The sequence below is a fragment of the Lissotriton vulgaris genome, chromosome 5 (genome assembly GCF_964263255.1).
Source record: "Lissotriton vulgaris chromosome 5, aLisVul1.2, whole genome shotgun sequence".
Lineage (NCBI taxonomy): Eukaryota > Metazoa > Chordata > Amphibia > Caudata > Salamandridae > Lissotriton > Lissotriton vulgaris.
The window spans coordinates 346,050,826-347,161,784 of NC_141693.1; the positions used below are offsets into that span (position 1 = coordinate 346,050,826).

The 1,110,959-nt window shown below is 46.1% G+C and overlaps 3 protein-coding genes and 1 long non-coding RNA gene across 6 annotated transcripts; 3 read left to right on the forward strand and 1 right to left on the reverse strand.

Moving 5' to 3' along the window:
* Positions 1 to 124,747: 124,747 nt before the first annotated feature.
* Positions 124,748 to 901,158, forward strand: USP48 (ubiquitin specific peptidase 48). Of its 3 annotated transcripts, none has more exons than XM_086921588.1 (27): positions 124,748 to 125,136; positions 142,116 to 142,236; positions 166,836 to 166,992; positions 193,126 to 193,253; positions 206,977 to 207,101; positions 247,472 to 247,580; positions 267,519 to 267,652; positions 297,517 to 297,599; positions 339,421 to 339,600; positions 355,690 to 355,815; positions 361,905 to 362,054; positions 424,265 to 424,465; positions 424,784 to 424,898; positions 479,459 to 479,583; positions 503,778 to 503,843; positions 555,772 to 555,896; positions 592,383 to 592,505; positions 635,877 to 635,938; positions 680,660 to 680,770; positions 701,943 to 702,073; positions 732,844 to 732,950; positions 757,082 to 757,186; positions 800,242 to 800,400; positions 818,619 to 818,744; positions 819,975 to 820,023; positions 839,374 to 839,400; positions 900,489 to 901,158. In XM_086921588.1, exons 1-27 carry the CDS (start codon positions 125,003 to 125,005, stop codon positions 900,509 to 900,511), a joined length of 3,102 nt encoding a protein of 1,033 aa, XP_086777714.1. In that variant the 5' UTR covers positions 124,748 to 125,002; the 3' UTR covers positions 900,512 to 901,158. The 3 variants fall into 3 exon arrangements, with proteins under 3 accessions (XP_086777714.1, XP_086777713.1, XP_086777715.1); XM_086921587.1 differs by having other exon boundaries at positions 124,755 to 125,136; positions 355,687 to 355,815; XM_086921589.1 differs by lacking the exons at positions 424,265 to 424,465; positions 424,784 to 424,898; positions 479,459 to 479,583; ... (11 more) ...; positions 839,374 to 839,400; positions 900,489 to 901,158 and having other exon boundaries at positions 124,767 to 125,136; positions 355,687 to 355,815; positions 361,905 to 362,062.
* Positions 901,159 to 938,756: 37,598 nt separating this feature from the next.
* LOC147710867 (chymotrypsin-like elastase family member 3B) lies at positions 938,757 to 971,483 on the forward strand. Its single transcript, XM_086921590.1, has 8 exons — positions 938,757 to 938,883; positions 944,579 to 944,664; positions 949,408 to 949,505; positions 950,269 to 950,397; positions 955,483 to 955,619; positions 961,283 to 961,425; positions 963,777 to 963,929; positions 971,210 to 971,483. The coding sequence occupies exons 1-8, from the start codon at positions 938,844 to 938,846 to the stop codon at positions 971,225 to 971,227; spliced, it is 804 nt and encodes a 267-aa protein (XP_086777716.1). The 5' UTR covers positions 938,757 to 938,843; the 3' UTR covers positions 971,228 to 971,483.
* On the reverse strand, positions 938,828 to 949,176 carry LOC147710868 (uncharacterized). The gene is made up of 3 exons (XR_015295880.1): positions 946,129 to 949,176; positions 941,401 to 945,678; positions 938,828 to 939,908 (listed from the first exon to the last, which is right to left on the reverse strand). It is a non-coding gene; the product is annotated as an uncharacterized LOC147710868 (long non-coding RNA).
* Positions 971,484 to 1,014,817: 43,334 nt separating the features above from the next.
* LOC147710869 (chymotrypsin-like elastase family member 3B) lies at positions 1,014,818 to 1,053,546 on the forward strand. Its single transcript, XM_086921591.1, has 8 exons — positions 1,014,818 to 1,014,911; positions 1,026,907 to 1,026,992; positions 1,027,687 to 1,027,784; positions 1,031,594 to 1,031,728; positions 1,036,050 to 1,036,186; positions 1,043,357 to 1,043,499; positions 1,051,734 to 1,051,886; positions 1,053,306 to 1,053,546. The coding sequence occupies exons 1-8, from the start codon at positions 1,014,833 to 1,014,835 to the stop codon at positions 1,053,321 to 1,053,323; spliced, it is 849 nt and encodes a 282-aa protein (XP_086777717.1). The 5' UTR covers positions 1,014,818 to 1,014,832; the 3' UTR covers positions 1,053,324 to 1,053,546.
* The last annotated feature ends 57,413 nt before the right edge of the window (positions 1,053,547 to 1,110,959 follow it).

Below are 1,110,959 nucleotides of genomic sequence, written 5' to 3' on the forward strand. Positions count from 1 at the left end.
TCAGTTTTTATTCAACTTTCAAAATTTATAGAAGAAAATGGTGTAATGTCAGATCAATTGTCTAGCTTCAGACCAGACAGAGGCATAGAGTCAGCCCTCATACATTGGGGATAAGCTCAAACACAATGGAGAATGCAGTAGACTCACTATACCCTCTGGATTTATCTGCTGCATTTGGCACTGTTCACCATCACTTCTACAACTAAGACTCCATCATCTCCAAATATGTGACACTGCGGAAAATGGATTGCTTTTTACCTGAGAGACAAAGTGTGGTTTACCTACCATCTTTTACATCAGTTCCTCACACCCAACACTTTGGTGTCCCTCAGGGGTCCATCATATTCCCTTTATTCTCCACTCTATTATTAAACATCTACATAACGCCCATACCAAACAAGATCAAATCATTCATTCTCACCTGTTATAACTATGCAGATGACACACACAATAATTCTAAGAAGCATTTACAATGCAATAGGTATCGCATTATTAAAGTTTGAGCTATTGGCATTGCAAATGACAATGCCTTTTATTCGCTGCTCCCAGCCCCTGCAAAGATGCTGGAAACCCATCTCAACCAACATCTTGCAGCCTTTCTGGAAACCTCTGGCCTTTTGGATCACTCGCAGCATGGATTTCGGAGCGAGCATAGTACGGAGTCGGCCCTTACCATTGTGCTTGACACCATCCGCATTAGAGTTGATAAGGGCCAGACTACCCTCCTTATCCTGTTAGATCTCACGGCTGCGTTTGATACCCTGTCTCCCTCGGTGTTAACATCTCGACTGAGGGAGATAGGGGTTGAGGGGCCCGCAGTTAGTTTGCTGGCCTCTTTCCTGGGCCAGAGGGAACAGAGAGTTAAGCTGGGGGAGTTCCTATTTCCATCCCTTCCTGTGCATTGTGGGGTCCCCCAAGGGTCGGCATTAAGTCCGACCCTTTTTAGCATCTATGTGACCCCACTTGCCAGGCTCATTAGATCATATGGGATGGAGGTAGTCTCCTATGCCGACGACATGCAGATACTGATGTCTCTCGCCCAACCTGTCATCTCCGCTGCCTCCAATTTTAGACACTGTATGGAGGCAGTTGCTCAATGGATGATTTGCAATTCATTGAAGCTTAATGGCGAGAAGACAGAAATTCTGGTGTTCGGAGGAAAGGAGGACATTTGGTCGGCGGAATGGTGGCCTATATCCCTGGGCCTCTGTCCGACACCCACTGCCCTGGCCAGGAACTTAGGAGTCATGATTTACCCTACCCTGGGGATGGGTCAGCAAGTTAACAGGACTATTTCCACATGCTGGGGCATAATAAACATCTTGCGGAAGATTAAACATTACCTGTCCCCACAAGCTAGAAAGCAAATTGTAATAGCATTATTCGTCTCAAGACTTGACTATTGTAATGCCTTATACTTAGGCATTAACAAGGGTCTGCTACTGCGACTTCAAATGGTGCGGAACGCTGCTGCAAAGTTTGTACTGGATCTACCAAAGCGGGCTTCTGCCACTGCTGCGAGAAAGACACTGCATTGGCTTCCGATTGAGGCCAGGATCTCTTTTAAGTCCCTGTGTTTGATCTATGGGGCTCTGGCTACAAATAGATCTGGAGGCCTAAAGGACCTATTGGTTCCTTATACCCCTGCCAGAACTCTGCGCTCCGCTAATAAATCCCTGCTATCAGTCCCCCGTGTTCGTAGAGCCAAGTGGGGTGGCAGAGCCTTTTCAAGTCTGGCTCCAAAGCTGCGGAACACTCTGCTGGCTGAGATTAAATCCCTTTCCTCAATGCAAGCTTTTAGGAGGGCCCTCAAGACGTGGCTATTTGCCAAAGCCTACCCTTAGCTCTGGAGTTACCTTTTATGATTCCTTTTTGGTTAGGCGCCTTGATGCCTTCGGGCTTAGTAGCGCATTTATAAATTTCATTGCATTCATTAATTCATTCATTCATTTGCATCGGTGCATAAACAAGTCATAGTCATAGTCATAGTCATACATTCTTATATAGCGCACAGTTCATCGCAAGGTCTCAAGGCGCAAGCACTTTGTACTTAAAGTCCATGCTTATGAGAAGCAAGGCTGGCAGTCTCTTTTACTGCCAGCCTTGCTCATCGTAAGCAAGGACTATACGTTCAAAGTGCGTGTTTATGCACCAATTGCAGGTTTTAAAAACAAATGAATAAAAGGCATTGTCATTTACAATGCCAATAGCTCAAACTTTAATAATGCAAGACCTATTGCATTGTAAATGCTTGTTTTTAAAGCTTTGGCTCATGCTGAGGCAATGGTGCTGCAGCATATAATGCAGGGCTGGGGAGGTGCGCTACAGATACATGGCCCTGGGGAGATGGTGCTTGCACCAGGGGGTGTTTGTATTGGCTCCAGCATGGTTGTTAGGGGAAACAACTTACATGCTAGCCCAGACTCCTCCTATAGAGAAGTGGGTGAGTTTGCTTTGTAAAAGAACATTTTGGAGCGCCCTGGAGTTTTCTCCCAGATCCAAGTCAATTATTCTGCACTGAAAGGGTGTGTAAGGTGGTCAACCGGGACTTCTTTGAAAGTAGGAGATCGAATGTCTTGCTAAGTCCACAAGATATTTCACTGTGACCTGCAATATGTAAATAATGCAACCATCTGCCATAATTTTTCTGAAAGTTCTATCCCTCTCACAGGATAACCCATCTTTCTTTTCTCCTGGTCACTCAATGCTCTAGAATCTCTTTTCAACAACTTTATAGATGCACCAAAGTCAAGTGCTATAAAAATAATAAGACCCCCTTTTGCACGGCCAGAGGGCGACCCTTCTGCAGGGAGGAAAAAAGGCTTATTTCATTCCAGAAATAATGTATTTTCTGTCTCCCAGGTCACCTGTAAACATATAATCTTGTATGAAGTATTACACTTGGTCCATATCCCATCTCTAAATTTGGGAGCTAGACCTCCCACGTTCCAAGATATCAAGCTAATGTTCCCCCCACTATAGCAACTATACGATTTGGCAGGCACCTTCTCGGCCCCCTCGTTGGTCTGCCTGGCAGAAAGGGATAGTTTATCAATCGATTGAATTAAAATAGCACTCTTCTGAGGATCCCCAAGCATAGTGTTCTGATTGAACGGTTCAGTAGGAGTTATCTGCGTTATGCTATATGCTGCGCCCACTACAAGTCAATCCAAGCCGTTTAAATCTGACAATGGGGCATAGAAATTCAGAGATGTTACTAGCCCCTCACATACAGGGTCTACCCCCTCCCAACCATAGACAGGGTCCTTTACTGGGATATTTTGTGGGGGTCTAAAGAAAAAACCTAGAGGGAGAGGTTTAATATCTGAGGCATAGAAAGGGAACTCAGGATAGTGTCTCAGGATGTTATGCGCCAATATGGAAATCTAAAGGTTACAATCACAACATCCCCCTAAATGATTTCTTCAAGCGACCGATCCAGGCGACCCTTCTTGCCATCAGAATGTTAGTGTGTTCTGAAACTTTGAATCTGCTGTGTGTCCCTAGCCAATGAGCCACCTTATTAATCAGGTTATCTGTGGTTTCACTATTAAGTGTACCCAAACCGTGGACCCCAACCAAGACCACAGTATAGGGGCAACATTCCAGGAGCAAATAAATTATCGGCAGGCCTGCAGTGTTTAAGATGTCTCGTTGGTCCCTGACCTGCTCTTGCTCATTTATTTTAGTATGTAGTGCCCCCCTTCCTTCGGCACCCCTTGTCAGACTACCCATGTGGGGAGTGGAATTACCATATGGCCTCCTACTCAGATCAGTTGCTTGATTCAGTGGCCCATTCTTTACTGTAAGCTTATTACATGTTCCTCCATTTATATTACCAGCTACCTGTGGTTGCACAATTGGGGGAGGGGGCATTATAGGGGTGGTTTGCAACAGGCACTCTCCTTTTTTAAGAGTTTCATTAGAGACTGATAAACTTTGTCCCTTTTATCCCAGAGCTGCGATATTAAATCAGTCAACACATCCGTGACAGTTTTTCTCAAAGTATTCCGGAAATCCCCCATGTCTGTCAAGCTAGTTTGTAGCAATGAAGCCTCTCCTCGCCATAAGGACTCCTTTTTCTTTCTTGTTTTACGCAGTCTTTTAGGTGCCGGGGAAACAACTTCTTTGTTAGTAACTACGGGGGAGCTAGAACACTCCTCTCCCCCCTCTTTCACTATATATATATATAAAATCTTTATTCGGCTTATTCACAGTGGAAAAACCATAAAAGCACACAAAATATCATACACTGTAAAAGTACACATATTACATATATTTCAGATAAAATTCATTTCATAGTTAAGAAAAAGAGTTAATCAAAATGTGCAAGGGGCCGCTTATGATAGGTCTGACGAGGTTTTTAGAGGTTCTTTCTATGTTTCATGATACACTTTAGGAAACTACTAACAAAATAACAGACATTTACAGTTTCCAGCATTTGCAATCTTAAAAGAGCTGGTCTGCACTGTCTCAACCCCCAAGATCTTAATATCGGTAAAAGCCAGATCTTTCTATGGGCTTGATGGTATTTACAAAGCAGGATCACATGCAGGTTCGACTGCATTGATAGACCGTCACATGGACAGGGCGGGAGTATGGGATTCCAACAGTTTTGTGACGGAAAGGTGACCATTCTAAAAAAGGTGTTTAGCCTGAATCTTGTGATTAACATTCTCTCGTAGGTTGATATTTGGAGTGCCAGATACGGGTGAATGTCAAAGGCTACTTGGATCATGTTTGCGTGGATCACTGCCGTTTTTGAGGAGTTGGATGCGAGTCTTAACGATTCCAGATGACTTAGTGCTTTCTGTTTAAGATCTTTTTTCGAAATGTCCGTTATAGATGCCGGGTCCGAATAGTAGTTCTCAAAGCCTAGGTCGTTAAAAAAGTTCCTAACATATAAGAGCCACTTTATTTTTGCAGAATTGTCCATGTTCATTGAGTCTGCGATGATGGCTTGTGTCAGAGCATTTTTATTTGACTTCCAGATGCGGCGCCACAACATCAGAGGTTCTATTTTGATTAGATCCTCTAAATGGGGTATAGCTAATTCTAGGTGCATTGCGTAGGTTGAGGTGCCTTTGGGGGTAGCTAACAAGAATCTTAAAAAGATGTTTTCTACCTTCTGGATGGCACTGATGTCAGCATACCCCCAGACTCCCGCACCATATGTTGCGATTGCCTGGCATTTGGCGTTATAAATCTTGAGGAGCTCTACTGGTGGTCTTTTGCCTAATCTCTGAGAGAAAGTTATTAGAGCGGCAATTGATCTCCTGAATAAAAGTGCCCTTGCATTCACTGCTTGCTTCCAGCTAAGTTGGTCGTCTATTATGACCCCCAAATAGGGATAGTGGGGGGTGACTTCAAGCTTTTGATTGTTGAGCAGTGTGGGATATGTTCTTTTTTGGCCTCTGCCAACTGTCATTACGAACGTTTTTTTTACGTTCACCTTTAAATCTAAATTGCCCATAAAGGACGTGTACCTGCCCACTGCTTTCTGGAGTTCTCTGGGGGTTCGCGCTAGGATGACAGCGTCATCCGCGTAGAGCAGGGCTGGGATCAGGCGGCGATTTATGCGTGGGAGGTCCTGAGCCCCCCTCAACATCTCCTCCTCCAAGCCGTTAGTGTAGAGTGAGAAGAGGAAGGGGGCCAGGACGCATCCCTGCCTGACCCCACGCCCTACGCTAAACGGAGACGTCAGTTCTCCATTTACGCCAAAGCGTACTCTAGCTGTTGCCCCAGTATAGAGCTCTCTTAGAAAATCTAAAAGGGGTGGATCTACTCCCAATTGGGCTAAGACCTTCCACAGCTTTGTGTGCGAAACGCAGTCAAAAGCTGCGGAAAGGTCGACAAAGACCATATATATCTTGGTAGGGATGGCCTGTGTGTATTTCCCCATTATTAGGGTAAGGTTGAGGACCTGCTCTAGGGTACCAAAACCCTCTCGGAAGCCGAATTGGATATCAGAGATTATGCCCCGGTCCTCAGTCCACTGCTGAAGACGCTCTAGAATCACTCTCCCCACTACTTTCCCGAGCGAATCCAGCAGTGATATGGGCCGGTAACATTTTACGTCTTGCCGGTCCCCCTTTTTGAAGATGGGAACCATTATTGATTTTGTCCAGGAAGTTAGGATCCCCTCACTCGCTGCCGCTGTACATACTCTAGTTAAAATAGGGGCCCAGAGGTCTTGGTTGCTTTTAAAAAAGTCCACTGGGACCCCATCAGGTCCTGGTGCCTTGCCTGATTTGCTACTCTGCAGAGCGTCTATGAGGTCTGGAATGTCAAAGGGAACTAAAATGGGATAATTAACCTTAGGGGGAGGGGATTCTGTTGGTGAGGTGTTTTTAAAAATTTCCTCGAAATGGGAAACCCATGTATTTTCGTCGATAGCGACTTCTATTTTCGGGGTATCCTTTTCGGTGAGATACGGGGTTCTGACTGTGCGCCAGAAAAGCTCGCTGTTTTTTGAAACTGCACCTTGGTGAAGATCGTCCCATAGTTTTTGCTTAACTTGGGCAGTTCTTAGCTTTCTTTCCCCTGTATATTGGCGCCTTAGGAGCTGGATCTGGGCTACATCTCGTGGATTATTTTTAAGTGCGGATTTTAATTTTGATAGGGCCGCTGTGCAGTTATGATTAAACCACTTTGGATTTGTGGCGCGGTTTAGCTTAGGTTTTGAGGTGAGTTGGTCCTTTATAGCATCTAATATTAAGTTAAAATTTCTTAGGACTTCCTTATGACTAGTCGCGAGATCCAGGCATTTCACTATATTTGGGTAGGACCGAGTTATTAATTTTTTCGTTATGTCAGATGGGTTAATTTTAGCCCATTTGATTGTAAGTCCGTTACGTTTACCAACCTGGATCTTATTCTGCATGAGGGTAGTCGCCATCTCCAATTTATGGGAGGAATTGGATGGCATAGACAGTGTTATTATTAAGGCTGCGTGATCGCTGAGAGGAGTGACAATGACCTCAACATCTTTAAGTTTAGTCATGAGACTTTGGGAGAGAAATATGAAATCTACTGTGGTTTGATGTCCTCTGCCCACATAGGTCGAAGTAAATTTATTTGGGTCTGCTTTTGGATAGTTGGCAATGTAAAGATCCAGATCTGTTAGGGCGGTGTTAATTATATTTCCCAATTTAGTGTGAGCGAGGTGCGCTAGTGGGACGTTGAATTCGTCCACTATCCCACAGCACAGTGGGTTGGAAGCTGTGCAGGGGTGAAGATTAAAATCACCTCCCCAAATTAGATGGGTTGCCTTGTTTACAGAACTCCGGTGGTGAACCTGTTTCAGTTTATCAGTTAGAGTAGTGAGAAGAATTATGAAATTTTCTTCCGATAGGTTATTATATATATTGGCTAAGATGATTGTATCTTTGTTGGGGAGGGTGAGTGAAAGGATTTGATGATTAGCATCCTGGGAGAGTGTAACCACTTTGTTAAGAGGTAGGGAATTTGAAATGTAAATTGTTAGCCCACCTTTTGGTCTACCCATTGTGCTGGTTAGTGCTGGAACATTATAGGTTTTATAGCCTTGTAGGTGTAATTCTTCTACAGACCATGTCTCCTGGAGACAAATTATTTGGTATGGGGTTAGGAACTTCTGCGCGGAGCCATCCTCGATTTTATTTCGGAGGCCCGCGATGTTCCAATAAGAGGCTATGATAGATGAAGAGTCTTCGTCGCATTCTACATTTGAGATTATGGGATCCTTGTTACAGGTGACTGGGGAGGTAATCATGGGCTGTGAAGGGAAGGATACTTGAAGGTCAATTGGAGAAATTTCTATTGATGGTCAGTCGACCATTTCTAGGCCACTATACCTATTGTTTAGCGGGATGTTATGCCATGGGTCCCAACGGGGTTGATCTCTGTGTGGGGGCCAATGTGTGTAAGGTCTTCTGTCGTCCCACCTTCCTCCCTGGTGGCGCTGTCTCACTGTGTGCCAGGAGTAATCTGGCTCATAGAGGTTAGGGGGACCATGATATCTGGAGTTTAATGGGTCATCCTGCCTGGGGAATGGAACCGACCAAGGAGGCTCCTGCTCCTGTATGTAGCCGTCCAGTTGCCTAAAGGGGTAAAAGAAGGAGAGTGACTTGATCTTAATTCCACCATTTGGGGTGATGTCTTCCCAGGCACTGACATAATCCGCTATTCGTGGATCCTCAAATGTAATTGTTATGCAGTCCCCAGGAATGGTTTTTCTAGTACTGCCCACCCACGGTACCCTAGCTACAGATCTGATTCTTCCACGCCAGGAAGATGGAATTGGTCGGTTGGTCTGGAGCCAATGCTGGGCCTTGTTTTTTAAGGACCAGACCGGTTCTGGGGTGAGATCTGTTAATTCAGGAACTCCAGCCATAACCACCACGTAGGGTGAGGCCTCAGGAGGGAAATCTGCTGGGAGTCTTGGAGGGCCAGGATTCCTCGCAGTATTTCTCTTGGGCCTATCCGCAGGTGTTTTTGGTGGTAGGGGTGGAGGGGGTAAAGTTTTCGTTGTTGTTTTATTCGCAATTTTGCCTGGGGTTTTATTGGCGGAGCTACTAGGTGCCGTCGGGGTCGCGGCAGTAGTAGCAGCCGCAGCTGGGGAGGTCAAAGTGATTATCTGTTGTGAATTATTAGTAGTGCTTGGAGCTGCAACGGTTTTTGTTGTTTTGGTCGGATTTGAGGTGTTTTTATTAACGGGCAGATTTGAAGTGGTTATCCGGGGGGTCTTTTGTTGTGGATTGGGCAAAGATGGATTGACATTAGGTGCGTTGGTATTAGTTGGTTTTTTGATATTGTTTCCTCCTGATTTTTGAGGGCATGGTGGGAGAGTTGGCTGTTGGTTTTTTAGAAGTTTGGAAATTTGTAACTCTAGAGTTGCTATCCGGTGTTCTAAGGGTTTTAAAGCATGTTTAACTACACTGGCTATGCTAGAGAGAGTTAATTCCTGGGCCTCGACGGCATTCAAGTCCACCTGGGCTTGTTTGGTGGGATGTGTGTCCAAGACTTTCGGGGGAAATGGTTCCTTCTCTACTTGATGGACTGACGCTAGAAACTCAATATGTGTCACCCTATCATCTTGGTTTTGTGGGATGGTTGGTGGTATTGCCAGGTTTTCTGGTGTAATGGGGTTTCTGGGGGCCCTTTTCTTACTAATTGCTCCCTCCCTCCTACCCCTTTCTATTCTTTTATCTGGAGAGGAAATTTGTACTGGTGTTGTTGGAAGCAATTCTGGAGTTTTTTCTAAATCAAAGCTGAGTTGGGAATCCGCCAGCTGGGAAACTGACAGGTCTACTGTATTTGGTAGGCTGCGTCTCTCTCTGGCTGGCACCAACTCTGCGTTTGGGGCTCCTAATGCTGGAGATCTGGCATCCGCCAAGATGCCTAATGAGGATCTTTTGGCGAATGCCAGGTCTAGGGAAACCCTTTCTTCGATCATTGAAATGCTTTCATCTATGAGTGTGTTGGCCTTCGCTAGAAAGTCATCCATAGGGCCAAGCAATTTACCCACTGCGCTGGGGGCTTTGGTTTTGGTTTTATTCCCCCTCGTAAGAACCATTACTGTTCTTGTTGGGTTATGGGTCTGGGGAAGTTCATAAAAAGGCACAATAGAAGGGGGTCGGATATAAATATCAGGGGGGTGGCCCAGTCCAGTCCCTACCGGCCTCTAACGGCCTAAAACGGCCCGGTCTTTGCCCGGTCTTCGCCCCGGGCTGCTACCCGCGCGCGACCCGCGGCGCGTTAGTGACTGGCTAGATGTAGGGGAAGTAAAGAGGGCGTAGCCGCCGGGGGAAGAGGCGCCGGCTGCAAAGAGCGGTGGTTTCTGGGCCTCGCAGTCCCCCGGTAGGCTTTTCCAGGGCACAACCAATGCACTGCAACCTGGGCGGGTCGCGCTGAGAGCGAGATGGAGAACTGCCGATTGCAGTAACGCTCCCACCAGCCGACCTCTGCCCCAGGGAATGCGGTTTGGGACTTGGACAAAGAAGCAGTTCCTCAGATCAAAGCAGATGAGCAGGTCAGTGAGCGGCACCCGCGCAGCGGGTGGCGCGAAAGGTTATGTAGGTGCGTTCAAATCAATGGGCGTGGCCGCCGGGGGAAGAGGCGCCGGCTGCAAAGAGCGGTGGTTTCTGGGCCTCGCAGTCCCCTGGTAGGCTTTTCCAGGGAACAACCAATGCACTGCAACCTGGGCGGGTCGCGCTGAGAGCGAGATGGAGAACTGCCGATTGCAGTAACGCTCCCACCAGCCGACCTCTGCCCCAGGGAATGCGGTTTGGGACTTGGACAAAGAAGCAGTTCCTCAGATCAAAGCAGATGAGCAGGTCAGTGAGCGGCCCCCGCGCAGCGGGTGGCGCGAAAGGTTATGTAGGTGCGTTCAAATCAATGGGCGTGGCCGCCGGGGGAAGAGGCGCCGGCTGCAAAGAGCGGTGGTTTCTGGGCCTCGCAGTCCCCCGGTAGGCTTTTCCAGGGCACAACCAATGCACTGCAACCTGGGCGGGTCGCACTGAGAGCGAGATGGAGAACTGCAGATTGCAGTAACGCTCCCACCAGCCGACCTCTGCCCCAGGGAATGCGGTTTGGGACTTGGACAAAGAAGCAGTTCCTCAGATCACAGCAGATGAGCAGGTCAGTGAGCGGCACCCGCGCAGCGGGTGGCGCGAAATGTTATGTAGGTGCGTTCAAATCAATGGGCGTGGCCGCCGGGGGAAGAGGCGCCGGCTGCAAAGAGCGGTGGTTTCTGGGCCTCGCAGTCCCCCGGTAGGCTTTTCCAGGGCACAACCAATGCACTGCAACCTGGGCGGGTCGCGCTGAGAGCGAGATGGAGAACTGCCGATTGCAGTAACGCTCCCACCAGCCGACCTCTGCCCCAGGGAATGCGGTTTGGGACTTGGACAAAGAAGCAGTTCCTCAGATCAAAGCAGATGAGCAGGTCAGTGAGCGGCACCCGCGCAGCGGGTGGCGCGAAAGGTTATGTAGGTGCGTTCAAATCAATGGGCGTGGCCGCCGGGGGAAGAGGCGCCGGCTGCAAAGAGCGGTGGTTTCTGGGCCTCGCAGTCCCCCGGTAGGCTTTTCCAGGGCACAACCAATGCACTGCAACCTGGGCGGGTCGCGCTGAGAGCGAGATGGAGAACTGCCGATTGCAGTAACGCTCCCACCAGCCGACCTCTGCCCCAGGGAATGCGGTTTGGCACTTGGACAAAGAAGCAGTTCCTCAGATCAAAGCAGATGAGCAGGTCAGGTGCAGTCCCCAATCCCGACTAGCTCCTGTCAGGTACTCTATTGAACTCCTACGTAAACGCCACCCGTTCTTCACTGCTTGCTCCTCAACGATAGCTGCGTGCGTGCCCCTCTTTCACTAGATCACCAATGGCTCGGACATGTGAATTGTCAGAAACTAGCCAGGTGGATCCTACCTGACGTGCTAGCTACTTCATCAGGCATACATGCAGGTGCTGGAAGACCAACCGAACCCATAGATAGTCTCCTCTCTGCTTTCTCTATCTCTTTTGAAATGGCTCCCACTGCTTTGGCCAAAAAGAAGTCAATAGTAGCCCTTTTGTTACTATTAAGATGATCAGTGTGCACAGCCGTTCTCTTCCCCATAGTTAGTATGCCAAAAAATCCTAATATTAGGATATAAAAATAGGCCTCCGCCCCACAGCCGTATTTGCAAAGTTTATAGGGAACCAACCATTACAATAACCAGCAACACTGCAACCGAATCTTCACCGCGATGCACTCCTAGGCTGTCCCTCGAACTGCGGTTGTCTCAAAATCACCAGCCAAGAGAGTAGACCCAGCCCAGCCTCATTCAGCCATGGACGGACGCAGTTGGGCCCGCCCTTGGCCCGGGCACAGCCGCGCACACATCCCGCGCTGCGGGTGCCCTGTTCAGCTTTTAAGTGCCTCCTGGCGCATGCGAAACACGTAAGCTGCTCCTGATGAGTTGCCATTTGAGGGATGGAGTCTCCAGCAGTGAAGAAAGTGCTGGTAAGGCGTCTTTGATGAAGAATGGCACCCGCACTGCGGGAGCCCTGTTTGGCGATTATGCACCTCCTGGCGATTGCGAACGCGTAGGCGGCGCTTGCAAACGAGTAGGCGGCACTTGCGAACGCGTAGGCGGCTATTGCCATGTTGCCGCTTGGGGTATGGAGTCCCCGCCGATGAAGAAAGTGCTGGCAAGGTGTCTACAATGCAGAATGGCACCCGCACTGCGGGAGCCCTGTTCAGCGATTAAGCGCCTCCTGGCGCTTGCGAACGCGTAGGCGGCGCTTGCAAACGTGTAGCAGCTCCTGCCATGTTGTCGCTTGGGGTATGGAGTCCCCGGCGATGAAGAAAGTGCTGGCAAGGTGTCTAATGACCCCAGGATCTTAGGGAAGGCACTTAAAGACTAACAGGATGTTAGGCAGAGGCCAACATAAGGGTCCAGTCCAGGTCCAGTTGCCACTGGTCAGCTGGTCAATGGCAGGAAAAGGCCTATTGTTGCTTAGTGTGTTTCTGTAGCTTTATCAGGAGCTCAGCACTATGACCCTTGGAGTCTACTTCTTTGTCCTGGGTACAATAGGAAGCAGGTCCAGTCCTTCAGGGCTCCATACAGGTCACAGGCAGCAGATCCAGTTCTCTTCAGCTCTTCCTCAAGTCCAGTAGTGATCTAAAGTGGGTTCCTGCAGATGCCACATTTATGCCTGGCTCAAACTTATGGGTAGAAAAGACTCCTGGGCACATCATAACAAATGGGGTAAATGTTCTTGGGGTCATCCTTACCCACAGTGGGAATTTCCAAATTGCAAAATTCTTCAGCCACACTAAATTTACGTTCTGAAGGGTGGTGTTTGCGTGGAGAGTGTAGTATGGTAATCCTAGTGCCTCCCTCCTCTAAACCTAAAATCCAGTTTGGGAAAGCCACTGTAGACATAATAACTCCAGAGACGGAAGTCTAGTAGAACAAAAGAAGGGGCTTCCAGCAACCAGACAATGCATACACAAGAACTGTTTTGGCATTCTGTTTTCCTTCCTTTCAAGTGTGCCCCAACTATTATATGTAAAACTTTCATGATCAAATTTAAGGTTAAAGAGGAATACAGAGGTGGACTCATAAAGGGTAATAAAAGAAAAAGGAATCTTACTGTAAAATTCCTTATAACACTTTGATTGCAAGAATTTGTTTGCAATGATGCATCCTCTAAGACGGCGGTCGCTGTGGACAAGGATGTCACAAAGTGAAAGTGAAACTAAAACAAAATATTGCGAGATTTGGAACTCTCATCTCCCGAAATTTCATGGTATGAGGCTTCTTGAGTCTTCAGTATAAAATGAGGAAGTTAAGTGAAGCAAAATGCTTCCCAAATTTGTGGTTAGAGTTTTGGAAACTCCAGAGTTTTGGAGCCACTCTTTGTTCTTCATGTTGCCTTGAATCTTTGCTTTTCTTGCCAGTACCGCTGGTGTTGGGAGTCTGGTACGAGGTTTTACTTTTACCCATGACTGTCTTTTCCTGAACTTTAATAATTTCTTGCAAGGATTTGCTTGTGACTCTATTTCACCTTATGGAATGAACACCGCTGAACTGGGAATCATTTTATAAGTCAAAGACTGAACTGTCTGCATATTTTGTGACCTTTATTGGATTGTGATGCTTTTAACCCACCTCCAATGATACTGTGACATTTAATTAATTTTTTTCCATACAGTGTTAGAAGCACCCCTTAATAGAGAATGTCAGTATAAAAAAATATTCACTGTGATATTTTTTTGTTTACAGATATACTTACATGTCATAAGAAGTTTAAGGAGGGTAGCTAAGAAAAAGATGTTTGTAAACACGTATTAGTTTGCTTTAAAACAAAGTGCTATTAAAATCTACCTAATAGTAGTCAAACGAAAACGTTACATTTACTTTTGTATGCCAGAATATGGAAGTTGCCTTTACCTAAATCAGTCTGATGTGGAGAAAGCATTCCACCAGCTATGTTGTCTCTTTTATCTCATTCCCCTTGGGTATTGAGGTACTGGGTTTTTCAGAACCGGTACTAATCCGGTAACCCAGCGGTGTCAGGGCAACACCCAAAGACCCCGGATTCCCCTGTCTTGGCAAACAGAGACACAGGATACTTCTTGATGACGTCAAAGACCAAAGTTTATTGGTTGCAACCAGGGACAGAGATCTACGAAGTACACACGGGTAGTTCGTCAGAGAATGCACACTTAGATAAACGAAGCTCGGTCTTTTATGCCGAAAATTACGCCTCTGGCAGCATTACAATTTACATTTGGTGCATACAAACTGACCAATGACCAAGTAGCATTTCAAAAAGTAGCGAATGACGACAGTCAAAGATAATCCCTTTTTCCGTTGTCCAGCCCACCAAAACGATCGCACACATGCTTGATTTCCTGTTCGATCAGGCCGGACAAACCCATCATAAAACCTTCAACCCAGATCGATGATCAAGTCGTAAAGGAAAGGCAGAAACAGATGGAAAGGAGATAGAGGAGTGGGAATGGGGTACCATAAACTCGGACACGTCCTGCCCTTTGATCTTTTATCAGTGCAGCTGCTGAACAAGGAACTGGCTCAGCGGGATTCGCCCCAGGCGAGGAGTCAGTTCGGCCAGGTCAACCAGAAATCAGCTAAGGCGTACGTGTCAAGGACTTTCTCGGCCGTAGTTATCAGGCCTATGTTAGGGCAACCACACAAAATGGCTGCCACATACAAAATGGAACCCGGAGGTTCAAGCTAAATCCTCAAATGCAGAGTGTTCTCCTATATCGATTCATACGAAAACACTCAGACACGTTACACTCACCATTTGCGGTCTGTAGAGACAAAAATCGTCCATTTCCGACGATCTTTATAAATCGGGTTTCGGAACTATCGAACCCAATTCGGGACCACGGAACCACATACCCTCCTTTTGCCCTATCATAGGCAATAAACCCAGACCCATTTTAATCTGAATCCGGATCCATATTCATCAGGTCATCGATATGCTGCTGTAGCATCATCTTATTACTATGCATCTCTCTCCGGACAGGTTTCCATACGCACAAAGTAGCACAAAGGCCACAAATAGCCGGAGCACACTGTACACAGAGACAGAACATGAACAGGATTGCTAAGACCATCCCAATGACCATCAAAATCTTCCAACCCCAAGTGGATATCAATCCCCATAACCATCCCATCAAAGACCAATCTCCTTTGTCCAGATGGTCAGAGTCGGAGATTTTGTGCAATTTGGAAATGGCCTGGAAGACTGATGGAGCGTTGTCTGGAATAAAAACGCAGCAGCTTGATTGAATCAATCTACAAACTCCACCTCGATCTGCTAGAATAACATCTAGGGCAACTCTATTCTGAAGTGTCATAAGTCTATCCGACTGGAGCTCAGCAGGTCAGGTTACCAAGGGCACCGGCAGTCTCAACTATGGTGGACTCAACCACTCTAGTTAGCTGACGAATATTCCTACTGTTAGCCATAGGTCCCCAAAACGGCAGAAAACCCTTGAAGAAATCTCCCAATTCTTGTCCTACAGTGTCTTCTTGGCTGAAGACACCTCTCGCAATTCTCGTCTTGTGGTAATCTGCCGCAGCTGTAACCTGCGGGGTAACAGAAAGGAAACAAAACATGTGCCCGAAAAGTCGGGGTGCAACCATGTAAACGCTTTGTCATAGCAAACAAAGTAGGTACCCTTAGCAGCTAAGAACGCTGGGGAAGACTGAGACGGAAACACATAAGTCTCAGCGCAAACGCTCTTCCCTAACTGAGCCTTCGGATTCTTACCGTTGCCCTGCAGACAATAGTAGCCTTTATGGGGCAATATCCAGATCGGTAGAGGACTTTGCGCTCGCTGTTTAATACTCAGACTAAGTCCATATCCAGTAACGTTCCAACCACTATATGGTTGCCTTTCATCTTTCGGAATAGTCTCTACTGCATTAGTCCCTTTAATCATGTCGACTATGCCTCTAGCTATAGGACTATTCTTTGGATTGTCTTTCGGTGAACGTAAGGGGTCAACACTGTGGGCATAGATGAACATGGTTCTGTAAGCTCGAATCGAACCATTCAGACTAAAGGGCAAAACCAAATAAGGAATACCTTTATCAGTTGTATGAGGCATCAAACCACAAATCCAGCAGTTCGTTGTATTGATCACTAACTGATGCTGGTGGAAAAGCTGTATGAAAGAATTATTAGAAAATTCCATACGTCTGACTACCTCATATTCGGGCAAAGGATGAAAAGAATGAGTAGAAATAGTAGGTGAAGGTGTAGGTTGCACAGTGGAATTAGACGTCATTTTAAAAACAAATGCTACATAACCAACTATGAATATTACGAAACTCAATAGCAAACATATACATGGTATCAAAAAGCATTTCTTCGACATTATTTTGCATATACGTTTTCTAAAAGTCAGTGTCTGCACAGGTCTCTCCAACTCAAAGAAATCCATCCTAAACTAAGGGTGCTGCCCGCGGTGGTTGGTTGATTCTGCTTGAGAGTGCCTCTGCTGCACCCAGGAAGGCTGCCTCGGGCCAACAGAACCCTCGACCTAGTGTCTCAGGCTTACACTCCCAAGACTGGTAGCAACCGCGACCCTAGCAGCGAGAACCGGATGGCAGTTCAGAAAAACAAAAATGAGTAGATCCTTGGTGGAGAGTTAACCTGCAAACAGTAAAAAAAAAATCAACTTTATTAATCTTTATTTGTCCTTAATTCTCGATCTCAGATTGTATCGATTTCTTCCAGGTAACTCTTGATCGGCGAACAAAAGATGAGGCTCGGTAGTGTCCAATTGCTCTGCAGAAGGTATTGATGCTTGCAAAAGTCGATCGCTCTCCTGTTCTGAGTTAGTCCCAATCAAACGAGCATCGCTGAACGGAATAAACTTCGGGATTGTCTCAGTTTCAGAATCTGCGAGACCCTCCGGGACCCACTTGTCATAAGGCAAAGGCAAGGGTGCTTTCTTGGTATGGGAGCCGTGTATCCAATGGCGCTTCCCACGCACCGCAGATCTTGTAGATAGCAGGACCTGATAGGGTCCAGTCCAGCGGGGTTGCTCGTTCTTCGTACGCTGGAAGTTTCTGACGAAGACCCAGGCACCAGGTTCAATAGCGTGGCCTGGATCCTCTGTAGCTTGAGGAAGAGTATCGTATACCTGTTGGCGTAAAACACTCATTTTAGTTGTCAATTCACGCAAATAGTCAAGCAAAACAGGATATTCGAGGTCACTAAACCTCGTCGGTCTTGGTACGCCCCAAATATTCGCCAGGCGACCAAACACAACCTCGTATGGACTCAAACCCATTCTCGAGTGCACAGTCATTCGGGTGGACAAAAGTGCTAATGGCAAAGCATCTGGCCATTGTAAACCAGTGCTTTCTTGAATTTTAGCCAACTTTAACTTAAGGGTGCCATTATAGCACTCGACTAAACCAGCTGATTGGGGATGATTTGCAGCGTGGAATTTCTGCCTAATCCCGAGACCATCACACACTCTCTTCATAACTTGACCCACAAACTCACTTCCGTTATCACTACAGATGATTCTCGGCATACCAAATCTCGGGAAAAACTCTTTTATCAAAACTTTCGCAGTGGACAAAGCCGTATTGTCCTTAAGGGGGTAAGCTTCTACCCATCTAGAAAAAGAGCAAACAACCACTAACACATACTTTAAGTTGTTGCATCTTTCCATATGGATAAAATCTAGCTGCAAAGCCTTGAACGGATACGTAGGAGGAGCAAAATGACCAGCTGGTGTTGGAGTTCCCTTACCAGGATTATGCATCAAACACACCATACAGTTCTTGACCAAATTCTCTGCACACCTGGGGATCCCTACATTCTGCCAAACCGGAGCCAACAACTTGCAAATCCCTTTCACACTAATGTGTGCCAATCCATGTGCCATTGTAACAACTGGAAGCACATACGCATTAGGCAACAACCATCTCTGATGTTCGGACAAATCAGTCCAACAACCATTCGAATCCAACCTACCCTTACTCTCTCTCCATTCATCCAACTATTTCTCTGTAGCCTCACTCTGAATAACTTTCACGCTCTCAATGGTGTCTTCACACATACTCTTCTCTGTAACCCATCTCGCCGGACCCGCAACATACATTCGACTCATCACATTTCTAGCAGTTTCTTTCGCAACTTCATCCGCAAACGCATTACCACGACCAACATCATCCGTAACCTTTTTATGAGCACTGCATTTCACGATCGCTATTTGCAAAGGTAACGTAAGAGATTCAAGAAGTTCATTCACCAATTGTCCATGCTGGATTTTCGTCCCATGCGATGTCAAAAACCCACGTTCACGCCACAATCGTCCAAAGCTATGAGCCACACCAAACGCATACTGACTATCTGTATACACATTCACTCTTTTCCCTTTCGCCAACACACATGCTCTCGTAAGTGCAATCAGTTCAGCCGCTTGCGCGGAATTATGTGGGATACGTGCAGCTTCGACAACTGTATGCAAAGTCGTCACAGCATATGCTGCAGTGGTATCACCATTCGGTAATTTGAAACACGAACCATCAACCCACAAGGCATCATTACAATCAGGAAGAGGAGTATCCCTCAAATCTATTCTCCCTTTCGTCTCTTCTTCTGTTCTCAGAAAACAATTGTGTTGCTCTTCGCTATCATCGTCTGTCTCAAGCAAAATCGGCAACAATGTAGCCGGGTTTAAAGTATTGCACCTCTTGATGTGCACATGGCTCGCTAACAACGTAAGTTCATACCCTGACAACCGAGCACTAGTTAAGTGCTGTGTCTTTGTACGATTCAACAAGGTATCCACTGCATGTGGAACCATGACCACTAGCGTATTGTCCATAACCAAACCAGCAGATTGTCGAATCGAAACAGCCGCTGCTGCTGTGGCTCTCAAGCAACTCGGCAACGCTCTAGCTACAGGATCTAAAGTCGACGAAAAGTACGCACATGGGCGTTGCTTCCCGCCAAACTGTTGAGTCAAAACCGATAATGCACATCCCTCTCTCTCATGGACATACAATGTGAAAGGCTTGCGATAGTCGGGTGTACCCAACACAGGAGCTGAACACAACGCATTGCGTAACTTAGAGAAACTCCTTTGGCATTCATCAGTCCAAGGAATCGGATTTGGAGTATCCTTAACCGTAAGATCTATCAAAGGTTTCGCTAGAAGGGAAAAATTTGGGATCCACTGTCTACAGTACGACGTAATGCCCAAAAACGCACGTACTTCTCTCTGTGTCATAGGGACACTCATTCTCGTGATAGTCTGAATTCTTTCTGGGGTCAGTTTCCTTCCCTCCTTCGATAAGAGGTGACCTAGGTAGGTAACTTCTTGGCGACAGAATTGTAATTTCGAGAGAGAGACTTTATGATGGCAATCAGATAAATGAGACAACAAGGACTCAGTGGCATCCTTACATATGTCCTCGGTATCAGCAGCGACCAGCAGATCGTCAACATACTGAATAAGGGCTGCACCTTCAGGTAAAGCCAACAAGTCAAGTTGCGTCTTCAAAGCTTGACTGTAAATCGATGAACTCTCGCAATAGCCTTGAGGAGCACGCTTAAAACGGAAGCTTCGTCCTCCTAAAGAGAATCCAAAAATATCTCTACTCTCTATGGCAATCGGAATGCTGAAGAAAGCATTCTTCAAATCGATCACCGAAAACCAAGTGGCAGAAGCTGGAATCAATGTCAACAATGCAGTAATGTCGGGTACAACAGGGAATTGCGGAACAACAATTTTGTTCACTTCATGAAGGTCGATAACGAACCTATATACAGGAGGCTGTGAAGAATCAGTTCTCTTCAAGACAGGCAAAACCGGACTATTACACACATTACCTCGAGTCTCTTCAATAACGCCCTTGTCAATCAGATCATAAATGATCGCCAAAAGCGCTCGTTCACCATCACTTGAAATACGATATTGCGGAATGCGCGGTAACTGAGCATTCGCCTTCAACGTCACAACATATGGGGGAATGTCTAACAGGCCCACATCATTTGGACCCGTAGCCCATAACGAATCTGGTAGCGAAGACAATTCAGGTGGGAGACAATCTTTTGAAACATATATTGGAGAGATCACATTCTCACCCAAAGTGAGATGTACTCCTGACGGAGAACAGTACAAAGTCGCATACAATCTCTTCAACAAGTCAAGGCTTAGTAAGTTCTCATTACAACCTGTAGTCAAAAGAAGGGATGCTTCAAACCTACGAGGACCAACAGAAAGAGGCAATAGAATGGAAATCGAATTCATAACGGGGGCGCCAGAAAAACCTATAGAAACATTATTAAAGCCAGACAAAGGTGCGCCAGGGAGTTTGGAATGCATAATAGAACTCTTCGTAGCACCAGTGTCTAGCAGAAAAGGCTCTGACCCCCTGATGCAATCACTTCCATGTAAGGTCCACTCTGATCTACCGGAACTGAAACAACTCCCTCTCTTTGTCTATGGCTGTCCTAACAATCATTACCTTGCTCTCCATCGCCTTCAACATAGTAATCATCCACATAATACTGTGTAGACCTACCAGACGAATTCTGCTGTTGGTCAAAACTATTCATTGAATTCTGCGGAGGCAAAGGGCGCGCATTCTGTCCGCGACCTCTACCTCTAGGCGCTTGTTGAGCACCTCTACCTCTAACACCAGGAGCACTATTTGCACGTTGCAACAGAACCGGACAACTGTTCTTATAATGGCCCTCTTCTCTACAATATGCACACTGATTAGGCCCATACTGAATACGCTGTTGAGGAGTCTCGTCTCTCTGTGAGTTCCTCGAATACTGTTGAGGCTGCTGATAATCATGCTGATTATTAACACGGGGTGGATAAGCTTGTTGTAGAAGAACTTTAGTCTTCAATTCCTTAGTCTTCTTATCCTCTTTCTCTAACTCATCCTTGCGCCTATTCTCGTAGTACTGAGCCGTAGCAAGAATCTGCGCCGATGTAGAAACGGGCCAAGCACTCTCGGAATCCTTCAACTTAGTACACAACTCAGAAAGAAGATTGTGCACAAATTTATCAACGAATAATCTCTGGCCACCCTCGGTAGCCATATCCTGACCACTATGATCAACAAATGTTTCCTCGAAACGCGAGAAAAAGTCCGAAACAGTCTCATCTTTCTTCTGCTTACAAGCAGACAATTCATCCCAATTAACACGGACCTCAGGCATCAAAGTCTTCATGAAAGTGATAATTCTACCAGGAAGTTCAGTAATAACATTTTCAGGCTTAGCACCTCCAACTTGTCTATCATTTGCCGCAACAAGATTCGCCCACGAGTCACCCAATTCATTATCATGATCTGTATGTCGAATGACATTCCAGATGGGCTGTGGAACAACATTCCCAAACAGCATGTCTATATCCGCCAAATTCATAACGCACAAACTCACAGTTTGCGTAAGTTCCTTATAATATCCTGCCGGATTCTTCCACGGATCTGGTAAAGTCTGCTTAAGCGCTAGAACTTCTGCACGTTTCCATGGAACATGAACCCACACTCCCTGAAAATGCGCATCAACAGGTGGATGAGCATTAGGATCAGCAGGTCCCCATACTGGAGGAACCTCTCGCATCGGATACTGACGCGCATGTATCCTAACTGACGAATCTGGCTCAAACAGCCGTTCAGTAGGGACATTGCTTCGGAGCGACAGTAACGTCGATAGCGCTTTCTCGATGTCATGTAGACTCACTATCGTTCCTTTAGCAAACTCGGAACGCAGTCGGAACAATTCTTCAGGAGCTCTACCCACTTCGTCCATCCATTGTTCATGGAGGAACGCACACATAAGTTCAAAAACATAACGCTGCTTTGGTGCTTCCCATTGTCGGAAAACATCCATAATACCCTCTAGATCATACTGGGACTTATTCGTCACCCATCTACGTGCCATATGATCCAAAACCACTCGCTCATCTGTATCGGGCAATTGGCTACGCAACTGTCTACGCTCACTCACAGGAGACATACCCATTTGTCCCAACAAAGGAGTCAGAAAATTAGAAAAGGCAGCGGTCATCCGCTGTCTAGGAGAAGTGGTAGTCGGAAGGACAAGAGGAGATGAAACAGTAGTAGTAGTAGGATCCATAGTCGGAACAGGCATAGGGACAGTAGTAGCAGGGAGAGGCAAAGGTGGCAACCCCTGAGGAGGCTGCGCATAAGGAACAATAGCCAACGAGGGTGCTGGCTGTGGAGGAATAACAGGAGGCAAAGCAATAGGCGCTTGCACGGCCACGACCGGTGGCGGTGGTGCCGTAGCATTCTGCACATAAGGTGGTGGTGAATTTAACAAATGTGACATCAAAGGGTCTTTCACAAGATCCTTCTCGTCTTTCTGCTCTTTAGCCAGCAAAACTGGGTAGCATCTGTCTACCGCTAACTTCCTCACTCTAAGCATCTGCTCACTTTCTTTCTCTTCTTCATTATCTCTGTATGCAACGGCAGCTTGCACCATTGACACACCCTTCCTACTTTTCTTCGCTAACTTAATTTCTTTCTGTTTGGCTTCTTTGCGCCATATGTGGAAAGAGTCAAACATCGCCGGCCGGGCTTTCTTCTTGAACAACTTCACTTCAAGGTTATCTAAGACTTCTGTCTCGAAACTACCATAACGGGGCCACTGTAGGACACCGTCATTCTTCATGTATCTAACCCAAATCTCATTATAGCTAATAGGACCCACGCCATGTTTCACGTATAGGTCGTAGGTAGGAGTTCTAATCGGAGGAACCGGACACGAATCCTCTAACCGGGAATCCCTCAAAGTACCACAACTAAACAAATTCCTAAGACTGCTAAAACCAGGCATCTTGCTCACTAGTCTAGCTTCAAACAACAAGGGTAATCTAAATCGATAATCTCGTGAATACACGAATCCCTTGGCTTTGGGGCCTGCAGGTACCAAATCAAAACTATCCACTAAAGGATACAAAACAAACTAAGAACTAGGAGACGCTCCGTTTATACTTAACTGAGTTGTCGATGGCGTCACCAGAAGACCCGTCAATCGTCTCGCTCTACAAATGTCTAAGGCTCCAAAACAGGGCGACAGTCAGGGCAGCAGTCCTTCGTAGCCGTCGGGACGCGGGAAACCTCGCAGCAAAGACCTTCGGAACCACGTCGACATACAGGGGTCGCTGAAGTGGCTGCCCGTCCTCCGGAATTTTCACACGAAGCTCCTCACGAACCTCTGGCTTGGACCGGTACCGCTGAAGTCACCCCACGTTGGGCGCCAATTGAGGTACTGGGTTTTTCAGAACCGGTACTAATCCGGTAACCCAGCGGTGTCAGGGCAACACCCAAAGACCCCGGATTCCCCTGTCTTGGCAAACAGAGACACAGGATACTTCTTGATGACGTCAAAGACCAAAGTTTATTGGTTGCAACCAGGGACAGAGATCTACGAAGTACACACGGGTAGTTCGTCAGAGACTGCACACTTAGATTAACGAAGCTCGGTCTTTTATGCCGAAAATTACGCCTCTGGCAGCATTACAATTTACATTTGGTGCATACAAACTGGCCAATGACCAAGCAGCATTTCAAAAAGTAGCGAATGACGACAGTCAAAGATAATCCCCTTTTCCGTTGTCCAGCCCACCAAAACGATCGCACACATGCTTGGTTTCCTGTTCGATCAGGCCGGACAAACCCATCATAAAACCTTCAACCCAGATCGATGATCAAGTCGTAAAGGAAAGGCAGAAACAGATGGAAAGGAGATAGAGGAGTGGGAATGGGGTACCATAAACTCGGACACGTCCTGCCCTTTGATCTTTTATCACTTATTGAACTGTGTTTACTGTGTTTCACCCTTGAGGCGGAAGCCGAGGGTTCTATGCGCGCTCTGGTGCCTCTTTTCTCATTGAATACAGCATTATAGAAGCGTTATTGATTTACTTATGACGTTTTTTTAATAGTGTGTAAATATTTTAAACAGCTCTTTTTTAAATTCTGTTTTATACCTGGGTGTTAGACTGACATTGCCCGAGGTTTTTACACCACTCCCTGCCTGGAACAGCGTTGCTACTAACAGCGCCGAGCAGACCTTCCAGCCACTTCAGGCGCCATATTTGATAGGGGAAGGCTGGCGGTCTAGTGGATCGTCCCTCCCACCCTCCTCCCCATCACCGAATACATGGATAAAAACGTTACACCAGCTCGCCCGCGCAGCGGGCGGGCGCAGCGGGCGCGCCGGCGGCGCGCCGAAGGCGCGCCAAAGGCAAGCCCGTCTGCGCCCGTCTGCGCTGGGACCGGGCCTAGGGCCACAACCTATGGCCAAATTAAGAATGCTGGTCGCATTGTTTATTCACGTAGTTCGCTGTTTACCTTACGGCCACCTCTATTACCTGACTGTCATTTTCTTGACATGGCAGTAATCCCCAAGAACGATGTGATGCACTGTGCGCACTGTAACAAAGAGATAGTTAACAATAGGCTCAAACACTTAGCTATCACATATACCACAGATACTGATATACTTACAGTCATGGCCCTTATTAATGCTCGCTCCCTCTGCAAACACAGACAAGAAATTGCCGAACTCATAATTGATCACAACCTAGACCTACTGTTCATCACTGAAACATGGACTGATAAAGCTTCCGAGCCGGATTTAGTGGTTGCCACACCCAATGGTTATAAAGTTTACAGACAGGATAGAACAGGTGGAAAAAGAGGAGGAGGATTAGCAATTATAGCCAGAGAAAGGTTTCGTATTATAATATCATCTATCCCAGAAACTTCCTGCGAAGCATTACAGTTCAGAGTCGAGCTTAGTGCCCTATGTAATATCAAAGGGCTACTCCTTTATCGACCTCCAGGAGGCAGGGCAGACTTTTTATCAGGCCTAAGTTCCATACTGGAATCACTGGCCATTGAGGACTCTTTCATGGTCCTAGGTGATCTGAATTTCCATCTGGAAGACAAAAGCCAGAGTGATACTCTGACCTTGCTTTCAGATATGGACATATTAGGGCTCAGACAATTGGTGACCTCGTCTTCACACGAGGCAGGACATACATTAGACGGAATATTCTCTAACGTTAAGGGCCTCCAAGTTTCCGACATTCTGCCAATGTCCTGGACCGATCACCACGCTATCTTTTTTACTATAAGAGTCCCAACCACGGATTATAAAAAATGTAAAACTTTTCCCCATACTCCCTTTAAAGCCTGGAAGAATATCAATCATCCTAAACTGATAGATCAGCTAGACATCACGCGACCAGTGATCTCACCCGATCCTAACATTGCAACATCACAGTTCCACGACTGGGTGGGCCATGCCACCAATCTTTTGGTCCCCATGAAATCTATGTCTAAAAACCGAGTTAGGCCTACAGCATCGTGGTACACTGAAGAATTAAAAAAACAAAAGCAACACAGTAGGCACTTTGAAAGGCAGTGGAGAAAAAAATATGACGTGGCAAGTAGAAAGCGATATAAAGATTCACTCGCCGTTTATAAAGGAATGATAGCAACAGCCAAAAGGTCTTTCTACTCTGCCCAGATTGAGCAAGCTCAACACTCCAGTAAAAAATTGTATGAAATTACCAGAAGTTTGTCTGGTAATCTTCCTGACCTTATTCCCCCTCCATCCCAAAAAATGTGTGATGAGCTTGCTACCTTCTTTTTTTCTAAAGTAGATGATATTTACCAGACGTTTACATCTAAGTCTAACACATCTAACCTCCCGCTCTCCAATAAACATACTACCCTCCTAAATAGCTTCAATCTTTTAACTGACAACCAAGTAAAGACCATTGTCAATTCTATTAAAACGGGATCTGCCTTAGATCCCTGTCCGGTATCTGTCCTTCTCCCTGCTGTCGACCTCTTAATACCAGTAATTACTCAGGTATCCAATGCCATCCTTAGCTCAGGAACCTATCCCAATGCTTTAAAAAAGACACTTCTGAAACCCCTTTTAAAGAAACCGGGCCTTGATAAAAGTGACCTGAAGAATTACAGGCCCATTGCCAGTCTCCCCTTCATAGCAAAAGTGGTCGAAAAGGCTATGAATTCACAATTGTCGGAGTATCTTGAGAATTATAGACGGCTTGATGACACACAGTTCGGATTCCGGAAATATCATGGGACCGAAACAGCCTTAATCAAGGCGGCAGATGAAGTACGAGCTATACGAGACCAGGGTGGGACAGCTCTCCTGGTAATGTTGGACCTGTCTGCAGCCTTCGACACGGTCGATCATAAGATCTTGATTGACCGTGTCGGTAATATGGGCATTGGACAAACGGCATTACAATTGCTTGCCTCGTTCCTCAAGGACAGAACCCAGGCTGTCGACTTGGGGTCATACCAATCTGCTCAGTTGTCTCTGCCGTGTGGAGTTCCTCAAGGCTCATCCCTTAGTCCGACACTATTTAATATCTATGTGTCGGACCTTGCTAGTGTCATCAAAAGCCACGGGATGAGCCTAACTTCATACGCAGATGACACGCAACTGGTACTAGCCATTAAAGGCGATGGTCTGGATGTGGCTCAACGCTTTCAAGAAGGAATGTTGGCCATAGAAGATTGGATGGCGATAAACTGCCTAAAACTCAACTCTGAAAAAACCGAGGTGGTCATTTTTGGACCACTTGAACCACCTTGGTCCCCAGCCTGGTGGCCATCTACTCTCGGAGCTCTCCCAACTCCAGTGGCTAAGGTCAGAAATTTAGGAGTCACCTTTGACGATGCTCTCATTTTCATAGACCATGCGAATAAAGTAGCATCAACGGCACACTATAAGCTACGCATGATCAAGAAAATAAGTCCGTTTTTACCAGCAGCTGCCATTAAAACTCTGGTTAGCTCCCTGGTTCTATCGGCCCTTGACTACTGCAATGGCTTATTTTTAAACACTCAGGCCAGGGTCCTTAAAAAGTTGCAGTCGATACAAAATGCTGCTGCCCGTCTACTCTCCGGACTCCCAAAATTTGCGGCAATATCAGGAACAATAAAAGATTTACATTGGTTGACCATTCACAATAGGATTAAATTTAAATCCTTATGTTTAGTCTACAAGTCCTTAAACAACAGAGGTCCCCAATTTTTAAAGGACCAGTTGGTTCGATACCTTCCCCCTAGACAGCTCCGGTCCTCCAATCTCAATCAACTCATGGTCCCTCGGTCCAAAACAGTCTCATGGGGTGATCGTCGTTTCTTTACAGCGGCACCTAAACTATGGAACACCTTGCCCCAAGATATTAGATTAAGCCCATCACTCCTGCAGTTTCGCAAGAAACTAAAGACATGGTTGTTTAATCAATAATGGTTATCTCTGAATCTACTTGGACACTACAGGCCGCACTGATCAATAACTCTGCAAATCTCAGCACCAAGACGCCCTCGGGTATAAGCCGCGCTTTATAAATGATAAACATAAACATAAACATATCAGTGCAGCTGCTGAACAAGGAACTGGCTCAGCGGGATTCGCCCCAGGCGAGGAGTCAGTTCGGCCAGGTCAACCAGAAGTCAGCTAAGGCGTACGTGTCAAGGACTTTCTCGGCCGTAGTCATCAGGCCTATGTTAGGGCAACCACACAAAATGGCTGCCACATACAAAATGGAACCCGGAGGTTCAAGCTAAATCCTCAAATGCAGAGTGTTCTCCTATATCGATTCATACGAAGACACGTTACACTCGCCATTTGCGGTCTGTAGAGACCAAAATCGTCCAATTCCGACGATCTTTATAAATCGGGTTTCGGAACTATCGAACCCAATTCGGGACCACGGAACCACAGAATTCAGGACCCACATTGAATTTGTGTGGGTCTTGAGTGCCTTATGAGAGATTTCGAGTAAGCCTCTGTGTTTTCATGTTACTTACACAGAACAAAGACTTCTGGTAAACTCCCATAGTTCATGACAAAAAACCTAGAGTCCAAAGTCTGGTAACACAAAGCTGGGTTTACTAGCAGCCAGACAGAGGATACATAAGAATTGTCTTGCCATCCTGTTGACAAGATGGAGGTCCTCATCCTCGGTTCCACCCCCTCGGCCTGGGACGACTCCTGGTGGCCGACGGCGCTAGGAGCACCCCTACACCCACCGACCACACACGAAACCTGGGGGTCATCCTCTAATCCACCCTCTCCATGACGAAGCAGGTCAACGCCGTCTCCTCCTCCTGCTTCAACACTCTCCGCATGCTTCGCAGGATCTTCAAGTGGATCCCCACCGAAACTAGAAGGACGGTCACCCAGGCCCTCGTCAGCAGTAGGCTGGACTACGGCAGCGCACTCTATACAGGAGCCCCGGCCAAACTCCTGAAACGGCTCCAATGCATCCAGAATGCCGCCGCTGATCCTCGACGTCCCCCGCCACTGTCACATCACACCCCACCTGAGAGACCTGCACTGGCTCCCCATTAACAAGAGGATAACCTTCAAGCTCCTCACCCACGCACACAAGGCACAACACCGGACCAGCGTACCAAAACAGCCGACTCAGCCTCTACACCCCCACCTGCCAGCTCCGCAGACCAAGCCCTCGCCACCGTCCCCCGCATCCGAAGAGTGACAGGCGGCGGCAGATCTTTCTCCCACCTCTCCGCCAAGACGTGGAACACCCTCCCCATACGCCAAGGCAGACCAAAGACCTCCTAACCTTCAGGAGACTCCTCAAGACCTGGCTCTTCGAACAGTAGCAACGTTCCCCCCCGCCAGCGCCTTGAGACCCTCACGGGTAGGTAGTGCGCTTTACAAATGCTATTGATTGATTGATGATTGATTCTCTGCCTTTCCAGTTCATCCCAACATTTTATATGTAAACTCGGCAGACCTGCCAAGCAGAATGTGGCACTGTAATGTCAAAAATGATGCTCACAGCGCCCAACCTGCATATTTGGTGAGGTTCACTGGAGTAATCTCTGCCTGTTTAGGTCAGCCTAATGTTTGCTGCTGGTAAGCATTTCACACCCTTCTCACACCTATTTAAATACTAATCCCTGGCTGGTAGAAGTTTGAGAGCAAATGCAAATTAGCCTCCTAGAACTTCAGCAGGGAAAAGGTAATTTTCTAAAAGTTTGATTTTCTTATTCAAAATTGAACTTCACCATTAAATGGGATTTTTAATAACTATTAAAAATAGTTGTTTAATAATTTTCTAGTCAGTCCCATTCTCAAGATACAATGTTAGGGTTTTAATCTGTACTCTGGTTTTCTACATAGGACAGCTAGGCCTGCCACTGAGAAAAATAGCTTTTGGGTGCTAATCACTGTAAGGGCATGTTAACATTACATTTCTACATGTCCTACTTTTAAATACCATGCACCTCACTGTGTGGCTACAATGGTGGGCCTGAACCCACGCTATACACTGTCACTATAGTGGATGACACAATAGGTGATGCAGTCCACTGGTGGCGTTTAACTTCCCGGCCCTGAGTACATCCTGTATGATATCCTAGGGACTTATAGGTAAGTTTATTATACCAATTAGGTATATGCCAATTCAACCATGTTAAATGTGGAGTACAGGCACTCCACTACAAGTTAGCAGGGTTACAGTGCACTGAATTCTAAAGACAGCAAATATATAAAATAGGGTGTGACCACACAGAAAAGGCAGATTTCCTACACCTACCATCTACAACATTGCAGTGCTCAGGATTAATCAGCAAACCTTCGCTAAAATGGTTCTCATTGAATTAAAAAAGTTAGCCCTGTCTCTATTCTCCCTCAGTTAAGGCTCTGGGTCCCTACGCTCTAGTCACAGAAATGCAGGGGCTTACACTGTCTGGGAAAGATGTTCGCATCCTCTGCCATGTTAAACTTGGGATATCCAAAATGGATTTTATTGGCCCCAATACTAAGACAACACACAGAGTCCTGTGTTCAAACTTGTGCTACACCATCACTGCACATATACGCAATCAACAGGCTCAAGGGAAGGTTCTGGGGATTTCAAATACAGTGAAGCTTTACCAAAATGCTCACCTTTCATTGACACATAGAAAAAGGTCTGGTCACACTACTGGTTCACAAAACATACTATGCTGCTACCATTGCTTTATGTGATGCAGCACAGGCATGGACAATAGTCCAAGGCACACCTTAAATTTCTCTTATATCATTATTCTTGGGACGGCTCTGGAATATGACACACTTTATGTGTCATGTTGAATTTTATATTGTTGAACCGCATTAGCAAAAAGAAATTGGTTAGGCCAAAATGCGAGAACTACTGTCTTAGCCAATCGTTGTTACTTTCTGTATTTAAATAAATAATTTAAAGGAATAACATATTCGATGATATATGCCAAATATAACTTTGCTGAATAATGGTCACTGTGCAGGTGATAGCTTATAAAATCCGAAAGTCGACTAAGACAGAGAGAAGTTTCAGAATTTGTTATTTTTTACTATGCTTATTAGCCTTTAATAATGTGGCTCTTCTTTTCACTTTTAGACCCAATTCTGGGGTCGTCAGAGAAATCAATGCTATTCATTGCACCTGAGAAATAACAATACCATGGGGTGTGTTATTTATGCGGAGTGATAAATAGCACATATTCTGAATTTTTGTATAATAATATGCAGGGTTTTGTGCTTCACACTAGAATTTGCATGGTATTGTAAATACTGTACACTTTTCCCTGATTCATTTCTGGCAGGTTTGATGTGCTGAAATGTAACAAAGTGTAAAGTATTTAATGCAACTGGTAATACTGGGTGCAGTAAATACCAGGTAACTCGCAATTTGAACCCAAATGCAGAGGGCGGAAAACTATAACAAACTCGGAATCGGTTCTTACCCTCTAAGAATAAACAATTCAAATAAGTATTGTTTTAAGCACTTTAAGATGGTTTAAGTAATGGTTTACAATATTTATTTGGCTTTAATGAACTATTAATGTTTTGTTATAGTAATTTTAGCAAATTTGGTAAAACAATAATGAGATTAAATTTTATACAGTAACCCCTGAGCACACAAAATCTATTCCTGTTCGTAACAAGAAACAAGTACCAGGCAAGAGTCTCTTATAATAAGGAATGAAGGTTGTAGATTGAAATGTCCATAAGTCAAAGATTGATGATCTTTGTAGTTTATTTTCTTTTTTCTCTTATTTCTTCAAATGTTCAAAATGATGATACAACAGCCAACACGTGTTTCGTCGTGTACAATATAACACATTGACTTCTTCAGGGCTGTAACCAAATAAACATTACCCACAGTTACTACACGTACTACGTATGGCTAGTGGTAGAAGGTGAGAAAGTACAAACCACCTTCCAATTAAATAGTAACCTGCTAGGTGCATAGATTTTAGGGAAAAAGAAAAATAGTAATGCCACTCCATTAGGACTGATCACCCATATTTTGTGAGTGAAATCAGAGTCCCAAAACCAAGAAGTTAATAAAAGAGTTACATGGAAAACAAAGTATACCCTTAACTCCCCCTTATTTACACATACGTCACCCCTAAGGTAGGCCCTAGGTAGCCCACAGGGCAGGGTACTCTGTAAGTAAAAGGTAGGGCATGTGCCTTTAAATTTTGCAAGTCCTGGTATTGAAAACCCCCTAAATTCGTTTTTTACAACTGAAAGGCCTACTCCTCTCATAAGTTAACATTGGGAATTCCGTAATGCACTTTTAAGCTGTAATTGCTGATTTGAAAGGAGTAGCTGTGTCATGTTTTATATCTTTGGAATGGTAATGGCAAATCCTCTTTACTGTTAAAGATGGATTTGACATTACTATTTTAGGAATGCCACTTTTAGAAAGTGGACATTTCTCTGCTCTAACAGCTCTGTGTGCTTGCAAGCTGTCTCCAAAACATGCCTGGGGTGGGTGACAGCTACACTTTGTGCATTCACTCTAGACAGCCCCAAACACCGGAGGGTTAGGTGTGTCTGAGTACTCATCTGCATTCTCATAGCTCTTTCTGGGCAGGAAGGGAGGGTGGGGCTGACACACCAAAATAAGCATGGCCCTGTCCACACATAAAGAGCTGTTTACCCTATACAGCTAGTCTGGAGATAGGGCTGAGAAGAAAGGGCTTCTATGGACTTCAAAGACCCTTCTTTGAAGTCAACCCTACTTTAAAGGCACAACTCGGTACACATAATGGGTCTCAGACCCCAACAAATCAGACACTTCTGGATCTGTAAGGAACCTCTACCAGAAGAACGCCTGTGTTGCTACAAAGACTGTCACTCTGATGGACTGCTGCTCTGGAATAACTGCTTTTCTGTGTGCTACTCTGCTGCCTGCTCCTCTCTGACCTTGCTTGCTGAGGGACAGCTAGACTCTGATTTGACCCCAGAGTTATCTCCAAGGGCTTGTTAGCTTGCCTCCTGATGCTTGAGACTCAGGGGTATCAAAATCTCTACATCTGCTCCAGGTCTTGGCTCAGTGGAAGTGGACCCAGATACTTGCACCAGAGATATCAACACATCTCCAGTCTATTTGGAGCAGAACCCCTGCGTCAACCCTATTGCATGAGTAGAATTGTTGCATTGCGTTCAGAACCACTGCATCGCATCCGGAACCACTACTTTGGAACCAATGAATCGCTGCACCACCCCTCCAGTGTGGAGTAAACCAGCACATCGCCTTTGGAACCGTCGCACTCAGAACCAGCGCATCGCTCCACAGACCTGATGCATTACCACAGTTGCGTGGAGAAATCCTGCATTGGGATCATCTCGTGCTCCGACAAGGATTAAGGCACTTTTGTTCAGCAGGTCCTGTATGGGTCCTGTAGGTGGCCTGAGCTCCATCACGGGTAGATAATCCCCATTGGTGCTTAATGCTTCTAAGCGCTAGGAATCTTTTTATTCTTTAAAAATTCATATCTCAACTTCTACTCATTGGATTGTTGTTGGTTTGGTCTTGTTTTATTTATAAAATCATAATCTATTTTTCTATACTGGTGTGGAGTCTTTTTGTGGTGTTTTCATTGTGTTATTGTGTGTGTGTGTTTACACATTGCCTCCTAAGTTTAGCCTCACTGCTCTGTGCCAAGCTACCAGAGGGTGAGCACAGGTTAACTTAAAGTGTGTATCTTACTTCCCTGACTAGGATTTTGTTTCATGTTCGACAGGGTGCTTCCTCTGCCAACCAGAAACCCAATTTTTAACAATTTACCTCTCGTCAGTCACCCTTTGCAATCACTTTACATCTGTACTCAGCTCGCCCCATTTCTCAAGCTCCTAATATGCCCACAGATATTCTCTTTAGCTTTGATGTCTCCCCACACCCTCCACATTTCTTCAACCCCACCGCCACCTGTCTCTCCACAGACCACCTCTTTCTCCATCTCTCTTTGGCCTAATCCACTATCCAGATCTGTAAACGTTCGATTTGAGTGGCCCATGATACTTCCTGTTGTGTAAGTTCCATCAAAGACAGTGGAGAGCGTGGCTTGGACCCGCTACTGGGAGAGGATCAACCGACAACAAAAGGATAATGTACAACACACAGTATGAAGATTTCATTGAAACTATGTCATCACCTCCTAGTCCCTCTTCTTTGTTGTAGTCCAGCATATGAGGCGTTACCCTCCTTTGCACAGGCATCTGCAAACATAGAATAAGATTCATTAACGCCCACTTCCCCTTTAAGGATTGTTTATGTAAGACCACCTCATCTGAAGCTCTTCCTTTTTTCCTGCCCCTCTCGATGGTGCAACTGGCACATGCCAAAACTGAGTTTTCCAATCATGATCTTTTTATCATATTTTCTGCAAGTTTTATTGGATTAGTGCTGCCTCCTTTTTGCAGGGTCGTGTGACAAATAACAGCACCTGAAGTCATTGGCCACTGTATGGGTGCAAGGACCATCTGTCGTTGGGCTACAGATGGGAGTCCGCCCATGGTCTGGTTGGTGGCTTTCAGGGTCATTGAAGCTGGGTAAGTGTGTGTGTTTTTAACTATGCCGAATTCCTGGTGCCAATGCGCGGTGTCTATGGTACTGCACTACAGAGGAGAGGAAACACTTGTGGGAGCTGATTTTTAAATGAAAAATATTGTGCCTACTTTATGTTGCTTTCATTGTCATGACTAGGCCGCATCAAGCTGTAGCATTTAAAAGAGTGCTTGTTTATTTATGTGCATGAGTCTTGCACGTTTATGTTTTCATTCGGTTTCAGAAAAGCATTTTCATTCAGCTACAAACCATGGTCTTCACTCACATGTAACAAATAAAGTTTCATTAGCATCTTCGGTAGGGATGTTTGCCCACTAAGTTGAGACTCTATTAACATGTCAGTGTTATTTTTCTACAAAAGCCGTTCATTGCTTTTCCTCATGATTTGCAATAATAACAAATTATGTGCACTGCTACCCAATGCAGGCACGTGTTGTTTTTAAATAATGATGTGACTGGTGCTATGTAAGTAACATTTCAGAAATGTAATATCGTGATTTGAAAATTGTGTGTTTTCTTTGTCTAAAACATTATAACAAATTTGCTTTTTTTGTGAAACAGTCAGGATTGTATGCATTTTGCTATTAGCTTCAGAGCAGTGAGGATTGGAGAGTGCACCAGATTTTAACTTCATGTCTTGAATGACGCAGGCCATATGTCAGCCTGCCTGGCACTTCTGGAGTGGTAGATGCTTGTAGTTTATTTCTATATATAGGGCTTGCTGTATGATTATTAAAAAATGTATTGTGCTTACTTAATCTTTTACAGGCACATGGAACTCAGCATTTACTATGATTGAATTATACTTATTCCCTTGATGACTAACTTATCTTCTTGCTTTCTGTGATGATTATGTTATGTATTAGGGATCTCATTCACAGTACAGCTCCTTAAAGTAATGTCAGGGACAAAACTCCATCCTCCTGCTCTTTGCCTGTTTTGACAGTTTCTTCTTCTCTAGACAACAGGGCTTTGCCCCCATTGCTGGTGAAGCTATTGAAAACCATGATTGAAGCCACTGTTAATGTCACCTTCACCGCCGATTGCTGATCCTTCACCAGCCAGAGTGCCCTGCCTTTAGGATGACTCCCTGGTGGTGCTTTTGCAAACAAAACAGGTGATGGACCGAATGTGGATCAATGTCACACATTCAACCCAGTCCAAAGATCTGGGCCCAAATCCATCGTTTTTTTGCACTCCACACCACCCTGGGTTAGACAATGGCGATATGCAAATCAGCTCTGACCCTGTGCCCCATGGGAACAGTCCAGTCCGAACTACAAAAGCCATGTCCTTCCCAGAACGGAATCAAGCATCCGAGGACCGGACCGGTTTCGAGTTAACACCTCTCATCAGCCTGGCTAGCTTGACTCCAGTGGTGTGGAGTGCCTGGGACCCACGTCTGAGCATCCCCAGCGCACTTATGGCAAATTTGCAAACAAAACAGGTGATGGACCGAATGTGGATCAATGTCACACATTCAACCCAGTCCAAAGATCTGGGCCCAAATCCATCGTTTTTTTGCACTCCACACCACCCTGCGTTAGACAATGGCGATATGCAAATCATTTGCAAATGGATTTGGGCCCAGATCTTTGGACTGGGGTGAATGTGTGACATTGATCCACATTCGGTCCATCAACCGTTTTTTTATTTGCAAATTCCTCCCTGGTGGTGCGGCAGGCCTGATATGGCTCCTGAGGATCATTTTGAGTGTGCCACTTTGGGAAAATATATTAAGAGGAAATTGTTCATCGCCATAATGATGCATTTTAGGGCAAATTTGGATTTCCAGGAGGTACTTCAGAATTCCATCTATTCTGAAACCGTGTGTCTTTCTTCATACCGGCTGCCTAAAACTCAACGCGTCCATTACTGCCCTTTAAAAAGGACTTGATTCTGATGCCTGGAAAAGCTGGCAGTACCTAGATTTGGCAATATCTGTATGCCATGCACAGATTCTCAGAGGATTCCCCTGAGAATTTAAAAGTTCACACTGTTCATTTCTCTCCAGCTTGGCAGTGTGTACTAGTGTTACAACACCACAAAAGATGCCATGCTCACTGATTCTGTGGATGAAAAGGTGGGGATAGCCCTCAAGTGTTCAATCTGTGTCCATTTCTTCCTTGTATGAGGAGACTTATGGTGCTCATACAGCACAATCGTTACTAAACTACGTACATATTTTGATTTAAACTCAATGGATGCCGTCTTTCCTGGGTGAGAAAGTTATTGAGCAAAAAATGGGGGAAATAGTAAAATAAGCCGCTATGATGTACAGTTTGTGAAGTTTTTACATTTTTTTCCTGCTCCAGTGCCAGGGTGGTGGCACATTACAGACGTTTCTGCAATTTGCCTAATCTAGGACTCGCTCCAAGTTCTGTTCTGGCTTGAAAGGTCGTGGTCGTCTATAATGTCCCCATACTGTGCAGTACATCGCTTATAAATTCCTACTGGTGAGCGTGCAGCAGAGGGATTTCAGTAAACATTTTATCTTACAATGCCTATTATCCTTGAACACTGTGACTCTTATATTTTTTCACTTTTTGCCTTTTAAGATAAACAGTTAACATCATTATTTTTTGTAAACATGTTAAAGATGTTCCTCCTTTCTGCCCAATACGTACTCTTTACCATCTGAGGGTGCGTGCTTGGTAACCGCTGCTGCAGTCTTTCCCTATGGGGTTCAACTGTGGGCTTTTGTCCGTGTTTGGGGGGCTTTGATTGCCAATGACTCAGTGCTGCTGGTGGTCCAAGGGAGCAATACTCAAGAATTTTCACCCATTTCCCGGGATATCTGAGAGAAGATAATGTGATCTGTTCAGCAACTTCAGAAGCAGGCACCTCTAAAAACATAACTATTTTCTAACAAAAAGGGGCAATATTGTCCCAGAACCTCAGGAAGAATAGGGTCTGGAACTGTTTTCAACTTTGTTCCTGTTTCCAAAGTGAGACAGAGTATTCTGTCCAATAACCAACCTGAAAGGTTTGAGCTCCTTCATAGTGGATACCAGAGTGGATTCAGGTGGTCTTTCTTCAGGACAGCCTATTAATGGTTTCCACTGGGCTATTTGAAATCCACCACCCAAAAAGATGCATCTTTTTAGATGTCTGAGAGACTCTATCCTGTCAGTACCTCCTCCAATGTACATTCTCCTTAAGCCAGTATCAATTCTGAACTCTGTTGTTTTGGTTGAGACTAGAGCTATAGGTACTCACCTCAGTGTTGGCATACCACTGTTCTTTCTACTGCAATTGAAGGGCATCCTTATCTAGATGACAGAAAGGTCCATGCCCCCCCCCCCCCTCTTATACCGATTCAGTCACACACAACCATAATGTGCTTCTTGCTTCTGGACTTTAGGTGGATCCTATATCAGAAGCAAACTCTCCTGATTCTCTGCCATCTCCTTGAATTCATAGGGAATTTATAGGGTCACTTCAATACTGTTAAAATTCATACAGAACAACAAGCCACGTACTAGCGAAAAATGAAAAGTACATGCTGAGGGGATATCATGTAAAAAGGGATCTCCAAAACTTATTTTATGAAAGAAAGGGTAAACTCACCTACTCACCAAATCAGGTACAAGAATCGGAATCTACAAATGAACTGGAAAAAAACGTGAGAATTGAATTAAAAAAATTGGGACAACATCACCAGAAAGTGTGGTATAGTTAAGAAAAATACCTTACAGGGAAGGTTCCACCAGCAATGACTCAGCAAAAACAGGATTACTGTAAGAACAAAAAGTAAAGCTTATTGAATCATGAAAAATCAAGGAAAGATAAATCTCAAAAAAACAAAGGAAATGCTGTTGTTTAACAAATATGTTAAAAATACCTCAAGTTAATTCAATCCACAAGGCGACATCCAGAATTCGCTTGCTGCACGGCTGATGAACATCTAGCTTCACTGCTGTTCAGGAGAACAGCTGTAACAGTCCAGTCAGCTTCCCGATGAGGAAGGAGATAAGAGGCGGGCAGCTCACACACCATCCTTTATATACAAAACTGTCACCCGCATCTCATGGGTAAAAATTGAAGAAGGACTATAAAAAGAGTTTTAGAAAACAGGTCAAAAGACTGCCAATTGGTACAGGTTCCAAAACCTGCTAAAAAAAGAAAACCCTGCCAATTTGGTATAATTTACAAAACCTACTTGAAAAGGGGAAAATAATGCCGGTTGGTAAAGAAATATCCAATCAGTTTGATTTTCTAGATTAAAATTTTGATTTGGTAGATCTGAAAGGAAGTGGGCACAATTTAAAACAGATTTACAAAAAGGCAAGAGGTTACAAAAGTTACTTAACAATCATCATTACATGGTCGCACATTCCTATTTATAGACACTTTTAGGGTAATAATATTTGAAAACAGTGCATAGAAGACTTATGCTGTTACAATCAATACATATACTGGAAGTATACAACTAATGTATATGTGCACTGCTAAACTGAGCAAACACAGGGATATGATGGACGGAGCGCAGTCACAGATCTGGGCTGAATCCATAATCGTTCTTTAGCTCACTTCGCCACCCCAGTTCAGACCCAGCCATATGCAAATCAGTCTTGACCCTGTTCCTCATGGGAACACTCCAGCCCGAACTGCCAATTCAAGTCTTACCTGGACCGGAAACAAGCATCCTGGGACCAGTTTCGGGGTAATACCCCTCATCAGCCAGATTAGCTTTAATCCAGAGGCAAAGTGAGCAAGGGACCGGTCTGCTAAATTGAGCCAGTCCAAAAAAACCTTAAGGTCCACATTTGTATACCATTAACAGTCAGCGAACATAATATAGGTATAAAATCATTGTATGCACAGATCACAACAATTCTCAAGAGGAGCTATTACAGAAGCAGCCATTGGGAAAGCTTGTCTTGCTGATGCAACCAGACTGAATTCATCCACTTTATTAGAGCCCTGGATAATGTTATTACATTTGAAGATGCACCTGCATTCTGCTCTAATCAGCAAGGTTTGCACAACCATCTCGTCTTGTTTTTTAATTGTCTCTGCCACTTGGCACAAATATAATTGTCCCAGTTCCACACAATGACTTAAATGCTGGGCTGTGAGATTCTTACATCAGATACGACTCCGGTATTGACATAGTCTGACCTTGACTTTTTGAGTAGTATGCCCTATATAGATCAAATTACAGGGACACCAGATTGCATAGATAACATTGTCCTTATTACAATTAGAATAGTTACTTAATGTCTGTTTGGTGTTGCAATAAACAAATTCTCTGCAATCAATAGTATAGTTACACATAATACAACTTCCATACCTATAATATTCTAAAAGGCAATTTAATCCTAGATAGGAGCCTATGTCCGTTTGTTCCCTAATGTCTGTTTGATGTTTTCATGAACAAATTTTCTCCAATCAATATTGTAGTTAATCATATTACAATTTCCACACCAATAATGTTCGAAAAGGTAGTCCTAAATAGGGGCCTATGCCTGCGTGGGTCTGTTTAGATTGAGTGCTGGCTTGAACCAAATGATCCTGTAAGTTCCTACCCTTGTGAAAGGAAAACATTGGAATCTGGTTAGTGAGGCCTTTGGAGGTGAGTAAAGAACAATTCTTTTTTATTATCTGTTTAGGGCATGAATAATTTTGCACAATGTGTTAACACTGACAATGTGGTCAGTCTTTTTTGGGCTTAGGGGTAAGGAGCTGATCCATGGATCGTTTCACCTATTTTCTTGAATAACCATGGGCCAACAGTTTGTTGCTAAATATTTCTGCTTCTCTAAAATAGTCAGCTTTACACTTACAGTTCCTAGAAATATGTAGGAACTGATCAAAAGGAAATCCACCCCTAAGTGCCTGAGGGTGATTGCTGGTGCAATGTTATATGTTATATGTTATCTATATATATAAAAACGAAAGTATGTCTGTTTGTCCTTTATGCATTACTACACCATTCATCCGATCGCCATGAAACTTTGGGAAGTTGTTGTGTACACTCCCGCGAAGGAGTCTGGCAAAAAAAATTAATAATAATAAAAAAATAAAAAATAAATTGTTAAAAGTTTTTGAGTACACTCCCGCGAAGGTTTCTGGCAAAAAAATAATCTTTCCAATACTGAACGTTTACAGTTTCCGGTGCGACAAGCTCTGCAATGACCATCAACAAAGTGTGTGAACTAGATTTGGAGAATCCGTGCTTCTCACATGGACAACTGTCTGTGCCCAGCTCACGCGTCGGAAAACCTTCTGATTTATTTGTGTACGCACCAGACGGAAAAGCACAAAATACCGTGTATCCTCAAGCACTCGAATAAATAAACAGAATTAAAACAACACTTTAAAATGCTTTCCATATTAAAATGAATAAGTTTCAATAAAAATGACACAATGTAAATTAAATGTTATCATAACAAGTTTCCTTAAATTTCCTTTCTTCTGAGATCGCAGCAACGCGCGACTGGTTAGCTAGTGTTATATAAATGTATAACATGCGCGGCTGCTCATGAGTGTCCCGGCGCGAAACCAAACAGGGTAGTGCAGTGGGCTTCAGGTAAATAGATATGTTTTCAATTTCTTCTTGAAAACAACTGGATGCTGGACGGTGCGCAGGACAACCACCGCTTTCACCGCAAAAGAGCTGCCCCCTATCCTCTGACGCTTAAAATGTGGGACCTGGGCATGACATAAGGACGAAGAATGCAGGGAGCGCGCAGGAACATAGAAGGAGAAACGCCTCTGCAAGTAGAGAGGGCCACACCCATGGAGGCCATGGTAGGCCAAAGTCAAAAGTTTTAATTTCACTCTATCCGCCATGAGAATCCAGTGGAGAGAGCGCAACTTTTGATGCACACTGTTACTGGCCAACAGACCAAACAGGAGTCTGGCTGCGGCATTTTGAACCATGTGTAGCTTCTTCAGCAGGTAGCCCAGGATCCCAGCACAAAGGGCATTGGCATAATCCAACCGAGACAAGATCAATGCACAGATGACCATTTCCCTTGCTGCCTGCGGCAGGAGAGGAAAAAATCTTCTGAATGTTTTAAGCAGGTCGAAGCAACAGCCGGCCAGCTTCTTGATATGTATTGAGAAGGAAAGACCTTCATCGAACCAGACCCCAAGATTTTTGTTGGCTTCCCTGATCAGGTAGGTAGTGGGTACTCAGGAGGCCAGAGCTGATCTCTGAAATTGAGGGGAAATTTACCAAATAGCAGAATCTCTGGCTTTTCTTCATTGCACTTAAGCTGGCCTCCGCCAGCCATTTAAAGATAAATGATTGGCAATGTTGGACCAGAAGTACAGAGTCCGCATCTTTGTCCCATGTAAAAAGTAGCTGGGTGTCATCGGCATAGCCCCCAGCTCCTCTGCCAAATACATCAGAGGAGTAACATAGATATTACATAGGAGGGGACTAAGGGAGGATCCCTGCGGGACTCCCGTTGTTACTGGCTGAGGGGAAGAAGAGGACGGTGGAATCCAAATCTGCTCGAACCGCCCTTTCAGGAAGGATCTAAACCAGCCCCACACCTTGCCCGACAAACCAATCTTGGCCAGACGTGACAAAAGAAGTGAGTGCGGGACCTTGTCAAACACGGTCGAGAGGTCAAGCAAAATCAACTCAGCCCTCCTGCTGGCGTCCAGACACTCCTGAATGGCCTCCGCCACCTCAACCAACACTGTTTCTGTGCTGTGGGATGCCTGGAACCTAGATTGAGCTGGATGCAGGAGCACCTCCTTTTCACAAAAGTGGTGAGCAATGAAGTAAAGTATTCCTTTCTGTCGGCTTCTGAACAGACTTGGTTAACTGTCAACTGCACAGATTGTCAAGTCAAAAAAATCATATGCATTCCGGTTTTAGGTATGGGTGAATCTTGTATCTGGTGTGAGGGAATTAATCCGGATTAGGAATCCAGAGAGGGTATGTTCATTGCCTCTCCAAATCATAAAAATATCATCATTAAATTATTGCTAGTGTAAAATATGGCTGTTGTAAGGGCTAGAAATGGGATCAAAAATGTAACGGTCAAAATTATTAATAAACAATATGGCAAAGAAGCCCCCATAGTTTTCAAACGGAAAGTAGTTTTTCTTGAGGGCCACCTTGAGAAGAGATGTAATGAACTCTCCTGGAATCTCAATAAGTTCTGGACGAGTATCTAAGGAGAGGCTCACTTTAATTCCCTCATCATGAGGTATGTTTGCATATAAGGACTCTACATCCATTCATACCAGAATTTCCTCATTCCCATTAAAGCACAATCTTCAATTTTGGTTATATAGTCACCACTGTCCACAATATAGCTCTGTCTTTCGGTGATAAAGTCTCTCAATAAGCCTTTCAATAAAAGTGCTGTCTCAAGCACCACGGGGCAATACGGTCTTCTCTGTCAGCCTCCTCACTGTTGTCTTAGGCAGAGACTCGTCTGTTCTCTAGCAGAGAGACTTACATTCCAGCGGTAGAGGACATTTAAGTAAGTGCTCCCCTCATTCATGGACCTCCCTATTCACACAGGCATCTTCTAGAGACTGGGGCAGCAGCAGGTTCCTCCCTGACTGGACCTCTTTGTGTCCAAACTGAACTAATTGCTTCTTCCTTTGACTGTTCACATTGCACCTTACGGTATGGAAGCTGCAAGGCTTTAGCTGATGAGGTGGGGTAATTCCTGTGGGGCAGTTGGTGCTTAACAACAATCCAGATGACCTGTTCTAGATTTTGTGGATCTTTCCTTACTTTACTTTCCCTATGCCCCTAAGCTAGTCCATGATTTTTTGAAGGTCAAGTTTGAACATGAGTGTCTTGCGTATGCACCCAGTTAGCCAGTATAAGGGGTTTTGTTGAACCCTGGGTGGTTTGTTAGCGGTAAACAGCTTTGCATACAAATTTCTCCGTAGATTCAAACTGTCTAGATGAAGCATAAACACGGTGCTTTCCTCCGGGAACTCACATCTTGTCCAGAGGGCTCCCAAATTGCTCCTTTTGAGTCTTTGAATTCATGTGAGCGTGAAATATTTCATCCTTAAGGTGTCTTTCCTTGTATGTATCACCTCTGCCAGGGACCTGGGTGAGGTGGGTGCCCTCCTGTGTACTGCTCCTTATCTTAGGTTTCTCCCTCACATTGAGTTTCTGTGCTCCTCTCTTTATTTTAAAGCCAAGAAACGTTCAAAATTACACTTAATTCAGGAATTATAAGTCGCACTTTTATTCCTGCAGTCTCTGACCAGGCTGGGTTGGATTTCAATTCCTTGGACAAAACAGGAAGTAAGGTAAATTCTGGCATGAGAGTTTTAAAGAATTCAACTTTTGGGGGTGAGGGGTGCACACCATCTTGTCATGACTCTTCTAATTTTGTCCATTATTCTAACAGAGTGCGTGCAGAATGGTAGGTGCCCTGCCCAAATGGCACCTGGATAAGAACATTCTCAAAACTGGAGCGACAGCTTTGTGGGGAGCGAACGTCCAGGCAGAAGGGAGATGGTGTGGGCCCTTTTAATATTTATGGCAGTGACCCCTGATGAAGGGCAACTTTGTCACGAAATGCAGTCTTGGATGAATTTGCGTCAATCGTGCTTTTGGAAGAGGTTCGGATGGCCCACCTTGAACATAAGAAAACAGAAAATTGGCATTCCATTCCACGTGTGAATGTATATCAAATTGGAAAAAGTTGAACAAGTGATTTATATGTTTGAATTAACAGGTTTACATGGACAAATGTGGAATAATTATATGACCGCCACAAAGGCGCAATTTAGCTGTGCATTTGGTTGGAGCTAGAGTTAGCTCCAGTTTTGAGAAAGAGAGTTTTAAAGACAATAACAGGGAGGGAGAGCTACACTATTCCAGAAGCCTGTTTTCTGGGCTTTGCCCCACGCCATAAGCAATGCAAGGCTGGACCTAAATTTGCTGAAATTATTATTTATACTAGTGAAATGTGCCATTACTATGCCCTGGTAATTCTCTTAAGGTTCACCTATTAAACCCACAGCATATACAAATTCCCGATCGCCAGAGAATGGGCTGAGCTGTGCGCCGCCCTAGCCAAAGCCAAAAACAATGATACAAGACCCCCATGAAAGACAAGGTGGACTACCCTTTTCTGCTGGACGCTACACTAGTGGTTCCAGGAAGGATAACATCTGGACTTTTCCACAGCACAACTCTTATAATTAAAGCAACACTAACCCCTAGTCCATCCATGCTCCCCTTGAGTAACCCAGCTTAATCCAGAGGCCTTTACATAAATATATCGGATCACTGAAACAATATTGACGGACCGACTATCGAGTACAAAAATTATCGACGTAATTATATTGAGTACAAAAATATCGACTCCCAATACTTAAACATAAAAATACAAAAATATCGACTCTAAAATATCGCAACCAAAAAACATCGAAAACAACATTATCGACCCTAAAAAATATCGCAATTAAAATATATCGACTTTCAATACACATAAAGAAATAATCAAAAATATCGAAAACTAAAATATAGACCACTAAAATATCGAAAAAATAAATTATCGACTGCACTATACATAATAAATATACGAAGATATCTGTAAAAAACAATTTAATCGTAACATAAATCAGCATACTTATATAAAATATAACATACTACAATTAAACAACAAATAAATCGCAACATTTATAACATATAAACATTTTTATAATACAATAAGTTCACATAATATAATCATATAAAACATTATACAGCTCACATTACAAAACAATATTAAATAAAAAAAATGAAAAATAAATGCACCACAATATAAAACCATTACCTACATCTACAAAACGATTCACTGAACTACCAAAAAAATTCAAAATTTCTCAAACAACCAATAAAAAACACCAAACAATTAAATCAACCAATCAAATCAACCAACACATAATTCAAACACTATATAAAGAAAGAAAACACACAATTAGATACCACTTGGTGCTACAAAACGTGAAGAAGGGGAAACTCTGCCAAATTTTCACCAGAAAAGAAAACTACTACCATCAAACAAAGGATAAAGAAAACTAAAGTAAGTACCTGACATTAACTACTAGGCCTAGCACTACAAACTACAAATAATAAATTAAACAATAAACTAATCTTTTTCTTTCATTTTTACCATTTATTGCAGATATACCACAATTAAAGAAAAAAAGCAAACATTTACAAACCTATAAACTCTAAAAACAAAGTAAGTATACAAACTGAAATAACAGAGACAAGTTATAAAACAAATCTTAGAAAGAAAACGTCCAAGTGAAAAGGAATCCAATACTTGTGAACAAAACATATACAATAAATTATTTTTCTTTTACCAACAGAGCCATCAACAAAAGAAACAGAGAAGAAAACCATCAAAACACAGAGCACAGCCCTCCAAACAACTGAAAAACTGGTAAATATACTAATCAAATGTGATAAATGTAATGATAAACGTAAAACAAACCTAAATTTCTCTATGTAACATTTACTTACTGTAGAAAGAAACCAGAACAATGACAGAAGAAGCTAAATTTGTAACTTCACAGAAAGGGAAAATGCTTCTTTGTTATATGGGCTATATATATACCCAAGAAAAACAACATCAATTGAAAGTGTTTTGGAAATGCAGCAAATATTACAGTAATAAATGTTATGGTCGTGCTATAACTCATGAAACAACTGTAACTAACACAACAGAACATAACCACCCTCCCAACGTTACAGAAATAGAAATTAGACAAATGCTTGACTCACTAAAAGAAGCAAGCACTAACACAGACCGCCCATCTACAACTATTCTTAAAGACCATCTAAGAACTCTCCCCCAACATGCATCAAGTCAAGTCCCTTCTATAGATTCTCTAAAAAGGACAATAGCTAGACAAAAAAGAATAACTAGAGCTACACCACCTGCCCCAAAAACATTTGAGGAAGTCCAAATACCCCCTGAACTAACCATAACCCATATTAACGAACCTTTCATCATATATGACAATGCATGTAAAGAAAAAAGAATTATAATGTTTGCTACAGCTGACAATATGGTGAAATTACACCAATGCAAAACATGGATTACAACAAGTTCAGAATGCGGCGGCACGAATGCTCAATAACATCCCTATGTCACGGTCGGCCAAACCCCCACTGAAGGCTTTGCATTGGTTACCGGTGCAGGAAAGGGTGAAATTTAAATCTCTCTGCCTTGCACATAAAATCTTGCAGGGTAAAGCCCCCCCGTTCTGCAACATCTGGTGACCCCCTACAAGGCCAGTAGAACACTTCGTTCAGACCAAAAACATCTACTTAAGATTCCTAGGGTAAAAAAGGCCCGTTCAGGAGGAAGGAGATTCTCCGTGAAGGTTGCGACTCTTTGGAACTCACTTCCTTTAAGTTTGCGTTCTGAGCCATGCCTCTTGCGTTTTCGTAAACATCTGAAAACACTTCTTTTCTGTTAACTGCTGTCCCTCAACTCACATAAGCGTTACTCTGTTGGATATGCGCTGGGATGCTCCAGGGTAACCATGCGCTATACAAAACCGCCTTAATAATAATAATAATAATAATGGATGATGGATGGCACATTCTCAGTGTGCCCAAAACCATTCTGCCAATTATACACCATCCATGGACACTATCAAAACTGCAATATACCCTTCATATATACCCTACTACCCAGCAAACAGCAATCAACCTATAGTGAGGTACTAAATAAAATAAAAGACCTAACGAATATTTACTTCCCCCAAAAAATTATCATTGACTTTGAGAAAGCAATGATAAATACAATTCTAAAAACCTACCCTCACACAGCAATCCAAGGTTGCTACTACCACTTTAACAAATGTATATGGAAACATATACAAAAATCTTCCCTAAGGACCCAATACTGCACTGACAGTACTTTTGCCTACCAGGTAAAAAAATTAATTGCACTGGCCTACGTTCCAGTTAGAGATGTAGTGGAACATTACAACCTAATATTAGACAGCCCCTATTATAAAAAAATGAAACTAAACTAAGCCCTCTGATTATTTCGAAGATACATGGGTAGGGAGACTACACAGATCTGGACCCAGAAGGCAACCCAAATTCCAAATCCCCTGGTGGAACATCTACCTAAGCACACTAAATAAACAAGCTAAAAGCAACAACGCTGTCAAAGGATGGCACAATGCTTTCCAAGCAGGTACAGGCAGAAGTTCCCTAACCCTACATAAACTCCTTCAAGCATTACAAAAAGAGCAAAGCTACCAAGAACTCCGAATGGAGCAATCTATAACACAAATAGGCCCGAAACTAACTAAAGAAACGGAAAAAAATGTACAACACCTTACAAAGCCAAGTAACCCTATACCCAACTACCAGAGACCTACCATACCTATCTACCATAGCTAAAACAATTCTTTAAACATAATTCACATACCTACAATATTCAAATAGTAAACATAAAATATAGATATTAAACACATGTTAGAAACTGTAACAAAATTATTGAAATATATTTAATATTTTATTTAAATAAATCTAAATAATTTCCTTACAATTACTAACATATATCATAAAATTACATAAAAAATAACATAACAATCCCACCCAATAAAAAAATGAAAAATACTTACTCACTTTGTTGCTGAAGAGAAACCTTTGTAACCAAATAAGTCATTCCTTCGAAGTAATCGACCCAAACAATCCAAACGAGATCATCCAAAAATAACACGAAATCAAAAGAATTCTGCTCCAACACAATCCACTCGGAAACCCTCAAAAAGCCCGAAAATAGTTCCCAAAAATAGAAAAAACGCTCCATGGAAATGTGATATAAATAAAATTAAAAAAAACAGATCCATAACGATTCTTCTCCATAATGGATCCAACAATAAGCCATTAAAGACCCGAAAATAGTGTAAAAGATAACAAACGCTTCAGGAAAATGTTAGAAAATGTGTCTCTAATATATTAAAAAATAATAGAGACCCTTCTTACGAAAAAAAACGCAATCTTCTCCCAAAAACGACATCCGCATAAAGTACCTGTAAAATAGAAAAAATACATACCCATCCGCACACAATACACCCCAACATACAATATAAAACACTATTAAACACAATACAAAACATCACGTTACATTTCTAACCCTATTCCTACCTCATCAACATACTAACCCAAAACTAGTAAACCGGAACCAAAACGATAACCGTAACTACCGCCTAAAACACACACATCCTACAACTATCAAACAATAGAAAACTTACACACACTCCTCAAACACTCAAACTAAACATATAACTTATATAAAGTACTTAAAATTAAACTTACCCTTCCACACGCGAAGCAGGTTCCAACCGCGAGCTCTTCCAAATCGAAATGACCCAAAATAACATGGCGCGGTTACAAAATAGGCCCAAACAAACAAATAGTCCCATTTATATTAACATTAAATAACATTGAAAAATTATTTTACACATGTTACAATATACATTATGTAACTATTGTATTTTTATCAATTAAACAAAAATGTAACTTTGTTATAAAAATGATTCCAATGTACTATATGTTATTGTCAATGACTTTATATTAAATAAACAAACATTTATCTTATTTAAATTACTTACATGACTGTATGAATATACAATACTGTTATTAATATTACTATTATTTACTGTTTGTATAAACCAATATTTTACCTAAAAACATTGGCAATGTATCTGTAAAAATTATTATTATTAATATTTTATATATTAATAATAAAAAAATATTTCAAAAAAATACAAATGTAAATATTATAATAATGTTAACAAAACCTACCTTTTTGTATTAATGTTTTATAAATATGTGTACTACACAAAATGTTTAAAAATACTACCACAAAGTTTAAAAATTATAAAAAAAGTTGTTATATATGACTTGTCAAATACATTTTTATTTTTACATTAAAAACTGTGAAATAAACAAAAAAATGTCCACTTAATAAATATTACTTTACTTCAAAATAATTGTAATAAATTATGTTTGCAATAATAATTTTTTGAGACAAATGTACAACTGTGATTAAAATGTAAATATTTTTAATTTATATAATGAAAATTAAAATGTACAGATAACATTGAAAAATGTCAATAAAATTATTTTCTGATTTCTTATTTTACACCCTACGTTTTGAAAATAATAAAGTATTTAAAACATGCTGTGACTCTAATTCTTTTTTTTTAATTACTAACAATTACAAAAATTAATTAATATTGTTATAATAATTTTACCATACAACATTAGTTCAACATAGTTAATATCATTATACAGACCCTCCAGAATTCCGCGATTTCGCGATTCACGAAAAAATCGCGAAATCGGCCGACTAGCGCGATGGCCACGATAATTGCAATTATCACCGCGATATTTGCTAAAAAGTGTCTGCAAAACAAACAATGCCCGTTAATTGGCTGTGCGCGCACACGTCACTATGTGCCGCCGTCCAATACCTGCTTCCTCCTGACCAATTTCTCCAGCTTGTTGAGGCTAATAAACTTTTTCACAACCCCGGCTTTGGCAAAGCCTACCGCTTCTATGCTGTCACGTCCCTTCTGCACCAGAGCGCCTGTATCCCTGATCCTCTGCAGGTGGGCCTGTATGTACATATTAGCGTGCTCAGGCCAGGCTTCATTAATCAAATACCGGACACATCCGGAAAGACCTCTGCACGGCAGGCTTTGACACGCATGCAGACGGCACGAGCGTCCGTACCTGCTGGGTCCTCGTGTCTCTTCTGCCATTGAACAGGCCTTCTCCAGCCTCCCAGGTGCTCTGTGGAAGAGCAGCTTGGCAGAGCTTCCATTCCTCAATCGTAGGCGGGGGTCTGTAGAATGACGTGTAGGGGTAGACTAAAAGTTCAGCGTCAGCAGTGAGGAAAAATCCTTCATCTCACCTGCTTTTGGGGTGTACGCTTTCTTACAGGTGGTCTCAGAGGAATGCAAGACACCTGCACCCCCCCCCCCCCCCCCCCCCCCCAATGAATGAAGTTTTTGTAGGACTAAGTTTCCAGCCGTGGCTCTGGGCACTAAATCAGAAATCACGTGAGGGCACTAAAACATGTACTTGGCCGCTTTATCTGCTGTAGTAAGAGTTGGTGCGCGCCAGTGTCTCCTCTGCTGTTAAAATAAGTTATGTTTTTAACACGTAAAGCAGACTTTCTAGCTGATCATGTCACTGAGTTTACTTTCATGGATTTTAAGAATATACTTGTTTCCCCTTCAACCGAGGACGATACACCTGCCACTGACTATAAGTTATACTACATAAATATAATACCTTTCGTTATATGTTTTTCAAGATTTACCAGTGCTGGGTCAGTTATTCATTTTTCTTTCCAGAGGACCCGGTTAGGTAAACATCACGCTTTGCCAAAATTCTTGGTCTCTGTTCCACTGGCACCACACTCATTGAGCCAATCACATCATCCCACATCAGGAGGCAATTCATTTTTTGGGTGCTGTTGGGGTTATCAACCGTACAGACCCATTGCATGTAAAGTGTCTGAATCTTTTTAACAAATGACATTTTCATTTTGATACTAGCAACCACACGTCATATATGCTAACAATGCAGCTATGCTTCGTTGTAACTAACTTCGCTAGACTGGTCAACAGACTACAAGCTCAGTGATATATAATAAAATAGGGCAGAGGATTATTATGCCTGCTACAAAGTACGTGAATCAGTTTACAAAGTCACTAGGCTAGTGTCCTTCCATTTCTGGTACTTTAATGCAGTTTCAAGATATTCTTAGAGTTTCAAATTGCTCAAATTGGGGTAATTTCTGATATTTATCTGTTTCCCTAGATTTCATTGCTTGATTTTGTTCAGGAGAAAGTGTCACTCATAGTCATTGAATGTCACTCATATCTACAGTGAATTTATGAAAACGGCACACATAAGCAATCTGAAACCCTGTCAGTTATGTACCCTGCAGCAGCACTTCCGAACTGCTGGGGATATTTTAAGGCCCCTTTCAGACCATTGGGTTTCAGAAAAGAGGATATTTTTTTAAATGCATTGCCTTGTCTTTGTCCACTCAAACAGTGGCACTTAAATTGCCACACTTAGGGGGTCAATACGACTCAAGTCCGTCCGCGACCCCAGAGCATGAGAGAACGTCCGCATGGGCTGCGGCGTTCCCTCTGTGCAGATTAGGATGTGACCGCCTGGGTGGCGGTCACATCCTCTATTTTAACATTGCGGCGGGTGGAGCTTCAAGCTTCAATCTGCACCCGCAGCAATGTTAAAAAAGCATGCACAGCATTTGCGTGCACAAAGCGGCAGGCACTGCGCGGTGCCTGCTGCATTGTGCACGCAAATGCAGGGGGGTACCATAGGTACCCCCCATGTGCACCCCCCACCCCCCACTACACCTAGGGGGCCCGCAACGGACCCCCGCAGTGCAGTTACACATGCTTTTCCACGGCGGAAAAGCCGCCGCGGAAAAGCATGTTCAAAAGCACATCCTAATCTGGCTGACGGTGTCTGAGAGACACCGTCACCATTTTAGTGCTTTTCCGCCGCGGTTGTAAGCCAGCCGCGGCGGAAAAGCTGCGGACCTAAACCATGACCCACCAGCCATCCTAATGTGGCGGTGGGTCCTGGTGGGTCCGCAGAGGATTTTCCGCATCCTCCGGGCCGGCGGTGGCTTCCGCCGGCCCGGAGGATGCGGAAAATCCTCCATCGTAATGACCCCCTAAATTTGCTGCATTACTTTTTAGTAAAGCGCTCTAGCAGCAAATCAGGACTTCCTCTATGGGTCATATTTGTATTCACAGTATATTTTCAATGTTATAAAGGATGATAGAAATTACTGTGTTTTTAAAATGGACGGGTCTAAGAGGCAGCGGTGCCCCGGCAGGGGTGCATACATGGGTGCAGATTGGAGCTGTGCTTCCGTAGAGCTGCAGACACTTTAACCATGCCAGTTTCACAGTGGAATACCCTGTTAAATCAGTTTACATTGATTTAAGGCTGAAGAGGAATGATTACGAAAAAAATAAGGTGCCGCAATAATGCCGCTACATTTCTACTTTTGTGCTGCTAAATTTCAATTTTTGTGCCGCTAAATTTGAAAATCTATGCCGCAATATCCTGGGGAGTCTGATTATATGTACTTTCACAAAAGACTAAACATTCATATATTATAATTTACTATTCCCACTACATCAACTATATATTCTACCAAAATGCTGAACAGTCAACCAAAATAATTTATCATTCCCACTCCACCAAGTATAAACTCAGGGAAGGTGCTAAACCCTTAACCGAAATAAATTACTATTCCAACTATACCAAATATAAACTCAAAGAAGATGCTGGACACAAAACCCATATAATTTACTATTCCAACTCCACCACCTATAAACTCAGGGAAGGTGCTGGACACTCAAACAATATAATTTACTATTCCCACTCCACCAAGTACAAACTCAGGGAAGGTGCTGGACCCAACACCCATATAATTTACTATTCCCACTCCACCAAGTACAACATCAGGAAAGGTGCTGAACACTCAAACAATATAATATACTATTCCCACTCCACCAAGTAATAACTCAGGGAAGGTGCTGGACACAAAACCCATATAATTTACTATTCCCACTCCACCAAGTACAAAGTCAGGGAAGGTGCTGGACACAAAACCCATATCATTTACTATTCCCACTCCGCCAAGTACAAAATAAGGGAAGGTGCTGGACACTCAAACAATATATTATACTATTCCCACTCCACCAAGTAATAACTCAGAGAAGATGCTGGATACCAAACCCGTATAATTTACTATTCCCACTCCACCAAGTACAAAACTCAAAGTAGGTGCTGGACACAAAAGCCATATAATTTACTATTCCCACTCCACCAAGTACAAAGTCAGGGAAGGTGTTGGACACAAAACCTATATAATTTACTATTCCCACTCCACAAAATACAAACTCAGGGAAGGTGCTGGACAGAAAATCCATATAATTTACTATTCCCACTCCACCAAGTACAAAGTCAGGGAAGGTGCTAGACACAAAACCCATATAATTTACTATTCCAACTCCACCAACTATAAACTCAGGGAAGTTGCTGGACACTCAAACAATATAATTTACTATTCCCACTCCACCAAGTACAAAGTCAGGGAAAGTGCTAGACACAAAACCCATATAATTTACTATTCCAACTCCACCAACTATAAACTCAGGGAAGTTGCTGGACACTCAAACAATATAATTTACTATTCCCCCTCCACCAAGTAGTAACTCAGGGAAGTTGCTGGATACCAAACCCATATAATTTACTATTCCCACTTCACCAAGTACAAACTCAGGGGAGGTGCTGGACACAAAACCTATATAATTTACTATTCCCACTCCACCAAGTACAAACTCAGGAAAGGTGCTGGACACAAAACCCATATAATGTACTATTCCAACTCCACCATGTATAAACTCAGAAAAGGTGCTGGACATTCAAACATTATAATTTACTATTCCCACTCCACCAAGTACTAACTCAGGGAATGTGCTGGATAGCAAACCCATATAATTTACTATTCCCATTCCACAAAATACAAACTCAGGGAAGGTGCTGGACAGAAAAACCATATAATTTACTATTCCCACTCCACCAAGTACAAAGTCAGGGAAGGTGCTGGACACAAAACACATGGAGTGGTGCGGCTCAATGGTTAGAGGCGGCAGACCCGTAAGCAGAGAACGGCCCAGGACGAGGGTTCAATCCCCGACGGGGCAGGGTCGTGGACCAGGGTCAACCGGACTCGATAATACTCGCCTCGGTGCCTACTCTAACCAGTGAACACACTCTGCAACTCTGGGCATTGAGCTTGCCTCATCTCTACAACGGCCCCCCACAGACGCTGGGGATGCCTGGTTTCACCTTGGAGATACCCAGAAAGGGACCATCTCACAGGGAAAACTAGGACGGGTTCCCCAGCGGTCTTCAGCGCCAGGATACTCCTTGGAGTCACAGTGCGCTTTACAAGTACACCCACATTTACATTTACATTTACATATAATTTACTATTCCCACTCCACCAAATACAAAGTCAGGGAAGGTGCTGGACAGAAAACCCATATAATTTACTATTACCACTCCACCAAGTAGTAACTCCAGAAAAGTGCTGGACAATCAACCTATATAATTTACTATTCCCACTCCACAAAGTACAAACTCAAAGAAGGTGCTGGACACAAAACCCATATATTTTACTATTCCCACTCCACCAAGTACAACGTCAGGAAAGGTGCTGGACACTCAAACAATATAATATACTATTCCCACTCCACCAAGTAATAACTCAGGGAAGGTGCTGGATACCAAACCCATATAATTTACTATTCCCACTCCACCAAGTACAAAGTCAGCGAAGGTGCTGGACACAAAACACATATAATTTACTATTCTCACTCCACCAAATACAATGTCAGGGAAGGTGCTGGACAGAAAACCCATATAATTTACTATTACCACTCCACCATGTAGTAACTCCAGAAAAGTGCTGGTCAATCAACCTATATAATTTACTATTCCCACTCCACAAAGTACAAACTCAAAGAAGGTGCTGGACACAAAACCCATATATTTTACTATTCCCACTCCACCAAGTACAACGTCAGGAAAGGTGCTGGACACTCAAACAATATAATATACTATTCCCACTCCACCAAGTAATAACTCAGGGAAGGTGCTGGATACCAAACCCATATAATTTACTATTCCCACTCCACCAAGTACAAAGTCAGCGAAGGTGCTGGACACAAAACCCATATAATTTACTATTCCAACTCCACCATGTATAATTTTAGAGAAGGTGCTGGACACTCAAACAATATAATTTACTATTCCCACTCCACCAAGTACTAACTCAGGGAATGTGCTGGATAGCAAACCCATATAATTTACTATTCCCACTCCACCAAGTACAAACTCAGGGAAGGTGCTGGACACAAAACCCATATAATTTACTATTCCCACTCCACCAAGTACAAACTCCGGAAAGGTGCTGGACACAAAACCCATATAATTTACTATTCCAACTCCACCATGTATAAACTCAGAAAAGGTGCTGGACATTCAAACAATATAATTTACTATTACCACTCCACCAAGTAGTAACTCCAGAAAAGTGCTGGACAATCAACCTATATAATTTACTATTCCCACTCCACAAAGTACAAACTCAAAGAAGGTGCTGGACCAAAACCCATATAATTTACTATTCCCACTCCACCAAGTACAACGTCAGGAAAGGTGCTGGACACTCAAACAATATAATATACTATTCCCACTCCACCAAGTAATAACTCAGGGAAGGTGCTGGATACCAAACCCATATAATTTACTATTCCCACTCCACCAAGTACAATGTCAGCGAAGGTGCTGGACACAAAACCCATATAATTTACTATTCCAACTCCACTATGTGTAAACTCAGAAAAGGTGCTGGACATTCAAAAAATATAATTTACTATTCCCACTCCACCAAGTACTAACTCAGGGAATGTGCTGGATAGCAAACCCATATAATTTACTATTCCCACTCCACCAAGTACAAAGTCAGGGAAGGTGCTGGACACAAAACACATATAATTTACTATTCCCACTCCACCAAATACAAAGTCAGGGAAGGTGCTGGACAGAAAACACATATAATTTACTATTACCACTCCACCAAGTAGTAACTCCAGAAAAGTGCTGGACAATCAACCTATATAATTTACTATTCCCACTCCACCAAGTAATAACTCAGGGAAGGTGCTGGATACCAAACCCATATAATTTACTATTCCCACTCCACCAAGAACAAAGTCAGCGAAGGTGCTGGAGACAAAACCCATATAATTTACTATTCCAACTCCACCATGTATAATCTTAGAGAAGGTGCTTGACACTCAAACAATATAATTTACTATTCCCACTCCACCAAGTACTAATTCAGGGAATGTGCTGGATACCAAACCTATATAATTTACTATTCCCACTCCACAAAATACAAACTCAGGGAAGGGGCTGGACACAAAACCCATATAATTTACTATTCCCACTCCACCAAGTACAAAGTCAGGGAAAGTGCTAGACACAAAACCCATATAATTTACTATTCCAACTCCACCAACTATAAACTCAGGGATGTTGCTGGACACTCAAACAATATGATTTACTATTTCCACTCCACAAAGTAGTAACTCAGGGAAAGTGCTGGATACCAAACCCATATAATTTACTATTCCCACTCCACCAAGTACAAACTCAGGAAAGGTGCTGGACACAAAACCCATATAATTTACTATTTCAACTTCGCCATGTATAAACTCAGAAAAGGTGCTGGACATTCAAACAATATAATTTACTATTCCCACTCCACCAAATACAAAGTCAGGGAAGGTGCTGGACACAAAACCCATATAATGTACTATTACCACTCCACCAAGTAGTAACTCCGGAAAAGTGCTGGACAATCAACCTATATACTTTTCTATTCCCACTCCACCAATTATAAACTCAGGGAAGATGCTGTACAAGCAAACAATATTATTAAGTAATCCCACTCCACCAACAACAAACTAAGGTAATGTAGTGAACACAAAACCATTATAATTTACTATTATGTTTTATTTTTTTTACTTTTATTTTAATTATAACATTTTAGTAAAAAATTCTACAATTTGAAATTTTTCAAACACTCCACACCCTATACCCATAAAAACCCACATCCCACTCTTAAATTTTAATTTAATTTTTTAAACAAATTAAATTTAAAAAAATGTTTTTAAATAATAATTTTACTATTCAAAATTTTAAGAAAACTACCCTCCCTATTCCCATAAAAACACACATCCCATGTCTAAATGTAAGTATACATTTTTAACATTTAAAATGTTTAATCATTTTTTTTATTATTAATAATTGAAAATTTTACAATAATCCCCATCCTATTATCCCAACCTATTCCCCTAAAAACCCACATCCCACTCCTAAATTTTTTTCTAATTTTGTTTGGTTTTTAAAAAAAAATAAAAAAAAATTAAATTTAAATTTAAATTTTAAAACGTACAATTTTTTAAACAATCTCCACCCTATTGCCTTAAAAACTCACATCACACTACTAAATATTTTTCAAAATTTTAAAGTTTTTTTTTACATTTTATTTCTTTTTATAAAAAAAATGTCTTTTAAAAAATCAATTTTTTACAAAATTCCCCACCCTATTCCCCTAAAAACCCACATCCCGCTCCTAAACTTTATTATACATTTATTTAAATATTTTAAATACAATTCAATTTAAAACCCACATCCCGCTCCCAAATTTTTTTCAAATTTTTTTAAACATTTTTACATTTTTATTTTTTAAATTAAAAAAAAATCAAAATTCTAATTTAATTATTTAAAACACTCCCCACCCTATTCCCCTAAAAACCCACATCCAGCTCCTAAATTTTATTATACATTTATTTAAATATTTATAATACATTTGTTTTTTTTATAAAAAATTTAAAAAAATTAAATCCAAAATTCTTTTTTTTAAAACACTCCCCACCCTATTCCCCTAAAAACCCACATCCCGCTCCTAAATTCCATTATACTTTTTAAAAAAAATATTTTGCACTATTTATAAAAAATTATATAATAATATATATATTTTTTAATAACTTAAATTTCATATTTAACAATCTAAAAAAATATATAAATATTCTTACACTCTATATTTATAATTTCAATATTTTAACTTTCTATATTTTTACATTCGATATTTTAACACTGTATATTCTTACATTCGATATTCTGACAATCTATATTTTTACATTCGATATTCTGACACTTACTTTCAATAATAATTAATTACTAACAAAAACGATATTTTACACACTCGATATTAACAACTCGATATTACTACCTTCGATATTTTTTTTTTACTATTAAAATCGATATTACTTACCTCGATATTACTTACCTCAATATTATTGCAGACTCGATATTCCTGACTCGATATTATCTCCATTCGATAAAAAAACTCGATATTTAGACTGCATACCAAATATATCTCAGAAATCAAACCACTGGCTCAACACCTCAGCGTGGTAATACTGTCACCCTTGCCTTAGCAATCGGAGAATTGTTCATGTTGATTGTTGCTTACTAATTTGTTTCCACTAAGTATATGATTTGAGCTATCTTAAATAAATATATGATGATACCACACATACAATCACAAGGCAGTATTTTACATCGCGGTTTTGACAACGCAAGTTGTTACATCGACTTGCATTGGAGGGCGCTGGATTTAGGAATAGTGTGAATTACTATTCCAACTCCAGTCTACGTACAGTAGGGAAGGTGTTGGAATAGTAATTCACACTATTCCTTAGTCTAGAGCACCCTCCAGTGCAAGTCGGTGTATCGACTTGCGTTGTTAAAACCAGGATGTAACCATTACGCATTGTAATGGTTGTGTGGTAAAGGATGTTTCCCCTCAATTTACGTTCCGAATTTGTGTGTTATGGGCTATTGCTTAATTGTATCATAAGTAAAATCATATCTAAATTTGCAATTCATGCATGTATACAAGAGTATTGTTATATTCAGATATTCCCTGGTACTTGCTAGTGTGAGCATATCAGTGTTGAATGTAGCGTTTACACCATGTCCTCATTTAATCTAATCTAGAATATACCATATTTAAGATGGGAAACATCCTTTACCACGCAACCATTACAACGCGTAATGGTTACATAGTGGTTTTAACAACGCAAGTCGATACATCGACTTGCACTGGAGGGCGCTCTAGACTAGTTGAAAATATAGCATCATGGTTAGGGGTTCTCTTTAATAATAAGAATTGTTTCTTACCCAAATGAACCCTTTTGGCAAGATTAGGATAATGAAAGACTAGGCAATAAACATAAAGCTCTAACATATACCTTGCAGTTTGCATGCAGCTCTTTGATGACAGTTATTAGCTCAATGTTCTATATTAGGATGTTGACTTATAAACGACAAGTAACATAAGGAGCTCTCTTACAGAGGCAGTAAACCACTGACCTATTCACATTATATGCATTTCTTTATCTGCATACAATACGTTCTTCAAAAAGGGGGTGGTGATGAACAGAGTGTCTGAGTTAAACAGACCACTCTTACCCAGTCCAAAGATCAGGGCTTGATCCATCACCGTTATTTATCTCACTGCCCCATCCCAGCTCAGAACCTGGCTATATGCAAATCAGTCTGTCCCTGGCCCAGTGCATCATGGGAACAGGGCAGACTAAACTACCAAGCCAATTCTTCACCAGAAAGGAAACAAGCTACCGGGGACCGGTTTCTGGCATTTCAGCCTTCTTCGGCCCGGCTTGCTTGAATCCTGATGGAGCAGTGAGAAAGGGACTCATGTCTGAGTATACCCTGCCACACCTATAGTGGCCAAAAACGATTTACAAAAAGGGGGTGGTGATGAACAGAGTGTCTGAGTTAAACAGACCACTCTTACCCAGTCCAAAGATCAGGGCTTGATCCATCACCGTTATTTATCTCACTGCCCCATCCCAGCTCAGAACCTGGCTATATGCAAATCAGTCTGTCCCTGGCCCAGTGCATCATGGGAACAGGGCAGACTAAACTACCAAGCCAATTCTTCACCAGAAAGGAAACAAGCTACCGGGGACCGGTTTCTGGCATTTCAGCCTTCTTCGGCCCGGCTTGCTTGAATCCTGATGGAGCAGTGAGAAAGGGACTCATGTCTGAGTATACCCTGCCACACCTATAGTGGCCCAAAAACGATTTACAAAAAGGGGGTGGTGATGAACAGAGTGTCTGAGTTAAACAGACCACTCTTACCCAGTCCAAAGATCAGGGCTTGATCCATCACCGTTATTTATCTCACTGCCCCATCCCAGCTCAGAACCTGGCTATATGCAAATCAGTCTGTCCCTGGCCCAGTGCATCATGGGAACAGGGCAGACTAAACTACCAAGCCAATTCTTCACCAGAAAGGAAACAAGCTACCGGGGACCGGTTTCTGGCATTTCAGCCTTCTTCGGCCCGGCTTGCTTGAATCCTGATGGAGCAGTGAGAAAGGGACTCATGTCTGAGTATACCCTGCCACACCTATAGTGGCCAAAAACGATTTACAAAAAGGGGGTGGTGATGAACAGAGTGTCTGAGTTAAACAGACCACTCTTACCCAGTCCAAAGATCAGGGCTTGATCCATCACCGTTATTTATCTCACTGCCCCATCCCAGCTCAGAACCTGGCTATATGCAAATCAGTCTGTCCCTGGCCCAGTGCATCATGGGAACAGGGCAGACTAAACTACCAAGCCAATTCTTCACCAGAAAGGAGACAAGCTACCGGGGACCGGTTTCTGGCATTTCAGCCTTCTTCGGCCCGGCTTGCTTGAATCCTGATGGAGCAGTGAGAAAGGGACTCATGTCTGAGTATACCCTGCCACACCTATAGTGGCCAAAAACGATTTACAAAAAGGGGGTGGTGATGAACAGAGTGTCTGAGTTAAACAGACCACTCTTACCCAGTCCAAAGATTAGGGCTTGATCCATCACCGTTATTTATCTCACTGCCCCATCCCAGCTCAGACGGCTGTAATGCCAGAAACCGGTCCCCGGGAGCTTGTTTCCTTCCCAGTGTAAGAATTGGCTTTTGTAGTTTGGTTTGCCCTGTTCCCATCATGCACTGGGACAGGAACAGACTAATTTGCATACAGCCAGGTTCTGAAACTGGGATGGTGCAGTGAGCTAAAAAACGGTGTTGGATCTAGCCCGGATCTCTTGACTGGGTGAGAGCTTTCTGCTTAATTCAGAGACTCTGTCCCTCACCACCCCTTGTTGTAAATATTTTTGTCCACCCTAAGCGTGGAAGGGTATTCTCAGATGTGAGACCCTTGCTCATTGCACCATCAGGATTCAAGCAAACCGGGCCGAAGACGGCTGTAATGCCAGAAACCGGTCCCCGGGAGCTTGTTTCCTTCCCAGTGTAAGAATTGGCTTTTGTAGTTTGGTTTGCCCTGTTCCCATCATGCACTGGGACAGGAACAGACTAATTTGCATACAGCCAGGTTCTGAAACTGGGATGGTGCAGTGAGCTAAAAAACGGTGTTGGATCTAGCCCGGATCTCTTGACTGGGTGAGAGCTTTCTGCTTAATTCAGAGACTCTGTCCCTCACCACCCCTTGTTGTAAATATTTTTGTCCACCCTAAGCGTGGAAGGGTATTCTCAGATGTGAGACCCTTGCTCATTGCACCATCAGGATTCAAGCAAACCGGGCCGAAGACGGCTGTAATGCCAGAAACCGGTCCCCGGGAGCTTGTTTCCTTCCCAGTGTAAGAATTGGCTTTTGTAGTTTGGTTTGCCCTGTTCCCATCATGCACTGGGACAGGAACAGACTAATTTGCATACAGCCAGGTTCTGAAACTGGGATGGTGCAGTGAGCTAAAAAACGGTGTTGGATCTAGCCCGGATCTCTTGACTGGGTGAGAGCTTTCTGCTTAATTCAGAGACTCTGTCCCTCACCACCCCTTGTTGTAAATATTTTTGTCCACCCTAAGCGTGGAAGGGTATTCTCAGATGTGAGACCCTTGCTCATTGCACCATCAGGATTCAAGCAAACCGGGCCGAAGACGGCTGTAATGCCAGAAACCGGTCCCCGGGAGCTTGTTTCCTTCCCAGTGTAAGAATTGGCTTTTGTAGTTTGGTTTGCCCTGTTCCCATCATGCACTGGGACAGGAACAGACTAATTTGCATACAGCCAGGTTCTGAAACTGGGATGGTGCAGTGAGCTAAAAAACGGTGTTGGATCTAGCCCGGATCTCTTGACTGGGTGAGAGCTTTCTGCTTAATTCAGAGACTCTGTCCCTCACCACCCCTTGTTGTAAATATTTTTGTCCACCCTAAGCGTGGAAGGGTATTCTCAGATGTGAGACCCTTGCTCATTGCACCATCAGGATTCAAGCAAACCGGGCCGAAGACGGCTGTAATGCCAGAAACCGGTCCCCGGGAGCTTGTTTCCTTCCCAGTGTAAGAATTGGCTTTTGTAGTTTGGTTTGCCCTGTTCCCATCATGCACTGGGACAGGAACAGACTAATTTGCATACAGCCAGGTTCTGAAACTGGGATGGTGCAGTGAGCTAAAAAACGGTGTTGGATCTAGCCCGGATCTCTTGACTGGGTGAGAGCTTTCTGCTTAATTCAGAGACTCTGTCCCTCACCACCCCTTGTTGTAAATATTTTTGTCCACCCTAAGCGTGGAAGGGTATTCTCAGATGTGAGACCCTTGCTCATTGCACCATCAGGATTCAAGCAAACCGGGCCGAAGACGGCTGTAATGCCAGAATCCGGCCCCCGGAGCTTGTTTCCTTCCCAGTGTAAGAATTGGCTTTTGTAGTTTGGTTTGCCCTGTTCCCATCATGCACTGGGACAGGAACAGACTAATTTGCATACAGCCAGGTTCTGAAACTGGGATGGTGCAGTGAGCTAAAAAACGGTGTTGGATCTAGCCCGGATCTCTTGACTGGGTGAGAGCTTTCTGCTTAATTCAGAGACTCTGTCCCTCACCACCCCTTGTTGTAAATATTTTTGTCCACCCTAAGCGTGGAAGGGTATTCTCAGATGTGAGACCCTTGCTCATTGCACCATCAGGATTCAAGCAAACCGGGCCGAAGACGGCTGTAATGCCAGAAACCGGTCCCCGGGAGCTTGTTTCCTTCCCAGTGTAAGAATTGGCTTTTGTAGTTTGGTTTGCCCTGTTCCCATCATGCACTGGGACAGGAACAGACTAATTTGCATACAGCCAGGTTCTGAAACTGGGATGGTGCAGTGAGCTAAAAAACGGTGTTGGATCTAGCCCGGATCTCTTGACTGGGTGAGAGCTTTCTGCTTAATTCAGAGACTCTGTCCCTCACCACCCCTTGTTGTAAATACAATACGTTCTTAGCAGCAGGCATTTTAACTCTCTGCGCTGCCTTAGGACGAGTCAAAGCTTCCACTAGACCCTCCTCCGGTCTCTTTCCAGGAGGACTATTAATCATAGTTTTCTAGACATTTTAAATGATGCCTGAAAATTGCTGGAGGCCAGGAACGCAGCAGCAGGTGCTTTTAAAATGATAATATGCTTGCAAAAATGACGCCCCACCCCAAGTCAGCACCCGGTATGGTGGCACCGATCGCACCGCCCTAGAGCTGGGCCTGGAGCTGGACACCACTCAGAGGGTGCAAGTCTTTGTCTCTATTATTATTTGTCCCAACCCCCTTCCCTCCTAAGACAGCACCTTGTTTGTGATTATCATTCCTTGATTGGGCGTTGTACTGGGAGTGAGTAGGGTTCAACATCGTCCGTGTAGACAGGTTCTCCAGGTGAGTGGCCTGATACTATGAAATACATTTCTGCATCTGTTGCAGACAATACATTTGCAGCATGGAACCCTCCAGCCCACCAAACAACTGGTTATCTTCTGCTGTAACTTCCGACAATGATGTTTGGTTGCCACGAGACGCCCCATGGCACTGAGAGAGAGCAGTCACTGCGACAAGCTGCTGTCAGGGCCTCACAACTGGCTGCCGAAGTGGACTATTAGCCTGCTAGACATTCTCCTCTAGTGCTTAATTTGAGCCAGTGGTTTCCAGTGCTCAGCAACAACACTTAATTTTCAGCATCAGCACTTATGACAGTCTAATTTAGCGATGAGGACAGCAACAGTTGTTTATTCATTCAATATACATTAAAAATTATCAATATCTGAGATGGGGCCTATGGATGTTTTCCTATCCCGGTGGCTGGAGAGCTGGATACCCCCGGACACCCTGTCGCGCTGTTTTGTGGTTGAGCGCGCCCACCGCGCCTTGACCCAGAAGCCGCCGGCTGGGGAGCGGCCTCGCCCGATCATCGCTCGGATCCTAAACTACCACGACAGGGACGTCATCCTCCGGGAGGCACGACTCAAGGACACCCTGCTGTTTGATAACTGTAAAATTATGATCTTCCCGGACTATACCAAGCTGGTCCAACAGCAGAGACATTCCTTTCTGGCGGCCAAGGCCAAGCTCCGGGGCCTGAAAATTCAATACTCATTGCTGTACCCGGCCCGACTCCGCGTCATCTACAATTCGCGGACCCACTTTTTTGATACCTCGGAGGCTGTATTTGCTTGGACGGACGAGGCGGTCCGGCTTCGGCCACACGTTCAACCGGGGCTGCACTCCGGCTCCTCACGCAGTTCTTCCCAGGAGCGGAACGATCGACAGGCCAAAGGGAAGCGGCACCGCAAATCTCGTTCGAGGCGGAGGTCCTTGTCTCGAGACCCCCTCTTGGGGGACACACAGCCGGAGTCGGATCACTCTGGCAAGGGGCCTTGACTACTGTTCACCGACTTTTGGCTCTTTGCATTTCTACTATGGCCGCCGGCTGCGGCGGCTGCCTGCTGTTCGACGGTTCGGACTTCACCTGGTGCAGTATTACCTAGCTCTTAGGGTTCTGTTTGGGACTCGTGTGAACAAATGCACTATATTATGCAATGTTATTGATTGTGCTTAATTTTTTTTTTTGGGGGGGGGGGCATGTTCAGAGGGCTGCCTCCTCCTGTTGGGGTTTGGGGGGTGTTTTTGGGAGTGTGCTTGGTTGGTGATGGGGGGTTGTCTGGGATCCATTGGCATGTCTGACTTTCGGCGCTCTGTTCTGGGCCTGAAGTACCGTATGCCGCGACAGATACTTCATTGTTTCTTGAGGTATTGGGGTAGGGGAGGGGGGTTTTGGGTTGTTGGATGGCTTGTTGGGGGGGTTTGCTTTCCGGGGGTTGTGGGTATTGGGGTACTGTTTTCTGGGGTGCACGTGATCTTTCTGAACTTTGCAATTGTGGGGTTTGGGGCCTGGGCCGGGAGCCGGGGATTGTGGGGCTGGGTGAGTCATGATGATGGTTGATGTCCCTCGTTTAGCGCCTTCTGGCGCTACCATGCATGTTCTTAGCTGGAATGTCCGGGGTCTCTTGGACAAGATTAAACGGGGGGCGGTGCTTCGCTGGGCCAAGAGGGACCTGGCGGATGTGCTCCTTCTTCAAGAAACGCACATGCTGGGTACGAAAGCCCTGAGTCTGCAGCGCTTTGGCTTCCACCAGGTGTTCCACGCTGGGTTTGCTAGGGGCTCCAGGGGGGTGGCCATTCTTATTCATAGGCGGCTGGCATACACTCACGAGCGTCAGTGGCTCGACCCCCAGGGGCATTTTGTGTTTGTTCAAGGGAAGGTTGGTGCGGAGCATGTGGTGTTTGGCTGTGTATATGCTCCCCCCCCTGCAGTGGGCCTTAGCTGAGCGGTTGTTTGCCCTATGGACTGAACTCCCCGACTCCCTGGCTGTGATTGGTGGCGACTGGAACGATGTGGTGGATGTGGCTTTGGACCGACAGCGGAGGCCCGGGGTGGCGCCTGTGTCCTCCCCTACGCGGTTGGGAGCTATGATGGATGGCCTGGGATGGGCGGATGTGTGGAGGCACTTGCATGCAGGGCGACGTGAGTACACCTACGTCTCGGCGGTCCATGGCTCCCTTTCGCGCCTGGACTATGTGTTTGTTCCGAGGGCCTTCCTTGCTAGAGTGAAAGGGGCGGCGATTCGGCCTCGCCGGCTCTCCAACCATTCCCCTGTGGCAGTCCAGATAGACTTGCATAAAGCGCGCCAACCTTTCAGATGGCGGATGTCCGCGTGGCATCTGCAGCGCCCTGACTACTCCCAGCATCTTCGTGGCGCAATCGCCCAATACTGGCAGGACAATCTTGCCAGGGGTGTGGACGCGGTGACCATCTGGGAGGCCATGAAGCCCACTCTGCGGGGTATTGATATTGCATGGTGTGCTTCTGCTCGCCGGACTCGGCTGGAGGGCATTGCTGCTGCTGCGGGGCGGGTGGAAGAACTTGAGGCTCGTCACAGAGAGGGGGCGGATGATGTCGCCCTGCGACTGCTCCTGCAGGCGCAGCAATCTTACTCCTCGGTCTTATTGGACGAGGCTCGCCAGGCGTGGTTGGCCACCCGTAGCCGGGTATACCAGTGGGGCGACAAGTCCTGCACTATGCTTCATAGGCTCTGTCAACAAACTTTGCAGCCCCTTACACTCCCGGGTCTGGTCGATGCAGCGGGTGTGGCGATTACAGACCCGGCCACTCTCGCCACGAGCTTTGCGCACTATTATGGGCGTCAATATACCTCCCGGGAGACTCTCTCCCCTGCTGATATTGCAGACTATCTCACGTCGGTTCCCCCATCCGCTGTGTCTGATGAGGTGCGTGATGCCCTGGATCTTCCCCTGACGGCTGAGGAGCTCGGTGACGCGCTGGGTCAACTAAATGTGGGCAAGGCGCCGGGACCGAGCGGCTTTCCCAGCGAATTCTATAAAAAATTCCATCTGCAGCTCGGGCCGCATTACCTGCGTGCCCTGGAGCAGGCGCGAGAGCAGGGCCGCCTCCCACTGGACTGGCGCCATGCCGAAATTGTGGTGTTCCAGAAGCCGGGAAGGCCCCCGGACCGCCATGAATCTTATCGCCCCATATCTCTTATTAACTTTGAGGCCAAGCTCCTGGCCAAGGCGCTCGCGAACCGCTTGCTTCCCCATATTTCTGCCCTTGTTCACCCGGATCAGGCAGGCTTTATGCCACGCCGGGCGACGCGGAATAACATACGACGGGCGCAGGCTGCGATAGATGCGATCGGATCTTCGGAGGATCAGGCGGCGTTATTGTTGGCCGACATCGATAGTGCCTTTGACTCGGTCAGCTGGACTTTCCTCTTCACCCTTCTACCGCTGCTAAACCTCGGCCCGGTCTTCATCTCTTATGTCCGCCTGCTCTATACTGAGGTCACAGCCTTGGTACGTGTCTCGGGGGCGGCTTCAGCTCGATTCCCAGTGACCAGGGGCACGCGTCAAGAGTGTCCGCTCTCCCCCTACCTTTTCGCGCTGGCCAGGGTACGCCGTGATGCACTCTATCGTGGCTTTGTGTGGGGTGCGGATCACTCGGACCGCATAGCTTTATATGCGGACGATGTGCTGTTCTTCATGACAGACCTGCGGCGTACAGGCCCTCGAGTCCTAGAACTGATTCAGGGCTTTGGTCGGGCGTCGGGGCTCTTCCTTAACCCGCGCAAGTCGACCCTGTGGGTGCTGGGAGGTAGCGCAGTGGAGTATTCTTGGGCTGCGTCCCTTCAGATCGCAGTGGAGGGTGTGAAATACTTGGGAGTCTTCCTCTATGCCTCGCCCGCGGCAGCGTGGAGCCGGAACATCCAGCCGGTTTGGGACCGGGTCCAGTTGGACATCAAGACATGGACGCGTATGCCTCTCAACATTTACGGCCGATCGGCCATCTTTAAGATGGTGGCCTTGCCCCGTCTCCTCTACCAACTACAGAATCATCCCTATCCGATTGATCCGCAGTGGTTCCACAGTGTTGACTCTGTGCTGGGCAGGTTTCTGTGGGCTGAGGGTGCCTCCAGGGTGGCGCTACGTACGTGCTTCCTCTCTACTTACTGCGGCGGCTTGGCAACCGCGGATATTTTGTCCTACTATCAGGCCTCCCATCTCCTGGTGCTTAAAGAGTGGTGGTATGGGGACCGCTGTGACCCGGCCTATGCTCTGGAGCACTCTTTAATGGGCGACGCCTCCCTCCACACGTTGCTGTATTCGGCCAGGCGGAGGCGACTGCTCCCGCGGGTCACCCAGGTGGTTTTCGCTGTCTGGCGGAGGGCCCTGCACCGTATGGGCTGGTGGGGTAGGCTGACGGCTGAGACTCCGTTGTGGCGTAATGGCCTGCTACCGGCGCTGGCGTCACTGCAGGGATTCGACGGCTGGGACGCGATCGGGGTCTCGTCCCTTGGACATGTCCTCTCTGGCACCACTCTTAAATCCTTTCAGGATCTCAGCTCTGAATTCAACATGCCCAGGTCCCAGTTCTTTCGTTACCTCCAATTTCGTCACGCTCTTACTCCCAGCCTGGTGGGACTGGAACTGCTCCCGGACTTTAGTCCCATAGAGGCGAAACTGTTTATGGGAGATTTGGGTGACAAGAAGGTCTCCCAGATATACCGTTCCTTGGTCACACACTGCTCCCCTTCGCTCTCGACACTGAAGGTCTTGTGGGAGACTGATGTTGGTCCCCTGGATGAAGACGACTGGCGCGAGGCCCTTGAATCCCCCTGTGGCGCTGCTATTGCTGTCCGCCTCCACTTCATCCAGTTCAAGTACCTACATCGAGCTTATTTCACGAGAGACCGTTTGTGGCGGGCGGGCCTTATTGCGACTCCGGAGTGCCTGAGATGTGGTTCTGAAAGGGGCACCCTCTTTCACACTGTGTGGTCCTGTGTGAGGCTGACTCGATTCTGGGCCGGGGTCTGGGACTGTCTGTCTGAGGTGTTGGGGTGGGACCTGCCCCGTACCCCTAGATTGGGCCTTCTTCATGTTCTAGAAAACATTGGGGGCAACATTTACAAGCGCCATCTGTTGTTGCTGGGGCTGGTGGTGGCAAAGAGGGACCTGGCGCAGGCCTGGAAGAGCGAGCGCGCCCCCCCCCCCCCTCAGTGCCTGGAAGGCGGGCCTGGACTTCCTCATGGGATTGGAGCAGCCTGTTTTTGAAGCTCGGGGGTGTCCCCGCACATATTTCAAAATATGGAAACGGTGGGCGGACTACAGGGGCCTGACCCTCGACCCTCCCATGGACATGGACGATGCACTGCCGCAGGATGTTGACCCCACGCCCTAGGCTGTTGGCCGGCTCCACCTTTGTATACCATCTCCTATGGCTGAACTGTGATCACGTGCACCGGGTTAGGGTGGGATAAGGGGTGGGTAGTGGACGGGGTTGGTGGGAGTTTTGGGGTTGGTGGGTGGGAGTAGTTTGACAAAATTTGCTATATGTATTGGGTTCAATGCTATATCAATGCTGTGTCTTTTCATATCTGCCGTTGACAGTCTCCTCCTGATTGTGGAGGGCTGTACTGAAACTTGATTGAGCTCCTAATAAAAATGGTTTTGAAAAAAAAATTATCAATATCTGCAGCACAAGCCATTGTTATTGCTTTGGGGCCTGGAATAGTCTGAATTGTTACACTTGTAGGAGTGTGATGGTAGTAATTGTGTTTGTGGTATCATTGGTAGCATTATATGGGGCAATTGGTGGCGCAAGCTGCAGTGGCATCCTGACAAAAGCCCTGGCACTAATTTGTTTTACAAATTAAGTACTGACATCAACGATGGTGGCTGTGGGAAGCATAAACCACTATTACAGTGGCCATGAAGAGTGTTCGGCTGACTGTCTATTTCGAAGGGATCTTCCTTAACCGCTTGTGAGTCATCCTGTCCCTCAACATTTGAGCCATCATTGTCTTCCCCAGGGTGATTAGTTTCAAGAATGGCTTTACAATTTATCTTGTTATGAGCGAAAAACAATCTTTACTAATTGCTATCATTTGTTTTATAAATTTCAAGTACTTACAATAGTTAGTGAATTAATCACTATATGTCCCATAATGCACTATGTTAGTGGTTTTATAACTACCTACTAAAATCCCTGTATAATGATACTTCATTAATGAACATAGAACACTTTTTTAGTTTAACAGATGTATAACTAAGAAATAGTGTCACTTAATTTGTGAGTGCAGTTGCAGGTGCATCTTTGCTTGCAAAACCAACAACTGTCTCTGACTCCAAGGTAGTCTCCACCATCAACTCTAGCATAGTGGGTGGGGGGACAGTAGAGGGGCCACCTCCTGTGGCCCAGGACTCACTCAGCCAAGTCACAACGTTCTCCTTAATGCGAGACGTGAGGTCATACCACCTTTTCTTTCATTCTTCTATGGGGCAGTGTGTCACTCCTACCGCATTTATTTTCTGCTGCGTCCCGGCCGTATTTTCTATTTCTGGGACCGTCATGGTGGATTCTCCAAACAGGAGGTCACGGTTGTTGCAGCAAACCTCAAGTTCTTTTTCTGAGAATGTAAGTTTTTTTTTCTACCCAGAGACTCCTTTCCTAGCTTCTTGGCTGGCCAATGCAGTTGTTGAAATGTGTGGCTTGCTGCTCCATTGCAGCACAAAGCCATCTATGGCCAAGCCCCGAAATACATCAAAGACCGTTTAGCGAACTACATTCCTAGTAGGGTGCTTCGGTCTGCGGAAGCCAGTTTACTGGTTTGCCCTCACTTCAACCTGTCTTTCATTGGTGGTAGTGCCTTCTCAACGGGAAACATCCTTTACGACACAACTTTTACCACGCAGTACCTTTACAGCGCAGGTTTTTCAACGCAAGTCATTACAACGACTTGCGCTGGGGGCGCTCTAGGATAGGTAATAATTTAATTTACTATCCAACACCTTCCCAACTATCCACGGGGACTGGAGTTGGAATAGTAAATTAAACTATTCACTATCCAGCACCCCCCAACGCAAGTCGTTGTAACGACTTGCGTTGAAAAACCTGCGTTGTAAAGGCATGCGTGGTAAAAGCATGCGTTGTAACAACGTACATCCCTTCTCAACATCTATCCCCCAAATCTGGAATAACCTGCCAGAGAATGTACGGAAGGAACAGGCCCTCCTCCCATTTAGGAAGAAGTTGAAGACAGTTCTTTTTTCGGACGCCTGAGGTAGTATCTAACAGCTGACATTCCCCTCTGCTCGGATAGGAGCTCTCTCTGGTAGCTCTTAGAGACCTATAGGTGATGAAGTGCTTTATAAATAATAATTACAATACAATACAATACAAATCATTATTTGCACATGGAGCTTTGCACTGGCTCCTCTATTACTGCTTTCCAGGCCTGAAATGAGAAGCACTTCCTGGTTGAAGGTCATTGCCCAGAACCAGGAAATGCTTTCCTGCATTTGCAGTTGTGTTCTCAATTTGCGACCATGGTCGCATACTGTAATTGCAGTTTGCAATTTAAAGAATAAAGAAGCAACTACACTGAGAGTCACAAATTATAGCTGCTACTCTTACATACATTCTGAATAGCAATTTGCAATAATTCACAATTAGGAAATCGTAAATCAGATCTTTTGTGATCTAGCCCTTTCACTTTTGTAGTATTGCAACATCCTTACATAAAAAAGAATGGAGGTAGAAACTTAAAATATAACCACATAGGAAATAATACTATACTAAATTATTTAAAATATTTCCAAATATAAATAAAGATAAATTAATGTAAAAAAATGAAAATGTATAAAAATGGTACTTTAGTGATGATATCTCAGATGACATAATTGATAACATTACTGATAATATCATACAATCATGTGACACCATCAATTAGAGTTTTGACCTTGAAATAATTCTACATGCCACAGGTGTGGTCAAAGTTAGTCACCTTGAGTGAGCTACCCACTTAAATACTTCATATGATCCACATTTTTAATTGAAGAGATTGACAGGTATATATTTTCATTGTAAAGACACTTTTTCCCAGCCCTATGGACTGCACTCTTTACTTTAGTAAGGTACACTGCACAGATCGCAGAGATTGACACAGAGGAATACAACTTTAGAGCCATGGTCACAGCCTCAGTGAGAGAAAGCACTTCTGCGTGGGATATCGCCACATTCTACGTTATTCAATAATCTCCAATGCTTCAAAAGCATCAGCAAATTTGTGGAAAGAAACATCCATACTTTTAAAATGTGCTAGCTACATAGGATTTGTCTATAGCACTTATTAAACCTGTCGGCCTTAGGGTGGTCTTCCCCCAAACTTTTTTCCTTCACTCCTCTTATTTTTGCTGATCTAATTTTTTCAGGCCTTAGGACTCTGCAAACTTTACGACTGCTAACCAGTGCTAAAGTGCTTGTGCTCTCCTGCTAAAACAATGGCTTACACCCAATTGGCATATTTAATTCCCGTGTAAGTCCCTAGTAAAATAGAACTACCCTTACCCAGGGAAAGTAAATGCTACTAGTAGACATTCAGCACTGATTGTGCCACCCAGTTAAGTAGCCCTTTAAAGATGTGTGAAGTTTAACTTTGCAGCCTGTGTGCGTAGTTTTAAACTACAATTTCAACCTTTTATAATAAATATAAGTCACCCTAGAGTAGGCTCTGGACAGCCAGAGGACAGGGAGCAGTGAATTTAAAAGTTGGACATATACTTTTAGGTTTTACATGTTCTGCAGAGAAAAACATCTTAAAAGAGTATTTCACTACTGCAAGGCGTACCTCTCCCATAGGATGACATTGAAGTTGCCTTATTACATTTAATAAGCTGCAACTTTCAAAAACTAACAGGTAACCAATTCACATTTGGTGTACTTGGAATTGAAATAAAAAATCCTCTCTTATGGTAAAGTCGAATTTTAAATTACAATTTTGAAAATGCCACTATTAGAAGGTTGACATTTTCCTGCATTAGCCATGTAGTTCCTGTGTCCTGTCTCTGGGTCACATGTAGTGTAGATGACAGTTGGGCTTTGTGTAGTCCTACTAGGCAGCCACACACAATAGAGAGATTAGGTGTGTCTGGTTGGGCCATCAGTGGCAGGATGGGAGGGTGGAGCTGGCAACAGCCCTACTTACACCTGAAGAGGCTGTATTCTGCATCCACACAAAGAGGTGGTTACCCCTTGTAGTTAATCAGCAGCCAGTGCAGGGAGGGCAGAAAGCCTGTGCACCTCAAAGGGAAACTTCTAGAAGCTTATTCCACTTCAAAGGCACAAATGGGTATAAATACTGAACCTCAGACACCAACTCTTCTGGACCTGTGGAGACTCTGCCAGGGAGAAGGACTGCTGTGTTGCTGAAAGGACCGCCACTCTGCTGGAACCCCTGCTCTAAAGGACTGCAGCTGTGCTGACCTGCTGGTCCCCGGTAGCTTGTTTCCTTCCCAGTGTAAGAATTGGCTTTTGTAGTTTGGTTTGCCCTGTTCCCATCATGCACTGGGACAGGAACAGACTAATTTGCATACAGCCAGGTTCTGAAACTGGGATGGTGCAGTGAGCTAAAAAACGGTGTTGGATCTAGCCCTGATCTCTTGACTGGGTGAGAGTATTCTGCTTAATTCAAAGACTCTGTCCCTCATCACCCCTTGTTGTAAATATTTTTGTCCACCCTAAGCGTGGAAGGGTATACTCAGACATGAGTCCCTTGCTCATTGCACCATCAGGATTCAAGCAAGCCGGGCCGAAGACGGCTGTAATGCCAGAAACCGGTCCCCAGTAGCTTGTTCCCTTCCCAGTGTAAGAATTGGCTTTTGTAGTTTGGTTTGCCCTGTTCCCATCATGCACTGGGACAGGAACAGACTAATTTGCATACAGCCAGGTTCTGAAACTGGGATGGTGCAGTGAGCTAAAAAACGGTGTTGGATCTAGCCCTGATCTCTTGACTGGGTGAGAGTATTCTGCTTAATTCAGAGACTCTGTCCCTCACCACCCCTTGTTGTAAATATTTTTGTCCACCCTAAGCGTGGAAGGGTATACTCAGACATGAGTCCCTTGCTCATTGCACCATCAGGATTCAAGCAAGCCGGGCCGAAGACGGCTGTAATGCCAGAAACCGGTCCCCAGTAGCTTGTTTCCTTCCCAGTGTAAGAATTGGCTTTTGTAGTTTGGTTTGCCCTGTTCCCATCATGCACTGGGACAGGAACAGACTAATTTGCATACAGCCAGGTTCTGAAACTGGGATGGAGCAGTGAGCTAAAAAACGGTGTTGGATCTAGCCCTGATCTCTTGACTGGGTGAGAGTATTCTGCTTAATTCAGAGACTCTGTCCCTCACCACCCCTTGTTGTAAATATTTTTGTCCACCCTAAGCGTGGAAGGGTATACTCAGACATGAGTCCCTTGCTCATTGCACCATCAGGATTCAAGCAAGCCGGGCCGAATATGGCTGTAATGCCAGAAACCGGTCCCCGGTAGCTTGTTTCCTTCCCAGTGTAAGAATTGGCTTTTGTAGTTTGGTTTGCCCTGTTCCCATCATGCACTGGGACAGGAACAGACTAATTTGCATACAGACAGGTTCTGAAACTGGGATGGTGCAGTGAGCTATAAAACGGTGTTGGATCTAGCCCTGATCTCTTGACTGGGTGAGAGTATTCTGCTTAATTCAGAGACTCTGTCCCTCACCACCCCTTGTTGTAAATATTTTTGTCCACCCTAAGCGTGGAAGGGTATACTCAGACATGAGTCCCTTGCTCATTGCACCATCAGGATTCAAGCAAGCCGGGCCGAAGACGGCTGTAATGCCAGAAACCGGTCCCCGGTAGCTTGTTTCCTTCCCAGTGTAAGAATTGGCTTTTGTAGTTTGGTTTGCCCTGTTCCCATCATTCACTGGGACAGGAACAGACTAATTTGCATACAGCCAGGTTCTGAAACTGGGATGGTGCAGTGAGCTAAAAAACGGTGTTGGATCTAGCCCTGATCTCTTGACTGGGTGAGAGTATTCTGCTTAATTCAGAGACTCTGTCCCTCACCACCCCTTGTTGTAAATATTTTTGTCCACCCTAAGCGTGGAAGGGTATACTCAGACATGAGTCCCTTGCTCATTGCACCATCAGGATTCAAGCAAGCCGGGCCGAAGACGGCTGTAATGCCAGAAACCGGTCCCCGGTAGCTTGTTTCCTTCCCAGTGTAAGAATTGGCTTTTGTAGTTTGGTTTGCCCTGTTCCCATCATGCACTGGGATAGGAACAGACTAATTTGCATACAGCCAGGTTCTGAAACTGGGATGGTGCAGTGAGCTAAAAAACGGTGTTGGATCTAGCCCTGATCTCTTGACTGGGTGAGAGTATTCTGCTTAATTCAGAGACTCTGTCCCTCACCACTCCTTGTTGTAAATATTTTTGTCCACCCTAAGCGTGGAAGGGTATACTCAGACATGAGTCCCTTGCTCATTGCACCATCAGGATTCAAGCAAGCCGGGCCGAAGACGGCTGTAATGCCAGAAACCGGTCCCCGGTAGCTTGTTTCCTTCCCAGTGTAAGAATTGGCTTTTGTAGTTTGGTTTGCCCTGTTCCCATCATGCACTGGGACAGGAACAGACTAATTTGCATACAGCCAGGTTCTGAAACTGGGATGGTGCAGTGAGCTATAAAACGGTGTTGGATCTAGCCCTGATCTCTTGACTGGGTGAGAGTATTCTGCTTAATTCAGAGACTCTGTCCCTCACCACCCCTTGTTGTAAATATTATTACATTTAATAAGCTGCAACTTTCAAAAACTAACAGGTAACCAATTCACATTTGGTGTACTTGGAATTGAAATGAAAAATCCTCTCTTATGGTAAAGTCGAATTTTAAATTACAATTTTGAAAATGCCACTATTAGAAGGTTGACATTTTCCTGCATTAGCCATGTAGTTCCTGTGTCCTGTCTCTGGGTCACATGTAGTGTAGATGACAGTTGGGCTTTGTGTAGTCCTACTAGGCAGCCGCACACAATAGAGAGATTAGGTGTGTCTGGTTGGGCCATCAGTGGCAGGATGGGAGGGTGGAGCTGGCAACAGCCCTACTTACACCTGAAGAGGCTGTATTCTGCCTCCACACAAAGAGGTGGTTACCCCTTGTAGTTAATCATCAGCCAGTGCAGGGAGGGCAGAAAGCCTGTGCACCTCAAAGGGAAACTTCTAGAAGCTTATTCCACTTCAAAGGCACAAATGGGTATAAATAGTGAACCTCAGACACCAACTCTTCTGGACCTGTGGAGACTCTGCCAGGGAGAAGGACTGCTGTGTTGCTGAAAGGACCGCCACTCTGCTGGAACCCCTGCTCTAAAGGACTGCAGCTGTGCTGACCTGCTGGCTGCTGCCCTCTTACCTGGGTGAGAAGGACTGGACCTGCATCCGTTGAACCCAGGACCCCAGAGTGACTTCAAGGGCTTGTTGGCTGGCCTCCTGACTAGAGGCTCTGGGACAGAAGGCTCCAACAACTGTGAACCGAGCACCTGGTTTATGACATCTGTGATTTCAACCCTGCCAAGTGGTGCCATTCTAGTCCTGGTACCTTGGAATGGGGGCTGAAGCTGCTCTGCCAGCCCATCTGTGGATCCAGCAGAGCCAACGCATTGCCTCTGCTCTGAGTATTCTCCGAGTGCAAAGACTCGCATGGACTTTGCATCCCGCATCGGAACTGCCGCTGCGTGTAGGCTCTTGTATCATAAATCTTTTGTCCGCGGTAGTCTCGACAAAGCAGTTTCCTATATCCCAGCCTCACAGCGCCTTGAGTGTGCGATGCATCCTTGATGCCGGACTTCACAGCGCAAGCCCTCATTGACAGGCAACTCGATGGCAACGCATTGCAGCTTTGCAGTTCCACTGAACAAACGCATCCTTGATGCTGGAACTCGCAATACTTTGCAACCAGGATTTAAGGTACTCTTGTTCAGCAGGCCTAATTGGGTCCCAGTAGCCGGCCTGTGCTCCATTGCAGTTGATCTGAGCTTGTGACTTTGTACTGGTCTAGCATGACCAGATATCCACTGTTGGCGCTTTGTTTTTTTTGGTGCTATTTTCAATGCAATTTTTAAACCTGCATATCTCCGTTTCTACTGATTGGATTTTTGTCATGTTGGTCTTGTTTTATTTATTTAAAATTTCTCCAGCCCTTTTTTTGTGTGGTGTTACTTTCTTTTTTTTAATATCTTTTTATTGGAAGAAAACAGCACACACATGGATATTACAGCAGTTGACATATTGACATCACAGTGCCAGCGTATAAATAGCATTTACATTTTACATATAAGTATGTAACTTATTGCAGATTCGTTATTCTCCTCCTATTTGTTTCTCTGCCTGGGGTCGTGGTAGCTTTCGATATGCATGGGGCACCTATTTGTACTCTATGTATGCTCCATTTACTACAGACCAGCTCCCATTTCTTGGGACAACCTCTCTTATTATATACTGTCATCGACCAGTCCATGTCCCGTTCCCATTCCACGAGTGTGGGTGCTTAGCCAATTCCCCATTCCTGTGCAATTTTTTGCTTAGATATGACAAAACCTAGAGTTACCAGGATACGTTTCTTGTTACTAAGATCTGTCGGTCCCCATATATTGAACAGACACAATTGAAGTGTATGTAGGAGTTTCTTGCTGGACACGTTACGTAGCTGTGTTGTCACTGCCCCCCAGTACCCCCAAATGGCTGAACATTTCCATAGTTTGTTGAAGAATGTGCCTTCTGCTGAAAACTGCTTTCTACATGTGAAATCATCTGTCCATTTAATTGTTTTCATAGTACTACAGGAGATATACGATTTGTGTAGGATTCTAAGTTGAATCAGTTTTAGTCTAGATGCTATGGCCAATTCTCTGGCAGAGGCTAAAGCTTCCTGCCAATCGTCATCCTCTAGTTCACCCAGATTGGCCTGCCACTGCTCCCGTAGCTTTGAGAGTGGGTCAGGCATGGCTTTTAGAAGTTTCTTATATGTTATGGATATTATTTTACAGTCTATTTGGTCATTCGGTAGTCTGTCCTCCAGCGGGGAATTCTCTGGGAGGTCTGTTCCTGATGGAATGGTCGCCCGTAGGGCATGCCGGATTTGTAGGTATTTGTACATCTCAGATTCTTTCATTTCATATTCTTTCAAATGTTTTGGCTTTACCTTTCACCCATAGGTCACCTACTTTTGAGATACCGATCATATCCCATTTTTCAAACTCCGGGTATTTGATCAGTGATCCTAGCTTTTCTGCATCCCATAATGGCGTGGATTTAGTCATTGTCTTCCTCCATCCCAACCACTTCTTCAGTAAATGCCTGAGGTGAACTGTTTCTCGTGTTGGCCCTGTTAGCGACTGATGTGAATTTTTCAGATATAGTGACCGTTTGTAACTTCTAGGGCCCATGAAGAATCCATCCAATTGTGTATACCTTGTCAGTTTGTGAACCGTACACCCACTGGTTAATCACATCGAGCTGTGCTGCCGAATAATACAGTCTGGTATCTGGGATGGCTATGCCTCCATCGTACCACCCCTTCACCAGTTTGTGTGTTGCAATCCGCAGAGGTTTACAATCCCACAGTAAGGATCTTAGCTCACTCTCCACCTGGGAAAAGTATGCATCTTGAATAGGGAAAGGTGTGTTTGGAGTGCATATACAAATCTTGGCAATGTCATAATTTTGAAGAGGGCAGTTTTGCCCAGGAGAGACAGCGGTAACGTTCTCCAGTGTTGTGTGCCATTTTGAAGTCTCTTCAAGGGGCAGAGGAGATTTTGTAAGTAGAAAAGCTGAGGGTCCCTCGTGACATAGATTTTGAGATAGTGTAATCCTTCCTCAGTCACCATCACAGTACAGTCTGTTGGCAATTTTATGCTGGGACCTTGAAGGATAAATAATAATGATTTCGACCAATTGATGGTGTATCCAGAATATTTACTGAAACTAGAGAATATTTGCATGATCCTGTGTATGGAGGAGTGGGGTGATGCGGTGTACAGCAGGATAACATCAGATTCTATCCTTCCATCCCTCAGTCCACCGCAGTCCCCTGATTACTGGGTCACACCTTATCCAGGTAGCAAGCAGTTCTAGCCTTAGTGCAAAAATCAGAGGTGATAGTGGGCATCCCTGATGCGTGCCTCTTTTAAGAAGAATGGGGCGTGAAGTATGCCCGTTCACAACCACTTGAGACTGAGGTCTTGCATATAACAACTTGATCCATGCGATGTATTTGGGGCCAAAGCCGAGCCGCTCCAGTACCCCAAACAGAGGAAACAACCTTTACAACGCAGTCATTACATCGCACTACATTTACAACACAGTCGGGAAACATCCTTTACGATGCAACTTTTACCACGCAGTACCTTTACAACACAGGTTTTTCAACGCAAGTCATTCAACGACTTGCGCTGGGGGGCGTTCTAGGATAGGTAATAGTTTAATTTACTATCCAACACCTTCCCTACTATCCATGGGGACTGGAGTTGCAATAGTAAATTAAACTATTCACTATCCAGCACCCCCCAACGCAAGTCGTTATAACGACTTGCGTTGAAAAACCTGCGTTGTAAATGCATGCGTGGTAAAAGCATGCGTTGTAACAACGTACATCCACACAGTCATCACATCGCAACATCCTTTACAACTCATGTCACTACAACGCAGGCATTCCATCGCATGTCATTACAACACATGCCATAACAACGCATAGTACTCCTACACTATCCAACACTTACCCTACTGTTGCACCCCCTGGAGTTAGAATAGTAATTTTTACCCCTACACTATCCAACGCTTACCCTACTGTTGCACCCCCTGGAGTTAGAATAGTAATTTTTACCCCTACACTATCCAACACTTACCTTAAATGCAATGTAATGGTATGCGTTGTAATGGTATGCATTGTAAAGGCATAATGTGATGTAATGGAATGTGTTGTAAATGTAGTTTTAAAAAAATGTGTTCTAATGGCATGCAATGTAAATGTATGCATTGTAAAGGATGTTGAGATGTAAAACTGCATTGTAAATGCATGCATTGTAAATGTATGCGTTGTAAGCTCCTACATTCCGCAAACAGATATGACCATTTGATCGTATCAAATGCCACGCCAGCTTCTAATGATAATATTGCTGCCGTCTCTTTGATGGTGTCTCTCCTGCCCAGCAGCCTGTGGAGCCATCTCAGGTGCAATGCCATATTCTTTCTTGGCATAAAGCCTGATTGGTCATGCTGTACTAGGCTTGCAATGACCAGTATGAGTCTGCTTGCCAGTAATTTGGCTACGAATTTCACTTCTGTATTAAGTAGTGAGATGGGGCAATGAGAGATGCCTTGTTTATGAACAACTACAATAAAGGCTAGTCTTTGGTCTTGGGCCAGGCATCCCAATTGCTTACTCTCCTCATACATTTCCCGTAGGCAGGGTCCAATTTTCGAAGAGGCAAGTTTTGATAATTCAAATGGGAGACCGTTAGGTCCCATCGCTTTCCGGGATTGCATACTATTTATTGTACTGACTATTTCCTCCTCTGTTATATCACTATCTGGTGAGGTGGTTTCGTCAGTCATCAGTGAGGGGAGGTGCATCTCTGTGAGTAATTCTCTTGAGTCCTCAAGTGGGCTGTGTTGGTGGGTGTATATAGGTGACTGAAATGTTTTGCAAACACTTCCGCTATATTTTGGGATTCTCTTGTTATTGTCCCGTCTTTCTTCCTAACATGTGTCACCCATCTATTTACATGTTCGCGCCTATCAAGCCATGCTAGTAGTTTCCCTGCTTTATCTCCTATTTCGTATATTTTGTGAAGCACAGATTGCCGCTTACTACGTGCTTCCTCCATCACTACGTTTTTGTACTCCTGACTTTTGACATCTAGGTCATGTTTTGCCTCTTCACCATCTAATTGAGTGACCCGTACTTCTCTCTCGAGTATCTCACTTTCTAGTTCTGTGAACACTCTTTTGCCCTCTTATTTATGTCCGGTCATCAAGGAGAGTGCTTGGTCCTTAATTTCTACTTTGTATGCTTCCCAGAGGGTCCTGGAGGACGCAACAGATCCCTTATTTCATTAAAGTAGTGCTCTGTGGTTTGTATTAGGTCGTGGCGTATATGTGGAATGCCCAGTAATTGTTTTCTGGATTGACTTAGCTCCCCGTGTGTATGTGACCCAGATTGGTGAGTGATCTAATATCCCACGCAAAAGATGTCGTTTTTCCCTGAAGTGGGGTAGTTGGTTTGCCAGTGTCAGGATATAGTCAATACGCGACTGGCTGTTATGTGCTCCTGAGTGGAAAGTAAATGACAAGGTATTTGGGTTGTTCGCTCTCCATGCATCTACGAGACCCGTTGCGTCTAAATAGTTCGATATTAAGGAGGTGTTGCCCACCATCGGTCGCAGGGTTTGCAGTCTTTTTGCTGCATAGTGCCATGTTCAGATCTCCTCCTAGTATGAAATCTCACTCTGGTAGCTCAAGGATAATCTTACTTAATTCAGGCAGGTTGACTCTTTGCAGCATCTGTGGTATATACACAGATAGGATATTTAGTAGCTTACCCTCCCATGTGCCCGAGATGGCAGCAAACCTACCCAGTGGATCCGTCAATGTTCGTTCTATCATGAGCGGGCAATGATTACGCAGGAGTATTCCTGTCCCTCTGGAGCCTAAAGGTAAAGCCTGAATGCGCTACCAGTTGGTAAGACCCTCGATTTAGCGCTTTGCATGTATTGCCTATCAGATGAGTTTCCTGTAGTAATACAATGTCTGGTGTGTATCATTAATAAAGTGAAGAACAATCCCCCTTTTCAGTTTGTCCCCCAGCCTGCTGATGTTCCATGAGAGCAACCTGAGAGCGGGTTCTGTCTTATCAGGTATCATTAGGGGTCATGATAGTGGGCCTGTCCAGTCCCATTCCTTCCGGCATATTGAGGTGTTTTATGGTATTGATGATAACATGTTGCGAGTCCTGTCCCGGACGCTGTCCGAGTCCACTGTGTGTCCATTAGCTGAGTTTGTGTAGAGTGCTTCTTAAATTATACTTTCCTTCAAACGTGAGTTACTAAATTGGATTTCAGGTCTAAAACACTATGAGAAATCCCTTCCCCCTCCTTGCATCCCTGCATGACGGTTCAGGAACTGCCCGCCTCCTCTACATTGCAGAGTGCCTGTCGTCCCACACTGTCCGAGTCCACTGTGTGTCCGTTAGCTGAGTTTGTGTGTGGAGTGCTTCTTAAATTATACTTTCCTTCAAACAATACATTCCCCAACTTGATTTACCAAATTGGATTTCAGGTCTAAAACACTATGAGAAAGGGGGAGCGTGGCTAGCCGGCCAACATGGCAGACGTGTCTGCGTAGAGCTCCGTTCTCAAAACCCCTAATTATACTGTAATTACCCTGTCGGAGGGGCCCCCGGAGTCTGTGCTGAAAGGTGCTGGTGTGGGGACGAAACAGAGAGCTCTCAGAGGCGGCCAGAGTTCCAACGAGGCGGCAAACGGCGGCGGAGCGGTCCGCAGTACAACACCACACGGGGTCCACTGTGTGTCCGTTAGCTGAGTTTGTGTGTGGAGTGCTTCTTAAATTATACTTTCCTTCAAACAATACATTCCCCAACTTGAGTTACCTAATTGGATTTCATGTCTAAAACACTATGAGAAAGGGGGGCGTGGCTAGCCGGACAACATGGCGGACGTGTCTGCGTAGAGCTCCGCTCTCAAAACCCCTAATTATCCTGCAATTACCCTGTCGGAGGTGCTCCCGGAGTCTGTGCTGAAAGGTGCTGGTGTGGGGACGAAACGGGGAGCTCTCAGAGGCGGCCGGAGTTCCAACGAGGCGGCAAACGGCGGCGGAGGAGCAGTTCGCAGTGCAACACCACACGGGGTGACTGGCGGCCATCACAGCGGTCATTAAGGCTAGAGAAACTCTGGCTGCCTGGCACTGCTCTGAGCCCTTGGGGGACCGTGAGTCCCGTGGCGGAACCGGCGATGTCTGGTGGAGTGCAAGACAGGGCGACTGTCCGGAGCGGTGGGGGCCGTGCACCGAGTAGACGCAGTGTAAGGCGGCACCAGAGGCAGGTGCGGATTGAGGCCTGGCAGCCCCTTGAGGCCTGAAGCTGGAAGCGGGCCTGCGGCAACTCCCGCCTCGGTGCCACATGAGCGGTGGCTGGCAGAACCCACACAGGCGGCAAGGAGTGGGACCTGAGGCGAACTGGGGGCGACCCCACGGAGGTGCCGGGACCAGGAGGCCGATCCCATCCCTGGCGGTATAGGAGGCGGACGCGTTGATTGGCGGCCCGGTCGAGGCGTCTGCCAGCACCTGAGACGAGGGGAGAGAGCCGCGAGCTGTGCGCCCGTCAAGAAGTGGACAGTGATGAGTCTGGAGGTGAGGAGAGAGGGGCCTGCCTAGTGGCTCAAACAGCCCACACTGCAAGAGACTGCCACGCGGGATGGGGCTGCCCCTGGGAGCGACGCCGGTATAGCCTAGGAAGAGAGGCCGCCGGGGGACGCAGGAGGACTGGAGGCGGCTAGTGGTGTCTGCCCCGGGTTTGGGAGGCCTACAGGGCTCAAGTGACACCGCCCTACACAGATCCCCAGACTGGTTGGCGCCCGCGGCGGGCTGTATGCCCATGATTCATGGCAACCGGGCAGCCCCACTAGACTGAGTTTCGCGCCCTCAGGCAGACACCCTGAGCAACGGGAGCCATTTTGGAGGTGCTGTGAGAGCCATTTTAGTCCCCTGCGCCTGGAGTATGTTCAGCATCCTGCGGGGGGAAGGCGGCAGGTGTCCGGGGTCCTGCGGAGTGTGTGGCTTACGCTGTATGTGTCGCAGGGGCCTCTGCTGATGGGACCATTGAGGCGCCGCAATTGGAATCACCTGTGTGCGGCGGCAACTGTGCAGGAGCCACCTGGGTCTACGCAAGCGCGCCATCCCTGTAGGCCGTGGTGAGTGTCGAGCCATTGCTGGCGGCGTGTATGGGGCTGACGCCGGCTGGCGGGGGCTAAGACTTGGCGGACACAGATGCCCTGCCTGGATAGAAGCTGCCCCTTGAACGGAAAGTGGTGCTGGCGAGAGCTGCAGTGCTGGGTGCTGACCGAAGTTTATTGGGTGGCCGCATTTACTATCCTCAGGGCGTGCCTGTTGAAACAAGACTGTGCACCTGTAGCCTGGCACGGTGAGACCTGGACGCCATTTTGTTGTCGACGTTGGCGCCACTTTCGCTGTTGTTGGTGTCATCTTTGCTGGTGTTGTTCCAGGGACGGCTGCTCCTGATCTGTGCTCGGCACCGTGCCTGGGGAAGGCATCGAGAACTCGGGTCTGCGTGAAGCACACTGGATCTCGCCGCTGTGGCACTGAGCCCTATGCTACTGGGAGTTGCTGAGGGGGCATAGCGGTAATTAATCGATGCGGGACTACTGGTGCGGGCCACTAGAGGATCGGAGGGAGCGCTTCTCCGCCAGAGCGTGTGGTGATGATTGGTCCGCTGCCAGAGACACCAGTGGGGCAATGGGCTCCTGGTGTGTAGTTTAGCTTTGACTATGGAATGAGCGCATGCGGGGGGGCTGCCCTGGAGGGGGAGGGGAAGGGGAGACCAATAGACACTGGTGTTTCTTCCTCAAGCTGCAATTGTTTCTTTCTGTTTTCTTTCACTGTTTGGTTTCAATTGTTATATAAAAGTCTATCTTGTGCACAACACTTGGTGCTGGGAGGATCCATTCCCCAACTACGCTAATACACGGAGACTTAGCATGTGGACAGTCATGGACTCATTCCAGGGCGGGTGCCCTGACAGCATGTGTTTAGTCAGTACTGGGTGGGTATTTTTCCTCCTGATTCATTTATGGTTTTGTACCCCATTATTACAAACTGCTAGGCCTATCAAAGCGTGTCTGGCATACACAAATACGTTGCTACAACTGTGAAAATGTCCAATGCACTGTGATATTCTTCTTTGTAATGTTTCCAAAAAACTGTTAATAAACAGATTTGACCAAAAAAAAAACATTATGAGAAATCCCTTCCCCCTCCTTGCTTACCTACATGACGGTTCAGGAACTGCCCGCCTCCCCTCCATTGCAGAGTGCCTGTCGTCCCACGCATCAAAGTAAGGGGGAACTAGGTCTGCCTCAGACCGCCGTCCGCCCTTCCCCTTGTCTCTTATGCGTTGTTTTAACATGGTGCCAACATTGCAAGAATTTTCTCTGTTCTTCATTACCGCCGTTTCTTCAAAGTTCAGTGGAGGGGGCTGCGCTCCTCGATTCTAAGCATGTCATAATGGTAGACAAGCGACCCCCCTCTCTCTGTTGTGTTTTTGTGCAGGTCCAGCTGTTCGGGGAAAAGATGAGCATTGACATCTACGGCCATTGTTATGACTTCTTCCTGGTATTTTGCTAAGAGGTGCTGGAAGGAAGATTCAAATAGTTCCAGCCACCCTTTCATTTGTCGATGATCTTCTTTATGGATATAAACATTTATAAGAAGGAAGAATCTAAAAATGTTATTACTCAAGCTCAATTCAACCACTTGAGAATTGCATGCCACTTGACACATTTTTAACCTCCACTGATCTCTTATTCACCTTAGTGGAAACTAGTGTCAGGACACCTGCAGATGCTCTCCCCTTACCCCGGCTCCTGCGTTTGCTATTCAGTACCATAAAACTTTCTACTGACTGGTTCTCTCTCAGCCAGGACTCCTGAAGGAATATCAGATGGTAGGGTTTTAGACTTTTTCCAGTTCACCACTGTTCCTCAGACGTTCAAACCCGTGGATATTCCAGCTTAGGATTCTAAGGTTTAGAGAGGACCCCTCATTCTAGGCGGAACTGGACCTAATGTACCAGTAGCAATCCTCCACGAAATGCTGTAGGGGAGAGAACCTATTACCCTGACTCCATACTAATTGCTCAGGTTGCTTGGGTGGTCTATTGTTTGCTATGACCACTCTTAGATCATTTGGGGGCTGGCTACTTTCCCAAATATGTTCGGGCCTTAATGGCAGATTCCTAGGGATCAACCACTCCCATTGGCTAGCTGTTAAGCCACCATGTACATGTGAAATGACAGGGGGAGTGCGGCCCAACTGGGGGACAAGTTGGAAGAGGGCTCTTTTTTAATGGACAAAAAGCTTGTAGACCTGCTTTAGCTAGGTCATCTTCAGCCTTAAGCACTAGCTGCACAATACAGGGCGAGATAAAGGAAACTCTAGAAACTTCTCTACCTTGTTCTCCACGTTGAAACCCAACTGAAGTTAAGTCTAACAAAAGATATCCCTGAAAAAGAGGAAATTTGATGGCATATATGGAGTATTTTTTAAGCATGGGCGGAAAATCCGTTACGCTCGCGGATTTTGCGGATTTTCGGTAAATTCGCAATCCGCGAGATTTGCGGATTTCCCGCAAAATCCGCAAATTCGCACGCAGCGGATTTTTTTTTTCTTGGTGATACAATTTTTGCGGCGCGCGGCGTTTACTTCCCGTCATTCATCGTTTGCCGAGTTATTTTTCTTGATATTTTGCGAGTGCTGCGCCATTTTGGATCTTGCTGCGGGATCCCGTGGGAATTTGGCAAGCGCGATTACGTAATCGCGGCTTGCCAACTTTTACAGAGAGAGTTTGTCAACGCGAGTACGCCGTGATCACGTATCGCGGTACTTCGCAATTGCGAGCTTGGAGATGCGGCGAGCAGCAACAATCTCGCACGCGCGAAAATATAAAATTTGCAATTCTGCACAAGAAATCCACCAGCAAGCAGCATAAACCTTCTGGAAATGATGATTTTTATCTGAATAACTCCTCAGGTTGACATTTGCCTGCACTTTTTTTGCGAGGAGTCCATTTTGGGGAGGGGGTGGGAGGAAGGAAGTGCCCCACAGTCTTCAACTTCCTGTTCCTGTCCAGCAGGCTCCTAATAGTGCTTTGTCCATCTCCTGGTCACTTTTCATTTGGATCTGGAGCTGGAAGGATTACTTTTTGTGGATGCTGCTGGATATTTGGATTTGAGGCCTTTTTGACTTTCTTTGGATCACTTTTGGATTAGAAATTTCACAAGTAAGTTTGTTTGGGGCATTACAGTTGCTGCAACTACAATTTTAGAATTTTCGATTTTTAGGCTGTTTTGGGGCCTTTTGCCCAGGGGTACTCAGTGGTGGGTGCACTGAGTCTTTCTGTGGGGTGTTTTGAATTTAAACATCATGGAGGGGCTGGATGGCTTGGGGTTGTGCTGATTTTTCTGTGATTTTCGTTTTTTTGGCCTGTTGTGGCCTTTTCACCCGGGGTAGTGAGTGGTGCATGTGCCTAGTCTTTCTGTGGGTTGTCTTGAATTTAAACATCATGGAGGGGCTGGATGGCATGGGATTGTGCTGATTTTTCTGTGATTTTCGTTTTTTTGGCCTGTTGTGGACAGGCCATGTGGTTGGGGGCCATTTTGAGTGCTGCTACAGGCCCTGGCCATGTGCTGTGATGGAGGGGGCCATTTTGAATGCAGGCAGTGTTCTCAGGCCTGCACCCATTTTGCCTAGCTTTCATCCATTATGCCCAGGGGTAGTGAGTGGTGCATGGGCCTAGTCTTTCTGTGGGTTGTCTTGAATTTAAATATCACGGAGGGGCTGGATGGCATAGGATTGTGCTGATTTTTCTGCGATTTTCGTTTTTTTGGCCTGTTGTGGCCTTTTCACCAGGGGGTAGTGAGTGGTGCATGTGCCTAGTCTTTCTGTGGGTTGTCTTGAATTTAAATATCACGGAGGGGCTGGATGGCATAGGATTGTGCTGATTTTTCTGCGATTTTCGTTTTTTTGGCCTGTTGTGGCCTTTTCACCAGGGGGTAGTGAGTGGTGCATGTGCCTAGTCTTTCTGTGGGTTGTCTTGAATTTAAACATCATGGAGGGGCTGGATGGCTTGGGATTGTGCTGCTTTTTCTGTGATTTTCGTTTTTTTGGCCTGTTGTGGACAGGCCATGTGGTTGGGGGCCATTTTGAGTGCTGCTACAGGCCCTGGCCATGTGCTGTGATGGAGGGGGCCATTTTGAATGCAGGCAGTGTTCTCAGGCCAGCACCCATTTTGCCTAGCTTTCATCCATTATGCCCAGGGGTAGTGAGTGGTGCATGGGCCTAGTCTTTCTGTGGGTTGTCTTGAATTTAAACATCATGGAGGGGCTGGATGGCATGGGATTGTGCTGATTTTCTGTGATTTTCGTTTTTTTGGCCTGTTGTGGACAGGCCATGTGGTTGGGGGCCATTTTGAGTGCTGCTACAGGCCCTGGCCATGTGCTGTGATGGAGGGGGCCATTTTGAATGCAGGCAGTGTTCTCAGGCCAGCACCCATTTTGCCTAGCTTTCATCCATTATGCCCAGGGGTAGTGAGTGGTGCCTGGGCCTAGTCTTTCTGTGGGTTGTCTTGAATTTAAACATCATGGAGGGGCTGGATGGCATGGGATTGTGCTGATTTTCTGTGATTTTCGTTTTTTTGGCCTGTTGTGGACAGGCCATGTCGTTGGGGGCCATTTTGAGTGCTGCTACAGGCCCTGGCCATGTGCTTTGATGGAGGGGGCCATTTTGAATGCAGGCAGTGTCCTCAGGCCTGCACCCATTTTGCCTAGCTTTCATCCATTATGCCCAGGGGTAGTGAGTGGTGCATGTGCCTAGTCTTTCTGTGGGTTGTCTTGAATTTAAACATCATGGAGGGGCTGGATGGCATGGGATTGTGCTGATTTTTCTGCGATTTTCGTTTTTTTGGCCTGTTGTGGCCTTTTCACCAGGGGGTAGTGAGTGGTGCATGTGCCTAGTCTTTCTGTGGGTTGTCTTGAATTTAAACATCATGGAGGGGCTGGATGGCTCGGGATTGTGCTGATTTTTCTGTGATTTTCGTTTTTTGGCCTGTTGTTGTGGCCTTTTCACCAGGGGTAGTGACTAGTAAGTGTTGCATGTGCCTAGTCTTTCTGTGGGGTGTCTTGAATTTAAGCATCATGGAGGGCATGGGATTGTGCTGATTTTTCTGTTTTTTTCGATTTTTTTGGGGTGTATAACTGAACTGATGTTCCTCTGTCTTCCATTGCTTTTAGGTGCACAAGACTCAAGAGAACCACCAGTGCCAGGAAGAAGTCCTGCAGCGGTGTGTGTGTGCAGCATAACGTCACGCGACGTCACGTCTGGCCTCAGACAACTCCACAATTCGTGCAACTGCGGCCTGCTGTCTGACCTGCTCTGAAGAAGATGGCCCCAAAAAAAGGTCTCCGTAGCTCCTCTAGCAAGAAAGTTGCTAGTAAGGAGCAGAAGAAGCAAGTTACCAAGGAAGCTGGTATGCCAGCCGCCGCGTTTTTTGGGAGCAAAAAAAAAGTACGCCTGCAGCAGCAGCAGGATCTGCTGGGGACCAAGCTCGGAGCAGCACCCCCGCTCCATTGGGTTCAGTGCCTCCACCACCACACCAACTTAAGTCAAAGCCCTTGAGTGCTTCAGAGGCAGTCAGTGTACTTCTTCAATCACCATCGACCAGTGATGTTGGCTCATCGCAAGAAAGTAGCAGCAATGTCCCTGAATCAACACAGGTTGTTGTAACTCATCTGACAAGTGGTGAACAACCACAGCCGCAACAACAACACCATGTGCAAGTACAAGCCCAAGTACATGTGGAAGGAGAGGCAGCGCAAGGAGATGCGCAAGCAGAGGTGCATGGAGGGTCACAAGTGCCCACAATAGTTGTTCCTCCCGAAGTAGGGGCACATCAGGAAATTGACAATCAAACCGAGGTATCATTTGAGGAAGCCACTCCTCCTGATGATCATTCATTGTCTTCCACATCCCTAGCAAGGAAAAGATCAAGGGGGGTGTCTACATCTTCTTCAAGCCCACCTCCTTCTGATGATCCCATTCTGGATGAAGATTGGGAACCATCATCACGGCAGTCTGAGAGTGAGGCACACCATGATCTGACAAAGATACCTAAGCGTAAAAGGAAGGTCGTCGAAAAACTCATAGCTATGGAGTGTGATGAGGCTCAACAAGAAGTGACGGATACTGCTGCTGATGAAGCCTCTCACGATGACGACGAGCCAGTCATCATAAAGGTCACTGCAGCCCCAGCGGGCATGCAGCAAAGAGACATTTTGACCCTATCCCGAGAAGCTGCTGAGCGTGATGATGATGTCGACGAGGAGGCAATGGAAATACAACAATCATTGGATTTGGAGTTAACTAGTACACCAACACCTACCGCTTCCATATTTCTTCCTCGCAAGAAGGGACATCCATCCACCTGGACCTCAATTAGTGGTGGTGAAAGTGTAAAACGTACTGAAGTTCGGCAATCCACATCCTCCACTTCATCTGGCATTAGCAGCAGGACCACCACCACCAGTATCGCCGCCTCCTCCGGCCCCCAAAGACATTTCAAGTCTCCAGTTTGGGACTTCTTTAGTGTTTGCCCAAAAAAGGAAAACGTAGCCATTTGTAGCATTTGTAAGCTTCGAGTTAGTCGTGGTAAGTTTGGTACCAACTATGGTACCGGAGGCCAGAGAGGTCATCTTCGGAGAACTCACACTGTCCAATGGTTTGCGCACCTAGAGGCGATCAAGGAAGCCCGAATTGCACGTAATGAAAACGTTGATTTTTCATCTGATGATGACGAGGAGGAAGAAGACGATTCAAACACTTCACTTACACCCAGTACCCCTGTCACCAGCACACCCCATGTGAGCCACACTAAGAGTGTGGGAGAGAGTGAGACACCAATGCGAAAAAGTTCATCAGCGAGCGTAACTGGGTCGAAGATATCATCATCATCATCCCGTAAATCCTTGGTCCAGGGCAACATTAAAAAGATGTTGTTTACAGAAGCGCAATATGAACGCAACCACCCACTGACGCATCTGTATAACACTAAGCTGGCTAAAATGCTAGCTCTGGACCTTCTCCCTTTTTCTTTTGTAGAAGGGGTTGGTTTTCTAGAATTAGTGGCAGCGCTCTGCCCTAAATGGAAGGTTCCTAGCCGGTTCTATTTTGCCCGAGTTGCGGTTCCAGCACTACATGAAGATGTTCTGGAGGTGATTGGGGCAGCTTTGCAGAAGAGTGCTGTTCACACTATACATCTGACAACAGACATGTGGACCAGTGGCGCAGGCGCTGATTACATGTGCATCACTGCACACGGGGTCTCTTTTTCAGGGGCTAAAGCAAAGCTAAAAGCAGGTGTTGACCCGGACATTGTTTTTAAAGCTGCTCGGAAACATGCAACACTAGCCATGTTTGGTTTGGAGAATTGTCACACAGCACAAAACATTTTGGATGTCTTTAACACAAAGGTCCTTGACTGGCTGTCCCCAAAAAAACGCCAGGTTGGTTATGTTTCCACGGACAATGGCGCCAATATAGTTAAGACCATGCAGCTGGGTGACTATTTCAGAGTGCCGTGTTTGGCGCACTGTATAAACCTGGTTGTCAAAAAATTCTTGGGTGATAAAGACAGTGCAGCGTACAGAGTAGTGGACACCTGCCGAAAAATGTGCAACCATTTCAGCCATTCTTTTAAGGCCCGGAAGCATCTGAGGAGCCTGCTATATGAACGTCAAATGCCAGTGAAAGCACTCATCCAGGAGGTGAAACACGTTGGAACTCAACCTTCTACATGCTTGAGCGTCTGTATGAGCAGTATACGGTACTCGATCACTATTTCTTAACACAGGGTACAGCTCAGAAGGAGGACATGAGGATGGGTGCGGCGCAATGGAACATAGTTAAAAGCCTGACACGCATGCTTCGTCCTTTTCAGTTCTTCACGCGTGCAGTCAGCAAGGAGGACTGTAATTTGGGAAAAGCTATCCCATTGTTGTACATGCTGGAGCACCAACTGAAGGAGGTGTATTCTGTGTTTGAAAAAGATGAAGAAAACCAAGTCCCTTTTGTTCTGGCTGAGAAATTATTAGAGCACCTACAAGGTGATGAACGTCTTAAAACGATCCACTCAAACCAGCATTACATTTGTGCTACTATTCTGGATCCACGCTACAAAAAGGCGCTGGCAGGCCAAGCATTCTTTCCTTTTGCTGATGAAGATGTTACAAAGTACAAACAGTGGATAGCCTCCTCAGCCAAGAGGTTTGAAAGAGAACGGCAGCAAATTGAAGGAAAAGGCAGTACATCAGCATCAGCAGGCCATCCCCAGTCACAACAATCCACTTCTGCACCTGTGACTGCGGCACAAGTGACCTCTCAGCCGTTAAAGAGACCGCGAACCGGATCATCTGCACCACCAGACACAACAGTAACATTGGAGGCTGAAGAGGATTGGCTAGCTCGGCTTGGGTTTGGTTCGCAAAAGGTCACAGCAACAGCTAAGCAAAATGGAGGAACCTTGGAGGAGAACCTTGAGTCGATGGTGAAGGACTATCTGAATGACTCAACAGAGGTCTATTTCTATTTTTCTATTTCTATGCGGAATTTGTTAAGCGCGCGGACACCCAGGGGTTTCATGGCGCTGAAAAGAACAGATGAGAGATGGATAGTGAAGGGTCAGAAGGTATAGTAATCTAGCCGTACGCTTGTTTGAATAGCCAGGTCTTCAATGCTCGCCTGAACTCTGTCAGCTTGGAGCAGCTCCGGATAGACAAGGGCAGAGAGTTCCAGCTTTTTGGGGCGAGGTATGCGAAACTGGATCCGCCGAGTCGTTTCTTTTTAAATGTCGGCACCGTGAGAAGGGATAGGTGGGCAGACCGAAGCTCGCGGGTCGGGACGTGTTTGTTGATGAGTTGGTTGATGAACCTAGGGCTTTTTCCGTGAAGAGCCTTGAAAATTATGCAGCCTGTCTTAAAGGTGATCCGATGGGTGATGGGGAGCCAGTGGAGAGAGGCTAGCAAAGGTTTGGCTGACTTCCTGCGATTGCTCTTGAAGATTAATCTGGCTGCTTGATTTTGCACAATCTGCAGGCGTTTAGAGATGGTGAGGGGGAGGCCGAGGTAGGTAGAGTTAGAGAAATCTAATCGCGAGAGGACTAGTGCGAGTACTGCCTGGATGAGAGCAGAGTGGGACAGCAGATGAGCAATTTTTTTAATCTTTCTTAGTTGAAAGAAGCAGGAGGAGATCACTGTTCCGACCTGGGTTTTCAGAGAGAGATCGGCGCTAAGAGTGACCCCGAGGCTTTTAGCTGACTGGGAGGGGGATGGGGGTGTGCCCATTGAGGGTGGCCAGAAGTGGGGCCCCCAGCTGAGTGCGCTGTCGCTAGGGAGTACTAACTTAGTCTTTCCTGCGTTTAGTTTAAGGTGGTTCCGATCCATCCAGCTCTGGATATGCAGCATGGTCTTTTGGAATCCCTCGACGGAGTCCGGGGAGTTGAGGGGGAATACCAACTGCAAATCGTCTGCGTAGTTGAAAATAATTACTTTTCTGTTTTTCAGGGAGTGCAGAAGGGGTTTGAGATAAAGATTAAAAAGTAGGGGAGACAGTGAGGAGCCCTGTGGGACACCGCAAGTGGTTGGGAGAGTGGGAGCTGTGAAGTTCTCCAGCTTTACCGCCTGGGATCTGTCCGTCAGAAAGGACTTAATCCAAGAGAGAGCCGCGCCACTGAGGCCGGCTTGTTTGACACGGTGTAATAGTATAGTATGGTCCACCGTGTCGAACGCGGCCGATAGGTCGAGTAGTACGAGGGCCTGATGAATTCCATTGTCGGCGTTGGTCCTTAGGGTGTTCTGCACGGCGAGGATCACCGCCTCGGTGGAGTGTGCCTGGCGGAATCCCGGTTGGTTGGGTTCGAAATAGTCTGACGTTTCGATGAAGTTGGATAAGTAGCTGGTTACATAGGCTTCCAGTAGTTTTGCGCAGTAAGGGAGAAGGGAAATGGGGCGATAGTTAGAGAGGTTGGAGGGATCGGCACCTGGTTTTTTGATAAGAGGGACCAGGGTGGCATTTTTGAAGGAATCGGGTACTATTCCTTGTGATAGGGAGGTGTTCAGGATGGGGAGTATGCTCTGAGGGAGTATGGTATAGACCTCTTTCAAAATATGCGGGGGGCAGGGGTCGTTGGGTGAGCCCGATTTTACTCGGTTCATTAGTTCCAATAATTTAGGTGGGTCAATGGGGGGGATGTCTTGCAGGATATTGGGGTTTCTACAGATGTCCGACTCGTCTGCTGCAGGGTGGTTGGTTTGAATGCTGTTTTTTATGTTGTCGATCTTCTCCTTAAAGAAGTTGTTGAGTTGGTTACACAGCATTTGTGATGCAGGTTGGGAGGGGGCGGTTCTGGCGTCATTGCAAAGGTCGTTGACGACTCTGAAGGTTTCCCGTGATTTGTTTTTGGCGTTGGAGATTTTATCTGAAAAGAAAGTAGCTTTAGCAGATAAGATAGAATCCTTGTAATTTTTGCGGGCTGTCTTATAGAGTGCTCTGTCTGTGGCGTGGTAGCTATGTCTCCACTTCCTTTCGAGTTGGCGGAGTTCTAGTTTCTGCTCTTTTAATTCAGCGGAAAACCATTTGTGGGCGTCCATGCGGCGGGCGCGAGAGAACTTGGTAAGGGGAGCATGTTCATTACATGCGGAGAGGAGCCACTCGGAGTGCGCTTTGTCCGTCAGATTGATGTCTGGTCCCTGGGTAGGGATGGAGTTGGTCAGGGTAGAGAGAAAGTCTTGGAGGTTTAGAGATCTCCATTTCCTGACTGATCCTCCCGGGGGCGCGTTGTTTTTTTGGTGACCCTGAGTGGTAATAGAGAATTGCAGTAAGTGGTGGTCGGACCATACGCATGGTGAGGCCGTGGGACAGGAGGTAGAGATGTTGTGAGACCAAATGTGGTCTAGGATATGTCCCTTTTCATGGGTGGAGGTCGAGACATGTTGGTGGAAGTTTAAATTGGAGAGGAGTTCGAACAGTTCTGTGGCGTGAGGTCCAGCATCTGCGTTGTTGTACCAGTAATTGAAATCTCCTATGACCATAACCTTGTCGTAGTCAATGACTAGACCTGCTATTTGCTCAGACAAGGAGGCAGGAAAGGAAGGCATAGATGTGGGCGGACGGTATATCAATGCTAACACCATGGTGCCTGTCTCGGTGTCGGATTTGATAACTAGGTTATCCGTGTCTGGTAGGTCTAGGGGGGGTGAGGAGGTAAATGTGTGGTCTTTATGAATAATAGCGGCGACACCTCCCCCAGCTTTACCTGGTTTTCTATTTGCAGACAGGATGTAATAGTCTGATGGTAAGGCCGAGAGTATATCTGGCTTAGAGTCTATGGTGAGCCATGTCTCAGTGACAAAGAGTATGTCGGGGCTATCCGTTTTCAGGAGCAGGAATATGTCAAGTTGGTGTTTGACCAGGGATCTGGTGTTAAGATAGAGACATCGGAGGGTCCGGAGATTAGGTTTAGGGGGGGATTAATATTTTTTGAGTTTAGAGAGAGGATAGGAGTCGGTTCTTGTGAGTGATGGTGAGCAAGGATGTTGCTTGCCTTTAGGCGGGCGTGAGTGGACGGGTCGAGTGGTTGAGGAACAGGATTGTGCAGAGAATGCAACTCTAGAGAGGAGTACCTGATGAATTCTTCATTCTGCCTGGTCCCTGGGCCCGTCCAGGCACGGACGGGCGCAGACGGGCTTGCCTTAGGCGCTCCTTCGGCGCGCAAACGGCGCTCCCGCTGCGCTCGTCCGCTGCGCTTCCTGCCCAGGCACATGATAAAGGAGAAGGAAGGGGCGTGGCCTCAAGGGGGCGTGGCTAGCGAGCACGCCTGCGATGGCAGCCGCTGGATGAGACCAAACAATTACCGCAGCAGCGCTCAATCGGCTGCGTGGTAAGAAGGTGGGATGCAGAGATCAGTAAGCTTTTTGCAGGTTATCAAGTCAACACAATTAAAAGCAAGTTGCACAGTTTTAAAAAAACAATCGCGTACCTCCAGAACCCGGCTTCCGCCTCAGGCCTGGGAATCTGAGGTCTATGTTAATGCTGACCCATTGGCGTATTGGCATGGGAAAAAAGAATTGTGGCCACAGCTCACCAACCTGGCTTTAAACTACTTGTCTTGCCCACTCGCAAGCGTGTCTTCTAAACGTGTTTTCAGTGCTGCTGGTGGCATCGTAACTTCCAAACGGAGCCGCCTCTCGCCCAAAAATGTGGGGAGGTTAACAATGATCAAGATGAATCAGCACCTCATACCACCAGATTTCAGAGTACGAGAAAGCGCGCCGGATGAAGACCAGGTGGACAGCGACATAGATGAGGGAATTTCTTCTCTGTCAGGTGACACTGAGCTCACCCTGCCTGAATTCGCAGAGTATGATGACGAAGCCTTATTCTCATTCATGGACCGTGATACCGAGCCCTGAAAATGAGACAACGAATCAATAACTTTCTTTTTCGTCCTTATTCACTTTTATTCCTGTGTGTCTGTCTTTCTTTGTTGTGCACAGTTAATATAATTCAAACTTTAATCAGATAATCACAAAAACAAGCCCATCAGCAGAACTGTCTTCACTTGTTTGCTAATTGATTTGAAGGTGCCGCAGTCTGCATTCCTCAGGTTCACAAGTTCAGAAGAACATGCTCCTCTATCCTCCTCCTCCAGACTCCTATTTCCATCAAAGCAGAGGGCTGGTTTACGCCCAATGAAGAAAGACTCAGCACTTGTGGGGGTGTTGTTCTACCTCTTTGCAGGTGAGTTGACGGCTCTGGGGCCATTGCTGGGAAGCTCTAATACCGGATAAAAGTGGTTTGGACCAAATCCGAGGCGGAAATTCTTTGGTGTTTTTGCTGACTTGCTTGCCTTTGAGGTGCTCTTTGAGGGGGTTCCGGCTGTTTGTGGGTGAGTTTCGGGGTCTGGGAGCACTGCTGGGACACTCTAATCTTGATTGCATTTGCTTTTCAGGAAATTCGTGGTGGTAAACCGGACTTTTGCTTTTGGCCTGTTTGGGGGTGTTATGCTTTTTGGCGGGTGGGTTGGCGGGTCTTGGGGCATTCCTGGGAAGGTCTAATACCGGATAGAAGTGGTTGGGACAAAATCCACGCCGATTTTTTTTTGGCTATTTCTGACATTTTGCTCAATGTAGCGTTTTCGGGGGCCTGTTTGGGGGGCTTCCTGGTGTTTGTGGGTGGGTTTCGGGGTCTGTGAGCACTGCTGGGACACTCTAATCTTGATTGCATTTGCTTTTCAGGAAATCCGTGGTGGTAAACCGGACTTACGGCCTAGCTACACAGCGCGTTTGGACCGAAGGCCGAGAAATATTGTAAGTAGGAGATGTTGCTTTTGGCCTCTTTGGGGGTGTTATGCTTTTTGGCGGGTGGGTTGGCGGGTCTTGGGCCATTCCTGGGAAGGTCTAATACCGGGTAGAAGTGGTTGGGACAAAATCCACGCCGTTTTTTTGTTGTTGCTATTTCTGTCATTTTGCTCAATGTAGCGTTTTCGGGGGCCTGTTTGGGGGCTTCCTGGTGTTTGTGGGTGGGTTTTGGGGTCTGGGAGCACCGCTGGCTATGGATACTTTACTTTGCAATAGGTTTGAAGCAAGTCCATGGTGGCAGAGGGGAGTTAGGGCCTAGCTGCAGAGCGCGCGCGGAGTGATTTGGGAAATTTGGAAAAAAATGACTAAGTCCCCATTTTTGTACTTTTGCTCTTTGGCTGTTTGGGGGTCTTCTGCTCGTTTTCTCCTGGGTTGACGGCTCTGGGGCCATTGCTGGGAAGCTCTAGTACCGGATAAAAGTGGTTTGGACCAAATCCGAGGCGGAAGTTTTTTTGTGTTTTTGCTGACTTGCTTGCCTTTGAGGTGCTCTTAGGGGGGGTTCCGTCTGTTTGTGGGTGAGTTTCGGGGTCTGTGAGCACTGCTGGGACACTCTAATCTTGATTGCATTTGCTTTTCAGGAAATCCGTGGTGGTAAACCAGACTTATGGCCTAGCTACACAGCGCGTTTGGACCGAAGGCCGAGAAATATTGTAAGTAGGAGATTTTGCTTTTGGCCTGTTTGGGGGTGTTATGCTTTTTGGCGGGTGGGTTGGCGGGTCTTGGGGCATTCCTGGGAAGGTCTAATACCGGATAGAAGTGGTTGGGACAAAATCCACGCTGAAAAGCCTTTTGGCACTTTTTGTAACTTAGGGTTCGTTAGGGTTAGCCCTAGCAGCAGGATTGCATGTGTTTCGGGGTGTTCTAGATTTTTGCAACTGAGTTCTGGGGTCTTACAGCACTCGTGAGAATGTGTAATTTTGGTTGCAAGTCATTTGAAGAAAATCCATAGTGGGAAAGGGGGGATTTGGCATAGTTAAAGAAAGCCTTTGCCACTATTCTTAACTTAGGGTTCGTTAGGGTTAGCAGTATTTCTATTGCATGTGTTTGGGTGGGGGGGTTTTCGAGTCTTGGAGCGATGCTGGCTATGGATACTTTTGCTTGGTTGCTTGCAAGTGGTTTGAATGCAATCCACAGGGGGTAAGGGGGTATTTGGGCCTACTTTTACTTTCAAAGTACGTTTTGTCACCAGTTTTCTGCTAGGCCTCGTTTTTTGAGATTTGATTGGGGGTCTTCTACATTTTTGCGACTGGCTTTAGTAAGGGTCTGGGTGGGAGCACTGCTGGGAAGATCTAATTTTGTTCTAAAACACAGTTTACAGTACACCTAGCTTGAGGGGAAAGATCCGCTACATTAATTTGACCATACTTAGTTATCCTTCAAAAGGTGACTCAGACAGAGTACGCACTTTCAAAAATATTGTACTGTCTACTAGGAAAATCAAAGTGTGACTTTTTGCACTCCACAGCCTACATACCTTATATTTATTTATCAGTGGTGTTGTAATATTATATCACTTCCTGTTTTTCGTTGAATAATTACAGGCCGGGTTTCAGTCTGTGCAATGGGGAAAAAAGGATGGAGTCAGGCTTCACATTAGCGAGCTGCAATTCAGCATCCGCCAGGCAGGCAGTGGACAGGGTATCTTCTGGTCACCAACATTGATGAACGAAGCGTCAGATGGAATGGAGGAGTGCCGCTAATAAGAGGAATTTTTTTCTGCATGCAACTTACTTACCAAATTCAACAGGACAACTACAACAACATACAGATACAGTATCCATTGTGTTTTTCTATGACTGTGACTGCATTTCTTGGATCTCTCTCTGCTTCTAAATTGATCCCTTAACACATCACTTAGTCCACTCCACTATCACATCTGCACCACACATAGTCATTTGTAAGTGTGCCTACGTAATTCCCAAGTCGCAGCACGCCCCAGCCCGTAGAGGACTGGGATGGCCCCAATGATGAAGCATGTCACCAAGGGGCAACCCTGGTGAGTGAGGGGACACCTAGAAAAAGGGCAATTTCTCCGTTTCTATCTACTATACCTTCCAGACCAACCCCATTGAGTGTTGTGAATGGATTTATAGTGACCAGCAAGGCTCTCAGGTATCTGGCAACAGAGACCTTATGTTGAATATAGTTATCAATAATTCCACACACGCCCTGTACTGTCGCATTCTTTCTTCCACAGTTGTCGAAAGTACTACTTACTTTACACTGACATGCATGCAGTAGTTCAGGCACTTTCAAAGATCGATGGATAGGTTTGTACCCAAAGATTTGTTTATGTTCAATTGTTTGTCCATGCTGTGCTTTTTTTACAGGGTGTCTTCTGGTGACCAACATCGATGGACGAAGCGTCTGCTGCAATGGAGGAGTGCCGCTAATAAGAGGAATTTTTATCTGCATGCAACTTACTTACCAATTTCAAAAGGACAACTACAACAACATACAGATACAGTATCCATTGTGTTTTTCTATGACTGTGACTGCATTTCTTGGATCTCTCTCTGCTTCTAAATTGATCCCTTAACACATCACTTAGTCCACTCCACTATCACATCTGCACCACACATAGTCATTTGTAAGTGCGCCTACGTAATTCCCAAGTCGCAGCACGCCCCAGCCCGTAGAGGACTGGGATGGCCCCAATGATGAAGCATGTCACCAAGGGGCAACCCTGGTGTGTGAGGGGACACCTAGAAAAAGAGCAATTTCTCCGTTTCTATCTACTATACCTTCCAGACCAACCCCATTGAGTGTTGTGAATGGATTTATAGTGACCAGCAAGGCTCTCAGGTATCTGGCAACAGAGACCTTATGTTGAATATAGTTATCAATAATTCCACACACGCCCTGTACTGTCGCATTCTTTCTTCCACAGTTGTCGAAAGTACTACTTACTTTACACTGACATGCATGCAGTAGTGCATGCACTTTCAAAGATTGATGGATAGGTTTGTACCCAAAGATTTGTTTATGTTCACAATTGTTTGTCCATGCTGTGCTATTTTTTCTTGTCTCCCAAAACCTTTCCCAAAAACCCCTGTACCCATCCATTTTTCAAACCCTAACCCTCTTCCCCCGGGCTGTGTGGTTTTGATTGATGTGTGACTAAATTACATCAATAAATCCACACACTTGCTGGGGAGAATAAGGTGATAGCAACAGGCTGGTGAAGAAATCCGAGGATATATTCTTACTCTGCTTGACAAAGACCCATGGCTAATGTCAAAGAACTTCAACCGAATTAGTAGTTATACTTTACCATTTGTTAGGCTACAATGTGGCACTGTTCTAGTGTACTGTCACCTGCTATATTCTCTATTGTACCGTTGTATTGCTCAGGAGGACAAACCAGATTTCATTTTCTTTTTTTTCATAGGCATGCAACTGCCACTGTGTCACACCACTAGTACCACCGCTATGAGGAAATTTTATCCGCCCAGGATCGCCAACCTTATTCGCTGTTTTCCCTGGAGCCAGCCCTGGGTCTAGCCCTACTTTCAAACACAAATTACAGGTAAGATAAGCGTTTGGTGGGAGGGAGTATAATGGAGTATTAGGAGAGACAAGAGACTGACGGTAGTACTACTAAAGTCCTAGGACTCTTGAATTCACTTCACTTACTCTGTGAGAGGCACTTAGTGTTGAAAACATTTGGGCATTTACACTTAAAGGAAGAAAATGGAACTAAACTTTCAGGAAAACAAAGTTACTGTTAAACCCCCACCCACCAGGCAAGCAGTAAAAAACAGGTATGCTCAGATAAAGTTTGAAAAAGTATATTTATATCCCTAACAAAATAATCTCCCGCAAGACCCTCCCTAACCCCAACGGTTGTCCTTTAAAAGTCCCAAACCCAACTCCCGATTCCGACCCCCCAAAAGTCTCTAAAAAAGGGGCAAGGGACACTATGGGTGGATGCTGTTACTTTTTGGGCCAGGGCATCATACTCCTGGCGGAGCAAGGGTTGCCCTACGCGGAGCCCCTCCAACACGTTTGTAAAGTGGTGGAGCTCCTGCTGAAGGCGGGACACCCTCAGGGTACTGCGGCGCAGGCGTGCCTTGCAGTTACAATGGCTGTGAGAGGCAGCTGTTGTCCTTGCTGCTCGGCGGTGGTGTTTGGCTTTGGCAGCCCGGCTCAGTCTGGCTGGAGCACTGTGCTGGGTGGCAGCCCGTGGGGGCACGGAGGCCGATGCAGACGACGTTGTTGTTGTGGTCGACTGCACACTTTCGTCTTCCTCCAGGGCCACCAGCCGCCGATATTCTGCAACAGTGGCAGCGATCCTCCGTTGCCGGGCCGCTCTAGCCAGCTCCTTCCTCCTTGTTTGTTTGGAAGGAGCATCTATATGAAGAAAGAAAGACATAGTCTGTAAGCAATGCTCTTTAAGATTAACTCAATCATTCAGCAGAAATTTGTGTTGCAGTACAACTAGCAACTTGCAAGCGCATTACATAACTATTGAGGCCAGTATCTATCTAACCTCCCACTTCTTCATCCTTGCTCTAACATTAGTGGGAGTTTAAGGAACAAATTCTACGAGCACTAAAGACTTCCATTGGAGTCGACTATGAAAGTACACTAGTCTTCTTCTTCTTCTTGTCTCTTGTTTAGGAAAATTGGTACGTTATCTTCTGCAAGCCGGCATAATGCCAGCGCAGTGAACTTGCACCCGAGAAAAAGAGACGCACGCCATGATGAGTGACCTAGACTTGCGTTACTGTACCGGTCCAGTACATGCAGGTGGTGAAGCTCTTACTTTTCTCTTACGGGTGGCACTGACAATACTCTTTTACAAGGGCTACTGCTTAATTAATTTAACTTTCACCCTACAGTGCAAATGAGTACTAGAAATGGAAAAATGAAGAAGATAAATAATCTGATTATCTATCACTTCACATGGGATGTTTTTGCTTACATATGGGATGACTTTAGGTGCTTTGCTTTTTATTGAGTGACCAGTGATACATCCACACATGAATGACTGAGTACTACTAAACTTATTAAGAGAGGTAGGGAGTGGCCACCATAATAACCGGATCTATGCTGTGCTTGCAATACAAACTACTGCTACTATTGATGGTAGTATTTGGACAAAATTACAACTTCTTTTCCTTGCCTTTCCTACACTGGAACAGACGTGCGGGTGCTGTGTTACATGCTGTTCAAAGTTACACTTAGTTCATCCACTGACCGTCTACTCTCTCTAGATCATGGGTACTCACAATCTTTCTCTCAGGGGCTAAATTTACAGTGTAGTTTGTGGCCGAGGGCCGCACTGGTGGGGGCGGAGTCAGAGGGGGCGGGGCTAAAGCAAAACAAAAACTTGTGACCATGAGGTTGCACACAGGTCCCTGCAGCAGATGCCTTCATCCACTGAGCCACCAGACCCAGCATTTACATACATCTCTCTCCCTCCTGCTCTCCCTCCTGCCCTCCCTCTCCATCTCTCTCTCCCTCCTGCCCTCCCTCTCTCTCCCCCTCTGTCATCTCACTGTGTGTGTGTCTGTCTGTGTCAGCCTTCAGCCCGGGCTGAGACAGCTTCCTCAACGCGCACACACAGACAGCCACACCAAAGTACTTAACAGGTCTTTAAAAGACCATTAACATATTATTGAGGCTTTGTTTGTTGTAGCGCCCCTGCATCTCCACCCTGACAGTCACTGCTTGCCCGGCCCCACAAAGCAGAGGCTTTGTTCTATTTCACCTCTTTGTGGCCCTGCATCTCCACTCTGCTCTGTGGGGGCCGGGGGAGCAGTGATTGTCAGAGTGGAGATGCAGGGGCGCTAACAGGTGAAATACAACAAAGCCTCTGCTCTGTGGGGGCCGGGGGAGCAGTGATTGTCTGCAAGGTCTGCGCACCGCAAAGGAAGGCTTGCCGGGCCGCCACCGGCCCGCGGGCCGTACTATGAGTACCCCTGCTCTAGATACACATATGCTATCTAAGAGTCAGATAGTAGCATGATCCAGGTATATTATGGACACATACAGTTTCTGTGTCACCCACCCAGGCTGTTGTCCTTCCACCAATCATTGCTTCATCATTCACCCAGCCATGCATCTCATATTCTTTCCTTCCCAGCCACGTCTTCAATCTCAATAAGTAAGGAATATATAAGAGCTTACCTCTGCCCGCCACCACCACCGTCTGAACTCTCACAGCCGGCACTGGAACCGCCGCATCCTCCCCTGAGGAATTGCCCTCCGCCTCCGTGTCGAGCACCACCACCTCCGCGTTGGCCCCGCCACCAGATGTTCCACCTACAAAGTACATTTAAGAATGTTAGAATAAACCACTCACTAGTATTTGGTCTAGGAATGAAGACATGTGAAAACAATGTAATTTGTGACTGTTTACTCTAAAGTAAAAAAAAATGTCCCTTTTTCCAGGGAAGGGTGTTGTCTTGCTGCACTTTTTGGCACAACTGATGAAGGCTGGCTTTTAAACACGCACCATTTTTCTCCACACAGACAGAAGATGGACTTCTAACAACAAGATCAAGTTGAAACAAGGTGAGAGCTCGGCTCGACCACAAGAAATGTCTTCAATTAATCGTCAGCACTAACCACTTTTCCATTCTCAGTTAAATGTTTAGTTTTTTTATTATGACTTCATTTTAATAAATGTGTTTACTTTTAATAAAGCTTTTAAACTTAAATAGACTCTGTGTTTTTTGGTCCAGACTAGAGTGACTGAGCGAAAGGTTTTGCAATTTTTGAAAGCATGAGTCCGTGCCTCTGACACTTCTTGACTCTGACTCCGTACTCTTGAGCTACGTTGGATAATCATCATTGGGGATCAATCATCGATGAATTCGGGAGGTAAATGACTGTGCCACACTATGTAGTCAGTCAGTAAGGACATTGGGGGCTCAAAGTCTGTTATCACAGAGGTATGTGGAAACTCTAACAGCGCCTATTATAATTGATAAGCAATGCACTATTTATTGTCCATAGTTGTTTCTGCAGAAGAATTGTCCCCTCAACAGTAGTGGTATGGATTGTCCTCCTATCCAAACCAAAAGGTAGTATCTTATTCTTTCTTGGTGGTCATTCACATTTTATAGTTGGGAATTTTCAAAGCAGATAGAACACTTCAAAAGACATTATGGACAATCCCAGAGGACTGCACTAAGTTGATAGAGCTATTGCTGACTAGAATGGGAGTTTCGCCAACCGTGCAATCTTAGTTAGCTACACAGACAGACTAATAAGAATAATCTAGTAATACCACAGGGAGTCATAGTAGAGTCAGGATAAGAATTTAGATACAGTCTACAAGAAGATCAAAGACGATTTTGAAAAAATCAAATTAGGAACGCTAGGAAAAATAGGTACTAGTCTAAAATGAAAACTTACTGGGGCCAGCAAAGGAGCCCTCGCCTGCCCGATCCTGGCCCTGTTCAACAGCATCCGCCGCCTGCTGCTCCTGTGTCCCCTCGCCCCTGGGGGGAGCTGACGTACAACATGAAAGAAAGAACAGAAAACATGGATGATTGTTTCTTGTCAATGTCAACCAAATCAAACATTTCAAAACAACAATAACAAAATATTTCCGCGAAATTATATTGATTAGGGTTAGTTTTCATTGATTTGCGGACCTGCGACTTCGAAAGTCACGTAACTCACTAAACAAAGTACTGGGGACTGGCAGGCAGCAGTCCGCAGGCAAGACGCAAAGTGACAGACAAACTCCATTGTGATTTCAGTCAGATCAGTGACAACACTAACAGTTGCCTGCTACATAACCAGTCATTTAAATAGTCAAACTATCAATCCACCGCCACTATTTTTCTTATTGTCAGGGGTACAAAGGAAGGGGCAGATTTAAGCCACTTGCGGCTCTTTTGCTCCGTTCTTGCGTGACTTTTGTGACGCAGCAGCTAAACAAAAGAGGCGCCATGGTGCGGCGTATAATATTATAACAACGTGACGCATTTGGGAGATGCATCCCGTTATAAAGCCCTGCGCCATCAGGGGGCGTTCCGGCGCAAGGGAGGGCATTCCTGCGCTGGAACACATCCTAAAAGTGGCTGAGGGAAATCTACAAAATTTCAATCAGTCACCTTTAGGACAATGATGCGTCACACAAACCCTGCACCTGCTTGAAGCAGACGTACGGCTTGACCCAGCATTGGGGAGATAGGGTACCCCAGAGCATTGCTGGAGCTGCGCCATCGTTGCGACGCAACTCCAACAGTAAAGCTTCGGTGACGTTTTGGGCCCATGGTGCGCCGCATTGCAAATACGAAAAACAGAACAGGGTGGCTGGACAGGACAGTTTAACAAAGGAATTTTGTAGGCACGCAGTCTATATGTACCACGTGACCACTGAATTTATATTCCAAAACACATTTATTTTTCTTTTTTCAGATTCTTAAAGTTTCAAAAAACACAGGCACAAACAAAAAAAACATCAAGACAGTAGGTTCATGTACACAGTATCTACAAAAATACAAATTTACAAATGTACACTATTTACAACAATCGAGTCAAACGAGACAAATAATAACACACCAAGACAATAGAACATAAAGTGATTCAATTCAATTGCAGATTACACAATGCAATACTGATGCATAAAACAAAAAGGAAAACAAGTCCTTAGAACTATGAAACCAAGGGACAGGCGGGATAGAGATGGAAATGAGTGCCTGCCTGTCTGCCAAAACCTTGTGGTCAGATATTTAGATGGGGTTGCACTACTAGGGTCCAATAGAGTGGAATTAGTTGTATCCTAGCGGCACCCTTTGAAGTTGCCACAGGGTGGGGTGTCGATGCGTTTCGAACCTGGATGTTATAGGTTCTCTTCAGGACAGGGACTGGGGAAAATAAATCTGCACAAGGGCACAAGCGTTGCCGTAGTGTGGGCAATTCTCAGAAAGCAATCAGTTCTGTGATTCATACGTGGATGAACTGAAAACGTGATGTCCGCCTTGCGGTACACACTCAGAGTGGATGGACAGCTCACATGGTTTGCTGCGCCGATGTAGTTGGCTGAACGCCAGAGAATCAGTGATTTAGGCGCATGGACAAAAGAACCCAATTCAAGCCGGCAGGCGGTGTCAATTTCACCGGAGCCCGTCGTGTTGAAGAATTTGTATTTTTGTAGATACTGTGTACATGAACCTACTGTCTTGGTGGTTTTTTTGTTTGTGCCTGTGTTTTTTGAAACTTTAAGAATCCGAAAAAAGGAAAAAAAAAAATGTGTTTTGGAATATAAATTCAGTGGTCACGTGGTACATATAGACTGCGTGCCTACAAAATTCCTTTGTTAAACTGTCCTGTCCAGCCACCCTGTTCTGTTTTTCATGTTGTAGAGATCCGGGCTGGGTAGATGTAGGATCCGAAACCTTCACTGGTTCACTGCATTGCAAATACGGCGCACCATGTTTGGTGGTGGTAGCGGGCCGCACAATTACTGGCGCATCCCTGCTACTTTGCAGGGATGCGACGGTAATTGCAATTCTGCCCCTTAGGGGCATACTTACTTACGCGTTCTGGCGCATCTCCAGAGATGCGCCAGATCAAATGCGTCACGCAAAACTACCATTGCGACACGGCAGATGCGCCTCATTTACAATGCGGCGCGCCCTGGCGCAAGGGTAGGCACTTGCGTGACGCATCTCGTCACGTAAGAGCGGCGCATCGCTGGAGTCACGTCGCCAACGCAATGCAACTCCAGTAATGCTCAGGGCCACCCAATACTAAACATGCTGTGTCAGTCCTTACGTCTGCTTCAAGCAGGCATAAGGAATTGAATTGACGTAGCAGCGTCGCAGAAGTGCCTGCGTTAAATCTTGTAGATTTCACGCAGGCACTTTTGCGAGGCGCACAGCCGCAGGACCGCAGGACCGCCCACCCTGCATACTAGGAACGCACCCATTGTGGCGCAGGCCCATCACTTTATAACGTGACGCATCTCCCTAGATGCGTCACGCTGTAAATGACTCGCAGGGATGCGCCACGTTTACGCCGCTGTTGCGTCACGCAAGGCAACGTAAACGTGGCGCAAGGGGCTTGTAAATGTAATCTGCCCCCTAGTGTCTAGCATTACGCAGTTCTGTAAAGTACACTCATACATAATTGTTACTCAGGCCAATGAGACCACAAAATAGAAAACAAATAAGCATAGTAGCAACGCCACTGAGAAGGAGAGCAGTGCACCTGAAATGCACAGAAGATTTTGAAATATAATTTAACTACAATGTAATCGTCAGCAGCATTATTGGCTTGCTCCATGTAAAAAACAAATATTTGCAATACAACAACACAGATCAGGAGAAAACATAGTAGTGAGTGATGAAATAGCTACTACTACTCACCAAGCCCGGGGATCTCCAAGCCGAGCTGGTCCAGCAGGTCGCGCTCCCTGTCCAGGACGTCCGTCCAGCGGTGGGTGACCGACCTGGCTGTAGGTGCGCTGGACCCCGGAGAGTTGGGACATGGCCCAGCACACCTTCTGCCACCGCTTCCGGCGCTCCCGGATGTTGTAGCCGGACGCGATCCTGCCGCCTCCCGCAATGGTCCTGGGCAGGCGGCGCTGGACGAAGTAGACCAGCGCGCCTACTTCCTCCGGGCTGAAGATCTCCCGTCGGGTCACCTGCTCCCCCCTCAATCGCCCGCATGCTGTCCTGGCACGGGGTCCAGGACTCCTCCTCCCCGCCGCCACAGCGTCCCTCAAGTGCCTGGGCAGCTTCACGGCGCCTGGCTTCACCATGGTCTGGGCAGGTAAGGTAGAAAGTAGAAAATTAAGAAGGAATAGGATAGGGAAGAAGAAAAGAAAAGAGTTTAAAAAGTAGTTTAAAAGTAAACAAAAATAGCAAAAAAGACAAAAATATACAGCTAGGAAAAGAGAGGGATAGATAAGAAGCAAAATCGTTGGAAAAAAAACTGAAAACAAGCAAAGGATGGCAAAGATAGCAAGAGGATAAACACCATGCCCAGACACAGGAAATGAATGAAAAACAAGATGGCCGCCCGTTCACGAGCGCGAAAGTAAGTTCGCACGCAATTTTCCTCGCGATCTCGTGCGAACTTGTACTCGCAATGCGCTTACCTCACGAGATTATACATAGCGGGCGGAAACGGAAATACGTCACGCAAACAAAATGGCCGCGCCCGTACTCGACCTTGGGGTAAATTTGCGTGTTGCGCTGCAAGCGGCTCGCGAATACTGCAAAAAAACTCGCGAAATAACACGCTGCAAAAAAATATAAAGCTCATTCGCACGAATTGGCGGCTTCCGCGGTCGGTTTCGCACGACGCCGAGCCTCGCAAATAGCGCGAAAATACCGAAAAACGATTTTTGCAAAAGCAAAACAAATGAGCAGGTGCAAAAGGTCAATCTCATGATTTGTAACGATTCCCTGTTGTGCTTCCTGAGGGGGCCCTCCAGAATTCGGTTGCCTGCTTGCAACAATTGTGTGACCCTGCTATGACCTTAACTGTATGCCACAAAGGTCCTGATTTACAGCTAAGGGAGCAGACAAGCAGGTGCCAGGCTGGAACTTCAAATTCAGTGACACATTAATTAGCCCCTAATTCATTATTGTCAGTTGGGGCAGGGCAGGTGTTGTTAATAAGCTAACCCCAAATTAATTCATGTCAGTTGAAGCAGGGCAGGTGTGCTTGCTTTTCCCCCCCATCTTCTACAGTGATGATGAACCAGAGGGTGGTATTGATGTAACAGAGGGTGGCATGGGTCAAAGAGAGGGTGGCAGTGGTGAAACAGAGGGTGCTGGGAGGCTGTGATGATGAACCAGACGTAGAAACAACATAGTCGCGACCGTTGCGAGCCGATAAGTAAGTTCGCAATTGCGAACTACTACCAAATCCTCGCGAACTGGCAGAAACACTTGCGAACACAAAAAAAAAATCTGCAAATTTGCGGGAATTCGCGGATTTTGCGGATTGCGAGTTCGCAAATTCGCTAAATTCGCGAACGCCAGATTCGCAAAATTCGCCCATGCTTAGTATTTTTGAGTGGTTCAAAGGTCGAAGTTCTTTGCTTTTTTCCCCCGGCAAGTAATATCCAGCAATAGCTCTGAAGTCCCTGATTGCAAACTGGGAACAGATTCAGACACAGAAGGGAGTTCTTTATAAACTTTATTCTGAATCTGAAACTTAGGCACCTTACTATGAGATAGAGTGGAACCTTTAATACTTGGGGTGGGACAAGCAGCCAAAGGTGACAAAATAGGATCCGGACTAGCTTTAAGATGAGATTTAACAATTGGCTTTGCCTTATTGTAGGAGGATGCATCTATAGCTCTACCACCGAAGGGCCTTAAGTATTGATCTTGACAGCGGGCACTGTTACTGGCTTTTCCCTTCATACTCAACACCTTCTTTTAACATGCACCTGGGGCATAAGACACGGATAATCTTTTCTGGGTTCTTGCCCTCTGTGTACAGATATACCCTGAGGTAAATTTAAAAGGATGTAGACGTGATACTTTTTCCTTACAAGAATAGGCTATTTGGAAATATTAACAGATCTTTGCAAACTAATTAACCTTCAGTTTCCCCTGTAATGGTACCATGGCTTCCCTGGGGCTCGGCGATCAGTACTACAGCCGGTGGTTTAGTAAACATGATGTTTTCAGTAGTTTTTTTTAAACGCTGAAGTTCATGTCTGATGTATTTCAGAACATTTGATTGTTCCACCTGGTTTGTCCTTATCAACACCAATGCTTCCAGGCTGCCATGTAGAGTGGTTTGCATAAGCAGCATTACATCTAACAAAGATGACGAGGTGGTAGGCTGGATTGTGTTCGACCTTCCCAGGGATCCAAAAGTTTAATTTGGTTCCCGTACCGGAGGAGCTACGCAGGGTGAAAGAATAGTTCAGTTCAAAAAATCTTCTCTACAGTTCCTCTGTGAAAGATCAAAATCCTTGGAACTTGATGATGATAAGGAGATATCTAAACGAGGTGAGGAAGAGAGTCTTGGGTCCTGACTTGTAATCACACGTGTGGCCTGTATAGAAGATTCTGATAGATTGTCTGTTTGCACTTCATCCATTGCTGAGCACAGTACGTCTATTGCTAAATCCAAAGTACTTGGTGGCTCATGGGGTATCTTAATCCCCTCTTCTGATAATGGATAAGATCCATTAATAAAATGTTTAAGAACAAAGTTCTTTATTGAGGTAACAAGAGTTGAGCATGGAGCTTCCTCATTTATTAGTCCACTTTGATTGAGTTCAGCTGACATATTTTTTGCTCCTATTTTACTCCTTTTACAAACTCTTCCCTCTGGTCTACCCTTAGGAGCACTGAGGAGAGCTCTCTTACAGCGAAGCACAGGAAGTGATATACAAGAGGAGGGATTCATTGCCGAATCAGGGAACAAGCGATGGGACTGTCATCAAGGGAAACAAAACAACAGCTACCACTACCCAGCAGCTCAGCTCAGAAGGGTGGGTCAATGTGGAGGAGCGAGGTAACCTACGCCAGTTCAGTCTCTTTATCAAGGATACCGGTGGCCCTGCTTCCCCATACCAGGCCCTCAAATGATAAGTCCCTTAATCCAAACACTACAACGTAGATCAACGGGATAGACATACAACGGAATAGAAAACAATACAGTTAAAAATAAGTAACAAGTCTCCTACGGCCACCGGTTACAGCTGTGGCCAAATATTGCTTAACGACCAAACAGTATCCAGCTGGGCTTCTCCCCCTCATAACACCATCCGTCTAGTGGAGCAAAATCAACTGTAAAGTTCAGCAAACAACTCTTTCCGCCAATCGGTCAGGGGTGCTCTCCAACTTTGACTGCTTCCCCACTTCGGCTGCGCCTCTCACAAACAGCAGATGTAGTGGCTCGGTGTTGCCTGGGATCAGTAGTCCCACCACGGCAATTCAGGCAGTTTCAGTGCAGCACAACACAGCAGAGAGTTCTCAATTCAAGCTCGTAATGAAGCACACTGATCCCCTTAGAAGGCCAGAAGCGCTGCACGGATCCCAATCAGTCCAGTGGGCCCTCTGCGTCTCCTCCAGCTCGCATTCACCCAAGAGCCTCCCCCACAGAACATCACCCCTGCTTCACAGCAAGAAGCACCGCAGCGGGAGAGGCACCCACTCCGGGCAGTCCCCCGCACGTAACCAAGACGGACGATTCCCGGGCCCGCAGGTGTGGAGGATTACAGTGGGTCCAATTCAGGTCCCACACAGTGTTCCGCTGCCTCAGGATACCTCGGCTGTGCCTCCAAGAAGACTGCCACAATCTTCAGCCTCGGCCAGAATCCAGCTAGTATCAGGCACAGGGAAGCGCCTGCGCCAAACCGCCTGCCACTGCGACACAGAAACCGGAACCAAAGGTTTGAAGGATTACAGTGGTTCCAATTCAGGTCCCATGCAGTGTTCCATGGCCCCAAGACGCCTGGGGCTGTGCCTCCAAGAAGAACTGCCACAATCTTCGGCCTCAGCCAGAATCCGGCTAGTATCAGGTGCAGGGAAGCGCCAGCGCCAAGCTGCCCGTCGTGGTAACACAGAAACCGGAATCGGAACCATAGAAGTGTGAGCGTGACAGTTGCAAACCAGGCCTTTCATAATGTCAGTGTAATTATGAGTGACACTTTCTCACGGGCAAAACTAAGCAGTGAAGACTAGGGAATCATATAAATATCAGAAATTACAATCATTTGAGCAATGAGAAACTTTAAGAAGTCACTGAACTAAAGTGTGCAACAGGACTAAACTCTTCCTGACTGTGTAAAGCACTTGGTACATGTTTCATTGAGACTTAGATGTGATCCCAAAATCTTATCAAATAAAACAATGAAAACACATACATTTTTTTTGTGATTCTTGAGTAGCCGGCACTTAATGAGTCCCACAGATATGCGTTCTTTCCCACCGTATGTTTTTCACAAGCCCCTTTGAGAAGCATATGTTGCAAAAAGTACTTGATATTTCCCATAAACCTGTTTGGGTGCCTGGCCTGATGAAGAAACAAAATCTTGAACAATCAGGGTTGAAACCCACAGTATTGACTTTCAACAAGGACAACAGCCTTTTGTTTTGAGTCTGGGAGAGGCAGAGAACTGTGACCGTACTCCTAAGAAGACTGCACACACTGCCCACTCTGCAATGATTTCAATAGCCATAGGGCTCTGATTATGAAACCCAGTCTGCTCTGATTTTCCTTTAGAATTATTACTGTCACCGTACACTAAATATTACTGCTTTGTTACACTGATTATGAAGGCTACTCCATACGAATGAGGATTTCCAATTTTCACAAATTTGCATGGTTATTCTGTCCCTAGTTAGGATTTCCACTATGAGACTGACATTAATTTACTATTAAAATGAAACTCTTAACCTTCCTGATTTTTCAGCCAGAAGTGGCATTACAGGATATACTTTTAAGTTTTATCCCATACTTGCCTTGTAAAAATCGAAACGATGAGTCCCAGGATGCAAAACTGTCTTGACTTAAAAGCCAGGAATGGTTGATATGTTATAAATGACATGGAGGCTACTTGGAAGCTATTCAAAACAAAGTCTTCCCCTCTGGTCAACTGAGCACGTGAAACTGCTTGGAAAATTGTGTGCAATAGTTGAGAATGCCCTGTGGTTCCTATTGCTACTAGAAAGCCGAAACAATTATCATTGGCAGTTCCACGCCATTCCTTTACAAACCATGCAATAAGGATATAGGACTGAAACAGTGCAGACAATCACTTGAATCTGACAGCACAGAAGGGTACCGGAGGGGGTAAATGATTGCCCCAGAGCAGGTGAATGATCGCAGCAGAGAGGGTTAATGATCGCCACGTTACAGAACCTGTAGCATCCAGAGAATAAGTGCCAGCCCCCGCCCACCTCCACCTGCCCTGCAGAGGCACGTCTTACTTGGGCACTTACATTTACAGGCGAACTATTCCCCAGTCCGTTTTGCCATGTAAACGTGCTCCATTACCTCCCAATTTTATCTACCAAGTAGTCCATTCTTCCACTGCAATGGATCCACTCTAGCTTCCTGTGGGCGAGCACTCTGACCAATACCTACGCGTGGCTCTCTTGCTTGTCTGGAAAGAGAAAGTTAAACGTCCTATGACAACAAGAAGCGCCAGCAATGAAGGGCTCGTCGGCCACAAAGCATGTCAAAAACCTTATGGCATTACATATCTTATATGTTACCCCCCCCCTCTTTGAACATATTTCAATGCCCGTCACTTCCCGGACCTGCAGACTGGCTAAATTGCATTCCAGAAGTGCAGCAATGTGCAGATTAAGGGCCTGATTCTGATGCAGTTAGGAAATCATTCCCACCTAGGGCCCAATTACGATCCGGTTAGGAAGGCCTCCTAAGGACATTTGCTCCTTCCAAATCAGATCGGGAATGTACTTTCCCGACCGTGGGCCCAATTACAACGAGGTTAGGAACCTAGGCTCCCATTGAAGTCAATGGGAGTCCAACCAAATGGTATCTGGAAGCATCCGGATGCATCGTACTTGGTCGGTCGGACTCTCCCGATCCAAGTGGGTCGGAAACCATTTCCAAACCGATTCAGTCAGGAAGCTTTCCAAACCGCATCAGAATCAGGCCCTGAGTGTTGTGCACGAGGCTGCTATTAGGAGCGCATTGGGATCAACAAAGTTGTCAGAGAGCTCTGCATGCGTGACTAAGCATTTTAGTGCGGTGATGCGGAACCAGCACTAGAATGCGTTAGTCTAATGCCTGGTGCGTGGTACTTGCCAGTGCTGCTTCTACCACAATAAGTGGGAGGAGATTCAGGGAATTATCCTCTCCAAAGATCAGCAAAAGTTCTGGGCTAAAGTTAACAAGTTTAGTGCCCCAAATAGGGGTACCCTTGTTTGTGTAATCCCAGAAGAGCAGCGGGCTACTTTTTTGACAGACCTTAATAGGTGTTGTTCTGGTTCAGATAGATTCCAGAGATTTCCTAGGCTTAAACTCCCCATCACTTGGTTTTTAGTTAAGGAGGTAAAAGCTGTCATTGAGAGAGTAAATCTCTCTTGTGCGGCTGGCCCCAATAATATCCCAGCAGTAATAATCAAGACCAATAGAGTTTGGTGTTCCACGGTTTATTCCTCCGCTTAGTTGGATTGCCACGTCTGGTTTTTACCCTTCTTCTTGGAAGGGGTCTATAGTAAAACCTATTTTTTTTAAAGGGAGTGGTACAAACCCCAAATATTATAGGCTCATTAGCCTCCTGGATATTTCACTAACCATCTTCTCTAATATTTTATCCAAACTAGAAGCCTGAGCCCATGATTCTAAGACAATACTAATAGAACAGGGGGGTTTCAGGGAGGGCCACTCCACTATAGATAATTGTTTTGCATTAAAGGCCATTATCTGGAATTCATTGGAAGTAAATCGAAGGCTGTGCGGTTTTGTAGACTTCAGGACAGCTTTTGACTCTGTGGATAGGGATTCCCTTTGGGGAAAACTTGTTGCCTGGGAGCTTCCATTAAACCTCCTGAGGGTAGTCCAATCCCTGCATTCTGGTATTGGGCCAAGTGGAGCTGGACAAGTCAGGTCGGTTATCCCAAAGAATCTCCATTGAGAATGCCCTTCAACAAGGGTGAGTTTTAGCTCCCCAGCATTTTAGTTTATTTTTAGCTGACCTTCCCGCCTTTATCTCCCAAGCCAAGTCTTTTTCGCCCAAAGTTGGGAAGCATCATATTGACTGCTTGCTATACGCAGACGATTTGGTATTACTGGACTATACTCAAATTGGTCTGCAGGGAAAATTAGATGCTTTAGCAGCTTATATTAAGCAGAACCAGCTTTGTATCAACTTGGAAAAGACCAAAATTTTGATTTTTGGGAAAAAAGTAAAGAAATTCAGTTGACACAGGAGGTGGAGCAACTCGACCAATATAAAGATCTGGGTCTGAATTTTAGGAGGAACCTGAACTGGGACTCACATCATGATGATATCAAGCAGAAGGCTCTATTACAAGCCTATCAAGATGTAATAGTAGTTGTTAGGCGCTTTCTCATACTCCACTATTAAAGACTTATGAAGGGAAGATTCCCGCATTGGGTCTGTATGGGGTAGAAGTCTTTTACCTTGATTTGATTTGATCCGACATATACATGGGATAGATTAAAAGGGGCAGGAATGAATGAATACATTTTATTTGTGTGGTTACTCAAAACCGTTACAATAAAAAAAGAAGAGCACTACATTTTAAAAGATAGACAGTGTAATTAAAATCAAAAGATATAAAATTCAAAGATCTTTAAATCCAAGATAACTCTTTGTACTCAGCAAATAGTTGTACATGCTCCAATTATGCTAATCAGGTAATACAAGATGATAGGTGACCTCGGCACAAGTGCTTGCCTGATCGCTTAGCGGGGAGTGTCCATCAGCTTTGTGCAAGTTTGTTGTACAAATTTGCCAAACATAGCCATGTGCTTCACTATGTCCAGAGTATAAAGTTGATGGACTGCCTCCTTTACAGTTTGAATGCCCAATTGTAGCAAGATGGGCCTGAGATAAATTCTGCGAGCTAAGCGCAAGGCCGGGCAACAAAATAGGATGTGGGCCAAAGACTCACGTTTATATTTACAGAGCCGGCACTCCATGATCACCGGTCTTGCTGACCCGGTGGGGTATAATTCTTTAAGGGGGAGAGGGTGTAGTCTGAACGCTAAGATCCTATGTAAAGCTTGTTTCCCCACGGCCTGCATAAGGTGAAGTTTGGAGTTATGCTCTGTATGTGGGAGGCTTTGGGACTCATGGAAACCTCTTGCTAACAGCGATTCCATGTCCAAGGTGCGAGAGCAAAAACGTACTTGTTTTTTTATTGTGCTTTTGATAGCAGTGTACTTGACTGTCTTGGGGTCCCAATTCTCTGTTGCAAGTTTCAAAAAGTTTTTGGCAGAAGCGACACTGACTGACCAAGGATTGCCGGGTTCCAAAAATATACTTTTTATGGCAGCCTTCATTGTGTTCTCTGGTGCCGCCATTGTATGGTAGAAGTATTTACTCAGAGAGGCCATCTCTTTCAGTTTTTGTTGGTTGAGCTTGAATTCCAACCGAACTAGATTATCCCTGGTGTAGGCGGGTAGGTGGAATAGCTTTTTATAGGCTGTGCAGTGGATTTTTTCTAGGTCTTTTGCGAGTTTTCCTGGGAATGCATGTTGTGCATAATTAAGAAATGGTATTAGTTTCGACCTCAGGACTCTTTGGATAGCCGTTGTTGTGGGGCTATGTAAGGTAGCATATAGTTTACAGAGGGCGTAAATAATGCTTTTCCCTTTCATCTGCATTTTGTGGAGATGGACTCCTGGGCGTCCTGTTTCACTAAACCAAACACCCAAGTTGTTGTAATTTTGTATAGAGTCCAAAGTCAGCTGACCGATCCTCCATTTTGCCAGTTTTGTTTTAGGGTATTGCCCAAACATTACTGTTTTGGATTATGATGAATTGGCAACCAACTTATTTTTGACATTGTAAGTTGCCAGGGCAGTAAGTGCTTTTTGTAAGCCAATTTTAATGTGGTCTAGGAGTACCAGATCTTCGACGTATTGCATTAGTTGGATCTTAATGCGCCCAATCCTGGGTGTTGGTAGTGTGGCTCCAGTCAAGGATTGGCCCATGTCTGCGGTGTATAAATTAAAGAGCATCGGGGCTAAGACGCACCCTTGCTTTAGCCCGCGATCCGTGTCGATTTTCTCTGTAGCAGATTCGCTCGAGAGTTTGATTCTTACCCAAGTTCGTGAGTACAATGATTGAATTGCTTTTAATAGAGATAGGTTGATACTCCAGAGTGCCAGCTTCTGCCAGAGGATGGTGCGATCTACGCCATCAAAAGCTGCCGAATAGTCAATGAAACAAGCAAAGAGCGGCAGACTCTGGCGAGTCACGGCTTGTTGAGCTAGATATGACAGGGCGATTATGTTATCCACTGTTGATGCCCCAGGTCTGAACCCTGTTTGAAAGAAGGGCAGAAGGCCTTCAATGGTGGCCCAATTTGATAGTTCCGCCAGAAGGGTGCTTGCATAGGCCTTGCCCTCAATATAATGAATGTATGACATTGTTCTGCATTCTGTCCATCAACTGTGGTTTTTGCATTTGCCCTCAATATCCAGCAGGGCAATCATACTGTAGTTTTTTGGGTCGGATTTTGGCCCTTTCTTATATATTGGGTGCAGTAACGACCCTCTCCAGGAGTCTGGAACGTCTCCCAAGAACCTGCATTCGGCATATAACTGGGTCAGATTGTCCGTCCAGAAATCTGTCTGCCCTGAAGAGGGAATTAGGCAGGCCGTTAGGACCTGGTGCCCCATTGTGTCGGATGATTTTTAAAATTGTGCAAACTAAAGTTTTGCCTGGAGGAACTCGGTCATCCAACCTTTTCAGTGCGTGTACAGTGCTGTCTGATTCTTCACTCGCATTAAGGCCTTTATTTAAGGAAGTTCTACTTTGATCTTCTTTGTACAATGTTTTCACATGAGCGGCCCAGGTACCTGTATCAAGTGAATTCTCTCTGTGGGTGTCTCCATGGGTTAGATTATTTAAGTATCGCCAGAATTCTTCGGATTTGCAAGGTCTCAGCAAATCAAAGATCTTCAGCCATTTCGCCTCAATGCATTCGCGTTTTGCGGCCCAGACCTGCTTTGAATGGCTTTTTACGGCTTCTTTAAGTAGCCTTTTGGCGGATGCTGAGCCACTTCTCCGATAAGCCCTATGTTTGGCATTTAATTGTTTGGCACTCTGTTTAATTTCTGGGGCGAGTCCTAGAGTATGTGATGGGTCTGGGGTTTCCGCTTAAAAGGGGCAGGACTTAGAAGACCTTTATCTCTCCCCCAGGGCACTATGGTACAAGATGTAAGGGGATAGTGTAAGTTGGCTTCCTGGAGCCTAATGGCCTTTACTCGGGCTCTAAGATATTTCAAAACACTCTCTGATGTTGATGAAGTGTCTAAAGTTTCCAAATTGTGTTGGGTAGAGATTCAAGGTAGCGAAAGAAGGTGGGCAAAGGATGTAAAAAACAGATTAATTGCCCTTAATAGATCCATACAGATAGTGGTACAATTACATACTGGTGCCCCTTCCCAAGCAAGCAGGTATTCAAAGAGTCTGTTGCCTTGGTGTCTAAATCCAACAACTTATTTTACATGAGCAAGAAACAATCTATCAGCTTTTCAATCCCTACTCTGGGTCAGGATACTTTTGCAGTTACTAGATCCAGGGTTGCGAAATGAAATATTAAGGGTCAGGGTGGGATGTAACCCAATCTACTCATCCCGCATAAACAGGGCCTGGATCCACGATAATAGTGGCCTCTCTCCCTGCCCCTTGAATGTAAAATGTTCCTTACAACATATATTAATGGACTGTATTTTTTAATTCTGCAAATCAAATTAAGTTTTTAAAACCTTTGTTTTTTAAATATAGTACTCTCCATAGGGGGAAATCGGTGGCGTTTTCAGAAATGCGCCATTTAGATGTGGCTGTTGGAATTGCTTGTTTTCTACGGTCAGCTAAACTAAATTTTATGATGAATTATATGTGATGGGGCTGCTGGGTAGTAAGATGCGACTTGTTATTGAATTTAATTGTTAACTGTGGTTTTAGAATGTTTTATGGACAATTGTCTAAATAAACTTATTTCCTACCTACCTACCTGATACTATGAAAATGTCACACAAAGCAATCTAAAACCTTGGCAGCTATGGTGAATCACTGGTGAAATTTGTAGTAAACAAATGAGAAGCATTATCTTTGCCTTTCTGTCCTTAATGGAACTGAAATTTTATCATGCGAAAACTAGAAAAATTTTCATCGCCCCCTTATTTAAACCCATTAGCATGGCTAGTCCACCGGGATGCGCGCTGTCTGCGTTTATTGGCCGAGAAACTCCTTTCAGTTCCCTGCTGTGCGTGCGCATATTTTGCTGCTTTAAAAAAAGTCACGAATGAGGCCATGGCTAAAGTTTTCTGATCACCACAGACATTTCTTTGCCCAGTGTTCCTTACATTCGTGCCCAGCAGCATGTGATGTACTGTTTGATGCAGATTTTCCACAGTTTTAATGTAAAGAAAATCATGATTTTATTAAAAAAGGCACGGAGGCTAACATTATGCATATCCCTTTTATTACCGCCCAAACACAGCAGCAACAATATCTTAGAATTTAGAATATATCCAAACATTCCAGAACTTTAGAACATGCATAAGTCCCTATGACCAGCAGCCATCTTCCTCTTTTGTGACTGCGAAAAACAATAAATAATAAGTTCCAAAACTCCACCGACTCCAAATCTTCGTAAACTCCAACTTCAACTTCCTTCTTCCAACTCGAACTCCTTCACCATCTTCATCTTCTTCCTTATCCTTTAAAACAAAACAAATAAATTAATCACAAGGCGGGCACAGTGGCGGGATAATATTAGCCTCTGTGCCTTTTTTAATAAAATCATGATTTTCTTTACATTAAAACTGTGGAAAATCTGCATTTTATGTCAAAGGCCCAGAGGCCAACATTATGCATGTTCAAAGTTCTTCCAAAACCTTTCCCAAAACATTTTCCACAGGCTTAAAGTAAAACTTTCTAAAAGTTGAATCATTAGACTAATCTGCAGCCTTTAAAATACCACCCAAACTAAATCCTTTCACAAATGCTTTACTAGCCATAGCCCCTCTAATTGAATGAGACCCAAAAACACTAATATCCACCCCAGCCTTGACCATCACATTTCTTATCCATCTTGCCAAAGTAGGGGTTGACACTGCCTTAAACGGCTTAACGTATGAGATCAACAATTGTTTACAATCTCCTTTCCTAAATGCAAATGTTCTTTTCTCATACTTCTTCAAACATTTAACCACACACAAAGAACTTTCACCCTCTAAATATGGGTACAAAATCGTCCTTGACATAGTCTTAGTCCTTCTCTTTAACTCAAAACAAACTCCCTCTGGTTGATAAAACCTTGAGTTAACATCCAAAGCTCTAACATCTGATACTCTCCTAAAAGAGACCAAACATAAAAGCATCGTCATCTTCCATGTTAAAAACTTCAAATCCAAATCTACATTCTTTCCCCAACTCTCAAGTTCTCTTGATACCAAAGAAACATCCCAAAGAGAATCATACTTTGACTTTGGCGGATTAACCACCCTTACACTCTTAACCAACCTCCTGACTAAAGCATGTTGCCCCACTGGAACTCCATCTACCAAACCATGTCCTGCTGAAATTGCAGATCTACTCAAATTAACCGAATTATACGCCAAACCACTACAAAAAAGAACTGATAAATAATTTGCCACATCTACCACAGGTGCCGATACGGGATCCAAACTCCTCTCAACACACCAACCATTCCACTTTCTCCAAGCTGATCCATACACCCTAGATGTTCCCTTAGACCACGACTTTGACACAAGCTCTTCAGCCTCCTTTGATAATCTCTGCATCTGCCAAACTCTCCTGAAATCAACCATGCCATCAACTTCAACTGCCCCGAGATCACAAGGTCGTGAAAATTTCCTTGTACATCCATCAAAATCTCCCTGCAATCTGGCAGGACTACTGGATCCTCCACCAACAAATTCATCACATCCGGGAACCATACCTGCGCTTTCCAAAAAGGAGTTATCAGAACCAACTCCACCTCCTCCCTTCTGACCTTGTTCAGAACTCTCTGAATCATTGGAAATGGGGGAAACGCATAACTTCTTCCCCCTTTCCAGTTCTGCAGGAAAGCATCCACTCCTTTCGCTTCTGGATCCGGTCTCCAACTGTAAAATTCCTTCAACTGAGCATTCAACCTGTCCGCAAACAGGTCCACATACAAAGGCCCCCACATTTCTTCCAGACTTAAAAAAATACCTCTCTCTTTAACCTCCAACTGCTCGCATCCCTCGGGTATCTTGAATACCAGTCCGCTTCTATGTTGCTCAACCCTGGTATATATTGAGCCTGCACCACAATCTCCCTTTCCAGACAAAACTTCCAAAACTCTGTCGCTAGTTCTGCTAACCCTCTCGAACGCGGACCACCCATCTTATTCACATACTGAACTGCAGACAAATTGTCCATCTTCAGAAGCACACAACATTTCATCCTGTCCCTCACAAAGCTCTTTATCGCAAGCGAACCCGCCAACAACTCCAAACAATTTATGTGCAAATGTCCTTCCTCTTTTGACCATTGACCCCCTGTTGAAATCTCTCCACACCGTGCTCCCCAACCGTACAAACTCGCATCCGATTCTATCTCCACTTCCGGCATCATACCAAATATCGCTCGACCGTTCCAAGCTTCCAGACTCATCAGCCACCACTCCAATTCCTCCTGTGACTCCTGATTCAACACAACCCTCTGTGAATACCTCACATCTTTCCTCAAATAATGTGCTTTCAACCTCTGCAATGCACGATAATTTAGGGGAGCTGGGAATATTGCCTGAATCGAAGAAGACAGAAGACCCAAAAGACGTGCCAACTGCCTCAAAGTATTCCAATCCGCAGACTTCACTCTCCTCACTTCCTTCCTGATCTTCCTCACCTTCTCCATAGGCAACTTCAACACACAATCCAACGTCTGTATCTTGAAACCTAAAAAAGTAATCTTCTGTCTCGGAACCATACCAGACTTCTCTTTGTTCACAACAAATCCCAAATTCTCTATTACTTTCACCGTAAACTCCGTTTGTTCCTTCGCCAACATTCTCCCTTCTGCATTTATCAAAACATCGTCTAGATATATTATCAGTCGAATCTCCCTTGACCTCAACCAAGCCGCCATTGGTCTCATCACTTTGGTGAAGCACCAAGGAGCTGACGTCAAACCGAAAGGGAGACTCTTGAACCTCCAGCGCCTCCCTAACCACCTGAACTGAAAATAATCTCTTTGTTCCTGACTCATCAGGATTGTTAAATAAGAATCCTTTAGGTCCAGCCTCGTCAACCAATCCCCTTTCCTCCACAAGTCTCTTAACATATGTATCCCTTCCATTTTGAAATGGTTGTAAACCACCCAATCGTTCAACTCCTTCAAATTGATTACTGGTCTCATCTTTTTGTCCTTCTTCTCCACTTGAAACAAATTGCTTACGAAACCACCTCGCACTTCCTCTGCATCCTCTATCGCTCCTTTCCTCTCCAACTCCAACACTTCCTTTGTAACCAAATTTTCCATCTCTTCTGAAAACCCTAACACCTTGGGAACCCTTTCCTGAACTGGAACACTGATAAAATCTATCCTGTAGCCAGCTACAGTCTCCAAAACCCATGGATCCTGCGTTATTTCTTGCCATCTGGAAACAAACTGGGCTAGTCTGCCGCCCAACTTTACTTCCATAAATAAAGGATCTTGTAAGAAACTTACCTGAGACTCCTCTTGGCCTCTTATCTGATCTTGCTCCTCTTCCTCTCCCCCTGTCTCTGAGGGAAGAAACTTCCTTGATTGGTTCTCTGATAACCATATCCTCCTGAATATCCATATCCAAATCCATTTCCATAACCTGCTCCATAGGGCCTGTCACCTCTTCCATAAAATCCTCTGGTAACTCCATTCCCTCGGCCGGGGAACCGACCCCTTGTTCTCCCGGCCCATCCAAAAACACGCCTAATGTCCTTCTGTGCTTTCTGTATTGAATTGAAAGTACCCACATACTTACTCATATCCTTCACAAAGTCATCCCCGAACAGCAGCTCATCGCTCTGCTCACCCAACTCCTTGCCAGCCAAATCTGCAAGCTTTGGATCTATCTTAAACAAGATACTTTTTCTCCTTTCCAAACAGAGTGCTGTGTTTGCATTTCCCAGCAAGCATACTGCACGCTGAACCCATTGACGCATCTCGCTCACGTCAACTCCGGTATTATTGCTATGTGCTTCCTCGCACAAATCTAATATCTTGGTCAAAGGACCCAGAATATCAAGCATTCTATCTTGGCACCCCTTCAAACCTTTGTCCAGTCCCCTTCTCGGGTCTCTTCCCCCTTTGTTATTCAAAAAAGTTAACATCTTTTGATCTAATTCTGGCGTAAAGGCTACCTTACTATTTAAAGTAGGCCTCGGGCACTCCGACCGCAGCCGAGTTCTAATCTCTTTCGGCATCTCCCTCCTGATCCAGTGCCTTATGTATTTGGCAACATGTTCAACAGGGGACCACTGTGGAGACAGTGGATGTTGTATTAAAAGCGGATCAAACATCTGATCTCCTTGTGGATCAACAAAATCCTCAAACTCCAATTTAATTTCCTCATCCACCTTCCTTCTCTTAACCTTAACCTCTTCCACATCAGAATCATCCAGACTTGAGCTGCACGTAATCTCCACATCCCCACTAGTTGAACTGCCATCACACGCCACAGTAATATGTCCTTTTTCTGTGACTTTATAGCACTCACTCTGGCCTTTATAGCCTTCTCTTTCTGCACTCTATTCTCCTTTTCCTTTGATGGTTTCCCTTTAACCACATTCTTCCTCTTTTCTTTCTTTTTCGCTCCTCCAGAAGAAGTACCTGCCCCTTCCTCAACTTCCTGTGTAGTATAGAAACCTCCTCCTCACCAGACCTCTGCTCATTTTCTCCTTCCTTTACTCTCTTTGCTATTGTGCTCTCTATCTTTTTCTCCATAGAAGCACTAAATTCTCCAAACATTTTTTCCATAAATCCCTTCATTCTATCCTCCAAGCCCAAATCCTTTTTCTCCATCTTAATTTTCCTTTTAAGTAATACCTTCTTCAAAATTAATATTAATCCAATACAAAACTCCTTAAAAATAATACTTTGACTTATTCTTCACATAAAATCAAACTCCCTCTCTAGAACCACCATGAACCGGCACCTCTCTTGAACTCACGATCTTCGTCTGACTGAAACTGACAATCAGACGACAAAAAACAAAAACAAACTTCCCTAATTATGGCCTATCACGTTTCTACTTCAAAACTCATACGCTTCCCAAACACTCAAAATGGCCACCGCACGTTTCGCAAGTATGGCGGCCCCCTTGGCTCACAATTCCTTTCCTCTCATTTCCTGTGCTCGAAATCTCTCCTCACACCGCGTTCCAAGCAGCCACCGCTCTCGCGCCTGGAAGCGCACACAGATACCGACGCGCGACGCCCTCCAGCCGCACACTGAGCGCTCGAGACCACACGCTCTCCAACTGCCAACCGATCTAACAGACGGTAATCCGCTTTTATTTCACCTTATAAAACTCACCGTCAATATACGCAAAAAACGACACACTACGCTCTCAAACTCCAGCCTACTAATTTTAAAAATTATTTCACTTGTCCGACAAACAAACCTTCCCATTAAACTCTAAACAAATCCCCTCATACTTTCATAAACTCTTCTAATCATCGTTTTCATTTCTAATTCAGGGTTAATTTATCAAACATATTCAAAATAATTTTAAGAATTTTTACAGAGTACTTCTCTTATGTTGGAGCAGCTACAAAAGAGGAAGATGGCTGCTGGTCATAGGGACTTATACATGTTCTAAAGTTCTGGAATGTTTGGATATATTCTAAATTCTAAGATATTGTTGCTGCTGTGTTTGGGCGGTAATAAAAGGGATATGCATAAATGTTGGCCTCCGGGCCTTTGACATAAAAGCTGAAATAAACCTAACATACAGGCTCTGACATAGTTTGAGACCGAGGACGGAAACCGAAGCTATCAACAAGCTACTACGAGGCATTGAAGTCTTCTGGCTCATCATCATTGGAGGAGGAGTATTTGAGAAAAGAACTGGACCAACAGGCAACCTAACCTTAAAACGTACACTCTAGGGAAAGGCAAGGGGGTGGCCATATTTGAACAGACTATTTCCTTTGAAACATACTGATCCGCTGCAGTAAACGGTGAATGTATCAAGTCGATTGTACAATTTAAAAACAATACGAAAACGAAATCCTAATACCCCAAAAGATGTTGTAAATATGATAATTTCATAATCAGCAGTCCACTCGCCGAGCTGTAATTGCTCCTACATATCAAGTTGAATTGATTGTTGCCTTTAACCTGCATATTGCGCGCTCATTGATATCTGCAAAAAATATACTTGTGTCTGAATCATGCAAAAAAAAATGCTATTATAAAAGTTCATGCCATTACATTTGTATTTTCATTTCGCATCCTTTTCCTTGAAATGTTTCTTGATATTCAGTGGTTTACGTGTTTTGGGCTTCTTTTGGTAGGATACATACTTGTTTTGGGCTTCTCTCCGAGGGGAGTGGCGCTTGTATTTGGATTTTCTGATCCATTTGGGAAATATTGTCTAGCACCTATCAAAATAGATATTTACAATTCCCTTAGAGCATAGGTCACCTATCCCATTGTCATATACCTGAAGAGTCTGGCTTGTAAGGTTAATCGGCTTCGCCTGGATATATTGCGACGTGGCCACAGAACCGAGGCCCGAGGCCCGATCCCCGGCCTCGCGTACTGACAGCCTCCGGTGCAGACTCCATGGCCCCTCGCTTGCAGCTGGAGAAGGCCGCCTGGCGCTGGGCGGAAACTGTGCGGCCCGAGGAGGTTTCCCAGGAGCATATAGAAACAGCATACAGGGTGCGGCTGGAGCCCTGTGTGCGTGGGCTCTGCAGGTGCGTGTCCTTTTAAATTCTGCTATCATTTAAACAGTGTTGATGTACAGGGTTCGTCTTTCAACATTTTTATTCTAACACTTCACGCGCCACATCAATTTTTCTCTATTGTTGCTATTTTCCCTCCAAATTTGGAACATGCTTTATGTGGGCAGTCGCCTGCATTTGTCTACTCCATCCCTGGGTGGCACTGCAGACGCTTGTAAATTTATATTTTGTACATTGCCTGAGTGTCTTGGAAATGGAAACTTGCTAATTGCGTATGTCTTGCGCTTTATAATATTTCAGTTTACCATCACGTTGCTGAACTTTCAAGCCCAAATAATTCAGTGATTTTATTTAAGAACTATATAATGTTTATATTTTTCTTTATGGTTTTCCATTTTTTTTTTTATTAATACAGACGTGTACGTTTGTTTAAAACCAGTAGTACGAGTGAGTAATCTGTTAAATTTTCCTTCGATTCTTTTCAAACGCCGAATGAAAACATTGTATTCGTATATACTTTATACCTCGTCAGGGGAAGTACCACTAGATGTAAACAAATGTCATACCGTACCCGTATATGCCTCTGACCCACTTGCGTCTAAAATCGGATTAAACACAGGTTTTTGGTAATAATTTAGAACATTCCACAACATCGTATCAGAAACACATTGTTTCATTCATTGTGGTTCTTCATGTCCAAACCCGATCTTCACGTTCCTATGCATTAATGCATGTATGCTTCAAATACATTCCATTTCCTGCAGTTTTATTCGCATGTATCCTTCCTCTTTTCTGAGCATGCATCTTTTTTTGCAGTACGTTTCCAGAATCAGGCATCGTTGTTTATATTGAAAACAATATATATATATATATATATATATAATATAATATAATCATATCGTGCTTTGGCCCAGAGCACTATATCTGGAGGAAGCTTACCTCCAGTTAAATGACCCGAACTGCTACAGACACTGTGACATAAGTGCACTCAGGAAAGCTCAAACAGACTTTCATTCTCTCCTGATGGGATGGCGATCCAGTGGACTCATTAGTATGGATGAGTTGAAATGTCTAAAAAATGATCATCCCATAACCCCTGTGTTGTACCTGATCCCAAAGGTACATAAGAATGCAATCAAGCCGCCTGGTAGACCCATCATTTCGGCGTGCGGGGGTCTATTGGAGAAAGCCACTACTTACATTGACTTGTTCCTCCAAGAGCATGTATTGGCACTTGAGTCATACATTCAGGACTCTAGTGACCTGATTAGGAAACTGAATGAACTACAATGGAACAATGAGTACAGGCTAATTACCCTGGATGTGTCATCGTTATACACAAGTATAGTGCATGCAGATGGGTTAAGGGCTACTGAGTTCTTTCTGGGCAGACGACCAATAGAACTGGCAGAACACAATAAGATGCTGCTTTCCATGATCAGTTTTTGTTTGCACCACAATTACTTCATGTTCCTGAACCGATATTATCAACAAGTCAGAGGGGTGGCCATGGGGGCCTGTTTTTCTCCCAGTTACGCCTGTCTCCATATGGGGTACTGGGAGAGACAGGTCCTCAATGGTACTCATCTAGACATCTGTACTCGCCATATCATTCGATGGTACAGATACATCGATGATATTTTAATGATTTGGCGCGGAACATACGAAGAGACTGTCAGTTTCATTGAGGTTTTGAACATACCCGTGCGACTTTGATGGCGCTCCGCCCTATATTGGAAAAAAGTTCTAACTGCACTACTATTGACCCAGTAAGTCTTACCCCGTGCTCCGCCTGCGATTTTGCTTGCTGTACAAATGATATGATCCGTTCTGAATCCGTCTCTGAGCAGGGCTCTATTTCAGCTGCCCTAATTAACTCCCGCTCTATGAGCAAACATGCCTCTGATATTTACTCCCTACTAGAAGATGGTACTTTAGATCTGTTATTCATCACAGAAACGTGGCTGAATGACTCTTGTGCCCCTGATATTGAACTGGCAATCCCTAGAGGGTTCAAAATTCGACGGAAGGACAGGATGGTTGGTAGGGGCGGTGGGTTAGCGATTATTTTCAGAGATTGCTGGGCTCTTAAGGTGAAGGACTCAGATGATTTAGCAGAAGGAGAGATTATGAATTTTTCCCTATGTTTATCCCCTCATTTCACACTGGGTGGCTCCCTTATCTACCGGCCCCCTGTTCCCTCCGGTCCCTTTCTTAAAGCTCTTCTAGAGACTCTTGTCCCCCGCGCCCTGAGGTTCTCTCGCTTCTTAATGCTCGGTGATTTTAATATTCATGCCGACGTTCAGGATCGACGAGAAAGTAAGTTGCTATATGACGCCTTCGATCTGGCCTCCCTTACTCAATGGGTGTCCTCCCCTACCCATTCAGGGGGCCACATCTTAGACGTGGTATGCTCTAACTTTCCACTGATGGTTGAGGCCCCCCAAATTGTTACCTGGACTGACCATCAGCTTATTAGATTCTCATGGGCTGCTTTGAGAGCTCTTCCCAGGTCTGCAAAAACAATGGGCCCCCCAAAAATCAACGTGGGTAATCTTATGTCCTATCTTGATTTGAACAGGCCCATCTTAGGGGCAGATTTGGATTCTGCGTTGCAGACTTATGATAGTTGGATGAAAGCGGCGGTGTCCTCCTCTTCAAAGAGGGCGGATTCAGGCAGAAATAGGATGACCCCCTCACAACCTTGGTACTCCCCTCATCTCCGCACTCTCAAATTAGCCTGCAAGAAACTGGAGCGAGCATGGAGGATTGCTTACTGCCCTCAGGCTAAAGCATTGTATCGCTCAGCTCAGCGAGAATACTACGTTAGCATTAAACATGCAAAAACAGAGTATTTCTCAAGAAGAATTGAGAGAGCTAATAACAACAGTCGCTAAATTTTTTCGATAGTTAAGAGCTTCCTCTCTCCCTGCGCTGAGCAGATATCTATGAGCCCTTCTACCGAATGGTGTGAAAATCTCTCCTCCTTCTTCCTAACAAAAATTGCTAATATCCAACATAGTTTGAGAATAATTGGAGGAGGAAATGAGAAGATAGCCAACGGTGAAACCACGATTCCTCCCAGCATTATTATGGAGAGATTTATCCCCCCTTCGACTGCAGATACCTTGGTAGCAATCAAATCACTAAAATCTGGTGCTCCTGGGGATATCTGCCCGGCCCGGGTGCTGGCCGAAGCCGCTGAAATAGTGGCTCCTGAGGTCTCTCAAATAATAGGACTTTCATTTAGTACTGCAACAGTCCCCAAAGAATGGAAACAGGCTAAGCTCTTGCCACTGCTAAAAAAAACAGGAGCGGACCCAGCGGTGCCGAGTAATTATAGACCCATTTCTCTTCTGCCAGCTATGGCAAAAATTGGTGAGAAACTTGCATTTTCCCAGCTCAATGCCTTTGTGGAATCCTCAGGGGCGTTACATCCAGCCCAGTCTGGCTTCCGTGCAGCCTACAGCACGGAGACAGCGCTTGTAGAGGTTACAGAGGCGATCAGGGAGTGCTTAGACAGTGGCGGCAGAGCGGTTCTGATTTTATTAGACCTCTCTGCCGCGTTCGACACTGTTCCGCACTCATTACTCCTGGCGCGTCTGGCGAACATCGGCATACTGGGCTCAGCATTGGATTGGGTGAAATCTTTCTTATCAGACAGGTCTCAGCAGGTCTGGATCCCACCCTTCTCATCCTCGACCAAACCCCTCACTACACGAGTTCCCCAGGGCTCTATATTGAGCCCCCTCCTTTTTAATGTATATCTCACCCCTCTCATTGTGTTAGCTGAACAAATGGGAGCAAAAATAATAGCGTATGCAGATGACACGCAACTTTTGTTTACGTGGCCGGATGCGAATACGAATACTGAGGTCGTTCGTTCATGTCTTTCTGCTGTGTTTAACTGGTTGGCAGCAGCACAGCTGAAGTGCAATGAAGATAATACTGAAATCTTGCTGTATGGTCAGTTTCCATCTAATTTCAGAGAAACTCTGTGGCCTTCTGATTTTCCCCAACCAAACTCCGTTAATATTCCTGCTAAAAACTTGGGAGTCTGGTTTGGAGAAGATCTGCGATTTGAAGCACACATAAAGAGACTTGCTGGGGTGTGCTTCGGATCCTTAAAAGCCATGAGAAAGATCTTCCCGTATTTACCATCTTCAGCTAGAGAGTCAGTTGCGAGGGCCCTTATTCTATCTCGGCTCGATTATGCCAACTCTCTGCTGTGTGGTGCTCCGGCTTTCTTAATTGCAAGACTTCAGATTATCCAGAATGCGACTGCTCGCCTGCTGTGCAATGTGCCGTGTAGAGAAAGTGTTCGGATTCACATGAAGGAACTACACTGGCTGCCAGTAGCACAGAGGATAACTTTCAAAATTCTTACCATAGCTTTTAAAGCAGTTCATGATCTTGGCCCTTCCTATCTGAGGAAAAGATTCAACTGTTATGTCCCTACTCGGGCGTTACGCTCAGCTGACTGCAACTTTTTAAGAGTGCCCCGATTTCAGCGAGTACGTTTGGGAGGCCAGTCGCTTGCTGTCACCGCGGCGAAGACTTGGAATACTCTCCCCCACTCCCTGAGATTGATCGAAAATTTTGTATCATTTAAAAAGGCACTTAAAACATATCTTTTCAGAACTGCTTATTAGCTTATTTAAAATTCTGGAAATAAAAAACAAACATGAACTTCATCCTTCTTTCTTTTGGTCACCTGCTTGTTTTTCTATTCACGCGCCAGGACACTCTGGTAGTATCTGAGCGCGCTATAAAACAGCTAAATAAATAAATAAATAAATAAATAATTCGTTCAATTTGTCCTTCACATCACACATCAGTCAGGAGGAAGCACACTTTCTTGATGTTACTCTGGAGGTCAGTCAGGGCAGGCTAGAAACCAAGCTCTACAGGAAGCCTACTGCAGGCAATACTATATTGCATGCTGAAAGTCACCACCCCCCACATTTGATTCGAAGCATTCCCTACGGGGAAATGCTTAGAATTCGGCGGGTCTGCAGTACTGATGCTCATTGCAGAGCAGCACAGGCAGCTAGCAAAGAAAGATTTCTAGCCAGGGGCTACCGTGAAAATCTGATTGATACAGCTATTAGAAAAGCCAATGCCCTATCCCGCAATGAGGCACTGACCTACAAGAAAGCTCAGAAAACCACAGCAGCCAGCAGTGAACAACCAGTTAGGCTTATCTGGACCTACATTAGCCAGCACGGGGCGCTGAGAAAAATCATTAACCAACACTGGAATCTGATTAAATTGGATCCAGTCATTGGAGAACATTTGCCCAACAGACCCGCGATTACCTACAGGAAGGCTTTTTCATTACAGGATGCATTAGTTAAATCCAGTCCTGAGGTGATTCCACCCAAGAACTGGCTGGCTGCCAGTCGTGGGTTCAGGAAATGTTCCAGCTGCAAGGCATGCTCTCAAGGGCTCAATAAGACCGAGTTCTTGACAGCATTCTCTACAGTGCCTCGTAGAATCACTAAGCAGCTAACCTGCAAGTCGGAGTATGTGGTTTATGTGCTGGAGTGCCCATGTGGCCTGCAATATATTGGTAGTACCAAATTGCAGGTCCACAAAAGGGTGCTCCAGCACATTAGAGCCATCAACACGAATGATGCCACATACCCTGTCGCGAGGCATTTTAAGGAGTTTCATAATAACAACAGTGGGCTCCTTAAATATTATGCCATTGACTCTGTAGGTCCACTCAGGAGAGGAGGCAACCGAGATGGGATCTTAAGGGCTCTTGAGACCAGATACATCTTGGAGATGGACAGCAAGAGTCCTAATGGTTTAAACTCCACGGAGGATTTTTATAAATGCCTATAGGGTTGTCCATTTCCTAGGGCTTTACACTACCACCTCTCCATCTGTACTATGTTACTGGTTAACGCACATGTCCTTTGCTGGCTTTGCTACTGGTGTTTGTTTGTTGATTAAATATAACTATACAAGAATAGTAATACCAGGTTATGTAATCAACTACAATATAATCAATTGCTATAGATCCTCAGCATATGTGCTAACTGTTCTTTAATATTCGAACTTCAGCAAGAATTGTTTTTAAATTTCACTTGTTTATAATTGCACTTGTAACAACGGCATTTGCATAGGTGTGAACAGCAATATGATTTGGGCATGTGGGGAAGTTGTTGAGGTACATTCTTGATTGGGCCTTTTTTTATCCGGTCACCTACTACTAGAAAATAGAATTTAGTGATCATGGATAGTAGTACACAAGTTTTTGATTGTATATAGTTGTGTATATATATGAAATGTTTGTATATATTTTTTAAAAAATAGTCTGAGGACTCTCTGGTTGTGCATTTGGGGCTATTTGACATATTGCATTCAAGCATTTATCATAGCAAGCCGCTCAACTGACAATATTGCGGTTGTAGTATTGCACATGGTGTAAATATATGAAATTTTGATATATATTCAGGAATACCCAGAAATGTCCTTACCTATCAATTTTTGAAAATTATCGGATAATTGAAAATGTATTTAAACATGTACTGCATCGATATGTACCTCCGTGACATTACTTGGTTTCCCCGTTTTGCAATTGCAAGTTTGATGTTTGAACATTAATTGTTTGACATGCCCACTAGTTAAGTTGCAACCAATCAATGTTACAGTTGTTACAGCACGAGTACTTTAAATTTACGCAACTCTCTCAGTGCGTCATGTGACCAAGGCCTCTGTGTAGGCCAAAACGTTATGCTGGCGTGGTGTACTGGGAAATAAAAAAACTCACCTGCACTCTGGGTCTTCCGTGTTCTTACTCGTCGATGGCTGAGGATTGGTAGTCCGTCGCAGCAGCAGGGATACAAGTGCGGAAATACTTTCACGGTGCAGAGTCAGTCCAGAAAATTCAAATGTGTGGAGTCAGTCCAGAAAATTCAAATGTGTGGATTCATTTTCATATATATATATATATATATATATATATATATATATATATATATATATGTGTGTATATATATATGTATGTATGTATGTATGTATGTTTGTCTCTTGGTGTACATAAAAAAAAAAAAATCAAGTAAAGTTGCACAATAGCCAGGCAAACAGTAACAGGCATACCAGATGCAGTGCTTATGACCTCATCCCAATTCAAACAGTTGTTCAAATGTAAATAATTGTACAGACGAGATTACATATCACTGTGCCATTCCCACTTTATCAGAGAGCTTTTTAATGTAATATCATTAATTGGTTTGATTATGTATTGTGCAGTTACATTTGCAATACGGTGTTAATATTTAAAGTCCTAAACTTTGAGAGCATAACATTTCATTTGGTATGCGAGCATGGGCAGCAGGTCCGTCCATTTCTGCCATTGGATCACCTCACAGTGGGTGACTATTCAGCTTTTTCACAAATAGCATATCTGCAGATTCCGTTCAGTGACAGGGTTTACTGTGGTATGTGTCCTCCTCGAGACCCAAAAATATGTTTGCTTTAGCAAAAACATTTTTTAAATCGTCGTGGGTCAAAACAGCTTACCCCCCAAAAAAGTTTTGCTAAAACCATGGCTAAACAAGAATTTGCAAAGCTAAAAGGCATTAAGCTAGCCAACGCCAGACTGATTGGCTTTGCCAGTGCTTGTTTTCTAATGTAGATTGCACATGGTGGACTGTTGGAAAAGGGGATATTCCCCTAATACCTTCTAGTGCATATATTATTGATCTAATCCTCCAAAGGCAACTCACTGTCATGCTGACTAATTCGACAAACGTAGCTTCTCCTCAGCCTAAATACCAGTCCCCATACACCAGTATGGTTTCAAATATGTAGATTTAGCACCATAAAATGTTTGTGTTATTACATTTTGGTATTGTTGAATACTAAAGTGTTGTACAATAAGTAGATTGGATCACTTGATCTTGTTTGTGTGTGCGGTCTTGTTCCCAAACCATCATAGAACATTTAATTTACCAGTTTCAAGCACTGGGGTTCAGTTATGGGTGGAAACCATTTTACCTTTAGAGCATAGCAATACTTTGCAGTAATAAATCTTGAATGAAGTGTATGAAGCAGTATTTTGATTGTCCTGTAGAAGAGTTCCTCAGGGGTGGCATAAAATGTTTTGCTGTGGAAATTGAGGTATTTTTTATAGAATCGTGTTTCCAATAAATATCGTAAATTAAATTGAAAAAAAAATTTGAATGCTAGGAAGCACCTGTAATATTCTTTTCAAAATACATGCAAGTATACTCGGAGCAACTGGTAGAGAAACAAGCTTTAGCGTAATGCACATCAATAGAAAACATGATTCTTTTTGGCAGAAAGACAAGGTACCTTTTGGTTTTGATTAATGTGTTATAAGAAAACTTAATTTAAAATGCACAAGGGTTGCTCTTGATGGTGGAAGGAAAGTGAACGACCAAAGCACCTCAATACTATGTATAATTCTATGTGCATTTTATTAATGTCGTTGTCCCCTGGTAAGTATTAATAAACAACTTGGACGGACCAGTCTAGCAGGTTGTCCGACACTGTGATGCCTGGCACCGCAAGGGTTTGTTAAAAGAACCCTCACACACCAACCTAGTTGGTGACATACTTCATCATCGGGTTCCCGGCTGAGTAGCCGAATGCTACTCAGCTATGCTGCGACACCTGATTGCAGTGGAGCTGGATTTTTTGAGAGTGAGTGTGATGAAGTGGTGTTTTAAAAATACCCCAGGGTCTCTAACCGATAATTACTTTATTCCCTGTGATTAAGGGTAGGTTTAAAAATAATGATTGGATAATTTAAAAGACTATTAGTTGTGTCTTAGTTATCTGCTGGTCTACATGTTTCAGCCGGTGAAAGAATTGGATATGGCTTTCTTCAGGGACAAGAACATCTGGTAATGGTATATAATATAGTGTGTGTGTGTGTGTGTGTGTGTGTGTGTGTGTGTGTGTATGTATATGTATATGTCGCCGAAAAGCATAATGCCCAGTGTCCACATTAAAGGCTCCCAAAAGGATTCCTCTGTGTGGCCTCTTCTTGGAAGTGAAGGGGTGTTTTTGGATGTTTTACACGCTGGCCAGTAGTGTATTGAAGGGGCCCCGTTCCGCCTAAAGAGACCTGAGCAATGCTGGCAACAGTTGTGGACTTAACCAAGGTTTTGGTAGCTCCGGCCCGCCTCGGACTGCGGGAGCTTGGAATAGGGCTGATTGCTAAGAGCAGCCCGACACGGTGCGAGGAGCTGGGAATCATTGTATCCCGACTCGCGGTCCACCAAGCCCATGCAAGAGAGGCTGGAACGACAGTGGGGGCCTGAGGGAGTCACAGGACACCATTCCCACACGGGGCCAGCCACCGTTACATAAATCGTCTTTTCTCCCCGAGTAACTTAACATCAACCAGTTACCCCCGTGCACTGCCTTCCAACCCTGGTGAACTGTGGGTGATGTAGTCAGTATTCCAAGACTACAGAAGGTGTGCATAAAAGCAACAGGGGGCGGAGCTCTTCGACCAATGAGGGAGCAGGAGGAGACACTTTAGGTGGAGATGGAATGGTGGCTCGTGTGTGGAGGCATCTGACGAGGCGAAGGGTCGCCGAAATGCATAATGCCCAGTGTCCACATTAAAGGCTCCCAAAAGGATTCCTCCGTGTGGCCTCTTACTTCTTGGAAGTGAAGGGGTGTTTTTGGATGCTTTACACGCTGGCCAGTAGCGTGTTGAAGGGGCCCCGTTCCGCCTAAAGAGACCGGAGCATTGCTGGCAACAGTTGTGGACTTAACCAAGGTTTTGGTAGCTCCGGCCCGCCTCGGACTGCGGGAGCTTGGAAGTGAAGGGGTGTTTTTGGAATATATATATATATATATATATATATATATATATATATATATATATATAATGGATATAACAAGCACTCTAACTTGAATCTCAGCTAGGGATTTTTGGATGTGTACTCTTGAGATGTGAATTGAGCATGACGTAGGCCAAAACCACATAGTACACACTAACTCCCAATATCTGTGTCCCTCGGCCTGTTAAAACGAATTAAGGGTGCTGTTATGGGATTCTGGCAAGCAGGTGGTAGTGGAAACTGCCCCTATTCTGCTTCTGAATTCACACACCTTCTTCATTTCTATAGGTGCCTTTTCAGGTCTCGCCTAGGCAGTGCATGCGCTGTCTTTTCGAGATATGCTGAGTCTACTCTGTCAACTTTTAGCCCGCCCATCGCTTTTTATTCGTTGCGTCGCATATCCTAATTACAATCTTTCTTTTCTATGGCTAATGTGTGTTTTTTTGCCCCTCCTTTTGGTGTTTTGCTCCCTCCCACCGAGCAGGGGCCCATTACTTGTATCCTTTCACTTTGCTGTATGTCTGTTCCTGTCTGCGCGCAATTATTATTTTTTTGGTTGCTTGCTGCTCGTCTTGTTCTAAATGGGATTGAAATGAGGGCACTTAAGTGTGTGGGCATGGCTGACTGGTCTCTACAAAATCATGCTGGAAGATCAAGTGGGGATTGCTGCATTGATAAAATTGTGCTCTTGTTCGGCCAATGTTCTGGCCTATTGTGATTCGCAACATAACATCATCCCCAAAAACCGGGTTCTTAGTATGAAAGTGATTTATAAATGTACATTTTAAAGTGTTTTGAACTGGCCATGGGCAACATGTTTGCTGTTGAATACAGCAAACCTATTACATCATCTACACAAAAGTTTTCTTTGATCTATGATTCATTGTGCCCTATCGTTTGTCACAAATCACTAACACGTTTTTCATTGTCCTTTTGACCGCATCTCGTTGTGAAGGGAGCCAGACGCCAAAGGAACTACCAGCCCCAGGACGCTGTGGGGGCTACCAGCTGACTCTGCCCCTCCCCTTGTAATCGGGGGTTTCAAAAGCATTTCACGCCTCCCGCTTTGCGGGAGACTCATCGCGTTGTGATGGGGGTCTGACGCCAAAGGAACTACCAGCCCTAGGACGCTGCTGTGGCTACCAGCTGACTGCCCGTCCCCCCTGTAATCAGGGGTTTCAAAAGCTTCTTGTGCCTCCCGCTACGCGGGAGACGCATCGCGTTGTGAAGGGAGCCTGACGCCAAAGGAACTACCAGCCCCAGGACGCTGCGGGGGCTACCAGCTGACTCTGCCCTTCCGCCCTGTAATCGGGGGTTTCAAAAGCTTCTCGTGCCTCCAGCTTCGCGGGAGACGCATCGTGTTGTGAAGGGAGCCTGACGCCAAAGGAACTACCAGCCCCAGGACGCTGCGGGGGCTACCAGCTGACTCTGCCCTTCCGCCCTGTAATCGGGGGTTTCAAAAGCTTCTCGTGCCTTCAGCTTCGCGGGAGACGCATCGTGTTGTGAAGGGAGCCTGACGCCAAAGGAACTACCAGCCCCAGGACGCTGCGGGGGCTACCAGCTGACTCTGCCCCTCCCCCTGTAATCGGGGAGATTTAATCAGTTAGTTCTTCTCGACGCACGGGACGCGCATGGGCGGGCGCCGGGCTAAGCCCGGGCAAATGGCGGGCCGTCTGTGGCCGTCCGGGCCAGACAGGGGCAGGGCCCTGTCCCTTGGCTCTTTGACTCGAGCTGTATTATTGTGAGACTGGTAAGAACTTTGGTGGTACGGACCTTCCGACGTAGTCCCCCTTAGCGCAAGTTCCATTGTTTAAGAGCTATTTCGTCTTTCTTCTGTTTTTGTTCTGACAATAGTATTCACTTATTCTTACTGTTCCAAAGTCGGCTTACTTACCCTTTATTAACTGTGATTCCTGTCATAAGAATTAAAATTGATGGAGAAACGAAAGAGTACTGTGGGCACTTTGGACGCTTTTCTGGTGAGAGCAGAATCCCTTCTTAATCATGAAATTCAATTAACTGAGCGTAGGCTCTCACTTGACCCCCCCCACATTTTCCGCTGACTAGGGAGGAAAAACTTACTAGATTACTAACCCCGAAGATAAACCTCGCCCAAACACCTTCTCCCTCCCCCTTGATTACCCAATCTCTACTCCCTAGTACACAGGAGAGGGAGATTGATAACACTACCTCCGGAGGGAAAGGGCCCCAAACTCGGAAACAAACCAAACAAATAAAAGGGCGGGCAATAAGAACGAAACAGAAGGGAGATAAGCAGGGCAATGTTGGAAGGGAAAAAGACTGCAACGGTCCTAGTCCTTTGGGAACAGCTTCAATACAAACCCAAACAGAGGAAGCTCCAAGTTACCCTGAATCGCAGTTAGGTGCACCTACTATAAATTCGAAAGACACCTTACAAGGCCTGATGGTTCATATGGATGATCTCATAAAAGACATTTTAGAAGTAAAGCTTAGAGATATGACAACCCGGATGACCGCACTCCTCGATGAAAGATTTGGCCGTATGGAGAATAAGTTAGAACCACTGAAGGAGAATGTAGACTCAGTGCTCGAAAAAATCCCGTAGCAGAGGATCGCACATTAAAGGTTACTGACAGGGTGGAGAATACGCGAAATCAAGGGCAGGATAATAATAATCTTAACTCCGCTAATTCTATTGCTCAACCCAACACAGATAACCTAAATTTGCCACCTTCATCCTGTCCCTATGTGTTGATTTTAATGGGGGTTCCACCTTTAAAACGGGGACAATCCGAATCCTGGTTTTCCCTTCGTAATAAAGTAGTGGACTGGCTGATGAAATATATGCGCTTCAACCCTCCGCATAAAAATCAAATTCTGATGGCCCGAAAACTGGGTTGTGTGGGTCCCTTTTTAAAATCCATACAGGGCAATCGCATCATTATAAATTTTAGGACCCCCAGAATGGTTTGCTCTCTTTTAACCCATAAAGAGGAATTTCCCGCATTACCAACAGCAATTGTGTCCTTTCCTCTTGGTTTTTTCTATAAACCTGTCCCCAAGTCTAGTGCAAAAGCAAACGGCTCTGTTATAACCTCTAACAGATTTGAGTTGCTGTCACTTTTAGAGGAGGTGGACTGACAACCAATTTGTTCACCTGGGTCTGTTCCTCATGTAGTTGAGGGAAATAATAGGGATGGATCAGTCACCCCTGTTTGTATTCCATCTTTGGTAGCAGTTTGTGCAGCAAACCCGCTGACTCTGTCTTCTAACCCTAGTTTGGTCCTATCTGAATAGGACCAAGAACCTCCCGTAGCTAATCACGGCAATAGATCACTTTTACAGAGTGCCCCAATAATAAATGACTCAGACTTACCTTTCGCCTCCTTAACCCCTTCGATGCTGGTGACAAAGCCAGCTCGTCATGGACGTTACCTGCGCTCCGCGCATGACGAGCTGGCTTTGTCACGTAACGCGCGATTTTCGAAATTCTCAGCGCACAGTGGGAAAACCCGCTAGCGCGCATGCGGTTAACTGGTAGTACGAGTCCAAAGGAACTTGGAGGCTCGACCATAGACTTACCGCCTGATATTAATTCTTGAGAGGGGTCCCCCTCAGCATTATATTTTGGAATATTGCTGGCCTCCCTCTAAGATCAACCAAGGATATTGGCTCACATTTGTCCGGACCTATGGCATCTTGTGTTTACAACAGACGTGGGCCGTACAAGCAATCCATTTAAATGGTTATAAAACATTTTTTTCACCTGCAACTTCATCATCATCAGGGCGTGCAAAAGGTGGGCTAGTGGGTTTATATATCAAACCTAATACAGGTGAGAGAAATTAGTATCTTAAAAAACGAGGAGAATTATCAAATAATTTAAATAGACACTGATAAACTGGATCTCCTTGTGCTAGTCAATTTTTATAATAACATACAACAATCCCAGTTAATAGTGAAGCTGAATGAAATTCGCTACTTTCTTCTAGACTTCATTAATAACCATCACAGGAAAAATCCTATCATCGTTTGGGGTGGTGACTTCAATTTATCCCTTTGTGTAAGAAATGATAATATAACGTGTGGCCTCTTAGACGAGCAGGAAAATAATATCACTCATTTTTTCCACTCCTGTATTGGTGCGTGTTTGAACAAGTCGATTATGCTCCTCCAGCTGGCCTCCGCAAATGAATTGATATCTCCCATTGTTCCCTTAAGTCTAACCTTCAATGGTAGAGGAGCCTTCAGTTGTATAGACTTTATTCTGCTAACAACTAGGGCTTCACCCCTCATAACAAATTTTAAAACTCATGATTGCGCATTTAGCGATCACTTCCCGATTTCTATTACCTTTTCCGCACAGTTGGCACGAAGTAGGGATAGGCTGACTATGCTTTATGAGGAGGAAAGTCTGACTATGAACAGATTGAATGGTTACTCCATAAAATGGACCCGCTCAGACCCGGAAAAGATAACTGAAAAGGTAGTCAGAAACTCCATGTCTGCAATTAGCTTATGTTTAGCGGATTGCTCAACCTCGCAGGAGTTTATTGACAACTTTAAGGTAGTAACCAAATCCGTTAAAGAAGCCCTAACCATCATACCCAAAGGTATAAGAAAAAATCGGGATGGCTGGTTTAATTCTTCTTGCACAAAAGCCTACTCTAACCTTAAAACTGCTCTTAAAAAAACCAATAGAGACCGGACAAAGGACATTCAACTTAGGAAAACATACAATAAGGCCCTACGACAAAGAAAGTTGGAATTAAAAGAGGAACTATGGGTAGCCTTACACAATAGCTGTGTAACCAATGATAGTGCAGATTTCTGGGAAGTCATAAATACTCCAATTCTCTCTGGCCCAAGGGAGACCAGTAAAATAGAAGTCACTATTGATGAATCAGCTTGGATATCCTATTTATTCCTATTATGGGTTAATAGAGGATATGACCCTAATCCAGTGTAATCGAGGGACTAGTAGCAATAGTTCAAGGCCTCCTTCCATCTCACTGGACCTAGATTTTACTCTAGCTGAAGGTGAGCATGCCCTAAATGCCAGAAAAGGGGGCAAGGCCCCAGGCCCTGATGGGGTACCTGTCGATCTCTAAAAATTTTAAATGGATCTATGGGCCCCAATATTGCTCGGGGTACTGGAAGCAATGGGAAAAGTTGGTCTTCTGGATTCTTGGTCAGAATCCATTCTGGTTCCGGTTTTTAAGCAGGGCGATCGCAATAGTCCATCGTGCTATCGCCCTATTTCATTACTGGACTCTTTGGGAAAAGTTGTGGGCAGTATTCTTTTAGAACGCCTTCAGTACTGCATGGAAGATAATAACATCTTATCTGACCTCCAGTATGGATTTAGGTAAGGCCTTGGTACCATCGAGCAGATCCTTAACCTGACGCAACTCAGGAGTAAATATGTGGATGTGAAGGGCGGAAGATTACACATGACCTACGTAGATCTTACCGCAGCGTTTGACTGCGTAGGTCATACAAAACTATGGGATATTTTAACAATAATGGGTGTTGATCCTCTATTGGTTAATTATCTGTCTGAAATCTATTCCAATGCGACTGCCAGAGTGAGATTTGGCTTGGGGGTCAATTAACCGCACCCTTCAGGGTTGAACGGGGAGTAAGACCGGGCTGGGTCCTGGCCCCCATCCTTTTCACACTTTACACAAAAATGGCCTGGAACTAGCCATGTTGGAAGGGTGCCAGGACCAGCCACTAGTCCAGAATCGTCCGATCCCCGCTCTCCTATACGCGGACGACGCAGTGATTATTGCCCTTACTCCCCTTGAACTACAACGTTCTCTAAATCGATACAATGTTTTTATGTCAAACTTAGATCCCAAAATTAACATTAAAAAAACTTTTATCATGACTTCGGGTCTGAAAATTAAGAAAAGGGAGAGACATCTATATAAATAACTCTAGGGTGGAGCACACTCCCACTTACCCCTACCTAAGAGTTGTAATTGATGAAAAGGGTACCTGGAGAAGAGCTATAGAGGCTAGAAAATTGCTGTTTTAAAAATCCACAATGGCTCTAGTAACTTTCACACAGAGATTAGGCAAACGACCCCCGGAGGAGATGATACGTATTTACCAGGCTAAATGTGTTAGTACTGCCATCTATGGGGCGGAGGTCTGGGGATACGTACAGGCAGAATCTCTACAAAAAGTGGAAAATAGCTTTTTAAGATTCTTACTTGCAGTCCCACAATGCACGTCCACATTCAGTTGCCATTTAGAATTAGGCTTGACCTACATTTTTGATATCATAAAGATTCAGACAATTATTTTACGGCACCGTCTCTGGACGTCAAATAAGTTAGCGTTTACTCAATCTGTTGTAGCAGATTGCGTTATACTTGAAAACGCTAAAAAGATTGAGTGGCTGCAATATGTCAGGACGTTTTTATATGATCTTGGCCTGGAGAAATACTACCACAACCCCCTTGAAATGGCACAAATTCCAAGGAATTCTCCAAAACAATCTATGTCTAATGCACCTAGCAGGTCTTCGTTTGTTGGTTGAAGTCAATAAAACCTCTGTCCAGCATTCCTTGTTAATTCAAACATCCTTGGTGATTCAGCCATATTTAACTTGGACATTATCTAGCTATGACAGATTCTTACTGACCAGATTCAGACTTAATATCTTCCACTGATTTGTCACTTTTGCAACCGTTAATGACTGGTCAAAGCTGTCATGCCATTGTCCCTGTGATGGAATATCCTCACAATCGCTTTTACACTTAACCCTTTTCTGTAAATGCTACATCGAACCCAGAAAGCGATGGCTCATACCAATTCTAAAAAGTCTGGGCCTACGCCAATGTCGACCCGCTTTCATGGGTCTACAACTCTTGGAATCTGATCTCCTAGCTTTAAATACAGCCAGGTTTTTAACATTTTGTATTCAACATAGACCTAATTTATAACTTAAGATCTGATGCATTTGAAAATTTTGCCCTATGTTTTTTAATTGGAAATCTGATTGCAAATTTTACTTTGTAAATCATTTATTTTGATTTTAACAAATAATTCATGTATTTTTTGGAAAATGTACTGTTTTGAGATGAATATACTTTGATGGTTTTCTTCCAATTAAACCCCGAATAAACTAAACAAATTGAAATTGACCTTAATTTGCTTTTTTAGGAGGAACTGTAAAGGAAATCCAAATTGCTTGGTTGGTATTGGTGAGCATATTTGGCTTGGGGAAATAGACGAGAATAGTTTTCACAACATTGACGACCCAAATTCTGAGCGGAGGAAAAAGGTATGAAGATTCAATGTTTTCTGTCATTCTGTCACTTTCATTTTTGTGTTAGCGTAATTTATCAAACTATGAGCCAGTTTTACAGTCTGCTACTTGTTTCTTTGTTCAGAACACATCATTTTAATGAATCAGGACTCTGGAAAATATAGTAAAACTACACCCACGTCAGAAATGTATTTCCTGATTCTTGATCCCACATTTTGTTACACTGCCGCAGCTGAACTGAGGAGGCTTTGCCAAGTGTGTGCTTGGTTGCATCATGTTTTTCAAAAAATAGTGGCAATTAATTTACATTTCTATATTTCAACACAGTTTTTTTGTGTTCTTATGAATTATTTGTAATAATACAAATTTACAATTACAGAAAATCAGTGCAACAATTAGTGTTTGAAAAGAATCTTATGATATGACTTTCTCACATCGTAGTATTCAGCACTTTACACTTTCATTACCATTGGTGTTTGCATTCATGTGTTAGACCGTGGTTTAAAACATTTGTGTTGTGCTTACTTGCATACTGGTTTGCTGTTTTGAAAAGGTCTTGCCGTGTATTAATTGACTGTATTGTCTGTTCCTTGTGTGTCTTCTGTGCTCCAATACTTTCAGAAACCCTTCTGTAAATTGGAGGATTCAAGTCAGAATCTGTAACTGGAAAACTGCAACGTTCAAGAGTTTTAGGAGTTATTTAACTTATGAGCAATATGGTATCTTTCTAATTCTTTTCTTGCACACAGATTGTCACATTCAATTTTTTTTATAGTTTAAACCTTATTCTATATTTTTATTTATTTACTAGTATGTATTGAACATGCTGTGGAAAGACCGTTCTCTCTATTGTGAATCCCCTGGAATGTAACTTGTTTTCACCACCCAAGTGAAAATTACCCATGTGATTGTTTTAGGCCATAATAACATGCAAATTCCAGAGGGTGATAGTTAAGTCAGCTTGCTCACTCTGCTCAACCTGTCCTGCTATTTAGTAGTTCACCTTTATGGCTCTACAGTCAACTGGAGTTTTTACATTTTGAAAAATGGCACATGAAATTTTATAAGTTCTGACCTGACATTTCTTTAGGGTTTACTTAAACCTGCCTCGCATTTTACCTCCAGTTCTATTTGTGGTCAAAGACATTGAATGCCATTGACCGGTCCAGAAGAATGAGGGAACGGACATAACTACCATTCTAGGGATATTGTGATTACATGGTACTTGAGGTATGATTACACTGTCCATTCCTAGGAATCCATTGTTGAAAGAGCGGATCGTTTTATTCTTGTGAAAACTGTTAGATTTGCGCCCCTTCTGCAGCATATCCGATTGCTAACTGCAATAAGGTTGGTCTTTGTCTTGCAGCGTGGTCCTTGTGCTCCGTTGACATGCACACACTCCACAAGTTGCATTACCCTTGTAAATACATTGAAGTCATTCATGATGTCATGTAGCAGGTCTAGAGCAGAATAAGGCAGGGGCATGAGTTATGATTTTGTGCAGTTTACAATATCTGGGGAATACAATTGTTTTTAGGTCGAGCCAACTAGACAGCACATGCTCTTTTTGTTTTGAGGCATATTGTGGCATATTTATCTGTGTAAAGGTGGGCTGATGGGATTCATTTCCTTTTTGTTGTACACACTTTATAGGTAGACACGGAGTCCGTCACATTTTTCTTTGCCCCCATTAGTTGTACAGACCATTGACAGTCCTTTTGTATTGTTATACTGTGAATAAGGGGTTTGTCTGTCCTTTGGTCTTTAAATAATTTTCCCCTTAGACCCTCCACCAACTTTGTTTTTTGACATTGATATTGTGGCGTGCCAAGAACGTAGAGGGGCTTGGTGCACACCCTTTGCTTACAGTTTGTTTGGATTTCCCGTCACTCTAATTTGACTGCTTCTTATTCGTGTTCCAGCTTGTCAGTCTTGTGTTTGTCCCTTCTATAGAACATTGCCTCTTTACCATATCTTTAAATGGCTGGCATCTCTTCTTCCACAGCTTGATTTTCAAGCCCTACTTTCTTCTTTCGTGTTAAGCACTCCATGTGAGAGGGCTTGTCTTTACGAGCTTTCTCCCTCGAGTACTTTTCTCCACCTGCACTTGTGTTGCTCCCTGCCACCTGAGTGCTTGACCCCTTCCCAGTTTCACATGCACATTTGCTTTCCCTCATTGCCTCCCCATGCCCTCCGTCTTGCTTGACCCCTCTTGCGCTGCACACTCATTCTTTCTTTCTGTTGTTCCTTCCCCACCTTATGTGCCTGTAATGGCCGGATTTTCCGCTTAGTTGGAATCAGCCCCTGGGGGCCCCTCTAACCCAGCCAGAACGTAATCACCTCCCTCCTTAGAACGTATTTACAATGGGTATAGATATATATATGTACAGGTCGTACCTAAGGATGGGGAAATAGCAATAAACATGCATAGGTTTTCTACCATATCTTATTCACATCGGTTAGTCTCGCAGCCACTCAGACCCAGACTGATCTACCCCAGGGCAGATGTGACACACAATCTGGCGTGTCTACACACGGGCCTGCAGAACCCAATGCTCTCTTTTACACACGGTCCACAATCCGGCGAACCTCCACGCTGGTATCCCCCCCAGCGCTCTCACTTACACACGGTTCACAATCCGGGGAACCTCCACGCTGGTATCCTCCCCAGCGCTCTCATTAACGCCGTATATCAACGACGACCACTTTCCTATGAACACCTATGGGAACAATTTCTCATTTGTCTACTTGGGATAAAACTATGATAATGAAAGTTAGTACGGTTTTCAAATGATATGATGTACCTTCTGTTCTTGGCATCAAAGGTCCACTCGCTCCCTATTTGTTTGATCACTACTTACCTGATCGGGATTTCACATCCGTTCATGCAAACAACTCTCAACTAGAAGCATTATTTACCATGATTGAACAAGAATACAAGGCACATGTCAGTTCACTAAGAACTAGGATATTTATTGACAATAAGCATACAACACAATACTATGCAACATAGTTTCTGCAAAGGAAAGGTAAATGTTAGAATGCGCGCTCATTAAAAGAAAGGGCGGAGGTCACCTTGTTAATATGAAGTCGGGACTCGGCAGTCATCTAGGTTCCCTTCTCGTCTCTGTGTCTTGGCTCGTCTCGAAGTCACACCCCAGCCGTCACAAGTACACGTCTGCACCGCTAGGCTCAATCTCTTCTGCTTCCCTCCAAGTCACTGGAACCTTGCTGATTATTAGCTACCGTATCTCTCTCTCTCTCTGTTTCAGTGCGCTCCGCGCTATTTCTCCTTCAGTCTTTCTCAGAGAGTCTCGGTCTTAAATCTTTCTCGGACTTCAAAGATGGCGACTGTCCGCCATGGAATAATTAATGGCAGAGATGCTAACGGCTAGCTGCCGCCTACGAACTAACTCCCTAACTGTCTAACACCTTCGCTAATATCAAAGCCTGTTCCTTCATGGAAAGCTACGGCCAGTAATGTGCCGCCCACCAAATTCTTGTACCTCCCCGTACCAAGGACACGTTCCCAGCCGGCCGGCCTGAAGTTGTGTCTTCGGAGTGGAGAAAAATACATTCCTTCGATAAGGGCCAGCCTGAGCCGGTTCTCTCCAAGCGAACAACAGCTTGAAACTAAAACATTACACTTGACCTAGAAGGCCTCTCGAGCTACCAGGCAGAGGGCAAGATGGAGTCTGTCCCGTTTAAGGCCTACAGGGCCCACAATACACATAACTCCATGGAAAATATCCTAACACGCTAGCAAAAGGACGGATCCTGACTAATACTTATATATTTATCCCCTAGCTTGAATTCATAAGCCCTACTCTAAGGAAAGGGGCACGAAAATACCCTACTGTGTTTCATAAAGAGGTCCTACTTATAGTCCTAATCCCTACGCTATAAGGCTGATAGACTGGAGTCACTCTCCATCATTCTCCCTCCTTAAAGGGCCAGAAAAAGTCAGCCATTACATTACACCCCTTGACTCCAGTCTATTAACTAAATTCTATATGGAACTAACATCAGAAGAGGAATAATAGGAAACAAAATTAACTGATCTATGTCTTTTGCCAAGTCTACAAAACTGGAGTAGGGAAGGAATGCACTGAATAAAGCAACAGATAGCTATTAAAATACAAATAACAACAATAATCCCCCCTAAAATCTGTCGTAAAGAATGCAAGTCAGGTAACCAATTAAAGAGCCAGTCGAACAAGCCCTGATCAATATGCTGTCTAATCTATTCAGTCAAGTCGTGGAGTTTGTCAACATGGGCTTGGATTGATTTAGAGTGATCGGACAAATTAAAACAGCATAGACCCTCAAAATCAGAACACTCATGTCCATGTTTCAACAAAAGGTAATAGATTGCTGCGCGATTCTGCAATATAGCTCGACGTTCACCCTGGGCATCTAATAACAGGTCAGATAATACAGTAGAAGCTTGATTAATGGATTTAACCATCCAGCAGGCCATCTTGCCGATTGTTTTGGCATTATAAACGGCCAATGCTGGGACACCAATAATAGAAAAAGCTAAACCAAGGTATTCCGATTTAGAATAGAGGTGAACAGAGGAATCACAATCTTCATGTAATGACATAGAATCTCGCACCATACGGGAATGGGAACTAGGATGTGAGGAAAACATTAACAAACTTAATCTAGTAATAGCACATGGACCTCCAGAAATATTAGCGGGAATATAGGGCCAAGAGGAGTTCTCGCATGAGAACAACTACCCAGAAGGCAGTAACATTGAACGATAATAACTATGGGCAACTAATAAACGTTTACATGTCATATTATTTTTCACGGAAACACATGAATTCGGAAGTCTCTTTAAACACAACAATCGTTGATGAGCTGAAAAAGAAGTGGCAGCCTGAAGTTTTAATTTAAGGCATTCGGTGATAGCCTTGGGATCACATGTTAAAATAAAACATAAGTCACCTTGTGTGATATTGTAAGTTGTGATTTGGGAATGAATAGGGGTAATGGAGTCTGAAAGAATAGTACATAAGGGACAAAATTCATGGGCCGCGAAATCGCCTAGAATAATATTGGGTCGGGCACTTGAAATATTAAAAATATGTCGCAAAGTCTCAGTAGATGCTGGGACAGCAACCAAACAGGTCGCTAAAATGTCAGTCACAGACCTCATGGGAGTAAGACAGAAATGTGGAGAGTTTGTCACTCTCTTTGCGAGTGTTATCCAGAAATTAGCTGAAGAATCCCACGCAGCAAAGGAACGCGGAACTCGAGTTCTCCAATCAACCGAAGTCGGTGGGTGGTTCTCTCCTCTCCCGGCGTAGCAGGCCAAAAGGAGTCCAACGCCGACACATCCTGCAGCAGCAGTCCAGAGAATGATCTGAAAAAATACAAACACAGGCCTTAATCATTCTCGTAAGTAACATTTATCAGCTGGGACAGCTTCCCAGCTATCTTTCCCTGGCCTCATCACCAGAACGGTGTTGTCATGACCGGTCGCAATAATATCAGCCTGTTCAGGGGGATGTTTAGGCGATTGCACCCATATTTTAGCTCCAGGAAGATCAGATGATCCGAAGCCTTTTTGTTCTCGCACAGTTAGCAATGTTGGGGCAGAGCCTTTCTTAATCTCACCACTGAAGACAGGCATAATCAGCAACTGGGCAACACGGTCAGACTTTTTAATCAATAGGTCAGTCTCACTGCTATTAAGCAAGAGAACTTTAATCTCTCCCTGATAATCACTGTCAATTACTCCTCCGAGTACTTGAATACCTTTCAGGGCAAGGCCTGATCTGGGGGCAATTAATCCAAAACTACCGGCAGGTATACAGATACCAACGCCAGTTTCAACAATGATTCGATCTCTTCCTTTCAAGTTTGCATCATTTAAAGTATGCAGGTCTAAGCCTGCAGAACCTGGGGTCGCTCTACATGGAGCTAAAGCTCCGGGGGTAATCTCCCAATACATGACAGTGTTGGACATGGAATTAGGCTTTACATCAACATTTGGAGGAAACAAACGCATCAAAGGGGATTCAGCATGTAACAAAGGGCGATTATTTAGAATCAACAATGCCTGAAACAAAAAGTCTCTCCAATTTTTATAATGTTCATCCGTCAATTTACGCAATTGTTCCTTTAGCAAACCATTCATTCTCTCAATCAGTCCCGAAGCCTGTGGATAATATGGAATGTGAAACACCCATTCGATGTTATTTTCCACACAGAATTCCTGCACCAATCATCCACGAAAATGGGATGCATTATCAGATTGAATTTGGAATGGAACACCATAGTACAAAATAAGCAACTCCAGGGTCTTAATGGTATTCACTTGGGTAGCGTTCTTGCAAGGGAAAGCGACCAAAAGGCCACTATAAGTATCAACAACTGTACAAACATACTGACAATTTTTGCTCATAGGGAGCGGGCCAATATAATCAATCTGCCAAATTTGAGCGGGCAATTTTCCTCGATGTAACTGGCCTCGGACAATGAGGCACTTGTTTCTTTTTGGAATGCTGGCAAATGGGGCAATGCAGAATGACATCTTTAATCAAAGAAAAAGGAATATAAATTCCTCGATCGGCAGCCCACCTGCTAGTGGCTTTCTCTCCAAAATGTCCCGCTTTCTGGTGGGCCCATTTCGCCAATCCCGCCAAATCAGAATCTTGCATGTCCACCACTGCCTCAGCAATTTTAGATTTCTCATCTGCAATGTTATGAAAGAATTTATCAAGGGAGTCTATCGGAGTGTGAGCATCCACGTGAAAGATTGTCACAGTACTCTGTGGGAGTAACTCCCAAATTTCTTGCCATAATTCTTTTCCCCACAGTTCTTTCGAATGCAATTCCCAATTATGAGAATGCCATGTTGGTAACCATACCGCCAGTCCATTAGCAGTGGACCAGGAATCAGTGAAAATATGACATGTGCCAGGTAATTCCTGTTTCAAAACTTGGTAAACTGCATAGAGTTCAGCATATTGACTACTCTTACCAACACCAGTTGTACTCAATAATTTCTGCGTGATTGGATTATATGATACTGCTTTCCAATGTCGTTTCTCACCAATGAACCTCGCTGAACCATCTGTAAACCACACATGTTTTCTATCCTCCGCGGACAGATCATCAAATGATTTACCCCACTTGACAGGAGATTCCTGTACTACAATCACTTCCAGTCTCGTTCGAGGGCGCCTGCGCCACTCGCTCATGCAACACCGCCACACCTTTCGGACCCACACGTGCCCTGTCCTGAATGTACCATTTCCATTTAATCACACTCGCCTCTTGAGCATGTCCAATCCAATGGGATTTTGGCGAACTCCAAACCCACTGCATAATAGGAATCTCAGGTCTCAAAATCACAGCACGACCTAGGGTCAATTGTTCGGTATCCACCAGAGCCCAGTAACATGCAAGTAATTGTTTTTCAAAAGGTGTATAACGCTCACCAGCCTCAGGTAACTTTTTAGTCCAAAAACCTAATGGTACTTTTTGTCTGCCCTGCTTTTGCCATAGACTCCAATTTGCATACGGACCTTCCACAGACACATTCAAATCCACATCACCTTCGCCCACCGGCCACAAATCCAAGGCGTACTGAATTGCTTCTTTCGCCAAATTAAAAGCATTCTGTTGTGGTTCACCCCATTCAAATGCATTCTTTTTGCGAGTGACTCGATATAACGGAGCCAAAATCTGACTCAAATGGGGAATATGCTGACGCCAAAAGCCAAACAAACCAATGAAACTCTGAGCCTCTTTCCTATTCTTTGGAACTGCAAAATCTAGGATTTTTCGCTTCACCTGTGGGATCACTTCTCTGTGACCTTCATGCCAATTAATTCCTAAAAATTTTACATTTTGGGATGGACCTTGTAATTTATCAGGATTAATTTCCCAACCTTTTGCTCGCAAACAATCAAGGATCTGATCTAAATGGGACTGTACCTGATCTTGCGTCTCACCTTGAATCAAAATGTCATCAATATAATGACACACCTGTATTTGTGAATTCACGGGCACCTCAGACAAATGCTCCGCCACCAGCCGGTGACAGATCGTGGGACTATGTACATAACCTTGAGGAAGACTCCGAAACGTCATTTGACGTCCATTCCATGTAAAACTGAATTGTTCCTGACACTCGGGGGCAATTGGAATCGAAAAGAAAGCATTAGCAATGTCAATAGACGCATACCATGTACCTGGATGCTTCTGAATTCTCTGAATCAAAGTGACAATGTCTGGTACTGCAACAGCCAACCGAGGTGTGTGTTTGTTCAATTCTTGATAATTAACAGTCATGCGCCAAGAATTATCACTTTTGCGCACGGGCCAAACGGGGTTATTCCAAGCAGACGTGACCGGAGTTACGGAGTTACGGAGTTAACTCCCGCGTCAACCAAATCCTGAATTGTAGCACTAATTTCTTCATGACCACCTGGAATACGATATTGTTTCTGAGAAACCACTTTCGTGGCTAGAGGAATTTTAATGGGGGGCATCCGTAAACGGCCAACCCGTACGGGTCTGGTCGAAATATAATGTTTAGTTCCAAATTGATAACAACCATCATCCAAATGCAAAGTCATTCCTTTTAGAATATCAATTCCAATTATATACTCCAAAAGTGGCACATCTAACACAGAATATTCCCTACGAGGAATCCTACCAATCCTTATTTCAAGTGTAGTTTGTACTGCGGGGGTTTCTTTTCCACCTAAACCAGTAATTGTGAAAAACTGTCCTTTAAATTTCTTTGATTTTCCATGAATTAAAGTGGCCTCCGCTCCTGTATCTACTAGTGCTCGGGCCCTTTGGATATTACGATGTTTCCAAAAAATCTCAATATCTACATAGGGTCTGTTGTCTCTGTGAGCCCACTTGTGTACTGGAGCTTGACCTATTTCCTAGTCATTTTTCCTGCGTTCTGTCAACCAAGACAAATCAGGATAAATGCTCTCCGTTTTCTTGGGTATCTGAATGTCCTGTTCATATCCATCTCCATTACGAAATGGATTTTTGTCATTTTCAAAGTACTGTGAATTACGGTCAGAAAGTCTGTTACGATCCAGACTGCTTTTTTGGCCTCTCAAGGTGCCTTACGGTTTTCTCCCCCAACCCGTCATATTCCTTTATGGCTACTCATAGAACAGGATTTAGCTGCACCTTTACCAATTGCCTCTTTTTGTACTACTTCCACTCTGCATATTCTGTTTTCCCGCTCTATAATTATTGATACAATTGTCGCAATTAAGAAAGTAGACAGAAAGATGTCATTTCCTCTGCACAAAACTAGATGGTCTTCCATTTGGCGTAATTCCAAAATTAAACTTAATATCACTCCCACCCTCATGTCTTACTGGGCTACGAAGGGTGTCTCTCTTGTCCAACATTTGTATAGTGATTCTGGTGAGCCCTTACCTTTCTCTACCTTAGCGCTCAAACACTCTCTAACAAATCTAGACTTCTATACCTTTCTTAAAATCAAGGTTGCGGTCTCAAAAACTCGTCTTCACCCCTCCTCCTCCACCATCTCGCTGTTCTGTATTTGGCTCAAAGCGGGTCATGTTGCTTCCCACATATATAGGTTTCTATCCTCTACTTCGCTTCCTGATCAGACGGTTGCACAGCAAAAATGGTCGCGTCATTTTGATCACAATATTATGGATCATATATCATCCAAAGCTTGGCAATCCATTGGCAAATTGGCGCTCCGTAATAAAATAGCTCCTTCCTTAATACAGTCCAAGTTTTTCTCGATCAATCTACTCCACTGGACACCTCTACGTCTTCATTCCCTCAACCTTAAAGAGGATGACCTCTGCTGGAGTTGTGGCTTGGAGGCGGGTGATTTTCCACATATGTTCTATAACTGTTCCTTACTTAAACCTTTCTGGGACCTTATTCAGCAACATTTGTCTCTTATCTTTGACATTGAGCTCCAGCTCTCTTTTCCTTTAGTTATATTAGGTCCTTGGGCTGCTCCTACGCCTTTTCCCCTTGATCCGTTGCAATTACAACTGTTAGACCTTCTTTTATCTGTAGCGGTCAAAGTTATTCTTATGGAATGGAAATCTTTCTCGTCTGTCTCCTACCATACGTGGTGGGCATGGGTTTTCTTCTTACGCAGTGCTCACACCTCAGTAGATCTAGCACACCTGTCGCCTTCCATCTCTAATGGGGTTTGGGCAACCCTGGATGACTATATGGAACTCTCCTCGAAAGGTGTAGTCCCTCAATTTCCTGTTGTTCTGTCTACTTAATTTTTGTCTGGTAGTTGCGTTACATTGGGTTATTCCTGTGGGATTCCTTCTTCCTTTCTCCCTCTTTCCTGTCCTCTCATCCCGTTCTTTCTTTCTGCTGCTTTTTTCCTTTCTTTCCTTCTTTCTTCCTTTTATTCTTATTATCTTCCCCTGCCCCTATCCTCATCTTAGAGACTGATACGTTCTGCGTTCTGAACATTGTAATCCTTTATTGGCTCATATCATTAACTTCATATTGATTGCCTTTTTTCCAATTTTACTTACATTGAGTTTAGTTACTGATCAAATGTTATCCATGTTTTCACGTTCTACTCATATTGGAATGTATCACCTCTTTGTATTTTGATTGCTATTATTTGGATCATTATTTCTCTCAATAAAATCTTGTTGAAATTAAAAAAAGAAAGCCTGTTACGATCCTCTCTTCACCTCGTCTCAGGGGAATAATTTCTCTCATCTCTATTTCGGTTGGAAACACGATCATCTCTCCCCCTTTCTTTTTCCCCCTCTCTCCCTCGCTCATAGTCACGATGAGGGGACACATCACGTTCATAACGCCGATCATCACGGCGATCAGAATCCACACGCCGTCTCTCATCACCACTGTAATCAGAACCACGATCATACTCATTCTTCCGCACACGACGGGCACCCTCCTTCCGATCCAAACCACGCTTACGAAAAATATCCCATAAGCGATTATTAGGCTCACCGTCAATGTCCTCCCTTTTCACACCATCAGCTATAAGAGCAAGAAACATGTCACGTCTAGAGAACTTATAGTCCCCAGCAGTACGACCCTCAGGTCGAGATTGTCTCTCAGGTTTAAACCACTCACCCAATTCACCAAGCTGACGAACAGATTCAAGCACTGCAGACAAAGGATTGCCAGTTTGATTAATCAACAAAGTCATCATAACCTGCTTGTAAGCAACAGGCGAAGAACGGATAATGCAATTACGCACAGAAGATGTTAAAAGACCATCCAACAATCTGTCAGAAGTACTGAGAAAAATCGCAGTTTTCATCACTTCCTCTTTCAAACGTTGCGACGCATCGCGCAAAGTGTACCATGGCTTGTCATTGGCAGGCCAATCAGATTCAGTAGGATATTTATGATTACAGCCGTCAGACGCAAGCTGGAGCAAAGTAATCTGGCCAGCACCATTATAGTTCCGAAAATGATCTTGAATAGTAGAATCAGAACTCAAAGAGCAAAATCGTAAGCAATCAACAGCATCAAGCATAATTCATAAAGGCGCACCATCCACGTAAGCAGGGCCTCACCAGGCCGTTGACGAAATCGTTGTAAAATGTCACTAACCTCCTGTTGAGTAAAATCCTCAATACAATCCAAAGCAATACCAGCTGTATTACCAGGGGCTTGTTGTAATTTGCGACGAAACACAGGATGAGCAGAAACCTCAGGAAGAGCTTCCGAGGAAGCCCGCATCTTAGATTTAGAAGAACAATCGGGGCAAGACACATCACCTGAATGGGAAGAGCGACCACGGTCGCCGGGAACAACATTATCGGTACAAGAAGCAGATTTACAATAACGTCCGGAGCGGGAAGATTCGCGCTTTTCACCCTCCTCAGCCGAGGAGTCCGAAGCATTTGAATCCCAGATATTACCATCCCACTCATCAGGGTTCCAATCCATTCCGGCCTTCGCTACGACCAGACGCACTTTCCGCGTAGACACACGACCACGACGATGTTTATACTTATATCGTGCAATGCGAACCGCAGCCCTTTTGGCTATGGTTTGATAAGTCTCAAGTTTGTCGGCAAGCAATTTATTCTGACAGCGCAAAAGAGTATGCGCATTCTGCAATTCAACACACTGTCCTTCCACATCCTTAAACTGCTTTCGCAACTGAACAAACCTCTCATGAAGAATTCTGTATGCATTAAGCACAATCCAACCTCTGCGTCCTAAAATAGGAAGCTCATCACCCTTCACTACTGGCGCTTTCTGCAAGCACGAAACCACATCAGCAGGCTCCGCCTGCTCCAAACAGGAAGACCAATTTTCACTCAAACCAGTAGAATCGGCCCACTCACGGGCCAAGGCCTCGTAAGGCGTAGACTCCCAGCCGGGAATCTGAATAGGCAACTTGAAAACAGATGTCGATTTTTTTCGCAAACATGTCGACACACAAAACTTATATACACAATTATACACAAAATTTTATACGTACGAGCCGAGCGCAAACCAACAAGATCAAAACAACACAGCGCACACAGGCTTCGTAAACAGTTCGTGACGCCAGATGTAATGGCCGGATTTTCCGCTTAGTTGGAATCAGCCCCTGGGGGCCCCTCTAACCCAGCCAGAACGTAATCACCTCCCTCCTTAGAACGTATTTACAATGGGTATAGATATATATATGTACAGGTCGTACCTAAGGATGGGGAAATAGCAATAAACATGCATAGGTTTTCTACCATATCTTATTCACATCGGTTAGTCTCGCGGCCACTCAGACCCAGACTGATCTACCCCAGGGCAGATGTGACACACAATCTGGCGTGTCTACACACGGGCCTGCAGAACCCAATGCTCTCTTTTACACACGGTCCACAATCCGACGAACCTCCACGCTGGTATCCCCCCCAGCGCTCTCACTTACACACGGTTCACAATCCGGCAAACCTCCACGCTGGTATCCTCCTCAGCGCTCTCATTAACGCCGTATATCAACGACGACCACTTTCCTATGAACACCTATGGGAACAATTTCTCATTTGTCTACTTGGGATAAAACTATGATAATGAAAGTTAGTACGGTTTTCAAATGATATGATGTACCTTCTGTTCTTGGCATCAAAGGTCCACTCGCTCCCTATTTGTTTGATCACTACTTACCTGATCGGGATTTCACATCCGTTCATGCAAACAACTCTCAACTAGAAGCATTATTTACCATGATTGAACAAGAATACAAGGCACATGTCAGTTCACTAAGAACTAGGATATTTATTGACAATAAACATACAACACAATACTATGCAACATAGTTTCTGCAAAGGAAAGGTAAAGGTTAGAATGCGCGCTCATTAAAAGAAAGGGCGGAGGTCACCTTGTTAATATGAAGTCGGGACTCGGCAGTCATCTAGGTTCCCTTCTCGTCTCTGTGTCTTGGCTCGTCTCGAAGTCACACCCCAGCCGTCACAAGTACATGTCTGCACCGCTAGGCTCAATCTCTTCTGCTTCCCTCCAAGTCACTGGAACCTTGCTGATTATTAGCTCCCGTATCTCTCTCTCTCTCTGTTTCAGTGCGCTCCGCGCTATTTCTCCTTCAGTCTTTCTCAGAGAGTCTCGGTCTTAAATCTTTCTCGGACTTTAAAGATGGCGACTGTCCGCCATGGAATAATTAATGGCAGAGATGCTAACGGCTAGCTGCCGCCTACGAACTAACTCCCTAACTGTCTAACACCTTCGCTAATATCAAAGCCTGTTCCTTCATGGAAAGCTACGGCCAGTAACCTGCCGCCCACCAAATTCTTGTACCTCCCCGTACCAAGGACACGTTTCCAGCCGGCCGGCCTGAAGTTGTGTCTTCGGAGTGGAGAAAAATACATTCCTTCGATAAGGGCCAACCTGAGCCGGTTCTCTCCAAGCGAACAACAGCTTGAAACTAAAACATTACACTTGACCTAGAAGGCCTCTCGAGCTACCAGGCAGAGGGCAAGATGGAGTCTGTCCCGTTTAAGGCCTACAGGGCCCACAATACACATAACTACATGGAAAATATCCTAACACGCTAGCAAAAGGACGGATCCTGACTAATACTTATATATTTATCCCCTAGCTTGAATTCATAAGCCCTACTCTAAGGAAAGGGGCACGAAAATACCCTACTGTGTTTCATAAAGAGGTCCTACTTATAGTCCTAATCCCTACGCTATAAGGCTGATAGACTGGAGTCACTCTCCATCATTCTCCCTCCTTAAAGGGCCAGAAAAAGTTAGCCATTACATGTGCCCTATGTGATGCTTTTCTCCAACCCGTTTTGTTTCTCTGTCCCTACTGCCCTCCTCGTCTTACTTTGCCTCTGTGTTCTCCTGTCAGTTTGAAAAGCATTTGTGCATTTTTCTTTTCTTTTTAGTTACCGGTCAAACTCAAATTGGTAAGTAAAATGGGAAAAAAGTGCCTGTGTCACTTTGTAGGCGTGCGCATGTATAAATTAATGTTAATTAGTAATAACCAACGTTTTTTTTGTGTGAATATGCTTTTTTTACGAGATTTTGAGTTCAGTTCAGAAAAGACCACCATAAAACACGTTCAACAAACCTACAGAATCTAAATGTAAGTTTGTTTTGTACCAATAGTTCAAATACCACAAAGAGAAACTCTGTACCCCCCCCCCATTAAACCAGCTCACGAGTGAATCTTAAGCCCACCAAAATAGCATAGTCTAAACTTGAATCACTATTAAGAATCTTCTTGAAACTTTAATCTAGCGCTTATTAAACATCATGTAAATGAGGCCCGATCAGCCAATAGGCGCATTGATTTCAGTGACTTCGGCCATGTTAGTAACATTCCATTATGCAATAGGTAGTCTCCTAGTGGCTGCTAAAATGTCTCCAATTTATTCCTCCCTTTCATTTATCTCCCAAGTTACCTTCTCCATAGTTAACAGGCTCTAAAGTTTCCCAGCCCATTCCTGTGTTGTTGTAATCAATGTGTACTTCCGTCGCAATGCAATCAATTGCTTTGCTGCTAAGAGCATATTGAAGATCAGTTTCCAATCAGACAGGGGTGGATTCAGTTGGACAAAGGCCCAGTAAGATTCTTCCTAAATTGGGTTTTCGCTGATATCCCACCACTTCCCTTATGTGACTAAGTATTTCCTTCCAGTGATTAAGGCATGTCCACCAAATAAATGTAGTCCTTCTTTCTTGCCCATAGCCTCTCCAGTACTTACCATCAGTAGTTTTATACTTTTTGCTTCAATTTTTGTGGTGGTATGGTTTGAGATACCAGTTTCTCATACATTTGTACTGGGTCTCCCTATTCAGAACAGTTTTACTCAACCGATGAATGTCTGGCCAAAATTTCTCCCATTTTATTGGAATTACGGAGCTTCCTAAAATCTGTTCTCATTGTTTCATGTAATGCCAATTCGGGTGCGAGTTAACACTGCTTAATGCTGCATAAATGTTGGAAGTGAGTCCTTTAAGGGGGCGGGGGGAGTATGTTCGAAAAAGCTTTTTCCAGGAGGTTGGCAATCTAATAGCGCTGACTTGTTTTCTGGATGGAGGGCCCAGTGCCTTAACTGGAATAATGCACACACTCTGTTTCACTCAAGAGGAAATCCTCTTTGCAGTGCTGAAAGTATTTAATTTCATTTTCCTAAAACAGTTGCCTCAACATTAAACATCTTCCCATGTCCCAGGCCTCAAAATCAGTATGAGCCACCCGAGGCTTAAAGTCAAAGGTACCCAAATGTGGTGTGAAATGCAATGGGAATATTGGAAGGGTCGAAAACCAGTGTTAAGTATTTAAGGCAGGCCATAGTATTTCTGAATAATAATATACTGGGGGATGTGCAACATTGGGTAGTCATAGAATTTCTCATGGAGGTTGTCCCACACAGCAGCGTCCATATGGGCCAAATGATGTTCTGTTTTGTACAGCGACCATTCAAAGAAAACCTTCAGCTGTGCTGCCTGGTAGTATCTCTTTATTTCTGGCCTAGACCTCTTGATTTCCAATGAGCTTTCAATATTTTCCAAGATAGGTGTGTTAGTTTTCATGCCCAAATAAAAGCATCTATTGTGGTCTGCATATTCTGCCTGTCATTGTCTAGGATCTTCAGTGGGAGGGCTTGGAAGTTTTAAATCAGGCGGGGCAGCCAGTTTATTTGATTGCTGCTATCCTCCCCAACATTGATATGCATAAAGGGTGCCATCTTTGCAGATCTCCCACAATGGAGTGTATCAACCAGGAATAGTCAGCAGCATACAGAACCCCAAGCTTTGTTGTTAATTATATCCCCATTATTTTGTTAGTGGTCCAGCGGAAAGGGGATTGTGTCCGTAAATTCCTGTACAAGCACTGCAGGAAGAGTAAAACATAACATTTCCCGGAACCTAGATGCTCTACTGTAATGCCCAGTATTTCCTTAACTCTTGAAACAGAGGATTGTGGACCAGTTAGGGTCAGCAGAATGCCGTCAGAAGAATTGTGGATTTTATGGAAATCTTTCCCTAGATACACTCCCTTGATGTCTGGATGAATTCTAATCATTGCTGCTTAACAGTTAAGAGGGCAATAGTAACAGTGAAAGAGGACATCCTCTGCATTTACCAAAACTGTAGTCATAGGCAGTTTATAACTTGACTGAGCCCAAGTTCGCATATTGGGACCCAAACCAATCGCTCTTAGTATCTGAGACAAAAATGTCCAGCTCACCCTATCAAATGCTTTTCCAGGATGAAGGAACAAGCTCCTCATCATTGGTACTCTCATGTTAGTGTTCTCTACGAGGTGGAGTACTTGCCTTCATATTGTCCACCTCTTGCCACTGTGGTAGGAATCCTGACTGGTCTAGGTCCATTAAGGAAGGCTAGTTGGACGTCAGTCTATTAGCTAGTACTTTTGTGAACAATTTTGCATCTGAATTCAATAGGGCTATCTGTATATAGAACTCGCATTTGTTGTCGGATTTGCCTGGCTTATGCATTAGCGAGATATTTGCTGACTTCATTGAGGGTGTACCTATTTGCGATTGAAGAATGGAATTAAAGAGTTTCACCAGTCTGGGTGTTAGGTCTGATCTAAAGGGTTCAAAGAGCCTGTTGGTAATCTATCAGGTCCTGGGATTGTATTGGGGTGGAGTTTAAGGGTTGCCCAGCAATCTTGTCCGATGTGATACAGAACTCCAAGTTTTACCTATCTCCCACACTCAGTTTGGGCAATTTTGCCTCTTTAATGCGTGTCTCTATCCCCCGCCCCCCCTTAAACCACCGCCTACTCCTGATACAGATTAATATAAAAGATCTTAAATGCATAAAGTTTGTCCTCAGTTTTTTCAAGAAGGGTGCCAGAGGGGGTCTAGAAATGTAGGGATTAGTCTCCTCAGTCTATTGTCGTAGAAGTCTAGCCAGGAGTGACCTATTTTATTCCCTTGCTCATAAAATCGTTGCCTGAGACATAAGTGTTTTTCAGATTTCTCCATAGCCAACAACTGATTTGTTACATAAGAGATGTGATCTTTCTCAGAAGCTTTAGAGAGGCTGACGATCTATATTACCCCTCTTGACTTTTTAACTTCTTTTCAAGGGAATCTCTACCGAGTCTACATTTCGTTGTAGGGCAGGCCTTTCAGCTATGCAACTGTCTCGAGAGACTCCCCTGAAGCGTCCCAAAGTGTATTCTAGGGTACCTTTCTGATATAATTCTCTTGAAAGTAATGAGTGATAACCACCTACGTTTGCCATTCTACTCTACTTTTTAAGAAGAGATTTGTCGATTTCCAGCTACTCCTCTTACGACTGTTAAGGGATAGCTCTGTGTCTCATGTTACCATTGCGTGATTGCAATCGAGCATTGCTAAATGCATTTGTTGCATTTACTATACCATATGACTCCCTATATTAAGTTGATTAGGGAATACGACCTGTGTACGAGGGAGAAGAATGTATATTCTTGTCCTGAAAAATATCAAATATGCAAAAAACCAGGAGAAACAAATAACTTCTAAAGTTGCTACAATATTGGGTGAAACGATCAATGCTAGTTTTTCTCCACCCAGGGAGAACAAACTTTACCTTACCTCTCTCTTTTCTTTCGTCCCCCCACCCCCATTGTTCCTACTCCAGCCCCCCCTCCCAGATAAACCTTGCTTGAAATAGGAACAAGATACTTTCCAAGTGTGGTAGTGGTTTGTGCTGTGTCCTACACTTATCACTTCCACCTCACACCCAGCCCTCTGAAATATTCAAGTTATACAGCCCCTCTCTATAAACCAAATCTAAGGTCCCTTGAGTCTTAATTGCCAGCTGATCTATTTGAGAGTTAGTTGCCTCGACTGACTCACCCTTTCCCTTCTTTCTTTACATTCAAGATTTTGTCTGGAGGCGAGGTTGAAGGCCCTTTATGGAATGGGACCAACATTTCTGGAACTTCTTCTACAGTTTGGACCACATGTCTTTACAAATCAAGTTGCAACCAAAGGCAAAAAGGAAAAGCCCATCTGTAACGAATTTGCCGTCTGCGCAACTCCGCCGTTGCCAAGGACAGCATTCGTCTCATGTTCAAAGTTGTTTGTGACAGACCCTTCAACAGTTTGACAGTTTGGTCATGGAACGCTCCTTCGGGTCCTTTGGGAAGAGCCCAGTTTTGTATTATGTCCCCTGAGTGGGCGCCTCTCCCCCTTTCGGTATGCTCACCTTGTGCGCACTAACTACAGGGCTGTGAAGTGTTTGATCCTCCTTTAGAACATGACAAAAACAAACGCTCACAGTAAATGATCACATTATCTCCTTCATTCTCTCTCACATTGCAAATTGTGATAATTTCTCCAGTTGTTCCTCCAGATCTGTGCCTTTTTCGCTTGCATATCATGCATCTTCTTGCTGTCTTGACACAGGGCTGCAATATCGTCTTCGTTGGCAAGCCAGCTCGTCGACCCAAAGCCTGAATTTCCTTTGTTACTTCAGAGTCCTTTGGCCAAGTCTGCTTTTAGAGCTTCCAGTCGCATAGTGACCATATTTTTTATTTTCTAATTTAAGACTCCCAGACCCTTCTGTAAGTCATCCTTAGTGATCACCGGCCTGTGTCTCCTTTTTTTTGTTGCCATTTCAAGTTGGACATGGGTTGTTAGTGCTGAAGTCTGACCGCAACATTTGTTGAAATCCTTCTGAGATATTACACACCTTGGGTATGAATAAGCAGAAGGTCCCAAGATGCAGTTCTTTGAAGGAAAACTCTTGATCTTATAAAAGATATTTCTATGTTTCCCCAATGCTTTAAGTGCAAAGTTAGGGGACAGACCCTCCGCCATGACAACTGTATTCTCTTACAGTCAGTGTGGCTGAATAAATCTTCATGAATGTTTGGCAGGATTATGTAGCCAAAGTTAATAAAAATTTAAAAAATGCATTTCCAATGAATGGTGTGCTGTGATCATAACTATTAAGTTACAATTGCTGGCTCTAATAAATGTGTGATGTATCTCTCCTGGCCTTTTAGACAACATTCGTTTTTTTTGTTTTTTTGTATTTTTCTTACTTTACCTGTTAAGCACATTGTGATGATGGCTCCATTGGTATTATTTGACAGTGCTTCCCAGGTGACCTTCCTACTTAGGAGTTGCAATAAATAAGGATGGGGAGTAACTTATAGGTTTGACAAACGATTATCAGTTAACTGCGTCACAATTCAGTATGTGCATGCAATACCTGTTTGTGATAGCCAAGCACCGCAACAAAATTAGGGATGAAGCCCAGGTTGTGCTGCACCTATGAACGGACATTAAAACCCTCTTAAATATCTAAAATTGCATAGTCTGCTTCAGAACTGTATGAGAGCGTGGTTTGTGCTTAGTCAGAACCAGGAGGGATGCTACGTTGCAGATTGCTACTGGGTCACATAACGTCTTGTGACGCTCATCACTATATCATCACTATATCAGTAATTCATGTCAAAGACCTTGAGAAGCCGGTTTTAAACATCGCTATTGACCTTGTGTCGAACTGGCCACTAAAGCATCTTTTTCAGCATAGCTTTTTAGTAATCTATTTGCCTTGCCCTTAATGAAAGAATTCTCTTGATCGCATACTTCTTCATCTACTGCAGCATAGATATGATCTATAATTAAATCCAGCTATGCAAGCAAAAGCTTTTAACTACTTTCAACTGTACAAATGTAACAGAATATCACATAGCCTGCTCATGCATCTAGCTCTTAAGTGGGTGTAATCATGCTCGCAAAAGCACAGATCTGTAACAAAACACTTAACCAGCGGTGTGGCATGTAGTGCTAGTTACACAAAACCCTACATAGATATACATCACGTAGTCTAGCACCACTTTCCTCCCAACACTATGCAGTAACATGCGCCACTCAACAGCCGTACAACCGAACGCATAAAGGCTGAACCGTGACTACTAATCCAGGATTTCTTAAATATGTATGCAACAGACTACTTACGCACCCAAAACCAGATGCTTCCTTTATCTACCTAACACTTTCATTAGCCGACCACAGGCATGGGTACAGAACGTGAAGATGTGTGTAACTGTTACATTCACTTCATAAAAAACACATTCTTTAACCTACCTAAGAAATGTTTAAAGTAATCACTGGACAATTTACAGATTGTGAACTTTACCAATGACCATTCTTGTTCGATGAATGCGCCAAATAAAATTGTTTGTACCATAAACAGCAGTGTTAGAGTGCCAACTTTTGCTTTCTGTGGTTAACCAAATTGTTTCATTACTGCCTTTCTTGCATAAGATTGATGTGGTACAGGCATTGGTGCTGTGGCAGCTAGGTTACTTTCTAGTAATACTCGTAGTAGCCTCAGAAAAACGTAATTAGTTTAGTAGTCCAAAATCATCCAGACGGGAAAAATATGTCGCCTAAATTTAGTAGTCCTTGCATCCATGCAGCCCTTTGATTAACTCCAAGTGTACCTTTCAAATGTGTGTCCCTGTTAGCTCTATTAATCTTGAGGCCAATCGTCCATACTCCAACTTGACAAAAAATTCCAAACTAACAGAAACTTGAGTTCTGCTACAATTAGAACAGTTTCTTCAGTAACATTAGCTTACCACAGCCCCTCCAGGCCCTGGCTCCAAGAGCTGCCACACATCTTGGTATCAGCCCACGACATGTCGAGATGTGTTACAATTTTCACTTACAGGTTCCTAGGAGAAAAAGTAGCGTGCTATTGAGCCGCACCACATGGAGCTCAGTTTTTGTGCACACTCTGGTGCAACCCCTCCTAGGAAGCTCACACCTAGCTTCTAGACACCTCAGTTTTCACCACAAGCCCCAGGCAGAGTTTCTTAGGCTGGGGTTGGCCTATAAGTGCCCGGGTGGCTGCTGACTGTTTCATGCTTTGTCAAAGTGACGTATTAAAAACATTACTGAGCAGTAACATTTTAACTGTCCATTCTCCAAATAGAATACATTTATTGAAAGATTGAACAATAACTTTTACATCCTATGCACTTCTTTCCATTCACCCTCTGCTTAGCTCTTCGCTAAGGGTGATGGATTAAACCCAGATCTGTTGACTGGGTGTGAGTGTTTGATTGGTTCAGATGCTCCGTCCATCACCACTCCCTTTTGCACCACTTTGTTCGCCATAAGTTGGCAAGGTATGCTCAGACGTGAGTCCCTTGCTCACTTTGCCACTGGATTCAAGCAAGCCGGGCTGAAGACGGCTGAAATGCCAGAAACCGGTCCTCGGAAGCTTGTTTCCGGTCCAGGGAAGGTATGGCTTGGCAGTTCGGGCTGGACTGTTCCCATGAGGCACAGGGTCAGACTGATTTGCATATGGCCATGTCTGAACTGGGGTGGCAGAGTGGGCTAAAGAACAGTGATGGATTAAACCCAGATCTGTTGACTGGGTGTGAGTGTTTGATTGGTTCAGATGCTCCGTCCATCACCACCCCCTTTTGTACCACTTAGCTCTTGGCTCCAGCACAAGTCTCCACTTTCAATCCCGCTTTCCTACCCTCCACAACTCTCATATCACCTGATATTTATCCTTCTTGCACACTTCTCTCCATCCTCCAAACCCTGCTCCCTTTCCTCCTCTCCTATACATTTTCTCTGCGGCCTATTCTCAACGGACACCTTTACCCTCTTGAACCGCCTTCTCTTTTTCTGATACCCTCCCCCTCTCCCCTATCTCTCTGCTCCTGACACCATCATTGCTCTGTATTTTCTTCTTTATCCTAGCCACGGATGTCTGCAGCTCTTTCCTCTAGATGGCCTTTCCCTTCCTTCCTACCACCCTCTCCTCTCTCCTACTCATTTCTGCCAGCACATTAGTTCCCTTCATCTCATTTTCTGTTTCCACTTTATTTCTCCCACTAACACATCCTTCCTTACCCTAGCTCTCTTGCTATTTCTCCCTTACTTACTTAATATAACTGTCTTATCTCCTTTTTGTCTATCTCTTATTTAATTCTCCCAAACTTCCTATCCGCTTCTTCCAAATTCCTTTCACTTCTTTCCCACCATCCTCACCTTTCTCCCTCTCTGTCTCTAAATCTCTTCTGCTCACTCCCTTGCCATCCACGGTGACTCTCGTGCCATTTAGCAATCTGTGGATCTCTCTGACCCTTGGGGCATCTGAGTATTGGCCAGGAGGCACCATAACCTACTGTGCGAGAGTGCACCAAGTGTGCACCATGTTGCATATTGCGAAAAACAGGCCTCTTTTTACAATGTGTACATCGCCACCTCAGCAGTGTGTTTTAAAGTGGCTGTCCATGTGATCTTCACATGTAATACATTTTTTTATTCCCCACTACTTCATAAAAGTGCTTACTTTTAGGAAGTGAAAGTTACAGTTTAACATTAAAATGGCCCCCGATCAAGCATTGGCATAGCCAATAGGTCTCGTCTTTGGGACCTTATAAATAAGTGTTTAGCCATGCAACGGTTGGTGTTGTTGCACCAAGGAAATTGTGCTGCATAACGAAATACTTATAAGGTCCCTAAAGCGAGACCTACTGGCTATGCCAATGCTTGTTTTACTGAAGTAACCCTTTCTTCAGCACCATAACATCTTTGGGCATTTGTTTGCTCTCCATGAATCTGCATTCATTCATTCATTTCACTTCATACCTGCTGCCCATGAGTGCTTGATTTTTAGATATTGCTAAAAATGACTCATGTTAAAGATTGCATTAGGTTGAGAAGGTCTGTTACACACTGTAATATGGAGCTAAGTACAATCACGCCTTGCATCTAAGGCAAGTTTTTTTTTATAACACTTTTTTCTTTTGTCTCCAAGGACCTTTTTGCCCTCACTCCTATTTAACTCATGTTTTTGAGACCTTCCAAGGGTTCTGCACAGATCTTTACCTTCCCATTACGATCAGTTGGTCAGACCTGTCTGATTATTTGTTTGTTACCAATATTACCATCACTTCCCAAACTTCACTTGGCCCCTAATGTTGTTTGCTAGCCTTCTGGAAATGTTGCCAAACCATGATTAGCATAGTATATAAACAGAAATCTAAGAGTGTGACTGTTGTGCACAGAGGTGTAAATTTATTGAAAGAATATGTATTATCTGAATGCCTCACTTAACCAAGATGTATCGACATAAGGTCCCCTGGGTTGTACGCAATTTAATCTCAGCTTCAAGTTTTTCATTAATGAGTGTTGATAAAGTCCTACTTTGTTAAAGTAGTTTCTACCGTGCAAGTGTCCCAATATGGCCTTCTATAACGAGTAGGGATTTTATGGTGATTAAAGGATCATTTGGAGAAGTTCTTTGTTGATTAGTCAACCATCACTGCTAGAGCTGATAAGCTAAGGTTGAACATCATAACGGTCTAGGTAGAGATTTTACAGTCCATACTTGTACTGGTATAATATTGTGCATGACAATCCAAGTACGCTAATGGCTACAAGATATTGCTTTAGCAGCTTTTGTAATTGAAATAGAGCTTGTTTTGGAATTTTCAATGATTATGTTTGAGATTTGGTCTCCAAGGAGCCATGCAAACAATTTTCAGGGATCAGTTTAAATACAATTGTTGGTTCGCTTCACACAACTCCTTATATGACAACTGGTGGCATTGATGTTCCCTTCAAACTTGAAAGCATTTCCAGTGAATTCTATTAGGTAGTTTCATGTATGAGATAAAACCTATGTCTTGGTATTATGGCATAAGGAGCATTATTAGATACCCCTAAAGCAGCAAGAATTTGCTGACGTGTCAGAGCTGGAATCTGGAGAACCTATTTCACTACATAACCCTAGCCTTTGCCAATTAAAAATAAATCTATTGGTCCCCTTTTGTGGGGAAATTGAAATGTATGGTTTATTCAGGGGAAAAAAGGTTTCATTAGAAGAGTCTGCTAGTTATGGAAAATAATCACTCAAATCTCGTTTTTTTCAGATTAAGTTTGAATGATATTATCGATAAGAGATTTGATTATTTTTATGTTTCTATAATGTTTTATCAATTAGTTTTTTGTTTTGGTTTCTTTAAGCCGTAAATAAACACTTTCAATTTCATTTGACATATTGTCTTTATTTAGCATTAAATGCAGCAAAATTCTTGTGTTTTTGTAATGTGACAAGTTTGGAAATGCATCCTTACCTCAATTTCCTTTGTTGTAGAATTCTTTTGTTGGTCTTACAAATCTTGGTGCTACCTGCTATGTAAACACCTTCTTGCAAGTGTGGTTTCTAAACCTGGAACTTCGAGAGGCCCTTTATTTGTACGAGAATGCCTGGAGTGCAGCAAAGGCAGAGGAATGCATCTTGGAAGACAAAGGTATGCAAAGAAACACATTTTAACTGAAGCCTTTGCTAAACGTACTGACTTGGGCCTATGGTTGTGTACAGGAATCGAAATTTGCCTAGTGTAGTAACGGTAAGTTTCAATTCTATTAAGGACACGGAGGCGAGGATTATGCTTTTCTCTCTTCGCTGTTTATTAACATCACATCGCACAGCAGCCAGAAAAGCATCAAAACTTGAATTTTTTTTTTGTATTCCCAACATAGGAATATCAGAAAACATTGTAATAACATCGTTTAATAACTACAAATCCCATGAGATGAACATTTAGGCAGTCCTTCTTTAGTGTCCATAAACCCCAATATAAGGCGTCCAACCAACGAACTCCTCCTCTTTCTTCGTGGCGAGTCAGGCCAAAGTCTCAAGCATCTCTTTTCGCACCATCATTCCCTGACGGAAAAAAGAACAGCGTGAGCTAAGCCATACCGCTAAGCATGAAGGCAAATCAACAAAGCAGAGTATCAAGTCATCGACATGCAACCCAGGAAAAACAGTGACCAACTGCAAGTCGGAAAACGGATTACTTACTCCAGTACGGGCGGGATCTCCGCAGGAGGAATGGGTGGGATAATCCTCGCCTCCGTGTCCTTAATAGAATTGAAACTTACCGTTACTACACTAGGCAAATTTCGATTCTATGTCAGGACCGGAGGCTTCAGATTATGCTTGTTTAAAGCTTACTCACCACCAAACTAGCAATATCCACCACTGGCTTAAAATAGAACCTTTTGAAAGTGGAATCCGAAGACCAATCCGCAGCGCGCATGAGGTCTTCCAACCGTGCCCCAAGGGCAAAAGATTTTGAGGCCATGGCCCCTCTCGCTGAGTGAGCTCCGAACTGCCTCGTATCAATACCAGCTTCCTGCATTACCCAACGCACCCACCGGGCTATAGTGGGGGAAGAGACAGCCTTGTGCGGTTTGCGCAGCGCAATCAGCAACTGCCGTTCGCCCGGAGGGCGAAGTTCTGTTGTAACATCCTCATAGGTTTTCAAACACTGTACCACACACAACTTGGGGGCATCTGCAAATGCCGGATAGGAAATAGACCTCGTAGCCGATTTCGTGCGTCGACCCACGGTAAAGGTCACCCCATCCGGGGAGAACGCTCTCGCCGTGACATCCAGGGCACGCACATCAGACACTCTGCGACAAGATACTAAGCACAAGAGCATCGCCAGTTTAGCTGACAGTTCTTTTAAGGAAAGATACTTGTTAGGCTGCCAGGAAAGAAAAAGGTTCAACACCACGTTAACATCCCACAGGACGGAATACCGTGGCTCCGGCGGTAAAGCCAGACGCACTCCTCTAAGGAGTCGACATACCAGGGGATGCTCCCCAACCGCTGCTCCATCTATCTGCACATGAGCTGCCGATATGGCATAACGTATCGTATTAATCGTCCGGTATGCCAAGCCGGCGGTAGAGAGTTCTGCAAGAAAATTCAGGATAGGAACGAGGCCTGCGACCATGGGATCCAAACCCCGTCGAAGACACCAACGAACCCACCTGGTCCAAGCCGATCTATACCTCTTGGCAGTGCTGCCTGCCCAGGCCTTGGACAAAAAGTGCTGAGCTGAGTTCGAAAGGCCAGGGAGCGACCAACGTCGCCTTAAAGCCTCCATGCCATGAGGCGGAGAGAACCCTGGAGGAGATGGTGAGGGACCCCGTCTGGATTGAGGAGAAGACGAGGAATCCGGGGGAGTAGGATTGGAGAATCCCAGGAAAGTTCCAGAAGAACTGGAAACCACACTTGCGACCTCCACACGGGCGTCACCATCACCACGTCCGCCATCTGACGGCGAATCTGGGCCGCGGCCCGTACTATCATGGAGAAAGGCGGGAAGGCATACGGCCGTTCCTGACTCCAGTCTTGGAGGAGCGCATCCGTCGCTTCCGCCAAAGGATCCGGTCTCCAGCTGAAGAACCTCGGAAGTTGGAAGTCCAGACGGGACGCAAACAGGTCTATGGAAAACGGACCCCAGCATGTCGCCAGCCAGCGGAACACCTGAACATCCAGCTTCCACAGGCTGGAGTCCCGGAGATATCTCGAGTGCCAATCCGCTACCTGATTGGCCCGACCCGGCAGGTATTCCGCCTGAACCGAGACTTGATTAGCGAGACAATAGTCCCAGAAGTCTTTCGCCAGATCCGCAAGAGCTCTTGACTGCGGACCCCCTAAGTGGTTCACATACCGAACCGCTGAGACATTGTCCATCCGCAGAAGGACGCATGACTTCACAGAGTCCCTCGTCCAACAACGGACGGCGAACGAACCTGCTAGAAGTTCCAAGCAGTTGATGTGAAGCCGCTGTTCGTCGGACGACCAAGCGCCGCCTGTGGAGAAATCTCCGCAACGGGCGCCCCAGCCAGACCTGCTGACGTCGGACTCTATCACCAAGTCCGGGACGGACCCGAAAATCGCGCGGCCGTTCCACGCTTCCATGTGTGCTAGCCACCAAGACATTTCCTCTTTGACCTCCACCGACATGGGAATCAAGTGATCGTAAGATAGCCCTCTGCGCAAATGGTGCGCTTTCAGTCGCTGAAGGGCCCGATAGTGAAGAGGGCCCGGGAATATCGCCTGAATGGACGATGAGAGAAGGCCTACAACTCTGGCCACCTGCCGGAGGGAGGTGTGCGATTTCGAGATAGTTTGTGGAAGCAGATGCTTTATTTTGGCCATCTTTCTGGACGGCAAACTGAGAGTCGATTTCACCGAGTCCACCACAAAGCCCAGAAACACCATTTGCTGGGCGGGGGTGAAAACCGACTTCTCCCTGTTGACAATAAACCCCAGACCTTGTAACAGACCTTGTCTGAGACAGATGGGCGGCCAACTTGTTCGGGTCTTGGCCCAACAACAAGATGTCGTCCAGATAGACGATAAGCCGAATCCCCTGACTCCGCAGGGTTTCGATGGCCGGGTGCAGAATTTTTGTAAAGCACCAAGGGGCCGAGGAAAGACCGAACGGAAGGGCCTTGAACTCGAACACCATGTCTTTCCAGCAAATCTGAAGGAAACGACGATGCGGGGGGTAAATCGGAACCACCAGATACGCATCCTTGAGGTCCAGACGGACCATCCAGTCGTTCGGGAGCAAAACGTCCCTCAAAAGATGGATGCCCTCCATCTTGAAGTGGTTGTACACCACCCAGCCATTGAACTCCCTGAGGTTGATGACTGGTCGTCTGCCCCCGTCCACTTTTTCCACAAGAAAAATATTGCTCAGGAAACCCCGGGGGTGGCGCGTTGTTCGACAAATAGCCCCCTTGCACAGCAGCGCCGAGACTTCTTCGTCGATCAAGAGCGCGTCCGATTGAGAAAACGTTATGGGCCGGGGAGGCTCCGCCTGGCACGGCTGGTCGTAAAACTCTATGCGGAACCCCCGCACGGATTGAAGGACCCATGCGTCCGTCGTAATAGCCTCCCACGCCTGGGGAAAACACGCCAACCTCCCCCCAATAACCACCTGATCTGCAGGAATAACACTCACCGTGTGAACTGTTGCCGCCGGAGTCGTTCCGGAAGGTTCCGCGTCCTCTGAAACGCTGACCTCTGGTGGGGTAGAAGTTGTTATAATTCGCGGAGGAGTTGTAGCCTCCCCTGCCGGAGCCATGCCCTTTTCCGGGCTGTTGCTGACCACCACGGCCGGTCGTGAGGCCCCTACCACGACCAGCCCCCCGGGAAAAACGCTGGTGGAAGACCCGCTTGATGGTCGACTGGGCCTTATCCAGGGAGGTGAAGGTGGAAACGAACTTTCCCAGTTCTTCAATGAATGGTTCACCAAAGAGTCCTCCTTGGGCGACAGCGCCAGCTTCCAACGAAGCCAAATCGCCCAATTTGGGATCCAATTTTATCAGTAGCGACCGACGCCGCTCGGTCGACAGGGCACAATTGGCATTCCCCAAAAAGACAACCGCCCGCTGCGCCCAATTGGACAATACTTCCGGGCAAATGGCGCTGCCTGACACCTTGGCTTCTTCGGGCATATCGGTGTCCAAGAGCTTGTCCTGGCAGGAGCGCCAGGAACGGTCGATCCCCTTCCGGGGGTCCTTGACGAACTTCGCCATGAAGGTGGCCATCTTCCCATCAAGTTCCGGCGTCATGGCCACCTTCCCCTCCAAAGTCGGGCGAGGGCACTCGCCCCTCAGACAGCTGCGCGCCTCCTTCTCCAAGGGCTTGCGGAGGCGGCCCGCCACGAACTGCGCCACCTTATCGTCAGGCGCCCAGGCGGCTGACCGCGGGTGCATGATCTCGTCCGGGTCCACCATGCCCGAGGTGTCTTTGGGCAACTCCGTCGAATTGGACGACGGTCGCCATGACCGCACGGAGTCCTCGTCGTCGTCCGTATCCGCGGGGGAAGCCCCCCCCGGGGAGCCCAGGACAACGTTCGCCGGTGTAGAAGGTACCTGAGGCGGAGGCGCCTCGGGGGTCGACCCCGACGCTTTAGCCAGGAAAGCGTCACGTAGGCGCTCGAAAGCGTCCTTGTCCACACCTTGCGAACCACTGGGACCCGCGTCCCCTCGTGACTTTTTGGCCGCCGGAGGTTGGCCAGGATCGTTGGCGGGGGAACCCCTTGGGGCCGGTGCCAACTTTGCACATTCCAAGACAATGCGGGCTGAAAGTCTGTCCTCCATAGGCCCAACGATTTCCTGCACACACCGGTAAATCGACTGGTCCACAGCCGTATAGAACTCGTCGTCCTGGAGGTACTGGTGAGACTCCTCCTCCTCGACGTAGTACCCCTCAGCCATGGCGCTACGCAGTAGACAAGAAAGTGAAACTGAGGGTTTCGATGGCGTACACAGACTGCCACGTGTGGGCCGACCGAAGGTTGGCAAAAGTTGTGGGCCGGTGGAACCGGACAATCAAAAGGCAGCACCAGCCTTTACAGTGCGCCGACCCTCTCTCCAGAGACCGGGCCGCACCGCCTCCCAGCGCGCTCGAGCGGGGAACACCCCAGCGGAAGCTGTAGCAGAAAAAGGTGCCGAAATCGCCCGCAGGCTTCAACGTGGGTACAACCACTATACAGACCCCACTGGGGCGTTCAATACGGGACAGTACAACCCAAGAGGGCGTCAGGGTTAGGCGGTAGCAGGGCACCTGCGATGTCGACTCCCCAGCGCAGCTCCAATCAATGAGACGAAACTGCGCGCGGGCAGGCGAGACGCGACGGCGCCCTCTAGCGGTGACTCAGCACCGCGGAATACACGGGGACATCGCGTAAGGGGCGAAGGCGTCCCCGCGATGGAAGGGGCTCTGAAAGGGAAGAAAAACCCCACAGGCCCCCCAAAGCAACAATCAATGCAATAGAACAGAAGAAAAAACACAAAACCTCAACAAACACAAAAGTGCAAGAGAGGGATAATAGCACATAACTGGCTGCGAAGCAGCGAAGAAAGAGGAGGAGTTCGTTGGTTGGACGCCTTATATTGGGGTTTATGGACACTAAAGAAGGACTGCCTAAATGTTCATCTCATGGGATTTGTAGTTATTAAACGATGTTATTACAATGTTTTCTGATATTCCTATGTTGGGAATACTAAAAATGTTTTCAAGTTTTGATGCTTTTCTGGCTGCTGTGCGATGTGATGTTAATAAACAGCGAAGAGAGAAAAGCATAATCTGAAGCCTCCGGTCCTGACATAGAATCCTAGACGTTTAAAGCAATGTCCTAGTAAGAAGCTTTGTGTCAAACCCTTTTCTTAACATTAGCCTGTGAGGTTTTTAAGCATAAAAATACTATTTAAGTGTTGCCAACAGGCAGTGTTGTTGAAAGGTCTTGTGGACCATGCCAAAAACGTACACTGGGCTGTGACCCATTGCTTACCAGTGTTTGAAATTATTATTCTCATTTACTTGTTTATTATGCAATGGCTTTCCTTCCTCTTCTTGTGTTGATACATTTTCTGTTGAGTACGATGCCTAGGCTCCTGGCGTTTTCTGTGGGTGAAGGTTCCAGTTCTGCTGGCCACCAGGAGTTGTCCCATGGAGATTTGTTGCTCCCTAGGATAAGTACCTCCGTTTTGTCGGTGTTGAGTTTGAGGCAGTTGTTTTGCATCCAGAGGGTCGTGCTAATCATGCACAGGTGGCAGTTGGCCTTGGTGGTGGCAAAGTCAGCGGATAGAAAGAGGATGAGCTGAGTGTTGTCAGCGTATGATATGATGTTCATTCCATAGGTCCTGACCAAGATGGCCTGTGGGGGTCATATAGGTGTTGAACAGGGGAAACATCCTAAACAACGAAGTTTTAATTGCTACTTTCCTGAACAACGAAGTGCAAACAACGACAAATGCTGAACAACGAAGGCATGAACAACGACTCTTCTAAACAACGATTCCCGGACTAGAAATGCACTCTTCAATTTTGGAAATGCAATTCACTCTTCTACGCCCTATTCTGCGCCAGCATTCTTCCCCAGAAGATGACCATGTGTGGCTCCTTCTCAGTGCACGCGGGGCGGGCAAAGTCACCTGGTTTAATCAGTCAAGCTGGCACGTGTCACATCTTTTTAGAGCGCAGGTTTGCAGCGTGCGAGGAGACCCTCTCCAATCATGAGAAGTGAAACTTGCCAGAACGCAAATTCGGGTTTCATGTTTCTCTTTAGGCATGTGAAGTCATCAACACACATCACCCTCCTCACTGATTGTGCCTTTCACCAGCTGCAACCTATGCCAGGGCATGTGCAAATGAGCAGGCGAAGGAGGCCCTTTCTATTGATCCACGGAAATGGGATGCGTCTCACTCTCAAGGAATTATGGCAGTATTTCTAGTTAGTGTTTCATGTGCTGCTAGTCTTTTCATAATTCAGCAGCAAAGCACTGTGCCTGGCAGAGCAACCGGGCGAAGCATTTTAGCCTCTTTTATATTCGTGAGTGCTGTTGACACGAAGAAATGCACAGGACAGTTCTAGCACTGTAGCAGGGCTACTTTGATTAATCAGTTTTTTTTTTTGAAAAAAAAGCAAAAGATCATCAAATTCCAGTTTATTACGGACAACTGTGAGTGAGGCTTCTGCCGTAAGCCTTGTAACCAGATCTCTCTCGCGGAAGGGAAGGAAGGGCGGTGAGGGATATTCGAGGAGGAGAAAGTAGAATTTAGCACCAGCTTAGCCTCAGGTGTGTGTGGGTAATGGTGTTTTTTTTTAGGGTGGGTGTAATTAGTTTTAAGGAGTGGAGCGATCTGGGTAGTAGATGTAAAACATTTGTTTAAAACACGTATTTCTTTACCACGAAAAAACGTGATAAAAGAATGCGTGGAAAAAAAAATCGTGGTTTAGACTAGGTTGTGGTTGCGACCTCGTTGTTAGAGAAGTCGTGGTTGTGGAGCTCGTTGTTAGAACATACAACCGTTGAACAGGGTAGGGCTGAGTGAAGACCCTTGGGGGACACCGCCGATGATATCATATGGATCAAACCTTCTTTACCACCCTTTTCTTTTTATTTATCACTTTGAGAGTGCATGTGTTTAATTGTTCTCTTACAGTGTGGTGTTACCTCCTTCAAATACCTGTCCCCTGATCTCTCCTTAGGCTCCATCAACACCCATTTCCCCCACTACCCCTTGCCCATATGCATCTCAGACATGTTATTTTCTCCATCTTCCCAATCCCCATTTCTTTCCATAGGTAGGACCTGTCCCCCACCTTCCTCTTCATTGCACCCCACCCTCTTGTGGTCCTGTAAATCACTGTTATTCAATTTTTTTGGTGCAGGGCTACACTGCACCCTTCCTACATATGGAATGCTGCAGCATGACACATATGTGCGCATTAGTGTTATTGCACCATTTTTAGGTCGAGCTGGTGTAAGCAGTGCGCAGCACTGCGTCCAGCAAAGCATCTTTTGTCACACTTACACACACTTACACACACACACACACACACACACACACACACTTGTACCCTGCAAAGTACGGCCCGCACTCTCCAGCCCCCGAAGCCGCACCGCATGTGAGGAGTCCAAGTACGGTTCGTGCTTACTACCACCGTGCCGTCTGCCGGTTTAGGGCACAAAGGTACGCCTGAAGCGTACTCCAGCGCACTGTGTCCACACCTCCCGGGGCCGCGCCGCCCAGCACAAGGGAAGCCGCCCAGTATGAGTCGTACTGAGCCGCTCCGTGCCGCACTGCCGCCCCGGGGATCCTGCCTACAATAAGAAGATACGGCTCGTAGGCCGCCATCGTACAAGTCAGCCCTTTGATTTGCCCAGCCCGGTGCGTACATGTGAAGGCGTACTGCACCATACCGTTTCTTCCCTCCCGAGTCCGTGCCGCACTGAGAGCTGCCCTGTACCTTGGAAGACGTACAGGCCGCTACGTGCAGCGCTGCTGCCTCCGGGGTACTTGGGCTGCCACGAAGGATCACCTACGACCCGGACCCTCTGCATCACCCCCTCGAGGTCCTGCCTAGAAGCCCCGCACCGCGGCGCCTCTCCACAGCCGGATCTCCACGAGGGCACTGCCGTAGAACTTCTCCTGTTGCCTACATCGTCCCAGCAATTGTAAAGGTACTGTGTGCATCAGAGGGGGCCCGTCTCGGACCCGAGAGTCCGCGCTTGTGTTTTCGACTCCTGCTCGTTGTGGGCTTATTTCCTTAACCATTTCAAACCTCCTGAGAGTCACCCCAGTAACGCCAGACACACAGAACAGCACATCGAGTCCCAACTCCGCCCCCTAAAGTACACTTTGCTAAGCACTCTTAATCCCGACCAGAGGTGGATGCATTTTTTACGTGATCTAGGGTCAAGAGACCGTTCTAGAAGAAAACGCATTTTCATATAAAAAGTATTGTGTTCCAGCCCCCTCCATACAGCTACTCCTGCATTCCTTACCATTACGACATACTTCAGCGCGATGCCCTGCAGCGTGTCCTCAGAGCTCACGGGGTGCTCGTGTACATCTCTACCCAGGCGGCCGCTCAAGGACAGTTCGGCCTCAAACTCTGAGCCTCAGCGCGGATAGACAGCGTTTCTTCTCTGGCGATCCTCAGCTTTCGCCGGTACAGGCGATGTGCACGCTCACGGCGTCTCGTGAGCACCCACTGCACTTTCAGTTTCGTTCCAGCCCTCCAGCAACTTCCAAACATCAATTAATATGTCAAGAGAAGCCCCGTCATTAATCAGCTTCTTGGAAACAGACCAGAGGTTTCTGTAGTGAAAAGTTTGACTCCTCCTAAGGCAGCACACAGGGTTAAACTGCCTACTGCTAACAAAGTTTCCCACTAGTTTTTCTTTACTTTAGCGTGCAGTTTACCTATTTTGTTTAAAAATGTTTCTCCACATTTGCAAAAAAGCAATGAGGGTATTCTTATGGGTAAGCTCCTTTTCTCAAAGAAAATCAGAGAGCCCAGGGCGCAGTGAACACACGAGCACTGGAGAAAACAAGGATGTTACACATGACACAGTTGACTCTTCTCACTTTCAAAGAACCAAATACATCTGATATTTATTTATTCTCACTGAGCCACCGTAAAGCAGTTCTTTATTGCACACCTTCACCTCTATCTTTTTAGGTCTCGGCTAAACGCGCGGAAGCGCGTCTCGCCGAGATCTTTTGTTAGCGAGTGTGCTTCCCAGGAGACTTTTTCAGCCGCGCGCATCCTTGGAGCCGATTTGAAACGGGAACGCGCGCTGTGGCCAGGCGCTGTCTCCTGGGAAGCTCAAGCACCACACACGCATGCGCATACACACACACAAGCACCCATGCACGCACGCACATACATACATACAGAGACACCCCCCCTGACACATACACACACACGCGCACACACACAAGTGCACCGAGGCCCCCCTCCCTCCCTCCCTCCCTCCCCCGCCGTCACCGTCGCACACATACATACACACACGAGTATACACGCACACACACCAGTGCACCAAGCCCCCCCCCCCAGCCTTTTGGAACTTACCTGGCCAATGTCGGGGACTCTGCTCTCAGCACGCGGCGCCCAACCTCCTGCTGGCGTGGCCCCGGAGCTCCACACCGCTCACAGGAGCCCCGGGCGTGAGACGCATTTGACTCCGCCTGCCTCCTCTTCCGGTCTGGACGTGGCCCCGCCCCGTCACAGGCGACCGTGCCTGACTTCCGGGGCACAGTGTTCATTAATACAAATGTTTACATGCTGGCTTATGTGTTTAATCAAACTGAGAAGAGAGGATAAAAGCACAGTGCTAGTGCAATGAGTGAAATAAAACTGCTATATATGTCCTCCTAGATCCAACACACAGTCTTACATCGTAGGTGCCAAGAAATATATGAGAGTACCTACATACTGCATCCGGCAGTGAAGGGCATTTACACTACGGAAGGGAGAATGCAGAGTAGTGAGTGTTGAGTAGTGAGTGCAGAGTAGTGAGTAGTGAGTGCAGAGTAGTGAGTAATGAGTGCAGAGTAGTGAGTAATGAGTGCAGAGTAGTGAGTAGTGAGTGCAGAGTTGTGAGTAGTGAGTGCAGAGTAGTGAGTAGTGAGTGCAGAGTAGTGAGTAGTGAGTGGTGAGTGCAGAGTAGTGAGTGCAGAGTAGTGAGTGCAGAGTAGTGAGTGCAGAGTAGTAGTGAGTGCAGAGTAGTAGTGAGTGCAGAGTAGTAGTGAGTGCAGAGTAGTAGTGAGTGCAGAGTAGTAGTGAGTGCAGAGTAGTAGTGAGTGCAGAGTAGTAGTGAGTGCAGAGTAGTAGTGAGTGCAGAGTAGTAGTGAGTGCAGAGTAGTGAGTGCAGAGTAGTGAGTGCAGAGTAGTGAGTGCAGAGTAGTGAGTGCAGAGTAGTGAGTGCAGAGTAGTGAGTGCAGAGCATTGTGTGCTGTTGAGTGCAGAGTGCTTTGTATTGGCAATGTTAATGACAATGCCATTTATTTGTGATTTAAAGAAAAAAAATGTCATGAGCAATGCCAATAGCTCTACCTTTAATGATGCCGAGACCATTGCATTGCAAATGCTTGTTTATAATAGGATCCATTCCCATGCTACCTCACGACATTAGAAGTTTCCATGTACGCGGGGTATTGAGACTTCAGTGGTTCGTCTTTGCGTACATGCTCAGAAAGGTAGGGTATTTCATTAATTTGGTATTATGGGTACCAGCGTTTGTTCATTTATGTCTGATTGAACAATCATACTTCATTTCCCCTTCTGTTCAGATAGCAACATTCAGTTCACATCTTCAACATTACATCTCCTTGGTGTTCAGCACGTAAGCTACCAGTTAACATGCATTTGAGTTTCACTTAGTTGGTCTACAATACAGTGGTGCAGGAGTTCATATTATTGAGTGTTTACCTTGAGATGCAATCTGAGCGTTCTTTTGTTGTTGGCACAGTTGTGGTGGTGTTGAGTATGACACACATGGGGTTTTCCCGGTATGGCTTTGTCTCTTTGGATTATTTCCTAGGCACGCTCCTTTATTCACTTCTCGGGTTTTCATTCTCTGGTTGCCTTGTTTATGTGCATTAATGGTGAAGAATTCACTATTTTAACCCCTATATGTTGTATATATTCAAGTGCTTGTAGTTATTATAACCAGTCCTTAATTTTTAGGTCTCGTCTAAGACATTGCGTTAGCTATGCTTTGGCAGAGATATTAGGTAGGGGCTCTCAGAAATGCTCCCACTGAATGCAACACACACTCCACACAATACCACTCAGTGCCACATAATTATATGCTACATAATTACACTGCAGTCAAAGCAACATACACTCCAAATACCACTCGGTGCCACATAATTATATGCTACATATTTACACTGCGCTCAACTTAACATACACTTCAAATACCACTCAGTGCAACATAATTACACACCACATAATTACACTGCACTCAATGCAACATACACTCCAAATACCACTCAGTGCTACATAATTACACGCCACATAATTACAATGCACTCAATACAACATACACTCCAAACAATACCACTCAGTGCCACATAATTACATACCACACAATTACTCTACTGAATACAACATACGCTCCACACAATACCACTCAGTGCCACATAATTATATGCTACATAATTACATTGCGCTCAACGCAACATACACTCCAAATACCACTCAGTGCCACATAATTACACACCACATAATTACACGCCACATAATTACACTGCGCTCAACATACACTCCAAATACCACTCAGTGCCACATAATTACACGCCACATAATTACACTGCACTCCATGCAACATTCCAAATACCACTCAGTGCCACATAATTACACGCCACATAATTACACTACTGAATGCAACACACACTCCACACAATACCACTCAGTGCCACATATTTACATGCCACACAATTACTCTACTGAATACAACATACACTCCACACAATACCACTCAGTGCCACATAATTATATGCTACATAATTACATTGCGCTCAAAGCAACATACACTCCAAATACCACTCAGTGCTACATAATTACACGCCACATAATTACACTGCACTCAATGCAACATACACTCCAAACACCACTCAGTGCCACAGAGTTACACGCCACGTAATTACACTCTATCTATCGCATCACCACAGCATCACTCAGCACCACCACAGCATCAATCAGGGGCACCACAACATCACTATACGCTACCACAGCATCACTGAATGCCACTGCATCACTCGTCGCCACCACAACATCACTCGTCGCCACCACAACATCACTCAGCGCCACCACAGCATCAATCTGTGCAACCATTCAACAACAACTAGTTCAAATATGTTCTCTCAATGTTTCGAGCTTTATTACAAATGTCACCATTTTTTTTTTATATTTCACTTCTGTTCTTGGATTTTCGTCACAATAAAATACACTGAACATACTCTTCACAAAAGTTATTTACAAAAGTTTAAGCTATTGTCATTATAAATTACAATAACTTTTATTTAATTATTAATTATTTAAAAAAATTAAAAGCAGTTTTTTGTAATATCAAAACATCTAAGACACGTAATACAACACATATTGCGTTACAAATGCTTAAGGTGTCACATTTGCGAAAGTTAAAAGTATTGTCTTTTTAAATGACAAAGCTATTAATTTAGCTATTTTCAAAACCAACACATAAATAAAAATTTGTAATTTTCAATACCAATAGCTCAAACTTTCCTAATGCAAGACCTATTGCATTACAAATGCTTATTTTTGTGTGCTTGCCAATGGTGAATGACAGCATTGGTAATGCCAACAGATCATAAAAGGAGAGACCAGTCGGCTTGTCCATGCTTCTTTTGTTTAATGATTTTTAGTCTCAAGAATGAGTTGTGGATGCTGCCCATTCATGTGTTCCTATTCGGACAAGAGTTTGCTCGATGTTCTTGAGTGGGGTTGATAAAGTGAGCAGTAAAATGTTTGAAAAACAGGACTATAAAACACTGTCTGAAGGTCACCTTATTGGAGATCATGATATTTTCAGTCTCCAGCCCGTTCGAAACGAAGTGTCAATAACTTAATCCCTTTTATGTTATGTCAGTAATGTTTAAGCCAAACTGGAATTTATATTGCCATCTTTAGTTCTTTGTAGTTTAAACAAACACATAGTGGGGGATATTCACAAACTTTAACTTAAAAGTGAGTAAATCTACACGTGTAATTTTACTACTAGACTTTGTAGTAAATTTACTCATTTAGGCTATTCACCATTTATGCAGGCGTGTAGCTACCAGAGGTGCAGCAGGTGCAGTGCACCAGGGCCCGGAAGCCTGGAGGGGCCCATTGAAATTTGATAATTGTATCTTACCACCCTAACTGCAGTCATATGGGCCATTAGCCTTGGTTGCGCATGGCATCCGTGTTATGCTACTGTGTTTATAGGAGTAAACTTACTACAAAATGTAGGTTTACATGTCTCCACCCCCTGAAACCAGAAGATGGCCATAATTTACAAGTTTAAAGTTATTAGTAACTTTTCACCTGTATGTTGAGCTCTCCTCCACTGAGGTGAGATCTCCCTAACGTGAAGTGTAGGGAAAAGTTAAACAGTTTATTAAAGGTTGAAAAAATGGTAAAACAACTTCAAAGATAAATATAAACATACATTAATTTAAGATGTTTAATGTAAATGTAAGAAAAGTAAAAACAAAAATGCTACAGCACTATTAACTAACTTTTGTTTTTAATATTTCATTTAAATATATGAAATACAATTACATTTATTTTTAAACCTGTTTAAAAAACAGCTATAGTTTATATTTATTTAGCATACAAATATTTACATTTATGTAAAGAATTCATTTTTTTACAAAATTAAAGTTACATTCATTTTTACGTTAATGAAGGTAATTTCGGTAATTTAAAATACACTAATATTTTTACATTATAGATATATTTTAACGTTTAATTACATTTTATATAATTATTATTCTAAATGTATTTATCTTAACATTATTTCTTGGATTTGTTTTTTTTAAAGTCACTATCTCCACTGCTTTCTTTGATAGGTTGTTGCAGTACGAGTGGTTGGCCATGTATATTGAATTGAATTGAAATTGCATTTGTATGGCACTCATTACCCCTGAAGAGTCGTTGAAGTGTTCTGCGGCGAACAGCACGCCACCCAGGAGCCCGAAGTTATTGGTCAATCTATTAGTTATTAGGATTGGACGTGTGATCGCAAAAAAAAAACATTCCATGCATTTACTCTACATTTCGAGGTCCGCTTTACATGCAGGGTTTAAGGAATATAGTAGGTGGACTTTTTTTGCGATAACTTGCAGATCTGTGGGGTGAATCTGTAGCAAGGTTTTTTTTTTAATTGAGCTCTAAAGGAATGTGGCTTTTAACAGTCTTTCTAGAAACGCTTTAAATTTCAGAGGTAGCAGATACTTGCTTTGCATTAAAAAAACACCCCAGTGCTTGTTGAGACCCTTTTATGAGTGACCGTGAAGCAGTGCATCATTTACGCACATCCCAGTACCTATAATTACTATGTAACCGCAACATTGTGAAATCTCTTATGCACATCATCATACTGTAGATACAATGAATACATGCAAACCCAGAAAGAACACCTGCGTGTACCAACTAGATCAGTACAATCAGTTCTAGGAAGTATAGGAAGTATTGTTACTGTATTGTACTTGCAAATTATTTTACACCATACAAATAACTATACATACAGCCATGTTATGTAAATACCCTCCAAATTATTATATGACAAGGTAGTTGAAAAACGTGTTTAAAGAATTATCATTAGCAAATTAAGCGTGTTTATCTTACCCACTCATTACTTGGTTCGGAAGGACGGAGACCTCTACATGTAGGTAAGTAAATAGCATTTTATAGTATGTGAGCAGTATTCCGATGCAGTGTGTGAATAAGTACCTTAGTTTTTTTTTTAAAGGATCAATAGATGAAAGTAAATAGCTTCCCCTTCCCTCTTTTTCCACGGAAATGGTCATTATGTTTCAAGTCTCCGGTTTATTTATTTATTTATTTATTTTGAAAGTTTCATATAGCGCGAACAAGATCTTTGCAGATATCAGAGCGCTTTACAGACGATGGGTAGACTGTTTTTCTTGAAATATTTAATCCAAGTTTTAAAATTGCATCATAAAATTGTGCCTACGTTTTATTGCACCAGAAGTGCGAAATTAATATCTAAGGAGCTTGTTTGAAAATATATATGTAAGGGAAATGATTAAAAATCAATTACAGAAGTAACTAATCCATGTATTTTTGGCATGATTTAGAACATACATTTTGTTTACCTATTTTCCAATCCAATCCAAAAAATCTTTATTTCGGCCATTAAGGCCATAAAAGATGCATTAAAAAACATACAACATTTTAAAATCAGCATTGGTATGCATACAAGAACAAGTGACAACATTTCTTAACATTTAAAATCAGGTTTGTAAAGTGCCTAGAAAGAGAACAGCAGCAATACATGTCCATGAGAATAAAATAGACAGTGAGATAGAAGGCATTATCAACGGAAGCCGAGGATTACAGTGAGACAGTGGGAAAGGCATTTATCCTATGATGATTTGGCCTTAATCAACTTGGACCTAATGCGCCACATGGCGAAGAGATATTTTGAGACTGCAAAAACAATGTGGGGGGAGGGATCAGATTTCAGTATTCTGTAAGATGTTAAACAGTTCCTTATTGCCATGTTCCTACATAGGGGCACCAACCAATATTTCCTTGGTGACTTGTAGGTGGGGCAAAAAAACAGAACATGGATTTCCTCCTCATCGCACGAATTACAGCCGGGGCATAGTTTATCCCCTCCAATGGTCCATTTGCTGGTGAAGGATTTGATAGGTAGGGTGCCAAACCGCCACTGTATGAAAAGCTTCCTTGCCATGACCGGGTAGATGAAGTCCATAAAAGTTTCAAACTTATAAGAATTTTTGGATTCGATAAAACAGTGGGTTAAAGTGCCGATGCTGGGTGCAGTCGTGTGGGAGACAAGATTTTGTTCCTTGTGTACTTCCACAAGTCTTTTCCGAGAGACCTTGTTGCAGCCTATTTCTGGGGCCACCCATAGCTCGTTAAAACCAAGCCGGAACAATTCTTTTTTAACAAAGGCAAGCCAAGGGATCTTATCATTGTGGTTTAAATTCATGACATGCACCAAATCTTGCCTGTAGTGACTAAGCTCTTTTGTTGACCAAAGTCTGTGCCAGAATCTTATAGGTTTGGATTCGAGGTCCTCCCTAATGGACGGTAAACCCAAATCTAGACGTAAGGGAAACAAAGGAGTTGCAGTTGGGAGGGCTAGAAGACGCCTCATGAAGTTATTTTCAACACGTACCAACTCAGTTGCAGCTAGGTGTCCCCATAGTTCACTACCGTAAAGTGCAGCAGATTTCGCTTGTGTTTTATATATCTCAACTGCAGGAGCTATAGGTTTGTATGATGAGGTGTTTGTAACATTTAAAATAGCCCCAGAAAGTTGAGAGAGCCTTATTCGTGAACTTGAGATCTGTGGTCCACAGGAAAGGTTCTCTTGGAGGGTTACGCCCAGGGAAGAACCCAGAGAGTCCGCCTTCCACCATTCAAGTCAGAGGCCACTGAAGTCATCTGCGGCGTACCACAAGGATCTTCACTCAGCCCCACCCTCTTCAACGTGTACATGAGCCCCCTCGCGGTCATCGCACGCCAACACAACCTCAACATCATCTCCTACGCGGATAACACTCAACTGATCCTATCACTCACCAATGACCCTAGCACCGCCAAAACTAACCTACACGAAGGAATGAAAGAAGTAGCCGAATGGATGAAACACAGCCGTCTGAAACTGAACTCAGATAAAACAGAAGTCCTCATCTTAGGTACCTCCCCCTCCGCATGGGACGACTCTTGGTGGCCAGAAGCCCTTGGAAAAGCACCCATCCCGACAGACCACGCACGGAACCTGGGCGTCATCCTGGATTCCTCACTATCAATGAACAGACAAGTCAACGCCGTCTCCTCATCCTGCTTCAACATTCTTCGCATGCTCAAAAAAACATTTCGTTGGATCCCCACCGAAACTAGGAAAACGGTCACCCACGCTCTGGTCACGAGCCGACTGGACTATGGAAACACCCTCTACGCCGGGACTACCGCTAAACTCCAGAAAAGACTCCAACGAATCCAAAACGCCTCAGCCAGGCTCATATTAGACATCCCGCGTAAAGAACATATCTCTGGTCACCTGAAAAACCTCCACTGGCTTCCCGTCAATAAGAGGATCACTTTCCGGCTCCTAACCCACGCACACAAAGCACTCTACGAAATCGGACCAGAATGCCTCAACACACGACTGTCCTTCTACACCCCCTCCCGCCAGCTACGATCATCCAACCAAGCCCTTGCCACTGTACCTCGCATCAACAAAACCACCATGGGAGGTAGATCCTTCTCCTACCTGGCAGCTAAAACCTGGAACTCACTTCCCACTTACCTTCGCCTTACCCAGAACCACCTAGCATTCAGAAAGCAACTTAAAACGTGGATTTTCGACAAGTAATTCCCCACCCCCCCTCAAGCGCCTTGAGACCCTCTGGGTATGTAGTGCGCTATACAAATTCTCTGACTTGACTTGACTTGACTTGGTCTTCCCTGCGTTGATCTCAAGGCCATACTGCCTGCAGAAAAGACCGAAACCATCAAGGATTCTCTGAATTCCCATGGGTGATTTGGAAAGCAGGAGGGTGTCATCAGCAGACATAATTGCCGGCACCCTCCTGCCTGCCAAGACCGGGGCGTCATTGTCCCTAACGTTAACTAAGTGTGAAATGACACTGTTCACGTAAAGACAAAAAAGAGTAGGGGCAAGGACGCATCCCTGCCTGACCCCCCGGGAAACAGGAAACCTTTTTGACAAAACTCCACCCCGCCCACATCGTACCTGTGCAAAGTTGCCCTGATGGAGTCTTATTATGGCCTGGAGTAAATTGGTGGGCACTCCCATCTCCTTGAGAACCTCCCAGAGTTTTTTCCGTGGTACCAAATCAAATGCTGACTTCAGGTCTACGAACACCATGTACAATCTCCCGCCCTCGATGGTCACCGATTTCCAGAAAAGGAGAACGAGGCGGAAGATTTGGTCCATGGTGGACGTATTTTTCCTGAAGCCAGCCTGGAGGGGACTTAAGATTTCATTTTCCTCCATCCAGTCCAAGAGTTGGTCCAATAAGAGACGGGAATAAATCTTTTGGGGGACATCTATCAGGCTGATCGGCCTGTAGTTGGATGGGAGCAGAGGGCAGCCCTTCTTGAAGATTGGGACTATCTCTGCCCCCAGCCAAGTACAGGGGATCGCCATTCCACTTGCCAGTGAATTGAAAAGAATGTGAAGATAAGGCACCCAGATCTCTGGGTGGGACCTAAAAAGGTCACCTGGTAATTTATCAAGGCCAGGGGCCTTACCCAACGCTAGACCATCTATTGCGGTGACCACTTCCCCTAGCGTAAACTCCAAGGTGTCTGCAGGAAGGGAAAGGAGTGTTGCAACAACGACATCAGTATTCTCTAAGGTATCTGCATATAGTTTACTGAAGTGTTCTTCCCATATGTGTGCTGCTATGTTGGGCTCAACTGCAGCTTTGGGTTCCCCTGAGCCAGTAGTAACTAAGGACCAGAATCTTCTTAAGTGCTTAGTTATTAGGGCTGTTGAAAGATCCTGCCATCTATCCCAGTCCCAGTCTGACCTCGCACGGGCCATTGTATCCTTATACTGACGTCGCAGGGCGGTCACCCTGGTACGGGGTTTACCTATTTTATTTTTTAAGCAAAGACAGTTGACTATTTCACATCTACACGTGCTTGGCTTGTGCTGCAGTGTTTAAGACAATGGGTTCAGAGTACTCAGTTTTTGGCTTGACCACCTTTTGGACGATTGGTTCTCATGCAAAATATTGCAGCGTTATGCCTCTAGATTCCAACTGCAAATTTTAAGCATGTGTTAAAAGCCTTGTGTTGTCAAATTGTCAGGCCTGGAAAAATCTTTAAAATGTTGACATGGGCAGCGCCCCTGAACTGGAAATTACCCGGCGGAGGGCCATGTCTAACTCGAATCTATCCGGGAGCCCTGTGATCCGTGGCTCTTGGGGGAGGAGGGGGTGTGATCAGTGTTCCCAGTGGTATGCCTTCGCCCAATTCTTCTGGGCCTGTGGGGCGATCCTATACCCGACCCCGTGACCGGGGATCTTCCTTGCCTCTGCTGGCCGACTTAGCCAGGGTTTACCTTTACATTGTTGTCCTGGACTCGATCCGTCTGATGTTTTTTGTCCACTCCATGCTTCTCAATGTGGGAATGTATCCGTACATATGGAGGGGGGTCCAACTTAGCCATGCTCCTGACTGATTGTAGCTAACCGTTTTAGAGTAGCGTATCACCCTTTGTGGTGTAGTTAATAGTTGGGGTTTTTTGGGTGGCAGATACTTCTACTTCAGAAGTGTAGGGTGGAGGGAGTTGGGGGGTTGGGCGGGGGATCATTGTCCCTCAACAGTTTGTTTTGTTTAGCCGCAAACGGGCCGCTGGTTGCAGTTTGTCTTGCTTATGCTCCTTTGATTAATTCCCAACGGGCATGCAGATCACGTCCTTCATCAGTTTATTTTTGGCCGCCTACGGGCCACCACTGGGGGTGCCTATTGGCAGCTAACTTCCTCCTTTCCCTGATTCCCATGGGTAATGGCAGATCACCATCTATCATGACCTGATTATGAGCTCGGGTGTGGGGAGGTGTTCTCCCCTGGGCGGGTGGAGTCCCACGTGGTTATCCGGCCCTTCCACAGTTCCTTCCCCTAGATGACCGTTACCCTTACTAGACCTCTCCAGATCCTTTCTTGGAATGTTAATGGCCTCTTGGACCGAATTAAGCGCACGGCTGTCCTCCGCGCTGCTCACCGCCACGCGCTGAACATTCTCTTCCTCCAAGAGACGCACCTCCTGGGAACGCAATGCAACCTCCTGTCTCTGTATTGCTTTGATTGGGGCTGGCACTCTGGGTTTACACCGGGATCCCGAGGGGTGGCCATCTTGCTGAGGAGAGGGCTTCCCTTTACCCTAGTAAAAGCTGATGCACAGGGTCGCTATGTGGTGGTTTCAGGAACCATTGAGAGGTGCCCCTTGAGCCTTCTATGCCTCTTCATTCCCCCTCCGCTCCTTCCCCCTACACTCCGACATCTTACACAGGTGGTCTCCTCCCTCCCACAGGGTCTAATGGTAGTAGGGGGGACTTCAACTCTGTTCTGCAGCACCTGCGGGATACGACGGGGATGCCATCCGGACCCCGGGTCCCCTCTGCGAAGATCCTCTCAAGCTGGTCCTCGGCCTTGGGTCTCTGCGATGTCTGGAGAGTATGGAACCTGCATACAGAACAGTACACACACGTCAGCTGCCCACCATACTCCCTCCCGAATTGATCTTATCCTGATGCCGGCCCCGGACTGCCAACTGGTGTCTGGAGCTGCGATACTGCAAGAGGGATCTAAGATCACTCTCCCATTTCCCTCCGCCTCGGGGCCCCTTTGAGGGGTCCGCGAGCGGTTTGGCGGCTTAACGCCTGGTTCTTACAGGACTCGACGTTGGTGGAATCCCTTGGCCAGGAATTGCGTAATATTTTCTCTACCAATATAGGCTCAGTTCCCTCGCAGGGGAGGTTGTGGGAGGCGAGCAAGGCCGTTATCCGGGGGGTGGCCAGGGGCTTGGTCCACGCGAAAAGGTCGGAACAGATGCCCAGCTTGCTCAACTGGAATTTCAGGCAGAGCGGCTCGAAACGGCCTCACTCGTGGACGGTGAGGGGGACTCCTCCCGTCAGCTAGCCGTGGTGCGTGAGGAGATCCGTCGGGTGTCGATGGAGTCTGCCAAGACGCTTTGGCGCTCGTCAGTTGCCCGTACCTAATGAGTGGGGGGACAAGAATGGTAAGCTCCTTCATAACCTTGTGTCTTATCCCAAAGTCCACCGTATTATTCCTGAAATCCGCTCGAGCACTGGAGCCCTCCAGGTGACGTCTTCAACTATCGCACATGCCTTTGCTGACTATTACGCAACCCTCTATACTGCCTGCTTCCCTGGCCGACTTATTGGACGGGACAGGTACCCAACTCCTGGGTCTCTCTCTGGAGGCTGCGGAGGCACTGGACCATCCTTTCACCCTGGAGAAAATCCAGGACGCTATCTCACTCCTGCATCCCGGGAGGACGCCTGGTCCCGACGGGTACCCTCAAGAGTATTACGCGACCTTTCGAGATGTTTTAGCCCCCCCACTTGGTAGACCTTTTTCGCCATGTGACGGAGGCAGAGGCATTCCCGCCCGAGTTGGATGTTGCTACGATAGTGGTCATTCCAAAGACGCAGCCGCCCTCCCTGAACTGTACGGACTACCATCCGATTTCACTGATCAATACAGAGATCAAGATCTTGGCCACTGTCTTGGCTCAGAGACTCCGGCCCCTTCTGCAGGATCTTGTCCACTCCGATCAATGCGGCTTCCTGCCAGCCAGGGGCACTCGCCATTGTATTCGCCGGTTCCATCTGGCTCTGGCTCACCAAGGCCGCCTCACCCCATACTTTGCACTACTCTTCTTAGATTTTGAGAAGGCCTTCGATACGGTGAACTGGGAGTATCTACAAGATGTGCTGGACAGGATGGGTTTCGGTCCCTCGTTCCCGCCGTCTCATGAGAATTCTCTATGCTAGCCCGAGTACTCCTCAATGGAGAACTGTGCGGGGACTTCCCGATCCGAAGGAGTACGCGCCAGGGGTGTCCGCTTTTGGCGCTTTTATTCACGCTGGCGATGGAACCCCTGGCGACTCTCATCCGGCAGGACCCACTTATCCGGGGCTGGGCCTTGGGACTCGCGCCAAGTGGACAAGATACCCCTACATGCGGACGACGTCTTGCTTTATTTGGCAGACCCTGATAGTTCCGGCCCCAGGTGTCTGGCGACTCTTGTCAAATTTGAGCGGGTCTCCGGACTCCGCCTCAACCCGGCAAAGTCGACCCTAGTGCCCCTGCATCCTTCCAGAGACTGCTTTGACTGGCAATCGGACATCCCTCTCAGGAGACAAACTGTTAAATACCTTGGCGTTGGATAGCCCTTCTGCCAGAACTTCAATGGGCTTTAAACGTCACGCCCTTGGTCGTCCGGATGAAGGCGGACCTTAAGAGGTGGCAGTCTCTCCCTCTTAATCCCTTGGGAAGGAGTGCGCTGTTCAAAATGATGGTCCTCCCCCGCTTTCTTTACATAATGCAAAACTTTACTGTCCACCTGCCAGGAAGCTGGTTCCGCGAGCTGGACAGTGCTCTCACCTGGTTTCTCTGTGGAGGGGGAAGACCATGCCTATCTCTGGCGCACTGTCGTATCCACCCCTTTGATGGAGGTATGGGGGTAACCAATCTCCACCTCTATTATCTAGCCACGAAGCTCATCGTCGTCCACGATCCGTATGCCGGCGGCTGGTCCGACCCTGCATACCGCATGGAACTCAATACGTCGGACTTCACGCAGATTCAGGCCTTTTTGTACGGTAACCCAGTTCCACAGGCCCTGCCCCCGGTCACCAGGACGGTGTTTCTGGCCTGGCGCACGGCCCTCCGCCACGTACGGTGGGACCGGAAACTCACTCGGCAGATGCCATTATGGTACGGGTCCTGGATGCTAGAGGTCTCGTCCTTGCAGGGGTTCCAGCGGTGGGACCTCATTGGAGTTTCGGTGCTCGGTGATGCGTGGGTGGGAGACCACATCCGCTCCTTTGCAGCCCTGCAGCAGTGTCATGCCCTTGCACACTCCCAACATTATAAATATCTACAGCTCAGGCATGCCCTTCACACCCATGTCTCACCCCCTGTCCCCATTCCGGAGTTCAGCCCGTTAGAGGCCCAAGTGATGATGGGAAACCTAGGGAGGGGAGTAGTGTCCCGTATCTACCGATCCTTGGTGAACAATAGTCCCGCTTCTCGGGACCGGCTCAAGGCTCGATGGGATGGTTCGGTGTGCCCCCTAGAGGAGACGGACTGGAGGGATGCCCTTATGGTGCCCAAAACCCTAACCACATCCTCTAAGCTAGGCCTGGCCCAGCTCTATTACTTACACACGGCGTATCTCACCCAACGTGGCTATTCCAGGCCCAGCTGAAACCCTACCCGGCATGCACACGCTGTGCTTCAGCCCCAGCCGACTTCTACCACATGGTATGGTGTCCGGCTTTGACGCCGTTCTGGAGGGGGGTGGAAAGAGAACTCCCGATCGCCCTGGGTTGGGAGGTTCTTCATGACCCGATACGTTTATTGCTTGGGGTGTTTGATGGTCTGGATGGTTCAAGGGCGGTCAAGCGCCTACTGGGGACAGCTGTAGCAGTGGCCAAGAGAGACATAGCGGCGCATTGGTCCCAGGCTAAGGCGCCCACGATAAAAGGTTGGAGGAGTGGAGTGGAGTGGACTGGTGCGGAATCCAGGAGGAGGCCATGTTCTAAGCACGGGGGTGCCCTGGTTTATTTAATAATGTGAGGGGTAAATGGTTCAATATGCTTCCCCCTTGAGGAACTGCCTATTTTTCTTTCCATTGTATTCCATACTCAGTCTTCCTCTATATGTAACTCTTCCTAGTGTATGGTCTGCCATGTTCCACCCTGAAGGATAGCCTTTCTTCATGTCAACTGCGGGTACTGCTATGCTTTTTCTGATGTCCTGCAACCATTGAATTTCTCTGTTGTAATAAACCTAATAAAATTGATTATAAAAAAAAAAAATGAAATTTAAAAGACGATTGTTAAACATCACCCCTAAGTATCTATATCTTTTAACAATATCAATTGTACCTGCTATGGCCTTCCAGGAATTAAACTTCTGTTTAACTACAAAAAAAAAATGTTACCAGACCTGCAGGTCTAGTGACTTAAATAATCTGTACGACCTAACACTAATTCCTTTGACCCTAAACTGATTTCAAATTATGTGATCATAGGCAAATATTTAAATTCACTGAGCTGCCATTTTCTTCATTACCTCATCGTCCCCTCCCTCGCTTCCCTTCATTACAACAATGAGGCATTTCTGCCTCGCCAGATACTCATACCACATGATCTTGATCACCAATAAAAACTACCCTCCTCCTTTCCTTCCTCCTGTTTTTCCTTTTCTTACCTTAAGACGCATGTTCCACTCGCCAGTAGTGTGCGGTGCTACGGTAGTTTCTTTTCTTTGTTTCCTGGGCTCTGTGGCTTTGCTGGGCATCTGCGAAAGCATATGTGCATGCTTACTGGGCACTGCAGGCCTGGCCGATCGGCGTGGAGGCCATGAGGTGCTGCGCTGTGGAGATGTGCTGCGCTTCTTAACGGCGTGTCTGTTGAAAGCCCGGAAAACGGTGTTACCGGCTCGCGGTGGCTGGGGCTGTTCCTGATGGTGTTTGCTGCCTATTTGAAGGGGTCATTATTGTTATAATGGTGGGGAAGCAAGCATCCAAACGCAAGGCATGTTTTGTGATGCTCTGAGAACGATGAGCCTATTCCTGTCCGCCGGAGCAGGTCCTCTGGCCCTAATGATCCTTCTGCTTTGCTATCTGCCTCTGAGGTCCATGCTATGATTGAGGCAGCTATGGCAGGGCATTGGATGACAGAGCTAGGCCCAGGCGCAGGGGGCTAACTTCCTGATGTGGGTTTGGTGGTTTCCCCCTCCTGTTTACGGCCGTAATGCATGCTCCCATAGTGAAATATAGGAATGCGACCGAACATTGTTTGGTCGCATTCTAATGAGGCGCTCGGGACCGCCGACCGGGTGTGGGGGGTCCCATGACTGATGCGGTGTCAGGCGGAAGTGATTCCACCCAATAATGTAATGAGGGCCTTTGGTACAAATAATTATGTATGTAAATCAAGTTTCTGAAAATATTTGTCATTTGCCCATCACAAAGTAAAGTGCTCTAATATGCTTTGCCATTATTTAAATCTTTGTGTGCACCACGCTTCTGAATTACAAAAAAATTTGCTTAATTCCTGATATTTTGAAATATTTGTTCCATTTATTTACAAGCTATTTAAATGTTGTGTGTTAGAAAAAAATGACATCCTACCGCCTTTTTTTCACAATAATAGACCGCTCACTTTACAAAATCCTCTAACTCTAGTAAGAGAAAGAAAAGTAAACGCCATTTTCCAGGATAAGATAAGCTGCAATTGCTAAAGTTTGACTGACATTTGACCTCTGTCCTTGAACAGAGAGCATAAGGTTTCAGACAAAAAAAAGATTTAAAGGCGTCTTTATTGCTCATTCACTTTGTGAATGAACAGAGCATTTGTTCCTTTCCAACTCAAGTTCACTCGCCATAACGGACCAGTAGGTCCTTAAAAAGTTCGAACTGATAAATTCTGACTTGTCGTAGCGAACGGATGAGTAGATTTTACAAGGCCTGTTTGTACTGTAGAAACATGGACCGTTGTTTATTCAATTTATATTGAAACTAAATCCTCTAACGTACTGACATCTAATGCTTATTATTGGGTATCTCATTGTGTTCTTCCCAAATGAACATGCAAGGCGGACTTAAAAGTTGTAAACAAAATTCTTTGATTGTGACAGTTTGCCAAGCTGCCAAATATGCAAGGCGTCTTTGACTTACATTCTTAGAGATGGCTTTATCATTATACCCTGATACAATGGTGTTTGCTAACATTTTGAATTTCTTTGCAGAATATGAGCCTCAGACCATCTGTGAGCACCTGCAGTACTTGTTTGCATTGCTCCAGAACAGCAATAGGCGTTACATTGATCCATCTTGTTTCGTCAAAGCCTTGGGCCTGGATACTGGACAACAACAGGTAATGATAGTAAGGCAAATCAGCAGTACTTAATGGTGGGAAAAGTCGGACTTGACAGTGCAGCTGTCTCCAATGACCAATTGTTGAAAGTTTTTTTTCCCAATTATTATGCCTATTGTGGGTGTTTGGCTTTGTCTAGTAAGGATTTTTTTTCCCTTCCTGTTGCACTCTGGTCTATCATTGCACCTCATATGGAATTCTGTCATTGCAGATCATGAAAGATTATTTTACATCTCTAAAGTACTTTGAGTAATCCAACTTTAAATTGGTGTACTCATAGATGCATAGTAGAAAGAAAACCATTGTTTGTTTTGTTTTTTCACCACATCAACTTTTTCAATATTTTAGTCTGGTTTGGAAATGCAAGTCAGACATATGGGCATTGTCATTGCTAATTATGTAATATCTCCCTTAAGATCTGTTCGTAAATTATGAGCATTACATTTGTTTCAGCATTGAAACTTCAATAGGTGAGTATATTTGGTAGGACCTGGAAAGATAACTGTTCTGCTAGATCTAGGCCAAGACGGTAGATTCATTGTTATCAGTCCACAATAGCTTCTCCACGAGAGGTGCACATCTGTTTTCAGAGACATTTAAGCTAGCTCAGCAAAGCAATGATGCAAACTGCTCTGAGAGTGACAGCTGATTTTGTAGTACATTTTGCCCCTCCCCCTGAAGCCATGACCGTGCCCGCCCTCACGAGTCGGAGAAGCAAGATGGAGGACGGCTCGTTGTTTCTCCGCCCGGGTCAAGCAGTTCCCCTTCCCACCGATACAGTCAGTTGTATTCTTCGCCATTTTCCCCTTACCCCCTTGGTAGACCTGTCTGGCTTCTTGCGTAGTCCCTCCAATTTATTATTTATTTTGTCCCCTTTTTGCCCCTCATACCTTTAATAATTTTTGTCCACTAACTTTTTCTAGGTGTTGGTCAAGGGGATAGGTGTTCTTTTCCCCCCCTCATAGTTTTTCACCTCAGGCCTAGAGGCCTGTTCTGACTGGAAAATAGTTGGAGTCACAAAATGGTGGCTACCAACTGCCCTAACTGCCAAACCCAGAACCTGTCCCATAGAGTAGCATAGGGCATTCCAGAACCTTCTGGTCCCTTCTGGACTTTTGAGGGTCAGCCTATAAAAGGCGGAATGCTTTACAGCCATTTTGTCTACCAGAGAGAGTCAGCTGGAGGGCAGGCTGTAGCTTAAGGTGGGGGTAGGATAGTCAGAGGTTTGGGCCTATTGATTCACCACCCTTCCTCCCTTGGGTTATTTGTCCTATCCCTGCTGCGTTGGATGACTGGAGACCCTGGGCGCCTAGCTCGCCCCTTGTCTAAATCATACAGGGGAAGTCTACAGGAGAAGGAGACTGCAGCGCTGCGGAGCGCAGTCCTCTGCCCAGTAAAGGAACTTAAGGGAAGTGACCCCAGGATATCGTCACAGTGGCTGTAAGGACTGTGAGCTGGTGAGGAGTCTATCGCCATATATCCCAAGCTTATCCCCCCTTTTTCCCTGTACCTGGGGCTGCCCTTGTTCAAGTGAACTCCCAGTGACTGAAGTGGGGCTGGGAGTGTGTTCTTCATGAGGCGCTACGTGGTGCCCTGGTTGCTTGTTCAGGCCACCTGTGTGCCCTGTGACCGGAGGCTGCAGCGGACGCTATAGTGGAGGATCGTCTTTCCTGCGCTGTGTCCTGTCAGCGCTAACCCAGCTTAAGGAGCGAGTGAGCCGGTGCTTGAGGGCGGGGCCGGAGAAGGCAGAAACGAGCAGTCTCCTACTGAAGCCGCCGCTCGCTCGCGCATGCCCGGTCGCGCCGCTTCTCTTCAGGAAGGCGGAGGCGGGACCAGGCGGGGAGGCGCCGAGAGCCTAGCAGAGGCGGAAGAGTGTGCCATCGTCTTTCCCCCGCTCGAGCGCCCTACGAAGGAGCTGGCGCGAGCGGGAGGGGGGAATTGAGAGGAAGAGTGTGACATCGTCTTTCCCCCGCTCGAGCGCCTCACGAAGGAGCTGGCGCGAGCGGGAGGGGGGAATTGAGGAGCCTGGCAGTGGCTCAGAAGAATCGGGGAAAACTCCCTTTTCCCTGCTCAGAAGCCACACGAAGGAGCTGGCTCGAGTAGGAAGGGGGAAGCTGAGGGGCCCTGGAGATCGGTGAGCCTCCTCATCGTTCAGCTCCTTTGCCCTGCCTCTGGTGATGCAAGATTACCACTCCAAGCTGTATTTCAAGTAAGGAGGATTAAGCAGGGGAAGTGAGACATAATCAGCGCTCTAGCTGAGGAACCAAACTAAAGTATATAGCATCCATAAAGAATCTCTGAAAGGGGCTCCACCGACAGTTGGTTTCCTGGGTTACCCAGACTGGCTTATTGCTTATAGCAGGTTATTACTCCAGTGGAGCTAGTCTGGGTGGGGAAGTGGATACTGAGGGATTTTGCAGTGGCCAGTGAAGTTGTTCTAAGAGCTCCTGCTCATTAAGTAGGAGTGCTGGTGTCTAATAGAGACTGCTGCTGCACAGACCTGTACAACTTAAACCGTACTGTAGTAGTGTCCCATGGTGGTAATTAGAGTGACTAAAAGGGAGAGTTAAAGAGCACTTCATAGAAGTTGAGCCACATCAAAGTTGGAGTCTAATGTAATGAAATGCACTATTACTGTGGTTTACTGATGTAAGTTAACACTGCTAAAACTAATGCTTCTGACTTCATGACATCTGAATGTATTGAGCTGTAATTTTTCCACAGACATAAAAGTAATATTATTTCTCCTGATCAAATGTGTAATTTTCAATTGTGAATACTAAGAACTAAAACAAAGAGTATATTATTTTTATAAAACAGCTCATATTTTTCCATATTTTGGTGTAGTGTCATTCTTGTGTGTTATTGCGTGGATTTACTGCTGGGTGGTTTGCAACCTTCACACTTGTGCCTCTAGTATTGTGTCTTACCCTAGGCCAGGCTACCCTAGGTGACCTGACATCCCAGGTTCCAACACCCCTGATATGGTTAAAATGGTAGTATGCCTCACCCCTCCTCTGTGGCCCTCCGGTGAGTCTTCAACGATGTAGTTTTGCTGCTACCTCCCTGCTCTCCGCTCAGCCACTGTGCCCTGTCTGCTTGCTGAGGCGAGTGGACTTGGGTGTACAGTAGGACGGGTGGTCCGACATAGCCAGACGGTGCATGGTGATTAGAGACTACAGGTATAGCACTTCGTTTGGGGCCATAAGGTGCAACTCTGCAAGGTAAAGTTGTCCTTTTTGCAGTGGGGTAGCAACTATAAAATGTGCGTTGAGACTACGCAGCTCCCGCGAGTTTCAGCGAATGCCTGTCTGCTCGCTACAAATTATAATTGCAACTATTTAATTTAGTGTGAATGGAGGCGGCATCACTAGCAAGACCAGGGTGAGGAGGTAAGTGGATGGCTGCTGGGCAGTCTGCTATACTGAAACTGATTTCTACTGCAATGCCATTTGTGGACCTGTGCCTGTTTTTTGGGGGTGCCACATAAACACATAGCTGCATGTGTGCACCTTTCAAAGCGCCAACAACTAGTTAGTAGTGCTTCCCATCACTCAGTGGTGCTTCCTGGGGGGTTGTATCTGTGTGGGGGTTGTATGTGTGTGTGTGGGAGGTAGTGTGTGGGGGGGTTGAGAGTGTGTGGGGGTTGAGAGTGTGTGTGGGGGGGTTGAGAGTGTGTGTGGGGGGTTGTATCTGTGGGGGGTTGTATCTGTGGGGGGTTGTATCTGTGGGGGGTTGTGTGTGTGGGGGGTTGTGTGTGTGGGGGGTTGTATGTGTGGGAGCTAGTGTGTGTGGGGGGTTGAGTGTGTGGGGGGGGGTTGAGAGTGTGTGGGGGGGTTGTATCAGTGGGGGGTTGTATCTGTGGGGGGTTGTGTGTGTGGGGGGTTGTGTGTGTGTGGGGAGGTTGTGTGTGTGGGGGGTTGTGTGTGGGGTCGTGTGTGTGGGGGGTTTATCTGTGTGGGGGTTGTGTGTGTGGGGGTTGTGTGTGTGTGGGGGGGTTGTGTGTGTGGGGGTTGTGTGTGTGTGGGGGGGTTGTGTGTGGGGGGGTTGTGTGTGTGGGGGGGGTTGTGTGTGTGGGGGGGGTTGTGTGTGTGTGGGGGGGTTGTGTGTGTGTGTGGGGGGGTTGTGTGTGTGGGGGGGTTGTGTGTGTGTGGGGGGGTTGTGTGTGTGTGGGGGGGTTGTGTGTGTGTGGGGGGGTTGTGTGTGGGGTTGTGTGTTTGTGTGGGGTTGTGTGTGTGTGGAGGGGTGGGGGTTGTGTGTGTGGGTGGGTTGAGTGTGTGTGGGTGGGTTGAGTGTGTGTGGGTGGGTTGTGTGTGTGGGTGGGTTGAGTGTGTCTGTGGGGGGGTTGAGTGTGTGTGTGGGGGGGTTGAGTGTGTGTGTGGGGGGGATGAGTGTGTGTGTGGGGGGATGAGTGTGTGTGTGGGGGGGATGAGTGTGTGTGGGGGGTGGCGTTTGTGGTGGGTGGCGTGTGTGGGGGGTGGCGTGTGTGGAGTTGTGTGTGTGTGTGGGGAGGTTGTGTGTGTGGGGAGGTTGTGTGTGTGGGGAGGTTGTGTGTGTGGGGAGGTTGTGTGTGTGGGGAGGTTGTGTGTGTCGGGGGGTTGTGTGTGGGTGGGGGAGGTGTGTGTGGGGGGGAGTTGTGTTTGTGTGTGGGGGAGTTGTGGGGTTGTGTGTGGGGTGTGTGTTGGGGGTTTGGGGTGTGTCTGAGTATATTATTTTTATAAAACAGCTCATATTTTTCCATATTTTGGTGTAGTGTCATTCTTGTGTGTTATTGCGTGGATTTACTGCTGGGTGGTTTGCAACCTTCACACTTGTGCCTCTAGTATTGTGTCTTACCCTAGGCCAGGCTACCCTAGGTGACCTGACATCCCAGGTTCCAACACCCCTGATATGGTTAAAATGGTAGTATGCCTCACCCCTCCTCTGTGGCCCTCCGGTGAGTCTTCAACGATGTAGTTTTGCTGCTACCTCCCTGCTCTCCGCTCAGCCACTGTGCCCTGTCTGCTTGCTGAGGCGAGTGGACTTGGGTGTACAGTAGGACGGGTGGTCCGACATAGCCAGACGGTGCATGGTGATTAGAGACTACAGGTATAGCACTTCGTTTGGGGCCATAAGGTGCAACTCTGCAAGGTAAAGTTGTCCTTTTTGCAGTGGGGTAGCAACTATAAAATGTGCGTTGAGACTACGCAGCTCCCGCGAGTTTCAGCGAATGCCTGTCTGCTCGCTACAAATTATAATTGCAACTATTTAATTTAGTGTGAATGGAGGCGGCATCACTAGCAAGACCAGGGTGAGGAGGTAAGTGGATGGCTGCTGGGCAGTCTGCTATACTGAAACTGATTTCTACTGCAATGCCATTTGTGGACCTGTGCCTGTTTTTTGGGGGTGCCACATAAACACATAGCTGCATGTGTGCACCTTTCAAAGCGCCAACAACTAGTTAGTAGTGCTTCCCATCACTCAGTGGTGCTTCCTGGGGGGTTGTATCTGTGTGGGGGTTGTATGTGTGTGTGTGGGAGGTAGTGTGTGGGGGGGTTGAGAGTGTGTGGGGGTTGAGAGTGTGTGTGGGGGGGTTGAGAGTGTCTGTGGGGGGTTGTATCTGTGGGGGGTTGTATCTGTGGGGGGTTGTATCTGTGGGGGGTTGTGTGTGTGGGGGGTTGTGTGTGTGGGGGGTTGTATGTGTGGGAGCTAGTGTGTGTGGGGGGTTGAGTGTGTGGGGGGGGGTTGAGAGTGTGTGGGGGGGTTGTATCTGTGGGGGGTTGTGTGTGTGTGGGGGGTTGTGTGTGTGTGGGGAGGTTGTGTGTGTGGGGGGTTGTGTGTGGGGTCGTGTGTGTGGGGGGTTTATCTGTGTGGGGGTTGTGTGTGTGGGGGGGTTGTGTGTGGGGGGGTTGTGTGTGTGTGTGGGGGGGGTTGTGTGTGTGGGGGGGGTTGTGTGTGTGTGGGGGGGTTGTGTGTGTGTGGGGGGGTTGTGTGTGTGTGTGGGGGGGTTGTGTGTGTGGGGGGGTTGTGTGTGTGGGGGGGTTGTGTGTGTGGGGAGGTTGTGTGTGTGTGGGGAGGTTGTGTGTGTGGGGAGGTTGTGTGTGTCGGGGGGTTGTGTGTGGGTGGGGGAGGTGTGTGTGGGGGGGTTGTGTGTGTGTGGGGGGGTTGTGTGTGTGTGGGGGGGTTGTGTGTGGGGTTGTGTGTTTGTGTGGGGTTGTGTGTGTGTGGAGGGGTGGGGGTTGTGTGTGTGGGTGGGTTGAGTGTGTGTGGGTGGGTTGAGTGTGTGTGGGTGGGTTGAGTGTGTGTGGGTGGGTTGTGTGTGTGGGTGGGTTGAGTGTGTCTGTGGGGGGGTTGAGTGTGTGTGTGGGGGGGTTGAGTGTGTGTGTGGGGGGGATGAGTGTGTGTGGGGGGATGAGTGTGTGTGTGGGGGGGATGAGTGTGTGTGGGGGGTGGCGTTTGTGGTGGGTGGCGTGTGTGGGGGGTGGCGTGTGTGGAGTTGTGTGTGTGTGTGGGGAGGTTGTGTGTGTGGGGAGGTTGTGTGTGTGGGGAGGTTGTGTGTGTGGGGAGGTTGTGTGTGTGGGGAGGTTGTGTGTGTCGGGGGGTTGTGTGTGGGTGGGGGAGGTGTGTGTGGGGGGGAGTTGTGTTTGTGTGTGGGGGAGTTGTGGGGTTGTGTGTGGGGTGTGTGTTGGGGGTTTGGGGTGTGTCTGAGTATATTATTTTTATAAAACAGCTCATATTTTTCCATATTTTGGTGTAGTGTCATTCTTGTGTGTTATTGCGTGGATTTACTGCTGGGTGGTTTGCAACCTTCACACTTGTGCCTCTAGTATTGTGTCTTACCCTAGGCCAGGCTACCCTAGGTGACCTGACATCCCAGGTTCCAACACCCCTGATATGGTTAAAATGGTAGTATGCCTCACCCCTCCTCTGTGGCCCTCCGGTGAGTCTTCAACGATGTAGTTTTGCTGCTACCTCCCTGCTCTCCGCTCAGCCACTGTGCCCTGTCTGCTTGCTGAGGCGAGTGGACTTGGGTGTACAGTAGGACGGGTGGTCCGACATAGCCAGACGGTGCATGGTGATTAGAGACTACAGGTATAGCACTTCGTTTGGGGCCATAAGGTGCAACTCTGCAAGGTAAAGTTGTCCTTTTTGCAGTGGGGTAGCAACTATAAAATGTGCGTTGAGACTACGCAGCTCCCGCGAGTTTCAGCGAATGCCTGTCTGCTCGCTACAAATTATAATTGCAACTATTTAATTTAGTGTGAATGGAGGCGGCATCACTAGCAAGACCAGGGTGAGGAGGTAAGTGGATGGCTGCTGGGCAGTCTGCTATACTGAAACTGATTTCTACTGCAATGCCATTTGTGGACCTGTGCCTGTTTTTTGGGGGTGCCACATAAACACATAGCTGCATGTGTGCACCTTTCAAAGCGCCAACAACTAGTTAGTAGTGCTTCCCATCACTCAGTGGTGCTTCCTGGGGGGTTGTATCTGTGTGGGGGTTGTATGTGTGTGCGTGGGAGGTAGTGTGTGGGGGGGTTGAGAGTGTGTGGGGGTTGAGAGTGTGTGTGGGGGGGTTGAGAGTGTGTGTGGGGGGTTGTATCTGTGGGGGGTTGTATCTGTGGGGGGTTGTATCTGTGGGGGGTTGTATCTGTGGGGGGTTGTATCTGTGGGGGGTTGTGTGTGTGGGGGGTTGTGTGTGTGGGGGGTTGTATGTGTGGGAGCTAGTGTGTGTGGGGGGTTGAGTGTGTGGGGGGGGGGTTGAGAGTGTGTGGGGGGGTTGTATCAGTGGGGGGTTGTATCTGTGGGGGGTTGTGTGTGTGGGGGGTTGTGTGTGTGTGGGGAGGTTGTGTGTGTGGGGGGTTGTGTGTGGGGTTGTGTGTGTGGGGGGTTTATCTGTGTGGGGGTTGTGTGTGTGGGGGTTGTGTGTGTGTGGGGGGGTTGTGTGTGGGGGGGTTGTGTGTGTGTGTGGGGGGGGTTGTGTGTGTGTGGGGGGGTTGTGTGTGTGGGGGGGGGTTGTGTGTGTGGGGGGGGTTGTGTGTGTGTGGGGGGGTTGTGTGTGTGTGGGGGGGTTGTGTGTGTGTGTGGGGGGGTTGTGTGTGTGTGGGGAGGTTGTGTGTGTGGGGGGTTGTGTGTGTGGGGGGTTGTGTGTGTGTGGGGAGGTTGTGTGTGTGGGGGGTTGTGTGTGGGGTCGTGTGTGTGGGGGGTTTATCTGTGTGGGGGTTGTGTGTGTGGGGGTTGTGTGTGTGTGGGGGGGTTGTGTGTGGGGGGGTTGTGTGTGTGTGTGGGGGGGGTTGTGTGTGTGGGGGGGGTTGTGTGTGTGTGGGGGGGTTGTGTGTGTGTGGGGGGGTTGTGTGTGTGTGTGGGGGGGTTGTGTGTGTGGGGGGGTTGTGTGTGTGTGGGGGGGTTGTGTGTGTGTGGGGGGGTTGTGTGTGGGGTTGTGTGTTTGTGTGGGGTTGTGTGTGTGTGGAGGGGTGGGGGTTGTGTGTGTGGGTGGGTTGAGTGTGTGTGGGTGGGTTGAGTGTGTGTGGGTGGGTTGTGTGTGTGGGTGGGTTGAGTGTGTCTGTGGGGGGGTTGAGTGTGTGTGTGGGGGGGTTGAGTGTGTGTGTGGGGGGGATGAGTGTGTGTGTGGGGGGATGAGTGTGTGTGTGGGGGGGATGAGTGTGTGTGGGGGGTGGCGTTTGTGGTGGGTGGCGTGTGTGGGGGGTGGCGTGTGTGGAGTTGTGTGTGTGTGTGGGGAGGTTGTGTGTGTGGGGAGGTTGTGTGTGTGGGGAGGTTGTGTGTGTGGGGAGGTTGTGTGTGTCGGGGGGTTGTGTGTGGGTGGGGGAGGTGTGTGTGGGGGGGAGTTGTGTTTGTGTGTGGGGGAGTTGTGGGGTTGTGTGTGGGGTGTGTGTTGGGGGTTTGGGGTGTGTCTGTGTGTGGGGTTGTTTGTGTGTGTGGGGTTGTTTGTTTGTGTGGGTGTGTGTGTGGGTGTGTGTGTGTTTGCGGGGGTGTGTGTGTTTGCGGGGTTGTGTGTTTGGGGAGTTGTGTGTGTTTGGGGGTTGGGTGTGTTTGGGGGGTTGTTTGTGTGTGGGGTTGTTTGTGATTGGGGTTGTTTGTGATTGGGGTTGTTTGTGATTGGGGTTGTTTGTGTGTGGGGTTGTTTGTGTGTGGGGTTGTTTATGTGTGGGGTTGTTTGTGTGTGGGGTTGTTTGTGTGTGGGGTTGTTTGTGTGTGGGGTTGTTTGTGTGTGGGGTGTTTGTGTGTGGGGTGTTTGTGTGTGGGGGTTGTGTGTGTGGGGGTTGTGTGTGTGGGGGTTTTGTGTGTGGGGGGGGTTGTGTGTGGGGGGGGGTTGTGTGTGTGTGAGGGGTTGTGTGTGTTTGGGGGGTTGTGGGTGTGTGTGTGTGGCGGAGTGTGTTATTGGGTGTGTGAGGTGTGTGTGGGGTGTGTGTGTGTGGGGGGGGGCGTGTGTGTGTGGGGGGGTCGTGTGTGTGTGGGGGGGTCGTGTGTGTGGGGGGGGTTGTGTGTGTGGGGGTCGTGTGTGTGGGGGGGTCGTGTGTGTGGGGTGGTCATGTGTGGGGGGTTTTGTGTGTGTGTGGAGTTGTAGGGGTGTGTTGGCGTGGGGTGTGTCTGTGTAGTGGAGTTGTGTGTGTGGGCTTGTGTGTGTGGGGGGTTGAATTATCATTTAACTTGCAACCGAGCAGCTTCTGTTCACAAGCTTGAAAGCAGCAGTTACATAAATCTGGAGCTGCAGCCTGCCCATGGCTCGCCAGTGCATGTTGCAAATGAAACTAAGCATAATGTGTTCGGATCGCATTACAAAGAAAGGCAATAAAAACACAGGGTGGTAAATTAGGCATGCGGGCAGCCTTGAAGCCAAATGGTGTGCGATGTGAAGGAGGGATATGGGGACAGCAAGGAAATACTTGTGAGGGAGGGAGAGAGTGGTGCATGCAGATGGGGATTAAAGAGGTAGTGTTTGAGCAGAGATTGGGATATAAAACAAGAATTGTGTCTGGATGGGCAAGAGATAGACTGAAGAGAGGGGGCTTGGAGAGAATCCTATTAGCCTAGCTTAATTAGTAGTATTTGACAAATCCGCCATTAGTGTCAATATGTATCCCAAATAAAGCTGAGAAGGATCCCGGCTACTGTCTGTCTTTTGAACTTTTTCTTTCTCTCGGCCCAAGCTGCACCAGGTATTGCAGTACCCCTGGAAATGGTGCACTTCCTCATCCGTGGAAAACAATGTTTTAAGAAAAAGGAAAAAACTAAAGTAGCGCTTTACTGGTAACCTCTGTAAAGTGGCGCTAATGTGTGTGGATAGTGAGTCACCAAAATAGGAGAGGAATACCTAGAAGAAAGAGAGAGGGGGAGGGGGCAGCTGCTAGCGGAAAACGGAAGTGAAAATTGTTGTTTAAACAAACACGATAAAACGAAAGTTGCGCTCCACAGGAAAAAACCTGTCAAGGGCAGTGTGAACAAAGCAAAGTGCGGCCACCATATTTAAAGAACACAGCTTAGGGTGTCCGGCGCAACAATTACAACAAGACCTGCTGCTGCCATTGTGGAAGATGTAAAAAAAAACTATTTGAGTTGGGACGAGCGGCAATAGTTAGACACGCAGCTGGTATTGTTGAAGATGTTAAAAAAAAAATATTAGAGTTGGGGGCGAGCCGCGTACAAAATGATGCGCGGCTGCCAGGTTAAATATGGTAAAAAGTAACATTGAGTTGGGCGTTTCATGCACAAGTCGTTGTTTAAGATCAAGCAAAAAAAATTATATAATGTTGCCTTGCACTCGCATTTATGGCACAACGCATGCTAATGCAAATGAAAGCATAACAAAACTCACCCAAAATTGCAACAATGGGGTTGGAGGGGTTGGGGCAGTAAGTAGCTATTGTGCCTGCAACTGAAGATACAACAAAGAAGAGATTGAAACAAGCTCTCTGCATTCCTGTGGCAGGGGAGCGCATTCCTTTCAAGTCTGATGCGGGGGAGCAGAGCCTGTGAGATCAAAGGAAAGGCGCATGCGCGAGCGAGCATATGGAGAGTGAGGGGGTGTGCAGCCTGGTGAGCTGAAGTGGCAGCAGAGGTGGAGCGCGGCATGCGCGCACGAGCGCGTGGTTGTGGTCACATGCACTGTACCCTATCCGCAGTGAGGGTAGACTTTTGAAAGCCTTACTATAATCTCGCCAAACAATCACTGCTCAAGCAATGCCGTAGGCGAGACCTAAAAAAATACCGGTTGCAAAGGGGCAGATACTGAGAATCTGCCCATTTGCGACCGAATTTTGCTTTGGTGCATGTGGGCCATAGTCAATTATAACTACTGGTATGAGCATAGTTTGATAGGTGTCAGAATGGTGTTTAGAACGGTGTGTAGATGGTTGGGATATGCCGGAAAATATTGCGGATCTCGGGGATCTGGGCAAAGGCATGACAAGATGCAACGACAAACAAGCAGGAAAGATTTGCTCATGAGCAAGGGGAAGAATGTCCTTAGTGTGAAAGGAATTTGTTGGGTAGTTGTATTTTGACTTCTTTTCTGAAGAATGATGTAGATGTAAGTAAGTATCATTCTTTCATTTGTAAGCATTAAACCTGTGCCTAACAACATACACAGTACAGCAATGGATTAAACTAGGACAAAAAGGCAGATTTGCTGATGTAAATGCATAAAGGTGTTGTGTTATTTAAACATCCCTGTGCCACAAAAAGTGGAAAAGTGCTGAAATACATTCAGAATTGAATAAACTCAGTATGAAAGAAGTGTGATGCTTTTGTTGTACAGGCATGATTAATTACAGTTGTGATTCAACATTAACTCAAATGTTGCTGCTACAGATTTGGTTATAAAAAGTTCCAAAAGAAGACTGTCCAAGTGGAGCAAGTTTAGGTCTTCCTCAGAGATCAAAAAAATCATGCTCTAAAGTTTCTCCAGGTGTATTTAATCTTTACAGCATTTGACCATATGGAAGGATTGTGATATTTTTTAAAATTGTATTTATATATAAATGTCTCAAAAGGTATTGCGTAATGTAATTTTCACCTCATTGACAACTCCAAAGTTTAGATCGACTGATGACTTGCAGTTAAACCATTGCAGAAAAAACTTGTGGCCGATCCCACTGCTCTATCAAGCCTTCGCCCAATCTCTCTACTTCCGGTTGTAAGCAAAATCATAGAAAAATCGGTAAATGCTAAACTAACGGTTGTTCTGGAAAAAGCTAACATCTTACATCCAGAGCAGTCAGGTTTCCACCAAAGACACTCTACTGAGCCTGCTCTCTTGGAGGTCTCAGATACTTTAAAGTTAGCACTGGATTCGGTAAAAAATGCAGTCCAGATTTCTAGACCGATCAGCTGCATGTGATACCATCTCCCATGATATCCCGCTGCACTGTATCAAGGATTGTGTAATCTCCCATCTGGCACTGTCGTGGATTAGATCCTTCTTCTCGGACTGCAGACAAATGGTAATGTTATGTTCCTTTCTATCCCCCGAAAAGACTGCGGTTACCTCAGTGCTGTTTACTCAGCCCCTCCTTATTTAACATCTACTTAGCCCCCTTGATCTCCTTGATCACCCACTTTGGCACGGACGCCACATCTTATGCCTACGACACCCAGTTGATCTTGTCATTGGATAAAAATACTATTGGCTCTGATATCAATTTTAAAACCCTGCTTAACCAAATTGATCAGATCACCTTAAGTGTAATACCGACAAAATTGAGTATGTTTCTCGGGAAGTCCAATTCTTTTGGATATAGCTCTATGGTACCCCAACTCTACAACCTGAGTCCAGGACTTAAACTTGTACAGTTAAGAAAAACATTACTAAGGAGTCATCTAAACTTATTCCAAAACAGATGACCTGCAAAAAATGACACATCAGTCTATGATCCGACTCCAAGAAGCAGAGAAATTAATTGAGCTTCAAGTTTAGCAAGGAGTTGTCTAGCATAATTTGCTGGAAAATCAGTTATTACTAACAAGAACAAACTGGAACTTCTCTGTTTAAACAGGGAAGTGAACAGACTAAAGTTGAAAAGCACTCTAAAGAAAAACTTCGAAAACTAACCCAGCCAAATATCTCTGGAGCCTATCACAATTGTGACACATTTTTTCAATGGCCTGCACACGTCTGTCTCTGAACCACTATAGAGTGCTGCATTGAACACAAATGCAGATGCAAGCACTACTAGGAAACCATTGAGGTTAAGGCCTTGAGGACTTAATCAATTACTAATGTACTTGCTGACCTGCTGGTGCTGGAGAAAGGACATGTGGTTGTTTTATCGCAGCCCTGCCTCATATTAAAGCTGCTGGCAATATGATCAGATGTTTCAGATGCAGCCATCTGTGTCATAGGAATATGGGAAAAATGAAGGAGTGTGGTCATCTGGTAATTATCACAGCAGATGACCACACTTCACATGAGCAAATAAGATATACTGTATTTTATTTTCTGGTTTGTATTCGATTCATCTCAATATTAGCAGAAATAAAATGACGGATTACTGCCCAGTGAACACAAATTCCAAGTGTCTGGAATTAATTCCAGAATTCTACCACTCCCTTTTTGTTGATCTTAGCTGTAAAAGGTGCTATTATTTTCACAGTGATAATTTATGATTTCTGTAAAAGATCTGGGTATTGACATGCTTCACCAAGAGCACATGTTGCATAAAACACGTTAATAATCTTTTTTTTAAATACAGCTGGAAAATTATTTTCTGTTTCATTTATTTTGTAGGATGCCCAAGAATTTTCAAAACTGTTTATGTCACTGTTGGAGGATACACTTTCCAAACAGACAAATCCAAATGTCCGAGAGATTATTCAGAAACAGTTCTGTGGACAGTATGCTTATGTGACAGTGTAAGTATGAGAAGGGCTTTGCTTTTTTCCCACCCTTTGATAGGTAGTCCTTATTACTTGTTGTACACCAGCAGGCTTCATTTTTCAGTCTTCAGTGTTACATTTCCACATGGAGTAGCATTCAGCATTGCTGTTTTCTCAAGGTTGTTAGAAGTCCTAGTCTGTCTAGGAAAAAGCAGAAAAGTGTGTAGGTTTCAGGTGATTGGGATATGTTTTTATAACCACTTTGTAAAGTTTTTATGCGGTACCGATTAGAATAAAATACAACACCAAATTATTTTCTAATTTGCATCATGTTTTTACTGTGTTCGCGATTTGCCTTTTCTCTTTCTCATCTTCCATTAAGACTCACTAATGCCTGATCCTCATTAATAACTCCATCGACTGGGGATGCTGCCAGTGTATTCTTTCATTTCTTCTTTTTCCTTCTGTCCTGTTCCTTCTAGTTGAAATGCAAGGAGTTCTAAATCGCTTAAAGCAACTCCATTTTTGTAATATTATATCATTCTGTGTAATGTTGGGTATTATGATTTGATCCTTTTATACCAATTTGTAGCATTAGTACAGACCACGGGCATTATTCTAGGTACCCTTTCAAATTATATAATTCTGGAAACGTTATAATTCGATGTGTATGTTCTTTAACTATATATATATATATATATATATATATATATATATATATATATATATATATATATATATATATAGTTAGTAGAGAGTTGTTGAGTATTTCGTTTTGTTAAGAGGTTTCTGTAGGTTAATATAGAATTGAAGTACGATGGGCTTGACCTAGACGAGGATCTTTGTAATGCCTTATACGTATGATTTAGTGTGCTGTAGGACTTCTCATTTTTTGTTGTTTTAGCTGGTCAGTTGCCCATTGCTCGTCTAATGCAGGTCCACTGTACCACATTTGAAGAGAAATCCATATCTGATCTAAAACAGCACTTTTATGGTTTTCAATCTGTTATGTGCTTTTGTTCAATAAAAGGTCCCCATTCCTTTCTGTCAGTACCATTTATTAGTAAAATGGTTGATGGTGCACAAGTCTACTATTCCTTATTTTTCCATGATGATTGGTTTTGACACATTTCATCACTATTAAACACTTTTCAAAATGTCTCATTGAGGGGGCTAGCAGAGCTGTACCCAATCCAACAACTTTACTGCAATTAAAACACCCTCATATTTATACTCTTGGGCTGCAATACAGAACGTATAGAAAATATTAGATTTTCTTTCATAATGTTTTCAGGTTTAATGACTGATATTTAGGTCTGTAGGGCTAAGTGCTTTCTCTTTTTAGGGTTGAGCATGTGATAGTGCATGTGAAACATGATTGCTTACAACAAGAATTGGCAAAGCCAATGGGTATTGGCAATGGAGGAGCTATTGGCTTTGCCAATATGTTTTAGCCATGTTGTACACCAGCGTGGCTGCTGTTCAGCATGGCTAAAGGTTAGTGTCACAGAGTAGAATAGCAAAGAGTAGTGTGGAGTAGCATAGAGTGTTGTGTATTGGAGTGGCATAGAGTGGAGCGGCGTAGTGTGGCATACAGTGCAGTGGCTTCTGGTGAACTGGTGTAGAGTGCATTGGCATGGAGTGTTGCAGAGTATAGCGGCGTAGAGTGCAGTGTCTTAGAGTGTATTGGGATTGAATTCAGCGTTGAAAAATGCAGTGGAGTAAATTAGAGTGTTCCATAGTAGTGTGCAGTGGCTTGGAGTGCAGCGATGAAGAATCTGAAAGAGGCATGTTAGTGATAGACTCCTTACTTTGGAATATCCCCAGGCATCAGACTGGATCCGGAAAGTTTTTGTCAGCAGTACCCCTGTGCATCGGAAGGTGGCGTCGTGCAGCTCCGCGTCCACCGCTGGCATCGTAGGCGCCGAGATGACGTCACGGAGACTACTTAGGCGCCACGCATGCGCGCTGACGTCAGTTCTTTCTTTATCCACGCCAGCAAGCGCAGATCCCGTTAGAGCACGTACCCTAGCCACTTTTTGGATAAACTTTTGAGACTTTTTGTCTTCCATTTTTGATTCCTTGACCTCTGGTGCCATGTAGGGATGCCTGGATTTAAATTCTGCAGGGCCTGTCGCCATGACCGACCCCCATGGCGTCTGTCTCTACTGTCTGGGGCGCGACCATGACTCCCGGTCATGTTCTGACTGTCTGGCAATGACTCCGAAGGTCCTGTAAGCTGCTGGAGGCCCGTCAGTCGTCTCCACTCTGCTCGAGGTCCAGGGGTCGATTGAGGAACCGCTCGCTGTGCCATCATCATCGCTCCTCAGGGTCGAAGTCTTCACACTCTGAATCAGGTAAGAGATGTCATTAGAAGAAGTCTAAGAAGCGTTTCCGCTCTCTGATGCCAAACCCCCACCTGCTCCCCCCCCCGTCGGTCTCCGGACGTGGATGAGGGGGCCGGGTGCACCACACCCGCGTCTCCCTTGGATACTGTGAGTCCCGCAGCCTACCCACCTTATCCGGGTCCGTCGGCGATGCCTGCCCTGGTGCAAGATTTTCTTGCAGCCATGGACCGCCTCTTCAGGCCTCAGGCTCCTGCCAGTGCGCCTTCGGGCCCACTGTCCCAGCTGAGGACCCTCCCCTGCCGCCGGATCAGGCCCCGGCGCCACAGGGTCCTCCTCCGGCGGCTTTGGTGCCGCCTGCGGCTCCGATCCCGGCGCCGCAGTGGGTTCTGTTCGTTCCACCTCCGCCCTTGCCCGGGTTTCTGGACAATTTTGCTCCTGGTTGGGACCCTAATTGGGAAACGGAGCCAGACCGGCTCTGACCGGGGCTCAACCATTTATGTTCCCCTCCCACCATGCAGCCTATTCCACAGGCAGTGGAGGAAGGGGACGTCTGAGGACCCTTCTCACACGGCTGTGCGGATTGGAACAGGAATGGAGAGAGGAGCTTGAGGATGCCGGTGGCCTTGACCTCTCCTCTGACCCTGGTTTTCTTTCTCCTCCTGCTGTGGCTATGGAGGAGGGCGCCACATACACTGTGGTGCTCCGTAGAGCAGCTGAGGCCCTTGACCTGCCTACGGTGACCCTCAAGACTAATCTTCTCACCGAAGTACTTCAGCCGGCGGCAAGCTCTATGAAGCCCCTGCTACCGTTCAATGAGGCGTTAACTTCGAGACTGCCCCTCCAGCCATGCCACCTCAGTTCCATTGCATGTCGGGGGACCATTTTGCGCTTCTCCAGAAGGAAGTCACGGCCTTCTTGCCAAGGGGGTCATCTTGCCCGTTCCTGGTCCAGATGTAGGGCTTGGTTGTTATTCCCACTACTTTCTGGTCCCCAAAAAGGAGAAAGGGGGCCTGCGCCCCATCTTGGACATCAGGATTTTCAACTGCTTCCTTCGGAAGGTAAAGTTCAAGATGTTGACTCTGGCGCAGGCCTTGGCTGCCCTCGACCCTGGAGACTGAATGGTAGCACTGGACTTGCAGGACGCATATTTCCATATCCTCGTCCTGCCGGCGTTACCTGCAGTTCACGGTAGGCCTTACCAGTGCCCCTCGGGTGTTCATGAAAGTGATGGCCATAGCTCATCTGAGCTGATCAGGGATTCCAATCTCCCCCTATCTTGACGACTGGTTGTTGAAGGCGGGCTCGCCCCAGGCAGTCGTCTCCCACCTCCAGACTACGGCCGACCTGCTGCATTTGCTGGGGTTCTCCATCAAAGTGCCGAAGACGCATCTGAGTCCCTCTCAGAAGCTCCCCTTCATCGGAATGGTTCTGGGTTCGACACACTTTTGGGTTTATCCTCCAGAGCAGCGGCTCTGGGATATTCACGCTATGATTCCGTTCTTTCAGCCTCTATCCTGTGTTTCAGTCAGGATGACCCTCCGGCTCCTGGGCCTAATGGCCTCCTGCATCCTGTTAGTGCAACATGCCAGATGGCATATGCGGGCTCTGCAGTGGGACCTGAAGTTCCAGTGGGCACAGCATCAGGGCAACCTGTCCAATCACATCCAGATCTCGGAGGGCACTGCTTGACAATTTCAGTGGTGGCTCACGAATTGCGATTGGGTCAATGGCAGATCCCTCTCCCTTCCCCAACCGGAGCACACAGTGGTGACGGATGCGTCCCTCCTGGGATGGGGCGGCCACATGGGAGGGGCAGGTGTTCACGGACAACACACCACCGCCATGTGGTACTGCAACAAACAGGGCGGGTGGGGTCGTGGACCCTATGTCAGGAGGCTCACCGCCTCTGAACATGGCTGGAACATCAAGGCATTAGCTTGGTGGTTCAACACCTGGCAGGTTCTCTGAACGCCAGGGTGGACGAACTCAGCCGCTCGTGCATGATGGATCACGAATGGCGTCTGAACTCTGATTTGGCCCAAGCTCTCTTTCTGCAGTGAGGAGAGCCTTGGTTAGATCTATTCGCCACCGAAGAGAATTCGCGTTGGAATTTCCAAGGTGACGCCTTTCATCACGAGTGGGGCTGCGGTCTGTAGTACACCTTTCCGCTTATACCACTTCTGCCCAGAGTGCTGAAGAAGATTTGGCGCGACCGGGCCCAAGTCACCCTTGTGGCTCCGGATTGGGCACGAAGATACTGGTATCCCGAGCTACTCAGCATGGCGATCGATCCCTCGATCCAACTGCGTTTTCGGGAGGATCTTCTGTCGCAGCAGCATGGGACGGTCCTCCACCCGAACCTGTCCAGCCTCCACTTCCATGCGTGAAGATTAAGTGGCCACATTTGACAGCTTTCGACCTTCCTTCCGAAGTCTGTGATATTATTCTGGCAGCCAGGCGTCCCTCCACTAAGACGGTATACGCCTGCAGATGGAACAAATTTGTAGCATGGTGCACAGCAAAGGCTGTGGATCCCCTTTCTGCCCCTCTTTCCGAGGTCCTTCTGTTCCTTCTCTCTTAGAGCCCAGAGCAGAGCCCTGCTGGGCCTATCAAAGGTGATCTCTCTGCCATTTCCACTTTTCTACAGCTTCCAGATCAGCCTTCTCTTTTTAAGTCGCCGGTTGTTAATCGCTTCCTGAAAGGCATTACACACACGTTTCCTCCCGTGCCCTTCATAATGCCTCCATGGGACTTAAATCTTGTCTTGACATATCTGAAGGGCGCTTCCTTTGAGCCACTTCATAACTGTCCCATACGTCTTCTCACTCTAAAGATGGCTTTCCTGGTAGCTATCACCTATGCCAGAAGAGTGAGTGAGCTCCAGGCTCTTTCTTCTAAACCTCCTTTTCTCTCTGTTCATCCGGACAAAGTGGTTTTAAGGACTCTTCCTTCTTTCTTGCCAAAGGTTGTCACACCCTTCCACATCGGGCAGACCATCACTTTGCCCACCTTCTATCCACCTCCGCATCCTTCAAAAGAGGAAGAGGGGCTCCACCGTGTGGACCCAAAATGTGCGCTCTCGTTCTATCGGATGCGCACACAACAGTTCCGGGTGGATGACCAACTTTTTGTTGGCTACGTGGGTGCCAAAAAAGGTCGGGCCGTGCACAAACGGACCATCTCTCGGTGGGTCGTTCTGTGCATCAAAGCCTGCTACTCGTTGGCTAAGAAGGAGCCCCTGTGGGGCCGCATGCCCATTCTACCAGAGCAACGGCAGCCACTACTGCTTTGGAACCCGGCGTTCCCTTGCAGGACATCTGTCAAGCAGCTACAGGGCCTTGCTGCACACTTTTACCTAGCACTACTGCCTGGACAGACAAGTCCGGAGAGACTGCTTCTTTGGCAGTTCTGTTCGCCGGGACTTTCTGGTGTGATCTTAGTTCGCTGACCCACCACCGGGGTTGGTATTGCTGGGGTATCTATTCTAAGGTAAGGAATCTATCACTAATGTGTCTCTTTCAGATGCACAAGTTACTACTTGTGTAACAATATATCTGTAAGAGACATTAGTTAGTTGTGCTTAAGTTGCAGCACTGCAATAAGCAGCTTGTATTTCCAGGCTGTCTCCCCCCCCCCCCCGCACCACCCCCGCGCCCGCTCCCTCCCCGCCCGCTCCCTCCCCACTCTCATCTGGCTGCTAGACCCCTCCCTTCCCCCTCTCCATCTTGCCTGCCATGCTGCCTCCCGCCAGCAATAATATATGTCCCACACTGAACCAGATTTCTGGGGCTTTTCGGTTCTCACTCGCCTACTAAGTGACAGTGTTTGAAGCTGCAGGCTGTAAAAGTCAAATTACGCCACTGGTTAAGACCTCGGCAAGCCAACCCAGCCATTTAACCTTTAAAGAGATATAAAATGCTATCCATTAAGTTGGACAAAAATATTTTTCACAGTGCAACAAAACAGCAACCGATGTTAAACGGTGGTTGTTAGCACCACCTAACTACTAAATGTGAGTTAGTATTTGTAGGAAGCTTCCTGTTTATATAGTGGACAAAAACGATGTACACTGTGTAAAAAGTCCAGGCAAACCCCAATTTGTTTACGGAGGCACAAATGATATCTCAAATGCTCTCTTCTGTGGTAGGGCGTGCCAGCAGTTAGGCTTATCAGATGGTAGTGATAAGCATTTGTTGTTCTCACAGAGGCAATTGATGACCCACAAACTCCAGAATAAATCCAAGATCAATTTAGAAAAATAAGACATTTTGATACTAAGAACTTCAGTAGCAAGCAAGTACTATTTTAAATAATACATTTTGCAGGTAAGTTAAACAGTTACTTAAATGAGCATTTACGCACAATGATTTCCTATGGTAGAAAAGGCATAGAAAGCAAACCGGGATTTATGGTTGGTTTCTGGGGTATCCTTTGGGTCTGAAGGTCGTAAGGTCCAAGGACCAAAGTACCACCAGCAGTCACCTGCCCTGGGGCGTCCGGATGCAGAGGTGCCAGTTGAGTTGGTAGCTGTGCGGGCTACGCCAGTATGGAGAAGGGGGGACCACTTTAGAAACAGGCTGCCGGGGGGGACTAGGGGATAAGTCCGGGAGCTCCCAACGGGGGGCTCAGGTCACAGGGTCTGGGGTACAAGTAGGTACAGCCAGTTTGTCGGCCTGAGGCGCTCAGGTGCAGAGTGAAACGGCTGGCTAGGCTTTGTGTGTCCTGAAGTCTTGCGGTCATCAGTCTCGCCGGTGAGGCTGCAAAATCAGGACAGCTGGTGCACTCTGTGTGGGTCTCTGCAGTGCGGATGTCCCCCAACGGCTGCTTGGTGTTGTTGAAATACTGATTGGACTCTCATGGTCTTTGTGTGCTGTAAGGAGTCCCATACACCCGGCTGTAGTTCTGTGCTGTTCTGTTAGTCCTGGTGACTTCTCACTTGGATGGGAGACCGATCTGACCTTTAGGAGCACAGGTGCCTTTTCCTGGAGGGACTGCAGCATCTGTCTGTCAGATGAGTTGTGAACTGGACTTTTCTGTTTTGATGCCTGCAGTCTGCAGGGGAGTAGCTCCTCTACTCCAAAGGACATTGCTGGCAATTTGCGAAGGGGTGGCAGTCTCCTAGGGTTCTTGCAGCTGTTCAACTACAGGACGAGTCGCTGGTCACGGTTGTCGAGACTTGGTGCAGGCAGGCTTTGGTGCCAAAAGTCAATAGTCACTCTTCTGTTCTCACTTTTCGTGCGGTTCTTCTTTGTCCTCTCTTCTTGATCCATCGAATCTAAGTCCCTGGTGTCAAGGGGGCCACCTAAATACTCCATTTAGGGGCATTACACCTAGTAGCGGCTCCTTGCTAAGGCGGAGGAGATTCGCCCCACTGACTTCAATAGGAAAAATAAAATAACGGATCGTTATTATCATTCTTTTTTTCCTCTTGAAGGGAGTGGCTCTCTGGGTGGCGCGTGGCTGGCCATAGCAGAGAGTGGAGTGGTTTACACTCCTTATGTGCGCATGGCTACTTGGCCAGCCCTCTTGAGTCGGCCAAACAGTCCTGTGCACTTTGGATCTTCCCCACCAGGCTGCATTACACAGCCTGGTGAGGAACATGCAAAGCCTTCCAGTCCCCGTCTGAGTGCCATGGTTCGGCTCTCAGACCAATTACAACGCTGTATTGCAGCGTTGTGATTGGCTATGGGGAGCCCGGGTGCTTCCTGCAGCCTGCGGAGACAGGCAGAAGAGGACGGAGAAGAGGCACCAGCTGGCCGGCTGGCCCAGGTAAGTGTATTTAGTTTTATATTTCATTCCCTTCTGCGAATCAACCTACCCCCGGAGGCCTACCAATCGCTATCGGTAGCAGCCTCTACAGGTAGTAGCCAATGGGCAACTTACCTTTAGGGTGTTTACACCCTCTATATGACCACTTTCTGTGGTAAGTGGGCATGATCCTGAACCAAAGAGCCCAATTCCGACAAAACTAAGATGGTGGGATTCTAAAAGTCATGTTCACATCAGGTAGCCCACCTTAGGAGTGGTGTACTAGCCTGAATGGGGTGCACGCCTCCTGACTAGCTAAATTTCCCGCCTGTCCTGGTGCCAAATGGTCCAGGGGCAGGGGGTGGCATTTTCCCTGTCTTGAAAAGCCTTGGGTTGTTAATCTAAGGTGGCAAAGGCCTTTGAAGCCTCCTGGTTTGATATGCTGATCACGTAGCCATCTTGCCTGGAGGAGGTGACAACACCTCTGACCAGAGCAGGCTCTCAGAGCACAGGCACTTGCCTGCAGGTTGGTCAGACACCTGTCTGTGGTGGCAGGCTGGTCTACACGAGTCAGCCAGCACACTAGTAATCAGTAGATTTTTCAGAGGAGATCTCTAAGGTGCCTTCTGGGTGCATCTATTAATAAATCCATCAGTGGAATCATTGTTGGCTTATTAATATGAGATGTGTTGATAGCAAACATCTCTGGTTTCAGTGTAGTCATCACTTAGCTGGGGGGGCCTTATTTACCAATGTCCAGCACATGTTCTCAAAGTGGCTCCCAATGTTCACTTGTAATATATAAGAATTGACATGGACATCACAGGGCCATATCTGCACAAGCAGAAATGTCCATGCAGATGTGTCCATACGTGTGGTATAGTGAGCCCTGCCTTAGGGCTGTAAGGCAGTGTCTGCAGGCAAGGCACACAGTGGGGCGTGGGGGTTGACAGAGGCAGGGTGCTGTGTTGTGTTTTCACTTTTCTTTGCACCATGGCAAGCAGCATGCCATGACAGTTTGCATTTTGGTGCTGAGGGGCCTCTTAGGGTGACAATAGATGCTACATCCCTTACGGACCCCTTAATACCCCATTCCCTAGATACCAGGGGTACCATTTCCTAGGGACTTACAGGGGATGCTTAAGGTATTGCCAATTGGAGGGAACAATCGTATAGTTTTATGGAAAGAGATCTGGAACTGGGGACCTGGACAGCAGGAACCCAGTGCACTTTTGTTAAAATTACATCAGATACCAGGCAATAATTGGGGTTGACTTTGTCAAAAAGGGGCACTTTCCTACAGTATTATAATTCTGTCAAAAAAAAAAGAAAACATTGCATTGTGCAGCAGCTGTTGGGACAAGGTTGACTTTAATCTTACTCGCACATTAACATCCGTCTGCATTCATGATAGTGCTGGGATTAAAGATAAATAAAATCTGGCCATATCTGGTTGTGCACACAAACCTGAAATACAGGAGATAAAGCACTGATGAATGCTCTGAATGGAGGGGCCATTTTCTTTCAATTGGGACTTTTTACTTGTTAGGTCGAGCTCGACCTGCATTCAATGCGAAGCATTGATTGTTGTGTCTGCTCGACAACTATTGTCAGACGTATTTGGGAATGTGGACACGAGAGTGTCACGAGCGCAGATTTGACCTCGTGGGCGCGCACGGCGCCGTGCCCTTCTCCCTTCTCCTGCCTCGGAAGCTCCAACACTACACACGCATGCGCGAGAACCTACCCCCGCCATCGCATACACACACACGCGCACACACACACACCGCATACATACACGCCCCCTCCCCCCCATCGGAAGCTCCAACACCACACACGCAAGCGCATACACAGAGACATACACACGAGCGCCCATGCACGCACGCACCCCTACATACAGAGAACCCACCCCCGCCGTCGCATACACTCACGCGCGCACACACAGCACACACACAAGCGCACCAAGAACCCCCGCCGCCCCCCCTACAAGTAAGGATTGATAACGTTGGGCGCGTGCGCTTCTGACTCAGACAGCATAGCATGGCAGCGCGCACACATCCCCCTCACACCCCACTCACCAGGTTCTTCGTTCGTGTCCCTCGTTTTACTTCTGCCTTCCTTCACCGCACACCGCCTGGTTGTTATGTATTGTCTCGCCTCTTCGCGGCCTTCCTGCCTCTCCACTTTCAGTCTTCCCGTTCCTACCCCTTTCTCCGCCCGAGCTCCTCCTCCTCGCGTCTCTCCTCCCTCTGGCCGCTCTTTCCCCTCCTCCTCCCCCTCCCTCCCTGCTGTTGCCGTGCTGCAGGCCTTGTCGTGCTGCACTGTCACCTGTTGGGCCGGTGCTGCCGGTCGCCCCGCTGCAGGCGATTGGTAGGCCTCCGGGGGTAGGTTGATTCGCAGAAGGGAATGAAATATAAAACTAAATACACTTACCTGGGCCAGCCGGCCAGCTGGTGCCTCTTCTCCGTCCTCTTCTGCCTGTCTCCGCAGGCTGCAGGAAGCACCCGGGCTCCCCATAGCCAATCACAACGCTGCAATACAGCGTTGTAATTGGTCTGAGAGCCGAACCATGGCACTCAGACGGGGACTGGAAGGCTTTGCATGTTCCTCACCAGGCTGTGTAATGCAGCCTGGTGGGGAAGATCCAAAGTGCACAGGACTGTTTGACCGACTCAAGAGGGCTGGCCAAGTAGCCATGCGCACATAAGGAGTGTAAACCACTCCACTCTCTGCTATGGCCAGCCACGCGCCACCCAGAGAGCCACTCCCTTCAAGAGGAAAAAAAGAATGATAATAACGATCCGTTATTTTATTTTTCCTATTGAAGTCAGTGGGGCGAATCTCCTCCGCCTTAGCGAGGAGCCGCTACTAGGTGTAATGCCCCTAAATGGAGTATTTAGGTGGCCCCCTTGACACCAGGGACTTAGATTCGATGGATCAAGAAGAGAGGACAAAGAAGAACCGCACGAAAAGTGAGAACAGAAGAGTGACTATTGACTTTTGGCACCAAAGCCTGCCTGCACCAAGTCTCGACAACCGTGACCAGCGACTCGTCCTGTAGTTGAACAGCTGCAAGAACCCTAGGAGACTGCCACCCCTTCGCAAATTGCCAGCAATGTCCTTTGGAGTAGAGGAGCTACTCCCCTGCAGACTGCAGGCATCAAAACAGAAAAGTCCAGTTCACAACTCATCTGACAGACAGATGCTGCAGTCCCTCCAGGAAAAGGCACCTGTGCTCCTAAAGGTCAGGACAGTCCCGTCACCTCAGGCGTGAGCCCCCGTTCACCACCCAGTGCCGGTGCTTGGATGGGGGCACCGGGCCTCGCAACCGGAGGCTCAGAAGTCGGCCAGGTGAGTGAGTGCCTTTGGGAGAGCAGTCGCTAGGCGCACGCACCCCGTTGACAGCGCGCATAAGCCGGTAGTCAGGACTAAGCACTTTGTGGTGGCGGGGTCACTGGCCCGAGAAATGAGGACTCCCTCCCAGAAAGGTGACCTGCACTGCTTGTTATGTATGCATTAGTAATAACTTATGATGACAAGGCAGATCATCTGGCAGGGAGGTGTCCTGTACCAGGCTCTTGCTTATGTTTTGGTTTCTGTCACGTCATCTCAGCTTTGGTTTCTTTCTTTCTTTTGGGTTCTAGTTAATGTGTCTAAAACCCAGTGAGTTCGAAATAGTTCCTGCTCCTAACCCCCTCGCTGACGTCCCAACTTTTCAAAACTATAATAAAGGTCATTTCTCCTTGAAGCGAGGGCAGTGCTTCATTGTTCACTGGGCATCATTTCTGTGCACCTCATGTTAGTTCTAGGTTTTGTACCACCTAGCCGAGTTATGGCCTTCTCGCTTGTAGACTGGGGGTCTATCATTTTTGTGGGTTCTGGGTCACCTTCCTTGTGGATTCTGAGTACTTTCCTTTGTTTACCATTTTAGTGAGTTCTGTGGCAACCCGTTTGTTGAGTCAAGTTGTTCCAAACACTTTACTAGTGGGGTATAGTTTCTATGCCCCCTACCTGTGCATTCAGGCTTCATGTTGCCAAAGTGGGGTTTGGCTTTTCTGGACCCCATCCCTATAGGCTTTTACATGCTACACGCTATACGCATGCTGCATAGGACGCCAAACAGAAATGACACAGTTTACCGGACCGTAAAGGCCAATTTCCATATACTATCGGAGGGCCACATGTGAAAACTTGTATTTGCAAATGGAATTTGATTAAGCCCTGAAGAAGTCCCATGGGGCACGTAAATAAAACACATATTGCAATACAAATGCTATAGGTGTCACATTTGCGAAAGCTAAAACTATTGGCATTGGAAATGACAAAGCTATTAATTTAGCTATTTTAAAAACCAACACATAAATTAAAAAATTGTCATTTACAATACCAATAGCGCAAACTTTCCTAATGCGAGACCTATTGCATTGCAAATGCTTGTTTTTTTAAAGAATTTGTGTGCAGGGTTGTGTTTTTGCCCATCCCTTTGCAAAGGTGACCTGGATCGATGGCATTAGGCTCGCCGACGGAGTCTTTTCACCACAACTACCCAGATGGCTCCAATCACTCTTCAATTGCACATTGAATTGCTTAGTGTGGTCTTAACCTCTTAGTACAGAACTCCCCAGGATGCAAGTCCGTATCTGTTGACATGCCTCGGAGTGATGGGACTCAGTCAAACATGACAAACCAGTTTCAGCTGAAAACATTGTTCAATGTGGAATGCTGATTTGCCAGCCTAGTTTACGCAGTTCACTTGGGATCCCAATACAGTTTATTAAATTACATTGCTTCTCTTACCCACTAAAAATATATTTTGCTAGGAGGCGACTGCTCTGCAGGTTTAACTAAAATCCTATTTTCATTTATTATGTTATTACATTTGTGTGAGTAAGCGCAGCAAGATGCTAGACAAGATATGCAGCTGTATGAAGAGTTTTCATAAGAACCATTGGCAAAGCAAAGAGGTCTCACCTACACAAGGTTAATTGGCTCTGTCTGTGTTTTATTTAACCATGTTATACAGCACCTAAGCTACTGTGCAGCATGGCTGAAAGTAACGAAACAAAGCACCATGACTCTTTCTCTCCCTGCTGTCCTCTTCCTCCATTTCCTTAGTCCCTCTCTGTATTTTCCGGATCATGGACAAGAAAAGCTTCAGATTCCTATGTCTCTCTGGCACTCTAAAGCACCATTAAAGTTTATGAATAAAATCATTTCTACAGGATGCAACTTACTGGGAATTGCGCCTGTCTTTTCACATCCATACCGTTGTGTACATAGTCATATATTTTTTTAATTTCTGCAGTATTGATTGAACATGAACAGTCCATCTAAAACACTTTAGTTCTTATGAATGATGCTTGCACCCAACAGGTGGCAGTGCTAAAGAGGAGGAAACTAAAGGTGCATGTTGGAACTGTTAGTTCCTTTACGTCTTATTTTCGACAAGTAGTTGAGCTGTGTTTATTACCTTCATTTTAAGTTTAATTTCCTCTTTCTTTGTTTCTTATTTCCTGATCCTATTTTAGTGTGAATGGAATCAGTTAAGTAGCCCTTAACCCACAAATTATAGTCCATGTGTAAACAGTCAGACAGCATTATTCTGTACAGCTCTACATTAGTCCCATTTGGCAGTATGATAAGCTGCACCATAGCTGAGTTGAGAATGCTAGTGAGACAACTAGTGCATATTATTATCCCTCCAAGAGGCGCAAATGGTACTGGGGAACACTTACATATGTGCATTGAACTTTTACTAGTGGAGCTGTGCAATTTGCATTCTCAACACTGGGCCAAACGATTGACTTTCTGCCTATCTTTTTCTTTCATTTGTTCTTTCCCTATTTTCTTCTCTTTCCATATCCTTCTGTTTTCTTTCTTTCTTTCTTCCTCTCTCACAGTTTTCCTTCCTTCCATTATTGTTAGCCCTTAATGGTTTCCCTCTTTTTTGTTTTATTCATCCTAATTCTTCAATTGTTTTCTTTTCGTTTAGTTTTCTTTATACTCTTCTCTTCATTAATATTTTTAAATTCGTCTTCTTCCTATCGCCTTTGATGCGTCTGTTTTTCATGTTCTCATGTTTTCCATTATTTCCATTCCCTATCATGCTTTTATTCCCTCCTGCCATTTTCCCTTATTAGATCTCGGCTAATGACTTCTTTAGTTATTTGTTGGCAGACATTTGTTTAATTGCATAACATATTGTAAGAAAGTGAATTATTAATTGGGGTGGAAGGTGGTTCACAAGTAATAAAGGCACTAACGTGTTAGGTCTAGTCAAAGAGTTCAGTAATTTAAAAAAGAGCTCAACCCCTGGTAACTATGGCACAGAGCATACAGGCGGGCTTAACTAGTTTTTTTGTTGTTTATTAAGAGCTTGCAAGTACAATATATAGGCTCCTTTTGGGAGACATCAGTATCAACAAAGCGTATATCAACACAAGCAATTTTTGAAGGAGGGAAATACATCGGTGATATGAGGAATAAACATAGCAAAAAGCTCAAAGAGCAAATGTCCATAATTGCAATGGGGTATAATATAGTTGGTGTAAAAATGTAAAATCAATAATGCGCAAATTACAGTTGGCGGTAAGGCGTCCAGTTATCTTGCAGCAGAATTGCCAGTGATCTAGTGGCATGATGTAACCCAAAGCAGCATTCCATTTAAGATATGAGGGGTGCTCCCCGGTCTACTCTTCACGCTGGGATGTAGCATATAATTTAGTATTCAGACCCTTGCGCTGCTCACCAGCCAGCACCCCCTGCAGTGCTCTCAATGTGTGTGGTTCAGCAGGGTAATCAGGGTAGATCGCTTTAACCGCCTGTCGCACCCTCACATATGTGAAACTTAACATCAGGCCATGAGTCTGACCTGCCCTGTTTATACAAATCTCCCAGTTTCAGTACTCCGACACACCTCAGCGTGTATAAAGTCGATCATTCCTGTGCCGCCGAAATGTCAGGGTGGTCTGCTTTTTGCAGCTGTGGGGCATAAAGATATGTTAGTCGTGCCCTTTTAGCGAGAGCTCGCCAAGCCCAGGCTGTACACAATACTGGATTAATCTCTGCCCTGGGGCCACCACTGCCGCCGCGATGAGCGGCAGGGGAAGAATTGCATCTGCCTCTATTGCTGTATGTGGCAGGAACTTTTGAGGGAAGAACCAATAATGCGCAAATTGCGCCTGAGCACATAAATAGTATAGACACATATCTGGAGCTTCGAAGCCACAGCAATCAGACGGTTGAATAAGTACATCCCAGCTACAGCAAGCCTTCTTGCCCCCCCCCCCCCCCCCCCCCCAACAAACCATAGTAAAGGCCGACTGCAGCGCCTTAAAAATAGACATGTTCAGACGGATGGGAATATTTACAAAAAGATAGATCAGCTTAGGTAAAATAGTCCTCTTCGTCACTGCGATACGACCCGCAAGTGACCGGGGCAGCCAGGCCCAGCGCTCAGCTTTATCTGTAAGTTATGAGATGGTGCGGCCATAACACATTAAAATAACCTGCGCAGGGTCCATGTGTAACCAGACACCCAGGTATTTCACCGGGTCCCGGTTCCAGGACAGGGGGAAATCCAGCTCAAACTCGCAGGTGCCAGCCATCAGTAGAAATACCGTAGACTTAGCCCAATTGATCCCTAGGCCAGAGAATCCCTCAAATCTGACATACTCACGGAGCAACTCATGTTAAGTAGGTGGCAGGTTTGCGGACGTATAATAGCATATTGTCTGCATATAGTGAGACAATAAGCGGGCGGTGCCGTAAATGCAATGCAGCCGATGCATGTAGCTGGCGCAGCTTGCACGCGAGAGGTTCCAGAGCTAATGCAAAAAGCATTAGTGATAGGGGGCAGCCCTGCCTTGTGCGCACACGAATAGAAATGGTCGTGGACACCCACCCGTTGACACGGACCCTGGCTACCGGCTCAGTATAGAAGACTCTGATCCACTGAAGGAAAAAAGGAGGGAAGCCCATTTTAGAAAGGACTGTAAACATGTAAGCCCATTGAAGGGAGTCCTAGGCTTTTGCTGCGTCAAGCAACACAGCCACAGCTTGAAAATCAGAGTCAAAATAATGTAGGGTGGCAAAAAGCGTGGGCAGGTTGTGTGTGGTGGAACGAGCAGGTACAAATCCACACTGGTCAGGGAGCACTAGCAGTGGGACCAGTGGCTGTAGGCGGAGGGCAATCAATTTAGTTAATATCTTGGAGTCAATATTAATAATCGAGAGTGATCTGTATGACTCACAGCGATTGGAGGACTTGTCAGATTTCAACTGCATGACTAAGAGAGCTACCCTTAAGGAGGGCGGGAGGCGGCCAGTATCGTACGCCTCTGCGTAGACCGCAAGCAGTCTGGGGACCAGAGTGTCCGCAAATGTCTTATAAAACTCACTGGGCAGTCCATCGAGACCCACATCCTTGCATGTAGGAAGGGACATAATGGCAGGCTTTACGTCCTCCACACCGAAGGGCTGCGCAAGGTATTCCCTATGACAGGCATCCGAGAGCAACTTCATCAAGATAGGAATGCAAGTCATCTTGCTGTACCTCAGATCTATTGTCATAGAGGCTGGCATAGAAACTGAGGGCCAGATGTAGGTAGGCTTTTACCGGTCGGTAACGGCTGAAATCGGCCGTTACCGACCGGTAAAAGCCTTTTCCTATGTAGGAGGCTTATTTACCGATTCGGTAAATACCGAATCAACATTTACTGATTCGGAATTTACTGAATCGGTAAATAAGATATAGGAAGCACTTAACAGAGTGCTTCTGGCCTTTAAGAAGTCGTTATTTACCACCAACTATTAGTTGGTGGTAAATAAGGAATTCCTACGTAAATGCATTAATGTTCATTTACACCTGTGCCATGTGACAGACATACATGCCCTTAGGGCATGTATTTATGCCACATGGCACACCAGCACTAATCAGGGGTGCAACAGGGTGTCAAAGTGACACCCTGCCACCCTTGACTTTTTCCGAATTTTACCGAATCGGTAATTACCGATTCGGTAATTGACATTCATTCCTATGGGCCTCCAGGCCCATAGGAATCCATAGAAAATACCGATTCTGTAATTACCGATTCGGTAAATACAGAATCTTACCGATTCAGTATTTTTTATCGAATTTTTATCTACAAAGAAGTTACCGATTCTAAAATACCGAATCTGTAAAATTCGGTATTTTAGAATTGGTCATTTCCTATTACCTACATCTAGCTTTAAGTATGGTCTCACTGATATCCGCAGTGGTGTACTGCGCCTCCCCCACCTCATCAAGTATGCCAGTAATTTGCTCTTGGCTATGTGGGGCAGCCAGCCTCTGAGCAAGCAAGCGACTAGGCCTACCCCCCTCACCGTAATATTGTGCTGTACTGCGCCTGGACCTATGGATCATCTCCTGATCTACAGTATCATTGTGTTCAGTGACCAACTCCCGGATTGCAGATAGCGTCGCAGGGGAAAGGTTCGCATCATAGACACGTTCTAAAGTGGAGATTTCGGTAGCTAGTCTGTGAATCCTGCACCTGAGGTCCCTCAAGACACCTGCCAGCGCACCCATGCACACCACGCTAATGGTTACTTTAAATGCTTCCCAGAGGACGTCAGCACTATCCACGGAGCCCCTCGTTTTCCCTGAAAAAGTTATGAATAGCTTCCCTGATTGTATGCTTGAAGACAGTCAGTTAGGAAAGACGACTCAGCCGCCAAGTGAACGGGGGCCTCTCACACGCAGGAACCTGTAACTCCAGAGCACAGGAGAGTGGTCCGAAAGTGTCCGGGCCATATGGCGCACCACAGTTGCCCAAGTACACACAGCCTCAGTAGTCAACCAAAAATCCAAGCGAGACCAGGTCCCATGCACAGAGGAAATTAAAGTGCTCTTGCACGCCCCTGGGTGTCGCATTGGCCACACATCACTCAAGCGGTCCACATCAATCAATCCCAATAGCGTCTCAGAAGCCTGCTTAGGCCTTGACATCTCACTACCCTTGAGATCAAGAGTGACATACACACAAACATTAAAATCACCGCCGAATAATATCTCCACCTCAGGAAAACTCGTAATGCAGCGCCACACATCTGAGAAAAAGGCCGGATCATCCATATTTTGTCCGTACACATTCACTAATAACACATTGGCACCACCCAAAAGCCCATGCACCAACACAAGCCGGCCAGAGTCATCAGTTTCAGTGCGGATAACAGAAAATGGGACCCCCCGTTTGACCAAAATCATCACCCCACATGCATAGCTGGAAAAGGAGGAAGCCGCACACATACACTCCGCCCATCGACCACCTACGTTCTTTTCAGCAGTTTCGTAAGATGGGTTTCCTGTAAATATGATATCTGAATGTCCATCCTATCTAGATAAGCAAAGACAGAACAAATCTTTTTGGGGTTATATAAGCCTCGGACGTTCCAAGTTAAGAACCGCACCTTACCACTCATTAGAACATGAACAGAGTGACACACCTAACAATAGGATACGAGGAAGACCTATGTCCAAACATACAGATAAATGATGAGTATACCACACCTATAGACTGCAAGTGCCAAGCAACCCCCCTTTCCCTCCACCCCTGGCCCTCCCTCCCACTTCAGCGTCCCCAACTGGTCAAAACCATCCCAACCCCCTACAACCCATCCCCACCTAAGAACAAAGCAGAGATGAGGTGCACCCATTGGGGGCGTCAGAGTGCTACTAGGCTCCTAACAAGTAGGAGGTGGCTGAGCAGAGCAAACACCTGTGCCTGATCCAAGAGCATATCAAATATATGCTAAGGCAAGTAAGGAAAATATATATAAAAGATTGAACAATGTTCACCTGTAAATGGGAGAAGATTAACACTGTATATAAATCACAACATTGCACAGGGCTATAGGGAAGGTTGCCCAATCAGACATGTGACATGACAAAGTACTAAAATGTCCCCATCAACCCTACTGGTCCTCAGTCTCAGATAGTGTCTGGGATTCGCATCGCCTTCTCTCTTAGTGTTTTGCATGCTCCAGGGTTGTCTGGGGATTAGTGGAAATCTTAGAATCTCCATCCAGGCCTATTTTCAAACGGGCGGGATAAAGCCTGGCATATGGGACTCCATCTGATTGTAGGAACTTTTTGACAGCCCCGTACTCCCTTCGTGCTGCTGCACGTAAACAGTAAAGTCTGGAGAAAAAGGAGTGTGTGTTGCCTTGGTGTTCAATAGTTCCCTTGTCTCTGGCCATGCGCTAAATAATGTCACCGTCCCTATAATTTAGCACTCACGCAATGACGTGGCAGGGCACCGGGGACAGGTCAAGCTGCGAGGGAGCAATGGGGCCCGCTCTATAATAAGCATGGCGGAGAGTTGTTCAGTGCCAAAGATATCCTTAATCAAATGTTCGAGGCATATGAGCTGCAGATTGTACACCTTAGCATTATACCGCCACCTGGTGTTGGGCTTGGATGATTTCAGGTTGTTGTTGTCTTGGAAGAAGTCTTTGTAGTCATGAGATAGGTGACTCCTCCCTTGGACAACAGCGCGCATGGGCATCGACTCATCCTTAGATTGTTTTTTTCCGCCACTGGGTTCGGATGAAAGTTTCTCCGCTCTGGCCAAAAAAACATTTTTCAGCAACTTCAAAGCGCAGAACTTCCCAAAACTTCAATAAACTACCTTCGACATCGAAGACAAGGCTTTTTGACGACTTAACTTCCATTCCGGTCATCGAAGTGGGCCGTAGAACCTATCGACGCCGTGCGGCCTACACCACATGGAAAGAACTCATTTCAAGAAATGACCGACATGCCAGGCAAAATTCCCACATACCGATCACCATGAGGTCTGTAACCTCTGCCTATCGCCGGAACACGACGAGTCGACCTGCACAGCCTGTGCGTCCTTCCGATCGAAGAAAACCATCCGCGATCGGAGGGCCCGTCGACACGAGATGAGGAGATCAGCACCAGCACCGGAGGATATCTTCGACAAAGAGGTTCCCCTCGTTCCCGAAGAAGACTCTCCTGATCTCCAGATCGTATCAGAGGCAGACGACTCAGATGACTCCATTCCATCGGGTCAGCGCGTGAGTACTTCTGCCCCTGCACCACATACTCTGCCCAAACCGAAGGCAAAGGTCAGCACTCCGCCCAAATGGCCCAGTCGAGACCGAAAATCCACTTCCGACAGCCCCGCCATCGAGCCCGGCTCCGAAGAAATCAACAAAGCCTTCTAGTGCCTCGACACAGAGTAAACCTCTCCAGTCGGCACGAAACATAAAGACACCTCTGCACCGGAGCCAAAAGACCCTTCGGTACCGAAGCCAAGAATCGTACCGGCACCGAAAGATAAAGACGTACCGGTACCGAAACATAAAGAAGCACCGGCTCTGAAGCCGTCCACTTCTACATCTTCAGTGCCGAAGACAAAGAAGCCTGATTCTGAGGTGCCCAAACCCTCGAACATGCCTACGAAGCCGAAAACAACACCTTTGACACAGAAAACGTTGCCACAGGACGTTACAACACCTCCCAATGCTAAAGAAAAACCACAACCTCCACCGGAGCCGACAAAATCGAAGCCCAAGAAGGTTGTAGAAGAGGAGGAACTTTATACACCAGATCCTCAACAAAAGAAGATCTATATAGACCCAAAGACAGGTCATGTGGGCACTACAACTCGCAAGAAGAGACCAGCAGAGGCACCACCCACTCATGTGGTGCCTGCCAAGAAGGACTGTGCAACATCTCCTATGCACCCTTCCTCTCCTATACCTCTTATTCCTCCTTCTCCTATACCTCCTCACATATCACCTCATATATCTCCTGCACATTCTCCATTATCATCACATTCCTCACAGCAAAATGATGATGAATATAACTTAGAGGGAGGGGAGGATGAGGAAGAGCCTAGCTCATACCACATAGATGAGGGTATTTGGGATTATTCAAACCCAACAGAGGTACCTATATATGATTTACCAAATCCACAGAATATGCCTGACGTTCCAGAACCGCATTCATACCCATCAAAGCCTTCCCCTCCAGAAGACCCAATTAGTTTTAGTCATCTGTTAAACAGAGCTGCTGTTTACCATGGAGTGTCTATGCTCTCTGACGATATTGAAGAGGATTTTCTCTTAGACACCTATGAGCACTCTCAGAGGACTGCTCAAATTCTTCCAATGATTAAGGGAGTAATCAAGCATGCTCCAGAAGTATTTAAAGATCCTGTACGCCTGAGAATTTTAAATCCTAGAATTGAAAAGAAATATAGGCCAGCACCTGCAGACCCAGTCTATATTAAAGGACACCTTCCACTAGATTCATTAGTGGTGTCCAATGCTAGGAAAAGGGCCAATTCTCAAACATCAACAGAAGCGCCCCCACCTGATAAAGAATCAAAGGTAATTGATGCATCAGGGAAAAGAGTAGCTGCACAAGCGGCAAACATGTGGCATATAGCAAATACACAAGCCCTCCTCTCTCGTTATGATAGGGCTCATTATGATCAACTAGAGAAACTACTTTAACATCTACCAGATCAGTACAAAGATCAAGCAACTGACCTTATACAAGAAGGCAAGCTAATATCTAATGCCTCAATAAAATGTGCACTAGATGCCGCTGACACAGCATCTAGAGCCATAAACACCAGTGTCATACTTAGGAGACCAGCGTGGCTACGTATTTCAGGGTTTAAACAAGAGGTGCAAACTACCATTTTAAACCAGCCTTTCAATCAAAAGCAATTATTTAGGCCTGAAGTAGACAACATACTAGAAAAGATGAAAGAAGACACTGACACGGCTAAGTCTATTGGAGCTTTACAGTCTACACCAAATAGAGGCTCCTTTCGTCGCTCCTCCTACAGAGGAGGCTTCAAGCAGACTGGAGCAGACACTACATCATCTTTTAAGTCACAAACCTCCTCCAATAAAGGATACATTAGAGGAGGATCTAGAGGAAACAATAACCAAGGAAGAGGTTGCAGTAACAATAACAATCCACCACCAAGGAATGACTTCCCTCTGCTCCCCCCACAGCATACCACTCCTGTAGGGGACAGATTAACACAGTTCCTGCCTGTCTGGAACTCCATTACAACAGACAAGTGGGTAAGACAGATTATCCAACATGGTTACTGCCTAGAATTTAGAGCAACACCTCCAAACATACCTCCGAGACAGCGTCCAATGTCTACAGACCATCTAACTCTGCTTTGACAAGAAGTGTTATCACTTCTACAGAAGGGTGCTATTCAAATAGTTCCATTAGAAGAACAGGGAAAGGGGGTTTACCTGCTGTATTTTCTAATTCCCAATAAGGACAGGACACTGAGACCAATACTTGACCTCAGGCCCCTCAATCACTTCATACAATCAGATAATTTTCAGATGATCACTTTACAACAGGTGCTTCCACTACTACAACAGGGCGACTTCCTTACAACACTAGATCTAAAGGACGCCTACTTCCATATCCCCATACATCCTGCTCACAGAAAGTATCTAAGGTTTGTACTAGAAGGAAAACATTATCAATTCAAAGTCCTTCCATTTGGGGTAACCACGGCACCAAGAGTATTCACAAAGTGCCTAGCAGTGGTAGCAGCACATCTCAGAAGACAACAGATACATGTCTACCCTTACCTAGACGACTGGCTAATAAAAGCAAAATCGTTCAATCAGTGTGTCCAGCACACACAGCAAACGATTCAAACATTGCACGACTTAGGATTCACAATAAAATACACCAAGTCGCACATACAGCCTTCGCATGTACATCAGTATCTAGGAGCTACACTAAATACGTCCACAGCCCTAGCGTATCCCAGTCCAGCCAGGATACAAAGCATTCAATCCTTAGTCACCAAGTTTCAACTCCAGCAGTCTCTACAAGCCAGGGTGTTCATGAGACTAATAGGAATGATGGCATCTTGCATCTTCATAGTACCACACGCAAGACTACAGATGCGTCCCCTACAAGAGTGCTTAGCACAACAGTGGAACCAAGCTCAAGCTCAACTAAAAGACCTGGTGTTGGTGGACAGCCACACATATCGCTCTCTGCAATGGTGGAACACCAAAAACCTGACAAATGGGAGGCCGTTCCTAGAGCCTGTCCCACAAGTAGTGCTTACAACAGACGCATGCCTCACAGGGTGGGAAGCCCATCTCTTACATCACACAACTCAAGGACAATGGACCATTTAACAGAAAATGTTTCATATCCACCACCTAGAGCTGCTAGCAATATTCCTAGCACTCAAGACTTTTCAACTTCAAGTACAAAATAAAGCTGTCTTAATCCGTACGGACAATATGACAGCCATGTACTATATACAAAAACAGGGGGGGGGGCACACACTCTCTGCAACTGTCCCAACTTGCACAGAACATTTGGAGAGGAGCCATTTCTCAAAACATACATCTGCTAGCGGAGCACCTTCCAGGAGTCCACAATCAGATAGCAGATCTGTTAAGTCGGCAGACACAACAAATTCACGAATGGGAACTACATCCACAAGTTCTTCAGCCATTCTTCCAGAGGTGGGGGCATCCACACATAGATCTGTTTTCCACCCACGAAAACGCAAAATGCCCAGCCTTCGCCGCCAGGTTCCCACAGTCCGAAGGCAATGCGATATGGATGAATTGGTCAGGCAGATTTGCGTACGCTTTCCCGCCTCTCCCACTCATTCCATTAGTAGTGTGCAAGCTCAGACAACAGTCTCTCACAATGATACTGGTAGCTCCCACATGAGCATGCCAACTGTGGTTCACCACACTACTAGAACTGTCTCTAGCTCTGCATCAAAAGCTGCGCCTCGCACCATCCCTGCTAACACAGAACCATGGAGAAATCAGACACCCAGATCCCAGCCAACTGATTTTGTCGATCTGGCTCCTGAAGTCTTAGCGTTTGGTTATCTAAACCTTCCACCAGACTGCATGAATATCATTAAAGAGGCTAGAAAACCCACTACTATAGCGTGTTACGCAGCTAAATAAAGAAGATTCGCCATTTATTGCAAAAATAATCACATTAATCCACTGGATGCTTCCATCCAAAATATCATCTGTTACCTTTTACATTTACAAAGGTCTAACTTGGCATATTCTTCCATACGCCTGCACCTTGCAGCAATTGCAGCATATCTACAAAACAGACAACACCTGTCTCTCTTTAGAGTACCAGCAATAAAAGCATTTATGGAGGGATTAAAAAGAATAATCCCACCAAGGTTACCACCTTCCCCTGTGTGGAACCTAAATTTAGTACTCACAAGGCTCATGGGACCCCCGTTTGAGCCTTTACATAAATGTGAACTGCAATTTCTAACATGGAAAACAGCTTTCCTTGTTGCCATTACCTCTCTTAGAAGAGTAAGTGAAATACAAGCTTTCACAATACAAGAACCATTTTTTCAAATATATCCTAGCAAAGTGGGTCTTAGATTCAATCCAAAATTTCTTCCAAAGGTCATCACTTCCTTTCACCTAAACCAATCCGTAGAGTTACCTGAGTTTTTCCAAAACCCAGATTCTGTGGCAGAAAGAGCATTACACACATTAGATGTTAAAAGAGCTCTTTTATACTACATAGGTAGAACGAAATACTTTAGGAAGACAAAACAACTTTTTGTAGCTTTTTCTCCTCCTCATAAAGGCAACCCCATCTCCAAAGGTGGGATTGCGAGGTGGATTGTAAAATGTATACAAATATGCTATGCTAAAGCTAAACGTACACTAACGGTTCCTCCTAGAGCGCATTCTACTCTCAAACTAGGAGCCTCTATGGCTTTCTTAGGAAACATACCATTAGAGGACATATGCAAGGCAGCTACATGGTCTACACCACATACCTTCACTAAACACTATTGTGTTGATGTGCAAGCCAAGCAGCAAGCTGCAGTAGGCCAAGCAGCAAGCTGCAGTAGGCCAAGCTGCCCTTAAAACTTTATGTCTAACAACTGCAACGGATACGGGTGACCACCGCTAAGGGGAGACACTGCTGCACAATCGATGCTAAGGTGTACAATCTGCAGCTCATATGCCTCAAACGGAAAATGCTACTTACCAGTATGCATCTGTTCTTGGCATGTAGAGCTTCAGAGTTGTACACGCCCTCCCGCCTCCCCAGGACTCGTATCCGTTCCAGTTTTCATCTTATTTAGATGCACACGCATGGACATCCTTTTCTTACTATATTTCTACTAACTCCATCATTTCCCATCATGGCAAAAAACAATCTAAGGATGGAGTCGATGCCCATGCGCACTGTTGTCCAAGGGAGGAGTTACCTATCTCATGACTACAAAGACTTCTTCCAAGACAACAACAACCTGCATTCATCCAAGCCCAACGCCAGGCGGCGGTCTAATGCTAAGGTGTACAACTCTGCAGCTCTACATGCCAAGAACAGATGCATACTGGTAAGTCGCATTTTCCTTTCAACAAAGGTCTCCATTTCACCTACATTCATCGATTCTGGCAGCCACGTAATACGAATGTTCCGTCTGGAGCAAGCCTCCGAATCCTCATTTTAGGCCTGAATGAGGGAGAGTTTCTTTTCCATATTTAACGTCTTCCCCGCAACGTCGCTCAGACCAACCACAGTTGCAGATACTCATTGCTCGACTTCTCCCATGCGAGTGTTCTGCTTTTTAGGCCGAGCCTAGAGCAGCGTATGCGCAGCTTGCTCGACTTTTAGTAAGGGGGTTTTGAAAGTGCTACCCACAAGCTTTTCCTGCCCTCAAGCTTGCATGGACGCTCGCGTGCACGCGCACAGCCGCCATCTGTCCGCATCGCTGGCCATTACTTTCATTTGCACGTCCGTATCATTTTCACAGCTGCACAGCCATTGCTTATGTTTGCATGATTTCCTCTGCAACTCTTTGCAGCAGGACCGGTATTGAGTGGAAAGAGCAAATGGAGATTTGTCTTTTTCCTCAAATGGCGAAAGACTGATTTTTCTCCTGCAGCCGCTGGACCTCTCCTATTTTTTTTTTAGCCTTAACCTTGCTTTTTGGGCAGCGTTTCTGCTCTGGTGAAATTCTTTAGAAGTTTATCCACACTACAGCTCCGAACGTGCAATTTATACAGCGCATATTATCTCTGAAAGGTGGCTGAAATGTCAACTTTTTTTCTGTAACTCTCAAGAACACCTATATATTCAAGGTCTTTTAAATACTGGGCTTGCATACTTGCGTGAAAAGAAACCCAGCAACACTTGGGTATAGCCAATTCATGCAACAGTGTGATGGGTTTGGTTAAAAACCTTGCAATAAAGGTAATGCCTGTCTTTACCTTACAGAAATTCACATGCACCTTGTAGAATGTTTTACTGCTTATGATAAATAAATATGTTGCTGCTGGTTTCAGTTATAGTGTGCTGTGTAAGACTATGCTCACTTAATTTCGATCATGCCCTTATATACATAGGCCCGCCCCTTATAGAGCACTCTTCGCTATGCCTTTGTGTCCCCACCCTTATTAGAGACCCCCCCCCCCCACACACACTTTTTTGTCCCATTTAAAGCTTTGTTTCTTACTCACCCGAGTGAGGCATTGCAAATGTGCCTTACTTGGAGATTGTATGTGCACGTTTTCAATACACGATATTATAGTCTTCATTTTTTTTTCACTCTCCGAGCTCCGACCATGCATCAGAGCGCTAAAAAAGAAAAGGCACAGAGAGAGCAAGTGCATGAAACCCAGGAGAGTCCTTTAAATATCAAATATATATTGTTTTTTAAGATGTTCTTTATTTCAATACTTCTTTAATCTAAAGGGTTCCGTAAGCAATAAAGGTGTCACCTGGGATAAGGACACCTACAAATAACACGGTTATTGCACTCTAAGCTTAACTGCAGCAGCCCCTACTGTGTACCTGCTGGAACCTCACATGTAAGTGCCATTCAACAGTGTGACTGCCGACTTGCCGGTAGTTGCCGTTCAGGGACTTGAGTATACAGCCCCAAGTGCCTGCCAAGCAAAGGAGAAGGCGGGGACACCAATGCCTGCAGCGCTATTTCAAGCACATTTGCTGCCGACAGCGCAGGATAGAACATGCAGTTCAAAGTCTCCAATTACGAGTGCCTGCTGGGTGGAGAAGGAGGCGCTGCAATACCTGCAGCACTATTTCAAGCACATCTTCCTGCCACAGAGCAGGATAGAAGTTGCAGTTCAAAGTCCCCAACCACGAGTGCCTGCTGGGTGGAGGACTATATAACAATAAAGGATACGGCTCTCAAACAATAAGGCTGAGCACTCTTAAACCATCCACCCAGGAAAATGTCAATACTTCTCTAGACTTTAAATTATTTAAATCAAGGGCTGCAAAAACCATCGATCAATACACCCTTAAGCTCATTAATAGCTTTTATTTGAATAGCACAAATTCTTTTCAATGATCTATCTAAGGAAACACTTTCATACATGTGATAGACCTAAATCGATTGTAAATACACAAAACTAAACAAAGTAAAAAAAGAAGGGAAAAAAATCAGCTTCCAAACAACCATTCACTCTTCACATACAACATACATACTATTCATTCTGGAAGCCCAACACAAATAACACTTAAAAAATCTCACTTGCATCCCAACTACCAAACAACCTTACTGTTAATCTCCAATTTTGTAAATGTACCCTATACAATATTTACAACAATTTACATTTGATACAAAATTCTCCTTGGTTAACACCAAATCTAATAAATCAAAACAATTGTTTGGCAACAACGTGGTCTACGCGTTTCAAACCCCCTTGTTCTTGGGGTTCTCATCAGGACCAAACATCACTGCAAAAAACAAAAAAACAAAAAAATATGACTGTTGCCTTGACTGAAACACTAGTGAGCTCACACATCATTAACCACCTCTCCTGTCTCTTACCTAATTTGAACCCGCCCAAAGGTCGGAAAGTCCAAGAAGCTGGGTTGTAAAGAGTAATTCTAGTGCAAACAGAAATAGGGGAAAAGGAAATAATCCCACACCAGTATTTTAAAACTGACCGTCAATTGTTCATCTGATAACACCGTAAAAGGACCCAACACGCTCTTTAGACTTACTTGATAAATCCTAAATTGAGCTGTTCCTAAGTTAATATCATCTAATGACGACAATGTGCCTGTTGAAAAACCAAACCGCTGGTTTAATTCCACACAACTGATTGCCTTCTGCTCTTGGTATAGGACGTGCAACATAAGCACCTACCTTTGGCGCCCTCCGGCGTTTATCTAGAACAACTTTGTTCAGTTTTGCAATCTGGGCCGAGCACCAATAGTCTGTAATTACTTCTGCATAAAAACGCAATGTATATAAAAGAAAACTTTTCAGTTCAAAACCCAATTCTCTAAGTAGTTCTAGAAATAAGACTGTAAAAGCACCCAAGTCGCATACCGTTACACATACGGAGTCCTCTCTTCCGCGTCTCATTACAATGGCTTTTCGAACGTCAAGTGCGTGTTGACGTTCATGCGCATAAATCAGCAAAGGCGGTCTGCGCGTGTCTGGGACCTGTAATCCCTACCTCATTTAAACACCCGTCGAGCTGTCATATATACTATATTAAAGAAAGTCCCAACGGAGTTCTGTCGTCAAACCATTGTTAACCGACAAGCTCTTAGAAAATAGCAAGCTAATAACACAATCCCGAATAATTTATTTGAAAGAAACTGAGACACTCTGGACATGGAAATCCCACTCCCGGTATTTAGGATGCCAATGGCATCACAGATTCACATCCCATCATTCCTCATGCTTTATAGGAGTCGTAGTTCCTAGTAAAAGGAACTGTGCACTATCTGGAAAACGTATTTTTTCCCAAAAACTTTACCACCTTCATACTAGTCTTATGCCAGTATTGCATCACGGATTACTCATGCTTTATGGGAGTCATAGTTCCTAGTGAATGGAACTGTGCACTCTTTTACAACCAAAATCTCTACCGCCTTCGCGGTTAAGCTATTAGTGAGCTTAAGGGCGATTGATCGATGGTTCTTGCATCCCTTTATTTAAATGATCTAAAGTCTAGAGCAGTATTGGCATTTTCCTTGGTTGCTGGATGAAGGAGGCGGCTGCAATGCCCGCTACGCTATTTCGAGCACATTTGCTTCCAGCAGCGTGGAATGCACGCTGGCCAAATCCAGGCCAAGTGCTGGTCTGTCCAGGTAATGCCGGACCGGGCTACATCTCATGGCTCTTTCTTCATAATATAATCTTCGCGTAGTGAGGAAGGGAAAATTCTCAACCAACCACCACCAAAGGCAAATCTCCTTACAGACTGACACCCTAACGAACCTTCTTTAAAGTACGATGGGTGCATTTGTATTGCAGAGGCAAGACTACGGCCCCTGCCAGCCGCCTAACAGACTCCTCTTGCGAACCCACACCCTAAATCACCACAAGCTGAGGCAGAGGGTCTTTTTCTGCTGATTTGCTGCTTGGTTAAAGAGGAGCAAAGGGGAATTCATTAGGGATTAATCAATGTTCCCAATTGTGGTGTTGCCACCTCCACCCTCTGATAATCCTTCTCTGGGGAAAAAGAAAAGACGAAAGAGGTGACAGCACTTAAGGTATGAGCTTGCCAGGCACAGGTCCCATGGGTGAACTCCTAGATAATTGTATTAATTTCATGTGGGATTTAGCTCTTCAAGTCAACCGGATTATGATTTGTGATTCTGCACAGTCTACTCCTTATAGGTATAGTGAGAATGATGCTCTAATAAAACACACTTCTACCTTTTCCATGGGAGTTCATTTCGATGCAGCTTGTCATTGAAACCATCAAATAAACACCAAAAATGATCAATTTGTGAAGGCTATCACACCACTTTCTGTTCTTTTCTGCTAAACTGGGCCTTAAGCCTTAAGCCCTTGAAAGAAATCTCTACTATTTATCAGGCTAAATGAATGCCAATTGACACCTGTGACTCAGGAATTTGGGGGCATGTTAAGACTCCGGGAACTCGGAGTACTGACACACTTGTTTAAGGATAATGGTGTCTTTGCCCCAGAGTGTCTCCTCCTATCTGTGCCACAGACCACTAACCCCGAAGCATTAAGTCGGGTCGAAACATCGACGCCCCCTTATACCTTCTTGGACCACGCATAACCCCAATCTGTGTAAACGTGATAAAAAAAGAAATTTTTATGAGAATGTACTATGTGGTAATACTATATGTGGCCAAGCCACGTTTGACTGGAATTAGTGAAACAGTACATGTTTCTCCATGTTTTTAAAAACGTCACGTATTTTTGCTCTTTTTCACTCAGCCCTCTAATTCTTGAGCATCTCTCCTTTTGCATGTTCTTTCGAGCATCCTCAGTATGTACCTAAAGTGATAAGAACCAATTTTGTTTGAAAAAAGACCATTGGAATTTGGTCGAATAAAAATGTGTTTATTCTCCACCATGTCAATCTGGGTTGTTGCATTTTCAGTCTAAATGTTTCTATTGAATACTATGAGCAAGTGAGGGAAGCTCACATTTAGGAACTCACAATTATAATCTTGAATAATTCAAAAAATGAGTTCAGGTTAAGGACCATTGTTTCTGATACTGTACTGTACCCAGGTCCTGGACCACTTTGGGTCACCCCATTTTTAGGTCTCGCCTGTCGATGCGCATGCGCATCGAGCAAGCAAGAGTATTGGGACTTATCCACTCTTTCCCCAACTTGCAAGGAATCGTGGCGATTCCTTGCAGTGCCCGTGACTTTTAAGCTCAATGCGCATGCGCATTGAGCTTAAAAGCGCGTGCACGTCCGTCTTGGTTTACCCGCTCCGCCCCCTCCCCTTCCCGCCGTGTCGCATTTCTCCTCCCCCCCTCCCCTCTCTTCCCTCCGTCTTGTTTGGTTGTCCCTCCCCTTCCCGCCGTGTCGCATTTCTCCTCCCCCCTCCCCTCTCTTCCCTCCGCCATAGCCTTCGTGGTCTCTCCCCCTCTGCCATACAGCCCCAGCAAGTCCGTTATGAAAGGGAAACACTTCTATTTTCCCACAAGTATTGCTCTGCAGTAAGGAGCCTCAGAGAGTCAGACGGCGTGTCTCAGTTAATCTTGCGCCGCCTGCGATTTCCTCAACCAGCACCCAGCGCCGGTCAGCAGTCTCACGCCTCACAGCCACCAGTCAGCCTCCGTCCTCGGTGCCTCCACACCATTGTTGCTGCGTAGCAGGATCGGTACAGCGCTGCCACCTCACCTCTCAATGCTGTAGGTCAGGGCGCAAGGTGCGTGTCCCAGCGGCCACTCCAGCATTCAGCACCTCCTCGCCTCACCGCCTCGGTCTGCCTCTCACCTTCGCCGGCATCAGGCCTCCGCCCGCATCCCATAACTGCCATCTTGGGAGCGTAGTGCACCACAGGAAGGTTAAGGCGATCTCGCCCTCCAGACTTCTCCCCCAGGACTGCCGCCTCCGCAGTTTTCCGCTGTGAGTCTGCACGCCGAATCGCCTCCCAGCCGCTCACAGAGTGCACATCTCCCATTGCCGCAGCCGGTGGAAGTCTCCCCCTCAGTGCACTGCCGTCATTTTAGATGCGCAGCGCCCAGCGCTCAATCGGGTGATTTTGCTGCACTTACACCCTTGTAACAGCACCAATGCGCCCCAGCAGCAGTCCAGCTCATGCACCAGGATTTCCGCAACCAGTTTTGCAGTAAGGGGCCACCTTAGAATCGCCAACCCCTCACCCTCAACCCCTCACCCTCACTCACTCACCCTCAACCCCTCACACTCAAACCCTCACCCTCACTCACCCACCCTCAACCCCTCACCCTCACTCACTCACCCTCAACCCCTCACTCTCACTCACTCACCCTCACTCACCCTCAACCCCTCCCCCTCGACCCCTCCCCCTCAACCCCTCACCCTCACCCTCACCCTCACTCACCCTCAACCCCTCACTCACCCTCAACGCCTCACCCTCAACCCCTCACTCACCCTTACTCTCACTCATCCTCACTCACCCTCAACCCCTCACCCTCACTCACCCTCACCCTCACTCACCCTCACCCTCACTCACCCCCTCACTCACTCACCCTCAACCCCTCACCCCCTCACTCACCCTCACTCTCACTCAGCCTCAACTACTCCCCCTCACCCTCACTCACCCAAAACCCCTCACTCACCCTCACCCTCACTCACCCTCAACACCTCACTCACCCTCAACACCTCACTCACCCTCACTCACCCTCACCCTCACTCACCCTCAACACCTCACCCTCAACCCCTCACCCTCACTCACCCTCACTCACCCTCACTCACCCTCACTCACCCTCACTCACCCTCACTCACCCTCACTCACCCTCACTCACCCTCACCCTCACTCACCCTCACTCACACTCACCCTCACACAGTGCTCACAGCCACCAGTCAGCCTCCGTCCTCGGTGCCTCCACACCATTGTTGCTGCGTAGCAGGATCGGTACAGCGCTGCCACCTCACCTCTCAATGCTGTAGGTCAGGGCGCAAGGTGCGTGTCCCAGCGGCCACTCCAGCATTCAGCACCTCCTCGCCTCACCGCCTCGGTCTGCCTCTCACCTTCGCCGGCATCAGGCCTCCGCCCGCATCCCATAACTGCCATCTTGGGAGCGTAGTGCACCACAGGAAGGTTAAGGCGATCTCGCCCTCCAGACTTCTCCCCCAGGACTGCCGCCTCCGCAGTTTTCCGCTGTGAGTCTGCACGCCGAATCGCCTCCCAGCCGCTCACAAACAGAGTGCACATCTCCCGTTGCCGCAGCCGGTGGAAGTCTCCCCCTCAGTGCGCTGCCGTCATTTTAGATGCGCAGCGCCCAGCGCTCAATCGGGTGATTTTGCTGCACTTACACCCTTGTAACAGCACCAATGCGCCCCAGCAGCAGTCCAGCTCATGCACCAGGATTTCCGCAACCAGTTTTGCAGTAAGGGGCCACCTTAGAATCGCCAACCCCTCACCCTCAACCCCTCACCCTCACTCACTCACCCTCAACCCCTCACCCTCAAACCCTCACCCTCACTCACCCACCCTCAACCCCTCACCCTCACTCACTCACCCTCAACCCCTCACTCTCACTCACTCACCCTCACTCACCCTCAACCCCTCCCCCTCGACCCCTCCCCCTCAACCCCTCACCCTCACTCACCCTCAACCCCTCACCCTCAACCCCTCACTCACCCTCACTCTCACTCATCCTCACTCACCCTCAACCCCTCACCCTCACTCGCCCTCACCCTCACTCACCCTCAACCCCTCACCCTCACTCACTCACCCTCAACCCCTCACTCACCCTCACTCTCACTCAGCCTCAACTACTCCCCCTCACCCTCACTCACCCAAAACCCCTCACTCACCCTCACCCTCACTCACCCTCAACACCTCACTCACCCTCACCCTCAACACCTCACCCTCAACCCCTCACCCTCACTCACCCTCACTCACCCTCACTCACCCTCACTCACCCTCACTCACCCTCACTCACCCTCACTCACCCTCACTCACCCTCACTCACCCTCACTCACCCTCACTCACCCTCACTCACCCTCACTCACCCTCACTCACCCTCACTCACCCTCACTCACCCTCACTCACTCACCCTCACTCACTCACCCTCACTCACCCTCACTCACTCACCCTCACTCACTCACCCTCACTCACTCACCCTCACTCACCCTCACTCACCCTCACTCACCCTCACTCACCCTCACTCACCCTCACTCACCCTCACTCACCCTCACTCACCCTCACTCACCCTCACTCACCCTCACTCACCCTCACTCACCCTCACTCACCCTCACTCACCCTCACTCACCCTCAACCCCTCACCCTCACTCACCCTCAACCCCTCACCCTCACTCACCCTCAACCCCTCACCCTCACTCACCCTCACTCACCCTCACTCACTCTCAACCCCTCACCCTCACTCACACTCACCCTCACTCACACTCACACTCACCCTCACTCACCCTCACTCACCCTCACCCTCACACAGTGCAATAGTTCTCAGACCATTTCAGTTAGAGCTTTTAGAAATGTTTATGGCTTTTTTTATTTGTAATACTTTAGCATTGGCTACAGGAAACAAAAATGCTAAACATTTACAAAAAAAACCCATAAACAATTCTAAAAGCACTAACTCTAATGGTGCGAGACCTATTGCATTTCCAATGCTTCTTGATAAAGAGACGAAGACAAAGGCTTGGGCTTTCCAGGCGTCCACTAACATTTGCTTGTGACAGGGCAGGCCTCTTTGAAGTTAATTGAGTTCCTGGGGCCACCTAAACTGGTCTTTCTCCCAGGGGAAGGAAACGCTCTTCCTACCCCGGGCCTTTGGCCCTTCTCTGGGAGCAATTTTCACACCTCATTCTTGGAAAGTACAAGCTGGACAGTGGCTGGAGAACTCATGTAAATTATTCTCTATAAGCGTCAGGTAGGGTAAAGATAACTTTTTAAAAGTTACATTTCCTATATATTTAAAGACAATCAGAGGTCACCATTAGATTGAAGATTTATTAAAAATAAAAGAAGGTCTTTGAATGGGTTTGTAATTTGTAGTAGTGAAAAGTTATAGAGCCCAGTGTAGTGTCTGTACTTTTCTTATGATAGCTGCAGCCTGATCAGTGACAGTGTCGTTTTGGGCCTAAAATACGTGTAACATTACTGATGTTACACATATTCCACTTTTAAATATTATGCACCCTAACTTGTGAGCAACATGATATGCTTAGGTATGACTTCCTTAATATTTAAAAGTGGGTTTTCATAAGGGTTATTTTGACAGGTCTGAGCAGCAGAGTTCAGGTTGCTGCTGGCAGGCTACACAGAGAGGCCCGAAGTCATGTTTTCACTTGTAACATTAGTGGATGGCAGAATTCATGCTGCAGTTGTTGTTTCCACGCCATATACTATGGCCTTACAAGAAAGTCAAATAGGCTTGTCCGGGACTAGCCAATTTTTTATGTTTTGTGGATCAGAGCACATACACTGGGCACTGTACAGCAGTTCCCCTAGGGTGCAGAGTTTAAAAACTATCAATAAAATTTGGAGAAAAAATGGGTATGACCACGCAAAAAGGGTCTGTTTCTCACACATACACTTAGAGAGAGCTTTTAGTAAGTCAGCTGCTCATGATTAGTTTGTTTTGTTTTATATCAGTTGCCTTTTCTTTATTCAGTGGCTTCATTCTTGTGTTTGTCCCCCTCATCTGAATTTTAGTGATTTTGTGTTGTGAATGGATGAGTTGTATACCTCTAATACTGACACAATGGTATTCTTCTCTTTTGCAGTGAGCACTTCATGGTAGTTCCCAAGTGCTTTCTTTTTCTCCACCTCCACCCCTGATGCTTTGTCCTGCTTCCTCTCGTAAATTATTACATTTTATTTATTCATCACAATATTTGCCATGCTTCCACAAATGTCACGTGTGATTGCCAAAAAACTATTTCAGAGCCTATATCTTGGTCTTTTAGATGTGTGACCCTATGGCTGCATTTAGTTCCTTTGAATTCTGCTCTAGAGTAGCCCACTTTTTATTTTTTATTAAGCCTTTTATGTTTGATTTCTACTATATAGAAATCCAACTTTGCAAGGTAGCATATTACATTGCCTGAGGTAGTCTATTTTTCTTCTTTAAAATGTCAATCTTGTGTTTGCTTCAATCCTTCACATATAGTTGTGGTGCAGGGATTGGTTAATCCATGTCCATCATTTCAACACTGTGAATGGAGCGGTTTATATGGTGTGGTTGTGAGCCAACACTGCGATAAACTCATTATCTGTATTGCATCCAGTCATATTTGTTTGAAAAACGGTAGCTCAACCCTGGGTAGCTGTGTCTCTGAGCGGTTAGACTTTAGCAGAGGAACAAATGTAAAGCATTAAGAAGTACCAAAACAGTTAAATAAGAAAGAAACCAGACTCAATAAAATTCAAACCCCAATTTATAAAAATAGGTTGTATTTTTATGTTTAAATAGACACCCCAATGACAAAAATCCCTTGGAGGTTCTGGGGATATGAGTTTTTAAAGGATCGTTAAATCACTGCATTTGAATTCAAAGCAAGAAATCATTGTAATGGACAGCTTGGTCAAACTTTGCAAACTTTTAGAAAGTTTTATAGTACTTCTCCGGCAAGCTTTGGTTGGCTAACTCCTGCAGCAAGCGAGTCACAGGGAGTCAAGAGTCTTGGTTTTGCAGTTTCCTCTTAGTCAAAGTAGTCTCCAGTCGAGTTCCAGGCTCTATAAGCTGCCCATCATTGCATTATATTGGACTGGCCCATCAAGTCTGGTTTAATACACTGATTAATTTGATACCCTGAATTATCAAATTCAGTAGTCCCATTCAGAAGTTAGCACTGCTGAGTTGTCAGAGTATTACTCTACTCGCTAATGGGTCTACCATCCTTACCACAGTAAAAACAACAATGCAGTGTTTTTACTGTCCGGATATTTGAAGTTAAGAAAACACAGCTCAAATGTTTTAATATAATACATCCTTCCCTTAGGGCTTAGTAGGCCTGCCTTAGAGTTGTCTTATAAATTTTATTAACAAGCATTGGCATAGCCAATAGGTCTCGCCTTTGGGACCTTATAAGTGCTTAGCCATACAATAGTTAATGTTGTTGCAGTAAGGATATTGTGCTGCATAACTAAATACTTATAAAGTCCCAAAGGCGAGACCTATTGGCTATGCCAATGCTTGTTAGTTCTGATGTGGCGCAGCTTAAAAATTAGAACGCACCAACTGGGGTTAGAGATTTTGTAAATACTCCCTACGTTGAAAATTTGTTATGCTGTTTTAAACTTTTTTAATTGACTTTTGCAATAAGGGAAATATATGAAGAGATACCATTTGAATAATGCATTTAGGAGTAATGTTTAACCTTTTAGGAATTGCACTCGCCACTTTATGAATAAAATGCTTGAATTTTATTCTTTGTTAGTATTTAATTTGTTTTAAAAATTGAGTTTTTAATGGTATGAGGATGATTGTGTGTTTTCTGTGTTGCTGCTTTTATGGCATAACGTAGAATAAAGTACTTTGAACTGAACTGTCATCCCGGGACACTTAACTGCTTCCCATATTGTCCCGGTCTATAGCTGCCTATAATTGCTGAGTAGAGGGAGCCATGGTCAGTGCTTCGTTAATGTACATACATTTTTATAGCTATAGAAAAGGAGGCAGCCAATATAATGATCTTTGACCATAAAATGCATTGACAGACGTCTTCTATTTCCATAAATCGCAGTAGAAATAAAAGTAGGATAGTTTGGTTTCTCTCCCTCACCACTATCCTCACCTGCAGGTGGTGTGCATGCTGCTCCACAGCTGACTATGGAACCGGTGGGATGGGTTCCTGGTCTTTTGTGGTTCTCCAGCTGCACTGGGACAACATCACAAGGGAAGCAGGTCACCCTGTGCCAGATAAACGTACATAGCCACAGTCTTCTCCAGCGCACTGTGTCACTGCTAAAACTCTTCACCACGTGTATTAGGCACAGCTTCAGTGCCCTTAGACTCATATACACTGCATGTGCCAGACAGAGTCCTCTGGCGTCACACCACTGCCTTGCACTCCCTTGTGCCTCACTACTCCAACTCATGAGAGGCTTTCTGTTAATGCTCTACACACACTTATCCCTGTGTTCTGCAGATCACTACCACTGCTCACTAGTCCAGTGCATCGGGGTATTGCTACATTTAACCCCCCGTGTCAGCAGCGATCACACTGTTACACACTACTCCAATGTACCCGGCAAAGATCTGCACCACCATGAGAGCTGCATGTGTAAAAATGAACCCAGTCCTTATAAGCCACGCTCTATGGAATAATTTCTGTCGAAAGTGTTAATACTCCTTAGGTACCAGAATGGTTATATACACCACGCTTGCTCAATAGCACACCCCAATCTATCAACTGTCTCACTCACCGTGCAGATCTTTGAGTGGAAGGCCTTCATTGCAACATTGGGACCTGACAGCACTTCCCTCTTGTTACAGATGAGAATGGTGTCCCAGAATGAGGAGGAGAGCTGTGTATCTCAGAGAGAGAGAAGGAGCATTGGCTGATGGACAGGGAGTTGAGATTGACTGAAGTGGGAGAGCAGCGGTGTGCATGTAAGAGGAACAACAAGAGGGGCTAGACTGTGTATGAGACTGCGTGTTTGAGAGAGGGTGTTTGCTTCTGGAAGAGAGGCTGTGTGTGAGAGAGAAAGGTATGTGTGAGCGTATGAGCACGAGAAATTGGTTTTGGGTCTGTGTGAGAAACTGCCCAGGTGATGGAGGGGTGTGCGTGTATAAGAGAGTATGTGCGAGCGAGGGTGTGTTCAAAGTTGTGTATATGCAGTGCGTTTGACCAGTGCTTGTGAGATCCTGCACTGTCAGCTTATTTAATTTACTCACAGTGTCATCCTGTGCAAAGCTTCTTGGATGTCTCTTTTACCGTATGTCCAGGCTCCTTTTGAGGGAGTCGTAGTGTGAGCGCATAATCACACTATATTGATAGATGCAAAGAAAAGTAAGTGGCAATTGTTCGAGCCTTGTGCTTTGACTTAGGGTATGTATGCCCCTGGTTGCTGCACATTCACACGTTTGCTGGTAACAAGTATTTGAGTTCAGATTCTGCCCTCGGCTGTTAAACATTTCTTTTTAGGTTTCACCTGTCGAACAGCTGCGCTGCAGCGTTTCACGCAGGCAAAAACTTTTGTTTACTAGTATGGGGCTTTGTCCGGCCTCTCTGTTCCATTGGCTAGCTCCATAAATGTAGGCTAGCCATTGCAACAGAGAGGCGTCCGTCATTGTTCGAGGCGATTGGTGGGCGTTCCGTAGAATTTGTCTCTTTTTGCCCACGTCATGCGGCGGTGGGCGTTTTTTTTTTTTCTTCGGCATCCTTCGTCACACCAGCCGGACGGCTCTCCCTGTGAGGACGCAGACCCGATCCGCTCCCTACTCCGAGCCGACTCCCGGAGGTAAGTTTTTAAATTTTCATACACGTTACGTACCGGCCCCACTTGTAAATGCTTGTTTTGAAGTCCGCCCAAGCGCCCTTTTTTCCATTAAGAGTTTGGCTTTTTGACCTGAGCTTAGAAGCAGACCCAGCCACCCTCTCCCTTCAAAGGGATGCACCAGAGTGTCCTCTGCCAGGAAAGCACTTAATGAGCCATGACGGCTCTTAACTGTAAAACAAGGCTTAATGAGAGAGATAAGAAAGGCAGATGGCGGCTGCGCGCGCTTATGCGCACATGCACGCAAGCTTTAGGCCAGGAAAAGCTTGTGGGTAGCACTTTGAAAATCCCCTTACTAAAGTCGAGCAAGCAGCGCATGCACTGCTCTAGGCTCGACCTAAAAAGGAAGGTTTTTTTCTTTAAATGGCAAAGTTGAGTTAGCAGCCGACTACTACTTTCCCAGGCCACAATGGAGGAATGGGTGTCATACTTTGTCTCTATCGTGGTGGCACAATAAGTGCTGCAGTCCGCAAGAGACACTTTAACTTACAGGGCTTGGGTACTCCGTAGCATATACTAGGGACTTGTAAGTTAGTTAACTTATGCCAATTGTGGGTGAACCAATCAGACATGCAGGTTTTTTAAGGGTCAGAGCACTGAAACTGAGGCCTGTCTGAAAGGACTCCGTGCACCTTCGTAGTCGAAAAACCAGCAGCATCAGTTCAAAACTTGGAGATGATCATACGAAAAGAGGCATTTTCTGACACCCACTTTTAGAGTGCTTTTGTTACACTGATCATGACTGAGAGCTGATATTACTGTTGATGACCGAAGATATTGGTGCTGCTGGAGACTAGGACACTTAAGTGACTCCCTGACTGGTATAGCTGCAGATGCTTGTTGTACATGGGGTCTTGGGATTTAATTTAAACATGGGATGACTGGAAGTTAGGGAGCTTAATAGGGACTGGCTGGCTGAGGAGTGATGAGACAAAAAATTATCAAGAGAAGAAAATGACATTAATAAGTGATAAGTGGGGACTTGCTAGATTAGTGTTTGAGACAACTCGCAATTAACTGGTTTACTTTAAAGGTGGTGATTGCTGCGAAAAGGTCTCATAATAATAATATTAATGATAATAGTAAATATAATAATCTGCTTACACTGAGAGAACCATACTTTGCTAGTGCTCAATTGATAAGATGTTCTTTAGCTGCATGAGGTTGAGGCTAGCTTCAACAAGTTGTTAGTGTTATCGTGTTTGAGGAACACATCCTCTGTTTTAGTAATCTTTACCTATATTTGTCAGCTATTTTATTACTGAAGTGCTTTTGGGCAAAATATGTTGTAGTTAACATCTCCGGTGTTATTGAAAACATATCTTTTTCTCTTGCAGCTGTAACCAGTGTGGCCGGGAATCAAAGCTTATGTCCAAGTTTTACGAATTGGAGTTGAATATCCAGGGTCATAAGATTTTAACAGATTGCATCACTGAGTTTTTAAAGGTACTGTCTTCCAGTTTTCATGTGTTAAGTATGTTCTTTGTGCTAGCTATTGTTTATCATCCATTTTATGGGGTAGTTGTAGACACCTGCCGGCTACAATTGAAACACAAATTTCAAACTTTGTGTGCGATTTGTAATCACCATGGCACCAGGTTCTATTTCAGTAGTCTACCACAAGATCAAAGCTACTATCTGCTTTGAACTGTGGTGTTTTTCATAATCGTGACTTCCACTGCTATCCCAAAACAATATAATAATTTTTCAAATTTGTCTTCAATAAAAGCTGATATTTTGGGAGAAGGATTACTTGTTCTTTCAAAATACAAATTTGCTGACCAAGTTGAATAACATCTGTTTTTGAGCAGATTGAAGCTCAAAAATAATCACCCAGATACACCTAAGAGCACCAAAGATTAGATATTTCAAATTCAATATGGCTTTTACATGGTACGTCTTCAGTTAAAATGGGCATATTGATTGGGCTCGTGCCCTGGTGAATGGGGTTCTTTCAGAGCCCTTTTTGGTCTGCATCGGAACGAGGCAGGGTTGCCCTGTGTCCCCCTTGTTCTTTGCTCTGGTGAAGGAGCACTTGGCATCCTTGATACGATCGTGCGAGCACGTACAGTGATGGAATTGGCCCAACACCGAAACTACAATCGCCCTTTATGCGGATGATGTCCTCATCTATTTAGCAGATCCCGCCCGGTCAGGCCCCCATTGTCTCTGCATCCTGCATTCCTTTGAACGGGCTTCTGGCCTCCCGCTGAACCCCAAAAAATCAGTCCTAGTTCCCCCTCCCCTCCCCCCACTTGTCCCGAGAATGCTTCGATTGGCAGTCCACCATACCACTTCAACGTCAATCTTTCAAATCCCTGGGGATATAAATGACTCTACTCCCTGAGCTAAGCTGGGGCCTCAACATCACTCCTCTGGTAAGACCGGCTACAGCGGACCTCCAGAAGTGGCAAACACTGCCCCTGAACCCCATGGGGAGGGTCGCCCTCTTTAAAATGATGGTTCTCCTCTGGTACCTCGAAGTTCTTCAAAATACACCCCTGTGCTTCCCTGGGACCTCGTTTCGCGAATTGGATAGCATAGCCAATAAATTCCTTTGGGGAAAAGGTAGGGCCCGACTGGCGCTGAATGTCTGTAGGATCCCCTCGTTTGACGAGTGCCTGGGGATTACTCCCCTATATCTGTACTACCTTGCCACGCGCCTACTCTCTGTATATGTCCGGTTCGACGGGGGATGTTCTGACCCCGCGTTACTGACCTGGCAGGCCACACTGCGACACACCAAGTGGACATACACACTGACCCAGTGTACACCCCTGTGGCAGGGGACCTGGATCAAAGAGGTTAATTGGCTGCGGGGTTTCCAGGCATGGGATCGTATAGGAATCTCACAGCTAGGTGATGTATGGGTGGGGGATCACATGCGTTCTTTCAAAGATCTTCAAAATAGATACATGCATCAATCGCAGTTCAACAGGTACCTGCAATTGTGACATATTCTCCATACGCACCTCACAACGGGTACACGGCTTCCTGACCATAGCCCTCCGGAGGAACTGATTATGTTGGGGGACCTGGGGAAGGTTGGCATCTCCCGCATCTACTGCACACTGATCAATAATTCCCCTACTTTCCTGGATCGATTACGAGCTCAATGGGAGGAATGGGGGGGTCTCCTGGAGGAGGAATATTGGTGCAACACCCTTATGGCCCATAGGACAGTCACCTCCTCCGCCAGGCTACGTTTGGTACAGCTCTACTATTTACATGCAGCCTACCTCACCCCGGTGCCCCTTCACCGAGCGGGATTTAGCCCGACCTCCGCTTGTACTAGATGTGGTCACGATCCAGCTGATTTTCTCCACATGGTGTGGGCATGCCCCTGCTTGACGCAGTTCTGGGGGGATATTGAGGAGGAACTCGCCAAGATATTGAGGTGGGAGGTTCTCCACAATCCAAAACGCACGATCCTGGGTATTACTGACGGGTTGGATGGGTCTAGGAACGAGAAGTTGTTTTTCACTACAGCAATGGTGGTAGCCAAAATGGACATAGCAGCCTCCTGGAAATGCCCCACCCCCGAGTGTTGGACGCTGGCGGACTGGGGTGGATTGGTGTGCCACGCAAGAAAAAATCATGTATGAGGCACGAGGGTGTCCCAAGAAATATCGTAGGGTCTGGGGGAAATGGTTGGGGGTATGGTCTAGTCTCAAGGGGATTGTCCAAATCCATGTTGTTTCGCACTTATTCGTGTCTGTAAACTGGGTCGCACAAAACCTTTTATGTACTCCTGGACTTTCATGGTGTTGTGATGACTGGCTTGTGTCTTTTGTCAAATCATTAAAATCAATAAAAAATAGTTTATCCCCAAAAAATGTGCCTCCTGATAAAGTGAGGCTTAGCACTTCCACACACTGTTTAGTCTTGCTGTTTTTCATGCATTCAGTTTCAACTGCAACTACTTGCAGGTTCAATTACTTTTCTTAACATGAACAGTCAAAATGTTTTCTTCATATTCCTCACTCTAACATTGTGCATAATGGGAGCAGCAATCTCCTGCAGCCTTATAATATGTTGGAAATCTATGAATTTCTGCAATTGTGGCCAAAACACCCTTATAATCTGCTAAAATATTATGCACATCCTCGATTTCACTCTTGATTACTCACTGTAGCCCTCTGCCCCATTTTCTAGTCACTGCTCCCAATGCCCACTGCATTACCCTTGAGTCCTTTCCACTGCATTAGCCTTGAGGTGCCGTTCAGGCCCTACACCAGTGCCAGTTTGAGCCCCGGTCCCGCAACGTCCTGAGTGCTTTCAGTAATTTGTTTAAATTAGGTCAATTTTAGAATGTCCTTAGAGTGTTTTTACTTTGCCAGTCTACGTCTCGTTTTCTAGTTTTTTCATCATTTTGGTTAAATAATTGGCAGATTGAGAATGTCTTAGAGTGTTTACTTGTCAATTAGTGTCTCTGTTTTAAAGTGCTTAAAGGTACTTGTGCCCCACAAACGTCTGTTTGTTGTTTTTTCGCCTGACTCACCGATTGCTGCCCCAGCCAGTTTATGCCGGCCTCACCTGCGACGTCTTTTGCCGGCGACTCCCTCACAGCCTTCCCCACCTCCAAGGGCTACTTAATGGAGGCCGCAGTGCTGTTGCGTTGCCGGCATGCCAAAGGCAAGCCAGTCTGCGCCCAGACCACGCCCGATCCATTACAACTGGGCCTCTGCAATCCCATAGGTACTCCACCGATGAGCTCCATGCCTTGGACCCAGCATGCAACAACAACTGCAGTTGATTCACTTCACCTCGTACCACAGCAGGAGCATTCACCTGCACCCACTGCTGCCTCAGCACTATCCTCATCCTACCGACCAACACCACACTCACCACAGACACCCCAGCGACTCAACTCATCTGTCTCCTGATCAACGCCAGATTACTATACAAACACGCCACCAAAGTATGGGGCTCCAACTCCACCATCGCCCCTGACGTAACCTTCCTCGCCGAGAACTGGGTCACCCCCACATCCGCCTTTGACATCACCAGAGCAATCCCCTCCAGCTACAAGATGAAACACCCAGACTGCACCAACAAACACGGGGGAGGCAGCGCCATCGTACACAAGGAATCCATCACCTGCTCCATCACCAATGGCGACAACACACCTACCATGAAACACATGAACTTCCAGTTCCAAGCCGACGCCGGAACCATAATCAGTGGTACCCTTATGTACAGACTGCCAGGACCAGAAACGAGCCTCCGCCACACCATCGCCGAATTCGTAGCCTCACTCACCATCGAATCCAAACACTACGTCTTCCTCTGGGACCTCAATTTCCACCTCGACAACCCGACCGACACCAACATCGCCGACCACCTGGAAAGACTAGAAAAAATTGGCCTCAATCAAATCGTCATCTACCCCACACACAGAGCAGGACACATACAGGACCCCATTTGCATCCTGCGACAGAATCAGATACAACCACAGATAAGATCTCATCTGGACGGACCACGCCATTGTAACTTTACCCTTGTCGGCCTGCCTCACGCCACAGCCAATCGAGAAAGAACTCCCTATTGCAGCTGGACCTCAGTACCTCAGCAGGAGCAGCAATTGATAGACACCCTCAGCATTGCCCAGCTCAACATCACGGCCAATCTGGACCAAATATTAGAGAATTTCAACGCCTTGCTCAACAATACTGCCAAACAAGTTGCCCCCTCCAAGCCACAGACTGACCAAATGAGTTAGTTGGTACACACCAGAACTCTGCACAGCAAAACACGAATACAAACAACAAGAAAGAAGATGGCGGACCAGCAAGAGTGACACCGACCAAGCCGCCTACAATACCACCCTCTACCACTATCACCGCCATCTCAAAGCAGCAAAAAAGGAGGCCCTTGCATGCCGCATCGAAACCAGCACTAACTGAACCAAGGAACTCTTCATCACCGTCAGAGAATTCAGAGAATTTTCCCTCCGCTCAAGAACTCTGCGACTCCCTGGCCTACCACTTCCACAACAAGATAGCAACCATCTACAGAAACTTCAAACCCCAACGGTCCAACATCCTCAGCAACTCGTCAAACACCAACCAGGCGCTCACCACATGGGAACTACTCCGCACACCAACAACCACTACCCTGATGAAATCATCCCACTCAGGGGCTCCCACCGACCCCTGCCTCCATCGGCTCTTCAACCTCAGAAGCAACCAGATCAGCCCCAACTCACCTCCATCCTCAGTGCCTTTTTAATCACAACAACTATCCCCGACGCAAGGAAGCATGTGGTGGTCAGACACCCGCTCAAGGAGCCATCTGTGGATCCCAAAGATCCATAGAACTACCGACCGATTGCCCTTCTCCAATTTCCCGCCAAAGTTCTGGAGAAAGCCATCAACACCTAAGCCACCTAACTTCTGGAAAGAAACTATCTCCTGGACCCATCTCAATTGGGCTTCAGAACTAACCTCAGCACCGAGACAGCCCTCATTGCAGCAACAGACCATATCCGAGCCCTGCTCGACCGAGGAGAAACGGCCGCGCTCATCCTCCTGGGCCTTTCCGCAGCTTTCAACACCGTCTTGCACCACACACACATCCAGCAACTTCGCCAGATCGAAGTCACAGTGCGCTCAGATGGTTGGCGTCCTTCCTCACAGGACGCACCTAGAGAGTCTGTCCCACTCGCACACGGAGCTCACCATCTGCGTAGTTCCCCAAGGCTCATCTCTCAGCCCCACCCCCTTCAACATCTACATGACACCACTCGCAGACATCTACAGAGCACACATCATCTCCTACGCTGATGACACCCAACTCGTCCTCTTACTCTCAGCGAACCCCACTCAGACAAACACCAACTTCCACAATTGCATGAAGAACGTAGCAACATATATGAAAGATTTCTGCCTCAAGCTAAAAACGTCAATACGGAAGTCCTGATCTTCGGCAGGCACACCACCCTTTGTAATGACTCCTGGTGGCCGACGGAGCTCGGACCCGCCCCTATACCAAAAGGCCATGCATGCACCCTCGGCATTGTACTATACATCAAACTCTCCATGAGATGCCAGGTCAACTCCGTCGCATCACCGGCTTCAACACCATCTACATGCTCCGAAAAATGTTCAGGTGGTTCCACACGAGCAACAGGAAAGCCGTGACGCAGGCCCTCCTCACTAGCCGTCTCAAGTACAGCGACACACACTATGCCGGTACAACCTCCGAGACCCCAGACCATACAGAACGCAGCAACTAGAGTGACCTTCAACCTTCCAAAGAGAAAATACATCACCCAACACCACAAAGACCTCCAGTGGCACCCAGTCCACAAGAAATGCCAGTTCAAGCTCCTGACTCACCCCTCAAAGCACTCCACAACATTGACCACACTAATAAACCACTGCCTAACCTTCCACCATCCACCCAGAAACCTGCGCTCTGCACACCTCACCCTCTCACAGATACCACACATCCACCACAGACGCTTCTTTTCTCTCCTCAACACCAAAGCCTGGAACTTCTTACCTTTCCACCTGCGCACCTTACCCTCCCTCAACCTCTTTATGAAAAGACTCAAGACCTGGCTCTTCGATTGAGACTGGCAGCAGAATGCCTGGATACCCCACGGGGTGATAAGCAGTTCTTTACAAATACTGTTTGATTGATTTATTGACTCTATTTTTCAACTTGGATTTAATATGATGCCAAGCTCAGTTTGCTTTTGCCATGCTAAGACATCTGAAGAAAACAAATAAGTGATGGTTTGAGTTTTTATTATCTCAGCCACTGGTGATACTACTCTGTGCAACATTCCAACCCATCATTGTTTATGCTCATCACAACAGTTCCAATTGAAGCAGAGCCAAGCCTGGTTTGCATGCGTCTGCTTCTTGTCTGAGACAAAGGACTGGGATTTGTGGCTGAGCTAAATGCAAGTGTTCCTCCATTACTGATTTGTTTTTTATTTGCTGACCTAAGACATTGAACCTTTTCCATCCTTGTTCCAGCCACCATCTAAATCATGTGGTTTCACAACCTGAGGTTGAAGGCAAAATGATAACAAGCTAGCCTATTACCTGACCGCTCAAGACTGTTATGTGAGGCCTCAACAGTATGAATCACTAAACGTTTTAGTCAATAGTCTCATGTGTCACTAATGATGGTGATGTTTTCACCATAGTGTGCCATATGCTTACTGTTTTGCTTTCAACCTGGATGATGCAGTAGGGTGCCTTTTGTTGGTGACTGACTTTTGCCATGCCCCAGTAACAATATATTTTGCATCCCTCTGGTAGCCACCTTGTCATTAGCATTATTATCTTGTGAGCTGTTTACTCTTTTGAGCCATAATCCCCTTGCACACACTGAAAAAACATGGACATTTATCACATAGGTGGCAGTTCTCCATACACTGTAGATCTGTATTAGATTCACTTGCTTCTGCTTGAATTATTTCTCTTTATGGGCCACAGATCCTCCATAATAATTAACAGCGGCGCTAGCAAACTCTTCATATTGTGATATCTGCAGCATATACAGCTAATTTCATAAGTATGGTCCACACTCTGTTGAAGTTTATACCTGTACTTACAATGTATTCTGATGCACCCAGTTCTCTAGAGTGTAATTATTCACAGTTTTAAAGATTCTGCTTCCAAATACAGGTGCGGTAAGTGCTCTACATCTCCTAACTCGTGTTTCCTTCTTTGTAGCACACAAATGGTAACGTTCTATGGGGATGCATAATTTGTTAATCTAAGTAGCTGCTTAAATTACCCAAATTGGATCAGCTGAATCCCACATGCTCAGACTAACAATACGAGATCCTTTTGGAGGAGGATAGAGATGAGATTCGCGGATGACCTTCTTGGAAATTATTGCCAGAAGGGGTGCTGTTTTCCATTAACCTGCAGAGCAGCACTGTAAATGACTTGTCTGTTTGAATGATGAATACCATCCTGAGCAGTCAAAAGTGCATGGCCAGTCCAAGTGGAATGCCCAGTGGGAGAAGAGCAGGCACTTGATGCATCACTGATTCTCCTGCTTGAATGTCAGAGGCTTAAGGCACTGCAGGAATTGTTACTAATCACTTCCTTGACCGGTCATGGTTGTTATGCGTAATAACACAAATGCAGCTTGTGCCAAAATGTTAAGTGGCTGCAAGCACCAATGCCATTTCTATCCTTTTTCTGACCACCTGGAGAATCTGGTATGACTGCATTTCAAAGACATTTCTTGGGTAGATGGTCCTGAGCTCAGCACCCTGGTAGCTATAGCACAGAGTAGACATGCTTAACTTAAGGCAGTGTATGAACTATTTCTGCAGCACAAAAACAGTAATAATGTCAATGCAAAACAATAAAAATCTCAATGTTAATTTGAAAAATGTAATAAACTAATTGACACAAAAATAACAAATAAGAGGAACCAGCGTTTGAATTTGTCAAAGTTTTACTAGCACCAAAAAGCACAAAGCGCCAATGTTAGTCAATCGTTGCTGTAGACATGTGGATAGGCGCAATGTACCACTGATTCCGATGATGCGTTGTCCTGGTCAAAAATTTAATCTTCTGACTTTAGTCCATTAAGCCCCAATTCACCATAGGAGTACACTTTTAAAGCCCCCAGGATCTCAGAAAAGAAGGGACTCCGAGACTCATTGTGTCAGGCAGAGGCCAACAGCACTGTCCAGTTCAGGTCCAGGTGCCACTGATTAGCTGGGAAGTTACAGGAAAGACCTCTTGTAGCTTGTTGTATCCCTGTAGCTTGAACCATTCGAATAGCAGTTGTATACCCCTTCTGTGTTCGGGGTACAAGAAAGAAAGGGTCTAATTCTTCAGGGCTCTTCTCATGTCACAGACAGCAGGTTCAGTCTTCTAGTGATCTTCCTCAGGTCCAGTAGTGTCCTGAAGTTTATGCCTGGTACGAGATAATAAGGGGGGGGGGGGGGCATTTTCAAGATGGCAAAGGTTTTGAGCCATACTAAACTTGGGGTGTGGGAAGAAATCCACCCCAGCTCTCATTTTGTGTTAGCAAGTGAGTGAAACTAGATTCGACCCCACTTTTCCCCCTTCGCAACAGCGATATTCTACATCCGATAGTGAACAGAGGGTCCTCTGAGACAGCAGTAATCTGCTGTTAGCTGTTTAACATTATTTTTTTAGGGATTGTATACTTGTTTTTTGACCAGGCAAGTGAGTAAAGTTTTGTACAAAGAGTATTGTTAGAGGGCAAGGTTTGTTAGGCCTTTACCTGCAGAACTCCAAAGTATGGATTGAGCCTGTTTGTCTCCTTGGAGATTCTGAATTGAGGAGCCGCTTTCCAGCCCCCCCATGGCAGCAGCCTAAACTTGCCTCCCTAGCTCTCAAGCAACCCTGAGCCCACCTCTCCGACCAGCCCAGGCCCCTTAAGGGTTTGTTGGGTGATCCCCAAAACATTCACCTTCATTTTGTGAGCTGCAGTTTCCCTGTGCCCAAGATTGCAGTGAACCAAGGACCAGGAGGTGCTAGTGCTGTCTCTTTCCTGAAATTTAAAAAGCGATTTCCCTCTACCCATGATTGCATAGTTTTCATCTGTTTGCTTGTGGTTGTTACAGTTAAAAAATTGATATTTTTAACCTGCCCATGATTGCATTATTTTCACCTGTTTTGTGTAGAAATTTGTGGTTTTTACTTGCCCGTGTCTGAGACAGCAGTACTCTGCTGTTAGCTGTTTAAACTGTGTTTTTTAGGGATTGTACACTCCTTATTTTGGAAGAGTTTTGTACAAACAGTATTGTTAGAAGGTAAAGTTTGTTAGGCCCTAAACTGCAGAACTCCAAAGTATGGATTGACCTGGTCTGACTCCTATAAGATTCTGTTTTGAGGAGCAGCTTCCAACTCTTTGGCCAGCAAACATTGCCTGTGGTCACAGGGACCTTATACATTCTGCTATTGGATGCTATATCTGTGCACTGATTGGTGGTTGCATCCGGTGTTTCTATTGGATTAGGGTTAGTGTTCTCATTGGTTGGGTATTTGAGGGTACTGATTTGTTTGGTGGTCAATGATTCTATTTCTGTAGGGCTTAGGACTAGTGATCTGATTGGTGGATAGGTTTAGGGTTTCAGATTGGTTCCTGGGGCTTGGCTTTTTATTGGACGTAGGGTTTAGGTTTTCCTGCCTGATTGGCTTCTGAGACTAGGTTTCTGGCTGGGGTTAGACATTCTATTGGACGTAGGGCGTAGGGTTTCCTGTATGATTGGATGCTGGGAATAGGGTTGGGACTAGGGCTGGAGTTAGGCTTTCTAATGGATCTACTGCTTAAGGTTTCATGCCTGATTTGGATGCTGGGACTAGGGCTGTGATTGGCTTTAAGGGCTTGGTCTCCTATTGGTCCTAGGGCTAGTGAAGTGATTGGTTAGGGTTATGGGGTAGGGTTCCCATTGGCCAAATGGGTCACCTGATTACTATGGCTATTTAAGGCCAGGGGATAGGGTGTCTCAGCTCAGGTGTCGAGGCTAAGGCCTGAGAGTACAAGGGCAGCTGCCTGTTTGAAATCGTTTGAGACTGGTCTGTACTAGGGCCAGAAGTGCAGCCCACATTTGTATACCAAAGCACCCACCCTACAACACCCACATCCACAACCAGAGTAACACGCTCCCAGTACGTGTACTCCACCCTTTTACTACAAACTAACCCTATACAAAATTAAGTCTCAGCCCCCACTACAAAACCCCATAACACCTATACAACCTTCTATCCCAGCTACCACACATTTCCACCGTCAACTAGAAACAGTCCACAACTCTATCCAATACCACTAACCAATCTACTCATCACTAACACAACCCATTCCACACCATATTTAACCATATGACATCCAGACACACACTGCCTGCTCTGTTTACTCCTAACAGACCCCTTTTGTCACTAAAAAACTATACTCAGCCTTCCATCATTTCTCCAACCAACACCCTCCTCTTCTTTCTACCACATTAACACAAACGCACAACACTTACACTCCACCGCACCACACACATCATGCAGCAAACAAGTCTGACCAACACTCTTAACTCTTCTTCATCCCCTCCTACACACAACATACACTCTACTCACAAACACATCACCACCCCTTTACAACTTCCCCTCACAAACAATACTATACAAACAAATCCATCTCATAAAACAAATACATCAGTATCTCCTTTCAGTACTCTTCAAAAACAAAACATATCTCACACACCATCACAACAAAAGATCTCTAGCGCGACACCCCATAATACTTACCATCAAACCTACAAACATACATACACCTTTCAAACTACACAAATGAACAAACTCCACTGCCAAGGTTTCTTTCTTCCACCACACCTAACGCATATACAGCAATACAGCAACTCGCTTTTAATCGTCTCTCATCCATTGGATAAGTTAGAACCTTACTACAGGACCCATACCACCACTCCTAATGATACACCTTCCGCTTTAAACACACACAAACAAAATATGCATCGTTCCACACATAATTCCTTCACTTCTCCATGTCTACTGCACAACAAGGTTACACCACAAAAACAACACAGCGCACCAACTCACACTCAAACACTGTTTCCACCACCTACACACACAGACACATCAAAATGCCTTTTTAGCTTGCTGGGCGAGGAACACGATACCAGATTGCCAACCTCCTATACCTAATACCAACACTAAGGACACACCTGCTACAAGCCCACAAAATACTTCTCACTCTTCTACAAAAGAGTCATACTACCACCAAAGCACATTCTCTAAACTGCCTGCTAATAAATGCTTGATCGCTTTCTAAAAACAAACATCACGTCTACAACCTTCTCACTGACGCAAAACCAGACCTACTATTCATAACTGAATAATGGTTGGGAGATGATATGGCTCCAGTCCTGCATGAAGCAATTCCTCTAGGCTATCAAACGATCACCCAAAATCGTATAGACAAAAAGGGAGATGGCCTAGCAGTTATGTTCAGGCAAACATTACATATCACTAAAGTTGATGTCTCCATAAAAAATTGCGAGGCCCTTTTCACCAGATTCAATCCTACGCCATCTTCCTCCTGTAACTTCCTGCTCCTTTACAGACCTCCACCCAGCAATACAGCATTCCCAAACACACTTCTAGACACCGTTTCAAAACTGATAACACTACACTCCAACCTATGCTTTCTTGGTGATCTCAACATTTGGTTTGACAAACCCATCCAAAATCATTCATCGCTGGCCTACACACACTGAACCTGCATCAGATCGTCCACAAACCCTTCCACATCGCTGGGCACATCCTATATGTCATTTTTGCTGATACAGAACTAGTTACTTTTCAAACAAGAACTCCCGTCAGATGGTCAGGCCACCATTTGCTTGCTTTCCAACATAAAACAACACTAAGCGCCGCACCTAAACCACCCTACGTGCATCTACCTATCGTCTGTGTAACAAACTCGATTTGGAACACTTAGTAACACAACTAACATCCAGTACAGATCTAGAAACAACAAATTCTGTTCAAAAACAATATGAGTGGCTACAGGAAGCTTTTGATATCCCAATACCACTAACACCCGCACAACAGAACAAAAGAAAACAAGCAACTTGGAGAAATACAGAGATAAAAGCAATAAAACAACAAATTAGAAAGCTACAACATGCCTGGCTCAAAACAAATACCAATCAAGACAAACTTCGCCTACAGAAAATTAACAGATTATACAAGTCGGCTGTGAAAAAGGCGAAGAAATGATACTATTTAGACAGAATTCAAACTGCTAAATGTGCAAGTAAAGAATTCTATGAAATTCTCAATGAATTTCCTAAACCAGATTGCCTAGAAGGAGCTCATCCAGTTACTCAAGATTTCACACACAAAATGGCCAAAGCAGACACATTGGACTCCTACTTAAAACAAAGACAAAGCACCAGCGTTGACCTTTTCACAAAACAACAATCCAAGAATCATCTAACCCAGCCTCTCCATTCCTTCCAACACATTTCACACAATGAATTTATGGACCTTGTCAGAGACAGCAGGCCTGCCGCCAGCCCTTCTGACCAGTGTCCACCGCAAACCTTCAAGACAATTCTTTTAACAACATCTGCTGCCAATCTTGTAAGAAGAATCATCAACAACTCCTTAACTACCAGAATATTTCCAGAAGAACTCAAAAAGTCATGCATACGCCCATTACTGAAGAAACCAACTTGGACCCGCAGAACCCTTACAACTACAGACCGATTACAAATGGACCTTTCCTGGGCAAACTGATAGAGCAGCGTTCGCCCAGATGTCACAATTCATTGAAGATAATGCCATACTTTCAGACTTCCAAACAGGATTCCATCCAGGAAAAGGCACAGAATCTGCCTTCCTTGCCATCTGGGATTACCTGAAGAACAAATTTGACCGCAATGGGGTTGCTGCCCTACTTCTCTTGGACCTCTAGACTGCCTTTCACACGGTTGACTAAGACACTCTTATACAGAGACTCTATAAAGCTGACATAGAGGGGACTGCTCTAGAATGGATCTCATCCTACCTTCGAAACAAAACTAATGTCATCCATACACTACTTTTCTTGTCTACACCGCACTTCACGAAAGCAGGGGTCCCTCAAGGCTCTATCATCTCGCCCATGCTTTTCAACATCTACGTGAAGTCATTACCGGCACTGCTCAATCAATTTCACCTCATGTGCGATAACTATGCAGATGACACGCAAATACTCCTTCAACTGGAATGCCCCAAAGACATTGGAAACTTGCCAATTGTCAGTTGTCTCAGAGCCGTGGATTAATGGATGAAATTGGGCCATCTCAAATTAAATGCTTCCAATACAGAAATACTCACGTGTGGCAATTGAAAACATTATGACTCGCTTGCCGCCTGGCCTGAGGATCTGGGAACACCACCTAAACTATCAAACGATGTAAGAAATCTCGGAATGACCAGCTATCAAAGAACGCCCAAGTGAGCAATTTAGCAATATCAAGCTTTGTTACTATAAAAACTCTGAGACTAATTTCCCCCAGTTGGGATTTCCACACAAGGTCCAGGCTACCATCTCCCTTGTTCTGTCCAAACTCAATTACACCAATAGCCTCTACCACGGATCACCTTTAACAACCATGAAAAGACTACAGTGGATTCAAAACTTGGCTGCCAGACTACTCTTACTTATAAAAATACAAGACCACATCTCCCCTGCCTTGAAAGCCCAGCATTGGTTACCGGTTGCCAGAAGATCCACTTTCAAGCTGCTTTGTATCACCCACAAAGCGATACATGGAATAGGACTACTACAGGAATAAAATCACCAAACACATTCAGCCAAGGAACCTCCGCTCTAGAGTCTCACCTCGGACCAAAATCCCAAGATGCAAAGGAAACCAGCATTTGCAATGCAATATGTCTCGAATTAATTACGTTTGAGCTATTGGCATTGCTAAATTTTCCAACACCAATTGCAACAAAAGTCTATAAATTGTAGGCCAAAAAAATGTGTATTTATTTTTGTAGCAACGGTGGCATGCTGCACTTTAGATGAATATGTTTAAAAGTAAAGTGCGCCATACTGCGATTGATGTGTGCACTGATGACTGGTGGTGTGTGTGACTGTAGAAATTGTGCACTGATGGCTGATGGTGTTTGTGCTCGGTGAAAGCATGCACGGATGACTGATGGTGTCTGTGCCTGGTGAAAGTGTGCACTGATGGCCGGTGGTGTGTATGCCTGGTGAAAGCGTGCACTGACTGCTGGTGGTGTGTGTCTGGTGGCAAAGCGTGCGCTGACGGCTTGTGGTGTGTGTGTCTGGAAGCCTGCACTGAAGGCTGGTGGTGTGTGTGCCTGGTGGAAAAGCGTGCACTGACATGTTTAAAAGTAAAGTGTGCCATACTGCGATGGCTACAATAGTTAATTGTGGATGCGTTAACAATTGATGTGTGCACTGATGGCTGGTGGTGTATGTGCCTGTAGAAATTGTGCACTGGTGGTGTGTGTGCCTGGTGGAAGTGTGCACTGCCAGCTGGTGGTTTGGTGCCTGGTGGAAGCGTGGTATGGTGTTGCTTGTTGTATCCTATATCTGGATGCAATGATAGAAATAGCCACATACAAGTCAGACGGCACACTGCGAAGCACAGATTTTTAGCTTATGTGTTTTTAAGGTACGCCCTTAATTACATTGGCCACGTCGCTTTGAGAGACGCCCCGTTTTTTTATCCCACTTAAAGCCCTGCCTTTTAGTTAATGTAAGATATGGAAACACCTGTTATCGGCTGACTTGGTTCCAATAAACTGTGCCAAAATAGGAAGTTTCCGGCTGCATTTTAGCTGGGTGCCCCTGTTTGCAGTTTAAATAACAGAAGAGGGTGCGGAGTAGTTCTGGTGGGGAACACGACGTGGAATGTTAACTTGTTATTTCCAGGGTCAGAAGGGACTGCTGTGATCTGGGCCGCTGTGTGTTGGTTAGGCCTGCAGTGTGGAAGTAAAAAAACAATAGGTCTCGCCTTAGTTAAAATTTAGAGCTATTGGCTTTGCAAATTATAGTGTTTAGATTTTTATATTGGTCCAAAAATATCCTCGCAGTAGCATAGCTCCAAAAGTCAATAAATATTATTTTTAAGTTGTGTGTCCACTTATTTTTCTCCTATTTATTTACTATCGTAGCAATTGTAGCACACCAGACTTTAGCTTAAGATTAAAAGTAAAGTGCAGTGTGCCACAATTGCTAACAAAGTAAACCATTGGAAAAGAAATGCGACATCCGCCCGCCTTTGTTTTTTCTTTATTGACTTTTGTAGCAATAGCAGCACACCCTGCTTTAGAGGATTAAAGCTTGGCGTAGTTAGCCGCTCAAGTGGTATTTTTCTGCATTCAGATATATAATACATCAAGTAACATTACACATACAACAAGCCAGAACTATTGGCTTTGACAGTTTGTCTTAGTTGCATAAAACAAATAAGCAACAACTATGGCTTTGTTGTATAAAATATTAAAAATGCTTCAGTTCTGAAATGCACGTCTGTGTGTGGATTATGCACAGTAAGGTAACCAAGCAGGGATGAGGGTTCCCTTACTGATAAACTATTTTCTAGCAGAGCAAGGTAAAATAAACTGGGAGCAGAGAGGAGCATGCATCCATTTGAGACTTGTTAAGCTGGGAAACTAAAGTTTTCTAACACCTGCTTATGTAGGGCACAGAAAGCAATTTGGAGTAGAAGATCAGTGTTATCCATAGCTCTTGGCACGGCTCAATGTGTGACCAGCTGAGATATCCAGCTGACAGTGAGCGACTAAAATGTTTCTCGGTTTGTTCACGAGTCTCTTTGTGTTTGCCGAGGATGAGCCTGGAGTTTAAAGGTCATTGGGATTTGTAAGAGAAAATAGTCCTTTTTTTAACCCGTAGGAGAATATAGATCGACAGGAGGGACAATAATTTGCCTTTAGATTAATGAGCTAATAATTAGCATATTAATAATGTGCATTCAACAGAAATGTGTTCTAAAAATAGTGTGTGGCATACCCACGCATGTCTATGTATAACTCAGTAGCAAGTAAACTTGTACCCACATACCTTACTTCCGCCTTCCACACCATCCACAGTCCTGGCTTCTCACCACATCCAACAACAAAACAACCTTCACAAATGGGAAAAATTGACGAAAGCCATATTTTGCTTCTTATTTTTGCACGAGGACGTGGTTCTGTGCGGAAGTGCTAAATAAAGTTTACTTAATTCCCACACATCCCTCAGCTGTCAAGTTGGGGGAAAGGCATGCAATGTAGACAGAAGCACGCATGAAAATGATGCCCCAAGTTGAAAGAAAACACTGCACTTTAACCAACACATTCCCTAAAGTATTGGAGAATGGAAAAATGTAGGTGCGTGGGGGGAGCGGAGAAAAGGGATGAATAAAAGAGCTGCGCATAAACATATCTTCAACAGCAAAAACAAATTTTTCAAAAGGGGTTTGCAGAACCCGGACAGTATGTTGTGCAAATAAATACAAATGAAGCTTCCCGAGCGCTGAACAGCCATTGTAGATAAATTAATGGTGGATTTCGACAGAGGAGCCCTGGCTCTCTGAAACGGAGTCCGGGGAGGAGGAACTGCTGCTGATACTGCATGGAGCGCAGCCAGATGGAGGAGAGAGGCGAACAGCTGATAAGATGTGGGCCTTTATTTTATATTCATAAATGTATAACATAATGCATAGCAGCTTCTTTTAAATAAATGAAGTACCAGCAATGATTGTTGTTTTGCTTTCAAATTAAAAAAGTTTGTAAAAATGCATGCAATGTAGGCAGAAGCACGTCACTTATAGCATCACACCGAAAGAAAGAAACCACTGCAGTTTAATCCGCGCATAACTAAAATATTAGAGAACGGAAACGTTTACGTGCGTGGGGTGGCGCAGGGAACGGATGAGGAAAAGAGCAGCCTCCACCCCGCCTTGCCTGCACAGACTGGCAGCCTTCAGTCACTCCGTATCCAGGTTTAAGCAGGGGAGAGACACTGTGAAACGGCGGTCGGGTAAAATATTTTGTTACTGTGTTCATGGAAGCGTAGAGTCCTGTTTTTAAACGTTATGAGAGAAAGAACCGGAAAGAAGCCTGCGGTGCGGCACCCAGGTTGGCCGCGAACTGAGGAGTTTGAGGGGGGGTTGAGGAGTAAAAACGTATCAAACCTCTGTGAGCAAGTAGCGAACAGAGGAGCTTGATGGGGGCTGGTGCGGGCAAAAGAACAAATCAAACCTCGGTAAGGAAGTAAAAATAAATACAAACAAGTCAGTGGAAAATGCAACCACGGCAAACTGTGCTTGGGTGCGGGCTGGCCAGCCGAACTGATAGCCTATGTTGTTGGAGCCCATAAGGGAGTGGTTGGCAAATGTTGAGCAATTTTGCGGCTGCTTTGATGTTCTCAGTGGCCACGCGGCTCACTGAGAACATCAAAGCGGCCGCGAAAATGCTCCCAAATCCTGTAGGCGGACAAATGGTGCGCGCTCCCGGCGCACATGCACTGTGCCAGCTCCGCCTGCAGACTTTGGGAGCATTTTTGAATGCCCCTTACTATAACTCTCGCAGAACAACATATGCGTGTTGGTTCTACGAGACCTAAAAACATGGGTGGCACATCCTTCTCTGTTCAAGCAGTCAAACTATGAAACTCTTTACCCCCAACATAAGATTCACCTTATTTCAGAAAACTACTCAAGAGTTGGCTCTCCCCCACATAATCACCATACGTAAACAGAAATATACAGAATATCCCTCAGTATATAAGCATTTATTTGTACTATAGATAAGTCATTATTTCTGCTTAACAAATGTAGATATTACTGATACTTACTTTATTCTATGTTTTTAACATGTATATAAGTGCATAAATAAGGACTTCTTTTATCGTAACTATTTATCTACAATTGCTTCACCATTGAATTACAAAAAAATAAAAAAAAATGTAAAGTACAACAACACTTAAAAGCCGGAGTTTATTTAATGCATCTTTAATCTACATATACTACCTCCCTTTATGTATCTATATACCTTCCATGTACATCTATATATTTATTACTTTTCTTCTAATTCAGCATATACAATGCACTACCCTATTTCTCACTCAATACCTCTCTCAATATATCCTCTACCTCAATTCTGACTCATCTCAAGCCTCTTTCTACTACTCTTTCTAATGCACTGCCCTTTTTCTCATCCTATACCTCTATCCTTAACCTCCACTCTCTCATTTATCCCAAACCCCATACCACGACCTCCAAAATAACTTTCTAGACTTTTCCCTACTCTACCCCCCTTGCATCATCTTATACTTCTTTTACTATTCTGATCCCCTTCTATCTGACTCTTCCCCCTCCACCTCCCTTTTACTAATCCCAAGCCTCCTCGTACTGTTATGAGCTCCTAAACAAAACACACATTTTAAATCTTTCCCTCTCCTATCCCTCCTCTACCCTTTTCAATCCAAAAAACAGACTAACATGCCCACCCCTCAAATTAATTTCATATTTCACTATACTAATTCACCACTAATCCTTTATGGGTTACGGAGTAGCGTGCTACTCACCGAAAAAGCCATTCAACACCTCATCAGGTTTAGTAAGTGCTATATAATGCAAACATTTTTTCCTTTTCTATCCCTCCGCGATCCTTCTCAATCGAAATAACTGACTAACAAGGGGCTCGGGCATCGACTTCAGCTAGTGCAGAATGCTGCTGCCAGGCTGGTGATGAGCCTTCCCAAATACCACTCTGTCTCGGCAACCATCAGCAATATCCACTGGCTTTCGCTGGGTCGGAGAATTGTATTTAAGACCCTGTGCTTGGTACACAGGGCCTTCTACAATATGGGGCCACAAGGCATTAAAAAACTATTTCGAAGATATGTCCCCGCTAAGCATCTAAGAACTGCCAGCAAGAACTTGGTGATAGTCCCCAGGTTTAGGAAAGCCAGATGGGGGGGGGGGGGGGGGGTATGGCCTTCTCGCTTGCTGCGGCTAAACTTTGGAACTCCCTTCCTCTTTTAATTACCACTCTGAAAGCCCATTTTCTGTTCCGTAAGGCCTTGAAGAGCTGGCTCTTCACCATCTCTAATCTGTAAGCCTTTTACCTATGGGCATCACTGTACCCTGACCCCTTTCCACATCGCCTTGACGCACCTGGGCTAAGTTCACGCTTTACAAAGCTTATATTCATTCATTCATTAAACATATCCACCACTCAAATTACTTTCATATTTCACTATAGTAATTCACAGCTAATCCTTTATGGGTTCCGGAGTAGCGTGCTCCTCGCCTACAAATCGCTTCAACACCCCATTAGGGGTAGCAAGCGCTATATAAATGCAAACCTTTCTCCCTCTTGTATCCAGCCACTATCCTTCTCGAACCAAATAACTGACTAACATATCCACCACTCAAATTTCTTTCATATTCCTAGACCTGTGTAACTCCAAGTTAAACCTATAAGATCTTTACAGTTTGATTACCATGACGTGTGCACCCCGGGCAACTGATCGTGTTAGCCAGGCTCACACATATATTTCAATTTGTTTGTATAATTACTCGTGACCCACTGGTCTGTTCCCAAGTGTTTGGGTCTTAATCTCGCTTAAGCCTCATCTTCAAATATTTAAACATGTAAAGTTAGAAAGCCAACATTGGTTGCTCATTATATGGGTCCTCCACCGTAATCATTAGTTCCTGACCATACATTTGTTGGAATGTATATAAAATTAAACCATTTTCAGTTCATGATGTTTATGCAGGGCTACATTTTCAAAGTTTCTACTTTGTAGTATTTATTTCGAAAATGTGAAGGCAGTAAAGCTTTGTTTTTCATTCTAAGAAGGAAAATGTATTGTCACTGTTTTTAGGAAGAAAAATTAGAAGGCGACAATCGATATTTTTGTGAAAGCTGTCAGAGCAAACAGAATGCAACTCGAAAAATCAGACTACTGAGTCTGCCACCCACACTTAACCTACAACTGATGCGGTTTGTTTTTGACAGGTAAGATATATTACTCAGTTTCATGTTGAGGAATAGATACACTATAATAGTGAATGCTTCCTTTTATTTTTGTCGTGGATACAAATCTGTTGCATTAGGCATTTGGATTCCATACCATTAAGAGGATCTCTAATATGAACATGTCCGATTCAAACTTGTGAACAAGTAGCTCTTTGGTGCCTTAAGAAATTGCTTTTCTTGGTACTTTGGCAATATGGCACTGCTGTATAACAAATAGTGCAGCATTGTTAATTAATAACTTAATACACACACTTAATTTATGATCTCCATTCACAATCACATAGATTAGGACTGTAAAACACCTGGATCTTTTTTCTGACAATCACAAAATTAGTTGATTGTTTTCTCTCCACTCTCAATCCACCCTTCAAAAGAATTATATCCCCAACATTCACTTATCATTCTGCTCAAAAGGTCAATAAGGTTTCTTTTTTAGTCCAATCAGCCCTCTTTAAGTTAAGAAAATATAATCTACCACTTTGTCTCACTTTTCATCCTCAAAGTATAATAGTCTCTTCAACATAACTAAAAGTCACATTTTTCCTACGTGTAATTTTTATAAATTGGTGTGAATCTCCTTATTGACTCATGTCTCATTTATTGACTGTTGTGTGTTTTTGTAGATGTCTTACTCTTCTCTGTGATAAGCCCAAGGCTGTTCAACCACTCTGCCCCCTAGAAGAGCATCTTGGGATTGCCATAGCAAGTCCCAACGTCCACTCAAAAGGGAACCGCTGGACTCTTTACACAATATATATATCTTATTTTGTTATAACTTATAAAGAGCCAGCTTCATACAGGCTCCTAACCAGGTTGTGGCGGTGGATGAAATTGTTGAAGGGGTCAAATTGGTCTTTGAGGACAAATTAGGAGAATTGAAGGAGTACATGCATAACATTGTGCTGAAATCTGATGCAGTATCAGCTCAACATAAATTAAGGAGAGTAACCATTGATGAAAGGAGTGAGGTCAAGAAAATTCTAGGTGATATAGTGAGTGAGGGAGTCACTGAACCAGTTAAGAGTTCTGACTGGGTTTATCCAGTTGTAATTACAGAAAAGTCAAAGGACAATGAATGGTATAGTTTGAGTGCTTACACCATGTTTTTGTACAATTCTATAGGGGACAGGGAGCACACTGTGCTTACTTTCTGTCAGTGTGTGAGGGTCAGACACACAGATGGTACAAGTATTACAGTTATCACCCACCTCGTGTTAGCTAGATCCAGCATATGATTTTCGAAAAACCTTTAATAAAACGCCTATAGAAATTGGCGAAACCAATAAAACTCTGCAGCGATTTAACAGTAGCCGGGGGTTTCCACTGGAAGATAGCATCAGCCTTCTTATTATCCATATTTATGCCCTTAGCGTTTATGACGTAGCCCAAAAACTCCACTTCGGAGGCATGAAACAGGCATTTCTCAAACTTAGCACATAAGGCGTGCGCCTGCAGTACGGCCTGAACATGCTTTACATGTTGGTGAAGGTCGGATGACTAAATTAAAATGTCGTCTATGTGGACTACACAAAATACATCCAGGAATCCCGAAAAACTTTGTCCAGGAAGAACTGGAAGGCCGCCAGGGCATTGCACAGACCAAAGGGCATTACCCTGTATTTATACAGCCCAACGTACGTTCGAAAGGCCGTCTTCCATTCGTCCGCTCTATTCAGTCTTACAGGATTGTAAGCCCCACGTGAAGGACTGGGTTCTTTAAGACCCAGCGGTGCCAGGGCACAACACCTGAAACCTTCGTGGGTAACCTGCTCCGGCGTACGAATGACAGAGACACGGGACACTTCCTTCGGCGTCAAAGATTCAAGGTTTATTTACTGCAGGGAACATAGAAGTCACGACAAGTACAACACGTGCAACTTGGGGAGACTGCTTCAAATTGGTTCTGTGGATCGCTCCTTTTATACAGTTTTTACCCATAGGACAACATGGTACACAAAAGTTTATGACCCGGTTCCCACCATTATCCCCCAGAGGGGTCGCTTTGGTCACTTTGATACACATAAGGTCCGGAACATAAGTGCGGAAACATTTGGCGGTTCCCAACTGTAAAAAACCCATCTTCCCAACATTAGTACATTCCAATCGGCAGTAAAACAGATCGAAATAGGAACAAAGACAGGTGCAGAGGAAGACGGAGACAGTGGGGAGATCGGAAAGGGTGTAAAAGGGGAGGTATCGGGAAACACGAGATACAGGCATCAAAGGGACGTGCCTAATGAGATGCACGGCTGAGACAATAAACCGGCACGGCGAGATGAGCCTCGAGCGGGGCCATCTGCCTTACAGTATCATCCCCCTCGTCATAAAGACACTTACAAAGGACATGTGTCTTCCGCAAATATCTTGGGAGTCCCAGGGTCGCGAAGCGGACAGCGTCCGTTCGCTGGCTACTTGAGGGCAAGAGACAAAATGGATGCCGTATCTAAGATGGAACCCGTGGGTACAGATGAAAAACCCACATAACAAACGAACGGTTTAAGTTAGCACAGCGAAACTGCGCATACTTACTAAACTCATCATTTGCGGTTCATAGATACCAGACTCAACCATATTCGTGCGAGTCGAATACACCACTTACAATTGTCACGGAACCTCAGACGCTCCTTTTGCCCTCATGTAGGCAAGCACTAGTCGGAATCATATTCGATATTCATCAGACCATCGAGATGTTGCTGTAGCATAGCTCTATCCAACCGAGTCCCCTTGGTAACAGGTGGCTGTCTCATACACGTTGTAGCACAGAGGCCACATAAGGCAGGACCGCACTGCACACAAAGGCAACACGTGAACAGGAACACCACAACAACTCCGATGATCATCAGAATCTTCCAACCCCAAGTCGACATCAGGCCCCAAAACCACCCAAGTAGCGTCCAATCCCCTACATCCACGTGTATGGATTCGGAGATCTTATGCAACCTCGAGATGGCTTGATAGACAGTCGGAGCGTTATCAGGAATGAAAATGCAGCAGCTCGAATGGATCACCTTACAAACCCCACCTCGATCTGCTAAGATCACGTCTAAAACCATACGGTTTTGTAACGTCATAAGCCTATCCGCCTGAAGTTCTGTGGTGATATTACCAAGGGCACTGGCAGTAATATTAGCTGTCGATTCTACCACTCGAGTCAACTGTCTCAGGTTCCTACTATTAACCATAGGTCCCCAAAACGGGAGGAAACCCTTGAAAAAGTCTCCTGCCTCTTGACCGGCAGTATCCTCTTCGCTAATTACGCCTCTCACAACTCTAGTCTTATGATAATTGGCATCCACAGTGAACGTCGGAGGCAACAGATTTGCAATGAAACATGAGCCCATGAAGTCAGCGGGCAACCATGCATATGCACGATCATGGCAGATAAAGTATGTACCCTTGGCAGCCAGAAACACAGGGGACGAGACCATCGGCAGAATGTAATTTTCAGTGCAAGCACTCGCTCCAAGTCGGGCTTGCGATCTTCGGCCACGACCTATGAGACAAAAATTACCAATGTGGGGTACGACCCATATTGGAGGTGAACTTTTAAGCTGCTTTTCACTAGTGAACACACTATATTCGCCTCTACTTAGGACCCTATAGGCTTGTACCTCTTCTTCGGGAATAAGCGAGGAATCATAGATATCGCTATCTAGGTCCTCTATTGCTATCGACAAAGGTTTTTGATACGAGGTAGGACCAGAGTAGGGGGAACGTGGTTCTCGAATGGGGTGGAAACCCAGTGCGCTTCGAAACATTGTCTGAAATGCTCGAGCAGACCCTTGGGAACTATACGGTAACACCAGATATGGAATTCCCTTACCCGTAGTATGTGGCATCAACCCACACACCCAACAATTAGTAGTGTTAACCACTAACTGATGCTGATGGAGGAGCTGAATAAAGGAATTGTTGCGGAATTCTGCACGTCTAGCCTGCTCGTGTTCAGGTAAGATATGGAAAGAATGAGGAGAAGCAGTGGAGGTAGGTTTAGGATCAGGGGTAGGAGTAGGTGTAGCAGAAGGTAAGAAGTAAAACATCGTGTAATACACCCCACCCGCCAATAATGCAGAAACAGTCAAAAACAATACGAATATTTGGAATATAAAACATTTGGTACGACTGAGTTGCTGCAGCTTGAATCTATGAGCCTGAGCTTCTTCCAAGTTCATCAGCTTCGAGAATGCCATTCCCTATGGCCGTCCGCAACGTTTCTTGACGCACTTCGTTCTGTGTAGCAATAGTCAATCCCTAGGAGTTCCCAGGAACCGACGGTCTTTAACCTAGAGTCAAGACCTACTAACCAGAAGGAAGTACGCGCGCGGCCCTACGGCCTTTATTTCACAGGTGTATATGCAAAAACAATGTCTCAGCTGTGGAAGCAAAAAGTGTAAGGAACGAAGCTCAATGAATATGTACAAAATAATTACAATGATACGAGTGTTCAAACTGATCGTGGAAAACGGGATAATGCAATTATCAAAAGACAAAACAGGATCTTTTATTAGTCTTTGGTGCTGGATCGCAAAAAGTATCGGATTTTCCCAGGACGTGTCTGTTCGTCAAACAAAGGATCCGTTGAAGGGACAACGTCCTGTTGATCAGTTGAAGGTTTTGGTCTTGAGTCTTTTGCTGACAAATGTTCAACAGTGTCTTTCTGCTGCACTGAGGATTCTCCGACAGGTTGTGCGTCGCTAAAAGGTACAAACGCCAGCAATCCTTCGGTTTCGGTTGATGCAATGCCTTTCCTCACCCACGAGTCTGCTGGCAACGGGATGGGGACTTTCTTTGTGTGGGTGGCATGCACCCAATTCTTCCGCCCCTCGAGACGAACTGCAGTTCTCGTGGCAAGGAGAACCTGGTAGGGTCCAGTAAACCTCGGGTCCAAGTTGTTCTTGCGCGAAAAGTTCCGCGTCACCACCCAATCTCCGGGCTGGAGCTGGTGGCCTGGACCCTCCGTCCGCGTCAGCAATGCTTCGTGAACCTGTTGGTGAATTAACCTCAGTTTAGCAGTCAAGTCATGAAGATAATCGATCAACATTGGGTGCTCAAGATCATGAAAAATACCTGGCCTAGGAACCCCCCAAACATTCGCAGGACGACCGAACACTATTTCATAGGGACTAAGCCCTACTCGGGAGTGTACAGTCGCCCTAGTTGACAGTAATGCTAAGGGTAAAGCGTCAGGCCACGACAGACCAGTCGTAGCCTGAATCTTTGCTAACTTTAGTTTAAGGGTGCCGTTATACCCTTCAACCAAACCAGCTGACTGGGGATGATTGGCGCTGTGGAATTTCTGATTAATTCCAAGGCCCTTACACACACTTTTCATCACACTCCCCACAAACTCACTTCCGTTATCTGACCACACGATTCTAGGCATTCCATACCGAGGAAAGTATTCCTTCAGTAGGATTTTCGCAGTAGACAGAGCAGTATTGTCTTTGAGAGGATAAGCCTCGATCCATCGGGAGAATGCGCAAACCACGACTAAAACGTATTTCAGGTTATTGCATCGCCCCATATGGATGAAGTCCAATTGGATCACCTCAAAGGGACATGAAGGGGGAGCAAAACTGCCAGGAGGAGTTGGGGTTCCCTTGCCAGGATTGTACATCATACACACCATACAATTCTTCACCAGACGTTCAGCACATTTCGTAATACCATCATTCTTCCATACAGGAGACAACAACTTACAAATACCTTTCGTGCTAATATGTGCTAACCCATGCGCCATTGTAACGACGGCCAGCACATACGCATCCGGTAACATCCATCTTTTCTGATCAGACAAATCAATCCAACAACCATTCGCATCCAACTTTCCCGTACTTTCTTTCCACTTCGTCTTTTCAGCCTCGGTGGCCTCATTCTGAATTGCCTTCACACTCTTGATAGTGTCCTCACACATACTCAACTCTGTAGGCCACCTAACCGAACTCGTCACATACATTCGAGTGCTAAGGTTCCGGGCAGTCTCCTTAGCAGTCTCATCCGCAAACGCATTACCACGACCAACATCATCCGTCACCTTACGATGCGCACTACATTTAACAATCGCTACTTGTTTAGGCAGCGTCAGTGCATCCAAAAGATCATTCACAAGCTGGCCATGCTGAATCTTCGTACCATGCGACGTCAAGAAACCTCTCTCTCTCCACAATCGTCCAAAACTATGTGCGACGACAAATGCATATTGGCTGTCGGTAAACACATTCACACGTTTCCCTTTCGCTAACACACACGCTCTAGTAAGAGCAATCAGCTCTGCAGCTTGGGCAGAATTCTGATTTAATCTTGCAGTCTCAACAACAGTATTTAACGTTACAACAGCATAGGCAGTAGTCACATCGCCATTCGGTAATTTAAAACATGAACCGTCCACATACAATGTACCATCCGGATCTTCCAATGGGGTGTTTTTAAGGTCCACTCGACCTTTTGTTTCTTCTTCAGTCCTCAAGTAACAATCATGTTCTGCTACTACATCTGACTCTGTGCTAATTGGTAACAAAGTTGCCGGGTTCAGAACATTACAACGTTTTATTTGAATGTGGCTTGCCAACAGCGTCAACTCGTAACCAGACAACCTCGCACTCGTCAAGTGCTGAGTTTTCGTCCGATTCAAAAGAGTATCGACTGCATGCGGAACCATCACCGTAAGCATGTTATCCATGACCAATCCTGCTGATTGTCGGATGGAGACCGCGGCTGCCGCTGTTGCTCTCAGACAACTCGGCAATGCTCTAGCTACCGGGTCCAAGGTCGAGGAAAAATATGCACATGGACGTTGCTTACCACCAAAAGGTTGCGTTAGGACACTCAACGCACAACCTTCTCTCTCGTGAACATATAATGTAAACGGCTTACTATAGTCAGGAGTACCTAACACAGGAGCCGAACATAATGAATCACGTAATTCAGAAAAACTTTTCTGACATTCTTCCGTCCATGGTAAAGGAGTCGAAACATCCTTGCACGTAAGAGCCACTAATGGTTTCGCTAGCAATGAAAAATTTGGAATCCATTGCCTGCAGTACGACGTGATACCTAGAAAGGCACGCACATCTCTTTGGGTTGTTGGCACAGCCATGCGCGCAATTGCTGCAATCCTCTCTGGGGTCAACCTCCTTCCCTCCTTTGACAATAAGTGACCTAGATAGGTTACTTCTTGACAACAATATTGGAGTTTAGAAGGTGACACCTTGTGATTTAACTTGCAGAGATGTTGCAGCAACGACACCGTAGCAATTTTGCAAATGTCCTGAGTATCAGCAGCCACCAATAGGTCATCGACGTATTGGATCAAGGCCGCACCAGCCGGCAACCTAAACGCATCCAGTTGACCCTTCAAGGCTTGACTGTAAATTGACGGACTTTCACAGTAGCCCTGAGGAGCGCGTTTAAACCGGAAGCTGCGTCCACCGAGAGAGAAACCGAAAAGGTCTCTGCTCTCCTCGGCAATCGGGATGCTGAAAAACGCATTTTTCAAGTCAATCACCGAAAACCACGATGCAGAAGCTGGAATCAGAGTCAATAGCGCCGTGATGTCAGGCACAACAGGGAATTGAGGAACCACAATTTTATTCACCTCCCGTAAATCGATGACAAAGCGATAAACAGGCGGTTTTGAAGGATCAGTACGTTTAAGAATGGGCAATACAGGGCTGTTGCACACGTTTCCCCGAGTCTCTTCAATAACATCTTTCTCGATCAAATCATAGATGATCGCTAACAGTGCTCGTTCACCATCAAGGGAGATACGATATTGGGGAATACGTGGCAATCGCACATTAGATTTCAACTGAACAACATAAGGGGAGATATCAAGTAGGCCCACATCATTGGGACCTGTCGCCCACAAAGACGCAGGAAGAGAACTCAATTCCGGTGGGAGCTTATCGAGAGACAAGTACATGGGAGAGACAACCCTCTCTCCCAACGTAAGCTTTACACCCGCAGGAGAACAATACAAAGTCGCATACAAACGTTTAAGCAAATCCAGGCCCAAGAGATTTTCACCACAACCCGTGGTTAAAATCAACGGAGCTTCTAGCTCACGAGGCCCAATTCTAAGGGGCAAAGGGCGCGAAACTGGATTGCTAACGGGGGCGCCAGAGAATCCAACGGAAACATTGGTTAAGCCAGACAAAGGTGCGCCAGGGAGTTTCGAATGCTTAATGGAACTTTTCGCTGCACCAGTGTCCAACAGAAAAGGCTCAACGACGCCCGATGTAGCAACTGCGACGTAAGGCCCTCTCTGATCAACCGGAACTGATACCACTCCCTTTCCTTGTCTTTGGCTGTCCTAGTAATTACTGTCGTCAGTTCCCTGATCGACGTAGTAATCGTCTACATTGTACTGCGCAGATCGTCCTTGCGACGATCCTCGTTGATCAAAACAATTATCGGAATTCGATGAGTTATCTGAACGATCGTTCTGAGCACCACGACCCCTACCACGTGGTGCCTGCTGCGAACCACCACGACCTCCTCTAGATGAGTTACCACTATTACGTTCGTTTAGAACAGGACAATTGAATTTAATGTGACCCTCTTGTCTACAATAAGCACATTGATTGTACCCTAACGAGGATCTTTGGGAAGAGGAGTCATTACGAGTTTGGGATCGGTTCGATTGCGACTGCGATCTATTTTGTTGCGAATTATTCTGATTCGAACGTGGAGGATACGCTTGCTGAAGCAGCACTTTAGTTTTTAGCTCTTTCGTCTTTTTATCAGCACGGTCACTCTCTTCTTTCTCTCTATTTTCATAATATTGTGCCGTAGCCAATATCTGAGCTGAAGTAGAAACGGCCCATGCACTTTCTGAATTCTTTAATTTATTGCTCAAATCGGGCAGCAAGTTCGAAACAAATTTATCCACAAACAACCTTTGACCACCCTCAGTGCTCATATCCTGACCACTATGGTCGATGAATGCCTCCTCGAACCTCGTAAAGAAGTCGGAAACACTCTCGTCCTTTTTCTGCTTACAAGCTGACAATTTGTCCCAATTTACCCTCATAGCTGGCATAAGAGTTTTCATTAATGTGATAATTCTTTGAGGAAGATCAACAATCAGCTGGTCGGGTTTAGCAGCAGCCGTTTGTCCGGCATCTGCCGCTACAATGGCAGCCCAAGCACCACCTAATTCATTCGGATGGTTTTCATGACGAATCTTAGCCCATACCGGTTGCGGCACGACATTGCCGAACAACATATCGATATCGGCAAGATTCATTACCGTAGCATCTACGAGCTGCGATAATTCTTTGTAATACCCTGTAGGATTTTTGCGTGGATCAGGCAAAGATTGCTTCACCTGTAATACTTCCGAGCGTTTCCATGGGAGATGTATCCATACTCGCTGGAAGAAAGGCAAAATCGGGGGGTTTGCTGCAGGGTTACCAGGCATCCATACTGGTGGAACTTCTCGCATAGGAAATTGACCAGACTCATCTGGCTGTCTTTCAATATCCTCAACAAACAAGGCTTGAGGTATGGGAGTGGGACGAAAAGATAGCAACCGTTCAACGGCTCGTCGAACGTTAGTATCCACTATCAGTCCAGCCGAAAACTGAAGCTGCAAATCAGACAACGCGGTCAGCACCTCGTCAGGTGCGTCGGCCGATATCTGATCACGAAGGACCTTACACATTTCTTCGAACACGAATCTCTGGGTTGGTATATTGAACTGACAAAACGTGTCGAGTACAATACGAGGTGGATTTCTAAGGGGGTGCGTCATCCAACCCATCGCCATATTATATAGCGAAACACGTTCTCTATTACCTGGAAGCTGGCTACGTCTCTGAGGACCATCTGAACCAGCGGACCCAAGAACAGGTCCGAGCGAATGAAAGAAACTAGCCGCAAGAGGAGAATTACGACTACGAGTAGAGGGAGAAGTATAAGACACAGGACTAACAAGTGAAGGAGTAGAAACAGAAACAACAGCAGGGGTTAACAAAGCAGGAGCAGTAGCGGGAGCAGGAGTATGTGGAAGCGGAGGAGCAGTAGGAATAGAAACAGACGAAGGAGCAGGAACAGTCGGAAGAGCGGGTGCAGGTTGAGGAACAGGCAAAGGAAGAATAGGTGCAGGAACAGGTACAGGGGGAATCACAGGGGCTGTGGTACCCTGTACGTACGGAGGTGGCGACTTCATTAGATAAGACATTAAAGGATCCTCAACTGACTCTTCCTTCTTTTCTGACTCCGTAGGCAAAGTAGGATAGCATTTATCTATAGTCATACGCTGTAATCTGTCAAACACTTCCCTTTCCCTAACCTCCTTATCATGCTGAAACTGCTCTGCTTTCTTTACAATGGTACCAGCACTATCTCTCTGATTTCGCTTAGTCTGTCTGATTTCTTTCTGTCGGGCTTCTTTACGCCACAACCGAAAGGCATCAAACATGGCCGGCCTTGACTTTTTCGCGAACAATTTAACCTCTAGATTATCTAAGATCGGGGCCTCAAAGCTACCATGTGGTGGCCAGCGAAGGTCACCGTCCTTCTTCGTGTATTTGATCCAGTATTCATTAAAAGTAATCGGGCCTAGCCCATGTTTGCTGTACAGTTCATAAGTGGGAGTTCCAACCGGAGGTATCGGACACGAGTCCTCCAGTCGGGAATCCGTACCACAAGGTCTGAAACAACTAAACAAAGTACTGCGACCAGGCATCTTGCACACTAGCCGAGTTTCACAAACTTCAAGGGTTACGGGATTTACCAAGTCCCAACAAAGAACAAAACCCTCGGTTTTTGGCGGCTGCAGTCGTCAAACAACACAACAAAGTACCAAGAACTACAAATGCAATGGAACCATGCAACCACTAAGTAACCACAACCAAGAACTCTGGGAGCGACCCACAAATACTTAACTCAAAGATCGATGGCGTCTCCAGGAAGGCCCGTCAATCGTCTCGCTATACCAAGGTCTACGCCAGGCGCCAAAACAGGTCTACAGTCAGGGCAGCAGTCCGTCGCAGCCGTCAGGAGGCGGGAATCTTCGCGGGAAAAGTCTTCGGGCCACTTGTTTCGACAACAGGATCGATGAAGCGGAGTGCACTTTCCCTCGGAGATTTCACACGAAGTTCCTCACGATCGTCGGGCTTGGACCGGTACCACTGATGCAGCCCCACGTTGGGCGCCAACTGAAGGACTGGGTTCTTTAAGACCCAGCGGTGCCAGGGCACAACACCTGAAACCTTCGTGGGTAACCTGCTCCGGCGTACGAATGACAGAGACACGGGACACTTCCTTCGGCGTCAAAGATTCAAGGTTTATTTACTGCAGGGAACACAGAAGTCACGACAAGTACAACACGTGCAACTTGGGGAGACTGCTTCAAATTGGTTCTGTGGATCGCTCCTTTTATACAGTTTTTACCCATAGGACAACATGGTACACAAAAGTTTATGACCCGGTTCCCACCATTATCCCCCAGAGGGGTCGCTTTGGTCACTTTGATACACATAAGGTCCGGAACATAAGTGCGGAAACATTTGGCGGTTCCCAACTGTAAAAAACCCATCTTCCCAACATTAGTACATTCCAATCGGCAGTAAAACAGATCGAAATAGGAACAAAGACAGGTGCAGAGGAAGACGGAGACAGTGGGGAGATCGGAAAGGGTGTAAAAGGGGAGGTATCGGGAAACACGAGATACAGGCATCAAAGGGACGTGCCTAATGAGATGCACGGCTGAGACAATAAACCGGCACGGCGAGATGAGCCTCGAGCGGGGCCATCTGCCTTACAGTATCATCCCCCTCGTCATAAAGACACTTACAAAGGACATGTGTCTTCCGCAAATATCTTGGGAGTCCCAGGGTCGCGAAGCGGACAGCGTCCGTTCGCTGGCTACTTGAGGGCAAGAGACAAAATGGATGCCGTATCTAAGATGGAACCCGTGGGTACAGATGAAAAACCCACATAACAAACGAACGGTTTAAGTTAGCACAGCGAAACTGCGCATACTTACTAAACTCATCATTTGCGGTTCATAGATACCAGACTCGACCATATTCGTGCGAGTCGAATACACCACTTACAATTGTCACGGAACCTCACACGGAGGTCAAATTTAGTGAAAATGGTAGCTCCTTTCATCTGGTCTATCAATACAGAGATGAGGGGTAGAGGGTAACGGTTCTTTATAGTGACATGATTGAGCACCCTGTAGTCAATGCACGTTCTTAGACCCCCCTCCTTCTTTGGTATGAAAAAGAGGTTGAAGAAGCTGGAGAAGAGGACGGGCAAATTAACCCTGTCGCCAGGTTCTCGTCCAGGTAATGTCTCAGATGTTATTTTTCAGGCTCAGTAAGGGCGTATATCCGACTACAGGGAATCGCTGCTCCAGCTTGCAGCTCTATTCGACCATAATATTCTCAGTGGGATGGAAGGCATCAAGCTTCTGGTTGGCAAAAAACGGATCGAAAGTGTTCATACTCGGAGGGCAAAGAAGAAATGCAACATTGGCGCTGTTCATCACATCCCACGGAAAGAAGGAAAGCTGGAGATTTGGGGTTTTCTTTCCGGGTTATGTTGTTTTTGGTGCAATGTTCCCGACAGAAAGCAGAAGTCATGGTTACAGACCTGTGTGACCACTCGATGGTATGATCATGTAGTGTTCACCCCGGCATTCCCAATATTAGGTGGAATTGTGCAACATCAATTAAATCGAACTGGATGGTTTCATAATGTTCTTTTCCTTATTGCATCCACATGGAATGAGTATGAAATCTGACAGGTCCCGAGGTAAGGGAAGTGCTATCTACAGCCTTGACTGGTTCGGGTATGGTTTTCCACAGACAAGGCTCCCCTATATCTCTGGCATAAGTTCTGTCTATAAAGTTACAGGTAGCCCTGGAATCCAACAAGACTGGTACTTGTATAGACTCACCATTGTAAATGTAAATGTAAATGCCATTTTTAAAGCGCACAGCTACCTCCAACGGAGGTGTCCCGTCTCTGTCCGTAAACCGCTTAGGAACCCTTCCTGGTTTTTCCCAGTGGAATGTCCACTCCTGGGCACCCCCAAGGTGAAGCCAGGCATCCCAGCGCTGTTGGGGCTGTTGTGGAAATTAATCAAGCTATTGCCCAGAGTTGCAGAGTGGGACCCATGATTAGAATAGGCACCGAGGCGAGAATTATCAGGTCCGAGGAAATTGAGCCCAAGACCCGCCGAGGCGGGTATTGAACCCTGGTCCCGGACCAGACCTCTGCATCAGGGTCTGCCGCGCTAACCATTTGAGCCACACTTCTCCACATCCATATAGTCATATGCAAGTTGAGGTGTGGCACGGATTGCTGCAGAGTATTGGCTACAGAAAAGGAGACCATGTTGTTCCTTTCCACCGAGTAAGGAATCTCAGGCTGACTCTGGTTCTTTAGTTTTCCGTCTCCAACAGGTTGACCACAATCCTCATATCGCTGCTTGTGTCTTTGATGGGGACTGCTTACTCTTGCTTTTATAGTCTTTCACAAAGTGCCCCCCTTTTCCGCAGTACGTAAAGAGACGTTGTTGTTGTCGTTTTTCTCGCTCCTCAGCGTTCAGAGGTCCTCTTATCCCATTGATATGCATAGGCTGTACACCATTAGAAGGTTTTGGGATGTCGCTGGGTTGCTGCTTCACACGAGGAACAAGGTACTTCAGTTAACAACGGGTCTTACCATTCTTTCGGTCTATCATACGGTGGTCCAACTGAACCATGAGCTCTATCAATTCTTTGCATGTCTGTGGTAAATGGCTGACTTGTACCAAGACATCCTTCAGTTCCTCTCGCAGGCCTTGGTAGAAGAGAGAGGTCAGTTTTTCTTTGGGCCATTCAGTTTCAACCACAAGACGGTTAAACATCGTAATATAAGACAGGAGGTCAGGAGATCCTTTCTTCAGGGTAATCAATTCCCTATCTGAAGTCAAGAGGTGCATCTTTCGGTCGAATAGCTTGCACATCTCTGTGCAGAATTCTCTAAAGTTGTATAACAGTGGGTCGTCCTGTTCAATTAAAGGGATAGACCAGCTGGCTGCATTTCAGCCCAAGTAGGACATGACAAAAGCTGTCTAGCCTGGTCCTCTCTAAATACTGTAGGCTTACACAAGAAATGCAGGCTACACTGGCTCAGGAAGATCCCGAACTTCTTTGGGTCCCCATAGAAGCATTCTGGGGCAGCGAAAGGTATATGGGGAGTTTTTATCACCTGAATTGCAGTTTGCTCTGGTGGTGTTTGCGAGGTAGAGAATAACCCTGAGCCTGCCGCTCCTGTGCCTGGTACAGATTGTTCCATTGTTATGAGTGGGGTATGTGTTTGTGCAGGGGGTTGTAAAGTCCAGTCCCTAATATAGTTCCTCCCCCCGACTCTGTCCTGGGTTGTCTGGCGATGCTAGCCACCTCTCTCCTTAAGGAGCCCATCTCCTGTCTTAATTCATGATTCTCGGTACTAAAGGCCGCCACCTCCACCTGCATGGCAGACAGTGTTTCCAGAAGAGTGGTTAGCACTGCTGAGGTATCCATCGCCCAGGCTGGATGAATAACTTGGGCTTGTCAATCTGTCAGACACACAGATGGTACAAGTATTACAGCTATCACCCACCTCGTGTTAGCTAGATACAGCGGGGCGATGATAGAATTCACAGTTCCCGCTATGCTACCCGAAGAGTGAGCTTGTTATAATCACAGCTCTGCGTGTAAGCATATAGGGGGAAAGGGAAAAAATAATAAAGGAGACAGTAGTCTTCGCTACCACAAGGGCTCTGGTCTTCTCTACGGTTATGTGCACTCTATTCTTCTACACGTGGAATAGGAGCTGATGCCTACAATCGTAAAAAAGACAGAACAGAGTGAAACAGTGACACCCCCTCCCATTCCAAGAGCCATTCACATAGAGAACAGAAGATACTCATACCTCGTTTCACTTCCTGAGCTCTGGAAGAGAAAGTGCATCCAGTAGGGAAATCGGAGTGAACACTCCCTGCCACAGAAATCCGCAGGAGCACCAGAGTAGTAGTAGATAATTAAAGTACAAATTGAAGGGTTCCAATATAATCCAGTGTTTGGTGTATATACGGGATTGCTCAGAACGACAACCCCCTGAAACTGTTAAAGCAAGTAACTGAAAGCGTGCCTGAAGAGGCTCCTGCCCCTATGGCCACTGCACTGACTTGCTTTCCGGTCGCGCACAGTCGCAAGCTTTTGTCCCAAGATGAAAGACGGACGATCCAACGGAGTAAAAATACTCAGCTGCCATTGACTCCTCACTCTGCTTGCGGTCCAGGTAGCGGAACACACGAGAAGGCAGAGAAGCGGAAATGTGGACAAACAGTTGGCCGTTCGTGCTGGCTTCTCCGACATGTGGCGTGAAGAGGTTACTTCAACCAGTTACTCGCTCCACTCACGGTACAAGCAGCGGGATACGAGGAAACAAAGTATACCAGAGCAAAGCCAGGTATGACGACGATACGTCTTGTTAATGAGTTGCGGAGTGGATTGGTTGATGTTCCGTAGACTCAGATTACACAACAGGATTTGGTGAAAGAGAAACATTCCGAAGATCTGCGTGTTGCACCTGCTGCAAACGAAACCAAGGAACTTGATTGACAAACACCAGTTGAGTCAAGAGGAGAAGCTTATATAGCCTAACTCCTCCCTATGGCTCAGGGCTTTGTGGGACATGTAGTTCCTTTGTCTTCACATGATAGGTGCTCCAGACAGCCGTGACAGTGAGCATGTGTAGGTTTTACCTTAGCCTTAGATGCCTAACGCATGTTCTTATTTTGTCAGTGTGTACTAATTTTTAACATAGTGTGCCTACAAATCTTAATGTCATGCTCTTTACCTCCAGACCCTTCTGTGCAGCTCCATGTGTATGTACCATTGAGTAGAGGAGGATTGCTTGAGTGTATGGTAAGTGAGGTAGGTTGTAGTTTGTACTCATCAAAACTGCACTGGTAAATGTTTTCTTCACCTAAAGATTTTGAAGAAGACCTTGCCTCGGAAAGCTTTCAAGGACCCAAACATCCGCTTGTAAACCTTGCACTGGACTAAACTGGAAAACTGAGCATTGTACTGCCTATGCGTAATATATGTTTCTTAACTCCCTTGTGCAATATAGAGGTGATTCTTGCTGCATTAGGTGTTCCGTTTATCTCAATGAGTGGTAGACCAGCTAGATTTCTCAAAGAGGATTTTGCAAAAGGGAATGCATCATATTTCTAAGTGTGCAAATGTGTTAGCTTAGCAATTATATGTTCATAACAGAATCAACATCATGAGAGACCTTTCTTAATGGCTTGAAAACCCGACCTTTACACATAGTTAAAGAATCTGCTAAAATCAAAGTAGAGTTACAATTTTGAAAAGTTCAATCTTATGTCCTGAACTGGTGTAGGTTAATTTCGGCTCAAGAACGTTATCTATGTCGTTTAGAATAGTTCCTTGAAGGCTGTACATAGGAGTGCCACATAAGTCTGTTGGTTGGTTGGCTGGTGTGGAAGGACCGCATGAGGCCCTTTTACTTGAAATAAACTAAAATGTTTTATCTACATACTAGCAGCCCGTCCCGACCTTGTCCGGGAGCTTTCAGGCTTCCCCCTACCCCCGCCTGCCCCGACATTGCCCAGCAGCCCGTGCTCCCGCCGCCCCGTCCCCCACCTGCCGCCTGGCCCGACCCTCACCTGGCCTGAATCAATGGAGGTGTTAGTCCCCGTCTCCCACCTTCCCGGACCCCCGCCTGCCCCGACATTGCCTTTCGTAACTCCCCGTCCCCCGCCTGGCCCGACACCCGCCTGCTTACCTCAGCCGCCGCTCCCGAGTTGACAGCTCCTCGCCGCTCTGCTCCTGTTCGCCTGTCCGCCGCCGCTCCTCCCCCGCGCCATGTCCGCCTCTCCGCTGTTCGCACCGCCGCTGGCCTGTCCGCTGCTCCTCACGTGACCGCTCCTCCCCCGCGCCATGTCCGCCGCTCTGACGCCGCTCCTAGACGTGAGCAATAAATACGGTTTATTTTTAAACTTTATATAGCCTATAACCATCTACACACCCTGACGATTTCTACAGTGTATCGGGTGTGTAGATTGGCGCAACGGTTCCGGAGTTTACCCGCCTCAAAGCCTGAAAGTTTCTCCTTTATTATAGTAGTATAGATTGTGGAGTGTCTCTTAAGTCACAAGATTTTGGCAACGATCACCAGCTCAGGCCTTAAAGGAAAAAAAAGCAACCCGTCCAGTGAACCTATTCCTGTTTTCTTCGCTAAGCGGAAGCCTGTTGGAGACCACCCACAGGTGCCTTGAAGGTATTGCTTGCATGACTGGCTGGCTAACGCAAATTGTTTGGCCCTTGTTTGACCACCGTTTCTGTGTGCGGCTGTGGACTTAATCAGCACTTTTAACGCTCCTTTTGGCCAATGCACGCCTGTGCCTGCAACCGGCATCAAGCAGCAGCACGCTAGCAATGCTCCTTTTGCCTGCCGCACACCTGTGCCTGCAAACCGGCATCAAGCGACTGCTGCATTTCTATACGGCCTGTGAGCACCATGCGGCAAGACATGGAGGAGCGTGCACAGATCTTCAACCTCAGCGGTTTGAGTGGACCGTAATTGGCATAGCACCCGCTTGCGCGCTCCTGATTCACAGAAACCAGATCCCAAACATCCTTGCCACGTCTCCTGGATGAAAACTCTCTTTTGAATAGTAGCTCCTCTTCCTTAAAAAAAAAATTGTGAAGGGCTAACGTGCAAAAGAAATACAATAGCCATAAACACTAAAATAGGACTACATTTTGCTTATACAAACTTAAAGACGGTTCAGGCCACTAAATTGTAATATCTATTGTTATGGAATCTAAAAACTCATCAGGAATAATACCTCCACCATTGTTTTTGACGCAAGCATGGTATCTAGGGATTGAATGGGAAGAGTGGCTAGAAGTATTTGAGAACTACTTGGAAGCATTGGATGGCCAGGATTTTTGCCCATCAAGGACAAATGCTATTATTTTTAGCACACTTGTCAAGGAGTCTGCATGTATTTAAGTATTTACCTGTCTCTATGGATCCGGATGGAGAACAAATCACTGATGTTTACAAGAAAGCAAAGAAAAGATTGGAACATAGATTTGCCAAAGAGACTAAAGTGTTTTTTTTGTTTTTTTAATTTCTCTTTATTGGATTTTCATAATAAACAAAGATGTTTCTGCCACGCAGGGCAGTGCATTCGAGAAATAACCAAGAAAAGAACATATGTTAGTTATCTTCTGTGATCGAAATACATGTCCGTCAACATTGTAGAGGTCTTTACAGAGTCTAGCATATGTACACTCAGGGTAGTATATTAATACAACAGCACAAATGTTCAACTGGGTGACGTGTTATTCATTAGGGCCTAGATTAATAGACATTGCCTCAGTGGTTCCCAGATATCTTTGGGTCTGGATGTTTCTGGTAGCTCTTCAGCTAACAATTCCTGATTTTCACAACAGTACACTAAGTCCCTGACCCACCCTTCGATCTGTGGAGTGTATTTGCTCTCCCTCTTGGCCATCAAGAGGGCCACTCTGGAAAATCTGCAAAGTGTGCCCTTTAGCTGAGGAATGTAACCGAGCAGGTATGTGAGGGGCGTGCAGTGTAGCAGGGTACCTGTCATGATATTTATTCGCTGTAGTACCTCCTCCCACTATTGTAAGACAAACCTACAGCTCCATGCAAGATGAAGAAAATCAGCTTCATTCTGCCCACGTAGTTTACAGCGATCAGAGTCTCTGAGCCCCATTCTGTACAGTTTGACAGGAGTGTAGTATATTTGGTGAATAAATGTAAAATGAATGATACACAAATTACAGATCTGCTCCCTTTCTTTCAGTGTGATCGCGGGTTCTAATATGGTGTTCCAACGCTCAAAGCTTTTGTCTGCCACTGTCGCTGTTTCCTCCTGTACTGTCCTGTACAATTTAGTAATAAGCTTTCTCCTGGAGGGGGATATTAAAAGTAGTTGCAGTGAGTGGAGAGGAGTTGGTTCATTGGGGAAATTCGGATAGTGATCTTTCATAGCACGTTTTAGTTGGTGACAGGACTATTGAAAGAGCGGGGTGGAGTTGGTAATGTACTCTAAATCACTACCGGTTATGTAACTACCTGCAAAGTAGAGATCGTGCATATGTGTAATTCCAACTTCCTTCAAAGAACCCATGGGACCAGTATCCTGGGTAACGGATAGAGCTGCATGACCAGACAAAGGCAGAGCAGGGGCATATAAAGGGAGTTTATGCGAGAGTTTGCCTATCGACTGCCATGCCGCGATAGAAGTGTTGATTGTATTTATTTCTGTTTTTGGTGTGCCCCTGTGAACATGTGTGAGCAAACTTGCTAGCGGTATTGGAGATGCATTTCCCTCTTCCACTGCAAGGTGTAGTGTGAAGGCATGTGGTCTGAACAAATAGTAGGCGTACTGAGCCTGAGCACATAAGCAATATGTATAAAAATCTGGTGCCCAAACCCACCACGCGGGTACAAATGTGTTAGTGTGTCCCAACTGATTTTGGCCTTCTTGCCACCCCATACGAGTTTCAAATATTGTGTTTTAATTGTGGCAACAAATTGTATGGTGAGGCTGATAGGAATATTACAAAACAGATATAGGAAGTGGGGGAGAATGACCATTTTGATAACTGCAAATAACTGCAACGTGGTCAGCCAGGGATAGCAGTAGACATGACCATTTATCCACTTGACTCCCTAATGTATCGTACGTGCTGCCGTAATTTTCTCTGATCACAGTCTCAGGGTCATGGTGTACCCATACAGCAAGATATTTGATAGGGTCCGTCGTCCATATTAGCGGATATTCCAGCTTGGGGAGGGGAGCCGTACACATTGTCAAGGGGATCATGACCAATTTCCCCCAGTTAATCGTGAGTCCTGAAAAGAGACCGAATCTAATATATTTACAGAGGACTGGGAAGAGATATTGTTGCGGTTCGCGAATAAAGAGGACCATATTGTCTGCCTAGAATGAGATGCCAACAGGTCTCTGATGAAAATTAAGTGCAGAACTTCTATGTCGCTGATGGATTATACACGCCAGCGGTTCCAGCATGATGGAAAATAGAAGGGGCAATAGGGGGCACCCTTGCCTGGTGCCTCGCTCGATATAGAATGGCTAAGAAGTGAGACCTTTCACACTCACCCTTGTCGACGTATCAGTGTATAATATCTGCACCCATCTCAGCAACACAGTAGGAAATCCCATTCTTTTTAAAACTTAAAACATATAACTCCATGCAATAGAGTCAAGTGCTTTAGCATGATCGAGCATGACTGCTGCAGCTGTAAAATCAGGGTTTAAAACGTGAAACATGGCAAATATGGTCCTGAGATTGTGATGTGGACCGTTCCGGCACAAACCCAGATTGGTCCGGTAACACTAAGTTGGGCATAAGAGGTTGGATTTTGGTGGCCAAAAGTTTTGTCAATATTTTCGCATCTAGGTTGATTAAGGACAAGGCACGGTATGATTCACAAAGTGTAGGGGATTTATCTTTTTAAGAAGTGTGATAATAAGGGCCTGCCTTAGGGAAGGGGGTAGGACACCAGAGTCATGAGCCTCAGCGTACATTTTTAATAAATAGGGGACTAGGAGATCTACATACTTCTTATAGAATTCCGCAGTTAAGCCGTCTGGCCCTGGTGCCTTGTTGTTAGGGAGTGAGAGAATTGCCTCCTTAACGTCAGCCTCTTCTATAGGCTGGCTTAAATATTCACGTTGGCCATCTGACAACCAAGCACAGGTGATGTCAGATAAGTATTCATTAAGGGCGTCATCATCACGGCCACCGTGTGTGGTATACATTTCTCTGTAATAATCTCTGAACTTGTCTACTATTGCTTGGAGTGTGTAGTGCTCAATCCCTTGGTCATCTACTAACTTAGTAATATGATGATGACTTGATCTAAATTTAAACGTAGAAGCCAAGTTTCTACCCGTGCTTCCCCCTTCCCCGTATGCTCTAGCTATATGACAACGTGCAACATATCTTGCATCGGATTCAGCTAGCGTGTTATATTCCGCAAGGGGCTCCTGAACACGAGCGAGAGAAGTGGCAGAGGGTGTCGCTGAATACTGTTTCTCTAGTTCTCTGAGTTCTTTCTCTGTCTTGGAGAGTTGGCCTCTAATATCTTTCAGGATACCTGATGTTGTACTTATACACACCCCCTGTATCGTGACCTTCAAGGCCTCCCACCACGAGGAGGAACTTTCCACTGAGCCCACATTTGATTCAAAATACTGTGTGATTGCTTGCCTGATAGTATCCTGATATATAGGGTCAAGCAGGCCCTCCGCACGGAAGCGCCAGGTGAAGGGACGGTGTGGGTTTGTATGGATTTGGATATCTAAATACACAAGATTATGGTCCGAAAGGGTGCGTGGCAAGTTGTCTGTGTGTTACCCACCCATTAGGCTCTTCATTTAACAGCCAGTAATCCAAGTGAGACCAGCTGTTGTATGCCTGGGTGACATGTGTGCCCACTTTATCATGAGCATTACGAATGCGCCACACATCCACCAGACCCAGCTCTGACATGGCCTCCCGCACGCACTGAGCCATTTTAATAGTACATGCGCCTTGCGGATTAGATTTATCTATGTTCGGGTTGAGGTGCGTGTTGAAGTCTCCCCCCCCCCCAAAGGATGGCCGTCTCTGGCCATGTGCGCAGCACATTTAGAATCTCTATAACAGCCTGAGGGTCATCCACCACCGAACCATATATATTAATAATTGTTACCAATGTCATGCCCAATTTACCCTGCACCATGGCCCAGCGACCCTCTGTATCTGTGTGCGAGTGGAAAGGAAGGAAGGGTACTCCTTTTTTGATCAATATGAGGACACCTCCAGCGTAGGTGGAAAAAGACGAAGCCAATATGTAACCCGCTCATTTATGTGCGATATTAGCTTCTGTCTGTTTATTCAAATGTGACTCTTGTAACATAGCAATTTGTACACCATGCCACTCTAGATATGCAAACACTTGAGAAACTTTTTTGGGGGTGTTAAGCCTGCTGATATTCCAAGTTAGGCAGTTATACCTCTCACCCATCAACCATTTTGAAAATTCGAGTCATTCTCTGAGTATTAAACATTCTATATTCTGAAAGTTCCATGTTTAGACCTTTACTGTGACCTATCATTCCAATCACAATTAGCATGGCATTAGTAACAGTAAAACAACCACCACCACCCACCCACCTTGACAGCCCCAATTTGCCAAAGCCATAACCCCACAATGCAAACACCTTCATAAAACAGAGGAAAGAAAGAAAAAAAAAAGAAGAAAGAAAAAAGGTCCACAAAGTACATATCTGGGTATACTCATCGGGGGACATAGCGGCGCATACCAGTCCCAGGTGAGATAGGGAGGGGGCCGCCGCATAAAAATAAAGGGCTTCAATATGTAAACGAATCACAGAGACAAAATGTGGATGATGTTCAGAGTGACAGAGAAATTACGAGCGGAGAGCAGTATCCATCAGTGCAGCCGGAGCCACGGATTACAGCGACACCAGACCCACAACGGACACCTTATCTGTAAGAGGAAGAACAAACTTTGCAGTCATGACCTGCCAATTTTCATAAAACACAGCTGAAAACCAAGTCCGTTATTATATGCTACTGCGTATAACCTTTAAGCTCAAATGTTAGACCAGTCATTTCCACACATGTGAGTTCCAGCCGGGCCCGCCGACCTCGCCACCAAGCACCGCATTCCAGATAGGATAGAAGTTTGCAGGCGAGTGTTGCCACCCCTGTGCGAGAATGCAGCCATCTAGTATGCACATCACTCGTCAACGTCTGAGGTTGTGCTCGAAGATTGCTGCTTGCGCCTCAGTGATCTGGCAAAATCCATGGCTAGTTTTGGGTTTGCAAAGATCTTCGCTTTATCCTCTGTGCCTTTATGCAGGCGAGCAGGGTACAGCATGGCATAGAGAATTTCTTCTTTCATTAACAGTTTCTTGACTCGTTGAAACTCTTTACGCGCTGCCCGGACTGTGGCCGTAAAGTCGGGGTAAAAAGGCAGAACATTACCCTGGTAGTTGACGGTGCCCATCTGACGGGTGATGCGCAATACAGCATCACGATCCCTGAAATTTAGTGGACGTGCGATGGTGTCCCTGGGTGGTGCGCCGGGTGGTGGGCACGCCGCTAGGGATCTGTGAGCACGCGCCACACCCAATATTTGTGAAAGGTTTTCAGTTCCACAGACATCACGAAGTAGGGTCTCAATGTATTCTTCCAGCCTCCCCACATATGTGGTTTCCGGCAGGCCCAAAATGTGCACGTTATTGCGCCTGGAGCGCTATTCAATAACCTCATTCTAATCTCTGAATAGTTCCAGAATTTTTTAATATTGGTGGTTTTGGCAGCCACTTGTTGCAAGCTGTCCTTGGTGTCTGATATACGTTGTTCCGCCTCTCCTAGCCTAACTGTTTGCTTATCCAGCTTGGAGGCGATGTGGTCCCTGCGGCCATTTAACGCTTCAATTTTGCCATAGATAGATTGCAAACTGGCTAGAATTGCAGATAGTCTTTTCCAGGACTGTAGGGGCCTGCGCGGCCCCTAGCACTCTCTCGAAGTCCCTAGTAAGTGGTACCCTTGGTACTTGTATACGGAGGTACTAAAGAGGATCCCCCTAAGGCTGCAGCACAAATTGTACCACTCTAAGTGATCCCTCTCCAAACTCATGCAGGACTGACATTGCAGGCTGTGTGTTTTGCTGCAGACAAAAGTTAACACTCAACATGACACACATCCTTGTGTGACATGTCCCCTAACACTGCATGTAGTATTTGTAACTAACGGAGAGTGTTGCAGGAAGGAGAAACCAGACACCCCAAATATCCTCTGCACCCAGATGCCCCGTCCACAGGAGAAAAGGATCAAAAGTGTCCCCACGTCCCCCAACATCTCAAGAACCGAAGCCACTCGTGGGTTTCACTGGTCTGACCTCCCTCCTGAGGTACCGGGTTTTTAGGAACCCGGCGGTGCCAGGGGAACAACACCCAGAGACCTCTTGGTTCTTCCTGTTCTGGACCACAGAAACAAAGAGTCGTCTAGGTGATGTCAAAGATCGAGTTTTATTGTCTGCAACCAAGTAACAAGCGTCCTAGAAGTACAACAGCACGGTTTGTATATTCTCAGGAGACTGTTCGTTTTTACAGAGCCAGCCTTCTCTTTTTATACACAATATTACACTTCAGGCAAGAATTCTTTGTTTTACGATGCAACCATATACATATTTCTACAACAAAGAAAAAGCAAAGTCATGATGGCCAGCCTACATTTTCGTATGTCCAGTTCGTGATAGATTACCCGGCCAGGCCCAGAACTACCATCAGATATCGATGAACCCCCAATAAAATCGGGCACCTCCTCCTTGTAAAACTAGCCATAAAGAAGAAACAGGGACAGGTGTGTGTATGATAAGCGTGGTTTGTATGTAGTGAATAGTTTGACATGTTGTGCCTTGATGCTAATCTCGCTCGGCCAGTGGGTTGGGGACTGCCCGACCAGGTTTGGCTGGAGGCAGTGAAGGCAGCTCGCCCAGGTCAGAGAGGAGTCAGGAAAGGTGGACGTGTCCTTTCAGCTCGAATTCGGCCTGGGTCAATTGACTATGTAAGGGCAACCACAAGATGGATGCCGCTCACAAAATGGAATCCGAGGGTTCGAGCAGAAACTACTGTTTTAAGGTGATTGCATTGCTCGATCATGACGCAAATGCGCAGGTGTAATGTCCTAATCATTACCGGTCTGCCGATACCAAATTCGTCATGGTATGATGATATTTTCTGACACGAGTGTTGGACCTCGGTACCATATTATAGCAGGGCCCATAATTTTCAGAACCACACTCCTAGTTCCCCCTGCAGCCTCTTTGTGACTGGACCGATCCCCATTGGTTTACATTGGGCACTTGATGCTGTTAGCACAACTGTGGCTGGAACACAGTGGGGGGGGGAGGGAGGGTTAAATTAGGGAAATTGAAGGGGTACGTGCATAACATTGTACTGAAATCTGATGCAGTATCAGCTCATCATAATTTAAGGAGAGAAATCACCAGGTCAGATTCCAAACAACTTACAGCCTTTATGCCTATGGAAGGCATTTTTCAGATCACGAGGATGCCATTTGGGCTATCTTTGTCTGCACGTGTCTTTCACAGAATGACTGCTGAAGTATTCAAGGGTATGAGTAATGTGATATTTTTCCAGGATGTCATCTTGGTGTTCGGAGAGACTATTGAAAGCCACAACATCACGCTCAATTGTTAGGCTTACTGAGGCAGGACTAACTCTCAAAAAAAAGAGAAACATCAATTTCTTTTTGAAGAAGTTGAGTATTGGGTACACACTCTCTAAAGATTGGGTGAAACTAATGAAAGATTTTCTGAAGGCCATCAAGAACGTACCATTCCCATGTAATAAAGATCAGCTTAAATCCTTTTTAGGTCTTATAGAACACCACTCTAAGTTTATTAAACATTTGAAGACAAAATGGAAGATTTGAGGAAGCTCCTGAGGAAAGGATACAACATTACTTGGGATAAATATCAACAGTTTGCTTTTGATAATATAATGAATGAAATGTGCAAGGCTGATGTGTTAGCTCGATTTGGTACAGGGATCAAAACTGTTCTTACAGTGGATGTTTTGCCATAGGAGTTGGTGCTGTGTTATCTCAGTTTCATGCCAGTGATGCAAGAACAGTGGCCTTTGTTTCAAAGTCACTCAATCTCAGTGAAAGTAATTACTATGTAATTGAGATGGAGGCCTTGGCTGCAGCATGGTGAATGGTGTATTTCCTTATGTATATTTGGGGTATGCAAGTAACACTTTAAATAGATCACAAACCTTTGATTAAAGTACTTTTGCAAGGAGCTGCAGGAAAAGGGTCACACATTACTCAGTTTGATCTCCTCAACTCTCATCAATCAGGCTTCCGAGCAAACCACAGTACTGAAACTGCTATGACTCACATAATCGACGACGCCCTCCAAATCCTAGATCATAACGACACCTGCCTCCTCATCCTCCTTGATCTCTCCTCCGCATTTGACACCGTCAAACATGAGAACTTACTCGAACTATTAAACACAAGAATGGGCCTATCTGGAACTGTGCTCAAATGGTTTACGTCCTTTCTACATAACAGGTCGCAGAAATTCAAGAGCAACAACTTGATGTCCGCGCCAAGACCTGTATCGCTAGGCGTACCACAAGGATCCTCCCTATCCCCAACTTTGTTCAACTTAGTTATGGAACCTCTAACCACTTTGCTGCAAGAATCCAATGTACACTTCCACATGTATGCTGATGACACCCAACTTTATCTCAAACTACAATCACCCAAAGACATCACGCTCTTGAACTCAACGATCAGAAGCACTCAATCTTGGCTGGCCGCTAATCATCTCAAACTCAATGCCCTTAAAACAGAGTTCCTTCTGATCTCACCACCCGCGAAGATCACTACCGCACAAATGTGGCTTAAAGACCTCACAGCACTTAATGTTCAACCCACCATTGTGGACTCAGCAAAATCTTTGGGCATAACACTTGACACCAATCTCAACATGCAGGAACACATCAACAAAGCAACTAAGGGAGCGAACTACCAAATCAACACCCTTAGGAAACTTAAACCTTTCCTTCCGGCCAAAGACTTCCAAACTGCGGTACAATCACTAGTCATACCTCGAATAGAATATGGCAGCACCGCACTCTGCGGTCTCTCCCTAGCTACTACGGCACCCTTAAGAGCCTCTTTAAACGCCGCAGCAAGACTTATCACTGGATCAAAAAAACACTCACACATTTCCCCTGACTTCAAATCCCTGAACTGGCTGCCGTTTGAAGCCAGAATACACCTGAAAATCGCTTGTTTGACGCACAAGGCTATCCACCTGAGCTCACCTAGATACCTTGCACAGAAGCTCACGATTTCTGGAGGCACCAGAATCACTAGAGGTACAAACAATCTTTTGCTAAAGCCTAAACGATTCCGCAAGGAAAAAACCTATAAACGTTCCTTCTCGGGAATGGCTCCCAGGATTTGGAATTCGCTTCCCCCTGAAACCAGGCTGATCACATCCTCCATACTTTTCAAGAAAGAAGTAAAAGCGATCCTCATGGCTAAATACACTTGATCCACTACTGGAGATAAAACTACAAAGACTCGTTACCCATCTGTACTATTTGTTCGAACCCTTGGTATTTTATTTTGACTCTGAATTTGATTGACCACACTGTTTTATGATATAACTTCAATGTACTTCTAACATGATTGATGTATCTGCGTATACATGCTCCCCTTCTCTGTAAAGCGCTCTGATATCTGCGAAGATCTTGTTCGCGCTATATAAAACTTTCAAAATAAAATAAATAAATAGGGTTGACGAGGCTGGCATCTTTAGGAATATTGCTTTTTCATTAAAGACATTCAAGGATGGTGCTACACCCAGCTTGACTGCCTGTTGTATTTACCATTGGACTGGCAAGCGGGAGATAAGATTAATGTGGAAGTGTGGAAGAAAGAAGGTGTGGTGCTGTATCAAAGGAAGAGTGGTGACAAGGAATGGTGAATTATATTAATTTAAAGGAAGTTTAGAGTTCAGTGAGTGCGCGGGTAGGGCCGTGTATAAAAAGTGTGGATGAGGTATCGTTGTGGAGGATGTTGTGATATTGAGAGGAGACAACTTTGTTCCCAGTGAGTCTTTGTTTGAAATTGTTTAATTTATCTCTTGAAGGTCATTTGGGACAGATTTTGACAAAAAAAGAAACTGCTAGAGTTAAAGCAAAGTTACAATTTTAAAAAGACAAGCACGCAAGAAATACACTTTCTTAGGCGTTCTTTTTCAAATTAAAGAAACTGCAACTCCAAAGCTTTCATGCGAGTCCCACATGATGACCTTAAGCCTCCTTGATCAAAACAAAAGGAGCAAAAATTTGCTATCAACACAAGAAAGGAAATTGTGAAAAAAAAGCCACTCCTGTCTTTTTTCATGGTTTTCATTCAGTAACTGAAATGGAGTAGATAGAAGGACCTTGTGTTGAAACTAGTCTTCTGTTAAGATTTACTGTGATCCTTTAATTTTCCATTCTCTTTGAGAACTATATCCCATCTGTTGTAAACTGAAACAAAAGCTAATTCATACTGTTTGGATTTACTCTGGTGACAGGGATGTCCGAGGCAGTTTGAGTGCTGTTTATGGATATGGAATACTTTTTCATGACATTTTCTTTTTCCACAGCGGCTACAATAAGCACTTATCTTTCTTTCTGTTTTATGTGATTTTTTAATTCCAAAGCAGAAAAAAACGTCTGTTAAATGTTTGACCTGTTGCAACCTCCAAAAGTGACGTTTCTCATTTAAACTCCCATTAGATTTATTGTTCTTCTGTAATGGAAAAATAATGTATAAAATTACACCAAACTTATTATGAAAGTAGAACTTTACCCAAGGAGTACCTCTGCTTTGATTGGTGTAACTGCATCTAGTGCATCAAGGGCTATTGCATGAGCATTGCATTTAGTGTGCAAGTTATGGTTTACTGCAAGGCTATTGAGCGAGGAGTGGATTTTGATTTTGGCTTTGTATTTTCAAACTATAAAACTCAGGCAGCACCTAATGCAAAGCAAGCCATGTTTCTTTTAACCATCCTCAAGAAAGTAAACACACTAATGGATTGGCCTGCTTGCATTAACCAATTTATTTCACTGTAGGCGGTTGAACAGGACACCAACATCTTCAAAGTGCCCTTCGCCTGAATACAGTCACTGTGACTTAAATGTTTTGTTTCTGTGACTGACAGCCAGGCTTTCCTGTGCAAAATGAATTCCAAAGAAAAGTTTATCCTTTTACTTAGGTAATACCTTCCTATTGACTAATGAAAGAACATGAAAAAAGACGCAGGCTAGCCCCTATAGCATTGTCTATTGTATTTTATTCGACCTGTGGAAAAATAATGGATTCAAGACTACAATGACAATAATGGTGTGTGAGAAGGGCCAACGCTAAAGGACATTTAAATCCCATCCCACAAGAGGTACACACCTTTGCGAAGCTAAATAATTATGTTTTGAGTGTTGCCATCAATTCAAAGGATTTCAAGCCATTTTGGCAATGCATTGAGGTTGATGTGCTGCTGGTCAGTCAGAAAAAAATGTCCTTTATGCAGTGAAAAGAAAAGCACAGATTGGCATTTCATTGGACAGTCCCTGCAGTCGAGATATGTTTTTCAACAGAAAGATGTTTGAAAGTAAAGCACAATAAATATCACTACAGTGGACACATTTCTAAAGACAAATTCAACCTCCGACTCTGTAGTCTGGCCTTTAACAAATACACACTCATATCAAGTGTACTGGCCCACTTACCTCAAACAGTCTTTCAAAGCTATGTGCAAATCACATCTTCATACACTGCACAGATATCTTTTCATTTAAAAAAAATCTCCATTTGGTTTTGTCAGTTCCCATTTTTCTATACAAACGTGAACTAATGGATATTCTATGGAAGACACTCAATAGAAAGGTGTTGTTACAGGTACATGTGCTTTCTTAGGGAGAAGGACCCTAGTACAGTTTTGAAAAGCATCCAGTTCCTGAATGTCAGACCATACTTTATCTGCAGCACTGTGCTCCTTTTATATGTTCGAGTAGTGCATGATGTGCAAATGAGAATTATAATGATGATGGAGGGAGCAGTGTGATCTTCCCATATCTATTTCTTCATTGAGCAAAACATTTGGCATAGAGATGAACTGATTTTATTTATTATGTTCTGTAGGCAAACTGGGCACAAGAAGAAGCTGAACACTTACATTGGCTTCCCAGAGATTCTCGACATGCAGCCCTTTATGGAAAAGACAGGTAAAGAGTGTAGACAACTGTATAGAGAAAACAATGTGCCCTCTGTTGACCAGAAAATATCCTACACAAGTGTTTTAAAGTGTCCCCGAAGTTATTACTTTGTTCTAAAATAACAAGTACCAATTAAATCAAGAGTAGCATAGCTTTTACTTTAATTCTACATTGATAGAAAAAGGACCAATTGATAAAATGATTCGTCAAATTTGCTTTGCATATGAGGATTCCATAGACACCATATTAATATAGCTAAAGTGCCTCATGTTTGCTCATAAAATGTGCCTTGGGTGGAGTGCACCTAGCGAGGCTTCTGTAACCTGGGAATCACAACTCATGTGGTGTTCAAAACTGTTGCATGGAGATGGTAGACTTTTGGGGGTATGGTGAAATTCAGAAAATAAAGTATAGAAAAATGGAACTTGAGATAACGAAGTTAATTAATTAACATGGAAAGACACTAGCCGCACATCCAAACTGCTTGATATGACAGTGGTGTAGCAGATGTTGTTAACTAACTTCAGTGGTTGCTGATGGGTTTTGAAAGTGCAGCGCTTAAATCGCTGTTCGAATTGCATTGTGTTCCCAACCTCATCTTGGTACTCCACGCCCTGCCCTAAAACAGCTCAGCTCACTAATAAATTGGCTAAAAAGTCAAAGGTTTAAGGAGCTGCCCTGACTTGGCACTTGTGAAATGTTCAAATACTATAATGTTTTACTCATTCCCCCATCCCCATGGGTGTTTTGGGGTGCTTCTCCCTCAAGAAACTTTGAATAAAGGTGGGCAATGTGCATATTTCAGTACAAGTTGTGTGAAAATGAACTTATCCAAGAGGGGAAGAACATCACAAACACCTCTATTCCGTGTGCACTGGATGCAGCAGATACTGCCTCTAGGGCAGTAACACCAGCGTCCTATTACGTAGACATGCCTGGCTACGCATATCAGGGTTCAAACCTGAAGTACAGACTGCCATTCTTAATCAACCCTTTGATGAGCAACACCTATTCGGACCTAACGTAGATGTATCACTTGAAAAAATGAAAAAGGATACATATACCGCCAAATCTATGGGAGCCCTGCGGTCGCAGGCTCCCAGACATTCATTTAGTTGCTCATCCTATCGAGGTGCCACCAGGGGATACTCTTCGGACACAGCTTCTATCTCATACAAAGCCCCTCCACAGTCCACTTACAGCAAGGGCTACCAAAGGGGTGGTTACAGGGGTAACAATAACAAAGGCAGAGGTAAAAATAACAACTCCCGCTCTGCCTCCACCTCTGCCCAATGACTCCCTTCCCCTTACCCCGTCCCATTCCACTCCTGTCGGGGGAAGACTTCAACAATACCTGCCAGCTTGGGAAAACATCACATCAGACAGGTGGGTGCTCCAAATAATTCAGTCAGGTTACTGTCTAGAACTAACATCCACCACCCCCCCCCCCCCCCCCCCCCCCCCAAACATACCATTCAAGCAACGTCCAATGTCACAAGAACATTTAACACTACTCAGACAGGAGGTAATATCCCTCCTGCAGAACACTGCAATAGAAATAGTTCCAGAGCATCAGAAAAACAAAGGAGTATACTCCCTATATTTCCTAATACCAAATAAGGACGGGTCTTTAAGACCCATCCTAGACCTCAGGCCTCTAAACATTTACATACAGTCGGACCATTTTCACATGGCCACACTCCAACAAGTTTTTCCACTTCTGGTACTAAACAATTTCCTGGTCATCCTAGATCTCGAGGACGCCTACTTCCATATTCCCATCCACACAGCGCACAGAAAATATCTCATATTTGTGCTAGACTGGCAGCACTACCAGTTCAAAGTGCTCCCATTCGGAGTCACAACCGCGCCAAGGGTGTTTACCAAATGCCTAGCAGTGGTAGCAGCACACTTAAGAAGACAACATATTCATGTCTTCCCATATCTAGACGACTGGCTCATAAAAGCCAGCTCATACAGCGAGTGTGTACAACACACTCACGCTACTATACAACTGCTTCACGACTTGTGATTCACAGTCAATCACACCAAATCGCATCTGCAACCCTCACACATACAACAGTATCTCGGCACTACAATAAACACCCAACAAACACTAGCTTATCCCTCTCCAGCCAGGATAACAAGTGTACAATCTCTCCTAACAAAATTCAAACCGCAACACTCGCTACCAGCTCGAGTGTTCATGCATCTCATAGGAATGATGGCATCATGCATATTTGTAGTACCTCACACAAGACTGCAAATGCGTCCACTTCAAGAGTGCCTAGCACGCCAATGGAACCACGCTCAAGGTCAACTAACAGACCTAGTGTTGGTAGACGGTAGGACTCATCGTTCTCTGCAATGATGGAACACCAAAAACCTTTCCAAAGGGCCACCGTTTCTAGAGCCAGTTCCGCAAATAGTCTTGACAGCGGACGCATCGCTTTCCGGCTGGGGAGCTCACCTACTGCATCACACCATGCAAGACAGGTGGACACCGCAACAGAAGGTTCGAGGCATGTGGGCTGCTGAATTCATATCTGTGCATAGATCGCCGCCTAGTGTTGGGTCCGAATGATCGCACATTGTTGTCCTGGAAGAGTCTTCGAAGTATCACGAGATAGGTGGCTCCTCCCCTGGACTACAGTGCGCATGGGCATCGACTCCATCCTCAGATTGTTTTTTTCCGCCATTGGGTTCGGATGTATATTGGTTCACTCTAGTCAGAATCGATTTCTTAAGGCCAAAAGGCCTTTAGTTTTCTCGTCGGTATAGTCTTGCGTTCGGTGCCTGATTCTTCCAGGTCGGTTCCGAGCCGGATTCCAGAGAACCGCATGCTTTCGACGCGGAGGGCCCAGTCGGCGCAACAGACCTTATCGACTGTTCATCATGGAACGGAGCCCGTTCAAGAGATGTCCCGTGTGCAACTCCAAGTATCCCCACATCGACGTCCACCCGGTGTGCAACAAGTGTCTGTCGCCGGATCATGATGAAGCCAGTTGCATGGCTTGTTCCCGTTTTCGATCCAAGAAGACGCTTAAGCATCGACGCGCTGCGCGCCAGGAGGCCCAGCAGACTGCACCGGCGCCTGCGGACATCTTCGATGCCGGGGATGATGAGGAAGCTCACCGGGAAGTTGGTGAAAACCTGTCGAATCCCGCGTCGGAGGCTGACTATGACTACAACGCGGATGCTGAAATGTTCGAAGCGGAGGAAGTCGTCGACGAGGTAGGAGACGACGGTGGGGCCTTTGGGGCCATGGAGGATAGCTCGAGCGAAGAGCTAACTCAGACTGACATTGGGGCCGAAACGCTTCAAAAGGCTCAGGTCGAGGGACCGCCACTAGGCCTTACCCAAGATCTTACGATGGGTTCTACGGCCCCGGCTTCGGGCTCGGCTACGGACATTACTATTGAGCCGCACCCTGCAAAATCGAAACCGAAAGTAAAACAAACGGTCTCGACGCAAGCGAAAGCACTGGTGCCCCCCTCGACACCGAAAGTGCGCATTACTTTGGTCAGATCGAAGGCCTCGGAGCCGTCGGCGCCGCCGAAGCAGAAGAGTGTGGTCGATCCGAAGACACAGGTCAAGGGCGTCGAGACGAAGTCTGCCACGCCGAAGACAAAGGTCAAGGTGGTCGAACCGAGCAAATCGGCGCCGAAGGTGGTTTACACAAACAAGGGACTCGGTGATCCGAAGGTTCTCGAGACTCCGCGTCAACATGACAAGGCCAAAAGCGGCACAATCCACGAGGCCACGTCTGATGGTGCCTCGAAGACTCCCGTCGACTCGGCGCGGCCGTCCGCCGCTTTCTCCAAGCAGGTGGCGGACTCCCTAAAGCGCATCAAGGAGAAGACCTAGACTGTCGGCCCGAAAGATCCTCCACCTTCGAAGCCGGTCGAGAAACCTCAAAAAGCGTTGACGCCCATTCACTTCACGCTGCCGCCGAAAGTGGCGCCAAAGGCTTTCACCCCTAGGATGGGCGCCGGCGTGCCCGAGAAGGTGTCCTCGGTGCCGAAGTCGACGACAGTGGTCCCAACATTATCTTCGTTGGAAGAACCACAAGAACATTTTATCGATGCCGAAACAGGCAGACTTTCCCTCCATAAACTGAAAATTGCCCCGGAACAGCCAATGGAGTCCTATAAAATTCCTTTAAAGAAAAAGAAGGATTCCACTTCAACTCCTGTTCTCGTGGAACCACTTTCTCCACATGGCCATGATGTCTCACCCACTTACTCTGATGTGGACGCTGGGGATGGTGATAATGATGATGAGTACAGCTATCCTCACTACACCGACCCTGATGATACAAATGAACCCTGGGCAGCTGGTGCTGACCCATGTGATCCTCACTCTACCCCAGACACTCAACTCTATGCTGTAAAAACGTCGCCTACAGAGGATTCAGCGGCGTTTAATGCCCTCATTGAAAGGGCGGCTAAAAATCATGACGTCCAGCTCCATGCTGACCCCATTGAAGTGGACTTTCTTTTTGACACCTTTTCCGTCTCAGAGAGAACTGTCAAGACTCTGCCTATGTTGAAGGGTGTCTTAAAACATGCTGGGGAGATCTTTAAAGAGCCTACCAGAGCCAGGGTGATAAACCCTAGGATTGAGAAGAAGTATAAACCAGCGCCTACTGACCCTACGTACATCAAGGGACAGTTGCCTTTGGACTCTCTTGTTGTTTCAAATGCCCGGAAGAGGGCTAATTCTCAAACACCGGGTGATTCTCCTCCCCCAGATAAGGAATCTATGGTGTTTGAGGCATCAGGGAAAAGGGTGGCAGCTCAAGCGGCCAATATCTGGCACATTTCAAATACACAAGCACTTCTAGCGAGGTATGACAGGGCACACTATGACACACTGGAGACCCTGTTGCAGCACCTGCCAGACGAATACAAAGAGGCAGCTGAGATGCTCATCCAAGAGGGGAAGCTAATATCCAATGCTTCCATTAAATGCGCACTGGACACGGCTGATACAGCAGCCAGAGCTGTCAACACTAGCGTCATGCTGAGACGACATGCCTGGCTCAGAATCTCGGGATTTAAGCCAGAGATACAAACCACCATTCTTAATCAGACAGTAAACCCTGATCATCTGTTTGGCCCAGAGGTGGACACCACCTTGGAAAAGATTAAGAAGGACACTGAAACTGCTAAGTCCATGGGGGCCTTGCAGTCCCAGCAATTCAGGGGTGGTTCTTTTCGTCGCTCAAGCACTAGAGGTGTTTCCAGAGGCCAGCTCTCCCAAACCACGCAGTACTACAAAGGCAACACGCAGTCCACATACACCAAACAAACTCGAGGTGGATATCGTGGAAACCGTGCCAAAGGCAGGGGTCGTGGAAACAACAACTCCAGATCCTCTGCCACTAACAAACAGTGACGCCTTGTCACTGCCCCCTACCACGCAACACCTGTCGGGGGGAGACTTCAACAGTTCCTGCCAGTCTGGAAGTCCATCACCACAGACAGGTGGGTCACACAGCTTATACAGTATGGTTATTGTCTGGAGTTCATATCCACTCCACCCAACATACCCCCAAGACACCGTCCTATGTCCGCCGAGCATTTGCACTTATTGCAGCAGGAGGTCTCGTCATGCTGCAAAAAGGGGCAATTGAGCTCGTGCCTGTGGAAGAAAAAGGCACAGGAGTTTACTCACTGTACTTCTTGATACCAAAAAAGGACGGGTCCCTCAGACCCATACTGGACCTCAGACCCCTCAATCAGTACATTCTATCGGAGCACTTTCACATGCTGACCCTGCAGCAAGTACTCCCGTTGCTCAATCAGGGGGATTTTCTTGCAACTTTGGATCTAAAGTATGCGTATTTTCACATTCCACTGCACCCGTCACACAAAAAATACCTCCGGTTCACCATCCAAAACCAGCATTACCAGTTCAAGGTTTTGCCTATCGGGGTCACACGGCACCCAGGGTGTTTACAAAGTGCCTGGCGACGGTGGCAGCGCACTTAAGGAGACAGAACATTCACGTCTACCCTTATCTGGACGACTGGCTCATTCAGGCACGGTCGGCCCAGCAGTGTGCCGTCCACATGTCCCACACCATTCACCTTCTTCACGATCTAGGATTCTCACTGAATTACCCAAAGTTTCACCTGCAACCCGCCCACATACAACAGTATCTGGGTGCAACGTTAAACACTCTGGCAGCCACAGCACAACCAAATTCAGTGAGGGTCAACAGCATTCAATCGCTGATACAAAGATTCAGACCTCAACACTCGCTCCCAGCGCGAGTGTTCATGCAGTTGATAGGCATGATGGCCTCCTGCATCTCCATAGTCCCGCACGCGAGACTACATATGCGTCTGCTTCAGGAGTGCTTAGCACATCAGTGGACCCAGGCTCACGGACAGTTGAAAGACCTAGTGTTGGTGAGCGGTCGGGCATACAACTCTCTGCATTGGTGGAATCCACGAAACCTTTGCAAGGGACGACCGTTCCAAGAGCCTGTGCCACAGATCATCCTGACGACGGACGCTTCTCTCCAGGGATGGGGAGCTCATGTACTCCATTACACTGTGCAGGGACTATGAACGCCACAGCAAAGGAAGATGCACATCAATGTTCTAGAACTGATGCCGATCTTCATGGCACTGAAAGCCTTCAAAGTACATCTGTGCAACAAGGTCGTGTTGATCCGGACGGACAACATGACGGCCATGTACTACATTCAGAAGCAGGGAGGAACACACTCTCCACAGTTGTCTCATCTGGCTCAGAGTATGTGGAAGTGGGCCTTTCAGAGAAACATCTTCCTCATGGCAGAACACCTCCCAGGCAGAGACAATCAGATGGCGGACCTGCTCAGCCGGTACAGCCACCAAATGCACGAGTGGGAGATACATCCATCGGTACTCCACCCGTACTTCCAAAGGTGGGGTCATCCAGAGATAGACCTGTTCGCCACAAAGGAGAACGCAAAATGCCAAAGCTTTGCCGCCAGGTTTCCACACCCACAATCGCAAGGCAATGCGATATGGATGAACTGGTCAGGCAAATTTGCGTACGCTTTTTCCCCAGCACCTCTAATACCGCTGGTGGCACGCTAGCTGAAGCAGCACTCGATAACTCTTATCCTGGTTGCTCAGACGTGGGCTCGCCAACCATGGTACACCACGTTTCTGGAACTGTCCGTGGTACCGCATCAAAGGCTGCGCCTCACACCCAGGCTTTTGACGCAGAGCCATGGCGACATTCAGCATCAAGATCCGCAACAGCTCAACCTGGCGATCTGGCTCCTGAGGTCTTAGAGTTTGGCTACCTCAACTTACCTCCTGACTGCATGGACATCATCCGGGAGGCAAGGAAGCCCACCACCAGAGCATGCTATGCGGCGAAGTGGAAGCGGTTTGTCATTTATTGTGCAGGCCACAACATTAACCCGCTGGATGCATCCATTCAGAACATCATTTGTTATCTCTTACATCTGTACAAATGTAATCTGGCCTATTCTTCCATTCGCATACATTTATCCGCAATGGCTGCTTATCTCCAAAACAGACAGCACCTCTCACTTTTCAGGGTGCCTGCCATTAAAGCCTTTCTGGAAGGACTCAAACGTGTCATTCCCCCGCGGACGCCACCAGCTCCGGAGTGGAACCTCAATGTGGTCCTCACCAGGCTGATGGGTCCCCCTTTTGAACCACTGCATTTCTGCGAGATTCAATTCTTTACATGGAAAGTGGCTTTCCTTATAGCAATTACGTCGCTACGGCGAGTTAGTGAACTCCAGGCACTAACTATCCAAGAGCCATTTATTCAAATTCACTCTAACAGGGTGGTGCTTCGCACTAACCCTAAATTCCTTCCTAAAGTAGTGTCTCGGTTTCATATCAACCAGACTATAGAACTACCTGTGTTCTTCCAAAATCCAGAGTCGCTGGCGGAGAGAATGCTCCACACACTTGACGTTAAAAGGGCCCTAATGTATTACATTGATAGGACCAAGGATTTTAGGAAGGTTAAACAACTCTTTGTTGCCTTTGCGCCACAACACAAAGGTAACCCCATTTCCAAGGCTGGTATAGCCAGGTGGAGCGTTAAATGTATTCAGATCTGCTATCAGAAAGCCAAGCGCACTCTCACCATTCCACCACGGGCCCACTCCACCCGCAAGTTGGGGGCCTCCATGGCTTTCCTTAGAAATATCCCTTTGGAAGACATATGTAGAGCAGCCACATGGTCTACCACACACACGTTTACAAAACATTACTGTGTTGATGTGCACTCCAAACAGCAGGCAGCTGTAGGGCAGGCTGTTATAAAAACACTTTTCCAAACTGCTGCAGCTGGCACAGGCGGCCGCCGTTAATGGAGGGACTGCTATGTATTCTGTGCACAGATATGAATTCAGCAGCCCACATGCCTCGAACCGAATATGCTACTTACCAGTATGCATCTGTTCTTGGCATGTAGGGCTGCTGACATTCATATCGCCCGCCCTCCTCCCCGGCGCCTGTAGCGGCTGCAGCATTCACACATACTTCTAGCATGGTCATCATTCACTTCGTTTCACTCCATCTTGGCCACAATGGCTAAAAACAATCTGAGGATGGAGTCGATGCCCATGCGCACTGTAGTCCAGGGGAGGAGCCACCTATCTTGTGATACTTCGAAGACTCTTCCAGGACAACAATGTGCGATCATCCGGACCCAACACTAGGCGGCGATCTATGCACAGAAATGAATGTCAGCAGCCCTACATGCCAAGAACAGATGCATACTGGTAAGTAGCATATTCGTTTTGCAGCGTGAATCTTTCTGGATTCACTATGCTGTGCATATTCCGCAATCTGGTGGTTGGGTCCGGAATCGTAGTCTTTTTTTTTTTTTTCTTTTTTCTGTAGCCCAGGTGGGCGTCGACGTCCCACCATTTGGTGTACCTTCGGTGACGTCGGCATGCTTCTGGCGGAAGCTACCACCCTTGGGCGCCATTTTCAGATTCTTTTTTCCGCCGTTGGGTCTGGATCGTCGCGTGAAGCTCCAGAAGTTTTGGAGGAGAAAAGGAGGAAATACAACAACTCTTCGACGGTAAAGACCTGAGAAGATTGGGAGAAAAAGACTATCAGAGAAGAGACGACGAAGAAAGGGAAGAACATTGAGATCTTCGACGTCCTTGGAGGAATGCGCACACAGGGGGCCCCCTGAGCGCAGGGATGTACAAGACACCCTTTAAATTCTGCAAAAACTGCCACCACAAGTTCGCGCAGAAGGACCAGCACCCGGTCTGCAACCTCTGCCTGCCAATCGACCACGAGAGCAGAGACTGCAACGCCTGCTCAGTCTTCAAGCCGAAGACACTCAGAGTTCGAGAGAAACCGAGGACACCACACGATGCAGGGCAAGGGCCAGGCCCCGATGCTTTACGAACTGGGCCTCTCCACCGACAACGAGGACAACATCGCCGAGGGTGCAGATGACTTCACGGTCGCAGAGACCGATAAGAAAACGCTTGACAAGGTAGTAGAGTCTACGACCCCAAAAACTCCCTCAGGGCCTCGAAAGCCAGAGGCAGACTCTCGAAAGTCAGAGTCCAGAGCCTCGAAAGGAGCACCGGCGCCAAATAGTTCGACGACCGAAGCTGCATTCTCCGAAAAAGAGCCCAGCGGATCCTTCGAGAAGGACTCCCGAAGACCGGCGAAAAGCAAAGGTCGTCGAAGCAAGCCCCCGAAAAAGGGTCTTCGACTTCGAAGGAAAAGGAGCCGAAGAAAGCTTCGACGTTGACGATGCCGCGGAAGAGAGCAGCCGAAACGCTCGACGACTAGCAGGCCGCAGAGATGCTGAGAAAGAAAAGAAGGCTCGAGGCCGAAATGGAGAACATCCTTCAGAGAAAGAAAGACTTTGATGAAAGGAGGAGAAGTTACAAGATCCCCTCGAGGTCTGCAACGACCGTCGCTGAGGTGCAAGAGCACGAGGAGTTCGACGTCGAAGAGCCGCTGAAAACTCCGGAGCCCTCGGAGCACGAAGAGGAAGAGGACCTCTATTACACAGAAGGTGATTACGGGGAACAGCAGTCAAGCTACGGCTCAGGTTCCTCGACGGCCCAAGACCAGGATTGGCAGGACATCGAGGCCGAAAACCCGGAGGAGACTGTGGAGACATACCCCTCGAGGCCTTAGCCGCCAAATGACATCGGGGCATACAATGAGGTCGTCAGGAAGGCAGCGGCAGCTTATGGGGTTAAGCTGGAGGAGGAGAAGCCAAAAGCAGATTTCCTGCTGGAAACATTGCTCCCTACGCAGACAAGAAGCCAATTCCTGCCCATGCTGAAACGTATCACAGACCAGGGAAAGGAAGCCTTCAAGGACCCGGCTACATGCAGATCAGTAACGCCGAGGACGGAAAAGAAATACAAATTCTCCTCCCAGGACCCGGCTTACATCAAGGGGTCCGTCACAGCAGATTCAATAATCGCTGCGAGGCCAGAAGGAGGGCCAACGTCCCAACAACATCTGGGCCTCCACCTGACAAGGAAAGCAGGAGGATGCACCTAACAGGCAGGAAAATAGAGAGGAACGCCGCAACGCACTGGCGGATGGCGAACTCCAACGCCCTCCTGAACAGACATCAATACCAGCATTGGGATGAGATGGGCCAATTGCTCAAACACCTCCCGGAGCAATACCGTGAGAGGGCATCACACCTTGTGGAAGAGGGTAAAAGCATTGCTAACTCGTGCCTGAAGACAGCCTCGGATGGGGCTGAAACATCCAGCAGACTGATGGCTATATGCATCACAGAGAGATGGCAAGCCTGGCTCAGGATCTCAGGCTTCAAAGCTGAGGTTCAGAACAACATCCTGAACACACCCATCAATGGTGAAACACTGTTCGGAGCCCCAGTTGATGAGAAGCTCACACAACGGAAGAAGGACAACGAGACGGCAAGGTCCATGGGAGCCCTGCAATTCAGGGGGATGAGAAGGGGCACTCCTACACGGAGGCCGAACGGCAGGGGTGGAAACCAGCGAGGAGAATCACACCAGGCTTTCCACCAGGGACAACAGAGTGACAACCAAGGTCACCAGGGCCAGCAGACGCAAAACTGGAACTACCAGAACAAGGGCCAGTCCTTTCGATCAAGAGGAAACGGACGAGGCCAGAGAAGGAGAGGCGGTGAACAACCCCCCTCTAAGTGACTGCACACGGGAAAAGGTGCTCACCCACTTGAACCCTCCAGGGGAGGAGCACGGAAAAACAAAGAGGAGAGGGCTACACGGACAAGACACAAAGGAACATGTAACACCAGTAGGAGGCAGGCTAAGATTTTTTCTCCAGGAGTGGAGAAAAATAACCACGGACAAGTGGATACTAAACATCATGCAGTTCGGATACTGCATAGAGCTGGTAAAGAATCCACCAAACAGGAAGCCAAAGAGAAGAGATTACTCGGGAAGAGAGCTGCAATTGCTCCAAAAAGAAGCTCAAGAACTCCTCCTCAAAGAGGCCATCAAAACGGTCCCATTCACAGAACGGAACAGGGGAGTGTACTCAAACTACTTCCTGGTGCCAAAAGTGGACGAAAGACTAAGACCCATCATGGACCTGCGGTTCCTAAACAAATATGTCAAGACCCAAAAATTAAAAATGACGTCCCTACAAGAGGTCATCCCGCAGATAAAGGCCGGGGACTTCTTGTCCACCATAGACCTCAAAGATGAGTACCTGCACATCCCCATGAACAGGCAGCACAAGCACATGCTAAGATTCACAGCGAACAAGGATCATTACCAATTCACAACCCTGGCTTTCGGTCTAAAGTCCGCACCAAGGGTGTTCACCAAATGCCTCGCGGCAGTGGCCGCACATCTGCGAAGGGAGGGGATACACGTGTACTACTACCTCGACGACTGTCTCATAAAGGCAAGCTCTTACAGGACATGCAAAGATCGCGCAGGTCACAAGAACGCTAACAGGCCTGGGATTCTCCATACACTGGGGAAAATGTTCAATGGAACCGGAGCAGGTGAAGATCTTCCTGGGTGCTCAAATCGACACCGTCCAATGCAGGGTGTTACCCAGCGAAAAGAGAACACTCAGCCTACTGAGGGAGAAACGTCACTACCAGAAGGGGCGAGCTCTGACAGTGCGCAAAATCTTGGGAATGATGGCGTCATGCATACACCTGGTCCCCAATGTACGCCTACAGATGAGACCGCTCCAGGAGTGGCTACAACAGCAATGGTCACAAGCTACAGGAAGTTGGGAAGATCTAGTGGTTGTAACGCACAGGGTGCACGAAGAAATAAGGTGGTGGACCAAAGAAAGGTTAACAGTAGGGAAACCTCTAACACCACCAGACCCAACAGTGACCATCACCACAGACGCATTACAGAAGGGATGGGGCGCACACATGAACAAGCTCAGAGTGAGGGGTCTGTGGAGCAGTGTTGCTAGCCCTCAAGGCCTTCCAGAAACACCTGTACAGCCAGAAGGTGCTGATACAAACAGACAACACCACAACAATGTTTTATATCAACAAACAGGGGGGAACTCAATCATTCCCTCTGTCAAGCTTGGCACAGGAAATCTGGAGATGGGCAATACCACTCAAAATAGACCTGCTAGCCATACACCTGCCAGGGAAGGACAATTTAGAAGCGGATTGGCTCAGCAGGCAGACTTAAGCATCCCACAAGTGGGATCTCAACATACAGGAAACAGAGAGACTATTCAGGAGGTGGGGCACCCCAAACAATAGACCTGTTCGCAACACGCCGGAATGCAAAATGCCAATACTTTGCATCCAGGCAACCAGAGGCACTATCACCGGGGAATGCCCTATGGATAAGCTGGTCAAAAACATTTGCCTACGCTTTTCCCCCGATACCACTGATCCCTAGGGTTCTCAACAAATGCATGACGAGCAACATGACGCTCATCCTGGTGGCACCACAATGGGCCAGGCAGACCTGGTACTCTCAGATAATGGAGATGGCGCAGGCCCCCCACACACAAGTTCTAGAAAAGAAGAGACCTACTCTACATGGAAAACGGAGAGGTTCTCCACCCAGAGCCTCAACCTCTCAGCCTGGCTCCTGAGGACTTAGAGTTCGCACATCTAAAACTACCAGAGAGCATCCTGCGGGTGCTGCGAGAGGCAAGAAGACCCAGCACACGCAAGTGCTATGGGGACAAATGGAAAAGATTCACTCAATGGTGTTGCAAGAAAAAACTACATAGAAAACTGACCAGGGAATCTACGGTGCTAAGGTACCTCACACACCTAATAAAGGCTAAGCTAAGCTCATCCTCGCTAAGGGTACACCTGGCAGCGATTGTGGCATACACAAGAGGAGAAACAGGGAGAAGCTTCTTCACATCTCAAGTTGTAAAAAGATTCCTGGAAGGGGCTAAAAGAATAGCGCCACCGAATGCCGCCACCGGCTTGGAACCTAAATGTGGTACTGACAGAGCTCATGAAAGCACCTTTTGAACCCATCCACAAAGCATCACTGCAAATGCTGACTATGAAAACGGCCTTTCTGGTAGCAATCACCTCGCTACAGAGGGTGAGCGAACTGCAGGCTCTAACACTGCAGGAACCCTACATCCAGATACACAGTGACAGGGTCGTGATGAGAACAGACCCGCACTTCATGCCGAAGGTGGTGTCAAGGTTCCACATGAATCAGAGTATTCAGATCCCTAGCTTCTTCCAAAACCCCACTACAAGCGCTGAGAGGGCACTCCACACTCTAGACGCAAGAAGGGCAGTGATGCACTACATTGAAAGGACGAAGGGACACAGGAAGACAAAACTGTACTTCGTATCCTTCGCAAACAGTTACATGGGTAACCCAGTGACTAAAAACACCATAGCTCAATGGATCGCACAGACAATACAATTCTGCCACAAGCAAGCGGAACAACAGCTAACAGGAGGGGCACAAGCCCACTCGACCAGGAAGAAAGGAGCAACAATTGCTTTTCTGGCCAACACACCAATTCAGGACATATGCCTGGCGGCAACATGGGCTTCAGTGCACACGTTCACTAAGCACTATTGCGTCGATGTACAAATGAACAAAGAAGCACAAGTAGGACAAAAAGTGCTTCAACATATATTCAACAACCAACGCTCATCAGAAAGATTCACGCTGCAAAACGAATAGTTTCTTACCTGTCGGTGTAGTTTTGCAGCTTGAAGATCTTTCTGGATTCACTAGCGAACCCACCCGCCTCCGCCAGAAAGATGAGGCTGGAAGCGAAAGTGGAAACACATAGAAAAAGAAAGAAAGTTGAAGCTTACAAGATACGTGAAAAGAATTACGTTAAAAAAAAAAAAAAGACAGAAAAAAGAATCCGAAGATGGCGCCCAAGGGTAGTAGCTTCCGCCGGAAGCATGCCGACGTCACCGAAGGTACACCAAATGGTGGTACGTCGACGCCCACCTTGGCTACAGAAAAAAAAAAGAGAAAAAAGACTACGATTCCGGACCCACCCACCAGATTGCGGAATATGCACAGCATAGTGAATCCAGAAAGATCTTCAAGCTGCAAAACTACACCGACAGGTAAGAAACCATTCGTTACTCCACATCAATCATTTGGAGTTGCTAGCTGTGTTTCTAGCCCTAAAAGCATTTCAAATGCAAGTGTCAGGCAAACTGTCTTTGTCTTAATATGACATAGATGTACTACATAAACAAACACTCTCTGCAGCTCTCTGTTAGCACAGCAGATATGGAGATGGGCTATACTGCTAAAGATCTTCCTCTTAGTCCAACACGTCCCAGGAGTACAAAACACTTTGGCAGATCTGCTAAGTCGACAAACACAGCAGATCCACGAGTGGGAACTTCATCCGCAAGTTCTTCATCCGTTCTTTCAAATGTGAGGACAACCTCAGCTAGACCTCTTTGCCACCCACAAAAACGCAAAATGCCCAAGCTTTGCCGCCAGATACCCACACCCATTATCCAAAGGCAATGCGATATGGATGACCTGGTCAAAACTATTTGCGTACGCTTTTCCTCCTCTCCCACTACTTCCGTTAGTGGTACGCAAACTACAACATATTCCCTGATGCTCATTCTAGTCGCTCCAACTTGGGCCAGACAACCATGGTACACCACGCTGTTGCAGATGTCTGTAGTACCACACCAAAAACTAAACCTATCTCCACGCCTATTAACACAGAACCATGGAGAGATCAGACACCCGGACCCAGCTCAGCTCAACCTAGCGATCTGGCTCCTGAGGTCATAGTTTGGTTACCTCAACCTTCCTCCAGAATGCATGAACATTATTAAAGAAGCTAGACGTCCCACTATTAGAGCATGTTATGCTGCTAAGTGGAAACGTTTTGTCATATACTGCCAAAACACCAGATAAATCCCTTAGACGTGTCTATTCAACACATCATAGGATATCTATTACACCTTCAAAAGTGTAATTTAGCCTATACGTCTATCAGACTACACCTTGCTGCCATTGCAGCATACTTACAAAGTAGACAAGATCTATCTCTTTTCAGAGTACCAGCTATAAAAGCTTTCATGGAAGGACTCAAAAGAATAATTCCTCCCAGAACGCCACCGGCACCAGTGTGGAACTTAAACATTGTTCTTACAAGATTAATGTGGCCTTCCTTTGAACCGTTACATAAAAATGTGTATTACAATTCCTAACCTGGAAAGTAGCTTTCCTAGTAGCAATTACTTCTCTCAGAAGGGTTAGTGAACTACAAGCATTTACCATTCAAGAACCTTTTTTGCAAATGCATCATAACAAAGTGGTTCTTCGTACTAATCCTAAATTCCTTCCTAAAGTCATTTCACCATTCCATCTAAATCAATCAGTTGAGCTGCCTGTATTTTTCTCGCAGCTTCAAACAGTTGCAGAAAGAGCTCTACACACCTTGGATGTCAAAAGAGCATTAATGTACTATATCAAAAGGACACAAACTTTTCGTAAAACAAAACCACTTTTTGTGTCTTTTTCACCGCCACATAAAAGCACCCCATATCAAAATCGAGAATCGCCAGATGGATTATTAAATGCATACAAATATGTTACCAGAAAGCCAAGCGTACGTTAACAATTCCTCCAAATGACCATTCAACAAGAAAGATAGGGGCTTCAATGGCACCCTTGGGGAACATTCCCCTAGATGACATATGCAGAGCAGCTACATGGCTCACACCGCACACATTCACAAAGCATTACTGTGTAGATGTGAAAACTAAACAACAAGCCACTTTGGGCCAGGCTGTACTAAAAACACTGTTTCAAACAACTGCAACAGATATTGGTGGTCGCCGCTAGGTGTGGGTACTGCTATACAATCTATGCATAATGTGTAATCTGCAGCTCATATGCCTCAAACGGAAAATGCTACTTACCAGTATGCATCTGTCCTTGGCATGTAGAGCTGCAGAGTTACACACGCCCACCCGCCTCCCCGGCTACCTTTATCTGTTCCAGTATTATCTTAATTAGATACAAATCACATGGACATCACTCCCTCTTGTACAGCTCCATCACTTCCCTAATGTCAAAAAACAATCTGGGGATGGAGCAGATGCTCATGCGCAGTATCATCCAAAGGAGGAGTCACCTATCCCGTGACTTCCAAAGACTTTTCTACAACAAAACAAACTGCAAACATCCGGGCCCAACACTAGGTGGCCATCTATGCATAGTGTGTAACTCTGCCACTCTACATGCCAAGAACAGATGCTTACTGGTAAGTAGCATTTTCCTTCCATGAATTAGAACCTATAGCACTTACAGTTTGCTTTAAAAAAACCTGTGCCATTTATATAACAACATAAAGTGTGTTTGAGTGCTCTATTTTGAACTATCACTGAGAAAAAGCCTACTAAGGGCATAACCAGGATAACACTAATCTTTTGCATGACGGCCTTAAAACAATTGTAAGGTTTGGCTATAACCCTCCTGTAGTGACAAGTCCCACTCATAAGCATTTGCAGCTTCAACAGCTGCAGAAATCTCCTAAATCACACAGGCAGCATCTAGAAGAGAAAACAGTAGATGTCCTCATAGAGCGTCTAAATTCCCTACTGCTGTCCCTCCCTTTGTAGGCAACTGTCTTTCGGACTCTTTTATTCTACGTGCCACAATATAAGATCACTTTGACCCTTTGATCATGGGTCTTCGATTCGGTCTTTAATACTTCCCTCCTTTCCGACTCTGACATTGCACTGAGGCCTGCTAACCAGACCTCCGTGCCAGTGCTCTTTCCTTGAAACAAAGCGATTATTATTATTTTTTCATTACTAGGATTTGTAGGGCGCTATCGAATCATCCCCAAGGGGTTCTCTCTGCGCCTGGGAGGCAGACCAAGCAGATCTGAGAGTGTCGTTAATGACAGAACAACCAGGTTTTAAGGAGGTTCTTGAACTGATTGAGGGTGGGGCAGGCCCGTATGTTCTCAGGGAGTCTGTTCCAGTGGAAGGGGCGAGATATGAGAAGGAGCGGCCACACATTCTGAATCTCCTGATTCTCAGGGTGCAGAGCAGCTGTCGGTCGCTCGATCTCAGTTGGCGGGCAGGGATCTATGGTTTCAGCTTCTTCATTAGATAAGCTGGGCCTTTCCCCTGCAGAGATTAAAACACCAGACACAAAAGCTTGAATTCTGCTTTTTTCCTGATGGGCAGCCAGTGCAGCAGTCTGATTGTTTCCCAATTGACTAAGGACTTTAGCACCCCTGAGAGTCCCTAGTAAATGGTATGTCAGGTACCTAGGGCCTGGGTACTAAGTTCTGCAGCATATAATTTTGCCACCCCAAGGCACCAAAATCAATCAATCAATCAGTGACACTTATAGAGCGCGCTACATACCCGTAGGGTCTCAAGGCGCTGGGGGAGGAGGGGTGCCGCTACTGCTCGAACAGCCAGGTCTTCAGCTTCTTCCTGAAGGAGAGGTGGTCTTGGGTCAGGCGCAGGTCGGCCGGGAGGGAGTCCCAGGTCTTGGCGGCCAGGTAGGAGAAGGACCTTCCTCCTGTAGTTGCTCTTCGGATGCGGGGGACGGCGGCGAGGGCGTGGTTGGCTGATCGGAGGTGGCGTTTGGGAGCGTAGAAGTTGATCCGGCTGTTGAGGTAGCTCGGGCCTTGGTCGTGTAGGGCTTTGTGTGCGTGGGTGAGGAGGCGGAAGGTGATTCTTTTGTTGACGGGGAGCCAGTGAATGTCTCTCAGATGTCCGGAGATGTGGCTGGTTCGTGGGATGTCGAGGATGAGTCTGGCTGAGGCGTTCTGGATCCGCTGGAGTCTCTTCTGGAGCTTGGCGGTGGTACCGGCGTAGAGGGCGTTGCCGTAGTCCAGTCGGCTGGTGACGAGGGCCTGGGTGACGGTCTTCCTGGTCTCGGTGGGGATCCACCAGAAGATCTTCCGTAGCATGCGTAGGATGTTGAAGCACGCAGAGGAGACGTTGTTGACTTGCCTGGTCATGGAGAGGGAGGAGTCAAGGATGAAGCCCAGGTTGCGTGCATGGTCTGTCGGTTTGGGTGCGGTGCCCAGGGCGGGAGGTCACCAGGAGTCGTCCCAGGCGGAGGGTGAAGAGCCCAGGATGAGGACCTCCGTCTTGTCAGAGTTCAGTTTCAGGCGCTGGTCGTCATCCACTCGGCTACCTCTTTCATCCCTTCGTGTAGGTTGGCTCTGGCGGTGGCGGGGTCGTTGGTCAGGGAGAGGATCAGCTGGGTGTCGTCGGCGTAGGAGATTATGCTGAGGTTGTGTTGGCGTGCGATGGCCGCGAGGGGGCTCATGTAGACGTTGAAGAGGGTGGGGCTCAGAGAGGATCCTTGAGGGACGCCGCAGATGACTTCGGAGGCCTCTGACTTGTACGGTGGTAGGCGGACTCTCTGAGTTCTTCCGTCGAGGAAGGAGATGATCCATTCCAGCGCCTTGTCCTGGATTCCGGTGTTGCTGAGGCGCTGTACTAGGGTGCGGTGGCAGACAGTGTTGAATGCCGCGGAGAGGTCTAGGAGGATGAGGGCCGCTGTTTCTCCGTTGTCCATCAGGGCTCGGATGTCATCGGTGGCGGCGATGAGGGCGGTCTCGGTGCTGTGATTGGCTCGGAAGCCGGACTGTGAGGGGTCGAGGGATCCATTCGTCTCGAGGAAGGCGGCCATCTGCTTGTTGACGGTCTTCTCGATGACTTTGGCTGGAAACGGGAGGAGTGAGATGGGGCGGTAGTTCTTGAGTTCGGTGGGGTCTGCTGTCGGTTTTTTGAGTAGAGCGCTGAGTTCGGCGTGCTTCCAGCTCTCAGGGAAGGTGGCGGTGTCGAAGGATGTGTTGATGATGTCTCGCAGGTGGGGTGCGATGACAGCGTCGGCCTTGTTGAAGACGTGGTGGGGGCAGGGGTCGGTTGGTGATCCGGAGTGGATGGAGTTCATCGTGCGGATGGTGTCTTCGGTGCTGATCGGGGTCCAGGCGTGGAGGGTGGTGGTGGGGGGTGGTTGTTCGGTCATGGTGTGCGTTGGTTGGTTGTTGAAGCTGTTGTGTATGTCGGCGATCTTGTTGTGGAAGTATGAGGCGAGGGAGTTGCAGAGGTCTTGCGATGGGGTGATGTCGTTGTTTCCTGCGCTGGGGTTGGATAGCTCTTTCACGATGTTGAAGAGTTCCTTGCTGTTGTGTGCGTTGTTGTCCAGCCGGTCCTTAAATGCAGTTTTCTTGGTGGCGCGGATCAGCTGGTGGTGCTTCCGAGTGGCCCGCTTGAGGGTGGTCCTGTTGTCCGGTGTAGGTTCCCTTCTCCAGACTTTCTCGAGGGCTCGGCAGTTCTTCTTGGAGCTCTTGAGTTCGTCGGTGAACCACGGGGCTTTCTTGCTGCCGGGTCTGCTGGGCGGGGTCCTCAGCGGGGCGAGCTCGTCCGCACAGTTGCTGATCCACTTCGTGAGGTTGTCGGCGGCCTGGCTGGGGTTCGCTGAGCTGGCAGGAGGGTGCTGTCTCAGGGAGGTGGCGAGCTGGTCTGCTGTGATCTTGTTCCAGCTTCTGCGGGCGGCCTGTTGCTGGTGGTGGTGGGTCGTCGTTCTCTTGAAGGTGAAGTGGACGCAGCTGTGGTCCGTCCATTGAAGCTCTGTGGCGTGGCTGAAGTTGATGTCTGTGCTGGAGGAGAAGACTGCGTCGAGTGTGTGTCCGGCGAGGTGGGTGGGGGTGGACACCAGCTGCTTGAGTCCAAGGTTGGCGAGGTTGTCGAGCAGGGTGCTGGTGTTGCGGTCGTTGTTGTTCTCCAGATGGAAGTTGAGGTCTCCCAGGAGGATGTAGTCAGCGGAGGGGAGGGCATGCAGGCTGACGAAGTCGGCGATGTCCTCGCTGAATGGGGTGCGTGGTCCCGGGGGTCGATAGATCAGGGTGCCTCTGAGGGTGGTGTTCGGGTTGGTGTGGATCTGGAAATGCAGGTGTTCTGCGCTGGTCAGGGTGTTGTCGGTGCTGGTCGTGAGACGGATGGTGTTCCTGTGGATGATGGCGATGCCTCCTCCCAGCTGGTTGGCGTTGCGGTCCCTCCGGACGATCTTGTAGCCCTCTGGGATGGCGATGGCGATGTCGGGAGCTGAAGAGGCGTTCATCCAGGTCTCCGTGAGGAAGGCAACGTCAGGGGCTGTGGCGTCTAGGAGGTTCCAGAGTTCGATGGCGTGTCTGTGGACGGAGCGGGTGTTGAGCAGGATGCACTTGAGGTGGGTGCTGCTGGTGTTAGACTTGGCGGGTGCTGGTGCGAGGCAGGTCCGGATGCAGGTGAATTTGCAGGCGTGGCAGCTGAAAGGTCCGTGGGTGCGTCGTGGTGTGGCTTGGTGGCATTCTGGGAGTCGGCCGGTGTTGAGTGCGATGAGGGTGGCGGCGGAGTACGTCAGGCGGGTAGGTCGGGGTCTTCGTAGGCCAGGGGTCCTGGCGCTGGGCGCGGTCCGGTCGCGGACGGGCGCAGACGGGCTTACCTTTGGCGCGCCTTCGGCGCACAATCGGCGCGCCCGCTGCGCGTTCGCACGGTCGCCATTTAAGGCGAAGTGAGCGGGTGGGCGGAGCAGCTGGGAGGCGGGAGCGGGGAGGGAACAGAAGAGAAAAGGGGCGGGGCAAATGGCGGTGGCGGGAAGCGGGGAGGGAGAGAGGTGGGCGGCGAGGTAGGCGGGCAAACAGGAAGGAAACTGAAACACGGCACAGAGGTTACATTAAGTGAAACAGGCACAAATGGAGGGCAAAATAAAAGGCAAAAACAGGAAGGAAAACGATGTCACGGCACAAAAGAAACAAGCACAAATGGCGGGCAAAACAATGGTGAAAACAGTAAAAGAAACGATCACACGGCACAAAAGAAACAAGCACAAATTTAGGGCAAAACAACTGGCGAAAACCAAAGGGGAGCGACCAAGGCGGCAGCGAGGCCGGCGGCGAGGCAGAAGGCAGGCAATGGGGCACACACAGCAGCTGGTGGCCGTGCGGCGTGGGGGTGTCCCACAAGTGGGTCACACCCACAAATTCCCCGCAGACTACTATTGCAGGCTGCGTGAAATAATGCAAACTAACCATGTTTGAAAAAATGGCAAAGACATTTCATGGACTATATGTAAGTCACCCCTACAGCAGGTCTTGGAGCCCTGAGGCAGGGTGCATTATTGCACGTGAGGACATATCTGCATAATCAGGTATGCCCCTGTGTAGGAAAGTAGGACCTACTTTTATGGTTACTCCCACTTTTTGCTTGATGTGATGCTATTTCAGACTAGTCTGACTGGGATCCTGCTAATCAGGACCCCAGTCTCTGTGCTTTCTCCCCTAAATTGGTATGGTAAGTATTTGGGTACATCCCAGATTGGATAAGTGTGAACCCTTATCAGTCCATAGTATATGGTACCAAGGTACCCAGGGCATATTATAAGCAACAACTTTGAATGAAGCATTGCTTAAGTCATGTTGAAAGATACTTTGAAATAAAGCATTGTCAAACCATCATGCAGAACACTTTTCAACAAGGCATTAGTAATTATTTTGAATAATGCTTTGAAAATAAAGCATTTTTCAACGTGCACCATGTGTCTGACATTAGGACATTAGCTTCTTGCTTCTGAAATGACATGAACCCTGCCTTAAGAAACCACAAAAATATCTCCATTTAAAGGTAAGACATCAAAACCTAGCTTTTTCTGAGAAGTGTTCAATTGACCTCCTAAAGATTAATTCCAGCATAATTATATAACCATTTATTATCCCTTACACCTGCTGTCATCTTGATACTGGGACTTACCCTCAATGTAGATTGATTAAAATCAGGTTGTTTCCCTTGAAAGTCATTCTTTCTATCCTTGTGATCACTGTGAGAAGTTGGCCTGATATATAATGTTCACTATTCTAGTGAGCACTTTGTATCAGTCCAAACAACCCTTATTGATGATTGGTTGTAAGTCAACCTTATAGACCAGCTATCCTAGTAGCATGGATACGAGCAGTCTTCGGGCTAAACTCTAGAGGGCGTGTTAAGCCAGCTGTTATACCATCACATATACCCCTTGAACACCAAGTGAAAGGACACCACACAAGTGTTATGAAAATAAACAGTGTATTTATTTAGATCACAACAGCCCTGTACTCTTTATGAGGACAGGGTACTAAGCACACAACAAAACTCTTACGAAAATACTTTACGTTGCACAATTTACACAAATGCCCGAGGGGCACGAAAAACAATATACTATGAAAGTGGAATGCGAAATTACTAGCAGGTAAGTACTGGACTAATAGGCTTTGGAATCGCTAGGACTACGTCACTGAACCTTCAGATTACTAGTAGGAGGCCTAGGGGACTCAGGTGCAGAGTGTGCACTCTCACGCGGGATGCGGGACAAAGTCTATGGAGGCTAGTAAAAGCAAAAGTTAGTGTTCTCGGGCGAACCCGACTAGTTAGGCTGAAAACGAAAAAGGATCTGGACCCTTGGATAGTGAGGCTATGCTGGGGCACCGAAATGCCGAAGTTACCTAGCCCAGGGGCTGCGGATGCACAGGTCTGGAAAGACGTCGGGAATCCTCGTTGCAGTCTATGGAGCCTGAAGAAAGAAGTTGCTGGCAGGCGACCAGTGTTGAAGTTCGAAGTGATCCAAGCCTGGATCGAAGATGGATGACACCTGAAAGCAGAGGGGACCAAGTTCTTAATCACTAGCCAGTGATTGTGTGGGCACCAGGATGGCACCGGGCGAAGTCACCTCGACCAGGTGAGTGGGCGACGCTGGGCTCTGCAGTCTCACGGACCAGGAGGCGTTGTTGGCGACCAGGATGGAGGTGCGAGCTGTCCCACGATGGTTGATGCTGTCGACGTCGCTGGACCTAGGATTGGGGCAACAAGTCTTGGCAAATTCAAGCCCACGCGGTGGACCTAAAATGGCGTCTGGAGTGGACCAGGAGGGTCCGGGGTGCTCCTCTTTTGGAAGGGAGCAAGGGCCAGTCTGGAGCAACCAGACTAGCAGTGGTGATGTCGTCGGTCGTCGTCGGGAAGGCCACAAGCCAGCGGGCTAGTAGCCAGACAACGCGGTGAGCAGCAAAAAGCAGAAGGGCCCCACGCAGATCTTGTGGATGCTGGGGGGCTGGACTTCGGTGCTGGAGCTGCTCAGGGTCGGGGGCTTCTCGGACCCCAAAGCACTCACCAGAGGATCCCTCGGCGGTCGTGCTGGATAGAAGTCGTGCAGTTCTGATGATGGCCGGTCCCTCGAGGTCTCGTCGCACCTACGGTTCTCAGCTTAGCTGTAGAGGTAGGTAGAGGTCAGAGGTGCCAGGGAAGCCGGGTCTCGTCGTGCTGGTCGGTCGGATTCCGGAGGAAGGACGTGCAGCAAACCGCAGTGTTCTTAGATGGTGCCTGCGGGTGCAGGGTGACTACTCCTTAGTCACAAGGGAGAAATCTTGAGAAGAAGTCGAGAGTTCCTTTCGTAGAAAGTAGTTTCTTGATTCAAAGATGATCTAATTTGGAAGGGTCCCCGCTCCTGCCTTTATCCTAAAGAAAGGGGTGGGTACGCGACTAGGTCCTGCCCTAGGGGTGGGACCAGGAAGGGGGGTGTTTACACCCCTCTCCCATGCCGGACTTTCCCCAGGCCAGGGACTGGTGTGCCCCTGGAACTGGTTCTAGCCGGCAGATGGATAGTGAGCACCGGGGTGCCACTTGCAGTCACCTTCCTGTAAAGCCCTGCCTACCCAGGATACACAAAACCCTGTCTGGGATTGTGCTAGCACCGCCCCTGACAGGAAACCCTTTGTTCAAGCTCCCCTCGCTGGAAGGACTCCCAGCTGCAGGGGGTCAGACTCGTGTCTGTGGTGGCAGCATCCATTTTTTGATGCTGAGGCTCGAGTTAACTTTAACCGGGGTTCACAGTTACATACATGTCGTGTCCCTCTAGAAGGGTGGAATGCTAACCCCGTCGCCAGAATTGGCGAGGGGTTAGTATTCCAATTCGTATGACACCTTACTCGACATGTTTTGATAAAGCGATACCAGAGATAGCATTTAACCGCGAGGATTATAATGCACTTAAGAGTATATGGTATGCGTTATCATGGAACAGCTATTAGGACTTGGTTCCGCAAGCTGCAAACGGGCTCAGCTCATGCCAGAGCACCATCTCACACGATTCCAAGCACTCTGCCTTCAGGATTGTCAAGGCCTGCCATAGGAGTGACTGATAGGAATCTGTGTGTCCATTGTTAGGGTTAGATATAGGTATACTATATCTAAAGCAAAGGGTGATTACACCACCTTGCCCCAGCTGTCGTGCAGCCAGTTGTGTCAGATTTAGAAGGCCAGCCAGGGGTGGCATAATACATGCTTCAGCCCCTGGTAGGCCCTGGGTGCACCTATGCCCTGAGTTACAGGGTCTGATAAGGTGGCCCAGTACCAATTGGATAATGCACCTAAGGTACATGGAATCCATTTTAGAGAGAGAGCAGTAGGCCTGGGGTCCTGATTGGCAGGGCCCCAGGTCAACTAAATCGGAAAACCAGCAAAACACCAGGCAAAAAGTTGGGGGCAACCATAGTCGGGTATCCACCTTCCTACACAACCCCCCCCAAACGAAAGGAGATAAGGCTATCCTTGACCAGGTAAGCCTATATTGCCTGAGTGGCCATATGAGGTGGTACATGCACTGGCATGGTTACCCCCTGTATCATGGTCCACTAAGCAACCCCTCACCCTAAGGGTATCTGAGGGTCTCCACCATAGGGAATCACTACCTGTGGTGTGCTTTGGCAAAGTAAAAGGCTGGTGTGGGAATGGAGTACTGAAGGGAGACTCCACTACTGTTGGGCTCAACTTCCTCCAATCAATATCCGCCATATGTGCCTTTCTTTCCAGTACTGAGTTGCTATGAGCTCTCCGGGTCAACCTCTGGCTACCTAAAACTGGAGGCTGAGTCCCTCTGTTTGGCTTACTGGAGGGACAGGTCAGGTTTGGGGTTTTTAGGCCCCAGGTTTGGCTGTGACCAGCAGTGTCCAGCTGTGGGAGTTCCCTAACTGAGTTTAAGGGGGATCCCTCAGGAGTGTGTTTTATTTTCACTTGGCCCGGACTACTAGCCCCAGTGATCCTAATCTGCTGATTGGGAAGTTCTTTTGGACAGGGGGCCCTTTGGGGTCCACCACTGGCCTCCCTGACCTCTACAGCCCTGGGCTGATGGAGGCAGGGTTGAGAGGTGCAGGCTACCTGCTCCAGACTGGGTCCCACCTGGGAAGGGTCCACTCCCATCAGGGGCTCTGCCAGGCTAGGCCTGACTACCTCTGGGGCAGTTCCTTCACCAGGGGTAGAGTCAGTTCCCTGAGGAGGCTGGCTCTCGCCTAGTGTCTGGGAGGGGGAAGACTTTTCTTCCTCCTCAATGCTCTCAGTTTGAGTGGAGTGATCCATTGTTTCAGGCTTCACAACACTATTATCTGTCTGAGTTTGAACTGTGGCCATCACAACTCCACCAACCTTTTCAGGAAGGGACTCAGTTTGGGTTTGGGCTGTGACCATCACAGCCTTGCCAACCTGTTCAGGAAAGGCATCTTTCTGGGATAGGGCTGTGACTGGCACAGCCCTCCTGACCTGTTCAGGGAGGACATCTTGGACTGGGGCTGTGGCTATCACTGCCCCACTAACCTTACCATGGAGGTTTATCATTTTCAAATGGGTTTCTTGCTCTACCTCAGCCCAGGCTGAGATCTCTAAATCATTCCCCAGTAGGCAATCTACAGGCAAGTTTGGTGACACTGCCACTCTCTTGTGACCAGTGACACCGCCCCAGCTGAGATTTACCACTGCTATGGGATGATCTTTCTGCACTCCATCAATGTTCACTACCTGGTATGTGGCACCAGGTATAAGTTGCCTTGAGGGGACTAGGCTCTCAGCCACCATGGTGATGCTAGCCCCTGTGTCTCTGTAGGCCTCAACCTCTGAACCATTGATGAGGGGCTCCTGTCTGTACCTGCCCAAAGTGTTGGGACAGGCTGTGAAGTTGGCAAACCCCATGCCAGTCTCACAGACAAGAGTATCTAAGTCAGGGGACCTGGTTAGGCCAGAGTCCCCAGGCACTCTCAAAGAAAATGCACCCAGATTCTTGGGGGCACTCCCACCACCTGGGGGATTACTACTAGTAGTAACAGGAGGCTGGGAAGCTTGATTTGGGGGTATGTTCTCCTTATGGTTGTTGGCCTGGGGACAACTGCTGTCACTTTTGTAATGGCCTACCTGTTTGCAGGTATGACAATAAGGTTTCTTTTGGGTTTTGGGAGAAGTTTGGGACCCACCCTTTTCAGAGGAATTTTGGGGCCCTGTGGTTTGATCAGAAGATGTAGTCCCACCCTTCTCTTGAGGCTTGGTTGATTACTTCTTTTGGTCACCACCCTGGTCCTTAGGCCTGACCCTGGTTCTGACCCATTTGTCTGCCCTCTTACCCAATTCTTGTGGAGAGGTTAGATCAGAGTCTACCAGGTGCTGGTGTAATAACTGGTTCTGACAATTACTTAAGATTTGCTCTCTCATAATTAGATTGTACAATCCTTTGAAATCAGTAACCTTACTTCCCAGTAGCCAGCCTTCAAAAGCCTTAGTGGCACAATAAACAAAGTCAGCCCAATCCTGAGACTGAGTTTTCTGGGTGTCTCTGAACATCAACCTGTACTGTTCAGTGGTTAAACCAAACCCATCAACCAGTGTATTCTTCAGGACTTGGTAATTGTTAGCATCCTCAACTCTAGTAGTGAGGAGCTTATCTCTACCTTTGCCTTCAAAGGAGAGCCACAAGATAGCTGCCCACTGACTCTGGGGGACACACTGTACAGTGCAAGCCCTCTACAAAGCAGTTATCCATTTGTGGATGTCATCCCCTTGTTTAAAGGGGGGCACTATCTTACTCAGGTGTCTAGTGTCTAAACTCCTGTCTTTTTCTCTTGGGAGAATGCTGCCACCAGTGGGCTCTAGCCCACACAATTTCTGCTCTCTAGCAAAGGCAAGCCTCTCTTTGGCCAGGGCAAGTTCTTCCCTTCCAATCCTCAGATTGGCCTCCCTCATCTTAGCTTCATGCTCCCTTCTCTTAGGGGATGACATCCCTCTATGAGAAGAGGTCTGAGAGCCATTGGTTCGAATGGATCTGTTAGAACCTCTAGATAGAGACCTATCTCGTCCATTCCCAATGTTAAGTCTGCCTGAGAGTGGCCCTGGGGGTCCCCCAAATCCATTCTCATGCCTACTTAAGTTGGTCCTAGTGAGTCTACTGACTTCTACCTGTCCCTTGTCTGCCGCATCCTCTGATAACTCCTCTTCCTCCTCCTCCTCAGCATCATCTGCTGCCTGGAGGTGGTGGTCAGGGTTAGTAAAGGGTCCCTCTAAGGGGGGCAGATTCCCATCTGGATGAGAAGGATCTGTGTTGGCAGACCTCCTGGCATCATAGGTCTCTAAGAGACCAATCAGAAAAGGAATGGTAGGGTTAGAACCCTGTTTTAGCTTCCTGGATGTACAGATTTGTCACATCTCCTGGAAGCTAAGAGCAGCATATCTGGAAGGGACCTCTGGAGGGTCCACAACCACAAGAGGGGTCTCTGAAGACTCTCCGTGGTTAGACATGCTTCTAGTGTGGTGTAAGTGATGCACCTACCTACACTATTTGTTTGCCTACTGATCCCTTGCTAAGAGTTGTAGTCAAGGTGTGCTAAGCCTTGTTGAACTACAACAGCTGGTTCAGTAGAATATTCTAAGCTAAGATATATGTACCTTAACTTATGTGATCTTTCACAATGATATTCTTAGGATACGTGTGGTAAAGCAACAGCAAGCTCAAATCCCAACCGCTGCTCACCAATGTGAGAAGTTGGCCTGATATATAATGTTCACTATTCTAGTGAGCACTTTGTATCAGTCCAAACAACCCTTATTGATGATTGGCTGTAAGTCAACCTTATAGACCAGCTATCCTAGTAGCATGGATACGAGCAGTCTTCGGGCTAAACTCTAGAGGGCGTGTTAAGCCAACTGTTATACCATCACATATACCCCTTGAACACCAAGTGAAAGGACACCACACAAGTGTTATGAAAATAAACAGTGTATTTATTTAGATCACAACAGCCCTGTACTCTTTATGAGGACAGGGTACTAAGCACACAACAAAACTCTTACAAAAATACTTTAAGTTGCACAATTTACACAAATGCCCGAGGGGCACGAAAAACCATATACTATGAAAGTGGAATGCGAAATTACTAGCAGGTAAGTACTGGATTAATAGGCTTTGGAATCGCTAGGACTACGTTACTGAACCTTCAGATTACTAGTAGGAGGCCTAGGGGACTCGGGTGCAGAGTGTGCACTCTCACGTGGGATGCGGGACAAAGTCTATGGAGGCTAGTAAAAGCAAAAGTTAGTGTTCTCGGGCGAACCCGACTAGTTAGGCTGAAAACGAAAAAGGATCTGGACCCTTGGATAGTGAGGCTATGCTGGGGCACCGAAATGCCGAAGTTACCTAGCCCAGGGGCTGCGGATGCATAGGTCTGGAAAGACGTCGGGAATCCTCGTTGCAGTCTATGGAGCCTGAAGAAAGAAGTTGCTGGTAGGCGACCAGTGTGGAAGTTCGAAGTGATCCAAGCCTGGATCGAAGATGGATGACACCTGAAAGCAGAGGGGACCAAGTTCTTAATCACTAGCCAGTGATTGTGTGGGCACCAGGATGGCACCGGGCGAAGTCACCTCGACCAGGTGAGTGGGCGACGCTGGGCTCTGCAGTCTCACGGACCAGGAGGCGTTGTCGGCGACCAAGATGGAGGTGCGAGCTGTCCCACGATGGTTGATGCTGTCGACGTCGCTGGACCCAGGATTGGGGCAACAAGTCTTGGCAAATTCAAGCCCACTCGGTGGACCTAAAATGGCGTCTGGAGTGGACCAGGAGGGTCCGGGGTGCTCCTCTTTTGGAAGGGAGCAAGGGCCAGTCTGGAGCAACCAGACTAGCAGTGGGGATGTCGTCGGTCGTCGTCGGGAAGGCCACAAGCCAGCGGGCTAGTAGCCAGACAACGCGGTGAGCAGCAAAAAGCAGAAGGGCCCCACGCAGATCTCGTGGATGCTGGGGGGCTGGAATTCGGTGCTGTAGCTGCTCAGGGTCGGGGCTTCTCGGACCCCAAAGCACTCACCAGAGGATCCCTCGGCGGTCGTGCTGGATAGAAGTCGTGCAGTTCTGATGATGGCCGGTCCCTCGAGGTCTCGTCGCACCTACGGTTCTCAGCTTAGCTGTAGAGGCAGGTAGAGGTCAGAGGTGCCAGGGAAGCCGGGTCTCGTCGTGCTGGTCGGTCGGATTCCGGAGGAAGGACGTGCAGCAAACCGCAGTGTTCTTAGATGGTGCCTGCGGGTGCAGGGTGACTACTCCTTAGTCACAAGGGAGAAATCTTGAGAAGAAGTCGAGAGTTCCTTTCGTAGAAAGTAGTTTCTTGATTCAAAGATGATCTAATTTGGAAGGGTCCCCGCTCCTGCCTTTATCCTAAAGAAAGGGGTGGGTACGCGACTAGGTCCTGCCCTAGGGGTGGGACCAGGAAGGGGGGTGGTTACACCCCTCTCCCATGCCGGACTTTCCCCAGGCCAGGGACTGGTGTGCCCCTGGAACTGGTTCTAGCCGGCAGATGCACAGTGAGCACCGGGGTGCCACTTGCAGTCACCTTCCTGTAAAGCCCTGCCTACCCAGGATACACAAAACCCTGTCTGGGATGGTGCTAGCACCGCCCCTAACAGGAAACCCTTTGTCCAAGCTCCCCTCGCTGGAAGGACTCCCAGCTGCAGGGGGTCAGACTCGTGTCTGTGGTGGCAGCATCCATTTTGTGATGCTGAGGCTCGAGTTAACTTTAACCGGGGTTCACATTTACATACATGTCGTGTCCCTCTAGAAGGGTGGAATGCTAACCCCGTCGCCAGAATTGGCGAGGGGTTAGTATTCCAATTCGTATGACACCTTACTCGACATGTTTTGATAAAGCGATACCAGAGATAGCATTTAACCGCGAGGATTATAATGCACTTAAGAGTATATGGTATGCGTTATCATGGAACAGCTATTAGGACTTGGTTCCGCAAGCTGCAAACGGGCTCAGCTCATGCCAGAGCACCATCTCACACGATTCCAAGCACTCTGCCTTGAGGATTGTCGAGGCCTGCCATAGGAGTGACTGATAGGAATCTGTGTGTCCATTGTTAGGGTTAGATATAGGTATACTATATCTAAAGCAAAGGGTGATTACACCACCTTGCCCCAGCTGTCGTGCAGCCAGTTGTGTCAGATTTAGATGGCCAGCCAGGGGTGGCATAATACATGCTTCAGCCCCTGGTAGGCACTGGGTACACCTATGCCCTGAGTTACAGGGTCTGATAAGGTGGTCCAGTACCAATTGGATAATGCACCTAAGGTACATGGAATCCATTTTAGAGAGAGAGCAGTAGGCCTGGGGTCCTGATTGGCAGGGCCCCAGGTCAACTAAGTCGGAAAACCAGCAAAACACCAGGCAAAAAGTTGGGGGCAACCATAGTCAGGTATCCACCTTCCTACAATCACTGTTGCAAAGTGATCATTTTTTGCGTGGTTGCCATCAATCTTTGTCCCAATAGTCAGACCGTCACCAAACCCAGTGGGAACGGTGTTTCCCAGAACGAGTTTTGAGAGAACACACAGAAGGCAACTGCTCGTTTTCTTGGCTACACCTCTAAGTTGTCACTCGCGTTCTCCACAAGAGAGAGTTTCCCCATTTTGGATTTTGACAATGAGGGGTACTGTGGGATTCGTTTTCAATAAGACAAACTGGAACTACTGAAAAAGTGGGTAGGATTGCCCTTGGCAACTTTTAATCCATTGGTTAGGAAGTGCTGAGAAGTCACCTCCACAGGCTAGCTGGTGCTAAACATAAATGTGGTATCCCCACCAACTCCTCCGAGCACGTTCTGGACCTTCGGAAGATCATGCTGTCTGTGACCGGAGATGAGCCCTGAATGACTGCACATTCTCTCTCTTATGGCAGAACCAAGAAGTGGAATCCAAGGATCAGTTGGCTGACCTCTGGTTTGGCTACAAGGATACAAGCTGCATGAGGCATTTTCCTGGAAAGGCCAGGCTGGCCTGTGGCAACTGGACCTGGACTGGACTTTCCTGTTGCTTGATGCCCTTAGAGTCTCTAAGTGTCCTCCCATGGTGTCCTGGGGGCATCATGAAATGAAATGAAATGAATGAAACTTATATAGCGCACGACTTACCCTGGGGCATCTCAGCGCTTGCTTAGGGAACCCGTCCTGGTATTCCCCTGTGAGATAACCCTGGCAGGGTATCCACAAGGTGAAAGCCAGGCATCCCACCGCGAGGGGCCGTTGTGGAGATTAAGCAAGCTATTGCCCAGAGTCGCAGAGTGTGAACCCGTGAGTTGAGAAGGCACCGGAGCGAGAATTAACGAGTCCGTGGAATTTTGAGCCCAAGACCCGCCGAGGTGGGGAATTGAACCCTGGTCCCGGGCTGAACTCAAGCTCCAGGTCTGCCGCCTCTAACCCCTGAGCCACACTTCTCCTTCTACGCATCAGAAGTGTATGTTCGAGGCATGTGGGCTGCTGAATTCATATCTGTGCATAGATCGCCGCCTAGTGTTAGGTCCGGATGATTGCACATTGTTGTCCTGGAAGAGTCTTCGAAGTATCACGAGATAGGTGGCTCCTCCCCTGGACTACAGTGCGCATGGGCATCCTCTCCATCCTCAGGTAGTTTATTCCGCCATTGGGTTCGGATGTATATTTTTTAACTCCAGTTCGGAATTGATTGAAAACTTTATATTTGGCCAAAAGGCCTCTAGGTATCGTCGGTATTGTCTTTGCGATCGGTGCCGAGTACTCGTTCCAGCTCAATCCTCGAGCCGGACGTCAAGAAGAGCCGCGTGGCTATTCAGCACTAAAGGCCCGGTCGACGCCAGAGGCCTTATCGACGATCGATGATGGAACGGAGCCCATTCAAGAGATGTCCCGTTTGCAACTCCAAGTATCCTCACATCGATGTCCACCCGGTGTGCAACAAGTGCCTGTCTCCGGATCACGATGAAGCCAGCTGTATGGCTTGTTCTCGGTTCCGATCCAAGAAAACACTTCGCCTTCGACGCGCGGCGCAGAAGGAAGCCCAGCAGACGGCACCTGACCCGGTGAACATCTTCGATGCTGAGGAAGATGAGAGAGTCGAGCAGGAGGTTCAAGGAGACCTGTCTGATCCTGCATCAGAGATTGACTCCAGTTATGACGCAGAGGATGAGGAGATGGTCGAAAATGAAGACGTCGTCGACGAGGTAGGAGACGACGATGAGGCCTTTGGGGCCGTAGAAGATAGCTCGAGCGAGGAGCTAGGCCCAACTGTTGGTATGGGGGCAGAGACTAAAACACTCTATAAGGCTCAGGTCGAGGGATCGTCACAGGGCCTTACCCAAGATCAAACGCATAGTTCTACAGCCTCGCTTCAAGGCCCAGCTACGGACAATTCAAAAGAGCCATCGGTTGATCGATCGAAATCGAAACAAAATCGGTGACTACAAAACCGAAAGCACCGGAAACAAAATCGAAACCGAAAGTACAACTTACTTTGGTCGGATCGAAGGCTTCTGAACCATCGGCTCTGACGAAACAAAAGAGTGCTATCGACCCGAGAGGTCGCTAAAGGATGTCGAGCCGAAAGCCGGGGCACCGAAGAAAAAGCTCAAGGACATCGACCCAAAGAAGTCGGCGCCGAAGACCGTAGACACAAACAGAGGACTCGAAACACAGAACGTTCTCGATCCTAAACGTCGACTCGACAAAGCAAAGGTCAGCAAAGACCTCGAGTTCCAAACCAGCAGTGGCTCTAAGGACCCCATCGAGTCAACACAACTATCCGCCTCTTTTTCAAAGCAGGTGTCGGACTCGCTGCAGAGCATTAAGGAGAAAGCTATAGCTCTCGGACCGAAGGCCACTCCACCCCCAAAGACGGTCAGTAAAACTCCAAAGGCGTCGGCACCGATTAAGTTTATAGTGCCGCCGCCAGTGATACCTAAGGCGTTCGCCCCTAAGACGGGCATTGAAGCGGCCAAGAAGGCGTCCATGGGGCAAAAGCCAACAACTACTGAAGGGGCCACAAACCATCGACAGCCTCTGCAGGAGGATCAGTCGAGGCAATTCATAGACGCTGAGACTGGTAGACTTTCCATTTACAAGCGAAAGATCGCCCCAGAACAGCCTATGGAGTCGTATAAAATTTCTTTAAAGAAAAAGAGGGATTCTGCAATCACCTCTTCTTTTTGAACCTCTACAACAATATGGACAAGAACCTGCTCCTTTTTCACCCAACCATTCAGATGTGGATGTAAAATTTAAATGTAAATGTTTTTGTACTTGTATAGCGCACAGCAATGAGGATTACAGTTATCCTGTAGACACTGATCCAGAAGACCACACGGAACCCTGGACATACACTGTTGACCCAGGGGAGCCACAAAATGCCCCTGACAGTCATATCTATGCTGTTAAAACCTCACCTACAGAAGACACAGCTGCGTTTAACGCACTTATTGAGAGGGCAGCAAAAAATCACGCTGTCCAGCTCCATGCTGACCCTATTGAAGAGGACTTTTTATTTGACACCTTCTCAACCTCAGAGAGAACTGTCAAGACTCTACCCATGCTAAAAGGTGTCCTGAAACACGCTGGAGACATCTTTAAGGAGACCACAAGGGCAAGAGTGGTAAACCCCAGGATTGAAAAAAAATACAAATCTTCACCTGTGGACCCTACATATGTCAGGGGACAGTTGCCATTGGCTCTCTGGTTGTTTCAAATGCTCGTAAAAGAGCGAACTCACAGACCACGGTTGATGCTCCTCCCCCTGACAAGGAATCTAAAGTGCTAGAAGCCTCCGGGAAAAGGGTGGCAGCTCAAGCGGCCAATGTCTGGCGAATCTCCAACACACAGGCATTCTTAGCCAGATATGACAGGGCTCATTATGATACACTTGAGACCCTGTTACAACACTTGCCAGATGAGTATAAGGAGGCAGCAGAAATGCTAATACAAGAAGGGAAACTTATATCCAACACATCTATTAAGTGTGCGCTAGACGCAGCAGACACTGCAGCCAGGGCTATTAATACAAGCGTTATGTTACGAAGACATGCCTGGCTGAGAATCTCCGGCTTCAAGCCTGAGATACAAACCACCATACTCAATCAGCCAGTTAACCCGGATTACTTATTTGGCCTAGAAGTGGACACCACCTTAGAAAAAATTAAAAAGGACACAGAGACTGCAAAGTCTATGGGGGCTCTACAGTTGCAGCAGTTCAGGGGTGGTTCTTTTCGTCGCTCCAACAATAGAGGAGCTTCCAGAGGCCAGGTGTCCCAGCAGACACAGTACAGTAAAGGAGGCACGCAGACCACCTACAACAAGAACAATAGGGGTGGCTATCTTGGAAACAGCACCAAGGGCAGAGGTCGTGGAAACAACTCCCGATCCTCCGCCACTAACAAACCGTGACGTCTTGTCACTACCCCCCGACCATATAACACCAGTCGGGGGGGGAGACTACAACAGTTCCTGCCGGTCTGGAAATCCATCACTACAGACAGGTGGGTGAGGCAGCTTATCCAGTACGGTTATTGTCTGGAGTTAACATCCACTCCACCCAACATACCCCCAAGACACCGTCCTATGTCCGCAGAGCATATACAGTTATTGCAGCAAGAGGTAGTCAGCATGCTGCAAAAAGGAGCCATAGAGCTCGTGCCTGTAGAACAAAAAGGTACAGGGGTGTACTCGCTGTACTTCTTGATCCCAAAAAAGGACGGGTCCCTCAGACCCATACTGGACCTCAGGCCCCTAAACCAATACATCTTGTCGGAACATTTTCACATGCTCACATTACAGCAGGTTTTACTGTTACTCAGTCAGGGAGATTTCCTTGCAACACTAGCTCTAAAGGATGCATATTTCCATATACCGGTACACCCGTCACACAGAAAATATCTCAGATTTACCATTCAGGATCAGCATTATCAGTTCAAAGTCCTCACTTTCGGAGTAACAACAGCCCCCAGGGTGTTTACCAAGTGCCTAGCGACAGTGGCTGCACACCTACGGAGACAGACGTTCACGTCTACCCTTATCTGGACGACTGGCTTATCCAAGCAAAGTCGGCCCAGCAATGTGCCACCCACATGTTCCACACCATTCACCTTCTTCACAATCTGGGGTTTTCACTGAATTATCCAAAGTCCCACCTTCAGCCCGCCCACGTACGGCAGTACTTGGGCGCGACAATAGACACTCTGGCAGCCAAAGCACAGCCAAATTCAGTGAGGATCAACAGCATGCAATTGCTGATACAGAAATTCAAGCCACAACACTCGCTTCCACACGAGTGTTCATGCAGTTGATAGGCATGATGGCCTCCTGCATCTTCATAGTCCCGCACGCGAGACTGCACATGCGTCCGCTTCAGAAGTGCTTAGCACTGCAGTGGAATCAGGCTCACGGACAATTGAAAGACCTAGTGTTGGTGACCGGTCGTGCATACAGCTCTCTGCATTGGTGGAACCCTCAAAACCTTTGCAGGGGCCGACCGTTCCAAGAGCCTGTGCCACAGATAATACTGACGACGGACGCATCTCTCCAGGGATGGGGAGCTCATGTACTCCACTACACAGTGCAGGGACTATGGACAACACAACAGAAAAAGATGCACATCAACCTTCTGGAACTGATGGCAATCTTCATGGCAATGAAAGCATTCAAAGTACATTTGTTCAACAAAGTAGTGTTGATCCGGACAACATGACTGACATGTACTACATACAGAAGCAGGGAGGTACACACTCTCCACATTTGTCTCATCTGGCTCAGAGCATGTGGAAGTGGGCCATTCAGAGAAACATCTTCCTCATGGCAGAACACCTCCCAGGCAAGGACACTCAGATGGCGGACCTGCTCAGCAGGCACAGCCACCAGATGCACGAGTGGGAGATACATCCATCAGTACTCCAACCGTACTTCCAGCAGTGGGGTCATCCAGAGATAGACCTATTCGCCACAAGGGAAAACGCAAAATGCCAAACCTTTGCCGCCAGGTTCCCACAGTCGCAGGGAAATGCGATATGGATGAACTGGTCAGGCATATTTGCGTACGCTTTTCCCCCACCACCGCTAATACCGCTAGTGGCACGCAAACTGAGGCAACACTCGATGACTCTCATCCTGGTTGCTCCAACTTGGGCACGCCAACCATGGTACACCACGGTTCTAGAACTCTCCGTGGTACCGCATCAAAGCCTACAACTCACACTTTTGACGCAGAGCCATGGCGACATTCAGCATCCAGATCCGCAACAGCTCAACCTGGCGATCTGGCTCCTGAGGTCTTAGAATTTGGCTACCTCAACCTGCCTCCTGACTGTATGGATATCATAAGGGAGGCAAGAAGGCCCACAACTAGAGCATGCTATGCGGCGAAATGGAAGCGATTTGTCATTTATTGTGCCAACAACGACATTAATCCGCTAGATGCATCTACTCACAACATCATCTGTTATCTATTACATCTATACAAATGCAATCTGGCCTATGCTTCCATACGTATACATTTATCCTTAATAGCAGCTTATCTCCAAAACAGGCAGCATCTCTCACTTTTCAGAGTGCCTGCCATCAAAGCTTTTCTGGAGGGACTCAAACGAGTTATTTCTCCCAGACACCCACCGGCACCTGTATGGAACCTGAATGTGGTCCTTACCAGACTGATGGGTCCACCTTTTCAGCCTCTACACTCATGCGAGATACAATTCTTAACGTGGAAAGTGGCTTTCCTTATAGCAATCACATCGCTACGACGAGTTAGTGAACTTCAAGCACTAACTATCCAGGAGCCATTCATACAGATTCACTCCAACAGGGTGGTACTACGCACTAACCCTAAGTTTCTGCCTAAAGTGGTTTCACAGTTCCATATGAATCAAACTATAGAACTGCCATTGTTCTTCCAGAATCCAGATTCTGTGGCAGAGAGGATGCTCCACACACTAGACATCAAAAGAGCTCTAATGTACTACATATATAGGACAAAAGATTTCAGGAAGACAAAACAACTGTTTGTTGCCTTTTCACCACAACACAAAGGCAACCCCATTTCAAAAGCAGGTATAGCCAGGTGGATCGTTAAGTGCATACAGATTTGCTATCAAAAGGCTAAGCGCACATCAACGATTCCCCCAAGAGCCCACTCAACACGAAAGTTGGGGGCATCCATGGCTTTCCTTGGAAACATTCCTTTAGAGGAAATCTGTAGAGCAGCCACATGGTCTACCATACACACATTTACAAAACACTACTGCGTAGATGTGCACTCCAAACAGCAGGCAGCTGTAGGGCAGGCTGTTCTAAAAACACTTTTTCAGACTGCTGCAGCTGGCACGGGCAGCCGCCGCTAATAGAGGGACTGCTATATATTCTATGCACAGATATGAATTCAGTAGCCCACATGCCTCGAACCGAATATGCTACTTACCAGTATGCATCTGTTCTTGGCATGTAGGGCTGCTGAAATGAAATGAAATGAAATGAAAACGGGATTTCTAAAGCGCATGGCTGCCTGGCGGCGTCCCAGCGCTGGGATTGTACTAACAACTGAGGGGGGAAACGGAAAAAAGGGATGGGTGTGCGCAGATTATTGTGGAAAAAAGGTGAGTTTTGAGTAACTTGCGGAATTTATTGTGATTAGGTTCAGCGCGTAGATGGGTTGGTAGGGTGTTACAAGATATTGCAGCTACAACTGAGAAACGGCGTCCTCCAGTTCGGGCTTTCTTAATTCTGTGTACCGTGGCCAGGTTGCCATGGGAGGAACGCTGAGACCTATTGGGTTTGTATGGGAAGAGCATAATTCTGAGCAACGGGGGACCCTGGCCTTGTAGAGCTTTGTGTGTTATGCATAAGGCCTTAAATTTGACCCTTTCACGGATTGGCAGCCAGTGAAGTGCCCTCAAGGCAGGTTTGGCTGATGTTCTACGGGGGGTACCTGTCAGGAGCCTTGCGGCGGCGTTTTGAGTTCTCTGCAGAATGTTCATAGTTGCTTCAGGGGCTGACAGAAAGAGGGCATTGCCATAATCTAGCCTAGATGATATCAGACCTTGTATGAGGAGTTTTTGAGAAGGTGCTGGGAGCAGAGGGAGGATTTTCCTGGCCGAACAGAGTAGGCCTACGCAAGTACCCGCTGTTTTTTTGGCCTGGGTTTTAAATGAAAGGTCCCGTTCCAGCCAGAAACCCAGACTTTTAAGCTCCGTCTTGGGTTGCGGAAGGGTACCCAGGCAGGATGGCCACATAGCGCTAGGGAGGGGTGATGTTTGATATCCCAGTAGCATAAGCTCGGTTTTGGAGCCATTCAATTTCAGCCTTGAGTCACACATCCACTGGTAGATCTCTTCTTTTTGATTTGGGCACTTTCTAGCCAGAATGAGACCACCATTTGGGTGTCATCAGCGTATGTGATGGTTTTTATCCCAAAGGGGGTAACCACTTCCTCCAGGGGGGCCATGTAGGTGTTAAATAGTGTAGGGCTCAATGAAGAGCCCTGAGGGACCCCACACTGGAGGGGGAAAAAATCATATCGCTCATTACCTTCGCAGACCTGAAAGGTTCTGTCTCTGAGGAAGGAAGCGAGCCAGCAAAGTGCTGTGTTTCTTACTCCTAAGTTGGACAATCGCTGGATCAGGATCTCGTGGTCAACCGTATCAAATGCAGCGCTTAGATCCAGGAGGATCAGTAACACTGATCCTCCTGAATCCAAGATGCATCTGGCTTCCTCCACCACTTGTAGGAGGGCGGTCTCGGTCCCCTGACCAGGGCGGAACCCAGTTTGAGAGGGGCGAAGAAGGTTGTTGGCTTCGAGGAAAGCCGATAGTTGCTGATTGACAACCTTCTCTGTGATCTTGCTTATCCCTGGCAGGAGGGAAATTGGGCGAAGGTTGGAGAGGTCAAGTGGGTTAAGACCTGTTTTTTTCTGTAGGGCTTTGACTACTGCGTGCTTCCAGCTATGGGGGACCACTCCTTGGCTAAGAGAGGCGTTAATAAGGTTAGTGGCCAGGTGTGAGATGGTAGGTCCCACTTGTTTGAGGACATTCATATCGCCCGCCCTCCTCCCCGGCGCCTGTAGCGGCTGCAGCACTCAGAATTACTCTTAGCATGGTCATCACTTACTGTACTACACTCCATCTCTGCCACAATGGCGAAAAACAATCTGAGGATGGAGAGGATGCCCATGCGCACTGTAGTCCAGGGGAGGAGCCACCTATCTCGTGATACTTCGAAGACTCTTCCAGGACAACAATGTGCAATCATCCGGACCCAACACTAGGCGGCGATCTATGCACAGATATGAATGTCGATTCGGAAAAGGGGGTGGTGATGGACAGAGTCTCTGAATTAAGCAGAACACTCCTACCCAGTCAACAGATCAGGGCTTGATCCATCACCGTTTTTTAGCTCACTGCACCATCCCAGCTCAGAACCTGGCTACATGCAAATTAGTCTGTCTCTGGCCCAGTGCATCATGGGAACAGGGCAGACCAAACTACCAAGCCAATTCTTTTACTGGAAAGGAAACAAGCTTCCGGGGACCGGTTTCTGGCATTACAGCCGTCTTCGGCCCGGCTTGCTTGAATCCTGATGGTGCAGTGAGCAAGGGACTCACATCTGAGCATACCCTTCCACGCTTATGGTGGACAAAACGATTCAGAAAAGGGGGTGGTGATGGACAGAGTCTCTGAATTAAGCAGAACACTCCTACCCAGTCAACAGATCAGGGCTTGATCCATCACCGTTTTTTAGCTCACTGCACCATCCCAGCTCAGAACCTGGCTACATGCAAATTAGTCTGTCCCTGGCCCAGTGCATCATGGGAACAGGGCGGGACCAAACTACCAAGCCAATTCTTTTACTGGAAAGGAAACTTGCTTCCGGGGACCGGTTTCTGGCATTACAGCCGTCTTCGGCCCGGCTTGCTTGAATCCTGATGGTGCAGTGAGCAAGGGACTCACATGTAGTTTGGTAGTTTGGTCTGCCCTGTTCCCATGATGCACTGGGCCAGGGACAGACTAATTTGCATGTAGCCAGGTTCTGAGCTGGGATGGTGCAGTGAGCTAAAAAACGGTGATGGATCAAGCCCTGATCTGTTGACTGGGTACGAGTGTTCTGCTTAATTCAGATACTCTGTCCATCACCACCCCCTTTTCTGAACAGATATGAATATCAGCAGCCCTACATGCCAAGAACAGATGCATACTGGTAAGTAGCATTTTCGTTACCGGGTTGTTTGGGCACCAGAAGAAAGTTTGGAAACTTAGAAAAATGTTCCCTCCAGAGCCCCTTTCTCTGGCAAAAGGTGCAACAGACTGTTCAACAATATCAGATTGATTTTCAGCCTTTTCCTGCTCAAGGCTTTCAGCACCTCCTTAAAAAATGACCAAGACCCATTCTGCAGTGGGACTAAAAATATTTTCAACAAGAAATCTCCAAAGAATCAGGGCCCAAGCAGGACTAACATGCTTCAAGTATCCAGTCTTCGGTTCCACTGTGACAGCTACAATTTCAGTGGTGGCTCCCTCAGGGATGGCTTTTCTTTTCTGAAAGTGATCATTCTGCTTTTGGGCTCAGAAACTTTTTTGAACTTTGCTGACTTTCTCTGAGACCCATCTATTTGTATCTGACAACAGCTCCATATCGGTCATCCTCAAATCATGCCTAGGTGTGGGTCTTCCTCTTCCATAAATTATCATTGGCGCTTTATGGCGCAATTTCCTCTTAATCTGTAAATATTCATTTCTCCGATTTCCATTACTGGACGTTGCCATTTTGAATGAATTAATTCATGCATTATTTCTATTTTATTATAAAATTGGTTGTGAAGTGCCATTGTGTGACTTTTTGTACTGTATATGCACTGCTTGAATACTTCACACATGGTCTTTCATATAAGCCTACTGTTTGTGTCGCAGTACCAGGAACTGAACACAGGTTTAAGTTATTTAATTTGTGTGACGTCCAGCGGATGGTGCCCTTATACTTCAAGGTGGATACTTGTCCACCCCAAATAATATTCTACTTTCCTACACTCACCTTCCTTCTATGCTTGTCTTTCTTATATCCCACACCATTTTTGTCTTACCTTGCCTCCTTTATAGTGATGTGAAGTTGCTTTATAAAACTCAATAAATAAATACATTAGACCTGACTTTTATCTGAAGTTGTGCAGCAACCTGGTAAAGTAGACACTGAATGTGTTTTTCAGAACTTTCCGTTTCCTTCAGCTATTATTTTCATTGCAGCTGGTAATTATGTGTATGAATTGAGTGCTGTACTTATACACCGTGGAGTGAGTGCTTATTCTGGCCACTACATTGCTCATGTGAAGGATCCTCAAACCGGAGAATGGTATAAGTTTAATGATGAAGAAATTGAGAAGATGGAAGGGAAGAAATTACATCTAGGAACTGAGGAAGACCTAGGTAAAATGTTTTAGTTGTGAGTTCCATTTTATAATACAATTTTTCTGGCAAATGTTCCAGATATACCTTTATTCATAGTTCACGCTTGAAATGTTTATCTAGTTATTAAAAAGAAACTATAAAATATACTATATACTAGTTTACCATGTGCAGTCGTCTGCAATTGAAATGTCTAGGAACTACCTGTGTTATCTTTTTCTTGTTTTATTTTTGGGCATACTGTGTTTTCTGCCTCTCTTCCTACACCTCTTATTTTCTAGCCTTTTAATCTGGTCTTGTTTTTTCCTCTGATTTCAACTTGGTTCTCACGTTGTTGAAAATGAGATGCCATTGTCTTTGTGACACATTGTTTTATTGTAAATTTGCAGCCAGCCTCTTGACTGTAAGAAAGTGTGTGCTTTAAATTTAGAAATGCTAGAAACAGTGCAATCTGTGGTCATTGTGCAGCAGGTGTTGTGCCCCATATTGCCTTAACTGAACAGGAAAGAGTTTCCTTAATAGGGCCTGTTAAATTATTGTTCATTAGCATTAAAGGTCAAGGAAGGTGAGAGCACTCTTCAGTGCAATGTTATTGTTTATCTTTTTACAATGCTGGTCATGGTGAGATCCAGAAGATCTCAACTGTGTAATCTTAAAATCTGTCCTAATCTAATAACATTTTTATGCAGATTATGTTGATTTGACATTTGTTTCTGTTATGTAGTTTCCTTTGTTTGTTTAAATGGCTAGTATGTATTCCCTGAGGAGTGATGTTAGTGTACATACAGTGAGCACAATCAGGGTGCTAAATGTGTATGCTGTAATTTGTATCCATTGCTATGAAAGAGTGCTGCTAGCATCAGGAAACCGATTTATACTGGTGGTAGTGGATCATGCCACCAGGTATCCTGAGGCAATTCCCGTAAGGACGGTCACTGCTCCTGGAGTTGCCAGAGGCCTCATCAGTATCTTTACTGAAGTGGGCTTCCTAAAAAGGTGGTGTCAGACAGAGGTACAAACCTCATGTCTGGCTACCTAAAAGCCATGTATGTTGAGTCTGGGATGACATACAAGTTTACCACTCTAAACCACCCACAAACCAATGGTCTGGTTGAGAGATTCATCAAAACCATGAAAGGTATGATCATGGGACTCTCTTCAAACCTCAGAGGGTGATGGGGTGCCTTTTTGCCATGCATGCTTTTCGCCCGCAGAGAGTGCCACAGAAGGAAATTAGCTTTAGTCTCTTTGAGCTTCTGTTTGGTCATCCTGTGTGGGGACCACCATTTCTAGTGAAAGAAGGCTGGGAGAGACCTTTCAAAGAGCCTAAAGAGACCTTTCAAAGAGCCTACGCAAGACATTGTGGAGTATGTTCTTGGCCTATGTTCAAGGATGGCTGAGTAAATGGGTAAGGCACACAAAAAAATGAGGCCAGCCCAGAACTCCAGAAGCTCTGGTATGGCCAAAAGGCTACACTGGTGGAGTTCCAACCAGGGCAAAGGTATGAGTGCTAGAGCCTTTGGCACCTAGGACCCTCCAGAACAAGTGGAGTGGCCCAGCCCTATCCTTCAAAGGAAAGGTGAGGTTACCTACCTGGTTGACATAGGCCCTTGCAGGAACCCTCTCAGGGTAATCCATGTAAACCGCCTGAAAATTTTCCATGACGGGGTGATTTGGCCATGCTGATGGTTACTGATGAGGATCAGAGAGTGAACCTCTGCCTGACCTCCTCCTGTACAGCCCAAAATATGGGTCAATGGAAGGGGTTGTCTTCTCAGACAACCCCTATGCACCAACAGCAAGCTGACTGACTGCAGGCGTGTCCTAGAGCAGTATATTGGTCTCTTTTCCCTAAACTCTGGTTAGACACACTGGTGTACCCATGTTGTGGACCCTGGAGACCGCATTCCTGTCAAAAACAAAATCTACAGACAGTCTGACTCAGTAAAGGAAAGTTTAGCAAGCTGGCTCTTTTTGTGATGCATCATTATGTTGATATACCGTGTAAAGAGTCCAGGGCTATGCAATCCCAAAGTGCTCTATGTGGGGGTTGTGTGGTTAAGCAACCTTAGGCTTAACACAGAATAGTGCAAGACCTTACACACAATGATAAATAAATGACAACATGACTCAAGAAGGATATCCACACCAATTTATAAAAATAACAAGTACCTTTTATATATGATTTAGCATCGGAGAAAAGTTGTAAAGGTGAGTCCGTTTTTAAATATAAATTCTTTTCACTTTAACAAGTGGACACAGTGCAATTTCTTAGTTCTGCAGTGATATCCTATAGAAGGAAGAGCAAGTTCTGCGGTATACAACGTTGACAACGCGAGCGTTACAACGAAGTACCATTACCACGCGGTTATAACAACGAAAATTGTTACAACGAATTGCGCTGGGTGGCGCTCAAGGATAATAAATGATTTAATTTACTATCCCAACACCTTCCCTACTATCTACGGGGACTGGTGTTGGAATAGTAAATTATATTTTTTAAATTTGCGCCCCCCCAATGGAAGTCGTTGTAACGACTTGCGTTGTTACAACCGCGTTGTAATGGTATGCGTGGTAATGGTACTAGTGGTAGTGACATACATCCAAGTTCTGCAAACAGGTACAGTACATAGACTTACAGGACCAGTCTCCAGGAGTTGTGGTGGGCAAGGTCCAAACCAGCGATATGAGACCGGCCGGCTGCAGAGTGAAAGTCAGCATTGGTAGCCCAATGCGTTTAAGTGGGGATCAGCCTTTGTAAAAAGAGGCTGCAGGCTCTTGCTAGGAAGCCTGTTGGGCTGATTCAGCAAGTGGGCTCAGGACTTGTGATGCTCAGGTATCGGGGTACACCTTTGGTCGTCTTCTGTAACACCCTGCGGCAACAGGTGCAGGGGTTTCCTTAGGCGTCAGGTTTTTCATTACCAGAGCAGTCGTAGTAGAGGGGGGCCTGCGTGCAGACGCTGCATGCAACGTTTGGGAGTCCGGGAGGGGTGAAACCACAATGGACTTGAGCTTTGGAGGGCTGGGGAAACTTCTTGACACCGTTGGCCCACTTCAACTCAGCCGGAGACAACAGGTGTAGTGGTGGCTTTGTGTGTCAGATTTTGTCGGTTCCGGAGGCCTCAGAGTCTTCTCTTTTCACAGAAGATTATGAGTCTTTTTTTAAAGCAGGCAGTCCTCCCAAGTTGGAGTGACAGCTGCAGGATGAGTTGGCTTTGGCGCAGTTTTCGCCGAGAGATGCAGACAGGCTGACAGGGTTGGAACCAGGTCAGCTGCTTCTTCTCTGCTTTTATGCCCGTTCAATGTCCTCTCTTTTTCTTAGGTCGCCAGGATCTGCTTCTCTGGTGCCAGGGACTCCCCTAAAAGCTGAATTTATGGGTGTTGGGGGAGTGTAGGGTAGTAACGAATGGGCTACTGATCCTTTTGGTCACTACGCCCCCTATATCGCGAGGGCTTTAATACTATCATGGCTAGACTATGCCAACTCTCTTCTTAGTGGAACCCCAGCCTTCCTAGTCTCTAGATTACAGATCATCCAAAATGCGACGGCGAGACTTCTCTGCAATGTGCCCAGTAGAGAGAGTGTACGAATCCATCTGAAAGAACTACATTGGCTACCAGTAACTCAAAGGATTACTTTTAAAATCCTAACACTAGCATTTAAAGCAGTCCATGATCTTGGGCCTTCGTATCTGAAGAAAAGATTCAGCCGCTTCACCCCCACTCGATCTCTACGCTCAGCTGATTGTAATTTACTGAGTGTACCCCGCTTTCGGCGAGTGCGCCTTGGAGGCCAGTCAATTGTTGCCTTGCGGCTTCGGCCTGGAACACTCTGCCTTTGTTCTTGAGATCAATTCAGAATTTTGTACCTTTTAAGAAGGCACTGAAAACGCATCTTTTTAGGTTTGCTTATTAGACTATTTTAAATTTCCTCTGTTTTCTTTGGCCACCTGCTTGTTTTTTCCTTTCGCGCCAGGATACTCTGGTAGTAACAGAGCGCGTTATAAAACAGCTAAAATAAATAAAAAATAAAATATCACCACTTACTTTGGGAAGTGGGCATAACCCTGTTGCAGAATTCCTAAGTATACTATCACAAAGATGGCTACTAATGAAAAACCGTGTTCACCTCAGTAGCGCACTGGAGGTGGCACGCATACCTGACTAGCTAATCTTTCCACCTGTCCAGGTGCCAAGTGGGCTCTAGATAGGGTGGGTAGCTTCCCCTCCTTTGAGGGAAGCCAGATTTGCATTCCAAAGGCGGCAACTTCTATGAAGCTTGCCGCCGAAGTAGGCTAATCAGCCAGTCTGAGGGGATGTTACACCCTCTTCCCGGACAGGCTTTTATTCTAGGAGGTTAGAACAGAGTGTCGGATGACAGGCTGGTAGAAACCAGTCTGCAAGCACAGCCGAGACTAGTAGGCTATCAAGGGGCAGCTCTAAAGTGCCCTCTCTGTGCATCTATTGGTAAATCCAACACTGGCATCAGTGTGGGTTTACCAATGCAAGATATTTGATACCAAGCATCTCTTTTTTCTGTGAGGCCATCAGGTTGCTGGGGGGAAATCATTTTCACCTGTGTCCAGCACATGTTTTAAAATGGCTTCCCTGGTCACTTGTACTGGCAGTAATAGGACTGACCAGCACAGGGGCATATATGCTCATGAAGGTATGCCCTCACATGTAATATTTAGCACCTTGCCTTAGGTCTGTTAGGCCTGCTGTAGGGGTAACTTACAAATATTCCATGCAGTGGTAGATGACATGACACACAGGGATGTGTGGCATGCTGTGTTTTCACTTTTGTCACCACCAAGACACGCAGCCGGAAATAGCAGTCTTGCATGTGCTTGGTGAGAGGTCCCTTTGGGTGGCACATTTGGTGCAGCTGCCCTTAGTGACCTTTTTAGCACCCCAAGCCCTAGACACCAGGGGACTTAGAGAGGGTGCTAAAGGTTTTGCCAATCTGGTAAACAATTGTACATTTTTGGGAAAAGAACACTGGTACTGGGTGTAGGAGAGTAGGATCTGCTTCTTATAGTTACCCCCACTTTTTGCTGATATTTCACTGTTTTCAACTTAGTCTGGCTGGGATCCTGCTATTCAGGACCCCAGCCTAGCTGCTTTCTCCTCTAAATTGATTGCATGTATCCAATCTGGGTACCCCTGATTGGATTCTGGGGTACCCTTATTAGTCCCTCATATATGGTATACTATGTGCCCAGGGCATAGGTACCCCAGAGGCCTCCCAGGGGCTGCAGGATGTATTATGCCACCCATGAGAGAACACTTAAACTGACACCACAGGTCTGCTACTGCAGCCTGTGTGAGGTTGTGCATGCATTCCTTACTTAGATATAGGTTCACTATATATATAACCTTATCACTACACATATAAACCTCTCAGTCACCCCTATTGCAGGCCTTATCAATCCTAAAGGCAGTGTTCTGGGTTTTGTGTGAGAGGGTGCCCATGCATGAGCAGAGCCCCTCTGCAGACTTTGGAATCTATCCTCCGGGGTTGTTAGTGATGCAGCCTAGACCATATACTCTTAAGTGCATTATAACCTCGCGTTAAAGGCTAATGGTAAAACGGTTGCACAGAAACATGTTGTTTTTGGTGTCAAACACCTTGAAATCATACCTCCACACCAGTAACTGTTATGATTTCTCCATGGTAGAACCACTAATGTGGGGCACCGGTCTACCCGGTACCAGCTTTCCTCGACCCTGGCATCACAAGATGGATGCTGCCACCCACAGACACGAGTCTGCCCTCCTGCTGCTGGACGAAACTCTGGCAGGGAAAGGCTTGATAATAGGTTTCCTGTCACAGGGAGGTGTGACCACCTCCCAGACTTGCATTAGTGTATTGGGGCTGGGTGGGTGCACTCCAAGAGTGCTTTGATGTCTGCACTGTGGGCACATTTGGTGTCCCCGTGCATAGTCCAGCTCAAACCAGTTTGCAGGAGCCGTTGGCTCCTGCTCTGGCGTGAAAATGGACAAAGGACATGGGTGTAGCCACCCCTTGTCCTGACCCTCCCATAGGTGGGTCCCCAGAGTTAGTCCCAACTTTTTCTTGAGTATAAACTAAGAACCCCTGACTACAGGACGTTAGATTTACCTGGACAAAACTCTGCCACAGAAACCAAGTACTTCGACGATCTACATAACGCTAGATGACTGAAGGATCTCCCTTAGATTAAAGGAGTTACTCCCCTGCTAAAAAGGGCACCAAAGACGCATCTTACTGGTTTGCGACTCCCAAGACTTTTGCACCACAGGTGGTGAGTTTCCAAGCTTCCCTGAGGTCGACTAGTGTGCTCAGGAATCCTGAGACCCGTATCCCTCATTTGGGCCGTGCAACCCGAACCCCTGGGCACTGTATCCATTTGCAGAAGCATCTGCTTTCCGGCGACCCCTGAAGCTGTGCTTTGGGCTACTTGCAGTCCAGACCCCGAGCAGTAATTCCACTGAAGACTACCGGCCTACACTCCACGAGTGTTCCCTGGGCTGTTGTTTTATGATTCCTCTTGAGGTCCCTTCGCGATCCCTGGTCTGTTGACCTGTGGGTCCCTGTGAAGGTAACTTTAAAATCCAAAGGGCTTTCCTGATTGCTCCAGACGTGCTCTGACTCTTCATAGCTTGGGGATTCCCCAGGACCTTGCTGGTCCTCATCGAAGCATCTTTTCTCTCACCACGTGAGTTGCAGTTGCCAAGGCTTGTTGGTGTTCAATCCGGACACTGACCCCCCCAACACTCGACATTCTTCTTGGGATAGCTCGCCTGCGAACTCTGGTCGACGTCTCCTGGTCCCTGTGGCTGCAGAGTCAGGCTTTACCTCATCTCACCTGAAGCACCAGACATCGGTGGGCATTCGTCTATCGTGCCACTGCTCACTGGCAAGTGACCCAGACTCTGTCCCCCCTGCTTTCAGGTTCTTCTCAGCTCCGATCCAGGCTTGGATCACACCGGACACTTTTCCTCTTCACGGCAGCAGCACTTTGCAGCATCTCGCCATTTAAAACGACAAAGATTCACGACACCGTTTGACACCTATGCACCCGGCTTCCCTGGGTTAGGTAGCACGAGTACTCCGGTGCTCACTTGGGTGCTGGCCTTAGAACCTTGTAAGTCTGAAACGGTTTGCTCAAAGTCCTCTCCTAAGTGTGCTTATTCTTTAAAATTCCAACTGAGACTTTCCCCCAGAGTTGTACGAAGCTCACAGCTGTGTTCTCACACTGCACACATCCCCCGTGGGTCCCCTATGTCACTATCTTGGGTGGTTTCTTGGGGTCCCAGCGATTCTACGTGCGCTGGGCACTGTGTCTAGTCAAGTCGTGGTTGTTATACCACTTTCTTAATATATGGTTCGGTCTCCCCCTGGAGCCCGCTGTGTATTGAGCTATTTACTGTCGTTCTAGTACTGTAATATTGTGTGCCTTGTTCTTTAATCTCAGGAAGAGTTTAGTAATAAATACATATATTTTATGTATATCTTGTGTGGTTCTCCTTTCATTTGGTCATTCAGGAGGTTATAATCTGGTAAATCAAGCTGCTTTACATTCCTTCGAGACTTAGCCTGAAGGCTGCTCTCCATAGCTACCACTAGGATAGCTTTCAATAAAGGTTGTCTTTAACCTAATTATCAATAAGGGCCTGTTGGACTGGTACAAGGTGCCCACTATAACTAGTGGACAGCATATACCAGGCCAACTTCTCACATTGGGGACCTGGTTAGCAAGAACCCAGTACACTTCAGTCAAAGGTGCATCAAATACCAGAAATGTCTGTGTTGAGGTGGTACTGCAACAAGTACCCTTCTTCCTATTTATTTATTTATTTTTAGGTTTGTATAGCGCTGGAAGGAGTATCTCGGCGCTTTGGCGGATGCTAAGGAGGATTGTGGACTGACATGGTTAGTAAGTGAGAAACAAGAGTGTTTTAAGCAGTTTCCTGAATGTCGTATGTTCCGAACAGAGAGTCTAAGAGAGTCAGGAAGTTCATTCCATAGATGAGGACCGAGGTAAGAGAGAGCCTTCCCTCCCAGTCTTGTCCTCTTAATGATAGGTACTTCAAGAAGATTTTTACTACTGGAGCGCAGGGCGCCCAGGGGAGTGTAGGAAATTAATTTGTCGGCCAGGTAGGATGGGCCCAGATTGTATAGAGCTATGTGGATAATGCAGCAGACTTTGAACCTAATCCGTTGGCGGATGGGCAGCCAGTGGAGTTTCACTAGTAGAGGGCATGATGGTGTCCTAGGAGGTGCATTCTGGACTAGTCTGGCTGCAGTATTCTGGACTATTTGAAGTCTGTTCATCAGAGAGTCATTAGCTGAGATCAGAAGCTCGTTACAGTAGTCCAGGCGACTGATGACTAAAGCCTGGACTAAAGTTTTACGGGTAGAGTACGGGAGTAATGGAAAGACTCTCCGGAGCATTCCGATTATGTGAAAGCATGAGCCAGCCGTCTGTGTTACTTGTTATTTTAGACTAAGAGCCTGGTCTAATCGGATGCCTACATTTTTTACAACTAATTTAGGGGCGGGATTGGGGCCCAGATCTGAAGGCCACCAGTCCGGGGTCCACAAAAGGGGAGCATCACCGAACAACATCACTGTTTAGGAAGGGACGTTAATTTCCAACTCTTCCGTTAGATGTGCACTGAACTGTGTGAATACTGCCGCCAGAGGCATCAATTCAAGTGTCCTCTTAAGCAGTCCAGCAAACTTTAACCCGTTTGATAAAGAGCATCTCTTCAGCCCACAAGAAGATGAGAAATTTAAAAAGACACTGACTCCTCGGCGCTCCTTTCGTCGCTCCTCTTAGAGATCAGGTTCCAAAGCGACATCTAGAGATGCCTCTGCATCCACCTACAGATCTCAAACTCACATCTCTCCATCTATAGGGTATTTCAGAGGCAACTACATGGATAACCACCTCGAAGGTCGGGGCAAAGGTACATCAACCCATAATACCCCATACGGTAACAGTGACAAACATTTACTTCCCCCGATCATTGTACACATGTCAGGAGCCGATTGTAGCAGTTTCTCCTCACCTGGAAGTCCAGAACATCGTTGGTGGGGGGGGGGGGGGGGGGGGGGGGTGTTGGACATTATTCAACATGGTATTTGCTTGGAGCACATCAACACTCCTCCCCAATTTTCCACCTCACACCTACACATTCTCTCTGGAACATCAACAACTGCTCAAGCAAGTACAGTCTCTCTTACTCAAAGAAGCAATAGACAATTCCTTTACAACATCAAGGGTCATGGTTCTACTCCCTGTACCTTCATATTCCCAAAAAAGACGGCTCCTTATGGCCCATTTTAGATGTAGGACCTCTAAACCACTATATATTATCAGAGGTTGTCCATATGGTCACACTTCAGCAGGGGCTTCGACTTCTACAGCAAGGCAACTTCATGCATTGCAGGAAAACACTATCAATTCAATTCACGGTCCTTTCATTTAGAGTAACCACTGCACCCAGAGTTTTTACTAAATGCTTAGCAGTGGTAGCAGGGCACTTACTCAGACAAAACATTCATGTCTTCCCCTATCTAGATGACTAGCAGATCAAAGCGCACACACACATTTTGTGTTGTCAACACACTCCGATTATCATAAACCTCCTACACCAACTGGGATTTACTATCAATGTCCAAAAGTCCTATCTTCTGCCTTCACAGCTCCAGCCCTATCTAGGGCCTGTGCGCAACACTCAATAAGGTTTAACCTATCCAAATGCATCCAGAATTCACAATTTCCAAACACTACTACCACAATTTCAAGTCAATTAATACTTGACCGTCACAACTTTCATGCAGCTTCTAGAAATGCCATCATGCATTGCCATAGTGCCTCTTGTAAGACTGAACATGTTTCCTCTTCAAGAATGTTTAGCACAAAAGTGGACTCAGTCACAGGGTCTACTGCAAGATCTAGTGTTGGTAGACAGCCGCACTGATCACACTTTGCAGTGGTGGAACATGCAATACTTTCTGAAAGGCGGCCGCTCATTGACCCTGTTCCACAAATCGTGTTATCAGCAGATGCATCCCTCACAGGGTAGGGCGCTCACCTACAGGATCAGTTCAGGTCTTTGGGACAGTAAACACCAGAATCTCCTTATCAGCTACCTAGAGCTTCAAACTGCTCACCTAGCGTTGGAATTATTTCTACCTCACCTGATAGGCAAGGTTGTCTTAGACCGGACAGACAACATGACAGTCATGTACCGTATACAAAAACAGGAGGGGATACCCTTTGAACAGTTATCCCGCCTCTGAAAGAAGTGACCTGCTTAGAGCCACCTGGGTCACCACAGACTACCTCTTGGCCTTTCATACTGAATGAAGAGTCGGAGAAACAGTGGAGAATATACACCAATAATTGTTTATTAGTATATGCTCAGAGCGGGGCTCCGTCTGCATAGTCTCGTAAGAGTACTACAGAGGGAACTGAGGAACAGTAAGCATAATGATACATTATGTACATTGCATGGTTAGCTAACAACACGCCCACAGTGGAATTTTCCAAGCAGATGTGTCCGTACAGAGAAAGACATAAAAAAAATTAAAAAAAGGTTTCTACTCTCATATCTTGCACAGTTTAGGACACTCTCAAGGTCGTTCCGTCCTATGTTGAGATCAAACTGCCAGACAGGTGGGAGAGGTTCTTTATCTAGGGAAAATATTGCACTAGTTCAAAAAAATTCTTTGTTAAAGAAACAAAACTTAGCAAAGGATATTTCTCAGAACAGGGAAGGGTTAGTTTCAAACCTCACACACAATGGGGTCTGAAAAAGAAAATGGTGCAGTGAATGCTAACTTATACATGGTATTACGAGAGCATCAACGAGCATAATCTGACCTCTCTCAGACCATTTGGCGTTTGGCGATACATCACAAAATCCATCTCCTAGCGGAACATCTGACAGGCACAGATTTTGCCGAACTCGTCAGCAAGATGTAGCAACAAGTGGGAATGGGAACTCCACCCCAAGGCCTTTTCCCCTATTTCCACAAATGGGTGTTTCCACAAATATACCTCTTTGCGACTCCACAGTACGTAAAATTCCCAAAGTTTGCTTTCAAGTTCCCAACCCACTCCCGTTTCAAAGGCAATTCACTATTGATCAGTTGGCCATGGATATTTGCCTACACCTTTCCGCCTCTCCCCTTTCTTCCATTTCTGGTTCAGGAAATGTTTCTCACCCTTATTTTGGTTGCTCCCACATGAGCTCATCAACCTTGGTTCACCACACTGCTCAAACTCTCAGTAGTTCCACAGGAGATGCTTCACCTCAACGCAGATCTTCTCACTCAAAACCATGGCGTGATCAGACATCCAAACCAAAAGGAGTTAAACCTTGTGATCTAGCTCCTGAGGTCATAGAATTCGGGTACCTAAATTTGCCGACAGAATGTATGACAATTCTTAAGGTAGCATGTAAACCTACCACTAGAGCTTTTTATGCAGCCAAGTGGAAAGATATGTTTTTGCTTTTGTAACCAAATATTGATCCATTCAGTGCATCTGTACAAAACATTATTTGTTACCTTTCGCATTTACAACAATCTGGCATTGCTTATACTGCCGTATACTTATATCTTGCAGAGGTGGCAGCCTATCTACAAAATAGGCAACACTTATCGTTGTTCAAAGTGGCAGTTAGTAAGGTCTTCATGGAACGCCTTAAAAGAGTCCTACCACTCAAGAGTCCCACCTGCACCTGCGTGGAATCTCAATATTGTTTTCACAAAACTTATGGGTCCACCCTTTGAACCATTCCACAGTTGCTCCCTCCAATTTCTTTCTTGGAATGTTGCCCTCTTAATTGCCTTCATTCCACTTAGGCGTGGCAGTGAATTCCAGGCACTAACTTTAAAAGACCCCTTTTTTCAACTGCACAGGGATAGGGTTGTTCTTAGTACCAACCCAGAATTTCTTCCAAAAGTAGTTTCCCCTTTCCACCTTAAAAATTACCTATTTTCTTCAACCTGATTCTGTGGCAGAAAGAGCTCTTAATACACTAGATGTCAAAAGGGCATTAATGTGTTATATTGACAGAACCAAAGACTTTTGCAAAACTAAGCAACTCTTTGTTGCTTTTGTAACCCTCATAAAGGGAAGCCCATTTCTAAATCCGGTATTTCTAGATGGATCGTTAAATGTATTCAAACATGCTACATCAAAGCTAAAAGAATGTTGTCTATACCTCCTAGAGCACATCAGGGGCGTCTTTGGCTTTCTTGGGCAACATCCCCGTAGCTGACATTATTAAAGCAGTGTACTGGGGTGGGGTTCACTGGATCAGTAACGGAATCAGAAGGCTGGAAAAGTGCTTTTAGAGAGGGTTTTATTTTAAGGTAAGCCTTTTTTCTACCATTGGTCAGTCTTATGCGGGCAATCTCGTCGGGCTCCGTTCTGACGCCTCTAGGAAAACCAGGTAGTTCCAGGGTGTTCCGGCGTTGTCCGGGTGGTGTTGCAGCCAGAGTGATGTCGTCAATATCGGTCTCCAGGCGAAGTCCGGGAGAGCTCCACCCAAAAGGAAAGGAACAAAAAAAACTATATCAGGGAGACGTTCAACACGCTCCATATAGGGGCCGGGAGTGAGGGAAAACCTGGTGCTGAACTTTAAGCAAACGAACGGTAGAAGTGCTCGTGAGGAAAGGGTTTCAGGGGATCGACTAGGCGGTATGTACACAGTGGTCTAACCACTCCAACCCGCCCACCCCGCAACTTTGCCCCGTACCTTGTAAAGCCACGCTCCTCCCGCGGGAGCGTGGCGGGGCGCTTCACGGGAACGTTGGCCTCCTGGCTTGCTGTCTTCCACTCGTCCGCTCGTGGTCTGCTCCGTGCTCGGTCTCCACTCCACACCGCTCTCGTCCTCCGGGGAAAAGTCTTCCGGCGTCTTCCGGGATCCTCCTTCTTTTAACGTGTCGACGTTCAAGATGGGCGGAGTCTCGTCTTCCACGTACTCGGGCTTAAAGGGACGCTGTCCAGTTTCTACCTCGCATTCCCAAGGGTCCACAGAGTCATGGTTGATCCACTCCTCCCCAGGAAGAGGTGAATGCTTCTGGAGGGAAAAGGGCGAGAGAGGAATAGCTGACCACCAATCACGACAAACAGGCTCCTCACTCTGACTCGCACCAGGCTGACCCGCCACCCCGTCACAAGCAGCTACATGGTCTACACCACACACTTTCACTAAGCACTATTGTGTGGATGTTCTAGCACACCAGCAAGTGAGGGTAGGACAGGAGGGGGTACATATGCTTTTTTTAAACAACAACATCCACAGCCACCGCTTTTGGACGACACTGCTACACATTCTATGCAAGCATGTGTCTCTACAGCCACACATGCCTCGAACAGATTATGTTGCTTACCCTGTAAGCACTTGTTCTTAGCATGAAGTGCTGTATATTCTCATGCTCCCACCCTCCTCCCCGGACACTTATGGTTGTTCTTATCTATACTTTCATATGCAGGGACATCTCATTACTTATACTTACTTGTACTCCATTCTCACCGTCCTGCGGGAAAACAGTGTAACAATGGAGTCTATGCCCAAGCGCACTATTACCAAGAGGAGGAGTTCCCTTAGCTTGTGACTCGAAATATTCTTTGAAGAAAAACAACTTGCACACATCCAGACCGAGCAGCAGATGACAGGAGTATGCAAAGCATGTGAATCTACTGCACTGCACGCCAATACCAGATGTTTAGTAAGTAACATAATCCTTTTGTAGCACACCAACTGAACTCTAGATGCATCAGTTTGTCTTTTGTTAACCTGCCTCTATTATGTATCTTCTTTCTAGAAAAATGTTCTGACTTTGCATTGGACTACTTGTCTATTTATTTTCTCATTGTTAATTTTCCTTGGTCCTCCTATTATTGTTTCTTCCCCTTCTGCGTTACTCCTGATCTTTATATCCTGACACTGCTAACTCCAAGCTAGAGTGACTGACTTCCTCACTGGTACATTCTCTTCCTCCTTACAGTCTGATAATGGCCTTTTCATTCATTGCCATTAACTCCTAAAACAGCACACCTGATTTCATCCCCAAAACTAGCTGCTTGTACTTAGCCCAAATCGAAGGGGGGTGTTGGTGGGGGGTGGGGGGGTGGGGGGGGGGGGGGGGTTGGGGTCCACCTCGACAGACTTTTGCAGCTACCTACTTCCACCACTAACAGTAGAATGTTTGCCTGCTTTCACCACCTCTATATCCACCACAACTGGCCTTACCTCAAATCCATCATCCAGGCTTGCTTAGTGTTATAGTTAGTTTCGGATATACATTATTGCCAGGAATTACTTTATAAGGTGATGAAAAATACCATCAAGTGTTCAGTCTGGCAATTCAATAAACCAGCTGACCATAGAATCTTTATAAACTGACAGAATGTTCAAGATTCGACAGATCCATCAGGAATTAAGTGAGGAAGAAAGAAACCAAGGTAAGACAGAGAGGGGCCCTGAAGACCAATAACAATAAAGGAATGAAATAGAACGGTTAGATCTTGAGAAATCTAGATTAGTTCTTCAGATTCCTCAGTGGCTTCCCACAATACTCATGCCCTCTAAAGAATTTCTCAACTTTCAAACACTTGCTGTGTTATAAGTGCTGTTCTTCTGCCTCCAGCTTGCTTACAATACACACAGGGGTATTTTACATATTCCTCACCCCAGTCTTTGTCTTTGTATGACCTAGCAACAGAAAATCCAAGTCCTCCTTCCTTCCTTAGGTCATTTCCCTGTATACCCACAACCTCCCCTTCCCTCATGATCTTAGTCCCTCTTTATAACTCCTTTCAAACTTCTACATCCCGCTAATTTGCCCTGGTAGCGTCTTGTCAGATGGGGCACCATTTCTGTAGTTTTAAAATGAATCCCACCCCACCTGAATTGAAAAATTGATCTACAAACTACTTGTTCTGATGTGAATGTTCTTAGCAGATTATCACCCTTCTGCAATCTACATCACAAATTATAAAAATCTAGTAGAAAAAATGAAGAATCCATGCCTGAGTTTCTTCTGTTGCTGAAGCACTGTACAAATTATATACTGTTGTGCATCATCACACTTCCCAATTTCCCACTCTTCATCTTCCCATAAACCTGTTTATATAAATTACACATGTATAAGATACATATGCACTGCCTTCTTGTAATATGGATACTACGACATATTGATGATGCTCTAGCAGCTGAATAAACCCCAAAAAATCATAATGCTTGTCTGCCTTCTGTCCCTTCCTACCCGAGCTCATTTTTAACTTTTCCACTTCTCACCTTTTAATCCCATTAACTGTTCAGATTTGCTTTTAAACATCCTGCCTTTTGACCTCACTTTGGCTTTCCTACCTTATTGCACCATCCTTTGCCAGAAGCGTTTCACTGTTCTCTTCAATTGTAATATACCCTTAACACATTTCTTTCTGTTTCTTTTTTCAGTTCACCTACCAGTCTCTTTTGTTTGCGATATTGGTCTTATGTCTCTAAGATTAGCTTTCATCTATTCCAGTATAGTACATCTCCATCCCTCCCTTGATTCTCTTACCATTTTTACGTCTGCCCTTCCCTCACTAAGTTTGTATCTCTTTGCATCCCGTGTCCTGTCCTTCTTTTCTTTACCTCTTCAGCCTTTTAACTCCATTTGGTGCATGGGTAAGTCTTTTGTGTCCTCTCCCATTGTTTCTGTTGTTATTGCTTCCCTGAGTGCTGCTTCTGTTCACCTCCTATTAACTATTATGCCTCTAGGTTCTGTGACTGAGCTGTCTTTGGCCTTCTGGGCATTCTATTTTAAGTGTGTATATATTTTGCTCCATTAAGTGTAGGGATATCAAATGCATCAATCCTACTGATTGCTTAGCTGTTGCTATATTCTAGATACTTTAAACCAGTTTTTATTTCTTGTCATTCTACTTTACCTACTTCTGATGGATGACCTAGTTTGCTATATGAGAGTTTTTAAATTAATTAGTTGATGTAGTTGGTCTTTATAGCCTGCTTTGTCTTGAACCAAGATTACTGTATCTGGGAATGTGTTTTAGTCTGTTATCACAATTGTAACTTTCTTCATGGCAGCAGACACTTCCAAAGCACAGACTCGTAAACCCAAGTGTGTGAAAGGAAACCATTGCTCTCGCAATGCATACATGTTGGTGTACAGACAACAGACAGTAGAGACTAAGGAGGTCACGTTTGAAGTTCCTGGTAAGCAAATGTACCTTACTTACTAATCTGCTAGGCTGGTTATGTAGTAGAGTATTTTCTTTTATTATACTTTTAAGACTTCTAATGGCATAAATACGCGTTCGAGGCATATGGGCTGCAGATTACACACTGTGCATAGATGACCACCTAGTGTTGGGCAGTTTGTTTTGTTGTAGAAAAGTCTTTGGAAGTCAACGGGATAGGTGACTCCTCCTTTGAATGATACTGCGCATGGGCATCGGTTCCATCCCCAGATTGTTTTTTTCTGCAACCGGGTTCGGATGGGTTCCAGCGCTCCGTATTGAAACCGATTTCCTTTGGCGCCCGATCCTCACCAACTTAAAAAAATCAGTTTTGAGCGCTTTCCCAGTCAACGCTACTCTTCAACACCGAAGATTTCGATTTCGGTCATCGTCGACGGCCTTCGGGCCTAACTAGGCCTCAACTCCAGCTCATGGAAAGGACACCATTTAAAAAGTGTCCTCAATGTGGGTCGAAGTCTCCTACACCGACCTTCATGAAGTGTGTAACCTTTGCCTCTCCCCGAAGCACGAGGCCAGAGACTGTTCCGCTTGTGCCTCTTTCCGCTCCAAAAAGACTATCCGAGACCGAAGAGCTAGGAGAACAATGGCTCGATCTACAGCTCCAATTCCGGACAACATCTTTGAAGAAGGCGTCGACGTCCCAGAACAACACGACGCCGACAGCAACTCCGAGGCAGAAGATTCAGACGTCGAGGACATCACTCCAGCACAGCGGGTCGTAAGTAAGACCGTCGACCCCGACCCTTCCTTGACACATCCAAAGAAGGCCCCTGTCACACCCTCGCCCTCGGGCTCTGGTGCACATCGACACACTGCTTCTACTACCCCACCTTCGGGCCCGGCTAGGAAGCTAACTAAGCCTTCAGGCGACTTGGGCTTGAGTAGGACTACCCACGGTGCCGGCACACACCTACCTGCACCGAAAAAGAGAACATCACTGTGGACCAGGCTGTACTATAAACTCTGTTTCAAACTACTGCAACGGATACTGGTGGTTGCCGCTAGGTGTGGGTACTGCTATACAATCTATGCACAATGTGCAATCTGCAGCTCATATGCCTCGAACTGAAAATGCTACTTACCAGTATGCATCTGTTCTTGGCATGTAAAGCTGCAGAGTTACACACGCCCACTCGCCTCCCTGGCTACCTGTATCTGTTCCAGTATTATCTTAATTAGATACAAATTACATGGACTTCACTACTTCTTGTACAGCTCCATCACTTCCCTAATGGCGAAAAACAATCTGGGGATGGAGCTGATGCCCATGCGCAGTATCATCCAAAGGAGGAGTCACCTATCCTGTGACTTCTGAAGAGTTTTCTACAACAAACCAAACTGCAAACATCCGGGCCCAACACTAGGTGGCCATCTATGCACAGTGTGTAACTCTACAGCTCTACATGCCAAGAACAGATGCTTACTGGTAAGTTGTATTTTCCTTATTGTTGCACTGCCTGCACTGAAATGCTTGTTTGGGACACGTTTAGCCTCCACCTTCTTGTACTCTTATTATGTGAAGATAGGGTGGGGGAGGACTAGAAGGAGAATACTCGTTTCTCAGTCATATTGATTCACACTTTACATTTGGTGCTCTGGGGTATTCCTGAAGATGGGCTCTTCCTGGCAATGTTCAGTGCCAGTTGCCTACCGATAGCTCACAAGCGGACGCCATCTTGGTTGGTGGTCCAGCTGTTTTCTATGCCTGGAACACTATTAAAAGAGGCCTGGTGCACGGCAGCGATCAAATAGTAAAAATTGAGGCTCGCTGTTTGAATTTGCTTTTAGTATGCTTTTAATACTTCTAGTGGCACATATACACTTACGTTTGCACTGCCTGCACTGAAACGCTTGTTTTGCACACTTTTAGTTACTACCTACGTATATTCTTATTACGTGAATATCGGGTGGGGGGGACTCGAAGGAGAATTCTTGTTTCTCAGTCACCTTGATTTAGCACTGTCACATGTTACATTTTGTGCTCGGGCATTCCTGGAGATAGGCTCTCTATGGCCTGTTCAGAGCCAGTCGCTGTCCGAAAGTGGATGAGAGGATGATGTCTTGCTTGGAGTCCCAGATCATTTCTATATACAGTATACTATTTAATGAGGCAGATTGCGCTGCCGCCCCTAGGGAGCACCTAAGGCAAGCCCGGCTGGGGCAAAGGACTAGAAACCCTGCCCCTTTTGGCTCAGATCATTGATATTACTCCTCTGAGGTTTTAAAATCCTAACCAGCTGTCTAGGAAAGACTGCTATCCCTCCCTTGACCTGGATAGTATGCCTAATAAGTGCTCAAATTGAAATTGTTTATTTACTCCGATTGACGTCAGAGCCATTGACTAGACCCACGCTATATGGAATGTACAAGCACCCGTAGCTCCTACACAGTTAACCATTGGCTGGCAAAGGTTCCTACTGAATTGTAGGTCGCTCCCCAAGTACAGTCTTTAGCTGTTTACTTAGTTGGAAGAAAAACAAAACAAAGTCCTCTTTTTAACATAAACATGATTGAATGTGGATAGTTGGACAGATATTGTGGTAGCACTCTCACCCAGCTACGCAATTGCAAAAAATGGCCAGGTAGGAAAGAAAGGAGGAGGTGTACCTATCATTTTTAAAGATAACTTTTGAGTGCAAGTCATCCCTTCTTGACCTTGCATGTTGTGAAAGCTTGCTTTTCTCAATTACACTTTCCCATACATTCACCTTTTCTGGTCTGCTTTCATTTCATCCACTGGGGCCTGGTACAGAGTTTGTACAGGCTCTGCCGGAAATTGTATCGCCACATAGCCTTCAGACAGCCAATTTCCTGCTGATGGAGATCTGGATATTCATATGGATGCCATCATATATACACAGGCTAAAAATCTTAGAGAAGACTTATCATCAATACAGCTTGCTCAATTAGTCATGCTCCATTCCCATTCTATATGTTGGGTCCTATATTTACAAATATCTTGACTATGATTATGAATGCCCCTTTGCCAGTCCGTGCTCGCTCAATGCCCAAACCCAATAGAGCTCTAGCAAAATCCATCAGACAGTGGTCCAAGCTGGATATCACAAGCTGAGAAGCATCACTGGATAATTCTGCCTCTCGTTATATGGTGATGTTTTTGTCTCTTATTCGACCTTTAAGGAATGTATCAACTCAACGCTAGAGACGCTAATCCCCAAGAATGCCTAGAAACCTCCACGAGCAAGAACCTGGCCAAATGGTTCTCGCCCGAGATGATGAGATGATAAGGGAGTTGAAGGAAGAATGCAAAAGACACGAAAGAAAGTGGCGATGCCAGTATGATGAGGAGACAATAAGGAAACCTGCAAGAAAGCTCTAAAAAAGGATCAGTACTGACCTTTAGAACCACGTTAAAAGACTTTGCCAACAGAATCAGCCCATTCTCACATCTTTCCAAAGAAATATATGCCATTGTCAATTCGTTTCTAAAACCCAGTAATGCAGGGGATTGTCCCCCCTCTTCCAAGGAATAGTGTGAGCAGCTGGCCAATCACTTTTTAGGAAAGGTCAGACTTATTTACAATTCTCTGTCAGGAATAGCAGTCCCCTTTATGAAAGCCAAAAACAGTGCTACAGTCAAAAAACCTGTGGCGGAACTCTCGATGTTCCCAAAATTGAGTAAGAAAGATATTCTAATGACAGTAAGCACTTTTGTGTCGGGCTTGTATCTGGGCCCGGCACCTATGGATATCTTGCTGAAAGGGGGAGAGGCCGTGATATCTGCTTTAATGTTCATCTACAATTTATCCTTTGGAGAGTGGATGGGTTCCTGATTCATCAAAATATGTGATTATTTGCTAATTATTGAAGAAATCTTCCTTTGACGCTGACAAGGCGGAACACTACAGACCCGTTTCTCTACTTCCTGTGCTTAGTAAAATCATGGAAAAACAGTTAAATGATGTTCTTTCAGACTTTTTGGACTCTACATTTTACTTCACCAGACGCACTGGTTTTCAATATGGTTGCAATACAGAGACACCTCTTATTGGAGGATCTTAAAAAGATACTGGGCCATCTGTTCTCATTCTTCTGGATTTGAGCTCAGCTTTTAACAAATTCTCCCACTCGATGTCAGACGCTAGAAGATATTGAAACCACAGGAATGGCATTAAAATGGCTAACCTCGTTTCTAGCTAATAGGATCTTTCAAGTCAGTAAATGGTCTTTTCTATCGGAGAGACAACAGCTTGAGTGTGAATTGCTGCAGGGCTCCATGCTGAGCCCTACACTTTTTAATGTGTTTGTCTGGCCTCTATCAGACATCATTTGTGCTTTAGGTTCTACTATGGTGTCCTATGCAGATGACCCTCAGAACGTTGACTCTCCGTCTCGAACACTGATGCAGCTTTCGAAAGACTCACTATCTGCCTGGAACAGGTGACCAGTTGGATGGCGACAAGCTGTCTCAAGCTAATCAGGAATAATACAGAGGTAATTCTGATCAGAAACAATCCTTCGCTCTGGGATCAATTATACTAGCCTTCGTGCTTGGGGGAGTGTCCCCCAAACCAGAAGTAAAGAGCCTTGGAGTCATTTTTGACAAAGAACTAACCGTCAGGCAAAGAAAGATGCTGGATCCTGCTTTGTCCTCTTAAGATCTCTTATTACCTATGGAATGTTATAGGACGTGGTTCATGGCCTGGTACTTTCTTGTCTCGACTATGGCAATTCTATTTATCTAGGCATCCCCTCATATGTTATCAGTGAGTTGCACATCACTCAGAATTCCGCGGCTCGAGCACTGCTGGGTGTGCCCCGAATGCAATCAGCACGATCAGCTCTTGCTCAACTCCATTAGCTGCGTATAAGCAAATTAATAGAATTAAAAGCCTTATGTATTGCCCATAGGATAAAACATTTGCCTGGCCCACATATCCTACTTTACCTTATCACCCCGTATATCGAGTGGCCAAACAGAGCTGTGATCGATCAACCTCTTGTCGTCCCTAGAATCAAGAGAGCTAGAAGTGGGGGTCGCTCATTCGTCTACCAGGTTTCTAAGATCTGAAACTCCCTACCTATTCATCTCAGATCAAACATAAACCTGCTAAGTTTTAGGAAGTCGTTGAAAATTCACCTGTTCATCTAACCTGTACATTTTCGCACTTGTCCTGTCGGTGCCGGAAAGACCTTTGTGGGTAGATGTGTGTTCAAGAACTTTTTAATAATAATATTATTTGGTGGCAAAATTTCAAGTTTTATCATTGAGTCAACTGCCGTTTATTTTTATGTTTGTTTATTTGCCTATAATGGTTGCACTATGTAGATCAATTTCTTCAGAACATTCTTATAGTACATATTCAATGTGAATGTGTAAAAAGATGTAATGAGATGATTGAGAATGTATGAGGGAATGGGGTTACTTACTGCAGGAGTTTCAACAGAAGATTTACAACATGTGTGAGGTATAAAGGGCTAATCAGAATAGTGGTGTTACTCTTTGAGGAGTATGAGGTTGCTTCATTAGATTTAATTGCAATCAAACATTACCAGCCCTTAACTGAGTTTTTTGTTGTGTCCCACTGGTGTTCCAGGGCCACAATACTTTTATGCTCCATCTGGATAGCATTCTACTCCATTTTCGCACTTAACTGATGGTATTCATGACTTACTCCAGGAGGTGGCCTGGAGTTATAAACGCAACACCTGTGTAACTTTAAATAATAGTTAATAACCTGAATGCCCACACAATTCTTTACAATGAAAATGACAGCATTAAAGTAACTAAATATTATACAAATTAAATATAGAGCCTCAAAGAAAGCAAGAAAAGCCTACCTGCTTCGGTGTCATAGTTTCAGCCTTACAAGTGTTCTAGAGTGACTGTAAGAGTAGGCACAATCCTGCTATTAAATGTTGTTAATTTGAAATTTTCCAGAATTGTTCCAGAGGATATAATATTTTTCTACACTGGTTGTCGGCAAAGGAAGTGGCGGACAAGCATGCATGTTTGCTTAATTAATGAAATCTCCTGGCATAGGCATCCTGCCACTGAGACATTTTTTATTTTTGTTCTTGCAGTTTTCCTTCAAAAGCTAGTGGAACTCGATAACTGCAAGTTTGAGGAGTGGTGTATCGAAATGGCAGAAATGCGGAAACAAAGTGTAGACAAAGGAAAGGCCAAACACGAGGAGGTGAAGGAGATCTACCAAAGGTTACCTGCTGGAGCTGGTCTGTAAGATATTTTATTAATACATTTATGTGCAACTTATTGAACTTTTTTAGACCATGTATTTAAGAAATGTAATTCTTCATTTACAGTTTTCTAGGAGCAGTCATCAATGTCGACTGTTCTTTCTGAACAATTTTTTGAGCAATAGGCATGAAATATTCAAAATTGTGGTGTGACATGCAGGGTGGAGTGAATGGATTAGTGCGACATATGGGTATTATTGAAATGAAATGCGGATATATTCCTTGGTGTGCCATGCATAGGAGTGAATAGCTTGGCATAAAGGGGTATTGACTCAAAATCTATGGGATGGTTTGCTTGGCATGTAGTGTTTAATTGATTGTAGTGACCTGCAGGTTCATCATTCCATGGCATGGGAAATGGGTATGGGTTGATTGGCTTAACTTTTGTAGTTCTGAATGGAGTAATATGTACAATGACGTGGCGATTGGGACACTTTGTTAAAGAATTTGAGTAGTACCTAATATGACAGTTTTGAGGGTGATTGGTGTGGCTTGTGGTGAACGTTAGTAAGTGATGTGCTTGCGAGGTTATTGTTAATTGTCCCTACATTGCTAATTCATTCTATGCTGTTGTGGAGGAAAAGGGTTACAGACTCTGGGTTAACCAATTGTTTCCGGTTACAGATTCTTCACTAGGAAAGCACAGCTAACTTTTTTTGGGGGGGGGGGGGCAGGAGGGGGGAGGTAGATCCATAATTGATCTGTGATGAAATCCACAGGGACTCCAGCTTCCATTGGCTTCAACCACATCTCCAGATTCTATAGCCCTCTATCGTGCAGGTCTTAAGGACAGACCAGTCTTAAACTATATTTCATTTGATCCTGTTGTATCCAATTATAGCTCCTTTGGACTTAGAGGTCTACAGGAGCATACTGAATTAACCTACTTTGTTATCTTTTATAAAAGTTAGGATCTTGGAAGGAAGGTATGTGGTTTGAAAGTTGCATCATTTGTTTAAAAACTATGGAAAAACTCCAACATCAATTAGTCTTTTCCCACTATCAGTAGGTATTAATTCACACAAAGTATATTCATAGCCCTATCTTTGTTTCTTTTCAGTGTTTTGCAATGAAAAAACAATAAATGGACATAGAAATACCAACTTTGGTTGTTGCCTCCTACTCCCAAGAGGCCTTTTTACACTTGCGTTATGTCACTACTACAGTGAACAAACCAGTGCATTACTTGATAATTCCAAGTGATCCAGTGTACTGGGGTCCTTCAACACACAGATGTGGAGGGTGACTTTCTTGCAACTCAAGTGCTTTATATACAAGCCCATCAAAAGATGGTGTAAGGCCTGTTTAATCAGAAGAGCTTAGTAAGTATTGTCGTGTAGTTCCTATAACTCTATATAAGATCTGCGCGTTTGGACAACTTAGACTGTGGCATTGGTGTCCAGACTGATTCCAGACATCCCCACCGGGTATGTGTGCCTGTATACCAGCTAGCTTACAGTGCCACTAGAAACCCCTCTTACCAAGGAGAGAATAGATCTTGGCAACTATCGAACATGACAACTCTGCCCCATCAGGGAGTGTGAAAACAGTGCAGTACATTTCGCTCAGTCACTTGTGATCATTTTGTCTCACAGAGATATACAGAATACACGGTGGGGACTTTTTCAATAAGCATTTATTGAACCAGCGTCATTCTAGTGTTAAATAGGAGTGCTGAAACAACATTAAGACAGAAACCGATGTAAATGATTATAAGCACCAACAATGTAAAAGGATGGTAGATTCCTACAATAGTGCTAAAACAATTAATACAGGCAGGTATATAAAATACATGACCGTAATAATGTGTAGTCCTACGATGCGACCCTAACTAGATGTACCGAAGTGTACCTAGCATGTATGTAGGTGTATAGCCAAGAATCCCTCTAGGATAAAGTCAACCCCATTATCTGAAGTGAGACTGTGGGACCCCGTATCTGTCTCGAGATGGACACCCCGCGAGGGATGTCCGACCACTGCGAGCTGGAGTGTCTGCATGCAAGAACCTCAGCTTCTTGCGTCTGTGTGTCAGCATGGAAGTCCTTTTTTTCGTCTCCTTCCTCAGCAAAGATATGGTGTTTATATACCCAAAGTGGTACCCTCAGTCGATCTACCTTGCTGTGTCATGTCGGACTAGGATGACGGAAGGAATGGTCCTTATACATTGTTATTATGCAGGAGATTGTAGTCCTGCTGAGATATGAATGAGGCTAATTTTCTGAGAACACCCCTCCACGTCCTGTAAGCAGGAATGTAACTAGGTAAAAGGTCAGTACCAAGAACCGTTATGTAGTGTAATGGCAGGGGAAATATAGGTGAAAGGTTTGGTTACTACCTGAGCCTTTATTGGGTTACCCCTATGAAACCTAACACCCACTTCTCATCCGACTGGATGACATACTAACATTTTAATCTACTTCTAGGCATTGTACGTAAACCGCGAATTAGTCCACAAAATAGTGCATAAAAAAAGATTTTTTTTTTAAAATGCTAAAATTGTATATTAAGCCGTAAAAGTCTTACTTAAACATGTTCATATATATAGTCAGAACAACTGTGAGTGTCTGAAAGCCATGCTGTTCAGTGAAAAGAATAGTGATATTTGTTTAAAGATCCAAATTTGGTTATTTTGAAGAAGGCCCCATTTTTCCCATCACACGGTGAGCCAAATGTTTGTGTGTCCTGGCGGGGAGACACAACATCACTGTTCCTTGCCATCGCAGACGAAGGTCCATGCAACACCTCACAGATCAGGTCATTCGAGCACAGATACTCTTCTGTATTGCCCACAACCGATACTGGGGAAGCCTGGGTAACATCCAGGGCCTGAGCGTTTGTAGAGGAGCCGGTCTCCATTCTGAGAATGCAGACATCAACATTGGAATACGCTGAGGACATAGCAGTACGTGGGCCATTATCGGGTCCAGTAAAGCATCCACGTCCGGTGGCGCAACCAATGGAAGTGTTAGACAGAGATCCAACACGCATTCTTGTCCGCAGCACATGCATCGGAGGACAGACAGAACACAGCCAATCCAGACTGGTCGAAACGTTAGGAATCCAGACTCGCTAAGTTCTCGAAGGCGAGGTGTGCCCAGATGGAGTACCATGCGATCATCGTATCGTAACTCTCCAAGAGCGTTTTTTCCATCTCCTTGGTGACTGGGACGTCCATTGCGTAGCAGAAAAATTACAATCAGGATTCCTGCTATTAGTAACAGGATAAGCGGAAGTCCTCCAAAAATGCTTCCGAATACAGAGTGTATGAATGCTGGAATCACTCCGAAGACTGTCTGAAAGGTGCTCAACAGTCCCAAACCTATGGTCTTAAATAGGTGACCATTACCTAGGAGGAGTGTGGCTCAATGGTTAGAGCGGCAGACCCTGATGCAGAGTTCTGGCCAGGGACCAAGGTTCGATTTCCGCCTCGGCGGGGTCTCGGGCTCAATTTCCTCGGACCTGTTAATTCTCGCCTCGGTGCCTATTTTAATCACGGGCCCCATGCTGCAACTCTGGGCAATAGCTTGCTTAGCCTCCACACCGGCCCCAACAGAGCTAAGGATGCCTGGCTTCACTCTGGGACTGCCCAGGAGTGGACACTTCACAGGGAAAGCCAGGAGGGGTTCCACAGCGGTATGAGTATCAGCGCCAGGAAGCCGAATAGGCGACACCGCAAGGTGACCGTCTGGTGACCGTGCGCTCTATAAGTACCATGACATTTACATTTACATTTACCTTCGTATAAGACATGTTAAAGATACGTTGTACCATTTCTGTGAAATGGAAAGGGCAGTTTGTTCATACTAGGGCCTGTATCTCAGCTAAGGACCTTGCGACCCGAAGATCAAAAGTCTCTTGGGCGTAGGTTGACGGGCATGGTTTTCTGTAAAAGCATAGCTTTATTCAGCTCAGAGTATCAAACAGTATAAAGGAAAAATTCAAGGAAGGCCATAACGGCGCCTCCCTGAATGTGTTAGTCGGTTGGAATAAATACTTGCATATAACCACTAACCCTGGAGCCTACATTGACAAGATATGCGACGCCGGGAAGCATCCCACAACAACCTTGATCATTCAACATCAAGTAACTCCCATTTGAGAGCGACTTGAACACCGGATTAATCACAGCAGCCGGGGATCCTTTCAAATGACAGGATAAGTTTGCACCTGACCCATTACTGGCCCCGTGAAGCATGATATCCTGGCAGATGAGAGATCCTCTTAAAGAGTTCTCGTAGTCTCTACCGCTTAGATGCCCCCACTCCTGCATCAAAATCTATATGGCAATTCCCAAGATTCCTTGATGAATTCCGTACCCAATACTTCGTATCTGCCTGCCTGTTGTTGTTTTAGGCAATACTGAAACTGGAAAGTTATGACCTGTAATGTTTTATGGCCAGAGGTAAACCATTCTGTGGATGGTGACTCTACCACAGTGAAAGGTAAAAGGTCCAGTTTTTCAATACGCAGCATTGTATATTTTGCTCACCTTTGCGCCATTGTTATCAGGTTTTTAGTTAGATTGTATGCAGAGAACAAGAGCGTGCTGTTGATAAATCGCAAAGGCACATAACCCGAACACAATGATTGTAGAGTCCAGCTTAACATAATGGAACATAGTGTTGTGTAGTTCCTATATATTCCTATACAGAATCTGCGCGTTCTGATAACATGAACTGGGGGTTTGGTGGCAGACTGGTTCTGAGCACCCCCACCGAGAATTTTAACCTGTTTGTATTAGCTAGCTCACAGTTCCACTAGAATCTCCTCGTTTCGGGGAGAGAATAGTTTCTGGCAACCGTAGAACATGACAACCCTGATCGCTCAGAATCGTGGAATCAATGTACTACCTTCCTTTCAGTCACTCGTGCTCAGTTATTCGGTCTCAGAGAGTTACACAGAAGAAACAGTCGGACGTGTTACAATAAGAATTTAATGCACAGTTTTTCTTCTAGTGTCAAATAGATGTGCTATAACAATTGTTATACAGTATCAGATATATATGATTAGCAGTACAGTGAATATAAAAGGAGAGTAGAGTACTACCATCTTGTAATGATCATGAATACATACATGAATATAAAATGCATGATAAAAGAAAGCGCATACTCCTACAATGCCTGTCTAGATGTACCTAAGTGTACCTAGCATTTGAGTAGGTGTGAAGCCAAGAATCCCACTAGGTTTAGTCTAACCCCATTACCTAAAGTGAGAGAGTGTGGGACCCTGTCCTGGTCTCGAGTTGGACACCCCGCAACGGATGTGTCGGACCACGGTCAGCTGGAGTGTTCTGCATGCAGGAGCCTCACCGTCTCTGGTAAGTGTGTCGTCTTGGAAGTCTCGGTTCCCTCTGCCTAACACTAGCAAGAGGTTTTGCATTCATACAGAAAGTATCTAGGGTTCCTTTGTCCATTGTTTCTTGTATTGGCCATTGTTGGATTTGAGGATGGCTTGTGGGGATGGCCCTTGTACATAGATATTATGCAGGTGGTGCAGCCCCTGCCTGGTTTCCGAGAACCCTTATGAATATTCATTCATACTATGCGAGTCTATTTAAAAAAAAAACACTTTTTATTTGAGTACAAAAGCATAATGGTACAGTAATATATGCATGACATCTATACAGATCGTAAAACAATATATATCAAGTTATCCACAATTCTAGCCATGCGAGACCTTTTCCTTTGCATCTTAAAAGCTAGGAAGTCACTCAATCCATAGCACGGTAGTCCAATCTCCCAAAAGAAAAACATTAATTCACTCATCTGAATCACTGTTCTCTGGAGGTGGTGGTTCACATATACTACCCCTATATGAGTTCCATTTACCCCATACTCTTTCCCTCTTCTTGGGACATCTCCTGTATACAAAAACAGATTTCTCCGCCACCATCTCTAGGTCCATATCCGCGCACCATTGGGTGAGTGTCGGACTAGTCTCGGCTCCCCATTTCTGCGCAATTTTCCGCTTGGCCACTGTGATCCCCATGGTTACCTACCCTTGCATTGTCACATTCAAATCTGTTGGTTCCCAGCTATTTAACAGGCAATATTTTGGCTCAGGTAATAGTGTGATTTCTGTTACTTGAGAGATTGTTCTCAATACTACCATCCAGTACCTCTCTATCACTGGGCAGGCCCATATCGTGTGAAAGAAGGTCCCCAGTTCCCCACACCTTCTCAGGCACTGTGGAGTATCTGCGCTTCCAATTTTGTGTAGGAGTACCCTTGTGTAGTATGTGCGGTGTAATATTTTGAGCTGCACCAGACGCAGTCTGGACGGGATTGCAGCCTCTCTGGGGGAGGCAAGCGCATCCCTCCAATCTGCCTCGTCAATGTCTCCTACATCCCCTTCCCATGCCCTCTTCAGTGTGTCTGTAGGGCCTGGTCTATTATTAATGATTTTTTTTATATGTCGTCGATATCGCCTTTTTTTGAAGGTGGTCAGTCAGGAGCCTATCCTCCAACAGCGAGGACTCCTCCGGGGTCTCACCTGGTGGTAAAGCCGATGTCAGAGCATGCTTAATTTGTGCATATCGGAAGCGTTCCGTCTCAGCAAGGCCATAGGTTGCCTATAATTGCACAAATGGAATCACCATTCCCTTCTGCCATAGATCTCCCACTGACGAGATCCCAATGTTGTCCCAATTCAGAAATCCTTTAGAGTTACCCATCTGCCCAGCTTTCGGGTCTCCCATAATGGCGTTGCCAATGTAATCACTCCCTCCCATCCCAATGCACGCTGTGCCATAAACCATATGTTAATGGTATGAAGTGTCATTCCGGTGGCCCGCTGCTTACGTCTCTTATTATATAGGGCATCCATGATACCATGCTTCTCCAAGATATGCCTGTCTAGCCTAAATGCTGGCTCATCTTGGGGGACATGCAGCCATTGGTTAATCGGAACAAGGTGTGCAGCCCAATAGTAGGCCCTAATATCGGGTAAAGCTATTCCTCCGTCAAACCAGCCTCTATGCAGTTTCTTCATAGCAATGCGAGGCGTCTTCCCTTCCCACAGCAGCGTGGTCATTTCTGCCTCTATTGCTCTAAGATATGTAGACGGGACCAGGAACGGAGTGTTTTGTAACGCGTATAGAAATCCCGGTAACGCCACCATCTTAAACAGCGCCGCTCTGCCGAGTAGCGTAAGGGGCAGTGAGCGCCAATGCTGAACATCCTCCTTGAGTCGCCGTAGCGGCTGCATCAGATTTTTGTCCATAAAGTGTGCCCTGTCCGGTGTAATGAAAACCCCCAAATATTTGAAGCCATCCGTAACTGGCAATCGAGGTGGCGGCCACGTAGGACATATAACGGCGACTTGTCCCAGTTTATCATATATTCAGATGCTCTCCCGTACGCCGCACAGAAGTCCAGTAAGCAATTAATAGACTTCCCTGGGGAGGTGAGGTACAGTAGGATGTCGTCTGCGTATAATGAGATTCGGTCTTCCCATCCCATCGCCCAGCGTATACCCTTTATCACGGGGTCCTGCCTCACCCATGCCGCTAAAGGTTCCAAAAATATAGCAAAGAGCAGGGGGGATAGCGGGCATCCCTGCCGTGTCCCTCTTCCCTGGCTAAACTCTCTGGATAAACATCCGTTTACCACCACCCTTGCCAATGGCTGCTCATATAATAACCCCACCCACTTACAGAATTTAGGGCCAAAGCCCAAATGCTGGAGGACTGCAAATAGAAATGGCCATTCCACTAGATCAAATGCCATACGCGCATCCAGGGAGAGGATGGCTGCGTTTTCTTTTAGCTCCCCTCTTCGTTCCAGCACACCGAACAACCACCGCAAATTGAGTGCCGTTTTGTGGTGGAGCATAAAGCCCGATTGGTCCGGGTGGATGATGTCGACCAGATAGGGCTGGAGTCTGGTCGCCAGAGCCTTCGCTAAAATTTTAGCTTCCGCGTTTAACAGCGAAATTGGCCTGTATGGCCTGCTCTGGCTTGCCCGGCTTGTGGATTGTAACTATAGTGGGCAGACGTTGGTCCCTCGGAAGGGACCCTCGCTGTAGGCTTTCCTTGTACATTTCTAGCAGGCGCGGCGTTTCCCAGCTTATAGAATTCTTTGGGGATGCCATTTGGTCCCAATGCCTTTCCCGGGTGTAGTGCCCTAATTGCCTGCGCTATCTCCTCCTGCGTCATTTCTTTTTCAAGTACAGAGACCGCTTCTTCCCCCAGCCTGGGAGTCTGTATGTCAAGTAAAAAGGCCCTATTACCTTCCACTGTTTCCGTAGCTACGGGAGTGTATATCCATTCGTAGTGGCGTGCTAGCTCATCTGCAATCTGCTGTGGGCCCTGTACCAGTGTGCCTTCCCGCGTACGTATTTGTGCTATCCAATTTTTCCCCTTTCTTTTTTTCCCAACCATGCCAGTAGTTTCCCTGCCTTGTCTCCCTGCCCATAACTAGTATGTTGGGTTTTTGTTAGCCTGGCCATGACCTCCTCTCGTGTATACGTCCTGTATTCCTCCTGTGCAAGCTGTAATGCATGTGTCTTGTCCTCAGTAGTATTTATTGCGTGCACCCTCTCTGCCCATGTCCATTGCTACCTCAAGGTCTCCTATATGTTTCTGCTGATCCCTCTTTTTGCCTGTAATTTCCGAAATAGCCTGGCCCCGCAAAACAGCTTTATATGCCTCCCACAGTGTTGATGGTGAGGTGACCGAATGCTCGTTTTCCTCAAAATAGCGCTTGGTTGTTAGAAGTAGAGCTTTCCGAATCGTCTTGTCTTGTAGATATTCTGGCTTAATGGGGAAGAGTCGCCGCTCTTGTTGGTTTGACGACGTGTATGTGATGCTGATCGGCGAATGATCTGAGATACCCCTCGGGTGATGTTGCACGACTGTCATGCCCAATATCCCAGTGGCTAAAGTGAAGACATAGTCAATTCTAGAGAGACTATTATGGGCCCCTGAGTGATATGTAAACTGTTTATCTGTTGGGTGTCTCGTTCTCCCTATGCGAGTCTATTGATGAAGTTTTAGAATGCTATTGTTCAGGGAAAACCCTTTGTCTGCGCCCAGGACTAGAACTAGGTAAAGGTTCAATCCTAAAAGGCTTGTTACTGTGTAGTGTAGGGGCTGTAATGTAGGTGAATATGTATGATATTACCCGGGCCTATATTAGTGGACCTATATGGAACATAAAATCCACTCCTCTTCCGAATAGTCAACAATAATAAAATGCTAGAGAACTACTTTCTTTATTAGGTAGCAGCCTATAAAACTATCAGTGAGCCTCTTACAAACTTTGTCTTTAAAACCATTTTAAAAGTTATTTAAGAGGGGATAAAAAAATGTTGAAAGTCAGTATTGGAATTGTCACTTAAGCCAAAGTCCTAGTTGAGTTTATTTATATATGTCGAACCACTACAAGCGTCAGAAGGCCATGCATTTCTAGCCAGTCTGTCAATTTTAGGAAATGAACAACATTTAGTTGAGTTTTGAACCCAAAAAAAAGAATCCAAATTCGTTCCCAGCACACGATGAGCCAATTAAAGATTAAGTGTCCTGGCTGGGAGACGCAACATCGTCGTTGCTCGGTGCCTCAGAGGACGGTTCCTGTAACACCTCGCACAGTACATTGATGGAGCACAGATGATACTCAGAACTGCCAATAGCTGGTGCAGAGGCAGCTGGTGCTGTAGTCGGTACCTCAGTGCTAGTGGAAGAGCTGATGCTTAACCAAGTTGTAGCAAAAGGCACCTGCGGGTTCTTGAGGAATACAGCCATCCGTATAGAAATATGCTGAGGACATTGCTGTGCATGGGACCTCAAGGGTTCCAGCCTGGTATTCAAGTTCACAGGCTTGTCCGATGCAAGTGTCAGACAGAGATCCAGCACGCATTCTTCTCCGTAAAACAGGCATCGAAGAACAGGTAAGATACAGTCCATCCAGACTGGTCTAAATGACAGGAACTAAGAAGTGCTCAGTTCCCGTGTTGTACCATGCGCTCATGGTATTTCTGCTCCAGGAGCTCTTTTGCCATCTCGTTGGTGATTGGGCCGTCCATTGCTTTGCAGGAAAATAACAATCAGGAATCCTGCTATTGAGAGCAGGATCAGCGGAAGACCTCCAAAAATGCTTCCAAATACATGTATAAAGTTTGGAATAACTCTGAGGATTGTCTGAAAGGTGCTTAGAAATCCTGACCCTATGGTCTTAAATAGGTGTACAATACCACTCGTATCAGACAGGTTAAAAATATGACCCACCATTTCTGCGAAATAAAAGGGGTAGTTTGTACGTATGATTGCCTGTATCTCAGTCGAGGTCCTTGTGATTTGAAGATCAAAGGTCTCTCGGGCCGAGGTTAAGGGTACTGTTTTCTGTATTGGCATGGCTTTCAGTCTGCTCAAAGTACCAAACTGTATAAAAGAAACATTCAACGAAGGCCATAATGACGCCTCCCTGACTGTATTCATTGGGGGAAACAATACTTGCATACTGCAGGTAATACTGGAGTTAACAATTATCAAATAGGCAACCCCCGGAAGCATCTCACAGCAACCTTGATCGTTCAGCATTAAGTAACTCCCATTTGAGAGCGGCTTGAATACTGGAGTAATCACGGCTGCTGGAGTCCCTTTCATGTGGCAGGACAAGTTTGCTACCAAACCAATACAAGCTCCGTGCAGTGAAATATCCTGGCACATGAGAGACCTCCTTAAAGCATTCTTGCACTTTGTACCACTGTAATATGGCCAAATCTTGTTCCAGTATGTCCATCGCAGAAGATACAATGTTGCCTAAGGAATATATCCTGGAGGTCAATGTTGTTAACCCAGTGTCTACCACTGCTAGAGATTTCTCTAAATTCATACGGTCTATTTCCCGTATTCTCTCTACGGCCTCTTGGTGGGATATTTTCCAGATTTCATTGTAGGCAGCATAAATGCCAGCATATATGAAACGTTTCTGACGTGTCTTTCTGGGACCTAATAAACAATCCCTAAGATCCATGTCTTGTTTGACTAAGGATAAGGGTTGTTTCACTTCTGTGAGCGTAGAGGTTTCTAGCCAATCAAGGCACACCTTCCCAAAACTCCATGACACTACCCATGAGTGTTCTCTTTGTACATAGCGTGGGTGTGGATACTGAACCCTTCGGTGATCCCAAGAATCTTTTATGACATCTGTTTTTGTTTAAGTGCCAAACCAATCTTTCCTTCCAATTAGGGTCTGTTCTATTGCACTTTAAAATGTCACCTACAGCTGCCCCTTCCTGTTAAGTTGAATTTTGCCACCCCTCCAACTGTGATGGTGTTGGAAACTGAGGTGTGTTCAGGCCCTTGTTCTTGGCTAGTCCAGGACAGGATATCTGATACACAGTTTCATTTAGAGATATCATCTGCTGTGGAATAAGGCATGCTATAAATAGCGCTTCTGTTCCCTGGACTTGCCAGTCCCTAGACCCCAGACCGATTTTAAGTCTATTGTGTCCTTCCATAGGTCAAAACCCTGTTCAGACAATTGGGAAATAGAGGAAGCAGAGTAAATCTGTTTGGTGTTGGTCTTCATAATTTTCAGTGCTGATGTCGGTGTAACCTTATAATATGAGGTTGGGTCAGTGGTGTTAAACCCTGAAAAATGTGAAAAGTCTGTGCATAGGTTTGTGAACTGCTTTTTGGTGGTGGTGGGCAATGTCCCCACTCATGGTACTCAAACCAGGTGATCTAGTTTTGTTCAGGAAATGCTGACCATAATGTTGGTAACAGTACAAAGTGTCATAGTCTTAAGTACCTTCTAACATTTCAGTGTTCGGAAATGCAGCAGTTTTCTCTAAATCAGATAACATGTTATTAACAGTTACAGAGCCCCAATCATCAGAAACTGTACTGGAGATAATGATATCAGTCAATGACATTTTAAATACATGAGAAATTTTCAAAAGTTCAGTAGGACCGAACATATCGAAATAAACCTTGTTCCAAACTATACCGTTGGGTATAGGAACTGCTGTAATGTTCACTGATGACAAATCTCTTTGCTCACGATGAGAAGATTGATGTGGCATCAGGATCAAATTAACCTTTTGGGCTGTAGAGCTTTGTTCAAGGTATCATCCATTAATAAGCATGCTAAAAGTTTTAACTATATAAACAAGGAACAGTGGCTCCTGTAAAATAATACCGGCCTGTTTTTAATAATCAAAAATTGCGCAATGGAAAGGGTTATGGGTGATGTCTGGGAGTGAGGCACCAAAAACACAAACAAAGAAGGAGCCACTGTTCCTTGTTTATATACATAACTACCCTAGGCTCCGTTGTGAGTAGGGTTCCCTTGTACTTTGTTCTTAAAAGTTTTAACTAAACCTAGCCAGAAAAGAAAGAGCAGTATCCCAGTAATTACCCAGAGTTCTACCCAACGCGATACCAGGTAAGTCTTTTTGAGAAAGTGCAGAAAATTCTTGACTTGTTGCTTGCGTGTTTGTTGGGCTGGCGTCTTTTCTGGTTCACTTGGATCCAAAGAAAACGTATCAAAGCTCGTGAAGTAGCCAGAATCGGTTCGATCAGTTGTTGGAATTGCATCGGGATTTGTTGAAATCGCATTTTGCTCTTATCGAGGCATGTTGACGTAGACGTCTGCATTAGGTCTAATTGCAACTTGGTTGTTGTTTTGAGTTTCAGTTTGAAGTCGAACTTCTGGTTCAAGGGGAACGAGTTCCATATAGCATTGTTGCATAGTCCTTCATTCCGTACAGGAGGCTCTTCGACCTTGATGAGTCTCTCCATTTGAACTTCTTGGATTGTAGCGAGCGGAGGGCATCTGCTACTTTGAATTCCACGTGGCCTACTGCTTAGTATCGGCCACATAGTGTGGTTTGATTAAATCGATTGAGACAAATCTTTTCTCTTTTTTTCCCGGCAAGAGGCTGCAAAACTACAGTTCTTGTTCCTTGAATTGCTAGGACTAGTACAGGCTTCCTGTATGATGGTCCAAAATCTTTTTTTATCCGCTATTTTCTCTCTGACCCAGATCCCTGATTTTTTGGGTCCAGACAGGTCTTGCCGTGACTTTCCCAGTGGCGCTCTGTTTCATGTAGACGTTACTTTGTTGTGTCCTGGATGCGTTTAGACCCTGTAAAACAGCTAAACGATCATGGATATCAAATGGTTTCTCATCCGCCACTGTGCCGTCACAATCAAGATCAGGTACCCTACCCACATTCTCGTCCCAAATAGGATCTCGTAAGCAGTGACACCCCCTAGAGAACTTCTTGGCTGGTTGTTGAGGGCTCTCTGTACCCCCATATAAGTGATTGGCCAAACTACTGCCCTTGTCATATACCCTAGCTGTTAAAGATTGCTTTAAGTCCTAGTTTATCCTCTCCAGAACCGAATTTCCCTCATGATGGTACGAAGAGGAGTACCACAATGCTACACCCATACTTGCCTTGTCCTCTTTGTAAGCCCGAGAGCTAAACGCCGGGCCACAGTCAGAATGTAACGTGCCAACTGTGTATGTCCCTATAAAGACTTGCAAATCGTGGATAACCATTCGAGCATCAGCCGAGCGCGGAGGCCAAACCTGTAGGAATCTTGAGCATGAATCCACAGCCACCAAGATATACCTGTAAGCCCCATCAGATTGTAAGGGGCCGCAGTGGTCCAGATATACACAAACAAGAGGTTTGTCTGATTTTAATAATGGTGTCTGTGCCGGGAGTGTTATTGTGGACCCTTTCATCTGCTGGCAGATGTCACATTTCAAGACATAGTCTTAAGTTTGTTTTGTTAGACCTGGCCACCAATACTGCTGTTTAAATAATGAAATAGTCGATGTCGCGCCTGTGTGCGCAGAGCCCAAACCCTTGTGTGCTGCAACAGTCAAACCTTGTCTACGATCCATATTTGGTATTACTCTATCCACCCACTCCAGGACTCTGATCATATGGAATGTTCTTTGCATCTAACTTGTAGGAGTACTTGAGTGGAAATTTATTTGGTACTGCTGAGCTGCCATTGCGTGAGGCAATGACAGCAGCCATAATATCACCGTCTATCTTCGTTTTGGAACAAGTGATTGCAGCTATGGAAGCTGTGCGTACACCCACCTTCGTGGATTCATCAGCCAATGAATTCCCTTCAACGTGAATACCATCACGTTGATGACTGATGAGTGTATGAATCACATGAGTCCTTGGTAGTTCGTTTTTCAACTCAACTACCTGTTCCCATAGCATTTTATGCTTAATTGGGCCGCCTTTTGCGACTTTGAACCTGTTCTGTTCCCAATATTGTAAATATTCATTGTGCGATTGCACACAGTAAAAAGAATCACACATTAGTGTGGGGAATTCGTGATCTGTATTCACCAGTGCCAGTATTAATGCTTTTAGCTCTGCCAACTGTGCCGTGCAGTCTCCTAGAGATTGCGTTTTGGTGAAACGTGGATGGAACTTTCCATCTTGCATGCAACCTTTAACAATAGCACATGCTGCGCTGTATTGCTGCTTACTACCTATGGCTGGTTGAGCAGATCCGTCAGTGTAAATTATATATTCATACTGATCTAGAGGCAAGATTTCATTTGGTAGAGGAGATTCTTGTTCTTATTGTAGGAATGCTTGTGTTTTTAGACTCGGATCAAATCTGTATTCAATATCCGTTGCAGTAAGAGAATTAGCCCATTGTATCTATCTTGGATGTAAGGTTTTTGCATTTGGAATGCTAGCCTTTGTATCCGCTTCTAAGGCTGGTTTTGGGGTTACCACAATTGTGCGTTTTCCCTGAGCCAATGTTCTTTCTCTTGCTACAGTAGTCTGAACTGCTGTCAGGATTTTCTCTGTTGAAGTGATACGCGTTCCTGCGTTAGTGTACAGGTGTGATTTGTAAGCGATTGGTACTGTTTCGCCTTCATTGAAGGTTAAGTAGGTGTACCCGCATTGACCCGCTAATACACGGATCACTAAGTTGCATACGTTTACTCTCATTTGTAAGTGTTTTGAAGCTATCTTGTCTTCTTATAGTGAACGTAGGATATTTGTGTGCTCCTGTGTCCATGGTCTAACTGAAAAGTCAGGTTTTATTAAGTCGTAGAAAGGTTATACTCTTTCTGAGTAATCCAAAATGTATGTTCAGCCAAAATTTCGGAAACCCAGTATTGATTTTGGAGGTTGGAGCAGCACACACTTTTCTAAAAAGTTAACTGCCACACTTTTCCCTGCACTTGACAGCTCATATCCCAAAACCAGGACATTGAGGTGGGCAATTTTAGATTTTTTTAAATTTAATTTGTAGCCGTCCGAGGCGATTCCCATAATTATGGTGTTCACCCTGGTCAAGTGCCACTCTAAGTCGTCATCCGTCAGATAAATATCATCCACATAGGACAACGCTTCCTCATCAAAACTCAGTTACCCTTGCTGAAAATACCCCGGGGCTGTTCTTATACCACTGAGGGAGAGAACAAAATTGTCGCTGAGACCCCAACGCTGAGAATGCGGTCAAATACCTGCCTTCAGGCGCTATATATTGGCAGAAAAATCTATTAGAGATATCAAGTGTATTTTTGTATTTTTTCCTCACAATGTTATTCATTAATGCAGCACTGTGTGCATTTTGGACAGCGAATGTCTTTATGCATGTGTTTAAATGTCTGTAATCTAAAACTAGACAATATGAGTTGTCCGGTTTTAATACGGAAAACAAAGGATTGTTCATTGGTGAGGTGCATGTTTCATTGACCCCTTGATATTCAAGTTGATCTAAGATCTCCCTGACCTGTTTTTTAGCTTCTTGCTTTATAGGATATTGCCTCTGTGCATTTGGTGAAACTTTTAAAGGGATCACGTGGTGGATTGAATCCTCATCCCAACCAGCATGATTTTTGTACAATGCTGGAGCTAGGGCAACCGCCCACTCCTGTGCATATGTGTGTTTAATGTGTATGCGAACAAGGTTGGAGAGGGCTGGAAAAATGATATCTTCTCCGCTAGGGCACTCCATAACGAATGCTGGCAGCCAACCTTGTTCAGCTAATAGGATGTCATAACCAGATGACAGGTTCTCCTAAAAGAGACCTTTAACTTTCCTGGGCTTGTCCCACTCCATTTGGAGTGTTATTTCATGTAACTTATGTGGGACGCTCGCCCTCGTATCTGGTGTTTCCACCTTGATGTAATCATTAAAGTCCGCTGTCATCAGAAATTCCATCAGGTTCTGGAGAGCTATTGTTACTTCTGCCACACTGTCTAGCATCGTCTGAGCCCATTCCCCGTTCAGAAGTTGTGTCCTCAGAATTCTGAGCATGTCTGATCTTCAGGTCTGCATCTTTCTTCTTTTTAAAATAAGGATTTGATTTTGTTTTTTCTTTTTTGGAAGTATAGTCTTGTTCGTGCTGCTTGTCTCTGGACTTTGTACGCTCTTCTTTGTTTTCTGACCGTCCTTCCCTCTCAGAACTTTTCATCGAGCCCTGAAAGGAACGAGAGTAACGTGTATCAGTTTCCTGATACCCGTCAGGTTTCCTAATATTATCCCCATTCCTAAGTTGTACCTCTATTCGGAGGGCTCCTGTGGAGGATTTCTGCTTCGGAATTGAGATCTGTTTTCTGTAAAGTTTTATTGTTTTTTATTATCCCACCTCTTTTTAGAAGAAGCAGGTGTCTGCTTAGATTTGTCCTTTACAGGACTGCCCATCAGTTGAGGTTTTAAAGCTTTCCCACCGAAACTTTCTCTGCCTAATTCTGCAAACGCAGTTTCAATTATTTTGGGCAGTTTGTGTTGTTCATCTAACGAACTGAACTCCCTTAGGGATTGGTGGATTGCCACTGAAGCTGCTTCCCCTTTAATATTAGCTAGTATTATGGCCGATATCTGGTCATAGTTATTTAGTAACTTCATCCCTAAGTTCAGAGCAGGCTCTGCTTCGTACTTGATCTATATTTGTCCTAACACCTTGCATGCTGCTGACGAGCTCAGCTCGTCATGCAGCACGGTGGCCGTGTGCTGGTGACGAGCTGAGCTCGTCATGGCGTCTGCGGAACGCCCAGGCGGGGATAATTACCCCGCAGTGCTGGGCGTTGCATTGATTGGGTGTGGCCTTGACGAGCTCAGCTCGTCATCAGCACACGGCCATCGTGCTGCATGACGAGCCGGGCTCGTCATCCGCACCGCAGCGCCGCGCGCGGCCCCCCTCCCCCGCGCCGTGGGGGAATTAGCCCCGCGGCGATGGGGTTAATACATCCGGTATCACTGCTAATGAAGGAATACCATGAGTCCTGGTATAAATGGCAGCAAAGACTACCACAAGTGGTGCAATCCTCTGATTGTGGTGTTATCTCCACGGGTAAGCAGATTGTTAGCATTCTGTGTTTTTCAAATGGGGTAGTATTCAGGAATACTGCCTCTAACAGTGGTATTTTCGGAGCTACCCAGAATGGCATTTGTTTGCGTTTTGTGGGCATTTTGCCCTTTACTGCATGTAATGTTTGTGGTGGGAATTTAGTTGCTGTACCCTAAGATTGGGTTCCATTTGTTACAACAGCTGCTGGTTGGACTGTGAAAGTCCTCATGACCAATTGTGTCAAGTTTCTGTAGATTTTAATTACTTCTTTGTGTTGGATGAGTAAGTCTCCATATAGCATTGTTTCAATGTCCGGTTGAGGTGTGTAGGCTGCTAATATCGGCCATGTTGCTCCTGGTCTTCCTAATGGACCAAACCCTACTCTTTCTCTTGCGTGCGGTAGGGCGCCTTTAAACCACTATTTGTGTTCCTGGTACGTGAGTGGAATCTCTATGTCCTTGAATGGGCAAGATTCCAATTGTGCATCTACCTATGTGTAAGAGTAAAATGTCTGCTGCTGGGAATGTAACCCATGAATAAAATACCCCTGTTTTGTTTGATTCGTGTGCCTCAATCACAAAAGCTACTACGCCACCCCTAGCTTGTGAACCGCTTTCTAATAGTTTCAGAGTGATTGTATGTCTAAATTTAGGTGCAATTTATATTGCCCCCACATCTTCTTTTCCTGTTGAGAGGCGTTGATCCACCACTGGGTTATCCTCGCCCTCAAACATTTCGTAACCGAGAAGAAGTTTGTTCAAGGTAACCAAGATAAGGTTTTATTGCACAATTTGAGGAACACTGTGTCATTCAAGCTTGATTAACCAGCAGCCAATAAATAGGATATTTTGCCTACTAAGCTGTGGCCGAGTTGTGCCCACCCACTCCAGACGTCTCTGGCATTTTATGAGTAGGGGTCTCTGAGAGTAGCACAACTGAACTACTCAGTTTCTACTGTTAAATAAGTACCCAACCAACGTTGGTGGCGCCATGTCGTGTAGTTCCTATATATTTCTATATAGAATCTGCGTATTCAGATAACATAAACTGTGGGTTTGGGGGCAGACTGGTTCTGACCACTCCACAGAGAATCTTAACCTGTTGGTATTAGCTAGCTCACAGCGCCACTAGAATCTCCTCTTATAGAGGAGACAATAGTTTCTGACAACCTTAGAACATGACAACCCTGATCCCTCTGAATCATGGAAACAATGTACAACCTTTCGTTCAGTCACTCATGCTAACTTATTCGGTCTCAGAGAGTTACACAGGAGAAACTGTTGGGCGTGTTACAATAAGAATTTATTGCACAGTTGTTTTTCTAGTGTAAAATTATGTACTGCAACAACTGTTATACAGTAGCTGGTATATATGACTAGCAGTGCAGTGAATATAAAAGAATAGTACAGTTCTACAATCTTGTAATGATCATGAATACATACATGAATTTAAAATGCATGATAAAAGAAAGCACATACTCCTACGATGCCTGTCTAGATGTACCTAAGTGTACCTAGCATGCGAGTAGGTGTGAAGCCAAAAATCCCTCTGGGGTTAGTCTAACCTCATTACCTGAAGTAAGAGAGAGTGGGACCCCGTCCTGGTCTTGAGTGGACACTCACGCGAGGGATGTGTCATACCATTGTCAGCTGGAGAGTTCTGCATGCAGGAGCCTCAGCGTATCTGGTCAGTGTGTCGGCTTGGAAATCTCGGTTCCCTCTGCCTAACACTAGCAAGAGGTGTTGTATTTATACAGAAAGTATGTAGGGTTCCTTTGTCCCTTGTATTAGCCATTGTTGGATTTGAGGATGACGCATGGGATGAGCCTTCTATGTAGATATTGTGCAGGTGGTGGAGCCTTTGCCTGGTTTCCGAGAACCCTTATGAATATTCATTCATACTATTTGAGTCTATTGATGAAGTTATAGGACACTATTATTCAGGGAAAAACCTTCCTTCTGCGCCCAGGACTTGAACTAGGTAAAGGTTCGATCCTAAAAGGCTCGTTACTGTGTAGAGGAGGTAATGTAGGTGAATGTGTATGATTTTACCCGGGGCTATATTAGGGTAACTATATGGAGCATAACAGTAGCTGAGACTGTCCGTGCTGTAGTATGGACAAATACTGTTCTAGTACATCTAGTATTTTTGCAAAAGCAACTTGCTTGGGTGACAAATGATAAGAATACTTCGAAGGGGAACCTTGTGGAAAAACTGTTCCATCCTTCATAGCAGATATTTTTCCCAGAATATCATCATCAATTTTAGTCCTGGACCTAGTAACTGTTTCAACTGAACATGTGGCTACTGCACATTTAACCGCCTCATCAGCCAAATAATTGCCAACATGTGCTCCTACACGCTGATGGCCAAGAGTATGTATAACGTGTGATCGGCAAAAGTTGTTTAAGTTCTGCCACTCGAGTCCAAAGCATTTTATGCTTAATTGGGCTACCTTTTCAGTCTCAATAATCATTCTGAGACCAAATGAATAAATTATCATCGAAAGTCTGTACACAGTATTAGGAATCGCGCACGACTAGAGTGTTTACCTTAGGGTCTGTGAATTTAAGAGCGAAAATTTGAGCGCGCAGCTCTGCCAATTGCGCTGTACAGTCTCCAAGGGCTTGCATGTGTGTTATGCTCTGTTAAAATACTTATATAGCGCAACGTTCACCGGGTAAGTTTCTTGGCGCTTCAGGGGACAAAACTCTAAGTAGGTTGAAGGCTTAGATGGAGTAGGCTTGTAAAAATAGCCACGTTTTTAGCTGTTTCCTGAACTGAAGATGGAAATCAGTAGCCCGTATTGAAAGCGGAAGAGAATTCCAGGTTTGAGGAGCCAACGTGGAAAACCGGATCCCGCCATGCTTAAGGCGCTTAAATCTAGGGACGGTCAAGAGATGTTGACCAGAGGAGCGGAGGGTACGGGGAGGGATGTATTTCTTGGTCCTTTTGGAGATGAACGTAGGACCTTCATCTAATAGCGCCTTGTGTACGATGCAGCCTAACTTGAAGACACTGCGTTGTCTCACTGGGAGCCAGTGCAGTTGTTTAAGCAGTGGCTTTACGTGCTGGCGAGCTGGGAGTTGAAAGATTAGCCTGGCTGCATGATTCTGTATTAATTGCAAACGTTGTGATTGATATGCTGGAATTCCAACATAAAGAGAGTTAGCATAATCCAGTCGCGAGATGATAAGCGCGAGAACAACTATGGTTAGTACTTCTGTTAATAGGAATCTTTTTATTTTCTTTATTTTCCGTAGCATGAGGAAACAGACCGACACCACGGAGCTAATCTGGGGTTTCATTGATAAGTCCTTGCTTATCATGAGCCCCAGGCTTTTTGCCGTAGATACTGGATCAGGCGGGGAGCCTAAGGAAGGAGGCCAAAAGTTGGCGTTCCAAGAGTTTAGGGTGCCGCCTGTCAAGATCAGCTCCGTTTTGTCTGGGTTCAATTTTAATTGGTTAGCGTTCATCCAGTTACTGATGTAAGTCATGATGGCCTGCAGATTGGTTTCAGATGAACTTGTAGGTTGGATATTAAAGATTAGTTGCAGATCGTCTTCATAATTAAACACCAGAACATTCATTTCCTTCAATGCGGTGACCAGGGGCTGCATGTACAAGTTAAACAAGAGGGGGGATAAGGAGGAGCCCTGTGGGACTCCACAAGAAAGTAGACCTTTTCTTTTAGCAAAAATTGCCTAGGCAGACGGATTGATATCTGTCCGTCAGGAAAGAGTGAATCCACCTCAGGGCCTGGCCCCCAATGCCTGCGCTGTGGACACGGTCGATCAAGATGTTATGATCGACCGTGTCAAATGCTGCGGACAGGTCAAGGAGGATCAGGGCCTGGGAGGAGTCCAGGTCAGCTCCAGTGCGTAATTCGTCCATGACTGTCAGAATGACAGCCTCGGTCGAGTGAGAAGGCCTAAAGCCCGCCTGGTGGGGGTCCAGATGGAGTGACTCCTCGACAAAGGAGCTCATACAGCCAGCCACATGTGCCTCCAAGATCTTACTCAGGTAGGGCAGGAGGGATATCGGGCGGTAATTGCTCATCACTTGGGGGTTGGCTCCGGGTTTCTTTAAGATAGCGAGAATCTCTTTATTTTTAAAAGAGTCTGGAACAGTGCCGCTACTAATTGAAGTGTTAAGGAGAGATATAGGGGGATCAGGGCAGGCACTGAAGGCTTCGCGTAATATATGGAGGGGGCACTATCGAGGGTAGAGCCTGACTTGACTTTATTTATCAATTTGGAGAAAGATTCTATAGTGATGAGAGGAAAGTGATTGAGTTGGGCTAGATTTTGGCGGGGTGGAGAAAAAGAGACGGGCATGTTGGGCACTGGGATGCTGGCTTTTATTGAGATAATTTTTCCACAAAAATAGTGATTTAGCGAATCACATAGTTCTTGAGAGTGCACCGGTTGCGCAGAGACTCTCTCAGGGCCTGCCAGTTCATCTACAATTGAGAAAATCTCTCTAGTTTTATTGACAGAGTTCAGGATTTTCAACGTGATGAACTCCGTTTTACATAGGAGAACAGAGGTTTTGTATTCCTTAACCCGTTAAGCGCGCCGAAAATTCCGCCCCAGTGCGGACGTTCGATTGCGCTAACGGGAATGGAACGTTCAGCGGACGTGCGCAGCACTAGCGAGGTAGTGCACGCGACGACCGCTGAACGTTCCCCGCACTTAAGGGGTTAAAGAGAGACAGGTAAATTAATTTCAGTTCAGGCTCATAGTGCCTTCTCCATTTTCGCTCAGCTTGTCTGAGGTTTAGTTTGAGTTTCTTTAAAGCAGGTGAGAACTATTTTTGAGCGTCGTGTATCCTGCGTGATTTGATGTTTTTCAAAGGAGCGACTATATCGCTGGCCGATTCGAGCCAGGTAATGAGATTTTTTGACTTAGTGGAAAGGGGGATGGCTTGGGGCGGGGGGACTTTGTTAGTTAGGATGGTTTGGAATGTCTCAATACAGGCTTGACTCCAGTTCCTCGCCTTCATGCTGCTAGGTCTGGCGGTAGGGGCTGCAGCCATGTCCGGGATCGTGCAGGTTATTAAGCAGTGATCTGACCAAGTGCAAGGGAGGATTGCAAATTGTGTGATATCTAGATTTAATGACCGCACTTGGTCTAAGATATGTCCCTTGTGTTGCGTGGCGGTGTGTGCGTGCTGGGAACAATTTAGACTGATCAGGGATTCCGTAAATTCTCGAGAGAGTGTACTTTTGAAGACTTAAACTCCGCATTTACGATTGAGCCAACCACAATAGTAGGACAGGGAGGCACACACAATGAAATGACACCACACCAGGTAGTTGTTTAAAATAAGATTCTTTATCTAGACTTTCTTCATTGCAGGTAAATAACTCACTGATAGGTACTAGGCATCAATTCAAGCACTGAGCATTTCTCGTCAGTCAACATTCTTGTAAATACCTTGCTACATTTAGGAACAGCTACCATCCGGGGTTAAGGGAGATGGAGATGGAGGAAGATGGCGAGTGACTGACTGACATCGCCGTGAGGAGGCTCCGCTGAGCCTTACCCGAAAATCGAACTCTATGCTGACCAGAGGAACGGAGGCACCGAACGTGCAGTCTCCTGAAAGCAAAATGCGCTTCCAGAGCAATACAAATTCAAAAGTCTAAGAAGATCAAACCTTGTGGCGGGATGAGCTAGAATGCGTTGAGTGTCCAGAGCCCACTGATTCTTCTCATCACCGCAATTGTTCCCGGCCGCGAGGATGCAGCATCTCCTGCTCGGAGCTCCTGGATGGGCCTCGACCGGTGTAGCAGAGATCCTGTGTGCGAGGCGGACACTATATCTGTGGTGCGCAGGAGAGTAGCCCGAAAGCAGTACGGTACCCGGCCCTGGATGAGAGACGGCACCCGATCCGGGCTCAGAGACACCAGCAACGCGGAGGGCCGGATCAGGACAAGGACGATACTCTGCTGTATCCAGTGCTCATCCCAAAGTAAGATGGCCAGCAAGGGGGTGAGAGGTGGCAAGGCCAAAGCTGCTGCCCTGCCCATTCAGCCAGGCACGGCCCAGCCAAACACGCTTCCAGGACCTACACGCCTAGGTAAGAAGGTGGAGAACACAAATGTGGGATTAAACGTTAAAGGAGGGGGCGAGAAAGCGGAAAGTATGGGCAGAAATATGCCGGAAAAAGACAAGGAAGTATCTATGGTGAAAAAACCTATTACCAGGTTAACTAAAGAAACTGATAATTTGCAACCATTAATCTCTAGCAGATTTGCACTGGCCGGTCCCCCTGGGAGCAGTAAACAAACTAGTGATAGCATGCTGAGGGCAGACACTCCTGCAGACACCCCTGCAAGAGAAGGCTCAGTGGAGGCAAGTTTGATAACTACAGGGGAAACTGATGGCCTCACCGATAATATTGTAAGCAGCCTTCCCTTACAAACAAATTCCGCGACCTCCACAACCTCTATACAGGGCGCTACCGGAGGCACACCTCTCCCCCCTACAGAGGTGCACAATGCCAATTCAGCTTTAGATTGGAGCCAGATGACACTAGATAATCAAGACAAGTTTTTTTCATTAAATGAAGAATCGGAAATAACTGACAGTAGCATTTCATTGTCAAGCAGGGAAGAAGGCAAGAAATGGTTCAGCAGCCTAACAATGGCAGCCATAGATCTAGATCCGGGACCAAAAAATTTCACAAAACACTAAACAGTGAACGCATGCAAAGGGACAATGATAATGATGGGTCCGGGGATGAAAGCACCAATGATCTCAAATGGGACTACAACAACATCCCTCTTACACTGGTCCCATCCCCCTCTCTAACCTCAGGGGCTGCTCCAGCACCCAGCGGAGTGACTACAGTGATCGGTGGTAATGACGGAACGAGAGCAGAAGAACAATCCGCTTTATCAGTTCTCAAATCCATAAAAAGTTTCCAAGAGGAGGTCAAGGCAGACAGCCGACGATCTCGCATGGCTGTCAAAAAGCTGCAAGGGGCTGTCAGAAAGGTGGGAAAAAACTGTGCAGACATAGCTGAGTGAATGTCTCGGAGGGCAGGACGGAACAACTTGAAAAGGATGTATCAACACTTCAGACGCAGCATGATGAACGTGAAGGGTTAGTAAAAGACTTGATGTGGAAAGTGGAGGAGCAAGAAAACCGCCAGAGACTCAATAACCTCAGCTTTCTAGGAGGCCCGGAGGGAGCAGAAAAGAATGATCCCAGGAAATTCATGATTAACTTGCTGAAAGGTGCCTTCCCAGAGCTTCAATCGTGGTACCTGGACAGGGAGATTCAAAGAGCCCATAGCTTTCCACTGGTCCCTGGCAAGCATGTATCCGCATCACAGCATCCCCGAGCCATCCCGAGCCATCCCCGTGGAAACTTTATCCTCCTTCAAGCCCTCTGTTCGACCTGGCCAGACCAACAAAGAAACAGACATTTGAGGGAATAACCTTTTTCAACAGACCAGATTTCGCACATGCTACAGTAGAGCGAAGGTGGAGGCTGCGGCAGCTATTTGACCCATTCCAGAAACTTGGAGCTGAAGTGTATTTGCAGAATCCGGCCAGGTTAAAAATAGTCTTTAAAGGGGTTGTATGCAGTTTTGTTTCTGAAATACAGGCACAAAAATATCTACAGGAACTGTCTGGGCAAAAGAAACAATAAGCTTACTAAAGCTATATATTTTTTTCTCACAGTGTTGAAATGCTATTTCAATTCTAAATGGCTCCCATTCAGATATGGGGCGCTGCCCATGTCACTTTCCAGGAGCATCGTTCACTTTGCCTGGCTACCCTTTTTAGGTCTCGGCTAGCGAAGGCTGCGCTTGCGCAGTATCGCTGGCTAGATTTTATGTTTTCTAGAGTGGGGGCTTGAACCCGCCCCTCTTCTCCATTGGCTGGCTTCCTAAACGGAGGCTAGCCATTGGAGGAGAGGGGCGTCTCTCCGTTTAAGCCCTGTCTTTTTCGGATTGAGGGGTGTGTTTTTTAGTTTCTTTCTCTCCTCTTCCCATTGGCTGAAAAGCACTCCCCCAGTCCGAAAATGACGGGGCTTTTCGGAGAGCCATTTCTGCTTGTTTCCAGTTCCCACAAGGAGAATTCTAGAGCGACCCCGCTGAGAGAGCGGACGTTGTTACACTTATAGTCAGTAAAGAAGCGCAGAATATAATACCTTCGGCTATAAATCTGCAAAACACATAAATAAATCACAAGCTCTGCGCAGGCCGACATGTGGAGTTAAAATTGTTTGGGTCCCTTCGCGTCAGCCTGCTCACACTGTGGGTGCGGCCATTTTGATGAGGTAGCTTTGCGTAAATAAGAATTGCGCTAGACTCCCAACTGTACTACAAGTGCCACAGATGGTTATATACTGGTGCCACAGCTGGTTAGTATACTGATAAGCCCACTGACATGCCGAATTGCTACACCCTGTTATTTACTCTTGGTGTTCGTCCAAGAGAGCAATAGATTGAAGGCAGTACGTCAGAGTCCGCAGCGAAGGTCCATACAATCATAACTGAAAGTCGTGTTATCAAAACGAATATGCGCCGTTCAATTTCATGTTTAGATCTGTTGTGTGAACCCCCCTTACAGCTTCCATTCACCTGTTTTTAATGCATATTAAACAGATGGAGAGTCGCTCTCTCGCCTCCTTTCTAACATGGCTGGTCTCCACCGGCTCGGAACTACAAAATGACGCCATGTTGTTATGGCATACCTTTAACGGCCATCGTGCAGTGGTTAATCCTGGACCGTGGACAGCGCAATCTCAAAGAGATCTAAAACTATATTGCAGAAAGGCATACAATTGATATACCTTTACAGAAGCCGTAAAAAATATGACAACATGTAGCAATGAAGCATTTTTCCTACTTTACCTGAAACGCTTATAGAGATCAATATTGTATTTTGTAAAAGAAACTGAATAAAAACATATTGGCAGGTTTACCTGAAAAGCGCTTAATCCTTCAGTCACCGTCTACTGTCTTCGGCCGCAAACAGAACTTTGAAGCAGTAATGTTGGAACTGTTAGTCCTTCTTCAGTGTCTATGGTTGGATGGCCCGCTGCTTCCTGGTTCTCACGCTGCATTGCTATGGACACCAGTGTCTCTGTAGACGCAGTGACGTTGCTCCGAACTGAATTGTAAGCAATCTTCTCGTAAACAGAACTGCAGCGAGAGAAGGGTTTTACGCTGCAGAACCGTTGCGCAGACTGGCATCCCAGTCACCTCTTTCGTATGCGACTGAGTTCTGTGCTCAGCTCAGTTTGCAGATGCGCATTGTGCTGAATCAAGTTGAAATATGAATGGATTTCCTGCTTCCTTGGCTGAGGATGGAAGCAACGAGACGGACGTGTGCTTGCTGTGGCTCCCGAACTACCCGCCCCTGGTCCCGGAGCGGGGCAGATTTGTTGTTTGCGGGAGGAGGGAGGAGGGAGGAGAACGCTGCTGTCGTGTTGCAGGGAACGCAAGTTTTAGCAAGAGGATCCAGAAGAGCATGGCACCGAAGAAGGTCAAGATAGAGCGGGACAAGAGCGTGAGTGCACAAATTTACTCTGCAGCTAATTGTGCAAAACCAGAGCACTACTACTAGACACTGACAGTGAACGTACTGGTTGTCTCGCAGCCGTCCAACACACTTCACAAGTACTACCAACAGCCACTGCAGTTTAGCCTCCTTCTACTAAAGCCCAGCCCACAAACGGTACTCCGACTTCCCCAGCAACATCGAACATTTAATGGACATCCAGCAACTACAGCCCTTCCACAACACAGTGATCAGTTAATGCATGCCTTTCAACCAGTTACTGACAATATACAAGTGCCCAAGTCAGAACCAACATATATTACCCCACCTAAAAACACGCCTGCATCTGCTAACACTCCACCCTGAACACGCCACAACTATCAAATACTGCCCAACCCACAACCAACAGGTTTGGGGGTTTGTGGTGACAATTACAATAATCTGTGTTCTCCACCCGACAGCTGACGATCGTGCAGCAAGTACTGCCCAATTGAAATCGCCGTCAGTTCTTCAGACAAGAGCCGACCAACCTGCAAACAGCAAGTGCTGCACAACTTAAGACCATTACGTAAACCCACTGCCGAAACCAAGAATACCCTACAAAACAAGCATTGGTTAACCTTCAGTCAATGCACAAACCGTAAATAGCTATTTGCAAACCTACTTTTCCTACCCAAATTCGGCATACCTCTTCTGCCTGTCACTCAGTGTCTAATTCCAAATTTGTACTGATTAACCCACCCACTCTCTGCACTCTTCTTCTTTAAAACACCGACACTATTCATTCTAACTATCTATATTAGAATTAACACACAACTAGAGCAGATAACACTATGCCCCCACAACTAAACTTCTGATTTACTAGTGAAATTAAGTAAGCAACGTATTATTCAACTTGAAATTGTTATCTTACTGAACATCTATTGGTGCATATGACACTTATTGGATAGGACTCCCACACGTATAATGAATAACTTGATTTTCATCCAATGAATTATCTCTAAAACTTTGCAGTAGCTCTTGGCAGCCCAATTACTTCATTTTGTTATAGTGCACGCTGCAATTGCTTTTAAAAGCATTTTTTTTTTAAATACAGGTCTCTTTTTTTCAGACTTTGAATAGCAGAACAGTGTAGCCCTTTTATTCCTGAGCTCCGTGGCAGATTTATGTGTTCAATTGTTTAGATTGATTTGCTTACTTGTTTTATATCAATGTTCGAAAGTGTTATAATTTTGTTTTAAATTCTACAAGGCGCCTCATAAGGAGATGGTGAGCTCTTTCGGCCCAGGGCAGTAACAACCATCGCCTTATGCTGAAACCTTATCAGGGAAACTAGTTCATTTTATGTAATAGAAATATAACAAGCACTGGAAATGCAATAGGTCTCGGATTTATTTGAGGTAGAGCTAATGCCATTGTAAATGGCAATGTCTTTTAGCCATGTGTTATGGAGTGTATGCATGTGGTGTGTAGTGGAATTATGTGGGTTGGATTGGAATTGTAGCAATGGTGGCATGCTGCGCTTTAGATGAATATGTTTAAAAGTAAAGTGCACCATACTGCGATTGCTACAATAGTTAATTGTGGATGGCTCGATGGTCCAAGAGGTTCTCGAGCTGGCCCGAACATTCAGTGGCTCACCCACATCTGTTTTTGTAGAACATGCTCTCACATCACCAGGAGTATGAAAGCACCGCTGGCCCCTATGTGTTCGTAAAATGGGTTACATGACTACTTCTAGCACAGAAACCAGTGGAAATGTCAACCCATCCGGTGCTCTTGTTGTGATTGTTTTTCTGTCCTCTGTTGCCTCGTTGTGATTGTTTTTGTTCCCTCGTGATTGTTTCTGTTCTCTCGTTGTGATTGTTTTTCTGCCCTCTGTTCCCAAGCCAATGGGGGGATGAATAGGTAGGCCAGAAGAGATTAGGTATTGTTAGGTTGAAGCAACAAAGAAGAAGGGGGGTATGTTCCATGAAATTAAGTGGGGACAATTTGCAGTAATAGAGATTTAAGTTTAAGAGAGTGTCATTCATAAGAAATAAAGGAGAGGGAACAATTGACATTTTTAAGCCATAGCCCATTTTTCTGCAGGACTTTAGGGATATTTTTGGAGGAGGCTTTTTGAGGTAGCATGTAATCGGAGGATGTAAAACTGTAGAAAGATCAGAATTTTTTGCATGTGAGATAGTGATGCATCTGAAGCATTTAAAACTTCTACATAATCTTTTCTTAACCATAAAGGCAGGACCTTTTTGTCCTGTCAACTTGGTTTGCTTCTCACTAACTACTACTATCAATAATAATTACTACTCACTAAAATACTAATTACAACTAGAGGTGAAGTGGGTGCCACTTCTGCTTTGGCTCACAAGATCGATGTGTGATTGTGGCTCTTTGTGTGCGGCTCTTTGTGTGTCTCTGTGTGTGTGTGTAGCTCTGTGTGTGTGTGTGTTTAGCTCTGTGTGTGTGTATGTGGCTCTGTGTATGTGTGGCTGTGTGTGTGTGTGTCTGTGGGGCTCTGTGTGTGTATGTGTGGCTCTGTGTATGTGTGTGTGGCTCTGTGTGTGTGTGTTTGGCTGTGTGTGTGTGGCTCTGTGTGTGTGGCTCTGTGTGTGTGTGTGTGTGTGGGGCTCTGTGTGTGTATGTGTGGCTCTGTGTGTGTGGCTCTGTGTGTGTGTGGCTCTGTGTGTGTGTGTGTTTGGCTGTGTGTGTGTGGCTCTGTGTGTGTGTGCGTAGCTCTCTGTGTGTGTGTGTGTGGCTCTGTGTGTGTGGCTCTGTGTGTGTGTCTCTGTGTAGGTAGCTCTGTGTGTGGGTGGCTCTGTGTGTGTGGCTCTGTGTGTGTGTGGGTGGCTCTGTGTGTGTGTGTGTGTGTCTGTGGAGCTCTGTGTGTGGGTGTCTGTGGAGCTCTGTGTGTGTGTATGTGTGGCTCTGTGTGTGTGGCTCTGTGTGTGGGTATGTTTGGCTGTGTGTGGCTCTGTGTGTGTGGCTCTGTGGGTGTGGCTCTGTGTGTGTGGCTGTGTGTGTGGCTCTGTGTGTCGCTAGCTGTGTGTGTGGGTAGCTCTGTGTTTGTGGGTGGCTCTGTTTGTGGGTGGCTCTGTTTGTGGGTGGCTCTGTGTTTGTGGGTGGCTCTGTGTGTGTGGGTGGCTCTGTGTGTGTGTGTGTGGGTGGGTGGCTCTGTGTGTGGATGGGTGGCTCTGTGTGTGTGTTGGTAGCTCTGTGTGTAGGTGGGTGGCTCTGTGTGTGTGTGTAGGTAGCTCTGTGTGGGTGGCTCTGTATGTGTGTGTGGGTGGCTTTGTGTGGGTGAATTTTTTGCATGTGAGATAGTGATGCATCTGAAGCATTTAAAACTTCTACATAATCTTTTCTTAACCATAAAGGCAGGACCTTTTTGTCCTGTCAACTTGGTTTGCTTCTCACTAACTACTACTATCAATAATAATTACTACTCACTAAAATACTAATTACAACCCGAGGGGAAGTGGGTGCCACTTCTGCTTTGGCTCACAAGATCGATGTGTGATTGTGGCTCTTTGTGTGTGGCTCTTTGTGTGTCTCTGTGTGTGTGTGTAGCTCTGTGTGTGTGTGTTTAGCTCTGTGTGTGTGTATGTGGCTCTGTGTATGTGTGGCTGTGTGTGTGTGTGTGTGTCTGTGGGGCTCTGTGTGTGTATGTGTGGCTCTGTGTGTGTGTGTGTGGCTCTGTGTGTGTGTGTGTGTGTTTGGCTGTGTGTGTGTGGCTCTGTGTGTCTGTGTGTGTGTGGCTTTGTGTGTGTGTGTGTGGATCTGTGTAGGTGGCTCTCTGTGTGGGTGGCTCTGTGTATGTGGCTCTGTGTGTGTGTGGGTGGCTCTGTGTGTGTGTGTCTGTGGAGCTCTGTGTGTGGGTGTCTGTGGAGCTCTGTGTGTGTGTGTCTGTGGAGCTCTGTGTGTGTGTGTGGCTCTGTGTGTGTGGCTCTGTGTGTGGGTGTGTTTGGCTGTGTGTGTGTGTGTGTTTGTGGCTCTGTGTGTGTGGCTCTGTGTGTGTGGCTCTGTGTGTGTGGCTCTCTGTGTCGCTAGATCTGCGTGTGGGTAGCTCTGTGTGAGTGGCTCTGTGTTTGTGGGTGGCTCTGTGTTTGTGGGTGGCTCTGTGTGTGTGGGTGGCTCTGTGTGTGTGTGTGTGGGTGGCTCTGTGTGTGGGTGGGTGGCTCTGTGTGTGGGTGGGTGGCTCTGTGTGTGTGTTGGTATCTCTGTGTGTGGGTGGGTGGCTCTGTGTGTGTGTGTAGGTAGCTCTGTGTGGGTGGCTCTGTATGTGTGTGTGGGTGGCTTTGTGTGGGTGCAAATGCAATAGGTCTTGCATTTGCGGGAGATTAAGCTATTGGCATTGTAAATGAAAATGCCATTTATTTATATGTTCTAAAAACAAAAACATAAACAAAAATAATGTCATGAGCAATGCCAATAGCTCTAACTTTAACAAAGCCGAGACCATTGCATTGTAAATGCTTGTTGTTTTTGCTGTGTGCTTTGGGACTAAGCTTTTTTTCCCTCTCTTTTCTAGTTCACAGAGTGATACTTGCCACATGCAGAGATTGTGCTGCTATAATATAATTGTGTGATGTAGAGATAAGGTTATGTGTAGGGGAGGGCCCAGCGGGCTTGCGGGGCTCTGCACGTCAGATGTCACAATCCTGGCTCTGCCAGGTAACCTTCAGAAGTGGTGGGGGGTAGGAAGGGGCAGACAAGAAGGGTCACAGTACAGGGGGGTAGAAATATGGGGAAAAAAGAGTATACTTGTGAGAGCGGGGATAATGGAAGAAACAGAAGGAAAAAGAAATAACAGGAAGTTAACTCATTATTTTTGTATGGAACATTCTAAGAAAATAAGATGGGTCTTGTAAGAATACTATTGATGAACATCTGTGGTTTAAATAATGTCAAGAAAAGACAAACTGTGTTGGCAGCACTACAGGCCTGGGGGACTAATATTGTGTGTTTGCAGGAAACCCATATTGAAGGGTCTCAAAGGGATATTCTGAATACTCTAGGATATTGGTTGATATGTGCCACATCTCAGAGAGCAAGGGTAAGGGGGGTAGCTATTTTAGCAAAAGGAAAGGGGTTAATTTGTAATCATTCCAAAGCTGACAAATTCGGCCGCTGGGCCATGACAGAATGCCAACTTGGGAATACGCGGAAGTTGACCCTATGTGCTGTTTATGGAAGCAACCATGATGAGGCCTCTGTTATTGAAGAGATTTTGAATGAATTAATGCATTGGCCTTTGCCGCTAGTAATTTACGGGGATTTGAATATTAATCTGCCTCATAATTGGTCTTTAAGCGAGGAGTGGCAATACACTAGGCCGGAAACCCAAGGTTTTTAAAGCATTAAAACAGTTGTGCTGGAGTCATGGTCTGGTTGACGGTTGGTAGACCTCTAATCCTGGTAATCCGGGATTTACATATTTTTCTAACCTACATCTTACCCATGCAAGATTAGACTACTTTCTAACATCTAATTCAATTAAAAATTAAATGTCAGATAACGAAGCTTCCCCGGATCCTTGCGGATCATAATCCTCTTATCTGTTCTCTTGAAGTGGGCACTAATAATAATACACCCAATACATGGACTTTCGAGAAATCTCTACTCTTAGACGAGGAGTATTATAACCACATGAGGGAATGGATCCCAAGATTCCTAGCCGAGAATGAGGGTAGTGCCTCAATCGAAGTCATCTGGGATACGCTAAAAGCTGGAATCCAAGGAGAGACTATGCAATATTCTCAAAAGTCTAATAAACAAGGTTGGTTAGCTATGCGGAGGCTGCAAGACAATCTGAAGAGGGCAGAGGAAGAACTAATAAGTGGCACAGTTGATAGAAGCTTCATTAGGACAGAAATAGTTGCAGAATTGCAGAATCGGGTTGCAATAGTGAAAGTCTGAATATTCAATGTTTTCACTGAAAAAGCAATAAAGAAAGCTTTAGCCCAAAAAGAAAGGATTTATGGGGTGCATGAGCAAATAGGACATCAGTTAGCAGTACGTATGAGACATCAGGCCACCTCGAACTTGATACGTGTAATTCAAGATCCACAAGGGCTTAATGTGGAGGATCCCGAACTTATAAGAGAGGCCTTCTGGCAATTCTACCAAAATGTATATACTGGGAATGGGGAGACTGAGTTAGCAAACATTGAACACTACCTGGATAACTCCAGGATTACTAAATTTGATAAAGAGGATGCAAAACACCAAGAGGAACAGCCTTCGGAGGAGGAAATTTTAGGAGTAATAAAGAATTTACCCGGAGGGAAAGCCACAGGGTTAGATGGCATCCCATCTGAATTCTATGTTCTATTTTTAACTCGGGTGAAAAAAGCCCTGGTGGACTTGATTATACATATTTTTAGAGGTGGCACTCCACCGAATTCGTGGTCCCGGGCTAAAATAATCATCTTTCTAAAAAAAAAAACCCATAACAGCTTGGTTCATACCGCCCCATCACCCTCATCAATTCAGATTCTAAAATGTATTCAAAAGTCCTAGCCAATAGAATTCCCCCATTGATCCACAAAGTAATTTCGCCAAGTCAGCACGGCTTCATTCCCTGCAGATCTACCATAAACCATGTTCACTGGGTAATCACGTTATTTGATGGTGTGGAGGTGGCAGGGGACCCTATGGCGCTGATCTTGCTGTATGCGGAAAAAGCATTCGATAGGGTCTCCTGGCACTTCCTCTGGGCTGCAATGGCTAGACTAGGGATACAAAGAGGATTTATTCAGGCTATCCAAAAACTGTATGTAAACCCTAAGGCTGTAGTGATGGTAAACAGTAATCTAACTGAAGAGTTTATAATAGCTCGTGGAACATGCCAAGGCTTGCCGTGTTCCCCATTGCTGTTTGCAATTTATATTGATTCATTCATCAGGCGACTAGAAGAGAATAGGGCAATTAGACCAGTAATCTTAAAATGTTTCCCTACTAAAGTACTAGCCTATGCGGATGATATCGCAATGGTAACAGTCGACCCAACCATGGCTATGCCCGCCATAGAGGAAGATGCAATTCAGTTCAGACAACTGTCGGGGTATGCACTCAATCAGGGGAAAACCCAGATAGTGTTAAACAAAAACTGTGGGTTGAGGGATGAGCGGGTGGTGGAACAAGCAGCGTATCTAGGCATTTGCATTACATCCAATTTTGATAACTTGGTCAATGTCATAGGACACTTCAATGTAACACATTTCTTAGGCATGTGGATCATTCAAACATATAAACCTCTGCGTGAAAGGCATATCAGTAACACAAACCCGGTTTCCTGCTCCAGGACGGGCTGCAGAGTACACTCCCCTAGCCAGGGGTTAACTTTAGCACAAACGTTAACCATTAAGGCTATTGCCCAGTTCAGGGGAACCTCAGTCACTCCTCCCCTTACTCACAGCCCTTGCAGTACTAATTAGGGCCACCACATGGTTAATCCGGGCCAACAGGGCCCAACTACAGTCTCCGGAAGGAGGGATGGTCACGGGGCTGCCACTAGGGGATTCTAGAGCTCTTCGGCAGCCCCGCTATCCCTGGGTACGCCCTCCCCCGGGAGGATAATACCTTCAGTTATGGCCTCCTGGAGGCCTTGGCTCCTTGGTGCAGCTCTGGGCAATTTGGGGGGTGGAGGGGGGGGGGGGGCTCTCACGTCCCTGGAGCCCCTCTTTGGTATGCGGAGACCTCCTGGTGTGGTTTCGGCCGTCCGGGGCTGGTGCAAGCTGAGGGGGAGGCTCTCACTCTCCGTGTTGCCCCTGCGCTGGCGACAGACCGGTCCAGGATCTCCAAGTGCTTCCTGAGGCCCAGAACCAATTGGGATACGGCTAAGGAGAGGCGGGGCAGCCTCAGCCACTGGCTGGGCAGCTTCGTAAGGGGGCCGGGCACAAGAACCAATTAGAGCTCGCTCTTCAGTAGGCTCGGTTGCGGGACAATCGGTGCGCGGTGCAGAGGAGGCGCGGCCAATGACACGGCTTAGGCCCAGCGTGGCCGCCTCTGCTACCGCGGTGCATGTCCCCCTCCTTCCGGGTCCAGCACGGCCTTCAAGAATGCCGAGGCGGCCCTCCCCAGGCTTCGGGGGCCGCGGCGCTGAAGGGGACGGCAGCTGTGACTCCTCTCACTTGGCACCGGGCCGCGGCGGTGATGACGGTCCTCAGGCGCACTCCGGGGCAGAGCTTCCTCAACAACTGGGCCGGGCCCGCAGCGGTGATTAAGCAGGCTTATGCTTCTTCAGGCGGCACTGGGGTCGCGGCGGTGTACTCCTCAAATATCGCTTCAAAGACACAGCGCTTCAAGGGCAACAGCGTTTTCCCGGGCACAGCGCTTTGAGGGGCACAGCAGGTGAGTGCTTTAGGGATACAGTGCTTAACAGGCACAGCACTTTGGAGACACAGCGCTCTGGCACCACGGCAGTTTCTTGCAGGCACAGTTCTTAGTCCCAGGATGGGCACAGGTCTAGCGGCACAATTCTGGGCAGGACAGCGCAAAGTGGCGCTTGGGGGCAGTCACACCTCAGGCAGGGCAGCGCATGGGCACAGTGAAGGTGGTAAGCGCTGGTTACCTGGTGGATCCCCCAGCAGTCCTCACACCAGGTAGGTGTTTCCTTGCGGCGCTTGATGGTTTCAGTGCCCTTCTGGTGTAGTTTCTTGGGGGGAGAAAAAGGGGGTTGAGTTGGTGGCTCTGAGGTAGGATGGTTTCCCTTGGCTCACTGGAGGTGGTTCCCTGGGTTTCCCAACTCTGGGCCAGATCAGTGGGCTGGCAGAGTCCCTCACCTAACTTAGAAAAGCAGTACCTAGGCCCAGTCAGTTCCAGTGGTGTAGGTTCCTTCCCTAGGCCCAACCGCCTAAACTCCTGCAGAGGTTCCCAAGGTCCAGTGGTGCCCCAACTGACAGGCAGATGTCCCTCCTTTCCCCTTATACCCCTAGGTCAGATGACCACTCTCTAAAAGTGGCAAAGCGTAACCTTCCCCTATTCTGGAAAGTTCCAGGAGCTTCTACATTCTAGGCTATGGGCTGAAAAGGCGGGATGGCAGTGTTACTGTATCCTAATGTCCCAGCCTACTCCTGACTACTAGTGCGTGTTTACAAAGGCCACTCCGCAGTAGCAGTGGCCTGTGGCAGCCATGTTATGGGGAGAGAGCACCTGCACCTCAGCACTGTTTGGCAGTGGCAAGGCGCCCAGAGACCTAGGTCCTACAAAAAAGATGGTGGAAAAAACAAGGCAAAGGGCAAAAAAAAAATGGGGTAAGACCACCCTAGGGCTGACACGTCTAACATGCGTTTCCGGCAGACGAAAGTGGGGAGATTTACCCAATCTCTAGAGAGTTCTCATCACTAAGGCGGAAAAACCGGGAGAGACAGTCAGCGTTGGCGTGGTCTACTCCGGGCTGCTGTTCCACCCGAAAGTCCATACCCTGGAGGGAAATGGACCACCTTAGCAAATTGGGGTTTTTGACTCATTTGCATGAGCCAGCGAAGGGGCCGGTGGTCGATCTGAATGAGGAAGTGAGAGCCAAAGAGGTATGGCCTCAACTTCTTCAGGGCCCAAAACACAGCAAAGGCTTCACGCTCTGTTGTACTCCACTGTTGTTCCCTGGGGAGTAGCCTTTGGGAGATAAAGGCCACAGGCTGGTCTTGGCCTTCTTCGTTTAGCTGGGAGAGCACAGTTCCTATGCCATGCTCAGAGGCATCTGTCTGCATGATAAATTCCTTGGAGAAATTTGGAGTTGCAATCACCGTAGCGGTGCACATCGCGTTCTTCAGGGTGTCAAATGCCTCTTGACAGGCAGCCGTCCAGATGATCTTACGTGGCTGCTTGTTAGATGTTAATTCCATCAGGGGGGCTACGATGGTTCCATACCCCTTGACAAACCGGCGGTAAAAACCAGTGAGGCCGAGGAAAGCTCGGATCGCTGTTTGAGTTTTGGGGGCTCCCAGGCCAGGACGGTCTCAATTTTGGCCTGGAGGGGTTGCATCTTCCCCCGCCCACCAGGTGTCCCAGGTAGACGACAGATCCTTGTCCAATCTGGCACTTACTAGCCTTGATGGTTAGGCCAGCCCGCTGTAGAGCCTTTAGCACCTGGAGATGCTGCAGATGGTCCTCCCAGCTGCTGCTGAAGACAGCTATGTCGTCCAGGTACGCAGCTGGGAAGGCCTCTAGGCCAGAAAGCACCTGGTTAACCAACCGCTGGAAAGTGGCCAGAGCATTCTTGAGTCCGAAGGGCATTACCCGAAATTGAAAGTTACCCTCGGGGGTTGAGAACGCAGTCTTCTCCTTTGCTCCGTCCGTCATGGCAATCTGCCAGTATCCTGACGTCAGGTCGATGGTACTTAGATACCGAGCTGCTCCCAGTCGGTCAATCAGCTCATCCGCCAGAGGGATCAAGTGAGCATCCGTCTTAATCAAGGAGTTCAGACCACAGTAATCCACACAGAACCGAAGTTCTGGTGTGGTGCCCGGTGGGGCCGCTTTTGGCACCAACACCACCGGACTAGCCCAAGGGCTGCTGGAGGGCTCAATCACCCCTAGCTCCAACATCTTGGCCACCTAACTCTGGATGCTGGTCTTAATCTTGTCGGACAGCCGTTAAGACTTGGTTTTCATGGGTGGGCTGTACCCTGTGCCCACGTCATGGGTACACATATGCGTGATTCCAGGAGTGAGGGAGAATAATGAGGCGTACTGCTCCAAAACCTGGCGGCAGTCCCTCTGTTACTCAGGGGTCAAGGACGGGAAGAGGACCACTCCCTCCACCGATCCATCCTTCTCTTGGGCCGCCAGAAGGTCTGGAAGAGGCTCGCTCTCTTCCTCTTCGCTCCCATCCGTCACCATAAGGAGAGCAAGCTCAGATCGCTCATGGTGCGGTTTCAGGCCGTTGATGTGGACCACCCTATGGGGCTGTCGGGGGAGTCTTAAGGTCGACAACATAAGTGGTCTGGCCTCGTTTCTCCACGATTTCGTATGGTCCAGTCCACCTGACCTGGAGGGTGCTAAGCTCTCCGGGCTCCATGACCCACACCTTCTGTCCCGCATCCAACTCCACCGTGTAAACGTTGCGGTCGTACCACTCCTTCATGACGGCTTGACTAGCCTCCATGTTGTCTGAGGCTTCCTTCCACAGCTTGGCCATCTGGCTGCGGAATGCCAGCATGTAGCTGACCACGTCACGGGAAAGCTTCTTCGTAGTCTTCTCCCACCCCTTCTTCACAAGTCTGAGGGGTCCCCTAACGGGGTGGCCATAGAGCAGCTCAAAGGGGCTGAACCCGACTCCCTTCTGCAGCACCTCTCGGTACGAAAACAGCTGACAGGAGAGGAGGACTTCTCACTTCCGTCTCAAGTCCTCTGGCAGCCTCCGGATCATCCCCTTCAGGGTCTTATTGAAGCGCTCTACGAGCCCGTTAGTCTGGGGGTGGTAAGGAGTGGAGAACTGGTAGGTCACTCCGCACTCCTTCCACATGGCTTGCATGTAGACCGACATGAAGCTCGTGCCCCTATCCCACACCATGACCTTGAGGAATCCCACACGGGTAAAAATCCCCATCGAGGCCCGCGCCACCACAGGTGCAGTGATGGTCCTCAGAGGAATGGCATCTGGGTACCGGGTGGGGTGATCCACCAACACCAAGATGAACCGCTGTCCCGAAGAAGTCGGCGGGTCCATTGGCCGACAATATCAATGCCGACCCGCTCAAAAGGGGTACTGACAACCGGGAGCGGTTACAAGGGGACCTTCAACTTAGTCCCAGTCTTGCCACTCGCTTGACAAGTCTTACAGGTCTTGCGAAAGTTGTCAGAGGCAACTCTCATTCTGGGCCAGTAAAAATGTCGGACCAACCGTGCAAAGGTTTTGTCCTGACCCAGGTTTCCAGCTAGTGGTATCTCGTGTGCCAATTCTAGCAGAAAGGCTCGGTAGCATTGAGGACCACTAAGGCCCTTGATGATCCATGCACCGGATCCTTAGGCTCACTGTAGAGGAGGCCATCCTCCCAGTAAATGTTGTAATTGCTGGTCTCGTGGTTGGTCGCTCGGGCTTCTGCCTGCTGCCGCATGCCTTCAAGCGTGGGGTACTCTCTCTGCACCCGACAGAATTCCTCCCGGGTAGGCCCTCCTTCCACCTGCCACTCAGCAGGGGTCGGCAAGTTCCCCACGGGAACAACATCCACCTCCGCAGACTCCGGGGTTACCTCCGCGGGCTCCCCATCCAACTCAAGGGGCATGGCCTCCACAACGTCCTCCTTTTTGACCAGCATTGGGCTGGGCCATTGTTCCAGGCTCCAACCCCGGTTGAGTTTCTTGCCGGGCAGCCATGGACCTCGTGACCACGCATGTCCATCCTGGTAACCCTAGCATTTCTGTGTGGGCTTGGAACTCCACCTCCTTCTAGGCGGTATACTCCAGATCGTTTCCGAGCAGACACTCAACTGGCAAGGCAGGGCTTACAGCAACTCTCAACTGGCATGAGACCCCTCCCCACTCAAAGGGAACCTGAGCCACAGGGTAGTGACTCACACTGTCATCAGCCAATACAGCCGGATGGAATACGTCAGGGATCACTTGCTCCGGGGACACCAGCCGTCTCAGCACCATCGTCATGCTGGAATCCGTGTCCCTCAGAGCCTCCACCTCCTCCCCATTAACCCGCACCCTCTGCCGGTATTTTGCAGTGTTCGAGGGTAACGGCGTCACTGGGACCATCTCTCTATCCCAGAGTGAGACCAGGGTCAAGCCTGTCCACTCCCCTCCCTTATCTAGGGACAACTCCTCCCCCAGCGCTACACTAGCCACCCGAAGGTCTTACCTCCTGTGGGGGCTGGGGACCTCTTGCAACACTGAGGATCCCCCTTGTAGTGTCCAACCTCCCTACACTCGTAGCACCGGACAGTTCTGGACTGCTGACTCTTGTCAGGGTAAGTGGGTTTCTGGAATCCATATTGGGGTGGGGAACCTACCCTTTTCCCAGGTGGTCTATTTTGTGGGCTTCTAGAGAACTCCTTCCTTTTATCTTCCCCCCCCCCCCCCCCCTGTCTTCTGGGAAAAACCCTGTCCACCTTTCGGGGCGTCTCCCCCGGATCCCTTGTGGGACACCCGAGTGCTAACCTAGGTATCTACCTCCTTCATATTGCCTTGTGCACCTATCTGCATTGCTCGCAGCTCCAACTCTTTTAGGCTAAGCTTGTGCACAAGCTTCCTCTCCTCCATGGCTAGCCTCTTTTCCTCTCTCTCCTTCTCCATCTTACCAAGCTCCAATCTCAATTGCCTATCCTCCCTCCTGTCCTCTCACTCCTCTGGCAATGCACTCCTCCTTGACACCATACTGCGTTCCCCCGGAACGTCTTCCTGGCAACACATTCTCACTAATGTCAATGTGCAGTAGGTCCAACTCTCCCTGAGCGCCCGCCTCCTCCTGTCCCTCATCCACTCTCCCCTCCGGGTGGGCCATTACCCATGCCCTCAAGGCTTTCCGAAGCTCCTCTCTCTTGGCGTTTCGCCCGACGGACACCCCCACCCCCTGACAGAAGTCCCTCAGCTGTGCCACCGTATACACTTCTAGGTTGGCCAGCTCAAACTCCATCCTGACAGGTGGGGACCCAGACAATTTAAAGGAAAGAACACTAGGACATAGGTAACAGGTCTCAAACAGGAGTCTGCGCAATCAGTTAGACAGTGGAGGTCAACTTGTTAGGCTTGCATGCAACAGGTGTCCAATTGCGGCGCACACTGAATCACTAGAGGGTGCTACAGAACCACAGGTCCTTATCCCGCTGCTGAACACCAATGTAAGAACTGGGGTCACCAATTCCACTGCTGTAGCTTGGCGTGAGCAGGAAGGCACCCGAAGGCTAGGTGTAAAGCAGAAGTGCAGCACACACTCACGCTGAGACAGGGAGGCACACCCAATGAAATGACACCACACCAGCTAGTTGCTTAAAACAAGATTCTTTATCTAGACTTTCTTTATTGCAGGTAAGTAAGTCACTGATAGGTACTAGGCATCAATTCAATCACTGAGCATTTCTTTAAACATCAGGCAACTCCTGTAAATACCTTGCTACTATTCAGGACTGGCTAGGCATCAACATTTGTCATAAGCAGGTTCATTCTAGCAACATTTCATAGGACACTTCATTGTAACACATTTCTTAGGCATGTGGATCATTCAAACGTATAAACCTCTGCATGAATGGCATATCAGTAACACAAACCTGGTTTCCTGCTCCCGCCTTCCGGGTCCAGCACGGCCTTCAAGAGTGCCGCGGCGGCCCTCCCCAGGCTTCGGTGGCCGCAGCGGCGAAGGAGATGGCAGCGGTGACTCCTCTCACTTGGCGCCGGGCCGCAGTGGTGATGACGGCCCTCAGGCGCACTCCGGGGCAGCGCTTGCTCAACAACCGGGCCGGACCTGCAGCGGTGATTAAGCAGGGTTACGCTTCTTCAGGCGGCACTGGGGCCGCAGCGGTGTGCTCCTCAAATAGGCTTCGAAGGCACAGCGCTTCGGGGGCAACAGCGTTTTCCCTGGCACAGCGCTTTGAGGGGCACAGCAGGTGAGCGCTTTAGGGATACAGCGTTTAACAGGCACAGCGCTTTGGAGACACAGTGCTCTGGCACCAAGGCAGTGTCTTGCAGGCACAGTTCTTAGTCCCTGGATGGGCATAGGTCTAGCAGCACAATTCTGGGCAGGACAGCGCAAAGTGGCACTTGGGGGCAGTCACAGCTCAGGCAGGGCAGTGCAGGGGCACAGTGTAGGTGGTAAGCGCTGGTTACCTGGTTGATCCCCCAGCAGTCCTCACAGCAGGTAGGTGTTTCCTTGCGGCGCTTGATGGTTTCAGCGCCCTTCTGGTGTAGGTTCTTGGGGGGAAAAAAAAGGGGGTTGAGTTGGTGGCTCAGAGGTAGGATGGTTTCCCTTGGCTCACTGGAGGTGGTTCCCTGGGTTCCCCAACGCTGGGCCAGATCAGTGGGCTGGCAGAGTCCCTCACCTAACTTAGAAAAGCAGTGCCTAGGCCCAGTCAGTTCCAGTGATGTAGGTTCCTCCCCTAGGTCCAACCGACTAAACTCCTGCAGAGGTTCCCTCAGGTCCAGTGGTGCCCCAACTGATAGGCAGATTTCCCTCCTTTCCCCTTATACCTCTAGGTCATGTGACCACTCTCTAAAGGTGGCAAAGCGTGACCCCTCCCCTATTCTGGAAGGTTCCAGGAGCTTCTACATTCTAGGCTATGTGCTGAAAAGGCGGGATGGCAGTTTTACTGTAGCTTATGTCTCAGCCTACTCCTGACTACTAGTGTGTGTTTACAAAGGACACTCCGCAATAGCAGGGGCCTGTGGCAGCCATGTTGTGGGGAGAGAGCGCCTGCACCTCTGCACTGTTTGGCAGTGGTAAGGCTCCCAGAGACCTAGGTCCAACAAAAAAGATGGTGGAATAAAGCAGGGCAAAGGGCGAAAAAAAAAAACGGGTTAAGACCACCCTAGGGCTGACAGGTCTCACACTGCTGAATAAGCATGTTTGGGCCCGATAGCTGGTTGTGCCGAGCCGTCGGTTTAAATGATACATTTATTCTGATCCAAGGAAAGCAACGACAGCGGAGGAGGATGAACATGTTCATATTGTAAAAACACATTTGTCTGCAATGAGGGATCAAAAATAAACGTGACGCCAGCCGAACTGGCCCAGTGCATCCAATGAAGATGTAAAGCTTTAGAATTCGGTACACTCCTTTGTCACTGCTTCCAATGCTGGTATAGGTGAAACCTTAAGAATGCGTTTTCCCTGTGCCAGAGATCATTCCTTCAGGTTCGCCATCTGGACCGCAGTCAATAATTTCTCCACCGTAGAAAATCGCATTTCTGCCGATGTGTACAAATGAGATTTGTAAGCTATCGGTACTGTGTCCCCTTCATTGAACGTCAAGTAAGTGAAACCTATTGTACCTGGCACAATTCTTATGTCCAAGTTCGTAGAATTATCATGCGTTAACAAGAAGTTGGTCGCAAGTAGATCAGACTGCCAAGATTGATGAATAGAGGTATGTTCCGGAAGCCAACTGGCAGCTGTAAAAGATTGTTGAATCAACACATAAAGCGGTTTGCTACCCTGGGCATAATCAGGACTGTATGACCTCCCGAAGTTCAAAAAACCCAGCACAGATTGTAGGTTTTTCAATGTAGACGGTGGCTACAATTGGGCACACTTTTCCAGAAAGTGGGGGCCAAGCCCCTGCCTTCATTATTGAGCTCATAGCCCAAAAAGAGGACTGCCAAGCAGGCGATATATGACTTGGCAAAATTACATTTTCAACCCAAGTCGGCAAAAGAGAGTATGATGCAATCCACTTGCACAAGGTGTGGGATCAATTCGTCATCCATCAGAATGTCATCGACGTACGAGAATGCATCCAGGTCTGTCACATAAGATGGACACAACACAGGCAACAAATGCCCGGGCTATTTTTATACCCCAAAGGCAAATGCTTAAACCTTTTCTGATTCCCGACCACAGCAAATGCGGTCAAGTCACGGCTCTCTGGAGCCAAATTGTGACTATAAAATCCATTGAATATGTCAGGGTAGTCTTATATGTTTTATGGACTATATTATTCACTAGCGCAGAGCTTTGAGTGTTCTGTACTGAAAGGTACAAACATGACTATTCAAATTGAGGCAATCCAATCCAGTACAATACGATACGAACCGTCCGGCTTCGATATCGGAAAAAGAGGATTATTTATGCGTGATCCACCAGATGTAATCACATCCTGATATTCCAATTGGGACAGAATGTCACAAACAGAAACTTTAGCCTCACGTTTGATCAGATATTGGGGTTGAGGTTGTGGGCTAGATCGTAAACGTATCTCATGTGCCGGAGAACGTTTATCCCTGGCCACCTGATTATGGTACTCCGCCGAGGCAAGGCAAATGCCTATTCCAACGCATAAGCCTGTTTAGTCTCTTCAGAGGCATAAAGGGAAAAACCCGGAAGTATCATGCCCTCCCCTCGGGAAGAGGCTAGAACAAATGGTGGAGACCAATCGGCCTTCGCCAACGAAATGTCATAAAAGGAGGTAAGGATTTCCTAAAAAAAAACGCATTAATTGTACGTTGTATATCACCTTCAATTTGTAGGACTATTTCATAAAGTCTATCTGTTTCCACTGTAATGAAAGTGTCAGTTGCTCTCGCTGCCAGACAATAACGGAGTGCCTCCCACACTATGGTAACTTCCGCTGCGCTGTCGATGAGTGTCGCTACCAATGTCCAATCTAGGAGTAGGGTTCTCCCCGTCTGAGGCAAATTTTGCTGTTAAAGCTTCAACTTCTTTTTATATGGGGTCTAAACTGAGGCAGTCCCTCGGGTTCGGTTTTCACGTCAAACTGGCGTGGTGGATCGCGTCTCTGCTGAGCGGTTGTGCCTTGTATGCGATCTTGGTGCTCTTCACCACTGATTTGAGAATTTGATGTGTCCTGAAAAGAATAAGGAGAACGCTTGAAACCTCTTAGGCGTCCTAATTTTGGAGCGGTCGCCCAAATCATATCTACGCTCAGAAGCCTTAGGTGTCGGCAAATCAGCATGCAAACATTGCTTCTGTTGCTGCTGCCTCTGATTCTTATTCCAGTTCTTTTTAGGAAAGCCTTGACGCCCCTCCTTGTCAGGTTGGGCTTTTTGTTGATGTTGTGTAAAAGGCTTCACTCCCAGACTATTTCGCCCTAGCGTTTTATATGCCTTAGTGATAATTTTTGGCAATTCAAGTTGCTTGTCTGCTTCAGCAACTGCTTCTAAGCGCGGACTCACCTGTAAGCTAACAGCTTCCCCCTTCACGTTAGCAAGTATCATATCGCAAACAATATTGAACCCCCCCCACCAATCGTATCCCAAACTCAAGGGCAGCTTTTGCCTCTTGTTCATCCTGAACCCTTTTAAGGACGGATGGCAGAACGGTTATGGACAGGGTGCCTAAACACATAGAATATACCGCTGCAAACACTTTTCCCCAAGTGGTACAGTCAGCCAATTCAGGAGTGCGGCCCTTTGGTAAACTCATAGTCCGGATCCTGTGCTTTTCCACAGGAGTGGTATTTGGAAAAACAGCCTTAAGTTGCTCAAACTTCTCCGCTAACCAATAAGGGAGTTCATCCTTATTCTGAGGACGGTTATCCATTACGGAATTAATCATGAGGGGACTAATAACCAGACCACTGTGTCGCGGTTGCTGCGTTGAAACACCCGGAGGTGCCACCTGTATGTTGCACGACGTAAACTGTATCACAACTCTATGAATATGGATCAAAGATGTGTGTAATTGACGTAGCTCTGCAATAGGAGCATTCAGGTAATTTGGGTGTGGTGTATACCCAGCCAAAATGGGCCATGTGGCCCCATCAACTGACAAGGAGCCTAAACGGACCGCAGATAAAGGGTGTGGAAGGGTGCCATTAAACCGTACAGTGTGCTGCCAAGATGTCAGCCAAACTTCAAGAGTCCTATAAGGTCTATATTTCCACGGAACCACAGAGGCTGTATATTCGTGAAACAAATTATCGTAACCGTCCACTGCAGGAAGGGTAACTAAAGAATAGAAAACCTCGAAGCGGTGTGCTGCAACTGCTTCAACCACTAAAATAATAGCAGCTCCAGCATGAAAGACTCCATATGGAGTCAAATAAGCTGTGACTGGAGCATGGTTTGGAGCCACTATGGCAACCGCCATAATCAGAAGAGGTGATGTAGCGCAACTATAGGTATAACCAAAAAGGTACCTTTTAAAATCCAAGCTTGAAAAACCTATAAACATCAAATATAGGAGGCTAAGCCCTCTCACTACAGACGTCTCCGGTAAAAGGTGAATGGGTATTGTGGGCACACACAAGCACTACTAAGGGGTCTCACAAATAAGTACCAGATCAAACGTTGGTGGTGCCCTTTTGCAGGGATTCTGCACATACACAGAGCTATGCGCAGGAATACAGGACCTCGGTGTCTAGGGGCTATGCCTTCCTAAAACCTCAGTACCCACAATCCCAGGACCGACTAGCTATAATGTCTCACTCGCTCTCCTAAACAATCACGAAGATGCAAATGATTAGACACACCTGAACACAACACTCCTGGATCTCTCAGGAATCGCGTTAACAAAACACACCTTCTCGCGCTCTTACTCATATATGTCCACAATAAGAATTGAATGTGACCCGAATAAAGTTTAAAATGCTTATTTTAACTATTGTGCTCAATACAGTTAGCATTGTAGCAAGGCCATATATCATATGTCATATAAAGACAGTGGATAAAGGACTATAAGGCCTAACCACCCTCCCCTTAGTAAGAAGTTGTATTATTATATAATAGAACATCTCTGGGCTTTTTCAGCAGACCCCATTCCTTAGTGCCTAGATGGTATATCTACGTCATAGGAACTGCATGGCTCTTCTCCCTCGAAAGCTCTCTCTCCAAGTGTGTGTTAACCAAACATGCATCCTCATAATATCAAAGCACGGGTTTCCAGCAGCAGAAACTGTGTTAGTGTGTTTTGTCTAGGTGCTAGGAACTGACCAGAACAGAATAACAAGGGGCATTGTTTATCGACCTTGCTTACAGTGTTCAGACTAAACTCCAGGAAACAGCAGAGAATGCACGAAGCAGGCTGTTTTTTGTGAAAGGCAGAAACAGAATCTTGCAAAAATAACATCATGTAGTAACGTGTGCAAAAGCAGCTTCATGGCAGCTGGGCCATTGCTAAAAAAGCGATGTCGACAATGTCCCTATCGGCCATACTACAGATCCAGTCTGAAGCTGGGTTGTAATTCTAAGGTAAGGAATCTATAACTACTAATGTCTCTTACCGAAGGTAAGTAACTTGTTCATTATGTTAGACGTACAATGTCAAAGTGAAAAAATGGGTTAGTGTGAACGATGACATCAGAGAGAAAAAAAGATGTGTATTTTGCAAGCCCCAGACAGTCCCACGGCTGTGAAAAATTGCCACATGATACCCTGGCTCCTTAGAAGGGGCATTATGCTGTTAAGCAGCAGCAACTTAGTGTGAATGCGAAGAGTGGTGAGTAGGGAAGGTCAGAGGAAATATAAAAACTTCAGGCCAAACATCTGAGTGGCAAGAGTGTGTGCATAGGTTGTTGAGAAGTAGAACAAACCGAGTGTAAGAGAATTTGACAAAGAAGGGAGTGATACTCAAACTGGAGTGAGTACATATTAGTTGAAGTTTGGTCAGTTTTGGTAGAAACATCAAAATGCCTCAAAAACTTAGGGAATATGAATGTTCCAAATTCATAGGTTTACGGCGTGGCTTAATTTGTAAGCTGGTTACTCATACGCAATTTCATGTGTAATGCATTAATAAGAATGTATTTTGCAGTTTTGTGTAATATTTTTTATATTTGTTTTATATTTCATGACCTGTGTTGCAATGCACACTAATGCTTGGAGATTACATTTTTTGTGTGTGAATTGTTTAGGGACAAGTATTTATAGTATAATGTTAGTCTGTACATTATTTCACTTTATAATGTGCCTCCTTAAGGGCAGAATTCAAATGATGCCTTTTATGTTCCTGAATTTTTCTAATTAAAGTGGGAGTTTAGTTTAATCTGGACTGGGAGCTGTGTAGATGCTGCTGGCTGGGGTTGGCATAAACTTAATCTATTTATTGATCTACATAGCTCTGTACAGAGCCTTTGCTGCAATAGGGTAGACAGATCAATTGATACAATAACAGCCTGAGACCACATTCCTGTGAATAATGTGATACGGTACTCCATAAAACATCTATATAAATCTGCTGTTTTCTCAATTTTTGTTTGTTGCACCAGTCAGTGCGGATTATAGAGTGCTGTGATCTTTGGTGCTTCACTCTCAATTTTACAGTGGTGGTAGCCTCAAAGTGGTTAAATGTTCTGCTTACTTTCCTTACTCCTGAGCAAAAGTAAATAAGATTAATAGCGTTCTACAAGCCTCTTGTCTTGACATGGACTAAGTCGTGGGCAAAGAAGTTACATATTCTTACTCTAAAATTCTTAGTCAATGAGCACTTTACAGTACAAGAGACAAACCCATAGTCCCTTTCAAGAGGAAATGGATGTCATGGTATTTCTTCTGCCTACACTTCCTATGCTCATGGAATTGGTCTTACCAAAGAAAAATTCAATAGCTCATTCCAGGTGTACAGTTCAGAAGAATATGCTTTTCACTTTCTTCTACTTCTTGTTGATTGATAAGATGATGCAATCTTCTAATTTATAAAATATTTTTTCTGACATAATGTCAATGTGAAAACCTTGTTTGTTGTATAATGCCACTGTTGCAGGTCAAGCACAAATGTAAGAGTTCTGTTCATGTTCGTTTGAGGACTTAGCTTTGTGGGTGCAGGGTGTGTTTCCTTGTCCCCAGAGTAGACATTGCAAGGCTTGCCTTTTTCCAAATGTAAACTTGTGTTAATTGTGAGAAAGTGCCATCTTTCTTGCATGGTATGCCCCCACTTTTTGCTGAATTGCTGATGTGCTTTGACTGAGTGTCCCCTGGGCTCCTGCCAATCATGTGCCCAGGGCCTATGTTCCTTCCCTAAAACTGTGTTGAAACTAAAAGCCAATTGGCATCTCTGACCACCTATCAGCCCCTAGTAAATGGTGCCCTAGGTACCCGGGGGATGTTGACCAGAGAGCTGCAGCACTTATTGTGCCACCCTTAGGGGCCCTGTACCCTGACATCCACATACTGCCTTGCAGGCTAAGTGTCTAGGTGCAGAAGTAAACAAAGAGTCGACATGGCACACATCCCTGTGTGCCATGCCCACAAGCTTACTGCCCTGGCATCCATCAGTCACCAGTCTAGCTGGGTGCCCTATGCCAGTGGTGTGGGCACAGGTGCATGAGCCCTGTGCCCCTACAGTACCCAGGGCCATTCCTGGGCACTGTAAGTGCAGTGCTGCCATTAAGAGTATATGGTGCTGGGAGGTTCTCATTACGAACTCCACAGCACCATGACGGCTTCACTGAAGACTGAGAAGTTTGGTATCAAACTTGTCATCTCAGCCCACTAAACCCGTACTGATGCCAGTGTGGGATTTAGTGTAAAATGCATGACGGAGGGCATCTGATATATGCCCCCTGAATCCTAACCAACTCCCAGTGTCCTGACTGCGTGGCTACCACCACCAGACATGTTTCTGGACCCCTGAGCCTGCCGCTCTCGGGGGCCTGAAACAATGCACATCCTGGGACGAGGTGCCAAGCCTCCTCCCCCAGGATGGGCAAGGAAGCTTCAAAGGCATACCGCCTTTTTAAGCTTCTCCAGACCACTTGCTGTACTCAGAAACTGGCCCCCACCGGTTCTGACCCCCACTCTGGGGGGGGAAGAACGGTGGGAAACCCTAAGTAAAGAAAAGGGGGTGTGCCAGCCTATGCCAACTCCACCCCTCAGGTGGGAGAGGCGAGGTGAAGCACGACTCTGGCCATCTTGAGGATGGGGAGCCCTACCCGATCAGAGTTAGGCTCCTGCCCCCTTCCCACAAGAGAGGAGCAGGCTAGGGGGTGTACTCACCCCAGGACAGGGACACATTGGTCCCTGCCCTTGCCCTACCTGTAACACCCCTAAATTTAGTATCTAAGGGCACCCTGAACCTTCCTTCCTCAGATACCGATTGCAAGAAGAAGAACAAGAAACAAGAAGACCTGCCGTGCAGCTGCTAACAAGAGGACGACGCCCTACAGGCCTGTTGATCCTTGAACCTGCTCCTGCGAAACTCCGGTGTTTCCTGCGGACAGCAACCTCGAAACCCCGAAGGACCTGCCTGCCCTGAACCTCTAAAAAGACTGGGACTCCCACGAGCAGTGGTTCTGCTCAAACAGCAGCACCCCTGGTGCCAGCCAGGACCCGCGAATCCAGCCCACTCTGCACCCGCCGAACCCAGCCTGTGCCTGAGTGATCCAAGACCACAAGGCCGCCCCCCCCGGCGACTGTGACCCGGAGTCCAGTGCCCAAAGACCCTCCTCGACGAACTAGATGATGCCTGCAGCCTCAGAACCAGGGATCCTTCCATCCGCGACCAGCTGAGGGTAAGATTTCCCGACGCCAAAAGACACCCCTGCACCCGGCTCCCTGTGCCTTCCTTTGGGGTACCTACCTCTTCTCCAAGATCCCAACTTGCGTCTGAAAGTGGTGGTCGCACCTGAAGAACCTCCGTCCCAGAGTCTGCAGCCTTTGTTCACTTTTTAAATTTCGCATTTCCCCACGAGACCCAGCTCCACCAGAGGCCATGATAAAGGCGAGCCAGGCCACCCTGCCTGTAATACTGAACCTATTAAACGCTTCCATCTCATCCTGCACCGTGCCCATTGCTTGGAAGAAAGCCATGGTTCGGGCTCTGCTCAAGAAGCCAAATCTCGACCCAGAGGATCCCAGCAGCTACCGTCCAATTTCGCTTCTCCCCTGGGTCAGCAAGATTCTCGAGAAGCACATCAATGTCCATCTGATGAAGTTCCTCGAACAATTTGCTACTGGATACCACCCTGACAGGTTTCAGACCCAGGCATGGAACCGAAACCGCCTTACTGGCGGTCACCGAAGAAACCCGAAGGATTCTGGATCAAGGAGGATCAGTGGCAGTGGTCCTCCTTGACCTAAGTGCTGCCTTTGATACGGTCAATCAAGCCACCCTGTTGAGCCGCCTATCTGACATAGGAATAACAGGCAATGCACTTAGATGGCTCGAATCATTTCTGAGCAATAGATCGTTCCAGATTTTTGACGGGGATACGGTGTCTGCCAGCAGATCACTGAGCTGTGGGGTACCGCAGGGCTCCTCCTTAAGCCCTGCGCTATTTAACATTTATATGAAACCACTGGCCGAGGTTGTCCAGCAGTTTGGTATTAAGATCATATCATACGCTGACGACACTCAGCTAGTGGTTTCCTTGGCGCAGGAAGGCAACAGACCACCTTCATCAGGTCTTATGAAATGCCTGGAGGAAATTAAGGAATGGATAACAATGTCCTCCCTAAAGCTCAATGGGGATAAAACAGAGCTGATGCTCCTAGGACCAACATCTCCAGTACCATTCAATTCCCTCTGGCCCCCATGCCTGGGCACTCCCCCAACACCTAAAGATGACATAAAGAGCTTAGGGGTATGGCTTGATAAGACCCTTTCTTTCAACACTCAGGCCATCAAATTGTCTGCGGGGGGAGGAGCCTAGCCGCCGACCAAGATGGCCGCCTGAACCCTCGGCTCCGCTGGTCCGTTTCCTTCTTGTCCGAGCCGCTCATAATCCTGGAATCTACGGTGCACCCTTTCGGCGGCTTCGGACCTGAGAGGCGACGCTGCGCCCGACAGTGTGCTTCCCGTCGCTCGTCGCTCGGCAGAAGCGAAGGAAAGTCCCAGTTTGCCTTCCGGCGTACCCTGATGGCGTCCTGGTCTTTGTCTCCGTGGAAGGCTGACCCCGGCGGAGTGGAGCAGAGGCCGTAGATGGCGGATCGGCGTAGACTGGCCGTGCATGGTTGCAACAACAAGTCATCCGCAACATTGTTGCATCCGCTTTCCTCTACACGCTGCACTGTAATCGCGGCAACCAGCGATACATTGTATCCCTCCCTTGGATTCACTGTTAGCCTTCGCCTTCCGACGACTTCCCCGGGGGCCATCTTGAGCCGGGCGCTCCTGAAGCTCGCTGTTGCAGACTCGGCCGGCTCCTGACGATCTTACTGTCTTCTGCCCTTATACTACAGCCGGGACATCGCTATTATGGAGAGTGCAGCCCTTCCCCCTGATATCCGGGTGTGCAAGTTGAGACGCCGCAGGTATTCCGTGCAGCTGGGAAGTGGTGCTGGCAGGGGGGCCCAAGTACTGACTCGCGATCGTGAGCCCCACGGTCATGATACTATACCGTCCCTTTCTCCTGACCTGCCCCTGAGCCTAGGGGACATTCACGACGCCCTGATCGCCTTGCGGGCAGACGTGCGGTCCACAGCTCGGGACCTGGGAGGTCGACTGGACGCCGGTGGGCTCGCCCTGCCCCCCGTTGATCGAGCCTGCGTCCACCTGCGGGGCGCTTCGCCACACCCTGTGCTCGGTCGTGGTGAACCAACTGGGCGGCCATGCATGGGAGTGCTAGTAGACCTGGACCTAGTGGCCGCCTCGACTTTGCCGGAGTTAAGTGTGGGCAGTGTGGGAGCTCCTGAATTACCGCGCCGACTTGAGAAATGCAGCTGGGAGCCATGTCCTGGACTTTCCGTGGGTGCCGCTGGTGGCTCTGACTACTGTGGTGAACCCATGTCGCCACCGTCTAGCTGGATTGTCGTGGGAGACTCGCTGCGCTGCGCTGCTTCTCTCTATACAGTTTGGGACTCCACGGCACTGGACTGGTCGGACGCTGGAGACAGACGCCTTCGATCATTGTCGTGTGGACTAGCTGCCTTTGGTGAACTGCAGTCTTGCTATGGACCATCTGCCACGGTTGTGGACCACATTACGATGTCCGAGATGGACTTTGGTGATCGTTCCTTTACTCGGCTGTGGTCCCTTTGTTTGTTCCCACCTTCTACGAGGTCTGTTGTGCAGCTGGATTGTACGGTCGCCCCGCACCGTAGGGGACAGGGTTGAGGCTGCACCCTTTTGGATCAGGACTGTCTCTCTTCTGCTGCTGGGACGCTGATGGACTGCCGGGGATTTGAGTATTGGTATTGTACTGGTCTTGGGGTCGGGGTACGGGCGGCCGGGGAATCGTATGTTTATCGAATTGACTATGCTTAATTGGCCCTCCTCCGGTCTTATGTGAATTGTATTTCTTTTTCTTTTTCCTTTCCCTTTTCTTTCTTCCTCTCAATTTCTCTTCTCTTACTACATTTCGGGTTTTTTGGGGAGATGAAACACTCTGCTAGGGGGGGGGGTAGGCCGTAGCCTCTGCATGTGTGTAGGGTGGGGGGTACATTTTAGTTAGTGTTATTTTCTATGGTGCCTTTTGTTATTATATAATTTTTCTTCTTTCCTAGGCCCGGGTTAGGTAGACTGGGGGATGGGTGAAGGCGAGGTGTTAGTTGGGACGTTGCGTCCTCTCTAGGGGTATGCATACTGTGTGGCCGTCCTCTGGCTGGAACTTGCATGTTGCGAGCCGCACTGATTGACACGGGTGTCTGTTGTCGAGTCCCACCTACGCGGATCTAGTTTCTTTTTCTTGCTGGTATTAGTACGGAGTAGTACGACTTGATCTTAATTGTTGCGATGAAAACCTTGAAATTAACCTTCACCAATCCTGAGACATGGTAATATGATACTTGCAGTGTAACCCATTTATTGCCTGCCTATGACGAAGATATTACGGTGTCGCCGTAAAGTTGCATTGATGCTCAATTGTTGTCGTGGCCGGCCGGAAGGTTGTAGGCCCGTATTTGTTCTGATTTGATGCACAATAAAGGTTTTCAAAAAAAAAAAAAAAAAATTGTCTGCGACCTGTTTTGGCCTCCTCAGAATGTTGAGGAAAGTTCTCCCGCTTTTACTTATGGAGGCCAAGCAGGTTGCAGTCCAGGGTCTGATCCAGTCCCGGTTGGACTTTAGTAATGTCCTTTACCTTGGTGCCCCGGAATTCACACTGCAAAAGCTCCAGGTAGTCCAGAACTGCGCAGCTCGCACCCTGCTGCAGCTGCCTCGCAGACAATCGGTCAAATCCGGACTTAGCAAGCTCCCTTGGCTACCGGTTCGACAGAGAGTTGCCTTTAAGGCAATGTGCATCTCTCATCAGGCTTTCTGGCAGACGGGACCAGCAATCAGCCTTAATCTAATAGCTCACTACCACCCGACCAGAAATCTCCGCTCCTCTCAGGCCTTTCTAGCCTCAATACCCAAAGTAAAAAGAGCAAGAGCTGGTGGCAGGATTTTTGCACTAAACGCTGACAAGTTGTGGAATTCTCTCCCTCTTCAACTTCGATCCACTCCCAATCTGCTGTCATTCCGGAAACAATTAAAAACCTTCCTATTCACTACCCCATGTTAATTCTTCTGGCTGATTCCTTTTAAGTGTTCTGTTACTACTAGCCTACACTAGCGCTTGGACGCCCCTGGGCAGCAATCGCGCTCTATAAATTCACTTTTCATTTCATTTCATTTCATTAACATTGCCCGACGGCTCAAAAGCACCCTGCACCCAGCCGCCCGAGTGCCGCTGGAAGTGCAGCAACTACTCTACTTTACTTCCCCACTTGCCCTGTATAAGTGACCAGGAGCTCAGCTCCCACAGCCACATGGCCTGCTTGCCTGCAGCCACCACCCGAAGGCCCCCTACCCTCCATAGGATTGCATTGGGCCTACTCCCTCTGCACCCGGCTGAAACTTTAAAATATTCATTTAAAATCAGCCAAATAACGAATTCCGATTTGCTCACCTGTGATCATGAGAGAAACCAGTGCTGCACCTTTAAGCCCAGCACTGAACCGCAAAAGTAATTGCAACTGTACTTACCAGTAACCTGAATTTCCTTCCTTAGGATAACATTGCTTGGTTTTCACTGAAAAGTTTCTAAGTGTCAAGTTTGAAAATACAATTATAATAGTTAAAAATCACTACTGTAACCAAAACGCTTTTACTTAACTGTTTACAGCTTAGGTCCCGGGACTGAATCCAGGATCCAGTCCTCTGGTTAGAGAAGTAATCCATAAAGTAATCAATTGCATTTATCTAGAAAAACCCATTGAGCTCAATGTTATATTGTGTTTGAAATTGTGTTGCCTATTGCAACCACTGTAGCTATTGTACTTACAAAGTCTATTGCCTGTTTGCAAAGTATTTGCCTAAAGTCACTCATATTGAGAAAAGTATATTTTGATACCTTGTTGTTTCTAAAATAAAACAACTATATCTTTTGCTACAAAACAATTGGCTTAGAGTTCAGTTCTTGAGTGTGTGAGACAATTTGCTGACTGAGTGTGTACAACAAATGCTTTACACTGTCCTCTGATACAGCCTTACTGCTCGACCAAGCTACCACTTTAGAGAGTAAGGTATATCTAACTTTAGCCTCTGCCAAACCTCTGGGGACTCTATACACACTGTATCTTACTTTGGTCCAGTATATGTAGAGCCACTTTCTTACATTACTTGTTTATGGACATTTTCCCGAAATATAAATTGCTTTTTAATTTTGTTGACAGATTGCACACTTCATCATAGCTATAGCATATTAAATATTGACTTCTCACGGTTCTGATTTGAAAAAGGATTTGCATGTTATTTGCAGAGATTTTCTAAAAATAAACCTGCCTCTGACTCTTACTTCCCATGCGCCTTCACGTTTTTAGGTCTCGCCTGTTGTCGATGCGCATGCGCATCGAGCAAAGCGAGACTATTGCGAGTTATCCACACTTTATCTGCACTGCAAGGAATCGTGGCGATTCCTTGCAGTGCCCGTGAGTTTTAAGGTCAATGCGCATGCGCATTAAGCTTATGCGCATGCGCATTGACCTTAAAAGTCACGGGCGCGTGCACGTCCGTCTTTGTTTACCCCTCCGCCCCCTCCCGCCGTGTCGCATTTCTCCTCCCCCTCCCCTCTCTTCCTTCCGTCGTGTCGCACCTCTCCCCTCTCCGCCCCCTCCCCTGCCCGCCCCCTCCCGCCGTGTCGCATTTCTCCTCCCCCTCCCCTCTCTTCCTTCCGTCCTGCCGTGTCGCACCTCGCCTGCACGTTTTCGGCAAGGAACTTTGCCAGCGCTTGTTTGAGGGTAGGGGACAAACGGTACTTTAATGCTATTTGCACTTGATATATGCTCCACTGCACTCCTGCAAGCTTGTTCCTCTCTGCCCCCGCTCACCCCCTGGCTCCTCGCTCGTTGCCTCGATAGAGGACTCTCGCAGCAGCCCAACGCCTTCTCAATTCCAGCGCTGCTCTTTTCCACGGCTGTTCTGCTGTGTCCTCAAACTCTGCCTCCAGCCTTGCTGCCTAGCTGCCACACCGCCTCCGATCCCAAAAAAAATCTGGTCCAGGCGCTCCCTAGCCTCGGGGATACTCCGATAACTCTCCGAGCTCTCTCTGCACACTCCAAAACCTCAGTGAGTCTCCCCCCAAACAATAAATGAATCCTGCTCAGTTGAATTCTGCAAAAACAGTCAGCTTTCACCACTGTTCTCCTACTATCTCGTGTCTTTTGGGCTGCACGTCTCCAGGATCACCCGCGACCCGCCGCTAGCCGGCCACCATGTTTCCCACTTGGTCAACGCAATTGTCATTGTGGAAATGGGTTGTAGGGAAAGTGAATTTGCAAACTCTCTGCTGATTTTCATATGAGCAAATATACACGGTCTAACAGGCAGTTAAAACGTTTTCTAGGACTTTAGTTTCCAGGCCTACTAATTGTACATTAGTGAAAGTCGTATATCTGCTCTATTGCAAGAACCTGTACAATTTGATGACTTTCTTTAAGAATTGAGCCTCTCGGTCTGGTGTTAGCCAAAACATTCTTATTAAAATTACACAACTTAAGTATGGGTAACTTCACTGTGGGTGACAGCATTTTGCTGCTTTACATGGGGACGCATCATCACACAAAGTAATTGCTTAATTACCAGGGACTACTATAGGACTATGTGCTTTTTGGTGACTGCCTGGCTGCTCACACAACAAAGCTTTACAAGAACCATGCCAAAACACACATTAACAAAGCCGTCAATCAACACCAGATTATTGGCTTTGCATGTGCTTGTTTGTTTTTGTTCACCAGAATCTTGCCACAACTGGCTTTAAACAGACTTTCCATTACTAATTTTTTTGGGCAATATTTGCGTATATCAAACGTTTTACTAAATGACACTTCACCTAAGTGATGTGTAAAAATTGCACAGTAATTTATTTAAACATTTTTTTCCAGTTGCATATTTATGTACATTTTATTAAAGAATCATCAATCGTGTTCCCCAACTTCTACAAGTATTTGCATTTCATCAGAGCATTCTGAGTATTTTAGCTTCGTAATGCTAAATTTTGCAAAACATGTCTCCACATTTTTAGGTGTTGCCTGAGACAGCACATGTGGTGCTCTGGCGAGGCTTTTAGTTAGTGGGCTTCAAAAAGCAGACCACAGCTTTTTGAGAGGCATAGAGCGTTCGGTTACGCGCACTAGCATGCGTGCCTCTCTCCGTCTTGCTTGATTTGCGCTTCAACGCCCCCCCCCCCCCACCACAGAGCGCGTCTCGCGGCCGCTCGTCTTTTTGCTTGTGTACATTTATTTTGTGCCTGTGCAGCTACTTTCAAGCCAGCCCAGCAAAAAAAATCCAAACTCACTGTTTCAAATGGGGCACAAAAAGAAATGCAAAAGGATGCTTGCACAAAGCGCATGTCTCCTTCTGGACAGCCAGTACTGGCCCATTAAAATGGCTGCGGCCATGTGTGAAACTGCTGGCACTCTCACCTGACGGTACTTCTTTTTCTGGCATTGCAGTACTCGCCCATTTGAAGCACTTGAGCCTGTTCCTCTCGAATGCATTGAAAGTGATTTTGATATTCTAAAGCGAGGCGCCCTGTGTGCTGCTTGCTTTCATAAATACTTATGCAGATGTTTTGGGAGAGGTAGCGGAAAAAGTTTTTACAGCACCTTCACAACCTTTCTCTCTGGCTAATTCACAAAGGCATGGTATGGTTCTTTCTCAGACTTCTAGTTCTTCAAAGAACATAGAATGAAAAGATTCAGTCTTGCTGCCAAGTTACAAACTCAAAACTGCTGCCTCGGAAAGTACTTCTCAAAGTAACAACTTGTCCTTTGCTCCGTTTTATTTTTTAGCTTGACGCCTTGTGCAGAGAATACATAGACTCTGATTTAACTTTATCCTTGTGATCTGATTTCCTGAAAGCTGACACACTAACTTTTTAGGTCTCGCCTGTCGATGCGCATCGAGCAAGGCGAGAGTATTGGGACTTATCCACTCTTTATCCACACTGCAAGGAATCGTGGCGATTCCTTGCAGTGCCCGTGACTTTTAAGCTCAATGCGCATTGAGCTTAAAAGCGCGTGCACGTCCGTCTTTGTTTACCCGCTCTGCCCCCTCCCCTTCCCGCCGTGTCGCATTTCTCCTCCCCCCTCCCCTCTCCTCCGTCCGTCCGTCTTGTTGCTATTTACAATGTTTTGAATGTTAAAAGACAGGGAGAGACAACTAATCAACGTTATGACCGGCATCACCTGCCTTACACTGCAGAAGCACTTTAGCTCTCGGAATTTTAAGAACGTTTATCTTTTCACTGAAAGTAGGGAAAATATTTTCCTTACATTAAAAAAGTATGGGACCGCCCACTTCAACTACTGTTAATATGGGTCTGGAAAGATAATTACATCCTCTAAAGAAAGCACCGCCCAGCCTCCTAAAGTCCATTGGAAAGTTCTCCTCACCTAACATGTCCGCCGAATTCAAGATTACGGTCTAGTGTTTCTGTCTGAGTCCTTGCTGCTGTTCGCCTGTTCGCATTGCGTGTCTCCGATTTTGGGTGGTAGCACGCTCTTCACCTCTTCCGCAGACCGGCCTTGAGATTGCGTGTTTAATGATTGATTTTGATCATAGAGGTAACCACTACGACCAGAATGCTAATAGAAACATTTGGTCGAGTTTCAAGGGAGTGCGGAACCGCATTTCTGTTTTCTGATGTTTATAGACAGTGTGGCGCCTTTTTACCGGTTGTTTCATCCGTATTCCTGGTAAAACAGAGCACCCTTTGTACGATTTCGATTTTGTTCAATAAGCTGTCTGAAAACATGTACCATATGAATTCATTGTTTTTTTCTAAAACATGGCCTTGTGCAGTGAAGTAACTGCACTGTCATTATGCAGACATTATTGACTTTTTATGACTTTTTCTCTTTGAGGAAGTTTATTCTTTGAAACAGAAAGATCAACCCACTTGAAAATACTGTCTGTACATTGAGCTTTTGTGAATAGTAGGGGATATCTTTTTTTTAATGCTTGTATGTGTGTACCTGAATGGGTGTAGTCTAGTCTAGTCCTACAAACTGTACCTTGGCCATGATCCTAAGCTAACTGCTTTCTGGTTTAATTGGATTCGAATAACGTACAGCCCACTTAATGTTTTTTTCTCATTCTTGAAAGCTTGTGATCTTAACCAGAGCTGGTGATGCTGTTTGAACGAAGTCACTGTTGTTGGTGAGATGTCCACGTACTGCTGCTTGGGTTTTATGTATCCTGTTGAAAGGGAAAGCAGAAAGATTTGAGTGAAATCTCTCTCCTTTGTTTGTGCTTTATGAGTCTATATGTCCACTATTTTTAGATTCAGACGTAAATCACTGCAGTGCAGCGTCTTGGCTTTTGAGCATGGGGTCTGTAGTAGGTGGTTGGGCCCCGTGCGATACAATATCTTCCATATTTTGGGAAGCTCAGTACTTGTTAAAGTCCAGTCAACTTGCCGTCAATCACCTGCTGTCTTTTCGTTAGCACGGAGAGAGAGTTGTTTTTAATCAGAAAATCACTGTTGGTATTTGTTTTCTGAAAGGTGTAATGTTACTTATTGGCTGTATCAGTTGCCAGTTACATGTTTTAATCTCTTTCCATTTAAGGTGCAGCCTGAACATATCAATGTCCTTGAATGTTGCACTTTATTTGGCCCTTGAGACTGAGAGTAGGGATGTAGTTCCCCAGCCCCCTTTTTCACTCCCACTGTACTAGAGCTTAACACAGAACTGCTGAATTGTGACTGGTAATGGGACGTTCTGCCAATGCTGCTGACACTTGCTTTTAACATATCTTGGAGTTGCCACAGGGTTCCATGTTGCAGGACACCTCACTCACCCTCAACCCCTCACCCTCAACCCCTCACTCACCCTCACTCTCACTCACCCTCACTCACCCTCACTCTCACTCATCCTCACTCACCCTCAACCCCTCACTCACCCTCACTCACCCTCACTCACCCTCACTCACCCTCAACCCCTCACCCTCACTCACTCTCAACCCCTCACCCTCAACCCCTCACTCACCCTCACTCTCACTCATCCTCACTCTCACTCATCCTCACTCAACCACCCTCAACCTCACTCACCCTCAACCCCTCACCCTCAACCCCTCACCCTCACTCACCCTCACTCACTCACCCTCAACCCCTCACCCTCAAACCCTCACCCTCACTCACCCACCCTCAACCCCTCACCCTCACTCACTCACCCTCAACCCCTCACTCTCACTCACCCTCACTCACCCTCAACCCCTCCCCCTCGACCCCTCCCCCTCAACCCCTCACTCCCCCTCAACCCCTCACTCCCCCTCAACCCCTCACTCACCCTCAACCCCTCACTCACCCTCAACCCCTCACTCACCCTCAACCCCTCACTCACCCTCAACCCCTCACTCACCCTCAACCCCTCACTCACCCTCAACCCCTCACTCACCCTCAACCCCTCACTCACCCTCACTCTCACTCATCCTCACTCACCCTCAACCCCTCACCCTCAACCCCTCACCCTCAACCCCTCACCCTCAACCCCTCACCCTCAACCCCTCACCCTCAACCCCTCACCCTCAACCCCTCACCCTCAACCCCTCACCCTCAACCCCTCACCCTCAACCCCTCACCCTCAACCCCTCACCCTCAACCCCTCACCCTCAACCCCTCACCCTCAACCCCTCACCCTCAACCCCTCACCCTCAACCCCTCACCCTCAACCCCTCACCCTCAACCCCTCACCCTCAACCCCTCACCCTCAACCCCTCACCCTCAACCCCTCACCCTCAACCCCTCACCCTCAACCCCTCACCCTCAACCCCTCACCCTCAACCCCTCACCCTCAACCCCTCACCCTCAACCCCTCACCCTCAACCCCTCACCCTCAACCCCTCACCCTCAACCCCTCACCCTCAACCCCTCACCCTCAACCCCTCACCCTCAACCCCTCACCCTCAACCCCTCACCCTCAACCCCTCACCCTCAACCCCTCACCCTCAACCCCTCACCCTCAACCCCTCACCCTCAACCCCTCACCCTCAACCCCTCACCCTCAACCCCTCACCCTCAACCCCTCACCCTCAACCCCTCACCCTCAACCCCTCACCCTCAACCCCTCACTCTCACTCTCACTCTCACTCTCACTCTCACTCTCACTCTCACTCACACCCTCACTCTCACTCACACCCTCACTCTCACTCACACCCTCACTCTCACTCACACCCTCACTCTCACTCACACCCTCACTCACACCCTCACTCACACCCTCACTCACACCCTCACTCACACCCTCACACCCTCACTCACACCCTCACTCACACCCTCACTCACCCTCACTCACACCCTCACTCACACCCTCACTCACACCCTCACTCACACCCTCACTCACACCCTCACTCACACCCTCACCCTCACTCACCCTCACTCACACCCTCACCCTCACTCACCCTCACTCACACCCTCACCCTCACTCACCCTCACTCACCCTCAACACCTCACCCTCATTTGAGTTAGAGCTTTTAGAATTGTTTATGGCTTTTTTTATTTGTAATTCTTTAGCATTGGCTACAGGAAACAAAAATGCTAAAGATTTACAAAAAAAACCCATAAACAATTCTAAAAGCACTAACTCTAATGCTGCGAGACCTATTGCATTTCCAATGCTTGTTGATTGTGTGCCTCAACCCCACTCTTTATCCTAAAAATATCTGGTTTCAGTGTTTTCCTAAACTAATCCATTGTGTTTCTACCCTGAAAACAGTAATTTTACATCACCCAAACTGTGAGATAGAGCAGCTTTTCCTCTGAGTCATAACCCATTTCTACTTGTAGTCTCAGATGAAACTGATATTACACCCAGAAAGAATACATGTTGTAACACATCAAAATGACGTTTGGGAGAGTTTAGGTCTAGTTATGATATTGCAAGAGTCTAGAACAAAAATATTAAGTTTTAATAGGAAGCATAAGCATGTTTGTAATGATTCATATTTCCTACCATTCCTCGAGTGTCCTTTAATTTTTCAGGAAGGGAGATGTGCACAAGCATTTACAATTTAAACCAAAGTCTAAGTTCCTTAAGCTTTTCTCAAGCGCTTTTGTATTTTTTAGATGCCTGTTGGTTTTATGAACACACACACAGCACAACATAATTGCATAGATTCAGTGGCTATTTGTAATACTGCCTTGAAGTATGCCTTAAATGTTTTGTGACCTTTTAAAGTGTATCCATATTTTAAGTTTTAGTTCTAACTGCATACTAAAACAATTTCTCTGCTACACAATACAACAATGTAAACTGTCTTGTAAGGGTTTTTCTTTTAATGACGTATTTAACACTTGCTGACATGAGTTACATTCAAATGAAACCTGACATGGTTTCAGAATATATTTGTCTTGATGAGTTTGATTCGATAAGTAATGTAAGTTTTTTTTTTTTAGAGCCTCATTATGAGTTTGTATCCCTGGAATGGCTCCAAAAATGGCTGGACGAATCCACTCCAACCAAGCCCATTGATAACACCAAATGCCTGTGCCCTCATGACCGGTTGCACCCTGATAAAATCTGCATCATGAAGAGGATATCTACTTATGCCGCAGATATTATTTACAGCAGATATGGGGGTGGTCCCAGGCTGACTGGTAAGAGCTAGTGTTTTTAGACAATCTACATATCGGATAGCTTGAGCATCAGCAGGTTCTAAGATGCAATAAGGCTGTTATTGTAGCTCCTTTTCTTTATTAAAACCAAGGGGACGATAAAGTGCTCATTAAGTTTAGTCTACCTTGCCATGTTGTGGCTGGTATTTGTAATGACTTCCAAATTCTTTGGCACTAGATAAAATATATAGTTGTTTTAACTGTTTTAAGAATGTGTTCTAAATTCAATGTTCTCTCTGAAGTGACCTCTTTTTTGCATTCCTCTGTCTTACCTAATTTTGGAAAATTATTTTCTTGCAGCTAAAGCTCTCTGCAAGGATTGTGTGGTAGAGAGGTGTCGGGTTTTGAGACTGAAAAGTCAACTAAATGAAGACTACAAAATTATCACAAACCTTGTGAAAGTCACAATGCTGAGGTAATGACCAGTTATTTTTTTTTCTTTAAGCATTTTATATTCAGTCAGATTTCTGTTTCATCTGGGATGTAGCTGAAATTGAGGATTGAGGAAGTATAATGTGTAAAACACAGAAAGATCATATTCCTCAAAAACGGTCTCTCTAGCATCTGAACATGTGGAAAGGTACACCTTTGTTTTTATTGCCCTTAGGCCTACTGCTTAGAGAGATACTAGGCATACATGACTGTGCTTATAGCTTCCGTTCCTCACCTGCATATAAATGATGGCACATTGCAAAGTTTGTATGCATTTTTTCTGTGTCCTAGTTCACAATTTCTTCGGAAAACAACTTCCAAATATAGGCAAGCATAATAAATCCATGTTAAGTGCATGTATGCGTTTGCAGCATGCACAGCTGTAGATCACATGCTTTGAACACTTGTGACATCTGTATTTGGGCTTGAAACGTTACATGTGGTTTCTTTTCTTCGAAGAAGGAGTTTATATTTAAGGCACCTGGACATAAACACTAAAGACTTTTTTTCTACCGTCAGGCTTGAAAGTTTTTTTTCCCAATAACCTAGTTTATTGGGTTTTTACAATAAATCATGGCCAAGAAGGCCTACAGATATACATAGGAGGTTTAAAATAATCCCCCCTGAAAATCTGTAACACAGAAACTGGCACTCACATCAGGGCATACATACCCTTCCCGACTTAGGGCGGCACATTAAAAAAGAACAGATAGTAGACTGCTGAGCAAATCAAACATTCAACCGCAGTCACAGACCTAGTGTAAAGCCATTGTTTTTTTGCTCGTCACGCCATTCCAGTTTAGACCCAGCCATATGCAAATCAGTCTTGACTGTTCCCATGAGGTGCAGGGTCAATACTGATTTGCATTTGGCTGGGTCCAAACTGGGGTGGCATGGTGCGCAAAAGAACAATGGATTTAACCCAGATCTCTTGACTGGGGTGATTGTTTGATTTGTTCAGCATTCCATCCATCATTTGTTTGTGCAGCTTTACAATAATGTGCAGCACAGTAGACACAGCTTCCTGAATTAACCACATGGCTGCTGGGCGTTTTCCCCCCCTGTGCTGGGAAACTCTTGATGCCATTTATTCATGACAAGCTCAGCTCGTCATCAGCACACGACACCCGTGGGTGATGACGAGCTGAGCTCGTCATCAGCATCGAAAGGGTTAAGACACATTCTCAGATGTTAAAAGTATCCAAATCCGGTTTAATAAGAGCTTCATTACTGTATAGCCTGTGTTAAAGCCCTCCCTCTGTGTACACAGACAACTGCTTTATATACGGGGGAAGGACAAAGCCTTCGCACTCCGAGCCTCCTTATATGCCTGTCTCTATATTCAGCTCTGTGGTTTAAAAACGGCAACACTTAAGAAATAATATAAATCTGCAACCTTTGCAGTAGTTTTTTCCAAGACTTGTATAGTTGTGATTTTGTTCTCCTCTGTCCAAAAGTGTTGCTGTTCATTCAGCCAGAAGTTTGTGTCCCAGCCGACTCTCTGTTCTTGTCAGATTTATAACTTCAGGTTGGGGAGGATGAGTGTATTGACAAACTGACTCGGTTTTTTCCAGGCTCAGCTGACCGTTGACTTTGTGACCTTTGCAGTATTTAAAATTCCAAGAATGCATATGTTGTGTATTTATTTTATTTATTTATAAAGTTTTGTATAGCTCAAACATGACCCTAGTGGGTATCAGAGCGCTTTACATGAGTATAATTGAACATCTAACATGATCACATATTGAAATGGAAGTAAAACGCCTTGAGCATACATAAATTACTACGCTTGTTTTCAAAGATAGTCATCAAGGACAGGCTAGGCAATATAAAAGAGTCATAGGTATGGTTACAATCAATACACACAAAAGGAGATAGCTTAGGTTAAAAACGTATTCACCAGAAAGGATTTTACTTCTTTTTTGAATGAAGTGGTAGATGAAATTAGGCAAACATCCGTTGGCAAAGAGTTCCATATCTTTGGTGCGGCATCCGAGAAAGCTCTGTATCCAGTCTTCTTTTGATGGAAACACTGTGGTTTCAGTAGCAGGGTTCTCACACTTTGCAACTGTCTCCAACCACCCAATTTTTCTAGTTTTTGGGCCAAATGTCTGGTGGCATTGAAATGTAGGGCTTTGTGTGCCATGCATGCTATCTTTAGTTGGATTCTTGCCTCATAATGGAGCTAGTTCATGAATTTTAGGACAGGGGAGACGTGATTGTTTCATTTTGTACCGGGGACAAGACTGGGGACTGCATTGAGGGAGGCTCTTAGAGGGGCCAGTTTGTATTTAAGTTGGCCACATAGTGTGGCACTACCGTAGTCCAATCTGGGCAAAAGATTGTTTCATTTTGTACCGGGGACAAGACTAGGGACTGAATTGAGGGAGGTTCTTAGAGGGGCCAGTTTGTATTTAAGTTGGCCACATAGTGTGGCACTACCGTAGTCCAATCTGGGGAAAACAAGAGTTCGAACCCCATGCTTGAAGTCCTCCTGTGGGAGGAAAGATTTAAGTTTCCGTAGCATACTCATCTGATAATTTGCTCCTTTGGTGACCGTCCTGATGTGATCCTGCATATTCAAGTGTTTGTCTATTGTAATTCCCAAGTTTCTAGCAGAGTATATGATGTGTTGAGAACAGTTCAGTGCAGTAAGATGTTTCATCCAGAGATCAATTTTGGGAATGTTGTTCAGAGGAGATATGAGTAGGAATTCGGTTTTGGCGGCATTGAGCATGAGATGATTGTCGGTGAGCCAAAGATGAGTATTTTGTAGTATAGAGTTGAGGGATATGATATCATCTGGGGAAGAGATTTTGAGATACAATTGTGCATCATCTGCATACATGTGAAAATTAATGTTAGCAGATTTTAAGGAATCTGCTAGTGGTTCCAAGAATAAATTGAAGACAATAGGTGAAAGGGCGGATCCCTGTGGAGCACCCAGATTGACCGCTGAAGTCTTCAATAGGGATTGGTTCATCTGGACTCTTTGGGATCTGTTGTGCCGGAATGAGGTAAACCATTGCTATACGATATGCCCATCCTTCGTTCAAGTAGGGTCAATAGACTGTCATCATGTTTAACAGTGTCAAAGGCAGATGATAGGTCAAGTATTATCAGAAGACATGATTCATTTGAAGTCCAGGATCTTCCATCAGTTTTGGCCAGCTTTTTTCCACCTGCAGTTAATACCTGACCATTCAGTAATGATGGCTGTGTCTTCTTTCCTGAAGGGTGCATTACACTTGAAAAAGATTATGAACTTGTTACAAATTGTATTATAAGTCTTTGGGTTGAAACTTTGTGTGCACCACCCTGGAGTGTTATAGACTTTTAGTACTGTAACACCGTTCTAATGATGATTCTTGTATTTTAAATTTGTTTTGTGATTTTATGTTTTTATCCTTCTATCTTTTATGATTATGGCACATAATCAAATAAAGATGTATTCATTAATTAATGTATTAACACAGCATTGATAAGTACAGAGTAACTGCAGTGTCCTTTGGATCCTGTCATTGGAAGGCCCTGTATCCATGCACAGACTGTCTTATTTGGAGTAGTGGACATTAAGATCATGTCATTTAAGTTTTGCCCCTTCAGCATCAGCAAGTTCCTGTGGTCAGGCCAACAACTGGTATAGAACATTTGTCTAGCCAAGGCTCCCAAAGAATGTATTGGAAAAACAGAGAAAGGCTCACACAGCCAAGGTTGTAGGTATCCTTCATGATCACCAGTTAGCACTAGGATTGCATTGGACACAAACACCAGCACCAAGGGCAGGCCTGCTACCACCAGAGAACCCTATCAGCGGCAATGTCTTCCTGAGGAATATCAGTCAGGTTGCCAGGGACAACATAGCAGAAGCACCTTTTGTAGAAATGCTAAAGACAAGGCTAGAAATGCCCAAGGTACTGCTACTAAACAACAGCCGCCAGACTTCCATCGCCCCTTTAATCCAACACCTGTATGTGGAAGTTTAGGGCTTGTACCTTTTGAACTGGGAGGGCATAACCTTTGATCAATGGGTGTTATTTACCATCATCCACTGCTACTGTCTAGAGTTTTGCACCGTATTTCCAAATTTTCTACCACCCCTCCACAAAATCAATGAGGACCATCTAAGCCTTTGAATAGAGTAGGTGCAGGCACTTCTACAAAAAATATGCTATCAGCAAGGAGAAGGGATATATTTGATTATAAAATTCCTTATTCTCAAAGAGAACAAAACACTGTTAGCAAGCATTGAACTGATACATCAGCTGACATTTCAAGATGGTCTCCATACAAGATGTTCTCCCACTTCTAATTGTAGATAGCTTCATGACGACATTCAATTTGGGAGATGCATACTTTCAAGTCCAATTACATTCAGTACATCCTCAGTAACAGATGTCTATGTTAATAGGAAATACTGTCCATTCAAAATGCTCCCATTTGGCATTTACAACTGCCCTGCCAGTGTTAACTGAATATCTAGTGGTAATGGCAGTGCTCCAAGAAATTCAGTTAACCCTGCACTCGTGCCCTTTGGCAGTCTGTGGCACAAGTCTTCCCTGGTGCTGGCACCCTATGCTTTCTCAGGCGATTAAAGATTGTTGTGATGTGGCCAAGTTCGCCAGCTTTGCCTTTTGCCGCTATGCGCAACTTCAATCAACTTGGTTCTCTGGTGATGTCCTGTCCTTCCTGATGGACATGCACTTTTTGACTCCTGTTCGGGGATAAGGCTGACTGCATTCTCAAACATTTCAAAGAGAGTCAGGCTACCACTCACTCAATGGGCCTTTCCGTCCCACTTTGCCAACTGCAAAAAAGTTTCTGCTGTTTACACCATCCAAGAATGTTGAGACCCCGATCAATCACATATTTCTTGGCAACAGCTGCTTTTCCTTCAAACAATAGATTGAATTCAAAGTTAATTTGTTATCCTCCATAGGCACCCAAATGCATTTCGAAGCTTCTAATCCACTGACTTCACTGCTTTCTGGGTGGCCCAAGTAATTCCAGGAATGTTGTTGGCATTGCCACAGCATTCATCTGTCCATATTGGACAGTAAAGAAAAAGTTCTGATGAAAGTAGAAGTACACCAGACATTACATTACATTTTGCCTTCATAAAAAATGCTTAGTGTAGGAAATATTGAGACGGTCCACAGTGAAGTTCAGATCTGAAGGGGTGAGTAGTAATGCTATCTTCATTACAATTTCTAGGAAAAAGGCGATTGTTCATGAACAACTGTGATGTACGTAGTGATCAACTTCAACCAGTAGATAGCATAGGAGTTTTTCTGAAAAAGAACCCCCTCTGAAATGTAATTAGGTCTGGGAGAAAAAAGGGGAAAAAACACAATAACCAACTAATGAAAAAACCTCCCACTTGACCTCTATTGCTTTGTCACAAGGGCTAAATCTGCTCCAATAGGGTGTAGTGTAGTTCCTAGTTTCCCACTAGGCCCTGCGCATTGGAATAACATAAACAGTAGTATCGACGTGGAACTGCTTATATTCCAGGCCTCCACTGACTATGCTAAACTTAATTGGGTTGTGTTACCAACTAGCTCAGAGGTCACTGGAAACTTTCTTCTCTGCATAGGAAGTGATCAGCTTCCTTGGCACAGACAAGAAGGGATTCAGCTTTCCAACAACCGTGCAACATGACAACTTTGCTCCTCAGATCAAGAGTCGATCTCTAGGGTCGTGTGAAACAATAGACATAGATTTCACTCAGTCAGTCTAGTGCAGTTTACTTTCACAGTATGTAGAGAATAGAGAGACGGGCGTGTATCAATAAAGGGTTAACATTTATTGAACAGTCTTTCTTCTCATACAAGAGAAATGTATTGCCACAATTGCAATAACTGTTATTATAAAAAGTACGTACAGTAAGATAAGAATAGCGAAATAGAACTGTAAAAGCATTGATATGGTTTCTTAGCCATACAATGGTTTAAAAGTAATAACACATATATACAGTCATATATACATTAGGCTAACATACTCAACTGGTGCTTCTAACTACGCCTACCCCAGTGTGCCTGACCTAAGCCTAACACGTGAGAAGGGGAGTAAGTAAGTAGCTTAAGTTAAGTTGGTTTTGCCAAGGTTTGTTTCAAGAATTCTCGTCTAAGGGTTTAGTCAACACCATACCTCTGAATAGAATGATGGAGGATTGGTATCTCCTTCAGGGGTCTCTCTCGATTTCCCAGTCACCTGCGAGGGTAAACTGGAAGCGCCGGGACTGGATTTCTCTGCACGAGAAAGGCAGCGGCTTCTCTCAGCGCGTCGAGGAAGGAGGGGTGACAGCGTCCGCGGGCAGCTGGGCTGGATGTCTTCGCAGAGGACGGCTGCACGGCTCCTCAAGCGTACTGCACCATAGGTCGCGCTGTAGCGGCGATAATGGTAATCAGCAGCTTCACCACCACAGGATAGCAGGCTGCAGCGACAGAGTGCTAGTTTTTACCAACACGGGGTCATGCAGGCAGCTGGCATCAGCAACATGTTCGCTCATTGCTTAAGGCAACGTTGGTAATATTTATACCTGACAGGTGCCGGGTTTGACGCAAGTTTGCTGGACATAAGACGTCAATTAAAGATGTCACTAGGAAGTGACAGTTATCAGTTGCTCATTAGAGTTCCATTACTAATCAAAACATAGCAAGCGGGGATTTCCAGGTTTGCTAAGTTTTTATCTTGTTGAAGAACTCGGAGTGTTATCTAGGAATATCAGATAGTGACTGCTGCTCTGTCATTGCACTAATTGGTCGCAAAGGAAGTAGCAGAGAGTCATGCTGGAATGTGGCTCTGTGGCTCTGCTCGTGTGAGGCCAGAGATGACTTTACAGAAAATCGCACTTGAACGGTTATGCCAATATAGGGAATAAATGGATTTATAGCCGAATAGGGGCATAAGGTCACAGTATCGATCAGGAACCTAGATAAGCACATGACACCCACTCCACAAATTCATGTCCATCAAAATTACTAAAACTAAGCAATTAGATGTATGTGTAACATGGTGTAACATAGCCCACCCCAAAATACATAAATGCATTCGAAACAGGCGTACTTGTAATACATGGAATTTAGGTACTGTACGTTTTTAAAAGCATAGTAATCATTCAAAAATTATTGCATATGAAATCAATGAACGATTATGCATAAAGAATTACACATGAAGTATCTCTGACAGAAGAAATGCGAGATAAATCATCACATAAAAATGCATTGTAATAATATGTGTGCTAGAGGCTGGTGTTATGTTGTTATGTCTCTAGATGTGTTTTTAGAAATAGAAGTGTGAAGCTTCTGTTCTTTAAGAATAGTTTTTACGTTAAGCAAAGAATTGTTTCGTGCCAAAAGGAAAAGGTCAATATTAAAAAATTGTCCAATTCAAAGAAAAATCAGTTTACCAAAGCTCCTGGCAGTTTTATGTTGATCAAAACTGAAGGCCGAATTCAGAGTTCATGGGAACGCTGTGTGTCGGAAAGCTTCTCAAAAGTTATTGTTTCTCTGTGGGTGAGAACATCGTATCAGACAGGCTCGCAAAGAATTGGTCTACAAAATCAGGTGATAGTTCAACCAAATTAGATAGCGCTGAAACTTGGCAGGTGTGAGAATGATTGCTGTCATCGAAGACAGGACCAGCTCTGCTCACAGAACGTTGTACCTGGATGATGTTGCTTTTGTCACTCGCTCCACTGTTACCACTTGGATGTAGCACAGGAGTCTCCACGAATGCCGTCATCAGGATTGGTAGCCGCTGGGGACAACACAATGCGTGAGCCGTTATTGGACTTAGCAAAGTATCGACGTCCATTGGTACTGCTGATGGAAGTGAAAGACAGATGTCCAACACGCATTCATCGCCGCAAAGCATACACCGTAGCACAGGTAAAATGCAATTTTGCCATATTGGTCTGAATGAAAGGAACCAGGTCATGTTTAGATCTCTCAGCCTGGCCAATCCGAGGACGTTAGTTATCCTGTCCCTGTAGCGCATTGCTAGGATTGTTTCTTCCATTCCCATGGGAGCTATGTCTGAGCCGAGGTTTGCCATAACGTAGCAGAAGGGTCAAAAATAGAATCCCTGCGATGAGTCCAAAAAATAGTGGAATACCACCAAAGATGGAGTGCACAAAATTAGGAAAGATTCCCAAAATTGCCTGGAAGGGTGTTAGCAGTCCCGTAAAGACTGTCTTAAATATGCCTGGGATGCTTGTAGCACTAGACATGTTAAGGAGTTGGTCGAGCATTTGTACGAAATGCACGGGGCAATTTGTTGATAAAAGGTCATGGACCTCAGTAGCCGTCCTTGCGACTAGAAGATCATACGTCTCTTTAGATGACGTTATAGGCACTGTTGTCTGTAAAAGCACAGATTTCATTTTGCTTAATGTATCAATTCGTATAGAATAGAGATTCAGACGAGGCCAGAGGGGAGTCACTAAGTCTGGAGGCCCGCTCGGGAACAATGCTTGCATGCAACATTTGACCATGGACGTTACTTGCACTAGATAACTTTTTCCGGGCGCGAGGCCACAGCACCTGTGATCCGTTCTTAGAATGTAACTCCCGTTTGCGAGTTGCATAAAGAAGGGCTCTATCTGAGTTGCAGGTGTGACTAGCTGGTGGCATGAAAGGTTGTTTGAATTGCCATCACATGCTCCGTGTAAATTAATACCCTGACACAAAAGTATACCGCTTAGTGAGTGTTTACAGTTGTCACCACTAAGAAATACATTTTTGTCGCTGTCACTATAGCAAGAATGAGTGTATGGTAATTTCCATTCGGATTTTACATATCCCTTACCCAATTGTTCATATTGGCCAGCAGGTATGTATTCAAGGCATTTTTTAAAGCGGAAAGTTGTTATCGGAATTGTGATAATTCCGTGTATTATCCATTCAATGACAGGGCTCTCTGACATTGTCAATGGTAATCTCTCGAGTTTCTCGATGCTCAAGATTGTATAGTCTGCTCCTTTCTGTGCCAAACTGATCTGTTTATCAGTAAGGTTAAAAATGGAAAATAATGACGTTGTGTTTATCAGACGCCAAGGCACATAGCCTGAACGAAGATTTTGCAGCGTCCAGCCTAATTCTATAATAGAGCGTAATTGAGACTGGCCATGTTGTAACATTAGCAAATCTCTGTCTATCACATCAAAGGCAGAGGATACAATATTGTCCAAAGAATATATTCTGGAAGACAGAGTCATTAACCCATTGTCTACCACAGAAAGTGATTTTTCCAAATTAATACGATCAATTTCTCGTATCTTTTCAGCAGTTTCAATTTGCTTTACTTTCCAAGCCTCGTTGTAAGCAGCATAGATACTGGTCGCTATGAAACGCTTTTGACGCTGTTTGCGTGGTCCAAGAATGAAATCGCGCAAATCAGCACCATCTTTTAATAAAGACAAGTGTTGCTTAATTTCAGCCAGTGTGGATGTAGTTAGCCATTCTAGGCAGAGTTTCCCTACACTGTATGTGGTTATAATTCCTGGATGTTGTCTCTGGGAATATCTTGAGTCTAATCTGGTCATTTTAAACCCTGTGTTTTATTCAGGAATCTATCTTGACAGCTATTTGTGTCTGTAGGCCAGATTAACCACTTTTTCCAATCAGGATGTGTTCTGTTGAAATGTAAAATTTGTGACACGTCTAACTCAATATCAGCTGTTGCATTTTCAGGTATTGGCTTTGGTATAGACGGTGTTTTCAGGTCTTTGTTCTTGGCTAGGCCAAGACAAGATGTTTGGTGTACAGTGTCATTTAAAAATAACATTTGTTCTGGTATCATGCAGGTTCTAAATAGTGCTTCTATGCCTTGCACCTGCCAATCTTTTGTACCCCAAATTGATTTTGTTTCAATATTATTTTTCCAATAATCAAAACCAAATGTCATCATTTTGTCATAAAATGCTTCTGAATATATCAATTTAGAATTTGTCAGCATTGTTTTCATTCCTGTTTTATCTAACAGTTTATAATAAAACGTTTCTGCATCACTGGTGTTAAACCCTGAAAAATATTTGAATTTCTCAAAAAATGTTTTAGAACTGCTTTTAGGTGGTGTAGAACAATGTTCCCATTGATTATACATAAAAACATTTCTAGGCTGTGCAGATTTATGCAAGTAATGATCCCCATAGTGGGTGTAACAGAATAACTGCTCATAACTAGATGAACCTTGTAAATAATCATGATCTGTGAATCTAGCTGACATTACTAAATCAGACATCATGTCATTAATACTGTTAAAGTCCCAATCATCAGAGAATGTACTTGGTGTCACAAAGTCACTTAAGGAAACCTTTAGTTGATGAGGATACTTCAGGATTTCGACCGGACCATAGATCTCATAGTCTGTTTTCTCCCATACTACCCCACCAGGTATTGGAATTGCTGTGACATTTACTGTTGACAGTCCTCTTTTCTTCACGTGGGATGATCTGTGTTTGTTATCAGGACTAGGTTGATGTTCTGACTTGCTGTGTCCATTGTAATATATTTTCCTTCAATGAATTTTCCCAAACATAGTACCATGATGAGCCAAAGCAGGAGGAAAAATACACCTAGACCGAACCAGAACTCTAGCCAAGGGGAAATTAGGTAGATTTCCTTCAGTTGATGAAAGAGTTCCGTTGCTTTTTCTTTAAAATACTTTTTTGTTTCTGGCATCACTTCGGGGTCATTTAAATCTTCAGAGAAGTTGTCGAAGTTGATGAAATTCTCAGAGGCAGTTCTGTCAATTGATGGGATTGTTCTTTCAATCTGTCTCTCGGTAGCACTTTCTGATGCCACATTAGTGTAGACTGGTGTTGTTTCTTGACGAACTGTTTCAATCTGTGTTTCAAGAGGCACGAGTTCCATGGCATTATTGCATAGTCCTTCATTGTGCACTGTAGGCTGATCGAATGTGATTAGTCTTTCAGTTTGAACCTCTTGGATTGTTGCAAGTTTGGGTATTCTGTTGTTTCTTGGGAGTCCACTGGGCCTACTGTTGATTATAGGCCACATGCTTGTGGTTTTACCAGGTCGATGGACACGACTCTGTTCTCCTTTTTACCAGCAAGGGGCGGTAGCACAACTGATCTTGTTCCGATGACTGCTAAGACAGGTACTGCTTTTCTGTAAGAAGGCCCAAATTCCTTCTTAACCGCGATCTTTTCTCTGACTAGATCCCCAATCTTTGGAATCCAGACAGGCCTTGCTGGGGCTGTTGCGGGTGGTGCCTCGTCAGTGGTATTTGGCTGTTGCTTTAACTTTATGTTGCTTAATGATTTTCTTTTTTCATTCAGTTCCTGTAAAACAGCCAAACGGTCTTTTACTTCAAACTGCTTTGTTTCTGCTTGTACCACTGACATCTGACTATCGAGGTCCTGAACGTTCATTCTTATTCCGAACAATAGTTCGTATGGGCTGAAACCTTTTAGAGAATTTCTTGCCATGTTGTTAAGACTAGTCTGGACACTTATTAAATGTTTGACCCACCCAGCGCCTGAACCTAATACCTTCGCTGTTATAGATTGCTTTATATCCCGGCTTTTTCTTTCTACCACACTTGTGCGACGGACAAGAATACCGCAACCCAATTCCCATGCTGGCCATGGCCTCCTTATAGGCTCGAGAGCTGAAAGCAGGACCCTGGTCAGAATGGAACGTGGTAATTGCGTATGTGCCGATATGGACTCGCTAATCTTTTATAACCGTTCTAGCGTCAGCCGAGCGCTGGGGACCTCATTTTTTAAGTGCTTTTCGTCTTAATGGTGTACACTGGGACGCGCTTCTCTTCTTTGATTGCGCAGATAGACCGCCTTATGCTGTCTAGAAGGGATCCTGAAACTACCCTGGCCTGTTCATTTCTGCGATCTCTGTTGCAGTTTTCACAATTTTGAGCAAAACATTGAATATCTATACTCATTCCTGGCCACCAGTACTCTGATTGCAATTCTTTCAGAGAGGCTTTGATTGTTTGGTGTTTCAGACCCAACCCCATGTGTGCTTCCAGTAGGAGGAAGCCCCTCCTGCTCCTGTTTGGAATTACTCTATCCCCCACTCCAGGGATTCGAGCAAAAGGAACGGAGTTTGCATCGATTATGTATGCATAATTGAGTGGATAGTTTACGGGTAGTGCTGCACAGTCGCCTTTTACGGTCGTTTTTACTGCTAGCATGGTTTCCCCGTCTATATACTTATCTGTACGCTTTTCTGTGGCTACGGAAGCCGGGTTAGTTGCTTCCGCTTTGGCTGTATTAGCCAATGAATTCCCTGCAACGTGAACGCCATCACGTTGAAGACTCTGTGCGTGAATCACGTGAGTCTTTTGTAGTTCTTTGTGTAAAAGAGCTACCTCGTTCCAGAGCAATTTATGCTTTATTGTGGCACCTGTGTCATCTTTGTAGTCGTTTTCGATCCAACTCTGCAGTTTGTTGTTGTAAGAATTGACGCAAAAATGAGAATCGCACACTATAAGTGTGGGGAATTCGCGTTCTGCATTTTCTAGCGCCATCTTTAAAGACCTGATTTCAGTTCTTTCAACCGAACAGTATTTTACTGATTCAGTTTTTGTTACTTTCGGTCTGAATTTACCGCACAGCCAACGACCTTTAATAATCGCACATGCTGCATCGTAGGATTTTCTCTCTACGTTGAAATGCTGTACAAAGCTATCTGTATAGATTATACATGCGTATTGTGGGAGAGGCAGGATTTCAATTGGCAGAGGACATTCATATTCATATTGTAAAAATTCCTGTGTTTTTAAGTTAGGATCAAATTCGTAAACTACGTCTGTTGCAGCAAGAGAATTAACCCACTGAATCCATCTCGGATGCAAAGCTTTAGCATTAGGAATGCTTGCTTTAGTTACCGCTTCTAAAGCCGGTATAGCAGTTACGATTATTATTCGTTTACCTTGTGCTAGGGGCCTTTCTTTCGCTACAGCAGTCTGAACCGCAGTTAGAATTTCTTCCGTTGAACTGAATTTTATTTCAGCCCTTGTGTACAAATGTGATTTGTAAGCTATTGGTACCTTTTCTCCCTCATTAGAGGTTAGGTATGTGAATCCGCATCTTCCTGGGATGACTCGGATTACAAGATCACGTGTGTTGTCACGTGTATCTAATTTTGTTTTTGCTAACATGTCTGTTTGCAGTGATCTCAAAATTTCTGTGTGTTTTTGAGTCCAATTGATTTGTTTTAAATCAGGTTTTATTAGTTCGTAGAGAGGTTTAACCCTCTCTGCGTAATTTAGTATGTAAGTTCTTCCGAAATTCAGAAAACCTAGTATTGATTGTAAATTCTTCAGCGTTTTTGGAGCTTGGAGTACAGCGCACTTCTCTAAGAAGTTGTCCGCTAGGCTTTTCCCTTCACTTGATAATTCGTACCCTAAGAATAGTACTGTCAGATGGGCAATTCGGGACTTTTTAAAGTTGAATTTGTAACCCTCTGCTGCGAACCCAAGTATAATGGTGTTCACTCTTTTCAAGTGAGTATCCAAGTCGTCGTCTGTGAGATAAATATCATCTACGTAAGATAATGCTTCATCATCATAGATTTGTAGTAACTCTGTTACCCTAGCTGAGAATAGTCCTGGGCTGTTCTTGAACCCCTGTGGGAGTCGACAGAATTTTTTCTGTGACCCAAATGCGGAGAAAGCGGTCAAGTATCTGCTTTCTGGTGCAATGTTTTGACAAAAGAAACCATTAGAAATGTCTAATGTCGTTTTGTATTTTTTCCTAACTATATTATTCATTAGGGCTGCACTATGCGAGTTTTGTACTGCAAAAGTTTTGCAACATGTATTAAGGTGTCTGTAGTCCAAAACTAGACGATATGAATTGTCTGGCTTGGAGACAGGAAACAAAGGATTGTTCATTTGAGAGGTGCATGTTTCAATCACCCCCTGGTACTCAAGTTGATCTAAGATCTCCCTGACCTGTTTTTTAGCTTCTTGCTTTATGGGATACTGCCGTTGGGCAGTTGGTTCACTTTTTAGTTGGATTTTGTGAGGCGGAGAATCCTCATCCCATCCTACATGATTTTTATACAATGCAGGTGCCTGGGCTACAGCCCATTTCCTTGCATATGTGTATTTTTTGTGAATCGGTATGTGATTCGAGAAGGCAGGCATAATCACTTCTTCGCCACGAGGGCACTCCCTGACAAACTCCGGGGGCCAATCTTTTTCAGCTAACAGAATATCATAGCCTTTTGAGAGCTTATCCCAAAATAGACCCTTAATTTTCCTAGTCTTATCACCCTCTATACGCAATGTTAGTTCGTATATTTTATGGGGCTCGCTAAGTCTGGTGTCGGCAGTTTCAACCTGAATGTATTCATTCGTGTCCACTGTCTCCAGATGACTCATCAAGATCTTGCGCGCTATACTGATCTCTGCTGCACTGTCCAACATTGTCAATGCCCACTCCCCGTTTTTCAACTGTGTCCTCAGTATTCTCGGCATGGTTGATTACTCTAATACTGGCTACCTTCTTTTTCTGAAATTGAGATTTCTTATTTTGAGCAGGTTCCTTGTCTTTGGACTTGGTGTGCTCTCCTGGGTCTGACCGTCCTCTTCTTTCCGAATTCTGTGGAAAAGATCGAGAGGGACGTGTATCAATACGTTTTTTTATATTATCCCTATTTCTAAGGTTATATCTTTTCTCAGAGGGCTCCCGTTGGGGAGACTGGCGTTCTCGAGTCGGAGTTCTTTCCCTCCGTCGAGGAGACCTTCCTCTGGACTGGAAAACTTTTTCCTTGGGAGTGGATTGTTTATTTCCATCCCAGCTCTTTTTAGGAGTGTTTAAATTATTTTTAATAAATAATTTTTCTGGATTTTCGAGCAGTTGGGGCTTAGCTGGTTTCCCACCCAAGCTGTCTCTACCTAATTCTTCATAGCATTTTTCTATGATTTTTGCAAGCTCAACAGGATCTTTTATATCTGTTTCCCTCAACTTCTGGCGAATCGCCACAGAGGCTGCTTCTCCCTTTACATTGGCTAATAATATAGCCGTGACCTGCTTGAAATCTTTCAGTAGTTTCATACCTAGATTTAAAGCGGGTTCTGGACCGAATTCATTTTGAATCTGTTTTAGCACGTCTGGTATTACCGCCATAGACGGAACACCGTGTGTTTTTGTGTAAATGGAAGCAAAGACTGTACCCCAAGTGTCGCAGTCCTCCACGTGTGGTGCGATTCCCATAGGAAGGCAGATGGTCAAGATTCTGTGTTTCTCAATAGGGGTAGTATCAGGAAATACTGCCTCTATTTGAGTGATTTTCTGGGCTAACCAGAAAGGAATTTGTTCCCGTTTTACGGGTGTTTTACCAAGACATGACTGTATGTTCTGTGGTGTAATTTTATTTGTGTTCCCCTGATGAGGGGTCAGCTGGTGTGAATTAACAGCTGGCTGGACTGTTGCAGTCCGTATTACATATTGGACTAATTGCCTATGTATTTTTATTAATGTGTTTAGCTGTGCTAACAGCTCTTCTCTAGACATTCTTGTAATGTCAGGATGTGGTGTGTAGCTGGCTAGAACCGGCCACGTGGCTCCTGGTCTACCTAGTGGACCGAGCCTAGTTATGTGATCATTGTGTTTTAGGGCGCCATTAAACCAGAGCAGGTGCTCTTGAAATTTAAGTGGGATTTCAACCTCCTCGAAAGGAGCGTACTCTCCCGGAGGTTCCTCTATTTTGTAATAGTGAAACTCTTGTGTTATAGCGTTTACCGCTGGAAAGTTTATCCATGAATAGAATACCTCTGTCTGCCGATACTCGTGAGCCTCTATCACGAAAATTACTGTACCACCTTGAGGTGGCAGTCCGTTTTCTATAAGTTTTAAAGTTATAGATCTTCTTAACTGGACCGGGATGATAATAGCACCCGGGTCTGTGTATTCGGGACCTTGCTGAGTCGCATCTACTGCGGCCCCAGTGGTGCCGTTGTTTTCTACTGACATTGTATAAATGCAGTTTTTGCAGAGTAGGTCTCCAAGGAGACAAAGATTAGATGCACAATATTTTGGAACACTGTATCCTTCAACGTTGAATAAACCAGAGCTTTACATAGGAATCTCTTCCTACTAAGGTCGGGCGGATTTTAACCTTTCACCCACTCCAGACGTCTATTGGAGTATTTACGGGAGAAAGGGGTGTGAAATATGCACGACTGAGTTACTCTACAAGTCTTACGTTAGTTTATCGCCTTACCAAACGTTAGGGCGCCATGTAGTGTAGTTCCTAGTTTCCCACTAGGCCCTGCGCATTGGAATAACATAAACAGTAGTATCGACGTGGAACTGCTTATATTCCAGGCCTCCACTGACTATGCTAAACTTAATTGGGTTGTGTTACCAACTAGCTCAGAGGTCACTGGAAACTTTCTTCTCTGCATAGGAAGTGATCAGCTTCCTTGGCACAGACAAGAAGGGATTCAGCTTTCCAACAACCGTGCAACATGACAACTTTGCTCCTCAGATCAAGAGTCGATCTCTAGGGTCGTGTGAAACAATAGACATAGATTTCACTCAGTCAGTCTAGTGCAGTTTACTTTCACAGTATGTAGAGAATAGAGAGACGGGCGTGTATCAATAAAGGGTTAACATTTATTGAACAGTCTTTCTTCTCATACAAGAGAAATGTATTGCCACAATTGCAATAACTGTTATTATAAAAAGTACGTACAGTAAGATAAGAATAGCGAAATAGAACTGTAAAAGCATTGATATGGTTTCTTAGCCATACAATGGTTTAAAAGTAATAAAACATATATACAGTCATATATACATTAGGCTAACATACTCAACTGGTGCTTCTAACTACGCCTACCCCAGTGTGCCTGACCTAAGCCTAACACGTGAGAAGGGGAGTAAGTAAGTAGCTTAAGTTAAGTTGGTTTTGCCAAGGTTTGTTTCAAGAATTCTCGTCTAAGGGTTTAGTCAACACCATACCTCTGAATAGAATGATGGAGGATTGGTATCTCCTTCAGGGGTCTCTCTCGATATCCCAGTCACCTGCGAGGGTAAACTGGAAGCGCCGGGACTGGATTTCTCTGCACGAGAAAGGCAGCGGCTTCTCTCAGCGCGTCGAGGAAGGAGGGGTGACAGCGTCCGCGGGCAGCTGGGCTGGATGTCTTCGCAGAGGACGGCTGCACGGCTCCTCAAGCGTACTGCACCATAGGTCGCGCTGTAGCGGCGATAATGGTAATCAGCAGCTTCACCACCACAGGATAGCAGGCTGCAGCGACAGAGTGCTAGTTTTTACCAACACGGGGTCATGCAGGCAGCTGGCATCAGCAACATGTTCGCTCATTGCTTAAGGCAACGTTGGTAATATTTATACCTGACAGGTGCCGGGTTTGACGCAAGTTTGCTGGACATAAGACGTCAATTAAAGATGTCACTAGGAAGTGACAGTTATCAGTTGCTCATTAGAGTTCCATTACTAATCAAAACATAGCAAGCGGGGATTTCCAGGTTTGCTAAGTTTTTATCTTGTTGAAGAACTCGGAGTGTTATCTAGGAATATCAGATAGTGACTGCTGCTCTGTCATTGCACTAATTGGTCGCAAAGGAAGTAGCAGAGAGTCATGCTGGAATGTGGCTCTGTGGCTCTGCTCGTGTGAGGCCAGAGATGACTTTACAGAAAATCGCACTTGAACGGTTATGCCAATATAGGGAATAAATGGATTTATAGCCGAATAGGGGCATAAGGTCACAGTATCGATCAGGAACCTAGATAAGCACATGACAAGGGCTATGAAAAAAATAGAACATTTTTAAAAAACGTACATACTATTGTGAAATATATATTTTTATATATATTATTTTTCTTTTTTAACACGTCATAATATATCCAAAACACTGAGTTACTGTATAAACATGTAACAACCAACAGTAAACCCCTATCTACACAATGTCAATACAAGAATTGTTCAGTATAACTTACATACACTCACAACCACACCATTCACACAAACAGTCAACCCTCAAGCACATTCACAATCCGGTCAGAAGGGAAGATGTTTCCGGAATCCATGACCCTGTCGTGGGCTGAGCGCATACTACGTGGTTGACGTACGTTTCGGTGGAAAAACCTTGCACAGACCACCTTCTTCAGGAGCTACTTGTATCAAACAGAATTCTTCTAATCGTAGGGGTACAGAAAAAACTTTGTTGGGGACGTAGCTGGCTTTACAATTTTTCACATAGGTTCACCAGCTCCAATGCATGTCGCTCTATTATCGCTCAGACTCAATATTATCCTCGTGCTATACTGGCTTTCTACATTTGTGGAACCAATCGTCTGATGCTCCACCTCATTAGGCACCTGAATTTCTGGTTACGTCTAGTCACTTTTTCACCTTCGTGTCTGTTAAAGTCCAAGCATCATCTCATAGAGGTTAGTTGTTCAATCTATATGACAATTTTTAATGAATCCCTCTGTGGTACTTGTAACGAAGGACCAAGCTTCACTTCTTGTCGTACTGATACAAAAAACTTCTCTTCAACACACAGACCTCCGGGACAGCCACGTTGCCACAGTATAGCATAGGAGTTGACATGAGGATGTGCTGTTGTGAGTAATCTCCATTGAGTGAGCATCGACTTAGAGTGGATATTAATGTACCCTAGGTCCACCCAAGGCAGAGCTCGGCACAGGCGTGAATGGGAGGTGGTGCTCAAAACGGAACAAACAAAAACAAGTCTACCCGAAGATGTAACCTCATGACACATGGAAGGGCGAGGCTCCATGGCGAAGTCTGGCCAGATGAATGCAAGTAGTGTGTTAGAAGGATTTGTGGATCATTCGAGCCCACATCTGATACAAGGAGAAAGGGGCAGGTGTCAGGCTGGCTTGAAGGCCAATGAAAAGCAGGTTGGTGGAGGACCTACCTATGAAGTTTACCCCAGGCTCCAATTGCAGCTGGATATGATCAGATCCCATGGTTATTTTTACTTTTCTCCCTCTCATCTTCTCACAGGATGATCAACGTTCCCTTCCAGTCACCCATTGTTTACTAACATTCCAAGAACAGCATGCTAGGAGCCCTCACACACACACACATATATCAGGAAAGGGTGCAGGGAACCAGGATGAGAGAGAGGTCTGTCACCATTTAATATATTTATTAGTGTGGACAGAAATTAAAAAATGTGAGTTTTGCAAAGTTTACCCAAGATCGGGTGTGCATGTGTAGAGTAAAATGTGCAATATGAATGTCGTTTTTGCGTTGAAACTGTAGATGCAACAAACTCGTCTATCTTGTGGAGATTTTGACAGAACGTACTGATTTTTCAGCTTGAAGCCTAGTAGATAATGCAGCTGTTTGGTTCCGAAAGACTTCTTGGGGACAATCTAAAAGCTGACCTGGCAAAGCATCCATCCGTTGCTTACTATTGGCTTTGTTTTGTCATTCAGTGATACTAATCTTCTATTCCTAGGCATTATTTTAGGCCGTCCAGATTTGGTTTGTCCTTGGTGCATGGCTTGTTTACCACCTTTTTGAGTGGCTGCGTCTAAGCTTCCACCAGTGTCACTTGACACTAGAAGAATTCAAATAATAAAACCTAAAAATACCCCCACAATATGGTGCAAAGAATAACAAAGGATTTGAAAACTAAGAAAATAAGAAGTGAGAAACAAGTAAGACAACAAAAATATATGTCTGTTTGAATGATACCAATCTGTTATAATCATTGAGCAAGATACATGATGTTTCAGAAAAATAATAATCTATTGTATCACATTGTTGGACATATTCAGTACACCGAATACGTCAACGCTTTTTGGTCTAATTTCCAGAATGTTACCACCACCTTTGGGAATAAACAAAAAATGCTATCTCCCACAAATGTTCAGATTGAGAATCATTAAAAAAAACCTGTATAAAAAATATAACAATTATTACGAACATCTGCAAGTGGCCCAAAACAGTTTTAAAACATTTCATCAAATCTCAGGGCATCCAACACTGCAATGGTACTGTAGGGAAATGTCAACTGTACATTATCAGTCTCTGTCTTGATACACACCCTAGGTATCAGCCAAATTTATGGAAACATCTTTGTTAAAACCTTTCGTGCACACACCAAGTGCAATTTAACGTGTTTCATGATTCCTTGTAACACTAAGATGCCCGAACCATCACACTACGTGTCTTGAGGGAACCCTCATTCAAACATAGCCAAGACCAATCAAATCTATACAAGCCAGGAATGTATCACACTCCACAACTGGTAAAAATCCTCTAAATTGTCTATTTATTATCCTTTAAAATCAGGAAGCACTAGCATAGGACCAGAAGTCAAATAGCTACTCTAGGGAGAAAGAACCAACACTGGCAGGAAGATCTGATGACATATCTTGTGATAAACAAGTGAACTACCACATTCTACTTCTCCTTTAACCCCTCCCCTGTTGGTGACGGAACCGCTCCGTCATCAGCCGCTGTCGCGCTGTGCTGATGACGGAGCGGTTCCGTCACGGCCCGCTCAGCACGCCTCCGCGGCGCGAATTCCGTGCCTGCGCTGAGCGTTCCATTGAGCGGGCGGGGCCGTGACGGAACTGCTCCGTCATGAGCACAGCGCGACCGCGGCTGGTGATGGAGCGGTTCTGTCACCAGCATTGACGCTCCGCGTGGCCCCCCGCCCCCTTAGCACTGCGGCGGAATAGCCGCCGCAGTGAAGGGGTTAAGTTACATTCTACAGACATAGCTTGTGTCTTACCTTTCAGGTTTGTGTTGCCTGAATCTGAACGAATTCCAAATGCTTCTTGACTGTCATCCTGATAATAGTCTTTCTCTTTTTTATTTTTTTTATTTTTATTTATTCATCATCAATCAATAGTTTCATGATTTCATTATTACACAGAATAGATACGATAAAACATATATTTTCATTTTTGAGAGCAAAACAAAGAAAAAGAACATGCCGATTTTCCATTTAAACGAATTACAGTATCCTACCTGCCATTTCAAGTATATTCTTCAACCTTCCTGATGTGCGGCGCAATTCATAGATCATATCATTATTATTAATATCAAATCCACCCTTCAAACAGCTCTTCTCCCTCCTATCAATCTTTCATCCTCTCTACCAAAAGTCCCAACCCGTGGATGCAATGCACTTGGCTCTTCCCCACTAATTTCTCTCCATCCTTTTTTTCCATTCTAAAACTGGAGCCCAGATTAGTTTCCCCAATTGCCTTGCCTTCCATCCTTTCTTCTCATATAATGCCTTCTCAAGATTGTATGTAGCTAATAACCGTGTCACCCATTGTTAAAACGTTGGAGGGTTTGGGTCTTTTCATAGAGATGCTATGCATATCCTACTTATGGCCATCGCCAGAAATATAAATTCCTGGTGAACTGCAGGGACCCCTTCTCTTGTTACCCCCAATACCATCACTTCATTAGTTAGACTTATAGGGATCCCCAATACTCTGTCCATAAACTGTTCTATCGAGCTTTTAAATGGATCTAGGATAGGGCATGAAGCAAACATGTGGATTGTATCTGCTTCCATGCTTTGACATCGCGGGCAGCTTATACCACATGTTCCCCCCCCAGCGAGCTATTCTATGCGGTGTATAATATTGCTCAAAAATGGTCTTATAGTGTTGAGCCTGGAGGTTCGCTACCTTTAAAACTGTGTTTGCAATTTGAGCGAATTTTCGAACTCATTCCCGACTGTATTCAATTTCGTTCTCCATTTTTCCGAAACTTTCCCCCGATCATCTTCCTTATGCTGACTCAATTCATCACATATCTGTGAGATTGAGCAACCCTCCTCGCCTTGCAATCGCTCCATAACTTCTTCTCTTATAAAAACCATATTACCCCCTTGCTTCTTTAGTAAAACTGATCTAATCTGCAGGTATTTGTAAAAATCTCTGCGCTCTAGATTATATAGATGTTGCGCCTAGTCAAACGTGATTATGCCTGTAGTATCCGTAAAATCCCCCATAGTTTTTACCCCAAGCATATCCCATTACATTATCGTGAAACGCCTCCGGTAAAGAGGGGTTCTTAAATAGGGGAGTATAATATTTCATTCTCCCAAGTTCCATCTTTTTCCGGACTGAGGTCAAGACTGATATTGCGGCCCCCAGAGTCTTGAACTTTACTTTCTTATAGTAGTTTGCTTCGATGCCCTCGTTACCCCTCCACTTATCTTGAGTATTGCCACCCAATAGTCCTCTGGTATAATGGAGGACAGCCGCCCAATAACATGCCTTGAAATCTGGGAACTGTCAAGCCCCCCCGGTCTCTTGATAGGGAGAAAAACTTAATAGCTCTTCGCGTTTTACCTTTTGCCCAAATAAAGCGGTTAGCAACTCTCTCAATTTCTTGAAACCAATTACTAAATTTTAGTGGAATCGTCCTGAAGAGATATAGGACTTTGGGAAGGAATAACATTTTTATTATGTTACAGCGGCCTATTATTGTCAAGTGCAGATTGTTCATTCTGTCTTTTTTAGATTTTTGAATCACAGGTGCCAGATTTTTTTCTACAATCTTCGTTAAATCAGACGTTATTGTTATTCCCAAATATACCGCTGAATCTGTTACTCTTTGGTCTGCCAATGTAATTTTGTTATTGATCACAATTTGGGTCTTTCCTTGATTTAATTTATAACCAGATAGTGCCCCGTAGATATCTGCTTCCATTTCTATTTCCGCCAGAGCCGAAACAGGATCTGATGATGTAATTGCTAGGTCATCTGCATACCCTAAAAGTTTTGTTTCATACCCATTCAGTATTATTGGCAGGATGTGCCTATTTAATTCTATTCTCCTTATAAAGGAGTCAATATAAAAGGCAAAAAGTAGCGGGGATAATAGTCTTTCTCAAGGAAAATGAATCCTCCTTGAGTATTAAAATGTGTTACGGCCCATGTATAACGGATCTAAGCTCAAAAAAGGAATAGATTACACTTGACTGTATAAAACGTAATGTAATCATTATACTGGTTCTCCTAAGTAGTCAACACTACTAAGCATTATACCTCTTAATAGAGTTACACAAGGTATCTGTACAACAACCATTTGGAAGATGGAGTAGCCTGTATGACGGTGTTAGAAAGTTATCCTTTTGCTCTGTTCACTCCTATTTCTTTTTCTGAATGTGACTGGTGGTAACTGACTCTGCCATGTGCTCTGCTGGCAGGCCCAGGCCAGTGTTATGTTTAAAACTCAACACCTGTACAGAGTACACTATGTATTAGGGTGCACTTACAGTTGGCCTGACAGACCACTTAAGTCCCTAGTGGGAAATGGGGCAAGGGTAATTATTCTATCTATAGGCCCCTTGAATATAATAGGCATGGAGGTTTAGAAGTCCAGGGGATTTTATGCACTTTGCATGTGTGTACTGCCGGGTGGCTGCCTATCATTTTTAATAAAGCCTTGCAGACTGCCTTTAAAAGTAAATTCTTACAATTGGCATGACCAACCCTAGAAGTCCCTAGATGATAATAGGGCAGGGGCATTGAAACTACTTATAAGCACCTAATATATAATAGGGCATGGAAGTTTAGAGGCCAGCAGCTTTTTTGCACTTGCATGGGTGCACTGCTGAGTGCCTAAGGTCATTTTAAAACCAGCAAAACACATAAGGTGATGGACGGAATGTTGCACATTGGCAAAGCATTCACCCCCAGTCGCAAATCTGGGTTTAATCCATCGTTATTTTGCTCACCACGCCACCCCAGTTCAGACATGGCCATATGCAAATCAGTCTTGACCCTGTGCCTCATGGGAACAGTCCAGCCCGAACTGCCAAGCTGTGTCTTCCCTGGGCCGGAATCAAGCATCTTAGGACCGGTTTCTGGCTATCAGCCGTCATCAGCCAGTTTAGCTTGACTCCAGTGGCGTAGTGAGCACGGGACTCACGTCTGGACATACCCTTCCCACATGGGCGAACAGCAAAACACACAAGGTGATGGACGGAATGCTGCACATTGGCAAAGCATTCACCCCCATTCTCTAGGATCTTTTTCCCAAGCCATTAGGCGTGGTGCGTGTGTAAGGCCTCGTGGTGTAGATGTGGCTACAAGATCATGGTCGACATGTTTGTTGCCTCATGTGTCAGGGATCACGTGGCAATTCATCAGGACCAAACGGTGTAACTGCACTATCTACACAGTGGGTGATTCAGTCATGCTCTCAGGGGTGAACCAAGCACCCAAAAACCTAGCATGGAGTTACTTTTCCTAAGATGGACCGACCCAGTGTGGGTGGTAATTTAGCTCCATCAAGGTACAGGGTATGTTACAATTGTTAACGTCAGTTCAGCCAGAATACATTTGTCTGGAACCTACCCCCATGCTCCGCCTGCTCAGAAGTTTGAGCACAGCTTTAAAAAGTAAATTCAATTCAAACTCAACTTTGGTGTCATGGGCCCTTTAGAAGTGATAATCTACATTATCTTTACATATTAGGTACCCCGAGGTCTCCCCTAGGTTTCCTAGTTGTGAGGTTGTCATATTTATAAGCAGGGTCCTTATAAAATATGTTTTATTACATCTAGTGAGGTAAATCTGCCCATTTTATTTTTTCCCACATTGTAGATACTTAGCCCATAGACTAACATTGCAATATTTTATTCACGTATAATTATTGCTAGGAAGGGAATAAAAATATAATTATAAGACCAAAAAGATTTGTATTGATAAATCCAACAACTTGACATTATGGAATTTATTATAACTGGTACAGAAAAGTTATGAAACGTTTCTTTCTGTAAGCCAAGATCGAACCTTCTGGGGGTCCCCCCTGATTGGTCAGTGATTAATGGATAAGTGGCTATCCAGGGGAGAGGGCTATATGCTGGTGAGACCTCTTCTTCTACACATGAATGCCAGAGCAGGGGTGAGGAGGTCCTAAAGCACGAGGCTTCAAAGGAACAGGGCAGGCAGGGAATGCTTGGCCTACCTGCCTCCTGTGCCCTCAGCCAGATATCGGGCTTAAGGAAGGATTTTTCAGATGCTAGGCGGAGAAGAGCTGTGGAGATGAGCCACACTGGGAGTTGGTTTAGTTAACTCTTCCTGCTCTGCTGAAATTTCAGCCATCATGGATTTTGGAAGAATGGTGCCTTCTGGGACAGGAATATGTCACACTTTAGAGGAAGTGGTCATGTGCCTAGGTGGCACCCTGCATCCCATTGGTCAGGGGTGCCCCCTTCTTGTTGCCCAGAAGCTGAGAATAAATATATGAGAGGTGCATAGCCTCTCAGTTCTGCGGCCTGAAACCACAAGGAAAAGGACTATCCTGCTGGAATGTGAATTTGCACCCAAAGGCCTGCACTCTGAATCACAGCACCTGCTGCACACTTTGGTACTACAGCCCTGGGGACTGTGGATTAAGAAGTGGACTCCGTGCAACTACAGTTCAGCAGAGCCCACCTGCATCATCTCCACCAAGAGTCCCCATCCTGGGGTGTGTCCAGTGGACTTTTAATTGTGGTCCAGACCATCCAGGAGATTCCAGACCTTCTGGATTTGTGTTTTGGACATTTATAACCCACAAGGAGATCTTCAGGAAGCACCCCCTGAAGCTTGGAGAGCTTTTGAAAAAATGCTCCATAAGGGGACCCACCTGACTGACTGCTAGAGTCAAGCTGGCCATCTTCAACCGTGACCCGACCAGGATTTCGGGTTTTTTATGCGGAAAGCTCTAGACTTCCAGGATTAGACCGGGGCCTCGTGGAACCTCAAGCCAGCAAACCCTCTCTGAATCCTGCCTGCTGAGGAGGGGTGAAGGCCATCAGAAGAAAAAGCTCCAGAAAAGTATTTAAATGTGAAGGTAAAGTTTTGACCTGGGCCTTCCGCTTAGTTTATCCGACCAGGACTCCATCGCCGGGGCTGTGAAACTTTGAATTTGTCCTGGTTAAGTGCGACCAGATGTTCCAGAGTAGTATTATAGGTGTTTAAGCACTATAAAGTGGTTAATCTTTAAAAAATCATATCTCTGGTTCTCTACATTTGATTTTTGTCATTTTGGTGTCTATTTGTTCATACAAATAGTTACTATTTTTAGGTCTCGCAGAGAGACCTATTGCCACCCATCCACAAAGCTGACTTTTACGATGAGGATTTTTAACAGTTCACGTGAATCACGTGACCACAAGCTCCTCATGCACGAGCTTGCATTCAATCATCAAAGGCAGCCCAGTCTCCCTCACAAAAGCTTCTCCCAGCAGCCAGCCCACCCCCCTCCCTCTCCATATGGTCGCTCGAGTTGCAGGCAGCCCACCCCCTCCCTCTAATCTGACATCTACCCGAGCCTTCTGCCTATCAGCCTCCCTCCCACCTCCCCCCTAATTGCTTTAATTTTCACGGCCTCAAGGCCGTGAGCTACTTCAAAGAGATCCGCTCCGCAGCTAATCAGCCTGCCCACCCCCTCCGTCTGTGCCTTTAAACAATGTTCCCGCATAATACAGTACTGCATCATTTGCCTTTTCCTGCCACACACATTACACTTTTAACCTTGTTTCCGGAGTGTCTGAAAGTAGGAACACCAACGCTGCAAAACATCCACACGTTCTAGGCAAACAGTGACTATTTCGAGCGAAGCGAGTTAGTGAATACTTCTTGGCACTAGGCTCCTAAGACTTCCTCAAGTTCGCTCATCTGGGAAGCCATGTGTGGCCAACCACGGCGCACACTTCCTCATTCGATTTAACTGCAACAGAGCCTGATATTTAGTAAAATGCCATTGAGCTCCAATGCTAACAAACACAATGTAAATTTTGCTAGGCGTCACGAGACGCCCAGTGGGTAGCGGGTGAGGTTGGCGCCTCTGGGAGATCACCTGGGGGAGAGGTCGGTTCCTGTCGCTATGAGACGCACTTGACAGAAGGGAGGAGTTCTATTCGAGACAACGTAGAAAGCTGTAGTAAACATGCTTGATCTTGAAGCTACCATATTACGCTATAAGACCTACATTCTTATTATTGGAGGGGAGGAGAGGTGTGTGTGTGACAACTACCACGGCTGTCCACAAACGCCAAACAATAACACGCCACTCCACCCCGAAGATCTTGTGACAGATAAATTAAAAACAAGCATTTGCAATGCAATAGGTCTCGCATTTGTTTAGTTTGAGCAATTGGCTTTGTAAATGACAATGCCTTTTATTTATGCGTTTGAAAACCTGCAAGTTTTGCGTAAACAAGCACTTTGTACTTATAGTCCTTGTTTGAGAAGCAAAGCTGGCAGTCTCTTTTACCGACAGCCTTGCTTCTCATAAGCAAGGACTATATGTACAAAGTGCATGTTTATGCACCGCTTGTAGGTTTTCAAAACAAATTAATAAAAGGTATTGTTATTTACAATGCAAATAGCTCCAACTCTCGCAAATGCGAGACCTATTGCAATGTAAATGCTTGTTCCTCACAGCCGACACTTGTAGAGATAAACCAAAAGTATCGAAGTTGACACTGCATTTGTTCACTTCTGAGCAAAGTGCTAGGTACTTGGTCTGCGATGGAAAGCTGGCTTAGGACATCTCACAGACTTTCTGGGATAGCTTGGTCAAGCAGGCACCGACTAGCTATTCGGGGACGTGTGAAGGTGAAGTTGGCTATCAATTATTACAGGCAAAATAAATGTTGCGGTCTCGTCAGTAGCATTATTTAAGAAGAGATAATACTTAAATTAGCACCTCAAAATAGAAAACGTATATCAGTATGCTCAAGAGCCTAGCCATAACTGTCAAAGCACGTTGATCAAACTAAAGTTCTAGCAACTCGAAGCTAAAAGGGTCTCCGGGACCTGGATATTTATCTATGACCAGGAGCTGTCACTGAAAAAGGCATGATCTAGAAAGCATGCAACTTGATATGAATCAAGCTCTTGGAAGCAGGGTATCCATCGCAGACCGTTTCCAACGTAATCAACCACTCAAAGCTAAAAGTAAGTTGTACTTCTTAATTCCTTTAAGATGATTCAAACATTGTAACATATAATATAAATGTAAGCTGCTTCTTAAACCTGTGCACAGGATGAGCAAACTGAACAAATGCATTGATTACTAGTTTTAATGACGCTCATTTTCAGATTATGCTTGCTATACATGAAAACCAATTTGACCAACTCTCAGAAATGTGTCTGCTTTTGTGTGCACATTTTCTACTTTTGAAATAAGGAAACAGTGCCGCAAGGAGTTCTGGAACATTCCAGAGTGACAAAGGGCCAGATGTCCGACTATTTCTTGCAGTCCCAAAGGGGATTTCAGTAATGTCGCTAAACCTTCTGTGATTCTGGGCAAATCACTTAATATCCCCATGCCTAACAAAATGAATGTGTGTCCTTGTGTAACGTAACTGGTGCTATGTAAAGCGCTCTGATACCTGTTTCAGTTCGGGTCAAGTTTGCGCTATACAAAACTCTGCAAAAAAATAAATAAAAAATTAGCGACTCGCAAAATAGGGTTAGCGACTCGCTATTAGGAAGGGGTGTGCCAAGGGTGTCCCTCCCCATTAATGACTCCAAAACCTATGTGTGAATGTTTTGCGAACGCAACACTCTGTTTATCACCCTTCTCAGTAGGGTGGTAAATCACTCTCAAACGGGAAGGGGACCCCGTCCCCTCTGGGAATGGATGCCCAAATATTTTTAAGGGAGGCAGTGGTCCCAGGGACCACTGCCTGCCCTTAAAAAATGAAACTGAAAGGTTTCAATGCTTTATTGACAAAGCAGTCATGGCGGTCTGCTGACCCCAGCGACCACCATCCCTGGGTTTGCCAGCCATTCCCAATAAGGTCACAAATTGAGGCAGCCTCATTAATATTCATGAGGCATGCAATTTGCGACCCCATTGGGAATCACAAACAGTGTCTGAGACACTGTTGTACAATGGATTTTGCAACTCGCAATTTGTCCAATTTATGAGTCGTAAATTCCACTGGTCGTACATCTGGCACAAAAATCTTTCATCCTGAAGTTTGTGGAGGTCCCCGGGATATTGTGGATATAAGACAGCTGTGTAAACAAGCAGTGTCTCGCGTGTCCTCATATAGGGTTGTGACACGATTCTAACACAACGTGGCAACTCCTAGTGTGGACTGTGTACCTATAGCCCCTATGTGCGCCTCATCCAGTTCTGCGAGCGCGTGTCCCAGCACGTCATTCCGCCGAACTGCCACCCCACTCCATGACATCACTGGCTTTAACCCTTTCCCGAACCTTGACCCCCCGCAAGGCGTCCATTGCTTCTGAGGGGCCAACAGAGGACAGGGAGGAGGGGCGCAGACTGGAAGCAGCCATCTGAAAGACCTGATTACTTCCGGTTCCTGCCAACGCTGCCTTTTTGACCCCTGTGAATAGAGGTGGGAAGGGCAGTTCTATATAGGGCAAGCCATGGCAGCAGCTGCCCCAATGCATGTATGTGGCTACCAATGCCCCCAGACCTCCCATCTTTAACAGTGTCCCTCTCACACACGTGTGTGTTAGAATTCACAGGACTCACGGCTAGGCAGGTAAGTCTCTGCGGCAGGGGGCATGGGAGCGCTTTGGGCTGAACACCCCACTCCCAAAACCCCCCCCAAAAAAACATTGCGTCTGTTTGATGCCAAACTGTTTTTATCAAGCATGGAAACAGGGGATTGCTTCTCCTTTGCATAAAGTGTTCCACAGAACAAAACAAGTGTGTTTTTCTTTCACCCGACCAAGGGCACCACACAGGGCCAGTATTTCAACTGTGTGTCTGGGTCTTGTCATTACAAGTAGACTACATTTACCAAAATGTGCCACCTAAGTGTTTGTGTGTATTCATTTTTAAAATACTTTTGAAGAAGCGCAGACATCACAGTAGGCCTTAAACTGATTTTAAAACAAGGAATGCAAGTTTGATTAAATAGATAAGAACACAAAGATATGTACGTGGAAAGCGTGATGGGTGACTGGGGGGCTAGGTAGACGTCAAATGTTCAGGGCCACCGAAATTATGTGACAGGAGAGGACCACGTTGTGTGGCACCGTTGAATAAATTAGCTGCAAGAAAATGCAAATTACGCTGCGTAATGCAGGGCATTTTGTGACAGTATTTTGTGATTTTGACATTTTCACCCATGCTATCACAGTCTTAGCAAAAGTTTTACCTACTTAGGGCAACTTTAACACTCAAATACAGCAATAAACAACTGAACCTGGGCCTTGCACTGAGCAGCAACACCCCACTGCGTTTTTAGAAGCTGTGATCTTTTTGAGCTAGAATAATTAAAAAAAAAATTAAAATCTTCAAATTATGCTGTACCTGGGGTTTATGTGCCAACTATGGAATATCCATAATTATGAAGGAGGGGGGCGCCGCAGCCACAGAATCTAAAACTTCCAGGGGCCCTGACATAGTTCCATGGATAGACAGATCGTAGATAGGCCGATAAATAGGCTATCTTCCCAGAGTTATCAGTGGGTGAATCTGTATAAATGTCACCGCAATTCTCAACAAACAACCGTTCTGCAGATATTGTTAATTATTGGTCCATACGAATAATAGATGGTGTGCATGCACGTTTAACAATCGCTGAGAGGACCGGGTCAGACAGCTAAAAACGCTGATGTATTCCCTTTGACCTGCTGTGTAACCTAGCGTGGAATTAAAGTAGTGAATACACGCGTCATTGGCTGCTCCAAGGTGTGCGGGTGTGACGTGTCTTATGCACGTGCGTGCACGTTTAACACATACTGTGGCAGACCGGACCTGCTTGAATAACTAAAAGCGCTGATATATTCACTTCGACCCGCTATAGCACCTAAGCCAGTATCTAGGCACGCCTGGAGTTAGAATAGTAAACACATGCTCCGTGACGGTCAAAGGCCGGCCCTCCTGTATACAAGTATCTACACGTATGACGTGTTGTGTATGTGTTTTGAGGGACTGTAGTCGTCCTGGTTCAGGGACAAGGGCTGTACATCCTGCCCGGCCCTCTCCTCGCTCGAGGGGCCCTCCACCATCATTAATATTGCACAGAGGGTACGGGGTGCACTGCTGTGGGGCCCTGCTGCTACCTCAGGGGTCTAATTAAGAAGGACGCCTGTAGCAGCGACCCCCGGGCAGCACGTACATTGTCAGGGGAAATCTAGCGCGCACATGCCAGGCCTGGCAGCCGTCGAGAAGTCCTAAACAGAAATCGGTAGACTGCTAAACCGCTCCACGGGCAGGGGCAGCGCGCCCCTGGCTCCGTCTGTCGTGGGGGGCTGACCTGCCTTTTTAAGGATGCTAAACACCCACGGGCTGTGGGTGCAGGGCTCGGCCGTCGTTCGATACCAGCCCTCTTTTAATTAACCTGCTGATGCATAGGACATTTTATTGTAACAGTGGTACCAAGGAGGCAGAAACAAAAGGTTCATGCAATTACACATTTTGTGTTGTAGAAAAAGAAGTTTCTATGCTGAGCCCCCTGAAAAACGTGTACCTATTCATATTCCATCTTGGGAGACAAAGAAAACGTAAAGAAGTCTGTGCTTTTTTCTTTATTTCCACAAACATTTTGATGTTTTCAAAACTGTATAATAGGCGTGGAAGCGTTTTAGGAAACAGACGCATGTTGTAATATGTTATTTGTGACATCGTAGTGCAAATCGACATACAGTTGACGAGGTTCTTATCCAAGGCCTTCTATTCTTAATTTAAAGTGACTTATCACATGGCATCACACTGGACACATTGATCGCCGCCAAAGCCCTTTGGTAGAAATCCGACTACCTGGCATCAATCAATTAAAGTCTTCATTTCTACGGCTACTTTATCACTCCTAAAGCGTTGAGAGGCGGCGTGTTTCTAAAGTGAGCTATATATAAATCCGGCTAAAGCAAATTAGAGAAAAATGACAAGAACTATCTAAAAAAAAATGCTTGTTTGATTTAGTTGCTTGCCGTGAAATGGATCCAAAAAAACCCAGCACCGCCTCTGCCCTACCTCCTCCTCCGCCTAGAAACGTGCAGTAATGACGGCACAAACGTGAACAGAAAACAAAAAAAACGGGGCGGAAACAGAATACTGAATCCCGCCCCTCCAGGACTCCCTGACCTGCCTCATGGTTGCCAAGGCAATATTTCTGAAAATATTGTCGTGCTACCGTAAGGCAGGTCATGGAGTCCTCGAGAGGTGGGATCCAGAGCAGACAAATCTGCTAAACAGGAGCTTTTTCCAATGGCAGGCCTCCGTTTCGAGAGGCCTGCCAATAGAAAAAGGGGGCGTGGTTTCACGCAGTACTGAAATCCCCCTGTTCACAATAGGTCTTTGCCTGCAGCAGGGCCATGCCCTGCAATGCAGGCTTCGACCTAAAAAAGATTTGAAAAATGTACTTTGAAATCCGGTGGAAGACGGTGGATTGACAAACCCCACAAATGGTTTAAAAAACCCCACAAGTGGATTGCAACCCCCCCACAAAGGTGTCCCTTCTCCGGCGGGATGGTTTTGTGGCGCTAATACCTCCCTCCAGGATTATGTGGCAGACAGACCACCACCCCCTTCACTAAACTGCACACCCCAGAGCAGGAGACTCCGATGAAGTGAGCGCCTTGACTCTTGCGTCCTGGTGCTCTGCTGTTCTTTAGGTCTATTCCCCGAATTCATCCTTTTCTGTTGCCCATGAAGGATCATCATACAAGATTCTTCCTTGTGGGGTTTCGTTTAAACATGTTTCATCATACCCTTTCATGCCCGAAACGAAACGATTGGGCCAGCACTCTATGCCCATGTCCTTGTGACACCATTACTACTCGCACTATCCTGCACTTAACGTTCTTCTGCCCTTTTTATGCGTATGGAAGGAGCCAATTTATCAAGCCCATCTTGCATAAATCTAGTTTTTGGCCACAGCGCAGAAGCACTGTTGTTTTTACAGCAGCTTGAAAGTGAAGTTATCTTTTTGGTTTCACTCTTTTCAATTGGGGGTTAATGGTCAGGTTGCAACTTGACTTCTAGTCAGGGTTAACATAGTTTGAATGTAATTTGGAATTTTGTATTTTTTTCCCTGTTAAGGCGTAATAGTTTGTCATCCTGGTTCATTGCACTTCGTAAGTTATAGTGATTATGTTTAATAGATGCTTAGTCGCATATCGGACCTCTGAGGATCCCCTCCCCCTCAAACCATTATGAGCATAAGTGCCTGGCACGTTTTTATTGGTGTCTTTCTAGCGGTTATTTTAATTGCTCTTAATTATTTTAATATAGCTTGTTTTATTTTATCTTGCTCTAGCTGAAGCCTCTTACTCGTATACAAAAGCTATTATTTGCTGTAGTTGTTTTACACATATGTGCCATTAGCATATCACAACTGTATCGTTGTCATTTTGCTTTTTTGGCTCTTAGTTTATATGCCGAATAAAGATTTTATTGCTCGAATGACAACTTTTTTTTCTCACTCCTTTCTTGCTCATTCCTATTTCTTTTGTTTCTTGGTTTGTTTGTAAATAGTTCATCAGGAGCACTGGTTCTTCAAAGATAATAGATTTGTGATTTTAAGTGACTTCAGATCTACATGGGTTGTATTATGCCATGTCTTTTATTACATTTCATGATGTCCACTTTGAGATTCAGAAATGTATCCTTTTTAAAATTTTGTTTATTGCATTATACAGAGCATATTCAGCAATACTACAATAAATGTTCAGGTATAAATGAAATAAAGGAACCTACAAAAACAAACAAGGCAAGACATCCCCATCATTATTGTCTGGACACTTTACAACATCTTCTGTTCAAGCATTGATTATGGCATGCATTTTAGGCATATTGAACACTGTATTGGTCTGGAGTCAATCTAAATGCTAGAAGAACAAGCAGTATGGTTGGGGGCAGTACCGTGAGACTTGAGTTAAGGACCGCAATCATGCAAAGCAGTTGGCTCAGTGTATCAGGTACTTTGCCTTAGTGGTCTGACTCAGTTGTTCCCACCTTCCGGTTCTGCTGTCTCTTCCCCAATTAGGTATTGCTGATGTAGTCCCCAAAAACCCTTGAGACGGCACTGTATCGCCCTCACTCTATCTATCTATCGCCCTCACTCTATCTGTCTATCTATCTATCGCCCTCACTCTATCTATCGCCCTCTATCTATCTGTCGCCATCACTCTATCCATCTATCTATCTATCTATCTATCTCTCTATCTATCGCCCTCACTCTATCTATCTATCTATCGCCCTCACTCTATCTATTGCCCTCACTCCATCTATTGCCCTCACTCCATCTATCGCCCCCACTCTATATATCTATCTATCTATCTATCTATCTATCTATCTATCTATCTATCTATCTATCTATCTATCTATCTATCTATCTATCTATCTATCTATCTATCTATCTATCTATCTATCGATCTATCGATCTATCTATCTATCGCCCTCACTCTATCTATCGCCCTCACTCTATTGCCATCACTCTATCTATCTATTGATCGCCCTCACTCTATCTATCTGTTTATCTACCGCCCTCGCTCTATTTATCTATTGCCCTCACTCTATCTATCTATCGCCCCCTATCTATCTATCTATCTATCTATCTATCTATCTATCTATCTATCTATCTATCGCCCTCACTCTATCTATCGCCCTCACTCTATCTATCGCCCTCACTCTATCTATTGCCCTCACTCTATCTATCTATCGCCCCCACTCTATCTATCTATCTATCTATCTATCTATCTATCTATCTATCTATCTATCTATCTATCTATCTATCTATCTATCTATCTATCTATCTATCTATCTATCACCCTCACTCTATCTATCACTATCTATCTATCGCCCTCACTCTATCTATTGCCCCCACTCTATCTATCTATCTATCTATCTATCTATCTATCTATCTATCTATCTATCTATCTATCTATCTGACTGTCTATCTATCTATCTATCACCCTCTATCTATCTATCTATCTATCTATCTATCTATCTATCTATCTATCTATCTATCTATCTATCTATCACCCTCACTCTATCTATCACTATCTATCTATCGCCCTCACTCTATCTATTGCCCCCACTCTATCTATCTATCTATCTATCTATCTATCTATTTATCTATCTATCTATCTATCTATCACCCTCTATCTATCTATCTATCTATCTATCTATCTATCTATCTATCGCCCTCACTCTATCTATTGCCCCCACTCTATCTATTGCCCCCACTCTATCTATTGCCCCCACTCTATCTATCTATCTATCTATCTATCTATCTATCTGACTGTCTATCTATCTATCTATCTATCTATCTATCTATCTATCTATCTATCTATCTATCACCCTCACTCTATCTATCACTATCTATCTATCGCCCTCACTCTATCTATTGCCCCCACTCTATCTATCTATCTATCTATCTATCTATCTATCTATCTATCTATCTATCTATCTATCTATCTATCTATCGCCCTCACTCTATCTATTGCCCCCACTCTATCTATTGCCCCCACTCTATCTATTGCCCCCACTCTATCTATCTATCTATCTATCTATCTGACTGTCTATCTATCTATCTATCACCCTCTATCTATCTATCTATCTATCTATCTATCTATCTATCTATCTATCTATCTATCTATCTATCGCCCTCACTCTATATCGATCTAACGCCCTCACTCTATATCGATCTAACGCCCTCACTCTATATCGATCTAACGCCCTCACTCTATATCGATCTAACGCCCTCACTCTATATCGATCTAACGCCCTCACTCTATATCGATCTAACGCCCTCACTCTATATCTATCTATCTATCTATCTACCGCTCTCACTCTATCTATTGCCCCCACTCTATCTATCTATCTATCTATCTATCTATCTATCTATCTATCTATCTATCTGACTGTCTATCTATCTATCTATCACCCTCTATCTATCTATCTATCTATCTATCTATCTATCTATCTATCTATCTATCTATCTATCTATCTATCTATCGCCCTCACTCTATATCGATCTAACGCCCTCACTCTATATCGATCTAACGCCCTCACTCTATATCGATCTAACGCCCTCACTCTATATCGATCTAACGCCCTCACTCTATATCGATCTAACGCCCTCACTCTATATCGATCTAACGCCCTCACTCTATATCGATCTAACGCCCTCACTCTATATCTATCTATCTATCTATCTACCGCTCTCACTCTATCTATCGCCCTCACTCTATTGCCATCACTCTCTATCTATCTATCTATCTATCGATCGCCCTCACTCTATCTGTTTATCTACCGCCCTCACTCTATCTATCTATCGCCCTCACTCTATCTATCTATCTATCTATCTATCTATCTATCTATCTATCTATCTATCTATCTATCTATCGCCCTCACCCCTATCTATCTATCTATCTATCTATCTATCTATCTATCTATCTATCTATCTATCTATCTATCTATCTTTCGCCCTCACTCTATCTATCTATCGCATCACCACAGCATCACTCAGCACCACCCAGCATCACTCAGGGGCACCACAACATCACTATGCGCTACCACAGCATCACTGAACACCACAGCATCACTCATCGCCACCACAACATCACTCAGCGCCACCACAGCATCAATCTGTGCAACCATTCAACAACAACTGGTTCAAATATGTTCTCTCAATGTTTCAAGCTTTATTACAAATGTCACAAAAAGATGTTAATATTTCACTTCTGTTCTTGGATTTTAGTCACAATAAAATACACTGAACATAATCTTCACAAAAGTTATTTACAAAAGTTTAAGCTATTGCCATTATTAAATTACAATAAATGTATTTAGGTATTCATTATTAAAAACATTAAAAGCCATTGTTATTTGTAATATCAATACATCTAAGTCACATAAATACAATACATATTGCATTACAAATGCTATAGGTGTCACATTTGCGAAAGTTAAAACTATTGGCATTGTAAATGACAAAGCTATTAATTTCGCTATTTTCAAAACCAACACATAAATAACAAATTTGTCATTTACAATACCAATAGCTCAAACTTTCCTAATGCGAGACCTATTGCATTGCAAATGCTTGTTTTAAATTGGTGTGGGATTTGTATTGTCGGTTGCTTACTTATTTGATGTATTGGTGATTTACATGCTTTACACTCCTATCTCCTAAGTTAGGCCTGACTGCTTGTAATCAGCTACCAAGGGTTGAGCAAGAGGCTAATTCACTGAGACCTTTGCTGGACCTTTTACCGTGTTAGTGCACTTATTACTAGTGGTAGGTGCATAGTTACTCCTACCAATAATCCACTTTCCAACATTCTGGTGTTCAGCGTTGTGGCTGTGAACTTGTGTTTAAAGTGCACTACATAGTGGTTAAGTACGATCTGTAAAAATATTCTAAATTATCTTAGCACAAACCTTTAGCTTTTTGGAATTTGAACAGAACTGATTTTTAATCCATTGTTTTGATATTTCAAAATTTGTTTAAAGTCTGATTGATAGTTGTTGAGACCCAAAACTAGGGATTTACAATGGAGCTGAATATAGCTAAACGGACTAAACTCAAAGTGGCCCAGCTTAGGGTTTTGTGTAAGGAAAGGAGGCTACCTGCTACAATGAAAATTAGGAAGGTTGAGTTGGTTAGTTCACTTAAGGTCTGGGTTAGATCAGCCCCAGAGATGAAAGGGAGGAGAACGACAAACCTCCACTCTCACCCCCTACGTCACATAGGAGGAGGATGAGGATCATGCATCTGCCATTGCTTCCAGTGCTAGCTTCGTAATTCCAGATGGTAGGAGGAGGGCAGGGTCCCTCACACAGGAACCAGCACCGTCCATTGCAGAGAGGCAGCTTGAGGCCCAATTTGCTTTAATAGTTTAGGAGCAGATGAAACTGGTATCAGCTAAGAAGCTATAGGAGGAGAAGAAAGCAAGAAGAAATGCTGGCAGTGATAATAACAAGGAGGTTGAGATGCCCATGGGAGGTGGGTTTGACTACAAGGTTCCCAAGTGTATAGGACCCAGGAACACAGAGGTGGATGATATTGACAAATGACTGACTGCATTTGAAAGGGCCCTTGAGATGTGGGGATCTGCTTCAAGCATTGGGGTTCACTCTTATGGGAACTGGTCCCAGTAGCTTGACCCTGCAGGAGGATGAGACAAAATCCTACTCACACATGAGACGATGCTTAATGAAGAAGTTTGGCCTGACCCCAGAACAGTACAGGTTAAGGTTCAGGGACACCCAGAAGGTAAACACACAGTCATGGGTTGAGTTTGTGGACATCGCAGTGAAGGCAATAGAAGGATGGATTGGTGGTAACCAAGTCAGAACATATGAGGGATTGTTTAATGTTTTTGAAAGAGGATATTTGTCTCATTGTGTACAAGAGAAGTTGTGCCAGTATCGAGTTGACTCTAAGCTGACTAGCCTTAGAGAGTTGGGGGAGTTTACTGATGAGTGGAGGAGAACCGGGGTTTCCTATTAGCACCAAGGAGGGTGGGGTACTCTGCCAATCCTAGTTCAAGGAGAAGGGGTATCAAGGAAAGATTGGTAGGTTATTTGATCCCTAAAAGGTGGGAAAGTGCTTTGACTATAATAAGAAAGGAAAAAAACAGAACAAGGTGGCTGGACAGGAAGATTTAGCAAAATAACTCAATGCCACGTAGTCAATATATACCACGTGAACAACGGGCAAGAATCCCAAAGCAAATTTATTTTTCTTTTTTAACTCAAGTTTTAAAGATTTAGGGACATGAGCACAAACAACACAACTGTTACGACAGTGGTTTCATGGAAACAATATCTACAAATGTACAATTTTTTACAAATTTACAGCATTAACAAACATGAATCAAGCAACACAGTTAGGCAAGACACACAAAAACAATACAAAATTCAGTGACCAATGTGAATTGTGATACTATACAGTGCAAAAACTTAAGGGTTTAAAGCAAATATGTGACCAGTCCATCGGACTATGGGACCATGGGACAGGCGGAGGTGGTGAAATAAAGAGCCTGCCTGTCAACCAATCCTGTGGTTCTATGTTTATAACCGGGTTGCTCGACTAGGATCCAAAATATTTGGAAAAGTTCTATCCTAGGGGCACCCCTGGTGTTTACCACAGGGTGGAAGTGTTGACGCGTTTCGAACCGGCTTGATTACAGGTTCTCTTCAGGACAGGGACTGGGGGTCGTGATTCTGTAAGAAACATATAGAGTGGGTGTCAATTCTATCTATCGTAGGACTGTTTTAAGGATCATCTGACTCCAAGGGGCAAGGAAAAATGGTTACCTGCACGGTGGCAAAAGAAAGGCCGTGTAGTTGGTAACTTTCAACAGGGCACAGTTTCTGAAAAAATAAGTGAAAGGGTAGGCTTAGCGCGGTTGCACACCAGGGATGAGGAATGATACAAATGGCGAATTCAAGCCATGGTATTCGATGTTAACCAAGTCCTACCTGTGCTTCACCCAGGGATAAGGCTGGGGGTGTGGTGCCCGCAGTGCGGCGCACGGACAGGGTAGGCGACAGCTCACATTATGCGGCGTCTGTCTTTATGGCTGAGGAAAACCATAGGAAGCAACATGCCCAGGGTTAGATTACATTGTGCGACATGAGTACAATTGCACTGAATACAGACACGGATCTCAGGGGACAAGAGCCTACCTGCAGAGACGTCCACGCCAGAGAGCGGTTAATTGCTTCTGCTGGGACCTATCACGAGGGTAAGTAAAAGCTCGAATTAGTGACAGGCTCGAGTAGGACACAACTCGAAAAGGAAGCGGAACGAAGAGCGCTTTCATCCGCTCGCCGCACTTACTTGGAAAATGAATCACTCCTGCGTTTTCGACAGCGGGGTCTAGCACTCGGGCAGCGCGCTGAAACGCTTAGTTTAAAAACCGCCCGGTTAGGAGGATAGTGGGCGTGACTTCACTGATGCGGCCCCAAAGGATCCTGGACGCTGTAGTTAACGTGTTAGGATTTGGAAGCTCCCTCATGGTGAACGCGAGCATGTTACAACAATTAAATTGATATTTGGAGACTCACTGCGAACCGAGATGCATCATAACCAACTGTACACATATATCAACCAACAACATGTGCAAATATATTTTTTTCAAAGACATTTTTCTCAAAATAATATTGTTAGATAAACCTCATGGGACAGCGAGGCACCTATGTTCTCATAGCAATTGAAAACGAACATTGGTAACGCATATTGTAACCATTATGCAGAGGTACTGAGACCATGTTCGCACCGAAACACATCTGGTACACAGTTATAAACATGTATCTATTAACACCAAAGACATGTACGTTTCAAACACATGAAATCGGAAAGGCCAGCATGGGCCAACGAGGCACCTATGCTCCCATAACAGTTGAGTAATCAGTACATGTACCCCAATAGGCACAGTGGAACATTTGCGAGTATTGACAGTGGGAACACCAGCATCAAGCCTATGCATATCATGAGGGTCTTTATGCACACATTGTATCATCACACCCCTGGTTGGCTCAACGCGCCAACCACACAGGAAGGTTGGAACAAACAAATCAAGTGAAATTCTAAAATTGCAGAAAGAGGGTTAAACAGTAGACATACAGCCAAGCTCAGCCGAAAGATACAGTTCATAAGCTGGAAGATTCAGTCATTTCGTTCAAGCCGGTATTGGAAGTGTCAAACTTCAGAATGAGGTATGCCTCTTTTTGTGAAAGGCGGGCATCTGGGTCACCATTGCCGCCTTTGATGGCAGCGAGTACTGTCCATCTCATGTCGTGACTAGAATGCTTGTGTTGTACAAAATGAGGAACCATAGGGGCCGTCATGATTTTGTTATTAATTCTTGACCGGTGTTGTATGATTCTCTGACGGACCTCCTGTGTAGTTTTTCCAATATATATCAGGTTGCACGGACAAAGTATGGCGTCCACGGTATATTTCGTCTTGCAATTCGTATGTTCATTGTGACGCCAAAATTTGTTCCCATCCGTAAAAAGTGAGCCTTCCATAGTAAGATCACATACAGAGCATGTCCCGCATTTACGATGCCCGATGACTGGACTCGCTCCGAAGATTGTACTTTGGGAAACCTTTTTAGGAGGCGGTCTAGTGGATGTAATCATTTGGCCAATGCTCCTGTTCTTCTTAAGTGCGAAAAGAGGGGCACCTATCTCAGGAAGGATTTCCTGCACCAGATGCCAACTTTTTCTGATGATTTTTTGGAGTAGGTTGGTGTGGGGGCCAAAGGTAGAGACACACACCATCCTCTCGGTTGCTGGTCTCGTTCTTTTTTCTAGGAGGTGTTCCCTCGGTGTCCATCTGGCCCTCTTCATCGAATGCTTCAAGAGTTTCTGGGGGTACCCACGCTCCTGTAGCTTCGAGGTGAGGCCCTGACCATGCAGCTCAAACTGTTCGGTGGTAGTGCAGTTCCGTCGCACCCGGAGGTATTGACCATAAGGGAGATTATCCCTAAGGCTCCGCGGGTGGTAGCTCTTGTAATGGAGCGCATTGTTCTTGTCCGTCTTTTTTTGGTACAGAGAGCATGACAGCATGTTGTCTTTCACTGAAATTTCAACATCCAGGAATGGGAGAGATCTTTCATGGTAGCTCAAAGTGAACTTAATGTCAGGGCTCCTGTTGTTCAGCCACCCGTGGAATTCTTCCAGTTGTAAAGAAGTTCCGTTCCACACACACCACACGTCATCTATATATCGGAACCATTGTCCAATGCAGTCTCTGTAAGGATTGTTGTTTAGAACAAACTTTTCTTCGAATTGACCCATATACAGGATAGCCATTTCAGGGGCAAAAGGGCAGCCCATGGCTGAACCCTTAATTTGGAGAAACATTTCTTCTTCGAAGGTAAAGAAGTTCTTTTTCAGAGCCACAGTGGCCAAAGAGATTATGAATTCTGTAGGAACTCTGTGTGGGCGTGGTCGGCTGTCCAGATACAGTTCCATTGCATCCAGGCCATCCTGTTGTGGTATTTGTGTGTATAAAGATGACACATCCATGGAAGCTAAAAGTTGGCCGGAGGGATCAAACGGAAGGCCTTCAACTTTGTTTATGAAATCCATGGTGTCCCGCAGGAAGGATGGTACCTGCACCACAAGGGGCTTCAAGAACACATCGACGAATTTGGAGAGTGGCTCCAACACAGAGTCAAACCTGGAAACATTTGTAGATATTGTTTCCATGAAACCACTGTCGTAACAGTTGTGTTGTTTGTGCTCGTGTCCCTAAATCTTTAAAACTTGAGTTAAAAAAGAAAAATAAATTTGCTTTGGGATTCTTGCCCGTTGTTCACGTGGTATATATTGACTACGTGGCATTGAGTTATTTTGCTAAATCTTCCTGTCCAGCCACCTTGTTCTGTTTTTTTCCTGTTGTTGAGATCCAGGCTGGGCAGACGTTGGATCCAATACCTTCACTGTTCTACAGTTTGACTATAATAAGCCAGGGCACTAGAAAGGAGAGGTCTGGACCAAGAAGCCTCCCACTGGTGGGCAGTCTCCAGGGATTGCTAGTGTAAGTGTAGGGGTGGATAGTGCCCTAGAGAGGGGTAGGAAAGTGACAGAGACAACCTTAGTGTCCCTGGGTGGGGTGGATATTGCATCCTTGGCCTCTTTACCTCCAAACATGGATACCTACAGGCAGAGGGCTACTATCATTGGAACATAGGTTGAGGCTCTGAGAGACACCAGAGCCAGTGTGACTATGGTCGTGGACACACAGGTGTCTGAAGAGCAGAGCCTACCTGTTGACCTCTGCAGACAGCAGGACCAAACTCCATCCCATGGCTATGGTTTATTTGGAATGGGGAGGTGTGACCGGCCCTATGAAGGTAGTGTGTCTCCTGCACTCCCAGTACAGTGTTTAGTGGGAAATTATCTCAAAGGATCTCAATAGTCAGAGGTGGACAGAGGGATTCATATAAGAATATTGGAGCTTCCTGAATGGGTAGAAAGGGAACTGGTGGACACCTGGACCCTGGAACAATGGGCCAAACATCCATGGACATGGGCACTGGGCAGCGGCGGCTCCTCTATGGGGGCGTTTGGGCGCCGCACCCCTGCTTTCTCGCCGTGCGAGAAGCAGAAACAAATGGTAGTTATTGCCGTAATAACTACCATTTGTTTTTGCCTTCTCGCACGGCGAGAAAGCAAACGTTCCTGGTTGGGGGTGGGCGGAGTTGCTCGAGGGCAGTGGGGAGTGGCTTGCCCACTGTTCTTCATACTGACTGTTTGGGCAGCCTGAGTCCGCCCAAACAGTCATTATGAACAACAGTGGACAAGCCACTCCCTAAGCCCCCCGCCCCCCACGTGTCCTCGAGCAACTCCACTCACTATCCCGGTTCTCTCTGTATGCTGCAGCATACAGAGAGAAAATGACCCGGGTGGGGCAGCGGCCTCACCAGTCAAAAAAGCTGCGGTGGAGGGGAGGGAGGCTGCCTGCCGCCTTCCTGATGATGTGCACAGTGCTGCAGGAATTGAAAACCAGGACGGCGATAGTCGGGAGTCTCGGGACGGTAAGTTTACTTACTTTATTTTATATATTTTTTTCCATGAAACCCCTCCCGCCTCCCCACCATCCCTTCCACGGCGCGACAACCCCATTTCCAGCCACCCGCCCGTAATGCTGACTGTTTTCATGGGACCTTTCTCAATGGAGTGTCATGAACATGGACTGGACTCTTCGTCGTGACCCCTGCAGAGTGCAGTGCCTCGGGCATGAATACATGAATAGACCTGTTTCTGCTGTGGCGTCCATTTCAGTGATTCGTCTTAGCAAAGGTAGCAGGACAGACACACAGGGGACCCTGTAGAAAGACCATCCATTGTGCAGTTTCCTCTTATGCTCGAAGAGAAAAGCCATCTCAACAATAACCTTGTGCTGTGCACATTTCGGCCACAATTCCTAGTAATGTTCTCTGGACAGGGAGGTTTGCAGTCAGGTAATGTGCCCTGGTGCACTGCAGTGCTCACGTTTCACTTTCTTTGTGCCTGCTGCGTCAGTCTACTGCTCGCGGCTAATAATCTGTTGTTCGTAAATCGTTGGCTTGGAAAAAATCAAAACAAGTAAGAGTCGGACAGGGGCCCCATCTGTGACCCGGGCCGGCGCAGCCTCTGGCCGGCCCTCGTATTATTGTACACACATGTGATGATCACTGACTGATAATTTAGTGATATAATGGCCTGGTCTATTTGATTAATGATGGGGATTGCAGTGCTATAAGTAACACTAACAAAGGTGATTCTGGCAATTATTCAGAGCCTGAGGCGCGTTGCAGATACAACATGAAACAAGTCCATTTCTCCCCAGTTCCTTGTAATTAGTGGCCACAATCCGTTACTAGTGCACACTGTCACTGATCACGTTTAGGAGGCCAGGCAGGGTGAAGTATGAGATTCATAAATGTCAAACCTTGCAGGCAAGTTACTTCAGTCTTAACTCCAAAGAGTCTTTGAATCTTTCGAATCAAAAGCTTCCTACGTGGGAGTGAACAATCAGCAACCAAGCAAGAGGCAGCAAGCTTATATGTTCGAGAAACGATCGTTTTGAGCTTTGTTTTGTGGTCACCAGTGTCATTATTGGTAAGAAAAGGGGACCGGTTAAGAAAAAAACACACATCATTTCATGTTGATTTCTAAGTTTAACAGTGCTACTAAATTTATTTTCAAAAAGTAGCTTAATCTTTCCAGGATGTGATTGTATTAATTGCTCAGTTACCTTAAGATAACTTCACATGTGCGATTAAACATTGCTCTAATTATGTTAACTGACAGTCCTGAAATAGAAAGATTGCAGCATCAATCGTTTGTAAGGTTGACACACAGAATTAGTTTCTACTACGTTTCTCTTGCTCATACTCCTATCCATGGTTGAATGTCTCCTTTATCGCCCCGCCTCCCTTTGTGGATTTCCCAGTGCTTAGCATTTCTACTTTTATTAAATTCAGTGAATGAACATTTAGAAAGTCAAAGTTTAAATAGTGCATAAGAGAAGCTGAAAGATTGCTCATGAAGCAAAACTTTCCTTCTGCACCTGCATACCTTATCAACACACCAATTATTTTGACGAGTCTTTGATGTTTACTTTTGTTAATGGTGTACTCTTTTGCTTCAGAATTTTGACTTGTGCTGCATCCAATTACATTCTTGCCTAAAGTATAGACAAAACAATATACAGTTAGTGTGGTGACTGAAATTATGGCTCAGTGAGCTGATGGTTGGACATCAGGAACATGGTTTTAACATAAAGTTATAGCTGTCCTGATATATTTCGGTAATACTTACAGTTAAACGTTTTTTGTATTCTACCTTATGATACAACCGTGGACAACAGGGTTACAGGCTTATATTCTCTTGTGCCCTAATGATGGCCTAGCTATAATTACTTTATTAACCTTCTTGCTTTATCAAACTTGCTTGAAAATGCACCATTTGCCCACTCTGTGGGGGTGGGGGCAACTCGCCCTTATGACAATCGGGCATATTTGCTACACTCGCGCGGCACAGGGGACTCATCCTAAACATTTACGCCTCACCACTTTGAAATGTCACCAGCCGCCACTGGCACTGGTTCTGGTAAGCCAGCCCAGGGAACTCCTGAGGTGCAGCAGGAATCTGACCCTGAGGGGGAGGATCTGGCCTCTGAGGAAGAGATTACATCTTCCTCAGAGGCCAGGCATGGCAGAACTGACGGGAGCCGGTTGACCCTCCAGAGAGGAATTTTGTCTGGGGCAGAGAGACTGTCCCACCCTTGAGGGCTTGAGGTGGATTGCCTTAGAGGAAGGGGATGACAGTGGGTTCCACTGAATCTACTGGGAAGATTGGCTGCTCTATACTGAGGCTAGAAACCTCACAGAAGGGGCCACCAGGAAGTTGGTGGTGCCCCAGAAGTACAGAAAGATCAGCCTGACTTTGAATCATGATATCCCCTTGGCAGGTCTTTTGGGGCAGACCAAGACTTGGAACCAGTTGGTGAACCATTTCTTTTGGCCTGATATGTCTGAAAAGATAAATGTATTCTGTAGCTCCCGTGTCACTTGTCAGGCCTGTAGCAAGGTGGGGGGGGGGGGCAAGTCAAAGGCTCCCTTAATACCACTGTCAGTGGTTGGGACTCCCTTTGAGAGGGTGGGGATGGGCATTCTTGGTCCCCTAGAATGCACAACTCCATCAGGGAATACGTATATCTTGGTGGTCGTGAACCATGCCACAAAATACCCTGAGGCAATACCCCTCAGGACAGTCGCAGCATTGCAGCAGATAGGGCCCTACTTGGTGTGTTCACCAGAGTGGGCTTCCCAAAAGACATTGTTTCCGATAGGGGCACAAACTTCATGTTCAGCTATCTGAAAGTGATGTGGGATGAATGTGGTGTTATTTACAAGTTCACCACCCCATATCACCTTCAGAATAATGGTCTAGTGGAGAGGTCGAATAAGACCCTGAAGGACATGATCAATGGATTTTCTGACAAACTCAGTAGGAAATGGGATGTTCGCCTCCCATGCCTACTATTTGCCTGCAAGGAGGCCTCCACAAAAGGGGGTTGGTTTCAGTCATTTTGAGCTGTTGTTTGACACAGTGTGAGGGGGCTATTGTACCTGCGAGTGTCAATGGAGAAGCCTCTCAAGGAAGCAAAGGGTAATGTGCTTGCTATGTGCTAGGCCTGAGATCTAGCATGGCAGAGTACAAGGCAGGCAGGAAACTGGAGGGCTGCCAGGAGCTCATGAAGCACTGGTGTGATGAAAAGTCTGCAATGGATCGTTGGTATGGGTGTTGGAGCCGGTGGCTCCTAGAGCTCTCCATGACAGGTGGGCTGGACCCTATCCAATCATTGAGAAAAATAGTGAGGTTGCCTACCTGTTAGACCTTAAACACCCCCTATAACCTTCATAGGGTCCTGCATGTCAATAGATTGAAAACCTACCATGACAGGGCAGACATGGCCATGTTACTGGTCACAGATGAGGGAGAAGAGGAGGAAACTGAGCCAGTGCACAACCTCCTCTCCAGCAATATGCAAGATGGGTCAGTGGAGGGAGTGGTATTATCTCCCAAATTGATAGCCCAGCAGCACAGAGACTGCAAACCGGTGCTGGGGCAGTTTGCTGGTCTGGTTTCTTTGACCCAATGAATTACTGATTGGTGTGTGCACCACATTGACACAGGTGACAGCCAAAATAAACTGTATTGGTAGTCAGACCAGGTCAAAGCCAGCATCAAGGCTGAGGTAGCGAAGATGCTGGAGTTGTAAATAATTGTGCCCTCTGACAGTTCATGGGCCAGGCTAGTGGTGATGGGGTGGCGAAGTGAGCTAAAGAAGGATGATGGATTCGAGCCAGATCTGTGACTGGGGGTAAGTGTCTGAAAAGTTTCAGTGCTCCGTCCATAATCTCCTTGTGTTTGCTTTGCTCGCCCTAAGTTGTCTGGGTATGCCCAGCCGTCGGTCCCTTGCTCACTTTGCGACTGGATTCAAGCTAGCCTGGCTGATGAGGGCTGTTAGCCTGAAACTGGTCCCAGGATGCTTGTTCCGGTTCAGAGAAGATATGGCTGGGCAGTCCGGGCTGGACTGTTCCAATGAGGCACAGGGTCAAGACTGATTTCTATGTAGCTGTGTCTGAACTGGGGTGGCGAACTGAGCTAAAGAATTATGTATTCAGCCCAGATCTGTGACTGGGGGTGAGTGTCTGAACAGTTTCAGCGCTCCGGCCATCATCTCCTTGTGTCTGCTTTATCATAACTGGTACAGAAAAGAAGTTATGAAACTTTTCTTTCAGTAAGCCAAAAACCAGCCTTCTGGAGGTCTCCCCTGATTGGTCAGTAATCTGTTGAGGAGAGAGTTCTACAGCTACACAGGAATTCCAGGGCGGGAGGCATAAAGCATGAGGCTTCAAAGGAGAACAGGACGGGAAGGGAATGCCAGGTCTACCTACCCGCCCACTTTGTCCTCAGCCAGATAGCAGGCCCACTTTGTCCCCGGCCAGATAGCAGGCTTAAGGAAGGACTTTGCAGGTGTTAGGGGGAGGATAGTTATGGAAATGAGGCACACTAGAAGTTGGTTTAGTTGGCTCTTACTGCTCTGCAGAAATTTTAGCCATCATGGATTTTGTAAGAAAGATGCTTTCTGGAACACAAATATGTTACACTTTCGAGGAAGTGGTCATGCACCTGGGTGGCATCCTGCTTCCCATTGGTCAGGGGTTCCCCCTTCTTGATTCCAAGAAGCTGAAAATAAATATTTGAGAGGTGCATAGCCTCTCAGTTCTGCCGCATGAAACTACAAGGAAAAGGACTGCACTGGTGAAATCTGAATTTGCACACAAAGGCCTGCACTCTGGATAACTGCGCCTGCTGCACACTTTGGTACTACAGCCCTGGAGACTGTGCCTTGCATCAAGAGGGATTATGGAGTGGACTACCTGCAGCTACATATTATCAGATCCCACCTGCATCATCTCCACCAAGAGTCCCCTTCCTAGAGTGTATCCAGTGGACTATTAAGTATTTGGTCAGGTGCATTGTGGTCCAGACTTTCCAGAGGGCATAAAGGAGATTCCAGAACTTTTGATCAGTGTTTTGGACACTTTGAAGCCAGAAGGAGACTTTCAAGAAGCACCTCCTGAAGTTTGGAAACTTTGGGGAACTTTTGCAGGAAAGTTCCATAAGGTAACCGACCTGACCGCAAGAGTCAAGCCGGCCACCTTCAACCGTGACCTGGCCAGGATTTCAGGTTCGACCTGCAGAGAGCTCCAGACTTCCGGGATTTTACCGAATCCGGCCTGCTGAGGAGGGTCGAGGGCCATCTGAAGAAAAAAAAAGCTCCAGAAAAGTGTCTTAAGTGTGGAGGTAAAATTTTGACCGGGGCCTCTCGCTTAGTGTATCCACACAGGGCTCCATCACAGTCAACCTGAAACTTTGACTTTGTTCCGGTCAAGCACAATCAGATGTCCCAGAGATCCGCTATAGTTTTTTAAGCACTATATAGTGGTTAATCTTTAAACCTTCATACCTTCGGTTCCCTAAATTTGATTTTTGACATGTTGGTGTCTATATATAGTTAATAGAAATATTTGCTATTGCTATAAATTGAGGTCTGGATTTTGTGTGTTGTGTCTTACTTATTTGATGTATTGGTGTTTTTAAATGCTTTACACCCCTGTCTCCTAAGTTAGACCTGACTGCTCGTTGTCTGCTACCTAGGGTTGAGCAAGAGGCTAATTTACCGAGACCTTTACTGGACCTTATACAGAGATAGTGGACTTATTACTAGTGGTAGGTGCACACTTACCCCTATTAATAACCCACTTTCCAACAGACAGCTTCTTTCCTAAGAATGGGAAAAACAAACATGTGGGTAAATATTATTCTGTTGTAAGAAAGTGGCTCTATATATACTGGACCAAAGTAAGGTACAGTGTGTATAGAGTTCCCAGTCTCCAGAGGTATGGCAGAGGTTATAAACCTTACTCTCTAAAGTGGTAGCTTGGTCGAGCAGTAAAGCAGTATCAGAGTACAGTGTAAAGCATTTGTTGTACACACTCAGTCAGCAAATGGTCTCACACACTCAAGAATTGAACTCTAGGCCAATTGTTTTATATCAAAAGATATAGTTGTTTTATTTTTGAAACAACAGGTATCAAAATATACCTTTCTCAAAATGAGTGACTTTAGGTAATTACTTTGCGAAAAGGCAATAGACTTTTAAGTACAATAGCTACAGTGGTTGCAACACAATTTCAAACGCAATTTAACATTGAGCGCAATGGGTTTTGCTAGATCAATGCAATTGATTACTTTATGGATTACTTTTTTAACCCCAGGACTGGATCCTAGATTCAGTCCCGGGACATGTACTGTAAACAGTTAAGTAAAAGCGTTTTAGTTACAGTAGTGATTTTTAAAGAATATAAATGTATTTTCAAAGTTGACACTTTGAAACTTTTCAGTGAAAACCAAGCGATGTTATCCTATGGGATGAAATTCAAGTCACAGGTAAAGTAGGTTCTTGTTACTTTTGTAATCCAGTACTGGACTCCTAAGTTCAGCACTGGGACCTCTACCTAAGACAGGTAAGTAATTACGTTTTGGTAATTGGTACAATTTTTAAAGAATATTTGTAGTTTGCAAAAATCGACACTTCGAAGAATTTTCACAGAAAAACAGACAGTGGTTTCCTATGGAAGAAAATTCAGGTTACTGGTAAGTACAGTTATGAGAACTTTTTCGGTTCAGTACTGGGCTAAAAGGTACAGTACTGGCTTCTCTCCTGATCACAGGTGAGTAATTCGGAATTCGTTATTCGGCTGATTTTAGATGCATTTTTAAAGTTTCAAAACTCAAGTGAAACCAGTCAATGTTAACCTAGGGAAGGAAAATGAGTTATCAGCTTTTAGGTAAGTACTCGACTGGTGGAGTTAAGGTTCAGGGCATAGACTCAGGGGTCTCCCAGGGTCGGAAAGGTACAGTTGTTACACCCTCAGCGGCACAGGGGCAGCCGGGTGCAGAGAAAGTAGGCCTAATGCAATCCAATGGAGGATAGGAGGCTTTCGGTTGGTGGCTGCAAGCAAGCAGGCAACACGGCTGTGAGAGCTGAGCTCCAGGTCTCTTACCCTGGGCAAGTGGGGAAGTAGAGTAGGGTAGTAGTTGCACGACCTGCGGCACTCTGGCGGCTGGGTGCTTTTGAGCCGTCGGACTCTCAATGTTATCCAATGGGAAAGTTAAAAAGTGAACAAAGGCTGCAGGCTCGGGATGGAGATTCTTTAGGTGCGACCACCACTTCGAGAGGTAAGTTGGGATCTTGGAGAAGAGGTAGGTACCCCAAAGGAAGGCACAGGGGACCGTGGGGCGCCGGGTGCAGGGGTGTCTTTTGGTGTCGGGAAATTTACCCGACCACTGGTCGCGGTTGGAGGGGTCCCTGGTTCTGAGGCTGCAGGCGTCTTCTGGTTAGTCGAGGAGGGTCTTTGGGTACTGGAATTTGGGTCCCAGCTGCCGGGGGGACATCCTCGTGGTCTTGGTTCACTCAGGCACAGGCCAGACTCGGCGGGTGGAGAGTGGGCTGGATTCGCGGTTCCTGGCTGGCACCAAGGGTGCTGCTGTTTGAGCAGAACCACTGCTCATGGGAGTCCCAGTCTTTTTAGAGGTTCAGGGCAGGCAGGTCCTCCGGGGTTTCGAGGTTGCTGTCCGCAGGAAACGCCGGAGTTTCGCAGCAGCAGGTTCAAGGATCAACAGGCCTGTAGGGTTCCTGGGCCAAGTCAGTGAGCGTCGTCCTCTTGTTAGCAGCTGCACGGCAGGTCTTCTTGTTTCTTGTTCTTCTTGTTGCAATCGGGATCTGAGGGAGGAAGGTTCAGGGTGCCCCTAGATACTAAATTTAGGGGTGTTACAGGTAGGGCAAGGGCAGGGACCTATGGATCCCTATCCTGGGTTGAGTACACCCCCTAGCCTGCTCCTCTCCTGTGGGAGGGGGGGCAGGAGCCTAGCTCTGATTGGGCAGGGCTCCCCATCTTCAAGATAGCCGGAGCCCGGAGTCGTGCTTCACCTCGCCTCTCCCACCTGAGGGGTGACGTTGGCATAGGCTGGCACACCCCCTTTCCTCACTTAGGGTTTCCCGCCGCTCTTCCCACCAGAGTGCGGGTCAGAACCGGTGGGGCCAGTTACTGAGTACAGCAAGTGGCCTGGAGAAGCTCACAAAGGCGGTATGCCTTTGAAGCTTCCCCTGCCCATCCTGGGGGAGGAAGCTTGGCACCTCGTCCCAGGATGTGCATTGTTCCAGGCCCCCGAGAGCGGCAGGCTCTCAACCCAGGGGTCCAGAAACATATCTGGTGGTGGCAGTCTCGGTAGCCACACAGTCAGGACACTGTGAGTTGGTTAGGTTTCAGGGGGCATCTCTAAGATGCCCTCTGTCGTGCATTTTACATTAAATCCCACTTTGGCATCAGTGCTGTTTTAATGTGCTGAGAAGTTTGACCTCAAACTTCTCAGTCTTCAGTGAAGCCGTCATGGTGCTGTGGAGTTTGTAATGACAACCTCCCAGCACCATATACTCTTAATGGCAGCACTGCACTTACAGTGCCCAGGAATGGCTCTGGGCACTGTAGGGACACAGGGCTCATGCACCTTTGCCCACACCACTGGCATAGGGCACCCAGCTAGAGGGGTGACTGATGGATTCCAGGGCAGTGAGCTTGTGGGCATGGCACACAGGGTTGTGTGCCACGTCGACTCTCTGTTTAGTTCTGTACTTACACACTCAGCCTGTAAAGGCAGTGTGTTGGTGTCAGGGTACCGGGCTCCTAAGGGGGGCACAATAAGTGCTGCAGCCCTTACGGGTCTTCTCTGGTCACCATGCCCTGGGTACCTAGGGTACCATTTACTAGGGGCTGACAGGTGGCCAGAGATGCAAATTGGGTTTTAGTTTCAACACTGTTTTAGGGGAGGAACACATGCCCTGGGCTCCTGGTTGGCAGGAGCCCAGGGCACACTCAGTCAAATCAATTCAGCACAAAGTGGGGGTATACCTATGCAAGAAAGATGGAACTTTCTCACATCTGTCAATCTATCCATAGTATGAAATTCAAAATTATATCGGCCAAAGTACTCTTAGAGCAGTATGCGTCTTAGCTCACAATATTAAAAAAGTCTCCCATATTGGGCTAACACCTGACCGACGGTCTTCCTTTTCCTGTGTTTGACCCTCCCTTGTAGCATATTCTCTTTATGATCCTTTTGATTGGCTGACTGTTTGGCAGCCTTCCATTGCTCACATGTAGGTGAATACTTCATTCAGCGCAGTGCATAAGAGTGCATGTTTATCTAGCTCTCTCCCTTGTGTACTGCTTCTCCACTTCAAATACCCTTACACCGTGCTACATTGCTCCCAACCCCTCCTAGTCTGTCTCTTGAAAGCACAGCAACATGGATATTTCTGCTGGGGTATAGCTGAAGCTTGGACAGGTTATTTTTGTTTGATCTTCTGCAGTCCACATATTGTATGAAAATACAAAACTTGGCTCACAAAGAGTTTTGTGACTTTGGGGGGTGAAAACCGAGGTAGAATGTATATTTAGTATAACACTTCTTCTGAAGGCCCATAAATCTGCTGTAGTAACAGAGGACTAAGTGGGTGAATCCTGTGGAACCTATATTAGGCCTTGTCAAGCATTTCTTGCCAATTCTGTTTAGATTTTTCTAAGTGAAAAGAGTTTGAAAAATTAACCATGCAATAAATAACGGTTAAATCAAAGTAAAATATGCATTTCCTTTTGTTCTGGAATGTTTTTGTAGAGCCAATAGCACGTCACACGCTTTATAAAGCGGTACAAAAGGGGGTGGTGATGGACGGAGCATCTGAACCAATCAAACACTCACACCCAGTCAACAGATCTGGGTTTTATCCATCACCGTTCTTTAGCCCACTCTGCCACCCCAGTATAGACATGGCCATATGCAAATCAGTCTGACCCTGTTCCTCATGGGAACAGTCCAGCCCGAACTGCCAAGCCATGCCTTCCCTGGACTGGATTCAAGATTCCTAGGACCGGTTTCTGGCATTACAGCCGTCGTCAGCCTGGCTTGCTTGAATCCAGTGGCAAAGTGAGCAAGGGACTCAAGTCTGAGCATACCCTGCCAACTTATGGCGAACAAAGCGGTACAAAAGGGGGTGGTGATGGACGGAGCATCCAAACCAATCAAACACTCACACCCAGTCAACAGATCTGGATTTAATCCATCGCCGTTCTTTAGCCCACTCTGCCACCCCAGTTCAGACATGGCCATATGCAAATCAGTCTGTGATGGATTAAACCCAGATCTGTTGACTGGGTGTGAGTATTTGAATGGTTCAGATGCTCCGTCTATCACCACCCCCTTTTGTACATGCTTTATAAAGGCGAGACTGATTGGCTTTCACAATGTTTGTTGCAGTTAGTCGAATACTTTGCTTATTGAAATTATATGTTTCGATTTTGAACATTTGATCTTGCCACACTCATTCAGTGTGATATCTCCATGTTTAGTTTTCAGGATTTGTTTAGTTGAGAAGCATATCAAACTAATGAGTAATGTTTAATAGAGCTGAACAAATATTTACTTTGCTCTTCATGCCTATATCTTTCAAAGATAAAACATACTTGTTACAAATGGAAGATTGCTATTTTCAATCGAATCATGTTTTTTTCTACTATTATATTTTAAGTGTAGTTGGTCTTTGCTGAGCAGCATGATGCTAAATGTTCTGTTCAGCTCAGATTCTGGTGGTGCAATCTGGTCTGAAGTCTGCAACTCCTCTATTGTTTATTCTGTCTGGACATCTAGTGTTTATGAAATTAACCTTAGGGTTTATATAATAGATAACGTTTGTATTTGATCAGCCATGATTTAGATATAATAAATTAAATAGTTGAATGTTAGTTGCTTAAATTAAGTGCAAAACTATAATGTATTAGAAAGCCAGGCAGCATGCTATTCTAGATACAAGAGATGCTGATTAATGTGTGTCAAGAGATTTTTGAGGAACACCCGGCCAATTTAACTCTGCTGTCTTCACCAGAATGTACCTCTGAATCTCTCTTTTTTTCTTGCCAACTTTCTTGCGCCCTCTAGGGATGAAGGTTATTGGGTTGGAAAATCATCATTGCGTTCTTGGCGTCAATTAGCCTTGGAACAGTTAGACGAACATGAAGATGACCAGAGCAATGGGAAAATGAATGGAGACGTACCAGATAAAGGTAATCTATGAACTATGAAATGTAGCTGATAATCTGTATAAAAACACTCTTGGGATAATAGTTCAACATACCCAGAAGCATCTCTGGCAGTTCCAGCATTTCTTTCAGCAACAATTAGGAATACAGCCAACTAGTGCTAGGTAAACCTCCATGGAAATGGTGAGACTTCTAGCTGCAGACTCCTTACCTTTGAATTTCTCCCCTGCCTGCCGGCAGGTGGCGTTGATCAGCTCTGTGCCTTTTGTTGTTGACGCTGGAAGTGACGTCACAGTATCTATATAAATATATAAACATAAATACCTCTAAGTACCATAGATCACACTGTTTCTTTTTCGCTCCAAATGTCCTTTTTATTGGCTTGGGGCAATAAATTACTTTTGTTATTTACTTCAGACGTTTTTTTAGTGGTGGTTGGCATTTCCTGCATCAAATCTATTTACACTTCTCCTTTTATCTTGTTAACACATGAAAACATTTATATACAAAAACACTTCTATGTAAAGCATATACATGAATATAACATTTAGACTAACCCAAAAATAATTAGACAACATATTTTACACAATATTTGACCAGACTCACTAAACAGTTATGTTTCTCTCACATGTTATTTTTGCACAAACTAATTTGCCAAATTGCTTTTATAGTCCTATGCTATTTGAAAACAACAATATATACTGGGAACAAATATGCCTGGGTCCTCAGCATGTCCTAATTTCAAGGTCCTGTATAGGGTCGGAGGTAATTTACACAAGATCTTATGAGGGAAGATAAATGTTTCCACTTGACTGCCCGAGCGGGGTCAGAGTCTCTTTATCCTAGCTTGCTCCGAGCCACCATCTGTTCGATGCCAACACGTTTCGACCTTATGTGGATGGGACCAGTCACTCCTTGTCATAAATGTCTTCCTAATGGCTGTATCTTATTTCAGGTAGGACATCTTTTTTGCCTATAAAGTTGACAAAATGTTTGTTTAGTGTGTGTGTTTTCTATTGGCAGAACTGTGCATTTATATTTATAGTGTAATGCACTCATGTACCCAGTTGACACTGCGGTGCACCCACTCTACTGCTTCCTGCCTGTTTTAGGTGAAAGGTTAGAATCAATTTCAATGATCTTGTATCTTACAAAGCTGTTCAGAAGGTAGTTTAAAGTTCAGAGAACCTACCAGGCTTTTGGGGGTTCTGTTCCTCCAGTTATTCTGTTCTGAAAGATTTTTTCTGGTAGGCAGAGGACCTATGGAATCTGTCCTTCCAATATTTGTGCTTTTGTTGGTGCTTAAACTTCCTATTAGGGAGTAACCATGTTTTAGTTATTCTTGAGGATAAACCACGTTGTTACTGTTATAGTCAATAACATTTTTTTATGTTGTTTTAATAGTTCCATAACAAGGCGTTATCTTTATATGAATAGGACATCCGCATGCTCACACAGCTCGTTATTATCAAGTTTGTTTAGCTGTATTGTTGCTGATGGGGGCTCGCGCTCCTGTCTCTAGCTGGGTTTCTATAGATTACCTCTCCTGCATTCCACGCATGTTTTTTGTGTGGGGCATGCATGTACAGTTGTTGCGTGCCAAAAGTACAAGGGATAGCTCACGCTCATACCATGTTTTCTTTCGTGAAGTTGGAGACGCTCTCATTTCCTAATACGGCTGCCTTGGTTCTTCGGTGTCCTCGTAGTCCTTCGTGAACGCCAGAAATTACGTGAGACGCCATTCTCCGCTTCGTTGTTTATTTATTGGTTGCCGTGGAGATGGGACGCGAGGTAACTTGCCTTGTATTTCGTCGTAGCTTCTATTCTTCGTTCCAAGTACATATTCATTGTCGAGATGTAACTAGAAAGAGAGAAAAAACTTGTCTCTTGATCTTTGTTGAATTTCATATTTGTGGGAACACTTATGTCGCTTCCCGTGTAACTCTGGTGTTCACCTGCTTTCTTTACTCGTTGTCATGGTACTGACTCCATATAAGACATCGCTTTACCTCATTGGGCGCTAGCGTCAGTTCGGTAGATGGATTTCAAAATCTCTCCGATTATTCTTCTCTATGTTGAAGTTGCAACTTTTGTGTTTCCTACAATTTACAGCTATGGTGACGTCTTTTCTTTGTGTGTAATATTGAAGGTATTTCAAAGATGGTGATGCCTTATCTCATATGCCTTGTGCAGAAGAGTCCAGATACTACAGTATCTATATAGGCACCAACCAGGTGCGCTGACGTAAGCTCTTTTTCTTCTGCACCAGCCTGCAATGATCCGAGAGAAAGGCTACCCCACAGTCAGTTTTTGACTGCATTTTTGACTGTTTTTGTTATGGAGGTTTTTACCTCCTGGTGTGTCGAAAATTTCATTGTGCAAAATGGGGTTCAAGCCTTAGAGAGCCTGTCACCTCCCATTGTCAGTGACGGACCTGCACCTCATCTGTCTATGGTTTGTGTTGTGAGACCATGACTCGAAGTTGTGCTCCAATTGCTGGGCCATACTTCTGAATCTTTTGAGGGAGCGGTCCCTAAAGCTCATGGCAGCCTGCAAGCCACTCATCAAACTTGAAGTCCCGGTTGAGGGGAAGGGACCGATTACGGAGCCCGAAGTCTATATCGTCTCATTCAAAGTCCTCTGGACACTCGGGTAAGTCCAGCAGAAGAAAAGGAAGAAGCCGAAGCGTTCTCAGTCTTCTCCTCATCTGATGGCATTCTAAGACTCAGAACGCCGACTCCATACCTCCTCGACTTTCCAGGAGCCAGAGTGACCCCCTGCCCATCTGAAGGAGTTCCGTGAGTCCATTCGCGTCATATTTGGGTGGCACGACCCCTCCGATGCGCCTGCGGGGTCGGGGAACCCCTTCTGATTCGTTGTCGGTAGCTCCGGCTCCTGTGGGCCCCCAAGGATCCATTGTTGGATCTGGAACGGCACTGGTCGTACCACCTCGACCTTCCCCGGTGCCGAATAGGCGTCGTCCGATGCTGACAGAAGCCCTGCCTCCTAGATTTGAGCCTGAGCCCTATTCTGTTTGGGTAGAGCTAGGGGAAGACTGGGAGGGGCCACTAGACCCTTTAGAATACCAGCCCTGTGGGGAAGAACAGAATATAGACTGGTATGAGGAACTGGGTGTAACCAGTGGTATGACCATGTGTATCTAGATGCTAGTCTGTTTTCCACCCCTACCTTGGCTATGGAGGAGAGTGCTTCCTATGCAATGGTGGTGCAGAGGGTGGCTGAGCTTCTTGACCTTGGTGGCAGTCTAGACTGACATCTTGACAGAGGTGCTGTAACTGAGAGTCTACACACCTGAACCTGTACTCCTGTTCAATGATGCCCTTACTGGCGTCCTTTTGGATACCTTGTCCAAATCTAACACAGGGCCTCCTGTGAATAGGACGATTGCTTTCTGCCATCGCCCATGGGACCAAAACGTCCTAGCTCTGAAACCGTGGTGGTCCAAGCGTCAATGTCTGAAGGTGCTTTCCCTACCACTCCCCTGCATAGGGAATCCAAGAGGCTGGACTCATGTGAGTAGAAGATATTCTCTTCTGGCAGTCCATGTAAACCGCATGCCTTTTGGGGCATTTATCCCCCACTCCGTGAGATACGGTTGCACAAGTGCTGTGACAGGTCTCGTAGGACTCCTGGGCTATACTCTCCCAAACTTTCATCGACGGGAAATATGCAGCAAATTTCACAATTCGTTGTGGACATGACACGAATGGCTCATTCGCCAGAGAAGTTTCCACTACAGTGGCTCTTAGGCGACATGCCTGGTTGAGGACGACTGGCTTTTCGGGGGAAAGTCCAAGCTTCCCTTATGTACATGCCCTTTGATGGCACCTGTCTCTTTGGAGAAAAAGCAGATTCGGCGCTCGAGCGCTACAAGGAATCTCTCGGCTACTGCCACCCCGTCTCCCCAATCCACATTTCGCTGATACTGAAGGTGCTACCATCCGTGCCAATTCCCACCCTGCCACCGTGCTGTCCATGCTCGCAAGCCTCTGCATGGACGAGGATGCAGTACCCACAGACCTTGTGGGTCAGTTCACCACCCCTGATTCCAATAACCTCTAAATCCTCCTAGTCTACCCCTTTACCACCAGGGGCACCCAGTTGGCAGCAGGTTTCGCCATCACCTTCCCCACTGGCAGTCCATAGCATCAGACAGGTGGGTTTTAACAGATTGTCCGAAGGGCTTCCTCCATTCCCCTTGGAGACTATCCCTCCCCCATGCCACCATCTTGCGACCGGCTGATGGAGGATCATCTGTCCCTTCTCCACGAGGAGGTCACTGATCTCTTGGCAAAGGGAGTCTTACAGAGAATACTGGTTCCATACGTAGGCTGTGATTGCTATTACCGCTACTTTCTGGTTCCCAAAAAGGACAAAGGCCTTCATCCAATTCTAGATCTGCAACTCCTCAATCTCTTCCTGAAGAAGGAGAAAGTCAAAAAGCTCACGTCGGCTCATGTCTTGTCTGCCCTGGACCCAGGAACCTGGAGGGGAGAGTTGGCTTGCAGTACACCTATTTTCATATTCCCGTCCTGCCTGCCCACTGGTGCTGTCTGAGGTTTAGGGTAGGCCTCGAGCATTTACAGTACACTGTGCTCCCCTTTGGCCTTACCAGTGTCCCTCGGGTGTTCACGAAAGTGATGGTGATGGTCTCAGCTCATCTGTGCAGATCAGGGGGTACCAGTCTTACCCTAGCTCAACGACTGTCTGTCGACAGTGGGCTTGCCCCAGTCTGTCGTCTCCCAACCTTCAGACTACAGCGGGCCTCCTGCACTCGCTGGGGTTCACTATCAACACGCAGAAGTCCTACCTGACTCCCTCTTAGACACTCCCTTTCATCAGAGTGATTCTGGACACAGTACAGTTTTGGTCTATCCTCCCAAAGATCGAATACGGGTTTTTTGGGCTATGATACCGATGTTTTAGCCTCTGTCCTGGATTTCGGTGATATTGGCTCTGAGGCTGCTGGGCCTAATGGCCTCCTGCATCGTGCTGGTGGTTCATGCCAGATGGCATATGCGGGATTTGCAGTAAAACCTGAAGTTCCAGTGGGCGCAGCATCAGGGGAGTCTATCTGACTACGTACAGATCTCGGAGGGAACTGTACAGCAACTGCAATGGTGATTGATGAACCAAGATTGGGTCAGAGGCAGATCCCTCTCCCTTCCCCAACCAGATCTGACAGTAGTGACTGATGTGTCATTCCGACGATGGGGCAGCCACCGGGGAGAGGCAGAGATCAGAGCCATCCGGTCTCCATGTCAACCTTTTGGAGCTTCGGGCGATCAGACTAACACTGAAGGCATTCCTTTCCTCTCTCAAAAGGAAAGTAGTGCAGGTGTTCACACGGACAACACCACCGCCATGTGATACTGCAAGAAACATGGCAGGGTGGGGATGTGGACGCTTTGTCAGGAGGCTCTCCGCCTCTGGACACGGCTGGAACAATAGGGCATATCCCTTTTGGTTCACCACCTGTCGGGTTCTCTGAATGCCAGAGCGAACAAACTCAGCTGTCAGTGCCTGGTCGATCACGAATGCCGTATCCATCGTGGCACAAGGTCTCTTTCAGCGGTGGGGAGAGCCTTATTTAGATCTGTTTGCCTCATAAGAGAACGTGCAATGTCAGCAGTATTGCACTTTGGATTTTCCAAGGTGGCGCTCACTTGGCAACACTTTTTGTTGCTGTAGGGAACTGACTCTGTACATACTATACCAAAGTAAGGTGTACTGTGCACAGAGTCCAGGGATTCACCAGAGGTATAAGAGAGGCTAAATTAGGTAAGCACTAGCAGCTTTCTTTGTGGTAGTGTGGGCGAGCAGTTAGGCTTATCCACAGGGTGTGTTAAGTATTTATTGTATTCACTCACTCAAGACAGATGGCACACACTTCAAGACTGTATCCAGACTAATTAGGTAAGTATAAAAAACATATACTTCTGTTTTATTTTCTAGAACCAAGCAAATCTTGGTACAGGTAGGTAAAATATACTTTCAATCATAGAAAATTTCAAAAAGTGCAATTGGGAATTGATTTACAAAAGTTACATGTGTGTATTGGTTCAAAAAGCAGTTTAAATGGCAGTAATTACGTTTGGAATACTTTTGGATTACCTTTGTATTACTTTTGGAATACTTTTGGATTACATTGACTACTCAAGGTGTTATGCCTAGATACCACTCCGGGGATCTCATACTACAAGGTAACTAAGACTTAAGGTACAGTTACATTTCTTCCATACAAAACAGCAGTTCAACACAGCATTTTTGGACAAAAAACTTGGAACATTTGTTCCTATGGGAGAAAAATGGTTATCTGTTTTACAGGTAAGTCCTAGATTTACGAGTGGGAGTTTTGTGGGTTAGCATCAAGGTTCCCCAAGATCTAGGTAGGCCTTTAAATTGCACCACCAGCGGCACTGGTGCGGTACGTTGCAGAGTGCAAGGGCCCACTGTTAGCCAATGGGGCTAAGTTGGCCTTCGGTCAGGGACTGCTAACGAACATGCCACTCAGGTGTGGGAGCAAAGCTCGTGGGGTAGATATCAGCACTTCAGGGGCCTCCAATGAGCAAAGGGACTGCACCACCAGCGGCACTGGGGCGGCCAGGTGCAGTTTGTCTAGGCGATGTCTGGGGCACTGTGGATCTCCTGTTTGGTAAAGATGGCTCAGGCAGGGAGGCTTCCTGTAGGTGACCACTGGCTGAAGATGTAAATTGGGATCTTGGGGGATGCCTGGACACCATTGGTTGGGCCGCCCAAGACTGTGGTGTGTCAGGTGCAGTGGTGTCTTTTGTCGTTGGGTTCTTCTTACCACCTCAGGTCGCAGTTGGGGTGGGGGGGGAACCTTCAGGTTGAGACTGCAGGCATCAGCTTGAGGGAAGATGAGGATCACCAGATCCCAGGTCCGGATCGGTGGGGAGACCTCCTCATGGTGTTGTGCCACTCGAACTCAGGCCATGGGTGTCTGGTGCAGAGTGGTGCAAAATCTTGGCACCGTCTGGATCAGGGTTCTGTAGGTCAGTCTTGGTTGAGCAAATCTAGTGTTTACGGGAGACAGTCTTAAAGATGGCTGCAGGGCAGGTCCTCCAGGCTCTGTGGGGCTGGTGGATGCTGGACACGCTGGACTTTCTACTGTAGGCACGTTGAAGGCGGGACAGGCCTATAGGGCTGGGGCCAAAGCAGTAAGTGTCCTCCTCTTCCTGGGTCAGCATGGCTCTTCAGTCCTTCTTCATTCTTCCTCGAATCTGAGGAGGCAAGGTTCAGGTTTGCTTCTAAAAGCTAAATTTATGGACGGTAAAAGGGGTGGGCAGGCCTGGACCAATGGGTCTCTTCCTTGGGGTGGGTACACCCCCTGTTATGCCAACCTCCAGTGGGAGGGGGCATGAGCCTCTCCCTAATTGACTGGGTATCCTCATCTTCAAGATGAAGGGGACTGAGATGTGTGCTTCACCTTGCCTCCCCCACCTGAGGGTGGAGTTGGCAAAGTTAGGCACACCTCTCTTCCTAGCTTGGTTTTCCCACCGATTCTTCTGCCCAAAGTAGGAGCAGAACCAGTGGGTGTCAGTTGCTGGGGTCAGCAAAGGCAAGGACAGCTTCTAAAGGCGTCAGGCCTTTGAGGACCCAGCCCATCCTAGGGGAGGAGGCATGACACCTCTGCCCAGAGTGGGCTTTGTTTCTGGACCCAGAGAGCGAAGGCTCTCTAACCAGGGCCCAGAAACCTGTCTGGTGGTGGCAAATGGCGAGCAGCCATTCAGGAACCACACCAGAGCTGGTAGTTTTTCAGGGGGCATCTCCAAGATGCCATCCGAGTGCATTTTACATTAAATCCCACACTGGCATCAGTGTGGTTTTAATGTTCTGAGAGGTTTGCTACTAAACTTCCCAGTTTTTAGTAAAGCCATAATGGAGCTGTGGAGTTTGTAATGACCAACTCCCAGACCATATACTGTCTATGGCTTTACTAAACTTACAATGTCCAAGAATGGACTTAAACACTGTAGTGGTACTGGGCTCATACCACTGTACCCTCACCTGAGGGTTAGTGCCCCTTTCTAGATGGGTGACTTACCTCGGCCTCAGGCAGTGGGTTGCAGGCATGGCACAAAGAGCTGTGTGCCACGTCAACTCTTCACTTTTCTCTGCACCAAAATGCTCAGCCTGCAATGGCAGTATGTGGGTATTAACGGCCATTAAGGGTGGCACAATAGGTGATGCAGCACTTGGAGGCCTTCCTTGGCCAGTGCCCTTGTTACCCACAGTACCTTTTACAAGGAACTTGCCTGTGGCCAGAGATGTGCCAATTGTGGGTACAAATGTACAGCTTTGGAAAAGAACACAGGCCATGGTAACCTGATTAGCAGCGACCCAGGGCATCTAGTCAAAGTGCATCATGTGTCAGGCAAAAAGTGGGGGTAACCATGCACTTCCCTACATCCAGTCTCCGATATTCCACTGTGCTCTGCTGCACTGTCCTTCACTCTACTCTGCGTCACTTTACTGTACTCTGTTCCACTCCACTCCTTCCTACCCCACTCCAGGGTAAAATTCCCGATGCGGCAGGGTCTGAGCCCAAGTGTCCATGGACTCGATAATTCTCACTTCGGTGCCTACTCGAATCATGGGTTCACACTCTGCAACTCTGGGCAATAGCTTGCTTAATCTCCACTACGCCCCCCGCGGCGGGATGCCTGGCTTTCACCTTGGGGATGCCCAGTACGGGTTATCTCACAGGGAAAAGCCAGGACGGGTTCCCAATGCAAGCGCCGAGATGCCCATGGGTAAGTCGAGCGCTATATAAGAACACACACACATACATACATACATACATACACTATTCAAATGTATGTCACTCCACGCTAGAGGGCTCACCACAATATGGCTGCGCTGTAGTGCAGCTCTTCCCGGCTGATCCACAATCCGCCTATTATCTGCTTGAAATCTGTTGCATCTAGGTGGCAAAAACGACCAACCTGACCGGCGGGACATCCCGGTTCAAAGCTGTGGCACTGCGAACCGCTGGCACAGGTGTAAAACAGCGAAATTTGCTGAGCGGGAGCCCAACGGTAAAAGTGCAAGCTGGCGGCTTTCATAGACCTGCAGTGAGGCAGGTAACTACTGCAGGTCACTGGGCAGGCGGGTTGAGGGGCAGAGGAGTGAGCGGGCGGAACTTAGCCTGCTGCACACTGACAGCTCTGTACCTTATCGGAGCTTCCCTGGCTGCATCACTGTGAGATCTGCCCGGAGAGTGTGCAGGGTCCCTTGCACACCTACTGAACTGACGGCGGTGCTGTGGAGACTTGCGGAGGTCGACCGGAGCCGGAGTTGACCTGCAAAAGCCATCTGAGTGCTCCGCAGGGAGGCTGACTTGTTGGGAGCTGTGTGCGGTGAGTGGGGGCACGGCCTGGCCTGGGCTTGCGGTGAGTCAGAGTCTGGGCATAAGGCTGTGGCCTACGAGCTTCTGACTGCGGGAACGGCCCACAGGGTCCTGCGGGAGCAAATGGCATTGTGGCGCCTGAAGCCGGAGACAACCTGATTCCCATGCTAACTGGAAGTGCGCAGAGTGCATCGCTGTTGAGAGTCCTGCTAAGACTTTTGCCTGGAACTTTTACTTTGCATGGAGAAAAACCTGGGGCTCGGAGTTCTGCTCTGCCACCATAGGGATTGCAGAGAGGCCGTGACGAGTCCTGGAGGTGCTTTGCCCCCTGAACACTGTAAAGTCAGCTGGCTCTCTAGCACACAATAGAGAAGCAGACCCCCCTCCCCCCATACAAATAAGTGGCTCTTTGCTAACCGCAGGCAGATACATGGCATTAGCGGCAGCACAGGCATAGAGGGCCCTGTCATAGGAAACGGCCCGTTAACGTGTGTTTGTCTGGAGGCGGCCAGGGCAGAGCATAACCGCAGTAGCTTCGGTTGCGCAGACATTTTGGAGTTGCTGCATCGATTTGCTTAGCACACGAAATGGGGAAGACCGATAAATCCCAACCTCGCCTCACGTTTGACGTGCGGAAGCCTAGTAGGGCTCGGCAAAAAGCAGCCTCAGACTTGAAGGCAGGCACCCAGAGAGGGGCTCCATCCACGCTCAAAACAACGCTCCTGGCAGTGCAGTGCAGTCTCCAATCCATTGAAGGGAATATGGCTGCGTTGAACCAAAGGCTGGACCACATGTCCGCACAATTGGAGAAACACAACGCGAGAATGGGGGAGGTTGAACAAAGGGTCTCTGCCATGGAGGATGGTCTTAGTGAGGTTTCTGGCAAAACCCTCAACATGGAGAAAGTACTGACTCTTATACAGGTGAAGAACGAGGACTTAAAGGCCAGGTCCAGTCGTAACAACATTAGAATCACGGGCCTTCCGGAGTCCACCAACACCGGCAGGATGGAGACCTATGTAGAGAACTTGATGTTCATCATCGAGCGTGCCCACCGATCCTTGGCTGCGAGACCAATCCCAGGTGCAACTCCGCGCCCTGTTATTTCTAGACTTTTAAATTACAGAGACTGTGACACCCTTTTGCGGCTGGCTAGAAAAAAAGGCGCCATTGAACACCAGGGGAACTCGTTGGCATTCTTCCCAGATTTTACCGTTGCAGTGCAGGCAGCAAGAAGGACGTTTGGCACAGTGAAGAAGCTATTACAATCTGAGGGTATCCCGTTTGCCATGCTGTACTCTGCTCGCCTAAGATTTGGGCGGGGGGGGGCTTAAAAATCTTTACTAACCCTAAGGCGGCACTGGACCACGTGAAGAAGCTGAAACGGAGACATTGCGAAGCCTGGACTGGCCCGGATGAGGAGGAGCACATTGGGCCAGATATGTTTTGCGCCAGATGCCTGCATATGGGCGTGGACTCTTTCAAATGTATAATGCACCATTTTTTCTGAAACTGATCGGGGGAGCTTGGCTATGATTTGTGTGAGAGACCACTTAGATGGATAATGTATAAACGTATGGTTCTACTATTATTGCACATGCTGTAGATCTGATCAGCCACCTCCTGCTCCAGTAGGAGGCTAGTAGCACTCTGTCGCTCCTCACATTTGCATTCAGTAGGTATGGTTTATTCTGTGCAAGGATGGTTTTAGCAAGAAGGGAGTCCTGAAGTGGGTGGGGGGTAGGTGGGGATTGGGGAAGGGATGTTTGGAACTTTGCAAAGGCATTGCAACTGAACCATTGCAGCTTATTTCCTATGGGGGCATCATCATGTCTTCTATATCATGCTGGGTAGCAAGTGTGAGGGGTAATATACAATTCCTTACCTTGAATGTACGTGGCCTAAATAGCCCCAAGAAAATCCATTCTGTCATAGCGTATTTGAACAGGCTAGATGTCCAGATCGCATTCTTGCAGGAGACCCATCTCACAAAGATCTCAGAGAAAAATATGGGTACACGTTGGGCTGGGGTGTGGGTGGCTGCCCCCTACTCCAAGAGTGTGATGATTCTCGTCAAGAAGGGTGTTCCGTTTACTATGATTAGCTCAGAGACAGATGAGCAGAGCAGGGTGGTGCTAGTCCAGGGCAAGCTGGGTGGCGCGAGCGTTGTGCTGGTCCACGTTTATGGCCCGAATGTGGATGATCCTTCCCTTTTTTGTTGATGTTTGGCGTCGAATTTCCATGTTCCCTCCTGCCGAGATAATCTGGGGTGGTGACTTCAATATTTACCTTGATGTGAACATTGACAGATCGGGGAGTGCGATAGCGCTACACAAGCAAGCGACAGACACACTAATTGGGTTGCTGAAGGCAGGGGCATTCATTACATTTGGCGACTGCGGCACCCTGGGTCACGGGAAAACACCTTCATTTCCTCGGTACATGGGTCGTGGTTCCGATTGGACTATTGGCTTACATCTGAGGTGGCATGCACATGGTGGGGGTGGGGGGTTTCATGTTAGCCATGGACGCTCTCGGATCACTCCCCAGTACTCCTTGAATTACGAGTCCCTGAGTGTGAGAGACCTCCTTTTATGTGGTGGTTGCAGCAGGCTTCCATGATTGACCCAGTTTTAAAGAGCACTCGCTATCGGTGAGGCTATACAAATTTACTTTAGGAAAAATGAGGGCACGGTTCACAGCGCGGGGGTGCTGTGGGAAGCATTTAAAGGCACAATCCGGGGAGAGTGTATCAGCGCACAGGCTGGAGTCTTGTAGGACTTGTGGCTTGCGGCTTAGAATCAGTGGGCTGGCAGCAGAGTTATCCACTCTAGAATGGGAGTATGAGCGGAACCCGGCCCCAGAAAAGCTTGCCACAATATGAAATCTTGTGACTGAGCACAATAAAATAGTTGACCAAGAGCTGGTGCACAGATCTAGACGGAGCACAGCTCGCTACTTTTCGGAGGGTGGTGGGCCTAGCAGTTCCTTGGCCTAGAAGTTAGCTGCGCCAAGGCGCCAGGATTGCATCACGGAAATGTTGTAGAGGGAAGGGTTGGCGCAACACACAACACGCCTAAGATCAGTAGGGTGGTGCTGGACTTTTGCTCTGAACTTTATGGTGACAGGACGCAGGCGCCGGCAGATGATATATGCACCTACCTAGATGACATTGCACTTGGGTGGATGTCAGCAGGCCAGAGAGAGTATCTTATGCAGCTCTTTGACGTGGATGATGTCAAAATTGCCATAATGTCCATCCCCACATGTAAGGCAGCGGGCCTCGACGGGCTCCCAAGTGAGTTCTACAAGGCCTACATAGTCGAGCTGGCACCCAGGCTTTTAGATGTCTTTGCAGAGATAATGATACTGGAAAACTACCCCCCACCCTCAGAGACACTCATTGTCACACTACTGAAACTAGACAGGGCAGCAAACAGGTACGACTCATACAGACCTCTTTCCCTCATCAACATAGATGCTAAAATCTTCGCGAAGATGATTGCCAATAGGCTACAGTCGCTGGTACCCAAATTGGTCCTCCCGGACCAGTCGGGGTTTGTACCCACTAGATCGATGACTTACAACCTGCGCACTATCTTCTCGACTCTGCATTACTTGAGCTGGATTTTCAGGCAGTAGCTGTGCTGCTTGATGCAGCAAAAGCCTTTGACTCCTTGCAGTGGGAGTATATGTTTACTGTACTACTGAGAATGGTCTTGCCACAGTTTTTTCCTTAAATGGATTCAATGATTATACAATGAGCCAGAAGCTCGCGTATGAGTAAATGGCTGGGTTTCTAATGCATGTCCAATAAGGAGAGGTACAAGGCAGGGATACCCCCTGTCGCCGGTGCTCTTCTCGCTTGCGCTGGAGCTCTTGGCTTGTAAACTTCGTCAAAAGTACGCGCATGCTTCGCTGCGATTTCGGCAAAGACTTCTCGTGGTCTCATTATATGCCGATGGCATGCTGCTTTATGTTTGCGAGCCTGCTATGCATCTCCCGGAGTTCCTGCGTGAATACGTGAAATTCAAGAGATTTTCAGGATTGGGAATAAATTGGGCAAAGTCAACTGACGCGGTGAAATATTTAGGGATATGGCTGCATAGGGATCCTGATCTACACACAAGAGGGGAGAGGGCCCCAAAAGTTTAAACTCCAATACCCCAGGCCCCCTAAGACTACCAGTTAATCACACGCAGGGGGTATATAGAGTACACAACTACAATAGTGGAAAATTCCCCAGTTTAGAAAAACTGCCCTCACTCACATACCGAAGTATGTGACATGCTTCATCATAGGGCCTGCTACAAACGCACTGGTGTAGCCACATCCAGGGCGGAGCATTAGGGGGGGGGAAATAATAAAATCCACGTGACAAGACGTACGATACAATCAATTAATACGTACAACAAATAACATACATGAGTGGTGAAACGTATAAGTGAACACCTCGTGAATCTGATGTAAGTGCGACGAAAAGAGTGCAGTTAGGATGTGATTAAAACTGATTAGGGGTGCCAATAGAAAATATTGCTTTATTAAACCCAATTTTGATACCCCTATCAGGATTAAAAGTAAAAAGAAAGGATGGGATAATGTCTTACTGAGAAAATGAGGTTCCTCAAGACTACCCTCCTACCACTGCTAGAGTCAACATGTTTCGACAGCTTCCATTGTGCCCCAGGGGGTCACTTCGGTCTTCCTCAGGACTGTCGCAGTCAAATCCACTCGTCACCCTGTACCGTAGTTCGGTCACTGGGTTTCCCGAAAGTAGTTGGTCTCATAGATCCATACTCATCCGGGTATTTTCAATTATACAGTGGAGAAAATATCCCAAAAGTAACGGGGTGAACATACACTGAAAAAGAGTAAGGGATAATAAGAAGGGTGCATGTACTTTCCCCCCATAGTTCTACTCAATTCCTCCCTGAGAATTCTGTAATGCTAACGCAGATGATTCTCCTAGTAAAAGAACTGTGCTTCAATAACATTTCACACAAACTTGAATGTATGTCATTAGGTTATGTTGTCTAATTAGACATTCGAAAAGACTAGTTTAAATTACTGAGTCTTTAATCAAGATTATGAACTTGTATGGTCATGAACAAGGCATACACTCATCTGAGTCGATTGAAGGGAGAGAAGAGGTGGATCTGCTTCTTACGCTTGATGTAGAAGCGTTATATACTAACATTCCCCAAGCAGCCACACTAGAAGCTGTGGAATCCGCCCTTATGCGGCAGGATTGGCCCTCGCCTACCCCCATATCCTTCATCATGGCCTGTGCAAGCATAGCTTTGACGGAAAACTTCTTCCAATATGGCTCCCAGCTGTACCACCAGATCAGAGGTACCTCTATGGGTTCGACTTTCGCTCCCAGTATAGCTTGCATTTACATGGCGGCCTTTGAGAACCAGTTCATCTATCCCGACTCCAACCCCTTCAGACAACATCTCACACTATGGCGTCGGTACATCGACGACATTTTAATATTATGGAGGGGTGACCGAGAAAGTTGCAACCAGTTCTGCACTTGGATTAACCTACAGAATCCCTACTTGAAATTTACTGGGACCATATCAGAGACAGCTTTGCCCTTCCTTGACCTCACGATACGGCTGGGACCAGCCGGTCTGAGCTCTACTCTGTTCCGGAAGGAGACGGACAGAAACAGCCTCCTCCTGTTTAATAGCCACCACCCTAGAGCACTACGTGAAAACCTCCCCTTCGGTCAATTCTTGAGGATACGTAGAAACTGCTCCTCAAGGGATGACTATAGACAGGAAGCCAACACCCTACAAGGTAAACTCCTTGACAGAGGATACCCCACCCAATTGATACGAGACTCAAATAAGCGAGCCCTCAATAATCATAGGGAGGTACTTCTTGATGTACATCAAAAAGAACAGGACAACCTGATAACATGCGTCACCAGTTTCACTAGGAACTCTAATTTCATTAAGAAAACAGTGAATAAACACTGGGGCATCCTCAACTCAGGGGGGACTGATTTACCCAAGCCAAGGTTTGCATTTAAACGGACAACGAACCTTAAAGACTCCCTGATACACACACGCCCCAAGAAATCAGCTGGTACTGGACAACGGACACTATGGGACCTCCCACCCGTTGTTGGACACTACCCTTGTGGAGGCTGTGCTGTCTGTCCTCAATCTTTACAGTGCAAAGAAATTACGTTAACAGACTCTTTCACTTGGAAACTGAATAAGCATACCAACTGTAATAGCTCCAAGTGTGTCTATCTCCTTATCTGCCCTTGTGGAAAATTCTATGCAGGTATGACTATGAGACAGGTTAAATTGAGAATAACGGAGCATAAAAGTAACATACGGTGCTCCAAAACTCACACGAGACTCTATGAACACTACCAACAATATAATCACCCTGCTGACAGCATCCAATGGTTAGTGCTTGAGTCCCAACCAGCCATGTCCAGACAAGCTTTGTTCAGGCTTGAACAAAGATGGGTTCACCGTCTCCAGTTAGACACAATAGGGCTAAATGACGCTATTCCCTGGGCGAGTGTCTCTAGATAAAGACCACTCTACTACCCCTTTACCCCACCTGCCCTAGTAACACACTCAAGGTACTTCAGTCATGTCATACACCCCTGACCAGTAGTGTAGTACAACTAGTAAACCAGCTTTGTACTGTCACTTTCATCTTAAAGCACCCTGGACCCTCTTTATAGAGGACCTTCAGTTTAACACCCCATGGTCCCACAGGGGTTAGCCGCGTTGTCCTGGCGGCTCACAGTCAATAGAGGCACAGACTGACACGATGTGTATATTAATACACAAGATGCACTAATACCCGCACCTTTAGTTAATCTTGGTTACATTATGTCCATTAATCCACACACTCTTTCCCGTGTTGCCGTCCCGGGGCACATTACACCCACATGTCAGAGATATCCCTCCCCCAACAACCTTTGTTACACAGCGGACCCACGGGGATTCTGCTACATTGCCCCGGTGGTCCACAGTCGATGCAGGCACGGATTGACACCCTCCTTCTACCATCACGCAATTTACGTAAATAACCGCACCTTCTCATACCTTGGGGCCAATTGAGTGCTGTATAGATGCACTCCTTTCTAAGCCGTCGGCTCGGTTTTGTTTGACACCTGCCTGACTGTCTATGCCATGACTCTCGGTGTATGCAAGAACCCCCCGACTGCCGATTTTTAGTGCCACTCCCAACATGGCCACAATTCAGCGCCGCTCTGTTCTACAATCCTTCCCACTTGTCTAGATAGGGTGCTGCGCATGCGCGTGACGTACAGCAGTCGCGCCACCGCCAGACCAGCACTGACGTCAGCGGCCAACTCCTTACAAGACGGCGGACTCCAGCAGAATACCTCCACCAGCTGCTCCGCACCCTGACCAGGTGCCGCGAGCGTGAGGGGTAGGTGTTCCGCCGTGCCAGTGTTCCCTTCAAGGTAAGCCCCGAACATGACCATCATGTCTTCGGGTTTTAGTTGTTAGGAGCGTAGCTGTCGCTCACATTATCGGGCGAAAGTTTCCTGTTTGTTGATTACCTTTTTGCACGGTAGCCTTCCATGAGGTTCCGCTTGTCATAATACACACACGATATTTTACCCTACTTGGCTACTCACTCGCCCTGTCCTCTGCACGCCTGGTCTTTCACTGCATGTAGACTGGGCAGCTCCTTGATAGACCCTTAGCCTGCCTGGGGCCCCGCTACTCGTATCTTTCATACGAGATATATGAATTTATGACCCACCGGGCCATGTACTCATCTGGCTTACATCCCGCCCGACCTTTCTCTGAAGGTAACCAGGGCAGCACTCCGCCTTTCCGTGCGCCCCCTATGATATGAGATTGGACGATGATTAGGCCTATCACTGGATTTATACCACACAAGGCCATATCTAGTGGGGAGCACCCCGCCCACAGTCTCTCCTTGCCTGCATTGATTGTGAATTGCTGCCGTGACAATACAACACTTGACGCTCCACTTGGGGCCTATATTGCAGCCGCTTAGGGCACCATTATTGGCGTGTACTGGACATGTTTGGGTAATCAGTCATCAATTCCTTACATCCTATAGGTGAACTTTACCTTATAACGCTGGCCTCACGGGAGCATGCTGCGAGGCCCTATTTTAATCCATTTAGGGTAAGAACATGACTATTGTTGCGTGTTGCTTCTGTTCCCTAGGTATTGGGTGTGACCTTTTTAAGCTTCGGCGCAATACCACAGTTTTGTCCTAGACACACAATGGCAACCCTCCAAGTGTGATATTCGGGTGGTGTGTGTCATAGAAGGGACGTTGCATCCACATTTCTGGGTCAATGGTTTTTCCCTTCCACACTACCCCCTGCACTCCTTACAGTGTGGAGTTTGTGTCACCAGAGTCACGCTGCACGAATTGACCATTAAGTCACTATGTTGTAACTGACTTGAACTGTTCTTTCTGTTTTATTAATTTTTTCCTCCTACCTCTAGGTCGCCTAAATAGAGCAGGACCCCTTGGCCCTCTTCTCCTCCGACCCAGTGAGGTTGTATTCTCTTTCTTCATAGAGATTGAGTATTGAGTTCACATTTTGTTTTTGTTTTTGTTCTTGTGTAGTACTTCCTTTGAGGTCCTGACGAATCGCCTCTTGGCGAGAAACATGTTGACCATACTAGGGGGTTGAGTTATTGTTCTGTATACCTTTACGGTCTCTAAACTCCCCTCCCACCCCTTTTAACTAAGGAATCAGCCACGTTATTAAAGTTGAAAGTGGACTGCTTACCTTTTTTATTACTTTCACTCACTATTACACTGACTACACCCTTCTTCATCCTCACCTACACCAACCATCGGCAAGGAACAAAAGAACCCCGCCAAAAGAGTACCTTCGGGGACTCCGTCAGACATTGCAGCGCCGGTCTGACGAGGGGCAGTGAGTCGATGATGACACCGGACACCCTCTAGTAAGGGTGTGTTTCACGCCTATTACTTTGGGTGTGTGAGGCTCTCTAAGTTCCGACAAGGGAACCCTTTAGTGATATCCACGGTATTGTCAATACCTACTTCTTGCTCCACACTGTTACACGCTCCCTGGGGAACTTTGTACTCTGCTGTTAGCGATACACTCATCTGCCCCAAGCCGAGCCCGGGACCCCAATGAGCCCACACACACTCCACCCAAAAGCCACGCTTATTGTCTAGTAGGCACGTGATATAAAAACATCGAAAATGAGGCTAGTAATATACAATCAAATTGGACTTACCGAGTTATGAACTACATAAACTTGAACTGGTGCCCGTCAGGAGGAAATGCCCGTGAACACAATCTACGAGGAATCGAGCGTATAAAGTGATTAGCAGTTGCCTCATAGGTTGTTTCGGCGATATTCAAATAACTGGTAAAGCGCCAGTCATGCGTGTGATTAACTGCATAGGGATCCTGACAGGGTACTCTCCATGAACTATGGCTGAGTCATTACACTGATCACTGACCATGCAGCGTGGTGGGCTAAATTGCCTCTCGCTAGCTGACAGAATCGCGGTAACAAAAATGACGTCAATTTTGCCCAAACTCCTCTATTTGTTTGTCAATATCCCCATTCGGCTCAATATCGCATTATTTAATATACTTCAGTTGTTCAGTTTTCCATGTATAGGGAGGCAAGAAACCCAGATGCATTTGGGGCATGCTCGCACAACCATTTGAACGGGGAGGTTTTGAAGCATCTGACATGCGGCTGTACTATTTGTGTGCCCAGGCACAGTTTGCGCACTATTGGTACTTCCCACAGCGGTACCTGCCACATACTGCAATTGATAGTGAACAACACAAAGTACCCAAACCAATGTGACTCAATACGTTTTTTTGATACAGGTTAAGAAACCAAATCTACTTTTGTTCCTTACACTAATATCCCAAAACAGGTTCAAGCCTTCGAACAGACATTACTGTCTTCCATCACCAAGATGGAGAAAGCCAAGACCTTTACCAAACAAAATATGAGTAAAAAACAGAGAGACATAATAGGTTCGCTCAAAAATGACCCTTCCATAGTGATTAAACCGGCGGACAAGGGCGGGACGATAGTCATCTGGCCCCGTCCTATGTACCTGTCAGAGGGTGGGAAGCAAGTCAACAATACTATCTGGTACCGCGCACTAACAGAGGACCCCACAAAGGACATCCAGGGACAAATTGCGAGAGTCTTGGACTCCGGCAAAGAAAGTGGTTTCCTGGGCAATAAGGAGTATGATTACCTCTTAAAGAAGTGCCCTAGGACCCCTGTGCTCTATCTTCTTCCGAAGATACATAAGAGCTTGACAGAGCCCCCCGAACGTCCCATCGTGTCGGGCTGTGACTCCTGTTTAGAGCCAATAGCGCAATATGTGGATTTCTTTCTAAAGCCATTTGTGTGCCAGGTTAAATCTTATTTGCGTGACACAACCGACTTTTTGAACAAAGTCGAAGGTACCATCTTTGATCCGCAATCGCAAATCATGGTTACAATGGACGTTACGTCCTTGTATACCCAAATCCCCCAGGAAGAAGCCCTAGAAGTTATGCAGTTATATCTGGACATGAGAGAAAGACCACATCAGGTTCCGACTGCCTTCATTTTAGAATTGGCAGCAATAGCACTGAAGAGAAATTACTTCACCTTTAACGGTCAGTTCTACATGCAAGTGAAGGGCACCGCCATGGGATGTCCTTATGCCCCAGAAATGGCGGTGCTCTTCATGGTGCAGTATGAAGAAAGGTTTGTGGACATGAATAATCCCTTTAAACACCAAATACTACAGTGGTACAGGTACATAGACGACGTCTGGCTCCTGTGGCAGGGGAGCCAGACCGATTTAATGGCCTTTCACAGATGGCTTAACACTAGGCACAGAGATATAAAATTCTCGATAGAAAATAGCCCTAGCCGGATGACTTTTTGGATATTGAAATGAGGTGTGTAGACGGTCGGTTGGTTTCATCATTGTTCAGGAAAGACACCGACAGAAACACGATTTTACACCACAGGAGTGCACATCCCCGCAGTCTAAAAGCTAACTTACCCTATGGGCAATTATTAAGAATAAGACGGAATTGCTCAGAAATACAAGACTATGAGCTGCATGCCAAAGCATTTTGCTGTGATATGCAAGAGCGTGGGTATCCACGGAAGCTCCTCAAACATTCTCTTAAGCGTGCCAAATATACGCCTAGAGAAGGTTTATTACAAACCAAACAGCGCGCACCTTTGGAGAAACTCGTGTGCGTCACCACCTTCTGCCCGGACACACACAAACTAAGACAGGCTGTATTAAGGAATTGGCATTTGTTGGAGGGGTTGAGCTGCCCGTTCCCCAAACCCATTTTTGCCTACAGAAAAAACCCCAGCATTGGCCAGGAACTCATCCAAGCTGATGTGGTTATTCCTAAGCCCAAGAGCGACTTATTGGCGCAATGGAATCTCAACCCTATCGAGGGCCACCACAAGTGTGGTAACTGCGTCACCTGCTCCAGCACAATAGAAGGCGACGAGTTTGTACATCATGCGATCAAGTGGAAGCACAAAGAATTTTCTAATTGCAGAACAAAGAACGTTGTGTACATGATTCTATGTCCGTGCCAATTAATTTACATTGGAAAAACCAGTCAGCAAGTCAACCAAAGAATAAGCCAGCACCGATCGCGAATTAAGAAAAAGGTGATGTCTGCTCCAATGGTGGAGCATTTCTGTGAGAAGTCCCACAATGAACAAGAATTTAAATGGTCTGTTCTGTACACTATGAATTCCAGGTCAAAATGCCACGACGTCGAGCGCGTTCTGTTACAAAAAGAAGCGTATCTGATTTTAAAATTTAACAGTGCACAGACTGGTTTAATTAACCTTTCTGAGATAGCGCATATCTAATTACATCTGTCCTGATTTGCACCGGTTAGACATCCCTGGTTTGCCTGCTGGTCTTGGTCCTCTATCTCATGAGAATAGGTCCCTGGCCCCGAGAAGCCACCCAAAACGCTAGCACATACTAGCAGAGTCATTCTTTTCCTTAAAACAAACAATACATCAAATATTTGGGAGTGATGTATCCATTACTTCCAAACTACGATAAGGTGTTGACGATAATATGCCCAGCACCCACTCATGATTTTTCTGACAATAGCAAAAAATGTTTTTAAGTAATTGCGATTTATGGGACTACATGCCCCATAATGCATCAGCACAGTTTCTGCATATATAGCAAACAGGAAACAGCGGCGGCCATCCTTATTGAGAGAAATTCGAATCCAGCAGCACAGAACAGCGGCTCCAGCTACAGGTATTTGCCCCATCTGCACTAACACGCGCTCGCCTAGCGCTGAACTAGCAGAAACATCCCACTAAGGTTGCGCTTTGTTTTTCCCTTTAGAACGCTTAAATTAACAACCCCTTTCATGCGCAAACGAGAGATCGAATCAAGGTAGGCAACCTTTCTTCGAATTCTCCAAGCGAGTGTGAAACATCATTTGCACGCCGCTAAGCCTCTGAATGTCAATCTCTCCCATATCTCAGAATCCAAATTGATGGTTACGCCGCTCCTAATGGATCCTGCCAGCACTCGGCACTACCCAAAGTAAAAGGTACGCTTTCACTTCCCCAAACTGACTCAGCCACTAGAATAATGAATGAATCAATCAATCATGTAATTAAAAAACATCCTTAAAATCTTTCTAGGCTTCTTTGTTCGGCCACGCTATTCATTTAAACGGACCTCCAAAAGACCTCCTCTGAAATTTTACATTGAGCAGCCTTGGTATGTAGCGCACACCGTCATTATAGCTTCTTCATGGTAATAAGGAGCCCACACACTAGACTAAGCATAACATTGCTTTTCTATCCTACAGATACAAGACACATACAGCCCTAATGACAGATCAGTGACTCCAGTCTGGTCTAGAAATGCGTCGGCAGTGTTTGGGAGATACAAAGTATCATTGTTGTACAAAAGCTAGGACTGGCTGGTCCAGCATTAAAATATATATGTCATTTAATTACTTATATTCTATCCTCCCAACCCCTAGTTTCTCTCATTCAGTGTTTGCAATTTTTTGTTGTTTGTGATAAAAAAAATTGTATTATTTTTTCAATAATTGTTTTATTTAAAGTCTGATGTGAGAATACTTTCTAATGTGTGACATAATTGTTTCTAAATGTGTAAATAGTCTTTGCCTTTAATGTTTGTTAAAGTTTGTTTAGCCTTGTAAATATTTGCAATCAATGTCTTTTTCTGTCAGCAATTCTTTGAAAATATAAAAAATACAAAATGATTGACACAAAATAATGGTGTCTAGGGAAGCGACAATAAATTGGTTTCTTACCCTGTATCAAAAAAACGTATTGAGTCACTGTGGTTTGGGTACTTTGTGTTGTTCACTATTGATATTAGGTCTAGCCCTCACCACATAAAGGACCTAACCCCTTTTGTTCACATACTGCAATTGAGGCAGCAGACACTGTGAATCCAGTTCCTCTGGTGGCGGTGGCGCTGTCGGGAGGGGGGGCTGTCCGGGAACTGAAATCAACTCTGTTCAATGCACTACGTGGGCATGGAAGACTCTGGCTAAGCGGACACAGCTGGATTATTTATATGCCCTGGCGCTACTGCTTGCTGCGCACCTGTATATTTCGGCAACTAAGGAGTAGGCAGCCTTGCGGGCACGAGGGCCTCCGGAATCAGCCAGCTGGGAGACCTGTATAAGAGTGGCCGGTCCGGTCACTCCTGGATTTGCAAGGTGGGCAGGATCATGGTATAATGCTGGGTTTCAAGTATGTCAGGGTGCAGCAGGCAGTCACTCTATTTTCCCTGATTATCCAGCAGAGCCAAGAACACTGATGGCGCTGCAGGCGGTGCTGGCGGGGGAAGAATGTAGGGGGTCTGATAACTAAATTGTGCAATGTGCCACTGAGCGAGAGTGAACTCACTCAAAACCCTTCATACAATAAATGGAATGCAGTGCTTGGGTCCTCACTGTCGCTGGTACATTGGAAGTTCTGCTGCGAACTGACTGGCCGACTGACAGCAAACTGCAACCTCTGCACCATTCATTTCAAATATCTTCACCAGTTATATTATACACCAAGTCAATTGCGGAAGTTTGGTCTGCGGGAGAATGCATGCTGTGTGAGATGTGGGTAGGACGATGCAGACTTTATGCATCTTGTATGGAGCTGCGACAAAATATTCACCTTCTGGACTCAAGTAACGAGAGTGCTTACTGAGGTTGTGTTAGAAAACGTGGTGTGCACGCCTGAGGCTTGTCTACTGGGATGGGTAAAGAAGCTTAAGCCATGCAATTGGTGAATTGTCAATTTCTCGATCCTGTTTGCCAAGCGGGCAGTGGCAAAATGCGGGGGCGCCAAAACTACCCCAACAGTGCAAAAGTGGGTCCGAGATTTGATATATCAACAAACCAAATTAGTTTTCTTTGCCGACCAAGAGAGTGCAGAACTAACGAGGGCAAAGCTTAAATGGACTAGTGAATGGTACTAGAAATGCAAAAAGTATTACCTGTTACACTATGGTATATTTTGCAATGTTATACCTATGTTAAGGCCGAATTAAATGGATTCAAAGAGCTCCTCTTACCTGCTGATGTGTCTCAATATTATGCTGGGTGAACTCGCATAGATCTCTGCGGCAAGTATCTAACCCACTGATCTGTCTTACAGGCCTGTATGGGGTGTGATGTATTATGTGCCTCATGGAAAATGTTCAAATGCTGTATGATTCCTTTGTTTTATGTACATTATGTATATTTCTTACCTCTTATCTCTACATTCTCACTTAGAGGAAAACCATGAAGAAAAGAGGGAGGAAGAGATGAATTTCAATGAAGATATTCTTTGTCAGCATGGTATGTTTAACTACTGATACAAATTGTTTCACTCATATGAATGTAATGCAGATGGCACTTGGCAAATATGCAGGCAAAACTCCTATGCTCAAATCAGAACTTCTTCAAAGTGTGTTGAATATTTTTCAAATATGTTGTATTTTTGTAAAAATGAGTAAAAACAAAATCTATAAAATTAGAAATATTCCATACTGATGGGTACTTCTACCTGCAGGTTCTTCACCTTTAACAATTTTCCAAGTGCCAGACTGGACCAGAAAGTTCTGCAATAGCTTTCTAGTGCCGGTAGTGTCAGCCTTTGAATACCGCAGGATTGATTTGATGAACAATTTGGTCCACCTCTTGATCGTCTCAATTCTGCTTGCTAAAAAAATCACAGAATTTTGATATGATCAAGCGAGGGAAGGAAAGGGAGGAAACAGCAGGGAAGGAGATCTAAACAAAGAAAATAAGCATACTTTAGAGCCACTATAAACAGAATGTGACCATCCTAAGCAAATACCTGTAACAAAAAGAAATAACTGTCCTCCAAGGATTCTTTAAATGTAGTGGAACATAGACAGCTGTCCCAACCATGACAGATAAATGTGCACTGTAAGACAAATAAAGGGATAAGAACAGTATGGTCAGCCAAAGTTCGAGTTACATTGTTTTAAGCCCTCCTTTACTGTTTTTACATTAATATTTCTAGTTCTTAAAGGAAAAACCACCTTGCAATAGTATTTGCCCAACTTCACAGGGGAAGAGAATAACCCCTTTCTTTGATGCACCCTCTGTTAACGGCAACAGAAAATAACAAAGGATTACTTAATGCAGTAAAGGTTCCATTGCATCCGCTTGGCTTTTGCATATTAATTTCGTTACAAATGTATGCAAAATCGAAGTATAAGAATTGTTTAGAGTTATTTCCTGGAAGTCTTTACCAAGTTGACTTCATACCAATTCATCCAAAAGAAGTAACCACTTTATTACCAGAGTTTCTCACACTCGGTGTTAACTCAAGCCTGGCAGTAATTGTGCTGAGTCCGTTTTGTTCCCATACCATGTAAAGTCAGTATTGGAATCTTTACTCTGAAAACACCCTAAACAAACTTTACAAATCCTTTTAAACATTCACCACAAGCAACCATTTGAGAAAAACACTTCACATCTCCGTTGAGAAGCCGCACCAGTCACACAGCCGTCTGCTGCCGTAAAACAAACAGGAAAAACAGTTACAAGATTAGCCGATCTTTGTATCTTATCTGTAAACGAATAATGTCCATAAATTATAGAATCCAAACAGAGTCATAGCACCCTTACAAAAAAACGTTTGGCAGCAAGACAGTCTTCCCACCACATCTGCTGGAATGAGAATAATCTGCATCTGCTGGTTGTTGGAAGCCTGTGTTATAGCCCTGCCCATGCCGTTTACATGACAAAACGTTAGAAATAAGCAGGAAATACTCAACGGGTTTCTTGGGAAATGTAGTCCCTAAATCAGAAACGTGTGATTCTGACAACTCGAGGCCTTTGCTTTAGCAAACCACTATTCCTCAAACATTTTTGAAATCCTCCCATATTTCTACCTAATCCTATTCATCTGTTCATGCATGGAATGAGTATTCATGGCAGCGTTCAATGTAGGTACAGCGTGGGATGTGACAGGTAGAGGGCACAGTCTCCAGAATGACATCTGGCAGAGGGTCCCGATGCCAGTTAGATCCACACAGGACCACTGCCTTGGCATCAGTTCGGTTTTTTTTCCACGCCTTTTGACTCGTTCAGAGCTTCATTCTCTCACTCGCTTGAGAAAAGTTTTCTCGCACAGCTTTTCCGGATGATCCAAGACAAACTCATGCCTCCTACGAAGAAGTCTGGGTTCAAGCGTTGTAGTCTGTGCGACAGCCAAATATCCATCACATATCCATATGACTGTCTCTGTTGCCTCAGGTTGTGGCATAACACCTTGTCGTTTGACCTCTGCCACCAAATGCACCCAAAAGCCATCAAGGAGCTTAGGGCCAAGTTTTTAAAGCTCACTTTGAAGAGGGTCTTCAGGGGGTGGCGCAGGTCATGGTCAAGGGTCGAATCACCAGATCTTCACTGGATTAGAGGAGGCAAAAAATAAGATAACGCACTCCTCTTTTCTCAGAGGTGAAAATCACCAGGTAATTCCAGGTTCCCTCCGCAGTTAGTGGAGGTTTCCTCAACAGTGAGACCCTCAAGCTGACATAACCATCTCATCCCCACCTGCTCCCACTCCTCAAATGGCCTTCCTGTCCGATTTCCCGTAGTATGCCATGTCGAGGACGGGTCCGTCTGCCTTCATGCAGTCCATGATGTATGTCTTTTGGAGGGTGGACATGCCCCTGGAGTACTCTTAATCACAATTAGGACCAGTTAGATGTTCATATGGTTTATTCATTTGTTCCATATGGATTTTATCCAGCACCGCCCTCAGCTTTTGGGGCTCTACCACACCCGCCATTTTCGAGACTGGCATCAGTGGAAACAGTGGCTCTGGTCGGCCATGCGACTACTCCATCTAGCACCGGTGTCCAACTCTGAGCCACACCTTGGCCTGACTCTGCTTACACAACACCCTCAGCATTTGTGACAGTGCTGCCATTGGCATCGATGGGGGTGCCACAACCCTCACTTGTTGCCAGTCTAATTCCATCAATCCAGTAGAGAGGCACTCAGTCTTCTGGAGGAAGAACAATGCACCCCATATTACACTAGGATGCTTATTCGGATCTTTATTCTCAGGGTGGTGACAATGATTCTGGTAGGTTAAAAAAAGAAGGGGGGACCAGGAGCCTGTCAATTTCCAGTGTCCGTGCTCCAAAAATAGACTGTATAACAAGGGGGAGACACTGTTCCAAGAGTAGGGTGTAAATTATCACCCACTCATCAAAAGGGGAGAGTAGGAGTGAGAAGGAGGGTTGTAGAGAAAAGAAGAAAAAAAAGAGGCAGATATGCATCCCTAGTCTCTAAGAAACTAGTCCCGAAGGGGAGGGTAAGGTCTTACCTCTTTTGTTAGGCCTCACACTTCCCGAAGGGAGTCAAGTTTCATCACTGGGCTTATGCTCCTTGTTAGGCCGGCGCTGCAATGCCCGACGGGACACCTATTGAAAGGTTCACTTTCACTGAGATCTTTTAAGAGAAAAGCCGACAGGTAAATGCTGGCTAAGACCTGGGGTAGAGGGAGTGAAGTATGTGCTGTAAAAATATTAAAATACCTAAGGGTGTCCACTGGGAGACTTTAATAGTATGGTACCCTTGGTAAGATAAAAAACCACACAGGTTGGTGGGTTACTATGGGGCTTGATGTGCCCAAGTAACTCCTAAAAGGTCGACCTGTTTCATTCCTTGTATGTCCACTGCTGGATCAGTGGCATTTCTTCTGGACCTAGAGTGAGGTGAGAGTGCACGTGAGTGGTGGGGTTCCAAAGAAGACGGTAACCCACTAGAATTATAGGTACTGAAGGATCAACCACATGGCTGTCATTCATGCTATGGTGTTTGAAATCTCGAATTGTAGATCGTCATTAATAATGACAATGATTCTGGTTCACATTCAGATGGGCTTGCCGTCCAAATGTCCAGTGGGCTTGATATTTCTCCAGACTTTAACAGTGAGAGCACTCCAGGTCCGGAACACCCACCTCCACCCCTCCCCAGAGATGTCGACTTTTCACTCCACCATCAGAAAAGCAACCTAGGTCCTTCACCTACCACTACCTGCAGTGGTGCAAAGAGCTCATATCTTCACAGATTTCTTAGGGGTGGTGCTGTCCACTTATAAACCATTGCTTCCATTCAACGTAGCTCTAAGGGATACCTTGAAGTAGCACGGAGCAAAACCATCTTAGTTCCCAACGGTTAATAGGCGTATTGCTCACTGTTATAGACCTGCATCAAGGGATCTGGTCTTCCTAACCTTTCACACCTGTAGGAAACTAGGTGTTCGAGGCATGTGTGCTGTAGATACACATGTTTTGCGTACTCCTGACATCTAGTGTTGGATCCGGATGTTTGCAAGTTGTTTTCTTTAAAGAAGTCTTTCCTAGTCACCAGGTAAGGTGACTCCTACTTCCGGTAATAGTGCGCATGGTCATCGACTCCATTGTTAGATAGTTTTTTCTGCCATCGGGTTCGGACGTGAATTACTGCGCTCCGGTTCAAAACCGTTCTCGGGTTCCCTCGACGCGCAATCCTCTCTACCCTCAACGGTGTTGGTTTTGTACGCGTTTCCCACTTCTTCACATATTGTTTCAACAACTGAATCAAAGTTTAGATTGGAAAGCTTTGTGGACGGCCTTCGGTCCTAACCGCCCCGAGTCAGCGGCGGAGGTGGAGGAAGCCTTCCCCGAACAAGACTCCGACTCGGAGGTCGAGATAGACGCCGCACCACAAGGCTTTGGCACTACCTCTGCCTCCTGGCCAAGGTCAGCACCGAGACGACGTTTCGGACGCCCTGGCTCCGGGTCCGGATCCGAAACAGCCAGTCAAGCCTTCTGACTCGGTACCGAGTCGTCAAAAGTCCTCCTCGGAACCGAAACCTTCTTAGTTCCAAACACAAGTCTGGCTCAAAGCCGAAATCCTCTGTGCTAAAAACCAAGCAGCCTTCAGAGCCGAAACCTTACACACCGAAAACCCAGCTTATGCTGGCGCGAAGACTCAGGCACCAAAACCTTTATGGCCAAAACAGAAAGAGACCCCTTCGGGCCCGAATGTGGACATTATTCCATTAACACCAGATCCAAAGCAAAATAAGCTATATATTAATCTGAAACTGGCCATATTCACACAAAGCTACCTCAAAAACGCAAACTTCATGATGATGACATTTCTTACAAGATCCTTTAAAGAAAAAAATCTGTGGCTACAAGTCCCTTGCAAATTTTACACCTCGGGATCCCCCGCAATCTCACCATGATGATGGCGATGCTGATGATGGTGGGATACATCTCCCAATAGATCCATGGATAGAGTATACAATTGATCCCCCAGGTAGTAATGATCCAGACCTTTACCCAGCCAAACCATCTCCTCCAGACAACAGTGCATCCCATCAATAACTTTTTGCCAGGGCTGCACAATATTATGGGGTGGCATGGCACAAAGAATCACTAGAGGAAGATTGTTTTGTTTGAAACTCTAGCATCCACACACAGGTCATCACAAACACTTTGCATGCTTAAAGGCATGATGCAACATGCCTATGAGATTTTTAAGGACCCAGTCAGAGCGCGCATCTTGACCCTTAGGGTGGACAAAAAGTAAAAGGCCTCTCCTACAGACCCTGTATTTATCAAGGGCCAGTTGCCATTCGATTCCCTAGTAGTATCTAATGCTTATAAGTGGGCAAAAATCTCAGACGTCAGGAGATGCTCTTCCGCTAGATAAAGAGTCCAAGTTAATTGACGCTTTTGGCAAGCGCATAGCTGCTCAAGCTGCTAATCAATGGCACATTGCGAATACGCAGGGTGTTTTAGCCAGATACAACAGGTCACACTGGAAAGAAATGGAGCAATTGCTTCCATATCTCCCAGATGAGCATAAAGCTAAGGCACGGGACTTAGTAAATCAAGGTAAGCTCCTTTCTAATTCCTCTATACCATATGCTCTAAATGGTGCAGACATTTTGGCCAGAGAGGTTAATACCAGCATCCTGCTCAAGAGAGACGCTTGGTTAAGGATTTCAGGGTTTTAAGCCTGAGGTTAACAATCCATCCTTAAACACCTTTTGATAAAGAACATCTGTTTGGTCCTAACGTAGATCAAGCATTGGAGAAGATGAGAAAGGACACCAAAAGTTATCCAAATCTATCGGAGCTCTCCAGTCTCCATCCAACAGAGGCTCCTTTTGTCTCTCCTTTTACAAAGGAGGGTCCAAAACCCCATTCCCAGATCAAAATACCTCAACATATAAAGGTAACAACTAGCCCTCTCCTTCCAGAGGATTTTTTCGAGGAGGTTAGAGAGGCAACAAGTTCAAGGGTAGGGCTAAAGGCAACACAACCCATAACTCCCTTTCCCCCCCAACAAACAGTGATTTGCCCACGCTTTCCCCCAATTACACCACACCTATCTATAGCAACAGACAAATGGGTGATTGGAATTATCCAACATGGTTATTGTCTGAAGCTTACCAGCACTCCCCCAAACGTTCCACCTTGATCCCACAATTTGTCTCCAGAACACCTACAATTGCTAGAACAAGAGGTTCGATCCCTCTTAATAATAGGAGCAATAGAGCCGGTCCCCAAACAGTACCAGGGCTCGGGTGTTAACTCTATTTTCTCATTCCCAAAAAGGACAGTTCCATAACACCTATTCTGGATCTCAGAGAGTTAAACCATTATATACTGTCAGAACACTTTTATATGGTGACGCTTCAACAGGTACTCCCACTTTTTCAAAGAGCAGATTTTATGCCTGCTATCACAAATACCTCCGATTTGTGATAGCAGGCAGGCATTACCAGTTCAAGGTTCTTCCCTTCGGAGTGACTACAGCGCCCTGAGTTTTTAACAAATGCCTGGCAGTAGTCGCCGCTCATCTCAGAAGGCGGTACAAAAGGGGGTGGTGATGGACGGAGCATCTGAATCAATCAAACACTCACACCCAGTCAAAAGATCTAGGTTTAATCCATCACCGGTCTTTAGCCCACTCTGCCACCCCAGTTCAGACATGGCTATATGCAAATCAGTCTGACCCTGTGCCTCATGGGAACAGTCCAGCCCGAACTGCCAAGCCATGTCTTCCCTGGACCGGAAACAAGCTTCCGAGGACCGGTTTCTGGCATTCCAGCCGTCTTCAGCCCGGCTTGCTTGAATCCAGTGGCAAAGTGAGCAAGGGACTCACGTCTGAGCATACCCTGCCACACTTATGGCGGCAAAAAAAAGGCAGCAGATTCATGTATTCCCCTATCTATAGACGACTGGCTTATTAAAGCCAGCACACAGCCAGAACTTTCTACAACACACAGATCACAATAGATCCACTTCATGCACCGGGGTTCACCATCAATGCTCAAAAATCTCAACTGCATCTGTCACAGATGCCATCTTACTTAGGAGCCAGTCTAGACACACTTAAAGCTCTAGCCTCTCCAAATGTAACCAGAATACACAATAATCAGGCTGATTCTATAGTTTCAACCCAACCAAGCTTTGCCAACCAGAGTGTTCATGCAACTACTGAGATTGATGGCGTCTTGCATCGCAGTTGTACCCAATGCAAGGCTACACATGCGTTCCCTACAAGAGTGCTTGGCACATCAGTGGATTCAGTCGCAGGGTCAATTAACCGATCTAGTGTTGGTAGACGGCCGTACCCATCGCTCTTTGCATTTGTGGAACCCACAAAACTTATCTAAAGGACAGCCTTTCATCGACCCTAATCCACAGATCGTGCCCCATGCAGACACATATCTAACAGGTTGGGGCGCTCATCTCAAAGGTTACACAATACAGGGACTGTGGAGCAATAAGCACAAAAGACTCCACAGCAACTATCTAGAGCTTTTACCAGTTTTTCTAGCACTCAAAGCTGTTCAGACTCACCTCATAACCAAAACTGCCCTAGTCTGAACAGACAACATGACAGCGATGTGTTATGTGCAGAAACATGGCGGAACACACTCTCTCCAACTATCGACACTTGCTCAAGCCATTTGGAATTGGGCCATCCATTACAGTATTTATCTTCTGGCAGAACATCTCCCAAGGGTAAGCAATCAAATTGCCGACCACCTCAGCAGAAGGAGACCGAAAATTCATGAATGGCTGCTTCATCCCCAAGTTCTCCTTCCCTACTTTCAACAATGGGTTTTCCTTAAATAGACTTTTTTGCCACAGCCGAAAACGCAAAATGCCCAAGCTTTGGCTCTAGGTTCCCACACCCGCTCTCAAAGGCCAATACCTTAAGGATGAACTGGTCAGGGATATTTGCCTACGCTTTTCCGCCTCTACCGCTCATTCCGTGTGTAGTTCAGAAACTCTGGCAAACATCCCTCACACTAATCATAGTAGCTCCCACGTGGGCCCGTCAACCATGGTACACCACCCTGTTGGATCTATCAGTAGTTCCACATCAAAAGTTGCACCTCACCTCCAGTCTCCTCACACAGAGCCATGGAGAAATCAGACATTCAAATCACAAAGAACTGAATCTTGCGATCTGGCTTCTGAAGTCATAGAGTTTGGTTATTTACACTTACCACTAGACTGTATGAACATTCTAAATGAAGCAAAAAGGCCTACCACCAGGGCTTGCTATGCAGCAAAATGGAAAAGATTTGTTATATACTGCAATAACAACAAAATCAGTGCTTTAGATGTTTCAATACAAAACATTATCTGTTACCTCTTACATTTACAGCAAACTGGACTATAATAATAATAATAATCTTTATTCGGTTTTTTAGCATTTGCAAAACCATAAAAGATGACATTCAAACATTCACAGTAAAAATTTGCAGTTGAATATACATTTAAAAGAAGAGAAAGTGCCTAGAATTTACGTGACATATAGAATTATCTTTTTAGTTTAAAGATTGTTTCTATGTCTCATAATGCACTTTAAAAAGTTCAACACATGATACACAATGGTTTCAGAGTCCAGAGATTGAAGTGCTAGCATAGCTGGACGACATTGTCTATAACCCCATTTTTTTAGTAAGGGGATAAGCCATATTTTTCGGTGGGTGTGGAAGAACTTGCAAAACAATATTGTATGCATGGTGGACTGTTGAGAAAGATCATCGCAAGGACACAGGTCCAGCTGAGTTTTCCAGTTATTTTTTTCCGGAAATGTCACAAGTCTGAAGAAGAGGTTCATTCTGAACCTTGTTAAAAGCATTTTTTCGTATGCGGTGATCTCTAAAGTCAAATAGAGCTGGATTTTTGGAGACTGCTGTGTTAAAATCGCGTGCATGGTAGATTTTTTTGAGATCAATGAAGACAATCTCAAAGATTCCAAATGGCTCAATGCAGTCTGTTTCAGTTCTTTTTTGGATATGTCTTTTAGGTCTTCTGGTTTATGATAATATTGTTGTAGACCCATGTCGGAAAAGAAGTGTCTTACATAGGAGAGCCAAGCTATTTTGTGGGCGTGGTCCAACTCCATAATGTCCTGTACGATGTTTTTGGTCAGAGTATTCTTTTCCGACAGCCAGACTCGCCTCTAAAGTAAAAGAGGTTGGATTTTAATTAAATCCTCAATGTATGATATTCCCAGTTCTATGTGTGAGGCATAGGTGGAGGTGCCTCGTGGTGTTGATAGAAGGAATCTTATGAAAATGTTTTCCTCTTTTTGAATAGAGCCAGTAGGAGTATGACCCCAGATCCCTGCGCCGTATAATGCGATGGATTGGCATTTCGCAGCATAGATCTGTAGTAGTTCTACCTGGGGTTTTTTCCCCAAGTTTGTTTGAGAATTTCATTAATGCCATAATTGCACGTTTAAATAAATGTCTCCTAGCCTCAACCGCCGCTTTCCAATTTAGGGCGTCATCAATCATAACCCCTAGATAGGGATATTGTGAGGTCTTTTCTATTTTTTGTTTTTTCAAGTAAATGGATTTAGGAGCTTTTCTTGGTCCACCGACCACCATGACGAATGTTTTTTTAATGTTGATGTGCAAGTCCAGAGCACCCATGAAATCTGCATATTTAGATAAGGACTTCTGCAGTTCAATGGGGGTACGCGCTAGTATGACAGCGTCGTCCGCGTATAATAGGGCGGGGATCAGGCGGTCTTTTGCTCTTGGGAGGTCCCTTCCTCCTCTCAACATGGTCTCTTCTAATCCATTGGTGTACAAGGAGAAGAGGAAGGGGGCCAAAACACAAAGAACTGAATCTTGCGATCTGGCTTCTGAAGTCATAGAGTTTGGTTATTTACACTTACCACTAGACTGTATGAACATTCTAAATGAAGCAAATAGGCCTACCACCAGGGCTTGCTATGCAGCAAAATGGAAAAGATTTGTTATATACTGCAATAACAACAAAATCAGTGCTTTAGATGTTTCAATACAAAACATTATCTGTTACCTCTTACATTTACAGCAAACTGGACTAGCTTACTCATCTATTTGTCTGCACCTTGCAGCGGTAGCTGCATACTTATAGAATAGACAACATCTGTCACTATTCAGGGTTCCATTAATCAAAGCTTTCATGGAAGGATGAAAAGGGTAATACCACCAAGGATTCCTCCTGCCCCAAAATGTAATCTCAAAATTGTTCTCACAAGGCTCATGGGGACACCATTGCACAAGTGCCCTTTGCAATTTCTCTTATGGAAAGTTGCTTTCCTCATTGCCATCACATCACTGATGAGAGTTGGTGAGCTAAAAGCATTAACCTTAGAAGAACCCTTCTTTCAGCTACACAAAGACAGGATGGTTCTCCGCAGCAACCCTAAGTTCCTTCCCAAAGTAGTTTCTGCTTTTCATATAAGCCAATTGGTTCAGTTACTAGTTTTTTTCCTCGACCTGATTCTATAGCAGAACTCCCTTCACACACTTAATGTTAAAAGAGCTTTACCGTACTACATAGATATGACAAAAGAGTTTCTCAAAACAACTCATTGTTGCATTTGCTTCACCCCACAATGGCAATCCTATCTCAAAATCTGGTATTGCCAGATGGATTGATAAATGCATTCAAACATGCTATTCTAAAGCTAAAAGAACTTTAACCATACGCCCTAGAGCGCATTCCACTTGCAAAATAGGAGCTTCAGTGGCCTTTTTAGGTAACATTCCTCTAGCTGACCTATGTAAGGCAGCTACATGGTCTACACCACACACATTTACCAAACACTATGGTGTAGATGTGTTAGCACATCAACAGGCTAATGTAGGACAAGCAGTACTTAAAACACTATTCCAAAAAACTGCAACATCTACAGGTTTGCAAATTGCAAATGGGCAGAATGCCTCCCACTATATTATTATGTCTGGATTGGACACAGCAGACTCCGACTCCAGGGCTGTGGGTACCTCCAGGACAGTTTGTTGCCACACTTGGCTCAGAATGTCCAATTTCTCATTCAATATCCAGGCTAACCAGATAGACCACCCCTCGGAGGCGTGCATGTTTGGAGACAAGGCTGGCTCAGCAATGCAGCTGTTTAAGGCCAGTAATGCCACAGCCATATCAATGGGCCTTCAGCTTCAGCAAACCATTAACTTCGTGTCTTTTCATCTCTTTTGCTATTTATGATGAGGCAGCAAAATCCACTCGTCCGGCAGTACAAAGGGCATGGTAGAGGTAAAGGCTGTAGATCCGCCATGCAATCCTCCGCCTCTTCTTCCCCCGAACCACCAGGTAAGCAAGCCTAGTTTGCTTCCTCAAGCCCACACAAGCCTAGTATGGCCGGTGTCCTATATTTTCTTGCCTGAAAATCCATTACTTTAGACCAGTGGTTCCTCCAAATCTTAGAAAAGGGCTACACATTGGTCTTTTCTATGTACTAACAATTTGTGGTAGTGCCCTTTGATTTGAGATCGGCACCTGGAGTCTTCACAAAGGTGATGGCAGTGGTTGTGGCTCATCTCAGATGGCAAGGAATCCCCATTTTCCCTAGACAGCTGGCTTCTCAAAGCCGGCTCGCCGGAGGTGATGTTGCGCCATCTGCAGATGATAGTATCTGTTCCGTTTGACCTGGACTATTCGATTGATGATCCCAAATCTTACCTGCGATCCTCCCAAGGACTCCAGTTCATAGGTCAGTACTGGACAGCATTTTCCCCCATGCATTTCTTTTGGCCCTGAGAATTCGAGGTATCCAGGAGATTGTTCCATCTTTCCAGCTAGGTGCGAGAATCCCAGTCCATAGTCTCCTGCGATTCCTAGGTCTTCTGACTTCTGCATTCTCCTAGACGAAAACATATGTTGACACATGAGGGGCCTGCAGTAGTGCCTCTCAGGCAGTTGTTCTAGTCCCGTGGGGACTTGTTGGACTCCATCGTGATCTCCCCCTTTGCTTCGGCGGAAGTGGATTGGTGGACAGCCGAGTCAAAACCCTATTGTGAGATGTGACTTCGGTAGTGACGAATGCCTCCACCTTAGGGTGGCTAGCCCATCTGGAGGACTTTGGGATCAAGGGCATTTGGTATCTGGAAGAGTGGGTTCTTCACATCAACCTGCTGGAACTGTGTGTGATTGGCTAACACTGAAGGCCTTCCTCCCTTCCATTGTGGGTCGCTTTCTCCAGATCTTGACAGACAACACTAATGTGTTGTGATATGTGAACAAGCAAGGGTTAGTAGGGTCTCACCTTCTTTGCCTGGACGCGTTGAGACTGTTATCTTGGGCTCACCAGTGGGGCACTCCTCCAGTAGACTTACTCTCCTCCTTGGAAAATGCTCAGTGCCTGTCGTTCTGCGCCCTCCAGTATTCGTTGGGGAGGGCCTTGTGGGACGTATATCAGTTGAGATGGAACTTTCAGCTGCATTACGCACTCATGCCACCCTGGAGGTCCACCAAGTAAAACAAGTAACCCAGTCTATCATCGCTGAGTGGCAGAGTACACTGCTAGCCCGACTTTGCCATTCTGAGCAATGGCAAAGCCACTAATTCACCTGTACATCTGTGTAAGTCCCCCCACTGGCAGGCCTACCGACTCCTAAGGCACGGTGCAACATATGACACAGACAGAGCATGTAGTTTACATGTCCTGACCGTAAACTCGCAAAAACACTGTTTTTACTGTGGAAAGGCTTTGTCTCCCAGTTGGTGAGTTCAGGATCATATGCCGACCCCTCAGCTGGGCTACCTCCTGATTAATGTGACCAAAGTCGGCATGCCAAGGTATCAAACAACTTGTTACATTATCCCGACTTATCTCAAGTCCAAATTAATGTAATTTGTTGCAGTGTGCATCTTTGGCAAATTTGCTACTTTGTTGCTGTAGGAGGCTGGCTTCGCATATGGTGCACACTTATATAAGTGAAGCACCATGCGCTAATCCAAATGACTCTGATTGTGATTTTAGTGGTCTTAACAACCTTAGAAAGCTCTCTAAGTGGTAGCTGTGAAGAGCAGCCTCCAGGCTTATCATGAAGGAGTGTAAAGCAACTTGATTTACCAGATCTAATCGTGTAGTGTAGGTGTTAAAAATGGGGGTCTCTAGTTGGCAGCGGTAAGTACCTTTGTCCAAATAGGGACCCTTGATTCTGGTCAGGGTAAGGGGGATACACACTTTAGATAACCTCTGCTCACTCTCTGGGTAGCTTGGCACAAGCCGACAGACTTATCCCAAAGGCAATGTGTAAAGTATTTGTACACAAAACAACCAGTAATACAGTGATAACACCAGACATTGACCCCAGACCAGTTTAGGAAAAATAAAGTATCATTATCTAAACTCAACTAGACCAAAATGACAAAAATCCAGTATACATGTAATAAGAATATGACACAACAAATTGCGTACAGACACTGCAGTGGCAGGTCTGAGATACCTTTTCAGGACTACTCATGTGGGTGGCACAATCAGTGGTTTAGGCCTACTAGTAGCATTTGATTTACAGACCCTGGCACACTTCAGAGCACTTTACTAGGGACTTACCAATAAATCAAATATGCCAATACGGGAGAACTATTTGTAACAACAAATTACAAAGAGAGCCTATACACTTTAGCACTGATTAGCACTGGTAAACTGTCCAGAGTCCTATAGCCAACAACAGCAGGTCTGGGATAAAATAGGAGGAAGAAGCAAAAGGTTTTGGGATAACCCTGCAAAAAGGGCCAGGTCCATCACAACCCCCTTCCAGCCTAATGCAGGGTAGACCAATCCATACCTCGATGGGCTTCCCTGCTTGGGGCGATAGAACATGGAACCTGGCCTGCAACAGCAGGTGTCTATTCCCGTTCTACACTTTCCCTAAACCCAGTTGGATCCCTCTATCCATCCTCTCGGGGCCTGCTAAGCTGACCCATGGGGAACCCTTCTTCTCACCTGTGGACCCAATCTGTGCAGCGCCTAAACTCACTTTGCTCTCAGATGTGTCCCAACAGACTGACAGTACCCCCATGGCCAACACAGTGGTGTGGCCCAGTCCACCCCCAGGGTGTGACTCCTATCTCCCTCTAACCTCTGTGGTGTCAGAGAGTTGGGGGGGGGGTAGCCCCAGGTGCCTGGCATACTGACACTGACCCTGACCCCACCAGCCTAGGGTCTGTACCATGCAGCTGGACAGGAGACTGGGTTGGCTCTCCCACACCCTGTCCCCAGGGCCCAGCGCTAACCCACCGGGAGCATTCCTCCTCAATTCCATAATTGTCAGGTGTTCCGCCCAATTCTCCCACCAGTTCAAGGGTGCTATCCTGCAACTGGTACACCAGCCCAGGGTCTGTACCCTGAGCCTGGACACAGGACTGAGGTGGGCTTTCCCTCACCTGGCCCTCCTCCCTGTGGCTCTGGACGTTCCCACCTGGAGCGGCACCCACTACAGCAATGAACACTACATTTTTGCTGCCATGAACACTACATTTTTGCTGCCATGAACACTACATTTTTCCTGCCATAATCTGAGCTGGACTTCACCTCCAACCTAGCCAAGCTCATTTCATGAATTACACACTTTTTCTTTTCAGCTACGGCTCACTTTGTCTCCCTGCACTCCTTGTTCAGCTGTCTCAGCCTTCGGTCACGAGCGCAGTTCTGATTCCTTTCCTCACGAGCCAGTCTTCCCCACACTGTTCCCTTCTCAGGGCCACTACCCTCTGGATATTCACATTGGGGATCCTCCCTCTCAGAGTCATCTGACAGTGTTGCTTCCCAGTGTGGTACTTCATAGTTATACAGGGCTGCCTCAAGATCCTGCCATTTGGAGCTCCTCTTCACAGGTAGCACCTTCTCCTTACAAAATACTTTTACATCCCTCATCGTGTAGATGTATATGTGCCAAAAGTTGATTTCCATTTTGCCAAGGCCCTATAGGTGCAACAACGAACCATAGTTCCAATCACCAAATTCTGTAGAAAAACAGGGAAAGAATAGTATGTGGTTGCGTAATGGTCTACCCTAGTCCTGTGATATACACCAGTCACTGGAAAAAACTTGATATCGAGAGGAAATAAACGCATACTAAAAGGAAGTAAAAGCTGCTCAAGCGGCATACTTTTCTGACAAAATCCTAGCTGCAAAATCTAAACCCAGGGAAATCTTTCAAACTCTGCAAAAACTTACAACCCCCCCCCCCCCCCCCCCCCCCAGTGTACATGAGGAAAAATCTGTCTCCCAATGCAAACAAACTATACACTTCCTTCCCATGCACTACTACTCCTCTGATAGTTCAGGATAAAACCAGGGGGTCAGACCCCGTGCTAGCCTCTTCACCCACGCTTGACCACTTTCCCTGCATGGATCTCGAAGTGGTTGAGTCCATGGCTCGGAAAGTAAAATCCGGATCCCCAACTGACCCGGCACCCCCAGAAGCCATGTTGCTAGCATCTCAGACGGTCCTACCTATCATCAAGAACCTTCTGAATGCTTCCATCGCTTCTGGCATCGTCCCTCCTGCCTGGAAACAGGCGATGGTCCGAGCACTGATAAAAAAGCCAAACCTGGACCCATTGGACTTTGCCAACTATCGTCCGATCTCCCTGCTACCATGGGTGAGTAAAATCGTGGAGAAGTATGTCAATCTCCAGCTGGTTAGCTTTCTTGAAGATAACCAGCTGTAAGATACCACCCAAACAGGGTTCAGACCTAAGCATGGAACAGAGTCCGCCATCCTAATGGTCATCGAGGAGTCCAGGAAAATTCTTGATCAAGGAGGATCAGTGGCAGTGATCCTCCTTGATCTGAGCGCGGCGTTCGACGCGGTCAGTCATAACACCCTACTGAACAGTCTTTCGAGCGTCGGCATTGTGGACAAGGCCTGGCTCTGGTTAAAATCTTTTCTAAGCAACAGGTTGTTCCAAGTGTTTGACGGACAGACAGCTTCCTCCAGCATGCCCCTGAAGTGTGGAGTCCCCCAGGGCTCCTCTTTAAGCCCCGCGCTTTTTAATATCTACATGAGGCCACTGGCTGAGGTAGTTCGTCCGTATGGAGTTAAGATCAGTTGGGAACACAAGTAACCACCCAAGGTAAGTACCCAGGGAGGCTGTGTGCTGAGTTAACGGGAAAGCTGTGGTTGCACTTTTGAAGAATGACCCTTCCCAGTGGACCCTGAAGAAATTCAGTGGAAGACAGAAGGTTGGAGAGTCACCCCACCTGTGGATACCGCAGAAACAAGCATACTGACACCAGGGAAGCCAGGTGCATAGGAGCAAAGTGACTTCGGAAACCACAGTAGACCACACGGTAGGACTTCATAAAAGATGCCGCTGGCGAAGACTGTGCAAAAGTCCGGTGGAATCCAAGGGTGAATTCTTGAAGTGAAGATCCTTTAAACAGTGGGGTGATATATGGATAGATGTAGCCTGATTACTGTGTTAAGTTAGCATGAGCTTTTTATGAGTTTAAACGCCATTTTTCCTTTCTGCTGCTTTTTGCACACAACACATTTCTGCTGCTTTAGCTTTGAGCCTAGTAAAATGTTTTCGGTTCATACGAGAATAATATGTCGTTACACTGATATCAACCTTGCTTGGCGAGCTGTGTCTGTACAGTGAGTGCTGAAACCTTCAAGGATATCTCAACACAGTAGTTGTTATGAGTACTGATCTTCGCACGTCCCTAGACATAACATACATGCAGCTGCAGCCAAGTTCTGGCTTTAGGCGTGTTTTATATTGCTTTGCACAAGAGCATACAAACACACTTGATGGTGCTTCGCATGCAGAGAGCTGGTTGCTGATGATGTGATCCCTTACCGCTAGGATCTTGAGGTATGAGGCCACTCTGCTAAAACCCAAAAGAGACCTTCTTAGATATACTATAATATACTAGCTAGGGAGGTTGAGAATTAGGTTTTGTTAAACTCTATTCATTTTAGCATAATACTATGTTTGTGTTATATGGACTAGTGACTATGCTGACTACTTTGTTTCTTATAATATGTTTGCTTGTATTAGCGAAGATACTGCGCTTGAGAGCACTGCATTAGTGAATAAACATTTCAAATATGCACGTGTCCTCTTTTACTCCTTGTTCTGGATTGTAATGATTGTATAACGAAAGAGTGTTTATGTGTTTCACGTTACCTGAGGTGTACTAAGTTCATGTTCTGGTTTGTCTAAGCATTGAAAGTTTATGATGACCAATGAGACACTGATTGCTAGTCTGGTAGCGGATTTTTGGCTACTAAGGTGAGTTTTGGGACATCCTAATTCACTGAGGTTCCAAGCCTCTATGCACAGTTCTGTCTGAGCACGGAATCCCTGCGACATGGCGCCCAATCGTTGGTGGTCTTATAGCGTGATTCTTGAGTAGTACATCATTCAGTCCTTAACACCTTCACTATTGTTTCCGGTTAACGGTGGAGTCGGACAAACCTACCTATTTTAGTATAGGTCTTTTCAAGCTTGAATCTTTCTAAACGGTTTCCTTGAATTGCTACCCAGTTGTGCTACAAAGTTGACTTTGTACCTTTATTTTTTCCTTTCTGTGTCACTATGGCCGCGGTGGACATTCTGAAGCATAGTCGCATTGCGGTGCGCAATCATTTGCAAAATTATAATGTTCCCGTGAATGGCATGGCAGTAATTATTGTGGTGAGTGCAGAGGTGGCTTACCCTTACAAAATATTTTATTCGTGGGTGACCTTCCCGGCGGTGGACGGAACTTCACGTGCGTTCCATACGTACACTCCCACTGCTGTGCCGAATGAGTATACTCCGTGTAGGGCACAAGAAATTCCTATTGATACTTGGCAGCACCGCGTTTGGTTTAATGGCGCCCTCCCCCATTCGTTATCAGCTCCGAAGTTAGGTCCTTTGTCCATTCCAGGCGCAACTTGGCCTGTCTTGGCTGGATTTACGCCTCATCCTCAGCACGGAGCATGTCCCGTGGCTGAGATCAGACGACTACATGTAGTCGCAATTAGCGTGATTAGGTCGTTAGTGCAATACATCACCCGCAATCTCCCGGGCGGGGCCCCGGGCAGTGCGGCGCTTCCTGCGGACAGGGCGGAATGAAGCTCAGTCCTGTTATGGTCAATGCTGTGATGGGCAAGCGTCCCCAAGCACAGGATGACTTTCCTTTCGGGCTTGCCGAGAAGTTTGATCAGCTGGAAGCTGTATTTCCTAACACGTCTCCTGGTGAAAAACACAGGATTCTGACAATTAGCTTACCGAAGGACTTGACCCCCGAAATCGGTGACTGTGAGACCTGGGGTAAAACATTTGCGGTGGTCTACGCGAGGTGTTACGGCACTCCGTCTATGACTGTCCTGCCGACGGTCCTTAAACGTGTTCAGGATGACCACGGACCGGAGGCTGCGGTTGAATTGGGCATACCCCTCTGTGGCTCCTTTGATGTGGTTTCCGATCTCATACTTGCTAATGTCAAGGGGGATGCGGTGAACTTTCAGGTTGCCAATGCTTTGCAGGCGGTTCCCGATGCCGATAAACCCCGACAGTTGGCGAAAATTATTGTGGCGGCTTATAAAACCGCGGGCCGCCATAGTAGGGGCCTCAAGCCTTTTTCTACTAAAGAGAAAAAACAACCCCAAGGGCAGAAGTCGGAAAGCGACGAACAGCCCTAGTCCAAAAACAGAATTGGCCTAAAAAACAGAAACAGGGAAAATAACAGCAACAGCAGAAACAGGAGTCTCGTCCTGTGTCTCCATTGCCTGCACCCACAGAACGTGTTTAGGACTTGCGCGATCGTGCGATGATAAAATCACCTGATCGTTCTCAGGGTTCTGACCAACGCTCTCCTCGTTCTTTTCAGGATACATCGGCACTTTCGACCGGTGGTGGAGGAGGCGGCAGGGGTCGGGGTGGCCAACAAGGATGTGACCAGCCCCGCCCGAAAGACTGCAAAGGCATGCAGGACGATTCTACACCAAAGAGACCCCAGTTTCAGAAAAAGAAAGTTGCTGCTTTAACAGCACACAGATATGCCACAGATAGTGAGAACCCAGCTTCGGAATCAGACATGGGCTCTGACCTTGCTGGACAGCGCAGCGGAGATTACCATAGTGCGAGAGGCCCTGCGTCCACTACTGAAGGTGTCAGCGACTGACCGTTATGTTGTTGTTGAGACAGCTGACACTAGAGTAGCTCCCCCTGACAGGATCTATGAAATTGTCTTATTCATTGAGGGGGACATTCAACGCACTATAGAACGGGTATTTTGGGAGAATCTTACGACTACATGTGACATTTTGTTAGCGGAGGCTGACTGGCCCCACCTTAATGCTCGCAGCTCCGAGAGGGGAGGAGGTAATCCTCCCTAGTTTCGCGCACACAGTCTCGAAGGAGCATGCGCTGAATTTTGCAGAAGAGTGGGCTAAGGCCCTTGCGCCGTCTCTGTACCATACACACTGTGGATGGAATACATTTTCCCCTCACCACGATATTCCCTTACGGTCTATGCCTCAACCTCAATATCCCTTGAAGCGTGAAGCGAAGGCTTCCGTTGCCGAAATCCTTGAACAATTGGAATATCAGGGTGTTATTGAAACTTGCGTGTCACCAATGAATAACCCTCTTTTTACTGTAACCAAGCCTGACATATCGTTTGGTATTGGATTACCAGCATTTAAACTCGCATTGCCGTACCTGTGCAGTACAGAATACTCACGGCTCTGCTTTAGTGGATAGTCTCGTGCGTAAGCGGTTTAAAACCACGCTTGACATTTCCAACGGTTTTTATGCCTACCATTTGGATGGCCGTAGTTCCCAATGGACCTCCTTTACTTGCGGCGGTGTCCAAAAACATTTCAAACGTTTGCCAATGGGCTACAAAAATAGTCCTGGGGTGTCCGCATAGTTTCTCTCTTAGAGAGTTGACCCAGATGCTTGTTCATATGTGGATGACATTTATCTCACGGATGATGAACTGTGGGAACATCTGTGTCGAGTTGACCGCTTAATTTGTAGCTTTGCGGACTTCGGTCACAAATTCAAGTTTGCTAAATCCCACATTGCAGAGTACACAGTGTTGTTCCTGGGCTACGAGCTCAACAATGAAGGACGAGGATTGGCTCCTCACTTCTTGCAGAAATGCGCACAATTGCGCGCTCCAACAACTCTGAAAAAATGACAGTCTTTGCTGGAATTTTTGAATTTCGGGAGGACATACATTCCCGATTATGCCCAGCGTATCAAGCCTTTGTATGCTTTGATACAACCAAATTTTACGAAATCGAACTGGCTGCCTCAGCACTCGGCTATACTGCAATCTTTGCAGGCTGATCTGCTCGCTTCTAAATACTTATTGACTCTTGATAATCACACCAACCTGGTGATAAGAATCATCCCTGGGACGGTGGGTTTCACGTACCTTACTTTTAACGAGGGAGATACAGTACCTATTGCTTACAAGTCACACTTGTACACTTCGGCTGAAATGCGATTTTCCACTGTGGAGAAAGTTTTGACGGCTGTGCAGATGGCGATTCTTAAGGAACGCGCTCTGTCCCAGAGAAAACGCATGTTGGTTGTTACCCCGTGTCCTGCTTTGGAAGCAGTTACGAAAGCCAGTGTCCCAAATTCTAAAGCTTTGCACCCTCCATGGATACAGTGGGCTGTATCATTGACGTCTGCGGAAGTCACGTTCATTTTTGATGCCTCCTTACGGTCGCAGGAGTTTTTGCAATATGAATTTGTTCATCCTGCACCTTTGGCTATGCGGCCTTTGGAGGATTTCCATTGTATCATATACACCGACGGTTCGGCGCAGGTTGCGCATGGTTCTAAACACGCCTACGTTTCCGGTTGTGCCATTGTGGTAGGTGCCATATTGAACGATGAGTTCAAGTCCAGGGTCGTGCATACATAGACTCTAGGGGACTGCACCGCACAATTGGCAGAGCTCCTTGCTCTGATGCTTGCATTGGAGTACGCTGGTCCTAGTGTGACAACACTTATCGTAAGTGATTCTTACTACTGTGTCCAGTCTTACAATAAGAAATTGTTCTTTTGGATTCAGAATGACTTTTGTGATTCCAAGGGTAGCACAATAAAACATAAAATGATCTGGGTCCGAGTGGCTGAGCTTAAAGAGCAGTTGCCTCTCGGGTTTGTAATTCATACTCTCGGTCACCAGCGCGTGGGAGTCAACGCTGTTGGCAACTCGCTTGCTGATGAAGCAGTGAAATCAGCGGTATCGACATATTTAGTTGCAGCAGTCACACGGTCCAAAAGTAAGATTGATAATGATATCTTGGCGGCTGTTGCTGCCACTGAGAAGGGAGATAAATATCCTAAGGGGTTCCCTTCGAAGTACACATACCACTTAAGTCCTGATAAGGTTCCTTATGTGAAAATACCTGAAGTTGGGGAGAGATTGATTCCCAACTCTGATCGCAGACATACACTGATCGCAGCGGCCCATGAAGGGGTTGCGTCTGCGCATGCGGGTGTTTTAGCTACTGTGTCTCAGTTACAACAACGTTTTTGGTGGCGGGGACTGTACAAACAATCTGAAAGAAACACGTTAGTGTTAGATTCCTTACCTTAGAATATCCCCAGGCGTCAGTCTGGATCCGGAAACTTTTGCGTAGCAGTACCCCTGCGCGTCGGTAGGCGTCGTCTGCAGGCGTCCCCTGCGGCTCCGCGTCCGTCGTCGGCGTCGTGCGCCGTGATGACGTCGCTGGAGTATATAGACGCCGCCTCCGCGCGCTGACGTCAGTTCTTCTTTTTTCCGCGCCAGCAAGCGCAGATCCGAAGAGCAGTACTCCGGTCTTTTGACCAACTTTGTTCAACTCTATTACTCTTTTGTGCCTGGTAGGATGCCCGGTTTCAAGAATTGTGACGGGTGTGACCGCACGATGTCGGTCACGGACCATCACCGACTCTGTCTCCGGTGCCTGGGCCCCGACCAAGACGTGGACGCCTGCGTCGACTGCAGGGCCCTCACTAACAAGGCTAGACGGGAGCGGTCCCGCAAGCTGCTTGAGCTCCGGGTGTCGGCCCCGCGTCAGGAGCGGTCTCGGTCCGGCCGGAGGTCCAGGGAGCGTTCGAGGGAGCGGTCGCGGAGCCGCGCCGAGCGCTCCGGAAGTCGTCACCATTCGTCGGGCTCATCAGGTAAGAAACACAAGAAGTCGGGGAGTCGTCATCGTACCCCCGACTCCCCCCGACGCTCGCGTCGCGACGCGGCCGGGGGTTCGGGTGACCCCAACTCCGCGGCTCCGCGTGAGTCGCCGGCGCGGCCTGCCCCATACTCTCCGGTCCCTGGGCACGGTGCGACGCCTGAGGAGATTGAGGCGTTCCTCATGGCCATGAGAGCGCTCAGTTCTCCGACGGGGCCTACGGCGCCTTCGGGCCCAGTGCTACCGTCCGAGGGCCCTGGCGGGTCGGGTGTCCCTGGCTGAACGCCATCGGGTGCTCTGGGCCCGGTGCCGCCCACGGCTCCGACCCCGGCGCCGCAAGGGCCTTCGGGGTCGACGCCGGCTGGCCTGCCGGCTGGTTCGGCGCAGATTCCATCGGGGTTACCGCCGCCCCGCGCGGCGCCGGTTCTCCTGTGCCGGCTTCGGCCGGCGCCGGGGGTCCGGCGCCGGCTCCGGGCGGCGCCGTCCCCATGCCCTCCCCGAACCCGGACGCGGAGTCGGACCGGCGTCGATCGACGCCGGGTTCGACGCCGATGGGGCCTGTGAACCCCGAGGAGCCGGTCTACATCGTTGACTCAGAATATGGAGATGATGAAGAATACGGGGAAGGTTGGGAGGGGTCTGAGGACCCTCTGTCACGTGAGTGCCAGTATGACCCGGACTGGACAGGTGATTTGGGGGATGCCAGTGGTCTGAACGATTCTCCTAACCCTGGTTTTATCTCTCCTCCTTCTGTGGAGTCGGTGGAGGGAGCTGCATATTCAGTGGTGCTGATGAGGGCTGCCAAGGCCTTACACCTTGAGCTCCCCGTCGCGGCCGTGAGGCCTAACATCCTCACTGAGGTCTTTAAACCGCAGTCATGCCCACAGGAGCCTCTGCTGCCGTTTAACGAAGCCTTGTCAGACGTTCTGTTGGGCACGTGGTCCAGGCCCGCTTCAGGTTCGCCTGTTGATCGGAACGTGGCCAGACGCCACCGTCCTTGTCCGGACGACCCCAAATTCCTGTCCGCCCATCCCACTCCCGAGAGTCTGGTGATCCAGGCCTCTACCTCCCAGTCCGCATTCCCGTCGGCCCCGCCCGATCGGGAATCCAAGAGGTATGACCAATATGGCAAGAAGGTCTTCCCGTCCCTGAGTCTGGGACTGCGGTCTTGCAACACCGCATGCCTCTTGGGCCGCTACACCCACTCTGTGTGGGACACGGTCGCGGAAGTGCTGCCAGAATGCCCCATGGAGGTGCGGGCGAAGCTCGGCAAGGCTGTGGCTGAGGGCCGAGACGCAGCTAAATATTCAATACGGTGTGGTCTTGATACGACCGACTCGCTGGGCAGAGCTATGTCAACGACGGTGGCGATTCGTCGCCACGCCTGGCTGAGATCCGCCAACTTTTCGGCCGATGTCCAAAATGCCTTGATGGACATGCCGTTCGATGGCTGTCGCCTCTTTGGTGACAAGGCGGACCACGCGCTGGAACGCTTCAAGGACTCCAGGGTCACGGCCAAGTCCTTGGGTCTTTCGACCCAGCGCCAGCAAACGGGTTCGTTTCGCTCCTTTCGTGGCCAAGGAAGGGGCGTCCCCACACGTGCTGCCAGCCACGCGCCGCAACAGTCCTTTCAACGCGGTGGCGGCCGTGGAAACCGCCGTGGCGGCGGTCGGGGTCAACGGCGGGGTCAGGCCACACCTCCCCCCGCAGCATCTGCCTCCAAATCCTCCTAGTCCGTGCTTTCGGCCCCATGTGACGCCAGTGGGTGGCAGGGTTCGCCATCACCACGCTCACTGGCGCACAATCACGTCGGACAGGTGGGTGCTGCAACTCGTCCGAAGGGGCTACTCCCTCCCCTTCGAGACCACTCCTCCAGCCATGCCACCGCAGAACCACCGTGTGTCGGGGGACCACTTGACACTTCTGCAGGAGGAAGTTACGGTCCTCTTGGCCAAGGGGGCCATCGAGCGCGTTCCTGGGCCAGAAGTAGGGCGTGGTTGCTATTCCCACTACTTTCTGGTACCCAAGAAGGACAAGGGGGGCCTACGTCCTATCTTGGATCTAAGGAACGTCAACGGTTTCCTCCGGAAGGAGAAGTTCAAGATGTTGACGTTAGCTCAGGTCTTGGCTGCTCTAGACCCACATGACTGGATGGTAGCGTTGGACTTGCAGGATGCCTATTTTCACCTCCCCGTCCTGCCGGCCCACCGGCGTTACCTGCGGTTCACGGTAGGCCAGGAGCACTTTCAGTTTATCGTGCTTCCCTTCGGCCTTACCAGCGCCCCACGGGTGTTCACAAAGGTGATGGCGGTGGTCGCAGCCCATCTGCGCAGGTTGGGGGTTTCAGTCTTCCCCTACCTAGACGACTGGTTGTTGAAGGCGGGCTCGCCCCAGACAGTCGTCCACCACCTTCAGATGACGGCAGACCTCTTGCACGACCTGGGGTTCTCCATCAATGTGCCGAAATCACACCTGTGTCCCTCTCAAAAGCTCCTTTTCATCGGGGCGGTTCTGTACTCGGCGCAGTTTCGGGTTTATCCTCCGGAACGGCGGGTCCGGAATATACAGGCTTTGATTCCCATCTTTCAGCCGCTATCCCGGGTTTCGGTCAGGTTGACGCTGCGGCTGCTGGGACTGATGGCTTCCTGCATCCTTCTGGTGCATCACGCCCGGTGGCGGATGCGGGCTCTGCAGTGGGACCTGAAGTTTCAGTGGGCCCAGCATCAGGGCAACTTGTCCGACCACGTCTTGATCTCGGAGGGCACTGCGAGACAACTGCAGTGGTGGCTTACGGACCGCGATTGGGTCAGAGGCAGACCCCTCTCCCTTCCCCAACCGGAGCACGTTGTCGTGACGGACGCGTCCCTCCAGCGCTGGGGTGGCCACTTGGGAGAGGCAGAGATCAGAGGCATCTGGTCTCCGGCGGAGTCCCGGCTCCATATCAACCTGTTGGAGCTGCGGGCGATTCGTCTAGCACTGAAGGCATTCCTCCCCTTTGTCAACGGGAGTGTAGTGCAGGTGTTCACCGACAACACCACCGCCATGTGGTACTGCAACAAACAGGGCGGAGTGGGGTCGTGGACCCTTTGCCAGGAGGCTCTGCGCCTCTGGCAGTGGCTGGAACGTCAGGGCGTGACCTTGACGGTTCAACACCTGGCAGGCTCTCTGAACGCCAGGGCGGACGAACTCAGCCGTCGGTGGTCGATGGATCACGAATGGCGTCTGAACTCGGACGTGGCGCAAGGCATCTTTCTGCAATGGGGAGAGCCTTGGTTAGATCTATTCGCCACAGAAGAGAACGCGCAATGTCATCAGTTCTGCGCGTTGGAGTTTCCAAGACGGCACTCGCACGGCGACGCCTTTCGGCGCGAGTGGAGTTGCGGTCTGTTATACGCCTTTCCGCCTATACCACTTCTGCCCAGAGTGCTGAAGAAGATCAGGCGCGACCGAGCCCAAGTTATCCTTGTGGCTCCGGACTGGGCTCGAAGGTACTGGTATCCCGAGCTACTCAGCATGTCAGTCGGTCCCCCAATCCACCTGCCCCTTCAGGAGGACCTTCTGTCGCAGCAGCAGGGGACGGTCCTCCACCCGAACCTGTCCAGTCTCCACCTCCATGCTTGGAGATTGAGCGGCGGCAGTTGAGGCCATTTGACTTGCCTCCTGAAGTCTGTGATGTGATTCTGGCAGCCAGGCGTCCCTCCACAAAGTCGGTATACGCCTGTCGGTGGAACAGATTTGTGGCATGGTGCACAGCAAAGGCTGTGGATCCTCTTTCTGCCCCTCTTTCAGAGGTTCTTCTGTTTCTTCTTTCTCTTGCCCAGCAGGGCTCTGCTCTGGGCACTATCAAGGGCTACCTTTCTGCCCTTTCAGCCTTTCTACGGCTTCCTGATCAGCCATCTTTGTTCAAGTCCCCGATTGTAACGAGATTCTTGAAGGGCATCACACACATGTATCCACCTGTTCCGTTTGTGATGCCTCAGTGGGACTTGAACCTGGTTCTTACCTTTCTGATGTGTGCTCCCTTTGAGCCCCTTCATTCCTGCCCTCTTCGTCTCCTGACTTTGAAGACGGCTTTCCTGGTTGCCATCACCTCTGCCAGGAGAGTGAGTGAGCTCCAGGCTCTTTCTGTCCAACCTCCTTTCCTGTCCATTCATCCTGACAAGGTGGTTCTGAGGACTAGACCTTTTTTCCTGCCCAAAGTAGTTTCTGCTTTTCACATCGGGCAGTCCATCACCCTCCCTTCCTTCTTCCCGCCTCCGCATCCTTCAAAGGATGAAGAGCGGCTCCATCGTCTGGACCCAAAACGTGCGCTTTCATTTTATGTGGATCGCACACGCCAGTTCCGGGTGGATGACCAATTGTTTGTTGGCTACGTGGGTGCGAAGAAGGTACGGGCGGTACATAAACGGACCATCTCTCGTGGGTCGTTCTGTGCATCAAAGCGTGCTACTCTTTGGCTCGGAAGGAGCCTCCTGTTGGGCTGAGGGCCCATTCCACTCGGGCCACGGCGGCTACTACTGCCCTGGGCCGGGGAGTCCCCTTGCAGGACATTTGCCAGGCGGCTACGTGGGCCTCGCTGCACACCTTTGCGAGGCACTACTGCCTGGACAGTCAAGTCCGGAGGGATGGCTTCTTTGGCCGTTCTGTCCTCCAGGACTTTCTGCTGTAGGAATGTATTGGTTCGCAGACCCACCACCGGGGTTGGTATTGCTGGGGTATCTATTCTAAGGTAAGGAATCTAACACTAACGTGTTTCTTTCAGATGAACAAGTTACTTACCTTCGGTAACGATATATCTGTAAGAAACATTAGTTAGTGTTAGATTCCTTACCGAACCCACCCATCCTCCCCGTTCTGCGAACTGATACCTAGGGTTAAGGACATCCCTTTCAGGGCCCTAGTTGCAAATGGCACCAGTGTTGGTTCTCTCATGGCTCTGCGTTTTCTGGCGCGGAAAAGCTGTGTACAAAGAACTGACGTCAGCGCGCGGAGGCGGCGTCTATATACTCCAGCGACGTCATCACGGCGCACGACGCCGACGACGGACGCGGAGCCGCAGGGGACGCCTGCAGACGACGCCTACCGACGCGCAGGGGTACTGCTACGCAAAAGTTTCCGGATCCAGACTGACGCCTGGGGATATTCTAAGGTAAGGAATCTAACACTAACTAATGTTTCTTACAGATATATTGTTACCGAAGGTAAGTAACATGTTCGACGCGTGACTATGTCCTTCAATGTGACATTTGCCAGCAGATTAAGCCTTCAACTGCTACGCGTCCACCCCAAACACAGTTGTTCATTTCTAATAAACCGTTTGGTTGTGTTTATTTAGATCACTGGGGTCCTTTTTCTTCTGATACTGCGTACAAGTACATCTTAGTAGCAGTTGATTCATGCACACGCTTTGTTTGGGTCTGGCCTCATCGCAGCGCTGATTCACGGACTTTCATCAGGGATTTACGTGTCTTTGTAGGGATTTTTGCCCATGGTACCATCCATTCGGATCAGGGTCCTGCTTTCACCTCTAAGGCGTATAGGGATGCCATGAGTTCGATAGGGGTCCAAGTCAAATTTTCGTCTCCATACCGACCTGAGGGTAATAGTGTTGTGGAACGAATGAACTGTGACTTAAAGCAATCACTGACAGCTCGAGTTATAGGCACTGGCAGAAACTGGCTGGCCCATCACAATGGCGTGCAGCGTGCTCTTAATAATCTCCCTAAAAGGTCTCTGGGTGGGCGGACCCCATACGAAATGCTCTTTGGTATCAAGATGTATGTCCTGGACCTTGACCGTCTAGACGCGGTCGGTTCGGGTGCCTCCTTTGACGTAGATGAACATTGCAAAGTTTTACAGACTCTACAAGAGACCAGAGACAGTCTTGCAAAGGAACATTTGCCCTCCACCTCGGATGATGCGTTGCAGATCGCGGTAGTTGGCTGGCTACCCCAAGTTGGAGAACTGGTTCGGGAGAAGATCGATAACAAAAGTTAATTTGGTCCCTCATACCGTGCTCCAGTTCCCGTGCTTGGAGTGAAGGGCACAAGAACAGTCATTTTACCACCACTTCCAGGTCGTAAAGAGAACAGGTATATCTCCATTGACAATGTCAAAATTCACAGAGTGGCTGATTCTTCTTAGCATGACACCACACCGGCAGTCTCATGTCCTTCGATGGTGAGAAATTCAGTTTTGGCCACTGCTTCGGATTGTGTACCGGAGGTGGCCCTCGAGATGCCTGCAGTTTCCATTCCTTTCTTGAGTGCTTTGCCTGGTACTCACCTTGATGATACAGATTACACCAACCCAACTGACTTGTCGAGGCCTGATTTGCAAACTCGTATAGCCACAGAATCCAGATTTTCATTTGACACTGTTTCACGTACATCAGGGAAGCCCACAAGGATGAGAGCCTATGCGACTTTGTTTAAAAAACATTTTTTAATACCCCCTTGGACTTACATTTGGCTGGGGCTTTTTGCTCTCTATCTGTTTATGTCAATTGGTTTTGTTTTTTATTTTTTCCGATTTGTCAATGTACATTATGTAGAGGAGAGAACATGCATAAGACATCTGAATGGAACTTTAGCTCCCCACTCCTCATCACATTCGGCACACAGATTGAAGAGAGACTTGGCCTTTGTTAACATCACCGCGTGGCCTGTCCTGGATGGAATAGTCTGGGGTGCAGTTAAATTTCAGATCCATGGCCCGACTGAAGTTGTTAATGTTCCTAATGTGCTTAGAGTTAGTATGGGGGATGTGGTTCAACAAAACATACGTTCTGGTGATTGGGAAGTTCGGGCCGTAGAGGCTTTGTTTGCTGATTTGAAATATTATGCTGCCTTTGATGCTGAAGATTTATATTTAGAGTCTGCTAATTATGGTGATTTGTTTTGTTACCAACATTTTGGCAATCACTACTTGCACAAAACTAATTCTAGGAGGAGTACTGTGAATTATTCCCATTGGGAACATTGCCCAGCTCCTTTAAGAGGCAGCTCAGACACGTTTTTGAAAAAGTATACATATTTTACTGATTTTAATCAGTCCAATCCCGCTTCATTTTATTTTAAAATGACAGACAAATCCAATTCCAAAGTTAGACTTACCGATACTAAGTTACTGTATTCGAAGTCCTTTCTAGACCAACTAGCTGTTGGTGGCTACGAGTTGTGGAAGGAAACTATTGACCTTAAATCAGTTTGGGGTTCTAAAAGTTGGCAGGTACAAGGCACTGAGGCTTTGCACCGTGCATGTCTCATCCCAAATCATATGTTGTTTTTGAATTCTACTATCTCACAGACAACATGCTTTGTATTGGCTACTTCTAAAAAATTTAATTCTTCCTTCCTTCCCAGATTTGGAAGAATATTCAGGTTGGGAAAACTCAACTACATTTTCAATTAGAGAATTGCAAACCCATTTGCTAAATTCATCCTTTAACATTTCCAGTTTGAATCCCAAGGGTTGGTTAATGTGGCACAGAAGTGCTGACTCGTGCCAGCATCGTTTTTTGGGCCTAGCTGATGGTTTTACACAAGTCAGAGTAGATCCCCGTTTTGAGAGTGACCATATTGTTACCACTTATTCTGTAGGCAAATTATGTCGGAATTGGCTCAAGCACTCTACATTGGTGTCAGTTAAATTGCATTTATCTAGACTGACTAACAAGGTTGACTTAAATGATTTCATATAGGGCCCGGCTAACGGTAGATCTAAATGATGGATCTATGCCATTTATAATGAACTCTGGAAAACATCACAGATTGCAGCGGCTACACGCCTTAGGGCTATAGACCAGGCTAATTTAGAAAAAAATGCTTGCAGTTGTGGACAACAGCATTAATACCCTTTCTTCCCGAATTTACACATTAGATAATATTGTTTCATCTGTTGTTGAAATCGTACATGATGAGGTGTCTGTTTTGTCCCATGGGCAAAATCAATTGCTTTCTGTTATGCAGTTTGCGTGGACCTTGCAGACGCTGAAAAATTGAAAAATGCCTTGGTCCTATGTTAATGTCACATCTCTGTTTGCACCTTTTAATTTGACTGAAAAACAACGTTTGCTTTCCATGAGGGATGCTTCTTTTTCGATGTTACACATTGAATGCTTGGAGTCTTTGCCCTTTTCAGTGGCAGAGGCCACGGCTGCAACGTGGCTAATCCACGGATTGATAACTTTACCTTTCGCGCTTTTCCGTATTACAAATTGCATGAAGTATTTTGCCATTGGCAGATACGAGCGGCTCGGTACCTCCTACTTACATGAAGCCTGGTCGCTCCCTTTTACTTATAGATGCCTTAGGGACGGGAAAGAGGTATATCTGAATGGAGATGAGTGTACAGAAACACCAGATCACTCGTTGATGTGTAGACACATCCAATTGCATGGTTCCTGTAACCAGGACCGCCCTAATTTAGCATGTGTTTTGAAAGGTTAACGGGAGTTATTTACTTTTAAACAATGAGGATTGTTGTGGGTTATTGAAAGGCATAGCTTAAGTTGTAACAGTCAGTGAGCGTGTCGTTTGCTGTAAGAATGTGCTTTATCCACCCCTGCATGGGAACCTGGAGGTTTCCATCTGGCCGAGGATTCCGGCCTTGAAGTCAGAGTTCAATAAGATGAGCAGAAAAAGAGCCTTATTGTCACAAAAAGAAGTTGCCCTGACATCTGCTTGCGAAACATTTGTCCTTCACGTAGCTAACACCCGCACAGAAGTGCATGCCTTATTAAATGCTGACCTTCCTTTACATTTTGGTGAGCTGATTCATACAATCTTTAACGCATCTTCCACGTCAGGGCTGGCTCATTTTTTTAAAGTAGTGAGCGGTGGTTTAGTGACTTCTTTCCAGAAAATATTTGGAGTCATTCCTGCTTTCCTACACTCGATATTCTCCAGCCTATTTGGTGGACTTCCTGTTTTGCTGGCACTGGCTGCTGGTTTTTTGTTACTATTTTGTTTATTTCAAAATGGATGCCCGTCCTGTCTTCGCAAACGAGCGGGAGCAGTTAGCACTGTTTCGCAACAGGATGCTTGAATACTATGGTGTGCTGCCACTTGCCACTTTGAGTGCATCATATGGATTATCATTTTGATTTTCCTATTTCACCTGTGTCCAGCCTGTATTTCATTGTCTGAGCTGTGATTTCATGTGGGCCCTGGATTTGTGTCTCTGCAATTTGGTGTCTCCTGAAGTGGATTATGTTCATCTCATGAGTCCCTTAGTTGCTCATGAATTGCTTTGTTCTGACGGAGGGATTATGGCCTTTGCAGCGATGCATGGAGTTCTGGGTTGTTGGAATATATTCACAGCGGCGCAAGATTCCTTGGCACACCGCTTCATTGAGAACCCACCGAGTTGTCCTCTGATGGTACTAGAGGCTCCGGTAATTGAAGAGCATGTATGTTCTTTCTCTCTATTGAATTGGATGGCTGAGTTGTTTTCGGATGATAACAGTGACTTCCTTTTGGAAACGGTTGCTGCTTATTTTGCCTACTCAGTTTTAGGCTGACCCCTATTGAGCCATTGATGTCATGCTTTTTTTTTTCTTCTCAAAATGTTTTCGAATTTTTATGGACATTTTTTAAGTAAACCTATTGGCTTTACTAACAGTGGACATTACAATGTCATGCTTGTGTGATTTGGGATTTTTAGGCGGACAACATTTTTTTCCTCACCTACTCGATTTCGAACGGAGCGTTTTATTGAACTCTGCTTTCAACAATTGAGTCCCTTTTCTTATCTTATCTTATCTTATCTTATCTTATCTTATCTTATCTGATATGTGCTCGGATCAAGGGAGGGTGATATATGGATAGATGTAGCCTGATTACTGTGTTAAGTTAGCATGAGCTTTTTATGAGTTTAAACGCCATTTTTCCTTTCTGCTGCTTTTTGCACACAACACATTTCTGCTGCTTTAGCTTTGAGCCTAGTAAAATGTTTTCGGTTCATACGAGAATAATATGTTGTTACATTGATATCAGCCTTGCTTGGCGAGCTGTGTCTGTACAGTGAGTGCTGAAACCTTCAAGGATATCTCAACACAGTAGTTATGAGCACTGATCTTCGCACGTCCTTAGACATAACATACATGCAGCTGCACCCAAGTTCTGGCTTTAGGCGCGTTTTATATTGCTTTGCACAAGAGCATACAAACACACTTGATGGTGCTTCGCATGCAGAGAGCTGGTTGCTGATGATGTGATCCCTTACCCGTAGGGTCTTGAGGTTTGGGGCCGCTCTGCTAAAACCCAAAAGAGACCTTCTTAGATATGATATTATATACTAGCTAGGGAGGGTGAGCATTAGGTTTTGTTAAACTCTATTCATTTTAGCATAATACTATGCTTGCACCGCTTGTGTTATATGGACTAGTGCTACTGATCTTCTTAAAACTCTTCATTGGCTCCCAATCCGAAAACGGATCATTTTCAAGACACTTACGCTTGCTTTCAATGCGCTTCATGATTCTGGGGCCAAATACATCAGGAAACGGCTAGGTTTCTATCAGCTATCCAGATCACTGAGGTCAGCTTCCCTGGCCTTGGCATCTGTCCCGGGCATTAGAAGAACACGCATTGGAGGTCGCTCTTTCCGGCGTTTGGCGCCCCAACTTTGGAATGCCTTGCCAGTTTCCTTGAGAAGGAATGTCAACCTGTTAGCCTTCAGGAAGGATTAGAAGTCTTGGTTGTTTGTTCAGTAGTACTTACCATTTGCTCGCCTGTTCCTGTTTCTGCATTGGGTTTGAAGCGCCGGGACACTCCTCGGAGTAGCGGAGCGCTATAGAAATCCTATTTTAACATAACATAACTATGCTGACTACTTTGTTTCTTATAATATGTTTGCTTGTATTAGCTAAGATACTGCGCTTGAGAGCACTGCATTAGTGAATAAACATTTCAAATATGCACGTGTCCTCTTTTACTCCTTGTTCAGGATTGAAATGATTGTATAACGAAAGAGTGTTCATGTGTTCCACGTTACCTGAGGTGTACTAAGTTCATGTTCTGGTTTGTCTAAGCATTGGGAGTTTATGATGACCCATGAGACACTGATTCCTAGTCTGGTATGGATTTTTGGGTACTAAGGTGAGTTTCGGGACATCCTAATTCACTGAGGTTCCAAGCCTCTATGCACAGTTCTGTCTGAGCACGGAATCCCTGCGACAGGAGATAGCGTCTATGCCACTTGGAGGAGACCAGGAGGCACGGAAGTGCAATGCCCACCGATGAACGTTTCAAGTGAGTTGACAGTGACCTTGTTGCTGCAGCTGAGAGGACCAGGCAACACTGATGAAGACCAGGAGCCATGCATGAGCTGTCTCACGTCGGAACTCGAGAATCAGGGTTTCAATGTCCGGCGGGAGCACCAACAAGCCTTGGTAGCTGCAACAAGTGTGGAAACGAAGGAGGGACATTGGGACCAGCATGGTCCAAGGGACTCACCACAAGCTGGAGAGTCGAGCAGGCCCCTAGCAAGCAGGGGAGCCCCGTGGAGCAAAAGAAGACCCTCGAAGACCCACAGGCCGATAGCACTGGAGTCACAAGAGGACCTCGAGCAACTCACTAAGAAGGAAGGTCCACAGTGCAGAGGATGCGGTGAGGACACTGTACTTGGCAGGAAGAGATGCTGGAGGCTGGACCTTCTTGCATCCTGAAGATCTCTGGAGTGCAGAGCCAACAAGCCTTGGCAACGTCAAGTCGAGGCGGTGCACAGAGGGGTCAGTCCCAGTGGTTCCGACTTGCAGAGAGGACAGGTCAGGCCTTGAGGGAGTTGCAGAACCACCACCTGTGTTGCTGAGCCTTTCGAAGTTCGTGGAACGTCAGGAGCAGCAGACCGATCAGCTTTGTTGCAGTGCCTGCAGTTGCAGGGGAGTGACTCCTTCACTCCAAGGGAGTCACTCCCTTGCATCAGGTGTCCTTGATGCCCACAGGTCTGTAGAAGATCCTGGAAGAAGCACAGACACAGATGATGAAGAAGACTTGCAGAACAGTGAGACCAGGAGCAGCAGGAGTCTTTCTTGATGCAGTCTTGGTTCCAAGCGAAGTCCATGTGTCCAGATGATCGAAGAGTGATGTATTTCATGCTTCAATCTTGTCCCATGGAAAATCTGAGGACCCACCCACAGGTAAGCCCTTAAATATTCTATGAAAGGGGTTAGGACGACTCTGAGGTCCCTTGCCAGAGGCGGGGCTGGACAGAGAGCAGGATACTCCCATGTTCTTTGTCCAGTGCCCCCACCCCAGCCAAGTACACTAAGTCCTGTCTGGAAAAGTGGTCACACCTCCCTGCAACAGGAAACTTATTGTTCTACCTTCCCCTGCTCGAGCTTGGCTCAGCAGAAGGAGGGCAGAATCGTGTCTGTGGTCCGCAGCAGCTCTGGCTTGCTGGCAGATCCTGTAAGGCTGTAACTGGGAGTACGGGTGTACCCTAAGTTAGCCCCCCAGTACATGGGATCATACTTCCAAAACTGGAATCGGTGTTGGGGTATGATTCTGACATATTTGATACCAAACATCACTAGGTATAGTGCAGCCACTATATAGTTATAGATCTTGTAATGACTGATATCCACTATATGTATAAAAATGGCTGACCACAGTTGCAAAGCCTGGAGAACCGATTCCCGGGTTTGTAGGGGTGTCCTGCTCATGCTGGTGCAGCCTCATACTTATAACCAAGCACTTTGCCTTCATGACCGATAGGCCTGCCAGAGGGGTGACATAGGTTTTAAGTGCAGTGACCTCAGATACAAGAAGACTTATCTGTCGTGAGTGGTGTTAGCACCCACTCACACAGACTGCAGTGGCAGGCCTGTAGTCACAGTTTGAGTGGTCTCTCATAGATGGCTTAATACATGCTGCAGCCCTTGGGAGACCCCTGATGTACCTATGCCTTGGGTAACTTAGTACCATATACTAGGAACATACAAGGGTACACTCTGAGAAGTTGGTCTGGCATATAATGTCCACTAATATTGATGGTAGGTTTAGACAGCCTTTATAGAAAGCTATCCTAGTGGTAGTTGTGGAGAGCAGTTTATCAAGAAGGACTAGCTAAGTTGTGTGAAAGGACTCAATGGGTACGCATGTTGGTAAACCATTTGGTTTGGTCATGAAGCCCTCACCCACCAACCTAGTTGGTGGCATGCTTCATCATCGGGCCCACCACAGTGACACCGAATGTGTCCCGGGTGTGCTGCGACTCCAGATTACTGAGGAGCTGGTATACTCGCTGAGTGTGCAGTGTTGGTGAATGTGAATGTGAAAGTTTAAAAACTATACAGTGGGTCCCAGTACCCGAGGGTATATGGATAGACTTTAATTACTGGGCCCCTGTTAGCAACTAAAAAGGCAAACTGACGCGTTGGAGTGAATTATGACCTCCTGCGTCCTGTGTGGTCTACATGGATCAGCCAGGCCTTTTGATTAAAACTGGCTTTCCTCAGGACCAATGAGTATGTGAAGGTGACAATAAATATTTTAAGTGAAATGTGGTGTAATTAAAAGTGTCGCACTCGCTAAGGTGCGTTACGTGTTAGAGGGGGATTCCCTCTACTTTAACTTGCTTGTTGCTGTTAAAGCTTCCTTGGGTCACCTGGCAGGGAGAAAAGACCGGAATTGCCGATCTGCGTGCTCCATAGACCTGTTATCCTGCTGCAGTGTCCCGGGTTTTAATCAAAAGGCCTGGCTGAAACATGTAGACCACACAGGACGAAGGAGGTCATAATTCACTCCAACGCGTCCGTTTGCCTTTTTAGTTGACACATTAACTCCAGACAATTCGGAAGAGGCTCCTTCTGAACTACTAGGAGGACCAGGCCGGCCCATGAGCACTCATGGGTATGTGACATTGCCATATTACCGGTACCCAGGTTGCCCCTTCTGTCCTGAAGAAGACCCGCAGGCTTAGGTCCCAACTCACCCCTGAGCCCCAAATCGGTTTGAAACGTCAACACCTTTTCATCTCGCATCTAGACCACCTTTTCATTCAATTATTGATACATGTCACTTAGGATTTTGTGTTTGGACTGTATAAATGAAAATCAATGATATTAAAATTAATGTTACGACAAAGTGTGGCCAGTTGCTGACAGAGCTGTGACTACACAACCAGCTTTTTCAAATTGTTGAAATATCTTTTTGTCACCTCTTTAATAATCTTCACATCACCCTTTCCATCACCCATTGCACGTTCCTTCTTTGCACATTCTTAGAAGCACTACGCTCCTTTGTACCGTAAAATGTGTGATGAAAATTGTATACAAATTAGATAACACGATGGAGTGATTCAATAAACTCCTTCTGTTTATTATTTGGTTCTTGTCAGGTTGGTGCACATGTTTTTTTTTTAAATAAGTAAGTAGATTGACACAAAGAGCCAATTCGTATTAGAGGCTCACTAAGTTACATAAATAATGAATGGAAGTATGTATTGAATTCAGTCTTGATCTTTAGTCCTGGACCATTGTTTTTGATACTATACGTAACCCAGGTCCACAACCACATTGGGTCACCCCATTTTTGATAGTGTGTGAACACAGCTGCGAATCACCAATGACTTCTATAGCGAAAGTTAAAGTTACAAAATTAAAGATTAGGTACACTTAGAAGTGGACTACAGTAAAACCCTTTCAGTACTGGACATTTCGAGAGTCAAGACCCACGGTAGCACCAAAGTACTTGTGTTACCTCAGCCAGGGAAGCCGGATGCATAGGTGTCTTTTCGTGTTGGGTTTCGTCGTAGTTTCCAACGGAGAGCGGCAAAGAAGTGCTGCAGGCGACCAGGAGAAGTGTCCGGTTGGATCCAAGGGTGGATCGGAGATCTGAAGAACCTGAAAGCAGAGGGGACAGAGTCTGGATCACTAGCCAGTGACCAGGATGGCGACAGGAAGATGCCAGCCGATGTCTGGTGCTTTCGAGGGAAGTAGGTGAAGCCCAAGAAACACATGATTGTCCTTCGTGGGGACCCACCAGTCAACGTACTAGGAATTGCGAAGGCGCCTTGAGCTGAAATGCAGGGAGCTGGCCCACTCGTGGAGTGTAGGCCTTTAAGCTTCGGTGCAAAAGGTGCTCGGGGCTTGGACTACAAATAGCCAAATGCACAACTTCGGGTAGTAGGTGCAGTTGCAAAATTGCAGGATGTCTAGGAATTCCGGTCCCACGTCTCTCGTGTTGGCTGCGGGTCTCAGCTTTGCTGGCATCTCGTGTCGGCCTCAGAGATGTATGGAAGTCCATGTCTTGTGTCGCAGATTCTTCAGGATCCGGCAGGAGCCTCAAAAAAATGATCGGTAAGCTGCTTCTTTGGTGCCTGTTTGGACAGGGGAGTCACTCCTTGACCCCAAGGGAGATTTTTCATCCGTCTTCCAGTCAATATGAAATGCCGAAAGTCCAAGACTTATGTTTCAGAGTTTCGTCCAGGGTAACCTAAAGTTCTAGTGACTAGGTTCCTATAGTTATACCAAGTTTAGTGGTTGGACTAACTCTAGGGTCCCACCTATGGGAGAACGTGGGGCGGGGGTGGTTACACCCCTTCCCCTTTGTCCAGTTTCACGCCAGAGCTGGGGCTGAGTGCCCCAGCAACCGGTTTGAACTGGGAAATGCACAGGGACACCTTGTGTGCTCCTGGCACTGTCTGAAAAGCATTCACTGAATGCAACCCACCCTGCCCCAATACACTAAAACCTGTCTGGGGAGGTGCCTATTATCCAGGTCTCCCCTGCCAGAGTTTCGTTCAGCAGCAGGAGCATTCGCACCGCCACCACGTCCACCACCACCACGTCCACCACCACCACGTCCACCACCACCATGTCCATCACCACGTCCACCACCACTACCACGTCCACCACCAAGTCCACCACCACATCCACCGCCACCACGTCCAACAACAACACCACCACCACTACGTCCAACACCACCACTACGTCCAACACCATCACGTCCAACACCACCACCATGTCCACCACCACCATGTCCACCACCACCATGTCCTCCACCACCATGTCCTCCACCACCAGGTCCACCTCCTCCATGTCCACCACCACCACATCTACCACCACGTCCACCACCAACACCACGTCCACCACAACGTCCACCACTACCACGTTCACCACTACATCCTCCACCACCACCACTTCCTCCACCACAACCTCCACCACCACGTCCACGTCCACCACGTCCACCACCACTTCCACCACTTCCACCACCACCACTTCCACCACTTCCACCACGTCCACCACCACCACGTCCACCACCACATCCACCACCACCACCACCACACGTCCACCACCGCCACCACACATCCACCACGTCAACCACCACCACTTCCACCACCACTTCCACTTCCACCACGTCCACCACCACCACTTCCACCACCACCACTTCCACCACGTCCACCACCACCACCACCACACGTCTACCACCGCCACCACACGTCCACCACGTCCACCACCACCACGTCCACCACCACATCCACCGCCACCATGTCCACCACCACCACCACCACGTCCACCACCACCACCACGTCCACCACCACCACGTCCACCACCACCACGTCCACCACCACCACGTCCACCACCACCACGTCCACCACCACCACCACTTCCACCACCATGTCCACCACCACGTCCACCACCCCCACGTCCACCACCACCATCACACATCCACCACCACATGTCCACCACCGCCACGTCCACCATGTCTACCACCACCACATCCACCATGTCCACCACCACTTCCACCACCAAGTGCACCACCACGTCCACACGTCCACCACCACCAGTCCACCACCACCACATCCACCATGTCCACTACGTCCAACACCACCACTACGTCCAACACCACCACTACGTCCAACACCACCACTACGTCCAACACCACCACTACGTCCAACACCACCACTACGTCCAACACCACCACTACGTCCAACACCACCACTACGTCCAACACCACCACTACGTCCAACACCACCACTATGTCCAACACCACCACTACGTCCAACACCACCACTACGTCCAACACCACCACTACGTCCAACACCACCACTACGTCCAACACCACCACTACGTCCAACACCACCACTACGTCCAACACCACCACTACGTCCAACACCACCACTACGTCCAACACCACCACTACGTCCAACACCACCACTACGTCCAACACCACCACTACGTCCAACACCACCACTACGTCCAACACCACCACTACGTCCAACACCACCACTACGTCCAACACCACCACTACGTCCAACACCACCACTACGTCCAACACCACCACTACGTCCAACACCACCACTACGTCCAACACCACCACTACGTCCAACACCACCACTACGTCCAACACCACCACTACGTCCAACACCACCACTACGTCCAACACCACCACTATGTCCTACACCACCACTATGTCCAACACCACTATGTCCAACACCACCACCACTACGTCCAACACCACCACCACCACGTCCAACACCACCACCACGTCCAACACCACCACCACGTCCAACACCACCACCACGTCCAACACCACCACCACGTCCACCACCACCACTACGTCCAACACCACCACTACGTCCAACACCACCACTACGTCCTACACCACCACTACGTCCTACACCACCACTACGTCCTACACCACCACTATGTCCTACACCACCACTATGTCCAACACCACTATGTCCAACACCACCACCACTACGTCCAACACCACCACCAGCACGTCCAACACCACCACGTCCAACACCACCACCACGTCCAACACCACCACCACGTCCAACACCACCACCACGTCCAACACCACCACCACGTCCAACACCACCACCACGTCCAACACCACCACCACGTCCAACACCACAACGGCCACCTGTGAGAAAGTGCCATCTTTCTTGCATTGGTATGCCCCCACTTTTTTCTGAACTTCTGACTTGCTTTGATTGAGTGTGCCCTGGGCTCCTGCCAACCATGTACCCAGAGCCTGTGTTCCTTCCCTAAAACTGTGTTGAAACTAAAACCCAATTGGCATCTCTGGCCACCTGTCAGCCCCTAGTAAATGGTACCCAGGGCATGGTGACCAGAGAAGACCCCTGAGGGCTGCATCACTTATTGTGCCACCCTCAGGGGCTCTGTACCCTGACACCCACACACTGCCTTTGCAGGCTGAGTGTCTAAGTGCAGAACTAAACAAAGAGTCGACATGGCACACATCCCTGAGTGCCATGCACAGAGAACCCACTGCCCTGGCATACTTCAGTCACCCCTCTAGTTGGGTGCCCTATGCCAGAGGTGTGGGCACAGGTGCATCAGCCCTGTGCCCCTATAGTACCCAGGGCCATTCCTGGGCACTGTAAGTGCAGTGATGCCATTAAGAGTATATGTTGCTGGGAGGTTGTCATTACAAACTCCACAGCACCATAATGGCTACACTGAAGACTGACAAGTTTGGTACCAAACTTCTCAGCACATTAAACCCGCACTGATGCCAATGTGGGATTTAATGTAAAATGCACCAGAGGGCATCTTAGAGATGCCCCCTGAAAACCTAACCTACAATCCACGTCTGAGCTGAGTGGCTCCAGAGGCTGCCACACAGCAGACATGTTGCTGGACCCCTGGGTGGAGAGCCCCCCGCTCTCCTGGGCCTGTAACAATGCACATCCTGGGCGAGGTGCTAGGTCTTCTCCCCCAGGATGGGCAAGGGGAAGCTTCAAAGGCATTCCGCCTCTGTGAGGTTCTCCAGACCATTTGCTGTTCTCAGCAACTGGCCCCCACCGGTTCTAACCCCCACTCTGGCTTAGAGACTGGCGGGAAACCCTACGTCCGGAGTGGTTGCCAGCCTGTGCCAACCCCAACCCTCAGGTGGAAGAGGCGAGGTGAAGCAAGACCCGGGCTCCGGCCATCTTGATGATGGTGAGCCCTGCCCAATCACAGCTAGGCTCCTACCCCCTTCCACAGGAGAGGAGCAGGCTAGGGGGTGTATCCACCCCAGGACAGGGACCTATTGGTCCCTGCCCTTGCCCTACCTGTAACGTCCCTAAATTTAGTATTTAGGGGTACCCTGAACCTTCCTTCCACAGATCCTGATACGAAAAGAAGAACGAAGATCAAGAGGAAGAAGACCCGCTGTGCAGCTGCTAACAGGACGACCACAACTGACTTGGCCCCAGCCCTACCAGCCTGTCGATCCTGGAACCTGCTACTGCCTAAGCCCCGGCGACTCCAGGGGACAGCAACCTTGGGACACCCAGAGGACCTGCCTGCCTTGACCCTCTTAAAGACTGGGATTCCCATTAGCAGAGGTGTTGTGAATGTATCTATGACCCTAATTAAATATTCCTGATTCATGCCCTTATGCGGTTATGATAAATCATGTCCTTATGAAGGCATAAGAATCTTACCCATATTCAGTCATAGCCCACGCAGCCCAAATACGGCAAGGCTCCTTACTTAGATTCCTAGGGAGCACAACGAGTTCTTTCGACACACCAAACCTTCAGCAACCTGGGAATTCCCCATGTCTTTGTTTTGATTTGCCATTGAACTTCTGCGAGCACTAAAGGAACAGTCAGTTTTTAGTGACATCTTTTATTGACGTCTTATGTCCAACCTTACATCAAACAGGGCACTTTCCAGGTATAAATATACCAACACTTGCCTTAAGCAACACACGGTGGTGTGGAGCAGAGCGGCTATCTACTTATCCAAAGCCCAGCTGATGCGAGAGCAGAAGGAACCGCCCCTCCCCTTTGACACACTGGAGAAGCTGCCTTTTCTCACGCCGAGAAATCCAGCTCCGGTGTTTCCAGTCATCCTTGCGGGTTACTGGGAGATCGAGTCCTGAGAAACGAGATACACGACCTCCTTCATTCTATAACCAAGGTACGGAGCTGATTCAAACCTTGGAGAGAATTCTTGATTCAGATTCTTGGCAAAAAAAACAACTTAACTTAAAACTGCAACTTACTTACTCCTTCCCACGTTTTAGGCTTAGGTCAGGTACACCGGAGTAGGCGTATCTTAGAAGCACCAGTTGAGTTCGTTAGTCAATGTTTTATGTATGTAAATATTTTATCCGTTTTAAAGTATCATATGGCTAAGAAACCATATCAATGCTTTTACAGTATTATTTTATAATACTCCTTTTACTGTACGCACTTTACTTCATGATAAGTATTGCAATTGTGGCAATTCATTTCTCTTGCATGAGAAAGAAGACTGCTCAATAAAATAACACCTTTTATTGAAAACGCCCGTCTCTCTATTTCTCTGTGCCCTGGTGAAATTAAGCATGCACGATTAACTGAGTGAAATAGCTGTCTATTGTTTTCACACGACTCAAGAGATACACGCCTTATTCTGGGGGAGCAAAGTTGTCATGTTATATGGTTGTCAGAAGCTAATCCCTTCTTGTCTAAATCAGGGAAGTTAACCCCTCCCTATTCATTCGAGAAAGTTTCTAGTGACCTCCGAGCTAGCTGGCAAAACTAATTAAGTCTAACATAGTCAGTAGAGACCTAGATGACCTCAGACCTACGTCTACACTGCTGTTTGTTATTCCAATGCGCAGAGCCTATTGGGAATATAGGAAATGCACTACAGAGGCTCTGCTGCAACAAACCCCCTGTTGCCAGCCAGGAAGCTCCGGACCAGCGCACTCTGCACCCGCTGAGCTTGGCCCGTGCCCAAGTGATCCAAGCCCACAAGGACGTCCCCTGGCGACTGGGACCCGAAGTCCAGTGCCCAAAGACACTAGTCGATGAACCAGACGACGCCTGCAGACTCAGAACCAGGGGCCCCTCCAACTGCGCCCAGCTGAGGGTAAGCTTTCCTGACACCTAAAGACACCCCTGCACCTGGCGCCCAGCAGCCCCCTGTGCCTTCCTTTGGGGTACCTACCTATGCACCAAGATCCCAACTTACCGCTCTGTATGTGCTTAGCGAGGCATTCGTCAGGACCAACCCACCATGGCGGTAGGGGCACGCTAAGACTCACCCTAACCTGTGGTGGAGAACTGAACCGGAATAACTCACGGATGTTGTAACGTCTTCAGGATTTCTTAAAATCCTACATTTCTGTAATGACATAAAGACAGAAAAAACAAGGACAACACAAGTCACAAATCATACATAAATTCTTACAGTGCTTGCACATGCCCACGAGTGATTTCAATTGTGCTGGTAATACATGCTATTAGAACTACAACGAAAAGTGCTCTGTGGCTGAAGGATTTTGGTGCCATATTAGTGACATAAACAAATTAGCCCTCGTGCAGGTTTATATGTTGAGAATGACCCGGAAGAAATGCCGGACTCCTTGTATCAGTTGGCACTAGGTCATGAATAATCATAGGCGTACTTCCCTAATATATACCGATGTATTTTGTCAGAAATAAAAAGGAGAACCTGAATAAAAAACAGGGCACGACTAAGATATAGAAATCGTGATACCCGTTAATAAGGCAGTATTTATGAAAAAAGAAGAAGAACTTGGCTTACGTGAAGCATATAATGACCTCACTCCATCATGGGGCCCAGAGGGGGGCGGTGGCTTGTAGTCACACACTGCAAGATTGGAAAATCAGCAGTATGTTATTAGGTTTATGCAAAGCCTTTGTTTTACCTCAGATAGTTGTAGCAAATCGGCCCACCAACTCACTTCATCTAAGCCATCCGCCCATGTGACTCCTACACGTTCCCTCACTAAGGACCCCGACGATGCCTTGTAGTCGGTTCGGAGGGTGTTTTAAAGTAAATGTCCAGTCAGAGGACCGGAAAAAAGAAATGCGTCACTAGTCATGTGACACTCAAAAGCGTCAGATCAGCACGTTTCCAATCGAGCGCTCAGACCGACTAGAGTTCTTATGTAACCAATGCTTCAAAGCCTCTGACTGCCTCCCTGCAGACTAGGGCTGCAATCGGTAAGCCCTGGTCGCTGGCCAGGCTCCCATCCGCAGTCCGTAGTGGACCAGCATCATTGGGCTCACAAGCGTCACGCAAAATGGTGTCCCGAGCTTTACAGTTCACTCGTTGCCTGGCCCGCACTGCATGTCCTCACTCGTGTGCCATCATCTGCGGCATCCGCAGAGACCACAGACAGCAAGTAAGTGCAGCATTGAGGGCGGATGTGCACCTGATCAAATCCTGAACATAAGCCCCGGGGGCAGTAGCACAGTTTATGCCACCACCTCCCACTTCAGCCTCACCCAAAAAACTCTGCACATCATCAAGAGGCACAGACTAGGACTTTAGGATGTGGTTGCCTCCTCATATTGTAGATGTCCGTCCGATCTTGTGATGCTGATGGGAGTTTTATGCTTAGGCAGCCATTTTGGCAGTCCATTGACCACACCCACTAGTTTAGAGTTTTTTAAAAGTTGCCCACAAGTTTACAAACTGTTTAGAACAAGGTGTTTTAGGATTCTGATAATCATAAATGAATGTGCTGTTTAATATAAATTTGCCTGTTAAAATCAGGATTTAAATGTCTTCCCATTTTTATTTTTTATTTGCTGCCTCTGTAGAACTTATGCATAGCTGGCTGGTAATTCTCTTGTGACCTAGCAGACAATGGCATTTTTGAAATAGCATTGCTGATGTAGAAATTGTGGTTTATTCTTCTCACTGTGTACCCCTAGATTTTTTAGCCCATCTGTATGTGCAACAAAAGCATTGGATACATTAATTTTGATGGTTGAAAATACATGACCACTTTTTCCATTTATTTGCTAAAGCTATCTGTTTGCACCAAAGGCTAGACTTCAGATAAGCTCATAAAATGTAACTGTTTGTGACAGTTTAACCAGGTGAATTATAAGAATAAATTGTGGTATGGGCGTAGGGCAGACAAGTAATACGAGACAAATGTGATTTGCCCCTCAGTGCAAACACCCAAAGAAATACAGGTGTATCTATTAGACAACAAGATGAAGTGAACATGCAGAGAATCTGTAACAGCTTTGTTACCATGTTGAGTCTTGAGGTAGATATTTCAAAATCAGGTTTTACCTATTACATCAATGTTGTGGAATATAAAAAATATGTGTTTGTGGAAGATGTGGCTATAGATGCACATGCTGTAGATGCACATGCTGTGCATACGTCTGCCATCTAGTATTGGCCTCTGACATTTACAACTTGTTTTTCTTTAAAGTAAGCCTTTTCAAGTTACAGGACCTATGGATCCTGCTTATGAGTATATTATGCATGGGCATTGACTACATTGTTAGATTGTTTTTTTCACCCCTGTCTGGTTCGGACGTGTTGCAATGAGCTCCGGTTCAATGCTGCGTAGTGTTTTTGCTAGGTTTTTGGATCCGTTCCTCGTTGGTACCACAAACCAATCACGCTCTTCTTCGGTCTCCACCGTCTTGTTTCTCCCACTCCATGTCGGTCATCATCCTCGCAACTTCCACTGTTTTGAGTTGAGAATGTCCCCGTAATGGAATAAACTCTATTTCGGTTCTGCCCAACTTGCCTCGCCAACTACCTGAGAACCTATGTGTATGAGGATTGCAACCCTTGCTCGCCTTCTGATCATGGTGAAGACTCATGTGTCTTGCGTTACTTAACAAGAAGACCCTTCTAAACCATTGCGCTCATCAAATTGCATCGGCCTCCATGTTGCACACACAAATGGAGGAGGATACCTCCGACCTATTCAGTGAGTGAGAGGAGTCTGATCTGAAGTAACCGCATGCTCCAGGCCCCAAACTTGTCGGACCTGATGCCCATTACGCACTCGGTGCCGAAGTCCTCCTCAAAGCCGCGGGCGTCGACAGCCACTTCGGGGCTGGACTCGAAGACACTTCCTTTTCCACCCTCGAGCTCAAAACAAGTGGTACAAAGCATTCAGAGCTGAGACATGCCGTACCATAGCATTTGGAGCCGAAAGACATTTACCTAAAGTGTTAAGATCTGTGGCATTCGGAGTAAATATCGAGCTTGGCGTCATCTGGGAGTAAACTCTCTTTGGTTCCTTCCAGACTGCCTTGTACTAATGCGTTCTCTGCTACCTCGAAGGACTTCGAACAACCAATCTGCATTCAATTGCAAGAACATTGTGTCGCCAAGCACTAGTCAATCGACATCCAGCTGGGCACTGGTTGGATCCTGGCGAAGTCTCCACAGCTGCCAAAGGACTCTGTTCCTCATAAGAAGAAATTTACTTTTGAAGAGGCCCTCAACCCTACTGTGCCTCCCATTCCCAAGAGGCCTAAAAGGCATGACAGGGAGAAGTCTCCACTGCCTTCTGCTGAAACTTCTCCTCTACTCCCTCCTCACCCTTCTCCTTTACTGCAGATGGCTACTCCACAACACTTGCCACAAGGTTCCTCACAATCAGGTGTTGGGGACAGTCCAAGGCTACCCTATGACCCATATGACCCTCCTCATTGTCCCCAGGGCCCAGACCCCTGGGATGATTATGACGCAGAACCCCCACCAGACACAGACCCAGATCTATACCCTGCAAAACCTTCACCCCAGATGACGTAACCTCTTTATCATGAGGTCTTTCATTGCTCAGGTGCTTTCCACATTGTGCAGGTGCATGTGCAACATGAGGAGGAGGATTTTCTCATGGAGACCCTCTCTCCCACCCAAGGCTCCCTACAATACCTTCCCATGATCAAACAGGTTCTCAAACTGTCCACTAACGCATTTAAGGAGCCAGATAAAGTGAGGTAGTTACACCGAGGGGTGGTGAGAAATTTAAGGCCCCCCAAATGACTCTCCATACATAAAAGGCCAGTTACCTCCTGACTTTCTAGTTGTGCATACAGTTTGAAAATGCACCAACAGAAAAGGCACAGGTAATCCTCCCTCTCCAGACAAGGAGAGCAAGGAAATTGATGCCAGTGGCAAACGTGTAGCAGCACAATCTGCTATGCATTGGCGCGTTGCCAACTCTATTGCCTACTATCCCTGCACATCGGAGCACATTGGGTTTGACCTCGTCTAACATGACCCAGAGCAGAACCGCAAGAAGGGACTAGAATTGGTGGCAGAGGGAAAAATCATCCCTTATGCGCTAGATGCCGTTGACACAGCCACTCTTGGCATTAACACCATCATCCTCTAACGTCACCATGCTGGGCTGCACATATCTGGTTTTAAACTGGAGGTCCAGCAGCTTCTCCTAAATGGGCCTTCAGGTCGACGAGATGCTAGAAAAAATCAAGAAAGACACTAACATCATGGCCAAAGCAATGGGTACCCTATAGACACCCACTCCCAGTGGCTCCTTTCGTTGTTCCCAATACCCGTGGAGCAGCAAAAGCTTGCATGCCGGAAATCTCTTCCACCTTCAAATGGCCCATGCAGCAATTGCCTCCCTGGGGCTACAAAGGGGTGGCTACAAGGGCAATAATGGCAAGGTTAGAGAGACGGGTGCAGCTCCAAATCGGCCTGCCCCTCCAAAGCAGTGACATTCCCCCCTCTCCCCCCCCCAATCCCATAACACCAGTCACAAGTTCAGAAATCACCTCCAACCGTTGGATTCTTGACATTATAAAGCAGGGGCACTCTCTAGATCTCACTCATATACCACCAAACATTTATCCCTGCCAACACAAAATGTCGTCAGAGCATTTACAGCTCCTTCAGGAGGAGATACAGGCTATCCTCGCTAAGGGGGCCAGAGAGCCAGTTCCACAGCAAGAAAAGGTCTATTTTTTGTACTTTCCTATTACCAAGAAGAATGTCTCCCTCAGACCTATCCTCGATCTCAGGCTCTTCAATAGATACATTCTGTCGGAGCACTTCCACATGGTGACTCTACAAGATGTCATACCACTACTCCAGCAAGGCAACTTCATGACCGCCCTCGATCTGAAGGATGCCTACTTCCACATAACCATCCACCCAGCATATCAAAGTTATCTAAGGTTTGTGGTGAGTGGGCAACATTACCAGTTGAAAGTGCTTCCTTTCCGAGTTACCGCAGCCCCAAGGGTCTTTACCAAATGTCAAGCAGTAGTACCAGTGCATCTCAGGAGGAGTGGCATCCATGTGTTTCCTTACCTGTACGACTGGCTGTTCAAGAGTGCCACCCACCAACTATGCCAAGCTCACACCCAGACCCCAATCCAGACCTTACACAGTCCAGGTTTCACCATCAATCTTACCAGGTCCCACCATCAACCCCTTCAAGTGCAACCCTTCCTCTTTGGCGTCCTAGGCTCACAGGTGAGTAAAGTGTTCCCCAGTGCAAGCCTTCCAAAACATGCTATCCTCTTTTTCAGCCAGATAGTCAGGTGACAGTTAGAATTGTGATGCGCTTGCTCTGTATGATGGCATCTGGCTTAGCCATAGTTCCTCACACCAGACTGCTTATACGCCTGTTGCACGAGTACTTAGCAGCACAGTGATCTCAAGCGGAGGGCCATCTAGAGGATCTAGTGTTAGTTTGGGGCCGCACACATCGATCTCTCTAGTGGTGCAACACAAACAATATTTTGCTGGGCGGCTGTTCCTCGACCCAGTTCCGCAAAAGACCATAACCAAGGACATCTCACTCACCAGCTGGGGCACGCATATCAATCACCTCATATTCATGAAAAATGTGCATCTGCCCAGCAGCATCTCCACATCAACCACCTGGGCCTGCTTGCTATACAGCTTGCACTCCCCCAATGGTCTTACTCCCTCACTTCTGAAATTAGGGGTTCCCATAAATAGACCTTATTGCCACCGCAGAAAATGCAAAATGCCCAAACTTCGTGGCCTGGCTAACACACCCACAGTCCATGGGAAATGCACTATGGATGAATTGTTCAGGGATATTTGCTTACTCTTTTCCACCTCTCCAACCTGCCTCCTGCTGTTTGTGGTCCAGAGGCTGAGGCTGACATGCCTCACTCTCATCTTAGTCGCACCAACCTGTGCGCGCTAGACATGCCACACCACATTGCTAGAACTCTCTGTAGTTCTGCACGAAAAGCTCCTTAGCAGGCCAGACTTTCTCACACAAAACCACAGCACTCTCCGACATTCCAGCCCTTTACAGCTCAACCTGGCGATCTCGCTTCTGAGATATTGAAGTTTGGTTATCTTAAAATTCCGTAGGAGTGTATGTCTATTCTCAAAGAGGCATGCAGACCTACTACCAGGACATGTTACGCATCTAAATTGAAAAGTTTTGTTCACTACTGTCTCCTAAAAAAACATCTATCCTCTCACAACATCGGTAAAAGACATTGTCTGTTACCTACTCCTCCTGCAGAAGTTGGGCCTTGCCTACACTTCCATTAGGTTACATCTGGCTGCTGTAACTGCATACTTGCTGAATAGGCAACATAATTCTTTGTTCAGAATACCAGTCATTAAAGCCTTTATGGAAGGCCTCAAAAGGATTATCTCTCTTTGGATGCCTCTTGCTCCTGTGTGAAAACTTAATGTTGGCCTTACAAGACTCATGGGCCTGCCATTTGAACCACTTCTCTACTGCCAATTACAATTTCTCAACTGAAAGGAGGCTTTCCTTGTAGTCGTCACTTTTCTCAGGTGGGTTAGCGAAATAGCGAAATACATGCTCTTAAATTAGAAAGCCTTTCTTTCAGATCCATCACCATAGGGGCGGTTCTCTGGATCAAGCCAAGATTTCATCCTAGGGTAGTTTTGAGTTACCACATTAACCAAACAGTCGAGCTCTCCATTTTTCTGCACCCAAAGACTATAGAGAACGTGCTCTATGTAATCTAGATGTAAAGAGAGCGCTAAATTGACATTGACAGAACAAAAACCTTTGTAAAAAACAGCTTTTCATGTCGTACTCTAAGCCCCACAAGGGGTGACCCATTTCCATGTTGGTTGGTCAAATGCATACAGACTTGTTATGGAAAAAGCAAAAAGAACCCTGACCGTGCCACCCAGACTTCATTCTACTCTTAAGAAAGGGGCTTCTATGACTATGAAGATAATATACCTTTAGGGGACATCTGTAAATCAGCTACTTGGTCCACCACTCATTCCTTTACCAAACACTACTGTGTGGCTGCCCTGGCCAGACAACAACCTAAAATTGGCCAGGTTGTCCTACGTACACTTTTCCAGACTACTGCAACATCCTCACGCTACAGTCGATGCACAGTATGTGTAACTACGACCACACATCCAATGAACTGAAAATGTTAGTTGCTCCGTAACCATCTGTTCATGCATGTCGTGCTGTAGATTCACAAGAGCCTACCCTCCTTCCCGGTTTCCTGAATAGTCTTTCCTGTCATCATCTTTAATACTTTGCTCTGCATGGGCATCTTTACTGTTTGGTAGGCTCTATCTCCACTCTCGCCCTCTGTGTGGGGAAGAACAATCTAACAATGGAGTCAATGCGCATGCGCAATACCACTAATAAGTGGAGTCACTAGGCCCTGTGGCTCAAAAAAACGTACTTTAAAGAAAAACAAGTTGGACATTTCTGAGCCCAACTCTAGATGGTGGAAGTATGCACAGTATGTGAATCTATACATGCCATGAACAAATGCTTACAGGGTAAGTAAAATGTTCTTTCTTACTACTGTGGCCAAATTTATGAGTTCATGGGGGAAAGTATAAATTAATTCCAGAAGTTATAGTTTATATCGAGAATGAATGAGACTGGCATGGCTCTGTTTTAATCATTGATTCTGAAGAACTCAAAGGAAATCTTTGTCCCTACAAAGGCTACATCATGGAATCCGTCTTTTTGCTGGATCTGCTTGAAGTACAAATTTCTACATGTGGCACACCAACTTCGTATATCTGCTGTAACAGACAATATAACTTTTCTCCTTCCTTATTGGAACCCTGCATAATGTATCATATTTGTGATTACTAAATGACAATCTCATGATGTAACAAGTAAAGATTTTTACATGTAATTATATCTTTCCAGCCTGCTTATTTTTATTTATGTTGTACCTTAACTTGATTCTCCGAGCAACCCTTTGTTTCCATGTTCTGCTTAAAAAAGGAATGGGTGTATTTTTATTATGCTTTAAAACATTTTTCTATTTTAAATGTCAGTACATGATGCATGATCTTCTTGGACCCGTAGGCATTTCCCAAAGGATGGTTATAATTCAGACATCCATAATGCAGAACTGCAATTGCAGATACAAACCTTGGTTTCTCCCTTCACTAGCCTTCACCATGACTCTGAGTCAGAAAGGCAAATCCTCCAGTCCGAAGGTTCTCTACTAAACTTTAACCTCCTAGTATACCAGCGCTTCAGCTTGTCAGAAGCAATGATGTAGCCCTTCAGGGGAGCCAATAAAATGACCACAAGAAAAATGTCTGTAATAACCAGTGCTTGTGCAAGCTACTTAGTTCACTCTATCATCTGCTGCTTAATTGCCTTAATTATGGTGTTTGCTAGGTCACTCTTCCTTCTGCGAAACCCCTGTGATTATTGTCGCTTAAAATAACTATCTGCTGGGAATGTATCCTTTCTTAAAATGGAACCAGACTTGCTTAGTTGAGGAAAGTCTAGATTTCTGGTTGCTCTTATCGTATGAAGTTCTGTGAAAATCTTAATGGAATAAACAATTTGTTCTCCATTAATTATGTTGTATTTATGTTTTAACTTTTGTGTTTTAATTGACGTGATATACACATACCATCGCCTACCACCCGCCAATTATGTTGTATTTAGACCTAACCCTTTACTTGCTCTCATAGGTAATTATGTTTTGTGAGACACTGTCTCTGCAATGTATTTGTTGCTTTTTTAAACATTCATGGCTTATTATGGCAAGATTATTGATTAGTGCATTTTTCTTTGTTAGGCGGACTATGCATATCAGAAGTAGAAAGGAGGATTATTTCTGAAGAAGCCTGGAAAAAACTCAAGCAATACTTTCCAAAAGCCCCAGAATTCACGTTTGACCAAGGCCCCTGCCAACAGTGCCAGGTATGCACACCAGGGTGCTTGCGTCTGTGCAAGATTTATGCTGTCTTGCATTTTATTCTGCAGCTTGTCAGCAAATAATTCTTGATTTAGTTGATTATATTCGTCCCTAATAAAGCGTATAGAGACACAGGGTTTTCATTTAGGTTCAAGGTAATTTTGTCCGCAGCTTTGTGATGCGACTGCTCCTTGCACAGATCCTCAAGGTTAGAAATTACTCATATGAAATGCTGAACAGAGACAGAGAAATACAATTTGGCCGATTATTTATCATTACTTTCAAGTTATTATTTTTTTTGCTGAACATTTATTTTTGTTTCTTGTGTTATTTACTGAGCATAGGGTCAACCGTTTCGTTTTTCAGTTTTTTCAGGTTTATGCTAGTTCATGTTAGTCCGTTGGTTGATGTTTCTTTGTTTCTCCTTTTTGATCTATGCATATGAAAGATCCTTTCAAATATTGTCCTAGTTCTGCTCCCCTAAAACTGTGTGTTCGAATCATATGATCTGCAGATCCTTCATTTAGCACTAGATCGCCACCTGATGTTGGGCTCGGATGATTGCAGTTTGTTGTCTTCTTGGAAGAAGTCTTTGCAGTCACGAGATAGGTGACTCCTCCCTTGGACAATACTGCGCATGGTCATCGACTCCATCCTCAGATTGTTCTTTTCCGCCACTGGGTTAGGATGAAAGTTTTCCGCTCCGGCTAGAAAAGACTTTTTTCTGCTTTTTTCGAAGCGAGAAACTTCATACAAACTTCTTTTGACATCGAATAGACTTTCGACATCACCAGCTACATTCCCGTGCGTCGACGAGGGCCGTGGGCCCATCGGCGCCGTGCGGCCTACGCCTCATGGACAGAACTCCATTCAAGAGATGCCCGGTATGTTGAGCAAAATTCCCTCATAGCGACCATCACGAGGTTTGCAACCTCTGTCTCTCGCCAGAACACGACGAGTCGACCTGCACAGCCTGTGCCTCCTTCCGATCGAAGATGACCATCCGGGATCAGAGGGCCCGTCGACACGAAATGAGGAGATCAGCACCAGCACCGGAGGCCATCTTTGAAGAGGAGATCGTCGAAGAAGACTTCTCCGAGGACGAATATCCAATCGAAGATATCTCCGAGGACGAGGCTCCACTCGGCGCAGAGGAGGACTCGCCTGATCTCCAGATTATATCGGGGGAAGAGGATTCGGACGATTCGATTCCATCTCGACAACCCGTGAGTACATCTGCCCCTGCACGACAGACATTACCCAAACAAAAGGCAACAGTCAGCACTCCGCCCATGGGGCCCAGTCGAGACCGAAATTTACCCTCTAACGCCACGGCTTCGGGCCCGGCTCCGAAGAAAAAGAATACGCCTTCCGGTGCCTCGGCACCGAATAAGCACCATGTGCCAGTTACACCTCCTCCATTGGCACCGAAACATCCTTCGACACCGAAGGACTCGTCGGCACCGAAAACAAAACACCCTTCGGTGCCCAAAGACAAGGACACTTCGGCACCCGTACCATAGGTGCCGAAGCCAAAACCTGTACCAGACCCGAAAGCTTCAACTCCGAAACCTTCCAGTTCAAAAAACAAAGAGGGGAAGCCAGTTTCCGGCGCCACAGGACCAGCAACACCTGTCTCCACACCGAAACCTCTAATATCGGTACCAAAGACCCCAGACAAGACTAAACAACCTTCGGCACCGAAAACATTGCCAAAAGACTCAGTTACTCCTTCCAAGGCAAAAAACACTAGACAATCTCTATCGGCTCCGAAAAAATCGACGCCGAAGAAGATTATAGAAGAGGAAGAACTGGTTAGACCAGATCCTAGACAGAAAAAGGTCCATATTAATCCAAAAACTGGACATGTGGAAGCAATTCCTTATAAAAAGAGACCAGAAGACACACCACTTACACCTGTGGTTCCTGCAAAAAAGGACTGTGCAACTTCTCCAATGCACCCTTCCTCTCCTTAACCTTCTTCCTCTCCTATTACTCCATATGTGGAACCTATAACTTCTCCTATTCAATCTCCTGCATCATCACACCACATTGACGAGGAGTATGATTTAGGTGGGGGGGATGATGTTCCTGAGCCACATACATACCCTTTAGATGAGGATATCAACACAGAATATCCCAAGGATGATGATTCATATAATTTTGCACCAAATAATGCACCAGACATCCCTGATCCTCAGTACTACCCAACAAAACCTTCCCCTACAGAGGATAGTATTGGGTTTAACCATTTATTAAACAGAGCTGCACTTTACCATGGGGTTCCTATGCACTCTGATGCCATTGAAGAGGATTTTTTGTTACACTTTCGAACAGTCACAAAGGTCTACCCAAATATTACCAATGATCAAGGGAGTCATTAAACATGCTCCAGAGATTTTTAAAGATCCAGTACGGTGTAGGGTGCTAAACCCTAGAATAGAGAAAAAGTATAGGCCAGCACCAGCTGATCCAATATACATTAAGGGCCATCTGCCATTAGTCTACTTGGTAGTGTCAAATGCACGTAAAAGGGCCAATTCTCAAACTTCTGGGGATACACCCCTGCCTGACAAAGAGTCCAAAATAATTGATGCGTCAGGGAAGCGAATTGCTGCACAAGCAACAAACATATGGTGCATAGCAAACACACAGGCTTTACTATCACGCTACAACGGGGCTCATTACGATCAACTAGCAAAGTGAATGCAGCACCTACCGGATCAACACAAGGATCTGGCAGCAGAACTTTTACAAGAAGGCACATTAATATCTAATGCCTCAATTAAATGCGCACTAGATGTAGCTGACACAGCATCCAGAGCAGTGAACACAAGTGTTATTCTCAGGCGTCACGCATGGTTACGCATCTCGGGTTTTAAGCCAGAGGTACAAACTACCATTCTAAACCAGCCCTTTAATCCGAACCAATTGTTCGGGCCGGAAGTAGATAATACATTAGAAAAGATGAAGAAAGACACAGACACCGCTAAGTCTATGGGGGTATTACAATCCACCCAAACTAGAGGTTCTTTTCGCCGCTCCTCTTATAGATGAGGCTTCAAGCAGACCGCCGCAGACACATCATCATCTTTTAAAACACACACACAGACCGCCTCTAATAAAGGCTATTTTAGAGGAGGATACAGAGGCAATAACAACAAGGGAAGAGGTAGAGGTAGTAACAAGAACCGCTCCTTTTCCACTCCTAAACAGTGACTTCCCTCTGCATCCCCTACAGCATTCCACTCCTGTGGGGGGCAGACTTTCACAGTTCCTACCTGTCTGGAACTCTATCACAACAGGCAGGTGGGTATGACAAATTATCCAACATGGCTACTGCCTAGAACTCACAGCACCCCCCCAAACATACCACCCAGGCAGCGTCCAATGTCTGCAGAACACATAACTCTGCTTCAACAGGAAGTTCTAGCACTTCTACAGAAAGATGCTATTCAAGTAGTTCTGTTAGAGGAACAAGAAACAGGAGTTTACTCCCTGTATTTCCTAATTCCAAAAAAGGACGGGACATTAAGACCAATTCTCGACCTCAGGCCCCTCGACCACTACATACAATCAGATCATTTTCACATGATCACTTTACAACAGATACTCCCATTACTACAACAGGGAGATTTTCTGTCCACACTAGACCTAAAGGACGCTTACTTTCACATTCCAATACATCCTGCGCACAGGAAGTACTTAAGGTTTCTCATACAAGGACAACACTATCAGTTCAAAGTCCTTCCATTCGGGGTCACAACAGCACCACGAGTGTTTACAAAGTGCTTAACAGTAGTGGAAGCACATCTCAGAAGACAACAAATACATGTCTTCCCCTACCTCGACGATTGGCTCATAAAATCAAGATCGTACAACCAGTGTGCACAACACACAAAACAAACAATTCAGACACTGCACAACTTAGGGTTTACGATAAACTACACCAAGTCGCACCTAGAGCCTTCGCACGTTCATCAATATCTAGGAGCTACTATAAACACATCAGTAGCTCTAGCGTATCCCAGTCAAGCCAGGATTCAAAGTATTCAAAACTTAGTCTCCCTCTTTCAATGCCAGCACTCTCTACAAGCCAGAGTGTTCATGAAACTGATAGGCATGATGGCGTCTTGCATCTTTATAGTTCCTCACGCAAGACAGCAATTTGCCCACTACAAGAATGTCTCGCACAACAGTGGAATCAGGCTCAAGGTCAGCTCACAGACCTGGTTTTGGTAGACAGCCGTACATATCGCTCTCTGCAATGGTGGAACACCAAAAATTTGACAAAGGGACGGCCGTTCCTAGATCCAGTTCCACAGATAGTGCTCACGACAGATGCATCCCTCACAGGATGTGGAGCCCATCTCTTGCATTATACCACAATAGGTCAGTGGAACAATCAACAGAAATAGTTCCACATCAACCATTTAGAGCTGCTAGCAATTTTCCTAGCTCTCAAGACTTTTCAAGTACAAATCCAAAACAAAGCTGTCCTAATCCGGACGGACAATATGACAGCCATGTATTATGTACAAAAACAGGGGGGGACACACTCTCTGCAGCTGTCCCAACTTGCACAGAACATTTGGAGATGGGCCATCCCTCAAAACATACATCTGACAGTAGAACACCTTCCAGGGATCCACAACCAGATAGCAGATCCGTTGTCGCCAGTCCCAACAGATTCACAAATGGGAGTTGCACCCACAAGTTCTTCAACCATTCGTTCAAATGTGAGGACATCCACAAATAGACCTGTTTGCCACCCACGAGAACTCAAAATGCCCAACCTTCGCTGCCAGGTTTCCACACCCACGGTCGGAGGGGAATGCAATATGGATGAACTGGTCAGGCAGATTTGCGTACGCTTTTCCGCCTCTCCCCCTCATTCCACTAGTAGTACGCAAGCTCAGACAACAGTCTCTCAAATCAATACTAGTGGCACCCACATGGGCACGCCAGCCGTGGTTCACCATGCTACTAGATCTCTCATTGGTTCCACATCAGAAATTACGGCTCACGCCATCCCTCTTAACACAGAACTATGGAGAAATGAGGCACCCAGAACCGAGCCAACTGAATTTGGCGATTTGGCCCCTGAAGTCCTAGAGTTTGGTTACTTAAACTTACCACCAGACTGTATGAATATAATTAAAGAAGCTAGAAGACCCACTACCAGAGCATGCTATGCTGCTAAGTGGAAACAATTTGCAATGTACTGTAACAACAATCACATTGATCCTTTGGATGTTTCCATCCAAAATATCATTTGCTACCTCCTACAATTACAAAAGTCTAATTTGGCTTATTCTTCCATATGCCTGCATCTAGCAGCAATTGCAGCGTATTTACAAAATAGACAACATCTATCTCTCTTAAGAGTACCTGCAATAAAAGCATTTATGGAAGGATTAAAAAGAATAATCCCACCTAGGTTACCACCTGCTCCAGTATGGAACCTAAATGTGGTCCTTACAAGACTCATGGGACCCCCTTTTGAGCCGTTGCATAAGTGTGAACTGCAATTTCTAACATGGAAAACTGCTTTCCTTGTTGCCATCACCTCTCTCAGAAGAGTTAGTGAAATACAAGCATTCATAATAGAAGAACCATTTTTTCAAATACATCCTAACAAAGTGGTTCTTAGACCCAATACTAAATTCCTACCACAAGTGATTACTCCTTTTCACCTAAACCAATCAGTAGAGTTACCAGTGTTTTTTCAAAAACCGTACTCTGTTGGGGAAAGAGCTTTACACACTTTAGATGTTAGAAGAGCTCTACTATATTACACAGACAGGACTAAATCCTTGAGGAAGACAAAGCAACTATTTGTATCTTTCTCTCCCCCACACAAAGGCAATCCCATCTCTAAAGGAGGAATTGCTAGATGGATTGTAAAGTGTATTCAAATATGCTATCACAAAGCTAAAAGTACACCAACAGTTCCTCCTAGAGCACACTCCACTCGCAAACTAGGAGCCTCTATGGCTTTCTTAGGAAACATACCACTAGAGGACATATGTAAGGCAGCAACATGGTCTACAATACACACCTTCACTAAACACTATTGTGCTGATGTGCAAGCCAAGCAGCAAGCTGCAGTAGGCCAAGCTGTTCTTAAAACACTATTTCAGTATGCTGCAACGGATACCACCGCTAGGGGAGACACTGCTGCACAATCGTTACTAAATGTAGGATCTGCAGCTCATATGCCTCGAACGGAAAATGCTACTTACCGGTATGCATCTGTTCTTGGCATGTAGAGCTGCAGAATCCTACATACCCTCCCGCCTCCCCGGGACTTGTATCCGTTCCAGTACTCATCTTACTTAGATGCACACGCATGGACATCCTTTCTCTTTACTTCTACAAACAATCTGAGGATGGAGTAGATGACCATGCGCAGTATTGTCCAAGGGAGGAGTCACCTATCTCGTGACTACAAAGACTTCTTCCAAGAAGTCAACAACCTGCAATCGTCTTAGCCCAACACCAGGTGGCGATCTAATGCATAGTGTACAACTCTGCAGCTCTACATGGGATGAACAGATGTATACTGGTAAGTAGCATTTTCCTTTCTTTATAATAATTTAAATTTACTTGGGAAGATAATGTGAGAAATACTAGAAACAAATTCATAGTTCTGATTATTCGCACATGGTTTTGCAACTACAAGTCCCCACTTGCAGATGCGGATCTCATTGTGTGCTATAACCAGGGCTCCACTCATCCAATGCAAATTAAATCTCAAACGACTAAAACACAGGGACAGATTCTTAAGAGTACAGGACCCAGAACTCTGGTAAACACATTCACCTGTTAGGCACATTTTTCAGAAAATTGCTAAATCCTTAGTTGTTCAGACAGTAATTTGACTTAAAGATAATCATCACCCTACCATATATACCACCACACCAGCTACCCCCTGACTCAACACTGATTACCCCTAATGGGGCACAGTTCTTCTTAGGCTGGAGGAAGGCTACTTGACATAGGCTGTACCTATTTATTGACAGAAGTTTATTCCGATAACACTGAAGTACTGCTGAACCCTTTTCTGTTTAGTGGCACAACCACATTTGTCCATTTCACTGTATATTAACCCAAAGTCCACGTTAAGTGGACTAGACTTATTTGTAACATATAGCCATACATCCAGAGCATGGCTCTCTGAAGTGGTCCAAAGGCAACATGTTGGCCCTGTGTAAAATATCAAAACCACAGAATAGATGCCGACTCAGCTGGATGTCCCAAGGACCGAAGGGCGTCGTCAGCTACAGGGTTGGTTGCCCCCAGTGTTATCTCCAAAGGAGCCATCGTTTGTCACAGGGCCACTGCCATGGGGTGCCCTCGCAAGAGCAAGCGGGAGAGAGGAAACCCCTGCCTCGTGCCTCTACTCAACTAGAAATGTTCAAAGACCACGCCACCCGAACGTATCCAGGCCTAGGGGAGTATAAAGAAGACAGACCCAGTGACTAAATTTGGGGCCTAAGTCCACCGTCTGCAGCACTTGCCATAGGGAGGTTCAATTTAGGGAGTCAAATGCCTGCTCCATACCCAATAGAGTACAGGCATAGGCATCATCATAGAGCTGTGGGACGTGAGCTAGAGGTCAGAGGTTGTGGAGAGTACTCCACTTTGGGATGAAACCTGATTAGTCCGTATGGATTAGACCAGGCAAGTGCGGAAGCAGGCGCGTCGCTAGCACACTGCTAAGAAGCTTCATATCAATGTTTTGGAGAGATATCGATCGATATGCCGAGGAAATCCGTAGGATCCCTACCTTCTTTTGGCACCATTGCAATCAGTGCCTCACACATGGTGGCTGGTAAGCCTCTGATCCAAAGGGCTTCTTCATATACCGTTTAGAGATTGTGATCTATAATAACAGCATGTTTTTGGTAAATTCCGAGGGTAAACCATCGCCACTAGGAGTTTATGCAGTTTTAAGGTGGCAGATCACTGCTTGTATCTCTTCTTTAGAGAGTGGGCTATCCAGGGATTCCCTAACCTCCGGAGTAAGCCCTTGAAGTGGATAGTCCACCTGAAATTCTTGCAGGCAAACAGAAGAGAGATTCAGCTGTTCATCATAAGTATGACGCAGATGGGTATGAAATACACCATTAATAGCCTTTTGTGTACAGATCAGAGTTCTCACAATATTGTAGAGGGTTAGGCTAGGGGACCGGAGAGCTTCCTGTCAGGCCAAGCGAGCCGGTAACACACCGGTTTTATCATCCTTCATTTGGAGCCTCTAGCAAAAAGGCTGTGGAAGTGTGCTTTTCAAGTCTGCGCCAGTCCTCCAGTAACTTAGTTCTGACCATCTGCCATGCATTGAGTAGTTGTGGATGAGAAGGAAGCAACACTTCCAATTTCTTTAATTGCTTTTCACATTTGTCAGTCTCTTTCCAGCTGGCGACAAACCCCATTATACGTCTTGATACAGATCCTTCCCAATCTAGGTCCCTGGTGCTCGCCGAGCCTCAATTTTCGGGTAAGTACTGCGCCAGCACCTGATTAACAGTCTCTGCTAAAGGGCGGTCATACATTGCCTCTGCACGGAGTTGCCAGAGAGGGATCACTTGACGTCCTGGTGGATCTCCGAAACTTGATGCGATCGGGAATGGTCCAAAAGGGTGCCAGATCGGTAGAGATAAAACAATAATCAAGTCGACTATGCGTATTCATTTCAGGGGTGTAACAGGAGAACAAGCTCGCTTTGGGACATCACGTAGAAGTAGCATATCATGGAGCAATTCGGTTACGCGGGGCTTACTGCTACTCTGGGGACGTTCCTGATCTAGCGTGGCATCCAAAGCACAGTTACAATCTCTCTCCTTCCCATCAAAGTCTTCAATGATTGCTGGCTTGGAGCCTGGTCCAAGCCCTGCACAGGAGCTCCTGTGTACAGGATGATTTCCTGCTACCATCACCCCACTCCTGGGGAATTCCAGTTTCCTCACGCAGGACCCCACCCGTGAATGTTTGGTGGTCCAAGCCTCCACCTCCAGAATCAATCCTGGCACGTTCCTAACCACTCCACCGGATAGTAAATCCAAAACGCTGGGCACCTTTGGCAACCTAGCATTGCGGTCCGTGAATCTGTTGGCCCGATTCATCCACACTTTGTGCACAATGTTGCCGATGGAATCGGAGGAGGCCCGAACCTTACTCATCCAAAGCTATTGCTGCCAGTCGAGATGCAGCAAAGTTCCCCATCAGATGTGGGCTGGACACAACAGACTCACTAGGCAAAGCAATTGCAGCATTGGTGACAGACACCACGCCTGGTTGAGAACCACTGGCTGTTCATGGGATGTCCAAGTTTCCCTCTTGGACATGCCCTTTGAAGGCCATGAAAGACAGCTGATCTCCAGACATGTCTTTGGGCCTATCCATGCTCCCCATCCCCATTCTGCCTTTCGTCCCTTCTGGGGCTACTAGAGGGATACCAACTGCATCCTTTCATACCCAGCCACCAAAGCCAACAGGCTTTCCAGCCTTTTTTGTGGCTACAGATGCTGTTCCCGCAAACCATGTGGGACCACTAGCCAGAAGTCGGGGCAGTCCACCATCCCTTGGAAACTGCAGCCTCAAAACCCCTTTAGTTTACCCCTAAATCAGCATAGGCACCCTGTGGGGGACAGGATCTGCCATCACCTGCTCTACTGCAGTCCATAATATTGGACAAGTGATTGTACAAATTCTCCAGAGGGGCTACTCTGCCCCTTTATCGAAAGCTGCCCCATGCCACTCAAATACAACTGGCTGATGGGGGACAGTCTGTCTTTGCTTTGTCAACAAGTGTTAGCCCTTTGGGCCAAAGGGTCCATTGAGAGCATCAGAAGTAGGTCATGGTGGTTATTCCAGCTACTTTCTGGTGCCCTAAAAGGACTGAAGCCTCTGTCCTAATCTAGAACAGCGCCTTTTTAACTCCTTCCTGAAGGAGAAGTTCAAGATGCTCACCCTCCTGCCTGCCTGCCCGCAGATGTTAGCTCCGGTGCACGTGGTCCAAGAGCACTTTCAGTTTGCTGTGCTTCCCTTTGGCCATACCAGAAATCCTTCAGGTGTTTACCAAGATGAGGGCGATGGTTGCAGCACATTTTCGGAGGTCAAGAGTTCCAGTCTTTTCCTGCATCAACGATTTGCTGTTTAAGGCGGGCTTGCCCCAGGCAGTTTTGTCCCACCTCCAAACTACGGTGGACCTAATGCATTCGCTGGTGTTCACTATAATCGTGCCGAAGTTACACCGGACTCTCTCTCAGACACTCCCTTTCATCGGATCTGTTCTGGACACAGTGCAATTTTGGGCCTATCTTTCCGAATGGCGAGACCAGGATATGCGGGCTATGATTCTGATGTTTCAATCTCTATCCTGGTGAGACTGACTCTGTGGCTGTTGGGCCTTAATGCCTCCTGGATCCTCCTAGACACATACCCATTAGCATATGCGGGCTTTGCAGTGGGACCTAAAGCCCCAGTTGGCACAGCATCAGAGGAATCTCTCCCACGTGGTCCAGATGTCGCAGGGAACTGCAAAAGATCTGCTGTGGTGGCTGATGAACTATGATTGCATCAGCGGCAGATCCCGCTCCCTTCCCCAATTAGAGCTGACTAGTGGCAAATGTGTCACTCCTGGGCTGAAGCGGTCACCTGGGTAAAGTGGAGATCAGAGCACTCTGGTCTCTGGCGGAGTCCAGGTTGCACATCAACTTGTTGGAGCTTCAGGCGCTCTGGTTGGCATTGAAAGCCTTTCTTTCTTTGGTCACGGGAAGACTGCTGCAGGTGTTCATAGACAACACCACTGCCATGAGGTATTGCAACAAACAGGATGGGTGGGGTCGTGAACCCTGTGTCAAGAGGCCTTGTGTCTCTGGATATGGATGGAACGTCAGGGCATTTCCCTGGTGATTTAACAATAGCGGGTTCTCTGGCCACCAAAGCAGACAAACTCAGCCTAGCGGATCCTGAGGTGGTGCAAGGTTTCTTTCTAGATTGTGAAGAGCCTTGATTAGATCTGTTTGCCACTGCTGAGGACGTGCAATGTCTAAATGTATACACGGTGGAGTTCCCAAGGTGGTTTTCGCTTGGAGATGCTTTTCATCTTGAGTGGACCTCAGGCCTCCTGTGCACCTTTCTGCTGATACCACTAATGTTTAGAGGGGGGCAGCTCCAAATCAGTCGAAGAGCCAGGTCCTGAGGTCCTTCCTGAAGGTGTGCAGGGTTTGGGTGCGTCTGATGTTTACGGGGAGCTCATTCCAGGTCTTGGCTGCGATGTAGGCGAAGGCTCTCCCACCTGTTCTGTTTCTGCGGGTGAAGGGGACCTCTGCCAGGGCGAGGTCGGCGGAGCGGAGGTTCCTCTTGGGTACGTGGAGGGATACTTAAAAAGAGAAAAATATGTGAGCAACAACAGCAGGGGCTGCCGGATCGAACGCTGGAGGTAGGAGGAGGGCTCAGGATGCGGTGAAAATTGCTCAGGCAGAGCTGCTGGGGAGATTGCCGGCCTGGACCAAGGTCTAGGAGGTCACAAACACAATATAAGGTCAGAAATGGTCTCAATAAATTATTCCCTTGCTCAACCCTTGGGAGCTGGCAATGAGCATGCAGGCTTAACTTAGGAGACAGGTAACTGAAGCATTTAAAAACAACAACACAACACACAATAAAAAGCCACAGCTTTTTCATAAAGATGGGAAGTATTTTTGTGATTAAAATGACAACAAAAATCCAATATTGGGAACTGGAGGTATGAATTCTTAAAGAATAAACTCTTTCTAGTTCATAAAAACATTTAGCGCCAACTTGGGACATCTGATTGCGCTTTACCGGGACAAAGTCAAAGTTTAAGGCTGACCCTGGTGGAGCCTTCGTCAGATACACTAAGCGGAAAGCATCGGTCAAAATGTTACCTTCGCACTTTGAAACGTTTATTGAGGATTTCTTTCTTCGTTGAGTGAGGCTTCCCTTCAGGTGGGGTTTAAGACAACGGCGGCTTGGCTCAGTGTGAGGCCTCATGAAATCCTGAAACCATGAGCCATGAGCTCCCAAGCTTTCAGCGGGACAAACCTGAAATCAATGTCTGCGGTCTGACTCTCGTCGACGGGTTGGTCACCTTGTGGAGCTTTTTCCAAACGTTGCTCCAAACTTCTGGAACTTGTTCCTGAAGTTCATCTTGAGGGTTCAAAGGGTCCAACATACAATTCCAAGGGCCTAGAAGCTCTGAGATGGTCCTTGGAAGTTTAGGACTTCAATTCCCACGATGCACCATGTCAAATCCTTAAGTCTACTGGACGCACTCCAGGCTAGGGACGTCTTGGGGGAGATGGTGACAGTGAGCTCTGTTAATCTGTTGCTTTCAGGGAGTCTAACCCTTAATCCTTTTTGAAGCAAGGCAAAGTCCTCAGGGCTGTAGTTCCAAGAGTGCAATGCTGTGGGGTGCAGACCAGGGTTCCAGCAGGGTATTCCTTCTACTTGTAGTTTCAGGCAGCAGATCTAAGTTGCTATGCTGCTCTTACATATTTATTCAGTGCTCTGGGGCGACAAGCCGAGTAGCATCAGATGGGGTATAGGGTGCCATCCTAAAGCATGACAGCTTCTTCCAAAGTGTGGCATATTCTTGTCTCACAAAACACTGCACTTTGAAACTCAAGATGGAGAATTCCTCTCCTTTAGAGTAAAACTTAGCTAAGCCAACTAACTAGTATGGCTCATTTCCCTTAATGCTCCCTTTCCAAACCTGCAAATTCCACTCTTGAGGCTGCCATCTGGCTGGGGGGTAGAGGAAAAGGGAGAGGGGGGTAGGCCTGGCTCGCATTCCCTATTGTCCTGCTCTCTTTAAAGCCCAGTTTGATTTAACCATCCCCCGTCCTGCCTTGTTCTCTGCAGCTGCAGAACTACCCCCCCCCCCCCCCATCCACCTGCCCCCCCCAATCAGGTAACCTCTGTTTATAAAGATTATGATCAATCTGCTCAAATGAATTTTTGAGAAATTCATGACAAATGTTACATTTGATTATGTGCATTGTCCAGGTTGGATTTAAAAACAATATTCATAAATTAGTGGATTTAACACTTTGTATCCTGGGAGATTCAAAATGCAATTAAAGAAAAGTTTACTTATTCATTGCATCTTTACTCGATTAGAAGTATAATAGTTATTTGGGGAGTTTTATTTAGCACAAACTTGAACTGAAGGTATGAGAGCGTTTTACATGAGCACCAGTAGCATTACAGACTAACACATTCATTTTGTCCGGCACGGGGAGATCAAGTGATTTGCCCAGAATCACAGGATGTTGAGCGTACCTGCCGAGACTCTAACCCGGTTTCCCAGCTTCGAGGTCGACTGATCTAGCTGTTAGGCCACATCCTCTCATAAAAGTACAGACAGAAAGATAAAATACAACATTACCACCTTTAGTTTCATATTAAAATCAAAAGGCAATAGAGATGTGCAAATAAAAAGCATTTTCCAAAAATACTAGACTGTCCAGACAGTAATGTTTGCTGAATGTGTGCAGTAATGCCCACATTGCCGCCAGACAAATGTTCAGGACAGGGACTCCGCGAGCTAACGCAGTGGTCGCAGCCTTGGTTCTGGTGGAATGAGTGTATAAGACCTTAAGGGGGTTAGTTTTTGGGGAAATGCCTAGCATATTTTTATGCATAGCACTATCCATTGTGAGCTGATTTGTTTCTGCACAGCATTTCCCTTCTTCACCCAGACATACCCAATGAACAGTAGATCATCCACCCGGAAACCCTTTGTATGAAAAAGGTCGAACAACAACACTTTTTGGGTCAAGGTCAGCTAAAATAATATTTCAAGGGCTTGAAAAGACTGGTGATGATATATCCAAAACTTGCCACAGTAGGAATTATCATAACTAATACAGAAAAGGAGTTATAGAACATGTTTTCCTGTGAGCCTTCTTGCAGCCTCTCCTGATTGGCCAGCCCCTAGCAGCCTTAGCCAAACTGCTTTGATAACGTGATAAGTAGACTGTACAGAAGCATTGTTCCTTAATGCCTATACTAATTATTGCATTTAGGCTGACCGTGGTAAACAAAGGGACACCCTTGACTTGTGTGTGAGGGAGACACCAGGCAGACAACATAGTTAACTAATTTCTCACTGCAAAGCTGGAACTGGAACAAATAATGCACAATGTAGTGTTTTCAGTGTGCAATGCTTTTTCATTTTGAATCTATTATACACAATATCCGAGCTATGCCACTTTTGAAAGTATTAGTTTGACAGTAGAATAAGGGTTCTCAAGCATTTTGCTGCCAAATTACACTAGTTTGAAGAGGCAGAGAACAGGAATATAATGCCTACACAAGGGGGGGGTCCTGGTGATGGAGTGCTGCTTTCCTGCCTCTGCATATATACCATCTCGTAGAAGAACCACCCAAGACACATGTTGAAGTTAATTCTGCATTGTCTTTCAATGAATTCCCAGAAACTGATTAAAGAGGCTTTAGGCTGATATAGGTGGAAGAGGTATCGCTCTAGTTAGACATAAATTATATGTTTAGGCTCCACATAGCTGAGTTATCTCTGTCTACCCATAGGGCAGGCATTAGCCACCTGGGCTATCCCTTAGGCGGCAAATCTCCACCTCAAATGGAAAAGAGCTGCTCAGGTTCGTTCTTGCGCCTTGCATAGAACCATTTGCAGCGAACGCACTCTTCAGTCAGAAATAAAAGATTATTGCTTCTTGTCCGCCTTGTATAATTTGGTAAACCTTTTGCCTAGGCTGGCTCTGCTTTTATTTAAACTGTGATGAAAGGCAGGGAACAAAAGGCAGCATGACTAGGTTAAAAAAGGCTTGCAAGTTTAAGCCATCATTGTGTATTTTCATTTCTGAACATCCTAGCTGCTTTGGAATGATGATGAGGATTGTACTTAAAGCTGTTTCTTTGAAACAAACATGATAATGCTTTCTCGTGCCTTGTTTGTTTCATGAAGCCTGCATCTTTCATATATTTCTCTTCCCTTCTGTACTGGAGCCTTGTTCACTCTTTTAAAAATATTTTAAGTGCAGTTAATTTGTTTTTTTAAATATACTTGAGAAAAAGAAGTCCCTAATAGGATTGGAAATGTTTTCAGTTGGTCGCTTAAGGAGATTAGGTGGGTTGTATTGCATCCACTGATTATTTGTGTGTACGTTTAAGTGTAAGGAAGTGCCTCATTTTTATGGTCAGCCCCTAGTTTGTGGACTAACACTGCTGATTTTTTTACTCTGAGAGTGCACGGAGGCCTACTAACCAGACCTCGGTGTCCTGACCTTGAAATGTTTCAGTCGAATTGGCTTATACCCAGTTGGCATCATCTAACTTACTCCTAAATCACAAGTATATGGTTCCCAGGGCATGCAAGTTAGAGGGTCGCCCTGGTGTGTCACTGCAAGCCTGACTTTGTCATGTAAAGAGTGGTAGCGCTCAAACCTCCCTTATTAATACGTGCAAGTCACCTCTATGGTAGGCCTAATGAGCCCTAAGGCAGGGTGGTACACATTTTATAAGCAGAACATGTATTTTTCATGTTCTGGCAGTAAAAATGCCAAACTGTCTTCTTAACTATGGGAAGACCTTGATGAGCACAGTGTTACACAGTGACTTCTCAGCTGTTGTAACTTCTAAATGGTGCAAGCAAATTTGATACTCCAAGATATCAAACAAATTGTTTCAATAAGCCCGATTTGATGCCCATGTTGGAATTAGCCTCCTGTGCCCTTAACGGTGGCTTTCAGTTTTTCCCCCAGCCAGCTTTCCTCCCTCCTGGGGAGGCGAAATAGAATGTGTGTAATAGGCAAGGGAAATTTATTTTAAAATCTCGGGGTAGATGACATTTTTAGCATGAAGTGTCACAATAGTTAGGCATGTGTGTGCAGATACTGTGTGTACCTCGGAGTAAGAAGTATTAGCAGATGTCTCTAGTGTGTATGTACTCCACTTCCGTAGGTAAGCGTGTGTGAAAGTGCATTCAGTTGTAAATTTCGTGTCCCCGCAGGAACGCGGAATCGCATCATGCCCAGCTTGAGGCCCGTCTCCAGTTTTGTTTGATGTTGTGCTTGTGGTGTAAAGTCGTTGATGCAGAGAGTTGAGTGGGTGACAGCACGCGCTGGAGACGAGCGTGTGGGAAAGTGCAGTCAGTTCAAAGGTTAGTGTCCCAGCAGGTGCGCTTAGTCGCGTCATCTGCCGCCTGAGCCCGGCTCCAGCCCTCGTTAATGTTGTGCACCTGGTGTCAATTCGTTTATGCAGAGAGTTGAGTGTGTGACACTGCGCAGGAGACGCTGCAGTTAGTGTCCCCGCAGGCACAGTCTTTTATGCAGAGAGTTGGCTGGCTGACAGCGCGCAGGTGCAGTTATTCTCCCCGCAGGCATGATCCGTCGCGTCTGCCCCCGCCTAAGCCCCAGGAATTGTTGCGCTCATTGGCCATGCCCCTTGCTCCCGCGCAATTGCTGCACCCATTGGCCACGCCCCCGGCCCAATGCACACGTTTGTTTTCCACACGCCCTCAAGGCACTTTTTTGGGGCGGGGGGGTGTGCCACGCGATTGTTGCCGTTTGTTGCGCCCATTGACCACACCCCTTGGTGCCGCGCAATTGCAATTGCCGCGCCCATTGGCCTTGTTCACGCCCCCAGCACACGCCCCCAGCACAACGCACACGTTTAAGGAACGCTTTTTTTTTTGTCATGCCGCGCCGCGCCCACAAGGGACTACTTTGCTGGTAAGGTTCTTTTACCTTTCAAATGTATATGATGGGCATCTGTATAGCCTGTGTCCTTCTGCTGCAACTGCCCTTTCTAATGATGTATTGGGTGTTGTGATTGGTGCTGTGGTTCCTGAGATTACCCGCCTCAAAGGTTTGGGCTCTCTCTTTATAATATTAGTATGGATATATATATGTCAATTTCATAGGAAGCCAATGTGGGGCCACTTGTCTCACCTCCCATATCCAGGCTATTCAACTCCAATATGTCCGGAATGTCACCAATAGAAAAGTGCGCAGAGCTGGAGGCAGGGTGTCTAGTGCTGGTGGTTTCTCCGGGGCTCTTCATGGCAAAATGCTTAATACATTTGTAGGCCTCTATTCTCAAGTTCACAAAATCAGGGCCTACCAAGGGGCAAAAGCCTAATCCATCATTCAAAATCTTCAAGTGACCGATGTAATGGGGATACCTGAAAATGTAATAACAGTGTTATCAGCCTGCCCTTCCACTCCTTTAAAGGATGTCAGTCCTGTGATTCTTTCGTTGCTTTCACCTTTCCTTTTTGCCCCCTGTCTCTTTGAGGCGTCGCCATCCTCAAGAGCCACATCTCATCCTGAAAGTCCATTATCTCTCTAGGTCCTTCATCTGCCGAGGACTCTAGATTCAGAGCTTTTGTCACTGACATTTGCCATATTGTGACCCATCGTATACAGTCTCTCTTTAGCTCTAAAAGGCTCCTTTTTCTTGGTAAATGTTTAGATCTCTCAAATTGGTAATCCAATTTTTCTCAGAATTTTTCTTGTATTTGTGAGCTTTGTGCATATGTGTCTTCTCCTCATGCCTCTCAATACCTTCCACCATTTATACATCTCCTACTAGCGATTTCCAGTAGATAGTTATAGCCTCTTAAGCGCTGCTGACGGCCAACGGTCGTCACGAGCGCTACCTCCCCAGTGCTGCGCACGACCATTGGACGTACATTCAGCACTAGTTCCAATGGACAGCGCAGCACTGGGGAGGGATATTTGCGAAGCAGCTAAGGTGATAATTAGGACCATGTTTCTATAGGAAAAGCGTTTTTTGCTTGCCTATATCTTTGGTGGCGTTTGACGAATCTTCATGAACATTTCTCACAAAATGTGTCCCACTGCATCCTGTTGCGCAGGGAAAGTTTTAGAGCAATCTGTCAAGCGGGAGCCAAGAAAAAGGGGGGGTCAAATAAAGTTGTGTTTCGTATGTTAATTCCCATAGGAACCTTTAGTCGAACCTGCAGCCTGAACCGCTGGACGTAAATACACCAAATTTGGCAGAAAGCTAGCTTTTGGTACGCAGATTGTGCTTTGTTAGGGCTCGCCTGCGTGACAGCGCGAAGCCCGCTGCCAAGCCTTATTGTCGTTGTGAAGGCCTCCCAAGTGGTACAGACCGGTGCACGAGAAGACACCGGTCTGTGAACGCGCGAGCTGCAGGGAACGCCAACGTGCACGCTCACGGCGTCACGCTCATTTCCTCCCGCGTCTCTTCCAAGGCGCGCTCCAGGCCGACTTGTTGCTCTTACTCCCGAGCGCGCCTCTTGCAAAGAAACTCTCGTACCTGCGCGGAATCCCAAAACGACAAAGGGCACGTTTTATTTTTCCTCCCTCTTCTGTTTAATTTTCGCACGTTTCACTTCGGGCAGTTTACGGAAAGGGACGGCTTTTCAGGTAAGAGTCCGTTCTGTTAATTGATCATTTTGGGTTTAAGTTGGAATGCGAACATGGATTAAAACAATGCATTATTGAATATCGCGTCTTTTTAGGCGAGCATGTCAATTAATCCTTAACTTTGTCCGAATCCGCTGTATGCTGATAAACCTCTTATTAAACATACGCCACTCACATATACTGTACTGCTTCATTGTGTAGAAGCTACGTGTTTGGTGCCAGTCAAATAAATGATGAACACCAGACCACCATTATTATGAAAGTCTAAGCGTGATCATTCAAACTCTCACCTTCGCGCTCTCAACTACTAGCTGCTCAACCTGCTAAAGTCTGCACACAGAATGGATCATCATGAAAAGCATACCACGGTACACTGACATCTTAAACACTGTAGATTTGCAAATAAACATCTCACGACAACATCCATCCTTATTTGTGGGAGTTGACGGGTTCTTTTCTGTCTATTCCTTTCACGCAAAGAGCTCCAGATGTGGTTTGTAGTCTAACAAATTAAACGTTTATTTAGTTCCTGTAAGGAGGGCTTTGTTTATTGACATTAAGGCCAATCACCATAAGATACTACACCTGTCATGACTTTAAACTCTGGATCTTTTTTCTCACGCACATTCTTTTCTTTTTAAGGTGTCGGTATTTTCCAATTCTCCAATGCAACACAGATTTTTCTCCTGCTAAACATCCATAGCAAATTCGCGTTAAAAGAAAAAAATGCTTGCCTTCAGGTTCCATCTGTCATATGTTCTGATAGAGACGTTAATTACATCACATAAGAAAGCCGTTGAAAAACTTCTGAAGTCTGTCTTAAAAAATATGGTTTAGAGAAATAAATTGTTTCTTATATTATTTAGGTGTGTGGTCAAGCCTTTTCTATGCTACTAACCATTTTAACTAGACCCAGCGATTTACTATTCTTTTTGGTTTGGTTATGGTTTGGTTATGGTTTTGTGTAGATCAAACCTTAATTGCCTTATGACCGTGGACATATTGCTTTGTATTTTATATTTTCTAAGAGAAATACATGTTTGCTTGGTGGTTTGTGTGTGAGTTTGGTTTTTTGGGGAACGTTACTTACTTACAAATGTATTTATCCATTGACAGAACAAGTATTTGATGGGACTTTAGTAAGTAGTTGAGAATTTGCACTGACTTGCAAAAGCTTAAAACAACCGGAAATTTGTTGATTAAAATTAAAACTGTCATTAATTCTCTAGTTCAAACCTCAGGTACCCAGAATACGTTATATCTGCTGAATTCATTAGACCTTTATTTATTGTATTTGCATCCAGTGTCACATGAATGGTACTAGCAGCCTAATGTATTGTTCGTACATTAGACTAAATTCGGGTAGACACATGATAACTATATTGCTGTTCTTTTTGATGCATTACCCCATTCTCTGTAGTCCAGTTTGTTTAATTTAACTCAAACAAAATTGAAACTCCTACAATGAAAACCTTTGTCTGAAAACAAGGTGTCTCTGTGAAATAAAGCACTTACCAGTAATCTTCATTATTCTTGTATGTGCAAAAAATGGGAGTGAGGGAGGGATATTAGTCTGGTACAAGTAGAATTATGACTCGGGGTAATGAAGATTACAGGTAAGTAATTATTACCCATCACTCGTCTTACTCATCCCAGTCCTTATGTATTTTGAGGATGCACCAAGTGTAAATTTGCACCAACAAGAAAAGTGAAGCGAAAAGGAAAAACTTATTGTATTCTACTAACTATTACTGCATTGCTGTTTTAAATACTACAAAACCAACATTTTCATCCATTTACTTACTGAAGTCCAGTTTTTAATGCTTTATAAATGTTTCCGGGACTTACCTGTTTGGTGCACTACAATTTTCCTTTAAAGAGGCTCCACTAATTTCAGCCCAATAAATTGATATTTATTTTGTAGAGAATCCTTGCACATTATGTGGAACCTCCTCCCAATTGGCCTGTAAGCTTGGGTTATTGCTTAATACACCCATCTATTTATAGTAGGAGTAGAAACTTTTTAGGTCTCGCCTAGCGTTGCAGCGCCAAGCGCTGCCGCTAGCGAGACTTATTGTTGTTGTGTTTCCTTCCAAGTGATACAGACCAGTGCACGAGCAGAGATTCTGCTCTGTGAACGTTCTTTAAACTGTGAACAGCTTTTTCGCGTTAATTCCAGTTGAGTGCTCCTCTCCGGAAGACGTGCTGCGCGTAGACCAGTGCTCGAGCAGAGATTCTGGTCGGTGAACGCACTTCAAACTGTGAACAGCTTTTGCGTGTTAATTCTCCTTCCTGGATACGCCAGCCCAGCGCCGGGGAATGAATGGCTCCCTCTTCCATTCTTCCCTGTCATTCCGGATAACAGCGTAATTTGGACCAATCGGTGTGCTTGCCCTGCACAATCTGTCATGAATATCCTATTTATTTATTTGCTATGGCTCTCTACAGTTGCACGCAAGTTCCACCTCTAAAGTTCCGGCGTGAAAAACCAATGACATGCAGCGAGTTGCTAGTGGTCCCGCCCCTTTTTCCTCTGAGGACCCCGGAAGCAGAGCCAGAACTGATCTAAGTGTAACATGGGTAGAGGCGGTGGTACCTTTGAGCGTCTGCTGGGTGAGTATGGGGGTACCACCCCACAGCTGCAGTATGTTGTCAGCTCTCTGGACTGGTCTGTGAGTGAGCGTATGACATTATAGCATGAACGGGGGTTGGCAGAGGGGCAGCTACAAAATGCCCCGACTTGTGCTATGCATTTCTATTTCTGAGACATGTACGTGGATTGTCTACCCCCTGTTCTTTCCCTACGGTACGAAACCAGTAGCCTTTCCCTTGATTCCTGTCAGCCCATGGACCCCTCTATCTGAGGTGATCTGTGTACCCCACCAGTTTCGCTCCTGCCCATGGATTACCTCCGCCAGGTTTGCCCCGGGCTGCCCACCGCCAAACTACCTCTTCTCAAACCCTCCTCCCCCCCACCCTCTTAGTCTCCTGCCCCCCAGCGGTCGCTTTCATTTCAGTTATTTTTGGTTGATAAGCAGCATATTTTGCATGATATTCACCTCAGACTGATGGCTGTCAGTCGGAGACTGTGTATGTTAGGGGAGGAGGGATGTTTCACTGTAGATGGGGGAGTGGAGGTGCAGATCTCAAAACAAATGGCTAGCATGGTGACAGCAGAAAGGGGCAAACTGCCTATGGCTGCTGCCCCTTCCTGGCACCTCCAGCTTTATTACCCCACCCTCTATCTATCATCAGGGGAGCTCGTCCTTACCTCATTCAGCAGGAAGGTTACACTCGAGTCAGAAAAAAACATAGAACGCGCTGCGAAGCCCCGAACCGAGGAGTCACAGGCTCTTCTACAGCCGAGAGAGCCTGCGCATCCTGTGAGAGCTGAGTCCCCTCCGCTCAGCCCCTCTTGGGTGACAGCTCTGTCTCTCCGCAGTCACTGCTCTGCTCTCCTCTGTCACTGATAGCTCACCCCTCCCAGGGAAGCCTGTACACCCCCTGTCTTGACTCCTGGCTGCCGGCATCCCTGTGCGCACTACAGACCACCTCATTGGCAACCTCGCCGACCAGCCCCTTCCGCACCTCACACCCTCCCACTCCTCACCCACAGCTAGCCCTGCCCACACACAGCTCCCTTTCCCTTCACAGCCTACCCTTCCCTCCTCACTCACAGCTCACCCCACACTTCTGACAGCTCTTCCTCCGCACAACTCACCGCCTATACACTCTACCCTCTCACCCACCCTAATCACCACCCGTCCTCAATGCCTACCACTGCTGCCTAGTGGCAGACCACCCCCTCACAGACCCCTGCCCCACAGGTCCAAACCCCACACCCCACTATTCTCACATTTCTATCCCCTACCTTCCTCACTTACAACCCACCCTCCTCACAGAGCAACCACATTTCCACAGGCAGCTCTGAACTCCACTATCTTCACATTCTACCCCTGCCCTCTTCACTCATAGCTCACCCTCCTCTCTAGTCAACCCCACTCTTCACCCCTTCCTCCCATAGGTCAACTCAGCACCCCACATCTCCCCCTTTCCACTCAACCCCCCCCCCCCCCCCTCCGCCCTTCTCTCAGCCTGCACAAAGCTTCTTCCAGTAACCGACTCCTTGGACTCTTAAGTTCACTCTAATCACATCGACGTCTGGGAGCAGAGCGAATGTTTCCCTGTGTCAAGACATGTGCGTTTCAACCCCTGTGTCCATCTCACACCCATCACCAGTACACATGAACATCTCCCTGCAACAATATATGACGCATTTGTCGGTGTTCATGCACAGCTTTTACTGTTTAGAACGATCATTTTCAATGCAATAGGTCCCGTATTAGTAAAAGTTTGAGCTTTTCGCGTTGCAAATAATAATGCAACACCAATAGCTCGAATTTTCAGTAATGTGTGACCTATTGCATTGCAAATGCTTTTTGTTCATAGTGCCACACTTTCTAGTCTTTGATGTTCTCTACTGCACTGTGAAATTGAGAAGACCGCAAAACTATATGGTACCTAAGAATTGAAGATTTAACAGGATATATGCTGGACTATAGCAATATACTCTCTACTTAGGCATGGCTAACTCTGCTGAACTGCTGTGACATCCTCTGAAACGATTCAGCAAGAAATGGTGGTGATTGATCCTGAATTCTCGCTCCGTGCCAGGACCTCCTTCAAGTGTAGTGCACAAATATCTGAAGGGGAAATCCCGGATGATCTTACAAACGTGACTTTCCTGGTACTCTTGACCTAGACCTCTGTGTTCCTCTAACTTAATTTTATTGGCAGACATTCATTTCAGAAGGTAACACTTGGGGTAGACTTTTCTCTGTCCCCGCACTCATGCTTAAATGGTGAGATTTAGAAAACAAGTAAACTTGGATTTGCCATTAGTTCCGACCATGAGTTTCTATGATCTTTGCTTTGCTCCATCCTAGCGGTGGGTGACTCAACATGTGGTAGAGCACTCTATTAAAGGTATTTAACATAATAAAACAGAACCCTCAAAAGTTAGAGTCCTACTCTCATTACCATCTAATCTTTCAACATCCTTGTCTTGCGATGGGCTTTGGAGACCAGGCCTTGGTCCTCTGCAAACGGATTATGGTATGCTGGTGAGCCTTCTAAAACAAAATTCCTCTCTGCAAACCATGTACCATGCAGCAACTCCATCACTGGTTACATCAGATCAGGCCTCATCTCACTAACTTGGTTCCCACTGGAAGCTCATACATATTCAAGATGGTCTGCTTATTCTTCAAAGACCTTCACATAAAACCTCTATAATATCCCACAAATGTGTAATTTTCAGTGGCTGCACAGATCCGCTGTAAAGAAACCCTCTTCCTCAAGTCTCTGTGGACAGAAAGCAATAAGACCTGAACTAATCCATCTCAGGGTGCCGACCAAAGGCTGGGAACTCTCTTCCCCCTGATTTGTGCAGCACCTCTTCACTCGTCATGTTCTGGAAGGAGCTTACAATATGTCTCTTTAACAATCACTTCACTCATAAGACTTAACTCAATCTGCCACATCCCTTATCAAGTCTCTGCTTTGAAAATGGATGCTATGTATTCCTGCTTGCCTTGACTAACTTATTTTCCCGCAAGCTACCAACTCGGTCTTCCGCGCTCTTTAATATAACATGTGGCAAAAAAACTGATTTGGTTCAGCCTTAATTAGCTTTCATTTCTTCTTTCTTATTGATATTCACCCTCATGCAGTTTAAAACTCCCCAGATTACTCACAGCCACTGACACTGACCTGCCAACATTGGTTGGTCCTTACTTATATACTGGCTTACTTCTTACACTTCTAGCGTAATGAATTTCATTCATCCTCTGTGCAACATCACAAAAATAACACGCTTCATTTAATTATTATTTTTTTCTCTATTTGTAACATGCACCCCTCGGACAAACCGTATATAGGTGCAGGAAGATTAAGAGTCTAAAGAAATGTTATATCATTTCAACAGATATGCCAACTTTTCTGGTCTTTCCGTAAGGACAACGAGGAGTGATCCTTGCAACGCTGAAATGAGAAGCAGTAAGAGAGCCTAGGACTAAGCACGGATTAGGCTAAATCGAATTATGTGATTAGACAGAGGCACAATTGTTAGTGCAAACTTCCCTGATGGAAGCAAACAGCAAAGACAATGGCAGATGCTTTTTCATGCAAGATATCTGGTTGGCAGCCCATGAAAGTAGCAGAGTAAATATTTTAAAATCTACACTGGACTTTATAGTTGGCCAATGGACAATCTTCCTCGGGTGCAAGAGTCAATATCTTTTCTGAAATCAAAAAATGGGACAAATGACTGCATTTTGAACCTATTTTGATGCGCCAATTCACAGTTTAGAAGGCCTCTACATAAGACATTATTGTGATCACATTTCGCATTGATGAGAGCACTCAGCACCAGCTTTCTGGAGTCAGTGGAATGAAAGCAAATCAGTTTGTAAAGTTCGTGTATTTTATACCAACAGTCCTTGACCCCTCACATCGCTGTGGGAAATGAGACGCATTTGCAACTCAAACAAATTCAAGATTTTTAGGTCGGGGCTAGCGGCAGCGCGCATACACTGCTCGCTCTGCGAGGCATGCGGTAGTCGAGTATGCTATGGAAGCCTCGCCTACTCTCCTTCCATAATTTTCCTTGGCTGGTGTCATTGTCCTTGCTAAATGCTGGCTTACGATTGATAATGAGGCTTGTTAGTCCCTCCTTGTTACCGCCTTGTCGCCATTTGTTACCTCCCATGAGGACTGGATCTTTTACTTGTGGCGTTGCAGGGTCTCCTTCATAAGTCGGTAAGCACTATGTTTTCTTATTTGCAGTGCAGTCCGCTTTCACTTTAGCAGCCGTGCTTGTTTATTTAATTAATCTAAAAATAACCATAATTTCAGAGGGGCTTCCTCTTATTAGAACAGACTAGCCCTCCCAGCTGCGTCCGCTTTCACTTTAGCGGCTGCGCTTGTTTATTTAATTACTTTGCCACGCAAGCCGAAAGGGAGCGTTTCTACTCACTAATCTAACAAGCCTTTGGAATGCAATAGGTCTCGCATTTATGAGAGTTTGAGCTATTGGCATTGTAAATGACAATGTCATTTATTTATGTTTTTGGTTTTTAAAACATAAATAAAAGGCATTGTCATTTACAATGCCAATAGCTCAAACTCGCATAAATGCGAGACCTATTGCATTGCAAATGCTTGTGTTATTTTGTGTAAAACCTTTTAGTAGTTTGGGAGAAATTTAAGAAAAAAGCTATGGAGATATCCGTGGTCGCGCAGCCTTCGCTGAAAATGACAAGCTTGTGCTCTGATTGGCTGCCAACACTTCCACCATGAAGTGTTGGCAGCCATCTTGGGACTCTCCTTCAACAAGTCCCTCCAAACAAAGTGAACAGAAGGAAAAGGGGACAGGGTAGGAATACCCTGACCCCCAAGCAATAGTCTTGGGTTCCCTCTGGGACCCCACCACGCAATAAAAGCATTTGAAAAAAGTGAAATTAATGCGAGTCTGCAACAAATTTGCGGAAAAAAAACTTTAGAAAACACAAGTGCGATGTTTAAAAAATCCCCTGGGTGGGCCAAGTCCCGGGGGGGGGGGATATGTTTTTAGTTTGCTGGGTCGACGCTGTCCCCGGGACAATTAACTCACAGAAATGCGGGGGCCAGTGCGGCCCCCTGCAGTACCGGGTTCCTCACCTCCCCAGGGCTCAAATAATCTCATGGAGGGGGTCTGAGGCGGACCTTCGGGCCTAGGAGACCACCACCTCCCCAGGGCTAAAGTAAAGCTTGGAGGGGGGGCATGCAGCCCCCCCTCCTTTTGCCATATATGGCCCTGGGGATCGCCACCCTCTGGGCCGGCTCCTGCTATGTCGCAGGGTGCCCACCCCTGGGACATAGCTGTTTGCTGTCACTTGGCGGGAGCTTTACTGCTCCTGCCAAGCCATAGCAATCTGTGCGCCGCTTTGAGCAATCGAGATAATTTTGCTCTCACTTGCTTGAAACAGAGCACAATTGCTTTGACATAGAGGGAGCTGCATGTTAGAAGCTCCCTCTGTCAAAGCGATGCCAGCTCCTGCAGGAGACTGGGAGTCAGCAGGGACCTCAAGTGCCTTGAGGCTCCTCCCTCGGTCCTCAATCCAGGGCACTTACAATTCAGGTCAGGCCCCGGGGGCCAAAATCAACCCAGGGAGGGGTGCCGCATGGCCCCCATTCAAAAAAGACCTGGCCCAGGGGGATGGGGTCCCCGGGCCGAAATAGACCGAGGTAGGGGGTCACACAGGCCCCTCCCCTAATTAAAATAAATAAATACGACCGGCAAGTTGCCGGAGGCCCTTCCCCCTTTCTACACCACTCTGCAAATGTGCCTCCTGACATAGCACTGGTTGGGGAATAAAGTCCACTTTACTTCTGTGGGTCCTTGAGGGCCAACTACCCCTCCTGTTACCTCCAGTAAGTCCTACACTGCAGGATTGCTAAGAAGCAGTCGGTGATCATGCCCCCTATCCCACCACTCTGCAAACGCGCTTCCTGGCACACTCTTAGTTGGGGGATGAAGTCCCCTTGGCTGCGAACACCCCCTCTTGTTACCTATAGTAAGTCCTTGACAATGAAATTGCTAAGAGGCCTTCGGAGGTCACACCCCCTTTTTCCACCATTCTGCAAATGCATCTCCTGATGGGGAGTTGAAGACCTCTCGGATGCTGAGGCACCTTGGGGGCCAAGAAGCCCTCCTGGTACCTCCAGTAAGTCCTACACAGCGAAATTCCTGAGAGCTGGTCGGAGGCCATGCCCTTTTTCTCCACCACTCTGCAAATACAACTACTATTTAAAATAACATAGAAATTCACTGAAAGAAACAAAGGTTACAAGGACATTATAGTTCGGAATTAGCATTTAAAAAACCTTAGAAAGTCACTGAAAAAAACAAAGGTTGCAGGGATGTTATAGTTAGGCTCTGGTTTCCCTCGTACAAAACCAGTGAAATTAAGCAGTTATAGTTAGCTGATCTAAATTATATCAATAAAAAAACGGAGGTATCTATCTTTGTGTGTGTTTGTCTAGTGTGTCAGTAGATATATTTATGGATGAACTGTGTGCTGTTACGACCACTTTTGTCTGAATTACATATGTCTGCATCTGCTTTAGGTGTATCAATAGGCATATATGGTAACACCATTAGGTACTGAGGCTGCACTAAATTAAAGAAAAAGTGTCACAACAGAGAGATTGATTCTAATTACACTGCCCACATTCATTTCAACCATGATGAGGTCTGAAAGAAAGATAAATACACAGTTTGTAAAGTGATTTAAATGGAACAGAGAGATAAAGAAGGAATAGAAGTGTGAAATTAGGATACAGAAGAGGAACCCAAGGTGTGAAATAGAAAGTGCTAAAGGGGAGGAGAGGGACAGAGAGAATACATAAGAGATAGATAAAGAGGGAAATGGAGAGATGATAGATGTGCAATCTGAGAAAATAGGGAGTCAATTCTGTATAGTATTATAGCATATCCAGTTTGGACCACTGTAAATATCCAAAACAGGCTTTTAAGTGAACAGATCTATATACATTTTTAAACATTTCCTTAACAGAAGCAAGAGTGGTAGCCCTGCTGAAAACTGTTACAACTGCCCGTTAGAAATCTATAAGGCCTCTCAAGAAGTGTTGGTTCCAATATGATTGTAATGGAATAGATTGCTCAAACTTATTTTAACTAAGCAACTGTCTTATTTTGTGAAGCTTTAACCTCATAGCTGCTATTACACATTCCTCCCCAGTGCTGCGCTGTCCATTAGAACTAGTGCTGAATGGACGTTCAATGGTCGTGCGCAGCACTGGGGAGGTAGCGCTGCTGACGACCATTGGCCGTCAGCAGCACTTAAGGGGTTAACCATGCTCTCATTAACCTCTGTTTTAGTACGGTAAATTCTCAAAGTAAATATTTTGCATTGTTAGAGAAAGAATATATCTGACTGTATGTCCAAGCAAGGCCTGATGCATGTGCTGAAGAGATGTGACTTCTTCTTCTGTAGGTGGTTAGATTCTGTTCAAAATTTCTAATGTTGTGTTCTGTGCCTCATAGTACCCAATGTGCAGAGAGATGACAAGAGAGCCTGGGCCCAACCTCTGGTGCTAAAAACACTTTCAGATGAGTGTTGCAAGTTCAGCTCACTAAACGTTTGTTCCTGTGAATTGAGGTTAAGGCAGTGATCTCAGCCGGAACAGAGTCATCACCAAGTCACTTACCCTCGGTGCCTTAGCCCTATACAGACTGCTAGTTATGTTGTTGGATGTTTGATCTATGTTCTGCCCTTGTGCCCATGTCTCTAACTGTGCCTGTGTGATAAGAGTGGACTTAACCCATTTAGATCTTGTTAACAATCCATCATGTGCAATGCATTTTGCTTAAAATTCCCAATTGGACATGCTTTAAGTTTTGCATGTTGGAGTTTTCAAGGTGGTGCTTTGTTTGTGACTCTTGTCGTTGCAAATAGAGATTCAGCTTCCTGTATGCCTTTCTGCCTGTACCACTTCTGCCCAGAGTTCTCAGCAAGGTTAAGCACGACCGGGATCAAGTCATTCTTGTAGCTCCGGACTGGGCATGAAGAGTCTGGTACCCTGACCATCTAAGCATTGCCATCGATCCTCCGATTAGACTGCCGTTTCGGGAGGATCTTCTGTCGCAGCAACAGGGGACGGTTCTTCACACAAACCTGTCCAGTCTCCACCTCCTTGCATGGAGATGGAGTGGTGGCAGTTGACAGCTTTCAACCTTCCGCTCGAAGTCTGTGATGTTATCTTGGCAGCCAGGAGTCTGCCTCAAAAATGGTATACGCCTGTAGATCGAACATATTTGTGGCATGATGCATAACAAAGGCTGTTGACCCCCTCTCTGCTCCTCTCTCGGAGGTCTCCTATTCTGCTGTGGGCACTTTTAAAGGATATCTTGCAGCCAGCTCTGCTTTTCTTCAGCTGCCAGATTAGCCTTGTTTATTCAAATTGCCTATTGTTAACAGATTCTTTAAGGGTCTTACTTATCTGTTCCCTCCATCTCCTTTTGTAATGCCCCAATGGGACTTAAATCTGGTTCTCACCTTTCTTATGTATGCTCCCTTCGAGCTTCTTCATAACTATCCCCTCAGGTTGTTGACTTTCAAACCTGCCTTTCTTGTTGCCATCACTTCTGCTCGCGGGGTGAGCAAGCTGCAGGCCTGATCTTCTAAGCCCCCTTTCTAACTGTCTATCTGGATACAATGGTGCTTCGGGCCAGGCTTCATTTCTTCCTAAGGTTGTCAACCCTTTTTATGTGGAACAATCTATCACTTTGTCCACCTTTTATCCCCCTCTGCATCCCTCCAAAGAGGAGTAGAGACTCCACCTTCTGGACCCTAAATGTGCATTGTATTTTTATCTTAATCCCACAAAGGACTTCCAGGTGGACGATCAACTCTTCTTTGCTATGTGGGTGCCAAGAAAGGTCGGGCTGTTCATAAACGGGCCATCTCCCGATGGGCTGTCCTTTGCATCAAAATATGCTATGCTTTGGTGAAGAAGGAATCTCCTGTGGGGTTGCCTGCTCATTCCACCAGAGCAACAACGGCGACCTCCGCATTAGCACGTGGAGTTCCAGTCATTGACATCTGTCAGGCAGCAACGTGGGCATCCTTGCACGGGTTTACCAAACACCACTGCCTGGATAGCCAAATCTGGAAGGGTGGGGACTTTGCCCATTCCGTCTTCCAGGATTTTCTGGTTTGATCTTGGTTCACAGGCCCTCCTCCAGGGATGGTATTGCTGGGTATCTATTTTAAGATAAGGAATCTACAACTAACAGTCTGTATCAGATGAACATGTTACTTACCTTTGGTAACGATATATCTGGTGGAGACATTTGTTACCGAAGGTAGTTAACTTGTACTTCCCGCACAAAGAGAAAAATTATTAAAAGTAACATTGGCCACAACCCATCATCTCTTCAAGATCTCTTCTAAAGTTGCCATCTAGCTTGTGTTTAGGGCTTAGCGCACCCACTAAATATGTTGAAAACCTGTACATGCAAGATGTGATTTGAGTTGTTACTTAAAGAGTACAACAAGCTCCCCAAGGCATCTTGGCTCAGAAATCAAAACACCAGGAAAGATATGAAGATAATCACAAAAAAAGATGACATTTAAGAGCCTCCCTAAATGCAGAATTGTCCTCTATTATGCACAGGCCTAGACTGAGTGCATTCTAAATGAAGGAAACCATCAAAGATAATAAACTTCAAGGCAATTCTTGCTGCCATAATCTGAATGTGTTGAAGCTTGTGAATAGACTGAAAAAAGCAATGTAGCAAGCACTGGCATATTTCAATCTAGAAACTATGGTAGCATTAACAGGACAAATTTCAAGTGGCACTGAATAAAAAGGTTTTTCTTCAATTGGAAGTAAAAGGATGGCACAACTGCGGCAGCCTAACAATGCATGTGCAGATGTCTTCATTTTAATATTGTCTGCTCCCATTCAATACAGCCACGGGCAGTCTCTGTGCCTAAACCAGGTCTTAAACTCATCTAGCTAGCATATGGCAACTGATACTCTTCAAACTGATACTGGAAAGCCAGTGAGCCAGAACTTCATACCAGTTTTAGTGACTGCTGGCAAAAGAAAGAAGAACCTATAGTTAACATCTGTCCTGAATTCCAAGTTTGACGTCTTTCACAGGAAATTGCAGACCCCTCTCTTCCATCTACTATGAACACTGGTAGATGAAAACGTGTCAAGGATGAAGGTAAAAGCAGGTGTAAACATTTTAGAGTCCTGACTGGACATACATCAACTGGGAAGCCTGACTTTGGGAGTGTTAAGCAAGTAGGAAACCTCATCCTCTTACTTATTCATTAGGAGAGCTACGAGAGAAGTGACAAAAAGGGCGAAGGCTTGTGCTCATCCTACAGGAGACAGGTTGAAACTGGAAACTGTTCTAAACTATCATGAACGGCCTTGCACTTTTCATAGAAAAAAAAGAGGTCATATTGTCAAAAACCAGTTTGGGACAGGAAATGGTCAGTTTGGCACAGGACAGGTTGGTGAGATTAGACACTGCCTGGAATAGACCTCTTGGTGGGTTGGAGGCCTGAGAAATAGAATTTCATATAAAAGAGGTCTTGATAGCAGTAAGAGATGATTTGTAATGCCAGAGTTGTTAGCATGTGTTATGCTTTCAACTTCGATGTATGTGTGTGTATATATAAGTTTGTATTTTGCTAAACTCAACATTTCTAAATATTTTACATACAAGGGTGGAGGGGTGCAGTCCTCTTTTTCTTCTCCTGACCTCAACCGATATTTCTAAACTACCTCTAGCTTGTCTTCTTTTCAAAGAACAATACTTTTCTAAATCTGTGATCATTATTGGTATTTTCTTAAGCACTATATACTGCATGCTGGCACTTTTCAAGGCACCAGGAGCCAAGACAGTTTCAGGGTCTATGTAAAAACTGTAAGTTTATAAAATAAATGGATAGGTTACATATCAATGGAGATTTGGCTAGCCTTGTATCACTGTATTATTGGCAGTGCTGTAGGTTTTGTGTATTTTGTATTGTACTCTAGTTGTATTTATAAAGTGGCTCATACTCCTAAAAAGACGCTAAAGAGCAATTGCAGGAGGTAGCTCCGTGACTAGGAGGGTTTTGATGATGAATTGGTGCTGGTGGCTCCGCGACCGGCCCAAGACCTTCCTCTCGACCGGGACCTCAAGTGGCACGGAGCAGATTGAAGGGCCTCCAGAAGCTTTCGGGACCACTCCCGCAAAGACTTCGGGTTCATGGCCTGACAGTCGGAGCATAACTAAGGGTCATGGTAACGCTCCAGGCACCAGAGGCACACGAGTTGCGGATCGGTGACAGACATCAGCTTGTGACAGGAGTCACAAGGCTTGAATCCAGTTCGGCAAAGGGACATCCCTCGTGCACCAGGTGTCGAAGACTCGAAAAAGGCACAGACAAAAAGTCGAAAAAGGTTAGTCAAAATTTGACTAAGTGGCAAGCTCTCTCCAGATCTGTGCTAGGCTGGTGCGGAAAAAGAAAGAACTGACATAAGCGCACAAGGGCGGCATCTAAGTAGACACCACAACTACGATGACATATGCGGAGTCGACCGACGCCATCCACCGGCGTGCAGGGGTACTGCTAAAGAAAAATCTCTGGATCTAGTATGCACCTGGGGGTAATTCTAAAGGTAAGGAATCTCTAACTACATATGTCTCTTACAGATACATTGTTACCGAAGGGAAGTAACTTGTTCGTCTATGCCACTCAGGAGTGACCTGGAGGCTTGGGAGACTAATGTTGCAGGAGAGATGATGGTGACCTTGGAGCAGCAGGTGTGAGGACCAGGCAACGCTGTGGAAGACCAGGAGCCATTCACAAGCTGTCCCACATCATATGTCGAGAGTTGAGGGGTCGGTGTCCATTGGGAGCACCAAGAAGCCTTGGCAACTGCAAACAACATGGGAAGCGAAAAAGGTGCAGTGTCGGTACCAGTAAGGTCCAGGTGATCACCACCGAGCAGGGGCGTCCGGGCAGGCCCGAGCAATCGGGGAAGCCCACAGAATTCAAAGGTGACCCTCAAGGGGGACCCACAGGCCGGAGGCACTGGAGTCGTGAGGGATAGCTCGAGCAGCTCACTAAAGATGCAGGCCCACAGTGCAAGTGATCCAGTGAGGATGAAGATCTTGGTGACAGGAGGGGCTTGAGGTTGAGGCTCCTTGGTGCCCGAAGATCTTGGTGGAAGAAGGCCAACAAACCTTTGCAACTGCAAGTCAACATTGTGCACAGGGGTTCTGTTCCTGTAACTCAGACGAGGGATACTGGCCTCAAACGTGGTGAGAGGACAGGGCAGGCCTCAAGAGATGTGAAGAACCACCACCTGTGTTGCTGAAGCTTTCAGAGTCCTTGGGAGCCCAGGATCAGCAGACCGGTCAGCTTAGTTACGGTGTCCGCAGATGCAGGGAAGTGACTCTGTAGTAGTCTCTTCTTTAGTTCTATGTCTAGACCCTTGACTACTATTACTTATGATGTCACTGTCATGGCAATAGAACATTATGGTTTGAATCCCAGGAGGAGTTTATCAGTTAGTGGAAGCTGTGGAGACGAACAGTCAATAAATCTTGTGCTCTTACACTTACCTGTGTAGTGTAATCACTTCAGACTCCTTCACTTCAAATAAGATTCTTTCAGGTGTCTTGGATGCCCACAGGCCTTGGAAGGTTCCTGTATGGTGCACTGGCACGAATGTTGCAGCAGACGAGCAGGGCAACGAGTTCAGGAGCAGCAGGAGACTTCCCAGTTGCAGCCTTGATGCCCACAGCGAAGTCCAGAGTGCTCAGATGGTTGAAGAAGTGGTTTCAGATATGAATCTTGTCCCACAATGAATATGAAGAGATGAAGAGGTGTTATATGATGAGTTCTGAAATGTGTCCTAATGCAAACATACAAAGATTTGCTGTAGGTACAGTTTGATGCCGTATTACTAAAAATGTATTGCCTAGATTTACTAACACTTTGCAGTGGGTTTGCTTCATTTTTGTGACACAAGGCTGGTGTTATGGTGGGATTTACTTTCCATTGCAAATCACGGTTTGTAGTGGAAAGTTGCCTCAAGAAGCACAAAGTACCACAAAGTAGTGCTATCTTTGCATGTGTGCTGCACTGCACAGCCATATACAAAGGGGGAAAAGTATTAAAGCATACTTTTTGCACTGAAGGTGTCCCCTTGCCCTGCAAAGGCAAACTACTAAGGAGAAGCCACCTTTGAAGAGCAAATGGGGGAACACTTGGGAGAGAGCAGCCCTAGGTAGGCAGATTGGCACTCGGGCAGGGGAGTGGAAACCAGTTACCCGATCAGTTTTCCAGGGGCATGTTGTCACACTTCTGGGTTGGGCTAGGGAGCTCTTTGCGCCAACAGAGGGGTCCTGCCATCTTGAGAATGGGCAGAATGGTAGATCCTGAGATAGGCAAATGCCACACTTGCAAGAAGTAGTCATTAAGAGGGACGGAACCTGGAAGCCCATTGGCCACCAACCGTACCCTACCCTGAGGGCATAGCATTTTGTAAGCATAAAATGGGCACCCCTGACAGCCAAAACTCAGATTTCTCGTTGGACTGGAGAAGAGGACCAAAACCCTGCCCTGCTGCACTAAGGATCTGGCAAAGAGAGGCTTTACCGACATGGACTACATCTACTGAACCTGGTGACTAGCAAGGTAGAAACGGCTGTGCCTGGTCATGGAGAAGTTGTTTCTAGGCCTAGCCGAAGCAAGAAACACCCAAGGGTCAGTTGGCTGACCTCATGTTCACAGCACAGGGCAACAACAGCTGAAGACAGGGCAATAACAGCTGAAGAAGTCTGCTGGGGCAAGTTGATAGCCCAGATCTTTGCATCGCTGCCATGCAACACTTGACTCCATGTGCCGATGCTCGAAATTCCACCCAAGTCTGCTGGACTCTGGAGAGTCATCCGGGTGCATCTTGGTCACCCTGAAGACTGGTTATTGCCCAGGATAGGATTTGGCTGTAACAGTGATTTTGGGCGACTGGTAGCCCAGTGGCTACTTGAGTTTAACTAGGACCAATAGGACTTCGAGGCACGTTCATCCTTGTGGCCAGAACCACCTGCCCTGTCCGTGGACTGGGGAGTAGCAGCAAAAAGTCCCCTGTCAACCTCATCACATCATCCTTGGGCATCTTCTGCATCCTGTATCTCTTGCATCGGGACCACATCCATAGAACCCCATGACAAAGTGATAAGTGTCTGGAACTCGCTGAAGACTTCTCCGTCCTTGGAGATAACTTTCTGTGGACCTTTCTTGTCCTCTTGACGGCTCCCTGCTGGAATTGGTAGTCCTAAGTAACTGAAGGTAGCTGCATTGATACTTACCTAAGTTTCACCTGAAAACGTTTGTAAGTTTGAAGTTTGTTGGATTTGCCAGTGCTTGTTTGCATTTAAGTGAAAACCCTTTTATTTACTACACCTTGTAAAATCTGTATCGCCAGAACCCTTCAGTGGATCTTTTTTATTTTGATATCTAAGAGCATATACAAATACAGTCTATTTTTATAAATTGATGTATTTCTTGTGAGTCTTATGTACTTCTACAATTGTTTTGGTGCTGGTTAAATGCTTAGCACTTGTTCCTTTGTGCAAGTCTGACTGCTCAGAGCCACAGCTACCCAGGGTTGAGCTAAAGGTTTCACAAATGAAACCTAATGTTCATAAAGAAGTTAGTAAGTGTATTAGCCAGTGAGGTCGCACAACCTCACCATATAATACAGTCCATTTCCTCACCACTGCCTACTAATGCTGGAGAGCTATTTCAAAGTTCCAGAGCCACTCTAGTACCTAGAAAATTGGAAGATTCACAAGTTGAGGAATCTGCTGTTAAAGTATATGCCTGAAAGATTGTTACCAAAGATAAGTCACTATTTCTTCAGTTTTTGGCAGCATTTGTGTTTTAGAAGGAATAAACTGAACTAATAAAATTGTCCTTCACTTGAACACTTTTATTGACCCTTCAGTTATTTTTCACTTGTACTTTATTTTGAATAGTGGCAATTTTCCTTCACTGATAATAGCGTTCATTATTATGTAATATAACATATAATAATATTAAATTTGAGTAGTGGTATTCTGATGTTATAATGGATGTGTATGTTGAAGACTTGTGGTTATTGTACTGTGCGTTTTCAGTGCCTTTGATATTTTACCTAATGCACCCTGTTTTTGAAAAACATAAAAGAAGTAGCATATTATTTGATTACATTAATTGGCAGTTAACCACAGCAGTTTGGACCCTAGTAACCAAAACTTTGGATTGGAAGTAAGTACTACCAATATCTACTCTTACCTTATTTGCTTCTTTTAGCTTGTGTTTTTTTAAACAGTTGTCAAGTATTGCGTGGTTCTTATAGTTATTATTTCATTTGGCTGTATATGTACAATATGGAAAGTACTCTTAAACATATTGTTTTAAAAAAAAATCTTTTACCCAGATTTTGGAACGGGAAGGCGAGGAAAATGAAGCCCTGAATAAAATGATTGCCAATGATCACAAGATAGCATTGTCAAACGTGTTCCAGGACAAGAACAGACCTTCATTCGTAAATTGGCCTCAGGTACTCAAATTAATGATATTTGAAGGAAGTCAGCAGCTCGCAAACAGAATATTGTAAAGTGAGTGGAGAAAGGATTGCATTAACAAGGCTTTACTCAACAGAAAATGTATCGGTCCTATCAGTTAGTACCCTGCACCAATGTCAGATTCTTCACAAATGTCTAAGGTTTTCTCGCTATGTATGTGGGTTTCCTGGTAATCTGTATTTATTGCGTTTACACACTTGCCATCCTGACTTATAGAATATATTTGATCCTGAATTACTCTGCTCCGTTTCTCTTTTTATAATTACTTGGCAAGAGTTGGCTAAACTCTGAATGCAACAATGTTGTATGGAGCATCTTCACCGTCACATTGAAAACTATACATTATATTTAGGTATTGTATAAGGATGGAAACATGTATACATACTTGTTTTACTCACAGCATGCATTATTTACTTACAATGTCCCTGATGAAAGACCTGTTGTTAAGAAGGTCAACGCAAAGATTTTCAGCATTTGTTTGAGACCAGTGCAGGCATTTCCGCCATTTTGAAAAAGTGTATTTCCCTAGCCTGCAGAACATAAGGCATGGATTCTCGTAAACATTTTCCCAGGGGCCAAAACGTTTGGTGGGTGGTGTGACTGAGGGCTGCAGTGATTCCAGCGCACTGGTGGTCACGGAGTGTTTGAAGGAGAGGGATAAAGTGGGTGTAGGGAAGGGAAGCATGTACATCTCTTAGTTGATTTGAAATGCACATTGTGGAACTAGAAAACCTGGGATCAATCCCAGCTTCCCCACTTGACCTAACTGTCTTGTCTCTTAGTTCACTATTAGTATTGTTGTCATGGGGATTGGATGGCGCATGAATGTTTCTAAATACATGTTTGAAAACTATCACTTAAAAAAATAAATACTTCTCAATGCACTGTTATAATCTGATTTACAGAGGTGAAACGTTTCCGCATGCTCATTAAATACATATTTTTTAATTTTGAAGAGACTTTATCATATTTTTATACATTTGCTGCAAGATGTCTTCATAAATGAAAGGTGTTCCTAAAGTTAAGCAGTGCTGTAACTCCAAGTCACTTCCTTTCTTTAACTGCAATTAACCTTTAAATAAATGGTTGCCTGTTTATTTAACATGTTTAATGTTAGTACGAGCCTAGTAAACACCAGCTAGTGCTGCTGTTGATCAAGGGGCCGTATGTAAAGGTCAGGAGGGCTGCATGTGGCCCCCGGGCCGTACTTTGAGTATCACTGACATAGCGGATACTCCAGGGGGAGTTTAAGTTTTAAAGTTAATAGTGACATGCTGTTTGTGGTAGAATATAATAAATAACAAAATGTTAATAAATACCATCAAGGTAAGTCACAACCTTTAATTCAGCATATAATTAGATTATGATACCACCAAAGAGAATGATTAGCAAAGTAGACATTTTCTAATAAAACCTGAAAATATTTCGTTTAAAGGGAGCGCCAAAGCTTATATTGCCTTGAGCCCATGTTACAATGGCTGTTGTCTGGGAACTTCCTAATTCACAAATAGAAAAATGCTTTTGATTGATGCCTTTGTATATACTATAGCTTTAATGACTTAGTAGATGCTGTGAAAATTATGCGTAAAAGATCTGCAAGACGCATACTTAGAAGTCCCAGTCATAGAAAACCTGTTAGTTGCGCAGCTTGATGGCAGGATACAATCCCTATTATATGTCTCCCCTTGTTCATGAATCACAGTCTTGAATTTTCACTGTGTTTTGAGAGGACAGCCCTTACAGTGATCTTGCAACTTCTGGGGTACTGGTTTTTTTAACAGCAAATCGCAAAATACAATTGTATTTCGTCCTTGGGTTTTCCAGTAGCCCAACAGTGATTCATTGGTTGCAGTAAATTTAAATTTCAATATTTCTTTGTCATCATACTGAGAACTTCCAGTACGTGAGTCATATTGCTTAAAACACATTCATTTATAACAATAGTCCAAATACCCAATGCAACTCAGCTTGTGCGTCCATTATCCAGCCCTGTTAGTGGAAAGGCTTTTTAGGTCTCGCCTAGCGAATGCGGCGCATGCGCTGTTTTGCCTTGGCGAGACTATTGTTGTCGGTTTGGTGCACGAAGGGAGACAAACCATGTGGGCACACGGACAGGCGATGTGTACATGCATGGCTTCTCCTCTCTGCCCCACATGTTCCCACCGCACGCTTGACTCAGCTTTTAGTTTCACTGCGCGCTGAAACTATACAAGGCAGACTCGCGCTTGTTATCTCCGTCTGGTGACATTTACCCTTTTTTTTTAACAGATTGACACCTTTGAATTATGCTGGCATGTTTATTGAGTTACATAAGAATAATAGCGATTATTATTATTTTTTTTTTAATGTTCACTTATATGTAAACTACCAAAGCCTTTTAGGTTCATTTATATGTCAACAACCGAGGCATTTTAAAACGGTTTGCTTTTTGGATAAGTGTGCTGAGATGTGGTTGTCAAATATATTTCGTGGATGCACATTCTGATTTCTAAACTGGCTAATTTTACATTGGTGTACACAAAGAAAGAAAATAGGGTGAGTGCTGCAATACTTTACTCGCGTATTCCAGTAAAAAAATCTGAATGATGTTTGGAAGCAATAATATGACAGACAGTGCCATGGGGTATCTGTATTGAGGATATCATGGAAGGGCAGATATAAATAATAGTAATGGAGTTCGTCATAACTTGTAGTGGAACACATTAAACAGCACTGCACTCTTGCGACTCACTGCAGTGGCACTGTATACTAGAACCTCACCAAGCTCACGCGCACTACTGTTCACAATCAATGTACCACGCCACACCAAATGGCAGTGTAAACACCCACCCAGCATGCACCAGTAAAAGGAATGCTGTGGACCTTAACAGAGCATTACAATGGCAATTACCTTCTACAACAGCAGCCGTTAAAACGCAACTCTGAACGTAAACCCCGGACAACATGAATGTGCAATTACCTGGCTATTAAGTCACTTGTAAGGAGTCAAACAGCAAAGGCTCAGAGTACACTGATATTCAGTCACAAACGCACACGACTCTCTGGAAACTCTCATGAAAGAGCCATACAGGCACCCTTGATTAAATCAATAGGAGCCATCTTTAAACACTGTATTGATCAGATCAGTTGTTATACAGGTGTGTCCTAAGAGTCCCCCGCCACCAAGCCATTGTTCGTGGGTGGACCTTGGAACCGTGTGGCAGTCAGTTACTGCCTTCTACTGTTTGCTGCACTTTGACCATGTTGGTGGGTTGTACCCTATTGGTAGGGTGGCCAGAATTTTAAAGCCAAAAACCGGGACATTTTACGAAAATAAAAGGACTACAGTTTTATTTTAAGCGAGCGCACAGAATGACAGCGCTGCTCAGCAGAGAATTACACAACAGGCAGCTAGAGCATACATAAAATGCAATTTTTAAACCCAGAAGCTTGCCGGTTATTTACATTGCTTTCATGAAACAACTGCTAACTGTCCCTGCTTTGTAAACATAAAAAAGCACCTCCCACAGTTTTCAGTCACCCCTCTCTAAAAACCGGGACTGGAGCAAAATTTCCTGAAATATGCCCAGACAGCAGGCGAAAAACCCAGGACAGTCCGGGAAAATCCGTGATACCTGGTCACCCTACCTATTGGTCTCATTACCAAGTGTGTCTCTGTTGTCTTTTGCCAATGCAGGGGTTATATGGTAAAGCTTTCAGAACTATACTAAGCACTTAGCTGGTACAGTAGCTCACATTTCCTGAGGACTAGAATTGGATGTGTTCCCTCTGGCTGTACCCAGGCCAAGCCGTCTGGGAGCACTACATTGGACATACTATTTCAATTCCGGTGGCTCAATATCTGGTCCTCTGGCTGAACTGTGGCTGACATTTTGTTTTGTTGGGTTCCCTCAGTGATGTCATCTAGCTGCAAAAAACTGGACACTTAACTATTTGTCCAGAGCCCCACGTTGATCTGCCATACTCTCGCTGGCTGGTATAAAGTTGCTCACTGAGCTGCTTCGGCCAACTGGATCCTGCATGTATACTTGCAACCCACATACAATCGCCCACAGGTGCACAAACTGAGCCGTCATGTGGGTTGGTAACCAGCGATCGGGCGGAACCCTGGTCATCTCAGGGAAATATCACAGTACACTTTCCATCTGTCTTGGTACCTGCTATGTGAGTTCTCAGTCTGTATACCAACAGACCTGACTCAAAGCCCTCCAGTGGATGTACAGTTAGTCTTGTAGCCAGGTCTTCTGGCCTAGAACCCAACTCGTCCATTGTAAATGGCCTTGGTTTCGTTCTGGGGGGAGGGGGAGAGGGCTCTAAGGAAATTAGTGGTGAATAGTATTCCCCACTTTTCAGCTCTCCAACTATTGCTTATCTATCTCTTTCTGTCCTAACAGCAAACATGAATTAGTCTCACGGCCTACACTTGCCCTAATATTTCAGGCCACTCAGACTGCCTGCCACCTAAATCATCCTCTTCTGTTCATTATGTTGCTTATTAAATAGATGTGGGGACACAAGGGGCAATAACTGATAGACCCTTAGAAGACTACATTACCACTTTTCCTGGGGATGGCATTCCTAAGAGATGTTTGTAGATAATTTGTGGCAGAAAGGTATTCTAGTTAGTTCTAAGATGCAGAAAGTACAGCTTCTCTAAATAATAGATTTTGAACCGACTCATGGTCCATAGGAGGCAGGGACGTTAAGGGCCTGTTGGAATGCCCAAGGGAAGAAGTTAAATAGGTGAATGCTAAAGTGCTTACTTTTTGTTGTACAAGGCCATCTATCCTGGGAAGAGGATGGATGTGAATAATTAGAAAAGGAATGTAGTTTTATGGTTTGGTCGCAGTGCATTTAATTTCTTTCCCAGTTATACTTTGAAACACTTCTTGCAGTGAGCGAGGATTGACCTTGTTCTCAGGGTTAAAAATTTGTTTCTGAAATGAAAAAATGTGCAAGGTACAAAGTGAGAGAAGGGCTGTGGCCTGTTAGATCTGTTTCTTGGATGTAACACAGCTGTAGTTTGATGGCAGTCGAACACTTGAGCCATGTGTGGGGTCCTCCTTTAAAAAACGTTCTTAATGTTTGAGAATCACGTTTCACCTACGTGGAGTGCCGATGCCCAAGTGTCAGATGAATAATAGCTTGAAGGAATTGTGTGTTTATAACCTTCTTTCTAACATTTGTGACTCTGGATCCTTGTTGTGCTGCCAGGTGTTTTCTATTGTGAGTGTGTCATGAAACCAGTGCACATTTTATATCTGTGTATCCTATGTGTGCATATTTTGATATTTCTATAGCACAGACTCCACTGGCTAGCAACGGAGCGATGTACAGGGGACAGTGGGGATACAAGGGGCATGGGGGCTTATATATCTTTTTTGCTTGGACATCGTTGACTGCTGAAGGCATTCCATATTTCTCTAAGTGTTAAGCCTTCCAGAGAAATGGTTCAGTGGGAAACCAAATGAGTCTTGGACCCTTGTTCCATGAGGTTTCATTTGCTGGTGAACTCTTAAATGGCATATTCAGCAAGTCAATACTTTAAAATAACCCAATTGTGTTGTGGTATTTACAGACTTCTAGATTGCATTGGGTTTGCATCTTTTTTTAGGTCGAGCCTGGACAGCGTATGCGCTGTTCTGCGAGGCATGCTGTATTCAGGTAGGGACTTGAAGCTCCGCCCACTCTCCGCCCATATTTTTCATTGAATTGTGTCATTGTTCACTGTAAACTGTGGCTGTTCATTAGTCAAAAGGCTTAGTAGTTGCTCCTTAGTACCACCTTGTCTCATTTTGTAACTCCCATGGAGACTCCCCCTGTTACGTGTGTTGTTAATTAGAAATTAAAAAGTAGGCTTTAATTACAGCCTCTGGGCACTATTTTCTCAACTAGCTTTGTCCTGCCCTGGCATTTGCAATGCAGTAGGTCTCGTATTTGCGAGAGTTTAAGCTATTGGCGTTGTCAATGACAATGCCTTTTATTTATCTGTTTTAAAAACAACACATAAAAAAGCATTGACATTTACAGTGCCAATAGCTCAAACTCTAGTAAATGCGAGACCTATTGCATTGCAAATGCTTGTTAATTCCTACTTTCCGAGAGGCATCTTCACATTTTCCACTACTGTTTGTAACTAATCATTATTTTGAGCTCTCTTGTCTCGAATCTCTGCAGTTACTTCTAACAAAGATTTCTGCAAGCATTTCAACTACATGCTACAGATACTAACACTTGAAGCTTTTTGGTAGGTTTCACTTCTACTTTGTACTTCCAATTCACGTCTGTCACTTCAGTAATCTTGCATCTTGAGGCCTACCTCTGAGGTGTTAATTCAAGGGAAGACTTGCATTTTCTCTTGATATTTCCAATTCCAGTACCATTTTCTCTAAAGTGTTCTTGATTCTGTTTGTTTTTGGATGGAGCTAATCCATAGAAAAGCAAAGTAATCTATCTTCAGGGCCTGTAAATCATGTGAGTAAAACTATTGTTGTAGCATGTGTTGCAGTAGATACACATGATTTGCATACTCCTGCCATCTTGTGTTGGGTCTGGACATCACATGTTTTTCTTTGAAGAAGTTCAAGTCATCAGGTTTAGAGTGACTCCTCCTTAAGACCACAGTGTGAATTGGCTCGACTCCACCCTTAGATTGTTTATTTTCCTCCATTGCTTTTGGCTGTGTGAAAGTAACAGCTTCAATACTATTGTGGCTGTGCGCAGTGACTTTGAGCCTTCGATTCAGAGGATCTTAAGTCAATCGTTACCAGAGCTGTCCGGTCGAGTCCTTAGACCTTAACCAATTTGACAACCTTACACAACTATCATGGACTCTGCCTTGGAGAAGATAGGCAAATGCAGCGGACCTTTCAATTCTGTCCACATTCGAATGCCAAATATCACCAGTCGATCAGCATGAGGTTTGTAACCTCTACGTCTCTCACGAACATCATGAGTCAAATTGCAGCTGTTGCCAAACTTTGAGGTGCAAAACAACGATTAGACATAGGATATATATATATATATATATATATATATATATATATATATATATATATATATATATATATACACACACACACACACACACACACAGCACACACACACAGCACACACACGGCACACTCAAGGATGCAGTGTATATGTCAGACACTCCAGACAATTTTGGGGAACAAGATTCCCTTGATTTTCAGGAAGAATTTACCGGTAACATCAGAATTCTAGGTCGCTGAGAGAAGACCAAGCCTCAAAACATCAATTGAGGACTACGACGAACAAAGAGTCCCTTCAAAGTCAACACCGGTTAAATTGCCTGCACAGAAGTCACCAAGGTCCGTGAGTACTGATCAGGCCATGGGGAAATAATGTATTGCATAAGACACAAGAAACTTGCAGGCCGACCACTGCCTTTGGGCCCCGGTCCTAACCAAGAGAAAAGATGGTAGCTGATAGTCCAGCTCAGACTGACTCCAGCACCGACAAGCTAGAACACCAGATGTCGGCTTTAGCACACTCTGAGCTGATATCGAAGTCAAGAGGACTTTCGCCACTGTGCTCTGAGACTTCAGAGTCTCCAATATTAGAAAGACAGGCAGATGAGCTCCGTGCTTGACGAAAACTTTCAACGAAGCCTCCAGAAAAAATACCAGTCTCCATGCTTCCTCCCATTCCAAATAAAAGGAACGCTTGCTTCTGAGGAAGAACTGCAATATTACACATTCCTTGACACTCATGACACAAGAAGTGCAAGGAGCAGATGACCCCTCTTCAGCCTGCACCTTCGGTTACCACTTCAAAATAGGTAACGCAAACTACACCATACCACCTCGTTCACCACAATCTCATACACCACCACTTCTTCTACCACCAAGGCTAATCCCACTACTGCCTAATTTTCTTCCACCACATTCTTCCGAAGGATCCATTTGTTCATTCTCAGACTCAAATGGCAAATGGCCCATTTGGGAAAGGGGACCTCTATGACCAACCCACAGGGACAGAAGCTGATCCATGGAAGGAACCATAGGATGAGGATATTAAACCTTATCCAGCAAAAACTTCTACTTTATACATGACTACAGCACACCTTGCTGCTCGGCACCAGAATGCACATTGTGGAAGATAAAGATGATTTCCTTGTTAAAGCCCTCTCAAAGATTAAACAGTGTTAAGTTTTTGACTATGTTGACGTCTTAATGAAGTCATCTCCTGACAATTTTAAAGATCCAGTTAGTGCTGGGGTACTCGGGCCCCTTATATAAAAAAAATAAAATAAAGGTTCACCAGAGGACCCTGTCTACATTAGAGCACAGATCCCACCAGTTTCTCTAGCAGTACATGCGGCCTGGAAAAATTGCCAATGAATAATACCCTGGGTATGCCCCATTTGTATTTGTTAAGCGCAACACTCATCCAGAGGAATATCACAGCGCTAGGAAAGCTATGACCTGAAGTGAGGATGGTATGATACTGGGAACATCTGCGAAAAGAGAAACCTAGGCGATAGACTGTAGAATGTCAGCAATTACATCCTAGGAAACAGATGTGTTTTATAGCTTCTTCCTAAATGATATATAGTTGTCAGTAAGGCGAAGGTCCAAAGGAAGTTAGTACCAGTGAGCGTCTGCCAAATGAGAGAAACAGCGGCCCCCCTGCTCTAGCTTTCTAAATGCGTCTGATTTTGTCCAAAGCGTGATAGCAAGACGTCTGTTTTCGTGTGGGGGCATAGAGTCTGGTTTTGTCTTGCAGAATTCTGGGTCCACGCTTGTGTAGCGCTCTGTGGGCATAGCACAGGAGTTTGAACTTGGCTCTTTGGTGCACAGGCAGCCAATGGAGCTCCCTCAAACATTCTGATTCCCCCTGTATTTGTTTTTATTACAGACAAGCTTGGCAGCTGCATTCTGGATCACCTGCGGTCAGGAGAAAAGGTAGTCTGCCATGCCCACATAGAGCGCATTCCCATAATCCAATTTGCTAGAAAGTAAAGCCTGGGTGATGGTTTTCCTACAGTTCAGGGGGATCCATACGAAGAGTCTTAGTAGATTTAGCATAGTGAAGCTTTTTCCACACATAACTCTGACTTGGTCCTGCATGGTTAATGCATTGCCGATGAGTATGTCCAGGTTTTTTACAATCCGTTTGGGCTCAAAGACAGATTCTAGTGACCGGGGGCCACCAGGTTGCATCCCAAACTAGGTGAGCTCCTCTAAAAAAGTAAGATCTCAGACTTCTCAGCGTTTAGTTTCAGACAGTGATCTGACATCCAAGTTGTCGTTTCATTGAGACAGTTGATTAGGTTATTCCTAGTATCCTCATGCCTTTCTTCAAAGGCTGTCAGCAGCTGCATGTCATCCCCATAGGAGCAGATATTAAAGCCCCATTTCTTGCTGATCGTGACCAGAGATTAGACATAGGCATTGAAAAGGTTTGTTCTATTGCATAGAAAGGAGTTGAACCATTGAAGAGCTTTAGAGTGTAGTCCCTTTTTGTGTAAGGTTCCTCAGCAGGAGGCCATGAGATACAGTATCTAAAGCCGCCGACAAGTACAGGAGGATCAGGGCAGCAAGTTTGCCCTGGTCCGCCAAGGATCTGAAGTTATCTAAGACCGCTAGTAAGTGGCTTCTGTCCGGTTTGTAGCTCTAAAACCAGTCTGAGAGGGGTCCAGGAGCTCATTGGTCTCTAAGATGTTGTCTAGTTGTTTGTTCGCCAGCCTCTCCAGTACTTTGGACAGATATGGGAGCTAGGTCAGTAGTTTGCGGGGTTGCAGACTTTCGTGCCTGCTTTTTTAAATAATGGGAATTCAATGGCTTCTTTCCAAATATCCAAGAACACAGCAGATTTTAGGGATTTATTGAATATTTAGATTACATAAGGGCATAGGACCGATTTAAGCCGAGAAAAGATAGTGTGGGCATGGGTCAATCGGGGATCCAGACTTGACCTCGGGCATCTCTTTCGCAAACAGCCCTTCTGAGAAGGGTACAATGTTGCTTAGGTGAGAATGTGCTTCGGGGTGGGGGAGCCAGGGTTTCCTAGTCTGGCTCATCTGAGGTGGGTTGGCTTTTGAATGAGAAGTAGATTTATGAGATTTTGTCAGCAAAGAAGTTGCTTCTTTTCTCACAGTTGTCTACTGAAGGGGACAGAGTTTGGGACATGCTGGCTGGTTAAAAAGTTCTTTTTTTTCTTCTTTTTTTTGGATTCAAGACATTAATGCATGTTACAGTACACAACTCCAGCACATTTTATCATATGCAGTATACACATGTTTTCATTGTACATGTCCCCATCTATTCCAGTCTTGAATTATCTAAATGAACGTCCTTCAATTACTCGTCCTTGGGCATCAGGCTTGCATGATTTGCAATGAAATATTTCAGAAAGTTCCTCTACTATTTTGTATAGCTCTTTAGGAGAATTACTGTTGTCATTTATTCGTTTCACAATGGTAGGTTTTCTTAGCGCATTTGAGGGCGTTGTGATAGATCCTCAGCTCCACTTTGTATAACAGTCTGTCACTGTTGTCCTTAGACAATCTCTACTTGTGTTCCAATGATTTACATTTTCTTTTTAATTGTCTAAGTTCTGGCGAATACCATTTTTCAGATGGTGTTTTCCCATTTGGTTTGCTTCCTAACCTGGGGGCAGATTGATCTACTGTGTTAATGATCTCAGAATGTAAAATTTCAACCTCTACTTGTACAGGGAGTGTACTTGGGGCACTTGGATCACTTAAAGAGAAGTGTAAAGTGAATGAATTAGGAGTGACAAGGTTCCATGCCCTTTTTGCCACTGTTGAAGGTGTGATCAGGCAGACTAAGGGAAAAGGATATTAAAGAGTGGTCGGTCCAGGAAAGTGGCATAACCCCAGAGACATTAGTGGATTCTATAATGGAAAACAGAAGATCAAGTGTGTGCCCGTTGGTGTGCGTTGGTCCTTTAATCCATTGTTTTAGTTGCAAGATCTACATGTTGCTTTCCAAATGTTTGACCACAGAATAGTCAGCATTTTCGGAATGGACATTAAAATTGCCTATTACTAAAAAGTGCTTATGTTTTAAGCAAGAGGGGAATAGTTGAGACATCAATTTGGCACTAAATTCAGGCTTATGTCCTAGGGGATTATAGATGACTGCTCGGGGAGAGAGGTGAAACAATCTATGAAAAGAATAGCTATTCCTCCTCCCTTCCGTCCCAATCTATCCCGTTTTAGCAATTTGTATCAAACAGGCAGGGCGGCAGCAATATCAGGGGAATTGTTATCATCTAGCCAGGTTTCTGTAATGAAGGCTAAATCAGGTTTTATGTCTGCTAGAATATCCCAGATCTCGAGGCAGTGTTTGGGCAGCAACCTTGAGTGGGAATAAATGCAGTTCAGTTTTCTAGGGTTCTGCTCTGTCAATGCCTAGCTGCCCCACTTACAATTGAGGCATGAAAACGGGCTTTCATGTCCCCTGGGGAGACTTTTGCACAGAGCACCTCATTGTGTAACAGGGACTTAGCTAGCTCAAAAAGTGTCTCCCTAGAGTAGTGGTGGGTACTGCCAGAATCTGGCACGAAAGCAGCAGGGTTCCTGGTCCCGTTTGAGCGCGGACGGGCGCAGATGGGCTTGCCTTTGCTTTTCCCATCCCCAAATAATGAAAGTCAATGCATAAATAATGCAGGGAAAAGAATTGCAGTAGGGGCAGCAACCCACTGGCACCTAGCTAATTCAGTGGCATTGCTGTTATGATATGACCAATGCCATCTGGAAGAAATGAAGACCCTATTACAGCACCTTCCTGAGTCATACAGGCAGCGTGGGGAAGAGCTTGTGGCTGAGGGGAAGGTAGTTTCTAATGCCAACATCTGCTGTGAACTAGGCACCGCAGACAGGCATCTCGGTATAATCACAAGCATATTAGTCCATACTCACGCTTCTCTCAGTGTCAGGCTTCAAACCACAGGTGCAACAGCACCATCTTAACATTCCATTTGATGTGGAAAATTGTTTTGGTCCTCAGGTGTATGGAATGTTGGAACAAAAATAAACAAGCATTGGAAATGCAATAGGTCTCGCACCATTAGAGTTAGTGCTTTTAGAATTGTTTATGGGTTTTTTTGTAAATGTTTAGCATTTTTGTTTCCTGTAGCCAATGCGAAAGTATTACAAATAAAAAAAAGCCATAAACATTTCTAAAAGCTCTAACTGAAATGGTCTGAGAACTATTGCACTGTGTGAGGGTGAGGGTGAGGGTGAGGGTGAGTGAGGGTGAGGGGTTGAGGGTGAGTGAGAGTGAGGGTGAGTGAGGGTGAGTGAGGGTGAGGGGTTGAGGTTGAGGGTGAGGTGTTGAGGGTGAGTGAGAGTGAGGGTGAGGGTGAGTGAGGTGTTGAGGGTGAGTGAGGGTGAGGGGTTTTGGGTGAGTGAGGGTGAGGGGGAGTAGTTGAGGCTGAGAGAGTGAGAGTGAGGGTGAGTGAGAGTGAGGGTGAGTGAGGGGTTGAGGGTGAGTGAGGGGTTGAGGGTGAGGGGTTGAGGGTGAGTGAGTGAGGGTGAGGGGTTGAGGGTGAGTGAGGGTGAGGGGTTGAGGGTGAGTGAGGATGAGTGAGAGTGAGGGTGAGTGAGGGGTTGAGGGTGAGGGGTTGAGGGTGAGTGAGGGTTTGAGGGTGAGGGGTTGAGGGTGAGTGAGGGTGAGGGGTCGAGGGGGAGGGGTTGAGGGTGAGTGAGGGTGAGTGAGTGAGGGTGAGGGGTTGAGGGTGAGTGAGTGAGGGTGAGGGGTTGAGGGTGGGTGAGTGAGGGTGAGGGGTTGAGGGTGAGTGAGTGAGGGTGAGGGGTTGAGGGTGAGTGAGGGTGAGGGGTTGAGGGTGAGTGAGGTTGAGGGTGGTTGAGTGAGGATGAGTGAGAGTGAGGGTGAGTGAGGGGTTGAGGGTGAGGGGTTGAGGGTGAGTGAGTGAGGGTGAGGGGTTGAGGGTGAGTGAGGTGGTCAACATATGAGGTCTGAGCGTAGAGTACTCAGTGAACTGAGAGGCATGAATAGGCGGCGGGCACTGGAGTGGGGAGACAGTGCTCAGAGCGAGGTCATGGTAACAGCTGAACGTGTCACGTCGACCTCCCCTTGCCTTGTCTTCCCAGCGGTTTGCAAAGGAAATGCTTTGAGAGTTGGACACCGACTGAGCAGGGACACATTTTCAATCGATTCCACGTCCTTCTGCCGTGTGATCTGACCTTACACTGCAGCTGCGGGCGAGAATCCGGCAGTCGACACACGTGGACCATAGTCGATCACAGGAGGCAGCCATGAATTATGCGCGTCATTTCCCTTCGCGGAACACTCATTGCACTTCATAGTTTTAAAGAGTGCGGAGTGGGTCTCGAATGGCAAAAGAGCGCAGCAGCGGAGTACCGGACAGTCCAAAACGAATGACGCGCGTCAAAGGAGGAGCCGGGGCCGGGGCCGGATGCACAAAGCTATTTACCAAGAGTAGCAGAAACTTCAACCTGCTAATTAGGAGTTGGTGAGCAGTAACACAGTGTACTTTTTACTACTCACTCACTACTAAACGTAGAACTATCTTTACGAGTCACAGAAGCTAAAGTGGAAAAAGAACGGTAAGCTCTTTAGGACTGCAAAGCATAACGGAAGAAAGTCAGTGTGTTCAGACAGGCACAGTGGCCATCCCGGTTTACAACCAGAGATCTTCGCCAACACCTACCGCACCAAGCACAGAGCCAAGGACGTGAAGACGAACCTCTCTGAAGGGCAGCTAGACATGCTGGACACGGACATGGACACATCAGGGAGCGGGTTCAGGGTCGACGGAAACTGAGGCGGGGAGTGAAGGATAGAGGGGGCTTCCACATGTATGTGGGCAACGGAGCCTTATAGATCAGTGCAGTGGATGAAGTGAACAACATCCTGTACGCAGTATGAAGAGGGGGAAATGGGGATTTAAAAAAAAATGCGACACGGCGGGCAGGGGAGGGGGCGGAGCGGGTAAAATAAACAAACAAGACGGAGGGAAGAGAGGGGAGGGGGGAGGAGAAATGCGACACGGCGGGAAGGGGAGGGGGCGGAGCGGGTAAAATAAACAAACAAGACGGAGGGAAGAGAGGGGAGGGGGGAGGAGAAATGCGACACGGCGGGAAGGGGAGGGGGCGGAGCGGGTAAAACAAGACGGACGTGCACGCGCTTTTAAGCTCAATGCGCATGCGCATTGAGCTTAAAAGTCACGGGCACTGCAAGGAATCGCCACGATTCCTTGCAGTGGATAAAGAGTGGATAAGCCCCCATAGTCTCGCTTGCTCGATGCGCATGCGCATCGACAGGCGAGACCTAAAAAGGGCATAGTTTGGTACTTTAGGCACTTTTCATAGGCCATAGCCAGAAGGCTCGCCATACCTGTCAAAACAGCAGGCCTTTAATTATCCCCAAAACACCAAAGAGTACTCTAAGGGGGTGCTACATGGGTAATAACAGTAGGGACAGAGGGAAAGTTAGATTCCCAAAGGGAATCCCACCGAATAAGCACTAACTCACCCATACCACCTCCTCGATTACATAACACCAGTCATGGGGTGAAAAAGGGGTTCCATGCTACAAAAACGGGTTATACATCTAGTACCTCTATTCCAAAGAGAACAGTGCATATTTTCAGTCTTTTTCCCCGTCTCCAAAAAATATGGAATACATTGCAGCCCATATTGGACCTCATTCATCAAGTATACAATTCACAATCTCAGATGGAGGTTGTGTTACAGTCCTCTCATAAGTAAATCAATTACATTAAGAAGTTAATTCACACACAGGCATAGAGCGATTTTTCTCCATAGATAGACATATATTTTCTTACAATGGTTAATTTAATTCCTTAAGCAAAACATTTCAGGCAAAGTGCTCTGTGCGCAGTTAAAAACAGTGCTTGTGCAATAGAAAAATGCGCAAGACAACACACTGAAAATTAATCATTCACAATTGGAATAGCCTAACTGCACAGTGTACATATATGCTTCAGCTGGGCAAGTATATTTCTTTTATCCCAATAAAGTGATGTAGGACTGGCAAAATTATATAATTCCTCGACAGCAGAACACTTTCCTGCATTGGACACAACTTTTCGGACCTCCTTATTTATTTTTTATTTTTTTTAAGAACATATTTTATTGGAAAAGTACAACACAGTACAATAATGGGCTGCACGCCACACATTTCCCCATCAAACCGAATCGCCGTCCCCCGTAGGGAACATCATAAGGATATACCTGCCCGTGTGGGCCAGCAAAGTAGCATTATGGCGCATGTAGAACCATTATCCATACGAAAAGTACTGTGTCCATAGGTCATCAAGCCTTCACTTTCAGAGAATATAAAACATACAAAATACCTAAAGAAAAGGAACCAAGAACCACCCCCCACCCCCCTATGTCTCGATAACACAGAAAGTATAACATAGTACATCATTGGCCGCAGCTTAACCCTTCTGATATCGACTATAGCAGTGCACCACTTCCATGGTCAAACCTGTATCTCTCCTGCATTGCCCACCATAATTGCTCCTCAATATAACAAACTTCCTTCAAACAGATCTCCTGCGGGGGAGCATTCCATAGTGGCATGGCTCTTCGTTCCAGAGGCCTCTGCCACAACCCTCCAAAAAGTACAGAAGGGCACCGAGCATTGGGAGACATAGTTCAGATTAACAGGGAGCTGAATTTAGTGAGCCATTAACAAACATAACTCCCCCCCCCCCCACTCCCCCCCCCCCCCACTCCCCCCCCCCCCCCCCCCCAGTGCGCAACAGTTCACTGGGTTTGAGTCACAGAAACACTTGGGATCAGAAGACCAAATGCCATAGTGGCGCACAGAAGTCGGTCCACAAAACCACCCCCCACCATAGGCCCCGCCCACCCCCTTCTTCCCCACCCGTCCCACCATACCCCCACACCCAGGATCTCCAAATCAACCCCCAGGGAGGTCAGCAGGCGCAGCTGGGACGTCCAACCACAATCCTCTATAATCAGCCAACCTCTTCCATATTTTGTAATGTTTGCGTGGGCAACCACGGGCCAGGAAGAATGGTTGTTTCAGCCCCATATTAAAGTCAAGACCAATTTTCCTGGCCGAGAGCGGCGAAGCCTGGGCGTCCCTCCATCTCCTAGCAATATCACGCTTTGCCAAGGTAAGCCCCAGGAGCAACAAGTGACGTTTATGTGCATTGCCCCCGACCCCCTCCATGACATGTAAGAGAGCCAGCTGTGGAGTACGCGAGAGCGTCCACCCCAGGACCTCCGAGAGGCATGAAAACACCCCCCGCCAGAAGCGGTCCAAGGCGGAGCATGACCAAACCGTGTGCAGGAATGTGCCGTCCTCTCGCCCACACGTAGACATTCCGGGGAGGCCACCATCCCCGCCCGCCACAGCCGGACCCTCGTAAAATAGACCCGGTGTAGGTATTTAAACTGGATAAGCCGGAGACGCATGGCTATTGCCGCCCCCCGCGGAGCAGCTCGGGCCTCCCTCCAGTCCTCCTCCTCCAGTGTACCCACATCCACCTCCCACGTCCCTCGCAACTCCTCTGAGGTCGGAGCAATGTGTCTAACTAGTGATTGATAGATCTTCGAGATCTTCTTAGTCTCAAGATCTCCCATAAAGACCTTGGCTTCTAGGGGCTGAACTCCGGCAGTGTCGCAATACCCTCCAAACTGGAGGTCAGCGCATGGTGGAGCTGTAGATAGCGGAAGAACTGAGTTCTAGGCAAGCCGAATTCCCTCCGCAAAGGACCTAAGGGACCCATGCCGCACCACATCTCCCAAGGTCGAGACCCCAATTGCATCCCATCCCTTAAAGCCCTGCAGGGTCTCTAGCCTTGGGAGGCGCCTATTGTGCCACAGCGGGGTCTCCCCCGTCAAGGTATTCCACCACCCTAAACGCTTCAAGGATTGTCTCCAGATGCGAAAGACCAGGCGCGTAGCCGAAGGCAGAGCCCTCTGCAGCGGCGCCGAGTAGAGAGTTGTGTGTAGAGCATGTGGATCCATCAGATAACGCTCCAGCGCATATGCCGGGTCCCCTCTGTCCCCATACCACCATTCATTCAGCACAAGGAGGTGGGAGGCATGATAGTAAGAAAGAACATCGGAGGCTGCCAGCCCTCCACAATAGGTAGAGAGAAAGCATTTGCGTATTGCCACCCGCACCACCCCACCCCCCAAAGGAACTGCCCCAGCGCCGAATTCACCTGCTGAAACCACTTGGGCGCTATCGGAAATGGGTGGTTTTGCAGCTGGTATAACAACCGGGGGAGTGTGATCATTTTAAAAATTGCCGAACGGCCATAGATTGTGAGAGGCATGGGCGACCAGAGTTTCATATCAGCTCGGGCACGGTCCCAAACCGGTGCCAGATTCCGCTCCCAAGCCACCTCCGGCCTGTCCATCAGGAACGCACCCATATACCTAAGGCCTCAGTCGGCCAACTGCAACGCGGTGGCCCAGGGTCCCACTGTCGCGGAGCCTCCCAGGACCCACAGAGTAGACTTCCGGGGGTTCATGTACAGCCCAGAGAACTCCCCAAAGATATGCATAATCTCCAGGATCCGAGGTCCCGATATGTCCAGCTTGGTCAAGAAGAAGAGGACATCGTCGGCGTACAGCGCAATTCTGTCAGAGACACCGGGAGCCCAGTCCAGCCCCCTCAGTTGCGCGTCTATTCGCACCCAGGCCGCCAACGGCTCCATCGCTAGGGCGAATAGATATGGCGACAGGAGACAGCCCTGTCTAGTACCGCGCCTCAACGAGAAGGTAGATGACACAGCCCCAGCCACCCTTACTGATGCGGTCAGATCAGTATACAGGAGGAAAATATAGGACAAAAATCGGGGGCCGAAATTAAGTCGGCGCAGCAGGGCAAACAGGTAGACCCAACTGAGGGAGTCAAAGGCCCGATCCATGTCCGCCAACAGTAAGGCAGCTGAGACCCCAAACCTCCAGGCCGCCGCCAGCGCCACGTGAGCCTCCGTATATTATGCTGCGTCGCCCGCTGGGGCATAAAGCCCGCCTGATCTGGGTGTACTAAGGACGAGATATGAGGTAAGAGGCGATTTGCCAGGGCCTTGACCAGCACTTTGGACTCCACATTTAAAAGGGAAATCGGGCGGTACGAAGCGTGTTGCTCCGGAGGCCTGCCCGGCTTCCAAAACACAACCACCTCCGCATGCCTCCAATCTGGGGGAAGCCGGGGGGCGCTGGAGGGCGCACGGCAAGATGGCCGCACACCTGTAAGGCTCTGCCAGACAGAGCCATCATCAGACTAAAATACGCCACATCCATATGCTGCTTCATTACTAATTGCTGGCAGAATTTGTCCTGTACCCTGCACTGCTGAATTGTGCTGTTGCGGGGACTGTGAACCTCGTGGGCCGGAGACGGGAGATCTGACTTGTGTGCCGCGAGGCGCCTACAAAATGGCGGACTGCCCCGGCCTGACTGCATAGATCCCCCTGGCTGCCACCGAATCGGGCATCTGTGGATCTGCAGTTGTGCGGCGGTACCGGAGTGGCTGCCGAGGTGTAGCGGTGACGAGCAGACCCTACTGCGGACCCGGCAGTGGGAGGCGACTGTCGGAGCGGCTGGGCCGGGCACGGCCGCAAGTTAAGAGACGGAGGGCCGGTGAAGCGCCTGCCTGGAACCGCCGGCTGCAGCGGTGAAATGACCTTCTCCTGCTGCTGTGGGCTCGTTGCTCTTCTCGAGCTGACTGCGGTGAGTGGGGCCGGGACCGGCACACGGCCGGGGCTGTGGAGGCGGTGCGGATCCGGGTGCTGGGTCTCGCCTCTGCGAGCTGCGGTTGGCGGGGGCGCTGGTGGCGGCTGAGTGGCCGTGGACTGCTTGTGAGGCAGCGGCGCCAGGCGGAGAGCTCCGGCAGAGGAGGTGCCAGTGCGGGACTGCGAAAGGTGGGCCACAATCCCCGGCCTCAATTGACGGCGAGCGGCCGCTGAGCCGCATTGAACTGCTTAGCCTCGCTGCAGCAGGCCCCAGGGTGTTGGGCCTTACATAAAACGTGTTGGACTCTGGTGGCTGATCTTTTGTGACAGCGGGGCATCCTTAGTGGCGCAATTGGATGGGCAGAGCAGCATTCCCAACAGATAAATGTAACAGAGCTTTGTGTATACAGCCCTGGGGACCTGTTGCTAAAGCGCGATAAGTGGGGTAGCTGTGCCTCATGCTACGATATTCCCTGCACTGATTTGGGTTCTACATCGCCGAGGGGCTTCCAAACTGGCATAAGAGGGCTGCACTACATTTATATACCATACTAAGGGCGCTCCACTCCCAGCTGCTGCTGATTTGCGCTGTAAGTCACAACATGGGCCGGACGGACAGAAGTCAGCCTAAACTAACGTTCGAAGGGCTTAAGCAGTCTATGTCCACGAAACAGGCCGCATCGGGCTCTGAGACTGCAGTGATGGCGGGGATCTCTACAAATTTAGAGGCCACACTGATAGATATGCAGAAGACGTTGCAGTCCATCGAGGGTACTATGGCGGCGGTTAATCATAGACTTGACCATGTGTCCATGCAGTTAGAGAGACAGAATGCGCGCATGGGAGAGGTGGAGCAGAGGGTGTCCGCCACGGAGGATGGTCTCACGATGGTCACAGATAAGACACTTAATATGGAACAGGTCCTCTCGCTTATCCAAGCGAAGAATGAAGATTTAGAGGCGCGTTCCCGGCGCAATAACATTCGCGTCACGGGGCTGCCGGAGTCCACAAATGTGGGTAAAATGGAGGAGTTTATGGAGCACCTGATTGTGGATATTTTTGGAGCCGACCAACTGTCTACCATGTTCATTGTTGAGCACGCACATCGCTCCCTCGCTGCGCGGCCGGTGCCGGGTGCACATCCACGTCCTATAATAGCTTGTATCCTGAATTATAGGGATAGGGATGTAATTTTGAGGTTGGCATGTGAGAAAGGGACTATTGACTATCAAGGGAATAAGCTGGCATTCTTTCCGGACTTTACTGTAGCAGTTCAGGCTGCGCGGAGGGAATTTGGCGATGTGAAACAATTTCTACGTAAAGAGGAAGTTCCGTATGCTATGTTGTACCCGGCCCGGCTACGAATTGGAGATTTTCACCTCCCTAAGGCCGCAATGGATTATGCTAAAAAACTGAAACGGCGGAAGCGTGATTCGGCTGGCGCACAAGAGGGAGAGAATCTGGGGGAGGAGGAAAGTTGAGTGTCATCCTCAGGCTGATATTGACATTATGGATTGCTTAGTTGTTATAATGATCTATTATGCACTGTGAATATGTCGCGCTCAACTGCTTAGGATTGGATGGTGCAATTATGCTGATTCACACAGTCAGGGGCTCAGAGTTGGATCGACTGGACCATCCTCCTTTACTGTGCAATGCAAAGGGCCGCCATGGTTGTGATGTGGGATTCCCTTGAACTTATTTGCCCACTTGCCTATCTTGGACCGGGAGGGGGGGGGGGGGGGGGGTGGTGGTCTACGGTTCCCATATATGTGACAGTCAAGGGCGGGTTTAATGCTACAGGACGAAAGTCTCAAGTTGTTGCAATGGATGTTATATCTTGTTGCTTGGTCACCTGGTATATGGGAGGCTTACGCATCTGCGCCCCTCTGAATGGGTGTATCACAAATGTTGAATGCTGTTGAGTTGGGGGGGGGGGGTTGTTGGGGGTTGGGGGCGGCTTTAGCAGGTTGGGGGAGCTGAAGTGGGTGGCGGGTTGGTGGGGATGGGTACTGGGATGGGGGTCTGTTCATCGCCTCTGTTGGGGGCGGGGGTGGTTGTATGGACGCAGTTGTGCAAAGGGTGCATGTCAGTTTTACTATTGGTCTCTGAAGGTGTGTTACTCAAATATCTATCGCATGTTACGATTTATTTTTGTCTTTCATGGCTAGCGTAGGCAAAATCTTGCTCATGTGGAATGTGCAGGGGGTTGAACAGGCCACAAAAAACCAGACCAATATTAGCATATTTAACTCGACATAATGTTCAAGTGGCATTCCTGCAGGAAACACATCTTACAGGGCATACTGCCGCCTCTGTGGCTAAGCAATGGGCTGGGGTTCGTGTAGCCTCCAACTATTCGTCTTATGCCAGGGGGGTAATGATATTGATTAAAAAGAATGTCCCGTTTGTGAGCATGAATGAGGAAATTGATAAGGATGGTCGGTACATCATACTGCAAGGGATGCTTTGTGGTACCTTGATTACAATGGTCAATGTGTACGGGCCAAATGTGGACGACCCTGAATTTTATACAATATTGTGGAATAAGGTTTATGCATTACCGGCGTCCGCTATTATATGTGGGGGAGATTTGAATGTAGAATTGGATCGGGAAGTGGACAGGAAGACATGTCGTCTGACTTCAGACAAGAAAGCGGGGCAGGCGGTGAGAGATGGCATGACTGAGTTGAGTTTGGTTGATGTGTGGCGCTTGCAGCATCCTGGTGTGAAGGAGGGGACTTGTTATACCTATGCGCATGATACCTGGTCCCGATTGGATTATTGGCTGGCGACCAGGGATGTCAGTGGCTGGGTGACGAGAGCTGTACATCTTCCCCGCACACGGTCTGATAATGCGCCAGTGTTGATGGACATGGTACTTCCCACATATGCTCCTGCACCGTTTTCGTGGAAACTACAGCCCCTGGCACTATTAGACCCAGTGTTCTGCGAGGGCATACGCAAAGCTTTAGAAAATTACTTTACAACAAATGTTGGCTCAGTGAAGGACGCGGGTACCGTCTGGGAGGCGTTCAAGGTAACTACGCGGGGTGTGCATAGGTTTACGATCCGGGGTACTTCACTCGCTAAGGGACGTAATGAGCCGACTGGAGCAGGATCTGGTGGGACTGGAGCGGCAATACGAGGGAGCGCCAACGCCCTCTCTTCTGGCTCGCATAAGGTCCAAAGTGACTGAGTATAACGAGCTAGCGGAGCAAGAGGTGAAGCACCTGTCCAAGCGGAGTAGGGCCATATATTACGGTGAGGGGGGCCGGCCAGGGAGCGGGCTGGCCGGCAGGATCAGGGAGCCATGGACTAAATACTGCGGAGTGCAGGAAATCAAGAAGGGAGATAGGTCTGTGACTGACAGCAATGGCATATTGGATACGTTTGTAAGCTTTTATAAGCATATGTACGGTCATCGGGAGCCAGCTAATGAGGAAGAGATAGCACAGTACTTGGACGATGTAGCCTTGGTCTGGTTGTCGAAGGGGCAGCAGGATTTTTTAATGCATCATATAACGGAGGGCGAACTTAAAGATGCAATCGCCGCGCTACCTAATGAGAAAGCTGCAGGAACAGACGGTCTTCCCTCCGAATTTTACAAGGAATATACTGATTTGATATTACCTCATCTCACAGCAATGTTTGCAGAGGCATTGGAGCAGGGGCGGCTACCAGATACGTTAAGAGAGGCGTTAATTGTTGTTTTGCTGAAACTGGGCAAGTCACCAGTTAACTGTGAGTCATATCGACCATTGTCCCTTATGAATACTGATGTTAAAATTCTTGCCAAAGTTTTGGCGACGCGCTTACGCCTGCTGCTTCCTGTAATGATCCTTCCGGACCAGTCGGGGTTCGTTCCCACACGCTCCACGACCCACAATCTGAGGGCATTGTTCGCAGTATTACATCTGCTTAAGCCGGATCTAGCGGCGGCAGCAGTCCTGCTGGATGCTGCCAAAGCATTTGATTCGATCGCGTGGCGCTATATGCTGGCGGTGCTTCACAGAATGGGTGTCCCTTCCCTCTTCATTGCTTGGATTAAATTACTGTATACGGACCCGATGACCCGGGTGCGGGTTAACGGGCGTGTGTCATGAGCATTTCCCATCCGGAGGGGCACTCTGCAAGGGTGCCCGCTCTTGCCCTTGCTATTCGCTCTTATTTTGGAGCCGTTGGCGTGTATATTGATGCAGAGGCATGCGGAGTCAACACTCCGGTTTCATCAGCGACCATTGGCAGTCTCAATGTACGCAGACGATATGGTCCTATACATCAGGGAGCCGGAACGGTATTTGGAGGGGCTAATCAGAGAGTATGTCCGCTTTGAATGGTTTTCAGGCCTAGCTATAATCTGGGACTAATCGATAATACTGCCGCTCACTAACGGCACCAGACAGTTTGAGCTAAATTTCCCGTTGGAGTGGGCCACAGAACCTGTTCGATACCTTGGCATCTTGGTGCACAGGGACCCACAGGAAGTAATGCGGGCTAATTACGGGGTGGTTGTGTCCAAACTTGAAGACCAGGTGTCCCGATGGACAAAACTGCCGCTGTCGTTTGCTGACAGGGTTGCCCTGATCAAAATGGTGGTGTTGCCTAAATTCTTCTATTTATTTGTGAACATTCCGATCACCCTAACAACCCACTTTTTTACTGTGCTCCGCTCCCTGCTGATCACACAGGCCTGGGGAGGTAAAAAACCACGTATAGGGTGGGACACACTGACAAAGCCTTATGAACTGGGCGGGTTCTCTGTACCGGACATGCATTTATATTATTTGTGTGCCCAAGCGCACTTTGCTTTTTATTGGCTATTCGCGCCACCATACACGCCACATGTGGCGGTTGAGGCAGGTGTGGTCCATCCATTGCCCCTACGATCCATGATAGTGAACCCACACTCAGTGTATGAGAAAGGCGAAGTGGATACGGTGCAGTGCACAGCTCGAGCGTGGTCTGAACTGGGGAAGCGTGCGGGTAGGCTACCATTGTACGCCCCTGCAATGCTTATATTGCATCATGCTGACATATCGGTGTTGAGTGAGAAAGGGGCGCTTCCGATCTTACACGCCGCCGGGATACAGGCAATGGGGGATATCTTCAATATGGGAACCTTCATCACACTGCACAGCTTTTTAGAACATGGAGGCAATACGACTATGGCCACTTTTATTTATGCAAGGCTCCGAGCTGCTGTGCGTAATCTCTACCCAACCTTTCCTGAAGAACCGGCTGCTTTGGGGGCCTTGCAGTTGCTGTACACGACCACCACTCGAACAAAGCTGATTTCCCGACTGTATCATGCCTCGCAGTTGGATGAAGGTGCTGTGGCATCGCGCTCTAGGGGTAGGTGGGATGATTGCCTTCCGCAACCATTAACAGATGCAGAATGGGACAAAAGTTGCGCCATGACTGGCGGTTGTGCCGTCAATGGCAATTTCAAACTAATGCATTATAAGTATCTTCACCAGTGGTACTACTCCCCTACACAGCTACATAAGTATGGTTTAAGAGACACAGATTGTTGTGTGCGGTGTGGGAGAGAGGGTGCTGACTTTGTACATTTGGCATGGGTCTGCGCCCGATTTTTACGTTCTGGATGGGAGTGACTGAGGCACTGTCTGCCATGACCGAGGTTCAGATTAGCTGTGATCCCAAGGTGTGCTTGCTAGGGATAGTGTCCATGATACCGGTGAGGGTACGCAAATTAGTAGTACTATCCCTGCAGGCCTGGGGAGGTAAAAAACCACGTATAGGGTGGGACACACTGACAAAGCCTTATGAACTGGGCGGGTTCTCTGTACCGGACATGCATTTATATTATTTGTGTGCCCAAGCGCACTTTGCTTTTTATTGGCTATTCGCGCCACCATACACGCCACATGTGGCGGTTGAGGCAGGTGTGGTCCATCCATTGCCCCTACGATCCATGATAGTGAACCCACACTCAGTGTATGAGAAAGGCGAAGTGGATACAGTGCAGTGCACAGCTCGAGCGTGGTCTGAACTGGGGAAGCGTGCGGGTAGGCTACCATTGTACGCCCCTGCAATGCCTATATTGCATCATGCTGACATATCGGTGTTGAGTGAGAAAGGGGCGCTTCCGATCTTACACGCCGCCGGGATACAGGCAATGGGGGATATCTTCAATATGGGAACCTTCATCACACTGCACAGCTTTTTAGAACATGGAGGCAATACGACTATGGCCACTTTTATTTATGCAAGGCTCCGAGCTGCTGTGCGTAATCTCTACCCAACCTTTCCTGAAGAACCGGCTGCTTTGGGGGCCTTGCAGTTGCTGTACACGACCACCACTCGAACAAAGCTGATTTCCCGACTGTATCATGCCTCGCAGTTGGATGAAGGTGCTGTGGCATCGCGCTCTAGGGGTAGGTGGGATGATTGCCTTCCGCAACCATTAACAGATGCAGAATGGGACAAAAGTTGCGCCATGACTGGCGGTTGTGCCGTCAATGGCAATTTCAAACTAATGCATTATAAGTATCTTCACCAGTGGTACTACTCCCCTACACAGCTACATAAGTATGGTTTAAGAGACACAGATTGTTGTGTGCGGTGTGGGAGAGAGGGTGCTGACTTTGTACATTTGGCATGGGTCTGCGCCCGATTTTTACGTTCTGGATGGGAGTGACTGAGGCACTGTCTGCCATGACCGAGGTTCAGATTAGCTGTGATCCCAAGGTGTGCTTGCTAGGGATAGTGTCCATGATACCGGTGAGGGTACGCAAATTAGTAGTACTATCCCTGCAGGCCTGGGGAGGTAAAAAACCACGTATAGGGTGGGACACACTGACAAAGCCTTATGAACTGGGCGGGTTCTCTGTACCGGACATGCATTTATATTATTTGTGTGCCCAAGCGCACTTTGCTTTTTATTGGCTATTCGCGCCACCATACACGCCACATGTGGCGGTTGAGGCAGGTGTGGTCCATCCATTGCCCCTACGATCCATGATAGTGAACCCACACTCAGTGTATGAGAAAGGCGAAGTGGATACGGTGCAGTGCACAGCTCGAGCGTGGTCTGAACTGGGGAAGCGTGCGGGTAGGCTACCATTGTACGCCCCTGCAATGCCTATATTGCATCATGCTGACATATCGGTGTTGAGTGAGAAAGGGGCGCTTCCGATCTTACACGCCGCCGGGATACAGGCAATGGGGGATATCTTCAATATGGGAACCTTCATCACACTGCACAGCTTTTTAGAACATGGAGGCAATACGACTATGGCCACTTTTATTTATGCAAGGCTCCGAGCTGCTGTGCGTAATCTCTACCCAACCTTTCCTGAAGAACCGGCTGCTTTGGGGGCCTTGCAGTTGCTGTACACGACCACCACTCGAACAAAGCTGATTTCCCGACTGTATCATGCCTCGCAGTTGGATGAAGGTGCTGTGGCATCGCGCTCTAGGGGTAGGTGGGATGATTGCCTTCCGCAACCATTAACAGATGCAGAATGGGACAAAAGTTGCGCCATGACTGGCGGTTGTGCCGTCAATGGCAATTTCAAACTAATGCATTATAAGTATCTTCACCAGTGGTACTACTCCCCTACACAGCTACATAAGTATGGTTTAAGAGACACAGATTGTTGTGTGCGGTGTGGGAGAGAGGGTGCTGACTTTGTACATTTGGCATGGGTCTGCGCCCGATTTTTACGTTCTGGATGGGAGTGACTGAGGCACTGTCTGCCATGACCGAGGTTCAGATTAGCTGTGATCCCAAGGTGTGCTTGCTAGGGATAGTGTCCATGATACCGGTGAGGGTACGCAAATTAGTAGTACTATCCCTGCAGCTGGCCAAGCATAGGGTGGCCATGTGCTGCGGGGGGAGGAGGGCGACTGAGGTTAAGATCTGGCTGCAGGACCTGGCATATTGCCGTGACCAACTAGCTTGTTATCATGAGGGTCTGCCATCGGCGTCTAGACCGCAAGACATTTGGGGTCCTTACACTGCGTATATGCTGTCCCGGACGGATCCCGATTGATTCTATTTGATACCTCTTGAAAATTGTTTTAGCTCAATCTCAATGCTCCCAGGGAATGTGCTGAATTTTGTAAAGGCTGCTACTGTGCTGAACATCTGTACAGCTGTTGAGGTACTATTTCACGTCCGTCTGAGATATTGGTTTTGTTGAAGATTTGCCTAATTAATTTTTTGTAACTGTGATGCACTATCTGACTTTTGTAACACTTGTGATTGGATTGTAACACACACAACTTGTCTGCACTTGAGTGCTATGTTGGATGTTATTCTTGCAAAATGATAAATAAATTAAAAAAAAAAAAATCTGGGGGAAGCCAGCCCACCTCCCTGGATTCTTCCACCACCGCCCGATAGTGGGGGGCTAGTTGAAGAAAATATCTCCTAAAAAATTCACAGAGGAACCCGTTAAAGCCAGGGGCCTTTCCTGAATTAAGCTCCCCCAGAGCACCGCCCAGTTCCTCATCTGAAAGGGGAAGGTCCAGTTGCCGACGCGTCTCGTCAAAAAACTGCCTTCGGCGGAAGGTCCGCAATGAACCTCTCCACCCACTCCTCCGCAAGGCTCTCTTGAGGGGCATACAGGGCCGCGTAGTAATCGGCGAAGCTATCTGCTATAGCCTGCAGATGCGCCAACGGCACTCCACTCACATCAATCACTCCCGGGAGGGCCTGGGGGCTAAAAGTACCCTGGCGCAGCATATGCAACCTTTTGACAGATTTATCCCCCCATCGGCAATTCCTGCTGCGTGTCGCCAGCCAAATTTGCCTCGCTTCTTCCAGGTGGATGGTGGCGTAGGACTGATGCGCCTGAAGCAGGTGCCGCACCCCCGCCCCCCCACCCCCAGTCGCCTCCCTACTCTGGCGGTCTAGCCTTTCAATCTCCGCTTCTGTCCGGACCAATTCCTCTCTACACTGCCGGCGAGCCGCCGCACACCAGGCTATATCCACACCCCGGAGGGTGGGCTTCATTGCTTTCCAGACCTTTGCCGCACCAGACACAGAGCCCACGTTCGTGACCAGGAAGTCTGCAATCGCAACCCGCATGCTATTATCATATCCTTCATTCAATATGTGCCACACTGAGAGGCACCAACGGAAGGGCGACCGCCTCCCATCCAGTTGCAGCACCACGTAGATCGGGGAATGGTCGGACAGCCCCCTCGGGAGAATGCTAGCAGATACCACCCGCGGAGCCACCCCCCTAGGGACAAAGAGGAAGTCTAACCTGGAGAATGACTCATGGACCGACGATAGGTAGGTGAACCCCCTCTCAGTGCCATGGCAAAGCCTCCATTTGTCCACCCAGTCAAGGCTGGAGACCAGCGCGTGTAATCTCGTGGGATGAGTGCCCCCACTACCCTCACCAGCCCTGTGTCTGTCCTGGGAGAGGTCCATAACATCGTTCCAGTCCCCCCTATAGCTGACACCACCTCAGGCATGTCGGACCATAGCTTCAACAAGCGCTCCACCAGATGCCACTGCAAGGGGGGGGGGGCGGGGCGTAAACGCAGCCTAGCACAATCGGGACATCTCCAATCATTCCCCGAACAAAGACAAAGCGCCCCTGCCCATCCAACCACTGCTGTGCATATATGTAGGGGACCCTGCGATGGATAAGAATGGCAACCCCCCTGAACCCCTGTGTAAAGCCTGCATGAAATACCTCTTGGTAGCCATAGCGCTGTAAACAAAGAACCTTGGAGCCCATCAGATGGGTTTTTTCTTCAAGAGTAGAACGTCCGCCCCTACCCTCTTGGCATGACGCAGCACCGCACCCCGCTTAATTTTGTCAAGGAGCCCACGGACATTCCAGCTGACTATACGGAGGGCGCCCGTGGACGCCGGAACAGTTATCAGCTCACTAGCCATCTAAGAACATGCAAACCCTTGGCCCTATCCTGTAGACCAGATGGAGAGTGGACCCTCCGTGTGAAACCCAGCTCACAAGCGCATTGCAACCCCCAAACCAAACTACCCCAACCCGCAACAGCCCTCCCACCCCATACCTCAAGAACCACTGAAGTACCTGTCGCGGTGAGACGAGGACCAGGCCCCCAACAGGGGGACCCGGGCCCATCCCACCAATGAATCCCTAACTTACCACCCATGACAGTCCAACCCGCTGCCTACGGGTGTAGAGTCAATAGGGTCCGAGCCCACACACGGGCTCCCTCAGTAATCCTGCAAAATGGTACACATGGTCCAGTTAGGAGGACTCCTCTACTTGATGTCCGCTTGCCGGGATTGACGAGTCAGCGCTCGGCAGCTGTCGCCGCTTCGTCCACCAGCGCCGGACTGCAGGACAGCGACCGCCTCTGAGATCTAGCTTTCCTGCTACCCCGTCTGTGCTGTCTCTGCGAGCCCTGCTGCAGCCCCTTGCTTATGGAAGAGTCAGAATGTCGTCCGGGCGGCGTGTGGGCCCTCACCTGCACAGTTTCATCCGTCCACTTAAAGACATCCTCCGGTGTATCAAAGAACAAAGTACGGGACTGAAAAAACACCCGGAGGCGTGCCGGGAACAGCAGGGCATACGGCAACTTGAGCTCGCGCAGCCGGGCGTTGGCCGCCGGGAAGGATTGGCACTGCTGCTGCTCCAGGCACTTGTAGTCGAGGAATACCAAGATCCGCTGGTTGTCGTAGAGCAGAGGCTCCTTGGCGCGAGCCTGCTTCAGAATTGTGTCCCGATCAAAATAATTCAAGAGGCGCGCTATGACTGGGCGGGGCCGAGCTCCCACCGGCGGCTTCTGGGCGAGCGCCCTGTGCGCCCGCTCGACCACAAAGCAGCGCGATAAGGTATCCGGAGGGAACCAGCTCTCCAACCACTGCGTGAGGAAGCGCTCCATGTTGCCAGATTCGCATCCCTCCGGAAAACCCACAAAGCGCAGGTTGTTGCGCCAGGCCCTTCCTTTGGCATCCTCAACACGCAGCGCCAGGCCCCTCTGCGTACTCTCCAACTTCGCCACCTTCTGCTTGAGGATAGTGACATCGTCCTCCACTCCCGACACACGTTCCTCCACCTCCGTTATGCGGGACACTGCGTTACGCAAATCCCGCAGCAGCATTACATCCGACCCAACCGCGCCAATCTTGGCGTCCAGCATGTCCCTTGATTGGGTGATCGCCGCCAGCAGCGCTGTATTGTCCGGCGGGGCCTCTTGTGCATTGCTTGCTGCGCCGCCCACCTTTCCAGGCCCGGTGAATTTATCTATGGGTCCCTGTGTAGCCGGGGAGCTGCCTCCCTTGCCCCTCGTCATGGCGAGTGCCCACGTGCACCCCTCCGAGGCACCCAGGAATGGCCTGGCCGTCGCAATGCTCAGCACCCCTGACAACAAAGGTTGGCACCCCCTGGCCCGACACCCGGACTGATCCCAGTCAGGGCCACCTCCAGGGAGATGACACCGTCGTCAGGCAGGGAAGATGGGAGGATCCGTGCCGCCAAAACCTCTGGTGTGTTGGGCCCCTCACCGTGGTCGCTGGCGCCAAGGATATGGCGACCCCTCCTGGTCCTGCTCACCGCTGCTCCGCCGCGTGTGCCCAGCAGGTGTGCCCAGCAGGATATGCTGTCTCGGGCCACCGCTCTACTCGCCTCCGCCAATGGCGCCAGGTGAGGTCGGGCCCGCCGCTCCAGGCCACTTCCACAACCCCCGGACCGCGCCTCCTGGACGTGGATCGCTGCGGCTGCTCCCAGCTCATCACCACTCACCGCTGTGGCCCGATTAGACCGCCAGGAGATGGGGTGACACTGGGGAAGGGACCTCCACTCCACGACCCAGCGGAGCGACAAACGCCGTCGCCAACAGCCAAGATGGCGGCCGCGGCTCCCAGGGCTTCCGCGTCGCCGGCTCTGCAGGGTCAGAGGCTCAAGGCGGAGCGCCCCCCCCCCCCCCCTGGTTTCTCACCGGGGGAACGTCTCCCACAGGGGTCTGGGGCCTATCCGCCCCCGCCAAAGGCAGCTGCCATCCACGACCAACCGCTGGCCGTCCGCTGCCGTCTGTCCACTGGGCGTTGCCCACCGCTGCCTCCCGGGCCTCCTCCACGGCAGTCCCCGGCTTCAAATGCGGCTACTAAGCCACGGGTCTCCGTAGCGGCCGCGTCAGCTCGCCGACCCGCCGGCTGTCAAGATCGGGGCACCGGAATGTCGCCGCCAGGTTCAGGAGACCATGCGCCCCCTCCAGGAACAGTTACACGTCCGAGGGAGCCAGGATTATTTCAGGATAAGTATCGGGCTGGACGGAGCTCTCTAACTCGCATCCGCCATGTCTGCCCGGCAAGCCACGCCCCATTTTCAGACCTCTTTAGCAGGACTCATCAACATGAGTGAGAACTCCACCCTCAAGTCTTAATAGAGTACTTTTACAAGTGTGGAAGTCCAACAGGGGAACCTTTTCACAACTGGCAAGAATGCAAAATGCCCAAGCTTCATCTCCAGGTACCCACACACACAATCCATAGCAGTCCACTATGAATGAGCTGATCATAGATATTTGCATATGATTTTCCACCTCTCCCATTCATCCCATATGTAGCCAGGAAGATGGGGCAATGTCTAATAACACTCATTTTAGGGGCCCAAACACTGCGATTACACCTTCTCACTCAACACAAGAGACTAATCAGACATATCCGAAAGAAACACGTTAGTGTTAGATTCCTTACCTTAGAATATCCCCAGTCGTCAGACTGGATCTGGAAAGTTTTCGTCAGCAGAACCCCCTGGGATCCAGGCCCGGATCCTGGTCAACACCAGTTGACCTTACGACTCCTCCGCTGACGCCGACCCCCAGCGATGTCCTCGGGCGCCGCCGCCCCTAGTTCAGCCCCAGTCCGGGGCTGGCGTCGGAGCGGCGCCGATGGGTGAGCACTTCGCCTATGACCCGGCTCCGTCATTTCTGCCTGTTTATGAGGACATGGAGGAAGGGGAGGACTAGAAGGGGAGGAGGACCCTCTGGCACAGCAGTGTCAGTTAAGTCAGGACTGGGCAGATGTGCTGGGGGATGCCAGTGGTCTTGACACATCGCCTGACACTGGTTTTCTCTCTCCTCCTTCCGTGGCTAAGGAGGAGGGGGCTACTTAAGCTGTGGTATTGCACAGGGCGGCCAAGACCTTGGCACTTGAGCTCCCTGCGGCGGCCGTGAGGACTGACCTCCTCACTGAGGTGCTTCAACCGCCAGTAAGCTTTTCGGAGCCTATGCTGCCTTTCAATAAGGCCCTCACCGACGTTCTGATGGGCACTTGGTCCAGACCCTCCATAGTGCCCCCTGTGGATTGGAACGTGGCCCGACGCCACCACCCGGCTCTGGGCGACCCCTGCTTTCTGTCCACCCACCCCGCGATTCTGGTTATCCAGGCCTCCACATTCCCGACCGCTCCCTCGGTTGGGGAATCCAAAAGGCTTTATCAGTTTGGGAAGAAACTGTTCTCCTCGGTCAGCCTAGGATTGCGGTCCATTAACACTGCATGCCTTTTGGGCCGTTACACCCACTCTCCTTGGGAATACATTGGCGGCCCCAGTGTCCGGAGGAGGCCCAGACACCGCTCGCCCAGGCTCTTGCTGAGGGGCGGGCATCAGCACGGTATTCATTCCGATGTGGACTTGATACCACGGACTCGCTAGGCAGAGCGATTTCCACGACGGTGGCAATCGGTCACCACGCCTGGCTGAGGTCTGCCAATTTTTCGGGGGATGTCCAGAACAAACTCATGGACATGCCCTTTGATGGCCATTGCCTGTTTGGCGACAAAGCAGATAGTGCAACTGAGCGTTTCAAGGACTCCAGGGCTACGGCCAGGTCCTTGGGCCTGTCGGGCCAGCGCCAGCAAACATCTGCTTTTCGTCCCTTTCGTGGCCAAGGAAGGGGCGCCCCACACGTTCGTCCAGCCACAGGCCGCAGAACCAACCTCAATGCGGTCTCGGACGTGGTGGCTGCCATGGCGGCGCAGGGGGACAGAGGCCGGGTCAGTTTACATCCGCTCCCGCAGCATCTACCTCAAAGCCTTTCTAGTCCGAGCTTTCAGGCCCATTCCACGTCAGTGGGATGCAGGGTTCGCCATCACCTACTCCACTGGCGTACCATCACGTCGGACAGGTGGGTGCTGCAAATCGTCCGAAGGGGCTACTCCCTCCCCTTCGAGGCGACCCCTACAGCCATGCCACCACAGTACCACCGCATGTCGGGGGATCACTGCTACTTCTGCAGGAGAAAGTTACGGCCCTCTCTGGGTCAAGGGGGCCATTGAGCGCTTTCCTGGGCCAGAAGTAGGACGTGGTTGTTATTCCCACTACTTTGTGGTTCCCAAAAAGGGCAAAGGGGCCCTGCGCCCTATCTTGGACCTCAGGAGCGTCAAGTTCAAGATGCTGACTTTAGCTCAGGTCCTGGCTGCCCTAGACCCTGGAGACTGGATGGTAGCGTTGGACTTGCAGGACACTTATTTCCATATCCCGTCCTGCCGGCCCACCGGCGCTACCTGCGGTTCACGGTAGGCCACAAGCACTTTCAGTTTACCGTGCTCCCCTTCGGCCTCACAAAGTGCCCCTCAGGTGTTCACGAAAGTGATGTCAGTGGTCGCAGCTCATCTGCGCAGATCAGGGGTTCCAGTCTTCCCCTATCTCGACGACTGGTTGCTGAAGGCGGGCTCGCCCCAGATAGTCGTCTCCCACCTCCAGACTACGGCTGATCTCCTGCACTCGCTGGGGTTCTCCATCAACGTGCCGAAGTCACACCTGAGGCCCTCTCAGAAGCTCTTCTCCATTGGAGCGGTTCTCGACTCGGCGCAGTTTCGGGTTTATCCTCCCGAGCAGCGGGTTTATGATATTCAGGCTCTGATTCCGATCTTTCAGCCTTTATCCCGAGTTTCGGTCAGGATGACGCTACAGCTCCTGGGGCTGATGTCCTCCTGCATCCTGCTGGTACATCACGCCAGGTGGCGAATGCAGGCTCTGCAGTGGGACCTGAAGTTCAGTGGGCAGAGCATCAGGGCAACCTGTCTGACCACGTCCTGATCTCTGAGGGCACTGCAAGTCCGTTGCAGTGATGACTCATGGACCGCGATTGGGTCAGTGGCAGATCCCTCTCCCTTTCCCAACCGGAGCGCACAGTGGGGTGCCACATGGGAGAGAAGGAGATCAGAGTCCTCTGGTCTCAGGCGGAGTCCTGGCTCCATATCAACCTTCTGGAGCTGCGAGCGATCCGACTTGCACTGAAGGTATTCCTTCCCACTGCCCAGGGAAGTGTAGTGCAGGTGTTCACGGACAACACCACCGCCATGTGGTACTGCAACAAGCAGAGCAGGGTGGTGTTGTGGACCCTTTGTCAGGAGGCTCTGCGCCTCTGAACATGGCTGGAACACCAGGGCATCACCTTGGCGGTTCAACACTTGGCAGGTTCCCAGAACGCCAGGGCGGACAAACTCAGCCGCCGGTGCATGATGAATCACGAATGGCGTCTGAATTCGGACGTGGCGCAAGGTCTCTTTCAGCAGTGGGGAGAGCCTTGGTTAGATCTATTCGCCACCGAAGAGAACGCGCAATGTCATCAATTCTGTGCGCTGGAATTTCCAAGGCGGCACTCGCTCGGAGACGCTTTTCATCGCGAGTGGCGTTGCAGGTCTGTTGTACGCCTTTCCACCTATACCACTTCTGCCCAGAGTGCTGAAGAAGGTCAGGCACGACCGGGCCCAAGTCATCCTTGTGGCTCCGGATTGGGCACCAAGGTACTGGTATCCCGGGCTACTCAGTATGTCCGTCGATCCCCCGATTTGTCTGCCTCTTCGGGAAGACCTTCTGTCGCAGCAACAGGGGACGGTCCTCCACCCGAACCTATCCAGTCTCCACCTACATGCGTGGAGATTGAGCGACGACAGTTGAGGCCATTTGACTTGCCTCCTGAAGTCTGTGATGTTATTCTGGCAGCCAGGCGTCCCTCCACAAAGTCGGTATACGCCTGCAGGTTGAACAAATTTGTGGCATGATGCGCAGCAAAGGCTCTGGATCCACTCTCTGCCCCTCTTTCAGAGGTTCTCTTCTTTCTTCTTTCTCTTCCCAGCAGGGCCCTACTCTAGGCACTATCAAAGGCTATGTCTCGGCCATTTCAGCCTTCTTGAGGCTTCTTGATCAGCCTTCTCTTTTCAAGTCCCCTTGTAAATAGATTCTTGAAAGGCATCACGCACATGTTCCCTCCTGTTTCTTTCGTGATGCCTCAGTGGGACTTAAACTTGGTTATTACTGATCTGATGTGCGCTCCCTTTGAGCCTCTTCATAATTGCCCTCTCCGTCTTCTGACTCTCAAAACTGCTTTCCTGGTTGCCATCACCTCTGCCAGAAGAGTGAGTAAGCTCCAGGCACTTTCATCTAAGCCTCCTTTTCTCTCTTTCCATCCGGACAAAGTTGTTCTGAGGACTCGTCCTTCTTTTCTGCCCAAGGTGGTTACTGCCTTTTACATTGGGCAGTCCATCATCTTGCTCACCTTCTTTCCGCCTCCACATCCCTCGAAAGAGGAAGAGAGGCTCCACCATCTGGACCCAAAACGTGCGCTCTCTTTTTACCTAGACTGCACACGACCGTTCCGGGTGGTAGACCAACACTTTGTTGGCTACGTGGGCACTAAGACGGGACGAGCGGTGCACAATCGGACCATCTCTCTGTGGGTCGTTTTGTGCATGAAGGTCTGTTATTGCTTGGCTAAAAAGGAGCCTCCTGTGGGGCTGCGCGCCCATTCCACTCGGGCCACTGCGGCTACTACTGCCCTGGGTTGGGGAGTCCCCTTGCAGGACATGTCAGGCAGCTACGTGGGCCCTGCCGCACACGTTTGCCAAGCACTACTGCCTGGACAGCCAAGTACAGAGAGATTGCTTTTTTGTCCGTTCCGTTCTCTAGGACTTCCTGGTGTGATCTTGGTTCGCAGACCCACCACGGGGTTGGTATTGCTGGGGTATCTATTCTAAGGTAAGGAATCTAACACTAACGTGCTTCTTTCAGATGCACATGTTACTTACCTTCGGTAACGATATATCTAAAAGGAAACTTTAGATAGTGTTAGATTCCTTACCGCCCCACCCATCCTCCCCGTTCTGCGAACCGATATCTAGGGTTAGCTTATCTCCCTTTGAGGGCCCTAATTTCATGGCACCAGTGTCGGTTTATTGCATGGCTCTGCGTTCCTGGCACGGAAAGCTATGTACAGAACTGACTTCAGGGCACGAGGGCAGCATCTAAGTACTCCGACAACGTCATCCCGGCGATCACGACGCCGACCACGGACGCGGAGCAGCATACGACGACTCCCAACGCGCAGGGGTACTGCTAATGAAAACTTTCCGGATTCAGTCTGATGCCTGGGGATATTCTAAGGTAAGGAATCTAACACTAACTAATGTTTCTTACAGATATATCGTTACCGAAGGTAAGTAACTTGTGCCTCGCTTCCAAGAAGCGAAATCTTGCATTTCGGCTCCTGAGGTCTTCAAACTTGTGATATTAATTCTTCTGAGGAACACATGACTATCCTTCATGAAGCATGCAGGCTTACCATATGTGCATGCTATCCTGCTAAATGGATATATGCTTCTAATCACGGATTGGATATATACTTTTAAGCACAGATTCCTCATCTTGTGAATATTCCCCAGACATTGGATTGGATTCGGCAACTTTTTTTTAGCAGTTCCCTAGTGCGCAGTAGGTGGTGTCAAGCGGTTCTGTGCTGTCCTCGTTCCACTGCAGAAGTAGGCATTAAGCAACTAATACTGTAAAATGAGGATGGCTTTTTAATTAATGTTAGCACTGGTTGGTGTTTTGGTCCTGATGTGTCCAAACAAAGAAGGTGTTGATGTTTGTTATCAATACACATTCTATCCAACAACACAGTAGATCAATGCTGCTCCTGCACACATCTGTGTGTATCCCGAACGCCACGGGAGGAAAAACAGATGGTAAAGTCATCCTCTCAACTTTCTAGAGTTGATAAAACTTTGTGTTTTTGGCATAACTATTTATTACAGCATTAGGAGTCTGAAATTAGTAACAGAGAGCATAACACAAAACATATTAGTATGCTTTATCTATGAACAAATTTGAATACACGTTTACATTTTGGATTCACTTGTGAAAAGCAATCTATATATTAATCCGCAGCAGATAAGAAGAAAATAAATGACATTGCTTTTGAAAAAAGCACCATTCTCATGCAGAGAAACTGTACAATAGGCTGAAAGACTGAAGACTGCAAGCGGTATAGAAGCTGAAATCAGTGTACAATTGAATCCGGATTTTCATGTGTGTGTGGAATTACATCATGAAATTATAAAAATAATACTAATGATCTTAACAGAATCAGCCTTGTGTACATGCTTACGGAGCCAGTAAGACTGAAACCCAAAAGGAACCCGGTCAAGCAACTGTGAGCAGATTACATTTTCTGATAGCGACTTCTAATTGTAGATCCCTCACCTTATAATATTACTTAGGAGTTACACTGGATCCGGAAGATCTTGAGCAGTAACTCTGCACACCGGTATGTGGCGTCTATCGGCTTGGCATTGTACATGACAGAAATGACGCGCACCATGCCTATATAGCTGCCACCCCGGTGCATTGACATCAGTTCCTTTCTTTCTACACCGCGTACTCTGGAAACTACCATGGTCAATTTTTGACCATCTTTTTTTAACTTTTTGTCATCTTTTTTTGAGAAAATGATTCCCAGTGTGATAGCTACATGTCCCTTAACAAACCCACTGGTTTTATGCCTTGTTGGGAATGTCACAAATAGATTTCTGTATCTGATCCCCATTTTGTCTGTCTTTGGTGTCTGGCGTCGGACCACATCTCAAGGGCTTGTACCAATTGTCTGTCGATGAACCTGAAGGAGATCCGGGAGCTAGCCATGAAGCTCCTAGCGGCACGGCACAAGAAGACATCGCATTGATCCAGAGAAAGATCTAAGACCGTTGCAGAGTTGCTGTCGCGAACAATCGTCTTCGAAGTCTTAAGTCGTCCTCATCTAAGTCGGGACAGTCAAAGAAGCACAAAAAGAATTTCAAGCATACTTTTTCTTCTCCCACGCGATCTCGTACCTTTAGCCCCCTGCCCTGCTTTCTTTTTGCGGTGCAGGCACCCTGATCTGCCCCTTGCCTCCCTGACTTCCTAGGAGCCGGAGTGACTTCTACCCTAAGGAGTTTTATGTAGCACTGCAAACCATTTTCTTTGACCTCTGTAGGAAGCTGGCTCTTTATATTGTGGACCAAAATGAAGTACACTATGAAAAGAGTCCTAGCAAACACCAAAGGAATTACAGAGGCACAAATGCAACTCCAAATGCTCTCTTTTGGGTAGTGTGGGCGAGCAGTTAGGCATATTAGAGGGTAGTTCTAAGCATTTATTTCACATAAAAAGGCAGTAAATGAGACACACGCTCTATAAAGAAATCCAACACCAATTTATAAAAATTAAACATACTTGAATATATGAATTTACCTATACCAAGATCATCAAAATCATGTAAGTACTTTTCGTGTTGTGAATTTTAACAGTTTTCAAAAGTTGACACTGCAATTTTTGGGAGTGGTAATGTTATCCTACGGGGGGAAAACATGGACTGTATTTAGGCACTTAACAGCAGCTTACAGGACACAGAGGCAAGGCACAACGCTTAGTCTCTGCCATCTTGAAGATGGGAGGACCAACCCTCCCTATTATACCACAGGAGGATGGTATAATAGGCGGTCTACCCACCCCAAGGAAGGAACCCATTGGTCCCGGCCTGTACCTGAAACTGCATCATTTTTTTGATTTAGGGGCAAGCTCAAACCTTTTCCCCTCAGACAAGCAAGAAGAAGAAGAGAAGAAGAACTGAAGAGCTATGCTGAACGAAGTAGAGGAGGACACCACTTGACTTGGCCACGGCACTACCAACCTGTCCCGAACTCGACCTGTTCCAGCGAAACCCCAGCGTGTCCAGCGAAACCCCAGAACCCGGAGGACCTGGCCTTCCTTCCTTACCAAGACTGTCTCCCGTGAGCACTGGATGTGCTCACCAACAGGCTCTGGCTCCGGACAAATCCGCAAGTCTGCACCCGTCGCCAACGGCCCAAGTTCAGGTGCCCAACACCACGGAATGGTATCCCCGGTGATCCTGACCCTACCTCAAGTCTCCCGATGACGCCTGCAGTCACTCTCTGGAGTATCCCCCAAACCGCGACCGGAGCCGGTAAGGAAAACCCGGCGCCAAAAGACACCCCTGTACCCAACACCCCACAACCTTGGGTGGCCCCACCCGCGGTGTCCTGGCCTCCTTCGACATCCCAGCTTATCTCTCCAACCAGTGGTCGCCTCCAGAAGATCTTCGTGCCTGAGCCTGCATTGTTTGTTCTGACCAGAGCTTCCCCATTGAAGTCAACAGGGTTCCCACCCTCGATCCAGCACCCTGCACCCGGCCAGCCCTGTGCCGCTGTGGGTGCACCTGGTGTTCCTGCTTGGATCCCCCTTTGCACTGAGCTTACCTCTAGGAGCTTTGCTCCCACACCCAAGTGGTGTGCTAGTGAGCAGCCACCAACCGAAGGCCCCTATCCCCCATGTGTATAACACTGGGCCTCAGCAGTGCCGCTGAGAGTTCTTTTTGAGTGCATCCTAGACCCTGGGAGAACCCTTGTTCTAACCCCAGATAATCAACCTTAAAGACAGTTTACTTACCTGCAAAACGTTAACCCTATTTTTCCCCATAGGATTGCATTGACTGTTTCCCTCTGAAAAACTTGTGTTGAGGGTGTTTTGTATTTATACCTCATAAACTGTGTTTTGAGAAAAACTGTTTTACTTACCTTTTCTCCAGGAAAGGTCCCAGTGTAATATCTAGGCATATCACACTGAGTAGAAAAAGTAATCCTGAAAAGTAATACCAAATTAAGTAAAACTGTATTTACACGTTTTTACAAACCTGTAAGAAAAGTCATTATTCATCCAGCTTGCCTTTTTAACAACCTGTCTTGAAAAGTACTATCCTATTTACCTGTGCTAAGTCCTGCTTGCTTATATAAATAAAATATGTACATGTAATATTTTTTTATACAAACAATTAGTCTGCGTTCAGTCTTTGAGTTTGTGACATCATTTATTGCCTGAGTGTGTTCAATAAATGCTTAACACTACCCTCTGACGTGGTAAACTATGTTGATTGCCCTAGAAGCAATGGACCTCTCCCCAACTTTAATGGCTTGGTCCCAATGAGACACATAAGCCCTCAGACACCTTGTGGTTTACGGCCCTTTCTTAATGACACAGAGGAGCACTTTTTGCCTTAGGCACTCTGTAGTTTAGGTGATGCCCGGAGATCCCACGGGCAGTATGCGTTCGGGATGGACTGACCAGGAATGGGTGGGGGTGGGGATGACTAGGTTGGGACTGGTTAAGTTTAATAGGTTTGTTTATCGTAAAACAATGCACGTCAATATACTAGTAATTGGATTGTATATGGAATTATTCTGCAATGATCAGATGGGGGGTGATTGCAATATGTTGTTTCTATAGACAGAGGTTGCATCGTATTATTCATGTACATATGTTGGGATTTTCTTCGCTCTTGATCGATATGGGAGTGGGGGAGACATTGAAAATGACTGTCTATACCTCTAATTGCTCTGTATCTTATTATGCCAAACTACAGTCGATAATAAAGTGTGTTAAAAAAACACTACCCTCTGATAAAGCCTTACTGCTTACCCACACTACTACAAAGATAGAGTATGGTATTATCTACTTTTATCTCTGTAAGCCTTTGGCAGTCCACAGGACTCTGTACACACTATACCTTACTTTGGTATAGTGTATACAGAGCCAGATTCCTACACCTGTGCCTAGGTACCAGAGATATCACGCAATAGGTACTGAAGGAGGTGCCAACGGTATGGTCACTTGGGATCAAGTGATCAGTTGTCTTGTTTTGGGGAAAGAACACTGGCGCTGTGGCGCTGGGAACCTAATTCGAACCAGCCCAGTGCACTTCAGTCTAAGTTGCACAAAATACCAGGCAAAAAGTGATGGGGACATATGCAACAAAAACCCATTTTTCTACAGCTCTCTTTAGCACGCCTTTATGCCCCGTGGAGCCTCAAGGTGCCCCAGTCGTGGTACTGCTGGTCAGCCGGCTCCCAACTCCATCCTGGCACTCTGGATACATCCCGATGTTCCTCACTGGCTGGTATCCATCCCGAGAATGGATAGGAACACTGCACCTCTCCCACTCTTCCCTAACCAACTCCCAATACTGAATAGAAATCTCCTTTTTCAATGGCCTAGGATCTAGTGACATTTCCTCCATCTCCCAGCTCCCACCAGTCGTTCTGTGCACCGAGGTCCATGAGGCCAGTTGCATTGTACTTGTACCATGACAGGGTACACTTAGTTCCTGACCTTATCTGCTCCTATGAGATAAGCCCTGCACCGTCCCGTAGATGGTCCCATCAATTAATACCTCCTCTTATTAGTGATGTGCTCAGCTTTTACAACATAAATGATGGGGTATGTGGGGAGTTCCAAACTGGAGCAAACTAGTAATAATCAACTTAAAGGATTTTCCCCATGCAATGCCATTCTTCCAAAAATCCCCTCAACACTTTCCGCGAGCAACACTTTAAACAAGCAAGATTGCACAGGGTCCTGGGTTCTTTCTCTGGCAATCTTGAAATGGCTTCTAGCAAGGAATCTGTTTATTTAGGCAATACATCTTCCAGGCCTCCAAAACTCCCAAGGAGACCATCTCAGGAGGTATTTAGCAGAAAAACATGAATGGGTCTAGAATGACAATGTGCTTTTAGACGTGTTTCCGAATAGAGATTTCTACAAGTAGACCTACTTACAACACTTCTTACAGCAAACTGCTCAGAGTTTGCTTCAAGAGAGTAGAACCTGGAATCTGTGCAGTGCATTTTTGATAGATTGATAGGGAGATAATTTCTCAGTGATTTTCATTCAAGTCCTCTAATACCAGTAGTATTATTAAAATATGAATAGCACAAAGCGAAGATGATTCTGATAGCCTTAGAGTGTCCAAGGCTTCCATGCAAACAGAATCTGTCCAGGATGCAAGGTCATCTGTACTATCCCAACATGACATTATTGAATTTGGCAACGTGGCTCCTGAGATTGCACAATAGGATACCTATACCTATCAAAAGCTTGCATGGACATCTTGAAAGAAGCTAAAAGACCTTTGCAAAGGCTTCTTCTGCATTTAAATGTAAAAGTTTCTCTCTATGGTTCTATCGTTTTAACTACAATCCAGTTTTCTGTCAGGAAGCCATGATTATTCCGTATCTTCTCCATGTGCTTATTCAAAGCTGCAACACTCTTCTGTCAAAGTGCATTTAGTAGCTATTATAGCTTGCAGGAAATTTATTCTTTAAAGATCTTATAATCCCTGTTATCCAAGGATGTTTAGGAGAGTAAAGAACATATACTGTCATTGGATGGCTGCCTTCTCTATGGGAGCTAACCCGGATCATATCTAAATTGATGACTCTACCTTTGAGCATGTACTATTGCAGCATCTTCTATTGAAATAGGCTAATAAAGATTCAGTAGTTGATCAGTCTGCCCTCTAATCTTTTTCAATAAGTTATCTTTCTTCTCTTATTGAAGATTCTAAACTCTGTTACTTGCAACCCTTTGTATGGATTTGAATTGTTTCAGGATACCTGCATGTTGGTCGGAATAACATTCAAGGCTTCAATGACTCCTTCGTTTCAAACTAGGATTGCAAGTAAGTAACTTTCACTTCTAAATTAAATTTGCTTCTTATTGAGCAGGAGAGTTTACTGCATTAGAGGATCGTGGGTTCCAATCTAGGTTTTCATACCTGAATATCAGTGGAATTTGAATTGCTGTGCCAAGGGCCCTAACCCTTTTTGAGGGTTTAGAGGCAGTGGGAAGTCAAGTGATTTGGTGATCGGCTGAGAATGTCTCTTTGAAGAGACTTTCCTTTAGGTTTTTCTGAAAAGATAGCAAACATGGTTGGTTTCTCATATCAGAGCACAGGGAATTCAAAAGCTGAGCTTCTAGCACTCTGGTCACCTTGCCTACGTGAGACTTCCAGTTGAATCTGACCTGTGTAAGGGGGGACACTGCCAGACATGTGGTAAGTAGGCTGAAACTAGTCAATTTATGCTTATTTGCTGGAATCTGTGCTAATCTGTCCATTTGTATTCATTTATAATTGATGTACATCTGTACCAATACTGCAGACTGCTGAGAGGTAAATGTTTATTGGCTATGTTGGGAGCCCCCAATAAAAAAGGTATACTTTTTGTCATAAGCTCAAATCCAAATTTCTCCTACCATCACCTTACTGAACCATGTACCAAGGAGTCCATAGTGGACATTTCACCCCTCAAATCTGCGCTTGGTCATTGAATATTGTTTGTTTAAACATTACATATTTTCCTCGCCGTGCTTTTAATGTAAAAGAAAATCTCACTAGAGGACATTGTCCTTTTGTTTTATATGCTAGAACATAAGCCAGAGAGTGTTCATGGATTGAGGATAGAAGGGCATAATGACAAAATGTCTGAAAGCCTGTTTGATATCACATTCTTTTCAAATGACATCTGCTTTCAGGAGATTGATGCCCTCTACGTTGTGTCCCAGTTTTTTCTGGAAGAATGGAGAAAATTTGTCAGGTAATTTCCAGTTCTTAATCATTTTTTGCATTTAGTTATATAATCTGCCTGTAAAACAGTTTTTTCTATTATCAAAACTCAACATTTAAAACCTACTGTAGCCCACAATGTGTTTTCTTCATCATGCAAGTCTCATTAAAACTCATAAGCACCAAATATGCCTGTCCAGGTGTGGGTCTTGGAATACTAAACACAAGTGTTTTTTTTCTTTAAATTTAATTAACCTGGCTATATGGCTGGGCATTTTTAAGCAGTCTTTAAATAAGCTTAACATTTAGAGTACTTCTGTGCTGCTTTTTACTTGTTTTTAACTCATTATCTAGGGCAGATGATAACATTAAAAAAACAATATTCAGCAAGCCTAAAAGTAGAAGAGAGCTCTGTCACTTTTAAGTCAGTCAGGCCACTTCAGTGTCTTATTAAGTAGTTTAGAGACAGTTGCCCTTGTCTTTGTTGAGAAAGTAGACACAAAGTACGATCACATGGTCAGTGTACTTAGTCTACCATTGAGAAACACTCTCAGTTTGTCAGAAAGTGTAATTTAGGAGACTGAAGTTCAGGGATGGAAATGGGATTCTGATAGATACATCTGCCGTGTGGATTCCTCACCTTGTGAATACCCCCCTTGCGTCAGCAACATTCGGAAATTCTTTTGAAGCCTCGCGCCGACTTGGACTCGGACGTCACAGAGACACGACATCGCTCGCGACTCCGCTGACGTCACCGACGCCTACAATAGGCCCACGCCGGCGTGATGACATCAGTTCCCTTTTTTCCGCGTCGTCGACGCTAACGGTTTAACGGGTTACTCTGTAGCTTCTAGTATCCTATTACTTTGTTTCCTCGATTCTCCTTTCTCTGACCTTTTTGCTCGTTTGTCATGTCGACAAAGAAGACAGGGTTTAAGCCTTGTGGAGAATGTGGGAAGATGATGTCCGTTACGGACCCTCACCAAGACTGCATATGGTGTTTGAGCTCGGATCACGACGTCGAAGGCTGTTCATCGTGCCAGAAGATGAATCCGAAGGCTCTTCGAGAGCGGGAATCGAAGCTCCTGGTGGCCAAGCTTAAAGCAAGTAAGGTTAGAAAGTCTTCGAAGCGCTCGAAGAGATCGAAGTCGAGATCCAGGGCGAGGTCTCGTGAGGCGTCTGCCTCGAAGTCCTCGTCTGACCATGCTTCCGGTTCTCGGAAAAAACATAAGAAGAGGAGGCATGAATCCCGTCATCATTCAGGGGATAAGTCTGGTTCAAGATCAAGGTCTCCCAGGAGGGTGAAGTCGAAGGTGATTCCTCCACATGTGTCGGATCATGAAGGTGAGGCTTCGCCTTCGGAGTCGGTGGCGCGTTCTCTGACTTCGGTTCCGGATCCGACTCCGGCTCCGTCTCCGGCTCATTCTCCGATTCCGGATGACGCCGATGGAGTTCCTGTTGAGGGGGAGTCTTCGAATCCTGTTGAAGAGACAGATTCAAACCTTCCTCGAAGTCAACCTGAGCATCCACCATTCCCGACGCCAGGTCAGGACCCTTCCGCGTTTTTAAACGTGATGTATGGTGTTTTCTCAAGATCATGGTTCCCATCTGGTGCGCCTTCGGGTCCCATGGGTCCTATGTCTTTTAGTTTGGGTGTTCCTCACTCATATGCTCTGGCACCATTCATGCCGTTCATGCCAACCCCGACTCCGCTGTGGCAGTACCAAGCTCCACCAGGGTCGACGCCGGTATCGACGCCGGCCCGCCCGAAGTCGACGACTCCGGCTCCGACGTCACCGGCTCCAAGCAAGTCTGTGGATCCTCCTTCCAAGCCCTCGGATTCGGTTCCGAAGTCGGCTCCGGCGCCGTCAGATTCGGCTTTGGATTCGGCTGCACTTCGAGTCAAATTCAGGTCTCGAAGAGAAGCTCAACGTCTGCTTGAACAACAGAGGGTTGATGAGTCTTCTTCTGACATGGAGGAAGGCGAGCTGGATGGTGGCAATTTCGACGACCTGGCAGAGGCAAGTGGTCTCGAGTTTTCCCCGGAGTGGTCTTTGCCTTCGGGATCTGATACTCCCTCCAGGGATGTTCAACCGTATCATGTTGTCATGAAGAAGGCAGCTGGACTTTTGGGTTTGTCTTTGCCTACTGTCGAGTTTAAGTCGAATTTGCTGACTGAAGTTCTTCATTCTCCTAGTCAGGCAGTGGAGCCTTTGCTTCCATTTAATGAAGCCTTAAAGGAACCCATTATGGAGGTGTGGAAAAAGCCTTTCTCTGCTCCTGCAGTTTCCAATAACGTGGCTCGGAGATATAGGGTGGCTCCTGAGGACCCTGCATTCTTGTCATCACACCCTTCTCCTGAGAGCTTGGTGATTCAGGCTGCATGTTCTAAAAAATCGATTGGGGCTTTTCCGCAGGTGCCTGGCGACAAAGAGGCCAAGAAACAGGACCAAATAGCTAAAAAGACTTTTTCTTCGGCTAGTATGGCACTGAAATCTACTAATGCCACTTGCCTTATGGGTAGATACATTCATGCTCTGATGGACTCTATGCGCACATTGATCCCTAAGGTTCCAGAGGATAGCAGAAAAGACTTTGAGGAAGCCTTGTCTGATTCTCAAGCTGCTGCCTGTCAAGTCATCCAAAGCGGGCTTGATACTGCGGATTCTGAGGCGAGGATCATGGGCACAGCAGTTGCAACTAGGCGTTCAGCCTGGTTGAAGTCATCCGATTTTTCAACTGATGTGCAGTCTGCTTTATTGGATTTGCCTTTTGATGGTGAGGGGCTTTTTGGGAGAAAAGCAGATGCGGCCTTGGAAAGATTCAAGGACAGCAGGGCGACGGCTAGATCTCTTGGTCTTCAGGTCAGAGGCTCTGCGACCAGGAAATTTAGAGGTTTTGGCCGCTCCTTTCGTACATATAGACAAGGGCAGCAGCAGCAGCAGCAACAACAGCAGCAGCAGCAGAATACCCTGTATAGGTCATACAGGGGGAAGCAGAGAGCACGTCCTCGGGGGCGTCATCCCAATTCCTCCTCTACCTCCACCAACCCCCCAGCCACAGAAAAGCAGCCCTAGATCCGCCATTCAGGATCATCTAGGCCCAGTGGAGGGCCGGCTTACCCACTTTCTACGAGATTGGGAATCGGTTACATCAGATCTTTGGGTTCTCAATCTCGTAGAAAATGGGTATGCCCTTCCCTTTCGGGAATTCCCTCCCAATTACCCTCCTTGCCAAGGGTATTGCTCAGAGGAACATCTGTTTCTCCTTCAGGAGGAAGTCCAAACTCTATTAAGGAAAGGTGCGATAGAGGTGGTCCCAGAGCGGGAAAGGGGTCAGGGATGCTACTCCCGGTATTTCCTGATTCCCAAGAAGGATGGCAGGCTTCGTCCTATCCTGGATCTCAGGATCTTGAATTTTTACCTGAAGCAGGAGAAATTCAAGATGCTCACCCTTGCACAGGTTCTTCAGGCTCTGCTGGAAGAAGACTGGATGGTGTCGCTCGACTTGCAGGATGCGTATTTCACCATCCCCATCCTGAAGTCGCACAGGAAGTATCTCCGTTTTACGGTGGGATCGCAGCACTATCAGTTTGCGGTCCTTCCGTTTGGACTTACTACTGCGCCTCGAGTCTTCACCAAGGTGATGGCAGTGGTGGCGGCGCATCTCAGAAGATCGGGGATTCCTGTATTCCCCTATCTGGACGACTGGCTGATCAAAGCGGAGTCGTCGGAGATTGTGCTTCATCATCTGCAGGAGACAACCCAGTTGTTGTACAGGTTGGGTTTTTCGATAAATGTACCCAAATCTCACCTGGTGCCCTCCCAGCGCAACCTGTTCATAGGTGCTGTACTGGACACAACTGTATGTCGGGCATTCCCTCCACCTCAAAGGATTCGCGACATACAGGATCTGATTCCTTTATTCTACAATGGAGCGGTTGTTCCGGTCCTGAAGGTCCTTCGCCTGCTCGGTCTGATGGCTTCTTGCATTCTCCTGGTCAACCATGCACGCTGTCACATGAGGGCACTCCAGTGGTGCCTCTGCAGGCAGTGGTATCAGCACAACGGAGATCTCAGGGAGTCGGTGGAGATCTCCAGAGAAACTGCAGCGGATCTGTCTTGGTGGGGCGTGGAAGGCAACCTGTCTCAGGGGAAGCCTTTTCATCTGCCTCCTCCGGTGGCCACGGTGATTTCGGATGCATCCACTCTAGGGTGGGGTGCTCATCTGGGGGATCTGGAGGTCAAGGGTCTTTGGTCTCCAGAGGAAAGGTTGCTTCACATCAACCTTCTAGAATTGCGGGCGATTCGTTTAGCGCTCAAGGCCTTCCTCCCTTCCCTTCGCGGTCAGTCAGTTCAAGTCCTGACGGACAACACGACCGCGATGTGGTACATCAACAAACAGGGAAGAGTGGGTTTGCAGTGTCTCTGCAGAGAGGCACTGCGTCTCTGGTCCTGGGTTCGGGACCATCAGATTTGTCTGATGGCAAATCATCTGGCCGGGGTTCTGAACGTTCGGGCAGACGGTCTCAGTCGGCAGTTCTCTGCCGACCACGAGTGGAGGCTTCACCCGGAGGTGGTTCTCAGCATCTTTCAGATGTGGGGGACTCCTCGGGTGGACTTGTTTGCCACTCGCGAGAATGCTCACTGCCCGTCATTCTGCAGTCTCCAGTATCCGATGCAAGGAGCCTTGGGGGACGCGTTTCAGTTGAGCTGGGGAGGTAGCTCCTTTACACGTTTCCTCCCATGCCCTTGATTCCTCGGGTTCTGAGGAAGATTTGCCAAGACCGGGCCCAAGTTATATTGGTCGCCCCGGATTGGCCAAGAAGGGTGTAGTATTCAGATCTTCTCCACCTCTCCTCTCACCGGCCGCTCCGTCTCCCTCTCAGGGCAGACCTCCTCTCTCAGATGGAGGGGCAGGTTCTACACCCCCACCTCCAGACATTACACCTTCATGCCTGGAGATTGAGCGGGGCAACCTGAATTCCTTTTCCCTCCCGCCTGACGTTGTGGATGTCATCTTATCCGCCAGGCGTGACTCCACTAAGTCCATCTATTCTTATAGATGGTCGAAATTTGTTGAGTGGTGTAGGGAGAAGTCCATTGACCCTGTGAGAGCCCATTTATCTGATATACTACTGTTTGCTCTTTCTCTGGCGCAGCAGGGGCTTGCTGTGGCTACTGTAAAGGGCTACCTTTCAGCGCTGTCAGCTTTTCTCTGCTTGCCTGACCAGCCGTCTCTTTTTAAGTCTCCCTTGGTCTTGAGGTTTTTGAAGGGCCTCACAATTAAGTTCCCTCCTTCACCTTTTATTGTGCCTCAGTGGGATTTAAATCTTGTTTTAACCTTTCTGATGGGTGCTCCGTTTGAGCCTCTTCACAAATGTCCCATGAGGCTTCTTACATTTAAAACAGTCTTCCTCGTTGCAATAACCTCAGGAAGGAGGGTAAGTGAGCTTCAAGCTCTGAGTTCTAAGCCCCCTTTCCTGACCATTCATGCTGATCGAATGGTTCTCAGGACCAGGGCTGCTTTTCTGCCTAAGGTGGTGACTCCCTTTCATTTGAGTCAGTCCATTACCCTACCTTCCTTTTAACCTCCCCCTCACCCTTCTAAGGAGGAAGAGAGACTGCACCGCCTGGACCCTAAGAGGGCGGTCTCCTTTTACTTGGACAGGTCCAAGGATTTTCGTTTGGAGGACCAGCTCTTCGTTGGGTTTGCTGGTTGCAAGAAGGGAAGAGCGGTCCATAAAAGAACCTTATCAAGATGGATCGTTCTCTGCATTAAGATCTGCTACTCTTTGGCCGGTAAGGAACCTCCAGAGGGTATAAGGGCTCATTCTACAAGAGCTAAGTCTTCGACCTCTGCGTTGGCTAGAGGTGTGCCTGTTGAAGATATTTGTAGAGCGGCAACTTGGTCTTCCCTCCACACTTTCGCGAAGCATTACTGCTTGGATACCGAAGTCAGGAGGGACGGCCACTTTGCGCGCTCTGTCCTTCAGGATTTCCTGGTTTAGAAGAGTGGACACCCTCCTCCGGGAGTGGGGACTGCTGTGGGACTCTATTCACAAGGTGAGGAATCCACACGGCAGATGTATCTTTCAGAAGAACAAGTTACTTACCTTTGGTAACGCTTTTTCTGGTAGATACAATATCTGCCTGTGGATTCCTCACTGACCCACCGCCTCCCCGTTGTCCACTCTTCTATGCCAGAGTTATTGTACTGTTATGTATATTTATTTTGTTGTCAAGGAAATGTATTGCTTTCCTGCATTTGCTTTACACTGTGTGTTTTGCCTTGACTATTGTATACTGTGTATACTTTGTATATATCTACTGTCATTGGTCCGTCCGTGTGCCTCGATGGCACGGAAAAAAGGGCGGAACTGATGTCATCACGCCGGCGTGGGCCTATTGTAGGCGTCGGTGACGTCAGCGGAGTCACGAGCGATGTCGTGTCTCTGTGACGTCCGAGTCCACGTCGGCGCGAGGCTTCAAAAGAATTTCCGAATGTTGCTGATGCAAGGGGGGTATTCACAAGGTGAGGAATCCACAGGCAGATATTGTATCTACCAGAAAAAGCGTTACCGAAGGTAAGTAACTTGTTCTTTAAGGCCAAACTGATTATTCTTTGGGAAACTTCAGGTCTTCCTAGAATTCAGGGTGTCAAAGATACCAGTGAGATACTCCATCAACCCCATGTGTCCCTCAAAGAATAGGTACCAACACCACAATGCTCATCTTTGGATGCCAATGGACCGTAAATGCTGTTTGTTTGATGGTACTGATTCATTGAATTGCTATATATCTATTGGTATTTAATTTTAATGTAAAGACAACAGGATTTTCCTTCACATCGAAGCACTAGACCTCCAGATAACAACTTGGAAATGTGTTCCATGTTGAGGTTTCCATGAAAGGTAACAGAAGCTTCAGATTAAAAAAAGAATATTCTTGGGATACCCAAAAAGTGATATTGAACATTGGATAGAAGAGGGGCGTAAATTTCAGAAGGTCACATGTCATTTTGTTCAAAGTCTTTTCCCTGCTGATAGCATCACTACTTTTTTGGCATGATGGTCAGGGCAGCTGCTATTCTCTACATATTCACACAAACTCTGAAGCCGGATATATCTGTAATGTTGTACAATCTGCTAACCAAAGATCCCCTTCCATTTCTTGTTTCACAGGTTTCCTGGTCTACTGCAACCCAGTTTGCAGACAGTTCTAGTTCAACTTCTGCTAAACATCACAAGCAGGAAATAAAGTGTTGGGACCTGATGTCAGATCTCCTTTTTTCTGAATCACTGATTGTGCTCTGCTCCTCCATACACAGTTTTGCTGTATGTGTGCCACAGAATCAAAGAAGTGTGACTTTTCCGCTACAGAGAGAGAGAGTGGTTAGTGTTGCAACACTTTCAGGAAGATATGACCGGTCTCTCTGAAAGTGGATCTACCATATAACCTCCTTGCTGCCTAGGGTTCAGAGAGAGGAACTTCTGGTGATTTGGAGACAAAATGGAATTTAAGATCCTGGGCAATAATCCTTCCTCTCTTATAAGTTTGAGCTGGCCAATCTGTTTACGTTCCCCAAAAACAGTCAAAAGGAGCATTGGAATCTGGCTGGATAAAGCCTTGAGGTTTGATTCCCAAGCAGTAAAGCTAGCTAGATTCCCAAGCAGTAAAGCTAGTAGCTACCTGCTATGGCATTCTCAAGATTCTTCAAAAAATTCTCCATTTACTCCCTCCAACCCTAAAGAGGTTAGTACTCTTGGTTCTCATTAGTCTCGCCTGGACCTAGGTGATTCACTCTGTTTGGGAGCCCCTAAAGAGACAATAAGGAAACTACAGGTAGTACACAATTCCGCTGCCCAGATATTGTATAACATCCCCAGACATAAATCTGCCCTACAAGCCCTGAGCACCTCCATTGGCTCCCAGTGGCAGAGAAGATCAAATGTAAATCCCTCTGTATTGCCTGTAGGGCACTCCTTCACAAATGGGCCTTCGATCTCTCGATCCCTGATCTCTTCCTATTCTCATGGGAGAACTTTGTGATCCTCCAACACACATTTGGGCAAAGTACCTACCATTGGAAGGGCAAAATACGGAGGGAAGTCTTTTTGCTATAATGTGGCCAAACTCTGGAGCATCGTTCCCTACCCCATGCAATTAGCCAAAAAGGAACTTCCCTTCCGTAAACTATTAAAGACTTCCTGAACAGCTCCCTCTAGATCCCTCTGGCTAGTTTGCATTGCAGTATCCGTGCTGGGATGCGTAGCTATACACTGTATAATGCTTCATAGAATAGAATTGTGAAAGAAGGTTGTGTTGCTTCCCACTAGATTATTAGCTTTGTTAAAGGGGGCGGCTTTCCTACTTTTTAACTCATAATTACTAATGGATAATTCCTTTTAACTGAAAGAACTCAAAAGTTCACCTTGGCTCATTTTCATAATCAGTTAAGCCTTTGCTTTTGGGGAGTCATTAGGAACAGCACCTTCTTTTCTGTCTCTGTTTTACCATTGCAATCTTCCTTAAAAATTTAAACATTGCTAACTACCTGTATGCAGATGATACCCAGCTCATTGTCACTCTCAATGGGGATCCCCTCAACCCTAACTCAGGTCTTCCAGACAATAATTTTCTTAGACTAAACCCAATGAAGACTGTAATGCCACTCTCTATCAAGCATAATCTCCACGAGACTTCTTCTTGAACTTCCGAACTGAGCAGCTGTCCTTCTTCTGTTTCCTCAGTCTGAGATCTTGCCTAATTATAGATGCTGACTTGCACCTGAGAAAACAAGTCACAGGTGAAGCTAAATTAGGGACTTTCCATTTCAGAAGGACGTTTCTTTTCCTATAATTTAGTTGTAGAGTCGAAATTTGCCTAGCTTAGTAACTGTAAGTTTCTATTCTATGAAGGAAACGGAGGTGAAAATTATGCTTTTCATTCTTCGCTTTATTTACCATAAAGAAATTCAGCAGCCTTAGAAAAGCAACATAAAGATTTTATCCCATCAAGTTAAAAAATCTCTTTGAACAAACAAAAAGGAACAAGTCCGCCATCAGACTAAAACTCCCATGAGCCCACAGGGTATAACCCAACATTAGTTGCTTCATAGTCTCCAAAGTGCATAGAAAGACCCTCCACTGTAATTGTCCTTCCCCTTTCTTCGCGCGAGTACGCCTCAGAATCATTGATCTTGCTTGGAACCACAATTTCCTGAAACAAAAACATCATGTAAGATTCTCTAGGAAAAATCATGTAAAAGCACAAGTTGTTGCTCGCCCGGAGGGAGGAGTTCTAAGATCATATCCTTGTAAGCTTGAGGCAATGCACCACACACAGTTTGCACATATCCAAAAAAGCTAGAAACGAGATCGTTCTTGAGTCGGACTTTGTCTGACGTCCTATCGTAAAGGTAACTCCATCAGGAGAGAAAACCCTCGCTAAAATGTCTAGAGCACTCGCATCCGAGACCTTGCGGCAAGAGACTAGACATAACTGCACGGCCAACTTAGCTGAAAGTTCCTTCAAGGAATGATATTTATAAGTTTGCCAGGAAAGAAAGAGATTCAGGACTAGATTACCATCCCATAGGACCGAGTAACGCGGCTCCAGAGGCAAAGAAAGCCAAATGCCCCTCAAGAGGTGACAAAGAAAGGGATGTCCTCCCACCGGAGCACAATCGATCGGTTAATGAGCCAATGAAATCGCAGAACGCACCGAGTTAATGTATCGGTACGCCAGACCGTCCGTTGCCAATTCTGCCAAGATGTTCCGGATAGGAACGACTCCTGCGACCACGGGATCCAAATCCCGTCGGGGACACCAACACAACCATTTTGTTCAGCCGGACCAATAGCGTTTTGAGGTATTGCTAGCCCAGGCTTTTGATAAAAGGACCTCAGCCGGTCTCCAAAGGCCTGGGTGTGACCGGCGTCGCCTGAAAGCCGCCATGCCATGAGGTGGAGAGAACCCTGGGCAATCAGGTAATGCTGCTCCCCGTCCGGATTCTGAAGGAGTTGAGGAAACAGGGGGAGTAGGATTGGAAAATCCTAAGAAAGTTCCAGAAGAACCGGAAACCAGACTTGGTACCTCCAAATTGGTGTCACCACCACAACCTCTGCCTTCTGACGGCGTATTTGCGCCGCTGTCCGTTCAATCATGGAGAACGGAGGGAACGCATAATTCCGACCCTGACCCCTCTTGGACAAAGGCATCCGTTGCATCTGCGAGTGGGTCAGGTCTCCAACTTGAAAATTTCGGGAGCTGATGATCCAGACGGGATGCAAACATGTCCACCGAGAAGGGACCCAAAAAGTTGTCCAGCCACTGGAAGACTCGAACATCCAATTTCCACTGGCTGGAGTCCCGCAAGTGCCTGGAATGCCAGTCCGCTACCTGATTGGCCGTGCCCAGCAGATACTCCGCTGTCACAGATATGTGATGATCCAGATAGATGGATGAGGAGAGCAGGCCCACCACCCGGGCGATCTGACGGAGTGAGGTATGGGACTTGGAGATGGTCTGCCGTAGCAGGTGACGAATCTTGGCCATCTTCCGAGATGGGAGGCTCAAAGACGAGTAGATTGAGTTCACAACAAAGCCTAGGAAGACTATACTCTGAACCGGTAGGAGGACTGACTTGTCACAGTTGATGACGAATCCCAAACCTTGCAAGAGGGAAACCGTCTGCTGCAACGGAAGAGCCAACTTCTTGGGGCATTGCGCCATGAGGAGGATGTCGTCCAGGTAGACAATCCTCCGAATGCCCTGGCTCCGAAGAAATTCCACCGCTGGGTGGAGCACCTTTGTGGAGCACCAAGGGGCAGAAGAAAACCCGAACGGAAGGGCGATAAACTCGTAAATCTGGTGCTTCCACTGAAATTGCATAATTTCCGGTGTGGGGATGTGTCGGGACCACCAGATAATTATCTTTGATGTCCAACCATGCCATCCAATTGCCCGGGAGAAGGATATCTCGGAGGAGGTGTATTCCCTCCATTTTGAAATGTTGGTATATCAACCACCTGTTGAATTCTTTCAGGTTGATGACCGGACGCTGCCCCTGATAAGATATTGCTTAGGAAACCTTTGGGATGCAAAGCTGAGTGACAAATGGCCCCTTTGCGGAGCAGTTCAGAAATTTCCTCGTCAACCAGCTGTGCATCGACCATGGAAAAACTGATAGGATATGGAAGGCCTGCTTGGCGGGGGGAATCGTAGAATTCGATGTGAAACCCCCTGATTGTTTGTAGAACCCAAGCATCTTTTGTGATGGCTGCCCATACCTCCTGGAATGCCGCTAGTCGACACCCAATACGGACCTGAGAAGCCCAAATGAGACTTACCGTTGGCAGCAGGTCCACCTTCGTTATTCTTGTAGCCACCACATGTTCGGAATCGCTGTCCCGTGCCGGGGTTATGCTGTCCGGCCCAGCCAGTCGCGTGGCCCCTGCCACGACCGGCTCCATTGGAAAAACAGGACTGGAAGACCCTCTTGATATTGGACTGGGCCTTGTCCAGAGAAGTAAAAGTGGCGACAAATTTTCCCAATTCCATGACAAAGGGGTCTCTGAAGAGACCCCCTTGCGCCACTGCCCCTGCCTCGGAAGGGGCCAAATCGCCCAGTTTCGGGTCCAACTTTATTAAAAGTGATCGCTGCTGCTCAGTCGAAAGGGCACAGATACCTAAAAAGATAATCGCCCACTGGGCCCAATTCGAAAGAACGTCGGGGGAAATGGTGGAGCCAGTCACCTTCGCCTCCTCCGCCATATCCAAAATGTTTGTCAGTGGCCCTACCGCGTCCAAAAGCTTATCCTGGCAGGAGCGCCATGAACGGTCAATACCCTTCCAGGGATCTTTCATATACTTGGCCAAGAAGGTAGCCAACTTGGAGTCAAGCTCCAGTGTAAAGGCCACCTTCCCTTCCAAAGTAGGCCACAGACACTCTGCTCTCAGGCACCCTCTGGCCTCTTTCTCTAAGGGTTTGCGGAGGCAACCAGCTACAAACTTGGCCACCTTGACCCCAGGCGTCCAGACCGCCGACCGCAGATGAACAATCTCATCTGGGTCAAGCATGCCGGTAGAGTCCTGTGGTAATGCAGAGGCAGAACTGGCTGGGCGCCAAGACTGCGAGGACCCCTCCTCATCAACTGTATCCACTGACGAACCTCCATCATGAGACAGGGAGTCCGGGACAACGGAACAAGAAGGTTTTGGGCCGGGAGAGGTGCAGGCGGGGGGCGCCCGTTTTCACGAGGAAAGTGCTCCGAAGGGGCTCAAAAGCGTCCTTGTCCACCCCCTGCATCTTCTCTGGGCCCTCCTCCGAGTGGCCCCTTTTAGGTAGCGGAGGACCCTACCCCTGAGGTAGATTAGTAACGGGCCACGGGGACTCTAGGTGGGCGTATGCCAACTTGGCGCATTCCACTGTAATGCGATTAGATAAATGCTCCTCCATAGTCCCAACTACTTCATTCACACAAAGGTAGATGGACTTCTCAACATCCTCAAAAAACTGATCATCATACGGGAGATACTGGAGCTCTTCTTCCTCGTAAAAACTCTCTTGGCTCATTGTGCCCTAGAATAGGAATGCGGGCCCCAGGATATAAGCAATTCTAAATATCAGGAGGTACCGCTTCAAATGGTAAAATGGCTGGGAGCACCAAGAATTTATTATTGGCAGACTGAAAGACTGCAATATCTTTAGTGCGAAACGACACCGCAATAGAGGCTGCACGTGCCTCGAGTGTGCTGGCCCTCAAACTGACTGACGGGGCCCAACCGCCACCCAGCGCACAATAATAGCTCACTGTGAGCGTAATGTGTGTTATCTGCCCGCAGGCGATTTCCGCATATGTGCCGCAATATAAACCCCAGCGGGCTGTAAAGAATTGATTGATGTGGGCAAATACGGACCCCTGGGGGCGTTCAGGTGTGGCGGCAGTGGGACAAGGCTCACAGGACCAAAGCTCTAGCCGCGTGTCTCCTCATCTGAGGAGACACACCATGGGATCATTGAGTCATCCGAGCTCCCCCTAGCGGATCAAATAGGAAACCGCATCACCAGCGGGGGTAGCCGCGTAAGGAGCGAGAGCGCTCCCGCGACTGAAGGGGATCTGCAATAAAAGATCAACCAAAACACAACACAGTTATCTGCGGGCCCCGTTTAACATGGAACTAACGCCCCGGAGTGGTGGAATTGAACGTTGTGTTGACAATCACACATGTAACTGAAGTGAAAACAAATGTGACTTAGCTTTGGCTGCGAAGCAGCGAAGAGAGAGGAAGGACAATTACAGTGGAGGGTCTTTCGATGCACCATGGACACTATGAAGGGACTAATGTTGGGTTATACCCTGTGGACTCAGGGGAGTTGTAGTCTGATTGCGGACTTCTTTCCTCTTTGTTTGTTCAAAGAAATGTTTCCCTCTTGATGGGATAAAATATTTATGTTGTTTTTCTAAGGCTGCTGAAAAAATGTTATGGTAAATAAAGCGAAAAAAGAAAAGCATAATCAGAGTCTCCGGTCCTGACATAGAATTGTAGTATCAAATGCCTTTGTTCAATCAGGCATTAATTGCAACAATTCTGCATAGCTAGGCCTCCCAAAAAAGTGGGAATCCCTCACCTTCAAAAGGTTCAAAACTCATTAGGTGACATTTAAAGCAATGGTTCTTGTGCACAAGTCCTTGAACGGGACGGGCCATCATATCTCAAAGAGAGAATCAGTTCCTATGTCCCCGCCGTACTCTTAGTTCCCCTTCGGCTTATATGTCAAGGGTCCCTCGAATAAACCGTCTCCGTATTGGGGGGGGAGATCCTTTGCATATCTTGGTCCCCTGGCCTGGAATAGGCTCCCTTCCTACTTGAGGTTGATAGACAGTCTAGAACTGTTCAAGAAGAAATTCTTGAACAGTTCTAGACCAGCCCGGACCAAGTGCTGCGGCCTACATCTTCGCTGGCGAGCGGAGCATGCGGCCTACCTTGAGTCTTTGCTATCGCTTCGGGGCCGGCTCTGTGCCTGCCGTTCTTATGGAGTTATTGGGCCGCTCCTCGCCAGGGCAGATGATCCGCGATGCTGCCACAGCCACTGGAGTGCCATTCGACTCCTCGCCTGCCGACTCCCGGTCATGGCTATTGAAGTGAGGCGTGGTGTGGGTGTGCCCAGAGTGCCGTCAGACCTGTGCCTGCAGCGGTGAGTGGTGGGGGTGGCCCACACATCCCTCGGCCGTCCCCGCTCTACACTTTATCATCCATGACCCCTCTCGCTCCCGACATTGAAGTCAGCGCCACTATTAACTGAGGGAGACAAGTGCTGCTTTGAATCACAGACGCCTTTGTTTTTCTATCTGCACCACCTGTGGGGAAGACTGCTGTTGTTGTCCCTCTCACTCCACAAACTTATTTCAGTAATCACTAAGGCCTCTGAGGTGGGGCTGCCTAGTGGGCACAGACTCTTGGGCACAATTGTGGCACATCGCCGGGGCACTGGGGCAGACCCCCTGTCCTGAGGTCGCGGTGAGTGGAGCACCCAATAACTGCAGCCCTTGCCAGACAGTAGTTATGGCCTATTTTTAATACGTGTCTCCGGTGGGACTCTGTGTGGCAATCCCCTATTGTCTGGAGTGTTCGGTGCTGCACGGCTTTCCTTGTCCCTGCCCCCAGAGACACCGGCAAGACAAACACTTCTAGTATTGGGGTCTGGTGGCTGGGTCGAGCCCGCTGAGCTTTCTATATTGGGGGTCAGCCGCTGGGTCAGTTCTTCTTCCACTCTCTGGGCTCCGGCACTACGCAATAGGTGGTGCATGCTAGCGTGATCTGCAGGCATAGGAGGCCTCACGTGGGTACCCATCTGCTGCCTCTATGCTGACGACGCTACGAACTGCATCCCTTGGGTACATAGCGGCTGGCTGGGAAGCTGCTGTTGTCCACGGAATCCTGATAACAACTACTATAGGGTGGTGGTGCATCCAGGTGGGACCACGAGACTCTTACTCACGCAGTTGGTAGGGATCGTCCCTTCCAGCAGTTGCCTCTGCTAGGTGGTCTGTGTGGAGCTCTAGTCACCAACATTGATGGTGTGGCTCCCTAGCGACCTCACCTTTATTCCTGTGGCGAACATGGGCTGCACAGAGAAATCGCAATCCAAGTTGCAATTTGAGCCGCGTAAAACCCACAGACTACAAGACTCGGAGAAAAATGCATCAGTGTCTGAATCAGAGATGGGTGACACTGCAGCCAACACTGATCTAAAACAGATCCTCATGGCCATGCCGCTCAGCCTAACGAAAATCTATGGGAAGATAGACGCCCTCTCCTTCAGGATGGACAGGATGTTGGAGCGGCTGGACAATCAAACTGCAAGATTGGACACTGTTTAAAAGAGGGTGTTGGGCCTGGAGGACACGCTGAAATCTACTTTGAACTCCACCACAAAGCTTGAAAAGATACTCCACTCAGTCCAGTCTAAAGCAGAGGACTTGGAAGCACTTTCAAGGAGGAACAATCTGCTCATAGTGGGCATTACTGAATCTTCCAACATCCCAGACATGGAACTCTTTGTGGAACAATTGTTGGTTACACTCCTGAGCAAAGACACTTTTTCGAACATGTTCATCATTAAGCGCCCCTAGGTCTCTTGCACCCAGACCGGTCCCGGGGGCTGCTCCTCGCCCTATTATCGCCCGGGTGCTCAACCATCGAGACAGGGATACAGCATTAAAGTAAGCCAGGGATCTACAATCCTTGAGATACGAGGGGACAGAGATGTCCATTTACCCGGATTTCACATAAGCTGTCCAGGATGCGCAACTTCAATTTGTCCCTGTCAAACGGCAACGTCGCGACCTACAATTTGATTTACCCAGCAAAGCTTAGGGTGCACGCAGATGGGAAATGTAATATATTTAATGACTCTAAACAGGTTTTGCAATTCCTGAAAAGAAGAGAGAGCCACAACCGTGGTGGTGGTTTCCAAAAACCTGTTACTCTTGGGATGACTATTCTCCAGACCCTGAAGAACAGTAAATTCCCCTGAATGTGTTTCTGCTTTTGGTATATAACTGCGGTGTGCCCCCATGATGGTGTGGGGAGGTAGCTTAGTTATGGTATTCTACCAGGGAGTTTAGGGGTGGCACCGACACTGTGTTTATTATTGTGCCGCAGATGTGGTGGGGAGATAATAATTGTATACTAGATCCCAACAAAGATACTACTCTGCGTTGGTGGCTCTCCCCCGTTCTGTTAGACGGGCTAGAGATTCGCCATCTAAGCCTTAGTTCAATGCGTCCCTTAAAGTTCTGAAGCATGACTGTAAAATTCTGGAGCACGCATGAAGGAAGAGCGGCTACTGCCCAGCTGCTAAGTGCAAGCTTAGGGACAAGCAAAATATATATTATGTCACCATTAAGCTGGCTAAAGGGCAATTCTGTAGTAGGGGATCTCTGTGTATAGTCATAATCTAGTGAATAGTCCCGCCCATGTGAGTGGACCCCGGCAATCAAAAATAATCTCTTAAGTTGTCAAAATAATGCAGAAACTGCAAAGACACTTAAGAGAGAATTTAAAGACAAATAATGCAGCCTATATCCACAGGCTACACTGTCCAGTACTTCAACTAGAAATTCCACCAAAATTCACCACACACAGTACAGCCTGCTAGTTTCTACCATAGAGAAACCTGCCTCCCCCAGTCAAAGACTCAGGAATGATAGAGAGGAAGGCAGGGACAGACAAGCCCCATAGGCTGCCATTATGTGGCTTAAATAGGATACTGTGCCTTTAAGAGAACTTTCCAGAACTTCTCCCAGTATCCCAGAATGCATAGCAGGTCCCTCTTACTTCAGTTCTTTTTTCCGGCTCCTGCTTACAGGACCCTGGCATTGAGCTCTCCCTTTTACAAGGGTTTATTGAATTCGTTTTTCGCACTTTTAACTTTTAAAAGTGTTGCTGTTACTGCTTGGTGTTCTCTTCTCACTTTTGTGCTGTTTTTAGGCGTTTTGGGGCTCCGAAATGCCTGGCCTTTTTGTCAAGTGCCCAGCATGTGAGAGGAAGAAGGCCAAAAGCGACCCCCATGATGTCTGCATCGTGTGCCTTCCAGAAGATCATGGCCCTGAGGAGTGTGTTATCTGCCAGCAACTTTCTGCTAGGACCCTCAGGGACAGATTGAAGATCAGGCTGGCTGGCCTGGAGGATAGGCGCCAACGTGCTGCAGGTGGGTCTGGGCAGCCTGGGAGGGATCCCTCTGCCTCTGCTGAGGCCCCTGGGGGGCTCCCCAGGGGCAGGAAGTCCAGCCAACGATCCCATTCTCCGTCGGCGTCGATGGCATCGACGACGGCGTCGAGAGGGATGACGACGGCGTGCTCCCCTTCTCCCCGGGGCTCCGGGTCGAGACGGCGCGACGGCTCGACGGCGAAGGAGAAACCGACGTCGAGGCCGCCGTCGACGTCATCGTCTTCGTCGACGTCGAGGTCATACCGACGCCGAAGGCACAGTGACGTACATCGACGCTCGCCGTCGAAGCGGCGCCGACGCTCGCCGTCGAGGCGACACCGTCGGTCGTCGTCGAGGCGACACCGTCGATCTCCGTCGCGGCGACACCGCCGATCGACGTCGAGGGGCTCCTCGACGTCGGGAACATCAAGACGACGGCGGCGCTCGTCGTCGAGGGCGGACCGCCCGACGTCGAGAGGACGCCGAAGGTCGACGTCGAGGAGTCGGCGTTCGACGCCGAGGAGGAGGCGGTCGACGCCGAGGAGGAGGCGGTCGACGCCGAGGAGGAGGCGGTCGACGCCGAGGAGGAGGCGGTCGACGCCGAGGAGACGGCGGTCGACGCCGGAGTCCAGGAGACGTCATTCGACGCCGGAGAAGCGTCGTTCTGCGTCCAGCAGACAGCGGTCAGCGTCGGGGAGCAGGTCACCCGCTCCGAAACGGCGGAGAAGGGACTCTAGTCCCAGGAGTCACGCTGCTTCCAGCGGTGGTCGCAAGAGGAAGAGGTCGCCTGCGGATGGGGATGGATCTCCGCGCCCCTCGCCTGGAGGGACGTCGGGCTCGGTATACTCGGAAGTGTACACCCCGTCCCGGCCCAGGACTCCGACTCCTCCCCCCGTGCCTAAGGAGGACCCTCCGCCCAAACCACCACTGCCTTCAGGGGACACTCCTCCACCCCCGGTCCCTCCGCATGGGCCCGCTCCGCAGCCGAAGGTTCCTCCTCCGAGGTCCACTTCCCTGCCGTCCCTGCCTGCTCCTCCCAAGGGGACTCCGAAACCGAAACCCCGGGAGGAACCGAAGACGCCTCGTGATGAGCCGAGGAAGACCCCTCCGCGCAAACCGAAGGAGCGCCCACGAGCTGGCAGGTCTCGCTCCCGCTCTGGGCGGAAGGACAGATCGAGGCACAGATCATCCACGAGGTCGAGGCACCGCCATAGGAGGCGCGAGTCTCGCTCTCACAGGAGGTCCTCTGGGACCAGGGATTATTCACCTACCCTATCGGGGTCTCCGGACACCAGAGTGTCCCCGATAGATGACCTGGTGGCCTTTCAGGACGTACTGTTGCGGGGCGCAGCGAAGCTCGGCATCTCCCTGACGGTGCCTACACCGAAGACATCGGTCATCTTCGAGACGCTGCATCAGAGGCATCTGTCTCGTCCTCTCCTGCCCCTGGTGCCGGGCCTGGAAGAACCTGCTATGGCTCTGTTTCTCACCCCGGCTGTGACGAGGGCGGCCCCTTCGAGATTACTTAAGAAGTACCGAGCTCCCGAATCGGATCCGGCCTTTTTGAGGGCTGAGCCTCCACCTGACTCCGTCATCGTCACGGCGGCCCGCAAGCAGCATGCCACCACCCCGACCTCCACGGTTCCCCCGGACAAGGAATCGAGATGGATGGACTCGGCAGGAAGGAAAGTTTGTGGTACTTCCGCGACCTCCATGAAAGCGGCGAGTGCCACGGCTTTGTTGGGTCGCTACGACCGCGCCCTCTGGGACTCCCTTGAGCGCTTTGCGGAGCATTTGCCCCGGGAGCAGCGTGAAGACTTCACGGAAGTCCTGAGTGAGGGGATGCTGGTAGCCAACCAGATAATCAGCGCGGCTGCGGACTCTTCCCTGTTGGCGGCTCACGGATTTTGCCACGGGATCAACCAGCGGCGTCACGCATGGCTCCGGCTTACGTCCCTGAAACCGGACGCACAGCAGAGGGTGGCCAATCTGCCGTTTTCCGGTGAGACCCTCTTCGGGAAACATGCTGATGATGAAATGGCCCGCATGAAGGCGGAGGCCGAAACGCTGACGGCTGTGGGCCTGGAAAAGCCCAAAGAGACCAAGAAGCAGTACCGCCCCTTCCAACGGCGGTTCGGCGGACAGGGCCGAGGTCGAGGACAGGCCTCAGGACATTCCCAGCAGCAGCAGCAGTTCCGGAAGCCGTTCCAGAAGCGGCAGAGGGGCAGGGGAGGCCAGCAGTCGGCTCCGGCGCCCAAGGGCCAGGCGGGGCCTAGGCCCTAGGAACTTACTTCCCCCGGATCCGTTACCCACTCCGGTAGGGGGAAGCATCCAACTTTTTCTGGCAGAGTGGAGAAAAATTACTCAGGACAAGTGGGTGCTGAATATTGTTTGCAATGGATACAGTCTTCGGTTCACCAGCCCTCCTCCAGCTATTCCCCCCGTCAGCTCGCAGTTTCAGCTGCGCGAGCTTCAGGCGGAAGCGGATATCCTGTTGAGGAAAAGGGCGATAGAAGACGTACCTCGGTCTCAGAGAGGAAGAGGTCTGTACTCCCGGTTCTTCCTGGTTCGCAAGAAGGACAAGAACGAGTTCAGGCCCATTCTGGATTTGCGACAGGCAAACAAATGGATTCGCAGAGAAAAGTTCCGCATGCTGTCGTTGCATCAGATTTACCCTCAGTTGCAACAGGGGGACTGGCTTTGCGCTATAGACCTACAGGATGCTTACTTCCATGTGCCCATTGCACACAAACACAGGAAGTTCCTGCGGTTCCAAGTCGGCACCAATCACTATCAATACACAGTACTCCCATTCGGACTGAAGTCTGCGCCGAGAACGTTCTCGAAGTGCATGGCGGTGGTAGCAGCACACCTGAGGAAGAACAAGGTGTTCGTCTACCCGTACCTGGACGATTGGTTGATCAAGGCATCCTCCTTCTCGGAAGCGCGAGCACACTTCCAGAAGACGTGCGTTCTCTTGAACAAGTTGGGGCTGCACATCAACATGGCCAAGTCTGTCCCGACTCCGGTCCAATGCATACAGTACTTGGGAGCCTCCATCAATACGCTGTCAGCAAGCGTGTCTCCTTCGGAAGAGCGACGATTATCACTCCTTCGAAAGGCTCAGGCTCTTATGACGACTCCATCTACAACAGTGAGGACGGTGTCTTCTCTACTGGGATCGATGGCCTCTTGTATCTTCCTGACGCCACACGCACGGCTGCACATGAGACCGCTGCAGGAGTGCTTGGAGGACCAGTGGGATCAGAGGAAAGGATCTTGGGACGACAAGATTCGACTGTCGCTGCATGCTCTTCAGTCTCTGAAGTGGTGGTGTTCGGCGGAGAATCTCCTCAGAGGGGTTCCCTTTCACAAGGACATTCCCACGCAGACTGTCGTGACGGATGCGTCTCTTCTGGGATGGGGAGCGCACTCCGGGACTTTGCAGATTCAGGGCACGTGGTCACCGATGGAGGCCACGTATCACATCAATTTCCTGGAACTCAGGGCTGTTCACTTGGCGCTGAAGGCCTTTCTTCCGTCCTTCCAGAACAACTCTCTGCTTGTACAGACGGACAATACCACCACGATGTATTACCTCAACAAGCAGGGGGGCTCGAGATCGCGCACACTGTCTCAGGAGGCGCAGACGATCTGGCACTGGCTCCTGGCCAGAGGACTGACGATAACGGCCACCCATCTACCAGGTGTGCAGAATGTTCAGGCAGACGCACTGAGCAGACTGCTTCAGGAAAACCACGAATGGGTCATAAACGACGAAGTACTAGGAGAAGTCTTCGCAAGGTGGGGAACTCCAGACGTAGATTTGTTCGCCACCGCCGAAAACAGCAAGTGCAGAGACTTCGCCTCCAGGTACTTCCAGCAAGGGACGCTGGGGAATGCGTTATGGATCAACTGGACGAACGGCTTTCTGTACGCCTTTCCTCCCATTCCCCTGATTCCGGCGGTACTCATCAAGCTGGCCCGGTCCAGAGCTCGGATGATACTCATCGCCCCGGAGTGGCCCAGGCAGTGGTGGTTCACGGACCTACTTCACCGGTCTCTCCTTCCTCACATTCGGTTGCCGTGCAGGCCGGACCTTCTCACGAAGTTCGGGGGGCGGATGCTACACCCCAACCTCTCGTCTTTGAGTTTGGCGGCATGGCTCCTGAGATAGTGCAATATGGCCATCTGAATCTTCCCGATGATTGCATGGACATACTGAAGGAGTCTAAGAGACCTTCCACTCGGACTTCATATGCTTACAAGTGGAAGAGGTTTTGTATCTGGTGCCAATCTAAGAACCATGACCCTACGACTTGTAAGGAAGATGTCATCCTTCCTTACCTTTTGCATTTGGCGCAGTCTGGCCTTAATGTCCATTCCATTAAGGTTCATCTTGCTGCATTGACTGCCTACAGGAAATGCCCTTCACAGACTTCCTTTTTCCAGATCCCTGTGATCAAAGACTTTCTGGAAGGCTTGAAGAAAGTATTCCCTCCTGTCAGGCTTCCCTCGCCTTCATGGGAATTGAATGTGGTGCTGTCCAGATTGATGAAGGAGCCTTTTGAACCTATTCATAAGGCTTCGTTGCAGCACCTGTCCTGGAAGGCGGCGTTCCTCGTGGCCATTACATCGGCCCGCAGGGTGAGTGAAATTCAGGCGTTGTGTTGTACTGAACCTTATACTGTATTTCATGCTGCTAAGGTTGTTATGCGTACTCACCCTAAATTTCTTCCCAAGGTTATTTCTGATTTTCATGTCAACCAGACTATAACTTTGCCTACGTTTTTTCAGAACCCTTCATCCCCAGCGGAGAGGTCTCTCCATTCCCTGGATGTTAGGAGGGTGTTGAAATTTTATCTGGATAAAACCAAGGATATTCGTATGTCTGACCAGTTGTTTATCAATTATGGATCGGTCAGGACGGGTCTTGCGACCTCGAAGCAGTCCATCTCTAGGTGGATTGTGTCCTGCATACAATTGTGTTACCAGAAGGCTAATAAGACCTTAGGAGGTAAGCCTAAGGCTCATTCCACCAGGGGCAAAGCTGCCACGACGGCTCTGCTCCGTAACGTGCCGATTGCTGAAATCTGCAAGGCAGCCACTTGGAAGTCGGTTCATACCTTTGCTAAGCATTACTGCCTGGACACTGATGCCAGGGCAGACGCTCAGGTTGGCCAGGCTTCGCTGCGGAATTTGTTCGCACAGTAGTGGCGTTATGTATTTATTCTCCACCGCCGCTTTGGTGTGGGGATGGGCTTGCCATTCTATTCACTAGATTATGACTATACACAGAGATCCCCTACTACAGAAGGAGTAGTTTCTGTCCTGTAACTCCAGTTCTGTAGTAGGGGTATCTCTGTTATAGTCATAAGCGCCCGCCCTCCTCCCCGGTGGAGACTTTTTTCATCATACAAGAATGCAACAGGTCTGGCGTGCTTCGCCTTCAAAAAGAACTGAAGTAAGAGGGACCTGCTATGCATTCTGGGATACTGGGAGAAGTTCTGGAAAGTTCTCTTAAAGGCACAGTATCCTATTTAAGCCACATAATGGCAGCCTATGGGGCTTGTCTGTCCCTGCCTTCCTCTCTATCATTCCTGAGTCTTTGACTGGGGGAGGCAGGTTTCTCTATGGTAGAAACTAGCAGGCTGTACTGTGTGTGGTGAATTTTGGTGGAATTTCTAGTTGAAGTACTGGACAGTGTAGCCTGTGGATATAGGCTGCATTATTTGTCTTTAAATTCTCTCTTAAGTGTCTTTGCAGTTTCTGCATTATTTTGACAACTTAAGAGATTATTTTTGATTGCCGGGGTCCACGCACATGGGCGGGACTATTCACTAGATTATGACTATAACAGAGATACCCCTACTACAGAACTGGAGTTACAGGACAGAAACTACTCCTTCTATTCAGCCCGTATCGAAGCAGCCAATAATAACTCCAGAGAAATCTTTGCAATTGTCCAGAGTTTTATGTCCCCTGCGGTCCAAGCTAGTGCGATGCCATCCTCGCCCTCCTGGTGCAATATGCTTTCCGGCTGCTTCAGAGATAAGAACTTGGCCATTCAATCTACTTTTACATCTTGTAGTAGCCACTTGGACACCACTGTGAAGTGCCCAGTGGCTGATGAGGGACATTCATTGTCGGAATTTAAGGCCGTTGATTCCTTGGAATGCCTGAATCTGCTGAAAAGTTTAAAATCAGGATCACCTGTAGACCCCTGTTCGGCGAGGCTATTGGCATCTTCGGCTGAGGTTATCGAGGAAGTGAATACCATTATTAATCTCTCCCTCCAGACAGCGGTGGTCCCTGAGGCTTGGAAGAAGGCAAAGGTCTTGCCTCTTTTTGAAAAAGCAGTCTCTTGACCCTCGCTGCCCAGTGAATTATCGGCCTATTTCTCTTCTCCCTGCTCTGGCTAAGGTTTGCGAGAAGGCCGTTAATAAACAGCTTACTGACTATGTGGAGAAGGAGGGTCTGCTTCACCTAGCACAATCTGGGTTCCGGCAGTCACACAGCACGGAAACAGTACTGGTCGAGGTGGCAGGAGGGTGGCACTTTTGCTGGACCTCTCAGCCGCGTTCGATACGGTCCCTCACTCTGCTCTTGTCACGCTTGGCCATTATAGGGTTATCGGGTGCTGTGTAGGGATGGCTCCGGTCTTTTTTGAGGGGGCGTTCAGAGCAGGTATGGATTCCTCCGTGTTCCTCCGCTTCGCAGTCAGTCATAACAGGTGTCCCGCAGGGCTCTTCCCTTAGTCCCCTTTTTTATTTAATATCTACATGACTCCCCTGCTATATTTAGCAGAGGCGATGGGGGCTAAGGTGTTGGCCTATGCGGATGACACCCAGCTGCTTTTCACCTGGGCAAAGGAGGATGACTCTGTGCTCTGGGCCCAACTTTGCCTGTCATCTGTTTTTAAATGGATGGCAGAGGCACAGCTTAAATGTAATGAGGGCAAATCAGATATCTTACTCTTCGGTACATTTCCTCTACATTTTACAGAACCGCTTTGGCCCCCTGAGTTCCCATGTCCCACCTCTACTGGGCAGCAAAAAATCTTTGGGTCTGGTTCGACGAAGATCTCTTTCGCGGACCATATTAAGAAGCTGGCAGGCGGCTGTTTTGCCTTATTGAAATCTTTCAGATGTTTTTTCCCTCATGCCTCCGGCGGCAAGGCAAACAATTACTTGTGCATTGATCCTGTTGCGGCTGGATTATGCGAATGCCCTCTTCGCCCGTATTCCTGGTTACCGGATAAGGAGGCTTCAGGCGGTACAGAACACCGCCGCCAGACTTTTATCGGGTCTGTCATCCATGGGATAGTGTCCATCTCCAGCTGCGACTGTATCATTGGCTGCCCCTGCCTGCTAGGTGAAATTCATGACATTGGTCATGGCACATCGTGCGCTTCGCGGGCATAGCACTATCTATCTTCAGAAGCGGGTGTCTTTTTATACTCCAACGCGCTCTCTGCACTCCTGGTTTTTACTTCTGACCCAGGTCCTGCGTTTTAAGCGTCAGAGGATAGGGGGCTGTTCCTTTTCAGTTAAAGTGGCAGTTGCTTGGAATGCCCTTCCTCTGAGCCTGCGCACCATCCAGGACCTTAGTGTATTTAGGAAAAAATTGAAGACTCATCTGTTCATGTGAAGCCCTCTACCATCCCCCATGGTTCCGCACCGGGACACTCATGAGTAGCTGAGCGTGCAATAAATTCATTTAACATAACATCACGGGCCTACCGAGGAAAGCTGCCGCAGCGGCCAGCATTATCACGGCGCTCATGGAGCAGCTTGGGCTGACGGATGTCTGGAGACAGAGACCAACTGCCACTCCGGGGTACACTCACTACTCTGCCCCACATGACACCCATACCAGGATTAATTACTGGCTGGTTTCTAGAAGCCTGGTCCCTTAGGTGTTGAATTGTGAACCGCTCCCCAGAACTTATTCTGACCATTCTCTAGTGTAGTTGATATTGCTTTTCCATACATTTGGACATGCCCCATTCACACTGAGGTTCCCACGGTACTCCCTACTTGATCAGGTGTTTAGCTCAGAAATGGCTACAGCTATTGACACATATTGTAGAGAGAAAATAGGCTCAGTCCCTGCCTTTTCAACAGTCTGGGAGATGTTTAATGTTTTTATTGCAGGGGGGACAATTGCTAAGCCTGCCAGAGTTCTCAGGTCTATTCAAAACATGCTCACAAAACGAGAGGCAGACATTGCAGCTCTGGAAAAAGAGCAGCAGCTGACGGGCCATGCTGAGATACTGAATGATATTAAAGTGCTTTTGGAGGAATTCCAGGACACAGCAGATAGTGAAGTCACACACTTAGGCAAGTACGCCACAGCTCGTGAGTATGTGGAGGGAGAATGCCCTGGCGCCCTGTTAGCTAATCTGAGAGAAACAAACTCTATAGTCGAAGTTATGGGCGAAGATGGTAGTATGATATATGATTCAAAAGGCATTTCGGATAGATTCAGTAGATATTATGCAGAGCTTTATAGGTCACGGATCCTCCCTGCTGGCCCTGCTATTGAGAACTATTTGACACATATCCGCCACGCTTGGCTCACAGACTCCCATAGGGAACATTAGGCTCCCCTAGACCTCAGGGTAATTAGGGTCGCTTTGTCATCAGTGAAAAGTGTCTCTGCCCCGGGCTCTGACGGACTGACTGTCGCCATTTATAAAGCATTCCAAGAACTTCTAATCCCTCACCTAGTAACCCTATTTGAAGAGATGGCGGAGAGTAAGTTAATGCCACCCTTCAGTGTGTGAGGCAATGATCGTTATCCTCAAACCTGGCAAAACCCCCAGCACGAGTGTTCATGCAGTTGATAGGCATGATGGCCTCCTACATCTTCATAGTCCCGCACGCGAGACTGCACATGCGTCCGCTTCAGGAGTGCTTAGCACGTCAGTGGAATCAGGCTCACGGACAATTGAAAGACCTAGTGTTGGTGACTGGTCGTGCATACAACTCTCTGCATTGGTGAACCCACAAAACCTTTGCAGGGGCCGACCGTTCCACGAGCCTGTGCCACAGAGTATACTGACGACGGACGCATTTCTCCAGGGATGGGGAGCTCATGTACTCCACTACACAGTGCAGGGACTATGGACAGCACAGCAGAAAAAGATGCACATCAACCTTCTGAAACTGATGGCTATCTTCATGGCAATGAAAGCATTCAAAGTACATTTGTGCAACAAGGTAGTGTTGATCCGGACGGACAACATGACGGCCATGCACTACATACAGAAGCAGGGAGGTACACACTCTCCACAGTTGTCTCATCTGGCTCAGAGCATGTGGAAGTGGGCCATTCAGAGAAACATCTTCCTCATGGCAGAACACCTCCCAGGCAAGGACAATCAGATGGCGGACCTGCTCAGCAGGCACAGCCACCAGATGCACGAGTGGGAGATACATCCATCAGTAGTCCAACCGTACTTCCAGCAGTGGGGTCATCCAGAGATAGACCTATTCGCCACAAGGGAAAACGCAAAATGCCAAAGCTTTGCCGGCAGGTTCCCACACCCACAGTCGCAGGGAAATGCGATATGGATGAACTGGTCAGGCATATTTGCGTACGCTTTTCCCCCAGCACCGCTAATACCGCTAGTGGCACGCAAACTGAGGCAACACTCGATGACTCTCATCCTAGTTGCTCCAACGTGGGCACGCCAACCATGGTACACCACGTTTCTAGAACTCTCTGTGGTACCGCATCAAAGGCTGCACCTCACACCCAGGCTTTTGACGCAGAGCCATGGCGACATTCAGCATCCAGATCCGCAACAGCTCAACCTGGCGATCTGGCTCCTGAGGTCTTAGAATTTAGCTACCTCAACCTGCCTCCTGACTGTATGGATATCATAAGGGAGGCAAGAAGGCCCACAACTAGAGCATGTTATGCGGCGAAATGGAAGCGATTTGTCATTTATTGTGCCAACAACAACATTAATCAACTAGATGAATCTACTCACAACATCATCTGTTATCTATTACATCTATACAAACGCAATCTGGCCTATGCTTCCATTCGTATACATTTGTCCGCAATAGCAGCTTATCTCCAAAACAGGCAGCATCTCTCACTTTTCAGGGTGCCTGCCATCAAAGCTTTTCTGGAGGGACTCGAGTTATTCCTCCCAGACACTCACCGGCACCTGTATGGAACCTGAATGTGGTCCTTACCAGACTGATGGGCCCACCTTTTGAGCCTCTACACTCATGCGAGATACAATTCTTAACGTGGAAAGTGGCATTCCTTATAGCAATCACATCGCTACGATGAGTTAGTGAACTTCAGGCACTAACTATCCAGGAGCCATTCATACAGATTCACTCCAACAGGGTGGTACTACGCACTAACCCTAAGTTTCTGCCTAAAGTGGTTTCACAGTTCCATATGAATCAAACTATAGAACTGCCATTGTTCTTCCAGAATCCAGATTCAGTGGCAGAGAGAATGCTCCACACACTAGACGTCAAGAGAGCTCTAATGTACTACATAGATAGGGCAAAAGATTTCAGGAAGACAAAACAACTGTTTGTTGCTTTTTCACCACAACACAAAGGCAACCCCATTTCAAAAGCAGGTATAGCCAGGTGGATCGTTAAGTGCATACAGATTTGCTATCAAAAGGCTAAGCGCACATTAACGATTCCCCCAAGAGCCCACTCAACACGAAAGTTGGGGGCATCCATGGCTTTCCTTGGAAACATTCCTTTAGAGGAAATCTGTAGAGCAGCCACATGGTCTACCATACACACATTTACAAAACACTACTGCGTAGATGTGCACTCCAAACTGCAGGCAGCTGTAGGGTAGGCTGTTATAAAAACACTTTTTCAGACTGCTGCAGCTGGCACGGGCAGCCGCCGCTAATAGAGGGACTGCTATATATTCTATGCACAGATATGAATTCAGCAGCCCACATGCCTCGAACCGAATATGCTACTTACCACTATGCATCTGTTCTTGGCATGTAGGGCTGCTGACATTCATATCGCCCGCCCTCCTCCCCGGCGGCTGTAGTGGCTGCAGCTCTCAGAATTACTCTTAGCATGGTCATCACTTACTGTACTACACTCCATCTCTGCCACAATGGAGAAAAACAATCTGAGGATGGAGAGGATGCCCATGCGCACTGTAGTCCAGGGGAGGAGCCACCTATCTCGTGATACTTCGAAGACTCTTCCAGGACAACAATGTACAATCATCCGGACCCAACACATGGCGGCGATCTATGCACAGATATGAATGTCAGCAGCCCTACATGCCAAGAACAGATGCATACTGGTAAGTAGCATATTCAATATATATATATATATATATATATCTACACACATTGCTGGTACTGACACTCTCCCACAGGCGGTATTCAGGAATCCAACATGAAGGCACAGTATTCTAGACTCTATTAATGCCACCACACATGCTTTGCGTAACCTGTTGGACATGCAAGCTGGCGCTATCTTATATTCTTTATTTGGAAAACAGGGGACCCCTACAAATACTTCGTTTGCTATATGTAGGGAAATAGTATCATTGGAAAAATAAAAAACTATAGCAAACACTCAATTAATAACTGCCAAATCTCTCCTTCGAAAGTAAACCAAAAAATTACGACTATGAATTACATATATGGAATCAGAGTTTAGTTGTATATAAAAAACATTTTTATTTCATATTGACATTTTTTCTTTTTTTGTTTTAAAACACAATGCTATCTTATATTCTCCCTTGACCCCTTTAGAGTGGTGGTGCACCTGGCTCCCTTCCAGTATGGACAGTGGGGTATCCCAAGCCATGAGCAAAGTCAATTTCACTGTAATAGGCGACCTCTTTGAGGGGGGGGTTAATTCCGCAGTTGGGAGCAGCTGACGGCAGAAGGCTATAACCCTACATTGTTGGTACGTTTTCAGTATTTTAGACTTCAGCACGCCCAATAAACACTTTTAGAAAACTCCTTGCAGCAGCTCCCAGACATTCATGCCCTCTCCCATGTCATCAAGACGCCCCCCTCACCCCCGAAATTAGTTGCGAGAATATATAACATAACACAAGCTAATAGACCGGTACAGTTCTCTAAACCTAGACATGACTGGCAGAAGGTCCTGCCCCGGTTGACTGAGGACAAGGATTGTAAATATTTTTGTGAGATGATGAAAAAGATATCGATGAATGGTAGCCATAGCCTAATACACTTCAAATTCATTAATAGAACATACTGCACCCCAGAACGTTTGCATAGATATGGTTTGCGAGAGACGGCCACCTGTTCTCGTTGCCCAGAACCGATGGCAGATTTTATGCATTTAGCCTGGTTTTGCCCTAGCATATTGTTTGTTTATGTTTATTAAATTTGTATTGCGCACAAATACCCGAAGGTGTCTCAGCGCAGAGGATTATACCATGACAGAAATAGTGAAAAATGAATTTATTTATCAAAGAGCCACGTTTTTAGCTGTTTTCGGAAAATTAAAAGGGTTGGACTGGTCTTGATGGTGAGAGGGAGAGTATTCCAAAGCCTCGCCGTAGCTACCAAAAAGCGTCTGTCTCCCCAAGCAACTGTTCTGGTACGAGGGAGTGGAAGAAGGTAGTTGAATGCCGAGTGGAGAGACCTGCTGGGGTGTAAATCCTGAAAGCATTTATTAAAAATTGAGGACCTGAGTTGTGGATGGCCTTATATGCAATACAGAGGGCCTTGAATTTTATGCGGCTTCTGACTCTAAGCCAGTGCAGTTGACGTATGGCCGCCGAAACGGATTGGTATTTGGGAATGGAAAGAAGTGCCCTAGCTGCCGCATTTTGGACCGATTGCAGTTTATCCACTACCTGCTGTTGGGCATTTAGCAGAAGGGCATTGCAATAGTCCAGTTTTGAAAATATTGGAGTATTGAGGAACAATATTTCAGAAAGTAAATGATATTACCAGCCTTACATTAACGCCAGATCCGTACTTAGCTCTCCTAGGCTATACCAAAACTATTGACAAAAATTCCAGACAATTGATTTAAATGGCACTGCTTTTGGCGAAGAGACGGATTGCAATGATGTGGGTAGGGGCCCGATTGCAATACACCGTCGGACTCTCCCCTCTCCCCTCGCAATCTAGACCAAAGTCGTACTGGGACCCTTTTCAACAGTATTCGATAGGTAAAGAAACAGGCGAACTGGTGGGTGATGTTGTCAGTAATCAACATTAGTGTCCTAATATGATCATATAAGGCTGTTAACTGCTCACTGCCTCTGGGCGGTCATTAATGTTATTTTAACACAATGTGTGAAGCTTTAATTAACCGATGCAAACAGTGTCTTTCTCTGCTCATTTTCTTTATATAAACCTTGATGTGTTTTGGTGTAAATTTGCGGAGCCACTTTCATTGCCTAATTGTCCTGTATTCATTGCTTGATGATGCTTTACGTAATTGTATTATGTTATCAAAATCAATAAAGAAAAGTAAAAAAAAAAATCTTTTCAAGTTAGTGATTTTCAGAAACACAGAAAATACAGCTGTCAGATTTGAGGCATGAGCCTCCAACGCGGTTATGTTATCCTACGGGAGAAACAAACACTGCATAAGGTCACTTGCAAACAACTTACTGGACTGTTCTTCTGACGGTAAGTAGGGGCCAAGGTCCAAGAAAGCACCAAGAGTTCAATTTTACCTGCCCTGTGTAGACGTGCTTTTCACAGTGGTGGCCTCGAACTCACCACGTTGAAGTCAAATGGGCCTCAGAGCAGGACCTTGCATCTCGTAGGTCTGGGGGAAGCCAGGGTCTCGTATCAAAGGCGGCAGGGGCTTTGAAGCCCCTGGCCTTGATATGCTTAATCACTAGCCATCCTCCTGGAGGCGGTGTGAACACCTACCTCCGGAGCAGACATTGTTTCTGGCATCAGAGAGCTTGGGCTCTCATCTGCAGGGGGTCAGAAACTCTTCTGTGGTGCCAGGCGTGGCAATACCAGTCAGCTAGCACACTAGAGGACTAGTAGGTTTCAGGGGGCACCTCTAAGGTGCCCTCTGGATGCATGTAAAAAGAAATCCAGTAATAGGATCATTATGGAAATATTAAGACAAGGTGTTTCATAACACACACCATAGGTTTCAGTGAAGCCATCATGTATCTGGGTGACCGGTGCCCAGTACATGTACTTAAGATGGCTTTCTTGTTCACTTGTACTATCTAGTAATTGATCTAGACAGCACATGGGCATAGCCGCTAATGCAGATATACTCTTATTTGTAATATAATACACCCTACCTTAGGGCTACATGGCCTGCTGTAGGGGTGACTTGCATTGATTTACATGCAGTGACTTTGGCATGGCACACATTGAGTGTGCCATGTCGTTTTTTCACTCGTGGTTTGCACCATGACGCGCAGTCTGCAATGGCTGATTGCATGCAATTTGTATAGGGGTCCCGTATGGTAACATAATACATCCTGCAGCCCTTAGGCACCCTGTTTAGTACCCATGTCCTAGGTACCAGAGGTGCCACTTACCAGGGACCTACAGGAGTGCTAAAGTGTGTGCCAATTGTGTGACAATTTGACCATGTTAGCTTGTTTTTAGGGAAAGAGCACTCGTGCCTGCTTAGTAGGTACCCAGTGCACATCAGTAAAAAACATCAGTACCAGTGGCAAATAATGGGTGAGAGGGGTCACCATGTCAGAAAGGGGCACTTTCCTACAAGATCCATCTGCAGTCGTAAATTTGAGTTTGTATCTGAACACTTCGTCTTCTACACTGGCTTACAGCAGATAAACGGATCATTTTCACACGAGCCTACATGATGTACAAAATGTATCACAATTGCAGACCCACGTTCTTTACCAAACATGTAACAAAGTGCCTGCCCTCTCAAAATATTCACTCGTCAACTAAAGCCACTATAATTAGCCTTTGTTGTTGCCCCTCGTCTAAATACTCCCAAGTGGGGTTCCCAGGCTTTCAAGTTGGAAGGCTCAAGACTCTGGAATCAAGTTCCCTTGGAGAACCATCTCCTTACTCTCCCCTGATAAAATTCAAAAAGTCTAAAAAAAGTGGCTTTTTGCCTAAGCCTTCTTTGATGTCCTGTCATTGATTTCCAGAATCCTCTTACTATCTCTATATAGATTCCACACTTGCAGCTCTGAGATACATCTTATGAGTATAATCTGAGCTTTATATAAGTTGCTTTAATAAATATTATAAAAATAAATAAAATACTGACATAGCATTTCTGTGAGACTATCTTCATGGTTGCCTCTATCTTTTAGAGACTTTCAGCTGCTTACTTTAGAATATTCCCCAGGCGTCAGACTGGATCTGGATGTTTTCGAGCAGTACCCCTGGGCGCTGGTAGGTGGCGTAATTCGGCCCTGCGGCTTCCATGCCAGAAATGATGTGTGCAGTGCCTTTCTAGGCCCCCAACCCAGTGCCCTGAAGGCCCGTTTTTCCTTTTTGCACCAGACAGCGCTGATCCGTGAAGAGCTACCAACAGTCGTTTTTTGACTATATTTTTCTTGACTTTTTGTCAAACTTTTTAAAAGAGATTTCTCTCCTTTTATGACAGGATGTCCCCCACAGAAACCTGGTTTCAAACCATGTGGTGCCTGGCACAGGCAGATGTCCGTGACAGACCCACACTTGGTTTGTCTCTTGTGCTTGGAGAGGAACCACGAATACAAGACCTGCAAGGACAGCGGCACCATTCCCCAGAAGGCGCTGAGGGAGTATCCCCTGAAACTCCTCATCTCCTGACGCCGATAGTCTCTCCCCCTACTGTGGCTCCTGAGGAGGGTTCCTCATTCACTATGGTGGTGCATAAGGCGGCTGAGGTCTTAGACTTTGTTTCCTTCAGACGAATGTCTTGACAGAGGTGCTTCAACCGGGAGTCTCCTCATCTGAGCCCTTACTCCGTATTAATGAAGCCCTTACCAATGTCCTACTCAGGGCCTGATCTAAGCCCTAAACAAGGGCTCCTCTATATCAAACAGTTGCCCGCCGCCATCACACCGCTCCTGGCAACCCCAGTTTCCCTACATAGTTCCTCACCCCGGAAAGCTTGGTGGTCGCACCCCAAACCCAAGGGTCTACCCCGGCGCATGCCCTACCATTTCACCGGATGGGGAATCCAAGAGGATGAACCCCTTGGGGAAACTGAGGTTCTCCTCTGCCAGCCTTGCACAGCGGTCGGTGAACACCATGTGCCGTGCCTCTTGGGCTGATACTCCCATACGATCTGGAGATTTGGTTGTGCAAGTGCTGCTTGTGGTCTTGGAGGGGGCCTGAGCAGTATTCTCCCAAGCTTTTGCTGAAGGGGGGAGACGTAGCACTGTTCACCATACCATTTGGATTGGACACAAACGTCTTGCTAGGTATAGCGATTAGATCATCGGTGGCCCTTCTGCGTCATGCCTGGCCGAGAACTACTGTCTTTTTAGGGGATGTCCAAGCCTCGCTAATGGACATACCCTATGATGGCTCTCATCTTTATGGAGAGAAGGTGGAGTCTCGCTGAAGCGCTTTAAGGATAGCAGAGCTATGGCCAGGTCATTGGGCTTCTGCATGGTCCCTTGCCAGACCTAGTCTGCTTTCTGCCCCTTCCGTGGACAGGAAAGGGGTTTCCAACTGTGTCCATACAATCCCTGCCACAACGACCAACAGGCTAACCAGCCTTTTCGTGGCCAAGGACGCAGGTCCCATGGATCACATGTAAGAGGTAGTCTGAGGTCAGGCCAGTCCACCACCACCCACCAACTCTTGGCAGTTACAGCCCCCAAACCCTTTTAGTTTGTCCTCTTACCATCAGGGGCATCCAGTGGGAGGCAGGATACTCTGATCACCTGCACTGCTGGAGGTCTGTAACATCAGACCGTAGACTTAACAGATCTAAAAGCACTACTCCACTGCCTTTGTAACCACCCCTCTGCCTATGCTACCCACTTACGACCGGTTAACGGAGTTTCACGTCTCCTTGCTCTGTCAGGAAGTGTTAGCTCTCTTGGCCAAGGGAACCATTGAAAGAGTGCCAGCATTAGAATTAGGTTGTGGTTGCTATGTCTGCTACTTTGTGGTGCCCAAAAGGACAGAGGCCTTCATCCTATCCTAGACCTGCGTCTTCTTAATCTCTTAATGAAAAGAAGTTCAAAATGCTCACAGGCGCTCAATTCCTGTCTGCCTTGAGCGCAGGAGATTGGGTTGTAAGACGCATATTTCTACATCCCCGTCCTCCCTGCCCACAGACATTAGATGCAGTTCACTGTGGTCTAAGAACACTTGCAGTTTGCTGTGCTCCCCTTTGGTCTTACCAGTGCCCCTCAGGTGTTCACAAAAGGGATGGTGGTGGTTGCAGCTCATCTGCGGAGGTCATGTGTTCCAGTCTTCCCTTACCTTGACAATTGGCTGTTGAAGGCCAGCTTGCCAAGGCAGTCGTTTCCCACCTTCAGACTATGGCGAACTTCCTGCACTTGCTGGGGTTCACTAAAAAACGTGTCGAAGTCACATCTGACTCCATCTCAGACATTCCCTTTCATCAGAGCTGTTCTGGACATAGTGGCGTTTCGCGCCTATTCTCCTGAGTGGCGGGTCCAGGATATTTAGGCTATTAGAACGATGTTTCAGCCTCTTGCTTGGATTTTGCTGAGAATGACCCTGAGGCTTTTGGGCCTCATGCATCCTGCTAGTAACACATGCCTGTTGGCATATGCAGGCTCTGCAGTGGGACCTGAAGTTCCAGTGGGCACAGCATCCGGGAATCTCTCCGACATGGTCCAGTTCTCGTAGGGAACTGTAAAAGATCTCCAGTGGTGGTTGACAAACTGCGATTATGTTAGTGGCATGCACCTCTCCCTTCACCGACCAGAACTGACTAGTGACAGATGCATCACTCCTGGGATGAGGAGGCCACCTGGAAGAGGTCGAAATCAGAGGACTCTCGTCTCTGGCAGAGTCCGGGCCTCATGTCATCCTGTTGGAGCTTCAGGCTAGGCATTAAAAGCCTTTCTTTCTTTGATCAAGGGAAGACGGGTGTAGGTGTTAATGGACAATACCACCACCATGAGGTACTGCAACAAACAGAGCGGGGTAGGGTCGTGGACCCTTTGTCAAGAGGCTCTGTGTCTCTAGACGTGGCTGGAAAGCCAGGGCATTTCCCTGGTGGTTCAACATCTGGCTTCTCTCTGAATACCAGGTAGGACGAGCTCAGCCAACGAAGCCTAGTGGATCACAAATGGCATCTCCCTCCAGAGTTGGTGTAAGGTCTCATCATGAGGCTGGGGGAGGCTTGGCTAAATCTGTTCCCCACCATCGAAAACGAGCAATGTCCACAAATTTGCATTCTGGAGACGCTTTTCGTTTTGAGTGGCGCTCCAGTGTTCTGTTAGCCTTTCTGCCTAAATCGCTCATGCCCAGAGTTCAGAAGAAGATCGGGAATATGCAGGCCCAAGTAATTTATGTGGCTCCCGATTGGGCACAGACAGCTTGGTATCCTGAGCTGTTGAACATGAACATTAGTGCCCTGATCAAGCTGCTCCTTCAAGAGGATTTTCTTTTGCAGCAACTGGGGAGGGTCCTGCACTCAAACATGCTCACCATTCACCTACATGCATGGAGATTGAGGACTGGCAGTTGACTGCTTTCCACCTTCCTCCCAAAGTCTGTGATGTTATTCTTTCACAAAGATATCCTTCCATCAAGTCTGTATACACCTGCTGCCTGGTTACATTTGTGGCGTGGTGTGCATCTAGGAACATCAATCCTCTTTCTGCCCCCTTTCTGAAGTACTTGTGTTTGTTCTGTCCTTGGCTCAGCAAGGCTCTACTATGGGCACACTTAAAGGCTACTTATCGGCCATTTCAGCAGTTTTGTCTGACCAACCTTCTTTGTTCAAGTCCCCTTTAGTGGCTAGGTTCCTCAAAGGTTTGCAATTTACGTTTCCTCCCAGGCCCTTTATTATGCCCCAGTGGAACTTGAACCTTTCCTCACCTTTTTATTGTGTGCGCCCTTTGAATCACTGCACAACTGCCCTCTCCCGTTTTTAACCTTCAAGACTGCTTTTCTAGTGGCCACTACATGGGCCAGGAGGGTCAGTGAACTGCAGGCACTCTCTGAACCCCACTTTCTATCCAGACAAGCTGGTACCTCAGACATGCACCTCCTTCCTCCTGAAGGTTGTGACCACTTTCTATGTAGGCCAGAACATCGCAATGCTTACCTTCGTTGCTCCACCTCACCCTTCAAAAGAGAAGGAGAGCCTCCACTGTCTGGACCCAAAAAGAGCATTGTCTTTCTACCTTGATCACATTAAAGAGTTCCGGGTGGATGATCAACTCTTCGTAGGGAATGTAGGGGCCAAGAATGGGAAGGCTGAGCAGAAACATACCTTCTCAATATGGATAGAAATCCTCATAAAGATCAGCTACACATTGGCCAAGAAACAACCCGCTGAGGGCTTGCGTGCTCATTCTACCATAGGCAAGGCTGTGACTACTGCATTAGGCCACAAAGTCACTATCCTGGTCATCCGTCAGAATGGCTAAGGTGTGACATTGAGGTTGTGTTTTTTACTATGAAATGCTGCATCAGAATTTCTCATCCACCACTACATCCAGCAGTAAGAATGCAAAATGCTTGGACTTTGCATGCATTTGCTTCGAACGAGACCCCAAAGGGAAATACACTTCTGATCATCTGGTTCGGCTTTTGAGAGTTCTCTTCTACTTCATTCCTCTTCTTTAGAAGACCTTCCTGAAATTCTATCTCAGCACGATCTTGAGTACATTATGCTGTCAGTGTAATTTAAAGTTGGCAATTTAAAACAGAATTAAAGCATAATTGGTATTTTTTATGTAAACTTTGAAAAAAGATTTCACTGTTAAAACTCCGATATTCAACTCTTAGTTTTAACAAGCTTGAACCATGACTAGATAACTGAGAGCAAAATAAAGCTTTTTCTGTTTTAAATGCCTTTTAATTCTGTGGATATTCTTAACTAAACATGTTTCCGAATTGTTAAATAGACTTAGGAAACCATTATGAATTGGTATTTGGAAGGGGCATGTTATGGGCTTCCCTTCCAAATACTTATTTATTTATTTAAAAAGTTTTATATATCGCTGGCTAGACCCGGAGGTATCAGAGCGCTTTACATGAGCATCAGATCATAGTTACAGGTTACATTGTTACAAAGGTTACATAGTTCTTAGAGCATGGCAACATAGTTACTTGTAAGGTCGAGATAAACAATAAGCACAAATATGTAAGGGGAAAAGCAGGCAAGGTGAGATATTATGGGGAGGGGGGTTAGAGCAGGGGAAGTAGACAGATAATGAAGGTGGGAAAGCGGAGGGGAGGGTGAGAGACACAGCATGGGAAGAGGAGGGGAAGGGAGACAGGGACACAAACCGGTAGACGAGTCAAGGCAACGTCCAAAGTCCAGTAAGCTGTGATCCCGGGGGAAGTGGTATCACTTCCCTATCTCTGTTGCGAGAGGCTCCCTTTATGCAGTGTACTCTCTCAGAGGGGTCTCTGAGACTCCAAGGCCTACATACTGGATCCTTCCCCAAAAAAGGGAGAGGGAGTGCTTTGGCAAGGGGTGCAATACCATACCTCAAGTGAGAGTGGCTCCCTTGGCGCAGTGGACTCACTCAGCGGGTTCGCTGAGACTCCAGAGTATAAATATTGGATCTTTCCCCAACAAGGGGAGAAGGAGTGCTGAGTCAAAGGGCACAAAGGACAGGAGGGTAGGCGGAGTAGCAGGCAAGGGGAGAGATTCAGGGGATAGGGGATAGGAGCTAGGGAAGAGACAATAAGGAGAGACGAAAAGAAGTCTGTCTAAAGACCAACTGGGTAGGTGACAACCAAGGAGGGAATACACGGCCCATCTCCCCTATAGCTAAACCAAGTAGCTCCATCAGGAATCAGACAAAATAGTTCAGTCTCAATACATTGAGAGAGGAGGGAAGGAGAGACATAAATAGAGGGAGGATGCGGTAGGAGACGACAGGAGAGAAGAAAGGAAGTGCAACAATGTGGTTCAACAATATTCCAGAAAAGGATCAAACAAATAAACATTATATCAAACAGTCAGCAATACATTAAGGGAGGAGAGAAAGTAGTGGGGGGTAGGGGAGGAGGGAAAGTGAGGATAAAGGAAGAGACAACCGTAGAGACGAAAGGAAGTCTGTCTTAAGACCGACTGGGTAGGTGACGACCAAGGAGGGAATCCACGGCCCATCTCCCCTATATGGTACGTATTAATTATCAGTGACCAAAATCTGGTCGCAAAACGTCAGTATTTTACCACCACCTCAAAGGAGGTGGTAACCCATGAAGGTGTTTCCATGGGATCCCTACCCTTTTGTGAATGTTAAAAAAAACAAAAAAAAACATTTTTTAGGAGTAGGTAGTGGTTGACGGAACCACAATAATATTCATGATGTGAATGTAGATTTAATTGCCTGCATTCTTTTTTTTATGTAGTAGTATTTATTTATTTGTTTATTTGTTTATTTATTTATTAAATTTGTATGGCGCAACAGCTACCCTGACGGTTTCTCGCCTCCTTGGATCCGAGATTTGCCAGAAGAGATGGGTTATAAAAATGAAATTTTATTGGTTAAATAGCCATGTTTTAATGCCTTTCCGGTATTTGATGTAGTTTGGTTCAAGACATAATTTCACCGGCAGAGAGTTCCATAAGACCGGGGCCAGGTAGGCGAAGGAGCGGCCGCCCAGTAGTACATGAGACTCCTACTTAAGTGCACAGAACCCAGGTTTGGTGGATGGCGGGGGGAGGGGGGAATTCTGCCAGGCAAGGTTACCCCCTATTGTTAACATCTACTCTATCATTGTTTTTGAGCTTGCACCAAGTCCATTGCCTTGTCAATTTATTGATGAGTCCCTTTTTGTCTGCCCTCACTCTTTACTGCATTGCAGTTTGATGAGGAATGTTATTTTTTCTCCATGAAAACTGCTTGTTTAAAAATGCTTTGCATCTATAATACATTTTTCGGAGGTTTAGCTTATTATTTACAGTGGATACCTCTCCTATGAGAACCACATAAAGCATGTTTAATATTCCTACATTCCACAAAATGTAAAAACCTCTGACACGCCCATTGAGGGATACCATTGTCCTTCTAACTAAGAATGTGGCATCTTCTGATGGTGTGACTCCCACATCAGTTGTTTCTACACAGAGCCTTTAAACTTTTCAGATAGGCAGCAGTTCAAACACTGGCTGTTACCAGCTTCTTTTGTTGGGGCAGTGCAGTGTAAGATACAGCCTGCATAATCATAAATCAAATTGAGGATTTGTAAAGCACAGCAGGTCACCCATGAGGGTCTTAACACCATCAGTGCTGCAGCTATTCCCCCTCTGTGCTGACTCTCATTTATTCCCATTGTTCATGACGAGCTCAGCTTGTCATGAGCACACGAGCAGTGTACTGCATGACGAGCTGAGCTCGTCATGAGCATCGAAGGGGTTAAGGCACTGAATTGTAGGCACAGGAAGATTAAGTGATTTTCCAAAAATCATATGGTGTTGACGCTGATGCAGAGACTCGAAGCTGGTTCCCAGTGGCTTCGAAGTTGGCAGAGAAGGCCATTACGCCACATCCTCTCCCCACAATGGGTGTGTTTGTGGTCCACTGGTGTTATTTCATATTGGCATGGCTATTGTGGTTTTCTCCAGAGTGGACTCCCCTTCTAAAAGGGTGCATACTCCCAAAGGTTTGCTCAATTTGAAGAAAGTTTCTTTCTTTAATCAAATTTCCAGTGACTTCCAAGATGTTTTTGGGAATTAGAACGATTATAGTATCACAGAGTAATTATTCTCATCTCATTCAGACCACCTGCATTCATTTGAATACATTTTAGGGGGAGGGTTTGCCTATGTCACCTTTACAGGAAATTACCTACTTTTAAGGATTGATAACAAAATCAGCAGAGAAGCTACAATTTAAATTTACCTCAACAAACTTCATTGCCCGCTTCAACAGAGCCCCACCAGCATTGTGGATTTCTAGAAGTGTGTAGCCATCATAGCAATAGATAGGACTCATAAATTGGCTTCTTTGCAAGGATAACTCATTGGATATTGATATTTTCTTAGTAAAAGATCTATACAAAGTGTAGACATGGAGAATCAATTCTTCCTGTGTAGTCTTCTGCTCCCAATATTTGAGGAATATGTTCTAAAGCAGGAGTGAGTGGACTTCCCAGCGCATTCCTAGTCATCACTAACATATCACTTTCTCTCAAAACCTGTTATGAGGCTGTAGTTTGAGGTGTATAAAAGTGGGCAGCACATTATGTTTGAAGGAGTTTTTTTCCAAATCCTAGAGTCCCAGTATAACCTTTTAAAAACACTCTCAGATAGTTCAAGCCTAATCACTTTTGCTCTCATGTTTTTAAAGATAAATGGACTGGTTTTGAGGTCTCCTATAAGCCAATAAGTTTAAGCTGATGTATAATTGGAATCTCCAATGGTTTGTTTTATTTTTAACAAGATAAGCCACACAGGTTTGTGTTGCTTGCCTGTGTTGCTTATTTTGTTAAAAAATAAAACAAACCTTTGGAGATTCCAATTATACATCTGCTAAAACTTATTGACTAACAGGAGACCTCAAACCCAGTACATTTTTCTAGTTATTTATACAATTTTTAGACAGATTAACCCCGCAAATGTTTTGAGGTCCTTGTATCAAAACTGTTAAAGAGCTTCTGTTTTCCTCAATGTTGCAGTAACAAATATGTTTTAAGATGAATGACCAAAATCGATTTGAGAGTAATTTTTGCCTTTCTCTGTCCATACTAGATTACTAGTACTTTCTTACCATACCTAGTTTTATGGGGTTTGCCCTCTTTCATTGTATGGCTGATGTATATGAAATGAGTCTAAGGTTTGTAAGCAAGTTATATTTGAAGGAAATGCTCTAGTATTAAACTGCGAAGACCGGTTTTGGAGCAAAAACATTCTTCATCACTCTCAAGAACATACTTGTCGTGTGTTGATCTCCTGGCAAGCGACTTGAAATGCTTTTATTTTTTTTATTTTTTATTTTTTTTATTATTTTGAACAAGTGAACCCGTGTAGGTAGCAAAGGACCCCGGGTAGTACTAGTTTTTTATATTAAACAATGGTCCTTTAGCTTAAACAAATTGGATTAGAATAGGCACAGACTAAAAATAAAGACTGTATTTTTTCAATGTCCAGCCGGACAAGGAAGCTTTTTATTTTGAGGAATTAGAGAATTAACACATATAAAGTGAAGCAAGTCACACAAAAATAATAACTGGGCACAAGCCTGTACCAAGTCAAGAGAGGACAATACATGGGGGAAAAAATAAATAACAGGCAAACAAGACAGGAGAAATGGCGGCTTACAATGCAATGAAATTATAAGTAAGCTCTATCCCACAGTAACTGCAACATAAATCTTAAATCGAAAAAGCAGCAGTACTATGTAAAACAGTCGACGAACGTTTCGATCCCTATCTCCAGGGGTTACAACGGGATCATCATCAGGACTAAATTAAATTGAGCTTTGCCTGATTAATTATATTGGTAGGCCTGCGGGGTTAAAACAGGAGGAAAGGAAGAAAAAACAACAATTGTCTTAGAATTCTCAATTTTGCAGAAAAGACATGTCAGACATACCTCTTTAATTCAGACTGTGAAAGGTTACTTTGTGAAAAAATGGAGTTGTGCACATGCATAATGTGTGCACTGAGCCTTAGGTGCTTGTATCCAAAGGGCACAGTTGTCGATGTGCTCATATTTGGGTGCACTGTCATGCAGATATGTGACTAATTTCTGAAGTGGGTAAAACCGAGTAAATTGTGTCAAAATTGGACATACAACAGCGAACCAAGTGGGAGCAGTGACTCGGCATGGCATTTTGGTATGGTGCTGGTGAAGGAATCTCAGAAAATAAGGAGGTGGTTGATCGTGATAATTGAGGCCAACCTTGAATAACAAGGAATACCTTGAAGGCCAGGCTCAAGGGCGGCCAGGGGACCCTGATAACCTTCAGAGCAGGGTGCTGGATCGCATGTTACTGTTGGTTACAAAAGGGGGGGTAGGATTAAATTTTTGGACCGCTGGGGGAAGTATCCGTGCGAGGCTTAATAATGACCGTGGAAAAAGGGAAACCATTCTTACTGAGTTTACTTGAAATCACGCATATGAGCGTGGGATTTCCGGGCCCTGTAAGGAGATAGCAATTGCCATAAGTAAAAAGCGCTGTGGGCGGCTGAGAGCGGGGAATAAGGGGATGAGAGGGAAGGGCTTACCGCTAGAATGAGCCTCCGAGGACGACCAGTGGGTCCTGTCGGTTTCAGCGCGATGGCTGGATCGGTGTTGGTGGTCTGAAAAGGTTCCGGGATATTGAGCGCCTCGCGTACAGAGATAGAGGAAGGACTGCGCAGTTCCGCGTTAGGGAATGGAAGAGGGACTACATAGTGTCGGTGACAGAAAGGAAAGGCCGTGGGCACCATCTTAGAGTGGATAGTCGAACGTGCATTACACCGAGTGTGATTTTTTAGTGACAGGTTCTACAAAAGCCTGGTCAAAGATATTAACACCATTTAGGTAAAAACTCATTTCGAGAATAGACGCAATTTACAATCAGAATTATTGGAAACCTCAATTATGAACTGAAACACATAATGGGAAAAAATTGGTACATTAAAAAATCTTGATGGTTCATTTTAAATCAGGGCTCACAGTCGGTCAGCTATTTTTCAAAACCCTTACCTGGCTTTAACACAGACTACCTTTGCTAAGACAGCACTGACTTCCCCTGGTTGATGGTCATTATCCTGTAGTCATGCCCCCTTACTGAGAGTTAAGTAGCATCCTTCCCTGGGCATAGCACACACCGGTCCCAAGAGACTGGGGAGGAGGGCAGCAAGCTCTCCCCATGCAGTGATAATGTAGTAAACATGCAGGAAATATGCCCTCTCTCTGGATTGTAGGAACACGAAGGATTTATAAGTAGCAGACCCCCTGATTCATTCAGCCTGTCCCTAAGGGAAGTACAAGACTGGTCTCATCAGCCAATGGGCTGTTCAACATTTCACTTGTCTACAGAGAAGGGCCGCAAACCAGTCGTGTTTGAATAAACAGAGGTGCAGGAATGGAATCCTTGTGGAATATCATTCTCCCTGCCAACCTCTGAATAGGTTTGGGGCTTATGAAGGTGTATCTGTGACCAGTATGCGTGTGGAAAGGAAAGTGTCAGTCTGTTGGAAGAAGCTGGGCTCTATCTCACCAGGTGTGGGACATTGCAGCATCCCAACACATAATAACCTATATGCAAGAACCTTTGAGAGGCATTTCTTGTTGGAGAATATGGTCCTGCTGATGAGTTTACCATTTGAACCCTTGGCTCATGCCCCAAAACTTGCTTAGACTTCAGGCTTGCCTCTTGGGTGCCCTGATATTACAAAGACTCTGACCAGTTGGGTCTGAAATACAGGCCTCCATCTTTTTTTGTCATCTGAGTGTATCCGGGTGTACCAGCACCTTGACCAGCCACTACCCTCTTACAGCTAGTCCTGTGGTTGTCGGAGTATTGGGACTGGGACATAGACACCAGACACCCCTAAGCAGACCACTTACACCACCAGAGTGATATCCTCTCCAAGGAAGGGTGGCCAATTCTATTCCTTTGGATGGTGAGACAGTGGGTGGACCAGGAACTTTTGGTGAAACCAAATCTTTACAATACATATTGGTGCAGTTGCTCTGGTTTTGAAGAGTACCCTGTGCAACATGGTCTGTATAAGCCAAAGTTAACTGCATAGTGCTTAACCTGTACGTATGGACTAGAATACTGCTTGGGGTCAGAACTCTGGAAAAGAGGGTCGCAAAGACTTCTTGCTTTCACTGTGTATCATAGTTTTATGTGTAGAAGATTTTCATTATGTGTATTAATGCACTTTTCTTTTATAAAACAAAACGATGAGTAACCATTGGTCCTATTACCATGTATTACTATGCATACTGTATTCTGAGTGTTTAACCCACAATACTTCCTTGAGTAAGCCTTGGGCTGCTCTGTCTTGCTACCCTCAGAGAGTAAAGTGTTTGAGGGAAGTAAGTGGATATTCAGTTTGGGATCTATGTAGTCCAGTGGTCCCAGGACACCAATTGGAACATCTCTGATTGATGCAATTGGACCCTAAAATTCCTGACTGCCCTGGTACTCCTGGAAACTGGTTGTCACAGTTGGCTTTACTTTTACACTTTTCTGAAGGGCAAGCCAGTCTTCCATCCATGGTAAAGATGGATCAGCAGATGGCATACTGGAATTAAGTAATTTGAGACTAAATATTCATTAATTGTTTCTCATTGATGCGCATGTCACAGTTTGTTGTTGCAAGTATTAGCTTTGAATATTTTCTCACTGTGATACTTTTAATACGCCATTTATTTTACTCCATGTATTTCATGAAATAATTCTCACATGATAACAAATATTCGTATTTTTCTCCTACTGCCATACACACTCAGGCGACCCACGCGATGCAGCCCTGTGTCTTCTTTGGGAAACAGTGCACTTCTTTGTCCACATGGCGGCCTGATGTTTTCATTTGATAACCTGACCAAGGAAGATTCTAAACTGTGAGTTTTTTAAATTTATTTTTTATATGCTGCAAACTGTAACTTATTCAAGTCATGTGTTAAGTTTTTAAAAACCTGCCATGATCCAGACTCTGAACCATGTACTCTGTTATATATTTGTTTCATCTATCATGTTTTGCATACACTAGAATACTTTGGTGGAATCCTCTGTATGAAGGGGCAGCCACAAACTGAAACTGACAATTTAAAGGCTCTGGTAGTTGCTTCTTTTAGCTCGACAGCGTGACCATCACAAGGAAAAACACATTGGCAATAACAGTCAAAGGTATAGTAGAGCTGAAATATGAACACATGTGAAACAAAGTTTGCAACATGACTGTTTTCTACTGCATGCTGTGTGTGAGAGGTCCTCACTAAGAGCAAAGCTTTATCTTGGCTTACTTGATACATTTCACAGGATTTTCACCTTTCCTTCAACTTCCTTGGATTAGTTCAACCTCTCATCATGACAGACCAGGAGAAGAGATTATTTTTCTCATCCTATTTCCGTTGTGAGCAGCTAAGATGCCAATGCTCAAGAACTGGAGTGTCCGTTAAGTAACTTATTTCTTGCATAAGGGTAGTTTTGGAGAGGCTCAGTCTGGCTGCGTCTCTGAGATTTAGGGTAGTTGTTCCTGTTACCAGCAAAGTGAGGTGCTGTCTCTAGCCTAATTCCCTAGGTCACAAAACAGTTTCCATGTATTGGCTTGCAATGGGCTGCATGTATGTAGATGTTTTCCCTGTATGGGCTCAGTTATAAAGAAGCAAATTGTCATTCAAACACCAAATGGCTGTCCTGTGGGCGAATCCATGCATGAATGACGGTAACAGAAAATCAAAAGGCTGGAGAGGGTTAACTCTTTGCCCCAAAACATGAAGGCTCTCTATGAGCTGATTCTCTATGAAAAAGACACTCCTATGTAGCAGTGGCTGTCCCAAAAGACCCCTGTGTGTATATGTAATATTATGTTCGAGGCATATGTGCTGGAGATACACATACTTTGCATACTCCTGCCATCTAGTTTTGGGTCCGGATGTTTGCAAGTTGTTTTTATTTGAAGTCTTTCCAGTCACGACGTAAGGTGACTCTTCCTTCCGGTGATAGTGTGCCTGGGCATCGACTCCATTGTTAGATAGTTTTTTTTTTCCACAATTGAGTTGGGATGTGTATTGCTATGCTTCCGGTTCAAAAAACGCTTTTCGTGTTCCCCTAAGTGCGCAATCCACTCTACCCTCAACGGTATTGTTTCCTTGCGCGTTTCCCTGTTCTCCGCATATTGAATCACTCAACAAACGCTCTATTTTCGATCGAAAACCTCGTGGGCGGCCATAGGACCTAGCCGCATCAGTCCAGCCTCCTGGCAATTGAACGTACTCCATTCCAATTCTGTCCTCGGTGCCACGCCAAATATCCTTGCACTGACCTACATCAAGTTTGTAACTTGTGCCTCTCTCCGAAGCACATGGAAGAAGAGTGCGACGCTTGTAAGTCGTTTCTGTCCAAGAAGAGACTACGCGATAATGGGATTCGACGGCGAGAGATGCAGTGCCAAAGCATCGAACAAACTCCGGCTATCTTGCTGTGGTTCAGACGACCTCTATCGCAAAGAATTAACAAGGGGTTAAACCAATACAGTAAGGTACAATCTCGTTACGCAAACGTGAAGGTTGGCGTTTTATTTCAGACCCTTAACATGATTGCCATGGAGGAGTGCATGCTAAAGAAATATGCATACGTTGTGTACATGCTTTTAAAATGTGCTTCCCTTTTTGAGATCTAGCAACGCCTTGCCATATTGTCAGTGGATTTGTGTGCATGTTTTGGCCTCGTTCCTGCATTGTCCATTGTTTGTCTGAAACCTAAATCTGGTATCTCGATCCAGCCCCACAATGTGCCTATAAATCCTTGTGATACATCAATAGTGGCTATTCATTTTTAGATTGCTGATCACAAAACCCGGCCAGTCAGCACCGCCGCTGGATCAGATGCAGAATATTATAGTCTCTGGGCCTTTTTAGGTCCGTTGGCCCGTAGCTGCTTGCATTTTCAATGCAAGCTGCAGCATGCTAGGGGTCCTCACTCAATAAATTAGAGACTCATTAATAATGAAAAATCACATTTGTTTCTGTGATTGTACAATAGTCACTCATGTGAAATACACCATTTACCATAACATTCCTTGTTGAACAATCCCCAAGCACCTTCTGTAATGTGGAGTTAAAATTACAAGGAGCACTGACCAATGTTTACAGTCCATTTTGATGATCAATACACCATTGCAAAGGTTGGCTAGGTAATGCCCCAAAGGCATGTGGCAAAGTGATATTTAAATAATGCACAACCCTGACAAAAGTTCCTGGCTGAATGTGTTTTAAAACATGCTGTTTACCATATTCTTTTCCAGTGAATCATTTGGGGAAACACCCTGGCCACAATAAGTGCCATGTAGCCACCTGTCATGTAAGACACCTTTGCCAATTTTTTTTTGTAATGCAGCACGAAATTGTCTAGGACTTACAGTTGAATTATCGCTCAATATTGTGATTGTTATTGGTAAGCAAGGATTCACAAAGGTTCTTGACTTTTATTTTTTCACGGTCCTTTTTAAGTCTCATATGGACAGCTCATGTGTTGTTGGTTGGAGTCTACATCTTTTATTTCCTTGTTTCTCAGTGGTCAGTACCGCTAACATCCCGCTTCTTCCAGTGTTTGTTGGGTTCCATGGAGCATGGACCAAGTACACTTTCCGATCTACGGCTAGTGTCCTTCCACTGACTGTGTGCTTGCAGAGGTAATTTTTTCATTGTTATTTTCTTGTGATGCACTCAACGAGAGTGCATCGTTTTGCAGGCCATCTTTACCTGCCCGTTCACTACCACACACATTCTTTGGTTCCTTACCTTCTGTAAAATAAGTGTGAAGTCATTGTATAGCTCTTAAATTCCTGGAGGCACAACACCCAGGATACTGTGCTGCATGGCTGCACACTTATAAGGTCCAAAATATGACACCTTTTGGGTATGCTTATGCCTATTTTATGGTTGTATTCTATGTAGCCTGAAAGTATTTACAAAGCACACAGACATGTGATGTTCATTTTAAAATATTTTAAATTTACAAAAAGTGTGAAATGCAAGAGATATTGTGCAGAGAAGCCGTCAAAATCGATACCTGAGCTGAAGGTCTTCCCTGTAAGAGATCATTGTCACTTGCTAGATGGTATACTGAAAGCATGCTTACATTCTTCAGAGTTAATGAAGAATGTTATTGACTTTGTAGTCCATTCTGGTACACTGAAAATGTATTTGCACCTCATATACCCTGTGCACTCGCTGCCTATACACTATTCGTGCAGAAAGCAGGCAATAATTAAAATTAAATACAAATTCCATAAACACAGGAAAAACACTGTTTCTATTGTTTTTAATGGTGCGAAAATGTGTAAACACTGATAACCACGGTTGTTTAAGGTATTGAAAAAACTCCACCAGAATTTACCAAAAATAGAAACTGAAAAAAGGAAAGCCTAAGTATAAGGCTTCCCCAACTGATCCAGTATTTATCAAGGGTCAATTGCCATTAGATTCACTGGCTGTGTCTAATGCCCCTCAAAGGGCTAATTCCCAAACACCAGGGACGCTCGTCCGCCAGATAAGGAGTCTAAATTAATAGATGCTTCTGGTAAGCGCATAGCGGCCCATGCTGCCAATCACTGGTACATTGCAAATACGCAAGGCCTTTTTGCCAGGTATGACTGGATCACTGCGACGAGATGGAGCAGCTGCTTCAATAGCTCCCAGATGAGCACAAAACCAGAGCCCAAGACTTAGTAAATGAAGGGAAGCTAATTTCCAACTCTTCAATAAGGTATGCTTTAGATGCTGCTGATACTGCAGCTAGAGAGGTCAACACTAGCATTCTCCTTAGGATACATCCTTTGTTCAGGATTGTTGGATTTAAGCCTGAGGTCGAACAATTCATTCTATACACACCATTTGACAAAAAGCATCTTTTTGGACCAGACGCTGATCAGGCTTTTGGAAAATGAAAAAGAGGGAACAACTCTATAGGTAGAGGAAGAGACGGCACACCCCGTAATTCCCCTTCCCCTAATGAGCAGTGACTTTCCCCTGCTTCCCCCCACCCTCTTGCCACCAACCCCACCTGAACACCCCCGCTATACCACACTTGTTGGGGGAACACTGCAAAAATGTCTCCCTGTCTCCCCATTTGGCAGTCCATAACAACATACAAATGGGTGATCGGAATTATCTAACATTGCCTGGAGCTTACCAACGATCCTCTAAAAATTCCACCTCACTCTCACATCTGTCTGCACAACACTTGCAATTGCTCCAACAAGAAGTGCAATCTCTCTTACTAAAGGGAGCTATAGAACCGGTTCCAATAAAATACCAAGGTTCAGAGGTTTACTCTCTCTATTTGCTCTTTCCCAAAAAAGGATGGTTCCTTACAACCTATTCTAGATGTCCGACATTTAAACCAAAATATACTGTCAGAACACTATCACATGGTGAACCTTCAACACATAATTCCTCTTTCACAAAAAGCAGATTTTATGTCTACTCTAGCCTTAAAAGATGCATATTTTCACATTCCAATTCACCCAGCTCATCGCAAATACCTCAGATTTGTGATAGCAGACAAGCATTATCAATTCAAGGTACTTTTTTGGAGTCACTACAGCACCCAGAGTATTTACCAAACGTCTGGTAGTAGTTGCAGCTCGTCCCAGAAGACAACATGTTCACGTCTTCCCATACTTAGACGACTGGCTTATCAAAGCCAACACTTCCAAACTTATCTACAACATACTCAAATGACTATAAAACTACTTAATCATCTGGAATTTATAGTCACTGCACAAAAATCTCACCTGTATCCTTTGCAGATGCAATCATACCTAGGAGCCACTCTAAACGTATTTAAAGCTCTAGCATCTCCCAATGTAGCCAGAATTCACAACATTCAGTGTACAATACTACAATTCCAATCCAATCAAGCCTTGCCAGCCAGAGTGTTCATGCAACTACTGGGAATGATGGCGTCTTGCATCGCAATTGTACCCCACGCAAGACTTCACATTCGTCTCCTACAAGAGTGCCTATCACGCCAGTGGAATCAGTTGCAGGGTCAGTTAATTGATCTAGTGTTGGTAGAAGGGCGTAAACATCGGTTCGAGGCATGTGGGCTGCTGAATTCATATCTGTGCATAGATCGCCGCCTAGTGTTGGGTCCGGATGATTGCACATTGTTGTCCTGGAAGAGTCTTCGAAGTATCACGAGATAGGTGGCTCCTCCCCTGGACTACAGTGCGCATGGGCATCGCCTCCATCCCCAGATTGTTTTTTTCCGCCATTGGGTTCGGATGTGTTTCGGTTCCCTCTGTCGGAATCGATAGTTGTTTAACTTTCCTAACTTGAGACCAAAAGGTCTTTAGGCTTGGCGTCGGTATCGTTTTTCGTTCGGGTTTGACTGTTCTTCAGCTCCGAACTCTTGCTGCCCTTCCGCGTGCTGTCGGCGCGGACGGGCCTACGCAACGCTCCAGACATGGAATGAACTCTGTTTAAGAGGTGCCCAGTGTGCACCTCAAAGTATTCACACCTCGACGTGCACCCAGTGTGCAACAAATGTTTGTCGCCGGACCATGACGAGGCCAGGTGTATGGCCTGCTCAAAGTTCCGGTGTAAGAAGACTCTCAAGCTTCGTCGGGCCGCTAGACTCCAGGCCCAGTTATCAGCGCCCCCGCCAGACAACATCTTCGAAGAAGACGTTGGAGACGACAATGTCTTTCAAGTTTCGGACTCTAGCCCGGCGTCGGAGGAAGAGAACTACGACGCGGGAGACGAGGAGTTTGATGAAGTCGTCGGTGAGGTAGGGGACGACGATGGGGCCATTGCCACCGTGGAGGATAGCTCAGAGGAGGAGCATCCTCAAACTGACTCGGGGGTCAACCCCCACTATACGGCCCAGGTCGAGGGATCGCCTTCGGGCCTTACCCAAGACCTCATTAATCGTCCCACGGCCTCGCCTCCGGGCCCGGCCACGGACATTTCTGATGCGCCACTCCCGTTGAAGAAAACGAAAGTGAAGTCATCGGGGTCCACACCAACGGTTTCGAAACTGAAAGTGAAAGTCGCACTGGTGGGACATAAGGCTCCAGAGGCCTCAACGTCTAAGAAATTCAAAATGGCCGACATCTAGAGCCACGCCAAGATAGCCGACCCGAAGACCCCGGTGACGAAGGCGAAGACGACCGACGCGGCCGCGTCGGCGCCGAAGGTGGTCGAGGTCGATGACCCGAAGAAGGCTCCGAAGAAGCGTCAGGACGACGCCAAAGCTCTGGCTGCGCCGACTCCGGCCGTCGAGGCCAAGTATGGTGATGTGTCGGCTCCGAAGACCGTGCCTTTCGCCGACCCGACTCCGGACTCGGGGAAATCGCTCGAGCCGGTCCAGCCCTCCCCGGCCTTAACAAAAAAGGTCGCGGAGTCCCTGCAGCGGATTCGGAAGGACGCTGTGGCTCCCGAACCGAAGGATGTGGTGCCGCAGCCTACACCAAAGCCGGCAAAGGCGCAGGCGCCTATCCGCTACACGCTGCCGCCGAAGACGACGCCGAAGGCTTTCGCTCCGAAGCATGGGGCCGGGGTGCCTTTGAAGGTGGTGTCGACGCCCAAGGCGTCATTGGTAGTGCCGAAGCCTCGGCTCCAGCCACTCGCAGATGAGGAGCGTCGAGAGGTTATCATCGACGCCAACACAGGGAAGCTCTCTCTCCTCAAACGGAAGATCACCACGGAGCCGGTGTTAGAACATTATCGTATTCCACTCAAAAACAAAAAGGACTCTGCGGGTACTTCTGCCCCTATAGAGCCTGCATCTCCACATAATTTGGAACTTTCACCGACGCATTCAAACGCAGGGGAAGGTGACGGAGATGAAGAGGACGAGTACAATTATCCAGCATACTCGGATCCAGAGGAGGTACATGAACCTTGGTCTGCCGGAGGCGACCCTGAGGACCCTCAGTCGGGTCATGAACCGCAGCTTTTTGCAGCAAAGACTTCTCCAACAGAGGACTCTGCAGCCTTCAACGCTCTGATTGAGAGAGCTGCAGCTAATCATGATGTCGACCTACATGCAGATCCTGTGGATGTCGATTTTCTGTTTGACACTTTCTCAGTGGCTGAAAAGTCAGTCAAGACATTGCCTATGCTCAAGGGAGTGCTGAAGCACGCGCCAGAGGTTTTCAGGGAGCCCACTCGGGCGCGAGTCATCAATCCTCGTATTGACAAAAAATACAAGGCAGCGCCCTCGGATCCAACGTACATTAAGGGACACTTGCCACTGGATTCTTTGGTTGTATCCAACGCACGTAAGCGGGCGAACTCGCAGATCACGGGTGACGCTCCTCCCCCAGACAAAGAGTCAAAAATATTTGAAGCCTCAGGGAAACGAATTGCTGCGCAGGCAGCTAATATTTGGCGCATTTCAAACACGCAGGCCCTACTTGCACGCTACGATAGGGCGCATTACGACACCCTAGAAACACTTCTGCAGCACTTACCTGATCAGTACAAGGAGGCAGGTGAAATGTTGATTCAGGAGGGGAAGCTGATCACCAACGCTTCCATCAAATGTGCGCTGGACGTGGCTTATACCGCCTCCAGGGCGATAAACACTAGCGTGTTGCTGAGGAGGCATGCATGGCTTAGAATATCAGGCTTCAAACCAGATATACAGACAACCATCTTGAACCAAACAGTTAATCCTGACCACCTGTTTGGCCCCGAGGTGGATGCGACACTTGAAAAAATGAAGAAAGACACGGACACTGCTAAGTCTATGGGGGCCCTCCAGTCTCAGCAGTTTCGGGGTGGTTCCTTTCGCCGCTCCAATAAGAGGCACCTCAAGGGGTCAGGCATCACAATCCACACAGTACTATAAGAGCAACACCCAAACCTCATACACCAACAAAGGTAGAGGTGGTTACAGGGGCAACAACGTCAAAGGCAGGGGACGTGGAAACAACAGCTCCAGGTCCTCCTCCACCAACAAACAGTGACGCCTTGTCACTGCCCCCCGACCACACAACACCGGTCGGGGGGAGACTCCAGCAGTTCCTGCCAGCGTGGAAATCCATCACCACGGACAGGTGGGTCAAATCTCTTATCCAGTACGGTTACTGTCTGGAACTTACTTCCACTCCACCAAACATACCTCCAAGAAACCGTCCTATGTCCGGCGAGCACTTGCACTTGTTGCAGCAGGAAGTTCAAGTCATGCTGCAAAAAGGGGCAATAGAGCTCGTTCCACTGTCAGAAAGGGGAACAGGAGTTTACTCTCTGTACTTTCTAATCCCCAAAAAGGACGGATCCCTCAGGCTCATCCTGGACCTCAGGCCCCTCAACTGGTACATTCTATCGGAGCACTTCCATATGCTCACGTTGCAGCAGGTTCTCCCTCTGCTTCAACAGGGGGACTTCCTGGCTACGCTGGATCTCAAGGATGCATACTTTCATATCCCCCTGCATCCTTCCCACAGGAAGTACCTCAGATTCACGATTCAAGACCAGCACTACCAGTTCAGGGTTCTGCCTTTCGGGGTCACCACAGCGCCAAGAGTCTTTACAAAGTGCCTGGCGACTGTGGCGGCGCATCTACGACGCCAGAACGTCGACGTCTATCCCTATCTGGACGACTGGCTCATTCAGGCAAAGTCAGAACAGCAGTGCGCCGACCACGTGTCCCGCACCATTCATCTCCTGCACGATCTGGGATTCTCGCTGAACTATCCAAAATCCCATCTCCAACCCGCCCATATACGGTAGTATCTGGGCGCGACAATAGACACTCTGGCAGCCACTGCGCAGCCAAATTCAGTGAGAATCGCCAGTATCCAAACGCTGATCCAACGATTCAGACCTCAGCACTCGCTTCCAGCGAAGGTGTTCATGCAGTTGATAGGCATGATGGCCTCCTGCATCTCCATCGTCCCGCACGCGAGACTACATATGCGTCCGCTTCAGGAGTGCCTAGCACGTCAGTGGACTCAGGCTCATGGGCAACTGACAGACCTAGTGTTGGTGAGCGGTCGGGCATACAACTCTCTGCATTGGTGGAATCCACAAAACCTTTGCAAGGGCCGACCGTTCCAGGAGCCTGTGCCACAGATTATCCTGACAACGGACGCTTCTCTCCAGGGATGGGGAGCGCATGTACTCCACTACACAGTGCAGGGACTATGGACTCTACAGCAAAAGAAGATGCACATCAACGTTTTGGAACTGATGGCAATCTTCATGGCCTTGAAGGCATTCAAAGTACATCTGTGCAACAAGGTCGTGTTGATCCGGACGGACAACATGACGGCCATGTACTACATTCAGAAACAGGGGGGCACACACTCTCCGCAGCTGTCTCATCTGGCTCAGAGCATGTGGAAGTGGGCCATTCAGAGGAACATCTTCCTCATGGCGGAGCATCTCCCGGGCAAGGACAGCCAGATGGCGGACCTGCTCAGCAGGCACAGCCACCAAATGCACGAGTGGGAGATACATCCATCAGTACTCCAACCGTACTTCCAAAGGTGGGGTCATCCAGAGATAGACCTGTTCGCCACAAAGGAGAACGCAAAATGCCAAAGCTTCGCCGCCAGGTTCCCACACCCGCAATCGCAGGGCAATGCGATGTGGATGAACTGGTCAGGCAGATTTGCGTACGCTTTTCCCCCAGCACCTCTGATACCGCTGGTGGCACGCAAACTCAGGCAGCACTCGATGACTCTCATCCTGGTTGCTCCAACGTGGGCTCGCCAACCATGGTACACCACGTTTCTGGAACTCTCTGTGGTACCGCATCAAAGGCTTCATCTCACTCCCAGCCTTCTGACGCAGAGCCATGGCGACATTCAGCACCCAGATCCGCAACAGCTCAACCTGGCGATCTGGCTCCTGAAGTCCTAGAGTTTGGCTACCTCAATCTTCCCCCCGATTGCATGGACATCATTCGGGAGGCAAGGAAGCCCACTACTAGAGCTTGTTATGCGGCTAAATGGAAGCGGTTTGTCATTTACTGTGCAAACCACGATATTGACCCGCTAGATGCTTCCATTCAGAACATCATTTGTTACCTGTTCCACCTGTACCAATGCAATTTGGCGTATTCTTCCATCCGCATTCACTTGTCTGCAATGGCAGCATACCTCCAGAATAGGCAACACCTATCACTTTTTAAGGTCCCTGCTATCAAGGCTTTTCTGGAAGGACTCAAAAGGGTCATTCCACCACGGACACCACCAGCTCCGGAATGGAACCTCAATGTGGTTCTTACAAGGCTGATGGGTCCTCCCTTTGAGCCACTGCACTCTTGTGAGCTTCAGTTTCTGACTTGGAAGGTGGCTTTCTTAGTAGCAATTACATCGCTACGGAGGGTTAGTGAGTTGCAGGCGCTCACCATCCAAGAACCTTTCTTCCAAGTACACGCTAACAGGGTGGTGCTCCGCACTAACCCTAAATTCTTACCCAAGGTTGTATCTCAATTCCACATGAACCAGACAATTGAGTTGCCAGTGTTTTTTCAAAACCCAGAGTCACTGGCGGAGCGGATGCTCCACACCCTTGACGTTAAGAGAGCCTTAATGTACTACATTGACAGGACAAAAGATTTTCGTAAGACCAAGCAACTTTTCGTTGCATTTGCCTCAAACCACAAGGGAAACGCTATCTCCAAAGCTGGTATCGCTAGGTGGATCGTGAAATGCATTCAGATCTGTTACGCTAAGGCTAAACGCACTCTCACAATTCCACCAAGAGCCCACTCCACCAGAAAGTTGGGGGCCTCTATGGCTTTCCTAGGTAACATTCCCTTAGAAGATATTTGTAGAGCAGCCACATGGTCTACCACACATACTTTTACTAAACATTACTGTGTAGACGTGCACTCCAAACAGCAGGCAGCTGTTGGTCAGGCTGTTCTCAAAACACTTTTTCAGACTGCTGCAGCTGGCACGGGCGGCCGCCAATAATGGGAGGACTGCTATGTATTCTATGCACAGATATGAATTCAGCAGCCCACATGCCTCGAACTGCAAATGCTACTTACCAGTATGCATCTGTTCTTGGCATGTAGGGCTGCTGACATTCATATCGCCCACCCTCCTCCCCGGCGCCTGTAGCAGCTGCAGTATTCATATATATATGCTCATAGCATGGTCATCACTCACATACTTCACTCCATCTCTGCCAATGGCTAAAAACAATCTGGGGATGGAGGCGATGCCCATGCGCACTGTAGTCCAGGGGAGGAGCCACCTATCTCGTGATACTTCGAAGACTCTTCCAGGACAACAATGTGCAATCATCCGGACCCAACACTAGGCGGCGATCTATGCACAGATATGAATGTCAGCAGCCCTACATGCCAAGAACAGATGCATACTGGTAAGTAGCATTTGCACTCTCTGCAGTGGTCGAACCCACAAAATGTATCAAAAGGACGGCACTTCATAGACCCTGTTTCACAGGTCATCCTCACAGCAGGCGCATCTCTAACATGTTGGGGGGGGGATCTCCAAAATGACACCATACAAGGACTGTGGTGCAACAAGCACAACACTGTATGCATACACTATCTAGAGCTTCTAGTGATTTTCTTGTGCTCAAAGCTTGTCAAACTCACCTACTAAAGAAAACGGTATCTTTCCGAACATGACAGCAATGTACTATGTACAAAAGTAGAGAGGAACGCACTCCTTCCATCTGTCACGACTTGCTCAGACCCTTTAGAAATGGGCAATTCATCACAGGATTTATTTTCTGGAAGAACACCTCCCAGGAGTCAACATTCAAATTGCCGACCTCCTCAGCAAAAGGAGACACCAAGTTCACGAGTGGGAAATTCATCCCAAGTTCTCCTTCCATACTTTCAACAATGGGGGTTCCCACAAACAGACATGTTTGCCTCAGCCAACCATGCAAAATGCCCAAACTTTGGCTCGAGGTTCCCACACCCTCTTCCAAAGGGCAATGCGCTGTGGAAAGAACTGGTCAGGAATATTTGCCTACACTCTTCCACCTCTCTGATGGAGTTGTCACTACTTCCACATCAAAGGCTGTCCCTCACTTCCAGCCTTCTTACCCAGAACCATTGAGAAATCGGATATCCAAATCCCAAAGAACTGAATTTGGCGCTCTGGCTCCTGAAGTCATAAAGTTTGGTTATTTAAATCTACCACCAGTCTGGTAAGAATATTCTAAAAGAGGCAAGGAAACCTACTTCTAGAGCTTGCTACGCAGCAGCGTGGAAAAGATTTGTTATATACTGCATTAACAACAAAATCAACCCTCTGGATGCTACTATACAGAACATTATCTGTTACTTGTTACATTTACAGCAAACTGGACTAGCTTATACATCTATTCGTCTGCACCTAGTAGCAGTAGCTGCATATTTACAGGACAGACAACATTTGTCACTGTTCAGAGTTCCAGTAATTGAAGCTTTCATGGAAGGTTTAAAAGAGTAATACCACCAATGATTCCTCCTGCACCAGTTTGGAATCGCAACATTGTCCTTACAAGGCTCATGGGACTACCTTTTGAACCATTGTACAAATGCCCTTTGCAGTTTCTCTCATGGAAAGTTGCTTTCATCACAATCACCTCATTAAGAATAGTGGGTGAGCTACAGGCATTAACATTGGAAAAACCCTTCTTACAGCTACACAAAGATAGGGTAGTTCTCCGCACCAACCCTAAATTCCACCCCAAAGTGGCTTCTGCTTTTCATATAAATCAATCGGTTGAGTTACCTGTGTTTTTTCATCAACCTGACTCTGTAACAGCTCTTCACACGCTTTAAATAAAAAGAGCTTTATTGTACTACATAGATAGGACAAAAGATTTTCGCTAAACTAAAATACTGTTTGTAGCATTTGCTCCACCTCACAAAGGCAATCCCATTTCTACATCTGCAAGGTGGATTGTTAAATGCATTTTAACATGCTAGGCTAAAGCCAAAAGAACTTTACCCATACCACCAAAGCGCGTTCCACTCGCAAAATAGGGGCCTTTTTGGCCTTTTTAGGTAACATTCTTTTAGCTGACATATGTAAGGCAGCTACATGGTCTACATTACAACTATTTACCAAACATTATTGTGTAGATGTGCCAGCATGTCAACGGGCTAATGTAGGCCAGGCAGTACTTAAAACACTATTTCAGACAACTGCAACATCTACAGGTAGCCACCGCTTTGAGAGTATACTGCTTTAACCCCTTCCATGCTCATGACGAGCTCAGCTCGTCATGCAGCACAGTGCTTGTGTGCTCATGACGAACTGAGCTCGTCATGACCACACCCGTTTCTATTGTGGTCCAGCACAGTAGAAAAATATTTCAAGCATCCAAGAGGTTATAGTCTATGCAAAGCATGTATATCTACAGCACACATGCCTCGAACGTATAATGCTACTTACCCAGTAAGCAGCTGTTCTTTGCATGTAGCGCTGTAGATTCACGTGTGCCCAGCCGCCTCTCCGGGTACTTGTGGTTAATGCTGTTCTTCATTAAACATTCATACGTGTGGACATCTCTCTACTACACTTAATCCATTCTCACCCTCTGTGGGAATCTAACAATGAAGTTGATGACCATGCACACTATCACCGAAAGGAGGAGTCACTTTACCTCGTGACTAGGAAAGACTTCAAAGAAAACAAGCATTAACAATGCAATAGGTCTCGCATTATTAAAGTTTGAGCAATTGGCATTGCTATTAATAATGCAACACCAATAGCTCAAACATTCAGTAATATGAGACCTATTGTATTGGAAATTCTTGTAACAAACTAGTCCACAGCAAGTTGCGCATAGTGAGTAGACCGAACCCTCCTTCTAAACGAGAGTGGTGACATGGATAGGAGTGAGGTTCTGGTTGTGATAGACCCAAAAGGAAGGGGAAACATGGAAATAACAACCCATAATTAATTAAATGAGGTCTGAAAGGGAGGCTGGGAGGAAGGGGTAGTAGTGTGGGGTATGTGTAAAGCTGAAGACTGCTGGGTTGAGAGTAAACAGCTGGTGGGCCAATGACACGAGACGTGTTTTCTTGTCTGCTGTCACATTCTAGGGGTCTGTCTCTGTCCCCAATTCCTACCAGCTCTTGCTAGCCGCTGCAGAGCCCCCCACGACCCCTCACACCCCTCCCCGACCCCAGGCCACCAGAGGCCGGAACTGTTTCTCCTTCCTGAGGTGTTTTCCAGTGACAAGCAATGACTGACTAGTGTCTGCCCTCAGGGTTTGCCGGGCTCTACGTCATCAGTGTTCAATGAGGTGAAACCCGGCCAGTGACACATATGCAAAACGACCAATTACTTAAGGTTCCATCTAGTAGGTATTTGCTAATATCAGCAACTTTTTACACCCTTCTAGCTTTGGTATTTATTGGAGCTTTGACCGCGAGTAGCAGAAAGGGCTTTACACACCCTAGACGTTAAAAGAGCTTTACTCTACTATATCGAAAGGACTAAATCATTTCGAAAAACTAAACAACTGTTTGTCACTTTCTCTCCTCGCACAAAGGCAACCCCATCTCTAAAGGCCGGATTGCACGGTGGATTGTAAAGTGTATACAAATATGCTATATAAAGGCTAAACGTACACTAACAGTTCCTCCTAGAGCGCACTCCACTCGCAAAATAGGAGCCTCTATGGCTTTCTTAGGAAATATACCACTAGAGGACATATGCAAGGCAGCAACATGGTCTACACCACACACCTTTACTAAACACTATTGTGTTGATGTGCAAGCCAAGCAGCAAGCTGCAGTAGGCCAAGCTGTCCTTAGAACTCTCTTTCAAACTACTGCAACGGATACAGGTGACCACCGCTAGTGGAGATACTGATGCACAGTGTACTATCTGCAGCTCATATGTCTCGAACGGAAAATGCTACTTACCAGTATGTATCTGTTCTTGGCATGTAGAGCTGCAGAGTAGTACACGCCCTCCCACCTCCCCGGGACTTGTATCCAGTCCAGTTTTCATCTTACTTAGATGCATACGCATGGACATCCTTCTTTTCTTTCCTTCTACTGACTCCATCATTTCCCATCATGGCGAAAAACAATCTGAGGATGGAGCTGATGCCCATGTGCAATATTGTCCAAAGGAGGAGTCACCTATCGGGACTAACAAAGACTTCTTCCAAGAATACAACAACCTGCAATCATCCGATCCCAACACCAGGTGGCGATCTAATGCACAGTGTACTACTCTGCATGTCTACATGCCAAGAACAGATGCATACTGGTAAGTAGCATTTTCCTTTTTCTGGACCGGTAGTGTTATCCTATGGAGGAAACCCATGTATTGCATTCAGACACTTGTCAGCAACTTCGGAATTGTTCTTCTGCACTTAAGGAGAGTATGGGGCATTGTCCAACAGGTCACCTCAGGAGGCTCTGGGGCGTCCGGCTGCAGAGCTATGTCACAACATCAGGAGTCCCATTCACTTCAATGGGAGACCGGTCCGATTACAAATAGGCTGCATGCAGGGACTGGGGTACCAGTCCGGGGGACCCCACAGGGGGGCTAAACCCTAGAGATACACTGGCACACAGGGACACAGTAGTTCCACTTCCCTTTAGGCTGTGGGGCTCAGGTGGAGTGGTGTCTTTTGGCATTGGATCCATTGCTGAGTTTCTTGTGGTTAGAGGGGGCCTGTAGGCGGCGACTGAAAGTTCAGTCTGGGCAAACCCAAACATGGGCTTAAGTTTTGTTGGCACCATCACCTCCCTTGGACTCGGGCTGTGGAACGCGGGTGGATTGGTGCTTTGAGGCAGCGGGTGGCGGTGGTCGCAGAATCACTTCTTTGTCTTTGTTTTCTACAGGATGGGCAAGCAGGACAGCTGGGTTACTAACAAAGTGGTATGACTGTCCTTGAAGTCCCTCAACGTGTAGATTTCTTCCTCCTCATTGGTGTCCGGGCTGGGCCCAAAAAGCCTTGGCTGCCGCAAGGAGTCTGGTACTTCATGGATTAGTACTTTGTGGCTCTGGTCGGTCCTGGCATTCTCACACTTGGAGGAAATACAGATCTGACCTGTAGGAGCACTGCTACCTCTTCCTGGGTTGCTGCTGTGTCACTAGTCTCCATAGGCGGCAGGTCGTTGTGCTGTGTCTTGCTTCTTTGGTACCTGTGGCTGCAAGGCAGTAACTACTCTACTCCAGGAGAGATCTGTTGGCAATTTGCAAAGCACTGGCAGCCCTATGGGGTTTTTTAGATCTGCATAGCGGCAGGACAAATCAGTAGCTCTACCATGGTCGGGTGCAGCAGACAGGCCGGCAGGGCTGGCGCCAAGTCAGTCGTGCTCCTCTCCTCCTTCGTGTCCAATGAAATCTGAAGATCTGGTATTAGGGGGTGTGTCCCCTAAATACTACATTTGGGGCATTAAGTGGAGTGAGGGGTAGCCAATGTGATATTCACCCCTGGGGTCACTACACCTCCCATATCCAATTATCCATAGGTTTGCCATCATCAAGATGTCCAACTCTGAAAAGTTGTGGCCACTTCAGGTAGGCCGCCTAAGGGGTGGTACGAGCCTCTCCAACTAGCTAATTTTCCCACCTGTCAATATGCCAACGGGCTCTGGAAGAAGGAAGTCAGCTTCCTCTCTTGTGAGGGAAGCCAGATTTGCATTGCAAAGGTGCTGGCTTCTTTGATGCTCCCCTGCCTTGGAATGGTAATCAGCAGGTCATCCTGAGGGAGGTGGGGGTGAACACGCCATCAGGCTTTGTTTCTAACCCTGTGAATCAGTCAGTCAGCACTGCAGTGGCTGGTAGATTCTTAAGGGGTACCTCTAGGGTGCCCTCTGTCTGCATGTATTAGTAAATCCCACACTGGCATCAGTGTAATTTATTAATTTGAGAGGTTTGATACCAAACACCATATGTTTCAGTGAAGCCATTATGTAGCTGGGAAACTCGTTTTGGCCAGTGCCCAGTACATACCTTAAGATGACTTCCCTGCTCACTTGCAATATCTAGCAATAGCAATAGACATCACAGGGGCACATCTGCTCGTGCAGATAAATCCCCACATAAAATATAATGTGACCGGCCTTAGGGCTTAAAGGCCTGCTCAAGGGGTGACTTACATATATAATAGATGTAGTGACTTTGGCATGACACACAGGAGTGTGTCATGTCATGTTTTCACTCATGGTTTGCACCATGTCACGCAGCCTGCACTGGCAGTCTGTGTGTAGTTTGTATGTGGGTCTCTTAAGGTGGCATAAGATATGATGCAGCCCTTAAGGACCCTCTTTAGTTTTTCTGCCCTAGGAACCTGGAGTACCATTTACTAGGGACTTACAGGGGTGCTAAAGTCCTTAGCCAGTTGTTACGCAATTAGACTTTACCTTGTTTTAGGGAAGGATCACTGCCTTTGAGGTCTTGTTAGCCAGTCTCAGTGCATTGTCTGAGTCGAAAATTAGTATCTAGTGGCTAAAAAGGGGGCAAAACGTGTGTATGTGCGGGGAGGCGGGGGTGTAACTGCAACAAAAGCCCAATTCTCTACATGTATGTATTACATTTAGCATTAAAATCATCTCATGTAATTACATTGCACTTGGACAAAGGTAAATTAAACCTGGTCATAGGATTATCAACTAGGTTAAAAGGGCTACAAAATTCTTATTGACATTGCTAACAATAAAAAAAACTAACCTTGGTGAACTATTTTCTTGTATCATTTGAATCACGGAGCAGCTAAAATCTAATGGGACAAATTGCACTTTAACCCCAAGCTTGACCCATATAGATAAGCCACATTTTGGATGCCTAGATAGTGTGAACCTCAGGGATTGATTAGCAGGAAAACCCGTTACACTGAATAGTAGTAGCCCAGGTTTTCTGCATGATTATAAACTTTTATTTCCATAGCAGAGAAACCCAATATGGCTAAACAGCTTACCATGAATCCCAGCAGCATTCCAAGTTGCACCTTTCTCACTTGAGGGTCACTTGTCCCCAGGCAGATTTATAAGTCAGTCAGACACTGATAATTCATCAAGTACCTCAAACCTCTTTGAAAGGGGCAGGGTACTGGAACTATTTACTGGTTGAGACAAACTCGAACCTGAACCAGGAAGAAAAAATAGACCACTATAAAAAAGGAAATGCAACATAAAATGGTTTATTAAAATAATCTAATGGCAGGGGAGACAATTTGTGAGTGCTCCGAAAATGAGAAACACTACCTAGCTAAGTTTCGCATTACATAGGGAGTTCTAAAATTAGCAACAATACAATCCCCATTTAGAGTCTTATGGGACGTTCCAACCCAGTCTACTCTTCTGGCCATTAATATTTGGTTGCTTTGTGCAGTGCTGAATCCCATATGCTATACAAAAGGGGGTGGTGATGGACGGAGAATCTGAATCAATCAAACACTCACACCCAGTCAAAAGATCTGGGTTTAATCCATCACCATTCTTTAGCCCACTCTGCCACCCCAGTTCAGACATGGCTATATGCAAATCAGTCTGACCCTGTGCCTCATGGGAACAGTACAGCCCGAACTGCCAAGCCATGTCTTCCCTGGACCGGAAACAAGCTTCGGAGGACCGGTGTCTGGCATTCCAGCCGTCTTCAGCCCGGCTTGCTTGAATCCAGTGGCAAAGTGAGCAAGGGACTCCAGTCTGAGCATACCCTGCCACACTTATGGCGGCCAAAAGGGGGTGGTGATGGACGGAGAATCTGAATCAATCAAACACTCACACCCAGTCAAAAGATCTGGGTTTAATCCATCACCGTTCTTTAGCCCACTCTGCCACCCCAGTTCAGACATGGCTATATGCAAATCAGTCTATCCCATATGCTAACATAGCCGGTGTGACACGTTAAATATCAACTGTTCACTTGCATTCTTTTGCGCTAATTTTTAATTTTGGATTATTGGCCAGGACTACTACATACAGACAAGCAGAGGGAGGTAGACTCAATGCATCCAGCGTCAAAGGAAAATTATCGTCACAGTGAGTCTGCTGGTTAGAATTACCAAAGCCAACCACATACCTAGTGCAACAGGAGCATTCGCTGAAGCAAGGTAGGGTGGGTTTTACTGCTGGGGCTCAGGAGGCAACAGGGAAGTAGGACAGTTATTTTCCATTATCCATCTGCTGGGCACCTACAGACAAAATAGAGCCATTGCTTCCAACCACAGGGGGGACTGAAGGAGCGCCCTCTATACCAATAGGAGTCACAAATGGTAGTGCAAATGTAAGAAACAATAAAAATGTATTTGTTCAACCATTCTGCAAAGGGTGTGAGAGTTGCTTTTAAAATTGAATCAAATGCAACACAGATCATTCATGAAATCAGACTCTCCCAAAACCTCGTTCATGCCATGTTTCAATTTAGCCTATTTTCTGCCCCCAGAACACCTCAACAAAGTTTCACTTTTGTTTTCTTTCTTTGAACCGGCAGTTCATTAGGTGACGGGGTTGAGTTAACTGTAGACAGCAGACTCTGTTGGGCAGGCTCTTGCACAGTCAAATGAGAGTCCCCAACAACAGTTGGTATATGGACAAGCAAGCAAAAGAAGGTCCAGCCCCTTCCAACGCCAACCTTCTCTCAGTCAAAGCAATTTTGTTGGAAACTACTCCCACAGCACGCTCTAGGATAGTCTAGTTGCCCCCTTAGAAGTCGAAACAGAATTACTTGCAGTGTTCTTCCTGCCCATAGTGTGAAACAGTAAATCCACTAAGATAGAAAATATCAAATGAAAGGGTGGCCTGATCTTCGCCCAGCACGACACGTGTGCATCCTGCACAACGAGATCCGTGAAATGAAGATGTGTGCCCTGCTCGGTGCAGGGTAGTCTGGGCACCCAAATAACTCAGCAAAGCGTCTTCTTCAGTGCATCCAACTCCTGCACTAAAACCTCATGTGTGGGACAACGGATTTAAGTAATATTTCTTCTGCAAAATTGTACTGTACAAGTCGTTACTCCCTTTCAAGGAGGCAAAGTCATATATTTGAAATATTGTTTGGCCCTCAAAATTGTCCAAGCAAAAATTCAGATTAAATTTCAACCAGAGAGAAGCCAATAAATGGATCAAGAGACAGCAAATCACAGTGTTGGCTCTGCACCAGATATATTATCCACTTATGAAAGTAGGGTAGATGTGCACTGTGAAATTACAGGATGATTACTTCAACATTCCAGTGACAGCAAAGCACAAGAAATTCCAGAGGTTCACATTACACAGTTCACACTGCCAGTGCAGAAATCTTTCTTCAGTTTGATATCTGTACCTCCGACATTTTCAAAGTTTGTGTATTTGATTGAGGCTCTTGACTGCAATTGAAAATGCTAATTTCCCCCTCTTGACAATGGGTTGACTAAAAACTCTCAAGATAGATAATGTGCTACAGGATTTAACAACCACTGCCGCATTGTTGGATCTTTTGGGCCTTCATGTCAACCTCCAGAAATCCAAGTCAACGCCTGTCCAAACACTTGTCTGTCTAGCAGCAATGTTAAATACATAATGAGAAGAAATGAATCCACGAAAAGATAGTATCTGCCATTTTTCAAAAATGTATCCACCTTCAGCGTACTCCTTTTCCTACTGCCCATTGGATTTTATCCCTCTAGGGCCGATGGCCTCTTGCATCCTCCTTTTACCTAGTGCGAGGTTTCACACGAGAGCTCAGCTGCATTGTTTAGAAGAGCAGCGGTCTCAATGGGAGACCATCAATCTTCTCCGATCAGCCTGTTTTGCTATAATTCTCAAATGCTCTCTGCAGTCTGGAAAGATGATTCATGATGTGCAGTCTGTAGAAAGATAATATGAACACTGGAGAAATTGAATAACTTATATTTAACTAAGTAATGAAGCAACTTGTATGCTACTTTTCGAATGGCTCGCTTTTTCTCTATTGCACCTAAAACACATTTGCCCATCAATAATGTGTTTACTAACTCAATAGCTGTAGACACTGCTACTAACATTGACTATATGAATAAATCCAATTTTATTGCATTTGTGTACCATTCCTTTTCAACTAAGAGTTTCCCATTAGGCAACATTGTTAGTTGAAGATCTGGCTTTTTTTCATTTTCATGAAGCATATGTTGTTTCTTTGCACAGTATAGCTCTAATATGGCCCACTGAGTGGGAGACGATACAGAAATTCTTTGTTGTGGATCATTCAATCAAAGTCATTCGAGTAACCGAAACAAAGGATAATGGGGTGAACACATTTTATGTTTCAGAGCCCAGTAAGTACTGTTTTTTATATTTCACTGTTCCTTAATATTGTGAATCTATCCCAGTAAAATGCTACATATCTTCTTACATTTCAACTTCTGTCAAGCACACAACAGTGCCCAAGTTACACTTCCTTGCATTAAGATTTCACAGTAAATGCATTGGGGAATTATGGCATTTTATAGATGCTCCAGATGTGCAGACCGTGCTTTGTTCTATTACTGTTGGGACTTTCTGTTTACAAATCAATGGTAGCGATGGAAAAAGGTAAATTAATCATGATACACTAAAATTAAATAAATTGGTGTCCTAAAAACTACTGGTTAATCACTAACATTTAACACTTTCTACACATTCAGATTTTCATCCTGATGAGCACTTTATTACTATGGAATAGCATTACATCTGCATATATTTTGTAAATGTTCCCCCTGATCCAGATCTATACTTGAAATTGTTACAAGATGTAACCTCCTGGCTCTGACCTAACATCAAGACATTGAGCATCTGGCCATAAGCAAGTCCAATACTAAGTTCCATGTGGTTATAGGGCTTTTTTTAATAACCAAACAGAAAACCCATTCCTCAATCTAGGTTGAACCTGAAATACTAGAAAAAACAAGCATTGGAAATGCAATAGGTCTCGGATTTATTTGAGTTAGAGCTAATGGCATTGTAAATGGCAATGTCTTTTAGCCATGTGTTATGGAGTGTATGCATGTGGTGTGTAGTGGAATTATGTGGGTTGAATTGGAATTGTTAATTGTGGAATTGTGTGGCATGAAATTGGTTCATTGCATACAAACCATTTCAGTATGGCATCTGTGTCCACAACTTTGTTGAAGTGCAATTTGTATAAGCAGGTTAGTCAAAAAGTCCATCCAGGTGTGGATATCCGATTATCAAGTAGTTACAGTCCTAAAGGCAGGGGACAGTTCACCCAGTGCAATGCAATAGGTCTCGCATTAATTAAGGTTGAGCTATTGGCATTGCTTAATATTGCAACACCAATTGCAACAAAAGTCTATAAATTGTAGGCCAAAAAAATGTGTATTTATTTTTGTAGTATCGCAATGGTGGCATGCTGCGCTTTAGATGAATATGTTTAAAAGTAAAGTGTGCCATACTGCGATTGCTACAATAGTTAATTGTGGAAGCGTTAACAAATGATGTGTGCACTGATGGCTGGTGGTGTGTGTACCTGTAGAAATTGTGCACTGATGGCTGGTGGTGTGTGTGCCTGATGAAAGTGTGCACTGCTGGCTGGTGGTGTGTGTGCCTGGTGGAAGTGTGCACTGACGGCTGGTGGTGTGTGTGCCTGGTGAAAGCATGCACTGGCGGCTGGTGGTGTGTGTGCGCCAGTTGAAAGCGTGCACGGATGGCTGGTGGTGTGTGTGTGCCTGGTGAAAGCATGCACAGACGTCTGGTGGTGTGTGCCTGGTGGGACTGGTCACTGACGTGTGGTGGTGTTTGTGCCCGGTGAAAGCGTGCACTGACGGCTGGTGGTATTTGTGCCAGGTGAAAGCGTGTACGGACAACTGGTGGTGTGTGTGCCTGGTTAAAGCGTTCACTGACGGCTGGTGGTGTGTGTGCCAGGTGAAAGTGTGCACGAATGGCTGGTGGTGTGTGTGTTTGGTGAAAGCGTGCACTGACGTCTGGTGGTGTGTGCCTGGTGGAACTGTGCACTGACGTCTGGTGGTGTTTGTGCCCGGTGAAAGCATGCACTGACGGCTGGTGGTATTTGTGCCAGGTGAAAGCGTGCACGGACAACTGGTATGTCTGGTGAAAGCGTGCAGTGACGGATAGTGGTGTGTGCCCGGTGAAAGTGTGCCCTGACGGCTGGAGGAGTGTGCCTGCTGAAAACATGCACCGCCTACAACACCACTCAGCCCCCAACGCCTACATCACCACTCAACCCCCATCGCGTACATCACCACTCAACCCCCATCGCGTACAGCACTGCTCTACTTCCAACGCCTACAGCACCGCTCAACCCCCACCGCGTACAGCACCACTCAACCCGCAACGCCTACATCACCACTCAACCTGCAATGCCTACAGCGCCACTCAATCCCCACTGCATACAGCACCACTCAACCCACAACACCTACATCACCACTCAACCCGCAACGCCTACATCACCACTCAACCGGCAACGCCTACAGCACCACTCAATCCCCACCGCCTACAGCACCACTCAACCCGCAACATCTACAGCACCACTCAACCCGCAGCGCCTACAGCACCACTCAACCCCCACTGCCTACAGCACCACTCAACCCCCACTGCCTACAGCACCACTCAACCCCCACTGCCTACAGCACCACTCAACCCCCACTGCCTACAGCACCACTCAACCCCCACTGCCTACAGCACCACTCAACCCGCAACATCTACAGCACCACTCAACCCGCAACGCCTAAAGCACCACTCAACCCGCAAGACCACTCAACCTGCAATGCCTACATCACCACTCAACCTGCAACGCCTACAGCACCACTCAATCCCCACGGCCTACTGCACCACTCAACCCGCAACGCCTACAGCACCACTCAACCCGCAACGCCTACAGCACCACTCAACCCGCAACGCCTACAGCACCACTCAACCCGCAACGCCTACAGCACCACTCAACCCGCAACGCCTACAGCACCACTCAACCCGCAACGCCTACAGCACCACTCAACCCGCAACGCCTACAGCACCACTCAACCCGCAACGCCTACAGCACCACTCAACCCGCAACGCCTACAGCACCACTCAACCCGCAACGCCTACAGCACCACTCAACCCGCAACGCCTACAGCACCACTCAACCCGCAACGCCTACAGCACCACTCAACCCGCAACGCCTACAGCACCACTCAACCCGCAACGCCTACAGCACCACTCAACCCGCAACGCCTACATCACCACTCAATCCCCACCGCCTACAGCACCACTCAACCTACAACACCTACAGCACCACTCAACCTGCAACACCTACAGCACCACTCAACCCGCAACGCCTACAGCACCACTCAACCCGCAACGCCTACAGCACCACTCAACCTGCAACGCCTACAGCACCACTCAACCCGCAACGCCTACAGCACCACTCAACCCGCAACGCCTACAGCACCACTCAACCCGCAACGCCTACAGCACCACTCAACCCGCAACGCCTACATCACCACTCAACTGGCAACGCCTACATCACCACTCAACCGGCAACACCTACAGCACCACTCAACCCGCAACGCCTACAGCACCACTCAACCCGCAACGCCTACATCACCACTCAATCCCCACCGCCTACTGCACCCCTCAATCCCCACCGCCTACAGCACCACTCAACCCGCAATGCCTACAGCACCACTCAACCCGCAACACCTACAGCACCACTCAACCCGCAACGCCTACAGCACCACTCAACCCGCAACGCCTACAGCACCACTCAACCCGCAACGCCTACAGCACCACTCAACCCGCAACGCCTACAGCACCACTCAACCCGCAACGCCTACAGCACCACTCAACCCGCAACGCCTACAGCACCACTCAACCCGCAACGCCTACAGCACCACTCAACCCGCAACGCCTACAGCACCACTCAACCCGCAACGCCTACAGCAGCACTCAGCCCGCAACGCCTACAGCACCACTCAACCCGCAACGCCTACATCACCACTCAACCGGCAACGCCTACAGCACCACTCAATCCCCACCGCCTACAGCACCACTCAACCCTACAGCACCACTCAACCGTTGTGGGTTGAGCACAACTCAACCCACAACACCTACAGCACCACTCAATCCCACAGCGTACAGCACTATTGGGCAAGCTTCTTTCACAAAACTAAGTAGGCCGTACCAGCATTTTGAGGCGTGCACTTTCACTTTTAACACTACTTTCAATCACTACTAAGTGATGCTGGCTAAAAATGTAAGATTGAGTTACAGAAATCTAATAAAGGAGAATTCTTGCTAACTATGAAAGAGTACATCTAAGTTGACTTTAGAGAACATTATCTCAATACCCTGCCTGCCATCACAGCATGGCAATTTAGCAGGAGAGGACTTGTCATCACCTTACAATATATAGTGCAGGAAGAACCAATCAATCAAAGGCAGACCCCTTGATGGGATTATGCCTTGCATCTCGTGCGGATTTAGGGGTTGGATTCTGTTATTGCTTCAACCAAATTGCAGAACCATGGGTGCAACGTCAAGAACTGCAGATGGGCTGCGATTTAGTGGATGGTAACACCACCCTATACTCAAAGAGCTCTGGAAGCGGTTTGCAGGGAGTGCAGACTTTGAGCACTGTGGTGTGCTATGATGGGCCCACCTGGATATATTCTGTATAATCTGCCCGACTACAATACACTGGAACGTATTTCTCCGCCATCACACCGTGCTGCAATTTGCTTTTTTGTCATTAGTATGACGACCATAACTATTACCACCAATCCTCACCCTTGTCTAGCGCCTCTTAGCACTGAACGTGTATTGATTGCCCTTTCAGCAGAAGGACTCTGAATGTCTTCAAGTTTTTATTCTTTGGCAATTGTTTGGAATTCTTCGGTTCCCATAAAGGCATTACAGCTTGAACAAAATGCTGGCAGCACTCTTTATCAAAGGTCTTGTTTTACTGTCTTCCCATGGTAGTGTGTCTCTGATGCCTGAAGTCCATGTGGTGACGTCATACCTGCACTCAAAAAAACTGCCCTGTGACGTCAGGAATATCGACAGATCTTACAATGAAGCCACTGTCCCCAACAGTCACCACATGATTGCTCTTTATAAACTTTACCATATTCTCACTTTCACTCTATACTTTACAGTGACGCCACTGTCACCCAAACACCGTGCAACGATCCCATGACACGCACGCAGTAAAAACCTTTAAGGGTGCAATTAAACTCACTGGCAGCGGCGTCCCTGTCGGGAACAGGAAAGTGTCCCTCTGATCGTCCTTTTCCTGGGGCTGAACTTCTCGCTGTCCCTCAGCCCCTGCTTCCTCTATCTTCTACCATCTTACTCTTCTTCGAGGTGCATCATGGGGCGTGTAGTTTCTGCGCAAACAGGGCACGCCATCCGTCCGACGGGGTGAGGTAGCGCAGGGTGTCACCACCCTCGATGCCACGAGAGCAGTGGCTAACTACAATTCCCAGCCTGCCGCGCTGCTGCGTTCTACGTAACCGGAAGTGATGCGCTTCCCCAGTGCTGCATCCCTGCTCTCCATGCCCGTGACCGGCATGGGTTTGTTGTGCAGGGCGGCTTGAGTCCTTCAGGCAACGGGCTTCAATGCGAGCTTGGGCTGGACACAAGGGGCGGCACAGGCCAGGGGTTACGCCAAAAAAGCCGGTGATGCCCGGCTAGCGGGATACAAGGGCAGGTTCCTTGTAAGGGAGAGAGGAAGGTCAAGCGAATGAGATAGGGCAGAGAAATAATTCCATCTGTGCCTTAGCAGGAGTACAGCTTATATCAGAATTAACAAGGCCAATCTTAAACAGGGAGAACAAGAAGCTATGTCAACAATGTTTAAATAAGGTGCTGTTAAGGAAGGATTAAGACCTCAAATATACTTTAGATAGTTACAAGAGGTCCCCACAAAAATCCCAACTTACTTTTTCATTTGAAGGGTGGGTTTCCTCACAATACCTGTATTTGGATTGCCTAAAAAACAAACTATCGCGAAAGTGATTCTCTTGTAAAAAAAAAAAAAGAAAGCCCGCGAGTGGTGTGCGCGCGCGCCACTGCGAGCATATGTCTTTAATTATCGTGGCCGTAGACATATGGCCTCTGGTGCGCGTAACAGACACCAATAGGCCATGTGCGGAGCTCGCGACCGCCCATGGCCTATTGCGTGTTCTGTTTTAAAAGTACACGCACGCAAAGGCCAATGAAAATGGACCTAGGAAATAACAAGCTGAGAAACCCTGAGAAAAGGACTCTGGCTGCGCGACACTGCTGCGCAGTGTACGCTAGGCCCGAGACCTAACAAACCTCTTACAATTTCTTTTCTTACCGTGGCCAAAACAAATTATTTTTGATTAGTCATTAGATACTTGTCCGACGTACATTTAGGAGTATTTGCGTTTTAGTTTTTGTGGGAGTAACTTGTGGGGCGCATTGTGCAAAATTAATTACTTTGTGATGCCTGACTGTCTACTAAATTGCAATCCAGAAATGAAGGAGAAATAACAGGTGTTCTTAAATATCTTTTTGTTAGTAAACAACTCTTGAGATGCTTCTCGAAAGGATTTTCACTGCCTAGAAATAGCAGAACTGTATAAAGCTATTCTACAAGATCAAAATGTACTAACCTACTTTTAGTCTATCTTTGATCTTCTTCCAAGCAAAGTCCTAGAAAGGGAAATGAACAAACAGCAGCAAATGTTTGTGGAACACCACAGCAGCCAATCACACCAGACCAAGAAAAGGAGCAGAGAAATTTACATGTAAACGTTAGAGAAGATTCAGCCCCATACAAAGGCCACAATGCAACTCTGTTAATCGTTGATGCAGTATTGTCTAGTTCTCCCGTTTCAATTGTGAGTACTTAATTTAGCGCTTTTGTTCTCTGCTCTCTGCCACACTGTTTCTTTGCATTATGCTTTTAGGGCTATATGCAATAAAATGATGGGTGAAAAAATGATGTACCGATAGGCTGTTCCAGCTGAAATGGAAAAACCCCTCGTGCTCTGACATCTAATTACCAAGAGCTCTCCTAGTAAACAAGTCAGGGTTTCCCATCTTTTATGGGTGAACCAATCAGAGGGCCACAGCATAGTAAATATGTTTGCTACCTTCTGCTCTTCTTTACCTGTAAAAAATATTGTGCAGCCCTGGGAAAATCGTTCCCATCTCCGGGGGGAAGCTGCCAGATAGACTTAAGTTAATACACTACTAAAAAAGGCAAATTGTGCCGTTTTTTATATAAGGAGCAATATAAAGTTAAAAGGCACACAGTAGACCTCATGCAGCCACAGTTGCTGTGTGATTTTTCACATGAAGTTAAAAGGCACACAGTAGACCTCATGCAGCCACAGTTGCTGTGTGATTTTTCACATGTATCAACTTGTTAAGGAATAGAGCATTGCAGGTGCCTAGAAAAGATACATACAGACTACTGCACTAACCTACACAGGCCACCACAAAAAGGAAATGAGCAACTGCAACACTTCTAAATTAGGTGCATGTATTTCGCCTTAATTTAAGTGAAAAGGTACAAACCCCACCATTCCAAAGCACCACTACCTTCCAGCGGAGGTCCGGTTTAAATTTGGAGTTCTCTACACTGTATAAGGCTTTGGAAGCGAGTATCCACAATACCTGCAGAAATTGACCTCTCAGTTTGTACAAATGAATTGTCATGGAGCAAAATCTCATTGCAGGTGTCCTGCTATGCAAACCAACAAGTCATGTCATATTGCCAGTCCATTTTGAAAGGACAGATCAACTAATCTTCAAACGTTTAGTGAAATCTCTGCTATACTAACTTATTTCAAGAAGCCTTTGATTGTTCATTGGCTTCTTTCGATGCAGCATAAGGGGCCCTAAGTGTCCCTTGTGCGTATCATGTAGCATACTATCTCATTCTTTCTCCAAATTGCCATTTATTGTCTAACTAATATGCACTGTATCTTCCGTAACCGTAGATACGTGTGATCATTCCCCTCTGCCTCTCTTCCACCAACAATCGCCCTCTTCCCAGTGTCACATGATTTGTCCTTTATATTGTACTCTAATCACTTAATGTTACTAATCTAGGCATAGAAAAATGTCATCATTTTGTTTGGCAAAGCAAAGGGTCTTTATGCCTAAACAATGTTAATATAGAGTTCTTATATTTGTCTTCTTCAATTTTCTTAACATTTTTCTTCATGATTTTTCTGTGTCCACTTTTCTTTTGTGCCTCTACCAACTCAGTTGGTTAGCATTTTGGTATTTATTAGGTGGTATTGCACAGATTAATTTAGGTATTTTTTTTTAACAATTAAAATGAGGTTGGGGGTACCATTTATAATGGGCTTTCATTCAACTTTTTCACCTGTATCCTTTCTAGTTTGCAGACCGGTCTGAACCTGGCATTACTCATCAGTTCTTTTGGATGTCAGTATCTCCACCGCCAACTACAGCCACTGCATGAAAGACATTCTTGATGATCCTACACCTTTAAAGTAAAAAGAAGTAACCATCTACTCCATGATTATCTAAAGACCTTTATGAGAAAGAAATTAAATGATCGGAATGGAGCATAAATGGAAACAGTCTGCCTCAGTTTGCAGTCTCACACATTTTAGAGCAGCAAGGAGTAACTGCAAAAAACTCTTTACAACTAAGTCCACTTGTAGGAAAGTGCCCTTTTTTGTCATGGTCACCCCCACTTTGTGCCTCGTACTGATCATGGCCGGACTGGCCGTGCCGGGCAATGGGCGTTTCCCAGAGAGGCTGGAAAGGTGGGTGTCTGGTTTTGTTACTAGGGGGTAGTTTTTGTAGCAGTGCAGCAGTTTGGAAAGTACCTTCTGCAGAGTTCCTTGCAAATTCAGTAGTTTTCAGCACCATACTGGGGCTGGTCTGAAAACATTTGCCAGGCTGCTTTGTGTCCCCAGCCCGGCCCTGGTATTGATGCAGTTTTGACTGAAGATGCACTGGTTTCCTGCTAACCAGGTCCCCAATGCCAGTGCTCTTGCCCTAAAATAAGGTAAATTGTTCAATTGTCCACCATTTGGCAAGGTCTTTAGTGCCCCTGTTAGTCCCTAGTAAATGGTACCTCTGGTACCTAGCGCTTGGGTACCAAAGAGTATCCCTAAGGGCTGCAGCATGTATAATGACACCCTAAAGCACCCATACACCAACATATACAGACTGCCATTGCAGGGTGCGTGAAATGGTGCAAACCGGTTTGAAAATATGACATGGCACACACCATGTATCATGCCCATAGACCCTGAATGCAATATATGTAAGTCACCCCAACATCAGGCCTTACAGTTCTAAGGCAGGGTGCATTATATGCATGAGCATATATGCCTGTGATGCCTAGTTTTATTCCTAGACATTGCAAGCGAACAAGAAAGCCATCTTAAGTACATGTACTGGGCACTGGTCATTACGAGTTACGCAGCTACATGATAGCTTCACTGAAACCTATGGTGTTTGGTATCTAACACCTTATCTTAATTAATCCATAATGATCCCAGTATTGGGTTTATTATGACATGCACCCAGAGAGCACCTTAGAGGTGCCCCCTGAATCCTACCACTCCTCTAGTGTGCTGGTTGACTGTTTGTGTCCAGCCTGCATCCAAAGACGCATTTCTGACCCCCCTGCAGGTGAGAGACTATGCTTTCAGAGGCCAGAAAGAGTACCTGCTCTGGAGGAAGGTGTTCACACCTCCTCCTGCAGGATGTCTAGTGATTTGGCATATCAAGACCAGGCACTTCAAACCCTCTGCCCCTTTTGATATGCAACCTTGGGGATGCCACCCCATGCCCTGAGGCCCATTTGGCACCAGGACAGGTGGGAAATCAGCTATGCAAGTAGACATGTTGCACCACCAAGTTAGTCACAACCCTAAGGAGGGCTACCTGATGTGCTGTACGAAAGAAGGGTTCCTCCATCTTGTTTTTGGTGGTATTAGGAACTCTGGGACAGGGTTATGCCCGCTCCCCACAGGAAGTGGTCATATAGGGGTGTAGTGACCCCAAGTGTAAGTAGCCCATTGACTACTCCCTTTAACACCCCTAAATTCAGTATTTAGCGGGCCTCCTGACACCAGGAAATCAGATTCTACTGACTACAGAAGGAAAACAAAGAAGAGCTGAAGAACACAAGACCTGTGGACCAGCTGTGGGCTTGGCGCCAAACCCTGCCTGCTCCTGTCCCGACAATTGCAAAGATCCGACTCGTCCTGCAGCTGTGCATCCTCCCAATGCCTCGGAGGACTGCCTGCACTTTGCCTACAAGCCAGCATTTCCCTTGAAGTGAAGGTGGTACTTCCCTGCAGGCACCAACCGCACAGCCTGGTTCACCGATCTGATGACCACCGGGTCCACCGATGCAGCAGCCGTCCAGGAGGAATTCACAGAGTGTCCGGGAGGTCATCCCATTGATACATTCAGTCTTCCCTGGACCAATACTCTGGATACTCTGAGCCTGTTGCAAGCACCAGACTTGTTTGTGTTTAGTCCGAACACCACCCCTGCCAAAACGTACCTGCACATCGTGGGACTTCGACAGAGGCCTGCTCCATGCTAGAAATTGTCTTGCTGACTTTCTTTTTCTTCTGTAGGTCCACCGAGAACTGAGCCTCAAATTTGCTGACCCACAGGACAAAACAGCTACGCACACCCAGCCCGAGTCCAATGAAACAGACAATAGATCTGTGGAACTGACCTTCTCAAGACCTGAGCCCTTCTTTGAGTTCTGCCGGACTGGTCCTGTAGGCCCCACTTGCAGCCTTTCTTTCCAGTTACTGTTCCCCATTGAAATCAAAATATAGCATCCGAGGCTACCACCATGAAAAGCACCTCTGAACCCAGACACCACAGGGCAGTTAAACTTGAACTGTTGGTGCTTTCTTGGACTTTGGCCTCTACGTACCCTAAGTCCTGAAGAACAGTCCTGTAAGCCATTTTCTAGGGATCCTATGCAGTGTATGTTTCTCCCACAGGATAACATTACCACATGCGCTCATGCCTCAAATCTGACAGCTGTATTATCTGTTTCTGAAAATTGCTAACACAAAAAGTACCTACCTGATCCCGAAGATCTTGGTGTGTAAATAATATAAAAATCTGTGTTCTCTTTAAAAATTGGTGTTGGATTTCCTTATTGAGTGTGTCTCTAATCTTGACTCTGTGTGTGCAAAAATAATGCCTAACTCTCCCCTCTGATAAGCCTAAGGCTGCTCGACCACACTACCACACCTTGGGATTGTTAAAGCAAACCGCTGTACACTAGTAAGGGATACCTGTACTCCCTACACTGTGCACCTCGTTTTGGTACACTGTAAAGAGAGCCTGCTTCCATCACCACTCACATTAAATTACTCTTAGACAATTCCAAAAGTTGTTCTAAACATTCTTGAAGTGGTCACATTTCACACAATCCCTCATCTGAGCTTTAATTATCTACAAATGTAAAGATATTTCTCAATTTTGTAATGGGAAGGCTTGTTCCCCGAGTGCCTTAAATTGATCAAGCCCTTCTGAAAAAAGTCAGATGCTAGTGTTCTCAACAATACCCTTCTTTGGAAAGGGTATGGAAAGCTGTGTCTCTTCTGTTTGTGTATGCCATATCTGAGAGAGACATCCAGCTGCATATTCCTCATGTGTGGGTATTTCCCAGGCATCAGGCTGGATCCATAAGACTTTTGCTCAAGCAATACCCTTGTGGGCAGATAGGTAGGCATCGATTGGTTTCGTGTGGCATTAGTGTCTGCGCCAGAAGTTACATGCACGTCATCTATATAGGTGCCCCTCAGCATGCTGGCGTCCGTTCTTTTCTTTCCACACCTGCTAGTGCTGATCCGTGAAGAGAGCTACCCTCTGTCACTTTTTGACAGGCTCTTTTTGACATTTTGTCGACTATTTTTGGTGCGTTGGTTTTTCTACAATGTCGAAGATGACTTCTGGATTCAAACCGGGCGGTGCCTGCCAGCGCACCATAAAGGTGACGGATCCACAGTTAATTTTTCTCTGGTGTCTGGAGTGTATCCACAACTCGTAGTCATGCTCCGATTGCTGGGCCATGGCTCCAAAGGTTTTGAGGGTGTGGTCCCTGAAGCTGCTTGCGGCCCAGAGCTCGGCCCCACGCCGTTCGTCCCGGAGGTCTCGTTCTCAGTGCAGGTCGAGGGGAAGGTCCGGGCACCAATCTGGAAATCCTAAGTCCTTGCCCTCCCGCTCAAAGTCATCTGGTCAGTCAGGTAAGAGGCACAAGAAGTCGAAGTGTTCTTCAACTTCTCCCTGTCCATCGGCCAACGTGACAGAGGAGTCTCTAGGCCGCGTTCTGCAGAATGTGTGCCTGGGGTGGCTCCGCGCTTCCCTACCTTTCCATGAGCCGGAGCGACCCCAGCCAGCTTAAAGAATTCTCTGAAGCCATGTGCCTCATATTGGGCGACCTGACCCTCCAGGTGCGCCTTTGGGTCCGGGAGGATCAGAGGGGGCTCCGGCACCGGCACAGATGCTTCCTAATAGATCAGGTGGTGGATCCGGACTGGTACCGGTCGTGCCACTGCAACCATCCCACCGGCCTCGCTCCGAGACTGCTGGCGCCGCCGGTGCTCCCTGGTGGCGCCAGCCACATTCTGAACCCAATGACGCAGAGTTGTATCGGCACCAATGGCACCCTTGGGTCTAGGTCGGTTCCTAATCCTTATTTTGAAGGGCTAGTAATAGAGGAAGATTGGAAGGAGTTGCTGGACTCTTTACAAGACCAGCCTGAGCACGAAAAGGACTGGTATGAGGAATTGGGTGAGGCCAGTGGACTGGATACCTCCAGTTTCTGGCCTACTTTCTCTCACTATCGTGGCCATGGAGGAGGGAGCTTCATATGCTATGGTGTTGAGAAGGGCAGCTGAGGTCCTGAACCTTCAGTTCCCTTTGGTTGAAGTCAAGACCAACATCTTGGCAGATATCCTGCAGCTGGATGTCTCTTCCTTGGAACCCCTTCTGCCTTTCAATGAGGCCTTGACTGATGTCCTGCTGGGAACTTGTTCCAAGCCTAGCACAAGGGTTCCTGTGAATAAGACAATTGCCTGCCGCAATCGCTCTGTACCGGGCAACCCAAAAATCTGATAGACTATTAGCCGCAGATTCCTTCACGTGGAATTAACCCCAGGCTTGATACTGGACCTTGAATTTTTTTTTGCCACAGCATCCCTGCGCGCCGGGGGGACGATACAGAAGTCCCACCCCGGCGCGCTAACGTCAGTTTTTTCTCTTTCCGCGTGCAAAGCGGATCCGGTTGAGCTCTGGCCTGTTTTCAGGCCTTCTACCCTTTTTCACATTTGGTACAGTGTGCGACTGCCTTCAGGCTTCGGGACTTGTCCCTCTTGTGCGCGTCCCATGTCGGCGACGGACCCTCACCCAGTTTGTGTGAGGTGCCTGGGTGGGCAATGGGACTCGAAGAGCTGCGACGCAGGCCGGCACCTCCAGCCTCAGTCGCGGCGGGAGCACCGTATGAAGTCGCTGTCGCCGTGCTTTTCCAGGTCGGGGTCCTCTCCGCGTCCGTCCCCTGCCTCGGAAGCAAGGAACCGCCGGTTTTGTCTGCGACATAGCCATTCGCTTCGGCCCCAATGGCGTAACTCACCGGCTGGCAGGTCCTTCAGTTTATCTTTAAGGCCTTTTCCTCCTTTCGCCGTGGGTGCCTGCTCCCTCCGGGACATGCGCCCCTGCCTGTCACCTCCCTATCCGCCGTTTCCCGGCACGGAGGCGACTAGGGCCCAAATGACAGCCTACGCTGCACCTCTGCAGGCTTTCTTGGCCCCTTCTCCACCTCCTGAGACGTCCGTGGATCCCTTGCCTCGTGCGGGGACTTCTGCGGAGTCGCCGGCGCCGACGATCTCGACTCCAGGTCATGGGAGAGTGGCGCCGTCGGGGTGTGGTCCTTTGGGACTCCCCTCTTCGGCGCCTAGCCTCCCTGTCTCGCCGCAAATCCCTACGGGGCTCCCTGTGGTGTCGCAGGTGATTGTCGGGACTCCGGGCTTGTCCCTGGGTCCCCCTTGGCCCTCTGAGCAGGCAACTGCCTCACTAGAGGTAGAGCTGGCGCATGTTCGGCACCAGGAGCCTCCCTCCCTGGCTCCGGTGGAGTCACAGGTCGAGGCAAGATCTTGGGGTGCCTTCCTGGGTCCCCCTCGCTCCTTGGCACAGGCGGCTGCGTCGTCTGAGACCGAGCTGACGCCAAGGTTGGCCCCTCTGGCACCACATGACGCCGATCAGGCGCCACTGACGACCTCCATTGAGTCGGGCCGGCACCGGGCTCTGGATTCGCCTCTTGCAGTCCCTTAGTCTCCGGAGGTCTGTCATCTGTCGATGTGCTCCTTCTTGGAGGAAGGGTACCGTGTAGTTGTCTTTTCGCCGGCATCTTCTAGAGGAGGCTCTTCGCTGTCCTCGCGGCCAGTATCCTTGAACCCTTCTTTCCTGCACTTGCGGCTGGCTTCTCCAATGGCATTTTCTCCTGAGGCCCTGCGGTCTCTCATTCCTCAGTGGATTCTCCACTAGGTCGGCGTTGGCCACTCACCCCTGGAATCAGGGAACAGCGGCTCAGTCTACGATCATCTCACATGGAGGAATTGCTTTCTCCTCTCTGGCGCCTTTCTGAGGCCAGTGTTGCCTTTGTTCGGGATATTTCTACGGCTGCTGGTATTCTGAGGATGGGTGAACCTGTCACTCCATTTTCTACAGACCATCTCTTGGGGGTTTTCCACCAGGGCTCTGGTGGCTGAGAGCGGTTCCTTTCTTTTGAGGCATGACTCCATGATTCTCTAATGGGGGCCTGGAGGCGCCCTGCCACGAGCAATGCAGTGCCTCAGGTGCTTCTGCAACACCATCGGCCTGCTCCACTTGACCCGGTCTGTCTTTCTTTCCACCCTTCTACTCAAGACGCTCTACCATGTTTGCCTGTAGTGTTGTTCCCCCCGTCTCGGGAGGCCTGGTGGTTAGATTCATGGGGGCGTAATGTCTTCGATTCTTCTAGTGCTGCCTTGAGAGCGCTTAACACTTTGTTTGTGTTGACCAGGGCTACTTCTAGCCTGTGGGGTTCGGTGGAGTCCCTTCTTTCTTGTGTCTCTCATGAGGGTGCCCGTGCTGATCTGCGGGCCCTTGTGTTGACTGGTAAGGAGTTGACCGCATTTATTTTTCGTGCAACTTTGGATGTCACCAATGCTACTGACGTGCTATGGCTACTTCTGTGGCTCTCCATCGCCATGCTTGGCTACGCGATGCTGTTTTTCCTGAAACTCTTAGGGAGCACCTGGTCAACCTCCCCTTTGACGGGATCCTGCTGTTTTAATACTCTGGCGGACTCCGCCATTCTGCTTCTTCTGGTGGGGCTTTGTCCTCCCCCTCCTCCTCAGTGGGTGCTTTGTTGATCCTTCGTGTCTTCGTGGGAGGTGTTATCCCACTAATCCTGGAATCTGGTGTGGGGTGCACGTTACACTTTCTGTGAGAGATACTGTGCACTCTGGGCCCTGCGTTGGCCTACCTCTTTAGTTGGGATTCAGCCTCCGTTGGCAAGAGTGTTTTTTTTGGCTGCTTACTAAGCCTTCTGTGGTTTTTGCCGCGGGGTTTCTGCTTTGTTCTTTGATGCGGAATGTCTTCACTAAGAGTGGTTCCAATACTTCTTGGGCAGTGTCCTACCGTATGTGGGGTATTTGTAGCAATTGGATATCCTGTCTTATGCTGGGAAGGGTGGCCTTCCCCTTGCGGGTTCCTTTCCTTTCTTGGTGTTGCTGTATGCTGCCGGTGCGTTTCTTAGCTGGCTACGGCGTGGGGCGGTGTTCTGCCTCTGGTTTGCTCTTGGCCTGGCCCTCTGTCTAGTGGCATTCTGCCTCTGGTTTGCTATTGGCCTGGTACCCTGTCTGGTGTCCAGAAGGGTTATCTCCTGTGTTGGCGACTTCGTTCGTCCTACTTGTTCTTCTGGATCTGGCCAGGGGCCTTGGAGTGAGGCCTGGTGCCCCTGCTTCTGGTTTTTAGGAGCTTATGAGACTATATACTCTTTTCACTGCCTAATTACTGAGGCGCTGTTCGGTGTGGCGATTGACTTCCGGTTGGATGAGTCCGGCCGCCCTCCGCACCGGGTGTGTTCCCAGTGGAGGGCTCTTGCCTTCGTTTGGCTCTTTTCTTTGGGTCTCTGGGTTGCTCTTCTCCCTTGGCCTCCTGTTTGAGTTATCTGTACCTGGGGCTTCCGGTGGGGGTCCCTGGTACATTGGCTGCTGTTCTCTTTTTCTATTCCCTGTCCCTGGGGGGCCTGCCTTTGGAGGTCCCTGATGCATAGGCTGATGGTCTCTTTTCGTGATGCCTGTACCTGGGGGTCCCGGTGGAGGTTCCTGGTGAATGGGCTGCTGACCTTCTCTCCCAATGTTTTGCCTGTACCGGGGGCCTCCGCTGGGGATCCGGGGTACATCGGCTGTTGGCCTCTTTTTGTATGGCCTGTACCTGGGTCTTCCGGTGGAGTTCCCTGGTACATCGGCTGTTGGCCTCTTTTTGTACTGTCTGTACCTGGGCTTCCGATGGAGGTCCCTGGTACAATGGCTACTAGTCTCCTTTCGTCTTGCCTGTGTCTGGGGGTTTCCGGCAGAGGACCATGGTACATTGGCTGATGGTCTCTTTTCATATTACCTTCCTTCTACTGTTTGGTGACTACGGGGCCGCCGATTGTCGTGGGTTCACACTCCCCGGGGAGTGATTCTTTTCCCCCGTCAGGGTCTGGATTCGCCTGGGATGGGGAGGTCCTCTCGCAGACCCTCCTTCCCCTTGGGTATGGCTAGGGTATCTATTCTACATGAAGCAATCTGTGGCTAGTAGACTCTATCAGATATACGAGTCACTTACCTTCGGTAACGGTGTATCTGGCAGAGATGATTCTAGTTGCAGATTCCTTCACGGCCCGCCCTTCCTCCCCGTTCTGCGAAGGCCCTCTTTGTCTTCTCCACTCACCTGCCTCCGGGTGGTGGTCTTCTGCGAGTGCCTTTTCGTACTCCCTCCTTCAGGGGATGCTCGCCTTGTTGTTGCTCCATTCTTGACTTTTATAAGCACTTCTGTGTCCCTGCACATTGGGGTCCAGTGCGGGGTTCGCTAGTGCTTCTTCTTCCCTTTGTTATTTGCATTTCTGTCTTTGACAGTCCTTGGGGTTGCGGGCCCTTGGGTGGTCTCGACCATGGCTTTCGCAAGATTTTATCCCTGCTGGTATTGTCTAAGGTTGCGGTCTGTGAATACTGCAGGCCGATTGGACCGCTACGCCCACTCTTTGTGGGAAACAGTTGCGCAAGTGCTACCTCAGGTCCCGGAGGAGGCCCTGGCCATCCTCTCCTACGCAGTATCAGACAGGAGAGATGCGGCAAATGTTCACCATTCATTGTGGGCTTGACACCACCAACTCGCTGGGCAGAGCGATGTCATAGACCGTGGCTGTTCGATGCCATGCCTGGCTATGAACTTCTAGCTTTTCTGTGGATGTCCAGGCTTCCCTTATGAACTATAAAACTTTATAAATAATATAAATAAATGCCTTTGATGGCACCCGTGTCTTCGGAGACCAGGCAGACATGACCCTGGAGTTCTTTAAGGACTCATGGGCAACAGCCGAGTTCTTGGGCCTCTCACTGACCACCTGCCCCCCCTCTCCCCATCTGATTTTCGCCCCTTTGAGACGACCCCTCCCTCCCAGCCTCCAACTTACGAACGACTGACGAAAGACCACCTGAATTTGATTCAGGCGGAAGTCAGGACTCTTTCTAAGGGAGTCATAGAGTGGGTTCCATCACAAGAAGTAGGCTGCAGTTGCGATTCCTGCTACTTTTTGCTCCTGAAAAAGGACCAGGCCCTCCATCCTCTTCGAGAACTGCGAGCCCTCTACTACTTCCTCAAAATGCTCACTCTGGCTCAGGTTATGTCTGCCCTTGACACCGGAGACTCGATGGTGTCGCTGGACTTGCAATACGCCTATTTTCACATTCTCGATCTGGCAGCCCATTGCTGTTACCTGCGGATCACATGCGCCCATGAGCACATTCAGTTCACAGTGCTCCCCTTTGGCTTTACCAGCGCCCCGCGGCTGTTCACCAAGGTGATGGTGGTGGTTGCAGCTCCTCTGGGCAGATCAGGAGTGCCAGCCTTTCCCTGTCTCGACGACTGGCTACGGCAAACCTCCTGCTTTCACTGGGGTTCACTATCAATGTGTCAAAGTCACACCTGACTCCCTCTCAGATGTTCCTTTTCATCTGAGTTGTTCTGGACACAGTGCAGGTTTAGGCCTTTCCTCCTGAGCAGCGCGTCCTAGATATACAGTCTGATACCAATGTTTAGGCCTCTACGCTGGGTTTCAGTGAGACTGACTCTGATCTTGCCAGTGACACATGCCAGGCGGCATGTGCGGGCTGTGCAGTGGGACCGGAAGTTCCAATGGGCGCAGCATATGGGGAATCTCTCCGACATGGTCTCGGAGAGACCTGCACATGACTTGCAATGGTGGCTGACCAACCGTGATTGAGTTAGAGGCAGACCCCTCTCCCTTCACCAACCAGATCTCACAGTAGTTACAGATGTGTCACTCCTGGGATGGGGCAGCCATCTGGGAGAGATATAAGTCAGAGGACGAGCTCCGAGCATTTCGCTTGGCATTGAAAGTTTTTCTTCCTCCCATCAAGGGAAAACTGGTTCAGGTGTACATATGGTACTGCAACAAGCAGGGAGCGTTGGGGTCGTAGACCCTTTTGTTAAGAGGCCCTGCTTCTCTGGACATGGTTGGGACAGCAGAGCATATCCCTGGTAGTTCAACACCTGGCAAGTTCCCTGAACGCCAGGGCGGACAAACTCAGCTGTCGATTCTTAGTGGGTCACGAATGGCGTCTCCATCCAGAGGTGGTGCAAAGTCTCTTTTAGAAGTGGCTAGAGCCTTGGTTCAATCTGTTAGCCTCTGCTGTGCGATGTTAGTAGTTCTGTGCGCTGGAGTTCCCAAGGTGGCACTCACTCTGATACTTTTCATTTCAAGTGGAGTTCAGGCCTCCTGTACGCATTTCTTCCAATACCACCCCTATCCAGAGTGCTCAAGAAGATCAGGAGTGACCAGACCCAAGTCGTTCTTGTGGCTCCTGACTGCGCACATAGAATCTGGTATCCCGAGTTTCTCCATCTGATCATCGATCCTCCGATCGGGCTGCCCATTTGGGATGATCTTCTCCGGCAGCAGCAGGGTAGTAGTCCCCACCTGAACCTGTCAACTCTATACCTTCTTGCAAATAGATTGAGCAGCCTCATTTAATAACATTTGACCTTCCTCCCGAAGTCTGCAATGTTATTTTGGCAGCCAGGAGTCCCTCTACCAGGACCGTGTACACCTGCCATTGGCAAACATTTGTAAAATATTGTGCAGAAAGGTCTCTTGATTCTCTTTCTGTTTCTCTCGCTCAAGTCCTTCTTTTTATTTTGACCCTTGCCCAGCAGGGCTCTACTCTGGGCACCCTTAAAGGGTATCTTTCAGCCGTGTCTGCCTTCTTGAGGCTGCCAGACCAACCCTCTTTATTTAAATCCTCTATTGTAAATAGATCTTTTAAAGGGCATGTCCATATCTTACCCGATTCATCGTGCCTCAGTGGGATCTTAATTTGGTTCTCACCTTCCTCATTTGTGCTCCATTCCAACCCCTGCACAACTGCCGGCTCCAACTGCTTACCATCAAAATATTCTTTTTGGTGGCCGTAACTTCTGCTAGGATGGTGAGCGAATTGTTGGCTCTGTCATCCAGGCCTCCTTACCAGAACATCTTCCCTGATAAGTTGGTGCTTTACACTAGGGCCTCTTTCTTTCCAAAAGTAGTAACACAATTCCATGTGGGGTAATCTGTCGCCATTCCCACTTTCTATGCCTCTCCGCACCTCTCTAAAGAGGAGGAGTGACTCCACCATCAGGACCCATAAAGAGTGTTGTTGTTCTATCTTGACCCCAGTAAAGAGTTCTGGGTGGATGGCAAACTCTTCTTGTTCTTGCAAGAAAGTTTGCGCCGGGTAGAAGAGGACTAGCTCGTGATGGGTCGTCCTCTGCATAAAAATGTGATACGCTCTGGCCAAGAAAAATCTTCCTGAAGGCTTAAGATCTCATTCCCCCAGAGCTAAGGCTGTGACCACAGTGTTGCAATGTGGTGTTCCAGTGCTTGACATTTGTCTTGCAGCAACATGGGCATCACTACACATGTTTACTAAGCACAACTGCCTGGACAGTCCAGTCCGCAGGGACGGCCTTTTGTCCGCTCTGTCCTGCAGACAGTCCTGTGTTGAACGTGTTCACAGTCCCTCTAAGGATGATATTGCTTGGGTATCTATTCTAAGGTAAGGAATCTGTGGTTAGATTTCTCTATCAGATGGACAAGTTACTTAACTTCGGTAACGCCTTATCTGGTAGGGACATGATCTAGCTGCAGATTCCTTACCGTTCCACCCATCCTCCCTACACTGCAGACAGGTTTTTAGTGTCAGGGTGGATCCCTTTAAGGGCCCTAGTTGTTCTAAACATTACATTGTGAGTGCATTTCTTGGCCTGGCAATCCTGGCATGCAAAGTCATGAAACGTAGCAGACATCAGCGTGCCAAGGTGGCGCCTATATGGGTGATACGGACTATGTCGCATGGAGCCGACCAATGCCACCTACCAGCGAGCAAGGGTGTTGCTGGAGCAAAAATCTTCCGGATCTAACTTGACGCCTGGGAAATTCTAAGGTAAGGAATCTGCGGCTAGATCATGTCTCTACCAGATAAGGCATTAGTGCTTAATTGTAAATAAGTCAAATATTGAAATATAAAGCACTGATTTTGAATTGTGTATATACAGTATAATGCTATATGTGATTTTGTAATCCCTACCACCTTTTAGAGTAAGCGTTGTTTGCTCAGTTTCAATTGCCTTTTACAGTGTTTAAACAGATTAACTTGATTGTCCAGTTGAAGCGCAATAGTATTGGTGGTTTGGGGAAGAAGTAATAAATGGCAGCACCTATACTGAACACTACCCAGTAGCCACTGAAGGGTCTAAATCCCCAAAGAAAAGGCCTCAGGCGGGGCAGTTAAGAGCTCCATTTACATAGCTGAACAGCATGTGCCGGAAGAGCAGCCATAGCAACCCAGTTTGTGCTATGTGAATACTTCTTCAGACATGCATATGTAAGACCGGGACAAAGCTCACACTGTGAGGTTTGTGAGAAATGTACATCTGAGACCCTCAGACAATAAAAGTACTGGTTTGTGTATGCCCTTTCAGCTGACATATCAAGATTATGGGCCCCGGAGCTACGTGCCAGGTCTGAACTCTATACTGATGAAGGTAGCAAAGAATATTAAGATTGAACTTGTCAAAACTTGACTCCCTCATTGATTCAAGAAGGGAAGGTTATTAGACCGTGAAAGCCTTAATTCAATCCCATTGTTATTCACAACTCCAGAGACACCACAGCCCCAGAGCAGGGCAGCCCTACCAAGTCTCCTGCTTAGGCATCATTTATAAAAACAAATTCTCAGACACAACCAACCGGTCTTTGGGAAGTAGCAGATCAGTCATGAAGAACTCCGCAACTTGCAAAGATTTGACTTGCACCACACTGAAATTGATGGAACATTTGGCCTTCTAATAGTTTGTCTGCTCCACCATCTGCAGAAACCTAATTTGCTGAATTTATTGAAAAACGTAGAATGTTGACTGTCAGAGATGATACCAAAGATCAGAATGAGCTCATTACATTTTTTGTAACCCAAAAGGATTTGGTTACAAAATCCTAAACAGATGATCTTCGAAAAAGAACTCAAAACATTTTAAGCCCACTACTACTGAGGTGTTTGAAAGAGAAAAATACAGTGAAGCAGTTTTCATTCGACTCGGAGGTGACAAGTTATTTTCTTAGTTTTATACAAGGATGCCCACTCAAAGGAGAGAAAGAGGGTGTGCAAGACTAATATAATTCTATTGTGAAGACTGATGAGACCAGGAAGGTGTCTAGAAAGACTACTTAATAAGATTCCCTTAAGAAGAAAACTTTTTAATGTTTCTTTAACTACCTCTGCTAACCAAGAACATATAGTGAAATCATAGAAAAGCCTACTGTAAAAGAAAATACTGAGATAGAAGCAGATTAAGTGTAAGAAATGACAATTTTGCGGATATGTCCCCCTATATTTTTGCCCTATGATTTTGCTGGTGTCGCACTTTACCACTGCTATCCACTAGTAAAGTGCTACTGTGCCTCCTTTAAACATGATCAAATTGGCTTACTTCTAAAGGGGATATTACATTTGCCTATACATACCAATTATATCGTACACAAGATACCCAGGTTCCTGAATTAAATGAGTTAAATGCCGCTAATGGGCTGCAGCATCCATTTTGCCATCACTCTAATGGCAGTGCAAACATAGCCTACCCCTGTATTCTAACAGTAACAGTGCAAAACATGCACCACAACCTGTCAAAATAAACCCTTTTGACCGGTAAAACCTCCCTTTTAAATATTAGTAGGGAACTCTTATGGAAGCCTTGCACCGCACAAGGTAGCCTGAATAGTAGTTAAAAGTGGGACATGCAGAAAGTTAATGTTGCCATGAGTCTACAGTGACAAGGCCATAAGTCTATTTTCTATGTGCAAAACCACACTGCAGATTAAAGTTATAATACTGTATTTCAGGAATGTGACAAGCTAGAAAGATAATTGAACAACTGTTTTTAATATTTATTAAACCTCCAATTAGTATTTTTAATAAATGTTAAGAAAAAAATATCTTTTGGAGAGTTAGCATTTCTCTGCCTGAAGTTCTTGGAAGTTAGTTCGTTTACATTAGTTATCCAGCCTTGAATAGGTATACCTACAAAAAGGTGGCTTGAATGGGCAGATCTGACAACTCTGAGTTCAGCAGAATTTTCCAGTTAGGGGCTATGAGCCTCGTTTTGACAACAGTGTCTAATCCTGCTTGATATGTCTGTTGAGCTACCACTGAATCCAATTCAATGGTGAAGTAGTATCTTTGATAAATATTAGGGAAGCTTAACTTTTAGTAAGTTACTTTCCCATGCCTGACATTCATTGAGGCTAATTTGCATTAGTTCTCTAGCTTCTCCCAGCTAGTGATTTGTCTTGAAAGGTGTAAAATAAAAGTGTGAAATGCCTCTCAAGACAGACAATAGGCTGGCCTGGGTGGGCAGAGATGACTTCTCTGATTTCAGCAGCGTATGCAGGATAGGGGTTTTGTCCCTCTTTTTGACAGTAACATATAAAATATCATTCTTGACTGGACTGTTGAGCTACATGTAACAATTTGGGCACATTTAAAAGGGAGAGAACAGGATGATAAGGCAAGTTTTGTGTACCCACATTATGGTTGCTGAAAGACCCTACTTTTGTCGTACCTGACGTCTGTCTCTGGGTTTGTTGTGGATCCATTACCCACTCCAAACTAGACTTTAGATGTGGGAGAAGACTAGAATTACCATAGTACACTCCCCACGTTCTCCCCCAACCCTCAGAGGCGACGTTTAATGTGCCCGGACGTTTGCTACCTTGAAAATCCCCTGACGCATAGCATGGCAGATCTGGTTGCAATAAGGCAAACGGGAACAGCTTCAAAAGTGGGTAGGATTACTCCTAAGAACTTTTTTCCGATTGTTTAGGGCATGCTGAGGAGTATTTTCCAACCACTAGGTGGTGCCAGTTATAAATTCAGCACCTCCAGGCACCCCCCTTGGTAGACACTGTTTGGACCTGTTGATCAGAAGAAAAAGACCAGGCCTGCTGTCAGTGACTTTAGAGGAGGCGTGATGAAGTGGACGTATTCTAGTTCGGTTTGGGATTTTTTTCTTAACTGGCGGTTTTGGTGCTGCATAAATACTTTACACATTGTCTGTCTGCTCTGCGCTAAAGCTACCAACTGGTTGCGCTCAGGTTAATTTAATGACTGTTAATGTTCACCTTAATGGCGGTTGTGATTATTATCGGAGTGGGTAGTCATCCACCCCCAAATAATCCATTTTACTAGAATAAAGAAATTAGTTTCTTGGTAGATAAAATGCAGTACACATTCTGCAAGCAACCACCTGCACATGCCAACTTCTGATGAAACATGACAATTTTCACATTTAATCTACATATTGAGGGCTATCAGCCTGCACCTCATGATCTCTTGTGTGTCCTAAAGGGGTGTCCTAAAAGCTGTCTATTATTTTGATGACCGTATCAAAATAGTTATTAAATCCAAGGTTACAATGGTTCTGTCTACAAAGAACAAAAAGAACTAGAAGGTCTGAAAGAAGAAGAAGCTAAGTCCTCACGGTCCTCAATGAAAGCTACGCACTGATATTGCACTGGACCAGACCTGAATGGTCGATAGGCACTAAGTGTACAATAGAAATCCTATCAGCCCACCCTCTTGGCGGAGCCTCGTCATGTAGGACATCTAGAACCAAGTTGGTGCATCCATGCCCAGATGAATTGGCTAGATAACACGCTGTTATGGTTCACAGGATGGAAGTGTCACGCCACTGGCGGTACTGGTACAGTGCAGTGCAGTGAAAAAAGTGAGTGAGTGATATTAAAATGACGGTCAAGGCAAAAGAAAAAGTCCCTTTATTGTTATTCACCTGGACGTCATATTAAAAAGGGTGCAAAACAGTGTGACAAAATCACTGTCTACTTTGCTGTGTGGTTGATTAGGCCAACATGTTTCTGCCATCAGGTGAAACTACACCGGCATTCTTCAGGGCCACTAGTATAAAAATTGCTACTGCAAAGATACACTCTATTGATAGTGCAAAAAGTGAAGTATCAGACCAAAATAAGTCTGTCAACAAAAAATGTGGTCAATAGGACCATCCTACCGTACCCTCTTGAACCATGTGCTGATAGAGGATGCAGTTCCTGCAAACAAAGACAAAGAGAAAAAATACTATTTGTTGTTCTCTAAACATGACAGACTTCCAGAAAAACTGGAAGAGACTATCATATCATGCAATGAAGACCAAACAAGACTTAGCTAGGCCAGTCCAATCTATGACTGCCGGTTGATTATTAACTGGTTGCACAAAGGGTAAACCACAGAGAGTTCTTAATACAATTTAGAAAGATAAACAGACTTACCCAGCAATGTGTGGGAGTCAAGCCTCACCTCACCCGGCAACGGCTCGGAGAATGAGGCCCGCTCTATGCACAAAGAAAATGTATACACATACAGATAGACTGTCAGAAAACTGATCAGTATCCTCAATCATTAGTATGTATTCACAGTTGTGCATGCAAACAGCTGGTTGTAAGTTGCCCACAATGATCACAGTACCATGGAGAAAACAGGGTTAGGTATAGCATCAAGTGTTGAGTTGTGTAGGTAACAAGGAAAATGGAGTGTTCATGGCAATACTCCCCTCATAATATTGATAAGCAGTTTCAACCAAAGGGCTGTCTAGAAATTCTGTTTGAAATGTAGTATAGTATTCACTGAAATGAGTGATGGCTCAGTTGGCTATATGCTGCAGCCCATTCTTCAGGGATAGTCTACCCTGAAACTTAACTAGTAAAAAGGATCAGTATAAAACATTGACCCCTCTAAGTAAGTGTCTACAGGTCAAAGCACCAAACCGGCCGAGCAAACAACTCTATTCTATCTAAACAGACAGAGGAAAAGCGAAAATGGGCTGGCATGTGGCAGACAACGTCAAAACAACTCACCTCTCCGTCGGTACCTCTCGGCAAGATCCAAAGCCGAAAGGGAGGCAACGAGGAGAGGTGAGAGGCGCGTTTAAATACCCCCTTGATTGGTGGAGGTTGCGTTCATTCGGCTCAGCTGGTAGGCCGATGCCGGTCCTCCTATGCGAGAATCATCGTCAATGCGCATGCGCGCCGGTGAGCCACTCGTGATAGCAATGTGGTTCGAAACCGGAGCATGCGCAGAGCGGGGATGTGAGCGATCCTCGTAAGAGCGCCTGCGTGTTGTTTGATGTATGTCCGTTTACCCCTGTTCCATGCGCGTTCTAGGCTAGTGTTTCAGTCCAGAGTCGGCGCTAAGGAAAATAAACAAAAATGATGAACAGATATTCCTACAGTATAATGAGCTATCGTGTGGCTATTAACTGCACATGTGATGGTACAGACAGGAGCACGTTGGTGCTGGCGAGAATAAACACATATGGTGAATGGATATTCATATAATTTAATAAACTCGCGGTTGCCTGCTAATTTGATGGTACAGGCAAAAAAACGGGGCACTGCAGGATCAGTTAACCACATGATCCATAAAATGTTAAAGATGTATTGCAATTTCGACGTAGAGATGTGGAAGGGAGCATGTCTTGGTCGCTATTATATGCAAAAGGCCATATTGGTGTGGGGCCCTACAGGAATGGCTGATCATGTAGGTAGAACTTAGACATATGTACAGACCACACTGGTGTACAGTGTAAAATATGTACTGCAGGAACAGGCTATGTATTGGACTCAAGGAAGATGGGACCATCTCGTGTGTGTGTTGTATCTACCAAAGTCCATTCTAGGGGTAAGACTGGCACGGAGAGATGTTGTGTAAAACGGGCTATGTATTACACAGTTTACATAGGGGGTCCCAGATGGTATTACAAACAGCGAGCCGTACAGTAATGGCACAGGTTCAAGTGAGTGGACAATACATTATAGTCAGTGCCCTACAGGGTAAATGAGCTGTTCATATGGACACCCATGGGATATTGTCATTCAACCCTGTCACATCAGTTTTTAATTTGAAAATCCAACGTTGTTCCTTGATGAACAGAAACCATGAGACATCTGTAATGTGTGTAGGGATGAAAGGTTGTTCCAAGACCACCCACCTCAACTCATCTGGGTCTGGGGGCAGACCCAGAAGACCCTTTCTATCGACATCGGTACATCCAGACAATGGAGACTGATCAACCACACGAATTGCAACTCTGAGAAATTGATCTATATGATCACATGCCCTTGTGGTCTAGCATACATTGGACACACCACCAGAAAAGTCAAATTACGTATTAGTGAACACAAGAGCACGATACGTTGCAATAAACAGTCTACCTGCCTAACGAATCACTTTCTAGCTAAGAAACACAAAGCAGATGAGTTGAGGTGGGTGGTCTTGGAACAACCTTTCATCCCTACACACATTACAGATGTCTCACGGTTTCTGTTCATCATGGAACAACGTTGGATTTTCAAATTAAAAACTGATGTGACAGGGTTGAATGACAATATCCCATGGGTGTCCATATGAACAGCTCATTTACCCTGTAGGGCACTGACTATAATGTATTGTCCACTCGCTTGAACCTGTGCCATTACTGTACGGCTCGCTGTTTGTAATACCATCTGGGACCCCCTATGTAAACTGTGTAATACATAGCCCGTTTTACACAACATCTCTCCGTGCCAGTCTTACCCCTAGAATGGACTTTGGTAGATACAACACACACACGAGATGGTCCCATCTTCCTTGAGTCCAATAGATAGCCTGTTCCAGCAGTACATATTTTACACTGTACACCAGTGTGGTCTGTACATATGTCTAAGTTCTACCTACATGATCAGCCATTCCTGTAGGGCCCCACACCAATATGGCCTTTTGCATATAATAGCGACCAAGACATGCTCCCTTCCACATCTCTACGTCGAAATTGCAATACATCTTTAACATTTTATGGATCATGTGGTTAACTGATCCTGCAGTGCCCCGTTTTTTTGCCTGTACCATCAAATTAGCAGGCAACCGCGAGTTTATTAAATTATATGAATATCCATTCACCATATGTGTTTATTCTCGCCAGCGCCGACCTGCTCCTGTCTGTACCATCACATGTGCAGTTAATAGCCACACGATAGCTCATTATACTGTAGGAATATCTGTTCATCATTTTTGTTTATTTTCCTTAGCACCGACTCTGGACTGAAAGACTAGCCTAGAACGCGCATGGAACAGGGGTAAACGGACATACATCAAACAACACGCAGGCGCTCTTACGAGGAACGCTCACATCCCCGCTCTGCGCATGCTCCGGTTTCGAACCACATTGCTATCACGAGTGGCTCAACGGCGCGCATGCGCATTGACGATGATTCTCGCATAGGAAGACCGGCATCGGCCTACCAGCTGAGCCGAATGAACGCAATCTCCACCAATCAAGGGGGTATTTAAACGCGCCTCGTTGCCTCCCTTTCGGCTTTGGATCTTGCCGAGAGGTACCGACGGAGAGGTGAGTTGTTTTGACGTTGTCTGCCACATGCCAGCCCATTTTCGCTTTTCCTCTGTCTGTTTAGATAGAATAGAGTTGTTTGCTCGGCCGGTTTGGTGCTTTGACCTGTAGACACTTACTTAGAGGGGTCAATGTTTTATACTGATCCTTTTTACTAGTTAAGTTTCAGGGTATACTATCCCTGAAGAATGGGCTGCAGCATATAGCCAACTGAGCCATCACTCATTTCAGTGAATACTATACTACATTTCAAACAGAATATCTAGACAGCCCTTTGTTTGAAACTGCTTATCAATATTATGAGGGGAGTATTGCCATGAACACTCCATTTTCCTTGTTACCTACACAACTCAACACTTGATGCTATACCTAACCCTGTTTTCTCCATGGTACTGTGATCATTGTGGGCAACTTACAACCAGCTGTTTGCATGCTCAACTGTGAATACATACTAATGATTGAGGATACTGATCAGTTTTCTGACAGTCTATCTGTATGTTTATACATTTTCTTTGTGCATAGAGCGGGGCCTCATTCTCCGAGCCGTTGCCAGGTGAGGTGAGGCTTGACTCCCACACATTGCTGGGTAAGTCTGTTTATCTTTCTAAATTGTATTCAGAACTCTCTGTGGTTTACCCTTTGTGCAACTAGTTAATAATCAACCGGCCGTCATAGATTGGACTGGCCTAGCTAAGTCTTGTTTGGTCTTCATTGCATGATATGATAGTCTCTTCCAGTTTTTCTGGAAGTCTGTCATGTTTAGAGAACAACAAATAGTATTTTTTCTCTCTTTGTTTGCAGGAACTGCATCCTCTATCAGCACATGGTTCAAAAGGGTACGGTAGGATGGTCCTATTGACCACATTTTTTGTTGACAGACTTATTTTGGTCTGATACTTCACTTTTTGCACTATCAATAGAGTGTATCTTTGCAGTAGCAATTTTTATACTAGTGGCCCTGAAGAATGCCGGTGTAGTTTCACCTGATGGCAGAAACATGTTGGCCTAATCAACCACACAGCAAAGTAGACAGTGATTTTGTCACACTGTTTTGCACCCTTTTTAATATGACGTCCAGGTGAATAACAATAAAGGGACTTTTTCTTTTGCCTTGACCATCATTTTAATATCACTCACTCACTTTTTTCACTGCACTGCACTGTACCAGTACCGCCAGTGGCGTGGACACTTCCATCCTGTGAACCATAACAGCGTGTTATCTAGCCAATTCATCTGGGCATGGATGCACCAACTTGGTTCTAGATGTCCTATATGACGAGGCTCCGCCAAGAGGGTGGGCTGATAGGATTTCTATTGTACACTTAGTGCCTATCGACCATTCGGGTCTGGTCCAGTGCAATATCAGTGCGTAGCTTTCATTGAGGACCGTTAGGACTTAGCTTCTTCTTCTTTCAGACCTTCTAGTTCTTTTTGTTCTTTGTAGTTCGAATAGGGGTTTTTGAACTCGGATGGTCTATAAATATATTCCCCTTGACCCTCCTTTAATAGTTGTTTTTCTACAATGGTTCTGTCTCCAGATAAACAGAACATGACGTTTGAGGTCATTGAAGAATGAGTCTTGCACATAAAATGATTTAGACCAACCAGGTTGCACCCACCTGTAAGACATAAATACATGTCATGGGACAAGATGTATCGCTATGAAGAATATAGCACAACAAATGTTCCAAGAGGAAGAACAAAACATTGCAAATACTAGTCTAAAGACAAGTATTGACCAAATGGATATATCAGCAATAACAAAAGCTGCACTAGTCTTCTGAAACCATTCCTATTGTATAATACTCACCTTTCATCCATAATTACAACCCCTAGTACTGAACACTGCTTTTCATGGCATAACTCTACTTCGCAAACAGGTCAAATATGTCCTAGAAAAGCTAAAGAAAAAAAGTTAAACTGCACCTTCTTTCTGAACCTTGGCCATTCATACTCCACACAAGAAAGGCAGTCAGTTCAGAAGAATTCATGAGGTTATTTCTGTTATAATGGCAGTATTACTGACACCCACAAGATAGACCTTGACAACTGAACCATCCTCTTTCAAATTATCAACCACCATGAACAGACAATGACAGAACATCATTGTACTGCTCCTCATTCCCTTCTTGCCCACTAGCCTCCAAGGCGATTTGGAATATAGACCACATACGTTACTGTATGCTGGTGTGACCACTTTTTCTAAAATGTGCAGGGCTGCTGGGTAGGCTAAAAATACATGTATGAGATACACAAAGCACTCCTTGTGCAAGCTCAAAGTGGATTTTGAATCATGCAGTCAGCCCAGCAAATATTATTTTCCAGATTCATGGACCTGACTGATTGGTATTTTTATCCCATTATTCTGTGTTTGGTAATGTGTTCCTGTACATTGGCAATGAAATAGTGCTAAGGGTAAGATTAAGTGAGTAACTCAACTGACATAAATTGGGGGTTCCTAGTCCGTAATCTGTTTTATGTCACCAAACACTTGTGGGGTGCTTTTTCTCTTCAGGACCGTGACTCTGGGAACAATATAGACACAATTGATGTAGTGTAAACTTCTAGAAGAATGTACTTTGATTTTATATTTCTGGTCATTCTTGCTCAAACTGCACAACCCTCTTCTCCTACTATGGCAATGTCCACTCATTCTAAACCCAATTATTTACAAAGAAATCATATTTTACATCTGTGCTATGTGTTATCCAACCATGGGCAAAACAGATTTTCACCAGTTAAATGTCTGTCAGTGCATTTCAGTTCACAAGTCGTTGGCTTGTATTTTAACCACATTTAGGAATTCTTGAGAACATTCTGAAACTAGTGCTTTCTTCACTTACTTTTTCAGAGCTGTGTCCAGAGTGCCGGGAAGGTTTGCTTTGTCAGCAACAGAGGGACATGCGCGAGTATGCCCAGGCCACCATTTACATCCATAAAGTGGTCGAAAATCAAAAGGTACCATTTCTCTTGCTTTTTTTGTCCTCATCTGTTAATTTTTCCTCACTACATAACTAATATTGTGCTGTATAGTGTATGTCTTGATGTATGTGATGTGTGGCAAAAGGAATGTAAGGCAATATAAAATTACAATTAGAAACAATCTTGCTGATCATGTTACTTTTCATTAAAATAGAGCATAGCTTGCAGCTGTAGTGATCTTGCTGAGCTCAGTTAAGCAATTAATGTGATAGAGACATCTAGCCACAGATTCCTTAACTTAGAATATCCCTAGGCGTCAGACTGAATCCGGAATTTTTTTTTGCAGCAGCAGCTCCTCTGCGCACTGGGGGATGGAGCCACACGACCCCGCCCTGAGGTCAACCACGTACGTGACATCAGCAAGGTCATATAAGTCCCTCCCGGCGTGCCAACGTCAGTTTCCTTCTTTTCCGCGTGCAACGCGGATCCGGAGTAAGCGGTTCCTCTGGTCTGTTTTCAGGCCCCTTTTGATGCTTCGCGTCTGGAACAGTGTGGATGCCTTCGGGCATTAAAACTTGTATATCCTATTCGCTGCAAATGTCCGCGCTGGACCCATATCTTATCTGTATGTGGTATCTGGGCAAACACCACGACTCAACAGACCGCGACGCCTGCCAACACCCTAAGCCAAAGTCCCGTCAGGAGCACCGGATGAAGCTTCTTTCGGCTCACCTGTCCCCGTCGGAGTTGTCTCGTCCCCGGGCCTCTTCATCGCCGGCAGGCCCCTCTGGTTTCCGGTTGCGCCGTCAATCGCACTCTGGGGCACGTGGACGGAGTTCGCCCCTTATTGGTAAGTCGCGGCGCATGTCCCCGAGCACCTCGACTTCACTTTCATCTGTTGTCTGGGGCACTGGTTCCCAGAACCATCCGGACATGCGTCTCCAACAGTCGCCCCCCCTCTATCTGCCCTATCCGGGCACAGGGGCAACTCTGGCCCAAATGGAAGCCTATGCCGCGGCTCTGTAGGCTTCTCTTGGGTCCTCTCCTGTCCATGGGGTGTCCTCGGGCCTCCGCTACTTACGGGGTCCCCGACGGACTTGCCGGTGGGTTTCGCCCCCATTCCCAAATGAGCCCTTGCCCTCCCGGGACGTCGGAGATATGGTGTCGTGAGGGCGCGGCCCAGCTGGGTCCCCCTCTACGATCCATATGGTGTCGTCATAGTCCCATGGGGCTCCCTGTGGCGTCACAGGTGGTTTCTGGTGCTCGATGCCTTGCTTATAGCACACCTCTGCCTTCTGGGCAGGCGGCCGCCTATCCGGAGCCGGGGCTGGCGGCGTTACGGAACTGCAAACTCGCCTCTCCGACTATTCTTCTTTCTTCAGAGTTGGAGCCTGTTGTAGTTGAGGCTGAGTCAGCGCCAGTGCGGCGCCGGAGGCTTGCCTCCTCCGCTCCGACGTCACCTCCTTCTTCGGAAGCGGAGCTTGTCGTGGATTCGGCGCCGGATGTGGTTGGTGTCCACATAGTGCGCCATTGAGCTGAGAGTGGTCCTTCTTCCTCTCTCTCTCTTTTGTTCTGGTATATGGCTGGTGCAGTTTTCTGCCTCTCATACTTATACAGGTATGATGTAGCACCATTCTGGCATTTTTGGGGGATGTCTAATTCGCTTGGTGTCCGGCTGTTTCGCCCCAGCCTCCCCCATTGTCCGCACTCTGTTGACGGCTCAAGTGCTTGGCATTATCTGTTATTCTGTTGCGGACCCAAACCGCCCCCCCCCCCCGCTCACAGGTGCTCACATTGTTGCACCCCTTTGAGAATTGCCATATACAGCTGACTTCTTCCAAGGGGGTTCTTTCCTGTAAAATGGTGCCTTCTGATTCACCTTCATCAGGAGATTCATCTTCTTTTCTTCTCCTGCTGCCTTCCCTCCCTCCCGCCTTCTCTATTGACTCAGAATTCTTGTCTCCTCTATAGTCGTCTTCTTTGGGGATCTGTTGAGCTCTGTTTCAGACCTCCATTACTATAGGGGAAGTGCCAGTCTTTTCATACCTTCCTGCAGCGACTGTTCTTTCTGTGCTCCGTTCTTGCTGGACGGCACAGTTCTACATGGTAAAGACAGTCTATTTCTGTCTGTTGAGATATTCTTCCCTTGTTGCACTTGGGGAAGGGTCTTCGCGTCGCTTGCAGGGCTCTTTCTCACAGCTTTTTCACTTATATGTAGGCAGTATCTAATTCTGTCTTTTATGTTGGTGTCTTACACCATCCTCCTCCTTTATTCACGGATTTTTCATCCTTCGCACACTGTTCCCATACTTTCACAGTTTTTGTTGGTGGCTGGTTGGCCGCGGAAAAGTTTCTCAGAAGAAAATTGAAGTCAGCGCGCCGGGAGGGACTTATATGACCTTGCTGATGTCACGTATGTGGACGACGTCAAGGCGGGGTCGTGTGGCGCCGTCCCTCAGCCTGCAGAGGTGCTGCTGCTGCAAAAACAATTCCGTATCCAGTCTGACGACTGGGGATATTCTAAGTTAAGGAATCTGCGGCTAGACAATGTCTCTACCAGATACATCGTTACAGAAGGTGAGTAACTCGTACAATAAGCACATAGGCTTTGCAGTTTCAGTGAACCAAACTGGCCTGTACGTTTATAATCATTAGCACTAAGTTGTTGTGTTCACTTGCTGGATACCTGGCTTTCGTAAACCAGGCAGCTGTGTTGTTTATTTTTTTCATACTCTGAGACTTTGCCTAAAAGAGTTTTGCACACACTTGATTTCAAGGAAGCACTGATGTACTGCATTGCCAGAACTAAATCCATATGTAGGACCAAGTAACTCTTAGTTGCCTTTGCAAAACCTTATACAAGCAAGCCGTTCCTAGGTTGTATCGCCAAAGGGATTGTTAGATGTATGCAAATGAGCTTTTCTAAGGCTAAGTATAGATTACACATAATGCCTAACACACATTCCACTTGAATGAATACAACTGCTGTGGCCTTCTTCGGCAATATTTTCATTTTAGTCATATATAAGTCTACTACCTGGTCAACATCAAACACATTCACCTAACACTACTGTGTGGGCATGCAAGCCCGCCAATAGACTATAGTTGGACAAACAATTTTGAGAAATCTTTTTGAGACATCCGCGCCATTCTCTCGCTAGCCACCACTTAAGGGATTTAATGTTTTACAGTAGATGCAGAGCATGTCTATCTTTGACGACACCTGCAACTCTCAGAAAATGTTATCCTGTAATCAGCTTGTACTACTGCAGATACACATGTGCCCTTCCCGGAAAGAAGAAATCATCCAACATCTTTCCCACATTTTGTGTCACTTCACCATGCACAGCATATTCTGTCTTAGTTCCCTACACTCTGAGAGGAAAAACTATTTGAAGCGAAGCCTTTGCCCCTGTGCATTGTGTGCTGCAGGAGGATCCATGTAGTGTTGGACTCGCATGTTTGCAAGTTGTTTTTCTTCAAAGAAGTTTTTCAAGTCACATGGAAAATGGTGATTACTCCCCTAGCTGTCAATTTGCATAGTAGCTAATTCGGTGTTAGATAATTTTTTCTGCAATCGATTTCAGCCGTGCACGACTGGGACTCTGACTTTCACTCATTTCTATGCTTCCTTTCAGCCTGTCTATTCTAAGACTCTGATATCAGGAAACAACTTCTGTTGTCCTTTTATCCAGCTGTTATGTTTTGGCAACCAATTTGCCTCGACAAGGTGATGTAACAGATACCCCTTAAAAAATGTTTTAAAGTTCAGCTGGACTGACCAACACCAGGTGTGTCCCACCTTTGCCTTTCTCCTGACCATGACAGCACTGTGTTCAAGGTCTGCCTGATCGTCCATTCTAAGAAATCTTTGATATCGGCAGGAGAGATGGTGTGCACACCTCAAGGTGCAGATACAGCGTTCCAATGACACACCCAACATCTTCGGGGATCAGTTTTCTCCCAACATTGAGGAAGCCAAAGAGGCCAGCCCCTCAGGTTTTCTATTTCACCAACCGTCATTCACCCCAGAGGCCATCTTCCCCTCTGGCTCTGTCTTAGCACGAAGACCAGCAAGCTCCCAGCAACCGGACTTTGAGTAAAGACTTTAGATTGGAGCATGAGTGTATCTGAAATTGAGAGACATACCAGATCTCCCAAAAGGCTTTCAATCGCGTTAGAGCAGTCCCCACAAGGGTTGGGCATCATGCCCTTCAACAAATACTCGGCCCTCCAGAGCCCCATTGCTTCCCAGCACTGGTTTGCACTGACCAAAACCCTTAAAGCCGACTCCACCCTGGGCACAGGTACTACCTGGGTGCCCAGAGCACTTTCAGATATGTAAACTCCTTTGTTGCCTGAGCCATTGACGTTGACAACACCAATGATCCAAGAGCAATTTCGGTGCACAATCAGGGCTGAAAAAAGCCACCTGTGGAGGGCCTTGACGAATTGGAGTAACCTATCCTTAAGCATCTTCAGGACGAACTGAATGTAAGACAGAAATGTTTTTGATCCATCCCCATACCGGCAAGATTTCCATATGACTGCCTTCCATGGCATTTGAGATTTTACCTCAAAAGCGAAAACCCACGTTCGAGGATGAACTTGCCTTGGTGTTTCCCCCGGTTCGCAAACGCAAGGGCAAGGGTACGAACACTATCCTCTATGTGCCTCCAATTCCTCCTCTGTCTCTTCCTCCACCCCCACACTCCACCTCTTTCATACAACCAGAGGGTTCCCTTCACTCCCGTATGGACAGGGCAGACCCTTTCATTCTATGGACTTCGAATTCACACCATTTGACCTTGCGCCCACTGATGACCTGTTGGACAACTATGATGTAAAGCTCCCGATCCTGACTGATCACTATCCAGCTAGTCCCTCACACCCAAATGATACAACCACTGCCATGAGGCCATAAAATGGGCTGCAGCTTTCCACAAGATGGCTATGCATATCTTCCACAAGGACAATGATTTCCTTGTGTAGACCATCTCCAAATCATAGCAGACAGTTTAAATTCTGCCCATGCTCAAGGAGATTTTTTAATCGGCCACAGACACAAATAATCTGTCAAGGCTTTAGTGATAACACCTAAGGTGGATAAAAAAAAACTGTGTGAAATAGGGTTGCGCAGGTGCTGCCCATGGTCCCTGACAAAGCTTGGGCCATACGCTCCCAAGCTGTTGCTGATGGGTGAGACGCAGCAAAGTTCACAATTGGATTCGAGTTGGATACAACGACTCTGGGCATTGCCATAGCTTCTTCGGTGGTGCTTTGACGGCACGCCTAGTTGAGAAATACTGGCTTTTCAGAAGATGTCCAAGTCTCGCTCATGGAAATGCCCTTTGATGGAACCCGTCTCTTTGGAGTCCAGGTGGATTTGACCTTGGAGAGATCCAAGGACAGTAGATCAATTGCTAGGTCGCTGGGGCTCCCTGTGACTCAATGAGAGCCTTATTCCACCTTACGCCCCTACTATGGCTATGTTATGGGGCTGTCAGCCACGTACAATCCCCCCTAGCTACCACGGCCAGCAGGCTCAGTCCTTTCCTGGCCGTGGCTCCCACAATCCCTTTTGGGTCCCAAGAGAGAAGTCCGCCCAATACTCTCCCCACTGCCCCCGCCCCCCCCCCCCCCTGATTTTCAATTCTTGTGTGCTTCCCCTTGGCATTTCCAGTGCCACTCCGGTGTTAACCATTGTGATGGGGGTGGTAACAGCCTATTTGTAGAGGTCAGAGGTTCCAGTCTTTCCCTACCTCGATGATTTAGCTATTAAATAATCCACATTTGTAAAGCGCACAATCACCCGTAAGGGTCTCTAGGCGCTGGGGGACGTCAGGAAGATTAAGCAAGCTATTGCCCAGAGTTACATGGTGCTGGGCTAATCTGCCGCCGATGCCGGGGATCGAACCGTGATCCCCAGATTCCGGAGTCAGTTGAAAGGTGGTGTTCTCCCCAGGCAATTGTCTCCCACCTCTAGACTACAATGTACCTTCTACATTTGCTGAGGTTCACTATCAACCTGCCAAAGTCACACCTGACTCCCTATCAGACTCTCCCTTTCATCTGAGTTGTTCTGGATACAATTCTGTTTCTGGCTTATCTGCCGAAACAGCGAGTCCAGGATATTTGGGCTACGATTCCGATGTTTCAGCCTCTAACCTGGAGTTCAGTGAAACTGACACTGAGGCTGTTGGGTCTCATTGGCTCTGTATCCTGTTGGTAAAACATGCCCATTGGTATATGCAGGCTCTGCAGTGGGACTTGAAGACTCAGTGGGCACTCCATCAGCGAAATCTTTCCAACCTGATCCAGATATCAAACTGAACTGCAAACGACCGGCAGTGGTGAATCACGAACTGCAACTGAGTCCATTGCAGACTTCTCTCTCTTCCCCACCCATAGCTCAAAGAGGTGATAGACTTGTTACTTGTTACTTTAGGGTTGAGGCGGCCACCTTGGAGAGGTGGAGATCAGAGGCCTCTTTTCTTTGGCAGAATCTCAGCTCTACATCAGTCGGTTGGAACTAAGCATTGAAAGCCTTTCTTCCTTCATTCAAGGGAAGGCTAATTTAGGTCTTTACAAACACCACCACCTCATATGGTATTGCAACCAGCGGGGTGGGGTCCTGAACCATATGTCAGGACATATTCCTGGTGGTTCAAACTCTAGAGGGCTCATTGAACGCCAGAGCAGACAAACTCGACTGTCGATGCGTAGCAGTTCGTGAATGGCATCTACATCCAAAGATGGCGTAATGTCTCTTCCGAGACTGGGGGAGACTTGGTGTAATGTCAGCAGTTCTGCAGGCTTGAGTTTCCAAGCGGCCAAGAGGTATTTAGTCTCAAGTGGAGCTCGGGACTCCTATATTATTGTCCGCTGATACTACTACTACTGTCCAGAGTTGTCAAGAAGATCAAGAATACTAGGTGTTTTCTTAGTGTTTTCAGAGTGGTCATGGAGAGTATTGTATCCCGAACTCCTGAGCATGAGCATCTGTCCTCCAGGTAGACTGCCCGTTCAAGAGGAACTTCCATCACAGCAACAGGGCAGGGCACTGCACCCGAACCTGCCCACTTTCCACCTTCATGCATTGAGATTGAACGGCAACAATTAATGGTGTTTGACATTGCATACTTCAGGAGGAAGATCATTCTGGCAGCCAGTGTTCTTCTACTAAAACTGTTTACACCTGCATTTGGCACAAGTTTTTGGCATGGTTTGCTTGTAAATGAAGTGATCCTCTGTTGGCACCCTTGTCTGAAGTTCTCCTCTTAGTTCTATCCTTGGCCTGGCAAGGCTTTGCTTTGAGCCCAATGAAAGGAAATTTGTCTGCCATTTCCGCCTTTATACAGGTGATGGCTCAACCTTCTTTGTTTGTCACCTGTTGTGACTAGTTTCCTTAAAGGTTTGCAGCATATGTTTCCTTCCACACCCTTCATTTTGCACCAATGGAACTTGAATTAAATTCCCCCCTGCCTCATGTGTTCCCCTTTCGAGCCGATGCACAGCTTCCCTCTATGGCTCCCTACAACCAAAGACTTTTCCATATGGTGATATTTGCCACTAGGGTTAGCCTACACCTCATTCTTCCTGGAGAAGCTGGTGTTAGAACTCTGGTGTCTTTTTTGCCAAAGGTGGTCACAACTTTTCACATCGGGCAAACCAGAACCCTACCTACCTCACCACCCCCACCCCCACCCCTCCAATACTTCCAAAGAAGATGAGGGACTCCAATGCCTGGACCCAAAAGGAAGGTTTGCGTTCTCTACTGTTTTTACCAAAGAATTGAGGTTCGACAATCATCTCTTTGTTGGATTTGCAGGGGCAAAGAAAGGAAAGGCTATTCAGAAGAGAGCCATCTCTTGATGGATCATCCTCTTCATTAAGATCTAATACACAATGGCTAAGAAACAGTCCCCTAAGGGTTTATGAGCTCATTCCACCAAAGCTACTCCCACATCCACTGCATTGACTAGTGGAGTTCCAAGCCTGGACATTTGTCAGGCAGCTACATGGGCACCACTCCATACGTTTGTCAAACACTACTGTCTTGCCAGTCTGGTTCGGCGTAATCGGTCGTTCTGGACTTATTAGTTTAAAACATTCCTCAGACCCACCTCCGGGGAGATATTGCTTTGGTTTCTATTCTAAGGTAAGGAAACTGCAGCTAGAAGTATCTATCTCATAACCAAGTTACTTACCTTCGCTGATACCTTATCTGGTAGAGACTCTTATCTGACAGCAAATTTCTTACCAATCCTCGCCATTTGGCCAACGGTCTTCTCGCATAAGAGATCCTCTGGGACTTCACTTTGGCATATTAGTCTCTTTTCCTCAGGTGGCTCTGTGCTTCTGGTGCGAAAAACAGTCAAGAACTAAGGTCAGTGCGCTGCGGTGGCATCGCCTTTATAGGCACTGCACATGTCACTTCTGGCGCAGATGTTGCAATGCAAGGCAACCAACACCACCTTCCATCATGCAAGAGGATTGCTAAAAAATAAATTCTGGATCTAGCCTGACGCCTGTTGAATATTCTAAGGTAAGGAATCTTCAGCTAGATAGCGTATCTACCATATAAGTTGTTACCGAAGGTAAATTAACTTATCTCCCACCCCGCCCAATGAAATTTGCCAGTAGAAATTCTCGTCTTAGAATAGGCGGTCACAAGAGACGTGGAAACATTCTATCAAACAAAAATCGGAACTTTACACAACATGTCAAAGGAGGAGTACTCAGCACGTCGGAATTGAAATCTGACCTGGAGATTGGAAACAAGCCTGCGGACAATGGAGGTGGGGATTCAGAATGCTGACTGTTTCAGACAGCAGTGCCTTCGCTTGTTGGGCCACAGACAGAATTTTAAAAAATCTAGAATCTTAGCCAACTCCTTCAGTCTTAGGGTACGAAAAGAATATGGTTGAGGAGACAGAAGTAGGAGATTGGTTCTAAAAACATGAGGTGTAATTTTTAGTGAATAAGGACTCGCCGATTTGTATTTCTATATCCTAGCCAACATTCACAAACACGAGATTCTGCTCCCTGGTCGACTAATAGTTTCAGTCATAGGTTCTGTATTAGAAACATTATCCTGGTTCTGCAATTACTTTCTACTTCGCATAGTACTTCTAGGATACTAAGGAACTTTAAACCTGTTCAAAGATATGGGTATCCACTCAAAGAATAACCTTCTCGTAAGTGTGGATACTGAGAGTCTATATAGCAGTTTGCCACAAGTGGATACCTTAACGGTTTTGGAGGAACTCCTGTTTTCTAGGGATTGGAATTATTCCTCTCCACAATATGTTCATTTTGGAATACGTAAGGTTGACCCCGACAAAGAATTTTTTTGAATTTGAGGTACATTGTGTTTGAAGCATATGGGCTGCAGATTGTACAATATGAATAGATCGCCATCTGGTGTTGGGCTCGAATGATTGCACTTGTTTTTCTCTTGGAGAAGTCTTTTGTAGTCACAAGGCTGGTGACTCCTCCCTTGGGTGATAGTGTGCATGGGCATCGGCTCCATCCTTAGATTGTTTTTTTTTTTCCGCCATCGGGTTCGGATGAGGATCGAAGCGCTCCGGATTGACTTCGTGAAAAAGTTATATATCGGCGCGTATTCCCTTTCCAATTCGACGGTGTTGTTTATCGAGCGCAAGTTCATTCCCATTTCGACGCGCTTCGACGTCAACACGAAGATTTCTAACTCTACGTCGACGGGACCGGGCGGCCTATTTCGACTTAGTCCAGCCCGGAGTCCATGGAAAGGACTCCATTCAAGTAATGTCCAACGTGTAGTGCTAAATTCCCACACAAGGACCTATACGAGGTGTGCAACCTCTGTTTGTCACCTGACCACGAATCCAGGGATTGTGAAGCCTGTGCGGCTTTCTTCTCCAAGTCGACGATTAGAAACAGTCGAGCCCGATGACACGAGATGTCGAGGATGAAGTCAGATGCAATCCCAGAACTGTTCGAGGTCGAACACTCCGAGGAGGAAGAAGATGAGGACGGGTCGGGGTCAGAAGCGGACGAGTCTGATGTCGAAGAAGTCGACATTCATCAAACCGGGAGTGACGACGACCCTTTGTCAAAAAACCGACCCCGATTGGTGTCAACCCCGCCTTCGAGCCCGGTCAGACAACCGAAAAAAGTTTCCGACGCCCCGCCTTCTGGCTCGGCAACAAAACCAAAACACTCGGTCTCCCACTATGTCGGATCCGAGAAACGGTCGACATCAACACCGAAGCTCCATACCAAAGACAGCTCGAAGTCGAAACATTCCATGTCGAAACCGAAACATGCTTCGACGTCGAAGACTCCCTCGACAACGAAAAAATCAGACTCAAGCAAACTCTCAGTGCCGAAAACACAACACCGAGACACAGAAGCAAAAGCACCTATCGGACCCAAAGGCTTTGACCCGACACAGGAGCAAGAGACAGATCCAAAACAAAGGACTTTGTTAATTGATCCACAAACTGGCAAGGTGGTGACACATCCACCTAAAAAGAGGAAGACTCAACCATTGGAGGGGAAAGCTCCTCCTCCTAAGAAGAGAACAATGGGGACAAATACAACTCCCCTTTCTCCACAGCCTATGGACACACCCTCTTCCCCTCTTCCTCATACTCTGCCAGCTATCCCTCGACCTTTTACACCACGCCCATCTACACCTCAAACAGATGTAGAAAGTGACACAGGGGATGGGGACCTTCCTGGGGATGATAACAATACTATCCCAGAAGACACAGACCCATGGGAAGATTATGATGCAGTGACAGATAATGACCCTGACCTGTATCCCTCAAAACCCTCTCCCCCTGATGATAATTCGGGTTTTGCACAATTAATTAATAGGGCAGCAAACTACCACAAGGTAGATTTACATACGGAACCTCAGATAGAAGATTTCCTTTTAGAAACACTACCGGCTGCACAAAAATCTTCAGGGACCCTACCAATGCTTAAGGGTCTCCTCACTCACACATCAGATATATTTAAAGATCCTGTGAGGGCTAGGGTGTTGAACCCAAGAATTGACAAAAAGTATAAGGCAGCCCCAAAAGACCCAGTATTTATTAAGGGCCAAATACCTCTGGACTCGTTAGTAGTCTCAAATGCTCGTAAGAGGGTGAACTCACTAACAACAGGAGAAGCTCCTCCTCCTGACAAGGAGTCTAAGTTAATAGATGCCTCTGGCAAGAGAGTAGCATCTCAAGCAGCAAACAGCTGGCGCATAGCAAATACTCAAGCGCTACTTGCACGCTATGATAGAGCTCATTATGATGAGTTAGAGAAACTCATTACACATCTCCCTAAGGAACATCAAAAAAGGGCAGAGCAGCTGATACAAGAAGGGAAGATAATAACCAACACTTCCATTAAGTGCGCCTTAGACGCAGCAGACACTGCGGCAAGATCTATAAACACCAGTATCATGTTAAGAAGACATGCATGGCTCAGGGTTCAAACAGGAGGTACAAACTTCTTTATTAAACCAGCCTTTTGATGGGAAAGCACTCTTCGGCTCAAGCACAGATGAGTCATTAGAGAAAATGAAAAAGGACACAGAAACAGCTAAGTCAATGGGAGCATTGCAACAGCCATCTCAGAGATGTTCCTTTCGTAGGTCCACCTATAGAGGCGGATCAAAAAATACAGGCACAACCCAGCAATCAACCTCTTTTACACCAACATCACCTAAAGGTAATTCTAGAGGCAGTTACAGAGGTAACAACAACAAGGGTAGAGGTCGCGGAAACAACAACAACCGCAACTCTCCTACCCCAAAACAGTGACTTCATACAGCTCCCCCCAGACCAAGCAACATCGGTGGGGGGACGCCTATCACAGTTCCTACCTGTCTGGGAAAACATCACATCAGACAGGGGGGTGAGACAAATTACCCAACATGGTTATTGCCTAGAACTCACTGCTACCCCACCAAACATCCCCCCCAGACAGCGTCCAATGAGTCAAGATCCTCTGACATTATTAAAACAGGAGGTACTATCTCTGCTACAAAAGCATGCGATAGAGGAGGTTCCACAACATCAACAAGGAACAGGAGTATACTCTCTATAATTTCTAATTCCCAAAAAAGACGGATCTCTAAGGCCTATACTAGACCTCAGACCTCTCAATGCATACATAAATTCAGAACATTTCCACACGATCACGCTCCAACAGGTACTTCCTTTACTGAAGAAAGGGGACTTTCTTTCTACACTGGATCTAAAAGACGCCTACTTTCATATCCCAATTCACAAAGCTCACAGAAAATACCTCATATTTGTAATAGAAGGACGACATTATCAATTCAAGGTCCTTCCGTTTGGAGTCACAACAGCACCAAGGATGTTCACAAAATGCCTAGCAGTGGTTGCAGCACACCTAAGAAGACAGCAAATACATGTCTTCCCTTACTTGGACGGCTGGCTAATAAAGGCCACGTCATAAGAGGAATGTCTTCAAAACACACAAAAGACAATTTAACTGCTGAACAGCTAGGGTTTACGGTGAACTACACAAAATACCACCTGCAACCAAGCAAGGTTTAACAATATCTAGGGGCTACTATAAATACAGAAAAAGCCATATTATTATTATTATTATTATTATTATTATTAAAGGCTTTTATATCGCGCTCTATTACTAAAAAAATAGTATCCTGGCGCGTTGAAGGCAGAGCAGACTAGGTGAGCATAAATATCTAGGAATACAGGGAGTGGGGAGGTTTAAGCTATAATATTAAAAAGATGGGTTTTTAGACTCTTCTTAAAGGAGCAGAGAGTCGGTGCAGTTTTTAGATAAAGAGGTAAAGTATTCCAAGATTTCGCTGCTCTCACTGAAATCGATTGACCACCAAGTCTGCAATATTTGAATTTGGGGACAGCCATTTGGCACAGATTGGCCGAGCGCAAAGGGCGATTGGGAATGTACAGGGAGAACCTATTTCTCAAGTAGACAGGACCAGTGTGATGGATGGCCCGATACGCCAGCACTAGGATTTTAAACAAAATCCTGTGGGCAACAGGGAGCCAGTGCAGCGCGCGAAGAAGAGGTCGAGCACTGGAACGCCTTGGGACATTGAACAGGAGTCTGGCGGCGGCGTTCTGAATAACCTGAAGGCGATGAATCAGGTAAGCCGGTAGGCCAGAGAACAGTCCATTAGCGTAATCTAACCGAGAGAGTACTAGTGCCCGAATGACAGTCTCTTTAGCTTCTTTCGGTAATAGAGGGAAAAACCTGCGCACAGTTTTTAAGGTGAAAAAGCAGACTCCAGTGACTTTATTTATATGGTCTTCAAACTTAAGGTTCATAGTATACCCCAATCCAGTCAGGATTCAGACAATGCTCACCCTAATTCAAAAATTTAAACCGCAACACTCATTAGCAGCTAGAGTGGCCTTCCTTATAGCCAATACCTCCCTCAGGAGAGTGAGGGAGTTACAGGCATTAACAATACAAGAACCATTTCTACAGTTACACCAGAATAAGGTGGTTCTTAGAACAAACCCAAAGTTCTTGACTAAAGTAATTTCAGCATTCCACATCAATCAGCCAGTGGAACTACCAGTCTTTATTCCAAAGCCACAGACGGTAGCAGAGAGGGCCCTACATACACTAGATGTCAAAAGGGCAATATTATATTACATAGAAAGAACACAAACTTTCAGAAAAACTAAACAACTATTTGTAGCGTTTTCCCCAAAACATAAAGGCAACCCTATATCTAAAGCAGGTATTGCCAGGTGGATTGTTAAATGTATACATATATGTTACATAAAGGCAAAAAGAACACTAACTGTTCCCCCTAGAGCTCATTCTACACTCAAACTAGGGGCATCTATGGCATTCTTAGGGAACATTCCCCTAGATGACATATGCAAAGCAGCAACTTGGCCTACACCGCATACCTTCACGAAACACTACTGTGTTGACTTGCAGGCAAGACAACAAGCAAATGTGGGCCAGGCTGTATTAAAAGCTTTATTTCAGGCTGTTGCAACAGACACATGGTGACCACCGCTAGGGAGGTAACAGCTGTGTAATCTATTCATAATGTACCATCTGCAGCCCATATGCCTCGAAAGGAATATGCTACTTACCAGTATGCATCTGTTCTTGGCATAGAGGGCTGCAGAGTGGTACATGCCCTCCCTGCCTCCCCGGAAACCTGTGTCTGTTCCAACATGATCTTATTTAGATACACTTACATGGGCATCTCTTTCTCTATTCTGTCATACTAGTCCATCTAACCCTACTATGGGAAAACAATCTAAGGATGGAGCCGATGCCCATGCGCACTATCACCCAAGGGAGGAGTCACCAGCCTTGTGACTACAAAAGACTTCTCCAAGAGAAAAACAAGTGCAATCATCCGAGCCCAACACCAGATGGCGATCTATTCATAATGTACCACTCTGCAGCCCTCTATGCCAAGAACAGATGCATACTGGTAAGTAGCATATTTCTTCTGCAGGTGCAAAGAACATCGATGGGCAATATATTCACGCCAAGTGTGGCAGCCCTTTAGAACAGAAATAGTACCAACAACCCTTTGTTAACTGAATAAAAGGCATGGGTGACATTCGGATTGTGTGGGAAGGTAACCTGGATTCTTAGCCCCCCTTTTCCATGGCATATTATTGGACCCTAATTTGAAATTCAGAAATAAAAATAGCAACAAAGAAATTGTATTCTTCGTCGTGAGGATTACAGTGCATCAGGCAATGCTACATACAGAAACGTAGCATAAACCAACAAATAAAAACAGCCTACTCGTGTTTTACAGCTTCCATCTGAAACCTCTGATAGAAAATCTACCTTTTGGGCAGTTTCTCTTTGAAGAGCTATAGCTGAACAGAGGATTTCACAAACAAGTGGTGACTCTAACCAAAGTACTCAAAGAAACTGCCCAGAGAAGACGATTCAGTTGTCCAGAAAACAGCACACAATCAAAACAGGGAAGCTCTTCTGGAAAGCCTTCTGAGAAACAAGGAAGGGGATAGGATATCTGTGTCACCACATATAACATGCGGACGCGCCTGATGTGCTAGGCGCTGCAGCGGTGAATGTGTGCCTTTACTTCTCGATTTTTTTTTCAAGTCACAAAATTCACGAAATTGCCTATTTTTAAAAACTGCTTAAAAACTGTAAAAGCTTACACTGTGTTGTACTCGATCGCCGCCCCGTTCCATCATGGCTTGTGCCACTTGAGTGGAGGGCGGCCCTGACCTTTGGCTCGGCCCCTGAGGGTGTTACACTTCCGCCAGATGCAGGACCGGTGCCTTCTTAGGCTGCACCAACTTCTCTCGCGCAGCGGACGCGCCTGATGTGCTAGGCGCCGCAGCGGTGAATGTGTGCCTTTACTGCTCGATTTATTTTTTTAAATCACAAAATTCACTAAATTGCCCATTTTTAAAAACTGCTTTAAAACAGTAAAAGCTTACACTGTGTTGTACTCGGTCGCCGCCCGTTCCATCACGGTTTGTGCTGCTTGAGTGGAGGGCGCCCCTGACCTTTGGCCCGGCCCCTGAGGGCGTTACACTTCCGCCAGAGGCGGGACCGGTGCCTTTTTAGGCTGCACCACCTTCTCCCGCGCAGCGGACTGCCGGCGGGTCGCCAAAGGCTAGCCAGTCTGCGCCCGTCCACGCTGGTCCGTCGCCAGGACCCCTGGTTGACAGGCAATCAAATGGCCCCATACGCCCGGGAGGAGCTGATTGCTCTCCAGTGTCGTGCAGCCTGTGTTGCCCATCTGTGGCACCCCGGCTCCCTCTGTACACAGTGTGACCGATGCTGTTTTAAAGCCACAGAGGTTTCCCCGACCCCATCGCCCACAGCCTCAGTGGCAAAAACACCACAAACCTAAACATATTGAGCCTGAATTGCAGGTCCTTAGTTAAACATCATGACGATGTCCACGAGCTCCTCACAGATCGTTCCCCGATCTCTTATTTTTGACAGAAACGTGGCTCACTGATGACTCCTCGACGATTCTAGCATTGGCCCTTCCCCCTGGCTACCTCATATGCACTCAAAACAGACCTAAAGGAAGGGGGGTGGATTAGCTGTGATCTTTAAATCTAACTATTCCTGTACCCTCCTCCCTACAAACATAGTCAGCTGTGAATGTGCGCTATTTAAGATAAGGATCTCCGACATCTTCACCCTCACGGGGCTCCTGATATATCGCCCCCCTGGGACAGTGAGCGTTTTCCAGGAATCACTGGTCTCGACCAGCTCGGCGTTGGCCCTACAGTCTGCAAACTTTAGCATACTAGGGGACCTCAATCTCCATCTTGAGCGTCGTGATTCCCCTACTATACTGAAGTTTCTGGGTGATCTGGAGGCCTGCCAACTTAACCAGCTGGTTGATGGGCCTTCCCATTTGGCGGGCCACCTGTTAGACCCGGTTTTCACTAACATACAGGGTATTACAACCTCTACACCTAGTCCCCTCAGCTGGACCAATCACTTCCCGGTTCACATCTCGATTAAGATCCTGGTCAGTCTCAGGGAAAAGTTCCCTCCCCCCCCACGCCCCCCCTCCCGCTCCCCCCGGAGGCGTCCATGGAACAAATTAGATGACGCCCTGTTTGAGGCCAGACTGATAACCTCCCGTTCAGTTTGGCCTGGCAACATGGAGGAGGCCAACACAGCATACAGAGAATGGAATAATAAATCACTGGACCACTTCATTACCAATAAAAGATCGAGGCCTAAGCGCGAGTAGTCCCATCCATGGTATTCTGAGGCACTCGCTACTAAAAAAAAAGCAATGCAAGTTACTTGAGAGGATCTGGAGGCGACCATATGATCCCCTGGCTAAAACCAACTTCAGAGTCGCCACCAAAGCCTACCACAGACTCATAAAAAAGACCAAAGCCAGCTATTACACGGACCTGATCAATTCCAGTACTAATCGCTCTAAAACTATTTTCGCTCTAGTGAAGGATATGACCAAGACCCCGGAGGGAACAAGTAGCATGATAGTATCCGACTCGCAGTGCAAAGAACTAGCTTGTTTCTTTGTCGATAAAGTCAAAGGGATCTACAACTCTTTACACCCAGACGGACTCACCACGACCTCTAGCCCCACCATAAGCATGCCTGACTTCCACTACTCACTTCAAGCCCTCCCACTGATTGAGCAGGCTGATATGGAACTCCTGGCCTTAAAAGTAAAGTCTGGATCCCCGGAAGATCCCGTTAAACCTGAAATGTTTAGATTATTCCAGGACTCCATTCTGCGAGAGGGGTGGGAGTTAATCAGTAGCTCACTCCAGTCAGCTTCAATTCCCAAATCTTGGAAACCAGCCAAGGTAGTCCCCCTGCTAAAAAAACCTACTTTGGACCCCTCCAGGCCAGATAGCTTTAGGCCTATCTCCCTACTTCCGTACCTTGCTAAGGTGGCGGAAGCTCATGTCAATTCCATCCTGACCAATTACCTGGAGTCCACTGGGATTCTGGATGAATCTCAAAACGGATTCCGTGCTAAACATAGCACAGAATCTGCTCTATTAACCGCCACGGAACAACTAAGGGCGGCACAGGACCTGGGCAACACCTCGATACTGGTCCTGCTGGATTTGAGTGTGGCGTTCGACACTGTCTCCCACAAGATCTTACTCGGGAGACTCTGGGAGATCGGAGTCAGGGATAGAGCTCTGGATTGGTTCGCATCATTTTTATCCGACCGTTCCTTCCAGATACACGCTCCGCCGTACCTACCAGCAGGTTCCCTCTTGGATGTGGGGTCCCGCAGGGGTCTGCTCTCAGCCCCACACTGTTTAACGTGTATGTCCGCCCCCTGGCCACGCTAGCTTGAGAACGTAAGATCAAATTAATATCGTACGCGGATGACACGCAACTCATTTTCACCTTTTCAAATGGCACTGTGGTGGACCGAGCCAAATTTCAAGCAGACATCCTGGCCATCTCAAGCTGGTTGTCTAAGAACTGTCTCCAATTGAACTCATCCAAAACCGAGATACTTTTAATTGGCAGCGACACACAGAAATGGGACGAGCATTGGTGGCCTCCCACACTGGGACCGCCTCCTATTCCTAAGAAGGAAGTCAAAAACTTGGGTCTGATTTTAGACAACTCACTTGCCCTAGAGTCCCATGCAAAAAGAGTGGCAGGCACTTGCTATGGCCGCCTACGTACCCTTAAGCCCATCCTCGGCTTCTTTGAGCCTACCACTCGTCAGATTGTAGTCCAGGCCTTGGTCTTATCCCATCTAGACTACTGCAATGCTCTCATGCTTGGCTCTAACTTGACAGTGATAAATAGGCTACAAAGAGCCCAGAACGCCGCCGCCCGCATCCTGTTCGCACTCCTAAAACACTGCCATACATCCCTGCTTCTCCGTCGCTTGCACTGGCTACCTGTGAAACAGCGCATTCAATTCAAAACCCTCTGCTTAACACACAAAATTCTGTATCGCGTTGGCCCCCAAACCCTGCAAGTACTTTGTACCTTCTATGCTCCTACGCGCGCGCTCCGCTCGGCGGACCTTTTCCTTGCTTGTACTATCAAGATCCGGAGGAGCAGAGCCGGAGGACGCTCATTTATGCATCTGGCCCCGAAACTCTGGAATTCGATCCCCCTAAGAGCACGGGCCACCACCAACCATATGCTCTTTCGAAAACAAATTAAAACCTGGTTATTCTCTTCCATCTAAGACACTCTCACTGGCTCTGATGTTTCGCCATCTGGCAAGTCTGCAAGCGCTGGGACGTCCCATTGCTGGGGTAGCCATGCGCTACACAAACTAGCATAACATAACATAGTCTCAAATCACATAAAGAAGACCGTCAACAGAAATTGGAGTATTCTGAATTTAGGCAGCACAAGACTAGAGAAGCCTCTCTTTTCACTTAGATAAGGTACCAATCTGAGGGATCCTCTATCTAATGAGTACAAGACCTAGAAAACAAACACGTAAAGTAGTAGCACCCTCTTTGCGATGGAATTTTCCTAGTGTGGTCGGTCACTGCCCATGCGGACATTGCAGTATCTGTAGTCTGATAACACAGACCAAAACAATCGATCTAGGTCTAAAAAAGAAAACATACCAACTGTTATTCCACACAATTAATTTACCTAATCACAGCCATGTAATCTCAGGTAGGTATGTATGGTTGACGATTATGAAAACTCTGATTGTGAACATCACAATAACCTGACATGTGGACAAAGCACAACAAAAATTGCCTATTTTTTGACAGCGAGCTATACAGTTGAGGACCTTAGGTTGGTAGTAATGGAGCAATTACATCTGTATTGCATCAGAAACCCAGATAAACTCCTGTTGGAGAGAGAGTAATGATGGATATATAATCTGTAACCCATTCAACAGGATTTTATGATGAGATAGACATAGACATAGGACATGAAAAACTGGTAGTAGATATAGGCAAGTCCATGCTGTCCCTCTATTGCAGCAATATCAGTGAGAAAGATTGCCATAATATACTGTACATGAGTGGCCCCTTCAAAACGTGTCCCTTCACATGCTAAAGCTATATTTATAACGCCCTGAAGATAGTTGAAATGAATTACCTTTTACCCCAACATAAATACGGAAACATATTTTGAATGTTAGGATGTCTAAAATAATGCCCTTCCGAGATAGCCTATGAAGCGTAACTGAAACTACGATCATAATCCTTTGGATTTTTTTATGTCAAGAGAGGGGTGGAGAGCTATATATTTAAAGAGGTCCTTCACCCATGCTCCTCCTAGAATACTGTTGCTAAACACTTAAGAGGGAGTAGTTCCTCGTTAGTAGGAAATGTTGACCCAAAAGCATGACACCCTACCAGGTGTGTGAGGGCACTAAGATCTGACCACTCGGATCCCTTGTGAACCCGTAGGTTGGGGTTTTGATTTCACCGCACTGTGGGTCGACATTTCCCACCAACGAGGAACTACTTCCCCTTAAGTGTTTAACAACAGTCATTTTTTTTACACACAAAGTGAAATGGCAAGAAAAGAAGCTATCCCTGGTACCCGACTATTAAAGTAGCGGCACATCCGTAGATGCACACTGGTCATGTGCTACAGAAGTAAGCAATGTCTGCTATTTATGGCTGAAAAACATTTCCCACGCTAAGAAACGGGGGAAGGAGGCACCAAGTAGGTTCACTGTTGGGACGAGACCTTTGATAAAGTAAGTGGAGCACGAGGGGTGACTTTGAAGGGCCCTCTAACATGGAGAATCCTTCTGTTTTTTTACCCTTATTTTACCCTTATTACAGTGAGTCTTAATTTCTGTATTAACCGAGTTTGACTACAAGGTCCCTCATGGAGCAGTAGATAGAACGCTTCTATGTAAGGAGAAGGAATGTGTCACAATACATATTGTGAGCTGAGTGAAGTGTGCAAGATACCTTTGCCAAATCTAAGAATAATACTGTTATACCATACGACAATCGAGTACATGCAGAATACATGTACATTATGCAATAGCACTTCTTACTGGTTACGCACTTCTCTTGCTCGATGTGTAGTGATCACAGTAAGCACATGGAGATATGAAAGGAGATACACACAAAGATATATTATGATGATTTGCTTGGTTAATTATCTCTCTGTCTCTCATGCGAACAAATAAATGTAAATAAAGAGACAAAATAGGTTGGTATGTATGGCATTCTCGAATTGGGTGAATTGAGTGTTTCACATTATAATGAACACAAATCCGTGTGAGATCCTGACGAACAGCAGTTAACCCATAGAGGTGTTGGTGTAATGGCTGAAACATGTTGACCCACGGATTTTAAATTTCCTATTCAGTGTCTCAGCATGGTTTTAACCTTTTTTGTAATTAACATTAAGTCTCAGGACACCCTAGACAATTTTAATTCTAGGATCCCACATAATAATCCGAGAGCTCCCTTGGTTACCAGGGTTGAGCCCATCCAGATACACTAGGTATCTGAACAAGAACTCTATAATGAAGAAAGCCAAAGGGAATCCCAGTGCGTGAGAGCCCTTCTAACACCATAGAGTGGTTCCCTGTAAGCAGGTAAAGAGAGATAGGATAAGCATGTAAGTGGCTCCTTCCTATTGTTTCAGTAGTTAGGATTTGAAAAGGTGAGCAAGCTCCAACATTACTTCTCACTGCCTCTTTGCAATAGAGAGAGTGCAAGCAATCCCCAGTGCTTGTTGCGCACACACAGGATACAATCTTCCTGCTCTATAGCATCGGGTTCACCCTCAATTCCACCAAATCCCACCTATAACCCTTCAAGGTACAATTTCTAGAGTCATCACTAAATACAATCACCAGTAAGCCTATCACAGCCTGAAAAGCATTTCTGCTTTTCAGCAGCTAGTACCTTTTTCTCAGCCAAATCATTAATTCACCTTCAGAACTGTTTTGTGCCTTCTCAGCATGATGGTATCATTCATCGCCATAGCGCCCCTAAAGTCCGGATCCAAATTCTTCCGTTAAAGCTGTGCCTTTCCTCACAATGGTCACAAGCAGAGGGTCTAATGGAGGATCTATTGTGGGTAAAGGCCAGCGTACATTGCGGTCTGCAGTGGTGGAACAGCAACAACCTGTTGCAGGGAAGCCCTTTCCTAGATTCCATCCCGCAAGTTACCATTAAAATAGATGCCTCTCAAGCAGGCTGGGGAGCACTTTTCAATCTGTCCAGAGTGTAGGACCAGCATAAACAAGGACACTACATCTATTACATCGAGCTCTTAGCAGGTCCTCTCTCCTTCAAAGCCTTGCTTCCACTCATTTGAGGCAAAGTGGTACTCGAAGGAATGGACAGCAAGATCTCTGTTTACTTCCTACAAAAGCAGGGCGGCACTCAATCATCCTCTCTCCTTGTTAGCTCAGACCATTTGGCATTTGCCACTCCATCACTGCTTTTTCCTCACAGTGGATTACCTTCTTGGGTTGGACAAAAACCTTGTGAACTTGTTCTGAGGGACGCAATAGAAAGTCCATGAATGGGAACTCAATCCGCAAGTCCTCCTCACATACTTCCTGCGCTAGGGTACATTTTGGGACCCCTTCCCATTTGCGAATGGGTTACCACCTCCTTCACTGGATATATTAATATGAATGTTTTGCATCCGCATTCCAGTCGCAAAACATTCATACATTGCCCTGCGACTCGCTATTAGTAAGGGACGCCCTTGAAACGCCCCTTACTAATACTGATTCACAAACCCTGTTTTGCGAGCCAGTTATATGTTACGGACTTCCAAAATAAGGTTAGTACATGCCAAATGATTCATTTACAGTCACAGACAGCCCGATTCTCCATTTGAGACCGCTAAAACGTGTTGTCCATGTGGCCCGTAGGCCCCCTACAACATGCTGTCCGGTGTATCATATTATATTTACTCCATTTCCAGAAGTGCGGCTTATCCTATACTTTTATACGTTTTCATTTGCCATATCAACTTACATGCAAAGGGGAACGCTCCTGCCTCTTTTGCATACCAGTGGTGAAGGCTTTCATGGAGGATCTCCAAAGGGTCATTCCTCTTACCTCAGTGTAAAACATCAACGTAGTCCTCGCTAGACTCATGGGTCGCCTTGCCAACTCCTCCACTCATGCTCTGTTCAGTACATTTACTGAAAACTGTCTTTTATTGTTGCTGTAATTGATCTCAGACACATTCTTGATAAGCAAGCATGAATCATTTAAGTTTATGAGGACAGGGTAGTACTGAGAACTAACTGTAAGATTTCAATTTCCTCCTCAACCCAATTGAAATGCCGGTCTTCTTACCCCAACCACACTCAGAGAGAGCCTTTCACACTCTAGACGTTAAACGCTCTGACATGTAATACATTGCCATGACTAAGCTCAGTGAGCCAAATCTTTGTAGCGTTCTCAAAACCTCGCAAGGGTCAAGCTATATCTAAAGCAGGTATTGCTAGATGGATAGTTAAGTGCATTTAGATCTGCTATCCAAGGGCAAAGAGTCCTCCCTCTTACAACAGGGGAATAAGATTGTAAATATGACTTTTCTTCAGAATATTCCCTTGGTTGATTTATGTAAAGCCACCATTTGGTCAAAGCCACATATGTCCACAAACACTGTGTGGACATCCTTGCTAGACCTCAGGGTGCGGTTGGCCATATGGTGGTAAGAACTTATTTCAGACATCTTTATCATCTGCACGCAAGCCACCGCTCATAGAAGGGTACTGCTGTGAAGTTTATTCAGAGAATGCGTGTCTACGGAAGCACATACTACAAACCGAAACTGTTACTTATCTAATAAGCAACATAATATTTTAACTCCTTTCACAATGTTATGTTATGTGTATTTATAAACACACTATCACCATAGCCCTGCCTATGGCAGGTTGGTTAATTGAAAAGACGTGTCTTCAGTGTCTTGGAGAATTAAAGAAGAGAGGATGAGGCTCTGATCTAGTGTGTGAGGTTGTCCCACACTCCATACATGTGCACCACACTCTTTCTACTCACCACTCCATGCTTCTCTCACCCGCTGTGCAGAAAACAGTGTAACATGGATTCGGTGCCAAATCACATTGCTAGCTAATGGATGAGTTACTATATGCCTTATGATTCGAAAAGACTTTGTACAAGAAAAACAACTTGGAAATGACTGAGCCCAACAATAGATGGCAGGAGTCTGCATAATATGTGAATCTTCAGCATTACACACTACAAACAGATGCTTACAAGCTAACTTACATTTTCCTTTTTTGAGTCCATGTGATAAAGGATTTTCTAAAATGGATTAAAAAGTAGTTTTTCTCCCAATAATTGATGTGTCCTTCTTTTAAACATAAGCTATCTTTTATTAATTCTCTTGGAATGGTGCTTACCTTGTGGACATCTTCTGCACTCAGTTTCCTTTAAAAAGCCAATAGTCATACAAGCGAGACCTGTTAGATTTGCCAACGCTTGTTAATGCTTTGGGTTTGGTAATAGTAGGTGTTTTATAGTGTCTGATTTGTTTGCCACGACAGTGATTGAAACACAGTATGATTGTGGTGATTTTGTGGTCATTGCAGTTTAAATGGAGTTGGTGTGCTTAGTTATAAACAGTTAAGGCCTTTCATATGTCTTCTATTGCTGTGTCGTTAGAGATGCACTTGCAGGTGAACCGCACTGCTTTTACGTTATGTATTATTTCAGGTGATGAAAGAAGCAGCCCCTGAACTGAATGTAAGCAGCTCAGAAGCAGAAGATGATAGAGAGGATGTGCCACCAGAAGGTGAAATGGACCCTGACTTTAATCAAGTAAGAAAATCTTTGCCCCTTTCCACGTGTAGATTTTTATGATTACACTTTTACATCACTTTTTAGCTCCCTTGTTTTTTGTTTTAATTGTAGTTGCAGTCAGTGAATTGACTTTACAAGTTGTGAAAACTATTGTATGGCTCTTTTAACAAAAGATTTGACCTACCTACATTGTTGAGACATATAACTTTCGCCATCTCCTGCGGGATGGATACTACTGACTATCGGTAGTCCTACTGCCACTGGTGTAACCATTTACAGACACTCATGGATGTGTTCAGTTGACTTTTCGGGAGACATTCAGGCCAGTCTTGTAGACATGCCGTTCAATGGTTCCATCCGGTTTGGAAAGAAGGCTGAATCGGCGCTGGAATGCTTCAAAGATAGCAGGGCCACATCACAGTCCTTCGGCCTTTTGGCTCCCACACATCAGCCACAACAGCAATTTTTCCCCCTCGGGGGCATTGGTAGTGACGTTCAACACCACCACCAGCCTACACAGGTTCAACAGTTTTGACAGCCATTTCATGGCTGTGGCGGGGTATGCATCAGAGAGAGGGGCAGGCACAGCCACCATGTCGGTAGGAAGATCTAAAGCTTTGTCAGGGTGGCAGGCAATCACTTCAGACAGATGTCTCTGCAAATTGTTCAGTGGGGTTATGCTTTGCCCCTTCTCATAACCATGCCACACCTACCACCATGCTTAGAACAGCTGTTTGAGGACAATCTGCTCTCTTCCAGCAGGAAGTGCAGGCTCTTCTGGCCAAGGAGAGGGTCCTGGAGACAGAAGTTGCTTGTGGTTGTTATATCTGCTACTTCCTGGTGCTGAACGGACAGGGGCCTCTGTCCCATAGTAGAAACTAGTCCTCTCAATGCCTTAGATAGATTCGGGATGGAAAAATATACATATATACAAGACGTGCCCCATCATGTCTTTGTGATTTTTTCATGTTAGGCACTTGTTTTTTGCAATCGGTTTACTCGTCATCTGAGTTGTGAATGCAAACTGAATTGTTACAGATTAGGGATGAGCGTAAGTATATTAGTATGTACATACTTTTCAAGTTCTGATTACGTGCCTCATGAGCCAAGACATGATGGAGCACGTCTTGTATATATGTATATTTTTCCATCCCGAATCTATCTATCTATTAACGCTTGCATTCGAAACTCGGACAATGAGTAAACCGATTGTAAAAAACGAACGCTCTACATGGAGATTTGTATATGGGTGTCTGTCTTTATGTAAGAGTTATATGTATGTGTTCTTGTCAAGACTATATGTGTTTGTACATGGAAATGAACAGGCTCAACAAGATGGAGCACATTACATTGGGCAAAGAAATATGGCCAAAGTCCAGTGGTATTGCTAATATAGCATGGACATATATGCATGATTGCATGATTATATGCTACAAGAAAAAGAAAAATGGGCAAAAAACTGAGAACAATGTGCAAAAAAACGTATACATTCACGGTGTGTTCACTTTTCTCTTTATTTTTCTCTCTTTCCTTACAGAGACCAATGTGTCTTTTTTTGAAAAATTTTTGAATTTTTTTTTCTGCTTCACCCTGGGCCAACTCATGCCCCGAAGCACAAATTGATAGCTTATTTTTGCTACCAATTTGTAGGACTCTAGGCAAACGTTAGAACTGAGTACCTTACAGTAGGGACCATCAGAGGTCCTGATGAGCAGACAGTAGGGGACTGTCTGTGAAACATGTCGACCTGGTAGGTGCCAACAGCCTTACCTCACACCCCCTTTTTAACATTCCCAGCCAGGGAAGCGAATACAATTATTTTTTCCACTAGCCAGGGAATTTTTAATTTTTAATTTCACATCACAAGGTCCCTACACTTCACTAATCCCATTCACAATGCACTAACACATAGTCTTACATCACAATAATAGTGCTCCCGCGTAGCTCGTAGCACGCCCCGCCCCGCCCCGTAGAGAGACGGGAAGACCCCGTGATGAAGCATGACACTAAGGGATTCTTAGTGTGTGAGGGGTATTTTAAAAGCATATAGTGCCTTCATCTCACCAACCTGAGGAAGAGCCTTATTCCACCCCTTCTCAAAAATTATTTATATTAAAAAAAAAAAAACAACACTTGCACCCCTATTTTTTGATAGAATCTTTTTGCTTATGTGGACATTCAATATATGAACTGGTTATAAATGAGTATGTGTAAATAGGCATCAAAACATACTTGAAGTGAGAAAGGGTTTGGAGGTGTTGGTGGGAATTTTGGAAACATTTATAACACTTGTATCAGTGTAATGAGGAAATGTGTATAGGCATGATGAAGCAGGTGCAATCCATTGCCTGGTTCCTAATCTAACTCTAGAGCATGCTTGTCTATAAACTGGGAAGAGCGGATAAGCAGAGAAGCAATATGATGGTGTCTCTTGAGTGGATTTTTTATTTCTCTATGTGGGAGCTGTCTTCGCTCTGCATTTTTAAATTGCTATTTGAAGGAACACACTATTCCCAATCTCTTACTAGCGAGTTTAGTTCTTACCAGCGAGTTTAGTTCTTCCCAGATCATCATTTCTGCCTGGTTCCTATTAGGCATTTTCCACTTCTCTTTTCTCTCCAATATATTCCCTCTGCCACCCTGCTTCCTCTTTGTCTTACTTCCTTTTCACTGTTTTTCTTCAGAATTTCATCAAGAATCTTTGAGACTCTATACCGTCCCACATCTTTGTTGAGTAGGAGTGGCTAGAATTTTAAAAGGGATTTTAGAGAGGTGCTGGCAATAGGATTGTTGACATTAGTAACCATTGTTTTGCCGCTCAGTGCTACAAACGGCCTCAAATTCAATTCTGATATTTCATGTTTTACTTTTTTTTCCTACTATGTACTGTGTATTTTCTCTTTTCTAGATTTGCTGCTACTTACCTTTGTTACCTCGAAAAGTGGTGTGGACTCCAAGTTTCATTTTAGTCCCATATCATTTGTTCATATTGGTGCTTTACTTTATTGTTGTTGGGATGGAGACTTGTAATGCTCAGGGCTGCTTCGTCATCTGCATGGTGATTACTATTTTTGTAGTCTGTTGAACCTCACTTGCCTGTGGACTGCTTGCCTCCTCAGAAATAATTTTGTGGCAAGATAGGCAATGTTCATGATATTCTCCAGCATGCAATCATTCCTGCTCATCAGAGGAGTATTCCATAGTAATGTAAAACAGCAGTGAACAGCAGCCAAACTCCAGTCCAATATTTCTGTGACAAAGTTGCTTCCATCTATGCAACTTTTCCAGAGGCTGTCAGAAATGCTCAATCGTGTAAGCATGCCACCATAATCCCTCTGCTGAAGAAGCCACTACTTGACCACCACCAAGCCGAAAAACTTTAGGCCCATCTCATTGCTTCCCTTTCTTTCTAAGGTGGCGGAAAAATACATAAACAGCTCTCCTCCTTTATTGAATGAAGCAAGGGATCTTCTTCACAAGACCCAATCTGGCTTTTCCCCCAATATAGTACAGAGTCAGCACTACTGCTAGCCTCTGAATCCATCCATCAGGTTTTTTAAAGAGGAGACACTATAGCACTGCTCTTGCTGGACCTCAGCGCAGCCTTTGACACCGTGTCCCGCAAATCAGTACTTCAGTTTTGTCAGAGTTGAGCTGGAGGCAGTTGTCTGTGAACCGTTCAGCTGTGTGTGGGTCATGGTGTTGCAGAAGTTGATTCTGGGGTCGGAGGGGTTTTCGGTGAGTGAGAGGATCAGTTGAGTGTAATCTATCCAGGAGATTATGTTGAGTTTGTGAGATCTGGAATTGTCTGTGAGGGGTGGGGGCTCATGTAGATGTTGAACAGGGTGCGGCCGATGAATGATCCTTGTGTTACGCTGCATATGTCATCTTTGGGTGCTGAGGGGAAGAGAGGCAGTCTATGTGAGAAAGTGCCATCTTTCTTGCATTGGTATGCCCCCACTTTTTGATGAACTGCTGATGTGCTTTGACTGAGTGTGCCCCGGGCTCCTGCCAACCAGGTACCCAGGGCCCATGTTCCTTCCCTAAAGCTTTATTGAAACAAAACCCAATTGGCATCTCTGGCCACCTATCAGCCCCTAGTAAATGGTACCCTAGGTGCCCAGGGCCTGGTGACCAGAGAGGACCCCTAAGGGCTGCAGCACTTATTGTGCAACCCTTAGGGGCCCTGTACCCTGACACCCACACACTGCCTTTGCAGGCTGAGTGTCTAAGTACAGAACTAAACAGGGAGTCGACATGGCACACATCTGTGTGCCATGCCCACAGAACCCACTTCCCTGGCATACTTCAGTCACCCCTCTAGATGAGTGCCCTATGCCTGTGGTGTGGGCACAGTACACGAGCCCTGTGCCCCTACAGGACCCAGAGCCATTCCTGGGCACTGTAAGTGCAGTGATGCCATTAAGAGTATATGGTGCTGGGAGGTTGTCATTACGAACTCCACAGCACCATAATGGCTACACTGAAGACTGACAAGTTTGGTACCAAACATCTCAGCACACTAAACCCGCACTGATGCCAGTGTGGGATTTAATGTAAAATGCACCAGAGAGCATCTTAGAGATGCCCCCTGAAAACCTAACCTACAATCCATGTCTGATCTGAGTGGCTGCAGAGGCTGCCACACAGCAGACATGTTGCTGGACCCCTGGGTGGAGAGCCCCCGCTCTCCTGGGCCTGCAACAATGCACATCCTTGGCGAGGTGCTAGGTCTCCTCCCCCAGGATGGGCAGGGGGAAGCTTCAATGGCATGCTGCCTCTGTGAGTTTCTCCAGACCATTTGCCTTACTCAGCAACTGGCCCCCACCAGTTCCAACCCCCACTCTGGCGGGAAGACTGGCAGGAAACCCTACGTCAGGAAGGGGGGGGGGGGTCGGTGCCAGCCTGTGCCAACCCCACCCTTCAGGTGGGAGAGGCGAGGTGAAGCACAACCCCGGGCTTTGGCCATCTTCAAGATTGGAAGCCCTGCCCAGTCACAGCTAGGCTCCTGCCCCCCTCCCACAGGAGAGGAGCAGGCTAGGGGGTGCACCCACCCCAGGACAGGGACCTATTGGTCCCTGCCCTTGCCCTACCTGTAACACCCCTAAATATTGTATTTAGGGGCCCCTGAACCATACTTCGGCAGATCCCGCTAAGAAAAGATGAAAGAAGATCAAGAAGAAGAAGACCCGCCGTGCAGCTGCTAACAACATGATGACACCCACTAACTTGGCCCCAGCCCTACCAGCCTGTCGATCCTGGAACCTGCTCCTGCTTAAACCCGGCAACTCCTGCGGACAGCAACCTTGGGACACCTGGAGGACCTGCCTGCCTTGACCTTTTTAAAGACTGAGACTCACATAAGCAGAGGCTCTGCTTCAACAACCACCCCCTGGTGCCAGCCAGGAAGCTGAAGACCTGCCCACTCTGAACCCGCCGAACCCAGCCCGTGCTCGAGTGACCCAAGACCACTAGGACGTCCCCCCGGCGACTGAGAACCGAAGTCCTGTGCCCAAAGACCCTCCTCGACGAACCACACGACCCCTGCAGCCTCGGAACCAGGGACCCCACCAACCGCGACCAGCCGAGTGTAAGATTCCTGACACCAAAAGACACCCCTGCACCTGGCTCCCTGCAGCTCCCTGTGCCTGCCTTTCGGGTACCTACCTCTTCTCCAAGATCCCAATTTACCTCTCGAAGTGGTGGTCGCACCTGAAGAATCACCTTCCCAGAGTCTGCAGCCTTTGTTACCTTTTTACTTTCCCCATTGAATAACATTGAGCTCCCGACAGGTCAAAACCACGCTGCACTCAGACGCCCGAGTGCTGGCCGTAAACCCCGTGTCCTATCCTACTTCCCCATTTGCCCTGAACAAGTGACCAGGAGCCTAGCTCCCACAGCTGCATGGCCTGCTAGCCAGCAGCCACCAACCGGAGGCCCCCTGCCCCTCATTGGATAACATTGGGCCTAACTACCTCTGCACCCGGCCGCCCCTGTGCCGCTGAGAGTGAACCCACTGTACCTACCTGACCCTGGGGGACCCCTGAGTCTATACCCAGAACCCTAACTTCCCCTGTAGAGTACTCACCTGGAAAACGGTAACTCACTTACCTGCCATTGGATAACATTGACTGGTTTGACTCGAAAAATCTTCTAAGTGTGAAGTTTTGAAAACTTAAAATATTCCCATGAAATGAACCGAATTCCGAAGTACTCACCTGTGATCAGGAGAGAAGCCAGTACTGCATCTTGTAGCCCAGTACTGAACCGCAAAAGTAATCCTAGACGAGTTGACAAGTAACTTGAAGTTTCTCCATAGGAATCCACTGTGCTTTTCTGTGAAATTTCTTCTAAGTGTCTACTTTTGAAAACTTGAAATATTCTTTAAAAATCATACCAAATACTGAAACGTAATTACTTACCTGTTTTAAGTTGAGACTCCCGTGCTGGACCTAGGAGCCCAGTACTGGATTACAAAAGTAACGAGATCGTACTTTTAACTGCAACCTGAATTTTCTCCCATTGGATAACATTGCCAGTTTTTCATTGAAAAACTTTTTAAATAGCTTTATATTCCTTAAAAATCACTGCAATAACAAAAACGTTTTTACTAAACTGTATTTAGCTTAGATCCCAGGACTGAATCTAGGATCAAGTCCTGGAACTACCAGAGTAATCTACAAAGTAATCAGCTGTATTTTCATGGATAAACATATTGAGCTCAATGCTAAATTGTGTTTAGAATTGTGTTGCCTACTGCAGCCCCTGTACCTATTGTGTTTACAAAATGTATTGCCTTTCTGCAAAGTACTCCTCTGAGACCTTTCATATTGAGAACAGTTTATTTTTATACCTCTTGGTTCTAAAAATAAAACAACTATATATTTGATATAAAAACAATTGGCCTGGAGTTCATTCTTTGATTGTGTGAAACCTTTTGCTGACTGAGTGGGTACAACAAATGCTTTACACTGTCCTCTGGTACTGCCTTACTGCTCGACCAAGCTACAACTTTAGAGAGTAAGGTCACACCTGGCTTTAACCTCTGTTATACCACTGGGGATAGTGGACTCTATACACACTGTACCTTATCTTGGTCCAGTATATATACAGCCACTTTCTCACAGTCGGATGCTCTGTGTGCATCCTGTAAGGAAGGAGGCGATCCACTTGAGGGTGACATTCTGTGTGCCTATATTGTGGGGTCTGTTTTAGAAGACGGTGTGGGAGACTGTGTCGAATGCTGCAGAGAGGTCGAGGAGGATCAGGGTTTCTCCACTATCGAGGATTGTTCTGATGTTGCCTGTGGTAGCGTGATACCAGTGCTGTGGTTAGCCGGAATCCTTATTGAGAGGCATCCAGTAGATGGTTTTCTTCCTGGAATTTGGTGAGCTGCTGATTGATGGCTTTCTCAAGAACTTTGACCGGGTAGAGGAACTTGGAGATTGGACGGTCATTTTTGTGGTTGTTTGGGTCAGCGGAAGCTTTCTTTAGGAGGGATCTGATGTCTGCGTATTTCCATATGTCCGAGAAGGTTGCAGTGGAGATGGAGGTGTTAAGGACGCTGGTGAGTTGCATGCTGATTGGGTTCTTTGCGAAGTTGTAGAGGTGGTGGGGAGATGGGTAGGTGAGCACCCCGAAGTGGAGGGAAGACATGATGACTGAGGTGGTCAGGATGGGGAGCAGTGACTTAGTGGTGATGGTTTGGCTGGAGTTCGCTGGTTGGTTGGGATTTTCGGAGTCAATGGTAGCGGGTTGGATGTTGAAATTGTTGTAGATGTTGGTGATCTTGCTGTGGAATGTCTCTTACTATGATCACTCAAGAAGTTTTGAACTGAGGCTGTTTTTTTGGGGTTTTTTTTACTCTGAGAGTGCAGGGAGGACTGCTAACCCAGACCTCAGTGCATGTTCCCCGACCTTAAAGTGTGTATGTTGAATTGATTTACGGCCAATTGGCATAAGCCCTTTGTATGTACTACTCAGGGCATCCAGGGCCTGTAAGTTAGACGGGTTACCTAGGATTGCAGTGCTAGTTGTGTTACCTTGGGTGTGACTAAGGTAAAACTTGGCTCCCAGTCTGCCACTGCAGACTGGAAGAGCAGTTTTAAACTGCTAGCCCGGCTTTGCTATTTAAAAGCATGACAAAGCCCAAACCTCCCTTTTTAGGTCTCGCGTGAGCGAGCGCATGCGCCGCTTCTGGAGACATTTAGTGTGTGGGCTTTTAAAAGTACTACCACAGCTTTTAGGCTGGCATAGAGCTTGCGGTTACGCGCACAATGCCGAGCAGAGGCGCCATCTTGCTTTCCTCTCTTGTCATGGTGCCCACACATCGCACACCACTCGCCAGCTTGCTTTCACTTTTGCCTTCGCGCTCGCACCACTAGCGTGCTTTTATTTTTCCTTTTCTTTTATTTCTTTTGATTTTGTTTTCGCCTGCTTCACGTTCTGATTTTCACTTCTTCCTGCCCATCGTCCCACGTTGCTGTATTATTTTTGGGGGATCTTGCCTAATATCGTGTACTCATCATAATTACCTACTAGCACGCCTTTATACATTACGCGCGCCCCCTTCCCTCCTGAAATAGTATTTGCTTCACTCTACATCACCTAAAATTGCTTTCTCGACATACCTTTTCAGCCGTATCGTTTATTCCCGCCAACAGATGTACCATGTTTCGCTACTCTTTCCTTTCTCTGATTTCTCTCTCACCCCCCTATCACCCCATTGTTTTAAGCGTGCCACCCGCGTCCCTCACCCCTTTGTTTTAAGTGTGCTGCCCCCATTTCGTAAGTAGAGTTTTTTCCTTCGATGTTACTTCAGTCTCTTCTGTACTTTACTCATCCGTATGTTGTAGTTCCGATTACTGTGCACCAACTGGACGTTTCTCTTCCCCGCCCTCCCTATATTGCGCGTAACTTTCTCTGCGTTCCATCTTGCATTATTGAACTGCAGTCTACTGCCTCGTTCCGCCACACCCCCAGTCTTCCTTTGGTGTTAGCTACACTAAGACTGCTTACTCCCGTGCTGTCCGTCACCATCTACATCCTTTTACGACCATGCATCTTATCCAATTGATGCCCTCCATACACTCTTTTTTTTCTTTACCCTCTGCCTGCAATTTTCTGTCTATCTTCATTGTGTATTCTGCATCGAGCTACATTTGGCACCCTGTTAAGCTATTTGGAAAAAAGCTGGTCTGCACATGGTACTTTTGTGTGTAAATAGCGCTGTACTGCCATTATGCCTCAGTTCTGTGGGAAACACTCATTGGAGCACTCGTTGCGTGGGGTTCAATCTGTTCTATTTTGCGATGGGCGAGGAATTGGGGGTCTACCTTTGATGAAAAAAAAAAATTGTGGGGTCTATTACGCCCTTTCAAAACAAGCATTGGCAAAATCCATATGCAATGCTCTGGCAAGCTTTACAGTAGTAAATTATTAGTTTATATATTGCAAGCGAATGCTCCAAAAAGGAAAATAAGACCAAAACGAGACTGCCACATGTTTGCAGGAAAAATATTAAACTTGGGTAACATTCAATGAGGTGGCCAGTTCATTGCTTATTTTTTTTCTTTCAGCTATGCCAGGCATTTAATTATTTGCCAAGGTGATAAGAGTATATCACTGTATAAGCGAGCATTCCAAATGTAGACCACTATAGATTAGGCAGGTGTCTGATGCAGACACTAATTAATACATTGCTTATTCCTTATCCACAATGAACAAACTGCTGAAAGTTGAGGATGCAACTGGGTGTATTGCCACAACCCTGTTGGTTACAACTTATAGTACAAGGTCTTGCTTTTGGGACCTTATAAGTATTTAGTTATGCAGCACAATATCCTTGGTGCAACATCAACTGTTGCATGGCTAAACACTTATAAGGTCCCAAAAGCGAGGCCTATTGTCTATAAAGTGTGTCCACACACTTGTGTTCGGATTCGCGTGTATCTAGATCGTAATTTTTTTTGTGCATGTGTGTGATTACAGAAGCGTATTTGCACTGTAGAGTGGGTACTGGATACACGTGTGAGTGAATATGTGTATGTCTGTGTGTGTGAGTGGTACTATTTGTGTCTCTGTGTGTAATACTCTGTACAATAGCACTTGAATTCTTTCTGGGTGCGGAAATTTAGCTGAAGGTCAAACCGATCACGGTTGTCTTCCCTATTGGAGGCACTGCAGTAGAGCGCACACTGATTCTGTCACTCACACTCCTCCGCCTCCACTCAAGAGGTCACTCCAGAGATAACATGAGTACCTCTCACCCAATCACTATGACCCACAGACCCCACACCTCAGAACCCTGGCAGGAGTATGCTCTTCCCAGAGTATGCAAGGCAAAGGATCTCCTATTTTCAGTGTAGTTTATTAGGATTCATCCCCCCACAGAAACACATATTTTTTTAATTTGAGTGAAGGAGGGACAGCTATTCCACACATTTACTCACTCTGAAGTTTGTGCCTACTAGAAGTTCTGCGTGAGTAAAACATGCACGTTGGAGTACTCCTGGAAATCTACAACCACTTTCTATATACCGTGACCACAGGGTGATGTATTTACCAACTATGGTAAATACCTCCTACTCCGACTTTTAAACTTGCAAATGAGGCATAATACGCAGAATCAGCATTTAACACACGGAATGGGTTTAACCTGCCAGGATTCATCACTGGAAAGCGGCAAGGGTCGCTCATTATCACAGAACTCCTAATTCCGACCCCTGTGCACACACTTGTTCACAGGGGTCGGGGTTTAGCCTGTCACTATAAGAGCATCACATTACCACAGCTTGTAGTAAACTGTAGTAATCTGCCACATATTTGCATTATAAAGATGCAGGACCAGCAGTCGGCGCTGCCCCTTTGGGGGTGCAGGAAACAGCCTATTATAAACAAGCATTTACAAATCAATAGGTCTCTCATTTACTTGAGTTTGAGCTATTGGCATTGTAAATGACAATGCCGTTTATTTAGGTTTTTGTTTTTAAAACAAATAAATAAAAGGGATTGTTATTTACAATGCCAATAGCTTAAACTTGCGTAAATACAAGACCTATTGCATTGCAAATACTTGTTAATATATATATATGTATAAGCCACCCCTATGGCAGACCTATCGAGACCTAAGGCAGGGTGTAACATAGTTAACCTGTTCTGGCAGCAGAAACACAAAATAACTGTAGAAGGACTTAGTAGCTCATTGGCGACTTCAGGATTACAAGCTGACCCCTCAACTGTGCTAACTCCTGCTTGGTGCAACCAAAGCTGATTCTCCCAGTTATCAAACAACTCATTACATTAAGCCCAATATGACACTCAAGTTGAAAATAATGTAACTTATCGCAGAGTGCAACTTTTAAAGTTGCCACTTTGTTGCCTAAAGTCTCATGTGACCCTCGCGGTAGCACATACTAGCACCACAAGGCAGCTTTCTGTCCTTCTAGGCCTGGGTGATGTGGGAATGACTCTCAGGAAAGGATAAAATAAACGCCTGTAAGATAGGAGGTGTTATCTCTCTCTAGCAGGAATCCACACAGGCCAAGACCGCCTCACCAAGCCCTCGGACCTACAAGTAGCCAGAGTAATACCCTCTTTGACGCCCCTCTAGCATCCTTGAGCAGCTTCAGCATCCTGTACCCCTTGCATCAGGACCACTTCCATAGGAGTCTATGGCAAGGAGGTAGTGGAACTGACTTAAGATTGCCTTTTGCCTTGCGGAAACTGTTTCTGAGGGCCATGCTGGTCCACCTGACTGTCTCCCTGCCTCAGTTGGTCACCCCAAGTAACTCTAAGTGAACGCAATACAACTAGCAAACGTTTTTCCTCCAAAGGTTTCTGTCAAATTTGTTACATTTGCCAAGGCTTGGTTAAATAAAAAAGTGCATATTAACTGTACCTTGTAAATTCTGTATAATCAGAGCCCTCCAGTAGATCTTTTTTGTTTTGGTGTCTAAAAAGATAGAAAATCTGCTCTATTTTTATAAATTGGTGTCAGATCTCGAGTGTCTCAGTTATTTCTTATTCAATTATTTTGGTTCTGTTTAAATGCTTGCACTTATTCCTTTTTGTAAGTCTGACTGCTCAGTCACAGCTAACCAGGGTTGAGCTGAAGGTTGAACAAACAAAACCTCATGCCCCTAAAGGGGTTGGTAAGTTTATTACATGGCAGGGGCAGTGCCTCCGTTGCACCTCAGTATTTTTTTGCTCTCCTTTCCCCTGTATTTTAATGTTGAGGAAAAAGGCCATCATTCGCACTTAAGCCCTCTCCCTACCTGCAGCAATTAGTGAGGGGGGGTGTAACACTGCAGCAGCCCCATGGTCTCCTAAGGAGCACTAAGTCTGCCTGTTCCAGCCAACCCTGGCACTGTTTTAATTAAACCGCAAGAGAGCAGAAACTGCATTGGTTCATGACACGCTGATAGGCCTGCAGGCCTGTACATGAGGCAATGCAGGATATGAGGCTCAGGTTAAGAGAACATGGCCAATCAAGGCATGGGTTTATCATAAAACCATGCAGTGATTAGCTATTTTCTGTCCCTTGCTTTCTTTCCTCTCCTTGCCCAGCGCTAGTAATGGCATTACGCACGAGAGAGGTAGGGAGAAAAGAGGTTCATTGGCACCTGGCCTCTCCTCGCACGCAGTCCTATGGTAGAGGGATAGCACCTGGCTGCAATCTGTCAGGAAAGCAGTCATGTGAATAAGAGGACTATCATTCACCTCTCTGAAAAATGAAATTGTGGAAAACTGTGGATTTTTTCCAAGTATGTTACATTATTATGCTCTTCTTAGGGACCGTTTGTGTTAAATAATAAGGTCTTTAGTGGGCTGCGGCATGTACATTCTGGATCAGTGACTGGCAAAGTAGTGTTGGTGAGCTCAATTGTTTCTGTAAAGTTGCACTGCACATGGCTGGAAATACCGATTAATAAAAATAAAGCTTTCGAAGTTCATTTTTTGTTTTTGTTTCAATATTCTTAGTACAAATAACTCCGATGAGGACCATGCTTTACAACACTACTCAGGTGGGATTTCAAAGGTAAAATGATAAACGTCTCTCAACTGCCTTGCCCCTCTCCCCATTGGTCTGTGGTTGAAATTGGGAGGGGGGCGTGTGCCGTGATGGGGGCCATTTATCTTTTTTGCATTAGGGCCTGTGTAACCCATTCATTGCTACTGAATCTATTTTTGTATACTCATGCCTTAACAAATGGAATACTGAAGAGCCATGATATGTTCTCCCATTTATGGAAAGTAGATGTTCATGGAATCCCTATACATGGATGTCAGAAGTAAATCAGGTTAGTTCATGGGCTCATTTAAAATTAACTCTGAAAACATTTAAGGAGAGGATGTTGCACTGCGGGCAGAGCTTCTGACTTTAGATCTGGGGAACTGGTTTGAGTCCCTGCATCAGCTCAAAATCCTGAGATCCTAGGGAATTCACTTTTTCCACCCAGTCCCAACAAAAAAGAAGCACTTGCAATGCAATAGGTCTCGCATTTACACGATTACCCTATTATTTTTGTTTTTTAAAACAAAAAAAAGTCATTGTCATTTACAATGCTAATAGCTTAAACTCGTGTAAATGCGAGACCTATTGCATTGCAAATGCTTACTTAAGTTTAAAACTTGAGTGCAGTGCCGCTTCAAGGACACGGCGCTCGGATTCTTTTTTCCTTTTTTTTTTTTTACTTTAATACTGAGCGCTGTGTCCTTGAAGCGACACCACGCTCAGATTTTAAGGTTAAAAAAACAAGTGTGTTGTCCCTGAAGCGAGCACTGAGCTCATTATGAAAGTAATAAATAAACAGCGCAGTGTCCCAGAAGTGGACGCTGCACTCAAGATAAAAGTTAAATATAAATAAATAAACTGAGCGCGGTTTCCCTAAAGCGGGCACCTCGCTCAGGATACAAATACAAGAAAATAGCATCCGCCATTGTCCCCCTAAGCGCCCATAAACAACATAGTGCTGACCCCTAGATAAAGCCAACCTTGTACGGAGCCAAATAAAAGGTCCAGTCGTCATGGGCGGTAACATATGGCGACAAGGCGGTAAAAAGGAGGGACTAACAAGCCTCGTAATGAACCGGAAGCCAGCATTTACCAAGGACAATGACACCAGCCAATGAAAAGTATGGGTGGAGAGTGGGTGAGGCTTACACCGCATACTCGACTACTGCATGCCTCGCAAGAGCTAGCAGTGAATGCGCGCTGCCACTAGGCTCAACCTAAAAATTAAAGTGTGAAACCAAAGGACCAAAGGCAGCAGACCAGGTCAAGCACTACGGATCATTTAGTTCTCAAAGTGGGATGTTGCAATCTCTTCCAACACCCGCTGCCGTGGGATGTGCAGATTAATGAAATACAAAGAACAAAATGGAAAGTGCACTCCAATAAAGTCAATAGAACCAGTAATTTAAAGTGTCTTCTTCTTTATTCAAAAAAGTGTTCATGAAGCATAGGCAGAGCCAACGCGTTTCGTTCCTCTTGCCTTTTAGGAACTTCGTCAGGGCGAGTTCTTTATACAAGGTGAGCTGGAATCAAAAAAGTCAGGTAGGATTAAATCGGAAGTGGCGGTTAGTTTGGTGGACCAGAAAGAATGACCTTCAAAATTGGAGAAATGAGCCCCACAGCGGGTGGCCTCGAATTGATCCAGTCGATATTCTATGGTTCAGGAATATTTGGAAGCTAATGTCAGCCCCAGGACAGAAGTAATATTGGATATATTAAAATCGTGCCATCTTCAACAGAATTTCTAATGTAAGTCCGGCGGAGCATATAGCCTTAGGTCCTACGAAAACGACCTCCGAGGTAAAGAAGTAGAGCAAGTAACTCAACCGCCGCCGGTCCAGTAGTAACCCGAATATTTATGGCAATGACCACGGAGCACCTGTGATAGGGTACCCGCTCCCGAAGTATCAGCACAAACGGCGTGGAATCTCTACGGATCTCCAATTCTGCAGTATTAGGCTGCCGGTCACTGCAATGCTAATAAATCCCATGCATAGTTTGCTTTCCGAACATGTAATGTGGTTTTGCATTCATAAACAAGAAAGCAGTAGAAGGAGTAGGAACATGCGAGCGGATGCTTCAGTACTCCGAGGTTCTCCAGCCCTTTGTTTATTTTAAAATTTTTCCTAATCCTTTGCTGAATTACTCCTATCTTTGTTTTCATTACATTTTTAATAACCATAAATACAACCTAAAATACCAAAGCAGAACAGGTGTGCGGTGCTGAGACTGGCCGAAGTTACTTCCTCTTGAGCACACGTCCCTGAGATTCTACTCCACGCACCTACACGCTAAATGTAATAAAACAGAGAGATTGACTTTTTAGATTATCTCTTTATCCTGTTTAGGAAAGTCTATGAACTCGTGCCAAATGTTCCGAATGTACCTGTGTGAACTTCTGTGGATAAGTGGCGTCATGTCCTTCTCAGTACATGGATGTTCGACACAAATACTTAAAAAAAATGTTTTTAATAAGCAGCCCATAACCATTAGTAAGAAGGGGAAAAAAAGGATATTCTGTCATATACATTCATAGCAAAATACAGACATGTGGCAAAATATTTCAAAGAGTCAATGTAAAGTACAAGCAGAAAGTGTTGAATGCAGCCCATATGGCCAGTTCATATTGTTTAGCATTGAGATTGACGGTTTTCTCGTGTAGGGCTATCAGAAACATTGTCAAGTGCAGATAGTAAAATGCAGTGGCATAGTACAAAGCCTAAAGAGAGAAGCCTTCCTACTGCTGAGCACCCTGAACGGTTGATGGGGGGGTTGAGGCGGGGGTTGGGCCTATGACTAAACAAGGGGCAACCTACCTAACCACAGGATGTAAGATGCTTAGCTAGCGATGCATAAGTCTGCCCCTTCACACCTATATCAGGCGTCAAGCTTGCCAGTCTGGGAGTTATGCACCCATCATTAGCCCAAACTGCAGAGAACCCCAAGGAGCACCCCATCCGTCTGGCATAAGCTTCCTCGAACATTTAAGTGTTTTGCATTTTATCCTGCCAGTGGCCCAGGGAAGGAATCTCTATGGGTCTCCAATTCTGCAGTATTAGGTTGCTGGTCACTGCAATGCCAATAAATCCCAGACATAGTTTGCTTTCCGAACAGCGCAAGAGGAGCCAAATAGAGAAATTGTTGTTTCCGGTGACATTGGAACGTGTGTGATATTCATGAGCGCCTGGAATACTGTCTGCAAAAAATCATAAACTAAAAATAAATGTGGGACCAATCTCCTGCTCCATCTAACTGGCAGCAAAAGCATTGGACCAGACCAGCAATGAGCATATTGTGCAATCTGTAGGGGGTGTAGTAGGCCAAGACCCTAGACAGGAAAGTCGTTCTTTTAAAATTTGTGGCCCGCAAAGATTTATGTCTCAGTTCTGAAATGTAGGTCCACTCACCCTTGGTGATAGTGCATCCAGTGGTATGGTGGATTTTAGCAAGTGTGACTCTATCAAGAAGCTCTTGGTATTCTTACGCACAATTCGATTCTAGCTCTCCGAACCCACTAACTGACATTTATATAAAAGGTGCGTCACCGCATATGTCTCTGGGTTCATAATGGAATACATTGTAAATAGCAGGCTAAATATCTGTCGACCACTAAACTTTAAGTCTCTGGCTTTGTCTCCCATAAGTAGTGTTGTGGGAGACAAAGCCAGAAACTTACAGAAAAGAATATTTTCGCGTGACAACCTGCTCTGTCACTGCTCAGGTAATTGCACAAATTGCCCAAACTTGACTGCCCAAAAACTCCAACAAAAACATGGCAATGCCGTACCAGCTGTAGTCCAAAACTAGTCTTTTACAGCCAGTGGTGGCTCCTCCGCTAAGGCAGAGGAGCGTCGCCCCACTGCTTTTTAGCAGTGAAAAAAAGGGATAATAACGTTATTATTTTATTTTCTCTGACTTCTACAGCTGTGCGTGAGGGGGCGGGGAGGAGTGGTAGCACCCTCCCAAGTGCGGAATGACTGCTTGGCCGGCCCTCTTGAGCTGGCCAAACGATCTAGCGCACTCTGCATGTTTTCCATGCAGGCTGCATTACAGCCTGCGTGGAGAACATGCCCAGGCTCCCTGTCAGCATCTGCGTGCCGAAACACGGTACTCGGACCAATTTTGATTGGCTGACTGGGAGCCTGGGTGTGCTTCCTGTTCAGGCCAGCCAGGGAGGACTACGGAGGAGAGACGCGGCGAGAAGGTAAGTTTATTTTATATTTCAATATACTCTTCCCTGACGTCCTCCCCTCCAGCCCCTGCCCCTACATCTGATCCGTGCTGGCCGCCACTGTATATAACATAGCACTAGATGTGGACACGCCCTCCATTAATCCGCATACTAACATAACCGCCCCCCCCCCCCCAAAGACTTGTCCGCTTTTTGATCAATGCTAGATCTTTGATCAAACTCAGTATGGAATTTCACGTAGGCCTGCTATGGCATTTATCAAAGAAACTTGGTCCGACCCAGCATGTACTCCTGATTTATTAGGCGCCCTACCCCGGGCTTCTCAATCCAGACAGGGTAGACTTCAGAAAAGAGGGGGCAGCCTATCAATTGTTTACAAAAATGTATAAACAATTTGTTGCAGTAGTGCACCTTCACAACATTTCAAAGCATTCTCCTTCAAAATCGTTCTCTCCAACACCAATACCTTCACTGGTATGACCCTTTACAGACCATCTGGACATAGACATACGTTCTCTCTGAAAATTGCAACTCTCCTGGAAGGACATATGTCCAGTGATTTCATTTTTCACCTAGAAGCATTTCACAACCCGAAGGCTTCAACTTTTCTTCAAACCATGTCCAGAATCGTTTTCTCCCAAACCATTAATGCTCCCATTAATCAGGTAGGGCATACCCTAGACATAATATTTACCAGCAATTCATCCCTAACCACCACTGATATTCTCCCTCTAATAAGGTCTGACCATAGTGAGATCTTCTTTCATTTTACCTATAACCCCCCTTCTCTCAGGTCCTCAATCAGAGTGAACCGGTCTATCTCTCAAGCATGGCATAATATCCAGCCAGACCTGTTTGCGGACAAACGTATCTCCTCACTCCCTATCCTCTCAAATAACACAGATGAAGCGCCTTCCCAGTATACCACCTAGATTAGCAACACTGCCCAGTCACTGGCACCGCCTAAATGAAGGAAACCAAAAAGGAGCAACTTATCAGCCCCCTGGTTCACAGCTGAGCTAAGGGCACAATAACAGATCTGCAACAGACAGGAGAAAGTATGGAGACAGAACTACAATGAAGTAGAGAAGGCTAACTACAAGCTCTACCTAGCTACTTATAATGCCGTCATAATCAAATAAAAGTCCTCCTACTTCGCCAAAGAGATAGACAATGCCAAAAACTCCTCAGAAGAACTCTACTTAACAGGGACTAAGCTAACCACCGATTCCTCCACCTGTCCCAGCAGTCAATCCTTTTGCAACACCTTGGCCAACACGTTCCTCCCAACACGTTCCTCCATAAAGTGAAAGCAGTCTATAATCTATTCGCCTCCCAGATCCCTCAATTGGGCAATATTGCTGTACCCACGACTGAGAATGGTCTCGGGTCTATTTTTTTGCACCTTCACACTACCAGGTCGCAAATGTATTGAATTCCATCTCCTCTGGTTCTCCCCATGATCCCTGCCCACCGATAGCAGCTGAATCAGTGGCCAGAACTATTGCTCCCCATCTGACCGCTATCTTCCAGCTTGTGATCTTGACGGGGAGTTTTCCTTCCATTTGGAAGAAAGCTTCCATACTTCCATTATTAAAAAAAGGCAACACTTGATCCCAATGACTTTGTCAATTACCACCCAATTTCTTGCCTCCCCTTACATTTAAAAATCATTGAAAAAACATCATGAACCACCAGTTGATGGAACATATCCAACTTAATAATCACCTAGACAACAACCAGTTCGGCTTCCGCAGCAGACATAGTACTGAAACATCTCTATCAAGACCCCCGATGAGAACAGTCAGGCTCTGGACCAAAGCAGTGGGACAGCCCTCATCCTGCTTGATTTCTCGGCAGGTTTTCACATGGTAGACCACGGCCTGCTGCTAAAGGCCCTGCGAAAAATCAACGTCACCTGTCGTGCCTAGGATCTATTGAAATAATCTTGGTCGAACAGAGAACAGTCAGTCAGGCTGGATGATTTCACTTCTCATCCTTTCTCTTTCCAATATGGGGGTCCCTCAGGGGTCTTCCCTCAGCCCAACCTTATTTAATACATACATTACACCCTTAGCTGGGGTAATCAAATGTTTCGGCTTTCTACCTCCTGTGCAGGTGACACCCAGATAGTCATCTCACTGAGCAAGGACGACACAGGAATATCCTCCAGATTCTACGACTGCATGCCAGCAGTCAGGAAATGGATGAGTGGACATTGACTCAAACTGAATGCAGGGAAAACGGAAGTGATGCTGTTCGGAGAATAAACTTCCTTCAGGTCCAGGTCATGCTGGCCAGCAGAGATGGGCCCTCTCCAACTCCGTTCAACAAGAGCCGGAACCTGGGAATCTTGATTGACAACAAACTATGCTACTGCAATCACATGAGTGCCTTATTTTCCTGCACGTTTTTCACTTTGAAAATGCTAACAAAAAGATTCTTTCGTTCATTCCAGTCCATCTTCAAAAAACTGTTATAGCTACTCTTATAATGACCAAATTGGACTATTGTAATGGTCTACTACATAACGCTCATCAGTACATCCTCAACAGGCTGCACATTTTACATAACACCGCAGCAAGACTTCTTCTAAAAATTCCAAGACATCACTCTGTATCCTCTGGCATTAGGAACCTTCTTTGGCTCCTTATCACACAGTGCATCACTTTCAAGGCACTCTGCATTGCTTACAAGGCACTGCATGGCTCAGGTGCGGACTTTTTCCAACAGTACTTCAAAAGGTACACTCGAAGTCGAACCCTATGTACCACCACGGCCAAACACATTGTCGTTCCCAAATTTAAACGCTCCGCCTGGGAGACAGGAGCTTCTTTTTGGGAACAACAGCTACCTGAAACACCCTACCATTCCACATTAAGAGGGCCTTCAGGATGCTCTTGAAAACATGTTTTGTTAGTACCTGCTTGGCCCATTGTTCTTCCTGCCTGTCTCTATTCCTGTATCAAAGCTAGCGCCAAGACACCCTTGGGTAATCGAGAACTTAAGAAATATCTTAACAGTACATTTCGTCTAATATTAAGCAACTTTCGCCAATATACAAATCGCCTAGTCTTCGGAATCCCTTCCGCTTCCAATGTTCCAAAATGGCATTAGGAAGGGGAATGCCAAAGAGTTGACTGTCCTCTAACAAAGTAAAGGCATGGCAGTTCGGGACACCCCAAGCTTATTACATTTATTCATATGATACAATAATGCAGAAAGCAATTTAAAGCATGTTTTTTTTGGAAGTTTAGCTACCTTTAAGAAAGACGGTAGATCGATTGCTCACTGATTGGCCATGCGCGCCAGAATGAAATTATCAAAAGTATTGACATTGAACGTTATTCAAGCAATATTATCAAGGAGAGCAGCTTGGTAGTAAGTTTGACAGGGAAGTAAAGCAAGCCCCTGCGATTTGTCTAGTTGCAGTACTGCTATTCTTGTCCTGGGCAGCCTATTGTTGCAGATGAATTTTTGAAATAATTGATCGAGCTCCTTAAAATACGATCTAGTAATTATAATAGGGAGCGTGGTAAATAAGAATTCCAACACCACAGAAGAATCAACATATTTTCCAAAGCCACCCTGCCTATTTAAGATAGGGGAAGAGAGTTCATTCTGTCCAAAAGCATTTTGATCTTGCAAAAGGTTGTTTTGTGGTATAGGTCAAACATCTGAGAATTATCATGTGCTATGTGGATGCCAAGAAATCTAATGGAGCCTTAAGGTGAATATTGGCGCTGGAGATCGCAGGGAACATCCTTCGAGAATTTATTAAACAAAAGAATCTCAGTCTTGGCTTGGTTGACCCTGTACCCCCCTATTCCTGTTATTTCCACAATTGCGTTAAGCATGTTCTAAATGCTTGCCATGTCCAATTTTAAATAAAATACGTCATCAGCAAAGAGCTTTATTTTGGACATCCCAATTAAAGGTGGATCTATTGCGACATCACTGCAAATTGTATTTGCTGAGGGTTCGATAAAAATAGCGAACAGTTTTGGGGACATTGAGGGGGAGTGGCTGAACGCCAATGGAGTATGATGTGCCTCGTGGGGCTCCTGCCCGTTGATCCTCCATCCGCAAGTATCCTGAAACCCCACGCCCCTACAAATACATGAGGGGACTGGGGGATTTATTGTTATTATTTAAATTTATATGGCGCACAGCTACCCAGAGGTTTCCCTGGCGCCTACTGACTCGCACTACAAGAAACAAGGGCCAAAGCTCTAATGATTGAAAAGCCATGTTTTTAAATCTTTACGGAATTTGTGATATCGTTTCATGGCGTTTTTGAAACAGGAGTGAGTTCCGTAGGGAAGGAGCTAAATAGGCAAAGGACCGACCGCCCATACGTGCTTGTTTGATCCTAGGGACTTGGAATTTTAACTGATTGGAGGATTGTAGGGGGTTATCAACTGAATGGGAGGAGAGCACAACGGGGAGATGAAACCGCCCCGAGAGCCCCACACTCGAGTGAATCGAGGAGACAGCTGCATTTGTTTTGAAAATGGCGGCCGGTAGATGAAGAGGTTGCTGCCCGGGCGAGAGCGAAGGAGTGGAGAGCTCATATTTCTGGCCATGGATGCTGCTGCGCATGTGGGGATGGCTCCGACATTCGAATGCCCAGACGAGGTGACCTTGGGTCTGAACTAGATGCCGTAAAGTACCTGATGATCGTGATGGGAGGCCTATGAGGAGATAGCTGAGACTGGGCAGGCTGATTGCAGTGGGACCTTCGGAAGTCGTTGCTGAGACCGGCGGAGAGAGCCCCTGGCGCTGAGGAGGACGGAAGGAGTACAGAGGCGACTACAACCTACCCGCGACTGAGGACCTCTGAGGCAGGGGAAGGCCAATGAGGAAGAGACTATAGTTGGAAGACGGAGGACAGAAAAATTGCAGGTGCTTGGACGACACCATTACAGAGCCCTGAAACAGCACAAATACTCCCAAAGGTGAGGGACGAATCTGAGGCAAGGCAGGGTACTTACCCGGTTCCGAGGAGAGGTGGGCATCGTAGTGGAACAAGAGCCAAGGGTGAGAAAGAAGAGAACGAGTGATCTGGAAGGGCGTGAAGACCCACACAGTGCGAGCAGTGGTAGGCCACAACGCTCAAGCTGCACTCAGTCTGGGAGTGGAGGGCTACCAAGGCGAGACAGTAAGCCGTAATGCTTGAGTTCCCCCAAGTAACAGAATCCGCCCGACTTAACCAAAGAATAGTTGAAATAAGGAAGTGACCAATTGAGGGAAGCAGAGAGAACTGGGGCTAGAGAGTCCAATAATGAGGGCAGAAAATGAATACCCCCTACAATGCTGTAGGGAAGAGCGCACACTGGTGCAGTCTCAATCCAGTAGGGGAAGACCAGAGAACAAGCTCAAAATAATAAACACAACCCTACAACAAGGAACACTTGAACCTGGGCTGTCAATCCAGGAGCGAAATACGCGGGCCTGATACACCATAAGATCAGAGACCAAGGCCCACCACCTTCCCAGGGTGACACAAGGAGACAGCCACTGGGGAAACGGCTGCATCAACTGAAAGTGGAGTAGAGCGCTACCCCCAACAACGGCGTCTGTGAAACCCAAATATAGAGTAAACACACGGGTGGTGATAATCCCAAACAACTGAGGAAGCCCTCATCCCTCGCTGTCAGGGTACTTGCAGCTACCTATTCGGTCTCTGGTATCACCGGCATGTACTGGGGTTACGTGATGGGGTTACGTGATTCATCATGGAACCCCAGTACATGCCGGTGATACCAGAGACCTAATAGGTAGCTGCAAGTACCCTGACAGCGAGTGAGCGAGACGGCATTAACCCATAATTATTCTCGATATACGGGAGAAGCTGATCTTTTTAAGACATCGCTACAGGTCATCTGGTTCTTGAATTTTAATAACCACACTTTGAAAAAATCCACTGGAAGGAATACTGGTTTTAATCGTTAAGAGAGCAATAAATACCGGTTTGCAGATTTAAACAGGATAGAGAACCAGCTGCTCAGATTCACGATTTTTACCAGACCAAAGGATCATAATACGCGCAGACTTTGATGTCTAGAAATTTAGCTGCCTGAGCAATAAGGGGAGATCTTACTGACCCCTTTATGGTGACAGATAAACAGCAAGTCTTGACAAAGGTGGTTATTACCAATAGAACCCACCGAAACGCGTCAACGCCTATTCCTGGTACAATTCAAGACTCTGACATCGATGTTGACGTACAGATGCTGTAGTAGCAAAATATCGATGGAAACATAATGGAGTCCCAATGTACAACCTGTATTTAACAATTTTCATGTTTTACTTTTTCTGTCCTCAGCTTCAATTGTGCAGGCCATAATTGACTGTCTTGTTTTGTTTTATGTATTTTTTGATTAGGGCACTAGATTAGTTAGCCCAACTATATTGTTTTTATTCACAATGTATTCATAATAAATGATTTTTAAACTGTTAATTGTTGGTGTTATATATGATTGTACTGTTTGCATTTGGAGGTATGTTTATGTGAGCCTGTTTTCAATTTAACTCAAGGGAACCTTTGAAACTTTTTACTATATACATCCCTTACGAAAGCAATACAAAAAAACAGTGGAGGGGGACTCTCGGAACCACCCATATCAGGAGGGTGCCAATACGTGGTGTTAGCCTCCAGGACTTTTAAAGCTGTGACTTGCCTCTACTGATATCTCAGAAATGAAACACAGCCCGCCCTTACACGACTAAGAGAAACCTGGGAAGGAAACCTGGCGACAGCTATTGAGGAGAAAGCATGGGACACATTAGTAGAGAGAACAGCAAAAGTCACTAGGAATGCCAGGTTCCAAATAATACATTATTATGTGTTACACAGAGCCTACCTCACACCAGCACGCATCAACAAATACTTAGGGATCGGAAGAGCCCAATGCCCAAGATGCGGGGAGATGTGCAGCATATCTGCATGTGTTCTGGGGCTGCCTGAGGATAGGGTCTGACTAAAGGGAGGTGATAGCAACAATAGCGGAAATAACTGAGAAGGAGGTCCAAGCTACACCAGGATACTGTCTTTTACACTGGTTCCCACACGCATCCAAAGTTAAGGCCACAAGCCGGTTCCATCTAAGACTTGGTGCTCCTGATGGCCAAAAGAGAGATCACTAAAAACTGGAAATCCCAGGGGGATCCCTTGATGGAGTGATTGAAAAAGGAATTCATGAAATAGGCGACATACAAAGGAGAGAAGCAAGACTGAGGGAAACCAGGCGAGGCAATGTGATCCCTTGAAACAGCCAGAGCATGGGAATCATTAGTGACGCTACTAAAACTATCACTGAACGCAGATGACGAAAGAGCCTAGGTCGAGCTCATTGAGGAGGGAATACGCGAGTGATCGAGGATACACCCTCTCACATTGCCTACCGAGAGACAAAGAGACAAAAAAAACAAGGAGCGAAACTAGATAGAGTGACGTTAATAGAAACCAATCTCATCCAGGCACGCCTAGGGGAAGGGTGGGGGGGGGGGGAGTTGGGTATCTAATTGTGTTTATTAGTACATGAATATATGTTAGCAGAAAAAGGAGTTAGGTGAATCAAAGGTGTGTCAAAAGAGCTACAGAGCCTTTTTGACAGATGTTTCGATATACTTGTGTATTAATGATAAACTGAGTAGCAAACGTTCCTCATGATAAGATACTATGAATGTCTACAGGTAATACCTAGAGACTGAATCGTAAAATGGCTTTGATTGTAAGGCTCCAATGAATAATGTGAAATGTGTAGACTTGGAGAAGAAATGTTTAATAAAATAGGTTTACAAAAAAAACCAGTATTGGGGACATTGGACAGCCCTGGCGTATACCCTGGTTGATTCTTATTACTCCTGCATCCTTGGTGTTAATAATCTCTTATGCCATGGCCCATTGATAAACATTACATATCATTACTTAAAAATTATTCAGGAAAGTCGAATTTCCTAAGAATAAATAACAGTGCACACCAATTAACCAAATGTAATGCTTTTTCAGCAAACTTCATTGAAATGGCAACGTTTTCCTTGTTGCTAGAAAAATAATCTATAGCTTGGATTAAAAAGCTGGTATTGGCAGATATTTGCCTACCTGGTAAAAAGAAAATGCACTGATCTGTATGTATTAGGCAATTGGCTAATGGAATAATGCATAGAGGCCAGATTTTTTGTAAATAATTTATAGTCCAAGTTCAGGAGACTAATCGGTCTGTAGGAATTAACATTGGTGGCACTCTTGTCCTTTTTAGGTCTCACCTAGCGACGCATGTGCTGCTCTCTTGGCGAGATTTATTGTCCATTTTTGTTCCGAAGGGGGACAGGAAATGTGCACGCGCCCGGACAGCAGATGTGCACGCGCAGGAAGTTACTTCTCTGGTGATCTCAGCTGCTACTTGTTGGCAGAGTGGTGAGAACGTGTGATAGGTGGACTGCTTAAAAACTCTCCTTTTACTGAGAGAGCAGTACATTGGTGAGAGCAATGTGTATAAACATTTTAGAGACAATTATTAAAATAATATCAGGGTTTAACATGCTGGTGCCAAATTGAGATACAAGTGAAATAAAACGGCGTCAGCTTGGGAATATCTGTGATTGTGGGAGAAGCTCTGGTTGAAATAAAAACAAAAACCTTGTGTTGTGAAGTAACACTCGTTACAACGCGTACTTATACAATGTGTACCATTGCAACGCGGGTATTAGTATGCGTTGTCAATTACGAGATACTATTACAACGCAATCTTTTACAACAAATATGCCTTTACCACGCATACCATTACAACGCAAAAAAATGTGTGGTAAAGGTATAGTCGTGGTAAAAGTTTCTAAGGTAAGTGACCGTCCTCTCACTACATTTACACTACCCAGCGCGACCCCGCTACACTATCCTAAACCCTAAAACACTACCCTACACAAACACCACTGCACTAACCTAAACCCTAAAATACTACCCCCAGCATGACCCCCTACACTACACAAACACCACTGCACTACCCTAAACCCACACTCGGCACCACCCCCTACACTACCCAAACACCACTGCACTACCCTAAACCGTAAAACACTACCCCCAGCACGACCCCCTACACTACCCAAACACCACTGCACTACCCTAAACCACGACCCACTACAATACCCAAACACCACTGCACTACCCTAAAACACGACCCCCTACACTACCCAAACACCACCTCAGTACCCTCAACCTCAACCCACTACACTACCCAAACACCACCGCACTACCCAAAACCACAACCCCCTACACTACCCAAACACCACCGCACTACCCTAAAACACGACCCCCTACACTACCCAAACACCACTGCACTACCCTAAAACATGACCCCCTACACTACCGAAACACCACCGCACTACCCTAAAACACGACCCCAGCATGATCCCCCATACACTACCCAAATACCACCGCACTACCCTAAACCCTAAAACACAACCCCTACACTACCCAAACACCACCGCACTACCCTAAACCCTAAAAGATGACCCCCTACACTACCCAAACACCACCGCACTACCCTAAACCCTAAAACACGACCCCCTACACTACCACACTACCCTGAACCCTAAAAGATGACCCCCTACACTACCCAAACACCACCGCACTACCCTAAAACTCGACCCCCTAAATGAACCAAACACCAAAGCACTACCCTAAATCAGGACCCCAGCACAATCCCCTACACTACCCAAAAACCACTGCACTACCCTAAACCACGACCCCCCACACTACCCAAACACCACCGCACTACCCTAAACCCTAACACATGACCCCCTACACCACCCAAACACCACCGCACTACCCTAAACCCTAGAAAAGTAACCCTGACCCCATACCAAATCCCCCTTACCTCTTGTTCCTCGTGGTTCCTCTCTCCTCGTGGTTCCTGCTTCACGTCGTCTCAGAGGGGCGGTGCACGTCGTTGTGAGGAAATGGAACAGCCTGTTTCCTTACAACGACGAGGATCGTCTACATTTTTTTTTGAACACCTGGTCATTTACCATACATAACTTTACAACTAAATTTGTTGTATAGGAATGCGTGGTAAATGACCATGCGTTCTAAAAAAAATGCGTAGTAATGACTTCCCGATGTACAATGCATACGTGGTAATGCATGCGTTGTAATAGTATCGCAAAGCAAAAAAGTTGTAACAGTTGTTTACCGTTGCTGGCCCCTGTTTTCCAGTGAGTCGTTTATGTAATAAATTAGGAGGAAGGAATGTTTTTTGTTTTTTTTTACCGAAAAGTGCATTTCCGGCTGTTGTATTGTGAAAGTGTCCGCGCGGCCTGGTTTTGCTTTCAGTGAGAGTAGAAGAGTCTGTTTGGATCTAAAGGAGTTATGTTGTTGGACGGGGCCGACGCGACACGTCATCAGAACACACAGCTATCTGAAAGAGACACGGTAGTGATAGATTCCTTACCTTAGAATATCCCCAGGCGTCAGACTGGATCCAGGCATTTTTGCGTAGCAGTACCCTGCTACTCCACGTCCGTCGTGGGCGCCGTGATGACGTCGTCGGAGTACTTAGACGCTGCCTCCACGTGCTGACGTCAGTTCTTCTTTTTTCCGCGCCAGCAGCGCAGATCCGGAAAAAGTGGTACCTTAGTCACTTTTTGACTAAACTTTTTGAGATCTTTTTGATCATTCTCAGAGTCTTCGACTCCGATCGGTGCTGATAGTGATGCCAGGTTTCAAGCCTTGTAGGGACTGCAACCGACTAATGTCGGTCACCGACCCTCGCCGTCGGTGCCTCCACTGTCTCGGCGTCGATCACGACGACAAGGCCTGCTCCGACTGTCGGGCCTTAACCTCGAAAGCTAGGCGGGAGCGGGCCCGCAAGCGGCTCGAGCTCCGGCAGTCGGCCCCGCGCCGTGAGAGGTCCCGGTCCGGACGGAGGTCGAGGGACCGGTCGCGGGGGCGGAGCCATCATAGCTCCGGGAGTAGACATCACTCCTCCGGGTCGAAGTCGTCGTCCGGTAAGGACAAGAAGTCGAAGAGACGTCATCGCTCTTCCGACTCCCCCCAACGCTCGCGCAATGCGGCCGGGGGTTCGGGTGACACTGCCCACGCGGCTCCTTCGGAGTCGCGGGCGTCGCGACCTGCCCCATACCCTTCGGTCCCTGGGCAGCAAGCGACGCCGGAGGAGATCGAGCGCTTCCTCATGGCCATGAGGTCCCTCGCTCCTCCGGCGCGTTCCGCGGCGCCTTAGGGCCCAGCAGACCCGTCTGGGGGTCCTAGCGGGTCGGGTGCTTCGGCCGCGACGCCGGCGGGTGCTTCGACGCCGCCGGCGCCTTCGGGCCCGGCGCCACTGGGCCCCACTGGATCTTTTTCCGGATCCGGATCATCGCCGGTCAACCTGATGACCTCACCGGCGCCGATTCCACAGGTGTCACCTCCGGCGACGTCCTCAGGCGGCACCGTCCCCAATACCTCCCTCAACCCGATTCCGGCGCCGCTGGGCGCCTCTCTCGACGCCGCTTGGGGAGTTCTACTTCAATGGCTCGGCCCCATCAGTTGTCAACCCTGAGTACCAGGAGATGGGTGATGAGGGGGAGTATTGGGAGGGGTCTGAGGCCCCTCTGACAAGTGAGTGTTAGTCCCAGGAGAACTGGACAGGTGGACTTGGGGATGCCAGTGGTCTGGACACCTCGCCAGACACTAGTTTTGTCTCGCCTCCTGCCGTGGCTACGGAGGAGGGGGCAACCTTCAGTGTGGTGTTGACGCGGGCAGCCAAGGCCTTGGGCCTTGAGCTCCCCGTCGCGGCCGTGAGGACTAATCTCCTCACTGAGGTCCTTAAACCGCAGTCAAGCTCAACCGAGCCTCTGCTGCCGTTTAATGAGGCCTTGACTGACGTTCTTTTGGGCACTTGGTCCAAGCCCGCTACAGGTCAACCTGTAGATAGGAACGTGGCCAGACGCCATCGCCCGGCTCCGGGCGACCCTTGTTTCCTGTCCACCCACCCTACCCCTGAGAGCCTGGTCATCCAGGCCTCTAATTCCCAGACCGCATTCCCGTCTGCTCCGTCTGATCGGGAATCCAATAGGTATGAGAATAATGGACAGAAAATATTCTCCATCCTTAGTTTGGGACTGCGGTCTTCCAACACCGCATGACTCTTGGGCCTTTACACCCACTCCCTGTGGGACACGGTCGCGGACGTGCTGCCACAATGCCCGGCGGAGGTCAAGGCTAAACTCGCCCAAGCCCTTGCGGAGGGTCGAGATGCGGCACGTTTCTCCATCCGGTGTGGGCTGGATACCACCGACTCAAAGGGCAGAGCGATGACAACGACGGTGACGATTCGTCGCCACGCCTGGTTGAGGTCCGCCAACTTTTCAGCAGATGTCCGGAATACCCTGATGTACATGCCGTTCGATGGCCGTCGCTTCTTTGGCGACAAGGCAGACCATGCGCTTTAAGGACTCCAGGGCTACGGCCAAGTCCTTGGGCCTCTCGGCCCCTTGCCAGCAAACGGGTGCCTTTCGCTCCTTTCGTGGCCAAGGAAGGGGCGCCCCCACACGTGCTGCCAGCCACGCACCGCAGACTAACATACAACGCAGTGGTGGCCGTGGAAATAGCCTTGGAGGCAGTCGGGGACAACGGCGAGGCCACTCCACACCTTCCCCGCAGTATCCGCCTCAAAACCCTCCTAGTCCGTGCTATCAGGCCCATGTGACGCCAGTGGGGTGCAGGGTTCGCCATCACCACTCCCACTGGCGCACTGTCACATCGGACAGGTGGGTGCTGCAAATCGTCCGAATGGGCTACTCTCTCCCCTTCGAGACGACCCCTCAAGCCATGCCACCGCAATACCACCGCATATCGGGGGATCATATGCGGCTTCTGCAGGAGGAAGGTACGGCCCTCTTGGCCAAGGGGGCTATCGAGCGCGTTCCTGGGCCAGAAGTAGGGTGTTGTTGCTAATCCCACTACTTTCTGGTACCCAAGAAGGGCAAAGGGGGCCTACGCCCTATCTTGGATCTACGGAACGTCAACGGCTTCCTCCGGAAGGAGAAGTTCAAAATGCTGACACTGGCTCAGGTCTTAGCTGCCCTGGACCCAGGAGACTGGATGGTAGCGTTGGACTTGCAGGACGCTTATTTCCACATCCCCGTTCTGCCGGCCCACCGGCGCTACCTGCGGTTCATGGTAGGCCACGAGCACTTTCAGTTCACCGTGCTCCCCTTTGGCCTTACCAGCGCCCCACGGGTGTTCACGAAAGTGATGGCGGTGGTCGCAGCTCATCTGCGCAAGTTAGGGGTTTCAGTCTTCCCCTACCTAGACGACTGGTTGTTAAAGGCGGTCTCGCCCCAGACAGTCGTCAGCCACCTCCAGACGACGGCGGATGTCCTGCACCTGCTGGGGTTCTCCATCAACGTGCCGAAGTCACACCTGTGTCCCTCTCAAAAGCTCCTCTTCATCGGAGTGGTTCTCGACTCGGCGCAGTTTCGGGTTTATCCCCCCCAAGCAGCAGGTTCGGGATATTCAGGCTCTGATTCCTATCTTTCAGCCTTTATCCCGAGTCTCGGTCAGGTTGACGCTGCGGCTTCTGGGGCTGATGGCTTCCTGCATCCTTCTGGTGCATCACGCCCGTTGGCGGATGCGGGCTCTGCAGTGGGACCTGAAGTTTCAGTGGGCCCAGCATCAGGGCAACCTGTCCGACCATGCCCTGATCTCGGAGGGCACTGCGAGACAGCTGCAGTGGTGGCTCACGGACCCCGATTGAGTCAGCGGCAGTTCCCTCTCCCTTCCCCAACCGGAGCACTTAGTTGTGACGGACGCGTCCCTCCAGGGCTGGGGAGGCCACATGGGTGAGGCCGAGATCAGAGGCCTCTGGTCTCCGGCGGAGTCCCGGCTCCATATCAACCTTTTGGAGCTGGCGGCGTTTCGTCTTGCACTGAAGGCATTCCGCCCCGCTGTCCGAGGGAGTGTAGTGCAGGTGTTCACGGACAACACCACCGCCATGTGGTACTGCAACAAACAGGGCGGGGTGGGGTCATGGACCCTATGCCAGGAGGCTCTGCGTCTCTGGCAATGGCTGGAACATGTAAATGTAAATGTAGTTGAGCTTATATAGCGCACAGCTACCCGCAGTGGGTGTCCCGGCGCTTTCTTAGGGAACCCGTCCTGATATTCCCCTGTGTGATAGCCCCAGCGGGTATCCACAAGGTGAAAGTCAGGCATCCCGCCGTGAGGGGCCGTTGTGGAGATTAAGCAAGCTAGTGCCCAGAGTCGCAGAGTGTGAACCCGTGAGTCGAGAAGGCACCAGAGCGAGAATTATCGAGTCTGTGGAATTTTTAGCCCAAGACCCGCCGAGGCGGGGAATTGAACCCTGGTCCAGGACCGATCTCAGCTTCCGGGTCTGCCGCCTCTAACCCCTGAGCCACACTTCTCCACGTGACCCTGGTGGTTAAACACCTGGAAGGTTCTCTGAACGCCAGGGCGGACGAACTCAGCCGTCGGTGCATGATGGATCACGAATGGCGTCTGAACTGTGACGTGGCTCAAGGGCTCTTTCAGCAGTGGGGAGAGCCTTGGTTAGATCTATTCGCCACAGAAGAGAGCGCGCAATGTCATCAGTTCTGCGCGTTGGAATTTCCAAGGCGGCACTCGCTTGGAGACGCTTTTCGTCGCGAGTGGAGTTGCGGTCTGTTGTACGCCTTTCCGCCTATACTACTTCTGCCCAGGGTGTTAAAGAAGATCAAACGCGACCGGGCCCAAGTCATGCTTGTGGCTCCGGACTGGGCACGAAGGTACTGGTATCCCGAGGTACTCAGTATGTCAGTCGATCCCCCGGTTCGTCTGCCTCTTCAGGAGGACCTTCTGTCGCAGCAGCAGGGGACGGTCCTCCACCCGAACCTGTCCAGTCTCCACCTCCATGCTTGGAGATTGAGCGGCGACAGTTGAGGCCTTTTGACTTGCCTCCTGAAGTCTGTAATATCATTCTGGCGGCCCTCCACTATGTTGGTATACGCCTGCAGGTGGAACAGATTTGTGGCATGGTGAACAGCAAAGACTGTGGATACTCTCTCTGCCCCTCTTTCTGAGGTTCTTCTCTTCCTTCTTTCTCTTGCCCAGCAGGGCTCTGCTCTGGGCACTATCAAGGGCTACCTTTCTGCACTTTCAGCCTTTTTAAGGCTGCCTGATCAACCATCTTTGTTCAAGTCCCCTATTGTAAATCGTTTTCTGAAGGGCATCGCACACACGTTTCCACCTGTTCCCTTCGTTCAGTGGGACTTAAACCTGGTTCTTACTTTTCTGATGTGCGCTCCCTTCGAGCCACTTCACAACTGTCCTATCCGCCTTCTTACTCTGAAGACTGCTTTCCTGGTTGCCATCACCTCTGCCAGGAGGGTGAGTGAGCTCCAGGCTCTATCCTCTAAACCTCCTTTCCTTTCTGTCCATTCCGACAAGGTTGTGTTGCAGACAAAACCCTCTTTCCTGCCCAAGGTAGTCACAGCCTTCCACATCGGGCAGTCCATCACCTTGCCCACCTTCTTTCCGCCTCCGCATCCCTCGAAAGAGGAAGAGAGGCTCCACCGTCTGGACCCAAAAGGTGCGCTCTCATACTATCTGGATCGCACACGCCAGTTCCGGGTAGATGACCAACTCTTTGTTGGTTACGTGGGCGCTAAGAAAGGACGGGCGGTGCACAAACGGACCATCTCTCGGTGGATTGTGTTGTGCATCCAAGCGTGCTACTCTATGGCTGGCTAAAAAGGAACCTCCTGTTGGGCTGAGGGCCCATTCCACTCGGGCCATGGCGACTACTACTGCCCTGGGCCGAGGAGTCCCCTTGCAGGACATTTGTCAGGCAGCTACGTGGGCCCTGCTGCACACGTTCGCAAGACACTACTGCCTGGACAGCCAAGTCCGGACGGATGGCTTCTTTGGCCGTTCCGTCCTCCAGGACTTTCTGGTGTGATTATCTGTTCGCAGGCCCACTACCGGGGTTGGTATTGCTGGGGTATCTATTCTAGGGTAAGGAATCTATCACTAACGTGTCTCTTTCAAATGCACAAGTTACTACTTGTGTAACGATATATCTGTAAGAGACATTAGTTAGTTATAGATTCCTTACCGACCCACCCATCCTCCCCGTTCTGCGAACCGATATCTAGGGTTAAGGTAATCCCCTTTCATGGCCCTAGTTTCAATGGCAGCAGTGTTGGTTTTTGACATGGCTCTGCGTTTTTGGCGCAATAAAGCTGTGTCTAAGAACTGACGTCAGCACGCGGAGGCGGCGTCTAAGTACTCCGACGTTATCACGACGCCGACGGACGCGGAGCCGCAGACGACGCCTACCGACGTGGAAGGGTACTGCTATGCAAAAATTTCCAGATCCAGTCTGACGCCTGGGGATATTCTAAGGTAAGGAATCTATCACTAATATCTCTTACAGATATATCGTTACACATGTAGTAACTTGTGCAAAGGAAAGCATCCTCCCCGAATTGTGGAGCAGTGCCATGTGAGGTCAACGAGTGTGCGTTTCACCGCAGTATGACCGTACTGTGCTTAACTATCAACAGGAGCTGCGTGATCCATGTGCAGCCTCCAGGGTACGGGAGGCAGAAGCGGCATCCATCCCAGGTCCTCTTGAAGACCGTTGTAGCACTAATTCTACATTTTGTAACTAAGGCATTTTAACCTTGTCGTTCCTGCCAGATACAAAGAGAAGATCCTGTGTTATTCAGTGCCCTCGTTACCTTTTTTGTGGGTAGTGTTGCTTGTCACTTCGCTGCCCTGCCGGTGCACACGACTGGGCTCCCCCACCTCATGTGCCATCTGCAGGACCTCTGCCCTCGGATCACTGGTTTCAGTTTCTGGAGTGGCAACATAAAGAGTTGCTCTCAAAGGACTAGCCTGAACACTTGGGTGACGAAAATATTTGAGTGAATCTGTAAGAGGGAGGTGAAGCAAACTTAGACCTTACTCTAGCAATCAATGCAGAATTAATCCAAAGTCCTATATTTCATAAAGTAATGTATGGCTTATATGTACATATTATAAAAAATTAATGTAATTAATTATCAGTTATGTTATTGCAGTACTTAAAACAATAGCGATTCAATTGTGTGAGTGTTAATCCACTGTAGCTTAGTCTAATGTCCACAAAGTGTCCATTTGCTTGTTTGAGTTGTTAGCAAGATGACACGTGGTTGCGGTGGAGCACAAAGCAGAGGGTGTCAAAAACAAGCTACACAGTTCCAGTTTTAAATGTCCCAGAGATCAGGAAAGTCGGACAGGCACGACCTTGTGGCGGCCAAGGCTTCCTCAACGCTATCCAGTATACTTTTGTTCGGATTTAAGCTGGGGTCTACCATTTTGCCCAAGCATACAGTCTTGAGGTTGGACTTGCTTATCCATTAAATCAGAGCTTGACAAGCTGGGCTCTGACATCAGTGTGCTCTTTTGTGGAACAGCCATGAGCATTACAGATGCTGTTATGCCAATAACTAGGCTCCTCTGAGGGCTCCCTCCCAAGCATGAAGTTCTCTTCCTAGCCCTAGAGACCAGACACATCCTGCCTCTTTTGATTTACCAAACTGTCATGTGCTGCAGAAGCTGAAGGCTTTGGACGTGGGAGCGCCTAAGTGACAAGGACATATCCCCGCCAGCCTGGGAACCAATAAAAGCAGCTCTTTGTCACCACCACGGTCGGATTGGGAAGGCGGGCAATCGGGCATTGGCCAAAGTGCTAGTGCCTAAGGGTGATATGTGGGTCGTATTTTTTCAGGGCCCCTGCTTCTTTCCTGCCCTGCCAGGCCATAGCACTTCAGGTTATGGTGGGTGGGCGAGGGTGATAACTGGTAAGTGTCAACGTCGGGCTTACTGGAGGCCATGTTTTGCTCCATTTGTTGGGCCATTCTTACCTCTGCCCCATAGGGACGGCTAAACCCAGAAGCAGCGTCTTGCCCCTGACCTCTCCCCTGCAAGGCCATCACATTCAGGCAATGGTGGGCCAAGGAGGATGGGAGTATGCAGGGGCCCCAGGATTCTCTGACTATGGGCCATCTACATCTCAGCCCCCCTTGGAGCAGCAGCAGCTGTGTCCTTTTTCTTGACCCCTCCCATGCAAGGCCCTCGTCCTGAGGCTATGGAGGGATCAGGAGGCCGTGAAGTAAGAGAAGCCTTCCTGGAGGGTGTGTGCATTTTCATAGGCTTCGCTGTGAAGCAACCTTTATTAAGTAAACCTGCTAACTTGAAAGTGGGAAACCATCCTGTGATTCTGGACAAATCACTTAATCTCCCAATACCTGAAGTAACAAGCATTTACAATGCAATAGGTCTCGCATTTATGCAAGTTTGAGCTATTGACATTGCAAATAACAATGCCTTTTATTTTTGTTTTCGTTTTAAAAACATAAATAAAAGACAGTCATTTACAATGCCATTAGCTTAAACTCTGGTAACTGCGAGACCTATTGCATTGCAAATGCTTGTTAACCCTTTGGCCGCGGCGGTAATTCCGCTGCGGCAATTCCGCTGCGGCACTGGGGGGGAGGCGAGGTAGCGTGGCGCCGCCATGCTCGTGACAGATACACGCCATCATGAGCCACGGGGGAGCTGTGCTCATGACGGCGTGGTTCCGTCACGACTCCACCCACTCACTAATTCGCCCGCACAGGCGGGGAATCAGTGCCGCGAGGGGGGAGCGGCCGCAGCATGACCGAACCACGCCGTCATGAGCACATGCCGCCTGTGGCTCATGATGGCGTGGTTCCGTCACGAGCAGGGAAGGGGTTAAGGAAGCTAACGATTTTCGATTGCTGAAAGGATTGAGGGATGGCCTTTCCTGTCCTAAACTGGTTAAGCAAGCTTACTAGGAAGGGTAGCAGCTCCTTGGCAAAAATATTAAACAGTTCTGAGGGGATACCGCAGCTGCTACAGGCTTTATAATTTGCCATGCTTTTGTGAGCACGCATTGCCTAGTCAACCTGTATTTCCTCTAAGACTGTCTCCCTTTGCACTCTCGTTGCTTGCTGCCTGGCAGGGCCCTGAAAGAACTTTTCCAATCTATGTCCCGGGACCTTCTATGATTTGTCATAAATATTCCGAAAATGTTGGACAAAAACCTCGACAATCTCACTGCTTTCATCCACTAAAAGATGGGTGTCTGGGTTTTCAATCCTATCGGTTTGTTTGCTCGCAACCTAGTGGACCAAGCAAGAAACTTGCTGATGTGCTTACTCTCTTCTTAACCTTTTTTTTAAATGGCTGGATGAGGACTGGCTATCTTTTATTGGAAAATGTGATATTTTATGTTGCCAGGAGACTTGGGCTTTTGATTCAGTCGCCATTAATGGGTTTACATCCTATTGTTCTGGTGCAACTCCGTCTATTGTGCAAAGGGGGAGGGGAGGTAGCTATTTTTATAGTATACTCTATTAAAAATGTGAAGGTAAATGTCCTAGCCTTGGACCCGTGCTATGAAATCCTGCATCTTTATATATACCAAAGCAGCTTAGTAGCCTCTTAATAATTTTTATTTTAACTGTTTTTCGGCACACCCCACAGGCATCATGGAAGAGCTGGGAAGGTCCGTCTCAGTATTTATGCATAGGCAGAAAAAAAACAGACTACTGATCTGGGCAGTCGATTTTAATATTTTGTGTGTGTATGTGTGTGTGTATATATACATATGTGTGTGTGTACATATACATATATGTGTGTCGTTTTAGCAATGTTGAGAGACACAGCACTGTCCCCTTTGCACACTCAAATTATGGTGAAGCTCTTAATCACCTGATTTTATCGCACAATCACATTTTTTCATCGGACATTTGGGACAATGGTGAAAAAAAATAACACTTTTGTAGGAAAGGGTAAGGGCATTACTATTAATTTTGCTCTTATTTCTAGGGACTTGGCATGCAACCTTATCCATTATGAAGTACGCTCACTCCCCCACAGTGACCATAATCCTATTATAGTAAGCATTTGTGCTTCCTCTTGTTATGACACACACAGTAAGATCATGCCCGCAGTTTATACTCCCCATGTTTGATTCATGATCTGATTGTTACCTTTCCCTATAACTGTAAAGCGCTCTGATATCCTTCGGGATCTAGTCTGCGCTATATAAACCTTTATAAATAAATAAATACCTATCAGCCAAATAAGGGAGTTCATCTAAAGTGGAGTTTAATAGATCGGCGTAACGTTTTTAACTCCTTGGTGGTGGAAGCTTCCAGTGAGTTCTCCAGTTGTCTCTCAACAGTGGAGGATGCGCCCAAAATCCGAGTCTGTTTTATGAAGAACTGTGAAATTATATCCTGCAGGCTCGTATCGAATAAACCCCTCAGAGCGAGCTGTGCATCCATGGTTTAGTTCTGAATGTACTAGGGCACTCCAAGCTCTAAAACAAACCACTAATAAGATGCCACGTGATACCACGGTCATAAGGGAAGCACAACATAAATATAAGCTAGCCCAGCAACAAAGAAAACAGGGCATCCAAGCTGAAGCCTAGGAGGATCTAAATTAAGCAGCCGATTTGAAAGATACCCGACTCTTCTAGGATATAGTCAACCAACCTTTTTTGTCGGACAACCAAGCTTCTAGCATTGAGTGCCATGTCCCTGAGGCTGACTGGATCGCTCACTTTTCTTCTGTTTTTAGTCCAGATAACAAAGATGGTGAGTGCTAAAATGAAAATATGCCAGATCGCCACCCCATCAATGGTCGATCTTGTAGATTTAGGTGCAGTCAAAAAAGCCATTATGAGTGCTGCAAGTGGAAAAGACCCCAGTCCGGACAGGGTTCCAATTGATCTTTTTAAAAATAACATGGAATTCTGGGCTCCCTTTATCACAAATGTAGTGAGGGTTGCAGTGAAAGGCGACCTTATAGATTCATGGTGCAAAGACATCCTTGTACTCCTCTATAAGAAAGAGGATCGCAACTGCCCTGTCTGTTCTCGCCCAATCTGGGTGATCGATTCCAGAGTAAAGATCCTCAGGAGGGTAATCCTGGGCAAATTAGAAGACTGGGAAGAGGCTAACTCTTTTTTTCTGCCCTGTCCAGTATGGCGTTTGACAAGGTTTAGGGACTGTAGAGCAAACGCTTAACCTAACTCTCATCATAGACAAATATGTCAAAAGGCAGGAGACCTATGGCGTTCATTGACCTCTCCTGTTCTTTTGGCTTTGTAGATCGGAGCATATTATGGGACCTAATGGATTCCCCTCTTGTGGATCTGGTAAAATGCATGCATTGGGATTCCACAATGAGCGTGCGCTTTACACGTAATTGGGACAGTACGGCCCCAATAAAGGTGACTAGAGGGGTAAGACAGGGTTGCATATTGGCGCCTTTTCTTTTTTTTTTTTTTTTTTACATTAATTCCCTATATTCCGCTTTAAAGGGTTTGCAGTGATGTCCCTAGGATTGGATTGCAGGCAGTCCCTGTTCTGCTCTATACAGATGACGCGGTTCTCTTAGGTCTGACCGCAATTGCCCTCCAGAAGCTTCTGAATGAGTTTAACGATTTTATGCTAAGATCAAAACTTAAGGTAAACCAGTCAAATACTTGTATTAAGACATGTGGTCCAAAACACATTAAGTCAAAAACATTTTATATGGGGGGGGGGCAATTGAAAATGCCCCTTTTTAGGTCTCGTGGTGTTAAGCGTGCGAAAGCGCGGTCTCGCCAGAGACCTTTTGTCAGCGACTCAGCTTTCCAGGAGACAGGAGCTGGCCGCGCACATCTTCCAAAAGGCAATCGGAGCGGGCTGCGCGCGGGAGAACGCACTCGCTGTGGCCATCTCCTGCTTCCTGGGAAGCGCAAAAATACACAGGCACACCTCCCCCTGTTTACGCATGCGCCACACACACAAGCGCACATACACGCACACATACAGACCCCCCCCGCCGCCACACACACGAGCGCACCAAGACCCCCCCCCCGCCAATCCCCCCCCCCTACAATTAAGGCCCACTTACCGCCACTCCGGACTTCTGCAGCCTCCCAGTGATGATGACGTTGATGTGTCTGCTAACGTACTCGACGCATGCGCTTTGGAACAAGAGTAGGAGACCGTGGCATTATGACTTTTGCCTGATCTGTGGACGTCTGCCGTGGCCACGCCCCGTTCTCGAGAGCTGCGCATACGCAGTGTCAGTGTACTCTTCCTTGCTCGGGCAGTACTGGTGTCTGCTGTCCCTCGGAGCCGGGGTCCGGGCTCATGTGTCTGCCTCACCGGGGCAGGCATGGAGAAGACGGCCAACGTGCTGCTGCGGGTGCCCGGCCTGGCTCTGCTGGACCTGCTCTACCGCTGGGACGTGCAGAGCTTCCCGGGGTCCCTGCGAGGCCAGCAGCCGCCCCTGCTGCAGGCCAGGGCCGTCTGGGCACTCTACTACCTGGGTGAGGTGCTGTCAGCGGGGGCGAGAGGGTTTATAACCCGGGGAGTGGAGGGCTGGCAGCACTCAGAGACACCACTCAGGGGTACCACCACGTCACTCAGAGACACCACCACATCACTAAGGAACACCATCACATCACTCAGGAACACCACCACATCCTCGGGACACCACCACATCACTCGGGGACACCACCACATCACTCGGGGACACCACCACATCACTCGGGGACACCACCACATCAGCTAACCATTCATAAACAATGTTTATATACCAATTGCAAATTTTTTTAAAAATTGTCATTTACAATGCCAGTAACTCAAACTTTAATGCTGCGAGACCTATTACATTGTAAATGCTTGTTTTTAATTACCTTTGTATTTTGTTGGAGGCAAATAGATTGTGGGACAGGCTATTTGCTCAAAAGGCACAAAAGATGTGTGCAGCAGAAGATGCAATATTCAGATTTGAAAAAACCCAAGGGCACATGCCGGTCCACAAAATGGTCCAACTTTATAAAAGCTGGTGCCTATCTGTGGGCAGTTCTGGAGCCGGAGTCTGGGGCTGTATTGCCTTCCTGAAACTTCAAGTAATCGAGAATAGGTATTTGTGCAGGCTTTTTGGCAATTCCTAAATCCTCCTCAAGCATTAATGCACATCTGGAATTGGGTTTAGGGTTCATGAACGACAGGATCTATATTGCACCTCTTTTATTATGGATAAAGCTGTAGAGCTCCCTGAATGCAAACCTTTTGAGCAAGGTATTGCTAGATTGTTTAAAGTTAGACAATATGACTGCTATCCCATGGTTGGCTTATGTGCAAAACAACTTTCACAGCCTGGGGTACAGTCATCTTTGTGAGTCACTGAAAAGCATAACCCCTGGTCTTAGAATATATAAAATAGAAGTCCAAGGGAGCTATGCAGCTTACAAAGAGGGAATTAGACTAGAAAAATCCTTTGATATGCCTACAGTTACAAGATATATGCAGATATTTACAACATCTGATATGGAGCCTTACCTGAATTGGATAGCAAATCCAGAGTGTCGATTTTATCTCACTAGATTGAGACTAAACGCAATTCATTTCCTTGTGGCTTTCCCACTAGTGGGTTCCTTTCCTCCCATGTTGCCCCTGTGACTGTGTTACTGCCCAATCCACGGCACATTGTATGCTCTTTTGTACTTTATATGACTTTTTTAGATTGCGCTTGATCTATCTGCAAAGCTTCCAATCATGTGATGTTTGCATTGCTGTTATTAGCTATGTCATTGCTGCTATAAAATTGAGAAGAACCTTTTCACTTTAATGAATATTTCTTTTCTGATGCTTTTAAAATGTTATTTATATTTCTGAAGATGTGAATGTTTTACTCTGTGCTTTTATGGTCCTACAGTGACCGAATAAAAATGATTTTGATTATTGATTGAAATGCCTGGTGGCTAATGAAGAAAAAGTCACGCATCGCTTGGTTGACTACAGCCAGCTCATCCTTTCTAGTTTTTATGTTCTCTGTAGACGAGCCTAAGTCCATGGTACTATCCACCGTCACCTGTAGCGAGCGGACTCAAGTCTTTATACTTTGTTTTGTGATCCTGATAAGCTATAACATGCCCAAGGAGGGCGGCCTTGAATGCTTCCCGTACCATTACTTCATCGGCAGTGCCACGATTAATCTTAAAATACTCCTTAATAAAAGATCAAGTGTTTACTAGCCATCTGACATTCGAGAGTAGAGCAAGACTGAGTCGCCATCTGGATAGATCTTTTGGCTGGGCACTTAGCTGAATTTGGATCAAGATTGAGGAGTGAGCAGAAAAAGCATCGACCCAAATATAAGTTTCATGGCACTGAATAGACCTGGTGGTGAAGAAGTAACCTGTGCAGCATGCAAAAGAGAATTGTCGTGAATAACATGAGCTGTGAACGAGTGGGAGTATCGCCTGGGAACAAAAGACTGAGGAAGGTTGTCTTTTAGGTGAGCTTCTTGAAGAAAGATAACTTCCAATTTAAATGTTGGTACCAGCTCATTATGGTGCAGGCTTTTCGCTTATTTAATAGCCCGTAAGCGTTCCATAAAATTTCAACTTTTTGTGTCATGGGATATATCAGTTCTTGTTCAGAATTTGTTTTACATAATCGCTGAGACTTTTTTATTTTGACATCTATTATTGCCATCTAGACAGATACAGGTAATTTGTGCCTCCCTACCAGCCCTATCTGATTAATGAGGTGCCCTGACATTGCAACTACCTACGCTCCCATTAATCGATGACCAAAGGTATGCCTTAGCCATCCTAGGAGAGAACACCCCGGGGGAGGGACAGAGATCATTTGCATTGTCTAGGCCCACTAACTGGGGAAATGGCATAGATATCCAGGTGCAGAAGATGGAAAGGGACAAGTGTAAGGAGAAAATAAAAGGCCATCTCCGTTTCCTGTGAATAGGTTTACTGATATGCCACAAGTACAGCATATAAAGTGTATAAAGAGCGGCTTCATCAAAAAGCATACATAGCTATTTCTCCAGGAGTTCCTAGCATTTTGTGGCCCTCTAGCTTAGGACTTTTTGAAGAACCTTTTGCGCACCTCCTAGGGTAACACATAGGTGAAATTTGCCTTTAAACACATTTTTCAGTTTAGATTTCCAGACTGTTGAGGCCTGTGCTCTAGCAGTTTTGGATTGGTCTATAAGCCATAAGGCTCTGCATCGGCGAGCAGCCTCTGCTGACATACCCAAGAAGACCTAAATTTGTGTCTTATCAGGAAGAAGAAGAAGAATTTCTTTTGAATGGCTCTAGAAAGTATGTTATTTTTGATTCGGTAGTCCACAAAATTGACAATCATCATTCGGGGATACTTGGCATTAGGTATGCAATGAGCTGGAACCCGGTCGGCGTCCATGATGGTAAGATTAGTCGGGGCATTATCAAGAATGTGTTTTTTCAACCAATGTTTCCATAAACTGGAGTGGGCTCTCACAGTCCCCCATTATTTCTGCCCCATCTGGAATTCCCACAAAACGCAGGTTTGATCTTGCGTAGTGTTCAATTTCGTCAATTTAGTTTTGAGAGGCCAGTAGGTTTTTCTGTATGGTGTCAATGTCTCTTTCCCAAAGAAGGAAACGATCCTCAAGGTCAGGTACCCTCTACTCAACTTCCTTAATTGGCCCCGGCACCTGTTACATTATTTCATCAATTTTGTCCAGTTTCTGATGTATCTCCGGTATTACTATCAAGTGTACCCCAACAATGCTAACTCTAACCTACATGTCTAGGGATCATCAATAAGTTATCAAGAAAGAGGTCATGGAACTCCTTTAGAAACAATATTTTTAAAGATTTATGCTGAGAAAAGTAAAGGTTTTAATTTATTTAATAAGAATTTCCTAAGATGCAATGGAGTACCCATTCTCGTGTTTCTATGTTAACTGAATTATTGGGTTTTTTTCTTTTCCAATTTTTCTAGGCCAATGGTGCACCTGGAAAACGGCAAAAGTTGTCCCATCAGGGCTATGCAGTATGTCAAAAGCAAGGCATTCGACGGAGCACGCGACATCGGAAAGTAAGAGGAGAGAAAGCACTTCTGGTCTCTGCTAACCAGACATTAAAGGAGCTGAAAATACAGGTATGAGAATCTTTATCATATGATTAAGAAGAAGCTTTTTATGCTCACATCTCCTGAGCCAATCGTTCTGAAATTTCAACGGAATAGTTTTGGGGCGTTTTTCACAATCTTTAAACTGCAAAGCTTACCTCCTTGTTTCACAATTGTGATTTTCACAAAAAAGAACTGCCCTTAATTCAGATTATGTTTACTACAGGTGTTTGAGTGACTTACCCTTGCTATTTCTTTTATTTGACATAACTCCCAGGCTTGTACCCTACATAGTTTTAGGTCTTACATACTTATTCTAATACGGTATTGGGGTATGTTTAATATCTGTATGCGTTCTCGCTACTCAAACTGCTGCAGCAACCATTGTTCTACTTGTAACCGCCCAATCTTTAAATGATCTTCTATACTGCAATGTTATCATGTACAGTTCCTCTGTACATATGTCTTCAATACAAAGAAGAAAAGCTAGCCCTGGAGTTTGCATTGCAGGTCAATGAAGTATTCAGCAAGAAAACCACATGTAGGGCTACCTAATTTGCAGTCTCATATGTGTGTTGGGCGCTATGTGACTATGGGCAGTGCATTGTTCACCAGTGCACAAGGCAACCTACTTTAGGGGAAGCTGATATTGAATCTTCTTGAGGAGATGCAAGCACTGGTAATGTAATTAATTCCCGGATGTTTCATAGAGGCTTCTACTGTCAGATTGGCTGACCATGCATTTGCCAGTAATGTATACTTGATTTTTGCCAGATTGTAGAAGTTGCGAGCTGGTCTCTAAAGAGACAGGAGCGCGATTTGTGGGTGCTGTCTGCAGGTTATTCATGCTAAGTTATTTTTCCACCTGGGAGGCATGTGATGTTCTTCATGCTTTGTGGGAGTGGCCTTAAATACCCCAGGGTCTTGGCCAGGCAGAGGGTTGAATGGCCAGAGAACTATCATTGTTTGAGCCACTTGTGTGCAGATTTCCCAGGCGTTGTGAGTCTGCAGCCAATTTTGGTAAGGTTCCCAAGAAGTTGGGCAGTTGTAAAACTCAGGCCCCTGGTTTCCTTGAGAAGGTAGTAAGCAGGTCAAACTCACCAAGTCACCACTAAGGATTGCGAACATGTGTAATAAAATTCTGGATACCATGTGGCCTCTTAGTTATCCACTATGGAGAGAAAATGTGATCTGTGCTGTACAATAACTTTCACTTGCCACCCTTTTTATCAGCAGTTACCCAAGACGCATCTCCTCATTTAGGTGAACCCTAGAAGAACTTATAGGGAATTAATCTCTCACCCAATCACGTTGTTGCAGCTCACTATGCTTTTATTGAACCACCGCCTCTTAGTTTTTGGAATAAGCATGTCTGTCAGGGATTTTTGCATGTTATCCAAAAAAGAATATGTCTGCCAATTGTGGGTACTACTGGTAAAAAATTTCAATGCATAGAAAATACGGAATCCAAGAAAACAGGTCTCTAAGACACAACATTTTCTGACTCTTTTTTTTTTGCTTTCAAAATATGAAAGAAGTCTGTCAAATAATTCACAGCATATGCTTCACTAATGTCACCATGTGTGCAACTTTTTTAAATTGAACAATTAAAAGGAAAATGTGGACCTCACATAAGCCTTACATATAGTGCCAAACTGACATTGCCAGTGTCCCTGTAAGCCCTGCAGGGTCAATCAGGGTGTTTGCACTTATATCTCATAAAGAAGGAATCCTGAACACAGTAGTATTTTAGAAGGGCATTTTCTGAGGAGGGGAGCATAGGGGAATAGCTTTTATACCACGTATTTTTACATGTTCTTAGTAGTAACACATTTTCTGATGCAAGTGCCTCCCCTTTTTTTTTAACTGGAGGTGTTAATCTCCACAGCATGTTTTCATAGGGACTAAGCAGGCTCTTTGACAAATGCCCTTTGTGTGGGGTAAGAAATCCTGAAAAGCAGAGCACAATGTCCGAGTCATCTGCCTGCTGGCCTTTCATTCAATAAAAGATGTAAAATAAATATGCTTTCAGGATTTTATTTTTAACTGATTTCAGCTATTAAAAACTCACCTCTGGGGAAATTGGCTTTATCAATTAAAACCTGTTAATTTTGAATGTCCCTTGGGATGTGGTCACATAGAACACTCTAGCTGAAAACTCAGAGGTATTTCATTCCTTCTTCTCCCACTGCCGCTCCTCCTCCTTTCTTCACAGCTTGACCTGCTGTATGTTTTTTGTCTGCACAGTCAGCAACACTCCCGGAAGCACTTACGGGGAGTTGGCAGAGAACCAGCGCCAGGTAGGCAAACCTATGGACTAATTGGTATCACAGAGTATGCATAGTTATTACTCTGATAGAGACTTCTAAGTGTAGACTCCTTACCTTAGAATATTCCCCAGGCATCAGACGGGATCCCAAACTTTTCAAGCAGTGCCACTGGTACGAGCTATTGTTTGGCTCTGCATCGTATGCAACAGATGTGGCAAGTAAGGTGCTATGTAGAAACCACCCAAGTGCACTGACATCCTTTCTTTTCATGTCAGTCAGCACAGATCTGAAAAAGCTACCCTAGTCCTGTTTTGACTGAGGTCGAAGCATTTTTTGAGAATGCTTTCTCCTTGTGTGATTAGGTTTGTCCCCAAGGAAACCAACTAGTTTTAACCCCTTCCATGCTGGTGACGAACCCCAGCCGTCATGCACTACGGTGCTCGTGTGCTGATGACGGCTGGGGTTCGTCATGGCCCGCCCCTGTTCGTTTGTTTACCGCACGGGGGCGGAATCGGGCCAGCAGGGAAGGGGTTAATCTTTGTGGTGCCTGTAACAGAGAGATGTCTGTGGCAGACCCAACCCTGGTTTTTTCGTGGTAGTGGGAGCGCAACTCCAAGGCCTGCTGTGACCACTGCACCATGAATCCAAAGTTGCTGAGTGAACATTCCATGAAGATCCTCGCCGCCCAACGACCCCATGATGGAAGCACGGAAGGTCTTGGGACTGTTTGCATCGCAGTTTCAGATGATCCTCAACACATCCCAAATCATCGGATAAGTCCCACAAACGCAAGAACTCGAAGCATACTACTATTTCTCTGGGCTGGTCTAAGTCACCAGACGAGGTGTGGGAACAAAACCACCATTTGAGGCCTCGCTCCTCCCCAGAGCCTGTGTATGGGCCCGCTCTGCACCTCAAACTTTCCTGAAGCCAGAAGCCAGAGCAACATCCGACCAATTCAAGGAGATCTGGGAGGCCATGCCCCTCCTATTTTGGCTGCCCGCAGCTCTGCACCCCATGAGTGACGGGAGTTGTAGTTTTTTAAGAGACCGTGAACCTAATTCCGTCCTTTGTGTTGGATACTTGCTGGTCGTGACTTAAGCGCGGGAACGGCTTGAGTACGGCCACGAAGGAGGCGTGTTGGGCTTGCAGTATGGACGCGAGCTGATTGAAGACTTGAGGCTTTGGTGTTCGTGATGGGGACCCGTTATGCAAGAGATGATTCCCTGCTATTAGAAAAGCGTGAGAAGTGAGCAGTTGGTCTTTTATTGATCCATTGGATACAGCACATTAAAGGATTTGAGTGGCTATATGAGCCGGGTGGCTGCGGGATTTCTCCTGCTAGCCGTGTTCTGGAGAGTGTTTTCGCTCACTCAAGAGATATTGATACCCATGTCCTCATGAAGCCGAAAGGAACCATTGGCTGAAATGCGACCGCCCCTGCGTCGAATATTTCACAAGTGTCCCATCATTTTGAGTTGTTTTGAAAAAGGATAGCTCCTAGAAAATTATTTGTTTAGAGATGTTACCCCTAAGGCGCAATAGGGACTACCTTAGAGTGTAGGACTCGGAATAAGGAGTGTACATTCTGATAGTTTTTTTCTCAGTAGGAGTATTACTTTTTCTGTGTACTTTCTTTGTATGCTTTATATATGTTGTATATGTTGTATATATGTAGTGTATCATATAAATGAATGTGTTTCAAATGTATTTGTAATGATTGTCTATATCCTGTAGATATGAGGTGTAAACATGTATTTCTGTTTTGATTTAATTGTGCTCTGCCCATCATATGACACGTATATAAGTTTGAATTGTGGAAATTAGTTTTCGTAAAAACAATTGGGAGCATCAGGGTAATTAATTGTACTCTGAAGGTAAATAAATGTTGGTTGGTCCCTCTATACCTTTTTTCTTTGGATATACATCTTCGATGTTTTTGCTCAGGTATAAGAGGGTGATTTGGGCAAAACCTCTAACTTGTATGTACCTGCCCGCCTCTCTGGAGTGCCTTAGGACCCTTTGGGTTTGGAAGGGTCGGGACCCTACTGGATTCCCACCAGCAGGTTCGTCCTGGCGTCTGTTAGGCCCCATCAACCTGGTGTTGGATCAGGAGTGACTCCACCCATGATACCGCAACCTTTCTCTGAGCCCACTCCAGTGTCATCATTCCTGGCACCGTAGAGGCCGCATGCTAGTGCAGCCCAGAGCTGGATCAATGCTGAATCCGGCACCGGACAGTACCATGCACTCCAGGTCGGAGCCTGTGCCATTTACGTTTGATGAGCCTGGCAAAGAAGACAAAATGGGAGGGATTTGAGGACTCTTATTCGTGCAATCATACCCTAATTAAACCAGAGGACAACTGGTATGAGTAACTGGCAGGTGCCAGTCAGTTATACATCTCACTGGACACTGATTTGGTCACTCCTACAAGGTGGCTATGGGAGCCTGTTTTGCAGTGGTGCTGTGGACGCAGCTGAGGTCTTGGACCTTCAGTTGTCTTAGCTGGCAGTCAAGGCAAACGTCTTGCCAGAGGTGCTTCAGCCAGGAGTTATCCCTTCGGAACTTTTCCTCTCATTCAATGAAGTCCTCACTGATGTACTGCTTGGGGCCTGGTTGAAGCCCTGCACATGGAGCTCCTGCCCAAAGGATGACTGCCTGCCATCATCACCCCAACACAGAAGAGCTTGGTGGTCCAAACCTCCACCTTCATGATCAAACCCGGTGCCTTCCATACCACTCCACCGGATAGGGTACCCAAAAGACTAGATACCATTGGCAATAGGGTGCTCTCTTCCACCAGCCCAGCACTGCAGTCGGTGAAGACTGCGTGCATTTTGGGCCGATACACAAACTGTGTGGGATTCGGTTGTTCAGGTGCTGCCTGTTGCCTCAGAGAAGGCCCTAGCCATACTCACCAAGCCATAACAGACGGGCGAGATGCAGCAAAGTTCACCATCAGTAGTGGTCTAGACACAACTGACTGGCTTGGTAGAGCAATTGCATAGTCGGTGACCCTTCGATGCCACACCTGGTTGAGAACCACTGGCTTTTCAGGGGCCGTAGAAGCTTCCCTCATGAACATGTCCTTTAAAGGCTTTCACCTTTTTGGCCAAAAGGCAGACTCCGCGCTCGAGCGCTTTATAGACATCAGAGCTACAGCCAAGTTTTTGGGCCCCTCCATGGTCCCCCGCCAACCTCAGTCTGCCTTTTGCCCCAATCCTCCAACTTTCCTCCCCCAATCCGGGAGCCACAGCCTAAAAACCCTTTTAGTTCGCTCTTATACCAGCCCAGTGGGGGGCAAGATATGCCATCACCTGGCCCACTGGCAGTCCATAACATCGGACTAGTGGGTTCTACAAATCATCCAGAGGGGCTACACCGTCACCTTTCTGGAAACCCCTCTTCCCCCCAACTCCTCCGCAGATGCCTTTCCCTTCCCTAACCAGAACCAGAGCTATTGACTCTCTTTTTGTACCCCTCCCCCAAGTTTCTTTCTCTGACCGAGCAGGGCTCTGCTCTGGACACTGTTAAAGGTTATCTGTCAGCCATCTTGGCTTTTTTGCGTTTGCCAGACCAGCCTTCTCTGGACCTGTTCTGACACTTTTCCTTAACGGACTGAAACACGCATCCCTGCAAGACCATTAATCATGCCCCAATAGGACCTGAAACCTGGTCTTAACATTTCTCATGTGCCTGCCCTTCGAGCTCCTGCACAATTGCCCAATTGGCCTACTCCCCATCCAAACCGCTTTTCTGGTGACCAGGAGAGTCAGCAAACTACAAGCACTTTCTGTGCACTCTCCTTACACAATTTTGTATCCAGACAAACTGGTTCTTGTGACCCTTGCTTCTTTCCTTCTGAAGATTATCATCCTTTTATTTAGACACAAATATCACCTTGCCTACCCTTTTAGTTCTGTCTCATCCTGAAGAAGAGGAGAGACTCCACCATCTGGACCACAAAAAAACATTGTTGTACTACCTTGATCGTACCAAAGAGTTCTGGGTGGACGATCAACTGTTCATTGGATATGTCGGGCGAAGAAGGGAAAGTCTGTGCAGAAACAATCAATCTCACAATGGTTAGTGCTCTGCACTAAAATCTACTTCACATTGGCCAAAAAGCAACCCCCCTGAGGCCTTGCACGCTTATTCCACCAGAGCCAAGGCTGCGACCACTGCGTTAGCTTGCAAAAACCCTGTCCTGGACAGCAATCTAGTCTGTCTTGATGGGCATTCTACCCGTTTGGTCCTGCAGGACTTTTAGGTCTTGTCTGTTTGCAGACCCACCTCCTGGAAGGACACATGGAGCCAAATCACGCCACCTACCAGCACACTGGGGTACTGCTTGAACATTTCCAGATCAAGTCTGACGCATGAGGAATATTCTAAGGTAAGGAATCTGTGGCTAAATAGTCTTTACCAGATAAGGCATTACCAAAGTTAAGTAACTTGTGCCTGTTCAGTCAGTCATGCTTCGCTTTCTGAATCTGGCCTCAAGGAGCCTGTGCCTGTGAACCCTCCTTCAACTCTTCCCCGCCGCACTTCACCTCCCAGCAGACCTATGTAAATAACCATCTACAGCTCACCCTTCCTTCTACACCTTGTTTGCATCCTCTAATTTCACCAGTGGATGAAACACTGAGAATGTTCTTAATTATTTTGATATAAATGTCAATGGTTCCATACTAAAAACTGCATCTGCATCCAAACTTGTAGACAAGTCAGGTCGGAGTGTTTGTGAAATTATTACACCTTAGCAGGTATGGACATTTACTATACTAGTTAATATTTAATTAATTTATTAATTAATTAGGGTACCTTACTAGGGGTGCATTTATCAGCCTTAGGTGCAAACAGGCCGTATAGGAGCACATCCCTTCATGAGTTCAGTGCCTGAAACCTTTTTAGGTCTCAAGAAAAGGAGTCTGCCAACTCAGTTCTCATTCCACATGTGGTCTAATTGTCATATTAAAAAAAGATTTAAAGCCCCTACAGCTTTAACCAATTGTTTGAGTGCCCTGTTGACAGTCAAGGTTAAAGGTCCTTTTCTTATAGCTGTCTAATCTTCTAGGTTGTCGAACTAGCTACAGGATTTTTCATTCAAAGAACCTTTTAGACAGATACATTATGACAGGCTAGTTCTAAGAACACAACCAAAGTACCATCCCCAACTTTTTTCGACTTTCGTTCTTAACAAAATAGTAAGATCTCCATCATTTTTCTCTTTTTTAGGCTTTGGCTGAGTAGTCACTTCACATGTAGTGCACAATCTGAACAGAACTGGATAGTTCATGAAGACCAAACCACTCTAGTTTTAGTGTCCAACAACAGGCTAATTGTGCGTTAAGAATGGAATGTGCACAATAGATGTTCAACTATTGTCGTATTGTGTTATAAATCAGCTTTTGGAAAGACTTCAAATACATTTCTAGCATTTTAAAGGAAAAGACATAGGGATTTTGAGTAATGGTGCATTACAAAGCAGTAGCATCACCTTATTTTTGTAGGTCAAAGTTGCATGGACATTCCTGGATTGATATACCTGTTTGATATAGCTGGGGCAGCTGTGCGCTATAGAAAACTGTTTAACATAACATAACATGAGAATGTGTCCCTATTCCCCGTGTGGGATGTGCTTGAAATTTGAATCCAGCAGATTGGTAAGGGATAAGTTCAGCTGTCACAAAGATCCCACAAGTTAATAACTCCATGCCTTAAAATACTATGCAGACACAGCCTCCCAATAAAGACAAACACTTTTAGGGCCAAAGTGTCCAAATCAGGTTTAATCTGATTGTCACTAACTATAGGGCAAGTGTTAAAGCTCCATCGCTGTACACAAACAACAGATTTAGATTATTATTATTATTATTATGTTTCTTATATAGCGCCAGAATCGACCCCCGAAGGGGTATCTCCGCGCTTGCCTTGGGAACCCATCCTGGCTTTTCCCTGTGAGATAGCCCCTACCGGGCACCCCCAAGGTGAAAGCCAGGCATCCCGCCGCTGGGGGGCTGTTGTGGAGATTAAGCAAGCTTAATGCCCAGAGTTGCGGAGTGTGAACCCAAGATTAGGTCCGGCACCGAAGCAAGAATTATCGAGTCCATGGACATTTGAGCTCAAGACCCTGCCGCGTCGGGAATTGAACCCTGGTCCCGGGTCTGACCTCTGCTTCAGGGTCTGCCTGCTCTAACCAGTGAGCCACACTTCTCCACGATTCATGTGAAGCATAACCCTCAGCAAGCCACACCTTCTAATAAGTCAATCTCTATTTCCAGTCTACATAGAGCAGAAACAACCACCTATTAGAGAATACAATAAACCTTTAAAAGTTGCAGGCGTTTGTTCTGAGTATCATAATTGTAAGCAATGTTGCTTTGCTGTCCATTTTGCCAGGAGCATGTGTTCCAGCCACGTCTGGGTTCTTGTCGTATTTATGAATTCAGATTGAGGAGAGGGGAGTGCTGGGTTATGACCAGACACAGCATACAATTGCCCGTGTGACATTTGCGATAGCTGGAAAACCACAAATACATTTGGTTGAAATAGAACTCCATGTAGAGTGCAAACATACATGTGTGAATTTGTAGTTACCGCATTTGATAGTCTGAATACAGTGAAAATGGATAATAGCGAAGAACATGGCAGGCCATGCCAGCTGGCTTGTTCATAGGGCACCTTCATGTATGGCCTTTACACAATCTGGAATCATTTTTTAAACATACATCCACAATAGCAAAGGCAGAGTTCGGACATATGTTGAATTCGGACATACTTTACTAAGAAATAGCAGTCATTTTATAGATCAGCCATGCATATACATATAGTTATTATCATTAGTCCACTGAGCCAATAAACCAGCTATGCCCCTAACATATGTTAGCTATTGCTGCACTTTTGCTTCCTTCTCCACTTATTTGAGGGGCTCTGGGGTAAAGTCTATGCACAGTGTGCAATTTTAAAGTAGACTTACTCTTCAAAACAAAAGCATTAATTACCTATAGCTGGAGTCTTTTTTTAAAAATTGTTATCCTCATTCGCCTCTGACCCCAGCTAACTGGTGATCCGCAAGTTGCCACTGTTACTCACTTGGAGAGGCAGGTTTTTCTTTGATTTGATTTGGGGTACTGCCCCAGCCCTCTATCGCCCGCCTACCAGTGGCTCACAAGCTTCCTACCTGTTGATGGCCTCTAATTGTTAAGGAAAGGGTAGTCATGCTCTCCCCTAGTTCACAGGGACAAAAAATAGTAGCAGGGCGCCCGCCTTAGCTCACCATAATATAGTACACCTGTGATATCGGCAGAGGCCCGCACCATCTGAGAGCTTCCCAGGAGGCTTAATCATAGGACAAAAAAAGGGAAAAGAAAGGATGGCAAAAGGTAATGTAAAAGCATGAACATAATATCTATATAAACTGACACCCAATTTACCAGGCAATCCCAAATGGCTCCCTTCTTGCTGCTTTTTAATCTGGCCAAATCTATCTTAGACGTTTTAAACAGTGAGGAAGGCCATTCCGAGTGTGCAGGGGGCAAGACCTCAACCCATCTCTTACATATTTCTTGCCTGGCCAGCAGTATAGCAAAAAACAGAAAGCCTCTATTAGGACCAGTTATTTCCTCTTGGATGCCAAAAATGATTAGGCTAAGTGTGATGCATAGTGGGTAGCCTAGGATGGATTTTATAGTAGCCCCCACTTTTTCCCAGTATTTCGAAATTGCAGGGCAAGTACAAAACATATGTGTGTCCGGGGCTCTTTCCATGTTGCATTTGTTACACCTTGCCGATGGGCCACTAGACATCTTAGAAAGTCTTGCCGGGTATAAATAGGCCCTGTGAGTAGTGAAATCATGATTTCTTCTCAGCCATGCTGGTTTCACTGTTGAAAACAGAGTTTCATAAGAGGTCTGCCAGAGCTCAGCCCAATCTAGCGGGAGAATTATGGGAGGAATCAAACACAGAGGTAGTCTAAAATCCCCATCTATGACCTCCTCGATTGCCTAATAGAAAGATGACACCTCCTTTTTTCCCGCTAGCTTTTTTACCAGATGTTCTTCTAGGGCATTTCTCTCACCACACTACACTAAAGATGAGATGAGGTACCTGGGAGTCAAAAGTGTACCGAATATAGATAAAATAGCCGAGGTAAATCTCCTGAACACCCTAAAAGAAAGTAAAAAATGTATGAGATCTTGGGCTCACCTTAGCCTAACTATTTTAGGTAGAGCCAATTTGATTAAAAAGACAATTCTCCCTAAGGCAACATTTGTTTTCAATACCATACCAGTACATTTTGATAAATCAATAATTAACAGATTCCAGCACCAATCAACTCATTTGTCTGGGAGTATAAAGTAACCAGGATTTCCCTGAAGAAACTAAGAAGCAGAAGGAAAAAGGGTGGTCTCGCACTACCAGACATTCAGTATTATGCATGGGCTTTTCTACTGACCCACCCGAGAATGTTGCTGAAATCTCCAGATTTATCAGTTAGAGGGAAGATGTTCAAAGCCATGTTAGATCAGGCTGAAGTTTTGTAGAGTCTTGTGTGACCCACAACAACTTACGGTGAAGTAAAAGGACTGCAAAAAAGTTCTTTTGCATTTATCGACTTGTCACATCTCTAATGTTATAACAGAAAAAACAATCTGCAGATGATGTTGAGGCACTGGACATTGTGGGCATTGAATCATTGAATAAACAATTATGGTATTCCCACTTCTTTTTTTTTTTTTTTCTTTCAAGAAGAACAAATTGTATTTTGCAGTCACTAATGTCATAATAATGCACACCACATGGTCAAATATTAGATTCATGATGCATTAATAATGTTAAAGTATCATGATTTTTACCTTCTGTATGTAATGCATCTTATATTATTACTTATCTTCTGTTGCTACTATTCTTAATGTCAGTTCTGACCACTGAACTGAAGGATACATTGTGAATTAATTTTTTTGCAGGCATTAGGAGGCATCCTTACATATAACTGGTGTAGGAATTTGGGTTATTGGTAGAGGGGGTGGAAGCCCCACTTAGGCAACAACTACAATCCTTGCCATGGTGAACCTCAAAATTCTTTAAATTAGCCTGTGCTAACCCTTTGGTACCGTGGCACAAAGGCAGTCAGGCTTAGCTTAGAGGCAGTATATAAAGTTTGTATGCAGCACACAAATAGTAATAAAGGTAAATCACCACACACGGAAAATCCCAAAATAATTTAGAAATATGGAGTTAATTCTAATGAATAAAATTATATCATAATGACAATAATCCAATCATTAGAACCTGATATATGACATTTTATTGTTTGTAGTGAAATAGTGCTCTACAATACACCACTTGAGGTCATCTGGTCATGCTAGACCATGGAAAGTCACAAGTACAGGCCAACCGAGATGGAGGGCGGGTCGGATACAGGGACCAGGTTAGTCCTGGTGAAAAGTTTCTGGTCAAGCCTCGCTTGAAAGTTAACTTCTAAGTCCAGCCTTTGTGTAGGTCAATTCCTTGTCCTACCCCCACAACTGGGTCTGGAAAGTTCTTCCCCTTCCCAAGGCTCCAAACTGCCTGGGGTTCCAAAAGTCAGGGCAGGCCTGGTGTCAGGTTCCTTTGTCTGTGTGTGCTATAGACAAAGCCCTTTGAATTTTATTTGGGGCTGGGTGCAGCTCCTTGCCAATTATCCTGTCATGGTGGCCCATCCTGTGCACATCTAAGCCCCCTTTGTATTACTGTCTGGAAGCAGTCCACAAACCCCAACAGGAGAGTAGTTTACAGCCATGTGACCCAAGTCACTGGCAGAAGGGCACCAATTGGTTGGGACAAGAAAATTCCAAACTTGGTGAAATTGCCATTTTAAAAATTGTAACTTCAAATCCGACTTTACCATTGAAGAGTATTTTAAATTTCAATTCATAAGTCTTTATTTCGATTTTTAGATCATAAAAGACATTTACAGCAACTAGTCATATTCAAATACTTAGATTTTTTGATTTTAAAATTACCCTCCATTAACAGTTAATAACAACCACTAAACACCGCATCAATTATTGGCCATCCAACAATAATTTAACACATAAATTACATACATATAAGCAAATATTAATTAAATCTGGTTAAAAAACATTATTATATAGTTTTTTTTAAAACCATTTCTGTAGTTAATTTTTTTTTAAACTTTATAAATTCATCATTAAACACATTCTATAATTTCAGGTGAGGTTAACCCATAAAAAGACATTAGGGAAAAAGGAAGTGCCACTAAAATATCACTGTAAGCTCATTTTACGGGACCGGATGAGCCAGATCCAGTGAAGGAACTTAGCCACAGCTATAACCACAGCCTGGGAATTATCAGTTTGAAGGATCCTGACAGACTCACAACCTGTTTTGAGACCTAACTGAACACAAATGGGTTTTATCCAAGATAATCTAGGGACCTTATATTCAGGGCAGGCAAATAAGATGTGCCCAAAGTCTTCCCGCTGGGTGGGGCAAAAGGGGCAGACAAAGCCTTGACCCCCGCGCCACCTCGCAGTGAAGGCATTGAGTACTAGTGTCCCCACCCTGAACTGATGGTATTTCTTCCTGTCCCCCGGGATGGTAATCCAATCCCAGTAACCCTCAAAGGCTGGAGAGTGTTTCAGTCTTAGGAATTCCGCCGTAAATTATGGTTCAATACAACGGCCACATCTTTTTACCTCAAGCATGTTCCAGTACAGGTCTCTAAATGTTTTCCTAGGTGGAAAGGTATTCCCTGTTGGGTCATCCCACAATGGGGATAGGCCCATGGCCGAATATATTGCTTTTAGCTCCCTCAGCCATAATATTTTGTGAGCCCTATCAGCATCTCTAACCTCGAGAAAGGCTTGTGCATACTGGGAGAGTTCCGGGGTAACCCATAATCTCCTCCAGTAGGCAGCTGATCTGTATCTGGCCATATCTTCGAGGCAATAAATTCCCAGGTCGTAGCGAAGAGGAATCAGTGGAGTAGAAGCCGGGAGACCTGTAATATTGCGCAAGAATTTACTTTGCGCACCCGTCAACTTTTTTAAGTTACTAAGTCCCCACAGTTCCGCTCCATATAGGACTGCCGCTCCCACTTTCGCATCGTAAATCTTTAAAACCGGAGTAATTGGCCTGGTATGTGACAAATAAAATTCCTTAGTAAGTGCTCCCAATAGTTGTGCATGCTTTGTGACCAGCTGGTTAGTGTGGTATCTCCAATCTAATTTGGAAGATAGGGTGATACCCAAATAAGTAAATACTTGTGTCTGTTCCAATTGAACCCCATCCATAACCACTTTCCCTTTAACATATCTATTTTTATGTAAGACCATGAACTTAGTCTTAGTTGTGTTAATGACAAGTCCATGGTCATTGCAGAAGACTTCAAAAACATCTATGGCCTTATGAAGGCCCTGTTGTGTTTTTGAAATTAATAACGTGTTGTCTGCAACCATCAACAGTGGGATCAGCTTACCATCCAACTTCGGTGCATCAGTTGGTTGCTGTTCATAGTAGCTGATCACCCTGTTGATATACAGTGAGAAGAGTGTAGGGGCTAGCACGCACCCTTGGCTGGCTCCCCTTGCAATAGAAAATTTGTCAGTTACACTCCCCTGCTGGTTCCAACGAACTCGGGCAAAATTGTCATCATGTAGTCTAATTAGGAGGGACAGGATATCCAAGTGGATACCCTGATCTTTTAGGGCTGCCCACAGTTTTGCGCGTGGCACCAGATCGAACGCTGATTTTAGATCAACGAAGGCTGCAAACAGCATACCCCCCCCCCCCCCCCCACCCCCGCCCACCCCCTAACAACACTACTCGCCAATATATTTAGACAAATCTAAAGACTTGGTCAACCGTACTGGTATGGCTACAGAATCCGGCCTGGAGTGGCGATAAAACATCGTCAGTTTCTATCCAGCCCTGGATACGCTGTAGTAAAAGCCTCGCCACCACCTTTTGTATGCATGCTATAAGGCTAATTGGCCTGTAATTTCCTGGGTCCGAGCACTCCCCCTTCTTAAAAATTGGGATGATCTCGGCACCCTTCCAGGACTCTGGTATAGGTGAGCCCATAGCAATGCCATTTACTAACAAGTGGATATAGGAAGCCCAAAGAGCCTTGTCATGCATGAAGATGTCTGCTGGGACTTAGTCTAACCCTAGAGCTCTAGCTTTTGGGATATTGTTCAAAATCTTAACATCTGTTCTGGTAAAGGAAAGATGATTTGTACCCTGGGTTATATTAGAAAAAAACTCACGTTCATCACCATCTTTGTCAGTAGACGCAAACTGGGATGCATAGTGAGAAACCCAGGCATTAGGTGAAACATAATTAATAGGTTCGCCCCTTTTAACCCCCCTTCCCCATTTGACCATATCCCAAAAGGAGCACATTGATCTTTCTCTACTGGCGCTCAGCAATTCCCTCCAATATTCTTCATCCCAGTCAAGTTTTGCTTTATATTGGGTTTGTTTATACATGACTCAGGCAGTCTTAATCTTAACTATGTCTTTGGTTTTAACTGCATCTGATAGGGCCTTATACGCTACTCTACAAGTCTTGCCATACCATTGGTCTTCCTTCCTCAGTGGCCTACTCTGTTTTTTAGTCACCTTTTTATTAAAAAAAATCTTAACTGATTAAAAAAAATGTCATGGATTAGGCCAGTATTCGATACAATTTCCTCCACAGTGGAGTTATTCTGAAGTTCCTCTATAGGCTGGAGAGTCAAATCCCTCATAGCAGCAATACTTTCTTCATTCATTGCACAATTAGCCAATCTTACTCGTCTATAGTCATTTGAGAGGACTATTTCCACACAATCAAATTGGCCCTCGCTTTTGGATAATTCAAATAGCCTAAATGATAGGATTAATGGGTCGTGATCGCTCTCTACTCTTTCCACTATCCGCATATCCTCAATACTAGCCCAAAATTTCAGTTTATTTGAAAGTAAATAGTATATTTCTATCTGGTACCAGCCTAAAGTTAGCACTTATTAAATGTTATAAGGTAACCCAGTGTTAGTCAATGAGAGTGATAGGCCTTTCAGCAGTGATAAACGATGTTAGGAGTTTTTCACTGTCAAGACATGTTAACCACAAGTACACATGTCCTACTTTTTAACTCTGTGCACCATGCCTTTTGAGCCTATAGGGCCTATAGGGCCTACCCTGCGTGTGACTTGTTATTATTAAAAAGGCGTATTGAGACCTTGTAAAACGTAGAATTTGTTATGTTAAACTTAATGTATAAGCTCAGTTCTACAATTTCTCACTTTCCCGCCCACAGATACTTCAACTTAGTTCAGTGCACCAATGGTTGAACGTGAAAGCCCCTGTTTGTTGTACCCCCACACAACCACACTCCACTATCTGGATGATGTAATGTCAGTGAATTCTAGATTGCTAGTAGTCCTGAAAAGGTTTCAGGGACGCAGTGGTAATTCAAACCCAATTTCAATCTTTAGTATATCACACACAAGCCCTGTACTAAATTAGAGATACTTAATGGTTAAAAAGTTTTTATTTCAGAATTATAATTCTGTTGCTTAGGACATGGAAAATAGCAATACATAATATGACTAATACAGCACTGAGGCATATGACCAAAAATTTGAATATGAGCATTTCCAACATAGTGATAAATTAGCAACCTACACCTACTTTTATTCTTTGCAAGAGCATGGAGCAGATTAACTTGCATCTAGAGTTTCTTAGAAGACACAGTACTGCATACCTGTTTACAGCAACATGCTGTGACTATCAGAAGGCCTGAAAGTGAGTGTTCTTTTGAAAGAAAACACTCAGCATCTGGGCTCTGCTCTTCTCCTCTCACACATTATCAGCATTCAGCACAGGACTGGAGGCTGCGGCAGCACGTTCATGTGGCAGGTTCAGTCTGGAGAATCTCAGGCAGCATCTGGTGTGATAACCTGGGGCAAAGACTTCTCCAATTTGAGCTTGATTTCAGAGAATGTATTTATCTTCCTTAAGATAAAGTATGTATTGACATAAACATATACATGATATAGTTGTAGTAAGAAGGTAGAATATGTCAATGCAGACTACACTTTTGGGTTATGGCTGTTTTTTTACCTTGGAAAAGGCACCTGCCTCAGACTACTGTTGCACCAGTAACTGTCATTCGTTTCACTGCCGGGAGGATATGACAATTTTTGTATACACTGCCGAGGGATATGGCATCTTTTGTATGTCACTACGGAGAGGGGGAATACACAAGGAACTTACACTTTTTTCACCATCGGGAGGATATGACAACTTTTGTATATCACTGCCAGGGAATAGGACATCCTTCATATGTCACTACCGGAGGATATGATATGTTTTGTACCTCAGCATGATGTGACATATTTATGGGTTTAATGGGGTGTGCCATAGGTGTTTTGCCCAGCAAAGTAAAGATCACCATGTTTTAGAATCTAGGAAGACATTTTCCTTGTAGGCCTAAGATAAAATGAAGTCTGAATTGGGGACAAAATGGTGTCTGGCCATAGGGTCTCCACAACAGTTTTGCCAGGGCAAAATGGCAGATTAGAATGACACTACAGGTTGCAGTGGCAGGTCTGAGACTTATTTTTACCGTGCTACTTAAGTGGTTGGCACAATGAGTGCTGCAGACCCATTGGTAGCATTTCATTTACAGGCCCTGGGTACATGTAGTACTGTTTACTAGTGTCTTACAAATAAGTAAAATGTGCCAGTTTGTTTTTTTCTAACATTACCATGTTTGAATGAGAGAGTGTATGCACTAGCTGGCAGTCGTTAAGGGCACAGTCCTAAAGTCTACAAAATCAAATTCAATAAAACAGGACGCATGAAGGCTAAAGGTTTGGGGAATACCACGCAAAAGATGTCGGGTCTAACAACTGTTTGTTTTGGGAAGAAAGATCCTAACAACCCATATCATTTCCATCCGTAAAAATATTCAGTACATTTTGTGATAATTTTGCAACACTCGATGAGGTGAATTTCAACAAATTCTGTATAACCTACCATCTGTGGATAGAGATTAGAGTTCTTTTTGTATTTTGAAATCAAAGAAGGGTATATTTTCCAATGTAGATCTTCGAAACTCATTTTTAAACCTCTACATTACTAGATTCATGTATACGTAATAATACAGCAAACAGACAGTAGGACACGTTTGAGCGCAATAGCTGTTTTTTTTTTTAAACAAGGACCATTGTTTAATGTATATGAAAATAGAGTTTAACAATATTGTTTTCAAATGATTGGTGATTATATGTAGCGAGGTGCCGGCAGTGTAACAGGTGATACAACAAACAGGTAATGAAATTGTAATACAGGCATCTTACATTTTAAACAGAAGCAACTACAAGTTCAGATAATTGTTACATGGTTCAGAGGAATTTAGTGTCCATACAGTGTGGTTTTTAACAGAGTAAGTCATAAATCGGATGGATCACCATCAGGACTAGTATAGCTCATTCAGCATCACCATTCAAAGATGTGTTACAGAAGAAGAAAGCCATAAATGGCATTGAGATAACAATCGGGATTCTATGACAGTTTGAATACGTGCGTCTCTCAAGAATGAAAGTCACTGCTAGTTAGCCGGCGTGGTGCCCGGAGATGGGCTATTTCAAATCAAGACTTCACTCATAATATTTTGGTTTTAACAGCCGGATTTTTTTGTTGTGCAAGCTTCTAAGAACAGTTAATAGTTCCAAAAGGATGGTTACATTTGCACTAGAACATTTGGCTTAAAAGCTACATTGTATATCACAATTGTTTGATCATTTGCTTAAACAATACGGGGAGATTCCACCCACATGTGTGTGTACAAAATAAATAAAAAGGTGGTGTTCAGCTTGCCTTATGATAACTCAAAACTGTGGTGGATGCAAAACGTATTGTTTACACTGCATGCCATTTTAATGTGATTTTGTCATGTTTTACTGTTCTCTTTGACAGATTATGCATGCTTTCTCAGTTGCTCCCTTTGACCAGAACTTGTCTATTGAGGGGAAGGTGCTAAACGATGATTCATCAACCCTTGGTACCTTAGGAGTCATTCCTGAATCTGTTATTTTACTCAAGGTAATTTCTCTCTTTTCAAATTCACTACAGGTCTTTTGTGTTGCATCTAAAATACAGTAGCATGCAGCTTTCAACCCTGCTCTTTTCTGTGTCCTATAAAATGCAGTCCTCCCATTTTCTGTTGAATTCCTTTATTAGTGTAGGTAAAATGTTTCGGTACCTCCATTCCTTGATTTATTTTTTATCAGTGGTAAATCTGTACATAAGGGGTGGTGCGAGTCTGGCAACCCATCATTCAGGCGTCTGTATTGTCCAGACTTGATTATGCCTGTTCTCTTTATCTGGAGTCCAACAAGGCGGAGGTTCTGAGGCTGCAAATGGCACAGAACGCGTCAGCAAGAACCCGTTTAGGACACAAAGAGTTTGTGCTGGCGGCCGCTCTTTTCATAGTAGAGCGCCCATCCTTTGGAACGCACTTCCTCTGTATATCCGTGGCCTTATCAACTATTTAGAATTCAGGAAGGCCATCAAGACTCATATTTTCCCTGCACCATAGTCCTTGTCGGCTCCATCTGCTTATGTCAGTCATTCTTTTTATTAGCGCCGGGACGCCCCTTTGCTGGGGCAGCTGTAGCGCACTATAAATCACAGTAACATAACATAACACATAACATGATGGGCTGCAATGATGATGCATGAGTACACAGAGTATGTAAGACTTTGCTTGTTAGCTTTCCCAATAGAGAATGTGCAGATGTTTGGGATGTTGGCGGAAATGTCAAAAATGCATAGTTAAAAAAAATACAGATTATTATAACACCCAAAATTAGCATATAAAAGAAGGAAACGTATGGGATGTGCCGAAATCACTGGAATGATAAAAATATAATGAGATTATCTGCATGTAAAGTTTTCGAAGGATGGAAAATGCAAATGTGTGCGCCTTTGGGGTAATATCCATAATAGAATCACATAGGTTGGGAGCACATGAATATAGAAGGACCTGCGCTGTTTAGATTTTAAATGGTGTCAAGGTGCAAAAGGCTAACTATGTATTTAAGGGTTTATAAGTGTTGCACCGGAGTATGAGGGATGTCTTTCTGGTGACTGTTAGTATCAATTAATAGCATAAAATAGACAACCTTGCTGTGAGTTCCCAGCTTATGTGTAATGTTAAAATGGGAACCATATGATTGGTATTCTAATGGATACCCCTCATGCATGGTATTTAAACTAAAAACTTGAAAGTTTGGCAAATTTTATATATATATATGTTTTTCTCCTACCTAGGCTGACGAGCCAATGGGAGATTATGCAGCAATGGACGATGTTTTACAAGGTAAGAAAAATGTTATTCACTTTAATGCATTAACATATTTTTTTGTGTCAACTCATGGCTCTAGTTACTATTATGGTGGAGTGTATAATAATTCCTATTATATTTTCTTGGTCACAGGGTGATAAATATCCAAGCACATCATTGTAAAAAGCATGGTCAACTGTTTCCTTTGGTATTCTAGTATAGCAAGTCTCTTACTAAAATAGTTTTTTTTTATTTAAATGTGTAAGTGCTAATAAATTTAGCTCTTACTGGTCTGCCAATTTCACGTTTGTTGTTACTAAGAAGCAACTAGCTTTTTGTTTGTATGCAATACTGACGTTGTCTATTGAATTTGATGGGTGGTTCCAAACATGGACGGTTTGCTTGCTTCTGAAGCCTGCTAACTAATTTTTTTGTGCTGACTTATGAATAGTCAGCAATATTTTATAGGAATTGTCCTTCCCGGTGTCAGTTCCCCTTCCCCTACATGCTCCTAGGTATGGCTATTATGTTTCCAAGTTATGGGAGTCTTACTCTGTCAGTTAAGCTAGAAAGTGAGTCTCATTGTTAGGCACCTGCACATCCCTCCGAGCATTCAGCCCTTGCCTTCGAGAACGGATATGTAAACTAACTCTGTTCACTGACATTAATTTTAAGTTTTGAATCCTATATTTGCCAATATTGCAATATTGTTGACAATCGTCCCCTCTTCGCTAAGGGACCTCCGCTTTAAGAAAGCTGTTGGTGCTCCAGTTTAAGCCCTCTAGAATATTTTCTTGAGACCTAATTTTTTTGTCTGGCTCCGTAATGTGAAGTGCTCAGAGGCGTGGCGTGGCTAGAGAGTCTGTCCATGGACAGTATGAAGTCTGTCACTCGGATAGCACTTTCTTCACACTGCTAGTCTATTGGCAATATTATAGTTACTTAGTTCCTTGAGAGATCTCTGTAGGACTAATCCTGTATTACCTAGAATATTAGTGCCATCGCTATACTGCCGAGTCTGAGAGTGGTTCTTACCTAATCTAGGCAGATGGCTTCCTTCCTCTGCTATAGTGTCAAACAGATCAGAAATGTACATGGTGAAAAGCACGGAAGCTAACACATACTGCTGTTTCAGATCTCAGTTTGTCATAATCTCATTAAAAATGTGGCTATTGTGGGCCAATTTAACTTGGACCCACTTATTCCAATACACAGACTATATGACATGTTAGGAGTTCCCCATCTTGACAGTTTAGACCAAAATATTGCACGGTCCACTCCATTAAAGGCTATACGCTATTCCATGAAATAAACAAACACCCTTTTTACCTCAATTTCCTCCTAGATCAACTTTGAAACTTCCAAAATACCACATACATACAAACATTATATTCATGTCTGCTATAAAGCCTGTTAGGGTGTTTGGAATATGGTTGTTTGATTTCACCCAAGTTTAAGTTCATGTAGAGAGAGATGCTTAGACTCCACATCAAAAAGTGCAATCATTCTATGAAGTGTTACTTGTAAAATCCCCTTTGTTATATATTGGGTGCAGGCTGGATGCCAGCAAAGTTCTCAGAACAATCTGTGAATTGCAAATACAATGGTAGAGAGGGTGATCACCCAAGACAACCATAATTTAAAGTTGTCCTTAAAAAGGCTATTTGGCGGTCCTTTGGGACTGGGCACACCATCAGATTTCAAATGATATTACAAAGCATGCTACTTTTGAATGCTGCTTTAACAGTGTTTAGGACAGAGGGGATCCCCCAATTCCGTGAGCTGTCCACATATAGCAGTTAAGTTTGGGCGGCCCAACAGTGCTAAGGATTTGAATTGCCCATAATGGTTACATATTGAAAATTCGAATTATTTTTAAACTGGCTAAAAAAATGTGAAAATCATATCTTCATTTTTCATTTACTTTTAGTCCTTGCTGACCCATGTAGGTTCTTCCCTCCTTGTTTCTCCTACCTATGATGTGTATTTTTTTTCTTAAACCCTTAGGCTTTTCTAACAGTGAAAGAATAACATGTAAGCTTCTAAACTTTTGAATGTCTATTCAAATTCCTTTTTAATTCTCTCAATTTTGTGTTAAGCCACCCCTCTTTAATACTGCTTGTTTTGCAAGCCAGTATTACAAGTAGTGTTCCCTTCGTGAACTATAACTTTTACTATTTGACCCCTGGCGGCACAACATTCATGTGTTGCATTACACTTCTCCTTAAAATTCAGAAACAATACACAGAAATTCTTATCAACGCCGATTTTAAAATCCAATAAGAAATATGTCCAGGTCATACTTGTTAACTGTTGGCAGCCATTAGCTTTGCCAATTTCACGTTGCACCTTATTTCTGATAGATACCTCTAACTGCAGATTCCTCGCAATAAGAATTTCCCCAGGCACCAGATTTGATCAGAACAATTTCCTCAGCAGTGCTCTAACGTGACAATATAGGGTGCCATGTGGCACCATTGTTACTCCATTCTGACTCCGTAATGACAGAGCTGAGCAATAGATTCACCCTCAGGCATGCAACAGCAATCAGGGAACAGGAGGTAAAATGGTGCATTGCCGAACATAAGGGATCGCGGTCAAAACATTGATCATGTTCCAAGTCGGGGGTCGTTTGCAACCTCATTCAAAGAATTCGTCTTGCTGGAATTCCTGTTTGTATGCAAAGTGTTCCAGTAAGTTGAAGGTGTGCCATAAGTACAAGAGGACTAAGCAGGACTCAACTCCATCCCAGCACTCTAAATCAGGTTTGAAGGCCCAAGTGCATCAATCAGAGGGTCATACCCCACAAGCGCCTTCTTAATCTGATCCAGTCCCGCAGTTGGTCCCAGGGGCCCTGTATTTCACTGGTCATCCTCAATCCCACCGCAAACTTCAAGAAAGACATGCTGCAGCTTTTACAGATACTTCTGGCTCTTTCTTGTGTGCCTTCAAACCTCACAAAGCCTCAAGGGTATGCATTTAAATTCCCACCGGCGGTTCTCCTTTTGAGCTAACTCTGGCCTCGAAATCCGGGCATGTCCAATACCTGTTCATGCTTCCCCTATGGTCCATGCCAGTCCCTTCCCTGCCGGCACATGATCCTATCTTGACACAGTATCTGACCGCGAGCCGTCGTAGGCTTGCTCCAGATCTTTGTCGCGCTGTGAGAAAGTGCCATCTTTCTTGCATGGGTATGCCCCCACTTTTTGCTGAATTGCTGATGTGCTTTGACTGAGTGTGCCCTGGGCTGCTGCCAACCAGGTGCCCAGGGCCTGTGTTCCTTCCCTAAAACTGTGTTGAAACAAAACCCCATTGGCAACTCTGGCCACCTGTCAGCCCCTAGTAAATGGGACCCTAGGTACCCAGGGCATGGTGACCATAGAAGACACCTGAGGGCTGCAGCACTTATTGTGCCACCCTTAGGGGCCCTGTACCCTGACACCCACACACTGCCTTTGCAGGCTGAGTGTCTAAGTACAGAACTAAACAGGGAGTCGACATGGTACACATCCCTGTGTGCCATGCCCACAAGCTCACTGCCCTGGCATCCATCAGTCACCCCTCTAGCTGGGTGCCCTATGCCAGTGGTGTGGGCACAGGTGCATGAGCCCTATGCCCCTAGAATACCCAGGGCCATTCCTGGGCACTGTAAGTGCAGTGCTGCCATTAAGAGTATATGGTGCTGGGAAGTCATCATTACGAACTTCACAGCACCATGATGGCTTCACTGAAGACTGAGAAGTTTGATATCAAACTTCTCAGCACAATAAACCTGCACTGATGCCAGTGTGGGATTTAATGTAAAATGCACGACAGAGAGAATCTTAGAGATGCCCCCTGAAACCTAACCAACTCCCAGTGTCCTGACTGTGTTGCCCCGAGGCCGCCACCACCAGACATGTTTCTGGACCCCTGGGTCGACAGCCTGCCGCTCTCGGGGTCCTGAATCAATGCACATCATGGGTCGAGGTGCCAAGCCTCCTCCCCCAGGATGGGCGGGGGAAGCTTCAAAGGCATACCGCCTTTGTGAGCTTCTCCAAGCCACTTGCTAAACTTAGCAACTTCCCCCCACCGTTTTTGACCCCCACTCTGGCGGGAAGAACGTTGGGAAACCCTAAGTGAGGAAAGGGGGTGTGCCAGCCTTGCCAATCCCACCCCTCAGGTGGGAGAGGCGAGGTGAAGCATGACTCTGGGCTCCGGCCATCTTGAAGATGGGGAGTCCTAGGCTCCTGCCCCCCTCCCACAGGAGAGGAGCAGGCTAGGGGGTTTACCCACCCCAGGACAGGGACCCATTGATCCCTGCCCTTGCCCTACCTGTAACTCCCCTAAATTTAGTATTTAGGGGCACCCTGAACCTTCCTTCCTAAGATGCCGATTGCAACAACAAGAAGACCAAGAAACAAGAAGACCTGCTGCGCAGCTGCTAACAAATGGACAACGCCCACTGGCTTGGCCCCAGAACCCTACAGGCCTGTTGATCCTTGAACCTGCTTCTGTGAAACTCCGGCGTCTCCTGCGGACAGCAACCTCGACAACCCCGGAAGACCTCCCTGCCTTGAACCTTCCAAAAGACTGAGACTCCCACAAGTAGTGGTTCTGCTCCTACAGTAATACCCCTGGTGCCGGGAGACCCTCCTCGACAAACCAGACGACGCCTGCAGCCTCAGAACCAGAGACCCCTCCAACCGTGACCAGCTGAGGGTAAGATTTCCCGACATCAAAAGATACCCCTGCATCCGGCGCCCTGCGGCCCCCTGTGCCCTCCTTTGGGGTACCTACCTCTTCTCCAAGATCCCAACTTACCTCTCGAAGTGGTGGCCGCACCTGAAGAATCTCCACCCCGAGGCTGCAGCCTTTGTTCACTTTTTCACTTTCCCATTGGATAACATTGAGGGCCCGACGGCTTAAAAGCACCCTGCACCCAGCCGCGCGAGTGCCGCTGGAAGTGCAATAACTACTCTACTCTACTTCCCCACTTGCCCTGAGTAAGTGACCAGGAGCCCAGCTCCCACAGCCGCGTGGCTTTCTTGCTTGCAGCGACCAACCAAAGGCCCCCTACCCTCCATTGGATTGCATTGGGCCTACTCTCTCTGCACCCGGCTGCCCCTGTGCCGCTGAGGGTGTAACTACTGTTCATTTCAGGCCCTGGGAGACCTCTGAGTCTATGCCCAGAAGCTTATCTCCACCAGTCGAGTACTTACCTTCCATAGGTTAACATTGACTGGTTTTCACTTGAAATTTCTTCTAAGTGTGGAGTTTTGAAACTTTGTGATCAGGAGAGAAGCCAGTGCTGTACCTTTTATCCCAGTACTGAACCGCAAAAGTAATCCTAACTGTACTTACCAGTTACCTGCATTTTCTTCCATAGGAAACCATTGACTGTTTTTCTGTGAAATTTCTTCTGTCGATTTTTGCAAACTACTAATATTCTTTAAAAATCGTACCAAATACCAAAACGTAATTACTTACCTGTCTTAGGTAGAGGCCCCAGTGCTGAACTTAGGAGTCCAGTACTGGATTACAAAAGTAACGAGAACCTACTTTACCTGTGACGTGCATTTCCTCCCATAGGATAACATTGGGTGGTTTTCACTGGAAAGTTTCTGTGTCAACTTTGAAAATACATTTATATTCTTTAAATATCACAATTGTAACAAACTCTTTTACTTAACTGTTTACAGCTACGGCCCCGGGACGGAATCCAGGATCCAGTCCTGAGGCTAGAAAAGTAATCCTGAAAGTAATCAACTGCATTTATGTAGAAAAACCTATTGAGCTCAATGTTAAATTGTCTTTGAAATTGTTGTGCCTATTGCAACCACTGTAGCTATTGTACTTACAAAGCCTATTGCCTTTTTGCAAAGTAATTACCTAAATTCACTCATATTGAGAAAAGTATATTTTGATACCTGTTGGTTCTAAAATAAAACAGCTATATCTTTTGATATAATACAATTGGCCTAGAGTTCAGTTCTTGAGTTTGTGAAACCTTTTACTGACTGAGTGTGTACAACAAAAGCTTTACACTGTCCTCTGATACTGCCTTACTGCTCGACCAAGCTACCACTTTAGAGAGTATGGTTATATCTAACTTTAACCTCTGTCATACATCTGGAGACTCTATACACACTGTACCTTATTTGGGTGCAGTATATATAGAACCACTTTCTTACAGAGATCACATAGGCTCAATCGGTTTCCGACTGGACTACAATCCTCTGCCTAAATGCCAGTACTTTACGTAGAGGCCTTATTTAGATCAGACTGTTATGTGGCTCAAGGTATGCAAAATGTTCCCTGTGACACTGATAATAAAGATGAGGCAGACTACCTCAAGATGGGCTATAAATGCCAGTGATTCTGATACATCCCTGATGCTGTGCTAGACTCGCTACCTGGGCTACCAGTGCCAATGAAAAAAGTGCCTCTTTCGCTGTAGTTGTGTGAGGGGCAGCAGAGGTGCTTGATTTACAGTAACCTACTTTTGAAACCAAGGCAAACTTGTTAATTGAGATCCTGCCAAAAAGATGCACGACTTCTGAGTCATTAATATCAAAGGTACCCTTTTGGCCACTTGTTACATTTCTCATGCCTTTCCAACTAATCCTCTAGAAGGTGTATTGGAACATACTGATGCCTTCTGAAAGAAATTGTTCTCTTCTACCAGTGTTTCCTTAAAAACTTTGAATGTGGAGTGCCTTCTGGCCAGGCATACCTATTCTTTATGGAAAATGGTCAGCAAAATCTTGCCAGACTTCTCAGAATACCTCAGAGCCTCGCTTGTTCAAATTGAAACAGGATGGCTATTACGAGTGGGAAGTAGGCCTTGCCTGTTGATTTGGACTCCACGGACTATGTGGGCAGAGCTTTTGCAATAGGTGTTGTGCTTAGAAGGCATGCCTGCATGCTCTCAACTAGATTTTCTGCGTATATCCAGGCATGGACATGACCTTTGATGGTTTAAGATTGTTTGGGAGAAGGCTAATTTGGCACTCAGGGGACAGTCAGGCTGCGGCGCCATCCTTTGGACTATTTTTCCGGCCAAACAATTTCACCCACAGTATAGAAAGGGTTATTCCACAGGGCTAGCCTACAGACTATGCTAGACTTACCAACCTCTGCAGCAGCTGCAGGTCCAGTCCTTTTGTGGCAGGGGTCATGGCTGTGGCCGAGGCCATTCGCATCAGCAGGGTCAGCTTCCCTCTCCTTTTCCTGTAGCATCGACTGCCAAGCCTCTTTAGTTTTCCCTCACAGGCCCATGCTCATTAGGACATAGGATGCAACATGTTCTCTCTGGCTGGAGAGCTATCAAATCAAACAGATGAGTCTTGAAAATCATTAAAGGGGCTATGCCCTCCTTTCTTCCCTCAACCCACAATCCCTGCCCATTTTCCACCCACATCAGAGCGACTGTCATTGGACAATTCCACAATCTTGAAGAACCCGACTTTATGCTGGCCAATTATGCTAGTAAGCGTATCTCTGCTTCGGAGACAGGAGAATGATACCATTTTCACTGCTTTCTCAAACAAAGGGACAAAGGCCTAAGGCCTGTTCTGTACCTCTTTCCCCGGAATACCTTTCTGTCCCATTGCAGTCTGATTGGTCTTATCTGTGCTTCGTAGTGGGGTTTGAACTCTTCCAATTTGCTGTGCTCTCCATCAGTCTAACCTTGGCCCCTCTGCTGTTGACAAAATTGATAGGAGTAGTTGCTGCCCATCTTCAGAGGTCAGGGATACTTGTGACAACAACTTACTGCCCAAAGAAAGTCTTACGCTATCAATTGTAGACAAACTTGTGAACTCTTTTTATTTATTTTTTCCAAAATGAGTCTATGTCCCACATGCGCAGAGAATTCCTTTTAGTTGGGCTGTCAAGGCCTTGCGACTGCCTCAGCTGTGCAAGACATTTAAGATATGATCCCGATGTTTGTGGTTCTCAGTGAGGACACCTCTGAGGCTTTTGGATTCCTATCCTCATCCGCTTCAAGGTGGCAAGGGGCATTGTCGACTTATGTTGGGGAATGCACTGGTTAGATCTGTTCACCACCAGCAAGAATGTGCAATGTTAACTCAAAGGTGCACTGAAGTTTCCTTCCTGAAGACTCCTTCCGCTCATGTTCTCTTCCCTCAGGTTCTGAGGAAAGTCAGCACAGACCAGGCTCAAGTAATCTTACAGCCTTGGACTGGGCTAGGAGAGTATGGTATCCAGAGCCCTCAGAAAGTGTTTTTGCCCGCTGACCCATCTAGCACTTAGAGAGGGCCCCCACTCTGCAACAAACGAGTGTCATGCACTGAGTCTCTGGAACTCTCACCTCCATTTGTAGAGATTGAGTTCCAACAATTTTGATCCTCTGACTGTTGTAGTCCATGTTACCCATGCATCCTGAAGGCCTTCAGCTTAGTCCATCTATGGTGGGTGCAGCGCAATGCATGACTTGTGAGTGAACATTAGGCACCCTTCATCACCTTCTTTCCAAGCAAGTTAATGCTGTGGCCCGAGTGGTCTTCTTCCCCAAAGTTGTTGAGTCTTTCCACATTGGCTAATCCATTACTCTGATAATCGAAGTAGGAGTAAGGACACCAACAGCTGAACCCTAAAAGGGCATTAAGCTTTTACACTGATCGTACAAGAGACCATTGTGTGGATGACCAGCTCTTTGTAGGATTTTTCTGTTGCAAAGAAAGGAAAGGCAGTGCAAACAAAAACTTTGTCAAGATGAATAGTACTCTGCATTAAAATCTGCTATGTACTGACCAAGAAGCAATTCCCTGAAGGCCTGAGGACTTATTCGACCAGGGCACGGCACTATGACTTCACTGACTAGGAGGATGCAAGTTTCCTGACATATTCTAGGCTTGGACATGGGCATCAGTGCAAACATTCACGCAACGCCTACTGTCTTGACAGCCAGATAGGACAGGAAGGCAAAGACTCTCATCTTTGAAATGTACTGCTATGGTATCTGTTCTGAGGCGTGGAATCTGCGATTTAAAGTGTCCATCAGAAAAATAGTTTACTTACTTTTGGTAAAACACTTTCTGGTGTATTCTATCCCTAGAGTCCTAACTGCCTTCCCACCTCCAAGTTCTGTGGAGTGGACTACTGGACATCATTATGAGGTTACAAGTGGAGGTTTGGCACCCTTTTACCTGCAATTCTTTCTAGTGCTCCGTGTCTAGGGGAGCATAAGTAGGAAGATTAAGAAACTGACATCTGTGTTACATGGTGCTCTGCTCTGTCACTTCTGTGGCCGAACAGTCGCCACAGAGCCACAAGATGCCACTTACTGTAACCTGGGAGCATCCAGATCCATTCTGATGCTTGGGAATAACCTTAAGGTAAGGAATCTGCAGTTAGACAAGAGTATCTACCAGAAAAAGCATTACAAAACAGAATGTACTTGTTTGTTTAGGAACATTATGTTAGTAGCATGTGCTGCTGTAGATATACAGATGCACATGCTCTGCATACTCATGCAAGTTCCAAGCATCCAGGCTCTCAATTTCTGGTTGTGTGCAAAAACAGTGAGTTCATACCACCCTCACAGTCCCAGTCTCTCGGACAGGTGTTCGTTGCCACAGACTCCCCGTAGACTTGAGTGCTGGGAAATCCTACATCAGAAAGTTGGAGACGTTCAAGGAGACTGAGGCAAAGCCCACCACGGTAGGGACACAAGCACTATTGACTGAATCTGCAGCAACAGCAAAGCTAGGGGATGAACAGGTGCCTTATTCGAAGCAACTAGCCAGACTTTCCTTCCATTTACGGTTCTGTTTAGGATGTGATGTGCATTTGCCTCACGGTGATAAAAGTATAATGGGAGGCTGACATTGGGAGTATGACACCACACATAAACCGTGGAATATATGTGAACTCACTAGCAAGGTTTTAAGGAATACTAACTCAAATTTGCTGACTCAAATTTTGGTGAAAGTCCTTCCTGGATGAAGAAACAAGGCACTTCTTTTCATAAGATATGGTATTGCCTGGCATCATTGCATACTAAGAAGTGATATGTAGAGCTATTAATGTAGTTAAAAACCTGCAGTTAGTTTGTAATATAAACAAGCATTTGCAATGCAATAGGTCTCACATTTGCGAGAGTTTAAGCTATTGGCATTGTAAATGTCAATGCTTTTTATTTAGGTTTTAAAAAACACATAAATAAAAGGCATTGTCATTTACAACGGTAGTAGATTGAATTCTCGCGAACGTGAGACCTATTGCATTGCAAATGCTTGTAAAAGCGCTCCATGCAGCGCTTGCACTTTAATGGCAGCCGCGCCAATTTGTTTAGACGAGCCACAGAGAAAGTGATGTGTTGCAAAGTCAAGTCAAGTCAAGTCGTGAAATTTGTATAGCGCACTACATACCCAGAGGGTTTCAAGGCGCTTAGGAAAGGGGAGGAGGATTATTTGTCAAATATCCACGTTTTAAGCTGCTTTCTGAACGCTAGGTGATTCAGGGTGAGGCGAAGGTAAGCGGGGAGTGAATTCCATGTTTTGGCAGCCAGGTATGAAAAGGATCTGCCTCCCATGGTGGTCTTGTTGATGCGAGGTACAGTGGCGAAGGCTTGGCTGGAGGAGCGAAGTTGGCGGGCGGGGGTGTAGAAGGACAGCCGAGAGTTGAGGCAATCTGGTCCGATGTCGTAGAGTGATTTGTGTGCGTGGGTAAGCAGTCGGAAAGTGATCCTCTTATTGACGGGTAGCCAGTGGAGGTCTCTAAGGTGACCAGAGATGTGTTCGTTGCGTGGGATGTCTAATATGAGCCTGGCTGATGCGTTTTGGATTCGTTGGAGTTTCTTCTGGAGTTTAGCGGTGGTGCCTGCGTAGAGGGTGTTTCCGTAGTCCAGTCGGCTCGTGACCAGAGCATGGGTGACTGTTTTCCTTGTTTCGGAGGGGATCCAGCGAAATGTTTTTCTGAGCATGCGAAGAATGTTAAAGCAGGAGGAGGATACGGCGCTGACTTGTTTGTTCATAGAGAGTGAAGAATCTAGGATGACGCCTAGGTTCCGTGCGTGGTCTGTAGGGATGGGTGCTTTTCCAAGGGCTTTCGGCCACCAGGAGTCGTCCCAAGCCGAGGGGGATGTACCTAAGATGAGGACTTCTGTTTTGTCTGAGTTCAGTTTCAGACGGCTTTGTTTCATCCATTCTGCGACTTCTTTCATTCCTTCATGTAGGTTAGTTTTTGCGGTGCTGGGGTCCCTGGTGAGAGAAAGGATCAGTTGAGTGTCATCCGCGTAGGAGATGATGTTGAGATTGTGTTGGCGAGCGATGGCCGCAAGGGGGCTCATGTATACGTTGAAGAGGGTGGGGCTGAGTGAGGATCCTTGTGGTACGCCGCAGATGATTTCAGAAGCCTCGGACTTGAATGGTGGGAGGCGGACTCTCTGGGTTCTTCCAGTGAGGAACGAGGTGATCCAATCAAGTGCTTTTCCTTGGATTCCGATGTTGTTGAGGCGTTGTAGAAGGGTGCTGTGGCAGACTGTATCGAATGCTGCAGAGAGGTCGAGGAGGATGAGGGCGACTGTGTCTCCATTGTCCAGTAGAGTTCGAATGTCGTCTGTTGCTGCAATGAGGGCGGTCTCAGTGCTGTGTTTTGCTCGGAAGCCAGATTGTGAGGGGTCGAGGGATTTGTTGGATTCGAGGAAGGCGGCGAGCTGGTTGTTGACTGCTTTCTCGATGACTTTGGCCGGGAATGGAAGAAGCGAGATGGGGCGGTAGTTTTTGAGTTCGGTGGGGTCTGCTGTTGGTTTTTTCAGAAGGGCGGTGAGTTCAGCGTGTTTCCAGTCATCCGGGAAGGTGGCGGAGTTGAAGGAGCAGTTGATGACGTCTCGGAGGTGCGGAGCTATGACTGAGTCTGCTTTGTTGAAGATGTGGTGAGGGCATGGGTCTGTGGGGGATCCAGAGTGGATGGAGTTCATCAGGCGGATGGTGTCCTCGGTGGAGATTGGGTTCCAGGCGTTAAGGGTGTTAGCGGGGGGAAGATGGTCTGCAGATGGTAGGGTGGGTTGGCATCCTGGTTGGTTGTCGAAGCTGTTGTGGATGTCAGCAATCTTGTTGTGGAAGAAAGAGGCTAGGGAGTCGCAGAGGGTTTGAGAGGGGGTGATGTCGTTGGAGTTGGCCGAGGGGTTAGAAAATTCCTTGACGATGTTGAAAAGTTCCTTGCTGTTGTGGGCGTTGTTGTCAAGTCGATCCTTGAATGATGTTTTCTTGGCTTTTCGGATCAGTTGGTGGTGAGTACGAATGGCGCTTTTGAAGGCATCCTTGTTGCTGGTGGATGGGTCTTTTTTCCAGGCCTTTTCAAGGGAGCGGCACAGTTTCTTGGATTTCTTGAGGTCATCGTTGAACACCAGGCACTGTGCTCTCGATAGCTGACTCTGCGGTTTGCAGGAGAAGGTGGTGGAAAGAGATACATGAGAAGCTGAAAGCTACACAGGATAAAGGGAATCAAGGATAAGGAAGTATTATGGGGGAGAGATCTGTGCATGCAAGGGAATGGAGAGAAAGAGCGACTGTCCCACGGAAAGGTATGTTATACCAAACAATTGAGCAAAGAAGCAAGATGTATGGACTCTGGAGGGTGGGGGGCAAACGACAAGACGTCCTCTGTCTGTCCGCTGCAGGGGCTGACAGACAACCCGGGGGTGCTGCTGCCTGCAGCTCGCGCTCTGACGAACTTTAATGAGAGTTTGAAACTCTGAGTAAAGTTGGGAGCGGTCCAGTGGCACGTGGGCTCCGGGGGCGTTATCTGGCTTGGAAAGGGTTAACCTCCCTCCATGGCAACTTTAGTCTAAATTCCCTTAAATTGGCGACAGTGACAGATAAGAGGAAGCGGCGACTGAAGATTAGATCATGTGGCGGGCACGCGCAGCGGTGACAGAGGGCGGTGGGGGCAGTGAGCTGACTCCGCCGACAGAGCTGTGTATGTCACTCTCTGCCCATCGCGTGCCACCCTTCTGCCACCCAGCCCCTGCTCGTCTCCTGCCCCTCACCAGTCCCTCCCCCGCCACCCTTTACCCATCTCCGGCCACCACACTCATCCCCTGCCACCACGAGTCCACCTCCTGCCATGACCAATCCGACTCCTCCTTTCAGTAATTTGCTGCAAATCAGCGGCAGCGACGGCAGTGGGGATGATTATGCAACAGACATTTACCACCAGCACGGCGTAGAGCGCACAACGGAGGGTGTTCACATAAGCGCGGCCATCGCCTGTCAGCGGGGAAGAGGCCCGCCTCCCCTTCTCTGGATCCGCCCATCAGGCCCGCCTTTTCCGGTTAGGCCTTTCCCCCCGGGCCCGAAAATGCAAGTTCAGGAGCAGTGTTGACGCGGGGCTCCCATGCCTGAGGGAGAGCCCCGCGTGTGCCAGGTGATGCGGAGGAGTGACGGAGCCTGAAGCAGCGCAGCGACAAAAGAACCCAGTGAGTCGGGAGGGGTATGTGTGTGTGTGTGGCTGTGCCTGCGCCTGCGTGTGTGTGTACGCGTGTGTGCATGCGTGTGTGTGCATGTGTGTGTGTGCGTGTGTGTGCCCACACCTTTCTGTCGGAGTGGAGAGTCCAGGACGTTCAGGCTATTATCCCGATGTTTCATCTTCTGCCCTAGATTTCATTGAGCGTGACACTAATGCTCCTGTGAATACTGGCCTCCTGGAATCTGTTAGTCGAGAATGCTAGATTTGACATGCAGGATTTGCTGACGTACCTGAAATTCCACTGGGCACCATGACAGGGGCTTGGATCCCATCCAGGTTTTGAAGGAATGGTAGCTGCTTCACAGTGATTGAATCAACGGCAGACTCCTCTCTTTACCATACCCAAAGCTGACGCTGGGGAGACATCTGGGAAAGGTGATGATAAAAAGACTCCGGTCTTCAGCAGAAAACGGACTCCAAATCAGTCTGTTCAAGTTGCAGGCGATCCGCTTGGCGTTAAAGGCCCTCCTGCCAAGCATCAAAGGAAGACTGGTGCTGAGTCTCACAAACAACCGACTGCCATGTGGTACTGTACCAAGCAGGGTGGAGTGGGGTCTTTGGTCCTATGCCAAGAAGCTTTGTGCCGTTGGAAGTGGCTGAATCACCAGGGCATTTTTACAGCTGCGCGATCTCTAAATACCAGGACAGACAAACTCAGCCCCAACACTTATTGGATCATGAATGCCTGTTACATATGGAGATGGTGAAGGGCATTTTCCAGCAATAGGGAGAACCCTGGTTCAGTCTTTTCACCACCACCAAAAACATGCAATGTTAACACTTTTGTGCACTAGAGTTCCCAAGAAGGCTGCCTCTCAAGTAGTATTCTGCCTAGAGTGGAGCTCCATGCATGCTGTGCAAAAAATCAGGAATAACTTGGTCCAAGTCATCTTAGTGGCTCCGAATTGGACAAGGAGAATGTGGTATGCCATTCTCCTGAGCATGAACATCTCTCCTCCGCTAAGGCTTCGGGAGATTCTTCCGTCTCAAAAACAGGGCGGGACTAGCACCTGGGACTGCGCAACCGGCACCTCCATTCATGGAGATTGAGTGATGGCAGTTGATTTCAACTGATCTCCATCCCAAGGATGTTGATATTATCTTGGCAGCTAGGCAGTCTTCCACAAAGACAGTGTACACTGTGCACTTGCACATGTTTGTGGCTTGTACCTCATGGACCCATCACAGGCCAAACTGCTGGCTATTATGCTGTTTATTTTATCTTTAGCCTGGCAAGAATTTGCACTAGGCACCGTTAAAGTGTATTTGTTAGCCCTTTCGGCTTTTTAAAAATATTTTTTACAGTTGCAAGATATCCTTCTTTGTTCAAAAACACCTGTTGTTCTGATGAGATTTCTTGAAGGTTTACAGCATATGTTCTTGACCACCCCCCTTGTGATATCACAGAGGGACTTTAATTTGGTTCTCACTTTTTAGAGGTGCACGTGCACCCCATTTGATCCAGTGCACAGTTGCCCACTGTGCTGTTTGACCTTGAAAGCAATATTTTTTATGAATGCTAGCTTGTCACATAAGTGAGCTGAAGGCACTTTCCTTCCAGCCTCCTTAAACAACAATTTTTCCGGACAAACTAGAGCTGCATTCCTGAGGAAAATAGTTACACCTTTTCATGTCGAACAGTTTACCACATCACCCCTCGAAAGAGGAGAGACTCCATTGTCCATAGGGAGATCACAGTTTTCACATCAATCGCACCAGAGACTGTTGGGTGGATTAACCGCTCTTTGTGGGCTTATCTGGAGCAAAGTAAGGCAAGGATGTTCAGAAAAGAACCATCTCTAGGTGGGTAGTTCTCAGCCTAAAATATGCTAAAAATTAGGTAAAAAGTTGCTACCCGAAGGATTAACCCCTTCGCTGCTGATGACGAGCTCAGCTCGTCAACAGCCACGGGTGGCGTGTGCTGATGACGAGCTGAGCTCGTCATGTAACGCGGAAAACGGAAAACAGCCGCACAGCGCAAAAATCACCGCAGCAGCGATGCGGTTAAAGGCCTAGTCCACTCAGCCCAAGGCTGCTGCTTCTGTGATGGCTTGCGTAGTGCCTCTCGGGGATTCTGTCAGGCTGCTACATGTGCATCAGTGCACATGTTGAAGAAGCACTATTGTCTTGCAGTCAGGTACGTTGCAGTGGGTGTAAGAAAGTGGCTTTATATATACTTGACCAAAGTAAGGTACAGTGTGTATAGAGTCCCCAATCTCCAGAGGTATAACAGAGGCTAAAGTCAGATATGACCTTACTCTCTAAAGTGGTAGCTTTGTCGAGCAGTAGGGCAGTATCAGAGGAAAGTGTAAAGCATTTGTTGTACACACTCAGTCAGCAAAAGTTTTCACACACTCAAGAACTGAACTCTAGGCCAATTGTTTTTATATCAAAAGATATATTTGTTTTATTTTTAGAACCAACAGGTATCAAAATATACTTTTCTCAGTATGAGTGACTTTGGTAATTACTTTGCAGAGAGGCAATAGACTTGGTAAGTACATTAGTTACTGGGGTTGCAATAGGTAACACAATTCTAAACACAATTTAACATTAAGCTTAATTGGTGTTTCTATAAAAAATGCAATTGATTACTTTCAGGATTACTATGCTAACCACAATACTGGATCCTGGATCAGTCCCGGGACCTAAGCTGTAAACAGTTAAGTAAAAGCGTTTTGGTTACAATTTTAATTTTAAAAGGATATAAATGTATTTTCAAAGTTGACACTTCGAAACTTTTCAGAGAAAAACTAGCTATGTTATCCCATGGACGGAAATACTTCTCTCCTGATCCCAGGTGAGTATTTCGGAAATCGTAAATTCTGCTGATTTCAGAAGAATATTTTAAAGTTTCAAAAATCAACACTTGGAAGAAATTTCAGTGAAAACCAGTCAATGTTAGCCTATGGAAGGAAAGTGAGTTATCGGCTTTCAGGTGAGTCCTCGACTGGTGAGGTTAAGGTTCTGGGCTTAGACTCAGGGGTCTCCCAGGGTCGCAAAGGTACAGTTGTTATACCCTCAGCGGCACTGGGGCAGCCGGGTGCAGAGAGAGAATGCCCAATGCAATTGAATGGAGGGTAGGGGGCCCTTGGTTGGTGGCTGCAAGCAGGCAGGCTACGTGGCTGTGGGAGCTGAGCTCCTAGTCTCTTACTCAGGCTAAGTGGGGAAGTAGAGTAGGGTAGTGGTTGCACTTCCAGCGGCACTCGGAAGGCAGGGTGCTTTTGAGCCGCCGGGCTCTCAATGTTATCCAATGGGAAAGTTACAAAGTGAACAAAGGCTGCAGACTCTGGAACGGAGATTCTTCAGGTGCGACCACCACTTTGAGCGGTAAGTTGGGATCTTGGAGACGAGGTAGGTACCCCAAAGGAAGGCACAGGAGACCATGGGGCATCAGTTGCAGAGGTGTCTTTTAGCGTCGGGAAATCTTACCCTCAGCTGGTCGCGGTTGGAGGATTCTCTGGTTCTGAGGCTGCAGGCATCATCTGGGTCGTCGAGGAGGGTCTTTGGGCACTGGACTTCGGGTCCCAGTCGCCGGGGGGACGTCCTCGTGGTCTTGGATCACTTGGGCACGGGCCGGGCTTGGCGGGTGCAGAGTGGGCTGGATTCGTGGTTCCTGGCTGGCACCACGGGTATTGTTGTTGGAGCTGAGCCTCTGCTCATGGGAGTCCCAGTCTGTTAGAGGGTCAAGGCAGGCAGGTCCTCCGGGTTGTCCGAGGTTGCTACCCGCAGGAGTTGCCGGGATTTAGCAGGAGCAGGTTCCAGAATCGACAGGCCGGTAGGGCTGGGGCCAAGTCAGTTGGTATCGTCCTGTTGTTAGCAGCTGCGCGGCGGGTCTTCTTCTTCTTGATCTCCTTTCTTGTTTTCTTATCACGATCTGAGGAAGGAAGGTTCAAGGTGCCCCTAAATACTGAATTTAGGGCGTTACAGGTAGGGCAAGGGCAGGGTCTAATAGGTCCCTGTCCTGGGGTGAGTACACCCCCTAGTCTGCTCCTCTCCTGTGGGAGGGGGTCAGGAGCCTAGCTGTGATTGGGCAGGGCTCCCCATCTTCAAGATGGCCGGAGCCCGGGTCGTGCTTCACCTCGCCTCACCCACCTGAGGGGTGGGGTTGGCACAGGCTCGCACACCCCCCTTCCTGACGTAGGGTTTCCCGCCAGTCTTCCTGCCAGAGTGGGGGTCAGAACTGATGGGGGCCAATTGCTGAGTACAGCAAGTGGTCTGGAGAATCTCTCAAAGGCGGCAGGCCTTTGAAGCTTCCCCCTGTCCATCCTGGGGGCGACCTAGAACCTCGCCCAGGATGTGCATTGTTGCAGGCCCAGGAGAGCGGGGGCTCTCCACCCAGGGGTCCAGCAACATGTCTGCTGTGTAGCAGCCTAGGCAGCCTCTCAGTCCAGACGTGGATTGCAGGTTAGGTTTTCAGGGGGCATCTCTAAGATGCCCTCTGGTGCATTTTACATTTAATTCCACACTGGCATCAGTGCGGGTTTAATGTGCTGAGAAGTTTGATATCAAACTTGTCAGTCTTCAGTGTAGCCATTATGGTGCTGTGGAGTTCCTAATGACAACCTCCCAGCACCATATACTCTTAATGGCATCACTGCACTTAGTGCCCAGGAATGGCCCTGGGTACTGTAGGGGCACAGGGCTCATGCACCTGTGCCCCCACCGCTGGCATAGGGCACCCAGTTAGAGGGCTGAGTGAGGTATGCCAGTGCAGTGGGTTTTGTGGGCATGGCACACAGGGATGTGTGCCATGTCGACTCTCTGAATAGTTCTGCACTGAGACACTCAGCCTGCAAAGGCAGTGTGTGGGTGTCAGGGTACAGGGCCTCTAAGGGTGGCACAATAAGTGCTGCAGCCCTTAGGGGTCTTATCTGGTCACCATGCCCTGGGTACCTAGGGTACCATTTACTAGGGGCTGACAGGTGGCCAGAGATGCCAATTGAGTTTTGGTTTTAACACAGTTTCAGGGAAGGAACACAGGCCGTGGGCACCTGGTTGGCAGGAGCCCAGGGCACACTCAGTCAAAGCACATCAGCAGTTCAGCAAAAAGTGGGGGCATACCAATGCAAGAAAGATGGCACTTTCTCACAGAGGGCATTTTGCCATATCAGTCCAGCACGATTATTTGGTCTGAGTCATTCCACAGAGCTGGTACTTCGGGCTGTACTGCTTTGATGTCCATTCACAAGGTAAGGAATCTGCGATTAGAAATATCCAACAGAACAAGATACTTACCTTCAGTAGCGCTCTTTCGGGTGGGTACTTTAAGTGAAGATTCGTCAACCCCAATCCTCCCCCTGCCATCTCCCCCTTCTTACCTCCCCGTTCTGTGGAATGGACTATTTCCTATTTAAAAAGGTTCCCCTTTAGAGATCTGCATGCTGGTCTAACCAATTTGTTGTTGGGCTCTTTGTCTGAGGTTGCGGACAAGCATGAGAAAGAAACTGGTGTAAATGTGCATGAATGGTGCTTACATGCGGCTCACTTCGTCACTTCCGGAGCAGAACAGCGTAGACGTGGAACTGCACAACACCACCTACCGGTGCCCATGAGTTCAGCTTTTGAGTTCTCTGCATCCAGTCCTGTTCCACTATTATATATCTTTTACTGTTTTTGTTTATGCGTTTCTGGCCTTTGACATATGGTTTTTAATTAGTGAAGTACAGCTTCAGTTCAAGTGCCTCGTCCTCATCAATGAAAGTATATGTTAACTTTATTCTGCATTACAGTTCGGTCACTATGTACTCCATCTGCTTTCAGTTATGAAGCCTACTTGCATGTACATTTAATCTGCTCCTGTGCATAGAGAATTCACAGCTCTACCTGAATGTCCATATAGTAACATATTTTGATATTATGTTGGTCAGCTTGTGGTACTAATGCTTTCATTTTTGTTTTGCTCTTCAGTTTGTATGCCAGAAGAAGGATTTAAAGGTTTGTCTTTTACCTTTGTCTTGCTTGGATCGAGGACTGCCTGCACTACCTTTTGTTAACCTTTCTGTTCTCGGGGTTGGGTGCATGGATGTCTACAAATGTAACTTATGTGGATACCACAAATAACTTCGCGTTTCTTTTTGTGATATCAGTGAAGATGCAACTGATAACTGTGAAGTAAATGTGGTAAAATGTGTGCTTTCATTTATTCCAGAATTCTCTTTTATATTATGTCACCCTTGGAAATGCAAAATATTGTTTCCCTACTAGTATTGAAACCTGTATCACTCTAGTTGCTCTCACATTACTGTGCATTCATTACGGAAATGGCCTCCTCCAAATTCATCCATATGACCCCCTATGTTCTGAATTGTGTTATCAGCAATGATCTCCTTAAAATGCAGGCAGACCAGGAAATGGTGCAGCATAGCATACATTCTACGGATGTTTTCCGACTGTTGGGGTGCTTTTTATTGCTATTATTGACTCATTCCATTTCTTGTCCTATTACTTCATGGGAAAGATCCACCTCCTCAAAAAATCCTTCCTCTTCAAAAGCAATTTGCAATCCGAAAACCTCTGACATTTTACCTATACCTCTTGCAAAGAGTGCACTCTCTGCGTGGGCTGTAAAAAGCTGAATAACCCACAAATCCCCATCAATAGGGGAGGAGCCAAGATGGCGACGGGAACGGACGTGTAGCCCCTCGGCTCCTCGATCCTTTGTTCCTCGCGATGATATCCTGACCTTTATCCTGCCGCTGGGTGATACCGAGAGGACGGCAAGCGAGCGCTGCATTTACTGGTGCTCCCCCGAGGTCCCTGCCTGCCCGAGATCCCGAAATATTACCAAGTGCTCTACGGTGTTCGTCCCTACCCCCGTAATCGAGACCCAGGCTGGGATGCAGATAGGGCGGCTGCCGGAGCTACGAGGGGGTATGGCTGCAGAGTGACCCTTACGTCTTGATTGGCGCCGCTGTCTCCGAATGTATGGGACTGCCTGCTACTTTTGGATTATGTACCTGCCGACCGGGAGTTCTCACGAGTGCCGCTGCAACCGGGACCTACAGGGGAGGTGAGTGGCGCCACCCCCATGATGGGAGACATTTGGACACTGTAGCTTCCCCATAAGCCTGCTACCGCTCCGAATTGATCTGCGTGAGGTCATATCACGGATCGCCCACTGCTTACGGATCTGCCCAGGGACAGCGACCTGAGTCTCTGTGATTCTCTAGTATTTGCGCCCCGGTGCCACTGTGATTCCCCTGACGGGGCTGCCAAGATGGCTGATCCAGCGGCGCTGATTACCAACGTTGACTCGATAAGCACTAGACTGTGCTGCGGGGCCCTGAACACTGTACTAACTTTGGAGACCGCGCCTGTACTAGTGGAGAAGATGGGACCCCTGGCTGCTCTAACTCCTGGCTCTATTCTCAGTGCACTCGACGACTTGCGGGCGGACGCGCGTGAAGGCTTTCTGTCGCTGTCCGAGAGTCTTGATGCCGCCATGACCGGGGTGGATCCTACACCATTGGCTTTCTTCTTTCACCGTGACGCTCTGCCTATCCTCACTCTAGACCGGGCTACATTGTTGCGTCACGACTGCTCTCCACTTCGGCTCACTGACAGTGCCGGCGGACGCGTTCTGATGCCTGTTTTCATCACCAGCGCTACACTGTCTCCATGTCTGTCGGAACTTGTAACTTTTGCCTGGACTTTGCTGCCTTCTGGAACGGCGCCGCAGGCGCGGCATTTGGTTAGCCTTATTGTCCACGCTCAGCTGGCCCTGCTTCTGCCTTTCATCATTCTGCAGCATTGGTTGACACCACTCAGTGGTGTTCATGGATTCGGTCTAGACTGGAACCGTCCATTTTGTCTTGGAACAACATCTCCCTGTCGAAAGCGGCCATCTTGTTCCTTTGTTTTACTAGTGGGGGTTCCCCCACGAGGGTCCCGGTCGGGGGGACGGGTACGGACTGGCCAGGGTTAGCGGACTTAAATTGGTGGATTGTAATTTCCTGGCTGGCGAGATCTCGGATTGAAGCGCTATTATACAATACATCAGTGAGACTCTAATGACTTTAAGTGATGCTTTCATCTCCCCGCTTCTGCCGATTCACATGTGGGGTGGTGACGACTTGGTTTCGATTGGCGGGTGGGGACTCGGACTGGGGTACCTCCTAAGTGCGTACTGCTGTGATACCCGTGATCTCTCCCTATTTTCTCAGTATTGTATGCTATCTATTCTTTACTGTACATGGGGTAGAAGAGGTTGTATGGCTGGGGCGTCCGGGGGACTTAGTATTTGGTGGGCTCCTCCTCCCTTCTTTTCTTCTTTCTTGGGAGTTACCCTTCTGTGGGTTTCTTGGGGCGACAGGCACGTTTGTGGGGGGGGAGGGCCATAGCCTCTTCAACGTGCAGGGTGGGGGGGTTGGGGCTTGATTTCCTTTCTTCTTGTTTCTATGGCCTTTTCTTCTTTTTCTTCCTCTTATTCCTCTTTTTCTTCTTGTCCATCTGGGGTCAGACGGGAGGTTGGGTTTGGTTCTTTCCAGGACGATTTTTTGTGCTTCGTATCTACGTCTTATCACATGGTCGATTGATTCTCTAACTACGATATCGACTACATTGCATAGCCACTGAATGATTACAATTCCTTTGCTCTTCCTTCCCCCTTTTCCACAATTGTTTGAGGGCGCATTATCTGTCAAAAATTTTTCCCATATAAGGAGTGCTTTATATACGTCGTCACATCCTTCCATTGCTGCTATTCAATGATCCCTCTAATATCCTATTGTACTGTTGATAAGTTGGATTATAACTCCTTAATGTGATATATTCTTTGGGTGGGCGCTGACTAGGGCGATATGTGCTTCTGCGCTTGTGTATTATTATTGTAATAATGTATGCTAGTATTTTGATAACGATGTCTCCTTGTTGGATACCTTTATATGTTGTTCGCCCACTCAGCCACCCGATCTGACTTTAGGACGATTCGTCAAAATGATAAAATGAAACCCTCTTTATCCTTTCCCTCCGGTCCCTTGCCTGTTTAGCGCGGCGTTGTTACCTTTGTCATCTACTGTAGAGCAAGGTACCTTGGTAGGTTGGATATTGTCATAGCGGCCGGCCCGCAGTGGTTGTAGGCAGACGCTGTGTACTATGTTTGCGATAAATAAAGGTTTTCAAAAAAAAAAAAAATCCCCATCAATAGGACAAGCAACCTTGACGGCCAGCGTATTTGATACTCCACTGTATGGTTGGAATCTGGGTCTGTCTTCCATTGATGCTTAAGCCTCCACTTTTCCTTCACTTGGAATAGAACGAGGAACTTTGGTGAATGTGTCACAACCCATTGCTACTGATGTTAAATGCATTTGTCACTGATTTTCTGGAATAGATGATTTAAGGCTGGAGCATTGCTAATGATGGTACCGTATTTTTGGCCCGAATGTTCACATTTCTTGCTACTTATGACGTTGGTGCAACTAGAGTTTGACCTTGATGGTGAAAACTTTCATGGACAAAGAGAGGGAATGTTGTGAAGAGGGAAGTACTTCACAAGACGAGAAATTTGCTACTCCTACTTCACAAATGATGTCCAAACTATTTATTGTATTCAGGAAAATGATTCTCAAGGGACATGAGGGAAGAATGCAAGGGCCGGCAGATAATCGATATCTGGAACTATCAGCTGTTGACTACTCGGGAGTACCTTGGTAACTCCTTCCAGGAAAGCTACAGCTATCTGTAGTACAGGCAAGTTGTCAAGCTGTCCTCCACCGCCGTTTCCCTCCCCCTCCACACACACACACACACACACACAGACACACACTCTCGCGTTTCCAATCCGCCCCTTCTCAGATTATGACAGAGGAGAAGAAGGCCCTTTAGAAGGTACATCCGGAGGATGACCGTATCTTATGGGAAGAGTATGTGTCTCGTACCTCATCTTCCCCCAGAACATCCCAATTGATTCAGTAGGGGTTTCCTCAACATAATGAGCAGTGTATGTTCTGAATTTAGACCACATACAATCGGATACAGGGGAATATCTTTGCCTTTGAGTGTGAACCAGAAAAATTGTTCCTGGTTCTGCCCCTTCACAAACATGTTTGAAACAGTCAAAGTCCTCTTCAGAACTGTGCAGTCCATTCAGGCTATTCCTTTTTCTGAAGATTAGCGTTAAGTGCTGGATTCTACTCCCACTTACCTGTGCTCAATTAATAATTGTGTGGTGGTGATGGTTCTTTTTGTATCTATCAAATCTAATTTTGGAATACTGATACAATAACTCAGATGGTTTACGTGTGTGCTGTAGAACTATGTTTACACTCAGCAGGTCACTGGTTTAATTCTCAGAGGACTGATCATTGGGTTCACCTATTAGCAGCAGACATCTAGGTACCTTGTGGATTAGGCACTCTGTATTAAGACCTGCATGTGATGATGATGTACAGGGTTTAAAATTGAATTCTTTCAAGACCAACTTAAGCTGTTTTACTTCTGAGGCTGATAAAATAAGCATACAATAGTTGAGTAATTATTGACATGCATTTTTAAGCACCAATAAACCACTTTTGTTGTGTGCTTCATGCATGGCTTTTCAGCATTATTGATCACTTATAAATACAGTTTTGTTGTAGCATACTGTCCCCAAAATGTGTCTGGCTCTGAATATTAAATAAATTGTCAAAGCAAAATCTACTATTAACTTTCTTGAAGGTAAGGCGGTGAAAGCAGAAGGGGGTGTTGTTCGGGATCTTTTTCAAAAGAAGAGGGTCAAATACGGTAAAAAAGTGGCCTTCAAAGGGGTCTTTTCAGTATCTAGGTACCTGAAGAAGTATGAAGAGTTCTGTATGGTATCTCTGTAGACAGTTGGAGATTAAAACTGGAGTTTTACTAGTGAGAGATAGGGCTGAACTATACAGAGATGTTTATAGAGAATTTGTCGTTGAATAGGGAGCAATGTAGAGATTCCCTAATTGAGGTTGAGCGACTTAAACTAGGTGATCCTTCAACCAGTCTGGCCCCTTGATTTGTAAAATCTTGAAGATCGCGAAGAAGGGATGATTTTATGTTCATATAAGGTCGGTAAGAATAATCTGAGTCTGCATAACCTACATCTCCATGCTTGGAGATTGAGCGGCCTCAGTTGATAACTTCCGTCTTCCTACCGCAGTGGTTAGTGTCATCCTAGCAGCCATGCGCCCTTCCAGCAAAACTGACTGTATATACAGCACTCAGGGAGACTTTTGTTGTTACTCCAATGGCAACCAAGCCTTTAAAGAAAAGATTATCTGACATTTTAAGGTTTTGCTCTCTGTCTCTATTTTCCAGCAAGGCCTTGCGGTGGCAACAGTTAAGGGTTGTCTTGAACCTATAATAGATATTGCCATGTGTCTGCTCTCCAGAATTAAGTAGGAAGATGATGCCAATGACAGATGCAGGACGATGCAATAGCTGATTCCTGGCAGTCTAATTGCAACACAAAGTTAAGTTTTACCCATGCTTTTGAGTTTGGAGGGGGTGGAATGGGCCCAATGTAGTAGGTCAAAAGGAAGGTTATCACATTTGGCGATCAGAGCCAGAGATAAGAATGCCAGTTTTGCCCAAATTGAGGTTGAACCAATGCTGGCTTCTCTAGTGATGAATAGCAGAGAGGCAGTTCTGAAGGGAAAAGGCATCCTTGGGGTTGGAGCTCAGTTTGAATCATAATTGTGTATTATCCACATGGGTGTAAAGATTTAGACAATAAAATTGAACCATGACTACTAGATGTCTGTGGTATGGTGAGAGAAGAGCTCTCTGGAACACAACATGAAAAAAGGCTTAGTGTGGTAAGATAGAAATTCTAACTTCTGATAGAGACATTTAAGTGCAGATTCCTCACCTTCCTCTTTTCCCCAGGCACCAGACTCGATCCAGAAGATTTTCACAGCAACTCTTGTGTGTACCAGTAGATGGTGATAGACCATCACCATCTACAATAACGGGATTGTCCTAATTCAATCCACAGACAGGAACCTGGAACTACTAGACAACATGTTCCCCACCTTCAAACAGCACCTCTCCAATCCACGAACCCCCACTCACAGCACCCCCAGTCCTCTCATCCCTAAACGCACAGCCTCCAATCACAACCCAGCTAACATAGCTCAGCTCCAAAACGGCACGCACCTCTCCACTACCCCCAGCACCTTAATAACCCACCCACCTTCTGTAGTTACCCCACACTCCTTAAGCACAGACATAGATCTCTCCCCCTCTACCCCCTGCACCTTAATCACCCACCGACCTATTGTAGCTGCCCCACACCTCTCAATCACAGACATACACCTCTCCCCCATATACACCAGCCGCACCCCATCACAGCTGAGGAACATCTCACAGCTCTCCCCTCCCCAATCCGCGGCAATCAGTCACCCTCCTGATCATACCTCCCATTGCATACCACCCGTTCATATCCCCCAAATTCCTCCATGCGCTAGCGAAGATCACCCCCCTTTGCTCACTCCGGTTATCCCCACCCTCCTCACCCCCCACCACACAACCTCTGCGAACGTCGCAGATGCTGCTGTAATCGTTCACCCATCCGATCCCACTTCCCCACACCCCTCATGCACGGGCGATTATCATCCCCCGTCACACATCACCAATACCCCCACCCTCCTTATTCCCCACCCCTCTCCTCACACAAGTCGCGCAGAACCCACCTCCACCACCTTAAGCATACCTCCCGCGTCCCGCGACATGACCAACCCTCACCCTCTCTCCCCCCCCACTCTCACTCCCCACTACCCCACCCCATCGGCCAGACTCACGGAACACACCACCTCCCTCAACATAACCCCTTATCCTTTATCCCCTCCCATTCTTAGCCCCCACCCCCCTATTGTCACTCCTTCCCCCTCCAGTCTACATTCATCCCTCAACTCACCCACACCGCCTACCACAAGCGCCATCACGCACGCTATCAACCGCCCCCTGTCCTCATCCCCGCCCCCTGTTCCCAAACTCTCTCATCCTTCGAACGCTACCCCACCTACTCGGACCGCAGAGCCCTGCTCCATTGCGCGCACATCACGTCACATTCGACCCAGTTCCCACCCCATTACCCGACTCAAACACTCACCCACTGCTCTCACTTCCAACTCCATCCCCAATCCAACACTGGACACGATCATCTCCACCCTCCTACAAGTCAAGGAAGAGCTCCATACCATCAAAGAACTTCTTCTCACACACCCCAGGCACCCACTACCCTACTCTTCCCCGCCCAACAAGGACTCCATTCGCCCCTCAAACCGTTCCACCTTGCTCTCCCCGCGTTGGCTCTCTATCCCTGATCGTAAGGCCTCCGGCCGTCCCCGTCGCACCCTAAACACCCTTTCGGGCCGAGACTTACACAATCTACTCTGCTCCTATGGCCCAGGTCCCACAAAACGCGCACCCACAACACACCTCCCCATACCCACGATTCCCACAAATCCCCTCAGGCCACCCACACTGAACGACAGAAGTTCTGTCCCTTGTAATCTCAAAAATATCCCCCTCTCCTTAGAACATTCCCCCACCCTCCTCACCCCTAGACTAAAGTGTATCCTGCTCAACTGCAGATCGGCCCGGAGACACTCCTCTGGCGTCGCGGAGCTCATCTTATCAAGGGGCATTGATCTAGCCATTCTGACTGAAACGTGGTTAACTGAAACATCCACACCCATAATGGACATACTAGTCCCCCCCAACTATCGCATTATTAGACTCGATAGGAATGGCAAGACGGGCGGGGGCATCGCATGCATCTACAGGAGCAACCTAGCTGTCACTGAAGGCCCCTCCCCCTCTCTCTCTCCTCCTGCGAACTCATCTGCCTTGAGATCTCTAGTGAGGGCAAACCTGTGTGCTCCCTTCATGTTGTTTACCACCCACCCGGTGATAACTTCATCTTCACCCAACAACTAATGGACATGATATCCACCAACGCCGGTCGACAGCTCAATCAAATTTACCTGGGAGACTTCAACCTCCACTGGAATGACCAGAAAGACACTGTGGTGAAGTGCCTTAAGACGTTCCTCGACGCACTTGACCTCACCCAAATCTGCAACGGTCCGACACATGAAAAAGGCTCTATCATTGACCTTATCATCGCCAAAGAAGACTCTACCCAACTAGTCGCAATCGAACCATGTGACTGGTCAGACCACCACATCATCACCTTCTTCATCAATGAAAAAGTCAAACTTAACCCGGCGCAACCTGCCAAAACCAAGATTTGGAAGAGGGACCTGAAGAACCTTAACCCAAAGTCCTTGCCTGCCCACACAGGCAGTCTCCTTCTTCCCCCAACGGACGTCACTGATGTGCATTCATTGACCAACCTCTACTTAGACTCCATGTCTACAATAATCAATGAAGCCGCACCCTTGCAATTGAAGAAAGTCTCCACCAAGAACTCGAACCCATGGTACGATGGCAGACTCAATGAAGACAGACGTGTGATGCGCTTAGCTGAGCGAGCGTGGAGATCGGACCCCTCAGCACTGAACCTTAGAACGCTTAAGAGTAAGAGAAACACCTACTTCAGAAAAATCAAACGCTCGAAATCAATATTCTTTCGCCAACAGCTGGATCAAGCTAAAAACCGACCAAAAAAACTGTTCGAGTTAGTCAAAACCCAAACCAAAACGCAACCACCACAACCCAACAACTTAACAAAGGCTATCCCAAGTTGCGAAGACTTCTCCGCTTTCTTCAAGCAAAAGAACGACACTATAAGAAGCGATCTCATCAAGGACGTAAGTCGATTCGCCGGCTCCATATGCATAACTAACACTCATGCTAAAAACAACGCTTCATGGACGTCCTTCGACACCTATTCCGAAGAATCAATTCACAAGCTGCTGGTCACCTTGAAACCCGCCAATCATCACACAGATCCCCCACCTGCCAATGCTGTTAAAGTCCTCACCCCCCTGTTCCTCCCACTCTGGACTAAAATCATCAACTGTTCCCTGCAACAAGGGCTCATCCCAGACTCCCTCAAGATTGGGCAAGTCACGCCTATACTCAAGAAACCCACAGCTGACCCGGCCGACCCAAACAACTATCGTCCTATCACCAATATCACCACTCTAGCAAAACTGTTAGAAAAATGCGTACAACTCCACCTGACAAAACACATTGAGCAGTTTGACCTCCTCAACTCTCACCAATCCGGATTCAGAGCAAAGCATAGCACGGAAACGGCCATGACACACATAATAGATGATGCCCTCCAAATCCTTGATCACAATGAGTCTTGCCTCCTCATCCTCCTTGACCTTTCTTCAGCATTCGATACGGTCAAACACGAGAATCTTCTGGAGCTCCTAAATACCAGAATGGGCATATCCGGGACGGTTCTCAAATGGTTCACGTCCTTTCTACACAACCGTTCACAGAGGTTCAAGATCAACAACGCACTGTCCTCGCCTGTGCCAGTAACACTGGGCGTTCTGCAAGGTTCCTCCCTATCCCCCACTTTGTTCAACCTCGTCATGGAACCACTCACCTCCTTGCTTCAATCTTCTACGGTACATTTCCATATGTACGCCGATGACACCCAGCTCTACCTCAAGCTTCAATCCCCTGAAGACATCAATCTGTTGAATGCCACACTAAGAAACACCCAAGCTTGGCTGGCCGTCAATCACCTCAAACTAAATGCTCTGAAAACTGAGTTCCTTCTGATCTCTCCTCCTGCGAAAAAGGCCATCACCCAAACCTGGCTCAATCATTTAACCGCACTCAATGTCCAACCCACCATCGTGGACTCAGCGAAATCCCTTGGCATCACACTGGACTGCAATCTCGACATGCAGCAGCATATTAGCATAGCAACTAAAGGAGCCAACTTCCAAATCAACACGTTGAGAAAACTCAAACCCTTCCTACCACCCAAGGACTTCCAAACTGTGGTACAAGCCTTAGTCATTCCTCGCATAGACTACGGAATTGTGGCTCTCAGCGGGCTCCCCCTGACAACAACGGCTCCCCTAAGAGCCTCCCTGAACGCGGCCGCGAGACTCATCACTGGCTCAAGAAAACACTCACATATATCCCCTGACTTAAAAGCCCTGAACTCGCTGCCTATTGAAGCCAGAATTCAGTTGAAAATTGCCTGTATGACACACTCGGCCGTACACCACAAGGCACCCAACTACCTCTCTCATAAGCTGACCATATCAGGAGGCTCAAGATCCAACAGAAGCACAAACACTCTCCTCCTGAAACCACGGAGATTCCGGAAGGAAAAAACATACAAACGCTCCTTCTCTGGAATGGCACCTAGGATCTGGAATGCACTCCCGCCAGAAATCAGGCTTATCCCGTCCACTATACTCTTCAAGAAAGAGGTGAAGGCCATCCTTATGGCTAAATACACCTGAACACTATTGATATTGGAACAATGACAGTATTTGGCTCCCTTATTATCAGCGGTCTGAATACTTACCTTTGTACACTAGGACTTGAGTGCCTCAACATCCTGCAACGCACCCACTACTGACTATTGCTTTACTGTCAACATTGTGCTTACTCACCCTCTGGGGTGCTATAATCTTATCCGTATAGACATTGTATTGCTTCCGTATTATTGTTTCTTGATTGTTATTACTCTGTATACTCTTGTATGATTGATACCCTATTCTTGCAACGCACTGTCTACGGAATCTCATATTGATGTAAGAGTCTCGCTTATCCGACCTACTGTTTCTGTAAAGCGCTCTGATATCTGCAAAGATCTTGTTCGCGCTATATAAAACTTTAAAAATAAAATAAATAAATAAAAAATAAAATGGTGCTTTCAGGCTCTACGTTGGATCAGTCCCACCTCAGATGTGACAACGGGGCTGCTATATCGGCGCCACCTCTATGCACTGACATCAGTTCCTTTCTTTCTTTGTCTTCCAATGCGGAGCTCGCTCCCTCAAGCCTGTCAGACTTGACAGTTTTACCCCAAAGAATTTTCCAGTGTACAAGGTATATCTACCCTCTGAGCGGCAGGGGATTAGGCCACCAACGTCCAGCCCCCCAGGGGTAATTATCTTCCTAAAGCCCATCCCCTTTTCCTGCAGCTGCCCATAACCACTTTAGGTTACCCTCAGCAGCAGTTTCCTTGTGTGTAGGGAGAGGGGGGGGGGGGTCACATTACCTTTCACCTGTATGGGGTGGTGAAACATCACATCCAGCAAATCCGCAAATGGGTGCTCCAGATTGTAGAATATGGTTACACCCTACCCTTCTTATCACATCCCTTGGATATGGCTCCTGCACCACAACGCCTCCCTTAGGACCTCTTGGCCATAGTCTGAAGGGAGGGCAGGCTCTCTTGGTAAAGTGAGCCATATAGAGGGTGCCAGCATCAGAGATCAGAACTTGTTATTCCTGTTATTTCCTGGTGCTGAAAAAAGATGGAGGCCTTCGACCAATCCTAGATCTTTGTCCTCTGAACCTTTTCCTTCCGAAGGACCACTTCCGAATGCTCACCCTTGCCCAAGTACTGTGTACCCTCAAACCAGGAGACTTGATAATGGCATTGAATTTGCAGGATCTCCATTTCCTCATCCCTGCCCTGCAGTCCCACAAGTGTTATCTGCACTTTCAGGTAGACCAAGAGAGTTTTCAGTGCTCCCCTTTGGCTTTACCAGTACACCTTATGTGTTTGCAAACATGATTGTGTTGGTTTCAGCCTATCTGCGGAGGTTGGGTGTACCAGTCTTTCCATACCTCGATGACTGGGTTGCTGAGGGTGGGCTTCCCTCAGATAGTTATAATCCACCTCCAGGTGATGGCCGACTTGTTGACAGTTTGGGGTTTTCCATCAATGTGCCAAAGTCACACCAGACTCCTTTGTAACAGTCTCCTTCATCAGAGCCATCCTGGATACACTGCTCTTCCAAGCCTTCCCTCAGCCTCAACAAGGGCAGGACATTTCTGCTATGATCCAAATACTTCAACCTTATACCTGGGCCTCAGTGAGAGCAGCTTTGAGGCTTTTTTGGCCTCCTGTGTCCTGCTTGTGGACCACACCAGTTGGCATATGCAAGCCCTGCAGTAGAATCTGAATTCTTAGTGAGCTCAGGACCAAGAGAAACTTTCAAAATCCATCCAGATGTCTGTAGCGGTTGCTTGACTGCAATTGGACCAGCATGAGACCCCTCTTGCTAACCCACCCCGGATTAACAGTTGTGATGGATGCTTCATTGCTGGGCTGAGTAGGTCATCTGGGAGAGGTGGAGATCAGAGGAATGTGGGCTCCAGCAGAGACCTGTCTCCATATCAACTCTTTGGAGTTGCGGGTGATTTGCTTGTCATTAAAAGCGTTCCTTTCAACCGGGTACAGCTTCTCAAAGACAGCATAACTGATATGTGGTACTGCAAGAATCAGAGCAGTTTGGGGTTGTAGGTCCTCTCTCAGAAGGATCAACAAATATGGAAGTGATGGAATGGTCAGTGCATCTCCCTGAGTACCCAGCATCTGGTAGAATCTTTAAATGCCTGGGCGGACAAACTCAAGTCGACCTTGCCTAGTGAATCAGGAGTGACGGTTCCATTCAGAGGTGGCATAGGGTGTCTTCTAACAGTGGGGAGAACCCTGGCTCGATCTGTTTGGAATTTCAGAAAAGGTGCTGTGTCCAAGCTTTCTAGCCTGGGTCGCGTCACTCCTATTCGCCTTTCTGCCCCTACCTCTCCTGCCCAGAGTTTTGAAAAAGATCAAGCTGTCATCCTAGTAGCTCTGTACTGGGTGAGGATACTGTGGTTCCCAGAACCTCTGGCTATGAGCATATGTCCTCCGATACGGCTGCAACTCTGGGAGGGGCTCATGTCGCAGATCAGGTCCAGTTTCTGTACTTGAGTCTGTACAACCTACACCTCCATGCTTGGGGATTGAGCGGCGACAGTTGATGACTTTCGACCTTCCTCCCAAAGTGGTTAGTGTCATCCTAGCAACTAAGCGCCCCTCCACCAAAACTGCATATGCAGGACTCTGGGAGAAGTTTGTTGTTACTCCAATAACAACCAAGCCTTAAAAGACAAGACTGTCTGACATTTTAAGGATTTGATCTCTGTCTCTGTTTTCCAGCAAGGCCTTGCTGTGGTGACAATCTGAAAGAAACACGTTAGTGTTAGATTCCTTACCTTAGAATATCCCCAGGCGTCAGTCTGGATCCGGAAACTTTTGCGTAGCAGTACCCCTGCGCGTCGGTAGGCGTCGTCTGCAGGCGTCCCCTGCGGCTCCGCGTCCGTCGTCGGCGTTGTGCGCCGTGATGACGTCGCTGGAGTATATAGACGCCGCCTCCGCGCGCTGACGTCAGTTCTTCTTCTTTTTTCCGCGCCAGCAAGCGCAGATCCGAAGAGCAGTACTCCGGTCTTTTGACCAACTTTGTTCAACTCTATTACTCTTTTTGTGCCTGGTAGGATGCCCGGTTTCAAGAATTGTGACGGGTGTGACCGCACGATGTCGGTCACGGACCATCACCGACTCTGTCTCCGGTGCCTGGGCCCCGACCACGATGTGGACGCCTGCGTCGACTGCCGGGCCCTCACTAACAAGGCTAGACGGGAGCGGTCCCGCAAGCTGCTTGAGCTCCGGGTGTCGGCCCCGCGTCAGGAGAGGTCTCGGTCCGGCCGGAGGTCCAGGGAGCGTTCGAGGGAGCGGTCGCGGAGCCGCGCCTAGCGCTCCGGAAGTCGTCACCATTCGTCGGGCTCATCAGGTAAGAAACACAAGAAGTCGGGGCGTCGTCATCGTACCCCCGACTCCCCCCGACGCTCGCGTCGCGACGTGGCCGGGGGTTCGGGTGACCCCAACTCCGCGGCTCCGCGTGAGTCGCCGGCGCGGCCTGCCCCATACCCTCCGGTCCCTGGGCACGGTGCGACGCCTGAGGAGATTGAGGCGTTCCTCATGGCCATGAGAGCGCTCAGTTCTCCGACGGGGCCTACTGCGCCTTCGGGCCCAGTGCTGCCGTCCGGAGGCCCTGGCGGGTCGGGTGTCCCTTGCTCGACGCCATCAGGTGCTCCGGGCCCGGTGCCGCCGACGGCTCCGACCCCGGCGCCGCAAGGGCCTTCGGGGTCGACGCCGGCTGGCCTGCCGGCTGGTTCGGCGCCGATTCCATCGGGGTTGCCCCCGACGCCGCCCCCGCGCGGCACCGGTTCTCCTGTGCCGGCTTCGGCTGGTGCCGGGGGTCCGGCGCCGGGGGTCCGGCGCCGGCTCCGGGCGGCGCCGTCCCCATGCCCTCCCCGAATCCGGACGCGGAGTCGGACCGGCGTCGATCGACGCCGGGTTCGACGCCGATGGGGCCTGTGAACCCCGAGGAGCCGGTCTACATCGTTGACTCCGAGTATGGAGAAGATGAAAAATACGGGGAAGGTTGGGAGGGGTCTGAGGACCCTCTGTCACGTGAGTGCCAGTATGACCCGGACTGGACAGGTGATTTGGGGGATGCCAGTGGTCTGGACGATTCTCCTAACCCTATTTTTATCTCTCCTCCTTCTGTGGAGTCGGTGGAGGGAGCTGCATATTCAGTGGTGCTGATGAGGGCTGCCAAGGCCTTACACCTTGAGTTCCCCGTCGCGGCCGTGAGGCCTAACATCCTCACTGAGGTCTTCAAACCGCAGTCATGCCCACAGGAGCCTCTGCTGCCGTTTAACGAAGCCTTGTCAGACGTTCTGTTGGGCACGTGGTCCAGGCCCGCTTCAGGTTCGCCTGTTGATCGGAACGTGGCCAGACGCCACCGTCCTTGTCCGGACGACCCCAAATTCCTGTCCGCCCATCCCACTCCCGAGAGTCTGGTGATCCAGGCCTCTACCTCCCAGTCCGCATTCCCGTCGGCCCCGCCCGATCGGGAATCCAAGAGGTATGACCAATATGGCAAGAAGGTCTTCTCGTCCCTGAGTCTGGGACTGCGGTCTTGCAACACCGCATGCCTCTTGGGCCGCTACACCCACTCTGTGTGGGACACGGTCGCGGAAGTGCTGCCAGAATGCCCCATGGAGGTGCGGGCGAAGCTCGGCAAGGCTGTGGCTGAGGGCCGAGACGCAGCTAAATATTCAATACGGTGTGGTCTTGATACGACCGACTCGCTGGGCAGAGCTATGTCAACGACGGTGGCGATTCGTCGCCACGCCTGGCTGAGATCCGCCAACTTTTCGGCCGATGTCCAAAATGCCTTGATGGACATGCCGTTCGATGGCTGTCGCCTCTTTGGTGACAAGGCGGACCACGCGCTGGAACGCTTCAAGGACTCCAGGGTCACGGCCAAGTCCTTGGGTCTTTCGACCCAGCGCCAGCAAACAGGTTCGTTTCGCTCCTTTCGTGGCCAAGGAAGGGGCGTCCCCACACGTGCTGCCAGCCACGCACCGCAACAATCGTTTCAACGCGGTGGCGGCCGTGGAAACCGCCGTGGCGGCGGTCGGGGTCAACGGCGGGGTCAGGCCACACCTCCCCCCGCAGCATCTGCCTCCAAATCCTCCTAGTCCGTGCTTTCGGCCCCATGTGACGCCAGTGGGTGGCAGGGTTCGCCATCACCACGCTCACTGGCGCACAATCACGTCGGACAGGTGGGTGCTGCAACTCGTCCGAAGGGGCTACTCCCTCCCCTTCGAGACCACTCCTCCAGCCATGCCACCGCAGAACCACCGTGTGTCGGGGGACCACTTGACACTTCTGCAGGAGGAAGTTACGGCCCTCTTGGCCAAGGGGGCCATCAAGCGCATTCCTGGGCCAGAAGTAGGGTGTGGTTGCTATTCGCTGGGATACCCCCGGGTGACTATCGCGCTTTATAAAAATAAATAATAATAATAATAATAATAATAATAATATTCCCACTACTTTCTGGTACCCAAGAAGGACAAGGGGGGCCTACGTCCTATCTTGGATCTAAGGAACGTCAACGGCTTCCTCCGGAAGGAGAAGTTCAAGATGTTGACGTTAGCTCAGGTCTTGGCTGCTCTAGACCCACAAGACTGGATGGTAGCGTTGGACTTGCAGGATGCCTATTTTCACATCCCCGTCCTGCCGGCCCACCGGCGTTACCTGCGGTTCACGGTAGGCCAGGAGCACTTTCAGTTTATCGTGCTTCCCTTCGGCCTTACCAGCGCCCCACGGGTGTTCACAAAAGTGATGGCGGTGGTCGCAGCCCATCTGCGCAGGTTGGGGGTTTCAGTCTTCCCCTACCTAGACGACTGGTTGTTGAAGGCGGGCTCGCCCCAGACAGTCGTCCACCACCTTCAGATGACGGCAGACCTCTTGCACGACCTGGGGTTCTCCATCAATGTGCCGAAATCACACCTGTGTCCCTCTCAAAAGCTCCTTTTCATCGGAGCGGTTCTGGACTCGGCGCAGTTTCGGGTTTATCCTCCGGAACGGCGGGTCCGGGATATACAGGCTTTGATTCCCATCTTTCAGCCGCTATCCCGGGTTTCGGTCAGGTTGACGCTGCGGCTGCTGGGACTGATGGCTTCCTGCATCCTTCTGGTGCATCACGCCCGGTGGCGGATGCGGGCTCTGCAGTGGGACCTGAAGTTTCAGTGGGCCCAGCATCAGGGCAACTTGTCCGACCACGTCTTGATCTCGGAGGGCACTGCGAGACAACTGCAGTGGTGGCTTACGGACCGCGATTGGGTCAGAGGCAGATCCCTCTCCCTTCCCCAACCGGAGCACGTTGTCGTGACGGACGCGTCCCTCCAGGGCTGGGGTGGCCACTTGGGAGAGGCAGAGATCAGAGGCATCTGGTCTCCGGCGGAGTCCCGGCTCCATATCAACCTGTTGGAGCTGCGGGCGATTCGTCTAGCACTGAAGGCATTCCTCCCCTTTGTCAACGGGAGTGTAGTGCAGGTGTTCACCGACAACACCACCGCCATGTGGTACTGCAACAAACAGGGCGGAGTGGGGTCGTGGACCCTTTGCCAGGAGGCTCTGCGCCTCTGGCAGTGGCTGGAACGTCAGGGCGTGACCTTGACGGTTCAACACCTGGCAGGCTCTCTGAACGCCAGGGCGGACGAACTCAGCCGTCGGTGCTCGATGGATCACGAATGGCGTCCGAACTCGGACGTGGCGCAAGGCATCTTTCTGCAATGGGGAGAGCCTTGGTTAGATCTATTCGCCACAGAAGAGAACGCGCAATGTCATCAGTTCTGCGCGTTGGAGTTTCCAAGACCGCACTCGCACGGCGACGCCTTTCGGCGCGAGTGGAGTTGCGGTCTGTTATACGCCTTTCCGCCTATACCACTTCTGCCCAGAGTGCTGAAGAAGATCAGGCGCGACCGGGCCCAAGTTATCCTTGTGGCTCTGGACTGGGCTCGAAGGTACTGGTATCCCGAGCTACTCAGCATGTCAGTCGGTCCCCCGATCCGCCTGCCCCTTCAGGAGGACCTTCTGTCGCAGCAGCAGGGGACGGTCCTCCACCCGAACCTGTCCAGTCTCCACCTCCATGCTTGGAGATTGAGCGGCGGCAGTTGAGGCCATTTGACTTGCCTCCTGAAGTCTGTGATGTGATTCTGGCAGCCAGGCGTCCCTCCACAAAGTCGGTATACGCCTGTCGGTGGAACAGATTTGTGGCATGGTGCACAGCAAAGGCTGTGGACCCTCTTTCTGCCCCTCTTTCCGAGGTTCTTCTGTTTCTTCTTTCTCTTGCCCAGCAGGGCTCTGCTCTGGGCACTATCAAGGGCTACCTTTCTGCCCTTTCAGCCTTTCTAAGGCTTCCTAATCAGCCTTCTTTGTTCAAGTCCCCGATTGTAATGAGATTCTTGAAGGGCATCACACACATGTATCCACCTGTTCCGTTTGTGATGCCTCAGTGGGACTTGAACCTGGTTCTTACCTTTCTGATGTGTGCTCCCTTTGAGCCCCTTCATTCTTGCCCTCTTCGTCTCCTGACTTTGAAGACGGCTTTCCTGGTTGCCATCACCTCTGCCAGGAGAGTGAGTGAGCTCCAGGCTCTTTCTGTCCAACCTCCTTTCCTGTCCATTCATCCTGACAAGGTGGTTCTGAGGACTAGACCTTCTTTCCTGCCCAAAGTAGTTTCTGCTTTTCACATCGGGCAGTCCATCACCCTCCCTTCCTTCTTCCCGCCTCCGCATCCTTCAAAGGATGAAGAGCGGCTCCATCGTCTGGACCCAAAACGTGCGCTTTCATTTTATATGGATCGCACACGCCAGTTCCGGGTGGATGACCAACTGTTTGTTGGCTCCATGGGTGCGAAGAAGGGACGGGCGGTGTGTAAACGAACCATCTCTCGGTGGGTCGTTCTGTGCATCAAAGCGTGCTACTCTTTGGCTCGGAAGGAGCCTCCTGTTGGGCTGCGGGCCCATTCCACTCGGGCCACGGCAGCTACTACTGCCCTGGGCCGGGGAGTCCCTTTGCAGGACATTTGCCAGGCGGCTACATGGGCCTCGCTGCACACCTTTGCGAGGCACTACTGCCTGGACAGTCAAGTCCGGAGGGATGGCTTCTTTGGCCGTTCTGTCCTCCAGGACTTTCTGGTGTAGGAATGTATTGGTTCGCAGACCCACCACCGGGGTTGGTATTGCTGGGGTATCTATTCTAAGGTAAGGAATCTAACACTAACGTGTTTCTTTCAGATGAACAAGTTACTTACCTTCGGTAACGATATATCTGTAAGAAACATTAGTTAGTGTTAGATTCCTTACCGAACCCACCCATCCTCCCCGTTCTGCGAACTGATACCTAGGGTTAAGGACATCCCTTTCAGGGCCCTAGTTGCAAATGGCACCAGTGTTGGTTCTCTCATGGCTCTGCGTTTTCTGGCGCGGAAAAGCTGTGTACAAAGAACTGACGTCAGCGCGCGGAGGCGGCGTCTATATACTCCAGCGACGTCATCACGACGCCGACGACGGACGCGGAGCCGCAGGGGACGCCTGCAGACGACGCCTACCGACGCGCAGGGGTACTGCTACGCAAAAGTTTCCGGATCCAGACTGACGCCTGGGGATATTCTAAGGTAAGGAATCTAACACTAACTAATGTTTCTTACAGATATATCGTTACCGAAGGTAAGTAACTTGTTCGTCAAGGGTTGTCTTTTGGCCTTCCTGCATTTGCCCAACCAGCCATCCCTTTTCAGATCACTGGATGTGATGCACTTCTTGAAGGGGCAAATGCACCTGTTCCCACTAACACCTTTTGTGATGCCCCAGTGGGACCTCAGTTTGGTTTTGCAGCGTGAAACTTTTCTGCATTCACATGCTGTGCATTATTCAGCCATCTAGTGCTTGGGACTGAAATTCCCCCTAATTTTGTAGTCCTCCTTCTCTCTTTGGTTTTTGTTGTTGGTCGGCGTAGACAGACCTCCATTTGGTGTCTCCTGTGACGTCTTCCAGCTTCCTCCGGGAGCTCCCACCTTTGGTAGCCATCTTCAGATTCTTTTTTTATATTATTATTTTAGTTTTTTGTATCTTGTTCTTTCCTTCCATCTTCTTGGTGGGTGGGTCGCTTGTGAATCTAGAAAAATCTTCAAGCTGCAAAAATACACAGGTAAGAAACTATACTTTTTTCAGCATGAATCTTTTCTGGAATCATATGCTGTACATGGATTTAGTAACGGTTTGTTATCTTTGTGGTGTTTGGGTTGAAGATGAGCATTGATTGGTAAGCAGATCTTGTAAGATCTTTTGTCCCATTTGTGGTTCTTTGTTGATCTGTATGTCTACTCAATAGTTTATTGTGAACATGTGTACTGATGATCACGTTTCTGCCCTGCAAATGTCTTGCAAAGGTGTATTTACTAGAAAAGCAATAGTTGCTTCCTTCTTCCTTATAGAATATGCTCTAGATGCTTTACACTGTCTTTCACTTGCACAGCTGACTAGTTTGAGATATCTATCTTGCAATTGTATTCTTGGTTACTGGTCTTACCAGAAAACTTTGCAAATTAAACAAATAGTTGTTTTGTCTTTCTTTTTGGTTTGGTCTTTTTAATGTAATACATACGGCACTTCTTGCGTCTAATGTCCTTAGCGTTCTTTTTGTGTGTGTCTTTGGCTTTTGGAAAAAACGAGGTATTTGTATACTTTGATTCATGTGGAATTGCAAGATTACTTTTGGCATGAACTGTGGGTCTGTTCTCATGACAATCCTGTCTTTATGCACTTGAAAAAATGGTTCTTGGTGTGTGAGGGCGTGCAATTAACTCACCCTGTTCAGAGAAGTTATGGCATCTAGAAATGTTTTTAATGTGAGCATTAGTAATGACACCCTATTTATAATATTCTCTGTAGGAAAGTGACCCTTTTTGACATGGTCACCCCCACTTTTTGCCTGGTATTTGAAGTTATTTTGACTGAAAGTGCACTGGGTTCCTGCTAACCAGGTCCCCAGTCCCAGATCTCTTTCCCAAAACTGTACAATAGTTTCCCCCAATTGGCAATACCTTTAGCACTCTCTGAGAGTCCCTAGTAAATGGTACCCCAGGTACCTAGGGCATGAGGTACTAAAAAAAGGTCTCTCTGGGCTGTAGCACGAATTGTGCCACCCAAAGAGACCCCTTACCAAACGCATGGAAGACTGCCATTTTAGGCTACGTGTTTTGGTGCAGACCAAAGTGAAAATATGACATGACCCACATCCCTGTGTGCCATTTCCCCTAACACTGCATGTAGCATTCCTAAGTCACCCCTACAGCAGACCTTACCACTGTAAGGGAGGGAGCTTTATATGTACATATGAGGGCATACCTGCATGAGCAGATATGCTCTTGCGCTGGCCAGTGTAAATGAACAGGGAAGCCATTTTAAAGCATGTGCTGAACACTGGTGAAAACGGGCTCCCCAGATACATGATGGCTTCACTAAAAATAGGGAGGTTTGGTATCTTTCGTCTCTTATTTATAAACCCACACTGATTCCAGTGGTGGATTTATATTAATGCATAAACCCAGAGGGCACCTTAGAGGTGCCCCCTGAAAACCTACCAGTCCCTGGTGTGTTGGCTGACTGAATTCTACTAGCCTGCCACCAGAGCCAAGTGTCTAACCCCCAAGGGTGAGAGCATTTGCTCTCAGGAGGTCAGAAACAAAGCCTGTTTGGCAAGAGGGTAATAAGATCCCTTCCCACAGGATGACTAACTGATTAGCATTCCAAGGCAGGTGAGCTTCAAAGAAGCTACTAACTTTGAAATGCGAGACTGGCCTCCCTCACAAGAGGGGCAGCCAACCCCCTTTGTCCAGACAACAAATGTGCACCTCTACAGGCGGGAAAATTAGCTAGTCAGGTAGGCGTGTCCACCCCCAAGCTAATACTATCCCTGAGGTGGACACAACTTTTCAGAGTTAGCAACTTTTGTGTTGGCAAACTAGGGAATTCTGGAACAGGGTTATACCTATGTCCCACAGGAATGGTTTTATAGGGAGCGTAGTGATCCCAAGGGTCAGTAGCCCATTGGCTACTAACCCACACTCACCTAACACCCTTAAATTCAGCTTTTAGGAGTGCGCCTGGCACCAGTAAATCAGATCCTTCTAACCTGAAAGAAGACAACGGATGTGAAAAGGTGCAAATAGGAAGAACTGAAGACCCAGCAACTGACTAGGCGCCAACCCTCCTGGCCTGCCTGCTGACTTCGACAGTTGTGCCATAAGACGACATGTCCTGCAGCTGCTGTGTCTCCAAAACCTGGGAGACCCTCTAGTACTTCACCCAAGAACTCCTGTGAAGCAGCAGACCTGCTTCCCTATTCTCTACAGAAAACATGGGAGGACTTCAAGACCACCAAATCCCGACACTAGAAAACACCACTACACCCGTCATTCCAAGCCTGAGCCAACAGTCTTAGCGTGGTCCCCCAGCACTCCAGAGACAGAGTGCACTGTGGAAACCACAGTGGACTCGGTCTTTGGAGGGCTGAAGGACCACGCTGAGACTGTTGGCTCACTTCAACTTGGACTCCTGTGGACCCCCGACATTGCCTGCAGCCTCTGCACGCATTCCGCCTCTTCCACAACTGCTTCCGGTAAGGGAAACCCGATGTCAGACACCTCTTCACCCGCTGCTCCTGGGCCATTGTTAAGTAGACCAAATGTGTCCCTAAGTGCCGAGCATCGTAAGGCCTAAACCCCCTTGTTGATTCATCCCTACTGCCCCCAAACCTGCAGCCTCTTTATGCAAAGGCTGATCTCCATAGACTTGCATTGTGCACCTAATGCTGTTTTGCACCCCGACACCCTGCTGCCCTAGTGCTGCTGGTGGTGGTCTACGGGTGCTTCCTTGGACCTTGCCCACCACTCACCTTAACTCCTGGAGATTAGTCCCATAATTCGCTGTACTTTACCTGAAAGCCGTACTTGTTCATCCTCCCATAGGATAGCATTGCAGATTCTAAAAATTGCACTTAGTGTCGACTTTTTTTTAATACAAAAGAATATCTATTTCAAAACGTACTTACCTGTTATTTTTTTATTGTTGTGGCTCTCCTTCTTGAGTCATGTGCATCATTTATTGACTATTGTGTGTATGTGCAGATGTCTAACACCGCTCTAATAAGCTTAAGGCTGCTTAACCATACTACCCCCTAGAAGAGCAAGCCCTTGTCCACTCGTAAGGAAACCCCTGGACTCTTTGCACTCTATAACTCATGTTTATATATCTTATAAAGAGCCAGCTTCCTACAGACGCTAGCCAGCATCAACAAAAAACAAAGATAGGAGAAGGGCCTCATAATTAGGGAGAATTCTAGATCCAACCACTGGATGGCGGAATAATGCACAGCATCTGAATCCAGAAAATGTTTCAAGCTGCAAAACTATACCTACAAGTAAGAAACAATACGTTTTCACCTACCTACGTTGACTCCCTTTTGAATCGATGCACAGTTATCCTAACCACCTTTTGAACAATAACACTCTGTTTCTCATCACCATCATCACTGCTTGACAAGTGAATGAACTCCAGCAAACTTACACATTTATCTTTTCAGTCAAATGGTTCCTCTTAACAAAAACATTTTTTTTGCAAAAAGTAGTCCCACTCTTCCACATAGGGCAATCCATTACTTTTCCCTCTGTCTACGGACTACCTCAACCATTCAGGGAAAAGGAGTGGCTCCACTGTCTTGATCCTAAGAAGTCCCTCAGTTTTTACATCAGTCGGACCAGAGACCCTTAATTGGATAATCTAATGTTTGTGGACTTCTCTAGAGCCAAAAGGGGGAAAACAGTACAAAAGATAACCATCTCCGGATGGATTGTATTATGCATAAAGATCTTGTATGGGCTAGCCAAGAATCAGCCCCCAGAAGGTTTATGCTCCCATTCCACCAGAACTAAGGTTGCTACCACCACAGTGGCATGCAGTATTTCCAGACTGTAACGGGGACATCCCTCCACAGGTCACAATGCACTATACCCTAGACTGCCATGTCCAGCAGGATAGGCACTTTGCCCGAAATGTCCTGCAGGATTTATTGGTCTGTCATTCCACAGACCCTCCACCTGTGGAGTTTCCGCTTTGGTATCTATACATCATTAGGCACTTACAACCTGGGCAGCATCCTGCAAATTTCTTTTACCTCTGCGAAAACCCCACCTCGCTTCACCCTCCATCAGATCTGGATGCCCCTATCACGCCTGTCATTCCAAATGGGCCCAGTGTAGGAATAACTGACAGGGCTTCCAAGCCCCATAATGATGATCTTATGAGCGAACAACCAGTAAAGTGTAGGAAGGATGCGGAGTCACAAAAATCTAAACCCACGAAAGGGTCTCGATCTGCTAAAATCACAAAACCCAAAGGGCACAGTGATTCTTCACAGGGGTTAAGTCCTGCTCCATTGACTTCAGTCCAGGCAACCCTCCCCCCCACCGATGGGTGGAGAAGAATTTTGGAAACGAATGGAGACCCTGGTCATGGTGTTATTAAGCCCTTTGTAGCTCAAGCTATCAGAAATTGAACAGAGACCGGCCAAACTAGAGGGTCTGGGCACACAGGGTCATATCCATACATTATATTCCAGCATGGGAACAGAAGAAGGGCAAAGGGCTTACAGCGAGACGGAGGAATCCCTAGACATATTGAAGACTTCAGGAGATTACCTTTCTCGTCCATCACATCAGGAACTATGTCCTGAGTACTCTTGCTCCATTCTTCCCCCTGCAGGGGCAAAGTAGCATAGCGCAAAGGAATGGCAACCCCTCTAACTCGAGGGAACTTATACCTACTCTCCTCTTTATTACTAGCAATATCTTAGATAGGCCCCTAAGTAACTTACAGCCAACTAAAACTGTGGGGACCAATGTCGACATTTTAAACCAGGGGGGAAATATTGAGGGCCAGGCCCATACCAGGTCTGAATCGCTGCATTTACCACCTTCAGCGGCTCCCCTTGTATTGGTTCTTGGGAATGTTCCCATTATGAGGGAAGGGCAGTTTGAATCTAAGATTCAGCTAATTGCTAAATCTCTTCTCTGGCTGGCTGCCCATACAACAGGGGGGAGGTGGGGTGGAAGGGGGGTTGGGGTTGTTATCTCGCCTTGCCAGACAAATTATCATGGCAAGAATGGTAAGGTGGGTGGGACCGACCCAAATAAATATGGAAGGCGATTGTGTGGTACTCAATTTTAATAATTCATCAATATTAAGATCACTTTTGTTTCAATTACACAGAGCACCACCTAGGGGTACCCAGATCGCAGGAAGGTCATTTTTATACTCATTCCCTCATATAGGTCCGGAACCAATATGGTATTATAGGGAGGGCCACACAAATCTTATCCCTCTGGGAAATCCAGGCATATCCATCTTGAATGGATTTGCTCCACTCTCAGGTATGGACCTCTGCAATTGACTGCCCCAAGGCCATCCGAGGGGCCTTCCTTATCTCAAGCCATACTACCTGAAACCACTGAGTCCCCTAGATCCTTTAAGCGGAAGTCGAGGCAGGCTAGCACATTCCTATTAGCATCTTGGAATGTAGCGGGCATAACAAATAAACTGGGTGATGACCAGTGGTAAAACTTGTCAGGAATGTGATATCTTCTTCCAAGAAACCTGGGCAACAGATGTGTTTTTTGTAAATGGCTATCGCTCTTTTCGAACCAGGGCAGTTCCGTTGTCATCAGGGAAATCTAAGGGGGGGCTTGTTAACACTGATCCCAAATACGTTGGCCCTGAAAATAAAGAAATTATTTGTAGATAAGAGCCAATGTTTCTAGATCCTTATTTTTGAGCTGGCTAAACAAGGCACATGACTTCTGTTAAACTTTTATAATAACTTTGGGCCTAATATGCACCTGGCTATAGATGAAGTAAACAGGGAAGTGGATGACATACTTCAAAAGACAAAGGAACCCACGCACGTTATATGGCAGTGAGATTTTAACATTCACCATTGCTAATACAACCTAGAGAATGTATGTGCCCTGGTGGACCTAATGGGCAACCCGATATGTAATTTCTCCCACTGTACCTATGATAATACTCTAAACCGAATACTCGGTGATTGTGACTAAGCATTCCCCCCTCTCGGACTCCCTGTTAAAAAATCTTTTGACGGTTTGACTATGAAACAACTAAAGATTTTATACTGGTCTGAAACCCCCTTAATGAGCTGTATCGACGTTGATGCCCAATTTACGACTTTTAGCTCTCATGCCATTTTAACCTGTGAGCTTCAGTCTGTCTTCAGAGAAGTGCCTACTCAACAGGAAGTAGCTCCACCAGTTGTAGCAAGAAGAAATGGCTACCTATTAAAATGAGCCCAAATTGATAGACCTAAATTTCTTTTTGAATTGGTGAGCAACTCTCTTGACCGCATCGAAAACTGCCTGGATTTGAATATCTCGCTCCACTTAATGTAACTAGGGTTTATGAAAATCCTAGAAAACATAAGTAGCATGCTAACACAGTATAAACTCAAAAGGGCAAAGGGCTGGTTTGACGCACTGTTCAAAATCAAGAAAGGCCTTGGCAATTTCACTCAGGACACAACCTAGAGATGCAATATTAATTGCATCTTTGCGCAGGCAGTTTAAAATGGCAAGAAGGTCTAGGGAAAGGGTACTAAGGGAGGAGATCTGGGCAAGATTAAAGGAGGCCTCAGAATTAGGAAATAGTAAAGAGTTCTGTGACACGTATAACGCACCCTACTTCAAGACGCAAGGAGACCCTACATTAGAGTCCCATGTAGGCGAAGACGATTGGGTGGCACATTACTCAAGAATTTCTTTCCGTCGCTGACATCCCGCCCAGTCTCCTTAATCCAATAGGGTCGAACTCTCAGGAAAAAATAGTGTTCTCTCTTTTAGAGGTAAAGTGTGGCTTAGCGGCGTGCAGTACCAGGAAAGCGCTGGGCCCGGATGGGATCCCTGTAGATTTTGTTCAGGAGGATCAAGATCTTTGGGTCCCCTTGTTGACAAATGTTTGGAATAAGATTGCACAAATAGGCCCCCCACCTTCGTGGAAGACGAATGTAATAGTCCCTATTCATAAAAAGGGAGATAAGGGAAACCCTAAAAATGATAGACCCATCTCCCTTATAGACACAACAGCTAAATTGATCGGTCGCCTCCTCTTGTCTAGACTCAAACTCTGGGCACGGGACAGGAAACCTTTACTGCAGACCCAGTATGGATTCCAACAAGAGAAGGGCACTGTTGATCAGTTCCTGAACCTCTCCCTTATTATGGACAAATATACCAGAGCTAAGGGTGGGAAGCTTTATCTTGCCTTTAGGGATTTATCCGCAGCATTTGACTGCATGTCCCACCCAAAGCTCTGGAATATCATGGTGGAGATGGGAATCGAACAGCCCCTAATTGACTTAATTCGGCAACTGTACTCTGACGCCTCTGCAACAGTTCGATATAGGAAGAATGGGGAGTGTACCCTCCCCTTTAGGATCTTAAGAGGGGTAAGGCAAGGCTGCGTCCTCGCACCGTTTCTTTTTCCAATCTACACAAACGGTGTGGAGGAGGCACTGATGGGTGAAACTCTGGACGTACCCACTTTTGATTCCCAACTTCTTCCCATTTTGGCAAACGCTGATGATGCTGTACTGCTTTCCAGAACGGGCCTGGGCCTTCAATGCCTCATTACAGCTTATGCACCTTTATGAATACCCTGGACTTGAAAGTTAATCAGGCAAAGTATTTTATATTATTTGCAGGGGCACGAAAAAAGGATAAAATCCCATACTTCCACATAGATTCAATAAAAACCGAGGTGGGTAACTCCTTCCCATACCTGGGAGTTCTTTTTGATATTAACCAATCGTGAACACACCTGGTGAAAGGTAGAGCTATGGTTATGGATAGAAGTTTAGAGGTATAAAGGAGGTTAGGCTCTAAACCTCTTGACCCTATAAAAAAGATCTATCACGCCAAGACAGTATCAGCCATGACATATTGGGCAGGTGTATGGGGTATCGTGCCCTCTGACACACTTCAGACAATTGAAAATAAATTTTTCAAATCATTAACCTGCCTGCCACACTCCTATTCAAATTATGTTTCCCATATTGAACTGGGCCTTCCATACATTACCAACTCAATTCGCATGGCTCCACTTATGCTGTGGTTATCGATCTGGCGTAGGGACACTGTTCCCCTTAGCCAAACTATCATTAGCGACTTATTAGAACTGGAAAACAATAGTAAGATCAGATGGTTAAACTATGTCGAGCAAGAACTCAATGCCCTAGTTCTGACAAATATTTTTAAAGACCCCAAGTTATGCAAACAGTTTTCTAAACTTAGACTGGCTGGGATTTTTTATTTGAGGGCCCAATATGAACGCAGGGAGAGGAATTACGGAGTGCAGGCGGCCCGGATGTACCAATTGACACCTCCACTGGTCGAAGGAGAGTTCTCCTATTTAACAGAGGTCTCATTTTCACATCACAGGTTTATCTTGTTGAGATTCCGCCTGAACCTGATTCCACTGATGTCAGGGTATCCGGCCAGAAGATATAAGCATTCTGACTTGTCCTTGTGCCCTTGTGATATTAAGTGATTTAAAAAAATTATTTGCACCTGGTATTTTTCTGTAGTTTGTATGCTCAGGAAAGAAAGAAATTCATTATACCAATCTTAAAGAAGCACAGTTTTCGCTTATTCGGGGTTGGATTACATTTCTTAAAATCATTACCCAACCTGTTTGTCTGTTTTGCAGTGGCAACTTTTTTAATGGGCAAGCATGTGGGGAAGGAAATACGTGGCCCATTATTGAATCTCGGGGTTCTTTTATTGATTGTATGTTTTATGATCTTAAGTGCGTACTAATTGGGGCAGGATTAACAAACTTGATTAGGTCGGACTTTTTATTACATGAATTTTAAATAGATATGATTTTATATAGTTTTATGGATTTTTAATGTATTTTTATGATCTGAATTAAGAAAGATGGAATAAAGTTTCTATGATGATAGTATCTAGATGAGGTATCTGCGGGTAGAATTCTCTGTCAGAAGAACAAGTTGCTTATCTGTAGTAACAATTTTTCTGGTAGAGTCTTTATCTAACCTCAGATTCATCTCTGTTCTGTGTAATTGACTCTTCTAGCCCAATAATATGATCCTAAAATTAGAGATCTGCACACATTTCTTTTCCCGATTTCTATGGGCTCCACGTCTGATGATGCGGACAAAGATCAGAAAGAAACTGACTTGTGTGTATGTGGTGCAGATATAGTGGCCCCAACGTCCCATCCGGAGCGCGAGATACCCAACGCTGGGACACATGACTCCACCTACTGGTGTGCTAGGGAGTTGCTATGAAAATCTCTGGGATCCAGTCCACTGCATAGGAAACTTCCCAGGTGAGGAATCTGGAGTTGGTCTCAAACAGAAACAAGTATTTACAATGCAATGGTCTTGTCTTTGTTAAAGTTAGAGCTATTGGCATTGCTCATGACATTTTTGTTTTTGAAACATATAAATAAATGGCATTGTCATTTACAATGCCAATAGCTTAATCTCTCGCCAATGCGAGACCTATTGCATTTGCACTCACACACACACACACAGAGCCACACGCACCCACCTACACACATACAGCCACACACACACAGCCACACACACACACACGGAGCTACACACACAGACCGACACACACACAGATACACACACACACACAGGCAGAGCCGCACACACACACACAGACAGAGCCGCACACACACAGACAGAGCCGCACACACACACAGACAGAGCCGCACACACACACACAGACAGACAGAGCCGCACACACACACACACACACAGACAGATAGAGCCACACACCGACAGATAAAGCCGCACACACAGAGCCACACACCCACAGACAGAGCCGCATACACACACACCCACAGACAGAGCCACACAGACCGAGCCACACACACACACACACACACACACAGACAGAGCCACACACAGACAGAGCCACACACACACAGAGCCACACACACACAGACAGCCACACACACACAGACAGCCACATACACACAGACAGCCACATACACACAGACAGCCACATACACACAGACAGCCACATACACACAGACAGCCACATACACACAGACAGCCACATACACACAGACAGAGCCACATACACACAGACAGAGCCACACACAGACAGAGCCACACACAGACAGAGCCACACACACACAGAGCCACACACACACAGAGCCACACACACACAGAGCCACACACACACAGACAGAGCCACACACACACAGACAGAGCCACACACACACAGACAGAGCCACACACACAGACAGAGCCACACACACAGACAGAGCCACACACACAGACAGAGCCACACACACACACAGAGCCACACACACACACAGAGCCACACACACACAGACAGAGCCACACACACACAGACAGAGCCACACACACACAGCCCAACACACACACACACAGCCCAACACACACACAGAGCCCAACACAAACAGAGAGCCCAACACACACAGAGAGCCTAGCACACACACACAGAGCCCAACACACACACACACACACACAGCCCAACACACACACACACAGAGCCCAACACACACACAGAGCCCAACACACACACAGAGCCCAACACACACACAGAGCCCAACACACACAGCCCAACACACACAGCCCAACACACACACACAGCCCAACACCCACATACACACACACACACATACACACACACACACACACACACACACAAACACAGACATCCCTCAGTCTAGGTCAGCCACCGGCCCATCTCTGCCCAGTAACGCCCCAGGGAACAGAGGCAAGAAAAAACGACCACAAGCAGAGAACAGAGGCAAGAAAAAACGATCACAAGCAGGGAACAGAGGCTATAAAATTGCGCACAAGCAGGATACAGAGGCAAGAAAATCGCGCACAACCGGGGAACACAGTCAAGAAAATCGCGCACAAGCAGGGAACAGAGGCAAGAAAATCGCGCGCAAGTAGGGAACAAAGTCAAGAAAATCGAGCACAAGCAGGGAACAGAGGCAAGAAAAGCGAGCACAAGCAGGGAACAGAGGCATGAAAATAGAGCAACAGCAGGGAACAGAGGCAAGAAAAAACGGGCACAACCAGGGAACAGAGGCAAGAAAATCGCGCACAAGCAGGGAACAGAGGCAAGAAAATTGTTCTCAAGCAGGGAACACAGTCAAAAAAATCGCTCACAAGCAGGGAACAGAGGCAAGAAAATCGCGCACAAGCAGGGAACCCTGTCAAGAAAATCAAGCATAATCAGGGAACAGAGGCAAGAAAATCACGCACAAGCAGGGAACACGGTCAAGAAAATCAAGCACAAGCAGGGAACAGAGGCAAGAAAATCACGCACAAGCAAAGAACAGAGGTAAGAAAAGCGAGCACAAACGGGGAAGAGGCAAGAAAAGCGAGCACAAGCAGGGAACAGAGGCAAGAAAATCGCTCACAAGCAGGGGGCAGAGGCAAGAAAATCGCGCACAAGCAGGGAACAGAGGCAAGAAAATCTCGCACAAACAGGGAACAGAGGCAAGAAAATCGACCACAAGCCGGGAACAGAGGCAAGAAAATCGAGCACAAGCAGGGAACAGAGGCAAGAAAAATTAGCACAAGCAGGGAAGAGAGGCAAGAAAATTGAGCACAAGCAGGGAACAGAGGCAAGAAAATTGCGCACAAGCAGGGGGCAGAGGCAAGAAAAACGAGCACAAACAGGGGGCAGAGGCAAGAAAAGCGAGCACAAGCAGGGAACAGAGGCAAGAAAATCGCGCACAAGCAGGGGGCAGAGGCAAGTAAATCGCGCACAAGCAGGGAACAAAGGCAAGAAAATTGCGCACAAGCAGGGGGCAGAGGCAAGAAAAGCAGGCATAAACGGGGCAGAGGCAAGAAAAGCGAGCACAAGCAGGTAACAGAGGCAAGAAAATCGCACACAAGCAGGGGGCAGAGGCAAGAAAAGTAAGCACAAGCAGGGAACAGAGGCAAGAAAATTGCGCACAAGCAGGGGGCAGGGGCAAGAAAAACGAGCACAAAGAGGGGGCAGGGGCAGAGGCAAGAAAAGCGAGCACAAGCAGGGAACAGAGGCAAGAAAATCGCGCACAAGCAGGGGGCAGAGGCAAGTAAATCGCGCACAAGCAGGGAACAAAGGCAAGAAAATTGCGCACAAGCAGGGGGCAGAGGCAAGAAAAGCAGGCATAAACGGGGCAGAGGCAAGAAAAGCGAGCACAAGCAGGTAACAGAGGCAAGAAAATCGCACACAAGCAGGGGGCAGAGGCTAGAAAAGTAAGCACAAGCAGGGAACAGAGGCAAGAAAATTGCACACAAGCAGGGAACAGAGGCAAGAAAATTGCGCACAAGCAGGGGGCAGAGGCAAGAAAAACGAGCACAAAGAGGGGGCAGGGGCAGAGGCAAGAAAAGCGAGCACAAGCAGGGAACAGAGGCAAGGAAATCGCGCACAAGCAGGGGGCAGAGGCAAGAAAAACGAGCACAAAGAGGGGGCAGGGGCAGAGGCAAGAAAAGCGAGCACAAGCAGGGAACAGAGGCAAGGAAATCGCGCACAAGCAGACTGCCCAGGCTTATGAACCACCGCATCTCTGGTCAATCAACTGCTTTCCCAAAAGGACCCCTCACCTGCTCTCCCTCGCGGCCCCCGGCCCCCTGGTTCTCCAGCATCTCGCAGAACTGGTCCAGGGTGACGATGTCCTCACCGCAACTCTGTCTTTCCTGCAGCCGTCTGAGAAGCATGTTATGATGCTGTGCTACCAGGGACTCCTGCGAGGCTTCTTGGCGCAGGCGGGCCACAGCCTCCTGCAACTGTGCAGGAGACCGGGTGCTGGCGGCACACCGGGAGGGGACGTACCCAGACCCCCACCCGAGTCAACAGCTGTGCTTGACATGCCTTCAACCGTTCCTCTTCTTCTCCATTTCCCCCATTGCTCACTGCGTTCCCCATGGCGTCTCTGACCGCAGTGCCGCACCCTCCTCTACTGCCGGCATCCACTTCCCGAAGAGAGAGAGCTGTCAACTTCGGGCCTGCTCTGGTCTAACGTAAAGCGCCACAGCATTGTTCCGGAGAGGCCTGCAGCGATGCAGCACGTCATTTGGAGAGGGGGGGTGGGGTGCAACCTGATCTGCCCTTCTTCTCTGCAATCCCCAGTGAAGCATCCAACAGTGGCACCGCGACCGTGCAGGTGGAACGTAAGGGACGGTCGCACAAAAGACAGGGCGGCGATAGTCATCCATTGTTCTGCCTGGCTTTGCACCACACCTACCGCTAGACCTATAACTTCAAGATGGCCGCGACAGTTCCGAAGTATCCTATCCGACTAGTGGAAGTCCGTCGTTCTTGTCCAAGAAGAGGATAAAGGGTGACGTGGTTGAATATTTTAATTTACTGAAAGCAAAGTGTGGGCGTAATGTGAACACTTGTCTCGGTTGTGTGTATTGTTTCGCTTTGAGAAGCCCATCATAAGTGTTAGAACCATGCAAAATTGCCCCGTGAGAGGTACGCTTTTGTTACGTGCACCACCTGCCTTCGAAATTCCAACTTTAACCTCATTCACTTTGTGTTCAAAATATATTTCAAATATCTAATATATAGTCATTTTGCTATCGACGAAGGCCACACACAATAAGCTTGGTGCACTGCAGCTGGGCAAAAGCTTCTTATATTTGTACCGGCTTCGTGTAGCTGCCACATGATCCAAAGTATGTGTCTACAAGTGTTCCTATTATGGGGTTTCACTGTGCGGCTTAGTTGTGCCAGATTTAGAATGCCAGTTTAAATTACATTTACAAAAGAAGCCGTCAGGAGGGCAGCCGAACACCACCATGTTTCTCCGAGGCGAGGCAGAAATGCCTCGAGAAACGCTGCGTCATTTTTGGATTCGGGGGGCGTGTTTTCTTTCTCTCCTCTTCCCATTGGCTGGAATGTAAAATTCCAGCTAATGGGAAGAGGAGAGAAAGAAAACAGAAAGAAGCTAAAAAACACGCCCCCAAATCTGGTCTTCAACGGAGTGACGCCCCTCTCCTCCAATGGCTGGTCAGCATTTACGAGGCCAGCCAATGGAAAAGAGGGGCGGGTTCAAGCCCCCATACTGTAGATATAAAGTCTCGGAGCGAGACTGCGCAAGCGCATCCTTCGAGTCCGAGACCTAAAAAGCATTACCTAAGTTAAGTAACTTGTTCTTCATCTGTTGACTACTGCCTGTAAAGAAGAAAATGAACCAGTTAAAACATGACCCTGTGATGCCTGCATTATGAGCATGACACAGTCACTGTTATCATTGATTGTGGATAATTCTAGGGAAATTAGAGGCCTTCTAGAATTTGCATCAGCAGCAAGATTGAGATCATCCAGCACAGCCAAGATGGCTGATACAGTCAGTTTGGAATCTGAACTGGGAGTCATTCAGAGTGTTGTAAGATAAAAAAAACATGTTAACTTACAGAGTAATGTGGGCCTTGAAGAGTTTTGGCACAGCTAGGAGCAATGTAATAGGCTAGCAAGAGAGTCTACTTTGACATTTTTCCTCAAGTGCCTTTTTTAAAAGACTCGAGGACGTTACCAAACCATAGGGAGGCATTGATCATACCGAATAGGGCAAAAAGGGCAAAATCACTCCATTTGGACAAAAATGTGATCCAGTAGAGAACCACATTTACATTGCATCATTAGGGAATGTAATATAAAACTGTAAAGAGCTTGAAAGTGGACCAGTGTTTGGCAAAGGGCATAGTAGATTGCTTTTTAACTAGCTTAGATGGTGCTGAAATGGCAATAGATTCTCTACTTTTAAGCTTTTGGTTACAGAGAAATCAGCTAACTGCTTGCAAAAAGTAGGAAAGCGAGACAAAATAGTTACTTTATTATAGTGAACACTTCTTTTTGTGTTGGAGGCAATTAGAATTATGCAAAAAAAAGTTTGCTTAGCAGATTGAATAGAATTTTTGTATTTCAAAAAGTTATGTCTTATAATGCAGTTTATTGGAGGAGTTATGATTTTGACTCTCTAATCACGTGTAGTGAATGTTTTTAATTGCCTTCTCTGAAGACAGAACACAGCACCTTTTCAGCAATGTCTGCAGTCTCTCGATTTCCTGCAAATATTGTTTAACTTCTAAGTAGAACATTATTTCTCTTTTCAGACAACTTGAAATATATGCCACATATAAATCTCTCCTCAGCTCTTAACTTGGGCCAGAGAAGTTCTGATGTATACTTATAATCACATATTCCTCACCTTATGAATATTCCCAAGGCTTCAGTCTGGATCTAGGAACTTTAAAGCAGTACTACTGCGTGCCACACGGAGGCATCATGCAGCCCAACACTGATGTTTTCTGCTCCAGAAGTTACGAGCTGAGTCGCATATAAGTGCTTCCCACGCACCCTTATGTCCGTTCCTTTCCTTGTGTGCCTTCAGATGCAGAGCCGGAGCTTCTCCTTGGACTTTCTTGTTAAATATTTCCAAATTATCCAGTAGGCAAGGAACAATGTCACCCTCTAAAACAACAGAGTTTAAACCGTAAAACATGTAGGGTCTGTCACAAACAGATACTTGTTTGGTCTCACTTCCCCTGTTGGCATCTGGGTCATCTGGGCACAGTCGTCGCAGGCCCTTGATTAATTCTTCAACCCAAGGCACAACAAATCTACTTTGTTAAAACCCTCACAAAGTCTGTTTATGGTGCCTGGGTTCAGAGCAAGACTCCAGGGCCTGCGACAACCACACCTAGATTAACCTTAAGGCCATAAGAGTCCCTGAGGCCAAACTTTGCTTCATCAAATAAAAAAAAGTGTCCAAGCTGCTATCTATCAAAGTTGAAAGGACGGTCCCATTCCTGCAGCAGATCATCATCATGTTCAAAATCTTCAGATAAGTGATAAAAAATTAAAAAATACGTGAGAGCAGGAATTGGTCCTCTTCCGTCACTCTCGGACTCCAGAGAGGGGACGAGGGTGTACACATGCCTAGCGGTCTCTCTCCCAATGTCCTTCAGCTGCAATTCTAGCTTGGTGTTTATGTATCCTGAATTTTCAGGTCCACTGGCAATGTCACAGCAAGTGGAGGCTTTCAGCGAGGCCATGCAGGGTCAATGTGCAGCTCAGTCCCTCAACAATCCCACCCGGCCCCAAACCTCCGCCCTTCAAGCAGTCGCAGTTACAAAAGTGCTTTAATGTGTCCTAGACAGCATGCAACCCCCCTCTCGGAGACAGGATTGGATATTTCCTCCACGGTTGAAGGGCAGTTACTTCTGAAAATGGGTCCTCCAAATTGCCCATTGGTCCTACGCCCACCCATTTCTTTCTACCCTGCTACACTGTCATATCCCCAATAGTGAAGTAATTCATGGAGAAGTCATCTATAAGAATCGTATCCCATCCTCGTCGCCAAATATGACTTATCCCCAATAGTGAAATAAATCATGGAGAAGTAATCTAGAAGAATTCTTAGTCTTCTTTATTTATGGCAGCACACAGCATCAAGTAAAGCAAGCAGTCAGGTCTGGAGCCACAGTACAACTGACAAACCCTCAAACCTGCTCCTAGAACATGGAACACAGTTGCGCTCCAATTCTAATCTAAGTTCTAACCATAAAGAGCACTAAAGAATATAACAAACACCTTCCATCACCATCAGGGCAGCTGACAGAAAACCACCTGACCGTCTTGCAGCATAAACTGCAGGCCCTTTTGGCCAAAGTGACCATAAAGAGGTCTTGAGCTCTAAAGCAGGAACTGGATGTTTCTCCTGTTACTACCTTGTACTAAAGAAGGACAAAGGCCTTCGTCCTTTCTTAGATCTTCACCCTATCTTAGATCTTAGTCCTTTCAATACCTTCCTGTGGAAGGACAAATTCAAAATTCTCACACTTGTTGAGGTCCTAACAGGCCCTAGACACCGAAGAACAGATTGTTCTGTTGGACCTGCAGATCCTTATTTCCATATACCATCCTGCAGGCCACAGGCACGCAGGTGGTGTTTGCAGCACACCGTCGGAGTTTGCAGGCACTAGTCTTCCCCCTACCTTGATAACTGACTTCTAAAGTTGGTATCACCGCAGGCAGTCGTCTATCACCTCCAGGCAACAGCAAACTTCTTCACATCATTCACTAGCAACAAGCCGAAGTCACACTTACACCTTTATAAACTTTTCAGTTCATCTGAGCCATTTTTTATTTTGATGCAGTTTTGTGCCTCTCCATTTCCCTCAGTCCCCACCACCACCTCTTGCCCTCCTTCCCTGGAGCTGAAAGTCTGGGGCATTCAGCTGAAGTTTCAGCCTCTGTCCTGGATCTCAGTGCAGATGACTCTGAAACTCCTGAAGTTGTTTGTCTCCTGAACCTTGTGTGCCAAACATATCAAGTTTCACATGCGGACTCTGCAGTGGGACCATAAATCCCAATTGGGCCAGCATCAGGAGAATTTAGTGAATCATATCCAGATTTCAGTGACTGCAAAGTATCTGCAGTGTTGGCTACTGGACCACAGTTGGGTCAGTGGCAGGCCCCTCTCCTCACCCCACTCAGAGGTAACAGTGGTCACAATTGCTTTGTCACAGGGTTGGGGAAGTCCATCTGGGAGAGGTGGAGAATAGAGGCCTCTGCTCTGGTCTCATTCGGAGAGTCAACTCCACATCTATCAGTTGGAGTTAAGTGATTCGCTTAGCATTAAAAGCCTTCCTACCTACCATCAAAGGACAGTTGGTGCAGGCGGCCATAGGCAACACCACCTCCATGTGGCGCAGTGACAAACAGGGCATGGAGGGTTCTTGGACCCTGCGCCAGGACACTCTGCACCTCTGGAAGTGTTTGGACTGCCAAAGAATTTCTCTGGTGGTGAATCACCTGGTGGGATCTTTAAAGTTCAGGGCGAATTAACTCAGCCAGAGGTGCTTAGGGGATCACAAATGGCAGTTATACCCAGAGACTCTTTCTGATCAGACTAGAGTTCGGGACTCCTGTATGCCTTCCTGCCATAGCCTCTCCTGCCTCAAGCTCTAAAGATAATCAGTATTGACTCAGCACAAGTCATCCTATTGGCACTGGATTGACCCAGGAGAGTGTGGTACCTGAAACTCCTGGGAATGCGCATCTGTCCTCCAATCAAGCTACGGCTTCGGGAGGATCTTCTGTCACAGCAGAAGGGCAGAGTAATGGACCAGGACCAACAGAATGTGCATCTCCATGCTTGGTGATTCACCTGTGCCAGTTGATCTTCTTTGACCTACTGCTGACATTGTTGATGTCATTTTGGCAGCGAGACATCCCTCCACAAAATCAGGTTATGCCAGTCATAGGGATACATTTGTGGATTGTTGCAGCACCCAATAAATTTGACCCATTATAAGCAAAGTTGTCTGAAATGTTGTTGTCCTCCTTCAAGCCCAGCAAAGACTTCCTTTGCGCACTGTTAATGCCTACTTACCAGCTCATCTGGCTTGTTTGATGTTGCCAGATCAGCATTTGTTGTTTTAATCAATCTTGAAATGGGGGTCTCCGTGTATAACTACGCGGATGACCTCCAGCTCGTATTTGATCTTTCTTCTCCCTTGCACTCCCCACCTAAATTTCACTCTACCTTGGCCTTTATTTCAGATTGGATGAATCGGAATCAACTGAAGCTTAATCTGGACAAGACGGAGTTGGTCCTGACTGGCTCCTCCTCTTCCCCTTGGTCGACTGCCTTTTGGCCCTCCATCTCTGGCCCTCCACCTCTACCAGCAGCCTCGGCAAAGACCTTGGGCATTAGAGTCAGTCGGGACCTCTCTATGCATGCCCAGATCAGCTCGGTTGTATCCTCCTGTTTCCTTTCCCTCCGAATCATCCGAAAGGTGTCCCGTTTCTTTTCTTCTGACGCCCTTAAGCTTATTATTTTGGCCATGATTCTTTCCCGTCTCGATTACGGGAACAGCCTGTACGTGGGCATTCCAGCGTACGAACTTCGCCGCCTACAGGCTGTCCAGAATCAGGCCGCCCGCCTTATTTTCCACCTCCCAAAGTCCTCCCACATCACCCCTGTCCTGAAAACACTTCATTGGCTCCCCATCTCCCAGAGATCCCTCTTTAAGATAGGCTGTCTGGTCTTCATGGCTCGAGCCCGCATCGGCCCAGTCTTTATCAACTCTCTCATCACTCCCTATGTCCCCAACCGTTCCCTCCGCTCCTCTAATCAGTTCCTCTCCAATGTACCTCGATTCCGTAAATCCAAAACCGGAGGCACCAGATTCTCTGTTTTGGGTCCCTCCTTCTGGAATAGTCTCCCTCTAACAATCAGATCCATTACCATTTATTCCCAATTCCGTAAGGCCTTAAAAACCCACCTGTTCTCCACTGCTTATCCCTGCTAAACAGTTTTGGCTTCCCCTGTCTCCCTCAGCTCCCCACCTCTAGCGCCAGGAAGCCGCTTGGTCACAGTGCGCTCTATTAAGAACCTTTTTCATTTCATTTCATTTCATTTCATTTCAATCACCTGTTGTAATGAGAGTTTTGAAAGGCGTGCAACATTTGTTTCTGCCAAAACCTTTTTGTGATGCATCAGTGGTACTTGAAATTAGTCATGTTTTTGATGTGCTGCCCCTTTGAACCGCTGCACAGTTGCCCTTGGAGATTTCTGATGCTGAAGAGTCTTTCCCATAACATAGGCTAGACGATGAAGCGAATTGCAGGCTCTTTCTGTCAACCCAACCTATACCACTTTCTTCCCAGAGATTGGTGATCCTGTTAGTGATAGATTCCTTACCTTAAAATAACCCCCAGGCATCAGACTGGATCCGGAAAGCTTTTGTCAGCAGTACCCCTGCGCGTCGGTAGGTGTCATTGTAGGGCTCCGCGTACGTCGTTGGCGTCGTCGCCGAGATGACGTCGCTGGAGCTACTTAGACGTACCCACACGCGCTGACATCAGTTCTTTCTTTTTCTGCGCCAGCAAGCGCAGATCCGGAGAGAGCGGTACTCCCAGTCAATTTTTGACTGACTTTTTGGGGACTTTTGTTCGTGGTTTTTTGAGTCTTTGACTCCTGGTGTGTAGAGATGCTCGGTTTTAAATCTTGCTCGGCTTGTCCCAGCACGATGTCGGTGATGGACCCACACCGTGAGTGTCTCTACTGTCTGGGGCACAGACTCCAAGTCCTGCCCCGAATGCTGGATGCCGGGCCCTGGCTCCGAAAACTTTGCGGAAGCGGTCCCAAAAGTTGCTGGAGGCCCGGGAGTCGGCTCTGCACTGTTCAAGGTCCCGTTCCTGTGGGAGGTTGAGTGACCGGTCGCGGAGCCGCCATCACCATCGTTCGACGAAGTCTTCACACTTGGAGTTAGGTAAGGCGAAGCACAAAAAGTTGAAGAAGCGACGCCGCTCTTAGACTTCCCCTAGCCTGTCGCGCCACACATCTGGGGGTGCGGGTGGGTCTGCCCCTGCGGCTCCGGCAGAGCCTACGCAGTTGGCGATGACCTACTCTCCATCCATCGGTGACTCTGGCCTAGCTGCAGGAGTTCCTGTCAGCCGTGGCCCGTGTCTTTGGCCCTTCAGGCCCTGTCGGCACGCCTTAGGGCCCCGCCGGTCCGACTGGGGGTCCTTACTCTTCTACATCGTCCGCTCCGGCCCCGACGTCGACGACGACTCCGGTCTCGACGCCGAGAGACCCCAATGAATCCATGCTTGGATCCCAACCGATGTCGGTTGGCCTGGTACGACCTCCGCTGGTGTCAGCCGGCTTCCTGACCGCCACCGCCCCCTGCTTCCACCCCGACGTGGAGACGGTGCTTGATCAGTGTCGATCGACGCCGAAGGGGAATTTCTATCCCTTTCTCCATCCACCTTCTTCTTTCCCGCCTGCTCAGCAGGTTGTGGAGGACTGGGCGGGTCGGAGGACCCTCTCGCAGCCCAGTGTGAGTTAGACCCGGACTGGGAAGAGGATATGGAGGATACAGGTGACCTGGAATTTATTCCAGAACATGGCACACTATTTCCGCCTACCGTGGCTACGGAGGAGGGTGGTACATATTCTGTGGTGTTGCATAGAGCAGCCGAGGCTCTCCACCCCAAGCTCCCTATGGTGGCAGCCAGGACTAACCTCCTGACAGAATTGCTTTGGCCGGCGTCTTCCTCTACGGAGCCGCTGCTGCCCTTCGATGACGCACTTTCGGACGTTATTTTGGGCACCTGGTCCAGGCCCAACACAGGGCCCCTGAGAGCTTGGTTGTCCAAGTCTCTGCGTCCCCAAGAGCATTCACTTCCGGACCTCTGGACTGGGAATCCAAGAAACAGGAACAATTTGGGAAGAACATTTTTACTTCCACCAGTTCAGGCCTGCGGTCTGAGAACACTGCATGCCTCTTGGGCCGTTATTCCCATTCTGTATGGGACACGGTTGCTCAGGTGCTGCCTCAGTGTCCGGAATAGGCCCGGACAGGGCTCTCAAGCTGTTGCTGAGGGGAGAGACTCAGCCAAGTTCATGATTCATTGTGGCCCTGACACCGCGACTCACTGGGCAGAGCGATTTCCTCGACAGTGGTGCTACGCCGCCACACCTGGCTTTTTCTGGGATGTCCAGAACACATGATGGATATACCCTTTGATGGCACTCGCCTTTTTGGCGACAAAGGAGACAGTGCGTTGGAGCGTTTTAAGGACTCACGGGCTACAGCCAAGTCCTTAGGCCTTTCGGCCAAGCGCACTCCTGCTTTTCGCTCCTTTCGTGGCCAAGGAAGGGGCTCCTAAACACGTTTATTTCAGAGCCACCGACCTGCGCAGCAACAGTCTGAGACCAGCCACGGACGTGGGGCCGCAGAGGTGGGTCACGGGGCCAGCGGGCGGGTCCGTCCACCACATCCCCTGCAGCCACCCGCTCCAAACCTTCCTAGTCCTGTGTTTCAGGCCCACCACACGCCCAGTGGGTGGCAGGATTCGCCACACCTCCCCCGGGCTATACCCTCCCCTTCAAGACTACCCCTCCAGCCAATCCATCTCAGTACCACCGCATGTTGAGATTCACTTAGCACTTATCCACCAAGAAGTTGTGGCCCTCTTGGTCAAGGGTGCCATCGAGCACATTCCCACACCAGAAGTAGGTCATGGTTACTACTCCCACTACTTCCTGGTTCCGAAAAAGGACAATGGCCTGCGTCCTATTTTAGACCTTCGGAACGTCAATTGAAGGAGAAGTTCAAGAGGCTCACACTTGCTTAAGTCTTGTCTGCCCTAGACCCGCAAGACTGGATGGTAGCGTTGGACCTGCAGGACGCCTACTTTCATATCCCCGTCCTGCTGTCCCGCCGGCGTTACCTGCGGTTCAAGGTAGGCCACGAGCACTTTCAGTTCACCCTGCTCCCTTTTGGCTTAAACAGCGCCCCTCGGGTGTTCATAAAAGTGATGGCGGTGGTCTCAGCTCATCTGCGCAGATCAGGGGTTTCAGTCTTCCCCTATCTCGACGACTGGCTGTTGAAGGTGGGTTTCCCCTAAGCAGTTGTCTCGCACCTCCAGACTACGGCCTATCTCAAGCATTTGCTGAGGTTCTCCATTAACGTGCCGAAGTCGCACGTGATTCCCTCTCAGATGCTCCTTTTCATCGGAGCGGTTCTCGACACGGCGCAGTTTCTGGTTTATCCTCCTGAACCGTGAGTCCAGGACATTTGGGCTATGATTCCGATCTTTCGGCCCTTGTCCTGGATTTCGGTCAGGATGACCTTGAGGCTGCTGGGCCTCATGGCCTTGTGTTTCCTGCTGACCAATCATGCCAGATGGCATATGTGATTCAGAAAAGGGGGTGGTGATGGACAGAGTATCTGAATTAAGCAGAACAATCCTACCCAGTCAACAGATATGGGCTTGATCCATCACCGTTTTTTAGCTCACTGCACCATCCCAGCTCAGAACCTGGCTACATGCAAATTAGTCTGTCCCTGGCCCAGTGCATCATGGGAACAGGGCAGACCAAACTAGCAAGCCAATTCTTTTACTGGAAAGGAAACATTCTTCCGGGGACCGGTTTCTGGCATTACAGCCGTCTTCGGCCCGGCTTGCTTGAATCCTGATGGTGCAGTGAGCAAGGGACTCGCATCTGAGCATACCCTTCCACGCTTATGGTGGACAAAACGATTCAGAAAAGGGGGTGGTGATGGACAGAGTATCTGAATTAAGCAGAACACTCCTACCCAGTCAACAGATCAGGGCTTGATCCATCACCGTTTTTTAGCTCACTGCACCATCCCAGCTCAGAACCTGGCTACATGCAAATTAGTCTGTCCCTGGCCCAGTGCATCATGGGAACAGGGCAGACCAAACTAGCAAGCCAATTATTTTACTGGAAAGGAAACAGGCTTCCGGGGACCGGTTTCTGGCATTACAGCCGTCTTCGGCCCGGCTTGCTTGAATCCTGATGGTGCAGTGAGCAAGGGACTCACATCTGAGCATACCCTTCCATACTTATGTTGGACAAAACGATTCAGAAAAGGGGGTGGTGATGGACAGAGTATCTGAATTAAGCAGAACACTCCTACCCAGTCAACAGATCAGGGCTTGATCCATCACCGTTTTTTAGCTCACTGCACCATCCCAGCTCAGAACCTGGCTACATGCAAATTAGTCTGTCCCTGGCCCAGTGCATCATGGGAACAGGGCAGACCAAACTACCAAGCCAATTCTTTTACTGGAAAGGAAACAAGCTTCCGGGGACCGGTTTCTGGCATTACAGCCGTCTTTGGCCCGGCTTGCTTGAATCCTGATGGTGCAGTGAGCAAGGGACTCACATCTGAGCATACCCTTCCACGCTTATGGTGGACAAAACGATTCAGAAAAGGGGGTGGTGATGGACAGAGTATCTGAATTAAGCAGAACACTCCTACCCAGTCAACAGATCAGGGCTTGATCCATCACCGTTAGATGGCATATGTGGGCTCTGCAGTTGGACCTGAAGTTCAAGTGGGCGCAGCATCAAGGGGACCTGTCCGAATATGTCCAGATCCCTGAGGGCGCTGCACAACAGTTGCATTGGTGTGTCAGCAGCAGATCCCTCTCCCTTCCCCAACCGGAGTACACAGTGGTGACTGATGTGTCCCTCGTGGGATGGCACGGCCACATGGGAGAGGTTGACTCAGAGGCCTCTGGTCTCTGGCGGAGTCCAGGCTCCATATCAACCTTCTGGAGCTCCAGGCGATCCTACTTGCACTGAAAGCATTCCTTCCCTCTGTCATAGGGAGAGCCGTGCAGGTGTTCACAGACAACACCACCGCCATGTGGTATTGCAACAAACAAGTCGGGTGGGGCCGTGGACCCTATGTCAGGAGGCTCAGCGCCTCTGGACATGGCTGGAACGTCAAGGCATTTCCTTGACAGTTCAACCCCTGGCAGGTTCCTTGAACGCCAGGGCGGACAAACTCAGCCGCAGGTGCATAATGGATCATGAATGGCATCTTCACTCAGAGGTGGCACAAGGTCTCTTTCGACAGTGGGGAGAGCCTTGGTTAGATCTATTAGCCACCGAAGAGAACGTGCAATGTCATCACTTCTGTGCGTGGAAATTTCCAAGGCGGCACTCGCTCAGCGACACTTTTTGTCATGAGTTGAGCTGCGGTCTATTGTATGCTTTTTCACCTATACCACTTCTACACAGAGTGCTGAAGAAGATCAGGCGAGACCAGGCCCAAGTCATTCTTGTGGCTCCAGACTGGGCTCGAAGAGTTTGGTATCCCGAGCTACTCAATATGTAAATGTAAATGTAGGTATATTTATATAGCGCAACCTGTCACCCAAAGGGCATCCTGGCGCTTGCCTAGGGAACCCGTCCTGGTATTCCCCTGTGAGAGGCCCCGGCAGGGTGTCCACAGGGTGAAAGCCAGGCATCCCGCCGCGAGGGGCCGTCGTGGAGATTAAGCAAGCTATTGCCCAGAGTTGCAGAGTGAGACCCCGTGAGTCGAGTAGGCACCGGAGCGAGAATTGTCGAGGCCGTGGAATTTTTGAGCCCGAGACCCGCTGAGGCATATGAGCATGGATCCCCCAACCCGACTGCCTTTTTGGGAGGATCTTCTGTTGCAGCAACCTGAACCTGTCCAGCCTCGCCCTACATGCGTGGAGATTGAGCAGCGACAGTTAATTCCTTTTGACTTGCATCCTGAAGTCTATGATATCATTTTGGTAGCCAGGCGGCCCCCCACAAAATCGGTATACGCCTGCAAATTGAACAAGTTTGTGGCATGGTGCACAACAAAGGCAGTGGATCCCTTACTGCCCCTCTTTCAGAGGTTCTACTGTTCCTTCTTTCCCTGGATCAGCAGGACTCTGCTCTGGGCACTATTAAGGGCTATCTTTCTGCATTTTTCAGCCTTTCTCAGGCTTCCTGATCAGCCCTCTCTTTTCAAGTCCCCAGTTGTAAATAGATTTCTCAAAGGCATTTCTCACCTTTTCCCTCCTATTCTGTTTGTAATGCCACAGTGGTCCTTACCTATTTGATGTGCGTTCCCTTTGAGCCACTGCACAACTGTCCTCTTCTTTTATTAACTTTGAAAACTGCTTTCCTGGTTGCCATCACCTCCGCTAGGCGCGTGATTGAGCTCCAGGCTCTTTCCTGTAAGCCTCCCTTTCTGTCGGTCCATCCGGACAAGGTTGTGCTTCGCACTCGTTCATCCTTCTTGCCAAAGGTTGTCACTGACTTCCACATCGGGCAAACTATCACCTTGCCCACTTTCTTTCTGCCTCCTCCCCCTTCCAGAGAGGAAGAGAGGCTCCACCTTCTGGACCCAAAACGTGTGCTCTCTTTTTACCTGATATGTATAAGAACAGGAGAAGACCCATAAACCTCGTTGGGATGGGTGTGTCGTGTAAGCAAAAACAATTCCCAACAGGTATCATGCAAAGACAGTTTCAATAATGTATGCAATATGCATTACACAAAGGAAGAAACCAAGGAGTCATTTGAATTTTTTTGAGAAAAGGCAGTATTATTCACCAAGAGGCAAAAGGGAATGGTCTTTCACATGACAATACAGTTAAAACAGCACTGTACAGAGCAGATCATGTGACAACCCAGTGGCACTTGGTGCAAGGTGCTATATACAATTGGTGATAGTGAAGGTGCGTTTCGATCCCCTTTAGTCGGGATCGTCATCAGGACAGGGTTTGCTCCAGCATTAACTGCTCGCAGCCGCCCACCAGAAGAGCCCCAATTGCCTTCCGCCGCCCTGATTCACTCAGGCGCAGCAAATCCCGCCCGCTGATCAGATACAATCAACGATCAGCTTTCGACTTTTGAGCAACCGCTTGGACTTCAGCTACACACGCCTCCCTGCCTGGGTACCACTCACTGGTTCCATCGACAACCCTGTCCTGATGACGATCCCGACTAAAGGGGATCGAAACGCCGTCGACTTCACAGCCTGAATCATATGACGCATATCATGTTTTGTGCTCCTGTTCAATTTTTGACAAATCTTATTTTAAGTGATTACAACTTGTTTCTGTGGAGCTATTATTTGATGTAAATACTTTAGTTCATGCGTCAATCACGCTGTTCACTTTAGCACTTGCACCTTCACTATCACCAATTGTATATAGCACCTTGCACCAAGTGCCACTGGGTTGTCACATGATCTGCTCTGTACAGTGCTGTTTTAACTGTATTGTCATGTGAAAAACCATTCCCTTTTGCCTCTTGGTGAATAATACTGCCTTTTCTCAAAAAAATTCAAATGACTCCTTGGTTTCTTCCTTTGTGTAATGCATATTGCATACATTATTAAAACTGTCTTTGCATGATACCTGTTGGGAATTGTTTTTGCTTACACTCTTTTTACCTGAATCGCACACAACAGTTCCGGGTGGATGACCAGCTCTTAGTTGGCTTCTTGGGCGCCAAGAAAGGCCAGGCTGTACACAAGAGGACTATCTCCCGCTGGGTTGTCTTGTGTATCAAGGCCTGTTATCCTCTTGCTAAAAAGGAACCTGTGGTGGGATTGTGCGCCCATTCTACCATGGCGACGGCAGCTGCTACTGCATTGGGACGTGGTGTCCTCCTGCAAGACATCTGTCAGGCAGCCACGTGGGCCTTGCTGCACGCTTTTACTAAGCATTATTGCCTTGACAGCCAAATCCGGAGAGACTGCTTCTTTGGCAGTTCTGTTCTCCGTGACTTTCTGGTGTGATCTTTGTTTGCAGACCTACCACCGGGGCTGGTATTGCTGGGGTATCTATTCTAAGGTAAGTAATCTATCACTAACGTGTTTCTTTCAGATGAACAATTATTTTACCTTCGGTAACTATATATCTTTAAGAAACATTAGTTAGTGATAGATTCCTTACCGCCCCATCCATCCTCCCCATTCTGCGAACTGATTTCTAGGGTTAAGGTCATCCCTTTCAGGGCCCTAGTTTCAATGCACCAATGGTCGGTGTCTTGCATGTCTCTGCGTTCCTGGCGCACAAAGTCGTGTTCAGAACTGATGTCGGCACTCGTGGGCTCGTCTAAGTAGCTCCAGTGACGTCATCTCGGCGACTACGATGTACGCGGAGCCGTACGACGATGCCGAACGATGCGCAGGGGTACTGCTGACGAAAGCTTTCTGGGTCCAGTCTGACGCCTGGGGGTTATTCTAAGGTAAGGAATATATCACTAACTAATGTTTCTTACAGATACATCGTTACAGAAGGTAAGTAACTTGTTCTTTAGGACCCGGGTTCGCGTTTTCCACAAATCGTCACTCCTTTTCATGTCAGGCAAGATTTCACCTTTCCGGCTTTCTTTGCTCCATCTCATCTCTCTAAGGGTGAAGAAGGACTTCATCTTTTGGAACCTATATTTTATATTGATTGCCTAAAGGAACATTGAGTGGACGATCAGCTCTTTGAAGGTATTTCTGGTGCAAAGAAGGGTAAGCCAGTGCAAAAACAGACCATCTCCTGATGGATTGTTCTCTGTATAAAGATTTACTATGGTCTGGTGTAGAAACATTCTCCCGAAGACTTGCGTGCTCTTTGTACTATGGCCAAAGGTGCTATCACTGCATTAGCACTTGAGTGCTTGTCCTGGACATTTGTCAGGCTGCTACATGGGCATTGGTACACACGTTCACACAGCACTACTACCTCTACTTTCAGGTCTATCGAGTGTGTCATTTTGCCTATTCGATCCTTCAGGACTTTTGTGTCTGCCAGTTCACAGACCCCCACTTTGGGAGGTCTTGCTATGACATCTATTTGTGAGTTGAAGAAACTGTGGTTAGAAGTATCAATTACAAGAAAAAGTTACTTATGTTCGGAAACATTTTCCTGGTTAATATTTCATTTAACTGCATGCTCTTTACAGAGCCTCCCTCCGCCGTTCTGTGAACTGGACTCTTTTTTTTTTTCATCTAAAATTATCCCAGGTCTAGGGACCTGCACACTGGTCAATCTGCCAAAGGGCTCTGCCTCTGAGGGCAGGGACAGCCTCGAAAGCAAGTGACAAGCTTGCATGAGTGGCCATTCTATGAGAAGCCTCCTGTAACTCCCATAGCGGAACAACATCTGCAGCGTGCCGCATAATACCACCTGCTGGTGTGCAGGGGAAATGCTTTTAACAATTCCAGATCCAGTGTGACACCGCAGAGTATTCACAAGGTGAGGAATCTATAGTTCGAGTATCCACCAGAAAGATAGTTACAGATATCTGTTGTTTATTTACTCTCAGCAAATGTATATTTGTAGGCCTCAGAAGTGGTTAACTGCAAATGTGATTTATGGATGCCATGAATGGAGGAAGAACTGGTCTACAGCCGACCTTGGGCCGTGGCACATTGTGACATGCAATATTCCCCATTGCCCATATGGCCAACCTGACCATGGTAACTGGCAGTTGTTAGGAAATGGGGTGTAGTATAATCTGCCCGTAATACACTTACCAACCCCTTTACGACCAGTTGGTTTTGTTAGTTAAACCTTTAGTTCAACCATGGGTAGCTGTAGCTGCGAGCAATCAGGCTTACACAACGGAACAAGTGTAAAGCATTTAAACAGCACCAACACAATCGAAGAAGAAAGACACAAGACACTTAAGAAATGCGATACCAGTTTATAAAAATAGGCTGTAATTTTAGACGCCAAATCGAAAAAGATCCACCTGAGTGTTCCGGAGCTACAGATTTTACAAAGTATAGTAGATATGCATTTTTTCACTTAAACATGAACAAGTATTGGTAAACCTTTTGAGCAAAAACTTTGGATAGTTATATTGCGGTCAGTTTGATTTACTTTGGGCAACCAACTCTGACAGGGAACTAGCCAGGGGGACCAAAAAGGTTCTCAGACACAGCTACCTTGGTCAGGGAAGCAGTCTTCATTCAGTTCAAAGCACTTTTGTTATGTGGCCCTTGGGGTCATTCTCGACATTGCTAAGTTAGCGTGAGCTCTGCTGCCATGATGCTGATTTTGCGCACATTACTACATGACTTTATTTTTCAAGACTGTGCCTTTCACATGAGGACGGTCTGCTTTCTGCCTTCTCTGCTGTTCTTGGAGTTAAGTCTGAACACGATGTGCAAGGTCGAAAAACATGCACCTTGTTATTCTGTTCTGGTCAGTCCCTATTACCTAGACAAAGCATACTACACACAGCTGCACTGCTGGAGAGCTCATGCTTTGATATTACGGGTTGCATGTTGTTCACAGACACTTGGAGGGAAACCTTTCCTTGGAGAAGAGCTATGCTGTTCCTATGATGTAAAACTACCATCTAGGCTCTAAGATATGGGGTCTGCTGACAAAGCCCAGAGATCTTCCTTTATACAATAAACCGTTACTTACCAATGGGAGGGTGGTTAGGCCTTATAGTCCTTTTTCCACTGTCTATATATAATGACACCCACCTTCATATTCTATGGTATTGTAACAATGCTAACTGTGCTAGGTTTATGCATTTTGCTGCTGGTAGCGCCGGAGCAGGGTAAGTCGGCCGACGGGTTCCAAATAGGAACAGAGACACCACAATCAGCACTCTGCTGCACCTGATGAGGCTAAATTACATATCTAACTAAATTGCCTCACATCTCCAAGGGTAATGACCCAAGGGGACAACCAGTAGAAGGTAGCGACACACCTCACCACCCACATGTAGATTGTGTTTTCTTTCTCACACGGTCCTGAAGAATCGCCAATGATCACTCCTTGACAGTATAGGGCGAGAAACATGTTGACCTCCTGGGAGTCGAGTATGCATTCTGTCACATTGTAACAGAAAGAGTTACCCCTCCCTACTTTTCATTTTAATCAGGAAGGGTCCCTCACAGAATAGAATTACATCACAGAGGACTCCCTTACCTATTTTAAAAGCACCACTCCCTACATCTACACTCACCTAGGCCTCTCACACCCACGGCACCCTTACGGCAAGGAACAAAAGATCTCCGATAAAGTGCCCGTTGCAGCCCCGGCCCGACGAGGAGCAGACTCATATGATGAAGCATGACACCTAGCTTGCTGGGAGTGTGAGAGCCCTAGTTCCGAAAGGAGGAATTCCCCTCCTTTTCGTCTGTAATACACTTTTTATATAAGAAGCTAGCGCTTTTTGTAAGTGATTATTAGATCACCTAGGAACTTCGTACCCTTCTTTTGTAAAGTGCTGCTGGTATTGGCTCATATACTGCAATATAGAGCACAATAGTTAAAATAGACAATTTGAACTATACAGTGACTCTGACTATCCTTATTGTGGACTAGTACGAGTGAGTGAGAGAAAGGGTATGTCTTGCTATCGCGATTCCTGAGAGAGTCTGGAATGTTGTGTTCTGGGTTGTCTAATCATTTGTAGCTTTGTGATTATATAGGAGAACGAATGAGACACACTAGCTAGTCGGTTTTGGGATTTTGGGCACTAAGGTGGTAGGAACGTGCAACCCCTATACACGAGGTCCTGTTTTCCTGCTCATAGTTCTGTGTATGTGCTGAATCCCGGCTACACTTTTTTCCCTTTACTATAGGTTCCTTTTTGAAGTGTTCTTGATGTAGAGGATATAGGATGCTCAAGAGTGCTCTAGATGTGATGCTGTCTTCGGGGTCTTCCTGCGGCTACTCGTTGGTCCATCGATGGGGGTGAGGCAGTCTTGGCCTCTGGGTCTATGTCCCTCGAGGTCCTGGTAGAAGTCCATTCGCCGCTGGGCTACGAGTGGCCTGTTCTCGCACTCTGAGCCAAATCCTTCCCTGAGTGATAACTCTTCTTCTGGGCAACAAAGCTGCACTCTGATGACTCTCCCATGGCCAGCGGACTCGGGTGCAACTTTGAGCATCGGCTCCTGGTCTCTGGTGCTGCATGGAAACAGTTGGCAGCAGTGTGAAAATTCTGGACTACGAATTGCCCCAGCAGGTGTCTTCAGCTGTTGTGTCCTTGTACTGTGAGCAGGAGGGCAGCCAACGGACCTTTGGAGTCTCTTGCTTCAGCTGGGCTCCCTTTAAAGGCAGTTTTTCCTTTGAAGCTCACCTTTTGGGCTTACACCTGTATGGTTCCTGGAAGAGAGAGGTAACACCTCTCCCATGCAGGCTTGTATTGTTTCCTTTCCTGGAAGTCATGTGCACTCCTCCTCAGGAGGAAAGAAATCTGTCTTGTAGACAAACCTGGTGTGCAACGGTTAAGGATACAGAAGAATTGCAACTTTGTAAAAGCAAGTTACATTAATTTTGACTTGATCGTCAATTGGAGTATCAACTTTAGTTGCACCATAAAGGAGTCAGCACAGCTGTGGGGTCATCATGTAACCCTGCAATTACCAATGGGGCGACCACGCCTTTCCACAGTAAAACGTCAGTTTGGCGTTTTACCTGCCAGAACACGTAAAATACATGTTCTGGTTTTACAATATGTTACACCCTTCCTTATGGCTCGTTAGGGCCTACCATAAAGATGACTTACAAATATTAAAAAGGGAGGTTTGAGCTTTGCCATTCTTTTAAATGGCAATGTCGGGCTAGCAGTGACACACCGCTCTGTCTGCAGTGGCAGACTGGGAGTCATGCTTTACCTTTGTCACACCAAGGGTGGCACAACCAATGCTGCAATCCCTGGGGTGACCCACTAACTTACTGGCCCTGGGTACCATATACTAGGGACTTATCAGTAGGTTAGCGTATTCTAGTGCGTATAAGCCAATTCAAAACACATTTCAAGGTCAGGGCACTAGCACTGAGGTCTGGTTAGCATGCCTCAGTGCACACTGAGTCTAAAAACTAACAGCATCAGTGCAAAACCTTGGGTGTGACCATACATAAAGAGGCATTTCCTTACTGCAGCCCAGAGTAGTCAGATGATAGCTACCACCATTGCAAGCACCAGCCTATTGGCAATCCAGCAATAGTTGAGAAAACGCTGTGGAAACCCCCTCTCACCCGCCAACTGACTGCCTGCACATGTAGCTCAGATGTGCCCAAGTAGTACTAAAAGTTCAGGGACTACTCCTGTTAGGCGGCAATCTTTGCAGCAGTGCAAGAACCTATTCTGCAGCTACGGATAGCGTGACTGATTCAAAGGCCGTTGAGAGCAGCAACAGCAGTTCTCTTTCTCCTAATCCTAGCCCCTCCTGCAAAATACCTTTCATTCACCCATAAAGAAGCATTTGTATTCTGTATTAAGTAGGATTTCATTTTATTTGTGATGCTGGCGGTCCATCCCCATGGACAGTGGAGTCCTGCAGATTGTCAAACAATCACTACCACAGAGTGCCTGTTTGCTACTGAGAAGGGCCAGTACTCCCCCGTGAAGTATTGCACCAAGGCTGATTGGGCAGGCATGCTATTTCCATTGGCCACCATCCCATTCTGGATGATCACCATTTTTGTCACCTCTTTGCAGGTCGGGTATCCATGTATTCCTGTGATTTGCTCAAACGCTCCGTCCATCATCCCCTTTGGTATCGCTTTGTTCGCCCTAAGTTGGCAGGGTATGCCCAGACGTGGGTCCCTTGCTCACTTTGCCACTGGATTCAAGCTAGCCTGGCTGATGATGGCTGATTAGCCAGAAACCGGTCCCAGGATGCTTGTTTCCGGTCCAAGAAGACATGGCTTGGTAGTTTGGGCTAGACTATGCCCATGAGGCACAGGGTCAGACTGATTTGCATATGGCCATATCTGAACTGGGGTGATGGATTGAGCTAAAGAATGATGATGGATTAAACCCAGATCAGTTGACTGGGGGTGAGTGTTTGATTTGCTCAAACGCTCCGTCCATCATCCCCTTTGGTATTGCTTTGTTTGCTCTAAGTTGGCATGTTATGCCCAGACGTGGGTCCCTTGCTCACTTTGCCACTGGATTCAAGTTAGCATGGCTGATTAGCCAGAAACCGGTCCCAGGATGCTTGTTTCCGGTCCAGGGAAGACATTGCTTGGCTGTTTGGGCTGGACTGTTCCCATGAGGCACAGGGTCAGACTGATTTGCATATGGCCATGTCTGAACTGGTTGTACTAAAGAAACAACGTTCACAAGGAACTCAATTAGAACTTTGGATAAAGGCGCTTTATTTCTACAAAAATCAGCAATTTATATACATTTCATATAAAAACATCAAATAGACATTGAAACCAATTTTTGAAAAATATTTACATAGCCCCAAGTGTAGTGACCGTAATCATAATGTTATGTAAATGTTTTTCAAAAATTGGTTTCAATGTCTATTTGATGTTTTTATATGAAATGTATATAAATTGCTGATTTTTGTAGAAATAAAGCGCCTGTTCAAGGAAATAGGCTATAACCAGGGGGTTGTTCAGTGAGCTTGTCAGTGCAAGATGTAATGATTGAATCACAGTAATATACAGAAGAGATCACCAGTATATAGTTTTTTATCAGACAGGGCAATTAATCAAATTGCCGTATATCTGTTATCCAAAGTTCTATTTGAGTTCCTTGTGAACGTTGTTTCTTTAGTACAACTGTACTTACCCAGTTTGCAAGGACATATGGGGTGCTCTTGTTTTGTTAAATATTGACATGTCTGAACTGGGGTGGCGGAGTGAGCTAAAGAATGATGATGGATTAAACCCAGATAAGTCGACTGGGGGTGAGTGCTTGCATTGTTCAACACTCCGTCCATTATCCCCTTTGGTTTTGCTTGGACCATAGGCAAGTTATCTTGATCAAGTTGGAGTGGCCTCAAAGATTGTGGTTCTCTGGTCCCCTCCACCTGCCCTTGTGTCATCTGCTTCTGCTCAGGGAAGACCTCCTGTCTCAGTGGGAGGCACAGGTTCGCATCTGAACCTCTCTTTCATTCATGGACGTAGAGCTTGGCAGTCTGAGTTCAGTTTTTTCACCTGCCTGCAGAGATATGGGCGTCGTCCTCTCATCTGGTCACCTATTTACCAAGTTTGTTTATTCCTGTTGTTGGTTCCAGTTTGTTGTTTTGCACTTCCAAGAACATCAAAAGGCGTGGTTATCTGATGTGTTGTGCTTAGTGCTTTACTTGACTAGGCAAAGCTTTTTTTTTGGTACTCGTAAGGGCTTTCTGTTGGCCCTTTTGCTTTTTCTTGGTTTGCCGAATTAACCACTGTTGTTCATCGCCTATTTTGTTTGAAATCTTTGAAGGGGTTGGCACATTTGATTCTACCTTTTCCCTTCATCATGCCTCAGTGGGGTGCTAACTGGTGCTCATCTGTTCACCCCTCAAGCCCACGCACAGTTGTTCTTTGCGGCTGCTTACCTTAAGGGCTTTTTTTGATTGCCTTTACCATGACTCAGTGTGTTAGCAAGCTGCAGGCCCTTTGTCCGTTCATCCCCCTTTTACCACATTTTTCCATATGAATTGGTCCTTCAGACTAAGGCTTCTTTCCTGCAGAAGGTGGTTACCCGTTTCACTTGGGTCAGGGCATCACTCTAATAACTTGTTACCCGCCTCACCATCCAACCAAAGAGGAAGAACTGCACCGCCTGCATCCTTCAAGGGCCCTCAATTTTTTACATTACCAGGGGCCGTATCATGAAAGTGCCCGGGGGCGCCACGGACGTTTGTGCCCTCTTTGCGTGCCCCTTACGCATTCTGTTATTACAAAAGGGGCCGCCGATCCTTGTGCGTCCACATCTGTACTACCGATAGCGCAGGCGAACATAAAGTGCCAGCAATATCTTCAGAGGGCGTTCCCTCATTTGCATGGGGTGTGGCCCATGCAAATGAGGGAATCCCTGTGCCTCTGCACTGTATTACAGAAGGGGGCGCAGGGTCAAAGCTGTCAGTAGGTGCACTATCTGTGCGCCCCCTGATTGCTGCCCTCTGGAGGGGCAGAAGTGGGTTCCATGGACCCCCCATATGTCCCCTTGCAAGCGGGTGCAGTCACTCACTGCCCCCGCCTGCAAGGGAAATCTCTAATCTCATTTGACAGGGTAAGCTGCTTGCCGCCTGCACTGTGAAAACACAGAGCAGCTTCAAAGCAGCTGCTCCGTTTTTCACATGAATGCACTGCCCACAGATCAGTGCGAGTTCATGGTTGCCCCGGGAGCAGTGCATTCATCATAATGTGGCGCATTTTCATTGTGAACGCCAGGCGCACGTTTTAGAATGTGCGCCTGGTGCAAACAATGAAAATGCGCTATTTGCGTAATACAGGCCCAGATCTGCAAGAATGGGATTGATAATCCGTTTTTCCTTGACTGTGCTGGTTCCTAGAAAGGCAATACGATTAAGAGGCAAACCATTCCGGGCTCGATCATGCTGTCCATCATAATATGCTATGCTGTTTCAAAGGAGCTTTGTGAAGGGATCAAGGCCCATTCCACCTGGGTAAAGGCTGCTTCATTAGCATTGTCCAGGGGTGTTCCGTGTTGACTTAGGTACATACCGTTACCAGGCATTATCGCCTCAACTTAGAGTTCTTCAGAAATGGCAATTTTGCCCGATGTGTGTTGCAGGAGGTCATGGCTCGCTAATCCCCTCAGACCACCACCTGGGAGGTATTGATTATGTATTGATTCCATAGATGAAACTGCAGGTAGAAGTATCTATTAGAAGAATAAGATACTTACGTTCAGTAACATGCTTTCTGGTGAAAACTGTGTCTACATGCTGGTTCTTCACCACTTCCCACCTGCCTCTCGGTTCTCCTCGTAGAGAGTGGTCCGGTAATATTTAATACCGTCCCCAAGTTAGTTTGGTAAACTGCAGTTTCTGTCACCCTTCTCTCAAGTTTATGAGAAAAGGGACGGGGAATCGATGCAAGTTCCCCGGGCTGGCAGCTTTTAAGAGTTTTATGGCATATCGGGGTGAATGCCAGGGTCAAGGTGCCACCAGTTTATTCAGGAGAAGATATATTAACTTTTCAAATACACTCATATGCCACGAGGAGATAAGAAGACATTTGTAGATTGATGGAGTATCCACCAGAAAGATCGTTACCAACTTTTTCTTTGCTGCCTTCTCTTTCAACTTGCACTTTTTCTAAGATGGGGTATATTTTTCTTTTTAGGTCTCGTAGAGAGAGACCTAATGCCGTCCATCCACAAAGCTGACTTTTACGATCCGGATTTGGCCTCAGGCATTCACCTCAGCAGCATTTCTCCTCCCCTTACCATTTGCTCCTGCCTCCGAGAGCTTCAAAGGGATCTGCTTCACTCTTCACGGCCGCCGTGACTCACATTTCTCCTTCCTTCGTGCCCAGCCCCCCTCCCAGCGCTGCCTTGTTCTAATTTTTTTAAACAACGCACGGAATTCTCCATTTCTTTCCTGCCCGTATTTTGCTGCATCTTCCGTCCCATCCCTTCCTCTCTTGTTATTCCTTAGATTCTATTGTGTTCGTAATATATAACGGCCCAGCCTAAAAAACATTAAATAATTTCTTTGTCCCATCTATGCTAGGTTGAAAACATGCTTTAAAGAAATCACTATAATCTCCTTAGCTCAATCAAACTTGATAGGTTCTTAACCAAGACTTGCAATTAATTATCTGCCCCCCAGCGATTGCTTCAGGCTGGATGTGTTTTTTTCTACTTAGCGGGGCATGCAGAATAATTCTAGCGTAGCACAACACTCTTTTTTCTCTCAAGTGGTCGATAGCTCTGCCAATCTGTGTTTTTCTGAGGCAGTTTATAATTTAGTGAATGAACCTGTGACATGCCTATAAAAGGAGGGATAGCTTTGTTCTAAAACGCCTCTGCCTGCAACATCGATCTGCATATTCTGAGGATAGTGCTTCATTCAGAACATCAGACTTCTAACTTCTTTGTAATAAAGGCGTTGTTGTGGTGTGTAATGGTGAAACTTGCACCATCTGTGTAATATGAGGAATAGCAATGCTTTCTAATGCTTCAGCTTGTAGCACGCACTCAAACCAAAAGGTAGCTCTAATGTTAATTCACCTTCACGTCATTGCAGTAGATTGCATTATACTTAATGTGGGAAGTATTTTCTTGAATTGATCAGAGACTGGGTGCAAAGTGAGGCATTATTATAATAATGCATCGTTGAGGTTGATGGTTTTGGAGTCTAACAGCTTTTATATCAGTTCCTTTATATACCACTCACTTGTATTTTTACACGCAGTAGTAGCCAGATGCCCAAATGTCGTTAGAATACAGGCAGAACACTGGGTCATGTGAAGTTGCCTTTCACTTTTGGATGTTGTGTGTTTGCTGTGGATCACTGCAATAAAACGTTTCTCTTTACATAACGCAACCACATTTCAGTGCTGTGCCCTTATGTAGTGTACAGATGGTAAACTTTAGGGTATCCTTTATTTTTTATACATTTGCAGTGGTTGCATCCCTTCTTCCTCAGCTTGCTTAGCTGGCAGAATGTTGTTGCAGCGATGACTAGGAGTTGATTATAGTTGAGCTTTTTTCTTTCAGTTAAACAATGAAGTAACATTAATTCGGCCTAGATTCAGGATGCAGGCTGCCTCCCTGCCAACATTTTAGGCATCCCTGTTTTTTAAGCCTGGTTTTTATAAATTAGCAGTACAAAGAGCATATATGCTAAAAATGTAAACTGTATTAATTGCAGTGTTTTTTCTACTGCTTAATTTGAAAGGAAACGTGCTGGGGCTATTATCAGACAGCAATTGCCTGCTGCTGCAGAGTGTCACAACCCACCAGTTTATATGTAGCATTGCAATCTCTGTTTATTTTGAGACGGAAATGTGCTGTGGCTTTGGACATGCAGCATCTTCACTCCAAATATTTGTGTAAGTTAGCCTGTTTAAAAAGACGACCATAGGCCTGGTTTACCCCACCCTTGCTCTTTACCAAACTATAACGACAAACATAGCGATTTACTTAGCCTTTCCAATGAGTGCAAATGCATCTGTTCCCAGCTAGCTTGAATAAGTTAAACATGCCTGAAGTACTCTTTTAGGGACTAGCAGCGCTTAGGAGAAAATACACATGACCAAAAAAGTACACCTACAGTGGAGCTACAAAAAATTATGTGTACCTACAAACACTTGGCTACGGCCGCTTTCATAGTGCCTAATTTGCAGAATATTAAGGTCCGGCTCTTTAATGAGGCAGCAGCTATACACTGTGTGTGTTTTGTTTACCCTGCTTAACACAAAGCTCACGAACAGCACAAATGGGGAGGGGATAGTGTTTAAAGGTTAAACTTGCATATGTGCACATTTTTAAAACATGTTTCATTGTGTAATGGTAATGTATAAGCTCTAATTGTAGACGGAGCACTTAATATCTCTTTACACAAGCAGAATATATATATGAAGGAAACTGGAGTTATGCTATTTATTGTATTCTGTCTAGCTATAAATATGTGGGTAAAGTCGCCTATTAGTGCTTAATTTGTCTCAAATAGAGAGCCAGTGTTTTCTATAGGCAGCACTATTACATTGGGCCTCAACACACGACTTTCCTTCTACACCCCCTCCCGCCAGCTACGATCCTCCAACCAAGCCTTTGCTACCGTACCTCACATCAATAAAACCACCATGGGAGGTAGATCCTTCTCCTACCTCGCAGCTAAAACCTGGAACTCACTCCCCACTCACCTTCGTCTCACTCAGAACCACCAAGCATTCAGAAAGCAACTTAAAACTTGGATATTCGACAAGTAACTCCCCACCCTTCTTCAAGCGCCTTGAGACCCTCCGGGTATGTAGCGCGCTATATAAATTCTTTGACTGACTTGACTTGAATCTGCTTTCTAACTCATAATTTGGAATAATAATTTTAGAAATATATACACAGCATAAATAATTGAGAACTTAAATGGAACTATATTTTTTTCATAATTAAGGCTAAATATTTTGTGTTTTAAATTAGTTTATATTTAGAATTGCGCTATCCCTGCTTATTTTGTGATGGGAAAGTGCTGATGCTCTGATCTTGCAGCAGCTTTACCCAATCATTTTTGTAGTTTAGCCTGTGTAAAAAACGTACATAGATGTTTTTTACCCCACAATTGATGCAACACGTGTATACATTGTTCTATATATGTGCATCACCACTAATGTGTGTCTTACAACTCTACAACTCACACATGTATCCTCTTACCACTCAGTGCCACATAATTACACGCCACATAATGACACTGCACTCAATGCGACATACATTCCAAATACCACTCAGTGCCACATAATTACAGGCCACATAATTACACTGCAATCAATGCAACATACATTCCAAATACCACTCAGTGCCACATAATTACACTGCACTCAATGCAACACACACTCCACACAATACCACTCAGTGCCACATAATTATATGCAGCATAATGACATTGCACCCAATGCAACACACACCCCAAATACCACTCAGTGCCACATAATTACATGCCACATAATTACACTGCACTTAATGCGACATACACTCCAAATCCCACTCAGTGCCACATAAATACACGCAACATTATTACACTGCACTCAATGCAACATACATTCCAAATACCACTCAGTGCCTCATAATTACCCGCCACATTACACTGCACTCAATGCAACATACACTCCAAATACCACTCAGTGCCACATATTTACACGCCACATAATTACACTGCACTCAATGCAACACATACTCCACACAATACCACTCATGTCCACATAATTATATGCAACATAATTACACTGTACTCAATGCAACATACACTCCAAACAATACCACTCAGTGCCATATAATTATATGCTACATAATTACACTGCGCTCAATGCAACATACACTCCAAATCCCACACAGTGCCACATAAATACACGCAACATTATTACACTGCACTCAATGCAACATACATTCCAAATACCACTCAGTGCCACATAATTACCCGCCACATTACACTGCACTCAATGCAACTTACACTCCAAATACCACTCAGTGCCACATAATTACACGCCACAAAATTACACTCTACTGAATACAACATACACTCCCCATATTACCACTCAGTGCAATATAATTACACACCTCATACTTACACTCTACTCAATGCAACATAAATACACTTTATATATCTGTCTATCTATGTACCGCCCTCACTCTATCTATCGCCATCACTCTATCGATCGCCCTCACTCTATCTATCTGTCTATTTATCGCCCTCACTCTATCTATCGCCCTCTCTCTATCTATCGCCCTCCCTCTATCTATCGCCCTCCCTCTATCTATCGCCCTCACTGTATCTATCGCCCTCACTGTATCTATCGTCCTCACTATATCTATCTATCGCTTCACCACAGCATCACTCAGCACCACCACAACATCACTCGGGGCACCAGAACATCACTAGGCTCACCACAACATCACTAGGCTCTACCAAAGCATCACTGAATGCCACAGCATCACTCATCACCACCACAACATCACTCAGCGCCACCACAGCATCAATCTGTGCAACCATTCAACAACAACTGGTTCAAATATGGTCTCTCAATGTTTCAAGCTTTATTACAAATGTCACAAAAAGATGTTAATATTTCACTTCTGTTCTTGGATTTTCGTCACAAAAAACACTGAACATAATCTTCACAAACGTTATTTGCAAAAGCTATTAACATAAATTACAATAACTTTTATTTAAGTATTAATTATTAAAAAAAATAAAAGCCATTTTTATTTGTAATATCAATACATCTAAGTCACGTTAATACAACACATATTGCATTACAAATGCTATAGGTGTCACATTTGCGAAAGTTAAAACTATTGGCATTGTAAATGAGAAAGCTATTAATTTCGCTATTTTCAAAACCAACACATAAAAAAAATGGACATTTACAATACCAATAGCTCAAACTTTCCTAATGCGAGACCTATTGCATTGCAAATGCTTGTTGGGTTTTACTTTCAAGAACTTATTTACCAGTAAAAGAGAAATTGTATGACTTCTCACTCTTTGTGGGTGCTGTCCTGTTTGTTTTTGTGGTCTGATCTGTATTGTCCAGTCTCTCTTTTTCTATCTGTATATATTAGTTGTTTGTCTCTTCTGCAGGCTTTTGATCAGTGATGAATAGTTGTGTGTCAGACCTTGATGTGTGTCCGAGCTTGATGTGTTGACCCAAGAATCGGTTTCAATAGTTTCTCGAGGTAAAACCATCATTTGGGGCTGGGGGTTGAATGGGTCTAGAGCTGACAGTGAGCCGTCGTTCTGAGAGGTCGGGTGAAGCTGGTCGACTGTTCGTTGTGGCAAGAATGTGCTGGAAAATTAGTACACAGTATGTACCTGGCAATCATTATCGTCTGTCCATTTTTTTATTAGTGATTCTAAGTTTGTTTTCCCTTTCTTACAGGGACAGGGCTGCTTGGTCATTAATTACCTGAAGGATTCCTTTCGGCAAAGCAGAGAAGTAACCAGAACTAGCAGCGATTAAATGTTTGGCATTAAAGGGCAAACGACTGGACACAGGAAGTAACTGTTATCCAAAAAAGGATGGTGCTCCTGAAATGAAAGCATCGTCAGACCGCCTGTCCTTTCTAGCCCCTGTCTTCCCCAACCTTCCCCCTTATGCCTTATGTCAAATAAAGCTGATTGCACTGACGGACTTATAACTTCAAGCAAATGTTTAAAATTTTATATTTAATAAAAAAAATAAAAAGTGATTCTGAACAAGTGTAATCGGTGCAAACCAGAAATGTACAGCTATGTTGGGGGGGGGGGGGGGATAAATATAACTAGTTGGGGGAAGTTCTGGCTCCTATGTCAATTTTAAGGGCACTCCTCAGTAGAACGGGTGCAGTGAACACTGGTCTGCTAAAGATATATTATAATTTTAGAACCCGTCTTTGATTCACTGTTAAACTTTCGATAAAGCATGAAAGTTGTTGTTTGTAAAGACATGTCTCGATTTCCAAGATTATGGACGCTGCCCGCAGCCCTAGAATGTATCTTTCCCAACCTCGAAAAAGCTGAATTAAGGTGGCTTTCAAATAATCATTAAACTTGACAGTTTCTCTACCAAATGGCTTCTTTCTCTTTCAGAATGTGTTTGGTTATCTTTTGGATGTCCCTAATCAAATATGTAGAATTCCTAAACCAGCTCTTTCGGATGTGCAGTTTGTCACATAGTGCAAAACTCGAAAATATTAAACCTTTATTTCTATCAATAAATGATGCAACTACTCATGTCTCAAAAAATAGTTATTTGTCTGTGTCTTCTCACATAGCAACTGAAGACTACTCGAACGTACCCTTTCTACCTCCCATTTTCCTAGCTGGTGGACGCACTGCATCCTTTAGTGAAATTGCGTTTCCAGATTAACAAAATGAAAACACAATTGGAATTAGTAAAAATGTATTTATATAGTTCTTCCTACCACTACAGCGCTTTACGCGCTGGCAGCTTGCTGCTCCCGGACCCAGGGTTAGTGGTTAGTCCAGTGTTATTGGTTATTGGGATTTGTTAGACCTGGCACTATCGGCGTAGGTCTCCCCTGTATTTTTGCCTTTGCCTCCTGTATTTTAATGTGGGTTGGACTCCATTTTTGCTGGTCTAGGTGCTTTGGGTACTTTGCCACTGCTGTTCAGTGCCAAAGTGCAAGTGCTCCCTGTGTAAATTTCTGTTATGGATTAGTGATTCCATGATTTGCATATCTGATTTACTAGTCGGATCCTAGTACAGTGCACTGTGTGCCCCCAGGGCTGATTGTGCCACCCACAGAAGCACCCTGTAAAATGTAACTATGGTCTGCCATTGCAGAGCCTGTGTGCAGTCTGGTACTGCCATGTCGACTTGGCAGGTGCACACACTTTTATAACATAAAGAAATCCTCGGGTCTGTGTTAGCACAATAAAGCCTGTGACATGACGTGTTAGTGTCTCACACTATCTCCATTTGGGAGCAATCCCTTTTAGGACGAATACCCTCACCCACCATAGGTGGCATGCTTCATCATATGGGTTTCTCCTCTTAGTGGGAAAACTTAGTCCCACTAAGGGCTACAACTTCCTCAATGAGAGGAAGGAGCTCAGGGATGTTTTTTATGATGCTGCTACACTAACAAGGATGCTAAATGGAAGTTCTCCACCAGGGCTCTGGTGGTCGGGAGTTGTTCCTTCCTTTTGAAGCGTCACTCCATAATTCTCTTATGGGGTCTTGGGGGCGCCCTGCCAGAGGCGATCTGGTGCCTCAGGCATTACTGCATCGCCACCGTCCTGCTCCGCACGACCCGGTCTGTCTTTCTTTCCACCCTTCTACTCAAGGCGCTCTTCTGCGAAATGCTTTTCCGTGCTTGCCTGTGGTGTTGTATCCTCCGTTTCGGGAGGCCCGGTGGTTAGATTCATGGGGGCGAAATGTTTTCGCTTCTTCCAGTGTTGCCTTACGGGCGCTTAACACTTTGTGTGTTGACCAGGGCTACTTCCAACCTGTGGAACTCTGTGGAGTCCCTTCTTTCTCATGTCTCTCATGAGGGTGCACGTGCTGATCTGAGGGGCCATGTGTTGGATGGTAGGGAGTTGGCCACGTTTATTCTCCGTGCAGCTTTGGATGTTGCTGATGCTCTCGGCCGTGCTATGGCCACTTCTGTGGCTCTCCGTCGCCATGCTTGGCTACGTGATGCTGTTTTTCCTTAAAATATTAGGGAACGTCTGGTTTTCCTAACCTTTGACGGGGTCCTTCTGTTTAACACTCATGCGGACTCTGCCATTCAGCATCTTCTTGCGGGGCTTCGTCCTCCTCCTCCTCCTCAGTAGGTTGGTTTGTTGATCCTCCGGGTCTTGGTGGGAGGCGTTATCCCACTTGCTCGTGGAATTTGGTGGAGTAACCATTACACTTTCTGTGAGGTTTGCTGTGCCCTCGAAGTCCTTTGGTTGGCCCACCTCTTCAGTTGGCTGCTAGTTCAGACCCTTTTTGGCAAGAGTGTACTTTTGGCTGCTTACTAAGCCTTCTGTGGTTTCTGCCGCAGGTTTTATAGTTTGTTCTCTGATGCAGAATTTTCTTCCCTAAGAGTGGTTCCCATACTTTTTGTGATGTGTCCTACCCTACGTGGGGTACTTGTAGCTATCGTATAGCCCTGTCTTGCACTGGGAAGGTATGGACTCCTCCTTGCGGGTTCCTCGCCCTTCCTGGTGTTGCTGTATGCCGCTCGTGCGGTTTCTTGGCCAGCTGAGGCGTTGTGCTGCAGTGTTTTAACCTTGTCTGCCATTCAGCCTGGTCCTCTGTCTGGTGTCCAGAAGGGTTCTTTCCTGTGTTGACGGCTTGGTTCACCCTCCTCGTTTCTTCTCCTCTTATCTTCCGGCTGGTCGCTCTTCTTCGAGGATAAGTTCGGTCCGGAGCGGCCCCCTTCTGGGGTATTCAGGATTTTTTCTGGCCTCGCCCTTGTTGAAGGACGATGTGGTCTGGAGGTTAAGCTTCTTGGTGCTTATTAGCATCCAGCTGCGCCGCCTGACGGGTGTGGTCTAGACGTTTAGTTTTGTGGTGCTTGTCAGCGTTCAGCTGTGCCGCCGGCTCTTCTGGTCCTCGGTCAGGGGCCATGGCTTGGAGCCTGGCGCCCCTGCTTCTTGTTTTGCGGGAGACTTGTGAGACTATGTTTTTCTTCTCCCGCCTGCCTTAGTGCTGAGGTGCTGTTCTGTCTGGCCTGTTGACTTCCAGCTGTGATGGATTCGGCTGCCCTCTCCCCTGGGTGTGTTCCGGTGGAGGGTTCTTATCTTCGTTTCTACCCTTTCTCCTTGGAGTCTCTGGGTTACTCTTCTTCCTTGGTACTCCTCTAAGTTGCCTGTATCTCTCGAGCATCCGGTGGAGGTCCCTGGTACATTGGCTGGCCTTTGAGCGTACTGTCCTCCTTTCATCTTGCCTTCGCTTTCTCCTGCTTGGTGAGGGCTGGGCTACCTCTTTTGTCGTTTTGCAACATCCCCTGTGGGGCTGGTGTTCTTCCACGAGGCTGAGGTTATCTTTTGCTTGGAGGGGACTGGACTCTTTCCCCTGTCCCTGTAACTCCGGACTGGGCTGTTTTTTTCCCTGTCCCTGTGCTTGTCCCCTGTTGTGGTCTTTTATTCGCCCGAGCTGGAAAGTCCTCTGCAGACCCTCCTTCCCCTTGGGTAAGGCTAGGGTATCTATTCTACGTTAAGGGATCTGCAGCTAGTAGTCTCTATCAGATGTATGAGTTACTACCTTCGGTAACGATGTATCTGTTAGACGATTCTAGCCGCATATTCCTTAACGACGCGCCCTACCAACCTGTTCTGCGAGGACCCTGCTTTGGTCTTCTGCACTCACCTGCCTCCGGGTGGTAGCGAGTGCCGCTTCTTTCTCCCTTCCTAGGTGGATGCTAGTCCTGTTGTTTGCTCCATTTCATCCCTTCTGGTGATTGGTTGATGATTTCATGGGTGCTTCTGCGCCCATGTACCCTGATCTCCAATGTGGGTTCTGCTCATGCTCTTCTTCTTTTCGTTGCTTGCACTTCGGGCTCCTTTGCAGTCCTGAGGGTTGAGGTCCCTTGGCCGGTCTCGACCCTTAGCTCTTTTAGGAGATGTCTCTCCCTGCTGGTGTTGTCTGGGGGTGAATTGTCTTTCCTCTTCCGTTCTGACCTTGATGCCCTTCTCTGTCCTGGGCTGTGGTTGCAGACTTCCCCGTCTGCTGTGCAATTTTTCACATGCTTTCTGCCCCCTGGTAGGCTGTTGTATTTGTTTGCAGGCTTACTTGCAGTAGCTGTGCTCTGTTCTTTCCTTCCATGTCTTTTGGTGCCATTGTGCCTGGCACTATTCTGGATGGTGCTGTTCCACACCATTTGTTTCTTCCCTTTCTGTTAGCTGATTTTATCGCACACTGTTCCAGTATTCTCAGTTTTTGTTTGTGATGGCTGCGCGTTGTGGCGCGGAAAAGTTCTCAGAAGAAAACCGACGTAGGCGCGCCGGGGTGGGACTTGTGTATCCTCGCTGACGTCACTATTTCGGACGACGTCAGAACGGAGTCACGTGGTGCCATTCCCCCGGCATGCAGGAATGCTGTGGCAAAAAGTTTTCAGAATCCAGTCTCACACCTGGGGATAACTCTACGTTAAGGAATCTGCGGCTAGAATCGTCTCTACCAGATACATCGTTACCGAAGGTAAATAACTCGTACGTTAGTGTAGCAGCATCATCAAAAACATCCCTGAGCTCCTTCCTCTCATTGAGGAAGCTGTAGCCCTTAGTGGGACTAGGTTTTCCCACTAAGAGGAGCAACCCATATGATGAAGCATGCCACCTATGGTGGGTGAGGGTATTCGTCCTAAAAGGGATTGCTCCCAAATGGAGATAGTTTGAGAACTAACACGTCATGTCACAGGTTTTATTGTGCTAACACAGACCCCAGGATTTCTTTGTGTTATAATTGTATTTGGAGGGGGATATCATCCTTGCAGGTCTTTAAACTACTTCCCTTGAACCCTCTCCACTCATTTTGTGTGTTTTGTATAGGTGCACACACTTGCCAGTCCCTAACATTCCCTTTTATTACATGCTAGTTACCCTGAAGGTAGGCCGAAGGTAGCCCTGTGGGCAGGGTGCATTGTATGTGAAAGGTAGGACATGCCCTGATGTGTGTGGCATGTCCTGATAGTGAAATACTGTCAATTTTGTTTTTTCACTATTGCAAGGCTACCTGCTCCCATAGGATAGAATGGGGAGGTTTTTTTTTAAATAATAACTTATAAACATAACTACCCCTGGGAACAAGGTTGGAAAATAAGGTTTCGTGTGCCTGAACTCAGAATATTAAAATCCATCTTTTAGTGAGGGTGATTTTTACATTCTGTGTTTGAAAATACCGCATTTAGAAAGTAGGTATTTTCTTGTCTAGCCATCCAATATGCCTCTGCCTGGTCTGTGTATTGCATGTCTGACTTTTGGATGACAGGGGCTGGGGAGGAGCTGTGGCTCCAGAGAGACTGAATAGTCAGGGCTGGGCTGAATAGACCTGGGCTGCATTTAGAGTAGAGGAAGGAGATTTCCTTTCACCTGAATGGGCCTTGTCTGCCTTCGATAATGCTGACTCCACCTCCTACCAGGAAGCTGCACCAGTGAGGACAGAACTGATTTTGGCTGGGTACAGACACTCTCTGCCTTCAGAGAACAAAGTATTTTTGTATATAAAAAGAGGGGCCCAGACTTTTAAATCGCTTCCGGGAAATCAAGAGGAGCCTTTGCCAAGGAAAAGATGAGGAGGAATACTGCCCCTGTGCTGTTTGCTGTCTGGGGTTGGCGTGCAGTGGCTACTTGCTGCCAAGGAAAGGAGAAAAGGACTTTGTTGTTTGCTTTGTCACCTGCTTGAGGAAAACATCTCCAAGGGCTTGAAACTGAGCCTGCCTCCTGTTCTGAAGTCTCAGGGACACAAAGACTTTACCACCAGCTTCCCTGAACTGCCTTGCTGGGAGCTCTGACCCGCAAAGAGGTGCCTGCTGTTGTTTGGGCCTCTAGAGAACTGTTTTCCGCAGGGAGCTGGAAAATAAACGCAACTTCGAAGAAGCGAGATGCCTCCGCACCTGTTTCAGACGCATCGGCTGCCACTGCTCGAGAAATCGCCGCATGCGGCATCGAGTGCTCCGAAGTCCGAGATCATCGCACCGAGTTCAAGGCAATGCCAGCTCTGATGCTGCAAGAGTTCATTCATCGTTCCAGATCGTCGCATTGAGGCACCAAGTTTGTCGCATTGTTTGAGGGCACAGTAAGAAACGGACGCATCACCTCCCCGCGCAGTAAGAAACCGACGTATCACCTCCTGTCCGGTAAGGAACCAACGCATCGCCTCCCCTGCGCTGCATTAAGGAACCGACGCCGCACCTCCCCTGGAGCAAGGAACAGACGCATCACCTTCCCTGCGTGTAAGGAACCGACGCATCACCTTCCCTGCACCCCATTTTGGTTGTTTGTGTGACACATACCAGGTACTTTGTGAGAAAAGTGTCCCATCTGTAATTTGCTTTGAACTGAACTATTTCTACCATCTGATAATCATATTTTTATTACTGTATTGTGGATTTTTGTCGTTCGGTCTTGTTTTGGTTTAGATAAAGATTCATTATTTTTCTAAATTGGTGTGGTGTCTGTTTGTAGTGTTTTAACTGTAGTACTGAATGTGTTCACAAATGCTTTACACACAACCTCTGTCTGCTTGTGCCAAGCTACCAAGGGGGTGAGCAGGGGTTATTTTAGAAGTGTATCCCCCTTACCCTAACTAGATGCAAGGGCCCCTTTTTGGACAAAGGTACCTACCTACCTCTGCCAACTAGAGGCCCCCATTTCTAACAGGATTAATGTTGAGCGATCAAGCAAATCACTCGAAACCTCTGCTTCTTTGTGGTAGATTAAAGTAGTAGAAGTTAGGTGTGATTATTAGTGGGTAAACGGACATATGTGAGTTCATGCAGATGTTTGGTGAGGCTAACAGATGTTAGAGCAGAATAGGTAATGTTAGGTTCCAGGGGTATCACTTTCCAAATATAGAAGAAATTATCTTTAAAATAAATTGAGGATAATTTGCAGAAAAACATTAGGAGATTAACCCCTTCCAGGCTGATGACGAACCCCAGCCGTCATGCACTACGGTGCTCGTGTGCTGATGACGGCTGGGGTTCGTCACGGCCCGCCCCTGTTCGTATTGTTTACAGCACACCAGGGGAATCGCGGCCGCATGGAAGGGGTTAAGGCATACATGCTTGTGGTCTAGTGAAGGTTGTGCTCAGAGAGGGAAAATGCATTCAGAAGATCGATAGGTTAGAGAGCAATTTGAAAGAAAAAAAAGATTTGACCATCAGAAGTATTAAGTGAAGTTCAACTTTTCATGACACATTGTAGGACTATAAAGGAATTTTTTGGGGATATCATGCAATTTGAGGCTGCACGCCTGTAGAAAGAAACATTGTTTGCATGTGAAGATAGTGCTATATTCGGTACGCTTGATAGGCACTAGAATCAGATGAACAGTGTCCACCACTAGGCTACCACTAGACCACCGCTTCAGCAAGGAGAGCTGACCAGCTCAAGGGTTAGAAGTGTAAAGTAATAGCTAGACCCAAACATTGGAAGGAGATTCTGCAAATACTTCTGGTATTCATGCTCAAGTTTGGCTCACAGTATTTATTATATTGGTACAGTGACATCCATTTAGGACACCTCTGGTTTGACATGGCACAAGGGTGAGGACACGCATTGGGTGAGATCAACTTACCAGACTGGGATGTGTATTGCCTGGATTCCTGTGGGTGGAGGTCCAGACACTGAGGTGAGAGGGCTCCCTTTAAATGTAATTAAGACTAAGTTAGCAAGCGGCTTATGATTAGACTTACTGAATCATTGCCTTCTGTTAGATTAGGGGGGTGGGGCTGCAGATACTGTTGTGCGAAGTCTAGGGGACCCCTTTGGTGAGGCTCAGCCTTTTGTCTGCTTTGATCTCGTTCTCTGGAACACCTGCTTCCACAGTCCCTTTGCCCAGCATAATTGCTACAAAATAGTTGCAGACACTTACGTTGTAGCAGGATGGCTTATTAATAAAGCACACTAAAGTTTCATTGCACCTGCGTTTTCCCACAAATAGTTCTCTATGCAGGGTGAAGAAATCAATTAAGAGTGTGCAACCCAGTGTAGTTCCTCTTTCTATTTCTAATCCTTGTGAGAGCTCGCCATCAGTACCAAACCTTGCAATAGGATCGTGTGGTTATTAAAGCATCCTGCTTGGCCTAGAAAAGTGTTGCCATCCTACTCTGCGTCTTTCCTCCTGTGGACTTAACAACCAAGGGAGGCCACTGGAAATGCCACTATGAGAGGTTAATCAGAGCTCCTGCTGTTTGAACGAGTGTAGTTGATGCCCACTAATCTCATGATATGCTGTGACTAGCAGTGGTCACAGCATGATGATAGTCAGGGGTCTAACGCCTTTGGCGAGAGTGGCAAACTGTTCTCCTCAGTACAGGCCAGTTCAGTGCCTTCCCTAAATTCTGGGACATAATGTAGGATTATGTTGGTGTGTATGCAATCTGTGGTTCCCGGATGGACTGGTGAATGATGGAGTCCTTTTAGCCCTGTGTTTGAGAATGCCTTCTCCTTTGTGTAAGCTGGCTCTATCCACCCTGAACATAAAAGCCTTTCACATATTTTTTCCTTTGAACTTTCCTCAATAATGTGTTCCTGGTGGTCAAATAATGTGTTCCTGGTGGTCAAGGAATGTCTCCAACCCATTTCCTTTGCCCTGAATAGGTTTTTCCTGTCCAAAGTAAAATGCACTAATTTATTTATTTGTATTTTGTAAAGCGCATGGTTACACTACCAAGTGGGTCCCCGCGCTGAAAATGCTACAGATCTTTCCAAGAGTTTATGGCATGATTGCGAAAAGAGCTTATTCCTTTTGCCCTTACATAGGCAATAACCTAAACTCACGTCAATCTGAATCCAGGTCTATATTCATCAGATCATCAAGATGTTGCTGTAGCATCATCCTAGTACTTAGTAACTCTCTCTGGACAGGTCTCCTCGGACACGAAGTAGCACAAAGGCCACATATAGCAGGAGCACACTGTATGCAAAGACAGAACAGGAAAAGGATAGCCAATACCATCCCACTGACCATCAGAATCTTCCATCCCCAAGTGGATAACAATCCCCAAAACCATCCCATCAACGACCAATCTCCTTCGCCCACATGCACAGACTCGGAGATCTTATGTAGCTTGGAAATGGCTTGGTACACTGTTGGAGCGTTGTCTGGAATGAAAACGCAGCAGCTCGATTGAATCAATTTACATACCCCTCCTCTATCTGCAAGTATGACATCTAATGCAACTCTGTTCTGAAGAGTCATAAGGCGATCCGACTGAAGCTCAGCAGTCAAGTTACTAAGGGCACCGGCAGTTTCAACTATGGTGGACTCAACCACTCTCGTCAATTGCCGTATGTTCCTGCTGTTAACCATAGGTCCCCAAAACGGCAGAAAACCCTTCAGAAAATCTCCCAATTCTTGTCCTGCAGTATCTTCCTTACTGAAGACACCTCTGACAACTCTCATCTTGTGGTAATCTGCCGCAGCTGTATACGTAGGAGTCAACAGGAATGAGACAAAACATGTGCCCGAGAAATCAGGGGGCAACCATGTATACGCTCTATCGTAAAAGGCAAAATAGGTACCCTTAGCTGCTAGAAACGATGGGGAAGTCTGGGACGCAAAAACATACGTCTCAGTGCAAACACTCTTCCCTAACTGAGCTCTCGGATTCTTGCCATTACCTTGCAGACAGTAATGACCCTGATGGGGTACAATCCAAATCGGAGAGGATCTTTTCGCTCGCTGGTTCTCACTCAGACTCACTCCATATCCAGTAACGATCCATCCAATATACGCTAGCGTCTCATCTCTCGGGATTGTCTCATAGGAGCTAATTCCTCTAATCATATCGACTATACCCTTAACTAGAGCACTATTCTTTGGATTATCTTTCACAGAACGTAGGGGGTAGACTTCACGAGCATAGATGAACATCGTTTTGTATGCCCACACAGAACCATTATAGCTGAATGGCAGGACCAGGCAAGGAATACCTTTATCAGTAGTATGGGGCATAAGGCCACACACCCAACAATTAGTTGTGTTCACTACTAGCTGGTGTTGATGCAGAAGCTGAACAAAGGAGTTATTAACAAATTCCAATCTCCTAATGGACTCATGTTCAGGCAGAGGGTGAAAAGAATGCGAGGAAACAGTAGAAGAAGATATGGGTTGTGTAGTGGGTACAAACGTCACTTGAAAAGAGAATATTATATACCATCAAGAACATCATTAAACTAAGTAGCATAAAAAGACACAATATTAAGAAACATTTTCTGCTCATAATTTTACACATTTTGCTCTTAAAGCTCATTCTTTCACCAGATCTCTCCATCTCGAAAAACTCCATCCTCTAACCGTGCTGTTCGCGGCAGCTGGTTCGATTCACTCAGTGTACCTCTGGATGTCCCAGGGAACGCCCTAGAACAAACCAGAACCGTCGACCTTGTGTCTACATGGCAGTACGCTCTAAGTCTTTATACCGCGACCCTACAGCTGAACCCGGATGGCGGTTCGAAAAACAAAAATCGGTCAAAACAGTTTCTCAGATGGGAGAACTTTAGCTTCAAAATTAGCAAAGAAAAGAATTTTCACTTTATTTAGTCCCACGACTCTTGGTAGCAAATTATAACGTCCTTTACCAGGCAATGTCTGATCATGAAACAAAAGTTCAGGTTCAGTAGTGTCCAGTCGAACTGATGGTGGCACAGCTTCTTGCAGAAGATCATCGCTTTCACGCCCAGAACTTGTCCCAATTAAACGTGCATCGCTAAAAGGCAGAAAACGAGGCACGGTTTCACTTTCAGAGTCTGGAATACCATTCTGGACCCACTGGTCGTACGGCTGAGGCAAAGGGGCTCTCTTACAATGTACGCCATGGATCCAGTTCTTTTTACAGTGCACTCGCACTGCAGATCGCGTCGATAGCAACACCAAGTAGGGTCCGATCCAGTGGGGCTGATCGTTCTTTATCCGCTGCAAATTCTTGACCAGGACCCAGGAACCAGGATCGATGGCGTGTCCTGAATCTTCAGAAGCCTGAGGCAATGTATCATGAACCTGTTAGTGTAAAACACGCAATTTAGCCGTCAATTCGTACAGATAATCAAGCAGTACAGGATACTCTATTTCACTAAATTTGGTCGGCCTCGGCACTCCCCATATGTTTGCCGGGCGACCAAAAACAATCTCATAAGGACTAAGTCCCACTCGTGAATGTACAGTCATCCTAGTTGACAAAAGTGCTAATGGCAAAGCATCGGGCCATTGTAGATCAGAGCTCGCCTGAATCTTGGCCAGTTTTAACTTAAAGGTGCCAATGTAGCATTCTACCAGACCAGCTGATTGGGGGTGATTTGCAGCGTGAAACTTCTGTCGAATTCCCAAACCATCACACACTCTCTTCATCACTTGACCCACAAATTCACTCCCATTGTCACTCCACACCATTCTCGGCAAACCGAACCTAGGGAAAAATTCCTTAACAAGGGCTTTAGCTGTGGACAAGGCAGTATTATCTTTCAGGGTATATGCTTCTACCCATCTCGAAAGGCACAAACAACCACGAGTACATACTTCAAATTGTTGCACCTCTCCATGTGGATGAAATCTAGCTTCAAAACCTTGAACGGATACGTCGGAGGCGCAAAATGACCAGCTGGAGTTGAAGTTCCCTTGCCAGGATTGTACATTAGACAAACCATACAATTTTTGACCACATTCTCTGCACACTTAGGAATTCCAGCTTTTTGCCATACTGGAGCCAACAACTTACGAATCCCTTTCGCACTGATATGAGCCATTCCATGTGCCATCGTAACCACTGCAAGCACGTACGCTTTGGGTAACAACCATTGCTGATGCTCTGACAACTCAACCCAACAACCATTCGAATCCAATTTACCCATACTCTCTCCATTCATTCAATTCTTTCTCTGTGACTTCAGCTTGAATTGACTTCACACTCTCTATCGTATCTTCACACATTCCTCTATCCGGAACCCATCTCGCCGGACCCGCAACATACATTCGACATCTCTCGCCGTTTCTTTCGCAACTTCATCTGCAAACGCATTACCACGACCAACATCATCAGTAACTTTCTTATGTGCACTGCATTTCACAATCGCAACCTGCAACGGCAAAGTAAGTGACTCAAGGAGTTCATTCACCAACTGACCATGTTGAATCTTAGTTCCATGCGAAGTCAGAAACCCACGCTCTTTCCACAATTGTCCAAAACTATGAGCCACACCAAACGCATACTGGCTATCAGTGTACATAGTCACTCGTTTCCCTTTCGACAACACACACGCTCTTGTCAATGCAATCATCTCTGCTGCTTGAGCTTAATTATGTGGGATACGTGCAGCTTCAACAATCGTATGCAAAGTCGTAACAGCACATGCCGCCGTCGTATCACCATTCGGATGCTTGAAGCACGAACCATCCATCCATAAGGTACCATCACACTTCGCAAGAGGAGTGTCCCTAAAGTCTATTCTCCTGTTCGTTTCCTCCTCTGTCCTAAGAAAACAATCATGCTGTTCAGAAACATCTGTCTCCACTGAAATCGGCAACAACGTAGCTGGATTAAAACGTGTTGCATCTCTTTATATGCACATGGCTCGCTAAAAGTGTCAATTCGTAACCTGACAACCGAGCACTAGTTAAGTGTTGTGTCTTTGTCCTGTTCAACAATGTATCCATTGCATGTGGAACCATTACAATCAACGTATTATCCATCACCAAGCCAGCAGACTGTCGAATAGAAACAGCCGCTGCCGCTGCAGCTCTCAAACAACTCGGCAATGCTCTAGCTACCGGATCCAAAGTCGATGAAAAATACGCACATGGACGTTGCTTATCGCTAAACTGCTGTGTCAAAACTGACAATGCACATCCCTCTCTCTCGTGGACATAGAGTGTAAAAGGCTTAATGTAGTCGGGAGTACCCACCACAGGAGCCGAACACAATGCATCCCGCAATTCTGAAAAACTCTTTTGACATTCGTCAGTCCAAGGAATAGGATTCCGAGAATCCTTAACAGTAAGAGCTATCAAAGGTTTCGCAAGAACCGAAAAATTTGGAATCCACTGTCTACAATACGACGTAATACCCAGGAAAGCACGCACTTCTCTCTGTGTGGTTGGCACACTCATTTTCGCAATCGCTTGATTTCTTTCTGGGGTCAATCTTCCCTCCTCCGATAAGAGATGACCTAAGTAGGTCACTTCTTGTCGACAATACTGTAACTTCGAAAGAGACACCTTATGATGGAAGTCAGACAAATGACGCAACAACAATAAAGTAGCTTCTTTACAAATCTCTTCATTGTCAGCAGCAACTAACAAATCGTCGACATACTGAATAAGAGCAGCACCATAAGGTAAGACAACTGTATCAAGCTGCGTTTTCAAAGCCTGACTATAGATGGATGGGCTCTCACAATAGCCTTGAGGAGCGCGCTTAAAGCGGAAACTTCGGCCTCCTAAAGAGAAGCCAAAAATATCTCTACTCTCCTCGGCAATCGGGATGCTGAAGAAAGCATTCTTCAAATCAATCACCGAAAACCAAGTGGCTGAAGCTGGAATCATGGTCAGTAAAGCAGTGATATCTGGAACAACAGGAAATTGCGGAACTACAATCTTATTCACCTCGCGAAGATCGATCACGAACCTGTACACAGGCGGCTGAGAAGAATCAGTACGTTTCAAAACAGGCAAAACCGGACTATTGCACACATTACCTCTCGTTTCTTCAATCACACCTTTCTCAATCAGATCATAGATGATCGCTAGCAACGCTCTTTCACCATCACTAGAGATCCTATATTGGGGAATACGTGGCATTCTAACATTCGCTTTCAGCGTCACAACATATGGCGGTATCTCCAAAAGACCCACATCATTAGGACCAGCAGCCCAAAGAGAATCAGGAAGAGAAGACAATTATGCTTGAAGTCGATCTTTAGATAAATACATCGGAGAGATCACTCTCTTACCTAATGTAAGTTGTACTCCTGAAGGAGAACAATGTAGCGTTGCATACAATCTCTTCAACAAATCCAATCCCAACAAGTTCTCACCACAACCCGTCGTCAGAATGAGGGGTGCTTCAAATTCACAAGGTCAAACAGAAAGAGACAAAGGACTAGAAAGCGGATTACTAACTGGGGCGCCAGAAAAACCTACTGAAACATTCGTTAAGCCAAACAAAGGTGCGCCAGGGAGTTTAGAGTGCATGATAGAACTCTTCGCAGCACCAGTATCCAACAGAAAAGGCTCTGACACACCTGATGTAATCACTTCAACATAAGGTCCACTCTGATCTACTGGAACTGAAACAACTCCCTCTCTGTGTCTATGGCTGTCCTGGCAATCATTACTGTCAGGGCCCGCCTCGCAGGATCCGGTTGAGGAACAAATGGCTCCACCTCCAGATGTTACCAACACCCTGAATATAAACACAGGGTGTTCGAACCATCAGGCGAGGGATAAATGAAGAAGAAAATTCTGTGGAGGCAAGGAATGCAGAAGCACCATTCGTGCGCTGCAACAAAACCGGACAACTATTCTTGAAATGGCCCTCTTCTTTGCAATACGCACACTGATTAGGGCCTACAGGAAAACGCTGTTGAGAAGACTCGAACCTTTGGGAGTTTCTCTGATACCATTGAGGTTGCTGATAATCACGCTGATTACTACAAGGCGGATTCGCTTGCTGCAAAAGAACCTTCGTCTTCAAATCTTTAGTCTTCTTGTCGTTCCTCTCTTTCTCATCCTCATCCCTATTCTCATAGTACTGCGCAGTAGCCAATATCTGTGCTGACGAGGAAACGGCCCATGAACTCTCAGAATCCTTCAACTTCATACACAACTCTGGAAGCAAATTATGCACAAACTTATCTACGAACAACCGTGGACCACCTTCCGTACTCATGTCCTGACCACTATGGTCGATAAACGTTTCTTCAAACCTAGTGAAGAAATCAGACACACTTTCGTCTTTCTTCTGCTTACATGCAGACAATTTATCCCAGTTTACTCGCATAGCAGGCATTAACGTTTTCATATAATTAATAATCCTACCAGGGAGTTCTGCAACTAAAAGCTCAGGTTTGGCACCACCAACTTGTCGGTTATCTGCAGCACCAATATTATTTCATGTATCACCTAACTCTTGCGCATGATCCGTATGACGAATCAATCCCCATAAAGGCTGTGGAACTACATTTCCAAACAACATATCCATATCGGCTAAATTCATAACACATGAATCTGCAGTCTGTGATAATTCCTTATAGTACCCTGCAGGATTTTTACGAGGATCAGGCAAAGTCTGCTTAAGGGCCAAAACTTCAGCTCGCTTCCCTGGAACATGTACCCAAACACGCTGAAAATGAGCCGGTACAGCTACAATACCAGCCTGAGCATTGGCCTGAACGGCCTCTTTCCACACCGGAGGAACCTCTCTCATTGGATATTGTCACACTTTTCTCCTAAAAGAAGGATCAGGCTCAAACAATGACTGAGAAGGAGACTCACTCCTAAACGACAACAATGTCGCAACTGCTCTCTCAACGTCGAGACCCACTATAGTTCCCTTCGCAAACTCGGACTGTGCACGGAACAACTCTGACGGAGTCTGTCCCAAATCACCATCTTCCTGTTCTTCACGAAGGAAAGTACACATTTCATCAAAAACATACCTCTGCTTCGGTGCTTCCCATTGACGGAAGACATCCATAACAGACTCTAAATCATATCTCAAAGTATTAGTAATCCATTTACGTGCTAAGTGATCCAGCACTGTCCGCTCATCGGGACCAGGCAATTGGCTACGCAATTCTTTACGCTCTGAAACAGGGGTCATACCCAATGACCCAAAGTAAGGAGAAAAGAGACCAGTAACAGTATCAGTCATTCTCTGTGGAACAGAAGGAGAAGTTGACAAAAGAATAGGAGACAAAGCAGACTGAGAGGAAACCAACATAGGAGCAGTAGCAGAAGAAGCAGCAAGAACAGGAGAAAAAGTCGTAGGAATTGGATACGGAGCAGGTAGCAAAGTCGGCGGCCCTTGAGAAGGCTGCACCAGAGGAATAGGAGCCAACTGAAGAGGAGCTGGTGGCTGTGCCATAACAGGAGGCAAAGCAACCGGAGGTTGCGGAGGTGCTGTAGCACTCTGCACATAAGGGGGTGGCGAACTCAACAAATGTGACATCAAAGGATCTTTTTCAAGGTCCGTCGTTGCATCTTGCTGAAGAGGTGGCAAAGCTGGATAACATTTATCGATCGCCATTTTACGTTGCCTGTGCAACTGCTCACTCGCTTGTTCTTCTTCGTTATCTTTAAACTGTATAGCAGCTTGCATTATCGAAATTCCCTTTTCTCTTTTATTTTTCTTCGCTAATTTAATTTCTTTCTGTTTGGCTTCCTTTCGCCAGAGGCGGAAAGAGTCGAACATCGCCGGCCGGGCTTTCTTCTTGAAGAGTTTAACTTCTAAATTATCTAAAATCTCTGTGTCATAACTACCATATTGGGGAGATTTTAGGACACCGTCCTTCGTAGTGTAGCGAATCCACACTTCATTATACGTGATGGGGCCCACGCCATGTTTCAAATAGAGCTCATAGGTTGGAGTTCCAATCGGAGGTACCGGACACGAGTCCTCCAATCGGGAATCCCTATTACAACCACAACAAAATATCTTTCCACGTCTAAGACCAGGCATCTTCGCTCACTAGTCTAGCTTCAAACTTCAAGGGAATATCAAACACGATAGTCTTGTGAATACACGAGTCCTTTGGCTTTGGAGCTTGCAAGTCCCAAATCAAAGATCCCAAGGGATACCCAAAAACTAAGGACTGGGAGACGCTCCACTCATACTTAACTGAAGTATCGATGACGTCGCCAGAAGACCCGTCTATCGTCTCGCTCTACAAATCATCAAAGGGCTCCAAGACAGGGCGACAGTCAGGGCAGCAGTCCTTCGTAGCCGTCGGAAAGCGGGGAACCTCGCAACAAAGACTTTCGGACCACAATGACATACAGGGGTCGATGAAGTGGTAGGCCTTCCTCCAGAATTTTCACACGAAGCTCCTTACGATCTTCAGGCTTGGACCGGTACCGCTGAAGTCGCCCTACGTTGGGCGCCAACTGAAGAACCGGGATTTAAACCCAGCGGCGCCAGGGGCATGCCCAAAGTCTTCGGGTTCACCTGTCTTAGAATACAGAGACACGGGATACTTCTTGGTGATGTCAAAGATCAAATTTATTGGCTGCAGCCAGTAACAGAGGTCCTAGAAGTACAACACGGTGTATGTTCTCAGGAGACTGCTCAATTTTACAAAGCAGGTCGCCCCTTTTTATGCCAAAAATTGTGCTTCAGGCAAACATTCCTTATTTACAGTTGACCAATCCCATGTATACACGACCAAAGCATTGCATGATGACAACCCCACATTTCAGTTGTCCAGCCCATAATAAATTATTAAACAAACCCAACATTCTTCTTTAGACAAGGCCGGAAAAACCCATAGTAAAAAGGACCACAACCCACATCATAAATAGACCATAAAGAAGGAACAGAAAGAGATAGAAGTAGGATAAGGCAGGTTTGTGTGCAGTAAAACTTTACAATGTCATGTGCTCTGATCCTTAATCTTGATCAGCTAAAGGGCAAGAACTGGTTTGGCAAGGTCAGCTTCAGGCAACAGGGTCAGTTCACTCAGGTCAAACAGGAGTCAGCACAAACTCAAGCTAAGGTGCACGTGTCCCAGAGACTTGTTCAGCCACAGTCATAGGCCTATGTGAGGGCAACCACAAAATGGCTGCCATGCACAAAATGGAACCCAAGGGTTTCAGAACGAAATCATCAAATACACAGTGAATCCATCGGTGTAACATGACGAAAACACTCATGCTTGCTGAGCTCACTGTTTACGGTTCGCTGTTACCAAAATCGTAACGGAACCACTACCTTTATGACCCAGGTTCAGAATTCACGGAACCTCACGATGTTACATCCACATACCGAACACAGTAATAAATTACGTAGCAATTGACTGACTCACGCAAATGATATCCCCACCAGAACCCGTCTATCCCTTAACACAGCTCCGCTACTCAATGAGACCACCTATATCAGGATTTTGAAGGATTTCATACCTAAAACTACAAATACGGACTAAACACCCCTCCCCCCACCCTGCACCCCAGCATATGGCTTGCGCCCTATCCCCAACTAGCTGTGTGCCTGTCGCCCCATCTAACTAGGTACTAAATGTAGTAAAACTTGGAGGAGGACATCTCAATACGGGCCCCCGGTCCCCCCTCCCCCCACTAGAACCAAGAATCCCCATAAGAAACACACAACACCATTAAGAGGCAAAGTTCGAACTAAACAGGGGAAACAGCAGCTACCACCCTGCCTCCTGTAAGCACAATGGTAACGAATCCCACTTCAGAAAACCCATGGTGCCAAACCCCAACAATTAGTCTCATACTTGACCCTTCCGATCAGGCGTACAAGCCCCCTCCAGGAAGGTTTTCGCCTCCGCAGGATATTCGAAATGTGGAAACAGTTCAGTAAAGTTCCGTACGAGGTGAGGCAAAGTTGAAAAGACTCTGGGAACCCTGTCGGCATCAACGAAGACCCTCATCGACATAAGCTCCCAACATTGTTGTCTATGTGAGGATAATGAAAGCGGCGGAGAGGGAATACACACTGAATTGTTCCATAGAAAGTTCCCATCAAGAGTGTCCGGAAGGGATCGACAATTAAACCATACTTAGTAGACGATAATGGTGGGTTTGGCAGTCTGTCGAGCACGTCGATTGCACGATTGTCAGCCATCACATTTCCATGAAGCTCCGACACCTCTCGTGGCACAGGGCTCACTGCCGTTACAGGGACCGCTGTGAGTGGTATGAGCTGATCAGGATATTGAGACGGCGCTGGGTCCGGTCCCAATTGTCCGAGTCTGTGTGCAGCCGCAATCATTTTCCGGACAATGGACTCCACATGGGAGTGTAGTGCCCCAATGGTTGCCAATACAGATCGTATCGACGGTTCATACTCAGTCCGTCCCGCTGAATCTTGTTCCAAGACACCCATGTTCGCGTCCCCCCGAGGCCCGGCCTACCCCGGGGGAATCTACAAATTTTGGGGGCGGACTGTCGCAGAGGGAGACCAAGGACTTACCAAGGTCGCGATCCAGGCTACCGGTGCCACAAGCGTAGATCCCAACCCGGCAAACACCGGCGGAGGCAAACCGGGTCTCCGGGCCAGGGACCCACACCTACAGCACACTGTTGTGCCTCGTCAACCCTCCATCGATGGTAAGCTAGAGCAGCAACCTCCGTCAAAATCGGGCTTAAAATTTTTTCCACGTCCACGGACCAGACCCTGATGTTCACCCACAGCCGATGTTATTCAACTGGAACCCGGTTGGGCCAGTACTCGAGTCCCCGGCTCACAAGCTGGTGTAGGCCCCAAACTAAAACTCGACGTAACTTCGTCCATAAAGAGAAAAATACCGGGATCGCACCAAAGTACAGCGTAACGGTTCACACATCCGAAGGCAGAGCGGAATTTCAGGATATGTAGCAGGATTATCCAGCGGGGGACGGAGTTCGACGGAGCCGGGAGCCTAAGCGGCCATCTTGGTTGCAAGCGTAGCTCCTCCCCCAATTTCTTTGTTGGCTTCTATTTCTTTGCTTTCTCGCTTCTTGTATCTTTCCATTATTTCCTGGGAGCCGTTTTTCCCATCCTTCTACTTCTGTATATTTCTTTCCAACATACTTTGTCTTTAACACTTGTTCTTTTACTTCTTCTCTCTTTCTTTCTTCTTCCTCTATCCCTTCTACTTCTCTTCGTCTTGTCTTGCTTCCTCACGCATCTATCTTTCATTCGTTCATTAATGTAACTATTTTATACTTGATCCATGCTCATGATATCCTTCTTATGATGTTTTTATCGTGTTCTCTGCTTTCGAGTATATACGTGCTTTCTATCTTTTCTTTTCTTTCTCTTACTTATTATCTCTATGAGCTCTTTCCCTTCGAACTTTCATCCTTTATATCATTCTCTTTAGTCTGTCTTTCTACTCCATCTTTGTCTCTCTTGCGTATTACTCGTCATGGGCTTTCTCTTTGAATTTGCTTGTTATCTTTTTTTATTTTATGCTTTATATGCTATGTCATTGAAAATAATCACATGGAATGTTAAGGGTATCAATTCACTGATCAAACGACAGAGGATTTTATCTCATCTTGCTAGATTGAATGTTGATTTTGCTTTTTTGCAAGAAACTCATCTCTGGGACACAGAATCTGCGAAACTCAAGAGGGGTTGGGTTGGCGAAGTTTATTATTCTCAGGGTGATGGTAAGCGTAATGGAGTAGCTATTTTATGTCGTAAGTCCCTTTCTTACTCGCTGATTTCCCAAGAGTTGGATACTGAGGGACGATGGATACATGTTAAGTTGTCTCTTAGAGGTGTTCCAATCTCTTTCCTCAACGTTTATGCCCCTACCGGTGGTGATCCAGCGTTTTGGCACTCCACCTCACAACTTATGACTCGATTTGTTGATGACAATTTTGTTTTAGCAGGTGATTGCAATCATCCCCTAGATCCCTTCCTTGATAGGAAGTCCGCCACTCCTTATATCCCAAATAAATCTCATACGTTTTTTACTCAAGCCATTTCTCAACACAAACTCATTGACGCTTGGCGCCTTTAGTAATCCAACGACGGAAGAATGCACCTTTTATTCTCCCTGTCACCACTCCCAGTCACGTATTGATTATATCTTTGTTACTCACCATATTGCCCAAACTCTTACCACGGCCGAAATTGGCCCAATCTTATTTTCAGATCATGCCCCTGTCTTAATTACTATTGATATATTGCCCAAATCTACCGGGCCCAAACATTGGCGTTTTAATAATGCCCTCCTCTTGGACCCCAAATTCACTACTTCCTTCACCGAATTTTTTGATGAGTTTTTTTTGTTTAATGATAACTCCCCCACTCCTAGGTATACTATCTGGGATGCGTTTAAAGCTGCAGCAAGGGACTTCATAATTGTATATATGGCAAAAAAGCGAAGAGCTGCCTGCACCTTTACTGCAGATCTCCTTCAAGAGATTGGAACACGCCTGTTTTACATCTCACTCGCAGGATAGTCTGACAGCTCTTGTTAACGCCAAAATGAAATTTAACAAAAAGTCCACAGAGGATGCATCCTTGTATTTACTGAAGTCTAGTGCCAAGTTTTATGGGGGCAGAAATAAAGCAGGGAAGATTTTAGCTACCTATTTGAAAGTTAAGCACAATAAGCTGAATATTGAATCCATTTACGATACCAATTTGCATCTCAAACATAAAGACGCTGATATCCTTACTGAATTCTCCCTTTTCTATAAAACTCTTTATTCTTCTGAAACTCAGCCCTCCCCAGATTCTTTAGAACATTTTTTCTCTACCATACGCCAGCCTGACCATTTCCCTCTTGATTTCTCACATCTAAAGTCTGACATCTCCTAGCGAGAATTGCTTGTGACACTCCAACACCTCAAAAAAGACAAAGCCCCTGGACCTGATGGTTTCACTGTTTAATTTTTCCTCCATTTCTCAAAGCTACTCATCCCAAAATGACACTCTCTCATAGACACTTTTGTTGCCCTAGGAGCTTCCTCTGGCTCCTTTTCCGATGCCCACATATGCCTCATACCTAAGGAAGGGAAAGATGCTCAACATTGCAAAAATTACAGACCCATTTCTTTGGTCAATATTGACTATAAAATATTTGCTAAATCCCTTGCAGCGCGTCTTGACCTTCTACTTCCTGAACTCTTAGGTGAGGAACAGTCTGGCTTCGTCAAGGGTCGATTTATCACAGATAATACTAGACTTTTGTTTAATGTTCTATCAAAAACTCCCAAATTACCTCATTCCCTTGCAGCAATCGCATTAGATGCTGAGAAAGCATTTGACAGGGTTGAATGGCCTTACCTTTTTCACACCCTTAAATGGTTCGGTTTTGGCCCTAGATTCATATCCTTGATATCCCTATTGTATTCCAGTCCTCGTGCAGCAGCTTGCGCCAATGGATTAGTTTTCTCATTTTTTGACCTTGGCAGAGGTGTTCGCGAAGGTTGTCCCTTGTCCCCTTTTCTTTTCAACCTTGCTATGTAACCCTTCCTGTCTAAACTTCGCCAAACCCCTCACATCCATGGTTTTAAGACCGCACACTCCCAAATTAAACTTGCGGCTTATGCTGATGACGTATTACTTTTTATATCCAATCCAAATGAATCGATCCCTGCTTTTTTAGATGAGGTAAAAAACTATTCCTCAATCTCTGGATACAAATTGAACAATGAAAAGTGTGAGATTTTGCCCTTGACGAAGTTTACTTTCAAACCTGATTTCAGTGCTTGCAATTTTACATGGAGTCCCTCACATATCAAATACCTTGGCCTCCACATTACCCCTTCCATCTCGGATACAGTCTCGCTCTGTCTGAACAAATGTACCCAAAAAATATCGGATTTGACAGCTAAATGGCATCCCCTTTATCTCTCTTGGTGGGGCCGTCTCGACACTATCAAGATGATGCTATCCCCTATTATCCTTTATACGATTTCCAACATCCCAGTACCCGTTCCTTCCAAGTTTTTAAAGAAAATTAATTCTGTTCTATCCTCCTTCCTCTGGAATCACAAAAAATCTAGGATGTCCCTCGCCCGACTCATACGCCCTAAATCAGAAGGTGGAGTCAACTTTCCAGATTTCCCGACTTACCACAAGGCGTTTCTCTTGCGACAAGCTTCCATTTGGCTGCAAGATCCTGCCTCTCCCTGCCCTTTGTGGGCTACCGTTGAGCGTCTCTTTCTTTCCCCTTTCTCTCTAGCTGAATATCTTTCCTTTTCACGCAAACCCTCTTCTGTCCCTACTCTCATCCACAAATTCACTTCCAAATTGCTTCTCTCATCTGCACCCACTCCTCCCACTACAGTCGCTGATTTTCTAAGTTCCACTATTTGGCATAATACTTCCGTATTGATTCATAACAAACCCTTTTACTGGAAACCCTGGAGGCAAAAAGGCTTGATCTGGATTTCCCAGTTGTTTTCACTTTCTATTTTTATTCCCTTTTCCACTCTCTGCTCCACTTATGATTTACCGGCTTCATTTGCCCCCAAATATCTCTTACTCAGGGAGGTTGTGATGACGACCTACTCCAGTCTTCTGCAAGTACACAACCCCCCCCCACGCCCTCCACCTGTATTTCACGTCTTCACTCCTTCCTGCGCACCACCCCCATGCTTCCTCTATCTACCAGTACCTTCACGCTAAAGACTATGCCAGACTCAAATCCAAAGTAGAGGAACAATGGGAACATGACCTTGCTATATCTTGGCCGATACCTTTATGGGGCAAAATTTGGACTAAGATCTGCAAATCATCTAGAGCAGCTTCACTAACGCAATCTCTGTTCTTCATTTATAATAGACTCCTTTTTACACCATTTGACCTTAACAAACGATTTCCAGCCTCTCCAGATCTTTGCTGGTCTTGTTCTTCCCCGCAAGCAACTTTATTTCATATACTATTCCTCTGTAAATCAGTTCATACTTTTTGGCTACAAGTTTGGGCCCAAATCAATATGATTTTCCGCACTCCTATTCCCTTTTCCCACACCAACATTTTCCTGGGAAGTCTCTCTCCATGCTGGGATGATGTTGAACTTAATGTCCAGATTGTTGATTTGTTGTTAGCCATTGCATTTCAGCAAATTACACTTAATTGGAAAAACTTTTCTAATATTTCCTTCAAAGCTTGGTGGTACAATGTCTGCCACAACCACAGGCTGGATACTGCTTTTGTCTTCCCTATTCATATGGCTGCGAAGCGTACGGCCTTATGGCTTCCCATCACACTCTACTTTGACGCATCTGCCACATTTCATTTACAACCTTCCCAACAGGAAGTTCCCAAACCTCCTTATATGCCCTTGACATTTCTCATTTCTTTCACTATCAATTTTTGTACCTTTATTTTTTACATAGTCATATTTTGAATCACTATTTTTGCCTTGTTTGATTCTATTGCCCATGATTAGCTCTTACTATTGATATTGCTGTATTGTTTTTATTTATTACTGTTGTTATTCTTCATGCTATCTCTGTACTTTTTATTGACACCTTGTTTTTTCTTCCTTTACCCAATACATTTTTCCTTGAACTGAAAAGATTATAAGCCTCTTGTAAAGGTGCCTTTCTCTCTTCCAACCTAGAACTGTTCCAAAAGGGCTTGTACCACCTGTTGTTTTCCACACCCAGCCTCCATCTGGTGGACTTAAGCCAACTTTGTAGCAAGGTGACCCGGCCTCCTCACGCTGGAACAGATGTCCCAGGTGCCCTATTTCCCTCAATCAACTTGGCCTTGTGGCAAGCCTATGGACAGCCATAAGGACCTGTTAAAAATTACCACAGTTTTATCAAAGTGTAAACATTGCACTTGACCTTCCTGCCAAGCTTAAACCTTATGACAGGATTATGATAGGATTCCGTGAATTACCGATAGAGCGCAGGTGAAGTTCTCGAAGGGTAGCTGTGAATCAGCCTTTGAAATTAATTCATAGAAACAATATCTTGTTAATAGTGCTTTGGCTTGGAGCCTACAGTTACTGCTTGTGTGCATCATGGTGTGTAAAAAGCTTATACCTCATGGTAGAAAGTGAATAGTTTCTAGTTACAGGACATGGGTCTTTGGCATGTATTGTATTTGTGAACGCCGGGAGTGTTACCGGCCTCTGGCCAATTGAATATGTGGTCTTTATCCACATGAGAGCTGACAAATCAATATTTGATACTAAGGAGAGGCAACTTTCCAAAGAATCTTGTCCTCTTTAAAGAGGAAATCATCTCCGAGCTTCAGAGAGGAGAGATGTGTTAATGCTCTCACAATCCTTGGCCTCTTCCTGGACGAATCACATCTTGTAGGTTGAATATAAACTCCTGTGGGCCCTTAAGACTAATGATGTGGATGACAATATTTTGGAATGCAAACCTCGGAAGATCACACTAACAGTTAAGAACTAAGCATCAGAACAAAATCAAAGGTTGATCTGATGGAAGCAGCTAACTCTGAAAATACACAATAATTTTGTCACATCCTTGCACCTTGGAGCCTGGCTATACCTGATATTCGTATTTCCCCTTGGGACACGGAGCCAAACTTTTCTCTTTCTAAAAAGCAAAGAATTATTTACTTTTTCCATACAGTGCTTTAAAAGCTGAATTTTCCATTGATCACCTTTATCCGGTGAGCTTTTCAAGAAGCTGACAAAACTATTACAAGCCCGAATCTGGCCAAGCTCCTAGGCTTGAGAAGGTGCATTTGATCTATACAAATCTGATCTGATTATTTGGGGCGTTTATATTGAAATGCAGATTGGAGCCATTACACATAGGGCTTTAGCTCCATTGCATGGTTAGAGAGTGGGTTAAATCCTGGGTACAATAGCCATTGCCAATGACTATAGGCGTTGGTTAATGTGCTAACGCAGGGCAGCTTTAGCAGATGAAATCAAGACACACAGGAGGGAACCGCAGGAGCGGACACTGAGGACTTTAGTTGTAAACTAGTTCTTCATGCAATTCAATGCAGGTGCTTGAGTGGATGTGGAAGGATACACTCAAACAGCCAACAGCATTACCTGGGAAGTAAATACTCCATTAGGCTGAGCCAAGATGTAATTGATAAAGCCTCAAGCCAACAGTTAAACAGATAGTTCAGAGAAATCCAATAGTTTTCATGGCATTTGGCCATGGCCGACTCTAGATATACTCTTGACGTTGTCAAAGCTAGACCTAAAAAAAGTTGGTCACGAAGAACAAGTCAATTATCGGTTTGGCAACCTCAATGAGAGCATTGAAAAATATTCCTATAATGCTTTTGGTTACGTTCTCAGGGGGCTGGGTATTTAGTAATAACATATTTTGATAACTGCAACCTAGGTTCAAGAAATCAGCAATGTGGGTCAGGTTTTCGGGTTTTCTTTACTTTTACCAGTATCAAGAAACATTCTATGCTGCATTCATCATTCTTATGGCTTAATTTTCTGAAGTTATGCTTGGGAGTTGAGATAAAGTGACACAAAACATGGCATCAATTTACTTATATCTTTTTTTAAGGCTGTGCAGTAATAACTTGCATTGCATTGTGCGAGCGTCCATCCAAACTTTAGTAAAGACGTGCCTTAAATTAGCATCCTGGCTGCAACATCCTATGCTGTAGCCTCTGGGAAGTACTGTGTGAATTTGGGGTAACCCTAGCATATTTATATTCATAATTAGGCGAGAGTAAAAGCAAGAACATCTTTCATGGCAACAAAAAATGCTTAGGGCCGTGGTCACTTCCCTCTCCTTTGCACTCACTATATAAATGGAGTCATTGAGTTTCTAGCAGACTGTATCGATGATGCAAGACTATACTCTGTGTTTTACATATGACACTGTTGGTCTCCAGAACTTCAGTAAGCCTCCAAAATAATATGAATATTTATTTAGGATTTGGAATTTTTTCAAATGCAGGTTTTGTCCATCAATACTGCACAGATCAAGTTTAGGGGCCTTAACCCGGGAGGACATTTTGTCCCAAGACACTAGAACAGGTTATGCTAGGGAAGGTTCTGGAAATTGAGTATCTGATGGACCGAACAGGTAAAAACATGGACATTTTATTCTAACCCACAGAGCTAGTGCCACATCTCAATTTCCTTATAAAATTGGCCGACATTCGATTTTTCCTGCTTTCCAAGTATAATGGTCTTGGCACCCGCTACAGTTACTCAAGAATCAGAAATTTGTAGGTACACAAATATTAACAAACTTGTTTACTCAGATAATTGGTTATTAAAACCCTTCTGAGACTCCACTCTTGCGCCTGCTCTGCTCCAATGTTGGGCAAATTTGGAGTTTGTAGAATCCAGTTGAGATCTCGGAGGTGTTGGGTGATGTGACTGTGATGGGGGAAGTCGAGGATCAGTCTGGCTGCAGCATTCTGTCCTCCCATTGCCCTTTTGTCACTATTTCTTAGGGTTCCATTTGTGAAAATTAATAGTCATTTAAAGTGTTGGCCAAATGAGGCACAATGTGTATACAAATACACCCTTTACCATAACAGAACTTGCAAATGTGATCATGTTTCAGTGGGCTCCGAAACAGAGATACCTTGCTCTGTGGAGTATAACAGTGGAATATTTGCCTTTCCACCTGTTTGGTCAATCTACCATCTCCATCCCTTGTGTATATTACCCAACCCTTGAAGCAGCTCTCTGCATGTGGTGCCACTCTTGTACTCCTGCTCATGAATGCATAGACATATAGTTTGATTGTGTATCTTCATCTGGTGTTTCGACCAGTAGAGTTGGCCAAAAAGGCAATCCTTAAGTCAAAGATGGAGGAAAATAAATATATATATATATATATATATATATATTTGGCAGACCCCCTGCCTCCTTGACAAACGTGTTTCACCACAAAAAAAACCCCAAAAAATATATATATATATGATACAAAGTTCAAAAAGAGGTTAATCACGCTCTCAGAGTCCCGAAATACACCACAAAGTCAGCAGAATCCAAGGGTGTTTATTGAACACCTACTACATGTTTCGGCTTCAAAGAAGCCTTGATCACGTAAGTGACTTGTTAAGCATGCAACACATAAATACAATTCAAAAAGTGTCATGAACAAAGACAAAGGACTGAGACAGCAAATTCACAAAGTATGGCAGCCATCTTAAAGTGGTTACATATGCCGTGTGGCCAAAGTAAACCATGTTAAATGTAAATGAGACAGTTAACAGGTAAAATACCTCATTTCTCAAGTGCACAAACAGGAGGTTACACAATTAGAGTGTCCAAAGATGGTGGCTGGATGCTGTACCCATGAGGTATTTTACCAGTTAACTGTCTTATTAGTCTCCCCCTGATACCTCCAGCACTTATCCGATACAGGGGGGTGTATCTTCCGGATGGCATTTAACCTGGTAACGTGTTGAGATACCGAGGTCCTGACGCAATTTTCATTTCTGCCCCAGTCTGTTTGGGCACTTGAGAAATGAGCTATTTTACATGTTAAGTGTCTCATTAGTCTGCCCCTGATACCTCCAGCACTTACCCGATGCAGGGGGGTGTATCTCCCGCATGGCATTTAACATGTTAACGTGTGGAGATACTGAGGTCCTGATGCAATTTTCATTTCTGCCCCAGTCAGTGTGCAGATCAGCGAAATTTCTGATCAATCTTACACGGCCAGGCCTCTTCGTGCTTTCTGGTAATGCAGTTGCGTCTTTGGGGAGGGGTCCATCACCATGACTACAGGCACCGCAATATAGTTAGTGCCATGAGACCCATACGTGCACTAACTCTGTAATTCTTTGTCAGCTGAGTTTGGGGGCCTTCATATTTGCCTAGCATTTTAACTGTTTATTTGGTTCCCACGTGTCCTGTGATTGTGCATACTTTGGGGCAGATTTATGTTAACTGGCGCATCCCCAGGGATGCGCCAGTTAACATGCGCCACAGTGCGCCACTGCTCCGCCAGCCATGGTGCGCCGCATTTATAATGCGGCGCACCATGGTGCAAAAACGGCACAGATGCATGACGCATCTGTGCCGGAAATGTGGCGCATTGCTGGAGTTGCGTCGCAAGCGCGACGCAGCTCCAGCAAGGCTCGGGGGTGCCCCATTTTAACAATGCTGCGTCAAGACCTACGCCTGCTTCAAGCAGGCGCAGGCTTTTGACGCAGCATGGGCCCCAAAGTGACTGAGTGAAATCTCATAGATTTCACTCAGCCACTTTTGCGAGGCGCACCTGCCCGGGAACGCCCACCCTGCGCCGGAACGCCCACAAGCGGCACAGGGCTTTACAACGTGACGCATCTGCCTAGATGCGTCACGTTGTAAATCGTTCGTAGGGATGCGCCACGTTTACGCCGCCTTGCGTGACGCAACAGCGGCGTAAACGTGGCGCAAGGGCCTCATAAATCTGCCCCTTTATGTTTATTTACATTTAACATGGTTTACTTTGGCTACACGGCATATGTGACCACTTTAAGATGGCTGCCATACTTTGTGAATTTGCTGTCTCAGTCCTTTGTCTTTGTTCATGACACTTTTTGAATTGTATTTATGTGTTGCATGCTTAACAAGTCACTTACGTGATCAAGGCTTCTTTGAAGCCGAAACATGTAGTAGGTGTTCAATAAACACCCTTAGATTCTGCTGACTTTGTGGTGTATTTCGGGACTCTGAGAGCGTGATTAACCTCTTTTTGAACTTTGTATCATTGAATTACCGGCGTGCTCTGCTGGCGTTCACGCCACCTCCCTCGGGGCCACTGCAACTCTTGAGTGGCCCAGTGCTGTGAAATATATATATTACTTTCAAAACTTCTGGTGAACAGCCAGGCGAATGTGATAAGAGACTTGATTAACAATAATCAAAAAAGCTTAGTTCCTAGGTGAAGCAAATATTTGGTGGCTCAATAACAATCATGAATGTTCTGAGGGTGTGGAAGAATGTTGGTCGCTGCTCTTACTAGATTACAAGATTTTGAAAAGGCATTCAAATTTGTTCATGATGCGCTTACTCGAACAAATGAAAATTGGACCTCTTTTTCGAGATATGTGCAAATCCTGTATAAGGATTGCTGGGCATGAGTGACCATGAACAAAGTCATGTCTTTTCCCTTCTCGATTCAACTCGAAACCAGACAGGTTATATCCTGATATTCATTCTTTCTGCCCTTACTATTGAACTCTTGGCAGAATGGGTTCAGGGAGATGCACAATTACTAGGGTTTCACTGGGCGACTAATAGGGAGGACAGGATATCCCTTCTTGCTGACAATGTCCTCCTTTTTGTTGATGAGCTGGAGACTTCTAGCCCCAGAATGATTCAAATGTTGAGAATATTTGGGGGCACATCTAGTCTGAGAGTCAGTTGGCCCAAATCTACCCAAGTAGAGATCCAGAGATATCAAGCCCATATCAACATGCCCCTGAACCGCCAGACGACCAGAGGATGCACATCTCCACAGGCACACAGAGGGCCTGGGATCCAAACATTACTCCTCAAATTTCCAGCATGAATTGTGACATGGAAGCATTGCGCACCCTCTCTCTCTCTTTTTCAGTTCTTTCCAGTCAGCCATCTCGGGGTTCCTCCGGGTGGGTGGACAAGCACATATTGCATGGTGTGTTTTGACCAGCCGCGGACCATGCAGGTAAGATCGGTGGGGAGGAATTTCAATGGATGATGATGAGGGACAATTAAATAAATAATTAATCTTCCCTCGTCATTGTCTTTCGAAATCTCCCCCCCCCCCCCCCCCCCCACCACTGGGCGCCAGCGCTCTTACCTGCACAGGCTGCGGCAGGGTTTGACTCCCTACGATGGAGGTCTTGGTGTGGCTGACACCCAGCTATATTATTGGGTTTGCCAACTACTTCCTACAAACAAATGATCGCGACGACACTGTTGTTGCCTGGAGTTAAATTGGCTCAAAAAATATAGTGTACTCAACCAACTGTATGACAGCCTCCCACAACAGGGACTTTCCCCAGCCTCAGAGACATTGCTGCAATGTTGTTACCAGACATTGAGATGGATTAAATGGGTGAAAGTCATGATGGCAGAAATGCTGCTATGACACTGTTCTTGGTTGAAGCATGTATTGGGTCTAGCGGGCTTCCACGACTGGGACAAGATTGGTATCTGATGTTAGATGGTCTGGAGCCCATATAAGACCATTCCCAAATTTCACAGAAATGCATAAATCTGAATTCTATAAGTATCTCCAATTACGTCACACCCTACATGTACACATGAAAGACGTTGAAATCCACCCTTAGTTCACTCCTTTGGAGGCATGGTTTACAATGATACCCCTTACAAGGAAGGAATCACTCAGAACACTCGTACACATTACCCCAATCCTCTTCTACAATTACGAGACAGATGGTCACCGGACCTTAGTCCGCTTATGGATTTGGATTGGGTTGAGACTAGGATGGCCCCCAGGACCCTCGCGGTGTCCTTGAGAATGAGGTTGATCGACCTCAAATATTTACACCAGATGTATTTCAGTCCAACCAGACTGGCCAGAATGAAGGCAAGCCTTGATTCATTTTGTGTGTGAGCTGTTCCAAAAGGTCTTGTACCATCTGTTGTTTTCCACACCCCGCCTCCATCTGGTGGACTTAAGCCAACCCAGTGGCAAGGTGACCCGACCTCCTCACGCTGGAACAGATGTGCCAGGTGCCCTGTTTCCCTCAATCAACTAGGCCTTGTGGCAATCCTATGGACAGCCATAAGTGCCTGTTAAAAATTACCACAGTTTTATCAAAGTGTAAACATTGCACTTGACCTTCCTGCCAAGCTTAAACATTATGACAGGATTATGATAGGATTCTGTGAATTACCCATGGAGCGCAGGTGAAGTTCTCGAAGGGTAGTTGTGAATGAGCCTTTCAAATTATTTCATAGAAAAAATATCTTAATAATAGTGCTTAGACTTGGAGCCTACAGTCGCTGCTTGTGTGCATCATGGTGTGTATAAAGCTTATACCTCATGCTAGAAAGTGAATAGTTTCTAGGTGCAGGACATGGGTCTTTGGTATTTATTGTAATGGTGAACCCTGGGAGTGCTACCGGCCTCTGGCCAATTGAATATGTGGTCTTTATCCACATGAGAGCTTATAAATCAATATTTGATACTAAGGAGAGGCAACTTTCCAAAGAATCTTGTCCTCTTTAAAGATTCAGAGAGGAGAGATGTGTTAATGCTTTCACAATCATTGGCCTCTTCCTGGACGAATCACATCGTGTAGGTCGAATATAAACTCCTGTGGGCCCTTAAGACTAATGATGTGGATGACTTTACTTTGGAATGCAAACCTCAGAAGAGAACTGTTATAGAACCAATAAAGAAGCCTTGGAAATACTACAAGGCTACCTGTGTCTCTATGAACAGGGCACAACAATAACACTAACATTTAAGAACCAAGAATGAGAACAAAATCAAAGGTTGATCTGATGGAAGTGACTAACTCTGAAAATATGCAATAATTTTGTCGCATCGTTGCACCTTGGAGCCTGACTAGACCTGATAATCGTATTTCCTCTTGGGACCCTTAGCCACAATTTCCTCTCTTTAAAATGAGGGGATTGAAAGCAATTATATACTTTCTCCACGCAGTGCTTAAAAAGCTGAATTTGCCCTTGATCCCCTTTATCTGGTGAGCTTTTCAAGAAGCTGACAAAACTATTACAAGCCTGAATCTGGCCAAGCTCCTAGGCTTGAGAAGGTGCATTTGATCTATACAAATCTGATCTGATTATTTGGGGCGTTTATATTGAAATGCAGATTGGAGCCTTTACACATAGGGCTTTATTTCCATTGCATGGTTAGAGAGTGGGTTAAATCCTGTGTACAATAACCATTGGCAATGCCAATAGGCTTGAGTTAATGTGCTAACGCAGAGCAGCTTTAGCAGATGAGATCAAGACTATAGTTGTAAACTAGTTCTTCATGCATTCAATGCAGTGCTTGAGTGGATGTGGAAGGATACACTCAAACAGCCAACAGCATTACTTGAGAAGTAAATACTTCACTGGGCTAAGCCAAGTTGTAATTGATCAAGTCAACAGCTAAAACAAACAGTTCAGAGAAACCCAATGTTTGAAGGGATTTGGCCCATGGCCGACTCTAGCTATACTGTTAACGTTGTTGAAAGCTAGACCTAAAAAGTTGGTCACGAAGAACAAGTCAATTATCGGTTTGGCAACCGCAATGAGAGCATTGAAAAATATTTCTAAAATGCTTTTGGTTATGTTCTCGGGGGGCTGGGTATTCAGTGATAACATATTTTGATAACTGCAACCTAGGTTCAAGAAATCAGCAATGTGGGTCAGGTTTTCGGGTTTTCTTTACTTTTACCAGTATCAAGAAACATTCTATGCTGCATCCATCATTCTTATGGCTTAATTTACTGAAGTTTTGCTTGGAAATTCAGCTAAAGCGACACAAAACATGGCATCAATATACTTAAACCATTTTTAAGGCTGTGCAGTAATAACTTGCATTGCATTGTGCGAGCGTCCATCCAAACTTTAGTAAAGACGTGCTTTAAATTAGCATCCTCGCTGCAACATCCTATGCTGTAGCCTCTGGAAAGTACTGTGTGAATTTGGGGTAACCCTAGCATATTTATATTCATAATTAGGCGAGAGTGAAAGCAAGAACATCTTTCATGGCAACAAAAAATGCTTAGGGCCGTGGTCACGTCCCTCTCCTTTGCACTCACTATATAAATGGAGTCATTGAGTTTCTAGCAGACTGTATCGATGATGCAAGACTATACTCTGTGTTTTACATATGACACTGTTGGTCTCCAGAACTTCAGTAATCCTCCAAAATAATATGAATATTTATTTAGGATTTGGAATTTTTTCAAATGCAGGTTTTGTCCATCAATACTGCACAGATCAAGTTTATGGGCCTTAACCCGGGAGGACATTTTGTCCCAAGACACTAGAACAGGTTATGCTAGGGAAGGTTCTGGAAATTGAGTATCTTATGGACCGAACAGGTAAAAACATGGACATTTTATTCTAACCCACAGAGCTAGTGCCACATCTCAATTTCCTTGTAAAATTGGCCGACATGAAGAAATGTATATACATCTATAAATATACTTTGATCTACAACGTGGTGGGGCAGATTTTGTAAGAGAGTTGACATAGTCTTCCATTTGAAGAACACATGTAACAGTAGTTTTGTTCAGTCTTTTAATTCACGGCAAACTATGTTTTTAAACAGCAATTTATTATATTTTGATTTGTCCTACTACTTTGTTATATTGGGTTTATATCAATTAACACAAATGAAAAAGAGAGTCATAAAGCCCAGCATTGTCAAAGTAAGAAAGAGTTTATATAAGATCAGCTCCAATATGCCATGACCTAGATAAACTCACAAATATGATGCTTAAAAATGCCACCAGATGCAGAGAACACACATGTGCAGAAGCGATATTAATCAACAAAACTTACAGTCATGGCACACAGCCACTAGAGGCATTTATGACTGTGAGAAATTCAGGGAGTGACAATAGAAAAGCTTTACATAGGTTAAGCTTTGGCACATATATATACAAAAATGGTAGCAAATGCAAATAATTTGATTACCAATAATAAAGGCTGGCACTAATCATGTTACATCTATTTTGATCACCAAAAATGAGGGATGGTTGAAAATGCAATGTTTTTTTTTATTTTTAAATTTTTTCAGAAAGTCACTACAATAACCATAATGCCCTGTTTTTGTAACTACAGGAAATTATGTCACAGTGACAATGTTTGTTAAGAGTAGTAGGAAACATGGGGGCATTACCGTGATCAAGATCTCAGAAGAGATCGAAATGCGTTGTTGTGTTTTTTACGTTTGGAATCACATGGAATAAATCAATTTGAACTTTTCAAATACGATCACTGGAGTGCGACCCTATTCTTTTCTAGAAGGAAGAGGTTTGGCAAAAAAAATACATATATATATATATATATCATGGCTAGGTGCGGGGTTTTGGAGCACAAATAAACAAAAATGCACCTTAAATCTTGGGTCCGCAGTCGTCTTTGGAATTGTACTTGTTCGACTTTCATTATATATATATATATATATATATATCTTCCAATCTTTATTAAAAACTTCAATAACCACAATGCCTAGAGTAAAACAGGATGTGAGGTAACATCTATGTCATTGGTTACTTTAAAAGAAGTAAAAAAATGTAAACAAGTGATCGTGAGCAAGGTGCCAGGAGCACTGAAACGCGTTGATCGTTGTTTGTTTCCAAGCTGTTAAAGATCGAATAAAATAATTGTGGAAGGCAGCGAGTGTGCGCCCAATTCTTTCGCCAAAACGGAGGAGTGTGCTATATATATATATATATATATATATATATATATATATATCACAAAGTCTTGTCCCCAAAAGAATGAGTCCGCACTCCTAAATCAGGTTGACAACTTGCCATTTATTTCATTTTTTCTCATTCTTTTGGGGACAAGACCTTGTGATGTGTAACGGCAGTCTCAGCCGTAGAGTCTACGCACCTCCCTGCAACGAGAGACAAAGGACGGCCGGACCTGCCAAAGACCGGCCTACAGCCAAATCAAGGATTCCAAAGGCATGCGAGCGGACATCTCAGCCCAGAGCCCACTAGAGGGCGGCTCGACCTGAAGTGATTTTAGAAACAGCCACAAAACCACTGGAGGGAAAGAAACCACGTAAACCACAATGCCCCGCGTGACACACCTAGTTAGTCACGTGGGAGCTGAGATGAACAAATGTGGAATCGTGTTCTTGGGGCGTTTCTACTTACCCATCCGCCCGAGAAGAAGGAGAATGTTTCTCCGAAACGCGTCGGCGTACATATGGCAGTAAACTGAGGAGAGCGCTAATTGGACTAATATGCCCGCTTGAAGTGGAAATAAATGGCAAGTTGCCAACCTGATTTAGGAGTGCGGACTCATTCTTTGGGGGACAAGACCTTGTGATATATATATATATATATATATATATATATATATATATATATACACACACACACACACACGCACACAATGTGGGTGACAGGATTTGTGCCCGGCGCCATAGTATCTCAGATACCAGTATTCATAATAATTCTATAACATCGAACTTCAATTCAACATAAGCCAAATCTTCTTGTTCAGTTTCTTTTAGTTGTTATTTATTTTTCAAGGCTGATACAAACATAAAATAATACAATTAGAATCTACACCATATATACACTAATCGCCAATGCCATTGGTCTATTTAACAACACACTTGTGGATTATATCCACACTTTCCTTCCATAACATTCTCTGTTATACATATTTATTGAGACTACATAGAGCACATTGTTTTCTTGTTCTCACACAAATATAACCTGCCTCATCAATTGTTAGACCCATCAACATCCCCTGAATTTGGTCTAAAAAGACTCTATCTGAAAATATATATTCCTTTCCTGGTCCATTATCCCTGTGTATTCTAATTGGATGGCAGTTCCAAATATCTCAATTTTAATTCCACTTTCCATTTATTTTCCTAGTTGTTAATTACCTTGTAATGTTTCTAAAATCTTGTTATTCCTGTGTTCTTTTTCTTTCCAATGATAATTGTTTCTCCAAAAAACCAAGTACAGAGACCCTTCATTTCTTCAGAACATATTAACAATGAGTAAATGTATATTGGTTTGTCTGTTGTGTTGATGCTCACCTCTAAAATCTTTATATGACATATATTTAATCCTTTTCTTCACCCATGCTAATTCTTGTTCTTCTGAGAAATGTTCTATATGGTTCCATTTGATAAGGTCTGCAGAAATAAATACACTCACTCAAAATTCTATTGTATTCTAACCAGACATCAAACAATATATGTAAGTATATGTATATATATATATAATCAGTATTTTCTAAGCTCTGTTTAGGTGTTGGCAGAACATAGGGGCAGATTTACAATGAAATGGCACCAAGCAGCAAACAAAGTTGCTGCTGCGCTGAATCATGGGAGAGAGCAGAACTGTGCCATATTTTCAATGAAATGGCACAGTTCTTCACTCTTCCTGGGCTGGCACATTTGTGGCTGCCTAGCTTCAACACAGGTACCCTTGCACCATAGTGCAAGGATGTCTACATTAGAGTCAAGATAGGTTTTTTGCAGCAAGTTGTACCTTTCTGCAAAAAAACGACACTTTGAGGCTATTTCCTCTTTCTATGTGTACTGCATATTGCAGCAAACATGGAAAGAGGAAATGAAAGGAGAAACTGCGGCGTAAACGTGGCGCATCCCTACGACCCATTTACAACGTGACGCATCTAGGCAGATGCGTCACGTTGTAAAGCCCTGCGCCACTTGTGGGCTTCCGGCGCAGGGTGGGCGTTCCGGGGCAGGTGCGCCTCGCAAAAGTGGCTGAGTGAAATCTATAAGATTGCACTCAGTCACTTTCAGGTCAATGCTGCATAAAAATCCTGCGCCTGCTTGAAGCAGGTGTAGGTTTTGACGCAGCATTGTAAAGATGGGTCACCCCCGAGCCTTGCTGGAGCTGCGTCGCGCTTGCGACGCAACTCCAGCAATGCGTCACTTTTACGGCACAGATGCGTCACGCATCTGTGCTGTTTTTGCCCCATGGTGCGCCGCATTGTAAATGCGGCGCACCATGGGTGGCGGAGCAGCGGCACAAAATAACTGGCGCATCCCTGGGGATGCGCCAGTTATCATAAATCTGCCCCAATATTTTCCCTCGTTACACTAGCCTCAGGCAGGTGCACCATTTTGGCACAAACCCTTATCTAAAACTCTTTGTAAATATGGATTTGCATCAAAATCAATGATGGGTGCACAGGAATTCCCAAGCACCAACCACGGAGTGCCTTCTTGATGCAAAGTAATGCATTCCTGTTTTTTACATAGCAACACAAATCGACATTTGCGTGGTTTGTAAAAACCAAAATGAATTTTGAGTCTGCATCAAAAAGTGACACAACCCCAACACAAAATCTTTGTAAATCAGGGCCGTAGTCTCAGGAATCCAACAAATTTCACCTTAACATTTGCCCTGTTCATTTTAACTGATCTTACATAACAAAGAGCTTCTCCCTTATGGTTTTTGATCAGCTTGTATTGAAGAATGGTGAAGTGATACCGATGGAACCCCTTTCTCATGAAAGAGTAGGCGGCGATCTTAGAATATGGCCGTAAGTGATGCCGTCCCCCGCTGCTGCTTCTACACTGGTGGGCAGTTCTTATCCCTGTGAGCATGATACAGGAATATGGATGGAAAGGGAGGGCTGTTGTGAAAGCCTTCTATCACAGGCGGTCGGCGGAGGTACACCAATGCCACTGTGTCCTTGGCTCCTGGTCCCTGATATGGTCGTGTATTCCCACACCTGCTCCTCACTGTGCTTGGATCTCTTCCAGCACTGGTGATTGCGGGCAGTATTTAAGGGTCTCGACCTCAGTCACTAGAACACTTCTGGAGACATGATGCAGCTTCTCATTACGGTTCTTCTGGCCGCAAGCGGTGAGTGTACCAGACTGATGGAGTTTAGAAACCATACATACCACGTGCATCTGTTTGTTGGTGGTCATGAAAATGGATCCACTGTGAATTTAAAGCTCATTTTTCCTGAACAAAGGGACCAAATTACTATGTACATTTCCAAAACCGGGATATGCAATTTGCACACTGACTGATTTGAGAATGGGGAATGCAATTTGTGATGTGACTTAAGTATCACGCTGCAAGTTGTCCATTTTGGGGGCAGGCAGAAAAGGCCAGCAAGATGAATGTTTTTTAGTCAGATTGTAATTTCTGAACCTCTGTCATTGGCTGCATGGCACAGGAGACGTTCATAACTGCATATGCACTCCCAAAGGGGAAGCCTTTTGTAAAAGCAGCCTGCGTTAATCAGAGGGGCAGGCACTGCTTTAACCCCTTCAATGCGGCGGCTATTCCGCCGCAGTGCTAAGGGGGAGGCGGGGCCGCGCGGTGCTCCCGTGCTCGTGACGGAACCGCTCCGTCACGGCCCGCTGGTGAGCAGTTCTTGTGACGGAACGGTTCTGTCACGGCCCCGCCCGCTCTTTAGAACGTCAGCGCAGGTGTGGAATTCGCGCAGGTGCGGCGAGTGGGCCGTGACGGAACCGTTCCGTCACCAGCACAGCCCACCCGAGGCTTGTGACGGAACGGTTCCGTCACGAGCATGGGAGGGGTTAATAAAGAAAAATGTGGAATCACATTGAGAGAAGCAGGCAGATGTGAGCCTGAGGCTGCGACACAATTCCTATAGAGAAAGCTATCCCTCTGCGTCGTTTTCCCCTTTACAATCAGTTGTCACCCAAAGGTCAGTAATTGATCAAGGGCTTGCAATCCCACTTGCGGTCACAAACCATTGCTACTTCTCATGTCAGATCACAAACAGGAGAGAATGTCCTTTTCATGACCAACCTATTTGCAGTGGATCTCAACTTTTATAAGTTGTAAAGAATTATCTGAGTCACAAAAATCCTTTGATACATTGTATAAAGGTTTTTGTGGTTATATTCCTTCTATGTTTGCTACTTACAGGTTCTGCTACTGCAAAACACCTTTGTACATGAGCCCCTTAATTTTTAAGTGTCAGTGTTACTAAAATATGCATGAAAGGCGTTATGATTCAATCAAGGGGTCATTGCAACAGTTTTGTGGATTTTCATGCAGGGCAGGGAGCTGGAAACTAAGAGCAATACGACGCATTCCTTTGCCCCTGCATTGGTGCCCTTTTGGAAGCCCAGTGCCAACACAGACACCCTTGCACCATGGTGCAAGGGTGTCTGCGTGGCATGTTGTATACATGATTCTTTTTGTGCAGAAAGGTACGCCTTCCTGTACAAAACCAATCCTGGGAGTCCTATTCCTCTTGCTATGTGTCCTGCTAAATGCAGCACACATTGAAAGAGGAAGTAATGAGGAGAAATAAAGAGAGGAATTAAGATATTTCTCCTTGTTACGCCTCACCTGAGAAGGTTTATCTTTTTGGCGCATTCCAATATCTACAATGTCTGGTAAATCTGGGCATGCGTAACAAACCATGGGAGTTGCTTGGGAACACTCATGCGACGTACATGGAACGTCTTCTCAGGGCAGAGTAAGGCAATGCCGCAATTTGTGCTGCGTTGCCTAGCTCCAGATTTATGGAGCCACTCGGGCCATGCAAAGTGGCCTTGCGTGGCTTCATAACTCTTTCCATGCTCATGACAAGCTGAACTCGTCATGAGCCGCGGTGCTCCGGTGCTCATGACGAGCTCAGCTCGTCATGGCCCGTGGAACGCTCAGGTGCGGGGAGAATTCTCCCGCTGTGCTGAACATTCCACGGGAGCCGGTGCACCTGTGACGAGCTGAGCTCGTCATGAGCACAGGAGCACTGTAGCTCATGACGAGCTCAGCTCATCATGAGCATGCGGGCGCTGTGCGCGCCACCCCTCCCCCCAGCACAGAGGGGGAATAACACCAGCAGCGAAGGGGATAAATCACATGTCCGGTTTGTGTCGCTCTTGCACCTAGTTGTGTGGTGCAAGAGCAATGCAAATCGGCTCAGAAATAGTAGTTTTACACAGATTTTTCAGACTAGAGTGAGAGAGAGAAACACAGAAAATTGACAAAGGCAGTGGAAAAGAAATAAATAAAACCGAGACAAAGCAGGAGTGAAAAAACAAATAGTAAGATAGTATGGGTAGGGGGTGGAACTGTAAGGCAAGAGGCAGAATCAATACCGGGCAGCCTTGGGATTCGGCAGTGAGGATGGGAAGCTCCCCAAAAACTTTGAGCCCCTGTTTTCATTTATTGTTATTATTTTTACAAACGATGCCCTGCTGTCATGCATATGCCAGTAAATTAATTGCAATGAAGACAGTCCATTGCGTACACGTAGTGGACCATGAGTAAGGACACCTGAAAATCTCCAATATGGACAGACTTCTAAGTGCATCCTCATCGGTTAGGTGAACCCCCAAACCTGTCATAATCTGCACAAATGTATTGTCATAAATTGAAAATGCCTACATTTTTGTGTGTTATAGGCCCAATAATGGGAAGGGCACTGTTAAAGGAAAAGCGTGGCTCAGACACTTCTGGAAGAAATGTTTTTTTGGGTCAGGGGCTTGAAAAGTTCAAATAGTTTAACCAAGCCAGACGCTCGAAGCTCCGCGTTTAGCCCCCAGATAATTACCCACACATCACCCTTCACTAAAAGTTGTTTTAAACATGCGTGGAGCTATACACCTTTGATGTCAAATGAAATATATACCAAAGAAAAACGTATGAGAAAGTGGCTGAGTCAAGAACTGGCTTTTGTTGACGAATGTTGGTACTGCTAATATCAAGGAAGAAAATTAACATATCCATACTTGAACCATACCTCTAATCCAGGTGTCTCCAATGAATAGCTTGTGAACTACTGTTAGCTTTCCAGTAAGTAGCTCTCCTGTGTGCATCCCATCCTACTAAATTAGAAGCTTTTGCATGATTGAATCAATATATTTATATCAAAACAGAAAAGCCTGTGTTCAAGACCACCCTGTGTGTATTTTCATAACTTTTAAGCTTATGTTTGGAGAAAAATGGTGGAATATCCAAAATATATTTAAAGCACTTATTTGAGAGAAAAAATGTGCATCACTGGAGAGGCACATATTACTAGTATTATTATTAAATTAGTGCCAGGTGAATTGCAGCTATGGCCTTTAAGTATTACTCACATACAGGCATTCAAAATTTGATAACGCTTTTTTACATTACTGTGGACAGCTCTGCTTGATGCGTTGAGGTGATCAGTGTTGGTAATCATGCATAGCATAGGCACTAAGAGAATCTTGCCTGATGTGCTCACGATTACACTAATAATATTCACAGCTTGTGATGATTTTCATTGCACTTAAGTAGCTCTTGTTATAGAAAAAGTTGGAGACCACTGCGCCTAGTGACACCGAGCATGTGCTGCGATCAAACCCAACACTCCGTGGGAAAGATACCATCACCTTTTGATCTTTCGTCCATACATCATCTACTCATCCACGCATCAGTATATCCATGTATCCATCCTTCCATCCTTCCAACCCTTCATCCTTTCAAACTTTCCCACGTGTCCATCCTTCGTCATTTTATCAATTCACCTGTTAATAGACCAATACTGTTACACTTCCACCAATCTTTTAACCTCCTACTATCTATTCTTTCACCTTTTCATCCATTCATTCTTTCACATGTCCTTCCTTTATTCTCCTGTTCTTTCCTTTCTTCGCCTGTTCTTTCTTTTGACCCATCTTTTCTCTCATCTTTGCTGTTTTTCTTACATTCCTTGATCATGCTCACTTTTTCTATTGGTCTCCCTCTTTGGGTTTCCCACATTGTCATCATTTCATCACTATTCATTCTCTATTTCCTTTGCTTTGCATATCAGCCAAGCTACAAAATTTCCCTGCCATGGTATTGGATAACAGTATTGTTTGTGAGCACTTTGTCTGTAGATCTGCTGAGAGTAGAAGCATATAAACAGATAATTAATGTTTAGTGGGATCCAGTTCATCAGCCCATGGGGCTCAGTAGCAGCCTCTATTTAAGCTGCGTAAGTAAGGGGTGTCCATGTCACTGGGTGCCATACTGTACAAGAGAAAACTCAGAAAAAGAAATGCCCTCTCATATTGCCTTTTGCCCTTGATAGTTCAGAAAGTTAGTTGCTCAGCATTGCTTCCTGTGCGCGTTTGAATTCCGGTGTGGGCTGTATTTTGGATAGGCCGATGGCCTGTTCTACGGTCTGGTGGTCTACCTTCTGCATCCATACCTTAACCCTTACTAATTATTTTTATGTGAAATATGAATTATGGTCAGGGCCACTGGACTTATGCGATACTGCAGCTGTGGCGATTTTTTACATAATTGTGGATTTGCCACATAATCCATCATCTGCTGCATAATGTGCAGATTTTACCCCAACAATTGTTTTTAGCTCAAACAGATCAAAGTTACAAAAAATGTGGTGCTTTGGGTTCCTTCACACTAGAAGGCTTTTCGCAAAGGTTGACTGGTCATCTTTCAGTTGCTTGTTGCTGTATATCGGTGTTAAATTGGTACTAATAAGGTGAACTCTTTTCCCAGACACTGTTACCAGGTGTAACAATCTCAAAATAATAAACTAATACTATCACAAAAATGTGCCGTATTATCTAGCATAATTTGCCTTTTCTTACAGCATAATTTAGTCAACCGTGTCGCATAGTTTGGTCCTTCTTGGCCACATAATTCTAGTGGCCCTGATTATGGTGCAATTTTTAACTTGCTTTATCTGGTCTCGACAGAGTCCAAAGCCTATATTATTATTATCATTGCTATACATAATTTTTTTAAGTTTTCTCCGTTGACATATTACAGTGTCATTCCGGGTTCTGCAGGTTTCAAATTTGTGCCCATTTTGAGGTGCAAAACACAGAATATTGCATGTTGTTCCTACACAAAGGTCAATCTTTTATGTAGTGAATTTTGTGAGGGTGAAACACGCTAGGTCAGTGCACCACATGTTCTCCCACCTGTCTGCACCTAGGTCGGGACTAGCACTGCTCTTGTAATAAGGTTTTATTGCAAGTTTGTAAATATTTCTCTCAGATCTTCTTGAAATCTCCCTCCCTTGCCTTAAGAGTGAAGGAGGTTCTTTTCATTAACGCTTGGTTTGACAGTTCTGATATTCATGCCTTAAAATTGGCTTTTCTACATTTCCCCTAAAGCACGATGAGGGATTTCTTGATATTTAACCAACGTATTTGGGATCCTGGGTTTTATATATTTTTGATGGTGGGGTGTCATTTTTAATCATTGGGTGTTTTTCATCTGTTTGCTTCTAACATTTTACATTTCTATTGTATGCATTAAACTGTTTGGTATCGCACTTTTATTAGTACAATTTGTATTCTAATAAAGTATATGATAATAACTCGGTAGAATATTAGGTTAAGACTATCCTTATTCTCATGCAATTTAACGTTTCTAGACTCGTGGGGTTACGCTGTTTATTCTAGACTCGCAAAGAGAGCGTTCTGTTTTGTAAAATTCTCGTACCAGTATTTTGTGAGGCCTTTCTGGTGTCTTTAAAATATTTTATTTGAGGTATGAAAGAACTCTACTCTCCTGCAGTCAACAAAACGCTCTCAGTGGCCTCACCCAACACTTTAACTGTGCTCTTTCTCCACAGCCTACGGGTGTGGCGTGCCCACCTACTCTCCAAACTCAAGGGTGGTGAACGGCGAGAATGCCCGACCCTACAGCTGGCCCTGGCAGGTAAGAGACCGCGCCGGATAGTCGGCGATAAACCCTGCTTATAACCCAATGCAGCTCCTTTCACATTACTGCTGAAGTCTTGAATATCCAGTTTTGAGTCGGACCACGGACTCTACCACTATTAGGGGAGTGCCCCTACCACGACAGTACGTTATCAGCTGTTTGTGCCAGGTGCAGACAGAAACAGTGTGACCAAACCCAAATGAAAGTGCATTCTCCCTACCGCAAGCATGAACCCGAACAGGTTGTGCCTACACTAGTGAGAATGCGCCAGGGGCTATCCCTGCCTTCTGAACCGGCCACGTTTGGAAGGGTGAGGTACAGCCGCGGCCCGTGCAGGTAAGAGCAGTGGGGGGGGATTACAACAGACGATGACAAGGGGAAATTAAATAATGACATAATTTTCCCTCATCATCGTCCGTCAAATCCCGCCACTGGGCCCCACTGTCCCACAGCTCTTACCTGCACAGACCGCGGCTGGTGGGGTAGGGATCCCCTATACAGGTGATCATTGGAGATGGCCGTCCTTACCAGTGGGTTGATGCCTAGGTTTACCTGAGACCACTATGCCCCCTCCAAAAAGTTGTACTCAATTGGTGCCTTAAGTCCACACCACATCCTATGTGGCCCCAAAAGAGTGCTCCTCTCATCGGCTTTTCTGCAATTGTGCCCTCATCCATAAAACAACACGTGTGCATTGGCAAACGCATCCGCTCATTAGCATGGGGGCATGGGCCATGTAAATGAGGGAAGGCCCACATAAGATCACATCAGTGCACATGTTGCACAAGCATAATTTATAAGGGGGCACACAAGTGTTTGCGGCCCATTCTGTAATTCCAAAGCTCTGCTATGATGCAAAAAAACAGGAGAAAACACTTACTAGTGCCCCAGGCCACTTTGTCTAGAACATCCCCTGATATTTCCCTACAGCACTGAAGACATGTTCCTCTCTCACCTCACAGTGCTATGTAAAAATGACACAAAACACGAAGGGCATAAAAAAAGACATAGCTACATCACACAAAGTCCGCGTGGCATTATATTAAGGCTTTTAGTTGGTGTAACCTGTTAATGCAAATTATTTTACTAAGCAATAACTTCAGTTCGTTTCTAACACTTTCAATTATCACTTCTTGGTTGGTTGTAGAGTATTTCACTGATATGAATGATGTGTATTTTCTGTGAAAAGCAAAACATAGATTTTTTTTGTTTAAAGAGCCTAAAATAATTAACAATCAACACATAATAAATTTAACACATTACCAATGGTAACACTAAACACATGTAATCATGGGCTAACCCAAAATCCAACACAATTAACCCGAAACCCCAAGCACTTAACTCTCAACCCTGTATCTCTAACCCTTTACCAGTAACTCTTTATCATTAACCATAATCATATAACCTAAACCCTGTACTGTTAACTATGTATCCATAGTCCTATGCCATGAACCCTTCCACTAAGCTCCCTCAATCATACATCCCTAACCCCTAACACTGTAACCCAATACATTAATTCTTCACCCCAAACCCTAAATCCCAAACCAGTGCCCTTTAAGCCTTACACCCTTTACTCCTAACCCTTAAGCTTTTAACTTTATACACCCAACCTCAACCTGTAACCCTATACCCCAACCCTTTACCCTATAATTCCAAACTTGGTTTCTTAGCGCTGAAGCCTTTACCCATAACCTCTAACCGTTAACCTTACTCCTATACTCTATACCCCATTCCTTAAACACTTTATCTTTTACCCTTAAGCCAGTATCCCTAATCCAATGTTCTTAAACACTACCTTATATTTTACATCCTTAAACCATATGTCTTAATTGCTTAACCCCTTTCTCTGTCCTTAGTTCAATATATTTTAGGAAAAACATTTTGTGAATAGGTAATTTTTCTTTTTACAAAGAACTTATTTTTAGAAATAATAATTGAGACATGCGATTTTTAGAAGTGTAATGTTCAAAGTTTTGAAGCAATACCTTTTGAACACACCAATAAGTTTTGATCACTACTAGTGATAATTTTAGAACATCATCATAGAATGTAATACGATTGACATAGGTCTCAATATTAAGTATATCATTATTGGATAGCTACATAGTATTCACAATGTTCACAATACTTTAAGCTTGCTAATATATTAATAGAGTTCATCATTACTTAAGTCCTAGGTTGATTACAATTATTTTAAATGTGTTCCATGCACACTAAATCATCACATTCATTTTATAATATCAATAAATTATCACCTTCTAAAATGTCTACAATGGATTTTTTAAAATTTTCATCACAATTTATTTTTTGTGAAGGAGCTTCTTTATAAAATCTATGAAGATTGACCATTATAAGCTCCGTTCTGTATAAACGGGCGAGCTCACATCTACATTTCTGCTGTGTCAATGCTCAGGCAGTGGATTATACAGCAAACCCATTCCTGATTTAATTAATTCAGAGCAAAAAAGATTTTTGGACTCTACGAAGGTGAAGTCCAGTACACCTTATGCTCTCTTTGCTTTAACCAAAGATGTGCAATAGCCGTCCACAAAAACATCTGTTTTGATCTTTGCAATGGACAATGTATCTGGCGGCTATCAATATGTAACATTAATATTTTCCACTTAACTGTCATCAGATTTGATGTTAATTGTAAAACTCTCCACTGCCCTTGTGGCTAGTTAGGCACTATAAAAATACGCTACATAAATAAATAAATAACTGTCAAATTTCTCTTGCTACAGAGAGGCTTGGTAATAGGAAGATTTTCATTGTCCAAATAATTAACAAGGAGTGTTTCTAGTTGGCCCTTGAGGTTCTGTATTTAAGACCAATATTCGAACAATGAGACTTACACTTATGGTATTAGTCCTGCCTAATACAATACAAAAAGAGTCCTTTCCATTGGAATTACAGCCGGAATCATTAAAGTCCGCCTCCAGAAAAATTCCTCCACTCCGCTAATCACTGTAAGGGTCTCTGTTGCCAACAACGGTAAGCCATGCACTACAGTTGGGACTGACCTTCTGAGGAAGGCTCTATGACGTGGCAGATTAGAATGCTTCCCATGTTTCCGGTTAAGGCAACTAGTTCCCTGGTCACCGCTTTCAAATTTATTTTAAGATTTCCAAAATGAGAAACCTAGCCCAAAGTCCGACAGTATCTAAGGTCCAGATAACATGGCAATTTTGTGATACTACAACTTCTTTTACATCCCTAAACCAAAATGACTTTCTAATCCTACTGTGGTCCAAGATCAAAATGGAGGCACAACTATTAATAATCATAGTACAAAACATGTGATGTCACAACATTGCTCGAAATTGATGAATTTCACCTTAAACCCTATGCCATTCCTATCCATCAATACTCCATTGTCAGCATCCATTAATTAAAGTGTGGTCAGATTAATGATTTTCAGACTAAATGTAATCGCCCCTAGCAAGGCTTCTGATGGATCAGATAAGTAGCCCTGAATGAAACCATTAGGTGATCCATTTTAGATGGGTGATCTACCCAACACAAAGCAATAATTTCACTAATGATAATACCCGAGGATCAATGCTCCGATTTTTCAGTATACCAAAATACTGATCATTCACTTTACCAAAAACAGCCCCTAAATCCACAAGGCAGCAGGAGTTGCTTGCTTTCTCTACTCATAGAACTTCAGGTTTAGTACATCAGTACAAAATATGTGATCTACTACTCATCGCTGGTTAGAAGCTCACCTGGTTAAAAGGCAGAAGATCTTGCTGTTAGAAACACAGGGACAGATAATTCATATTTAACTCTGAAAATATTTTTCCCCCTTAGGAAATAAATAATGAATTCCATGAAAAGGAAGCTTGACTTCTCTTATCGCGATTGCTCTTAAAAATTGACCATAACCAGGATTCCGCAATCTTACAATTAAGAGTAATATACCTAAATAACGGCCATCACAACAATTGTTCTTAATAATATAATACAAAATGTCATTCAGCCTAGCTGCTCTTCCGGCTTTAGGACTTTGAGTTATCTGTTTTTTGTGTTATTTAGGAACTGATTACAAGTTCCCTGTTTTTTTATGGGGCTAGTTTCAAAAGTTCCTGCCTCTATCGGAATTAGAAGATCCACGGGAACACTGCACATCTGTTTTGCTTCACCCAGCGGCTGCTGGAGGAAGTCAAAATCTCAGCAGGCAAAATGTTTGAGTTAAACTGTGGCAAAAAATGAGAATTACCATTTGAATCAGAGCTGCAATGATCGATTCACCGGCCAATTCACCTTTTCTAGGTCGTTTACTGTGTAATTCTCCACCAAATTTTTCCCAGATCTAATCTGACTCAAGTTTTTCAAAAGCACTCTTAGCCTGGGCCAACAAATGTCTTAAAATATCTGTCATGTAATTTAGAGATTAACTTGGTTTGAAGCTGCCTTATAAGGGACTTGAGAGAAAGCTGCATTAAATATGGAAGTTGTGAAGCACACAAGAAATTATAACTCACCGATTGATACCTGATTCGCTCGCCCATTTGATTTACCTGCCATAATGTTGATTGTCTGACATATCAAATAGTTCATTTGAACAGAACCCTGCTCTGTAGAGAGGGCACTTCCAAACTAAAGTTGCTTTATCTTGGCATCAGTGCATATTGAACAGCTCATAGTCTGTTTTGGGCAGTAATTCTGTGGCTCAGTGTTTTCGACTGCATGTTGATTTAGATACCTAAACTTTCTTGGTTTTCATCCTTCCAGATTTCCCTGCAGTATCTGAGCGGTGGTGCCTACCATCACACCTGCGGAGGGACCCTTGTTGCACCCAACTGGATCTTGACAGCTGGACACTGTGTCTCGTACGTTCATAATGCACCTATGTATAGCTTCATATAGGTACATAATGCATGGTTCATGCAAAGTTCATGTGTAGCAGACCGGCCTCCCTAATCCTAATAGTATGTTTGATACTCTTTTATCGGTTTGATGGGCTATTCTTCTGAGGTCAGATTAGCATTTTCTGACCTTTTTTCTGAAGGTGGGTGTTGCAGTTTTTAATCTCCCTTCAAGGATGTGTGGGCCTCTTAGAAGGAAATTTGAAGTGATAGTCACACGCTGTTTGCCTTCAGGAAGAGACTGGATTGGGTGTCTCCTTCAGTAAGCGAGATACCCACTAGCATGCAAAGCTGGAAAGGGTACTTTGGTGAAAGAAATGGCTCATAGCTTTTTTACGTACATGTCATTAAAGCATGGATTGGGCATGGCTTGACCAATTATCACGTCATGCTTCTACTGTACTTCGTGTTGGTTGAGCTGCCGTAACAGACACATGACATGAGGTTCAGTATCTTCTTGGTCATGTACAGAATTTCCAAATAATTATTGAGAATGGCCAACAGCTACTTCCGACAATGGAAGAGTGAAATCTGTTTGTCGTCTGGGCAGTATCAGAACACCTACATCTTAGATCTTAGTCCCAGCTGAGGTCTGTGCATGGAAGCGCTAGGGGAAAAGGTCAGGGGGTACTCAACAAATATTTTGTACACCAAGTCATTGGCTGGACATGAGCCAGCCGTAGGTCATTTCTAGGCTATTGTAATTCTGAATGAATCTCTCTCTCAGGTCCGGGCGTACATACCAGGTAGTGGTCGGCGAGCACAACCGGGATGTGGAGGAAGGCCCTGAGCAGCGCATTGCCGTCAGCAAGATTGTTGTTCATCCTCAGTGGAACTCCAACTGCCTCTCTTGTGGGTAAGTGTTTCTGACTGGGAGGGTCTCCTTCACCAGCCATGTTGATGGAAGGGTGGTGAAGGTACTGCAGGGGCAGTCACTAGAAGAGGTTGGGCTCCGCCTTCAGTGAAACCCTGTCCTTGTGAAGGTGCTGTCAGTGCTGTGGAAAATGTTAAATTATACTATGTTAACAGGATGTGCTCTACCTTCATTGAGACTTTTCGTCTTGTGGGGGAGCTGCCAGTGCTGTGGTAAATGTTATGTTATAATATACAAACAGGTTCTGTTTGAGGTTTTTGTCATTTCCACAGGTGTAGGGGGTCGGGAGCTGTGGTTTGAAGCCATGGCTAAACAGGGGTTGCTTTGTTTGCAATAGTTCTATGTCCTTTGATAGGGCTAATGCCTCTTTGGGGTGTATTGGTTGATCATTCAGGTGGGAGTTTTGCAACTTTTTTATGGGTATTTTATGTTAATGCCGCCTCCTCTTTGGGCATTAGTTGTTGCATTTTCTTTGGGAAATTCCAAATCCAAATCCAAAAATTCTTTATTTCAGCCATATAGACCATAAAAGATGCAGTGCAAGACATTACATACATTAAAAAACATTTTTTTAAAATACATTGATTAAAATTCACTCTCCCAGCGAGGAAGGAATTATAATAACACTAGAAAGTTCAGGGGGCTTCAGAGGATTTTTTCTTTCTAATCAACCATATAGCCATAAGAAATTTTGAAACGGCGAACACAATGTGGCCCAGGGTGCTGGTTTTCAGAATCCTGTATGCCTGTGCATACTCTCTGAACCCTAGGTTCTTACATAGCGGCGCTATCCAATGTTTCCTGGGCCTTTGATATACGGGGCACACAAACAAGATGTGGAGGTCGTCTTCCAGATGGCTGTTACAACAGGGACAAGTTTTATCGCCCCCATTGGTCCACTTGCAGGTGTATGAGTTAATGGGGAGTGTGCCAAGCCTCCATTGAACAAACAGTTTCCTCGCCAGGACGGGGAAAATAAAATCCATAAAAGGTTCGTAGACATATGAATTTTTGGATTCTAGAAATCGCAAAGTTAGGGTGCCGCTGTTTTGAGCGTCCATCAAGTGTGCAAGGGACCTGTCTTTGTAGATTTGTGACAGGGCTTTGCGCGAGATTGTTTGACAGCCTCGCGCAGGGTCCTCCCAGAGGTCGCGGAGATTCATGGCAGACAGTTCGTTTTTCACAAAGGCGAGCCAGGGGATTTTGCCACTACAGTTCAAACTCATGACGTGGGTAAGATCCTCCCTATAGTGGTGAAGTTCATTCGTAGACCAGAGCCTGTGCCAGAACTTCACTGGCTTTGACACAAGCTCCTCTGCAATAGGGGGGAGACCCATGTCCATTCTCAGAGGCTGAAGTGGCGTAGCACGTGGGAGAGCCAATAGGCGCCTTAAAAAGCTTTTTTCAACTGTTGATAAGTCCTTCACCGCTTTATGCCCCCATAACTCACTGCCATACATGGCCGCTGCCTTGGCCTGGGTCCTGTAAGTTTCAAGGGCCGGACTTATGGGCTTGAAGGAGGAAGTATTGGCCACCTTCAGGATTGCGCCCGACAGTTGGGACAGTTTGACCCTAGATCGTACTATCTGGCGGTCCCATGATAAATTGTCCTGCAATGTTACCCCCAGATATATGAAAGTAGACACCCTCTCAAGGCTGGCAGTCCCCAGGGTGGGATTGGGCCTAGTTTTAGCTGGTGGATTAAAGATCATAAACTTGGTCTTCACTGTATTCACCTCCAACCCGTGCTGACGACAGAAAAGACCAAATCCATCCAGGATCCTCTGGATCCCCATGGGGGATTTGGAAAGGAGGAGGGTGTCATCGGCAAACATAATTGCCGGTACCTTCCTACCTGCCAAACATGGGGCGTCGTTGTCCTTGACGTTTTCCAGGTGTGAGATGACATTATTGATGAATAAACAAAACAGGGTCGGTGCCAAGACACAACCCTGCCTCACCCCTCGACGGACAGGGAACCTTGGGAAATTGGTTCCTCTCTCGGTAACCTATGCCTCTTTATCTGGTTTAAGCTACATTTTACATTTGAAGTTGCTGTCTCTTCTGAACAGATCTTCACTTTTGGTACTGTTTCCTTCTAGAGAGTGGCTTATCTCTCCCTTCCAGTGCTGTCTGTGACTTGGATAGCTGCTCCCACTCTACAAAGAGGTTGCTGAGTCTTCTGTGAATAGTTACTGCCTGCCCCCTCCATACGTTCTGCCTCCTAAGCGCAAGTTGAACCACCTATGGGCAATTACTGCCTATGCTTTGGACATTTGCTGCCTTTTTTCTGGGTAGTTGCTGCATCTCCTATGGGTAGTTGCTGCATCCCTTCTGGGAAAATACGCATCTCCTCTGGGTAGTTGCTGCCTCTGTTCTGTGTAGGTCCTGCTTACCTATGGGTTGTTATTACCTATACTAAAGATAGTTGGTGCCTTTTCCTCTCCTTTGGTTACATGCATACTGCATCACCTATGTATGCCTTTCTTGGCAGTAATATTTGTGTTTGTCTTTACTTCTAGTGTTGTAATTTGCTTCCTCTCATAAGTGATATTTCTGCCTCGTCTATTGGTAGTTGCAACCCCTCCTGAGGATGGTTTCTGTTTCTCCTCTTGTGAGTTACTGTCTTTGTATTGGGTTGTAGATTCTTCTCTGCTGAGTTTTTGCTGTGCTTTCTTGAAGGTAAGTGCTGCAATTCAATGGGTAATTTCTAGCCCTCTTAGCTTTAGCTACTGCTATTTCCGAGAGTAGAGGCTGCATCTTCTTTGGGTGTTTGCTACTTCTCTTTTGGGAAGTCTCTGTGCCAGTTGATGGCCCTTCTCTGCTTGTTGTTGTTTCCATTTTGTAGTTGCTAAGTCTCCCTCTCATTAGAGTATCTGCTTTCCTACGGTTTTGTGTCACCCCTTCTGTGAGTAGCTGCTTCCCACTCCTTACCTTTGGGTAGTAGCTAGCTCCCTGCCTTCTGTATAGTTTCTGACTCTTGTCGATAGTTGCTGTCCCTCGTATAGGTAAATGTGGTCCCTCCTGGAGGAAGTTGCTGATCAAACTGTAGGTAGTCATCTTTGTACCTAAGGGTTGTTTCTCGCACTCAAAGTTCCTGTTCCCTTTAAGCGGAACTGCTGTGCCTTCTACAAGTTGTACTTTCCTCACTTATGGGCAGTTTCTTAGTACTTCTAGTTGGCATCACTTGCCTTGAGGAGGCACTGCATTTTCTGTTTTGTGTTTTTTTCTAATCTTTCTTTAGTTGTTGTCTAGTAGAGGAGCAGGATCTCTACTTCCTCTGCTTCAGGAGGCCCCTTTCTTTCTGTTGCAATCTATTGGTCCAGCATCTTCATAAGGAGATGAGGACTGGAGAGGTCCCAATGAGGTCCATGTGCATCCGAGATGTAGTTAAACCAGAAGGAAGGCTCAGCAAGGTGGACACCGGGTGCCTACATAAATGTGGTGTTCAGGAGGCCAAGACTTACAATCTTTGCAAGATAGACTGAGCCTTCCATCCGTTCTATGGCAGAAAGTTGAGGAACGTAAACTTGATAGTAGTACCATATGATGTTTTAGTGCTATATGAAAACAAAGGTGCTCATTTATGAGATTGTGATGCAGCATAGCAGGTCACCTTGCTGTGCTGCACTGCGAGGCTGGGCAAAGGCACGAATGCACCTTATTTCAGGCAATACGGGGCATTCATGTCCTTTCCCTTGCACAGGCATCCTTTTGGCTGCCTAGCACCAACACAGGCCCTCTAGCACCATGGGGAAAGGGGGCCTGTGTTGCAGGCAGGATTGTTTTGTGCCGCAAGGGGAATCTTCCTGCACAAAAACAATCTTGGAAGGCATATTCCTCCCTCCACGCGTGCTGCAGAACGCAGCACACATAAGAAGAGGAAGAAATAGAGATATTTCCCCTCATTGCGCCTCCCCTGAGAAGGTGTAAGATTCTGGCACATTACCAGGTTTACAAGTTCTTGTAAATCTGGGGATGCATCAAACTCCATGGGAGTTGTGTGAGGAACGCCCACGTAGAGCCCATGGAACGCCTTCCCAGGGCAGAGTAACGCAACACAGCTATTTGTGCCACATTGCGTTACTCCGGCTTTTTAAGCCACTCAGAGCCACGCAAATTGGCTTTGTGTGACTTCAAAAATCTGACTTATGGTTTACGTTGCTCTTTGCACCACATTGCGTGGTGCAAGAGAGACACAAACTAGGTCATAAATAGGCCCCCAAAGTATTGTAGACTAGTCCGACATTTTTAAGCTAATGGTTCAGTAAAAAAGAATGTAGTGGACCAGCTTATCTTAGAGGTAATGATACTGGAATATCGTAATCAAAATATCATCTGACAGAATTACTGTAGCATAAATATTTGAGTTAATTTTAGAAATCTATATTAGTAAGACAATATTTTTCTGATCCATATTTAGGACACGATGTGTCTGTGAGACGAATTTTTTGCTAACGATATTCTGACATACAACCTGCCTGACCTGGTACAAGGAGGCGAAGGGAGTCCCATGTTGAGTCAAATGATTCTGCATACTACTCACAACACAAAAGCTCCCCCAAAAAGGCAGTGTCGTAATTCAGCACTCTTCCAACCAAGCCCATCCCACAGGACAGAGTCCTTCCCCTCGGACAATGTTCTCCAGCGCCCCATCAGATGCATGAAGCACTATATAAGTGCAACCACAGGACAATACAAAACTGTTTCTCCCTACTTAACACCTGTATCTGAAAATCTGAAAGAGGACATATATCTGGGAACTAATTTCTGATACCTGAATGGCTCGCTTTTTAAATTGTTTGACATTTTTTAGATTCCTTTTACGCCGATAATCCTTCTGTATATATTTCTTGCTCCTTTTCCCGTGATCCGCTCCAATCTCCTATCGAATGAAAATCTTCCACCTCACTCAATTTCTATTGGTACACAGAATGGGGAGATACCGCCATTTTAAATTATGGTCTCCATAAACTGCACAGGACATAGGGTTGGAACAGAGCCAATCAGCTCTTTCCTGCTCTCAGATCGCACCAGTGATTGGAGGCCTGTTCATTCCTCTTCTAGCAATGACCTCGCCATGATGAAGCTGTCCAAAAACGCTGTTCTGAACGACAAAGTGGTGCTCGGGTGCCTGGCTCCAGCAGGAGAGCTCCTCCCCAACGATTACCCCTGCTACATCAGCGGCTGGGGGCGCCTGTACAGTGAGTAGCTTCTCTGTGACTTGTTGCTGTTGCTGCTTGGGGTAGTGATGTGGTATTGAGTTGTATGTTGATATCAGCGGCTGTGACAGAGACGAAGGATTCATAGTGCTTCTTTTAGACTGGTGGTTGTCAGTGGGCTCCCATTTTTGGGGACTGGGATTATTTTTCATGATCAGACTTTGAGCCAGAATTTGAGAGAGAAAAAGGAGGAAGATAAAATACCCAAACAGTGACAGAGGAAGTACACTGATATAGGAAAGAGGGAGAAATTGAAAATGAGGGCGCTAACAGGTATGAAAAAGAACCATCAGGTGAGATAAAGAGTCAGGAAGTGTAGGGTGATGGAAGAAATAGTTAAGAGATGGATTCAAGACCAGGAAAACTTGGTATTCAGCAAGCCACCAATAGGCGGTGCTAGTGTTGGACTCCTGAGCAAACTATTGGTACCCTCTCTTACATGTGTACAAGTTTAGCAGAGGAGTCCTATCTCATCTCAGAAACTCATAGGATGGGGACTCTTATCGAGACAGGTGAGCTGAAGTTCAAGATGAGGCGCTTTGATAGAGATGCCCGGTCACAAACTTGGATTGGTATGGTGTAGCTCTGCCTGAATAGAGCATAGTGTAAAGTTCTGAACCAAAATATTGAAGGCAGGTTAGGTCTGGATTGGCAAAGTAGCGTGACAAAGTCCACAAAGCATTAGATGAGGGATACCTTGGTGATGAGAAGGAGTGGACCGAGACTGAAAGGCGTACAGACATGAGACGTGAGACTGAGGCAAGAATAGATAGGGTCGTAGAGTTGAGGTGCAACAGCGGTGATGAAGTTAGAGATGCGCAGCGTGCAGGAGGGCCATGGGGATGAAGAGGCAAGGGCGCCGAAACGTGTAGTTGTGGTGGGCGCTGGCGGGAAGGAGATTATGTAGGGTATGAAAGGAGTGGCAAGGAGGGCTGCAGAGACATGGGCCAAGCAAGAACATTTTGGTAGGAGAAATGATGGTTGACTGGCTCTCTCCTGTGAGATTGCCTAAGTCTTGTACAAAGCTGGGTAATGAATAGTAATGTAACCAGCACCATAATATATGGGGAAACGTAATTGCAAGTAGTCAATGGTATTACCTCAACAATACAAATTTTCACTTCAAATTGTTACACTACTTAAGTTCTAAATAAAAAAGTAGTCATTACTTCAAAATAGCAAAATTTCTAAAATAATTATAAAAATTAAAGAATCAGTATTGACATGAAAAATAGAGCTTCCAGTGGCAAGGGACAGACTGGAAAGGAGAGAGCTGGCAAGAAAGGAAGGGAGAGAGAAGATGTGGGTACGAGTGTACTTCCAGTAAAGAACAATTACAAAAGGTGGACGGCGGAGGGGTGAGAACAGGAAGGCTGTAAACACTAAGGGAAAAAAATATAGCAAGAAATAAAAAAACACCCGAAAAGAAAATGGAAAGAGGAGATGGGGGCAGGGGGCAGAGAATACCATATAGGAAGGAGAATAAATACATATTTTAGTTAAAGCAGTATTAGAAGTAATAAAAGCAAATGAGAAATAACCACTTTAGATAGCAACAAAAACATTCTCACAGTGGCATTGGGCGGCTACTGATGGGGGTTGCAGTGTGCTGGGCGAGCTGAAGGAGCACCACATACCCGACGAAGAAACCACTTGGTGATACCAACTTGTTCAATCTAAACAAATGAAAGTCACACCTGATGAGAAGTTCATTTCATTTGATGAGAAAAGGGAAATAGGAAATCACAGACCGCGTATCCACTCGCAGGTCTGCAAAAGAGATGGCACACACAAATAAAAATGGGATTGGACCTGTGTGTAATGAAAAAAGGAAACAAAACCTAAAAACCAAGGGGCATATCATCAAGGCCAGGTGATGAACTTATCGCCGCTTTAGCATCCGTTTTCAGACGAAAAGCGGCGATAAGTTTATCGCCTTAGCAGCAAAGACGCGCTATCGCGTGTTTTGCTGACTTAGCGCCCGTAACATCAACGCCCAACTTTGCATCGCCAATGAGATGCAAAGTGGGCGTATCACTCTGAAATTACCAGGGAAATGTCGCTAAGCGACATAACTATTAGCAATCTGCAAGCTAACCTGTGCAGTGATGTTAAAAGGAGCGCTAACTGCGCTCATTGCAGGTTTCCTCACACCTGCTTTTCGTCTTACTATACAATGTTGGCCTATGGGTGGTGGATTATAGGGCTGAGACCACCCAGCCCTATTAACAAGGTATCGCCTGTCGTTCTGCGTTTATCGCTGGATTGGCAATTATCACTGGTTTATATAGCGCATAAGAGATAAGCGTTGCTGATAGCACGCTATCTCGACGATATCCAGCGATAGCTGTCGATAATTATCCTAGCGCTAAGTGTGCTTAGCGATAATTATCGCCTAGCCTTGCTGATATGCCCCCAAGAGGTTATTCAATGGAGTTGTTGGGTTTCTATTTCTTCCACAATTCCAGATAGGAAGCTGGTAAATAGGACTACAAGCAGCTGACAGACAAAGGGCAGAAAAAACAGAAGTAAGGAAGGAGGGGAAACAGAGCAAGGGAGAAGAAAGGGAAGTAGTTGGTACATTATCACCACCTCTTTTCAGTGAGAAGCATTTGCTAAGCAAGTAGGTCTGTATGTGCCAACACATGTAAACACAGGCATTAACAAATTGTACTTGTATTTATATAGCGCTTATTAACCCTAACGAGTTGTTGAAGCGCTTTTCTATGAGTAATACGCTGCTCCAGAACTCAAAGTGCTGTTTACATGCAAAGCAAACACACTTGCTCTTTGTCAAATTAAAACATACTCTGTTGGCTTTACCTTTGCTAGGAAAAGAAGCAAAAAACAGATTGCTTTCTATATAGAAAACAGACAGGGGATACAAAAAATATTTGATTGTGACAAAAGGCATGATAACTAAGTGTCGTTTTCAAATGTATCTCCCTTAAATTCCAATAGAAACGAATTGTGAAAGGTAGATTTATATAGCATTTAGCCAATAGCATGAGGTGAGATGAAAGATTCATGGCCCACTCTATTTATATTTTAAAGAATTGGTATCAATATATCTTACAGGTAGCTGTGCTGTCAAACAAGGCCTAAATAGAGATGAGATAAAGCAATAGGAAAGGGGGAAGAAAGAGGGAGAATACTTGAGAATATGAAATGGGGGTGGAGACAAAATTGCAAAATTCAGGGATGCCCGCGATATGCTGAGAAAAATGGGTATCTATGTGATCTGTTTGAAAACAGACACAAGAAAACATGGAAAGCTGTCATCACATTGGATTATGAACATGACGGCAGGATCTATTAAAATATACTATATGACCGGTTTTCTCAAGAAAGGTCTGCATCCAGATCACATAGAACTGAGCTGACAAAAAAAGCGGACGCATTCGCCATGTGGGGCCACTCTACTACAATGTCTTAGTCCCTTTCACTTCCTACTTTAAGACAATGTTTCATGTCAAAGCCTTCACTACTGCATTTGTGCCTTCAACTGAGCCCTCCACCGTCTCAGTGCTTAGTGATGGAGGGCCAGACCACTGTCATTCCTGTTTTTGTGCCATCTGCCCAGGAGCCTGCCTTGGGGCAGACTACTCCATCTTCCAAAGTGACAGGATTAGAGGGGGCTCTAGGTGTGGTCTCTCATGTAAGCCACTGAGTTCCAGACCTTTTTGGGTATTTGGCAGAAGAAGTTACGGAGGAGAGAACAACAGCATGTAAAATGTGTTCATGGCATGACGTTTCTGATTAAATTCATAAGACGTCTTCTACTGTTTTTGAACCATGCAAGTGTATTCAGGGGATAGTAGAATGAGGTTTGATTCATACTCTTTTTGGGTATTTTGTCATGATGTTCTAAGGATTACGGTGTGATCTCTGAAGTTGAGAGGTTTGGAGCTCAGGGTGAGTCTTTGAGTACAAGGAGATTTTGTTGAAACCCAGGAGCACAGCCAATCTTCCAGAAATGTTTCCAGGTGTGCCCCCTCTGCTCCCTCTGGGAACCCCACAAGCAGAAATGATTGTGCCTCGGCCAACACACTGCATCTTCCGCCCCTCCTCCAATGTCTTGGAGACCCAGAGAGATTGGAGATGCCATATACAGTCGCTTCAATAAATCTTCAAATGCTGCTATTCCTTCTTCTGCCTCTGTAACTCTTTCTACTTCATTATGAAGATCATGTCACAGCAGTGCAACATTCCCCCATCTCTGCATTTGTCACATCTACTGCAGCTCTCAATGTCTGAAGACCTTATAAAATAACTTCTGTTGAAGAAGAGTGCTGCCCGTGCATGCTGTGCAACCATCACCACCGATCTTGTAGTTGGCCTGGCAAGCCTGCCAATTTACCCTGCTTGGACATGAAACTAGACTTTCCTTTCACCATCTTGCTGCTCATATAGGTCTCCTGACAATAGGTGTGGTGGTGCAAGTGAAGTTAATAATCCATTCACCTCTTTTAATCAAGACAGGTGTTGACTCATTATGTTGGGTCACTGCGTCCATCTGCTCAACTACTCTGCAAAGTCTGTTCTCTCCACTCACAGGTAGAAGGGGAGGTAGGCAGCAATGGGGGTCGGTGGGGCTCCGACTCCACGGACATGGTAGGGTTCTTATTTTTCTAGTCTCTCAGGCAAGGCAGCCTTTGCCCACACACTTCCCCCACTATGACAGTTTAGTCCCAACTATGAGGTACCAATCACCCTTCAGGGACCCCACACACTCTACATTTGTAATCTCGTTTTACTTGCGTGAGGGAGGAAAGATGGGGGGGGGGCACGATTTGGTAGTAAAGAGGTGCAGCACTCGTGGACCCATGGTCCAAATTGGTTCTCCAGGACCAACTGCTTAGTCAGGCCATGGTTAACATTTCTGATGCAGGATTCACCGCGTTGTGCTTATACCCGCTGTGAGTCACTGGTTTGGGACATGTCAACTGCAAGAGCCTCCTTGATCCAATGCTGAGTCCATTGCAGCACAGTCATCCAGTGTCAAAGTTTACCTATTCAGAAGAGGAGACTCATAGCCCTGAGAATCAGTGCTCACCATGACCCTCACTCTGAGTCAGTGACCCCATTACACCTGAAAGGTCCCATCAAAGAGGTAACCGGCCCACCTCAGCAAAGCCCCCAAAATGCAGTTAAAAGGCCAGGACCGACTCCAGGATGTGACTGGAGCCATGATGTCTCCCCCCCCCCCGAGTACAAGCAGCCAGAGCCAGGATCAGAAAATATGGCTGCTAAAGGGTCTCTCAATCTTCCACCAGATCATGATGGTTTGCATATAATAAGATGCTGGCTGAATAAAGGATTGGTGCAGGATTTCTGAGCACGAGTCGGTGCCTTAGCAGAAAAACTGTCACATTCTTGACTGGTCATATCTTTTCCAACAAATAGTAACATGTTCATTCATTTGGCAGTTGCTCCACAACATATATTCAAAATACAGCTCCAAAATTGGAATGCAACTCAAGGTTACTGTGATTCTCAGTGGCGGTAATAATGCATCATGATGACCGGTTGCTGGTAGGTTTATGGTCTGCCTTGCCTTCAGGAATATATAAAATGACCTCTTTTGCATGATCAGTCTGGCCAATCACATAACACTGGGACTCAAGCTCTCTCTTTTATTGCAGCTGGTGGACCTCTTCCTGGCACACTGCAACAGGCGCTGCTTCCCGCTGTCGACCATGCTCACTGCACTCAGCGTGATTGGTGGGGCAGCACTGTCAAGACCAACATGGTGTGCGCTGGTGGTGACATCAAAGCCGGCTGCAACGTAAGTTCTTATGCAAAGATTGTGAAAGCAGGCCTCCTGGTGTGCGCGTTGTGTGCATGTGAACCAAGTGTGAGGCCTTATCATCAAGCCAGTCTAATGAGAAATTCTGTAAGATGCTGGTAATGATTTCTTTTATATCACTGATAAAATGAGGACAAAGATGGTGTAGTGCATGGATAGTCTAATTTTCCCTGGGGCCAAAAAGCTTGGTCTGTAGTGTGAGCGAGGGCTGGATTGATGATAGAAGGGTGGCAGCCAGGGTGGGTTGTAAGGTGGGCATAGGGGAAGCGGAGACAGTACATCTAGAGGATGAATTGCACAATGTGAAACCAGTAACCCCATGATGAATCCCGGCTTCCCCACTTGACCACATTTTGTAATCCTAGACAATAGTCTTATTTCACTTTGCTTCCTTTTTTTTTTCTTTATTATCAAGAATAGATCTTATAAGAGGACCTGGAAATACATGACATCAGGATTTATGTTTTTACAAAATATTCTCTTGTATTTTATTTAATAAACCAGAATGGTGTCCATGTATAATGGCAACACAGGCCACCAAGAGGGTGCACATAAAAATGACTTGCCTCTTAGTTCACTATTGGCATGGTGGTCGGGGCGAGGAAGCATGGATGTGTTTAAATTCATGTTTGAAAACTATCACTTCTAAAAAATGAACAAATTCTCAATGCATTGATATAAACTGATGTACTGAGGTGAAACTTCTCGAATTCGGAAGAGACTTTATCATATTTTCATACTTTTGTTCAAAATGTCTTTAAAAATGAAGGTGATCCTCAAGTTAAGTGGTGCAGGACACCTTAGTTACTTTATTTCTTTAAATTCAGTCAACCTGTAAATAAATGCTTACCCTTTAATTTAATATTATTCTGAATATTAGTGCTCAATCAGGTGGCCCCTGGGGTGTACTTTTAGTACACTGGTGTAGTGCATTAGCTTTCGAGCAGATTCCTTCAAATATAAACAAACCTCAAGCGCAGGGCTACAGACACAAGGCATATTATGGTTTGTTACTCTTTTGCAATTGAATTCCCATTTTGTCTTTGTTTTGTAACATAGTCTAGAATTCAGTGTCTTTCAAACGTTTTAATGCCACGCCGCCCATGTGTAATGAAAATTCATGGCTTCCCCTAGAAAGGCAAACACATTTTCTCATAATCTATAAAATTGTCAGCTCTAAACAAATTTAGTCATTTAACCCCTCCCCTGCTGGTGACGGAACTACTCCGTCATCAGCCGCGGTCACGCTGTGCTGACGACGGAGTGGTTCCGTCACGGCCCGCTCGGAACACCTGCGCAGCGCGGATTCCGTGCCTGCGCTGAACGTTCCATTGAGCGGGCGGGCCGTGACGGAACCGCTCTGTCATGACCACAGCGCAACCGCGGCTGGTGACGGAGCGGTTCCATCACCAGCATGCGCCCGCCGCGCGGCCGTCCCGCCCACTTAGCACTGCGGCGGAATAGCCACCGCAGTGAAGGGGTTAAACATTGCAATTGAATTTTCAATTATCTTTTCTGATAATACGATAAATTTCATGATTGCCAACATGCAAGGGCCTGTGTAAACTTCCTTAAACGGTAAAAGTATCCACAGTATGTTCCTTTATAAGATAAGGGAAGGGTCGCTGTGGTTATTTGGTGCCCTCAATCCCTCTCCCACCCCATTTTTACATTTACTTCCAGGTAGGGAGGGATTGAAAAACATACTGATGGGCAATTATAGAGGGGCTTACGGACACTGTATTTCTTTGACTAAAAATGCAGCACTGTTTTAAGCATCATGTTTGTCTCTGTACCCCAGAGGCATGATAAATGTTCTTCTTGGCCAGAGCCTTGCCCCCTTTGCTGTGACCAATTCAAGCACCCCAGGGATGCCAACCCCCAGTTTGAAGACCTCTAGGCTAGATAGTGTAGTTCCTTACATGCATTAATGCAAGCAAGTTGTGTTGATTTTGCCAGTGCTTGTTCATATTTTCTTGTTTTTTCCCTGTCGTGGTGGATGGGTGTTTACTATGGATAGCGCGTTGTTGCCTGAATGAGCTCCTCCACACTCTTTTGTGTGCATGTGTATGGTATACTAAGGGTGGATTTGTATGTGTGTACTACTGAGCTTCCTGTTGAATTTGTGTTGCCTGTGACATTGTGCAATGTTTGAATTATTGTCTGTTTCTGAATTTTCCTGGTGGGAGTGACTCTGTTACGAATTCTGCCTGCCTCCCGAAAAAGACAGGTTATGGGGTCTCGGTTTGTAATTTGGTAGAAATTAAGGTCACATTAAGAATTCCTGCCAGATCCTGTCGTTCACTAACTCCCTTCTTACACTATTTCAGGGTGACTCTGGTGGACCCCTGAATTGCCAGGGCTCAGATGGAGTGTGGTACGTCCATGGTGTGACCAGTTTTGTGTCCTCCGCTGGGTGCAATGCCTTGAGGAAGCCTACTGTCTTCAGCCGAGTCTCCAACTACAACACGTGGATCACTGACGTAAGTCTTGCCTTCATGATCACACAGGACACAGCTTTAATTTTAAAGTGAAAATGCACCCCCATGAAAGGGAAGGGGCCTTCCTATGAGAAGCAGTGACAAGTGGTTCTGATGGTGCAGAGGGTGAGTGCCCTCTTACATGGCCTGCTAAGCTTGGGATTGGGAAAATAGGGTTCTTCCAGGGAAGAAATGGGAATATGGAGCCCCACCCTATGGTGTTCCTAAATAGAGGGGCATGTCCCATTTGGTGGTTAGAGGTTACACTGTAAGAATGAAGCTGTTTGACAATTGGACACAGCTCTTGGCATTGAATCTGCAAGAATAAACACACCATCATACCTTGCACACTACATAACTCCAATTAAGCAATGATTTAATGTCAACTGTTGAGAATAAACACTTCTAGAAGTGGAATGTAAACAACAAACTCGTATTAAGGAACATACATATATATTTACACTTTGGTCTTGCCTGGTAATCCATGTGTAACTTGACCCAATTTACTACAGAACATTTTAAATAAGACCATCTAAAGAAAGCAGGAAGAATGCTAAGGCTTGTCAATGTGTGATGGTGCTGTCCCCACAGCCTGTTGATAATCATAAAGGGATGATACCATTCTGTAGAGTAAGGAAGAGATGAGGCTGGTGACCCCTGCACCATCAGGGAGCATGCAGTAGTAGTATGCATGCCAGCAAAAAGATTTTTTTCTAAACCAAAAAGAGAGAGTGAGGAAGCTCGTCCTTCTCCCCTAGGCACTTGTAACAAGCAAAAAGAATGAGCTTAGTGAAATCTCAGTCGACCAGCATCCTGTTAGTCTTTGAGTAGTCTCCAAAAAGGAAAACCCATTCGTTTTTTTTAAAGAACCCTCACCCACCAACCTAGTTTGTGGCATGTTTCATCAACGGGTTCCCACCTAGGGGGCAGAGTGCCTCCTAGGTGTGCTGCGATGCCTTATTACAGCGGAGCAGAATTTTTGAGTGAACAGGTGAATGTGAACATTAAAACTACCTCTAGGATACACCAGATAAGGATAATTTTAATAATGAGTTCCTGGGCAGGATTAAGAGTAAGGGTGGGTGCGGAAGAGAAAAAATGTTTGCACACATCCAAAGGAGGTAAAATGTGGTCTACATGTTTCAGCCAATCAATACTGTGTGAGATTGCTTTCTTCAGGACCAGTGCTGCTAGGACCGAAAGCAACCCTAAGCAGGTGTAGTGTACGCACATACCCTAGGGTGTGCATGAGTGAGAGGAAATTTGTAACTTACGATTTGCACCTGAAACAAAATATTAGAGTTACGATAGTTATTCGTAACATGGATCCCGTCGGGAGGTGGTACCTGTAGTCACACTTTTCTCAAGGCATTCCTTCTGCACGGGTACCTACTGCGGCCCTGAGCGGGATCCCGATGATTTTGTTTGTTACAAGTGCCACCTGAAGGAAACAAAGCTGACAAATCAGTACTGTCTGCTGACGGAAGAGCCTGCAGTGAAAGGACAGTTTAGGCAATGAGTTCAATCCCCTTGGTGACAATGAGACAGTTTGGGACAGGCCCAATGACGTGGCATATGCCTTTGGCAAACAGACATGTTTCCTGGTCTGACAGGATGGCTTAATGTTATACATTTTGGGCCCGGCACCACAGCAACAGCTAATTACCCTTGGCATAAACTTACTGAGATAATTAATTTAAATTTCAAAAGTCTAATTGTTGCAAGCAGTGATGATTTCCAGGAGAAGACTCATAATGACAGGTTTTATATGAACAGTTCAGTGCTCGCCCTGGACTTTTCCTCTCCCTCCATTTTCCCTAGCCTAGAGGACTTTAGTTTAACTAGCAGCCATAGGTGACCTAGACCATTCAACAGTGGCCAAGCAGCTTTACTGAGGAGACAGGTCGACCAAGGCCTCTTTTCCAGAGGGTCGGACGAGTGCTAGTGGGATGGTTGGCCTGGTGGCCTAGAGACAGGAGTTGCCCTGTCAGCTGAGTTATGCTTACTTCTAAGGAGATATGTAGTCCCTGTGTACCTGGCAAATATTACATTCCGGATACACTGGCTATATAAACAAGCATTTACAATGCAATGGTTTTGCCTTTGTTAAAGTTAGAGCTATTGGCATTGCTCTTGACATTATATTTATTTATGTTTTTTTAACATAAATAAATGGCATTGCCATTTACAATGCCACTAGCTTTATCTCTCGCAAATGACACACACAAACACACACAGAGCCCCCCCACACACACACCCATACAGAGCCCCCCCACACACACCCACACAGCCCCCCACACACACAGCCACACAAAGCTTCCCACACACACAGCTACACAGAGCCCTCCACACACACCCACACAGCACAAGCAGGCAACAGGGGCACACGGAGTGTAGAAACATTATATTACGTTCTGGACCCCGAAATTCTTCACTGCTCCTCACTGCAGAACAAAGGACGTACGGTGGTTGGATAGCGCGGTAGCACACCCCCAGTATTATTACCCCTATCAGGACATGAGACCAATTAAATTCCTAAATTTGCTAAGCTGTGAACACCTGACAACAAACAACGCTCTGAGCAGGGGTGGGATCCCAAAACTTCATGAACAATGTTTTCTCTCAAAATAATGTACAACATGCACTGTGAGAAAAGTCATCGACTCTGGGCACAGCAGTCAACAAATTAATAAATATCGCTCTTTTCCACAAACAAAGTAAAGATGTGCCGCCCAAAGTCAACCAAATCTTCGCAATGCTGAAATAAAGGATAAAAACGAGAGGAAGGAAGAAACTGACCAACCAAACTTTGTAGTGTAGAACAGAAAGACTGGAACGGCACATCAGAGGGATCTGGGTTGCCAAAAGATCAACCTAGCAGCCTGGTTCTGTACTAGCTGCAGTCTTCTGGTGAGATACAGTGGTATGCCAAAGTATAGAGAATTGGCACAGTCTAAATGAGAGATCACCATGGCTAAGACAGCCTGTATTAGTGCTTCTCTCGTGAGGAGTCTGCTGATCTTCCGAGACATCAGGTTCTGTTCTAATGTGCTACAGATGTTATTGCAACAAACAGGACCTTACTGTGCTCCCACAGCCTGCCTGCCTCTCACCTGGATGGTAGGAGGCCATCTCTTCCCCCGTGATGAATATGTATTTCACCGCGTACATAAAGTTTGCACCAACAGGGAAAGTAATTTATTTTCTATTAACCTCTGTGGTAAAGGTCCAATTTACTGGGAAGCATGGTCGTCCTTCCCTGTTCGAGGGTGATCGCTGCTTGGAGATTACTCAGTCTACAGATCATTCTCAAAATACATCCATCTTTTGATTCTATGGCAACGGTAACAAGTCATCAGGTTAACGCTTTAAAAAGTCCTTGGCACAGCAAAATGAAGAGTAATTCTCGTTCTCGGCGAGAACAGAACAATTACATCGCTGTGTTTCCGATTTCATTGACCACACACGGGCTTTTTCTGCTCACATCCATTCTGGAAAATGATTTCCTTAAAACGCTGCCCCTCGGTGACGTTGGCAAAATGTATCGGTCTATCACGTCAAAATTCTGCAATAAAGTTGCAGCCTGAATATGATGCATATTGATTTTTAGAATAAAGCTCCTCCCTTCGTAATCTCCAAAGCAGTCTAAGAAGCACTATAAAATGTAGAAAATGAATATTCACTGAAGGTATACTCACAAAGCTTTCCCTTCGTTAAACCAGTTATCAACTGGATTAATTTAACTCGTCAACCTTAGTAACGATATTTTTAACGTTAAGAGAAGTGGGTTACATTTATTAGGAAACTGACGATCATACGGGATGATAAATGTTACATACACCTGCCATACATACCACGTGTGTGTACATATATAAGATATAGATATATGTATGTGTGTGTGTGTGGGGGGGGGGGTATATGTGTATATATACAAGAAAATGCACATACATTTATATAAAAAATATAAATACGGTGATATATAGGCATATTTAAACGTGTAGTAAAATATGAGCACAGACATTAATTTCCAGATCGCTTATTAATAGATGATACACCGTTCCCTCCCCTTGTCATGACGATAAGGATTAACAGATGTACAAAGGGCAACAGAATACCAATTTTCACTGAAAGCAATCATTCTATCTGCTGAAGGACAGGGCTGCTCGACTGGAGCCAGGCAGGGTGATTTTCGAAGTTCCCTCCTGCACAGAGAGTGCCCCGGCAGCTACAATCACACACACAAGGTGCCCCTTAACACAACAGAGGAGAGCAGGTCGGCTTACACCCAAAGATGACCCGTCTTTGAAAATTCCACATGAAGGCACACGGCGGAGACGGAGCCACCCGGAATCGAGGCATGCGTCACCTGGGATGTCAAAGCTTTATTTATGGGCCATTACCGGGCACCGAGGTTACATGAAAACAAAATGATGGCCGCGTCAGCAGTACAAATGAGCTTTCTGCAATTTAGTGTTATTGCACGTTTCTGTGCAGTACCAAGGCACAGGCAGCGCGATAAATATTTAAAAATGCCGGAATGTTACCCGGGCTCGATACAGTTAACAAATGGAACAGTTAATAACACCAACCTGTCATTAGCACTGAAAGCAATCATTCTATCTGCTGAAGGACAGGGCTGCTCGACTGGAGCCAGGCAGGGTGATTTTCGAAGTTCCCTCCTGCACAGAGAGTGCCCCGGCAGCTACAATCACACACACAAGGTGCCCCTTAACACAACAGAGGAGAGCAGGTCGGCTTACACCCAAAGATGACCCGTCTTTGAAAATTCCACATGAAGGCACACGGCGGAGACGGAGCCACCCGGAATCGAGGCATGCGTCACCTGGGATGTCAAAGCTTTATTTATGGGCCATTACCGGGCACCGAGGTTACATGAAAACAAAATGATGGCCGCGTCAGCAGTACAAATGAGCTTTCTGCAATTTAGTGTTATTGCACGTTTCTGTGCAGTACCAAGGCACAGGCAGCGCGATAAATATTTAAAAATGCCGGAATGTTACCCGGGCTCGATACAGTTAACAAATGGAACAGTTAATAACACCAACCTGTCATTAGAGCAGTCAACAAATTAATAAATATCGCTCTTTTCCACAAACAAAGTAAAGCTGTGCCGCCCAAAGTCAACCAAATCTTCGCAATGCTGAAATAAAGAATAAAAACGAGAGGAAGGAAGAAACTGACCAACCAAACTTTGTAGTGTAGAACAGAAAGACTGGAACGGCACATCAGAGGGATCTGAGGCAACGTCCTCCGCATCTCCCGGGGTTCCCTCCAGGCCACGGGAGCCCCGCGGGCTCCGCCATACTTTTTGCCGTCTTCCTTCTTCCCCCGGGCTGCCGGGGGTGGGCACTTCCGGCCGGCCGCGCTAGGATTGGTCGGCCGGCCAGTCACGGGGCGGGAAACGGGGGAGAAGAGACGCAGTAGTGCCGGCAATGCCGGACCAGACACGGGGGCGTTCCCGGCGTCCCGTGACGTCGGCAAAAGCCAAAGAATGTCGGGAACGCCCCCGTGTCTGGTCCGGCATTGACGGACAGGCCCCTTGTCCAATGGCAAGGCTCCGTTTACGGAGCCAGCCAATCAACGACGAGGGCCGAACCAAGCCACACTACAGTTATCATCAGGTTTTCGCCTGCGCCGAAAAGATGCGCAGAGCGCATCTTTGGCGAGGCAAAACCTAAAAAGGATATTTCATAAATCATTGATCAAACCAAGAGATATAACACTTTTTCATCTATAGTTTCAAATTGTGATCCGCTCACTGAGCCACACTGAGGGGCACCTTTACTAACATTTCATGCAGTGCAGCGCAGCACATCAAGGTAACTTACTGTGCTGTATTGCTTCAAATGGAGACATCAGAAATGTGCCATATTTAAAAAGAAATAGCATATTTCTGCTGCCTCCTTATGCTGGGGCACTGTGTGCTGCATAGCGCCAACACAGGCACCCTTGCACCATGGTACAAGGGTATCTGCATTACAAGCAGGATTGTTTTTGTTTGGTAAGGGACACCTGAATGCATCACACATAGAAAAAGGAAGTAACGAGGAGAAATATAGATATTTCTCCTCGTTATGCCTGAATCTGGCAGGCGTACCATTCTGATGCCTTCCCAGGTTTCCAACTTTTTGTAAATCTAGGAATGCACAAAAAACCATGGATGAATGCATGGGAACATCCATACTCCGCCCTCCCTTCCACAAGACAGCGAAATGTGCTGTCTTGCACCACTTTGGATTTACTAAATAACACAGAGCCACGCAAGGTGACTTTACGTGGCTAAGTAAATCCCATTTGAGGGCTTGTATTGTCCTTGAGTCACCATGCAACACAAGCCTGTAGTAATTCTGCCCCTAAATCTCCATCCCCTCACTCCTCCTATGCACACCCTCAACACTGCTGTGCACATCCTCAGGCATGCTGTGTATCCAATTGATCACTCTTTGACCTTGTTTGACTACCCGGCGCATCCCCCTTCAGTACCTCTAGCCTCTCCAGTACTACCCATGCAATGTTGTATCAAATGTCATGATTCACCAATGTGGGCCACTATTATGTAGCTGCCAGGACCTGCTATATACCTGTATATCAGGCTCTTCCTGTTTTATTATATGCTGCAATTGTCTCATTGTCCCAGTGTGCAACAAGGAAAGTAAAACGCATGTGAGAAGACAAAACACTAACCTACAACTCCTGGTAAACAAGACACAGCAGGCTCCAACTACAGCCTTCAATAAGTGCAGTGGGTTTGAGAGAGTTGGAGGAGAATAGTTTTACTTGATCCTGCAGTATTTAATGCATAATTATGGATTTGTCACATTTGCCACATAATCCGTCACTGGCTGCATAATCTGTAGATTTTAACAAAATATTTTTGTAGCTCAACCTGATCAAAAGTTACTAAAATCACGGCTCCCCATCGTGCCACAAAGTGGCGGTTCCTATGCAAAGGTTGAAGACTGATCTTTCAGTTGCTTACTCTGTATTTGGATGTTAAAGTGATATTAATGAGGTGAAACCTTTAATAAGTGACAACATGTGAAAAAGTTACAAAATTATAAAGTAATATTATCACAAAATGTGCCATGTTAGGTCACGTAATTTGCCTTTTCTTGATGCGTAATTCAGCTAATCTTGCGCATAATTTGGTCCGACCCTGCCACCTAATTCCAGTTTCCAGGTTTATGAGTACAATGTAACCTGGAGTTAGAACTGTTTACATATATAGGTGCCAATAAATCCCTGTCTCTCCTTACTTTCAGACTATTGCCACCTACTAAAGAGGAGAGGTGCACCCAGAGGAGAAGCATTCCAAGTGTCTCCAGACTGTTCTTTTCTGCATGCTGAAAGCTGTTTTGCATATCCTACATCTCAATGTGCAATAAATAAAGCAGACTACAACTCCCAGCATTCAGTGGTGAACAAAGTTTTTAAAAAACAGGATGGAACAACGTACCTACTGCTTGCAGATTTGTGGCCTAACTGTAACTTGTGTTATCATACCCAGGCGACACAAAAATAAAGCTATACCTTTAATTTGTCTGCGTTGCTATTGATTTATTGAGCACATGTATATTATGTTATGAGTGCATTGCAGTTCTTTTTGTTGTTTTCTTTAGTCTGTGCCGGATCACTGACATAATATCAATAACATAAATATCGATGTAGCAAAATATTGAGTTAAAAATATAGAATACAAAAATATCGAACTCCTATCTCCAAACAGGTAAGTGCAAAAATATTGAATCAAAAATATCGTTGTAAAAAATATAGTCAAAATATCGAAGTTTTTAAATGTCTTAAAAGTAATAGAAAAATAATAAAATATGAAATATAATTACCTTAAACATACTTAAAATACTTAAATAACCTTAAAATTAATAAATAATTAATTTAAGTTAAAAATAAATAAACATACAATTTAATTTTTAAATACATAAATATATATAAACATAATATTAATAAAAAATATACAATATTTTTACCGTATGTTAGTGGGACAGTAAAATGTACTATTACCACACCACTGAGTGTAACAGTAGAGAAAGCGTTGGATAGCGTAGGGGTAACAATTACTATTCCCACTCCAGTAAGTGCAACAGTGGGGAAAGCGTTGGATAGCGGGAAGGTAAAAATTACTATTCCCACACCAAAGAGTGCAACAGTAGGGAAAGCGTTGGATAGCGTAGGGATAAAAATTACTATTCCCACTCCAGTGAGTGCAACAGTAGGGAAAGCGTTGGATAGCGGGAAGGTAAAAATTACTATTCCCACTCCAAAGAGTGCACCAGTAGGGAAAGCGTTGGATAGCGTAGGGGTAAAAATTACTATTCCCACTCCAGAGAGTGCAACAGTAGGGAAAGTGTTGGATAGCGTAGGGGTAAAAATTACTATTCCCACTCCAGAGAGTGCAACAGTAGGGAAAGCGTTGGATAGCGTATGGGTAAAAATTACTATTCCCACTCCAGAGGAGAGTGCAACAGTAGGGAAAGCGTTGGATAGCGGGAAGGTAAAAATTACTATTCCCACTCCAGGGAGTGCAACAGTAGGGAAAGCGTTTGATAGCGTAGGGTTAAAAATTACTATTCCCACTCCAGTGAGTGCAACAGTAGGGAAAACATTGGATAGCGTAGGGGTAAAAATTACTATTCCCACTCCAGGGAGGGCAACAGTAGGGAAAGCCTTGGATAGCGGGAGTGTAAAAATTACTATTCCCACTCCAAAGAGTGCAACGGAATGGGAAAGCGTTGGATAGCGTAGGGGTAAAAATTACTATTCCCACTCCAGTGAGTGCAACAGTAGGGAAAGCGTTGGATAGGGAGAAGGTGAACATTACTATTCCCACTCCCGAGAGTGCAACAGTACAGAAAGGATTGGATAGCGTTGGGGTAAAAATGACTATTCCCACTCCAGAGAGTGCAACAGTAGAGAAAGCGTTGGATAGCGGGAGGGTAAAAATTACTATCCTCACTCCAGAGAGTGCAACAGTAGGGAAAGAGTTGGATAGCGTAGGGGTAAAAATTACTATTCCCACTCCAGAGAGTGCAACAGTAGGGAAAGCGTTGGGTAGCGTAGGGGTAAAAATTATTATTCTCACTCCAGGGAGGGCAACAGTAGGGAAAGCATTGGATAGTGGGAGGGTAAAAATTACTATTCCCAATCTAAAGAGTGCAACAGTAGGGTAAGCGTTGGATAGCGTAGGGGTAAAAATTACTATTCCCACTACAGTGCGTACAACAGTAGGGAAAGCGTTGGATAGCGTAGGGGTAAAAATTACTATTGCCACTCCAGGGAGGGCAACCGTAGGGAAAGCATTGCATAGCAGGAGGGTAAAAATTACTATTCCCACTCCAAGGAGAGCAACACACCTCCAAACACTCCTGCTAACCATCTATAGCAGTAGATAGTAATGATGCAAGGAAACCATAGCAACTTGGGTGCTTTTGATCTAGACTCCTACGCAGGATGATGTCCCAGATCTCTCCATCACTACCTTCCCCCATTCCATACCTGTCGATGAGCGAGCCCGCTAGGGCACCATGCCACAATAGACTACCCCAAAGCCGGCTTTAGGGCAGTGCAGCCGGTGCGGCCGCATTGGGCACTGATCTGGAGAGGACGCTGACCTCAGTTGGGGGCACTGTGTTTAGCAACAACTTATGATTGATTGAAAAGCAGCTGATGCAGAGTTCCTCGTGCCTGCAGATTTCAGGCAGCATTAAAAATGTCAAGATAACTCTTGTGATTAATGTTTCTGCTAGAAAGAGAGATTGGAGTTTTGTCTAGTAGCAGTTTTGACTCGCCATAAAGTAGCGCAGAGGGTTAATATGCCTGCTGCAAAGAATAGAACTGGGTTTTATGTGGATGGCTGAGTGGATAAGTAAAGCCAGCTATTACCGGTGCTTTAAAAAAAATGAAATGTATGTGATTGAGGGGCTATGGAGAGATGAGGGGCCCTTTTGCCAAGTGGTGGTGAGGGAATCTGAGAAGGAGGTCATGGATGGGGGGGGGGTGGGGGGGCGCTAAAAGAAGTTGTTCCACCGGGCGCCACTAGCACTAGAGCTGGCCCTGGACTAATCACGCATCTTGTTACACGAAGACAGCTACCTTATGCCTCTACAACCAGTATGCTACTTCTTGCACAGAAGGTATTTGCAGTCACCTAAGTACTTCAGAAGTGAGATGCTTTGTGACAGTGTTTCATAAATATTGGTACTCTAAAGCAAGCCACGTAAAGTAGCCTTTGTCAGGAAGGATCCATTCCCTACTAGAGAGGAAAAAAAAACACAAGTACCAATACTAAGGATCCCAATTGTTTCATTGGTCGATTGAAGCATTTGTACATCAATGCTGGTTTGTGTGAGATGATCAGCAAAACATAACAACATATAGACAAGGTTACATGGTTCATCCCCATGGTGGACTCGTTATATCTTGGATGTAATGTGTGCCTTTATGTATTCTTCCTCTACAGTTACATGCCATGTTTAGACTGGTTTTAAGATCATTAAGTCTGGGGCAGGCATGGATGTCTGGAGGGAGGGCACTTTAGTGTTGGGGGCCTGACAGGTGAAGAGGTCACAGTACAGAAGCAGCAAGTTGGAGATTAGGTGTGACCAGAAACTTTTAGTATGAGGAACACTGATTTCTGGAGGGAGTGTAGCAGTAATGATGTCGGTGATGGCCTCACTGTATTGCCTTACGTGTGGTCATTGCCCAATGGGATAGGTCATCTGGCAGTGGCCGCGCACGAGTCCAGAGCGCTCACTGGGCGGTTATCTGATCCCTGCAATACCTAAGGGGCCTGAGTATCTCTCCGGTATGGTCGGAATCTCTCCTTTTTCCTGTCTTTTCATGATATTTTCAGTAAAAGATATGGTTTTTTCACACTTTACAGATTGTGCACGTCTCCAATTGGTCTTCTGCCCCAAATCCTTGCAGATTAGGATATTATAAGGTCCTAATGAATTGCCACAGATCATTTTTAACTCCATTTATGGCAAGAAACAGGTTTAAAGCAAAGAATAAAACTTTGAACAAGAGAAGTTTGCATCGTATTTTGTCACAGTTGTGCGATTGGGTTTGTAGCATAGTTGTGCTGCATTTATTGTTCCAAGAAACAGGTTTACCCATAATTAACTCCATCTTTGATAAAAACAAGAAGGAACATTATTTCCGGTCTAGTTCCACAACGTTTTTAATCTTGAGAAGGACCAGTACAATAAAGTAGGGATAAGGTGCTACTTAGTCAATGTTAGCATTTCACTCACTTTCCTGCCAATATACACCTCTAGCACCCTCACTATAGGCTTACTACGATGAATTAATTCAAAAGATCTCCGCCAAAGAGCCCCTTCGCGGGGCCCCATTGGCATAGGAAAGGGGGTGCGGTGGGTGCGGGCCGCCCCGGGTGTCATTACTGAGGGGGTCACAAAATGGCACTAAGGGAGGTGACAAAATGTCAAAAATATGTGTAACTATCTTTTTTTTCCTTATTTGAATAATATCAATGTGGGCGGAGGTGACAAGAAATTTTCCGCACAGTGTACCACCTGACCTTGCTACGCCAATAGGGGCCCGCTGGGCATTGCAGCACCGGCCCAAAGAGTAGCAGTCTGGTGATGAAGCACGCCACCCATTTGGGTGGGTCAGAGCTCTTGCTCCTGAATATTCATATTCCACCGACCACCTCTTCATGAAAATGCACTGGTAGTGTCCCTCAATTAAATAATTTTAGGAACTGCATACTTTTTGTGTGTTAACATCCTTTGGGTTATACCATTGAGGGACTCAATTTAGCAAGTACACAATCTTGTATATTCCTTCTATGAATTTAATTAATTTCCCACACAACTCAGGGACTGTGCTTCAGACCAGTTTCAAGTACCAGAGATGAGGGACCTCTGCAATGCAAGTTAAATGCATAATTCAGTTCACTTAATAAGACTGTATGCTAAGATGGCATACTCAATCAAAAGTACCTTTTGTCAATTGTTCTGAAGGTAGCCGCACTTTAAATAAAGTGCTTGAAAGCCTAAATGTGAATGAATCAGAGAGCTTTTAGGTCAAAATGTCTCCTTCAACTGTTTACAGGTGCACCACTCTATCAGTCCCCTGTGACTGTATTTTTCAAGCAAAGCATTGTTTCATTATCTTGACTGAGGCAGTCTACCTTGCTGTGGTAATTCTCTGGAAAGATTGTCCGCTATCGCTTGAGTATCCTTCCCCTCACCAATTTTTTTACATCATCGTGTGGGTTACAAAGCAACATGGGGCACCCTCTAGTCCTAGGAACCAGGGTAAATAGTATGTTGTAAGCAAATATGATTACATTCTACCATTTGGTACAACCCTCTTATTAAAATCAAAGGCAAGACCCTTTTCTGGAAGGATTGGCATTCTCTTGGTCTTTCTTGGATCCATCAACTCTTTCAAGATGGTCTTTATATTCCTTTCTCATCTCTCCAGTCTCGTTTTTTCCTTCCCTCCTTCTTTCTTCCTCAATATAAATTATTGCGTGCTGCTGTTCTCACTAGTTATAACTCCTTTCTCAATTCCTCTTTTATCGCTGTGTCGTCTCTTACTATTCCTTTTCTTTCATCTTCATCTTCTGCCTCCCAAATATATAAAAAATTACAAGATATACCTACTACTACAAATATATCAAAAGTAGAACATGATTGGGAAATTGATTTGAAAAAGTCCTTTCCTATAACAGTATGGCATAATGTATGGAATAAAATACGGAAATCTTCTAGAGCAGCTAATACTACTCAAACTCTATTTTTTATCTACAACAGATTGTTAATTACTTCTTCTAAACTACACACTATAGATCCTGCTATTCCCTCTACATGTTGGTCCTGCTCAAATACACATGCAGATCTCAAACATATGCTTTTTACGTGTCCTTTCATTCACGTTTTTTGGTCCAAAGTTTGGCTACAAATTAACACTATTTTTTCCACCAAATTTCCCTTTTCACTCATTCACATTTTTCTAGGTAGTCTATCTGACATATGGTCTTCCTGTGCTTTTAACACCTCCATTATTGATCTCCTCTTGGTTGTGGCGTTTCAGCAGATTACTAAATCTTGGAAGGATGCCTCAACCGTTTCCTTTCAGGCTTGGTGGTATGGTGTTTGCTTCAATCACAGACTGGATAGACCTTATGTATATCCCATTACACTTGCCATTAAACGTGATTTACTGTGGTTACCAATTACTACCTTTTTGGATAAATCTGCTCAATCTATTCCAACTCATACCCCTCCCATTGAGGAGGTATCCAAACCTCCATGATATGTTTTTCATGGTATGTTTTTCTTAATATTTCATTACTTGCTATTAATAACCACTTCTTTTTATTAAATAGGATTTTTCTTGGAAGCTTTGCATTGATGTATGCCATTTACATTTTCCTTTTCTTCTCATTTTCCTCCTCTTCCTATTTCTTTTTCTTCCATTTATTTTCTTTTTCTTATCTTTCTGTCTTATATCGCAGTGCAGTATTTCTAGCTTGATTGCATTTTACTCAATATTGACGGTGTATTGTACTTTTCTCTTATTGCAATCTTTATCTTCAATAAAATTTCTTTAAAAATCAAAAAAAAAAAGCAAATATGATTCCTTTGGCATCATTCAGTATACAATTACCAACTTCAACATATACATGAATGTATATTTCGCTGAATAAATCATACGTTGAAAACAACTGCTCAAACTAGCTTCCAGGAATATATCCAAACTGCATCAGCATACGAATGTTAAGCATAAATATATACGAAATGGTGTCCCAAATAAGTGATATGATTTGTGAAAGCAGTAATAATACCATTTAAAAACACCTTATTTAGAATATTTGGCTGGAGCAATAAATATTAAACATAGACCCATTAATTGTTAGGATTCGTGTCCATGTAGCAATTTTTCTTATTCAATTCCAAAGTGTGAATTGAGCCAATATGATGCAATATTATGCCCCTGAATAATAGTATCTGGGTAGCAGTTGATCCCACAGGCACAGAAAATCAAAATATGACTCAAAATGTAAAACATCTATACTACTCACCTAGTAGGATTCAAAACAACATGACTTAAATTAGAACATGCATTGGCAAAGTCAATAGGTTTTCAAGATTTATAGGCTAGGTCAAAGTCTTTTAGCCATTTTGTACAGCAGTGCAGCATGGCTAAAAGTTAAAAAAAAGATAAAGCGCTATGATGCTTGAAGCATCATAGCACTTTTTTGTGATGGTAGTGGGCAAGCAACAACACACGAGAGGGGGTAAGCAACAAGAGGGTGCATGGGAGGGGACAAGCAACAGTGTGGGAGAGGGCAGGAAACAACTCATCATGTGGTAAACAACAGCGTGGAAGAGGGTGGGTGGACAGGGCAAACAACAACACAGGAGCATGTGATAGGGGACTGGGCAGGCAACAATGTGGGAGGTGGGTAGGGGACGGGTCAAGCAACAATGTGGCTGGGGTGGGAGGATGGGGCAAGCAACAGTGAGGGAGGGACAGGGCTAGCAAAAATACAGGTGAGGTTCCAGCCAAGCAAAATGTGGGTGGGTGGGGCAAGTAACAATGGTGGAGAGGGATAAGAGCAAGCAACAAGGACTGGGCAATCAACAACATGGAAGGCGTGTGGGAGTTGAGGGGTAAAGCAAAAACAACGGGGCAAAGAACAAAGAGGGAGCAATATGGAAGAGACGGGGCAAGCAACAACACTGGAGCATGTTGGGGGACAGGGCAAGCTACAACATGGGCAGGGATTTGGGGACGGGTCAAGCAACAGTGTATTAGAAGGTGGGAGGACTGGGCAAGCAACAGAGCGGGAGGGACAGATCAGGCAACAATATGAGAAAGGAACAGGCCAAGCAATAGTAAGGGTGGGGCAAGCTACAATGATGGAGAGGGACGGAGCAAGCAACAACATGGGAGGGGGCAGGAGGGATGGAGCAACCAACTATAGGGTAAGCAACATAGGAGGTAGCGGGAGTGACAGGCAAGCAACAGCACAGGAGGGGGCGAGAAGGACGAGGCAAGCAACAATGAGGAGGTGGGACAAGGCAAGGAACAACAAGGGAGGGGAGTGCGAGGACAGGGCAAGAAACAGCGGGTAAGATAGGGAAAACAAAAATGACAGGGCCAGCATCAACTCAGTAGGGAAGGGGTGTAAGCAACAATGCAAGTTGGGAAATGGGCTGCAAACACATGTATTCTTACCAACATAATGACTTTAGCAAGATCGGCGAAATTTGTTCATCAAATCAGGCTAGCCCTAAAAGCCAATAATGAGAGCATTTTAATACTTGGGAAGCCCACCGCAAAGGCCATTGATCGAAGCAGAAGCGATCTCATTAGGTAGTATTCTTGACAGCGCCATTTGCACGTCTCCCAAAGAACGAAACACCTGCAGCAAAAACTAACTCCAGGCATATATGGCCGGGAAAAGCCCAGTTCAATGGGCCCTAGCAAGGGGCCGCATGATATTTTATTGCATTTCTTTTAAACTGTTCTTAATCAGCACTGGACTATACACTAAAGAAGTTTATAATTACTGTTCTATGTACTTTTTCCTTTTACTGTAAAGATTTTAATTAATTGTACAGTTAATAAAAACTTAAAACTTCAAACATGCATTCTTATGGATTGCTGCAACTGAAAGAAACAAGCATGGCAAAGCCAATAGGTCTCGCCTATGCCGGATCTATTGGGTTTGTCAACATTTTTAAGACTTGGTTCACAGTAGCAGCACTGTGACACGGCCAGCATTGACCATGTCATACTGCTGTTTTTTTTAACCATGTTGCACAGCACCCCGTGCTGCTGTGCAATATGCTAAAAAAAAAGCAGGAGAGTGGAAAGCAATACGAGAGGAATGGGAACAGCAACAACGGTCAGTGGAGGCAGGGGGTATAGAGAAAGCAAAATGAGTAAGGAGGGAGGGAGTACCAGATGGCGACAAGGGGAGTGGGAAAGTGGAAGAAGAAATAGTACATCAATTACCTTGCCAGCAGTGGCATATCAATTTGAATTAATCTTTGTTTGGTCAAATGCTCCACAGAAAGGAACAGAAGTGACATTTGGCATGAGCTGGCCAATTAGGAGACTACAAAAAATAGTGATAATGAAGCCAATAAATGGTAATCAATGGGCGGGCTCCAAGACCTTTATTGTAAACAATAGTGTATCTCAAGGACGAGGGCTTGTCTGTCCCCGGCTCGACCTATATTTGTTAAATCTCTATATGTTATTAGTCACTAAGATGCATTAACAGTAAAGATTATCTCTTTGGTATGATTATATTCCCTAATTTCTCTGTATAGTGGTTTCATGCATTCCAACTGTACTATATTGCAGGGTGTAGCTAATACGTAATTTCTATTTTAGCATGCTTCCATTTTAAGAATCGTTATTCCAGATCAGTTAGTACAATTGGTTCAGTTGAAGTGAAACAACATTAGAACTGCTCTACGCTGTGTGACAGGATCATAAATCTGGCCCTAAATATGGAAGAGACACCTGAAAAGTGAGGCAATCCATTTTAGCCAACGGTTGTCCTTACAGCAGTGGAATGCATTGCCTGATTAGCCTCGAAAGGAAGCTAAATTAATACAGATTGCAAAGTATGATACAAAGGAATATTTACATTATGTTGATACATCTTTGTTTTGGAGCTGATATGCAACAATGACAAATTACTTGGTCACCGATGACAGGCCACTCATGCCTCCAAGCATTGACCTTCAGTGCAGTCATCAGGCATTATCTGCTAAGTAGTGTGTTGATAAACATGTCGGAAGAGCACCTGCTACTACTAGAACACATCAGCCTCCTAGTGTTGGCGTGGGTACAGCTGTGACACATATTTCAGGAAGTCACTTCTCAGTTGGTGACATCTAAGAAGACCACTACTGCAGCCAATGTCCGCAGATAATATGAAATGGAGCATACAGGGATAAAGCCTGATCGGTCAGGTGTACTAAAAACATCATAAGAAGTGAGAGTAGGTTGGGGAGTACTTTAGCCAGAATTTAAAAATCACAATTAATTAGAGATAATGTGATAGAAGAATTGCAGCGATCAGGTGGTTTACCTGGTTTGAGAAGAGCAATGATCATGGGTTCACGCTAGGAGGGGGAAGGGATGCCCTCCTTTTTTGCCTCTTAAAAAAATACAGAGCTTAGCACTGGCACCATCAGGTCCAATAAGCTGCATAAAAGTGGGCAGGCAAGCCATCAGGCCCCAGGGATTTACCAGCTGCAATTGCATGAACGCCTCCCTGATCTTGGCTAGGAAATTCCGTTGGGCATCAATCAACCATCCCAGAGGTACATCTTCCATATAGGAATCCACATCAACAGATGTTGACCTGCGAGAGGTACAGAGCGACCCATAAAACAAGGAGAAAGTGTGAAATATATTCGGGGTATGCCCAAGGATGCACCCCTGATTGTCTCACACCTCCAAAATATCATTGGCAGAGGGTGTTTTTTGTTGTTGTTTTTTTTTAAACCTTTATTGTACCTTCACATAATTACACAGCCATTCGCCTACAACCCAAAGGGCCGGCCGCTAATAATTGAGCATTGGATGTCGTGCATGAGAATAAGTCCATACTTTGATCACGTTGCTGAAAAGTAAAAGGTTCATCACACAGCAAAGTAAAAGGTACAAAACTGACGTTATGTTGCTAATCAGCAATGGTTTTGGTGTTCTGTTTTTTTATGAAAATAACAAAAAAGTAACAATGAGGAAATCACATTGTGGTCATCCAAAAGTAATTAGTGCTGTATAGCTGTACTGAAGTCTACCCAACAGTATGTGTTACTATTTATTTTCACGGATTCAAACCTAAGGTGACGGGCAGAAACGCCCATGTACCTATGTGTTACTGTATAGCAGTCTCAACCCTGTCTATCCATACTGCCAACTCCTCGGGACCCGGGCCCCCTCCCACTCACAATATCCTTTCCCCTCTGCAACCCTCACTTGACCCCTCAGCCTATCTCCCCCTCTTCATCTGACTCCAACGGGTTGTCCTCTGGCAGAGGATCACAAATTTCACCTCGGTACACATTCCATGGGGTCCATATCTTGGTCCACTTCCCCGGGCATGCACGACTCAAGTATACCGCACTCTCTGTCACCATTATCCTATCCATATTCATGCACCACTGCGACTTCGTCGGTGGTTCTGCCGCCCCCCAGCGCTGAGCGATATCTCTCTTGGCCACTATCATGCCTAACGTAGCCCAAAGTTGGCCACATCTGGACAGGTCATTCGGTCCCCACACATTTAGGAGACATTGCCGCGGTTCTGGAAGTATAGAGGTCTCCAGAGTCTGTGACACAGTGCGCATTATTTGTCTCCAATAGTTTTGTATGCGTGGGCAGTCCCAGATTATATGGAAGAAGGACCCCTCCTCCCCACAGCCACGGAGACAGTAAGGATGTTGTATTTTGTGGATGCGATGTAATAGTGTCCTTGTGTAATATACTTTGTGTAGGACCTTAAGCTGTATGAGTCTCAGCCTGGCTGAGATGCCTACCTCTTTTGGGGACGCTAGTGCCTCATTCCATTCGTGTTCGTCCAGGGCGTCCACTTCCCCTTCCCATCTTTCTTTCAATGAGGTCAGCGGGTCAGGTAAATTATTAAGGAGCTTGCTGTATGTCAATGATGTCGCTCGTTCAATCATGAAGTCAGTTAGAAGACGATCCTCCAGCGGGGATGATTCTGGTATATCCGCCCCGGGGATGGCCGTGAGTAAAGCATGGCGTATCTGGACATAGCGGTATGATTCTTGTGGCCCCAGTTCGTACAATTCCCTCAGGCGGTCAAATGTAATAACCTACCCCCTTTTCCACATGTCACCTACCGTGGATATCCCAATGGTGTCCCAGTGAGAGAAGCCCTTGCTGTATCTCAAGTTTCCCAAGGCACGGGTATCCCAGAGCGGGGTGATTTGGTAATTTTCCCCTTCCAGCCCAGCGCCGCTAGTGCCGTATGCCACAGCGCTGCGGTAAGCCTAGTAGGTCCCGTTAATTTTCGCACTCGACGCTGGTCGTAGAGTGGGGCCAGCACAGTGTTAGTATCCAGTTGTGCCCTATCTGCTTGGAAAGCTGGGTCAGTCTGTGGAGCATGTATCCACTGGTTAATGGGCTTAAGGTGAGCCGCCCAGTAATACAGGTTAAGATTCGGCAACGCGATTCCACCATCATACCAACCCCTGTGTAATTTGGCTTGCACAATACGCGTCGGGCAATTGCTCCACAGCAGACCAGAAACTACTGCTGCCACCTTTTTGAAGTACCCTGGCGCCACTGGAAATGGCGTGTTTTCTATTATATATAAGAAGCGGGGTAAGGACATAATTTTATATAGCGCTGCTTTACCCAGCATTGTCAAGGGCAACCCCGCCCAGAACTTGACGTCTTGTTTAAGCCGCTCCAAGGGTGGTGCCAAATTCAGTTGTATGAATTCCGTCGGGTCCATTGTAACATGGATCCCCAAATATTTAAAAGAGGAGCCAGCTAGCCTTAAGGGGCAGTCGGGGCCCAGCACCGGGACCGGGCCTTTCAGAACATACATTTCTGATTTGTTCCAGTTGATCGTGTAACCTGAGATTCTACCATAATCATCACACAGGTTCAGGAGCACCGGTACACCACGCTCGGGGTCTGTTAAGTACACCAGCATGTCGTCCGCGTAAAGGGACAGCTGGTCTTCCCAGCTTTCCTTCCATTGTATCCCTTTAAGTAAGGGCGTTTGCCTTATCAAATTAGCTAGTGGCTCCAGGGAGAGCGCGAAAAGCAAAGGTGAGAGGGGGCAGCCCTGGCGGGTGCCTCTCCCCATTGGGAATGTTTGGGAAATGTGGCCATTTGCTACCACATGTGCCATTGGTTTCGTGTACAGCAGTCTGATCCATGATATAAATTTCGAGCCGAAGCCCAGATAGACCATGACCTCGAACAGGTAGCTCCATTCCACTAGATCAAATGCCATTTTCGCGTCTAGGGCCAGTAATACTGCTTGGTCGTGGATCAAGTCCGCTCTCGCCAGTACCCCATGAACCCTGCGAATGTTCAGTGCCGTGTTCCTATGGGGCATAAACCCAGATTGATCTGGATGTATAAGATCAGATAGATGTGTCATCAACCGGTTGGCTAGGAGCTTGGCCAAAATTTTACCTTCCGCGTTCAGCAGAGAGATAGGGCGGTACGAGGAGCAATCCTCTTGCGGTTTCCCGGGTTTGGGAATCGCCACTATAGTGGCCGTTCTTTGATTGAGCGGAAGTTCACCCCTCTCTAGGCATGCCTCATACATGTCGAGTAAATATGCACTGAGCTCCTCTGACTGAGACTGATACCACTCTACTGGAATGCCATTTGGTCCAAGAGCTTTGCCAGGTTTGAGCGCTCAAATAGCCAACTGTATTTCATCTCTAGTTATGGCCGCATCTAAGTCGGCTGCTGCTTCCGGCTGCAATATTGGGGTTTCTATCCTACCTAGCGCCTCCCGCGCCATGTCAGTAGACACTACCCGTTCTGGGGTATAAACTTTTTCAAAGTGTGTCACCAATGCTTCCACTATCCGTTCAGGGCTTGTTTGAATTTCGCCGTTGCTATCTCTCACTTGCTGGATCCCTCTGGAACTACCCCCCCTCTTATCGAGCCAGGCCAGCATCTTTCCCGCCTTATCTCCCACATCGTATATCCTGTTCTGTGTATCAGTTATGTGCCCCTTCACCATCTGCCGAACATGTTCCGTATATAGTTGTTGGTGGAGTGTGAGTGTATGCGCCGTGTCTGTTGTGGGGTTTGCCTCGTGCAAAGTTGTCAAATCGCGCAGTGTCGATTCGAGCTTAGACTGTTCGGCTGCTAGTTCCTTTTTGTGGGCCATGATGGAGCTTATTGCCTGCCCCCTCAACACCGTTTTGTAGGCCTCCCATAGCACCTCTGAAGAGGTCACAGTGGTCACGTTTTCTTCGAAATATTGTGTTGTAGCCTTCTGGAGGGTTTTCCTAATTTTCGGGATTTTGAGGTACGATGCTTGGATGGGATATATACGGCTGCAAGACTTTTCTTGGGTGGAAACTGTTAGGGTGATCGGGGAGTGGTCCGATATGCCTCTAGGATGGATGTCTGCGGTATCGACTTGTTGTAAGCCATCACCCAGAGCTAGAAAGTAATCAATTTGTGAAAGACTGTTGTGGACCATGGAATGAAATGTGTATTGCCTGTCTTGGGGGTGAACGTGCCGCCAGATGTCTACTAGACCCATTGCTGTTAGGAAACGTTGGAACCGGCAGGGTCCCCCGGTCGGGCCCGTCGCTGGGAATTTGTCAAGTTGTGTGTCTATTGTAGCGTTAAAATCCAGTCCCAGGATTACATCCCCTTCGGGGAGAGACAATAAAAAGTCACTGAGTGCCGGAAGCATTATTGAGTGAAGGGATGGCGGGACATATACCGATACCACAGTTAGTGGGCGACCTTCCCATTGTGCCTGCAGGGCGGCGAAGCAACCCTGCCCATCAGTTTTCGTGCTCAGTGGGATAAATTGTGAGGATTTTTTAATCAAGATGCCAGTACCCCGGGATCCCGAAGTGAATTCCGAGTGGGCCACCATCTTGTACCCCCTCCTGTCTAAGGCCTTAGAAGCCCCCCCCGTCAAGTGTGTTTCCTGTAATAGTGCTAGGTGGGGTTTTTGTCTCTTCAGCGCGTTTAGTACAAGGCCACGTTTCACCTTATCTCCAAGTCCCCTTACATTCCACAACAGTATTCGAAGGGGGGAGCCACGTGACCGTGACTCAGAGTTCCCCGCATTACGTAGCATACCATCCGCCAATTCCAGGCATGCGGAAACACACAAATGAATCTAGGAGGAGTATCCGGACCTTTAGGTTCACCCTTCCAGCTATATTATGTACACAAAAAGCATCAGTTTCTGACCGACATAGTGAATTTCCAACCAACAACCAACAACCCCCCCTCACCCACCCCCTCCCTGCCTCCCTGCTTAACGGACCTTCAACTGCCCGCCTCCCCAACTGAGCAGAGCGCTTAACCCATCCCAAAAACAGAGTACTTGCACGTTGGGGAGAGTGTCTCCCCGAGCAGGCGGCCTCCCTGCTCCCTTCAGGGTACCCAGGCCAGCGTCTATCCACGACCATTGTGCAAAATTAGTCAATCAAGGAGTCAGCGTCTAATTTGTACATGGGTTATCCACATTATTTCCCCCCGGCAGCCTCAGATAGTTCTTGTGTCGGCGATTTGCTTGCGCCTCTTCTGTCCGACGTTTGTGAGCCAGCCCGGCTGTTGTCTCGATGTCCGTGGTTCGTTCTGCCGGACCTGCGTGGGGGATCCACATTGCGCCAGCCATCAAGCCAGTCTCTTGCCGCCTCGGGAGAGTCAAAAAACCACACCTTCTTATCGGCGACCACCCGTAGCCGAGCCGGGAATAACATGGAGTAGCATAATTCTTGCTCACGCAACGTCTTTTTTACTTCTAAAAATGTCCTTCTCCGTCGTGTTACCTCAGCCGTGTAATCGGGGAAAAAGGATACTCTCGAATTTTGAATTTGAATGGTTGGCGCCACTCTGGCCACCTGAAGGATGGTGTCGCGGTCTCGAAAGTTAAAACGTCTCGCCAGGATCGGACGCGGTGAGGCCCCTGGTTTCGGTTTTCCTCCTGGTACTCTGTGGCCCGTTGCACAGTGAAGAAGTTGGAGAGACCCTTGGGGGCTAGCTAGTTCTTGATCAGGTCTTCCACGTATAGATCTATAGCACCCGTGGTTTCAGATTCCGGGACCCCCAAAATACAGACGTTGTTCCGCCGGGAGCGTCCTTCATGATCATCCAGCTTTTCCTTGAGTAACTTGTTATCGGCTTGCAGTTTCTCCATTTCCACCTGTAGATCTGAGACATCTTCCACCAGGGACTTAGCAACCACCTCCACTTGCTTCACCCTTTCGCTCATTTTCTGGAGGTCCGCCCGAATAAGGGTTACTTCCGTTGCAGTTGCCCCCACCGTCGCCTGCACCTGGGCCAGGGCGTTCAGTACATCCTCCAGCGTGGCTTTCTTCGTACCGTCTCCTTCCGTGCCTTTGCCCAGAGACTTGCGTTGTTCCGTCTGGGGGAGAGACTGTTTCTCATAGGCAAATTTATCGAGCTTAGCTTGGGTGGAACTATTTCTGGACCCTCTGCCCGCCATGTTCACACACCAAGAGTTCAGGCACTGGTACATGCAGCCTGTGGTGATGTTTTTCTAAGGGATTGTTCGCGGCGAGTGGTCGACGGGGCCGCCCGAGTTTCAGCTGCGCCCCGTCCACACAGTAGCTGGGCTTTGCTGGGCCGGATCCTCACATTCGGGTTTACACCCCTTCTTCAATTGCGTTGGTATACTTAGGATCCATTGTCGAGCTTGCGGAGACCTCGGCACAGGCCGCCCAGCCCGGCAGTCGAGAAAGTTCGTGCCCACAGTGGCGGATGTAATATAAAATGGCGGCGTCTACGCACTTGTTTTCCAGCTTCGGTTGCCGTTAGCGTCGCCGTTGCACGCAGCAATGTCTTATCGTTGGAGCGATATGTTTAGCCCTTAGACGATCAACCGGGGGCTTCGGACTCTCACCGCCTTTTTCGCTTGACCCGTACTCACTACGGGCACTTCCGGTTGACAGCTCCGTCGAGGCCTCACTTCCGCCCGGGCAGCATCCAAACCAGCCGCCGCTGTTGTGCTCGTGTCACCAGGCCGCGTACGTAGGTCGTCTTTTCCACCAGTTCCCGGGGCACCGCTGCTCCAAAACTTCTCTGCCAAGTGCCGTTCGGTCACCGGACCTGAGGCACCTCGTCTGGGTTCGTTTTTGAGCGGATAGGCATGCGGATTGATGCGGGAAGCCGCCTTACTCCGGGAGCCTCTCTAGTTTGCTGCTGCTATCATCGGCTGCTAGCCACGCCCCCTCAGAGGGTGTTTTTTGAGTCATGGTAGCAAGAGTATGTTGCGAGTGTTCGTCTTCCCAATATGCCTAAACCTTGGCATATTTACCTCTGTAGAGGCATTCCCTTTGGGCTTTTTCCTGAAAATCAGATAAGACTGTCCTAATTTGCTGAGTCACATGAGGGTTATCTACATCTCCCAACTGTGCCTCAAGTTGTTTGAGTTCCCCCTTAAGTTTACACAAAGCGTTTTGCAAAGGGCGCAACACTCCACCACTTTTGGCCAGACAGATTCCACATATTGTAACCTTAAATGCCTACCAAACTGTGGGAACCATTGGCTCTGAATCTGTGTTTCTTGAAAAGAAATCTAAATGTCTTGTCTTAGTTCTTCACGAAATAGAGCATCCAGTAAAAATCATGGGGACAGCCTCCAAGTCACACCAGTAGGAGCCCTAGTAGGGAGGATGAGTGTAAGTAAGACAGGGATGTGATCTGAATATGTTTATGCAAGGTGGGAGACCTCATGTACCCAAGACCCCAGAACTTTGGAAAGAAGCCAATAATCCAAGTGTGACCAGCTGTTATGCACTCCCGAATAAAAAGTGCCTTCTTTTTTCAAAGGATGGAGATTAATACTAGCATCAAGCAAATCATGCGCCTCCATAATGTCCATGAGATGACGAACAGCTACACTACGATAAGTGGATGGGGTATGAGATTTGTCAAATGTGGCATTTAGGACTACATTAAAATCACCCCCTACGCAGATCCTGAATGAATGGTGGTATGGCTCAAGAAATGAACTGGCATATGGAGTGGAACAGTGGATTACAGGAGACCCATACCTATACTCGTTGCTCTACAACAGATCAGAACCAAAAGATATTCCCCCGGCGATGAGTGTAGTGATTCTTGCCTGCCAGCAGTCTCTCCATTGAATGGGTTGGTGGGACCGCATCACTAAATAAACCCTGCTGTTGCAGAACAGACTTCTCCTCCAAGTGGCGGACCTCCAGGGATTCACAAGATGAGACAAAATCATCATCTCTTCCTTGGGAGACGTAATGAGGGGTTCTGTCCTCAAATAGTTTCAAGACCTCCAAAAGAAATTCTCTATGCCCCACAATCAATTCTATAAATATTTACAACTAAGACACGCTTTACATCCATACATTCGAGACCTAACCACCATTCTGTAATTTAGCCCACTAGAGGGTAAACTTCTGATGGGCAATCTAGGAGCACACAAGATCACGAAGATCTACCAGTCCCTCATCACGAATAGCCCTAATACCCTAGACACCTTGAGGGCAACTTGGGAGACTGACCTAGGCCCAGTTGACGATGATGACTGGACGGAAGAGCTAGAGTCTCCAAGAGGGGTGGCAATATCAGCACACCTGAGGTTCATACAATTCAAGTATCTCCAGAGGGTATACTATACCAGACACAGATGGGGCTGATTGCGTCCCCGTGCTTTCTTTGTCAACAAGAAGGTATGTTCCTACACACAATCTGGTCTTGCACTGCTTTGGATAGCTTCTGGCAGGGTGCGACAATGTCTGGCTGAGGTGTTGGCATGGGATAACCCAAGATCCCCCAAACTCCTACTGTTACACTGCACAGAGGGAGTAGGGGGTGATGGATATAAAGAACATCTACTGTTTTTAGGCGTCACCCTTGCCAAATGCGATATCGCCAGACAATGGAAAGCAGAAGCTCGACCCCGCTTAGGTGCCTGGAAAAAGGGCATGGATTTTAATACAGGCTTGGAACTTCCAGTTTTCACGCCACAAGGGTGCACACACAAACATACCAAAATATGGCAAAGATAGGCTGACTACAGAGGCGTGTCACTGGAACCTCATTCCTCGATAGGCCAACGATTAAAAGATGAGATAATGTCATACGGGTGAGAACAGAATAATACTAGGCCAATCAATATTCTAACTAAAGGAGGTATCGGGGGAAATATGGTAAAGGACACAATGTGTGGATGCGCAGTGTTTTACACTGTTTTGTTATGTTCCTTTTTCTTTCATGTTCATACTACTGCCATAGATGGTTGGAAATCCATAATTCCTGCTTTATCCTAATATGGAAATATGTATTTCACCTGGTCTGGGTCCTCCCGGATCCTATGGTACAAAATTTCAATAAAATATTTTGTGTAAAAATAAATCACCCCCTACAACACTAGGGATGGGCCTATATCTGTGAACTGGCCCCAAAGACATTGAAAGAAACCAGGGTCATCCATATTTGGGCCATCGCAATTAACTATTGCGACAGCATGAGAGTGAAGTCTACTCCACATAATCAAGTAGTGGCCTTGTGTGTCATATAATGAGCCCTGTGGAATATTTGGCACTCCTCTGTGAATAAGTGTTACAGTCACTCTAGTATAAGAGGAATATGTGGAAAAGTGTATGTGGGATCCCATCTGGCCACAAATGTGCCTATCGAATCAGCCTAATGGGTTTCTTGTGTCAGGGCTATGTGAATGCCATGTTGATCAAGACAGGATAAAATATGCCTACATCTTTGCAAATATCCAAGGCCTCTAATACACCACGTGATACATTTATATACCATGTGAGAGAAGATATCATTTTCGATAGGCGTATTGGACATATTTAGGTGGATCTTGAATATAAGAATTAGTGGGAGGTCTGGTAAGTCCAAGATGACAACACTGCGGAACCAGCATCATATAGCATGTGACATAACATGAAACAGTAAACAATCCCATCCCCGCCCCGTCTGACGGCCCAAACCCATCAGGAATGCATCCCGCACCCATTCAGTCCCTCTAGAAACTGCAAAATTAGAAGCAATGATGGCCTATCACTGATAGTACAGTCCGCAGAGCACAACTAAGCATTAGGTTAAAAAAAAGGATGTAAAGATAATAAGAACAACTACCATAGAGCAATAGTCACTCCAAATAAATCTCTGTCAAAGGAGAGACAAATTTAAGGTTAACAATCTTAATCAGGGGTAACAAGTAGAGACAATCTAGAGAGTCAGCAAAGGCCACCCTCATATAAAAAGAGGGTGTCCAGGGATTACCATCATTATTCCATCCAACGTAGGATGCAAATGTTCAGAAGCGCAGTGGCAGTCTCTTGGCGCCATGGCTAAAAAAAGGGAAATGGACATTTAACATTATGGTCATCAGAGAATACTGACTTCTGGGCTAAGAACATCACATTTAGCAGGAGAAACAGCTTTGTCAGCCCAGCTCTGACAATGGTGAGAAAGCCCTAGAAGAAGTTGCAGGCATCTTCGCTGGAGTGGATTGAATGGAATGTTGGTGCAAAAAATGTCTTACAAGTTGAGGATTGGTGAAGAAGTGTTCTTTTCCCTGAAAGGAAAATGCGAACTCTTGCTGGATACAACATTGCATATGAAATGGCAGCCTGTTTTTATTTAATTGGTACACATTTTCTTCTTGCTTCCTGGACAGCCATTGTAAAATTTGGCTAAAGAATCACCTTGTTACCGTCAAATTGCAAATTAAATTATTGTCTTGTGAGTCATAGTGCGGTGCCACAATATCTACAATTTAGGAGTCAGGCAGGAGTCCTAGGCAGAGGTTAGGTCAGCAAGGAACAGTGCGCATGCTCCACTATGAGAAGTTTGGAGAAGGAGTCTGCACCGTACAGCACGATAAGTAGTCTCTTCATTCTGACTGTATTTGTAGTTTCTGATACTCCTAAAATATGCAAGTTGTTACGGTGAGATCTCACTCCAAGGTCTTCATTCTTTGCCTCAATGACTTTCAGGACCTTTTCCATGTTGAGAAACTTGTTGACAATAGGTATTCAAGTGGCAGTCTCACCTCACTTTTCAATGTCACCTTCTCAGAACATTTGTATTTTTAAATGCTTTTATTGGCATTTCATATATATAACAACTTTGAGGTGGCTGCCTCTAATAGTTAGGGGAGGGAGGAGGGAAAGGCGTGGGAGAGCGGAGAAGGAAGACGGGGGAGGCAGGGCTCAGCGACAAATACACTGTAACATTAAAGAGTTTCAAGTAGACAGATACTTTGGCATCATCACTCAATCAGCATGTCAATGATACAGACAACAGGAACTCATCATCACCGCTTTCTTTATTCGATCCATTTAAAATACAGATCATAAAAGTCCGAAAATACATGTAAAGAAATATAATAATAAATATGTAAACATGTTGGCGCAAAATCAATTTCTTGATACAAAGTCCATTTCTAGATGCCCTGCAAACATTAATAATCAAACCATCTCGACTTGTGGGTAAAAACACCTCAAAGTGCCATTTATAAAATGCTAGGGTGCAATGTTTTCCATCTTCTAATGCAAGCCCATAAAAACGAAGCTATTGAACAGCATATAAAAGGATTAGAAAGTCTCTTTAACAAATAGACTGCTACATATCATTGCTTAAAATTAAAACATCTTCAAATTGGAATCATAAATCTTACACATTCTTCTTTGTAAAAATGACAGCATAAAACTAGGTGGAGGTCAGACTGCTTTGAAACCTTATAACAGGGGCAAGGGGATAGATCAGAATGGATAGGATAGGATGCAGGGCTCGAGTCGGGGTACCACGAGGGTGGACGGCACCCCCCCACTTATTTTACCGGATGGACGCCATCCCCCCTGCCCAAAAGCTGTGAAGAAGAAACTTTCATACACGGCCCTTCGATGCAATGTAATACATTTACACATCCCAAGAGAGCCGTCTGAGTTTCTGGCACCTGCACTGTACGTGCCCGCCCGCTCCCCAAGGGGGGTCAATCTGCGTGTTTTTGTTATGGGTCCCCTGGCCCGTAACTTACTTACATACCTATTCACACAAATCGATCACCAATCATCTGCAGGTGACTCTGAGGTCTACTGTAACACTTTGGCTATTTGAAGGTTGAAATGCGTGACATCAAGACTGATGGAAACCATTTCTTTTCACTCGGAGACGCCACCAGTTTCTTTTCTAAGCGGTTACTAATTCAGATAGCGACCTTCACACCTGCGAGCGCTAAGAGGCGCTTTCAGCAGCAGTTAACACTTTATCGGCCGCCCAAGAGGGCTACACGTTTGCGCAAGTTACTTGTTCTGGAACTTGCAGGTTTTTTGAAACTTGTGAAAAAACATAACATTGGTTGGGGGTTACATACATTAGACGCAAAGGGCAAAACAGAACAAAGCATTCGTTTTCTGTCACCACGGAAGGAAATACATTTGCCAGCCACAGCGCCACCGCACACGTTCCATGCTTGGCGGCAGCCGTGCTATATATCCATTCATGGGACTTGCCTTTACAAACATGTGCCCTTCGGCATTTTCTGGAGAAATGTTTTTCAAATTAACTCACTGGAATAAGACACCCAGATAAAAGCGATTAAGAAATAGAAACCACAAACTGTCTTCCCAGGATCTGGAGCAATGCAGCGATACAATGGCAATATTAGCCAACTTTGTCTTTTATTTAATTTTACCAACAGGTCGTTCTAAAATGTCCTAGGTCCAGGTGCGAGCTGTTCACCCAGTTCCTGCATTATCAGAATTGTAGCCCTAGCGATCTCGTTGTAAAATTGGACTATTACATGTCCTAAAATGCAAAGAGAAAACGTGGACTGGACCAGCTACTCGTGCATGGGCCTGGGTGACGTAAGAACCCTGCCTCTGCCAGTGACACTCCCCCACGAATAGCTCATCTGTAATGATGGTAGCGGTCTAGTTGCCGCACGCACACGCGCACCCCTACATCCGCAGGCCAGGCGTGGCCTGCGGCGTTAAATAAAAGGAGGACGGGCGCTCGTGCACGTCACTTCCGACCATGACACCAGTGTTGCAGTGGTGGCTGGTGACATTTGAACCTGGTGAGGCGGAAAATGATTTCCGCACTGTAGCTCGCGAGCGTGGCGCGCGTGCCCGAACACCCCCTCCCCCCATAAGACTGACAATAAAACCAACCACTTGTAAGCAATCTGCAGGCTGTAGGTGTATATAAAATTGCATAAACTACAATAATTAAATAAATACCTCCACCCACCCTCTGCTCTCACCCCACACTTGTGTGTTGTGTAAATTCATATCAGTTCATTTGAACAGTGCTCATCACCATTGTTACAAATCCATAGCACACTCACAGTCTGGATCGTACTGGCTTAGGAGTGCCAAATCAGTTGCAGAATAATGTATACTTTTTAGCCACTTCGCCTACCCTCAAACACACAAAAGATGTAAATACCTGTAAATAAATTGCACTCATTCAGCAGTTAGGAAAGCAAAAATGAGGCACATTTTTTGTAACTCTGAAACAATGCCTTTCAGTTTACATGCAGCACTTTCATGCCAGTCATGATTCACTGAGCTATGTTCCAAGGATGGTAACCTATGAAGTTCAAGAAACAGAATGATCTCTGTGGCAAAAGCAGCAACCCACTGAGCTATCTACAAAAAAAATCTGTGATAAGCATGCTACACTTTGTGCTTCGCATCATAAACATTTACACTCTAAGCTGCTTTAGCAGTAGTCAAAATTATCACTAGACTGATCACAGCTCTCTCCATCAAAGTGCATCAATCACCAGAGTACGCATGCTGTTATTATTTCCTGAAAAAGGCAGTAAATAAAAACATATTCACAGGCAGTTTTTATATGTGCCAGTTCATAGCTTTCCGAGTATATTTTTGTTTCAATAAATCACGATTTTCACTCGCGTTTTTAATGTTATTCCAAGTTGACCTGCGCATAAAAACACAAACATGGATTGCACTACATCGTAAAAATAATCCTGGGGCTTCTGTCTAGCTGAGAACAACTTTGCTTTTTAGATGATCGATTCGCTGACTTGTGGAGCCTTAAGGGCGAAGACGGTAACCAAGACCTGGGAGCATAGCGCCTTGGATGAGAGCCTAGACCTCGGGTAAGTTGGCGCTGCGCTAAGGATGCACAATAGTCATTTGAAATCACCTGTCAAAGGTGTTGGTAGAGGGCACGGCACCCGCGGAAGATTGTCTGTGGACTTCCATTGGAGTGGTTGTGCCTGGGGCTTTTCATCACTGCTGATTTTTTTTTATGTTTGTGCCGTTGTTCTGCTTTGAAATGTGTCTTTTTTTGGTCTTAATTGTAAATTGCAAATATCCCACGTGCCGCCGCAAAGCATTTTCGCAGGTGATTTAAATTGAATTGCTCCTGCATAAAAAAAATCCAAAATGTCCTTGTGATAGATAATTGTGATTCCTGAAGGTTTACTTATAGGCCCAGAATCACACGGTTTTATATCAAGTGAAGTGCTAAAGCTGGGATTGGACCCAGCCTTGTACATAAACCCCTGGCAACTGCACCTGGTCCTGGGGGGAACAAGGGTCGCGGCAGTGGCACTACAAAACATCAAACCGGCTGCCATAGAAGGCGCTGTATTTACAAAAAAATACTTACAGACCGAAACGATGCCGGATGCCCAAACCCGCCATGGCACTCTCAGGGGGGTACATACGTGATCATGGGTAATACGTAACGGGTGGGAGTTTGAAATAAAATTCAAAAGGGCGGTAATCACCACCATCACCATTGTGACTCACCTCAGTAGTTCTCCTTGTCGTTACGGTAACGGTAGTAGTCCAGCTCAGGAGGCAGCAGGAAGAGTTACCATCAGGAGGACAGGAGGACAGGAGGAGCACGCACACCACGTTTGAAGCGTGCAGCAGCACTGTGTCTGGAAGTGGCTGCGGGTGCGGGGTGAGAGTGACTAAGGAGGCGAGTGACGTCACGTCATGCCAGACGTCATCAAGCAGGTCAGGAATGGATTGGTTAGAGCAGCCAAACTCCCCGCCCCATTAGGAGGCTGGGGGCTGCGGCATGAGGCAACCCCCGGTTTCCAAAGGGGGGGGCTAGTGCGCATGTTCCCACCGGGCAGAAAAATGACCTGTCCGAAAGAGGACACGCGCACTAGCGCCCCTGCACAGCCCTGCCCCCCCTTTTCCTGATGGTTTCTGGTCCGGCCCGGTGACCGGCCGGCCAGAAACTAGTTGCTGAATAATCAATAATGTTTTATTTTACTAGGCACACTGGCGGTCCCGGATGGCGGCAGTGCGCATTGGGAGAGCAACGCCCCAACGCCCCAATGGACGCACTGCCGCTGCAGTGTTGGTCTGAGTGCTTCTGCTGCCGCGCGTCCTACCCCCGCACAAGAGTGCGAGGCCCACCTAAGCCAAGGGTGGCCCAGAAAGCAGAACACAACATTGGCGACGAGCGGAGGGGGCCCAACCCTCGTCCATACACCTGTGTGTGTTCGGAGCGTCCCGCTCCCTTCCGCAGTGCCTACCGCGTGTCTGCCGCTTGGTGCGCCCTTCTGCCCTGGGCCTGCGTGCCTGTCCCTGCCTCCACGCCTGGGCCGCGGACCTATCTCTGGTGCTGCACGAGGGACGCGGCACCGAAGTGGACGAAGCCGGGACACCATTTGCGACTGCATGCCGATCCCCACGCATCTTGCATGAGTCGCGGACCGGCGCTACACCCTACCAATGCTCACGCATTGCGCGTGAGACGCGGAAAACGCCCTGCAAATGCTCACGCATTGCGCGTGAGTTGTGGAATCGGCTGGGTGTGTGCCCCACTACGCCCTGGAGGAAAAACAAGCAGCAACCCAGGTTGGGGACACCCCTAGACCAGCTCGAGTCACCCCCACGCCACCTGAGACTTGCAGCACCCGCGACGGAGCAGAGGCAAGCCGCGCGGCTGCCACGTGGCGTTAAAGAGGCCTGCAGAAATCGCGACGGAACTGAGGTGAGCCGCGCAGCTGCCACGTGGCGTCACAGAGCCGGCGCAATAAGGGATATCAGTCGGCAAGGACACATCCACATTCTCTATAAAGACGGGGCAGGAAGAACACACAGACAACACCACCCAGGCGCACTGTCACTATGGCGGACGAAGAAGCACCTGCGACCACCATCAACATCCCGTTTCAACACGCCGCAACAGGGGTGCTACCGCCGTTCAGTGAAGCGGAAGACCCGTCCACAGCCTCCCCGCGGTGGAAGATATGGCTCGAAAGACTGGAAAATTACTTTGTAGTCACGAGAGAGACAGACAAAGCAGTGAAAAGGTCGCTTTTGTTACACTATGCAGGGGATGAAATCTTCAGACTGTTCAAACACCTGCCCGGGCAACGGATGATTATGACGCAGCGGTTGCTGCCCTAAACGGCCATTTTGACCCCCAACTGAATGTAGACTTCGAAGTTTTCAAGTTGGGACAAGCGCGCCAGAGGAAAGGTGAGACGATGGACCAATTCCATGCCCGCGTCAGGGAGCTAGCTAGTTCCACCGACGAAGATCAACCAAAGGCCATAAGGAGGCAGATCATTCAAGGATGTCGAGACAAGGCGCTGAGAGGGTCGATTCTACGCAAACCAGGAATCTCGCTGCAAGACATCTTAATCCTCGCCAGATCTCACGAAGTCTCAAGCGTCAGAGCCACCGCCATGGAACAAGCGTTACACAAACCACAGATCAAGACAGAAACCATCAAGGTGGAACGGGCAGATGCAGTGCGGTCTTAACCACGTGGACCACCACAAAAAGAATATCGGAGGGATCCGCCCCGAGCACGGTGTGGATATTGTGGGCATGAGCCCCACGCGGCCAAGGACTGCCCGGCCCAAGGAAAGACACGCGCAAATTGCGGAATCCCAAACCATTTCGTATCGGTGTGCCGCAAAAGAAACATGTCAAAGACGTTCAAGAAATCACGGACGCCTACTAGAGCCGTTCGTCAACTGTCGTTGACCGACCCACCGCCAGCGAAGACAGAGAAACACCTACCCAAGGTGTACGACGACTCGGAGTCGGAGGATGAGGAGGCCTACATCGTCTCGTTCGCACGAGAGCTCAAGCAACGACGACGGCCACAGCCAACGTGCATTGTGCAGATGGCGGGAAATGAGGTTAAGGCCATAATTGATACTGGAGCCACCGTCAATGTGATGGGTCTGCAACAGTTCAACAAGCTACGCCCACGGCCTCCGGTAATGCCGTCCAAGACAAGTATATTCGCCTACTGAGCGGACACACCACTACTCCTCAAAGGAAAAATCACAATACCGATCGAGGCCGACGAGTCACAGGTAATGGCAACAGTCCACATCATCAACCGAGAGGCCAACACTCTGATAAGTAGTCACACAGCGGAAGACTTGAAACTAATAGCATTTGCAAATCGCATCAGAGCACATCAAATAGATGAACTGTTGGGACGATTCCCCGAACTATTCAGAGGCCTGGGCTGCATAAAATGTGAACCCATCAAGCTACATATCGATAGATCGGTCACTCCCACCGCCTTGCGTCACCGTCGGATACCTTTTCACCTACGCCCATTGGTGGAGAAGGAACTTGAAAAACTAGAGACCCTAGGCATCATAGAAAAAGTCACGGGGCCCACCCCGTGGGTATCACCAATGGTCATTGTAGAGAAGCCCAAGCAACCAGGCGAAATCCGCCTGTGCATCGACATGCGGCTACCAAACACCGCGATCCGAAGGGAGAGGCATCGGACCCCTACTATGGATGACATTGTCGCTGATGTGAACGGTTCGAAGTGGTTTTCGAAAATAGACCTAAACGCCGGATACCATCAATTGCCACTAATGGAGGAAAGCCGTTTCATTACCACCTTTAGCACCCATCTTGGACTCCGATGCTACAAACGGTTGAACTTCGGCATCTCATCAGCGGCGGAGGTGTTCCGGAACACCATCCGGGAACTCCTCTCTGGACTGCCGGGAATAATAAACGTCAGCGATGACATCCTGATACACTCCGCCACCGCGTCAGAACATCACAAGCACCTTCGGGATGTCCTAAAGAGACTGAGCACTCATGGAGCGACACTCCACAAAGAGAAATGTCAGTTCTTTCAGCCCTCCATAGAATTCTTTGGTTATGTCTTTAACCAGGAGGGCATCCAGATTGATCCGAGGAAGTCCAAGGCCATCAAGGACGCTCTAGCGCCGAAGTCCCCGACGGAAGTGAGAAGCTTCCTTGGCATGGCCACTTACTGTGGCCGGTTCATACCGGGCCTGGCTACCCGGAGCGAGCCGCTATGAGCGCTGACCAAGACCGATGCCACATGACAGTGGGGCTCGAGAGAAGACAAAGCATTCCAGGGAATCAAGGATGCTCTCCTGGAGAAAGCCACTCTCTCCTACTTCGACCCCACGAAACGCACAGAGGTGATCGTCGATGCCAGCCCGGTGGGCCTCGGTGCTGTCCTGACCCAAGAACATGAACCCGGCCAGTGGACGGCATTAGCTTTTGCCAGCAAGGCTCTAACTCCGACTGAGACCAGGTATGCCCAGATCGAGAGGGAGGCTCTCACCATTAAATGGGCCTGCAGCCACTTCCACCTATACCTGCAAGGCCATCCGTTTGTCATGGTCACTGACCACCAACCACTGGTGTCCCTCTTCAAGGGAACCGCCCCACACCCACCACCTTGCATTGAACGATGGGTGATCCAACTACAGTCGTACGAGATGGAAGTTACATACCGCCCAGGGGCCAAGAATCCCGCGGATTACTTGTCGCTCCATCCCTCACAACAAGAACCTGAACCAGTGGACGACGACTGTGAGGAATACGCTCAGTGGGTGGCCCTCACTTCATGCCCGGTGCCCGCACAGCATGACAATGGAAGATATAAAGGAAGCAGCGGCCCCCGACAACGTCTACTTGAGGTCGCTTCAGGCAGTTCAAGAAGGTTCGTGGGCTGATTACCTACGCCCACCCACTTCCTGGACCGCGGAAGACAAAGAGTCACTCACAAAAATCTGGCGAATACGGCATGAGCTAAGCGCCACGGACAACGGAGTGTTACTAAGAGGGTCACGGCTGGTAATACCCCAAAGCCTGAGACACCGGGCAGTACAACTCGCCCATGGAGGGTACCAACGCACGACAAAGATGAAGGCGCGCATGAGGGAGAAAGTATGGTTCCCGGATCTGGAGAACAGGGTGGAGGAATATGTGAGAAACTGCATGGCCTGCCAGTTGACGAGCGACCCTGAGAGACCCGCACCGGTAATCACGGAAGAAGCCTGCACATCTCCCTGGACCAAGGTCAGCATAGATTTTGGAAGCTTCCCAGGGAAAGGACATACATTAGTAGCCATCGATTCCTACTCTAAGTACCCATTAGTGGAGAGGGTTGTCTCCACTGCATTCACACACATAGGGCCGGCGCTGGAAAAGATATTCTCCATGTTCGGATACCCATCGGAGATACGGAGTGACAACGGGCCGCCTTTCCAAGGGGCTGCATTTGCCACGTTCCTCAAGACAAGAGGAATTCAACACCGTCGTATCACACCTCAGTGGCCCCAGGCAAACGGGGACGTTGAGAGGTTTATGCGGACCCTTAATAAAGTATTCCGGATAGCATTGGTGGAACAAGCCGACCCCGAACAAAGACTGCACGAGTTCTTGCGGGAGTATCGGGGCACTCCCCACTGCGCCACACAAAGGAGCACATGGACCCTCATGTTCCAAGGACCACGGAGAGACCTCCTCCCCACTGCCCCGGGCTGGACACCACCCCTGGCCAACACAGAAGAAACACAGGCACGGAGACGACAAGGAAATTAGCGTGCCAGCAGGCACAGGAGAGCTACTCCAAGAAACTTAAGCCAGGGTACCCGAGTGATCATCCGGAATAGACGCCCCGGGGGGAAATTCCAAACCCGATATGAACCGGGCACCTGGACAGTAACATCGACAAAAGGCACCATGGTCACGGCCCAAAAAGGAGAAGAGGAAGTATCACGTAATACCTCTTAGTTCAAGGCCCTCCAACCAGAGTCCTGACAACGCTCGGAGATAGTGGAAGGGGACGACCGGTCACACGTGACAGCGACTCCAGGTGAAGAAGACAATTTCCCCCAGAGAGCCAAGTGGAAGAGCCTGAATCCGCATCGGTGTCCCAAACACCGATGGCGGCAATCTGAGACACTCCTCAAAATACTGAAGGTGGCAGGGCCAACGCCCGGAGATACAATCTGAGGCCCAACCCACCACCGAGTGAGAAGTTGAAAGACTATGCCTGCCTGCTGAGACCCTGAAGCTGTCATCAAGGGACACGCAAGTACCCAGGCACTTTTGTTTGTACTGTGTTATAAGACAAAGACTGATTTCATCTGTTGGAAAAATTATATAGTTCGATAGGGATGTAATGATGGTAGCTGTCTAGTTGCCGCACGCACACACGCACCCCTACATCCGCAGGCCAGGCGTGGCCTGCGGCGTTAAATAAAAGGAGGACGGGCGCTCGTGCACGTCACTTCCGACCATGACACCAGTGTTGGTCTGAGTGCTTGTGCTGCCGCGCGTCCTACCCCCGCGCAAGAGTGCGAGGCCCACCTAAGCCAAGGGTGGCCCAGAAAGCAGAACACAACATCATCCAATCACATAAAATAAAGTAAACTGCTTTATTATCAATGACGCTACATTCCACAGTGGGTTAATGGCGTGCCCCCCCTCCACCCCCTCAGGTGAAGCTGGACTCCCTGTCATGAGAGGTGACTGACTACCTTTCGTGACGTCACTTCTGGTGACACCACCTACCTTGGAGCGTCCCCCCACTTCTTTTTTTAGGACTTGAGCCCTGATAGGATGGTATTTGTAAAGCGCACTATACCCGAAGGTGTCAAGACGCTGGGCAAAAGCAAAGAGAGAAGCGCAAACAGCAGATAAAGAGAGAATAGCCATGTTTTCAGAAGTTTCCTGGAGACCGGAAGAGAACCTGCTTTGGCGATGGAAGGGGGCAGTGAGTTCCAAAGTTTGGCGGCTTCAGCCGAGAAGGAGCGGCCGCCTTATCTGGACCTGCGAAATCTGGGCAAGACCAGTTTTTTCTGTGTGGATGATCTCAAGGCACTCCTCGGAGTGTACCATTGAAACAAGGATTTAAGTGGCTGAAACTTCTTTGCAGGAAAGCCCAATATCAGAGGGATTAAATTAATTCGGAACCTCATTAAGATGTATTTATGCGGCTGTATTTTATTGATTCCTAAAGAAGAATACTCCCCCACTGATAGAAGGTATTTGTTGATAAAATGCAGCTAATTTCTTTGCGCGGTTAGCTTCCTGTGTCGGTCAAGGGCAGCCTTGTTTAGGTAGGTGTTCCTTAGTTTAAGCTTTGACATCTTCCGGCATGCGCAAGGGTCATCAAACAATTCCCTTAGCCCAAGTGCGGTCAAAGGTAACTTTACATACTGAATACAAGTAATTTTGTGAGCGTTATCTAGATTTAGGCAGTTTTTTATTATGGATTGGGTAAGATTTACTGTGTCCCTGCACCATATGGAGTGCCATATCATGATCAGTGCTAGCTTAATTCGATCAGACACATAGGGCAATCCTAGCTCTAAATAGCAGATATAATTTGAAGAAGATCTGGGCAGTGAAACTTTGCCCTTGAAGAATCCATCTTCCAATCTGTGAAGTTGATCTGCAGGTGCCATGCCCCATAAGAGACGGGGGATACTGTCTTTGCTTGATAAATCTTTTTGATTGCTTCGAGAGGTTTTGATCCCAGCTTTTTGACGAAGCTCGAGATTGCCCCCAGACTTCTCTACATCACTAGGGCCCTATTCTCTACCATGGTTGACCAAGACAATTTTTTGTCAAACATGACCTCGAGGTACAGGAACACAAGTGTGTTACAGCGGGGGGGGGGGGGGGGGACAGGCTGCTCCACTGCTTAGGCGCAGCAGGGGGGCTGGATGCAAGCCCGCAGTGCTTCCCGCATCTTTGGGCTTCAGCTCGGCGGATGTTCAATGGTGAGGTCAGTTGAGGTGCCATTCTGGGGGAGGGGTGCCTGTGAGCATGTCCGCTGCCGCCGCCGGCTGGGGGGAAGTGTCCCATAGCCTAAGTTAAGACAGCAGTGGCTCCCAGATATCTTTTGGGCAGGATGTCAGTGGCATCGGTTTCCAGTAAGTGGCAAACTGTTCCTGGCAATAAATCACGACCTGCAGCCAGAATGCAGCCTTGGGCATGGGCCGCCTGCCCCAATGCACAACAACTCGGTATTTGGCCAAAAGCAGGAGCATAGCCATGAGGCATAGGAACCCCAGGAGTAAAACAATGTACATACCCCTGTAGGCTAGCCAATGGGGTCTGCAAGGGGAGTGGCCTGTTATCTGCTGCAGGATTGAATGTCCCTCTAGTCAGTAACCTGCAACCCTTTGGGCAAGATGAAGGAAAGAGGCCTGGGCGCCGAACATCACAGACAGCACGCTCTAGCCACCACCCCATGTACAATCCTTCTCAGAACATTACCAGTAATAAACTGCAATAAATAAACGGCAAAAGGCCACTCAAAAGGGTACAATTAGTGTACATTTAAAATGTTTCCGCCCTCTGATGAGGCAAAAATAAGCTGGATGAGCAGGGATGACGGCGGCTAATGTCACAGGACTGCCAGAGCCTCACAGAAATGCGACCATGTTGCTTTCCGGCTCTCTGGCCCCCCATGATAGATGAAAATATGTCTGGACTGTCAAGTGAGTGCAGCATGGTGCACCATATATATATCTTTTACCCAGTGGCAGTTGGGTAGCTTTAGTTAGGTCTACATTTTCATACGAATTGACTTTTTACTTTGCTAATAACTTTGGTACTGTTTGACAAATCTTCATGAAATTTTAGAAATAATTGCTCTTATTACCTTAGCTACTTCCTGGAAAGTTATGGGGTGATCTATCAAGTGGGCCCAATATAAAGGAGGGATCCCAAAACACAATTTCCCTCTGCAATTTCCATAGGGATTATTGGAAAGGGCAGAAGGCAAAATAGCCAAATGGAACTACAGAAATTTGGCAAAAAGCGTGCTTTTTGTGATTTGATGTAAATGTGTTCAGAAGTTGTTCAGTAGTTTTTGAGACATTAAGGATTAAAAACTTTGTATATTTGGATGGTTGGGTTTATGGGACTCTTGTGAGAGTCCCTGATCAATCCATTTAATAACAATAGAGCAATCTGATTAGCCAAGGGGGCTTTTTTCCTCTTCAGCCATCTTGATACTTGCTCCTTGCTGATACGAAATGTTGTGACACTCATTGCAGGATTTGGGGACTTACCGCCTGATTCATCAAGCTAAATTGCACTCACAAAGGGCAAGATTCTCAGAATCTTGCATTTTGCGAGTGCAATTTTTGCATTTGGGATTCATCATCCCAAATGCAAATTTCGCTATTTAAGAATTCGCACATTTGCGAAGAATTGAATTTAAGGAATCTCTATTTGAGATTCCTTAAATGCAATTCATGAAGCATTTTAAAATTGCGAAATGGCAATTTTGGGCCGCTATTTACCGAGAGGTCAGACCTCTCGGTAAATAGCAAAAACTTAGAAAAATGCATTTAAATGCATTTTTCTAAGTTGCATGTTACACACACACATGTCCTTTGGACATGTGTGTGCGCAACACCAATGTAGATTACATTTCAGGGGCGCTACAGGGTGTCCTTTGGACACCCCTGCACCCTTGAAATCGCATCCTTATTAGCGATTAGCTAATTGCTAATCGCAAATAAGGAATAACTCCCCATGCATTCCTATGGGCCTGTAGGCCCATAGGAATGCATGGGGAGTTATTCCTTATTAGTGATTACAGCTAATCGCAAATAAGGAACATGTAGGAATCGCAATAATTATTGCAATTCCTACATGAATCCCGTTTTGCAAGTCCTTAATAGCGATTCGTTATGAATCGCTATTAGGGGCTCGCAAAACGGGAGAATGATGAATCAGGCTGTTGATCCCCTGTCCTTAAAAAGATTTTAAAAGGATCCCTGGGGCCAAAAGTGGGAGCATGGTGAATAGAAAATGGCCTCTGTATCTTTTTTTATCAGGAAATTAACCATGTATTGGGCCAGGGCCCAAAGGGTAAAGACATATACGTATTTTATTTAAATATGGGGAGGGGGCCATGTGTGGGGCCCCTCCCCCAGGAGCCGATTTTAGCCTCGGGACCCCATCACCCAGGGCTGACACGTTTTTTGAAGGAGAGGGTTGTGGGGGCCTCCTCCCTGAGCTGATTTCAGCCAGGGGCCCCATTCCATGGCACCTGGCACAGTTTTATGAAGGGGAGGGGGGCCATTAACAAACTAGTGGCTGGGGCATGCAGCCCCTCTCACCGTGCCGCAGATCGGGCCTGGGGACCCCATCCCCGAGCCAAATCGAAGTAGGGGACCCTATCGCCTAAGGCACTGCTATTTTCTGCCCGGAAGAGTTCAGGCCTACTTTGCCCCACTCTACCAGGCAGAACACACACTGCCTAGGTGGGAGCATCGAAAACAGCTGCTCTTGCTCAGGTGGGAGCAAACGAAAATGATGCCAGCTCCCACCAGCACCAGAATGGATGCTGGCTGGGGAGCCGGGTTGGCTGTGAGAGACCTGGACCTCCCCCAGCAGCACCCAACTAAGTTTGGATTGTGAGTGCCCAGGGGTGGCCACTAGGGCACCAATAATAAAGAGAGGTACCGGCTCCTGCAAGGGTAGCCAACAGGGGCCACAGGACCTTATGGCTCCCCCTCAGTCCCCATTAATGAAAAAATATGTTGGTGCCCCCGGTGGCAGAAACACCCGTTATAACGAATGCATCGCATCGCAACTATTACATCGCGCCGGGCTCCACAACGCATGCTATCCGTACGCATGCTAGTACATCGCATTCACAGATACATCGCTAGCAATGCCAGGGCTCCACAACGCAAGGCGACTTCAATAGATGTGAGATTGTAGAAATGTTTGTATACTTGACTTTGGTGTGAATATAACAAGCAAAGTAATTGATGAAGGCGACTTCAACAACGTGGGAATATATGTTTGGATGACAGCCGACTTTAGTTCCAACTTTGGTGTGGAATTCTTGAGAAATAAGTAGATGTTTTCACAACATGGTGTATAAATTGCATGACTTTGGTGAATATAATGTGGTAGCGTTCTAGTGTTCCGCCTAACGGAACCGGAAAGGGAGTAGCGGAAGCGGAAGGCGGCCATTTTGCATACTGGCGCCGACCGCTGCAAAGTAAGGTTGAAATTCCCGGCGCTCCGTGAATAAAGGAATTTAATTACTCCTACTTGGTGTCTGTTCAACATAAATAGCATGTTTACAATGGCGACGAGGCACACGGCATAGAGCCCGAACCCAGACACCGCGTGCAGCACCGGAGGTGCCCGACCGACGGGGAGCTACCCCAGCCGGTACACGGAGCGTGGCAGAGGACCCCTGGAGGGCGCAGGAAGGCGCGAACCACGAGTTGCCTGAAGGTGCAGGAGCACTACTCCGGGAGTTAGGCCTGCGTGCCCCCCCCCCCCCCCCCTTGGCCTTGATACCGCAGTGCAGGGTCTCCCAGCCCAATGCAGCAGCCAGTGTCCCTAGAAGGGAGGGCCCACATCCACAGGGACTCTTCACCCCTCATCGGGTGGAGGGGGCACAGGTCGCGGAGGGAGACCCACGCAAAGGAGTGCCCAAGACAGTCTGGGGAGGGCATTAACTCCATCGGGTGGTTGCGGAACCAGGCAAACTGGCGGAGCAGCGTGCAGGCGCAGGAGGGCCAAGTACTGTTCACCCTGCTGAAGAAGAGGACCCGCTGGCACGACCTGATCCCGCGCACGAATCGCTAGGGGAAGACAGCGACAGCGATCTCGGAGGGAGAGGCTCGGCCGTACAGTCCACGCCAGGAAGCCCCCCGGGGAGAGTAGTCCCCGTCCCGACCGCCCGAAGGAGAGCCAATAACATGGCGGTCCAGTCCTCCTCCCTCACACAACTGGTGCCTTTCCTAACCAAGACTGGTGAACCGGAGAGGCTGTGGGAAGACTGGAAGAGGTATTTCCTCAACTACCTCGACGCGTTAGAAGAAGAGGCGGGTGCGCCATTCTCCAGCAAGAGAAGAAAAAAAATCCTGTTACATAATCTCGGCCCCGAAGGGATAAGGGTCTATGACACAATTGTTAAAACAGAGAGGGATGCCACGGATACCGACGTATTTAGCCACGCCATCGCTGATTTAGACGCGCACTTCAGGCCTGTCGTGTGTGTCGCGATAGACAGATACAACTTCTTCCAGAGGAAACAGAAGAGCAATGAGACAGTGGATGAGTATGTCGTGGCCCTGCAGAAATTGGCACTCACATGCAAGTTTGGAGCGCTGCACGCCCAAGCAAATAAATAGATGAAGGCGACTCCAACAATGACTTTGGTGTGGAATTCTTGGGAAATAAATGGATGTTTTCACAACATGGTGTATAAACTGCACGGCCACGCCAAAGGGGAGATGATGTGGTCTGACGGCTAGCGCGGCCGACTTTGGTGCTGGGAAAGCAGGTTTGAGCTTCCTATCGAGCCATACAAATTTAAACATGACTTTGGTGTGAAATAAATAGATACTTTAAAAAACAACAAATAATGATGTTCCGACTAAAGTGTGGAATTGGTGTCGAATAAATACATGTTTTACAAACAATTAATATGAATCATGTATCTTTGGTGCTGGTATTGAATACTGACAAGCTGTGTGCAAGTTATATGGTCATAAAAAACATGGATGGTGGGTCCATGGGTGCATGAATGATTGGTGGATGCATGCATGGTGGATGAATGCATGAATGATGGATGCAGGATGCAGGGTGGGTGGATGGATGCATTAATGATGTATGGATGCAGGAAGGGTGGGTGGATGGATGGGTGGATGAATGATGGATGGATGCATGATGGATGAATGATTGTTGGGTGGATGCATGGATGAGTGCATGCATGATGGGTGGATGCAGGATGGGTGGGTGGATGCATGAATGATGGATGGATGCACGGATGCATGCATGATGGGTGGATGCATGATGGATGGATGGGTGGATGGATGGGTGGATGCATGAATGATGTATGGATGCAGGGTGGGTGGGTGGATGGATGGGTGGATGGATGCATGGATTGATGCATGGATCGATGCATGCATGATGGGTGGATGCATGATGGGCGGATGGATGCATGAATGATAGATGCAGGATGGATGCAGGGTGGGTGGATTGATGGGTGGATGGATGCATGCATGAATGATGTATGGATGCAGGATGGGTGGGTGGATGCATGAATGATGTATGGATGCATGGATGCATAAATGATGGGTGGATGCATGAGGGATGAATGATTGTTGGGTGGATGCATGGATGGGTGCATGCATGATGGGTGGATGCAGGATGGATGGGTGGGTGGATGAATGGGTGGATGCATGAATGATGTATGGATGGATGCATGGATGTATGCATGATGGGTGGATGCATGATGGATGGGTGGATGGATGCATGGATGATGTATGGATGCATGAATGATGGGTGGATGCAGGATTGATGGGTGGATGTATGAATGATGTATGGATGCATGAATGATGGATGGATGCATGATGGATGAATGGTTGTTGGGTGGATGCATGGATGGGTGCATGCATGATGGGTGGATGCAGGATGGATGTATGGATGGATGCATGCATGATGGGTGGATGCATGATGGATGAATGATTGTTGGGTGGATGCATGGATGGGTGCATGCATGATGGGTGGATGCAGGATGGATGGATGGGTGGGTGGATGAATGGGTGGATGCATGAATGATGTATGGATGGATGCATGATGGGTGGATGCATGATGGCTGGGTGGATGGATGCATGAATGGTGTATGGATGCATGGATGCATGAATGATGGGTGGATGCATGATGGATGAATGAGTGTTGGGTGGATGCATGGATTGGTTCATGCATGATGGGTGGATGCAGGATGGATGGGTGGGTGGATGGATGGGTGGATGCATGAATGATGTATGGATGGATGCATGGATGCATGCATGATGGGTGGGTGGGTGGATGGGTGAATGCATGAATGATGTATGGATGCAGGATGGATGGGTGGGTGGATGGATGCATGGACGGATGGATGCATGAATGGATGCATGCATGATGGGTGGATGGATGCATGAATGATGGATGCAGGATGGATGGATGGGTGGGTGGATGGATGGATGGGTGGATGCATGAATGATGTATGGATTCATGGATGCATGAATGATGGGTGGATGCATGATGGATGAATGATTATTGGGTGGATGCAGGATGGATGGGTGTGAAGGAACTTTCAGAGCGGGGTTTCTGGCAGGAACTCTCCTCATGCATTTTACTTCGACCTCGCCCCCAGGTTCGGGAAACACCCGTTACAACGAATGCATCGCATCGCGAAGCCATCGCAACACAACTATTACATCGTGCCGGGCTCCACAACGCATGCTATCCGTACGCATGCTAGTACATCGCATTCACAGATACATCGCTAGCAATGCAGGGCTCCACAACGCAAGGCGACTTCAATAGATGTGAGATTGTAGAAATGTATACATGACTTTGGTGTGAATATGACAAACAAATAAATAGATGAAGGCGACTCCAACAATGACTTTGGTGTGGAATTCTTGAGAAAATACATGACTTTGGTAAAAATACATGACTTTGGTGAAAATAACAAGCAAATAAATAAATGAAGGCGACTCCAACAACGTGTGAATCATGACTTTGGTGTGAATATAAAAAGCAACTAAATAGATGAAGGCGACTCCAACAACGTGTGAATCATGACTTTGGTGTGAATATAAAAAGCAACTAAATAGATGAAGGCGACTCCAACAACGTGTGAATCATGACTTTGGTGTGAATATAAAAAGCAAATAAATAGATGAAGGCGACTCCAACAACGTGTGAATCATGACTTTGGTGTGAATATAAAAAGCAACTAAATAGATGAAGGCGACTCCAACAACGTGTGAATCATGACTTTGGTGTGAATATAAAAAGCAAATAAATAGATGAAGGCGACTCCAACAACGTGTGAATCATGACTTTGGTGTGAATATAAAAAGCAAATAAATAGATGAAGGCGACTCCAACAACGACTTTGGTGTGGAATTCTTGGGAAATAAATATATGTTTTCACAACATGGTGTATAAACTGCAGGGCCGCGCCAAAGGGGAGAGGATATGGTCTGACGGCTCATCATGAGCCCTGGCCGCCTTGTGCAGCACAGATCATGTTAACTCTGTGCTCGTCCTCTGAAATATGGAGCTGTGTGCTTAGCGGTACTAATTCAGACAGGACAATTATCGCACTTTGGAACTAAAATATGTTAGTAAACTAATTGGATACAATCTAATGTATATTATGGGGCATGGCCCGCTCTTTAGAGCACGCAATAAAACCGGTGTCTGTCAGGAACTTTCAGAGCGGGGTTTCTGGCAGGAACTCTCCTCATGCATTTTACTTCGACCTCGCCCCCAGAACTACGAGAATGCAAAGCACTCGTTGTGGTGACGTGCGATGTAGGCGCCTACGATATTGCAGCCTTGCCTATAGGAATGCACGCATTCGCGTTGTAAAGGCGTGCGATATAACAGAGGGCGAAGTGTTGCCCTGTGCGATGTCTTAGCCGCGGTGTTAAATCCCGCGATGTGTTGGTGCGCGATGTAGGATCATACATCCCCCCGGTGGGCACCCACCTAAAAACAAATCTAGGAAAAGGCCGTCTCCCACCGCTGAGGTGGCCTGTGAGATAACAAGGGCAGCAGGGACCTCGGGGCTTCCACCGCAGCTCCCTACTGAGGTATGGGTACCCTAGTGGATACCGAGGCAACTGCAAAAGTTAAAAATGTAAAAATAGAATAATAAATGGGTGGCTCCTTCCGAGGAGTGCCACATTAGGCCTTGCAAGGGATTTTTAATAATATTTTTGGGAGCTTGGTGGTGCCCCTCATGGAGGCAGGGCCACCACCAAGCACTTCTTTCGAATTTGGGGGGGGAGGTGGGGCGGCAGGGGGTGCAGCAGCCCCCCAGCAACAATAAAAAAAAACACAGTAAGTCTCCTGGGTCATTAAATCCATGAGAGTTCACCATTTTTTTTTAATGCACTCCAAGCTGGAACTGAATGCTCATCAGCTGTTGTGCAAGGCCTTCTTCTGGTTGTTTCTATGGGGCACTTTGTGGCCTGAAAAATACTCAAAGAAATGTTGTTGTTTTTTTTAATAAGGCTTTTAAAAAAAAATCATTCACTTTCATAAACTTTGGTACCTGTGAATTTATTTAATGTACATGTAATTATAATCACAAATGACTTTTTGATAATAAGTTTGATTTAGGTACATAAATATGTAGACCTCTTCATGAAGCCAAATAAGTCACTTTTCGTGTTCTGAACTTTTCACAAAGTCAGTGGGTCAGCCTTACTAAAATGACACCTTTATATTGTAACATATAGTTTGCCCGCCATCAAGGAGTTGGGCGCAGGACCTTTCAGCAGAATAGACCTTGAGGCCAACCCCATGCCACGCATAGCTGTAGGCCATGCGTGGCAAGGGATTGGCTGCCAGCGGAGGGATTGGATGCAGGGACTAGCTTGCAGCCTACCCCACGCTGTGCATCGCAAAGAGCATGCATGGCATGGGCTTAGCATTACGTATGGTAATAAAATAGTACTTTACGTTTAAAGAAAAACTAGAAATTCACTGAAAAAAACAAAGGTTAAAGTAATGTTATTATTACGTATGGTAAGAATATGTAACTTTGCATTCAAAAATTAGAAATTCTCAAAACAAATCTAAGATTAAAGGGCATTATGGTTAGTGAAAATGTCAGTTAAAACATACCACTTTATACAAACAAAACCACTGATATTCACCAATTCTAATTATCTCAGGTAACTATAAATCGTGCTCTAAAGTAACTATAACTCGCATCCCTGCCATGCTCATCTACTATGTCATTTCATATGTTACAGTGATTTTATCAATGCTTTAATCGAACATGTCATGAGTGATGAAATAGGTGAGGCCCTAAGCAGTGCATGGCGAGGGGGCAAGCTATAGTTAATTTAGACCATCAGTTATAGTTACTTGAGAAAACGATGACTGACGGATTTCAGTGGTTGTTTGTTTGAAATAGTATGTTTTAACTGTCATTTTTGCCTAACTATATAATGTCCCTTTAACATTTGGCTTTTTTAAGTGAATTACACACACACGTATGCCCACACGCACAAGCACACATACACACTCAAACACTCTCACGCACCCCTCCCTCCCTTTTCTCCCACCCCAGTAGGCCCAACCTGCAGCCACCGGCTAAAATTAAGCACTAAGGGCCTCACTTATGAGGTTTTGCTGTAGGGCAGTGCAGAATGCAGCACACATAAAAAAAGTAAAAACAAGGAAAAATAAAGATATTTCTCCTCGTTGTGCCTCCATTACGCCTCCCCTGGAGAGGCGTATGTTTTTGGCACTGCCTCAGATTTATGATGCCTCATAAATCTAGGGCAGTGTCAAAAAGCCATGGATGTTGCTGGGAACACCCGCAGCTACACCCATTGCACGCTCCTTTAATGCCGAAAACAGCGTTAAAGGAACCGATATTGATCAGGCAGCAATAAGCCAACAAAAGTGGCTTAGTGCTAGCTGATAAATATCGCGCAGGCTTCTGCGCCAGGGAATGTCACAAAAAGTGACGTTCCGGCGGCGCAAGGGGCCTCATATATGAGGCCATTAGTAGGTAATAGTTCAAAGTTTCCTGGACTGTAAGAGAACCAGTGATGTGAGTGTATAATAAATCACCCAACCAACCACAACTCAGGGTCACCTAATACCTTAATTTGAGCGCCTTGAGACCCTCTGGGTGAGTAGTGCGCTATACAAATGCCCGAACTTGAACTTGAAGGGGGCAGAAATTTTCTAATTTGCAGCCTTTTTAAAATGATGGCAGAATGCTGGTAATGACTACCCACGCAATTTTGAAGTTGAACTCTGAAATTATCCTGTGTCATTAAAATGGAGGTCAATCACGATCTTAAGCACCATGAAAATGGTAGTGCTCGATTTGATGTTCTCCTGGATACTGGATGTTGATTGTGTCCATGACTATCAGGTGTGTTTCTGCTGTCTGTTGGGCTGTCATGCCATGGTGTGAGTTTAGGACCGTGCACGCTAAGGGCCTGGCATGTGCATTTCTCTTCTGTTGCTGTGCCTTCTTCTCTGCTATCTGGCATGCAGCAGTAAAACAGTTTTTTTACAGGACTAGATGCCTGTTGAGCTTCTTTGGGTAGGATGAAAATATTTTCAGAACCAAAAACTGAGACACACCAGAAATAAAAGTAGGACTTAAACCTTTAGGGGCACATTTACAAGAAAGTGACTCAGTGCGTTCCACAAGCCGTTTGGCTGTGCCACAATTAGTCACTTTTAACCCCTTCGATGCTCATGACGGAACGGTTCCGTCATGAGTATCGGTTGAGCTGTGCTCATGACGGAACCGTTTCGTCATGACCACGCCCGTTTTCATTAGGGCTCAGCACCGGCGGTAAATCTTACCCGCACGGATGTGGTTAAAGCACAGGGATGCGACATATTTACAACAATATGTCAAATCTTTGTGCTTCCCCCTGTGTTGGCGCACAAACTGCTACCATGCACCGGCACAGGCACCCTTGCACCATAGTACAAGGATGCCTGTGTCATGGGGAGATTGTTTTTGTTCAGGAGAGCTTCCCTTCCTGCACAAAAACAATCTGAAATGCTGTTTTTCACATCATTGTCTCAATGATTGTTAATGTGCAGGAAGGAAACCCTTCCTGTACCTAAACGATCATTAGAGGTAATTTCCTCTTTCTATGTGTACTGCAGAATGCAGCAGGTATAGAAAGAGGAAAAGAAAATGAGGAGAAATTAATACAATTCTCCTTGTTGCGCCTCCCTACACCTCCCCTGGGAAGACGTAGCATTCACACACATTTCCAGATTCATGATAGACACTAAGACACCTGCAGGGCTCAATGCGAGTGAAGATTTCTACACTTGTTTATAGTGGGTGAGCGAAGCTATCTGAATATTGTATGTACTGTAGTAGGGCCAGTTTCTTCTACATAAGAAATAGTCCATATGCGCAGATGTAAACATTTCCCTTGTTGTAAACTAACATTTCAAATCCCTATAGCTATAAGAATTTGTTATTTATTTCTTACTTTATAGCACTTAGCACTTTTTTGAACCAGTCGGATCAAGTGGGTGACACATTTTTGCACAGCACATACATTGACTGCTTAGACATGGAGTGATTGTTCGCCCACTTGGGCTTTATTGTACTTAGCGCAACATATACAAAGAGCATATCATCTTGACATCAACAAGTGAATGACTTTATCACTGTCACTAAGGGGCATATTATCAAGAAACGGCGTTAGAATTATCGCCGCTTTAGCGGCAGGAAACTGCCACTAAAGCAACGGTAATGGGCTCGATAATATGCCTTTGTGAATTCCCATAGAAGCCCATGTTCTGGTGTTAACCTGGGCTCTATTGGAATTCGTTGTGTTTCAGGCACTTTGCAGTGACTTAAACTCCTACTGGATTATTCATTAATTGAAATAAGTTTAGTTTTAAAGGTAAAAGATATTACAGTACCTCCCGACGTAATCTAGCTCTCATCTGCCAGAATATTATAGATGCCCCAAGTTTATAAATCACATTTAAAGAGCAGCATCAGTTTGAAATGTGTCGTTTTCAATTAATCGGTATATTTTGTTAATCATTTTCCGCCTATTTGATGCTGTGCTGTGTATGCCAGCTCAAGATTAGCTATGGTCACATATCTGTCTCTGCACATAGCGTTCTACCTGTTGTGTACCTTTCAGAAATATGTCTTGTTGGGAAATGAGACCATTTTTGGTCTCACAAGGACAGAGGAGTCTGAGAATAAACTGTGCCACAGCCAAGGGTGACTGTCTGAAACACCTGCGTGAGCTCACACCTGTGAAGCGAGGTTACATTCTCAGGGCTGCTAGATAAGGGGGGTATAAAAGGTGCCACATGGCAGACGCCTCGACCACGTTGAACCCTTCTGCAGAGATGCTGAAACTTCTGGTCACAGTTCTTCTGGCCGCGGGCGGTAAGCTATAAACTGACACCCTCTCAATGTGTCCTCTCTTCCTCTAGTGACCGCATTTCAAGTTCTCAACATGGCCGCTCTTCCTAACCAGGCAGGCTCCAGAGCTTGCTTGCATCAGTGTTTCACAATGGTAGTGGCAACCATTTTACTTCAGCTATCCCATATAACAACCCATCACGTGTAAATAATTGTTGTTCAACAATGTTCTTCAAGGGCTGGACCCAGGCCAGATCTTTAGCAGATTTGCATGAATCTAAATAAGGAATCATTTATAAAGTCTGGTTATCTGAAAACTCCGGTGTGGTTTGAGGCTTATTGGATGGATGCTTGACACACCTGGTGCAAATGAAACCCCATTGGCCATGCAAAGGGAGCTAAAGGTCTTAGGGCCATATTATCAAGAAAGGGCGATACATTATCGCCGCTTTTATCGGCAGGAAACTGCCGCTAAAGTGGCAATAATGGGCTTGATAATATGCCCTTGTGAATTCCCGTAGAAGCCCAGGTTAACACCAGAACCTGGCCTTCTATGGGAATTCACAAGGGCATATTATCAACCCCATTATCGCCGCTTTAGCAGCAGTTTCCTGCCGATAAAAGCGGTGATAATGTATCACCCTTTCTTGATAATATGGCCCTTATACTGTATTTAAGATGACTGCGTAGACTGGCTTCGTCCTGCTGTGGGGAGTACATAGGTACAACTGGAGTGGAAATGTCACATATCCGCCATATTACTTTTAGAGCAAAGCTGTGGATCTAAAATGGATCACTAACATTTCCTACAGGAATGTCTGCTACTCTGCACACTGCACTGCAAGAATTTCCACAATTTCTTTAAGCACCCTGCAGAGCAGTATGCTTAAAGAAATTGTGGAAATGCGCATTGTTATCCAGTTGCAATGCTCTGATTCCATAAACAATTATATGGATTTTTTCGGCTTTCACATGCTGATGTGGGTCACTGCATGCCTATATCTCAATATTATGTGATATTACGTGGTACATTTGACTGTGGTCTTTTTAGGGCAATGCCATGCATTTGCAACAGCCTATATCAAAATTCTACTAACTGAAGGGCAGTGGTATATTTTACAGTGGCCTATTTATTACAATGTGTTGGATTTAGGACACTCAGATCCTGGTTGTAGACCTATAGAAATACTGGGGCATATTATCAAGGGGGTTTATCTCCGCTTTTTTGGCTTTAAAAGCCAAGAAAGCGGAGATAAAATTATCTCCCTATTACCTAGCTGTCGCTAACACCAGTTAGCGACAGCTAGTAGGAGATAGCGACCATCTTGGGCCCCACTTTGCATGTCAGTGATATTTATCACTAATGACATGCAAAGTGGGCGTGCCAAGATGTTAGCGACTGGAAACAGTCGCTAACATCGCTATCTCCTATTACCAACTTTTGGAGATATTCGCGCTAAGCGCGAATATCTCCAAAAGCTAACACCTGCCCTGAGCAGTTCTTAGCCATGTTATCCAATGGGAGGTGGATAACATGGCTAAGAGCATTAGCTCGGTAATGCATGAATATCGCTGACTTTTCAGCGATATTCATGCATTGCGGGCGATTTTTATCGCATTTGCGATAAACGTTGGTAATACCAAGGTTTATTTGCGATAAAAATCGCCGCAGCTCAGCGGTCAATTTTTTTCTCTAACCAAGCCAGATCCTAGGGTTTTATCCTAGGGTAAACTTATGACTTTTCCAAATCGGAATGAAGAATTAATTGCCGAATTGGAGTTACAGCACCTGGATTCTGTGTATTTTTCCCATACTGATCTGTTTTTCCTCCATGAGAATTTCCCCAGGTGTTACCTGGCTAAATTTGAATGGGAACAGTCTGATGTTTTGAGGGAACTGTGTTTGCGTCTGATAAGATTACTCTGGCAACACCCAAAATGAGGGCCTGTATTAGAATTGAAATATTAAGGGCCTCATTAAGGCCAGGACGAGAAGTAGGAAAAATCACACCTAATGTTCAGAAAATGTGTTTTCAATTCATTTGATGTGCTTTGATTTGCTTTTTGTATTTAGAAAAAAGTGCTATGACCACATGTAAAGCTCTGGCAAGACCACTCTCCTACACAAAATATCCGTGCCCATGGATTTGACTAAAAATTGAATGCTAAATTTGCACCTGTGAATGCCCCTCAAGTTCTCGGGAGTGGCAAAACAGCGACATGATCATCACTATGTAATGCACTGTAAAACTAGATTAACACAAATAAACAAGAAAACAAATACATATGCAAATATATCTGGTTCCCCACAGACAGCATACAAGTGAAGTCCCTTGTAAGTAATACAGTGTAGTGTATGTAACAACTACCAGAATAAATGATAATTGACATACAGCAATGAGGTTTTCCGATGAAAAATTCTTAAAAACCCATTTATTCAGCTTATAACACACCACACTGGGCCTGTAGTTGGCTCAGCGCCGGGAAACTCCTAGGTAGCGTGCTTTAAAAAAAAACTATAATTTATTCACTCACTCATTCATTCATAACTGTGTAATTTTGGGACACTGCAGTTCAGTATTCAGACGCTAATGCTTTGAATTTGAACGTTATTGTTGTACTTTATAAAGTTTTAGCTGTGGCAGACAATTGTGCAGTTGTCCTCTAAATGTGGGTCCCTTCATGGTAATGTATGCCCAGCACACTAAAGTCATGGCCATAGGTATTAAGCAGTAGTAAAAGACCAGATAGTGCAACATGGTTGACTAAATTATGCGGCAATGTAAAGCAAATTATGCACCTCTTTCTATTTAAAATAGCTGCACCGAACACAACGGTACATTTCAAATGCATTATGTACCTACCTATTTTCATGTTCATCATCATTTGACATTATTTCAGTTTTAGAAAACCATAAAAGAACACATAGCACTATAGATTTAAGAGCATGGCACAGTATAAACATTTCAATTCAGCAAAAAACAGTTGAAAAAAACTATATTTCCAACAAACAGGAAACTAATAGGGCCTTTCGACCAAATCATATTACCTAGTAGCTAATAATACACAAAAACATAAAAGAAATTAAAATCACTTAAAAGGAGCCTTAAACCCGTTTAAACTAAAAGTGAATGGTGTGTTAGGGTATTCATAACTCTTTTCCTGACATGGCATATAGACTTTAAGTAGCTAGCAGCCAAGTAAACGACACAGCTCCTAGTATCTGCCCTTCATATGCTCAATGCATAGTGCCTTTGATCTAGCCCAAGGAGGCGACAGAGAGGGATAACCCAGCGAGCATGCGTTTTGGTGTATGTACCACAGAAAAACAGTAGGTGCTTGTCATTCTCCACTGACTGACAACCCATGGGGAAGAAGTTTGGAGAAGTTAACATTACTCCTCCAAGAATAAGTGAAAGAAGTAGTTGGGAAAATCCCCAATCTAAATTTGATATAAAGAGACCTAGACAATGGCATATTCACATAGTATATAAAATCTTCAAAATGCAAGCCACATTTAAAAGACAGGTAATGATCCGATACACTGCCCGAGGAAACCGCAGAAATTTTAGAGCCAAGGACAACATTCCAGTAGTGGTCTTTAATGAGAAGGCGGGATCTGCCGGTCATTGATTGGAGCCAGAAATGATGTAATCCTTATTTTAACCAGCCATAGTTTGACAAGGGCTAACTATGGGATCCTAAGGGCCAAGCGATGGGCTAGAATTTCGGCAAGGCACTATCTGTATGGAGCATGTTGCTTGGGTGTCCATATCCTTGCCAAAAACAAAATAGGTTTAAGATGGACTGTGTCTGAGATTTGCCTAACATTTAGGTGAAACCTTAGGGGAAGTAGTGGAGTAGTGAAACTTCAGTAAAGATCTTCGCCTTTATCTAACATGTCCAGATTATAATATCCCCACATATCAGAACCATAAAGAGCGGCACTGCACACTTGGGCCCTATATATTTCCAGTGCAGGTGAAATAGGATAAGAGGAGGCTTTTTTAGGAAATCTGATGATAGACCTGGCTTTGTAGTTAAGGGACAGAGAATCTTTTCCTATCTGCGCTGACCAAATTAGTGGAGTTAGACAACCTCACCTCTAGATAGTCAAATTCTGTCCTTCTATCAAATTTGGATCCATCTAGAGCTACAATCCCTTTGACTTTCTTGCTATGTGTTAATATCATATATTTTGTTTTAGACTTGTTTATTTCAACGCCATGGTCTTTGCAAAATTCGTTAAACTTCAACAAAAAGACGTTAAGGCTCACAGAAATTTTGGATAAGACAAGTTCATCGTCAGCGAATAGCAAACTTGGTATTTTGGAGCCAGCAATTTTGGGAGCAACATTCACACAATTCATTAAATAGGGTATGCTTTCATCAATGAATAATAAAAATATTGTGGGAGCAAGGACGCACCCTTGCCAAACACCACTCCTAATTGGAAAGTTCTCTGTGGTCCCCCATGCCCCATCTGACTCTCACATAGTTTATTGGTGTACAAATTCCGAATCAATATCAAAAGCCCTGAGAGAACACTGATGTTCGTGAGGACCTCCCAAAGTTTTGCCCTTGGGATACGGTCAAATGCTGCACGAAGATGAACAAAGGCGATGGAGAGAGCCCCCTGTTCAAGGTCAACAACTTTCCATTTTAGGGTCAAACACTGGAATATTTGGTCCACAGTGCTAGTTTTGGGAATTAAACTAGCTTGGTGGTGGGATAAAACCTCATTGGATCTAATCGAATCCCAAAGTAATACGAGAAGTTGTTTACTGTATATTGTTTGGATGTTAACGATCAGGGATATGTGGTGGTAGTTACCATGCTTTTGCCCTTTTAAGGTATTTTTTCACCCCCTTTCCGTGAGTTAGAGATAGGGGCACCCGCTGTGATTGCATTAATCAGGATATTTATATAGGGAGAACATATGTAAGAAAGTGACTCTATATATACTGGATCAAAGTAAGGTACAGTGTGTATAGTCCCCAGTCTCCTGAGGTATGGCAGAGGTTAAAGTTAGATATAACCTTACTCTCCAAAGTGGTAGCTTGGTCGAGCAGTAAAGCAGTATCAGAGGACAGTGTAAAGCATTTGTTGTACACACTCAGTCAGCAAATGGTCTCACACAGTCAAGAACTGAACTCTAGGCCAATTGTTTTATATCAAAAGATATAGTTGTTTTATTTTAGAACCAACAGGTATCAAAATGTACTTTTCTCAATATGAGTGGCTTTAGGTAATTACTTTGCAAATAGGCAATAGACTTTGTAAGTACAATAGCTATAGTGGTTGCAATAGGCAATACAATTTCAAACACAATTTAACATTGAGCTTAATGGGTCTTTTTAGATAAATGCAATTGATTACTTTATGGATTGCTTTTCTAACCACAGGACTGGCTCCTAGAGTCAGACCTGGGATATGAGCTGTAAACAGTTAAGTAAAAGCGTTTTGGTTACAGTAGTGATTTTTAAAGAATATACTTGTATTTTAAAAGTTGACACTATAAAACTTTTTCTGCTGAAATTACCAATGTTATCCTATGTAAGGAAATTCAAGTTGCAGGTAAAGTGGGTTTCGTTACTTTTGTAATCCAGTAATGGAATCCTAAGTTCAGCACTGGGTCCTCTATCTACAACAAGTAAGTAATTACATTTGGGTAGTTGGTACGATTTTTAAAGAATATTTGTAGTTTGCAAAAATCGACACTTAGAAGAAATTTCACAGAAAAACAGTCAATGATTTCCTATGGAACAAAATTCAGTTTGCAGGTGAAGTATGTTCACGTTACTTTTGTAATCCAGTACTGGACTCCTAAGTTCAGCACTGGGACCTCTACCTAAGACAGGTAAGTAATTAAGTTTTGGTAGTTGGTACAATTTTTAAAGAATATTTGTAGTTTGCAAAAATTGACAATCCAAAGAAATTTTACAGAAAAACAGTCAATGGTTTCCTATGGAACAAAATTCAGGTTACTGGTAAGTACGGTTAAAATTACTTTTCAGGGTTTGTGCTGGGCTAGAAGGTGTAGCCCTGAGGTCTCTCCTGATCACAGGTGAGTAAATTGGAATTCGTTGTTTGGCTGATTTTAGGTGAATATTTTAAAGTTCCAAAACTCCACACTTAGAAGAATTTCTGAGTGAAACCAGTCATTGTTAGCCTATGGAAGAAAAGTGAGTTATCGGCTTTTAGGTAAGTACTCGACTGGCAGAGTTAAGGTTCTGAGAATAGACTCAGGGGTCTCACAGGGTCAGGTAGGTACAGTTGGTACACCCTCAGCGGCACAAGGGCAGCCGGGTGCAGAGGTAGTTAGGCCCAATGTTATCCAACGAGAGGCAGGGGGCCTTCGGTTGGTTGCTGCTAGCTAGCAAGTCACGCGGCTGTGGGAGCTGGGCTCCTGGTCACTTGCTCAGGGCAAATGGGGAAGTAGGATAGGAAACAGGTTGCACTGCCAGGGGCACTCGGACGGCTGGGTGCAGGGTGCTTTTGAGTCGCCGGGCGCTCAATGTTATTCAATAGAGATCTTGAAAAGGGAACAAAGGCTGCAGGCCTGGGGACGGTGGATCTTCTGGAGCGACCAACACTTCGAGGGGTAAGTTGGGATCTTGGAGGGTAGGTAGGCACCCAGGAGTTGGGCACTGGAGGCCGGGGTGCGACAGGTGTAGGGGTGTCTTTGGACATCGGGAAATCTTACCCTCTGATGGTCGCGGTAGGAGGGGTCCCTGCAGGTGTCGTCTGGGTCATCAAGGAGGGTCCTTGGGCACTGGATTCCTGGTCAGAATTGCCTGGGGGACGTCCTCAGGGTCTTTGTCCACTTGGGCACAGGCCGGGCTCGGCGGGTGCAGAGTGGGCTGGATTTGCGGTTCCTGGCTGGCACCAGGGGTATTGCTGTTTGAGCAGAGCCACTGCTCGTGGGAGTCCCAGTCTCTAAGAGGGTCAAGGCAGTAAGGTCCTCCAGGGTTCTCGAGCTTGCTGTCCGCAGGAGACGCAGGGATTTAGCAGGAGCAACAGGCCTGTAGGTCTGGGGCCAAGTCAGTTGGTGTTGTCCTCCTGTTAGCAGCTGCACGGCAGGTTTTCTTCTTCTTGGTCTTCTTTCTTCTTTCGAAATCGGGATCAGAGGAAGGAAGGTTCAGAGTGCCCCAAAATACTACTTTTAGGGGCGTTACATGTAGGGGAAGGGCAGGGACCAATAGGTCGCTGTCCTGGGGTGAGTACAGCCCCTATCCTGCTCCTCTTGTGTGGGAGGTGGGCAGGAGCCTATCTCTAATTGGGCAGGGCTCCCTATCTTCAAGATGGCCGGAGCCCGGAGTTATGCTTCACCTCGCCTCTCCCACCTGAGGGGTGGAGTTGGCACAGGCTGGCACACCCCCTTTCCTATCGTAGGTTTTCCCGCCATTCTTCCCGCCAGAGTGGGGGTCAGAACGGGTGGGGGCCAGTTGTTGAGTACAGCAAGGGGTCTGGAGAAGCTCACAAAGGCGGTATGCCTTTGAAGCTTCCCCCTGCTCATCCTGGGGCAGGAGGCCTAGCATCTCGCCCAGGATGTGAATTGTTGCAGGCCCAAGAGAGCGGGGGCTCTCCACCCAGGGGTCCAGCAACATGTCTCCTGTGTGGCAGCCTAGGCAGCCTCGCAGACCAGACATGGATTGTAGGTTAGGTTTCAGGGGGCATCTCTAAGATGCCCTCTGCAGTTCATTTTACATTACATCCCACACTGGCATCAGTGTGGGTTTAATGTGCTGAGAAGTTTGATATCAAACTTGTTAGTCTTCAGTGTAGCCATTATGGTGCTGTGGAGTTCGTAATGACAACCTCCCAGCACCATACACTGTTAATGGCATCACTGCACTTACAGTGCCCAGGAATGGCCCTGGGTACTTCAGGGGCACAGGGCTCATGCACCTGTGCCCACACCACTGGCATAGGGCACCCAGCTAGAGGGGTGATTGATGGATGCCAGGGCAGTGGGTTTGTGGGCATGGCACACAGGGATGTGTGCCATGTCGACTCTTTGTTTAGGTCTGCACCAGGACAATCAGTCTGCCAAGGCAGGGTCTGGGTGTCAGGGTGCAGGGCCCCTAAGGTTGGCACACTAAGTGCTGCAGCCCTTAGGGGCCATCTCTAGTCACAAGGCCCTGGGTATCTAGGGTACCATTTACCAGGGGCTGACATGTGGCCACAGATGCCAATTGGGTCCCAGCTTCAATACAAATTGTAGGGAAGGAACACAGGCCCTGGGCAACTGATTGGTAGGAGCCCATGGCACACTCAGTCAAAGCACATCAGCAATTCATCAAAAAGTGGGGGCATACCATGCAAGAAAGATGGCACTTTCTCACACCATATCAGAGTTTCAGAACAGAACAAGTCAGAGAGGATCCCGTCAATACTGGGAGCTTTTCCCACTTTCCGATCGTTCAATGTATTGAATGATTCATTGATGGTAAAAGACACTACTTCCTCCGGGATAGGAGCAATTATAATGAAGGCTGAACAATGAGATGCCTTTACAATGAAGGCATTGCAACTACAACATCTGTACAACACCTGCGTTTACAACAAATGTTTCTTTACCACGGTTGCCTTTGCAACAAATTCAATTGTAAAGCATGAAAGGGAAAGGCATAGTCGTAGAATAAAAAAGGTAAGGTAAGTATTAAATCTAAGTGTAAAGTGTTTTTTATATATATATAATTTACTTAGGTTTCAGGGATGTTATAGTTAGGAAATAGATTTGAAAAACCATTAGAAATTCACTGAAAAAAAACAAAGGTTACAGGGATCTTGTAGTTAGGAAATAGAATTATAAAACCCATAGAATTCACTGAAAAAGCCAAAGGTTACAGGGATTTTATAGTTAGGCTCAGCTTTCACTCTAACAAAACCATTGAAATTCAGCAGTTATAGTTACCTGAGCTAACTATAACTTATGTCCCTACAGTGCACTGCTTATGGCCTCACATATTACATCACTCATGACACGGTCAGTGACATCACTGATGACATCTCAAATGCCATCACTGTTTACATCATTAAGTGAGTGTAAGTGGTTTTAAGAGTTTATTGGTGTTAAACATATATACTAACCTACTACAAAAGTTAGATTAGTAATCTAGTTGTACTACCTATGAGTGATACTATCTCTAATGTGGTGATCTGAGTGTGTGTGTAACTGTCTGGATCAGTGTGTGAGTGGGTGTGTGGGTGCCTGCATGGGTGTGTGAGTGCATGCATGAGTGACTGTATGGGTGAATCAATCAGTTTCTGACTAGGTCTGTAGGTGTTTGAGTGGCTGTGTTAGTCGTTGTATGGGTTTATGAGTGGGTATCGAAGTAGTTGTATGTGTGTATGAGTGAGTGTGTGAGTGGTTTTGTGGGTGAGTGAGTGGCTGTATGGGTGTATAAGTAGGTATCTGACTAGCTGTGTGGGTGAGTGTGTGGGTGTGTGAGTGACTATGTTGGTGAGTGAGTGGGTATGTCAGTGGTTGTATGGGTGTGTCAGTGGCTGTATGGGTGAGTGGGTGGCTGTGTGAGTGACAATACGGGTGGGTGAGTGGATGTCTGAATGACTCTATGAGTGAGTGACTGGGTTTGCAAGTGGCTATATGGGTGAGTGAGTGGCTGTATAGGTGAATATGAATAAGTCTGGGTGTTAAATAGCTATATGGGTGAGTATATGGCTGTGTGAGTGGCTGTATGAGGGAGTGACTGGGTGTTTGAGTGGCTCTATGGAGGAGTGAGTGGGTGTGAGAGTACTTGTATGGATCTGTGAATGGGTATGTGAGTGGCTGTGTGAGTGGGCATACAAGAGGCTATATGGTGATGTGAGTGGGCATGTGAGAGGTTCTGTGGATGGTATCATCATTGATGTCACTGACCATGTCAAGCGTGATGTAATATGTGTGGTCATAAGCAGTGCATTGCAGGAGCATAAGTTGTAGTTAGCTCAGGTAACTATAACTGCTGAATTTCAAAGGGTTTTGTACAAGTTAAATCTGAGCCTAACTATAACGTCCCAGGAACCTTTGTTTTTTTCAGTGGATTTCTATGGTTTTTATAATTCTATTTCATAACTATAACTTGCCTGTAATCCTTGGTTTTTAAGTGAATTTATAAGGTTTAAAAAAAATTATATTTCCTAACTATAATGGCTCTGTAACCTTTGGATTTTTTAGTGAATTTCTATGGTTTTTTAACTACTAGGCGCATCAGCAGAGTGTTGGAGAAAAGGGACAGGGCCTCGGACCAGCACTCAGCAATCCCGCTGTCTTGGACTTACTGCTGGTAACAGAAGGGCTTCTAAGCCCCCGAGGACCCTCCGCATCCAAAGGGACTTCATGCCCCTACAAGTAGTGTGCCAGGACACGCATTTGCACAGTGGGCACAGTGGTGAAGAAAGGGGGCGGGGAGTTCAATGATCTCCCAGAAATCCTGCATTGTGGGACTTACTGGAGGTAACAGGAGGGGTTCTTTAGCCCCCAGGGACCCTCAGGATCTACGAGGACTTCATCCCCCAACCAGTAGTGCACCAGGAGGCATGTCTGCAGGGTAGTGGAGAAAGGGGGTGGGACCTCGGTTGACCTCCCAGCAATCCTGTTGTGTGGAACAAACTGGAGGTAACAGGAGGGGTAGTTGACCCCTAGGACCCTAAACAGTCAAGGGGACTTTATCCCCCAACCAGTAGTGTGCCAGGAGGCGGGTTCCCAAGTAGTGGAGAAAGAGGGCGGAGCCTACCTTGAGGTTCCAACAATCCCACTGTGTGGGATTTACTGGAGGTATTAGGAGGCGTTGTTGGCCCCTAAGAGCCATCAACAGCCATGGGGACTTCATCCCCCAACAAGCTGTGCACCAGGAGGCTGCTTTGCAGAGTGGTAGAGAAAGGGGATGGGCCTCCGACGACTTCCCCTGGGGCCAGCCTTTTTGTTCCAAAAAATGCTATTAGGGGATTGGAGCCACGTGGCCCACCTCCCAAGGCTCATTTCGGCACTGGCTACCTCATCCTTTTTGCAATGGGCGAGCGGGCGAGACCCCCTGTGCCCTTTTCAGCCATGGGGGCCCAATCCCCCGGGGCCCGGCCTTTTTTATAACATGTATTTTTATTAAGGGAAGGGGATTAGTCTCCCTGCCTAGGCAGATTTCAGCCTCGGGGACCGGCCATTGTCCCCTTTGGCATATTTAGTGAATCCTATAACATGAAGATCATCTCATATGCAGATGATACTCAACTTCTGCTCACATACGATGGGAAGGCTGCGAGAACAAGGTTTGCATTTGCATCTGCATGGCGGCCCTGCCTAATTGACTGAAGGCCAACAAATTGCAGTGCAACCTTAATAAGACAGAGGTCTTACTGTTTGGTCAGGACTCCCTTTCGGGATAGGCTGGTGCCTGTTCCTGACAGTGTTACTCCTCCGCCCTCTCCAATGGTGGTGGTTAGGAATTTAGGTGTGATGTTTGATATCCAGCTCTCGTTTGTGCCACAGGTGTCAGCAGTTGTGAAAACTTGCTCTTGGATTTTGCCCATGTGGAGGACATTTATTTGCCTGCTTCCCCATTAGGTCCAAGTAACAGTGGTTAGGTCTCTGATTTTATCTAGGTTGGACTATGCCAATGTTCTGTACCTCGGTCTACCAGAATATCTAAACCAACGGCTGCAGGTCAAGCAGAATATGGCAATCATTCTTTTTGAAAATACAAAAGTTTCTTCTGTGTCTTCATATTGGGAATGTTGACGCTTGACTAGAGTATATTCCCAGAGTGTGAGTCTCCCCTTCACTACTCCTCGAGTCACCATTAAACTCTGCAAGTCTTGCCTCTGTTCTTTAGATAATTGTTTTAATTCAATTTTTTCTGTTCGTCAAACACATTACAGGACTTTTTTATTGATGTATGTATGCACTCTGTGTGCAGCACCTAGATGAACTTTTGATGATGAGTGTAATACTTCAAAAAATAAAAGAAATGCGTAAATTGCTAGCCTGAACATCTTTTCATTGTGTTCTCTTCTTTAGCCTATGGTTGTGGCAGACCTCACTACACTCCTAATTCCAGGGTGGTTAATGGCGAAGATGCCAGACCACACAGCTGGCCCTGGCAGGTAAGAAAAATCCCTTCCCTGATCTTGAAATACATTAAAAGGTACCTAAAAGCATCAACAAGTCTTCATAAAGCTCTCTTTAGTTCTTATAGAGACCCCTTATGCCATCGACAGGAGCTATTCAGACTATAACCAACAGGACCAAGATGACAGAAGAGGCCGCACCACAGCAAGGGCACGACATGGTACACAGGATGGGTTACAGGGCAGGTTTCTGCTTCAGCATTGGAAGAATGTTACAGATTGTACACTGCTGAAGAGCATGGGAATAATTCCCACCTCACAGCAAGCCAAGAAGCAGTAACTCTGTGACTCATATGTCGCCAATTAATAAGTCCACAGTGCTTAATTTGTAAACAATTAAGTGCATGCAGGATGGTTTTTGTGCAGGAAGGGACACCGTGCTGCACAAATACAATCCTGAGAGGCGTTTTCCTCTTTCAGAATGATCTTTCCACCTGCAGTCCCAGTGATACAGGGCATTGAAGAGAAAGGATAATCTGAGGACTGAGAGTGGAAGAAGGAGATTAAGTGTAGGTTTACTGAATGCTGATGATAACATGGAGAGGAGATGAGGCTCCAGAGACTGGAGAGCAGAGAGAGAGAGATAGAGAGAGGGGAAAAGCATGGGGGACAAGAAGAGATGCTTGCATAGAAAATTAAAGTACGTCATCTTTGTCTCCTTTTCTGATAGGTCTCTCTTCAGTACCTGAGTGGAAGTGCATACTACCACACCTGCGGAGGGTCCCTCATTGCCCCCAACTGGGTCATGACAGCTGCGCACTGCATCTCGTACGTGGTGAAAATTCTAAGGAGAATTATGTGGAATAGTTGAAAGCAAGGACAGGCTGTTGGAGAATGCAGGAAGGCAGAATGTTTTTGTGTGTTTTTAGACAGTGCCTGTAATTTTTGTGAGTCATTTTTCCTGCAGTTGCTTCTTCAGAGTGTGCAGTAGATAAGTCTATTTATGCCAAAATCCATAAGGTGATGCCAGTGACAAAGGTATGATTCCAAGATGTGCGAAATAGGATTGGGTGTTTACCATTACCAGTAAATAACATTATGTAGCACCATGGGGGCGTCCCATGGGTGAAGCATGGTCATTCCCATGCAACCCAAACCCAAGGTTTTGACGCTAAACCCTATTTACTAAATAGACAGGGTTTAGCATCAGAAAACTGCACCCTTTTGAAGTAAGCTCAACGAAACAGAAATTATTTCATTTCTCCTTCCTTTTCCAACTTTGTACGTGTGCTGCACTGTACTGTACAAACACAAAGAGGGAAAAGGGTTAAAGTCAGTCTATGCATAGTATTTTGTACTAGAAGGGAACCCTTACAGTACAAAACCTATGCTAGACTCATGGATACACCCTTTCACTGTGGCACAACGGTGTCTCTGTGGCGCATAGCAGCTGATTTCAGCACCGGGGCTAGGGAAAGGGGAGGAGAGTGACATATTTCTGTAAATATGGTGCACCCCTCCTCTATCCTTTTCACACAGCGCAGCATTTGTGGCTTCAGCCTGCGCTGCTTGAGTAAGTAAGTGGTACATCTGGCACGAGTTTCACATGTTTTTCTGGGCCCTTTTATAAGGTATATTTCAGCAGGTTTAACCTCACAAAATTCACCAATGCCTGTGCAAAGAGATCAGACTAGGGGCCCGATGTAGGTAATTCTAATTTACCACTTCTTAAATACCGAATCATACCGATTCGGTATTTAAGAAGTGGTAAATTAGAGGGGGGGAAATGTAGGTAATTCAGAATCGGTAAATACCGAATCGGTAAGATTCGGTATTTACCGATTCTGTAAATACCGAATCGGTATCCCCCATTGATTCCTATGGGCCTTGAAGCCCATAGGAATCAATGTGGAATACCGAATCGGTATTTACCGATTCGGTAAATTCCGATTTTTGCAAGGGTGCAGGGGGCGTCACTTTGACACCCTCTAGCACCCCAATTTCGGACTTATGTGGCACACAGACATGCCCTAAGGGCATGTCTGTGTGTCACATTGCACAGGTGTGCATGCACAGATGTGCATGCACACCTGTATTCGGTATTTTACCACCCAATAGAATTGGATGATAAAATACCGATTCTTAAAGCCCTGTGGCACTCTGACATGTGCCAGCTACATCTGCATTTACAGAATCGGTATTTTACCGAGTCTGTATTTACAGATTTGGTAATTTTTCCGAATCGGTAAAATACTGATTCTGTAAATGCATTCCCTACATCTGGAAAACGTAAGACCGGTCGGAAACGGCCAAATTCGGCCATTTCCGACCGGTATTAGGGCACCTACATCGGGCCCTAGAACCCCACAATCATAAAGAGAGACTTAGACTTAATTTGAATAACCACTTGATAGCAGATATAACGTTGCAAATGTAGAACCATTTAACAACATCTATAAGGAAAGTAAGAGGCTTCCAGAATCACTTTCAGCCCCAACCCAACAATAAGGTGGTTAACCAAGCAGGACGCCTACTGTTCTACTGTTGTACTCCATGGCTCATTTCACTTTAACCAAGAAGTACAACTGATGCTATGGGTTTCATTTTATGACATCTGTTTCTCATTGATCTGGTAAAGAATATTCCGTCGCATTAGTGAAATTAACACTCTGCAAACATCTATCGTACAGGGCTCTTACAGACTAGTTCATATATCTCTGAGTTTGGTCAGTTTCATTGACTTTCCTTTGAGTTGAATAAGTCACCCGAAATTCTGAGTTTTTTTCTCAGACAAATAAAACAAGATCAACCTAGCTAGTTAAGTAAGTGAACACTCTTCCAGACCAACCTATCCAGTTAAGTAAGCTAACATTCTTCCAACTCTACCTAACTAGTTAAGTAAGTGAACACTCTTCCAGACCAACCTATCCAGTTAAGTAAGCTAACATTCTTCCAACTCTACCTAACTAGTTAAGTAAGTAAACACTCTTCCAGACCAACCTATCCAGTTAAGTAAGCTAACATTCTTCCAAATCTACCTAGCTAGTTAAGTAAGTAAACACTCTTCCAGACCAACCTATCCAGTTAAGTAAGCTAACATTCTTCCAAATCTACCTAGCTAGTTAAGTAAGTGAACACTCTTCCAGACCAACCTAGCCAGTTAAGTAAGCTAACATTCTTCCAAATCTACCTAGCTAGTTAAGTAAGTAAAGACTCTTCCAGACCAAGGGATTTCTAAATTTCAGTGAGGCATGCTGCTTTGTTCCTCAGTATTTTCGAGTGTGAGACTAGGGTTGTACACATGGGTGGTTGCCATCTGATCTATTGGTACTGCATACATAAAACGTATGGGTCCCTCTTTAAAATCAATGAGGTGGAAAGCATGGTTACTTACGCCTTGGAAATTATGAGAGAACTTGGTGCAGTCTTCCACCTGGTAATTTGCCTACTCCAAGATGGCAAAATTTATTTTGAAATTGTGAAGAAAATGAAAGGTGAAGGTGGAATCAGGTGCAGTATTCCCAATTCCGAGGGGATCATCAGGGTGCGACGTGTAGTCCCATGGATTTACCTAAAACTGCACACACTCGAATCACTGGTGCCCTCAGAGGTGATGAGTAATCTCAGCTCACTCATGATATAACACCTGTAGCCATAATGGCCACCTAGCCAACCAGACCAAGAATCTGTGAGCTCATGCTGTTCTTTGGTAGTTGAAAGTCAACCACTTTTAAGGCAATGTAATTGTGTTCCAAACAAGATAATCAAGTATTATAGAGTTCATTGCTAAATAAATGGCTAAAAGGGTTTGCAGTTTGCAATTTGTTTAATTTCTGTTTGTTTTACAACTTTCATCCTTCATCTTCCCTCTTTATTCAACTTCCTCCTTCCTTCCTTCCTTCGTTCATTCTTTCTTTCTTTTCTTCCTTTGGTCCTTCCTTTGTTTTCTTTCCTTTCTTTATGATTTCTCTCCTGCCTTCCTTATTTCCTTCTATACTTCCCTTCTTCCTTTAATAATTTCCTGATCTGCAATAAGAGGGGCACAGGAGTTAAAGCCAGGATGGCTCTCAGTCCTCCTTTAAATGGCAACCATTGAGTTAGCTAATACTAAAATTTACAGTTTTTACCTTTAATTGAAGCATTGCCCTACACACCGTTTTAACACAATTCTAGTCCCCAAATTCACTAAAACTCTAATAAAGTCCCCTACAAAATATAAGTCTCCCATACACTTTCCCTTTACTCATACTAGCTTTGCATCCAGTCTTGGGTGGTTCTTAGCTGCTTCCAGCTGTTGAAGCTCACAAGGCCGCCCAATATACATTCCCTTTTCTCATGCTTTCTCTGAAGCAGGCCTAGGTGATTAAAAGTTCTTATCCACCTCCGGCTATTGCACCTCAAAAGGCCACTGATGTTTGGTTCATCCAAAATCAGAACCACTGACTAAATCCCAGGGACTGAGCTGTGATGGAGGATACACCTGGAAGATAGGTCATGATATATCCATAATCCTTTAAACATTGAATTATAACACAAACCTTCAGCTAAATTAGTGGACAAATTCAAGTCTTCCATTTTGTAGAAGACAATTCAAAGATATGTAATTTTCCTTTGTACTTGTCTACTGTGTCTTGCAGCAAAGGACGCCAGTACCAGGTGGTGTTGGGAGAACACAACAGGGATGTAGAGGAGGGGAGTGAACAGCGCATCTCCATCAATAGTAATGAAATCTTTGTACACCCTCGTTGGATCAGCATTTGTGCAGCATGTGGGTAAGTCTCCTCACTTTTATAGCACCCGCATTCTTTGCGTTACTATCTTGTTATCAGTGTATGCTCCTGTGGACTTTTAATATCTTACATATTCTAACTGTTGCGATACATATGCAAATCTGACTGCTTGTTCACTCTGCTCTGTCTTGGAAATAATGACAAAATCAAGGTTGTTTTAGAATCTTTGACTATTCAGGAAAAAAACAATCCAGACTGAATGGATCCAAAAAGTGATGTAATGTGTCAAATATTGTCAAATAATGAAGCCATTTACCAGGTGATTGCAATCAAGTGTTGTCCATATTCCTGTGAATGTGCAAACCAGGGGCATTACAAAGGCCTCTGCAGCCCCTGCAGTGCAGGGGGGGCACCAACCATTCAGAGTCCTCCCAACCCTTCAAGGGCCCCCATTCAGCCCAAGGCCAATGAGTATCTGTGAGACATGAAAGACTAAAGATGCTATTTTCACATTTTACATGGGGGCCCTTAATTTCGCATTAGGCCACTGCTTTCATACATTTAATTAATTGCCATCAGCAAGTATTAATTTACCAGCAGCTCTAGTGCTGATTATTTGAGACATCACTAGTTTTTTGTCATTCATGTTAAGTGTACTATATCCTCTAGCAGCCCATTGCTCAACTATACAATCTGTTAAATACACCATATTGGTAATTTTCACAAATGTGTGCTTAGTTATGCCCTCTTCCAATTAAGACTATTTCCAGCTCAGTACTGAAGGAATTTTCCCTGTTTTTATCACTATGTAGAGTAAGGATTATCACCCTGCCAAAATATCATATCCAGAATACTATCAACCACAACATGGAGAAGTTAAGTAAGTTTAGGGATTTATAGATTTGCTATTTTCAGATGTACATTAAAGATGAATATATTTTCAATGTACACAGGCTAGGGTTAAGGATAGTAAATCTTTAGTTACTCATAAGTACTCACCTTCATGATACTGCAGTAGACAATATTCTGTATACGATGATAAGGCCAGGCATGATTTTGCCATTTGATGATGTAACATACACCCCTTCCTTGGAACACTGTCTATTGCCCTCACAATATTGACTGCAATGTTCTGATGCAACAACTTGCCTCAGCTCATCAAGTTTCCTAACTGATGGACATGTAGATATCGTCCTCTTTCATTCATTCAATAATGAATCCTGATGCATTGAGATCCACACCATGCTTTGAGGTGCGCGGGGCGATGATCTTCCTGAGGACCATCCTTAGTGTGACTAGGTTTAATGTGGTTTAGTCAAATTGATTAAAGCTCTTAATAAGAATATAGCCCATCACTAAATGACTAGAAGACTGTCACGTAGCATTGATAACAGATGTGCTCTGAGGTCAGATTGGCCTTCAGTCACCCCCTGATTCTATGAACTATCTTCAATCTGGGTGTATTAGAATTGCTACACTCTTGGTAGCTCCAGTCTCGTACCAGGGAGATGGTTGTCTGGCCAGTCTGGTAAGTATAACACATCCATATCTTCTAGTCGTGGCAGAAGATGACAATTTGAAGTGTGTTTACTGGGAGGATTAGTTGTATCGTATTGTATCTTGATGCCCTTGGGCTAAGTTCGCGCTATATAAGACCACATTCATTCATTCATTATTGTAATTGCATTTTTGTAGCACTTACAACCCCTGATGAGGCGTTGAAGCACTTTGATATATGATTTTGTCACAGACCATCTGAGTGATCACTGTATCGAAGTTTGCGAGGTGAAACTGTGACCAGGCTTTGTGGGACTCTTACTGACTCACTGGGACTTCATGCACCAGCATGCTTAGCGAACACTGCTCGCAAAGGAAAATCTTTGGCCTGTGATTGGGTGCATCGGCACCAATGGGAACATCAGAAACACTAGTTAAAGTCCCAAACTACAACAACATGGTTTTAGAACACGGAGCTGGCAATGAATAAGGCACACGCCGAAACGCGTCTGCCAGGTGTTTTAACCCTACCTGTCAAGATGGTGGCGAAATAAATCTCCTGACCCCTCCAAAACGTATGTGTCGGTCCCGTTTCTTGTCAAGAGGCGGGAGTGGTGGTGGATATGTGTGCAGCAGTCGACGCTGCAGAACCGGCACGCCTCTCGATTTGGTGCTCCGCTTCAAGTCGGCATCCTGGTGGTGTATGTGTTGGAAGCGCAACAAGCGGCGCCCCCTCGCCCAAGACGCTGTTCCTGGTTCGAGGAGAGAGCGGCAGCTTGCTGCCGAGTTGGATGGAGTCGGGAGACGATTTTGCAACCATGGTCCCTGAGGCGGTGGATGAGCAGATTCACGAGCCAGCACCAGCTAGGGCATTACTATATGCACGAACGGATCACTGTATCGAAGTTCGCGAGGTGAAGCTGTGACCAGGCTTTGTGGGACTCTTACTGACTCACTGGGACTTCATGCACCAGCATGCTTAGCGAACACTGCTCGCAAAGGAAAATCTTTGGCCTGTGATTGGGTGCATCGGCACCAATGGGAACATCAGAAACACTAGTTAAAGTCCCAAACTACAACAACATGGTTTTAGAACACGGAGCTGGCAATGAATAAGGCACACGCCGAAACGCGTCTGCCAGGTGTTTTAACCCTACCTGTCAAGATGGTGGCGAAATAAATCTCCTGACCCCTCCAAAACGCATGTGTCGGTCCCGTTTCTTGTCAAGAGGCGGGAGTGGTGGTGGATATGTGTGCAGCAGTCGACGCTGCAGAACCGGCACGCCTCTCGATTTGGTGCTCCGCTTCAAGTCGGCATCCTGGTGGTGTATGTGTTGGAAGCGCAACAAGTGGCGCCCCCTCGCCCAAGACGCTGTTCCTGGTTCGAGGAGAGAGCGGCAGCTTGCTGCCGAGTTGGATGGAGTCGGGAGACGATTTTGCAACCATGGTCCCTGAGGCGATGGATGAGCAGATTCACGAGCCAGCACCAGCTGGGGCATTACTATATGCACGAACGGATCACTGTATCGAAGTTCGCGAGGTGAAGCTGTGACCAGGCTTTGTGGGACTCTTACTGACTCACTGGGACTTCATGCACCAGCATGCTTAGCGAACACTGCTCGCAAAGGAAAATCTTTGGCCTGTGATTGGGTGCATCAGCACCAATGGGAACATCAGAAACACTAGTTAAAGTCCCAAACTACAACAACATGGTTTTAGAACACGGAGCTGGCAATGAATAAGGCACACGCCGAAACGCGTCTGCCAGGTGTTTTAACCCTACCTGTCAAGATGGTGGCGAAATAAATCTCCTGACCCCTCCAAAACGCATGTGTCGGTCCCGTTTCTTGTCAAGAGGCGGGAGTGGTGGTGGATATGTGTGCAGCAGTCGACGCTGCAGAACTGGCACGCCTCTCGATTTGGTGCTCCGCTTCAAGTCGGCATCCTGGTGGTGTATGTGTTGGAAGCGCAACAAGCGGCGCCCCCTCGCCCAAGACGCTGCTCCTGGTTCGAGGAGAGAGCGGCAGCTTGCTGCCGAGTTGGATGGAGTCGGGAGACGATTTTGCAACCATGGTCCCTGAGGCGGTGGATGAGCATATTCACGAGCCAGCACCAGCTGGGGCATTACTATATGCACGAACGGATCACTGTATCGAAGTTCGCGAGGTGAAGCTGTGACCAGGCTTCGTGGGACTCTTACTGACTCACTGGGACTTCATGCACCAGCATGCTTAGCGAACACTGCTCGCAAAGGAAAATCTTTGGCCTGTGATTGGGTGCATCGGCACCAATGGGAACATCAGAAACACTAGTTAAAGTCCCAAACTACAACAACATGGTTTTAGAACACGGAGCTGGCAATGAATAAGGCACACGCCGAAACGCGTCTGCCAGGTGTTTTAACCCTACCTGTCAAGATGGTGGCGAAATAAATCTCCTGACCCCTCCAAAACGCATGTGTCGGTCCCGTTTCTTGTCAAGAGGCGGGAGTGGTGGTGGACCATCTGAGTGATGTATAAGAATTTTTATGGGAGGGGGAATCACGTTTCTGTGTGGTTTACTACACAAGCAATGCACTAGATACAAAGAGGGCAAGGTGCTGATTTTACAGCTTAAATTCCTGAACCTCTGTGTCTGTGGGGTTGAAGCTCAAACAATATATTATACATTCTTTCACAAACAGGTGCCCACACCTGTGAAGTATACATTAGTGGCTTCAACATCCAATGGTGACCCAAGCGCACAACTGCCATCATGCAGTATAAATACGTTTGGGGCGGGCTGTCAAAGAGTGCACCGCCTTTTACTACCTTTGATAAGATAGTCTTTATTTAGTGACTAACACATCTGCTTATTTTGATTGCAGTAATGACATCGCCTTGATGAAGTTATCCAGGGAGGTTGAGCTCAATGACAAGGTGAAGCTTGGATGTCTTGCGCCCGCTGGCCAACTGCTTGATAATAACTACCCCTGCTACATCAGCGGCTGGGGGCGACTCGCCAGTACGTATTCTGCCCTTCCAACCATGAACGTTCATTTTGAATTACTAATGAGGATGTCAAACTATTTCAACTAACAATAATTTTTGATCTTCTGAGGGACAGACTAGGATTGGTTAATCTCAGTGGGTGAATTAACTACAACATCAGCATTCTGTCTCACAGCCTATGTTTCTAGTAAATGTCAAAAGTATTGCTCCTGGGCGTAGAAGTATGTCTCTGTCATTAGGGTGACCACTTCACTCCAGGTCATTACTTACATTGTTTCTGTTTCTGAATTTCTCACTACAAATCATTGTTATCTGATTTGTCAATCTAATTAATTCAAAGCAAGAAAAAAAGTAGTGCAGTACACAAATGGATTTGTTTATGACATGAAAATACAGATCTGTAAACAGTGTCTGTTATGATATGGTGGTGTAATATTATTCCAAATGCTCCTGCACTGAGAGTGTCAATCTCCTAGATTTGGATTTTTGGGGTATATTCACAAGAATGTGAGATAACTACTGCAAGAGTAGCGTAATGCAACTTTCAACATCACAGCCTATTGCGGGAAATAACCCTGTGTCAACGTGGAATTCACAACCCGGTGGTAGCATGCGATAGACACCAGATAACGCATCAAATGTCCACGTGAAAATCAATGCCACGGGACAAAAATGCGATAGACGAACGCAAAAAAACATGCGATGAGGCCAACACAGTACGAAAAGTAGCGAAAACCATCCACAGGCTGTGTATTTGGAGGCGACATTGGTGGAGGTTCCATGTGTTCCGATGTTGCCTGCACATTGATGTATGACGTGTGCTTCCTGTTGCCGTGATTCTGTGCTATGTCACCAGGGGGCACAGGTAGGACATGTGTGCTGTGGATTGCCCCCAACACCTGCGTGCATCCAGCTATGGCGTATGGTCCTTGCTTGGTCTCCAGCGGATCCTGTGCATTGTGTTGGACGTAAGGGGACTGGGGTACCAGGGTGATGGTGATGTCTAGGATAGGTGTGGGGGACTTGCATGTGGCTGGCTGTGAGACTCATCCAACTCTGGCGGGTGTTGTTTGGGGTGTGCCAGGGGCCAAAAGGTGCAGCACAACCAGCAGCTTGGTATGGGAGGGGATGTTGGTTGTCCGCTGTGTTGGTGCCGTAGGCCTGTTAGGTGATGATGGTCAGGATGCATAGGATGGTTGTCCCTTTCAGTCTGTAGTGGATAGTGACATTGTCAGATGCTGGGTCTGCAAGGCAGGTGCATTTCCTGGGGGCCTGCTGTCTTTGTCTGCGCTGCCTCTGTGGTGATCCAGGGGGGGTGTTCCGGGTGGGTGTTGTGGCCCTCTCGGGTGTGTCGGCTGCATGATGAGTGGCTCCATGGTATCTGTTGCCCTTCTGATGTAGCCCTGGGCTGGGCTCCCTTTTGTGGTGCAGGCTGCCCTTACTTTACACCAGGTCAGAGCAGGTGTAAATTTCCTGCTGCCAACGAGCCTTATCGCCTGTTTTTTGTTCTTATCGCCGATTTGGCTGGTCGTTGAGAAAGTTGAGGTGTGGTGTCGCGGCTTTTGGTACGGGAACACCTACTCTGCATCTCATTAGCGATAGTTGCAGGGGTCCTCTGTGGCGATGTTTTTTGCGGCTACTATCGCGGGTAAACTGGTGCTGTGGGCTGTTAACACCAGCTTGTGAATGGGGAGGTACATTTATCACGACTTTGGCTGCAATAAAGTGCCATTAATTCGGCGATAGCTCCTTGTGAATATGCCCCCTAGTCTTTAGATCTCAAGCTTCATTATCAGTGTTAGTTCGCCTGCTGAGTAGTTCAGAAGATGTTATGCAGTGTTCTGTTAGCTCATTGTGCCTACAGAGGTTCAAGACTCATGTGTCTGCCACCGAGACTCTGCCACTGTTTAGATATCACTGAAATTACCATACCTACTCGCGATATTATTAAAATGCAACATACATACAAGGAATATACATCAAAAAAATTGTTTGATGATAGTGGGTTAGTGTCTAAACTGGATTTCTCACCAGTGTGTAGAACTTGTTGACCAACATTGTGGGTGAAATGGTAATAAGGTTGCCACCTAGCCTTTTGTTTTTACAGGCCTGGCTGATATTTTTAAGTCCAGGTCGGTAAAAAATATATTAGGAGACAAAATGAAATTTGTCCTTTTTAGGGCTCGGGCCTAAGCCACCACGAAGTGGAGGCGGAGCTTCCGAGCTCTTATGTGTTAAAAAAAAAAATGCAGAAAGGGCTCCGGCTGGCACATTCCTTATTTTTTTATGGCATCTGCCTAGTTATTCGTCTTCGCTGTGGTGTGTATTTAGTAGCGTTGACGTGATAGGCTGTAAGTAATTTACGCGTGCCCGATGTGGCATATTCTGTGCGAGAACGAGCACGGCAGAGTGATTAATCTTAATTAGGAGCTGTCAGAGTGCCCGTGTAATGCAATCCAGATGGTTAAGAGAGGTGTCCTGCTTGAACTTTTCACACATCACGAGCGCTGACTCCTTCTCAGTTCTTATCTCTTGCTGTGTCATTCACTGCCGTGTGAAGTGGAGGGGGCAGCCGGGCAGAGCGTGTGCCTAAGGCTCGGAGATTTCTGGACTCGATGTCTGGCGCGGGGATGTTTATCTATGCCCCTGCGGAATGTGCTCGACCAGCCAACCACGGAGGGCCGGCGCGGCGGAGGCCTGGCCTAGGGCAATGTGTTAGTTCTGCAGATGCTGTACCTGTGATTGCCCGAGTAGGACCGGAGCCTCGTCAGCCGCATGTCATTCGGCCTACTACAGGGAATTTATAAGTGTGGGGAACAGTCGACCGCATATTAGGCGATTTCGAGAGCACAATATGCGTCAGAGCACTTGAAATGGTATTAGGGCTGGGTCAGAGTCAGTCTTAAGGGAGATAATAGTTTCAGAATCAGCACTGTCAAGGGCTAGTCTGCAAAACCCCTCCCTGTTTTTCCGAAAATGTGCCCCGATTCTGAATGGCTTAGTCGGTCTCTGTCCAGAGGAACGTGTTCCTGCTAACCAGGAAAAACGTCCATCCTGTCCCACTCTGCTACCGGCCCATTAGGCGCAGTGCTCAGAAAGAGCCGTTCCCAGCAATCTCAGGGGTCGGCATTACTTGGCTGAGCACGCTTGTTTGGAGGGCAGAGGAGAAGCGGAAGCAATTAGGACATTCTGCAAAGAAAAAACACACACAAATTCATAGCAGGAAACAATCACCATCAACGCATCAGCCTCCCACCTCGATAACACACACAAAATATTCTAGAAATTGTATAGCCAGTAACTAACTTTTTAGGACTGCCATTACCCAAGACCTACTGATTTGAACAAACATTTTATGTTTAATACACTTACTAACAGGAGTTTTTAAAGAGCCCTCTTCATGCATTACCCCGTTATTGTGTCATTCACGTTTCTTCCCGCCCACTACATATGACTTTGCAGAAATTGACCCACTAAAGCCGATGATAATGCATATCTACAGGCTAGCGATGACAGCGCATATCTACAGGATAGCAATGACAGTGCATATCTACAGGCTAGCGATGACAGTGCATATCTACAGGCTAGCGATGATGGTGCATTTCTACAGGCTACTGAAGCCAATGCATATCTACAGGCTAGTGAAGCCATAGCAATGACAGTGCATATCTACAGGCTAGTGATGATAATGCATATCTACAGGCTAGAGATGACGGTGCATATCTACAGGCTAGTGAAGCCAATGCATATCTACAGGCTAGTGAAGCCAATGCATATCTACAGGCTAGCAATGACAGTGCATATCTACAGGCTAGTGATGACAGTGCATATCTACAGGCTAGCGATGATAATGCATATCTACAGGCTAGCGATGACAGTGCATATCTACAGGCTAGTGATGACAGAGCATATCTGCAGGCTAGCGATGACAGTGCATATCTACAGGCTAGCGATGACAGTGCATATCCACAGGCTTGCGATGACAATGCATATCTACAGGCTAGCGATGACAGTGCATATCTACAGGCTAGTGAAGCCAATGCATATCTACAGGCTAGTGAAGCCAATGCATATCTACAGGCTAGCGATGACAGTGCATATCTACAGGCTAGTGATGACAGTGCATATCTACAGGCTAGCGATGATAATGCATATCTACAGGCTAGCGATGACAGTGCATATCTACAGGCTAGTGATGACAGAGCATATCTACAGGCTAGCGATGACAGTGCATATCTACAGGCTAGCGATGACAGTGCATATCCACAGGCTTGCGATGACAATGCATATCTACAGGCTAGCGATGACAGTGCATATCTACAGGCTAGTGAAGCCAATGCATATCTACAGGCTAGCGATGACAGTGCATATCTACAGGCTAGCGATGACAGATCATATCTACAGGCTAGCGATGACAGTGCATATCTACAGGCTAGCGATGATAATGCATATCTACAGGCTAGCGACGACAGCGCATATCTACAGGATAGCAATGACAGCGCATATCTACAGGCTAGCGATGACAGAGCATATCTACAGGCTAGCGATGACAGTGCATATCTACAGGCTAGTGAAGCCAATGCATATCTACAGGCTAGCGATGACAGTGCATATCTACAGGCTAGCGATGATAATGCATATCTACAGGCTAGCGACGACAGCGCATATATACAGGATAGCAATGACAGCGCATATCTACAGGCTAGCGATGACAGAGCATATCTACAGGCTAGCGATGACAGTGCATATCTACAGGCTAGTGAAGCCAATGCATATCTACAGGCTAGCGATGACAGTGCATATCTACAGGCTAGCGATGACAGAGCATATCTACAGGCTAGCGATGACAGTGCATATCTACAGGATAGCAATGACAGCACATATCTACAGGCTAGTGAAGCCAATGCATATCTACAGGCTAGCGATGACAGTGAATATCTACAGGCTAGTGAAGCCAATGCATATCTACAGGCTAGCGATGACAGTGCATATCTACAGGCTAGCGATGACAGTGCATATCTACAGGCTAGCGATGATAATGCATATCTACAGGCTAGCGACGACAGCGCATATCTACAGGATAGCAATGACAGTGCATATCTACAGGCTAGCGATGACAGTGCATATCTACAGGCTAGCGATGACGGTGCATATCTACAGGCTAGTGAAGCCAATGCATATCTACAGGCTAGCGATGACAGTGCATATCTACAGGCTAGCGATGACAGTGCATACACTCACAAGGAGACCACAGCCAGCTGAGGTGCAATCTTCTCCCACTCACAAGAACGACGTCACAGGCAGCAGCAGTGCAAGCTTCTTACACTCACAAGGAGACCACAGGCAGCAGAGGTGCAAGCTTCTCACACTCACAAGAAGGACATCACAGGCAAGTGGTGCAATATTCGCACACTCACAAGGAGATCACTGGCAGTACACACCACATGAACACACTCCATAACACATAGCAACAATACATTGGCATTTACAATGCCATTAGCTCAAATTCAAATAAATCCGAGCCCGATTGCATTTCTAATGCTTGTTTGCTTCTGAAACAAAAACCTAAAACAGCAAGCACTCAAAAAACAGTCAAAATCAGTTTGATAGCTTTAAATCGTTTCAGAACTATTGTTAGAGCGAACAGGGGAATGGTTGGCATGTTGCAAAAGCGTATTGTCTGCTCCAGAACAGAATAAATTAAACAAATGTCCGGTATTTTTTTCTAAAGTAGGGGGCAGCCCTATTGCGTAATCACATTTGACTGAAAATATCCAAGTCAGGTTGAATAAAAAAATAATAATAATATCGGCACCAAATATACAATGTGAGTGTTTTTTCCATTGGTTAAACAACCGAAGTGTCCATAAAACATTTTATTGTAGGAAATTGTAGTCTCAAAATCCATCAATTTCACCGTATTGCCTCAGATGTTGGATTCTAAGGGAGTGAGTTCATTAATGTGGTTGGTTGGGTAGACCTTGCTGGAACAAGTGCCCATAATGCACTCATACAAACAATACTTGAATTACTGGAGGAAAAACCAGTTTGAGCAGACAGTATCAATCCAGTAACACCTTTAATTCTTTTCAGAAGCATCACAATTTCATAACAATGTAGCCGTGCTCAGTCCAGAAGCACCTGTTGAATAGGATTCACAGTGCATCGTAGCCCGACCGCCCAATGGAATCCCTTTATGGAAGCTGTGCATGAGGACATTCAGGGGCATATTTACAAGCCCCTATTACCTCTAGAACGTCACTTTTAGTGACGTTGTGGTGGCGATAGAGGCTTCTCCTTATTTACAAGGCAGAGTTAAGCCCCTTAACATGGCTTAACGCCGCCTTGTAAATAAGGCACCCTTTCACGCTATACTTAGCTTGAAAGGGGATAGCAATGGGTGTTGCGGTGGGCGTTCTGCCGCAACACCCATTGATTTTGACTCTGCTCCATATTTACAAGGGTGGCGTAAATATGGGGTAGTGCCAAAATTAAGACCAAAAAAACCTGGTCTTACCCTGGCAAAACGAGGAGAAATGCTTTATTTCTCCTCCTTTTTGCTGTTCCTATGCGTGCTGCATTGTACAGCACACAAGAAAACAGCAAAATGCCATTGATTGTTTATGTGCAGGAAGGTGTTCAGGAGTTGTGTGCAAAACTAACAGGAAACAGCACTTAGCTCGTCCAGTCTTGGTTTTTTCTTTGCATTCTAGGCCCGAATAAATAATTAAATACGGAGAACTAAAAATACCAGAACACAAAGCAAACTACCAGGTCTAGGTGAGCCTCTCACACACAGAGCTGAGAAATGTGAGAGCGCTGTCATAACAGCAGGGCTGGACTGGCCATAGCGGGCACCGGGCAGTCCCCTGGTGCGCCACACGGGTGGGGGTCGGTTTTGGGCCCCTGGGGTCCGTTTTTGTTACAGGGCTGTTTTTGCAGCATAGCTGCAAAATCGGCCCTGTACCAAAATCGGCCGAAAACCGGCCTCGGCGGCACCTCAAAACCCCCGAGTGGGGAGGGGGGCGGCCGAGCACTTTGCCAGGGCCAGTTGTGGTTCCCAGTCCGGCCCTGCATAACAGTCTCCACAAACAACTATCCAAGTACAATCCAATGCCTACGGTGTACTGCAGCGAGCGTTTCGCTGTTGTTTTGAATCCACTTGTTTTTTTTTCCTTTGCAGCCGGAGGAGCTCTGCCTGGCACTCTGCAGCAAGCACTGCTCCCAGCGGTAGACCATGCTCATTGCACCCAGAGGGACTGGTGGGGCAGTACTGTCAAGGATATTATGGTCTGTGCTGGTGGGGACATCAAAGCTGGCTGCAATGTGAGTACCATATTTAAGTGATTAGGAGATGGCTGCTTGTCACCGTGTGTGTGCACAAACGTACATGCACACATGTGTTATGTGTTTGCGAAAGAGAGAGGCAACACTTTAATGGGCATATGTACAAGAACCTTGCGGAGCGCTGTGTTACGCCAAAATTGGTAACGCCGTTCTCTGACAGTTTCAAAACACAGGTATGCGCCGTGTTCACAACAATGCAATGCACCCTGACACTACCCCTAGCACTTGCGCTCAAAAGCTGCGTAGTGCCAGCACAGACACCCTAGTGCCATTTTGCTAGGGTGCTTGTGCTGCAGGGGCAATTGTTTATGTGTAGGAAGGGACATCGACCTGTATATAAACAATCTTTACAGGTGATTTGCTGTATCTATGTGTGCTGCAGAATGCAGCACACGTGGAAAGAGCAAAATATGAGGAAAAATGAAATATTTCTCCTCGTATCGCTGCTTATGACCAGGATTTTTTGGTGCTGCCCCATGCCTTGTAAATATGGGGCAGCGTCAAAAAGCAATGGATGTTGCAGCGGAGTGCCCACTGCAACACCCACTCTACGCCCCTTTCACGCTAAGGGCTGCGTGAATAGGGGTATTATTTACAAGGCGGCATAAAGCTAAGTCTTAATGCCGCCTTGTAAATAAGTCAAAGGAGTTAACATCACCAGAGTGTGGAAAAAGTGACATTCTGGTGGCGTTAATTCCTTGTAAATATGCCCCTAAGTCCCGACAAAAGAACAAAAGAAAGCAACCCTGCCTCAGGATATAATGGTCCTAACTAGAGGATCCAAACAATATATAAGGGGTGATAGATCTAGGAGCTGGCACTGCACATGACAAAAACCAAGTTAATCCAAATACACTCAAGAGAGAATATTAGAAATATATATATATTTTTATTTTTTTATATTCTTTTGGATGAGATAGCAAAAATGTACAAAAATAAATTTCATTTTTAGATCCACGTCATATTTTTAGAACATCAAAAAAGACATACACTGGTAGGGAAATGGAAAAAGGGGGAAATTCATGCTACATTAAGACCTACCCAGTAACAAACCACACTTCAGTCATACTCTCATGTTCACTATTTTAATCTACCTAATGTTCTATCATTCAACTCTCATTCTTCCATTCATTCTAATAGTCCTGGCGTGTGCAACACATAGATGGTCAATTTGTTGCATGAATCAGGATGTTATTCCAGGCGGATGACATAAATATGGGTCCTGATGGAAGTAGGACAAAGTGCCGTATTCCTGGAAACACAAGCCGACGCGCATTTCGGTGACAGGCCAATGGGGCCACACCTTCGTCAGGGCTGGGGGTTGTTTTACTGGGAGGGAAACACGTGTAAAATCTGAAAATAAAAACAATGTCTTAGTTTTTTGTTCCATATATATAATACCAATATGGGGCATTCAGATATACATTTTCAACTGTTTAGTGCATTTTAACATTTTAAATAAACATTATTAATTGATATGATGCACATATGGTTAACTTTTCTGACTGTGCAATGCCAAACTACCTAGTGGCACTCCCTTGGACAGATTCCCGGTTAGGTGAGATCTGTAAAAGGCACACTGATAACCTTGGCTAAATGAACCATAGAGTACATCTCATAACAACACTCGTGTATAGACATAATTTTAAATACATACACACATTCATTCTGGCGCGCACATGACCAAAAAATTACAATTTAGGCTAAAGATCTTTAAAGGCAAATAGTCATGGTCCTTCATAGAGAACAACCCAACCTCTGACTGGAATAGGTCATTCACTATCACAATTAGGGGAACAAGGGGGTTACCTTTTATATCGGCATTATTTCTCTGGTGTATTTAGGATTTTGGTACAGAAAGGGGGCACAACAAAACAAAATATTGTTCCCTACTAAGAGAGGATTTTTTAGATCTAATTCAACACATTTTTTACTTCACCAAGAAGGAAGGTTATAGAGTGATGTTTACCTATATTTTAGTCAAAAGGACACAATTGCTTAAGACTAGAGGTCCGACGCAGGAAGGATAACACTCTCTACTTCCATTCACAGGACACCGATGGCAGTGGTCCTATAGTTGAAACAAAGTTAGAGCTTTAATATGTAATGTTGATTAGAACACAATTTGGAATAAGCAGGTCACAAGACGACACGGGGATAAATAATGTTTGTAGGAAAGGACATTTGTTTTGACAACACTATGATATAGTTGTCATATTGATTCTAAAACTTCGATATTGACTCCAACTGGATATAGTTAAGGCTCAGACGTCTTCCCAATTCATACAGTCCCAAATTAAACTAAAGGGATGAGCTAATGTTACACGGGTTACCTTGAAGGATTCGTGTATAGGCTCTCTGACAGTAGTAAAAGGTAGGTAGAATTTCAAGGAGCGAAGAGTGAATGATTTCGAAGGTAGTTCCTAGCGGGGAGAAAGTACACTCATTATGGCCATAGTCCCGCTATTGGGTCAAAGTGCTAATAATAAACATGACGAAATTCTGTTACCTGGATAGATTAGGTATCTAGAAGCACTATGCAATGACAATGATCCGTGGACGATACCAGTTGTCGTTGAGGATGTCAACGGTCGCCGCGTTGCTTGTTGTTTAAAAGGGCATATAACTATCAATCAGGTTTGTTAGTAGGAGAAAGAAGGCCAGAACTAAATATAACGTTTCACCATTATCTCCTAAATAATGCGGTACGAAATCAGTTAAATACTCATACCGTGTATCGAAAAGGCGAAACGCCGCCGTATTCTTTGCTGACCGGGAAAGCGGAAAGCTGAAATTTCTGATAGGAGATAGAAAGTTAAGAGCTGATTACGTATGCGGAGTTAGTAGATTCCGTCTAGAGTGCAAAATACCAGGCAGGTGCTCATACCTTAGAAAATCAGTCAATCGTCCTTGGATGGGGTTCCGTCGACTCAACGGGTCGACCTACTGCTGCCGGAGACAGGATTCTCGCCCATTCAGTCTCCGTTTGTCTTTAAATACGCAGTTCTTCGCGCCATAGTCGAACTGTGTCAGCTGCGTTTAGAGTATAAACACCAATGACAGACTCGATTATCCTGTGAGGCAACCCGCAGCCATCTTAGGTAGGCTATTTAGGAGTCGTAAAGCTAGATGACGGACCTAGTCATTCTTGTAGTTATGCGGCGGCCATCTTGCAAGGGCGAGTTATAACATTGTTTAAACGCGCCCCTTCATTCATCTACCTTATATTATCGGAGATGCTACAAAATAATAAATGTTGCCGAATAGTAAGATATTTTTTCTCTCCCCTATTTACTATATAGTTTTTAGATCAAGTAGTCAAACGAAAGCTACAAAATAATAAATATTGCCGAATAGTAAGGTATTTTTTCTCCCCTATTTGCTATACAGTTTTAAGATCAAGTAGTCAAACAGATGTTTTCACAGGAATGCTTGATGCCAAGGGCATTCCTCATTCAGTCCTTTATCCACAGTATTCAAGTAAAAAATCCAGAACACCTCTCGTTTTTTTTGAAGGGCCACAGGGTCAGTTCCTGGGCTGGCCTTTATTTTTTCCAGGATAAACCAACGAAGTTCCAGTTCTTTGTGTTCTTTTTCCAACCAATGTGCTACAATGGGGGCTGCAGTTTTTTGGTTCCTAATGTTGGACCTATGTTCCCCTATTCGCACTCGGCATTCTCTGCCTGTTTCCCCAACATATGGGAGGTTACATGGACACAATATCAAATAAATGATGTTGCTGGTACGGCAGTTGGTCATGGTGGCATTGCGTCGTACAGATATCGTGCGCGTGTTAGTACTGACAGTTTCACCCACGATGGCCTGTGGGCAGATATGACATGTCCCACATTTGTGGTTGCCATATACAGGTTCCAACCCAGTTATAGTGGTTTGGATATTTTCAGACGTTTCTTGAGTTTTGCCTCTTACCAGGTGATTTTTCAAGTTGGGGTTTTTTTTAACGCAAAAATGGGTCGGCTCAAGTGTGTCTTCTCACTTTCCAAATTCAGAATATGCCAACTTGAGTTGATGGCTTGTCTAATTCTGTGATTCATTTCTGAGTGACGGGTGATGCATACCAGCTGGTTTGTTTTCTCAGAATTTCTTTCCGTGAACATCGCCTCTCTGTTAGTATACCTTGCCCGTTTGAAAGATTCTTTAATCAATTTGGGTGGGTACCCTCGGAAACGGAGTTTCTCCTGCAAGATATCAGCTTGAGTCAGGAAGTCATGCATATCTGAGCAGTTTCTTCTAATACGAAGAAACTGACTGTAAGGGATACTATCCCTCTGACTCCGTGGATGGAAGCTGGCATATTGGAGTAAGGTGTTCCGAGCCGTGGGTTTAGTGTACAAGGATACCTTGATGGTGTTTTCATGGTGTTCAATCCAGATATCCAAAAATTCAATTTTGGATGTACTGGTCTGGCTGGTAAATCTCAAATTGGCGTCCGCCGCATTGAGCCATTCGATGAATTTGAGAAGTTGATCTTCGGCCCCCTTCCAGATAAAGAAGATATCGTCAATGAACCGTTTCCAGTTCTTGACGTTTTCAAAGAAGGGGGCCATTTCATTGAAGATGTTGGTTTTTTCAAATTCCCCCATGTACAGGCAAGCTATACTTGGCGCACAGCTGGCTCCCATGCTGACTCCAGATGCCTGCCTGTACATGGTATTGTCGAATTCAAAGTAGTTCTCGAAGAGAACTTTTTTAAGACATTGTAGAATGAATTCATCATTGGGGATGCCGGTATTTCTTGAGAGCACAGTTTCGATGGCTTCATAAGCACCTCTTTGAGGGATGTTAGAATATAATGCTTCCACATCAAGGGTAACCATTATCTCAGAATTCTCGAAAAATGGAATGCCTTCCACTTGTTGGATAAAGTGACCTGTGTCTCGCACATATGATTCCAATTCGGTAACCATCGGATTTAAGAATTTGTCAATATACTTTGACAGTGGCTCGGTGGCAGAGCCAATTGTGGAGATAATTGGTCGCATGGGAGGATCGGAACTGTTTTTGTGGGTCTTAGGTAACCCATATATAATGGGTATTTTAGTGTTGCTGGGGGTGAGGAATTCAGCTTCAGCTTCACAGATATGGTTTTGGTTGACTGCTCTCTGAACCATAGTTAGTATACGCTTTTTCAGGGCGTTTTCAGGGTTCCGCGTGATACGTATGTAATGACCTGAAGAGGAGAGCAATTCGGTCATTCTCCTTTTGTAGTCTGAGGTGTCAAACAGGGTGATTCCACCCCCTTTATCACAAGGTTTAATTGCGATTTTTTTGTTTAATTCAAGTTCCTTGAGTGCTTTATTCTCTGATGTAGATAAGTTCGCTTTAGGTATGGGTACATATTTAGTCATTTTGTTGATTTTGTGCATGACTGTCTTTTGAAAGATATTTACCTCAGGGCCCACCATTTCTAATGAAGGTCTAAATGAGGAGGGAGGTTTGCAACCAGATCTATTGTTTTCGTTGTTAGTAGGTGGGGCCTCTGAAAAGAATTTTTGAAGGCGGACCTTCCTGAAGAATAACTGCAGGTCTCTATTTAATTCAAATTTGTTGAAATTAGCAGATGGTACAAAGGACAATCCCCTCGTTAGGAGTTGAATGGCCATAGGGTCTATGGTTTCACTAGAGAGGTTGAACACAGGGAGCCCCCTTATGTTCGCCAGTACTGATGGTGGCGAGTCTGTACATACATCTGTGGTTGTCCGCGACCCTGACGGTAATTCCTCGTTTGGGGGGCCCTCGACGGGGGACGAGTGTTGCCCCGGCGGTTCCCTAAAAAACGGTTCTGTTGGTGATTACGATCATAACTTCCATTTCTATTCCCTCTGTTGGAGTTGTGTCCTTGATTAGGGTTATGTCCTTGGTCATAGCTAGGGTCATATTCTTCAGGGGCATCTCCCTCAGAATCAGTAGTTTCTGAGAAGGTGGTAACTTTTCTTCCTTGGCCCCATCTGGGTGCCTGTCCGCGAGGTGCATTTTCTTCCTGGGTGGTATAGAAATTAGTACCTAGGTAGGGATATGCCCTTTCCTGGGAAAACATTCGTATATCTTTCCGCAATTTTTCAGTTTTTCTTTTAAGTAGATATTCGGAGAAGGATTCCAACTCAAATTGGATCTCTTCAAGCTTCCTTTTGCCTTCATCTACTGCATCCCCCTCTTTCAGTTTGTCTTCCAATTCCCGAATTTCTTTGTTGAGGATGTCAATCACGGCACGAGCTGTTTCAACAATGAGCATCATCCAGTCCCTGGAGCAACGGTTGGAGATGAGAGCCCATCGCTCCAGGAACTGTCTGATTTCAATGAACATCCCTGGGATGTTGTGGACTCTAAGTCCGATGGGGATGGTGCCGGCTCGTAAATAGTCGAGCATAAATTTAGCGTGTAGTTCTGTCCTTTTTGATTTTTTCCGGAGATTAAGTAATTTGTTCCAATCTCCATTCAGCCCTTTGGGGACAGAGAAATCTTGGTTATCGTCCACTGGCAGCCCAAGCATTTTCGCGAAATCGTCATCGGTAAAACCAAATGTTTTTATGGTATCCATTTTAGATGTTATTCTAGTGGGGGTATATTATGTTGAAATATTGGGATAGACAATCCAATAAACTTTTTTATAGATAATGGACCACGATAAATATAAGTCAGATGCGCTCCACATTCAGATAAACACTCGTATCGTAAATCAGTTATCTCTCACTACCAGTCTCTATTGGTTCATTTAGATCACATACCCAGATTACCCCCACAGCACAAGGCTGTGAGACAATTAGTGAGAGAAGGGGGTTCCCCGAAGTGTATTTAGAGATGTATGAGTCCCTTCAACACACAATTCTAGAACCATTAAGAGCAACCAGTGTCTGAGTGCACTAAGGGGCCATAGAAATAGTAGCATGACACAATAGAACCTTATGGAGATAGTATTGATCATCAATACATGTGGCCTAGTAAAAAGGTGCGGTTAATCCACACACATCATTAGAGATACCGCACTGTATGCCCACACCTTATATTGGCCATTACAAGTTGATCTTCTGGAATATAGATTAACAGGGATAAATTGATATTGCAGTACCAATTTCAACATAAAATTCCCTGCTTCCTGCACTTTTTCAAGGGACATACCTAAAAGATTCGACAGGTGGATTTGTCCAGCTTATCCCATGCAGTATGTCCTGAATTCAGTGAGACCACATTACTCATAATTTTAATTTGGTAGAAACTCCTGTTTTCTGCCAAATCAGAATTAAGAGGGCACGCCTAATAAGTGCCATGGCGTTGAATCCCTAACTATGCAAAACAAATGCTCTCTGTGTGAGGCTCTTCTGTTTTTCACAAATGTTTCACTGCAAAAACCTTTGACTCACGTTGTCCTAAATGATTAGTATTTCTGTACGAATATACAAAGAAGTGCATTCATTTAAATCTACTGGAAAATCAAAACAGACAGACCTTTAAACCAAGTTGAGCACCACCTACTTCACTATATTATTTACTTCATTGATGAGAGCATGGTTTTCCTCAATCTTAGTAAAGTGCTTCTGCTTATGAGTAATGGATATGAATCAATTTAATTTTAAATAAGGTATTCACTAGTGCTTCTGCAAGCATTGCCCAAGGAGTTTTAAATTCATATGTTACGCATACCACATTGACAAAAATTGCATCAGACGTTGGCTCTCGGGAGGTGACCAAATTATACCCAGTATCTGGAATGGGAAAATTAGAATGAAGGACAATTTTTATTGACAATGCAAGTATAGCAGCTGAGAGACCTGAAGTAGGTATTGGCAGAATGGCAAGAATTAATCCCGATCAGGTGTCTGGTTGTAATCTTACCAAGCTTCCTCCTTCCATAGTAGACACGAGCATGGTCATTTGGGTGGACAATTGTTTGATTGAAGAGTCTTGCCCAATGGTGCACCCATCTGATAGACAGCCGTGCTTCAATTGACATGATTGTGACAGAAGGTGATGTTGATGAAGGTACACGTGACACTCACTGACAAGTCCTGGTACATTTCTTAAGAGAAGGGGTGGTGCATATATGTTGGGATGTGCACGTGCCCATTCAATATATCAAATATATATTAGATCTGCAAACAGCAACAGAAGCATTTAATGAAAGAAACATTTTAAAATCAGATCGGCTATTCTTCCTCCAGATTATGCATCCTGTCCTTTCATTTTGTTACTTTCAGGGTGATTCTGGTGGCCCCCTGAACTGCCAGGCTGAAGATGGGACTTGGCACGTCCATGGCATTGCTAGCTTTGTATCCTCCGCTGGGTGCAATGCCCTGAAGAAGCCCACCGTCTTCACTCGGGTCTCTGCCTTCAATGATTGGGTAGAGGAGGTGAGTGTATTTCTATTCACTGTCTACCAAGTTCGACAGCCGGGTCACTGAAGGCCCTTGACTACTTTCCCCAATCGTAAACTACCCACCATATTTAGAGATATCTGCCTGCCTGGAGTAGATCTATGCGCCTGCAGTGCATTCACTTCTGCGGTTCATGCACTGAAGACCTAACTGAATTCCGAGCGGGTGCCATGTTTTTTGGCCCGCTCAGCTCATTTTGCACAAAGCAGGAGTTAGTACCTAAAGAGCAAAATAACAATGGCCCTGAAGTCCAGGGAGGTTTCGGTTCAGCAACAGTGGCCCTGCACTTGTAGTGTGGGTCCATTTGCACTGTGACCCATAGGTCCTATGGTAGATGGACCACCTGGTAAAGGGTTTCTAACGGCAGAGTGAACTGTGGCTCTCACACGCAAACCTGCATCACATTTATGCTGCTGTTGCGTCACTTGTTGTGATGCTGCGGCAACGTAAATAATGCGCCGGTGCCATATTTTCATAGTGACGCATCTAGGCAGATGTGTCACTTTGTAAACCCCAGCGCTACATTATACCTGCATGAGGTATAATGTATGCAGGGTGGGCACTCCCCTGAAAGAAAGGGTCGCAGGATTGGTGCAGTGAAATTTATAAGATTTCACTTCGCCACTTTTAGGACGCCAATGCGGAAAAACCTTACACGTGCCTCATGGCGTAAGGGTGACGCAGGCCCTTTCACATGTGGCTTGCCCCGTGTGAAAGGCCACATTGCTGGAGTTGCATCTGATTTCAGACACACCCCAGCAATGACCCACTTTTGCACCGACAGATACGTCAGTAATACTGACATATCTGTCATTCCTTGCAACATGATGCTTCATACAGTAAATATGACGCACTCATCATGTCGCAGGGAGGCCCACTGAGAAGTGTTGCAACACTGATTTCAGCCAGTGATGCCTAATTTCTCATACATGCGCCTCCTAGTGGTTTCAACACCACTAAGTGAGGTGGAGGGACAAGTTCAGTGGGTGGGGGAGGGGAGGCTCTGCCAATTCATGGCTTCCTCCCCGAAATCTAAAAGACACATCTAGGCCTTCATTTGGAATGGTGCACTAAATCAGACATAACTCCCTGTTGCAGTGGAGATATTATCCCAGTCTGGATCAAAAGTATTACCCTAGATCAGCTGAATATGTTGTATTTGTGACCATGGATTGCCTCACATTTAGCTCTGTCTGAGCCCCTCAAATGAGACTAAAATAGGTGCACATTGATGAGAATGATATGTGACCGGCCGTAGCCAACCCTCTCTTCCAAAGTCAGCACCCCAGGGGAAATATCACAGTTTTCCAGTAGGCAAGTCCCACTCGTGAATGCTGTTAGAATTACAGAGACATTTTTGACTCTATTTTTATGACTTTTTCCTCGTTTTTTCAGACGATGGCTAAGAATTAAGCAGTAACCTAAGATGACTGACTCTAGGGGGCGCTGTGCTGTACCCAGGTGATGACATTTGCCACTCAAAGCCTTCCAATCCACGATCTTGGCTGAGACTTACTGTTGTGATACCTAGAAGAAGAGGATCCTGTATCTACAGTGCTCCGGGCATCACCCCGTGTTCTTGACAAATTGGCATGTTCCTCCTTTTGATACCTAAAAAATAATAAACTTCTCACAAGTTCTGTTTTCCTTTCTCTATTCATTTTTTCTTTCTTCCTCCTCTACTCATGTTTTTTGAGACAGACATTTTCACAGCCAAACCGCAAAAAGATAATAAGAGGCTGGATAGCAGTAGGGCCCGCGTATAGTGGCAAACTTTCCATCACCACTTCTCAGGGCAATCTGTAGGTGTGTAGACACTTTGGGCCAGATTTACAAACATTATGGGCTGTGTTTGCATAAAAAAATGGATGCAAACCCGCCCTATTTATTTTTGTTATTTACTTTCCGGCACAAAAATGTGTGCTGGAAAGTTGCCTATAAGTAACGCTAAGTAGTAAATCGCTGCTCTGTGTGACGTGGGGGCATATTATCAAGCGGCAGCGATAATTATCGCTGGCTGCTCTTAGCAAGATTTTTTTTATTGCTGGCTATCGCTGGCAATGATCACCATGCTATCGCTGTATTAACAACACAATGGCGATAATTTTCCAGCGATAGGGGTGTTTTCCATTGAACATCGTTGGTTTTCAAGGGATGTTCCATGGAAAACGGCGATAACCTTGCTGATAGACCCTGTGGTCGTATCAGCATAATCCACCCCCATTGTTAGGTATAGGTAAGTCTGCATTTTTGCAGACGTTAGTTTTTGGCGAAAATGCGGTTTTCGCCATAAACTAACGTCTGCAAAAATGCGTGGGCCTCCTTGTAAATATTGCGATGTACATTTCGTGATATTTAACAAAATTGTCCGTCAGGGGTACGCTCAGTGACACCCACTTTGCATCGCATTAGAGATGCGAAGTTAGGCGTGCTGGAAACGGGCGCTAAGTCAAGGAAACAAGCACTAGCGTGTCCTTGATGATATTGTGATAAAATTATCACCGCTTTTCGCCCCAAAACGGATGCTAAAGCGGCGATAATGTTATCGCCAGCCCTTGTTAATATGCCCCTTAGTGTCAAGAGGGGGGTACATGGGCGTTCCCATGTAACAATTCATGCTTTCTGACTCAAAACTCTATCTACCAAAAATGTGAAACTGGGTTTTGCCTAAAAAAATGAATGCCATTTAAAAGCAGGTGATAAGAGGAGAAATGTTTCATTTCTCCTTTCTTTTCTGACTTCTGACTTCTGACTTTCTGACTGACTGTGCAGTGCAGTACAAAAACAAAGTAGAAAAAAACTTCTAAAAGTTGTCTAGGCATGGAATTTTGTACTAGAAGGGAACCCATCCAGTACAAAACCAATGCTGGACTCACATACATACCATTGCACTATGGCGCAAACATGTGTGTGTGTGTGGTGCTCACCAGTAAAATTCTGTGTCCTGGTCTCGGTAGATATGGCACTCTCTTGCTCTCTCCTTCTCACGCAACAAAGCTGTTGAAAGTGAGGGTCCTTATTCCTCACCGTCGCCACCAAATCCTGGAGGCGGAAGTCCCTGACCCCTCGTTTCAACGTTAGGCTAAGTAAGAACACCGTCTGAGATAGCCATGCTCACCCCCTTAGTAGCTTGGCACGAGAAGCCAAGTGTATATCCAAGGCACGAGTGTACAATATGTGCATCCACACTCCCAGCAACCCAATGATGTCACCACAAATAGACTCCACACAAGTTTTTTTATAAAATGAGTATAATCTTTAAATAAGAAGTTATACAATATGACCACACGATACAAAACCAACATGTAAGAATGGGTAATATTCCTTCCGGTGGGTTGGTAGGTTGTAATCCCAACCGCTGCTTCTAACCAACAGTTAAGCTCACTTCTAATCATTTCCAAAAGGTTAGGCAAGTCGTATTGCTAGAATCCCACACGTTGCAAAAGAAAGCAAATACTGCAATGCGTAACGATATTCTCTTGTACTGTGCAGCAGAGAAACAATGCCATACGTAGCTCCACAGTCATGTACTTTGCAATAGAAGGAATAATGCAATGCATATCACTACCAGCATGCCCTGTACCTGGAAGAAACAAAGCAAGGCGGCAGGCTACAATCATGTACTATGCAATGAAGAAATAATGCACTGTGCCACGTTATAGTCAGGTACTGTGTGATGAAGGAATAATGCAATGCACCATGTTACAATAATGTACTCTGCGAGGGAAAAATAACACTGTGCATTGCGCACCAGGCATGTAGTTCATCAGCCACAAATGAGGTCAGGCGTCATACGACAGTTCGATAGTTTGTTAGCAGCAATAATGCAAAGTGTAATACGACAGTTTAGGTGCTACATTAACAACGCCCCCAATATTGATCAATGATGACACAAAAGTACAGCTTCTCACTCCAGCCCCAGTACTGCCCCTCCTTGGGCCCGCACGGGCCTAGATCCAAGCCGAACCAACAGGCTCGCGCAGCTGAGGGAAGCGAGAGGCAGATAGAGTGTCCCTCTGGGGCCGCACCCCACCCCAGGTGGTGATCCGCGTTACCTGGAGGACGTGACCCCACTCTCCTCTCCTCCTTCAGTGACTTGGGCCTTGATCCAGAACTTCATCACGGGGTAAGTCGAGCTCGGGCCGGCGGCTCAGCTCCTCCGGGGCTGCCGGTCTGGGCCGCTGCTGTTTCACTCCGAGGGCCCAATAACCTGGCCCTCCTTCCGGCGGTCTCAGTGAACACAGTGACCCACCCTCAGAAATGTGGAGACTTACTTCAAATTTGGTGCACACACTACCCAGGCACTCCCCACCAGCGCCTCTGGTTGCACCTCGACGCGCACTCTGTGCGACCGAGACTCGCCTCTCCTCTGGTGCTCACGATGACCCGGCGCTCTTCACCAACGCCTCTGCTTGCACCTCGGCATGTACCCTACATGTCCGAGTCTCACCTCTTCTCCCGGTGCACACCAGACCAGGCGCTCTTCACCAACGCCTTCGCTGCACCACGACACGCAACCTGTGCGTCCGAGTCTCACCTCCTCTCCCAGTGCACACAATGACAAGGCGCTCTTCACCAATGCCCAGGCTGCACCACGACACGCACTCTATGAGTCTGAGTCTCACCTCTTCTCCCGGTGCACACGATGACCAGGCGCTCTTCACCAACGCCCTGGCTGCACCACGACGCACTCTGCATGTCAAAGACTCACTTCTTTGTTGAGTGTACACAATGACCATGCGCTCTTCACCAACGCCTTGGCTGCACCACAACACGCACCCTGCGTGTCCGACTCTCACCTCGTCTCCCAGTGCACACAACAACCAGGCGCTTCTCACCAACGCCTTGGCCTGCACCACGACACGCACCCTGCGCGTCCGAGACTCAGCTTACTTCTGCATGCCCGCGATCACAAGGCACAACTTCTGAGGGCCTCAAGCTGCAAAAGCACGCACACACCGCATTGATTGGGATTTCTCCGGAAACTTTTATGTTCCTCTGTTTCCAAACAGGGAGCCAGCTCACCTCGGGCCCTTGGGGTAACAAGAAACAGCACAAAGCACAAACTTCTTCAAGCGGAGGGACCCAGCACCTCCAAGCACAGTCCCTACAGCCTCTCCCTTGGTTAGAACAGCAAACTGCAGACCAGCCCCAGATAACAAAGCAAGGACTGGTCTTTCCACAGCAGTCTCTTCAGTTGCCCCTTCTTTAGCAGAGGTTCCTCTTGACCACAGAATGGGTCCAAGCCTTTTCAGTCTCAATCCATTTCTCTTTCATTCCAATGTTCAGGGGTTTCAGCTCTCATAGTTATACCCCTTAATGTCTTTGAAGTTCATTTGTGCCCCCTCCCTAAATCAATTCTGGGTGTCTCAATCCCAGTGTCACCTTTCTCCCTTTGAGACTGGGGGTCTGGATCCTTAATCACTCAGCAGGGGATGGGTCAATTGGTTTATAGCACAAGCCCAGGCCTTTTCACCTCCTGGGCTTCTCCTCCCCCTACTCTCCCCCTACAGGGCAGCCTGGTGCCATCTCCACCCTCCCTGGGTCAAGACCTCTCCCAGCTCCTCTCACCTTTCAGTTTCAGACAGTCAATACACATTTCAGCAGAGACACACAGAAATGCTTAAAGAACAAAACTCAGCCACTTTCTAAAATAGTGGTTTCTGAACACACAGTGACAAAACCACCTTCACAGAAAGATGTGTTATGCCACTGTGAGTTCATACATACTAAACTTCACCTCTCCATTATAAACTTACAGGAAACTAGGCTAACAAATACAACACCCAGCCTCCCCATTCTGTCCTATGGGCAGGATGGCCTTTCAGCAGTGAAAAGCGAAATGGAGTGTCAGGACATAACACACACCTTAGTATATGTCCTGCCATTTAACTACACTGCACCCTGCCCAGGGATTACCCGGGACCTACCATAGGGGTGCCCAATGTGTATGTAAAAGGGATAGTCAGGCCTGACAAGTGGTTGCACTTCTCAGGACAACATGCTAACTTAGCAAACTGAGCACAGGCCCTACACGGCAGGTCTGAGTTCCCTTCTCCTCGCGCCTTTGCATTACTAGCCCTGGCACACACAGTGCAGATCACTAGGGACTTTACTAGTAAGGCAAACATACCAATCATGGCCAACCAATTACCATTACACTTTACCTAGGGAACACTTGTACTTTGAAACTGATCAGCAGTGGCAAAGTACCCAAAGCATCTAAATTGGCAACTCTGTCAGGAAAATGGTCTTGGGGGAAAGCAAAAGGTTTAGGGAACTTCTAGCCAAAAAGGCCAAGTCCTACAGTAGCACAGTATTTTTGGCTGCTGCAATGAATGAATGAATGAATGAATTTATTTCTTGCATAATTACTTAAAATCATTGCAAAATTGCAGTACATTATCAAAAAGTGGACTTGTTCTTGAGTTCATTGATTTTAAAATTAAATATTAGCAAGGTCCATGTTCCCTATATTTTTGTGGGAAGTTAATACTTAGTTCGCTTTGGGGCTTGTGGGAGCCGTAGAGTTCTTTCCTGGAAGAGGCTATTCACCGTTCTTCTCCTTCCGTTACTACCGGGGAATCAACAGTTGCAACCGCACACTTTTCCTCTGTGTTGTTTTCGATTAGGGCCCTTTGTGTCATAATATTCATATATTTGCCAAATTTGGCCAGGTCTGAAGGCTCTATACTTGACTGAAACAGTGCCACTGTGTTGGCGCATTTTCTAGTCCCGTGCCTTAAGAGCATTGGTTTTAACAGTAAACATCGATGTTGTTGTAATGCAGGGCAGCAGCATAGTAAATGTGTCAACGATTCTGCACTATAATTACACAGCCTGCAAATGACAATATTGTTCAACTCTTTCCAGGCCAGGTTCAATTCTTTTATTGGCAGGGGGACTAGGCGTGCCCAATGAATTTTATTCAAACACTTCCTTCCAAGAGGATTGTTCATATATGGCTGGATTTTATGCGACTCGTATGCTTTAATAAAGCCGGCCAGCCCTCTGTTTACCTTCAGTCTTGCTATATCTTTGCTCCTTGATGTCTGAGCGGTGTGCTTATTTAGCACCCTCTTTATTGCAAGGTAATTCATTTCTTCTTGGGACCAGGATGCTGTGGATAAGTCCAACTCTGCCGCTGTCTCCAGGCAGTATTTCTGCCATGGTTTCGATGCCCCCTCAAATATAGTTCTAAGTGCCTCCTTGAGGGATTCTTTCTGAGCTTTTTTTGTCTTGAACCAAAATTTAAGCAGTGTGCTCCTGCATTCGTATTTTTGTTGTACAAGCCCGAACTCAAGCCGAATCAAGGTGTTTCGTGTGTACATGGGGAGCCTAAAAAGCCTTTTGTAACACTGGCACTGGGCTTCTTCCATCATTTTTTCTATCTTACCTGGGTCTGCCTGTGATGCATACTCAGCAAATGCAGGAAGTTTAGATTTTGTGACTCTCATGATGGGTTTCATGCTAGGACTGTGTAGTTTGCCTTGAAGTTTGAACAGGGCATAGATGGCTTGCATTTTGGCTTGTGTCTTGGCCAGGTGCAAGATTGCCTTGCCTCTGTCGTTCAGCTATGCACCAAGATAGTAATATGCTCTTTCTGTGGTTATGCTGTTATTGACCAGTCTCCACTTTAAGCCTGTTTTCTTCAGGTGTGTACCAAATACCACAACTTTTGTTTTGCTGGCGTTGGCCACAAGTTAGTTTTCCAGGTTGTAGCTGTTTAATGCATTCACCCCTCTTTGCAAACCTACTCTGGTGTGGTCAAGGATCACCAGATCATCAGCATACTGAAGTACATTTAATCGTTGCTGTCCGATTTTTGGGTGTGGGTGCTAAAACGCAGCCCTACTTTAGGCCACCTTCAGTTGACATCTTGTGTGTGACTGTGTCCCCCGCCGGTTTGATTCTCACCCACGTATTGGTGTACAATTACATCATTGCCTTCAGTAGTTTACCGGGGATCTTCCAGCTGGACAATTTGTGCCACAGCTTACTTCGATTAACTCAGGGAAAGGCAGCACTGTGCTTCATGAGAATTTAGTAAATTTGACCCCTAGTGTGCATGGCGAGCAGGAGTATGAGTCATGAAGCACATTTTGGGTTTTTTATTCCAATAGCTGCTCCTCTAAATCAGGCGATGTTAAAATATATAACTCTGCCATATATTTAGTTTACGAATGTAAATTTCTATGCCATTATGAATTTGAGTTCCAATGCCTTTACCACTTCCTGGTGTAAGTATTGCTAGTGCCCCTTTTAAGAGACAAATTTACAAAAGGAATAGCTCTGTTATCCAAATAGAATGAAATAGTCTTAGGCAACCAAACACCAATAGTAAATAGTAGCACCCAGCACGGACCACGTACTGCCACAGAAACCAAAGAGAAGGTTTCACAAACTACTTAAATGTTTTCCCATTATATGAAAATATTGGTGAACCTTAAAAACAGTCTAAATACAGATAGTGAGTTTAAAAATAAGTCTTTGATGGGGCTCCTAAAAATGGAGGAAAAGTCGCCAGGGTGCAGAGAAAACAGACCAATTGAGTGAATGTAACTGTAGGACTTGGCCTTTTTGGTTAAAGTTCCTTAAACGTTTTGCTTCCCCCCCTAGACCGTTTTCCTGACCTAGAGATACCAATTTAGATGCTTTGGGTACTTTGCCACTGCTTATCAGTGTCAAAGTACAGGAGTTCCCTATGTAACCTGTAATGGTGATTGGTTGGCCATGATTGGTATGTTACCTTACTAGTAAAACATCCCTAGTGATATGCACTGTGTGTGCAAGGGCTAATAATGCAAGGGTGCGCAGAGAAGGGAACTCAGGCCTTCAATGTAGGGCCTGCGCGCAGAATGCTAAGTTAGCATGTAGTCCTGACAAGTGCAACCACTTGTCAGACCTGACTTTCCCTTTTACATACACATGGGGCACCCCTGTGGTAGGTACCAGGTAACCCATGGGCAGGGTGCAGTGTAGGTAAAAGGCAGAACATAAACTGTGTGTGTGTTATGTTCTGACAGTGAAAAACTCACCATTTCATTGTTCACTGCTTTACGGCCATTCTGCCCATAGGACAGAATGGGGGAGGCTGGGTGTTGTGTTTGTTAGCCTAGTTTCCTGTCAGTTTATAATTGAGAGGTGAAGTTTGGTATGTATGGACTCAAGGGGGCGGCACGAGTTTTGGGGCAGCAAAAATCTTTACCAACAACCCCCTGCTCTGCAGCGCGTGCGGCGGCAAAAGGCAGGGACTACCAAAGGTGGCAGAGTGCGGAGCTACCCGCCTGCTCACAGTATCTTAATGCATCTTTCTATGAAGGTGGTTTTGTCACTGTGTGTTTATAAGCCACTCTTTCAGAAAGTGGCTGAGTTTGTGCTCTGAGCATTTCTGTGTGTCTCAGAAATGTGGATTGTCTGTCTGGAACTGAAAGGTGAGAGGAGCTGGGAAAGGTCTTGACCCAGGGAGGGGTTGAGATGGCGCAGGCTGCCCTGCATCTGGAGAGTTGGGGGAGGAGAACCCGGGACGTGAAAAGGCCTGAGCTGGTGCTATAAACCAACTGACCCATCTCCTGCTGAGTGATTAAGGATCCGGGCCACCAGTATTAAAGAACGAGAGGTGACACTGGGAGAGAGACACCCAGAACTGATTTAGGTAAGGGTCAGGGACCCCTGCGCACATACAAACTTCAAAGTATGGAGTATAACTATGACAGCTGAAACCCCTGAACGTTGGAATGAAACAGATATGAATTGAGACTGAAAAGGCTTAGACCCATTCTGTGGTCAATATGAACCTCTGCTAAAGAAGAAGCAACCGAAGATACTGCTGTGGGTGGACCAATCCTTGCTTCATGATCCAGAGCACTAAAGAAGATGCGAGTCTCGGACGCGCGTTGTGCCTGTGGAAGTGCAACCTGAAAGTGCTGTTGAGGAGTGCCGGGTTTGGGTGTGCCCCGAATTGAAGTAAAGTCTCCACAGTGCTGAGGGCGGGTTTTGGTGTCGACTGAGACCGCCAGTGTGAGGGCCAAGTCATTGGGGCCCTCAGAGTCAATCAGCAGTGGCCCGGACCAGCAGCCACAGAAGAACCGAGCCGCCGGCCCGAGTCCGCCGCAACCAGTGACGGAGTTCTGGATCAAGGCCCAAGTCACTGACGGGGAGTAGAGAGGGATCACCCCCCACCCCCAGGTAACGTGGATCGACACCTGGGGGTGGGGTGCGGGCCCGGAGAGACACTCTCTCGGCCTCCCGCTTCAGTCAGCTGCACGAGCCGTTGCTTCAGGTCGGATCCGGGCCCGTGCTGAACCAGGACAGGGCAGTACTGGGGCCGGAGTGGGAAGTAGTACTTTTTGTGTCATCATTTGATCCATAGCAGGGGCACTGTTAACGGAGCATGTAAAACTGTCATATTACACTTTGCATAATTGCTGCTAACGAACTATCGAACTGTCGTATGATGCCTGACCACATTTGTGCCTAACGCACTTTATGCTTGGTGTGCTATGCACTTCGTTATTTCTCCCTTGCATATTACCTGATTGTAATGTGGCTCATTGAATTATTTTTTCAGTGCACAGTGTCTGAGTATAACATGGCACCGTGTATTATTCCGTTATTGCACCGCACAGGATTGTAGCGTGACGCATTGCTTTGTTTCTTCCTGGTACAGGGCATGGTGATGGTGATACACATTGCATTATTCCTAAATTTGCAAGTACATGACTGTGGTGCATCATATGGCATTGTTTCTCTGTTGCACAGTATAAGAGAATATTGTTATGCATTGCAGTATTGTCTCCTTTTGCAACGTGTGTGATTCTAGCAATGCGACTTGACTAACCTTTTTGGAAACTTTTAGAAGTGAGCCTAACTGTTGGTTAAGAAGCGGTGGTTTGGATTAGAACCTACCAACCCACCGGAAAGAATACTACCCATTCTTATTTGTTGATTTTGTATCGTGTGGTCGTAGTGTATAATTGCTTATATAAAGATTATACTCATTTTCATGAATGCTCGTGTGGAGTCTATTTATGATGACATCATGGGGTTACTGTGAAAGGGTGAGCAGGGCTATCTCAGATGGTGTCCTTACAACCTCACGTTGAAGTGAGGGGTCGGGGATGCACACCTTCAGTATTTGGTGGCAGCGGTAAGTGACAGGGACCTCCACTTTCAACAGTAACTATGAAACTTTAAGACACATTTATCGAGCAGTTGCATCGCCCTCGCGCGACTAAGTGAGATTTGTAAAGTCACCCAAGGCTACTTTACGTCACCCTGCGTGGCTTGATAAATCTGGAGTTTTTATTTATTTATTTAATGCGATTTTATATAGCGTGAACATTACCAGAAGGTGTCAGAGCCCTTTACAAAAGAACCAGTTGTGTTACATAACGACTTTGGATGACATGAGTTACGTAAGAGATACACACACAAAAAAAAAAAATCGCTACTGTACAAGTTGTAAAGTCACTCAAGGAAGAGATACAAAAGGAAAAACTCTAAAATCACATAGGAATGGTAGTGAGTACAAAGGTCTACTACATATACTAGTGGTTAGAGTTCTATATATACAAATGGTACATTCTCTCAGGATAACATTTTAACAGCGATTAGGCCTGGACAATTATAAATTACATATATACATATATATTTATGAATTACAGAAGCATGGCTCAGGCATATGGATAAAACAGGCAAGGGGAGAGAATTTCAGGGGAGAGTGGAAAGGAATAGGGGCGATAGAAAGAGCGTGAGGGAGGGAAGAGGTAGCGGAGGGGGTGATGGGTGATGAGTGATGAGTGATGGGATCAGGGGCATCAGCACTATTTGCAAACGATGAGTAGATCCGTGGAGAAGATAGATGATCGAAAGGTTGCCCAGCTAGAGACCAGTGGCATTGGTGGTACGGACCAAGGTCGTTAATATGGCAGAAAGGACTAGAGTGTCTTTAGGAGATGGCTTGAAAATGGCAGGGTGCATATGAGTCTTACAGCCTGATTCATGAAGTGAAATTGCGCCCGCAATCGCTGCGAAAACGCAAATGCGGGCGCAATTTCCGTAATCGGCATTCAACAACAAAATAGCGAATTCGCAAACACATATTTGCGAAATCGCTAATATATTCGCAGAATCCCAGCCGCTGAGCATTAGCGATTCGGAAATAGCGACACACCACGGATTCTGCGAAAATAATAGCGAATTCGCAAAATAATCGCAATCGGTATTCAAGAAAAATCGCAATTAGCGAAAATCCCAAAAATCGCATTTTGCAACGCGCAAAATAAGGACAACTCAAAGCAGGTGGTAACCATGAAAGCCATGGAAAAAAAACTTTCAAAAAACCGTTGTCCTATCATCAACAGGTACTGGCCTGACCAATCACACATAAGGACCATCATCAGCAGCAGCATTAGGAGTCCCACAATGCCAGGAATGTACATGGTGGTGAGGCGTCGCAGGCTACAGCGATTAGCACGGAGGAGACGCAGGATCCAGGACAGGATATTCCGCCAGCGGGTCACCTTGCTGGGCCAAACCAGAGAGCAGATATATGCTAAATACAGGCTGAATGGGGAAATGATAATGCAGCTAATACATGACCTTGACCCCCTGATGCAGCACCCAACAAGCCGTACCAATGCTGTGCCTACACATGTGAAGGTATTGTGTAGCCTGCACCTCCTGGCCTCCGAAAGTTTCCAGGGGGTAGTAGCGGCTGCTGGGGGAATATCCCAGCCCACCATGTCACGCTGCCTCCACACTTTTGTTGACGCCATGCTCACCCAGCTACACCGTCACATCAAATTCCCCGCCAGCCAACAGGAATTGGACATGACAAAGCTACAATTCTACAATGTAGCCCATTTTCCACATGTGCTCGGATGTATAGACTGTACCCACGTCGCCATCTGCCCACCAGCTGGCATGGAGTATATGTTCCGCAATAGAAAGTGCTACCACTCCCTCAACATCCAGATGGTCTGCAATGCCAAGACATACATCACTGACATCGTCGCACGGTACCCAGGGAGTACCCATGACTCCTTCATTTTCCGGCACAGCGGACTCCACACACGACTGGTCAGGGGAGAGTTTGGGGAAGGATACCTACTTGGTAAGTACACTTTGATTGAAATGTCACATTGCAAAGATGTAACAGCGCAGCACAGGCAATCACCATCTGCTCCTCTCATTCAGGTGACAGTGGCTACGCCCTCCGTGAATACCTCCTGACCCCATACCTCAACCCTGCTACACCCCAGCAACGGCGCTACAATATTGCACACATACGGACAAGGAATTGCATAGAAAGGACATTTGGCCTGCTCAAGAGCAGGTTCCGCATACTGCACAAGACAGGTGGGGCCATGTATTACAGTCCTGAAAAGTGCCGCCGCATAGTGGCTGTCTGCGCAATACTACATAACATTGCAACCAAGCGCCGGATACCTGTTGACATCTCTGGCAGTGAATCTGAGGGGGACAACTGGCCACCTGCACATGTGCGCCATGCACAAGGGGAGAACCCAGCAGAAGGGCACAGACGTCGCAACCACATCACAGTGAACAGTTTCTAGTACAACCACTTCCATCACCCCACAAATCAACAATGCATGCAAAATGTAATGATGACACAACGCTAATGTGTGTAGGAAAATAAATGTATTTGTTAAATTCACAAAATGAAATATAAGGTTTCTGTCCAAATAGCAAAATAAATGTATTTGTAAAATTCACAAAATGAAATATAAGGTTTCTGTCCAAATAGCAAAATAAATGTATTTGTTAAATTCACAAAATGAAATATAAGGTTTCTGTCCAAATAGCAAAATAAATGTATTTGTAAAATTCACAAAATGAAATATAAGGTTTCTGTCCAAATAGCAAAATAAATGTATTTGTTAAATTCACAAAATGAAAGATAAGGATTCTGTCCAAATTAGTCCAACAAACAGTATTACGCCATACTGCTGTGCATGACTGCATGGCAGGCTTGACCTCAGCCTGTGCCATTGGTGAAGTGCAGTACTCTAGGTGCGCCTAGTGCGCGTTCCTCCATAGCGCCTCTGAGGGGCATCCTCCTCCGGGGCTTCAGGCAATGGGGGGTCCTGGTGCTGCGGGTGGGTAGTGGGGCCTGTGAGGCAGATTGTGAGCTGAGGCTGGACGCCCCCTCACTCGCATCATCACCCCCCACAACAGATGGAATAGGTGGAGGGTGAAGAGCAACGACGGCCGTGGTGAGGGTCTCCAGCACCCTTGTCATGTCCTCACTGCACTGGATGATTGCGTGCTGCTGGGTCAGACAGCGCCGCGCCAAAAGAGATGTCGCATTCGCCGACACATAACTTGCCCTGCTGTAAGTGCCAAGACGGGTCAATAGTTGGCGGTGGCGCCGGCGTTGCCCACTGCGCACTCTCAACATGGCACGGGTGTTGGCCTCCACGGCTGCAGCAATGCGGGCCATTCCATCTCCCACACCTGCCAGGTCTGCCCTCATGCCTTCAATGTGGCCTGCAACAGATGCCACGTTGCGGCCAATCATGTGCAGTTGGAGCTGTATAGCTCCCTGCTGCTGAGCCTGGCGCTGGTGAATGCGCAGCATCCGTCTTTCGACGCTGAGCCGCGCCAGTCCATCAGCATTGGCCCGCCTGGTAGCTGCTGCGGAGCGCTGGCGTGACCTGCCACGCCTGCCCTGCTGGCCTGAGTGTGAGGCTGGCCGCTGTGTGGACAGTGGCGCAGCCCCGGATGTTGAGGCGACAGCTGCTGGGGGTAAGACCGCCGGTGTTGCAGGTGAGCCAGTCGCAGGGGGTGTGCCTGCTGGTGTGGCAGTAGCAGTTGATGCAGGGGGCACAGGAGTGACTGCCCTGGCTGCGGCTCTGGGAGGAGCAGCGGTGGCAGGAGGCACAATGGGGGCTGACATGCCAGCGGATGTGGGCGATGCACCAGTTGCAGGGGGGACGCTGCTGGTGGTACTTGCTGCTGGTGTAGATGCAGCGGCAGGGGCTGGTGCCTGGGTTGATGTTGGCACCTCCACCTCCGGGACGCCCTCATCGATCTCCAGCCTATCGCTGTCACTGGTATCGCCACCTGTGGGGGTAAGTGGTGGACCATTAGTTGCATGCATCTGGCAGACGTGCAGTTGCTACATGCATGCTGGGTGACATTCCCTGAATGGCAGTGGCTTTGTGTGCATTGGGACCTGTCTGGCTGCATTGTGGTACTACAACATTGTGGCCAGACTACATCTCCCACAATGCTTCAGGACATTCCTTGATGTGCAACTATGGCATGCCTATGGGACATTGGGGGAGCCTATTTGGTCATGGACATCCATAGGGGGCAGGGTCGCAGTCGCATGCCACTTACCTTGGGTGTCTTGGGTGGGGCGGGATGAGTCCAGTGTAGTGAAACCGACACAGGCCTCCTTCTCCAGGGTGTTCTCAACCTGGTCCTCCATGGCGGTGTTTGGTGGTACCGTTGGTCCTCCTCCTCCTGTGCCCGAGGACTCCCCAAGGCGCGCCGCCACCTTCTCCTTGGCACGGCCTCGGAGGTCGTACCACCGCTTTTTGAGTTCTTCCAGGGACCTGGCCGCCACTCCCACGGAGTTCACTGCTGAGGCTATCCCCTGCCATATGCGCCGCTTCTCCATTTCTGGGACCCTCCGTGAATTAGCGCCAAACAGTTGGTCATGGTTGGCCACAACCCCCTCAATTAGGTGTTCCAGCTCCTGCTCAGAGAATTTCAGTTTTCTCTTTCTCCCAGACGAGCTGCTGGTCCCAGGTGCAGGTTCCTCAGCCATGGTAAAGGGTTGTGGATCTGTGGATCTGTGTACTTTCCAAGATGAGCTGCAGCTCTCCAATGTGCTCCCTCTCTCTCTGCCTCAATGTGCAAAATGGTGGTGGGAACCGGCAGCTTCCTGGTTGTGATGTCATCACTGGGCTCGAAATGCGACTTCCCGTTTTCCCGATCTCGCGAGTTTGCGATCTCGCAAATAGCGATATCGCAAATAGTGATATCGCTATTTGCGAGATCGCAGTCCAGGCGCGGGTAGGCGGAAATTGCGATTATTCAGCGATTAATCGCAATTTCAATTGGATCGCAATCGGATTTTGCGATCGCGTGCGAATCGCTTTTTTTAATCGCAATTATTCATGAATTCGGATTTGCGATTTCTGAATAGCGTTTCGCTTTTTTTCGCTATTTCAGAATCGCAAATGCCGATCTTCATGAATATGGCGGTTTGTCCAAAAGTTTGCAGTGCGAACTCACCCGGAGCTCATGAGTGAGACAAGCTCAGGGACACAAGCTGGTACTTATTTAGCCCCAGGAGATCCTTGCACCGACTCAGCTGAGTCTCCTAGGTTGGGAGCGCATGGGGGCCCAGATCACCTCCTACCCTTATGCAGTGCAGTAAAGACCTCCGACATAAAGCGGGGCTTCCTTGAGAACCCACTGGTCCTCAGGGCTCAGCTAGGCGTCTCGCAGCACCGGACTGCTCCCCTGTGCTGGATGCCACAAATGGGGCTCTTCCCGCTACCACTCCAGCTGCTGCGAGTCCGGATCGAGGGAGTCCTCCCTCCGGGATCTGCGCTGCGCGAGAGATTCAGTAGGGCCCAGTGCTTAATTTGAGCAGGAGCTTTCAGGTGCTCAGCACCTGCACTTTTTTCACAGGGCCGGGGCAGCCCTGCATTGCTGCTATCCTCAACGTGCTCAATGCGGCTATGGCCCAACACAACTTTTGTGCACCATGGCGTCACCTGTAGAATCTGTGGGCTGCACCCCAGCATGGTAATTGCTGAGCGTGTGTGAGTCCCATAGGCACCACAGCCATACTTACCGGCATTGGTAGCATTACAGCTGGGGACAATGCCTTTCCTGTAGCAGGCAGGGTCACAGCAAGTTGAGCAGTGGATGCCGATGCCGTCGCCATCCCTGGACCTACTAATTACAGGCAGCGCTAGTAGTGACATCACCTGCTGTGCTCGAGCAGCTATCTGTTCTGCAAATAACCCAGTTATACTGCACTGATTAATATATGCAAAAAAATAATGTTCATTTGGTGTATATTTTGTTTTTGCACTTGGTGTAGGTAAGAAAGTAAAACACATGTCATCTTCCTCTTCTTTAGGAAAGACAACAGGAAAACGCAGAGTTCAAAATAGCAGCAACATGTACAGGCTGACGACAGGGGTCACAGGCAGCAGCAGTGTTATAGATGAGAGAGAGAGAAAGAGTAAAGAGGAGAAAGAAACAACAGGAGAGGAGAGAGATAAGACGGAGCTAAGTAAAATAAAAGGAGAGCAAATCAAATACAAAGAGAAAGCAGCCATGATGTGAATAAGAGAGCATTAAGAAAAGTAAAGATAGAATAAAAGCATGTAGAGGACAGGACAGAGAAAAAAAGCAGACAAATGATAAAACGGAGACACAGCTAAACACTGCTAGAAGAGTGATTATAAAGAGCCAAGATCGAGAGGAGAAAGAGCAGAGCATGGATAAAAGTAAAGAGGAAAAAGGGCAGGGGTACAATGAAGAGAGGGCAAATCAGAAATGCAGGGAATAAGGTAACACACCAGCTGTGACAAAGATGATAGAAAACAATTAGAGAGGCGAGAAGATAGACTCTTAGAGCAAAGTCGTAGGGGACAGACAACAGATCAAGGTTAGAAGATAGAGACTGAGGCAGTGAGAGTGTTGAAAGTGGGGCTCACCGGAGGAAGAAGTGAGCTGTGGCCTCCTTGGGAACATTTTCAGCACCTGCACTTCTTTTTTAACAAATTAAGCACTGGGGGCAGGGAGGGCTGCATTCAGTGAATGTATCTAGACACTGCCTGGGGCGAACAAGGTGCTCCATGCATAGCCCGGTTCAAACCAATTGCTGGGGCACTCCAGCCCCAGCTCTGGTGCGAAACTGGACAAAGGGAAAGGGGTGTACCCACCCCCTTCTCAGGTCCACCCATAGGAGGGACATAGTCAGGTAATCCAGCCCCTATCCTTAGTATAAGTATAGGAGCTGTGTCCCCAGGACTTCAGATTATCCTTGAACGAAACTTTGATACAGAAATCTTGGACCTTCGACATTCTATTCTGACTAGAAGACGGAAGACATCTCCCTTGTGGTCAAGGAGTGACCACCCTGTTCAAAGAGGCACCTACAGCAACTTTGCCGGTCTGCAGTTTCAAGGCTCCCGCCAGATGTGACTCAAAAACTAGACTTCTAGACTTCTCTGACCCCGACCCACATCCGCAGCAAAGCTGAGACCCGTGGCAGACACAAGAGATGTGGGACCGGACATATTGAACATCCTACATTTTGCTACCTGCACTCCTTTTCTGAAGTTTCAGTAAGTTGTGCATTGGGGTACAAGAAGCCCCAGCCCCGAGCATCATTTGACCTGAATCCCATGCCCCCACACTCTGAGAGTATCCCGTGGGCCCTGCCTTTACATTTGTGCTTGATGCGTCTTCTCGGTTCCTTTCCCATTGGCTAGTGAGACCCTGAAGATGCCATCTTGAATCTAGTTTGTGATCCTGGTTGCTCCAGGCTTGCCCCAGCTTCCCAGCAAAGGAGAAGCGCCACAGATCTTGCTGGTTTGCAACAGAGCCAATCTTGACATCCTGCGTGGGTTGCGCTTGCCAAGGCTTGTTGGATCCAATCTGGATACCAATACTGCAGTCATCTAGATCCATCATGGGGCAGCTCAAATCCAGCTCCTGGTCACCACCGATGCCTCCTGGACCTCGTGGCTGAAGAGACAAACTCACCTTCTTCACCTTAAAGCACCCAACATTGCCTGGTTCCTGCCTGGTTCCTTCCTGGTCACTAGCTAGTGACCCAGACTCTGTCCCCTCTGCTTTCAGGTTCTTCACATCTCTGATCCACCCTTGGATCCACCCGGACACTTTTCCTCTGGTCGCCTGCAGCACTTCTTTGCAGCTCTCCGTAGAAAACGACGACGAAACCCGGCATCAAAAGACACCTATGCACCAGGCTTCCGTGGGTGAGGTAACACGAGTACTCTGGTAGTCTCGAGGGTATTGGCCCTCCTAGTGTCTAAGTCTAAAAGGGTTCCGTCCTAGTCCATCCGGAAGTGTCCTTAAACTGTAACTTTGTAACTTTTACGAACTCCATAGAAAGTCAATGGGAACCTGCGCCTGTGTTTAGACACTGCACGCGACTCCCGTGGGTCTCCTACTTCCTAACCTTTGGTTGTTTAGTGTAGCCCCAGCGATTCTACAGGTCCTAGGCCTGCTTTCTAACTCTCACGTGGTACTTATACCACTTTCTTAGTATATGTTAGTGAGGCCCCTAGGGCATAACGTATACTGTGCAACTTATTGTGTATTAACTGTGTGACTTGTATTGTATTTTACCTCTGACCTCATAAAGAGTGCAGAGGGGTTGTGTTTAGATTAAATACATATATATTTGATATATACCTTGTGTGGTGTCCTTTCATTTGGTATTCAAGGGATTATATATGGTAAAACAACTTGCTTAACTCGCCTACTAAAGTCTTAGCCTGAAGACTGCTGGTTCATGCTACCACTAGGATAGCTTTCTATAAGGTTGACTTTACAACCACCATCAATAAGGGTCGATTAGATAGGTACAAGGTGCCAACTAGAACTAGTGGACATCATATGCCAGGCTAACTTCTCACATTGGTGTACAGTGGTTGGGATAAGAGCTTGCAATTTGTTTTACCTAATAATCTTGTAATATCATCTGAAAGATCATATCAAGGTACCTGTAGGTACATGTAAATCAAGTCTTAGATATAAATAGGTTCTACTGAACTTAGTAGTTGTAGGTGGTAAGGGCCTAGCACACCCTGACTACAACTCCTAGAGAGGTTCTAGTAGGAAACCATTTAGTGTAGGTAGGTGCACACACCACACCTCCCTAGAAAATGTCCTTGGAAGCAGGCCCTAGTGGACCTCTTCAAGAAGAAACCCAGAGGGTGCCTTCTAAGTATGACACATTTACTTTTCATGAACTGAGAAGTCTGTGCTCAGTCAGAAGACTGAGACAAGGACAGGGTCCAACCTTTAACCACCTTGTAGATATTTTAGTGGAGTATGATGCAGAAAGGGCATCCAGCCCAAATCACCCAGGTAGTACAGAGGGTGCCATCCCTCAACAGAAGACCCCACTGGTGAGAACCAAGGGGTTTCTGATGATGATGTGGATACTAACCAGGTAGAGGTCAGGGAACTGAACCAGGTTAACCTAGGACTACATGGTACTGGAGAAGGAAGGATACAATCCAGACCCCCAAGTAGGCCTAATGGTTAGTACAGAAGACCCAGATCACTTTCCTGTGCATCTGGCCATTCTGATTCATCAGTGGGGTACACTGCCTCTGCTGTGAGGAGAATGCCTTCACCTCAGAAAAGGGAGCATAAAGCTAGGATGACAGAAGCCAAGCTTAGGATCAAGAGGCAAGAAGTTGCCCTTCCAAAAGAGACCCTAGCTCTTGAAAGAGAGAAAAGGTTGTGTGGGCTAGAGCCCACTGGTGGCAGCATAGTACCTAGAGATAGGGAAAGGTCTCATGACCATAGAAACCTGAACAAGATTGTCCCTCCCTATCAGGTTGGGAATGCCAACCACAAGTGGATAACTGCTTTGGAAAGGGCTTGCAAAGTGCAGAAGGTCCCCAAGGAGCAGTGAGCAGCAATCTTGTGGCTCTCCTTTTCAGATAAAGGCAGAGATAAGCTCCTAACAGTTAGTGAACAGGATGATGACAACTGCATTGTCCTGAAGAATGCTCTGATAGATGGGTTTGGCTTAACCACTGAGCAGTACAGGTTGCTTTTCAGAGACACCCAGAAGACACAGACTCAGGACTGGACTGATTTTGTAGATTGTGCTACCAAGGCTCTGGAGGGCTGGTTACTGGGCAGCAAAGTACAAGACTATACAGGATTGTATAATTTGGTTATGAGGGAGCAGATCCTTAATAATTGTCAAAACCAGCTTCTACGTCAGCACCTGGTGGACTCTGATCTGACCTCTCCCCAAGAATTAGGAAAGAAGGCAGACAAATGTGTCAGAACCAGGGTGAGGCCAGAAATCAGGGTGGTGACCAGAAGAAAGATTCTACCAAACCACAAGAGAAAGGTGGGGATAAATCTAAGGACAAATCCACTACAGGGCACCAAACATCCTCTGAGGGGGGTGGGTCCCACACTCCTTCCTCTAATGTTAAGAAACCTTATTGCCAGGTATGTAAGCAACCTGGCCACTGGAAAACTGACAGCAGTTGCTAACAAGCCAGCAATAAGGAAAATACTCCTCCAAGTAATACTCCAACACCTCCTGTTACTACTAGTAGTAATCCCCCAGGTGGTGGGAGTGCCCGCAAAACTTTGGCTGGGTTTACTTGGGGAACTCAGGTGGACTCTGGCCTAACCAGGTCCCCTACTAGAGCAAGTCTAGTCTGTGATAATGGCATGGGGTTTGCCAACTGCACTGCTTTTCCCAATACTTTGGGCAAGTACAGACAGGAGCCCCCCATCAATGGTCAGACAGCTGTGGCCTATAGGGACACAGGGGCTAGCATCACCATGGTGACTGTGAGACTAGTCCCCTCAGGACAGCTTTTACCTGGGTTTACGTACCAGGTGACCAACATTGATGGAGTCAGGTCAGATCATGCCATGGCAGTAATAAATCTCAGCTGGGGAGGTGTCACTGGCCCAAAGAGAGGGGCAGTGTCTACAAACTTGCCTGTAGATTATTTACTGGGCAATGATCTTGAGATCTCAGCCTGGGCTGAGGTTAAGCAACAGGCCCATTCCAAAATGATAGGCCTTCCTGAAAAAGTTAGTAGGGCTGTGATGGTCACAGTCCAAACCCACACAGATTTGTGTGTTGTGAAGCCTGAAACTATGGATCACTCCACTCAGACAGAGAGCATTGGGGAGGAAGAAAAGTCTCCCTCCCACCAGACAGTCAGGGAACTGACCCTACCCCTTGTGAAGGAACTGCCCCAGAGGTAGTCAGGCCTGGCCTGGCAGAGTCCCTTATGTCGGTGGACCCTTCCAAGGTGGTACCCAGTCTGGAGGAGGTAACCTGCCCCTCTCTACTCTGCCTCAGTCAGCCCATGGCTGTAGAGGTCAGGGAGGCCAGTGGACCCCAAAGAGCCCCCTGTCCAGAGGAACCCCCATCAGCAGATTAGGGGCACTCAGTCTAGCAGCTCTAGCCAGGTGAAAATTCCTCAAACCTCTGAGGGATCCCCCTTACCCTTGTGTAGGAACCTCCCCCAGATGGACTCTGTTGTAAACAGGCAAACCTGGGACCCAGTGGTCCCAAACCTGACCTGGCCCTCCAGTGGTCCAACCAAAGGGACCCAACCTCCAGCTGGAGGTAGCCAAAGGTTGACCCTGAGAGCACAGTGCAACTCAGTCATGGAAAGAAAAGCATACATGGTGGATAGTGATTGGAGGAAGCTGAGCCCTACCTTAGTGGAGCCTCACTTCAGTACTCCATCCCAGCACCAGCCTTTTGCTTTGCCAAAACACCCCATAGGAAGTAATTCCCAATGGTGGAGACCCTCTGATACCCTTAGGGTGAGGGATTGCTTAGTGGACCATAAGACAGGGGTAACCATGCTAGTGCAGGTACTTCCTTATATGGCCACTTAGTCAATATAGGCTTACCTGGTCAAGGATAGCCTTATCTCCTTTTGTTTGGGGGGGGGGGGGTTGTGTAGGAAGGTGGAATCTGACTATATGGTTACCCCAACTTTTTTCCTGGTGTTTTGCTGGTTTTCGACTTAGTTCACCTGGGACCCTGCTATTCAGGGTCCCAGACTATCTGCTTTCTCTATACAATGGACTCCATGTACTTTAGGTACATACCAGATTGGTTACTGGGTCACCCTTGTGAGCCCCTGTATAGTGTACCATAGGTACCCAGGGCATAGGTGCACCTTAGGCCTACCAGGGGCTGCAGCATCTATTGCGCCACCCCTGGTTTGCCTTCCAAACTGACACTACAGGTCTGTTCCCACAGCCTGGGTAAGGTGGTGTAATCATCCCTTACTTAGATATATTATACCTACATCTACCTTTATATATGGGCACATCTACACATATAAGCCACTCCTATGGTAGGCCTCGACAATCCTGGAGGCAGAGTGCTTGTTTTTATGTTAGAGGGTGCCCTAGCATGAGCTGAACCCCTCTGTAGCTTTCGGAACCATCTCCTTATAGCTGTTCTGTGATATAGCCATACCATATACTCTTAAGTGCATTATAATCCTCACAGTTAATGCTAACTTTGGTTTGGCTTTATCAAAACATGTTGTGTACCCCGGCCAATTCTGGAGGGAAAAAAAAATATAAGTTACTGCTTTACCCGGTTAAAGTTAAACAGAGCCTCAGCATCACAAAATGGATGCTGCTGCCACAGACACAAGTCTGACCTCCTGTTGCTGGGGGAAACTTCAGCAAGGGCGACCTGGACAATAGGTTTCCTGTCCAGGGAGGAGCCAGCACCTCCCCAGACAGGGGTTTTGTGTATTGGGCAGGGCGGGCTGCATTCAGTGAATGCATCTAGACACTGCCTGGGGCACACAAGGCGCTCCATGCATAGCCCGGTTCAAACCAGTTGCTGGGGCACTCCAGCCCCAGCTCTGGCACCAAACTGGACAAAGGGAAAGGGGTGTAACTACCCCCTTCTCAGGTCCACCCATAGGAGGGACCTAGTCAGGTAATCCAGCCCCCATCTTTAGTATAAGTAGAGGAGCTGTGTCCCCAGGACTTCAGATTATCCTGAAACGAAACTTTGATACAGAACTCTTGGACCTTCGACATTCTTTTCTGACTAGAAGACGGAAGACATCTGCCTTGTGGTCAAGGAGTAACCATCCTGTTCAAACAGGCACCTACAGCAACTTTGCCAGTCTGCAGTTTCAAGGCTCCCACCAGAACCCGAAGACTCTGTGACTTAAGAACTAGACTGCCAGACTTCTCTGAACCCGACTCACATCCACAGCAAAGCTGAGACCCGTGGCGGACATGAGAGACGTGCGACCGGACATCTTGGACATCCTACATTTTGCCACCTCCACTCCTTTTCTGAAGACTCAGTAAGTTGTGCATTGGGGTACAAAAAGCCATAGCCCCGAGCATCATTTGACTCGAAGCCCAGGCCTGAAGAACTGTAATCTTCATTCTCAGGGCATACTTACTAATAGAAAGAAGAACTTGGCACAGAAGCTGAAATATGAAAAGACATCTTTATTAAACTTAATTAAGTGAGGCCACGTCACACAGAAGCCGTAGCAACTGAATGAGGTAGTCTAAAGAGTACAGAGCACAGAGGTCTTTTATATGCTTAGGGTTACAAACTCAGCATAAAAGAAAGGGGCAGTCCTAGCTTTTGCAAGCATGCAAAATGCCTAATATGGACATACAAGATCTGCTAAATATTAGCAAAAAGGAAAACATTTAGAACAAGGCATCATGTAACCAGAACATCCCCCTTGAGTCGTGCTTTTGCCCAACCCCACAAGTCAATCATTGACAGCACCTACAGGTCATTCAGTAATGGCAGAACATGTTTGCGTGCTTCAAAGGAAAAGGTTGTGGAATAGGAAAACACATGGAGAGAATAGCGAAGGCCAAAAGATAGGATACAGCACGAGAAGAATGCCAAAAGCTAGCAGATAGTTGATACAGGGATTAGGTGGTCCAGACAAGAATTAGTTAGGCCAGCTGGTGTCTGAGATGAGTTACAAAACTAGGACAGAGGGGTTTTCAACACATTGCAGTCAAAAAGGCAGAGACACTTCGTGAATCATGCAGCCTGTGTAAAGGCAACACAAAATGAAGTTTGAATGTAAATTGAAATCAAAATTAAGGAACCTCAGACCCTCCTTTTGCCATTACACAGGCAAATCCTAATTTCTTGCTTAGGCGAGCATTCTTCTCATTTCATAAAAACAGATATAGGTAAGCTATCAGCAGGAATACAAAAAGAACATAACATTCAACATTTAGATAGCAGAAGAAAGTAATGACCACTATTACAAACAGGATTACCATTTTATTTTACAACCCTAGGCAAAAGCAAATCCTAAAATTATCTAGTAACATGTTTAGGGCTGCTATGTATTTCAGAAATGTATTATGTACTCAGGTGAAACAGTGGCAATCCTTATCAATGCTCTCAGATGAAAAGGGATATTCTTCCACAGGGAATGGACTTTATTCTGCTTTTACTAAACAGAATATTACTCTAAAACAATGCCAGCAAAACAATAAAAATCAGTCTCCTAACACCCATTTTATACCATCGCATTGGAAATACCCAGAGTCCGTCCAAGCCTCTCTGGCAGGCTTCTATTGTCCATCAAATCTTCTTTTGTTGTTTTCTTCCGCATTAGCCTCTTCATTCAGGCCTTTCATGTAAATGGTGCTTCTCAGTATCTGTTGGAGTGCCCTCCTGGCAAACACTCATAGTTCATTCGAAAGTCTCAATGTCTCAAGGCAGTGCACCAATATCTCTCCTCTGCGGGAGGCACTACAGATAGTGTGCTCTCCTTCGATCAAGGGCACAGATCATTTTATGCAGATCCGGGTCTACATTCTCACGCTCCAACACTCATTACTCGGTGTCAGAGAACGCTCAGGCTGCCCTTTCATGGGCACCATAATGTAATGCCTTTTGCCAATCTCGAATCCTCCTGTGCACTGCACTTCCGTTGGAGCAAAGGAAAAGGGGGTGTGTGGCCAAAACTCAGGCCAAGGGGCTCAAGGGACTGCACACTGTCAGAGGTTACCAGCACATGACAGGTGGAAAACTGAAGCCTCAATTATTTCGCTCTTTTGCACTGAAACTCTAGTTCTGTGGCAAAACCAGCTCCTCCTTCTTTTTTTTGATGTTCAACGCCTTCTGATGAAGCAAGCACAATACTTTGGAGATATCATTGATGGCACACTGGTGATCGCTGTCTGGGTGCTGGGACTTTTCATCTGTTAGCTGTCACTAATGGGATTGTGGGTGAGTTCCGCAGGTTATTATGACTTAATCCCGCAGAACCTAGTGACGTAGGAAATGTGACACAGTTGTTAGTTTCCTTCAATTAAGTACAAAAACAGTTCATTGTATAACAAGGGGACTGCAAGCAAGTGGCCTGCAATCTTCAAAGGAATGGCCATACGCCATGGGACTATTGTGATCTAAAATACACTGTCATTCTCAAAGGCAATACGAAGAGAAAGGTAGTAGGCAAAACAGTGCCTCTAGCCTCTTTAATTGGGTTTCCATGTGAAAGTATATCCTCTACCATCTAAGGGTAGATAGCGACATGGGAATTCTATCTGAATGGATGTCCTCACACATGGTGGCATTGTCTAATGGGGCAAACACATTTTTTTCTCTCAATGATTACATATAGGTGTTCCCTAATTCCTTATCTACAATACCTCAAAAGAGAAATCGCATAATACATATTATCAGGGACATGTAGATACCTCCCTTTAATAATTGTGCATCATGTGGACTATGCAATACAAAAGCTAATGATCAAAATGTGGGAAAAAAAGACAAAAACTAGAGAGTCCTGGTATTTCCATGATTTGGAACACATCTAATCCACCAAAAATTAAAGCAGCAGAAAAAAGGAACTAAAAAGCAAATTAGAATAGGCATTGAATTTGTCATATTAAAAAAAATGTAAGGTGTCTCCTATTGAGGTGGAAAACTTATCTTACTATAGTATTGAGTCAATTAACCAGTCCATCACTACCCTGACAGTCAGACTGGAAAACATCAAAGTAGGCCTAAAGAAAATTCTTAAAAACCAGCCTGGTCATACAAAAGGGAATTATACATAATATGGGGGTTCCTAGTACATTACTGCAGTCTGGAAGTGTAAACCTGAACAATACACCAACAATAATAAAAGCTGACTGGTGAAAGGGATATGGAAAAGAGAAATGGGACTAGGTCACAGCTAAAATCCCCAATAGCTAGGCACGATGCAACATCGGTCAGGGGAGAAAAAGAAAAATCTATAGGAAGAACAAGAAATTACTTGGGTGAACAAAAATCAAAAATAATTCAGAAATGTTAGCTCTACCGCTGTCCGCTAAACCATATACGGTAATTTCAGCTAATGTTCCAGTTCCTTCTTCAGTGAAAAATGAAACCTTGTTTCCTTTATAGTAGAAAGCCATACACTACTTAGGAAGCAGAACAAAACTGACTAATATAATATAGAAATTAGGTCACCATGTACAAGAGTCACAGATCTATAATTTATCCTTACGTCCAATCAGGATACATAAATCTAGGGCTGCCTGTTTCCTTAAGGGAAGGGGCAGTAATGTGACTAACAGCATGTGACACACTTTGATCCTGTATATCTTTTTTTATTTTTCTTGAATACTATTCATAGCCAAATTTGACATACACTGATGAAGTGTTGTCTGTCTATCTGTGAAATTTACTGTCAGAGCAAATCTACCCAACTGTTGTGCAGGATACACATCGTCATGTATATCCCTTCACAACATAGGTAAACTTGTAATAGTATCAAAAGCAGCAACATAAAACAAAAACATGCAAAAAAAACGTACAAAAAGCACATGTCAAGCCATCGGATATACGTGGTGTACTTTATGTTACAGTGAACCTGTAGCCCAAAACCCAATATTGGGACCTGCTTAATTTGTCAGGTTTAAAATCCTTACCCTCCTTTTGACAGTAGATCACCAGTTAGTGGATATCTGCTGACAAATACAAGTTTCTAACATACAGGACCAGCAAGAACAATTCATGATAGGACCAAATACACAAACATAAAAAACACATGAACATTTCTTTCCAAAGGAGTTACGCAAAAACACATCTCCTTTCAACCAACCAAACTCACGTGTCTTGTCAACCTTAAATCACCCAGAACAATCCATGAATGATCTGTAGGCAGAAGCAAAAAAATACACAACACACAAAAGAGGAACATTTCTCATAACAAACGAATATCAATTATAACTTTTAATCAGAAGACAAAATATGATACACATTAACAAACACAAAAATAAATTTGCATTACTTAACTGTTACCATCTTGTCAGTCAGCTTGCAACATCAAGCCACCTTAGTTTTGCCTTTCTAAAAGTAAAATATGTACACTGACACTCCATATTAATTTGGCACCTACAATTTCCACTGAAGAATAATTCTTAATTGGCAAATCGTTCTCACTTAGGCATGTAGCCTTCAAAATTTTAGAAAATAGCTGCATCTTATTTTCTGTCTAAGACTTAATGCAACGCTTCGTTTTCTGTCAAATAAAAGCAACTAGCAGACATAATTTTATTAGAGCAGAGACACAAATGCATCAGTTCTGCAGAGCATTTAACATGATGTTGAGACTTTCAAAGAAACCCTTTTTTTATATGTTCCCTTTGGAATTAAGTTCTTTAATTTTACTGATGTTCTTATGGAGAAACCAGAAACCCCACCTTTTAGAGGCCCGTTTAGCAAGGTTATTCTGCATTCCACAGAGACAAGGCCCTAATTTAAAAGGTCACAAATGTCAACATGACAGCCTCTTCCATTGTTTACAGGGAAACTAAAGATAGCATCTCAGCGCAACTTGAGCCTCTGCAGCTTTCCTAGCCCCCAGCTTCTGCTCAGTGTGAGGCTGACAAAGACAGAAGGCCTTCCTGATTCCTCCTAACCTGCAATAATTCACTCTATTTTGAAAAATAATTTCTTCTTTTTAGGCACTAAAAAATTATCTCTATTCCCAGATTATTAAACAACATTTACTGTGAATGATTCACAGAACCTAATAACACACATACCAGTTTTTAGAACAAATGCTTGTTGCAATGGTACTCATTAAATGGATCTCACTGGGCCATTTAAAATCAAACCCAAATGGGGACAACCTGCAAATTTGTATTATACCTAAATGTATGCATTTACTGAAGCCTAAAGCACTTTAAAGCTATTAAAAATGGCAAGAATGCTGTTTTAAATGGTCTATTTTACCCAAATTCGACTTTGATATTAGGGGCACTTAACAATAAAGATCCTACAATTGCATTACTTATTAATCATCCTCAGAATGTTCTTTACAAATTGCAGAGATTAGACATTAGACATATCTCATGTAAATCCTTAGAAAAATGAGTTTTTTATGCCTGCGCTAAGTAAAAATTCCATATGGTAATGTCCTCATTATGCAGTGCAACACAACTTAAATTAAATTATAATGCTAGGAGGTCACAGTGTAAGTATTAAGCTTCACGAATAGTAAAAAACGAATTTTGTAGCACTTATTTTTAATTATTATTTTGCTTAATTAATAATTATTTGTAATAAACCCAATCATTTTTGACAATTCCACATATTAGGGTTCTGTAATTCCTCGAATCTGACTTCATTTTTGCTTTGTGCCACGTAGGCCAGCAAAGATAGCCTGACGAACAAGGTGGCCTGGCCTCCCCAGGTCATGTACACATTAACCAGATTTACTCTGAAATAAACTGTAATAAACTGACCTCTTCACCCGAAACTGACCTCGCAAAGCCAACTTCCCTGATTGATCTCTATCTGAGATTGCCAATCAATGTTCAAGACATTGTTAACTTTTTAGTTTCCTTGCACTTGCCTTATCTTGTTTCAGCATCTGTTACTGTTTCTTTCTTTTTAAATGTTTCTTCATTACATGGGTTAATTATTATTTAGCAACAAAGCCAAGAATATGCTTACAGAAATGCTTAAAGAGAGGAAAACCCTTAATTGAAATTTCTTCCTATAATACAAAATAATGAACCTTAGTTTTGGAACCTTTTTAAAATGACATTCTGAAATGCAAAAATTCACCCGTGCAACTATGGGCAAAGTTCTGGCTGAATAAATATTCCTATTTATTTAGCTTGTCTCTCAATGTTTGTAACATAAGCACGGTGGCTGTCTATTTAAAACTAAAACTAAGACATTTCAAGTTTCAAAATGCGTGTGCAATACAGCAAGGTCCAATGTATTCAGATGATGTGTTTGCCTGTTAATATCTAATACAATGTATCTAAGAAAAATGCTGTAAGTTTATTTATTTTTCGCAAAACACCCAATTTCGTTTTGGGGCTTTTTTATTCCTAGTGAATGTGGATTTACATTTTCGTTTTTAAGTATTTAGACATTTTGCTTAATAGACTGAAAACATCAAAAAGAAACACAAACACACATTTGAGCTCATTTCAGACGTAAACAGAAAGGGGTCAAACACTCAGAACACACAATACGGCGCGCTTTAGCCATGCATTTCATAAATAGCGCCATCGCTATGTACTTACAGAAGTTACACTAATGGGAAAACCACATAGACATTTAAACACACATTTAACCCACATATCAATACTCAGGACATAAATAAAGGACAGCCCACAGACTGTACTTAAACCAAACCATTTGTAAATGCTAGTTGTAAGTCATATTTACAAGAAACGCTTCTCAATTGTGTTCCAAAACACTGCAAAAACAGCCCAACAGACTGATGTATGTCCAAGAAGCGAAAATACACTCAATTCACTAGCTTTAGCTGGCAGAACACCAAAAATCGCTCTGCATATCTTCATTCATAAAATTGCACAGAACAAAGGATCCTTGTATATATTATGTCCATATTTTACTTCCCCGGGGATACAAAATCACCAAGGAAGAAATATGTTTGAAAATCTAAACCTATTTAGATATTCCCTTTAGGGGAAGCCGGCTAATCCAAACGTATACAAAGTTGGCCAACACAAAGCTTCAAATTTGCTAAAATCAGGCATCTTATAGCTCACTAATCTAGCTTCAAACTTCAAGGGATTATCTATAACAATAGTCTCGCAAATATACGAGCCCCTCGGCTTTGGTAATTGCAATAACCAAATCAAAGACCCAAAGAACCAAAAACTAAGGACTCAAAGAACCAAAAACAAAGGACTGGGAGCGACCCACTTATACTTAACTCTTACTTTTACTAATCAAAAGGTTATCCAAATTCTAACTGCCAAGTCCTAATTGACCTAACAGTCTCTTTTAGAATACTCACGCCAAAAAAAGGTTCTCAGTCAGGAGTGACATCATGTGGAGGATCAAAATCAGGAAGATCAGAAATAAGAAATATACTGGGCTGCAGAGATGAAGAATCTCCAGAATCCCTGTGCACAGAGTACCTTCTTAGTAGAATCCTGTTCTGTCCTCCTCAGTAGATTTCAGTCTTCTGACAAGATCACTCCCACAGAAAGTCACTTCTCTGATGAAGCCCGCGTTGGCTGCGCCATCTGAAGAACAGTAATCTTCATTCTCAGGGAATACTTACTAATAGAAAGAAGAACTTGGCACAGAAGCTGAAATATGAAAATACATCTTTATTAAACTTAATTAAGTGAGGCCACGTCACACAGAAGCCGTAGCAACTGAATGAGGTAGTCTAAAGAGTACAGAGCACAGAGGTCTTTTATATGCTTAGGGTTACAAACTCAGCATAAAAGAAAGGGGCATTCCTAGCTTTTGCAAGCATGCAAAATGCCTAATATGGACATACAAGATCTGCTAAATATTAGCAAAAAGGAAAACATTTAGAACAAGGCATCATGTAACCAGAACATCCCCCTTGAGTCGTGCTTTTGCCCAAACCCACAAGTCAATCATTGACAGCACCTACAGGCCATTCAGTAATGGCAGAACATGTTTGCGTGCTTCAAAGGAAAAGGTTGTGGAATAGGAAAACACAGGGCGAGAATAGCGAAGGCCAAAAGATAGGATACAGCACGAGAAGAATGCCAAAAGCTAGCAGATAGTCGATACAGGGATTAGGTGGTCCAGACAAGAATTAGTTAGGCCAGCTGGTGTCTGAGATGAGTTACAAAACAAGGACTGAGGGGGTTTTCAACACATTGCAGTCAAAAAGGCGGAGACACTTCGTGAATCATGCAGCCTGTGTAAAGGCAACACAAAATGAAGTTTGAATGTAAATTGAAATCAAAATTAAGGAACCTCAGGCCCCCACACTCTGCAAGTGTCCCATGGGCCCCGCCTTTACATTTGTGCTTGACACATCTTCCCAGTTCCTTGCCCATTGGCTAGTAAGCCCCCTGAAGATGCCATCTTGAATCTAATTTGCGATCCTGATTGCGCCAGGCTTGCCCCAGCTTCCCTGCAAAGGAAAAGCAGCACAGACCTTGCTGGTCTGCAACAGAGCCAATCTTGACATCCTGCGTGGGTTGCGGTTGCCAAGGCTTGTTGGGTCCAATCTGGATACGGACACTGCCGTCATCTAGATCCTTTGTGGGACAGCTCAAATCCAGCTCTTGGTTATCACCGATGCCTCTTGGACCTCATGGCTGAAGAGACATACTCACCTTCTTCACCTTAAAGCACCCAACATTGCCTGGTTTCTTTCTGGTCACTGGCTAATGACCAGACTCGGTCCCCTTTGCTTTCAGGTTCCTCACATCTCCGATACACCCTTGGATCCACCCGGACACTTTTCCTCTGGTCGCCTGCAGCACTTCTTTGCAGCGCTCCATAGAAAATGACGACGAAACCCGACATCAATAGACACCTATGCACCCGGTTTCCGTGGGTGAGGTAATACGAGTACTCTGGTAGTCTCGAGGGTATTGGCTCTCCTAGTGTCTAGGCCTAAAAGGGTTCCGCACTAGTCCATCTGGAAGTGTCCTTAAACTCTAACTTCGTAACTTTTACGAACTCCATAGAAAGTCAAAAGGAACTTGCGTATGTGTTTAGACACTGCACATGACTCCCGTGGGTCTACTACTACCTAACCTTTGGTTGTTTAGTGTAGCCCCAGCGATTCTACAGGCCCTAGGCCTGCTTTCTAACTCTCACGTGGTACTTATACCACTTTCTTATTATATGGTTAGTGAGGCACCTAGGGCATAACGTATCCTGTACAACTTATTGTGTATTAACTGTGTGACTTGTATTGTATTTTTACCTCTGACCTCATAAGCAGTGTAGAGGGGTTGTGTTTAGATTAAATACATATATATTTGATATATACCTTGTGTGGTGTCCTTTCATTTGGTATTGAAGGGATCAACAGGTAGATTCATCAAAGACCCGTTTTGCGAGTCTTTAATAGCGATTCATAAGGAATTGCTATTACAGACTCGCAAAACGGGATTCATGTAGGAATCGCAAAATAAATTGCGATTCCTACACATTCCTTATTTGCGATTAGCAAATTGCTAATCGCAAATAAGGAATAACTCCCCATTCATTCCAATGGGCCTAAAGGCCCATAGGAATGAATGGGGAGTATTCCTTATTTGCGATTAGCAATTAGCTAATCGCGAATAAGATAGCGATTTCAAGGGTGCCAGGGGTGTCCAAAGGACACCCTGTAGCATCGCTGAAAAACAAATTTACACAGGTGTTGTGCACACACATGGCCAAAGGACATGTGTGTGTGTAACATGCAACAGAGAAAAATGCACTAAAGTGTTTTTTTCGATTTTTTCGCAATTTACCACGAAGTCAGACTTCGTGGTAAATAGCAACCAAATATTGTGAATTCGCAATTTCAAATTGGTTAACGAATTGCATTTAAGGAATCTCTAATAGAGATTCCTTAAATCCAATTCCTCGCAAATATGCGATTTCGCAAATAGCGATTTTTGCATTTGGGATAATGAATCCCAAATGCAAAAATTGCACTCGCAAAGGGCCAGATTCTCAGAATCTGGCCCTTTGCGAGCGCAATTTAGCTTGATAAATCTACCTGTATATATGGTAAAACAACTTGCTTAACTCGCCTACTGAAGTCTTAGCCTGAAGACTGCTGGTTCATGCTACCACTAAGGTATCTTTCTATAAGGTTGACTTTACAACCACCATCAATAAGGGTTGATTAGACTGGTACAAGGTGCCCACTAGAACTAGTGGACATCATATGCCAGGCTAACTTCTCACAGTGGTCTCCGGAGCTGAAGGGGCCCCAGAGAGCCCCCGCCATTATTTTTTAAGAAATGCCCCCGGGACATAGCCCACCTAGGGGCCTCATTAAAATAACATGCAGGAACCTTTGCTTCATTGTTTTTAAACATTATTGGCGGAATTCGCGAACCCAGCGTGTATTGCGCCAAAATAAAAAATAAACATTCTTTTTTTAGCAGGCATTGGGGGTCAGGGTGGTTCTACCCTGCCCCCTTCTATTGTTGTATATCTTTGTTTCTCTGTTTTCTGGTGACTCGTTTCTACCGAGTCACAAGATGGCTGCAGACACTTCCTGGTTTAGAGTGTTGGCAGCCAATCACAGTGAAGCTCGTGCTCGGGGTTAGGCTCCGCCCAGATATCAAAACTTAATTTTTTTTTATTTCTCAGCAACTAGTGAGCATATTTACACTATTTAAAAAAAGGTCGCTTTCTGATCCAAGCACTACCTTTTTGCCAAATTTGGGGTAATTGCGTTCAATAGTTTCGGCTGTAGCCTTCCCCAAAGTTTCCTATGGGAAATTGATTTGTTGACTCTTATTTTTTGAATTTCTCAACAATTACTGGGACGGATTCACACCATTTAAAAAAGGTCACTTTCTGAACCAAGCTCTGCCTTTTTGCCGAATTTGGGGTAATTCCGTTCAGCAGTACGGGCTGTAGCCCGTCTCTAAATTTCCTATGGAAATTAACATGGGGAAAATGCGTTTTGGGGCCATCCTTTTTTTCTCAGCCCCCGCTTAACGAATAACCCCCAAACTTTCAGGATAGCAGCTGACCTGGATAGAATTTGTTTGGGGAGTATTTCGCAAAGATTCGTCAAACAACACCAAAGTTATTAGCAAATCAAAAAATGCTTTTCCTATGGAAACTAGGTTCTAACTATACTACCTACTGGTAACTGCCAGTAGGTCATAAATAAATAATGCGTGGTAAAGGCATACATTGTAAAATCATATGCATTCTACATATTTTCCTGCGTTGTTCCGTCAAACAACCGCTTGGAGGGCCACTCCCCACATCTTAAACACACTAGTTCCAGATAGAGATCCGGGTTAGGGTTACAGGGGAGAGAAATGCTAATGTTAACACTCCTTAACTGTGGCAGTTGCTGACAAATATGCATGTTGGGTCCTTTGAGTTTGCTGACCTGTTGTCAGATTTTCCTTTATTGTTGCTTTTCCCCCCTGCTCGATATTTGTGCCAACTCTCTCTCTGTACTTGACCCACAAACCTTTTTTTCATGAGGTGATCCATAGAATTTGCTAAAGATGACAGATCTCCTAAAATGGCAACATGGCAGTTCCTCACAGAGTATCAGATTCGAATTCTTTTGCCACCATGATATCTATAGATTGATTTGATCCACTGCTTGGCAAATTTCGCAAAAATTATGGATGACAGCTTGCCCCTTCCTGCTTGCAACTATAAACATAGCACTAGGGCAGCTGTAGGCTTGGTCCTCTTTCAACCTCCGAACAATGAGGGTGAAAGAAGACATGGACAGAAGATTGTTGACCCGGTGTGATGTTCCTAGTTATGATCAGCACATACGGGGTACCTCAAAAGCTCTCACCAGGTGCAACAATCATTCGAAAAAAGGGGGTAATCCCCCTTTCTATCATTGGCAAAGGCGTGGAGGTTGGGCAAGCATGACTCTTTGCTTGTGAGTAAGGAGGAAGGGTCAGAGGACACAAGTGAGATGCTAGTTTTTTCTATTTGCCATTCTTGGACTTTTAACCCAGCACCTAACCACAAAACTGCTTTCTTCATGATCACACAATTGCAACTTCTTTCTAGTTTTTAAGTGTAAACAATAACAAAAGGGGAGTGGAGAGGAAGTGGATTCGGTCTCCCCAACCGCAATATACATAAACAAAGAGAATCCACAGGGGGTATAGAAGTGTGGTCCATACAATGGTGGGGTAATACTGTGTTCTTTAAATACCCCTCACACACCAAAAGGACCCTTGGTGTCATGCTTCATCATAGGGGTCTTCGCACTCCTCTACGGAATGCGGCGTGCTGCTAACCAAAGACTATGCGGGAGCACTGTTGGTAACTCTGTGTGGTGCGTGAGGGTGTGTGGTACTAGGTTAGTAGTGGGGTCAGGGGTGGACGAAAGTGTGAGTATTAAAAAATACCTGACATGTAAGGTCTAAAAATCTTTTATTCGGCCTCCATGATGGTATCGTTAAAAAGGTGTTGTGGAGGTATTATTGTATTTAATGTACAATACCTCACTTGTGCGTTGACATGTTTCGAAGCTAGGCTTCTTTTTCAAGACGGGGTGCACTGATCCCCACCTTACTCACGTGGGAACTAACTTAATTAACAAGGTTAAATTACCGGTAATATGGAAACTATGTGTACCTATTAATTGTAAAATCTCTCATAAATCGCCTATAGTTGAGATGTTTATTGTTACCCAACTCAATGATACTCATTGTATCGACCTCATAAGGATGAACGGCTAAGTGGACCTGCTGGGATTTGAACATGTAAACATGTGGTTGAACACAGACCCTACATTGGATGTGTTAGTCCACTAAGCCACAAGACCCAACTAGCATGGTCTGGTGGCTAATATGTATATACAGAATAGATGCCAAAATACACCAAACAAATGAAACGCTTCAAATGTCAGCGTTAAAACCCTGTCTGATTTGGTGGACTTTCATACAGCCATTGTTAGGTAGGCTTGACAGCGGAGCTGTTGTCAGACAGTATGTGATCAACATAAAAATGAGCTTTAAGAAGCACTACTGAGAGAGAGAGAATTTGGCCATGCCCATCTGTTTATTGCCTGAAAGCAGCCTTTGAATGGGCAAATGTTCTGTGTTTCCACTGAAAAAGAGTGCTTGATTGCATTTTTTGTCTTGTAGGAAAGCATTTTCTCAATAAAGCAGGACTACATTGGTTATGGAGACAGGACTAATCTGTTGATTCTGAAAGTTACGACAAAGGAAGTAGACCATATGCATTTATTGCAAACAAATGTATTAAAGCCAAAAGGTATTTAACAGTGAATTGTTATAACACTGTGTTTAGGCCTGTATGGAGGCATTTGGCTGTACGGAATCTCCCAATTTACTACAGTAGTCAAAGGTTTGGGTGTTGATTACCCCCTCTGACAAATCCTTGAGATAGAAAATGTGCACTGTGCTAATTCTTATTAGGCCCTTTTAGGAGAGGAGAGATAACATGCCTATTACTAAAGTTATATTATATAGTGATTCAACATATAGAAACCTAGTAGCACTCAAAAGATCCAATACCTTGATTAATCTAGTTTTGATGTCCCAATAATCATAATGAGCGATATACGCCTGCGGGCGGAATAGGCCTGTCACAGCGTCACTCTCGTTGCTGAGATAGGCTGTTGTACGTCTGAAAATTAAACATACAACACACTCTAGATTATCAAAGGAAACGCATCAATAGTAATGCAGCAGTAATAGGCATGTTATCTGTTTCTAGCTCCATTCGCAACTACTGATACGAGTGGTGACGTCTTGAGACAACTTATCTCGTTGCTATATATATTTTATATGCTACCAACTTCATCTTATCAGGAGAAATAGAAAGAAAGTCATATATATATTCAGGTAAATATGAAACACATATGTGCGTAGAATAGCAAGATAGCACTTTTAATTTGAGATTGTATTATGAACCTCATAGTTTTCCAGCTGCCGATTTTTTCTCCATCATTTCAGTTATTTATTGTCTATCTGTATTAGACCACGTCAATTACTGTTAGGTCTATATATTTACCTCAGTAATCCTGGAGTATATGCATCTTACATATATCCGAATAGTAGTCTTGTGGTCAGGCCACCCTATTCGTGACATATAATATTCCTTACCCTCTAAGGTCACTATTCATATATGAATCCATTGCTGCATCGATTTTCATTGAAAAAGACATCATTCTATCTGTGATATCATAAATATTCCTGGACCTATGATTTAATCAGGACCTGATGTTTGTCAATTTTCCTCCATATATCTCATTAAATGGTTTAATATATTGTTTACATCATCAACCGTGACTTGCAAGTGATAACATTCTATACACCTGCAGATATATCCTCTACAGTAAGTCTGGTTACATTTTGTGCGTTCTATGACACTAATACGTATCCATCTAACCTTTATCTGTTTAGTGGATCGCTCAGGTAATCTAGTGCCTGTACATAGACTGATGTGTTCTTGCCCTTTGAGACTCAATTAGGATATAGTCGTTCCCACTTACCTCTCTCTTCGTGGAGTTTTGCCATTATGTCATGTATCCGTGTGGCACATTATGTTCAAAGAATTTTTTACGAAATATTATAACACATATTTGTGTTTCCTCACTGACCAGGACAAACATCTATCGAGTGATGTTGTTTATTCATAAATGAAGATATCAGCTGCTTTGACATACAGTCTAGAATGTAAGTTTACATCAATGTACTTATCAATGCTTATTCTGGATGCACTAATTAGCGTTTTGCTGTAATTATTTCTGGCTAGCTCTTACAATGATCCGCATTGGATGGTTTCAGGTTATACTGCATATTATCATTTGAGTACTAAACAATCGCTAGAAAAGACCTGTCCATCGTATGACATCTAGGGAACAAATTAGTAGATCTGAGCGGTTGAGTGTTGAGGACATTCTAGTTATAGATATGCAATGTTAACCTTTGCTTTATTAATGCTATATTGGGGGATTACTGAAATAGAAAATTTCTGTGTACCTGCTTGTTCATAATATATAAAAATGTATCTGATACCTGTTCCTTTCTTGTAAATATATTTCCAGATCACCAACTGTGACTCCTGAGGAAGGCGTTTTCTGCCGAAACGCGCGTCGAGTTTTTATTTATTCCTGTACTCTAGGCATCAGTCACAATTTAGAATGTACTTTTTACTGAATTATGTATAATTTGTGTGTATTGTATATATCTCTGTATTAATTGTGGGTGTTTTTGTATGCTTTATGATTCTTGTCTGATCCTATCATATAGTCTGATTTATGTTCAGGTTCTATATGATTTTTACTATGCTAATTAAAAACATGTTTTTTATATAATTTTAATTCTTGAATGTTCCTTTCACTACTGAGTCAGATTAATTGTTTACCTATTCATTAGACGGCCTAGGATATTTTGCTCACATACTTTACTTACCCTGCCCTAGGAGTCTGTCCTTTACTACTACCCAGGGGGTCCTTGATTCTCTCATCTAATGACACAGCAGAAGCCCCTATCTAAGATTCCTAGATTACACACTGAGTTCTTTCACCAGATAAAACACCCAGCAACCTGGGAAAGCCCTGCTTGCTATGTTTTGATTAGTAATAGAACTCTAATGAGCACTGTAAGAACAACCGGTTCTTAGTGACATCTTTATTGACGTCTTATGTCCAAAAACTTACGTCAAACCAGGCACCTTTAAGGTATAAATAATACCAGCATTGCCTTAAGCAAACGCGACAACGATGGTGTGGTGAATAAAGGAGCAGAACAGCTGTCCCTTGCAGAGCCCAGCAGATGCAAGCAGCCCACGAACGCTGCCCCTCCTCCTCTTTAACGCGCTGAGAAAGACGCTGTCTTTTCTCCTGCCGAGAAATTCCAGCTCCGGCGTTTCCAGCCTACCCTTGCGGGTGACTGGAATATCAAGTCCTGAAAGGAGATACAAGACCTCCAACATTCTATTCCAGAGGTATGGTTTTGACTAAACCCTTAGAGAGAATTCTTGAAGCAAACCCTTGGCAAAACCAACTTAACTTAAACTGCTACTTACTTACTCCCTTCCACGTATTAGGCTTAGGTCAGGTACACTGGGGTAGGCGTAGTTAGAAGCACCAGTTGAGTACGTTAGCTAAATGTATATATGAATGTATATATTTTACTCATTTTAACCATTGTATGGCTAAGAAACCATATCGATGCTTTTACAGTATTATTTCGCAATCCTCCTTTTACTGTACGCACTTTTTATAATAACAAGTCTTGCAATTGTGGCAATTCATTTCTCTTGCATGAGAAGAAAGACTGTTCAATAAATAATACCTTTATATTGAAAACGCCCGTCTCTCTATTCTCTGCATCTTGGTGAAAGTAATTCTTGCACAACTAACTGAGTGAAATAGCTGTCTATTGTTTCACACGACTGTAGAGATTGACTCTTATTCTAAGGAGCAAAGTTGTCATGTTTATGCGGTTGTTGGAAAACTGAATCCCTTCTTGTCTGAGCCAGGGGAGCTGATCACTTCCTATTCAGTCACGAAAGTTTCCAGTGACCTCTGAGCTAGTTGGTACAAACCCAATTAAGTTTAGCATAGTCAGTAGAGACCTGGAAGACCGCACTTCTACGTCTACACTGCTGTTTATGTTATTCCAATGCGCAGGGCCTATAGGCAAAATAGGAACTACACTACATGGCGCCCAACGTTTGGTAAGGCGATAAAACTAACGCAAGACGTTAGAGTAACTCAGTCGTGTTTTTTCACACAGACCCTTTCTCCCGATAAATACTCCAATAGACGTCTGGAGTGGGTGAAAGGTTAAAATCCGCCCGAACTTAGTAGGAAGAGATTCCTATGTAAAGCTCTGGTTTATTCACCGTTGAAGGATACAGTGTTCCAAAATATTGTGCACCTAATCTTTGTCTCCTTGGAGACCTGCTCTGCAAAAAACTTTCATTTATACAATGTCATTACTAGACAACGGGACCGCTGAAGCCGCAGTAGATGCGAATCAACGGGACACTGGTGTTCATGAACCGGGTGCAATAATCATCCCGGTCAACATAAGAAAAACTATAACGTTAAAACTTATAGAAAATGGACTGACCACACAAGGTGGCACAGTCGTCTTCATGATAGAGGCACACGAATATCGGCAGACAGAGGTATTCTATTCATGGATAAAATTTCCAGCGGCAAACGCTGCAACAAACGAGTTCCACTATTACAAAATAGGGGAACCACCAGATGAGTACGCTCCTTTCGAGGAGATTGAAACCCCATTAAAATACCAAGAGCATCTGCTCTGGTTTAAAGGTGCCCTAAAACATAATGATTATATTACCAGGCTCGGTTCACTAGGTAGACCAGGAGCAACGTGGCCGGTTCTAGCCAGCTACACACCACACCCGGACATTGCAAAAATGTCAAAAGAAGAGCTTTTAGCACAGATAAAAACATTAATTAAAATACATAGACAGTTAGTCCAATATGTAATGCGGACTGCAACAGTCCAAACAGCTGTTAATGTTCCACAGCTGACCCCTCATCAGGGGAATACAAAGAAAATTACACCACAGAACATACAATCATGTCTTGGTAAAACACCCATAAAACGGGAACAAATTCCTTTCTGGTTAGCGCAGACACTTGGGGTACAGTCTTTGCTTCCATTTACACCAAAACACACGGTGTTCCGTCCATGACGGTAATACCAGATGTGCTAAAACAGATTCAGAATGAATACGGTCCAGAACCTGCTTTAACTCTTGGTATGAAATTACTGAAAGACTTCAAGCAGGTCTCGGCTATATTACTAGCCAATATAAAAGGAGAAAAAGCATCTGTGGCGATCCGCCAGAAGTTGAAGGAAACAGATATAACAGATCAACCAATTTAGCTTGCCAGAATTATAGAAAAATGTTATGAAGAATTAGGTAGAGACAGCTTGGGTGGGAAACCGGTAAAACCCCATCTACTCGAAAATCCTGAAAAATTATTTATTAAAAATAATTCAAACACTCCTAAAAAGAGCTGGGATGGAAATAAACAATCCACTCCCAAGGAAAAAGTTTTCCAGTCCAGAGGAAGGTCTCCTCGACGGAGGGAAAGAACTCCGACTCGAGAACCCCAGTCTCCCCAGAGGGAGCCCTCTGAGAAAAGTTATAACCTTAGAAATAGGGATAACTTGAAAAAACCTGATAGATATCAAAGTATTGATACACGTCCCTCTCGATCTTTTTCGCAGAAATCGGAAAGAAGAGGACGGTCAGACCCAGGAGAGCACACCAAGTCCAAAGACAAGGAACCTGCTCAAAGTAAAAAATCACAATTTCCAAGAAAGAAGGTAGCCAGTATTAGAGTAATCAAACATGCCGAGAATACTGAGGACACAGTTGAAAAACGGGGAGTGGGCACAGACAATGCTAGACAGTGCAGCAGAAATAACCATAGCTCGCAAGATCCTGATGAGTCATCTGGAGATAGTGGACACGAATGAATACATTCAAGTAGAAACTGCCGACACCAGAGTTAGCGAACCTCATAAGATATACGAAATAACACTGCGTATAGAGGGTGATAAGACTAGGAAAATAAGGGGTCTCTTTTGGGATAACCTCTCAAAAGGCTATGACATCCTGTTAGCTGAAAAAGATTGGCCCCCGGAGTTTGTCAGGGAGTGCCCTCGTGGCGAAGAAATAATTATGCCTGCCTTCTTGAATCACATTCCGATTCACACTAAATATATATATGCGAGGAAATGGGCAGTAGCCCAGGCACCAGCACTATATAAAAATCATGTAGGATGGGATGAGGACTCTCCTCCTAACAAAATCCAGTTAAAAAGTCAACCGACTGCACAAAGGCAGTATCCAATTAAGCAAGAAGCTAAAAAACAGGTCAAGGAGATTTTAGATCAACTTGAATACCAGGGGGTGATTGAAACATGCACCTCTCAAATGAACAATCCTTTGTTTCCTGTCTCCAAACCGGACGATTCATATCGTCTAGTTTTGGACTACAGACACCTAAACTCATGTTGCAAAACATTTGCAGTACAAAATTTGCATAGTGCTGCACTAATGAATAACATTGTTCGCAAAAAATATAAAACAACATTAGACATATCTAATGGTTTATTTTGTCAAAATATTGCACCAGAAAGCAGGTACTTGACCGCTTTCTCAGTAATGGGGTCACAGAAAAAATTCTGTAGGCTCCCACAGGGATTCAAGAACAGCCCAGGACTATTCTCAGCCAGAGTAACAGAGTTACTACAAATATATGATGATGAGGCATTATCTTATGTCGATGACATCTATCTCACAGACGACGACTTGGAGACTCACTTGAAAAGAGTGAACACCATAATACTTGGGTTCGCTGCAGAGGGTTACAAATTCAACTTTAAAAAGTCTCGAATTGCCCATCTGACAGTCTTATTTTTAGGATACGAATTATCAAGTGAAGGAAAAAGCCTAGCGGACAACTTCTTAGAGAAGTGCGCTGTACTCCAAGCACCAAAAACGCTGAAGAACTTACAATCAATTCTAGGTTTCCTGAATTTCGGAAGAACTTACATTCTAAATTATGCGGAGAGGGTTAGACCTCTCTACGAACTAATTAAACCTGATTTTTAACCAATCAACTGGACTCAAAAACACACAGAAATTTTGAGATCACTGCAAACAGACATGTTAGCAAAAACAAAATTAGAAACACGTGACAATACACGCAACCTTGTAATCCGAGTCATCCTAGGAAGATGCGGATTCACGTACCTGACCTCTAATGAGGGAGAAACGGTACCAATAGCTTACAAATCACATTTGTACACACAAGCAGAAAAAACATTCAGTCTCACAGAAAATACTGTGAAAGCAGTACAAACTGCAATAGCGAATGAACGAGAACTAGCACACGGCAAAAGGATCATTGTCCTCACGGCGGAATCCGCCTTCGAGGCGCTATTGAGCCCAGTAAACCTGCCTACAGGGTCACTGGATCCTAAATGAATACAGTGTGTAAATTCTCTTGGCGTAGAAGATGTGAAATACTATTTCGCCCCGCACATGAAAAAACTGAATGATTTAACTTATGAACATGAATATCCTCTGCCAATCGAAATTCTTCCTCTACAACAATACTCCTGTATAATCTACACAGACAGATTTGTACAGCATTATAATGTAGAAAATAAATCCTACGATGCAGCCTGCGCGATTGTTAAAGGTCGCTGGCTGTGCGGTAAATTCAGACCGAAAATAACAAAAACTGAATCACTGAGAAACCGTTCGGCTCAGCGAGCTGAAATCAGATCTTTAAAGATGGCGCTTGAAAATGCAGAACGTGAATTCCCGACACTAATCGTGTGCGATTCGCATTTTTGCGTCAACTCTTACAATAATAAGTTGCAGAGCTGGATTCAAAATGATTACAAAGATGACACAAATGCTTTGGAAACAGGTAGTTCTTTTACAGAAGGAACTACAAAAGACTCACGTGATACACACTCTGAGTCATCAACGTGATGGCGTTCACGTTGCAGGGAATTCATTGGCTATTGCAGTCACAGCGGAAGCAACTAAACGGGCTTCCGTAGCCACAAAAAAGCGTTCAGAAAAATACATAGACGGGGAAACCATGCTTGCAGTAAAAACATCCTTAAAAAGAGACTGTGCAGCACTACCCGTGAACTATCCACTCAATTATGCATACGTAATTGATGCAAACTCCGTTCCTTTTGCTCGAATCCCTGGAGTGGGGGATAGGGTAATTCCAAACATGAACAGGAGAAAGTTATTAATAGCAGACGCAGACATGGGTGAAGGTCCAAGGCACAAACAGATGAAGGAATCTCTGACTGAATTACAATCAGTATACTGGTGGCCGGGGATGAGCGTGCAACACCAAATATATGTAAGGAACTGTACCGACTGCGTCAGGGATCGCAGTAATGAACCGGTCCAGTCTGTTGCCCAGTTACCTTTTGTAGACAGGGTAATGCTGTCTATATGCAATCCAGCGTCCTATTAATTATTAAGACTAAGATTCACTTAGAAAATGTGGCCCCAGCGCTCGGCTGACGCCAAAACTGTTATAAAAGATCTGCGAGTCTTTATCGGCACATACGCAATTGCCATGTTCCATTCTGACCAGGGTCCTGCTTTCAGCTCTCGAGCTTATAAGGAGGCCATGGCCAGTATGGGCGTTGGGTTGCGATACTCTTGTCCATTCCACCCCGAAGGGAACAGTGTAGTGGAAAGAAAAAACCGAGACATAAAGCAATCTATAACGGCAAAGGTATTAGGTTCGAGTGATGGGTGGGTCAAATATTTAATAAGTGTCCAACTTAGTCTAAACAATTTGCCAAGAAATTCTCTAAAAGGTTTCAGCCCGTACGAACTATTGTTCGGAACTAGAATGCATGTTCATGACCTCGATAGTCAGACATCAGTGGTAAAAGATAAGAATAAAGACTTTGACATTAAAGATCGTTTGGCTGTTTTACAGGACTTGAATGAAACAAGAAAATCCTTAAGAAACATAAAGTTAAAGCAACAGCCAACTACCACTGAAGAGGCACCACCAGCCCCAGCAAGACCTGTCTGGATTCCAAAGATTGGGGATCTAGTCAGAGAGAAAATAGCGGTGAAGAAGGAATTTGGGCCTTCTTACAGAAAAGCAGTACATGTCTTGGCAATCAACAGAACAAGATCAGTAGTACTACCGCCCCTTGCTGGTAAAAAGGAGAACCGAGTTGTATCAATCGACCTGGTAAAACCACAAGCATGTGGCCTATAATCAACAGTAGGCCAAGTGGACTCCCAAGAAACAACAGAATACCCAAATTTGCAACAATCCAAGAGGTTCAAACTGAAAGACTAATCACATTTGATAAACCTGCAGTGCACAGAGAGGGACTAAGCAATAATGCCATGGAACTCGTGCCTCTTGAAACACAGATTGAAACAGTTCGTCATGAAACACCAGTCTACAATGATGTGGCATCAGAATGTGCTACCGAAAGACAAATTGAGAAACAAATTCCAACAATTGACAGAACTGCCTCTGGCTACTTCATCAATTTCGATAACTTTTCTGAAGATCAAAATGACCCTGAAGTGACGCCAGAAACAAAAACTTTTAAAGAAAAAGCAACAGAACTCTTTCATCAAATCAAAGAAGTATATCTGGATGCACCATTGATTGAGCATTGGATTATATCAGGGGTACTTATACTCCTACTAGGCCTAATATTGGTTTTACTTTTAGGAAAGTTTATTACAGTTCAATGTACACAGCAAGTCAGAACATCAACTTAGTCCTAAAACCACACAGATCATCCCACGTGAAGAAAAGAGAACTATCAACAGTAAGTGTCACAGCCATTCCAATACCCGGTGGGGTAGTATGGGACAAGACTGACTATGAGGTATATGGCCCGGTCGAAATCCTGAAATATCCTCACCAGTTCAAGGTTTCATTAAGTGACTTTGTAAAACCAAGGACATTTTCTGATGATTGGGATTTTGAAAGTATTAATAATATGATGTCTGATTTAGTGTTGTCAGCTAGATTTACAGAACATGATTATTTACAAGGTTTGTCTAATTATGAACAGATGTACTGCTACTCACATTACGGAGACCATTACTTACATAAATCTGCACAACCTAGAAATGTGTTTAAATACAACCAATGGGAACATTGTGCTACTCCACCTAAAAGCAGTTCGAAAACATTCTATGAGAAATTCCAGTACTTCTCAGGGTTTAACACAAGTAATGCAGAAACGTTTTATTATAAACTGTTGGATAAAACAGGGTTGAAAACAATGCTGACAAATACTAAATTGATATATTCAGAAGCATTTTATGAAAAAATGATGACATTTGGTTTTGATTTTTGGAAAAATAATATTGAAACAAAAACCATCTGGGGTACAAAAGATTGGCAGGTACAAGGCCTAGAAGCACTATTTCGAGCCTGCATGATCCCAGAACAAATAATGTTCTTAAATGACACAATTCACCAAACATCCTGTCTTGGTCTAGCTAAGATTAAAGACCTTAACAAACCGTCTATTCCAAAGCCAATACCTGATAATGCAACAACGAAGTTGAAATAGACGTATCTAAAATTTTACATCTAAACAGAACACATCCTGATTGGAAAAAGTGGTTAATCTGGCCTACTGACAAGAATAACTGTCAAGATAGATTCCTGAACAAAACACAGGGGTTAAAAATGACCAGACCAGACCCTAGATACTCCCAGAGACAACATCCAGGGATAGTAACAACATACAGTGTAGGGAAGCTGTGCCTTGAATGGCTAGAATCATCCACACTGGCAGAAATTAAGCAACACTTAACTTTACTTAAAGATGGTGCTGATTTGCGTGATTTCATTCTGGGACCTCGCAAGCAGCGTCAAAAACGTGTCATAGCGACCAGTATATATGCGGCTTACAACGAGGCTTGGAAAGTAACACAAATTGAAACAGCTGAAAAAATACGGGAAATTGATCGTATTAATTTGGAAAAATCACTTTCTGTTGTGGACAATGGGTTAATGACTCTGTCCTCCAGAATATATTCACTGGACAGTATTGTATCATCTGCTATCGATATAATAGATAAAGACTTGCTAATGTTACAGCATGGCAAGTCGCAATTGCGTTCTATTGTACAGCTAGGCTGGACGCTGTAAAATCTTCGTTCAGGCTATGTGCCATGGCGTTTAATCAACACAACGTCATTGTTTTCCATCTTTTACCTTACTGATAAACAAATCAGCTTGGCACAGAAAGGAGCAGACTATACAATCCTGAGCATCAAAAAACTTGAGAGATTACCATTGACAATGTCAGAAAGTCCTGTCATTGAATGGATAATACATGGGATTATCACAATTCCGATAACAACTTTCCGATTTAAAAATTGCCTTGAGTATATACCGACTGGCCAGTATGAACGATTGGGTAAAGGGCACATTAAGTCAGCATGGAAATTACCATATACACACACATGCTATAGTGACAGCAACAAAAATGTATTTCTTAGTGGTGAATATTGCAAACATTCACTAAGCGGTATACTTTTGTGCCAGGGTATTAATTTACACGGGGCCTGTGAAGGAACTTCAAACAACCTTTCATGCCACCAACATGTCACACCTGCAACGCAGATAGAGCCTTTCTTTAAGCAGCTCTCTAACGGGAGTTACATTCTAATAACGGATCACAGCTGTTGTGGCTTGGTGCCAGGGAAAGCATATCTCGTAAGCGTAACTTCCATGGTCAAATGCTGTATGCAAGCATTGTTTCCAAACGGCCCTAGAGACTCCGAGACTCCCATTTGGCCTCGTTTGAATGTCTCTTCTATACGAATTGATACTTTAAGCAGAATGAAGCCTGTGCTTTTACAGACAACAGTGCCCATAACGACATCAAAAGAGACGTATGATCTCCAAGTTGCAAGGACGGCTTCGGAGATACATGACCTTTTATCAACAAATTGCCCCGTGCATTTCACAGAAATGCTTAGCCAAATTCTAAACATGTCAGATGCCGCAGGTATCTCAGGCGTATTTAAGACGATTTTTACGGGATTGTTGACACCATTCAAAGCAATCCTAGGAATTATTCCTAATTTTGTCCATTCAGTCTTTGGCGGCATACCCCTGATTTTGGGACTTGTAGCAGGCATTTTATTTTTGACCCTCCTGCTCCGATATGGCAAGCCAAAACACAGACATGACTCCGGCAAGGATGGAAGAAACGATCCTAGCAGTACGCTACCGGGACCGCATAACTAGAGTCCTTGGATTGGCCAGGCTGAGAGATCTGAACATGACCTGGTTTCTTTCATTCAGACCTATATGGCAGACCTGCATCTTACCTGTGCTTCGATGTATGCTATGCGGAGAAGAATGCGTGTTGGACACCTGTCTTGCACTTCCATCAGCAGTACCAATGGATATCGATACTTTGCTAAGTCCTGTAACGGCTCACGCATTGTGTTGTCCCCAGCGGCTACCAATCCTGATGACGGAATTCGTTGAGACTCCTGTGCTACGACTAGGTGGTGACAGTGGAGCGAGAAATAAAAGCAACATCACCCAGGTACAACCTTCTGTGAGTATTGCTGATCCAGACACCGAAGATAGCAATCATTCTTACACCTTTCAATTAACCGCATTATCGAACTTGGTCGAACTGTCACCTGATTTTGTAGACCAATTTTTTTAGAGCTTGTCTGATATGATGTTCTCCCCTGTACAGAAACAATGATTTTTGAAAAGCATTCCGACACACAGCGTTCCCATGAACTCTGAATTCGGCCTTCAGTTTTGAACAACAAAAACTGCTGAAATGCGTTGGAACTCTATTCCCCCATTCACCATGAATTTTATTTTTTTAATTGAACACTTTTTCAAAATATTTACCTTTTTTTTTCTGGCACGAAAACCTTTGCTTAAAGTAGAACTATTCATAAAGAACAGAACTTCTATTTTTAGGTAGATCTAGAGACATAATAACTTTACCTCAGCCTCTAGCACATTTTACAAACAAATGCATTTCTATGTGATGAAATAATATTGCCCTTCTTTTCTGTATACAGAGATATTTCATGTGTAATTTGTTCGCAAAATCGTTCAACTGGGTATATATGCAATAGTTTTGAATGATTTCTATGCTTAATACGTACAGTACTAACATGTATTTCAAATACGCCATTTCAAATGCAAATATGTATTTTGGGGTGGGTAATGTTACACACGCATCTTATTGCTTTAGTTTTTAGTAATTTGATGGACATAAATTCGTGGAGTGGGTGTCGTGTTCTAATTTAGGACCCTGATCAATATTGTGACCTTATGACCCAATACGGCTATAATCCATCCATACCCCTATAATGGCATAAACGTTCAGAGCCATATTTCAGAAACTAGTCTCTGTCATAAACGATCAGAGCCATATTTCAGAAACTCGCCTCTGCAGCTCATTAAAGTCAATGACACAGCAGAAGCCACTATCTAAGATTCCTAGATTACACACTGAGTTCTTTCACCAGATAAAACCCCCAGCAACCTGGGAAAGCCCCGCTTGCTATGTTTTGATTAGTAATAGAACTCTAATGAGCACTGTAAGAACGACCGGTTCTTAGTGACATCTTTATTGACGTCTTATGTCCAAAAACTTACGTCAAACCAGGCACCTTTCAGGTATAAATAATACCAGCATTGCCTTAAGCAAACGCGACAACGATGGTGTGGTGAATACAGGAGCAGAACAGCTGTCCCTTGCAGAGCCCAGCAGATGCAAGCAGCCCACGGACGCTGCCCCTCCTCCTCTTTGACGCGCTGAGAAAGACGCTGTCTTTTCTCCTGCCGAGAAAATCCAGCTCCGGCGTTTCCAGCCTACCCTTGCGGGTGACTGGAATATCGAACCCTGAAAGGAGATACAAGACCTCCAACATTCTATTCCAGAGGTATGGTGTTGACTAAACCCTTAGAGAGAATTCTTGAAGCAAACCCTTGGCAAAACCAACTTAACTTAAACTGCTACTTACTTACTCCCTTCCACGTATTAGGCTTAGGTCAGGTACACTGGGGTAGGTGTAGTTAGAAGCACCAGTTGAGTACGTTAGCTAAATGTATATATGAATGTATATATTTTACTCATTTTAACCATTGTATGGCTAAGAAACCATATCAATGCTTTTACAGTATTATTTCGCAATCCTCCTTTTACTGTACGCGCTTTTTATAATAACAAGTCTTGCAATTGTGGCAATTCATTTCTCTTGCATGAGAAGAAAGACTGTTCAATAAATAATACCTTTTTATTGAAAACGCCCGTCTCTCTATTCTCTGCATTTTGGTGAAAGTAATTCTTGCACAACTGACTGAGTGAAATAGCTGTCTATTGTTTCACACGACTCTAGAGATTGACTCTTATTCTAAGGAGCAAAGTTGTCATGTTTATGCGGTTGTTGGAAAACTGAATGCCTTCTTGTCTGAGCCAGGGGAGCTGATCACTTCCTATTCAGTCAAGAAAGTTTCTAGTGACCTCTGAGCTAGTTGGTACAAACCCAATTAAGTTTAGCATAGTCAGTAGAGACCTGAAAGACCGCACTTCTACGTCTACACTGCTGTTTATGTTATTCCAATGCACAGGGCCTATTTGGAAAATAGGAACTACACTACAAATCCTTTTGAATGCTAACAGTATTTGTTTTCCTACTTCCAAATTCTGTACATTTTTGAATGACGAGAATACAAGATCAATAAGTCTTCTGATATTTGAAATATAGTAAGTACAAATTGATATCACTGGAGAGATTTGTGATGAATAAAAAAAGACTTTCTTGTGTTTATAGGATGAGTCAAAATAATTAAACTCATGCGGATGACAATTGCTTTATTCTGTTTCAAAGTTAATACCTTTCCTATAGTGGCTGATTGCCTCGAAAAATGTTTAAAACTGCAATTTAAAGCCCCAGTATATTAAAGTGTCAAAATAGTATGTGGGTTTGCTTGCCCGGTGTATATTGGTAGTAATTTACTGTATTTGATGCAGACCTCAACACAGTTCCCATAAGGTCATTATGGATTCCATTCTGGTGGTGGTGGGGAGGAGGTAATGTTGGTGTGAGGAGATGAGTCTAAGAACTCCTCGCTGTCAGGTGTCAATAAAGCAACAAGGGTTGCATGAAGACACTCCAGTCTCCCCTGTGTTTTCAAACCTGAGTGTTACATTTTGCCTTTAACAGTAGACAGGTATTCGAACTTATCAGCAGTCTACTCTACCCATCGGCTATGTGAAGGCAAGTGACCACTGCAGGAATGGGCAGTGTTTGTGTCTGCCAGGCATCCACTCCGTGGCATTGCTAGTTTGTTATTGCATGTGTGGGCCTGAGAGCATTCCTCAGTTGAGTACACTCTTGGCCCAGTAGATAAGTACAATTGTAACAAGTTTAGATGCAGAGTGTATGGCGGAACATGCTGTCACACAGACTGGATCACGTAATTGTGTCTGCCCTGTAGCCTACTGACTGGTACTCCACGACAGCACGTGATCTGGGTGAATGGAGATAGTTGCTATGGTGTCTGTGGATTTGAATGCTGGATGGCTACATCTGAAAACTATTGTGAGCAATAAAATACTTCCAACCATACATGGAAAGTATACTGCACGTCACCTCAGAGTACTTTAACCATATACTCGACTTGCAGCCTTGTGCCTCTTTAGGGCCACAGAATTCATTGTTGACTTGGAGTTCCCTTATAATATACGATTGGGGGTACATTATCTCATATACTACTCAATAGATTTTTTATGGCTACATTCAAGTGCTGTTGTGATTGTGCTCTTCAAGAAAGCACTGTAAAACAGAGAGATTTATTGTGATCTACTGTCTTGTTGCAGCCCACGGCACAGCTCCTGTGAGGTCCTTGTGGGTTCCATCTTTTGTGACATTTTCTGGAGAGAGGAGTCAGCTGATATGTGGGGCTGGGGTGAGAAGCTACAAGCTGGTCTCCTTGTCTTCAGTAACAGGCATTGGCATGGCCAATAGGTCTCGTCTTTGGGACCTAATAAGTGTTTAGCCATGCAACAGTTGATGTTGTTGCACCAAGGATATTGTGAAGCATAACTAAATACTTATAAGCTTGTTAGAGAAAGTCAAGAAAGTGCACCCACACGTTTAAGATCGTGCATCAGTGCAGATTTACCACTTTCAGAAGTTCATTGGATTTTACAGAAGTAGTCCTGGAAACCTATGGCAGTTCTAGTAAACCTTTGTGAATTCAATTTTAGCATGAGTAAATATACATGCGTATATATGCTCATGCAAAAATCTGTCAAGCAAGTGCAAATTTACTTGTTAAACTTTTATTTATTTTTGTATCCTTTGGGAAAATATTGCTCTTCATTGGAGAAACTCCCTTCTGCCCATGGAAAAAGTTTTACTCCTGTCCTTGTCGGGATTGAATTTCCGTCCATGTCCTAGTTGGTGATTACCATTAGATATCTAAATCTGTGGTCTGTACAGACTCATCATTCATTCCGACCCAAGAATGAGCACTTCCTGCCTACTCCCAGCTCTTAAGAGTAGATGTGCTTACATGAACATCTTCATGCGAGTTACACTTTTTTATGAGTGAAAAAAGAATTTCTTGGATGTGCAGTCCAACCTTACATGCACTGATAGACCATAACATTTTGACTCTGACAAGACCTTGCAGGGTTGATCTAGTTGTAAAATCTAAATGTCCAGTAATTGACATAGCTCTTAATATGCACTCACTGCCAAGTGCACTATGGCATATTGAGATGGCGTGATCTGCTCAAGAATTACACAATGTGATCAAGCGGAGAATGTCAGACTGGCAAGATCTCCTTCATCCTTAATTGCTATCCTATCTACTAGGCCTCAAGTAGAATCTGACTTAATTTACAGTACCATTTTATGAAATTGAGTGAATGCTTACAGTAAAGAGCTTTTCGTTCCGCCCTCCTGTTCAGCTCCATGGATAGCCAGATCGATCTGCGGATCTGCGGATCTGAAAGGATCTGATTGGCTGACTGCAGCATGAGAGAAATGTTGTGGCCAGCATTACAGGACTCAGGGACTGTAAAAACAGGTTCCATTACTTAATTCCCTACCAGCAACAACTACTACCAAAAAGCATATCTTGAAAACTGTGAATGTACTCTTATAGAAACCAAACCTCTTTTCCTTATTTCAAAGGGTCATATTGTAGGGGGTATCATCCCCTATAATAAAAGACTAGGACAAAAACTTTTGTTAAAAAACAAACCTGTTGTTTACCCTAATGTGGTTGCTACTGTTTAATCACTCAGACAAACAGAAGATCCCTAGCTGTGTTGCACATGTACTGTTGATCCAAGAATGTGACAATTTGTTTATGCATGTTCAGAATAAGAATACTGATAAATTGCATGGCAACTAGCTCCGCACACATAATTAGAGGGACAGTTCCTATGCCTTGTGGATAGGTAAATTCAATTAAAGTGTTCAGGTCAGGAGACTTGTAACACAATTGCAATGCCTGACACACTGTATGTGTGTCAGGGGGATTTCTGCCTCTTCGCATCTAGCCCTCCATGTCTTGCATGCTTGATCCAGTCAGTAAAAATCTGTGTTGAAAGCCTAACCTAACATTGGAGTGTCATTTGACTCATGGATACCGGTTACCCTCACCATATTTTCATAGATGTAGCCGCCACTGCTCCAACCCTGTGCATTTCTAGATATTGGGTGGTTATCTACCTGCTGGTGTACTTTTTAGCCCACTGTCCTTAATTTGGGTCTGATGGTACTTTTGTGCTTTGTTTTTTCACATGTATATTCTGTCCTGTGCGGGGTGGATTCATGACGTCTATATATGGTTGATGGTGACACAATTGTGGTCATTGTTTTAAGAGTTCATCAACTAATGGCTTACTTTCTTGAATTGCCTCTAGGAACAAAGGGGCTGATTTCTGAACTTCCTGTGCTACCGAAACGCCACTTTTTGTGATGCGCCTGCGGTGCAGATTACAAAATCATACAGGTGAGGCCACACAAAGCCACTATTCATGACTCTTAGATATGGAGTAAGGCAAGGAAGCACAAATCGCTGCATTGCCTTACTTGACACTCTGGAGGCGTTCCATGGGCAATGCCTTGGGTTTTCCCACGCAACACCCATGGATTTTGATGCTGCCCCAGATTTACCAAAGCATGTAAACCTGGGCAAGCGCCAAATCCCTTTGCCTCCTGAGGTGAGGCATATCAAGGAGAAATATATTTATTTCTCCTCGTTTTTTCCTCTTTCTAAGTGTGCTGAATTCTGCCTAGCCGAAACGCGCATAGTAAACTACCCTACCACATTGCCTCCATCATCTGCCATGTCTAATGCTAATTGTCTATCTGTTATGTGATTTTAATAGTTTACGTACATGAATTGTAAATCAGCTTTATAAGAACAAAGGAGTTTATATAAATAAAAAAAGACAAGAAAGTGTCAAAAAAAGATAAAATATATATACTATTTATGAATAATAAAATGAATAATTGATTTATCAATTGGGTGGTGAGTCTTCGTACTGTTGGGCGATACTACTACACGTTCTATTGGTGGTTTTTATATAATTTGTTTTGTATTTTCAGTTTCTTTCACTTGGCTATAGACCGTTCTCAAAAGAATTCTGCAGCACACACAGAAAGAGGAAACGTCTCTTACAATTGTTTTTTGTGCAGGAAGATGCCCCTTCCTGCTCAAAAACAATCCTGCCAACAACACAGGCACCATGGTGCAAGGGTGCCTGTGGTGACACTAGGCTGCTGAAATGGTGCCAGCTCAGGGGGGAAGAACAGGAATGACCCATTTTGCATAAATACGGTGCATTCCTGCCCTTTCACTTTGGCCTAGGGCAGCGCAGCCAAAGCTGCCCTACTCCAAAGCCCCATAAATGAGGGCCCAAGACTCCCAAGCGTTTCGATGGTGAGGAGCCTATGGTTGCCTTCTTAGATATTTCAGTTGAAGACTTGTTAAAGCTTCAAGATGTGTTGACTGTCACAAGAAAGAGAAACCATGGGGTAGCTGTACCAAGATTGTGCACCACTGCAAATTGGTGCAAAACGGCACAGCATTTCAGAAAGCACTTTACTTTCCAGAGAAAAACGTATTGTACACTGGAAAGATGCTTTTTTCTCAGTTGAAATTGCCCTTCGTGGTGCTTTGTCCCACTTTGCAAAAAGAGATTTTACATGGGTGGTACTTGATTGAATCAGTGCAAGCGCCTAAAGTTTCTGATGCTAAATCTGATTTACTAAGATACTCAAACCAGCCATTACGTCAAAAAGTAACACCTCCTTGAAACAGGAGCTAAATTGGAGAAATGTTTTAATTTCCCCAAACAATCCACACATTACATATGTGTTGCCTTGTACAACACGCATCCAGTGTGTAAATTTGTATATCACTTGTCTAGATTAAGGGTACAGTTCCAGTACAAACCTATGCTGGATATCAAGCACACACTTTTGCACTAGGTCTCTGGTGCCAACAGCATGTTTGTGCTCCAGCACAGGGGATGAGAGCAGCAGTAGGCCACTGTTAATAAATACAGCTCTCTTTTTGCTTTCTTCCATTTGCTCAACACAGAGCAGCAACTTTGTTGCACTGCGTGCCTAGAACATTAATAAGCCTGCACCCAAACGTCAACTCTCTCACTTCATAGTAATCATGACTACTTTGAGTTCTACCAGTGGCGTAGCACGAATTTTTGCCGGCTCTGAGTTTGCCGCCCAGTGAATGTAAGCGTGCGTTGGAGTCGACAGACGACGACGAGGGATTTTTTAATTTTTTTTTTTAAGAAGCCACTGACCTTGAGCTCGCCAAAATATCTCACCTAAAAAAGTGCCGCGTGGGGTGGACCCCCCTTTACCCTTCACTGCTACGCCATTGAATTCTACTGATCCTTCTTACAGTTTATACTTTCTATTCTTCCTCGCTCTGACCTGTACTACCTGCTCCTTAAATATGGTGATGCTACTTGGATAGTACAAAGGGACTTCCGGGTGAAAGGTCACGTATCCATCTCTTCTGAGCTACGGAAGGGCCCCGTTTTATGTTAATTTTAAAGGGCTAGTGCAGTTGCTTGTTTTATGGCTATGACGCACCCTCCTAATGTAAGGAGTCTGACGATGAAGGTGACTATCACCCAGTGGCGTAATGATTCTGGGTCACAATAAAATGTGGACTCGTTCCTTAAAGGGCTAGTCTGTCTTCATGTCTGAATATAAAAGCTCAGGTATAACGTTGTCATAAATACCACGGCAGAGCCGAGGGGTGGGAGATAGAGAAATTATGAAAACTGAAAAAAGGACAGAGAGATGCATGTAGAGCAGGTGAAAATTCAGGAAGGCCTGAAAGGGGATGTAAGGGGAGAAGAAAAAGAAAGAAAGGGGAAGAAAGAATGAATGAAGGGTAAAAGTAAGGCATAGAGAAAGCAAAAGTGAAGTGAGAGATGTAAGAAAAAAAGGAATGGTGAAAGGAATAAAAGGAAGGACAAAAGGAAGTAATGTTGAAAGTAAAGAATGTGAAAATTAGCGAAGGAAAGGGGGGTGGATAGACGGATGGGTGGATGGATTGATTAGCGGACTGATGGATGTAAGAGTGAAAATGTATGTATTGGCATTTATATAGCGCACTACTTACCCGTAGGGTCCCAAGGCGCTTCGACCGCTGCGAAACCCTTCCTGGCTTCCCTGAGAGATGGTCCCTTAATGGGTATCTCCAGGGTGAGACCAGGCATCCCCGGCGGTCTGGTGGGGCCGTTAGTGAAGATGAGGCAAGCTAATGCCCAGAGTTGCCGAGTGTGATCGCTGATCAGAGTGGGCACCGAGGCGAGAGAATTATCGAGTCCGCTGACCCTGGTCCAGAAACCTGCCGCGCCGGGAATCGAACCCTGGTCCGGGCCGTCCTCTGCTCTCGGGTCTGCCGCCTCTAACCAGTCAGCCACACTACTTCACTTTGCATGAAGCCTTGAGCCATTTGGTTCAGAGCGGGATGCTTTAGTTCTTGGCTATACTACTGAGATTGTAGGAAGGTAGCCAACTAGAGCATTGCTGCACCATTTATCTAATCCCTGGGCAGGAGAACCCACCTATCACCCCTGAAGAATTTAGGCATCCCCAACATGTACCGTCGTAGATTGTATGTGAAGAACCAAGGCTGGACTGGCCATACTAGGCCTTGGACGTTTCCCCGGGAGGCTGGAAGGGTTGGGAGGCGAGTTGTGTTACTGGGGCCATTTTTGTAGCAGAGCAGCACTTTTGAAAGCACCTGTTGAAGAGTTCCTTGCATATGCAACAGTTTTAGGCAACAATAAAAGTGTTGAGATAAATCTGGTGATCAATGTACCTCCTGGAGAGAGATCAGTTTTGTCTAGTGGCAGTTTTGACTCATATAAGGTTGCGCAGATGGTTAATATGCCTGTTGCAAAAGATGTATACCATGCAGATAACAGAACATTATTTTAGGAATATAGCATAGTGGGTAACTGCGTTTGTCATACAAAGGTGTGTGCTTTTTCTGAGTATTTCCTTATCGTAATGTTGCTAAAATGGATTTGTTTGTGTAAAAATACATTCTTATTAGTAAAGCCAACCCTAACCACTGTATTACGTTCTGAATTATGTGTTTGTCGTTCTACAAACCAAGAACTCTTAAAAAATGCATACCAGTATGGATGGCATGTGAATCCTACACCTTTTAGGCCTATTTGTCTTATGTAACATTAGAGCCGATTAAGAGTCTGGCGGTCTTGCGACCGCCACTCTCGTTGTGGCGCAGCAGTGGCGGTCCACCATATTGCCAATTATGACTTCCAGAGTCATACCGGTGGTAGACCCTGGCTGTGCCAGGGCACAGTTGTTCCCTGGCGGTGGAGCAGCTGTGCCACAACCCAATATGCTGAGCAGGGACTGGCATTGTCCCGCTCAGCATATTGCAAGTTCTTGCAACGCCAGCCTATTCATGGTGGAACCCCGCCATGAAAAGGCTGGTGGCACCAGAACAAAGGGGGCCCTACAGGCCCCCTATTGCCCCCTGCCATGGGTATACATTCAGGGGGGCACAACATGTGCCCCCGTCTGCATTCCCACAACGTTCCAGCACAGCATGGATATTACCTTCCATGCCGTGCTGGAACTTTTTTGCCGTTTCTATTGCGGTGCTTGTTTTCCAGGCACCGCCATGGGAAAGACGCAGGAACGCCACCAGTCTTACGAGTTACGCGTTTTTAACTCATAATACTGCCGGCAGTCCTTGCTCGGCTTTGGCGCAGCGGAGCCGGCGTTGAGCCGGCACCGTTGGGCCAGAGTCGTGATGGGCCCAAAGTCTTTACACTGATTTACACACATATGATGTGTTGTCTCTGTGCTTGTGTGTGATGTAAAGTGCTCCTACACCCTACACTGGTATGAGAGGCACAGTAAAACAAACAAAATACATGTTGGAGAGGGGCTCTGGAGAGATGATGGGCCCTGTTGGAAGGTGATAGTGAGGGAATCATGGAAGGGCTCCAACAAAAGATTGTCATATCCTGAAGCACAGTCAGTGATTGTTTACTTTAATGGAATATATATGATGAAATATGTGTTGTAGAATGTGCAATTTTTGCCCAAATGTTCTTGCGGGGAGAACCTCCCAACCCCTCCTTGTAGTGGTTGGCTCGCTGCACTCCCTGCACTGCTTTAGGTTCCCTGTACACAGCTTTGCGCTTTCCTGGGCACAGCACTCCCAC

What these genes read in the sequence shown, in the direction of transcription:
- LOC147710867 (XM_086921590.1), top strand. Translation starts at nt 938,844, where the DNA reads ATGATGCAGCTTCTCATTACGGTTCTTCTGGCCGCAAGCG. An exon ending in GGTTCTTCTGGCCGCAAGCG is followed by an intron (nt 938,884 to 944,578) that starts GTGAGTGTACCA and finishes CTTTCTCCACAG; the next exon opens with CCTACGGGTGTGGCGTGCCC. An exon ending in CGGCTGGGGGCGCCTGTACA is followed by an intron (nt 955,620 to 961,282) that starts GTGAGTAGCTTC and finishes CTTTTATTGCAG; the next exon opens with CTGGTGGACCTCTTCCTGGC.
- LOC147710869 (XM_086921591.1), top strand. Translation starts at nt 1,014,833, where the DNA reads ATGGCAGACGCCTCGACCACGTTGAACCCTTCTGCAGAGATGCTGAAA. An exon ending in ACAGCTGCGCACTGCATCTC is followed by an intron (nt 1,027,785 to 1,031,593) that starts GTACGTGGTGAA and finishes TGTGTCTTGCAG; the next exon opens with CAAAGGACGCCAGTACCAGG. An exon ending in AGCATTTGTGCAGCATGTGG is followed by an intron (nt 1,031,729 to 1,036,049) that starts GTAAGTCTCCTC and finishes TTTTGATTGCAG; the next exon opens with TAATGACATCGCCTTGATGA.
- USP48 (XM_086921587.1), top strand. Translation starts at nt 125,003, where the DNA reads ATGGCCCCTCGCTTGCAGCTGGAGAAGGCCGCCTGGCGCTGGGCGGAA. An exon ending in GTGAAAGTCACAATGCTGAG is followed by an intron (nt 424,899 to 479,458) that starts GTAATGACCAGT and finishes TGCGCCCTCTAG; the next exon opens with GGATGAAGGTTATTGGGTTG. An exon ending in ATTTTATGTTTCAGAGCCCA is followed by an intron (nt 702,074 to 732,843) that starts GTAAGTACTGTT and finishes TTACTTTTTCAG; the next exon opens with AGCTGTGTCCAGAGTGCCGG.